The 1,038,974-nt window shown below is 42.0% G+C and overlaps 11 protein-coding genes, 1 long non-coding RNA gene, 2 other non-coding genes and 7 pseudogenes across 36 annotated transcripts in view, besides 1 other annotated feature; 12 read left to right on the top strand and 9 right to left on the bottom strand.

The window, feature by feature from the left end:
• Positions 1-64,109: 64,109 nt before the first annotated feature.
• Gm42223 lies at positions 64,110-85,362 on the bottom strand. Its single transcript, XR_880867.2, has 3 exons — positions 84,986-85,362; positions 81,352-81,677; positions 64,110-64,829 (listed from the first exon to the last, which is right to left on the bottom strand). It is a non-coding gene; the product is annotated as a predicted gene, 42223 (long non-coding RNA).
• On the top strand, positions 83,390-83,503 carry Gm25459 (annotated as a pseudogene).
• Positions 85,363-97,961: 12,599 nt separating the features above from the next.
• Reln (reelin) lies at positions 97,962-558,213 on the top strand. 2 transcript variants are annotated; one of them, NM_011261.2, is made up of 65 exons: positions 97,962-98,487; positions 155,664-155,774; positions 215,007-215,142; positions 271,387-271,457; positions 287,690-287,722; positions 290,181-290,259; positions 307,974-308,070; positions 314,001-314,052; positions 336,562-336,658; positions 339,203-339,443; positions 361,844-361,989; positions 382,267-382,418; positions 391,267-391,379; positions 392,855-393,063; positions 393,821-393,949; positions 394,615-394,724; positions 397,637-397,703; positions 402,131-402,364; positions 402,995-403,156; positions 407,868-408,104; positions 423,623-423,815; positions 424,532-424,644; positions 431,493-431,630; positions 432,365-432,551; positions 438,425-438,630; positions 443,955-444,126; positions 444,581-444,781; positions 447,082-447,314; positions 453,857-454,014; positions 455,533-455,740; positions 456,794-456,870; positions 462,541-462,699; positions 462,902-463,090; positions 463,607-463,880; positions 465,997-466,137; positions 466,241-466,418; positions 469,728-469,812; positions 470,618-470,800; positions 473,264-473,435; positions 473,536-473,638; positions 482,184-482,413; positions 487,403-487,623; positions 491,701-491,848; positions 494,037-494,295; positions 495,134-495,383; positions 499,900-500,068; positions 509,827-509,967; positions 511,132-511,309; positions 513,410-513,603; positions 517,221-517,477; positions 522,106-522,260; positions 523,438-523,652; positions 527,507-527,684; positions 529,293-529,468; positions 529,585-529,691; positions 531,612-531,854; positions 532,551-532,726; positions 537,929-538,002; positions 539,728-539,889; positions 540,905-541,062; positions 543,462-543,681; positions 545,723-545,920; positions 546,580-546,678; positions 551,100-551,105; positions 557,098-558,213. In NM_011261.2, the coding sequence occupies exons 1-65, from the start codon at positions 98,259-98,261 to the stop codon at positions 557,192-557,194; spliced, it is 10,386 nt and encodes a 3,461-aa protein (NP_035391.2). In that variant the 5' UTR covers positions 97,962-98,258; the 3' UTR covers positions 557,195-558,213. The 2 variants fall into 2 exon arrangements, with proteins under 2 accessions (NP_035391.2, NP_001297393.1); NM_001310464.1 differs by lacking the exon at positions 551,100-551,105.
• Positions 305,185-305,244, top strand: LOC115490264. The gene has a single exon (XR_003956065.1). It is a non-coding gene; the product is annotated as a U7 small nuclear RNA (small nuclear RNA).
• Positions 489,548-491,617, top strand: Dnaja1-ps (DnaJ heat shock protein family (Hsp40) member A1, pseudogene; annotated as a pseudogene).
• Gm16111 (predicted gene 16111) lies at positions 552,480-553,181 on the bottom strand (annotated as a pseudogene).
• An 18,849-nt stretch (positions 558,214-577,062) lies between the features above and the next one.
• Slc26a5 (solute carrier family 26, member 5) lies at positions 577,063-633,666 on the top strand. 4 transcript variants are annotated; one of them, NM_030727.5, is made up of 20 exons: positions 577,063-577,137; positions 580,661-580,769; positions 595,288-595,489; positions 596,305-596,444; positions 601,991-602,101; positions 604,620-604,786; positions 605,281-605,445; positions 608,298-608,450; positions 611,138-611,220; positions 619,070-619,217; positions 620,559-620,672; positions 621,561-621,638; positions 622,259-622,354; positions 622,879-622,985; positions 625,659-625,728; positions 626,907-626,999; positions 627,663-627,770; positions 628,613-628,813; positions 629,288-629,342; positions 631,326-633,666. In NM_030727.5, exons 3-20 carry the CDS (start codon positions 595,338-595,340, stop codon positions 631,517-631,519), a joined length of 2,235 nt encoding a protein of 744 aa, NP_109652.3. In that variant the 5' UTR covers positions 577,063-577,137; positions 580,661-580,769; positions 595,288-595,337; the 3' UTR covers positions 631,520-633,666. The 4 variants fall into 4 exon arrangements, with proteins under 4 accessions (NP_109652.3, NP_001276717.1, NP_001276716.1 ...); NM_001289788.1 differs by lacking the exons at positions 577,063-577,137; positions 601,991-602,101 and having other exon boundaries at positions 608,350-608,450; NM_001289787.1 differs by lacking the exons at positions 577,063-577,137; positions 601,991-602,101.
• Positions 633,667-638,879: 5,213 nt separating this feature from the next.
• Psmc2 (proteasome (prosome, macropain) 26S subunit, ATPase 2) lies at positions 638,880-657,392 on the bottom strand. Of its 2 annotated transcripts, NM_011188.4 has the most exons (13): positions 657,150-657,392; positions 655,783-656,017; positions 647,522-647,559; positions 646,823-646,904; positions 646,035-646,134; positions 643,113-643,244; positions 642,659-642,731; positions 642,028-642,123; positions 641,295-641,459; positions 640,054-640,141; positions 639,395-639,597; positions 639,205-639,301; positions 638,880-639,120 (listed from the first exon to the last, which is right to left on the bottom strand). In NM_011188.4, exons 2-13 carry the CDS (start codon positions 655,850-655,852, stop codon positions 638,963-638,965), a joined length of 1,302 nt encoding a protein of 433 aa, NP_035318.2. In that variant the 5' UTR covers positions 655,853-656,017; positions 657,150-657,392; the 3' UTR covers positions 638,880-638,962. The 2 variants fall into 2 exon arrangements, with proteins under 2 accessions (NP_035318.2, NP_001355590.1); NM_001368661.1 differs by lacking the exon at positions 657,150-657,392 and having other exon boundaries at positions 655,783-655,920.
• A 10-nt stretch (positions 657,393-657,402) lies between these two features.
• Positions 657,403-685,401, top strand: Dnajc2 (DnaJ heat shock protein family (Hsp40) member C2). Of its 2 annotated transcripts, none has more exons than XM_006535679.4 (17): positions 657,403-657,678; positions 659,519-659,620; positions 661,271-661,346; positions 665,852-665,950; positions 667,592-667,733; positions 668,809-668,889; positions 672,117-672,182; positions 673,930-674,021; positions 674,109-674,230; positions 675,962-676,111; positions 678,838-678,926; positions 679,152-679,221; positions 680,942-681,126; positions 681,941-682,041; positions 682,194-682,301; positions 684,748-684,902; positions 685,258-685,401. In XM_006535679.4, exons 2-17 carry the CDS (start codon positions 659,588-659,590, stop codon positions 685,330-685,332), a joined length of 1,644 nt encoding a protein of 547 aa, XP_006535742.1. In that variant the 5' UTR covers positions 657,403-657,678; positions 659,519-659,587; the 3' UTR covers positions 685,333-685,401. The 2 variants fall into 2 exon arrangements, with proteins under 2 accessions (XP_006535742.1, NP_033610.1); NM_009584.4 differs by having other exon boundaries at positions 657,502-657,678; positions 659,430-659,620; positions 685,258-685,390.
• Positions 685,402-685,514: 113 nt separating this feature from the next.
• Positions 685,515-705,507, bottom strand: Pmpcb (peptidase (mitochondrial processing) beta). The gene is made up of 13 exons (NM_028431.2): positions 705,391-705,507; positions 703,658-703,798; positions 702,541-702,627; positions 702,053-702,182; positions 699,711-699,909; positions 699,209-699,288; positions 696,577-696,689; positions 695,546-695,689; positions 693,758-693,918; positions 686,180-686,265; positions 685,992-686,080; positions 685,777-685,852; positions 685,515-685,687 (listed from the first exon to the last, which is right to left on the bottom strand). Exons 1-13 carry the CDS (start codon positions 705,487-705,489, stop codon positions 685,623-685,625), a joined length of 1,470 nt encoding a protein of 489 aa, NP_082707.1. The 5' UTR covers positions 705,490-705,507; the 3' UTR covers positions 685,515-685,622.
• Gm15715 lies at positions 694,002-694,629 on the top strand (annotated as a pseudogene).
• Positions 708,235-711,088: an enhancer, noted in NCBI's record as "VISTA enhancer mm1463". NCBI's record gives its function as "enhancer in: forebrain[4/4]" and the evidence as "EXISTENCE:transgenic organism evidence [ECO:0001131][PMID:17130149]".
• Napepld (N-acyl phosphatidylethanolamine phospholipase D) lies at positions 741,045-779,766 on the top strand. Of its 5 annotated transcripts, none has more exons than NM_001359965.1 (5): positions 741,045-741,126; positions 759,202-759,511; positions 766,566-767,212; positions 772,064-772,178; positions 777,305-779,766. In NM_001359965.1, exons 2-5 carry the CDS (start codon positions 759,218-759,220, stop codon positions 777,437-777,439), a joined length of 1,191 nt encoding a protein of 396 aa, NP_001346894.1. In that variant the 5' UTR covers positions 741,045-741,126; positions 759,202-759,217; the 3' UTR covers positions 777,440-779,766. The 5 variants fall into 5 exon arrangements, with proteins under 5 accessions (NP_001346894.1, XP_006535775.1, NP_848843.1 ...); XM_006535712.3 differs by lacking the exon at positions 741,045-741,126 and adding an exon at positions 741,158-741,310; NM_178728.6 differs by lacking the exon at positions 741,045-741,126 and adding an exon at positions 741,271-741,462.
• Gm15719 (predicted gene 15719) lies at positions 752,493-753,310 on the bottom strand (annotated as a pseudogene).
• On the top strand, positions 768,738-768,794 carry Gm51277 (predicted gene, 51277). The gene has a single exon (NR_162803.1). It is a non-coding gene; the product is annotated as a predicted gene, 51277 (primary transcript).
• Positions 779,767-779,967: 201 nt separating the features above from the next.
• On the bottom strand, positions 779,968-796,661 carry Armc10 (armadillo repeat containing 10). Of its 2 annotated transcripts, none has more exons than NM_026034.5 (6): positions 796,432-796,661; positions 793,899-794,047; positions 790,788-790,922; positions 789,115-789,291; positions 782,043-782,114; positions 779,968-781,303 (listed from the first exon to the last, which is right to left on the bottom strand). In NM_026034.5, exons 1-6 carry the CDS (start codon positions 796,562-796,564, stop codon positions 781,049-781,051), a joined length of 921 nt encoding a protein of 306 aa, NP_080310.1. In that variant the 5' UTR covers positions 796,565-796,661; the 3' UTR covers positions 779,968-781,048. The 2 variants fall into 2 exon arrangements, with proteins under 2 accessions (NP_080310.1, NP_001350351.1); NM_001363422.1 differs by having other exon boundaries at positions 793,899-794,005.
• Positions 796,662-796,968: 307 nt separating this feature from the next.
• On the top strand, positions 796,969-958,820 carry Fbxl13 (F-box and leucine-rich repeat protein 13). 7 transcript variants are annotated; one of them, XM_006535728.3, is made up of 22 exons: positions 796,972-797,205; positions 809,805-809,908; positions 810,374-810,464; positions 821,151-821,218; positions 821,903-822,057; positions 825,370-825,479; positions 827,871-828,017; positions 857,374-857,469; positions 860,576-860,705; positions 885,808-885,860; positions 890,474-890,574; positions 898,878-899,007; positions 918,115-918,213; positions 918,750-918,867; positions 918,956-919,118; positions 919,501-919,620; positions 920,431-920,557; positions 942,104-942,187; positions 952,147-952,281; positions 956,291-956,454; positions 956,984-957,076; positions 958,530-958,818. In XM_006535728.3, the coding sequence occupies exons 1-22, from the start codon at positions 797,131-797,133 to the stop codon at positions 958,729-958,731; spliced, it is 2,565 nt and encodes an 854-aa protein (XP_006535791.1). In that variant the 5' UTR covers positions 796,972-797,130; the 3' UTR covers positions 958,732-958,818. The 7 variants fall into 7 exon arrangements, with proteins under 7 accessions (XP_011248071.1, XP_011248072.1, XP_006535791.1 ...); NM_001199632.1 differs by lacking the exon at positions 956,984-957,076 and having other exon boundaries at positions 797,062-797,205; positions 958,530-958,820; NM_177076.4 differs by lacking the exons at positions 918,115-918,213; positions 956,984-957,076 and having other exon boundaries at positions 797,062-797,205; positions 958,530-958,820.
• On the top strand, positions 828,108-830,898 carry Gm8539 (predicted gene 8539; annotated as a pseudogene).
• Positions 843,045-843,928, bottom strand: Gm6543 (annotated as a pseudogene).
• Positions 866,756-899,140, bottom strand: Lrrc17 (leucine rich repeat containing 17). The gene is made up of 4 exons (NM_028977.1): positions 898,948-899,140; positions 881,368-882,267; positions 872,292-872,447; positions 866,756-867,703 (listed from the first exon to the last, which is right to left on the bottom strand). Exons 2-4 carry the CDS (start codon positions 882,143-882,145, stop codon positions 867,306-867,308), a joined length of 1,332 nt encoding a protein of 443 aa, NP_083253.1. The 5' UTR covers positions 882,146-882,267; positions 898,948-899,140; the 3' UTR covers positions 866,756-867,305.
• On the bottom strand, positions 954,396-1,017,806 carry Fam185a (family with sequence similarity 185, member A). 6 transcript variants are annotated; one of them, XM_006535731.2, is made up of 8 exons: positions 1,017,091-1,017,805; positions 1,012,834-1,012,943; positions 1,008,884-1,008,976; positions 1,003,829-1,003,967; positions 995,310-995,351; positions 986,790-986,885; positions 983,374-983,508; positions 954,396-954,827 (listed from the first exon to the last, which is right to left on the bottom strand). In XM_006535731.2, the coding sequence occupies exons 1-8, from the start codon at positions 1,017,497-1,017,499 to the stop codon at positions 954,769-954,771; spliced, it is 1,083 nt and encodes a 360-aa protein (XP_006535794.1). In that variant the 5' UTR covers positions 1,017,500-1,017,805; the 3' UTR covers positions 954,396-954,768. The 6 variants fall into 6 exon arrangements, 3 of the variants coding, with proteins under 3 accessions (XP_006535794.1, NP_808537.2, XP_011248075.1); NM_177869.4 differs by lacking the exon at positions 954,396-954,827 and adding an exon at positions 960,543-962,335 and having other exon boundaries at positions 1,017,091-1,017,764; XR_003955661.1 differs by lacking the exon at positions 1,003,829-1,003,967 and having other exon boundaries at positions 1,017,091-1,017,804.
• A 183-nt stretch (positions 1,017,807-1,017,989) lies between these two features.
• The window catches only part of Ccdc146 (coiled-coil domain containing 146), a 132,256-nt gene continuing 111,271 nt past the window's right edge, over positions 1,017,990-1,038,974 (top strand). Inside the window, exon 1 of the mRNA NM_029195.1 lies at positions 1,017,990-1,018,102. The gene's annotated coding sequence lies outside the window, so the exon portion shown is untranslated. The remainder of the gene's footprint in view (positions 1,018,103-1,038,974) is intronic.

Here is a 1,038,974-nt window from a genome sequence, read left to right as displayed (position 1 = left end):
TTTGTACTTTCCTGAGTGTTGGCCAGTACAGATATACAGCATATCAACCATTATGCTTGGTTTCTATTTTTACTTTATTCAAGTTACCCTTTGAAACACAAAGTTTTAATTTTGATATTATTCAATCAATCAGTTTTTAACTTTTGTGATTTATTCTTTTAGTGACCTCTCTAAGATTCAATTACTTTATTAAATGTCACAATGAGCCTCTATTTTCTTCTAAGAATTTTATAGTTTTAGTTAAAATATTTAGGTTCTATTTTGAGTGAATTTTTCTGTATGGTATATCATTAGGGCCCAGCTTTATTTTTTGCATGTAAATATCCAGTTGTCCTGACACTTTTTTTAATAAACAGTAAAATTTTATTTATAAATTAATGCTTAAAAAATAATATCTAAAGAACATTGAAAAACAGTGAACCAGCAGAAGGGAACGTCTTTCCAGCAGACAGGAAGCAGAGACGACCTGCTGGCACTGGGGCTGAGTGAAGGAGCTCAGGAGGTGATTCTGGGAGCGAGACTAACCTGCTGCCTGTAACTTGCACAGCAGCAAGGAGGAGGACTGGGTTGGAGTGAATCTTTTCTCCACTGACTGTCTGTCATCCTGTGAGAAATCAGTACAGTACGTCCTGTTGACTCCTGGGCTTCCAATCCCACACTGTTTGTCTTTGTGCCTAAGCTGACTCTCATGACTGTGGTTCCAATAAAGCTTGAAATATGAAGTGGATCTTCTCCAATTTTGTCCTGAAAACTCTCTTTAGAGCCAGTTAACATTTTGGTAAACATTGCATTGAATCCATATTAACTGAACCTTCAATTTGCCCTCTTAGTTATATCAAGTGTTAAGATCCATGAATACTGGGTATTTTTCCCTTTAAGTTTCATTAACAGAATTTTGTAGTTTATGATAGTTCAAGTATCTTATGTTATCTCATGCTAATGTAAATGGGATTATTTCACTGACTAATTTCCAAAGTACTCATTGGTGAATAGAAATACAGGAGATTTCTAGAAGTTGACATTGGGTCCTAAATCGTATTAATCTTATTATCTATAATCAGTTTGTTTTTATTTATGTGTATAGACTCCCTATGAATTTGTGTGTATATAATATGCTGTGTGTGCAGTATAAAACAGAGGTAGTTTCACAGTCTGGACTCTCTTTCTGGCATCTCCTGCTCAGGCTGGATTTTGTCTTCTGGCCTAGTTTCTAAGTCAGAAAAGACCATTGGCCACATTTTATGCAAGGATAATGTTGAGGTTTTGTTTTTTGCTGTCCATTGTAATGATAAATGCAGCCTCCCAAACCTGGAGTCCCTGAAACCCTGCCCCCAAGTTAATTCTGATGGTAGAATAAAGATGCCAACAGTCAATAGCCAGGGAAAAGAGGCATTGGTAGGGTTTAGGTTTCCTGGGCTTGAGACCATGAAAAGAGGGAAGAGAGAAACTGCCATGGGATAGAAGAATTAGAGAGAGAGAGAGAGAGAGAGAGAGAGAGAGAGAGAGAGAGAGAGAGAGAGAGAGAGAGAAATGCTATGGTCTGGTGGTCTGGGGCTGTCTGGTTGGAGTTGAGAGCAGCCCAGATGGAACATAGAAATAGTGAGTGATGGTGGCTGGGAAGGTAGATTCCAACAGCATTGAAGCCAAGCAGCTGCCCAGCTACTATGCTGCCTAAGGCATATTTAAAAATATAAATGCTGTGTGTGTGTGTGTGTGTGTGTGTGTGTGTGTGTGTGTGTGTGTGTTTCATCTAGGAACATAAATGGTTTAAGATAGGAAGAAAACCTGAGCATGTATTTTTAATTTTCTTTTTTTACTACAGGTAAACTGACCCAAGGACAGTATCTGAAGAGAACTTGTTTATTTCTACCACTAGACTGAATATCAGGGCTGAGGCCAAGCTCTATGAATGATTCATCGATGAATCCCCAGAGTAGAGCACCAGGCCTGGTTCATTACAGGTCCTCATCTATAGCGGCTTAATGAATGGGTTTATGGTCAGGTAGTATGTGAAACTCCAACAACCTATCTTTTTCAGCTGCCCCGGTTTCTGGCTGCAAATCTGTGAACATAGTAGGTGCATTACAGTCCATTTTATTTCACAACTCAGAACAAGGCTGAGGATCTCAGTTTAACCTGTGACTCACCTTGAGTTCCTTTGTTCCCAGGCCTCAGTGTCAGGACTTTCTCTTTGGTGGTGCTGGGAAACAGTGAGCATTGTGGAGGACTAAGAGATTAGGTGGGGAGGACTGTTGGGATAGAGAGCAAAGCGAAGCACAGAGATGTGTATGAGTTTGGAATCCAGAGGGACTTGAATTGGTTATGATGTTTTTCCTATAAGCTGGGTACTCTCATCAACTAGAGCTAAGCCCTGGCCTTGGAAGCCAGTTTCTCCGTCCTCTATATAGCAGGCTAGCCCCTGGCTTCCTGGGAAATGATCACTATGCAGACTTTGTGGATGTACACATGAGTGTTCCCAAAGGCTTCATCTCTAACCAAGAATATCTCTTTGCTGAGGCCTCAGGAGGGCTGTTTTAACTGCCTCCTCCCCTTTATTGCCAAGTGTAGCAAATTTCTTCATGATTACTTCAGACTAGATATTGATACTTTATTTATTAGATTAAGATCCTGGGAATAATTTTGTCTAGTGTGGTCCATCTTCTTTCTGTGACTTTCTTTCTGGTCTGCGCCTCACACACCACAAACATTTGTCCATAGTTCCTCTCTTAGTTGCAGAGCACTCTATTAATCTCATATACACATCTCTCACTTGTACATCTTTACCAGTCGGAGCTTGTTTCTACGGTAGTCAGTACTAGTGAGTTATCTCTAAGTATTCATTCTCTTGGTTTATTTTACCTCTGACTTTAGACGAGCATGTTACCACTTGTAAAAAAGGACCGCATTCCCATACAGTTAGGTGAAATTATCAAGTTAACATTAGAAAAGAAAGAATACATGAAAGACCTGGACAGAGCTTTTATAATGTAAAGCGTACCCTCTTTCTTCTTCTCTGGATGTTTTCAGACCTACAAATGATGCACAGAGTAATGAGTAGCCTTCTCTCGCAATTCTGAAGATGGCAGAGCAGAAAAGTAGATTTCCGAGACCTGTGGAGCTGCTTCTCAGCCTTGCAGCCCACCTCTGGATTTCTCTCACACAGCAGAGAATGAACACGGTGTTTAAGTCACTCTTTTGTTGGTTGTTGTTTGTTTTGTTGGTGGAGGTTGGTTGGGGTTTTTTGTTTCTGCTTTTTTGTTTTGTTTTGTTTTGGGCTCTGTTGTTGTTTCTGTTGTTGCTGTTGTTTGTGGCTGATCTGTATATCTTGACCTAATACTGATTAATATAGTTCAATCTATAAGGCCCTCTTATTTTGTTCTATGTGACAAAAGGCAGACCTAACAAATGATCCCTTAGTCATCCTGCTAACTGATTCTACCCTTTCCAATCAACTGTGTTGTCAACTCCAGCGTGTATCAAATTCTTTTTTTTACTCCTACCGCTTTTTCTCACCATCCTCCCCCGACCCCGTTTCTTTCCTTTCTACATTCTGAGTAGCCCCTCCATTTTCTTTCGTCCTTTTTCTTCACTAAATTCCATGTATGAGAGACAGCGTGTGATTTTTGTCTCTCTGGTCTAGCTTATTTCACAAAACATGACATCTTTACTTCTATCAATTTTCCTGCAGAGAGATTCCGTTCTTCCTCACAGTGGAGCAGGATGCCATTGCGTATACCCTCCATGGTTCTTCAGCCTTTCCTCTCTTGGTGGACATGAGGCTGATTCTAACATTTGATGATCAGTCGTATAATATCCTTGGGTATGCGAGCCAGAGTGCTGCCACGCAGTTGATTAAGTGCTTGCCTTACAAGCATGGAGACTTGAGTTCCCTCTGCAGAGCCCATATACAATAACTGGGTATGGCCCTGCATACTTGTAACTCAAGTTCTTGTCCTTGGACTTGCTCACAAGCTAGCCTGACCAAATTGGCTAGCCTAGGTCAATAAGAGATCTTGTCTCGATAAACAGCTTCTAAATAATAACACACAAGGTTGGCCTCTGGCCTCTGTACTGTGAACAAGGGCACACACACAAACACAGGGATACAAGTGTTCTTTTAAAAAGCTGACATTGACTCTTGGGGACATAAATATAGAATTGGTATAACTGGATCACATACATCTGACACAATGATTTCTGAAAATTTTAATGTGGCTTTTTTGTGATTGATTTCCTGTCTTCTATGAGATAAATTATAATTTTTTCTTTGTGTGTGACCATGAATGTCTATCTTTGGTCTTACATTAGTTAATACCAACTTAGTAAATACTTGTGCTTATTTTCTTCTATTAATATCAAAAGATGACATTTTTATTAGATATTTTCTTTATTTACATTTCAAGTGCTATCCCAAAAGTCTCCTATACCCTCTCCCCGCCCTCCTCCCCTACCCACTCACTCCCACTTCTTGACCCTGGCATTCCCCTGTACTGGGGCATATAAAGTTTGCTAGACCAAGGGGCCTCTCTTCCCAATGATGGCCGACTAGGCCATCTTCTGCTACATATGCAGCTAGAGACACGAGCTCTGGGGGTACTGGTTAGTTCATATTGTTGTTCCACCTATAGGGCTGCAGACCCCTTCAGCTCCTTGGGTATTTTCTCTAGCTCCTCCATTGGGGGCCCTGTGTTCCATCCAATAGATGACTGTGAGCATCCACTTCTGTATTTGCCAGGTACTGGCAAAGCCTCACAGGAGACAATTATATCAGGGTCCTTTCAGCAAAATCTTGCTGGCACATGCAATAGTGTCTGCATTTCATGGCTGATTATGGGATGGACTCCCGATGGGGCAGTCTCTGGATGGTCCATCCTTTTGTCTTAGTTCCAAACTTTGTCAAAGCTTATTTATTTGTATATTTTGTGCACATGAGTACTTGCATGTATGCCTGTACACCAGAAGAGACCATTGGATTCCATTACAGATGGTTGTGAGCCACCATGTGGGTGCTGGGAATTGAACTCAAGACCTCTGGAAGAACAGCCAGGGCTCTTAACCACTGAGCCATGTCTCCAGCTCAAAAGATAACATATATTTTGTCTCCTCTCAAAGGAGATACACTATCAACACGGTCTCCTTGATAATCATGACATAGTTTTGTCCTTTGCCATGGTCCAGTCTAAGTAAACAAAACCAACTTTTCTCTGCTCTTTCTGTTTCCATTCTGACCCTGCCACATCTCCCTCTGTCTGTCTTTCCTTTTGCTGGAGGACAGACTGCCCATGTCTTTTAGTAGCAAGCTTTCTGAGACAAGCAGGCCTGAAAACATTTCATGCCATTGCTACATTTAAGTGACTGATTATTTGGTTATCAAATTCAAAGCAAAAAAAAAAATGTTTTATTTCCGTTCTTTGAAGAAAGTGTGGTTCTGTCTGCTTTTTATTGTTTCACCATTCACAAAATCTGATTTTCTTTTCTTTTGCTGTTTGAAAGTTTCACTAGACTACATCTAGAGTATTTTCCTTCCCTGTCACGTAAGCATAATGGATCTTGTCCAGGGGATTTGAATGTCTTCAATTCTGAGAGGTCTTAAATCTTTTCTCTTGCTTTATGTAATCTTTACCTGAACCTATGGCTCCCAGCAGATGGGCTCTCATCTTTCTCTGATCGCAAGCTGCTTTTCACTCTCAGCCTGTCTTTGCCCCTTCTTGGAATCTTCGGGAAGGGCCTCTCATGTGATCTTCCTGCTTACCAGTGTGTTCTCGGGCATGCTCCACACTGCTGTGTAGCCCATTACTTTTCTATTATTCTCTCCTGCAAAGGTCCTATTGGCTTGGTTTTCAGAATTGCCCTTTTCTGCCTTACATTTCAAATATTCCTTCTTGTAACTTTGAGATTCATTTACTTATCTCCTTTTTTAAACATTTTTACCTGTTTCTTTAACCCTGTTTTTTTTTTTTTAAATACCCTCCCTGGTTGTCTTTATTTTGTAGTATCTCAGCTCACAACTATATCATTATTCATTGTCGTGGTTATCACCTGACTTGGTTTTCTGGAAGCTTTCTGGATGACCCTCAGAAGCTCTTGTGATCTCTCCTACCTGCTGTCAGCTGTGCTCTTGGCTCTAGATGAGCATCCATATTCAGACAGCCTTCTGCAGGGCTTTCTCCTTGTGATGCTGATATTACCTCCACCCACTTTAGATTCTGGAGCATGCTATCCACAGAACTTAAAGCACACTGCAATTCATTTCCCTAAATCGTCAGTCTCAATATTGCACTGTTTCCTACTGAGACCCTGGCTAGCACACTAGTTAATACCGACTTCTTGCAGAGAAGAGTAACTGTTGTCATGCTCAGCCTGGTGCTTCTCCAGTGAGGTAGAATATGAGGAAAGCCAAACTGTAGTATTTGGGAAAGTGTCTCATAGAAAAGAGTCTCTTGGATCAAAGTATAAGCCTCTGAAGACTCCCATAGCCCATTCTACACCCTGAGGTTCAGTCCCTATTTCCAGGAGCATCTGCAATGAGATGTATTCAAGGATGTTGCTAGTGTTTAGTTCTGGAGGAGTCTGAAGAGGAGCAAGATGCACAAGTGCATGCTGGTCCACCTGCACTTCCAGGTGCACATTACCTCTGTGACTGCCAGAGCTTCCAGGATATAGCATACTAGTCCCATGGCAATAATTGAGAAGGCAGTGCTATGCTGAAGGCAACACTGGGAAGACAACAGAACTGGAAATTGTCTGACTAGCCTATCCTCATTTATAACTGTAAAGCACAATTCCTCACCTGCCCCATTCCAGATATAGCCACCTCTTCTTCTCTAAGAGTTTATTACAAAATATTATTAAAGTACAAAGTCAGTTCTGAGCTCTTCTTCAGCTCTTCTGGGGTCTGGTTAGGTAAAAGGCAGTATCAGCAGGATTCTTTGGGTCTGTAATTAAACATGGTTGCTCAAACAAATACTTATCTTTTGTTAGCACTGACAACAATTCTTTGCCCAGGACAGCCTCTGAGCTGCCATTGCTTCATGGTTGATAATGAACAAGGTCAACTCTCAGAAGACATTGAGTCTGTCTTCCCTAAAACAAATGCACACAACGCTATCACAAAGGGACAGATAGGAAATCTCTACCTGCATTTAGAAAGGTTTGGGCCTTCCTTCTCAGGTTAGTATACCTCCTTCTTACTTCAGCATTCCTGTGAACATTGTGACGTAGCAACCTGGAGATTGTTGCTCTTTGACTACAAGTCCATGTGTGGGTGTGCATGTGTGTGTGTCTTTGTGTGTGTGTGTGTGTGTGTGTGTGTGTGTGTGTCTTTGTGTGTGTGTGTGTGTGTCTTTGTGTGTGTGTGTGTCTGTCTGTGTGTGTCTTTGTGTGTGTGTGTGTCTTTGTGTGTGTGTGTGTCTTTGTGTGCATGTGTGTGTGTGCGTGTGTGTGTGTGTGTCTGTCTGTGTGTGTCTTTGTGTGTGTGTGTGTCTTTGTGTGTGTGTGTGTCTGTGTGTGTGTCTTTGTGTGCATGTGTGTGTGTGCGTGTGTGTGTGTGTGTCTTTGTGTGTGTGTGTCTGTGTGTCTGTGTGTGTGTGTGTGCGTGTGTGTGTGTGCGTGTGCGTGTGTGTGTGTGTGTGTGCCTGTGTGTGTGTGCCTGTGTGTGTGTGAGTGTGTGTGTGTGTGCATGTGTGTGTGCCTGTGTGCGTGTGCGTGTGTGTGCGTGTGTGTGTGTAGGGGTGGTGATGCTTTAGCTGAAGAGATAAAATAAAACGTCATTATAAGGAAGAACTATTGTATGAGTTTTCTATACCTAAACAGCTTGTAATCTCGCTTGAACTTCAAGTGATAAATAAAACAAACAAAAAGATTGAGAATGTAAACCCAAGGTAAAACCAGACAACAATTACAATATGTTAGAAAATTTGGGGAAATATATTAGACATACACTTGATCAACTCTGACCATTGCAGATCCTATATGTAGGATGTACTTATAAAGGGTCTTGAGGTTGGATGGAATCAGCTAAGATAGATTGTAAATGTTACTCTTGGGATTTGTTATCTCAAGACACTGTTTATTCTGTTTCAATTAACAGTGGCATACACCTGGAAGAATCCACCTATCCAATCACCGTGCGAACAATCTAATAATAGCTGGATTTTATTTAAAAAGTGCAGCCCATCCTCTCACAGTCCTGGGAAGAGTTGTTGTCGTTGTTGTTACCCATGCATTCCAGAGAGCAAAGAGAAACTCTGGGTGTTCCAAGATCACACAGCTCATAAATGCTGATGTTGGGACCCACAGCCAGGTGTGTGGGTCTAACCTAGGAGTTCTGTTTCTAGGGCAGATGCCACTTTCTCTGAGACACTAAAAGATTAGGTCACATTGTTTCTACACAAGCAGTTCTTGCAGTAGCTCATGATATATCATCAATAAGTGAAACCAGTGCTAGTTAGACTTTCAGACTGGCTTAGCACACACGTGGCAATTGCAATTAGGGGCAGAGAAGATAACAATCCTAGATGTTCATTATCCATAAACTCTCTTGCCATTTTTAGGGGAAGTTAATACATAATACATATTTTGGAGGTGAAACAATATTCTGGTTGAACTACATGAAGCTTAGCTTTTGTAAGCTTAGTGAGCAAAAGATGTGGAGAACCATAAGACATCTGAGCAGAAAACATGCAGTCCACAGAAACAAATCCTTTTACACAGGGGGAATTATATAGACGGATGCACAGGGCTCCTAAAGTCTTGGGTCCTTTTGGTGATGTTTCCTTGGTTGTCTGCTGCTTATTTGCCAGAGAGTAAACATGGGACCAAAGTTCTGTTTCTGCCAGGATTAATCATTTTCTTCTTTATCTGCATCAAAGTTCTTTGATATAGGAGAACTTCCTTTCTCGGTTGGACTTGCTGTATGCTCTTATTTCAATCAATCATAGTAAATATTGACTTGTACCAGTTGGAAGAGGGTTAGAAAAAAAATCCCACTTGCAAAATCTTTACTCCTTTCCAGGGAGAGAGAGAGAGAGGAAGAGGGAGAGGGAGAGGGAGAGGGAGGGGCAGGGGGAGGGGGAGGGGGAGGGGGAGGGGGAGAGAGAGAGAGAGAGAGTACTGAGAAAACAAAGGTTTTTATTTTTTATTTTAAACTATTTAAAATCAATTTTTGTTTCTAATTTGGTTTTACTGTGCAATTAATGTGAGCATAGAGTTTGGAATCAAAATCCCGAGCTGATCTGTGGCTACAACATTGTCTGGTTGCCTAATATTGGATAAGCTATCAAACTGTATAAAAGGAGATAATAATAAGATCTATGTTTTATAAAGAATTTATTTCAGTGCCTGGAACAAAAATCTTCATAAATATTAACATTGCTATTATAATATTTTTAATGTATACATATGTAAATTTAGATATGGCTTTGTATAATCTAAAAATCTTTGCTACCAAATACAGAATCTAGATGTAAATTGGTCCAACAATTTTCCTGAAGAAAAACAAGTCTTTAAAATCCTTAAATAGAAATGTTATTTCACAAGGAAATCCAACTTAAAAAAAAAAAGGTTTATATGCCAAGTTAGTTTGAATTGATAGTCTAAAATAGCAAATGTACATTCACTTCAGGGACCCATATTGTCCAATACATTTAATAATGTGTGTCTAATATCTAATAATTGCAATGATTCAATAAGCATACTCTTAACATATGTCCACGCACGCAATGTGACCATCCATTTTAAAAACAAGGAGTCCAGGCTGTCAGTTGGTGGTGCTGGCCCTTTTCAGTTACAAGCAACAGTAGAGGACCTTGAGAATCATCTCAACATGCTTTCAAAAATGTGGATACCCAGGACTAAATGAGGCAGAACTTTCAGAAATGAAAAATCTAAACTTTTAGTATTGCTATATTCTGCTGGAAAGCTCCATCCAACTATGGATAACAGCTAAAGCCATGCTGCCTAACATTGAGGTCCACGATAGAAGGCGAGTAGGTAAGGTCGTTAATTCCATTCAGTCTCTCCGGCTTGCTGTCTTGCCATCAGTCCCAGCTTTGGCTTGGGAAGAGGACATCACTGTCACTGCAGCAATACCTTAGACTGGGTCTAGAGAATTAGTAAACAGATGAACATTATTTCTCGCCATTCTGGAAGGTAAGAAGTCCAAGGCACTGATCCAGTGCCCAAGCTGCTCCTGTTGCTCACAGGACAGATTCCTTAGGGTATCCTCCTGTGGCAGGGAGGACTACAGAATCTCTTCAAGCCGATTTGTATAAGCACCAACCTCATTGGTGATACCAAATTAGGGACATATGAGCTAATAGTCACTCAAAGATCCTACCTTTAATGCTCCCTGCCACATTGGAGATTAGACATTAACAGGAAATTCAAAGGAGTGCAAATAGATCGTGACAGCCTCCCTGTGTCATTAATACAGGTGAGAGCAGCTATGGTCAGTGAGCCGAATATCAGAGAGGAGCAAGTTATGCAGAGAGGAGCTCTGGAGATTGGCAGAAGGCTCTCTAAGTCTTTGGACACTACTCATTTATTCACATGTGTTGAAACCGTGCACATGTGTGCGTGCGTGCGTGCGTGCGTGCGTGTGTTATCCATGATGTGTAGCAAAGCATAGTCATTGTCATTACTAACACATTCTTCTGTTAGATGACTTGGTCACACAGTGATTTATTATTTGCAGTGGATGGAACTTTGGTTTTTGTCACTGTTTATTTTTGGCTACTGTCTTAGTTACCTTTCTATTGCTGCCAGAAAACTTTGACTATCTGTCATGAAGGGCAGACAGAAACCTGGAACAGGAACCACCGCAGAGGCTGGCCGTGGAGCAGCACGTCTCACTGGCTGGCTCAGCCCATTTTTTTATGTCACTAAGAGCAGCCTTGCCACCACTATCCCCAGCAAGCTGGGCCCCTCACATTAATCTGCCATCAAGAAATTGCAAACACAGAAGTGGATGATCACAGTCAGCTATTGGATGGGTCACACGGCCCCTAATGGAGGAGCTAGAGAAATTACCCAAGGAGCTATAGGGAACTGCAACCCTATAGGTGGAACAACAATATGAACTAACCAGTACCCGGGAGCTCTTGTCTTTAGCTGCATATGTATCAAAAGATGGCCTAGTCGGCCATCACTGCAAAGAGAGGCCCATTGGACTTGCAAACTTTATATGCCCCAGTACAGGGGAACGCCAGGGCCAAAAAGGGGGAGTGGGTGGGTAGGGGATTGGGGGGGTGGGTATGGGGGACCTTTGGGATAGCATTGAAAATGTAAATGAGGAAAATACCTAATTAAAAAGAAAGAAAGAAAGAAAGAAAGAAAGAAAGAAAGAAAGAAAGAAAGAAAGAAAGAAATTGCAAGCCCTATAGACTTGCAATCTGATGGGGATATTTTATAAATTAAGGTTCCTCTTCTCAAACAACTCTAGCTTGTGCTAACAACATCTAAAACAACAAATCCAAACCAGGACCACTGTTATAAATAATTGTTCTAAGAATTTTTTTTCAGGTTTATCTTTTTGTTTGTTTGTTTGTTTGTTGGTTGGTTGGTTGGTTGGTTTTTTGGTTTTTTGTAGCCTTGGCTATCCTGGAATTCACTTTGTAGACCAGGCTGGCCTCCAACTCAGAAATCCGCCTGCCTCTGCCTTCCAAGTGTTGGGGTTAAAGGCATGCGCCACCACGTCCAGCCTGGTTTATCATTTTGTATTACTGGATATTTTATTTATTTACATTTCAAATGTTATCCCCCTTCCTGGTTTCTTGCCTCCACAAAACCTCTATCCCTGACCCTCTTCCTGCTTCTATGTGGGTGGTCCCCCACCCACCCCACTGCCCTAGCATTCCCCTACAATGGGGCTTTGAGCCTTCTCAGGACCAAGCCCCCTCCCCCCCATTGATGCCAGATAAGGCCATCCTCTGCTTTAAGTGCAGTTGGAGCCATGGGTCCCTCCGTGCATACTTTTTGGTTGGTGGTTTAGTCCCTGGAAGCTCTGAGAGGGTCTGGTTGGTTGATATTGTTGTTCTTCCTATAGGATTACAATCCCCTTCAGCTCCTTCAGTCCTCCCCCAACTCCTCCATTGGGGTCTCTGTGCTCAGTCCAATGGTTGGCTACAAGCATCTGCATCTGTATTGGTCAGGCTCTGGCAGAGCCTCTCAGGAGACAGCTATATCAGGGTTCTGTCAGCAAGCACTTCTTGACATCAGCAATAGTGTTTATGGCCATACCACCCTGAATGTACCCGATCTTGTCTGATCTCGGAAGCTAAGCAGGCCTGCTTAGTACTTGGATGGGAGACCACTTGGGAATACCGGGTTTTATGAATACTTATATACACCTGTGGTTCATATAAATACGTTCTTCACTGTAAATGTAGAAAAGAAATAAGTGGGTTATAAGAGATAATGTACATAAAATATATCTAATATTGAATACTTCTAAACATGTTGACTTCATTTGATCCAGCAGTGCATGGGGGTTCTGCTTTTCTACATGTTTTTTCTAACACTTTCTTTCTCACTTTATTTTAGTCACCTCGGTGGCTCTGTAGTGGCATCATGGGTGTTTTCCCATCCCTGGTTATAATAATATCAAGTATCTTTTCATATGCTCATTAACTATAAACATACGGTTCTCTTTTATTTTTCTCATAGATTTTAAGAATTATTTTATTAATGATTTTTTTAAAAAAATCATTATTTTTGGTTATGTGTATGTGTGTGCATTTGTGGTACCTCAGGGGCTAGACCAGGGTATCAAGCCCTCTGGATGTGGAGTTAGAGGCAGTTGTGAACTATGCAGTGTGGGTGCAGGGAGCTGCCAAATAGTGCATGATTTTTTGATTTGATTTGCAAAATCAGTGAATGTTCTTAATCAACAAGCACCTCCGTAGCTCCTATCCTATTTTATCTTTTTGTTGGTAGTGGTTGTTTGGTATTTTGTTTCTTGTTTGTTTTTGAGACAGGTGTGTGTGTGTGTGTGTGTGTGTGTGTGTGTGTGTGTGTAGCACTGGCTGTCTTAGAACTTGATCTGTATACCAGGACAGCTTGAATTCTGAGGTCTGCCTGCCTCTGCCTCCTGGGTGTTGGGATTAAAGGTTTCACCAGCACGGCCTGGCTTATCATATCTATCCTGAGTAAAAAGCCTTCCTTGTGCTTCTTGGCTTCTGCTACCCTCTCGAATTCTGCACTTACCCTTTACTCCAATTCCTGTGCTTTCATTTAAAAACAGTTCCTAAAAGTTAATTTCCTGTGTCTTGTTCATCTTTTCTTTGCCCCATTTAACAAGTCTTCATTACTTCATGTTATAGGGAAACTTTTCTTTCCTTTAGAATTCTTTCCTATCTTGGAATAGTCCAACACTAGTCAAATTCTTCAGGTTTTCTTCCCTATATGTTTAGCCACTGGCCCAGTACTATCTGCTGCCTACTCCTCTCGCTGTCTTCTGCACTGTTCCTCCCTTCACCCAGTCAGATGTCTTCTGTGAGTAAGTCCTTTGCTGCATCCTATTCTCTTCTATCACCTTGGTGATTTTCATGGTTTTAGAGCAAGTTTCAACAGTCAGCCATGATTCTCCCAAGCCTATTCCTTTCTCCAAGGTTGCCTAGACTCTCACAATCCCTTTTTATTTTCATAAATTTTAGCACCAGTTGGTTAATTTCTGTCCTTTGATATCAATTGGATAAAATGAAGTTTTCCATTTCACCTGAAATCTCAAACCTATTTTCACAGTTCTGAAACCCTCATCTTTTTTCTTTTTTTCTTTTACTCTTGATGGGATCTGTAGTAATAGGTTTTGTTTTTCTCCAGGCAACATGTTCCTTGCATTTCTCTATAAGCACTATTTAAGTTTTATGACACAATGTGTATTATGTACTATATTTTCATTATTATTCAATTCAGTAACTTCTAATTTCTTCTGAGCCACAAGTATTTTTAATAAATGTGCAAACAAGAGAATTTTCTAGTTATGTGGGAGGGGAGTGCTATCATTGGCATCTAGCTTAAATCCTCTTTGGTCAAGGAATATGCTCTATAAATTTGATCATATAAAATTTGTTAATGCAACATGTGAACTAGCACATGTTCGGCTTTGATAAATGGTGGTTCTGTTATGTAGGGGTGAGATGTTGTGCACATGACAACAAGGGCACGTGTCTTCTTCATCAAATATTTAATATCACCTTCAATTGTTAGAATTTACCAGCATGTATCTGTTTGATTCTTCTACATTTTTTCCTCTGTTCAGATTTCCTGTTTGTTCCTTTAATCCATTTAACTAATTTCAAGTTTACAGCTGTCGACCATGGCTCAGGTCTGCAGTGCCCCACACAGGCTGATGGCACTGTTCTAGGAGGGTGAGGGGCCTGCTGGAGGAGGTGAATTACTGGGGGTGGATTTGTAAGGCCTACTGCTAGGCCCAGCTTTGGTTCTGATTTTCTACTCCCTAATGGCCATGATGTAAGGAAAGGCAGCTGCACAACTGACCTAATACAGCTATATGCAGCCACTTCTCTCCCTCTGTGGTGAACAAAAATCTCCTAGAACTATGATCCAAAATCCCCCTTCTTCCCATGACTTCCTTCTGTCAGCTGTCTTGTCACAGTGACAAGGAGGGTTGACTGAGGTTTATATGAGGGCACACACATCAAATCCCAGCCCTTGGGAGGAAGAAGCAAGCAGTTCTAAGTTTGAGGCTAGCCTGGTCGATATAGCAAGTTCTAGGTCAGCTAGGACTATATAGAGATGGACTTTGTATCAAAGCTTAAGAAGGGAGGGAAGGAAGAAAGGAAGAAATGAAGGAAGGAAGGAAGGAAGGAAGGAAGGAAGGAAGGAAGGAAGGAAGGAAGGGAGGGAGGCTGACTGCTACAATGAGACAATGAACAAACACCTAGCATAAGTTTTCTTCTCCTGGATTCCAACTAAGTCTTATTTTCTCATTATACAAACAAATTTATTGTTAGACACTACGTGTGAAAAAAATGGAGAGGAAGGTGAAGCCATGGGGAGTGTGTGCTCTAGAGAAGCTGGGTGCCTTCTGGGCAGGAACTGGGCTGCTTTAGGACTGGGTTTCATCAGGTGACAGGGTGAATCTGTGTTCAGTCTCCTTGCTGCTTCTGTATGTGTCTCTGGAGCATCAACTCACTTCCAGACCTTATTATTTCTCCTTGACAAGTTTCTGCACTTCAGAGTTATCTGAAAAATGTTCTGCTTGGCAGCAGGAGAGATGGTTCAGTTAGTAAAACACTCTCCCTGCAAACATGAGGACCTGAATTAACATCCCCAGAACCCATGTAAAAAGCAGGCCATGGTGGTGCGTGTGTGAAATACTGGTCGTGATGAGATGGACAGATTCCTGGAGCTTGCCGGCCAGCTAGCCTGACCTAGTAGGCAAAGTTATAGGGCAATGAGTGACCCTGTTTCAAATGAAATGTAGATGGTACCCAAGAAACAACACTCCAGTTTGACTTCCTACAACCACATGAATAAGCATGCATATATGCACCTGTACACACATGTGTAACCCAACCACATACATACACACATGGAAATAAGTCAGTAATCAGCTTCCCATATACTATGTAAAAAAGCACTATCTCACTTCAAATAATGAAAGCCAGACTTGCCCCTGAGGGTTTGTTCCTCTCTCTAAGGTATTTGCTCCATATGTTATAACTCTTTAATGCATGTATTGTAATGCATTGGTATGTATTGCAGGATTTTTAGGTTGCAAGAGGTAGCTTAATCAAATTAGACAACCAATTTTCCATGACTTTTTTTTTTTTTTTTGAACTCTTAGTTCATGAATTTTAAGCCAAGAGGATGTCTTAGTTAGGGTTTTACTGCTGTGAACAGACACCATTACCAAGGCAACTCTAATAAGGACATTTAATTGAGGCTGGCTTACAGGTTCAGAGGTTAAGCCCAGTATCATCAGGGCAGGAGCATGGCAGCACCTAGGCAGACATAGTAAAGGAGGAGCTGAGAGTTCAACATCTTGTTCTGAAGGCAAACAAGAGAATACTGGCATTCCCAGGCAGCTAGGAGGTAGATCTCAAAGCCCACCCCCACAGTTCATACTTCCTCCATTGCTGCAGACAGACCTCTGTTGGGTCCTTGATCTGCAGGAAAACTCAGGGTTCCAGTTACAGGTGAGCAAGGAGTTGGCATGGATGACAAACAGACATGGACACAGAGAGAGTATGTATCTGAATGTAATTTTTCCAAGCAAGCACCAGACTTTTAATACAGAAGAAAAACAAGAAAGCTAGGCGAATACATCCACCAAGATACATTGACACAAAGCAAAGAAAATGCATACATAAAAAGCCAGGGTGAGCCAGTCAGTGTTTACAACTGAGAATAGGAACAACCCTTAATTAAGATCAGCTAAACACGGGAGCCAGGTGAATGGTATGATACAATGCTAGTCTTTTGTTAAACCCACCACCAGGGGTTCATTAGTAAATACCTGACAATGCTATTCCTCTGGGCCTAGTGAAAAAACATGCACCAGGGGAATTCCATTCTACTAACCCTTTCATGAATAATACAATACTCCAGTTCCTCCTAAAACTACAACCTTCCTTCTTCCTAGGCCATTGTAAATTCCTGTGTATGGGTGTGACTCGGCTATTGTTCTAAGTAATTACTATGTAGACTAGCCCTGAGATTCCTAGCTCCATTCAGGTAAATTATAATGCCTGATTACTTTCACTGTCTCTACTAGAGGTAAATTTAAATGTTAATGAATTGGCAACATTCTTACTGAATTCCAAGCTCAGAATCGGCTCAAGGGCTTCCTAGGACATTGGAACACTGATGGAGGCTAATCTAACTTAGCTATATGTCAAAATCAATCCTTAAAGGCACTTATAATAAAACAATATTGAGGGAAAGCACAAAGATCCATACATCTGACTAAAGCATGGACATTATTGGAGCATATGTGCTATGGGAATGCCAAGGTTCCAGGAGGCTACGTTTCCATGAAACTCTTTGCCTTGGGACTGCTTCTAGGCTTGTCATGCGAGTCATTACTGGAGTGGATGTAGCACTCCAACCAGGCAACTCCTATTTCCATAGAAGGAGAAAACAAGATATTTCATGATAAAGCCAAATTTAAACAATACCTATCCACAAACCCAGCCCCTACAGAACATACTAGAAGGAAAATTCCAGTCCAGGGAGGTCAACTGCACCTTAAATAACATAGAAAATAATCTCACACCAGAAAAAAACAAAAGAAGATAAGCACACTCAGATACACACACACACACACAATCACCACCACCACCAGCAACAACAACAAAATACAGAAATTAATGATCTCTGGTCATTAATATCTCACAATATCAATGGGCTCACTTCCCCAATAAAAAGACACAGGCTAACAGAATGGATATGAAAACAGGATTCTGTTCCCGGATCCCATGGAGACTAGTCTGCACAGGTCAGAGTGTGGACTACAGAAGCTAACAGCTTCTGGTACAGGCAGGAGCCACAGAGCTTCTGAGGCAGACCCCATTTCAGGCTCCAGACATCCTGGCACTTTCCCTGCCAGAGGAGAGGTGTCTGCCCGGCCTGGGAGGGCTTTGCTGGAGCATCTTTGGGAGCTATCTTGGTTCCCAGATCCCGCAGAGACTAGTCTGCACAGGTCAGAGTGTGGACTACAGAAGCTAAAAGCTTCTGGGACAGGCCCTGTTTCGGGCCTTCATCTTCTGCCAGGAGGCAAGTCCGAACGCCAAATATCTGTGCACCTTCCCTGCAAGAGGAGAGCTTGCCTGCAGAGAGTGCTCTAACCACTGAAACTCAGGAGAGAGCTAGTCTCCCAGGTCTACTAGTAGAGGCTAACAGAATCACTAAAGGAACAAGCTCTAACCAGAGACAACTATAACAACTGACTCCAGAGATTACCAGATGGCAAAAGGCAGACGTAAGAATTTTACTAACAGAAACCAAGACCACTCACCATCATCAGAACCCAGCACTCCCACCTCAGCCAGTCCTGGGCACCCCAACACATCCGAAAAGCAAGACCCGGTTTTAAAGGCATATCTCATGATGATGGTAGAGGACATCAAGAAGGACTTTAATAACTCACTTAAAGAAATACAGGAGAACACTGCTAAAGAGTGACAACTCCTTAAAGAAAAACAGGAAAACAGAAACAAACAGGTAGAAGTTCTTAAAGAAAAACAGGAAAACACATCCAAAAAGGTGATGGAAATGAACAAAACCATACTAGACCTAAAAAGGGAAGTAGATACAATAAATAAAACCCAAAGTTAGGCAACACTGGAGATAGAAACCCTAGGAAAGAAATCTGGAATCATAGATGTGAGCATCAGCAACAGAATACAAGAGATGAAAGAGAGAATCTCAGGTGCAGAAGATTCCATAGAGAACATGGGCACAACAATCAAAGAAAATGCAAAATGTAGAAAGCTCTTAACTCAAAACATCCAGAAAGTCCAGGACACAATGAGAAGACCAAACCTACAGATAATAGGAGTAGATGAGAATGAAGATTTTCAATTTAAAGGGCCAGCAAATATCTTCAACAAAATTATAGAAAAACCTTTTCAAACCTAAAGAAAGAGATGCCCATGAACATACAAGAAGCACACAGAACTCCAAATAGACTGGACCAGAAAAGAAATTGCTCCTGACACATAATAATCAGAACAACAAATGCACTAAATAAAGATAGAATATTAAATATTAATATTATTAATATTAAATAGTACGAGGAAAAGGTCAAGTAACATATAAAGGCAGGCCTATAAGCATTACACCAGATTTTTCACCAGAGACTATGAAAGCCAGAAGATGTTGGACAGATGTTGTATAGACACTAAGAGAATACAAATGCCAGCCCAGGCTACTATACCCAGCCAAATTTTCAATTACTGTAGATGGATAAACCAAAGTATTCCACAACAAGACCAAATTCACACATTATCTTTCCACCAATCCAGCCCTTCAAAGGATAATAACTGAAAAAAAAATACAAGGATGGAAACCACATCCTAGAAAAAGCAAGAAAGTAATCCTTCAACAAACCTAAAAGAAGACAGCCACAAAAATAGAATGCCAACTTTAACAACAAAAATAACAGGAAGCAACAATTACTTTACCTTAATATCTCTTAATATCAATGGACTCAACTCCCCAATAAAAAGACAAAGACTAACAGACTGGCTACACAAATAGGACCCAACATTCTGCTGCTTACAGGAAACCCATCTCAGGGAAAAAGACAGGCACTACCTCAGAATAAAAGGCTGGAAATCAATTTTGCAAGCAAATGGTCTGAAGAAACAAGCTGGAATAGCCATTCTAATATCTAATAAAATCGACTTCCAACCCAAAGTCATCAAAAAAGACAAGGAGGGGCACTTCATACTCATCAAATGTAAAATCTTCCAAGAGGAACTCTCAATTCTGAATCTCTATGCTCCAAATACAAGGACAACCACATTCATTAAAGAAACTTTATTAAAGCTCAAAGTACACATTGCACCTCACACAAAATAGTGGGAGACTCCAACACACTACTTTCATCAATGGACAGATCATGGAAACAGAGACTAAACAGGGACACACTGAAACTAACAGAAGTCATGAAACAAATGGATCTAACAGATATCTACAGAACATGTTATCCTAAAACAAAAGGATATACCTTCTTCTCAGCACCTCATGGTACCTTCTCCAAAACTGACCATATAATTGGTCACAAAACAAGCTTCAACAGATATAAAAATATTGAAATTGTTCTATATAGCCTATCAGATCACCATGGACTAAGGCTGATCTTCAATAACAACATAAATAATAGAAAGCTAACATTCACATGGAAACTGGACAACACTCTTCTCAATGATACCTTGGTCAAGGAAGGAATAAAGAAAGAAATTAAGGACTTTTTAGAGTTTAATGAAAATTAAGCCACAACATACCCAAACTTATGGGACACAATGAAAGCATTTCTAAGAGTAAAACTCATAACTCTGAGTGCCTCCAAAAAGAAACTAGAGAGAGCACACACTAGCAGCTTGACAACACACCTAAACACTCTAGAACAAAAGGAAGTAAATTCACCCAAGAGGAGTAGACAGCAGGAAATAATCAAACTCAGGGGCGAAATCAACCAAGTGGAAACAAGAACTATTCAAAGAATCAACCAAAGGAGAAGCTGGTTCTTTGAGAAAATCAACAAGATAGATAAACCCTTAGCCAGACTCACTGAGGGGCACAGGGTCAGCATCCTAATTAACAAAATCAGAAATGAAAAGGGAGACATAACAACAGATCCTGAAGAAATCCAAAACATCATCAGATCCTTCTACAAAAGGCTATACTCAACAAAACTGGAAAACCTGGATGAAATGGACAAATTTCTAGACAGATACCAGGTTCCAAAGTTAAATCAGGATCAGGTTAATGATCTAAACAGTCCTATATACCCTAAAGAAATAGAAGCAGTCATTAATAGTCTCCCAACCAAAAAAAGCCCAGGACCAGATGGGTTTAGTGCAGAGTTCTATCAGACCTTCAAAGAAGATCTAATCCCAGTTCTTCACAAACTATTCCACAAAATAGAAGTAGAAGGTACTTTACCCAACTCATTCTATGAAGCCACAATTACTCTGATACCTAAACCACATAAAGACCCAACAAAGATAGAGAACTTCAGACCAATTTCCCTTATGAATATCGATGCAAAAATATTCAATAAAATTCTTGCTAAATAAATCCAAGAGCACATCAAAACAATCATCCATCCTGACCAAGTAGGTTTCATCCCAGGGATGCAGGGATGGTTTAATATATGGAAATCCATCAACGTAAGCCACTATATAAACAAACTCAAAGACAAAAACCACATGATCATCTCCTTAGATGAGGAGAAAACATTTGATAAAATCCAACACCCATTCATGATACAAGTCTTGGAAAGGTCAGGAATTCAAGGCCCATACCTAAACATGATAAAAGCAATCTACAGCAAACCAATAGCCAACATCAAAGTAAATGGTGAGAAGCTGGAAGCAATCCCACTAAAATCAGGGACTAGACAAGGCTGCCCACTTTCTCCCTACCTATTCAACAATGTACTTGAAGTCCTAGCCAGAGCAATTCGACGACAAAAGGAGATCAAGGGGATACAAATTGGAAAGGAAGAGGTCAAAATATCACTTTTTGCAGATGATATGATAGTATATATAAGTGACCCTAAAAATCCCACCAGAGAATTCTTAAGCCTGATAAACAGCTTCAGTGAAGTAGCTGGATATAAAATTAACTCATACAAGTCAATGGCCTTTCTCTACACAAAGGATAAACAGGCTGAGAAAGAAATTAGGGAAACAAAACCCTTCTCAATAGTCACAAATAATATAAAATACCTTGGCAAGACTCTAACCAAGGAAGTGAAAGATCTGTATGATAACAACTTCAAGTCTCTGAAGTAAGAAATTAAAGAAGATCTCAGAAGATGGAAAGTTCTCCCATGCTCATGGATTGGCAGGATCAATATAGTGAAAATGGCTATCTTGCCAAAAGCAATCTACAGATTCAATGCAATCCCCATCAAAATTCCAACTCAATTCTTCAACGAATTAGAAAGGGCAATCTGCAAATTCATCTGGACTAACAAAAAACCTAGGATAGCAAAAACTCTTCTCAAGGATAAAAGTACCTCTGGTGGAATCACCATGCCTGACCTAAAACTGTACTACAGAGCAATTGTGATAAAAACTGCATGGTACTGGTATAATGACAGACAAGTAGACCAATGGAATAGAACTGAAGACCCAGAAATGAACCCACAGACCTATAGTTACTTGATCTTTGACAAGGGAGCTAAAACCATCCAGTGGAAAAAAGACAGCATTTTCAACAAATGGTGCTGGAACAACTGGCAGTTATCATGTAGAAGAATGCTAATTGATCCATTCCTATCTCCTTATACTAAGGTCAAATCTAAGTGGATTAAGGATCTCCACATAAAACTAGAGACAGTGAAACTTATAGAGGAGAAAGTGGGGAAAAGCCTGGAAGATATGGGCACAGGGGGAAAATTCCTGAATAGAACAGCAATGGCTTGTGCTGTAAAATCAAGAATGGGACCTCATAAAATTGCAAAGCTTCTTTTATAAGGCAAAAGACACCGTCAATAAGACAAAAAGGCCACCAACAGATTGGGAAAGGGTCTTTACCTATTCTAAATCAGATAGGGGACTAATATCCAATATATATAAAGAACTCAAGAAGGTGGACTCCAGAAAATCAAATAACCCCATTAAAAAATGGGGCTCAGAGCTAAACAAAGAATTCTCACCTGAGGAATACCGAATTGTTGAGAAGCACCTGAAAAAAATGTTCAGCATACTTAATCATCAGGGAAATGCAAATCAAAGCAACCCTGAGATTCCACCTCATATGAGTCAGAATGGCTAAGATCAAAATTCAGGTGTCAGCAGATGCTGGCGAGGATGTGGAGAAAGAGGAACACTCCTCCATTGTTGGTGGGATTGCAAGCTTGTACAACCACTCTGGAAATCAGTCTGGCGGTTCCTCAAAAATCGGACATAGTACTCTCAGAGGATCCCACAATACCTCTCCTGGGCATATATCAAAAGATGTTCCAACCAGTAATAAGGGCACATGCTCCACTATGTTCATAGCAGCCTTATTTATAATAGCCAGAAGCTGTAATGAAGACCAAAGTGTGGATTCTTTGCCCCTTCTTAGAATTGGGAACAAAAAACCCATGGAAGGAGTTACAGAGACAAAGTTTGGAGCTGAGACGAAAGGATGGACCATCTAGAGACTGCCATACCCAGGGATCCATCCCATAATCAGCCTCCAAACGCTGACACCATTGCATACACTAGCAAGATTTTGCTGAAAGGACCCTGATATAGCCGTCTCTTGTGAGACTATGCCGGGCCTAGCAAACACAGAAGTAGATGCTCACAGTCAGCTATTGGATGGATCACAGGGCCCCCAATGGAGGAGCTAGAAGAAAGTACCCAAGGAGCTAAAGGGATCTGCAACCCTATAGGTGGAACAACAATATGAACTAACCAGTACCCCCGGAGCTCGTGTCTCAAGCTCTATATGTATCAGAAGATGGCCTAGTTGGCCATCAGTGAAAGAGAGGCCCATTGGTCATTCAAACTTTATATGCCTCAGTACGGGGGAAATGCCAGGGCCAAGAAGTGGGAGTGGGTGGGTGGGGGAGTGTGTGGGGGAGAGTGTGGGGGACTTTGGGGATAGCACTATAAGTGTAAATGAAATAAATACCTAAAAAAAAAGAAAGAAAACAAGATTCATCATTCTGCTGAATACAAGAAACACAACTCAGCAATAAAGATAGATATTATCTCAGAATAAAGGGTAGGTAAAAAGTTTTCCAAGCAAACAGACTTAAGAAGCAAACTGAAGTAGCCATTCTAATATTTAATAAAGTAGACTTCCAACAAAAGAGATGGGGAAAGACATTTCACATATATCAAAGGAAAGAGCCACTAAGATGATGTCTCAATTCTGAATAGCCATGCCCCAAAACCCAAGGACACCCGCACTCATAAAAGAAACTTTACTAAAGTTTAAGCCACACATTGAACCCTATACATTTCCAAATTAACAAAATCAGAAACGAAAAGAGAGACATAACAACAGACACAAAGGAAATTTTTTAAAAAATCATATGTTTTTTGAAGCCTTACTTCAAAAACCTGTATTTCAAAAAATTAGAAAACCTAAAAGACATCGCCCATTTTCTCAATAGATATCAATTACCAAGATCAAGATCAGATAAACAATTTAAACAGATGTGTAGCCCCCAAAGAAATAGAAGCAGTCATTAAAAGTCTCTTCTCCCCCCCCCCCCCGCCCCAATAAAAAAATCCCAGGGCTAGATTGTTTTAAAGCAAAACTCTCCAAACTTTCATAGAAGAGCTTATACCAATACTCATTAAATTAGTCCACAAAATAAAAATAGAAGGATCATTGCCAAACCATTCCATGATGCCATAATCATTCTGATACATAAACTACACAAAATAATCAACAAAGAAAGAAAATTATAGACCAATTTACCTCATTACCATTAATGTAAAGATACTCAATAAAATACAGAAAATGTGGTAGGCAGAATTCTGGGAAGATGCCATGATTTCAATCTACCCCCAGCACTGTGCCAAACAATAGGATGCATTGCAGTGAAGAAGGAATTTTACAGGTATAATTAAAGTCCCTAATTAGTTATTTTAATTTGATCAAAAAAGACTTTCCTAGGTGGGCTTGACCTTGTCACGTGAATCTTTGACAGCAACTGTTCCCATTTTATGGGAGGGAAGCTGGAGAGTTGGCTTAAAACCAATAAGGAGCTTGTTGCATGGGCCTGAGGACCTGAATTCAATCCCTATCACCCAAGAAAAAGTCCAGACAATATGGTATATTATGTAACCCATTGCTGACGAGCTGTGTGAGGCAAATCTTGTGGTTCTTTGCCAGTCAGTCTATCTGGATCAGCTAATCCCAGGTCCAAATGAGAGACCCTGTCTCAATGCAAAGAGCAATGGCTACACCCAAAATTGACCTCTAGCCTGCATGCACACACACACACACACACACACACACACACACACACAAATATTTGCACATGTAACAAATCTGCACCCATGCACACACTGGGGGTGGGGAGAGAGATTGGTCCCATTTTAGGAGAAACAGAACAAGGCTACATGGTAATATGTAAGACCTCAGAGCAAAAGAAAGGGGACAGCAGTTATACAGCCCAAGGTCATAATTTCTGCAATCAACATCAAGGAACTTGGGAGCAGGTCTTCCTTTAGTTGAGTATCTAGATGATGCTGCAACTTACTACCATGCTGCTGGAAAAACCCACGCAAGGCACAACAGGCTCCTAATTCACTGGAATTGCCGGAATAATAAATTTGTGTTTTAAGCTGCTATGTTTGTGACATTTTGTTAAGTCCCCATTGCTTAATGGCAAGTGTGTTCATTCTGAGAACTGCGCGTGGTTATGTGATTTTTGCCATTATGCAAAACCGTAGCCTATTTGCATAAACTAAGATGGGTCCTAATGTCACCAGGTGATATAATGTTATGGGATCCTGGTTTTATGTGCAGTCCATTGCTAAGCAAAATATTGTTATATGATGTAGGACTGTGCATACGTGCACATATGCAATATACAGAGAGAGAGAGAGAGAGAGAGAGAGAGAGAGAGAGAAGAGGAGAGGAGAGGAGAGGAAGAGGGAGAGGGAGAGAGGGAAGGAGAGAGAGTGCAATTGGTCAATTTTTAAATGAAACAGGAAATATAAGAATTCACCCATTTTTTATGCTTGAAAACATAAAACATCATATCTATTTTAAGCTCTTAAACTTGGTTAAATATTCTCCAAAACATAAGCAGTTTCTGGGGATAGTGAGCTGCTGCTCCGTAGGCCCAGCATCCACTGCCAGGCCTGACCTCAGTTTGAGCCTTCCATGGAAGGAGAGAACCCACTGAGCGTCCTCTGGTCTCATGTGCCTGCACACACATGTACACAAAATCAATAAAGTGGAAATGGAGGTGATAGATTTCATCGATAAATGCATGAAATTCTCAAAAATAAAGAAGACTTAATGAAAAAGAGGGATTAAAGAGACGTCTGTCTAAACACTTAGGAGCACTTGCCACTCTTGCAAAGGGCTCAGGGCCCAACACCCACAAGGCAGTTCACAACCACCTGTAACTCCATTTCCAGGAAGTCTGACACCCTCTTCTGGCATCCATGTGCAACATACATACGTACACACACACACACACACACACACACACACACACACATACACATACACACACACACACACACACACACACACATACACATACACACACACACACACACACACACACACAGATATGCATACATCCATAAAACATTCACATATACACATAAAATAAATGAATCATTTTTAAAGATCTGCTTTTAAAGAAAAGAAACAGCTGCTAAGCAACTGTTTAGCCTGGGACTGAAGACTGATATAATATGGATATTCACCAACTTTCCCAAACAGATGTAAATCCTACTGAATTGTCACCGGCTCCCTGCTGAGCACTGGGCTCTTTAGAGCTAGGAAGCTGTCACACAGCAGCTGCATAAGGACAGCTGGAAAGGGAGCTTATCCAGATGACTTGAGGCTGTGACTTTCTTTAAAATCTGTAGAAGTCTCTGGTGATGTCAGGTGATACAGACTCGTGCCTTGTTTTGGACACGTGATGTTTGGAGAAAGTATAAATAGGACTCAATGAACAGTGACAGGTGTTTGCATTGCTAGCCTTGCAACGCTTTGCTTCATTGGTCTCAAGTCTTCACTTCCAATGATCTTTACTTCATTGAGAGAGGCACAGCAGAGAACTTCTTCAGGTATTCAGGCTGGTTCTAGTCATTCTTGCTGACTCATGCCACTTTGGCGGAGGCCTGGCTGTTTCTGCTGGATCATGCCACTGCTGCTGACTAATGCTGGTATCCTGACAAATGGAGATTGGAATTGCCCCCAAAGAACTACTTCTAAACAGGTCCCCATCCCCTTTACCATCTTTTCTTCCTTATCTTTGGATGGTAGGCTAGAACCCTTATTAAAAATCCCCTTAAGTGTTTTTTTAAAACCCTTATTAAAAGTAGGTTTTAAAAAAATCTAATCATACAAAAATCTTTTGTAAATGGAGCAAACTTTAATAAGACTAATCCCAAATCCACAAAAAGTTTAAGACTTTTTTCTGTTGAAAGCATTGCCCACTGGAACTAACAACCAAGAGCAATTAGTTGATCACTGCTAAGGGGGAAGTATTGGATTTCTGTTAAGCCATCTTAGGATGTATACCAGATATTTCCCCATAACTGCCCTGCACCAGTGAACGCTGTCCACTTTCAATCTTTCAGATATCTTTCTGACTTCTAATTCTCTCTCTCCTCTCTGAGGGCTGGTTAACCCCCACCCCCTACCAAAACCAAAAAAGCCAAATACTTTGTGTTTTGCTTCAAAGCTCTGGTTCCTGAAGAATTGCTGCTGCTGCTGCTGCTGCTGTTGCTGCTGCTGTGGAGTACTAAGCATTTGCACTCAGATCAGTTTTCTGACTCAGGTGCTCCTGGAGGCTCTTCAGGCTTCTCTGGATGTGGGTGGGGTGAGGAGGGAAGGATTGGGGTGAGGAGAGCTGACCAGCTGCCTTCTGTAGTCCCAATCCCAGACTGAAGCATATCTGCGTGAGGCAAGCAGGGAGCAAGCATGGCTGTCATTTTGATTTATGTAAGCACTGGCATATGCTTCTCACAAGTCTTAGGGTGGGATTAGCTATCACCCAAACTGTTAGCCACTTAAGCAAACATCTGTTTCCAAGGCTTTGTTGGAATGCTATACCAATCAGACATTCAAGCAGTCTTCTTCCTTAATATCTCTTCTCTGAACTTGCACAGAATTCTCTCTACTGGGAGAACTTTGTCTTTTTGTAACCAACCCACTTCCCTGGTTTAAAGGGAAAATAGAGAGAACTCTGTTAGCAAATATAGAGGTAGGATGAAAGGAAAGCACACCTCAGACATTTCCTGAAAACAGTTCACAAGCTGTGCCCTCATCGTGGCATCAGTCCCATGCTTCGGTCACTTAGCAGTCCTAGATAGCCAGCCCACAGGCAGCACACTTTCCCATGTCCTTGTTAGCATTGGCTCAGACCCTGTGCAGATGTAGACAAAAGGCAAGAAAAGCAATTCATTGCACAGGTACATTCTCTCAGAGAAGTGTCATAAAGGAGAATGTGGGATGACCAAGCTGCATAATTCCTCCTCCTCCTTCCCCTCCTCCTCCTCCTCTTCCTCTTCCTCCTCCTCCTCCTCCTCCTCCTTCCTTTCCCCTTCTCCTTCTTCTCTTCCTCTTCCCACTCCACCAGAAAGTGTGCACTTTCTTAAAAGGAAAGTGTCAAGGAGAGTTGTCTAAAGTGTGTCTGTGTGTTCTTCCTTCCCTGGGGGAAACCTGCTCATCTTTGGGTTTTCGCCACTCATAAATTATCAAGTTATTTCTCACTTATGGCGTAAATATCAGTCTGCTTGGTATATGTACCCACACATCAGCTGAGACTGAGGAGAGCTAAATTTACAAACATTAAATCAATAAGCATGTGTGAATGGGCGACCAGCGTGATATCCCATAAAGGAATAAGGCCACAGCATTGCTGTTAATCACCTGTTTTGCAACTTCTGAAGTTTTCTTTCCTTCTAATTTTATAATGTTGCTAGAAGCCAGATGACTAACTTCCTTCTGTCAGGAGAAGGGAATATGTACCTCAAAATAGGAAATGAGAAATTATCCCTGGAGATTAAGCAGCCGTAATTCCAAGTGCTGCAACCATTGGAAGACACCATATTTGTAAAGAGGATATTTGCAGTTGTTGCTATTAATGAGAAGCCCTGGAACAGACAGGACCACAGGACCATCTTGCAGATGGAGAGTGGGGAGCTATGCAGAAACAAATGTGTAGAGATAGCATTTCCTCCTTGCACTCTGTCCCAGGGCTCCCCTAAAACATGCCTCTGTAGCAATGAGGACAGATTGACAATCCCCTTGCACTAAGAAGTGTCTTTCGGTAGAAGGACCTACTCCCAGCTTGGGAACAATTAACACGGCAGATAGACTGGGGGGGGGGTGCCTCAGATGAAACATTAATGTCCATTACTTTTCCTAAGGTCCATGTACTGTGGGGATCACTAGGAGAGGAGAAACGTTCATGACTGCTTTGACACTGTAGAACCTGTGACCCGAATGCTCCGGTGCAAAGGCAAACAAGAGGAAGCCAAGCTTCCAGGAAACACCCAGAAGGTCTCAGTAGGTGGAGCTGGCAGTGAGAAGGAGAAAGAGGCCATGCCATTAAATGGAAGACAGAGCAAACAGCCTGAAGGGGAGTGAGGACCCTGGGTGGATTCATCCATTTCCCCAGCATGCAGACCAACCCTCCACCCGTTCTGAAATAAATCCTATGCTGATCCCACCACACTACCTTTCTGCCACCAGCACTATGTGACAGGATATGGGCTTCCTACTTGGGGGTGAGAATAGGCAAGAGCTCACACTTACACATGCCACACTAGGAAATCTGTATTGAAAACCTAGAAAAAAAAATATTTCATATAAGATTGGACAACATAGTATATGAATAAGACCAGATCTTGAAATAAGAAGTCCACAATAAGGGCGATATGTGCTCCTAAATAAAAATAAAGTGATTTAGGAAAGACAAGGAAATAAAAAAAGAAACACAAATATCAAAAGAGATTATGTGAGTATATGAAAATATCAAAAATATTAAAAACAAAACTCAGATTACATTTTCAAAGAGATTCAGAAATATTTTAAAGGCTATACATGTTTTTTTAAATCGTGGTATGTCTATGGAAGACTACATAAAGGATTAACAATTGGTGTGTCTCTAGGACTGGGAACCTGATGATACACATCTTTACATCATCTTTGTCCTAGAAGCATGTATCACACCTAAGGTAGTATTAAGCTCTGCCTGTAAATTAAGAACTTCTCTTATGTAAAATAAACAAAAGGATAGAAAAGAGATATTATAAAATAAAAATATTATTCATCAATAATAATTTTGTTAACAAAACATATGCAATGAAGCAAACAAACAAACAAAAAAACCCCACTAGTATGGAATTTATTTGTACAAAAGACCCATGGTCCTGAAGAAATAATTCAATATTTAAGAGCACTTGCTGTTTTTGCAGAGGACCAGGACTTGGTTCCCACCATTAAATGGTAGTTCACAACCATCTATAACTCTGGCTTCAGGGGATCTGATGCCTTCTCCTGGGATCAAACACACACATGCATGTATGCACAAACACACTCACACAGCGAACATAAATCCATCAGGCAAACACTCATATACATAAAATAAAAATAAATCAACCAGGAGGAAAGTGGGACAGGAGAGGAAGATGGCAGCTGAGTAAAACCATTCTAAGTTGTACAGCTATTCACAAATCTGCTAAAGAAATCACCAAGGTGGAGCATCTCTTGGGTATATGCCCAGGAGCAGTATAGCTGGGATTTCAGGGAGACCTATTTCCCATTTTCTAAGAAACTGCCATACTGACTTCCAGAGTTATTGTACAAGTTTGCAATTCCACCAGCAATGGAGGAGTGTGCTCCCTTTTCTCTAGATCCTCACCAGTACATGCAGTCCCTTGAGTTTTTTATCTTAGCCATTCTGGTTGAAGTAAGGTCAAAGAGTCTCAGAGTCAAAGACTTTGAATGTTTCTTTAAGTTCTTCTCAGTCATTCAAGATTCCTCGGTTGAGAATTCTTCTTTTAGCTCTGGTTGGATTATTTGGTTTTTTGGAGTCTAACTTCTTGAGTTCTTTGTGTGTATGTGTGTGTATGTGTGAGATGTATGGTTAGTGAAGATCTTTTCCCAATCTGTAGGTTGCCATTTTGTCCCATTGACTATGTCCTTTGCCTTTCAAAAGTTTTCCAGTTTCATGAGGTCCCATTTACCAATTGTTGATCTTAGAGCTTGACCCATTGATGTTCTTTTCAGGAAATTTTCTCCTGTGCCAATGAGTTCAAGGCTATTTACCACGTTCTCTTCTGTTAGATTCAGTGTATCTGGTTTTATGTTGAGGTCCTTGATCCACTTGGACTTGAGCTTTTGTGCAAGGTGGTAAATATGGATATATTTGTGTTCTATGTGCAGACCACCAGTTAGACCAGCACCATTTGTTAAATATGCTTTCTTTTTCAATTTTGTGGTTTTGGCTTCTTTATCAAAAATCTAGTGTCCATAGGTATGTGGGTTTATTTCTGGGTCTTCAATTTTATTCCATTGATCTATCTGTCTGTTTCTGTACTGTATCATGTGGTTTATATCACTATTGTCCTGTAGCACAGCTTCAGTTCAAGGATGGTGATTCCTCCAGAATTTCTTTTATTGTTCAGGATTGTTTTAGCTATGCTGGCTTCTTTGTTTTTCCATAAGAAGTTGAGAATTGCTCTTTCAAGGTCTGTAAAAACTTGTTTTGGAATTTTGATGGGGGTTGCATTGAGTCTATAGATTCCTTTTGGCAAAGGCCACTTTCACAATGTAAATCCTACCTATCCATGAGCATGGGAGATCTTTCCATCTTCTGAAGTCTTCTTCAATTTCTTTCTTTAGAAAAGTTTTGTCATACAGATCTTTCACTTTCTTGGTTAGAGTTACATCAAGACGTTTTACATTATTTGTGGCTATTGTGGAGGGTGTTGTTTCCCTAATTTCTTTTTCAGCTCGTTTATCATTTGTATAAAGGAGGGCTATACACACCACAAGGACACATGCTCCATTATGTTCATAGCAGCTTTATTCATAATAGCCAGAAAACTGGAAGCAACCCAGATGTTCCTCAGCCAAAGAATGTATACAGAAACTGTGTTTCATTTACACAATGGAATAATATTCATCTATTACAAACAAAGACACCATGAATTTTGCAGGCAAATAGATGGGACTAGAACATATCATCTTGAGTGAGGTAACCCTGACTCAAATGGACATGCATAGTATGTACTCACTGATATTAGCCAAAAACAGAAAACCTATAATACACCCCACAGAAGTTAAACAAGAAGGAAGACCACATGAGGATGCTTGAATCCCACTTTAAAGGGGGAACAACATACACTTGGGAGGCAGAGGAAAGGAAGGACCTGAGTGGGAGAGAAGGAGGAGGTAAGTAGGGAGTAGGGCCAGGTATGGGGAGAGACAGGAATGAGACCCAGAGGTCCAGGAGAATGAATGGAAATATGTAGCTGCTAGGGATGAGGGTAGGTAGGGGATCTCTAGGATGTTCCAGAGACCTGATGGACAGAGTTATCATCACCATCCACCACCTCAACTGAGGGTAGCAAGGCTGGCGCCAAGCCAGTTCTTACACACAGGACACTAGTGTTGTGGGAAACATTAAAACAATTAAACCATCTCATTCTAGTGCTTGTGCTGGCAACTCTCTGTCCTGGAAGCCTAGCCAGCCATGCACTGGTGGGCAATGGCTGACCATTATTATCTTGTGGAAACACTCTGGCCCAGAACTCCCAAAACATTTCCACCCAGCTCACTAAGTTCCCACTGGCAGATCACTACCACACCAGCCCTATGCTTCAAATCCTCCACAGCCTTTGTGGTGCACATCAGACAAACTCACTTTCCCACCATACCTTTCTCTCTTGAACCTAGGTAAGCCGTTGTGTGAAGGAAAACACAACGCAAACTTAGTTCAAATACAATAGTAACTCAATCTCTGGGTGCAACAACTAAAACCTAATCTTGTAAGCCTTATTAAAATCTGATTCCTATGGTGGTGAATCCTTGTGAATCTGCCATGATACCAGGAAACTCTGGCAGCTTCATCTTACCCTTATGCTGTCCCTGTTCCAAAAGGAACTAACTCTCTCCTGCTTCCTCTCTTCCTCCATCCAACCCGGAAGTCCCTCCTACTTGCCCAGTGATGGGCTCCTTTATTCATTAGGAGATTGGTTCATAAGAACAGCACCAGACAGATCTACAACACACTAGTGCCATGCCCAGGACACTAGACAGAGGTCTAAGCTTTTGTGGAATGGATGCCAACTTTGGCCTGCATTATTACCCCCAGCTGTGACATGGACCTGGGTGCCACTGAAATTTTACAGGTCCTCAGAGCTGTGAGACTCAGGCACAGCCCACTTTAGCATTTTCCCAGGTTGGGCAAGAGGCTGCCTTTAGTAACATTTCCCTATCCTTGGCATCAAGTAGGAAAGGGAAATTAAGTTCTGGAGTTTGCCAAGAACTTAGTGCTGGGCTTATGAGACTTAACATCCATTAGTCTACATCAGCCCTCTATCCATGTCCACCTATAAAGACAGATTCCAAAACAGCTCCACTGTCAGGAAAGACAAGTGGCTTCAGTCTGCTAGACTTCTCTTTCCACTAGCATAACATGATGTATGCTTACAGAACACAAGTAATCTAGGTCTCTTTGTACAGCATTTTGGACACATTAGTGTACCTTAGCAGTATACCATCCAGAACACACTGGCCTCATCTCTACCCAAATGCCGTGCTGGGTTTGGTGAATTGTTGGCTCAGGATTACATCTCAGTGGCATTGGTAACCAAAGATATAATTGAAGTCTGAGGCTGACCCATAGATGAGCAGGAAACTTCACTGACCAATTTTAGATCAGTAACCATAGGTAAGGAATCTGGACCTGTCTTGATCTCAGGGAAGGTAGCTTGTAGGTAGATATAATATTTCCGGAGATTCTTTTGAACCATATACAAGCAATGTATATGAGTAAAACCTTGGCTTGGATTGCACTGTAATATTAAAACAGTTGTAACGGACAAACAGCTGACTATCAACAAATCTATCTTGGATGCTATCCAGTGCTGAGATATTGGTAGTACCTGCAAGGCCTCAAAAGTAAGCAGCCTTCTTAAGAATTTCTGGTAAGATAGGCACAAAAAAGTCAGATTAGGGAGATTTATAAATACCTAAGGCTTTAACCACCAGACTTATTGCATACCAACAAGTAGAAAGTCCTTTTATGAAGCTATTACCCTCTCTAATTCTCAAAACAGGGTGCCTCAAACTGACCAAGTAGTAGTCAGTAGGATAGAACCCTCAGATAGAGAATTTGCAAAAGCTGCCTGAGAGAAATTCAGCACACTGCAGGGAAAACACAGAAGCAACATGGCGTTCTATAAGCATTCCTGGTATCCAGGTAAATCTAAAACATGATAGGAGGTGGCAGCCAAAGTCTGTATCAAACAGGAGGAGGGATGAGCTCAAAGCTGCCTATTTGAACATACATAGTTGGAAGTCAGAAGAATAGGCAGGGACAAAACAAGCTTTCAGGAGCTTTGGGACAGAGTTAGAAGCAAATTTTCAGGTCACTTGGCTTCAAGAAGGACTTGAGAATACCAAGTGAATCAGAAGCCTCCTGCATGAGATAACCACAGAGACCCAGACCGCTTTCATTGTGACTCATAAGTTTGGGTAGGTCATGCATTCATTTTCATTGAATTCTAGGAAGTCTTTAATTTCTTTCTGTATGTCTGCTTGATCTAGCAGTCACTCAGTAGAGAGCTGTTCAGTTTCCATGAGTTTTTAGGTTTCTGTTGTTGATATTGTGGTTGAAATCCAGCTTTAATCCATGGTGATCTGATAGGCTGCAATGATTATTAAAATTTTATTGTATCTGCTGAGACTTGCTTTGTGTCCAAGTACGTAGTCAGTTTTAGAGAACGTTCCATGAGGTGTTGAGAAGAATGTGTATTCCTTTGTGTTTAAGTGAAATGTTCTGTAGATATCAGGTGACAGCAGATGCTGGTAAGGATGTGGAGCATGGGGAACACTCCTCCATTGCTGTTGGCAGTGCACACTTGCATGACCACTATGGAAATTAATATATTGGTTCTGCAGAAAATTGTAAACACATCTATTTTAAAACCCAGCTTTACCACTTCTGAGAATATCCAAATGATGCTCTATTTTACCACAAAGGACACTTGTTCATCTATGTTCATAGCAGCTTTATTTATAATAGACAGAGAGAGGAAACAACTTAGACGTTCCTCAAGTGAAATAATGGGAAAAGATAATATGTTACATATACACAATGGAGTATTACTTGGCTATTAAAATCAACATCATGAAATTTGCAGGCAAAAGGATGGAACTAGAAAACTGAATCACCTGATACAGAAAGATAAAGATAATATGTACTCACGTGCTAACGTCCACAGACCCAGAGAAGCCAAGTAACAAGCATGTCTCAAGAAGAGAGGCCCATTGGACAGGCAAACTTTATATGCCCCAGTACAGGGGAACGCCAGGGCCAAAAAGTGGGAAAGGGTGGGTAGGGGAGTGGGGGGGGAGGGTATGGGGGACTTTTGGGATAGCATTGGAAATGTAATTGAGGAAAATACGTAATAAAAGATATTTAAATAAAAAAAGAAGTGATGCATGGGTCTTCCTGGAGAGGGGAAATAGAATAAATTTTGTGGGTGAACTGGGGGTGGTTGGGAATAAGAACGGGGGGATTGGGTGAAGGCTGGGGGGGTGGAGGGAGAGAGTGATATGAGAGATGACTGGAATTGAAGGCCTTTGGGAAGCAACTTAGAAACCTATAGAGTGGACTCTGAAATTTACAAGAGTGGCCTTATTGAAACCAGGCAAGACTCTCAGCAGTAGGACTGGGACATCAACCCAGCCACAAAACCTTTGACCTACAATCTGTCCTGCCTATGAGATGTGTTGGGGTAATAATGGCACAGAGCTTGTAGGAGTATCCAATCAATGACTGGTCCAACTTGAGGCACAGACATGAGAGGGAGCCCACGCCTGACACTGCCTGTATGGCCAGGAATCAGAGGCTGGAGAGCCCAGAGACCCAGGATAGAACCAACCACAACTGGGAAAAAAAGTCAATTACACGATTTCTAGTGATATTCTCCTATACTATATATAGTTTGTCTTAGTCAGGGTTTCTATTCCTGCACAAACATCATGACCAAGAAGCAAGTTGGGGAGGAAAGGGTTTATTCAGCTTATACTTCCATACTGCTGTTCATCACCAAGGAAGTCAAGACTGGAACTCAAACAGGTCAGGAAGCAGGAGCTGATGCAGAGGCCATGGAGGAATGTTCTTTACTGGCTTGCTTCCCCTGGCTTGCTCAGCCTGCTCTCTTATAGAACCCAAGACTACCAGCCCAGAGATGGTCCCACCCACAAGGGGCCTTTCCCCCTTGATCACTAATTGAGAAAATGCCTTACAGTTGTATCTCATGGAGGCATTTCCTCAACTGAAGCTCCTTTCTCTGTAATAAATCCAGCTGTGTCAAGTTGACACAAAACTAGTACAATTGACCCCTTGTCAACTTGACACACAAACATATCACTAGTAAGCCTCAACCCTTACATTCTTATTCATCCCTAAGGTCTAAATAACTTTAAACGTCCCACAGTCTTTACATATTCTTAAAATTTCGATCTCTTTAAAATATCCATCTCTTTTAAAATCCAAAATCTTTTTACAATTAAAAGTCTCTTAACTGTGGGCTCCACTAAAATAGTTTCTTCCTTCAAGAGGGAAAATATCAGGGCACAGTCACAATCAAAAGCAAAAATCAATCTCCAACCATCCAATGTCTGGGATCCAACTCACGATCTTCTGGGCTCCTCCAAGGGCTTGGGTCACTTCTCCGGCCATGCCCTTTGTAGCACATGCGTCATACTTTAGGCTCCAGATGCCTGTACTCCACTGCTGCTGCTGCTCTTGGTGGTCATCTCATGGTACTGGCATCTCCAAAACACTGCATGACCCCTTCAGTCCTGGGCTGTGAATTGCAACTGAGGCTGCACCTTCACTAATGGCCTTCCATGGCCTCTCACACTGCTGAGCCTCAGCTGCGCTGCATGACCCCTTCATGCCTTCAAAACCAGTACCACCTGGGTGATCCTTACACATTACCAAGTCCTGCTGCAGCAGGAGTAAAACCTTGGCTATCTCTGGAACACAGACTCTTTGTGCTTTCAGAAAACACTTCCCAGAAGATGTCACCTCAACAATGCTGGTCTCTTCTTAATCACCGCTAATTTCTTAGCTCCAGCTAACCAGCATCAATAGTCCCAGTAATGCAAAGGTTTTGCTTTAGTAGTTCTGGTATCTTGTTAATCACAGCTGATTCTTCAGTCCCAGCTAACCAGAACTACAGAATCTTCACAATCAAAACAGCAATGGCCCTGAAAAGAGTCTTTAATTTTCCCTCTGGAATTTCACAAGCCAGACCTCCATCTTCTGCACTGTTCTCAGCATTATCTTCCAAGCTCCTACACAACATCTGACAGAGCTCTTAACAACGAATGGATCTTCAAGCCCAAAGTTCCAAAGTCCTTCCACAGTCCTCCCCAAAACATGGCCAGGTTGTCACAGGAATACCCCACTCTGCTGGTACCAATTTGTCTTAATCAGGGTTTCTATTCCTGCACAAACATCATGACCAAAAAGCAAGTTGTAAGCAAGAAGCTTACAATTCCATACTGCTGTTTATCACCAAGGAAGTCAGGACTGGAACTCAAAACCGGTCAGGAAGCAGGAGCTGATGCAGAGGCCATGGAGGAATGTTCTTTACTGGCTTGCTTCCCCTGGCTTGCTCAGCCTGCTCTCTTATAGAACCCAAGACTACCAGCCCAGAGATGGTCTCACCCACAAGGGGCCTTTCCCCCTTGATCACTAATTGAGAAAATGCCTTACAGTTGGATCTCATGGAGGCATTTCCTCAACTGAAGCTCCTTTCTCTGTGATAACTCAAGCTGTGTCAAGTTGACACAAAACTAGCCAGGACATAGTTCTATACTATATATATAGTTCAGTGCCTAGCCTAATTGTCATTAGAGAGGCTTCATCCAGCAACCAATGGGAACAGATGCAGAGACCCACAGCCAAACATCAGGTGGAGCCAAGGGAACCCCCCTGAATAGGAGGAGGAAGGATTGTAGGACACAACAAGAAGACAGCCCCCAGAATCAACTAAGCAGGGCTCATGAGGTGTCACAGAGACTGAAGTGACGATCAGGAATCCTGTGTGGTCAGAGCTAGGTCCTCTGCATCTATTTACCTTGTGGCTATGTAACTTGGTGTTCTCATGAGATTCTCAACAGTGGGATAGAGTGTGTTTCTGGCTCTTTGGTTACACTTGGAACCCTTTTCCTCCTACTGGGTTGCCTTGTCCAGCATGGATATCAAAGTGTATGCTTAGTCTTATTGTAACTTGTTACGATATCAGTTAGCTTACCTGGGAGGCCTGTTCTTGTTTTTTGGTTTTTTTTTGTTGTTGTTGTTAGTTTGTTCATTTGTTTGTTTTTTAAGAGAAATGGAGGAGGAGTGGATCTGGGGAAGAAAGGATGTGTGTGTGCTTGTGGAGGGACTGGGAGGAGAGGGGGAAGGGAAATGCAGTCAGGATGTGATGTATGACAAAAGAATAAAAGAAAAAATTAAAATCTTCCAATGCCTGGAAAGAAATCAGATGTCCAGCTACATGAAAATCAAAGATACTAGTCACATTTAGTTTAATCAAGTCTACCCTAAGACAGCTTATAATAAGCTCTTGAGGTAAAGATGAAGACGGGATTTTCTAGGCCTCATTAAAACAATAATATAGGGATGTTCCAATTAATCTGACAGCAAAGTTGTCAGCAGAAACTTCACAGGTCAGTAGAGAAAGGGGTGAGATTTTTCACAGCTTAGGAAGAAAAAAAAAAAAACAGCAACAACTGAGAATATCTTACCCAAGAAGGTTATAATTTCAGAAATGGAGGAGAAATGAAGGCATCCCCAACAAAAACCAAGAGAGTGGTCGCCACCAGACTTGTGTGTTCTACAAGAAAATTTAAAGTATGCCAAACATAAAGGTACTTTTAAAACTGAAAGAAATAGGTAGATAAATGGGATTAGAATTGAGAGAGAGAGAGAGAGAGAGAGAGAGAGAGAGAGAGAGAGAAACTACATAGCAAAAGAAACAAATGCCAGAATGAATAAACAGCCCACAGGAGGAAAAGGATCTGTTCAAATCATATTTTGACCAAGAGTTAAAATCCAGGGTATGTAGGAAATCCCACAAAACTCAAAAGCAAAACACCAAAAGCAAAACAAGAAAGAACAAAAGTATATGTGCAATAGATTGAAATAGGAATTTCTCAAAAAATGATCTACAAATTGACAGCAGGGACTCAGAAAAAAAATCTCAGCATCACTAGCTGTCAAGGAACTGAAAATCAAGACCAAGAGAAGATGTCACTTTGCCACAGTGAAATGGCTGCTGTCAAAAGGTTAAGCCAGGTATGGTGTTCTTGGATGACTGAGTTCTATAAGTTTAAGGTCAGTCTGGACTGCAGAGTAAAGATCCTTTCTCAGAATAAAAAAGAAAGCAAGTTCATAAACAAACAAAAATTAACAAATGCTGGTTAAGGATGTGGAGAAAATGCAGCCTTTGTATATTAATGGTCTAAATGTATGTTAGTTAATAAAGAAATGGTGAAAACCCTATTTAATTTCCTTAAAAATCTAAAAGTAATACCACTGCATGACTAAGGAATTCTATTGATTAACGTATTTCACAAGGAAAAAAAAAAATCACTGTACTCAAGGGTCATTTCCACTCCCTGTCATTCAGCATGATACGAGAAATGGACAAGAAATATAACCTGCAGTCGTCCGCTGGTGAACACACGAAGGAAATGCAGCACATACAGATGATATTATTCCTTCAGAAAGTGAATGAGACCTTGCTGTTCGAGACATGGTCAAACTGGATGATCTCGTCCTTATGAGAAACTGACTCCTTATTTTTTAAACAAATTCTTACCATGTATCCTCCAACCCCCACTGGCATAGACTAGACTGGCCTCAAGCACACATCTAACTCTGCCTCTGTGATTAAAGTCATGTGCCTGGCCACATGTGGAATTTTAAAAAGCATATACCATAGAAACTGAACTGGTGGTTGACAGAGAGTGGGAGGAAGAGTGTAGAATACATGGGGACAGGAAAACCAATGGGTACTAAGCCACAGTCGGATGGAACAGGAGGTTCTGATGTGCTATTGTACAGCAAGGTGACTGCAGATAATAGTGTCTGATGTCAAAGAACAAGAGGAAATTTTTTTGAATATTTCGGTGGCCTTCTCATCACTCGCCTCAAGGGACAGATTGAGGGTTGACCCTGATGCGCCACCAGAACTCACTCGGGGCGTCTCGAAGTAAGAACCACTGACTGAGGGGTGAGATCTTACATTTGGGGGCTCATCCTGGGATTTGAGGAGACCCCCCGACTAGGCTGATCTGAGGGAAAAAGACCAAGCTCCGCCACAGCAACAGGCGCCTAAGTGTTTGTCTATCTTCTGCTTTCGCTTTTGGCTCTTGAGCGTGGTGTGGCTGAAAATCCTCTGGTCTGGTGCAATTGCTGCAGGCAGATAGATGTGCCTTAACGTCGTCGCCGTGGCTGTGGGGAGTCAGGAGGACGCTTCACCGCCCTCCCCCACCAGAGATTCGGGAGGACTCTGCTCCTTTTAGGAATGGCAAGAGGCAGTATTGTTGGGAGTGGACCCAGTCTTGCTATAACCTAGTTTCTGCGCCCGTGGCAGAGGCAAACTGTCTGCCTAACCTGGTTTCTGCACCTGTGGCAGGGGTGAGCTGTCTGTGTGTTGCTTGTCTTTCTGTATTTGTTGGTGTTGGTTATCTCATTCTATGTTCTTGGACTTAGACTGACGACATTTTTGGACATGGGACAGACTGAATCTACCCTGTTAAACATCCTAGTTAACCACCGGAGGGAAGTTAGGGAAAGAGGAGAAAACTTGTCAGCAGTAGTAAAGAAGGGCAAGTTAGTTACTCTCTACTTCTCCAAATGGCCCACCTTCAGAATAGGTTGGCCACCCGTAGGGACCTTTAACTTGCAGGTGATCAAAGCAGTAGAGGAAAGAGTCCTTAGGCCAGGATCCCTCAGGCACTCAGACCAAGTGCCCTACATAGTTACCTGGAAGGATATAGTGGAGCCGCGCCCCACCTCCTTGGATAAAAGTTTGTTTGTTTGTTTGTTTGTTTGTTTGTCTCTGAGACTCTTGCAGGTTCTGTCCATGAAGGAGAAGAACCTGTAGAGAACTACGAGTCTATAAAGAACACTCTCCAGGACTGTAACACAGGGGTCCTCTACTGATGGGTCCATGATGCTTGCACAGAGTGAAATTACCTAAGAATGTCCCTTTTGGGGATTCATTTCTGTTGTGATCAAAGCATTATTGCTTTGACTTTGAAGCTCTTATAGGAGAGATGGCTTTGACACAGTCTGGAGGTTATTGGGAGAGGCATAAGAGGTAAAAAAAAAAAATACACATATACTAGAATTAGATATTGTTCTTCCAGCCAAGATAGAAGACCAGGATAAGGATAATGTGGCATAAATGTATGTTTTGCAAATCAGCCAACTTAATCGGCGTGTAGGCTTGCCCTTACATGAAGCACCCAGCAGCCTTGTGATCAGCATCATTTCTAAAAGCAGTGTCATAGAGTGAACACCGATCCCCCATCCCTTAACAAGGCAAAAAACTTTCCTGGCATGCCCAATTTAGTAGTGAAAATGAGATTTGTCTTTAGTGGTGAGAAATCTCCATGCCATCTGATAACTGAGGTTTGCATTGTTCAGAGTAATTAATTGTGATAGACAACTCCTAAATCTCAGGGGTTTAACACAGTATGAGTGTCTTTCTCATTCTCACCGCAGCCCCACACTGGCCAGGAACAACTCTCCCTGCTGGAACATCTGGAACACACACTCTCCAAGGTTGCTTCTACTGGGAGGCAGAATGATAGGAAGCACACACCAGCTTCAACTTGCCTCAACTGGAAAGAGAGACAGAGACCATCGGTAAACTTAGTAATCTGGCCCTAAGCCAAGGGAGGGAGCAAATGAGAAGAGGAGAGGGAAGATATAAGCTTATTCTATGGGAAAAGGAAGTGCCCACATAAGCCTTGTCTTCATTGTACTTGGTAGAGGCACCACCACAGAGACATTGCGTGGGAGTTTTCATGAGTATTTTATGTTGTTGCCACTGTAACTAAGGATGATTCTTAAGCCAGACTCCAAATGAATAATAGCACTTTTTTTTTTTTGGCAAGGCACTCCTACTGCATTCAGATTCTACACTGTTAATAACTATGACCAAGTAGGCATTGGTGTGCCTAAGTTTATGTTCTGAGATTCTGGAGCACACTGTCTTGTTCTCTTTGCTAAACCTGTTAGGGAAAGCTAAGTTTTGAAGGTAGGAGACACTTACAATAAGTCATTTAATTTCAGAGATTCACCAGCCAAAGCTCTCATTTTGATCCTATATCCATCAGCAGGCATTAGAAATAATGACTCCTAAAAGATCATCCCCCACCATTGTTTAAGAAATCTTTGAAGATTTCCAAGTCGAGAGAGATGTTGTCACTCAGCAGTAACACAATCAGCACACATCAGTCTACTGATCTTCTCTGAATCATAAATCCCCAGACACTGACTGATAAAGCCAGTGAAAACTTCCCCGAGGCCAGCAGATGTGCCAAGTTGCAGCTAGAGAAGCAAGTTACCTTACTATAGGAACCATGTGTTACGTGGGCAGTGGAGGCACAGTGCAAACTCTGCCTTGTACTTTAAGGTAGGGTTCTGAGAACAAGTGTGCTGAGAAGTTGGCTAATACTCGGGTTTTGTGCTTGAGGTTGTAATCCTTTACCCATAACACCTGAAGATGGGCTTCTCCTTTAACGTTCTGTTTTCTTTTTAGACAAGCACTGCCTCTGTGTTATCCTAAAAGAATTTATTTAAAAACATCAATATCTCTAGGCTTCTGTTTTAGAAATACTCTGCTACTCTTATATCTGTTTTCAAGAAAGTCATTGGCACGGAGACCACTAATGTGTGTGTGTGTGTGTGTGTGTGTGTGTGTGTGTGGTATATGGATGTGTGTGAGAGAGTATGTGTACAGTACATGTATGTATGTCTGTGTATATGTGTGTGATGTATGTGTAGTGTATGGTGTGTGTGAGTGTGCTGTAATGTGTTGTGTCTGTGTGTGTTGTGTGGCATGTGTCTGTGTGCATCTCTGTGTGTGTTCACATATGGAAATCAAAGGTAGTCATCTGGTGTCTTCTTCAATTGCTCTCTACTTTATTTACTGAGTCAGAGTCTCCTAGGAAAACCAGGGCTTGCCAATTCAGTTGGCCTCTCTAGGCAGCTTGAGAGGCAGCTCTGTCACTGTCTCCTGAGCATTTTGGTTTGAGGAGGGCCCCCCACCTGCCAGGCATTTATACGGGTGCTCTCATGTTAAGTGCTTTATGCACTGAACAATCTCCCCTGGCCCAATTTTAAAGTGATTGCGCTACCGGACAGCCAACAGTTTCGTGCTCTGTCAGTTGATGGGGTGAGAAATACCCCCTAGTTCCTATAGCTCACTTGCATTGTAGGGAACTGTTTGAAACTCACTTCAGCCTCTACCTGCATGTAATGCTCTGCCACTGGGCTTTTATTTCTTCAGCTAGGAAGGAAGGGAAATGAGATTATGTACCTCACTCATGCCACTCTGTTGAGTAATTAGATTGTCTTCATAAAGAACTTAATGCCATTTTGCTATTAAAGTTAATATTTAGTTTGCACTAAAACCAGAGTGTTGGCCCGGGCACTGTCCATGGTTCTGAGACACGTGACATGACACAGTGCAAACAACTTAAGAGGTTTGCTTGGGTCTACTAGGGAGATGGTCTTCTGTTAAGCCAGGCTCTGTGCAAGAGAGTTATCACTGAGACAAACCTGATGTGTCACTGCTCACAGTTTGCTTCACATTAGTAGGACAATGGGATTAAGTGCTCAGTATAACTAAAGCAGCTCAAAAGAAAGCATTTAATTGGGGGGCTTGCTGACAGTTTCAGAGGGTTAGTCTAGGATTATCATGGCAGGAAGTATGGCAGTGTACAGGCAAGCATGGTCCTGGAGCAGGAGCTGAGTGCTTCTACCTTACATCTGTAAGATCGGGACAGAGAAAGAGCGAGACTGGGACTCGTGTGAGCTCTTGAAACTTCATAGTCCACCCCCAGTGACACATCTCCTCCAACAAGGCCACACTTCATAGTCCTTTTGAAATACTCCACCACTAGAGACCAAGCATTCAGATGTATGAGCCCAGAAAGGCCATTCTCATTCTCACCACCACAGTCATTAGGTACACAGTTGCTTTGACTTGTTCCTCCCCAGTCCCATGAGTGATCATCATTGACTAAATAACTTGTTTTTGCATATGACTTAACCTTTAAAAAGAAACATTAATTTTTTATTAATTTTTAGATGATATAGTCATTTTAAAAGCCAAAGAGACCAACTGGAATGTTACCTTGACTCCTCCCCTACTACCTACTAAGTGTGGACTACCAGCTTGGCTGTTAGAAAGATACAAATAAGAAGCAGACGTTTTCTTACTGAAACAGGTATAAATGTCACAGAGGATTTTTTATTTGGAGTGCTTCTCAATGATATCATGGAACAGGTGTAATTCCATTTGCTAGTGTGGGAATCATGGTTCATGCCAGCATGTACACCCAGGATTTATCGGCTGCATTAATTGTAAGGGGATTGAAAGTTCAAGAGTTGAATAGCTCATGATGAGGTTGGCCAACCAAAAACAAGGACTCAGTTAAGGCCTCCCAATGTGTAATGACTACAGAATATTAAGTCAACATGATGAGTTGAAGGGTCGTCCTTTGGGATGGAACTCCCATCATCTGTCTGGGAATGTGGCTTGGTGGCATTGCACGTATTCAGCATACACAGGACTCTTGTTTGACTCCACAGCACCACAAAATAATGAATCCAGATAATTTTGTCTTGATAAAGACATGGGTAGAAGAATGAGAATGGGAAGTAATAAAGATTAGTAAGTGGCAAAGGAGGGGTGGTCTGAAAAACATGAGAGATGGAGGCTTGCTTATGTTTCTTTAAACTCTTGGATTAAGCACACAGGTAAGCTGGCCCCACTTAGTGATAACGATGGAAACACCACTATTTTACTCACGCAGTAATGATCCAACCACTTGCTTTCTCTCAATCAAAGTCTTTCTCATGTCTGTGAGCAGAGTAAATTCATGGCAACACAAGAAGAGCAAATATCACAATGTATAAAGCATTTGAGACATACTTATGTGTGGCGGTTTGAATAGGAATGGCCCTATAGATTCATCTGGAAATGCTTGGTCACTAGGGAGCAGCACTGTTAGGACTGACTGTAGCCTTATTTATGGGAAGAAGTGTGTCACTGGGGGTGGGCTTTGAGGTTTCAAATACTCAAACAAGGCCCAGTGTCACTCTTTCTTCCTGCTGCCTCCCAATCCAGATGCAGAACTCTCAGCTCCTCTAGCACTGTGTCTGCCTGGAGACTTCCCACAATGACAATAATGGGCTAAACCTCTGTAACTGTAAGCCAGGTCCTGTTACTTTTTTCCTTTATAAGAGCTGCCATGGTCATGATGTCTCTTTACATCTATAAAGCCCTAAGACAGTATGTAGTGGTTGCTTCATGGCTGAGTCACAAGTGGAGCTGTCAGTTCTTTTACTGGATTTATCATAGGCCTTGCATCAAAGTTCTAGGAGGAAGTCAGACATTGGGGATTATAAAACTTCTGATATTTCAATGTCAAGATCCACTAAGATTAACATCTATTGCCTCTTCTCCCTTTTCACATGTCTAAACACAAAAATGTAATTGTCCAAGAAAGGAGACTAACTACTGGAATCTATTTAATCTGATAAGTGCTCTATATTAAATCCACTTTTTGTTTTTTTCAGAGATTATACCTGTATTCTATAAGTTTATTTCATGTTTTACTTAACTTTTATGAGAATTAAAAATTGATGAGGTAGTACCACTGGCTTACCTCTTCTTCCTAGAGCCCAGAGCGGTGAGTGACGTATGCAAGGGTTAGCTAAACGACAAACAGAAATCTAACAGTTTTCTAACCCAAAAGTTAACTTCTTGTACTCTTACATGTTCACTTTGCCTAAAATAATATTGTCCCAATTGATTTCTACCTTATGAACTGAGATACAAATGCAAATAATAACTGTATACCAACAAATTGATTGTTTAAGTGATGCAGATAAATTTGTATAAAGACACAAACTCTCAAAGATGACTCAAGAAAAAATGGAAAACATAAATTAGCATCAAATGAGACACTGAGTTAGTAACATTAATACATTAAACTAAAACATGAAAACTTCCCACAAGGAAGACCCAAACTTAGGTTTGGTTCCGTTTGGTTTGGCTTGGTTGGTCAGTTCTATAATCATTCACACCTTTTACAGAATTTCAAGAATACATGTGCAGAGCGCAGCTCTTGACTTACAAGACCAATGCTATCCTGAAGCAGAACCGGAAGAAATCAAAAGAAACTGCACAAATAATTCCCAACAAAATAATGGTAAATTAAGTCCATATGAAAGGATTATACAATTTGACCAAGTCAACATCACTCCAGAAAAATCAAGCTGGTGCAATATACAAAATCATTTAACATAGAAATATATCATATAGTAATATGATACAAAGAATATAAACATAATTGCACATTACTGTATATAACATTTAAAAAATCAGTTAATATCTGTTATGTTGGTCTCAATATCAACATGCCTCAAATTAAAATCACTTGACGAGGAAAGCTTACCGAAGAAGTGTTCTGAATTTCTTGATTGCTTGGGAAGATCCACCCTAATTATGACCAGCATCTTTTGGTAGCAATCCAGATAAAAAGGACATGACAGAAGAAAGGTTATCAGTCTTGGCTCACTGGCCTTCCCTCTTGTCACTGGGTTAATCTGGCCTGTTGTTGCTGCTACTGCTGATTCTTTTGCGACCCTCAGAGCCAAGCTTTCATCAGGGACCTCTAGGCTTCTGGTACCATTTACAACCACTGAGGCGCTCACCTTGTGGACTGAGCTATCAGTTCTGAGTACCCATTGTTGGACTGCCTCCCATAAGAGGGAACCAACTATGGAAGCACTAAGTCTCAAGGACCAAGTAGTCAGTGGGTTTTCAGCTCTGATGTGACTCTGATCATGTTACCATTTTAAAGCTAACTTAATATAAATTCTTTAATGTACATCTTCATGCCACTGGTTCTGTTCCTCTAGGGGAACCTAAGCCTAAAATTATTCCCCGAGATCCAATGAGATCAGATGTTCATCACACAACAAATGCAGACATAACAGATAATGTCCGGATCTTCCGATGATAAGCACACCCTTCCCACACACTGGGGACCAGCTTTGTGGGGGTGATCTTTGCTTGCATTAGTAAACAGACTTAGGATAAAGATGGCATAGTGCCATTTGGAAGACAATTTAATTCCGGCCTAGTATTTTATAATACCATCTAAATGCCATATCTACCTTATAAATATCCCATGGAAATATAGAAAGCCAAGGATTTCTGAACCTTGCATGATCCAGTCTTCTACATAGAGTCCATTTCCAGGGATTTGAAGTAGCCACCTAGTGGGAATTGATAGTGCAGTGCTAAGCTCCACTTTATAAAGGTCTAAATTTCTTGACAAATAAGGGCATGAAAGCTGGAAAGAAGGAAGTGGGGATGGACGCTCTCATATTTTATATCAATTAACTAAGTATGGTACATTGTGTGTGTTGTATGACATAGCATGTGACATATGCATGTGAGTATGTGGGTGTGCCTACTCATGTGTGCACATGTGAAGGTTAGACAGTCTCTTACCACTCTCTGCCTTATTACATTGAAACAGTGTTTCTCACTGATCAAAAGACTCACAACTTAGGTCAGGCTAGCCAGTCAGTAAGATGCTGGAAACTGTCTCTGCTCAACCAACACTTCTGTTGCAGGTAGTCATACCCCCTGTTTGTTTGTTTGCTCTCAGGGTCTCATTATGTAACCCTGGCCAGCTTGGAATTCATTTTACAAATGAAGCTGGCCTTGAACTCGCAGAGATCTGTTTGCTTCTACTTCCTGGGATCTGAGAGCATCAAAGCATGCCACCACACCCAGCTCATGCCAGGCTTCTTTTGTGGGTACTTGGAATCCTAATTCAGATCTTCGTGCTGTGCACAGGCAACATTCTTGCCCATAGAGCTCTCTCTTCAATTCCTTACACTTTAGAATTTGCAATTTTTTTATTGCCAAACTATTCAGACATTATGAGGATTCAAATGTGCATCTAAAAGCAAAACATACTTTGTGTGTGTGTGTGTGTGAAATTAGTATTTATGGACAAAATAACACGTGTGCCAATATAATTTAGTATTTGAAAGGACCAGGATTCTTTGTTATTACTTAATGCCTAGAGAAGTGCTTTCTCCAGAAAGCACCGAAGGACGTATACATCTTTTGTGTGTCAAGTATCATAGGCCTGCCTCTTTTCCCAGTCCCTTACCAGTCATTATATGAAACTTGTATGATCATTTGCAGACAAAGGCCAACAGTACAGAGAGGAACAAAGGTGAGTTCAGTAAAGAGCAATCAGCAGTTTAAAGTCAGATGAGAAACTCAACTCTCAGGCCCAAGGCTGCTGTAGAGTGTGGATTGAGGTGTCATTTCAGCAGAGTTATAAAAACGAACTTCAAGAGCCTTGGTTCCTGCTCTCCCTGGTGCTGACTCTGCGCCGGCCAGCAAGCACGACTCAAAATCTCAGGGCCATCACTTCATCTATGTCTGTTTCTTGCCAACAGAACCAATCGTCTACATTGTGCGCTTCATTTACATATACTATTGCTATCAGATATCACTAATAAAAATAATTAGAAAAGCAAGGAATAATTATAAATTGCCAGTCTATAATAAAGATAACATAATAAAATATAAAAGGATCTTTGATTTCTTCATAACAATAACAGCCTACATCCATGGAGGATTCTACTCTGCAAAGAATCATTTTATATTCTCCACTTATTTAATTACTTCTTTAATCCTTTAATAAACCCCCGGAGTTCCATACTGCACCTATAAAATTCGGAAAATAGTAATTTTACACCACAGAATTGTTGGAACAAGTCCCAGCATAGGGAAGTATTCAATAAATATGGGCTTTATTATCCAGAAAAGAATCTGGGTTTCCCCCAACATGTGAACTTATTTTTAAATCCTTTTCTGTCTCTGTCACTTTTTTTAAGACATCACAAAAATCAGCATGCTGCACTTAGAACGTGAAGATGTGGATACATTTCAGCCCGCAAAGCATGTCCTTCCTATAGCCTTTTCCATCTATCCACTCCTTCCTGATGATGCTCATGGTATGCTTGCCTTAATCCCATTCCTAGCTCACGTGCCCTGTGGGCACAGAGTGTCTTCCTCAGCACCGTGTTACAGCCGTGAGCTGTGGCACAGCCTGCCTTCATGCTTGGGTCTGAGGTCAGCAATTACTGACGCTGAATTTCGAGTCATTCGCCAACCACAGCCTCAGCTTTTTCACTTGTGATATGAAACTAATTGAATTTTATGTCTCGTGGATTTATTTCATTTTATACCTGTTACATTTTTAATAATATTTTAATTAGTTCTTTGAGAATTTCATGCAAAGTATTTTGATCATATCTGCTTAACTGCTCTCCCTAACTTGTTTTTTTTAATTTTAGTGATTTTTATTATTTGTCTAGAATTCACATTTATTTATTTATTCATTCATTCATTCATTCATTCTCTCATACAATACATCCCAACCACAGCCTCCCTTCCCTCCTCTCCTCCCAACCTCCCCCCTCTTTCTACCAGATCCTCCATTTCCCTTCAGAAAAGAACAGGCCTCCCAGTGACATCAATCAAACTAGGCATAGGAAGATGCAATAAGGTTAGGCACAAACCCTCATATCAAAGCTAGATGAGACAATCCAGTAGAATGTCTGTCCCACCATCAGGCAAGAAGGGTCAGACACCCCAGCCCCACTGTTCAGAGTCCCACAAAAACCCCAAGCTAAAGAATCACAGCTCATATGCAGAGCACAGCACATGTAGAGACCCAGGTGCAAGCCATGCCGGCTCCGTGCATCTTCAATCTCTCTGAGTTACTATGAGCCCTGCTTAGTGAAGCCTGTGGGCTGTGTTCATGGTGCCCTTGACCCCTCTGGCTCCTACACTCTTCCTCTCCCTCGTCTGTTGAGTTCACGAGCCTCCACCTAATGTTTGCCTGTGGGTCTCTGTATCTGCTCCTATCAGTTTTCAGAGGAAGACTCTCTAAGGACTTGAGGTGGGCACCTAGCCTACCAGTATAGCAGGATATCATTAGGAACCATTTTGTTGATATTTTTAAAATCAGTGTTTGGTTCTACCCCAGGCCTCGGAGCCATCCACATCTACTTCTGTATTGACCCAACCTCATGTTAAAATTATAATAACCCATCAGTGAAGCAGAGTGTGATTGACCTACCAAGAGCTGCACACTTAAAGAAAACTGATTCTCTATTCCCCCAAAGCTATGGAGTGTTCGTAGCGCCTCAGTTGGGGGTGAGGGGTTGGGAACCCCTACCCTCTCCATACTGGAATGCTGACTGACTTGGTCTGGGAGGGGCACTTCACTGATGCTATTCTCAGCACTTAAACCAGTTGTGATTTTCTGCGTTAACTACCATCCACTGCACAATTCTGCTAGGTGGAAAAATTCACTTGAACTTTTTTTTAAATGATACAATGCATGGAAAGGGTTTAGCCCAGTCCTAACACTGCAGAGCTAATGCTAGTGGAGATTGCTGGTTTTAGTAATAACGGCATTTGCCTTCCTAATGTCTATCCCACCCTCTGAAATTAGTCTGAACTTGTCATGTTTCCACACTTCCCCTGACAGTGACTTGTTTAGAATTAGCAATTAGCAGTCTCCCCAAGTTCTGCAAGACAGAGAGGAAAGTTGGCTGGGGAGCTGCAGTAGACTTTCTTATTCCCAGGAAAGAGCTGTAAAAAGGACTACAGTCCTTAGAAGATGTGGATTGTTTTATTGTTTTCTGCTGATGTCATATAACAGACGTTTAACGCATGTTTGAGAAGATTTTAATCTAGATGTCTTCTTTCAGCTTGATGATATCAGATTCCAAACTGGAAAGACATAAGATTGTATTGAGAGGCTGCAGTAGGCAGGGCCAAACCTTCAGTATGTATCGCAAGGGTTGCCAGTGATGTTGAATTCTGCCTTTCCTTTGTCCTGTTGTCTAGAGGACTTGCTCACATCTTGTTGCTAATTTGTGATTAACAAAATCACCTAACTACGCAACAAATGAAATTAATACAAATGAATGCCAATTTGCCAACAGCACTTGAAAGGTGGTCCCAGGATCCAGTGTGTAGCTTTAAAAGGAAACTGATGCTTTCATGAACTTGGTCTGAAAACACCAGATCTGCTCTATTGGCAAATTTTAATGATTTAAGTTTACTGCTTCCAGTTCTAGATCACGGAACTCCCAGGTAAGGCCTCCATGATTGGTGAAGGCCTGATGCTGGGGAGGCTGACAACATGTTACTGTATCCTCAGATGCTGGAGAGGACGTTAGAAGCTCCTGGGTATCTCTCATACAAGCACCACCCTCAGTGATACTGTCTCATTTCAGGTAAGAGTTTGGTACATGCACTGTGGAGAGACTCAGTCCATCCCAGTGTGATGACCAGGAGATGGAGGGAACAAGAAATGGGATTTCTATCTTCATAGTTTTAAGAAGCATACACGTAAATGCTGAGGGAGATAAATACCATTTTTATTCATCTCCCATCTACTCTCTTGTCTCCCCAAGCCAAAAGTCTCCCTTTTATTTGTATGGCTTTACTGTTCATTTAGATTCTACATAGAAGAGAAAACATGTAATATTTGTCTAAGTCTGGCTTCTTTTGCTTAACATTATAATCTCCAGTATCTTCCATTTTCCTACAAACAATGCACTCCCCCCCCCTTTTTTTTTAGTGTTGTATGTGTATATATCTTCTTCCTCCACTCGTGCCTGCTAACGGGCACTAGGCTGACTCTAACCTTGGCTATTGGAAATGGTACCACAATGACATGGATATGCAGATATTCCATTGTTTGCTGACTTAGATTCCTTCAGGTAAATATCAAGGAATAATATAGCTAGATCATGGAGTATAGTTCTATTTTAGAGTTCTACTTTTAGTGAGTTTTTTTTTGGGGGGGGGACCTCCGTATTTACTTCCATGCTTCCTAGGCTAATTCATATTTCCAGCAATAGTGTATAAACCTGACCCCCCCACTGCCTTCTACCCTTGAATCTTCACCAGAATTTATTATCATTTATTTTCTTGATGATGACCATTCTGAATGAGATGAGATACAATGTCAGTGTTGTTTAAATCTGTGTTTTGGAGAGGACATTCTGGCATAGACATTTCTCTGTGAGTTAACTCCAATGCCGCAACTCCTGGAACTGTTCCAGTCTGTCAACTTCCTTATATTTGCCTCAGATATCAGTTCTCTTAGAGCGATATCTCAGACTGAATTGAGTACCTTCCACGATTCCATGGCACCTGGGAAAGCTTCAACCTAATGCATATTGCACTGAGATTTTTTGTTCAGTCCCCCCCTTCTGAACTTCTCATTGCAAAATTGTGGGGATTGTCTTGGTGTCCTTGACATGAAACATGAGAGCCAGGACACTGCACACAAACACCTGTTCAATGTATATTTAACTGAATTGTCAAAAATGGCAAATGCAAGGATGTATAACAGACAAATAGTCAAGAAGAACCAAACGTGCTAGAGGAATGGTGGCTTTGAGTTGTCTTCGTTTTCAGGGGTAGATGGAGCATCCCCCAGTCCCCAGAGTAAGGGGCCAGCCTGGCACAAGTAGGAGCAATCTTCCTTCCCTTCCATTATTATTATTATTATTATTATTATTATTATTATATTATTATTTCTCAGCCATCCTGTATAGCTTTCCTTTGCTATTTGTGAGTCTTCTTTCTTCCACTCTTCTCCACCCCTTTTCTTCCATCTGTTCAACCCCCTAACTAGATAGGAGAGGAAAAAGGATGGAGGATAAGTGTTATCATTAGACTACTCCTTATTGGTTAGGAGTGTTGAGTTCCTTGGGACGAGGTTGATCTTTGGCATCACGGTATCTAACTCCTTTTGTTTGTTTTATTTTTTGCACATGACTATTTTACAAACTGACCCACAGCAATAAACAGCAACCAACCAAAAAAACCAACAGCTTATCCTTTGGGATCGTAGCATGTATATAGCCTCTGAAAAGTCTCCAGAATTCCAAATATCACACGCCATCTACAGATGTCACAGTAACTGTCTACAACTGGCAAAGTCATGCCCCTGCTAGAGCAGGAGGCAAACCATAGCCAGCTGCTATGGGACAACCTGAAGCATCCCTACATCTCACATCTGGGATTCAAATGAAAGCAGATTCTTATACATATTTCCGTATTTTTTAAAAAGAAACCAAAGTTCTCACTACAATCCTATCACTGCAATGGGGAAGTAACACGCATCCCAAGTGAGCAGTTTCAGAGCCTCTCAGAACTACCCACCACACCTCCTTAGAAACACACCATCTAGGGCTTTGCTCTGACCTTCTGAGCCAGAAGCCTGAGGAGGGCTCACTGAGCTGGAGTCTCTTGACATTCTTCAGGTGATTTAAACACAGCAGCATTTGAGAACCACAGCTCGACTGTTAGGGGGAGAGAATACAATGATGTGTGAGCCAGTGACACTGGGTGCTCCCGGGAAATCAAGTCCCTTCCCTGGGCCTCCATGTACTTATAAATCAGCTCTGGCAGTCATCCTTTCCCGTGGCTTACCTGTCATTGAAGCTGTTGCCTGATTGCTGCAGAGTCGGGCTTTGCTCCCAGCTCCCTCTAATGCTAGAAGCCAGGGAGCTGCTGGGCTGTGTACATGCCACCTCTTAGCAGCCGTAAGAGCATGGGATTGCTAAATGTCAGACATGCAGAACTTTTACAAACTGGCTGTAAAACTTGTTTGCTTGAAATGGGCCCTGGGTAAAAAAATATTTATTATTATGAAATTGGCAAATGCCACAAATTGAGACTTCACCCTCTGCAGTCTCCAGAGAGCTGCTGTCCAGTACGGGGCTGCCCCAGGGCATTCAGGCCCCCAGCTCAGAACATATTAATAAAGAAAAAAATGCCTGTCTTTCTTGTGTTCTTCATTTTAAAGAATGCAGCACAGCTTTTCAGGTGGTGACTGACAAAGATTAAGGTTGTCTTGAAAACCACATTTGGGAGCATGATAAGTGGAGTAGAATCTTGAGCAGACTCCTACATCACCACAGAGTTGTCTGCAGGGTTTCTCTTCATCCTTCTGCTGCGTTTGTAAGATAACGTTGATCAGCATATATGCATGTACACATACTCTTATATTCCTTTTATATGACTACTTAGATACTGGACTTTGTGATCTGTATGAATTGAGGTCTTTGTAAATAAAATTAAATTGTATATTTAATTTTACTATTTGCATTGACTTTTCATTAATACTATTAAAGACTACTTAAAATTGAATTGTGTTTTTAACAGCTTTATTTAAGTAGTCAAAATACAAAATAAAATTTAACCTCCACTCCTCTTTGTGTGTGTGTGTCTGTGTGTGCATGTGTGTGCATGTGTGTGCACAGCATGAATGAAAATGCATGTATGTGTTCCTCTTCCTTTCCTATCTTTTCTCCATTCCCTCTCTCCTTGCTGGTGTTAGGGATTCAATCCAGAGCCTCTTGCATATTCAGCAAATTCCTTATTGCTGAGCTATGCCCACACACCCAAACCCCTTTAAAGACCCAATTTTAAATTTGGCCAAGAGTAAAATTAATAGATATGAAGCATTCCCAGATACTGTAGCAATGATTCTACACATGCCTTTTTATTTGTTATGGAAACAACATTGAGTTTTTATTTCATTTCACATGTTACTAGCTTATAAGCTCTACAAAACAAAGTGAATTTAAAAGATGATTTTAAAATGGATGGTGAGTTAGTTATTTCATTCACTCTGACACTTTATTTGGGAACAAAAGACAATCTGATACATTTTTTCTTTTTCTTTTCTTTTCTTTTTTTTTTTTTTTTTTTTTTTTTTGCTAATTACATGGGATAGCAACATGACTTTTCAGAGCACTGGTTTTCAAAGTGTGATCCACAATCCCTAGGAGTCTGAAGACCTTCTCAGAAAGTCTGCCAAAACAAAACTCATTTCAAAAAGCACTCTGCAGTGTTTGACATTTTACCAATGCTTACATTTGCCTTATCAGTGCAACAACTGACAACTCAGTGCAAGCCCAGTTGTACTAGTCACCAGAGCACTCCCCAGCACGCACTTGGAGTTAACCAGAACCGAGATTCATTTCAGAACGCACCTGGTGAGGCAACTTTGTGGAGAGTAAGAAGCTTCAGTCTGTGAGAATCACAATGTGTTCACGAGGCACTGGAAGCCAATGGGTGTCTCAGGTAGAGAAACACACTTGCTCCACTCCAAGCTAAGCTGTTCGCCATTATTTTAATCTGATAGAACAAGAAGCATCCTTTGCTGTCATTTCCTAAACTGTGTGCATTAAATCAACAGCTGCCAGGTGTGGTGTAATGATCATAGCACTTGGGAGGCAGAGGCAGGAGGGTCTCTATGAATTCAAGACCTGTTTGTTTAGGCTACTAGTAAGTTCCAGGCCATCAAGGCTACATAGTGAGACCCTGCAAAACAAAATGACTAATGTATATGCTGTGTGGCAGTATCCTTAACCTTTAAAAATAGTTTTAAGAGCAGTCTTTTAAAAATACATTTAGGTTGATCTATTATCTATCAGTTTTAAAAAAAACTCACTGAAGATATTTTTGTCCTTAATGAATATTAACTGAGTTCTGAACCTAACGTGCATTTTCTCAAAAGAGCAATACCGGAAAAAAAGAAACCAAAGGAAAAACATTAAAAAGATAAATGTAATCCGACCTCCAAAACAAATAACAATATACAACTCACACAAAATGAAGCTGTGTGGTCAAGGGACCTTGAGACGTGAAAGCTTTTTAGAATGAGAGATGATCTTTCTGCTTGGGCACTGTGGCAGGAAAGAGATGTACAGCCCTTTAATGTTCTGCTAAGCTCCAAAGTACCACGCTCCGCTCCCTCAAGCTCCCTGAAGGCAAGGGCCAACGCAACATTTGTAATGCTTGCTTAGAAGCAGTTCTTTTGGAGTTTTTAAACTTAAAAGCAAAAACTTTAATCTGTTGCTCACACAGATACTCTTCAACTCTTGCAGAGCCTCTGCCCTTCTTGGGAAGCAGCAGTGTGGTAGTTTCCTAAGTCCTGAGATCTCGGTGACAGATTTAGGCCACACAGTAACTGCTGCTAAGGGAGCCACTGTGTGGTTTTCCTTCCCGGTGTTCACTTGATGCATCGTTTAAGAAGAGGCAGTCACCCAGTTAAAAGGCACTCTGGAAGAGCTGGGGAGATAGCTCAGTGGGTAAATTACTTGTCTAGGATCTGTGTTTGATTCCCCCAGAACTCATATTTTAATAAGCCAGGGATGGTGATAATTGTAATCCCAGGGATGGTGATAATTGTAATCCCAGGGCTGGGGAGGCAGAGATGGGTGGATCCCTGGTCTCAGTTCTCATCCAGCCTAGCCTACTTGGTGAGTTTCAGGCCAAAGAAGAGGCCTTGTCACACATTTACAAAGAGGATGGCACCTGAGGAATAACACCCAAGGTATTCTCTGATCTCCATATACATAGCACACATGTGTATGTACCAACTTCCCACATACACACCCACATGCATATCCCCACAAGTGTACCTACAAAGAAACACACACAAGAAAAAAGGGAATATGGTCAATATTAGGTCATATTTATCGGCTCTGTAAAACATCATGTGCTCAGTATACATCTGTATTCATCAAGAAGCTCAGCAGTGCTTCCTACAGATCTAGGGCCACAGGCACTAGCATACGTATTTACCGTGAAGACAACATCACAGGAAAGGGAATCTTTGTGTTTGAATCCAATCTCATGATCAAGTCATCCAGGACATGGGATCTCAAATAACTATTCCATTCCATTTTCTTACTCACAGAACCAAAAGAAAGAGTGAAGATCCTGGGGAAGGGAAAGAGAGGAGGAGGAAACCCTTAAGGAAAATACTTAAAGAACAGTGACTCTATTCAGACAATTATCTTAATATTTGATAACACTTTTAGTTTTCTGAAAGAACCTATTTGCAATTTACACTTGATTGGCTTCACCTTTAGTTTAATTTGTTGTCCCTTCCTTTTCCAGGATGCCTTTCCCCTTTCTCTTTGTGGCTATGTCCATTGATCAGAGCTCTTGGGATTTTGTAGTGTGATTGAGATGTATGAGAATGACATCGAGGGCTGGGAGATAGCTCAGTCAGCAAAGCACTTGCCAGGAAGGTAAGGGGACCTGATGAGACCACCAGAGCCTGCTGTTAAGACAGTGCCAGCTGTGGTGGAGTGTACTTGCAGTCTTATTCCTGAATGGGCAGGGACGAGTGGACTCCTGGGACTTTCAGGCCAGCCGGCTTAGCCCATTGGTAAGGTTCAAGCCAGTGAGAGACCCTAGAGAGATGGCACTTGAAGAACAATATCTAGCTTTCACATACATATTCACACAACTGGACCTCCTGCACACACATACATATGTGCACATATCCACCACACACACATACAAACAATGAATTGAGCTCATTCTATATTTAGTCTCTATTCTTGAGCATCACCATAGCTCTTGTGGACAATATCTAAACAATATTTTTTTTTTTAGTCTTGCACCTGAGAGGAAGAGAGGTTAGAAGAAACTAAGAGAATTGTGTTTTAGGGCTCATTACAAGTGAACCATTGCTGGATGCTCAGATGACAGCTCTTCTGGGTGTTTCTATCTCTTCTTACCCTTGCACTTCAGTGCAGCAATGAAGCCACCGATGAGCATTTCTCTTTCTGTGTGCATCCCCAGCTCCTCCCCAGCGAGTTCCTTCTCTTACCTCTTATTCCTCACACTGACATTTGTTTTCAGACTAAAAATTCCCTAAGTCATTGGGGAGTTGAGCGATCATGGACTTGAGCTGAACAGAATGAATGTGCTGCAAAAACCTGACAGAAGAGTCTCAGCAAAGTAGCTCAAGGGAGTGTCAACAGCTAAGGGAAGGGGAGGGGAGCACTCGGTCTTCTGGAAAGAATGCATTAGCTTTGTAGGGCCTTTGGGGGACATTTTTCATTATTATTAAACTTCATCTCAGGGAATAGAAGGGCTCTATTGGGGATTGCCAGTCAAAATCTACAAGATAGTGGAGCTATAGAATACCTTAGGACAGAGGATCTTTTGCTTAAAAGTGGGCTCAGAGCAAACAATCAATGCGGATTTGGCAACTTGGCTATCAAGCTCAAAAGCATTCAGCCAAAACATCTACGTGGTTGTAACTTTATTTATAAAGTAAGTGGTATTGTTATGGTGGTTTTTGCATAAAATTTCCGCCTGCTTTTCACAGTTATACTGCTCAGTTGCATCACCAAACTGTTAAAGGGGACACACACATACACACACACACACACACACACACACACACACACACACACACACTCACACACACTCACACACACACACACACACACTCACACACACACACACACACACACACACACACTCACACACACACACACACACACTCACACACACACTCACACACACGCACATACACACATACACACACACACACACACACACACACACACACACACACACACACGCAGGAGTGTTGAGCATGTAGCTCAGAGGTAGAGCACGTGCTTTATGTGTGTACCAGACTTTGAGCCCAAACCACAACACCTGCTCTTCCAAAGCAGAAAGCTCAGGCTCTGTGTCCTGTTCAGTGGGAGCCATACAAAGTGTTAAGCAAAGTGCTTCCATTAAAGAGTTTTTTTTTCTTTTATTGGAAATAGATTTCTTTTCATATAATATATCCTGAGTGCAGTTTCCTCTTCCTCTGCTCCTCCAAGTTCCTCCACACCTTCCCTCCATCCAGAGCAACCCTTTTCTGCCTCTCACTAGAAAACAAATAGGCTTTTTAAGGATAACGATAAAGTGAAATAATATAAAACAATGAACAGACAGGAAGAGGACAAAACAAGCAGAAGGAAAAGACACAAGAAACAGACAAGGATGCACAGACCTGTTCCTTCACAGACCCGGATACTGACACACAGATGGCAGGATGACGCCCAGACCCGGCATCTGTGTTTAGAAGACCTTGTTTGCTTGGTGCCCTCCATCCCCTCTGGCTCACTCTTTCTGCCTGCTCTCTCAATGGCCTTCCCTGAGCTCTGGAGGAATTTGCTGTAGATACCCCAGTTATGGCTAGGCACTCCAAGGCCTTTGGCTTTCTGCATCTTGTTTGGCTTTGGGACTATGCATTTGTCCCTTGCTGTGATAGAAAGCGTCACTGATGGTGACTGAGCTGGGCATTTGTCTATGTGTATAGCAACAGGTCACCAGATGTCATTTTATAGCTATGTTCCTTTAGTAGAGCAGTAGTCTTTAGTTTTAGCCTCAGTCATTAAGCTATCTAGTGTCAAGGTCTTGGTCACTCAAAAAGTGTCAGGTATGGGTTCCATCTCGTGGAATGGGTCTTAAATCAAATCAGCCATTGACTGGTTACCCCTGATACCTCTGTTTCTCCACTGCACAATCATATCTTGCAGGCAGGAAAATCTTACAGATCCAAGGGTTTGTGTCTGTGTTGGTGTTTATGTTTCTCCTTTGGCCATGTGCATAATACCTTCTGGTATCAATAGCACTAGTTGTAGGGGTGAAGGCTCTATGTAGGTACCAGCTCAACTCTGTGTCTACTGAGGGGTGTGGGTATTGTCTTCAACAATAGGACCTTGCAACAGCTTAGGTTGTTTATGGGTTCCTGTGGGACCCATTTGACCAACAACTTATTTAGATACAACTCATTCCCAGTACTTGGAGCTTCATTTGGTGACAAGAGATGTCCAGTTGCAGCTCTGTTATCTGGTAATTTTATTTAGACCACCTTAATACATGTATATATTTTAGGAAGCCTCTACTGAATTAGGTTTCCATATTACCCATCCAATGGCCATAAATTTTAGCTGTCTCTCCCATGTTCCCTCCCTAATTTCCCTCTTTCCTCCAACTCTCCACTTGATCCTCTGAGCGCAGTCCCACCCCATCCACCTAGAACTCTCTATTCTGTTTCCCTGTCCTAGGGAGATCTATCTGCTTCCTCCAAGTTCCTTATTCTATCTACACTTAACTACTGTGCATTATAGTTATCATTGACTTAATAATTAATATCAACATATGAGCAAATACATACTATGTTTGTCTTTCTGGGTCTGGGTTACCTTACTCCAAATCATTTTTCCTCGTTCCATCTATTTACCTGTGAATTTCATGATTTTATTTTTTAAACAGCTGGATAACATTCCATGGTGTACATGCACGTTTTCTTGTTTTTCATTTTTTATTGGTTAGTTTACTTACTTTTCAAATGTTATCCCCCTTCCCATTTTCTCCTCCACAAACCCTCTATCCTTTCCCTCTCCCCTTTCCTCTATAAGTGTACTTCCCCACCTGCCCACCTACTTCCTCCTCAACACCCTAGAATTCCCTAACCCTAGGTCATCGAGCCTTCACAGGACCAAGGGCCTCCCCTCTCAGTAGTGCCAGATAAGAAAATCCTCTGTTACATATTCGACTGGAGCTATGAGTCCCTCCATGCGTACTCTTTGGTTGGTGGTTTAGTCCCTGGGAGCTCTGGAGAGTCTGGTTGGTTGATATTGTTGTTCTTCCTATGGGGTCACAAACCCCTTTGGCTCCTTTAGTCCTTGCCATAACTTCTCCATTGGGGTCCCCACACTCAGTCCAATGTTTGGCTGTGTGCATCCACATCTGTATTGGTCAGGCTCTGGTAGAGTCTCTCAGGGAACAACTATACCAGGTTCCTGTCAGCAAGTGCTTCTTGGCATCAGCCATAGTGTCTGGGTTTGGTGTCAGCAGATTGGATGGATCCCTAGGTGGGTCAGTCTCTGGATGGCCTTCCCTTCAGTTTCTGCTCCACTCTTTGTCCCTGCATTTCCTTTTGACAGGAGGAATTCTGGATTAATATTTTTGAGGTGGGTGGGTGTCCCCATCCCTTAACTGAGGCCTGTGCCTATCTACTGGATATGGTCTCTACAGGTTCTATCTTCACTGTGTTGGGTATTTTGGCTAATGTCCTCCCTGTTGGGTCCTGGGAACCTCGTGTCCCTGACATCTGGGACTTTCTAGTGGCTACACCTAATTCCCCCTTCTCCACTGCTATACACTTTTTTACAAATTCCTGACCCTCTGTACTTCTCCCCCATCTCCTCCCATATCTGAACCAAATTACAACCTCCTTTATGAATGCATGAGTTTTTCCATCCTCCTAACCACTTGCCTCCCCATGTCTTCCCAGATAGCCATAACCCTGCTTAACTCCCTTTGTCCACAGGACTCTCTCTATTTGCGCTATCTTATTCCATCTCACTTGTCTCCAGCTTGGAGTCTAACTAATCAAATCTGATAAAAATCAGTAATTGCCTTTATTGTCTTGCCCTCCAAGGCAGTTTAATGTTAGCCATGATTCTTTTTTTTTTATTAGATATTTTCTCTATTTACATTTAAAATATTATTCCCTTTCCTGGTTTCCCCACCAAAACCTCCTACCCCTGCTCACCAACCCACCCATCCCTGCTTCCTGGTCCTGGCATTCCCCTACACAGAGGCATAGAGCCTTCACAGGACCAAGGGCCTCTCCTCCCATTGGTGACCGACTAGGCCATCCTCTGCTACATATGCAGCTGGAGCCATGAGTCCTACCATGTATTTTCTTTGATTGGTGGTTTAGTCCCAGGGAGCTCTGGAGATACTGGTTAGTTCATATTGTTGTTCCTCCTATTGGGCTGCAAACCCCTTCAGCTCCTTGGGTCCTTTCTCTGGTTCTTTCATTGGGGACCCTGTGCTTCGTCCAATGGATGGCTGTGAGCATCCACTTTTATATTTGTCAGGCACTGGCAGAGCCTCTCAGGAGACAGCTATATCAGGCTTCTGTCAGTAAGCACTTGTTGGCATTCACAATAGTGTCTGGGTTTGGTGATTGTATATGGGATGGATCCCCAGATGGGGCAGTCTCTGGGTGGTCCTTCCTTCTGTCTCAGCTCCAAACTTTGTCTCTATAACTACTTCTATGGGTGTTTTGTTCCCCCTTCTAAGAAGGATCAAAGTATCCACACTTTAGTCTTCCTTCTTCTTGAGTTTCATGTGTTTTGTGAATTGTATCTTGGGTATTCTGAGTTTCTGGGCTAATATCCACTCATCGGTGAGTGCATATCATGTGTGTTCTTTTGTGATTGGGTTACCTCACTCAGGATGATATTCTCCAGATCCATCCATTTGTCTAAGAATTTCATAAATTCATTGTTTTTAATAGCTGAGTAGTACTCCATTGTGTAAATATACCACATTTTCTTATCCATTCTTCTGTTGAGGGACATCTGGGTTTTTTACAACTTCTGGCTATTATAAATAAGGCTACTGTGAACATAGTGGAACATGTGTCTTTATTATATGTTGGAGCATCTTCTGGGTATGTGCCCAGGAGTGGTATTGCTGGAACACTCCTCAATTGCTGGTGGGATTGCAAGCTGGTACAACCACTCTGGAAATCAGTTTGACAGTTCCTCAGAAAATTGGCCAGGATTCTTTGTATGCGTTAGGAATAGCTTGAATGCAGTTTCACATAGAATCCCAAGCTTACTTAAGACATTATGAGGTTGTATATGTATGTATGTATGTATGTATGTATGTATGTATGTATGTTTGTTTGTTTGTTTGTAGTGGGTTATGTGGTTCTTGAGCCTGAGTTTTGTAGATGACCAGGTCCATGTTGCAATGTCAGAAGGTTGGACTCACCCAGCCTTGCAGAACAGGCAGCTGGTTGGTGAGAAAACTTTGCTAGTTAAATTATAAACCGTTTCTGCTAATTCAATCATTCTAAGAGTGAAGTCAAAGGAACAGAAAGACTGTATGGTGAGACACTGGGAAGAGCAACAAGTTATATTGCATTCTGAGTAGCTCTAGTTTTAAATGATGGAAATATATTACACTTCATAGGATTTGAAAGCAGATAATGTTTAACCATTAAAGACAGTAACTCTATCCAAGAAAATTGTTTCTCAGTACAACTGCATAAGATCATTTTACTGAGTACTAAGCTACTATTACCCCTATAGCCCATTTAGTACATATTAGGTCACTCTACATAGCTGGTTTTTTCTTAATATTCTCAGAAAGGAATTTGACCTTTCTTTCTTCTTTTTCTTTCTTGTTCTCTCCCTCTCCCTCTCCCCCTTCTCTCTGTGGTGTGTGTGTGTGTGTGTGTGTGTGTGTGTGTGTGTGTGCTGGGACAAGACCTTATAGCCTTGAATATGTTCAGCATACACTGTGCCATTGAGCTCTGTCATCCCCAAAAGTCTTGTTGCTAGATTATCTGTTGATTACAAATCCTCCTGGCTACTTCACAGGTTTCAGAGCACCTTACTATGTAAGCTCAGGTGACTGATGGATAGTGTCTTCATCGTCAATTTTATTGAGCTCCCATCAGACTAATGGAACAGTGGGAGTTTTCAGGGTCTTGCTTGGATTGGTGGCATAGCCTGTCAAAAGCAGGCTATGTCAAAAGTTCTTGGCCTAACTTTAGCAGTGTACCTATGTTTTGCCATGACAACAATGGACTAAACCTCTGAAACCATAAGCCAGCCCCAATTAAATGTTGACCTTTATAAGAGTTTCCTTGGCTATGTTGTCTCTTCACAGCAATGGAAACCCTAACTAAGATACATACTTACTAAAAAGAATAGCTTCAGTCCATCTATAAAGGGGCGTGCAATGTGCCTATTTTGGTTTCAAGTTTGTACTGGTTCGGGTTTTGTTTTGAATTTTACCATGATCTCTGATTCAATTCCTGCCTCCAGTTTTCTGAGGTAGTGACCCAATCTCCCTTCATGATAACTATATAAATCAAATAAGCCCTTTCTTCTCCAAGTTGACTTGGGTCAGCATTACCATGGCAACAGAAAACTAACTACGTCTGATTCCTTAGGCAAGATTGAGATTGAAGGGCCTTGTGGTCAATATATAATTTCTGAATTGGGTAATTGATATCTCTTAATTCATCTGCACAAACTCCTTTCCTCAACATTCTACTTTGCCTTGTTTAGAAGGGGAAGTGCGTTCTCAGCTAGGGGTTCAGTGGAGCTCAGTGGTATAGTACTTTCCTAACATACCCAAGCAATGCTCTGGATTTGATCCCCAAGCACAAAAACAAGCAAGCAACAGAGAAGTAAAACAGCAACAGAAACCTGTAAATAAAACCAGCCCTTTAAAATTACTTTTATTTAACTGTCCACTGGTGTGCCATCATTACTCTGTTTGCAAGGATCCCTGTTTATTTCCACAGAAGAGTTGTAAGCCTAATATTTTAATTCCACACTATGATGTTTATGTTGCCCTCCACCCAAGAGAAATTAGCAATGGTTGAGGAGTTTACATTTCAAATGAATAATATTGTAAAGTTTTCAGAGGAAGGTAAGGGTATCACCAAAAGGGGAATTTGAGAGTTATTCATAAAACTAAACTTTGTGTTTGTTTATAAATGATGTTCTAGAAGCAAATTAGTAGAAACACATTTTGGATCATTTGCATCCTGTAATTAAAACTGGTCCACACTTCACTGTCTGAGTTAAGCTCCTGCTTCCAAAAGAGTCAATGCCAAGCAAAGTGCTACTTCTTGAGTTACAGCCAGGCAATGAGAACACTGGTGGGCTTCATACGCCAAGGACATCTTCTCGCCAAAGAAGGCAAATGTCCTCTCACTCAGCTGTGCGAACTGGGTGTCCCAGGAGTCTAATTAGAGGGAGAAGGTGGGAGAATTGAGTCATCAAGTTGTATCACTCCAAGCTTGCAGGGACTTTCATCTTAGTGGTCAGTTCCATAGAAATATCGTGAGGGCAACTTAGTTTCAAACAACACAGTTTGTTGTAGAAAATGTGAGTGTCAGCTTGGCTTGTTTTTTCGGCTTTGTTGATGCTTAATAAAAACCTGAAATAGGCGAATATATAAAATTTTTACACGTCCTCCTTTGTCCCTTATTTATTTATTGTCAATAAACAACAATAAATAACATCTCAGCTTTATTCCTTACCAGGAACAAATTACATATCACTTTGTTCCTTGACTTTTTTTATAAAATGAGGCAAACATGTTGTGAATTTAAGTAGATTTTGTGAGGATTAAATAATTTAATATATGGAGCACACCCAGAAAAGCGCTCAGCATTACAGTAAGTATGCAGGATTGTGTCTACTCCTATATTTTTACTAGTATTACAAATAAAATTTAGGTTCATGGCAATGTTTTCCATTCCAAGGGTACAATAGTTCTTGATGCATCTTGTCTCTTTCTTGATCACTGTTAGATGCTAATGGCCAATCTCTGGTTTCCTTTGGGTTTAGTAAGTATCATAATGAGTCTTTTGCATCTTATTTTTAGTGCTTACTACTCCCCTAATCCATATTTTCTCCCTTCTTAGTTTAAACTCCTAGCTTAAATGTTCTTTTTCAAATTTAAGTTCTTTTAAAATCTATCTTTTGTCCATTTAGGAACAAAAGCTGTTATACATAAAAATCAATCAATGCTCATGCTCCCCGTTGCTCTCTATGAAAGACAACATTTAAATGTCAACAAGGCTGGCTGAGACATGTTACCACACACAGCAGGAATATCAGAAACTCATTTCCTGGATCATGAGGAATTCTTTCAGAAATAGGAGTGTAATCTCATTTACTATAGCTAGCTCTGCTCACTCTATGACTATTGTAGTGCTTGCTTAAATTCTGTTACACACACATCACCCAGTATAGCATTTTCTTCATGTTTCTAATAATCTAGAGACTCAATATTTGTCTCTTTTAAATTTTGATCTCTAAGTTTTTGATGGTTTGCTTTTCTACAGAAGGAAAGGCAAGCACTTGAGGTCAGTAGCCCTCTTATCCTCGTCCAGAGAACAGTGCTATTTGTGATGACAGCTTTATAATTTCTCTTTCCTGATCTTTCTGCTCCATTTTCTGGCCCACGTCTCCATCTCAAGCATTTTTCACTGAGGGAAACGAATCCTCCACAGAAAGTTTTTGCTGCCTCTTAGGGTTTGTTAAGTGAGATGAGAAGTAACATGATTCATCAGGTGTTGAAATTTGCTACTTATAGTCCCTGAGAAAACATACCTACCTGCTGTTCAGAATTCTTACTTCTAAAGCAATTAACACTTCACATTAGAAGCTGAGATGAGAGCGATGAGTGACACCTCCACCTACAGCCTCATCCATATCCATAGGAATGACTACTCTACAATTGTAATTTCCTACCAACCCGACCCTCTACTTTTGTCTGTTTTCCCTCCCAACTACTGTTTAAATTTATACTTATTAAGAGAGAAATAGGGCTTCTAGACAACTTTTATTTTTATTGGTTCATAGCTCTAAGTTTTAATTTTTACATCTTTATTTGAAATTATAATTAATTAATTCTTTTTCCATTTTTCCCTCTAATCCCTCCCATGTACCCTCTTACTCTTTCAAAGAAATTGTGTGTGTGTGTGCACATGCACATTTGCATGTGTATTTGTGTGTGTGTGTGTGTGTGTCCTGAAAAAGGCTGAGAGTGGGAGATGTCTTCCTTATGAAAGAGCACTCCTCCCCTGCTGTTGGTTATCCAATGCCAGATAGTCAGCCTTGACATCTGTACTGGCTAGTTTTGTGTCAACTTGACACACCTGGGGTTATCACAGAGAAAGGAGTTTCAGTTGAGGAAATGCCTCCATGAGATCCAACTCTAAGGCATTTTCTCAATTAGTGATCAAGGGGGAATGGCCCCTTGTGGGTGGGACCATCTCTGGGCTGGTAGTCTTGGGTTCTATAAGAGAGCAGGCTGAGCAAGCCAGGGGAGGCAAGCCAGTAAAGAACATCCCTCCATGGCCTCTGCATCGGCTCCCGCTTTCTGACCTGCTTGAGTTCCAGTCCTGACTTCCTTGGTGATGAACAGCAGTATGGAAGTGTAAGCCGAATAAACCCTTTCCTCCCCAACTTGCTTCTTGGTCATGATTTTTGTGCAGGAATAGAAACCCTGACTAAGACAACATCATACATATACAAATAGCGTTATGTAGACCAAGCAGATTGTATCTACTTAATGACTTATGTTGTTATTGCTTTGCCAGAGTCTCTAGTCACAGTCCTTACTCCACCACCACCCCCTAATGGAATAATGCACTTGCCTCTAATAACAACTCCCAGGTATTTCTTGCTCCTACATATCCAGCCAGCTCAGATATTATAACATTGTCTATAGGTGAATGATCAGATATCATAACACTGTCTTCCATAGGTGAATGATTCTCCTTTTATTAATTACCGTGATGTCCACCTGCTTGTTTGGCTGCAGTGTAACAGTGCGACATTTATTCTTAGCATCTCAGCATCTGTTGCTTTATGTGCTCAAGGTCTATTCTCTGACAGCAACATAAAGATAGGTGGTTACAACTGGCTTTTCACAGTTTCACTTTTATAACACAATCACTAACACTCAATATTCTTGAGGCTGACATACAAAGGAAGATGACTTGGTGATCAGTGGAGCCCTTGCTGTTCTGGGAGAGCACCTAGGTTTGCTCTCCAGCATGGTGGCTTAGTAGTCCTAGAGGAGCAAGTGTCCCCTTATGGCTTCTGCAGGCACCAGGTGTGCATGCAGTGCACATATATATATATACAGGCAAAACACACATAAAATTAAAAATAATAAATCTTTAAAAGTAAATTTTGGTCAGCCAGACAAGATGATAAAGGCACTTACCACCAAGCCTATGGCCTATTTTGGATTCCCCACACCCACTCAGTAGACAAAGAACACCTATTACCCTCACTTGTCACATTTGCGTGTGCCACGCGCGCCTGCGCACGTGTGCACAGACACACAGACACACACACACACACACCATCTGAGAGTCAGCCTAATGTAAAATGGCAGGTGATGAGTTATTCTGAGTAATATTAATAGAGGTATCTGATGTGTTTTCTAACCTCATCCCTCCATATTTGCTAGAATAACATTAATCCCAGGACTGCTGATGCCCCTAGAAGCAAAACTTAATTTAGAACTAAAATCATAGAAAACATTTGAAGAGCAATAGGCAGACTAAACTAATAGGGCTTTGTGGCTTGTTTTTAAAAGAACCCCTTACTACCCTGATGAGTTCTTTCAAATAAGCTCTGTTCAGAAGAAAAATTCTGAATCATTCAGGAGAATTTTTATTTCCTTAAAATGTGGCATTAAGCTTTAAATCATTAGATTGAGTTTAACAGATCCTGTTAAACAGTAATCCTGTTCATAAAACAGTCCAAAGCAGAACAAAACAAAGGTTTTTTCTTCTACCCTTGCTTAATACCCTTCATGTTTTTGTGTATCTTTCACAATGCTCTTTGCATAGATGAGCATTTATTTGCAGCTCCGTGTTTCCAAGTGGGATGCTCGGTATCTGTCTGATGCCTACAGAGGTAAGAGGCAGGACAGCAGCCCTTCCCTCTTTCCAATACTGCTTTATTTCACTGTCAGGATAAACCAATATCAATATTAATACCCTTCCTTTTTTCTGAGGTTTTCAAATGGGAGGCGATCCTATACTTTACTTGGCAGTTATCATTCACTACATAATACATGAACCCTCCAAATAATAACCATGAATCTACTCTTTTTTTCTGAACAACTAATATTCCATAGACTGGATAGAACACTGATAATTTCTAGTAAAATAATATTTCATGTTTTGCAATATTGTGACAAATACCTTTGCAGTTAAAATTTAAGTTTCCGCAGTTTTACTCTGGAGCTTATCAAAGATGCCAGTCTTTGCTTCCTGAATTCCCAACATGAGACTCTTAGGCAAAAGGACGTGCGTCTGTTACATCTTCAGCAAGATGGCTAACTCATCTGCATATTTCCACCGGTGGCTTGGAAATACGGTTACAATCAGTCTTGGCATGTCTTGTTATTTGCCTTTGCCTAGCAGGGTAAACCTTTTTCTTATGAGTGCTGGCCATAAAAATCATCACTGGATTTCTTCTTCAAGGGATCAGCTGTCCATAGAAATCATCTCTCAATGTCTAATTGGAGGCTTGTCTTTTATTGTCATCAGTATTACCTATATAGAGTAGCTGTATCCCCGTGGTCATAACTGTTATCCATACATTTTCCTCCTCAGTGGGGACGTGACTTAGTTTAATGCCCAGTTTTTGGATGAGACTGTCCAGGTTCAAATTCCAACTTCTTTCTATTTATGTATAATCTGGGGCTAAACACTCAACATGAGAAATAGGTTGAAAAATAATATCTATTTCAAATGACAGAATGGAAAATAAATATAAAAACATAAGTCATGCAGAAATAGCATTATCATAGAATGAACCAATATTTTTATTTGCTATCATTATGCTTCTAACATATTTTGCTCAAAAAGTCTTTTAAACTATTATATAGAATCTGTTTATTAGAGAACTGGACAGCTTCTGGGACAGGCAGAAGCACAGAGCCGCTGAGGCAGCACCCTTGGCGGGCCACAGACAGCCGGCCACTGTCCGGACCAGAGGACAGGTGTCCACCTGGCTTGGGAGGCAGCCTCAGCCTCAGGAGCAGCAGTCGCCATCTTGGTTCTGGGACTCCCTGGAACTTAGGAATTTAGTCTGCACAGGTGAGAGTCTGCACCACAGAAGCTGACAGCTTCTGGGAACTGCCAAAGCAACACAGCTTCTGAGAAAGGCCCTGTTTTGGGCCTTCTTCTTCGACCAGGAGGAGGTCCAAAAACAAGATATCTGTGCACCTTCCCTGTAAGAGAGCTTGCCAGCAGAGAGTGCTCTGAGCACTGAAAATCAGAGGAGAGAATCTGTCTCCCAGGTCTGCTGAGAGACGGTAACAGAATCACCAGAAGAACAATCTCTAAACAGAGTCAACTATAACTACTAACTCCAGAGATTACCAGATGGCGAAAGGTAAACATAGGAATCTTACTAACAGGAACCAAGACCACTCACCATCATCAGAACCCAGCACTCCCACTTTGTCCAGTCCAGGACACCCCAACACACCCGAAAACCTAGACCTAGATTTAAAAGCATATCTCATGATGATGTAGAGGACATCAAGAAGGACTTTAATAAATCACTTAAAGAAATACAGGAGAACACTGCTAAAGAGTTACAAGTCCTTAAAGAAAAACAGGAAAACACAATCAAACAGGTAGAAGTCCTTACAGAAAAAGAGGAAAAAACATACAAACAGGTGATGGAAATGAACAAAACCATACTAGACCTAAAAAGGGAAGTAGACACAATAAAGAAAACTCAAAGTGAGGCAACACTGGAGATAGAAACCCTAGGAAAGAAATCTGGAACCATAGATTTGAGCATCAGCAACAGAATACAAGAGATGGAAGAGAGAATCTCAGGTGCAGAAGATTCCATAGAGAACATCGGCACAAAAATCAAAGAAAATGGAAAATGCAAAAAGATCCTAACTCAAAATATCCAGGACACAATGAGAAGACCAAACCTACGGATAATAGGAGTGGATGAGAATGAAGATTTTCAACTCAAAGGACCAGCAAACATCTTCAACAAAATTATTGAAGAAAACTTCCCAAATTTAAGAAGGAGATGCCTATGAACATACAAGAAGCCTACAGAACTCCAAATAGACTGGACCAGAAAAGAAATTCCTCCCGACACATAATAATCAGAACAACAAATGCACTAAATAAAGATAGAATACTAAAAGCAGTAAGGGAAAAAGGTCAAGTAACATATAAAGGCAAGCCTATCAGAATTACACCAGATTTTTCACCAGAGACTATGAAAGCCAGAAGAGCCTGGACAGATGTTATACAGACACTAAGAGAACACAAATTCCAGCCCAGGCTACTATACCCAGCCAAACTCTCAATTACCATAGATGGAGAAACCAAAGTATTCCACGACAAAACCAAATTCACACATTATCTCTCCACGAATCCAGCCCTTCAAAGGATAATAACAGAAAAAAACCAATACAAGAACGGGAACAAAGCCCTAGAAAAAACAGGAAGGTAATCCCTCAACAAACCTAAAAGAAGACAGCCACAAGAACAGAATGCCAACTTTAACAACAAAAATAACAGGAAGCAACAATTACTTTTCCTTAATATCTCTTAACATCAATGGTCTCAACTCTCCAATAAAAAGACATAGACTAACAAACTGGCTACACAAACAAGACCCAACATTTTGCTGCTTACAGGAAAAACATCTCAGAGAAAAAGATAGACACTACCTCAGAATGAAAGGCTGGAAAACAATTTTCCAAGCAAATGGTATGAAGAAACAAGCTGGAGTAGCCATCCTAATATCTGATAAGGTTGACTTCCAACCCAAAGTCATCAAAAAAGACAAGGAGGGGCACTTCGTTCTCATCAAAGGCAAAATCCTCCAAGAGGAACTCTCAATTCTGAATATCTATGCGCCAAATACAAGGGCAGCCACATTCATTAAAGAAACTTTAGTAAAGCTCAAAGCACACATTGCACCTCACACAATAATAGTGGGAGACTTCAACACACCACTTTCACCAATGGACAGATCATGGAAACAGAAACTAAACAGGGACACAGTGAAACTAACAGAAGTGATGAAACAAATGGACTTAACAGATATCTACAGAACATTTTATCCTAAAACAAAAGGATATACCTTCTTCTCAGCACCTCATGGTACCTTCTCCAAAATTGACCACATAATAGGTCACAAAACAGGCCTCAACAGATTCAAAAATATTGAAATTGTCCCATGTATCCTATCAGATCACCATGCACTAAGGCTGATCTTCAATAACAAAAAAAAAATAATAGAAAGCCAACACTCACGTGGAAACTGAACAACACTCTTCTCAATGATACCTTGGTCAAGGAAGGAATAAAGAAAGAAATTAAAGACTTTTTAGAGTTTAATGAAAATGAAGCCACAACGTACCCAAACCTTTGGGACACAATGAAAGCATTTCTAAGAGGGAAACTCATAGCTCTGAGTGCCTCCAAGAAGAAACGGGAGAGAGCACATACTAGCAGCTTGACAACACATCTAAAAGCTCTAGAAAAAAAGGAAGCAAATTCACCCAAGAGGAGTAGACGGCAGGAAATAATCAAACTCAGGGGTGAAATCAACCAAGTGGAAACAAGAAGAACTATTCAAAGAATTAACCAAACGAGGAGTTGGTTCTTTGAGAAAATCAACAAGACAGATAAACCCTTAGGTAGACTCACTAGAGGGCACAGGGACAAAATCCTAATTAACAAAATCAGAAATGAAAAGGGAGACATAACAACAGATCCTGAAGAAATCCAAAACACCATCAGATCCTTCTACAAAAGGCTATACTCAACAAAACTGGAAAACCTGGACGAAATGGACAAATTTCTGGACAGATACCAGGTACCAAAGTTGAATCAGGATCAAGTTGACCTTCTAAACAGTCCCATATCCCCTAAAGAAATAGAAGCAGTTATAAATAGTCTCCCAGCCAAAAAAAGCCCAGGACCAGATGGGTTTAGTGCAGAGTTATATCAGACCTTCAAAGAAGATCTAATTCCAGTTCTGCACAAACTTTTTCACAAGATAGAAGTAGAAGGTACTCTACCCAACTCATTTTATGAAGTCACTATTACTCTGATACCTAAACCACAGAAAGATCCAACAAAGATAGAGAACTTCAGACCAATTTCTCTTATGAATATCGATGCAAAAATCCTCAATAAAATTCTCGCTAACCGAATCCAAGAAAACATTAAAGCAATCATCCATCCTGACCAAGTAGGTTTTATTCCAGGGATGCAGGGATGGTTTAATATACAAAAATCCATCAATGTAATCCATTATATAAACAAACTCAAAGACAAAAACCACATGATCATCTCATTAGATGCAGAAAAAGCATTTGACAAGATCCAACACCCATTCATGATAAAAGTTCTGGAAAGATCAGGAATTCAAGGCCCATACCTAAACATGATAAAAGCAATCTACAGCAAACCAGTAGCCAACATCAAAGTAAATGGAGAGAAGCTGGAAGCAATCCCACTAAAATCAGGGACTAGACAAGGCTGCCCACTTTCTCCCTACCTTTTCAACATAGTACTTGAAGTATTAGCCAGAGCAATTCGACAACAAAAGGAGATCAAGGGGATACAAATTGGAAAAGAGGAAGTCAAAATATCACTTTTTGCAGATGATATGATAGTATATATAAGTGACCCCAAAAATTCCACCAGAGAACTCCTAAACCTGATAAACAGCTTCGGTGAAGTAGCTGGATATAAAATTAACTCAAACAAGTCAATGGCCTTTCTCTACACAAAGAATAAACAGGCTGAGAAAGAAATTAGGGAAACAACACCCTTCTCTTTTTTTTTTTCTTTCCATTTTTTATTAGGTATTTAGCTCATTTACATTTCCAATGCTATACCAAAATTCCCCCATACCCACCCACCCCCACTCCCCTACCCGCCCACTCCCCCTTTTTGGCCCTGGCGTTCCCCTGTACTGGGGCATATAAAGTTTGCATGTCCAATGGGCCTCTCTTTCCAGTGATGGCCGACTAGGCCATCTTTTGATACGTATGCAGCTAGAGTCAAGAGCTCCGGGGTACTGGTTAGTTCATAATGTTGTTCCACCCATAGGGTTGCAGATCCCTTTAGCTCCTTGGGTACTTTCTCTAGCTCCTCCATTGGGAGCCCTGTGATCCATCCATTAGCTGACTGTGGGCATCCACTTCTGTGTTTGCTAGGCCCCGGCATAGTCTCACAAGAGACAGCTACATCTGGGTCCTTTCGATAAAATCTTGCTAGTGTATGCAATGGTGTCAGCGTTTGGATGCTGATTATGGGGTGGATCCCTGGATAAGGCAGACTCTACATGGTCCATCCTTTCATCTCAGCTCCAAACTTTGTCTCTGTAACTCCTTCCAAGGGTGTTTTGTTAGCACTTCTAAGGAGGGGCATAGTGTCCACACTTCAGTCTTCATTTTTCTTGAGTTTCATGTGTTTAGGAAATTGTATCTTATATCTTGGGTATCCTAGGTTTTGGGCTAATATCCACTTATCAGTGAGTACATATTGTGTGAGTTCCTTTGTGAATGTGTTACCTCACTCAGGATGATGCCCTCCAGGTCCATCCATTTGGCTAGGAATTTCATAAATTCATTCTTTTTAATAGCTGAGTAGTACTCCATTGTGTAGATGTACCACATTTTCTGTATCCATTCCTCTGTTGAGGGGCATCTGGGTTCTTTCCAGCTTCTGGCTATTATAAATAAGGCTGCTATGAACATAGTGGAGCATGTGTCCTTCTTACCAGTTGGGGCATCTTCTGGATATATGCCCAGGAGAGGTATTGCTGGATCCTCTGGTAGTACTATGTCCAATTTTCTGAGGAACCGCCAGACGGATTTCCAGAGTGGTTGTACAAGCCTGCAATCCCACCAACAATGGAGGAGTGTTCCTCTTTCTCCACATCCTCGCCAGCATCTGCTGTCACCTGAATTTTTGATCTTAGCCATTCTGACTGGTGTGAGGTGGAATCTCAGGGTTGTTTTGATTTGCATTTCCCTGATGATTAAGGATGTTGAACATTTTTTCAGGTGCTTCTCTGCCATTCGGTATTCCTCAGGTGAGAATTCTTTGTTCAGTTCTGAGCCCCATTTTTTAATGGGGTTGTTTGATTTTCTGAAGTCCACCTTCTTGAGTTCTTTATATATGTTGGATATTAGTCCCCTATCTGATTTAGGATAGGTAAAGATCCTTTCCCAATCTGTTGGTCGTCTCTTTGTCTTATTGACGGTGTCTTTTGCCTTGCAGAAACTTTGGAGTTTCATTAGGTCCCATTTGTCAATTCTCGATCTTACAGCACAAGCCATTCTTTGAAGGTCTGATAGAACTCTGCACTAAACCCATCTGGTCCTGGGCTTTTTTTGGTTGGGAGACTATTAATAACTGCTTCTATTTCTTTAGGTGATATGGGACTGTTTAGATGGTCAACTTGATCCTGATTCAACTTTGGTACCTGGTATCTGTCCAGAAATTTGTTCATTTCGTCCAGGTTTTCCAGTTTTGTTGAGTATAGCCTTTTGTAGAAGGATCTGATGGTGTTTTGGATTTCTTCAGGATCTGTTGTTATGTCTCCCTTTTCATTTCTGATTTTGTTAATTAGGATTTTGTCTCTGTGCCCTCTAGTGAGTCTAGCTAAGGGTTTATCTATCTTGTTGATTTTCTCAAAGAACCAACTCCTCGTTTGGTTAATTCTTTGAATAGTTCTTCTTGTTTCCACTTGGTTGATTTCACCCCTGAGTTTGATTATTTCCTGCCGTCTACTCCTCTTGGGTGAATTTGCTTCCTTTTTTTCTAGAGCTTTTAGATGTGTTGTCAAGCTGCTAGTATGTGCTCTCTCCCGTTTCTTCTTGGAGGCACTCAGAGCTATGAGTTTCCCTCTTAGAAATGCTTTCATTGTGTCCCAAAGGTTTGGGTACGTTGTGGCTTCATTTTCATTAAACTCTAAAAAGTCTTTAATTTCTTTCTTTATTCCTTCCTTGACCAAGGTATCATTGAGAAGAGTGTTGTTCAGTTTCCACGTGAGTGTTGGCTTTCTGTTATTTTTTTTTGTTATTGAAGATCAGCCTTAGTGCATGGTGATCTGATAGGATACATGGGACAATTTCAATATTTTTGAATCTGTTGAGGCCTGTTTTGTGACCTATTATGTGGTCAATTTTGGAGAAGGTACCATGAGGTGCTGAGAAGAAGGTATATCCTTTTGTTTTAGGATAAAATGTTCTGTAGATATCTGTCAGATCCATTTGTTTCATCACTTCTGTTAGTTTCACTGTGTCCCTGTTTAGTTTCTGTTTCCATGATCTGTCCATTGGTGAAAGTGGTGTGTTGAAGTCTCCCACTATTATTGTGTGAGGTGCGATGTGTGCTTTGAGCTTTACTAAAGTTTCTTTAATGAATGTGGCTGCCCTTGTATTTGGCGCATAGATATTCAGAATTGAGAGTTCCTCTTGGAGGATTTTACCTTTGATGAGAACAAAGTGCCCCTCCTTGTCTTTTTTGATGACTTTGGACTGGAAGTCAATCTTATCAGATATTAGGATGGCTACTCCAGCTTCTTTCTTCATACCATTTGCTTGGAAAATTGTTTTCCAGCCTTTTATTCTGAGGTAGTGTCTATCTTTTTCTCTGAGATGTGTCTCCTGTAAACAGCAAAATGTTGGGTCTTGTTTGTGTAGCCAGTTTGTTAGTCTATGTCTTTTTATTGGGGAGTTGAGACCATTGATGTTAAGAGATATTAAGGAAAAGTAATTGTTGCTTCCTGTTATTTTTGTTGTTAAAGTTGGCATTCTGTTCTTGTGGCTGTCTTCTTTTAGGTTTGTTGAGGGATTAACTTCTTGTTTTTTCTGGGGCATTGTTCCCGTTCTTGTATTGTTTTTTTTCTGTTATTAACCTTTGAAGGGCTGGATTCGTGGAGAGATAATGTGAGAATTTGGTTTTGTCGTGGAATACTTTGGTTTCTCCATCTATGGTAATTGAGAGTTTGGCTGGGTATAGTAGCCTGGGCTGGAATTTGTGTTCTCTTAGTGTCTGTATAACATCTGTCCAGGCTCTTCTGGCTTTCATAGTCTCTGGTGAAAAATCTGGTGTAATTCTGATAGGCTTGCCTTTGTATGTTAATTGACCTTTTTCCCTTACTGCTTTTAGTATTCTATCTTTATTTAGTGCATTTGTTGTTCTAATTATTATGTGTCGGGAGGAATTCCTTTTCTGGTCCAGTCTATTTGGAGTTCTGTAGGCTTCTTGTATGTTCATAGGTATCTCTTTCTTTATATTTGGGAAGTTTTCTTCAATAATTTTGTTGAAGATGTTTGCTGGTCCTTTGAGTTGAAAATCTTCATTCTCATCCACTCCTATTATCCGTAGGTTTGGTCTTCTCATTGTGTCCTGGATTTCCTGGATATTTTGAGTTAGGATCTTTTTGCATTTTCCATTTTCTTTGATTGTTGTGCCGATGTTCTCTATGGAATCTTCTGCACCTGAGATTCTTTCTTCCATCTCTTGTATTCTGTTGCTGATGCTCAAATCTATGGTTCCAGATTTCTTTCCTAGGGTTTCTATCTCCAGTGTTGCCTCACTTTGAGTTTTCTTTATTGTTTCTACTTCCCTTTTTAGGTCTAGTATGGTTTTGTTCATTTCCATCACCTGTTTGTATGTTTTTTCCTCTTTTTCTGTAAGGACTTCTACCTGTTTGATTGTGTTTTCCTGTTTTTCTTTAAGGACTTGTAACTCTTTAGCAGTGTTCTCCTGTATTTCTTTAAGTGATTTATTAAAGCCCTTCTTGATGTCCTCTACCATCATCATGAGATATGCTTTTAAATCTAGGTCTAGGTTTTCGGGTATGTTGGGGTGCCCTGGACTGGGCGAAGTGGGAGTGCTGGGTTCTGATGATGGTGAGTGGTCTTGGTTCCTGTTAGTAGGATTCCTACGTTTACCTTTCGCCATCTGGTAATCTCTGGAGTTAGTAGTTATAGTTGACTCTGTTTAGAGATTGTTCTTCTGGTGATTCTGTTACTGTCTCTCAGCAGACCTGGGAGACAGATTCTCTCCTCTGATTTTCAGTGCTCAGAGCACTCTCTGCTGGCAAGCTCTCTTACAGCGAAGGTGCGCAGATATCTTGTTTTTGGACCTCCTCTTGGTCGAAGAAGAAGGCCCAAAACAGGGCCTCTCTCAGAATCTGTGTTGCTTTGGTAGTTCCCAGAAGCTGTCAGCTTCTGTGGTGCAGACTCTCACCTGTGCAGACTAAAATCCTAAGTTCCAGGGAGTCCTGGAACCAAGATGGTTACCGCTGCTCCTGAGGCTGAGGCCGTCTCCTGAGCCAGGCGGACACCTGTCCTCTGGTCCGGACGGTGGCCGGCTGTCTGCGGCCCGCCAAGAGTGCTGCCTCAGCGGCTCTGTGCTTCTGCCTGTCCCAGAAGCTGTCCGGTTCTCTGGTGCACCCTCTAACCTGTTCAGACTAATTTCCTAGGTCCCGCGGAGTCCCGGAACCCAGATGGTGACCGCTGCTGCTGAGGCTGAGGCCGCCTCCCAAGCCAGGCGGACACCTGTCCTCTGGTCCGGATGGTGGCCGGTTGTCTGCGGCCCGCCCAGGCTGCTGCCTCAGCGGCTCTGTGCTTCTGCCCGTCCCAGAAGCTGTCCGGTTCTCTGGCGCACCCTCTAACCTGTTCAGACTAATTTCCTAAGTTCTGCTGAGTCCCGGAACCAAGATGGCGACCGCTGCTGCTGAGGCTGAGCAACACCCTTCTCAATAGTCACAAATAATATAAAATATCTCGGTGTGACTCTAACTAAGGAAGTGAAAGATCTGTATGATAAAAACTTCAAGTCTCTGAAGAAAGAAATTAAAGAAGATCTCAGAAGATGGAAAGATCTCCCATGCTCATGGATTGGCAGGATCAACATTGTAAAAATGGCTATCTTGCCAAAAGCAATCTACAGATTCAATGCAATCCCCATCAAAATTCCAACTCAATTCTTCAACGAATTAGAAGGAGCAATTTGCAAATTCATCTGGAATAACAAAAAACCTAGGATAGCAAAAACTCTTCTCAAGGATAAAAGAACCTCTGGTGGAATCACCATGCCTGACCTAAAACTGTACTACAGAGCAATTGTGATAAAAACTGCATGGTACTGGTATAGAGACAGACAAGTAGACCAATGGAATAGAATTGAAGACCCAGAAATGAACCCACACACCTATGGTCACTTGATCTTCGACAAGGGAGCTAAAACCATCCAGTGGAAGAAAGACAGCATTTTCAACAATTGGTGCTGGCACAACTGGTTGTTATCATGTAGAAGAATGCGAATCGATCCATACTTATCTCCTTGTACTAAGGTCAAATCTAAGTGATCAAGGAACTTCACTTAAAACCAGAGACACTGAAACTTATAGAGGAGAAAGTGGGGAAAAGCCTTGAAGATATGGGCACAGGGGAAAAATTCCTGAACAGAACAGCAATGGCTTGTGCTGTAAGATCGAGAATTGACAAATGGGACCTAATGAAACTCCAAAGTTTCTGCAAGGCAAAAGACACCGTCAATAAGACAAAAAGACCACCAACAGATTGGGAAAGGATCTTTACCTATCCTAAATCAGATAGGGGACTAATATCCAATATAGATAAAGAACTCAAGAAGCTGAACTCCAGAAAATCAAATAACCCCATTAAAAAATGGAGCTCAGAGCTGAACGAAGAATTCTCACCTGAGGAATTCCGAATGGCAGAGAAGCACCTGAAAAAATGTTCAACATCCTTAATCATCAGGGAAATGCAAATCAAAACAACCCTGAGATTCCACCTCACACCAGTCAGAATGGCTAAGATCAAAAATTCAGGTGACAGCAGATGCTGGCGAGGATGTGGAGAAAGAGGAACACTCCTCCATTGTTGGTGGGATTGCAGGCTTGTACAACCACTCTGGAAATCCGTCTGGCGGTTCCTCAGAAAATTGGACATAGTACTACCAGAGGATCCAGCAATACCTCTCCTGGGCATATATCCAGAAGATGCCCCAACTGGTAAGAAGGACACATGCTCCACTATGTTCATAGCAGCCTTATTTATAATAGCCAGAAGCTGGAAAGAACCCAGATGCCCCTCAACAGAGGAATGGATACAGAAAATGTGGTACATCTACACAATGGAGTACTACTCAGCTATTAAAAAGAATGAATTTATGAAATTCCTAGCCAAATGGATGGACCTGGAGGGCATCATCCTGAGTGAGGTAACACATTCACAAAGGAACTCACACAATATGTACTCACTGATAAGTGGATATTAGCCCAAAATCTAGGATACCCAAGATATAAGATACAATTTCCTAAACACATGAAACTCAAGAAAAATGAAGACTGAAGTGTGGACACTATGCCCCTCCTTAGAAGTGGGAACAAAACACCCTTGTTACAGATACAAAGTTTGGAGCTGAGATGAAAGGATGGACCATGTAGAGACTGCCATATCCAGGGATCCAACCCATAATCAGCATCCAAACGCTGACACCATTGCATACACTAGCAAGATTTTATCGAAAGGACCCAGATGTAGCTGTCTCTTGTGAGACTATGCCGGGGCCTAGCAAACACACAAGTGGATGCTCACAGTCAGCTAATGGATGGATCACAGGGCTCCCAATGGAGGAGCTAGAGAAAGTACCCAAGGAGCTAAAGGGATCTGCAACCCTATGGGTGGAACAACATTATGAACTAACCAGTACCCCGGAGCTCTTGACTCTAGCTGCATACGTATCAAAAGATGGCCTAGTCGGCCATCACTGGAAAGAGAGGCCCATTGGACATGCAAACTTTATATGCCCCAGTACAGGGGAACGCCAGGGCCAAAAAGGGGGAGTGGGTGGGTAGGGGAGTGGGGGTGGGTGGGTATGGGGGACCGTTTGGTTATAGCATTGGAAATGTAAATGAGCTAAATACCTAATAAAAAATTTAAAAAAAAAAAGAATCTGTTTATTAGTTTATTTAGTGGATTGTAAAGATTGTTCCATTCATGATTATACAAACCAATGGCTTTTAAAATCTAAATCTCTGTTTATTTCAGTATATCTGTGGACATGAGAACTGAAGTTTGTAGTTTTCTCTGCATGGCAAGCCTACTGTACTTGCTCTGTATATAATATACAGTAAAATATATAATATAATAAATATAATATATACAGTAAAATATAATAATCTCTGCCATCCTCTGGCGGCTACCAGACCGCCTTTATACTTGGTCTTTCCTTCACTCTCCATGGGAATCCAGTACTTTCTTGCCTATTCCTATTGGTTTTGTGATGATAGCATCATAGTAGGTTTAATATTTGATAGGCTAGACCTGTATCAAGATTCCTATTCAATACGGTCTTCTTAGTAATTCTTAAATACTTCAGATTGTCCTTTCAAATGTTATTCAGTACACACACATCATTAAATTATGTTTATCATTAATTTATGTATAAATATTTTGTGCACAGGTATGTGTGTTCATTTGCATGTATGTGTACACATGTGCATAAGCACGTGTGTGTGCATGTGAGGCTACAGGTCACTAATATCTATTAATAACTCAATAATAATAATAAGGATATTAATATTGATCCTGGGTGACAGCCTCAGGAATGTCATCCACCTTCTAAATTGGGTGGTTGGAAGGCTCTTCGTGTCACCACCTCTGTATTTATGGTATTGATTACAAATGCGGTCCAGCACAGTTGTCGTTTCCTTTTTTCCCATTGGTTCTGAGAAGGACTCGGGCCTTCATGTGTATGTAACATGCTCCTTTCAAGCAGAGCTATTCCCCAACTCATTCTCAATAACTGCTGCATTCTCTTTCACATGTGGCCATATGTGCTTTTTCAGAACATGCATCTTCTGTTTTCTCTTACCTTAGTCAGGCGTCTTCCTCGTCCCCTCCCCCTCTTCCTCTCCTCTTCTCCACGTCATCCTTGTCATTGGAGCAGCTTTCTTTCTCACAGCTCAAATAGAAACATGCAGAGGTGAGGCCGAGGTGCGGAGAGGCTGGGACGGGTTGGCTTGCTTTCAGCTCTGCTCTCGGATCTGTCCATCCTTAGTGCTTCAGGATAGTCAGTTGTTTCCCAGCTAACAGCGCCAAGGGCAGGCTGGCATGGTGCTGGAATGGCAAGATGCTTCAGCTCCGTGCCATCCCTAATAGATGGAAGCTGTTGCCTGGTTCTCTCTGTGAAGAAAGATTCTGAAAACAACATTTTTGACAGTGGGTTTAATTATCAGATTTGAGTTGAGTTTGGCTGTTACTTACTAGCTGTCTCTGGCGCATCCTAGGCATTCGGCTGGTAATTACTCAAATGAACCTCTATTGAGTCCTGTTAAGTTCAGTGAGCCTAACCATCTGTATCTACAGAACAAAACCACAATAACAGCTCTACGCATTTACTGTGAGGATGAAACGAAACGAGTGCCTTTGCATATAAATGCCGCCTCGGCAACAGAAAGCTACAGTAGAAACGTGCAACAGGAAACCGCAAGTTTGAGCATTGACCTGAGAAGTAACCCAGTGCCCAGTCACTGCGCTGTTGTTGCTCTGCTCTTCTGTTTCCTTCTTCACAGTTTAACATTCAACAGTAAGGGAGTAAGAGGAGGAGCCACTGAGCTTTGGGGCAGCACATGAAGTTTGTCTGACACATGGTAAAATATGGTCTTGTGGCTCCCTCAGTCCCTCAACCTCAACTTTGTGTGTGTGTGTGTGTATGTGTGTGTATATGTGTGTATACATGTATATATGTGTGTGTAAAATAAATTCAATGTAAGTTAGAAACTATAGAAAATAAGTTAGAATAAAAATAATAAATGAGATATATATTAGGTCCAGTAGCATATCTGACCATAAAATTATATTGACCTGGCTTAATGTATTTCAGTCTTTGAGATCTCAAGATTTCATCTGCAAGCCCAGGTATCGTGGTGCATACTTTATGTCTTAGTCAGGGTTTCTATTCCTGCACAAACATCATGACCAAGAAGCAAGTTGGGGAGGAAAGGATTTATTCAGTTTACACTTTCCACATTGCTGTTCATCACCAAAGGAAGTCAGGACTGGAACTCAAGCAAGTCAGGAAGCAGGAGCTGATGCAGAGGCCATGGAGGGATGTTACTTACTGGCTTGCTTCCCCTGGCTTGCTCAGCCTGCTCTCTTATAGAACCCAAGACTACCAGCCCAGAGATGGTCCCACCCACAAGAGGCCATTCCCCCTTGATCACTAATTGAGAAAATGCCTTACAGCTGGATCTCATGGAGGCATTTCCTTAACTGAAGCTCCTTTCTCTGTGATAACTCCAGCCTGTGACAAGTTGACACAAAACTAGCCAGTACACTTTAATTCTAGCATTTTGGAAGCAGAGGCAGGTGGATTTCTATGAATTTAAGACCAGGTTGGTCTAGACAGTGCTAGGCTAATAATGATTACTCTGATTATTTGATCTTTGAAACATGATTTTCTTCTCCTCTAAGTTTAAGTTTTCTTGTTTATATCTAAGCTGGCCAAAACTAGACTCTATGATTTTTACTTCAAGCTCTTCAAACTGCCAGCAACTGATGCCTACAATATCTGCAACTCAATAAGCTTTTGCAGGTCAATCAGTCATGTCGTTTATATTTAATAGTAAATATTAGATGATGCAATCACTAAGCCACAAATCTTCAGTATATTTGAGGATGTATATTTGAGTTTCTATCTTAAAGAATATTCCATGTGTGTGCTCTTTAACTATCTATGAACCAATTATGAGATGTCTGTCTATCAATTATCTATCTACATTAAAATATATTTTTAAAAATAAATATTAGCAAAGCTTCAGATATTGTGGAAAGGGTAGCAAATCTGTAAGATGAAAGCCTAGCGGTCTAATATAAGATATAAGGACTACAGGCAATAGGAATGTCGCAAGCCTGCCCCAGAGGCATCAGGTATGACTGCTGGGTCATGAGTGCATCAGTAGGTGGCAGAGAGGAGAGAGAACCTATGGTCACCTGAATGATTGGTAGCCTAGTGGTCTCTGAAAAACTGAGAGAGAGAGACTGAGGTGGCTACCAGTCCAGCACCAGAGGGCCTGGACTGGGAGCTAGCCTGAGACAACCACTAGTCTGGCACCATGCAGTCCTGGGGGATGGGGTGGGGGAGGCCATGCCTAAGATGACTTCTACCCAGCATCATAATACACAAGTTGGGCATAGCATTCATGAGATAATCCCAGACACTTAGAGACCCCAAATGCCACTAGAAGGAGCAAGTTAGTGGTGGAGAAATAGAAGAGAGAGAGAGAGAAACAGACAGATGTGGGCACAATGAGGAGAAGCTGAACTGGAGACTGGAGAGTAGTGAGGAACAGCCTGATGTGAATAGCTGGTGATGCCATCTGGGGTCCTGGCCTGTGCTGCCATGGGGGGTGGGGGGGCAAGTCTGGGCCCCATGGCCCCATAGCAGCAGAGGTTTGCTATCACCGAAGGCCAGGTGGACAGCCCTGGTCCGGACTGCTGCCTAGGGACATGTTGATGTCATAGGGCTATGCAGAAATGGGCCCATTCCTAATCTAGACACAATGGGAGAGCTGGGCCTAGGGACATGGGAGCAGGAGAGCTGACTCCACCCCTAGCCAGCTCCAGTTTCAGTTAAGGCATACAAACATGGGAGACCTGGCTCTACCAGTTGTCTTTGTGAGGTGGTGTAGACAAGGGAGAGATACCCTCCTCCCACCTTGTGCCTCACTACCTGTGGCAAGTGAAACCTGGCCCTGGTGTCATGAGAGCAGGTGAGCTGTCCCTACCCCTCACCTGCTGCAGCACTCAGGAGAGCATTCGCTGCACCTCAGCTGCACCTCATCTGGGTAGCACAGTAAAGCTGGCTCTGGATGGGGGTGTTGTGGATGGGCTGGTCCCAAGGATGTAAATAGAGCCAGCAGGCTGACCCGCTCAGATACTTCTCAGGCCCAGGTCCCAGGCTTTGAGTAGGCCCACTCCAACATTTACCCCATTAATGATCTACTAGATTGCATTAAGGGGCCAGCCCTGCACATCCAAAACTATGGGATTTCCATGACTCAGGGCAACAACAGGATATCTGAGAGGAATTCCAGTGAGATTCCTGTAGTAATAGTATAGCAGAAGCCAGAAGTCTCACACCAGAGACTGGTGGGACACTCTGTGACACACTACAGCTTCCACAAGGCATTTTTTTCTTTGTTGTGGGAAAAGTTGCAAGGGGGAAGGATGGCTATGAGGGAAGGGAGAGATGAGTGGGATTGGGATGCCTGATATGAAATTCAGAAAAAAAAAAACAATAAAAAGTAAAAACACAAACAAACAAACAAACAAAAACCAAACCACATTTTGTAAAGTAAAACATAGAGAATGTTGCATGTGCTGTATAGGATTCATACTAGTATATATAGTTTATATATAGTATCTATATCCTCTACTCCCATGATCCCCCAAACAGACATAGAAATGAGTAGCTGTATCAACTGCTATACTTTAACCGGCCTCACCTTTATTATCTGTTTGCATCCCATGGTGGCAGATTGTATACCGAAATAACTTATGTTTAGTAACAAGACAACCTACTTTGTAAAAGACAAAGCTCCACATTAGTTTCCAAATGTTTGATTTTAGGGGCTGGGAATGTAGCTCAGTGGGTGGAGTGCTTGACTATCACACATGAAGCCCTGGGTTTGATCTCTAGCACTGCATCAGCCGGGCCAGTGGTACATGTTTGTAATCCAAACACCCAGGGGAATCCAAGGTCAGTCTTGGCTGCACAAAGAGTTGGAGGCCAATCTGGAATGGAATACATGAGATCCTAATAAGAAAGAGACAGGGAGAAGAACAGGAGGAAAGAGGGAGAGAGGGGGGAGGGGAAGGAGAGAGGAAGTAAGGAGGGAGAGAGGAGAGAAAGAGGAAAGGGAGAGAGAGGAAAGAAGAGAGAAGGAATTTTTATCACAATTGCTCTGTAGTAAAGCTGAGCTGAGATGAAAGGATGGACCATGTAGAGACTGCCATATCCAGGGATCCACCCCATAATCAGCATCCAAACGCTGACATCACTGCATACACTAGCAAGATTTTATTGAAAGGACCCAGATGTAGCTGTCTCTTGTGAGACTATGCCGGGGCCTAGCAAACACACAAGTGGATGCTCACAGTCAGCTAATGGATGGATCACAGGGCTCCCAATGGAGGAGCTAGAGAAAGTAGCCAAGGAGCTAAAGGGATCTGCAACCCTATAGGTGGAACAACATTATGAACTAACCAGTACCCCGGAGCTCTTGACTCTAGCTGCATATGTATCAAAAGATGGCCTAGTCGGCCATCACTGGAAAGAGAGGCCCATTGGACTTGCAAACTTTATATGCCCCAGAACAGGGGAACGCCAGGGCCAAAAAGGGGGAGTGGGTGAATAGGGGAGTGGGGGTGGGTGGGTATGGGGGACTTTTGGTATAGCATTGGAAATGTAAATGAGCTAAATACCTAATAAAAAATGAAAAAAAATAAATAAAAAAAAAGAAGAGAGAAGGAGGGGAAGGAAGAGGAGGAGGAGAGGAGGAGAGGAGGAGAGGAGAGGGGAGGGGAGGGGAGGGGAGGGGAGGGGAGGGGAGGGGAGGGGAGAGGAGAGGGGAGAGAGTTTAGTCTAGGCTTAGTCATCATTCACATGGAGCACTGTGCTACTAAAGGTCATTTTGAGGTCAATGATATTTTTCAACGGTGACCCCCTTCACAGGCCTCTCTTCTGTTGCCAACTGTCGTTTCCTCCTCCTTCTTTCCTTTCCCTTTGACTGGGAAATCCCAGGGCTGGACATGGTGGCCACACCTTCACCAGTCTCACTATGAAATTCAGTGAGAAAGGTTGTCTGCCACACAAGCCTGGTATTGAGTTCCCAGAAATTGCCACTTAGAGACATAGGTTCCTAGCTCTGGGAAATCTTTGAACCTTCTAGCTGAGAAGCAGTTCTCACTTCCCATCACAAGGACTTAAAACTGTCCTATTTTGTGAGAAAATGCTCACCATGGTACTTGTATGGCTTTTATAGAGCCTGCAGCTCACCTACCAAGGAGTTCTGCAAAGGATGCAGGCTGGCTACCCTGGGGTCTTATGAAGAGAAAAGGAGGAGCAATGGCTTGAATGACATGGATTGCATTTGACAGTCAACCTCGACTGTGTGGCTATTTAACTGTCACAGTGCTTCTGAGCACTATTTGAGAACTACGCATGAGAAGACCATGGAATGTATATTTATTCCTTTGCCAGGGTTCTTAGCTGATGACAAAGGTCTATGATTACTCACACTCAACAGAAAACTATTATAAATACCTTTGGCTTGAATTCTCCTGAAAAGGCAGTTAACAATTTACATCATTGTGAATGTGTTAAATTAGAAATTATTTTTTAAATGAAAGATTTTTGTGTGTGATTGTCAATATTCCAAATACATTGTAGAGTAAGGCTGTGTAAACTATATATTCACAAGTAGAATTAGTAAATAGAATTAGTAAGTTGTGAATAGACCATTCAAACCAGACTTTTGTGAATTAAACTAAGGAATTTCCCAGAAAGAAGGAAAATAAAAAGCGATTGTTAAAAATCTAGATTGTGCTTGAGAGATATGATGCTTTAACGGTTATAGAACTGGTCACTGCTAGGACAAAGTTTGATGCATTTGTTGCGTCTGCTGCATATTCTTCTGAAAATAATGAGAGTGACAAGTTTAAAGGCTTCAATTTATCCAAACTATCATTTGTATAATTCATAAAACAGCCCATTGTATCTTAAAATAAATTATAACTGTAATCTCCAATAATTAACTTACAGTTATTAGATTCATGAATTGTGTTAAGAGCATATTATTGAATTTTTGCCTTTATGAGTTCTCATGAAATGAAATTCCAAAGTGCTTTAAGTCTTCTGAACTGCCGAGGGCTCACTATGCATGCAGAGGGCCGGGCTTTTGATAGAGGGTTGAATGCAGTCCAGAACCTGGATGCTGTACTCAAACCATTTGTACTGTTCAATTATTTATAAAACCACCTGGCTTTCAACACATTCAACCACAGACCAAAATTCATTTACATATTCCATAGTGAAGCTCTACTACTAGTCTTGCTATAAAAAATCTCTCTAGCAATTTAATGCCAAGCACGTGATGTTTAGCATATTCTTATGAGTTATATAAACAGTAATAAATTGGCCAACTTAAAGCTTTCACAATAACTTCTTGTGGGCTATGAGGATGGCTCAGCAGTTAAGAGCACTGACTGCTCTTCCAAAGGACCTGGGTTCATTTCCCAGTATCCACAGGGCAGCTCACAGCTGTCTGCAATTCCAGTTCCCTAGGATCCAACAACATCACACAAACATACATGCAGGGCAAATTCCAATGCACATAAAAATAACAAAAATAAAATCATTTAAAAATTGCTTCTTGCAATAGTTTCTGTGGCATCAGCAAGCAATGTATGACACTGTTTTATCAGTGACCAGTTTTGTAAATTCAATAATTATATTTCTTTGAATTTTAAGATAAATTTTGTAAATTGACTTTTAGTCATTAAATTTTTAAATATTAATGAATTTCTCATTAATCTATTTGGAAAAAGAGATATGATACCAGCTCAAGTAATGCTGGAAAACTGTTTTTGACAGAACTGTTAGATTGTCCATGATTTGAGCCATGTCCATATTATAGCCATTAACTAAAGCATAAAGACAAAAACATGCCATTGTATCTACTGTGTGAAAAATTGAGTCTCGTAACATCATAGGCATGGAAGCTGCTTATCACTTCACATTTAGTACTCTGTTTGAAAGGGACCCATGACCCATTTAAGGTCAAAGTTCATGCAACTGGCAAGTAATGGCGGCTTTATTGTGTGTCTGAGACGGGAAGTACACAAAAAGGAATTCATAGCGATAAATGTTTGGAATGAACACATCCCATCGAAGCCTTAAAGACTTTCTCAAATGCAAATGAAGAAAAAAAATAAATTATTAGAAGTAACCAGTTTTATCCTGCACCACCATCAAAACAAACAAACAAAAACCCCTAACAATTACAACAAGGCACAAATTCCTAGTTCTGGAACATTTTTTTGTGCTGTTCAGAGAGAGTCTCATGGTCTAAGACCCACACATTCACTAAGCATGACAGACATTTACCAGTGTGCTAAATAGGCCTTTACGGCCAGGCTTAAACCTTAACTATGTTTTATTGTATTTGGAAAAAGGGTAATAATTCTCAGCCAAAATACCAATGTTCCCTGTAACCCGCACACAGCCAAATCATGCATACCTGCATACCGCACATAGCGGAAGCCCGTGATGAGGGCAGATATTTACCACACCAGAAGCCCGTGATGAGGGCAGATATTTACCACACCAGAGTCACATATCTGTATGTTCCTCCACTCAGTCATAACTCCATCATTTATCATCATGGCTTGGCTTGGTGCTTAGCATTCCATAGCTGAACTACGTGCAATGAACGAATTACATTCAGTGTAACTTCTCATAAGCAGAGCTCCGAGCAGCTATTTCAATGTGGGGAGTTTTTTGTTGTTTTTGTTTTTACATGTTAGATTTCTTTAGAGAAAGTTGGTATATCTTTCCAATTTTATCTCTTTTTCTTGTTGCTGTTAGAGAAAACTCACTTTCTAAGCACTATCAATCAGTGATTGGATTCCCAAATAATTCTCTTTAGAGTGAAAAATCAGCAGCAAGGTCACATGCTCTGATGCATGTAGGTAGCTTTCTAGAATCTCAGGTGTAGTAAGTCACTGATAATGTGAGGAGTATTTTCTCAGAGTGAAGTGCTACTGAATAATTTTCCCATTACATCAGTATACGTGGCATCGAGCCCAACAATATTAAACAAATCCTTCTTTTTTATTTAACTATACTAGAAAGCTTTCAGGAACATATATTATTCATAGACGGTTTCATCATGGAAGTTGCATGCTGAGAATCAGAACAGAAAAAAATTATTATTGCTGTTGTTTTAGAGAGCATGGGAATCCTAGCCTCTATTTTACAGTGGTCTGGACCTTTTATTAAATAAAATTAAAATTCATTAGGCTTAGTGTATTGCTCAGTGGCAGAGAGCCTGTTTATAATGTTCACAATTCTGTTTATAATGTTCACAATTTACCCTGGATTTGGTCACCACCCAAAGTAAATAACAATAACCAAAATCAAATTAAAATTTACCTTGCCTTGAATGTCACTTGTGAAAATGAGTCTGTCTCAGCACTCAGTGATGCTGTCAGGCATGGTGACATACTATGCAGTGTTGAGGGAACGTAACATAGGATGGACTTTTAGTGGGGTCGACAGCACGGGCGCTTTGCTGCTTCTCTTAGCACCCCACTTCTTGGTATATCTCCCTCAGGAGGCCTGCTCTTCTCCCTCTAGGGCACTCTGCAGTTCTTGCACTAGGTCTAGGATGACACCCCAGACTGGGACAATGGGCACTTCTATCATACCAACTGGTTTGAGGGTTGGCATGTGACTGACTCTTGGATGGCTCCATCAGATTCAATCCGCTAACGATAAAACAAGTCTGGATTTGCCAGGGGCTACCACATGCCAGGGTCTGCCTGAGACCTGTGTCATTCTAGGAAAGAGAAATAAGAAGAGATCCTGAACCTGGCAACATGATGTCAGCTGTGTGTACAGGTTAATCTTCCTCAGCTGTGATTATGGTAAATTGTTCTCTGGGCTTTTCAGTATTCATAATCAATAAATCACTTTTTGATCAAACTAAACTGAGTTAAGGTCTGCTTAGTTATAGCCAAAAAAGTTTGTTAGTTCTGATGTGCAAATGAGACTGTACAGAATTTTAAAAGCTACCTAGCAATGATGTCTGTGAAAATGGCAAAGCAGCTCAAGTCAATTGAACAGTAGGAGAAAACAATTTATAGATATCATGTATCTCTAAAAGAATTTGAAGGCAGTTTTAAAATTTCACCAAACTGCCTTGAGAATATTCAACATATTTGAAGATAAGATGTAAGAGACAATGTCACATCCTTTCCTTTCTAGCTTTCATTCCATACCTTAACTATAGCTTAGAATTTCAGAAATGTTCATTAACAGTTTTAATATACTATATACATTTAAGTAAGAATAGAATTCTTTATACAACTTAAGAGTTAATTAATTATAATAGTTTACTATTATAAAATAGTGTATACATATGAAAATGTACTAGAAGCATTACATGTATAATATACAATACACAAAACAACATGGAATAACAAACACCAGCAGACCTACCCATCTAACCTACTTAAAACATATATTGCTACAGTATATATTTAAATAAAATACTAAATAAAATATTTCTCTTTCTCCTTCCTTCAAGTAACTGACATCCTCATACATTTTTCTTATTCCATTGTATACCTGTGAATGCTTAAATAGCAAGTAGTTATTGTCTAGGTTTGATGTAAGTGTATATTTTCTTATACTGAGCTTGCTTTTTAAGCAAGTGTTACTTCTGTGGGAGGAGTGCATCTGGCCAGCACTTCATTTTCATTCACTGTAGAATCATGTTCTATACAAGTTCTTCCCAGGTTGAGAATCAGGCTTGGCCTGAGGGGTTTCCTGCAGTTATAAGGCTGCCTACTAACTACATTACCATGCCACCATCATGAGGAGAGATCACAGGCATTTCTGTATTGTGTACTACAAGGATGCAGGGAATATAAAATACAGGCTAAGCTCATCATAGTTTTGAAGTTATTAATTACTAACTTTGTCTATCTTGTTTAAAGGCTCATGAAAACATCACTCGTAGATTAAAGCATTTTAATATTCTGACTATAGCCACATTTTAATATGATTTCTTTCTTTAACACTTTAAATATTTTATCAAAAAGGTATTAAGATATCTCAGCATTAACCTAAGAAGAGCCCCCCATGGACCCCATCAGTTTATCAAAGAGGCTGATCACATAGGCCAGGTTGAGAACCTCTGTTCCACATTATGTACATCTAAGTATCTACATGAGAGAACCGAGTATGCACACCTTATAGGGTGCCATCCATCAGGATACTACTTCAGCAATGAAATAAACTTGACCTTGGAATGTGGCTCAGTACTCAGACACTTGCACACCCGTGCACAGGAGGTGTGGTGAGGCCCCGTGTTTTACCTCTAGCACCAGAAAACAAACTAAAACTCCCAAAGTGATTACTAGCATTCTCAACGACATGAATGAACGTCAAAATACTGTGCTAAGCAAAAGAAGCTAAACACAAACCTAAAAAGTTTATGATTCTGTTTATATGAAGTGTTTAGAAAAGTCACTGCTTCCCAGTCAAATAGAATATCATGAAACGACACAAGCTAATATTGCACACGGTGTCTTACCCAGCAATGTGTCAGAAAACTTGTCATCTGAATACTTCTTCTTTAATTTTTCTTACATTGTTATCAGTTTTGTGACCCATTTTCTGGAACTATCAGAACAATGTGTGTCACAGGCACTGCTCATGTGACTCAGTAGATTTGAGGTCATGAAACAGGAGACTTCACTTATAGAGTTTGACCTATGCCAGATGAATGATAGTAGGGACTGTGGACTTGTGACTTTATTTCAATATAGTCATTCTATTTGAGTTAAATTACATGTTTCAGATACACACACACACAATGTATCTGCAGCTTAATTAAAAACAGATGATTTCATGTATTCCTGACAGAAAACACCTTGACACACCTTTGTTGTTGTTGTCTTGAGACAGCTGCCATATCCCAGGCTGGCCTGGAGCTCCCTCTGTGCCTAGGCTCTCCTGGATGCTATTGTGTCATTCTCCAAAATGCAGGATGACAGGAATTTGTCACAATGCTGCACTACACTTGGAAGTGTCAGAAGGAAAGGGGAACTACTTCCCACTGATCAGCTTTGGCTCAGAACTTCCCACCTAGCCAACTCCTCCATAGTCCACATACTTCTGGAGCTAGTGTCACAAGATTCTTTCCAACACGTAACCCTCATCTGACCCTACATGTCGTGACTCCAGTTAGATCAACAGTGGACAACAAGAGCCTTCCTTAAAGTCATTTGTTAACAGCGTAAGCAACCACAAATTTAATGCAAACCGCCTAAATATCCACTAAACTATGATTATTTTCCAAGTCAACTTCTATTTAGCTACACCCAAAAAGCTGTCTGTCACTCTTGTGGCAGTCAGCTTAATAAATAAAGATAAATGTGTTGGAGAAGTTAGCAAAAGATAGAGACGGGTAGTTGCTATCATTTTTCCAATTTACTAAAGTGTATTGCTACATGAACCTGTTTCTAGGTTCTCTGAGACTTGTAAGAAGTTTATGAACATAGACTTGTGGGAAAACACGGGTCTGATTTTACTGTATTTTCTGTAGATAACCAATAGCCTTAGCACATGTATTGAAAAGCCCAGTGTCCTCTTTTGATGCGCAGGGCCGGCTGCCTTGTACTGACTTTCCACTGTACTGATTTGGAAAGTCCTTGTGTATTCTCTTTGGGCATTCTCTCACATGGTTCCAGCAAATACAGCAAGGATGTAAAAGGAACTGGTTTTCCACACTCAGAACACAGACCAGCACATTTTGCTTAGGGTCCTGCAAGGTACGCAGCGAGGAGTTTTCTTTCTGTTTAAAACTCAGGTCTTCTTTACTTTCCTTAAACCTAGTAATCCTTTAAAATCACATTTTATGCTGGATTGAGTTGCTTTCTGTGAAGAGCCAGTTAGTAGCCCATCCTGTTAGAGGCAGATGCCCTTGTCCTTAAGAGTTAAATTTTTATTTACCATATTTTTTTTTCACTTTGAGACTACCTGGTTATTCTGGATGATCCCTCTGTTCTTAGTTCTGCTTTTGAAATGTTACTTAAGTTTACATCGATAGCTGATAATGCTAATAACAGAGGCCTTTGTTGACCTGGTTCTGGTTGTCTGCTGCTTGGAATCATTCATTGGTTTTTTTATTGTGAGTGACTCCTTTAGCTTTTGGAATTTTTGAAGCTTGACTTGGAGGTTTTGCTCTTTTCCTCCCTGGAGATGCCTTGGACTCGTTTCTGCAAGTTGGGTAGGGACACTTTAAGGTGTGTAGAGACCCTTTAAACACAGGAGACAAATTCTTGGCTTGAGACCTTTCCAGTGAAATGAAAGTGTGATTGGAGCCAGAACTTCTTAAACTATTGTTTTAAATTTGAGAGAGATGGTTCCCTGGAGTCTCTCCCCTCTGTGGAGATTAAGATCAATGCAGAAAACATGCTTTTTCTAGTTCATTCTTCTCCCGAGGGTCTAGAGATGTGGGGATGGGTCACAGCTTTATGTACGTATATCCTCATGCCTTGTGAACTTTTTGTAATCTCTCACAGACAGACACTTTCATAGAGTATAATTAAGATGAATTACTATAAACACAGAACACCATTTGGGAGTTACTGTGAAAGTTTCTAAACACCCCATTCTGTAGATATCTCCAGGCCAGCACTAGTGTGTGTGAACTGATCTTCAAAGCCACTCTGAGTAGCACGGCCTTATCTTCTTTCCCACCTGGGACCTAAGCTTTATCTCCTGTCCCATGCCCCACATGAGGAAATCCAAGGACTCCCAAAGTGAGCAGATGTATCAAAGAGCTGGGTGGGCTGGATGCTCTGTTATCTGGGGACTCCTGGGTTTAACGTCGCCTTCCACATGCAGGGACTCCATTTTTGCTGAAGCAGTGTATTGAAATAGGTCCCTTCCCCAACAGTCTACTTTCCCTCTCTTATCTGGAACAAAGAGATTTGTCTCACCAAAAGAAGTATGCAAGAGTGTTTTAAGCCACAGTGCTTAGAGCTGAACAATATTCAAAACTTAAACATATTTCTAAAATGAAAACAACTCAAAACTATATTAATAACGGATGGTGATTTTGTCTATGATGTATAGTCACAGGAATGAGTAATACTTTGCCATATGCAATAGCATATTCTCACAGCCATGATCTTTGAGCCAGATATGAAATAAAATGTAATGTATAATTCCATTTGTATAAAATTTAATAACAGGCAAAAGAAAAAAATCAACCCAAACACCCTGCTGAAAGTCCACTCCATGCCCTGGGGAAGAGTGATTGTTCAAATGGCTTTGGAAACTGCTGTCTAATGCTTTGTGGATGCAGCTTACCCAGGGTACTCCATGACACTGTGTAAAAATAACTTACTGTTTTATCTGTGCCCATAGTGTGTCTGTGAACCACTTGTATGCCTGGCACATGCAGAGGTAAGAAGAGGGCGGCAAATCTCCTGGAACAGACACGAGCATCATGTAGGTTCTGGGAGCTGAACTCTGGTTCACCTGGAAGAACAGTCAGTGTTCTTAACCAATGAACCATCTCTCCAGCTCAAATGACTAGGTCACACTTTATACTTAATGTTTCTTTTACACTTCATTGATATGTTTATTTTACTTTATTTCACTTAAAAAAAAACCAAAAGACTTAAAAAAAATTAGCTTCCCTGGTGGCCACAACTTACCAAAAGAGCAAAGCTTGAGCATAGTCAGTGGTCCTAAACACATCTGTCCCCTTTATTTCCATCTCCAACCCCATCACCCAAGCTGTTACCCAGGCCCATAGGTGTGGACCCCGGTGCTTCTCAGTTTCTTTCCCCTCATCTTTGTGAATCATTAACTCCTGCATTAACTGGTTGCAGTCTCACCTATCCCTGGCATCTACTTTCACTGCTGTATAATGGGATTGCTCTTTTAGGTGCATGCAATGACCACAATGGGCACTGGCTTACCATGTCTTCCCTGCCCCACCCTTATCTTCAGGATAAAGACCACACTCTTCACTGAGAGACAAATCCCACAGCAATTGGCACTGCTTGCACTGGTAGCTCCTCCATCTGCACCAGTGTCAAGAGCTCTCATCTCCTTTCTGCCAAGTTCTTTCTTGCACAGAGATGCTTTGCCCTCCCTCCTCACCCCCACCAGAGATACCTTCTTCTTTATTAAGTCAGCTTCTTGTAGATTGTTAGAGTCAGCGCCTTCCTCACTTAAGCCAATGCTGCCCTCTTTTTTCCAAGACTATGTATCAATTTTGTAACTATAATTGATCATAGTAATAGATATCTGTCTCTCCCACTGAAAGGGAACATCCACAGGGCAGGAACTGCTTTTTCCCTGAGCTTAACAAAGGGTTTTGCATACCATAGTTGTTCAATTAGCATGTGGTGAACTAAAGAATGAGCTAGAAACTGTGCTATAAATTAAATACTTTATTGTATATGTATGTATTTAAAAGCTGGCGAGAAGCCACAAACCTAACTTTTGGCATTTTCCTCACATCATCTCTGGCCCGAGTTTCCCCATCACCAGGTGTTCCGAATCTGTTGCTTCAGCCCCCAGCATCCTTCCTGTTTTTCCGCTGCCTTTCCTGAGCCTTGCATGTTCAAGCACAGTGCTGCTTCAGGGCCTTTGGACTCTGGTTTCCTGGCCGCAGTGTTCTTCCCACATGCCCACATGTTCACAGGGTCTTCTACACTGAAAAGTCCCAGCTCTCCCTGCACTCTGTCAGGGAAGCTTTTCCTGACGTCTCGGTGGAGGGCACGCTCTTTGCCCTGTAAATCATATATTTCTGTTTTGCTTTTGCCTAACATTTACCTCCATTGGAAGTAATTTTCTCCTACTGTTTGAATTTACCCTCTCCCAGCACTAGATTCTGAGTTCCATGTGGTCCAGCACATGTCGGCTACAGCTCAGAGCATGGCATCCAGCCATTTGGTGTATAGGAGGTAGTTGGCAAATGTAACTGAATGGCTAGACCTCACATTGGCCTTTTCTCTTCTGTATATGACAGTGCTGTAAGTCTGCATTGATTCAATACCTGCTAGCCATATGTAGCTGTGGGTTATTTTAAAATGTGGTTAATGTGACTGAAGAATTTGAATTTGAATGTAAACAGCTGCTCTGGCCAAGCTTTATCATAATGGCTGCTGCAGCTAAACCGAAGCTAATCTAGGCTGGAGGAGGAGGCAGGTGTCTCCTGGGCCTGCCCAAAGTAGGTGGTCCGGTCGTGCTGGTTTCCTCCCGAGCTCGAGCTCGGGCTGTAGACAGTGGCAGGCCAGGCATCTTTAGAGTCAGCCTTCGTCTTACTTGGGGCAAGCTATTCTGATTTCTCCCCTGTGAAATGGGGGAAGTTTTGCTTCTTCCGGTGGTGGTGTTAGGATTACATTAGGCTAATGATCTACAAGCCTGTGCAGCCTGCATGGCACTTTGCTCTAGTGTAATATTAGTCGCGTGTATGAATATGTGTGCTGTTGAACTTTGGGAGGATTGGAAGTAATGGAGACCAACAGGCAGTTAGGTCCTTCCTATCTGCTGAAACTGTGAATGTGGCAGAAAAAAAAAAATCTTTTGCAATGAAATTACCACAGAGGTCTCCCTTTGGATCTTGCCTTCTGACGCCCTTCTCCCAAACTCAGGCAAAGACTACCATTTCTGACATTACAGTTTCCTGGTTTCTTTACAAGCAAGGCTTATTTTGGCTTGGTGCTGAGCCTGGAGAAATGCATTAAAACCTGGCAGCTCTGTTCTCCCGTCTCTGGGTGCCTCGGGGCTCCTGCCAGCGGTGCTCGGTTAAAAAACGTGCTTCTGGATGGTTTCACTTGCCCGCAGTCCTGCGTGAGATAGCTCATTAACGCCGGTTTCATTGCTGCTGCCAGCCACTCCTCTGCATGCCTTCCCCTCCCCCACCCCAGTGACAGTGGTCATGCATGACATGTAGAAGTAATAAACTCGGACCTAAAATTTACTACCCCCATCTCCGTCCGAGGAATCCCCTAGCAACGCGTAAATACAGAGTCCGGCGAAGCTCGCCTGTCGGGTCCCCTCACCACAATCCCCACGGCCGAGAAGCCCGACGATCTGGCCCCGCACCACTCCAGGTGGCAATCGCACCGTCACCCAATCTCCCTTTCAGCCTGGCTGCCACTGAAGACCCGGGCCGGGGCAGCGACGGGGCCGCGAGGCCTGACTGGAAAGGGCTCGCGCGCGCGGGGCACCGTCGCGGTTGGGGCCACTGACGGGAGGGTCCCCAGGACAAGCGCTGGCCGTGGGGACTGGGGGGCGGCGGGCCCCGAGGGGCGAGGGTTGCAGCCGGCGTAGACAAAGAACAGCGCGGTCCCCGCCGCCCTCGGCTTCCCCGCGCGTCCTCGCAGAACGGGCAGCCGTGAGCCCGGGGCTCCGGTTCCCCGGGGCAGCCCGTCGGTCTCTGGCCGCTCTCGTTCGCGCAGCGGCCGAGCAGCCCTGCCCTTCCGGGCGGAGCGGGCCGTGGGCGGGAGGCGCGCGTGTGCTCCGGGCACAGCCCGAGGTGCGGGCAAGCCCGAGGGGGCGGGGACGGGCGCGGGGGCGGGGGCGCGGCTGGGACACGTGTGGCGGCGGCGGGGGAGGGGGCGGCGCCCGGGGCTTTAAGAAGGTGCGGAGGGGGCGGGCACTTTCCCAAGCCCGGCCGAGGGGCGTCGCGTGCACACCGGCGGCGGCGGCGCTCGGAGGCGGACGACGCGCTCTCGGCGCCCGCGGCCCCGGTTCCCCCCGCGCTCTCGCTCCGGCGGCCCAAAGTAACTTCGGGAGCCTCGGTCTCCCGCTAACTTCCCCCCGCGGGCTCGGTTGCCCGGACCCGCTCGGCTCGAGCCCGCCGCCGGCTCGCCTTCCCCGCACGCGGCTCCTCCGTGCCGGTGCCTCCGAAAGTGGATGAGAGAGCGCGCGGGGCGCGCGGCGGCACGGAGCGCGGCGGCATGGAGCGCGGCTGCTGGGCGCCGCGGGCTCTCGTCCTGGCCGTGCTGCTGCTGCTGGCGACGCTGAGGGCGCGCGCGGCCACCGGCTACTACCCGCGCTTCTCGCCTTTCTTTTTCCTGTGCACCCACCACGGGGAGCTGGAAGGGGATGGGGAGCAGGGCGAGGTGCTCATTTCCCTGCACATTGCGGGCAACCCCACCTACTACGTACCGGGACAGGAATACCATGGTAGGTACCACCACGGCATCCCTACGGCGCCACGGTGGCCCGCGAGCGCATCTTTCCATCCTTTTCCTTCTTCCCAGGGGCCAGCCGGCCGGAGACCGGGACAACCTCCTACCTCAGCGGGGTGCGCTGCCTGGGGAGAGAGAACAAAGTTAGTGGAGAATGGAGTCCTGAGTTGGGATTTCAACTGTCCCCTAACACATAAACTGGTGCTTATGTGACAGGCCACACAAGCTTTTGGTACTGCTGTCCCCCACCCCTTCACTCCCTGCAGCTGCCGAACCTGCGCATCGTGTTTTCCTAACCCCAGTACTTAGATACCAGACTTTTGTCCTGTTCTGGGTCCTCCTTGGTGGGTCCCCAGGTGGCGCTGGGGTTGTCACTGGGTTTTGCCGGCCAGCTGCCGACAGATTGGAGCACTTTGGTCGGTGGCTGCCCATGCCGGCGGCCAGTTAAAAGTTCCCGCTGCTCTGCAGCCAGGAGTCCCTAGTGATCTGTCCTCAAGAAACAGAGCGGCTGTTTCCAACCCTTTATTCTTTTAAAGAGTCGTTTAAAATATCAGTGATTGATGATTTCTGTCATCCCCTTCATACTTTTAGCTTGGTGCTTGCTGTTGTTAGCATTGTCTGGGCGATGCTTACTAATCACTTGTATCTGCACAGCTTTAAGTCCCTGGCAGGACCTACAAGCTTCTCCCCACAAAGGCGATCCCTCTCCTAAGGGATCAGTATGCAATCCTTCATCGAGGTGAAACATTACTGCAAAGTTGAATTTTAGCAACAAGAAGAGTAATTTAATGTAGTATGCAGTCCTTCATCGAGGTTAAAACATTACTCAAAAATAAAAATTAGCTACAAGAAGAGCAATTTAGTGTAGTCCATATACTTTTAATCAAGTGAAATATGTGGGAGATAAACCATGTGTACTTTCTGTCTTCATTCTGGGACTTCTTAATGATAGGAAATGTTAAATTGGAAAATTTCCATAAAATATTTATACCCAATGACATAAACTATCATTGAGTGAACTCATGCCATCCCAAGGGTGCTGTCTGTAATAGGCTACAGGTGTTGACAGAGCAGAAGGTGGCTGGCATTTCACATAGATTTGGGAGTGAAAATTTTGTAAAAATGCTAAAGAGTTTTCTGTTTCAGTAAAACCTTCCTACCCACCTCCAAATGGCTTTGGCTGAGTCTGTTCATCCTAGATATTTACACCAGTGGCTTTAACAACTTCCTCAGAGGGGTGGCAGCCTTGTTCCTGCAATTTCATAATTTAATTTTAGGAAATCAATTTCTGTAACTAGTCCTTTAAATAAAAGGGTTTGCTTGTACGTGTTCCCTTCCCAACAGTTATCTGGTGCTTTTTCTGAGATCATGGAAATCTTTGCAGTGAAAGGAACGCCAGTGTGGTGACCACCCAGACCTAACCTACAGACTGACTGAGACAGTGGTCACTTGGCGTGCCCCTTAGCAGACGTGTAGCTGGTTATCTGTGAGAGCCGCTAGTCGGTGAGTGAGTGAATGCTGGTCTAAAAGGTGCTCCTGTCAAGCTGTGAGGGGTGTCTCTGATGACAGAGCCGCATCAGCCCCCACCACACAGACCCTTTGTACATCACTGCTGAAGGGAGTATCAGTGAGACTGAGAATAACCATCTACAGCTTTTGGGTTTGCTGTAAAGTTGGCAGATGAACCACAGCCTGACTGCAGTCATGTCACTAAGCCTGAAAAGAGGGGAATGAATGCATTCTTTCAGACTGGACATTGTAGGGAACAGGTCCCCAGAACCTCTCTTATGCCACCAGAAAAGATGGAGGGATTTTATCATGTAACTTGAAAGGTCAAATTATTAGAGTAATGCCATTTTAAATTCCTATTAAATATTGTATCAAAGTTTAAGCTTTGGGAACCAGCTGTATAACTCTAGGCCTTCAGTGTTTTTCCTATAAAATGCTCTACAGGTAGGAGAAATGCTTAAAACTGAAATTATACATATATGTGGCTTTTTAATTATTAAACCTTTGGAAATGAAAAAAATAGCATCTGTAAGAATTGACTCACTATAGGAAAACATAATAAATACATTTGTGGTTGACTCATTTTGATGAATGTTGAAAGCAGGAGGAGGTCATTTGATCAAAAGCCTACTTACGTAAGGAAATCTGTAAAATATGGGCTTGGGAATCTCTTTCTAGCCTTCTAAACCTTTTAAATGCAGCACTCATGTCAGGAAAAACGAGTTTGTCTTAGATTTCCATCAAGCTCGGGGATTTGGATGAATGGCATTTGGGTGGAGAGCTGGTAGTTTTGAGGTTTTTTTTTCCTTTTTCTTTCCCCCTTACGACTGTGTTGAGATAGAGCTGGTGAGTAGAACGGCACCCACCATAGACGGTTAATGGCGATGTCAGCTCCTCTCTGAGGCTTGGGCTGTGTGGCAGTGTATAATACAAGTGGTCCAAAGTCACACATTCTTGTATGAATTATATTTATTTAAAGATCTCTGTGGAAAGTCTTTGAGTAATACAGTGCTAAAGAGTCTAAGCCTGTGATAGAAATGTCAAGATTTCTAACAGTAAGTAGTAAATCTGCTCATTTAATGAGCTTCTATCGCATACATAACAAACGGTGAGAGTCAGGATCTCCTTCCTATTTGTTTTAAATTCTGTTATACAGGAAGGCTTTTTATGGCATTGTTAGTCATAGACAAACTATGATCTCTTCTCATGGATACACCACAGGACATCGTTGAGCAAAAAGGTAACCCGTTAGTGTTGAGTTAGAAAGGCCTCAGAATTTGAATGCTTTAGTTTTCTGCTATCCAAAGATGCACTCAACTTCCCAATGGGATTTCTAGACTTCAAATCTGAGACTTTTTTGTAGAAATTCCCAAACAATTGGAAGAGGAAAGTGGTTCCGTCTAAGTGGTTCAGTCACAGAGCCATCTCTGTCCCCTGCCACACCCAGGGATGCTCTGTTTCTTCTCGGGACCAGCTCAGTTCTGTGAGACGTGTTGGGGCTGAGCTGGCGTCTGCAGCCGGCTCCCTGTGATCATACCTCTTCTTCACAAACAACCGGAGGTGGCTAATACCATGTCTTCGCAACCCCCTTTCCTGTTGTCCGGTTAATTTACAGAGAATTTTGAATGTTACTTTCTTCCAGTTTTACTTAAAACTTCAGAAAGATGTTTATTCTTCTTTGCTTAGGACAGCTAATATCTTTGGGAAAGCAGATAATTTGCTTTGGGACAGAAAACCTTTTCCACATCTTGGAATTCATGTCAGATAAGAACCTGCCCACCATGTAACAGACTACACGGTCACCATTGTGAAGCTAGGCATCCTCTAAGAGCATTGTAGAGCAAAGCACATGAGCCTGCCCTAATGCCTCAGCCTTCAGAAGGCAATTTACCATGATATGGAGATGGAATCCCTGTTCTTTTGGTAGCATAAAGCAGAGGAAGTGTTTCATTAGCCATGAGAAATAGGCTCAGCAATACCCGACTGAAGGGAGGAACCAGCAGTAAGAACATGTCTGCAGTAAAATCGAATTGGCGATGGTGGACAAGGAGCATTGCTCTGCACTTTGTTGACTCAACATTACTATCGGTGATTTTTTTAATTCCATTTTTCTACTCCATCATTTTTTCACAAGTGACATTGTTGGGAAAGCAGGAGAATCAATTTCCTAAGGCCCAAACTGAACATTCCCCTTTAAAAGGCATAATCAGGGCGATGTGCTAGGGCTGCTTTGTTGTAATAATTAAAGTTACTACTTTGTAGGGAAATGTGCTCAGCAGCCAACTGGTTGCTGTTCATTTTTTTTTTTCAAAGAAAGCATGATGTAGTGGCCTTTAAAGTACAGAATACAGTCTGTCTTAGACTTAGTTTGAAAATACACCCCAGGCTTAGCTCCCTTTAAGGGAATGATGTTACTATTCGAATGAAAGTGATTTCCGATTGCTAATGTAACTATTGTTGATTGGTGTGTGGCCACTTTTCCTGGTTATGTTAGAGTCTGGAATCAGCACATGTATCCATCACATGCAGTTCCTAAGTGAAGCACACCTGTGCCCTGTGCACATATGTCTGTGCAAATTGGATGTTTAGAGAATTCTGTCTCACTTGTTACATATTTTATCTTACTCTCCTCGGTTTATTCCACTCATAGTTTACTGGTGTGGTTCATATTTTTTTGAAATCATATAAATCCTACTTTGTCCAATTTATATTCTGTGTGTTCCAGTCTCAAGCTGGAAAAAAAAAAAAAGCCCAGGTGTTTGGAATGCTAATCTAAAGCCTCTAGCCTGGGCAGAACTCGAGTCCATGCATAGCACCACAGAACTTAGAATAATACCTTCATTTTTGTGAATGTTTATTTTGAATGACTGTTTTATTTAGATGTTAAAAATAAAAGATGCTTGTACCTCTATAGTCACAAACCGCCTTACTCCAATAAACATTTCTTTTTATCTCTAAGAGGATGTTGGATATTTTAACAGGTTTCTCAAATAAGTACAAGTGGATTCCAGACTTTCCACTGATTGATACAGTTAAAAGGAAACATTTAAGAGTGATTTTTTTTGTTGTTGTTGTTTCTTTTCCTATTCTTGAGAGTTGGCCGACTTCATAGGATCATCTGTAAGCCTAACTTTGGAACGATTACACATTAGGCTACAATTTCATTCTGATAATCTATAATGCTACTTTGGATAATTGTTAACTTTAATTAATTGGACTCATTACATCTTTAATCTTCCCAACTATTTGCTGAGGTAGAACCTTTCACTTCAGCGAAGCTTCACATCTGAAAACCATGAACTGAGGGACCAGGATTTTGTGAAGATTTGGAATTGAGAGGATTTGTAAAGACTCGTATGTTTTGCAGAAACAGAATAATTGGGCTTCTGTTCACTCAGTCCAGAAAAGAAAGAGGGTGTGGTGCGTTGAGACTAAGTGTGTGAGGTCCTGTGAGCCAGGGAGAGAGGCCCATGCTCGTGTCACATGACTGACAAAGCAGGTAGGAAGGAAGCCAATTGATCAAAGTTTTCATTTACATGAAGACATTAATCTATATCACCTGATCTTAGACTCATTAATAAAGTAATCAAATTTAAATATAATTTCAACCCAAAATATAATTTCAATCTCATCCATTGTGAGCAAAAGTAAAAAAGTTTATAGAGTATATTGCATATTTTAGAAATTTAGATTAATTTTTAAATACCAAGCACTGCTTAGAAGTTAAGGGTCCAGACTGCTCTTGCAGAGAACCTGAGGTCAGTTCCCAGCACCCACATCAAGGGCTCGCAGCCCCCAGGAACCCTAGCTCTGTCTACCAGAGGAAGCTGACAAGCACATCTGGAAGCACCTGCAGTCACATGCATGCCCCCCACCCCAACCCTCGATGACACATAATTTAAAATAAAATAAAATGTTAAAAAATAAAGATGGTGCATGACTTAAAAAGTCTGCTCATAGGCCATTCCCCATGAAGCTCCCGTCTTTGGGAAGCAGTTTGGAGAGTAGAAGACCACACCTTGGCCAGATCCTCCAGGCGGGGGGGGGGGGGGGGGAGCTTCTTGAAAGCATTTTCTACACGATGCTTGATTAAGTTTTTTTAAAATATGAGATTCTTGAAGACCGTACATCTAATTTTTCCTTTAAGATCTATGCCTGGTAGGATTCAAATGTAGGAAACAGTCTGAGGGTACAAGGTTCTGCCCAGGAGAACATTTAAAACTCCAGTATACCTTTAATGCTAAATCAGCTTCCTTTAGGCAAACAAAGCTTTTTTTTTTTTAATTAAGTTCTATTGATTAAAGGACTTCTTTTAGTCTGCTAAGCTGGCAGAGGTTTGAAATAGCACCACTTATTGGTGGGGATCACTGCCCACAGGCTGAGGGGCCCAAGAAGTCAGGCAGCTTATAACACAGTGCTCCCCTTCTGGCTCTTGCTACCTTTGCTCCCTGGTTTCTCTTACCAGTTCCCACTTGCCTTTCTTCTTCCCATTACAGCTTCCTGTTTCCTCTTTATTTTTTTCTCCCCCATAACTGCTTTTTTGTATTCTCTTTCTCCACTTCAAATTTCCACCCATGAGTCCTCCTTTTGTGTGCTCTAAGTACCATGTATAATGTGAAAGATGTCACATACATTATACATGATCCTTGATATTTACATCCCAAGTTATAGTCACTGATCATTTGCAGTGACTGAAGTGGGCGCATGGTGCCTTAGAATATCAAATATTTTCATGACATTCACAGGCCTTATGGCATAATTTTTTAAACTGTTGATTGTTCATTCCCAGTAGAAAAGTAGCTCCCTTTTTACTGTATAAATCTCTCAGAGTTTGCAAGCCATAATTACTTAATTCTGAGTGAGCTACTCTCCTCACCCTAGTCAGTATGCAGAATCAGAAGCAAAGGCAGGTAGACCCTCTAGTGCCAAGTTACACCCGAACCCTAGTCCCCATTTCTAAGTCTAATCTTATTTCAGAATCGCAGCTATTTTGAAAATACACGATAGGTATTACCGATAGCAGTTTTTGCACCTGGCATGCTTACCCTATATTCGAGGGGACAGCAACAGATAAGAGTTGTCATCCAATAGATGACTGTGAGCATCCACTTCTGTATTTGCCAGGCACTGACATAGCCTCACAAGAGATAGCTATATCAGGGTCCTGTCAGCAAAATCTTGCTGGCATATGCAATAGTGTCCGGGTTTGGTGGCTGTTTATGAGATGGATCCCCGGGTGGGGCAGTCTCTGGATGGTCCTTCTTTCCATTTCAGCTCCAAACTTTTCTCACAATGGAGGAGCTAGAGAAGGTACCCAAGGAGCTGAAGGGGTATGCAACCCTATAGGAGGAACAACAATATGAACTAACCAGTAGCCCCAGAGCTTGTGTCTCTAGCTGCATATGTAGCAGAGGATGGGCTAGTCAGGTATCATTGGGAGGAGAGGCCCTTGGTCTTGTGAAGATCATATGCCCCAGTATAGGGGAATGCCAGGGCCAGGAAGTGGGAGTGGGTGGGTTGGGGAGCAGGGGGAGGGGAAAGGAGAGGGTATAGGGGACTTTCAGGCTAGCATTTGAAATGTAAATGAAGAAAATATCTAATAAAAATTTGTTTTTGAAAAAAAAAAGTTGTTCATCCATGCATATCCAATTTTGATTTGCTATTGTGTGTCACTCTTTAAGGAAAATCCTGAATTAGGCATATTGAGGGTAGTCACAAAATTCAAAGGAAATTCCAAGTACTCATTACCAAGTACGTATGATGAGAATCCTCTTCTCACCCCAAATTAATACATGACTTCCCTATATTTATAAAAAAGCTGATAGTATAGCTTTGGTCCAATGAAAATTTTGTTTGTCTAGCCAATTCCAACTAAAACCTTACTATTCCTAAATTAATTATGTTTGTTCATAGTTATGATAACACTCAAAAAATGGGCATGTGTCTTGGTGGTGGTCTAAGAAGGATGATAGAATAAAGACACCAGTATTTATCAAATTCTATGTAGACTTTGATAGTACCTTATGTAGAATAGTCTTCAAATGGAAATCTCTCTCTGATGGATTAGAATGGAACAATACTGATTTTGGTACTAGAGTTGCTAGATCAAAGGTTGAGTGGAGAAGCTTAAGTTCACAGCAGTCCAGTGGTAAATTGGAAGGGGAGAACATTTACAATAAAACCCACACTAGCCAGGAAGGACTTCTCCAGTGTGTTCTTACATCACTGTAGCAATGCTGATATGAATGACAGCTGGCCATTAGGTTGGAGGGAAGTATGGGGCAGATTCCACAATGTATCAGTTTCTTAACCTGCTCCTGTCAGCAGGTGGAGTTGGCATCTTCTTCACTAGACTGTCCTGGAGGACGAGAGTCCTGGTTTTCGACTCTTGTCATGCCACGATGGTGGGGTCTGTTTATTATTTTCACTAGAATGCCCTTTCATTTTGTTCTGGTGAACTCTGTGGCCGGTTAAAAATGTCTTTCAAGTCTCTCTGTGACATAGTCTAGTTCACTGATAGGAATGGGTGGCATCTCTAGGAAGCTGGATAAAATCGGGGAAGGGGGGCTTGAAAATGACTCGGCAGGTGCGTAACCATCTCTGCTGGTGGGGTGGGGTATGGATGCAGTAGTATTATCACAAGGCCATGTGCTAAGAATGCTCACAGTCCTTGTTTATACCAGCCCTGAAATAATGTTTAGGTTGCTTCTATCACAAGAAATTACTCTTCTGTCATCTCTTGGTTGTGCTTCTTGTATTAAAGTCTGAACAGCCTAATCCTCTCATATAATTACTTTTGGTAACTTCATGGAGCAGTATGCTTTCAGAATATCTCCGAAAATAGGCTATTTCTGCAGGTTTCAAAGAATGTGCATGTTATGTCAACTTCACTTATACTTTGGGAAAGTAACCTCTGCCTGACCCCAATTTCTGGAATTTCTTATTTGCCATCAATTTATGTTGTAAGTTTCTTTCACTGAGCTCTGTTTCCTGGCTTTCTGATCTCTCTAAAGTACAGTGTCACCATATGTAAATCCTGTTGACATTTAAAACACAGTAGACATATGACACGGTTGTAAATGTGAGTTCTGCCTCAACTTTAACCTTGTTTGTTATGGCTGGCTCAGCCTCCAGGACCAAATCCAAGCCTGCCTTTCTCCAGTGAATTCAATACTGACAGAGGAAACAGACGTTCCTGCCCTACCTTCAGGAACACGCAGTCTCCCATTTGGTTCAGGCACCTTTGTGAATGCTGAGAAATCCTATGATCAGATCCAGTTCTTTTTACACTTCCTTTTCCCGTATAAACACTTCCTGTCTTTTCATCCAGCAAAACATGATCTATGTTGCGTCCACTGATTGTGGTAGGAACTAGAAGGAAATTAGTTGGTCCTCAGTTCCTAGGAAAAATGAAATGTAAAAAGATTTGGGGAAATGAAGAGACAGCGCAGTAGTTTAGAGCACACACTGTGCTTACAGAGGATGGGTGTTCAGTTTTTATCACTCAAGTGCTCAAACCTGAACATAAACCTAGCTCCAGGGACAGCACACTCAGGTCTCTGTAGGCTCTGTAGCCTCAGCTCCAGGGGACAGAACACTCTCTCTGTAGACACCTACTTGAGACTCATGTGCACATACCCACACAAAGATACACATACACAATTAAAAATAAAATAAATACTAAAAAAATAAAAAATAAAAAGAAAGAAAAGAAAGAAAGGAAAAAAGACAAATGGCTCTCTACTCTCATTCCAGGCACTGATACTATCTGGAAAACAAAAAACTCAAGAAACTTCTAAATAATCAATAATACTACTAATCACAGCCGAACTTAAAGTAGAGGTTAGTATGTGCCAGACACCCACACCTTTTGTGCACTAATTCATGTGATTTTACCAGGACATCTTGCTCTTCCCTTTTATGGAAGCAGAGCTGAGTCACTGAGGAGTAAATAATTTGTGTGTGAGTTAGATGCTGTTATTGATAGTTCTTAGTCCATCCTGCCCTAGAACTCATACCTTTATGCAATTAGTTTTGGGAATGATGTTTATCTTATGAAAGGGAAAATAACAGAAGGAATTAAAGTCATTTTAAAAAAGAGAAAACTAAGAATTGGAAGCCAATTTTATTATTTTTAAAATAAAGCCAGTAAATAAAGATTGCAAAATCAAACCAGAAAGCTAACCTTTGTTAAACATGGCTGGAATTTCCCCCAAGTCCACCATTCCTTGTTTGACCAAACTTGTCTTTCTGCTAAAGCACGATGAAAGGTGTCATCTGGCATATGTGGTTCCAAAGAATTAACATGCCTCAAAATGTGCTGACAAAAAGTATTTAAAAATTAAATTTTTGTTTAAATATAGTTTTTAACACTTTTGAAAATTTGACTTTTTGGTAAAACGTTTGCTTCACCAATAGGATCTGAATATCTGAAGAATATTAAAAATTTAGGCGGAGACAGACTTTTAAGGATATTTTGGTTGAATGTGAAGGAATTTTAATCTAGCAACATTATTGTTCTGACAAGGGATCATTATCCAAAGGCCTTCTAGGTCTGTATGATCTGGCTGGAATGCCGACACATCCTTAGCACTTACCTTTAATCCCTAACCATTGAGGGCAGCTCAGTTAAATTTAGACAGTGCAGTAGAGTTCAGTTCAGTTCATTTTGGTACAGTTCCGTTTAGTTCAATGAGTAAAATGAAGTTGAGTTCATCTGTGAGTTCATGCAGAGGCAGTTGAAGCCAGAGAATACAAAGGAGCCAGAAGATCAGAACAAATTGCCAGAGTTGGTTTGAGGCCAAGCAGAGCAATTCAGTGAGAAGCTGCGAGAAGCCAGATTGAATCAGTCGGCCAGAAGAGGAGTTTGAGCCAGAGCAGCTGAGTTGAGCCAGCCAGCCAGAGTTCAGAAAGAGCCAGAAAGGGTGAGCTGATTCAGTAGTAAGCCTATGAGACAAGTTACATCTGGCAATACAAGTTACATTTACAGTTGAAACCTATCTGTGACACAGTCCTTTCTTTAGGAAGTTCTGTCTGTGTTACTTACCCTGTGAGGCTGAGTGGCATGACACACACTGGGGACCTTGTTGGCCACACAGTCAACGCTGGTTCTACAATGTCAGTCAGCGGTTCGTTCCAAGTCCAGATCCTAGAGCGACAGAAGAACCAGTGCATTTGCTTTGTACTTAACTTGGTTGATATATTTTTATACACGAATCTTTTTATCCTTGCCTCCAAAAATTTCACCTTCTGATATAAAGTCAGAGCTCAGCTCCAGGTTCCAGTGGGGTGGCGAGAGGTGAGCCAGACAGGACCACAAAGCTCTGTGTCTGCTGAGCAGAAGCTGTCCCTGCCTCAGACTCCTTTAGTACATACATGTCATGATCATCACTGTCAACCCTTTATCCTGGAGGTTGACATCAGACTAAGACCGACATTTAGTTATAAGTGAAGTCAAAATGTAGAGGGCAGATTCTGTCTTGTGGAATATACAGGGGGTAGAGGGCCTGGAGTCCATTTTTAAGTTCCCTAAGAAGAAAAAATTGACCTCATTAAACTTCAATAACTCAAGATTCAGTAACCACCTTTATTAAAATGTCATAAAGAGTGGAAATGTCCCATGTGTAGGTGTCTTTTCTCAAGCCTGACACACGAGGCCATGCGTGCGGCTGGCATTTTCTGATGGGTTAGTCTGTGAGCCTCCGAGTAGGTAGGGAAGGAAGGCACAGTGCAGCTTATCAGGATTTCTGACCTAAAAATGCAAGGGTTAATATCTTTAGATATTTCCTTTAAATAAAAATGGCTTATTCTAGACTGTTGACACACCCTCAGACAGACACTTCGTTGTGAACTATTTTAAACATGTAGAAACTACAGTAAATGAACATTTAAAATTGATATCACTAATGAGTACCCAGAAGGTAGCCATCTGTATTTGTCGAAACAGAATGCAAACACGGTTGACAGCAAAGTCTCCATTTGTTGAAATGTTTAGTGGCCCTAGCATTGATGTCATAGCTGAGTGAGCTCCTGTCCCCAGAATGGTCACCCACAAGCATTTCTACAGCACCGTGGGCAGCGTGGAATCCTTGTCCACAGATAAGACAGCAAATCTTCAACAAGATGCAGGATCAGTTGGCAACTAATGGAAAACTCTTGAGCCTTTTGAAAGAATATCTAATTGTTTATAATATGCAAGGACTTGGAGCACATTGTGCTAATTGGAATAAGCTGGGAGACAAATGTGGAATTCAAAATGTTAAACTCAGAAGTAGGGTGAGATGGGCTGGAGAGGGGTTCAGCTGCCAGCCAGGTAGGAATAAGTTCAAGAGAGTTGGCTGTATTGGCAGACATGATGACAAATTCCCATAATCTGGTGGCACAGATCTGAGGGAAGATATGTGAATATTCAAAGTCAGCATGGGCTGTAGAGTAAGACCTTACTCAAAAGAAGTAAACAAGACTTGCTGCATACATAACTATCATAGTTGGGAATATAGTGTATAAATGCTACGAAATTTAAAACCTGTCAAGGGCTCAGACTGTAGCCCAGTGGTAGAACACTTGCCTCAGATGCATAGGACTTGACCTTGGTCGACAGCCTGCCAAACAGACATCTACCACAGAAAACCAAACCAAAACAAACCCTCAGAAAGGGTCTCCATTATCTTGGCTAGTTTAAGATGAACGAATCTTTTTATTAAGTAAGAAGAATGTAAAGGAAAGAGTTACCCCCAGAATACACAGGTGTTAGTATTAAGTGACCTTTGACTTTTATCAGCTGCCCTAGGGCTGTGTAGTTCAGAGAGGAAAGGATGCCTACCTGTTGAAAGCAGAGACCAACTATGGCTAACATGACTAAAACTCACAAACTGAAGGTAGATCATGTCTGGAAGGAAAGCAGGAACCCCACCCTTGGAAATCATGACACTGTCTCAGGTGTTGGTGGATGCTGCTGATAGCACCCCAGATGGCAGGAAACAGTACAGGCTCTCACCCGGGGTTAGGGTGAGCCCTCTCTTCCCTTCCCTTTCATGTGCCATTGCATTTTACATTCAGATTCCTAGAACAACACATCAGAGTAGGCTTCCTGGGGCATCGTGGATGGAGATGCTCTTCTGTCATACACATGATCCAGCCTAAAGGTAATTTATGTGGCTTTGCAGTTTTGTGCCAGTGTCTGGGTCTCTTGCATGTTAACGGTGCAGTCTGATTGTCTGTCTTGCAGGAACTCACCTTCTAGTCTGCTGACTGCTCTTCACTAGACCACCAGGGATCTTGTTCTTAGCCTCCTTCAGGGACTTATGAGAGTACACATGGCTCTGCCTTCAGTTGTACTATCAGAAACCCATCTCAGCGTTCACTAGGAAATGTCACAAGGCTTCTTTCAGGACCAAGGCAGAGCTTGTCACGGTGGACCGTCCTTTTTTCTCTGACACATCCTCAGTGGACTTCTGAGGCTCTGATTTGGTCCTTGCCTGCCTGACTACAGAGTCAGAGGACTCAGGGTTGTCTTTGCTGCTTTCTCTCTTCATCTGCCCTTTTCTCCCCAGCGATGTCATCTGTCCTAACACTTTAAGTGCCATCTACACACCGTTAACTCCCAAACAACTGTTCTCTGCTTAAGCTTGTTACCGCTGACTTAATGCCTGCACTTGGCTGTCTGCCCAGAGCTTCCTGAACCTCTTCATCATGACATCCCTTCACAAGCTCCTTCTGGAGTCTCCCCAACTCTCCACATGACAACTTGCTGTCTGGAGATAGCCAGCCCTCTTCATCGTTGTCTAATGGCCCCTTCCGGTCCCCACTCTAAGGCTTTGCAGCTGTATTTTCTAGCCCTCTGGGTCTGCCCCTGCCTAGCACAGCCAGCTTCTCCTCACCCTCCTTGACTCTGCCTTGTGCTCAGTGGTTTGGGCATCCAGCTAGGACCAGGCTGGTGCTGTTCTCTGCTGCATACTGTCTACCTCAGGCCGCCCCAGGCTTCCTACCCAGCATTCCATTCAGTTTGCCATTTCCACAAACAAGGTGGCCAGAGTTTGAATGATAAATCATAAGGTAATTTTACCTGTATCTTTTGTTCCTCAGTCTCCTAGAGAAAAAGATGGAAATCCCATTCTGTGGCCTACGGGACTTGGCGGTGACAATCTCCAGTTTCTTTTCTGATGTCCTATTTGTCTTTTTTCTCATCTGTCTTCCACAGAAATCACGAGGGCTTCATCTCTCTCCTAAAGTGTGGTAGGATTCTACTACCTCAGCGATTTTACATTTGCAGTCCTCCTGGTTAGCATGCATATCCCAGGATTGCCTCGTGCTTGGTCTCAGAGATTCCAGCCATAGTCAGCTCTAACCTCAGTGAGCTCTCCCTGGCCACATGACCTAAGGCAGGCCCCCTTCTTTCCCAGTGCTCATATTTCCATGGGCTACCTTATTTCTCTTTGTATAGTGTCAGACATGTCACTGAACAAAAATCATGTGTGGGATTTCCTTAAGAGTTATAATTGTCTGAATGTGATAATTCCAAAAGAGTAATTAAAAAGATGATTTATAAAGATGTATGTAAGTGTACAGTTCCTGACTTTGACTGTTGGGTGGATACTAACAATGCCTAACAAATCTGAAAGTCACATTTTCATTTTCCCACCCTCCATAGTACAAAATTCTCATGACTTCTGTGAGACCATGCAAGGCTATTTATAGCAGCTTTTGGGCTGGCCTTACTTTAACTATATGTTAGCATATCCCAAAAGTTCTCATAGCAATTAGTAACTATAATTATTAATAGAAACTATAATGGATTTTACGTTCTTGTTCCCAGAAGCTTGTCTGTGCTGTACCATAAATAAAACCGAAGCAATCTTGATGAATGGGAGATAGTTTTTATTTAAATTTTCATCTGGATGGGAATAAATAATTGGAGGACAGACTAAAATAGTTCCAGCAGATATGCAGCAACCATATATAAAACACGTAAAAATAACAACTTAAAAGTTGTACCAAAAATTCATCTTCTAAGAAAAAGTGTTCCTGACTAGGGATAGTTGATTAGAGAATAGCATTTGAGACAGGTGCTTTGTGCTTTGTGTCAAGGAATTAACACCTCTGGATCCTGCGTTATGTGGCTGTGGGCCAGCAACCTTTGCCTTATCTGTTAAATCCTTTGCTTATTTTAAAACATGTTTGATAGCTTCATCATTTCTAGGATAGATTTTAGCTGAGTTCATCACCATTTTCCTCTCTGTAACCTACTCCACTGCTGAAATCTGTATTTCTAATATGTTTCTCTCCAACTTTAATCACACCTACAGGTGTGTGGTGTATGTGATGTGTGTGTGCACATGAGAGAGAGAGAGAGAGAGAGAGAGAGAGAGAGAGAGAGAGAGAGACAGACAGACAGACAGACAGACAGACAGACAGTTAGTTTAGTTAACTTCTTGCTCAAGGTTACTTTCTGGATTAGGGCTACACTACTTAAAAAAATGTCACTCCTCCCCCAATAGTCTTATTTACCATAGTCCCGCAGGGAGGGGGGTGGGGCCTTATAAGCTCCTCCACCATCCTTTTCAGTATTGATTTTAACAACTTGTTAGTAATGCTAGTAATCCTATGTAATATATTCAGTATTTCCCCAGTTTTCCATTATGAATTTTCTTTATATGAAAATTCCATGTTCCTATATGTCAAAGGAACATGGAATTGTCTTATGTGTGTTTCGGCTTTGAGCTGTAGTAGATGTCTATTGCTGATTCATTATTGTTGAACTCATAGCATGGTGAGTCAGCCTGAGCGTGCTGTGTCTGTAATGCATCACAGCCTTGCTGTTCTAGGAGCACTGGCAAAGCTACAGCAGTGTCTTTGGAGGTCTTTACACATTGGAATCATCAAGGAAACCCCCAGGAGAAAAGTGTAGCAAGAAAGCTTGTGAAAAGGATACTTGTTTACCGTTTCATAATCTTTGTAACATTGGGGGCCGAAACTTTCCGTGTTTCCTGTGTTGGCAAAGAATGGGCTGTGTATTGTACAAAGAAGTACCTCAACCAGAAGGCAACACAGTTTCGTTCTGGAAAAAAGGGTGTGCCACCACCCACACTGAGCAAGCAGCATACTCGGACAGGAAGGTCACTTAGCTTTGCTTCTGACACAGGTGGTGGGTGACTGTGTTTCCCACTGATGGGAGCTGGGATCTCAATCTGTCATGTGGCTTCATGGTAATTGGTTTGAAGGAAGTGAAGGAAAGGCAGAGAGGCTAGCCACCTTTGATAGAAAAAAAGTTTCATTCAATTGTATATGAACTAAGTAAAGGGACAGCTTTGTTTGACCTCAGTTGGGAACTTTATTTTGCTCAGAGATGACTAAAAATGAACCATGAGATTTGATCTTGGAACTGTCAGTAAACTTACAAACCAGGAACTTGTTCATAAGAATGGGGTGCATTGTATACCACTGTAAGAGTTACATAGCCCAAGTCACCTTCCTTTCAAAGGACCACCTCTCCTAGTCCTCTCTCCCTCCATATATGTGGATGTCGAGGCAGGATGCTGATAAGGGAAGTCAGGGGGGTTGTGGTGAGCTCATTTTTGTGGTGTCTTATGACCTCAGTTTTATGAAGACTACCAAAAAGTTCTCATATGCTTTCTACTATTTTCCAGAGGACTTAACTTATTAATTGCATATAAGTATAAAACATTTAAATATATAAGCATAAATATATTTCCATATATTTATATATATCACACACAGTAAAGGGGCTCATTATTGTTTCATACATACACATGATGTCTAATGTGTTTGGATCTTAGCTACCTTTCTGTCCCCTTCTCTCACATTGATTCTCTTTATCTTCCCAGTCAGGCTTCCTTTTAGTTAACGTGTGTTCGTTTTTATGCATGATGACTTAATGAGCTTGCTTAGGGTTGATCACCTGAACATGCGCGGGGTTTATTTCCTGGTGCATGGCATGACCTGTACCACTGAAGTAAATGTCTTACTCTTTCCCAGGTACCACCAACTGCCAGTAAATCCTCATGGAGGGCTGGGATCTCTTGAGTCCCTCCCTACACCATACGAGATTATCTTATGCAACTACGTGTTGTATATAGTTGCCATTGTGTGAGTTTATGAGTACAAGTCCTGTGCCCAGGAGACAAAATTGCACAGCAACTCACCCATTGCTCTGGCTCTTATATTCTTTTTAAAATTTCACGTGTTTTGATACAAATGAGTGTTTTGTGGATGTATGAACAACACTTGCCTGCAGTACCCAACCAGGCCAGAAGAGGGCATCAGATCTCCTGAGCCAGGAGTTATAGATGGTTGTGAGCTGCCATGTGAGCCTGGGTATGGAATTTGGGGCCTTGAAAGAGCCATCTCTCCAGCCCCTGACTCTGATATTCTCTTTGCCCCTGTCTGTGATACACCCTGAGCCATGAGGGCTTGGTATAGCTATCACCTTAGGGGTGAATCTCCAGCTGCCCCTTAGTCTCAGCAAGCTCACCGGTCGGTTATGGCTCTATGTTTGTGCACTGCCCACTGCAGAGAGAAGCTTCTCTGACCAGAGCAGACAACAGCACTAACCTATGAAGAGAAAATAACATTCAGAGGGCAGGCTGGTGGCCTGAGTTAGCTCCCCACTAGGCAGAGCAGCAGAAGCCACTGGCAGTCTGTCCATTGGATTCTTGAAACCCTGCTCTTGGTTTAGTTAGGCTGAGCGATCATCTGGACCCTCACTGAAGAAGTCCTGGTCCATCTCGGGAGGCTGAGGAGGGAGAGCTTGGGCATTGCCTTAGACAGTGCAGGTGGTGAATTGATGAGCAGTGAGGTGGGAGATTTCAGGGTCTCCGCATAACCCTCGCTGTGTGTACTGGCTGGTTTTGTGTCAACTCGACACAGCTGGAGTTATCACAGAGAAAGGAGCTTCAGTTGGGGAAATGCCTCCATGAGATCCAGCTGTGGGGTATTTTCTCAATTAGTGACCAAGGGAAAAGGCCCCTTGTGGGTAGGACCATCTCTGGGCTGGTAGTCTTGGGTTCTATAAGAGAGCAGGCTAAGCAAGCCAGGGGAAGCAAGCCAGTAAAGAGCATCTCTCCATGGCCTCTGCATCAGCTCCTGCTTCCTGACCTGCTTGAGTTCCTGTCCTGACTTCCTTTGGTGATGAATAGCAGTGTGGAAGTGTAAGCTGAATAAACCCTTTCCTCCCCAACTTGCATCTTGGTCATGATGTTTTGTCCAGGAATAGAAACCCTAACTAAGACACTGCTTCTGTGGAGACGGAGCAATGTGTATGGGTGCACTGGGCTGATGAGACTTAAGGAAGACCAGAGTAGTTACTGGTGACAGCAGGCGAGGAAGCCTGGTTCAGACACAGCGTTGTGTCTGGAACAGATGCGTTAGAATTCTGCATCTGCCGCACTTGGCCCGTTCATCTGTATAATAGCACCCATCTCTCAGTGGTAGTGAGGGCCATTTGTTGCCACGGTAGAAGCTCAGTGGGTCTTAATTGCTACCAGAAAACTGCCAGCAAGAGTGGTTCTGAGACTTTACAGGAATGCACTGGGCTTGGTTGATGGGGTATGCGGTGAGGTGTGAGTAGTGGCAGTTCTGAGGAACATCAGTTTTGGAAAGGCTTGCAGGTTCCCGTGGGAAGATTTTGGATTCTTTCACTGTATTATTTCCTTGGGGCAAAGATGTGGTAAGTCACTATAGGACAACCAGTTAAAGATTGGTGGCTTCTTTTGTTCATTTAATGCCTGCATTTGCGAACTAAAGGATGCCAAGGAGCCTGGTGTCTGGTAGTTTTACAGTTGCCAGTGTTTTCCAGTACACTTGCTTCTAATCCTGGCTATTCAGGCTGGTAGTATACAGCACAACCGCTACATTGTAGCCATTTAACTCGGTACAAAACACCACAATGCTTTTTAAAAAGTGAATATTTTATGTTACTTAATGTTACACTTATTAGTTAACGTTTCTTCACAAGTTCTAAATGCAAAGGTGATAGGACTAATTCAAGTTCCAGGGATAGGGACAGACTGAAGGGGAAGGCTTGGATGAGTTCTCACTGTGCCCTTATTTAAACAGTTTAGTATTTTAATTTAAGGGTATATAGTAAAATCTTTTCCAAATGTTGAACTCTGTTAACACAAATGCTGTAAATTTTCTGATTTAATTGAAACAAAGGACCTTGCTGTGTCAGCAGAAAGAGAAGAAGATCTTAGGGTTGCTCTGATCCAAGCATCGAATCATGGAAATACACAGAAAAATTGGTTATCACTACTGATACTGACGTTAATTTTCTATGCCCAATGGTCTATTTAGAATAGGCTCCTAGCTTCTAAGATAAAGAGATTCCAAGGACCAAAATATATCACATAGTCTTTTCAAAACTACAGAAATGGTGGTTTTATTTTATTGTTTCCATCGGAAAACCATGGTTTTATGAGTATGATGCTATAACATTCTGGCTTATTTATTCAAGTTGTCATTTTAAAAGGCCACACAATAATGTATTTTCTACCATTTATGTTGATGGAATTGCTCAGGGCAACCATTTCCTTCCTGAGGACAAAGACACCTCATTTGCTCTGAGTTCTGGATCCTTTTCAGCATACAGTAAGATGTAGTAATGCATTCCTTTTCTTAGATGTGCTTGTGCTATGGAGGGTCATGAGCACCACTTTTAAACGTCTGTATTATTTTGATTTTTAAAATACATGCCATAATGTTTGAGACATCTTGGCCCCAAGGTATACACAAGAAACAAAAGTTCTCTGGCCCCGATTTAGCATGGTGAATTTCCATGACAACCGGTACTTAATGTAATATAGTGGTGCGGCTGCCTGTGCATCCATATGTGTGAGAGGTGTGTGTCTCTCACGCACACACATGTATAGGGAATGGAGAAGGAGAAAAGTAAACACATTCAGCCTGTGGCCAGTTAGGATGGGGAGGGGCAGGTAAGGGACCTCATCGATGAAGGCCATGGCCATGATCAGGGAATGAGGAGGAAGAGCGGTCAGTGGTCAGTGTGGGGCCAGGAACACAGATGTTGTTACAGGTGCTGGATACTGCTCTCAGGAGCAGCCGGGAGTGATGGGGAGTTGGCACTATTAGGGGACCATCTAATATCATCCAAAATAAAGAAAGAAACCCAGTCTCAGACAAGAAAAAGAACATTCTTCTCTAGCATTTTCAAAGCTTTCAGACTCCCTTATTTTTAAGGGGTTGAATAGGTAGAAAGCCTTGTCCGTCTGCACATGAACACTCAGAAATTAAATATTTTTATTCCTAAAAGGTAACTAAGGTTTCACTTCATGTTTCCTACTTCTGGAAATGCTGCTAAGTATTTATGTGTGTGTGTGTGTGTGTGTGTGTGTGTGTGTGTTGTATTTTAATTTTCATGTCTTTGAGATGATGGTAGTGGTGGTGGTGGTAGTGGTGTGTGTGTGTGGGGGGGGCTATGTGTATGTTCTTGTGTGTGGGTATGCAGGTGGAGGCCAGAGAACATTTGGGTATCTTCCCTTAGTGCCTTCCACCTTATATCTTGAGATATGTTTTGTACTAAACTGAGAAATGAACCTAAGGCTTGCAGATTTTACTAGATCACCTGGCTCTGAGGATCCTTCCTCTACTCTTCTGGCACTGAGATCATGGATGCTTGCCACTGCATCCAGCATGGATTCTGGGGATGCAAATTTGGCTTCTCAGCTTGAGCAGCAAGCATTTTACCCACCGAGCCATCTCTGTCATCTCAGGATGATGCTCTAATTTAGATGAGCACAGAATGCAGTATGAAGAAGTGACTCTCCAAAGGCCATGGTGCTAAGTAGGTAAGCAAAACCCAAAACAGTGGGGCCTGGGTTTACAATCCTAAGTTGCTCTTGGTATATTTACCTCAAACAAACAAACAAACAAACAAACAAACAAACAATGTGCCAGCAGGCAGCATATCTGTTTATATTTCTTTGCCTTTGAGTTTCAAAGACTGCCATTTCTCTTATGCATGGGTCATCTGGTAACTGCTCATTTACTTTTTTTTTAACATTTTTGTGCCAATTTTTTGTTTATATATATATGTATATATACACACACATATATATACATGAAAAATATATATACATACATGTAAAAAAATGGAGTCAGAGGACCCAAGTTGTTGCTTTCGTCATTGTCGCCTCCTCCTCCTCCTTTTCCTCTTCCTCTTCTTCTTCACCTTTGTCTGCATCTTCGTCTTCATCATCACCATCTCTAAGTCAGTTGTTCCACAGCCACATTTAAGACAGTTCAGCATCTTCCTGGGGTGGTCAGTGGCCAACCAAAGCTTTTCAAAATTGATTTGGGGTTTCTTAGAATTTAAAACATGCAAAAAAGATAGCTTGAGGGGAAAAGTTGTGTGTTTTCATTAGGACCTTGAAGAACAATTGTACTGTCTTCTCTCATAGTTGCCTTTGCTTACCTTACCTAAGAACGCTGAAGCCCAAGGGGGGCCTGTTTTCTGCCCTGTGTTTTAAACCCTTATCCCTTAGCACTTTCTGAACAAACACATAACCCATAGTCTCATCTGAAGCCCATCATCTGCACTGGCAGTTTCCACATTCCTCTCTGGACACATCTCCAGAACCTGCCAACTGCACATGAAAGGCTCTTGTCAGTTTCTGAAGAGTAAAACCAACTTGTATGTGAAGAGAACACCTTGCTTAGTGCAGCCTTCTATATTGTTTCTATTGGCCTTGCCATTTCTAGCTTTTGGAAAACACTTTTGCAAAACATTGTTTCCTGTATCTAAAGAAAGATTTGGGATCCTGACAAGAGATTTAAATGCACAGCTGCCTTCATGCCAGATATGCACACACACAGACATGCATTAGTGAATGAAGGTACCAGATATACACACACACAGACATGCATTAGTAAATGAAGGTACCAAACATAAGCTCCAGTTTCATTTCCTTAGCAGTCACACTAACCTGGCTTTTAGAAACAGACTTGTATTAAGAAGATTCTGTCTTTACATCATAACTAAAATGGAGATGGGGACCAGGAAGTAATAAGACGAATAAAACATACACCATGGTAGATTAGAAAAACAAAGATATGAAAATCAAACTCATAGTGGGCAGGATATAAGTAGTGGTAGAAGTGGGGGTCTGCAGAACAGCACCCCCAAACTGACATTTGAGTGGACTTGTAGGAGATGAAGGGCTTTGTACTTGGTCCTTACAGGGGAGGGCAATATCTTCAGAGATTCAGGGAAGAAAGAAAATAGGATAGTGGAAGGACAGAGCTAGCAGGAGAGTAAACTTATCCAAGGACTGATAGAGAACCTTCAGAAAGATTTTGAGCCAAGGGGGAGACACTGACTTTTCTCTGTGTTGCTAAATTGGAAATGAATGGCTGTTGCTAGGATGAGCATCACAAACAAAAGCTGCAGTTCAGTTGGGCGTCTGAATACTGCTGGCGAACGGTGTTGAGTTGGACTAGAGTGGTCTCAGCGGTGTGTGTTGAAGATAAGATGTAGGTAAGGGCTGTGTGCGCCATGTACTCCTCATGCACGGGCATACCTGTAGGGAGAACCTGCCTGCAAGAGTACTGACTCCTGTAACGGAGCAGAACTATCATTAACCACAGTGAAAAACTGCTGGGAAAGAGGTGAAAAGGATTATCAGGAGCTAAACTTGAGGGAACCCTTGAGCACTTATGCTAAACACCTTGCCAGTAGCTCTTACAGCCTTTCTTCGACATAACTCAGCCCTATGCCAAGCCTACATAAGATTTATAAAGTCTTAGCAAGGTGGTTTGTGCTGCATTCTGTTGGTGACCAGAGAGCACGTGTTATAAACTTGCAGTTTAGTGTTAGCGAGTTTCGGGTGAGAGAATGTTTGTTGAGTATTAGTGGCACTGTTGGGCACTTAATAGGCGTTAAGATGCTTTAGTGGATGCTTGTGTGAGCACCATGAGAAGGGGAGTTGTGTACCCATTGACACTGTCAATGGGTACACAATTGACGCTGTGCCATGTGTTCCATCCTCCAGGCCATCCCTAATGCTTTTGAAATCCTCTATTAAGGTATTTCATGTGCTTTCATGAGGATTTTCTGGAGATTTAATGTGTTTCCTGTGTCACACAGGCATGTGACCATCATTTAGTCAGCAATCCAGGAGGAGATGAAATATAAAAATCCCCATCTGAAAGCATCTGAATGCATGGAATTTTTAAATTTTTTTTTTTTTTTGCATGTAATCTTTAAGCAGGTGTGCATGAATGTGAGCAGGTGTGTTTGGAGGGCTGGACCCCCAAATGGGCATAAGTAGACATCACAAGAAGATCCTGTTGTTTAGTGTGTGTGTGTGTGTGTGTGTGTGTATGTGTGTGTGTGTGTGTGTGAGAGAGAGAGAGAGAGGTGGGGGGGAGAGAGAGAGAGAGAGAGAGAGAGGGAAGGAGGGAGGGAGGGAGGGAGGGAGAAGGTGGGGGCTTACAAATACAGAGACAGACAGAGAGATAGACACAGGCAGAGTTGGGGGAAGAAACAGATTTAGTTCAGACAGACTGACTAGATCAAGTAATTTAAGCTCCCTGGGAGTCTCTTCTTTTTTATATTACAATCATGCAGTGCAGCTTAATTAGACATATACTGATGTTTTCTGAATGTTATGCATAAGTTAATAAAGCGGAGCCCATCTGCTGCTGTGACTGAGGTGCTCATCCTTAGAATTACATAACACTTTAGCAGAGTTAAAGTCCAGAGAACACACTTCGCTCGCTCCAATCCCACAGGTAAGTGTTAGAACACCATCATTCTTTTTTTTTGTTTGTTAGCAAACTATAGATCAAAAGAATAACTTATCTTCTTTCATGAGTTCATCCTCTTCTGGAGTTCAGAAACAAGTGGAGTATCAGCTGATACTAGTTGTTGCTGTAGTTTTGTGCATTCTGTTTTCCAATGAGAATGGCACAGCAGGCATGTGTGAGTATTCACATCCCGTGACCTTCGCAGCCTCTGACCTTTATCCTTCCTTGGCTCATTGGTGCTCTGCTTTGGGGTGGGAGCCTTAGTCTGCTCCTACCCAGGCTCCTACTTCTGATTCCAAAATAAAAGTATAATTTTTTTCTTTGACTTGGAGAATCCTAAGACACCAAAGCACCCTTTTGGACCCCACCCCACCTTCCTCTTGGCTTTTCTTGGGCTGTCATTTTTAAGCACACATTGTGGAGTTGCAGCGTGTCCTCTTCCAGCACTCTGGTAGCTCCATTCTTTGTTATCTGTCTGGAATAACAGATCCATCTCTAACCTGCCACCTCCTATTCCAGGCTACATTGAAATCTTAGCACTTCTAAGTCCCATTAAATCATTGGTAACAGCCTCTTGGCTGAGAAGAGGTAAACATGGGATACTTTTAGTTACAATGTACTTTCATAGCTTCCTAGCTATATTCCTCTCCATACGGTTCCTGGTTGAAAAGTTGAGCTGTCAGGTCAGGTTGATGGGAACAGGCATTTTTATGGTCAGGTTCTTAGGTTGGTTTTGATCCTGGCCTTTCTTTCTTCTATGGGAGGGCAACACTGTTGCTCTCCTTTCCTTGAACGCCTGTGTGTTTAAGTCAGCTTTACTTTGGGAAGCTGTGTTTGATAGTGTCTGATGATTGATACTCACTGAATAGAGCTGACATTACAAGTCTGTCTTTGAAGGTGCCTGAGTGGTTACAGGCAATGTGTTACTTTCTGGTTCTTGAGGAATGTGGATCTAGGTAGTAGTGAATGAACTAACCCAAACATATCCTGAAACAGTCCCAAACATGTTACAGGATTAAGTATGTAACTAATATTCTAACTGTGTTACTGGGTTTCTTGATATCTAATTTCTAGAGTTCTTTATATATTTTGGATAGTAGTCCTCTGTTGGATATAGAGTTGGTGAAGATCTTTTCCTGTTCTGTAGGCTGTCAGTTTGTCATATTTTTGGTGTCCTTAGCCTTGCAAAAGCTTTTCAGTTTTTTGAGGTTGTTTAGTGCTTGAGCCATTGGTGTTCTTCCTGTGGGAGGAGGAGGAGGACATCAACCCACCCAAAACACGCCAACCTAAAATTTATCCTGCCTACAAGATCACAAAGATAAAAATGGAGTAGAGACTGGAGGAACAGCCAATCCATAACTGGCCCAACTTGAGACCCATCCCATTGGAGAGGGCCAACCCCTGGCAGTGTTAATAAGGCTTCAGCAGCAGCAGGTGGAAAAAGATGCAGAGACCCACAGCCAAACACCACGCGGAGCTCGAGGAGTCTCGTGGAAGGCTGGGGAATGAAAATGAGCAAGACAGAGGGGCCAAGACTCTACAAGTGTAGAGTGCAAACTAACCTGTGCCTGTGGGAGGGAGCTCACAGAGCCTGAATCACCAACCAAAATGCATATGTGAGCTGAACATAGGTCCTCCATACATACGTAGTACAATTGTGCAGCTTGGTCTTCATGTAGGTTCCCCTAACAATTGGAGAGGGGGCTGTCTCTGACTCTGTTGCCTGCTATTGGATCCCCTTCCCCTACCTACACTGCCTAGTTTGGCCTCAGTGGGAGAGAGTGTGCTTAGTCCTGCTGGGCTTAGATGTGCCAGTGTGAAGTGATACCCATAGAGAGTTCCCCTTAAGGGGAGGGAGGAATGGGGGAGGTATTTGTAAGGGGTGACTGGGAGGGGTTGCAATTGGGATATAATATGAATAAAAATAAATCATAAATAAAGACATTCTAAAAGGTACATAGTTGAACTCAAAATAAAACCTTTAGGAGAGAGAGAGAGAGAGAGAGGGAGAGAGAGAGAGAAAGAGAGAGAGAGAAAGAGGAGAGAAATGCTGAAAGTTTAAGAGCAAAGAATAGTAGCTAGACTGGTCCACCACTGTTTGTGGAACCTGAGAATAATCATTTCTGGGCTGAGGTTTCAGGTCCCTATGTTCAAAACACAGATTTTAACTCTTAGTTTGAGGCTTGGAGCAGAGAGTAGGTTTTCTTGTCTCTGCATGCAAATCAGGAAATCTCTACCTTTCAAATTTTCTTGCTGTATGGATATAGGAAGCTTCCTCTCTTTGTTCTTAGGGGTAAAATCACCCAAGAAAAAGGGAGACTACATTGTTACATGCAGAGATCTGACTAAGCCTCACTCATTACAGGAAACCTGAGCTAAGAAAGCAGGGACAGTAACAACAACCACTGCCCTGCGTCTACCCAGAGCCCCAGAAGAAAGAGCATAGTGAAGAAGGTACTCGCCACAGTCAGAGGGAAAACAGCAGTTTTCTAGATCTGAGAACTTTTGGAGTCCTCGAGAATTAAAGCACAAATTGAACGCCACTGAATTTATTCAGATAGTTTGTGTAAAGTTAATATTGATGTTAGCTTGGCAGCTTCCTGAATCATTCAGAGGACAACTCATTGGGGATGTCTGTGATGTTGCTTCCAGACTGGGTAAACTGAGGCAGGAGAACTCATACTCAAATGTATGCAGTCCTGGACCACAGGGTGGAGTTCACACTGCACATAAAAGGGAGAAAGCTAGCTGAGCATCAGTAGCCACCACTCCCACTTTCCTGCCTGTACACACAGGCAACAAGTCATGTTATGAGCTTGCCTCCTCCAACATGATGAACTGCACCAAAACTCCAGGACAAAGTAAACCTTCCTTCCTTAAGTTTACTTTGTCTGGCAGTGAGGATAAGATTTTGTACTATACAGACTCACCGTGAATCAGCAAGTCAGATGTGGTCTTCTGTGGTTGGAGAAGATAATTTTGAGTTAGGAAGTGATGTGATGACTTTGTTCATTTTAGCTTTCTAGAGGATGAAATCTAACAGATTCTCATGGTAGCATATGGAAATGTCTCATGGTTGTACCATAGGGTCATACCAGATTTTGAGGTAGTAAACATTTCATATGCCATTGAATCTTCTGTGTTACAGTTGATTAAAATGAGGCTTAGAAACGGTGGTTGGGTTACTCAGGGCCCCATCTAGGAATATATAAGACTTGTAGCCAGGCTTCATGCCAAATCGTTATTTGTTTAACATTGAATTAATTAATAAGCTCTTCAGAAAGTATAAGTAGCTGACTCCATTTGAATCTGCTTTTGTGGTCTAACAAACTTAGCTTCTGGTTGGTATCCTTTTCTTTTTTCCTCCCTCTCTCTCCCTCCCTCCCTTTCTCCCTCCCTCCCTCCCTTCCTCTCCTTCCTCCTCCTCCTCCTCCTTCTTCTTCATCACAATCACCAGAAAATGATCTGACATAGCTAAGCTTTTAACATCTTCAGTTGAAGAAACTTTAAATATTTTGTGTTAATCTTATTGGCTGTGTTTCTGTTGTTCTCTACTTTTCTTTTAAGAGTGAGTATGAGTTGTACAAGCCTATAATCCCAGATACTCGGGAAGATGGCAAGCTTCAGCCTCAGAGGAGCTCAGGGGATATACAGCCTGCCTACCATGTGCAGGACCCCATGTTGAACCCCTAACAACACACACACACTTACACACACACACACACACACACACTCACACACACACACACACACACACACACACGAAGGGGGTAATTTACTTCTGTCCATGTGCTTTAGAAATATTGACATTATCCTGTATCTAGATTATTAATACCTTATCATTTCTGTGTCAGTGTCCACAACAAAAAGATTCTTGTTCAGACTTAAGCACCTTGGTAATACAATTATAAAAATTTGCGTGCAATGTATTAATTTATGTCTTAAATCCATCTTGCAGAAGAACATAGTCTCATGAGTATTTGGAATTTTTAATCTCTCGTGAGTGTTTTTTTCTGCCCCAGGGTCACTAAGGGTTTTCATTCGGAGGGTCAGCAATGGGGAATGGCCAGGATGGATATATGAGGAAAAGCAGTTGAAGTTATTTTGCAAGAACAAAAGATGGAAGTAAATTCTCCCCCCATCCTCCCCCCTTTCCCTCTCTCACACATGCATACTCTCTTCTCTTCCAAAGTGTTTGGGTCAATGCCTGGCACCTTGGCATAGTTGGCAGCTGAATAAGTCTCTCTCTCTCTCTCTCTCTCTCTCTCTCTCTCTCTCTCTCTCTCTGTGTGTGCGTGTGTGTGTGTGTGTGCGTGCGCACGCACGTCTATGTCTGTGTGTGTTACCGCTATAATTGTCTCAAAAATATCAGAAGTGCCAAAATGGTTTTTGAAGAGTATGTCTGATAGGTTTTAGTGAATCTGTGGAGAGAACTTGAGTTTGCAAGTGCTTTAGTTATATTTTCTAAAGTTATTCTGAGTCCTCTTGTACTAGGGCATAGAATGCATTATATTGAGAGTATGGATCCCCACCTCAAACAACTCTCACTTGTCATGAGGAGTTGTAGATGGGACAATATGTCATTCTTTTTCAATAAACTGTTTAGGATCCAGTCAGTAATTTGTCTGCAGAATCATGTTTTTGGCGACATGTTCATCCCTGTTGGTGCCCATATTGGAGCAAACCTGCTTCTAGTCAGCAGGAGTCTCGGAGCTTGGAGCAACCCCACATGGTAAGGAGAGGGAAGAGTCTGGAGTAGATAGTTAGTCCTTACCATATGACAGTGGAAGTGTTGGCAGTGTGGTTGCTACATCAACCTCATCATAGGAGGAGGGCTGTGGCCATGTAATAGAATTCTGCAGCAGAACAAAAAACAAAAACAAACCTTGTAATAATCTCAGAAATCATTAACATGTCCAATACTATTATTCTAGTCGATGTAATTAAGAACAAAACAAAAAAAGGCATGTTATTAGAATATCCCACTTCTTCTTCTACATTGGAGATACAGAGAGTGACTGTTTGGGTCTTCCTGTCTATAAACACTTTAATGATGTGTTTATAGACACATCAACAAACAAGGTTCACAACTACCACAGATGGTTCAGTATCTGTCTGTCTCCCTATAGCTTGAGGCTGGGTGGCTAGCTAGTCACACCTCCTCTTATTTCTAATGCATTTGGAAACATTGTGTATTCCAATTTCCCTATAGTGTCAAGTTTCTAAGGAGAGAGACAGAGACAGAGACAGAGAGGAGATCTATATGAATACATCAAGTGTAATACACATTTTAGTAGAAAACTGAAAATCAAATCATGGTTCATGGTTAAGCACTAGAGATGGTAAAATTTAAAAATTAATTTAGGTACATTTATTTGACATTATTATGCAGTATACCTGCAAAATCAACAATTGAAGGGAGGACTAGGGACAACATCACATGTGCATACCCTGTGGTCTACAATCCCAGAGCACCAGAGGCTGAGGCAAGAGTTCAAGCCAGCTGGGACCTGATATTAAGACCTGGTCAATGAATAACAAACCCCACCAAACACAAACAGACAGAATCAGAGTTGCTAATAGACTTGTACTTCCTGTCCTTAAAGGCAGCACAAAGGATAAAACTTAGAGTGCTCACTGATTCTTTCTCTTTTAGTTTTTCTGAAACAGAATCTCTGCAGCCCAGGATAGCTCAGAATGCATCATGTTCCTCTCAGTTCCCTGCCTTAGTTTTATTTCATTTGTTGTGATAAAGCAGTATGGCAAAAGGAAGTTAGAGAAGAAAGGGTTGGTTGTACCTCAGAGTCCCAGGTTATAGTCCATGATTACTAGCGAAGCCAAGTCTTCAGGGACCTGAAGCAGCTAGTCACATCCACACCCAAGAACAAAGGGAATGAGTGGGTTTATGCTGATGCCCAGATCACCTTTTCTATTCTGATATAGTTCAGGATCTTCTTGCCTAGGGAATGATGCCGTCCACAGTGGGCAGGTCTTTTCACAGTCGTTAATTGAATCAGACATTCCATGTGCCATCTTGGCCTAGACAGCCCTTCATTCAGACTGTCTTCCCAGGTGATTCTAGACTGTCAGGGTGGCCATTGAAACTAATGTTCACATCCCATTGCCATGCTCTTGGGTGTATGCCTCTACACGTTCTTCTCATTGATCTTTGCATTTCTTTTCTTCCTCAAATTTCATCAGATAACATAAAAACAAAAAGTATCAAAACAATACCACTGTAATTGAACAAACCCTAAAAAACACTAAATATCCACAGCATTGAAGGAAATTATGTCCTGAGGATTAACTTAACAAATGACTACCCAAATCAAAGCTATCTTCTTATGCAAATATAAGTCCATTAGACTTTTAAAATAAATATGCTATATTAATTCTTACATGTACATATACAATTCATTGTGCTCACATTCACCCTTATCCTTTAATCATTCTAGATCCATTCTCTACCTTCCTACTCCCAAGTTTATATTATCTTTCAAAAAAAGAAAAATTGTAGGCGTCTTATACTCATGGGTGTGGGGCCATTGACTGGAGCAAGTTTGAACTACCAGAGGGCATACATCTAGATAAAATAGACTCTCTCTCTCAGAAGCCATCAACAATTAATAGATCATTAGTTAGGGATGGAGACTCGTGAGCCCCTCCATGCTAGAATGTTGATGTTTGATGTATAAGTCTTATGCAGACAGCCACAGCTGCTCTAAGTTCACGAGTAAAGCATTTCTGTTGAGTCCTTCTGCTCAGTAGGTTACATGTATGTATGTGTGTGTGTGTGTGTGTGTGTGTGTGTGTGCATTCTTACATATGAATACTTATGAAATACACACACACATCTTAGGGGCTTTAAAATCAAGAAGACCTAAAAATACAAACTTCTGAGTTCTGAATCACATATACAGAAAATTAGTATGGACTATGTTTCCATAGGAAATGGTTTGATTTAATAAGAAAAAATATAAAATTTGAGGGACTTGGTATGAATACCAGTGTGAGGGAGAACCTCACCCAGCAGGCTCCTGTGGGAGAAATGGTGGTGACTTGATTTCATTTAGCCAAGTGTTTCTTATTAAGGCTGTGATTTATAGATGCTTGTAAGATCTGATACCACTGTTTGATAAAGACAAGGAAACTACAAGATTTAAAATGAACACAGCATTTGTTTTCCTTTAAGAAACCCATCTGCTCTCTAAAATGTTCTTCCCAATGTCTAATTTTACTTAGAATTTAATGACAATAGACTGCTGTTTATGTTATTTGCCTATGGTTAAAGATGGTTGATAGTTTCTGCTAACTCACTAAAATGACCAAATACCCATTCACACGTGAAGGAGAAGAAGAGCCTGGAATCTAACTCTATCATTCTGAGTGTGGAGAATGAGTGCAGTGACAGTTTAACATAGACACTCCGAGGTGTTTCTGGTGTTTCTCTTTCCTGCTGTCTACTCTTCACATATTCTGTATTTACAGTAGCTCTGCCATGCATGGCTGATTCCCAGAAGTTTGTTTTTGTGCTCTGGTGCCATCATGCCAACAATAGCAACTTCCTATGGCTGTGTGAGCTCGCATATACAAAGCCACGTCCTCTCTGGCAGCTGTATAATGCCATAAGCAGAAACAACAGAAAATCACTTTCCACAATTGTGACGATTGTCAAGTACGAGCCAGGCGCCAGCAGATTCATAGTCATGGCGGTTCCCCAGATGGTGTGTCCTCATCTCGTCTGCACATGGTGGCGGCTAGCTGACCAAGATTTCTTTTATATGGCCAGTAATTTTATTCATGAGAACTATGAGAGAAACGACCCATAGAAATCATAACTCTGTGAATGTTTTATAAAGTTGCCTCAGAGAATTCGACCATATTTATGCAGATGCTTAAGCTTTTAAAATAAATGCTAAGCACTTCCAGGCACCAGGCAAATATGTGACTTTGCCAGCCTCCTGCTCAAATTATCTAAAGGTATTTCCCAGTGCTTCCAACTCCCAGAAGAAAATTAGGGAACTTCTGAAATGTGGTACTATCAAGATTCTTGTGGAGTTCTAGCATTAAATATTAAACATTTAAGCGAGGAACACTGATTAATTCATAGTATTCTGAGAAGCTTATAAATGTTTAATACTCATATTTTGCCTTGATTGGATATTATTTAGCTGAAACTGTGGTCACTGTAGAACTATTCTGTTATTTTTAATTACAAGCCCACTTTATAAAATGATTTTAGGGTAGATATTATTCTGAAATTCACACTACTTTTGGTTAATTGTTTCATTTGCTAGAACAGAATGAAAAATTGTCAACAATACCCATGAAGCATTTTGAACCCCAATTCTCATCATAGTTTGAGGGTTAAGTTTGCATCATATTAATGAAGTGAAAGCACCTTAGTTTTAAGTTGGCTCTGGCTCTAGTTTGGGGTGGTCTATTATTTATTAAGTGGTTATTATTTAACCTCAATTATATACATGGCCCTTAAGAAACAGTAACAGCCAGTAAGATAGGAAGAATCACTGTTGCATGCTGTGTTGAAGGTCTGTTAGATTTTGAGATTGAAGAAATTATTTCCCCATTATTTTCTCATATATGGTCGGTGCTAAGCAGAGTTGCAAAGATTCAGATCTTTAGTGGCTTAAAACAAACAAACAAACAAACAAACAAACAAAACCATGGTTGAGGGGTAGGGAAGAAAGACATCCCTGAGAGAGAAATATTATGGTGTCTCTTTCAGGGAGAGTGACTACTGCCGGAAGCAGGAATCACATTCTAGACCACACTAGGCTTTAAGGCTTATTGGTCTGAAGGGGCATGTTAAACTAAATTAAATTTGTAGTCAAAATGACATTTTAGATGAGAAGTGGTGTCCTCTGGGTAATAGGAATAGCCCTGATGGTGTCTAAGAAGCCCAGAGAATTGGTGGTGTAGCTGTGCTGTAAAACCAGACACAGGGCTCATCATCAGGATTCATCCTGGACAAAGCACTACACTTACGTGATTGCTTCGTCAAGGTTGGGAGTCATGACGGACGGACTTTGCTGTGTCTATCTGGTTTTGCCATCTAGTGCTTTCCTCTGGTTTTTGAGAGGTCCACCACCACCCTGGGTCCCAGTATTTGACAATATAACTCAAGGGTTCTTTCTCTCTATGGCTTGTCTTTTTTCTCTCTGAGTATGCAGAGCTGACGTGCTCTGCTGCCGTTGGGGTCTTTGTTGAGTCACATCAGAGTCTGAAAAACTTTAAGATGGTATTGCTCTTCAGCCCATGTTTCTTGCCACCATGGATGCTGTCATACCCCATGATCTAGGAGCCTTCTATTCTCTGATAGGGTTTCATCAGTCATGAATCCTTCATCAAGAGATGGTGGTATAGCTGCAGCACATCTGACTTCCTAAGTCCTCATGTCCCCCATGAATGTTCCCCATACCCTTTCCTTCTTAGTGTGGACGGGATCACCAAGAGTGAGAGAAGGCCAGAGCTCCCTGATAGCTGTGCTGTGATCTGGTGCCATGAGTTATATACACAACTGAATTTATCCTTGATTGGAACTAGTCTTGGCTGATTCTGGGCTTCTAGGTCTTACTCTTCAAGCCCCTGGCAGATGATCAGATGCAGTATTTCCCCAGGAAGAACGCTGTGAGAGCAGATGGCTTTTCTGTCGCCCAGGCTAACAGGCTCCTACAGTTCAGTAGCAGGATCAGATATTGTGGGTTACTAGTTTATTTCCTAGTGGAAAGTGCCATTGCTGCCATTTCTATACGGCCACCAGTGGACAGGTTCCTCTGGTGTCTTTCTGGAGGCAGTTGGTCTATCCTGGGAGTTCCTATGCAACCATAAGCACCATTGTAGCTACCAAATCTACACTGGTGTGTTCTTGGCCCGTATGTGGAGCTCAAGCCTTGAGACAGTCTAAATAGCTCCAATGTTATCTTAAAACCTAAAATGACTCTAAATTTAAGATAACTATTTATGAGGGTTAAGGGAAACTAGCAATGTCTAAATCTGCTGGGTGGTTCCTGTGAATTAGACTTCGGAGATTTGGGATCAAGAGATGTGTCTTAATATATTATACTAAGTGAAACATTCCAGGCACAGAAGATTGTTATTAAATAAACTTATATAACTGAGGGCTTTCCCACCTGCACATAAGTTCCCCAAAATAGTGACTCTGAGACTTCTTATACATGAATAAGTACCCAGGCCAATAGCTCTGGCTCATTTCCGCTAGCTCATAGCCCAGTTATCCCATTTAAACTGGTCTAAGTCATGCCACATGGCTGGTTACCTGGTCCTCAGTTTCATGCAACTGCCTTCTTCTGTGTCTGGATGAATCCCCTACCCAACTCAATCCCAGAATTCCCCTCTCTGCCACATGTCCCACCTTCTAATTCTGCTTTGGCTCATTGGCCAAAAACTTTTTATTGTCAGGTGAATGCTTTTACATAGTGCACAAGAGATTGCAGTCTTACTTATGGGTGACATATCCCAGGGCCAGTGAGAAGATACTGGATAAAGAGCAGAGTCACTTAGAGATGTTTCTTCCTGGCCCTGTTTTGACCTCTGAAACAGTCAGATGTTATCAAGACTTTCCTTTGATTCTAACATTTTAATTTTAAGAGATTATGTACTCCCCTGTTTTAAAGTCAATGTAGGTTTTTAGCAATTTTTCATAAATGTTTTGGTTGTATTCTTTGCCCTCCCCAACTCCTCCCAGATCCTTCCTACCTCCCTATATACACATTTCCTCTGACTCTCTTGATAAAAGAAGAAAAATAAAAATAAAAAGTTGTAAAAGAAAAAAACAACAAAACAAGAAAGATGTCTATTTTGTGTTAACAATCCTTGACATGGAGCGTGCAGTGTCATGGATGGAGTTGCTCTACCCTATTGCCTGTGATCAGAGAAAGCCAATTTCCCTTTCCCAGTGGGCACTGATTACAACTAGGTTTTTGTCTTATCAGCTGAGTTGTAGATGAACCCCTTACATATACATACACCTTGAGCATGATATTGACTGTGGAGATTTTTGGATGATGGTATTTCAGATGATTTCATCTTTTTGTTAAAAAAAAAAAAAAAGAAAGAAACCCAAAACTTTTAACTTAATGAGCAGGGATCACATTTATAATTGAAAATTTTAATTTAGTTTCAGTAGGTGAGAACTAATTTTCATGTGGCTGGGTAAGATCAGAGATAGAAACTGTATGAAATCAATGACATGAAATCTAAATATGTAGATAAACTATAGAGAAAGAAAAAGCTTCTTTCTTTCAAAAAAGAAATTTGACATACATTTGAAAGAAGAGGAAAAGTTCCCAGTTTCATTTTAAAGGAAAGAAAGCTCTGATTTCTCCTTACTCTTTGGTTAGTGGTGATGGCTGTCTGTCTTAGACACTGGTCATGTTGAAGAGATGTAGCCATCCAGCAGCCATGGATGAACTGGGTTACCTGAAAGGGGGGCTGGAAATGCAAAGGGACCGAGGGAGAGAAGGATGAAGCCAAGACAAAGTTTCTGATCTAGGCTCAAAGTTTAATATTCAGCACTGCATTTGTAGGGAGAGCCCACAGACCTCTCTTTTGTTTCAGCTGGATTATGTTGCAAAGCAAGCTCAGCAGGAGTCTACTCCTGTGGGAAATTGCAGTTGCAGCGAGGAAGAAGACTCCACCTGGGTGTTATGGTCCAAATGTGGCAAGCACTTAAGGTCTATTTAGCCTACTCAAGGCTGGTGGAAGGGCACAAAGAGACCCTTGACCAAGACAACTCATAAAACAAAGCATTTAATTGGCCTGTTTACAGTTTCAGAGGCTTAGTGCTTTATCATCATGGGAGGAGGGAGGGCAAGAAGACACCATGCAGGCAGGCACTGGAATGGCAGCTGGGAGCTACATCCTGATGTATAGGCAGCAGGAGGAGAGACTCTGGCTTGGTTGGCATGGGATTTTGAAACCTCAAAGCTATTGGGTTTTCTCTCATTATTAGTGAGGTTTCTTCATGTTTATTAGGCATGCTTATATATTTTTCGATTTTGTGGAGAAATTAATGTAGAGCCATAAAATTATTCACTATTTTGTTTGGAAGATCGAACTTAATGAAGATGTCATTTTGGCTCATAAAAAATTGTGGGTATTTAAAGCATTCCACTGCTTTCTAAATCCAAAGTCCCAAAATCCACATTCTTTCAAATAAAAGCATGGTCAGGCCTATCACAACAATACCCCATTCCCAGTACCAACTTCTGTCTTAGTTAGGGTTTTACTGCTGTGAACAGACACCATGACCAAGGCAAGTCTTATAAAAAAACAACATTAAATTGGGGCTGGCTTACAGGTTCAGAGGTTCAGTCCATTATCATCAAGGTGGGAGTAAAAGATCCTGGCAGAATGTAAAAGGACACAAGCCCTGAAATTGACAAGATAGACGTCAGTGTTAGCAGAACTAGCTTCACTGATTTAGAAAAATAGAGGTGCACAATGCTCTGGCCACTCCTTGAACCTGTGTGTCTGCCAATGTTCTGACCAGGTGTGTGCCCATTGCTGCACCTTCATTAGAATCTTTCCTTGTACCCCTCCCATACCCATTTCTTGAGAATAGACATTGTTTAGATCTGGAAATCCCCTAATCTCCCCCTTCTCCTTTCCCCCCTGAGGGCCTATAAAAACTGGGACCTCTTTCCCCTCTCGACTCCTCTACCCCTGCGTGGATATGAGTTGTCCCCAGAGCTCTGGCTTTCCCCGAATAAAGCCTCATGTGGTTTGCAAAAAAAAAAAAAAAAAAAATGTGGGTAGTTGTAAGATAAACTTTCTCTCCACAGTCACCTTTTCAAAGTGTTTGTGGTTGATGAGGATGTATTCCGTTTCCCCAGGCCTGCTCTAGAAAGAGTCCAGTCATGTCTGAGCCTTGACAAGCTTCTCTATAAACAGGTTCCAAGTGGCTGTCTCACATATAGATTACTGTGGGTTTATGAAGACACTTATTATTGAAGAGTCTTGAACTACTTTTATTGCATCTAAATATATTCTATTGGAAGGCAGTATTTAAACAGGTGAAATAACACATCCATATTTTTCAATTATGACTAGGAATTTCTACTCATATTTTCTTTATATAGGATAAAATTAGACTATATTTGTTTTTTTTCACTTTTTGAGAAATCAAAAAATTTTAAGATTTAAGGATAAATTTAAAATTTAAACGGTATATGCAAAACATTTACAACTGGCTTTCAGTTCATGGAAAAAAATTTGATATTATGGTTAACTTTTAGACTTTAAAGATATGTTAATTTTTTCAAAGTATGATCGATATAAACTATGATAGGTTTTAAGAACTTTGGATACTACCTTTTCTTCCTAAAGCAACTTTTGTTGTTTAGCTGCATTTTTTTAAAAAAAGATCAGAATTAAGTGTTTAATAAAGGTTATTCATCAATGAATAAAACTCAGCTAACTAGAAATACCACATTACTTTAGAAGGTGGTGGATTTTAATATAATAACAAAGAATTCATTCACAGAAGGGAGGCCTGTAGGATGGAGTGGGAGATCTATAGTTCCCTGCCAACTGTCTCTCCGTGTGCCTCCATCCTGAGCCTGGTTGCTGAGCAGCCGCTGGAGAACTGGCAGATTGTACTGTGTCTTATGTAATGTGGACAAATAACCGACAGTTCTGAGCCTGTTAGAACCAGAGCATTTTAACATATTTGTTTTAATCCCCATGTTAGGAGTCTGATCTCCAGCTGTTATAAGTATTAAGTGATTCTTTCCTCTTTGAGAAATAGTTTTGCCAGAGTATTCTCTGTAGCTTAGATCTTAACTTGGAGCTTTAGCTGTTCTTATTCTTTGCTCTAAATTTTGATGTCTACTGAATCCAGTTCTTATCTTTTATAAATAACTGATTCCAATGAAGTAGAGCAATGAATGAGTCTTCTAGTTGAAAAGGACCTTGGAGATATATGGCCTTTAAGTCCTCAAGACCAACGTGACAACACCAATATAGAGTGCCTGGTACAGATGATAGGAGCAGTGGAAGGGTCACCCAGACTAGAGGGTGTGAACCTCTAAAGTCCTGCCTAGGAATTCACCCAAACACTGGGCTGGGCTAATGAAACCCATCCAGAGGCCACATATGACTAGAAGGACTATTTATGATCTCTCAAAAATAAATTGACCTTCTGGGTAAAGTTAGTATGAACAGAGACAGCACATCAAGTTTCCTGGCTTCTAATTAATTGACTAATTATTCTCTGCTTCTTTCCGTCCCCATTTGATCCTCCCATTCTAGTTCCTCCTGTCCATCTATAACTATCTATTCTGTTTTGCTTTCCTAGTGAGATCTTTCTCTCCTGCCTTTCCAAGTCCCTTACTCTATTCCCAACCTCTATGATTGTACATATTGTAGCTTGGTTATCATTGATAGCTAATATCCACATTTGAGTGAGTGCATATCATACTTATCTTTCTGGGTTTTGGGTTACCTCACTCAGGATGATTTTCTTTTCTAGTTCCATCCATTTACCTGCAAGTTTCATGATTTCATTTTTTAATGGCCAAGTAATATTCCATTGTATAAGTATACCACTTTTTGTTTGTTTTTGTTTGTTTGTTTTTCAAGACAGAGTTTCTCTATATAACAAACAAACAAAAATCGGGAAGAGGTAAGGTAGGTGTGTGTGTGTGTTGTGAGAAAAATGGAGAGAGACAAAGGGGCAGTGGAGACAGGCAGGGAGAGATTGCAAGAATTTTTTTTTTTTTTTGTAAAAGAAATAGCAGGTCTCAATTCTTTGATGGAAGAAAAGAATGTTTGGTTAGATCAGACATTGAGAGGATGTATTCTTCAAAGAAAGGGTGAACAATAGCCTAGCACTTGGGGCCATTGTTTGTGACCTTTTCTGCATAAAAATATTAAAGAGAAGTAATAAGAAATTTTCAACTGAGGAATGAGTGGTGTACTGCCTGGTTCTGTGTGTCAACTTGACACAAGCTGGAGTTATCACAGAGGAAGGAGCCTCCCTTGAGGAAATGCCTCCATGAGATCCAGCTGTGGAGCATTTTCTCAATTAGTGATCAAGGGTGGGAGGGCCCATTGTGGGTGGTGCCATCCCTGGGCTGGTAGTTCTGGGTTCTATAAGAGAGCAGGCTGAGCAAGCCAGGGGAGGCAAGCCAGTAAGTAACATCCCTCCATGGACTCTGAATCAGCTCCTGCTTCCTGGCCTGCTTGAGTTCCAGTCCTGACTTCCTTTGTTGATGAACAGCAGTGTGGAAGTGTAAGCTGAATAAGCCCTTTCCTCCCCAACTTGCTTCTTGGTCATGATGTTTGCACAGGAATAGAAACCCTGACTCAGTTAAGTTGGGAAAGTACTCTGGTCAATGTGTGGGGAGACTGAGTGGAGTGAATGTTGAAAGATCAGTTGCCAAGATGTGGGAGCAGTTCATGTGAGGGAGATAGTGTGAGAGAAGCAGAGGTGAGCTGGGAAGGATTTATAGATACTTCAGGGAAGGGTGGCAAGGTTGGGAATGGATGCAGCAGACACTAAGGGCACTGAGAGAAGAGAGACTGAAAGATAGCTCTAGTCCTTAGACTTTGTACCTTACCTGTGGTTGTCTTCACCATTTGTGGACAGGGGGAAAGACCCTGAGAAAGAATCACTTCAGAATTGGAAGAATGGAGCTTTTTATGCCTCCCAAGGACATAGGAAGTCTCACAAGTTGCTTTTGTTCTCATCTGGTACATTGTAGAAACTCAGAGATAATGGTTCTAGAAATAAATTATGATTTACATTTGGAAAGTTTGGATGTCTTTGGGAAATTCACCTGGTTAAATACAACTTTAGAAGAGAAACATTAGACATAAATTTATGTGTAGGTAGCACAAGCCATTGGAATTGCCAGGTAGTAATAGTATAAGATGACATGTATTTATTTTTTACAAGTAAGCAAATGTCACAATAAAACACATTATTTTGTATAATTAATATACACCAGTTAAAAATTATCAAGCACTGAGGGCCTAGGACAGAGCCTTAAATGAATACAGGATTCTTGAGGGGTTCTCCAAACAGGATGAGTAGACATTTCTTGTTATGTAGGAGAAAAACAAAAGTGGAGACTCACAGATAGAGGCCAAAGAAGGAAGATTAGAGTGATTCGTATGACAGGAAGATAAAGATAAGGATTTGAAAACTAAACTTAGTTATGAATTTGTTGTGCCTTGCACTTGTCTGAGCTAGAAACTATGTCAGAGTGACTTGGAGAGTGGGTAGGAGGTGGAGAAAGAGAGGGATTGATCTGAAGCAAATAGTGTGATCAGTTAGACTAACTGAAATGCAAGGAATTCAGGAAGCCAGAACATACTGTGACGTGACTTAGATGCAGAGAAAATTCATTGGCTTATTTCAGATGTTTACTGAGCACTTGTTTATGCCAGACAAGTAGCATATAGATGGCCTTTTTTAAAACAAATTTTTATTAGATATTTTCTTCATTGACATTTCAAATGCTACCCCAAAAGTCCCCTATACCCCCCTCACTCTGCTTCCCAACCCAACCACTCCTGCTTCCTGGCCCTGGCATTCCCCTGTACTGGGGCATATGATCTTCATAGGACCAAGGGCCTCTCCTCCCATTGATGACCAACTAGGCCAGTAGATGGCCTTTTATGTATGTAATTTCTGTGATCAACGGTAGCTACAGTTCAGCATTTTACTATGTCTGTGTAAGTTGAAAACTAAAGTAAATATATAGATGGAAATTCTGTCCCATGGGCTCCTTCCCAGTGTAGTTGCTTCTTCAGAGATTCTGCCCTGTCCAGGGGCAGGGAAGGTAAATGCTTTTTTCACAGCCATCCTGGATTAATGGGATCCCAGAGTCATTGGAGTGTCCTTTTGCTGCTTCTGTTGGCTATCCTGAATTCAGAGCCACAGAACATGTGCAGCCTCCACCACTGAGGAGAATAATAGGAGTGTGGGCTACCCATCAGTGCAGGTTGCCTAGCAACAGGAGGGAATGCCGATTATCTGTCAAGTTTTGGCCACAATATAGTCTAGCTTCAGGGGGCTTGATGAACAATGGTCCCATGGACATTTTCATCATCAGTGGATGCTTCAGTTGTGAGGTTGTGGGTCTAGATGATTGTTGGAAGATGAATTTGGAAGGGAAGTGGTGAGATATAGGATACAATCATCTGTCTTCATAGATAAGTATTGAAAAATGCTTAGGGTTTTGGCTACATCTTAAGCTTCAGGAATAATAGGCTTCTGGCAAAGGATAAAGGACAAAGTAGATCCCATAAAGACAAGAAATAATGTGACTGGAAGAAATGTGCTTCTCACTGAATATGAAGAAGTGGGGGACAGATGCCAGGTAGTGTGCAGGAATAAAGATTAGGCAGAGAACACTCTATGTGTACAGTATATAAAGAACCACAGAGGAAAGGATACAAAGGCAAAACATGGAGTTTTAATATGAGGCAATAATTTGCTGATGCTTGAGGTATTGTGCAAGGTAGATCAGGTTGTGGTTGTCAACTGTCCTGAGAGCATTTAAGACAAATTCCACAATGGCATGGGATGGACAAACAGGCAACATTAGAGACTTAGAGAAGAAGAAACAACATACATTTTTAGCATCCTTCATCATCCCCATGGAGAAGTGGGAAAGGGCCAGGCTATAAAATCTTAGATGTGAGTCTTAGTTCCTATTGAGGGGCCATCTTCTCTCCTGCTGTTCTCTTTCTCCACCAGTCAATAGGTAAACAATAAAGAGTAGGGACTGGGTACTCATGAGTAGCTCCACTGGGAAAGGAGCCTTGCTTTGGGGAAGCAGAATTTAGGTGCACCTCCTGCTGCAAGGAGGAGGACTTACCTGCATCCAGTTCCAGGCAGACTCAACATCTGAGGAGTCTGCTTGCCTCAGGGGTGGGCTAGACTGTGATTGGCAGATGGCATGGGAGGAGTGTGTTGTAGGGACTGTAGAGCCTTCCCATATTTAGTCAGCTTTTGAAAGCCTCATTAAAGTTTCAGGAATTTTGCAAGCCAGTTGTTTAAAAGTGAGTATTAAATTTTAAAGTATGAAAAATTCATATTAAATTATGCTGAAAACAAAGGTAATACATGCAAATGGCTCATCAGTTGCTAGCCATTTTCTCACAGTTCATAGTGACCATGCTCTCTGTGTGGTAAGGAGAAATACTCCAGGGTAGGATAAATGGTGCCGTTGTGTTTTTCCTAGGTTAGTGTCCACTGAGGTGACAGTTGGAAGCTTGAAATGAGCCACAGTAGGAGTTGATCATATTTATACAATACCACAAACCAGGAGTCTTGTGCCCAGAAAGGCAGCTGTTACACATTACCAGCATGCCCCTGCCCGGGCCCCGTCAGCTTTGCCATTTTATTAAGCTCCAACCTGCTTTTACTGCCAGTGTCTGTGTCTCTGTGCCAGAGGACGTTTTCTGGAAGGCCACTCTACTGCCTGTGCATGCTGTAAGCTTGAAATAGCTTCTTCTAGGAGCAGCCTTGAGCGGGGGGGGGGATGGGTATGTATGCCCTAGATTTCTTGACCCTTAAGTGGGATAATTGTGTTCTACACCTTCTCCCGAAGTTTGTTCACATGATGGGATTCTTTCTGCTTGCTTTGATGCTCGATGGCCATCTTCCCTTCCTTGTATCACTTCTTTTGCTTCTGAGGCGATTTCCCCTCCCTTGCTTCAGAGTGCACCTATAGAAGGTTGTGTAAATGGAAGGAGGGGAGTGAGAGCAAACACTGGCTTTGTGTCAGCCCTCTGGGGAATGGCTGTCCTTCTCTAAGCCACACTGATGTGTTTTCACGTTTTGTGCTTTTTTTCTCTTTTTTTTTGTACGTGATTTCTTGTATACAAATGACCCTTGGATATAGTGTCAAAGGCTGTGGTGGGGTGTGGTACTGTTGTCCTGTGTTCAGGGTTACTGAGCTACCATATGCTACACCATGTGTATTTAAAGTGAAATTGGTATAAGCCAAAGTTATGGTAGACAAATGGAAGAAAATGCCACTTGAAACTAACCCTAGGTGTCAATCAGACTCTTAGAATGCTATAATTGAATTCTCCATGAAAGTAAGGCACAAACATTTATTGTGGTTCAGTATTGACGGTTCAATCCATCGTGATATGATGTGGAAGCTACGGCAGAGCAGAACAGTTCATGTCATGATGTCCAGGAAGTGAAGAAGAAGGGAATATAGGAAGAGGTGAGGGGGGAGGAAGCTCCCCCTGTCAGTGATCTATACCCTCCTGCCTTTACCACCCTCCAATGGCATCACATTATGAATCTATCAAGGGGTTAATTCATTGGTTAGGTCAGATTTCTTATGGTATAATAAAGTTATGGTTAGATAGTTTACCGTGGAAATGTCCTCATAGACAGAGATACACTTTGCAAATCTATATACTTTCTCAATCAAGTAGAAAGGAAGATTAATCATCACACAATGGCACTTATCACAACTCTGCAGTACCACTGTTATAAATAATGAGAGTCTCTTGTATGAAGTAGGAGGTTAACATAAAACCCATGGCCATTCAACTCCTGTCTTTACCTCTATCATGAAAATTACTTAACTTTATTATAAAATATGTAAATAAAATACGTAATATACTGAAGTTTACCAGACCTAAAGTCTATACATCTAATAAAGTTTATTTAAAAAAAAGGAAATAACAACAAAAGGAGAGTGTTGTTTGAGGCGAGGCGCATATACACTGTGGAGAAGAGTCAGCACTGGGTATAAGCTCCATTCTCCAGCCGTGGTGCTGAAATGCTCACACAAGGTCCTGGAGCACTGTGACCCCAGTTCTGGGTAGCACACATAGAGTGAGAGAGTTTCCAGCAATTACAGGCTTTTTTTTTTTTTTTTTTTTTGAGACAAGGTATTGTATAAGCCCAGGATACTTCAAACTTACTATAAACAAAGAAAGACCTTGAACTCCTGATCTTTGTGCCTCGGCTTCCCACAGGCGTGTCCCCCCCACATTCCACACCTGATAGCATAGACTGTTTGATTTGATGCTGCTCTATCAGTAGATTCTAGACATTCTAATGCCCTGCTAGTCAGCAGAGAAGAGATACAACTGACATCCAGCAAGAGCTCGCTGCATGATAGGCTAGTTTCATTTCTTCATCTCCAGCAGTTTTTGATACATGGCACAGGCTAATTTTCTTTATGACATATCCGATTCAGGGACTATATTTAACTTCTTTTTTCACATCAATAATTTACAGTCAAGACATACAATTATTCTGTTGGTCAAGGATGTAACCACAGGGCTGTGACATTGACCTGAAATATTTACCCCAAATTGTTGGCAACCTTGGCTTCTCTCCCTCATCTGAGTTTGTTCGGTCTTCATCAATCAGAGAGTATCACTGGTATGTGTGAGGTCTCTTAAGAACAGGTATCCCGTTATCTACTCATTTGTTAAGCGGTGTTCTGTTGTTTACTTAGAAGACAACTGCTGTATAATAAAGGGCCACGTAGTGCTTTGCTGAAGTGAGTTTCTTAATGTAGCCCCAGTTCAAGTCAGTGATAACTTCCAGTCCTGTGAATAGTTGGCACTAGACGTGCCATTTCCCCAGAGCTGTCAATCAGCGCCTCTTCAGATCACTCCAACTGATGTGTGCTGGGACCACCTGCCTGACACTTGTCTGGATGGGCATCATTGAACATGCACATTCCTTGGTCTTATTCCAATTAGACAGGATGCTGGAGGAGTGCGATCTAAGAATTGTAGTTTAACAGGCTACTCAAGTAATGGGAAGTTTTGAGTAATGAACATAAATTTACCTTCAGGAGTTGGCCAATGTTTCTGCCAAATTCTCATCGTATGGCTACATATTTTCATTATAGTTTAACTGATATTTAAAAATCCATTTAAAATTATATTTTAATTTTATTATTGAAATAGTTACAATCAATATATCTATTTCTAAAAGTGTATTTCTTCATTAGCTTGCCTTTCATCCAACTCTGCTTTTCTATGCAAAGTCTTTAAGTTAAAATTTAGGTCAGTTTTCTGAAGAAAACTTAAAGGTTAAAACCAAATATGTGCCAAGGATAGATCAAGATTTACTTTGAGATCCAGGACCAGAATGTGGGGCTAACCATATTCTGAGGGGCAGTCTGTCAGGCTTAGGCAGAAATCGTTGATAACTGATCACTTAGTACCTTCGCAGACTCCTGAGCCTAAGACATTTCCTGATTACTCACGCGTGGAATTTTTCTTTACCCTCATCCTAGGGAAAAATAGACCATAACTATATTGAAGAATGCAAATTTGTACTTAGCTTAAATTTTTTTTGTTATTTTTAACAGGAGATTCTTAAGACTCATCAGACTAAGTGCTGTGTTGTACACTACAAAGTATGCCATTTACCATTTCACTCATATTGTACATAATTATGGTTTGATGCTACATGAGTTATCTGTGCATCCATTCCTTCTGAAAATTACTAAATAACTCTTAGAGGCTGTCTATCAATATGTCATGTAAATGATGTTTAATTTAAATCTTCTGAAAAGCATTCACTTGCAGCATATTATAAGTGCAACTAGCCATGCACTGATCATACTGAAGCATTCATTTCATATAATTGGTTTAACATTGTTCTGTTAATTTAAATGTTAGCAAATATCAGTTTTCGATTTTATTAAGTGAGTTTTGAAACATGAAATTAGGGATTCTATAAAAATGGATGGGAACATCATTCACAATGTGGCTTTTGTAACCACACAGATGGCTCTCCATAATGCCCCCACTGTCAAGAGTAGCACATTACAAATATTTGTTTAAAAAATGATTGAGAATCTGGTGGTGCTTAGAGTAAGTGGGATGCTTTTAAAACTTGCCTTATACAACAAGTCAGTTACGGTTCTGAGTCTTAGAATCAACTTAATTATCTGTATGTCATATGTATAATCATTACTCAGTAAATATTTAGTGCCTTCTTTGGTCTCTAGCTTATAATTAGCTGCCGTATATTAAAATAAGCCAAGAGAGAATTGTAGAAAAACCTTTAATAAAAATATGTAGTATTTTATAACCACATTCATTTGAACTGTGTGTATTACGAATTACATCAGTTGCTAGTTAGTAGTGCTGCTTGGTCATTCCAGTGCTGCTGGACCCGGTATGTGGCGTATGCTGCAGTACCAGATACACCACTGCACATATTCTTGACTGTGTGTACAGTTGTTGCAAATATGAAAAGACTTTAATATTATACAGACGTGAAGCTGTATGTTGACCTAGAATCAGAAGCCAATGTGTGTTTGAGTATGTTACACTAACAGCGAATGTTTCTGTGAGTTGCAGCATGAGTTTAAATCCTCTTTAGTTATCTTTCAAAACCACATTTGGAGGGATAGAAGAGACACTCATGTTAATAGAACATTGTCCAAGGAAATAGAGTAAAAAACAATAATTATCTTTTTCTGACTGTTCTTAAATCTTTAAACATTTGATCATAGAAAACACATGCTTTTGAAGCAATATACTATATATTTGTTCTCTGTTGATACAACCTATTGTAATACACTTACCTGCATATTGCTTATGGGGTTGCTAGATTTATTTTTACTTATTTTTCTCAGCCTAGAAGAACTTGATTGACATCAGTTACTCAAAAGAGATTCCTAGAGCTTTTCTTGGAAGACTGAAGACAATAAATCTCCCCAAATGTTTTCTTTTAACATGAATCTTTGCTTACATTTTACTGTTATGATATATTATAGACATGAAGTTCTCTGCTTTACAAAAGCAAGAACAAAAGGATAAAAATGCTGAAAACCTGAGCACCACATTCCTATCCACACGACTTTAATAATTTATCGAGTGCAGGGCCAACAATATGAAATTTTCATGTATGAGCACCAACCAACCTCATATAAAAGCAACATGGAAAATAAGGTCAGAGATGAATCACAAATGCCAGTAATTTCTGACTAGTGTTTTAAATTGTAGTTAAAACTGTCATTTATAAAGCAAAAGTATTTTTGGTTCTGGAAACTAAACAATGCTTTCATTGTATTGAGAAAACAATCATAATTTTAAAAGCTAAATATAAGTGTCAATCCTAAAATCATCTCTGCTCTGCCTTGGGTGCAAGAAAAGGATTATATATTTTTATATTTGCGATCACTAGTTAAGGAATTTGTGTTTATGACGGACTTCACAGCCTTCACATTTCAGAAACTCTGTTTGGGTCCCTCAATGCAGGCTCTTCGTTCTGATGTGGGTCTCACTGCAGATGGAATTTCACTTGAATAATAATTTCGCTTACCCCAAGGTTAAGTTAATAAATCTCCTTTCTTACTGGTGGGGCTGGAAGATGAGATACACAGAGTACCCACAGTTCATCTGAATCCTAGAATCTGTAATAAATGCATTACAATAGGCCTCCCCGAGACGCTGGCTCCCCTTCCAGCCTGTAAAGACTACTTCCCACGCCCTAGCAAGCATTTTAATACATCACGAGGTGTTGCAGATGACAGGTCCTGTCACCTGCCACGGTTCCTGGCTCATGCTCGGGTTTGCCTCCTTTGGGTGGGAGCTTCCTGACCCAGAGCTCTTGGGCGCCATTATTTTGGTCCTCGGTGTAGTCCTCCATCACGCTGCACTTACTGCTCCTCAGAGGCCACTCCTGCTCCTTCCTTTGTTCCCCAAGGAACAGATCTACTTAAAATGAAAACCAGGAGTAATAATGATAATAAATGGCCATAACAGTGATTGATGTAGCAGGCATGGGGTGAGGTGCATTCCGAAGAGCAGTCTGCTAGGCATACTTGCAGGACACACCCACTCCTGTCCTAGGGCTTGGGAGCCCTGGGCTCCCTTCCTGTCCACTGCCTTCCAAGGAAGATCAAGCCCTGCCTCCCTCTTAGTCACAGAGGAAGCAGGGGCTGCTGTGTTTAATTCATTGAAGATGGGAGGCATGGCTTCTATTTCTGAAAAATACCATTTACCTGCCAGTTAAGGCGTTTTACTCAACTCATCCACCCACTTACTCCATGTCGTATTTCTCGTTGGTAAAATGGTACCTATCCCTAAGGGACATGGAACAGATCAGAAGCTTAGAATAGTATTTGGAATGCAGTTTTACAAATATCATTTAGCTATTGTTATTAAGGAGTTAACTATTAAATGTCAGTGCTAGCCTGCCTTTAAGATAGTCTAGGTTAGCAGTGTGTTAGACTGCGGAAGGAGGAAATGGTGGTTATGGTATGCCTCTCCAAAGACGGATAGATAGGAGGTTGTTCTAGGTGGGCAGACAGATCTTCACTGTGCCCCATTTATTTGGTGTTGGAATTAGTGGGCTAGACAGGAGTCACCTCACTCTGTTTTATACCCGCTGACCAGAGATCACTTCCTCTTGCCTTAGCATTTAATTGTTAAATTAAAAATTTAATGTGTATAGGTTTTTGCCTACGTGTAGATCTCAGTACTACATGCATGCCTGGTTCTTGAGGAGTTACGTCGAGGGTGTCAGATGCCCTGGAACTGGAGTTTCAGATGGTTTCGATCCACCACATGTATACTGAGGAGCAAATCCAAGTTATCTAGAATAATAGACAGTGCTCGGTTCCTGGAAGTTCCTGTGTTCAGCATTTTTAATTATTATTACCTTTTGCTGTTAGTTTGGAGATATGATTGAAATGGCTAGCTGTTAGAAAACAACTTAAGCCATATGGAAAATGGAATTATGAGAAATAGGTCGAGGGTCAAGTTCTTACAGAGCTTTCAAATGGCAGTTACACTGTGATCTTAGATGCCCTGATACCCATGTCTGGTGGTGTTTTAAAGAAGAATCAGTAATTGAACACATTATGTTGATGATATTTTACAGCAAATAAACTCAGTGTGTTTCATTTGCAGAGAAATATGTTCCTCAGGCTGTTTAATGTGCTCAGCATTCAAAAGGCAAACAGGGTTCTGTTCATAAGGCAAAATTCAGCAGTGAGAGTTTTTAATATCAACAATATTGTACTCTCTGCTGGTGTTTTTCTGGTTTTGAAATATATAAAGTCAAGAGATGAGAGCTCTTAGTGATTGGTGCATCATCACTAATACTTAAATATTAATTAAATTTTTTTTTTGCAATTTGCCAGCCTCTGATGTTTGTCATCTTAGAAAAGCCAAAAATATCACTCCAAATATTGTATGCTTCTTTATAGCCCACATTAAAGGTCTTTTTATGGTGTGGTGATGGGATGTGCTTGAAGTGATCAGAGTTTAATGGGCTGTAGAGCATTTGTGGCCCACAAGCTATGGGATGGCATGCAAATAGCACACAATGTCTAAATTTATGTTCTCAAAGATTCCATCTCACAGTGATTTTCTGCAAGAATGCCATTAGGTTCTTATTGGGAATATTTAATAGAAGCTATAATAGATAATAGCTGGCTCTATAATTAGTCATTTTGAGACAGAGGTGCTCTCTATAAGGACTGAATTGTGACGCTCCATCGTGCTCCCTACTGCTGCCACAGCCCGGCATCCATATTCATGTCCCCTGGTGCTAAGCTCACTGCCAGTGTGACACAGATGTGGGCGAGAGGCACAGAACCTCCTCGGGCTTTTGATCCAGTCTTATTTTTCATCTGAGGAAATGGCATGAAAACTTTAGATTGAAGAAAATGTATAAAACATCTTAGAGATAAAAATGATCACACGATAAGTGTGGCATGTGCATAAAGTATGTACCTACCTATATTCACATACCAGGCACTTGTATGTAATCATAAACTTGTATGTGACCAAGTACTTGTACTTGATCATAAACGCTACCATGTTTAATGTTAAGTTCTACTGAAAGTTTCTCAGATACTTTTGAGTGCTGTAATGAACTTGCTGAGTTTTGTTTTCACAGGAAACCCTCGAAACCTTCATGTTTCATGTATGTGTATGAATGATACTACCTTTTTAAAAGAAGTTAGATTTCAGTTTCAATGACTCTGGCTACGTAATTCTGCTTGTTCTGCTGAGATGGTTTATGTTGTGGCACGCATCTCTTTATGGGGCCAACAAAACCCTGTTGGAGCCCCGACCTCTGGGAGGCGTGGAACACAGAGCACCTGGTTTACAGTTTCTGGACTCTCTTGGATCCCTGAGGAGGGAGGGTAAGCTCCCCCCCCCCCCCGCCCCGGAAATTAGACAGACTAGCTGAGGTAGGTGGCCCCAGCGCACACCTGGAGAATGAGTGCAGTTTGAACAAGAGGTTACAGAAAAGTTGGGCTTGGGGAGAGTGCCCTTTGATAATATTAAAGGCAGGAAGTGTGGAGCCCATGCTGGTGAGATTGGATCCAAGACTGGATCCACAGAGATAGAGACATTGCCACCTGGAGGTCTCTGAAAGCACTGTTCAAATGTAGGGTTCTAAGTCTGGGTAGGAGGAAGCTCGGGCAGTTGAACTCATCTCCAGCACATTTGTTTGCTTTCTGATTGTGGGTAATAATGCAGTCATTATTTCAACTCTAAAACGTACTAGCAAGTTCAAACTCCTGCCAAAAACCTATAGTACAGTGTGTCTAGTTAAGTTTCCTATCCTAATGTGCCCTAAAGTTGTATCTTTTAATTGTAACTTCTGTTTATATAAGATGTTTCATCTGTAAATAGTTTTAAAGAAAACATTTAACATTTGAAAGTTATAATAGTTGTGGAACATTTTAAACTATGTAGTTTAGGATGATAACATTCCGAGTCAATATCTGAAAATTAGCAAAATTTCTCTAGTGACTTTTGGTATCTGTGTCAAGATAGATTGTCTGCGTACATAGCACACATGCACACACACTCCAACTTGTGCATGCATAGTTTGTTATGTCAAAACAGTAAATAGTTCTGGCTTTTATTAATCATCTTCATCAATGAGATCAAATATTATGGGACCTATGACTGTTGTAAATTTGTTTGTTAACATAGAGATTGAAATAAATTCACAGATATTATCTGCAGTTGCTTTTATCATGAACCATAATGATACTCAGTCTAATATGTTTCCTGTCATTCATCAGGAGTCACTTAGGATTCCAAGATTATTTCACCTATAGTTGGTGGCTGGATGTGGCTGTCAAGGATGAGCTAACGAAATGAAAATAGATGCTGAGCGACACATCTCAGAGAATTCCAAGAGGGAGAGGTTAAGTCAGGATCCACAAGAAAGCAATAAGTGCCAGCGGATGTTCCTGGTGCAAAGGGACGGGGAGATGAGAGGGCAAGGAGGGTGCAAGGTCTCTGTAGAAAGGCCCTCAACGAGATGGAGTGTAGACTGAGGGAACTACAGCTAGAGAGACCACAGCCAGAGCAGCCTCCAAGCACACACACAGCTTTGTTTCTGTGTTTTCTTTTCAGAACACCCTGGCACGTTAACCAGGGATTTCTAACACTGAGACAAGTGGAAGCATTCTTGTGAAAACCAAAGAGGGGTGTGGCAAAGGCTGCTCTTGACAGTTTCCGTGCCCAAGGCCTCCCTTCAGAGCCCCAGATGCTGTGTGGTCTCTGGAGTGCTCCAGTCCTCGAGGACATGTGGGCTGCAGGACTCCTGAAATTTCCTGCATGATAATCCAAGCTGGATGCAGTGGAGGGTTGTTACTACTGTCTTTTGTTTCTAAGAATGGTAGCATTTCATTAACCTACCTGGGAGGCTTTAAACTACTAAGACACAGGGCACCACCAAATCTTTTCAGCTCTTCTGCTGAAGAATTGGCCTTTATGACACAGGCTTCATAGAAGCTCTTTAGAGTGTGTCTATAGTTTTGGGCTTTTTAAATTTAAATTTAAATTTTAGTTTTTATTTTTTTTTTAGTGCTGACCCTGTCTGTTCTCTGAACAGTGTCCACAGTTTATTTGGGTTGACAGTTGGCCAGGAGCCCTGGTTTCTTTGTAAGTGGTAATGCCTCACTCAGCCCAGCTGTCCCAGACTCACCTGGGCTGTATTTGTGGAAGTTGATCTGTGGTAATGCATGTCTCCAGCCTTCCTGTGGCCTGCTGGGGGCTTTCAGTGCTCACCAAGGAGTTCATGGTTGGGAATGAGATGGTCCCAGAGTTTCTGGGTCTTCCTCACTCATTATTTTCTTTAGTTATGGATACTAGCATGGAGGTCTAAAATTCCACAAGGGTTGGGGCTACATTTCCCCTTTCTTAAAAATAAATAAATATAGATAGATCGATTGATCGATTGATCGATCGATAGAAGGAAGAAACAAGTGAGTCTGTTTCTCACCTGCTTAAAGAGAAGGAAAACAATGCTTGTTCCACAGGGTCAAGAGAGTGGCTTTTTGCTGGGGGGAGTAAAGTTCATTTTCCCCTCTAAACATACTTCAAATTTTCAGGTCTACCAGAGATGATAGTAATCAATTTGTTTCAAACATGGACTTTTTTTTTTATTTAATGTGGCTATGTCAACATTCTGGAATTGAGAACTTACATATACATAAGTCAACTTGTCCTTTTTTTTTCTCCCTCTCTCTAATTTTGCTAATGGTTTTGGCTGGTCTTTCGGTAAGCTTCTCTCTGCATTGCTCTGTATTCTGGAAAACAGTCTACATATTTAAAGAGCCAGGCTCTCTCGCTCTCTCTCTCTCTCTCTCTCTCTCTCTCTCTCTCTCTTTCTCTCTCTTTATGTGTATTTTCCAAATGGGATTCAGCTGACCTAAATCCATAAGTGTAGAATTTATAGCACAGTTCTTGGGAAACAAGCTGAAGAGGAGACAGCCCCACATTATTGTTTTGTGAATGAGTTGTTCACTATTCATTCACTAAGTATTTATCGAGAACTTAAAAGTTTCATGACTTTATCTAGACACTCAGGAGATTTTACTAAACAAATACACTAGAAGGACTGGCTTTGGTGGTTACATTGTTCTACAGAACAAGACTTAAAATAGCCGTAATTGAAGTACTATGAGTAGATACACTAGTGCACTTTGTTATGTAGGTGGTGGTTAGATACATTAGTGCACTGTTCTGGGCAGTTAGATGCATTCATACACTTTGTTACATGGTGGTTAGATGATACATTATTAGTACACGTTGTTATGTGCTGGTAATTAGAGAAAACTGAGGAGAAAGATAGATTCAACTAAGGGAGTTTAGTGGGGGGAAGATGGACGGGTGTCTGCAGTTTCAGATAGAACAGGGTGGCATTTGAGTTGAAGCTTGAAGGTGGTGAGGGAATCGGCCCTTCAGTGTCTGGGAAGAGCACAGGATGATGGAAATGGCTGGTGACATGAGTTCTGAGCCAGAAGGCTACGGTGCCAGGAGGGAGAGAGAGCAGACATGAGAATGCAGTGGAGGAGACTGAGGAGGATTGTTCAAAGGCTGACTTCAACCAAACTGAGGGCAAAGCTGTCAGGGAAATCTCAGCATGGCCCAGCAGGATTGCTGTAAAGGAATCCCACGGGTTTATGCTGGAAATGAAGTTAGGAATAAGAAGGCCAGACTAGTGTAATAATGAAACAATGGTTACTCAAAGCAGCAAGCTGTGATGCCAGATTTGGAATCTGATTGGTTGGTGGACTGTGTGAATGGTGTATGGGAGGACCATGGTTGCAAAGGTATTTCAGGTCTGAATAGCCAGCCAGAAGGCTGGTGTTGCCAACAACTGAGTTGTCAGAGGAAGTAGGTATTGAGTGTTGGTTACAGGGACAGCAAGGTCTTGAGATGCCTCTTCGATATCCAAGTGGGGATGACAAGCGGCGACTTGTTGAGTATCTAGAGTTAGAAAAGATGCCTAAACTCGAGATAGCACTTTGGCAGTTATCAGCCTCTGGATGGTATTTAAAGCTAAGGGACAGGGCCTTGTGTTTCTCAGTAACTCCATTTCATCCACTCAGTGTTTAGAAATGGTCTCTCACATTTAAACACACCCAGGGGGTGCCAAGTAATGGGACTTGGACCTGACTGTGTTGGCAAGGGAAAGAAGGAAAAGGTAGTTGGGTGGACTGGGGTCTCGGATGTAGAACCCACAGCACTCTGGAGACTCTCTGTATTATATACAGCTCAACAGGAAGGCTGGATTAGCTCATACAGATGGTCATGGAGGTGGGTTATTGCATAGGGAGAAACAAGGAGGGCAAGGCGAGAGGGATACAGCCGGATCAAGAGGGCAGGTTTAGCTAACCTAAGGAGGAGCAGTTTGGGGGCTAGAAATGTCCTGGAGGAGAGAGCAATGGTGGACCTTTTCTGCTCACACTGTCGATGTATGCACTTGACGCCTGCAGGGATACTGCATGCTTCTCAGCCTCACCCGAGGAATATGAGACCTTACCTATGTGAACAACACATCCACTCAGGAGGTCTCCACTCGCCACAGGTGTGCTCATCTCTATCGGGAAATAGGACCAAAGAGAAGAACACATCCAATCTGATGTAGGAAATTAGTGTTCATACCTGAGAAAAAAACGCTTACTTCAGAGTAAGCCCCTTCCTTCAGAACCGACTTCAATAAACCTTACTGCATTAGCACCCAAGAATGTGAGCAACACACAGAACTGAGTTCAAAGGAGCCTTTGAATGTATGGTAGATTTAAAAATCAGAATGTGCAAGAGAGATACTGTGTGGCCTGGTGAGAGGGGCATCTGGCACAGGGGTTAGTGGCTTTGGTGACAATCTGAAAGGGTTGGCAGACCTTGGCCTCAGTGCCCAATTGAATCACAAACTTTCCAGGCAGTTCAAAGATGCAGGCCTCTCAGGCTGTGAAGAACTGTGCAACACCTGTGGCTATCAATGACTTGGATTTATCATTTGGCATCATGAGGAGGGTCTTTTGTTTTATTGGGTGGGCACACCCATTTGGGATAAGTGCTGCATTTCTGAGGACAATAGAGTAAAGGACGGGTGACCTATGGTTCTGGTACTCAGCCTTTCTCCAAGAGCATCTTTGCATTCCCTCACACAAGCATTGAGTGATCACTGAAAGCCTAAAGGAGGGAGGGAGGGAGGGGAGGAAGGAAGGAGGGCAGGTAGACACATACTGCTGGAGACATGTGCCTGTCTTGAGTTCACTTGCTCACAGCTCTGACTCAGTGGGAGTGTTCAGAGATGGGATAGCTGCAGTGCAGGGGAGGGAGGTATGTAGAAGGTCCAGGCACTTTGACGTAGAGGTGCTCTGTGTAGGATTCTATTCTCAGGGAGCAAGAGCAAGGCTGTGTTCAGGGACTGCAGGACGGGAAGGTGGGGCCTGATTATTTACTGCTGCATAGTACTGTGTTTAGAAGATAGAGCGCCACAGTAGATACAGTGGCTTTTAATTTTTCCAATATATTTCACAGTGTCTTCCCTTTCATAAAAGAGGCATATAAGATACATTTTCTTACTGATCAGTGTAGAGAGAGCTGAAGTTCAAATTCAGGTTGCCTCTGATAGCAGACACCCTCACAGGTTCAGTGTCCTGGCTACTGGAACCAGAGACAAGGTAATAAAGGAGTAAGAAGAGCCCACATCATCGGGGCCGTGTGCATTCGAACATAATTATTGCCTCTTTACGGACTACAGTGATGTGGAGACCCCGGAGTCACTGCAGGCTAGGGGTCACTTGCTTTGAAGAATGGCCTACAACACAATGTTAAAATCTGATGGTGAATAAGGGCTTCCTAACAGGAACGGAACTTTCCCCCCCCCCCAAACCTCAGAAAGCCAGGGGACACAGAAGCAATTGAGCAAAAAATTAATGTAAGTTGAAACAGTCAGGCCTATAATCTCAGCTCTGTGGGAAGATGAAGTAGGCACATCACAAATTCAAGGGCAGTCTGGGAAACTTAATGAAATCCTGTCTCGGAATATAAACAGAGGCTGGGGGGGTAAAACACCCAACATGCTTGGGGTGGGGCTAAGCTAAGTCCCGTCTGTCTGTCTGTCTGTCTGTCTGTCTGTATGTCTGTCTGTCTGTCTGCCTGTTTGTCTCTCTCTCTGTGTATGTCTCTCTCTGTGTTTTTCTGTCTCCATCTCTCTTGTTTTTGTCTCTCTCTCTGAGCTCACTGATGCAGGGGAAATCAGCTTCAGCAGGATTAAGCATGGGACTTTGTGCTGAGCAAAACAGACTCAGCCCCTGGGTTACAATTACTCCACAGACAAGGGATTCCGACTCAGAGAGAAGTGGGTCTCCTAAGCCCATCTCCAGGCCGAGCTTCCCCTCTCGCACTAATAGCAGTGTTACTGGCTGCTGCGGTTGTTGGCTTGGTTTTTCCTTAATCGTCTTCAAGTGACAACCTGGTAAAAGAGCTATATGCTATTGACCAGTATGCTACTTTGGGATCTGAGGTGAACAGAGGAAAAAAAACAAAAAAACAAAAACCAGGAGAGAAACCAAATGAACAGTGTTGTGTTAATTTCAACTCTCAATACGATCTAGAATCACATGGGGAGAAAATTTCAGTTGAAGAATTATTGTGTAAAGTTGGCCTGTGGGCATGTCTCTGGGGGTTGTCTTGGTAGTTAATCGATGTAATCCGATGTGTGTGGTGTCTTGAATTGTACAAGATTGAAGAACTGAGCAGAGGTGTAGACTAGCAAGCACCATGGGTGCATTCGGTACCCTTTTGCTCCTGTCTGTGGATGTGATGTGACTGAGTTTGATGGGCTGTAACTTGGAGTTGAAAGCCATATGTACTCTTGCTTTTCTGTGTTCCTGCTCATCAGGGTATCCTGTCAATATGATAGAAGTAAAAATGGAGTAAGAACCAGAAACCTTTAGGTGATAGCACTTGGTTCTGTTCCCTATATTGCTCATTCTTATGCTGTGATAATAATAGCACTCCCCTCACACGAATGCTTTGACAGTTAAATGAGATACATGTAGATTGCTGAGCCTGGAGCCCAGATGAGTGATTTGGATTTTAGCACTGAAATGTACTATTATTTTTATTAGGAAATGGAAAAGCGATGCATATGAGCACCCAGTACCATTCGGGAGACGGCGTGATGTGAAGCTATTTTATCATACACATGTCTTCTTTGATGCTGTATGGTGATAATGTTTCAGACCATTTATTGCTACTCACTGAATGTCCTGGAGTGTTTCATTTAAACCATCTCATCAGAGTTAATGTGTAGGATGGCAGCCTTGATCTGTGCACTACCAATATAATAGCATTGCCTCCCTCAGCTCCTTCCTCCAAATGGCGTCATCGCTGTCTTATCAAAGCTAGGCAGAGCAGCGCCATCCCAGCCAGGAGGAAGTCACGATCTGGCTTTAGGGTGGGGACTGAGTGACACACACATTGATTTAATCCAGCCTTCTTCTTCTTCAGAGGAACCACATAGACCCCCTCTTGCAGACTTGGTTCTGAAACATAAACGCACAGTGGTCCCCTTTGTTGTTCTCAAGAGGAGCAGACTGACCATTCATGCGGTGTGACGTGCAGGCCCCCGACAAGCATCACGGGCATTTCTCTGCTCTTCATCCAGACAACACGAAATTGTTTCCCACAGTATGGAATAATGATTTTTTAAAGTGTTTTATCACGATGCCAGAAAGTCTAGGCATGCTTTGATGGCCTCCAGAGGTAGGAGTGGAGATGAGGGAAGAACGCTATCCAGTGGTGCATCATTTTCTGATTTTCAGTGTAGCTTGGAAATGTGCAAATAGATGCAAAAATGTAGGACTACGTACTAAATTCAGTACCAGCAATTATACAATTATAAGTATTGAAGTCTTGAAATTTTTGTCTCCTCTGCAATTTGTGTATGTGTGTGAGTGTGTATATGTGTGTATGTGCATACTTGTACACTACAGACAGGGCAGAAATAACTGGTTCATTGGCTAATGCCTACACCTAAGACTCCAGAGTGTACCTGCTCACTCACACTGTAGTAGCTGAAGGTTCTCTTCCCTTCCTGTATTTCAGTTACAATTTCAACAAGCACCTTCTTTGATGGCTTGCTGGTGACGGGACTCTATACCTCGACAAGCATCCAGTCTTCTCAGAGCATTGGAGGCTCCAGCGCCTTTGGATTCGGTAAGCCGTCCTGTTAGAAGGTGCCAGGGATTGTTAGGATTCTATACAGTTATGTCATCTGTTTTGTTTAGGAAACAATCAGTTTTGAAAGTATTCCGCTTTTGTTATTGTTATTAGAAGGGCAAATAATGTAAAGTCATTTGTGTATGTTTGTTCTGGAAATCAGGTGGATTGAGCTGCTGTGTAAATGCTCAGCTAACCATGGTCTTGGGAGACAATCCCCCTCTCTCTCCCTCCCTCCCTCCCTCCCTCCCTCCCTCCCTCCCTCCCTCCCTCCCTCCCTCCTTCTTTCCTTCCCTTCCTCCCCCAACCTGTTTAGCATACATGGCTTCTTGGCCTGTATTATATTCTACTCTTTCCCCCCTCACTGTCTTCTCTTACACCCTCCGGTGTTCCTGAGAGCCCCCCCCCCTCATTTATTCTCACTTTGCCTTCTTACATGTGCATTCCATGACTGTCTAGTCTCCTGCCTCCGTCAAGGTGTTTTCCTCCCACCTCATGGTTTGCTTTCTAGTTTCATGGCCTATAAATAAACCCACAGTTTTAAGTCTAGGAGCCTAGGTTCTGCATATCTGAGGAAATATAATTATTATTTTGAACTCAGCTTGTTTCACTAAACATAATGCCTTTTTAGTTGTATCCATTTTCCCAGATAGGTCATGATTTCACTTTACAGCCTGCATAAAACCCCATTATGTATATGTACCATTTTTTCTTATTCCACTGTTGATGGGCATCTATCTAGGCTGACTCTGTTTCCTGTGTTGTGACTAGTGCAGACATCACCACGAGTGCGCACGTATTTCTGCAGTATGCTGGCCCAGAGCCATTCTGGTATATACTTAGGAGTGAATATATGACAGTTCTGTTTCAGGGTTTCCAGGAACTGCCATACTGAAGTCTGTAGTGGCTTCATGTGTTGGCGTTCCCACCAACATCAAATGATAGTCACTTTTCCCAACATCCTTTCTGTCTCTCTTCTGTCCCTCTGTCTGTCTACTGTCATAGCGGGGATTGTGTAAACTTCTGAGCTTTTCACTCAGTTTGATAGAATTGACTTTGACATCTATGCATCATTCAGTTTTCACAAATAGCTATTCCAGTCTGGAGGTGAGTGAAAAATTCCACAGTATTTAACAAAGAAGCATTACAGAATGACTCCGCAGTAGTTGTTAAAATAATTTAATTCTACAGGTAGTTATAAAAGCATGTCACTTAATACTTAAATTACTCAAGTACAGTGTTTTCTCTTAGACCAGAGACCTGGCAGGTTGCCTCTGGAGAGGCAGAAGGCTACACAAGCGTCACTAATCCCCGAGGATTCCCAATTTGGAAATCTCTGTGTTACCCATATGCTCCAGTCACATCAACGTGGGATTAAATAAAGTATTCAGAATCAAAATGCAAATTTAATATGTTTATGTAAGACCTAAAATCATTGGTCTTATGCTAAAATGATAAAACTACAAAGTGCTTTCCTTGCTGGGGGGGGGGGGGGAGGGCACAGATGGAATTACACTATCCATAGCCACATGAGCTCATGTTACTTAGTAAGTATTTTCCTCTGCAGAAGCCTGTGTCCAGAGCACCAGGGCTGAAGCTCCATCACTACTCTGCTTATCCAAGACAAGGTCCTTGGCCTTGGGGTTGAAAGGAACCCAGAAGGCACTTCACTGTCATACTGGGTTTGATATTGGCCATGTGTTCAATAGAAAAGATCCCAGGCAAAAATTTAATCTGCTGACACCTACTGTTTTAAAAATTGATTATTTGGGAATCTCACACCATGCATCCAGATCAAACTCCTCTCCTAGTCACCCCATGGACCAAAGATAGGCATGGCCTCTGGTGGCATCAGAGACTACAGTGGTCCTTCAAGATGGTTTAATCCAGAAAGTGAACCTCCCCTGCCATGTATCTCCCCTCCCCCAAATCCAAACCCAAACAAAACACAAGTTCATTTTGTGTTGATTGTGTACTCACTGGGGCATGGTCAAACTCCTCGTGGCTAGCCCCAAGAGAAGGTGAGTCTTTCTCCATCTCCACCCCTACCAGAAGCCATCAACAGTGGAGAACAGGCTGGCTTGCCCATGTCCATGCTATCACAAGTGCCACAGTACAGCTGCTGGCGAGGGTCAGAGCCAGCTCTCCTGTGTCTCCAGACATCAGCATGCCTTCAATGGACAGCACAGACCACGTGGCAACATGGGCCACAGAAATCAACATGGCCCTTTAGCTATCTCAGGACCATCCACCCACTCATGGCCCCAAAGGCTACATGGGCCGTGGGCTGCAATATGGCTTCAGTTGTGTAGACATGCCACTCCTATCCAAATGGCTCCCCGAGGAAGCAAAGCCCGAGGACATCACCCAAGCGTCTGGCAGTGGCACAGAATGTATACATCCACCTGGATCTCAGCATTTCCTCATGGCCTGGGGCAGCAGCGTGGACCAAAGACAGGCATGGCCTCTGGTGGCATCACAGACCACAGTGGTCCTTCAAGGTGCTTTAATCTAGAAAGTGAACCTTTCCTCATCTAGGTCCTCACTGCTGCACAGTGTGGGGGCAGTACCACGGTGTGGTTGGCGTGTTCAGAGTCTTCGTCTGCAGAAGCTCCAGGCTGCTGCCACCACTTCACCAATACAGTGCTTCATTTTCCTGCTTTCCCCGTCTCTCCATCCTGAATTCGTCCATCGTCATTGTGCCCGCAGCCTGCACCGTGAAGGCAGGCGGCCTGGTTAGCCTCTGCTGCCAATGCTGTGAAGACGGCAACCTCTGGTGTCTACTTCTAAGGCTACTTCTAAGGCTCTACTTGGGCAGAAATAATCTTCTTAAGTATAAATAGTTCACTTGTTTCCTCCCACCCTTTTTGTGCTTCCCAGAGATGAAGGGTCTGCTTATAATTGTGTCTATAATTTGTACATAAACGTTACCATTTTATTATAGCAGAACTCATAAGCCTGGCTGCCAAATTTAGCTGATAAAAATTTAAGACATCGAGGTCAATGTGAATTTTAGAATAATATTTATTTCAAGTATGCAATGTTTACACTCCAGGTTCTACCCTAGTACAGTCAGTTTCAAAAGCTCTGGAGTTGTGGTTTCTAACTTTTAAAGCTCCTTAGATGATTCTTCTTAGTTTTTAAGTTAATCAATTAAAAATGTTTTTGTAGCCCCAGGTAGCCTTCTAAGTTACTTTCCCGTCACTGTGATAACAAATCAACCAACCCATTACTAAAGCAGCTCACGAGAGGAAGCGTTTCTTTGGGCTGTGATTGGAGGGTTCCATCCACCATGGAGGAAGTCCTGGTGCGGAGCCTAAGGTATCCAGACATTGTGTCAGCATCAGGAAGCAGGAAGGGCAGGTGCTGTGCTCCACATGCATTCTGTGTGGGGTCCTCTGCATGCTCTGTCAGAGACACAATCCCATGGATGAGGTGGTCCACTTTTAGGATGACCCCTCTGCCTCAGTTTACCTAATCGAGAGAGTACCTTACAGGTATGCCCAGAAGCTTGCCTTGCATGTGATGCCACCCAGGCTGTTCTGGAGTCCTGGCAATGCTCTTATCTTAGCATCCCAACACACACACACATATACATAAAACACATACACACATACATAAAACAACACACACACACATATACATAAAACACAGAACACATCTGCGTAGTTCTAGGATTACTCCATATGGGGTGAAACAGAATCTGGGGTAGGGTGGGGCAGGGGAACCTAGTAGTCATTTCTCAAAAACAACTGAACTGCCCTGGGTGATTTTAATGACTGTTTCCACTAATCTAGTGGATAGACAGTAGTCAAATGACCATATACAAACATAAGAGCAAGTAGAGGGAATTTATGGAATATGAAATTTAAAAGAATTTCTGTTTTAGAGTAGCTGAAGGATGATGGCAGGATGAGGCTAAAGTAACATGGTATTTATTCTTTGATGCAGAACAAAAGAGCAAGAAATTACACTGAATGCATAATTTGTCATTAGTCTCTGACTGTTTTGATGGAATGATGAGTGTGGTTTGCTTTGCATTTCCAACGTATCCTGGGATCAGCCTGGGATATGTTTAACTAGCTGTGACAAATAAGGCAAAGCATATAGCTGGGTTTAAATAGATATTCAGGCAGTCTTTTTCCTACTTAGAGTTAATTTTAATTGTATTAATTACACTAAAGTTCCAGCTACTCCCTTGAATATCAAATGCACATCAGAACAGCCCAAATTAGGCCATAATTATTCTTCAGATACTGTTGTAGAAACATAATTCTACTAACGTAACTATAGCCTTTTATGCAAAACCAGAATTCTTTAAATAAAATGCATGCCTCACTGACCAAAAATAGACAAATGCCTAATAGCCAGAAATACATTAAAACACTAGCCACGCGGAGACGGCAGTAGAACAGCGGTGCCTGGTTTGAAATGCCTCCTCCTGCTTGTCAGCCAAAGAAAACATGCTGCCCTGGGGAAGCTGATGCTTAATTATGGATTTCTCTTTGTGTATCCCAGGAAAAAAAATAAGAAAAGCATTTCCCTTTTGTCATTGGCTTTGAATTCCAGCACAATCGTGTAAATCTTCAAGGCCTATTGTAGTTGCTCAATGAAGGGATATTTGAATATCCTTTCATATAAAATTGTTCCTTTGCCAGAGCCAAAATTCATTTCACTCAATATTTAATATTCTGGCTCTAAACGCTAGAGATGTACTCAATTTTTGATATTCTGGCTCTAGGAACTGAGAAGCAGGCTGGCACATCTGACACATAGCAACTACACTTGTAGCTAAGCCTCTATAAACTTATCCTCCTCAGCCAACACATCTGACATGTTAGCAGTTGTTCCATTAAATGTTTAGAGTTCCTAGTATCTTTCATTACTCTCTGGTTTTGGGAGGTACTAATTAGGCATCTAATCATCTAAGTTATAAAACTTAAAATGGTAAGATTTGATGAAATCCAAGTTTGGGGGTTGGGGACTCTAGTAAATAGATCCTGAAGTATGTTCTTAGGTTTTTTTCTCTTAAGAATTCTTAGAATCGCTTTAATTGATATTAATTGGTGACTATAAATTAGCTCCAATACTATCTTTAAAGTATTAGCATTGGCAAGGCTCAGGCATGTCAGAAAGCACTGAAACATCACTGGGGGCACCAGCCCAAGAGCTTCAGGAAGCAAGCAAGTAGGTGGTGGATAAGGGAGTAAGAAATGAGCAGATAGGTGGCGGAGAGATGGAAGAAGGAGAGAAGCCAAGTAGTTTGTGTGCTATGAAGAGAGGCGGAACAGGAGACACTAAGGCTGTTGTTGTTCTTGCTCCTTGGGAAATGGTGAATTACACTGTCCATCAATAGAGCCAGTAACAAACACAAGTGTCAGTGGTCCCATGCCTTCTTCCTATGAGAAAGCCGACCACTGTGTGAGTTACTGTGCCTCCCGGAGCTGCCTCCTCGCCCAGGAAGAAGAGCAGGACTGCACAGTGGATACCCCAGCTGACCGATGCCCGGCTGTGTTGGCTTCTCATCACTGGCCAAGCTGCTCATCTCTAGTTGGCTGTAGTTCAACCATGAGGCTAGATGACTCCATGTTGAATTACAGTTTTTTCTGCACCATGTTTAACTTTGGCCAGGGATTGATTTCCTTTGGAATCTTTGGGTTGGACAAGCCTTTAACCATCCAACTTCAAAAGATGTCATTGCTGACACAACATATATAGGCACCACTGTGATGAGCAAGTGTGAGACAGAGAGATAGACGAGAGAGACAGAGAAGTGTAATGATCTGTGCACTGTGAAGAGAGGCAGAACTGGAGATGTGAGGATGGTGAGGAGGGGCCTGGTATGAGTAGCCTGGGCTACCTGAGGCCCTGGAGAAGTCCTAGCCCATGCTGCTGCCCAGGGCACTGTCTGGCCCATGGGCCCTGCAGCAACAGGGTTCTGTGTTGCTGTCTGTTGCATGTTGCCCACCACCAGAGGCCATGTAGATGTCTGAGGGCTGAGCAGAGATGGCTCCACCCCTCACCAGCAGTAGCACTCAGGTGGGCTGGCCCCACCCTTCACCAGGGATGTGCAGGTTAGTTAGCCCCTACAGCTGCCATAGACAGGAGTGCTGGCCCTGCCCCTTGCCTGGGCAAAGTGGGAGTGTGGCCCTGGTTGCACAGTATAGGAGAGCTGGCAGGCAGACCAACTAAGCTTCCATCCAGGCCCAGATCCAGGGCTTAGAGTTGGCCCACTCCAATATCTATCTCATCTGTGAACGTCTGGAGCCTGTGAAGGGGCAGTTCCTGAAGAATTAAAGCTGCAGGACCTCCATGACACAAGGCAACAACAGGATATCTGAGAGGACTCCCAGTGAGGGTCCAACACTGATAGTGTAGCAGAAGCCAGAGGCCTGGAACCAGACCAATAACTCATTCCAACAAACATTTCCTTGTACTCTGTGACACACTGTGACATACTACAGCTTCCATGATGAGATGATTTTTTTGGTTTTGTTTTCTTTAGGAGGAAGGTCATAAGGATGCAGGATAAATATGGAGGAACAAGGAAATGATTGAGATTAGGGTACATGATGTGAAATTCACAAAGAATCCATTAAAAATATTAAAATATTAGATTAAAAGTTCTTAGCTTCAGCCTGGCAGTGGTGGTGCACGCCTTTAATCCCAGCCCTCAGGAGGCAAAGGCAGGCAGACCACTGAGTTTAAGGACAGCCTGAGATAGTCTATAGTATGAGTTACAGGATGGCTAGGACTGTAAAGAGACCCTTTCTAAAAAAATCAAAGTTTTTAACTTCATTATTTGACTTTTAAAAACTATGATTTGATGCTAAGTTATATTTACAAAACAAAATGTTTGTTTTACGACAGGTTTTGGATCTATTACATTGGTCTCTGGTTCATAGAAATATCTGCTTCCTCAGTAGATTTAGAGGTAATGCCAAGGTTCATTGCTTCAGTGCAAATTTTTGTTACTATTAAAGACAGAAGGGTCTGTTAAGTTCACTTCTGGTTTTGCTTCATAAGAGGGCTAAGTAGAACTCTGTTACAACTTTACAAGTGGTCACTTGCAAGCCCTTCTTCCACCAACCATTAGATAAAATCAGTCAGTTCTAGCTGTTTTTGTCTGGGTCTGTGAACCACACACATTCTGGATATGGACAGACAGATATTTAAGGTCTACTATTTATATATAATAATAAAATAGCCACTAGCAATTTTATTAGGTCAGGTCCTGTGTGTTGGGCATATTCATTTGCTAGCCAAAACTAAGTTAATACTTTCCTCAGAAAGATTTGGTTACATTTATTTTGTCTGTGTTATTATAAAGTGATACAAAATAGATGTAACATAAATATCACTGTGTAATTCAAAGGCATGACCTTTTATTTGGTACAGTAAATCATCTGTAATTAACAAGAAAACTCTAGGTTAATTAAACAAATTAGTCAGTGGGACAAGAAGCAGTGCTGACAAGAGTCGGCACCACGATTAATTTTCCCTGCTTGCTGGGTATTAATCCAAGCATGGCTTTATTCATTACAGTTGAGTATCGCAGGGGCTATTACCATCATCAAGGGAAGAAAAGAAAAAAACCTTATCTGGTTAGTATTTGACATATCGAAAGGAATTTGGAAACTTCCCCAACTTCTACATAACTGGAAAAGCATTTACTAGAGGGTGGGTATGATAAATTTAAAGTGGAACAATTAATCAACACATTGCCAATATAAATGAGTAAGGGCATGAGAACTGAACTGAGGTAGATGAGTTGAGAAGACTGGTCTCCTGTGGTAGTTTGTTATATGATCGCTGGTGTAGGCAACTTAGCTGAACAACTGTGTTGTTTGTTTGCTTGCTGACTTGGGTGGTGCGTTCACCTTCCACAGATCCTGGTATTTTCATTTGAAAAAAAAAATTAAGAATAGCAGAGTGTCCCATGTAGGCTTATATTTTTAAAACCTACTTTAATATGGGTTCTTAAATGCTTTAACCTCCCTTATCACCCACTGACCAAAGAGAGGGGAGGAAGATGGTTAATAGAACAAGGGAGACATACATGGACTTATTTAGAAATAGTTCTTTGGGGCTATTCCAATCTTCATTGTTAACAGTCCAGTCTACTAGCAAAACACCAAACGAGAATCAGCAGCAGCTGCTCACTCGATCCAGAGGAGGCCACAAGCCTCTACCAACCAACCTATCTGCATGAGTCCACTGAAGCGGGGGGGGGGGGCAGCTGGAACACCACCAGAAGTTCTTTGGAGTGTTTATCTCTATGAAGTCATGACAAACAATGACCAGTGAAGAAAGCAAGACAAACCAGTGCCAAATTGTCATCAGCGAAGGTCAGCAAGAGCAAGGTGAACCCATGCCAGAGCATTGTCAGTGAAGAACAGCAAGGCGAACCAACACCAGAGTCATCCACTGTCTTTGGGGTTATGCTCTTTCCAAACATCACGTGTTCTCTCCAAGCATCTGCTCCAGCAAAACATCACACGCTTTTAATCGGACAGCTTCCAGAAAACACCACGTGACACCACTGAGTCTCCAACGAAACCCAAATTCCCACTTTAGGCTCATAATTCATGCAAGTATTGTGTAGATTAAATGAGATCATCCATTCAAGAACCCATTATATATTCTATGCTCAAAGTCGGCATTATCTAAAGACTACTAAAAGTGAGAGTTATTTCTTTGAGAAAGGCAGCAGATGTTGACTGTTTCTGATTGTTTTTCTTACCTGAAGAATTTGGGGCAGAAGCGGCCATCAGAGAAATAGGCTCATCCAGCTGACATGGACAGGTGAGAAAAGAAGGTGGTGGAGCTCAAGTGGCATCTGAGGCAGAGCAAGTGTGAGGGCTAAGGCCAGGTCTTCTGGTATCAGATGCTCTGAAAGAATTCAGGATCTGACAAGCTGGCTCAGTGACTGAAGTCTCCTGTCATTAACTCTGACAGCCTGAGTTCTGTCTCCAGGACTCACGTGGGAGAGAGAGAGCTGAACTTTATAAACTGTCCTCTGAGTACCATTTGCACAGTAGTACATGCCTGCCCAAATCAGTAAATAAATGAATAAATAAATAAAGTCTATAAATAAATAAAAACATGTATGTATGTATTGTGTATGTATGTGTAATAATGAAAACCAGAATCCATATACATAAATCCACATAAAATGATACAGGTATCATTTTAAAATATGTGTTTTTATTGCTTTCCATTGTCTCTACAAGATTTTTCAGTTGATATCACTGTCTAGAGTCCTCCATAATAGTTCAAAAGAAAAAAAAATATCCATAGGCAGTCACTCTGCAGTTCGTTTAATAGGAATGCAGATGTTATGGTGTCCTAGGCAAATAGGAAGTGATTCAAAGCCCAAGGAAAAATTAAACACAGTCGATGCTCCATATGAATGAATGAATGAATGAATGAATTAATTAATTAATTAATTAATGAGTCTATTACAGTCCCAAGGTCCAGTCAGAAATCCAGAGTCATTAGTACAGATAACAGGAGCTGGATCCCTCCAGTTTACAAGTTCAAACAAAGGAGGTTGAGGAAGCAGTCAGACCTGACTTCTTTTGCTCTTCAGCTGGAGGTTTGCTATCTTTCTGGTAACTTCCAGTGCCTCCTTGCCCTCTGCCATTGTCCTTGATGGCCTGGGGCTCAAGGAACCAAGGAGGAATCCATAATGTTTCAGTGGATCCATTTGCAATGACAGATGCAGACCCCTTCCTGACCTTCCTCTGGGGAAGTGACCTTGGTCAGCTAGTGGATCAGCTTGCTTGTTTCCCTCTGCAGTAAAACCAGGGAGGGGGAAGAGCGAGAGCATGGGCCTGTGGCTGGAAACACTCCTACAACATAAATGAAATCTGAAATGATATTTAAGGATTTATGAATTAACTATAATAGATGAATCAAAACAGTCACTTCCAGTAGTTGGACTGAGGAAAAAGAAGTATTAATAAATTGATGAATAAATTGATGAATCCCTCCTATACCATTAGATGAGCCATCAATAAAATAAGTGTCTCTCTGTGGGATGGGAGAAGGTTGAGTAATTTTTATAATAAATTTAGTTCATATGAAAAAAAATCCCATAGCTTACCAGCTGGATAATGATTTTCTATCCTTACATGGTAGTCTGCAGATGAAATTTGAAAATCTGTAGAGTTCTATCATGTCCTTAAAAACTGATTGTTGGTCAAAGGCAAGATAACACAGCAAGGGTCAAACTCATATATTGTTGACATTGGGTCATCCCTGATTTACTAATTGAGGAAGAAGAGAGAGGTAAGCAGTTAGCATTTCCTGCCTGTACCATGTAAATAACTTCACTCCAGAGGTTTGTCCCCTCGAGTGCTGCAGTGCTTGTAGGAGACAGTTTGGTGAGGAAAATCAGTAAGGTTAAAGACAGTCAAGGACCCACTTGGTATACAAATGCCTCTGATAGTCTGGATTCAAGTAATTGTAGGGTTTGGGAGAGTGGCGGGGCTGTTGTTTTGGTTTGCAGTTTCAAGCAGGACTTCTCTATGTATCCCTGGTTATTCTGGGACCCACTCTGTAGATCAAACTGGTCCCGAGCTCAGCGATCCTCCTGCCTCTGCTTCTCAAGTGCTGAGATTAAAGGCGTGCAACACCATCACTTGGCAATAATTCTTTAATTGCCTTCCAAGATAATAATATGCCGTGACTGCCCAATGCTGCCTTTCCTTCCAGAGTTTTGAGTAAATTGGTTAGTGCACAAACACAGATCTCTCACCCTATGTTTCAGGACCATATTCAGGCAATGGAGGATATGTATCTAAAGCAGACTCCAGTGAGGGAGCTAAGGGAGCTGTCACCAACATAGTTGTTAGTGTGTTTTCTTGATTTTGCCTGAATTGGGGAAATCAATCAATCAATCTCTCTTTTCCTTCTTTCACCAATTTTAAGGTTTGATTATCCAGTTTATATTCATTCAAGAAATTAATCACCTCTTTCTCGTGACTGTTATCCTCCTTGTCTTAATTATTTTGATAACAGTCCAAATTAATGCGCAGAGTTGAACAGGGATCTTTGCCCTCCTCTATATGCTTTTCAGGATTCCTTTGGACCCTGTCTCATGCTTCACATAAAGTTCCTTCTTCTGGAGCCCAGGGGTTTTAATTATAAACAACTCGCAAGCAGTCTAGTTTTGATTTTAACACTGTGCTCCTGACACCATTGCATACACTAGGAAGATTTTGTTGAAAGGACCCAGATGTAGCTGTCTCTTGTGAGACTATGCCGGGGCCTAGCAAACACAGAAGTGGATGCTCACAGTCAGCTATTGGATGGATCACAGGGCTCCCAATGGAGGAGCTAGAGAAAGTACCCAAGGAGCTAAAGGGATCTGCAACCCTATAGGTGGAACAACATTATGAACTAACCAGTACCCCGGAGCTCTTGACTCTAGCTGCATATGTATCAAAAGATGGCCTAGTCGGCCATCACTGGAAAGAGACGCCCATTGGACATGCAAACTGTATATGCCCCAGTACAGGGGAACGCCAGGGCCAAAAAAAATGGGAATGGGTGGGTAGGGAAGTGGGGGGGAGGGTATGGGGGACTTTTGGGATAGCATTGGAAATGTAATTGAGGAAAATATGTAATAAAAATATTAAAAAAACAAACAAACAAGAAAACCAAACCAAACCAAAACAACAAAAAAGGATGCACAAGCTAGACTTACGGCAAAGCCTTCCTTGGTGTCTGCCCATCATCCCCACAAACTCCTCTGAGGGCCCCATGCTCTTCGCTCATAGCTAACCTCCCTTCCCTGTCCAGGTGCTGGTGATTGACTGCTCCAGTTGGCAGGGGAACCTGGAAGAATGGAGCCTAAGACTGAGGCAGACTAAAGGCCATGTAACAGCCAACTTTATTCAGAGCACCAATCTATACTCCAAGGGTTAAGAGCAGTCCCATGAGTAATGTGTGCGGTCACAAGCATAAGACCCATTTAGCAAAAACATGTTTCTCCATAGGGGCATTTAATTGAGTCTGTTACATTTGGGAGGAACATGAAAACACATTCCATGTTTCATGGTTCTGTGAATTGAAGAAACTGAGGTCACAAGACTCTTGTCCTGCTTTCTTGGTGTTTTCTCGAAAGCAGTCAGTGTTCTCTCACAGTACTCCATTCTTGGACTGTGTTCTGACAGTAAATAACTTACAATACTCGGGGATGAATTTGGCTACTTCTTTCCTAGCAGTTGAGTCTAAGAAAAGTAGAATATTTTATAATGCTATTAATTCTTACAAGTAATTCTAGAATTATCTTTGAAATAAATATGGGCATGTGTGAAAGGAAAACCTTGGCACCAAGTAGGGAATATTTCTGGATGCAATGTTAGAATTTGAAAGTAGGGGTGAGCAATAAAGTTACCTCAGCAAATGAGTGTCTGCCTCCTATCCTGTCACCAGTTTTGCAGTTCCTATCCATTCTTGTGGTACTTGTTTTTGCACTTAGCCTAACAGAATAGACACGTAGGCGAATACACAGCTAAATTACTGTTTTCAGGACTCGGAGTGTCTGAGTGCAAAGATACTTGTTAGTGTGGGAGTTGCCATTTTGGAAAACAGAATAGCAAGAATTGTTAGTGTCTTAGTTGAAGTTCAGATGGTGCTGCCCCGCCTACTCCTCTTCCTACATGTTTTCATACATCAGAAACATGTTGTTGCTATTATCTAATTAATTGTGTTATTTCTGGTCCTTTTGCAGCAATGTCTCTCTCCATACAAACTTTGGTAAATAGCAAATTAAAGGTGAGATAAATGTGGCATCCAGAAGGCGCTTTGCTGGTCCTCCATCTTCATTATAAAATAGTTATTTGCATCATGGGAAAAATCTTTTAAATCCTGAGTGACCCAATGGCATTTATAACAGTAACAACAAAAGTAGAAAAATCTGTTCCTAATAGAAGAGGAATTCAGCTGGGCTTTTGGTTTTCTGTCTCTAGAGAAAAGGCCTGATGACCAGGTCTAGAAAAATTGTGAGGCTGATGAAATTGACCCCCACCCTGCTAGCCTGGCCTTGTTTCTGTCTTCCTTCTTGTCTCCTTTTCAAGGACACACTGATGTCTTGTCATATCTTATAATGGACTTTAAAGTGATGTGTAAACAGTAGCTTTCCCTATACAGTGCTTCTTGCAACCGTCAATGTCTTGTGATATATTCATAGATCCATTGTGGGAAGAAGGTGAGTACTGCTTTTAAAAGCTTGGGGTGTTGTAGATTAATAACTTAAGCAGGAGTCCTTTAGCATGTTTTTGTTTCGACAAAAACATCTCATAAGGTAAAATGTACTGTTCTGTACCCAATTCAGTGATCCTTGACAAAGTCCTTGTGTAAGCGTCATCCCTAGTTTGAAAACATTACAGCCAGTCTCAGAAGAAATCGTGTACCCCCTAACAGACAGTTCTTCAATAGCTTAGCTCCCAGTCATTGGCAGCCACTAATCTCCTTTTGGTTTATGAATTTGCTTCATGTGCAATTGCCACACAGTCCTGTAAATTAATGCAGATGAGGTGTTTCAGGACTGGTTAATTCACTCACATGTTTTCAAGGTTCATCTACATTGACACTTATTTAAGTACTTCATTTTTACTTATGACTGAATAATATTTCATTCCTGGATATTCCATATTTATTTATTTAACTAGTCTGTTAATGGATGTTTTGACTATTGTGAATAATAATATTCTTGTGAACCTCCATGTACAAGTATTTGTGGTTTGAACATATGTTTTGAATCATTTTGGGTGTATGACTGGGATTGAACTTCTGGGTCATACAGTAATTCTGCATTATTTTAAAGAGCTTTCCAGCTGTTTTCCATATCAACTATGTCTTGCTTCTTTACTTTTTTTTTTAATTTTAAAAACTGCATCTTTTCATTTCCACCAGCAGTGTGTGCATGCAAGCTGCATCTTGCCTCTATCCTTGCCAGCACTTGCTATTTTCTGTGCTTCGGTTTGATTTGGTTTTTAGCCACTGCTGTTCTCATAGTTGTGGAATGGAATCGCGCTGTGGTTGGTTTCATTTTGTTAATGGTCTGAGGCTCAGCATCTCATGTGCTTGAAGTTATTTGCATGTCTTTGGAGAAAAGTCTGTTTAGGTACACAAACCACTGTCTGATTGGACCTTTTACTAATTTGTGCTGGCATGAACTTCTTTTATGTCCTCAAAGACATCTGTTTATAGCACACAGAGCCACTTCTCATGCATCATGTGAAGCACCCTCTTAAGGGGACATACATTGTGCTGAATTGGTTGGTTAGTAAGGATGGGCTGATACTAGAAGGTTAACACTTTTCTTCTGTTTTCTGGGCTCTGAACAGTCAAGAACTGTGGATATAATTTAAAAAAAAATTCACTACAGAGGTGAAGAAAAAGTTCCAGATTGGGCTAAGGCTTTTCCTCTCTTCTACCTTTTACTTACACAGCCAAATGAGCAACCAGTGCGCAGAGCATCAGTAGAGTCCCAAAGGCACAGAATAGAAGACAAGCACTCAACACAGAAGAACAAATATCCAAGTTTCTAACAAGAATGCACACTTAGAATAGTATTAGATACCATTTTAAAACTACCATGGATGACTACAATCGCATGCATCTCATATGAAAGTCAATGCTAGAAAACAGGTGTTTTTGCTTTTTTGCTGATCTGTATATCTTGGTTTCATATCTAAAAAAGAAATATAAAGATTTTAGTTCTTCATTTGTGTGTGTCCGTGTCCGTGTCCGTGTCCGTGTGTCCGTGTGTGTGTGTGTGTTTATTAGTGCACACATGAGTATAGGCAACCATGGAGGCCAGAAAAGGGCCTTGGATCCCCTAGAGCTATCTGATGTGCCTGTTGGGAATTGAACTTTGGACATTTTCAAGTGTAGTATATAGTCTTACCTACTGGACTGTCTTCAAAGCCCACAGAAAAGAAATCTAGGTCATGTAATATGATGGTAGGATGTTCAGGTGCCATGACAGAGTTCTCTTACTGTGCAGTATCATTTATTATATAAAGTTAAAGCTGAACAAACAGCATTGATGCTTTTATTGTTTGTCAGGGCATTGTTATGATAGGACACGTGTAAAAGCACAATGGCGAGGGATGACTAAGTCACGGCGAGAAGTACACTGTCAGGAATGTTTTGTCTTTTATTAACAGCTAATGGAATGAGGGGTGGTTTTAAATATACCTGAAATCAAATGCAGACACACAAGATTCCCACTCATTGAATTAATGACTTTTGTAAAGGCTGGAAATAATAGTGCTATGGATGATACCATTGGACAGTGTATACCTGTGTCCAGTTACACTGTACCCCATGAAGATACACACGTCTGAGTCAGGAGAACACCGAGAGAGAGCATGGCATTCACTCTGCTTAACACGTACTTGCCAACTCTCTCTGCACTCATCCACACCAAAGAGCTGAAGAAAGCTTGTTGTCTGACATGGCCACAACTGGTGTGTCAGCCAAAACGAACTGGCTAAACATGCTTAGTGTCAGTGTTTTTATGAGTAATTAAACATTGGTTTAATTCACTTGTTTAAAGCAATCAGTCCAATAGGGATGAGTGGGCTGATGGGAGTCCTCTGTCAGGTTTTTATAGTAAATAGGGCTAGGTAATAAATTTCAAATGTCAGTTTTCAAATGTCAGCTGAGCGTTCTTCAAACATGAGTCTTCTCAGTGGACCCCATGGTTGTCTTGCCTGTTTTATTTAAGCAACACTTCAAGTTCTGATTTTAAACTAGAACAAGAAGAATGCAATCAGACTTGTGAGGTCTGAAGTAGTGGACCTCAACCTTCCTAGTGCTCTGACCCTTTAATACAGTTCCTCATGGTCTGGTGACCCCCAGCCATAAAATAATTTTCATTGCTACCTCATAACTGTAGTTTTCTGCTGTATGAATTGTAATATAAATATCTAGCCTGTAGGATAGCCTGTATCCACCCCTGTCGGGATCACAATTCACAGGTTGAGAACTGCTCGAATAAGGGATCTCAGACTTAAGATTTTTTTAATTGGTTATTTATATATTTATATTTCAAATGTTATCCCCCTTCCTGGTTCTCCTCTGCAAACCCCCATCCCCCTCCACTTCCCCCTGCTTCTATGAGGGTACTTCCAACTTACGATTTTTATTTTTCAATATTTAACAGTTTCCTTTTCCATTGTACTTTAAAATCAGCATTTCTTTCGTGTGTGTGTGTTGCATGAATACCCTTGTTCATATGCAGTATATGTACATATGTGTGCAGTTGTGCTATATATTTCTTAAGCTTCCTTTCATCAAGTGAGTCTGGAACATTCTATTAGACAGTATGCAAATTTATGTATTTCCACCAGTTTATTCTCTGAAGTTATGTTAGGAGAGAGTAAAACTTTTAAATTCAATAAGCGGATTTTGAGTATGCAAGCATACTGGCTCAGACAACTCGGGCACAAATTGAACACAAAGGCCCCGGGACTCATCCCTGTATGCAAGGCTGATGAGACCAACTTAATGGGTAAAGTAAGTGCTGGGGTTGGGGTGGTCTAATGCATGTGTGAGTACTCAGCTAAGAAGGTGATATTTTCAATTTTTTATTCATCTTAACACATGTGAGTGTTTTGCCTGCTTGTGTGTCTGTGTACCACATGGATACCTGGTGATTATGGAGCACAGAAGAGAGCATTCGATTCCCTGGGACTGGAGCTACAGAAGGTTGTGAGCTATCGTGTGGACATTGGGAATTAAACCTGGGTCCTTAGGAAGAGAGCTTGCTAGTACTCTCAACTCATGAGCTATTACTCTTTGTTTTTTAAAAATAATTTAAGATACTGGGGTTTGATTGAATCCGTGTCAATTTACAATTTTGAATTTTTTTATGAAAAGAATCACACATCATAGTTAAATTTGCAGCAGACAAACATGACATGGAGTTTATGTGCAGTGGTATGCACACATCTGATAGACATGAGGTGTTACTATGTAGACAAAAAGGTGTGAATTCCTATCAACCAACATATGCATTAGCATGAGCCCTAGAAAGCTCTCTTATGCCCCTCGCCCATTGGACTCCCACACCTCTTCCTAGAGTCAGTTGCTGCTTTGATTTTATTCTATTGTAGATTAGTGTTTCTTTTGGAACTTTAAGTAAGTGCATTCATTCAATATATACCTTGTTACATATTTTGCAAATAGCCATTTGCTTCTGTGATCTACCCATGTTGCATGTAGCAATAGTTTGTACCATTTGTTGATGGGTAGTCTTTTTGTTTTATTTTTTTTTATTGGATACTAGATTGCTCTATTTTTTTTATTTACTATGCATACAGCTACTATGAGCCTTCTTATACATTTTTTGGTGGTTATTGGTTTAATTTAATTGACTGGTAGGCATTTCTAGACTGTTTTATAAGAAGCCATCAGACTTTTCCTCTAAAAACAGCTGTGTCTGTCCACATTCACTGCCATCTTGTCAGAACTGTGCTTGTTCTGCATTTGATATTGTCACTGTTGGTTACTTGGTGGGCAGGTTTTGGTATCTCATTGTTGGGAGAATTCCTTTCCTGTCAGACTGACAGTCTACCTTCTACACCCAAGACCACAATGATAATCCCGTAAAGCCTAACTGGGAACCAGCGAGCATTTTGGACTTACATGCAGGATGCAGGTGAGGGGCTACTTACATGGGCAAGGGGGACCCTAAAGCAGCGTTGGCAGAAAGTCATCTGGCAGTGGGACTGATGGAAGCCCTCTCCATTGCCACAGAGACACTTTCCTCAGTTTGCCTCTCCCCTAAGCCTGTGTACTCTCGACACATGAGCTGCATGCAGCTAGGCTTGAGGAGCAGCAGGAATCTCAGGTGGCATCTGATGACCCTCCCTTCTCACTCCCCCTCGAAGGACAACCAGCAGCCAGCGGCTGGGCTCTTGCTGGGCTCTTGCAGGGCTCTTGCAGGGCTCTTGCTGTGCTCTTGCAGGCAGGTGTCACTGACCTGATGAAGGTGACCACCCTTTGCTCTACAGCACTCACTGAGTTTTAATTTACGTTTTCCAACTGACTAAAGATGTTGAGCACCTTTCCAGGCGCTTCTTGGCAATTTCTGTCAAACGCTCACTTCTTGTGTTTTTGGGTGGGTAGGGAATTAAAAGAAAGTGCATTTATTTTCTGCAGCTACTGACTGGCCCACATAGGCATTGGCATGGTCCCACTCAGTAAGAAAGGCTTGAGTAGCCTTTCCCAGCTCCCCTCCTGGTCAATATTCTCAGCTGGCACTCCAGGCTGTGCACCCTAAGACTATGCTTTTCACAGGGTGTCTGTTTCTCTTCTCCTTTTCTTTAAAAATGACTCATAGAACATAATGAACTTCATTGGGAGATTTTCATGTATGATTATGGCATATTCTGTTCATATTTGCCCTTCTTACTGTCTTGTGCTGGTCCCCTTCTTCCCAAATAATTTACTTTCTACTTCCATACCCTTTAAAAGAAATAAACAAAGCTTTAGATTCCATGTAGGAGAAAAATTGTGATGTTTCATAAGGCTATAGTAGTTAAAATGATCCAAATTCATCTATTTGTCTGCAAATGATATAGTTTAATTTTGCTTTGTGGTTGCATAATACTCTATTTTTCACTCATTCATCCATGATCAACACTTAGTTCTACTTTTACAAATAAGTAGTGTTTCTGACTATTGAGTTATGGTATTTTCAAATATACCCTCATATCCTACTTGGATTTAGCTGTCAAACGTGATACAAACGCAGAGTTACCTGGTAACAGGGAACATCAAATAAAGAATAGTCTCAGCCAGCTTGGCCTCTGGTCATGTCTGTGAGGTGTTTTGTTAATTTCTAAGTGATGTAGGAGGGCCTAGGCCATCATGGGTGCTGTCAGCTCTGTCATATGTGCCTGGGCTACGCGAGGAAGGTAGCTGAGCATTAGTCTGGAAGGAGTGAGTAGGCATGTTTCTCCATGGTTTCTTCTCTGGCTTCCCTGGATTATGGGTTATAGTCTTTTTTCTCCATGAATTGCCTTTTGTTTTGTTTTGTTTTGTTTTGTTTTGTTTTGTTTTGTTTTGTTTTGCTTTGTTTCAGTGTTTTTCACCATGACAAAATCAAACTAGGACCCTGGGTACTGGTCCAGCAGGTGTTTAGGTTGGCAGTGTACTTTTCCATTTATGCTTGCCTATCCTTGGTCTCAACAGTATCTTAAGATTTGTAGGAGTTTTAATATTTTATAAATTCTAACCTACCAATTTCTTTCAGAGTTATGTCTGTGTGTTGTGTCCATGAAGCCATTGCAGTATAAATAATCGTTATTGGTAGCACATGACCTGGATGGTGTATTCTAGCTGTTAAAATGCAGTTAACTTTAATTATGCCACCCTGTGGGTGAGTAAAAAACCAGGTCCTGGGCTTTACATGACGTGTTGCCATAGGTTTCCTTTTAAGCATTGTCTTACATTGTCTTTGTAAGCACACACAACCAGTGCCCTTTTCATTCTATGGCACTAGCTGTTTACATGTGAAAGTTTTTCATCCCACGTGTGTAAGCTTCTAACTCTAGTGCCATTTTATGAACTGAAATTGCTTCAGACCCCAGGACTACTCTGGTGAGCCAAATGGGCTTCAGGACATTTGCTTCACACCAGAGATACATGCCAGAAGCCAAACAGATGGTAAACTAGGCAGAGATGACCCTTGGTGTTCTCATTAGAGCAGTTGGGGAGATTTTAACAGGCCCCCATTTGCCTTATGCTGTATTTAATAGCATTGAGCCGCCACCTCCCCTACCCTCCCAGTTACAAGTCAACAACCACCATGTATATTTGAATAAGGATTATCAAACACAATTTGCCCAGAAGATGTACAAGCATCTAAAGCTAATTAGCCAAGTTTAAATAATCACAGAGTCCTGCTATAATTGGAAAGAAACACTGTTTTGCTTGCCAGTGCATAATCGCTAATTAACAAGACGATAAAACAACCATGCAGTAGTCATATCTAGAAGACTCTGTTAGTTAATTAACAGATGAATTGGTGCCAAGTTGACATTGGTCTCAGAGTTCACAGATGAAGTTCTTCTGTCACATAAATACATAAATATGCACAGTTTGTAAGGATGATGCTGTTGAGCCGGAGGAGAGCATGGGTGGGGTGAGCCTTCGTGGTTTGGCTTAGTCTTCCTATGGTTAAGGTCATGGTCATTATCTTAAAGAAACAGTGCTTCTTTGGGTCTGTGTACTTGAGACACCAACTGCTGGTTGCTCAGTGTTGTTTGCACACAGCATTTAAGGCTTCCTGAATTTGCTTTTATCTTGATCCTAATAATTGTCTGGGCCATCTTAGCCTTGAATTTTCCTGATAGAATTGGGCCGTGACCTCTGCATTTCTCCATTTATTAGAGTCAGGCTTGACTGCATAAAATGGGTAGCAAAAGGAAGATCGCCAAGGAGACTAGAAAAGGTTGGCAGCCAGCTTTCTTTGCTTCTGTTAATTCAGGAGGACAAGTTCTTCACAAGTGTTTGAAAACATACATTAAGCCTTTGTGCATGAGACCGAGATAGTCTCATGTAGCCCAGGTTGGCCTCAAGCTTGCTGTGAAGTTGAGGACTCCCTTAAGCTTCTGTTCCTCTTACCTCTACCTTCCAAGAGCTAGGAGAACAAGTCTGTCCCACTATGCCCTGTACAAGACACTTAAAAGTTAATATTGTACCTAGAGTAGCAGACCTTTAAGTTTTTAATAAGATCCCTTTAACTTTTCATTTATGCTAATGGATCAATTCTATTCATTATTCACTGTATGAACATTTGAGAGTATTAAAAGTTACATTTGTTTAGGAAGCCTTTTACTTGCTAGGCAAAGACTTAAACTTCAATTGTTTTTATCCAATTTGTGCAAAATATTCACTGTAGTGAATAGAATGTTACAAGTCAAAACCTGCTGCAGACGTAGAAGCTTTTGGAATAGAAGATGCTAAGTTGCTCAGGAGAGACGAGGTAGAGGACTCAGAACAGTGGCTGGAAATCAAACATGCTCATCCATTTCTCTGTGAAATAAGGGTAATGCATAAAGACGAGTTTGCAGCTGGAGCACTTTGTCAGTTGTACACACAGTTAACACATGGAGTGTTCTGGAAGAATTATTGAAGTGGTGGTACTTAGTAAACAATAATGTGTTGTTTTATAGTCAGTCCTCAGCTGTATTTGAGGATATTTGTTTTTAAATTATAGTATGCAAAACTGTGGAGTTTCAGGAAGTTGGTTCTCTGCTATCAGGCTGTCATGCTTAGCAGCAAGTATCTTTTGGCCATTGAGCCACCTCACCAGCACCTGCATACTGTCCTTCAAAGGATCAAGGAAGGAGAAACCTGCAATGTGAGGGTTTCACTTTGTGTTATTAGTTTACTCCTTGGATTGAAGTTAGGAAACAATCAAACACACTGACACATCACTCCTCTTTGTTTTAGGGACAGTGTACTGTTCTGTCATTTCCACTTAAACATGTTAACATGTCGGGCATTATTTCGTGAACTTTGGCTCATGTGAGTATGTATTTCTGGCTTTTGGCTGCAAAATAGTAGGGATATGCTGTGCTCTGCACAGTGCCATCAAACATCCCCCCTTCATCAAGCCCATCCAACACTGGGTATCTGCACACATTGGTGTGCATGTTTAGATATCTGCATGTATTAGATCTTAGTCATGTAAGGTTTCACCTTCCTGGAGAACAAAGCTATGTATTAATTTGTTGGGCTACAACACAGATAGGACGGAAGCACAGTCCATTCTGTGGCAGTACAGCTTTGTGTTCATTAGCCAACGATCCTGTGCATTGAGAGCGTGTGAGTACTCCCTATGGAGGTGGCCAACTGTTGATCAGGAGATAGACACAAAAGGGTCTTCAGCCTTCGGCCTTCAGCCTGGTGCTCAGGTTCCTGGAATTCTAACCCTGTGGGTTAACCTCAAGCAGTCTGTATGTTCTTGGAATCTCACAGCAGACTCTTGACAACTGCATGTTGCATCCCTGTAGTCGACCCTCCTGTGGGGGAGGGCCATCCGTGACTCAGCTTAAGGGAGTAGAAAGTAGACCTTTATTTACTAAGGCACCATCTCTTTCCTTTCTCTGCCCATGAAAAAGTTGTATCCCAAGTCCCTTCCTATCTGTCCCCTTCTACAAAAACGAGTCACAGAAACCTGTCTCCAACTGTCTCTTCCAAAATTCTTTTAGTTAGCTCAGAACTAAAGACATCTTTGGGTAAGCTCCCCTTTCTTGTTACCGGTCTAAATATAGGTTAATGACTGGTCACAAGGCTATTCTGAAATGCATTGTTTCCCTCGAACCTGCCTTTCTAGAAATGCCATGGAAAATGCAGTAATTTTAATTTTAAACTCGATACCACGTAATTACCATGCCTGGGCATGCCAAAGAACAAATTATGGCACTTTGAGAGATTTGCTGTTTTATTTTGTTTGAAGCAGAGTCTTGCTGCATACCTATACTGGCCTTGAACTCAGATATCATAGAGATCCTTCCACCATAGCTTCCCAAATGCTGGGTCTGGATTACTCCTAAATAGCTATGAAGTGAAACTATTTAAACAGTTGTATTGCATTTGTTACTCGGTATTCTCTCTCTCTCTCTCTCTCTCTCTCTCTCTCTCTCTCTCTCTCTCTCTCTCTCTCTGTGTGTGTGTGTGTGTGTGTCCATGTGCACATGTACCATGAACTTCACTGTGTGAGACAGTCAGTAAAAGTTGTGGATGTTCCTTCTGTCATTATACAAGGTTTCAGGACTAAGTTAGGTCCTCAGGCTTGACTGGCAACAAGCACCTTTACCTGTTGAGCCATCTTGCTAGCTCCTTGAAATGATTTTTTAAAAAAATATGTATTCTAACCAATACCCCCAGAGCTCATATCTCTAGCTGCATATGTAGCAGAAGATGGCCTAGTCGGCCATCACCGGGATGAGAGGCCCCTTGGTATTGCAAACTTTATATTCCCCAGTACAGTGGAATGCCAGGGCCAAGAAGCAGGAGTGGGTGGGTAGGGGAGTAGGGTGGAGGAAGGGTATAGGGAACTTTCGGGATAGCATTTGAAATGTATATATAAAGAAAATATCTAATTAAAAAAAAGAAAAAATATGTATTCTAACATAAACTTTAAAAAGTTGTTTGGTTCCAGGAATCTAAAAAATTCTAATATTAAATTCTTTCATGAATAACAGAAATATGTTAATATAATTTTAATATAAAAAAGTAGATTACTTCTGAGGTGGTTATATAGGCCTTTATCCAGTGTCTGAGCATATGCATAGAGGAGACAGGTCAGCAAGGAGTGGCAGGTGGAAGTGGCACTTAGTTCACAAGGGAGGTAAAGAGCATACTTTGTAGAGTCCTTATGTGTCCATTGGAGAGTAATCTCCTGCATCATCATGGACATTTACAATAGATGCAATCAAAGAAAAGGAGAATATTAAGGACAGTGGGGGATGGGAAAGGGTCTGGGGAAGGGTAACTTGGAGAGGCTGGAGGAAGGAAAGGAGGGAGAGTGATATAATTATGCCTCAACTAAAACCATTAAAAATTAAAATTTAAAAAGCATATTAAAGTATTTAGAAGACAATTTTAAATTATGGAATAGGACTTTATTCTCCATAGTTATAATTTTTTCTTTTTAAATACTTTAAGATTGTGATTTCCATTTTTTAGAATTCAGAATATATATGTATAATTCTTAATTTAAAAATAAAAATAATAACTCTAGCAGAAATTGGTTGTGATCTCATATGTGTTATTCTGTTACCCTCATATATATCTGGAAATTGAATCTATTGTATTGCCCCAGATATACAAATGGGGAAATACCATTTGTTACGGGCGCACAGGCTGAGGGAAAGCGTTTATGGACAGCATGCACTGCATACAAGGTAGTTTCTCCTCCGTGATCTACCCAGTTATCAACATAAACCTCCCAGAGTAAAGGACTCCAAGGGTTCAGTGCAACCATGTGGGAAGCCAGACATTTGGTGAATATATGTATATGTGTATATATGTATATATGTATATATGTATATGTATGCATGCATGCATACATGATAGGTTCAATACACACTGTAGTGCAACAGACAGTAAGATGTGATACACACTGTAGTGTGACAGACTGTAAGGTGTGATACACACTGTAGTGTGACAGGCAGCAAGGTGTGATACACACTGTAGTGTGACAGACAGTAAGGTGTGATACACACTACAGTGCGGCAGACAGTAAAGTCCATATCTTGAGGACCTGACAGATGGAGCGTTTGTTCAGAGCTGGATGCAGGAGCTTCCCAGCCTTTCTTCTGAAGTGTTGATCAGCAGTTGGGGAAAAGGCAGCTGGAGGAGCTCTCATTTAAGTGTGAAGCACACAAGGTGTGGGAGTAGTTGGCTGAGCCAATGTGATCTTTTTCTGTGCCCGCTGTGGATTAGTCTTGTGCCTCATAAGGAACAGGACATACACAGTCAGGCTAGTAAGACAGGAGGCCTGCATCCTAACCGCCACAGCTGTGGGATGCCCTGGGATTTACACTAGGGTCATGCACATAATCCCTCCTAACTCAGGCTGGACGGGATATAACTGGAATAATGGCTGAACAAGACTCCAGGAGATAAATAAAGGGTGTTTTGGTTAGATATCAGCTCTTAGTTTCTTCTCCAGAAAATTGACTTTGAGGGAATTCTCCATGCAATCACTACTCTCCACTTTTTGACTCAGAAACAACGGGACACAAGAGTCACATTGTGTTCTTTATTGTTCCTTTCTCTAAATAGAGACCTTGATTGCTTCTATGCTACAAGAGCCTTGGCGGCTTCCCGTGTCAGCATAGCATGATATAGGACAGACCAAGGACAAATGTTTTCTGTCTGGTAGATGCAGTGTACTTGACACACAGAGAAAATGGCAGTCTTGCTTAACTATATAGGGCACTCAACATCATTATCAGAGCTTGAGAGATGGATCTGTGGTTGCGAACACTAGTTGCCTTTACAGATGACCCCGGTTCAATTCCCAGCACTCACATGGTAGCTTACAATCATCTGTAATTCCATTTTCAGGGGATCCTAAGTCCATTCCTGAGTTCTGCAGACACCAGGCATGCATGTGGTACATATACATGCATGCATACATACATACATACATACATGCAGGCAAAACATTAATACACATAAAGTAAAAATAAATCTAAAGTAGTTCTCAGTATTTGAGCACAGCCAGGACACAGTTATACTGTAACACCCAAGGGGACCTGAGGCTTACAAGCAGCAGTGGATCACTTCAACAACGTGTCACAGAACTGAAGACAGAATTGCAGTAGTAGCCACCACTCAGATCTATATACAGGATCCAGCTAACTTAATATTGGACTGCTCTGTTTTTAGACAGCACAGACTATATTGTGCTACCAGCTGTAAGGAGACTGGGGAATGTTTACAGTGCCGGCCCTTTAACAGAAGCTTTGCTGGTCTCATTTGTAGTTCATTGCCCCTCCCTCCTTCCCTGCTTCATGAAGAGAGTAATGCATAAATCCTGAGAGGATTTTCTGCCTCTACCCATGCCTGATTCTATTAGCAGTGATAGATATGAGAAGGGTCTCGTTTCCAGTCCTGCACCAGCCCTTCCTCACTAAACCCTCTCGACTCTTACAGACCTTTGTGCACTTTCCAGGAGTCTTGTACTTTAGCTCTCCCATTCCAAGTTACGTTTATGGTAGCATACTCAAACAAGGATGGTGGAACTCTGCTGGTGCTCTTGTGAGTGGAGCTGACAGCACTCTTTCTGTGAGCATTCCCACGTAGCTTAAGAGTAGCTGGCCAAGCTGATCTCTTCCTAAGATGTTAGATCAGACAGGGTTTTACTTGTCTGACCTCAGATAAAGATTGTCTTCACCTTTTAGTGCGCTCTGAGATCCAAGTCTTAGAGAAGTTTAAAGATAGTGTGAACTGCTTAAGGATAAGTAGGAATTTGTATAATTGGCTGGTTCAACTTCTGTCTTGTCTCTCATGTTGGAAACAGAGCCGGATGATAAGATGTCAGAACAAGGGTCTGTAACTCCCTTCATACTTGGTATGCAAGTGTTTTGGGTTAAAGGTCTACAGCCAGCAGGCCAAATGGGGATGTCAGGATTCTCCCAAGATCTGAGAGAGCCAGGATGAAGATGGTGGGTCAGTAGGACAAGTCACAGAGGCTGCAGAGCAGCACCTTGCTGCACAGAGCCTCGTGGGGGCACTACTGGAATCAGGTTCTGTGCTTTTGTTCAGGACTGTGTTTGTTAGGAAAGTTCATGGACTTCCTAACTATGGAGTCACAGAGCTTCACCACCCTTCCTGAGTATAAGGGCCCAACAGAAGCCAAGAATAGGCTGGTAGGGAATTTTCAAAAAATTAACTGTACATGTTTTGAATTTAAACAAAATGTTAAATAAATGGTCTTTAGAAAAACATGTTAAATACCAAGAATTAAGTAAGGCTAAGTGTTTATAAGTATATGACCATCAAGGAAATGTAAAATATAAGACAGTTTGTTTCAGCCTTTGGGATTTTCTGTGGTTTTAGTAGCCAGTCTCAGGTTCTTGATCTAAGCCCCATCAACAGATAGAGGCTAATGAAAATGTCTAGGGGGGCAAGAATCCTTATGGTGCCCTCTGCAACTTTCTACCTTTATAATTCATGTGTGTGTGTGTCTGTGTGTCTGTTTGTGTGTCTGTGTGTGTGTTTGTGTATCTGTGTGTGTGTCTGTGTGTCTATATGTTTGTGTGTGTGTGTGTCTGTGTATATGTGTGTGTGTGTCTGTGTATATGTGTGTGTGTGTGTGTGTGTGTGTGTGTGTGTATGTGTGTTTGGGTGGTGTGTATGTAAGTGCATGCAGTGTATATTTCTTTGTATGTTACATGTCTGTTTACATATTGTATGTGTGTGCATATGCATGTGAGTCTGGAGGGTGACATTGAGAGTCTTCCTCAACTGCTCTCCATTGTATTTTAAAACATATTTCACATATATTTGTAAAATACATTTGTGTGTATATTCCTGTCATGGTACACACATGGCAGTCAGAGGACATCTTGCAGTCAGTTCTTTCTTTCCTTCAGGTGACTCCCATGGATTGAACACTGGTCATCAGGCTTGGCAACAGGCATCCTACTGCTCAATCACATCAGACCCTGTTATAGTTTGTTTTATTTTTTTGAGACAGGATCTCTCACTCCCCTTGGAGCATGAAGATTTGACAGTGTTAGCTAGACAACGAGCCCCTGGCATGTTCCTGTTTCTACTTCCCTAGCATTGGATTATAACATAAAGCCACACAAGGGCTTTTACTTTTTATGTGGAGTCTGGGGAATCCAGACTCAGGTCTCCATGTTTGTATTCCAAGCAAGCACTTTACCGAGAGTTCTGATCAACATTCCAGTTTTGTGTAGTTTGAGGAAAGAACAGAGGTGATGGGACTGTCCTGATGCCCCTGATATCTGGATGCAGTAGGGAAACCCTGGGACAGGAGGATTGAGAATCCGGGCAGTTCATTGCTAGCGACTATCTCTCAGTGACCTTGCTACATAAAAGCATAATGATTCATGCCTTGCTGAGTCCTCCCAGAAGCCACTGGGCTAGTGACTTGTGTGTAATGAAAGGTAAACACGGTTTTCTTAGGACACTGCTGAAGATGTCAAGGTAGGGACCTGGGAGAGCCTTCATAGCTCCAGTGCTTGCTGGTAAATCCAGCCACCCATCATCTTCCTTTTCACCAAAGATATGACAACATATTCTAATGAGAGCAAACAGACTGCTCCTTCCCGAGCGACACTCCTCGAATGTCCTTGTCTAGACTGTGTTAGTCTCATGTCTGACCACAGAAGCCTCTTTATTCAGCCAACATCCAGCTCTTACTTTCCCATCCCTCTGCCCATCCCATATGTCCAGCCAGAGGAGACCACAAAGCCAGAGGTGCTACACCCACCATTCATTTTCATTTTCATTTTTTTCCATGGGAGTCCTGGTCTTCTCATAGCATTTGGATGTTCATTGTGTATAATTTCTCTTCTCTGTATCTCCTTTCAGTTTGGTATCATACATTGTACCAGGAACAGGCTGCTTTCTGCGTCTTTTAGGCTTCCTCACTCTGCTTCGACTGCCCAACACATTACCTGGTACAGGGGTTGAAAGGGAAAGACCTTTGTTTAGCTCATAGTTTTAGAGGCTGGGATGCCCAGAGGCAGGCACTGGGTCTCAGGTTTCACAGCAGAAAGCTGAAGACCTGGGGGCAGATAATAAGAGGGGACTGTGCGTAGGGAGAGTCCTCAGAGATGGCCGATTGCAAAGGGAATGATTTTCACTTGGCCATGTCTTTCATCTTGCTCATTTATTTCATGTTGGTTTGGAGACAGCATGTTAGTAGGCCAGGACCCTGTGTAACAGTCTTCTCACAGTAACCAATCAAGATGGCAGGAAAGGGAGCTCACTTCTTCTCTAGGACCTCATCACATCTCAGTTCTGACACTGGAAACCAAATCCTGACATGACTTTCGGTAGTAACAGGCTACATTCAAACCGTAGCACAGCTGTAATGTCCAGGCAGGCTGCCTCTGTTAGGGCTCATCACAGGGTAGTCATCAGTTCCCTACTTCTTGGGATGGTGTAGATGGTTAGTTAGCTGGGGTGTAAATGCTCTAGATAACATGGAAGTGGATTCTGAGTCCCATCCCAGCTCCTCAGCAGCTGCCTTGTGAGGTTGGCCTGCTGTCTCTTTGACAACCAAGTTGCTGAATTTGACCCAGGAATGTGAATAGCACCACAGAATTCGGAGCAGCTATTCTGTTGATTACTAAAGACTCCTAAGCAGTCCTCTGGGCACAGACATCTGAATATAGTGGAAAGTCACTTCAGTTTGGTCTTCATATTTCCTTTTGAATGTTTTGCCTTTTATTTGAATATTTTATTTGTATTCAACTTCATGAATTTATTGGTTCCTATACTTACTTTTCCCTGTCCATTTTATATCTCCAGTGGATTGTTAGAAAGCAAGGTCAAAGGTGGCAGCTGCCTAAAATTATATTCTCCATAGCATCTAGTATGAAGGCAGGTACATCATGAGTATAGAATTATCAGCAGTATACATACATCCTTACAGAGACTAGGAAATTATGATGTTTCACTGTGGACTAATAACTCTCTGGTGACCTTAATTGTTACCACAGTTGTTGGTTCACAAACAGCTATAGCTGTTTCCTAGATAAGATTGTAACATTATGGGATTTGCTTAATTAGAATTACTTTTTCTGGTCTGAATATCAAAATGACTTTCATGTTTCCACAAAACAAATAAGTCACCGTAGCTTAAAATCAAGATGTGCATTAATTTGTACATGAAAGATAATCCCCCCGATTGAAAGAGGCTAATTGGGGTTAGCTTCTGTTAGTGCAGAATCATGAATGGCTTTGATAGATTTTTTTAGCATATGGATAAATCCCTTTTTCAAACTTCCCATGACGAAGACTGTCTGTAGTTGATATCCTTTCAAGAATTTGACGAATAGCAGAGAAATCTTATCATGCCTAAATGTTTGTTCATTCCCTTTTGATAGGGATAATGAATTCCCTCCACCATTAAAGAAGGGTGAGCAGAATACTACAGAACGGCTTGGAGCTGCTGTTTCTCCCCTTCCTTCTCCTCTTCCCTCTTACTTCCTTTTGTCTTGAAGAGTGACACGAGCAAAGGACATTGCTTTCTAATTGTAGTCACCATCCCCTACTTATTCTTTTGGCGCTGCTCATGAATAAAACTCATCAAGTCACATGCTCAATATTGCTGTTGCAAAGAAGAGTCACTCTTCTCCTTGTCTTTAAAGGCCTGCTTAGTGTGCCATTGCATCTTCTATTAAAAGAATTTACTGCAAATGCCTTAGGTTGGTCACATTGTAATGTGGATATGGAACCATATTTTCTTTCTTTCTTTTTTCTTTGTTAATTTGTAAAGTTCTTTATTTTCGTCCTTTCCAAATGAATTGGCACTTAAGAATGTTTTCCCACTCGTTAATCAATTTTTGTGTAGTGTGGAGTCAGATGTGGACCAATGATGAGAGTACACATTGTCAACCTTACAATGGACTAAGCGATAGTGTGGCACCTTGCACTCCAGCAGAGAACACATCATTTATTCTGTCCTTCATCTTGTAACCCTATTTCTTAAAGCTGCATTTTCATCTGGCATTTAGAAAGCTGCTATGATAACACAGAAATGGGAATAACAAAAGAGGAATGAAGATGAGGACAGGAGAAGCTTAAAGAGGTGAGCGAGGAAAAGATCATTAAACCAGTTATAGGAGAGGGGAAGGTGGGAAGATGAAGGTGTAGTCAGGATAACGGAGATTTTCAGAATGACTACTGATGTCACAGTGACCGTGTCACAGTCACAGTGACCATTTCAGGGCTTGACTCACAGCTTTGTAAATGTTTGTAATTAGTGGCAGTAGAAGTGGATACATTTAAAAGAAAACAATTTGTAGGAAGGAGAGGCAAGACCCTGGGCACACATAGACACAGATCAGAAGTAAAGCTATAGGTTGGGAGATCCCTGTGGCATGGATCAGAGATAGGCCCTTCCATGTAGGCTTCCCTTGCTTCTGTTTTTGGGGTTCTTTATCTTTTGGTTCATATAAAATATTTAAATAAAATAAAATAGAATAAAATAAAAGGTTTATTTAGAGAGCCATGATTGATGGCCTGGATGATTGTTTGGTTCATTTGTGAGATTTTCACAAACAAGGGAATGTGTTGCTTTAAATACAGTATTCTATGAAACATGGTTCCGACTTTCCGATGCAAAGTCCAGCATCTAGTGTATCTGACTGTGCTTTGCATGTCTGATGCTATCTGCAAACCACTGAAAAGTTGCTCAAAAAATATTGGCTGCTTCTATATGACCATGGGTCTGTAATTTGCCATGGCTTCATGAGAAATCTTATCTCTGGCCTATGAGAAAACTGCTAAGGATGAACTATCCACGAGGAGTTAATCACTCATAAATCTGATGCCTCTGCTGGGATAGCTGGAGCATAGCTGATGCTCCAGTTGACTTCTGAAGGACAAATATGAATGGCAAGTAGGTGGGGGAGGAAAAGGAACATAGACAAGAAGGGCACTCTGGAAAGCTGAGACACAGGATACAGTAGGATATATTCCAGGGACTTGGAGTAGGTCAGCAACATTCCGGACAAGGCATCGAGGAACAGAAATAGACATATGTGAATAGAAGCATGCTGTTAATTGCAGGAAGGATGTTTATAGAAATAAGCGCAGGCCAGATTGTGAAGGGTCATGTTTACTGGTCTAGAAAATACCCAAAGCCTTTTCTCTGTTGAATAAGATACTGACAGCTAATGATGCAGAGAAGGAACATTGACAGGAAGCAAGAAGGATGAGATAGAACAGTGTGACTCAGAAGAGGGGGTTCCCCCAGCCATCACTGTTGTGGAGCTGCTTCTGAGCAGCACAAGACCATCAGGGTCTAACAGTTGGTTGAGGTGAAGAAAGGTAAGGAAAGAAAGGGGTCCCTTAGCTTCCGCCATGAGGAAAGATGGCCAATGACCTTGGTAAGACCTGTGTGAGTAGAAGCAGGGACCAGGTGATGGTGGGCTGCTCACAACAGGAAGTGATGCACTAGAAGAGAAAGGAAAGGGAACAGTCAGGAGAATACTGACACAAATTGGTCAGTCTGTTCATGGTGGAGAAACCTTGGCATAGCTAAAATGGCCAGTAGACAGGAGTCCATATGGTCTGGATACTAAGGACTAATAAACATCTGGAATGGTAGACATACCAGTTACTCTGATATGGTCATTACACATCCTACATGTATTGGAGCAACACATTGTGCCCCATAAATATATAAAACTACTGTGTATCGCAAATAAAAACATAAGTGCAGACTGGTAACCTTTGTCTCAGCATTTTGGAGGTGGACGCTGGGGGAACTGGAAGTTCAGAGTGAACAGGGAGTGTCAGGCCAGCCAGAGACACATGGAACACTATATCAAAATAAGTAAAGAAATGAACAATGAGCAAGACGTAGTCATCGTGTATTACATTCCAAGGTGAATAGATGGTAGCCTAAGGAGTCAGTACCTGATCTCTCGGGTCAGGAGGCTTGAACGGGAAGGAACAAAGCCTTCATTAATTCCTCGTCAGCAGGACTCGTGCTTTCTCTTGACCACTGTGTATGTGATGCTGATGTTGGCTATGGTGATCGAGGGGATTTTCCCTACAGAAATGAACAGTGTGTATGTATAACCTATAATTACATCATCTTAATTTTACTACATCTTTACATATCAATTACATTGTGACAGTGAGTCGTAATTTGTATTACAGATGGCCTATAATTAAAAAGATAGGTAAAAATAGCTTTGCTAATATGAGGTTTAGGGGAATGACACCCAAGGAGGCTCCCCCTTCTCAGAGGAAAAAGAAAAGGGAGAGAATGGGGGGGGGGATCTGTGTGAGGGGGAACTGAGAGGAGATGGGTGGCTGATATTGTGATGTAAACTGAATAAATTAATTAACAAATATGTGAGTTCCTTTTCATGTTTAAAGGTCTAGTCTGTGTTTTAAACCTGCAGTTACTCACAAATTACACCTAAACGTGTAAGTTTTCCTACCAGAATGTGTTGTGTCCCCTTTCTGATGTGAGGGCAGATGGTAGAGTCACCTGCTTCCTAAGCTAACTGTCTGTCATCTAGCACAAATACAGATGAAGACAAATGGTCTCAGCATTGGTTACCATTAGGGAAAAGTATCGTTATATGTCTGTAGCTTTTTATTTCGGTTGGGGTGGGTGTTGGGAGGTCTCTCTCATTTGAACACACTGTAGTGTTACATTCAGCTTGTAGAAAGTGCACACAAAGCAACTTTATATTCTTTCTTTTTTTTTTAAACATTGCAATGATACATAGGTGAGAAAAGTGGCTCAAGGGAAAGGGAATTAATATCTGGGCTGGAGCCATTGTATGTGGAGAAGATCAGCTTTTTGAAAGATGTTTCATTTTTCCTACCGATGTCCTTGGTTGTCAAATGCTGAACATTAGAAACACATCCAAACTAAAATTGGCCTGTGGGAAAGACAGCAGTCAAGGTTACAGACACATCAGAAAACAGTGAGTTATCCCACCCAGCCGCATCACCTATGATGCTACCAAGTGAGGCAAGCGCCCGTGTTGCCAGCTGGGCCATCTGTTCCCGCTGCAGCTCTCCTGGTCAGTGTGGGGCAGGAGACACCTGTCACATGCATTCGCATGTTGCAGAAAGCATAGTTGTTGGTGTTTGGCAGGTCAGACCCTTCTCCAAATCAGAATGAGACAAGTGCTTTGGCACTGGATGGCTGCATATGGTACAGCATCCTTCCAGGGTGCAGTAGCAGTGTGGTTGGGCTCCTTTACTGTGGTGGACAATCTCAGTGACCCTTGATGAAACATCAGACCATAAAGAACTAAGCGGTGCTCTCCCCACCTATACTAACAGTTGGCGCTGCCTGATGTGTTAAACATGAGCAAAAGGGATAGTAACAATATCACTGGAGGTAGCTAATAGTGACATGTCTATTTACCTGTTTTTAGGTACTCGTGTGTGTTGTCTCTATCCTATAAATCATACTTCAAAAGAGAAACAATCTATGGAAATTAAAACTAGAATTATTTGAGTGACTTACTCCATATCTCACAGGCAGTAAACTAACATCAGATTTATAGCTCTTAATCTCATGATCCCAAGAGCACCATCTTGTCTTTGAAAAGGATGTGGCTGATGGCATTTTGTACATTCTTTAAATTCAAGGTTATTAAGACAGTATTAGATGCAGTACTAGTGAACGTTAAGATCTCAGCCTCAGGTGTATTTTGTTATTAAAAGCCTGCATTTCATCTGGATTTCAAATCTAGTGTCTGGAAATAGAAACAGACCCTGGATCATTTGCCTGTTTGCTGGGAAAGACAAGCAATGGAAGATCAACTTCAAATTGATCCATAGTCAGAAGCATCGATTATGTTTAAGAGACAAAACTGACAGGTTTTTAAAAGGGGCTTTGGGAATTTACCTTGCTTGAAGACAGGAAAGCAGATTTGATACCATTTATTTGTTGAAAGCTTGTATTTAAACACCTCATCCCCATCCTGGGTAGAAATGTTTGTATTCTTTTGATATGTGTGTTAGAACAGACTCTTTTCTTCTTTTGGGGATAATGGTGGGGTTGCGACTGGTTTGCTGTATAGCCTCAGTTCTCCTCAAACTGGATGGACAGGCATCATAAGACAGCATTTTAAAGTAAGGCATGGCATTTAGTCTACAGAGTGTGCCAAAGCCTACAGTGGGAGGTGCTCCTCGCACCCGTGTCTAGTCAAAGCCACTTAAACAGTGATGCTGTTGTATAGCAGGGTGACATTTCTCAGGAGCAAGCATGAGATATGCATACCTGGAAGTCAGAAGAAGGGGTCAACCCCCCCCCCCCCGCAATTGATATGTACCTACAAGTTTTAAAATTTATCCAAGTAGATAGCAAAGATACAATGTTGAAGAAATCTTATTTACAAAGATCAGGGTAACTATAAATGTCAGGAGCACATAGGAGAGGGCTAGGGTCTGTAAGTTAAGGCAGGAAGAATGATGATTTTATAGTGATGAAATCTGGGGTTCAGGAAATAAAAGAACCAGCAGGGCTGGGGGTGCTGAGGAGAGTGTGACATTTTACAGTAAGTAAAAAACATTAAGAAGAAGGCTAGGATCAACTCTGAGCTCACAGGCTGTGATGGGAGTTGAGGTTTGAAATGGTTTTAACTGGTAAGTCATACAATCAAACTATATAATGGTTCTTCTGGGCCCAGAGTGTAGGGAGAGGAGGAGGCTTGGATAGAGATTAGGAATAGAGCAAGAAGACTAGGACATAATCCAGAGAGAAATGAACCAAGGTGGTGATCAGTGGGCTAGGGGGGCATCATATTTGCAAGTGATCTATTGTGGTTCAGGCAAGATGATCCTGAAAGACAATGCCTGAGTACACAACCTTCACTCTGAGAGTGAAGGCATTGGGAATAACAACAAGACAGACAAGACAGCTTGGATCCTCATGTGGAAGTGGAAGAAGCTCCATATACAATGGAAGAAGCTCCAAAAACTTGTGGCTTAAGACACATCTAGGAATGAGCTGGTAAAACTGCAATTTAAATGAGATCACTTTTCAGGAAAAAGGGAGAAGAGAATTTCAGTAAACTGAGGCTTTCTGATACAGCAGATGGATTATCAAATGCCTCTGAGAAAGGTGATGGAAAAGGGGGGACACTGGGTGAGAGGACTTCCAAGAGCAAGAGGGAACAGCTCTATAAAGGGTAGAGTTAGCAAGTTGAACTGTCCAGAAATCAAAACAAAGTCTAAGAAGGGCTTGTAGGACTTAGCAACCTGAAGGTTGCTGGTATCCTAGTTAGATCATCCACCTCAAAAACAATAAGTGGAAATGACTAATTTTAAAATTAAAATTTAAAGCTTGAAATAATTGGTTTTAACTAAAATTATTGCATGAGTTCCAGGATGTAATTTGATTATTTTTCATATTTTGAGTCAATTTTCAAAAGGCATTAGCATCGTATGGTATGTATTTGAGAAGCTTTTCTAGTTGAACATTTTAGATGAAGATTAGTAGGTCACATATTCACACAGTGGAAATAAAACCAGCCATGCATCAGGCTTTATCCTATTAACACTCCATGTAATTATAATATGAAAGATTACTAGTGTCAATAGAAGGAACAAAAGTAGTAAGACCTTAATGATAGTAATCACTTATATTTAATAGCATTTTATACTTCCATGTACAGTCAAGGATGAACAAAACCATACACTTTGATAAGTACTTTAGGAGAGAGAGGTAGTAGCTGATTAAGGAAATCAACACTGTATTTGCTTGGTGTTCAGTGCTTACAACAATAGTAAATCCCCCAATTAGCACTCTATGACTTTATCCTTTCTGACTTCCCTCTGTGTAGAGCTTTTCACAGCTTCCTATAGTGGACTCTCACCCCCCAACACACACAACTTTGGTTTTTGGTTTTGTTTTTTTTCTTAATGGTAAAGCAAACATGTCTTTGGAAGCTTAAAATGGCATAACAATCTATCTTAAATTGACTTGCTCGGTGGACTGCGGTTCTTCCCATCTCTCTGAACAAGTTAGTCGTATGGAGATGTCTGTAATGGTCAGTTGCTAGGCAAAGTGAAGAGCTAAAGCCAGGGCCATCAGTCCCTTAGGATGCATAATCAAGCGGCAGACATGCCCCTGCCCCTGCAGCAGCAGGACCACGGTGTGAATTCATTTGCTGTTTTCTTTTGAATGCTGCCTCAAGAATATGTGCTGGAAAGTAGCTTTTATGTGATTCTGTGTTGACTCTTGGGGCTTGTCTCTCACATGTACTTAAAATATGAATTATGCCCCAAGTCTCTTGAATCTCTTTGGAATCGTTCTACTCCAAGGAAATTTCATTTAGCAAGTCCCAGAGTGATTTCTGTTCATCAATTATGGAAGAGAGATTCAGGGTTTTGAGTTCTAACTGGTTGCAATTTTTGACATTTCCAGACTGTGCTGGGGAAAAAAAATCCCCAGATCTTTGTATGTTCTTTTTAAGATGGTCAGCTAAAAAGTCTGGGCTTTATAGCTGTTTTGTAGCTTTAACAAGGCATTTAAACTATGCTTGAGAAGTGATTAATATCTAGCATCTTTTTGGAGTAACAACATTAAATCTTTGTTTTATGTAGTACTAGCCTATAGTCAATTATGCAACAATGTTACAAAATGTAGTCTGTGTCCTCTTAGAATTGATTGTTAAAATACGCTCCCGGGGGGCTCACCTGTGTCATGGTCAGAGGTGTAAGTGATGGTATGAACAATGACTGTTACATGTTGCAAGTCTAATTTCCAGTAATAGGAAAGTGATTGCAACATTTCTCATACATGTGGCAGCATCTAAAGCCTTGGTGGAAATGGCTGTATACACCAGCAAGTAAAGCTAAACTCCACCCGGAAATCCATTTCCTTCTCAAAAGGAGCCGCTGTTGTGTTCTCTGTGATGGGGGTTGCTAATGTGTTTACCCTTCTCATCGGCTTCTCAGTCATACTAGTTCTCGGATTGATTGGCTTATTAGTATGATATTGTTCCAGTGTCTGAAATCTACTTGTATACCCAGCTTAGATACAAAGACATCCAGAAAGGCTTTCCCTTGGAAATAAAGACCCAACTTTGAAGTTCTTTAATAGAGAGAATAGGATGGTCATTTGGATGTTGAAGCTGGCTGTATTCCACAGACCCATATATAACTTTACTGGCCATGCACAGATCTGTCCTTAAAAAGTTTTATTTTTAAAGACAAATGCTACAGTTCAAGGTGATTAGCCACTAATTGAATTGTCTAGCAGGCTGAAAATAACCAAAACTCTCAGAGGAAAGTAACACAGAGCATATTTCTGCATTTTAAAATCAAGAACCATGATGAAAATACAGTGTGTTATAGGAAATATATATAGATATAATTTTTAAATAAATAGATGTTAGTACCCTATTCAAAGTTTACTATATAACACAAATATGTATGGCTATGTATATCATATATGGTATATATCAGTGTATATATAACATATACCAATGTATATATAAAGAGAAAACAATAAAAATAAAATAAAAGCTTAAATATTTATTGTATCACATTGTACCTAGCAGTTTACACTTCTTGCTTCAAAACATTAAGGTCTATACACTATACATCTCAAAATGTATACTGTTGTTAGTGCTTCCAAACCTCTATATATTGAGAGGGAAAGTAAAACGTGGTTAATTTAAACCAAATGTATAAAAATTACATTAAATACAAATATATTACTCTTAAAAGGCAGAAATTTAGTAATCTAAAAAATTATCTAAAAACCAGGACCCAACAATATCCTGTCACACAGAATAAATGCAGGTTGTGAGTGAAGGGAAAAGATTTACCATGTAAATAACATGTACAAGGACCTAGTGAGCTTGCAGTAATATGTCAGATGTCAAAGCAAAGATAATGATACAAGTTCAAAGGGGAAGTGGGCTGAGCAGGACAGGGCACATCAGAGAGAGTAACATCCATCCTAAGGCACACGAAGTAACTGCTCAGCGAAACCTGGGAATTCTTAAAGAAAAATGCTGAATAAATGAAAAACTCAAAAACCCAAACCAGAGATGTACAAATGAACAGAGTTTTATCATGCATCAGGCACACATGGAGACATTGCTGATGACCTCTGTGGGCAGGGACGGCTGCCGGCTTGTGTTTTTCTGAAGAGTCTTCTGGGGTGACCTAAGTATAGATCCTGTTAGCTACTCACAGTGACTTAGACGCAGTCTTTAGTCTGTTTTCTGTACATTTTTAAATAACAAGATGTAGTACAGTCTGCTTGGTTTATTTTGATGTGAAGTTAGGCTTAGGTAACATTATTTCGTCTTTTAAATATTTTTGTTTATTCTCAAGTACTTTGTGAGTTGTAAAAATACTGACATTGGCCTCAAATCTTTCTTTGGATAGCCAATGAGTCTACCAGTCCTTTATTTTGAGCAGTGTGAGGGTGAGTTCTCAGTTGGTTACTGGCTTCTACTTGACTGATTAGAAAGAGCTCTGTGTGCTTAGACTATGGGCACAGGTGGCATCTCCTGGTGAAAAGTGGGGCCTGCTCCCTATTCGTGTCCCTGTGGGGCACATTCCCACTTATGCGTGAAGGTGGCCTTGGGGTGCCTTTAGGGAGGTCCTTTTTTCCCCCTTGAAACAGAGCTTTGAATTTTTTCAGGAGCTTGGACAGAGCAGGAGGGCACTTGGCGCCAGGAGGAGAAAAGGCTTTGAAAGGGGAGGAGGGAGGACATAGCTGATGGATTTGGCTGACTTCACGGCTTTGCCGAGGGTTGATTCGGGTTCAGAATATGAATTAGGCAGCTGCTGATTGGTGCACATTGTTTTGTCACAGAAAAAAAAAAAAAGAAGGGAATTTGGTAGATAGTTGTTCTCTTGTCTTGCTACTCTGTGGAATGAAATCGAGAGTAGATCTACTTGCTTGTTATGACATATATATTGTAGCTGTTCCGTGTCAAGGCACAGACTGAATTAATTGATGGCCCAGAGGAAAATGTTACAACCCCGGAGCACCACCAGGGCTGTTTGGTTTGTTGTTGCTGTTTGTTTGTTTGTTTGTTTATAACATTAAGAGGTAAGAATTGTAAGTCAGAAATGAACTTGGACATTGAAGTTGAAGAAGCACAGATATTCTTTATAGGGTTTTTGGGTATTCCTAGTTGAATTTTTATTCTTTCCTGGCTGAATTATAGTAGTTGCATAGTCAGCTCATATATAGATCTAGCACATTTTAAATGGCTTATAATATATATTCAAAAACAAAATAGTAGCATGGAGTCTTCATATTGTCTGCCCAGAGGACACATAGCAAAGCTATGTGTGACTTTGTTCTTTTCCACCCAGCCAATGTAATGAACTAATCTTTCTCTTAAGGGCTGACATTTTGGAGGACTATTACCAAACTGGGAAATAGAAATGATCTGGCTTATCGAGTTTCTCTGTTTAAATGAAGGCAATGCCTCATCGTTTAAAACCACGGTGTGCTACAGTGAGTGCCAATAAATAACATTTATTTTCTAACAAGATCCACACAGCAATGTTCAGTTAAGCTGCTCCAGGTGAACATGGCACTGCTGCTGCCACCTGCCGTGGAGCACCCACTGACTCAGTTGAGTCCTGAGCACTCTCATGTCGCCTTCTGAGCCCATTGTCTCTAATACTGTGGTTTACGCTAGTATATCTTATGTATCTCCTGGTGTTATTTGACATTGATACACTAGGGGAAATTAGGCCTAGGCTAGTAATTCCTTCTCTAAATAATTAAAAGCATCCTCTGGTTCTAAGGCCTGAAAGGATGTATGTTAGTGATGGGATAAGGCTATGATGATAGATAGGAAAATGTGCAGGAAATTTCCTTATACATGTTTGTTTTATCATGATCATATCTTCTGTGGTTTCTACTGGGAGATATATTTTACATTTTGTGTAATGAGTGCACTCTCTTATAGAATAGTGAATGATATGTGTACTGGGATGTTTGCTTTGCTAGTAGTTATGCTTAGTGTATTTCCCAGTGCCCGTGGAGCCTATAATGGCAATTATTTTTATTCAAAATATGAAAAATAAAATGAAACAAACTACTTAATACAATATTTGCTTTAGTTATATAAAGGATTTTGCTGGGTCTGAATAATTTTAGGAATAGAATTGCAAGTTTTAAGAAAATATAATTTATAAGTGAATAAGTTGGGTTGTTACCAAAGCTGTGCCTGCTCTGACAAGAGAACCAAGACTGTATTTGCTGCAGAATCTGCTGGAAAGCAGCTCTGTAACTGCACCACAGCCGGGCTTAGCGAGGACACACAGAAAAAGCAGACCTTTTTCTCAACTTTACCAGCCTGTTACTGTTTTACACATCCAGTGCTCTTTGTGTGTACTGAAAGAGAACTCAACACTGTAGGCAGAATAGGCGGACCGTATCCCATTCCCAGGACCAACTTCAAGAGAGAGACATTTTTAAACACAACAGCCATGTTTTGCATTGCTGTGGATTTCCATGTATGAAGTATTTGAGTCCATGATTCATATAACATACTACCAGTACAAGTTGGTGATATTAACTGGCTTGCTCTACATAGCTTGCTCTTACAGAACCCAGGACCACCAGCCTAGGGATGATATCAACCACAATGGGCTTGTCTCTCTCCCATAAATCACTACTTAAGAAAATGCCCTACAGGCTTGCCTACAACCCGATTTTATGGAGACATCTTCTTAACTGAGATGCCTTCCTTTCAGATGACTTTCGAGTGTATCAAGCGGACATAGAACTGCCCAGCAGAGTGCTTTGATGGACTGGGGGAATTCACCTGTGACACATCTGGATCTGAACTTTGCTTTTAGATTGTCGATGAGTGCTTCCTGCTTCCGTTTTACAACTGTTCTGTTCAAGTCACATATTTCTTCATGGTGTGTGTGTGTGTGTTTATACATACATATTCATAGCAGCTTTATTTATAATAGCCAAAAACTGGAAACAACCCAGATGCCCCTCACCAAAGAATGGACACCAAAAATGTGCTTCATTTACACAGTTGACTACTACTCAGCCAGCAAAACAAGGATATCATGAATTTTGCAGGCAAATGGATTGGAACTTCAAAATATTTTAAAATTTCAACTCAGTTTTTTGTTGACTTTTTTCCTATTTTCTATTTTTGCTTTTATTTCTCTCTTTCTGCTGGCCTTAGCTTGGTTTGTACTTTTGCTTTTATTTACTAAAAATAAGTAATTTACCTAAGGAAATCTATCTCCCTCAACTGTACACGTGAACCTGGAGGGCATTATGCTAAGTAAAACAAGCCATTCTCAGAAGGAAGGGCAGTGCCTACATAATTCCTAGTATATGCAGAATCTAAAATAGCCAAGCTCAGTGAAACAGAGATTCAAATAGTGGTTGTGCCAGGATGGGGCAGATGGAACTGCTGTCTGTGGGTGTGAAGTTTTCAGAATGCAAGAAGACTTCTAGTAGGTTCTAGAGATCTGCTGTCCATTAGTGTGCAACCTGTAGGAAACAGTGCCATATGACATAGTTAATAGTACTGCTCCAGTCTTAATGGGTTTTCAAAACAGTCAATGCCATTCTGGGTGTCCTTATTGTAGGGTAAAGTAAGGTTTTTTTCTGACGCCACAGGAGTGTGGGCTTGAGATGTCAACAGAGTAAGACTGGAACAGTTTCTTTAAATTGGACCATATATGTTTTTAAATTATGAGAATTCAACTATGCTTGAGAGAGACAGGAGAATAAAATGAAGTAGTGTGAGTACACACAAACCCCACACGCACACACCGTACATACCACACCACACACATACATACAAACCCCACCCAACTGTCTGGAGGAGTAAACTCTGTAGCAAACACATTACATTTCAATAAAGTTATTTAAGAACAAAAAGAGATCCAGTCAGATGGCCAGTGAGCAAAGTACCTGGTACCAAGGCTGATGACCAGAGTTCAATCCCAGGAACCCCTCAGCTAGAGGAGAGACTGAGTCTTGCTTACCGTGGTATACAGGACACACACGTGCATGAATAAATAAAGGTCAAGATATTTTAAAGACAGGCAGTAGAAACACGGAGGAAAGACATTTTGAATTTTAGGGATGTCTATGGTATGTTAGCACCTCAGCTTTCATTTTAGTTGACATGTTTGGTTGAATTCAGTTCACTGCATGTTCTGTAATATTCGTAGGAAGTTGGCCAGTAATATAGATCAGAAGTAGAGTACAGGCCCTGTCCTTGTAACATGACATGAGATATTTATTCACAGCACTACATCATATGGCCCATGTTTGCTTGGCATTATCTATTGTTGGATCTTTGAGCAGTTCTAGTTTGTTGTCTTTTTTTCTGTAAGTAAATGGTATTTATAAAGCAGCTAGTAAATTTATCAAAACAGGCTGTTGAACTGCAGCCTCCACTTCTGGTCCAGTGAATATTAGGTGTAACCATCTCTGTCTCTAGTGGCAGACACTGAGAGCAGAGCTTGAAGATCCAGATTTCTAATGGGGAAAAAAGCCCTGCTCTGCAGTGTGTGCCAGTTTCTGTGGTGTGAGTCTTCCTATTACGGTCAAATTGCTGCTGCCAATGCGATGCCACTAATTCAGACTTGGAGAGAGATGTGTGCTTGGCCCTCAGGACTGGCCTGCCCTACAGCCCGGGGGGGGGGGGCTGATTCATAAAGTTGTTACGAAGATTTATTTGGGGGTGGGGGGCAAAGTATAGGTCACGGAATAAACTGCAAAACTGGTTGTCTTTACTGATTTTATTTCTCTGTGTCTCCCCCCTCACCTAAGAGTTCCTTATGTTCTCCATTATGCCTTTGCCAGCATCTAAGCACTTAGAACTCAGTGCTATCAGAGGACCCATAAAACAGTGTGACTCTCTTCACTGCCTTACTCCACATAATAACTGGCTGGCTACACCGTGTAATTAAATAAAACTTAAATACCTTGAGTCCCTAGGGAGCACAGTGTAGAAGTATTGATGCCTCTGCTTTTCACAGAATACATGGTAGGGTGAATATTAACTGTTTTGCAAACTGAGTATAAAGTTGTTTGGAGGATTTCTCTAGTCTTGTCATCATTAATTGCCTACTGCTATTGCTAGAAACATCTGGGGAAAATTAAAAATTTCAATTTATAGTTATGATATAATGAATGACATATGCCCAGTTCAGATTATTATAGCTAGGCTTGCATATTTAAAGCCAGTAAGACAAGTGATTGCAGGCCTGGCTTTGGAGGATGGGGCTTAACTATTGATTTACATAGATTTGATATTTTATTCTTGGGGATTTGAAGAATGTTTACTGCTGTCACTGTACACATTGAAAAACTTCAAGTACTCTTAGCTTCTTATGGGCCCTTAGTGTGATGTCTGTGTAATTCTTTCTTCTCTAGATCTTACAATCGCCAAAACTTCTTCCACTCTGTTCTGGGTTCTGTCTGTCCAGATTTGGAGACATTCCATAAACATTTTTATAATTGCACAGTTAGGAATATAACTTAGGTTTTGTTAACAGTTAAGCTGCTTCATGATGAGGGATGTAAAGAAATTAAATGTATTGTGTGCCAGTTGTTTAAAAAACTATGCAGTCAGCTTGCATTGTTTCTAATCACGAGATCAAATGTGACACTTACATAGGATGCCACATGAGCAGAGCATTCTCATAAAGAAATGGGCAGCCTCACCAACCACACCAACACCAACCCTGCAGTCAGCGTGTACAGTATGCATCATTGACTCACAAGAACAAAGCATTTCATTTCACTTATTTTTCTATACTTTCTCAAAAGAAAAAACAAACAAACAAACAAACAAACAAACAAACCCACCATTTTACAGGAACAAGATTTCCCCATAGTTCTCAGTGGCTATCATACAGTCGAGACTACCAAATGGAGGCATTTCCTTCCAGTTACTTTCCTGTATCCTCTGTGTAAGGCTGTGCTCAGCCCTCCATTGTGGACAGTGAAGTATCTAAAGCTCCTTCCCCTTGAGGGCTAGCATTCATTGCTAAGGCTGGTTAGCGACCACATCATTATTCATCAGTAAAGAAGATGTTCAGCCCACTGCCGGTGTCTGCTCTAAGAAAGCACACTAGCTGCTGGTGTAGTGCTTCTGTAGTGTCTCATTTATTACAGTGGCAAATAAGTGTGGTGATTCCGCAAGGTGTACCACCACAGCTCTTATACAGGCGAGGAAGGAAATGGCCGTATGACGAGCCAGAGAGCATATACCCGTATCACAGTTACATATGCTGGTGCTTAGGATCCACAAGTAGACAGTTTGAACCCCCCCCCCCACACCAAAGCGAACTTTTGCAATACCCCTGTGAAATTGTTATAGGAAATTCAGGCCTATATAATCTAAACAACCATGCCAAGGTCACTCAGCCATGCAAGAAGCAGAGATAGAGGCTACCAAGGTCCTATTCCAGTGGCACACTCTGTCGCCATATTGAACACCAACCAGGCATACACACACACACACACACACACACACACACACACACACACACCAGGTTAATGACAGGTGACATAGAAGGATGTTTAAGGAATTCCCAAAGAAAGAGAGTAGTTAGGACAAATGTCACTATGCTGTCAGTATGTTAGAAAAATGGCCGAAGTTGTAAAACATTGAACCAGAAGCTCACTGGAGCCCTGAAGAAGTAGCTTTTCTTTCCGCCCCTGGTGACTGGCTTTCCTGGAGCAGAGCAAGTGGCTGCTGTATTTCTCCCTCTTGGTACTTCAAAGCCTGTTTACCACCCCTGAATCTGCCTGATGGGAGTGGTGTTTAGTGCTCTGCCTGTGGGTTCTCTAAGGAGTTCTTGACATCAGCCACAAATCCCCACTCAGTGCCCCGGCAATGCGGCCACACTTCCCACCTGTGCTCAGATACAGACCAGCCATGTGGCTGGCAGATGCTCAGCCTTGGAGAACAGCTCCACAAACTAGGAGCTGAATTCCCAGCTCTCTTCAGGTCCCATTCTCCGCTATTGGAATTGAGTTTGTTTGCAAATCCTTACACATTCGGTGAGGCTGTTTTTACATGCTTGACCACTGGATGGAGAAAAAAATACAATTTATTTAAAAGGCAATTTAACTTTTTTTTTTTTTTTAAAGCTGGATGACAAGAGTAAGCTACTTATACAGACTCAGTATGGGATGTTTCTCTTTCCCTTTAAGTAAAAACAAAAAACAAAAAGCAAAACAACTACATTTAAATATAATTTAAATAGTGGTTTCTCCTAGCTATGCATTCAAATTTTAAAAAGTCAACCTCTTGTACATAGTTATAACACACACACATATAAAGTATAAATATACACATATATCATATATATGGTATATATAACATACACATATATACTATAAGTCTAAGCATTTTTCTTATCAACAATTTGTTGTATAGAAGGGGTAACACAGCTAAGTGGGCTTCCAAATCACCAGTGAAAGTGACTCTCACTATTGATGTTTCTAGGCACAAGAACTTCTTCCTGTATGACAATCTTGTGTGCCTATGGATACGCATACATGCGGGAATGTGTGCCGGTGTGTGCAGGTCAACCTGGAGCACCATTTCTCAGGCACCATCTGCCTTATCTGTTAAGAGAATCCTGCTCTTTTTTTTTTCAAAGCATCTCAAATTTCACCTAATAGTTGATTGAACTCACAAAATAGTTTATAATTCTTTCATGATGTTTTTGCCTTTTCAGTAACTAGCCTCCCATTGTCTCACATCCCGTAAGACATCACTAATACTGGCAGAAACCCAGCACTCTGTCCAGGCAGACCAACCTAAAAGTCACTCTGCCAGACAGACACCTGACACATTCTCTGACACTCCCCGGATAGGTACAGTGGAGAGATGAAGCCATCAAAGCCTTTCATTCTCAGATTATCACAGTTATTCTTGCTGTCTCCTTAGTGACCCTGGGGGATAAATTAAGGACCGGGCAGTTGTATCATGGAATCTCTTGATCCTTTAGCCCACCCCTGGCCTGCTGAAGACCCTTAGGTGGCTTTAACCACATTTTTTCTTTAATTGTGTTCCTCTATCAGTAACATTTTCTTTCAAAGAGCTTAGCAGGTTCTGATTGTTTTTATTATTATTTCCTTGTGATGCTTGTAAAATTATGTTTTATTTTGATTTTCTAAACTGACAAAGTTATTAGATTTTTAGAGCATGTACATGTTTATTTTTACTCTGCAAATTATATATACTAATATTCTAACATAGCACTTAGGTATAATACTTTATTTCCAACCATAAAATTATGAATAACTCTTTTAAAACAGGGGTGATCGTCTTCTCAATTGCATACTGTAAAATAATTCCAAGCCTATGCCTAAATTTACTTTTCTCAAAGTATATGTAAAAATTATATTAACTTTATGCCTTAGTTACATCTCAATTGCTGTGACAAACACAATGAGACCAGCGACTCCTAGGGGTGTTTATTGGGGTTAGAAAGGGTGAGGTCATGGCCGCCATCATAGGGATCATAGCAGCATACAGGCAGGCATGGTGCTTGGGCAATAGCTGTAACCTTATGTCCTGATGCACAGGTACAAGTTAGGGAGTGCTAACTGGGAGTGACAAGTACTTTTGGCACCTCAAAGCCCACCCCCAACGACATGCCTCCTTTAACAAGGCCATGCTTCCAAATCATTCGCAAACAGTTATGCCAGCTAGGGACCAACTCCTCAAACATCCGAGTCTATGGGGGCCCTTCTCATTAAAGTTTTACCAATAACAAAAGAGGTGTGGTATATGGTTATACAATTACATTAAAGATAAAATGTTGATAAGGCTTAAAAGAAGCCATGTTATTAAAAAAATGATCATTTGGATTAATGCAAAGAACTGAATGAGAAACAAGGTTAAAAATCCAGTCATTATTAAAAGAAACTGAGGTTTTCATAACATGACCTGGCTGTTGCAATTCTGAACTAATAGTGTCTGTGGTTACCTGCACAAGACCTACACAAGATCATGCCAGCCAAAAGTCTGACAGAGAGTGAGTGGTCTCTAGGCCCTGCCCATTCCAGAGGAGTTGTTGTCAGTGAATAGTTGTAGGTGGGAAGAACAATTATGCTTTTTAAATAGCATTTAATGACTGATAGTTTTTCCATGCTCCTGTACACATTTGGGTAGGCAGCACTGGCTGGGCTTAGTGGGTTATAGGATAACATGAAGTCAGGAGGGAGCTGTTGGATGCAACACGGGAGGAGTTAGAATGAGAAAATAGGAATAGATGTGATCATTTCTAATTATATAGAGTATGGAATTTTAAAAAAACTTAAAATGAAAGGTTGAGGGGAGAAAAATTTAATCTAACAAATAGTTTGCCTATAAAAACAATGGAGGCAGAGTGGATCTGAGTTCCCGGGGGGCGGGGGGAGACTGGGAGTAGCTAAGGGAGGGGAATCTGCAGTTGAGATGTGTGAAAAAATAGTTAGCACTGCAGGTTTCCAGTAACTCCATATTCAAATAATACCCAAAGCAGTGTAATTCAAGTCATTATTCTCTTCAGTTTATATTATCTCTCTCCATTCTCTTCAGTGTAACTTCAGTTTATAGAGTTCATTTGCTCCATTCCTCATTCTCTAATCTATCTTAAATCTGAAAACTAAAAATATATTTGTAATCATTTAGATTCAAAGGGGAAAACATACATTTTTGAGATTCAATATTCTAATTGTTTACATAGTGAAGCATGAATTTTAATAAATCTTAAATGGAAATGGTGAAAAGTGTTTTTTATGCGAAAAGCGTTTTTTTCCTTAAGGTAGTATTGTCTCACTCAGGAAATACCTAGGTACTGAGGGTCTGGAAAACATGAAAATACTGAGAAATGAATGGAATACATTTTTTTCGTAAATCTTCATTCATTGTTACTGCTTTCTTGCTCAGTTCTGGGATTGAACCCAGGGCTACCTGTCCATGATGGCCAAGTGCTCAACCACTGACCTACATTGCCACCCCTGCTAATTCTTCCTTCTGGCACATAATCTGCTACTGTGTTATATAGTAGTAAGTTCTTACAGTAAATTGTATTACAATACAGATTTTAAGCTATACTTCTTAGTATTGTGTGTGATTTAATTTGCTACTCTTAACATTCTTTAATGCACCCATAATTCTATATGAATACAAATATGAGTACTGAGCAAATGCCTTCACCAAAAAAAAAAAAAAGATAGAAATGGGTCTTATCAATTAGTTCTATGCAGTCTATCCCTGTTAGTTTTGCCTTGACTGTTCTAAAGTAGATGGGTCTTTCTGAAAAAGCATAGCATTATGAAGAAAACAAAAGCAGACTACAAAGTTTGGTTATTCACTTACCATGTAATGATTTGAGGGATGGTTCAAAATCAGTAAGACCAAATCATTTGTCTTCAGAACTAACATAGCAAGGGAATGAACTATGGTAGGATTTGCATTTAAATGATGCTGTAGCAAGGTGAGTCTGACATTGCTGTTGGAGCAGATTAGTCTGAATCGTACCTTGACTTGAAGGCCACGTGGACCAGATAGCACTGGTGGGTTAGTCTCCATGCTGATCTTCAGCAATGGAGGCTGTTCTCAAGCTTGGTTCAGCATTGCCTTGAAAGCAAGAGAACAAAAGAACATATAAGTTGCCTATCTTTTCTTATTGCTTCATCTACGAAATAGTGCATTGCAGTTCTGCTCAGATTCTTTTTTCTTTAATTGAATATTTTCTCTATTTACATTTCAAATGTTATCCCTTCTCCTGGTCCCCCACACACACCCTGGAAACCCCCATCCCACCCCCTCCTCCTACTTCTATGAGGTTGTTTCACCCACCCATCCATGCACTCCTGCCTCCCTGCCCTGGCATTCCCCTACTCTGGGGCATCAAGCCTTCACAGGACCAAGGACCTTTCCTCCCATTGATGCTCAACAAGGCCATCCTCTGCTACATATGCTGCTGGAGCCATGGGTCCCTCCTTGTGTACTCTCTGGTTGGTAGTTTAGTCCCTGGGAGCTCTGGAGGGTCTGGTTGGTTGATGTTCTTCCTATTTTCTGAGAAACTACCAGACTGATCTCCAATGGGACCTCATAAAATTGCAAAGGCAAAGGACACTGTCAATAGGACAAAACAGCAACCAACAGATTGGGAAAAGATCTTTACCAATCCTACATCTGGTAGAGGGTTAATATACAATATATACAAAGAACTCAAGAAGTTAGATGCCAGAGAATCAAATAACCCTACTAAAAATGGGTACAGAGCTAAACAAAGAATATCAAAAGGCCAAGAAGTACCTAAAGAAATGTTCAACATCCTTAGTCGTCAGGGAAATGCAAATCAAAACAACCCTGAGATTCCACCTCATACCAGTCAGAATGGCTAAGATAAAAAAAAATCAGGTGACAGCAGATGCTGACAAGAATGTGAAGAAAGAGGAACACTCCTCCATTGTTGGTAAGATTGCAAGCTGGTACAACCATTCTGGAAATCAGTCTGGTGGTTCCTCTGCTCAGATTCTATTGATGAGTAGTTGCAACAGCAAAGGGACAGAAAATATAGGGAACATATTAATTGAGCTATAATGCCTTGAGTAAAAGCAGGTACATTCTGGGTACCCAGCAGGCGTGAGCTTCAGTACCACGGACAGCTCCTATCGTTCCATTACCTTGATAGCGTGTAATATATGTTCTAATATTTTCTCAGAAGTGACTCATCTCACAAATATATTCTTAGAATAGAATTTGTGAGCAGGAGAATTCAGAACACATCCTCAATGAGGGCAAACAATGATCTGTGATGTGAAGAGTAGATTCAGAAGCGTTTCTGAAGGAAAGCTCTCGGAGATGAGATAGTGTATGTGTCCTCTTGCATTCAGGTTTATTTGGCCCTTCCAGAGAGGCTGTATTTTGTCTATATGATTCTTTCAATTAGATCGAATTCTGTGAACCATAAATGAGGACAGCAGCACAGTGTCCCCGGAACTTTGTTTAGGTAACATATTTTATATGAACTTTCAAAGAAACTCAGAAAAGACTGTTTTAGAAAGCTTCTTGAGAGATGGTACTACTGCAGAGAAGACAGTGTTAATGACACAACCTTTCACAGGCATTGGAGGAGTCTCTGTGCCTTGGAGACTTTGGGTGGTTACAAATAGAACTCCATGGGATTATTTGTTCTAACAAAGGCCAAATATTTGATAAAGAAGTTTGTTGTAGAGCTATTCCAATGTGGCAGCAGTAATAGGTTATTTAGAATTAGGGACACTTTTAGGGTTGCCTGTATGAAGGCATAGTTAAGACAAATAAATCCTGCTTCTACATGCAGAGCATTTGGGGTACGTCAAGAGTTGCACTGCCTCTAACTTACCATGTTAGATCGGAATTCATACTTAATGGAATTTTATGTGAGTCTAATAGAGACAGAGAAAGACTAAAATACAGTTTTCACTTCTGTAGTTAAAGTTTCTGCCTAATAATTACTGCTATATGCTTCCAAAGGGGGTCAAATGGACATTCCGTTCATAGTGAGGAGGGCAGACTTGCAAGGATGAAGGAGGCTCCCTGGAGTTAGTGTTGCTCCACCATAGCCACAGCCTCGAGTCTGATGCTCTCTTAAAGAAAGCCTTATAGAAGTTCTTTTCAGCCCCCAGATTGCCATGGGTTTATATTTCAAAACACCTCTTCTTTAATTATTTCTTTGGCCTATAGTGTAAAGTGCAACTCCAATCAGATATCAACCAGATATCAATAAACAAAATGAGGTCAGAGGAATAAGTTGGCCCCAGGTAGTAAGATGAAATGTTACTGTGGACATTTCATTACTGTGGACATACTGTGGTAGCTAGTGTGATGTGGTGTGTGCTGTGGGTAGTGCCTGCTAGCCAGGCAGCATATCCTAGCTGTCCACCAGTACACAGCTATTCAGGAAAGAGCCTGTGTGATGTTATGAAGAAGGCAACAGGGATGGCCTTTGGTGAAGCAGCTCGGTGTCAGGAAAAGACAGTACACGCTCCACTTGCTCTTTGGAAAGGATGCTGATCTGTAAACTCAGCAGCTGTAAACATTCAAGTGTAACTGGTTGGTTTTGCTGCACAGGGGAGCCACTGTGACTTAAAACTGTCAGAATGGGGATCTGTCTCAGAATGAGGCATTACCATAGAAGCATGCAGGAAGCTTTCTAGAAAACATTCTACCAACTGTTCTTCAAATCTTCCAAAGAGCAAATAACACTCTCTGCATTTTATCAGTTTGATTGGCAGCAACAGTTTTCGTTGACTGTTTAAGACTCGGAGGCATTAATATAATTAATAATTATAATTTTGGGGTTCATCATGTGCATGCATAGAAGTTTTCATCTGGAATGTGTGAAAAACCAAACCAGGTCATGTTCCTGGCTCCTGATACTAACTGTGGAAAATCACAAACTCAACAGACTTGAGTAACCCTTATTTTTGATCCATGAAGCCTAACATGAATATAACTTCCTCCGAAGATTGTTATTTGGGGTACTGAAATCTTCAGAGTGGTGTTTAGAAGTGAAGTGTATAAGCTAAGACTTACGAGACTATGGACATTTTATTTTAGGGAGGGGGAGTCTTAGAACTCCTGGTTACAGTTTCGAGGACCCCACAGTGTGCACACTAAAAGATAGAGCAGCATTCCTCAGGGAAATGGGTTCATACAAGGTTTAGTCACAAACTTAAAATAACTGAAGACTTGTCAGAGAAAATGACATCCCGGAAGGCACAGAAATGTGTGTCACTGCCTTAAAAAGGGATCATGGAGGCAAGTTTAGAATAATTAAAGCCATCATTAGATGAGCCTTGCAGAGGTGTGATATGGATAAAGGAAACTGCTCTGGGTTCCTCTCCTACCACAGCTTTCAGAAGACAAATACTGGATAGTAATAAACTAATAGTCTAATAGTTTGTATGACAATGATCTTGAAACCCCCGGATTTCATAAAAGGGATGGGCATATTAAAGTTCTATTGTTTGCTTATATGAAGATTATATGTTGTCTGTGAGTACTGCACCTTTCAGATATGTATAAAAAACATCCAAAAGGAAAGGGCTTTAATGACATGGAAAAATCGTAACAGCTATGTCACTTTGTAGAACTTCAGACTTTGTATGGTAAAGTAGTGTCCTTGTCCTATGTCAGACCAGGAGACCACACATGTTTACTTTTGCTGAGAGCCATGTTCTCTTCAAAGTATTTACTGAAGGGAAGAAGTTCTATGAGAAGTGTTTTGTGTGATAGTTTCCATATAGCCACAATAGTGAACATAAAAGCCCTTACTGTAACTGCATGACACACATGTAAAGGCACAGCATACATGTACACTTTATTTTCATCTGTATCTTGAGAAACAGATTAATTAAACCCTTCTATTTTAGTTCTTTTCTTTTTACAAGTATGATTAAAACTCATCATGTTTTGTTTCCCTCCATGTAGCATGGAAAAACTGTAAAGATAAATTTATTACCGTAGTTAGATTTCAGATATCTTAAGAATACGATCCTAAGTCACATACAGGAATCGCTCGTCTGTCATGACCCCGGCCTTGAGGAGATAGATGACCTGTGTCTGTGGGACAGTGGAAGCCGTTCTGGCTGCTGTCGTTCTCTTTCTGTCATCTTCTGGGTGCACCCTGATCATGATGTCTGTGTTTGTGCAGAATCCTCTTTTCTTTGGTTTATTCACACCATGCTCAGAACACTCTGGAGCTGGCGGAGGTCTCAGTGCTCAGGACCAGCATTCCCCAGATGTCAGAATGGGGCTGAATAGGGACAAAGCTGACAATGGCTACAGATCTGTGTGTTCAAAGCTCAGGGGACTGTCTCATGTCCTTGATGCTTCATGTGAAAAGGGGAAACTGTAACTTTCCTGTTAAGACTCAGTATATCGTCCTGGCTACTCACCAAATGCCCTGGTTAGAATCCAGGCTCTGTTCCTTACTTCTGTGAGCAATTTTTTTTTGTTGTTCATTTTCTTGGTATCCCAACTGGTAAGAATAACACATCAGTATTATGGTCCCAATCATAGGAAGTGTTTCTGTTGACATTCACTTTCACTATTGTATTTGTACATATGAATTGCTTTCATAGTTTTAATGTGCATTTTTATCAGTAGCATCCAGTTAGCACATATGTAAGGTTAGTTTATTCTGCTTTCTTTGCTCAAGTCATTTTGGGTAGAATCTGTCATTTATTTTATATGCAAAATAGGTTTCTGTGAAAACCAGATTATCCCCCTCTGGTTTCTATTAAAGAAAATACATTTCTAATGGTTGCAGCTCTGTAGAGTGCTGGAGAAGTAGATACAGGAAGGATCTGCTGTTTGCTATCTAGCTAATCTAGCTCAATTCAGAGGTGGGCAGCCTTTGGAAGAATGGTACCCAATGCTGTCCTCTTGCCTTCATATACGTCACACAGACCCCGTAGCATACATCCACAGACAAAACGCTCTGGAAGACAGATTTGGAGTAATGGACAAAAATATAGGATATTTTACATTATTACTACAAAGGCCATTCAGTAAGACTCTGTTGGATACTTTTAAATTGTTTTGAAATTTTTATCACTTGAATAGTTTTAACCCTAACCTCAGAATTCTAGATAATGTTAACAATAATGATAATACTAAAGTTATAATCATTGTATAGTTATTTAACACGCACTAATTTAATTTATAACTATATAGTTACAGCATTTATAATTTTATTTAATAATACCTAATAGTAATAATAATCTTCAAGTACTGGCTACAAATAATAATTGGTGGGTAAGCTTTTTAAAATTCCTGTACTCAGGTTAGAAGTACCACTGGACAGTCAGGTTGGAGAACTGCTGTCCTAGACAGCTGACTAGCAAGAATATCATTCTATAACATATTTAACATACTCAGGACAGGGTGGATGCATGCACACACACACACACATACATGTCAGCCATATATATGGCATATATGTGTATGTCAGCAGCTTATAAGTTTCAGTAAGGTAGTATATGACCTAGACATCGACTCAGTCCCTAAGAGAAATTTTGAGGAAAGAGAAGCTACTTGACATGAATCACCTTACAAAAGTTTGAAACCTTAGTCTGTTCCATTAATTTCCCTTCCCACATGATTATAGCTGGAGTGTTCATTTTCCTTTGTGGCTAGACTGACTTCCAGATGTGTCATTTCCACACATTGGGTCCCTGCGTCGTGCTTGACCAGGAGAGGAGTGGCAGTTCCTGAGTCATGGCTCTTGAGTCTGCTCTGGGAATGTCATCTCCCTGTGAGTCTCATTATCTCTGTAACCTCATGGTTTCTCTGGCTTGATGAATTTTGTCTAAGATGCAGCTTGAAAATAGAAGTGAGACAATAACATTTTTACCTTGCAAAACTAGCCCGTTTCTTCCATTTTCTAGATCAGTTGTGACTTATTCTGATCAAAAGACATGCATATGTTGTACTTTCTACATCTTTATCATTTTTAAAGTTGTTTATATATTTAAACAGAAAATACTTCTTAAATATCTATGAAGGGGCATATATTGTGCTGTCTGCCTGAATACAATGATTAAGATGTCGGCCATCACTGGAAAGAGAGGCCCTTTGGACACGCAAACTGTATATGCCCCAGTACAGGGGAACGCCAGGACCAAAAAAATGGGAATGGGTGGGTAGGGAAGTGGGGGGGGGGGGAGGGTATGGGGGACTTTTGGGATAGCATTGGAAATGTAATTGAGGAAAATATGTAATAAAAAATATTTAAAAAAAAAAGAAGAATCAGTTAAGCAAAATAGGCAAGACCTAGCCAAGGACTGGAATACTGGAAAATTGTTGGCATACAGAAGCCCTCTGAAAATTTACAAGGAAATGAATAGTACATCTCAGAAACATATTAAAAATAGGTATTTTACCATTCTAGAAAACACAGAATGATTTCATTTGTAAACTTCTATGGGGAAATCACATTATTATTGTATTATCTTCAGACTAAGCAGTTACTATGATAAGGCCACATGCAAACAAATACAGAATTTCTTCATGTTGTTTTTTTCTTTTCATGGTTGAAGACTTTTAAAGTAAGGACAATAGAGCACTTTGCTGTTAAAGTGCTCTCTATCTAGTTACATGTTTAAAAGAGAGTGGACCAGGAGGTGGGTGATGATTGACTGTAAAAAAAAAAATAAAAGTAATAAAAACTTTTCTTTAAAAAAAAAAAAGATGGACTCTCATATACTGTGTGGGGAGAAAGTCATGTGTAAGATGGAAGAACGGGTGCATTGCTGTGACGTGCAGAAAGGGCACCTACCCACACATGGAATCAGGCCGTAAGCAGGATGGAAGTCTTTGAGGATGAGGCCATGGTTGATATATCCCTACCTCAGTGTCTTTCCTCCTAGTATTAAAGAAGCTAGATTGATCCTGCCCTTGAAGAGGACATGGGACTTAGTCTATTAAAGATGAGAGGGCATATACTTCTAAGCCTGGTGGCTGGCACTTAGAGCTCAGACCCAATGGACAATCTAGGGAGAATGGGAAGCCATAGTGTGTTAAACTTAAGGAGAGAAGGTGAGGATTGCATTCTGCTGGAGGCTGATGGGAAGCCTGAACAGGAAGGCAAGCAGGACATGACCTTTCTAAGAACTCATTTTGGTAGAATAGGGAGAGTCATGGGGCACAGAAAAACGGGTAAGGTGCTGCTGTGGAATCCCGGGGTGGGGGGGAATGAAACCCAGGACAGTTTAGCAATGAGAATATCACACAACAAAATAAAGCATAGAAATGCTAATGCTCTAAGTTGGAAAATAAATTAATAAAAATATGTATTAGTTTTTAATCTCAAGAAATGAGAAACCGTTGAAAGCATGACTAGGTAAGTTACATATTGACTATGCATACCGTGGCAGGTGCCAGAAGGATATCTGATTTCCTACGAGATGGAGGATACAGTGGAGGATAAGAGGCAGAACTTTCCAGATGACTTCTAGTATTCTGGGATTAAGTAAATCCAGCAGAAACCAGGAGGGGAACATCGGGTTGTCTTGGAGGTGAAAAGATGATAGTGAATCCCAATGTAGGATTTGTGAGGTGACAGAGGACAGTTGAAGACTGTATTTTAGTTAGAGGGCATCATTTGTGTTAACACAGCAGAGGGGCCCACTTGATATTTCAGGTGTAAAGTGTGGAAGGGTATGGGAAGGACTTACAGGCTGACAGTGCTGAAGCTGAGGTTAAAAAACGGTGACAGGTCAATCCAGAGAAGCTGAGTTTTGCTCTGTGCATCGGCCACCTAATAGGGATTTCTACATTGGAAGGATGTGGTCTGCTCTCCGCTGCCAAACCCACTCCTACCTGCAGCTACCTCTTCTGCACTCGGAATATGATTAGAGCAACTGAAGAACTGAATTCTTTATTTTTCTGTGAATTTAAACTTGTCTTAAATAAAAACACACAGTAAATAAAAAGCTAAAACATTGCCAGGAATAGGAAACCAAGCTTCAAAATTCTCTCACTTATTAAAGTTGTAGTTCTGAGCAAATAAAAGTAAATGTTTCTACTTTAAATCAAGTTATATTTGAGTAGCCACTGAGGATGGCTCGGGCATACATGGCGTGAATGGGTCTGAGAAGCTTTGTGGGGAAATACTGAGAATTTTATTGTATAAAATTACTCTGATAGACAGGAAGAACCGCAGTATTTATCATGAACAGTTCGCTAAATGCATCATGGAGTGTTGCCTTATGTCTTGTTTGTTATGAGAATTAAACACCCCATGTCTTCCATGTGAAATCTAAATTTTTATGTCCATGGACCAACAGAGCAGGAGTAGTGGATTCACCCCTGTAGACTGTGAGCTCCCAAAACATGGATTCTTGGCTGCATTTGTAGTACCAGATATGTTTCCTTCTGTCTTATAACAAATTTATTATACTTCAGATATAGGGGGCACAGAAATTTCTTTTTTTTTATTTGAGAGAGTATAAAGCATTTGCTCAAAACTACAACTTCAATAAATGAGAGAATTTTGAAACTTAGTTTCCTATTCCTGGCAATGTTTTATTTTTTTTAGTTAATATGTGAGTTTTTTTTTAACAAGTTTAAATTCACAGCAAAATTGAGTTTAAAAGTTACCCATATAGCCCTTGCCTCTACATACTGGGGAAAAAAGGCAAAAACCCTACCTCTGTAGCTGATATCCTGCCCTCAGTAGCACATTTGTCAAGATCAATGACCCTGCACTTGGCACATCATTATCACCCAGGGCACATAGCATCTATTAGGTGCTACTCTGAGTATTTTATGTCCTGTGAGGTTTGAGCATTTACATAATGGCTGCGGTCCATTATTGAAGCACTGTATAGAATAGCCCCTCTGCCCTCAGACCCCTGTTCTGCTCTTCCCTTCTGCCTTGCCAGGCCCAGTGAGTACTCAGCTTTGAACTGCTTCTCTAGTTTTCCCTTTTTAAAGTGTGATATCTAGCTGGAATCAGGCATCCTGTAGTCATTTCAGATTGGCTACTCTTGCATGGTACTATATGTATTTCAGTTTTCTTTGCATTCTTTCAGAGTTTGTTCATTATTTTTTCCATTTTAACTAAATCAGGCTCCATTGCCTGGATAGATCATAGGTAATTTATTCACTCTTCTCCTGAAAGACCTTCTAGTTACTTCCGAGTGTTAGAAATTATTAGCAAATCTGCTTTAAACATTTGTGTGTGTGTGTGTGTGTGTGTGTGTGTGTGTGTGCGTGCATGCACGCACGCAAGTTTTCATTTCACATGGGAGTGTGGCAAGGATGACCATTGCTATATGTTATAATAAGAATAGTTTTAGTTTTATAAGAAAATTGTCTTCCAAAGGAGCTGAAGGGTTTTGTGAACTCAGTGTGTATGTGCATCAGCAGGTGATATTATCTGTGTTCGGGATTTGGGTGGTTCTGATAGGTAGTTGCTGTGTTGTTTAATGTGTACTTTGGAGTAGTGTATATTTTGAATACTTTTGTACCGTATTTACCATATATACTTTCTTTGGTACAAAATCTCTTCAACCTATTTTCTAAATAGGTTATCTCCTTATTGTTTAGTTTTTAATTCATATTTCTTATCTGTGTAAAATTTAAAAGAAAAGCTCTGTTAAAAGGGATCAGAGGCATCCCCGATACCTCAGTAGGTGCTGACTTACCTGCAGCTATGCCATAGTGTTTTCATATTGAACATAAGCAAGGTCACAGAACACAGCCCTAGGCAAGTCCATCTAAGAGCAGTGTCACTCTGGATATTCCCACACATAGATAGACAAAAGCTGGAACATGGTACAAACTACAAAATGATCAACACCCTTCTTTCTGTTAACACAGCTGCTTTTATCCAACCAAGTCACTAACTTAGACCCACTCTGTCCTCACACCACCAACATGAAAATTAAGATAGTAATACCATTATCTCCAATTTTTGAAAGCTGTATTCTAAGAGTCAAACCATGTTCCCCTGAGAGTGAACTAGGTCTGGAGTACTGTTCCCTGAGCTGTAAGATTTCCAGTATGAAAATGGTGGCATTGCCAGGTAAACCTGATCCCCTCTGACATAGCCCAACAGAAGTCCACATCCTGTAAGTATCTCCCAGAGCATCTCTGTGCTAACATACCTCCCAGTCTACTGTGTTGTGTGGTCTCCCACGTCTCTGAAAGCTCCGAGAAATCCAGACTTGATAGTGCATGCTGATCTGAGGGGATTTGGTGATCAGTAGAGACCTACAAAGGCAAACACATTCTCTAGCGATGGCTTTCATAGGTCTTTAATGATAATGATGTTTTAAATGATCAATTTACCTCTATCAAGGAAAAGAGAAAATTACATAACTTATGGGAAGTCACTTAGTTTAATGAGACTTAGTATAAAATAAAAATGTCTATAAAATGTCATCATGCGCTGGTGGGTAGGAAGGAGTTCATTTTGTTTTCTTTGTAAAACCCCTCCTTTTCTGTCTCACAGGGATCATGTCCGACCACCAGTTTGGTAACCAGTTTATGTGCAGTGTGGTGGCCTCTCATGTGAGTCACCTGCCTACAACCAACCTCAGCTTTGTCTGGATTGCCCCACCAGCTGGCACAGGCTGTGTGAATTTCATGTAAGTACCTTCTGTGTATGTGATGAACATGGGAGAAAAATGCTACCTTTCATGGGGTTACCCAGAATAACTACTTAAGTGTATTATGTCAGTATGTTTGACTTCAATTGAAGCCATTCATTGCGGTGTGAAAAGAAGTCAAAGCTTGTTTTTAAAGGAGTCAATTTTCAGTAAAGATTTTATTTTGCATATTTATGTGTAAGTACCATATTTATAAATTAAATTCCAGCTGGCAACAATGCTGATGTGAGGAGGAGAGGGGTGAGATGTCTCATTGAAGGTTTCATTGAAGATGGGTGTTCTATAATGCAATGTTGCAACAGTGTAAAAACTGCAGGGAATGTGGCTTCTGTGGCTTCAAAGAGTTGAATCTGAAGCTGGTTGCTCTGTGTTTGGGTAGAACATCGTGGTTGCAGAAACAGGTAGCACAAAAAATTGTATAACTCCTTGAGATGTGGAGTAAGGGAGAGAGAGAGTGGGGGTTATGAGAATATGAGAATGAATGGCCCTAGTAACCCACTGTCTTCAGCTAGCTACTATGCCCTCGAGTCCTACAACCTCCCTCAATAATGCTACCTTCTGGGGACCATGCAGTTCACACTTGAGCCTACAGGAGACATTTTAAATGAGAACCACAATTTTAAGATTTTCATACTTAAGTATCTCTAATACTGCCATTGTTAAAAAGTAAATTTATTGGCTGGTTGTGGTGACACATGCCTTATCACTCTGAATTCCAAGATAGTCAGGGCTATGTAGAGAGACCCTGTTTCACAAAACAAAAATGTGTGATTTTATATATAATTAATACCATTTAGTCATCTGTAATATAATCATATGGCAAAACCAAATTACACTCCAACATATATACAATACCTATTTAGTAAACTTAGAAACAAAGATAAAAGAATGATGCCTTAGGTGCAGGAATTGTGCTGCAGAAGCATCTACTGGGGCTTGGTACCCCTTGGTCAACTGATTTCTATGTTTTGAAGAGTTGTAGTTTTATGTATGTTCCATCTGCTGCTAAGGGAGGCATCTTTGATGAGAGGTGAGAACTACACTATCTGTGGGTCCAAATAGCATGCAGTTTGGAATTATGATATCTTATTAAAGTGGCAGTAGTATGGCCCCCTGTAAGGTCCATGGACTCATTAGCCCTGGGCATTGGCTGGGTTTACAGTCTCAGGTGTGATTTCATTCTGTTGAGTGGGCTTTAAGTCTAATGTGACATCTGTTGGTTGCAGCCGAGATAGGAGTGCCACTACTGCACCTTTAGGCATATCTTGGCACACTGATCATTGTTGTGGTACGTAGACATTACAGCTAGATGATACCATCAGTTGCTTTCTTCCCTTCACTGATGGATCATAGATGGGGTGGAAAGACTGTGTGAGCCAGAGGAACAGGAAGTCTGCTGTGAGACTGTCTCCTAGAAGTGACAGGGAAGCTTTACCCAAGATACCTCAACAATATGGCTATCGGAATAAGATCTGAACAATGACCACATGGATAGATATGCTAAAACGGAAAGCAGGAATCTCATGGAACCCTGCCCATAATGAATGATCAACAGACATCCAATAACTGCTGAGAGGAAGAACTTGTCATTCCCAGGGATGAGCCAAGTTGTTGATTATCCAAGTAGTCATACCAAGGTATACCAAGTAATCAGCTCTAAATCCAATACACACAAGCAACACTGAGTGCATTCAGCTGGTTGTACGTATGAGTAGGGCTCTCTCTCTCTCTCTCTCTCTCTCTCTCTGTGTGTGTGTGTGTGTGTGTGTGTGTGTGAGAGAGAGAGAGAGAGAGAGAGAGAGAGAGAGAGAGAGAGAAAAGTGGCCATGACTTTGAGAGGGAGGGGGAGGGATGGGAAGGAAGGGTAAATAGTGCAACTATATTTAAATTAAAAATAAAAAGTACTAACCAAACAGTCCTGTCCAAGCAACAAGAAATGGAATGTTAGAAACTAAAACAAAAGCAAGTGCAGTCCTTCAGCCCTTCACACTCCTCTTGGAAGATGATCGCCAATTTAGCTTTGAGCTCTCTGACCAAATATGTGTGTTTAAAACCTGCTATGGCCAGAATATCTGAGAGAATGACTAACACAAGGAAGTGTGTAGCTCACCAGGAGGGAAAGAAGAAGAAAATGTGATCAGCAGGTGATTTGTGGTGGTACAAGGTCTGGGACAGTTCACAGTTCAGAACCTAAGATTCTCTCTTGAGCTCACTAAGAGGAGATCAAGTGAATTTTCTTCACACCAGGACAGACACTGGTTCAAATACTTTGCCATCTCCCAGCACTGACTGCGCCTCCTCCCTACGCTGTGGCCACCAACCCTCCTCCTTCTTACCTGGCTTTTACTCTTGGCCCTTACTGCATTTGTCTTTATCTCTAACATATGTTCTTGTTCATTTACTTGCCTTTTTATCACTAAAATTCAAATTCCTTGAAGGCAAGAATCTTGTCTTTAGTGATCTGCCCCAAGAGTCTAGGAGAGAGCTTGACACACAGTAGTTGCTCACTGATTACTGTCAAGTGTAGTAACTCACAGTTAGAAACAGCTGTTCAGCAGACAGTTAAGCAAAACAGGGTAGAGGAGATCGTTGATTTCTCTGTTCTAATCTCATACTAAGGCAAAAAAAACAAAAAACAAAAAACAAAAACAAAACAAAAAACAAAAAATCCCTGCATAGAACTGGTATCTACCAAAGTTCATCACTAACTCTCTAGCCCTGACAGGATCCAGTTCTGTGTCTGACAGGGTTTCCTTTGCCCAACCCCAGGGCACTGACTGCACACTTCCTGTCTGCCTCTGCTCTGTGTGACTCAGCTGACAGGACCGCACTCATCCCACAGAGCCGGCCAACATTTAATCTCCTTGCCTTCTTCCTGGGGAAGCTTTTGTGTCTGAGTCTTTCTCTGCAGGACTACTACGGGCACTGCAAAAGTTCCACAACTTCCACTTCTCCTTGCTCTGTCCTATCCCTGGTGCCGTGCTAACCTTCTTAGGCTCAATGATCATTCACTCAGAATTTGGAGAAGCCTGAAATGCTCTCCTGAAGCCAGGCATTTGGCAAGGATCTGTAGTCTAGGCTAGCTAGTGGATAAACCCCAGGCAGCCATCTTGTTGAGTATGTATTTTCCCTCCTAGCCCCAGGCTTCTGGAATAGCGACTCTGAGAATCAAATTTAAATATAATTGATTTTAGCGATCTAAGGCATAAGTGTTTGCTGTTCCCTGGTAAGATCATAGCTTACTATCCCATCTATTCTAAGTTCTGCCACATGGCTGGTTACCCTTACTCAACTGCCATGCTATGGGCCTCCTCTGTGTTCCTGCATGAAAATCTCCTGAGCTTGGCTCTATCCCAGAATCCCTGCTTCCTACTGGGACTCCCAACGTTTATTTCCTGCCTCAGCTACAGGCCAGTTAGACATAAGAGGTTCCTTCTACACCACCTGTCCTTGCCTTCCCAGTTATGGAATAACAAACCAGCATGAGCATGCTTTTGTTTTTACAACTTTCCATGGATGGTGGGAAACCAAACATAGGTCCCAGTGCTTGTGTGGTGAGCACTTTCCCAACTGAGCCTTCTCCCCAGGCCCCATTTCTGATTTCTTTTAGATGTGGTTTTATTAGTCTACTGTATAACCTTGATATAGAGGTTTGAGGGTTTTTTACACTTTTTTATTTTAGAATTGCATTTACTTGTTGGAGTGGTGGGGGCATGCACATGCCATGCTCTATGTGTAGAAGTCAGAGATCAGTTTGTAGGAGGCGTGTGTAATTTTGAAGGTTGAAATCAGATCGTCATGCTTGGTGGCTAGCACCTTTACTCACTGAGCCATCTTGGCAGCCCTAAAGAGAACTATTAGATAAAGTCATAGGTTCCCATTCCACGTTCTCCCTTTTATTTATTTTAATATATTACTTAACATCTTATAAAATATGTTGTGCTAGCTTTGAAGAAATAATGTGACTAATATCGAACATTAGTATATTAATGGCAATTAATTGATACACTCAGGTGTTTTTTTTTTTTAAAATCTCAGTATAGCCAATTCATGGTGAGTTGTTTATAGTTCTAAACTAAGTTACTCACTTTAAAACCTTTAAAAATTCTGCACTAAGAATTATATACATCTGAAATTCAAGACAATTCTGTAATTCATTGTGTGTACCTTCTTAGTAAGGAATAAATGGCCTGTCTGAAGGTCTGAATACTTAACAAATCACGTGGGCTGCATTTATTGGCTTCCTTGTTAAAAAAAAAAATAACCAAGTAGAAGACAGAGACAAGGGCACTATGAGGATGAAAGGCCTGCTGTGCTGATGGATAGGCAAGAAGGCTACAGTTACTTTAGTCGGCTGTTTGTCCCGTGTTGAAACATTGTATAGTGACTGTTTGTCACACGTTGAAACATTGTATAAGTGGTGGTGCCTCCAATCTTCTTCACATTCATGTCTTATGGCTGTAGTGTCTGTCTCTAGTTTTATGTTGTATTATAATCTTCAGTGACTAGCAAGCTTCAAGAAAAAAGGGAGAACAAGAGAGGGAGGAGAAGAGAGGAGAGTGGGGCAAAGACAGGTATGGATTGAAGGAACGATGTAAAAGTGAAGGAGAAATCAAAGGATGGAGGAAAGCGGGCATAAGACCTTCAAGCCATTTAACCTCAGACATTATTAGAAAAGGGGGAAATAATAGTGCTTTTTAAGCATTTACCATGTGCCTGCTATTCTTCTAAGTGGTTATTGTATTTTAATCCAACAATTCTCATAAAAATGAGACCCACTTTAGAGAATGGGTGTCTGCATTCACAGGTGAGCATGCTGAAGAACAGAGCTGTTAACAACCTGAAGTTATTCTGTGAGCAAAGCATCGTAGGCTAAAAAGTCCTGTTTTCCCCACTTCTTCTGCATTAGGGATCACTTCTATTTTATTATGAAAAATAACAGTACTTACACCATTTAAGTCAGATGGAGTTTGCAATATAGCATCAGAATCTTTTCCATGTGGCCAGCAGGTGTTTCCTACTGTGTTTGACATGAATGAAAATATTAAGAGCAGCAAAACTACCCACTTCATACAAATACCAAGAGGCACAAAAGCTGAGAATAAAATAAACAATGAACTGAGATATTTTCTATTTAAGGTTGTGAGAACCGGGAAAAGAATCATTGCCAGTAAAGAGGAACCTGGGAGGGACCATATTTGCACATTTGATACTCCAAAGGAAATAACTTCTAGAGGGGTTGGTTTTTTAAGTGCTCTAAACAAGAAGCAAAAAGATCATTTGGAAAATTGAAGACACTAGCAGTTTCTGCACACCTGACAGGCTTGAAACAGAACGGATGCAGAGTTCTGAATTGCTGTCTGAATGTATCCCTAGTGCTTTTAATTTTTGATGGGAGCCATTCCAGCTGCCTAGAATAATCCCTTAAGAAAGACCGTAGTTGGTTGTCCATTTATTTCCACTCATCTAAAGGAAACCCCACAATTATATTTGCTTTGTGGAAACATCTGGAATACGACAGGACTCTGCATGTGCAGGTCTGCTGGGAGTTCACTGTGCCTCAGACCAGGGCGTCAGCAGTTGACATATATGGATTCTTCTTGGATCTCAAGATTGCATGCAGTTTGCTGGAAAAAAAAAAACCCACAAATTACTTCTCCTGTAAGTTGGAAATGATTGTATCCCTACTGTGAGATAAAACTAGATATGCTGTTTTCTGAATGAGGAATTTCATCTGTAAATCACAATTCTCTTTTCCCCCCGATGGTCTGATTTTCTTTTTTTTAAAAACACATCCTACAATTTAAGTCAATTATTTTAGTGCTGCTCAAAAAAATGTACCTGTGAATGACAAGATAAAAAGTATATTATTCATCCGTAGAGGGAAATGTCGGAGCCCTGGCTGCTAGTTCTCACCTCCCGCAGGCCCTGCTTTTTATCAGAGTTACACAGCCAATTAGGCAGGACCGGGTGACAGTCTAAGTTCAGGGTCTAACTTGTACTCTCACAGATCGGCGCCTTGGTAAATGAGGTCAGGATGCTTCTTGGGGACTTAATTTTTAATCGAGAGGAGTAAGGTTGGGATAAAATATCAAACTCCAAGAAGGGTTGAAGGAGCCATAATTCTTTTATTAATGATGTGATGTATTTTATAAGTTTAACAAATACTCGAAAGACAAGACAGCTGTCTCTTCTCCATTCCTGTGTTTCTTCCTCAAAAAAAAAAAAAAAAAAAAAAAAAAAAAAACCAAAATCACAAATTAAGGCTTGTTGAGTCCACTGGGATTATCTGCACAGGACCTTCTTTGCACGGGCCACGAGACAGCAAGAGACGTATCCCTGTCCCTCAGTGCGGCTGCAGAATTCTACCCCAGGGGGAATAGCTGCCCTAGGGCATTTGTTTCTTCTTGAAAAGACCTGGTTTCCCGATGGTTCTTAGTTTATCCTGATAAACCTAAAAGGAAAAGCAGTCTGTGGGAAAGCACTGTCATCCCTCTCCCTTCGTTTCCCTTGATGGCATGAGCAAGGCCGGAACACTCAGAAGGGCCTGGCGTTTGGAGCCAGATCTGCTCTGCTCTGCTCTGCATGCCCTGTGGCTGGGGCAGACTGACACCTGCACTTGACCTATCCTACTTGGAACCTTTCTGGAATGTTTGTGAAAGCAGAAAACCAAAGTCAGTGCACTGCAGGCTGTGCTCCAGTGAGATGCCTTGGACTCTAACAGAGACATGATGTTTGTGGTTTCTTTTAGAATTCACTTGTCCAGTTTTAGAAGCCCCTCGGGAACTTTCAGCCCATAATTGTAACATGTTTAAAATTAGCAGTGACAGTGATGTTGGAGAAGCAGGTAAATTCATTTTCCTGGGGCAGTGGCCACTCAGTGGTTTGCCAGTGTCTGGTCCCTTCTCAAAGAACTATGGGAGTGTGACAAAGCCCAACCCTAGAGAACTAGACAACCCAATGAACTAGATCAAGTTACCTCTTCTGAAATTGACTCACCATAGTTTGAACTTCACCAATCAGGGCAGTGTGGCCTGAAAAACTTGTTACCTAACTGCTCACTGTAAATTCATTTCTTTTTTTTTTTTTCCATTTTTATTAGGTATTTAACTCATTTACATTTCCAATGCTATACCAAAAGTCCCCCATATCCACCCACCCCCACTCCCCTGCCCACCCACTCCCCCTTTTTGGCCCTGGTGTTCCCCTGTACTGGGGCATATAAAGTTTGCAAGTCCAATGAGCCTCTCTTTCCAGTGATGGCCGACTAGGCCATCTTTTGATATATATGCAGCTAGAGTCAAGAGCTCCGGGGTACTGGTTAGTTCATAATGTTGTTCCACCTATAGGGTTGCAGATCCCTTTAGCTCCTTGGCTACTTTCTCTAGCTCCTCCATTGGGAGCCCTATGATCCATCCATTAGCTGACTGTGAGCATCCACTTCTGTGTTTGCTAGGCCCCGGCATAGTCTCACAAGAGACAGCTACATCTGGGTCCTTTCAATAAAATCTTGCTAGTGTATGCAATGGTGTCAGCGTTTGGATGCTGATTATGGGGTGGATCCCTGGATATGGCAGTCTCTACATGGTCCATCCTTTTATCTCAGCTCCAAACTTTGTCTCTGTAACTCCTTCCATGGGTGTTTTGTTCCCAAATCTAAGGAGGGGCATAGTGTCCACACTTCAGTCTTCATTCTTCTTGAGTTTCATGTGTTTAGCAAATTATATCTTATATCTTGGTTATCCTAGGTTTGGGGCTAATATCCACTTATCAGTGAATACATATTGTGTGAGTTTCTTTGTGAATGTGTTACCTCACTCAGGATGATGCCCTCCAGGTCCATCCATTTGGCTAGGAATTTCATAAATTCATTCTTTTTAATAGCTGAGTAGTACTCCATTGTGTAGATGTACCACATTTTCTGTATCCATTCCTCTGTTGAGGGGCATCTAGGTTCTTTCCAGCTTCTGGCTATTATAAATAAGGCTGCTATGAACATAGTGGAGCATGTGTCCTTCTTACCAGTTGGGGCATCTTCTGGATATATGCCCAGGAGAGGTATTGCTGGATCCTCCGGTAGTACTATGTCCAGTTTTCTGAGGAACCGCCAGACTGATTTCCAGAGTGGTTGTACAAGCCTGCACTCCCACCAACAATGGAGGAGTGTTCCTCTTTCTCCACATCCTCGCCAGCATCTGCTGTCACCCGAATTTTTGATCTTAGCCATTCTGACTGGTGTGAGGTGGAATCTCAGGGTTGTTTTGATTTGCATTTCCCTGATGATTAAGGATGTTGAACATTTTTTCAAGTGCTTCTCTGCCATTCGGTATTCCTCAGGTGAGAATTCTTTGTTCAGTTCTGAGCCCCATTTTTTAATGGGGTTATTAGATTTTCTGAAGTCCACCTTCTTGAGTTCTTTATATATGTTGGATATTAGTCCCCTATCTGATTTAGGATAGGTAAAGATCCTTTCCCAATCCATTGGTGGTCTTTTTGTCTTATTGACAGTGTCTTTTGCCTTGCAGAAACTTTGGAGTTTCATTAGGTCCCATTTGTCAATTCTCGATCTTACAGCACAAGCCATTGCTGTTCTGTTCAGGAATTTTTCCCCTGTGCCCATATCTTCAAGGCTTTTCCCCACTTTCTCCTCTATAAGTTTCAGTGTCTCTGGTTTTATGTGAAGTTCCTTGATCCACTTAGATTTGACCTTAGTACAAGGAGATAAGTATGGATCGATTTGCATTCTTCTACACGATAACAACCAGTTGTGCCAGCACCAATTGTTGAAAATGCTGTCTTTCTTCCACTGGATGGTTTTAGCTCCCTTGTCGAAGATCAAGTGACCATAGGTGTGTGGGTTCATTTCTGGGTCTTCAATTCTATTCCATTGGTCTACTTGTCTGTCTCTATACCAGTACCATGCAGTTTTTATCACAATTGCTCTGTAGTAAAGCTTTAGGTCTGGCATGGTGATTCCGCCAGAAGTTCTTTTATCCTTGAGAAGACTTTTTGCTATCCTAGGTTTTTTGTTATTCCAGACAAATTTGCAAATTGCTCCTTCCAATTCGTTGAAGAATTGAGTTGGAATTTTGATGGGGATTGCATTGAATCTGTAGATTGCTTTTGGCAAGATAGCCATTTTTACAATGTTGATCCTGCCAATCCATGAGCATGGGAGATCTTTCCATCTTCTGAGATCTTCCTTAATTTCTTTCTTCAGAGATTTGAAGTTTTTATCATACAGATCTTTCACTTCCTTAGTTAGAGTCACGCCAAGATATTTTATATTATTTGTGACTATTGAGAAGGGTGTTGTTTCCCTAATTTCTTTCTCAGCCTGTTTATTCTTTGTATAGAGAAAGGCCATTGACTTGTTTGAGTTTATTTTATATCCAGCTACTTCACCGAAGCTGTTTATCAGGTTTAGGAGCTCTCTGGTAGAATTTTTAGGGTCACTTATATATACTATCATATCATCTGCAAAAAGTGATATTTTGACTTCCTCTTTTCCAATTTGTATCCCCTTGATCTCCTTTTGTTGTCGAATTGCTCTGGCTAATACTTCAAGTACTATGTTGAAAAGGTAGGGAGAAAGTGGGCAGCCTTGTCTAGTCCCTGATTTTAGTGGGATTGCTTCCAGCTTCTCTCCATTTACTTTGATGTTGGCTACTGGTTTGCTGTAGATTGCTTTTATCATGTTTAGGTATGGGCCTTGAATTCCTGATCTTTCCAACACTTTTATCATGAATGGGTGTTGGATCTTGTCAAATGCTTTTTCTGCATCTAACGAGATGATCATGTGGTTTTTGTCTTTGAGTTTGTTTATATAATGGATTACATTGATGGATTTTCGTATATTAAACCATCCCTGCATCCCTGGAATAAAACCTACTTGGTCAGGATGGATGATTGCTTTAATGTGTTCTTGGATTCGGTTAGCGAGAATTTTATTGAGGATTTTTGCATCGATATTCATAAGAGAAATTGGTCTGAAGTTCTCTATCTTTGTTGGATCTTTCTGTGGTTTAGGTATCAGAGTAATAGTGGCTTCATAAAATGAGTTGGGTAGAGTACCTTCTACTTCTATTTTGTGAAATAGTTTGTGAAGAATTGGAATTAGATCTTCTTTGAAGGTCTGATAGAACTCTGCACTAAACCCATCTGGTCCTGGGCTTTTTTTGGTTGGGAGACTATTAATAACTGTTTCTATTTCTTTAGGTGATATGGGACTGTTTAGATGGTCAACTTGATCCTGATTCAACTTTGGTACCTGGTATCTGTTCAGAAATTGGTCCATTTCGTCCAGGTTTTCCAGTTTTTTGAGTATAGCCTTTTGTAGAAGGATCTGATGGTGTTTTGGATTTCTTCAGGATCTGTTGTTATGTCTCCCTTTTCATTTCTGATTTTGTTAATTAGGATTTTGTCCCTGTGCCCTTTAGTGAGTCTAGCTAAGGGTTTATCTATCTTGTTGATTTTCTCAAAGAACCAACTCCTCGTTTGGTTAATTCTTTGAATAGTTCTTCTCGTTTCCACTTGGTTGATTTCACCCCTGAGTTTGATTATTTCCTGCCGTCTACTCCTCTTGGGTGAATTTGCTTCCTTTTTTTCTAGAGCTTTTAGATGTGTTGTCAAGCTGCTAGTATGTGCTGTCTCCCGTTTCTTCTTGGAGGCACTCAGAGCTATGAGTTTCCCTCTTAGAAATGCTTTCATTGTGTCCCATAGGTTTGGGTACGTTGTGGCTTCATTTTCATTAAACTCTAAAAAGTCTTTAATTTCTTTCTTTATTCCTTCCTTGACCAAGGTATCATTGAGAAGAGTGTTATTCAGTTTCCACGTGAATGTTGGCTTTCCATTATTTATGTTGTTATTGAAGATCAGTCTTAGGCCATGGTGGTCTGATAGGATACATGGGACAATTTCAATATTTTTGTATCTATTGAGGCCTGTTTTGTGACCAATTATATGGTCAATTTTGGAGAAGGTCCCGTGAGGTGCTGAGAAGAAGGTATATCCTTTTGTTTTAGGATAAAATGTTCTGTAGATATCTGTTAAGTCCATTTGTTTCATAACTTCTGTTAGTTTCACTGTGTCCCTGTTTAGTTTCTGTTTCCACGATCTGTCCTTTGAAGAAAGTGGTGTGTTGAAGTCTCCCACTATTATTGTGTGAGGTGCAATGTATGCTTTGAGCTTTACTAAAGTGTCTCTAATGAATGTGGCTGCCCTTGCATTTGGTGCGTAGATATTCAGAATTGAGAGTTCCTCTTGGAGGATTTTACCTTTGATGAGTATGAAGTGTCCCTCCTTGTCTTTTTTGATAACTTTGGGTTGGAAGTCGATTTTATCCGATATTAAAATGGCTACTCCAGCTTGTTTCTTCAGTCCATTTGCTTGGAAAATTGTTTTCCAGCCTTTCATTCTGAGGTAGTGTCTGTCTTTTTCCCTGAGATGGGTTTCCTGTAAGCAGCAGAATGTTGGGTCCTGTTTGTGTAGCCAGTCTGTTAGTCTATGTCTTTTTAATGGGGAATTGAGTCCATTGATATTAAGAGATATTAAGGAAAAGTAATTGTTGCTCCCTTTTATTTTTGTTGTTAGAGTTGGCATTCTGGTCTTGTGGCTGTCTTCTTTTTGGTTTGTTGAATGATTACTTTCTTGGTTGTTCTAGGGCATGATTTCCGTCCTTGTATTGCTTCTTTTCTGTTATTATCCTTTGAAGGGCTGGATTCGTGGAAAGATATTGTGTGAATTTGGTTGTGTCGTGGAATACTTTGGTTTCTCCATCTATGGTAATTGAGAGTTTGGCCGGGTATAGTAGCCTGGGCTGGCATTTGTGTTCTCTTAGTGTCTGTATAACATCTGTCCAGGCTCTTCTGGCTTTCATAGTCTCTGGTGAAAAGTCTGGTGTAATTCTGATAGGCCTTCCTTTATATGTTACTTGACCTTTCTCCCTTACTGCTTTTAATATTCTATCTTTATTTAGTGCATTTGTTGTTCTGATTATTATGTGTCGGGAGGAATTTCTTTTCTGGTCCAGTCTATTTGGAGTTCTGTAGGCTTCTTGTATGATCATGTGCATCTCTTTTTTTATGTTTGGGAAGTTTTCTTCTATTATTTTGTTGAAGATATTAGCTGGCCCTTTAAGTTGAAAATCTTCATTCTCATCAATTCCTATTATCCGTAGGTTTGGTCTTCTCATTGTGTCCTGGATTACCTGGATGTTTTGAGTTAGGATCCTTTTGCATTTTGTATTTTCTTTGACTGTTGTGTCGATGTTCTCTATGGAATCTTCTGCACCTGAGATTCTCTCTTCCATTTCTTGTATTCTGTTGCTGATGCTCGCATCTATGGTTCCAGATCTCTTACCTTGGGTTTCTATCTCCAGCGTTGCCTCGCTTTGGGTTTTCTTTATTGTGTCTACTTCCCCTTTTAGTTCTAGTATGGTTTTGTTCATTTCCATCACCTGTTTGGATGTGTTTTCCTGTTTTTCGTTAATGATTTCTACCTGTTTGGCTGTGTTTTCCTGCTTTTCTTTAAGGGCCTGTAACTCTTTAGCAGTGCTCTCCTGTAATTCTTTAAGTGACTTATGAAAGTCCTTCTTGATGTCCTCTATCATCATCATGAGAAATGTTTTTAAATCTGGGTCTAGATTTTCGGTTGTGTTGGGGTGCCCAGGACTAGGTGGGGTGGGAGTGCTGCGTTCTGATGATGGTGAGTGGTCTTGATTTCTGTTAGTAGGATTCTTACGTTTGCCTTTCGCCATCTGGTAATCTCTGAAGCTAGCTGTTTTAGTTGTCACTGTTAAGAGCTTGTTCTTCAGGTGACTCTGTTAGCCTCTATAAGCAGACCTGGAGGGTAGCACTCTCCTTAGTTTCAGTGGGCAGAGTATTCTCTGCAGGCAAGCTCTCTTCTTGCAAGGCAGGTGCCCAGATATCTGGTGTTCGAACCAGACTCCTGGCAGAAGTTGTGTTCCACTCACTAGAGGTCTTAGGATCACGTGTGGAATCCTGTGTGGGCCCTTGCGGGTGTCAGGCGACTCAGCTGGCAAGGTAGCCCAGGGGTCGAGTCTCGAGTCGAGCGGAAGGGACTTGTGCCCCAGATCAGGCCCGGGTAGCCTGCTTCCCTATGTACCGCAGTCTCAGGTTCCGCGCGATTGGATTGGGGCAGGCGCTGTGTTCCACTCACCAGAGTTCTTAGGGTCCCGTGGGGAGTCCCGTGTGGACCCTTGCGGGTGTTGGGCAAGACTCTGCTGGCAAGGTAGCCCGGGGCTCGAGTCTCGAGTCGAGCGGAAGGGACTTGTGCCCCAGATCAGGCCCGGGTAGCCTGCTTCCCTATGTACCGCAGTCTCAGGTTCCGCACGATTGGATTGGGGCAGGCGCTGTGTTCCACTCACCAGAGGTCTTAGGGTCCCGTGGGGAGTCCCGTGTGGGCCCTTGCGGGTGTTGGGCAAGACTCTGCTGGCAAGGTAGCCCGGGGCTCCTGTAAATTCATTTCTTGTGCAGTACTTTCTGTGATCTTAAACATGGCTCCGTAATGCGGTCAGGTATGAAGGGTAGCATTGCCTTGGGTTGCCTTCTCTTATTGTTTCCTGTTCCTGTTCCCACTCTGCCAATCTTGACACATGGCTTAGGTCCTACACCTTGTAAAATGTGCTCTTACCCATGAAAATGTACTCTCTCGTGCCTGTTATTTAAAATTAGCTCATCTGGAGGACTAATCATTATGAATACAAGAGCAATCATGGGGTTTAGAATGCCATTTGAAGGTAGTGGTGAGCAGTAGTATTGTATTACACTCTCTTCCCTTTACTGAGTATGCACATGCCAGGAGGCACCCTAACCTCCCATGTGTTCCCCAAGCTAATGGGTCCTTGAATAGAATTGACTCAAATTAGGTCCTTTTAGCCACAGTCCTATACTACCATCCTATGTCACAGTGAGAACAGGATCTGTGAGGACAACATAGAAACAGGGAGACGCTTGGAACGCAGACTGAAAAGGGCCTAGAAAAATAGTCACTGTGGTTAGTTTCAAATACATACAGTTGTGTTTGTAGAGGACTCTGGTATCGTGGCAGATCAAGCTAACATAGCAGGAATTTTCCTGCTAAAATCAGGTAGACATTGTAGCTAAGGGAGGAAACTTTGAGACCTGTGAGAAGAGCAGCAGCAGGTTTCAGAAGAAAAGAGGAAGACTAAAGTTGACTTAGAGGCAGGATCCCGGGCTGTCATGTCTGACAGTTATTCAACCCACACGTGGGCCCCAGGCTTGGCTTTCTAACTCCTGTAGACTGGAAATGTGAGAGCTGCTGCTTCTTCTTTTTTTCTCTTTTATTTATTTATTTATTTATTTATTTTAATTTTAATTAGGTATTTTCTTCACTTACATTTCCAATGCTATCCCAAAAGTCCCCCATACCCTCCCCCCCCACCCACTCCCACTTCTTGGCCCTAGCGTTCCCCTGTACTGAGGCATATAAAGTTTGCACAACCAATGGGCCTCTCTTTCCACTGATGGTCGACTAGTCCATCTTTTGATACATATGCAGCTAGAGTCAAGAGCTCCGGGGTACTGGTTAGTTCATATTGTTGTTCCACCTATAGGGTTGCAGATCCCTTTAGATCCTTGGGTACTTTCTCTAGCTCCTCCATTGGGGGCCCTCCCTGTGATCCATCCAATAGCTGACTGTGCATCCACTTCTGTGTTTGCTAGGCCCCACGTAGTCTCACATGAGACAGCTATATCGGGGTCCTTTCAGCAAAATCTTGCTAGTGTATGCAATGGTGTCAGCGTTTGGAGGCTGATTATGGGATGGATCCCTGGGTATGGCAGTCCATCCCTTCGTCTCAGCTCCAAACTTTGTCCCTGTAACTCCTTCCATGGGTGTTTTGTTCCCAATTCTAAGAAGGGGCAAAGTGTCCACACTTTGGTCTTCGTTCTTCTTGAGTTTCATGAGTTTTACAAATTGTATCTTATATCTTGGGTATTCTAAGTTTCTGGGCTAATATCCACTTATCAGTGAGTACACATCACATGAGAGCTTCTTTAAAGATAGTAGGAGGTTTAAAAAAAAAAAAAAAAAAAAAAAGGAGAGCTGGGAATAAGTCCACCCTATGAAGCATCCATTTTCTGCAAACACAGAGGGGGAAAAATGAAATTTGTTATTGTCTTGGAGTCATCCATAAGGATAAGTTATGTATGAGATGCTAAACCATCAACATGTGAAGAGCCGCTGTGATGGCTAATATTAACTATCAACCCGGCAGGGTCTGCTGTCACCTAGGAGACAAGCCTCTAGCCACGAAAGGAAGATTATTCTGAGGAGGTTAATTGAGGTGGGAAGGCCCACCCTCAGAATAGATGGTACCGTTCTGAGGGCTGGGGTTCTGGATTGCATAAAAAGGAAGAAATTAGTTGAACACTCGTATCCATTGCTCTTTTCTTCCTGATATGAATCAATGACCTACCCACAATGATAAGTTAAGTGATTTAACTATGACCTCAAAATTCTCATTTGAGTTGCTTTTTTCAATACACACACACACACACACACACACACACACACACACTCTTATATATATATGTAGGTATATATATGTGTGTGTGTATATATGTGTGTGTGTATATATGTCTATATATATATTTATATATGTGTGTGTGTGTATGTGTGTGTATACGTGGGTGTTTATATGTGTGTGTGTATATATATGTGTGTGTGTGTATGTGTGTGTGTGTATCTTGACACCTAAGAGCAAAGTAACTAATATGACAGACTGGTTTTGCATCAGTTGCATGCTATGAAAGACAGTGTTAAGAAATTAGCCTCTAGTGTAAATTTTAGAAGGAGATAATACAAAGACTGGGAAGGAGTAAGCTTAAGGAGATAGTAGGAAGAAGGGTTAGGAATAAGGGAAAGGTGAATGTCTTTTCAATCTAAGCAAGATAAAATAAATTATCAGTGATATAGCCAATAATAAGCCTTTAGAATATTACCACAGAAAATACCAAAGGCAGCTAGAGAAAAGGTACATTACCTGTAATTTCAGCTAAACAGTTGTCTTCTTATCTGAAGACAAAGGAAAAATATCTTCAATGAAGCGAAGGAAAATAACCTGGGATTCTGTACCTGGAATATGACAAATGTGAAAGCAAGATAAAATTTCAAACTGTAGCTGAAGACCTTTACTATGTAGACCATGTTGAAGCAAGATTTTTAGACAATGTGCAATGTGTGTTAGTTAAACAGATAAATTGAGAAGAAAGGTGGAAATATAAAACCTTCCAGGGTATGATGCACTCGTGAGGAGCAACTCCATGTGGCGAGTGTCTAGAATTGTATGCATAGGATGTGGATGTAATTGATCAAGTGTACACCGACACCTGTTTTACGATGGATTTTAAAGCAACAAATAACCAAGCTACAGGGCAACATAGTGTTTGAATTTGAAGGAAGAAGTGTTAAATGCCTTCAAAGCAACTTGAAAGACCATAGCCTCAGTTAAGGATAATTGTTAAACCTATATATGTTTAAAATGGACATGAAATTAGAACTTTCAAAGCAGGAAGGGGGTCAGGAAAGGATTAAACATAATGTAATTAATCCGTTACAATGAATGAAAAAGGCAAGTTTACAACTTATGGAAGCATAAAAGGTCACAGGTCCCTGAACAAGCCTGAGTCCATCAATAATGACAACAACCGTAAACAGGTGATAATTTCCATTTGAAAATACTTGGAGAATGTCACTTCAAAATTGAAGCAATCTATTGCTTCAAAAAGTCAAACCTAAGCACAATGCCACAAAAGCAAGGACAAAAGAAGGCCGGCCAGGCAGGCACTACCCAACAGTACCCAGGCATTGCTGCAGAACCCAGAAGAGAGGTAAAGTGTGTAATTAGTGCTTAGAGATAAGTGCTTAAGAACAAGATGGTTTCGTGTAAACAGAGCTGAGGAGAACATTGAAAAGTGAAAACGTGGCAGAGCACAGAGTACATATTTCCAATATTGCAAATACCATTATAAAACTCTTTAAAACGTATGTGTTAAAAAGATGAAAGATAAAGTGTGCTGGAGAAGACAAGGCCTTATGAAAATTTAATTAGTAACTATGGTGGAAAATACCTGGAGATCCCGAAAAGAGAAATCTTAAGTATAGAACTACCATTTGCACGGCCACAGGTAATAAATTCAGTATGGTGAAGGAATGTCTCCACCCTCGTATTTATTGCAACATTAGTCACAATAGCCAAAATGTGGAAAGAACTTACATCCACCAAGAGATAGCGATTGTGTGAAATGCATGCACATTAGAATGCTATCCACTTTTAAAGAGTTGGTGAGTTATGTGTAATGGGAGTAAATGGCAGTAAGTTGGGCTTAGACCCTAACACTACATGATGACCCTTGTCTGTAGAATTGCTGAGTATGCACGGGATCCTGAAAAGAAAAGGGAAGTGGGCTTAGCTGTGGAGGGGAGAGAGGCTTCTTGATCAAATGACCCAACATTTCAGACAAAAGAAATAGGTTTTGTGATCTATTGTACAGCAAGATGGGTAAACACAGATAATAATAATAATAATATTACATATTTCAAAATAACTGAATTTCCAGTGCTTCACCATAGAACATAAGTAAGTAATTATTGATTTATTTGATTTAATTACATAGCATCATGTATACACCAAGATAGTGCCACACAAATGAATACAATATAATTTATCATTCTAATATAATATTAATCAGAGATTAATAAATATTTATTGAGTTGATTGTGAATACATGATATATCAGAAGATTATGCCAAAGATTTAGAGCCCATACTCCTAGATTTCTTTCCAGGCATGTGCTGATAACAGCAGGCTATGTAATATGTTAGTTGTCTTGGGAAATATCAAATTGGTCATTTAATAAAAATCTCTCAGCAGTTCAAATTTCATGATTTATAGTTTTTCTTTAACAATTCCAGGATATTGCATAAATTCCTCTAAGTATTAATTCTGATATTAAAACATCCTAGAACACAAATATGTCTATGGTTTACTAAACTGAACTGAAGTCCTAGTTTTGATTGCTATGTAGGGTAATGGAAATTTAAAGGTTAATACTATTGACTGTTTTTAAATTAAATGACTCAAGTCCATAGGAAGGATTGTTAAGGAATTTTATTGCTAATGGTTTTATTGAGGATTTTTTGCTTTTACAGTTTTGAAGAACTATAACATGTGAAAGACAATGTCTAGACATGTAAGATATTCAGACAATTAAATCAGTATATGCTTAAGGTCCTTTTGTTTATGAAATAAACATTAAACAAAAGTGCCAGCTTATAACACTAATGCTGGTCAGACCATTTGCCCTGTCAGTGTTCATGGATGGAATTATGATGACAGGGGCATTAGTAAACACTCTGGGCTGCATATTTCAAAGAGCAACATTCTGAGTTTTGTAGGAAAGCTAAACAGTGGGAAGGCTTCTAATTAAAAACATGCACTGTAGTTGCAAGAAAAGTATGGTAGCCAATCCCTTAATCAGATCCCTGTTTCAACTTAAGCAAATATGCTGCAACTGTGTCTCTCAAGCTAAGCCATACAGCCTGTCTTCTAAATCCCCTGCAGGCATTAATGCTCAGCCTGGAGATGGCACCCTTATTTGCTAAGTGCAGAGATGGTTACAAAAGAGCTTTGCTCACTCTGAGGATAAAAGCTAGAGTATACTTTAATTTTGGTGACTGCCTGGCTCATCTCAGCACCGTAATAGTGATTTGGCTCAACCCCAAAAAAGTAGCAAGTCAGTACTTACATGTCTATGGATCAAAATTAGATGAAAAATTGCTGTTTCTCATCTCCAAAGCTATTTGCCGCACATTTTATAACCCTCAAGATGCCTTTTGTAATATGTGATAACAGAGCCAACTGCAGCATCTGCCTGGAACGAGATTACTTTAATTATGGACTCAATGTCCTATTTTCTGCAAGTGATCCCCAGAGACGGACTTCCTGCCGAAGGAGAGGTACAAGGATGCACATTAAAACCCAGCGTCAGCCACAAGACATGGGTAACCTGCGACAAGGGCACCCATAGACTGCCTGCATTGTCCTAGACTGCGCTGGCATAGAGGAGTCCAGAGTGATAGGTTTTTAATTACTCCAGCATCTGCTGTTATGACTCCACATGGTAAAAGCAAGATGAGCTTATCAGGGAACAAAACCTCCAGACTGTACAGGAAAAAGACTGTATTAAAACAGCATTGGCATTGTTCAAACTATTATTTATGTCATTTTTCTTAACAAACAAAAAATGGTTTTCTGATCATTCTTAAACTAAAATTATTGGATAAAACAGACTTTTCTCCCCAAGCTGAAAAATAAATGTGTTTTGTTAGTTTACTTGAGTGTTGTTAGAACACAAAGCTAAGTGGTAATTTGTTGGGCAGTTTCTGGGTACTATTGAATACCTTCAATATTAAGCAGCCTGGGCCACTCAGAATCAGTTTCATTGAGAATCAATGTGGATAGCTTGGGTGGGTCCCCAGAAGTCTTCGTAATGTTCCACCAACTTAACATTATATTGGCTGAGAGAAAAGTGTTAACTTGCTTTTATTCATCCCAGGAGAAGCGGGCTCCTTGGGGAGTAGCTTTGTAAGAGTCTTTTCAAAAGCAGAGACTGTACCCACATTTAGGTTACTTGGGAACCCATCTGATTTCTCAAAAAAGCATAACTTGAAAAAAATATAAGTGTATTTAATATTTTTTTAAGGTTGAAGATTATAGGAGACTAAGTACAGGAATTAAGTTTAAACTTTACAGTAAGCCTTTAAGCCAGGATTTGGCATGGGATAATTTTCTGTGGGGGAAGAAAAGTCCAAACCACCACCAACAAACAAATATACCTACTCACACTCACATTGGGTAAAGATGAAATACTATTAATATTTATGCTTTAATAAGGAAAATGAAATCAATAAAAGGAAAAATTTAAGTGTAAGTCTAAAGCACTGAAATCAATCTTGCGTACTTTCTTATCTGTAATGTACACTCCATACACTGGACAAAAATTTAAATATGTTGAAATAGTTAGACAGAAAGTTTGTACTACATAATTTTTTGTCTATGGGCAATTGAATCTGCATCATCTATGTATCAGTGGAACTTCTAAGGAGAAAGGACCAGCACTTGTTTATCCGTAAACTCCTGTGTTAAGAAGGAAAACACTTTACATCTACTGGAAACAACCACACAAAGTCATCAGCCAAAGGAAATAATCCATAATTCTTTCACTTTATTGCTGACTATGGAAATACATATTTCTTTATGCAGCAGCCCCCAGATTTGCTATGCAGTTAAGTACAGGGGGTGGTTTGCAGCATCTTGCTGTCATTCTTTAATGATCAAAGAAAATCCATTTTCTCTGAATATTTGTTCTGTAATTTCAATTCTGTATTACATGTGGTAGCTTCAAATTAAACTTAAGTTTTTAATCAAGAGTTACATTTGGAATATAAGCTTTTTTTTAAAAATGCTGTTTTTCAGACATTGTGTTTGGGTTTTTTTTTTAACTATTAAGTTATTATTACTGTCTTTCTTGTCTTTCCTATTTAAGTTTAATATAAAATATCTTGACTTTTTAATTAAAAAAGAATAGAAACAAGCAATTTTTAAAAAAAAACTGATTTTGCTTTGAACATTTATACATGACACTAAATATCATTTTCTTACAAACATTCTAAGATGTTTTTTCTGATTATGAAGATAGTACTTGTATATTTTAAAATATTACATAATCAGTACTTTCATGTATATAGACACACATGTCTACTTTCTCAGAAACCAGAATAGTACCTCAGGATGTACATATGTGCCAGGTGTGTGTGTGTGTGTGTGTGTGTGTGTGTGTGTGTGTGTGTGTGGTGTGCTTGTGCTCAATTGTGATTGTAGTGAATTTGGGGTTCTACCATCCATTTCATTTTCAATATAGCTTTTTAAAAAAAAAAAAAGAGAGAAAGTAAAATTTACATTGTGCATGTTTACCCGGAAACCATGCATCTACTTCAGCCTCCACGTAGCATCTGTTAACACACTATGTTATTAGACGCGTTCTCACGACCGGCCAGGAAGAACACCACAGACCAGAATCTTCTGCGGCAAAGCTTTATTCTTACATCTTCAGGAGCAGAGTGCAAGAAGCAAGAGAGCAAGAAGCAAGAGAGAGCGAGAAGCAAGAGAGCGAAAAAGCAAGAGAGAGAGAGAACGAAACCCCGTCCCTCTTAAGGAGCATTCTCCTTCGCCTCGGACGTGTCACTCCTTGATTGGCTGCAGCCCATCGGCCGAGTTGACGTCACGGGGAAGGCAGAGCACAAGTAGTCATAAGATACCCTTGGCACATGCGCAGATTATTTGTTTACCACTTAGAACACAGCTGTCAGCGCCATCTTGTAACGGCGAATGTGGGCGCGGCTCCCAACATCTCCCCCTATCCTTTTAATAAGAGCAAATAGGCCACCCATATTAATGAGAGTGGAGATAGAGGTCAAATCCCCAGTGTGTAGGTAAAGGAGCCATGTACAGGATTAGCTCTTAGGCTCACAGGCTTTTACCCAGAGCAACCCTGACCTGCTCCCGTGTCGTTTTGCCTGGGGGAAGGGAACTAGGACACTGAACCTTCATGAAAGATGACATGTCTCCCTAGAATAGGCTCATATATGCCGCAGAGCCTTTCCATTGCAGTGCTTAGCCTTGCAACTCTCTCGGGCTGCTGAAGCACACTCACTCTATCCCGTGCAATGAGACTAGCCTCGTGGGATATAAGAGCTGAGTGGCCAGCGACCTATTGCCTAAGCATAGATAACCATATATCAGGGGGAGCTCCATGTTCTAGTCCTGCAAGCGCCTGGGCAATAACCACCTTGTCTCTCCTAGTTTAGGCCTTAAGCTTACAGACCAATCAAAGAAGCAACACTAATCCACAGCAAAGTGTATCTCCAAATAATATTAATCCCACCCATTTTTTAAAGAAAGAAAATGCTGAGGAGATCCAATTGGGTAATCCTTTGGTCAGCGACAGGTCCAAGCGCGTGGAGTTGACCTGAAGTCTCAATTCCCGAAGGATCTGTTCAAATTCAGCCATCCAATTCTGTAACATATACTGAAAAAGACTTTTTGACAAATTAGCTGTCCTAGTAAATTTAACATACTGAATGGAAGTAACACACAATCCCGGAAACTTTTGTTCACATCCCTGCTGAGTTATTTGTCATAATACATCTAGTTGTATCTGGACAAGATCTATGAGTTGATTAACCAGCATGAGACCTCTCTGTATCTTGACATTAGCTGAGGCCTGTTCATCTATGACTGTAGTCACTGAGGCTGACAAAGTGTTAATGGTGTCAGTCGTCTGGACCTGTCCAGACAGAGCCAAGGCTGTCTGAATTAAGGCCAAACCCAGTTCCTAGTTAGTGGTAAAAAAGCAGGAGAATACTTGAGCATTATACATCACCGTCATTGGGAGTGGAAATGTCGACATTATCCCCCAACGCTGCTCTCTTTTTATTATTGACGCCCTGGACATCACCAAGACGAGGGACATTAGTATTTCCTTGGTCAGTCTGGATTTTTCGGGTGAGTCTTTCTGGTACCCAAAATGGGTTGTCTTCATTCTGTGGGAAAACACAGATAGCTCCCCTGGATCTTATCAAAATAGGATCCGGGCCATACCATTTATTATCAAGGACATTTTTCCATTTAACCATCTCATTGGGCCTATCTGGCTCTGTACAATGACGTTCAGCCGCAGTATGGCCATGAGCATCAATATTTAAAAAATTGAGTGTAAAGAGTGCCATAGACACCGACACTCTTGGTGCTCGGGGTACAGTCTCCTCAAAAGTTCCCCTCTTCTGTTTTATAAGATAGGCTTTGAGGGTGCGATGCGCACGCTCAACAATACCCTGTCCTTGAGGGTTGTATGGAAGTCCAGTCAGGTGGGTTACGTCCATCTGACGGCAGAACTGTTGGAATTTTTGAGACGTATAAGCTGGTCCATTATCAGTCTTAAGGAGTCTGGGTTTCCCCCAAGCACTCCATGCCTCAAGACAATGTTGAATCACATGTGAGGCTTTTTCTCCGGTTAACGGAGAAGCAAACATGATGCCAGAACATGTGTCAATGGACACATGGAGATATTGAAGTTTTCCAAAGGAAGAAACATGTGTAACATCCATTTGCCAGACCTGTAGAGGTCGAATACCGCGTGGGTTAATTCCCACATGAGGAACTGGCAAGAACTCACAGCAGCTTTGACATTGAGTAACAATGTCACGGGCTTCTTTTCTTGTCAAGGAGAAACGACTGCGTAATGTTTCAGCCGTCACATGAAAATTGTTATGAAAATTTTTTGCAGCCTCTACCGGGGATGATAGGGCAGCAGCCACCACTTTAGTGGCCTTATCTGCCAAATCATTTCCCAGAGCCATGGGGCCAGGTAGGCCTGAATGGGCTCTAACATGAGTAATATAAACAGGAGATCTTCTAGATAACAAAACTAATTGTATCTGCTGAAAAATATTGGCAACTCTACTGGAAGGCTTAATCACTCCAGCCACTTCTAAAAGATTTACTGCATTAACCACATAATAGGAATCTGACACAATATTAAGGGGTTTTAAAAAGGTTTTTAAAACTTCTAAGACCACTAAACATTCTACCACTTGAGGTGAATTTTCATTATACTGTTTGGATACCACTTTACCATTAGCCACATAGGCACCTATGCCAGTTTTTGATCCATCAGTATATACCACAATCCCATTTTTAAGTGGGTTTCTTACTGTTATTTGTGGAAACACAACAGATTGATTTTGGGCAAACTGTAAGATTGGATGTTTTGGATAATGGTTATCTATTTTTCCTGAAAAGGAGGTAACTAAAACTGCCCAATCATTAGATGTGGCTGCCAAGGTTTGAACCTGTGCAGCGGTATAAGGTACAATTAAAAGATATGGACTTTGCCCAAAGTGGGTGATTGCTGCTTTTAGACCTTTAAGGGCAAGCTGTGCAATTGCATCAGGATACCAATCTATTATTTTAGCTGGGGATACGTTTGGATGGATCCACAACAATGGCCCATTCTGCCACAAAACTGCAGTTGGCAATTGTGCTGTCTTAAAGACACACAAACTGAAAGGCTGCGAATCCTCAATACGTTGTAATTGTGCATTCTGTAAGGCATTTTCCTCTTTTTGTAAGGCCTGGTTAGCAGCTAGAGTAAGAGTCCTAGGGGAGGAGATATGAGGATCTCCTTCTAAAATACTAAACAAAGGCCTTAACTCAGCGGAAGGAATCTTTAAAAAAGGTCTGAGCCAATTAATATCTCCCAACAGCTTTTGAAAATCATTTAAGGTATGGAGGTGATCTCTTCTTATCTCTACCTTTTGGGGCACAATCTTATCTGGGGACACCACAGAGCCCAAGAATTGTCCTGTATCAGAAATTTGGACCTTTTCTGTGGCTATCTGTAAACCCCACTGACTTAAAGTTTTAAGTAGAAAAGGATATGCCTTTTGTAGCATGGTAAGGTCTTTATGGCACAGGAGGATGTCATCCATGTAAAGGAGCAAAATTAAAGAGGGGAATTGTTCCCTCACTGGCAAAAGAGCTTCTTGCATATAAAGCTGGCACATTGTAGGACTATTGGACATTCCCTGTGGTAAGACCTTCCATTGATACCTCTTATCAGGTTTAGCAGAATAAGCTCTCTGACCCGTTAACAAGTCAAAAGTCCAATCTCTCTGCTCTGGAGTTAAAGCAGCAGCGTTTGCTCGGTCCTGCGCCTGTGCAGCCTCTCGCCACAGAGATCTCCATTTCACATATTTGCCCATACTAGGGAGAGCGGCTTTTGCAATCATTTGCCAGTCGGCAGGAGTTAGTGCCATGCCGGCAAGCCTGTCTAACTGCACCAAGGTAAAATTAGCATTGATTCCATATTTACGGACCGACTCGGCAAGTTCTTTAATCTGCACATATTCTACCGGAGCGTGGACACGCCCACCCTCGGCTCCTTCAAAGACTGGAAATGCCTGTTGTATTTTCCTTTGTTCCTCTCGGGGAATGAATGAGTCTGCGCACTGCCTCTCTGCGCACTGCCTCTCTGCGCATTGCTGACGCACTACGGGCTGACGCACTACGCAGGGCGGGGACTCCGCATAGGGCGGGAGTGCACCTGGTAGCCGATTGCCCTGAGGCCAATTAGCAAACTGGCCTTCGCCAGCCGCTTTTGGCTTTTTCCTTAAATGACTAGTTAGCACTTTACTTGGCGGCTGGTATCCTTTTCTTTCATAATGAGCCGCTTTTTTCTCCCAGTCTGTTTCTTCAGAGCACAGGCTCCTTCTCCTAGAGACCTCCGCTAATTGATCTTTCTTCTTTTCTTTTTTCTTTTCCTTCCTTCTAATCTCTCCCCAGGTATTCCTACCTGACCTAAACTTTTCCTCGGGTTCAAGACCCTTGGAAAGGCCTGTATACTTATTTTGTGTACCATATTTTCTCTTTGTTCCTACTCTCTCTCCCCGCTTTACTTCTGATAGATTACCCTGAATTTCATCTAGAATCCGCCCTATCTTAATCACTTGATAACATGTGAAAAGGAACAAAAGGGCTCCTAACACCAGAAAAAATTCAAGGCCAAACATATTCCACTTTACTTCTGATAGACTGTCTTGAATTTCGTTAGAAAGTTCAAGGCCAGGCTTACCTCGTAAAGCTGTACTCACTGGTACTCTCGTTCCCCAGCTGAAAAGTTCTGAATTCATACAGTTGAATCCTTCTTAACAGTCTGCTTTACGGGAACCTTTATCACCGTCGTTCCCCAGCTGATGAGTTCTGAATTCGGCAGTTGAATCCTTCTCAACAGTCTGCTTTACGGGAACCTTTATCACCGTCGTTCCCCAGCTGATGAGTTCTGAATTCGGCAGTTGAATCCTTCTCAACAGTCTGTGTTACGGGAACCTTTATAAACGTGATCCGCAGTTCTGGTTCCGGAATGAGGGATCCTCCTTGCGCCAGTCCCGAGTTTTTTTCTCGTCCCGGAATTCGGCACCAATTGTTATTAGACGCATTCTCACGACCGGCCAGGAAGAACACCACAGACCAGAATCTTCTGCGGCAAAGCTTTATTCTTACATCTTCAGGAGCAGAGTGCAAGAAGCAAGAGAGCAAGAAGCAAGAGAGAGCGAGAAGCAAGAGAGCGAAAAAGCAAGAGAGAGAGAGAACGAAACCCCGTCCCTCTTAAGGAGCATTCTCCTTCGCCTCGGACGTGTCACTCCTTGATTGGCTGCAGCCCATCGGCCGAGTTGACGTCACGGGGAAGGCAGAGCACAAGTAGTCATAAGATACCCTTGGCACATGCGCAGATTATTTGTTTACCACTTAGAACACAGCTGTCAGCGCCATCTTGTAACGGCGAATGTGGGCGCGGCTCCCAACAACACTACACTGTATATATCAATCTTCCATATGTGGACATTGTGTTTGCTTCTGATGATTCATTGCTTATGGTGGACAACCTTGTAATTAATATTTTTTTGCATACTTCTTTCTACTTGTGAAGATATATTATTCTTATATTAAACAACTCTGAATTCATTCTGATAAAAAGCTAAGATATTCATAAACCTGTATTTTTATTGTTTGCTGAGGTACACAAAGAATAATAGTATTGATAATTTTTCCAAGATAAATGTCAGCATCCTAGTTATCATTATAATGATCTAGTTATCACTTTAACAACATTTTATCATTTTGTAGTATTTTCTGTTCCTTTATTAAATTCCAATAAATACTTTAAGAAGTTTCCTTTCAGCTGAAGGCAAACATTCTGTTTCCAGAGCCCCATGGAATGAACAGTGTTTCAGCTGACAAGTCAGTAGAATGAGTTGCTTGATCTGATTCACATACATATACACATGCATGCACACACATGTATATACACACCACATGTACACATGCATGCACACACATGTATATACACACATACACACACCACATGTACACATGCATGCACACACACACAAACACCACACACATGCATGCACACACATACATATGCATATACACATGCATATACACACATACACATACATACACACACACCATGCAAGCAAACACACATATACACAAATACATATACATACACACATGCATACGCACATATACACATATGCAGACACAAATACACACACACATCACACACACTTATACATACACACATGTACATGCATGCACACACCCACACATGCACAAGCATACACACATGCACACACATATGTTTAAATATGTTTGTCACTTTATTGTTTAATATAATATCCTTTTATATAATAAAATACAAATCCACAAGTAAATGGGATTTGGCTTTATTACATTGTACAAAGTTTGACTTTGTAAATACTTACTTCTGAGTAAATGTACTCCCTTACTGGAGCCTTTAAAATTGTCACCAATTTATTAATATTCTTATATGACATTATTTTCATCTTTCTTTCCTTCCACATTGTATTTTGTCTTCTCTGTCAAAGTAAGATTTTAATAGCAATATTGTTAAGCTTTTTCCAAAAGTAATCTCACAGCTCTGTTCTATTATATATGTTCTATCATTCTATTATAGTTACTATACAAACATGAAATGACCGTAGTGAATACCAACCATTTTTTTCTACTTACAAGAATATTCACACTGAACTTTCTCATCAGTGCAGTAGTCATGTCTGGTTTTGCTGAAGTCAAAGTATATTATTCCTCTAGGAAAAGAAGGCTGCCTGTGTGTTTACATCCTTGGTTGTCTGGCTTCCCTTGCTCTCAAGTCACTGGTCCATAAATCTCCCAGAAGCCTGAATCCACAGAGAAATATGGAAGTACATTAGTGCCTCTAGACTTCCCTGGGCATAAAATGCTAACTTGCTGTGAATACACATAAGAGCAACTGTAGACATGGCTGAACAGAGTAGCAAAACCAGGGTCAGTATGGAGAGAGTGTAGAGCAGTGTGAGCCAGGGAAGCAATCCGAGCTGTATCACACAGCAAATGTCTCAGCTACTGCACCAGCAGAATCAAATACGATGGAGGGTTGAGTCTCTGAGAAGACAGTGCCATGTGGCTTGCTTGGTGCCCGTTCTCACTGGCAGACAATGGTGACTGCATAGGTTGCTGTCGTGTAATTAGGGATAGTATTAGATAAAAATAATTTCCATACAAAGTTTATATCCTATCATTGCTAATGAAAACCTTTGAAAATATACATCTGTGTGCGTGTGCATATGTGTGTAGAGAAAGATAGCTATTGATACCCACTGTAAATCATGCCATCTTCTTTGGGGAAGATGAACTTTCTGCATATTGAATTTTTCACATTTTTATGCAAACTAAAAGATTATTTACATTTACTTGATTCTATTTTGATGTAAGAAACCTTAAAGCTGTGCCACCTTTCTTCTGAGTCTACATAGAAAAAAAAATGAAATTTCTGAAGTAGACTAAAATGTTTTTCCTAGTTTCAAAAGCTTATCATGTAACAGCTCAACTTAATACTTTTCAAACTAAAAATATATGTGCTTTATGAAAGAATTAACCAGAGGGTGTAACTATCAGCTACATTTGAAATTCATTCTTATTGTTTTATGCCCATTTATTCAGAACTTCCTGCATAGCAGTCTGAGGACAAGCTTGTCTTTGGACAATTCGTGTGTGTAAGACATCACTGAGCATGCTAGATCACACCTAAGTCTAGAAGCATGAAAACCTCTGCAGGTTCAAGGCCAGCCACAGATGCATAGCGAGACTTTGTCTCAAAGATCAAAAACAACAGACCAAAGTGTATTTTAAAGTGTTTCTCCTGGAGATTTTCAAAGTAACAAACTTACAATATGTGCCATTTTAAAGGTCTGGGTATAAACTTAGACTTTTGGGGACACTTCTGCCAGGTTACAACCCGTTTCCTCACACATGTGTTTTATTTTTCAATATAAAATTGTCACAATATCTAGTAATAGTGTTTATCAAAGAAGTCCTATCTGTGTAAAGCTTTGGCTTGTCTAGACACTTCTAGAAATTTGCTCATATAAAAAATCCTATTAGTGAAGCACTATTGTACATATCCATACTGACTTTAAAAATATTAAGTACCTCACAGTAAGAAATAGTCTCCTAGCTTCTGGACTCTATCTCTGTGAATCTCTACCCCTCTAAAGATATGGTTGCTTTTATTTAGCCAATTACTTACTTACTTACGAGAAAATAAAGATGAATTGCTTAAGTATACTCCTGGATGTATTTTTCTCATCCAGTGTATTGTGAGGCTTCAGATAGGAAAGATTGTGGCTATTAATAGCAAATAGGAAAGATTGCCAAGGACAACAAGAGAAAACATGCCGCATATGGAGGAGGAAGCATTCCAGTGGCCTCAAGAAAATATTCACATCTTCATCTCTGACTTGAAGCAGAGGAAAGACCATGATAATTAAATTCTCAGGTAATAGTAGACAAAGAGACATTTGTTCCACAGTATTAATAAGGAATCACACAAAATTCAAAGGGTCCCTAGAGATTGTTAGAAGAAATAGGAAATAAAAATGTAAGCAACTGTGAGAGGAAGCAATTTGAAATACTGATATTAGATCAGCTGGAAGGAGGTGGCAATAAGAATAAAGGAGGCCTAAGGTGATGGTAAGCCGGAAATTAGATGTCAGGCTAAAATATAGTAGACTTCAAATGCTGTATGTAGGACCTTTGTATGCAGATGCCAGAGAAGGAGTCAGATAAACAGCTTGCTGATGAGAGCTCATATCTAGTTCCTTGATTACATATTAATTCAGACAAGGCAAATCCTAATAAAGAAAGTAGGGAGAAAAAGGGAAAAAATTAGCCTTTGTCACATGTATGCAAATGCCATATACCCCAGGGACTCAGACACTAGCTATTCCCAAACTACAGTAAAGGCCTGTTCCCCGATCCCTTGTCTGTCGCTTACCTGTGCGAGGCAGAGGTTTTTGGGTTCTGCTTTTGAACAGTAATCATGATAGGTTAGGTCACTTCTGCTGTGATTGGCCCTGTGGGAAGAAGGAAACAAGACTGTGAGGCAAGAGAGAAGTGGCCGTGGGACCCAAGCCGTGTCAGAAGAGCACAAAGGGGGCAGATGGTAACGTTCTGGGGTAGCATCAAGGACTCCGATTTCCAAAGGCCCCTGCCGAAAAATGGTTTTGGTTTGCTGTCTGGAAGATGACTGACTGGGAAGGGGAGGCTAAAGGAAACCATTCTCTTATCATGGAAGAAAGCAACTTAAATTCAGAGCCATTGCTGACCTGCCATAGATCCCACCACTACAGCAAGGCAGAACCATATGGGCAGCAGCCTCATTCTTAGCATCTCATTCTTTACAGGAGTGCTGCTAGCCTGTTCAGGGGCTTTATGGGAGGACTATTATCTCACTCTTTGGTTGGATCCATAAGCTGAACGCTATAAAAAATTCCTTAGCATTTTATACCTGATATGTGTTTTACTCTAAAGAGGAGTTTTATGGGTCCATTAATCAAAATCTGTGTTAGTTTATCCTTGCTGAGAGAAATCCATAATGAATTAATTCAGCTCCATAAAAATATGTCCTTATAAAGTATTTTAAAGCCAAATGTTGCCTGTTTCAAATACTGTAGCAGGGATGTTTATTTACAATCTGGTACATATGTAGTTTGAGCTTCTTAGCATAACTTACAGGGAATTAATGACTTGTTATTTATTGCCTAACCACTCAGCAGAAGTGATTTATAGGGCCATGCTACGCACTGGTGGTTACTCTGCAGTCTCAACGCAGGCTGTCTCATCAATATCATTAAATGAATTCACAGTGACACAGCTCTGCTACTGTAGTTTTTGATATGAGGGATAACCGAACATAAATCAGCACTCATGTTTAATTCATAAGATGTACCAATCTCTCATGGAGGCGTGAGTTAGGTTGGAGATGTCACAAATGTGTTTTACAGTAGCTCTGTGATTACACCCAGGCCCTCCTGCCTGACTTTATACAGCAGGTAAAAAAATAATAGGTCACTTTTCACTTGGCCACTTTTCAGATAAATGCATTTTATTTTTATTTACGGATGATTGGATCCCATTGTTGTCCCACAAGGAGGACATATTTTGGAAAGCAACGAAAGTACAATGAAAACCAGCTACCTCAAGTGCACAATTCTCATGTCTTCTTTAAGGAAATGTGGTTAATAATGTCTACTTTTGAAAAATCCAATTCGCATTTGATTTTTAAAGCTAGAACAATTGGACACTAACACTGAGTCAAAAGGGTTGTTATTTTTGAGCCTTAACATTTCAGTGATAGCATTTTTTAAAATACCCTGATTAACTATTGGAGAATGGACTTGGTTATCTCTCCCTGCCAGTCCAACTTATGGAAAGGAAACTATTACAGCTAAAATATGCTGACGAAAGTGAGTTTCCTGCTTGCTAGGAAGCAAAGACTCTAAAGAGAAAGGGATTAAGGTGCACGCTTACACTAGCCTTTCCAGAAAGAAGGGAGGAACATAACTCTCCTGCTGCCATTGTAAGCAGTGTGGCCATAGCCCACAGTTATTCTTTGAATCAAACCCTGTCTGAATACACTGTAATCCATGCAGAAGAGGTGGTTTTTCCTGGAGGGATGGATAATCTGCCTCCAGCAGTGTTGCAACAAGGGCTGTTGGGATAATAGTGAGATTGCTGGGTTGTCCAGCCTTGTCACTGGCCCACTGTGTAGTCCCGTGATCGGCTCTGCTGACTGTCACAGAAAAGAATGTGACATGTTACTGCCAAAGAGAATAATTCCAGCATATGCAAGAAGCTGACAGAAATGTCTTTTCCTCCTTCCCCTGGTTCCGGTTGATTAGACTAAGCTTTGGGTGCTGATGACTGTAAGACCGACTTACTTAGGCCTTTCGAGAAGGGAGATGGATGAGCTGTTGCTTTCAAGGCTGGAGTGACAAAGAGATGAGAGGAAATGACATTACTTAGTAGCTTAATAAGTAATTGATTTCATAACGCTTGGGGCAAAGGGCACAGCGAATGTGTGTGTGTGAGTGCAGAGCCCCCCACCACCAGGCTGCCAGCAGACGGAGGGAGAGGGAGAGATGATGGTTGCTAGAATAGGGTGTCTTGAAAAATAAATTACTAAGAAGGGTGGTGGTCACAGCATGACTGAACTATCTGTTTGATAATTGTGAACTTAACTGGAAGTAGATAATTCATTAAAAACCTAGGCATTCCATAAATTCATCCTTCAGAAAATGTGCTTCCTGGATGTGCACCTAGCAGATTCTACAGCATGAAAGAGGAAGACCTGACTTTTGGTGTCCCAGAACAATAAAATCCTGTTTCTCTTCACCCAGGACTTAGCAGCATCCATGGGCCTCATTGTGCCTCTGATTGGCTGAGGCACAGCAAAGCTCTCTCTGAGCTCACTGTTGCAGAGTTTGCTCCCATACTCAAGAGAAAACCATGGTCCTGAGTTTCCTTGGGTTTCCAAGTTTAGGTAGTGCTTATTGACGTTAGGCATGGAAAGCAAGGACAGTGGAGCTGTCTGTCTGTAGTTTTGGTTGGCTCTAGGTTAGTGGTCTGCAGTGCTGCCTGATGGAAATACCATTCACTACAAAGTCACATGCTTGTACTACCATTTCTTTTTCTGCCCAGCTCAAGACATTTTGTTTGTCCTGGAGCTCACAGTTGCTTTGCCTTTCATTTGTGAAGGAATTCACTCATTGTGTGAACTTCCTCTGGATCCATTCATACCATTAGATTCTCAACAGTCTGAGTGAGCCTCAGGCTGAGCCTATCAGAGGGCTTGCTTAGACTGCCGCCTTGGTGGCTCTCCAGGCTACATGGCTGCTGGAAGGTCTCCTGCTAGAGTGATCCCATTTCTTCAGTCTGGCGTTCTTCTCTTTCTTAATGTGCTTCCTACTCATTCCATTCTGTCATCATTGTTTGGAAGAGAACATCCCCTAGGACCTCTGAGTCCTAAAGAGGGGAAAAAAAAAAGCTTTTTCCTTGATATGAAAATACAGTTCTAGGTTTTGAGTAAAAATCAGATGTGTATAGAATTCAGAATTGTGGCTAGCTCTGAATTTATATACATATGTTAGCATTATATGCCTAAGCAAATTGTCTTATCTATGTATTGAGGACATGTAACAGCTGAAGAAGAAAGGGCCATATCCATGAATTTGTGAAAGAAAGGGGGAAAGGTATAGGGGAAGAGATGTAGGAGGGAGGGAAGGCCCCAGGAAGGCGTCTGTGGCCCCCTCTTATCTAGCATTCCACTTTCTTGCTGCTTCTCTAGAATTTGCCAAGACATCACTGGGGCCAAATTCCAAATGAATCGAAAGGAAAAGCCAGCCATTGTGCCTTACATTTCATTTTTAGGTTAACTCTGTGAACAATTAAAGCACATTTTGTCTTTTGTTACGTTTTTCTTCATAAATAGTATCTCACTGTGTAGCCTAGGCGAATCTGTATTTTTTATATGTAATTTGACTTTTTATTGAAAATAGTTTTTTTCATATAATATATTCTGAGCAAGGTTTCCCCTCCCTCAAGTCCTCCCAGACCTTCATCTCCCCACTTACCCAAATCCACACTCCTTCTTTCTTCTCTCATTAGAAAAAAAAAAATCAGGCAGTTAAAGCAAACAGAGAAATTAGAATAGGACAAAACAAAGAAACTGAAAAAGGAGCCAAAGAAAAGGATAGATGTGGGGACAAGTATTTACATAGAGGGAAATCCTATTTTAAAGAAACACAGCAGAAATATATATATGTATATATACAAATATACATATATATGCATGCATATATACTCATGTACATATATGCATATATACTTATGTACATATATTTGCATAAAGGGTCTGCAAGATTAAAAAACAAATGAAAAGCTCTTACAAAGAACTAATAAGACAAAGAACCTCCAAAATTTCCACTGAGCTCATTTTGGTTTGACCATCTAAGGCGGGGCCTGGGACATGGTCTTAGGAGTGCTTTGTATGACCGATGAGACTCTGTTGGAGAAAATTAATATTGCTTTTAAGCAGTTACCAGTTGGAGATAGTTCTGGGTTAGGGATGAGGGCTGTGTCCACTTGCCCTCAGTGCTGAGACCCCATCTGCCTTACAAGTGTGCATGTCCTGTGTGTACTGCCACAGTCTCTATGAGGTTAGATGTTTGTTAGCTCTGATGTATCTGAGAGCCTTGTTTCCTGTACTTCATCCCCTCTGGTTCTTAGAGTTTTTCCACATCCTCTTCTACAAAGTTCCCTAACCCTAAGAGAAGGATGTCATAGAGACATCCCATTTGGTACTGAGAGTTCCAAGGTCTCTCTTTCTGGTTATTGTCCAGTGGTGGGTCTCTAATCAGTTTCCATCTACTGCTTATCTTAGCCTCTGGAGCATTGGGTGTAGGTGTGCGGTAAAGACCATCCTCCATACCTCCAAGGGACGAGGGAGCCAATGGCTAATATAGCAGGACCCTTTGATTAAGTGGCTGCCATTTGGCTGGAATAGTCAGAGGTGTTTTTGAGGAATTCATCCTTTTTAAAATACACAGTAGAGCACACTGTTTAAAATAGATAGGAGGATTGTAACATGGGAAAATGGGATGGAACTCAATTGCTCAATGCTGATAATTGCTCACCTCTAGAAGTTTGCAACACAAATAGTTGTCATTTGGGTGTTTATTATGCATGTACACCCATGGGTAAAGAGTCCCAGAGACATTATGTATTAATTCTTTACACACCCTTTTTCCTGTTAATAAAGCACTTTCATATCTGCTATCATATATGCTACTCCTTATAGAGTCCTGTGGAGTAGGAAAGCCAGCTGCTCTCTAGCTCCATTCATTCAGTTGTTGATTGAAAGAAAGAAGAGCTGGCTTTAATTTTGCCATCATGTTTGATCTTGCCTTTCCACACTACCTGCAGGAAAAGAAATATTATCTGCTCATATAATATATCAAATTCTAGTTAGACATTTAAGTAATTTCTGCAAAGCAGTTACTAGTAGACTTCCTGATCAAAATTAAACATCATACATTCATGGTAATTTATCCATTTCTCCAAATTAGAAGTAGTTGGCTTAGTGTGATGCTGAGCAAGAGAATATAGAGAAAAATGCATCCCAGAGGCTAACTCACACTTGATAGCATGGACAAGGTGTCTTCAAACTCACATGTGCAGCTTGTACTTAAGATTTAGGGGTTTAATTTGTTAGCAGGAAATAACCTATTACTGTTTTCTGCCCTGTTTCTTAGTGAAGACATATATTACTACATTAGGTCTGTCTGGAGAACCTGGCTTCCTACTCCTTAGAAGTAATTTGTGGGAGCCTGTATGCTGCAGAAACAGGTTCAGTGTTACTACACATTATTTATACCTGGATTGCTAAGAACATGTTCCAACCTGTAAACTCTGTGCAGGTTTCACATTTACATAGCTAATATATGCGTTGCCGCTGGCGCACAGGATGAATAGCTTACCTGACAGCCTGTGACCCGCACAGTGTAACAGGCATTCTTCCTAATTTGTCGTGCGTTGGGAGCATAAATGATAGGCTTCCTTTCAGCCCGCCATTTCAGTGTCATTCCATTTGAAAAAGAAATGCTTGCCAGCAACTTCAGACAAAATTTGAGATTTCTTCTCATTAATATTTTGGCTTTGTTATCAATCACCCAGGCAAGTTAAACATAATTCAAAGTCAGATATGTGTACACACACACACACACACACACACACACACACACACACACACACCTTAACTTCAAACTGAGTCACTTTTTAAATTTCAGTCAATAAATACAAGTCCCAAAGATGAAGATGAGAATCCTTTAAAAATCCCAATGATAAGATGTTTTCCCTCTATCAGATGAGGAAATAAAAGGGTCTGATCAGGACCCCATCTCTGCTCGTTCATGAAGGAAGGAGGTTAAGCTAATTATGGGAAAGAGCTCTTCCAATTATACGGCGTCTGCGGGTCTTAAGCATGGAACTTGAAGATTTCTTGGTGGTTTTCATAACCTTGAGATATTTTTGGGTGTAATTTTCACCCTTTAAAAAATGTCCTGCCTTTTAAAATAGTGGTGAACCCCACTTTCCGAAGCGCTCCGTGTAATTGCGTCTGTTGCTAGGAGAGGAGGGGAGGGAAAATGACAGAGTCCTAAGATCTGGAACCCTGCTGACTCCCCTTGTTCTGGAGGCTTGTCATCCAGTCTCACGATGATCTTCACCCATTATAATTTACGGGAGTGCCTGGAATTCTATAAGCCTTTAACTTGCTTCTTGCCTTGGAAGCTGGGCATCTCCTGCAATCTCGATGCAATTTGATAACAGGGTTCAGGTGCCTGTCCCCCACCGAGCTCAGCATAAAGCCTTATACTTAGAAGGTGTCAAAGAGCATGTGTTGAATCAATCACTGGAGCACTAGGCAAAGTCCTGGAGTCAGTGTCACAATTTTCAATTATTATCTCTCCCGTCAGATGTCTTTTAACCAATATTATGTTAATCTCCCGATTGCTGACTGCTATGAGTTTATTATATATGCAAAGTACACTAAATGTATTGAAGACATCAAATGTATGTAGAATGAAAGTGGTAAGGAGTTAAAATGCATTAAAAGCCCTGGATATGTTAAGATATTTTCATCATTTGCACCGTGATTGCGTTAATGTGGGGGAAATGCATGTCTGAAAGTGCTTTGCAGGTAAAAAGCAATTGTAAACAACAAAAAAAAATATGTTCACGTATTCCAGCTTGGGTAGCAATAAAATTGGAATAATTTGGCATTGTGGCCACAAAGCTGATAAGGCTTTTAAAAGCCAGTGAGATTGTTCTTGGCCACAAAGCAGATTCTGCAGTGGCTTTCACGTGTGTGTGTGTGATTTCATGGGACCTAAATAAATAAGCTATAAATACATTTTCTATGGCAGGCACACTCTCCCACCCTGCTTGAGTGTTTCAGAGGCTATTAGGAGGCTATTCCAGAAGCCATTTTGAGCCTTGCAGTGAAACTGGTGTTCTGATTTTGTAAGGAGGCTTGGGAGGGTCATCTGCTTTAGTTCGTTTTCTCAGGAATTAAATGTACAGTGCTGACATTATTCTTTGTTATTGAACAAAATGCTAACCAAATTCGTACATATAGGTGTCTTGAATGTATATGATTCCCACAGTACTTTTAAAATCAATCTAAAATGTAAGCCTTAATCTTTGAGTGAATTTGGTATATGAAAATACAGGTTTATAGGAAAAGACTAATTACAGATTTTTTTTTAATAGTCAGCCTTCTACCTCCCAGTCACCCTTTGTTCTACTACTAGCACTCTTACTGACTATTTTACTTCCAAAATATAGTTTTATTTTTATTAAATATGTGCACTACACTGAATGAAGCAAATGTCTGTTTTAATTCAGGAGTTTGGGTGTCAGATTCTAGTTATATTTTGTTACTAAAAATATTTTTTAACACTTGATAATATTTGATTCATTTTAAAGAGTTTTTAAAGAACCTGTAATTTTGTTCTTGAAAATTTTTGAAGTTAATTTGTAAAGGTGCCTTATTTTCCTCCCCTATGAGTGATGAAAATTTCCGTGTTTCATGTTCCTCTGCATGATTTCTGCACACCATGGGTGAGCGCCTCTCTCCTATCTGAACAGAAAACTTTGACTGAAAGGAGCCCTGGTTTGTATTTGTTTCCTTCTTCAGTAATTTACCATGTGGCAGGCATGATGCCGACCCTAGAAATACAAGTAGAATTGGTCCTTCCCACATTGAATCCTTTATCCTTATTGTGGCCGACAGTTACTGAACATCTCTGTATGCCAGGATAAGTGCCCTCTGTGGGGTTATTTTAAGCCTTGACCATAACCGTGTGCAGTGGTGTGGTAGTTGGGGTGGGCAGAGAAGGGCATCATTTGTTCATTGCTGTATCCCAGTGAGCACCTACATCAGATGCAGGCTCAGGCTCCAAGGCCACAGAGCCTGTGCTCTTGAGAGCTTGACTCTTCTTTACACGAGTAAAATGTTCATCACGATAGTGATAGACTTCCTGAAGGAAAAGAAAATAATTAACAATGACAATAAGGAATTGGATTTAGTGTGAGAGAGAAAAAAGACTCTATGGAAGAGACATAGAAGATGAACTCTAAGAGTAACTGAGAGTTGGCCCAGGAAGAGGGTTGGAGCTGCCCAAAGGCAGGCATGGTGCATGCCTGTGTCCTGCGGTACGGAGTGTTAGGGGTCAGGAGCTCAGTAACTACACTGTGACTGTAAGGAGATGAGGCGTGGGAAGAGGAGGCAGGAATACAGAATGGCTGACCCCTCTCTACAGAGGCACAGTTCATCGGACAAAGTAACTTTGCCATGATTTTAACAACATAGAATTTAATTAATAGACTTAAGTAAAATCCACCTAAAAACTCAGTTTGCTTACTGGTAGCTAACTGATGGCTTCAAACTAGCCATATCATTTTTACACAGTGGAAGGTGCTAACACGGACTCTCAGAACTGATCCAAGTGCAGAGAGAACATGTCTGTGGAATGCTCAGCCATCAATGGGACATCTGAGTCATATCCCCGTCCTCCACAGGCTCAGCAGCCATTATGGAAGAAGAGGTGTAAAGGTTGAAAGCTTTGGGAAGCCTTGGGAAGCCTTGGGAAGGACCTGAGCCCCACAGACTCTTCTAGCCATGCAGGACTGCTACACCACACACAAGATCAACTTTTTTCTTGTCAACATTCCCACTGAGGGGAGGATTGTAGCCCCATCCCTAGCTAAAGAGCTGTTCTCAGTTGATGGCTTCCAGGGTTTGAGACTCAGTCTTCTTTAAGTTTGTGGCCCCTGGTAGATTGACCACACTCCAGTGGATGGTCCCATACCTATGAACAGCCCAAACTGGACTCAGTGTCTACATGTAAACTAACAGGATATGAAATTAGGAGGGTTGGGAGGTGGTAGAGGAGTTGTCAGGGAGGACACGGCTATGAACAGAGTACATTGTATACATATATAAAATTCTCAAAGTATTAATAAATGTGTATTTTAAAACTAGCTGTATCTGAAAGCCAAAGATATACAGACATAAAGTATTTGCTTCCACAAGCCTATTCTTTTCTTCTGATGTTTTTTTTTTTAAACAAAAATGTCTCAGTGCAATCCAGGACATTGGATCTGTGACTCTAGTTCTAGGGTAGCCAATGTCCTCTCCTGACCTTAGAGGGCACCAGGTCCACATGTGATACACATACATACATGTAGACAAAACACTCAAGTCACCTAAATAAATATTTTTTTTTAAAGTGAATGCCTTCAAAGTTACTGTCTGAGCCAGAACAGCTAAGGCAGAAGAGCAGGAGGCAGAGCTGTTTCAGATTTGCTGTGCAGTGGCTAACACTGCTATTCAGAGGCCTTCACAGAGAATTACACTCTCAAGTGAGCTGCCGGGGTGAGGAAGCAAATCAGTGGCCGACCAAGGGCAAGAATCCCAGCCCTGCCTGTAGGACACACATGCAAAGATTTCAGTCTGTGACTCATTAGCATAATTAATGATTTGTTGTTGTTTTCTCTCAAATGAAATGAGTTTGTCTGATGGAGTAATTGAGAGAGCTAATTACACGGAGCTGCATAGGCCTGCCCCAGGCGGAACTGGATATCTTTTGGCTTTGACTGGTTGCCTCCTTTCTTGGCAGCCTGTCCTGCCCTTTATAACCCAAGTCTGGACCCCTGCATGTCTGCATTTTCATGCTGCCCTTATCATTCTCTCAAAGAGGAAAAAAAATAAATGTAGTGATGAGTTCACAGTAGGGTTGGTTGGAAGTTTAGTAAACTTCCTGGCCTGGAAATTTTTGTATTTACAAAAGGAATTTCTCTAAGTATGATGTGGTATCCTAGATTAGAAATGGGGGTGGAGGGCATCAGCTGGACAGCTAGAAAACTGGAAGGGTAGTTCATGGTGTTAAGTGAACCGTGGTTACGTTCGTGTTGATATCAGAATCTGAATGAAGGGCATATGAGACTCTCTTAGATGGCTTGGTAACATTTCTATGTCTAAAACCATTTAATGTGTAGAATAGATCTTTAAAAGGTGCCAAGTAATGTTCAGAGACAAATTATAGCATTTGAAATGAAGGTAAGGCCTTCCTACAGCTTTTCTCATTTCCTTGCTACAATCTCTTGGTTTGGTAAAATATTAGCTATTATTCCCTTGAGTCGTGTCACCTTTGCATGTTAGGAAATGCATCAGGGTCACAGGTATTAAATCTGTTTTTCCTATTGCAGTAAAATAACTGCGAGAAACGGGATGGGGGATGGTTCCTCTAAGTTAAAGTTGCAGTAGAGGAAGCACGACCATTTTCCCCTCTTGGAGAGGGGTCATTGATGCTAATAATCTGGACTGAGCAAACATTCATTGGTGAGCTGGGATGTAGGAAGGAACACCATCACTAAATTGCCTCTGCGTGAAGAATAAAACTCACCTGGGTTTTAAATACACATGTAGGGTTTGTTCCTTATGGAATGGCAATGTGGTGGGCAATCAGTATTCTTTCTGTGGCCTCTTTAAAGGGGACAAGTGCTTAGGTACATATATCCAGCCCAGTAACCTCAAGAATTTACTGTGTGTAGCTCTAAGGATGCTGAAATTAAGTAAGTATTGAAAAGTCTTGCTTTTTTCTCTGGGGATAGATAGACTGGTTGGCATCTTGTCAGATGAACAGGTTTTCTTCTGACTTCCACACTTGTGTATGATACCCACTTACCTCTCTGCCCCTCCCCCACATATCCAAGTAAATAAATGTAAAAAATGTATTGAATTAGATGAACATAGAATTTGAATCTACCCAAGAAAGTGAAAATTTGAAATAAATGGGATCACAAAGATCAGTTTTTATCTTTGGTTACAGAAAGGAATAAAATGACCAGCTGGTTGGTAGTAATGGTTGCTACACACTGGAAAATGTTACTGAAGGGCCAGGACAATATACTTCTGGCTCAGAATAAATATACAGCAGTTTACTTTAGGGTATAGATGTTGAAATGTATAACACCTAATTTAGAAAACAGTATGTTCAGTGTAAACACTATAATTTTGTTACGGGTTGAGTTCTTTCAAAACTGCATTAATGTATAGGCTTCTCTTCAGACCAGTAGTTTTCTAGCCATCCATTCACCAGATCTCACTGAGGATAGAGACTGATGGTCTCTGCATTTAAATACACTTACATTTCTAGAATCACTGGTCTAGCTTGCTCACTCTGAAGATGTATTATCAAAACATGAAAACTACTTCTGCCTAGCAACTGTTGCCCTACCTTACGCTCGATGACCATTCTCACCCTTGCCGCCCCACCCCATCTCCTTGGCCCAAAGCTTGCCCTGTGGCCTGCCACTGCCCTTAAGGAATTTCATGTTGTCCCCCTGGAGCCACTGTATGCTTTGAATTACGCTACCCCGGCTATCCCCAGTTCACCAGACCTGTGGTGACACTTGGATTGTTCTAAAAGCCAGGCTGGCCAGGAGCAGAGCCAGCAAGGTCCTCTCAACAGTACCAGCATGGCAGCCCTGAAGCTCGCCTGAATAGTGAGGCACTTGAGTTTATTCTGTTTCTGGGTAAACCCAAGTAAATGTATTTGTGGGGGGGGAAAGCAGACAAGACATTGGTCTTCATCCAGAAAAGCATGCTAAGTGTTCCTCTTGGTTAATTCCATGTGATAATTTATCAAAAACCAGTGCATTCAGCTGCTCTTAGATGGATTTGGAGGAAATGTAGTTTTGCCTGAGCAGGGCCAAAGTTCTTCTCTTCTTATGCTGCCTAGTTTAAGGGGACTTTCAATTCATCATTACATCAATAATTTAACTTGTTTTCTTTCATCTAAATGTGTCCTGGGGCAGGTAAAAGACTTCTCATATATTGCAAGAAGACAAGGTCTTTCTCCCAGCACTCAAAGTTGCAAATGATCTGTAGAAATTAAACTTCAGTTTAATTGAAATTTGGTTGTAATTTGAAGCTTTATGGCTTCCTTGGGCCGCCTGCTGCAAGTTTTAATGAAGCATTGAAGGATTACAGCATTTACAAATACCAATTTAGCTTCGTTCTCTGATGTTGCAAACATTAAAACACTTCTTTCTGTTTAACGTTGACCTCACAGAGTTGCAGATATCCCCAGCACACCCATCCATCTTGCAGTGTTTGATGTTTTTATTTATTAACATGTGTGTTATGTGCACACACTGAAGAGCCATGTTGCATTTGATGTTGTGTGGGCACAGAGACCAGAGGAGCACTGAACATGGAGTCCCATGATCCTCCTGTCTCCACCCTCTCCTCCCCAGAGTGCTGGGTTTTAGGCACGTGTGCGGCCATACCTGACTTCTTCCATGGCTGTTGGCTATGTGTGCTCACACTTGCACAGCAGGTGGTCTTGTCTCTTGAGCCATCTCCCTAGCTCTGGGTTTTGCTTTTAATAACAACGCCATTTAGATATAATTAACATAGCACAAATGCTAACCTTTTAGGAAATGGTGAAGTCATTTACAGTATAACCAAAGGTTACGGAGTCTTTATTAAAAACTTGGATTTTTTTTTTCTGTCCAGCAAGATGCCTTGTGTATATTAGCAGTCACTTTCCACTTGGACGTGCATTTGCCTACTCCGGAGATTTCACATAAACAGAATCCCACAATGTGACTGACTTTTCTCATTCAGCATACGTCCGTGCTTCCTCGGCATTTTATCATGAACATTGAGTACTTCATCCCTCCCTGCGGTTGAGTGAGACTCCACTTCATGGATAAGGCCGCATTCTATCCAGCCATTCCTCTGTTGCTAGACATTTAAGTTGTTTCTGCTTTTTGCCAATTATTTGTGATGCTCCTCAAAATACTTGTGTATACATTTTTTTTGTCTGAACATATGTTTTCAGTTGTCATGTGCATGTGTTTGTATGCCCCTGAGCATATGTGTATATGTACATGAGGAGTTTATGGTGGGTGCCTGTCTACTTTATATTTTAAGACAGAATCCATCCCTTAAGTTGAAGTTCAATCCGTAGGGAAATCTTGCTGGCCAGCAAGCCCCAGGATTCTCCCCTCTCTCTGCCTCCCCAGCCTTCAGACTGTGTGTGTGTGTGTGTGTGTACTGCCCGAGTCGGCCTTTTATGTGGGTACTGGGGACTTGGCTCACCCTGGTTCCCATGTTTATACCTTCACCCCAGCCTCAGTTGATCTGTTTTTCTTTACGTCAGTAACACACTGATTTATTAATTGCAACTTCATGGTCAGTTTTGAAATCAGGAAGTACAAGTTCACAAATTCTCTGCTTCACCCAGGTCATTCTGATTCTCCCAGTCCTTTGCATTTATACGAGAATTTCAAGTTTGTCAGCTTGGCGGCTTTTTGAGATACACTGTGCTTAGTATGTAGGTCTATTTGGGTATTATTACCTACCATTGTACCTACTTTTTATTACCAGTGTACGTCTCACGTCGTATGACAAAATGGCTGCCAAACGCAGCTTTAAGAAACCAGGCTTTGTCTTGGCTCACCGTTCGAGGGGTCAGTCTTTTGTGGCAGGAACAGGGGTCAGCTGCTCGCGCTGCACCCACAATCAGGAGACACAGAAGGATAAATTATGGCCCCAGTTGGCTTTCTGCCATCTTCCTTGTAGAGTCAGGCTCCAGTGCATGAGACTGGCTTCACAGAAAGTGCTGGAACACGGTGCTCCCTCTCTTATCTTAGAAGACGTTATTGATTGTACAAGATTAGTTACTCATTCAGAGTTGTGTAGAATTCACCAGTGAAATGATCTTGGCTTAAGACTTTCTTTGTGAAAGTTCTGAGATTTTGGTGTGTGTATGCTCCTGTGGATAACTGCACACGTGCACTGGTAGTATATAGAAAATTCATATACAGAAGTGCGTTTCTGTGCCAGTCGGTGGCTTCTTTATTCATTGAGAATGTCATACAATTATATAATGTATTTGATCTTGTTTATCCCTCATCCCTCTCCCTAACAACTCTTATCAGAAATGCCCTCTATCCCCTCCCCCACAACTTTTATAATCACTATCTCCCTAAAAGAGGAATACACTTATAAAAAAGTGACTTTTCTTTCCCTGAGTCCATCGATTGTCAATGGTTCCTCAACTAGGGGTGGGGTTTCATCAGCCGCCACCCCTACCCTCCATGATGCCTGTTGTGTGGATTGATCTCCTGCTGTCTTGAGAAGACAGCCATGACTGAGTTTACACATGCAGCATACATCTGTGCTGCTGTGTGCAGACACTGACTTTAAGAGTGTGTGTAGGGAGAGGCCAGAGATGGATGCTAGGTTTCTTCCTCTGTCATTTTCTGTCTTAGCTTTTGAGACAGGATCTGTTGGGGCTCAGTGATTGGCTACCTCGGCTGATTAGCAGTGCATGGGATGCCCCTATCTTTTCCCCCTCCTTGGTGGGTTTACAGGCGCATGCCCGCATGGCCAGGGTCTATGCAGGCGCTGAGGGTGCAGACCTAGTTCTTAGGTTTGTAGGCATTTGCCACGGAAACACTTTCTAAGCCCTGATAAAAAAAAGTTTAAATTACAAAGTTAATCTCTCTTTAACTTCTTGAATAAATCTAAGTACCATATATCTGTCTAGTTGTCTGATTTTCTGCAGTGTGGATTGACACTCCCCTGTATGCTTTATTTCCTTAGAGTTAGTAACGATGCACCGATTCCCCTTTTCCTTGAAAGTCTCAGGCCATTCCAAGGTACCTAATGGGTTCTAGCTCACTGCAGAATCCGGGGCCTGTTACTTACATTTTTCCTTTTGTTGTTGAACAAGTAATTGCTTCTCTGTCTCCACTCTGGAGTCGTTTGTCTTGGTGTACTTTCTCTGTTACTTCCGGAGAAAACGTGCGTGTCCTTACATATTATATTTCTCACTCCGAGCGGCAGAGGTACTGGGAGCTGTTGAATTAAAGTGATATTTCCCAAAGCATGCAGGGCCTCTGGGCCATAGGTGTGACACCTGGGCATGGCTCAGCTGACTTTGGTAGGTGCTGGGTGACACCTGGGCAGGGCTCAGCTGACTTTGGTAGGTGCTGGGTGACACCTGGGCAGGGCTCAGCTGACTTTGGTAGGTGCTGGGTGACACCTGGGCATGGCTCAGCTGACTTTGGTAGGTGCTGGGTGACACCTGGGCAGGGCTCAGCTGACTTTGGTAGGTGCTGGGTGACACCTGGGCAGGGCTCAGCTGACTTTGGTAGGTGCTCTGCTCGTTTTTTCCTGGGAGTTTTTGGGTCCTCTATTTACTCTTCTTGGCTTTCAACTTTTTGATAATTTTGTAATTTCAGGAGGAATCTGTCCCATGCCCCATGCCAGATTCTTTCCCCTCCTTTCAGCCCCAGGGCTCTGGTCCAGACCCATTTTTATTCAGTATTTCCTCCCGTTTTGCCCACTCAAACACTGAAATCTGTTCTCAGATTGTTGTAATTGCTCCTGACACTCTGAGTCGACTTGGATTTAACAAGGAGAGATTAAGCATACTACTCACATTTGAAAGTCTCACTGAGCATTTTCATACTGTTTTATATGATCAAGTCAGAAAACATTAGAAAACAGTCTCCAGTCTGTTATTAGCTTTCTTATTATTTGAGTTATATAGATGCTTTAGAAAAGCAACTTTATGAATACCAAACAATATCATAAAGTCACATAGATCAAATATTAAAAACAAATTCAAATTTCCACAAAGTGTTCAAACAACAAAATAAGTTCTATGTGGACAGAAGCAGCTTTCCCCAGTAAGGTATATATAAATATTCACTCAATTAATTTGAGAATGAGAAAGTCTTCTATCGCTTCTCGGCCTTTTGGCTAAGATCAAGTGGAGAAAGTCTTCTAAGCAACGACATCTTGCAGTCATATTAAGAGGGAATGGAAAGATTTTAGTACATGAAAACTAAACATTTTTCTTTTTTAGATTTTAATCTGATATTTATTGTATTTGTTTTGTGTGTGTTTCTGTTTGATGTCTTGGTCTGAGTATGCATACGCCAAACAGTACCTGTGTAAGTCAGAGGGCAACACATGGGAGTCAGGAATCTACCATGTGGGATCCAGGATTACAGTTGTTGGGTCACCACACACTGGGGCTTTGGGCCTTTATTCCCCCTAAAGCTTTTTTCCTAAAAAATAAAAGTATGAGGACAACAAAAGTATAAACTTCATTAGAACTATTAGCGACAAATATAGCATTGGGGTAATAGCCTGAGTGCCTAAGGAATTCCTGGAAATGTGTTAGGAAACCATGAGGATCTGTAGAATAAGAACGGACATAGAGAGTTTGCAAAGCTGAAAAATGTAACCAGAAACTTGTAAAATGCCCCCACTAATAACCAGGAGGTTGGAAACTAAGTAACACACCACCGCTTGACTGAACAATGGGTGGACTGTAAATACTCACTCCCCACAGAAGTGGTGGGAGGTGAGTGCTCTCTCACATACTGATAAGAGAAGGCTCTGGCAGAGCTGAGCAATGAGAGTGCTTGCTGCTCTTCCAGAGGACCAAACTTGGGATCCCAGCAGCCATGCCACTCAACTGCTTATAATCCAGCCCCTGGGAATCCACTGCCCTCTTTTGGTTTTCATGGGGACACACACACCTGCGCATAAACACACACACACAACACACACACACACATGCTGTCATGAACTATGAATCACAGTTTGGGCTATTGTGACAAAATCCATAGGTTGGTGTCTTAGTTAAGGTTTTATGGTTGTGAAGAGACACTGTGACCAACGGATCTCTTAGAAAGGGCAACATTTCATCAGGGCTGGCATACAGTTGTAGAGGTTCAGCATATTATCATCCTGGCAGGAAGCATGGCAGCTTATAGGCAGAGGCAGGTGTAATGCTGAAGGAGCCAAGAGTTCCACATCTCAATCTGAAGACAGCCGACAGCCAGGAGCAGACTCTATGATGCACTGGGCAGATCCTGACTACAGGACCTTAAAGCCCACCCCCACACAGACACACTTCCTCCAACAAGGCCACGCCTACTCAAACATCCTAATAGTGCCACTTCCCATGAGCCAAAGATATTCAAACCACCACAGCTGGGTAGCATGTGCAGAGGTTTGGGTCCTAGAAGGGCTTCTATCTTGTGCAACCTAGAGCTTTGATGTCTTTCTCTCTTCATTTTAACTGTTTTAATAATAATGACATTTTATAATTGCATGTATTTGATTACATAGCCTATACATGCCACATGGAATAATTAACGCAAGTTAAGATATTTATCATCTATACACTTACTACTCTGTGGTCAGCACATTTGAAGCCTCTTGGCAGTTCTGTGATGACAATTTGCTCGCTCACTGTGCTATGCAGTAGATTTTCATTTTTAATCTTCACTCCATTTCCTGAGCTTCTGGTATGTGTCGCTGGCCATCGCCCTTCACATTCAGTCCGCACTCTGAAGCAACCATTCTGGTTTGCACTCTGTGCTGATGCATCATTGGTCTTAGAAATGCGATTGCAGAAGCTGTTTGTCTCTCTGTGCTTGGTTTACTTCACTTCACATAAAGTTCTCCAGCTCCACTCCTCTTATCACAAATGACAAGGAGTCTTCCTATAAGGTTGAGATGCAGCCCAGTTTGTGTATATGTGTGTCACATTTTCTTTATTCAGTCGCCAATTTAAGAACACTTAATTTCTTTTTGATTTTTCTACTAGGGCCCAATATAAAATCTGTGAACATTAGAGGAAGGCATCTTTTTTTACAAACTGATTTCAGATTTTCTGAATTCAAACACCCAGAAGAGTGGTATATCTGCATGCACACGCGCGCACACACACACACACACACACACACACACACACACACACCATGCAACTACTTTGGACTCCAAATGAATCCCTCACAAGTCCCAGTTGCAGACCTGTTGCTATAGGACTTTGTGTTTTCCCTGCTAGCTGCAGGCTTCCTTTGCTTTTATTTTTATGCTCCGATTTCTTCATTTTGGAAAGGGAATATTTATTCTATGATTTTCTAGAGGCTCACAGTTAAAGAGATTGATTGTCTTGAGTCTCAGGATTGCTTTAGACCTTTTAATATTGTCTGGGCTGCTAAAGGTCACGGGGACTTTCAAGACAGACTAATGCACTTTGATTATGAGTTGAAAATGAGGCCTGGGGGAAAGGAGAGTGATGCTGTGATTTAAAGGGATGTGGCTGGGTGTCAGGTTGGGCTGTAATGTTTCATCCTCATGGTTAACCTGACTGGATTTAGAATCACCATGGAGAAACATTTCTGCACATGTGTGGGGGAACATATCCAAAATATTTAACTGTCGAGGGAAAACCCATATACTACGGCAGGATTTCTGTCCAAGATTCACTGTTCTAATTTCTGATGACTACCAAGACTAGAATTTGCATCCAAGATGCCATTGGCTTTGCCTTTGACATAAAACATTTCACAATATTTCCACTTTGACTCTTGGTTCACAGAGTAGATTTTCCATGTTTAAGGAGGTTTTGTTTTTATTTTTCATTCTCCTTCAATATAGTACCAATAATTTAAAAAATTATCAGTAAGAATGTCATTACCATAATGCCTTATATTTTTACTGAAATTTTCACAGGGTCAGTTCACTCTGAAGAATAAGAATTATCTGTTTTTCAGTCCTTTATCACAAAGCAAATGCTTGGGTGAGGTTAGTATAAACCTTGGTCCATGTGCAAGCCCCTGTCCTCTCAGTACAAACCTGCTGTTTAAACTTTAGAGCATCCAGCTTGGCTGGAGATGGAGCTCAGCTGGTAATGTGCTTGCTTAGCATTAACATAGCTCTGAGTTTTGCTCCCAACATTGCATTAAGCTAAGTGTGGTGACAGTGCCTGTGATCTCAGCATTTGCCGGGTACAGGCAAGAGGACCAGAAGGTCAAGGCCATGCTCAGCTATATAGTGAGCTTGAGCCCAGGCTGGAATCCACCACATCCTGTCAGTTTACCTTATAGGTTAAGAAAAGAAGACTGACTAAAGCTAAGTGACAGGGCCTGAATAACAGCAGACCTAGAATAAAGTCCTATGCTTCCTGTGTGAAACTGGTACCTTTTCTCTTTATTATGCGTGGACATGAAAATCCAATACTTTGCATGGATGTTTCAACACAAAATTTTATTTTTGTTTTGTGTTACTTAAATTATTATTAATTTAATTATTAAAATATCTATATTTAGCATATACTTAAATGGTTGCTTAAATTATTTCCTGTGTCTTGCTAAATACATAAGTTATGCTTTGACTTGAAGGCAGGATGTGTAGTGGTCATTAAGGGCAGACAGACGGGATCACTAGGTAATAGTCACCATGCTGAAATTTGTTGTTTTCCAGGATAGAAAATATTGAACTGTTTGACAGATGGAAACAATTCTATGGATTGGCAATAACAGAACAATGAAAATTTTTTAAAAAAATTACAGAATGTCCACAATGTATGCCCTCTAACCCCAGCACTGAAGAGACTGCAGGGGAAGGAGAATCTTATAGAATCTTATAGGTTAAGAAAAGGAGACTCACAAAAGCTAAGTAACAGGCCTTGTGTTTGAGGCTAGCCTAGGCTACATAGCATGACAGTGATTTTTAAAAGAACAAGACAAGACCATGGAGACAAATAATCCCTCCTTTAAAACTCACAAATAAAATAAAAATATTTTCTCTCTGAAGTGTACACTAGTCGTGTTAATGTGTTATAAAGCATTTTTATTGTTTAATAGCATAAAGAAGAAGGTAGAGAGGTGGCTTCGTGATTAAGCAGCAGTGCTCGCTGCTCTGGCAGAGGACCTGAGTCCTTTGCAGGAGTTTCCTCACGCACATCAGGTGCCACGTGACCACCCATAACTCCAGTTTCAGGAAATCTGGCACTGTTGGCCTGGGTGGACACCTGTGCCTCTATGGTGTACAAAACCACATGCAGGCGCACATGAGTACACATTAATAGAAAAACTACATCAGTCTTTTGAAGAGCCAGCATAAATCGGTATCCTCACATTAGAAAGTGCTGTAATTTGAAGATGACATGGATGCCATTTTGTTTTGGCTTTGATTCCTTCGAAGTGTTTTATCAAATTCCGATGACTTCCACCTGATGTATGTTGTGAACTGCAGCTTGGCAGTGGCTTAGCATGCTGATATTATGTGAGGTTGACTTCATAAGGCTGATTAATGAATATTCTTTCCAGCTGTGAAGTAAGACAAGTCATACCTCCTGGGGGACGCAGAAGTACCCACCATCATCCTCCGTTCTCACATAAGGCAGCTGCTATTATTCTTCGTGTTGTTGTGACCAAGTCGATTCATTTCACATATAAATAACTCTTGCGAATTAGGAGTTTATGATAATCCTGTTAAATGTCTTTCGCATTCCTTCTTTGGTAATGATTGGATGGCAATAATGCACATTGAAAGCTTTGACTCCCTTCTATGTTCAAGTCACTGTAGCTGGCTTCTTGAGGGGTGTGGGGAGGGAAATTCGTGATTCTCCTGTTCCAGAAGCTTAAGGAATGAATATTAATATCTTTAAGTGACAGCAGTTATTTCAAGTTATTTCTTTCTTCACACAGGGAGTATAAAAGCTAGAATGTTTAAAGAACTTATATATAGTCTGGCACCACATGCTTGGTAGCTTGTGGTGTTTAAAACTGGCCCTACTCAGTGCAGAGAGAGACCAGAACAAAGTGTCCACTTCATACTCAGGTGCTTGGACAGCAGCTGGCCCCGTTGAGTTAAGATGAGGGTGACTCATGCTCTTTCCCAGATAACCGCACGAGCTATTTTAAAACCCGAGTGTGCTGCTTATAGTGAACGGCTTCATTTGCAGGATCTGTAGAGTTTGTCAGATGATAAAACTGAACAGCCAAACATAATTTCAAAATGACTTATTTAATAGAGACTCTTGTTGGCAGGCTTGCTTTAGAATCTATGTGTCTTCTGAGAATGTAAGTACTCATTAGAAACATTTTAAGAAAATTGGTCTATACTCCAGAACCCTGAACAATAAGGATATTTTCTGATCTCCTCTGAAAAAATTACTGCTAATTATACAAAATTGAGTGCAAATAGTACCAACGTAGTTATTAGCACCACAGATTTGATGAACTTTCCTCCAAAAAGAACTATAAATTATATAAAATAACGATTATGATAGTGAATAAGGCTTGTTATTGTATGTCATGCTGTCTAGTCTTAAAATATATTGTGCATTAAAAATTGGAGGACCTGCCTCTCAAGGTCTTTTAAGTCTTTTAACATTTCTCGAGTCTGTGTATGTGTGCATATCTATATTATAATATAGGCATTTCTGTGGATTACTCAAAAATAGATACCTCAAACCATTTTATAGACCTAGACATATTCTAAGTAGGCCTGACACCACTGTTCCTAGTGTCAGGGCGGAATGGGCATCTTGTGGGAGCTTTTGCCTCCTGGGTTTCTGCTTACATCATTCTGCGAGATAAGATGCTAACAATGCAGACCTGGACGCTCCCACAATAGGGTGAGATATTTCCATGTGACCATGCCATTGGGGTGTCCTGAAGGTTTATAAAGAGAATGGCACCGTGGTGATCATGTATCTGCCTGCATGGGTACTGTGGCTGAGAATGGAGAACTGAAGAGGGTTAATATTAATATTGGCTTGCTTGTTGTTTATGAGGTAAATTCTTATTGTGTAGCACAGGTTAGCCTACAACTCGCTGTGTAGCTTAGGATTGCCTCAATCTTGTAGCATTCACATGCTTTGGCCTGCTGAATGCTAGGATTATATGCATAAGATACCATACAGAACTGGTATTTTAAAAGATAAATTTCTTCTAATTGCTGGCTTTGCTGCCAAGATTCTAACTAGAACCAGAAAATAAGATATCTTATTTAGAAGACTAAATTAAAAGTCCTGAGAGATTGAGGTAGAGTCCAAACCGCAGCTACCGGACGCTCCGTCATCTGAGTCAGGCTAGAGAAATGTAACATGGCGCTGGGAAAAAGGATCCAAGCATTCAATCCTGGGCTGGAATTCTCACATCACCTCCAATTTCCTGGCATTTGTAAATCGTGCAAAGCTCCATGTTTCAGGGAAATGAAAAGAATTTTACGTTCCTTTACGGAGTGCTGTTAGGATTGAGTTGATTCCTGAAGACCCCAACAACAGTGCTTAGCAGGCGGCAAATTTTAATTCTAAACAGATGCTTCAATAATAACCATGGTATATACTGGCTACACTATTGTTTCTGTGGCTATTGTCTTTTATTGGCTATTGGAAAGCCAGAGTTAAGAACAGGGGGTAACTGTGTGGAGCATGTGGCATGCAGTGCTCCTCAAGGCAGTCTTTTTTTTTTTTTTCTTTTTTTTTTTAATTAGATATTTTCTTCATTTACATTTCAAATGCTATCCCGAAAGTTCCCTGTACCCTCCCCCGCCCTGCTCCCCTACCCACCCACTCGCACTTCTTGGCCCTGGCATTCCCCTGTACTGGGGCATATAAAGTTTGCAAGACCAAGGGGCCTCTCTTCCCAATGATGGCCGACTAGGCCATCTTCTGCTACATATGCAGCTAGAGACACGAGCTCTGGGGGTACTGGTTAGTTCATATTGTTGTTCCACCTACAGGGTTGCAGACCAAGTACTCAAGGCAGTCTTTAATTACTGAGCCACTTCCTTGAAAGACATTAGCTGATGAGAGCATGCTCAGCCCAGGATGGACCAGTGAGTGCCCCAAGCACTTCCTGCTGCTTCTCTTGTGGCTCCTGGAAGACTCCTACAGGGGTTCTGAGAGGTCCTGAAAACCACAGGCCTGAAGTCAGGCCCTGTATTAGGCCCTAGGATTCCTTATTTATAGGCTGTTGAGCACTAGTAGCTCTGTGGCCTTCAAATACCTCAGGAAGATGGAAGGAACAGACTCTGCAGGCCATGTTGAGTGAAGGCTGATCGTCAAAGCCAGAGCTCAAGTGTTCTGCTTGGACTTCCATCTGCATTTGATGAATGAGAACCACTGCTAATTAAATTTTGGCTTCTTTGGGGGTAAATACCCAGAAGAGGGTATCATATGACCCAGCTGGGTCACGTGACAGATCTGTTTTTAGTTTTCTGAGAAACATCCATACTGATGACCACAGAAGCTGACCTAGTTAACATTCATTCCTACAAGTAGTATAACACACCAATAGTGTCTACAACTTCCCCAACATTTACCATTGTTTTCTTGGCGGTCGACATCCTGGACTGGGGTAAGGTGGAATCACAAAGTAGTTTTCGCTAGCATTTCTCTGGCTGGTGGTACTGAATGGGATTTTTGTATTTCTTGGATATTTGTACTTTAAAAAACTGTCTGTCCATTTTATTAGCTCATTTGTTACCTGAGTTATGTAGATTTCTTTTGGTGCATGTGCACTTGTGTGTGTGTGTGTATGTGTGTGTGTGTTGATGTGGTATGGTGTGTGTCTGTGTATGTGTACATCTGAGTTGTATGTGGAATATTTCTGTGGTGTGGTTGTGTGTGCGTGTGTGTGTGTGTGTGTTCTCTTTATCACAGAGATACTTGCATATTACTAGAAGTTAAACTATCAAACCAGCCTAGGTGTCCATCAATAGAAGAATGGGGAAAGAAAATACCATTTATAAATAGGATGGAATTCTTCCCACAAATCAAGAAGAGGGAAGTTATGTTTTCAGAGAAACGGATGTGACAGAACATAGTCACACTAAATAAATTAAGTCAGTCTCTGACGATAACAAACAGTTCAGCTTTTCTCTTAATTTTGGATGCTAGAAGGTGGAAAATAAAGCCGTGTATGTACAGAAGACATGAAAACTGAAGACTGTCAGGTGGAGCACAGGATAGCTGCAGAAGTGGGAGGGATGAGGAAGAGAGCCTAAGACTATACTTAAAGCACCTTATGTGTTTGCATGGAAATTGCCTTTGTAACTACACTTAATAAGCTTTTAAAAGACAGATTATAGGTTCCTAAAATATAGAAACTTTGCTTAGATGATGAACTCAAAGTTTCCTTCAGCTGCAGTGCGTTACTCTGTATGTGCTGAGATGTCTATCAAATTGTTCACTGAACCGAACATGCAGAAGTAAATCTATGGATAAGGCATTAAATCCCAGACCTGAGGACACCAAACAGCAGGAAGAACAGTATGAAGTCACACAGCACTGTGCATCGTGAGGCTTTTTCACACTTGAGACAGCGCTAAGGGGGGCTTCTGCTGCAAGCCCCTCACCTCTGTGCTGAGAGGCAGCCTGTTTATGGAGAGCACAGTGGCCTTGGGCACTCTGTGGACAAGAAGCACAACTCTAATAGGAATATTACCTGCCTGCTCGCAACAGTTAAGTGCCATGTGCCGGAGCAGTCCTCTTGCTAGTTAGTGATTTCAGAAAATATCATTTCAAATTACATGTTTACAATTAGGATGCTGTGTTACTGTTAGAAGTAGATGGGAAATCTATCTCAGAAGCACTTAGTTCAATTGATTTGAAGAATACGTGAGGGAAATAAAGTCATCACTTTCTCTCTGAACAGAAAACCTGTACTGATCAAGGATTCGATAGGATATGTTGATAACTTGGATTAACCAAATGTTAAGGCCTCATTTTCAACTTTATGAAAGTAAAGAAAACATGCATGTTTATAAACACATACACACAAATACCCACAGAAAGATTATAATATATGACATTTTGATGATTAATATATAACAAGAAGTTGACACCCCTTATTAGCTTTACGTATGCTGTGGGCCGAAGACTACCCGTGAGTTTCCTTATCTATTCTGCCTCCCCTGTACGTTCAGTGTGTGTGTGTGTGTGTGTGTGTGTGTGTGTGCGCGTGTGTGCATGCGTGTGCGTGTGTGTGTGTGTGTGTGTGTGTGTGTGTGCGTGCGCGCGCGCGCGCGTGCGTTAATTAAGGTATACTTTTCATAGTGGTGCTGCTGTAGAATGTTAGTGTGGAGCATATCGCCTATTAACACTTCAGCATGGAAGGCTCCGTCATTATTTCCAGAGAGTTGAAACTTGATTAGTGACCTGGGGGCACAGGAACAATTCCATGGAGAACAGAAATCAGAAAGGCCCACAGCATGAAGGAAGAAGGTTCATCCATATGGAGGCCAAATGGGGGATGTCAGGAGCCAGGAGGTCCTATTGAATCCAGCAAGGATGGAGATATTGACCAAAGGTTGTCCTGTGGAGGGGTAATGAGGACAGCAAGGTCTGTCCTCTCAGGAGTTAGCCCAGTGTGTTGTCTATAATCCACCTCCAGCAGATGTCGGCAGAATCAAATTATTTTTATCCTAGCGTGAGTTGGGCAAGAGTAAAGATTTAATGTTAATATGTTTTTAGACAGTAAATGTATTTTTGTACGACTTATTTTCTAAAAACAAAGTTTCTCAAGGAAACATGATTTTCTGCTCTAATTTCACTTAGAAAATACATTTCACCTCAAAATAATTCTTTTGAAGGGAAATCAGTTCACATATAGAGAACAAATCACTCCTCCTTTAATAAGACATTTCCAATTATAGCTGTTGAATAACAAATCTGCTGTGAGAAGCTGGGTTCTTCAGTGTCCCATATGCACAGCTCTGATTAGGAGAAGGGAGAGATTCGTATCTTCTGCAAATGGCGAATTACACCCAGTAGGTGGGGGGAGGTGTATTTTGTTCTAACAGATGTTTTTTTAATTATAAAAGCTCTGACTAGCCCATCTTTGGGGAAAATATTCCTTTAAAAATATTTTTTAGCCTTAACTCTCCATCCTATAGTGACCATTACTTCAAAGATCCCAAAAGCCTTTAGGAGGATGTCTCCTACACTGCTGAGGTCCTTTCCAGAACATTCCGCGTCAGCGTCTAGAGAGCTTGCTAAGCACCCTGGCCACTTTCCCATCCAGGCTTTGGTCCCGCCTGCTGGTCCAAAATAAGCCATCAAATATTACAATGTCGTTTATAAAACAAGACCTGAGGTAACAACTGGCCAGGGGAATTGATTTAAACATTCATTCTGTTGTTAACTTACATTATTATTTCAAGCCTTGTATCTGTAGATTTTAAGTTATTTTTAAAAATACTTTAATATTAGCTCTATTACAGCATTTAAATGAACTGTTTCCTGTTCACTTTCCAGGGCTACTGCAACACATAGGGGCCAGGTGATTTTCAAAGACGCACTGGCCCAGCAGCTGTGTGAACAAGGAGGTAAGGTCACCCCTGACTTGCTTACTTGTGTTAGTCGTCTCCACATTACTCACAGCAGGTCCTCTGGCTTATATACTGAGCTATCATTTCATTAATGTTACTTTATCATGATGTTTTAAACTTGAGTTATTGACAAGTTCATATCCCTATTCATTATCTATCCATTAGTTATTGATAAAGGTAGCAGACAACTGAACATATTCACTGTGAGCAAATGAACCAAAAGTAATTTTATAATTTCATAATTTTTTTCTGAGTCACTTTTAGTTGTCCTAGACATGAAAATTTTAATAGTAATTGTAAAATTGTACAAAAATTCATTACCTTTAATTTGCCACTAAAGCTTCTGGCCAAACGTGTTTCTGATTATTACTTTACACTCCAATATCTCTGACTTTGCTTTAGTTGGTCAGATCATGAGCTGCTTATATACCTATATCTAGGTATAATATCTATCTAGCTGTTAGATAGACATAATCAGTATGGTTGGACCTAAGAAATGTGGTATTTGATAAGTTGTTACTATCAGAATTCTAATTTATTAGCTTACAGATTCTTCAATCATAAAACTTCTCTCATAATTTCAAAACCTATGATCTATATTCTTTGGTTAAATTAACTTTTTTCTATGACTTTCAAGAATGCAGACATTAAAATATGTCTTAAGAGGCAAACTTGAGAATTCTATTACAGTGTAAATTTCTTCTGTGTTAATGAAAATATTCACTGAAAATATAGAATACCATAAAGCAAGGAAAATCAATCTAAAAAATACATAATGTCAGAAAAGATATGTCCAATTCAAATTTACTAGTTCCTAAAACTAAATTCTCGTCAGCCTTACAAGTTCAAATCTGTTGTACTATAATTGGATTGGACTATTTAAAATAAAATTTAAAAAGCTAAGAAAATTAATACATACATGAAGACCAAGCTGCACATCTGCTACATATGTGTAGAGGGCTTAGGTCCAGTCCATGTATGCTCTTTGGTGGTTCAGTCTCTGTGAGCCCCTATGGGCCCAGGTTAGTTGGCTCTGTATGTCTTCTTGTGGAGCCCTCGACCCCTCCAGGTCCCTCAGTCTTTCTCCTGACTCTTACAAGACTCCCTAAGCTCCTCCTGATGTTTGGCTGTGTGTCTCTGCATCTGCTTCCATCAGCTGCTGGATGAAGCCTCTCAGATAACAGTTATGCTAGGTTCCTGTCTGCAAATATAGCAGGATATCATTAATAGTGTCAGGGATTGGTTCTCCCCCATGGTGTGGGTCTCAAGTTGGCCCAGCCATTTGTTGGCCATTCTCTCAATCTCTGCTCCATCTTTATCCCTGCATATCTTTGTAGGCAGGGCAAATTTGAGGTCAAAAGTTTTGTGAGTGGGATAGTGTCCCCCGCCCCTCCACTGGAAGTCTTGCCTGGCCTCAGAAGGTGGCCACTTCAAGCACAATAGTCCCTGCTGCTAGACATCTCAGGTGAGTCACCCTCATATTCTTCCAGGTCTCAGACTTGTCCCAGAGATGCCCTCTAGCTGATTTCCCTTCTCTCTCCTACCCCTCCCACCCATCACCTCCACTCTCCTCACCTAAACCCCAGCCTTACTCCCTTCCCCACCCCCTCTCCATTCCAATTCCCTGTCTCCATCCAGTTCCAGTGTCTATTTTATTTCTACTTCTGAGTGAGATTCAGGCATTCTTCCTTGGGCCTTCATTGCTTCTTTGGTTCTATGGATCGTAGCATGGTTATCCTGTACTTTATGGCTAATATCTGCTTATAAGTGAGTATATACCATGTATATCTTTCTGGGTCTGGATTACTCAGGATATTTTCTAGTTCCATCTATTTGCCCTTGTTTATTTGCATTTCAAATGTTATCCTCTTTCCTGGTTTCCCCTCAGAAACCCCCATCCCATCCACCCTCCTCCTGCTCACCAACCCACCCCCACTTCCTGGTCCTGGCATTCCCCTATACTGGGGCTTAGAACCTTCACAGGACCAAGGGCCTCTCCTCCAATTGATGACCGACTGGGTCATCCTCTGCTACATGTGCAGCTAGAGCCATGAGTCCCACCATGTGTTTTCTTTGGTTGGTGGTTTAGTTCCAGGGAGCTCTGGGGGGGTACTGGTTAGTTCATATTGTTGTTCCTCCTATGGGGGCTGCAAACCCCTTCAGCTCCTTGGGTCCTTTCTCTAGCTCCTCCATTGGGGACCCTGTGCTCAGTCCAATGGATGGCTGTGAGCATCCACTTCTGTAATTTGTCAGGTTCTGGCAGAGCCTCTCAGGAGACAGCTATATTAGGCTCCTGTCAAAAAGCTCTTGTTGGCATCCACAATAGTGTCTGGCTTTGGTGGTTGTTTATGGGATGGATCCTCAGGTGGGGCAGTCTCTGGATGATCATTCCTTTAGTCTCTGCTTCACACTTTGTCTCTGTAACTCTTTCCATGGGTATTTTGTTCCCACTTCTAAGAAGGTTCGAAGTATCCACACTGTGATCTTCCTTCTTTTTGAGCTTCGTGTGGTCTGTGAATTGTACCTTGGGTATTCCAAGCTTCTGGGCTAATATCCACTTATCAGTTAGTGCATATCATGTGAGTTCTTTTGTGATTGGGTTACCTCACTCAGGATGATATCCTCCAGATCCATCCGTTTGCCTAAGAATTTCATAAATTCGTTGATTTTAATAGCTGAATAGTACTCCATTGTGTAAATGTACCACATTTTCTGTTTTCTGTATCCATTCCTCTGTTGAGGGACATCTGGGTTCTTTCCAGCTTCTGGCAATTGTAACAAAGGCTGCTATGAACATAGTGGACCATGTGTCCATATTATATGTTGGAACATCTTCTGAGTATATATGCCCAGAAGTGGTATTGCTAGAATACTACTCAATTGCTGGTGGGATTGCAAGCTGGTACAACCACTCTGGAAATCAGTTTGGCAGTTCCTCAGAAAATTGGCCATGATTCTTTGGATACTGTAGGCTGTTGGAGCATCTTTGTGGTGTATGCCCAGGAGTAGTATAGCTAGATCTTGAGGTAGAACTATTCCCAATTTTTCTGAGAAACTGCCAGATTTCCAGTGAGGTTGTACAAGTTTGTATTCCCACCAGGAATGCTTGCTCCACATCTTTGCCAACATGTGCTGTCTTTTGAGTTTTTGATCTTAGCCATTCTGATGTGTAAGATGAAGTCTCAGAGTTATTTTGATTTGCATTTCTCAAATGACTAAGAACTTTGCATATTTCTCTCTTTTGTTTCTCAGCCATTAGAGATCCCTCTGTTGAGAATTTCCTGTTTAGCCCTGAACCCTATTTTTTTAATAGGGTATTTGGGTTATTGGTGTCTATTAGCCCTCTGCCAGATGTAGGGTTGGTAAAAGATTTTTTTCTCATTCTGTAGTTTTGTCCTATTGACAGTGTTTTTTGCCTTACAGGAGCTTTTTAATTTCATGGGGTCCCAGTTATTAATTGTTGATCCTAGTACTTGAGTTGTTGGTGTTCTGTTCAGGAAGTTGTGTCCTGTTCCAATTCATTTAAAGCTATCCCCCACTTTCTCTTCTATTAGATTCAGTGTATCGGGTTTAATGTTGAGGCCTTTGATCCACTTGGACTTGAGTTTTGTGCAGGGTGATAGATATGGATCTATTTGCATTCTTCTGCCTGCAGGCATCCAAGTTAGACCAGCACCATTTGTTGAAGAGACTTTCTTTTTCCATTGTATGGTTTTGGCTTCTTTGTCAAAAATGATGTCTGTGGGTGTTTGTATTTATTTCTGGGTCTTTAATTCTATTCCGTTGATCAGTCTGTTCTTATGGGAATACCATGTGATTTTTATTACTATTGCTATGTAGTATAGCTTGATATCAGGGATGGTGATACCTCCAGAAGTTCTTTTTTTTGTACAGGATTGTTCTAGCTATCCTAGTTTGTTTGTTTGTTTTTTATATCAAATTGAGAATTGCTCTTCCAAGGTCTGTAAAGAATTGTGTTGAAATTTTTTATGGGAATTACATTAAATCTTTAGATTGCTTTTGGTAAAATGGCCATTTTTACTATGATAAACCTACTATTCATGAGCATGGGAGATCTTTCCATCTCCTGAGGTCTTCAATTGTTTTCTTCAGAGACTTGAAGTTCTTGTTGTACAGATTTTTCAGTTGCTTGGTTAGAGTTACGCCAAGATATTTTATATCATGAAGGGTATTGTTTTCTAATTTCTTTCATATCCTGTTTATCATTTGTATAAAGGAAGACCACTGATTTTTTTAAGTTACTTTTGTATCCAGCCACTTTGCAGAAGGAGTTATCAACTGAAGGAGTTCTCCGGTAGAACTTTGGGAGTCACTTATGTATACTATCATATACTTTAAATAGTGATACCTTGACTTCTTCCTTTCCAATCTTAATCACTTGATCTCCTTTGTTTGTCTTATTGCTTCATGTACTACATTGAAGAGACAGGGAGAGGGTGGACAGCCTCATCTCATCCCCAATTTAGTGGAAATGCTTCGAGTTTCTCAATTTAATTTGATGTTGGTTATCAGCTTGCTGTATATTGCCTTTACTATGTTTATGTATAGACCTTGTATCCTCCATCTCTCCAAGACTTTATCATGAAGGGATGTTGAATTTTGTCAAAGGTTTTCTTACAGCATCTAAGGAGACAGTCCTATGGGTTTTCCCTCTGTTTGTTTTTATATGGATTACATTGATGGATTTCCTAACCATTCCTACATCCCTGGGATGAACTCTACTCGATTGTGGTGGAGGAGGTTTTTAATGTGTTTCTAAATTCAGTTTGAGTACTTTATTGAGTATTTTGTATCAATGTTCATAAGAGATATCGGTCTAAAGTTCTCTTTATTTGCTCAGTCTTCGTGTTGTTTAGGTATCAGGGTGGCCATGGCCTTTTAGGATGAGTTTGGCAATGCTCCTTCTGTTTCTATTTTGTGGGATAGTTTGAGGACTAATATAACATTAGCTCTTCTTTGAAGATAAGGGAGAATTATGTGCTAAAACCATATCGCCGTGGCCTGTTTTGTTTGTTTGGGAGACTTAATGATTATTTCTATTTCCTTAGGGGTTATAGGATTATTTAAAGAGTTTGCCAGGTCTTTACCTAACTTTAGTAAGTGGAATTTATCAAGAAAATCATCCATTTCATTTAGATCCATTTCATTTTGTGGAGTAAAGGCTTTTGAAGTAAAACCTAGTGATTCTTTGGGTTTCCTTGGTGTCTGTTTTATGTCCCCCTTTTCATTTCTGATTTTGTTAATTTAGATCTCTGCCTTTTAGTTGGTTTGGCTAAGGGTTTGTTTATCTGGTTGATTTTCTCAAAGAACTAGCTATTGGTTTCGTTGATTCTTTATATTGTTCTCATTGTTTCTAATTATTGATTTCAGCTTTTAGTTTGATTATTTTCTGTCCTCTACTTCTCTTGTGTGTGCTGGCTTCTTTTTGTTTTAGAGATTTCAGGTGTGCTTTTAAATTGCTAGTATGAGATTGTTCCAATTTCTTTATGGAGGCCCCTAGTGCTATGAACTTTTCCTCTTAGCACTGCTTTCATTGTGACCCATAAGTTGGATTTGTTGTGCCTTCATTTTCAATGAATTCTAGAAACTCTTTAGTTCCTTTATTTTTTCCCTGAAGCAGTGGCCATTGAGTGAAGAGTTGTTCAGTTTCTATGAGTTTGCAGATGTTCTGTTGTTTTTGTTGTTGTTGAAGTCCATCTTTCATCCATGGTAGTCTGATAACATACAAGGGGTTATTTCAATTTCCTTCTATCTGTTGAGGCTTGTAGCTCACCTCTCCCTGACAGTACCCCAGGTGGACCTGGTAGTGAGGGGATCACATGCACACAATTTACATTTGGCAGGTACCATGTTGTTAGGATGAAAAGAACAACAAGCTTTTCGTTGGCACAAGAAGATCCACAAAAGTCCCATTGGTGCAAACAAGATAAGGCAGGCGGCCCAAGGAGATGTCAGCTTCCTGCAGTCAGGGAACTAACTGGTGCTACAAACCAAGGGTTTACTTTGAATCTTTCTACTTTTAATTAAAACATTATTTCCTCAAATAAAATAACATAATTTTTCTTGTAATGATTTTCTGTGTATTACATGAAAAGTACCTAATATATTTTATGAAAGAAAAAAGTAGCCTTCCCTGTGTATCATAGCACTGGGCCTTTTATTTATCGTGTATTTTAGTATGTTGGTCTTAAATTAAATTAAGCAACTCAAAACAAGGTTTGTTTTGTGGAGCATAGGAACAAGATCATTTTAAGATTATATTTCGGCTAAACATGTTGAAAAATAACTGTCAGAACACATGAGCGATGAGAGAAGACAGTGGGTCAGCAGCCTTGGTCCCCTTCCTCAGAAGACTGGCCTGCAAATCAGTCCCAGCAGTTTCCGGGCTTCTGCCCAGGCTCACAGCCATTCACTATGTGTTCCCACCTCATGCTGCCTCCTTTCAGCCACACCATGAAACCCCTGAGTGTGCCTCATTCCATAAGCCCAGTGCTACTTGCACCTAAAATATCCCCTCTTCCTTGCTCAGATCAACCTTTTGTGTCTCTTGTTCTGGCTGACTCGGGCTTTCTGATTCACATGCAAGAAAGCAAGACATTTTGGCTTGGCAGTAATAAAGTTGTGGTGTTTCTAGCTCCATCCATTGTCTGCACCGAGTGGCCTTGTCTGAAGCTGATTGTTTATGTTCCACAAGAGAACCCAGGGGCCAGCTGCCGGGCTCCACCAGCTGCTTATGTCAGGGACTGCCCCTGCCTCTCCTGAGAAGGAGGAGAGAAAGCTTGGGAGCAGTCATTCACTTTCAGGTTTCAGGCTTCACAAGTCCTTTGAAATCAGGGGTTCTGGTTGGAACTGTGCTGGTGTGACCTCCTCTTACGGAAGCTGGCAGAAGCTGTACTCAGCAGTCAGAGTGGGAAGACTCCAGCAAGCAAGGTCCACTGATGTGAGACAGTGGGTGCGAGCTGTGCAGGGTGCGAGCTGTGCAGGGTGGCGAGGGTGTGAATAATTCTTTTCTTCTTAAGCTTGCCTGGTTTGTTGTTGTTGTTGTTGTTGTTGTTTTGTTGTTGTTGTTGTTGTTGTTGTTGTTGTTGTTTTGTTTTGTTTTGTTTTGTTTTTTTAATTTTACAATGAAATTAAGTTGAGTGGCACAAATAACACAAATTCTTCCTATCCCCAAATTACAACTGTGCATTTTACCTTTTGAAGAGGGAGGGGACCTTTGCTGAGGTGGTGAACTAAATTATTTCTCAAGAGTGGAAGATAAACGCAGAGTGCCCACGTCTCCCTCATATGAGGACTCTCCTGACTCCTGATAGGATCTGTCTCTGTCCTATCCTAATTATCTGTCGAATGCTCATTCCCCCACCTGGGAGCTTTTGGAAAGAGGAATCAAGCCTTAATTTGTTTTTCTTTAACACATAATAAGCTTGAGTTAAAGCATGCACTTAATAAATGATGAAGAATCAACTTGAAGGATTTACTGTTGACAACTCACTGCCTCTCCTTTTCCCTTCCAATATTTCCCATGGGGCACAGTGGGGCAGCCTGGCTGGCACAAAACCGTGAACCCCATACTGATGTTGATTGTAAAATGTATTAAAACTCTGTGAGTTAGGACTGGGAGATGGCTTAGTCAGAAGTGTGCCTGCCATGCAAGCGAGCAGACCTAAGTTCAGATCTCCAGGACTCAGGTAACAGATGTGGCATGCATTTCACCTACAGCGCCAGGGTGGCCCAGGACAGAGAATGGGAATCCCGAGAGCTACTTGGCCCTCCAGCCTATTTGAATCACTGAGCTTCAAGTTCAGTGAGAGATCTTATCTTCAAAGACTGCTGACATTGACTTCTGGCCAGTATACCCATGTATACACATGTGCATGCACACTCACATGTTCACATGTTCAAATGCATGTGTACACACACACACACAGAGCCTCACCATACTCACAAATAGATAAATATGTACTATTTAAATACATAAATAAAACTGAAATTCTGAAAATCGTTCACAGATTTTCATTTTGATTAGTGAATAGCATTAGGTCACACATCGGTATTTTTAAATTCATCTTAAATTCTGAGGTTCTAGAAGTAGCAATAAACAATCTACAGATGGGTTCTTCTGACAGTCATGGTACAAACAGGGGGCAAAGGTGTCCTCTTCATGCTGGAGCTACTGCTGTGTGGGGTGTGGGGTGGGTGTGGGTGGAGGACGGGGGCTGTATACTCACAGTTGCTTTAAAGTGGAAGGTGCTCGTGCTCATTCAGAAGTCACCTAACAGTCCTCTCCAAGGATTACAGAGTGCTGCCTCACTGTGGGTGACAGCTTCTTTGCTAGCATAGGTCACGTGGTACGTCAATAAACAGAGCTCAGCAGTGTGGGAGGCAGGGGAAAGGCATGGCACCAGATCAGGCAGGTCTCACAGAGGAGGTGATACTGGAGTCAAAAACAAGGAAGAGCAAAGGGATTGGCATGTGCCTCTCCGAGAGACCGCCTAACATGTCACTAAGATTTTAAAGACAGAAATGGTGGTGAAGTGCTGCTTATGGTGATCAAATTCAATAAGCAAATTTAGAGTGGGCCAAAAACTTGGAAGGAAGTGGAGGAGACTCGTCCTCCACAAGAGTTACTATTAGACAATCTAGAGACTGATGGAGTCATAATATATTCTGCCTCACATAAAGTTAGTACTCGCTACATAGCCTGGGCTATCCTCAAAATTGCCTGATCCTCCTGCATCCATCACACAACTATTGTGATTACAGTCTTATGCCTCCATATCTAGCCCCACAAATATTTATGATTAAAAAAATTAAACCTTGAAAATTCACATGAATTATATATACTTCAACAAAAATGATCACCATTGTCAACATCCACTGGAAACATGGAAAATTCTTACTCTTTAGAGGCTTACCCAAGTGCCCAATGTGATACTGATGTAGTAGGACTTACACAGGACTAGTGGTGCTCACAAGGCACGGCCAAGGATGGATCTGGTAGAGTAAGTGTACATGTGTGCTCACTGCCTCATATCTTCTCAGCATGCCCTCTTCAAAACACACATTGGCTTTTTGGCAAGGCAAGATGGCAGGCTTAGTAGCCTGACAGCAGCCATGTCCCATACTGCCCCCAAAGGTGCACAGCATTTACAAACCATGCTGGCATCCTCTGCTGTGGGGTTGATGGTGGTGGCTGAAGCTGAATATGCTTTGTACCAGTAGGAACGGCTCAGGCTTACAGCTGATGCAGAGAAACTCGAGCGGTTTGCTTTCCAGCACCCTCACAGCTGGGTGGTAGACTGGATGGAGATGCTGTCTATGGGCACTGGGTTGTGGTCATAGGCTCTATTGTTTTATCAGACCAGACCCCAAATTCTTTCATTTTTAAATCATTTGTCTTAAGGATTGTGGAAATATAAACTGTGAGGTAAAAGTTGGATAATCAAACGCATAAAGTAAACTGGGTATTTAAATTAGATGTTTCCTTTCAGTGTGCCTGTCAAGGTGGGGTGCATCTCAGTGGTAGAGCTAACAATAACGGTGCTAATCATGCATGAGGCCCTGGGTCAGTTCCTGCAGTGCAGTCAGCCAGCCAGTCAGTGATATTTTAAATAACACTCTAGGTCATATCTACCACTTTCTTCTCTTGGCTGTTCCCTTGTTACTCAATAGCTTAAATTAACAAATATTATTAAAATAACCTAAGTTGCAAAGTCTTTATTAAACCAGTCTCCTTTCACAGCGTTAGTCAGAGTTATGTTTTACCTCACCAACTTTGACTGTTGGAAGGGGAACTAATTCACGTGAATGTTCGCAGTGTTAAAGATTCGCTTGTCAAAGGCATCCGTTTCCCCATGGCTGTTTTGTGGCTTGAATTTCACCTTAGCAGCTACAACTCCTGTTCCTGACATCCCAAGGCTTGTGATTTACAACAGAGAAAGCTAGGGAGGAGGCTGGGGAAGCTCTTTAGGAGCCCCAGGCCCCCTTCAGGATCTGAAAAAGTACCCAGTAGAGGAGAGAACTAAGGCTGTCCTGGGGCGCTGACAGAAACAGTGTCCCTGAGTGATCCAAGATTAAGAGGAGTGACAGAGCTGCGTCATATGGCCACAGTAAAACTTCCTGCTAGTGCCCCTGGGTGGGTTGGGCTGCTTTTTAAGACTTCCAAAAAAGGGTGTTTTAGACTGATGCTGTTTTTTTCCAAGGTGATTGAACAAGGATGTAAACAGCCTTCTTTTCAGTTCTGGGGGCTGTATACATTCCCACTTGACAGCTTTATCTGGTCTAAAGTCAAAACACCAAGATTTATGCTTGAAATGAACTTGACACTGGCTGCCTCTGAATGCCCATAGAGCCTGCCTTCTACTCAAACTGCTATATAATCTGCTGGATCCCCTCATATTTTAAAGGACAGAACCTAGATTTGAGTGTATGTAATTACTTGGGAGAGAAATTGCTGTCAACATACATCAATCATATTTTCATTTTTCCTTGTGAAATATTATTTCACACAACTTGTTAATTCATTTTTATTTTGATGTATGTATGAAAATACACTTGTGTCATGTTACAAATTAGCATAGGTTTTCATAAGTTTTTAAGCATTGGAATGTATTCTTATTAATTAGAATTTATTGTGCTCTGTTGTCAGTAGGCGTATGCGCTACTGTACCAGACCCATGGGAGTTGTGTGGCAAGACGAGGCTGGTTCCCTGTTCTCGGTTTGCAGTATATAGATGCTAGTCCAAACCCGTAACTAAAAAACAAGTGTGTGTGTGTGTGTGTGTGTGTGTGTGTGTGTGTGTGTGTGTACATACATATAAAGAAACAGTCAGTGAAGAGGTATCATGCTGTGTCCTCTGAGGCCTTGCTCAACTGTTTCTTCTCTGTCTCATAGTTTCAGCATCTTCCTTTTTAGGGCCCCCACCCCGGCACTGTTTACATTGCTGAGACCATCGCTCTGTGGGGCAGGAATTTTGACTTTGCATGCATCCCTCTGACTGGTTTTTCCCTCACACTCCAGCTCCTTGAAAGAACAGCATGTGTCCTCTAGGTGCACTCCCAACTCTTGCCTGGCTTCCCCTGCCAGTGACACAGGAACTGATATCTGCAAGGGGACCAGCAGCCTACGAGGAACCCAGGCAGGCCAGTGTCCTGCTAGACCTACCTCCTCTCAGTTTCCTTATGATTGACTCCTCTGCCTCAGTGTTCATGCTGGGGCTTCAGGGATTTCATTCTTGAGTTGCTTACCACACTCATGTGACCTGACACCTTTGTCAGCCGCACCAGGTATGACATCACACGTATAGTTTTCATCTCTGGAACTCTGCCCGTTTGTTCTGTGAGGACTCAGTGCCAATACGACACTGTGGTCGGGATTGTAGAATGTGGATCTCTGTACTGAGAACATGGAATATGAATTTCACTCTGTGTAAATTTCTGTTCTGGAACCCTGTGGCTGTGAAGCTCTTCTGAGTCTCAATGCCCTTGTCAGTTAAATGGGAAGAATTACAGTACTGCCCTTCCAAGTCATCCCATCTCGTTCCTAAGACCCTGTTCTTCTAGTCTGCACCCCTAAGGAATATAGTGAAGGGAGTAACTGCCATCGAGGCCTGCATGGCATAATGGCTGGCACCTAAGTGAGTGTTAGTTATCAGCATATTTTAGTCGCTTTTCCTGTTACTGCGAAGTAAGAGCTGTTAGAACAACCTGAGGAAGGATGTGCTTAGTGTTGTTCACAGTTTGAGGTTGCAGGCCATCATGGTAGGGAAAGGGTGGCAGCATGGATGTGAAGCAGCTGCTCATGCTGCGTACAGTCAGGAAGCAGAGAGAGATGAATGCCTAGTGTCTGGCTCACTTTTTCATTTCTATATTGTCTAGGGACCCCAGCCCAAAGCATGGTGCTTGCTACCCTGAGGTTAGGTCTTCCCATTTAAATCAGCCCAGTTTAGAAGCTTCGTCACAGAAATGCCCAAAAGTAAGACTCCATGGACCCTGAGTCTCATCAAGTTGATAGTTACAAGTAGCCATCATGGACGAGTTTCGCTGAGGAGCTGTTTTAGGATCTTCATCTCAGTTCTAACCTGGGTGTTCTCTTCCCTTGGTTCCACCTCTCTTTATTGCAGCTCTGTGCTTTAGTATCGGCCCAAGCAGGAGGCAGATTCTCCGGAGCATCATTTGCTCATTCCTGCACGTCTTCCGTGCTTACGCCAGTGTGTTACAGAAGATCAACTTGTTTAATCTTCTTACTGTTCCTTAAAGCAGCTGTCGCGTTTCATAACCACTGCCACTTTTTGGAACAACCATCCATCCATTCATTTATCCCTTGACACGAACTGCATTTGAAATCATGTGACCACAGCTCCCCAGCCTTTCAAGGTCCTCTCCAGACTGTCCCCGTCCCCTCTCCCTCTACATTCCCTTCTGCCACTCTCTTCCTGCATGGCCCCTTCCTCTTCCACTTCCTCTCATTCTTCTTGTCTTTCTCCTGGTTGCTCCAATCTCAAAATGTTATTTAAATCTTAATCTCAGATCTTGGGCTTCTGGTTAACTTACTAACTTTTTGAGTTCACAGAGGTCTAGAATTTTTTTTTTAATTACAAAACAACATTTTAAGATAATCTACCAACAACTCTATTATTTTATATTCTTTTTCACTCAAAATTGCTATTCATAGCATGGCTAATTTTTTGAAAAATAAGTGACTGTTTCTCCAAAAATATGTGTTCATGAGCAGTAGGACGATGAGTCATGAGGTTTAGTCACTAAGGTCCTGTTATTGAGAGCTCATGGAAGAATCAGTCTTACCTGAAAGCGTTCTCTAAGTCATAAAGATATATTTTTTGTTCTGATCCTAGTCAGTTTATCTTAGGATAGGAGAGAGGCTAAGCTGCTGTAAAACACAAATCAAATTGAAATGGGGATGAGAAGGAGGGAGGAGAAAAAGAATTGCTAATACTGCTGGCTTCTGTGGATAATTTAGCTGCTTTAAATATTAAGTAATCTTTTATATTGATCATAACGATTTCCTGAATATAGGGAGAACTATTTTCATTCCAAATTTATAACATTTTTGGAAGTTTAATTATCATACTTGAAGGTCAAGCGGTGCTTTATTGCAGTAAAATACAAAAAGTAATAAAGAAATTATTCCTGGGGAGATGAAAGTCTCGGTTCATAGCTCATTAAATACTAACTTCACAGACCATGTCTAATTTGTCATATTTAGCTTTAGAAATTTAATACATTAGAATTTCAAATTAGGTGAAAACATACATGAGACAAAACTACCTAGGGCCTTTGAATTCCAAAATGATTTAGGAGGTAGAGTTCTGATAGCCTAATGCCTGTATGCCTGTGAATTGCCGTGTGTGTGTGTGTGTGTGTGTGTGTGTGTGTGTTATTGCTTACACGATTCAAAGATGATGTTAGGCACCCAGCGATATCAACAGTCAGCTCAACTTCAGACATCTCCATTTTCTTCTCAGTGTATTGAAGTCTTCATTGTACTGACTACTCCATTCAATAACTGGGCTGAAATTTATTAGTGCTTTGGAGACACATGCTGACTTAAAAGCATGCCTAGGCTCCTGGGGTTGCGTCAGATTCTGGTAGACCCAAGCTTTCAAAGAGTGTGAACAGATTTCACGTTTTGATTTTCGCTGCATTGGGTGGCTTGGTTTTTGTTCTCACTTTTTGAGTAGTAGGGATTTCCCAATAGATATCCAGTACAGAGCTCTCTCCTAACTCTAACTCAGCCTTGTCCAATGGAAATATAATCTGAGCCTTATATGTGAAGTGCATTTAAGTATTAGAATATCTTGCTTATTTAAGATTTTATAAATGTTCAGCTAAAAGTAGCATCACAGGCCTGCCTGTCCTGAACTTCTTAAAACTCTTCAAAACCAGATTGAGTGTCACAAAAGTTCATTTTTCTTTATATTCACATATTGACAAAAATTGTTCATGTTTTCTTTTTTTTAAGAAAGTTGATCTCATGCTGAAGCAAAGCATGTGTGTATTTCAGGGCTATGTACAAATGGACTTTTTTTTTAACCAACCTAGTATTGATAATATGTAACTTATAGAGGGGTAAGGCATGAGCTTAAAAACAATGTAACAGGACAAAGCTAGGATTGTTTTCTAAGGTTTTGTGACAGTTTAGCTAACACTAGAATATACAAGTTAAAATCTAACATTGATTCAGGTAAGGAAATGTGTATAGTCATTATGCATTTCTAGTTCATTTTATTTCTGTGTGTGTGTGTCTGTGTCTGTGTGTGCGCGCGCGTGCATGCGTGTGTGGTATATGCGTGTATGTGGAAGCCAGAGGCCAGCAGCAGCTGTCTAGCTTCATTACTCCTCTCCTTATTTTTAAGATACAGTCTCTCACTGAAGCTGGGACTCACTGGTTCAGCTGCCCTGGCTGTGCAGTACCCAGGACCTGCCTGTCTCTCTCCTCCATTGCTGGAGTTTCAGATATGCACCACCACATTGGGCTTTTTATATGGCTGCTGGGAAGCCTAACTCAGATCCTCTTGCTCGTTGAACAAGCACTTTGCTCACTAAACCATCTCCTAGCCCTATATATTTCTGGGTTTGGATTTTCTAAGTCAAACCTGGTATCATAGCAGATAACTGTAATCCCAACATTTGCAACTTGAGACAGGAAGATTGAGAAAAGTTTGAGGGCAGAGTGGGCTAGGTAGTGACTATACTCCGGGCACTCTGGACTATAGAACGAGACTCTGCCTCATTCCGTTTCAACCCCATTCTTTGGCTATTCCTTTCCCTCTGGAGACTTCCTGCTCAGCCTGTACAGACACGGGGTGACACAGGAGGACAGGAATCAGCGTGCCACAGTCTGTCTTTGACTCTTGGATATTTGACAAATATTCCTTTTGTTTGAAGAAAACCTTCATTCAGAGTTAAAAATTCACTGAGCCATTGTAGAGCCCTTGCAACTTAACCAATGAGCATCAACACACAACACAAAACCTTGGAATATATTATCTTCTATTTTGTAAGAGTTCCACAATTGGCTTTAATAAGCTTAATCATGGCACTTGTCATAGATCCTGCCCTTTAAAAACCCACAGAAGTATCTTCAGCATGCATTATATGTTAGTCTGGAGCAATAAGACACGCCAATCTTATTTTAAAATGCTGTTAATTTGAATTCTTAGTCTGGCATTACTGACCTATTGCCCATTGTGGGGGAAATTGATCTTTATATCTAGTTGAAATTCTTCTTTGATAGTTAGAAGAGACTTTTGAGTGTGTGTCGTGAAGTCTTACGTCTAGGTAGTGAATTGACATTTCCTCAAACTTGGAAATCATTATGGGAGAGGGAAGAAGTAACATCGGCAGTGTGGACTGGGCAGGATCCTGTCTGTCCGGACTTGGTGCTTTGCCTTCCTTACACGCACATTTGAGCACACCACCCTGCACCTTTGGCTCATAGATGTTCAGAAGATCATTGTATACTTATGACTAATCCCACAGATGTCCTTAGCTTCCAATCCTACAATCTTGTGCGCCCAGTGTTTCATCTTCTACCCTTTACTCTGAACATTTTTATCAAGTCATGCTGCACCTGAGGTCTCCCACAGGCCATCTTCTTCCCTCCTCTATCTCTCTCTTCCTCCGCTGATATTTAAAAACTCAGCAGGGAAAGTATCTTCTCCGTAAGCCTCTCCAGATAGTCCTCAGGTCCTAGCCAGCTAGTCTTAGAATCCCTCTCTTCTCCCCCAGCCTCACCCCAGCGCCCTCTGAACACAGTACACTCCGTCACAGCCATGCCCCCTGACAGTGACCTCTTTTAGGGGGTAGAAGCATGAGATAGGCTTTTTTTTTCCATTATCCAAATGGGCAAAACAGCTCATGTCATGAAATGGGTGCTCAGAAAGAGCTGTCATATTGCATTTATGTTGCGAGCTTGCGGGATACTGTACCTGTAAAATGGGGGGGGGGGGCTTTATTCATTGTAGAAGGAACCATAACTTTTAAATATAATGAGTAGTAAACTGACCATTTTATTTTAGGATGTTTGTTAGCATTTTCCCCCTTAATCTTGCAGAGTAAAAAGCCCCTATCTGTGTGAGTTATCTCCTGTAATCTGAATTCCTCAGCTGTGTTTGGGATTACTGGTCACTGGATTTTGTTTTGTCACCAATTAGTCATCATTCTTCTCTATTCTTCTTTTGTTCCAGCTCCCACAGAGGCCACTGCTTACTCGCACCTTGGTAAGTGTTAAGGCTCTGATGCCATTAGCTTAATACTTGGCCACCCGCCCCGCCCCGCCCACCCCTTCTCTGGCCATGTGAGCACATGCTGTGGAGAGGACACTCTGCATCTCTGACCTTTCCTGAGCTGGGGTCCAGACTGCTGGGGCAGAGAGCCCCAGAGGAAGCCCCTGCACTGCCCTTCGGGAGTTCCATATGTCAGTGCCCTTACTTTAGAAGCCTGTTCAGTGTCACCTCATGACTGAGCATCCAAAGGCAGAGATTCCCCTGCCTATCCAACCAGAGCACAGAGGCAGGAGCCATGGGTGTGGATAAGCTCGAGTCATTTTAAATTTAAGACTTCTGCTCAGATTCTTAAATTGGAAAAGAGAAATCATTCGATTTTCTTATTCTAATATTAAAGGGAAGCTGTTAAGTGATTACTTGAATTAAAAAAAACTGCATGATTTGCTAACAGTACTGTGTACTCGGTGGCCCCACCAATTCAAGGCGAGGTTATGGGATGGTTTAAAGCACAAATTCTGGAACTGGGCTGCCTATGCTTATCGCACCTCCACCACTTGCTGTAAGTTATGGCATTGCTCGAGTAACCTGTCTGTGCTCACGTGTAAAATAGAATCAGTAACAGTACCTACCTCCCTGGGTTAAGTGCATGCAGGTTAAGTGAAATTTCAAACTATATAGTTAAAGGCATGGCATTGTCTGGCAATAAGTACAGAATGTGTTTATCCACTAAAGGGGGGTTGTCTCTACAGAACAAGAACCATTAAGAGTTAAGTTTACCATGTTGTGTCAGCAAAGACTTATTTTAAAAACCAATTTCCTACCTTCTGCGACTTAATAAAAGTGAAACGAACCATCTTAGCCTGCCCCAGTCCTTCCTGGAGTCACTTACTGTGGGCCTCAGACAGGTCCATTGTTTGTCTCTCGAGCTTTTCCTTTCAACCTACAAACCCAATTAATTTATTTTTCTCTTTGGAAAAATCTGCCTTGAGAAGCTTTGCTTTTATGTAATGCTACAGCTCGGGGCTTCTCTTGGCAGATGAACATAACTGCTTAGAAGCATGCCTGCTGGCAGCCACGACAGGCTGGTGACCCGCGGTGGTGCAGCAGAGTCTTGGCCAGGCTGTGACCTGAGAGAGCTCTACCCTGTAGGCTTGTCAGACACTGTATCCAAGTGCCTGGAGGAATCATTAAATCCCACCCATGCTCGGAGTCTAGCACTGGGTTCTCCAGTGAGTAGCCAGCCTCTCCCCATTGTCCTGCCTCAGGCTCTGGGGAGGAACAGCCAGTCGTCCTAAGTACATGCTGATTTGCTGGTTTCTGGGGTTCATTATTTGCTTGCCTGCTGGCATACCTGGTATTCAGGGCTTGCAGACTGCCATAGGTGGGATGTCACCAAAGAGAATTTGAAATCATCTTCCCTGATATTTGGAAGAGATTTTAATTACCCAGCGAGTTCAGAGAGTTGTGTGACTGAGCCCCTACGAGCAGAAAATATCAACTCTGAAAACTACAAAAATTGTAAGGGTCTCTGTTAGTCAAGTGACATGATTTTATTTTTATCTGAAAACTGGCTAGATCGAACAAAATCATAAGTAAAAGAGCTAGAGGATTCATGTTACCTAAAACATCCTGGGCAAGCCTCAAAAGAAAAAAAAATTCAGTGAGAATGCTTAAAATAGTAATTAATTTCTCCTTCCACACGTTGAGCATACTTATATTGAAGCTGTCCGTGAAATCATTTTTGTCTCTTTCTGCCAGCCCTTTCAGAGTAAGTAGGCATGTTATGCGTATGAAGGTGTTCTTTGCCATGCCCAAAAGACTAATACTTAAAAACCGGTGGGATACAGCTGCACAGCAGTGGTACTATATACCACCCTGGCCACCATTCTAGCAACCCCATTACACAGTCAATTTTAAGTTGATTCTATAGTCATACACATAGAGAATATTTTTCCTTGCAATCCTGATGGGAAACAAAGTTAGCAACGAGGGCACACTAGATGAATAGTGAGCAGAAGTGGGGAGTTCTAAAGATCAAGCCAGGGCAGCAGGGACAGGAGAGTGCATGGTCACTCTTGGTTGTAGTAAGAGCCAGAATGCTCGCTCCATTGTTCCAGCCTTGTCTGGGCTGTGTCTCTGTAGACATGGATAAATATGGATCAGGGATGAGTAACAAGGTCTGTGTGACCTCTCTTCTTTGCCCATTTGTCCTTTCTACTTGTGACCATTCATCGGTTTCTCTTCTGGGGGCTCTGGATTTCAGACTTCAAGAAGTCTAAACAGCATCACCTTTGCCCTCAGCATTAACAGAGCAATTACAATCAACCACTAATTTAAAATTCAGTTCTCGCTTAAAATATGGGTATTCTTCATAGATGCAGCATGTTGACACCCATAACCAAATCCCCCTCTGTAGTGTGATTCTTCGCTAAATACTTTCTTTCTCTCCTAGCTGAAATACACAGTGACAGTGTGATCCTACGAGATGACTTTGACTCCTACCAGCAACTGGAATTGAACCCCAACATATGGTAAGTTACAAGAACGTGTTGAATTTCGAGTTGTGAAATGATGGTGACCTTGTTTGATGAAAAGTTTTTCTCCCTGAAGGGTCAATTTTTGAATATTCAACAGCTCTTAAGTACTAATGTATTGGTGGGAATGGTTAACTGCGGACTACACTTGTATACTTAACTGCTCTTGTGTAGGGCAGCAGGCTTGGGAGAATAAAGGGAGTGGGAGAAAAATCCTCCTCCCTCCAGAGTTCCAGTGCTCTGGGTGGGCAGATGTGGGAGGACTGTGCACACTTTCCATGCGGCCCAAGGTGGGTGTCTGGCTGTTGGAAGCCATGGACCCAAGCCCGCAGGGGTTTTGACAAGGGGCAGTCCGAGGTCTCTGGGCCTCATGGAGGCCAGAGATAACAGGTTCTTAGTCTTGGGCAACCTAGACTGGACACTGCAGAAGAGCTGAGAACAAAGTAGAGGCCCTGGGGGCTGCTCGGTCATCCCTGGGGCCGAAAGGAGGAGAGAGCAGGGAGAGAGGGGGTGCTGGGTGGTTCCCACAAGAGTGAAAGTCCTTGGTCTGGTCTGTGGCTGGAGCGTAGGAAGGCCATCTGGCAGGAAGTTAGATGCGGCTCTTTAGGGGAAAGCCTATTCCATCATTCAAGCATGGTGGGCCTTGATAAACAGAGACAGTCTATGGTTTTAGAGCTTTATTGTAGAAAGGCAGAGAGAAAGAGAGAAGGTAAAAGAAAGAGAGAGGCCAGCCATGACCACCTGGAAAGAAGGGGGAAGGGAAGGAGAAAAGGAGGGCTAGAGATGAGAGTAAGAAAGGTGAGAGCTTAAAGGGTGAGGGGGGGCTAGCAGGTCCTTTTATAGTGGGCTGGGCTACCTTGCTGTTGCCAGGTAACTGTGGGGAGGAGCATACCAGGCTATAGTCAGGTAACTGTAGGGGTAGAGTCTAGCCAGAATGCCAGGAGCTTGGGACATTGTCTGCGTGACTGATAGTCACAGAATTATGGAGTTGGGGGCTCTGTGGTGTCAGGCACCTATCTCTGGGAATGTGGCTCACTGTTCCATCCCTTGTAGAGTTTTCTACTGGGTCTCTGGAGCAAGCCTTTCTCAACCAAAACAGGTGGCCTTTCACGGTCCCACACTCTTGAGTACAAATGCAATGGTAAGAATGGCTAACTTCGAATGGACTGCACTTGTATACTAGAAATAGCGCCTATTTTGTTTCTTCCTTAAAATCAAATGTAGGCATTCTTCAAATTCTTGAAAGTCTTTGGACATATTTAGTTTTATAATATTTCCATGTGTTATTGTAATTTACTTTGCTATTGCTATGATAAATACCATGATCAAAATAAACTGAAGGAAGAAAGAGTTTATTTTAAGTTTGCACTTCCAGGTTCATCTCAGGGCAGGAATCTGGAGGCAAGACCTGAAACAGAGACCATGGAAGAACACTGCCTCTAGGCTTGTTTCCAGGTTCATGTTCAGATGCCCTATAGAGATGCTACTGCCAACAGTGGGCTGCCCTGAGATGCAGTTGCCAACAGTGGGCTGTCTAGGGATGCTATTGCCAACAGTGGGCTGTCTAAGTATGTTACTGCCGACAGTGGGCTACCTAGGGATGTTACTGCCAGCAGTGGGCTGTCTAAGTATGTTATTGCCAACAGTGGGCTGCCTAGGGATGATACTGTCAACAGTGGGCTGTCTAGGGATGTTACTGCCAGCAGTGGGCTGTCTAGGGATGCTATTGCCAACAGTGGGCTGCCTAGGGATGTTACTGTCAACAGTGGGCTGTCTAGGGATGCTATTGCCAGCAGTGGGCTGGGCTCTTGTACATCAATTAGAAATCAAAAATGCCCCACAAGTCAATCTAATAGAGGCAGTTCTTCAGCTAAGCTTCTCTCTTTCCATCTGTGTCAAGCTAACAAGGTTAGACATCCCATATCTAAAATCATCATGCTACAATGTATATAATAGTTAGTGGTGAGTAGGAAGGGGAATGTCTTATCTGAAGTGGCAGATGGTGTCATTGTAACTTGAAATAGTTTCTCATATTAGCTGGACATCATTATTTGCACTCTAGGCTTTCTTTACAATGTTTTAAAGTATAAATTCTATGGGATTTTGAGGACAAAGAAATAAACTCAGGTTAGAAACTTTTGTATATAGTTTGATATCTAAATTTGTTGGCAGTGTGTTATATTTTTGCTGACCTTAGAATAGATCTGTCACTCTGCAGTTATTTGGAAGAGGATATGAATTTTGGGCTTTATTTAATACAGAATATGATTTGTGGATAAAGAAGAGTTTTTAAAAATGCTAAATGTTGAGCCTGAAATGAAAACCCAAGTAATACTCAAGAAAAGTTAATGACTGCTACCTTGATTGCCAACATATGAAAACACTCAGCCTTGTGTTAATTTTTCCTGTTTTAACAAATATTTTACATTCTAGTGACACAAACAGTTAGAGTGATGTACTCACACAGATAGTTAGCAATAATTATTTAAGTGGAATTTCTTAAAGTTGTGTGATGGTTTGTATATGCTTGGCCCAGGGAGTGGCACTATTAGAAGGTATGGCCTTGTTGGAGTTGGTGTGTCACTGTGGGTGTGGGCTTAAGACCCTCACCCTAGCAGCCTGGAAGTCAGTCTTCCACTAGCAGCGTTCAGATAAAGATGTGGAAATCTTAGCTCCTCCTGCACCATGCCTGCCTAAATGCTGCCATGTCCCCACCTTGATGATAATGGACTGAACCTCTGAACCTGTAAAGCCAGTCCCAATGAAATTTTTTTTTTTTTTATAAGACTTGCCTTGGTCATGGTGTCTGTTCACAGCAGTAAAACTAAGACAGAAGTTGGTACCAGAAGTAGGGTATTGCTGTAATAGTTCTGACCATGTTTTTGTTTTGAAGAATATGGATTTTGGGACTTTGGATTTGGAAAGCAGTGGAATACTTTAAATGGTACTTAATGGGCTATGCTAGTAGGAATATAGAAGACTTTGTCACTTTGAGAAATTGGAACTATGCAGACCTGGCTCAACAGGTTTCAGTGAAGAATTTCAATATGTGGCCTAGAGACTGTTTTTGTGGTAAAATTTGGTGAAGAATGTGGCTATTTTTGCCCTTGTCTGAAGAGTCTGCCTGAGGCTAAGGTGAAGAAACTCAGATTAATTGCATTGACAAAGGAAGTCTCAGAGATGCCCATCATAGACTTTGTTCTCTGGTTAAGTCTCATGAAGAACATTTTAACCAAGCATAGCAAGCTGAGAAAGGGAAAATATAAAATATATGGTTCAAGTGTTAAAGGGGCACTAGGAAGTAAAATGGAGCTGAATCCTATGTTCTAAGAGATAACAGATTAAAAGACTTGGGGGCAAGATACCATCCAGCTAAGTTTAGATCCAGGCATCATGGTACACACCTTTAATCCCAGGAGACATGCATGCAGATCTCTGAGTTCAAAGTCAGTCCACAGAGCAAGAGCCAGGACAGCCAAGCTTAGGCAGTGGAGAAGTTGGAAAAGAGGAAGCTAGTGATAATATAATAGAGCAAGGGGCCATGTTCAAGCTCCAACAAGCAGGGGAACTCAGCAGCTTCAGCCATGTGTCTGTTCACAGCAGTTAAACTCTTACTAAGACAAGTTGCCTTTCTCTCATGTAGTTAATAGTTAAGAAGTGGCTTAAAGACACATCATACAAAAGTTTTAAATCTTGGACAGAAATCCTTAAATGTAATAAGAGTGGAACTCAGAAGAGGAACAATGCCCCCAGCAGGATTTTCTTAGAGAAAGAGACCCTCAGTTTGAAAGTTGAAGATGACACATGGATTGCTGGAGCTTTGGTAGTGGGGAGGGCACTTTTATGTCTTTTCTAGAAAGAGATATGAGCCCGAATAGTGTAAAACAGAATAAAATACTACTAACCCAGACAGACTCATAGTGTCTCCTAACTTACATATTATTTAAGAAGACAATGAATCAATAAGACTGTTATACTCTGGGGGAAAATCCAAATTTAAGTGTCTCAAAATAAATAGAAAGTTTTATTAAGACATTTTGTTAAGACCATGTTTGACCAAGAAAAGTTCTTGCTTTCCTTTTGATATTTATGTTTCTGTATTCCATTAATACAGACATTAGCAGGTAATTGTTTATTTCAAGGAAAACTTATTTCTGTCAAGTTAACTCAATTTCTTCAGTTTTCTTGACAAATATAAAATGTGACTTTTATATGATTCAAATCTGTTGTTTTTTTTTTTTAAATCAATAAAATGTGATTGATTTTACTTCAACCATTTTCATGATTGATCGAGTATGATCTTTCCTGGCCAAGATTATGGATTTTATGTCTCTTTTATTTAAGCTATGATTTTTCTACTGCTCTTGACACCTCTCCCTTTTAGCCTTTTAGAACCATGTACTGCTCCATATGTGCTTCTGGGTGAGATTGCTTCTCCTTGATGGCCAGAACCCTCTCACCTCATTCATTCATTCATTCATTCATTTCTCCCTTTCCTTTCCTCTTCCTCTTCCTCTTCCTCTTCCTCTTCCTCTTCCTCTTCCTCTTTCTCTTTCTCTTTTTCTCTTTCTCTCTCTCTTTATTTCTTTCTTCAAAAAAAAAAAAAAAACTAAGCACAAACATAGATGATGGCAGTCCTATTTAAGAAGACATTTTATCAAGCTAGAACCAGTGCAATCTCTGTGATCAGGCTGGTCTTGTTTAACTTCTGAGCATACAGCTTGCTTCCTGGGCACCCTAGGAAGTCTGAAGAGCTCCCTTCTTTCCATCACCTCCATTTCTTGCAGCAAAAACCTGAAGCATTGAGAAACAAGGGAACATGACAGGCTGCTACGAAGGACAGGTGTTCACCAGAGTTCATTCCTCCCCCGGTCCATCTCTCCCTCCCTTCTTTCTCCCTCTCTCCCTCCCTCCTTTCTTCTTGCCTCTCTCCCATCTCCACTTCTTTTTTCCTCGCTATCCTTCCTCTAGGCCATCTGCTGTATTCTTCCCCCTCCCACATTCCTTCCCTCCTTTCTGTGATGATATTTATACAAAGGACTGTTTCTTCTAAACTCAGACAAGAGTCCTAAAAATGATCTTAATCCATTTACTGAAGCCCTTCAGTCTTATTTATCCCAGTTGCATGAAAAACAAACATCAAATTAAATATACCTGCATTGCCTTCTCTGTGAGTGAATGGAAACAGAATAGCAACAGAACCACGGAGAGGTCAAAGCATCATCGGAGCTGGGAGCCCTTAAACATAAGCACCATGAACTCAGCACTCACACCCAGCAAAGTCAGATTTTCTAGTTTAGTAGCATGTGTATATGGGTATATGCATATGTGTTTGTGCACATGTGTATACACGTAATGAGAGTGTACATGCGTATAGAGGTCAGGACAACCATGGCTGTTGGTCCTAGCTTCCCACCTTATTTGAGACAGGGTTTCTTTGTTGTTCTCTGAGGAGTATACCAGAGTATCTAGCCTGTGAGCTTCAGCAGGTTCTCCTGGTTCCTCATATCTGATGCAGGAGCATTAGGATTGCAGCCATACACCACTGAGGATTTGAACTCAGGTCCTCATGCTTGCTTGGCAAGCACTTGACCCATTGAGCCATCTCTGCAGTGCCCACAGTCTAATATTTTTAAGAAAGTGGCGAAGCGTCACTTGCTTTGAAGCCTTCTGGGTAGTCTTCACTCTTGTGAATCTGTTTTCTTAGTACATATATGCCTCAAATGAGACCCTTGTCCTTTGTACTATTGTCTTTGAGTCTCTTCATGCTACAAAAATAAAAGCCTACTGGAAGCCTGGTGATAGCATGGAAGCATCCTCTTCCCTGCCACCTCTGTCTCTGTGCCCATGCTGCAGGACACCAGAGGGGAGCCCAGGGCAGGGTGTGACACTTCACCAACATTCCCACTGCTAACTACCTCACCATATAACCTGCCTGGAAAGGGACATGTGATACTTACGCGTATCTACTTGGCTCTAGCTCCATGAGGATTGTTCAGTGTATAATTCCTATGGATAACCAAAGCAAACCAGAAATAACCTACAGCTGTAGCTTTATCATTCGTGTGGACAATCAGCGGAGGAGAAATGAGGAACCTGCAGTGAGGATGGCTTAATTTTAGATCCATTTTAAAGCTCTGCCATTCACTTATTTTCTATTAATTGCTCCTAGTATCCATTTTCAGTTCACTTCATGCAGATTTTTACTGTCTTCTTTGTTGTCTTATTACAGGTAACTACACATGAACTAGAATAGTAAGTGATATTCCTATTATGAACAAAGAGACAGGGCTGTGGCTCTGCCAGCTGTTTGATGGCCATGGTATAGAATCAAGAGTCTTATTGTGCATAAACATATTAGTGAGTGGACTACATACTAAATGACAAAGATTTGAACTGATTTAAAAAGTGATCATTTTATTTTGTGAGAGGATCAATGAATAAAAGAATATAAACAATAATAAGTCCTTTCCCTCTGGTCTGAGAGTTGCTGACTATGGTAGTAGTTTCTCTATCCTAGAAATTATTTAGACAAACACAGTGTAGTTATGAATCTCAGTCGCAAACTTAAGATATCAGACAGGTAAGATTTCTTTATTCTTCTGTAGTCCCATTTAACTATTTTTCTCTTTGCCCATTAAGTCCTAATTTCATACACTTCTGGTTTGCCCTCTCCCATTGCAGGAGTCATTTTAGTACAATGGCAGGTGATAAATAGGGATGCCCCTTTGATGCCCTGCCATGTTTCTGTGTATGCCCACCAAGTCCTACACTGTCAGCTCCAGTCTTTGGTGAGTCCTGGGCAGTCTCTGCTTCTATTCCTACATAAGGGCTTGGAAACTCCCCTCACCAGGGAAAAGGAGGGAGGGGGTTTATCCCCAAGATACCTCCTATACTCCTGGCAGCAGTTGTCCTGCCCCCTAGGGTGCACTGCTCTTTGTTCCTGGACCCTCTCAAAGCCCTCTATCTCTCCTCTCTCCCATCCACTTGTTTTGTTTAAGAGTTAAGAGTGAAGAGAGCAAGCAGACTGATTGAGTAGTGGGTCAGACTTGAGAAAGACTTAGTTTCCCTTTGCCTAGATGGTGGTCACATGCAGGCCTTCCTCTGAATATCCTCAGCAATTTGTAAGTCTCACACTGAACCCAAGGGGGGGGGGAGGGAGGGAAGGAGGGAAGTCAGGCGGGCTCTGGGAGCAGAGCCCATTAATGCCCCTGACAGTTTCCCATCAGCACATGTTCAGGACAGCTGTGTGGCCAGTGATAGCAGGATCCACAATGCCTTCACCATGCAGAAACAGCCCTCCGAACCCCTGCCCCCACAAAAGGGTGGAAATTTCCTACAACTAAATTTAAACTTAAAGGAAGATTAGAAATGGCGAATCTGAAGGGCTGTAGATTAGCTCAGAGGTAAAGCATTTATTTAGCACACACATGGCTTTACATTTGAATCTCTGTAACTCCAAACATCACAAGTACTTCACATTGATACTTGTGGAGTTCTTTTATGAAACAAACCAATGTGGCATCATTGTTATGAAATAATAGATGTGCATATTTGTTAAAATAGAGCTTTATGCATTTCAGTTGTATAGATATATCCCAGTTTAAAAAAATCATAAAGGGTTGGCAGGACAGCTAGGCAGGTAACACTGACTGCCACACCACCCTAGTGACATACATTTTATTCCCGGAACCCATGGTAGAAGAAGAGATAACTGTACAAACTTGACTTCTGACCCCCATACGTGCACTGTGGCATGCACACCTATATATACACAATGATCATGAATAAAACAATAGAAGAAAGCAAAACGAAGAGTAATATATAAAGTATATTTCTAGTTTACAGTGAAAGAGAAAGGGGGAGGGAGAAAGGGAGAAACAAAAATAGATGAATTCTTAAAAATGATTAAGTTGAGTTAGAAGTGCCTTTTTCCTCCAGGCGGTTGTCAAAACGAGGAGGGATCTTTGTTTTGCTGACATTGTCCCTGTGAAGCTTGTTTTCTGAGAAGTGCATCGGGGTTATAATATCCTGGATGCTCTTGTGGGAAGTCCAGGGCTGCTACAGAACACAATGATAGATGGCAAGGAAGGGCTGCAGATGTTTCCCCTCCAGCATAGTGTGTCCTGCAGCCCAGGAGGGACCAGGAGCCACTCCTCCAAAGATGCCTCTCCTCCAAAGATGTCCCTTCGCTGAGCTTGTTGTGATGCCCTCAGGGATGCCTCGGACCCTGTCTTGTAGGAAGGCCTCTGCGAACTAGGTACGACCCATAGCATCTCAATATTAACAGCTAAAAGATCACAGACTCTACTGCATCTGCTTAATTTGTTGAAGCAATTAATATCAGATAGAACAAAAATGGTGATTTGGTATTTTACAGTACTTTTCCTCTGAGAAGATCATTGTCTGAATACAGAATATAAAACGACCAAGGTGTTGGGGTAAGGTGAGTCACCACAGTGGAAGCTACATCTCTGGGCCTTAGCCAACACAGGGCAAGGACAAGCATATGGTCTCACCACACTGCAGTTCACCAGTGTATAGACCCTATCAATCCATAAAGGCAAAACAAGGGGTCTCTGCCATTCCGTGACCAGGTGTGAGCAGTACAATCCAGTGGAGTTTCAAGATAATCAGAAAAAGACAAGGAGAGAAACCAGGCAAAATGATCTTACTCAGCTTTGCCTGACAGGATTCGCTCAGTGTCCAGCAGTCCCAGGGGCAGTGAGGTCAGAGGGCAGTGGTAATGGCAGGAGAGAATAAACACCACACAGCTTTCACAGACTAGGTGACTCGAAGGCATCGTATATTCTATGTTGGCATGCCCTTGGCAGAGCCTCTGCTGTATTTTATCTTTGGACGCCGTAGAACAGTCTTCTGATCTGATCGGAGTCTTTTGCTTGTTTTCCTGTTATTTCCTTCCTCCTGATTTCTTCCTATTGTCATTTCATTCCCAATTTCTTTCATTGATAACCTTTTCCTTTATGGTTCTTCTTCTGCGTTTAATCCCTTCCTCTAATTATTATTATTTTTTTTACCATGATGTAATTGCTCTAGGGACAGTCTCTCTCTACAATAGAAAGGTTAACCAGGAGGTGTCCCACTAATACAATAAGGTATAAGTCTGGAGACTTACTACTTCCCTTTTTAATCTGTGTTTGAGATGACAGAAACAAAGGCTCACTCAGTGGAATTAAATGTCAAGTGCATCTGAAGCAAGTGAGAAAATATTTCTTCAAGCAGTACATCGTAGACTTTGCCATAGTAGGAGATGAGAATACAGCTGCAGTAGTAGGGTTTTTAGAGGGGTTATTTTTAACCTTCTTGTCACTGTACCTGTTAATGAAGAAGAGACTGGGTTTTTCAACTCCCTAGTGAAATCAGAAGACTTCTCTTGCCTTCCACGGTGAGAAGTAATGAGAAAGGATGAGCTATAAATGGAGTTTGTCATTTTCACCTGTAAGGCATGTTACCTCCTTAGAAAAGAAGGCATGTGATAATTGAAGGTGAGATTATTCTCAAGAGTAACTGTTCTTCCTCACTGTTTTTCCAACTAGTCTACATTTTACAAAGAGAACCGAATGCGCTTTGAAATTTACTTTTAGAAGCTTGATTTTTTAATTTCTTTAAAATACTTACGTAAATAACTCCCAAATAATTGGCCATGCTCTCTTTATTATAAAACATTTGTTAGAAAATAAAGTTGTATGTGGTATACATGTATTCCTGTAATTCCAGCATTGGGAGGCTGAGGCAAGAGGATTGCCATGAGTTCAAGGCCAAGCCCCCATGAGCCACACAGTAAGTACTTAGGTCCATTCAAGGTATATAGCAAGACCTTATATCAAAACAAATGACAAAATAAAATAAGGGCAATGGTTGCAGTAGCTTGATGGGAAGACCCAGGTAGCATTGGGATCTCCGACTAGCTCAGAGATTGATCAGCAACAGATGCCCTTTGGAATCTCATTTCATCTGTGAAATCACAGTCAGCTTCTGTCGGCACACAGTGTGGACTATATTGAGGCAAACACACATTATCTTTGCACCAAACAATTATAATAACTTCCTTTTCTTTTGCCAGTTTTAAAGAACTTTATATGAATAAAACAAATATTAAGATTATTTTAACATCTCTGTACAAAAATGCTGGTGAATAGACAATTCTGGTTCACCAAATGGCAGACTGCTTCTATGTGGGGCTAAGTGTAGGATTCACCTTTTCAGAAGTGATAAATTATGAATAGATAATGCCCTGCCCTTGGGGACAAAGGCCATGAGAATGATAGGTTATTGTCAGTGAATTTCCAGGTGACTAACTCATTCCAGTGGAGTGCCTGACCAAAGGCTAGGCGGCTTCGCTCTGACCTGATAGAGGAATGAGTCACATCATTTGGCGGCCTGAGGAAATGATACTCCAGTTATTTATTTTTTGCTGTCAGGATGATGTCAGCACCAACCATTCATAATTCTGCAGTTGTGCAAAAGAGCTCAGTTCTCTCATTAGTACCCCTCTCTTTCTTGTTCCCAAAGGCCTCTCAGTCACTACAGTGCATGGGTCTCTGTCTCCTGATGCACGTGGTAGTCCTGACTCTCCTGCATGCTGACCTAGGCTGAATATATCGTGCCTAAAAATTTTTAAGTCAGAATAAATGATATAATTATACCTTTAGAAGTTTGCACTACACCCAAATGTACACTATATAAATTTTTTGTTTCAAGATGAAAACATCAACAGCTAAATATTACTTTTGTTTTTTGCTTTATTTTAAAGAAAGGCAGGCAGGCAGACAGGCAGGCAGGCAGTCTCCAGTTTAGAATGTGCCTCAGAATTGATTACAGTGAAAGCAAAACCCAATCAAAGAGTGTCTTCATCTCTCATAATCACAGCTCAAGCCTGCATGGTTTTGTTGGATAGCCTTCATATTTACTGATTGTTTTTATTTTTGATAGCAAAAGATAGAAGGGGGAGTGGAGAGGAGGGAGTGAAAGTGTAAGCCTAAAACAGGTTTTGATTAGTTATCCAAGGATATTTAGCAGCCAAAGGCGCCACATAGAACTTCATTCTTACACCCACCAGTTCTTGTAATTAACTCGGTGTTTTTCCATGAAATCCATTTCATTGCCTTATTTTTATAGGATTTTATTAGTGAAACCAAATCTCTTTACCTTACAAATGAAAAAATAACTTTAAGAAAAATCACTACAGAATTTCAAAATAAACCCTGCCAGTAAAAATGGCAAGCATTCTTTGCAACATACATTCCTTTTACAGAACTGGAAGTCTTGTCTCTTGCTCACCAGGTTCAGGGCCCACTGTGGCAACCCAAATTCTAGTCCTGTTTTGTTGTTTATCAAATGCAGGGTGATGAGATTCAATGATGATGCAGGCCCTCTTTAAGGGTATCATCTGTGCACTCCAGTAATAAAAGAGACTCCTGTGGAACCTAAGCATGCAATAAATAGTCTGAGAAAAGGTTTAATGAATTCCAGTCTCACCATATCTTTGAAAATTATATGCATTTCCATTAAAATGTGTTTTAATCCTGTTGTTCGTGGTAGAATATATTTTGATGTGAACAGTTCGTTCACATAGTGCATGATGGTGTCTGTTAAATTCTTATGTTCAACTTTTCCAAGCTGGGGAAATAGGAGAAAGGAGAAAGGGTTTCTTAGATTAGAGAAACATTCCATAGTTTTGCCATTAGGTAGAGAGAGAATTCATTTCTAATCCTTAGCCTGGGAGGTCACATTCCTTTGTAAATTGAGAAACAAAAGCCTGTTTAACTGGGATTATGTAAAACTTCCTCCTTCCCACACATCTGGAAGACTACTCTGCCTAACTCTACAAAGCCCATCATTTTCCTCAGAGGGAGATCAGAGGAAGAAACCCAGCTATGAGGCCATGATTCAAATGTCACAGCAAACAGCACCTTTTATTTTCCCTCTCTGAGCCCCCATGATATCACCAAGTTTAACCCCTTCTTGAAAACTTGAACAGAAGAATTAAAATTTCAGACACCCAGGGGTTCCTCTCTTGAGAAAGGAGGGTAGGAGGAACGAACATGTAACACATAGGAGCTGTTTTGAAAGCCTTTTGAGTTTATATGACTATTTGCATCCATAGAGTTTTAAAATCCACCTTTGTCCTTCAGACATGGATCACAGTTCTCTTCTGAGAAACTCCCAAGTTTCCACTCTTCCGTCTGGTTTCTCTCAGCGTGAGCTGATGCCTTGTCTTGCCCTTGGTGGTACCGGACTTCACATGTGGAGTTGTACAACCTTGAGCAGTAATACTTCTAAATTTCAATTTTAGCGTCTCCAAATAAGAATTCAAATATTAGAGGACAATAGTTTTATGTGATTGAGGGTTTGTTTATAGATTTCCCTAGCACAGTCCCTGTTAGTCACCCAGCAGTGGTATATGCAACCTTCTACTCTCTAAGGCTGCAATTTGCTATCCTTCTCTATATGGACCTGTATGAGTCCAGCCATACTGACCCTCTGAACTGAAAGTTCAACTTATGGGACATAATTTCTGTGTATTTTATTCCCTACACACATTGATCTCACCTTTTTGCTTACTTAATTTCTAGTTCTCATTTAGAGCCAGGTCAGCAGCTACCTTGCTTAGAAACTTCCTCTTCCTTCCTACTTTTGAAGTGGTCTCACCACTCAGTGTATCTTGCTATTTTAAGAACATAGTAACTGTGGAATACATTCCAATACTTTGGTTCAGATAGTAACGCTTCAACTTGATAGCTGCATGACTTTGAATGTCCTTTCCTCTTTGAAGGTCATGATTCTTATTAGTAAAAATAAAGGTAATAACCTTTATCCCCTGTGAGAGAGCTTGAAATCTTTAAATGCACTTTAGGGAACTCTACATAAAGCACTGCAGTATCTACCATTGCATGGGTGTCTTATATTGAATCTGTTTACTCTTCTGCTTTTCCATATGGAATTTAAACTGCTGAAAGAAAAAGCATTGTGTCAGTTAGCCATTGCACTGTTTGCATTTGCAAGCAAGGTGCCTGCAAATCCTTAATGTGGTGGTAACAGAAGACTGCATTAATAAATGATGAGAAAGTAAACCACACCACTCAGGGCGGCTGAGAAAAGGGCTAGACCCGACCACCCTGAGGGATAGTCACTCAGAGTAAATTAAAATAAATTATGTTGACAAACACAGTCAGATTGTGAGAAAAATCAAGCAAAGGACATTTAAAAAGCATTGGCAGGGAGCCCACTGATTTATCCCATCAATCCTTGGGGAAGCCTTTGTTCCTCCTGGCAGCAACCCTGTGAGTGATAGCTGGCACATAGAAGTATCTAAACAGGGTAGGATGCTTTTTATATTTAATTCTGAATATATGAACAGGAAGATCTAGAAGAATTGTCAAGCTGCTTAGGAAAGGAGCTATGCTCTTGGTGCATCCTCTTCCCCTGTGCTTATTTTATTATCACCCATTATTCCACAAAGTAGAAGTGAGCCTCCAAACACACTTCATGCCTTTTGTTAGTCACTGATTCTCTAACTCCAGGCTGTTAGGCTCTCTACGTCAACATTGCCTTTAAACAATATACTGATAGGCAGATTCTGCCCCATACCTACTCAACCAAAATCATAGAGGAGGAGACGTGAAATGGATGCTTTATTCTGCTTTATTCAAATACTGTTTTCCTTATATATGATTGAGTGAGAACTCCTGCTGATCATATATAGAGCTGAAATGGTTACTATAGAAATTCAAATAGCCAACCGCAGATTCATATGAATAATGATATTTTTAGTGAAGTGTTTCTAGAGCAGTGGTTCTCAACCTGTGGGTCCCAATCCCCTTTGAGGGTTAAATAACCCCTTCACAGTGGTTGCCTAAGACCATTGGAAATATAAGATATTTGTAATTCATAACAGCAAAATAATGTTATAAAGTAGCAATAAAAATAATTTTATGGATAACTACAACATGAAGAACTGTATTAAAGGGTCACAGAATTAGGAAGGTTGAGAACCACTGTCCTAGAGACGTAAAAGATGCCTCAGAGTCCTTCATGGTTGTGTGGAAAGGAGAGTATTGACATGGTTTCTTAACCCTGGAACATGGTCAGCCGGGCATGGGCCTCTACAAGTATTAGCAGTTGCTAGGCTTAAGGCTTGTTTGTATATTTTACTTCATGTTCCTCCTTTGGGGGAATGTCTTCTCTACCAAGGTTGACTCCATGATAATCAGAGACAGTTCAAGTCTAGGAGGCATGGGTGTGTCTAATGTCCTTAGAAAAATGGTAAATGCTATGACCTCCAGGACAGCCCTTAAGGCTGTGGGAAAGAACCCTGAAAACATGAGTTCAAGAATGTATAATTTTTCAACTATACAAAATATAAGGATGCAATATTAATTATATGAGGGGCTTCACAGACCTATGAGCCAGCTTGTCAGAAACATATTAAGGAAGGAGATAAAGAGACTCGAGGAGTGGCAATCACAGGGCAAGTTCCCACCTAGTCAGGTTTATTGTTAGTGCTTACAAAGGCAAGCAGATTCCTGAATTCAAAGTCAGCCTGGGAGAGAGTGAGTTTAGGTCCAGGCATGGTGAAAATGATAATCTCAGGACATGATCCCACCCAGCTAAGCTTATTATTTGTGCTTACAAAAGAAGGCAGATCTTTTAAATCATTGGCCTTGTCTTTAAAAAAAAAAAAAAAAGTGTACTTGATGTCTTTTATAAAGAATCCAGGGGCTAAGGTCATAAAATACTAATTCATGGGCTAATCAGAAGAGAACCTGGGTAAACGATTGAATTGATATGTAAATAAAAGACTGAGCTTTTGGTCTGCATGAGATGAGCTAGCAGAGAGCAATAACAATTCTTTTTTAGAATTTTTTCTAGCAAGAGTTCAGCTATCTGAAGAAATTTGGAGAGTGAACACAGCTCTTTTAGAAGTCTAGCAGTTTTTCTGACTATGATTGGAAAGCCCATGAGCTATCCAGAAAACTTTTAGAATTTTTTTTTCTAGCATGAAAGAATTCAGTCTCTAGCTGTCTTGAGCAGGAACTGTCTCAAGCAGAGAGCTGTCTCAAGCAAACTACAGAGCCAAGAGCTATCTACAGATAGCTATCTATCTACAGATAGCTACAGATAGCTATCTACAGACAGTCTAGGGAGCCATCTCAAGCAGACTATAAAGCTATAAACTTGTATCCCATCATTTGTCTTTGAGTCTTCTTTTTGCTGCTCCCAAACACCCCTTCCTCAGAAATCCTCTCCAAGCTAAGGCTGGTCCTTGGCAGATAGCTATTATGAGTTTTGAATTTTTTTTATTAGATTTTTTTTTAATTTACATTTCAAATGTTATCCCCTTTCCTGGTTTCCCCTCTGAAAACCCCCCTATCCCCACCCCCCCACCCCCCACTCACCAACCCACCCACTCCTGCTTCCCTGTCCTAGCATTCCCCTACATTGGGGCATCAAGCCTTCTCAGGACCAAGGGCCTCTCTTCCCATTGATGTCCAACAAGGCCAACAAGGCCTTCCTCTGCTACATATGTAGTTGGAACCATGGGTCCCTCCATGTGTACTCTTCGGATGGTGGTTTAGTCCCTGGGAGCTCCTCTGTCAAGTTTGATGTTTGATGTTTCTCTCAAGCTATTTCATAATGATAATTTTTAAATAAGCCTCGCCTATCACAAATATAAAAGGCCTATTAATTCCTTAGCAATGAAAAAATCCCAATATAGTTTTTAAAAAATTATATATATGGATATTTTGTCTGGATGTATGTCTGTACACCATGTGTGTTCCAGAAGAGAGCATCAGATCCCCTAGGACTGGAGTTACAGATGATTGTGAGATACTGTGTGGGTATTCTTAACTGCTGAGTCATCTCTTCAGCCCTCCCCCAATAAAATTTTTATGTTACTTTTTTATGCTTCTTTTATACTCAGTTTTTAAAATTAAAAAAACAATAGGGGTTAATTCATATTGCATATTCTATCTCATGGAGCAGGGAATCAGATATACCCTGTTTTGTAGCAGCCAAAAAGGGTAGAAATTCATGAGAAATTAATAGTTGTAATAATGTTAGTAATAATAATAATAAGGTAATAACTCATGTATAGTATATGCCAGACAGTATTGTGAGAGGTTTTCTTAGGACTTCAAACCTTGAGAATAATTCTGCTTATAAAGTTGAAGTATATTTAATTATTTATTCAACCACTATTTATGAATGCTACACATAGTAAATAAAAATGCAAAAATGAATACAAATTTGGTTCTTTGTACTTCCAAAGCTACTGTGTTTCTTCTAATGTCAAGGACATTTTATTATACTCTTGGGTCATTGTAATCAAGAAATGATTCCATCTTCCCGGTAAGATTTATGACACAATGAACTACACCATAAATCCTTATTGGAAATCCTTATTCTTTTCTGCTACTCTCTGATTTTGTAGTGTGGGCACGGCTGAAAAGACTAGGATAGCTGACATTTGCCCTAGATGGTAAAGTGAGGAAGAGGGTACTTAATCGGCTACCAAGTTTATACTCACTGTGCTTCTGCCTCTCGCCCTCAGGGGCCGTGTGATCTCCCTCCACACTCTGTCTTCCTGTCTGGAAGGGAGTCTCTGTCCCTCCCTGAAAGCATAAACAATAGAGAGTGATAACCTAGCGATCTGCCAAGCAAAGGGCACAGCGCCCTTTCCACAGCGTTTGGCACCTGGAATGTGAAGGTCTTTGAAAATATTCTTTCTGCATCAAATAAAGCTCTCATGTGGTTTGAGGACCAGAAAGGGAAAATATAGATCTTTCTTCCCACACTTTAGATGTGTTATGATTGTAGGAGGAAATGTTACAGTGAAGAGCATTATAAGTGTTACTGAACATGCTCAAAATCAAGTCCAGAGTAGGTATACCTCCAGTTTGTACTCGACAGGCATGAAAAAGCAACCTTTGATCCTGTCTTATGTTTGTATTACCCACCTCAGTTTACAATAGTAAAATAAACAGAGGATTCAGTTCTGTTCATGGTTACGTGGGTCAGTATCCAAAATTTGCTAGTATTAGAATCGATGCTTATTCTTTAGTTATATGTCAGCTACATCTGGTTCCATTATTTTAGCATAGTGGAATGTGAACATGTAAGTTTGCTTGAGAATAGTTACTTTTACACTTTTTACTTTTACACTGATCATAACGCAAACTATTTGTGAGACACATTTCCATTATAGAGATGTAGAATTTTAGTTCATTATGTAGGAGAATATTACTTTATTTTTACCCCTTGAGAATAAGCCCTTGAAACTGTCCTTGTCCACTGGGCTTCTGTTTCTTCTGTATAACTATTGGTAATACCATATTTTATTATTAAGGCCTGTTGCAGGGCTGCTTCTGTACTGTCAGTTTCTAGATAGTGTCTCATTTGATTGTCACTGTGGCTGTTCGAGACTTGGGCCTGTGTGCTACCCTCATTTTATTCATGAGGAAATTGAAACTTTGGGAGATTTAAGGAGTTTCCCACCACTACACATGACTGAAAGAACGAAAGTTTCCGCTGAAGCCTTTCTGGTTTCCTGCTTTCTGAATCTTGTCAGAATCCAGCGTACCATGACTGTCCTGTGCAGTGGCCGTTAGTGCCATGACTGACTATGGGAACAAGAAGCCATCATGCACTGCTTAGTCCGAGACTGAGTGCATTCTGTGTCCCTGCAGGGTTGAATGCAGCAACTGTGAGATGGGAGAGCAGTGTGGCACCATCATGCATGGCAATGCTGTCACCTTCTGTGAGCCGTACGGCCCTCGAGAGCTGGTAAGTGTGTGCTGCTGCAGTGTGTCGTTTGGCAATGGCCCTTACTGCCCTTTTTGCCAACAAGCATTTCTTTTATTCTCTCGTATTCAGATGAAGGTTTGAAATACCATCTGCACTATTTTCATTTGTCTCAAACTTGGACGAGGTCATAAGCTCAGTGATAAAGCTGGCAGCACTGGAGTGTCAGAGAAAACGAGATTCATCACTGTGATTAGATGGATTAAAGTACACATATGACCATGTGTATCATATTACATAATGCATGTCACATTTGAACAAATTGTAACCTTCTGTGTTTTTATATAAAGCCTCAATCTTGCCATCATTATTTTCTCTCCAACTCAAGAGTTTCTTACTACACTACTTTAAAACTTTACTTCCTAACAGTAGCTGAACCTTGATGGATTTTTTTTTCTATAGAATGTACTTATAATTGAGCTTGTTTTAAATGTAATTTATGCCAAATGACTCCAGAGTACTAGCTTCCATTTAATTTAGGACATTAGCCATTGTTTGAGAAGGTAAGATCTGGAATTAATACATGCAGTGAGCATTCTTTAAAACCAGTCCGCCGCCACTACTGTGTGCTGATGGCTTTTGCTCCTTTGACTTGAGCCTCCTTTTTTAAATTATTGGATATTTTATTTATTTACATTTCAGATGTTATCCCTTTTCCAGGTTTCCCCTCTGCAAACCCCCTATGCCACCCCACCCCCGCCTGCTTCTGTGAGGGTGCTCCCCCACTCAACCACCACTCCCACCTCTCTGCCCTGGGATCCCCTACAGTGGGGCATTGAGCCTTCACAAGACCAAGGGCCTCTTCTCCCATTGATGTCCCACAACATCATCCTCTGCTGCATATGCAGCTGGAGTCATGGGTCCCTGTACTCTTTGGTTGGTGGTTTAGTCCCTGGGGTCTGGTTGAAGACTCCATTCATTTCATGCCCTGAAAAGTATAAGAAGTGTTATTCTGTGAGGTCCTGACTCAGTTGCTCTGCCTCTCGCATCTCCATACTCCCTAGTGCCAGGCCCTTTGCTGCCCAAGCCTCTGCAGGGCTTGTGTTTTCACCTCTGTGTCACACATTGTCTTTCAAAGACACTAACTTTAAAAAATATCAAAAGATTAGCTTCCATCATGAAGAGGTAACCCTTCTATGAGCAATTCAAAGAATTTATCAAAATGTGGAAACCAATTAACTTTGCAACATGTTCTTACTTTATTATGCTTGAATACTCCTTTTGTGGCAATAGGTATATTTAGCCTATTAGGGATATATAGTTCAGAACATTGGTGAATTAAGTTTTCAATTGAAACTAGATCACAAACAGAATTAATTAGATGTAAATTAAAATAATAGGTGCTTATAATTCAAGTCTCACAAGGTGTTATAATACCTGCAGACAAATACGACTCTGGTAGTGAAATTTGTTCTGAAAAAAAGTTAATTTGCTAGTATGCTTTAAATAATATACCTTGATTGAATTAATTATCTGTAATCCTTAAAATAAAATTAACTTTACCATAATTAATTGAGCTGAGAATTACTGCCTATTTTAGGAGGTGTTCCATTCAGTAATATTTCTGAAAATATCGGCAATGGGAAATAAAGGTATATCATGATATAATGAGAGGATTTGTATTTCTGTAAATTCTTATGTTAAGTAAAAACTGAAATATCTATTTTTTATCAACATGAATTGTTTCTGTGTCCCAGTGTGTTTCTTCTTATATTTGATACCCCAGTTGGTTGGTTTTGAGTTGTTATGTGAGATTAATCTTTACTTGCATAGTAGGCTATAATCTCAGCATGAGGCAGAGGGGACAGAGGGCAGGATACATGCATAGCAAGTTCCTGTCTCAAAATGTCTAAATAAATTAATCTCCTACAATATAATAATGGTATGCAGTTATATATTCCCATCATAAGTATTTCCTGAAAAATGAATGTGTTTTATAGAGCCAAAGAGATAGGGGCTTTTGTTTGTTTGTTTGTTTGTTTGTTTGTTTTTTGCTTGTTTTGGATTTTTAAGACAATGTTTTTCTATGTATCCCTGGCTGTCCTGGACTCATTTTGTTAACTAGGTTGGCCTCAAACTCAGAGAACTGCTTGTCTCTGCATCCTGAGTGCTGGGATGAAAAGCATGAGCCATCACAACTGGCTGTGACAGATTTTAGCAATAACAACTATTTAATTTTCTGTAAGTTTTATATTGCATTACTCTCCTAGAGGCCAATGTATATATAGTATCCAAGTTGTGTCCATATATAACAGTCTAGTCAGATGAAAAGTGAGGGATTCAATTGTCAGTTAATATATTTACTAAAATTCAAAGATTGCGATAGAATTTCAAAACTGAATCCAGGCTGTGCTATTGTATACAAACAAGAACTGCTTAAAGATGCCAGCCCTGAATCATTGCTTGTTAAGCAACAGACCGGCTTGTTTTCCATGATCTAGTTTCTATGGATTACTGAAAGGAAGAACCACAAGCCAAGAGTCTTAGATGTTTAGGGCTTTCTCTTTCGATCTGTAAGTCTGATCTGAGAGTTTCCAGGCCTGGGTCAGACTTCTCTCCCCAAGGACCAACCCCAACAATAAAAACAGGCATGATGGGGAATCAGGGAAAGCATTTGATCCAATGCCAAGGACACAGGCAAGATGTCTAGTGCTCTGAGGACTGCTGGCAATGGCTCCAGGACCCTGCAGGAGAAGATTATGGCAGGGAGTGTAGCTGATAGTCTTAGTCGGGGTGTCCTCTGGTCATCATGAGCTCAAGTCTGGTGGTGTGGGTCCCACTGGCACCAAGGGAGCTATAATTTCTTCCCGGAGCCATCTTGATCCTGTGATAAGATGTTTGCCTGCAAAACTCTTTGCTCCTGGTATGGAGAAAAGAAATTTTAAAATAAACAAAAAAAAACAAGCCAAAGGAGTAAAATTGAGTTAGTTGGGACAGCGTAGGACCTCCTTCGTGGGGCTGAAAGGAGAGAACAAAAGACAACATAAATGACCTGCTGTTAAGCCTGCATTCTTCAGACTTAGGCTGATGTATCCTGCCATTACAAAACTGCATTATGGGAGCATCTGTCTCCACCCATCACAAAGTTCTGTTAGTCACGTCTGCAGACTTTAGGTCGTGACACTCAGCTTCATTTATTTTGCTAATGTAAAATGAAGATAAAGAGAAATATATTCTTAGGATTTGGAGTGAGTTGTGCTCCTGTCTTTGAAAAGTATTTGCAGTGCTGTAGAATCAGACACAGGGCCTCACATGCTTGGCCAGCACTCGGACATCAAGCTGTGTCCCTTTCCTGCTGTTCCTTTGCAAAAAGAATTTTTCTCATAGAGTTGAAGATATGTTTTAGTTCCAGTGGTAAGCTGGACCAAAAGTCTGTTAAATTCAGTGACAATTGGCAAGGATGGAGGACACAGTAAAGGGTCTCCGTCTATAGTGACCTATCCAGATTTACGTTAGCTGTCATGGTGTTTGCTACAGTTTGAAACTTAATTGGTTGTTAAAGAACACTGAGATATGGTGAGAAAAATGACTTCATAATTACTATCTATCAAAAGCCTGCTTGAACTCAGGAGTAATAATTTATAAAACCCAATTCCACCCACACAAGTTGATTTTATATTTTCTTTTTGTGTGTTCATCAGTCCTATTCTTGTTTTGTGCACTCTAGTGCTTTTATGTGCACACATACATGTGAGTGCATATCCACATGTGTGTACATGTGTGTGGTGGCCAGAGGTCAATTCTGGCTATCTTCCTCCATTGTTCTCCATGTTATGCTTTGAATGATGGCTTCTCACTGGTCTGGAGTTCACCAGTTCTGTTTAATGAGCTGGCTGGTAAGCTCTAGGGATCTGCTTGTCTCTGCCTGACCCTATCCTGCTTCGGGTTGCAGATTAACCCCTTCATGCCCACACTTTTAGATGAGTCTGAACTTGGGTCCTCATGTTTGTATAGCAAACACTTCATTACCCTCGCTCATCTCCAAGGCCCTGATGGTTTCATCTCCAAGGCCCTGATGGTTTTACGAACATGAGTGGGCATAGTAATGAGATGAGCATCAGATGCCACAGGAGTCCTCCGTGTCCCATCGGAAGGAACAAATGTAGAATCAATGACTAACCAGAGCTACATTTCAGTCACCTCGATTACCCTCGAAACTTAGCAGTGTTTCGTGCAGTAACTTGCTACTCAGTAGCAGAGGTCACAGCAGTGTGACTTGTTTAGACAGGTGACACAGCATCAGTTATTACATCAGCAAGGGACAATGTATAGGACTCTCTAGGATGCTCTGTATACTAGCAGTAGCAATAACTATAGTGCTTTTAATTTATGTAATATCACTATTTCAAAGAATGCACTTTCAGAACTGTTTCATGATTCATCTGGAAATCTACTCAGTTACATAAAGTCATTCAACTTGTGTGGATTTAAAAGAAATCTCTCTGTTGGTTGTGCACACCTTTAGATTTTAATATGAAATTATCCAAGGAGAAATTCATGAGGGAAGAAAGTTAAGCTTACTTTAAAAGCTATGGAGGGAAAGCAGATTTCTTTTCAAAGTATTTTAGTGTTCATTTTTCTCTGATGTCTCCGGGGGAAGGAAGAACACAGGAAACAGAGGTCTGGGCATGGTGGGTAGGTTCAGACTAAAGACTGCTAGAATTCCCTTTGTCAGTCTACTCCAGTAATTTTTATCTGGCATAAAGTAGGAGCTCATTCTGACGCTATGGTGAAGGGCTTATGAAATGTCTCAGGCCATCTCTGCCTACCCTGGCTGCCTCTCCACTGGATTTTACACTCACGTGTTTAAAGGTGTCGGATCAGAAAAAGGCAGATACACAACTGCATGCTCTGCTGCCAGGCTGAGCAAGCACTCACTGAGTACCTGTTTCCAAAAGTGGGATCGTGTGAGGCTTCCAGACCTCAGTAATGGAGCTCAGGAGTCCAGCTAAGTGAGAACTTAACTTTTGACTCACTAGGGAGGTATGCCTACTCCAAAGCATAAAAAACTTTACACACAATTTATGTCATTTCTCCTTCCAAAGTGAAGAATTTATAACGACACTTCATGGCATGGAGATTTAACAGAAGTGCGGAGGAGGCTCTTTCTAGACCCTTATTCATGTCTCTCCCTAGCTGCCCTCATTCTCCATTCTACCTTTCTTCACGTGCTTCCTCCCCCTTCTTCCTCTTCTCCTCTCCCACTCTCATTTTAAGAAATGTTCATAGGTTCTGTATTCAATTATGAAATTGTATGGTTATTATCATGATCGGTTTTAGAATATTTTTATTTCCCTCCAAAGATTATGGCATTTAAATTAGCTGTTTTGATTCTGTTTTCTTAAAACTAAACCAACTTTCTGGTTACATGCATTCGTTTTGTGAGTAGGGGGTAGGGTATGGAGATGCCACAGCACAGATGTAAAGTCGAAGGACTTGTTAGAGTAAATTCTCTCCTTCCTCAACTTAGACCTGAGTTTGGACTCAGGTTCGGGTCACCAAGTGTCCTTATCCTGTGTCTTATCAGATCAGTGCCTCTCTATTTGCTTTTACAAATAATCTTTTTCCAGTCATTTACTCTTATCTCGCAATTTTTGTTTGGTTGCCTTTTTATGAGATTCTCTTTGCCTTAGACTGGTAATAAGGCAGAGGGAGGAGATGGCTGTGTAGTTCTGTTAAAAGCCGGCAAGACGACCTGGAGAATTGTCTCTGTGGCACTCTGTGAAGTTCCCTGTATAAGCTTAAGCCGGGGTCTCACAGTTTGCTTCCCAAAGGGGAGTAAGGAGTGTGTCTATGGCTTAGGGCAGAGAATGGATGAACAGCTGAGAAAGTTCAGCTGCTCTGGGCACTCTGCCTCTAAGCTTGTCATTCTCTTTCCTTCCTGGTCTGATTGTGACATGTTTTCTCTCTAGACCACCACATGCCTGAACACAACAACAGCATCTGTCCTCCAGTTTTCCATTGGTAAGTGTCTGGTAGCAACTGTAGCAGTTTAACTTAGAAGTGTCGCTTTAATCAGAGTGTACAACTGTGAAAGGTGCTTTAGAAATGGGAAAGGTTAAGTCTTTGTACCAAATAATCTAAAAAGTGAAATTAAACATTTTAAAATACTATTCTTTGTTCCTACTCCTTACCAGTAGTGATTGGTATTAAAGTTCTGTGGATAATCTGTAACATTTTAAAGACATTTTATTATATCCCATTTATTCATGGTGGATATGTATGTGCATAAACAAACATGCATGTGGAGGCCAGAGGGTAGCTGATGGATTTGACTTTCTTTTTACCAAACTTCCCTTTCAGAACTGGCAGTGTCACCTTTACCCCTGAGCCGACTTGCCAGTCCTGAAACTTTTTTTATAACTGATTTACATATGGATTTTGAATACATTGAGTTACTCTGTTGTAGCAGAAATGCCCTATAGCTATATTTGCTCAGTTTACGATAGAAATGTGTTCAATTTCCTAAGCTCTTCTAAGGCTTTGAAAAGCAAAAGTTCTTATCCAAAATATCCAGTAACTATACCTTTTATTAAAATATTCAATAATAATATGCCTTTTAATAAAGAGGTAGCAGATTTGCTATCCTATTCTTTTTAAATTTTTCATAAATAAACACACACACACACACAAACATATATGTGAATCAATAAACAACTTGCACACATTTCTAAAGAGAATATTCTACAGAAAGAGCCTGTCCTCTAAATGGGACCTAGGTTTGTCTAACTCCTGAGTTTGCTGGCATATGGTAGTCACACCCTGGTCCTCCACCATCTGCACTCTCTCTCTTTGGAGATCAGCCATTGGTAGAAAGGTCATCTTCCTCAGCAGCTCCTGTTGTACAGCACATGTCAGTGTCTACAGCAGAGCCCTATATCCCTATATGCAGTTGACTATATCACAGAGGGGTTTCTGGTCATGTGCTTGTTAATCTTGCATCAGCAAGCTTCATTAAAGCTTATATATGTGTGTAACTTTGTGTAGGTGTGTAACCTTGTGTAGGTATGTAACCTTGTGTAGGTGTGTAACCTTGTATAGGTGAGCAACCTTGTGTAGGGATGGGAGACTGCCCAATTATAGTTTGGATTGTTTCTCCTATTAACAGTATGACCTGCAAAATTTTATGCACAAACAAAAAGTACATATTTACTGAAAGAACTTGCTAGTGAAAATGAGAAAAGAGATTTAAATGGCTTTCTCAGTCCGTCAGCATGGCCTTACTAATCATGTTTTATAATCAGGATGAAACAGAGTTCTTTTTATAATTTTAATTTGACAAGAACAAATTTTTTTAAACTATAGCTTAACAGGAACCTTCATGGATCTTAACCAGAATTAATGTGTTCTATTTATTAAACCACTGAAAAGTCAAAATAAAGAGGAATAATGGTTTCTAGTTTATCTGTATTAGGAGTATCCTTTTTGTTAGAAATAAATATTAATTTCAAATATTATATTTAGGCAATGAAGGACCCCAGAAGCATTCATAATTCCAGTGGGTTTTCACTCTGCTCAAGGGAGACGTGATCTGGCATCAATGAAATTATTTTTTATTATAGGAAAGAGAAAAGGATTTTGATGAATAACAAATCTGATGAGCGGTCTCTATTCCCTTACCTTTTCAGTCAGACCAGTTGCAGTGCCAGTTCAGTAGAACTGCTGAAAAGGGACGAAGCAGGGAGCACTAGCGGGTGGCTAGAGAACGCAAGGGTTAGTATACGCCACTCAGAACACAGAGTAGCTCAGGCTGAACTCCGTGGCTTAGACCCAGATTCTAACGCAGCACAAACTTTGATTTTCCTACATGTCTACAGACCAGCTTGTACAACTTAGAGCATGGGTTTGAATCCCGGATTTTACATTAAATAATGGTAAGCATAACAGAATCGAGGAGAAATGGGTCAGGGAGGAAAGAGAGATGAAGACCTGAGTTTATAACCTACAAAGTTCCTCTTTAAAATCTTTCTGGGTGATGGTTTTAACATAAAACATGTAACGTAACTGACAATGAATCAGGGTAGTTAGAGAAATTAGAGTTTATTGCTTAGAAACTTAATTGGGAAATTTGTTTACTACATTTTGAGGCTAGAAGCTTTCTGGTGTGGAAAGGGTTAAACAACATAGGAATCAACCAATACCTACCTGTGTGCACTGTGTGGTAACTATGAAGTTATAGTTGAAGAATTTCCAGAAATGGATTTATGTATCTCATGATTGTTTGAATGTTGTGAATGTTTGTGAAGTAGAGGGCACTGGTACCCCTCTGTTAACAGGGATGGTATGAGGGGCTCATCTAAGCATGCCCACAAATCCTATGTGTGGATTCCTTTCAGACTTTACACATCTGTAGTAATAAAATATTAAAATAGTAATTTCTGTGTAATATGCATTTCTTCTATACTCAGCAGTTATGTGATGTGAGCCTAACATTTATATTTCTTTATATATCTTGAAATTCTCCAAATCTATACTATTCATGTGCTGATAGTCAGTTTCAGTGCCATGTTTGGGAAGCTGTGTAGTACATTCAATGTCCATTTTATATAATCATTCAGATGATATGTAGGTAATTTCTAAGGAAATTCATCATTATTTATGAGCTCAATGATGAAATATATTCCTAATTAGGAATTTTCATTTTGCCTTTATAAACATTTCCAGGTATGTTACAATAAAATTGAAAGGAGCCCAAAGCACCTAAAGGGTCTGTACACAGAAATTACTGACATTACTAAGGTGTGTCTTAAAGTTCCTTCAAATATGTGTAATGTGGATAAATGTTACATGCATACTTAAAATGGTATATGTATATTATTCCCGTGTCTACATGCATATAAATATACTCAAACATTCTTAAATAGACAGCTTTTAACATCAACAGTGTTCTGAAAGCCCAGTTTTACAGGCTAAAATTTTATCATTTTATCCAGAGCTAGGCCATTTTAAAAACTGTCCTGAGATATTCTAAGAATTTCTCATTTTTCTACTATGTAAAAGGAATTTCCATTTCGATGCTGAGGCATGAGTGTGCTGCAGTTCTCACCTAAGTCCTCAGATTCAGCTTGTGGAATTGATGGTTACAGCCTTGGGGCCTTCTTATGCATTCCCTGTAGATTTCCTCTGGGATGGAAGAGACATTTGAGCTGGGGTAACCCATTATCTTACAGATTTCTCCAAGCTGTTTTCCTAAACAGAATTTTCCTTCCGAGGGAAATACTGGTGGGTCTTTGTATCTGTCATTCATTTAACAGACTTACTGGACATTTGCTCTTCATTGTCTTGAGCTAAATTTAGCTATCATACAAGAAAACGTGAGAGGGTTTTGTAGCAGTCAACTAGGGCAGTAGGAGGCACTTGATACATTTGCAGTAAGGACTCTCCCTTGTCAGCTTGTTACAATAGTGGGTGGCATTCTATGTTGTTATGGTGGTGGGTGTGTGCAGGTCTCAGGGTACCAGGGTCCAGTGTGTATTATTATTATTATTATTATTATTATTATTATTATTATTATTACTTGTGTAATGGCATGGTTTTAACAGAGGGCTACAAGGGGGCTTCTTAAATAATAAGAAAATATAATTGTCCTGGTTAGCGTCAACTGTCAACTTGCACAGCCCAGAGATGTCTGAAGGAGTCTCAATTTAGGGATTGCTCAAATAAGATTTGCCTCTATGGCATGTCTGTGGGGCATTTTCTCCATTGTTGATTCATGTGGGAAAGCTTATGGTACTGCAAGCCATACCATCCTTGATGGACGGACCTGTGCTATGTAAGAAAGAGAGCTGAGCAAATGTCTCACTGGGTAGCTTCCTCATCAGTTATGGATTATGACTCAGAAATGGAAGTCATATGAACCCTTTCCTTACCACATTACTTCTGGCCATGCTGTTTATCATAACAGAATTCAAACTAAGACCATCTTGAGTTCTTCAAAAACTTTGTTTTTCTAGTTGGGTTAAGACTGGACTTACAGTTTTCTTGAAATACACCTTGCATTGAGCTACTCTATAAGAACATACTGTTTACTTTTACCCAGCTCTTTCTTTTTTTTTTATTTTAACAGATTTTTTATTTTAATTAGGTATTTTCTTCATTTACATTTCCAATGCTACCCCAAAAGTCCCCCATACCCTCCCGCCCCCCACTCTCCTACCCCCCCAATCATATTTCTTGGCCCTGGCATTCCCCTGTACTGAGACATATAAAGTTTGCAAGACCAATGGCCTCTCTTTCCACTGATGGCCAACTAGGCCATCTTCTGATACATATGCAGCTAGAGATACGACCTCTGGCGGGTACTGGTTAGTTCATATTGGTGTTCCACCTATAGGGTTGCAGACCCCTTTAGCTCCTTGGGTACTTTCTCTAGCTCCTCCATTGGGGGCCCTGTAATCCATCCAATAGCTGACTGTAAGCATCCACTTCTGTGTTTGCTAGGCCCCAGCATAGCCTCACAAGAGACAGCTATATCTGGTTCCTTTCAGCAAAATCTGAAATTGTGTATGCAATGGTGTCAGCGTTTGGAGGCTGATTATGGGATGGATCCCTGGGTATGGCAGTCTCTAGATGTCCATCCTTTCGTCTCAGCTCCAAACTTTGTCTCTGTAACTCCTTCCATGGGTGTTTTGTTCCCAATTCTAAGAAGGGGCAAAGTGTCCACACTTTGGTCTTCGTTCTTCTTGAGTTTCATGTGTTTTTCAAATTGTATCTTGTACCTTGAGTATTCTAAGGTCAAATCTAAGTGGATCAAGGAACTCCACATAAAACCAGAGACAGTGAAACTTATAGAGGAGAAAGTGGGGAAAAGCCTCAAAGATATGGGCACAGGGGAAAAATTCCTGAATAGAACAGCAATGGCTTGTGCTGTAAGATCAAGAATTGACAAATGGGACCTCATAAAATTGCAAAGCTTTGGCAAGGCAAAAGACACCGCCAATAAGACGAAAAGGCCACCAACAGATTGGGAAAGGATCTTTACCTATCCTAAATCAGATAGGGGACTAATATCCAACATATATATAAAGAACTCAAGAAGGTGGACTCCAGAAAATCAAATAACCCCATTTAAAAAATGGGGCTCAGAGCTAAACAAAGAATTCTCACCTGAGGAATACCAAATGGCTGAGAAGCAGCTGAAAAAATGTTCAGCATCCTTAATTATCAGGGAAATGCAAATCAAAACAACCCTGAAATTCCACCTCCTACCAGCCAGAATGGCTAAGATCAAAAATTCAGGTGACAGCAGATGCTGGCAAGGATGTGGAGAAAGAGGAACACTCCTCCATTGCTAGTGGGATTGCAAGCTTGTACAACCACTCTGGAAATCAGTCTGGCGGTTCCTCAGAAAATTGGACGTAGTACTACCGGAGGATCCCGCAATACCTCTCCTGGGCATATATCCAGAAGATGTTCCAACTGGTAAGAAGGACACATGCTCCACTATGTTCATAGCAGCCTTACCTATAATAGCCAGAAGCTGGAAAGAACCCAGATGCCCCTCAACAGAGGAATAGATACAGAAAATGTGGTACATTTACCCAATGGAGTACTACTCAGCTATTAAAAAGAATGAATTTATGAAATTCCTAAGCAAATGGATGGACCTGGAGGACAACATCCTGAGTGAGGTAACCCAATCACAAAGGAACTCACATGATATGTGCTCACTGATAAGTGGATATTAGCCCAGAAACATAGAATACCCAAGATACAAGATACAATTTGCAAAACACATGAAACCCAGCTCTTTCTTTAGATGAATGGAAATCACTCACCAAATGAAGATTGAAGGTAACATAGTGTGGGCTGTGGAGGTGGTGGCTCAGTGGGTAAACCCTTTGTGATTTGGTCCTTACATCAGAACTCTCATTTAAAACGCAGAACAGGCAGCCACTTACAATCCCAGCACTCAGAAGGCAGAGATAAGAGATCATTCCCCATGGTTAGCTGGCTAGGCCACCTAGACCAGCAGGAACTGGCATACTCTGCATTCAGGAAGAGATCATGCCTCCCATGCCTCCATAAATACAGTGGAAAGCAAGCAAAGAGGACACCAGCATGAACTTCAGTCCTCCATGTGCACATTCATCTACATGTGCATAAACACACACACACACACACACACACACACACACACACACACAAAAGCAGACAAACAGAAACAGATGGTATAGCTTGAGTAGATCTGACTTAGTATTGTGTCGTTCTTAGCTCCAAAGCCAGGGATACACAAATAGAGATTTCCTGCCAGAGTGACAGGTAATGAGTCCAGTGGCATCAAGATATGTGTTAAGCTGGTGTGATGCAGACTTTCACGACACAAGTGGTTTTCAGAGAGACGATCTGAGGATGTCAATGAATGGAGATGATCTAGAAGAAAACTAGGAATTACCAATAAAAATGGCATCTACTGGGTCAGGGTTAGGGTTAGGAGTAGGCAGAAATATACTCATGTGCTCAACAGGATGGAGTTATTGAACTCATTTAGAATCTGTGGTTTGTTGGAAATTCATTAAATTACTTACCTTTTTAAATTTGACTTTATTGATGATAAATGTCTGGGGATCTTGTTTTTGTTTTTTGTATTGGATGGTTGTGTGTCTGGAGGCCATTGTGTTTTATATTGGGGAGTTGTATATATGTGCTGTTATATTGGGAGGTTGTGAGTGTGTGAGTGTGTTTTATGTTAGAGGAATGTGAGTCTGTGTTTGTATTGCTTTTGGTTTGATTTAATAGTGTCAAAACATGGGGAATATCATCAGATCATAAATGCTTTATATTTAGATACTAGTATGTGGAAGAACTCAGGCCTGAGTTGCTTTCTGTACAACACATAGCAAAGTACCTTTGACATAAACAAGAGCTGCCTACTTTCTATGGCCATACTTTGAAAACTAGCAACCAGAACAATCCAACCTTTGAGGTGCTCCTAGCTCAACAGAAAGCTATGAAAAAAAGAAGAGAAATGTGGCTTCATATTTTTATTAAATAAAGAAATAAAATGCCACGTGTGTGAGAGATTACAGTTTGTATGGCGCAGGGAAGCTGTTCATTTCCCCCCTGAGCCCAATTCATAAACATCTTAATTACGCAGGACCTGATTCAGTAGGTAGATTTCCTCGGTTCTTTTAGAGCAGGGAATTGAGAGGGAGGAGCTGAGTCTTGGGTGCCTCTGTGTGAATTACTGCTCCTTTCCCGCACGAACTTACTGAAGTTATGTACTGTAGCTTAAATTAGAGTCTGTGCTTTGCCGGCTCTGCTCTCCGTGTGAAGTAAGACCTTGGAGAGGTGATTACCAAATAGGAAAACCTTGTCTGGAGCACGGTGATCTGTGTCCCAATAAAATCTCTCGGAAGCTGAGCTCAAAACAAATGTAAATAAAAGTTGGAATTTGGGGAATGTGTAATAGCAGAATTAATTTACTGCTTATGCTTTCTGAAGTTGAAGTTCAATACATGTTTTTATTATAAAATTCTCAGGTATAATATACATTAAAAATAATTTTATGACTTGATTTTTATACCTCTAAGGATATATGTTAACACATACAAATCTAAATATGTACATATAGAATACTTCTGTAGTACCTTAATTTAATGAATAACTGTGTGGAGCTGATTTTGGCCCTGGAAAGCCTGCTCTTTCATCACAGGAGTGGCCTGTGCTTTCGTATGGCAGATATAGCATAAAAGATGAGTTTAAATTAAATAAGTACAGAAAGATGAACGTCATCTAAATTCAAGTAAAGATTATGTCTTTTCTCCTGAAGAATTCACTTTGTCATTGATCTGATGGTCCTTACATAATAGACCTCAGCAGTTCATTCCTAGCCACGCCCTGCTATTGTTTACCACGCCCTGCTATTGTTTACCACGCCCTGCTAGTGTTTACCATGCCCTGCTAGTGTTTACCAGGGGGTTTCCTCATAGAGTGGGAGGTTGGTCATCAGTACTGACAGTGTCTCGCCAGCACTCTTTGTTGCTTAGATGATCACCAGGGACTGGCAGTGTCCATCTCTCTGTGTAAATGGGAACTAGATGCCCGGGAACTAGATTGAGCTTAACTCATAGCTGAGGAATGTGACTGAGTGGTGCGTCCATCATACATAGGATCCCACCCATTCTGCTGGCTGTGCCAGTGGAATAGGCTGAGGGAAATGAAGGGACAGTTCAGATCTTAATGGGAACCAGCGATCTCCCGTCCCCTGTTGATTAACCAAGGGACTTGATAGACAACCCTTCTATCACAGAGAAGCTCTTTGGGAAGTTTTCTATAACGGTGTACTGTACCCGTAATCACTTGAGAAAAACAAAATTTATGATGTGCCCCAGATTTTTTTTTAAATTATCAAATCAAATATATGTATCAGAAGATTAAATGCTACCCCTTAAATGATTACCAAATACTTTGGGCAAGAGGAGTTTCTTTGTGAAAACAAAGCAAGTTGGATGGTGCACAGCAACGATGTTTACATGACTCAGAGCAGAAGAAACTAAAAATGCATCCTAGCAGAGCATCCAGGAGAGAGGGAGGTCCAGGGAGGGAGACTGACAGAAGCAAGAGTGGCACCAGAGCTTAGTGCCAGCACCACCCTTAAAAGGCTTTTACCTTGCAGGCCATTCAGAGAGCTGAGACCAAGATCAAAGCCAAAAAAAAAAAAAAAAAAAGGCTGATGATATTCAAGGCAAGGCACATATCTGATCCCCCCAGAGTAAAGATTGGTACTTTGGGGGCAGGCACTTGAGCACTGAGGCATTGATTATACTGGTCCAGGGAAAAGAAGAAATTTGCAAACCTGATGTATTTTGCATTTCTTGTCCATGAGTTTCCTTATCACAGTCTCTGGCAAAAATCTCTTTTCCCCCATGGAGGGGAATTGGGAAAAAGTTGCTACTTGGAAAGGCTTGGGGGAGGTCACAGCATTTGTGACATATACAAATTGCAAATGAATCAATGTGCCTCTTCCTATGAGAGGTGGGGTGGTTACAATGAAGAAAATAGGGATAGGGCTGAAAGAGAGACAGGCACCAAAGGGGAGAACAGCTGTTCATTTCCTACCCTGTGGTCACTGTCCATCTGCTGTAAGCTGGAAGAGGTCCCCTAGCGAGGTTCTAACCAGGAAGGGGAATGAGATATGAATAGGTCAGACACCATCACATTTCTGTGCAATGAGCACAGATCCTGCTCCCTGACAGACTCAACCCCAAGCAGAAGTCATTGCTCCATGGTGTCTTCATTTTAAGAATAAACAGATACCAAACAGAAAATGAACCACTTGCTCTTAAAATATGGTTAAAAAAAATTTAAAAACAAAAACAAAAAAACATGGTTTTAATACCTACAGAATACTTCTGAGGGGTCATTAATTTGAATATTCTATTTTGTCTACTCTAACCCTTAATATCAGTTTGAGTAAATTCTTAAAATTAATCTTCCCATGTATAATAGTTCTTTTTATAATATTATGTCTCCTCAATTATAAATTATACTGTAAACTATAAACATATCAAGCTTTCACCCAGGAGTATGTTTAGTGAGCACAATAGCAATGCAGACATTAAATCCTATGTTTTCATGCTTAAATAATTATTCATTGATAATTCAGTGCTGACCAAATAATGTAGACACATTCATTTCTCTAACAATTTCTATTAATAAAATAATTATCAAAGCTGTTAACTTTGGTTGTCCTATTTTATCAAAATTGAATTCATTTGTTCTTAACAGGTCCAAGAATAAATCCAGGACTTTCCTTTGTACAGAACGGAACAGTTCTTAATTAAAGTGATTATCTGTGGCATCCTTTCAGCTATGATTCCCATTTATGGCATTTGGAACCTAGAAGCCCCAGGACATTTCCTGCCTGGGCTGCCACAAAACATTATCTGATGGAGTAAGCATTCTTCCCTGCCCAGCTTTTTACCCGAGAATCAAAGCCCTGCCTCTTTGGCCTCAGCCCCTGAACTTAAGCAGGGCATAAGATGTGAGTTTTTCATGCAGGCACGGCACGGAGAGACCAAGCCTGCCTTTCATGAAATACAGGAGCAGCCCTGCGTTCAAGTGTGTGTAACGCCATTAAACATGCAGCTAAGAGCATGCCTACTGGGGGACAGACAGACAGAGCACGGACTCAGCCAAGAATCATCTTCTCTGCATCCATTCCTTACCACTTATTTTAACTCATGATCTGAGATCTGGTAAAATAACATACTTAAGACAAACCATCTTCCCTGGTAGATTGCCTCTTGTCTTGAACACTACATTTGCTCCATGGCATTCTGTGATTAGCTGATAGGCAGTAAGACAGCAAGAATAATAAAAACAACCTGCTTTGAGCTGTATTAGAAAATAAGCTAAAGTTCTATTGGAGAAAAGCTATTTACAATCTATCCAATTTATAAATTATGTAAATTTGTATCAGTATGTAGCAAAATAAAAACAGAAAACTGCTACAATAGTGTAGGTTCCTTAGAGTAGGAAAGGAACAAACAAACAAAAAACATAGAAACTAAGTAGTACTAATCTGACCTGAAGACAACAATATTTAATGTTTAAACTTTGGGTCACAGTTTAGTTACAGCTTGTAGGTCAATACTTCTGGAGCTGACATAGTACAATATTGCTCTCATGGTAAGAGTAGGTCAGTTTGTTAACAAGTAAACAAGGGATCTTAGACTGTTTCTTGCAGTTTCCATAAAGATAGAAATAAAACTTTCAAGTGTAAGATAATCGTTTTCTATGCTATTATTGTTAAAAGATGTGATGGGCAATGATGAATAAATCTGCGCAGCTGCCTCCAGTGAAATAGTTAAGCAGACGTTCACTATTAAAAAAAAAATTGGTTGTGTAGATAATGGTAGTCTTGACTGAGGAGGGGTTATTTTAAAGAAAAAAAAACCACAAAATAGCAAATAAGCTCTTGCTATTTTCTTTGTTGCCTTGGGACCACTGTGCTGGTATTTCCCCTCCCCCCAGTTAATCATAAAAAATTACTCATAGCTAAAAAATTATTAAAGCACTAAATATAATTACCAGTGTAGCTATTATTGCAGTAGGTTCATGTTGCCCATCACGTTTCCCATTGTGAGTTTAGAGTGAGGCACATCTATTTCTTGATTGCTGCAGCTTTCAGTAGCAGGTGAGCTCCCGGGAGGGGCACAGGCTAGCCTTTTAAAAGCTTTCCTCAAAGTCACCTGTTCCTCTCTTTCCTTCCAATCTCGAGTTAATGGTCCTGTCCTCCATTTACCCATCTTGAAAGATGAAGGGGCATGTTGATCCTGCTACGATTTGCTTCAATCATAGCAGGGGACCCTAAGCAGCCAGATTGCATGCACTCCATAACTTTTTGATGTTTTTATATCAAATGCTGTCATTTACATGCAGCGTGTACAGCCTGCTCATCCCAGAGGCTGAGGTTTGAGTGATGGCAGCTGTGGCACTTGTGCCGTCGGAGTCCTCCATGGCCCCTGTGCAGACAGTCCTAGAGCCCGCAGTATTTATGGCCCCACTATGTTATCTAGAGGCATGATTTCTGCCACTGTTCTTCCCCATCTATCAATTCTGCGAGATCGGTCCTCTCCTCCTTCTGTGGCTCAGTGCTGCATTTTAAAAGGCAAATTGTTTTTAAGGCAGAACTTTGGCGGTCGGAGGCTGCTCTCTGCAGCCACTACCAATCCCCAAGAGAGCAATACCTCCTTCTACTGTGTTGTGCTCTGATTTACTTTAGAAAGTTCTGAGATTAGTGGGAAAGGGCATAAACATGTAAAAAAAAAAGAAAGAAAGAAAGAAAAAAGAAAAAGAAAAGAAAAGAAAAGAAACTACCCAGGCCTTGAGACATGAAATGCCAATTGATTTATCCTGTTACTATAAAGGGGAAAAGAAATAAAGGGAGCTGCCAGAGATACAAACACACAGTCCCCAATCTACAGTTTCATATTATTTTATATATATATATATATAAACTAAGAAGAAAAGCATAAGCCAGGTTTGTTTTTTAATATCTGTGGTTTCAAAGCTGGCATGACCTGAATTCATTTGCTAGCAAGACTTGACTGGAATGTTTTAAAGCTATTTATAGCCTTTATATCTCTACTATTTAAGTGAATATGCACACAGTTCACTGCAGCAATGTTAATGTATTTGATTAGAAGGCATTGCAACAACTTTGGGGTGTGGCATATTATATAGTATATATGCCAATATTTTCTTTCTGAAATCTGTAAATTTAATAAACAAACCATATGAAGTATATTATCCTCTAAGCCTCTTGGAATTAAGAGCCTACATAGCTTTCTTCCCAAGGAAGGAGCAACTTGTCAGTGTTCATTAGACATTAATAATATCTCTGGTTTTGAATGGCCTTGATGTAATGTCAGAAGCTATAAAGTTGCTTAGTTTATGTCACCTAGCAAAACTGATAGGAAGAAATGAACATTTCTTATGAATTTTGAAAAGTTCCTGGCTCCAGGAGATACTTAGAGTTTCCTCCAGGTGTGTATAGGATGCTTACGGAGTGGCTGCAGAGTAAGCTGCTCGCTCTCCGGCGTGCTTCAGATGGGCTGGATTTGACTCCCACTTACAATTGCTATTTTTTCATGTGATAGTATGTAACAGCTCTGTAGAGACCCCAGTCGGTCAGTGTGACACAGAAGCACTCCAGGGAGCAGGTCCTGGGACCTGCTGGTCCTCTTTTGCTTCTATTGAATATCTGAAGCTCACAAGATCTTATTCAGATTCAACTCCCACGCTGAGTTGTTTGTTGTTGTTTTTGTTTGTTGTTGTTGTTGTTGTTGTTGTTGTTGTTTTTCGAGACAGGGTTTCTCTGTATAGCCCTGGCTGTCCTGGAACTTATGTAGGTAAACTGCTATTTAAAAGTAATTCTTTTAATCCCAACCTAATGGTAATGTGATCCATTTCTTTATTGGTGTATTTTGATTCAGTAATAGAAGAATTTTAGAAATTCTAAGTACTTTCTCATTCATCAAAACACTTTTATATACCTATTTATTTTAAATTGGCAGATGAAATTACATGTGTTTACCATGGACAGCATACTGCTTTGAAGTATCTATACAGCCAGGAATAGTGGTGCGCACCTTTAATCCCAGCACTCAGGAGGCAGTGGCAGGCAGATCTCAGTGAGTTTGAGGCCAGCATGGTCTACAGAGTTAATTCCAGGACAATCAGAGCTACATAGTGAGACCTTGTCTCAAAAACAAACAAACTAACTAAAACAAGCATCTACAGTGTAGATTTATACATCCCAGAATAGCTGGACCTAGTCATATGCATCCCCACTCTCTTTCTATTGATAAAATAATTTCTCACTGGGTTGCACCATGCTCAGGAAAGGAAGAACAAAGCTGGTGGTGTGAGTTTCTGTCCTCTAGTACTAGGGCTTTGAACATGCATGAAACTCAGAAATAAACCTGCTGTGTTTGTTCTCAGTAAGAGGATGGCCAGGGTTTGTGGGTACATTTTATTCATAATTTGGAGGGGCATGGAAAGAGTTTCTCTAAGGGAAAAAAAAAAGTAAAACCACAGAATTAAAATAAGGTACAATTCTCTTTATTCATTTAGAATGAAAAATTACAAGCAGTGTCAGATTTTTAGAAACTTAGCATTCTGCAAACGTTACAGAATCAAGACATAAACCTCTTTGTTAATTAGTTTGGGCCCTAGAATGTTGATCCTTGTGCACTGGCTACATGCTTTTAACATACTTCATTTTGTAATGTTTTCAATAAAGAGCACAGAGGTTTTGCCCCTTCTTAGAATTGGAAACAATCACCCATGGAAGGAGTTACAGAGACAAAGTTTGGAGCTGAGACAAAAGGATGGGCCATCTAGAGACTGCCATATCCAGGGATCCATCCCATAATTAGCCTCCAAACGATGACACCATTGCTTACACTAGCAAGATTTTGCTGAAAGGACCCAGATATAGCTCTCTCTCGTGAGACTAGGCCAGGGCCTAACAAACACAGAAGTGGATGCTCACAGTCAGCTATTGGATAGATCACAGGGCCCCCAATGGAGGAGCTGGAGGAAGTACCCAAGGAGCTAAAGGGATCTGCAACCCTATAGGTGGAACAACAATATGAACCAGTACCCCTGAGCTCTTGTCTCTTGCTGCATATGTATCAAAAGATGGCCTAGTCGGCCATCACTGGAAAGAGAGGCCCATTGGACACGCAAACTTTATATGCCCCAGTACAGGGGAACGCCAGGGCCAAAAAGTGGGAATGGGTGGGTAGGGGAGTGGGGGGGGAGGGTATGGGGGACTTTTGGGATAGCATTGGAAATGTAATTGAGGAAAATACGTAATAAAAATAATATTAAAAAAAGAGCACAGAGGTAATTCTGCCTCTAGATTTTGATGCTTAATATTTTACCATCCATACTCCTTATTAATAATGTCATTTTAGATTTTGGGGATTGATTATTAAACAGAAAAAATGTCTCATTTAGACTTCAAGGTACTTTTAACTTTCTCCGTGCAGTGACTAATATTAAACTAGTATTTGAATTGACGCCATTCATTAACCAATGTGTCATCGTTGCCTTTGAGTCATGGTGCTGTGTGCGTCAGCACAGTGGGCTGTAGGAACTTCTAGAAGCCCTTTTCATACTGGGAATAACTCTACTTTAAAATAGAGAAAACTGCAGAGACATGTCGGAGCAACCCACAATAAATGAATCTTCAAATCAGCTTTTTCTTATCAAAATTCCCAGTGCTGCCGTCACCCCTGGCTGGCGTGAGAGGCATCTTGAGAGGGTCGTAAGAATGGAGACAGCAGAAATTTTAAAATACTATCATGTAACACATTGCTAGAGCTCCCAAGCGGGCCTTGGAAGGTGCCAATACATGTACGTTAGCTCAGTGTTAAATGTATTCGGTCCATAGTAAATAACATTAGTCTTAAACACTGTGTTTATATACGTTGCAGTAAGTCATCCTGACAAACTGATGGCCTTTGTAACTGTCTCCTGCCAGTGGCCTCTGCTTTTCCTTTCAAGTTCCCATGGCATCTTTAACATGTACTATTTCCATTGTTTTTGCCTGTATCATAATCATTGATAAGGACCATGGAGATGGCTATACACTGTTGTATTTTGTGTTCTGATTCCTAATCAAGAACACAAATCAATGTATAAATTAATGTAGGTTTGGAGGCCAAGGATCTTCTTTTATATTCAGAATGTCCTATAGCATGAGACTTTACAGCGCATATATGTTGACACACAAATTTTGATATTCATGTAAATAGGAGAGAATTATGGGGAGAGGGGATGTTCACACCAAATGAACTCTCTACCCACCATTGAGTAAGTGAAGGAAAATATGCCCCTGGAAACTCCTTGTAAAGCAAGCTTTACCAAAGAAAAAGGTGCCTGTTTTTATTATTGCCTAAATGTTTTGCCATTGTACTGTAATATCTTAGAACTGGGCATAATAAATGAGCCTCAAGTTATCCAGGAAAGCATTTTATCAGATGTCTTAGTGAGGATCTCCACTACTGTGAAGAGACACTATGAACATGGCAACTTTTACAAAGAAAATCATTTAATTGGCACTGGCTTACAGTTCAGAGGTTTACTCCATTATTGTCATGGTGGGAAGCATGGTGGCCTGCAGGGAGACCTAGTGCCAGAGGAGTTGAGAGTTCTATATCTTGATCTGCAGACAGCAGAACAAAATTGCATGTCTCACTGGTTTTAGCTTGAACATGGAAGGCCTCAAATCCTGCCCCTGTAGTGACACACTTCCTCCAACAAGGCCACACCCCCAATAGTGCCACTCCCTATAGGCCAAGCATTCAAACGCATGAATCTGTGCAGGCCAGACCTGTTCAGAGCACCAGATGAGGAAGGATGGTTGTCATGCCGACCGTCTTAGTGATGAAGGTTACCCACACCAGAAATGCAGGAGTACTTGCTGTGTCTTTACTTTCCCGGTTCTTGATTTGTGTCACCAAAGAGTGGTGTTAAAGCAAGAACAAAGGTGTAGCATTGTCATTGTCTCAGTGCAAGCTTGAAGACAGCGCAAGTTTCAGTCTCCATGCTGGTGGACAGAGGCTGTCCTACAGAAAGAGGAGCTATAATGGTGACAACACCATGATGCTGCTAGTACATTCCCAAGAGTTAAGTCTGGAGAACATTTATTTCATTTGATAAATGTTCAGTCAGCTCTTCAGTGAGAGCTGGGGGACAGGATCTAAGAAATGAAATCTCTGCTGTAGTAGAGCGAAAGCTCTGGCGGGAGGAGGACGTGGCTAAATGAGTGACTGTGGACCTAACAGTGCAGTAGGAAGTTAAATCCAGAGCCCGAGAGTGGTGGAGGAGAACCTCACTGACAGTAGCCAGGTAAAGGCAGAGGTCTGAGAGTGTGACCATTCATAGGGGTTCGAAGTGTGTGAGTGAGAATGAGTGGACAGTGTCAGAAACGTACAGACGGATCTCTGGCTGTCACAGAACCTGTGGAAACGGGATAATAAGCAATGCTTTTCCTCATAGGGGAGAAGGGCTGGCCTGAGGTCTGCTTTTTCAGAATGACAGCTAAAGTCAGGAGAAATGAGACTGAATAAGAGTGTAGAATTCTGGGTTCCCACAGGGCCCTGACATAAGTGCTCACTTTTATAGTGTGTTGACTCATTGATTAAGTGATTACTTATCCTGGTGGCCTGGCTGCTGTTAACAAAGGCAAAAGGCAGAATATTACCTGTCTATTTCTTCTAAATTATAATAGGAACACTACTATTTACATAGGACCAGGGATCAATTTTATAATTAATTAAACCCATAATTAACTTTAGTTACAACTTTTAACTGAGATTCAGACCATGTTTGCTGTAAATTTTGGGGGGATTGCAATGATAAGGGCTGGGGCATGGCTGAGTAGTAGATTTATAGTCACCATTAGAATTCATTCATTAGGATACAAGTGCAGTTAACCTGAAATCTGACGTTTAATTTTAATGCCAATACCATACCAGGGTAACTAACATCTTTTTAAAGTTTATTATTTTCAATTTTGATGATATAATTAAATCATTTTCCCCTTCTCTTTCCTACTTCTGAACACACATACACACACATGCTTGAGCATTTGTGGTTTTTCTGTTTATCAATAACAAAGCAGTAACAGTCTTATTCACTGATGATCCTAAATAGAAATAAAGCCACAGAAACCTGTCCCAACATGCTCTGAACATGTGAGGCATTTCAGACAATGTGTATGGTTTAAAAGCAAAACAGAAGAAGCAGGAGTGTGTGTTCTGTGTACCAAGCATATTGTGAATCGGGTTCTGCTCGGGCTGGTTCTGATTCCCGTCTATCAGCTGTCCTGGGCACACATGAAGTGGGGTGCAGAGAGCAGAACCCGGCTGTTCACAGAAGCTCTTTTTAGGTTGATGGATTTTTATTTCTTGATGGGTACTGTCAAGTGTAAATAGAGCAGATTTTCTGCTCTCCTAACCCTACGCATAGCAACTTGTAGACAATTTATCAGAGACAATTTCACTCTAAAAAGTGGGAAAACAGTGCTTCTAATTTTGTCTGACTAAATATTAGATGTCTACTGGAGATAGCCAGTAGCCCTTGGATCTCTAACTAGGAACCTCTTGGGAGAGGTAAATCTGGAGATAACATTTACTTCTCTCATTGTTATGAGAATGATACTTGACAAAAGCAGGTTAAGGAGGAGTTTATTTTATCCTGTAATCTGAAGTGCAGTCCATTGTATTAGGGACAGCGTGGCAGCAGCAGGAGCGTGAGGCAGCTGGTCACAGGGCATCCACAATCAGAAAGCAGAGACAAAGGCTGGTGCTCAGCTCACTTATTTTCTCCGTTCTATTCAGTCAGCATCCTCAGCTCATGGAATGATGTAATTGACACATACTGTCTATTCTTCTACTTCAGTTAGCCCAATCTAACATTCCCTCACAGACATGCCCAGGAGTTTGTCTTGTAGGTAATTCCAGATCCTACCTGTCCACTTGGTAAAGAATATTAACCATCATTCTGGGTCCTTATAGGGTAGGTTTTAATAAATGCCTGAGAAGTAAGTAATAGAACCAAAGTGGGTAAATGTAGAGAAAAGAGAAGATTAAAACAGCTTGGGTCTACTGGGGACTAAAATGGTACTCACCAGAACCCAAAGGTGAGGATGACGGGCAAGGTAAAGAGAAACATTAGGAGAATGGTACAGTTTCAATTAGAAAAAAAAACCCAAAAACTCATTATAGCAAGAAATAGGTAGAAAACAAGAATATAAAGGAAATGTGACGTCTGTAGACTTGTGTGTGACGAAAAGGACACTGTCATACACATGTTCTCTTTGTCTTAATGTACACCCTACTCTGTCAGCAACTGTGATCTGAGGACAGAATGTTAAATGTGAATGTTGAGAAGTCATAAGACAATTTAGTGTTCTTGTATGTAACTTGATCATGCTACATAGGGTTTTTAAATAGCACAGATTCAAAGATATAGTTCAGGGGCATTGTTCAGGACTTCTCACTGAAGAGTAAGGGGCTGCTTCCTGCTGGACAGTTTCAAGGTGGTACCCAGCACCTTTATCACAGAAAACGGATGACTTTCATTATACTGCAGCACAAATGTATCCTAAGCCAGAGATGAAATATTGGTTAAAAAAAAAAGATCTGTTGCTGTACAGACAGTTATGAGTGATCAATAGCCTGATATAGCTGTGTCCTGGGAGGCTCACAGTCATCCATTGAACAAGGTCCCCAATGAAGGAGCTAGAGAAAGTGCCCAGGGAGCTGAAGGGGTCTGAAGCCCCATAGGAGGAAAATCAATATGAACTAACCAGTACCTTCAGAGCTCCTTGGAACTAAACCACCAATCAGAGAAAACACATGATGGAATTTGTGGTGTTAGCAGAGGATGGCCTAGTCGGTCATCAATAGGAGGAGAGGCCCGTGGTCCTGTGAAGGTTCTATGCCCCAGTGTAAGGGATGCCAGGACCAGGAATGGGAGTGGGTGGGTTGGGGGGCAGGGGGAGGGGAGAGAGGATAGGGGATTTTTGGAGGGGAAACTAGGAAATGGGATAACATTTGAAATGTAAATAAAGAAAATGTCTAATAAAAAAAAGAAAAGTAATAACAATTAGTGTAAGCTAATAGCAAGTCAGAGTAAATGGTATTGTATGAGCTATTCTTAATATGTTTCCCAGCACTTGGGAGGCAGAGGCAGGCGGGTTTCTGAGTTCGAGGCCAGCCTGGTCTACAAAGTGAGTTCCAGGACAGCCAGGGCTACACAGAGAAACCCTGTCTCGAAAAAACAAAAAACAAAAAACAAAAAAATTAAGTTTGAAACAATAAAATCAATATTGGGAGTAAAAAAACAATGCTGTAAGTGACAGTTGGTATCTGTGCATCTTTATCAGTCAGCATCTTATCCACTTAAAATTAAGAACTGACAAGTGAGATAACTAGACAGAACTAATAAAGTCCCTTTAACATAAACTTCATGGCCCTCCCTCAAAGAGTGGGCATGGTGGTCATCGGTCTGCGGCACTACATGGGAATCAGATTTCTTGGGTATGTGACATCTTCAGTAAATTTGAGAAGGTCACTGATTTTGTTTAGTAACAGTAGACTTTATTACTTCGTTTTTTGTGACTTAAAATAAAAGTAACAGATTTTTTTCATAGGTTGGCAAAAAACAAAGTGCTTGAATTTTTTGTATCATTGTTGTTGTTGTTGTTGTTGTTGTTGTTGTTGTTGTTGTTGTTGTTGTTGTGTTGAGACAAGGTCTCACTATGTGGCCCTGGCCCTGGCTCTCCTGGAACTCTTGAACAGACCCAGATGGCCTCAAGCAACCTACCTGCCTCTGCTTTCTGGGTACCTGTTTTAAGCCCATCATTGTCGCTTAGACCATAGTTGTTGCTATGGTTTCAGTGAGCTTCCTTCTATCACTCATTCTTACAGTGCTGATATTTTTACAGTGAGTGATTGCACTAAAAGTGGTCTGGCGTCTGAGAGACGGATCTGCAAGCAAGATATTTTGCATTTGACACTTAGCATTGTCTTTATTATCAGGTCTTATATGTGTCAGACACCTTTGATGTGAGAGGAAATAAAGAGGTACCTGTTTCAGGTACCCCACTCCATATGAAAGAGTCTAGTAGAAGCAGTAATTCTGCATATCACATCTGGTTACAGGAAGTTGGCAGTAGTGTTAGGCACTAGAGTATGAGAGAATGCAATGAAGAGTTACTAACTCCTCCCCTCTCCTACACAAGGGTCAAACAGCCATGTTGAGTTTGGCAAAGAACAGGTCTCACAATAGTACTGACTGGTACCAGGTACCAGTTTTACTCTAACTGAGTATGGGGTGTGATTCGTCCACTGAACTGCAAGAGTGACTCAGGAATAGACTCTGAGTAAGGCAGATCTCCAAAGATGAACACTTCTCCAGAGGGTATGTCCCCCAGCTGCCAGTTCTCATCTGGGTTCCCTTGTCAGACCAATTGTACCCTGAATCCAAGCCATGGTCTCCCAGGTGAACACCCCTCCATTGGAGCCCTTTATGATCACCCTGGTACACTTGTTTCTTGAAAGTACCTATTTGATCTCTTTATGCTGGTGGCAATATGCTGAGAGACTGGGGAATTAATAAACATTATAAACAGTTTATAAACATTATAAACAGGGTACAGGAGAATCATTCATTTATAGAAGGAACATAAGTGACGTCAGAGGGGGCTAGAGGTAGGATAATGAGCTAATCATGGTCACAGACACCCAGCAAGAGCTAATGAGGACCCCTTAGACTGTGGCGAAGAGGAGATGGATTAAAGAACTCACTTTACATATGAGAGAGTTGTATGATCCAGAGGCTGTGTCTGTTTCATAGGCTGGAAGTTTACTCTCATAACACTGAAAAGACAACATGAGAAAACCAATAGAAAACATAAGTGTTATCAGGGTGTTTTCAGTATCTACTTGATGTGTGTCAACATTCTCTCTATGCTTGCTTTATAAACAATTTGCAAGAGTTTGCGTTCTGCGTGTAACGTTCTGGTTGTCATTCTTTCCTTTACAAGGATTCACCTCATTCATTTGACTTTTAAGCCCTTGGAACATGCGAAACATAAAAGAAGCATGCAAATAGAATATAAAGCCTCAAACTAGCCTGGACTTCCCCTGAAATGCCTTCCCCTACCAGACCTCATTCTTGTTTGGTTTGTCCCACGGATCCTGCCAGCTTCCATTTCCAGCCACACAGTTTGATGTTTATTTTAACCAACTGCTCATGAAAGGTGGAATTTCACAACAGTTGCAGTGGCATAAGGCGGGTTTCCCTATAAGCAGGATAGCCGGGTGCGTCCTGTTGGGTACCCCTTTCTTCCACCCCTTTTCACCTGCATTTCAGCTGTGAGAGTAAATCTAGGAAAACTACTTTTTGGCCTTTTAGCACATTGCCAACTTTGGCAATTTTAAACTAACGGGTTTTTTACTAAACACCACTGAAATGAAATGAAATAAATGAGTCTGATGAATGCCTGCGCCCTGACTACTACAAACGGAAAACCATCAACAGATGCTATTTGCTGAAACGGAGGCCCTTGTAGCAGATGGGTGGAAGTTAAACACAAATTGTACTGTTTCTTTTCCTTTTGGTTCATTTGTTTTTATTGCTATATAAAAACCTCTGATATATTAGTTACAGTAAACTTGAAGCAAATGCTTCATGACTGTTTGGGTTTTTCTGAGATCCCTGAAATTATACTCAGACCATTCTTCATTATATGAACTCATTGAAAATAGAGACTCAAAACTCTTCATCAGTTGTAGAAATTCTTTTGGAATTCATACTCCAATATTGTAAATAATGATGAGAAGCAGCTGCCAAATACTCATGGTGAGATATTATGTCTCTGTCTTAAATATCAAGTGTTGAGCTGCAATAAAGTATCTGTCATACCTCCAATGGTCAGTATGTGTTTAGAACTAGGGTATTTTCACAGTGTTTTCTTTCCTCAGATGCCACTGCCTCCTTTAGCAAGCGCACATACAGACAACGGGGACTGTGCCCCAAATCAACAAGTCATATACCATTTAAAGTAATGACTATCGATTGATACTAACCTTCAAGAACAATCATGGCATTGTTAATCGTTCTGTAAATTTAGATACTCCTTTCCACAGAACTGTTTATTTTAATCTTAAGTAAGATAGTTCATATGTCTCCAAAGAAACCAGAAATGTATCCTTTTTTACCTCCCTTCCAGTTCCTAAGGTTGTTTATTAGATTATATTCATTATCACAGAACACAGGAAAATTCAACATAGCAGGAGTAATGGAGGAAACATTTAGATATTTTTAAAATATTGAAAATATTTACAGGGGAATATTTATAGGGAAATTGAAATGTTTACAGGGATACTGCCTGTAATCGCATTGTTTTTTAACTGTGAAATTTGTTGTTACTCTTATTTATAGGGTCAGGATCATGTCGATTTAGTTACTCTGACCCCAGCATCACTGTGTCATACGCCAAGAACAATACCGCTGATTGGATTCAGCTGGAGAAAATTAGGTTTGTTACCATTTCAAGTATTTGCTCCAGGTCTGTTGTGAGAAGACTTCTGCACCTCTAGTTGCCTTCCTTCTATCCAGAAGTCTTTCTTTATGGTTAAAATACTTTGGTTGTTCATTCCTCAAGTCATGAGCATACATAATTACTGCTTGAGGAGGATGCTGCTAGAATTGTAATCTTCCCATTCATAAGCTCCTACCATCAATACTCCTTGTAGTGACCTGTTTTGGCCTGCAGCACATTTGGCATCATAACTTGTGAGAGAGTATCCTTTGCCACATAACATCACCAGCTGTGGCAGGCAGGAGGCGACCTGTCTGTGCCTGGCATCCAGAGCTGAGAGCATGACCAGTAACAACTGCCTGCATCCATCTCTGTCCATGGTGATAGGGGTTCATAGCTTTTTCCATCATCTGTCATTTCACTTCTCAAGTCATGCAGGCCTATCCTGTATCTTCTCTACGTCAAGAGTTCTCCAATGAGAAAATGAAGTAGGATGCTCCAGGTAAAAGGAACTCTAACGTTGGAAAGATCTGATGAGCTTAGAAAATACCAAATCCTGTTTACCACTACTGCAGAGTTGTAACCAAGAACTAAAATTCAGAGTGGATGATTGGTTACAGACGTAAAATGAAAAGGAAACCAATACCCCACACTTTGAGACAGACACAGTGCCTGCTGTGCTGAGGGCCATAGCCCCACATTAAATTAATCCGTATTAAAGGGATTGTGGCAACTGGGCTAGTTCTTAAGCTTGCAACATTTAAGTAGAATATTTCCCATCAATTTTGTAACAATTGTTTTCCATTAGCCCTTTTCTTTATATTAAGAGGACAGTGATCTGTTTAGGGAAGCAGAAGAAAAATTACGTTGATAATCTTTAATACTAGCCAATTTGTACAAGGTTTCTAGAAGTATATTAAAAAAAACCCACATAAGCTCTAGTCTAACAAAACTGAGGAAGGTAATTCTAAGGCAGGATTTTAATAACTGATCCCCCAGGCCTGGATGCTTTAATAACTGGTTCCCCCATGCCTGCATGCTGTATAATTTACTGGTAGTTACTGCACACTAAGCTCTAACATGCTGTGTCAAATTTATGACAATATTTGCTATTCTTTTTATTTTCTATGTTTTGAAAATGCATTTACATCAGATACTTAACATCTGAATGGATGTAATCAAACCAACATACATATAGAAATTTTACCTTTATCTCCACAGCTTTCTTTTACCATAACTGAAGTAAATTATGATATGTATTTCTTGCTAGAAAAGAGCTATACGCTTTTGAAGTGATAAGAATGAAAGTGCACATTTGATTACACAAAGGAACATCACATTCAGCTGAGTGCATTAAATTTTTTCATGAAAATGACACTTTGAATTTTAGGCTGCATACCAAGCCGCCATACTTCTGCATGCAAAGTGCCTTTACCATTGGTGATCAGCACGAGAGATTTTTCTAACCACCATCTGAATCCAAAGTATATTCTCTTCTTCAGTTTAAATTCTTTTTGGAGCTAAAAAAATACTCACCATAAAATATTGTAAATGAGAAAGGAATTGATTGCCCCCAAAGGTGAGATACACCATCTATAACCCCACTGACAATTCTGAAGATATATGTGTGCTTCACTGGTGAGTGAAAAATATGGCTTTTCCCCAGCCCTTCCAAACCTGATTTATAGCAGCCCAGCCTACCACTAGTTTGCATTTTAGCACCATTTTTAATCTCAGCTAAACGATCATTTTTACAACAGCAGATTTCTACTTTGCTAGAATAAAATGATTAATAAAACTTGTATTATATAACAGGAAGAGCTAGATTCTAATAGATATTATATTAAAAGCTTGCTAAATCATACCAATTTTAAAAATATTGGCCTGTATACAATTGTAAATAATTATAAGTGAATACATTTAATTCTATGACAAATCCCTAATTTCACTCAGTCATCAGATATAAAAATGTATTTGATGACTAAAAATAAAATGACTATTATATAATGACTATATAATATATATATATGTATATATACTTAAACATATCATATATCTATTATATACTTAAACATATCACATATATATAAAACACCTACAAATATGAATACATAAACATATCACATATATATACATATCTACTTATGTTAAACATATCACTTTTCTTAAACATATCACATACAATGACCTCCAATTGATGTATAATTTCAAAATAAGAATCAATATTACTTAATTTCAATTTTTTTTCTTATCAAATGAATGATTTTTAAAGGGATATCTACCATGTGCCAAAACTCTTCTAGATAGAGTTTGACTCCTTTTGTATTATTATAGCAACTTGTGCCATCTTCTCTGCCTCTGTTCTTTTCCTGACGGATTTGAACACACTTTAGTACTTGCTTTAATAGGGAAACTGTAACAAGTGGCAGAGACTGACAGTGGGAACATGGGCTTGCATTTTGTCTGTAATGAGCATCACGTGTTCACACACGGCTGTGGTCTGAACTGTGAGCTTGACCTGCCTTCTCCCACTTGTTCCAGAGCCCCTTCCAATGTGAGCACAGTCATCCACATCCTGTACCTCCCCGAGGAAGCCAAAGGGGAGAGCGTGCAGTTCCAGTGGAAACAGGACAGCCTGCGAGTGGGTGAGGTGTATGAGGCCTGCTGGGCCCTGGATAACATCCTGGTCATCAATTCAGCCCACAGAGAAGTCGTTCTGGAGGACAACCTCGACCCGGTCGACACGGGCAACTGGCTCTTCTTCCCTGGAGCAACGGTCAAGGTTGGAACATTTCATCCTCTCTTCCTTTAGAAACCCAGGCTCACTGAACCAGTTACTTCAAGATAACTTTTCCAAGACAGGTCTAACATTCTTATATCTCATACCGTGCCATTTAAGGTTGTAATACCACTTTTTAAAACAACATTTGTTTATTTATTCATGTAACAGTGGGTTGAGAACTCAGACTGTGGGCATGATGGTGCACGTCTGAATCTCAGCACTCGGGAGGCAGAGGCAAGTGGATTTCTGAGTTCGAGGCCAGCCTGGTCTACAGAGTGAGTTCCAGGACAGCTAGGACTACACAGAGAACTCAGACTGGGCTGAACCCTGTAACATGAAAAGTGAATACATTTCTTCCCTTGCTTGTGGCTATCACTGGAAGCCGATAGGCACCTAGCTGTGCAAATACAGAACAGCCCAGTTGTCATTTTCTAGGAAAGCTTAGAGTTTCGAGACAGCACCAAATCAAGGCTTGGGACATTAAAAAGATTATCTAGAAAATTGAGAATATATGCAAATACCAACAGGTGGTCAGAAAGTGGCCAAGTAGAAGGAGGAATAGCACTCTGAGAACTGGGAGATCTCATGTATAGAGGCTTGAACTGAACGTTCATGCTTTCTACCCATTTGTGTGTTATAATACTCTCATATGGAGCTAGAAAATAGAGTCCCTATGAGGTCATTCAGTCATAAGTATGAGTCCTCTATGAATGGAGGATTAGTGTTCTTATGAAGGAGAACTTTCTGGCTCTTGGCATGTGAAAACATAGCAAGACTAAGGATATGTAGGCCCTTGCTAAGTCTTCTAGAGTTTGATTTTGGAACTCTAACTTCCAAAACTATTAGAAACTATTAGAAATCCCAGGCTGTGATGTTCTCTAACAATAGTCCCAAACTAAGATAGACATTCTAGATTCTTGGTTCTCAACCTTTGATTTGTAACCTCTTGGGGGAGGGGGGAATTGATTATCAAATATCCTGCATATCAGAGATTTACATTACAACTCATAATAGTAGCAAAATTACAGTTATGAAGTAGCAATAAGATAATTTCATGGTTGGGGGTCACCACAACATGAGGAATTGTATTAAAGGGTCAGAGCATTAGGAAGGCTGAGAACCACTGGTCTAGATGGTGAATACAAAAAACAGAACCCCTTCAATGGAGTTCTAAACAGTTCTCTCATATATTTTGAGACTCACGGTAAGTAATTCTGGTGTTGTGGCAAGTGAGAAGACCTTGAAGATTTGCTAGCTGCTGTAGTATTAGAATTGTATCTTGAGATCATATCCTCTGAGGTACTTTAAATCAAAGGCAATTACATTGGCATTTGAAATTGTTGTTCTAATAGAGAGCTCTGAGTTACAGGAGTCTTTGGAAAGACCAAGAAGCTGGAGGTACAAATGGTTCAATGAGAGATCTTATTAGGCAAGATTAAGGGAGAGAGGATGAAGACATGTAAACATATTTCAGATTTTGTCACCAGGGAATGGAGGAGATTGGGGACTGATAAAAGAAGAGGAAGAAATGGCCGATGACAAGGTTTGGGCAGCTAGACTGGCAAGGGTGTTATTTACTGACACAAGAAATATAAGAGGAGGAACAAATTTACAAGGCTGGTTAAGGTTGGCTTCAGTTTGGACACCTAGCTCTTGGTGTTGTTAGGGCCAAATGATAAGTAGTCAGCAGAAGTTAGGCCAGTTGTCACCTGGTGGATGGGGATAGCAGTCACAAGCTTGCCTGACAAGAGACTCTGCAATAAAGAACCAATACAAAAGAGCCATTAAGCCTTCAACTGGATCCCTGTATGTCTCTAATATGTAGAAATAAATTGAAATTTAGCTTACAGATATTTTTTTTATTTTTTAGCTATGACTTACTGATGCAATACAGTCCTGTGTTAGATAGAGAATATAAAGGCTCTGAAAGAGCTCCTTCTTTGTGTGTGCATGTTATAGGGAAATAAACCAGGACCTTTTCCACACTCAGCAAGTGTTCCAGCACTAACTTACATCCCCAACTCTCTTTTTACTCTTTGGGGCAGGGGTACAAGTTCTCATCAAGTTGCCAGTATCTGATTTAGGATTTACTCATGATGATGAGAAGAGATACCATGACCAAGGCAACTCTTATAAGGACAACATTTAATTGGGGCTGGCTTACAGGTTCAGAGGTTCAGTCCATTACCATCAGGGCAGGAGCATGGCAGCATTCAGGCAGACATGGCACTAGAGGAGCTGAGAGTTCAACATCTTGTTGGGAAGGCTGCTCCCAGGCAACTAGGATCTTAAGAGTGTTCTAAAACCCACACCCACACTCACACTTACAGTAACACACCTACTCTAACAAGATGACAACTGCTCCAAATAGTGTCACTCCCTGGGACAAGCAAGCTTATTTAAACCACAGCACCCAGTTTGATCTTGAACTCAACATTGAGTCCATATAGGTCTCAAACTTACAGTGCTTCTGCTTCTGCCCTCTGCTTTCTGCCCTCTGCCTCTTTGGTATTTAGGATAAGAGAGGCCCATGCCACAGGGTACAACTTGCTTACCTCCTTTTGAGAATTTAATTCAGTACTATACAAGAAAAAATATTGCAAATTGGTCTCAACCCAGAAACTCTCCTTCCTCAAGCAGTCAAAACTTGTAGTCATTTCAACACAAGGTGATAAGATTACAGCCATAGACTGGTCTTGAAAATAGGCATCCTTTCTGCACCATTCAGGAAAACATCCCATGAGACCTCTTGCTGAAAAACTTCTGACACAGCCCAAAGCTGCAGCTGCCTTAGAAAGAGTCCACGAATTCCTTTTGCACAGAGAACTTTTGTCAGGGTTCTTCGAGTGATGTCTGCTTGCCACTGCAGTGAAAGAGGGCTTTCTGCTGCCCCTACTCTACACTGACAAGCAGCTCTGAGCCCTTCCGTAGCAGGATTCTTGATCGTCTGACTCTCGTGCCCTCTACTAAATGCATGTGCATTTCTGCCTCCTATTACAAGCCATTATACTAATCTAATTAGCTACTTGGTTTCTTAAGGCATGTACTTTGGTTCCACCCATGGTAAAAATGCATGAAGTCTGTGTTTATGTCAGTAAGACATTTGATTAAATTAAAACTTTGGGTAGAGAATGCTTTTTTTCTTTTTAGTCTTTTGTCTCGCTCATAAGCTTACTAACCACGCAGCAGAGAATTGCCTAGGGAGCTTGGTCTACTAAGGAAAAAAAAATGTCACTGTGGTAATGATTTATTTTATTGACTTTAAGTCACCTGCCAGATAGACCTTCTACTCCAATATTTCTTTTGAAAACTTGAAACACATGCCCTAGTCAAATCTTAGAATTTGTTCTTTTAACTCATTTGTATAACCACTCCTTTGAAATACAATGAAAACCTTTTCTTTGATTAGATAATTCAGAATTATAAAATAAAAATTGTTTTGTAATTACATGAAATGCCTTTGTCAGATATTAATTGTTTTCTTAATGTCTTTTGAGATGAAAACGGAATACAACTACTTAGAAAATATCTCATGTCCCTGTGGGTTATGGGAGTGTTTTAAATGTTGCTTTCTTTTGGACTTTAATTATAAGTATTACATGTGTTTGCTCAACATTCTTTAACTTTTTATGTTTATTAAATGTTTCCAAGGTACTTACATTGTAATTAAGTCAAAGAAAAAACTCACCCATGATTAAGAGAAGAAAAGTGTATATTGTGTGTGTGTATGTGTCTGCAAAAGTCTCTTAAATACTAATGTTGATAAAGTGAATATACACAGTTCTGACTAAATTGTCCAGCTTCTGGTCTCAAAGACCATGTTTAATTGCTCAAAAAGGAAAGAGAAAAATGAGTCCATGTCACCAAAGACTGGATTTCTCTCATCTTGTCCAAATGTTCCAATTTCTCTGAAAAATATTTACAGTTTCATCTGAACTATCACTGTTTATCCCGAGTAGGGCAAAAGTGGCAAAAGGCTAGACAGAGTGATTAGCTTAAGGTGTCACATGACCCAGACAGAGTGATTAGCTTACGGTGTCAGATGACCCAGGGACCTGTAGAAATATGTCATCTGCTTAAATCCTCGAGCTGTAGAGGGTCATGGCTATTCTTGGGTCTTTATTAATTACTGCCAACTGCACCTGCAAGAATCCAGCTTTTACCATAGAACCTGCTCTCATATTTGTGTTTGATTGACACATGGTGCTGGGATTGAATCCAGGACCTCCTTGCATGCACATGTGAGGAGACACTCTGAGTGATATCCCCACTGAGGGATATCCCCAGCTCTTTGCTGTAGTTTTTGATTCAGTAAACTGATTCAATAGCTGGTTAAAGGTTTCCAAGGTAGTTTCTCTTCCATCCTTTTGTGCCCACAGCCCTGCCTCATCTTCCAAGGCTTGTCCCAGAGAACTTTCCCACATGGAAGGAAAGGTGTACCACATTCTATTGTGCTTCCAATCAGCAGCGTTATTTTTATTTCCCATCAATCCTAAGGCAACCCTTCGTTCACCCCTAAGTACCTGTGACTTTAAATGCCAGTAAATAAACTGAGAGAAGTGAAATAACCTCCTCAGAGTGCTGCCTCTGTAGCAACACCCACACAACCCCCCTTCCACAAGCACCCAGCACGAACAGATCACGTTAGCCCAGGGAGAGCCTGAAACCCACTCTCTCTTTTGTGTGTGTGTGTATGTGTGTGTGTGTGTGTGTGTGTGTGTGTGTGTTCTTACTAGCTTAAGAAAAATTCTCTTCGTATTTTTTGAGAGTATCATGAGCAAATAATAAATTCCAGCTACAACTTTTGCATCAGTCATGTTTTTTGTAGATTTTCATCCTTTAGGTGTTAATTCAGTGTACTCCCATCATTAATTTTTAGAAATTAAGCCATTCTTACATTCCCACAATGAAACCTATATATGATGATATTGTTTTATACATTTTGGAGACTATGCATTCCTCGTCCAAGTATTTTTTTAATATTTTTTATTGCATATTTTCCTCAATTACATTTCCAATGCTATCCCAAAAGTCCCCCATACCCTCCCCCCCACTTCCCTACCCACCCATTCCCATTTTTTTGGCCCTGGTGTTCCCCTGCACTGGGGCATATACAGTTTGCGTGTCCAATGGGCCTCTCTTTCCAGTGATGGCCAACTAGGCCATCTTTTGATACATATGCAGCTAGAGTCAAGAGCTCCGGGGTACTGGTTAGTTCATAATGTTGTTCCACCTATAGGGTTGCAGATCCCTTTAGCTCCTTGGGTACTTTCTCTAGCTCCTCCATTGGGAGCCCTGTGATCCATCCAATAGCTGACTGTGAGCATCCACTTCTGTGTTTGCTAGGCCCCAGCATAGTCTCACAAGAGACAGCTACATCTGGGTCCTTTCGATAAAATCTTGCTAGTGTATGCAATGGTGTCAGCGTTTGGAGGCTGATTATGGGATGGATCCCCGGATATGGCAGTCTCTAGATGGTCCATCCTTTCGTCTCAGCTCCAAACTTTGTCTCTGTAACTCCTTCCATGGGTGTTTTGTTCCCAATTCTAAGGAGGGGCATAGTGTCCACACTTCTTCATTCTTCTTGAGCTGAAACCCACTCTCTATTAAATCACCCGTTTCATTTGCTAGCGATGGTGATTTTTGACTACTTTCACAGAATGAGACTTTTTACTTCTGTGTATTTTTCTAGAAGTGTAAAGAATTAGTGTCCGCTTATATTATACTAAAGTAGGTTATAGTATCAGTTCATCACTGAAGTTGTTAGAATAGCTGCTGTTACCACATCAGGGAAGCTGTGGGTGTGCAGAACATGTTTAAGAGTCAGAGATCCCACCTTCCCACCTGATGAGGGAGAATGAATAATCTCAAGGCAACTTCTGTGCACCAGCTGTGAGTGATTTTGGTTTAATCAAGGATTAAAGGATCTGAGCTGAATATTTTGGCTCTTTCCATTTAAGACTATCAAGGTTTAGCATCTCCTGCTGGGTAAGGTTCTCACACTCAGGAATGATGCTTGCAGTATCATGAAAACCACGTGGATCCTTCACATAATGGGTGAAAATAATAATAGTAGCATAGCCGTGGTTGTGACGAACGATGATTATAACAGCAGTTCTATTGGGAGCATTTCATGAAGCCTTGTAGGTCCAGGCAGGGAAGACCTTCTCGGCAGCCTTGCGTCATGTTGATCAGCATTCAGCAACTGAAAACACAGCTTACAAGTTCACCGGGGCCATCTGTCTCACCTTTTCAGATTTGCATCTTGCAATTTTCGAATATAATTTCAGGCTCAAAGGAAAGTATTTTCTGTAAATTTGCAGGGTCAGCCCAGAGTGGCTACAGCTGCCTGCTTTCCATTGCTTTGCCATCAAAGAGGAGGGTTGTAAATGGTAGTGAATCACTCCCAGGACAACCGGGGATAACAGAGCTAGAAAGAGCTTTGAGTAGAATTTTTCTCTCTCTTCTCCTCATCTTTTAATAGTACCCCATGAAGTAGAATTTCTGAATGAGTCAATATGGCATGGCCGTGTATTGCTCAAGCCACTGTCTCATTTTGTTTGTCTTTTTGCATACGTCTTTCATGGCAGGTGCAAAATTTATCTTGAAAATATAAATCATCCATGCATGACTCTTTGCTGTCTCCTGTGTGCATGCCTCTGTGTGTGCATGTGTGTGCACAAGTGTGTGTGTGTGTGTGTGTGTGTGTGTGTGTGTATAACACAAGCAAAAAGAGGGAGAGTGCTTTGCTCAGTGTCCATTATAAGTGTTTCTATCTACTCAGTGAGCTTGGTTCCGCTGAGTTTGCAAAGGCATAAATCACTGGTTTGTGTCAAAGCTGGAACTGGCCTACATATTAAAAGCAGGTCACTGGGACAGAAGTGCTATGCCACGTGCCTCTCATTTTTAAGAAACCTTCGCATTCCAATCGCCTTACCTGCACCTGATGGTGTTTTGCTATTTATTACCCAATTGCCTAAAACTCTAGATCCCTCCTTGTACGTGTTTATGTCGAGTTGTTCTGAGAAGCAAATCAGCACTAACAGCCACCAAGACTGTTGGAATGATTGCCCTTGCGAATAGGCTGTGATTTGAACGCATGTCTTTAGAAACTCTTTTAAGAAGCAGTTTGTTGGAGTCTGCAGTGCATACTAAGGGTTTGCAGTCACTAAGTTACAAGCTTTAGAAGAGTCCTATTTCTGTCTCTTCTCTCATCTACTACATTCACCTTTGATTATAAGGCAATGACCACAGTTCTCGTAGTTAACAAACAACAAAAGGCCCCAGTGAAGGCAGTAGCCCTCAGTTAGGTAAGTCAACAGGCCATTAAGAGGAATCATTACATCAGAACAAGAGAGTCTGTTAGTTTTCTTATTGTAGTGAATTTAGCAAATCTATTATTCTACTGGACAGAAGGCAAGTCTCCACCCACATCAGAACTGTAGCTTCTTTCTCAGTGTCTGACATCACCCCTAAATGTTGCTAATTCTCACAAATAGCTGAATCGTGAGTGGAGAAGAAAAGTCGTGTCCAAATTAAAAAACATATAAATGAATTTGGATGAAAATTTTTAAATCTTAATGGAAGTTGAGGCTAATGAGGAGAAAATGACTTTTTGACAATGGTGAAAGGAGAAATCAAGGAGGCGCCAGATCATTTTCAAACCTGTCTTTTGGAAATAAAACCCCCTGGAAGCAAGACTTTCCTGATACCATGCCTGGCTTGTCTTCTGTGTAGCATTCCATTCAGTACCCTGGGAAAATGGCTCAATGGCTCCCTTCACAATTTTGCTTACAAGCACAATTAGAAAGCAATCAGGTTTGCTTGGCAAAGAAAATATATATATGCTTTGCAGGTTGCTGTAATACAAACTGTTTAGCGCGGGACTTGTGGGACTTGTGTTCTGGGTTCCTAATGAGGATAAACCTGAGCGCAGTAAGACCTGTGGCCAGCCATGTTCCCATGCCTCCTTCCATTAGGAGTCTGAATGATAACTATGATTTCCTGGCTGGATTCCAGCTTGCTTAATTGCATGCTGTCTACCCAGATTCCCTCTGCTTTGGGGTACGCTTCACTCCGGACTGTGCTGCTCTTATTATTGTGTTCCCCCAAGAGGTGGGTATACATTACAAAATGGGCCAGACTATAATTTGCTAAGCTAACAAGAGTGCTTTGGGGATGAGGGGTTAAATGTGGTAGTGTGTGTTTCACAATCTCCCCCCAGTGAGGTTTATTTGTATAGTAATTAATATGGAATAGCATCAGTGAAATGTGGACATGAGCCAGGTCACTGGAACAACAGTGGCAATAACATAGAAACACCTAATTTTGATAAATTCGACAGAAGATAAGCATTCAGACAAATCCCCAGAGCCTCGTGTTCCTTTTGTGTTTGTCTTGTTTTGTTTGGGATTGAAACTGACAATTCTAATTGCTGATTAGGCTAACACAGTATTCAATAAGGAAATTTTATCTTTCCCCTGTATGGTAACTTCTCCATCATCTTTGTATGAGTCACAACTCCTAACAAAATAACTTGTGTGGTAGCAGGATTAAATAATTAAAGAAATGGAACAAAAATGAAGGAAAGAGTCGTATGTGTGGATTCCTAATATTGCTATCTTTAAATATATTCCCTATGGTCTCTCATCTATTCCTTATAATTACCCCCATTTCGAAGATGAGGAAGCAGGAGCTCCAACATCTCAAAAGGCTTGAAGTTGTGAAGCCAATCCTGTTTTATTATGATCTTGGCTTTTCCATGCCATGCTATGCTGTAGCCTCCTGCGTTGTGCCTGGCATCCTGTCCTTAATTTGAGAAGACAAGTACGAAAACCTAACACTGTGAAAATCAAGATCACCAAAGAGGAGGCTAACAACTGTCGGTGGAATTTCACATGGTTATCCCTCCTCTGGTTACTCCAGTTCCAATCTGTCACTATTTCCATTTCAGAGCTGATAGTATTGCGAAGTAATTATACACTTGTCACAAAGTATACCAAAAGTTGAACCTTTGTAAATCCTAGTGCAGTGTGGTTCAACTGTGAATGTTTAATGATCCCAGAAAATAATGAGAAAAAAACCCCACTCTTTAAGCTCCCTAAAATCCACACGCCAGGGTTGACTCTATTGTGTTGAGTAAAGGAAATGCTCTCCTGCACCTGGACTCTATTCACAGCCAAATTTGCAGGTTTGTAACTGGCATTCAATTACCTAGAAATCAAATGTGTGGAAAAATAATAGAAATTTATTTTGTCTCATGAGAAAAAATAATTGTTTTCTTCTTATTAGGAATTCTTTCTATTTGGGGGGATGAAGTCTGAATCTTTAAAAAAACACTGAACCCAAAGGAAGAAAATATGTGATAAAGTTATAGCATCTATGTAACAAAAGGCTTTGGAAACACAATGTGCAGGCCAGCCCGTCAGCTCCCACCACACAGCACCTCTTACTTTCATACGCAAGTTCATATGCCAGTATATTTTATTCCCAGCCAGACAGTGGCTAATTTACGGCTCTGCCAACAATGCCATTTTAATTAATTTTATTCATCTTATTTCTCTTTCCTCTGTTCCTCATATCTCATCTGTTTGCATTGCCTAGATTTTAATTAAAAATCTTCTCCTCTCTAAGGAGCAATCTGAAGTGGCAAAAATAATCACTTAAAATATTACAGTCATTAAAAAATTGGCTGTGGTGGAAGCCATGCATTTTCAATTTTCCTACAAATGATGTTTTAGCTTCCTTTTAAAGCACACTTTGTATCTGAATTGTCTGCCACCAGCCAGCTTGGCTATCAAAAATGGTCTTCCAGCTGGGTGGGCTGAGTGACAACTTCTTAATGGAGGAAATGGATGGCTCTCTGCTCATGTGGAGGGAACAACGCACCAGGCAGATTTCTTTCCATCTGCCACTGGCCCTCTACAAGCTGGCGTTGCCCCGACGCCCAGCGGACCCCTCTCAGCAAAGAGGGCATTGTCAAGAAGTGAGTTGTAAGGCTGTAGCCCCTAAAAGAATCATCAGGGTAGTCCGGCCCTAGAGAGATAATATTAAGAGTTGCTCTGGTGTTCTTTCTGAAGGCCTAATTAAACAACAGTGGAGGTGATTTAAGTACTTTTTACAAGTACAGAGGTGAAGTCATTAACCTTTCCCGCACAGTAGAGGGAGCAAGCTTAGAAAATGCTAACCTGAATTGTGGCCAAGGACATGTTATATTGAGGAATTTGCACTGATGTTTCCTGTTGATGTTTTTCTGAACGGCAATTTTTTGTCCTTTAGTTACACTGTGTTCTGCTTGTCAAATAAAGGAAATCCATTTAACAGCAAATGGAGAAATACTGTTTTATTGACTGGAAAAAAAACACATTAAAGACATGGGGATATCAAAGTTAGAGATCTGTTGTACTTAAGTATTTGTGGCTTACCAATGCCAAACTAATGAAACAAGTAATTAAAGCAATAATTGATGGCACATTGGAAGGTCTAAATCAGAAAAATAGAACTAGCCATAGACTTTATGCCTTGTGTAGCCCAAATACATGTTCAGCTACCTTATGTTTGTTTATTGAAATTGTTTAGGTTTTTAATTGTTAATTCCTACAAGTGAAGTGAGTTTGAATTGCTGTTGAACAAAAACAGCTGGGTATTAAAATTGAGAACAATTTTCTGAAACTCTTCATAGTTTCAGTAAATGCTGCACTTGAGTTTTTAGCATACTGGATTTTGGTGTCATTTAATGCAAGTTCTTCTGTTAAGAAAAATGACATTTGTCATCCCCTATCCTTGAGTTTATATCTGTTAGGAGAATATTTGGTAATTGTCCAAAATGTGGAGGGCTTTTAAACTAATTGATGATTTTATCTGCTATAATAATGTGTGAAGGTTTGCAGTATTTTTTTTATTATATTTTATTGTAAGGCCTATTCTTGTACAATTTTCTAAAGGTTTTAATTCAATCTGAGGAATTTTAATAACCATTATAGTGAGAAACAAAAACTGTATTTATTCTATTTCCCTACCAGTTACTGCTAAGACTGAAATACATTAGTGCATGTCTTTTAAGAGCACATGTTCAGAGATATTATTGATATTTGGAAATTTTAAAAGAACTGCTTTGAATCACTGAACTTCTCACAAACTATCAAGAGAGCAGGTATTATTGACTCCATTCTTTATTCATTGTGCAAAGCTGAGGTCTTCAGAGACACAGTGGCTTGTGTCAGCCCTTGGCCGTCAGGTAGAGGAAGTGTGCCTTCCAACCCCAACCTCCAGAACCCATGAGGATGCGTACAGACTGGAGCTTTCTTTCTTTATCACCTTGGTTGTTTATGGTTCCCACTAGTATGTTCTTCCAGCCTTGACTTCCTTGATCCTTCATTAATTGAGTCAGGTTGGAGGGAGAAGTTCACACAGCCCTTAAGCAAGCAGACCCAGGATTCTCTGCAGAGATGTAGAAAGAAACACATAATAAGCTCAGGAATTGTCTCCCATGGAGTCATCTAGGCTTCAGTTCTTAGTTTGGAGAGTTTCTAGGAACCCAGGTTGACTTCAAAACATTGCTTTTCAGTGGCTCAAACTCCCCTTGTAATCAATTTCAAGATCGTCAAATAAGGACACAACACTAGCCTGGTTCCCTACCCAGGACTCATATACACAAGCCTGTATATGACCAACTTCTTAGAAGGAAGGGTGCTCAGTATGTTATTGTCTCAGGTAACTTAGGAATTCACCACTTGGCATAACCATAAGGACATTGGCTCGTTTGAGAGAGTAGAGATGAGTTTACTATTTAAAGCTGGCAGGATTATTCCAAGGCCAAGACTAGAAGCTGACATACAGAGCTTTCTCCTCTGTTTGAACTGAGTTCTGGTGTTGAGTATTGTTACCTACTGAGAACTGATTGGTTACCTACTCTGTGAATTGGTTAGAAGAAAACAAAAGAGATTTGAAAACTTCATCAAAATGATACCATTCTGTCTCTCACAAAAACTTTTTGAAGACACATTAAGATCTTGGTCCGAGACCCGCTGAACTTAGGAAATTAGTCTGAACAGGTGAGAGGGTGCGCCAGAGAACCTGACAGCTTCTGGAACAGGCAGAAGCACAGAGGGGCTGAGGCAGCACCCTGTGTGGGCCGGGGACAGCCGGCCACCTTCCGGACCGGAGGACAGGTGCCCGCCCGGCTGGGGAGGCGGCCTAAGCCACAGCAGCAGCGGTCGCCATCTTGGTCCGAGACCCGCCGAACTTAGGAAATTAGTCTGAACAGGTGAGAGGGTGCGCCAGAGAACCTGACAGCTTCTGGAACAGGCAGAAGCACAGAGGCGCTGAGGCAGCACCCTGTGTGGGCCGGGGACAGCCGGCCACCTTCCGGACCGGAGGACAGGTGCCCGCCCGGCTGGGGAGGCGGCCTAAGCCACAGCAGCAGCGGTCGCCATCTTGGTCCCGGGACTCCAAGGAACTTAGGAATTTAGTCTGCTTAGGTGAGAGTCTGTACCACCTGGGAACTGCCAAAGCAACACAGTGTCTGAGAAAGGTCCTGTTTTGGGCCTTCTTCTTCGGCCAGGAGGAGGTCCAAATACAAGATATCTGCGCACCTTCCCTGTAAGAGAGCTTGCCAGCAGAGAGTGCTCTGAGCACTGAAACTCAGAGGAGAGAATCTGTCTCCCAGGTCTGCTGATAGACGGTAACAGAATCACCAGAAGAACAATCTCTAAACAGAGTCAACTGTAACTACTAACTCCAGAGATTACCAGATGGCGAAAGGTAAACGGAGGAATCTTACTAACAGGAACCAAGACCACTCACCATCACCAGAACCCAGCACACCCACTTCGCCCAGTCCAGGGAACCCCAACACACCTGAGAACCTAGACCTAGATTTAAAAGCATATCTCATGATGATGGTAGAGGACATCAAGAAGGACTTTAATAAATCACTTAAAGAAATACAGGAGAACACTGCTAAAGAGTTACAAGTCCTTAAAGAAAAACAGGAAAACACAATCAAACAGGTAGAAGTCCTTACAGAAAAAGAGGAAAAAACATACAAACAGGTGATGGAAATGAACAAAACCATACTAGACCTAAAAAGGGAAGTAGACACAATAAAGAAAACTCAAAGCGAGGCAACACTAGAGATAGAAACCCTAGGAAAGAAATCTGGAACCATAGATTTGAGCATCAGCAACAGAATACAAGAGATGGAAGAGAGAATCTCAGGTGCAGAAGATTCCATAGAGAACATCGGCACAACAATCAAAGAAAATGGAAAATGCAAAAAGATCCTAACTCAAAATATCCAGGAAATCCAGGACACAATAAGAAGACCAAACGTACGGATAATAGGAGTGGATGAGAATGAAGATTTTCAACTCAAAGGTCCAGCAAACATCTTCAACAAAATTATTGAAGAAAACTTCCCAAATCTAAAGAATGAGATGCATATGAACATACAAGAAGCCTACAGAACTCCAAATAGACTGGACCAGAAAAGAAATTCCTCCCGACACATAATAATCAGAACATCAAATGCACTAAATAAAGATAGAATACTAAAAGCAGTAAGGGAAAAAGGTCAAGTAACATATAAAGGCAAGCCTATCAGAATTACACCAGATTTTTCACCAGAGACTATGAAAGCCAGAAGAGCCTGGACAGATGTTATACAGACACTAAGAGAACACAAACTGCAGCCCAGGCTACTATACCCAGCCAAACTCTCAATTATCATAGAGGGAGAAACCAAAGTATTCCACGACAAAACCAAATTCACGCATTATCTCTCCACGAATCCAGCCCTTCAAAGGATAATAACAGAAAAAAACCAATACAAGAACGGGAACAACGCCCTAGAAAAAACAAGAAGGTAATCCCTCAACAAACCTAAAAGAAGACAGCCACAAGAACAGAATGCCACCTTTAACAACTAAAATAACAGGAAGCAACAATTACTTTTCCTTAATATCTCTTAACATCAATGGTCTCAACTCGCCAATAAAAAGACATAGACTAACAAACTGGCTACACAAACAAGACCCAACATTTTGCTGCTTACAGGAAACTCATCTCAGAGAAAAAGATAGATACTACCTCAGAATGAAAGGCTGGAAAACAATTTTCCAAGCAAATGGTATGAAGAAACAAGCAGGAGTAGCCATCCTAATATCTGATAAGATTGACTTCCAACCCAAAGTCATCAAAAAAGACAAGGAGGGACACTTCATTCTCATCAAAGGTAAAATCCTCCAAGAGGAACTCTCAATTCTGAATATCTATGCTCCAAATACAAGAGCAGCCACATTCACTAAAGAAACTTTAGTAAAGCTCAAAGCACACATTGCACCTCACACAATAATAGTGGGAGACTTCAACACACCACTTTCACCAATGGACAGATCATGGAAACAGAAACTAAACAGGGTCACACTGAAACTAACAGAAGTGATGAAACAAATGGATCTGACAGATATCTACAGAACATTTTATCCTAAAACAAAAGGATATACCTTCTTCTCAGCACCTCATGGTACCTTCTCCAAAATTGACCACATAATAGGTCACAAATCAGGCCTCAACAGATTCAAAAATATTGAAATTGTCCCATGTATCCTATCAGATCACCATGCACTAAGGCTGATCTTCAATAACAAAATAAATAACAGAAAGCCAACATTCACATGGAAACTGAACAACACTCTTCTCAATGATACCTTGGTCAAGGAAGGAATAAAGAAAGAAATTAAAGACTTTTTAGAGTTTAATGAAAATGAAGCCACAACGTACCCAAACCTTTGGGACACAATGAAAGCATTTCTAAGAGGGAAACTCATAGCTATGAGTGCCTTCAAGAAAAAACGGGAGAGAGCACATACTAGCAGCTTGACAACACATCTAAAAGCTCTAGAAAAAAAGGAAGCAAATTCACCCAAGAGGAGTAGACGGCAGGAAATAATCAAACTCAGGGGTGAAATCAACCAAGTGGAAACAAGAAGAACTATTCAAAGAATTAACCAAACGAGGAGTTGGTTCTTTGAGAAAATCAACAAGATAGATAAACCCTTAGCTACACTCACTAAAGGGCACAGGGACAAAATCCTAATTAACAAAATCAGAAATGAAAAGGGAGACATAACAACAGATCCTGAAGAAATCCAAAACACCATCAGATCCTTCTACAAAAGGCTATACTCAACAAAACTGGAAAACCTGGACGAAATGGACAAATTTCTGGACAGATACCAGGTACCAAAGTTGAATCAGGATCAAGTTGACCTTCTAAACAGTCCCATATCCCCTAAAGAAATAGAAGCAGTTATTAATAGTCTCCCAGCCAAAAAAAGCCCAGGACCAGACGGGTTTAGTGCAGAGTTCTATCAGACCTTCAAAGAAGATCTAACTCCAGTTCTGCACAAACTTTTTCACAAGATAGAAGTAGAAGGTATTCTACCCAACTCATTTTATGAAGCCACTATTACTCTGATACCTAAACCACAGAAAGATCCAACAAAGATAGAGAACTTCAGACCAATTTCTCTTATGAACATCGATGCAAAAATTCTTAATAAAATTCTCGCTAACCGAATCCAAGAACACATTAAAGCAATCATCCATCCTGACCAAGTAGGTTTTATTCCAGGGATGCAGGGATGGTTTAATATACGAAAATCCATCAATGTAATCCATTATATAAACAAACTCAAAGACAAAAACCACATGATCATCTCGTTAGATGCAGAAAAAGCATTTGACAAGATCCAACACCCATTCATGATAAAAGTTCTGGAAAGATCAGGAATTCAAGGCCAATACCTAAACATGATAAAAGCAATCTACAGCAAACCAGTAGCCAACATCAAAGTAAATGGAGAGAAGCTGGAAGCAATCCCACTAAAATCAGGGACTAGACAAGGCTGCCCACTTTCTCCCTACCTTTTCAACATAGTACTTGAAGTATTAGCCAGAGCAATTCGACAACAAAAGGAGATCAAGGGGATACAAATTGGAAAAGAGGAAGTCAAAATATCACTTTTTGCAGATGATATGATAGTATATATAAGTGACCCTAAAAATTCCAACAGAGAACTCCTAAACCTGATAAACAGCTTCAGTGAAGTAGCTGGATATAAAATTAACTCAAACAAGTCAATGGCCTTTCTCTACACAAAGAATAAACAGGCTGAGAAAGAAATTAGGGAAACAACACCCTTCTCAATAGCCACAAATAATATAAAATATCTCGGTGTGACTCTAACGAAGGAAGTGAAAGATCTGTATGATAAAAACTTCAAGTCCCTGAAGAAAGAAATTAAAGAAGATCTCAGAAGATGGAAAGATCTCCCATGCTCATGGATTGGCAGGACCAACATTGTAAAAATGGCTATCTTGCCAAAAGCAATCTACAGATTCAATGCAATCCCCATTAAAATTCCAACTCAATTCTTCAACGAATTAGAAGGAGCAATTTGCAAATTCATCTGGAATAACAAAAAACCGAGGATAGCAAAAACTCTTCTCAAGGATAAAAGAACCTCTGGTGGAATCACCATGCCTGACCTAAAGCTTTACTACAGAGCAATTGTGATAAAAACTGCATGGTACTGGTATAGAGACAGACAAGTGGACCAATGGAATAGAATTGAAGACCCAGAAATGAACCCACACACCTATGGTCACTTGATCTTCGACAAGGGAGCCAAAACCATCCAGTGGAAGAAAGACAGCATTTTCAACAATTGGTGCTGGCACAACTGGTTGTTATCATGTAGAAGAATGCGAATCGATCCATACTTATCTCCTTGTACTAAGGTCAAATCTAAGTGGATCAAGGAACTTCACATAAAACCAGAGACACTGAAACTTATAGAGGAGAAAGTGGGGAAAAGCCTTGAAGATATGGGCACAGGGGAAAAATTCCTGAACAGAACAGCAATGGCTTGTGCTGTAAGATCGAGAATTGACAAATGGGACCTAATGAAACTCCAAAGTTTCTGCAAGGCAAAAGACACTGTCTATAAGACAAAAAGACCACCAACAGACTGGGAAAGGATCTTTACCTATCCTAAATCAGATAGGGGACTAATATCCAACATATATAAAGAACTCAAGAAGGTGGACCTCAGAAAATCAAATAACCCCCTTAAAAAATGGGGCTCAGAACTGAACAAAGAATTCTCACCTGAGGAATACCGAATGGCAGAGAAGCACCTGAAAAAATGTTCAACATCCTTAATCATCAGGGAAATGCAAATCAAAACAACCCTGAGATTCCACCTCACACCAGTGAGAATGGCTAAGATCAAAAATTCAGGTGACAGCAGATGCTGGCGAGGATGTGGAGAAAGAGGAACACTCCTCCATTGTTGGTGGGATTGCAGGCTTGTACAACCACTCTGGAAATCAGTCTGGCGGTTCCTCAGAAAATTGGACATAGTACTACCGGAGGATCCAGCAATACCCCTCCTGGGCATATATCCAGAAGAAGCCCCAACTGGTAAGAAGGACACATGCTCCACTATGTTCATAGCAGCCTTATTTATAATAGCCAGAAACTGGAAAGAACCCAGATGCCCCTCAACAGAGGAATGGATACAGAAAATGTGGTACATCTACACAATGGAGTACTACTCAGCTATTAAAAAGAATGAATTTATGAAATTCCTAGCCAAATGGATGGACCTGGAGAGCATCATCCTGAGTGAGGTAACACAATCACAAAGGAACTCACACAATATGTACTCACTGATAAGTGGATACTAGCCCAAAACCTAGGATACCCACGATATAAGATACAATTTCCTAAACACATGAAACTCAAGAAAAATGAAGACTGAAGTGTGGACACTAGGCCCCTCCTTAGAAGTGGGAACAAAACACCCATGGAAGGAGTTACAGAAACAAAGTATGGAGCTGAGATGAAAGGATGGACCAGGTAGAGACTGCCATATCCAGGGATCCACCCCATAATCAGCTTCCAAATGCTGACACCATTGCATACACTAGCAAGATTTTACTGAAAGGACCCAGACGTAGCTGTCTCTTGTGAGACTATGCCGGGGCCTAGCAAACACAGAAGTGGATGCTCACAGTCAGCTAATGGATGGATCACAGGGCTCCCAATGGAGGAGCTAGAGAAAGTACCCAAGGAGCTAAAGGGATCTTCAACCCTATAGGTGGAACAACATTATGAACTAACCAGTACCCCTGAGCTCTTGACTCTAGCTGCATATGTATCAAAAGATGGCCTAGTCGGCCATCACTGGAAAGAGAGGCCCATTGGACACGCAGACTTTGTGTGCCCCGGTACAGGGGAACGCCAGGGCCAAAGGGGGGGAGTGGGTGGGTAGGGGAGTGGGGGTGGGTGGGTAAGGGGGACTTTTGGTATAGCATTGGAAATGTAAATGAGCTAAATACCTAATAAAAAATGGAAAAAAAAAAAAAAAAAAAAGACACATTAAACTGGTTTTGTAGCCTACTAGTGTGAAAATTGGCTGATAGTCATGTAAGTGAATATTAATTCACTCAGGCAGCTATTTTCACATTTGTTATGGTGAATATTATTTGTGTTTCACATGCTGGCAAATGTGTGGTTACCGTGATAGAATGTATCCTTGATACTAACTTTCAATAGTTACACAGCTGCTAATGATATGTTCAGCTACTGGAAGAGCCTTTGGAATATGCTTTCAGCTTTCTGTTAAACCAGTTTACTTTGTGAAAGTGTTAGCAATAAGCTACCAGATCTTATTTATTTGATTTTTTTTTTTTTTTTTTTTTTGGTTTTTTGGTTTTTCGAGACAGGGTTTCTCTGTGTAGCCCTGGCTGTCCTGGAACTCACTTTGTAGACCAGGCTGGCCTCGAACTCAGAAATCCGCCTGCCTCTGCCTCCCGAGTGCTAGGATTAAAGGCATGTGCCACCATGCCTGGCTACCAGATTTTATAATGACTTTATGTTTTATAAAAAAATCTGTCTCGGGTAAGCTTCAAATGTGCATCAAGTATATTAATAATAAGGTTTGGAAGGGCAGAAAAAAATTACCTAGAGTTTAAATTATTAACAAAAATTCATGAAGCAAATGAAACCAACATTTAAATTCGTAAATGGATGTCTGGCCAGAAATGACAAAGGCTATCAGGTGATCCATTCTTTAACTGTACAAACATCTCATTCAAATTCTAATGTAAATGACATATAGAGGTATTTTGTGTGCTGCTTCCAGGGATTATTGCCATTCCTGTTGATGTCTGAGTCTGCACTAGGTTCAGATATCCACAGGCCACAGTTGGTCAGGCTTCTGACTTCGAGGAAAATCGTGAAGGCCCATAACTAAGACTCAGTGGGTTGTTTTAGAAAAATGACCCTTGCTGTTCTTGTTAGCACTGGTTCTGTCTCAGGTGGGCATGGTGAAGACGTCTTTAAAATTTATCATCTATTGACAGTTTCTGTTTACTGTGAAAGGAGCTAAGTTCTACCTTTCAATCAATATGCCCGTGCACATCACATAAAATGAGTTAAGTTTAATATCCATGAATAATCTGTATTCATTGCATGTGAAGAGACATCTCAAGCAGTCAGCGCATGCCACTTGTTAAGTATTATCTAAAATGACGACGACCCAGAAGACTTCCATGTCTTAGCACTGTAAAAGGACCTCCTTAAGATCCTGTGCTGCTGTTCTCTTGAACTTCTGAAAACTACTTACTAGTCCAGTTCAGTAGCAAATCTATTACAACCCTCTTGGTTTTACCAGCTATAGCCAGTTTTTATTCTGGAAGACCATTGCTAAAACAACTGAGTCAGGGTTCCTGATGCACTCGTTATGACCTGGGCAGCCAGTCTCCAACCTAATTCTCAAATTAGGCCAATGAAACATCTTTGTATTTTTTTTTTGTTAGTTGATTAGTTGGCTTTCATTTTTAAATGCTTATTTCTATTTTTTTTAATTAAAATGTAATTACATCATTTTCCCCTATTCTACCTCCAAGCCTTTGCATGTAATACCCTCCACCATGCCCAAAAATTCATGGCCTCTGGCCTGTTTTCTCTAGACTCTTCTTCTCTAATTGTTTTACACACATATACACACCTAGATATATAAGTATAGTTGGCCTAGTTTATATATTATTTGTATGCAGAGAATTTCAAGACTGACTACTTGGTGTTGAATGGACAGCTGGGGCCTCTTCCTTAGGGCAGACTAATTTCCTCCACTCTCAGCATCCCTCGGTTTCTGTAGTTCTTTGTCTGTGCTTGGCGCCCTGTGTCATTTCCCTTTCTAATAACATGACTGTTGCTATTGTCCTTGTTCTGCTCTTGGTTATGCAGTTGTGGTTTGAGGACTTCATGAGTGTAGTTCCCCTGTCTTTTGTGGGAGTCTCACAGTAGACATCCTGTTTGCCTGGCTGTTACAGTCCTTCCGACCCTTCTTCCAAGGTCCTCCCAAGGCTAAGTTGCAGGAGTTGTGCTGTAGATGGCTCATCTGGGGTTGTGTGTAGACAGAGCTGCTGGGGTTGTGTGTAGATGCATCAGCTGGGGCTGGGTACCATGTGATTGCTTGTTCTTGGCATTTTGGTTGTGATTTTTTCCCAATGTCTCTGTCTATAGCAGAGCAAAGCGCTTGCTCGGGAGTGAGAGCTACACTTATCTGTGAATATAAGGATATATGTTTACAATGCAGTTCATAATTAGGCTGCTATAGCAAAGTGATTACATCTTTGTGTACATATATATTTGTCATCCAACATAGATCTCTATCTATCCTTTTAAAACCATATTAAAACCCACTCACTGTAAAGTCTGCTTGACTAGGCTCTCCTAGAGGCAATTCTGAACATCTCTTACACACTTTCATACACTAATGTGCTGCCTACCATTGGGTCCTACATCTGATATTTGACATTTCTCAACTAAACTAGAGTTACGGTTTTTGTTGTTTGGTTATAATGAGAATTGAATCTAATGCCTCATGTGTGGCCTATTCAATCACAGCTCACAACTCTAGCTCTTAGCAAGAATTTTGAGAACTAAGAATGCTTGGGTGCTTGTGGGCCATCTAGCATGAAAAACAGATCATGTGGAAGGCAAGGAATGATACTTGAGTTTGCCCTCTGACCTCTACATACATGCCCTGGTACACACATACCCACATTCACACATATAATTCATATGGGTTTTTTTTAGGTTTATGTATTAATTTTATTTTTATGAGTACTCTGTAACTGTCATCAGACACACTAGAAGAGGGCATTAGATCCCATTACAGATGGTTGTGGACCACTTTGTGGTTGCTGGGAATTGAACTCAGGACCTCTGGAAAAGCAGTCAATGCTCTTAACCACTGAGCCATCTCTCCAGTCCCACACATGTGGTTTTCTTTAACTTTAAAAAGGGAAAAAAAAAGCCATTGCATTAATTCTTTCCTACACTGAGCTGTTTAAAATGTCTTTGACTACCTACTGTGTTAGGCACTGTGGTGAGACCTGGTGAAACGGTCATGCCTCGGACATAATGTTTTTTTTGTTTGTTTTATTTTGTTTTTGTCCAGTTGGGGGTTTGTCCACTTCTACCTCATTTTAAGAGTATTAAGGCTTAAATTGATGTTTGATCTTAAGTAGGTTAGCATTTCCCTTTATGATTTATTGCTGAAAACAGCCAAAATGAAAACTTCTAATTTTGAGGAGACATTCATTTTACTCGGCTCTAGATGGCCTGTCTTGTCTTTGACCATTCACATCAAGCTGAGAAACACATGCTGAAAGATAATCGCAGAAACGCTTTCTTTCTCTTGCAAGTGCTCTGTCAGAGAGTAGCAGAGTTTGCGGTTCTCAGGCCTCTCACTGAAGTGGTCATGCACCTCTCAGTTCTGGTCAGAAACTTTTGCTGAAATCTGGCTGTGAGAATGCGGCCTGGAAGAGATGACTGTGACCTTTTCAGCATCCCGTATTTTGATTAGCTGGCTGTTCTACTCATACTCCATTTACAGACAAATTGTGAAAGACTTGAATGGCAAGTCAGAACTGTATGGAATATTGAAAAGGTCACCATGATTTAGCCTACAACCAGAGAATTAAATACACGACAAGTCATGATCAGACTTAGGTCTCACAACAAGGGCTGTGGTATCGATGGGATATTATTCCAATTAAAACATTCTTGTCTCATACTAAAGGCTGAAATGGCAAAGCTCAAATGCCCTCTTGACTCCTTTTGTGTGATGACTTAATAAGTTAGAAAGAAATTATAATTGAATTAAGCAAGGCAAAAAGGAGGTAACAAGCCCTTTTGATTTGCGAGTCCATGGAGAAGGAAGGATGTAATGACTTCCCTGAAAACTCTAATTATACATGAGTAAAACAGACACAAAACCAATTCAACAGCCACCCCATGCTCTCTATTTTATCTACAGCATAGCTGTCAGTCAGATGGGAACTCCATTTATTTCCATGGAAATGAAGGCAGCGAGTTCAATTTTGCCACCACCCGGGATGTAGATCTTTCTACAGAGGATATTCAAGAGCAGTGGTCAGAAGAATTTGAGAGCCAGCCCACAGGGTAAGTAATTGTTATCTCCCATGCTGTGTATACCGCCTACCCTTGTTCCAGTAGGCACGGTTTATGCATATCGTGAAATGGCAAAAGGATGCTTAAATCACCACTGATGGTTTCTGCCACAGACAAGCCAGGAGGGGACACTTACCCTAAAGGTTTTCATCAGGTGCTTTTATGGATATTTTTTAAATTGTGATTATAAATACTTCATAACTTTATATATATATATATATATATATATATCCTATATTATTTAGCTTTTACTAGGAAACAAATTTTTTAGGTATTTAGAATTCAAAATCTTTCTACCCCTATTATACTGAGATTTTGTTTCTCCTCCTGGGGACTGAGATTTATTTTCACTGAAATGTGGGTTTGATCCATAAACGGCTATTTAGGGAATACAATTTGTCTTTGAGAGATATGTAAAGGAGCTATTTGGGACTGAGGTTGGAGGGTGGGAGACCTGAAGCACTGGGGTGGTCTGTGTTTTCTGTAAGTTTTCTTCTGTATGCCTTGTCCTGGGACCTGAAGGCCTGCGATCACGTCCTAGGTGAGTAGTACTTTCACAAGCTCCAGTTTGTCACCGTGAAAGTGTGGGGGCCAGAGTTTGGATCCTCTGAACCACATCAAAGCCACCCATACAGAGCTCGAATCTCAAGTCACAGGACTTCTGAGGTGGGGGTTGGGAATGGGAAACAAAGACTGAAAAAGCCCTGGATGCTTGCCTAGCATGTAAAGTGAGAAAACAGCAGAGCCCCTGTCTCCAACAAGATAGAACATGGGGCCTGACACCCTAGATTGACCACTAACTTCTGTATGTGACCATGGTACATTCATACCTCCACATACACGTATGCACGTGTGCATGGACACACACACACACACAAACACACACATGTGCACGCACAGGTACCATACACACACACACACCAGATACATGTGCACGCAGACAGAGAGAAGGGGAGAGACTTGGAGTTTAAAGGGATTAGGAGGGTGAGGAAGAAGACTCCTGAGCTCCAAGCCAGCCTGGGCTATGTAGGAAAGTCCTATATTAAGAGAAAAAGCTCAAAACAAAAAAAGTTCCAAACAGTGAAGCAAACAATATTTATAGAAAGAAATTGCAGAAAGTTTCTAGCTCTCACCAGGACTTTCCTTTTAAGTTCAATATGTAAGGAGCTGGATGCTTGTAGCAGCTTGGCCGATGGGCATGTCCGCCGGGGAGTGGTCTTGATTGTTGATGGATATAGAAAATTGTAACCTGTGGTAGGTAGCTTATTCCCTGGCAGAGGTCTGGAACATTGTAAGAGCAGAGCAAGCTAGCTGTGGGTAAACAAGGAGGCATGCGTGCGTTTGCCTCTGTTCCTGGCTGAGATGCAGTATGGCTAGCTGCTTTAACTTCCCTGAATGATGGCGGCCTGCAACCTGCAGTTACAACCAGGTAACCTTCTCTTTCCTGAGTTGCTTTTTGTCAATCATGGTAACAGAATAAAAGGAAAAAATAGAAAAGGAATTGATTTGATATTTAAAGAAACCAACCTACCTTAGAAAATATAATAGATATTTATATATTACATATATTTATATTTTTTCATATAATATTTTATATATGATATATAAATATGTAGTTATATATAACATTTTCATATATTTATATGGTAGATTTATATATAAACCTATATGTATAAACAATATAAATATAGATTTATATGTATGTAAATATATACAAACATGTATATGTATTATTATATATGTGTGTGTGTGTGTGTGTATATATATATATATATATATATATATATATATATATATTCTGATTACAGATCAGGCATTTCACTCTAATGAAATACTAATATTGTCAGAGAGTTTTTGGCTAAAACAAAAAGCATCCTCACAAGAAAAGAAGCCACTTCCGGTTGGGTTGGGCTATATAGCATGAAAGGACCATGAGAAGAAGACTCAGCTTTTCTGCGTCTAGGCTGAAATGATGGTTTAATGCAGTGCCAGATGCTGCTTTTTTTGGTCTAGTAGAGAACACTGATAAAGTTATTTTTATTAGAGCTTCAGGAAGAAAATCTTTTCACAAAGTCAAACTGAATGGAGCATCTTATACATAGCATGAGAGGCAACAAAGAAAAGCATTGGTTATGAACACTTGGGACGTCCCTTCTCTGCCAAGTGCAGAGCATGTTTGTCTCAGTCTTCTCTTCAAGCACAACTATCCAGGAACAATTTACCAACAGAGGGCTCCCTACCAGAGGTAGCAGGTAGCTAGTAAACCTTCTGCATATTACAGTGACTGCATTGGTTGCATTCTAAAACTTTTAGAAAAAAATCCTAATTAAATATTTAGCGTAGGTGCATATGCATCCTTTTCACCTGTTTTCCTTCCATGGGAATTAAAGAGAGTTAAAGAACATGCTGCCCTAATAACATGTTCAAACTATTTTGTGTGAATAACCAGGGTGGAAAGAAAATCCAAGACAATGTTTTCAGAAACCACTTCCCCAGCTGCCTGTGTTTTCATACTAGAATCGAAACATTTGATCTCACATCAGAAGGATGTGGGCATGTGAGCCTTGCCCATCACTGGGATGTCCCAGGGCGCGTGAGACTTGCACATCATGAGTGGGTGAGCCTTGCGTATCATGAACATGTGAGCCTTGCACATAACTGGGCTATCTAGTGCTGATGGGTTTGTTTGTTTGTTTGTTAGGTAGAAAGTTAAAGGGTTTTTTCTTGGAGGGGGGATGTTGGGTTTTTTTTTCTAAAGAAGATACATCTGTTACTTCAGGGAGGGGAATGCTTTAATAGATACATTGATAATTTATGTGAGCCTTTCTGAACTTCGGCTTAACCTTACACACACATCATTTAATTAGCAGCTATAATATCTCTCCCAGCTAAGGCTCGGTGAGAAAGAGCTAGGCAGGTTGCCGCGAAATGGAATTTGTATATATGCCTCGTGCCCTTATATGTTTGTACTATTTAAATACCTTTTGAAGATATTTTATTGTTATCAATAACAGTATGTCCATGACAAAGTAGAAATCTGCAAATTAATGACTATTAAAATTTTTAATCAATATAACATGGTCCTGTCTTCACCACCTGCCCCAAATCCTTGTTCCAAGTCCTTGAAAATTACAGAAAATGAGCAAGTAAATCTCTGTTGAGTGAGAAAATAGTGAGGTATCTCTCTAAGTAGGCCAGAAATTATGAAAGACTTGGGGGGACAGAGGCTGTAGGGATGAGCAGGAGCCTGGGATCTGAGAAGCAGGGGGAGGGGGACAACTACAGGTCAAATTCATCCTATGTGGCACCCGGCTTTGCTCCAGGTGTGGGTTAGGGTTAGGGTGTAGCTCCGAGTCACAGCTGTAGGGACTGGTGAGTGACTTCAAAGCCAGGCTTCTGCCTCCAGAAAGCAACAGCAAATGTGGACATCTGGGACTGAGCTTCTGAGCAGTGCATGTCCATGACAGTCCTCACCCACGGTGCCTAACCTACCAGGCAGCTGGCATTTTTACACTGACAACTCAAGTATAGCTAGTAGTTTCAACAAATGATATAGAATATCCAAACATGATTTAAAAAAAAAAAACCAACAACTTTAAATAAAAACATTCATCTAAAGAACTAAAAGTTTAGATGAAATATCAGAATGAATGAATATAGACAATCTCAGAAGCATATCTGTTATCCTCAGATGGATGAGGGAACAGACGGCATTTGTGAAACCAGAAGAGATTTATAAGGAAAAAATTAGAGATGAGAAATATATATATATGGTGGCTGAAACAAATTTACTGTATTTCCCTCAATTATAAATATATGTCTAGTTCAAAAACAAATTAGTAAACTAGATATTTTAATCTCAAGTCCTGTATCACATATAACACAAAAGAATTTAGAAGGCTGGGGTGATGGCTCAGCTGATAAAGTGCTTGCCAGATATGCATGAAGGCCTGAGATTTCTCCCCAACGCCCATGTTTAAAAGTCAGGCATGGTGGCACACACTTGTGATCCCAGTGTTGGAAGAGAAAGGTTGAAAACAGGAGGATCCCTGGAGTTTGCTAATGAGTTGCCCTAGACCATCAGCAAGCTCCAGGTCTCAGTGAAAGACCCAGTGTCGCTCCTGAGGAGCAACACTCAAGTTTGACCCAGCCTACATATATGCACATGCATGCACAGGTACATGTGTACATGTGTGAACTCACAGCATGCATACACATGGGGGATGCAAATATGTTTTTTATATATTGGAAATGTGCTATTTTTAACCTTAAAACAGTATACAGAACATAGTTTAACCACATGACTATCAAAACAACAACAGTCTTCTCTTCCCACCACGGACCTATGGGTTCCAGAATCATGGATTTCACACCATGTTTACAGTACCGAGTTTAAATTCCTTTATATGCAGCAGATCTTAAATCTCATCAAGAGAGGTGTTGGCTACACTCATCCTCAATGTTGCCACTCTTACATCAGTGTGGCAGTATGGTATTATAGCATTCAGGGTCTAGACTGGATTAGATCTTGGGATCCCAACACTATAAAAGCAAGCCAACAAGAAAAGAGTTTCTCTGTCACTTTGAAACTGATCCCTCTATGCCATTCAACCAAAGTATGTGGCGTCATCAGTAGTAATTGTACCATTCAGTAACCAAACAAGAGAAATTGCAATACATGATGCATAAACAATTGAACATATTAAAGTATGTTTTAAAGACACACAAGATGCTCAGAAAGATCCAGATGACCAGCTGTTAGAGAGCACTGCTCCCTCCATCCTACCCTTAATTTGGTCTGCATCTGAATATTACTTTCATGACAATAGAATTGCTTTAGATTAAAAAAAAACTAACACTAATTTTAAAATGTCTTTTAAAAATGTGCTAAAATTGAATAGAAACTCTAGCAGTGTCAGAGACACAGAGAGATAAAACACAGATTTTCTTTCTGCTGAGTGTCTCCACACACTTGATTGTTTCAGTAATAACATGTTACATACCATATCAGCCATAATTGTTAGTCTCATAATTCTACTAAAAAATAAAATAATAATAAAACACTCTTATAGTTTTTAAAAAATCTTTTGAACCACATTTTATCTTATTTTAAGACCAACAGAATGGTGTTGTGCTTTAAATTGAAGATAATTTACTAAGACTCTGGAGTGTCCCAGTTAGTATGTGCTGGCTGCTAAGCAGCCTCTAGGCTAGGCTGTTATTGTGGTGCAGTGAGAAAACTGAGTGTCTTCCACCCATAGTGAAACCAGCATCCCATATCAGGGTTATTCCAGACGGGTATGCTTAAAACATGGGGCATATAATAAAAACCTGGAATAAAATTAAATGTGAGAAAACATGGGAAAGCGGTGAAGAGGAGTCTCTGGATGCAGGGCATGCTGGGAAGCCTCCAGCCAGGGCTCCTCACTTCCTCCTATGACTGAAGGACAGGGGGAGAAATCCATAAGGCTTAAAGGCAAGAAAGCACACACCTTGCTAGACTTCAGAGGACCCCCTGCTGGAGATAAAGCTCATGAATATAAATGAAGGTGGAAGGGTCTCCACCAGTGCCACATCCCTCATTAAATATCAGAGGCTGGATCCCAAACGGGCCTTACCAATGAAATGAACGTTTTCCAATCTCTGAAAACGCATATGAGGTTTACGAAGCATATAGATTTGGTAAACACAGACTCTTTGAACCAGCTTTTGTTCTGTGTCCTAGAGCACACCTAACATTTCTATCTGTGGGTGATTTAATTTAGCCTGAAGAGTAAAGCAAATTTTCATACACAATATGAAATGTTCCATTCCTTTAGAGTTCTGTTTGCAATATTGGTAGGGAAACATCTGACTGACATATTAAACCGCTATTTACCAGCCTATAATGAAACCATTTGAATTTTTATTCTGAGTTTAAAACCAGCACTGTTTCTTCTTTTCCTTTGCTTTTCTCTGAAGTTTTTGTTTGCCAAAACAGACGTGTGAGGTCAAATTCACAGTTCCCTGTGGATCCCCATTTCTTGCTGTTAAAACCTTGGCAAATGTTCTTCAGAGACTTTCCTATTCACTTACCAAAGGCATCAACGGGAGCCACAGTCTGTTACATCTCCGCTCAACTTTGACAATACATAGCAACACATTATAAAAGTCTCTTAACTGGTAACTATATTAATCATTTCAAAAAGATCAGAGGCCAGCTTTTAACTAACCCTTGCTGTAGATGAGGAACACTGTAACAAGCATTCTTGTGGACTTATTTAAGTATTTATGGATGACAAATTCCTAAACTATAAAAGGATATATATGAGTACTTACACACATATATGCATTGTGTAATTTCAGTTGACAAACTTCCCTCCAGAAACTCTATCGTTCTAGAAATTACCTGGGCGTAAACGGATTAAAAGACAGTTAATCCTAAGAAAGCCTCCTAGGACAGCTGATTCAGCCATTAGCCATCCAGCTAAGACACCACACCGCTTCAGACTGCTTTTGCTACCTAGACCATGTTTCTTTGTGACACACAAAGACACTCTTATTTTAAAGCTATAAATTAAATATTATTGCGACCTTAGTATTTCAGAAGAACAAGGTTGTCTTGGGGCATTTTATTGATTGCCAACTTGTTTTCTTTCCTTCATATTCTCTCTCTATTTGTAATAAATAATAGATATGAATATATTTATAATAAATAAGATAGGGCCTTTTATTTTATAATTAGTCATAAAGGAGTAAATATAAATTGGAATGTGGTAGAGAGCGCGCCCCTAGGCAGATGTTCCTTCAGAAGCGGTTCACATGGAACAGAACTGCATTTCCTCAGGGAAAGCCATTTAAAGCACAGAGAATCAATAGTCCTGTTGAGGGAACTTGCTGTGCCATCCAAGAAACTGCTAAAATGGTACAACTCTTCAGGTGGCTCTGCCGGACACTCTCTTCGGTTTCGTTATAATTTCATTTCATGTAATTATTTCAATGGGAGAAAGTCAGGGCTATGTCATTTCTTAACTAGAAATGACCACAGTTTGGAGACCACACAGGTCGAGACAAGTGCAGGGAGCTGAGGCTCTCTCCCTGAAGGCGTAGGTAGCTGACAGGCCTCCACATCCCTCCATAGCCTTTGCCCTCCAGCACTCTTGACTGGTTTGTACAAACTCGTGAAAGAATGAGCCTGTGCTCCACAGGCTCCTGATAAATTTTAAACAAACGTAGATAATCTATTCAGAGCAATAAACTTTTATAAAAGGTTTTATTCATAAAACCTGAGAAAAGCACATGGCTTCCTTCATAATTCTGTTCAAAGTAGACAGAACTGCCCATGCCATTTGATTATAAATATTTGGGTATCAAAGAGATTAATTTCACTTTTGCTTTTGGTAAGAGGAATAAAAACTAATTTAAAGTAAATTAAAGAAGTTAGGCTTAAAATAAAAATTGAAAGTCTATATACAATCTGAATTATAGCATTGTTTGTGGTCAAAATTGTAAAACTAACTCATGTAGATTACCCTAGAAAAGTAATTCATTTACAACTGATAGCTAAGAGAAAGTACCTATTGAATACTTTTCTCATACTAATGGAGAGTTAGTTCTCTCAGTCTGTGACAGTGCCATCCTTTTCAATTCAACTTTTCATTTAAAAATACTCTAAAGCACACCATATATCTAAACAGAGTTATCATCTGCATCATTTATAACTTAAACTTGCTGTGTGGATTGGCAGGCTGAGTGGTTTAATTGGGATAAATGGAGCATGTAAAAGACCAATGAAGCAGTGTGGAGTCTTCGCGTATACATCACATGAAGCTCCTGCTTAATTTACAAGTGAACCATTATCATCAAGAGCTATTTCGAAAAGTTACTTGTGTGCTGTGAATGATTGACATAATCTGTTAACACACGCAGAGAAGGAGGAAGGCAGGGAGCAAGGTGGGGGAGGTTTCCTAAGATTTAAGTCTGTTATAACGTTGAATGGGGCCAGCAAGATGGCTCAGCATCACGTGATGCCTTGACTGACCACCTGAGTTTAATCCCCAGAGAGCTCACATGATCTATTCTTGGACTTAGACACATGTGTGTCATGGCATGCATGCACACATGGTCAGTAAATAAGCCTGAAGAGTTGCATGAATCACCCTGGCATGGTTAGAAGTATAACTATGATAACCACAAACTAAGAAACAGACTCCATTGTAGAAAAAAATCGACAGTTAGCCTCAAGCAAACTGCTTAACACATGAACCCTACTTCTCCATTTTGACATGTTTTTATGTGTCTAATAAAGGACCAAAAATAAGTACTAGAGAAATGAGGATCTAAATACCCAATGAATATTTAAAACCATCCACAAAGGTACGAGATTAAGCTTCTCATAAAATAAACCATAAAGTCCCTAAAGTTGCATGTATAATTATACATAATTTTCTGTTGTTGCTTGATTTTTGATACAAGTCTCACTATGTAGCCAGACGTCCTCCTCAGGCCTTTGACTCCCAAGCTCTGGGATTACAAGCCTGTGCTACTTTGCCAAGTGATGCAATGCACTTTTAAATAATTCAGCTGTTCCTTTCAGAGTCTGTTGCCAGTGTGTGGTACTGCAGTTGTACCGTGTGTATGTTTAATGTCAGTGAAATCACTTCCCTTAGTGGTCTTTGGGAGCAGAAGGCGTCAGTCAACCACACTGGAGGAATGCTGTGAATGGGGTAAAGGTAGCACTTTCTTTTTCACTAGGATGCTTCCACATTGTATCTGAGATGGCTGTCATTTGATTGACATCTACAGAGTTTCAGCAATTTGTTTCCCTTGTAGAATTCAATGAAACTGGTGTTCCTCTGTGGAGAGATGAGGGTGCAACTTAAATACATTACTTAGATATGGTTTTCAGATCCCTTCCGGTCAGTGCTAGCACCAGGTCACCTTGGGTGCAGAGTCGGTGGACACCTCCAAGGTCCCTAGAGGACTCTCCACGTGATCTTAGGACCACTGGTGAGTGACACACAACTTCTGTTCCATTCCAATTGCATGGGACCTGAGACAGCTATAGGAAAGCAGAAAACCCGGCCTGACCAGGGTCACAAATCCCTTGCGCCAGCACCTGGTCACCTTGGGCGCGGAGTCGGGGGACACCCCCAAGGACCCTAGAGGACAGCTTCTGAGGCAGACCCCGTTTTGGGCTCCAGACATCCGGGCACCTTCCCTGCCAGACAAGAGTGTCCGCCCCACCCAGGAGGGCTTCTTCGGAGCACCTGGGGGAGCCATCTTGGTTCCCGGATCCCTCTGAGACTAGTCTGCACAGGTGAGAGTGAGGACTACAGAAACTAACAGCTTCTGAGACAGGCCCTGTTTCGGGCCTTCATCTTCTGCCAGGAGGCAGGTCCAAACTCCAGATATCTGTGCACCTTCCCTGCAAGAGGAGAGCTTGCCTGCAGAGAGTGCTCTGACCAATGAAACTAAGGAGAGAGCTAGTCTCCCAGGTCTGCTGATAAAGGCTAACAGAATCACGAGAAGAACAACCTCTAACCAGAGACAACTATAACGACTAACTCCAGAGGTTTCCAGATGGTGAAAGGCAAACATAAGAATCTTACCAACAGAAACCAAGACCACTCACCATCATCAGAACGCAGCACTCCCACCTCACCCAATCTTGGGCACCCCAACACACCCGTAAACCTAGACCTGAATTTAAAAGCATATCCTATGATGATGGTAGAGGACATCAAGAAGGACTTTAGTAACTCACTTAAAGAAATACAGGAGAACACTGCTAAAGAGTTACAAGTCCTTAAAGAAAAACAGGAAAACACAACCAAACAGATAGAAGTCTTTAAAGAAAAACAGGAAAACACATCCAAACAGGTGATGGAAATTAACAAAACCATACTAGACCTAAAAAGGGAAGTAGATTCAATAAAGAAAACCCAATGGGAGGCAACGCTGGAGATAGAAACCCTAGGAAAGAAATCTGGAACCATAGATGTGAGCATCAGCAATTGAATACAAGAGATGGAAGAGAGAATATCAGGTGCAGAAGATTCCATAGAGAACATCGGCACAACAATCAAAGAAAATGCAAAACACAAAAAGATCCTAATTCAAAACATCCAGGAAATCCAGAACACAATGAGAAGACCAAACCTACGGATAGGAGGTAGATGAGAATGAAGATTTTCAACTTAAAGGGCCAGCAAATATCTTCAACAAAATTATAGCAGAAAACTTCCCAAACCTAAAGAAAGAGATGCCCATGAACATGCAAGAAGTCTACAGAACTCCAAATAGACTGGACCAGAAAAGAAATTCCTCCCGACACATAATAATCAGAACAACAAATGCACTAAATAAAGATAGAAAATTAAAAGCAGTAAGGGAAAAAGGTCAAGTAATGTATAAAGGCAGGCCTATCAGAATTACACCAGACTTTTCACCAGAGACTATGAAAGCCAGAAGATCCTGTACAGATGTTATAAAGACACTAAGAGAACACAAATGCCAACCCAGGCTACTATACCCAGCCAAACTCTCTATTACCATAGATGGAGAAACCAAAATTCCACGACTAAACCAAATTCACACATTATCTTTCCACCAATCCAGCCCGTCTAAGGATAATAACAGGAAAAAAAAAAAAAAAAAAAAAAAAACAATACAAGGACGGGAACCACGCCCTAGAAAAAGCAAGAAAGTAATCCTTCAATAAACCTAAAAGAAGACAGCCATAAGAACAGAATGCCAACTATAACAACAAAAATAATAGGAAGCAACAATTACTTTTCCTTAATATCTCTTAATGGACTCAATTCCCCAGTAAAAAGACATAGACTAACAGACTGGTTACACAAATAGAACCCAACATTTTGCTGCTTACAGGAAACCCATCTCAGGAAAAAAGACAGACACTACCTCAGAATGAAAGGCTGGAAAACAATTTTCCAAGCAAATGGTCTGAAGAAACAAGCTGGAGTAGCCATTCTAATATCTAATAAAATCGACTTTCAACCAAAAGTTATCAAAAAAGACAAGGAGGGACACTTCATACTCATCAAAGGTAAAATCTTCCAAAAGGAACTCTCAATTCTGAATATCTATGCTCCAAATGCAAGGGCAGCCACATTCATTAAAGAGAATTTAGTAAAGCTCAAAGCACACATTGCACCTCACACAATAATAGTGGAAGACTTCAACACACCACTTTCATCAATGGCCAGATCATGGAAACAGAAACTAAACAGGGACATAGTGAAACTAACAGAAGTTATGAAACAAATGGATTTAACAGATATCTACAGAACATTTTATCCTAAAACAGAAGGATATTCCTTCTCAGCACCTCATGGTACCTTCTCTAAAATTGACCATATAATTGGTCACAAAACAGGCCTCAACAGATACAAAAATATTAAAATTGTCCCATGCATCCTATCAGATCACCATGGACTAAGGCTGATCTTCAATAACAACATAAATAATAGAAATCCAACATTCATGTAGAAACTGAACAACACTCTTTTCAATGATACCTTGGTCAAGGAAGGAATAAAGAAAGAAATCAAAGACTTTTTAGAGTTTAATGAAAATGAAGCCACAACATACCCAAACCTATGGGACACAATGAAAGCATTTCTAAGAGGGAAACTCATAGCTCTGAGTGCCTCCAAGAAGAAACGGGAGAGAGCACATACTAGCAGCTTGACAACACATCTAAAAGCTCTAGAAAAAAAGGAAGCAAATTCACCCAAGAGGAGTAGACGGCAGGAAATAATCAAACTCAGGGGTGAAATCAACCAAGTGGAAACAAGAAGAACTATTCAAAGAATCAACCAAACGAGGAGTCGGTTCTTTGAGAAAATCAACAAGATAGATAAACCCTTAGCTAGACTCACTAGAGGGCACAGGGACAAAATCCTAATTAACAAAATCAGAAATGAAAAGGGAGACATAACAACAGATCCTGAAGAATTCAAAACACCATCAGATCCTTCTACAAAAGGCTATACTCAACAAAACTGGAAAACCTGGACGAAATGGACAAATTTCTGGACAGATACCAGGTACCAAAGTTGAATCAGGATCAAGTTGACCATCTAAACAGTCCCATATCACCTAAAGAAATAGAAGCAGTTATCAATAGTCTCCCAGCCAAAAAAAAGCCCAGGACCAAACGGGTTTAGTGCAGAGTTCTATCAGACCTTCAAAGAAGATCTAATTGCAGTTCTTTGCAAACTATTCCACAAAATAGAAGCAGAAGGTACCCTACCCAATTTATTCTATGAAGCCACAATTACTCTGATACTCTGATACCTAAACCACAGAAAGACCCAACAAAGATAGAGAACTTCAGACCAATTTCTCTTATGAATATCGATGCAAAAATCCTCAATAAAATTCTCGCTAACCGAATCCAAGAACACATCAAAACAATCATCTATCCTGACCAAGTAGGTTTCATTCCAGGGGTGCAGGGATGGTTTAATATAAGGAAATCCATCTCCATAATCCACTATATTAAAAAAAAATCAAAGACAAAAATCACATGATCATCTTATTAGATGCTGAGAAAGCATTTGACAAGATCCAACACCCATTCAAGATAAAAGCCTTGGAAAGATCAGGAATTCAAGGCCCATACCTAAACATGATAAAAGCAATCTACAGCAAACCAGTAGCCAACATCAAACTAAATGGTGAGAAGCTGGAAGCAATCCCACTAAATTCAGGGACTAGACAAGGCTGCCCACTTCCTCCCTACCTTTTCCACATAGTATTGGAAGTCCTAGGCAGAGCAATTCGACAACAAATTGAGATCAAGGGGATATAAATTGGAAAGGAAGAAGTCAAAATATCACTTTTTGCAGATGATATGATAATATGTAAGTGACCCTAAAAATTCCACCAGAGAACTCCTAAGCCTGATAAACAGCTTCAGTGAAGTAGCTGGATATAAAATTAACTAAAACAAGTCAATGGCTTTCTCTACACAAAGGATAAACAGGCTGAGAAAGAAATTAGGAAAACAACACCCTTCACTATCGTCACAAATAATATAAAATATCTTGGCGTGACTCTAACTAAGGAAGTGAAAGATCTGTAGGATAAGAACTTCAAGTCTCTAAAGAAAGAAATTAAAGAACATCTCAGAAGATGGAAAGATCTCCCATGCTCATGGATTGGCAGGATCAATATAGTAAAAATGGCTATCTTGCCAAAAGCAATCTACAGATTCAATGCAATCCCCATCAAAATTCCAACTCAAGTTTTCAACGAATTGGAAATGGCAATCTGCAAATTAATCTGGAATAAATAAAAACCTAGGATAGCAAAAACTCTTCTCAAGGATAAAAGAACCTCTGGTGGAATCACCATGCCTGACCTAAAGCTGTATTACAGAGCAATTGTGATAAAAACTGCATCGTACTGGTATAGTGACAGACAAGTAGACCAATGGAATAGAATTGAAGACCCAGAAATGAACCCACACACCTATGGTCACTTGATCTTTGACAAGGGAGCTAAAACTATCCAGTGGAAAAGAGACTTTTTTTTTAATGTTTTTTTATTATGTATTTTCCTCAATTACATTTCCAATGCTATCCCAAAAGTCCCCCATACCTTCCCCCCCACTCCCCTACCCACCCATTCCCACTTTTTGACCCTGACGTTCCCCTGTACTGGGGCATATAAAGTTTGCATATCCAATGGGCCTCTCTTTCCAGTGATGGCCGACTAGGTCATCTTTTGATGCATATGTAGCTAGAGTCAAGAGCTCCTGGATACTGGTTAATTCATAATGTTGTTGCACCTACAGGGTTGCAGATCTCTTTAGCTTCTTGGATACTTTCTCTAGCTCCTTCCTCCTTTGGGGGCCCTGTGATCCATCCAATAGCTGACTGTGAGGATCCACTTATGTGTTTGCTAGGCCCCAGCCTAGTCTCACAAGAGACAGCATTTTCAACAAATTTTGCTGGCACAACTGGCAGTTACCATGTAGAAGAATACTAATTGATCCATTCCTATCTCCTCCTACTAAGGTCAAATCTAAGTGGATCAAGGAACTCCACATAAAGCCAGAGACAGTGAAACTTATAGAGGAGAAATTGGGGAAAAGCCTCGAAGATAAGGGCACAGGGGGAAAATTCCTGAATAAAACAGCAATGGCTTGTGCTGTAAGATCGAGAATCAACAAATGGGACCTCATAAAATTGCAAAACTTCTGCAAGGCAAAAGACACAGTCAGTAAGACAAAAAGCCACCAACAGATTGGGAAAGGATCTTTACCTATCCTAAATCAGATAGGACTAATATTCAATATATATAAAGAACTCAAAAAGGTCGACTCCAGAAAATCAAATAACCTCATTAAAAAATGGGGCTCAGAGCTAAACAAAGAATTCTCATCTGAGGAATACCAAATGGCTGAGAAGCAGCTGAAAAAATGTTCAGCATCCTTAATCATCAGGGAAATGCAAATCAAAGCAATCCTGACATTCCACCTCTCACCAATCAGAATGGCTAAGATAAAACAACCAGGTGATAGCAGATGTTGGCGAGGATGTGGAGAAAGAGGAATACTCCTCCATTGTTGGTGGGATTGCAAGCTTGTACAACCACTCTGGAAATCAGTCTGGCGGTTCCTCAGAAAATTGGACATAGTACTACCAGAGGATCCTGCAATACCTTTCCTGGGCATATATCCAGAAGATGTCCCAACTGGTAAGAAGGACACATGCTCCACTATGTTCATAGCAGCCTTATTTATAATAGCCAGAAGCTGGAAAGAACCCAGATGTCCCTCAACAGAGGAATGGATACAAAAAATGTGGTACATTTACACAATGGAGTACTACTCAGCTATTAAAAAGAATGAATTTATGAAATTCCTAGGCAAATGGATGGACCTGGAGGGTATCATCCTGAGTGAGGTAACCCAATCACAAAAGAACTCACATGATATGTACTCACTGATAAGTGGATATTAGCCTAGAAACATAGAATAGCCAAGATACAAAATACAATTTGCAAAACACATGAAACTCAAGAAGAATGAAGACCAAAGTGTGGACACTTTGCCCCTTCTTAGAATTGGGAACAAAATATGCATGGAAGGAATTACAGAGACAAAGTTTGGAGCTGAGACAAAAGGATGGACTATCTAGTGACTGCCATACCCGAGGATCCATCCCATAATCAGCCTCCAAACGCTGACACCATTGCATACACTAGCAAGATTTTGCTGAAAGGAACCAGATATAGCTGTCTCTTGTGAGGCTATGCCAGGACCTAGCAAACACAGAAGTGGATGCTCACAGTCAGCTATTGGATGGATCATAGGTCTCCCAATGGAAGAGCTAGAGAAAGTATCCAAGGAGGTAAAGAGGTCTGCAACCCTCTAGGTGGAACAACAATATGAACTAACCAGTACCCCCCAGAGCTCGTGTCTCTAGCTGCATATGTAGCAGAAGATGGCCTAGTCAGCCATCATTGGAAACAATGGCCCATTGGTCTTGCAAACTCTATATGCCTCAGTACAGGAGAATGCCAGGGCCAAGAAGTGGGAGTGGGTGGGTCAGAGAGTGGTGGTGTGGGTATGGGGGACTTTTGGCATCACATTGGAAATGTAAATGAAGAAAATACCTAATAAAAATTAATTAATTTTAAAAAACATATCGTTTTCAACATCTCAAAAACGTTGATGGGAGGAATTATGATTGATAACCATTATAATTTTCTAGAAGGCAACATGCTATACCTTAAGAGAGCCATTAATATTCAATAACTAGTAAGTTTTTGCCTTCTCATTTACAAAATTGCCTAATTTTAATATGTATTTTAATATATTATATATTAATATATTATTTATGTTGACTAATTATTACATTGTTATATATAATTTTTATGTTTTATTGTATAATATATATCTAAATAATTAATGTTTTATACAATCTGGAATTATATACAATTAATGTATAGTATATAATAACATAGTTATAGTATACTTTAGTTTGAGCGAGAGAGAGAGACATAGAGGGGAGCATTATATGACTAAGTGGCATTTTAGTCATTTTGGAACAGAATTGTTAATGGTGCTGGAACGCTTGTTATCTATCTATGAAAAGAAAGTTGGATCTCAGCTTTATCCCTCACCTTCAAATGAATTTCAAATAAATTACATTTATGTAAATGTGAAAATTAAAATTTAAACTTTAAACAGAAAGTGCAAGGGAATATCTCCGTAACCTTGGGGCAAGGTTTCATGCCTGGCAAACACAGAAGTGGATGCTCACAGTCAGCTATTGGATGGAACACAGGGCCCCCAATGGAGGAGCTAGAGAAAGTACCCAAGGAGCTAAAGGGATCTGCAACCCTATAGGTGGAACAACAATATGAACTAACCAGTACCCCGGAGCTCTTGTCTCTAGCTGCATATGTAGCAGAGGATGGCCTAGTCAGCCATCATTGGGAAGAGAGGCCCCTTGGTATTGTAAACTTTATATGCCCCAATACAGGGGAACGCCAGGACCAAGAAGCGGGATGGATGGGTAGGGGAGCAGGGCAGGGGGATGGTATAGGGAACTTTCGGGATAGCGTTTGAAATTTGAAATGTATATAAAGAAAATACCTAATAAAAAATGTGAAAAAAAATAATGAACCTGGGCTGAAGACACAGCTCAGTTAGTTGGTGGAGCGCTTGCCCAGCAAACCTAGAAGCCTGGGTTCAGTCCCAGCACCTCAGGAACCTGGTATGGCGCTTCTCACCTGTGACCCCAGCACCCAGGTAGTTCAAGGCCATTCCCATATATATCGTCAGCTTGAGGGGCCATGTGGGTCTAAATGAAATACTCAGAATAAACAAATGAATACATAAATAAACAAACTCATGAAAATATTAAAAATTAGAATGAATGATGCAAACTGAAGTAAAAGATTACTTCTACTGTTAAAACTTTTTCACATGAGCATATATGCGTGATGTACGTGCATGCTCATGTGTGGGGTCATGTATATGAAACATGTGCACATGTGTATACATGGGGTGTGGAATCCAGGTTGCTTTCTACTATTTTATTGGATCAGAGTTTCTTAGTGAACCCAGAGACCTCAAGGTAGCAAGTCCCTCTGGCCAGCTTGTCCCGGGAGCTCCTCCCTCCCCTCCCAAGTGCTAGAATTATAGGTTGGCTTCCACTCCTGCCCAGTTTTTATGTGGGCACTGGGACCGCGTGCATCTGCACTCTGCTTCACCTGCGTATATGGCAATTACGTTCTTCCCAGACCCGTTCATTAAAAACTTTAATACACTTAAGACATAAATAAAATATATATACCCAAGAAAAATTAGTGTCCAGGAAAAATATAGATTTCTCCTCACAAGGAAGTGAGGCAAGACTGAGATGCTAATGGGCAGTAGACAAGCGTGAGAAGCAACCCTGAGAACAGTAAGGGAGCTGGCCTGACTAAGCATGAATGATGTCTCTGTCATTAGTAGTCATGGGGATGCAAAAGTGAGAAAACATCTTCTTCCCAGCTGCCAAGCTCAAGTTTAAAAGCTGACAAAAATCAGATGATGGGACAAGCTTATGTAGAAGCAGGAATTTTACATCCTCCTAATGGCACATAGCTTTTTAAGTGTGAAGATTAGTGAAGTATTACCCAATAATTCTACTTACACATAAACAGGCATACACATACAAGAATACACACACACACACACACACACACACACACACATATGTATGTATATATACGTATGTATGTATATATGTGTATGTATATATATGCATGTGTGTATATAAGTATGTATATGTGTATATATATATACATATACACACACACATATATATACACATATACATATATACATATATATCCTCACACATTTTCTCGGCTGAAAGCTTGTGAGAGCTCAGAACACAGAGTATTGTGCTGCTTTTTCAATTATTGTAAGGAACACAAAGGTTATAGCATTGTAGATGAAAAAGAGGAAAAGCCAATGTACTAATACAATATAGTCTGTATAGGACTGGATCCCCCATCTCTCATAGGCATCAGTAAAGAGGAGCTGCTAGTGGAGTTAAACATTTAACACTGGCCCTTCCATGCAGCATCTCTAGTAATAGCCAGAAAGTTGGCCTAGAAGCCTATTACAGGTTTTTGGTCATTCTCCTCAAGGGTCTCTTGGCTTCTATTAGATCCAAAAGTATATTTTAAATTTTCTGCTTAAGGAATTCCTCAGACAAACTTGAAAGGAAAAGGAGAAGGTCAAGGGAGAGTCATTTGGGAGCAGAAAAGCACAAATGCTGTATCAGCCCACTCGTTTAAACCTGTGAAACTTGATGACATGAACATAAAGCTCTCACCCAGAGCCAAGGTTGATGGAGAAGCTGATGGCCGGGGGGACTGTACACAGCTGGGTATATGTGGGCAGATGGTTTAGTGATGATCTTTTGGCAAAAACCTGGACCATCAGTCTCCAAATTTAGAAGAGCTTGAAGTGGCCCCAAAATCAAAGTCATTGTGGCACCAGGCATTAAGATTAGACATGGGGAATTTCTGAATGAACAGATCACTAATCTGAAGGATGAGAGAGGCCAGGGCTAGAAGAAGGAAGAGAGAAAAATTCTCACATGATGAGGCAAAGACAAGACTATCAAAGGCAGAGGAAACTAATGATGGTCCAGGCAACGCATCGAGTTATGCTTCAAACATTCTTTTGGTATTGAATTCTTTAGTATCTCCATCATTATCAGTCTCCTGCTAGGTATTAGACCCTGATCAAGATATAAAAACATAAAAATAAGGCAACTTCCTTAGGAGTTGGTATGCCAGGTATGAAGAAAAGCATATAAAGAAATAATCAAAATATATGTTTAGGAAATGGTATCACAAAAGATAATATGAGATGTGGTGATACTGTCTCAGGGAAAATGATACTATCCAGGCAGAATGAGGGAGTCTAGGGAATGCTCTGTAGAGGGCATGTTAGAGAATGACTTTGGGTTTGTTTAGGAGACAGTGGTAAAGGCATGGAGGCCTTATAGAGGTTATTATAGACTTTAAATTCCTATTATATAGCCAGGGTGTTTGGTAGAAGAGAGACACATGGAACACGCACAGAGGTGCGACCTGCAATGGGTTCTTGGGTCAGACCAATTAGGGTAGGAGTTTACAATTTGTCCAGACAGCAGTGGGGAGCCCCTGAATGTGCCTAAGCAAAACCGAGACAGAATCACATTCTCATATTTGAAAAAAATTACCCTTTGTGTCTATGGACTAGGATCTAAACTCCTTTTTCTGAACCTTGTCTTCCAATGTATCATTCAAATGTATTTTCTACCCTTCTCCAGCACACACTTTTATGAAGATCTAGTGACATCTGTGCTGTAACTGTGCTATAGCTAGGGCTATACCCAGTTCTCAGCCTATTCTTATATGATTTACCAACCCCAAGTCCAGTATATTACTAAAGGAAGAGACAAGCTTTAGAGTCCAGCTACATGGTTTTGAATACAGTGTGTGTCCTTTGTTGGCCATCCTTAACATCTGTGTATCTCAGTTTCCAGTTATAATCAAGATGTGCTTACTGTCTTACAGAGTTTCTGCGGGGTTGAAACTAGGTTAGTGTGCAAAGTCCCTAGAAAAGGATCTAGCATGTGAGCTGGCACTACATAGAAGTGAGATGTTTTAATTCTCTCTATATATCCAGGTACCTGCCTGGCAAGATCCAGCTTAAATATCAGCTTCTTTATGAAAATTTGTTCTACTCTTCCTGGCTCTTACAGCTTTTCATTATAATACACATATATAATAATTACACGTATACTATATCCTTAATATAAAGCCACCATAAAAGCATTTATAATGCTGACCTCCCTGGTTCACTAGTGTTAATTTGACTCTTCAACTCCACTATAAGTACTTTTAAGAATAAACATTTTATATGTGGGGTAGGGGGAATCAATTGGAGCAGAAAGAAGAGAGTGAATTTGCTCAGTATGCACTATACCCTTGAATGACATTTCCAGACCATTAAAAAAGAATAAATACTGTCTTGCTCCTAAATGTGGCTCTCGACACAGAAGAGACAAAAACAAATATTCATTTCCTAAAGCAGATAGCAGAAGTGTGACTGAGCAGCGTGTTTAAGGTTTATTCATTGCCCGAAGTCTGTGGTATCACATCTTCACTTCAGAATTATCCATCACTAAATAAAATACTACTCTACACAAGGTTGGATTTGGTATTCTAACTCTTAGATCCTTCCTTTTTTTGTAGATGGGATATCTTGGGAGCAGTAGTTGGTGCAGACTGTGGAACCGTAGAATCAGGACTATCACTGGTGTTCCTCAAAGATGGAGAGAGGAAGCTTTGCACCCCCTACATGGATACAACTGGTTATGGCAACCTGAGGTTCTACTTCGTTATGGGTAGGTACAAGCCACTGCCTTTCCCTATGTAAATATTATTGCTTATTATTTACCACATAAAATCAAAATTACTGAAGTCAGAGGCAAAGACCTGTGGGACTCATCCTGCCTCAGGCAAGCCTTGTTGATGCCATCTTGTATAGAAAGGCCATTCTTGACATGCCATGCTAAGAGCAAAGACAAACTGCCACAATGTCTTCCTCTTACTTCTCTTCCTTGGTCATTGTGGCAATGTTGCATGTAATAACAATTAGGGGGAAAGGTGATGAGTTTGAAGGAATGTGGGGAGGGTTGAGTGGGAAGATTTGGAGGAAGGAAATGGAAGGAAGAATTTTTGTAATTTTAAAAATAAGACAATAAGAAAGAAGCACAAAGCAAGGTGACCCCTTTGTCCATAGTCTGTCACCTGACCTCTCATCCAGGTAAGTCGTTCATTTCCATGGATATCTTGTTATTACACAACTGCTGTTAGGGGAAGCAGGGGGGGGAAATGGTTTATAGTAGCCTATCATGTTTTATAATCATCTCTATTTCCTAATAAGTTTTAAAAGCACATAAAGTGGTCATAAAACATATATAAATGATACAAACTTAAATACATAAAGATGGAAAATATCCATAGATAAACTAGGGGCTTGACATTTGTGGCCTATCAGATTTGTCTCAGTAGTCAACACGAGCACAGTGACATATTCTGTCACTGATATTCCTGTCACACGCTTTCCTTATGGAGTGGAAAATCACAGGCAGGATCTGGAAATGGGACAGGAACTTAGCCACCAAGAAGTCAGGTCATGAGGACAGCTTCCCCTGCCTATGACTCAGAGGTGTTGTTCACATGCCTGGCTCGGCCTCTTGACAGTTGTACAGCTCAGGGTTGCATGCGATGGCTCTCAAGACTATCATGGCTGCGAGCATATAACACAGGGAGTTATAGGTCTAAAGGGACGGAATCCTTAAGTTCAGGGCATCTGTACTTACTCTAAAATGATTTGTGCATTTAAGTATCCAGACTTTGTTAAGTGATAGTCAAACCATCTCTCACTTCATTAAAAGTGACCCCTAGAGAGCATGAGCAAAACATAAGGTTGTAATAACCTCTCTGGCTTGTTTTTCCAGCTTTACCTTCTTGATAAAATTTATGTGAAATTAGAATTTCAATGTTAAATCTTCCCATCTCCATGCATCTATTAAGGATTAAATCATCATTGTGTTAATTCCTTCATATAGAGCTTGTATAGGACATTAAGTCATCTTTAATTCTTCCTGTAACAAAAATGATTATTAACTAATGAATTAAAATAGTATTGACTATGTGGGAAGATGTATTTTACTAAGTCCAAAGAAATACACTCTCCTAGATAAAAGGAACTCCATTCAGTAAAAAGTAAGCCATACATATTGAATATAGAGCCTGGGGTAGGACACAGAGACAGTGCAGAGCAATGCTGCTCCAACCATACAGTTGCTGGATGAGTGAGTTAACCCAGAAAAGCTGTTAAATGACCTTCCCCAGCTCGTCTGTCTGTCTGTGCCACTACCACACATCTGTCTGTGCCGTTACTGCTTTGGAGGTGACTCAGATGACGCCCATGACCACAAGTGACATTTGACTGTGTGTGCAGAGGATGCACACACAGGGAGAGAGGGCTGAGGGTGGCAGCAGGGAAGGATAAGGGTGAGGTTTCATGAGCACTGTGGGACTGGACCATTTCTTGAAGGCCAGAATTTCAGAGTAACCATTCTGAATAAAGGACTTTAAAAAATCAAAGTGTGTAATATATTTGCAGTTAGCTCATTTTTCAAAAGGATTAGAGGAAACATGTAAGATGGCTAAAGAGGTTAGCTCTTCCTCTTGCTGTCATGTGAAAGGATTCTTGGTAGTGGTTTTTAGTGAGATAATTCTATCATGAGTGTGAAGAAGAAACTGAAATAATCAGAAACCAGAAGACAAGACACTACTTAGGACAGTGGAGTCAGACTTCACCCAACAAATTAGAACAGAATGATATATGGCTTAGTTAAATTTGTATTAATGTTATAAAGTTTATAATGAATAATATTTTAAACAATGATTTTTAGCAAATTTTGATAAATGCTTCCCTTACCATGCAATGTATTTTGTCTGACAATTCTGTTAAGTGTTTAATGTGCTACTCAGGGTGACAGGAAAGTGAGCCAGTGCTAAGTGGAGGTAGGAAGGAGAGGACCAGACAGGACAGGAATCAGCTGAAGTTGGGGCACAGCTGTCGGTGGTTATGAAAACAATATGTTTCTCTTCTCAGTGCCTGGGGGACTGGTACATTCCCTACAATGGCACGTTTTTTTAAGAGGCAGGTATGCAGAAGATTTGGCCTTAGACATGTTAAGACCAGGATTTCTAGAATACCACATAAAAACAGAGGTTCTGCTCACAGTTTAGAGCACTTTTGAAAACCATTCACATACTGTTCCTTGATGAATGAGTGTAATAAAGATGAACTGGTGAATAAAGAGAAGAGGCTTTTGGCTGGATTTTGAAAGTTGAAATAATTTCCCCAGAGCTGCTGATAGCCAGCAACTTAGGGAAAATCTTTCCCCTGTGGAGATAGAAAGAAAAAGGAATAAAGAGTGCAGAAGAGCATAAAGAGAAGGGGAAGGGAGGCAGATGGAGGAGGAAGGGGCTTCCATGGGATAACAGAGGGGTCTGCTGTGTAGGAAACACCATGGAAGGTAAAGTCAGCCAGGATGAAGCTGAGAAACCAGGGATGGCCTTGAGAAGCGGGGGGATGGCTGGCATACCAGTGTGCATACAGAATTAACTAGAGAGGCGCATGCCTGGGAATCAGGACCACTGCTTCCAGAATGTCACCAGAGATACACAGAAATGGAGTCAAGATCTTGAGGAAGCAGCACGGAGAGAAGCTGATTTTCAGGATGAGATAAAACAGGACAGGATAGAGAACATCGAGATGGGTAAGGAGAGTCGGGCCTGGAGAGGAGAAAGCTGCACCCAAAGAAAAGATCCCAAAATGTGGGGGCTTTGAAGAGAATGTAAGCAGTGTGAGAAGGAGGCGGTCATAAGTCACCGCCCACTCACTCAGTGTGGTGCTCCGGGAATGAGAGGCCCTAGATCATACTTCCTTTCAGGCTGGTGTACAGTGTGTTCAATCCTTGGTTCAGATCAGTTCTCGTGACTAGCATTTGTGTTAACTTCAAGTTTCAGAATTCAGTTAAAACTTCATTTCCCTTACCTATCTGCTCACATTCAACAAACATTTGTGAGGACCAGTATCTAGTAGAGTGGTTTAGAGCTGAACTTCAGTGACCAAGACAAAAATATCCTAGTGAAGACCATTCATTTGACTGTCAGTTCACTGCTCCTCTGAAGATGTCTACTGAGCAGTTAGTTTGTTCTCAGCTACTTTAATCACACCATCTCTTTACTCTGGACTCCTACTCTGATATATCATCACAATGCAATTAATGCTAATTATCATTCTTTCTTATGAGGAATCTCTCCTTATGCTTTAATCTCTGTGGATGCCGGAAACTGTGAGTCCTAATGTGACTTTTCTATATGCTGTGTTTTCTTCTATCCATATGTGTATACCTATGATGAAGTTTGATAAGTAAACTATAAGTCAGGCATAGTAAAGACCTAAGGATAAATGAAATATGGGTTGGGGAGATGTTATAGTGGATAAACAACTTGCCTTGAAAGTTTAGGGTTTGAGTTTGGACCCCTAGCATGCATGTAAAAAGCCAAGTGCATCAGTGAGCTCCTGTAACCCAGACTAGACACAGAGATGAAGGATCCCTGGGGCTTTCTGACCAGCCAGACTAGCTAAATGGCAAACTCCAGTGTAGTCAGGGACACTATTTCAAAAGCTAAGGTCAAGAGCAACAGATAGAGATGCCCAGCATTGACTTCTGGGCTCATGGCATGGAAACATGAGTGTGTATATGCATGCACACACACAAAAACACACACACACATTCATGCACATATGCATGCATGCATGTACACATGTGTACACACACACACTCATGCACATATGCATGCATACATGTACACATATACACACACACACTCAAGCACAAACACACACATGCACACATGCAAGCAGTTTAGTACCCAACTCTTCTAAAAGTGAAGTGTCAGATGAATATTAGTAATTCTATGTCATGCTTAACTTCAAGTAACATACAATGTAAAGAAAACCCTAGGGGTAGTGGACACTACTGTATGTGTCTTGGGGTTTTGGTTTTTGTTTTGTTGTTGTTTGGTTTGGTTTTTGTTTTCTCACTAAATGACCAGCTGAGGTCAAGGTATCCTTCCCTGCCTAGCCTAGTGCTAGGAAAATAGTAAAATTCGGCAAAACCACTTTCTTCACACAAATAAGTGCCTATAAAGCTATTTAAAACAGTAGCTAAGTACTCTAAAACCAGCCAGCCAGCCAGCCATCCAGCTTTCATTGAAATCCTTCTGAACTTTACTTGCTGTACAAGCTGCCTCCTGTGTCCTCCTTTCCACCACGCATCAAAGCTTTGAAAGCTAAGCAAGATTCCATGTCTTTCTATAGGAGTTGCTGTCACTGAATTTCACAGGACTGACAGATTGTCCTCAGAGGGACATTTCAGATAAACTCTGTCATCATCTTCATGTCTTGGCTCCTCTTGAACCTTCTTTGCCACTCTCTCCTGTGTGAGCATCCCCCATGTGTCTTCTCTGAGCAGCTGCTGTTCACTCACTGTTCTAAGAGAGCCAAGAAGATCCCTGGAACCAGTTAATGAAGGTTCAGAGAGTGAACCGTTCAGGCCTGTGTCCTTAAATATGCTATGTTAACATTACCCAATGGGACTTTTCATGTTTTAGCTCCTTCTTGATAATTTCTAACTATTACTTAATGTCTGATGGGAAGAAGGAAAATGTTGGAAAATGTTGTTTTCATCTGTATCTTTCTTCCTCTGGGCACTGCCATTTTCAGTAAACTTAGTAACTGTTTTATTACACTGTATGAAATGCTATAATAAATGATACCAGTGTCAAAATCAGAATTTTCTCTACAGGTTGTTGGCCCTGAGTGATAAACATCTGTTGGAAAGAAGTCTACATTATCACTCTATCTACCTTCCCTAGTTCAGCTCTAATCACATAATCAGTAAATAGTAACTATATGTTCATTTTAAAATGCACTACATGTGCAGCATGCCAATTTTCAAGCCTTAGAAATACAACCATCCCACAGTTTCCCTGGGTGATGTCATTACAGGGTTGAGGTAATCAATACAGGGTTGAGGTCAAACAGAAAGCCATCAGACACAGACTTGATTCTGAGCCTTATATATAGCCTCTCCTAGTCTCAGTCCCATCAGCAGAGTGATAAATGCATCTATACTTATTGAAACTATTGTTATGAAATGGAAACATATAATACTTTAATATTTTGTTGCACAACATGGTATATACTGAATTATAAGTAGGTATGATTAATCTTATTCATACTCTACTAAAGACAAAACCCGTTCAGGAAGTATCTGGCACCATTTGCAACCTCAATACTTACATTACAATGTTGCTGAAAAACAATATTTCCTTGGGAAGATAATTAGTTACTAGATGGATTTCTTTCTTTACAAGTAGCAGAAGTATAACTTCAGTGTCTAAAGCTACAATATATGGTGTACTCCCTTAAACTGTTCAACCACTGTGGACACAGATTTCCTACAACACCATTATATAGTTCACTGGAATCCCAATTGCGCAGAGCTGCTCTAGGGACAAAGCAGAAGGACAAGGACATGTGCTGGCCCTCTTCTTCCCTGGATTAGCTAGGTGCTCAAGCAGCCAGAAGCTCCCAGTCCTCTGCCGCTTGTCTCATAGATGCTGGCTTCTCAAGTTAGCAAACCAACGTCCAGTGCTGCTCAAACATGTCAAATAGCTTATAAGACGAACTTAGGCAGCTTGAGAGGATTTGCACAGTATGAATCTAATAAATCACTTCCAGAGCCAAGCGTGAGTGCCTAGTAAGGCATTTGTCAGGGTTATGAAAATAATTGCTCTTAGGAACATGAAAGAACAGTGTTTCATAAATAAGAGTGCTTGTTTATCAGAATGGGCTTTGCATATTGCCTTAACGAGGTGACCATCGTCAACTGTTGGTATTTTTGGATTCAACTAATTTATTTAAGGGCCCTAAAAGTGCTATCTTGGAGACACTGCAAAGATCTATAGGCCAATCACAATTCCCATTAAGGCCATGAAAATGCAGTGGCTGAGCCTGAAGGAACCAGCATTACAACACTGGATCAGACATTTCATGTTGTCATACCTTGGGAGCAGTTCTAGACCTGTGGGCAATGAGATGCCCTCCTCCACTCCTCCTACCAAGACAGTACCCAAGACATGCACTGGTCTTCAATCACCCTTCTATTCCTGTCTACTGTTAATGTTTTTCTCTATAGCTTTCCTTTTGGCTAACAGTTCTTCAGTTATAAAATTTGTTATACTAATTAGGTTCCATCTAGCTTTCTTAGCTTCACTTGTTAGACAGTTTCTTCCAAACTGCAGACCTCCATTATCCTAACTGAATCAAACCAAATTATCTATAAACAATGGACACCTTCTTGGCTTAATTAATTTTTAGTAGTGTATCAACCATTATTCGTTGATTTCAATAAATTCCCAAAGTATGATCTTATTCTAAACTTTGAAGAGTACCTTACTGGTACCACAGAATATCAGCAATAGCAGTTACATGTAAATAAAGCTAACATCAGTGATATTGATTTTAGAACCAAGGGATTTCTTAGAAATGTAAGGATGACAGAAAAGTTTGGTGTGCTGCACTTGATAAATGCTTCTGCATGCCTGTACCCTGTGTGGCTAGTGCTGTTGTGTACCCTGTGTGGCGAGTGCTGTTGTGTACCCCTGTGTGGCTAGTGCTGTTATAGATGGCAATCTGGTGGGGGTTCTTCTACTTAGCCATAGTTATTGATAACATGTAACAGGGAAAGAATAGATCAGTGGTGACCAGACAGAACACCTACTGAGGGTATTCTATGACCAGGGACTCTCACTTCCCTTTCAGTTCTAATATTATATCACATTTTGTGACCACAAAGTAGTGATAGAGGGCAAACTCTACTATATACCTGCCACTAATCAAGTAAAGCACCAGATATTAATGTAAAAAGTAAAAAGTACATGCTTAAAATGCAAGCATGTCTTCTAAACTATTGTCAGTGCTACTTGAAGCATCTTCATAGCACCATTCCAGAAGTCTTTGATGCAGGGAATCACCAGGCATTTTGATATAAATAGGCTTAAAGACAAAAGTTACTTGATCATCTCAATGGATACAGAAAAGGCCCTTGACAAAACCCAACAAGACTTAATGATAAAAGTCCTAGAGTATGGGACTAGAGAAAACATGCCTCGACATAATAAAGGCTATGTATGACAAGCCCACATCCAACATCATCTTAAATGGAGGGAAATCTTGAAGTGACACCATTAAAATTGGGTGTAGGGCAGGGCTGTCCAGTGTCCCCACTCCATCTCAGTGTAGGGCTCAGGGCACTAACAGGAACTGGAGGGCAAGAGAAGGAAACTAAAAGAATACAAAGGGAAAAACAAGAAGTCAAAATATCTCAGTTTACAGATGATATGATACATACAGGCGCCCAGATTTCTACCCGAAAACTGTAGAACTAATAATTTCAGCAAAGAGACAAGGTACAAAGTCAACGTAAAAATCAGTCACCTTTCTATACACCAACAGCAAATACAGAGAGAAAAAGACCGTGGACGCACTCACACTTATCAGTAGCCTCAAAGACTATGAGAATTTTATAATAAACTTTACTAAGGAGGTGAAAGACATCTACAATGAAAATTTCAATCTGTGAAGTAGTTGAGGAAGACACTAGAAAATGGAGAGACCTTCATACTCATGGATTGGTAAAATTAATACTACCAAAACAACCATTCTACCAAAAGCCACTTACAGATTCAATGCTATCCCTATCAAAAAGCCCAGAGCATTTTTTACAAAAGTAGTGGAAAAATCCTAAAATTGTTGTAACCTTAAAACAAACAAACAAATAAAAAAAAAAAACCAACCCACACACATAGTCAATATAACCAATATAATCCCAAGCAAGAAGAACAATGTTGGAGGGATTACCATTCCAGATTTCAAGATATATTATAGAGCCATAATAAACAGTATGGTACTGGCACAAAACAAACTTGTAGACAGGTGGAATGAAATAGAAGACCCAAGCATGAGTGGCAAAAACTACAGCTACTTAAAGGCCATGATAAACAGGGGCCTGGGGAAATTATTAGTCCCAGGCATGGCGGCTCAAGTTGTAATCCCAGCACTGTGGAGGGAGAGACTAACAGATTCCTGAGACTTACAAATCAGCCAGCTTTGTCTGCTTCATGAATTCCAAGACAATGAAAGAACCTGTGTTAGCAAAAGTAACACATAAGGTTGTCTTCTGGCCTGCATATACAAGTACAACGTCTACACGAATACCCACACAATGAAAAGGCACATATGTCCATGTGCAACACACACATATACACACAGTGCACTTCTTTTTAACTGGGTTGAGTCATGGCCATCTAGCCACTGCTCAGCACACTGTTATTTGTGTAATTCCATCAAACAAAGAGGAATGTTGTCCTTACATCTCAAGTCTTTGATCTGGAACATGGCTCTTCATTAATTAGTTTCTTGAGTCCCATTGTTAAGTGACATGTAGTACTGCCATTTGTCTCTCTGATTTCCAATGCTATGTTTAATGTTTTGGATACAAGTTGTTTCTAACACCGTGAATCATTTGTTTGGTACAGGAGGAATCTGTGACCCTGGAGTCTCTCATGAAAACGATATCATCTTATATGCAAAGATTGAAGGAAGAAAAGAACACATTGCACTGGACACTCTTACCTATTCTTCCTATAAGGTACAAACGCCCATCCTTATGCCTGATGATGTACCTCGGAACTCTAAGGCCAAAGCCAGATCCACGAAGACCATGCCAGGCACAGAGGATGCACCTCTTTTCTTGCCGCCCCAGGAAGTTGCTAGATTTTTTTTTTAAGGGACTTGGGTATTTTAAGATTCAGTTTTATTTTTATTTCTGATATAAATGAGAACTCTGGTTTTGTCAAGAAGAAAGAATTACAGCAACAATAAAACAAAACCCAGCCCTCTGACTACAGTTATTCTTGTCCCTGAGAAAGCTGTAAACATGACTCTAATCATGCAGTTTCATAGCCTTGCTTTTAGTCACAATGAGTGGAGCCCCCGCACTGGCGATTTGCTAGTCAGAAGGCATTGCAAGAGTTCACATCATTGTTACCCTTACATTTTTCTTTGCTAATCAGAGCTGTAGGATTGGTCATTTCCCTCTGCTCTCTTTCTGAGAGGACAGGTGTTATTTCTGGCTATTTACAAACATCTAGAAAACCATGCAAGATGCTTGTCATGGGTGTAAAATTTTTTTTATTCTATCAGTATGTGCTGATCTTACACTGTAGCACTTGAACCACTTTACAGAACTTAGGAGCTGGAGAGAAGTCTCTGTCACTAACAAGCTTGCTCTATAAGCCGCAGTAACTAAGTTTGGACTCCAGAACACAAGTAAGAAGTTGGTCATTGTGGTGCACATCTGCAGTCTCAACACTGGGGAGGTGGGAGCAGGAGGACCCCTCGAGCCTGACCAGCCAGTTTAGCTGAATTGATAAGCTCCAAGTTCAGTGAGAGATGCATGCCTTCAACCATTGGCCTCATGTACACAGGTACACACCAGTTCATGCACACATACACACAAAATAAAGAATTTTAAAATGGTTAACAAAGGGAGCAGTCAGAGAAAAATGTCCAGCAAGTTCAGCATATAGTTGATTGTATAACCCAGATGATGGCACTTGAAATGTTATTGTGGACTACTTTTTTGCAATTACATGGTAGGATTCTACCTGGTCCTGTGACTGCTTCACACCAAATCATAGAATTTAAAGATTGTGTATCAATTTACTTGCCTATGGCTACTTCTGTTCTGAGTCTCATTTTTAAATTTCCTAGTTGGTAAAAACACTAATATTACACAAAACCACTTTTGAAAGCATTAATGATAAAGTCAAATAATTATTCAACTGCCTTAATCCTGTGCTTAGTCCTGTCCTGGGAAACACAAACGCGATCAGTCAGTCACACACCAGGAGCCTCACTGTCCACACAGAAATTCTGAGTCCTTGAAGTGAGTTGTCCTTGAAGACAAAACCTTCCACATGAACCAATAAATATAGCAGAAAGTCACAGCCTGGTGTGCAGTAAATGGCAGTTCTGTATTTAGTGATTTGTTAGGTAGAGTCTAAGATTCATATTGGCTAGATGGAAAGGGTTGTAAATAATGTGAGTGTCCTTTCTTGGAAGGTTCCGTCTTTGGTTTCTGTGGTCATCAACCCTGAACTTCAGACACCTGCCACCAAATTTTGTCTCAGGCAAAAGAGCCACCAAGGGTATAATCGGAATGTCTGGGCTGTGGACTTCTTCCATGTGCTGCCCGTTCTCCCTTCAACAATGTCTCACATGATCCAGTTTTCTATTAATTTGGGATGCGGCACACACCAGCCTGGGAACAGGTGAGAAGCATGCCGAGTGTCCTAACATGGTAGGAAATAAACACATGCACTGGACCATTGAAGTAAGTTTGTCAGTAGATTTTTGGATGGGATTTTAACAAAATATCCATTAAGAAAATACAGATTCCTACTCCCTCCCTAAAAGAGTTCTTTGGTTAATAAATAGAAGGGATGTGACTGGGTAGATTTTTAGGTTAGAATAGTTTCATTCTGGGAGCTTGATACAAGTTATCAGAGGTGTTCACCATGCTGTGTGGCAGCATCCGTTCTAACAGATTGCTGGGTGAAGATGACTGAAGACAAGATTGGCCTCTGTTGGCTGGTGACCCCTTATAATAGGTATGGAAGTCAATTAGCACTTCAAGGGCTATGACTTCTCTGCTCCTCTTGCATAAGTGTTGCTCCCATCCTCTGTAAAGAACTTTGCTGACCTCACATTCACAGGATGAAGTGACAGTGTGAGACATGGTAATTGCCTTGCTATCTATCAAATTCAAGAGCACAAACCCAGTTTACTGTGTATTGTCCTTCAGACATAGCTTTTATGGCAGTAATCCAATGGCTTGCCCTCTGAAGGCTGGTCAGGCTTCAGTGAGAGATGACACATTTAGTAAAGGTCTTAGAGGAATCCCACATTCATCGACTCATTCAAGGTATTTAGCTAGAAATAAAAAGAATCAAAAAAAATAAATTAAAAAAAAAAGAAACATTTGTTAACTTTGCTCCCTTTGTGTTGGACTTGTTCTGTTGTTATTAGCGTCAGCTTGGAGTTTTCTACTAACCATGGACGGTCCTGGTCCCTACTCCACACTGAGTGCTTGCCGGAGATCTGTGCAGGCCCCCACCTCCCCCACAGCACTGTCTACTCCTCAGAAAACTACAGCGGGTGAGTGAGCTTGCTCCAAGGCTCAGGGAAAGGACGGGGCCATGTTGTGGGATGAAAAACAGTGAGCGATTCTGAGACTAGAATTTTAAATAATAATTAGGTAACCTGACTTTTCCTTAAGAGTGATATTGTGAAAATAAATATACCCATATTTTTAGCTAAATCCTATGTATGACCACACTGTATGAGTCAGTAATTCTTTATGTATAATGCTTGTGTTTTAGATCCTATGTCCCATGGTTATTGTTTGTTTAAATAAGAATATGTATTGACAAAATACATACTTAAGCAAGAGTAGAAGAAAGATAACTTTTGAAATTAGACCTGGTTCAGACCTTACTCTGATGTGCACTGTGTGTAATGGTGGTCTGTCTAAATTTCCACATCAATTAAGGTACACTACACATGCTTTTGTGGACTAGTATAAAATTCAAGATGACTCTGTAAAATTTTTTCCAGCTTACAAAATCAGCACTAGCTACATAGTAAAATATTTACAAGGCCAACAAAATGTAAGCTACAGGCCCCACAGGTAAATGTAAATACTTCACTAATTTCAGTGTTAATTGCAAACACACAGAAGAGGGAACCTAGCACACATGTAAAGCTAATCCAGAAGACAGGAACGTAGTTGTGAAGCTGATTCCATGCTAAATTTCTTGCAGGTGGAACCGAATCACGATTCCTCTCCCTAATGCAGCACTCACCCGAGACACCAGGATTCGCTGGAGACAAACAGGCCCAATCCTGGGAAATATGTGGGCAATTGATAATGGTTAGTGTCTGCGCCCAGCACAATCACGGGCCATTGATGTAGGCTTTTCCGGTGTTTTGTCAGTCCACACAGACTTAATCACATTTCTAAGTCATGGTCTTGAGATTCATTAAACACCCTTTCTTCCTTTTCTCCTTTGCATTCCGTCAGAAGCCCAGGGATGCACAATCAGAAAAAAAAATAGGCTGTGTAGTCAGCAATATTAGATGCTGAGATGTCTCAACATACATAATTTTAAAATGCTTAAATCCCTAAAATTCAAATTCGCAGTTGATGACAAGGGGTAGCCTGACGTTTTCTTGAATTTTTATGCAGAATTACCATAAGTACCATACTGCATGTATTAAAATGAGACTCAGACTTCTGAGTAATTTCCACAACATCTGGGATGCTTATGTTCCAGTTGCAGACATTACACAGAGCGGGGAAACATCATCTCTAAGATGCTAGTGAAACCTCCTCCCTGTTCACAGAAAATGGCGTGGAAGGAATATGTGGCTATCCATAGAAACTGTTGACTGCATTGTTGATCATTTCTGCATAATTTAAAGACCAGCTTCTGTGTCGGACAGTGTACACTTTAATGTACAATAATAAGATATCTTTCGATGTTAAGTTACATGGTTTTTACATTGTTATTAAACACCAATTGTGTTTGTTTGTTTGTTCTATATTAATTTCTGGATAGATTTATAGGACATGTGCAAATTTGACCGAAAGTTTATACAAGAAGTGGGAGGGTTCTGTAGAGGAGACAATAAGAATAGATGGAAGGACAAAATGTCAGTACTTAAGCAACTTTAACCTACCCTCTGTCTTGGTTTGTCCTATTTAATAAAACCATACTATAATGCCGATTTTCCACGTATTAATCTTCTCTTTCTGTCTTTGAATAATTTAAATCCTGAGAACCTAATTGCATAAAGTTCTTAAATTTTGAAGACCTCTTCAGGCAAGATAATTTACCCATATGCCAATATGAAGTCTATGTTGAATATTTAAAAAAAAAAAAAAGAAGAAGAAGAAGGCCCATGATACTAAACCTAGTGTATAAACTAAACTAACTAAGGTTTAATTTGTTAAAATAAAATTTCTCCACTGGTAGAAAATTTGCATAGCATTTTAATTACCACAGCTGCTAATGGGCTCCAGGGCGTGTGCCCACCACGCAGTAGGATATGAATGGATTTTGCCAGTGTCCTTCTTTTTAAAAGTTCATAGTGAATCTTTTTTACTTTTAATAATCACAAAAGAAGTTTAAAAATTAGCAATAAAATGAAGTACAAGTATGAGGAAATTAAAAGAATAATGAAATACACACACACACACACACACACACACACACATATATATATGCCTATGAAAAGGTCTTCTCAGTTTCCTAAAGGAAGCACTTAGAGCACTGTTTGGGATCAAGGAGTCTATGACACACTATTGACCACGGGTCATGTTTTCAGTCTTGAGGGAAGAGCTGAAGACCCAGAGAGTGCACGTACTCAGTGCTGGCTACACAACTCGAGGCACAATCTCTTCAGCTCTGTTACCGTCCTCTGTGAGGCTGTCCAGGAACAGGCATGCTTACAGATCAGGAAGAAGACCCGTATTTCTTCCAGAAAGAAAGCCTCTGCCATCTCTCCCACTTAACTCTCAAACCCTAGAACTGCACTGCAGAAATCTTGAGACAATGTGGATAAATGTGACGAGGGCCTCCTACAGCTTACAACCAAGTGTGTCTGATGTGTTCCTCAGCATTTCTTGGACAGTGGAGCCTGTTAGATGACAGGGTTGGAGGGTGGTGGTAGTTGTGCCAATTACAGGCATGTGATACAGGGAGGGCATGATAGATTTATTCTTTTCTCTAAGAAAAATCACCATCCCACATTATAGACTGGAAACAGCAAGATTTAGTCAGGGTAAATCACTCACCCAGAGTTTTCCAAAAGCCAAAATGTAAATCCAGGATTTTTGGATGCCTAAGGCCAGCACTTTTAACCTGGCATTGTGCTATCTAATCTCTTCTAAATCGACAGTTTGCTTCACCAAGTGGTTTTTCCCTGCAACTCTATAGATTTTTCTGCCCCTGCTAATTGAGTACATGGGTTATGTGCCCCTGAGAGTTCAGACTATGGCAAAGCTTATTTTAAAGTAAATTCTTTATTTTGTTGTGGTTACAGGACTTAAAGGAAAGTGGTAATAGGTGGGCAGGTTTTTATGCCAGAAACTGAGTGTTACAGAATCCTGACATCCACTGCATGCCTGCTCTTCATTACTTTTGTTCCCTGTTATCCTAATGATTATTACTCATTATTACTCATTATAAAATACTTGTATCTTTACACGTATTAGAGTCTGAGTACTTCAGTCCTTTCCAGAATGCTGACAACTAGAATTTATGTCTACACCTCATGTTGTCAGTAAAGTCAGCATGTAGTGGGAAGCTGCACACACCATGGAGAAGGCTTTATGCTCAACGGCATTCTTAATGTTGCTCTATGTTTCCAGGGAGGAGAAATTAATATTTAGAAATATATGTAATGCTCATCTATAATTTTGTAGCTTTCCTCCCTGGTAAGACTAGAAATTATAGTTGTGGCCTCTCTACTTGCGATGCATCAAATAGATCCTTTATTTCTCCCCAAAGGGTATGTGCATTGTAGACCATGCAGAACACAGGCAGTACTGGTCTGTCTGTAGTCACTGGGGCAGAATACAATTGCAGTAAGGAATATAAATTACATGGCCCTGTTCCTGTGAGTACAAATATTAAAATCTTGAAAGAATTATTTATGGAAATTAAAAGAGATCCAAGTGCCCCATGCTTCATGGATATTGCTTTCTAAAATTATGTTGGTAATGTTCTTAGGCTTTCCAATTACGTTGCCATCTTTTACATGACTTCTTTCTCCCTATAGTTTATATAGGTCCTTCGTGTCTCAAATTCTGTTCTGGCAGAGGACAATGCACTCGGCATGGCTGCAAGTAAGCATTTGAAAATAATATATATGGTTGTCCATTTTTATATATACATTGAATGTCAAGGCCACAAGCCATGTGCATATGTTTAATATTCTTTTCTAGAATTTGCATTATTTTTAAAACCAAATCAGGGTACTCTAAATGGAATCATTGTATGTGTATGTGTATGTGTATGTGTGTGTGACATGTGTGTATGTTTAAGTATGATGTGTGGGAGGTGTATTATGTAATGTGTATGCATAATGTGTTGATCAAGGGAATATATGCAAAGGCCATCAGAGGACATAGCGTGTCCTAATTCTATTACTCTGTGCCTTATTCCTTTGAGACAGGGTCTGTCACTGAACATAAGACTACACTAGCAGCCAGAAAGTCCCGAGGACCCTCCTGTCCCTGCCTTCCACATCTCCTGGGCTGTAGTCATGGACGCAGCCACACCCGGCTCTCCGTGTCTAGCCCAGCATTTTGGGTCAGGCCCTCAGGCTTGTACAACAAGCACCCTCCCACGAGTGCAGCTCCCTAGTCCTCAAGATAGGATTTAAGTGTAACTTAACTACAATCTGGAAGTAAAATTAATTAATAAACTTATGTTAGGCTAATTATAAAAACTGTAATCTCCTTCATGTAAATTTGTAATAAATTCAAATCCCTCATAGCTGGATAGTTAGTTTTTCTGTAAATTTTATAGAACAGTGATGCTGACTCTGAAGTCTGAAATAATACACTAATAGGGTAATATTCAGTTGTGTCATATTAATACCAAAAATGGACCATCACATTTATTATGTCATTCCTATATTAAAGTTTAATTCTAAATCTCCTTGTGAATTCCTGAAACCAGAGGCCATCTTTTCCATACAGATAAGTTTTCAACACCTCCAAACAAAAAAAAAGTAATTAATTGGATAACTAATTAATGAGTAGATACTTTACAAAAGAACTTTGAACTTGCTTTTATAGAAGTTATAAGACAAACAATTGCAAACACTGGGAATGGAATGTCAGATTAATTTTTAAAACAGTATTTTATCAAAATTAATTAACCAAGAGATCACTCTGTACAATTAAATATTTTATGAAACATGTAAAGAATTGAAAAGTTTCTGTTTATACTTAAGAACTGAATAGGAATGGCCAGGATTTTTTTGGAGGGGAAGGGGCAGGGGCCGTGTGAACAAGCTGGAGTATGTGTGGTTTTCAACTGTGTAGCCATCTGCATGTTTGTGTGTGTGCGTGTGTGTGTCTGTGCATGTGTGTATACATGTCTACATATGTGTATAGCTATTTGTATCCATGTGCATGCATGGGTATAGAAGTCATAAGACACAATGGGGTACCATTCCTTAGGACCCATTTACTTTGGTTTTTGGAAACCAGACCTTTTCCTCTCCACCTCTCTTTCTCATATGAATGTGCATGTTTTTGTTGGGGGGGGGGGATGATCATCCTGAAATGTGTGTGTTTTCAACTATGTAAGCACATGTGTGTGGTGTGTGTACATGCGTACACATGTATAGAAATCATATTGGGTGTCATTCATTAGGAGCCACTCCCCTTGGTTTTTAAAACCAGATCTCCCCCTGTCTGTGTCTCTGTCTGTCTCTGGCTCCTCCTCCCCACCCCTTCAGTTTGAGATTTGCCGCTAGGCTGCCCATGCTCACCAGTAAGCCCTGGAATCCTCCTGATGCTACCTCCCAAAGACTAGGATTTAAAATGAGCACCGCAATGCCCTACTTTTATGTAGGTGCTCAGGACTAAGCTCGCGCTCATGCTTGTACAGCCAGCTCCCTACCAAGTGAGACATCTCTCTGAACTCAATTTCTGTTAAACGCCTACCCCAAGTAGCTCATTAACTCTCTGAAATGCTGGCCATGATTTTCTCAAATTGTTGTCTCTCTATTATCTATAACAAGGCCATCTACTTTTTAATGCATTTTAAATAAAATTAACACAAGGTAAATTTGAATTGTAAGTCTATGCTTTTAGAAGCTATCTTAAAATCAAATATTTTCAGGAATAAACATTGCTATCCCTTTCTGCAGTATTACTGACTAGTTTGACGATTGGAAGTTTTATTTTCTCCCTATTCTGGCAATATTTTATATACCACTGATTGCCTTTGCTCTTTTGTGGAAAGACCAGACGTTTACCTTTTGTCCCGTTTGTCTGGGAATATGCAGCTTATTGAGTTAGCACACAATTACACAGGAAAGAAATGTCTGTGCAGTACTACTTACTCTTCGTCAGCACATCTTAAACCTGGTACCACTCCTCCTTCATCATCATCATTATTATTATTCTCCGCCAGGACCCCACTCCTTCCTGCCCCATAACACTTCCTGGCCTGTGTGCATCTTGGGGCTGAGTTTATAAACTGACAGTTTGCTTAGCTGGTGACCCTAACCCTGTTACAGATCTTAATGAGAAGAGAATGTGGAGACATGTCTGGAGTGTTACCCATGTATCTGAACAATGGAAGGCTTTTCCTGACAGCAGACTAGTCAGTGTATGGCTACATTTGGAGAGTTGTAAATGAACCAGCAGTGGGCATATTAGAAGCCAGATAGTTTTCTGTTGTTCTTAAAGTCACCAGTGCAATTACTGAAAAGCAAGCTTTATAAATAATATGTTGTTTTTGTCTTTAAATGCAAGTGGTGGCCTTACTGGGGTTCTGTCCGCATTAGAGAATCTTTATTAAAAGTAGATTTCAGAACCCTTTAATGGGAAGAGACTCCAGTGTGGTCCGTACCTAAATGAACCCCTCTTGCTCCCACTCTGGTTCTAAGAGGACAATATATATTCAATATGTAAGCATAGTGCACTTACCCCGAGATGCACCATGCTACTCTTACTGGAGAACACATTCCAGTTGCTTGCCATGTAAATCACACTTGGGCTCCCAGTGTGTCCAATTTAGCTGATGTTTTCTTGCCTGTTTGGAAACTTCTTGATGACTCAGAGGATGACTGTATCTATGAAATAGCCTGTAAAGGAGCTGGGTCTCGTTAACGCAGTCAGTAGATAGTCATTTTCTCTCCTTCATTTTCCTGGGAAGCTGTTTACATTGCCAAGACAGCCCTTGAACGTGACGATATATTAGTTCTTGGCATTTTAGGGCCCAGCTTCCTTGTTAACCTGACAAAAATGTTATACTTGCCGTGCTGGAAAATATAATGTACACCAAATTTAGCATTTTATTTCCACTTGATATCACATTCCGTAGACCCTGGAAAAGACCACTGGGGGCCTTGGTTTCAGAAACACTGCTAGAGAGCATGCTCTGAACTGGGCCAAAACACCCACCCATTGGAAGCCTGCTGTGTGGAGGGGTTATTTTCAGACTTCAGGGAGTTTAAAAGCTTCAGCAAAAAAAAAAAAAAAAAAATGATCCTGCATCAAAAACACTGGCTTCACTTTTATCATTCAAAACTAGACTATAGAAACTAAAACTAACTAAAGCATGTGTTTCTGATATTCCAACATTAACTCAGCCGTGATGATGCTGATGCATTGCTAAAAGATGGAGGGGTTCAGCAGACGATGTAACATAACATACTCTCACTGAGCAGTCAGCTGCTGGGGAGACAAGATTCTTTTTCTTGAGCCATTGAGAAATAAGCAACACAGTTCTACTAAGGACTTATATCTAGGTCAGAGTTGTGCACTTTCCTTTGAAATCCTTGCTTTCATGGCCTCAAAATATGTAAAATATTCCTTTCATAATCTCACACCTTTGTTCTCAGAAGAAACTTACTCTAGATCTTTTATTAGAAGCATTTCATGAGGCAGAGGCAGGCTGATCTTTGTGAGTTCAAGGCCATCCTGGTCTACAGAGCAAATTCCAGGAGAGCCAGGTGTGTACAGAGAAGCTCTGCCTCTAGGGGGGGAAAGTTTAATGTTGTTTCATAAAGTTTATGAGCATCATGAATAAAATGCCATGTGATTTCAAGGATTTTAAGTTGTTAGTGTGTGCAGATTTTAGATAAACCCTAATACTGGTCAAAGGTAAATGCTGAGCTATTTTAATCTTAGCTTTTTATAGTAGGGCTCTGCAGAGATTGATTTCTTCTGGAATATTTATGGTCAATTGGCCCTTATCAAATTTTCAGATCAGTATTCTCCAAAGACAAATGAGGCTTGTTTACCACTCACTTAATCCCTGGTTTGTGGACACCCACTCCACCCCTACCCACACCACCCATTTCACCCCATTTCACCCACCCCCTTTACTCCCCCCACTTTCCACTCCTCCACCCCTCCACCCATCCCCTGCCCACCAACCTCACACCACACACTACACACACACACACACACACACACACACACACGTAAGCCCAGGAATATTCAAAGGATGGACTATCAAGATCAGCAGGCTCTGAAGGACCTACAGCTCAAGACTCATTTCCAGTACCTTTCTGTCTTTCTTTCAGGTGTGACCCAGGATTTTCTGGCCCAGCTTGTGAGATGGCATCTCAGACATTCCCAATGTTTATTTCGGAAAGCTTTGGCAGTGCCAGACTTTCCTCTTACCATAACTTTTACTCTATCCGTGGTGCTGAAGTCAGCTTTGGTTGTGGTGTCTTAGCCAGTGGTAAGGCTCTGGTTTTCAACAAAGATGGGAGGCGGCAGCTAATCACGTCCTTTCTGGACAGCTCGCAGTCCAGGTGAGTGCCGGTGGGCTAGAGCATACACAGCAAGCATGTGATTGGGTTTGGATCCACTTTCAGTTTGTAGTCTTTTTTCTTTTACTAGATGGATATATCTTCTAGTGTCTAAGTAGGCTGGAAGAATGCTGAGTTTGTTTATAATGAATTTTCTCTAGTTTTTAATAAACTAGAAGACTCACCAATGACTTTGAGCTACTAACAACTGACATTTTTAAAATATGAGATGCGCGCATCAAAACTGTGTTCTTAAGCCAAAACCTGGTTAATTATTCATGTAGTTTATTTATTTGACAGCTTGCAGGGGCTGATTAGATTTACTCTGTGTCAGCCCTTCCCCCAGTGCCTGATAAATAATGCAGTAAAAGAATGATTGGCGTTTTAAGTATGTATATACAAGTACACAGTATACAAGGAGTTATAAGTATACAGATGTATCTATAAAATATATACACACCTTCTACACTTATACATCTCACGGTACAATGACTTCTATTTCATAAGACAGTGATGTTAGTCTAGAGCTTCTGAGATGTTCATTTCAATGATTGTGAAATTCTTTGGAAACAAAACTTAGTCTATCAAAAAGAATATTAATGTGCTCACTAATCATGAGTTACTCGTGTCTAGGTTTCTTCAGTTTACACTGAGGCTGGGGAGCAAGTCTGTGCTGAGCACGTGCAGAGCCCCTGACCAGCCGGGGGAGGGAGTCCTGCTGCACTATTCATATGACAACGGGATAACATGGAAACTCCTGGAGCACTATTCCTACGTCAACTACCACGAGCCCAGGTACGTCAGAGCACAGCAGCAGCAGTGATTCCGTAAGACTTCCTTCCTGGAGAGAACCATAATTCCATTTTACAGTAGCATGGAGGGCCAAAGTATATAGGATTCTGTATATTCTTCTACTGTAATGAAATATTGGTAAGTCATATTATTTAATCTATTAGTCCTGCTGATTTCAATACTTCAAAAAAATATGTTCTTGTATTTTGAAATATGTATCTAAGGGAAATACTTTGATAGTTAGGAAAGAACTACAGCCTATACTGTTATTCTTAACAATAGAACATTTTGTAATAATAAGTTACATGTAAATATTATAATAATTCATTAAATAATTCATAACCAGCATGTTTTGAGTTTTCATGCAGTAAAATTAAATAGTAAATACAACTAAATTTTTCTCACATGTATTGAGTCCCTGGCAATGGCATATGTGAAGATATAAATAAAATCCTTTCCTCTGGCCACTTCTGTTTCTCTCTGCCTGTGTATTTCATGGCTATAGACACGACTGCCAGAGTAAGATTTACCTAATGGGACTATCCTTCAGTGACGACAGAATGTTACCCACCAATGTTTCAATGTTTCAAAGATACTCTTGCCTGTTATAATATACATGGGCCTTCTCAGGAAAGTCCTCTAGAAAGAACCAAGGGAGAGAAGGAAGGGCAAACTCACACTTAAGGTATCAAGTGAAGCACCATTAGAGACGAGCACTGTACCACACTTACAGTCATGTGCAAACTCCTGCTACTTCCTTCTGGGAAGTACCCTTTTCTCCTGGGATGTAGAGAGGGTTGGCCCTCAAGATTTGCCCTGGCACCATGGGAGCAGACAAGGCTTAAAAGTAAGAGAAAAGAGGACTCATGCTACATATTTTACAGTCTTGTAATGGACACTCCTACTTTAATCATTTGCAAGTAAGATAATAACTTTGTGCATAAAATGAAGTAGAGTGTATCAGAGCCAATCACTCACTATTGTGACCTAAACTTTACCCACTAAAACATGCCCCAGCTTTGGTGGATACTTCTGTTGTACATGTAAACATGTAAGACTAAATTCTCTTTATCACTCAGAGATACACAAGGCCACAGAAATGCTCCAGGGACTCTCCATAGTTAGTATGAATCAATAAATTAAACAAAAAGCAACAGGATGAAACCATGAAGAAAATATTATTATCCTAAGTGAACTTTGCCTAATGCCCAATGTCCTGACAAAGATAGACAGCTGCAAAATTCTGCAATCAATCTATATAATTAAATATAATTCATCTTTGTTATTGTGAAAGATAATGACATATATAATGTGCTACTGCAAAGGTGTGTTTAGCTGTGCCCACCATTTGATAGTAACATTCTTCTTCTAGGCAGAATTAAGGCAACTTTTCAGTTTTAGGAATGTGTTGGCTTTAAAAGATTAAGGTCAGAGTGGAGGATTTTTTTTTTTAAGAAGAATGTTAATGGCCCCCAAACCCTCATTTTCTGCACTTACACATCTGACTGTAAGACTCTTCCTCCCTCCTTCTCTCCCTCACAAATATTAATAAAAGCTGACATGGCAGAAGTAGAATTTGATATATTCCAGGTGCTAAATTATATTCTTCATAATAAATAATACAAACCATGGAAATTTTTCATAGAGTTAAATATATCTTGATGCCTTTAGCCATGTCATCTGTTTTCTTCAGTATAAGTTGCTTCCTGTAATTGCTTTCAATCCTATATTATCTCTTGATGTCCTAGTTGTTCAGAAATGAAGTATGGGCCATATGTTGGTCTTCTAGCTCGCCACCACTATCGCGAAAGGACAGTTTCAGATAGGTTGTGATTCATTCAAAAATAAAAGAACTGTCTGCTTACTTATCAAATCTGAAATCTTATAATATGCCTAATCTGAATGAATACCTTGTGAACTAGTTGGTACTTTTATTAGTGTAAAATATCATAATTCTGTTAGAGCTTAAATTTATTTCAGCCTTTTTCTTATGTTTTTATAGTTTAAAATTATTTAAAAATCAAATCTCAATCAATTTTTATGCCTTGGTTATTTATTGGGTTTGATTCCTTTGTTTCAAGTTTCCCAATTCATTCATATATATATAATTATCAAATACAAATAAAATTCCCTGAAGCCTGGGGAAGTGGCTCAGTGGATCCAAGTTCAGGATCCCAAAACCCACATAAAAGTTGGTCAATGTGGGCAGCTGCTTGCAAGGCAAAGCTTAGATCACCTGGGTCAATCCGCCTACATGAACAGAGCTCAACTCAAGGCTCAGCTAGAGACTCCGCCCCCACAAATAAAATGACAGCCAGTCAATCAAGGACACTGGACAGGAACTTCAGGCCCCCATACATGTGTGCATTTGTCTGTACACATGTGTGTAAACACACACACACAGGCCAAAAGGAAAAGCAGATGTAACGCCTACCCACAGAGGAAGGACTGAAGCAGAGGATAACCTGAATCTCTGTATTCTCACAGCGCGACATTCTAATCCAGGGCTCCCTAGCTATCCCAGCCAGCCACTCTGACATGTAAAGAGCCAGGATGTCATTAAGAACCCCCGCCCCCTAGACAGAAGGATGGAAGAGAAGACCAAGAACAAGGAGCAGCGTGTTTAGATCTAAATCCCACCGCAGTCACTCAGCTCCTGCTTCACCCCACAAGGGACACTTGGCCTCTGTATCCACACCTCTTTTGGCCTCCGATGCTGACGCTTAAAATCAGGGGTTCGTGTCTCCACCATGCGTTAACCACAGCTTTACATTCTAACATGAAGATGAAAGACGGAGGGAAAGGTTCTGGCCCTTGCCATGGGATGTTTTTATCCTCGTTTCTAGGGTGAAGATACTGAGGTACAAAAGGCACATAAAGCAGCCTCCCTTTGGGCTGCAAAGTCATCAGTCTCAGGGGATCCTGACCCAAGGCTCTAACTACAGACCAAGAATAGGAACTCCTCTGTTATGAAAACACTGATCTTTCTAATCACTGTTAGTTACATGCATGTACATAAAATACTCTACTTTTAGCTAGTTTAAGCACATTTCTATTCATCAGAGAGATTATTAACTGCATTTAAAATTATTAAAATAGAAATTATAGTTTTCTGCTATGCTAATCAAATTAAATTATCAAGTGATAAATTAATAGTTGTATTACTGAACCAGTTAGAAAATAGTTCAATTATCTTTACTGTGAATGCTATGAATAAATACATGGCCATACAATAGCTGTGAAGAAAAATTGAAGTGAAAACTATCGGGCTGGAGAGATGGCTCAGTGGTTAAGAGCGCCGACTGCTCTTCCGAAGGTCATGAGTTCAAATCCCAGCAACCACATGATGGCTCACAACCATCCGTAATGAAGTCTGATGTCTGAGGACAACTACAGTGTACTTACATGTAATAAATAAATAAATAAATAAATAAATCTTAAAACTATCAAAAATGTTTAATTTAACTATGCCATCATATTAACTATCATCCAATTAATTCTATCAGTAAGAGGTTTGTCAGATTATGGAAACTGCTTTAAAACCACAAATGTATTTAGGCCTTTGCTTTTCTAGTCTAATTAAATGTCTTTCTATCTTAAGTTTTTAAATTTATATTTATTTTATTTAACTTGCTGTGTTTCTATATCGATGTTCCACTATTCTTTAAGATGTGTTTTCTCTTGGTTTGGAAAGTTCCAACTAGTTGTGACTGTCACCAATGCAGGCACTACAACACTCTTCTGCTCATATATTCCTAAGCTAGCTACTAAGGGAAAATATATATTAATTTTTATTAGATTAATCATATTTCTAAGCTATAGTTTTAACATTTTACACACACACACACACACACACACACACACACACACACGTAAAGCAATCTCTCAGGAAAGCCAGCCTTGGGCATTGGCATTTTAGACACTTTGTTACCCATACAGCCACTTAACCTACAAATGAGTAAAGTTTTTCTTTCTCTTCACTGGCTGAGGGAAACCTCCACAGACGCTCCAGCATGCATCTGTGGCAGGCACTTCTCCCGGAGCTTAGCTGAGCCCTGATGGAGACAGGTGTCCCGCTTGCTGCCCGCTTCACATCCCAAGGCGAGCGTGGATGTAAGTAGCGTGGGACTGTGATTGATGGAGCTTTCAGCCTGGTGTTGTTGCAGAGGCCATTAAAGTGCTATTCCTGCTGTTGTGGGCAATAATTGCTCCTTGAAATTAGGTATTATTCTTAATTTTCTTCACCATTTGTCAGAGACAGGTTTTTTGTCATGCCGTTGGGACACAGCTACTGACCTATGCCCACCATGCTAAACTCAGACCACAGGGGCACCGTGCTTCCTCTGCACCACAGCTGTAACTGTGACAAGCCACTCAGGCTCACCCTTTGCCACTTTGATGAGAATTCTACATTTGATTGAATTAGCATCTTTGAGTGCCTATGAGTGAAAACACAGACACATTTTTTGACATGTGTAGAGGACATTGTTGGAGACATACAGCAAGCCAGACATCTTAGGAGAATGTATATAATAGAGTCTTGTTAAGCACCATACTTCTGGGGGAACTAATTGTTTAGTATATCTGATCTTGGAGATGAGAGTTTTAAATAGTTCAATTTATTCAACTACTTCCTTGAAAGTAATGTTTGTAGTATAAATATTTATAATTTAAGACAGCAAGGTGTCTGAATTTTAACTTGTTTCCCCATTAGAATAATCTCTGTAGAGCTACCGGATGATGCAAGACAGTTTGGAATCCAGTTCAGATGGTGGCAGCCTTACCATTCTTCCCAAGGAGAAGACGTGTGGGCCATTGATGAGATTGTCATGACCTCAGTCCTGTTCAACAGCATCAGTCTCGACTTTACCAATCTTGTGGAAGTCACTCAATCCCTGGGATTCTACCTTGGCAATGTTCAACCATACTGTGGCCATGACTGGACGCTTTGGTAAGGATTTTGTTACAATTTACAGAGCAGGAGGGCGATAGTCAGTCCATTCTGCACTAGGTCTGTGGTTGAAACAGATTGACTGAACATGGTACATTAAAAACTTGGTATTATATTTATGTCATCAGAATGAGGACAAAAGAAACCAAGATACATAGATATAAAATTTCAGAGTAATTAATTTAAATTTTTGTCTGCAAAAATTATATGTAGAGACCTTCTTCAAACATTACTAGTAATTAAAGTTAGCACTGTATTATCCTTTCATGGAGGACTGTGATGATCATATTGTGGTGTGAAATTACATTAGTGGTTGGCTTATTAAAATTTCTTACAAGGAGTTCTATCTTTATGCTGTCATATGTAAAGTTCAAGAAGTTTGTCATCCCTTATTTATTAACTTAGTTGTTACTTTTAATCCATTTTCTCAAACAATATCAGCCCATCTAGTTAGTGATGCTGGTAGAATTTCAAGACTGGAAAATATCCTAATTAAGATAGTCTTTGCTTTTAGACTCTCCTTCCATTGGTAACTTACAAATGTAATTCTATAACAAGCAATAAGTAAATCATTTGAAGTATAATTAGTACTTCATTAACAGCAATAAAGAAGATACAGTGGTGACTGACAGGCTGGTCACCTGACAGGAAATCCCTCTGGCCCTCAGAGGAGCCTACCTTAGAGCACCTCAGAATAGCATATGGCTGAAATCCCAGCACGTGAGAGGTGAGAGCATGAAGATCAAGTTCAAGATCACTGTTGGCTCTACAGGTAGTTTCTGTCCAGCCTTGGCTACTTGGGAACCTGAGAAGGTAGATATGATGTATCTCACTGACTGGAAAGTAGAAAAATAATGACATCCCAGCCATGTGGAAATTCCCAGAAAGAGAACCCCAGCTATGAGGGATTCTGTGGTGAAGGATGCGAAGACAAGAATGGCCTTGCCATGATCAAGCATCGGAAGGGAGGGTCGTGGTGGGAGATCCCAGGCATTGAGAAAACAAGTACACGTCAGAAATGGCAGCCAAGAGACATTCAGAGACATTATAATGTCTCCTAGGCCCAAGAAAGCCCCAGATTCAAATGTAGGTCTAAAGGATTCAGCAGCCTCCACTGCTGCGTCCGCTGTCCCTGCAGGTTCCTTTTCACTATAAGCCTGACTGAGGAATCATTTCCTAAGAGACTTTTACTTTCTATCAAGTCATGATCAGACCAATTTAATTTCCTCCAGATGAGTCATGCCGAAAGCTAATCGCTGCCATTGCCTCCAGAGAGTGTATCATAAATGACCCGTCAGTGGCCTTATCATAATTAGAGGTAAATTTTACACACCATTGCACAGCAAATTACCTTGGATGGGAACTGTGCATGTATAGTCACATCCCACACACAGCAGGATAAAAATTGTAGCACGGAAATGGCGGGTAATGGGATGGAAGGACGGCTGGTCACTTTTGCTGCGAGCATGACAGTCTAGACACAGTTAAATTTCTACTGGACTGACTAGAGAAAATTCTACTACATGAGAGCCTCGGATGCTTTTTCCCCTAAGCTCAATAAATAAATAAATAAACTAAAATAAAAGAGGGAAAGTGAACAAAAAAATAGGAAGATACAGACGAAAATGAGATTGGAATTTTGTGTTTCTGAAGTTTTCAAGTGGCCTGAATTAACAGTTACTCAGATTGGCCATGCACCATAAGCCGTGTCTCACAAGACTGTATAGTAAATCTTTTTCAGCACTTTACTGTAACAAAGAGTCTGATCATGAATGCAAGTCCTATACCACGTGTTTATTTTCATAAGTAGTTAACATCTGCTCCAATAAACCCCCAAAGTTGCTGAGCATTTTAATACTCAAGTTGAATGCAAGATAACAGTGCGTTAATTTTTCTGCTTTGATCAAATCCTGTAAAGAGGGTCCTTTCACACAAGTCTGATGAATATCCTTAACCCACTGCTGCTTTAATTTGTGGACAGTCACTTGCTTTATGAATTTACAATTACAATTGTAATTCTAGAAAACCATTAGAAAATACAAATTGTAAGATCCCTGTGGGCACCTTAAGCAGCCCTGTAGGAGTTTCATTAAGAGCCACATGCATGTGAGCAGTCAGATTGGACTTTCTGATCTTCTCTCAAACAAACAGGAGCTGTCTTAGTCGCAAAACATCCAAGGAGCTGCTCTGGTAGTGCTAATGAGACTAGAGAAACATACTAACCATTTTTAAAAGGACATGAAAAATGCTTAGTGCTCATTAAACTGAAGCAACATGGAAAGTCACACAGCATCAGACTCTTCAAGGACACTGTTTCTCTGCTGCTGCTGCTGCTGCTGCTGCTGCTGCTGCTGCTGCTGCTGAGGAATACATTGTCTAAAATTGGATGCAAACTTGTTTGGCAGTGTTGTTCAGAAACACTTGTTACAATATGGAAACTGAAGAGAAGATACTGGCAAATTGTATTATTATCTCCTCCCAGTCTTCAACAGGAGCCATTGGTTTTTGCTTTTGTTTTTTCCACGTAGCATCCTTTGAGCATATTGTCTTATTAAGTAAAAAGTCTTTAAATGTATTTGAAAGCATGGCCTCTACCCTGTGCTGACCTTATTTCTCTCCAGGGAAATGTAGACATGCTCTGCCCTGAAAGACGGGTGTTAAATTAATGACGCTTGCCTCTTCCCAGCTGGGTGTTCATTTGGTTCTCATTTGAGACTCGTGACTTTCCATGAGCCTGGACTGTTGTGACCCAGGCTATTCTCTGGGGAAAACTCGGACAATTGCTTTTTCATTAGAACTGGAGCTAATATGCTGTGAGTCACTTAGAGTATGCCATTCGAAAGCACTTTTCAGTGGGCAAAGAAATCGCTTCTAATTCTTAGCAGTGCCTTCTTTCTAGTCACTAAATAAGAATCTATATCTGCTTTTGTTTTTTAAAATAATTTTTGAAACCTCTTAGGCATATTTTTTTAAAAATGTTTTTAATTGAAATAGAATCCTTTCACCCTCCCTTCTCTTCTCTCCAGCCCCTCCCAGCTTCCTTACCTCAGTCCTTCTTACGACCCCCTTCAAGTTGATATTTGATTATTATTGTTACAGATGTGCATGTATAAACATATCAGTACAAACTGCTGAGTCCATTTTGTTGTTTGTGGATATATGGTTCAAGGCTCATCACTCTGCACTGGACAGCCAATAAAGGGTCTCATCTCTAGGAAAGGCTAATTCTCCTCCCAGGAGGCACTGGGGGCCTGCAGGGGGTTTTGTTTTGTTTTTTATTTATTCAGTTTGCATCCCACTTGCTGCCCTCCTCCCGGTTACCCCCTCCCATAGTCCTTTCCCCATCCCCCCTTCTCCTCTGAATGGGTGGCCCCCTGTGTATCTCTTCCCTACTCTAGTGCTTCAAGTCTCTGAGAGGCCAGGCACTTCCTCTCCCACGGAGGCCAGACAAGGCAGCCCAGCTAGTAGAACATATCCCACATACAGGCGACAGCTTTTGGATAGCCTATGTTCTAGTTGTTTTGGGACCCACATGAAGGCTAAGCTGCATACCTGCTACATACGAGTGGGGAGGCCTAGGACTAGCCTGTGAATGTTCTTTGGTTTGGTGGTTCAGACTCTGAGAGCCCCAAGGGTCCAGGTTAGTTGACTCTGTTGGTCTTCCTGTGGAGTTCCCATCCCCTTTGGAACCCACAATCCCTCCTCCTATACTACCATAAGAGTCCCCAAGCTCCATCCACTCTTTGGCTGTGGGTGTCTATATCTGTCTGAGTCAACTGCTGGGTGGAGCCTCTCAGAGGACAATATGCTCCTGTCTGCCTGCAATGTTTTTGTATAGCGAGACCCAGTGAAAACTTCTCTCTTCCACATTCCCATCCCCATTATTAGTGCCATTCTCTGGCCCTGTTTATGTAGACACTGCTGGAAGAGGCTGTTTCACAGCAGACTCCCTGGTATTTTAGCCCTTAAAATCATTTTGTCCCCTCTCCCATGATGTTCCCTGAGCCATAAATGCAGGACCCTACAGTCTATTGATCTTGGCACTGTGTATAGTTGTGGTTTTCTTTTTTTTTTTAAGATTTATTTATTATTATATCTAAGTACACTGTAGCTGTCTTCAGATGCACCAGAAGAGGGCGTCAGATCTCATTACAGATGGTTGTGAGCCACCATGTGGTTGCTGGGATTTGAACTCAGGACCTTCGGAAGAGCAGTCGGTGCTCTTAACCACTGAGCCATCTCTCCAGCCCCCTAGTTGTGGTTTTCTGTGATGGTCCCCATTTGCTATAGAGGACTCTTTGGTAAAGGGTGTTTGTGAAACTTGGCTATGGGTATAAGGATAATACTTGGAATTAGAGTATAGTAAGGAATTTCACTGGTCTAGCAAAGTGGCAGAACGCAATTCCTTTGTAAGGTTCATGACTGGCCCCAAAAAAAGCTGGTTTCTAGTAACAGGCATGGCATCCCTCCTTTTGAGCAGGTCATAAGTCCACTTATGCAGCTGTGACACGTGAGTGCCACTTACTGCACTTGCACACATATCTTGCTATGCTGGTAATACCTGTGGTTCCTAGGTGTCGCAGCTGGGCAGAACTGTTTGATTGCCTCTGTCCTTTTGCAGCTTCCATAGTATTTTCTGGAACACCCTGGAAGTTAGACCACAAGAAAGAAGCCTTCAGGTCAGGTCCAGCTCAAATCATCTGAGCCCCGTGTCATAAGTGCATGCCGTCTTTAGCAATATGGGGACACCTTTAACTGCTGAGAAACATCAAGACCTACATACATAATCTGTATTGTCTGGGGAGTGTCACAAACTACCCTTACCAACCATTTGAAAGGAGGTGGTTGTATAAAACTGTAGTTTTTGTTAGACTGCGGTTCTTACGGGGAACATTGAATGAACACACACACACACACACACACACACACACACACACACACACAGAGCTTGGTGACATTTGTCCCCTGTCACTCCCTCTCCATCTGTACTGACCTCCCTCCCCGAGTCCTGTTGGAGCCCCTCCTGTTATCCCTTTTCCCACTGCATATCACCTATACCTCAATCCCTGCCTAAGGCACACACACCTGTGGTCCTTCATACTTGGCTGTTTTCTGTGCTTACTCTGTCCTATATATTCCTATCTGAGGATTGAGAACTAGGAGCCACAGATGAGAGAGACCATGTAGCATTTGCCTTTCTGGGTTTGGGTTACCTCGTTCAGTACATGCATCTTAGGGTCACAATGGAATTAGCTGGGTTTTATTAAAGATTAGACCTGGTTAACCCAATTAGTAATAATATTAAAGGATATTAGCATCCCTTTGTCCTGTCTGAAGAACTGGCTAGGTACCACAGGTGCAAAGCCATGGCTCCCATGTAGCTTTAGGTCTCGCACAGTACAGTGGCCACTGAGTGCCTGTTGCAGCATCAAGGCTTGGAGGATATACATGAGTTCAGATGCCGGCACTGCCTCTTGGAAACTCAAAGCAGGGAGATTTTTAACTAATGAGGAATTTTGAAAAATCTGTTTTGAATGAACATTTTTAAGAAGGTTGCTGTAAAGCAACTCGTGAAAATTAGGAGTAACTCGGTTTTCTCATGGAATGATGCAGAAGCAGACATTTCTGACTTCTGTCTCCGCATCTCACCTTCGCCCTTCAGCAGAGCCATAACCTGATGACCTCTCTAATTCCCATTCTGACCCAGTCACTGTCCCCTCAGCTGACCTCGTTGCAGGAGTCAAGCAGAGTGAAATTGCCAGTGTGCACATTCTACTAAACCTTCTAGAAGATGGCATGTTAATAGTTTCATTTTTTTTATATCACCAAACATAATTCCCACCTCAAAGCAGCAACACCAGAAATTCAGAAAACATATTCAGCTCCTCCGAATCTCAGCTTTTCAACTCTGAAATGGGAGCAATAATCCCTGCGTGCATGATGGCGTGACGACTGGGTGTGACCACAGATGGGAACTTCCCGCCACAGAGTTGTCATCACTGACTGGCTGACTGAACAGAGGAAATCTGTACCGCTGTGCTCACGTCCGTAGTGTGAGACGCATTCCTGAGAAAGATCAATCGATGTAATTTCACTTAGGTAATATGAACAAGAATGTCTCTAAAGAGATTAAAGCAAATTTATTAATTAAGGTTTTGTTGTATAAACCGGATTTGGTCCAGAAAGGGAGAGGTACGTAGCAGAGAGGTTGCTGGCCACACTTACCGTTCTCGGTATTTTTCTGTCAATTTTCTCTATTACTGGTGGCTTATTCCTAACAGTTCCAAGTTTGTCATCATAAGATTTGAGGCAAGACTGGTAAGGGGTTAGGCAATACCAGACTTGTCTCGCTGTAACTTAAAATAGTGTATTTACAATACAAAGAAAGAGAAATTTCTGCGACTGCTAATAATTAAAGTAATAATTAACATGAGGTTAAAAAAAGCTGTCATTTATGGCACTTGAAGAAAAGTAGATTTAATTGAATGAAAAATTAATAGACTGTGTGATGTAGAGAAATGTTGAAAGAAACACCTACATACTTTGTAGGCTTAAAGATCCAAGTACACTCCTGCTTCATTGAAACTTCTGTTATTTTAATATTTTTAATTGAAACGTTCTTATCTAAGTGAATCAGGGGCTCTTGTCATGTTAGACTTATATTTAGAAAGAGAAATTTTTTAACATTTGACTAGAAAGTGAAAGAACAACAGAAAGGATCAACTTAAACTAGGAATAATGAGAGATACCAGGGGGGAGAGGGTAGCACTGGATTTATGCTGGTAGGAGAGGGCACCTCGTGAAACTCAGCCTTCCTGTGATTGAGCATCAGGTAGCATAGTCAGTCCTGAGAAATGGAGATATGAGACAAAGAGGCCAGGTGCATGATGGGTAGCCCCACTTAAAAGGAACTAACGGGGCATTCGAAACTTTGTGTTCATGTCTCAAGGGAGATCAGAAAATACTATTTGCTTGTATGTTTTATTAAAAGCAGGAACTACATGGGCAAAACTACAGGGCTAGAGAATGCTAAATATATGTTTATGTCATATAAATTAAATGAAGTTTGTATAGTCAGACAGAGTAGTGCACATTTGTAAACCGACATATTTAGAAGGCTGAGGTTGGAAAATTGCTGGGCAGCCTAGTGAACCTGATCTTAGTGGTTGGGCGGTGGGGGAGACTAGAAAGAAAGATGGGTTAAGAGTCATTGCAGACCTTGAGAGGACCCAGATTCAGTTCTCAACAACGACTTTAGTGGCTCACTTCCTAGGGAATCTGGCATCCTCTTCTGGCCCCCATGGGAGCCTGTATGCACATGCACACACACAGAGGCACATATATATCAGTACAAATAAAAATAAATATGCTAATAAAAAACTGAGTAGGGCTGGGATGTATAGCTCAGTGGTAGAGCAGATGCCTGGCATGTGCAGGAGCCTGAGTTTATCCTCCTAAGCAGTTTTACAGCATCTAGAGTAGATGAGTAAATAAATAAATAAATAAATAACAGTTCTTTGCCATGACTATTAGCAGAAAGAAACCTGTAATTTATTGTTGTATCATAATTGTGATAATATAGCAGAATTGAATGATAATTGAAATGTTTATGTATACATATATTTACATATATGTATATTTACATATATGTATGAATGAATAACTTACTGATAAGGCATATCTAGGCTATAAGAACTTTCTAGAAACAACAATAACTTGTATCACTAGTTAACCAACAAGATTTTCCAGCTAACTTAGAAAGCCACCATCAGAGTTAGTGTTTGTGCAAATTCCTCATGGATTTGTAGGAAAACTCAGCCACACGAGAGAGAGAAAGAGAGAGAGAGAGAGAGAGAGAGAGAGAGAGAGATTGATTGATTGATTATTGGACAGATACCTTAGAAGCATGGGATCATATATTTTAAAATAACATTTAAACTTCATTAATTTTGTTATATTTTTATATATATTTTTAGTGAATGCTGAGTCTTTCCCACAGATTTATTTTCATTTCTTTATTTCACTGTATTGTGAGGGAGCTTGGTACTAATGTGGGGGTTGTATTCTTGGTAAACACAGACAAAGGGGAGGTCACACTTGTACTTAGCTGAAACTTTAGGCATCTCTAATTCCTTATAAGGAAATATTAGTAGAGTCCTGGCCTATCGAACAGAAATAATAACCAAGTGAATCTTTCTAGGATTTTTCTTTAATTAAACATCAACCTATAACTTACATAGAAATTTCATTAGTTGGTATTTTTTAAAGCAAGTTTGGGGTCTTTCTGCAAAGTCTATTAAAAGGGCATCAAATCAGCTAAAACTACTGATGAAGGAAAACAGGATGAGGCAGCTCCCAAGAGCTACATGAACCACTGAATCATGGTACATGATTAGCCAAGGGATCATAACTGATAGACAAGTAAATACACTGGAAGTCATTTCCTGTTACTCTTAATAGCAAAGAAGAATTTCTCAGTACCTAAGACATTCAGGAAGTTGATACCATTTCTCTCTATGCACAGTGGTTCGCAATCGCCTCGGCAGGCCTTTGGTCATCTGGCTGGCCTGGTTCTACAGCCTCCAGCTCTTCTGGCTGCCTGTCACTCAGTCCATTGCTTCTGCAGCAGGCCAAGTTCTTTCCTCCCTCAGCACCTTGCCATAGCCCAGGTTTGGCCCAATGCCAGTCCACCAAGCTTTGTCCAAGTCTGGAGAAAGTCCAAGAGCTGGCAAATGTGTATCATCTCTAAAACAGGGCAAGAAAACTGCAAAAATGAAATATCTATAAACACAACACGATGCCAACTTCATTAATTGCTAAACCTAATATTCATAAAATTTTGTGATATTGGAAATAACATTGGAGGACAGTCTCCTGAATATGATGAGAAATTACAGCCAAATGTCCACTAAAGAAAATTTAAAGGGCAAATTGCAAAAGTACATCTGAAGATGTTCTGCAAATAGAAGTATTTTATCTAGTGTGAGATGTTCAGGCACATTGATACATTTGCTATGATATAGGCTGGAGTTGCCATGATTAAAGATATCAAAATCTCTCATAAAAGACTCTGAACAATGCATGTGGCCATACACAACTAGAGAGAAGAGTATTGTTTCCACACTCTTTCCTTCATGCTGCACCCTCGCCCAGGGTCGTCAGGCCTGTCCACAGCACAATGATGGTGACGGATTAAATGAGGATCCAGCACGTTCCTGTCTGTGCAAATTGGCTCTGAGATGCTGTGCATATAATAGTAGGCTTCTGGGCAGCCCTCGGCTGGAGATAAGCTTGAGTCATGGACAGACTCAGAGGAGCTGGAAAAAAAACAAAGCTTGATCACCTTCATTCATCTGAAGAGGCATGGAAAATGTAGCAGTTGACAATGGCCTCTAGTGACAGTGACTGTTCTACACACACACACACACATGCACACACACACACACATGCACACACACACACACACACACACATGCACATGCACGCACACACACATGCACACACACACACACAGAAACAAGCAGGTTCAGTGATGGTTATGAGAAGCTACATACCCTCCACCCACCAGACATCTCTCCATGGGGACCACGCCCAAAAGCTGGTTGCTGTCTTCTGCCGCAGCTTATCCAACTGCTGAGTGTTGCCTTCAGAGTGTGCTCTGCGGGTACAGGAAAGCCTCACAGAGTTGACCAAAGACTTCCAAACCATCAGACCAACAAGTGTTGGCAACTTTTAAAAAGGATTGCTTTTTTTTTTTAAGTGACTGAGATTATCTCCTGGTATCTAGAAGTTGGGTGAATTGTCCACAGGCCCCAGAAGAAATGGGAGAGGTGAATTAGCTGCAAATGGAACTCTGAACAAGCACTCCCTGTGGCTCCATCCAGTCTCCCACTTATCGGTACATCCTGCAATATCTGCCTGTGTGTCCACAGCACGTGGTTAGACAAAGTGTCCATTGAGCATAACTGTTTACGCTGACTGGCAGCCCCTTTCTCTGGAGTCCCATCTCCCATCCTCTGTCTCCTGTAATCTGAATTTATCTAATCCTTTTGGAGGAGGGGTGATTGCTACAATTTATGCTCGGTTTGTTTACAAAGAGAGGTCCTCCTCTATAAAAAGCTCAGAGACTAGCAGCCAAGTAGCTTGAGCAACACTTTTAACTGACTAAAGAGTGCATCGAACTTGGAGTGAGAGTCTATCCCTGACTTCAGGAACTATGCCGAGAAAATGAAAAAAAAAAGAAGAACAGAGACTTCCTTTACTGCATTTTGAGATTGTAAAGATAAACAGAGAAAAGCAGGTGGCAGAGACAAAACAACTAAAAACAGCCTGAAACAGGTGCTAAGAACACATGCATTCCAAAATAGCTTTAATTGCCAACATAACCCTGAAATCTCAACTAGACAAACAAGGTGGGGGAGTTAGCCACATAGAAACCCACAAAGATTTCTCAAAAGCCCCTCTGGATAAATACGTTCTGCAGTGCATTATGTGAAGAAACATCAGGTTTGTTCTAATGAAATCAGCTTTTCTATAAAAATAAATAACGATATTTGGAATATCCTGCTCATGATAACAAGCCCAGGTGAGAAAGTGGCTGAGAGGCTGTAGAGAATAACCTGGAACTATTAACAAACCAGATAACCATATGAGAGGCTATAGAGAATAACCCAGAACTATTAACAAACTGGATAACCATATGAGAGGCTGTAGAGAATAACCCGGAACTATTAACAAACTGGGTAACCATATGAGCATGGCGTCTTAAGCCAACATGTTGCCACTTGCTGATGGAAGCAGCGTAGCAGAAAATGCTTGGCTGTGCCCGGAGCCTTAAACATGAATGAGCGGGGAATTTCTCAAGGAAATGCTGTTAGGAAAGGAGGTTGATTAGAGCAGAGAGCAGAACCTTCGCATCCCTTACCCTCTGGCCTTCCTAGAAGCCTAGAGCCCAGTAACAGAGGTAGCTTGGTGGGCGAGGGGGAACCCGCAGAAAGATGAAGACAGAAAGGGCTGCCACACACCGTGGACCACAGAGAGGTGGCCATAATGCAGAACATGTCAGAATTACCAAAGGAAAATAACAGTCTTCACAATTGAGGGTGGTTTAAATACCAATGCTTTGCTTTCGTTCTCAGTTAATCAAAGTCACAAAACATATGAGCACCTAGATAAGAGGTAACAAGCAGGCAACATTTTTGAAAATTACCCTTTACAAATAAAAAGCACATGTCTTTCAGGTGGTCACTGGACATCTGTAAAACCTGATTATGAACTGGGATCAGAGGCAGTCTCCACAATAACAATAGTCAACACTGGAAGCGGGAACACCTGAGGAACCAATCCCCAGAGCTAGAAAAGACAGTAAAAACAAACAGCAACTTTGCTCAAAAGTCACCAAAACCTGGTCGGAGTTGGTTAAACCTTTAAACAAAGATGGTTTTTTAAGGCCCTCCTGTTCCCTTGTCCAAAGACCCCCTCCACACACAGCATGACGGTGGACAGGGTTTCACGGCAGAAGTGCTTTCTAAAACACTTCTGTGGGCTTCTTATCAACTGTGTAACTCTGGGAACAGCAGATCTGCCTCTCACTTTTTCCCACTTAAGGTTCCCAGATGGCCTTGACTCAAAGGTCAAATGAGGTCCTCTCGATGTTAGAAAGTGCCCCACACACGGTGCTTTTGTGAGATTCCGGCATAGTTCTGTATCTTAAGGGTTTGCTTATATGAGTGACATATGAGCCCTTTCCTCCCCTGGGGAAAAAGCTTCCGATCTGATCCCGAGAGCAGGTTCGCTGTCCGTAAGGGGTAAGGTGGGGAGAGACCTTTGTCTCCTTTGTGCTCCACAGAGAGTAAGTGTTGACCTGTGGCTATTCATGTGACATTAAGGTGTTATCTGCTTGACAAATTTTCCTGCCAGGTGGAAAGAGATATCCCCAGCCTCTCATTACATCTTGTAAGTAGATGCAGTCACTTTTAAAAAAGCATTTCTTCATTTTGAAACACCCTTGAAAGACATCATAAATAAAGCTAACATCCCGATTCCTGGTGTATTTTGTCCCCAGAAGTCCCTGAGATGCTGATGTGGGCAGTTCTCTACATTCAGAGCTTCCATAAGAAGCTGTTCGGTTCACTTTTCCCTTTATAGACAAGTCTTGACTTCAGTGTGCAGCAAAGAGGAGCCATTCCATAAATGATGGGACTCAGCTCACCAAGTTCTCTTCTCCCCACCCCACCACCCCCCCCCAATAAGAGCAGACCTGGCGCCTCTGGCTTTCAGCTAATCTCACATAAGTCAGAGACAATCCCGTGAGCCTATGCTGTGACTGGGCTGCTACTAACTCGGATATCCGTACTTTTCCCGTTGCTTCAGCTGAAGGCATCAGAATAGATACCATGCAGTACTGGGAAGTTAGAAACACATTCGGTTCCAGGTTAGAACAAAAACAAGAGTGACTATAGCATAAACAAATGTAGCCGCTGATTTGTCATTTAACAAGGCTGGGGTAGTCCGAGGGGCCCTGCCTCCCTGCTTCAAAGTCTCAGCAGAAAGGACACCATCCACAGGAGGGCTGCAGGGTTCCCACTAATGGGCAAAGGATATGAAAGGATATGGCAGACCAATCCTAACCATGTCTGGGAGAAGTTTGGCAGAGGGGAAACTGTGACCAGAATATAGTGTACGGAAAAAAAAAAAAACTTGAAAGCCAAATAAGCAAATGCATCCTCCATCTCCCTGGGAAGGCAGAGTGATGCACACACTGTGCCCATCACTGAAAGATGCTCTTCCTCTTGCATCTAATTGTTGAGGATGCAGCAGTTCACATAGCATGGCTGTGGTTGAAAAGTGGGGAGAGAGAGGAGACTGGCTGACCTCTGCATGAGTGTGCTACCTGCACCTGCCACAAACAGTCCAGACACCTACTTAACTGCGGCTATGTGTGTGTGTGTGTGTGTGTGTGTGTGTGTGTGTGTGTGTGGTGGGGGTAGCAAGACTGTTGTTGTCAGTGCTGAACTATACACTTTGTAACTTGTTCTTTCTTGGTATCTTAGCAACTTGGAACGTCTCTCGGGTTTGAGTGGTTCAACTCTTTAGCCAAGTTCATGGCAACCTCTTTAACCATGCAAAGGGGAGGTGTGTAAAGCAGGCAATATGTAAATCACAGCATTTCCTGCTGTTTCTGCCTAAAGTGAGGAACTTTCCGAACCTCCTTGGAAGTGATCTTAAGTGTTTTCACAAGTTAGGGAATTTGGGACTGGACATGGCAGGTGGAAGGTTTCTGTGGCTATCACTTGTAGACCCTTAAACTTAAAGTCCTGTGAGCTGTTGCCCATGAGGTTTTCTCTAAAGATGTCCAGGAGACAGAGGTATCTTTTTAATACAAAACAAGTTCAGTGAAGCCTTGTTGTCTGCCTACTAACATCCATTCTAAGTGACAATACAAAACAGCCCTCAGAGGTAAAAACATCACTTAATATTCATATTCATATTCTCTCTCTCTCTCTCTCTCTCTCTCTCTCTCTCTCATTCACACACACACACACACACACACACACACACAGATCTCAAAATTGGAAAACCCTTATGCCTACTTAAGAAACCAAAGGAGTGACACAGACAGGTTTGTACCTTTATGGCTTGTTGCTGCACTTGTTCTGTGTGACTTTCATTGTTCCAGTGTTGCTAAAAACTTAAATCTAACACTTTACACTTTCAGGGTTGCATGTTGTATGTTCTGACATGTAAAGAAGTCACAGTTTTATATTTTTCACATCACAATATCACTACATAGTAATTGAGAGCTCATAGTTTATTGAATGGCTGTAAGAAATTTTATTTCAAGTTACAATGGTTCCTTCTTAGAGTAATTGAAAGCAGGGCTTTGTAGTCTACCAGTGGTGGTTTCTCATTGAGATCTCACCATTTACCATTTACCCGTTTTCTTGTCCATTAAACTTTATATGCCCCTGTACAGGGGAACGTCAGGGCCAAGAAGTGAGAGTGGGTGGATAGGGGAGCTGGGGGGGGGGAGTTATAAGGAACTTTTGGGATAGCATTTGAGATGTAAATGAAGAAAATATCTAATAAAGAAAAATATTTAAAAAAAAAGAAAGAAAGAAGGAATTCTCTCCACTACCCAGCATCACAGTAAGCTTGACTCTAAGGAAGACAGTGTGGGCACTGCACATAGCCCAGTCTTAGGACTAATGATGTGGGCACTGCACATAGCCCAGTCTTAGGACTAATGTGGGCACTGCACATAGCCCAGTCTTAGGACTTGGTTGAGACTCAACAAATGATCAGCTCCATTCTTAGTCATGAACAAGCTGCAGTACTTTCCATTTATTAGGTATATTTGCAAGGCCAGCAGGAGTGAATGTGACGATTACTGAACATTCCACTAACCTAGACATTGAGGCTTTTCTGTTTTCTTTCCATATTCATCGTTCAAGTGAAAAGTCTTAGTTTAAAAACTGTTAAGCAATACTTATTACTCATTGTTGGAGAAAGTCTATATTTTAGACCCTTGATTCTCAGTCCATAATGAACTTATAGATGGGCAATAGTCTACTTACTATATAATGCCTTCTGAGGACGCATATACATTCTCTGTGTGCATGTATGCACTAGAGAAGGTTGTTGCCTGATGCTGGGCCCGCTTCAGAGTGGAAGACACATTTGCTGGCAGGCAATCTGAGTGCAGTTAGTACTCGAGTGGCTTACAGTGACCCATGTCACTGAAGTGCAAAGGTGTCCATAGTTTGATCCTGGATACATTACAAATCCCTGAGTTCTTTCTCTCTCTCTTTTTTTCTTCTAAATGTGACACTGCCTTTGTCTTCCTTCACACAGCTTGCCACTATAGTCACAGGGTACTGATGTGAAAACCAAAACTTAAATTTGACTGATTTGGGGCACAAAGATTAAAAATATACTACAACATTTTTAATATTGAATTCATGAGTATTAAAATATTTTATCAAATCTCTACCACTACAAACATTCTAGTCAATTGACTTTATATAGCATTTGTGGATAGTATTAAAACTTAATCATAATGTATTTTAATATACTTGTATCGCCTTCATCAATATTTGAAATACAGATGGTATACTGCCAGGTGCCTACTCCAATTTACTTTTGCTTTTCCAGTTCTCTCTAGGTAGGCTCTGAGATTACCGCCAACTCGTAATATATCAGTAATCATTTAATATTGACTATGTTTTTATAAAATTGTCTTTGAAGTTAGAATTGTTTCATTGAGATAGATTCCAGCTGCCAAGATTAATGAGAGTAATATATCAGTTCTCAGTTTCAGATACATCTGACAAACCGTATGTGTTAACGTTTTTTAAAGGTCTTCTTTGGTTCAAATTGAATTTGTGAGACTTACTGAAATCTATTCTGCAACTCAGCTAGGTTTAAGTGAAGTGAAACCGTGTGAGCTGAGAATAAGAACTCAGTCTTCCCTGACACAATGCTTGTAGAAGTTCAATTTCTACCTTAATGCCTTTCAGTTTTACGGGAGATTCTAAACTTGCCTCAAGCATGCGCTATGTGGAAACACAGTCCATGCAGATCGGAGCATCCTATATGATTCAGTTCAGCCTAGTGATGGGATGTGGCCAGAAATACACTCCTCACATGGACAACCAGGTGAAGCTGGAGTACTCAGCCAACCACGGCCTTACATGGCACCTTGTACAAGAAGTACGTAAGTTTTCTCTAAAGCTCATAATTAGTACCATTTCCTTTAGTTGAAAAGAAACAAAATTATGTAACCTTGACATCAAGTTATAAATCTCACAAAGAGACTACTCCCGACTAGTACCAGATACCAAAGAGCAATTGGAAATTTAAAAAAAGAAGAACCCAAGACTGGATCCTCTTGGTAGTGTGTTTTGAATATTATTTCTTTAGCTCTCTTCCTCTGAAAACCTGTCTCCTCTTTCTTTATGGTATTTCTATCTGTTCTTTTCCCTTCCATGGGAACACTACATAAGGAACGTGGTACCTTAGAAACACAAATAAAAACTATAATCTAATTTTTGGAATAAGTTTACTTTATATAACACACACACATAAACACACTCACACCAACATTCTGACAGTGTAATAAATAAAAAAATATAATGCATAAAATAAATTTTATAAATGCTTGTGCTAATAGATCAACATTAATCCTCATCCATTTCTATTTGTGGTGAAAACTGAAAGATGTTTAATTCTATGATGACATCTCAGTTGTAATTACTTCCCAAATGTTTTTGGCTTAACAAAGGGAAATATCATGAATTTAGTCTCAAGTTGTAGTAGATAAAATTACAGCATTAGCTTTCTCAGAGGTTTTTTTTCTCTTGCCGTGGGAAATGAAACATGTCCATTGGACAAATGGAAGCTGAGTTTGGCTTCTTCCTCTCTTTCAGGAATGCCTTCCCAGTATGCCAAGCTGCCAGGAATTTACATCTGCCAGCATTTACCATGCCAGCGAGTTCACACAGTGGAGAAGAGTCACTGTTGTTCTTCCCCAGAAAACATGGTGAGAACCCTTGCCTTAAATGTGGCTGTCGCTTCCATTCTTTTTTTTATTATTAGATATTTTCTTTTTTTTTTCCTTTTTTTTTTTGTTTTTTTTTTTTGTTTTGTTTTGTTTTTTGGGTTTTGTTTTGTTTTTTGTAGTAGGGGTTTTTGTATTAGATATTTTCTTTATATACATTTCAAATGTTATCCCAAAAGTTCCCTATACCCTCCCCCTGCCCTGCTCCCCTACTCACCCACTCCCACTTCTTGGCCCTGGCATTCCCCTGTACTAGGGCATATAAAGTTTGCAAGACCAAGGGGCCTCTCTTCCCAATGATGGCCGACTAGACCATCCTCTACTACATATGCAGCTAGAGACACAAGCTCTGGAGGTACTGATTAGTTCATAATGTTGTTACACCTACAGGGTTGCAGACCCCTTCAGCTCCTTGGGTACTTTCTCTAGCTCCTCCACTGGGGGCCCTGTGTTCCATCCAATAGATGACTGTGAGCACCCACTTCTATATTTGCCAGGCACTAGCATAGCCTCGTACGAGACAGCTATATCAGGGTCCCTTCAGCAAAATCTTGCTGGCATATGCAATAGTGTCTGGATTTGGTGGCTGGTTATGGGATGGATAAAATTGACTTCCAACCCAAAGTCACTTCCATTCTTGCTCTGGGCTCTGGATTAGCAGGACATGAGTGTGAAGATAAGGTCTGCACACTTCTAAGATTGTTTTCTCCCTACCCAGAAGCCCTGTGTGTCTTATAGACTCGGGGTTGCAGACAATGGAGATAATGAGAAATATGAAAATTTGGTTTTCCCAGTGTCTGCTGCTTCTGACCTCTCTTCTTGCCCTGAAATTTTATTTTTGTGGCAGAGCACAGTGAGCCCACTTCTTTACATTTGACATTCAAAACAAAATGATGCAAGGTATCCAGAAACCCAAGTTGTTTGGATTGCAAATTTTTCTCTCATCAAAGAGCCCAACTTTTTATATCAAAAGCTTAACACACATTTCTTCCCTAGTCACTTTTTTTTTTTAGTAACAATAGAAATCGTGCCTTGGAGGATGAGGCCACAGTAAACAAGGAAAAAGGACAGTTGAGAAGAGGAAAGAAAAAAAATGTAGTTTTTTTTTGCAGACATTATGTTTTTCATTTTAGTCTTTTCAGTCAAAACACTGAAATATATATGCCTTTTTTTATTCAGTGCTGTGCATAACATTAAGCCCTTTTTTAGTATAATCTTGTCCAAAGAAAAGGCCTTGGACTAGAAAGTGGGTCTGAATTCTCCATAATGCTTCTCCAGTGGTGAACCAGCTGCCTGCTCCTCACCAACACCGCCTCCTCAAGGCAGCATCCTGTCAGGATGGGCTGTCTTAACTAGTTTATGTTAAAGGTTCCTTACAACCCTGGAATTCTCAGATTCTAGGATATGTGTAGAAGAGAAAGCATAAACAAGATGAGCATTGTATTTTTCTGTGATCTCTACTTTCAAGGCCCCTTTTATGAAGAGAAAATGACTAAACAAATCTTTCTCCGATTGTTTTATATATAAAAGCTAGACAGCTCACAGAGTCAAATGGACGGCCCAGGATTGCTCTACAGCTCCTGTTGGCTGAATGTCTGTGCTGTGTGACAATGGCTCCTTGATTGTTTTTCCAGTGCATCATTATGTCAGTTGGAAGAAATGCTTGAAATTTGAGTTCCACAAGTTTTTTGGGTTTTTTTGTGTCCCACTGTGAGCCATTTCCAAGATGCTTGTTGCAGCTTGGTATAATAAGTTCTTGCTTTCTTTAATATTCTACTCTTTGTGTCTACTGCTGAGAATGTAATCAAGGTTTTTATTTAATTTCAATGACATTCCAAGCATGTATTTCAATGAAAGCATCTGTAAAACAACACCTCGAACAATCAAAACACTGATCGCTCTGAACACAAGCTCCTGGGGGCTTTCTGGTGCGAATTGCTGCATAATTAAATCTATTTCTCTCATTATTAAGAAAAACACCAAGTGGTTTTATTCATTGGCATGTTTGATTCAATTTCAAAATGGCAATCCTAAGACAATATTGATAGGGTTGAGAGATGTCTTTATGCCTAGAAACGTTCTACCCCAACATTGTCTTTTATTTGTGCCACATGTATGCCTGATGCCTTCAGAAGCCAAACATGGCATTAGGTCCCCTGGATCTGGATTTACTGACAGTGGGTGCTGGGAATCACACCCAGGACCTCTGGAAGAGCAACCAGTGTTCTTAACCACGGAGCCATCTCTCCATCCCTGGACCAGCATTCTCATTTATTATAGATTAGGTAGTATCCAAAAAGTATTTTCCTATCAGAAAACCAACCACCCTTTGTACCTTGTTCTGCACTCAGATGGTATGCCACACTTGCTTCTTAGTCTAAAACATAACATCCCTGAACTGGATGTTATTACGGTTAATCCTCATCGGTATTAATTGTCACATGAAGGGCAATGCGGTGTCCAATCCTGTACGTTCAGTAGAGTGCCTGTCCTATACTAACAGTCTTCATGGGATGTTAGAAATTAAATTGAACCTTGACTTAAAGTGCATCAGTGAACTAAAGAGGTAATGCACTGTAACATATATGTACATATATGACATGAAAACAGAGGAACCTATTTGGGGCAGGAAGGGGCCAAGGAGGAGGAGAAATAGGAAAGGGGAGAGTAGGGGAGGGCAATGTGTGCAAAATGCAATAATATATGTATATGAAAATACCATTACAGAAACATTATTTTGTACACCAAGTAAAAAATTTGAATATATTACTTTCAAATAAAAAAATTATTCTAGTGACCATGTGCCTCTAGGCACATGCACTCTGTAATCTAATTCTGCTTTTCCAATTTTCCTTCAGACTTCTTAGAGGGGTGAAAGTATTACTTTAGAAAACAAACAGCCCAGTATAGTATTTATTTCAGTGTTCCTACTGACTCATAGTTAATGTAAATATTACTGCTACATGAAAAGAGTTCTAAGCTGGTTAGTGCTCTGTTTCTGAGTCTATAATGCTTAAAGTCTATGGAAGCATAAAGGTTGAACCTATTTAGTGTCCTCAATATCCTTCGTAATTTTTATTATGTTTATTTCAAGTGATTGCAAATAGCATTCCAATGGGGAAACACGCAGATTGTTTTGAAGGAGTGTTATTTCTCTGACCAAATCATTGTTCTGTTTTGATTCCAACATGTATGCAAATACACACTGAGTGCATTAAAGCAAGCATGGTCCTTGCATTCTCCCAGATATGTTAGCTTTGGAAAATGTGCTCGATCGGATAACTGTCAAGTGGAAATAGCTGCTGGATACACCTGCTCAGTGAAATTACACTGTATAGGAGCTGAGTGTTTGTTACCCAATGAAAATTAATTTCATTTTTATGAGGGACATTTACATAAGAACAGGGCCTAATGAGACCCAAACAGCTGTCAGTTGCTGACTTCATAAACAAGTCAACACCTAAATCACGGGCTGAGTCTCAGAATAATTGAGCAAATGTAATTACTGGAACTCTAAGGGTGGAAAATACAATTTAGTCAGCCTTCATTTACCTTGACTCTTCAGGCTATATAAGCCTGGAAAGATGAGCGGATGCCAGGATGCTCTGGTCTTGAAGTTTATGAGAGGAAGGCTTGTATTAAGATTCAAGTTTTGTTGCTTTTAGAAATGCGTAGTTTGACTTTTGTGTTTTAAATGCAAGTCAGTGTTATGTCATGACCTCTTTAGAGAGGAAGGATGGATGGATGAATGGACAGATGGACAGACAGACAGATGGATAGGTGAACAGGTGGGCAGGTGGATGGGTTGACAGGTAGATGGATGGATGGATGGATGGATGGGTGGATGGATGGGTGGATGGATGGATGGATGGATGGATAGATGGACAGATGGTAGAATGAATTGGCAGATGAAATATCTGTGTTGAGGACAGCATCATACAGTTCTGTGTGTGCAAATCAGTGTGATCACACCTCACCTTCCCTCATGAAATCCACTGGAGACGGCTCACACGGTTAATTTTTTTTCTCACTAAAAATGAATCCAATCAATATTCAACCCCCTTTTCCTGGCTCTTCTCCTAGTTGACATGAATATGTAGAGTATATTAAAGTGAGTAACCTTAAACTCTCCGTCATAAGGAAATCCGTCCTCAAGAGTTTATGAGAGCAAGGATCTCTTCCTTAGGATGCACACATGGCTATAAGAACATAAACTGGAAACCTAAGCAGGGCTCCTCGACACCTCCACCCCGTTTCAGTACTGAAGGGAGAAGGCCTTCAAAACAGCATTCCCACCAGTACGCTAAAGGCGTCTAACTATGGAGAAATAAGCCACTAGAGGGGTCAGACTTGAAGGGATTGTAAGCATCAGTTTGTCCACACCCTTTATTTGAAAAATGAGGAGCTGGAAGCCTCTGCCAGCTTGGAGTCATTAGTAAAGATCACACAGCTGCTACACTGCAAAGCTGGGGTCCTGGAATCTTTTCCCTGCTTCCTGGTGCATTCTTCAGTCTATTACCTTTGGAAGTCAGAAACAGACTCCTCTTGTAACCTGTTTGACTCATCTTTAGCACACTATTTTTGAGCACCTAATTTATCCTCTTCCTGTACAAGCTTTTGAGATGAGTGCTGTCCTTATAGCCAGAAGACCAGGGCCTGGTCAGCTGGGACTTGATATGACTCAGATTATATTCAATTTTAGAAGAATAGAGCAGTCTCTTCTTTTCATGGCCCCATGAGTCATCGTGTCCATGGGGTTTGTTTGCCCAATTCTATAGAGCACTATACTTCTATTAGTCACTGTTCTATTGCTGTGAAGAGACACCATGACCAAGGCAACTCTTATAAAAGAAAGCATTGAATTGGGGCTGGCTTACAGTTTTAGAAGTTTAGCCCATTATCATCATAATCATCATAGTGGAGAACATGGCAGCACACAGTCAGCCAGGGTGCTGGAGAAGTAGCTGAGAGGTCTACATCCTGATCTACGAGCAACACGAAGAGAGGCTCTAGGCCAGGTGTGAGTTTCTGAAACCTTAAAGTGCAGACTTCCTCCAACAAAGCCACACCTCCTGTTCCTTATCAAGTAGTGCCTCTCCCTGATGATCAAACATTGAAGTATATGAGTGGGCCTTTGGGGACATTCTTATTTAAACCACCACAGTACTCTAATGAACCCTACTTTTGCTGTAGGCTTTCTAAAAGCCAGCTGGTAATAGTACCATGAAAAGCAAGATAGCTGTTAAATTACAAGCGTAAGATACTACTACAGAGATGTCTCTGCCTTATTTTCATGACAGGTTCTGATATGCAAATAAACCCATCTACTGGGACCATCCATGAACCCTGGAAATCTCCTGCTACAAATAAAAGCACAAACTATTAGCAACAGATCATTAACAGAATAAACAAATAGACGCTTGGTCTGATTTTTAACAGTCTGTTGTGCGTGTATGGTGTGCTCAATATGTGTAATTGGTGCAGGTTATTATGGATCATGCAAAGACAGACCAAGTGTATCTATAGAGTGTGCTAGGGAGTGCTATGATTAACAAAGATAAGCACACACAAGAATTCTGAAAATTCTATGTTGTTGCTTCTGCTGCTATGGTTGCTGTTGCTGTTGTTATATTATTGTGTTGTTGTTATATTGTTGTGTTGTTATATTGTTGTGTTGTTATATTGTTGTTGTTATATTGTCATGTTGTATTGTGTTGTTGTGTCATATTGCTGCTGTGTTCTTGTTATGTTCTTGGGTTGTATTGTGTTGTGTTGCTATAGTGTTATTGTTATATTGCTATTATGTTGTATTATGTTGTGTTGTTGTATTGTTATATTCTTGTGTTGTTATATTGCCATTGTGCTGTTGCTATGTTGATGCATTGTATTATGTTATATTGTGTTGCTATATTGTTGTATTGTGTTATGTTGTGTTGTTATTTATGCTGTTATATTGTTTTGGTGTTATGTTGTTTTGTTGTGTTTTTGTTCTTCTTGTTGTTGTTGTTGCTATGTTGCTGTATTGTTGGTAATAGTGGTGATGGTGTTCTAGCACTTTGACAAAAAGAATTTACCACAGATCTCTGGAAAATCCTACATGTGAAGATTTCTCTGTAATTTTTTTTTAATTTAAGTAGTCACAGACTTTAAGCCTGCTTTTATATGACCCTCAAAGTACCTTCTTAAGTCTCCAACTTCAATGGCCTGAGACCCCAAGTGTTTTGGTTCACCTTTCTGCCTCTAAGGTCAGCTGGCCCATGAAACTCAAACAAGTCTGTGTTTCAGAATAAGCGTGTCCTCAGCCCCCAATGCTCTTCTTCTCAGCAGCACTTTCCAGGGCATCTTCTCTACACCACTGCATGCCAAAAAGGTTGTCTTATGTTATAAACCAAATTAAAGTCTTCTAATAATGGCTGACGCGATTGTTTCGAGAAATTCTGTTACTCTAGGTAAAATACTTTGTATTCTCATCTGTGAAAGGCATGCTTCGTTTCACAGGTAGCTTTTACTTTTGAATGTTCTTTATTTCTAGAATCAAATTTTTGAGTAACAGTAGAAAGACTGGCCTTCTACTTTTCTTTAAAATGCTGCAACTAAATTAAGATTAAAACATAATATGGGCAGGTCCTTTCTCAACTTTTTTTCATGATAGAATTGCTGAATTATGAAATAATTGAGCCAAAATGAAGCCAAAGACAAATGCTGGGAACCCTAACAGACGTTCAGGGGACGGACAGACAAGGAGGGGGTTGTTATCAGAAAGGTGCAGAATTCTGGTATTCTTAGTGAGAAACACCATAGCTAACTGATATTGCCTGCTTTGGTCCTAGGTCCGGTGCCACCCGCTTCCGTTGGAGTCAGAGCTATTACACAGCCCAGGATGAGTGGGCTTTAGACAACATTTACATTGGGCAGCAGTGCCCCAACATGTGCAGTGGGCATGGCTCATGTGACCATGGCGTGTGCAGGTGTGTGCTTCTGAGAGTATGACCCACTCCTGTGTCTCAGGGTCTGTGGTTCATCCCTGCAGATATTTTCCCAGCGCAAAGACTCATACATAACAAAATCGCCAAAAGCAAGCCAGTCTCCTTCCTGTTCTCATTTCTTGTGTAAAACCCGCTGTTACGCTAATGTAAAGCCACGTATTATAAGCCTTTACATCTAACTCAAGACAAGCCCTGCTGGGTTTATTGTGAAAGTGCTGCAAGAATTTCCCATCTCACCCTGATCCTCTTCAATTAGACAAATATTGTAGCACTCTCTCCCACACCACTCAAAGTTGTGCCCACGGGAAGAAAGTGATTACACTTGAGTCCTTAAAGACCCCAAATATATGTCATTTAATCAGAAAGAACTATAAAATATCACCAGTGTGACATGTTAGTTGAATAAATGAACCTACATATAAGGTATTTTTAGACCAATGAGAAATCCCCATCTGTTGTACAAACATAAGCCCATGTGTCTTTCTGCATTACTTCTTAATCTTGAACTCCACAATTTTAACATAGTACTTCTAACTAAAGCCTCTACCCATTCTGAGGAATGTTAAAGAACCGGAGATAGTGCCATATCATAAACACAGTAAGGCTGTAGAAAAATCTAGTGTAAGGATAAGACCTGGGGGAACATGGGGTGGGGACATCCTAAGTAGGGAAGCCTTTGTGTTGCAGATGGCTTGCTTATTATGCATCCCTCACAGGTGTGACCAGGGATACCAGGGCACTGAATGCCACCCAGAAGCTGCACTTCCTTCCACGATTATGTCAGATTTTGAGAACCCGAGCAGTTGGGAATCAGACTGGCAGGAAGTTATTGGGGGAGAAGTTGTAAAGCCTGAGCAAGGCTGTGGAGTCGTGTCTTCTGGATCTTCTCTGTACTTCAGCAAGGTATGGCCGGGACTTGGATTGTGCCATTGGGGTAGTGACTGGTTTAACATGAGACTTGTTCACAAGCATCCCCAAACTCCACAGGTAGAGATATAAAGTGATTTTACTATTCCTCGCACCCCTTGCTTTTGACTGGCCATAGCCATGTGCCTGTCCCGTTGTGAGAGTTGGGGAACTCGTTTTATTATTGGTTTCAGTTACTTTGAATCTAGGTTAAGCCAGTTTAGAGTCCCCACTACTCATATTCTGTGCAGTGCTAGAGACTGACATGGGAGGTCAGCGTCTACCCTGGAGTGACATCCCAGATGCCCTCACTCACCAAGGCTATTGCACTTGATTTAAATCCCAGTGCTTTGCAAGCTTATGTCTTGAGCACCCTTGACTGAAACAGGTTCTTAATCTGTCCTCACTCTGCCCTTTGTAGAATACATGAGAGAGCAAGCCTGGGGTGGTAGATGAGCAGGGATAGGGACCAAAGAGCCTAGAGGTTAGGGACACAACTCTTCATGCAAGATCCGGTCTGATGCTTCCATTTCCTAGCCCTGTGACTTTAGGAACATAAGTTAATCATCTTTTTACTTAGTCTCCTTGTCCATAAAGTAGAGACAATAAGAGAGTCTGCTTCATTCCTGTTTTTATGTAGATTAAGGTATGTCAACTGTGTAGCAGATTCTGTGAATTTGTATTTATTGAATTCGTCATTCTGGAAATCCCCAGAATCTGGTTGGAGGGAGTAAGGACGATAGGACGGCGTTGTATACCGAGCTAGTCCCAGGGGACTGAGCAGCTGTCTATGTTGTGCAAACGTCTCAGAAACTGTTCTGCCTTAGTTTGGCAACTGCGGGTAGACTCTAGTGAACACTACATACAACTTGTTCTTGAAATGCTTCGCTTTCCTAACTGGAGCACCCAACTAGGCAAACAAATTGGTAACTATCAACAAGGGACCCAGATGCCAGGCAGAATAGCAAAGACTAATTCTCTTCACATGCCCGCAGTCCAATCCACATTGATTTGTTCAGGGTGAGTGGCACCTCTCTCCTCTCCTCCCATGCTACAGGATAGACAGACCACTGTACTCTGCCCTGCTCTGCTCTGGTTCGTCTCCTGTACAAGCATAAAAGGCATGGGACAGGCTCCAACCTGAGTGACATGTCTAGCCCTAATTACTGGCAGCTGTCTTTAGGATGTGAAGTGCCTAGTGCCATTTCTTCATAGAAGGGATTGCAGTCACCATTTCTGAGACAATTAGGAATGTCTCACTTTATTTACAGCCTATAGCAAGTAAACAGGTGTGAATGATATACCATAGGGCTGATACATTGCAGGAGTCATTTTGGCAGAAATCCAAGACAAGTTAATTCATGCAAGTGCAAAAATAGGTTCAGGTTTTGTTTTGATGCAGGTGTGAAACAAAGAATCTGCAAGAAATCAAGACAAGGAAGGATAGAAATCAGGATGGATCCATTTCCTGGCCATTGACATTAAAAATCCTCTCATCCCTGTCTTTAGAGATAATGGTCAATAAGTGACCACTATCCAGTGGAAACGTGGCTCTGCAGAATGGGAGGCTATGCTTGTGGGCAGTGTCTGTTTAAAAATCAGATTTAAAATGTAAATCTTTCACTGGTAAACATATGTGCATATGTTTTTAAGCATAAAACTGTCCTGGGTTACATATCAGTATTCCTTCAACTTGATTCAAAGTTGTCTTTCTTGAAGTCAGACTGCCTGAGTATACCGCATCCCAGGGCTCAGCTCAGGTGCTGGGTCCCTTGGAGAGTGATTTCTGTGTATTTCAGTATTCTTGTCTGTAAAGTGGAAAGTTGAGTCAGTGCAGATGAGGAACAAAGCGTCGTGCTGGGCATGATACGCATTAGTCGGCACTGCTGCAGTTTTATGACAGTAAATTGTGAATTAGTGCCTCTAAATCCCACATACACGCCTTTCTACTTAAAAATCATCATTTCAAAAGTGAAAATTTTCCCTTCATCTCTCAATTCAGCCTTCCCCTCTGGACTTCTGTAAAAATATCTCGTCCCCTCCCTTTTTTCCTCCCCTCTTTGCCTTAGCAGCCTCTGTTTAGAATTCTAAGTGGGAAAAATACCTTAAACCAAAAGAGTTGAAAATTGGGCCCAGGCAATCAAACTAAGGCAAGCTTCAGTGGCCTCTGGGAGAGTTGTTATGTACTCAGAGATCACTTCCCTTTTCCTGTGTCACAGCGACTGTCACTGCGAGAGTGGGACTGTCACCACATTTCCACAGGGAGGGTCTGCAGGTGGCACCTCAGAGTCTCTGAGGGTTGGTCCAGGAGCCAGGCTTGTGTGCTCAGTAAGTAGTTGGGCATTCTCCACTACAGAGCATTTGAAATGATGGACAGGCAGCAGAGGAAGAGGTGGAAGTCAGGTGCCACCACCCTAAGTCAATGCGCCCAAACCGTTGGTCCCCTCCCTCCCTCGTTGGCCACAAGTGTCCAGAGTATGCTGTGGCCCTCCTTCCCCACCTGCATCACTTGTATTGGTTTTCCAAGCATGCGTTTCCTGCTCCAGCCAGGACTGTCCCCTGGTTAAAGGTTGTAACTGTTTCTCTTCCTTTGAGCTGGCTCAGCTGTTCTGTCTCCTACAGTCTCTGAATTGACATAACCTTTGCCACATCCCACTAAACGGCTGCCCTGCCGTTTCCAGGCAGCTCACAGGAGCTGGGCCCAACTACCCGAGTCACTGTATTCTCGAGATTGCTCTCTGATTGGCTGCGTAACTGATTGTTTCCCTTTATTGCTTTTCTACAGTACCAGACTGGATGCAGTCTCCATAGCCGAGCTGATCTCTAGATAAAATGATCAGCTCCAAAAAGCCTGTCATGATCTCGACATTTACATCTCAATAAAGACTCAAAAGACTAAGTAGGTCTAGAGTTATTAAATGTCCACAGGACCAAGGGGACCTCTGCAAGTTAGGACAGTCGGCCTGCAGCAACTGTCAGTGTTGTCTCTGACAATCAGGCTGTGGCTTCTCTACCCGGTGGTTTGTGTGGTACAGTTATTAAAGAGTTAATTAATTTAACTAACAAGGAGAAACTCTAAGGAAATGGTGACTTCCAGGTAAATATTATACAAGCGTTTCTTGCGCGTGACATTTTGAATAAAGAAAGCTAAGGAGGCGCCGCAGGTGCAGCTCCACAGATTCCTAGAGGTTTTGTTATCAGTCTGTTACCTGCTGCTGATAAGCTTTGATTTACTTTAGCTGAACCCTTAAATTAGGAAGCCATGTAACCTCGAATTGGTTTTTCTTCTACATACCAGTCCTCCTGTATAGACCCCGAGGTCTGACAATACTAGGACGCCTAAGGTGATTCCCACAGTACTTCAAAACAACTGTAAGATAGTTTCCCCACTATGGGAATTAGTGTGTTCATGCTCATTTAGCCATATCCAACACATGTATACAAACATACATGATGTGCATGCGTGTACACATATGTGCATAAATCCACACATCACAGCAAAGTAAGAAAACGTCAAGCAGTTATTACATTATATTCTAAATTGTGACAAAATTTTATCATGAGCCTTTTTTCTTTCAAATCTGTATTCAACGTTCTGGGCCACTGAAGAAAAGAAATGCTGCGTGCTGTTTCTCCATGAGAAACAACCACTCTCGGTGCCAAACCAAGCATTTGTGTAATACTTCCCACCATTTCCCAAAGTCCTAAAAAAGCAGGTTTCCAAATCCCTATAGACTTTCCCTGTCACCTGGAGGAACAAGCCAGCGCTGTGGGCTCACAACAGACCCTCACTCCAATAGCTAATTGTGATAATTGGATTTGTGTAATTCTCACCTCAGAGCCTCATCCTCTGGCTCATTCCCACATGCTGTGATTTTCCTAGACGCTTGCTAGATTGCAATGAACCTGCTAAAACTCTTGGAGGTGTTTTCTTTTAGCAAACACCACTCTGCCTATGGTGGTCCTGGGGTATGAAAGAACTAGGTGTTTTTCATTTACCATATTTCAAATGAGCAGTTTAAAACAATACAAAGCACAGACAAGAGTTCCTCACACTTACACTAGAAATTACAGCTTTACAGAATGAGCCTCTGCATCCGAATCACCTTCAGGGGTCATTTGCAGATACCCTGGTTTCTTTTGGACTCTTAATTGGCTTTAGAGCTCTTGCTAGCTTAATTGCTCCACAGATATCCACCACCATGACTTCTAGTGACAGAAAAACTCTCCCTCAGTGAACCTGGGAGATGAAACTAGGACTCAGTGTGACTGTGAAGGGGGTTCACTCTAATCTATATGTATCACCTCTGTTTTCCTTCTTGACTTCTGGTTGAACTCCCAGGTGGCCTCTAAGACCAGAGCAGTCCACTGATTAACTTTGGTAGAACCCAGCGACATGGGAGAATCCCACAATGCATCGTGGGAGAATCCCACAATGCACCTCTTTGCTCCACCGCAACTTGAAGCCATTACAGAAAACTGGAGTGACAACCTCTTGTCAGCCAGTGTCCAACCCCTCACAGCAGCACACTGACATACGGGGACACAGCAAGAGAAGGAAGTGGGCTTCTGGACTTCAGGAAATGTCTAACACATTAGAACAGAAGAGACTGTTGCATGGTTTCAAAGCTTCCTTCCTTAAATGGCACCTCACACCATCTTCTTTGAGAGTGAGCAAGGCAGGTGGAGAAACTGCAAGACTTCCTTTTTGCCAAGAGGCTTCTGTCTTGCCCACTTCACTTTAACTTGCTTTGGAGATAAGAGCTGTGAAGAGGTCTCTGGGGAAAATATACCTTCAAGAATGCAAGCAGCATTCCAGACGCCTTACATACATGCCGCCTGTTATTTAATCCAGTTGTCACATCACTGTGAGGAAGGTATAATTACCCACATTGCACCTTTGAAGAAAATAAAAGCTCAGAAAGGCCTCACAGCTCATGGACAGGATGAATAGACTGGGAGTCAAGCCCGGCCCATCCGATGCCAACTCAGTCAGAGAGGCTGCCTTTGAAGCACGGGGACCTGGGTTCAATTCCCAGAAGCCACATGAAGAGTTAAACTAAACTAAACTAAACTAAACAACAAAACCCACTACCCAGGCTTATCAGCACGCCTTTCATCCCAGCACTCAGGAGGCAGAGGCAGGTAGATTTCTGTGAGTCTGAGGCTAGCCTGGTCTACATAGTGATCTCCAGGCAAGCCAAGTCTACACAATGAGACTCTGTCTCAAAATGTATAGCAATAAAATAAATGATAAAATAAATTAATTAAAATAAGAGCAGGTGCAGTAATATATACTTTTCTCTGCACTGGGAGAGGGGGAGAGAGTCAGGCATATTCCTAGAGCTTGCTGGCCAACCATATAGCCTAGTTGGCAAGTTCCAAACCAAAGAGATACTATGTCTAAACTAAACAGACAAATGCTGCCTACGTGATGGCACCCAGGGTTGTCTCAGGTCTTCCCATACATAAGCACACATGTGCACATGAACAAACACACATGCACCAAGTCTTTCTTCTCCATTACTCTGACATTAGATGACTTATAAAGCCAGGATTGGAAGTATTTTGTGTAAACCTAATTTTGCCCTATTTGTTTTAGAATCCAGAGTGTTCTTTGGTATAGTAGGAAATTCTCAAGTCTCTCAGCTGGATCTGGGGGTCAGTGATGGGAAACGAAGGGAGAGCGTCCAGGAGCAGGAGCTACAGCCACAGCAGACACGACAAAAGAGCAGAAGTTGCTCTTCTCGGTATTAACAGGCACTAGACTTGTCCTCTATAGTGCAGGGCCCTCATGTGGACTTGGAGCCAGGCTATAAAATACCAGAGCTTCCAGGTATCTAACTGTGATTCTTCTGCCCTTGGGAAAGGCTGGGAAGAGGCAGCTGGTGAGCTGGGACCTGGACACATCCTGGGTGGACTTTGTCCAGTTCTACATCCAGATAGGAGGAGAGAGTGCTGCATGCAACAAGCCTGACAGCAGAGAGGAGGGCATTCTGCTCCAGTATAGCAACAACGGGGGCATCCAGTGGCACCTGCTGGCAGAGATGTACTTCTCAGACTTCAGCAAACCCAGGTAAGCTCCACCTGGTGGGCCTTCCAGTGCATTCCAGTGAAGGTAGACGTTGAATTGGTATTGAAATGTTATCTAAAACGTTGACAGTTCCAGAAGCTCACACAGACTTGGCAGGAAAGCCAAGTCTAGAAAATGTTCTTCAACATGATTAAACGAAACCCACTTTGGACACATATTTAATTCTTTAGAGCTGTTAGTTGGGTGTGTTAGCACAAGCTATCAAAGCCCTTCCGAAGCTAAGGCAGGAGGGTCTCCTGAGGTCCAAACAGTCAAGGCTACGGTGAGATCTTGTCTCAGAGATTTGGGGAAATTGTTGACTCTAAGACGATCACTAACATTGATGCCCAGAGACGCCTGAGGCTACAGCACAGCTTTGCTTTGCCTGCTTCGCCTTTGAAGATTTTGTTTCCATTTCGTGGCACACACAGTACAGTTATGCAAGATGGATTTTTTTTTCTTTGGCCTGCATTTTCATGCACAATACCAAGGGATGGCCCTAGATGGCGGGTCTATAGAGTTTGGATTTTCTAAAGCTGTTCACATAACCTACCCAGGCTTTTATCTTGATAACTGGAGATTATATAGAATTCTGAAATGGCATAGACAACGACCGTTCAGGGCAATAATCACATTTAATGGTAATGCCTATACCAGGCAGTTGGCATATTACATATATTTAACCTTGGTTCTTTTGTGATTATGTAGTATTTAAAATTCTCTTTAATCTTAATATATTATATGAACATAACTTAAAACTATTCAAGACCATTTTTAAAGTATGTCTTTTATCTCTTATTTTTAGTTTAATGTGGAGATAAAATTCTTTTTTATATATTAACCACCAATCAATATTAACTTATGTTTAAGTCCTGTTTTACACATTATAACTAAGCCTTGTATTGAAAAATATTGAAGAAAATGCATATTTAATTTTTACAAATCAAATGAATTTTGCTACCTAAATTTTACATATTTTGTAGATTGGGAGTTTATAAGTTTGCTGTTTAAAAAAAAAAAAATGATCGCCATGCATGGTGGCGCACACCTTTAATCCCAGCACTCGGGAGGCAGAGGCAGGCAGATGTCTGAGTTCGAGGCCAGCCTGGTCTACAAAGTGAGTTCCAGGACAGCCAGGGCTATACAGAGAAACCCTGTCTAGGAAAAACAAAAAACAACAACAAAAAAAAATGGTCCTCTTAAAGGTGACACACTTTCTATAGAATTCTACTCCAAATAATGTTTTAGCCAATGTTCTATAGCTGTGAGGAGACAGCATTAATTGGGGCTTGCTCACAGTTTTAGTGGTTTAGTCTATTATCTTCATGGCAGGCAGCAAGCAGACAAGGAGCTGAGAGTTCTGCATTCCAATACCCAGGCAGCAGGAGAAGAGAGAGACTCTGAGCTGGGCAGGGCTTCTGAAACTTCAAAGCCCACCTAGTGACACACTTCCTCCTTCTAACAGTTCCACTCCCTGGGGACCAAGCATTCCAATCTATTCAAACTACCACAAATACTATGCAAAATCCTTAATTGAGTTAAGCACAGTGGCATATACCTACAAAAACTAGAATTGGAAAGGCTAAAACAAGAGGATCATGGTTGGGTCACAGCCTGAGCTATAGAGCAAGTTTCAGAAGAACCTGTAAAAAATAATAAATAAAAATAATAAAACAAATAGAAAGGAATGAATTGCTGAGGACTAAGTGGTTGGTGAGAACTTGAGTTTGGGTCCCCAGGACCCACAGGAAAAGGCAGACATTGTAATGATGCTTGTGATCCCAGTGATGGTGAGATAGAAGACAGGACAGGAGGGCCTTAGAGTTCACTGACCAGGTATCCCGTGCCACTTAGCAACGTTCCAGGCCAATGAAAGACTCTGTCTCAAAGAAATACGGAAAAAAACCCAGAACCAACACCTAAAGTTGTTCTCTGTCCTCTACATGCACACATATATATGCATACATGCTCAGTGTACACACACACCAATGCATACACACACCAGTGCACAGAGACACACATACACATGCACACATGATGTTGCAGGAATTTCCCTGTCCAATTACATTAGTGCAGCAGGAGGCCTGTGATTGGACAGGGAAAGGGAGGCAGAGCTAAGAGATGCAGAGACAGGGAACATCTCAGGGGAAAGGGAGAGAGGCCAAGAAGGAGGCAGATATGAACCAGCATGGCTTTAACTAGCCACAGGCAATTATGACATCATAAGGTTAGAATTATTGGGATAAAGCTTTTATCACTATCAATTGGTTCTGAAGTTGTTATATTGAAATCTTATAAATTGGGAATATATTGATACATACATCTGATTGGTTAATTATAAGCTTCTAGAGTTTTGATTCTACCAGGTTGAGGGATGGTGTGGTGGCTGACCACTTGGTAGACAGTCGTTGTATGGGTCTAGTGTGGTAGAGAAGGGAATTCGGGAGCTTCGGCCCTGCCAGAGGAACCACCCAGTTCAGATCACCCGGCTGGAACCATGTGGCCCGCCAGTGCACAGCAGTAGCGCAGGAACATGGTGGTTTCTATTTAATATTTCCTGCAACATGACATATACACACCAGTGCACAGAGACACACACACACAAAATATCCACACAAGTGCGGAGAGACACATATATGCACACACTCATGGCATGCACACACCAGTGCACAGAGGCACACACATGACATATACACACCAGTGCACAGTAACACACATGTACACACACATGATATACACATGCCAGTACACAGTGACACACATGTACACACACATACCAGTGCAGAGAGACACACATACACACACATGACATACACCACTGCACAGAGATACACATATGACATACACACAGCAGTGCACAGAGATACATATGCATGCACAAGCAATAAATAAATAAAAATATTTCATTGTGGAAATTTTTATGGAAGGCTAGATTCAGACTTCAGATGACACTAAGCTGATGAAGACACTTTGAGCTGGAAGATGTGAGAAAAGACTATGATGGCAGCAAACAATTCACATACTGAAAAATGACTTGAATGACAATACTCACTAAGGATAGCTGTGAAGAGCGCTGCACTGTGTCCTCCAGATATTAAAAGACAACAAATAAGTGAGACATAGTATAGACGCCACAGAGAGGAACCCTGAAAACTTGGGAATAAAGTTACCTCTTTGTTTTGTTTGATTCCTGTACATGGTTTACTTTGTGTCTAGAAATAGAAGCTAACAACACAGCCTAAATTTGGAGAAAATAAATAAAAAGTAACATATATTATATTTTTTTTAAATCCTAAAATGAAAAGACACTGGACAAGCAATGAAACCAAATAGTTGACCCTGAAACTGACTCAAGTAAATGGGCAGTGGAAAGATAGCTCAGTCAGTAAGGTGCCTGCTGTGCAAGAGGGGATGGCCAGGTTGCAGCCCCAGAACCTAAGTAGAAAGCCAGGGGTGCTGGGGAGGAGGCAGAAATAAGGAGGGGGCTCACCGCAAGGGCAGCCTAGTCAAAACAGTGAGTTCTGACCTGTGATAGACACTGACTCAAAAGCAAGGAGGATGGCGTCTGAGGCAGACAGATATCTGAGGATGTGCCCTGACTGCCACAGCACATACACATATGTGCATGAGCAACTACACAGCCACGTGTTCCTGCACACACATGAACATGTGCAGGCACATACAAGAATGTATATGTGAAAAAGAACATGCCAGCTATTAGTGAAATAAATGGTTAATCAGGCCATGTTAGCTCTAGTGAACACTTGGAGGGAGGAATGTCTAAACTGTCACTTTGTATCGTCAAAAGCTGTGAAAACTGGTTTGGGGCTTCTTGGTCTCAGCAACAGATCACTGTCTGATCCTGGAAAAGCACCTCAGCTGAGTACAAACTCAATGGGAGAATAATGACGCGAAGAACTACTCACATAGAAACGTGTGACCTGCAAAAATGTAAAACCACTTTTGTATGTGTGTAATTACGATGTCAAGGAAAACAAATTTAGAAGGACAGTTCCAACAAATATGAGAAATGATTGTTGTCCCACAAAGAGTTTATTCAAACTATTTTTTAAGCACTAAGACCCCATTTTTGAAAGTGAACGCAAAAAAAAAAAAATGAGCAGAGAAGACCAAAAACAAATATTCATTAAGACATGGGTAATATTGAGATTCCAGTGCATAATTTCTGTTTTTAAACAGGCTACATACCATCTTTAATTATATTTCCAAGTGTTCTCTCAACATGAAACTGAAAGACTCTCTCATGACATCTGAAAACTATTACCTCCCTTCGAGGAAGGACTTTAGAAATCTTAAATGTCAGTAATTAATATGACCTGGTAATTGCCTGTCTAAGAATCTTACCTAAAATCTTATCTAAACCAAGCAGCAAAGGCAAAAGGCTTTGTGCATAGGATTTATGGCAGGGGTTACACATAGTAAGAAAAATATGAAAAATATGCACAGTGTGCCTATAAAATGGAAATTACATAAATATTAAAATGATCTTAAATTATTTTACAGACTAGGGACTTGCTTATGGTAAACATTAAGTTTTAAAATGTAAGGTACTATATTAGATAATGCCTGTGTCTATAACAAATTGTCGAATGATGATACACATTAAAATTTTAATAGAGCCCAGCCTTATATAGTTTATTGATGGTTATGTTTCCTCTTCTATTTTTCACCATGAATAAGGATTACATTGAATTTTAATGTAATAACACAATCGAAGACCAGGTTCTTCTAGATTGTTCTTTTCTATTGTTACAATGTTAATAACAATACTGTATTATGTGTGAGCAGGTGGAGGTCATAGAACAGGTTCTCCTCTGTGGGCTCAGGAGATCAAATAGGTCATCAGACTTGGCGACAGACACCTGCACTCTCTGAGGCATCTCAATAACTGTAAATAATTCTTCTAAAAGTTATGACCATTGTATGACCAACATGACATATTATGTAATGTTGCTTACTTACACATAAATACATACACACATGGTGTATATATACATGCAGGCAAAACACTCATATATGTAAAATAAAAACAAACAAACCTTTTAATACATTATAGCCTTTACACTAAGGAGCCAGAGAGTCAGTGTCCATTGAAACATAATGACAAATGAAATGGACAAAATACAGACTCAGGCTTTCCTACTGCATAAGCATCCTGTGTGATCCATCCATCCTAGAGACATCTGTAGAACCAGGGGTGTCAAATGAACCTAAGCCTTCTCATTTCTTCCTGTGATCCTTTGCCAGCTCCTAAAGACAGCAGAGCTTTTCCTTTCCCAGCCGTGAAGGGTTTGTTTTTAATGCAGATTTGTCTACCTGGAGCTCCCAGCTGCTGCGAAGACCCCTTGTACCAGGTTCCGCTGGTGGCAGCCTGTGTTCTCGGGGGAGGACTATGACCAGTGGGCCGTTGATGATATCATCATTCTGTCAGAGAAGCAGAAGCAGGTTATTCCAGTTGTCAACCCAACTTTGCCCCAGGTATGTCTCATGTGGAACAGTGGACCAGAGGAAGAATGAAGAATGACTGGCTTCCTGAAGAACCTAGTGTCAGACAGGGAACTGGGTAGAGTGAGTTTAGTTAATATAATACCTACATTCATATTGTGGCTGTTCCCCTCTGCAGTAAGAAAGTCCAGTCCTGGGCTGCTAGCTCATTTGTGGTTCAGACATGAGAAAGACTGTGAAGTCTAGCTATCAGTAAAGATGTTAGTGTGTTTAAACAATAATTAGATACAAGGTGGCAAGATTTTTTGGTTGCGTTTTAGTATTATGTATGTTAGTTTAGCAGTTCTGTATTTTCGTAAAAACATGAATGGTGTATGGCCCACGTGTGACAAACTGAGCGTGTCGCACTGGTGACTTGGGGCTTATGTTTTTGTGTTTTCAGTGTTATCCAACCGTCTTCCTGTTTCGTTTGTGTTGTCCCTAATAGAACTTCTATGAGAAGCCAGCTTTCGATTACCCTATGAACCAAATGAGTGTGTGGCTAATGTTGGCCAATGAAGGCATGGCTAAAAACGACAGCTTCTGTGCGACCACGCCGTCAGCCATGGTGTTTGGAAAGTCAGATGGAGACCGGTTTGCAGTAACTCGAGATCTGACCCTGAAACCTGGATATGTGCTGCAGTTCAAGGTATTTACGCAGCAGGGGTCTTTCCAGAGCAGGCTGAAGGATGCACAGGTTTTTGATATTCTGTTAAAGAAGAGGCACACTTGAATAAAGGCTCCACAGGCTTAGGATGGCGAAGCCTTTCAGCTCTATTGGTAAGGGAGACAGTTAGCTAGTTTTGGAGGAGTCTCAGAAATTGTTCCTATGGCATTATGGTGTTCATGAAGCTCTCCCATAGTTAAATTAAAATTGGCTGAGTATTTTGATCTGAGAGTGATGTTTTGAACCGCTGCTTTCAAGTCATCCTAGATAAGGCTCGTCTGTCTCACTGGTGGTTTGGGGCTTGTTTTTGTGGCGTGTTGGAGGCCTAGCCCAGACCTTGCACACACTAAGTGTGCCCCAAGCCCAGCCTGTGTTTTATGCATTTTCTATAGTGTTTTAGAATTCCCTCCCTGTAACTTGGCTTTACTCTGCTCTCCCTCACTCTCCTTAAAGCATGTTGTTTTTCATCCTGTGAGGACATGCCAACAGAAGTAGTGAGTATTTACCTTGACAAGTCCCTGTCTCAGAACCTAATCAAAGTTTCATTGTGTTTGTTTATAATAAAATCCCACCGGTGAATTCTGCAGTCGAAAGCAATGCAGTTTTAATGAGCCACTACAACTACATGGTCCTTATATAACAATAGAATGCAGACATTAAATAATTTACCAGTGGAAGTATTAAAGAGGTAGTTAGCTCTTCAATATAGTTTCTACAGACCTATACAAGATAGTCATAAATAAAATAATTAGGAAATGCTAGCCTTGCCTTTTTGTATATTGATATTAAACTCCGGTGGAAGTATCGATAACAGTGCATGAATCTACATGCATGTGTGGGTGATATTTAATAACAATATCCAATACATTGATTGAATACTATTCTGCTTCTCATCTGATAAGTCTGCTGTTTTACTAATCCCCAACACCATGGCAGGGTAAACATTAAATCCTGAATGGTGATATTTTAAAGTTGAAAAAGCAAAGTGAGAGAAACATAGTGAATTTTTCAGGTATTTTAAAATGGCAGCAGCATATAATACTTAAGAGAATCCTAATTCTCACCTCACGACTAAACACCTAGTAATTTGTGCTCGCTGGTTGATGATAGGTACTGATTATGGATTGGTGGTCAGTATATGCTAGAAACCCTTAAATGTCTTTTGTTTTCATTTCTATAAGAATATAGTTCTGGCGCAGTCTTGGTAACTGCTTGCCATATGACCGCTATAAGGTCTTGGGAATGTAGACCCCAAACCCTGGCCCCAGTCCTCAGGGAGCTCAGGAGCTAGAGAAGAAGCCAGAAAGGTAAACAGTCGCTGCACAGTCAGGGGTTCCAGTAGCATAGGCATCGACCAGATGATAGAGGGGCTGTGGAACAGTAACAATCGTCAACAGGGTGTGCTAAACAACATTCAAACTCATTCATACATTTATTTAGAGGGAAAGAAAATCTTAAACTATAATGCCAAAACCTAGTGCTGAGCTAAAAGGATTCCTTTAATAAAAGGAATCCATGGAACTTTTAAAATCTGAAGTGTATGCAGACTCAGAGTGATGTCACTCCTGAAGCCGCCCTGGAAATCACCCACAGGGAGCACCGAGCACCCTGTGCAGTGTTGCGCGTGGTGATAAAGCGCTCTGAAACAGGAAGCAGGAGGAAAGTTCCTAACACATGAGAATGTCAACTATATATCCAGAATATATACCTCTAAATAAAGGGCAGAAAAACAGCTGTGCCAGGGAGGTGGCGGTTGCATATTTTACAGTTTTTAAACAATGCCCACTTTGTGTTGACAGTCATGTGACTTGCACATAACATCTCGGTGTCATTACTTAATTGAGTCTGTGACAGAAACTTGGCTTTTCCTTGACAGTGATCTTTATTTTCCCTTTCTTTTTTTAAAAAACTTATCTTGAACCAGACAGACAGATGTATAGATAGTGCCCAGTGCTTATTCCACAGAAAGCAGAGGCAGCCACCCTTTGAGCAACCAAATTCCTTAGGACAGCTGCTTCTCTGCCTTCTTACCTGTTTGTCTACTCTGGAAATGAGAATAAAAAATACTTCCTTCTCAAGAAACCTAGAAGATGAGTTTGGTCCAGCTCTCTATTGAAACCTTCCAGAATTTACAGAGGTCCTGCGTTGAGTCTGAGTTGTATCTTTTTTATTACTTAAATGTCATGCCAACATGTAACAGGGACCCTGGATGCCATTGCACCTAATTCATTAAAGGTCATCTTTGAACAAAGCCTGATCTAATTCTGCCTTTGTCCTCACAGCTAAACATAGGCTGCACCAGCCAGTTCAGCAGCACTGCCCCGGTTCTCCTGCAGTATTCACATGATGCCGGCATGTCGTGGTTTCTGGTGAAGGAAGGATGCTTCCCAGCGTCAGCAGGCAAAGGATGTGAAGGGAACTCCAGGGAATTGAGTGAGCCTACTGTCTATTATACTGGGGACTTCGAAGAATGGACTAGAATCACCATTGCCATTCCAAGGTCCCTTGCATCCAGGTAAAGCAATCTCTCTCGTTGTAAGCCATCGCACCATGAGGTTGGCTGCTCCTGCCCAAGCAGTGGCTTGAGGCAGAAAAACAAATAACGGAGGTAGAACTACCAAAATACCAGCCTAAGTGGGTGGTGAAGTCTGTTAGTCAGTCAACCACTAATTCATTCAACAAGCATCTGGCCCTCACCTACCTGTCCCACATACAGCCTGGGCACTGGCATACAGCACTGAACAGAAGTTATGGGTTAAAAGAATGTATAGACTTTTATTTACTTAATGCCTCCTTACATAGAAGACTTGAAGTATCTTTCAACATAAACAGCCACTTTAAATAGACTACTAAAACAATATGAGAGTTTTTTTTTAAAGCCATTGATGGGAGGATGACATAACTGGACAGAGAACTTGAAGTGAGTCAGGGGCAATAGAGGAGGAACTAATTTAGCTCTCAGCTTCTTTTTTTTTTTCTTTTTTTTTTTATTACGTATTTTCTTCAATTACATTTCCAATGCTATCCCGAAAGTTCCCCCCCCCCTACCCACCCATTCCCATTTTTTGGCCCTGGCATTCCCCTGTACTGGGGCATATAACATTTGCCTGACCAATGGGCCTCTCTTTCCAGTGATGGCTGACTAGGTCATCTTTTGATACATATGCAGCTAGAGTCAAGAGCTCTGGGGTACTGCTTAGTTCATAATGTTGTTCCTCCGATAGGGTTGCAGATCTCTTTAGCTCCTTGGATACTTTCTCTAGCTCCTCCATTGGGGACCCTGTGATCCATCCAATAGCTGACTGTGAGCATCCACTTCTGTGTTTGCTAGGCCCCGGCCTAGTCTCACAAGGGACAGCTATAACACCGTCCTTGCAACAAAGGCTTGCTAGTGTATGCAATGGTGTCATCGCTTGGAGGCTAATTATGGGATGGATCCCTGGATATGGCAGTCTCTAGATGGACCATCCTTTTGTCTCAGCTCCAAACTTTGTCTCTGTAACTCCTTCCATGTGTGATTGTTTCCAATTCTAAGAATGAGCAAAGTGTCCACACTTTGGTATTCGTTCTTCTTCAGTTTCATATGTTTTACATATTGTACCTTATATCTCGCTATACTAAGTTTCTGGGTTAATATCCACTTATCAGTGAGTACATTTCATTTGATTCCTTTTGTGATTGGGTTACCTCACTCAGGATGATGCCCTCCAGGTCCAACCATTTGCCTAGGAATTTCGTGAATTCATTCTTTTTAATAGCTGAGTAGTACTCCATTGTGTAAATGTACCACATTTTTTGTATCCATTCCTCTGTTGAGGGGCATCTGGGTTCTTTCCAGCTTCTGGCTATTATAAATAAGGCTGCTATGAACATAGTGGAACATGTGTCCTTCTTACCGGTTGGGACATCTTCTGGATATATGCCCAGGAGAGGTATTGCAGGATCCTCCGGTAGTACTATGTCCAATTTTCTGAGGAACCACCAGACTGATTTCCAGAGTGGTTGTACAAGCTTGCAATCCCACCAACAATGGAGGAGTGTTCCTCTTTCTCCACATCCACGCCAGCATCTGCTGTCACCTGAATTTTTGATCTTAGCCATTCTGACTGGTGTGAGATGGAATCTCAGGGTTGTTTTGATTTGCATTTCTCTGATGATTAAGGATGTTGAACATTTTTTCAGGTGTTTCTCAGCCTTTCGGTATTCCTCGGGTGAGAATTCTTTGTTCAGCTCTGAGCCCCATCTTTTAAGGGAGCTATTTGATTTTCTGGAGTCCACCCTCTTGAGTTCTTTATATATATTGGATATTAGTCCCCTATCTGATTTAAGATAGGTAAAGATCCTTTCCCAATCTGTTGGTGGTCTTTTTGTCTTATTGACGGTGTCTTTTGCCTTGCAGAAGCTTTGCAGTTTCATGAGGTCCCATTTGTCAATCCTCGATCTTAAAGCACAAGCCATTGCTGTTCTATTCAGGAATTTTTTCCCTGTGCCCATATCTTCGAGACTTTTCCCCACTTTCTCCTCTATAAGTTTCAGTGTCTCTGGTTTTATGTGGAGTTCCTTGATCCACTTAGATTTTACCTTAGTACAAGGAGAGAGAAATGGGTCGATTTGCATTCTTCTACATGATAACAACCAGTTGTGCCAGCACCATTTGTTGAAAATGCTGTCTTTTTTCCACTGGATGGTTTTAGCTCCCTTGTCGAAGATCATGTGACCATAGGTGTGTGGGTTCATTTCTGGGTCTTCAATTCTATTCCATTGGTCTACTTGTCTGTCACTATACCAGTACCATGCAGTTTTTATCACAATTGCTCTGTAGTAAAGCTTTAGGTCAGGCATGGTGATTCCACCAGAGGTACTTTTTAAACAAAAGAATAAAGTTTCTTTGTAAAAACATGTTTATCCAAGTTCAATATTCTAGAATAAATTTATATCATCTTGTCAGTAAAAGAGAGGGATCACTAGTTTTCACTGTCATTTTAGAAAAGATAAACATTCTTCAAGTATTCTTCTAAATTATATTCTGGAGCCTTTGACTTCAGAGCTGAAGTCGTACAAGATGCTGTTTCTATTGCTTCTTGATGGTGTAACACAGAGTTGGGATGCTTACTGGTGTCACTCAGCAATACTCCACGAGTCTTTATTTCCTGGAATAAGGTAGGCTCATGCCCACATTCTTCCGGATTTGACCTAGCCTAATAAAGTGTGAGTGCATGAAGCAGTTGGCTTTTCAGAACCCAGGCACATGCTCTGAACTCCATGCAGGAACTGAAGCATGCGTCAGTCTCGGGCTCCAAGGGCAAGGAGCGGATTCCTTGCCAACCTATGCTAGATACAAAAGCTACTCAAGAAACAAACTTCTGTTGGGCTGGCAGGTTGGAAGTTGTTTGTTTCCACAAGAAACCTATCCTGTGCTCTGATATAGTGGTAACGAAAATAGCTGCTAAGCACTTGTCTGTCTGTAGCATTTTCCCACCTAATTGATCACAGATTTACTGAGCATGATCTAGCTACTCAAGCTAATTGTATTCTCCGCCTCCACCATTAGTCAAGTGCAGTCCTGTAGAATGTGGACTTTAGCTGTCAGTGAGCAAACCATCTTTGTTAGATCAAAGATGTAAAATTCTGTATGACCCTGATAAACTTTAAAGCAGAATTTTAAAATGTCAGCTATTTAAAAAAAAAAAAAACTATCCATGAAACTATTTCAATCATCAGAACCATGTCAAGTTATATACAATGTCTTCGTTTTGCGTGTCAGTGTTGTGTTGTAGTTTAGCAGAAAAAATAAGAGAGAGGGGCAAGAAGAAATGGGAAGGTCCTAGCAGTCAGGCACCTGGTCCATAGGAAGTCTGAATGTCACCCAGAAGCTTGCTAACCAGCAGTGTCTAGGACGAACAGTCTCCATGACTAAAATAGTCCTCTCTGAGAGGAATTCTCCAGTCCATTGTTCTCAGCCCCTTGCTCCACCTTGCCTACCTCCCTGCCCTGAAGAACCTTCATAAGAACCTTTCTAATGTTTGCCATCTGGGAGAGCCATGTCCTCTTGCTGCCATTCATCTGAAGCTGTCAGTGCAGCCTGCTTAATTGTTTGATTGCTTGTTTGTTTGTTTGTTTGTTTGTTTGTTTTTCTCACCTCAAACACTCTTCATGGTTACTGAAAGAATGGCCTCACAGGGCAATGGTGGTGCAAGTCTTTAATCCCAGCACTTGGGAAGCAGAGGCAGGCAGATTTCTGAGTTTGAGGCCAGCCTGGTCTACAGAGTGAGTTCCAGGACATCAAGGGCTATACAGAAAAACCGTGTCTCAAAACCATCAGAGAGAGAGAGAGAAGGAGAGAGAGAGAGAGAGAGAGAGAGAGAGAGAGAGAGAGAGAGAGGAAGAGGAAGAGGAAGAGGAAGAGGAAGAGGAGGAGAAAGAAAGAGAAAGAAGAAGAAAGCAAGCCTCAAAGCATCTCCTCCAAATTCATGGCCTTAGCTGGAGACCATCAAGTGGCCCCCTTCGTTACAATGACGAGAATATTGGATGATTTAAAACATCACTATGAAAACAGAGTTTCTCGGAGGAGTCAATCCTTTTTGGTTTCTCCCAAGCTCTGAAAAACTGTGGTTAAATCTGTTAAGTACAGTTTTTTCCTCATTGGTGGGTAGAGTAACGCAATTGGTAAGGCCACTATGAGCAGTAAGGAAAGCCCAGGCTCACGTCAGTAAGTAGGCCAAATATTCTGAAGCTCTTGATATTTGGATGTTTTCTTGAATTTCAGCTTTTGGAAAAAAAATAAATCTTCTCCACTAGAATCCAGCTTCCTGGTTACTTGGACTCCACCCAGCTTGCTGATTGACAGTATTTGTGATAGAGCCCACTGCTTAAGAGTAGTAAATATGTTCCTATTTGCCCCAAGTAAATGAGCTATCTGCGTTCTCCTTTCTGCAATATGTCGTGCTCAGGAAGCTCCAAATGCACTGTTGAAGAGCTGAGAGCCTAAGCAGTAAAACCAGGAGGCAACATGCTTACAATATTGATTAGAGCCTCACTCTTCCAGAAATAATTCTAAGAAGATTTCTTAACGGAAGAGTTCATGCTCCCATGACTTTACCTGGTTCTTGCCTGCAGAAGACAGACAGTGGCAGTGGTAAATAGATATTTGGTAAATATACATATGCCACTCCCACTTCTCATAGGCGACCCCATTGATGCACAAGAAATGTACAAATAACTTATTACAAAGGCTTTATCTCCAAATATAAATATGAGATCTTGAAAGACCCTAGTGGGAAGACCCCCACTAAAGTCCCAAGATGGCGTGTACACCCAAGGAATCACAAGAGACCATCTTGATGCAAACACACGAGGTGGTTTAATGACATAGCTCCGGGCCGACATGTGCCTCACGCAGGAGACAGAGGAGTCGACCACGAGGCTCAGAAGCTAGGGGTTTATATACAAAAAAGTTGGGTTACTTGTATGCATGTGTTGGATAACCAGTTGGTGAGTATTTTCCCTACTCCTGGCATCCTTAGTTGCCTGCAGTTCTCTGTGTGGGGTGGAGGCCTCCTGACCCTTTCCCCATCCAAGTTAGCCTGTCTATTGTTGTTGTTCTTGTTCTGGTCCTGTTTCTGGCAGCCGTGTTGGTGAGCTGTGTGTGTGTGTATTCTCACATTCCTAAGAGACTCTCTCTCACAGCAAACCCTGTCCCTCCTCGCTGACGGTCTTTCTGCCGTGTTCCCTGAGCCTCAGGTGCAGGAGCTGTCTCAGTTGGGACTGGGCTCCACAACTTGGCATTTTGATTGGTTGTGGTTTTCTGTAATTGTCTGTCTGTTCCAAAGGGAAGTTTCCTCAATAAGAAGTAAGAATATACTTACCTGTGGGTATGAAAAGTAGTATTTAGAGTGTAGTTAGGAACCCACAACACCACTTTAATAGACATTTACTTAAACTAGTATGTCTGTATATCAAATAATTATTGTGTTTCCGGGCTACAACCTCATGAGGATAGCTCACCTTTGAGGACAGCTGCATCAACAGATTTCAACTATTTCATGTTTCTTTCCTTCCCAAACAATTTATGATTCAGGACAGAACTTACCTTCCTCATATTTTGTCTACTGCTCTTCAGGCAAGACCTGGTACCTAGGGGCCACACCCAGTGCTCTCTCGATCCTTCTCAAGCTCTTCTTATGCCAGCAACTTTGATGACACTAATTTACTTGTGTTCAAACCCAATGTTGAATCACCAGTGTTGAGACCAGAAGCAGGTATCAGTTGCTAGGTACAATGTGAAGATATACAAGCAATTGCCCAGGCGTGAAGCCTCACTCCATTTGATACTCCCAACTCAGATGGTCCCAGTGATTTTTCTTTGTTTTCTCACAAGTAGCAGTGCTGATAGGCATCCCATCTGGTTACTGAGAAGTCTCAGAATGAGAATCGAAGAGCTTTAAAGCGAGATTGGAAGGAATGAGGCAGCCATGAGCAGCAGTGGAGCTGTCTGTACAGGCTCTCCCCTTCCGTTGTCAATGCCAAATAGCCAGAGTCCCTTTATGTGTCCCAACAAAAATCATTGTATTTGATGGCCTCAAAAGACTGACAAATAATTTTTTGGAACAAAGGAGTCCAGAGGGAGCAGTGGGGAACTAAGAGAGCATTATGGCCAGTAAACACGATCAAAATAGAAAATGTCATATTCATACATGAAATTGTCAAATCATAAATGATTTTTTTCAAATGGCCTCTCTAAAGATAAGCATAAAATTAACATAATGGAAGGGTGAAAATTAACTAAAGAATAATCTTGGGTTATTACTAAAAGAGCATGGGATAGGAAAATACACAAAAATCTATGATATATCTAACATCAAAGGAATTCTTAGAAAAATTTGTAAGGCCATTGTAACTATTTCCTCCTGGATGTTAAACTATTCATGCTGAAGAAGAAATCAGGCAGGTTTGAGAAGCAGGCATGACACTCAGAGGCATAATAGTTTGTCTGAGCCCTTCTGCATTCCTTTGTTTGGTGAGATGTGGCTGTAAGAACAGACCTGTTTCTCCCAACAGCAAGACCAGATTCCGATGGATCCAAGAGAGCAGCTCTCAGAAGAATGTGCCCCCGTTTGGCTTAGATGGGGTGTACATATCTGAGCCTTGTCCCAGTTACTGCAGTGGCCATGGAGACTGCATCTCGGGGGTGTGTTTTTGTGACCTGGGGTACACAGGTAAGATCCCTGGTTTATCATTCTCAGTGTTGAAGAATTGTAGAACTTGGGCATTCAGGCACTTGAGCTGCTAGATGCCCTGTGGTCTCGAGCTACCTAAAAAGAAAACCTGCTAAGTCTCACGCCCTAGAGCGAATGTGTTTGTTATTTGAAAGCAATCATACTGACCATTGCGTCAGTCCTAGATCAGGTCAAACATTACAGTAAACACTTTTGTTTTTAATCTCATTTGATTCTAAGAATGAATAACTGTACCACAGCACTGTTGACCCTGTTTACATTTGAGGAAACTGAGGCAGAGAATGGATTTTTGTTTTTAAACAATTCTTGGGTCACGTAGCTCAGCATTGCTAGAAATGGACCCTGCCTCTGCTCATACAATCATGCAGTCTCAGAAACCCAAACCAAGGTCTTAACGGCATGTGTGCAGGGTCTCCCTGAGCTCTTGAGAATGAATATATACTTGAAATATGCTTTTCTCCATTTAAAATTAAACTGCAACATAAAATTCTAAGCCTAAAACTATCAAAAATAAAGAGCTTTATATAAGAGAAGTTGTTTTTGCAACATTCACCTTTGGGTGTTACCATAGCAAAAGTTTCAAGAGAGCCGAGATTAAAGCATAAAATTGGAGAAAATATCTTAAGCTACAAAATCTTTTTCTAAAGTTTTTCTGGCAGCAGCATCAAAAGGCTCCTTCTCAGCTTGTCAGTACTTGGGCCTTCATCTGGCAAGCAACCAAAGACAGACTGGCTCGCTCTTGCAAGCCTCTGTGTGTAACAGAGTTTCAAGGACAGCATTTTAAAATTCTGTATTGCCCTTCCTTACAAGACTCTTATAGAAAGACAGTGAATGGGCGGCTTCAATGTGGGCAAGATCTCTGCTCCCACAAACCCTCTAGGTAGGAACAACCGTGGACGTCCATCATTACCAGCATCAGGCTTCATTTGATGGTAAATAAGTTACAAAGGCTGGAAGATGGCTCAGAGCTCATGCTGCCCTTGCAGGGAGCTGAGTATAGTTCCTAGCGCCCACGTCAGTGGCTTACAACCCTATGTGTGTCCAGCTCGTGGGGGTTCTGATACCTCCAGCTTCCACAGGCTCCTATATTCATTTGTACAGATGTACATACATGCAGAGAAACACACATACATATGGTTTGTAAAAATTAAAAGTCCTTTTTAAAAGTTAGAAATTGAAAGAAAAAAAATGGCGAATCTCGTTGATTTGTTTGTTTTGTTGCTTTGTGACGGCGTCTCATGCAGCCCAAGCCGACTTTGACCTTAGAAGGTGTCCAAGGATAGCCTTGAACTTCAGATCTCCTTTTGTCTGTCTCTCAAGTGCTGGGATTTCTGGTATACACCACACTCCTGACACCAATGTTTATGTTAGTAATAGTGGCTGTCTTTAGGCAGACGGTTGCATAATAAAGGCTCTTCCTTGCCCACACGTCAAGTATATCTTGAATACTTAGTGATTCCAAGGAAACTTGTACATGTATGCTTCTCTCCCCTGCAGCTGCACAAGGAACCTGTGTGTCAAACACCCCTAACCACAGTGAGATGTTCGACAGGTTTGAGGGGAAGCTAAGCCCACTGTGGTACAAAATCACCGGGGGTCAGGTTGGCACGGGCTGTGGCACCCTCAATGACGGCAGGTCCCTCTACTTTAATGGCCTTGGGAAAAGGGAAGCCAGGACAGTCCCACTGGACACCAGGAATATCAGGCAAGTTGTCGTCGATTCGAGCATTTCTTTTGAATATAGTGGACTATTGTTATGGGATATCTTGTGTAGTATTTCTACCTGTGGATTACAGTATGTAAAATATGAAGCTTAACGTAAGCTGCATGATAAAATAGATGGGCAATGTGAACAGATGACACTAGAGTTTGATATTAGCATACACTTGTTGCCCAGGCCTCTATGTCTAATATATATAATTTTTCACCTTAGTTTTCAAAAGCTCTGCATTATCTTATGAGTTCTGTAAACTCATATATTCTTAATGTAAACTGATGGGGCAAATGTATTTCCAACTTGGGATTTGATGTCTGAAACGATTCCTCCATGAACTTGGGCAAGCCATTTGTGGTCATTTACTGAAAAGTGGCCTCCATAAACATGAGATGCTTACCCTGCCACCTACTGGTAGAACCGAGAACTGTTTGGCTCTAAGGTCAAGTGACATAGTAGTAGCACACCTAAAAGGAAACTGCTTTTTTACATCAATTAAATTACGTGGAAATTAGAAGGAAAGAAACGAGGAAAAATGAATAAATTTTAGGCAAAGTCTTTACTAAACCTGCAGTGTTGCCTTTCATATTTTCCTGTCTTGTCTGTCCACGTCCCCTCAGCATCCTGTCTTCAAAGCTCTGCCTGCCCAGCAGGATCACGGCTGAGGCACAGTTTACACTGGGTGCCAGCTCCCTGGAAGTCAGTGTCAGATGGGCTGGCTGCCCTTCAAGGGGCTTCAGCTTCTCAGCTTCATTGTTCCCCTCACCTTGAGTTTCCAAGGTTACATTATCTGGACATTTTGTAATTGATCATGAAATTACATCAGCTATCACGATAAAATAGGGTTCACCTGTTTTCTTTAGATCTTTATACAGAATGAGGTTGTTGTTCACATCACTTAACATGTTAAATGTTTGCCAGCATGACTTACTATTATCTTTATTATATCTGGCGTTAAAAGTGGTACTTGAGAATGACAGGAATTTTTATTTTTATTTTGTTTGTAACTAAACTGAAGTTTGTGTGTTTGTTTGGTTCTCGCAGACTTGTTCAGTTTTATATACAAATTGGAAGTAAAACATCAGGGATTACGTGCATCAAACCACGGGCTAGAAATGAGGGTAAGCTGAAGTGTGTCTTAAATTTTTGTAACTTAGTTTTTGCGGTTTATATGTTGACGAGGTGCCTATGCATGTGTGTCTGTGTGCCATGTGTGTACTGGTGCTTGTGGAAGCCAGCTCCCTTAGAACTGAAGTTACAGATGGTTGTGATCCACCATGTGGTTGCTGGGTATTGAACCCAGATCCTCTGGAAGAGCAGCCAGTGCTCTTAACTGCTGGGCCATCTCTCCAGCCCCAGGCTACTGTCTTTCTATAGAAGTTATAGCAACTTTAGCTAATTAGCCTTTGTTTTCCTCCCAAAGTCTGATGTGGATTTTACAAACTGCTACTTCCATTTCCTTAGATCATACCTGCCCTCCGTTCTGTGTTCTGCTTCAATAGAAAAAGTGGCTGTGCAGACCCCCACTCCAATAGCTTCTCGAGTTTCCTAAGCCTGAAATCCATGACTGCCCTGGGTCCAGACAGAAACAAATGACAATTGTTTTAGTGAGTTCTACTTCTCTATAGCTCCCAAAGAGAGGGGGAAACAGTAGGAGAGATTTTTGTATTCAGTGTGAAGACTGAACTTGTTTGTACAGAAAATTTTTGAATTTTATATTAAACTATGCTTCTGCTCTTGGACATTCTGGAGGGGACAGAATCCTTGTTCTTTTCTGAGTACCTATTTGCCATAGATACTACTGTCCTGGAACTGTTTATGAGGAGTGGAGAGGGAGGCAGAGTGGCCCAGGAACTTACACATGCATAGAGATAGAAAGTAGACAAACCAGGATTTGAACCACCAACTCCAGGATGTATGCCCTTGGCATCATATGACTGATCCTCCCTTTTCCTGACCTAAACTCTACTCTTACTCAGTCCTTTTGGTTCCCACTTTTCTCTTAAAGAAATCCAACAGCAGCCTTGAAATATAAGTGGCTCCAGCATTCATGTGGGTATGCTAGGAGTCCTTCAGGAGCCCTGTATATGGCTGGTTCTAAGCACAGAATCTAGACTTCTCCGATGGTTCTGGCACCGAGCTATATCATCTTAAAACAGCATTGGCTTTTAAATCATCAGTAACAAACTTAGATGTAAACAAACATCTAAGTTTGTTACTGTGTCAGGCTGTGGCTATATATGATGCCCTGGACCAAACAGAACCCGCTAGTCAGCAGACTGTGGAGAGCCCTGCTTAACACTAATCTTCTCTGTGCCATCCCTGTCTGAAGGTTTCAATGATTTCCTGTGACTGTCTTAATGTTTTTACTCTAATTATGCAAATCATGCTTTTGCTGAGGAAGCAGTCTAGAAACTTTAATAGGCCATGTTGTATTCCTTCATGTCCTTTACAGATGTGTATGCAGTCTGGTTTTTTTTATTAGATATTTTCTTTATATACATTTCAAATGCTATCCCGAAAGTTCCCTATATCCTCCCTCCACCCTGTTCCCCTACCCACCCACTCCTGCTTCTTGGCCCTGGCGTTCCCCTGTACTGGGGCATATAAAGTTTGCAATACCAAGGGGCCTCTCTTCCCAGTGATGGCCGACTAGGCCATCTTTTTATGCAGTCTGTTTTAAGTCTGATATGTTGTGGGTACTGCAGATAAAATATCACCACAATGTTACCACCTATGCAACAGTCACAATGAGCTAGGTTATGCTGCAGTAACAAATAACCCTTTAAAACAAAATAAAAATACAATGTTTTCTTTATTGTGCTACATTTTCTTCATGGATTATCTGATGTGCTCATTCCAAAATGCTGAGTATCTGCTGAGTGCTGTCAGCCATGTAACAGAGAGAAAGAACCCCAGGTGTAGGCTGAGAAACAGACCACAAAAATGGCCACCCAACAGCCAGGTCTAGTTAAAACAAAAAATCCCTCGGGGAGTAAACTATGACAAAAAGTAATGAAGAAGATGCGAGATTTGGAGAGAACTACAGAAGCGAACTGTTGAAATGGAAAGCAAGGCACATAGGGACCGTGACTTTGATAGTGCAGTCTGGCTGCCATCGAAGCAAGCAAATGACAGCTGATAAGTTTAATCCAACGGAAGTTGAGTGTTGCAAAAATTCCATATTTGTACCCCTGTTTGTATATAAGATTTAAAAAGGCTTTGTGAGTAACATATACTTATCATTGGCATAAAACATAGTCTGTACTTGCTACAGATGCCCTTTGCACTGTGGGGCTAGTTCTCCTTAGGCTCCCTTTAGGAACAAGCAGTTTGTTCTCAGCTAGCCCTGAGCCATTTCCTTAGACTTGGTGTTATCCATAATTCACATCCCATAGGCATTTCTCACCCTCTCCCTGAAGCCTGGCTGTTAGCATGTAAATCTGGCTAAATCCTTGAGCAAATCTCTCCCAGGGATGAAAGTGAAGACTCTTTACTTACTCAAGCTGAAGCATCAATTTACATATTTGGAATTAAAGTCAAAATTAGGCTGTCTTCAATAAGAGTAGGCAGAATGCAGATGGAGTCATAGTTTAAAAAGAGAAATAAATGCCTTACATGCTTTAAACATTCAGTAGAAGTGCTAAAATGACTTGGCTTATTCAAATGTACAATGTGTTAGATGACACAGTTAATGAGGCTTAGCAACTGGCATAGACTGTGGATATTGCTGCTCTCCTCCTGACGTTCCTCCACTCACGTGCTGGTCTGGGAGGCCCTCCCTCATCCCAGTTCAGGATTAAAGTTTCATCTCTGTAGACCTCATTGCTGCATGCATTTCTCCTGAGAAAGCTATTGAGGGGGTAAGGCAAAAGCAAGCTGCAAATGGAAGACACGCCTCCTGAGCATGCCTCTCATGTTCTGATGACCGCCTCAGATCTTTCAGAATCTGCATTTGCTAACATGCAAATTCTGATTTAGGGGGATTGGGATGGTATACTGCATAACAAGTTTTCATAAATCAAGTGCCTGAAAGTAACAAATGTGTGTTGCCTTCTCCAGCAAGGCAGGAGAAGACACTGCTCAGCTGATGGGCTCTAGGTCAGGGTCTCTCATGAGGGCTTCAGTCAAGGCAATGGACACATGGGACAGATGTTGGGGAACTCTGCTGAGGGATGGGTGATCTGTTTGAAGAGCAGGCCAGAGGCTTTGTCCAGATCTCTCCATCCTTCCAGACCTGCCCACAGACTGTTAGAACATCTTACACATGTGTCTACTTCCTCATAGCCACAGAGCCAGAAGGAGGAAGACCCAAAGCCTTTCCTTTTTCCTTTTTGTACTGCTAAAAGGGCTCACACATTGTTTAGTGAGCCCTGAACTACTGAGCTCCACTCCAGGCTAAATGCGATGCCTTTTTGTTGTTCTTGTGGGTTGTTTGTTTTTCGAGACAACATTTCTCTGTGTAGCCCCAGCTGTCCTGGAACTCACTCTGTAGACCAGGCTGGCCTCGAACTCAGAAATCCGCCTGCCTCTGCCCCCCGAGTGCTGAGATTAAAGGCATGTGCCACCACTGCCCGGCTCAGTGTGATGCTTTTAATGGCCAAATTTCAAAAGCCACATGGCTCCTACCATATTCTGTTCATTAGAAGTAAGTTACTTAAACCCCTCTGAACTCAGAGGAGAAAGATTTAGTCTCCACTTTTTTTTTTAAAGATGTATTTATTTATGTACAAGAAGGCTCTATGTGTATGTATGCCTGTATGACAGAAGAGGGCATCAGAGCCCCCTTATAAATGGTTGTGGTCCACCATGTGGGTGCTGGGAATTGAACTCAGGACCTCTAGAAGAGTGGCCATTGCTCTTAACTGCTGAGCCATCTCTCCAGCCCTGAGTTCCTAAGGAGAGAAGCATCAATGAAGTTGTGAACATACTAAAACTACTGCAGATAGAGCACCTTTTCAGATGGTGCAGATGATCTGTATTTCCATGATGTTTCATTTGGAAAACTTCAGTCCCCCTTCTACAGTGGCCGCTCCTACTCATCTACCCTACCCCACCTCTTCTCTCCTTTCCCCTACCTCTCCCGTCTCCTTTCCATTTCTTCTCTGATGGAATATAAACTACATAAATTCAAATCAATAGCCACAGAAAATGAAATTTTTGAAGTGTCTACACTCTTCGACATCCAACATATTAGGACATATTTTGAATAAACACTGAGAACTACTGTGTAGTGCTTTTGCCAGACAGCACCCTGGGCAGACTCAGATGAAGGCTGGAACCCAGATTCGTTTCCTTCCTAAGGCTTCATGTGACTCTCGGCTCTCCTGCCGTGTGGCTGCCCCTCAGTCAGCAGCACCTCTAACTCTCCATCACTGTGGCTGGGTGCGGTCCAGCACACACCTGTTCTCTTCCTTCTCATTCTTTCTCTTCCTCTCAGAACTTGACAGATTCTGTTGTAAACATACAGGCTCTCTGAGAGTTCTAGCTTTTCATAGATTTGTCACTGTTCCTGGCACTGTTGCCTGTCAGGAGGAGCACCTGTAATGTCATGTACTGCCAATTGGCACTGAGCTACTTGCTCTTCAGCATAATATTTCTCAAAACTTTGTGCTAATTAAGTCTTTGTTATTTAATATTACAATGGATGGAGGCACTCTGGTTAGTCTATATATTTTTAAAGTCAAATATACCATATATGATTCATAATTTTTCAAGAGTTAAAATGTAATAAAAGATATAACAGATAAAACTTTATTGGGAATAATTTCTATAAATGCTTAAAAACTAGTGAATATTCAATACCAATTTACAAATAAGTATAGAATATGCCATTAGACAGATGCACTCTGCTTTCTCCCACAGATATATATTCATATATATACTCATATGTATATATACATATATAGATGGATATATCCATCTATATATAGGATATCTACATATATAGGACATCCATACACAGACACACACATATCCATATGTATATTTATGTATAATCCCATAACCTTACCCATAGCAGTTTTCTCCTTTGTTGATCATTAGCCTTCCCATTTGTCCCCTTTTAAATGACAACATTTCTAGAAGTAGCAGCAAGGGCGTGACATCCCTTGCACACAAATGTGCAGCTCCACAGATCTTGTCACCTTGTCACAGGGGTGGAGTTGAGGGAACAGATGGCTCAGGCACAAGGAGGGGTGGCACAGAGAATAGGAAAGAGAAGCGACATTGGAGAGACCTGAGTCTTGCTTTTTGGCTCTTGACTAATCTGGTCTTGTTCAGGTTTCACTAACCAAGGTCTGTCAGAGTATGAAGTATTGGTTAAAGGGTGCTCTGCCCAACAGACTTCCCGGCTAAGCACAACTCACTGCCTACTGCCTCAGCAGCAAGCAGCACACGCAGCTCCTCCCGTGCCAGAGAAATTAAGATATTTCTTAGGAGAATATAGTGATGACCTGAGACTTTGTGATGCTCAGGCTGGAGTCCACATTTCAAGTGCACGCACAGGAGCAGCTCCCTAACCAGCTCACTCATCACTCCTACAGAGCTGAGTGGTCTCTGAAGGAGCTTATGTAGTTCTTGTCTCCATTTACTGGGAGTGAGTGCATTAGAAACTGTCAGGAAATTGATGGGCCTTTGAGTCTACTAATTCATGCCTTGTAAGTTAGATGGATGAGTGTTCCCTCTCTGAGACACAGTCTGAAGTTGCTGCAGTTTTGCTGTTTAAAACAGACTGTTCCTTGCCTCTAAGAACGCTGTCTTAGTCATTGAATTTATGTCTTGTAACTCAGGGCTTGTTGTTCAGTATTCCAATGATAATGGGATACTTTGGCATTTGCTGAGAGAGTTGGATTTCATGTCATTCCTGGAGCCACAGATCATTTCCATTGACCTGCCCCGGGAAGCAAAGACACCTGCCACAGCTTTCCGGTGGTGGCAGCCGCAGCATGGTGAGTCACTGCTCTTTCCAACATTCCTGATGACTTTATTAAAAAAAAAAGATCACATAGCATCCATATCCAATGTGTAATATATAAGTGTGTTAATTTACTGTCAATTTCCAGACAATTTGATTTAAAATCATGGTCACGGAGATATTCCTATTGCTGTGTAATGAGCCTGCTCCAACTGCTGCTGTTCATTTGATTGCAGGGAAGCATTCGGCCCAGTGGGCTTTGGATGATGTCCTTATAGGAGTGAATGACAGCTCTCAAACTGGATTTCAAGATAAATTTGATGGCTCCATAGACTTGCAAGCCAACTGGTATCGAATCCAGGGAGGCCAAGTTGATATCGACTGCCTCTCTATGGACACTGCCCTTATATTCACTGAAAACATAGGTATATATTGCTGCCGTATAACAGAAAGATATTTGATTAACTGCAGGACTAAATTAACTAAAACTCAAAAGAAATTTTCTACTATAAAATTATGTGTTTAACTTCCTTTGCTGATGGAGGGTGCGGTGTGCATCGTCCTCCAAATGACCTGGGCACCTGGGCCTGACAGAACTTTGTTTCTTGGAACATGAGGAGGAGGAAGATGACTTACAGGCAGAGAAATGTGTCAGAGGACATTCCTGTATTTTGCATTTGCAGAGTTGAAAGTTTATGACTCTGTGAGTCCTTCTTAAGGTAGCAAAGGTCTTCAGCTTCATAGTCTACCATGTTTCTGATTCCATGGTGACAATATAAAAACAGTAGATATGAGAAGAAAAATCAATGCAAATTTGAGGCCCTAAACACAAACCATTATTGGGTTTTTTGTAGGCAATGTGCTCGCAATCATAAGCATCATAGAAGAGAATACTGCTGTTAATCCTTTGTTCTTGGTGTTGTTGTCTGCATCCTTGGTAGGAAAACCTCGCTATGCTGAGACCTGGGACTTCCATGTGTCAGCGTCAAGCTTCTTACAGTTTGAAATGAACATGGGCTGCAGCAAGCCTTTCAGTGGTGCCCACGGCATACAGCTCCAGTACTCTCTGAACAACGGCAAGGACTGGCAGCTTGTCACCGAAGAGTGTGTCCCTCCAACCATTGGCTGCGTGCACTACACAGAGAGTTCAACTTACACATCAGAAAGATTCCAGAACTGGAGGCGGGTCACGGTCTACCTGCCACTCGCCACCAAGTAAGACTTGGCACTTGACTTCACGTTCGGTTTCTGTCACCTAATTTGAAAATAATGGTGATTTCAATGGGGAATAGTGCTCGCTGGGGTGATTATGCAAGGAGTGGCCTGGGAAGGAGCATGGTACACGGGGCCTCAGACTGCTGTTTAAATGTAACTAGAGAGTTCTAAAAGCTGTTCTGTGGTAACTTCCTCACTCGATCATTCCCTAGTTGGATTCTCAGCTCTGCTATGCACCAAGCCTATTACCCTGCAATAAGTCTTTTTATGTGTTAAATACATATAGAAATATCTTTTCCTGGTATAGTTCAGATAGGACATGCAACCAAAAAATAGGAAGAAATACTTTATTAATTTTTGTTAATATTTGTCTGAAATAGTTTTCCATGGACCCCAATGCCTAAAACAATGCCCATTTATGCCTCATTTATTGATTTTTGATACATTTATTGAATACCTATTTATTTTTAGTATTCTGATACCTAATGAATAAACTGATGCTAGACCGAACACTATTACTTAGGATGGCACACATCTAAGCACCTGCATCCACCATCATGAGTACCTTGGACTTGACAGTGCATGGGTGAGTGACCATCATAGTGTTGGGCAGAGTAATGATGACATTGCATTTCCACCTCAAAACCACCATGCCTGTCAGTGCCTCAGATTGAGGAAGATCCTGTCCTGAGAAACAGCACTACCGAGAGTCAGTCTTTGATAGACCATGTTCTAGAGTCCAAATAACTAAGTCTTTTCTGTGCAGCCTGTTACTCGGTAGTAGCTGCTGTTGTTCTAGAGAAAGTTCTCTTATGACCTAGTGTATTGTTTGCTCTCTCGCTGCTCTTACAAAATACCTGACGAAAGGTATTTAAGGGAGGATTTATTTTATGTCACAGTTCCAAGGTAAAGTCCAACCTGGCAGGGACCTTATAGCAGCTGGCCACACTGCATCTACAGGTGAGACCCTATAGAAGTCAATGTCTCTGCTCTGCTTTCTCCTTAGTCAGGGCCCTGACTCGCCCATGGCACTGCCCAATGTCCAGGGTGGAGCTTCCCTCTTGTCTTAGTCAGGGTTTCTATTCCTACACAAACATCATGACCAAGAAGCAAGTTGGGGAGGAAAGGGTTTATTCCACTTACAGTTCCACATTGCTGTTCATCACCAAGGAAAGTCAGGACTGGAAGTCAAGCAGGTCAGGAAGCAGGAGCTGATGCAGAGGCCATGGAGGGATGTTACTTACTGGCTTGCCTCCCCTGGCTTGCTCAGCCAGCTCTCTTATAGAACCCAAGACTACCAGCCCAGGGATGGCACTACCCACAAGGGGACCTCCTCCCTTGATCACTAATTGAGAAAATGCTCCACAGCTGGATCTCATGGAGGCATTTCCTCAACTGAAACTCCTTTCTCTGTGATAACTCCAGCATGTGTCAAGTTGACACACAAAACCAGCCAGTACACCTCTCCATTTAAATCTCTCTGGACACACTCTCATAGATATTCCCAGAGATGTGTTCCAGGGGGATTCTAGATCCTGGGAAGTTGATAATGAAGACTAGTCATTGTGCTTACTATATTCCAAATAGCATACTCTACACACTATAGAAAATAGGGAGCTGTATCCAGTTCTTAGCTTTAGAGACAGTGTGTTCAGAATCAACATAGAAAATGCAAGTACAATAGGACCCCACTTAGGGTTTCTATGTAAGGCTCCAATTTTTCCTTTGTTAAGCCTTTGGTCCTTTTCCTAGTGCCTAACACTAGTAGAAGGCTGAAAGCAAGTGCTAAAATTCCTCATGAACTTCAAAAACAGAAATCATGATTTATTTCCAGAAAACATTTCTGTGTCACACAAGTTGACTTTCCTATGGGAGAAGTGGCAGAATGTTTGGATAGCATTCATTCTGTTCTCTCGAGGATACCAGAGGAGAGAACATTTGCTGCTTAATTACTACTTAGTATGCAGATAAAAGCATCTCAAAGGAGAGGAAGCTGGGCTGTGGAAGAGGGTGCTTCATGGAGAAATAAAACAGATACCCATGCTTTCAAGACTGCCTAGCAAACCAACATTGTGGGTTTTGTTTTTTGTTTGTTTGTCTGTTTGTTTTTGGTTAGTTCTCCCAGGACTCGGTTCAGATGGATTCAGACCAACTATACTGTTGGAGCAGATTCCTGGGCTATTGATAATGTCATCCTGGCCTCGGGCTGTCCTTGGATGTGCTCAGGACGAGGGATCTGTGATTCGGGGCGCTGTGTGTAAGTTCATAAATGGCCGCTTTCCTTGTTTGCAGTACCACAGTGAAAGTGGCTTGTTGACGTCATAATAAATGATGCTGTTTCTCCTCCTGCTTGTTGGTAGGTGTGACCGGGGCTTCGGTGGACCCTTCTGTGTTCCTGTTGTTCCTCTTCCCTCCATTCTAAAAGATGATTTCAATGGGAACTTACATCCTGACCTTTGGCCTGAAGTGTACGGGGCAGAGAGGGGCAATCTGAATGGCGAAACCATCAAATCCGGAACATGTCTGATCTTTAAAGGGGTAAGCGGGGAGTCCTGCTCCTCTCGTCCCGAGACCCACTGCTGAACACAGATGCATTTCTGGGGCTCTTCCCTGTTATTTCATGCACAGCCGCTGCCTTCTGCACACCCTGTCTTATAAAGCACATTCATTTCTTTCTTTCTTTCTTTCTTTCTTCCTCCCTCACCTCCCCACTTCCATCTTATCTCTGAAATAAAGTCTTGCTATGTCTAGTATGCTCATTTTTAATAGTCATTTGCACATAACATTTTCCCTCTTTGGAGATCAGACTTTTCTTACTTTCTGCTGGAGTTAATACATAAGAGTACATATGTACATAATCTTTAGAATTTGGTTACTAGAAGGGAGAACTTCATATCACTGAATTTTTATCTTATAGTATTTGTAAACGATTTTATGAAATCTTTTCTTTTGTTCTTTTTCATTGTTGTGGTTGTTGTTATTCTTTTTTTGTAAACTTCTTCCTGCCAGGAATGGAGTAGAATCTTTACTTAAAGGTGACTTACAGAAAACAAGGCAGTTAAGTCATGTTAACTTGCACTCTCAGACATTGTTAATACACCCTTATAGTCTACTCTAGATGTCTAGTTAGAGAAGTGTTAAACAGCCGAATGATGCTCTGTGCTTAGCTGACACCTCTCCATGTGTGAATGCATGCCACATCCCGTCCCTCTCAGCAAGGAGAAATTGACTAATCTAGGTGTGTAAATGAAGTCCTTGACAAAAGTCTGCATGGGTGTCTGTATAACCTTAATGAGTCAGACTGAGCACTAAGAAAATTAGACACCCTGGAACTTTTTCAATTATAGCTAATAGTTGCCAGTTAGCATACTTACTTGAATCCAAATTTTCCTCAAGTTTTGCATGAGTATAGAAATTCTTTCTGACCTGAGAGATCTATAAGCCCCCAAGAGTGCTAGTGGACCAGAGACATGAAACCCCTGGTTTACAGGGATTAGTCTTGTCTAAGAACATGGAGGGCCCATGACTGCCAACTTGACTCACCCCATTCCAAGCAGCTGACAAAACCAAAAGACAGAAGCCTTGCAACTTTGCTTGCTTCAAAGGTCTTCACCTGGTAAATTTTCAAGCAATAGAATTACCCTAGTCCTTAAGACTTACAAGTAGGAAAGGCACATAGGCTCTGTTTTCCCTTCAACCATGCAAATGCAAGGGCAGTCGAGCATTATGTCTTACACGTATTATCCATCAGCTCTGCAAGATGTAGACAGCTCAGAGTGCACCATGCAGGAGGCTGCAGTTTGACCTACAAAGGCATTCTTTCATGAAGAGGGGAAATGATAGTCCCTTTTGATGTTACAGATTCAGGAGTATTCTCTGCTATTAAAACAACTTATTAGATACAAAAGAAATTTTCGTACTGGGCAAAGGTGGATCCCTGAACCTGGTGAAAGAAGGGGACGGAAACCAGTGTCTGGGCAGAAACTGTGGTTGATGGCTCCACCACATAAGAGCCGGTGTCAAGTGCTAAGCCAGTACTGCCAGCAAGAAAGAGGGAGCCTTGAGATTACATAGCATACCCAGTCTCCTAGGGAAAGCAGTGTAAAGTGGTCCTTGCACAGTGGCCGGGCTCGTCCTTCAGACGGACCAGCTTCGTACTTAGATTCCATTGCCAGCAGGTAATAATCTTACTCTTAGTGCAAGCAAAGAATATCTGTTAGTGGGAGCTCTGAGCTGCCTGCGGGGGCCACCTTTGCTCACAACCCTAGTTCCCACAGGATCCTGGGCTAGAAAGGTACTTGAGGTATTATGCTTGCATATGCTGAAGGAGGAGGGGAAACACACCAAGCAAAACATGGAAGACAGGCATCGATTAGGCACTGAACTAAGGTCATGAATTGTTATGAAGGTCGTGAAGGAAAAAGGAAATATATTGGTACACAGCCTTTCATAGTTACCTTCAGTTCCAGAAGTTTATGATTATAATGTGTAAAGAGATGGGAATAAATGAGTAGTGTTTTTTATTAGACTTCCTAAATATCTCTTGGATTCTAAATGCAAAATGAAATTATTTCTTCCTTTTAACCAAATTAAAGATGAGTTAATAGATAAAACACTTCTCTCCTCTCTCTCTTTTTCCCTCTATCTTCCTCTCTCTTTCTACCTCCCTCTCTCTTCTTCTCCTCCTTCTCCTCCTTCTCCTTCTTCTCCTTCTTCTCCTTCTTCTCCTTCTCCTTCTTCTCTCTCTCTCTCTCTCTCTCTCTCACACACACACACACACACACATTTGCAACATGAGAATAATATCTTCCTCTTTGGAATACTTACTAAAATGTCTGTTAAAACCCAGCATGTGGTAAGCATTCAAACATGTTTGCTATTGCAGCTATTAGGGACAGTGGTCTGTAATAAACGTGAAGTGGGGGGAGCTCTTTACTTTGCCTAGCTAGTACAATGGTGGGCCTTTGTTTGTTGATAATTAGGAAATGAGTTGGTAGCATTACAGCCTCAGACTAAAGTCACTTGGCTCAGCAGGCTTAGCTGAGAAATTGAAAGCCTGTTTGGACCTTGGAATCTTTGCATAGTGAAATGCAACTCAGTGGCTGTCACCACAGTCCTCTCTATCCTTGAACACACACAAAAAAAAAACAAAAACAAAAAAAAAACAAAAACAAAATGAAACAACAACAACAACAAAAAAAAACCTTCTGAGATGGCCAGTCCAGGCAACCAGAAGTAGTTAATTAGCAGAAAAAATTACTAAAGCTAATGTGATCATTTTCCTCATTGTGTGGCATCTCTGCATGAGTGGTTACAGTCTAGGCAGGGCGACCTGCTTTCCTTCTGCCTTATTTAACTTAGCCAACTGGGGCGTCCTGTCAGCCTGAAGGAGAGCCTCCTGGGGCTGGCAGGGCAGGCAACGCAAGCAATGAGTTCCCAAGACTCCTCAGAGCCCTGGAAAAGTTAGCTATTAGTTCTTGGCCTCCAGCAGGAAAGCGCTGCACATTTTTTTTTATCTTTTCCCTCCTCCCTTCTACAATGTGCTGTGATCAAAGGAGTCTATTTTAAAAACTCCAGTAGTGGACAACGTCATCACTTTTGTACCACTTTTAATAAGAGCCACAGAAAAGTCTGAGTTAGCAGTGGACAGTGACATTGTGTTGCTTAAACACAGAAAATGAAGACCTCTCCCTTTTCCTTTTAAGCTGGACAAAACATTACTGCTCGTCATATGTAACCGTCATTATGTCTAACTATGTAACTATCACTCCGCTAATTAATGCAAGGTAAGTAATATAATGAAGGAGTTCTGCCAGTGAAGTCAGGTTCCTTTCTCTTTGTTTCCAGGAGGGACTAAGAATGCTTATTTCCAGAGATCTAGATTGCACCAATACTATGTATGTCCAGTTCTCTCTCCGATTTATAGCGAAAGGTAAGCTGTTCCCGGGGCACAAATCATTTCCCTCCAAAAACCATTGTCCCATGCACTATCTCTCCTCCCTAAAGAGGTTGCCCCCATAACGGCCCTCAAGTTTCACTGTTCACAAGTAGTCTTTAATACAAGTTTGTCTTACCATAGTGGTGAGATAACTACTGTTGTAAACTGTTAATATAGATGGGGTTACCGTGCTGGTAGGTAAACTCACCACCGTGTTCTCGAACCTCGCCACCGCTGCATTCCAACTATCAGAAACTTTAAGTTAAAAATTATTCATTTATCAACACATGGGGTTAATTTTATAGATGTAAATCCTCCCAAAACACAACTCAGTCTCCCTGACTTTTCATACCTAACTAAATAATTTTCTTTCTAAATAATGTCACTGTGGATATAAGACATTTTCAAATGATTTTTATTTATATTCCCTTGATTCAAATGTTTTGACTTTAGCAAAATGGATGTCAGCAGAATGAATAAGTTTTAATTTTAATTTGATATCTCCTAGGTATAGAGGAGAGAGAGAATGAATGAATGAATGAATGAATGAATGAATGAATGATCAGGCACATGTGTGCATCTGTGTCCTACACACATCTTGAAGAGAAAGGATGCCTACATTTGGATATTTTAAAATATATTCGTACTAAGCTCAACCTAGAGTTACTCTCAGTTGTCACTGAAGCATTTGGAGCAGAAAGTCTCCATGTTGATATAAACCGGCTCACGCTCTGATGATGCCCCCAGGATTCACTCAGAGCCGGCTATGTCCTCATCACAGCTTGCTTTATGCCCCTAGGTACCCCAGAGAGGTCTCACTCCATCCTTCTACAGTTCTCTGTCAGTGGAGGAGTCACCTGGCACCTGATGGATGAATTCTACTTCCCTCAAACGACCAGCATACTTTTCATCAATGTTCCCTTACCATACGGTGCCCAAACCAACGCTACAAGATTCAGACTCTGGCAACCGTACAATAATGGTAAAAATGCTTGTGTTCTGTTTGACCAGTACTGACGACCGAGTGTTAATGTTCCTGTCATGGAGAAAGGCTTGCCCAAGAGGCATACCAGCTGTGCATGCCACTCCCATTTTACGTTCTGTGTCTTTGTCACCTTTGTCGTGGTTGACTGATAAATTCTTGGTTTAGTTTGCCATCATTTGGCTGAGACATCTTGCCCTCTACTCCCAGGCTACCCCAGAACTCACTATGTAGCTCAGAACAGTTGTGAATCCAAGATGATCTTGCCTCGCTCTCCCAGTTGCTGGGATTACAGATGGGAGCCACAGAACTTGGGCATTTTGTTTTACTCTGTTTTTTGGTTTGTTTGTTTTGCTTTGCTTTTAATAATCCATTATTACATTACTCACCAATAATGACTCTGTGTTGTAGAATTTATTTAGGATACAGCATTCTTCTGAATGCTATTTCATTGGTGAAACAGATTATTGCGAAAAAGTAAAAGGAAGTTAGACCTGACAGTGTCTTACATCCTTGTCACATTCACAGGCCATACTACACCAAAAGCAAATAGCACTTACAGTAACTTCACACTTACAGAAGATTTTTCAAATTTCTAACTTTGATTACTTCTTATAGTTCTACTAATGTTGAATCTAAAGGGCCAGGCTTTTCCAGAACATGTATCTAACTGTCTAAATAAGTACAGTTATACCATATTAAGCAGGAGTAACAGAAAGAGGTATAAAAATGGTATTTTTAGCTCTAAAATTTAACCCATATATTTCTTTTATAATAAGTAAAGAATACAATTTTAACATGTTATAAAATAGATAAGATCATTGTAGGGTTTTTGCTTAAATGTTTTCATGTGTATGAGATGGTATAAAATACCATGAAATTATATAAAATATATAATATAAAAATATTTATTGTTACCTGCTATTTTATATGTGTGGATCTTATATAAGGATCAGACAAAACTCTGGAGAAGAAATACACCCAGTGTTAAAATCCAGACAATGATGGACTCATGATACATCTGAAATGCTTACTTTTCTTCCTTTTGTGTTCATCAAACACTCCTAAGCCAAGACAGTGCGGGAAAGCTACCAGAATTCGGGCCATGAAGAGTGAAAAGAGACAGTGGTGGGTGGTCCATTCACAAAGCAGGCTATTGCCACAGACTCCTGTTTATAAATATGCTTTTATGCATTGCAAGACCTGCACTGAAAGTAACATCTGTGGTAGGTGCAGGGGACTGAGACAGACGGATGGTCCCAGTGCATCCACAGTCGAGCAGAGTTATCGTCTCCTCTTAAACAGTCCAGAGTTGCTACGTGGGGAATGGCAGCCACCCGTAGTGAGTGGGTCTTCCCACATCAACCTAATTGAGATAGTTCCCTGTAAGCATTCCCAGAAGACAGCCACCCAGGTGATTCCAGATCTTTCAAGTTGACAGCTGACATGAACCATCACAGCAGGGTTTTGAGTGCTTCCTTCAAGTTCAGACCCAACAGTGCTTTGCAAAAGCAGTCTAGCTCCTGCCCTTCTCATCTACAATATAACAGTCCTTAAACACTTGGAAGTTTATGAGAGCATTAAGAAAAGAAGTATAGGGCTGGTGAGATGGCTCAACAGGTAAGAGCACCCAACTGCTCTTCTGAAGGTCCTGAGTTCAAATCCTGGCAACCACATGGTGGCTCACAACCATCTGTAACGAGATCTGACTCCCTCTTCTGGTGTGTCTGAAGACAGCTACAGTGTACTTACATATAATAAAATAAATAAATAAATAATAAAAAATTTTAAAAATTTAAAAAAAGAAAAGAAGTATAGCATTGTATCTCACAGCACTGATACCATGGTTGACTTTTAAAAGCAATCAGTCACCCCTTGACTATGGAGTGTACCCAGTTCTAAGCCACAAGCTGCCAGCCTCACAGACAGATGTCTCAGATTCCCCAACACCACACTGCTGGAGAACAGTCCACAGCACTACGCTATCTGGCAGAACAGCACACACTCACTGACTGACTGGCAGGACAGCACACACTCACTGACTGACTGACAGGACAGCACACACTCACTGACTGACTGACAGGACAGCACACACTCACTGACTGACTGACAGGACAGCACACACTCACTGACTGACTGACAGGACAGCACACACTCACTGACTGACTGGCAGGACAGCACACACTCACTGACTGACTGGCAGGACAGCACATACTCACAAGCTGCTTGTCTTAGCTTCCTGAGATCAGAGTGGCTGTTCTGTGCTGTGTCATTTCATATGCTTACGAGCTTATTTTCTTCACACTCTGATCACTGTGAATGTGCGGCCATGAGGCATGTGGGTTTTGACTGAAAAGCATATGTTGAAACTGTTGTCATTGGGTTTTTCCTGTCCTTTGCTTTCTTTCAATGAACAAATCTGATCTTCTTTGGAAAAACTTGATTTATCCGGAACTGTCTCAGGTAAGAAAGAAGAAATCTGGATCATTGATGACTTTATTATTGATGGAAACAATTTGAACAACCCCGTGCTGCTGCTGGACACGTTCGACTTTGGGCCCAGGGAAGACAATTGGTTTTTCTATCCGGGTGGTAATATCGGACTTTACTGCCCGTATTCTTCAAAGGGAGCTCCGTAAGTATTTAACTGAACGCTAAAAGTACAACCATTGCTTCATACAAACCAGGAGGAAACCTTGCCTAAACCATTTCCTCGTTGCTCTCTTGATAACCAGTGAGGAGGATTCGGCCATGGTGTTTGTTTCAAACGAAGTTGGAGAACACTCCATTACCACACGAGACCTAAGTGTGAACGAGAACACCATCATTCAATTTGAGGTATTGACTCTGTTCTCCTAGAAATTCTTTAAGTTTTATATTAACCAAAACCTCAGCAAGAAGAAGGAAGTCTTTACTGCGACTTCCTCTTAAGGTCATGAAGGCTTGTGTCATAGCTCATTATTACTGTCAGACCAATGTTCATTTCAGAAATAGAGTTGCTTGTTCTGTCCTACCTAGTGCAATAAGTGTTAAAATAATTACTTTAAAATTAGAAACATGCGAAAGAATGCTATTGTGGTCTTGTTATTCTCACAGTTTTTATATAAAATGAGAATGTGTTAGGACCTAGGTCAATCTAACTATAGTCTGTACTGTGCCAGCATACTAATAGGATCGTTATCATGCTACTCTGATAAAACAGTGTCACACTATCTTTACAATCACATATATTATGTGTAGTTAACATTTCTTTTTTTATTGAATATTTTCTGTATTTACATTTCAAATATTATCCCCTTGCCCAGTTCCCTCCACCCAGAAACCCCCTATCCCATCCTCCCTCCCCCTGCTTCTATGAGGGTGTTCCTCCACCCACCCACCCACTCCCACCTACCTGCACTCAGTTCCCCTACACTGGGGCATCTATACAGCCTTCATAGGACCAAAGACCTCTCCTCCCATTGATGCATGACAAGGCCATCCTCTGCAATGTATACAGCTGGAACCACATGTACTCCTTTGTTGATGGCCTAGTCCCTGGGATTTCTTAGGGGACTGGTCAGTTGATATTGTTGTTCTTCCTGTGGGGTTGCAATCCAGTTCAACTCCTTCAGTCCTTTCTCTAACTCCTCTATTGGAGACCCGACACTCAGTCCAGTGATGTAAGGCTCTGTCAGGGCCTCTCAGGAGACAGCCATATCAGGCTCCTTTCAGCATACACTGTTTGGCACAATAGTGCCTTAGATTGGTAACTAAATATAGGATGAATCCCCACGTGGGACAGTCTCTGGGTGGCCTTTCCTTCAGTCTCTGCACTACTCTTTATCTCCATATTTGTTCCTGTGAGTATTTTGTTCTCCTTCTAAGAAGGACCAAAGCACCCATACTTCCCATATTTTGGTCTTCTTTTCTCTTAAGCTTCCTGTGGTCTGTGAATTGTGTCTCCATTATTTGGAGTTTATCAGTGAGCGCATACCATATGTGTTCTTTAGCTATTGGGTTACCTCACTCAGGATGATATTTTCTAGTTCTATCCATTTGCCTAAGAATTTCATGAATTCATCATTTTTAATAGCTGAGTAGTACTCCATTGTATAAATGTATCACATTTTCTGTATCTGTTCCTCTGTTGAAGGACATCTGGGTTCTTTTCAGCTTCTGGCTATTATAAACAAGGCTGCTATGAACATAGTGGAGCATGTGTCCTTATTACATGTTGGAGCATTTTCTGGGTATATGCCCAGGAGTAGTACAGCTGGGTCCTCAGGTAGTACTATGTCCAATTTTCTGAAGAACTGCCAGACTGATTTCCAGAGTGGTTGTACCAGCTTGCAATCCCACCAGCAATGGAGGAGTATTCCTCTCTCTCCACATCCTCACCAGCATCTGCTGTCACCTGAATTTTTTATTTTAGCCATTCTGACTGGTGTGAGGTAGAATCTCAGGGTTGTTTTGATTTGCATTTTCCTGATGACTAAGGATGTTGAACATTTCTTTAAGTGCTTCTCAGCCATTTGATATTCTTCAGTTGAAAATTCTTTGTTTAGCTCTGTACCCCATTTTTAATAGGGTTATTTGATTTTCCTGGAGTCTAACTTCTTGAGTTATTTGTATATATCAGATATTAGCCTTCTATCAGATGTAGGATTAGTAAAGATCTTTTCCCAATCTGTTGGTTGCCTTTTTGTCGTATTGACAGTGTACTTTGCCTTACAGAAGCTTTGCAATTTTATGAGGTCCCATTTGTCTATCATTGATCTTAAAGCATAAGCCATTGGTGTTCTGTTCAGGAATTTTTCCGCTGTGCCCAGGTGTTTAAGACTCTTCCTCACTTTCTCCTCTATAAGTTTCAGTGTCTCTGGTTTTATGTGGAGGTCCTTGGATTTGAGCTTTGTACAAGGAAATAAGAATGAATCAATTTGCATTCTTCTACATGATAACCTCCAGTTGTGCCAGCACCATTTGTTGAAAATGCTGTCTTTTTTCCACTGGATGGTTTTAGCTCCTTTGTCAAAGATCAAGTGACCATAGGTGTGTGGGTTCATTTCTGGGTCTTTAATTCTATTCCATTGATCTTCCTGCCTGTCTCTATACCAATATAATACAGTTTTTATAACTATTGCTCTGTAGTATAGTGTGAGTTCAGGGATAGTGATTTCCCACAGAAATTCTTTTATTGTTGAGAATAGTGTCCCCTATTTTTGGTTTTTTTTTTTTTTTTTTTAGATTTATTTATTTATTTATTTATTTATTTATTACATGTAAGTACACTGTAGCTGTCTTCAGACTCACCAGAAGAGGGCATCAGATCTCATTACGGGTGGTTGTGAGCCACCATGTGGTTGCTGGGATTTGAACTCAGGACCTTCGGAAGAGCAGTCGGGTGCTCTTACTCACTGAGCCATCTCACCAGCCCTATTTTTGGTTTTTTGTTATTCCCAATAAATTTGCAAATTGCTTTTTCTAGCTCTATGAAGAATTGATTTGGAATTTTGATGGGGATTGTATTGAATCTATAGATTGCTTTTAGCAGGATGGCCATTTTTACTATATTAATCCTGCCAATTCATGAGCATGGGAGATCTTTCCATTTTCTAAGATCTTCTTTGATTTCTTTCTTCAGGGACATGAAGTTCTTGTCATACAGATCTTTCACTTCCTTAGTTAGAGTCACACCAAGACACATAATATTATTTGGGACTATTGTGAAGGGTGTTGTTTCCCTAATTCTTTCTCAGCCTGTTTATCCTTTGAGTAAAAGAAGGCTACTGATATGTTTGAGTTAATTTTATATCCAGTCACTTTGCTGAAGTTGTTTATCAGCTTTAGGAGTTCTCTGGTGGAATTTTTGGGGTCACTTAAGTATACGATCATATCATCTGCAATTTGTGATATTTTGACTTCTTCCTTTCCAATTTATATCCCTTTGACCACCTTTTGTTGTCTAATTGCTCTACCTAGAACTTTGAGTACTATATTGAACAGACAGGGAGAGAGTGGGCAGCCTTGTCTAGTCCCTGATTTTATTGGTATTGCTTCAAGTTTCTCTCCATTTAGTTTGATGTTGGCTACTGCTGTGCTGTATACTGCTTTTACTATGTTTAGGTATGGACCTTGAATTCCTGATCTTTCCAAGACTTTTAACATGAAGGGATGCTGAATTTTGTCAAACGCTTTTTCAGCATCTAATGAAATGAGCATGTGGTTTTTTCCTTTGAGTTTGTTTATGTAGTGGGTTACACTGATGGATTTCCATATATTGAACCATCCCTACATCCCTGGGATGAAGCCTTTTTGATCGTGGTGAATGATCATTTTGATGTGTTCTTGGATTCGGTTGGCAAGAATTTTATTGAGTATTTTTGTGTCAGTGTTCATAAGGGAGATTGGTCTGAAGTTCTCTTTCTTTGTTGGGTCTTTGTGTAGTTTAGGTATAAGTGCAATTGTGGCTTCATGGAATGAATTGGGTGGTCTTCCTTCTGTTTCTATTTTGTGGAATCGTTTGAAGAGTATTGGTATTAGGTTTTCTTTAAAGGTCTGATAGAATTCTGCACCTAACCCATCTGGTCCTGGGCTTTTTTTTTTTTTTTTTTTTTTTTTGGTTGGGAGACTATTAATGACTTATTCTATTTCTTTAGGGGTCATGGGACTGTTTAGACGGTTTATCTGATCCTGATTTAACTTTGGAACCTGGTATGTGTCTAAAAAATTGTCCATTTCATCCAGATCTTCCAATTTAGTTGAGTATAAACTTTTGTAGTAGGATCTGATGATTTTTTTGGATTTCCACATTTTCTGTTGTTATGTCTCCCTTTTTATTTCTGATTTTATTAATTTGGATACTGTCTCCATGCCCTCTGGTTAGTCTGGTTAAGAGTTTCTCTATCTTGTTGATTTTCTCAAAGAACCAGCTCCTGGCTTTGTTGATTCTTTGTATACTTCTTTCTGTTTCTATTTGGTTGATTCAGCCCTGAGTTTGATTATTCCCTGCCATCGAATCCTCTTGGGTATATTTGCTTCTTTTTGTTCTAGAGCTATCAGGTGTGCTGTCAAGCTATTAGTGTAAGCTCTCTAGTTCTTTTTGGAGGCATTTAGAGCTATGAGTTTTCCTCTTACCACTGCTTTCATTGTGTCCCATAGGTTTTAGTATGATGTGTCTTCATTTTCATTACATTCTAAAAAGTCTTTAATTTCTTTCTTTATTTCTTCCTTGACCAAATTATTATTGAGTAGGGTGTTGTTCAGCTTTCATGTGTATGTTGGCTTTCTATTATATATGTTGTCATTGAAGACCAGCCTTGGAACATGGTGATCCTATAGGACATACGGGATTATTTCAATCTTCTTGTATCAGTTAAGGTCTGTTTTGTTACCGATTTTATGGTCGGTTTTGGAGAAGGTACCATGAGGTGCTTGCTGCAAAGAAGGTATATTCTTTTGTTTTAGGGTGAAATGTTCTATAGATATCTCTTAAATCCATTTGATCCATAACTTCTGTTAGTTTCACTGTGCCTCTGTTTAGTTTCTGTTTCCATGATCTTTCCATTGATGAGAGTGGGGTGTTGAAGTCTCCCACTATTATTGTGTGGGGTGTGATGTGTGCTTTGAGCTTTAGTAAAGTTTCTTTTATGAATGTGGGTGCCATGGCATTTGGAGCATAGGTGTTCAGAATTGAGAGTTCACCTTGGTAGATTTTTCATTTGATGAGTATGAAGTGTCCCTCCTTATCTTTTTTGATAACTTTAGGTAGAATGTCAATTTTATTAGATATTAGAATGGCTACTCCAGCTTGTTTCTTGGAACCATTTGCTTGGAAAATTGTTTTCCAGCCTTTTACTCTGAGGTAGTGTCTGTCTTTATCACTGTGGTGTGTTTTGTGGTGCAGCAAAATGTTCCATCCTATTTATGTATCCGGTCTGTAAGTCTATGTCTTTTTATTGGGGAATTGAGTCCATTGATGTTAAGAGATATTAAAGAAAGTGATTGTTACTTCTTGTTATTTTTGTTGTTAGAGGTGGAATTATGTTTATGTGGCTATCTTCTTTTAGGTTTGTTGAAAGATTACTTTCTTGCTTTTTCTAGGATGTAGTTTCCATCCTTGTGTTGGTATTTTCCATCTATTATCCTTTGTATGGCTGGATTTGTGGAAAGATATTGTGTAAATTTGTTTTTGTCATGGAATGTCTTGGTTTCTCCATCTATGGTAATTGAGAGTTTTGCTAGGTGTGGCCTTATGATCTCTTAGGGTCTGTATGGCATCTGCCCAGGATCTTCCAGCCTTCATAATCTCTGGTGAGAAGTCTGGTGTAATTCTGATAGGTCTGCCTTTATATTTTACTTGACATTTTTCCCTTACTACTTTTTTATTATTAGATGTTTTCTTCATTTACATTTCAAATGCTATCCCCTTTCCTAGTTTCCTCTCAGAAAATCTCCTATACCCTTCCCTTTCCCCTCCCTCTGCTCCCCAACCACCCATTCCCACTTCCTGGCCCTGGCATTCCCCTATACTGGAGCATAGAATCTTTGAAAGACCAAGGACCTCTCCTCCCATTGATGGCTGACTACGCCATCCTCTGCTACATATGCAGGTAGAGACATGAGCTCTGGGGGTACTAATTAGTTCATATTGTTGTTCCTCCTATAGGGCTGCAGACCCCTTAGTTACAGAGACAAAGTTCGGAGCTGAGACTGGAGGAAGGACCATCCAGAGACTGCCCCACCTGGGGATCCATCCCATACCAAACCCAGACACTATTGCATACACTAACAAGATTTTGCTGACAGAACCCTTACTGCTTTTAATGTTCTTTCTTTGTTTAATGCATTTGGTGTTTTGATTATTATGTGACAAGAGGTATTTCTTTTCTGGTCCAATCTGTTTGGAGTTCTGTGGGCCTCTTATATATTTATGGGCATCTCTTTCTTTAGGTTAGGAAATTTTTCTTCTATAACTTTGCCGAAGATATTTACTGGCCCTTTAAGTTGGGAATCGTCACTCTCTTCTATACCTATTATCCTTAGGTTTGGTCTTCTCATTGTGTCCTGAATTTCCTGGATATTTTGGGTTAGGAGCTTTTTATATTTTGCATTTTCTCTGACTGTTGTGTCAATGTTTTCTATGGTATCTTCTGCACCTGAGAGTCTCTCTTCCATCTCTTGTATTCTTTTGGTGAAGCTAGATTTTCTAACTCCATGGTTGTCTCCTTTTGTGTTTTCTTTATTGTTTCTATTTCTATTTTTAGATCCTGGATGGTTTTTGTTCATTCCCTTCAACTGTTTGATTGTGTTTTCCTATAATATTTTAAGGGGTTTTTGTGTTTCCTCTTCAAGGATGTCTACCTGTTTACCTGTGTTCTCCTGTGTTTCTTTAAGGAGGTTGTTTATGTCCTTCTTAAAGTCCTCTGTCATCGTCATGAGAAGTGATTTTAGATCTGAGTCTTGCTTTTCCGTTGTGATGATGTATCCAGGACTTGTTATGGTGGGATAAGTGGATCCTGGTGATGCCAAATAATCTTGGTTTCTGTTGCTTATCTTCTTACACTTCCCTCTTGCCATCTAAATATCTCTAGTGCTACCTGCCCTCGATATCTGACTGGAGCCTGTTCTTTGTGTAATCCTGGTTGTGTCATAACTCATCATAGTCCAGCTGTCTCTGTGACCCTGTGACTCCAGGATCCTGTGATCCTGAGATCCTGGGTGTGTCAGAGTTCCTGGGAGTCAAGCTGCCTCTAGGACCCTGAGATCCTTGTGTGAACAAGCTCCTGGGATCCTGGGATCCTGGCTGTGTTAGAGAGCCTGGGATTCCTCTGAGTGCTGTGGGACTGGCTGCAGAGTTTGTGCCCAAGGTAAACTGGCCCAGACTGGAAGGAACCAGAGCCACTGGTCAGGCAGGGTTCCTGCATCCCTAAATCCTGCTGGTTCCAGCTAGTCCTGGTGGTGTTGGAACAGATGTTGTGTCCTATTCACCTCTGATCTTAAGATCCTGGGCATGCTAGAGTGCCTGGGAGTGGAGCCTCTTCTGGGTGCTGTTGGAGTGGCTGCAGAGTGTGTGCCCAAGGTAAACCGCTGCAGACCAGAAGGACTGTCTTTGACATTTCATGCATTCCTTATATTTGTCAAGAAAGTAAATTCATAATTAGAACATTTGCATATTGAAAACACTTGCCTAAAATCCACAGAATCAAAGGCTTCTTGTGCCAGTGTTCTAAGTAGTGAGTAACATTTTTCTGATCTCTAACTTTGTGATATTTCCTGATTTTATGGTTTAAATGCTAAGACAAAAAAGTACTTTTGTCTCTTTTAGAAATTGAGGTAGAAATTAGTGCCTAGAGTTTAAAAGTTGATCAAGTTCCAGTTGTTTACTCACTGGAAGGTAAAGGGGTAAACATGTCCTTCCACCACTCTTCGTGTTCTTCTGCTCAACACACTGCGTGTTAAATAATCAGCTACTAGACTAGCGTGCTAGTAAGAGAGTGTTCATCTGCATTGGAAGGATGCGCTCTGTACAGAAAGAGCCACCTGCATGTAGCAAGAAGGAGCTTATCTGGAAAGGAAGGAGAGGAAGAGAAGGAGGGAGGGAGGGACGGAAGGAAGGAATGAGGGACGGGCAGAGGAAGGGAGCAGAAAAGGAAAGGTCAAAGGTTACAAATTTGCCATTGAATTGCACAAGGAACCTACATATTCAGTGTCCAACATGTGGACTAGAGTTTTAGTATGTGGCTGTGTTACATACTGGAAATTACAAAGTAGATCATAGGTTCCTTACCATTTACCACATGCCACATGTATACAAGATTACATACATGTACAAAGGGAAGGTTGATTTTCTTACCTGTAACTGCCACTTCATCATATGTGCTATCTCAAAATTCTTTCCACCTTAAAGAGAACTTTTGAAAATCTACCCTGGTGTGAGGGAAAAATAGCAATGAGTGTATTTTATTTTATTTTTATATTGGATGTGTGTTGGAGATTCTCCAAGTTAAAAACTTGTGGAATTGTTTATAAAGTGTCCTAAAGAGAGCAGGTGTTACTGCACAGATTGATGAGGGGGCTAAGGGTTGGGATTAAGCAGACATTCTTTATTCTAATTTTATTGGCTTGACAATTAAAAAAAAATGAGCCAAAGTTAAATTTGGAATTATTTCAACCTTTCCCGTGTTCATTTTTCTGTTTCTCATAACACTAGAGAAAATAGCTTCTATACGGCCTTTTTGGGGCTCTTTATGAAGAATATATAACTTAATGTCCCTTAGGGACCAGCTCTTCCAGAGTGACATATTTCAGTAAGACCCTTCTCGGGGATTAAATGGCCTCTGAGAAGCACGGCCAGTGTGCGTTGCTCTGAGATAATCTGCATCACGTTTTCTTTCATTCCAAGATCAATGTTGGCTGCTCCACTGATAGTTCTTCTGCTGATCCGGTCAGACTGGAATTCTCAAGGGACTTTGGAGCCACCTGGCACCTGCTGCTGCCTCTCTGCTACCACAGCAGCAGCCTCGTCAGCTCCTTATGCTCCACTGAGCATCACCCGAGCAGCACCTACTACGCGGGGACCACCCAGGGCTGGCGGCGGGAGGTCGTGCACTTCGGAAAGCTGCACCTTTGTGGGTGAGGACCTGCCACTTGGCACCATGCTTGTCTCTCGTTTGGTGACCTGCCCTTCTGAAGTCATTCAGGGAGAAAATACCACGTGGTGTTTGTTTTCAGTTCTAACTTGAAACAGATCAGTAGATGGTCAAAGAAGGAAAAAAGAGAGAATATAGCTACTTGAACAGAGTTTGAGGCTAGAGTCAAGAGCGTGTTGTGGATTGCATAGCTTGAAATCTGTTTCCCCATGCATCTTTAACAAATCAAAAGGAAGCAAGAGAATGCATTTCTCTCATAATGTTGCCCCTCTTGCCGTGGGCTCTCACCTCACACTGTAAATACAGTAAAAACACAACGCATTCACACACACCCCTATGGGCATGTCTGGAGGAAGCTGGACGCGTACAGCCAGTTGCTGGCATCTCATAAAGCGACATGAACACTTCCCTCTTGAGCATTCTCACTTCTCAACCCCTCTCAGCATGCTTGTCTCTTCTGTGGGAAAGCCATTTGGAGATGAAGGACTTCAACTGCCACAGAGATAATGACAGTTTGGAAAATAAAACTTATAACACAGGAAACAGCAAGGACATCAGCAAAGCAGCCAGCCTGAGTCTTAACCTTCCTGCTGCTGTGCCCCTTTAATACAGGTCCTAGTGCTGTGCTAACTCCCAATCAGAAAGTTAATTTCATTGCCACTTCATTACTGTAATGTTGGTACTGTTATGAGTCATAATGTAAGTATCTATTTTCTAGTGGTCTTAGGGGACTCCTGTGAAAGGGTCACTTTACCCTCAAAGGGGTCATGGCCCACAGGTTGAAAGCACTGCTTTAGACTATCATTTGTTCTTTCAGTGTATATCAAAAAGAAGTACTACTGTCTCACCTTCAAGATGAAAATCGATGTTCAGTCCTCACGTGCAGCTAGGCATAACTAGACCTCTCCTGCCTATAAACCAAACAAGTACTTGGCACTTTTCCAAAAGAATGGAAGTACATTAGCAAAAGTTAGCGTTGTCTTGGAGCATAATGCATTCTACCCCCAGCATCTCACTAGAGCTGTTTCCATAATTCAATTGTGAAGAGTGTAAATACTTCCTGTTGCTGACTGTGTCACTTGTTATGGTGTGAAGGCCGTATACTTATAGACACACAATGTTTTCTTTGCATACAAGTATCACTCAACAGAATAACCTCTGCACTCTGTTGGGGTGGGGTGGGGGTTGCAAGGAGAGTCCCCAGTCATCACAGAATTGGTGCCACCTAACTTTATGCTGAGCTGCTATTGGCTAGCAGAGCTGTTCATAGAAGAAGTAGGCAGGAGGCAATATCTCAGCAATAGGAAAAACACTTTCTGAAATCAGTTAATTTTCATGTAGAAAATGGAAGAGTTTATTAAAAGATGCTGGAAAGTTATGGTTCCTTCTTTGTGAACCTGCCATCAATGTCAAATAGATCATGGTTCCAAATCTTGATTCCAAATCCCCTAAAAAGAAAATCTGAATATATGTTCATGGCCAAAAGTCCAGAGGCCACTCCTGGACACACATGGTCTGACTGTGTCACCCCAAAATTCATATGGTGAAATTCTTACCTTTAAGGTCATAGCCTGAGAGAGTAGTCTTCAGCGAGGTCATTAGATCATAAGGGAGGCCCCAGAAAACTGCTTTGCCTCTCGCACCATGAGAACACACAGCTAGAGGACACCTAGTATGAGCTGAAGAGCAAGCTCTTAGCAGATGCTGTGCTAGCTCCCTGGTCTTGGGCCTTCAGTTCCTACAGTGCTTAAAAATAATAAATGTCATTTTTTATAAGCTACCCAGTTCATGTGATATTTCTATAGCCCCTGAAAGCAGAGTGAGACGGATACTCTTGACCAAAGTGGTCCCTTAGTTCCGTCGTGATGACACTGAGAAGGGCCACGTCTCCTCTTCAGTGAGCCTCTGCTTTTCTCTTACTTCCTAGTCAAAAAAGGGCCCTACAGTAGGTTGTAGCCATGATTATGGTGGACCACCTAAGACTTGCTTCAGAGTTCTCACATGCAAGTAACCTTACCTGAAGCACATGAAGTAAGTCAAGAGTTCTGTGAGGGAAAGGCCACCCACACCCATAGGACCAAGCCGCAGGGCCACAACTGACTAGGTGGCATCCTCTGTGGCACACCCACGTGTAAAGCATAGCAGCATATCTTGGGAGTGTAAGCAAGGGAAATACAGATGTCTCTATTTTACCTGCTAGAGGAAATTCATTATTGAAAAACTAGCCCTAAGGTACAGAATTGAGGCTGGCGTGTAGCTTGTATTCCAAGTCGTTTTATTTCTATGGGATGTAGGAGTCGTGCCTACATTCAGAGCTGTTTAACCCCAACTGTTTTCAGCCATTTCTGTAGAGGGAAGTTTTGGTCCACATCTTTGTCTCAAGAGAAGAATTAGTCCTGTTTTTAAAACCCACACAGGCGTGAATTGCTGGAATTGCTGGAGGGCAGAAGTGAAATTTTCTCAACTCAGTGAACCATTCCTGGGTTTGCACTCAACATGGCATATAATAGCACAAATGCTAGCTGCTAAAGTGTGTGTGTGTGTGCGTGTGTGTGTGTGTGTGTGTGTGTGTGTGTGTGTGTGTGCTTAAAGTACCCTTTTCTGTGATTTAATGAACATTGGATTCAAACATAGGCACAAATATAAACAATTAGATATATAATGCTTTCAATGTCAAGTTTTTACATTTTTTACATTTTAATTAAAATACAAGTATATCACTTGCCCCTTCCTTTTCCTCCCTCAAGCCCCTCCCATGCCCCCACTCTCAAACTGACAGCCTCTACATACCGTTTACATTCAAATTATGTGTTGTATTTCCACCTAATTTTAAACACATCACCTTTCAGTCATGCATCTCATTGTCTTGAAAATGTCTTAAGTGTTGTTTTATGCAGTTTCATAACAAGTCAACCAGAGGCCCCTACTGAGTGGAGACTCTGTGGTGTGTTCAAAATTCTAAGTGTCTATTTTTAAGAGGCAGATTCTTTGAGCAGCGCTGCATAGAGAACAGATGCTGACATTCAAAGGGTGGATGGCAGTGAGAATTTTTCAAACTAAGATCTCAGCCGAAGGGAACCACAGTGAAGCCAGGCCCATTTGTCCTGGCATTTGCAGTTTCTGTGCTAAGGTGGCGAACACTAATAAATACCCAACCAAGGTGCTTCATTTGTATTCAGAACATTTGAATAAATAAGTTCAAACAAAATCCATGTAGGCTTTCCTTCAAAGGAAAACTCCAGCCATTTCCCTCAGCTCAGCAGTCTGAAAGTTCAAAAGGTAAGAAGTGTCTTTGCCGAGACTAAACTCTGACAAGTGTAGGAGAGCCTGCTTTAATTATCAGCTGGCATTTTGGGGACAGCCTAGTCTACCTAGGGTCTTACTGTAAACAATGAGACAGTACATGAGAACGTGGCTCTGTCTGCCTTAGTCCCTGGGACCCTGCAGAGGTGGAAGCAGCTTCTGTCTCTTCACCCATGCCCAACCCTACTGTTTCACTTCAATTTCTGTTTCTCAAATTAAAAGCTATTCAGAATTTAGCTTATACGGTAACAAGAAGATGGATAAATTCATGGACACAAAAGTAAGTGTCCATGACCTGTCAAATGCCCAACTTCTCTGAGCTGACTTTATGTTTTTAAAAATGTATTATTTCTGGACTTCTGGGTAAATATATAGATTATTTCCAGTAACATAACTGCACACCAGTAAAATGATGAAATAATGCGCTTGCTAATTTTGGAGGTGATGATGATTCGGGGGATATGTGGAAGGGGAACAGTGATTGGTTGGTCAGTTAGTTAAGTTTATATTTTTAAAAAATAAACAGGGTTCATGCTGGCCTAGAACTCTCTGTAGAAGCTGGCTTCAAACTCTTGAAAGTACTTCTATTTCTATGTCAGGTTCTGAGATTACAGGTGCGAGCCGCCAACCCTGACATATTTACTTATTTTTTACTAAAATAAGTAAATAAAACAAGACATAAGAAAAAGCAGCCAAAAAATAAATCTGATTATCTTACTTTTTTTCTCTTAAATTTACTGAGCAGCTACTGTGTTAAAAAAATCATGATACCGGAACCACGAAAGGGTGTAATAAAGGAGGCATAGACATTAGCTTCTAAACCTTTCTGCTAGTAGAGGAAGTAGGCATGCTTTAAGTAATTCCAGTAGTCACACTGCACTCGTGGAAATGCCGTCACAGTCGTGGAAAAGCATAACTGGAAGACCCAGCAATTCTGCTACCATGCTCTGCGGAACAAATACTGATGCTGCCCTCGTGTTCACAGCAGCACCTTTCTCAATAGCCAAACGGTGGGAATGGTCAAATCCACGAATGACCAGAGCTGATAAATCCCCATTATGGAGCATTATGAGGAAGGAAAGTCTGGCACTTGCTACAAGTGAATGGGGATTGTAAACGTGAACAGTGAGTGAACATAGCTGAATGCAGACCGTATGTTACAGGGCTTCATTGCTGTAGCGTGCTCTGAATGGGCAAATCCACAGAGGCAGGCAGGAGGTTGGTGGTTGCCAAGAAAAAGTAAATGTGGTGGGGCTACTGAGACCTGGGGTTTCCTGTCAGGGTGATGAAACACATTGGGACTCGATAAAAGATGGCATAGAATTGTGCACTTTATGTGGTTTGCATGGTTGACTATATGTTTCGTGAGTTTTACATCCATTTTTAAGTGATTAGCTATGCAGAATGTTGAGAGTTAAACTGTCTTTACCAAGAGAACCATCCTTGGAAGCATAGGAAGACCAGGTGCACGTTTTTAATAACTGGTCAAAAAAATTAGAATTTTCCTGAAATGACAAGTCTCATTTTCTTCTGTTTTCTAAATCCTGTTTTCTTCTTCTTAAGTTGATATGTAAGTAGTAATTTCCCTTTGTTTATGGACCAAATGTGCTACATAAAGATGTAATGTTCTATTGGGTAACTTTGAGACCTCCTGTGCCTTGTTTTCCAGATCTGTGCGTTTCCGTTGGTACCAGGGATTTTATCCTGCTGGCTCTCAGCCGGTCACATGGGCCATTGACAATGTCTACATTGGTCCCCAGTGTGAAGAGATGTGCTATGGGCACGGGAGCTGCATCAATGGAACCAAGTGTATATGTGACCCGGGCTACTCTGGGCCAACCTGTAAAATAAGCACCAAAAATCCTGATTTTCTCAAAGACGACTTTGAAGGTAATCTTTTCTGTGTAGTTCTTAGAAGAATTTACATATAAACACAATCTGTGCTGGATAATTAACCACTCACGTATATTCTAATAGTTATCCTTACAACTTCCAATACACTAAAAGGCCATTTCTTTCTGAATTTTATAGGTTACACTTTTGACATGGCAGTTAGTGAGGGAGAATGAGTGGACTTTAATTGAGAAATTAAAAGGTTATTTTCACCACTTTTTATAAAATTTAATTTTCAGTAGACAGGTTAGATCATTAATGTCTTGATACTACTATTGATGGAGTAAGTTGTACACATAGGAACCTATAGGAAAAATGAAACAAATTCCTTTAATTAGTTAATTATACATGCCGTTTGCTGTTTATTAGCTAGTTGAGAATGGTTTGATCATATTTTGATCATATTCCCCTCTCTCCTCCAACTCTTCCTAGATCCACTGATCCTCTCATCTTCTGTGCCACCCAACAGTGTGTCTTTTTCATTTCCCCTTCAAGTTTGAACTCCCCAAATATTCATGGATGTGGGGCCTTCCTTGGGGAATGGTCTTGTCAGGGCTGCACTCTTAGACAACCCTGTCTCTCCCTCTCTCAACAGCAGACCATAGCCAGTAGCTCCTTGCCTAGGGAGAGGCCTTCATGCTGGGACTTGGTCTGGCTACGCATGTTCAGGTCTTGTGCATGCTATTACAACTGCTTTATTTTCACAACTTTTTACACCACATGAAATTGCTGATAAGTGGCAAAAGAATATGCCTAAGGGATGAACTTAGATTATAAGAAATAATTTTTCAGAAATCTTGGTTCCACCAACTGTTCAGGCAGCCTCTCCCTTTCCACACATTTATTTTACATCAATACATATGATGGTAGTGTTACAAAAAAGAAAAAAAGTACATTATATACTAGTTATTTTGGGAACATCTAAATTGTAGATGTACTGTTTTCCCATAGGTTGGATTAAACATTTTTATATGGTGGCCAATATAGCAGCTATGCTACTGAATCAGACCAGAAGATTGTTTTTCTCCATTTTCTTTAAGACTTTTAATAATTATAAAATACTACTAATAATTTTATTATCTATAATTGTATATTACATTTTAAAACTGCATTTAGTTACAAGCATACAGTGAAACATTACACTGCCATAAAACATTTGAACTATTGATGTATGCTACAATGTATATGAACCTTGGAAATAATACAGTAAATAAAAGAAACCAGACCCAAAGAAAAAAATCCATTGCCTATTCTGTTTGTGCGAAACATCCCAAATAAGCCAGCCTTGGGGGTGAAAAGCAGCCTGGTTGGTTGCCAGGGATGCAGAAGAAAGGGAAGCTAGTGCTTTATTGACATGGGCGTCTTCTCCTCGAGGGGACAAAAGAAGGTTTTACATCAGAAATATACTAAATACTGTATTAAATTGTTAATACAGTAAACATGTTTTGTGGGTTTTTTACCTCATTTTAAAAAACTAAATCTAAGATTCATATCTGAATAGATTTGAAAACCGGCTTTGAAAGGTATTTAACAGCAACTATTAAATTATATTTAAATTTCTGTGATTAAAAAAAATTCATTTTCAAAAGATACCGTGTTATTCCTCCATAAAGCTGCCTCACATTAGAAAGGACACAGTAAAGACACTGTGTTCCAGGCTCCCTTCCTTCTGGCCTCTCATTCGCTTCCTCACTAACCAGCACTTTTCTTTGATGTAGAGCTTGCCTGGCTGAACCATAGATATTGGAAAAAGCCCCTCTCTGACATGTGAACCTTTATATCAGTTAAGGCTAAAAACACTGTAGATGTTCATATGATAAAGAGTCCTTTTATCTCAAAATGCACTTTTAATGTTTATGGCTTTACATTTTAAAACTACATGACACATCCCGTCATACTTCTTTGAAAATATAATGCAGAAAACTTTCCAGAAGGCTCAGTGGTTGGTGGAGGAGCAGCGTCTGGCAGAGCTGCACTGTGCGACACTCCTCTTTCTGCTCTCCGGCTATAAAAATTAGTGAAAGAAACCGCTTATTATGATGTTTTGGGAGTTAAACCCAATACCACCCAGGAAGAACTGGAAAAGGCATATAGAAAACTGGCCTTGAAGTAGCACCCTGATAAGAATTCAAATGAAGAAGAAAAGTATAAACAGATTTCTCAAGCTTATGAAGTTCTTGCTGATTCCAAAAAAGGGTGGGACGGGATTATATGATAACGAGGGCATGCAGGTGATTAAAGAGGGCGGAGCAGGTGGTGGTTTTGGCTCACCTGTGGATATCTCTGATATGTCCTTTGGAGGAAGAAGAAGAATGCAAAGAGAAAGGAGAGGTAAAATGTTGTACATCAGCTCTCAGTGACCTTAGAAGACTTATATGATGGTGCAACAAGAAAACTGGTTCTACACAATGATATGATTTGTGACAAATATGAAGGCCAAGGTGACAAAGGAGCAGTAGAGTGCTGTTCCAACTGCTGGGGGACAGGTATGCAGATAAGGATTCATCAGATTGGACCAGGAATGGTTTAGCAAATTCAGTCATATGCATGGAGTGCCAGGGTCATGAAGAACGCATCAGTCCAAAAGACAGACGTAAAAGCTGCAATGGAAGAAAGATAGTTCATATTGATAAAGGCATGAAAGATGGTCAGAAAATAACAACATTCCACGGTGAAGGAGACCAAGAGCCAGGACTGGAGCCAGGAGAGCTTATCATTGTGTTAGATCCGAAGGACCATGCTGTTTTTGTAAGGCGAGGAGAAGATCTTTCCATGCTTATGGACATACAGCTGGTTGAAGCATTATGCAGCTTCCAAAAGCCAGTATCTACTCTTGACAACCGAGCCATAGTCATCACCTCTCATCCAGTCAGATTGTCAAGTATGGGCATGTAAAATGTGTACTAAATGAAGGTATGCCAATATACTGTCGGCCATATGAAAAGGATGTCTAATCATTGAGTTTAAGGTAAACTTTCCTGAAAATGGCTTTCTCTTTCTTGATAAACAAACTTTGTTGGAAAAACTCCTTCCTGAAAGGAAGTAGAAGAGACTGATGAAATGGATCGGGTTGAACTGGTGGACTTAGATCCAAATCAGGAAAGACGGTGTCATTATAATGGAGAAGCATATGAGGATGATGAACAGCACCCCAGAGGTGGCGTTCAGTGTCAGACCTCTTAATGGGCCAGTCACTCTCTGACATTCCGTATGCAGCAGTGAATGTGGGAAGGACTATAATCATAGCATGCTCACTACTTGGCTATTTGTTTTATTCCACTATAGTACTGTTTTAAAAGTTAAATGAAGAATAAATGCAAATATAAAAGCTCCAACTTTGCCCTGTGTGTATGATGACTTCAGTGTTCAGGATGAAAATGAATACTTGTAAACATTGGTTTAAAAAGTTCCCTAGCATCTGTTAGGCCATATCTTGTTTAACTGATAATAGCTGTGTACATTAGACTGACATGCTAGGTGTGTGTTGTATGACCCTTCATTGTTAAGCTATGAGATTAAAATCCTGTATTTAGCTGATAATCAAAAGAAAACAATTAGATACATGTTGGTCTGTCTGGTTGTATGGAGTGATCAATTGTGATGCTTTTGCATTGTATTGCCTCAGCCACTTCATCCATGTCATTAGTGATAGGAATGATACATTCCTAAAGAAGTTTATCATAAGTGACTGCATTCCCTTCTGCTGTGCCATTTTAAATATATATTACATATGTGAGTATATATATGCATATATACAGACACACATACACACAGGAAACATGATCACCTTTTCCCCCTTCTCAAACCATGATAAGCCCTTGCTATTCGACTTAGGCTCCAACGTAACTGCAATTTAATGTTGGTAGTATAGCAAATTATGAATAAATTAGTTGTATGTTTTGAAGTCACATGCTTATGTGCTTAAATCTGGATATCAGAATTTAAGCAGTTACTTAAATGTATGACTGTCTAATATACTGATTACAAAGTGCTAAATTAAAAAAGAAAAGAAAAAGAAAATATAATACAACTGTATTCATGGTCACAGGTAAACCACATTTTCCACTTTCTCAGGTCAACTGGAATCCGATCGATTCTTACTGATGAGCGGTGGGAAGCCGTCTCGTAAGTGTGGCATCCTTTCCAGTGGGAACAACCTCTTCTTCAATGAGGACGGCTTGCGCATGCTAGTAACACGGGACCTGGATTTATCACATGCAAGGTAATTGTGGCACACAGTTGTGGACATGAAGCAGAAGAAACCAGGAACTCTCAAGGGTGACACCTTCCATGCTGATACTTGGCATCGCTCTGCTCAAAGTTCCCAACAAGACACAGGTCACATAATTTCTAGTTCAAGACCTATGTTCGTTCAGTACCAACATCAGCTGTGAAACACCTAAACAAACAAGATTATTTTATAATCTTGAGAAAATAACAGTGTTTAATTCACTCTAACTTCAAAAAAGTAATATTGCATCTATTTTATCCTCCTTCTTCTGACTATATTCATTAACACTTGAACTATAAAGAGAACATGTACATTTATTATACTGTCTTAGTAAGAAGCTCAGTAGAAATACATCCTCAACTTATTCATGATTAAGTTTATCTTCATTAGCAAATATTTAGTTGAGAATATTTGAAGTATGGTCCATGGTGCTCATAAGCAATTTCCCAGTGCCTCACTAGCCATAAGAAGTCATCTTCTAAATTGAGCACAGTCACTCAGAAAAGAACACATTTTAAGCTGGCTCAGAGAGTCATGCCCTGTCAGAATATATATCCCTTGGTCATTTGACGAGCCAGAACCCTAACAGCAAAATATAATGTACAGTTTAACATGTGTAAAATGTAGCCCTGACCTATTTTTAAATGAACAAGGAAGTCATGTTTATGGTCTTAAAATATTTTATAGTACATTTAAATATATCTGAACCTTCCCTCTTTTTCCTGAACCCAATTTTTCATTATAAATAATATAATTCACAGAAAATACAAGTCTATAAAAAATTTCATAGTTACTGAAAGCAAAACTTTATTATATCCCATTCTAATATACATAGTTTCATTTATATTATTTATGCTAGGTTCTTCAATACCATCCATGTTCTCTAATTTAGAAATTATTAAGTTTTCCAAATAAGTAACTCAGATATATTTTTCTAAGTAATAATTTGGTGTTTATATTATCACTAAATTAATACGAACATCTTCCCGATACAAACATAGTACACCTAGTTTTTCCTAGATGAATACTGTTCTCGTTTGTGCGAACACCACTAGGCACTAACAATGCACGTGTCCATTAATCAGATGTTAAAAGCTGCATTATATAGCTCATGCAGTCACATGCTGTGTGGGATTTGCATATATTGACCTTAAAATGTTCAGTGTAAGATCGGAGTGTTTTCAAGGCCATGATATAAATAAACAGAGGTTGGGAGGATCCTGAGCAATGAGTGGCTTTGTGTATGATACTGATAGCATTTATTATCAGCCCTGTTACATTATTGAAAACGTGTGTTAGATTTGACATGAAATTTATTCTGCCTTACCGGTTAGAATAGTGGCCAGACTGGGCACCAGCAGCTTGCTTGCCAAAGATAACATGCGAGCCAGTTTCCATTGGCACCCCAGCTGCTCGCTGCCCCTCTGCCCACCTCCCCGCCAGCTAGGAAAGCTGCTGCTGGATGGCCGCCACAGTTCTCAGAGGCCATATCATCCGTACCCAGACCCAGCAACAGTCAGAGTCTGGCAAGCCTACCACCACCAACCCACACTCACGCTTACCCTCCCCTGGCACAAGAGACAGAAGAGGCCTAAGCTTAACACACCTCTTCCAAGTGGCCTGGTCTTTTTGAAAGGAGGAGCTACAACTCCTGCATGTAAATGTGTCTCCTAAACCAAGAGATACAATATCTATAAAGCTATTGGTAAGATGGGAGTGGGTAATTTTGCCAGTAATGTGGCACCTGTATTATTTACATATAAATATAGAAATACGTATTTCTAGTTCCAAGCCCTGAGGCCTGGGATTCAGTTGTCTTCACCAGACAGGCAGTGCACTTGCTGGTTTGAACAGCCTTTGGATCTCCCCCAACATCTTATAAAGTAGCCAAGAGAAGCAGTGGCTCTGGCTTCCCTCTGGCTCTGGCTCCTTGGAGGAGAGATTCAAGATACAAGCATGAGCCAGAATTTCCATTTTCTTCACACTTCACATTTAATTAGCTCTCATTCACATTAAGACAGAAAAATATCAAGCTTTGAAGTGATTGTTTGGACACTCGTTAAATCGTCGTGTTTATTAACATCATCCGTTGCCCCGTACTGCCTGGGTGCTTGACTTTTGTTAACGATGCAGGTCTCTCTTTAAAATAAAAGACTACAGTAAGATCTTCTGGTGTCAGGTTTGTGCAGTTCTTCATGAGACTGGGATGTGGTAAAGGTGTTCCAGACCCCAGGAGCCAGCCCGTGCTTCTGCAGTACTCCCTCAATGGCGGCCTCTCCTGGAGTCTTCTTCAAGAGTTCCTCTTCAGCAACTCCAGCAATGTGGGCAGGTACATTGCCCTGGAAATGCCCCTGAAAGCCCGTTCTGGTTCGACACGCCTCCGCTGGTGGCAGCCATCTGAAAATGGGCACTTCTATAGCCCCTGGGTGATCGACCAGGTCAGTCTCTTCAGAATTATCTACTGTAACTTTTATGACCTTAGAAAGCATGTTAGCCCAACTCCCAGGCTGGTGGAAGCCCAGACAGTCGAATGACTTGCCCAAGGGCACACAGCTAGATTAGATGTGGCGTTTAACTTCCTTTCATTCTCTAGCCCCTCAATTGCCTAAGCCTATAAAAGTAAATGGCACAACAGAAGGCCTAGGTTGTGTTCAGAGAGGATGCTGCCATATGGACAGAGGGACTTTATCAAGCGTGATACAAGGTTATAATTCTCCAGAAAGGGAAGCATGCAAATTAGCATTGATGCCGCATGCAATTGTTCTCAAATCCTCTTTTCCAGCCTTTGATGCAAAATAAATAAATAAATCTCCCCTAGCATCTTTCTGGACTGCTCTAAGGATCTTCATACATAATATAGTGTATCAAACAGGACTCGGAGAACCTGTTCACAAATAGTAGGGTTCATGCAAAGAATTGAAACTGAAATGCCTCAGGGCGTGTTTGTCCTTAAATAGAAATTTCACATGGAAAACAATCACAGGCGAGCCAAATTTTGCTCTCCCAGCTTGGGGACATGTGCTTTCCAATGGCACAGTTTGGCCCACGAATGGCTGTGAATAGTTTTGTCAGTCCTTTGATTTGTTTTCTGTAGCTCCTTGCCAGATGGGCAAGCAGACCACAGAAACAAGAGCATTCTGAAAACCCCCTACCATTATGCTAGTTGTACAGTACCAGATCTGAGATGGCTGACAGAGCAGAATAAATAAACAAAAACAACTGAACTCTTCTGTATGTTAAAACCCAAATCTGGGGTGTTCTAAAAATGCATTTCAGATTCTTATTGGAGGAAATATCTCTGGTAATACAGTCTTAGAAGATGATTTCTCAACTCTGGACAGCAGAAAGTGGCTGCTTCACCCAGGAGGCACCAAGATGCCTGTGTGTGGCTCCACAGGCGATGCCCTGGTCTTTATTGAAAAGGCCAGCACCCGTTACGTGGTCACGACAGACATCGCTGTGAATGAGGACTCATTCCTACAGATAGACTTTGCTGCCTCCTGCTCAGTCACAGACTCCTGCTATGGTAAGTGTCCCATGCCCAGACCGAGGTACAGAAGCCTGGGTGTCCATGGCTGCCTCTGCAGTGGGACTGTTTGGAACCTGTGTCACAGGGCTTGGGAGGATGGCTTAGTAAAGTTCTTACTGGGCAAGCTTGGCAACCTGAGTTCAGCTTCCTATCACCCACACAGAGGGCCAAGCATGGCTGTATATTCCTATAGTTCTACTCTGTGAAGGCAGAGATCGCTGGATCTCACTAGCCAGCCAGTTAGATTAATCGGGGGGCCTCAAGCTCAGTGACAGTCCCCAAGAAGCAATAAAGGAAAATATTCAGTCTCCACCATTGGCTTATATGCACAGATACAAACACATACACATACATACACACATACATACATACATACGTACATACATACATACATGAGCATGCACACACTTAAGTGATAGTATTATGTACACAAATGATTACAGTACATTTTAAGTTCTTGGGGTCTTCTTGAAACTGTCTAATTTTTCTCAACAACATTGTGTTGTTAAGTATATTTTTAAAACATTGTAGATGATTGAATTTGAGAAACTCAGTCAATCAAATTTCCACCTGGGATGTAGTTTACTGCACACACCAGCACCATGTAAATTGCATGGTAGCACACGCCTGCTATCCAAGCTCTCAGGCAGTGGAATCAGAAAGAGAATGCCATGGTTGTACAGTCTTGACCCTTTCCCTGAATTGCAGACCCCTGGGGGTTCCTGAGGAATCCCAGTCCTGTGGCACCTTACAGGACACTTCGAGGACAATCAGAGGGGACGACTGGGGGGTGGGGGGAGCTCTGTTTCTCTGGGGCCACATTTTCGTGTTTCTGTGAGTTTGTACTTTATTAGGAAGAATTCCAGAAGTACTCTTTGTACCTCAGTCACAGTTAACACTAGTCAGTGGGGGTGGAATTTGTGGGGAAAAGATGGGCAAGCAGAAGGTAAGCATTCTATAAAGTAAGTACATTCTGTTTGAACAGGTGCCACAAGAGTGTAGTATTATTATAGATGGCAGGAGGAGTGTGCTATGTGATGGAACTGATGTGAGATGTCATGCAAACTCAGAGGAGGGAGCATTGATGAATGGTGGTCCCACCTGAGAGTTAGAGGACATTTCACAATGAGCTCAGACTCCACTGGACCTTTATGACTGGAGTGGATTTTTAAATGGTAGACAAATCAGAGAAGCCATCCCAAACTGAGCCGGTAGCTTAAGTAAAGAAGACTCCTCTAGCCACAGAAAAACTGCAGTAAGACTGCAGGAGAATGAAGTGTATTGGCCCTAAAAACAGAAGTAGACTTGGTATTCTGCTGCCCTAATCCTTCAGTGACTTAAGGAGTCAACAAAAATAACAAAGTAAGCTATCCCAAGCCAGGTTGACCTGGCAACACCAGAGCTAGATTTGGCCCTCATAAGCTAGATGTGTGTGCTTGCTTCCACCACAGGCAATCACAGCCTCCTGAGAAAGGCACAATGAATAAAGTACTGAAAGAAGAAAGGGACTCAGCAGAGGTAGCCACAAATTTCAAAGAACCTTAAAGGGCAAGTACAGAAACTTGTACTTGACAAGGTCATAAATTGGAGACTATAAGTCCAGAGGAGTATTGTCCTAGTTTCGTTTCTATTGCTGTAATAAAGGACCTGGACAAACGTCAAGTTAGGGGAGAAAGAGGTTTATTCCAGCTTATCATTCTGGATTACACCCCATCTTTGCGGGGAAGTCCAAGCAGGAAGATCACTAATCACATCACAGCTATAGTCTAGAGCACAGAGAAACGACGCATACGTGCTCACCTGATCATTTGCTTGATCAGCTCTTTCTCCACTCTTGTATCGTTCAAGCCCCTGCCTAGAGAATGACACTGCCCACAATTCTCTGCTTCTTACTTTATCAATCGATTTAATTAAGACAATCCCCCAAAGCCAACTCTCATTGAAACTCTTTTACCAGGTGGTTCTAGATTGTGTCTAGATGGCCAGTGAATGCCAACTGTCATAGAACTCATGTTTTAGGGGAGGTTAGCTCTGAGATGGTAAGGAGAAAGGAATCCTAGTAAATAAGGTATAGTAGTGATTTTCAGTAGAAGTGGGGAAGAGACAGTGATGGGGTGCTGAAGCCGTGAAAGGAAGTAGACAGGGCAGAGGAGATGTGAGACACTGAGAACAATCAGACAATGGCAGACAGTGAGAACAATTAAACCAGGACTGCAAGACAGAGGAGGCAAGCCAGAGGACTCAACTCTGAGAAATGAAGTCTGACCGTGTTAAAAAAAAAAAAAAATCACCATTGATGAAGTTTGGTGGTTAATAAAATGTGTTTATTTATGGAAGAAAAGGGTGTGTTCCTCTTAGTTCTTGTGACAGTATTTCTTGGTCCCGTAAAGAGGAGGACCTAGGGCTGGAGAGATGGCTCAACAGTTAAGAGCACTGTCTGCTCTTCCAGAGAACTGTGTTCAAGTCCCAGCAACCACATGGTGGCTCACAGCCATCTAGCCTGTGATCTGATGCCCTCTTCTGGCATGCAGGTGTACATACAGATAGAGCACTAATAAATAAAATAAATAAATAATTCTTTAAAAAGAAGAAAAGAGGAGGATCTCTCTGAATTGTTCTTCACAGTGTATTCAGCATCCTGTGAAGTGTTGAGCTCAGCAAGCACTAGCCAAATGAATAAAATCAATTTTGAGACATAAAGCTGGTAGATACAGTTGCAGTCTTGTATGTATGTGTAGACTAGGAGGCCAGGAAGAAAGCACAGAACTCCGCTGGTGAACCAAGGAGTTCAAGTGAGAACAAAATAGAAGGCTTGGAAAAGCATCCTCAAATGAAAGAATCAGAGAGCAATCAACAGTCTATGGCCATGGGCGGACACATACAATGAAGGCTGAGTCATTGTCCATATCTAGAAAGCTTAAGGCCACATAGGACCTCATGCTGGCCACACAGCATCACCAAAGGATGCTTTCAGAGCTGCTGGCCCTGTAGCCAGGGTCCAGAAGATTTGGAGAAGAGACTCTGGTCATGAAACCCAAGCACCAAGAGTTTCCCGAGGTTCCCAGGGGGTTTCAGTGTGTAGCCAAGATTGAAAGCCATGACTTTGAGAAACATTTCAGAGGGAGGTGAGAATTGGGACATTTACAAAGCATTCAGTAGCCAGAGAAAGCAATGGAGGAAGATCTCCATGAAGTGGATCTGGGAGGGGGAGAGGGTGTGGAAAGGAGAGGAGAAGAGAAGCTGTGGTCAGAAGGTAATATATGAGAGAAGAATAAACTTTAAAACTAGGGAAGAGCAGTGGAGATGGGGGGAGGCTGGATGTTTTGAGGAAGAAGAGGAAAAGAAAGGCTTAGCTTTCTGCAGACCCGCAGTCCGAATGCTTTCCCACAAACCCCATGACTTCCAGCCATCTCTCCACACATCTCTGATTTCTCAGTGTACCCCTATACATATAGTAGGGTGATATAAGAGAAAGAGATTGCATGGTTTCTAAGAAGTGTCTTTTATAACTAGAGCAAAGTTGGCACAATTGGCCAGAAGTTTTGTAGGGTGGTCAAAACTTAGGACTGGCTAGAGAAATGTCTTAATGGTTAAGAACATTTGCTGTTCTTATAGAGGAGTGGGGTTTGATTCCCAACACCCACACTGGGTGTTTCACAACTGCCTGTATGTCTATCTAGATACCCTCTCTGGACACCCATCCAAATATACAGACACACAGAGACTCACATGAATAAAAGTCATTCTGTCTTAAGTTTTTGAAAGTATTGCTCCAAACTTTTAACTATTTAAAGAAATAATTAAATTTATTATGTGCAAAAAAAGACATGATACTAACAGGAGTTGAAGAGAGGGCTTCAGTGGGAGGAGGAGGCTGAGACAGTGGAGAGGGAGCAGGCCTGGAGCTCAGTGTGCCTGTTATAAATGCTTGCTGCTCTTATCACTGGCGGCAGGATCTGAGGCCAGAGTAACTTTATTGCAATTGGTCTAAGAGGTTCTCATCATAATGAGTGATTCAGGAAAACTTTATCTCACTTGATCAGATCTTCTTAAAAGGAGTTGTAGTTCAATGTTATTTATAAAATTAGCAAAAATGCCCAGGCATTGTGGTGCATGCCTTTAATTCCAGCACTTGGATCACTGTGAGTTCAAGGTCAGGCTGGTCTACATAGTGAGTTCCAGAACAGTTAGAACTGTGTGAAAAATCCTATTTCCAGATGGATGGATGGATGGACGGACGGACAGACAATGGACAGATACATGGATGGATGGATGCAGGGATGGATAGATGGATGGACAGACAATGGACAGGATGGATGCAGGGATGGATAGGGGAATGGATGGAGAGTAATGATGCACAGAGAGAAAAAGAAAACTGGTAAATAGTTCAAAGTCAGAAACCTAAACCTAGGGGAAAAGTCAAACTATTTAATTACATTTTAAACCCAAGCACACACAGTAAGTGCCTCCTGGGTCTGCAGGCATGTACTTATACTGAGAATTCCTATTTCAGCTATTGAACTGGAGTACTCGGTGGATCTCGGTCTGTCGTGGCACCCGCTGGTGAGGGACTGCCTGCCTACCAATGTTGAGTGTAGTCGTTACCACCTGCAGCGGATCCTGGTGTCAGATACTTTCAACAAGTGGACCAGAATCACTCTGCCCCTGCCTTCCTACACCAGGTATTGCTGCTTCTGCACGCATCACCCCAACACGATCAGCTTTGCTTGTCAGCTCTAACAGGACAAAGTTGGAATGAGATGCATGATAATTTGTTACTTATTTTTGTATAAGCTAAGTGCAAGTCAGTACTTATGGTAAATTCTGTTCTTCTCTAAACCTAGGATTTCCCTGACTTTTAATGCTAATAGTTTTGGGTTGTTTGTTTTTTTGTTTTTTTGAATAATGGCTTATAGAAGAAAACACTGACCGTAATGTAACAGCTTCTCCAACTTAATTTAGAGATGCCAAGAGCCAGTCATTTAAAACAAGACCATTGAATACAAAAATAGACTAAATGGAATCTATTTTTCTGCCATGTAAATCACTGTCAATATAGCAGTTAGTGGTTTCTTATAAATGGACATAGGAGATAATTGTTTTCTAACATTAGCCTCTACTTTTTAAACTTTATTTGGAATATTACATTGGAAGTTGTCACCTGGAGAATGTCCTCTGTGAGAAGCACATGTAAGTGTTTTGCCCACTGCACCAATAGGAAATGACTTGGCTTGAGAGAAGTGCCCAGGGAATGGTAATGAAGAAGCTGCGTCTGAATTATGTGTGTGTTTACTCTCCTGTGTGAGGAGCATTCTCCTTTTCCCGAGGGAATAATGTTCTGTGACTCCTTCACCATCTAAAGTGGGTGCTAAGCATAGGAATGCTTCAAAATTGTGATTGGCATTCCTGTTTCCCCTGAGGAAACCTGATTGGCTGCTGACATTGACAGACCAAAGTGACCAGCACAGAGTAAGGGACAACTTATAGTTTGGGCTTATTATTGTCCTGTTGCCTCCCGACAAATGATGACTGAATAAATCCTCCTAGCAGACGATTATAAAACTCAAGCATTCATCTAGGACATAACTTTTCTTGGGATTATCATAAATGGAGCGGTTTCTGCCTCTAACAGCCTACGGCTGCTTTACAGTTGCTGGCTCAGAGGCAGGAGACTATATTAACTGAGAGCAGAGCTGCCAAGCTTAAACGAGATACGTGAGATTTTGTTGCTCGTTAAAGGTATTGTCGTACATGAATTATTAAGGTGATCTTAATAAGTAACAGGGAAAAACTCCATTAAGGCAGCCATCTTTTAAGTCTTTATGAGTTCTATGAATTATTACCTGACTACTTGGCAGCATTTTGCAAATAAGTGGCATTCTAAGATTTACTTCAGCTAGTCATTGTACCCTTGAGACATCTACTGAAGAAAAGTAATTATTCCTCATATTTTAATCTATGTTTTAATTGTCTCTTGCACATACTCACAAGAAATTTGACCCTTTCAAATGATACATGAAATCCTGTGATAAGCATCCATTTTCCCCATGTTACCATATTGAAAATACAGTTTGTTTACTATATTATCCTCAGGGCTCATGTTGTGCAGTGGTCTTAAAGGTGACTCTACCTTACAACACACCCCTCTGAGTAATTCAGGAAGAAATGTATGTAGATGAGGCTCAATCTCTCCTCCCTCTGTTCTCAGTCCAGTGATCTTGTGTTCTTCCTTGTTTTAAGTTAAACTTTCAGTGATAGAACACCTGTGCTTACCATGCTCGAGGCCCTTTGATCCTCACATAGACAGGTTGGTTGGCAGATAGGCAGGCAGGCACACAGACAAGATGTTAGACTAACTGACTTCCTTAAAAGTTTGAAACTGCTGATGTGTCTATGCGGTCTCCCAAGCCTCAGTGTGTAGGTCTTTGCTGGAATTGCTATTTCAGTTTTTAGGTGCTTTTCTATAAACAAACATGGTATTGACAGCCTACAAGTGCATGCTAAGTAGGTGTTAGGAGTGGCTGTGAGCACAAGACAATTGGAGCTTTTCCACTAGCTTATGCTAGGCTGTGGAGCATCTACTGTTGGTAATGGGAGTAAATGGAAGATGATTGCCCACACAGCGGCATGAAGCATTTCATCAAGCTGAAGTGGCCAGTCATCACCAGGAGCAGTTGCTTACCCATTCAGTCATATAGTTAAATAAAAATACTTTTAGTTATTTGATTGTTTCCTAGGCTTTCGTGTGTGCTGGGGCTATCCCTGTCTCAAAGTTCTTTCAGTTCAGTAGAAGGCAGAAGTATCCCCCAGAGGTCACCGGCACTCAGAACTAACAATATTATTTAGCTGTGATGTGATGGAATATTGGAATATGATATACTAAGGTTGATTATCACAAGGAAATATGACTTGGTTAGGAAGGCCAGAGAATGCTTTTGTGAGAAAGGAATAACTTGGGTCTGATCTGAAGGGGAACTGGGTAAAGAGTAAGGGCAAAGGTGTTCCAGGCAACTGTTGGTGTGTCTGAGCTCAGAAACAGAAGGGAGGAAAGAGAGAGAGATGGAAGAAGGGGTCAAACCACGAAGAGAAGGGTGAGTTAAGTTATAGGAATGCTTACAAGTCCATGGAAGTATGCAGGAATAAAGAGGTATGGTTAGCAAGCATCAAATTCAGAACAACTTATTCTAACTGGACAGCCAATGAGAAAGGGTAAGAGAAAAGCCTCTCAGAGAGACACAGACAGACCAACAGGCAGACAGACAGGCAGACAGACAGGCAGACAGAGGCTGGTAGTATGTTCTCAATGGACATAAAGAGAAATGAAGACTATAGAGCTTGAGAGCCTGACACTGAAGAGGACCTTGTACGTGGAGGGAAAGGGCAGCAGTGAAGACGACCCCTGCTCTCAGACAGGCAACAACAAATGGATTCATGTGCTTCTTCCTGAAAAGCAAACCTGAGACTAAACACAAGATATCACATACTCTGCTCCAGGCACTGCTGTGGAGAAAAAAAAAAAAAAAGACCTTGGCATAGTTTCTTATCTTCATTCCTGGCCATATGCAGTGGTTAAGTAAGTCAGTTCTCCCTGGAAACCCGTCCATAAAACCAAAATGAACAAGAAGCGTGGGTGCAGCCTCACAAGAGCGAGCCCACCGTAACGGTGTAGCACTCTCTTAGCTTCCTTCTCCGCAAAGTTAGAACCTACTGGGGGAACTGGAAATGACTCCTGCTATTTATAACTTAGCGCTTTGCTGGGGAACGGACTAGAAGTGCCACCAATGTTGAGAACTGGGAGTTTGTATTGAAAGTCAGAGCCAGAGGGAGTTTTGTGTAGAGATGTGTCCTGGCTTTGAAGAATTCCGTGGATAAAGAGAAGAACATTCCAAATCAAGGGATCCAAGTGAAGTCGACAAGGACACGTGGCGGCGCCTCAGAGTTACTGTTTGACGCAGTAGAAAGTGGAAGGAGGTCATTAGTGGGTTGGGTTTACTTACAAAAAGCATTGAAGCGAGGCAGGAGAATAGGGTTCACGAACATGGAGTTGGGGAGATAACTTAGCTGGCAAAGGTTCCTGCTGTGCGGTCGTGAGGACCTGAGTTTGAGTCTCAGAACCAAGGGAAAAAAGCCAGGCATTATGACAGAGTTGTAATCTTGGCACTGAGGCCAAGATTTGAATTTGTGAGTTCACTGGACAATCACTTAGTCAGTTCCAGGCCAATGAGAGACCCTGACTCAAACAAACAGACTTGAGGATTCCTGAGAAATGACACTGAAATTTGTTCTCTGGCCTTCACACGCACTCATGCACGTACGTGTATACACTAACTTCTCCATTGCGTGTGAAAGGGAGACTCCCATGTTTGAGGTTGGAATTCTATTCATAATGCTATAGCTGCATCTGCTCACCGGAAGAGAACAGCGGAGTGGGAACGGCTCACAGAGGAGGCAGGAAGACAGAGAGTCAGAAGAGCATGCTGTCACGAGTTATGTGATTGCTATGTGAGATGTGACTGCCGTGCAGGAAAGATCAGTGACATCAGTCACAGACAAGAAGAAAAAGATTCAAATTTTCTTTTTTTTTTTTTCAATTTTTTTAGTGTCTCAATAAGAATAGTTTTCAGAGCTACCAGATAAGAGTCAGATAACTCGTTCAGACGTAACCATGTATTAGTGATGTGCCTTTACCGTTTGCCTATGAGATATGGTCCTAGCAAAACGGAATAGAATTATATGACTTATTATTGAAAAAGACTAAAAGATAGACAGGATGATTTCAAAATCATTTTCATACCCCCAACCCAAATCTGCCTTCCTCCTCATTACCAACCAACTTAAAAATAGCAAGTTAGTTCAAGTGGCATAGTTCTAGAAGTGCAGCTGAGAGCCAGGGAGTCACTGGAAGGGCAGGTAACTCAAATCCACCGAGAAAGGGCAGAAGGGAGTGGCCAGAGTACAGCTCAGGTGAGACTTGGCTATTTTAAGTCATGGTGAAAATGATCCACTCCTGCTGGCCCAGTAACCCAGCCGCCTTCCTTAAAGATTAACTACAACACACATGCTGGAAGCTGGCCGTAGTCACACAAGGGAAATGACTAAAAATCTGTGGGAAGTTAACGGAGAAACGAAAAGCACATGAAAGGACCAGTGTGTGAGGGGCAGGAGTGGTGGTAAAGGGGCTTTGCTTCTGCAAAGCAAAGTTAAAGGGAAGGCAACTTTCCAGGGAGATCCCCACGTACGCCCAGAGTAAAGACGCAGAACCAGACCAGCAAGTGTAACACTGACTGTGGTCTTCAAATATCCCAGAGAGCTTGGAGTTCACTTTGTTACAAAGAGATTCCTGGACTCTGCCCATTTTTATTCCAACACAACAGGATGTTTTAGAGACTTCATTGTTCAAGCATTCTTGACTGAACAGCGTGTGCCACGTTAAAACCAGCTGGAGAGACGCTGGGCTGGTGGCACAGGCCGCCTTCTCCTGTGTTGTTTGACACTTTGAGCATCACTACTATAGTCTCTTGGTATTTTGAGTCCACAAAACATAGTAATTTTGTATAAGCCATAGTACCACTGAATCCCCCATACTGACTATGTTGCTCCGTTGGCACTCGTGTTAAACAGGTTAAAACTATGCCATGTTCTACAGCAGAGATTCAGCTGCCTCGGAGCCGTGTGGACTACCGACTTAGCACCAAGTTTGTTTTTTTTTTTTCCAGAGAATGTGATGTTTGACTGGTCTTGTACATATGTGTCAGTTATTTAATTTCTTTAACAGCTAAATATAAGTCATCCTCCACTGAAAAGATAAGTTGAAAGCTAGATAGAGGAAATCTCTTATATTCAGTCCAGCCTATTGAGGCCCTCAGGGGGTTTATCCGGTGGAATATTATAGTTTGTATTATTGCTTTCTGTGATTTTTAGCACAATTAATTTTTTAAGTGAGTTTACTTAGAGATGAAAGCTCCTCCTTTTTACTTTGAATTCTGAAATTAAAACTTCTCTGTGCTTTTAAAGGGATTTTTGTTGCCTTACATTTTTGCTTATTTAAAAAGCAAATATACAGAGTTAGAGACTCCCATGTACTCAGTAGCTAGTCGGTGCACTACCAACACTGACTCCAGAGTAGCCCACTTACTCCAACTTCATGCTGTTTTGATGCAAATTCGAAACATCATAGCATTTTAACTGAAAATATTTCAGCGCACATTACTAGACAGGAAGAGGATTTTGGACAGCTGTGATGTAATTATCACAGCTAAAGATGGCAATTTCTTGTTCATAACTTCTTCAATATTCATCACTCAGAGTTCCTGGTCTCACAAAGTGTCATAAAGTTTTTGCAACTCAGGATATAAATCAGAATAGTTTAAGCCTCAAGCTCCCTTTAAGCTCTCTTATCTCCAGTCTCACTGAGTGTTGTGGCATAGGATTGTCCTTTGTCGGGCAGGCCATGGGGCCCTTTCTCAGCTGATGACAGAGAGAGTTGGTGGCTTCTGGGGTATACCACTCCCTGACTGGTCACACATACACTCTTCAGCACCAACAGAAGTACTCCAAAATCTTGAGTCAGGTCAAGGACCTGAGGTTGGCAGGGAGCTGCCGGGAATGCCAGCACTTGCAGTGTTTCAGCTGTTTGCCTTGGTTTCTGTCTTCCTGCAGACCACATCACTGAGCTCCTGTCTTTGCTGATGGAGTGTCAGCGGCATCTGTATACATAGCATCAGACCAACCCCCAACAAAGATCCAGCTCTCTTCCTCCCCTCAGTAGCCAGGCTGTCCCCATGTCACCCACTCAAGGGCTGTACCGACATACAGTGAAGGTCGCTATAGGCTCTTCTCCACAGAAAAGACAAGCCTAGTGGAGTAGCTCATATATGCTCATTTTGCTAACGTTGGTTTTTGTTTTTTATGAGTGGTAATAAAGTAATCCTGGAGGCTAGATAAACACTATATATCCAGTGTGTGTGTGTATGTGTGGGTGTGTGGGTGTGTGTGTGTGTAATAAGTCAAGTGATCCTTGCCTTGTGAACTGGTTTATTAGTGAATCAGTGCGTGACTAAGGCACGGGGCCTCACCATCTTCATCAGCAGATTAAGAGTTAGCTTGAGAACTGTATGTATCTCTTTGAGGGTAAATGTAATATCAGGTAAGATTGGAAAGACTGGGATTGTTAGCTGTGGTTTCTTTCAAAGGAGTTCTTCCCGTTAGGACGATGGCAGCAAAGTCTTTGTGGGTAAATGGAGTCACCCTGCAGAATCTAAGAGTATGAAATGTGTACCAAAACCTGTTAAAAGGCATGGCCACATCCTGGGGGAGGTGCATGGCGTGGTGTCTGCAGTGACAGATTAATACTTAGCAATTGGTATTTACTACCCTGTACTTAGGAATCACCTCCAGTGTCTTGATGGGAAGGAAATGGTATAAACTTAGAAAATAATCAAAAGGAGAGATTTCAAGGGTATGTGAAAATAAGAAATTTGCTCTGGGGCCCTTTTTCCTCCAAGTTGGAGAAGCAGCAGCTGGTAGCGGCCATCATTAGACGGGACCTTCAGGATAAGCAATGACACCTGCCGAGGGAGACGACAGAGCACTCGTAGGTCTTGGTAAACATGAACAACTAATTAATTTTCACAACACCCTTGTGAGTCAGGAAGCAGCATTTTCTGAGCTTTGCAGATGGGAAAGTGTCAGCTTGTAGATCTAAGTGATTTGGCCCCTCTCGCAGTGAGGCCAGGCAGGGCTGGGAATAAGTTGCTTCATTGGAAAGGCTTAGAGGTTGAATTCAACTTCCATATTCTCTCTCTGAATCAATATTGCACTGCTTCCCTTTAATGAAAGTGCTTCTTCCTCCTATAAAATAATAATGGATGGTGCCTTTGCCTGTGAGTATGTGACCACCAGATATCGCTGTTCCTAAGAATATATAACCACTGCACTTCAAAGGGGGCTCGGAAATTGTCATATCTGACCTCCTCATTGTGGCGGAATAATTCACTTGCTCACCATGAACACAGGCTCACTGATGCCAGAGTACAAATTTGAGCACTCGCTCACTTATCTTTAGACCCGTTGCCCAACTGAGTTTCAGCACAATCTTCACATGGTCTCCTACTGACTCCTTTTCTATGGAACTCGAGAGAGAGGCATAGACTGAAAGGGGGCCGTGCTGGAACTCTCCACAAAAGCCGTCACCTCCAGCAATTCATCTGGCTCTTGAATCTCCTGTGCAGCCTTTCTGTTCAGAGACTGCCCAGACTGTGACTGAACAAAACCAGTCATCAAAAAGCCACCACGGCTAGGCAGCCCGTGCCGCCTCTCTAGCCTTCTCCTACAACATCCATCAAACTGCTGTCCCTGCGCCACTCACCCCAGTTCCCCCCTCAGCACCTGCAAGATGCCTTCTATTTGCTCTTTCTGAGAATCTTTATTGCCGTCAACTTAATATTCTTTCAGTAGATGGTTATGAAATTCCATTTATAAGAGCCTCAGACAGTGAAATGATGAACAGAGAGAATAATTAACAAAAGAAACTGCTTTATAAAAAGGTGACAAGGGCTTTAGTAAACATGTGTGATATTGGGGAAGAGGGGAAGTTTACTACTTATTATTGATAAGCCCTGAGGACACAAAACAATATTCCTTGCACTTCAGAAAATTTGTAATAAAATCAAAAGACAGAATAAATGATGTGCAGGCTGGCTCCATCTCAGAATGGATGGTTAGGAGCTGTGAGAATGTGGTGCTCCACTGTGTTACAAGATGCTGCTATACAGAAACAGAATAGTAATAAATTCAGTCATTTATAAGAGCAGAGCCGCTGATGTTACAGCAGCGGTAGGGGCGGGCATCAATACAACATGGCTCCCTGTGCACACAGTGGCTCCTGAATATCAGCTCCCTGTCCCTGTAGAGCACCACTCAGAGTAGAGCCAAAAGGATCTGCCTGCCCCACATGCTGCCTTATGACTTAATGTGCCAGGAAGGAACTGTGTGGCCCTGAAACATATGCACACACATGCTAAACTGTATTAAACACCACAGAAGAGCAGATTGCCATGGGTCTGAATATTATGAGACAAATGCGATTTTTAAAAGGGTCAGAAAAAAAGTCTCTTTGAGGACTGACGTTTCCTGTGAGACCCTAAAGGACATGCAGCAAGGAGAGAGAGAGAGAGAGAGAGAGAGAGAGAGAGAGAGAGAACGCGAGCGTGCTCGTCTCCAGGGGAAAACACAAATGCAGAAAGGTGGGAATGAGTTTCATGTACTCTGGAAGCCTCAAGGAGCGAGTAGCAATCCTTAAGATGGCCAGAAGAAGGGAGCAGAGGAGAGGCCCCGCTCACCCACAGACCAAGGACAGCTTGGTGCTTAAACTCAATGCAATATGAAGTGAAAGATGTGAGCCGAGGAGACGCCTCTGCTGGGTGTGTGGGAGCTGGAGAGCAAGGGCTGTGAGAAGTCAGCTCCTGCCAAGATGCTCAGGACATGCACTGGACCGGGCTGTGTTCCAGAATGAAAATCTTAGTTCTAGGCTGTTCCTTTTTTGATTATTGGACAAATTTTATGTATGTATCTTCAATTAGAAAATGTAAGGCTGTTGCTGTTATTTCATCTCTTTCCCCTTCCTGAAACACATATCTCCCACTCAAAATATTAAGTCTTTTAGTATAAAATGTCCATGGCTCAGTAACCACAGTTGACTCTTCTACAAGTCTTGAATGTTTGCATGTGGGCTGGGTTTTGTTTGGGTCTTACTGCCATCTGGTGGCTGTGAAGATGTTTGTTTGTTTGTTTGTTTGTTTGCTGAACAGGATGCTTTCCAAACGGTGAAGGAGAGATGTTGCTGATTCTGGAATGGAGAACTTCTGGGTTACATGTATTTGTTTCCTACAATAAGCCAGGCTTTGTTACCCCCTCTCTTCTCCATATATAATTATCTAGGGTTTCAGTGATCTCTCTGTTTTACGTTTCTCCTGTCCCTGAGGCTTCCATTAGGAGATCTGCTCCTGGATGCAGAATGAGGCAGATGCAAGTGCCTGGGAGAGCAGGGAAGAACATGAAACCCAGCCACACTCTGTTCTAAGTTACAGGCAGAAGGGTTACAGCCGCTCAAGGACAGGCATCTTTCTCCCAGTTTACAGCCCTGATGTCTCCGTACAATGACTTCCTTGCAAAACCCAGACCTTTATTGTCCCCCTAAGGCTTCTGGTTTTAGGATTAGCCTATGATATAGTCTTCTTTTACAAGACCCAGCAAGATCCCGGGAGCAAAATCCATGCTGATTTATGTGTTTGGCTTAGTACTGTTAACCAGGGGTTTGCATGGACTGTTGCAATAATGAATGTTCTTTAGGAAATAGAACTGGGAATGTGTGCCTCTGTGTTGCCCTCTTCCAGCTTACTAGAATACATTTTCTTCATTGTAAATCTCTTCTTCTTCCAAGGTCTCAAGCCACTCGTTTCCGCTGGCATCAGCCAGCGCCTTTTGACAAGCAGCAGACCTGGGCAATAGATAATGTCTATATTGGGGATGGTTGCCTAGACATGTGCAGTGGCCACGGGAGATGCGTCCAGGGAAGCTGTGTGTAAGTCGGAATATTTCTACTGTCTAAATATCTTGGCTTATTCCATCCAGGGCCTTTCTAGAACTGGTTTTGTCGTCATTCCCCAAGTGATTAGCTTTTTCATTTTCCTGACACACAGTACTGAGCTAAGAGTTGAACTGACAGTCAGTGTAACTACTTTCCTTTAGTGATCAGCACCTGAGCAACAGCCACATTGTCAAGAGAAAGCTGAACTGTAATTGACAATATTCATTTTTCTTCTGTTTCTGTGATGCATTTGAACCTTGAAAAATATAATAGAAAAGTTTCAGGAGTTCAATAAATTCTCATCAAAAATAATATATTAAGTCTGGATAGAAGTAAGAACATGCATTTGTTGGGATGTAGTTGATAACTCTAATGTTGTTTTTATATAATAAACATATATCAGATACAAACATATCTGATCAATTTATGAAGCATATTTCACGGAGAACCCTCCATAGCATTCTCATAGATCTTTAGCAACTTTGGGGAAATCTACATTTTAAGCATTTGGATAGACACGTATACAAACACATACACACACACACATACACACGTACTACAGCCTTTTATGTTTCATTTTCTAAAATTGTGCTGTTTGGTTGAGTGTACGGATGCTAATAGAGAATGCATATGATCTTTTCGACTAATCTTCTATAGACATGGAAAAATCCGGCCCTTGATCACTGATTGTATTCCATATCCAGGATGACTCTGAAGAGCCCTGGGCAGCATCCCTGAACAGAGAGCTGAGAACTCTGTCCAGGGATGGCAATGATTATCCAAAGCATGGCTGCTGTTTAGCACACAGCCACTTGGTTCTTAAATCACTGCAAACTCCTATGAAAGAGACCAATTCCATACATTATTATCCCCGGAAATGTGGTTGGGCGACTGCTGTCCTGTTCACATTTAGTACGTTGTTTAAACTTGTTTCTTTCCCTCCACCAAGCCTGGAGGAGGTTAATTCAACCTACAGTGTTGTTAAAGAAAGCAGGTGATCTTTAGCAAAGAGCTGCAACTCTAAAGAGTAGTAACCTTTCCGGTCTTACAATCCTAAAAAGTCCGGGTCTTTTCCTAAAAATGTTGGCTTCCATAACATGGGAATACTCATGGGCTTTCTCTGATGTTGACTCTGCCTTTCTCTTTCTCCACATCCAGCTGTGATGAACAGTGGGGAGGCCTGTACTGTGATGAGCCTGAGACCTCCCTTCCCACCCAGCTCAAAGACAACTTCAACCGAGCCCCCTCCAACCAGAACTGGCTGACTGTGAGCGGTGGGAAGCTGAGTACAGTGTGTGGGGCTGTGGCTTCCGGCCTGGCTCTCCATTTCAGTGGGGTAAGGGCTGGGCTAATGGTTTCCCTTCTGTCAACCCTCTAAGCTCCTCACAAGTCCCATGAGTTCCTTTTAAAGTGTAATCAGCCAATCAAGATGCAGTTACCCTCAATGCTTAGTCATGATCCAAACTTTGAACTTTACACAAATCAGACAGCATTGAACATTTCCGGTATTTTCCTACCAAATATTTGAGACTATTTAAAGACTCAGCTGGGGTCAGCATGGGGACTATTTAAGAACACATCTTTAAAGGACTTACATAGATTTCCATCCTGAGAAAGGGGCACCTGTGCAGTATGTGTGTTGGGGTTAAGGGGGGTTCTAACTGGATCAAGCTATAATTGAAAACACTTGTGCTCACCACACATTTGGGATTAAAGAGTAAAAATGTAGGAAATGAACTTCAGTGTTTCTTGAATGTATTAACAACTTTTATATAAATCATTCCAGGAAGAGTAATTAGTAATTATCAATTATTACTGAACATTTGTATTTGGAGCATATTATTTTGTATGTGGCAGAAGCAATATTTAAAAACTTTCTTTTGGAAAAATTATATTCATTCTATCTTGCTGCTAAATTTTACCTTTTTAACAGCAAAATATCTCTAGTACATTGATTAGATAGGCAAATTCATTTTTTAAAAAAATAACCAATTCACACTCAACTCTTTATTTTAACTATACTCTATCACAGAGTTTATATTGGTGCCAAAGAAGTAGTCCTACATTATTTATATCTAATACTCTACCCAGGAGTAACAAAGCATATACATATATATATATATATATATATATATATATATATATATATGTATATACATATATATATATATACTTTGATATATATGATATATGATGATATATATCATAATGATTTTTTTATAATTGACAACACTAGAATTCAAGATACTCTTCTACCTCAGGTAGAAGTGGGAGTGGCCCAGATGTCCACATATGTTCAACTGACAAATACCTACTTATCAAGATTAGTTTATAATTAATATAAATGACATTAGCTCTGATTATTTAAATGAATGGCATTTGGGGCTGGGGAGCGATGCCTCAGTCAGTAAGTGCCTGTATGCATAAAGACTTGGATCCCAATATCCATGTAAAAACAAGGCCTGGTAGCCTGTGTAACCCTAGTGCAGGTGCAGGGGTGGGTTGGGTTGGGGCTAGAAATTAGTCACAGCAAGATCTCCAGAGCTCATTGGCCAGCAAGTCTAGCCAATCAGTGAACTCTAGGCTCAAGGAGAGACTCTGCTCAAAAAAAAAAGGTGGGGCGTGATAGAGAAAGACACCAGCAATTACCTCTGACCTCTGCATGCATGTGAACACATGTGAACATACACCCATGTGTACCCATACAAAACAACCACACTCCTTTAAATAAATAATTAAATTTTAAAGCATTTTAAAGGGCATTGCAACTCTCTTGTAATTAAATCATATAAGTATTTCAGTTGTAGCTAATTTTAATATTTTATTAAAAATAGTTATGTCTGGGGGCTAGAGGATGGCTCAGGAGCTAAGAGCATTTGCTGTGCTTCCAGAGGACCTGAGTTTGATTCCCAACACCCACATGGTGGGTCACAACTGTCAGTAACTCCAATTTCAGGGGATCCAACATTATACACACAGATGCAAATAAAGTAAAATAAATAATTAGGTCAAAATGTTACTTCATTAATAACTGGTATTTTAGAAAATGCTAATAGTTGAAAATACATTAATAAAAACTTTGCATACTTACTCTAATTCCAGCTTTTACTTTGCTTATATAATATGTAATATACATAATATTTATATGGAACCTCCTTAGGATATATGATATAATGTAAGTATATGAGTCTTATATTAATGTCTCAGGTACTGAAATTTGAAAGTTCAGCAAACATGAGCAGAGCATCATGCTAGAAGCTAGTGTAACACATGATAGTACAGTCAGATAAGTGTAAGAGAGATAATAACAATAATCATGAGCCTTGAATTACAGAAACGATATTTAAATGAGAGAAAGAGAAAAGCTGTGATCTGCAGGACCTGAAATCAGGATTGCTTACTGTTGTTCCTTTCCTGTTCTGCTTCTTTTCCTTAGGGCTGCAGCCGATTGTTAGTCACTGTGGATCTGAACCTCACCAATGCTGAGTTTATCCAGTTTTACTTTATGTATGGATGCCTCATTACGCCGAGCAACCGTAACCAGGGAGTCCTGCTGGAGTACTCTGTCAATGGAGGCATCACCTGGAACTTGCTGATGGAGATTTTCTATGACCAGTACAGCAAACCTGGGTTTGTATCTGCTCTACCTTCAGTAACTAGGATAGTGAGGAAAATGCTTAGTCAGGCTTCCAGTAACCAGTCAAAGTGCTTAGTAAGGCTTCCAGTAACCAGTCAAAATGCTTAGTAAGGCTTCCAGTAACCAGTCAAAATGTTTAGTAAGGCTTCCAGTAACCAGTCAAAATGCTTAGTAAGGCTTCCAGTAACCAGTCAAAGTGCTTAGTAAGGCTTCCAGTAACCAGTCAAAGTGCTTAGTAAGGCTTCCAGTAACCAGTCAAAATGCTTAGTAAGGCTTCCAGTAACCAGTCAAAATGCTTAGTAAGGCTTCCAGTAACCAGTCAAAGTGCTTAGTAAGGCTTCCAGTAACCAGTCAAAGTGCTTAGTAAGGCTTCCAGTAACCAGTCAAAATGCTTAGTAAGGCTTCCAGTAACCAGTCAAAATGCTTAGTAAGGCTTCCAGTAACCAGTCAAAATGCTTAGTAAGGCTTCCAGTAACCAGTCAAAATGCTTAGTAAGGCTTCCAGTAACCAGTCAAAATGCTTAGTAAGGCTTCCAGTAACCAGTCAAAATGCTTAGTAAGGCTTCCAGTAACCAGTCAAAATGCTTAGTAAGGCTTCCAGTAACCAGTCAAAATGCTTAGTAAGGCATTCAGGGACTGGGCGGGGGGACTACAGCTTACTCATTAGTAAAGGACACCTCTGAAACAGGAAAAAACAAAAAAACAAAAACAGGGAGAGCTACACAATCACTAATCAGAGTTTTGTTTTGTGTTTTAAGAACAACTTTCACACCCGAGAGTAAAATTAATTGCTAGATCATAATGCCAACAGTAGATAAACTTAGTGTAAAAAAAAAAAAAAAAAAGGCTGTGGAGGCTGAGTATATGATATTTTCAAAAATATTTGGAGAAGCACAACATTTGTTTACAAAATACCTACCCAGTATATACAAGAAAACAGTAATATGGAATATCCTTAAGATGCCTAGGACATATTAAATCCTTTTAAAACCCTAAACAGCCATCATGTATGAATTTCTAAACGTATTAGGAAAACCAAAAAGCAGTCATTGTAGCCATTTAGAAGTCTGAGGGGCGGATGAGGTGGTGCCGCCTGAGGTCTCGGTAACTGTCGCCTGAGGCAGGAAGATCCTTGGAGAGTGTGTAATGGACACCACAGTGAGACCCCATCTCAACAACAGCAGGAATAAAGCAAGGGAAGTGGAATAAAAGAATGCTGAGTCATCCCCTCAGGGCTCAGCAACCTGTGGAGAAGATGGAGCAGAGGAGTGTAAGACCCAGAGGTAGGGTGAGTGCCCTTGAACTGTTTTCCAGATATAGCAGGACAATGGCACACATGACAAAGACAGCATGCAAGACCTGCACAAGCATAAGCCAGACCAAATCCCAGCATAGAGCAGGGGGCTGGGCACGAAATCCCACCTCATACACAAGGAGCTAGTGGCACTTGATTGCTTCAGGAGAGGGAACAACAGTTTTCTTCAGTGGAGTGGCACTGGGTGCATCAGGCATATTCCACAGCAGACCCCGTGCCCAGTATTCAACCAACACAAGCAGTTGCATAGGGAAAGAGAACAGAATGTGAAGCTGTGTCACAAGGAGGTAGGGAAGGATCTGGGAAGGGTTGGGGGAAGGAGAAGGAATATGACCAAAACATACCATGTGACATGATCAAAGAAGAAACTTGAAAAAGACAAGAAAAGGGAAAGAGGTAAACTATGTGAAGTATTTCAGTCGCAAGGGAATGAGGCAAAGAGGGATCTAGCAAGCCACCCAACATCTTCCTCCGGCCTCCACATGTCCATACAAGGACAGGAGCATCTGCACACCCACACATGCACATGCACCACACAGAACACACACAACAGTAAGAATTTTAAAAAGGAGATGAGCAGATGAGCTCTAACATCAAGAGACATGAAGAAATAAGCCTTGGAGAGCCCTGCCTCAAAGCTGCTGGTCTCTAACCACCCGGGAACAACATATTTGAAGGTGTGGGATTCACAGATTACATTTTCCTTCCTTAATGTCAACACTAATGTCCTTCATGTCCGAGGAATGCACAAAGTGCCTGACATGTCCAAAGCCCGTTTACATAAATCCTAGTTGGTTGCTACCTAGAATGCAACCTCCCATGCTGGGCAGATGGAACCTTAAAAATATACAAAACAACAACAGGAAAAGCAAGCAGATGGCTCCGTGGCAGAGTACTGTCTAGCATGTGCAAGACCCTCAACACCAAAAAGGAAAAATTAACAAGGAAATGCATGTTAAGAAAGGGAAAAATCACTACATCTCTTTAATGTGAAAGGCAAAGGTTTAATGCGACTGTTATTACAGCCCTTAGCTTTAAGATCCATCCCGAGATTAACATGGATGGGAATTTTAGCACTAAGACGCTGCTCTTGAAAGATGGCTGGAGCGAGAGAGAAAAGGATGATGCTCTCTGCACAGGGAGAGAACTAAGGAAATGTTTCCCTGAGTTCCATGAGCTCTGCATACAGTGAAATGCGTGGTTATATTGCTGGCTCTCGATGAGTATTTTTTAGTTGCAGTTGTAAACGTAAGCATCATATCTACATGATGAGTTTGTATTGGAGCATTAAGCTATCTGCCCTTGGTGAGTAAGTCAGAAGACATGCTGAGGTTGTTAGCAGTTCTCCATCAGGCTTCTTCCAATGAAGCCCATTAGCAAAGTGTTGTCTGTGCCACAGGCAACTGAGACCTGCTTACTTTGAAGCTGAGGTTTAAACATCCTACCACAAGCTGGTGTCCATATCCCCAGCCTGTTGCTTGCACTTAGCAGATTAAAGTAAAAAGCAAACCCTTACGGAGCAGGAAAAATAAGGTCAGGATTGGCTTGTATCTCTCAGAGTATGCATAGTGTAAACGCACAGTTACCTACCCAGGGTCGCAGATGTCCACAGGCAACTCAAATGGATAGATATCTATGGAATGTTTACATTGCTTACATTCAGTTTCACTAATGGCATGTAAAACAAAGCCAGTGAACCAGGGTCCACACCCAGGAGTTGATGTGTTATTTTAAGGGGAAGAGTAGGGAAATGGAGTGGAGCTGGGAGGAGCTGGGGGGAGGAGCTGAGGATGAGTAGGATCGAAATACATTGTATGAAATTCAATGGAATAATTCAAATGTAATAAAACCATTTTTAGTTTGTTTGGGGCCTGGGGACATGGCTTAGTTGGTAAAGTGCTTGCCTTGCAAGCATATTAGGAACCTCATTGGATCCCTGGTATTCATTTAAACGCCACGTCTAGTGGTGTCTCCTGTAAGCTCAATGCTGGGAAGGTAGACAGGATCCCTGGAGCTCTTTAGCCAGCCAATCAGTGAGCTCCAGGCAGTGAGAGACCCTGTCTCAAAAAATAAAGTGGAGAGCAATTGAAGAAGACAGTCTGGCCTCCACTTAACAGCATACATATTTGCATGTACAACTGGAGACAGAGAGAGACAGAGAGAGAGAGAGAGAGAGAGAGAGATTAAATAATGTCCTCACCACCCTGGGATACAGTGTTGCTTACTGCTGTTTCAGATCTCTCCTAATATGAAATATGTAACAAATATTTTCCTGACTCTCACCATTTTCCATTAGATTTGTGAATATCCTTCTCCCTCCTGATGCTAAAGAGATTGCCACTCGCTTCCGATGGTGGCAGCCACGACATGATGGCCTTGACCAGAATGACTGGGCCATTGACAATGTCCTCATCTCGGGCTCTGCGGACCAGAGGACAGTCATGCTGGACACCTTTAGCAGCGCCCCAGTACCACAGCATGAGCGCTCCCCCGCAGACGCTGGCCCTGTTGGAAGAATTGCTTTTGAAATGTTCTTAGAAGACAAAACTTCAGGTGATTTGCTCAAGAACCCTAGACAAAGTACATTTAAATGCAGTTGAGGCTTATCACAAGTGAAACTGGGTCCTTTCTGGGTGTTTGGATGCTGTAAAGTCAGTGAAGAACACCATTCTTTTCTACTGTCAGCATTCCCATCAGACATCGATCTCTTTACTGTCATTGTAGAACAATGGGAGCGACAGTTTTGTTTCTGTTTCCTAGTTTCTACTTTGGAGGGAAAGAGCCAACCTTTCCTGGCCTGTTGTTGCTGCTGATAGTGTTTGAGTCAGGGTCAGGGTCTTTCTCTGTTATTCAGGCTGCCCTAGAACTCACCATGAAGCTCAGGCTGCCTTCCAACTCACAGTGATCCTCCTGCCTCATCCTCCTGGTTCCTTTCTTAGCATCTAAAGGCAGAATGTTGAATTTTCTGCAGGTCAGGCACATTCACAATGGCATTTCATGTTTCAGATCATGTCTCAGGGTCCACTTGCTGTAGGTCTCCCTCCTTCTCCTTTGTCCTCAGCAGGGATAGGTCAGTGATGCCAGCAGCTGTGGGAGCTGCACCCCATTCTCACCTGAATGCTTTTCATTTTATAGCAGTAAGTTTAAGGTGGTATCTTATATTAAGTCTGTGGCTTTGCCATCCCACATGTATTGATTGATTGTATTAGGTAAAACACAGTATGGTCAGATACATGCCAGTAATGTTTAAATATCTGTCTCCTCCTCACACTGTAAATCTACCCTGCAGTGACAACAGACATCCAGACAGTAAGACCCTATGTCTCATCCCGCTTAGCTCTGAAGTCTAGCCCCAGCCTCCAAAAAATGGCATGTGGCCAATTTTACAATAATAAAAAGTTTCCAGAGAAATGGTATACCTAGGGAAATTTTTAATTTGAGGAATTTTAATAACTTTAAAATATTTTATTATAAAAGCAATAAATTATTTTCAGGTTATGAAATTAAGGAGAAATACAGAAAATCGCCAAAATTAGAATCCCCCAGGGATAACCAGCATCAGTATTTGTAAAATAATTTCAGTGTTTTATATGCCTTAAAGAAATATTTTAACAAAGTTGGGATCTCAAATTAGATGTATTTTGTAGACTGCTTTTTTTTTTCGTTAGGATTGAGTCTTCGGTTGTTGTTGTTGTTGTTTCAAGTCCTTAAGTGTCTTAGAAGATAAATTTTTGCTGATTTTAAACTCCAGTATACTTTATAATTTGCTATTGATGAATCTTTATACTAATTAATTTTATTTCATTCATTAGGATATCGTGTGGCACAAGGTGTAACTGCAGATAATAACCAAACCCACCCTGGCACCCTCAGGATATTGGGCAGGAGGGTTGTGGTTTGAGAAAGGCTTGATACAGAGAGAAAGAGAAGAAATGGGGGGTGGAGAAGGAAAGGAAGAGGAAGCTGCCACAGAGAGCCCCTCGCAGAGATCTGATTCAGAACTTTGCTAAGTTAGTCATCTGGTTTTTCCCTGTGTAATAGTTTACATAAGTACATTTACAATCAGAATAATTTAAATATTGCTTCTGTAGTGATAAAAGCCAATATAAATCAGATTTAAGCACCTACCTAGTATACATGCTGGTTTAATTTGACCCTGCCTGTGATGCACGGAAGTGTTTTAGAACTGTGAGCATCTGCTCACAGAAGCAGTTCTGTGAGTGTGCAGGAGACTGGCGTCCCACCGAGGAACCTTTCATCCCGCCTGCAGCATCCAAGGAAAGGCGCCCTTAGGGAAACTGCCTCTGAAATTTACTGGAGTTTGAATGTTCATTCACATTGATTCTGTGTCCTCAATCTCTGACCCCAAATCCCTCAGAATGAAGACACGGATAATGGCGTGATCCCATCAAGCCATGCGAATCTCAGCAATATGTTTTTCTGCAGGCACATGTGCTCAGACCAAAATTAGAGTCACTATACATGTAGCCTGAGTAACAGGAAAATCCCTTGGTCTCTCTGGATCTCTGAGGCCAGCTGCCTTTGCTGTGCACATGCCTGCCCCAAGCCTCCAGTTGTGCCTGTTGTCTCTCCATTGTAGACATGGGCCTAGCTAGGAAGCTTTGAAAGTTGAGGTCAAAGTATATCATCACCTAGATACAATTTACATTATTTGTTTTTTTCATTTCTAACTTTACTAGCTAATAAATATAATATAAAATTACCTCTTCCTATTGGACATAATGATACAGGCCTGCAATCACAATACCCAGGAGGCTGAGGCAGGAATATCTCAAGCTCAAGGTTAGCCTGAGCTACATTGATAATTCCAAACCAGCAACATCAAATAGACTGTCTAAAATATAAACAGATAGATAAATAGATAGAATGATAGATAAGATGATGGATGGATGGATAGATGATGGATGAATGGATGGGTGGATGGAACTGTGAAGGAGGTGAATATCTATGTATATGTATTTATATGTGCATTTGCACATTTGTATGGAAAGATGGGGCTCAATACAGAAGATGTATTCTGCACTAATAATTCATGATCCTGCCTCTTTAAGTACTTAAGGAATCTTCCAAATTTGTTCCACCTTTAGACTTTTTGCTCAGTACAATTCCTCAAAGAGTTACTGTTGATCTGGTTTAGAAAGTTTGAAATTATTTTAGAAAATACTTTCATGATCCAGTGACAGGCCCAAAGTGGGATCCAGGTCAAGGGGAGGTTGCAAGGCCTGGCACTATGGAGTGCTCACAAAAAGGGTCCTATCATGACTGCCTTCCGAAAGACCCAACAAGCAGCTGAAAGAGTCAGATGCAGATATTTGTACCCAACCAATGGACAGAAGCAGCTGACCCCTGTTGTTGAATCAGGGAAGGCTGAAAGAATTTGAGGAGAAGGGCTATCATGTAGGAGGGCCAATTAATCTGGACCCCTGAGATCTTTCAAACACTGGACCACCAAACAGACAGCATACACCACCTGATAAGAGTTCCCCAACACACATACAATACAGGACTCCTGGGTCTGTGTTCATTCAGAGATGATGCACCTAACCCTCAAGAGACTGGAGGCCCCAGGGAGTTTAGAGGTCAGGTGGGGTTGGGGATGGGAGCATCCATGTGGATACAGGGTGTGGTGGGGAGGAGGTGTGGGATGTGGGGCAGTTGGAGGGTGGGAGGGGAGGGGCGGGGAATGGAATATGGGGTGTAAAAAATGAATTACAAATAAAATTAAATTTAAAAAAAGAAGAAAACAGCCTCAGTGCTGCTGATATAACCAAAAAAAAAAATACTTTTCTTGAATATTTAACTATACATACCTAAATATTCAAGTATAAAGAACACTAATGAGATAAACTTAGCATTTTACAGATAATCAGTTTCTTTTTTGCTGATGTTTTGTATTGTTGACACAGTCTTATGTAGCCCAGGCTACTCAAGCTTGCTATGTAGCCAAGGTCACCTTAACTCCAGAGTACTGGGATTATAGTATATGCCACCATGCCCACCTTAATCTGAGCTTTTTAAATAATCTCTTTATAGTATACCTTAACTTTTGCCAGGTTAAGTTCAACTGAACACATTAGAATTCTAATGTAGTCTCTGTGACTAACTACATAATACAAAGCTTAGTTTTTCTCAAATACTGTCTAGGCCTCCAAAAGTATTCATCCAGTCAGAGTGGTTTCCTTCCTGGTGAAGAAGAAAACAGGGAATTCCTTGAAATAGTTCTGCTATGTGTATTGAAAAAAACTCTAATGATCTTTTGATAACACAGTACCTATGGTTAATGATATACTATTGAGCTGGACATGGTGGCTTCTACCTATAATCACAATCCTCAGGAGGCAGAGACAGGAGGATAACCATGTGTTTAAGACCACCCTGGGCTACACCATTCGTTCCAAGACAAACGGCTATAGAATAAAACCTTGTCTCCAAAAAACAAAAACAAAAATAAACAAACAAAGAAAAACAGAAGATGATGGATGGATGGATGGATGGATGGATGGATGGATGGATGGATGGATAGGTGATGGATGGATAGGTGGAAGGATAGGTGGATGGGTGATGGATGGATAGGTGGAAGGATAGATGGATGGATGGATGGATGGATGGATGGATGGATGGGTGGATGGATGGATGGATGGATGGATGGATGGATGGATGGATGGATGGGTGGAAGGATAGGTGGATGGATAGATGGATGGATGGATGGATGGATGGATGGATGGATGGATGGATGGATGGATAGGTAGAATGATGGATGCATGGATGATGAATAGATGAATGATGGATGGGTAGATGGATAAATGGATGGATGTGTGGATGACACACATTTTATTTTACAATACATTGAGGAGCTGGACATAGTAGTACATGTTTGTAGTCTAACAACCAAGAGACTAAAGTAGGAGGATCAGTCCTGAGTTTGAAGCCAACCTGAACTACAAAGTGAGACCTTGTCTTAAACACCCTACCCCTCAAAAATGTACTGTATACCTGTCAGTTAATATCCATGTTATAAAATGTTTATATTGGTTTTTATTTTATGTGACATATTGTATATAAAAGAGATTTGTACTTAATTCTAGGTCTTGGTTAACATGAATTTTTACTTTAAGTCCTTGCTAAATCTATCATCCGATTTTTTTGCCTTTTTTGTTCAGTGAATGAGAATTGGCTCTTCCATGATGACTGTACAGTGGAAAGATTCTGTGACTCGCCAGATGGTGTCATGCTCTGTGGCAGCCATGATGGACGAGAGGTGTATGCAGTGACTCATGACCTGACGCCCACTGAGAACTGGATCATGCAGTTCAAGGTGAAATTACCATGGTCTCAGTCACATAAGTAACCACACACTAGCGACCTGGTCAGAGCCACCAGAAGGATACAGGTCGTCTAAGATCTCACTGTCTTAATTAATATATGCTTTGAAAGATAAAACTTATTGTTAAGGTAATATACAGCTCACCTAAATATTACTTAATGATTAAAATATATTGTATTTCTATACTATCTCAAGGTAAAATTTCAGAGCTTAAATAAAAGCAAATAGTTACAATCAGGATTATACACTTACAGAACAAAATACTGGTTTAAAAATGTAAGATACTGATTGTAACTTACTAGGTCACTATATAAAAATTAAGTTGGCTGGGTGTGGTGGTACCGACCTTCAATCCAGGCACTCAGGAGGCAGAGGAGGAAGCAGCTCTTTGGAAGTTCAAGGATAGCTGGTCTATATAGTGAGTTTCAGGCCAGCTAAGGCTACAAGGTGAAACTCTGTCAAAAAAAAAAAGGGGGGACGTGTAAATTGTCTCCTTATGAGACTAAAGCTATAATAGTTATTTCTACTTCTTCTAGAAGCTCATTCAGATGTTCCCATAGAACAAAAATGATAGACTACAGCATCATGATTAGAATTCATGCCAGGAAGAGCTTTGGATAACATTTTGGCCTGGATTTATTCTGCTGTGTTCTGTCTCCCTGAATCCCTTTGTGTTTGCAGGGTTGCCACACTATGGCTGTCACCACGTTGAAGGCCCTGTGCTTCTGTTATCTTGTTCCACTGTATCTTGCTTGTCAGTGAAAGTGATTTATTGAGAGTTATAAATTATATGACAAAATAGTAACATTAGCAAGGCTGGTAGCGATCCTTCTTGGTCAGTTATTCTGCCAAACACAAGTGCCGGGCCATTAGCAAAACAATTTGTAAGCATGGGCCCAGGCCTTGCAATGAAAGCAGCCAGTGTGGGGGAGGCACTGCTTCTAGCTTCTCTCCCAAATCCTTACACAATGTACTTGGCACTTTTTACAGTTTGTCACCTTGGGCAACCATGCCAATGTCCTGTGTTCACCAGCAAAACAAATAATGAACTGAAAAATCCAGGTGGTAGACATCAAGGGACCTGGGCCTTTCTTACCGCCAGTTCTTTGGGGCTGAAATCTGTAATGTGGTTTTAATGCCTTGACAATCTTCATTTTCTGTTTATTAGATCTCTGTTGGATGCAAAGTGCCTGAAAAAATTGCCCAGAATCAAATTCACGTGCAGTTTTCTACTGACTTTGGCGTGAGCTGGAGTTATTTAGTCCCTCAGTGCTTACCCGCCGACCCAAAGTGTTCTGGAAGCGTTTCTCAACCGTCTGTGTTCTTCCCAACTGAAGGGTGGAAAAGGATCACCTACCCGCTTCCTGAAAGCTTAACGGGGAAGTAAGTAGAACGCTAACTCGCAGCTGCGCACCCAGGAGGCAACCACGGCGACTGCCGGCAAATCTGAAATTAGGTGCAATTGTGGACAAAATGCTCTCTTCCTTCCTGACTTCCATGAGGAGCACACTTCATGTTGTAATCCTCAGACTTGGAGGATGTGGTCCTCAATAAATGCCCCTGTTAGGTCCTTCTCTTTTCTAAACCCCAGTGCCATCAAATAGGATTAGAACAGTAATGACCTTGGAGCCAGATGCAAAGACATGTCACATACCATACTAGCCTTGTAGGCTGTGCTCCCATATAAACATGTCTCCCAGATCCTTAGTAGAGAGAGGACCAAATCCCGACCCTCGCTAGTGGCACAGCGCCTAAGTTCAGGCCATTGTATAAGATGGTGTGCAGGTTTTATTCTTCTCTCATCACATTTTGCACTTGCAATGAAGTATAATTAGCCTGGAGCAGTAGATGGAACCGTGCTCTGGAAAGTCTGTGGATAATTTAAGGTGGGTTCCAAAGATTCCCTATCTACTGTGAAATTAGAAAAGAGATGCACTGAGCACAATGACAGGTGTGCTTCTACTAAATTAGTCATAGAGTCTAGCTAGGTAAAGAGGCTTCAGAGGAAACAGACCATGATGTATAAGCAGGACGGAGGCTCTGAATAGGGCAAGCACACACTCAGCCTGTGCAGTCCCATAGCATTATCAGAGTGGATCAGAAGAGCTTATGCCATCAAGATGCTAGGAGGTTCCAAAACAACAACAACAACAAACAAACAAACAAAAGCCCAGTCTACAGTGGTTCAATTAAAAATGAAATATCCTGGAGCGTGAGAGACAGCGCAGCAGTTAATAACATGGACTGCTCTGGGAGCAAACCTGAGTGTGGTTCCTAGTCTCCACATTGGGTGGCTCACAACCCCCTGAGGCTCCAGCTACAGAGGATCTCACACCCCTCTCCAGCCTCTCACAGGCACAGGCTCCACCCATAGAGATGTACATTTGCACATAGTGAAAATTAAAACGTTTTAAAATACTTTATAGCAAAAACTGTAAAGATACGTAGGCTCTGGGACTGGTTGGTTTGCAAATTTAAGACTCTAGGAAATGGCCCAGTAGGTAAGGACCCTCTCTGCCAAACCTGAGGACCAGAGTTAGATCTCTGGGACTACAATGAACACCCTGGCATGCATGCTTGTACACACATGCACACACATGTGCACTCCCACACAAATAAATATAATAACAATAAACTATACTTTTATATTATTTCAAGGGCCCCATTGTCTTGTTCTCTTATCCATTATCTCTCTCAGTGGCACTGGTAATATTGTCAGCTCAGAGATGGTCCCCTGTTGAATATATGATGGCTCCCAGAAACCTAGACCAGAATGCCTCTTTATTATGTCTGCTAGGAGAGGAGATTGTTTTCTTTCTTAGAAAGCCAGAACGAGAACCCTGTTGAATCCTGTTGGTACAAATTAGCCAATTCCTAGGCCACTTAGGAATTTCTCTTTCTGTCTTCATCAATCTCTCTTTCTGTGTGTGTATGTGTGTGTTGTGTGTGCATGTGTGTTGTATCTCTTTTTCATATGTGTGTGTATGTTGTGTATTATCACACACACAACTATATATATATGTATATATGTATATATATATATATTCTATATACAATTTACATAGTATGCAAATATAGCATTTGTTCAGATAAAAGACTTTTACTGTTGTATAACCGATGTACTCACCACATAAAATGAGATATAGATCATTTACATTGCCCTAGAAAGTTCCTTGCTTTGCATTTTTAAACCAGAATCATATGACTTATTTTAATATAAGGTTAATTAGAGCCTGTTGGGTTTTTTTTTTTTACCCAGAAGACAGAGAAAAGCAATGATGAAATTAAAAATCTCTGGGAAATTGTCCTTTAATATAACCCTTTCAAAATTGTTTTCTAATTACCATAGTTACTTTGAGAATATTGATAATCTTCAAGGAATTGAGAAGTTGCTGTTTGCTGAATGCCTGAAGGCTGTGTGCATGCTAACAAGACTCTGTCATGGACTTCACTAACCTCCTATACAATTTCAGAGGTGTAATTAGCCAATCTAAATGCTTCCACAGCCACTGAAGTTCAGTTCATCTTGTTCATCCAATCAATAAATGGGCCAATTAATTGAAAAGACAGTTCTCAAAGGAAGAAACACAAATGGTCAATAAATTCTTGAAAAAAGTCTTAAATATCCTTAGCCATCAGAAAAATGTAAACCAAGATTGCTTTGAGATTCCATGTCACCCCATCAAAAATGGCATCAAGATGGTAAATGGGGATAGGTAGGGTGGCTCAGGGGGTAGATGTACTTGCCACCAAGCCTGGGGCTCAGAATTCCATCATTGGAATTCATGTGGTGAATAGAAAGAACCAACTCCAAGTTTTGTTCTGACCTCCACATGTACACTGTGACTATCACACACACACACACCAGATAGATAGATAGATAGATAGATAGATAGATAGATAGATAGATAGATAGATAGATAGATAGATAGATGACAGACAGATATAAAATGATTTTTAAGCAAAAACATCAAATGCTGGTGAAATTACAAGGAAAAGAAGAACTAATATTCATTGCTGTTGGGGTGTAAACTTGACAAACACAATGGAACTCCATATGCTGAGTCCTCAAAACATTGAAAAGTACCATATGACCCAATTATACAACTCTAGGATGTACAGTAAGAGGATGCTGCAGCAACAGACCATAGTATCCTTGTAGATCCTTTTCTATGATGCTTTGTGCACAATAACCAAGAAGCAGAGCCAAGAATCTCCACTGCCATCTTCTGGCCTCTGCAGGTAGTACACACACATGGTGCACAGACATTCATGCACATAAAACACCTATACAGATAAATACCTTAATGTGGTATATACCCACCATGAAATTTAATGCAGCTACCAAGAAAAATAAAAACATGACATCTGCAAGAAAATGGATGCAGCTGGAAATCATGATAAGCAAACTAAGCCAAACACTGCAAGTTTTGTTTTATCTACAGAATCTAGATTTAAAACCTGCCGTGCATGCCCATGTGTGTAGAAAAGAGATCACAAAACCAGAAAGGAGATCATGAGAGGAGAAGAAGGGATTTCAAGAAAAGTGTGAGATACTGAAGGCAATGGAATTCAGTAACAATGAAGCAAGAATTGGAAGCAACCAGAAGAAAAGGAACTGGCCAGAGGAGGAATAGCAGGGGGAGGAGAACCAGCCAGAGGAGAAAGATGGCATGTGGGAGGGGAACCAGAGTGGGGGGGGAGAGAGCAAGGGGGAGGGGAACCAGCCAGAGGGGACAGAGAGCATGAGGGAGGGGAACTAGCCAGAGGGGGCAGAGAGCATGGGGGAGGGGAACTAGCCAGAGGGGGCAGAGAGCATGGGGGAGGAGGGCTGGGGAGGAAAATAAATTGGAATGAATTCAAAGTGTAAGGGCGCATGGGTCAGACACTTTGTATACAACCCTAAACTTTAATTTTAGAAACAAGAAAAGGGAGTCTGACTTCTGGTTCTAGAGTACACTGTTAAGATAATCCTTTCTTTGAGAAAGTCCCCACTGATTCTTATTTTGCAAATTCCTACAGAATTATGTAGAAAGCAGCTACACAGTTCCATTACTAGAAACTGGAAGTTGCAAGTGGTCAGATACGTTTTTATTAACTCAGTTCATCCACAGAGATAACTGCAGTGGGTGTGTGTGTGTGTGTGTGTGTGTGTGTGTATGCATGTGTATGTGTGTGAGAGACAGACTCTGAATAAAGTTAACTTTTGTTTTTCATTCCTTTGCTTTTGCCAACAGTCCTGTAAGATTTAGGTTCTACCAAAAGTACTCAGATGTGCAGTGGGCAATTGACAATTTCTACCTTGGCCCTGGATGTTTGGACAACTGTGGAGGCCACGGAGACTGCCTAAAGGAACAGTGTATCTGTGACCCAGGCTACTCAGGGCCAAACTGCTACTTAACTCACAGCCTGAAGGTACTGTGAGCTCTTTCCTTGCTGACTAGCCCATGACCATGAGCGTCTGTAGCAAGGTTATGTGTCTCCGCCTTTCCCTCCTACAGAGCCTCCCTTGTCTGTCTCACTATGTAGCTCTGTGTACACCATGGTGACCTCAGACTCATAGATATGTCTGACTCTGTTTCTCAAATGCTGGAAGGTATGTGCCACTATGTCCAGCTTTTTTCTTTAAAAAAAAAAAAAAACACTCAGCTTAAAGTCAATATTTGCCTTGTTTAAAAGATCTTATTTTTACAATAGGTACAAAGGAGAATGAAGCAAATATTATGGATAGCCCTCCAAAAACAAATATTCAAACATGTTGAAACACTGCTCAAACTTTCTTTCCAGAAAATTCTATGGTCTAACTTATTAAAAAATGAAATGTGGCTGAGTCGTTTTTGACATAATATCTGTTCAAAATGTAAAGTCAGTGTAGCGTCTGAACACAGATGCCACACGTGCATTTTGTTTCTGTAGATAAGCAGAGACATACATCATTTCAATAATTGAAAAATGTCGCAGCTAACACAGTCAGCTGCCAGAGATCATGGCTCCTGCCTGCAGTCCTGGACTGTGCAGTGAGTTTCAGGGCAGCCTGAATAGGAAATCCTAAATCAAAAAAAAAAAAAAAAAAAAAGTACACATAATTGAAGCCTAGCAAATATTGAAAATAAAATTTAAAGATATTGCTCATTTGTGTCTAAAGAAAAGGCCTGAGACCTCCTATGGACATTCAGATGTCATTAGTATTTCTCAGATAAGAAATTCTGTGAGCCTGCATTGTGAACTCTAATTCAGTCTTGTAATGAGAGAGTGAGTCAACCACGTGTTTCTTCGGCTCGTGTTCTTACATATGAACATTCATTTATAAAAAGTTGTGTTCATTTTCTCACCATTAGTGAGGTACAGCCAGACGGGCTTGTGTTCACATGCCTTTAATTACAGGGTCAATTGTGCTCCCTGTTTGAGGAAATGAGATTTAAATCATTTAACCACACAAGATGGGACTCTCTTATAGAACTGGGGAAATGTATAGAAGTATATAGAGATACATAAATACTGTTTTTTACTGCAAGTCTATGTCCCCTTAAAAAAAGATAAAATTATATCACTTCCCTTCTCTGGGTAATGTAAATTTTCTGGGATTTAAGGTCTATAAAAAATAGTATTTATGTGTTTGGTTTTAGTGGTTATGTTTCTCGGATAGCTGAATTATTTTATTTCTTTGGACAGAAAAAGATTGTCTCCTGATTCTTTCTAGCCATTAAGTTTCTCTGATTTTGCATTTATTAAGATTATATTAAAAAGATACTGACACTTTAACCTTGAATCTGCACTTTGGTGTGTGTTAGAAGTTTACATTTTTATATCTTAAAAATAAAATTAATTATTACATTTCATTTAATCAGTTTAAATTATCTTCAGTGTATGGTAGAAAGTAAAGTAATGAGCATAATCTATAGCCTTTCAAGCATATCTTTGCAGACGCTGAAATCAGTTCTGTTGTTGTTAAGTCCATCGTTTCTACCTGAAATCATTAACTTTAACTGCGTCCCCTGACCCTTCCACCGCCCCGCCCCACAGACTTTCCTGAAGGAGCGCTTTGACAGTGAGGAGATCAAGCCTGACTTATGGATGTCCTTGGAAGGCGGAAGCACTTGTACAGAGTGCGGGGTCCTCGCCGAGAACACTGCACTCTATTTTGGGGGATCCACTGTGAGACAAGCTATTACTCAAGACTTAGATCTCAGAGGTGCAAAGTAAGTCACGCTTTTCTCAGTCAGTCCAACAGTTGACACCAGTTGTTATCAGGACTCAGGATCTGAGTGGCATCTTTGGTCCATCCTTCTGAGAGAGACTGTGCGCTTGCGTTTAGATTCCTGCAGTACTGGGGACGTATCGGCAGTGAGAACAACATGACATCTTGCCATCGGCCTGTCTGCCGGAAGGAAGGCGTGCTGCTGGACTTCTCTACGGATGGAGGTATGTCCTATGGGGGACAGCTATGCCTAGGAGCGCATCCCACATCCATCCAACACCCTCAGAAGCAGAGCTTTTTGACAGTGACGACCACGAAGAAAGCGACAGCTCTGGCTTGTGCTACATGTCACACAGGCAAAAGCTACCCCACAGAGAGAGAGAGAGAGAGAGAGAGAGAGAGAGAGAGAGAGAGAGAGAGCCCATTAAAAAGAAAAAGATTTTAATAGAATGTATTTTTATGTACTCTGTGCAATTCATGTATATAGGGTATCTTTATCATATCCACAACCCACTCTTCCCCCCCCACCCCCCCAGAGTCTCTCTCCCACATATCTCTCTCTGCATCATGTCCTCTTTTTAAATAGACTTTTTTGTTAAGAGCATGGAAAAAAAATTTTTGAATGATTTTCTGAGTAAAATATGCTTTCAAAAGAATCTTAGGTCCAACAGCTTGGTACATACCTTGAATTCCAGCCCTTGGGAGGCAGAGGCAGGTAGAGGTCTGTGAGTTCAAGGTCAGCCTGGTCTACATAGTGAGTTCTAGAACAGCCAGAAGAACATAGTAAGACCCTGTCTCAAACAAAACAAAACAAAAATCCTAAAACACTGTTGTGTCAATAACATAAATACCAAAGGGACGCTATAAGAAAACCCTCGCCAATTGTAAAAGTATCCTGAATTCATGAAACCATGTTAATAAAATTGTTGTATTATTTTATATTATTAATATAATTAATTTATATAACTATCAGGCCATTAATACAATGGGATATTCAGGAAAAAAAAATGTTTTAAGGGCTGGAGAGATGACTTGGGATTAAGAGCACTGGTTGCCAGAGGAGCAAGGTTTGGTCCTCAGCACCCACATGGTGGCTCACAGTCACCTATAGCTCCAGTTCCAGGGAGTCTCTTGTAGCCTCAGTAGGTAAAAGGCACCCAAGTGGTGAACATTCATACATGCAAGCAAAACACTCATACACACAAAATAAAAATAAGTAAATCTTTAAAAATAAAGTAATTTAATAAGATCATTGATATAAAAAACAATTCCAATGGAAAACAGTTAAAAGTTTTTTTTTTCAAAAGGAAGTATGTTTTAGCTGGCAGATAACATTCTGAATAACTAGCTAATAGATTAGCCAAAACTGTCTCAGCCTAGTCATGTGTTGTAAACATTTTTCCCACAGTCGTATCGAGCAATAAGATCAACTTCTTATCATTCCGAATAATTACAAATTATATAGAGTTTTTTCTCTTTTAATTAGATATTTTTTATTTACATTTCTGTTATCCCCTTTCCTAGTTTCCCCTCTGAAAATCCCCTACCCCCCCCCCCCCGCAACCCACCCATTCCAGTACAAAAATCTAGAACCTACCGGTCTAGAAATGAGCATATGGCTCTTCTTGAAAAATAAGGCCTCTTAAGAATCTAGAGATTAATTTAAATTGAATTAATTAAAATTAAAATTAATTTTTAAATTATTAAAATTAAGAATATATAATTTTTTACTTCAGTATATTTACTTTAAGCAAGTACGTCTAAATAGCCTTACATTGTGATCAGCTTTTTTTTTTTGTTATTTTTTGTTTGTTTGTTTGTTTGTTTTTGAATTTTTGAGACAGGGTTTCTCTGTATAACCCTGGCTGTCCTGGAACTCAGTTTGTAGACCAGGCTGGCCTCGAACTCAGAAATCCGCCTGCTCTGCCTCCCAAGTGCTGGGATTAAAGGCATGCGCCACCACACCCGGCTGTGATCAGCTTTTTATTGAAGCCATGATTACAGTGTCAACACTTAAAGTCCCTAGATTCGGTTTTCACTGCAGGGTAAACATCTTCTTAGGGAGCATACAGAACTTACAATTGCTGCTGGTTTGTGAGTTGCCGTCCTGGTGCTAGGGAGCTGATAAATTTGGGTTTTTATAGGAATCACTTGGACCTTGCTTCACGAGATGGATTTCCAGAAATACATTTCTGTGAGGCACGACTACATCCTCCTGCCTGAGGGGGCCCTCACCAACACAACTCGACTTCGCTGGTGGCAGCCTTTTGTCATCAGCAATGGGCTCGTGGTTTCCGGGGTGGAGCGTGCGCAGTGGGCACTGGACAACATTCTGATTGGTGGAGCAGAAATCAATCCAAGCCAACTGGTGGACACTTTCGATGACGGTAAGAAGAAGGCCCCAAACTGCATTCTCTCTGTCCGCTGTGGGTGGAGGCATCAGGAGAGTATTCCATAGCCAACCCCTTGCAAGGTCTCCTTCTTGATGCTCAACCGCTGAGCTGTTCTCGGCCACAGTTGATAACTCTTCAAAATTCCTCACTTGCTGAACTGTCGATTGAGAACTTAAAGAACATCGCTAAATAAAGAGTGCTTTTTTTTTTTTTTTTTTTTGGTTTTTCGAGACAGGGTTTCTCTGTGTAGCTCTGGCTGTCCTGGAGCTCACTTTGTAGACCAGGCTGGCATCGAACTTAGAAATCCACCTGCCTCTGCCTCCCCAGTGCTGGGATTAAAGGCGTGCGCCACCACGCCCAGCAAGAGTGCTTTTATTATAATTCATAATCACAATACCCAGAACATTTTAGTCCTTTTAGTAATTTCTGTTCTATACAACACATGCTGCAGAGGCCTAGGAAAAAGCAGAATTTCTACCCAGAAAAACAGTTCCCCTTTTATAGCAAAGTGATCATTCTAGCAGCCTTCAGTAGTGCTGTCCTAAGCTTGGGCTCTCCCCCGTGATTTATATATTAAAATAGTCATGTAAAATAAAAACAAGCCTTCGTAGTAAACACGAAAATAATTTAATATTGAACATCTTAGTTGGAGAAAATAACATACGGCATTGTTTCCTGCTTTCTTAACAGAAGGCTCCTCCCATGAAGAAAACTGGAGTTTTTACCCTAATGCAGTAAGGACAGCAGGATTCTGTGGCAACCCATCCTTCCACCTCTACTGGCCAAATAAAAAGAAGGACAAGACCCACAATGCACTCTCCTCCCGAGAGCTCATTATACAGCCAGGATACATGATGCAATTTAAAGTAAGGGAAAGTGATGACGGAACTTCCATGTGGGTTGTGGGAAGAGGGACTTGTTCTGACACCCAATGATTGATGGCGCCCATTAAAAGACACTGTAACTTGTGGTAACATTTTACAAGGGCTTTCTTCAGGTTATTTGAGCATAGATAAAATAATCTGTGAAAATGTGAAAACACAGTAAGAAATATAGCCTGTTATAGCTCATAATATTCATCTGCCAAAATGAAAGGCTTCTGTCGGTTCCTGGAACCCATACCCCTCCATTCCTCTGCCTAACCTCCATCACCACACCCCTTCCCTCTGCCCTAACCTCCATCACCACACCCCTTCCCTCTGCCTACCCTCCATCACCACACCCCTTCCCTCAGCCTAACCTCCATCACCACACCCCTTCCCTCAACCCTAACCTCCATCACCACACCCCTTCCCTCTGCCTAACCTCCATCACCACACCCCTTCCCTCAACCCTAACCTCCATCACCACACCCCTTCCCTGAGCCTAACCTCCATCACCACACCCCTTTCCTCTGCCTAACCTCCATCACCACACCCCTCCATCCCTCTGCCTAACCTCCATCACCACACCCCTTCCCTCTGCCTAACCTCCATCACCACACCCCTTCCCTGAGCCTAACCTCCATCACCACACCCCTTCCCTCTGCCTAACCTCCATCACCACACCCCTTCCCTGAGCCTAACCTCCATCACCACACCCCTTCCCTCAGCCCTAACCTCCATCACCACACCCCTTCCCTGAGCCTAACCTCCATCACCACACCCCTTCCCTCAGCCCTAACCTCCATCACCACACCCCTTTCCTCAGCCCTAACCTCCATCACCACACCCCTTCCCTCAGCCCTAACCTCCATCACCACACCCCTTCCCTGAGCCTAACCTCCATCACCACACCCCTTCCCTCTGCCTAACCTCCATCACCACACCCCTTTCCTCAGCCCTAACCTCCATCACCACACCCCTTCCCTCAGCCCTAACCTCCATCACCACACCCTTTCTCTCAGCCCTAACCTCCATCACCACACCCCTTCCCTCTGCCTAACCTCCATCACCACACCCCTTCCCTCAACCCTACCCTCCATCACCACACCCCTTCCCTCTGCCTAACCTCCATCACCACACCCCTAACCTCAGCCTAACCTCCTCTGTCACTCCATTTGCTTCCTCTCCTATTTGTCAGTTTATTTTTCAATGTTCCTTGTCTCCAACTCCACTAACCTGCACATTGGCACAGTTGTAGCTCCCAATGTCTCACAAAACTAGAGGATTTTTTAAAATCTCTTTTACTACTTAGAAGACTAGAAAGGAGGACATAGCGAGCAAGTAGACACTCACACTCACAGAGATTGATAAAGCCATGGCAGCTGCTCTCTTTCTGATGTCTGGCAAACGCTTTTAGAGGGATTACAGAAATGTGTTTCACTGTTAGATCATTTTTAAAAACGTCAATTATTCTAAATACTGGACTGGAGACTTTACTACAGACCTTGAAGTTGCATCTACCGTTTCTTTGGCTCTGTGTTAGACTCACTTCAGAGATGAACCCACATTCTCGGTGCTTACACTCCCTTAAGACAATGTTCAGCTTTTGTGATTCGAAAGCTGCTCACGGTCGTTTTTAGTGTCATTCCACCCCAACTTCCCAGCCATTCCTTGAAAGTCAAAGTCTCCCCTCCTGTCCCACTGTGGTCTGTATTGTCTCCTCCTTGGATGGCTCTGTGAACTCAGAAATGAGGGACACTAATGTTTTCCTCCAACCAAATTAATTTATTTAAAATAACAGGAAGGGTGATGGAGAGGTGGCCTGGCAGTTGGAGTGCTTGCTGCTCATCTAGGAGACCTGAGCTTAGTTCCCAACCCCGTGTGAGGCAGCTCACAGTCACTGTAGCTCAGGCTCCAGGAAATCTGATACCTCTGCACTCCATGGAAATACATGCACTCCCCCATCCCATTCATACACATACAAATTACAATAATTTTTTAGAGATTTATTTATTTGTTGTATGCATGAGTACAGCACCATTGCTCTCTTCAGAGACACCAGAAGAGGGCATCAGACTCCATTACAGATGGTTGTGAGCCACCATGTGGTTGCTGGGAATTGAACTCAGGATCTTCGGAAGAGCAGTCAGTGCTCTTAACCACTGAGCCATCTCTCCAGCCCACAATAATTTTTAATAAAGGTAAATTTGTCCCCCTGAAATTTAGGTTACCCCAGAAATTTACTCGATCCCAGAACATACATCCGGATCCCTTCTTCTCTCCTGTACTCTCTAAATATTCTACTCTGTTGTTCTCCTCTGTAACTGAGGAGAATCAAAATCAGTCTTCCCCTTCCCCTCACCCTTCCCCTCCCCCTTTGCCTTCCCCTCCCCCTTACCCTTTGCCTTCCCCTCCCCCTTACCCTTTGCCTTCCCCTCCCCCTTACCCTTTGCCTTCCCCTCCCCCTTACCCTTTGCCTTCCCCTCCCCCTTACCCTTTGCCTTCCCCTCCCCCTCCTCCTCCTCCTCCTCGGCTCCCTCCCTCTCTCCATCTCTGTTTCCCCCTCTTCCTCCTTTCCCCTCCCCCCCCATCTCTCTCTCCTTGTTCTTTTATCTCCTTGGTATCTACTTCTGTGCCCTTTTATAATCTTTTTCCCTCCACCTCCAAACATACGAATTTCTCCATGCATTCCAGAGTCTCTCCCTCCACTGCATCTGATCACTCAAGATTCCATAGTCTTCCCGCTTATATCATACCTTGAAAAGCAGGTCTCAAATGTGGGTGTCTAACCTTGACCGGCTCACTAACAACTCAATTTTTATGTTAGTATTTTAAGTTACATTATTCGTTTACTGATTTGAGGGGGGGGTTGTCTGTATGTGTGTGTCTGTGTGTGTGTCTGTGTGTGTGTGTCTGTGTGTGTGTCTGTGTGTGTGTCTGTGTGTGTGTGTCTGTGTGTGTCTGTGTGTGTGTGTCTGTGTGTGTGTGTGTCTGTATGTGTGTCTGTGTGTGTGTGTCTGTGTGTGTGTGTGTCTGTGTGTGTGTGTGTCTGTATGTGTGTCTGTGTGTGTGTGTCTGTGTGTGTGTGTGTGTCTGTGTGTGTGTGTCTGTGTGTGTGTGTCTGTGTGTGTGTGTCTGTGTGTGTGTCTGTGTGTGTGTGTGTGTCTGTGTGTGTGTCTGTGTGTGTGTCTGTGTGTGTGTGCGTGTGTCTGTGTGTGTGTGTGTGTGTGTGTGTGTGTGTGTGTGTCTGTATGTGTGTCTGTGTGTGTGTGTGTCTGTGTGTGTCTGTATGTGTGTCTGTGTGTGTGTGTGTCTGTGTGTGTGTCTGTGTCTGTGTGTGTGATGCATGCCACGGTTGCTCATGTGGAGATCAAAGGACAACTTGAAAGAGTCAGTTCTCTCCCCACACCATGTGGCCCTGGAACGGAACTCAGGTCATCAGGCTTGGCCACAGCTCCTTTTACTGCCTTTATCACCAGCCCACTCACTCACTCACCCACTCACTCACTCACCCACTCACTCACCCACTCACTCACTCACCCACCCACTCACTCACCCACTCACTCACTCACCCACTCACTCACCCACTCACTCACTCACCCACTCACTCACCCACTCACTCACCCACTCACTCACCCACCCACTCACTCACTCACTCACTTACTCACTCACTCACTCACCCACTCACTCACTCACTCACCCACCCACTCACTCACTCACCCACCCACCCACTCACTCACTCACCCACCCACTCACTCGCTCACTCCATTTTAGTAGTTCCTACACATTTCTGACTTGCTCTTAGTATGTCTCATGGTAAACTCAACAGCTTCCCTCCTACACCAACTCCTCCTTACGACGCCTGTTGATCAGACCACCTTTCACCTGTAATCAGTGCCTGTGCCCTCTAATTCTACTTCCACATATCCTTCCCCTCCTCAGATCTTCTCTGCACCATTACGTCCATTTGTGCCCTATTTAAGTCAACAAGTATCCATCAAGTTCCCTGTTGACACCCAGTCACTCTCCACTCTTACCTAACTGATGTCAGAGTCAGATGAGTTTTATGTAGCTTAGCTCTTGGTCCACTGTTTCACCCCTCAAACCTTCAATGGTTTTCTGTTCTTAGCAAGTTAAGATCAGCGGCTTGTTTGTCCATATCACTGAAGCTCAGCTCTCTAGCTTCATCCCCCAGGGTTCCATTCTCTCCCCACTTGCATCCAGCCTCAGCTTTCTGCCTCCTCTGCCTCTCAGATGCTCCCATTCTTCAGGGTCAGCTCACATGCACATAATGGATGAATTAATTTCCAGTCCATCTAATCAGCTGCAGTCTCACCGTTCCTGTGTTATTTATGTGTCCTTTGTTTGTTTGTTTGTTTGTTTGTTTGTTTGTTTTTTGAGACAGGGTTTCTCTGTGTAGCCTTGGCTGTCCTGGAATTCACTCTGTAGACCAGGCTGGCCTCGAACTCAGAAAATCCACCTGCCTCTGCCTCCCAAGTGCTGGGATCAAAGGCGTGCGCTACCACTGCCCAACTTTATGTGTCTTTTAAATCCCCACTAATATTATTAGACTAAACTTCTTCTTCTAACATTGAATTATAATTGTCTCATTTATGAGTGTCACACCTGAAAGTTTTAGTATTAACTTGCCCTGATACCAGCAGTGAAATAGCACTTGTTGATTAAATCAACAATTAAAACTTATATTTGAGTCCCCAAATTTTATAGCATTTATGCTTTATTAAGGTTTAAACATTTAATTGCAGATAATACTGAAAAGGAGAAACAGCCATAAGAATGGCTATTAAAGTAATTATTTTTTTTTTCATTTTTCAGTTCCAAATAAAAACTTAATGGCAGATAAGTGCTGTTAAAACAGTGGCCATGCTTTACACTAGATACTTTCAATTTCCTTCCATAGATTTTTCTCATAATAATTTTAGCCAATTTAGCTTATCCAAATTCATGTAATGTTGTGTATTAGTTAAATTAGTAGAGCTGATACCTTAAAGTCTTTAATTCTCAGCTTCTCTGAGAATTGCATGTCCTAACGGCTCTAAGGAATGAATCCTCCATGCTTGTGAAACTCGCTCTGAATGCTTGATTGCCCATTAGAGGCTTGATGTTGAGATGCAGGACTTCTGATGAGTTAGATTGGATATCACTTAGTCGAGCCCATGCACTGATTGCTCACGTTTGTTTTAGATTGTGGTGGGTTGTGAAGCCACTTCATGTGGTGACCTTCATTCCGTGATGCTGGAGTACACCAAGGATGCAAGGTTAGTGAAATCACTTTACGTTTCTTCCAAACCTGAAAACATAGTTCTTCCAGATGTGGGCCTAATGCTAAGGTAGCTACTTGCAAAGAAGCAATTCTGTGTATTGAAAGCAGACGTTTTCAGGAAGTTGTGGCACACCTATGGCACACCAGTAGCCCCAGGACTGGGGAGATGGCTGCCTGCAGTGCCTAGGGAGGCTTGGTCAGCTTGTGTGAATATTCATATAATTCATTAGCATAAAATTTACAGATATGTCTTCACATTTTACCTTCAAACCAAAGGGAAAAACTGTTTTCACACTGGGCAGCTGCTTTACATTTTAAAATAAGATATTGAGTTTGTTCTACTATAAGTATTTGCTTCATGCTGCTCATTTTTATCCAACCTTCAGAAGACTTTTAATAGGCAGATGATCTGAATACGCTCCGACTGGTGTCCTGCCTCCTAAACCACATTAGCAGCCTGACATGGGGATTGTAGATAGCTGTCTAACACCATCACTGTGTTAGGTCAATTGGTTCTATGTATGTTTCTAATGAGAAGTTACTTAAACCCATTTTATACATGCTGTCATTTTATTCTGTTGTCTGTGAATACATGTACATATGTTAATGTAGCTTTAAAGAGTTAGCATGCATCTACTGAGAAGTTATTTTCTTTTTGGTTTTAAGTTATTTATGCTATGAGAACTTCATGCATATATATATATACGAGGTATTTTACCACATCCATCCTCTTTCCTCCTTGCAGGACACACCCCTAACCCCCATAGCCCTGACTAATTCCTTTTCTCTTCTTTTTTTCTTTTATAACCCACTCATTCCTCTAAGAGGAGTTCCTATGTACATGGGTATAGAGCCATCCACTAGAGTATGGCTGTCCCACAAGAGGTTTTGGGTTTTTGTTTTATTTTGACCTTTTCTTAATATTTTAAATGTTTTTCAGTGGAATGGAGTTATAGCACCTTCCTCCTCCCTTCCCTCTCCCCACCTCCCAACTGTTTACTCTCCCTCAAACCCCTCCAATGAGATATTTTATGAGGGATAACTTCTTATTTTGTATAGAATATATATTTCAATTGAAATATAATTACATCATTTCTCCCTAAAATTTCCTCTATTCCACTCCCTCTCAAACTCATGGCCTCTTTCTCTTTCATTGTTATTATTACATGAATATATAAATGTGTAGATATATTTCTTTGTTATTACATACATGCACAAATATAATACTTTATTACATTCATTTATGTCTTCATGTGTAGGCATAAATATGATGAGTTCATTTAATGTTACTTGTAGGTATATAACTTCAGGGTTACATTTTAACTTATTTTCAGTGATTCAATGATCTATGGTTATATGTAATTTTTGAAAGGTGAAATTCTAAGTGGATAAATCTTTAAAGAGAGGTACCTAGAACGATGGTTCGATGGTGAAGAACACTGGCCGCTCTTCCAAAGGACCCAGTTCCCAACACTCAGTGGCTCACACCTGTCTCTAATTCCAGTCCCAGTATAATTGCCTCTTCATCCTATGCAGGAAATGCACACTTGTAGTGCCCATGCATATATGCAAGCAAACATTCATACACATGAAATCGAAATAAATATTTTTTAAAAAGGAAATTCACATGAAATGATTTGATCCTATCCCAAAGCATTGCCTGACATATTAATCACATTTCCTTCTGACTTGTCTAATGCAGCCCTTTTTATTGCCACAGGTCCGATTCCTGGCAGCTCGTGCAGACCCAGTGCCTACCTTCCTCTTCCAATAGCATTGGCTGCTCCCCGTTCCAGTTCCATGAAGCCACCATTTATAATGCTGTCAACAGCTCAAGCTGGAAGAGGATCACCATCCAGCTCCCAGACCACGTCTCGTCAAGGTGGGTTGTCTACAGAGGTAAGCCTAGTGGGATGCCAGACAGCCTCTACAGCACTGTCTCAGCCTTCCTAAGGCTTTAATGCAGTTCCTCATGATGTGGAAACCCCCAACCATAAAATTATTTTTGTTACTGCTTTATAACTATAATTTTGCTACTTTTACAAATTATAATGCAAATACCTGTGTTTTCTGACAGTCTTAAGCGACCCCTGTGAAAATGTCGTTTGACCCCACAGGGGACCGCAACCCACATGTTGAAAGAAAACCTCTGCTCTACTCAGTCATGCAGAAAGATGAGAACAAAATTTTAGCTGCAACCTGAAGACCCTTTCTTCTTCTTGCCATCCCATGTCCCAAGAAAAAGATGGGAACATATTTATAAATCACTCACAGAGCCCAGATTTTCTTTTAACTACATATCGTACTTGTGCAACATTTACTCAAACATCCTGAATGTTAGCTTCTACACAGAGACTAAAGTTGGGGCCAATTCTGCCCGAGCACTCCATCCTGCCAAAGGCTATGTTGCTCATGTAGACATGCAGACCTGGGTTGCCAGGTTACAGGAAGCTGAGGACATAGTGACTTTCCCGAGAGCAGCATTCATTTCACTGAAAGATTTAGAAAAATATGTGCTTCTTTAATTTTATACATATATGTATATGTGTGCGTGTGCGCGCGCGCGCACACACACACACACACACACACACACAAACATAGAATCACTGTAGAATGAAATTGGAAATTCTCATAGAAGTTGAATAGAAGCAGTATCACACATCACATGCAAACACACACGTGCGTGGGTACACAGGCAATGAAGAGAAAACCTTAGAGAAGATACAGCTTTCAGAAAGGCACATAAGGACTCACACCCAGAGCCTGGAAGATGAGTCAACCCCCTGCTTCTGGGGTGCTTTGAATAGAAATTTGAGACCTTTCCTCAGATCCCCATTCCCACAGGCAGAGGCTAGACACAGGAAAGCCTGTTAACTGTGTCTCCTTGGGTCTCTCAGTGCCACACAGTTCCGCTGGATCCAGAAGGGAGAAGAAACCGAGAAGCAAAGCTGGGCCATCGACCACGTGTACATCGGAGAGGCTTGTCCCAAGCTCTGCAGCGGGCATGGCTACTGCACCACAGGGGCCGTCTGCATCTGCGATGAAAGCTTCCAAGGTCTGAACCCAGGCTGCTCGCGAAGCAGGACCCTGTGGGCTCCTTATGTTACGTGCAGGACACTAGGAAGTGGATAGGAAGGCCAGGCTGAAGGGCAGAGGTGGCTGACGTAATCTTTGACCTCTATGTTATTATCTTTGGAATGAATTCTCAGCCTTGAGCTATATTACTGAAAGCATTTTAAATTATTTTTTTAGCTGGCCTACAAAACGCTGGCTTTCATTGTGATATTTACATATATGCTCCACTTCCTCCCCCACCCACCCCCCCCCACCCCAGAATATTTCTCCTCCTGCTTCCTGAAACTCATTTTTAAAAGAAGACTGAGGAGTTGGGAGGACAACTTCGACAGTAAAGCACTAGGCTTGCAAGCTCAAGGACCTGAGTGCAACCCCAGAACTCACGTGAAAATGCCAGGCATGATGTTATACACGTAAACTGTCAGCACTGGGGACACAGAAAGCAGGGTCCTTAGGGCTCACTCAGCTGCTAGTCTCGACTAGTGGATGAGTCAGTTAGAAAATAACTCAAAGGAGGTGGATGACATTCATGACAATGACGTCTGAGGCTGCCCCCTGCCCACTGTGCACACACATAAAGTATGTGCCCACGTATACTCAAAGATACCTCACATCTATGCATTAAAAAAAAAAGGCTAAAATCAACTTGACAGATTCTGAGCACAATGATTTACATTTGAAAGTAGACAAGTCAGGATAAGTCCACACTGGAGACCTCATAGTGCCCTGTGTTCCCTGTTTTTTACATGAGCTTCCTGTCCCAGCCACACCCAACTCTGTTTCCTCCTCTGGGCCTTGTCTTCATCAGCATCTATCTGACCCCACCTTCCTGCACCCAGCTTTCATCCCCCACGGTTGTAGCTGGTGGTCTGAGTCCTGAATTCTGGGGTCACTGTGCCACTCTGGGAAAGCGAGCTCCATCATACAACCAAGTTCATTTCTACTGCTTGGGCTTCTAGAGGCCAATGTTTGGGACAATATCTGGTCAGACTCTCGGGGGGGGGGGGGGGGGGTAAGACAGCCTGCCAGAGCTGTTCTCCTTCTGCCAGACTCCTCTGCAGGCTCCAGACTCCCTCCACCATCACACACTCCCCATTACCTCCTCCACCATCACACAAATCTTTGAGTTTTACAGTGCCCTGATTTTACTGTTTGCATAGACTATACCCATTCTTCCGAACCAGCCATCTAAGTGACCTGTGATTAAGGTGACCATTCCTACTTGATAATCAGAGAAGTGAGGCTCAGAGTTTAAGTATTTGTTAAGAGCACGGAGCTGGTAAAAATGACCAGGTCCTGGGTTTTTCTTCCCAATCAGCATTGCCAGTTCTCACAGCTGAGAGATTTATCTAAAGAAGATAAAAATTCCCCCACTTCCCCCCAAGAACACAATGCTTAGAATACATATGTTGGAATTCTACAAGGAGGTCCATTTAGATTTCTTGCTTGGTGCTATGTCCCTGCCTCCAGATGAAATGGATATGATTAATGTAAACACCTACACATCGCTGATGGTGAAATTACTTAACCACCTCCTGCTCCCCCGTTATTACTGCTGCCAACACCAGCTGAGCCTGCCTGGCTATTAGCTGAAGAAGTTTAACTTTAGACAAATTAATGAACCACATGTCTCACGAGAAAACCTAGCTGTCTGGAATTTTCCCTCTTCCCTAATCCAACAGAAGTAGGGCCTTTTTATTTTGAATTATTGAGGGCATTTAGTAAACATGTATAGTTCAAATCAAGAAAAAAGTGTAAGGATGCATACATTCACTACCTTAATATCTGACACGCCAGTTTCACCTTAGTGGCTCCTGAGAGACATTTCCAGTGTTTTTATCATTCATTTATTTATCCCAGCATTCTTGCTGATTATTGAAAAAATACCAAGAGTTGTGTTAGGTTCTGGAATCCAACAAGGAGTTAAGACATATAGACTCTGCTCTCGGGACTCATTAAGTAGACAGCGGGATGTAGAACAAGAACAGAGCATATCTAGTTTCTGCAAAATCATACTGGGAAAAAAGGAAATTAGATTGGCCTCCTATACCAGTAAGAAAGCTCCCTGCTGAGACCCATCACTGATAAACACACAAGCCTAGCCAGATGCGGTAAGGTTTAAACAATAGATTGGCACAAGCAGTGAATTTGTTCAAATGCACATTAAGCATTGACTCAAAAGTAATAGGATTTTTCTCAAGTAAGCCAATAGTTACCTAAATACAAGAGAAATGATTGCTTCTGGGAGCGAGCCTGCCTGGTACTTCACTGTTCTTGCCTAAGAGTAGCTCAAACCAGAAATTGAATATTGTTTTTATTTTTGGAGGATTGTGTTTACTCTACCTGGTTCCAATCTCTGTGAGTATTGCTTTCCCCCAGGTGACGACTGCTCTGTCTTCAGTCACGAGCTTCCTAGTTACATTAAAGATAATTTTGAATCAGCAAGAGTCACTGAAGCCAACTGGGAAACCATCCAGGGTGGAGTGATCGGAAGTGGCTGTGGGCAGCTGGCGCCCTATGCCCATGGAGATTCGCTCTACTTTAATGGTTGTCAGATAAGGCAAGCTGCCACCAAGCCACTGGACCTCACTCGAGCAAGGTGAGCAAGCCCTGTGCCATATTCAAGACACAGAACTGATCACAAGCCCAGATCTGATCATGAACTTCATGCAACAATGTCCACTAAGCAAGGGAACCTGAATATCAAGAAGCCATTGGGTATTTTAACAACTCAGAACTATCATTGTGTAAAATTACCATAGGATATTTTTTTATATTTCTTCCCCCACAGACTAGCTACATAGGTAATGTAATGTCAACCACAGATTACAAGCAGATGTGTAAATAAAACATGAAAAAGTTTATGAATGCAAAATCTACATATAGCCCCTGTAAGCTTAACAAATAGAAATAAAGGATGGTGAGATCTTTATTGTTAATGCAGAAGAGAGTGGGCAGAAACTGTAGACTATATATTATGTATATTATATAAGTGATGCGGGACAGGACCATGGCAGGGTTGACTTTCTTCCCCATTTCCCATCCTTGGCCATTCTGCCAGAGCCAGAGTATGGTAAAGATGCAAAGGCTTAAAGGGGCCACAAAGCTCTGGACTAGAGGGGCCACTGAACTAGAGTACCCCCGAATGGTGGCAAGAACTCAGGAACCACATGGGTATCTGAGGGCTAAGTGTGTAGTAACTGAATGTGATGGTTAACCTGAAGCCTTTCCTTTGGAAAATATTAATATTTTTGAGGCAGAAAAATAGATTTTGTGGTTTTCAGTATGATGAATGGTAAAAAAATATAGTAAAAGCATTCCTGTGTGGGAACCATGGAAATGCTAAAATTGTACCCATTACATTCTCATTTTTTCCTGCCAAAAAAGATATAATTATTCTAGAGTCAGGCCTCCTGGACCCCCATGTACTGATGCAAATAGTCAGTGAACAGTTGTACACCATGTTATATAAATAATATGTATTCCTTATCTACTCTGTTAGGCACTAGTAACCTTATGGGGATGTTTCTGTGTTTAGAATCCATGTCTGCAGGGCTGAGGAGTTGGGTCAGTGGGTAGAGTCTGCTGTGCAAGCATGACAACCTGAGTCTAGATACCCAGAATGCACATAAAAAGACAAATGTAGAGGTGCAGCTATAGCCCTCACACTAGAGGGTCGAGACAGAAGGACACCAGCCCTTGCTAGATAGCCAGTCTAACTGAATCAATCAGTCCCAGGCTCAGTGGAGACCCTGACTCAAAACAGTGTGATGGAAAAGCTCTTGAAGACAGCCGACTGACCTCTGGCCTCCACTCGCACATGTGCACGCCCATATAGGTGCATACAAACACACACCACACAGGCATATGCACACATGTACACACAAAGAGCTGCATCCTCTCAGCATGAGGATGTCTGTGGAGCGTGAGACAGCATCCATCCAAAGGGCGGGTGTGAGCCTGGACCAGCGTGCTCCAGCTTTCCCTCATCTGACCTCCAGAAAACCTTTCCTAGAATACACGTGATGGTTTACCCTTGTTCGGAGGCCATTCATCTTGGAGCCATTTGTAAAGAAGCGTACAGTACACATGTTGTGCGTGTGTTCTATGTCCTCGGCTGCTTGGCCTGGATTGCTGTTTAGAGAGCAAAGGGTATTTGGGGGAAGGAAATATTCTAAACAAATTTCCAGCATCATAAAAAAAGGGACACAGCTTTGAAAGTTAGAGCTGTTTCTTCTTACTGTTTGTACTCTACAGCCATCCCTTGTAAACCTGGGGGATTCGTTCCAGGGTCACCATGGGTTTTCTGCTCTCTCTGCTGTAGTACTTGCGTCTAGCCCATGCTAATGCTCCTGTGTGGTTTAGATCAAGGTTTACAGCGTCCAGAACAGTGTATAGACCATGCAGATGGGTGAAATACTGTGTTGCTTGAGGAACAACAAAGTAGGTAAAGGCTGTACTCATTCAGTAACAGTTTTTTCTAGAATATCTTCTTCAGACATGAAACCTATGGAAGACCCAACTGTATTTTGACCCCAGGAATTATGGACTGTAGGAAAAACAGAGATTGTAAACTTCCTTCTCCTTAAATGTTTCCCAACTCTCGTCTAAAGTTGATTTCCCTTTATTTTTTTTTTCAGCAAAATTATGTTTGTCTTGCAAATTGGGAGCCCAGCCCAGACAGACAGTTGCAACAGCGACCTCAGCGGCCCCCACACCGTGGACAAAGCAGTACTGCTGCAGTACAGTGTCAACAATGGCATCACCTGGCACGTCATCGCTCAGCACCAGCCGAAGGACTTCACACAAGCTCAGCGGGTGTCTTACAACGTCCCCCTGTAAGCGGGCCTCCTCCTGCCTGCAGTAACTCACTGAGCAGGACACGGAAGCTGGGTGGTTATTGGGTCAATGCCGTGAACCTAGGCAGTGGCAGCGCCAAGACATCCCAGACTGCCGACATTATGTTGCTGTTTGCAGTAGGTCCAGAGGCAGATAACTAAGCAAGGCAGGAGGGCAAGGGGAATGGATGGAGAACTAAATGCAAAGACATTCAGTTTGTGTCTCTTCCTTTAAACAGAGTTTCAGGCCTTCAGAGAACAACAGTCGTGAGTTTCTATTTGGAGCGACTGTTTGGGGCATCTGGAGGGCATACATTCATACCACTGTTGCTTAGCCTCAGTCACCCAGCTTCTAGCACAGGGTCTGTCACGGGAAGCATTTCTTGCTTGTGGTAAACATTGCTTTTCCAGAAACTGTTAGAACAAAGGGAAGAAAGGAAGGTAGACCACCATTACCTGCCTTTAAGTCACCAATTCCATACTGCTTAAAGAGTACCAGGCACTAGGCAGATCTGGATCCTCTGTGCAACGTTTCCTTGTCCTGGGTTAGCCTATTAAACCATCTGAAATCTCAAGATCACCTACCGGAAGAAAGGTTCTCCTTACCATAAAAGGTTTCTGAAACATTCTGCCTCTGTGTCCTTCTGTTTGCAACCCAGGGAAGCTCGGATGAAAGGAGTTCTACTGCGCTGGTGGCAGCCACGCCACAATGGAACAGGTCATGATCAATGGGCTTTGGACCATGTGGAGGTCGTCCTGTGAGTATCTGCTACTTAGCGTCCTGCGTCCCTTTTAGCAAGGTTTGAAGTTCCTTTTACCTGGCATGCTCCTTAATTCAGTAAGAAATAGACATGATGAGAAGGTCCCCACAGGGCCACTGTGGCTAACAGTCTTTCAGCAACTGTAGGCTACAGTTCCAGTCGACAGTCAAGAATAACAGAGCCCTGAATGTAGTTTAGTGGGCTGTAGAAAGCTTTGATAAGTAAAATGTTTATTTAAGGGTTGGCAGGATTGATCAAATTTAATAAAAACAGAAGTCTTTGGGGGAAATGGGAAGTGACGTCTTATGCTTGATCTGGGTTGCCTTACAAAATAAAATGGCCTCCTAAAAGAATCACCTGTGCTGGTCTCTGGTGCCCGTGGTAGATGAACCCATGGTGAAGACCTGCATCAGCCTAGAGGCATTCTACAGTGAAGGATTTGGTTCTAACTAGAACAGAGACTCTGGGGTTCCACACTGCTCCTGACCAGTCCCATCACCCAACAAGTGCAGGGTGTCCTCCCCCTTGTTCGCTTGTCCCCCGTGGAAGTGAGGTCACCGCTCTCTCTCCTCTGGCTGGGTTGACTGTTCCCTCCCTACCCCCCCCCCCATGGAAGTGAGGACACTGCTCTCTCTCCTCTGGCTAGGTTGACTGTTCCCTTGCCCCTCGTGGAAGTGAGGTCACCGCTCTCCTCTGGCTAGGTTGACTGTTCCCTTGCAAAGAGATGACTTGCTTTTTCTCTAACAATCTAGTTCCTGTAAAACTGGAATGCTTATGTCTCGGCGGGTTCGAACTGGTGGCTCCAAGTGGTTGTCAAGGAGAGGCGAATCTTCTCGGTAGATAGGTTCAAATGTTCATTCTGTTTCCCAGATCTGAAATGAAATCAGTCTCGTGGCTGATTTCAGTCATTTTGAAAGCAAATTTCAATCATTGATTGGTAGGAGAGCTACCAAATTTGTTTTCTTTCTCTCATGGCCATGAGCTGAACTCTGCAGTCTTGAGCTAGCCTTTGTCCCAGCTGTCACCGAGGCACCTGCTTGCATGGCATCCATATCAACCCCAACTCCAAGAGCAACCCAGTCCCCACACGCGCCCCCACTGTGCGCTCTGCTGCTTCTGGACCACTTGCCGGGCTCTGCCTCCACAGGACAAAAACCTAAGTTTAAAGGAACAGTCAGACCCTTGAATCCAAACATGAGGCTGGTGTTTTACTTAGATATTAGTGTCTTCTAACAACACTATTCTAGGAGAGTAGAGTAACTTGGGCTCCTAAAGACTGCAAACATACACATTTATGTGTGTGAACAGTGAGGACATAGAGAATGTCCAAGCAGACCAGAATCCAATCCTAGAGCCACTGTGCCCTGACCTCTCTCCTTAGAGCAGAGAGACCCCTTCTGACGGAAGCTCAGAATCCCTGGGGAAGCTGGCCCTCCTCTGAAGGATTAGCCTTGTCTGCACTAGGAGCTGTGCAGACTTCATAGGCACCTCGGGTGCTTCTTCTGAACTAACCCAGAATCAGCAATCCCATCTTCTTTCAAGCCTTCTGCCAAGACAACTTGCATAAACAGCATTACCAACTCCCCTGGAAACTTCAAAAGTTGCCCACTCTCAACAGAAAGCAGGATGCTAATTCTGTCCTTGGTGCATGCAAGACTCCTCAGCATAGCATACATCTGAATAAGATACTTTCCACTCCCACCCAGACAAGCCACCGCCATTGTCTAGAATAGACTATGTTGGTATGACGTAACCCCTTCACAACTGGGAAACAAAACTCAGTTCCCTGTTGACCTGCTGCCTTGGGGGCTCTCAGGGTTCTATCAGGAAGCCTTCCTACCTGCCCCCAAGAGAACCTTCTGGAATACCTGGTGTTGGTATTAATTTTTGTAAGCAACTACCAGCATCATGATACTGTCATAAGACTCAAAACTTAATTCACTCTGGAACTGTAACCTGTATTATAAGACTTCATTTTTATTCAATCCCCAGAATTTGAAGACTTTAGAGAATTTATCACTTGCCAGGCATGTCCTGCTCTGACCCTGAATCATAGTCTCAAAGCTTCAGGACACTAAGCCTCTTGAACAAGGGACAGTACCAGCACTCATGCATGCTACTGTGTAGCTTTGCAATACAGTTCCCCGTTATCTTTCAGTGAACCTTTCAGATCTTAAGTACACATAATTTTAGAAACAAATGATATCCCTTTAGTGACATTTCAAAATATGTTAAAATTATAGAAGTACTTTATTTCCCTTGTTTTAAATATATATATATATATATACATATATATAAATATATATATATGTACTTCACAGAGCTCAATTCAATAAATGAATTTTAATATATATACTTAAAGTATTCTATTTTAGAATTGCATATTTGGTATTTTTGCTCTGTTATTAAGATGTAATGTTTTGTGCCACTGTAACATTTCAAAGTGTTTCCTTTTTGTAAGACTCTCAAACGTTTTAAGATCCTCATTATTATGTACTTGGTAGCTCTGCAATACAGTTTCATTTGATGAATATATAATAGAAAATTCCAGATAATTCAGGAAAATAAACTATAACAACCCAGTTGCCCTTCAACTGTGTGAGATGCACAGAATCTAGCTAAGGTTCACATTATTTCATAAACACTACATATTTTGCTATGGGAAATACATATATTTAAGAAGTAGACTAGAATGTGTCCATAAAGCCCTACTACTGGAATGTATTTTCTTACTTAGCTACACTTCCCTGTCAGAGCCTTGGGCTCTATGAGCTTGTGATGGTCACCCCTCCACCATGGAGGAGTAGCCTGAGACACATGGGGTACACTTCCAACCTGCTTTAATATGCAGACAGCACTATTAGCAGGTTTTTGCTACATTTCAGTGGAAGAACTTTTACGATGTATTTTCCTTTTCAAGTGACAGTTGCTTTAATCTCGCCTTGATATTTTACTTTTGTTTATATGTACCAAGGACACATGCTAAAACCTCTAGGAAGAAAATCTGTGATTGTGCATGGTATCTTACATTGAGTAATGTCCACACTGCCCATATTAAACAAGGATATGAGAGTTTGGTAAGAACATATTCAACACCTTTGGAAAATAAATAAACATAACATATAATATATTCTTAATGTTTTAATTCTAAAAGACTATCTTTGGAAAGATTTGAGCATCATAAACATAAAAAATGCCCAGCCTCGAACTATAAAGATAGAAACGTCCCTTTTAGCATTTAACAAGTGAAGTCCTTGTGCTTATTTGAGACTATAACACTCACCCTCTCTCATTTGCCATGGCTACCCCCTGCTAATCTGTCTGCATTGAACTGGCAGGTTAGGTTTTTTTTTTCCAGCCTCACTAGTTCACAAAAAGACTTCATTCCATAAAGTCCAAATGGTAGAGCACAACACAGTCCTTGCCAACCAGAAGAGTCCTACGTTCTCTGAGCTCGCTCGCTAGCACAGGCTCCTTAGTTTTCAGTAAATGTTTGTGAAGATCCCTGGGCAGATCCCTCACAAGATCCATGCTCTTAGGGGGCTTCTTAGAGTGCAAGAGGATCCGGTGTTTCCGCCCCTTTTGCTGGGCGCTCACGCTCCTCACCTAAGAATCCCCTCACTCAACCGTGCGTCATTCACACATCACATCTGTGTGCGTGTCCCAGTCACAGCCTGTCATACGGATAATGAATTGGGCCGATTTCTGCATGTGTACCTTGAAAGCAAATCACTGAGTAAAAAGTTAGCCTTTGTGAACTGATTTAATAACAAGCGAATTGTTGCCATGTTTATTGAAAACTGAAAACTAATATGTTGCTAACTTTGCCTTTAAACACATTTATCAGATTTTAATATAGCTCCATCATGACCATCCCCTCTTGCTATTCATCATCAAGATACCGTCACAGTTTTGGCACAAATGATTTATGAAGATGAACATACTACATTTCTCACAAAGCTTATTTTCCTTTATTAAATTTGACTGTCTTATCTAATGTAAAAGTCTTCTCCATTTTTAAAGTCCATTCCTTAATCTCATCTGGTGTGATTAGTACCTAAAATGTGAATAATTGAAAACTCAGATAAAATTTGCAATAGAAATTAAACAATTAATATTTATACTTTATATGTAACATTTATGCCAAATGTAGTGTTATAGCTACATGTACCTTGACATATGGTTATGAGCAAATATTGCATGTTTCATTACATTAAAAAGTTAAGAATATCTCTATATTGAGGCTAGAAGGATAAGAAATAACATGTTGAATTTTTATTTTCAAAAGAGATGAAAAATCCTATATTGCGCCTAAGCCCGGTCAGACTTTTATGAGTAATCACAGTGCTGCATGCGTTGAGAAGCATTTTTTAACTTGTATTATATTTCATTATTTGCTGTCATTGGTTTTCTACTAGAGTAAGGTAAGTCATCCTACTACGTCGGGAAACCTGTTTTCTCTTCATCTTTGCAGTTTTACCAAAGCTAGCTGAGCATTTCTGTAGAGGACCCTTCGCAAGTGAAAATGTTCTAGAAAAGCAGTTATGGATGATGCCGAGATACACAGACGGAATGTTCAACATCCAGTAAAGCTAGCCAAATTAGCCAAAGTCTGCAGTATTGGATAGAGTAGCATAGGCTGGAGGGTGTGGTAATCAGCGTGCCCTCACTTCATATTAGCGTGCCTGGCTTCATATTAGACACTGCTGAAGCTCTCACGGTTAATAAACTCCTTATGAGGAAGTGGAATTCAAATGTATGCAAAAGATCTCAAGTCTGTAGCTAACGTCTTTCAGAATGTTTGTTGGTCAGAGGAAATGTGTGAAGGTGCCATCACTTACCAATCTTAATTTAATAATTGACAGAGACGGGCTTTGCTCGTAACACTTATAAATCCTGCCTATTGATAAGATTGTGCTCTGATTTGACAGCTTCAAGACTTAAGAGTAAAACGGTCCAAAGTAAACATGTGCATTTGGTGTTAAGGTTTTTTATTTAATCCTGACAGTTTCCTGGGGTGTGTGGTCAAATAGCATCATTTCCAGTTAGCAGGAGAGAAATCTGAAACTTGCAGTGTCTGAGGCATTTGTGACTCCGCTTACTGGTGTGGTCCATCCCCAAAAGCACATGACCTTGAAATCAGGTGCACAACTTCGTCTGTGCTCAGGGGTCAGTGTGAATGGTGGTACCTATCCTATAGTCACTGAATTTCTCTGAAAGTTACAGCTATAGTCACTAGATTCCTATTTCTGCCTTCAGATAGATTATTGTTTGTTGTTTCACATGTTGAAAAATAGTGAATTACTGACCAATAAGATGCCTGAATTTCCATGAGCTCAGATTCTTCTAATCTTGGCCTTTTCTATATCCTTTAGACTCCATCTTTCAAAATCAGATTAAATTTATTTCCATAATAAGAAATGAGCTAGCAGCGTAACTCCAGTAAAAAAAAAAGTACTGGTTCAAAAGAACACAGAATCACAAATCCCTTAAAGGTCTCACAATTCCCATATTTTCTGTGCCAAATCAGGGATGCATTTTCTAATTCCATGTGTCATCTAAGTCTTCAGAAATCCCTACAACAGTGGGAATTTCAGTTAGCATTCACTGGAAACCACTGCTTGCTCTCCCATCTTTCGTGGATTGCACTTGAAGACTTGCATTGTGATCTACAACCAGAGCATATTGGCGCACCCAGGGCTAACTGTGCCTCCAGATGGGCATCGCTGCTTACATTGAACATATTCTAAACATTACTTCCCAGTAGTTGCAATGAAAAATGAACCTCGAGAACTCAGTTGCACCTACTATGACACTGTCTATAGCATACATCTGCATGCATCGAAAGCAAAAATACACTCCCCACAAAATAGACCAATACATTATTTATTAACTTTACCTGCATTTATTTTATGCTGAATTTATTCCTGGGCCATGAGTTTTTGTTTCTTTAGTTTCTTCTGGGATATCTTTTTCTTTTGTGCAGCCTCCTCTTCTAGCTTTGGAACGATTTGTTCCTTCTCAGTGAGGATCATCTCCCTGTGGCAGGGGGAGCTCATGAATGGGTTAATCCGACCATGAGCTCTGTAGGTTCGTCAGCGAATCTTAGGGGCCTTGTTCACCTGGATGTGTTCAATGACTAGAGAATCTACGTCTAAACCCTTAAGTTCAGCATTACTCTCTGCATTTTTAAGCATGTGCAGCAAATTTTTTTGGCCACGGACCCTGTGTCCAGCCCCACTGTTTGGCCTGGATGCACCTACCGACTCCACCATTATACCACCAGAATGGCACACATTGCTTCTTTAAAGTGACATCCTTCAGATACTTGGTGGCTTTGTGGATATGCATACCCTTGATGGCCTGGGCAGTTTCCCAGGTGATCTTAAAGTGAACACGAAGGTTTGAACCTCTTGATTTGCATGATTTTGTGGGGTTTTCTGGGTCAAGAGAGTAGCAAACCAGCTTCGCAGGTCACCTCTGGCTGCTTACAGGAAGAGCCAATACAAGATTTTTAAATGGGTTTAAAACACCTAAGATTAAAACTCCTTATGTATACACTTATAAACTGGGCATTTTAGAAGACAGAGTAGCTGCTTAATGCTCCCACAGGGTTATTAAATGGGCCTAGAGTCAAACATCATTCTGTTGTGACTGTCCCCGTGGTTCTTGGACAGGCTTAGGAGCTGTAAAAATCCACTTCATCAGACTCTAACGCAAAGGACTCATAACCAGATTCCTAGCTAGCTATGAGCATGCTTTGAAAGTGTGGCTGCTTAAACACAATTACATAAACATTAGATAGCTGAAGCAGACATATTTCCATGTACATATGAAGTGTCATGGGAATCCAAAGATACGTAATACAAACTGAATCAAATTCAGTGGGCCCAGTGAATTAGAACATCCTCTAAATTGTGTAAGTCTCTTTAAAAATCTATAGCATAAACTGGGCGTGGTGGCGCACGCCTTTAATCCCAGCACTCGGGAGGCAGAGGCAGGCAGATTTCTGAGTTGGAGGCCAGCCTGGTCTACAAAGTGAGTTCCAGGACAGCCAGGACTACACAGAGAAACCCTGTCTCCAAAAAACAAACAAACAAACAAACAAACAAAAATATCTACAGCATAAAGATGGAAATTTTAAGGCAGTGGCATAATAAAATAACTTCAGTGGAATCTGCTTTGACAACTTCAGATAAAGTTAAGCATGCGTATTCTCATATACACACTGTCACACCGTTCTAAGTTGCAATGAGATAACTGAGTATCTTGCTTGTTTGGATTTTTTATATAAAATATTTAACCATTTTACATTTGACTAGTTTGTCTTTGAACATGTCTTGACAGAATAATTTCGTTGCTTTAACTCTGCAATTATTCCTTATAGTTAAAGAGTAATGATTTACAGCAGGAGTCCAATCAGTAAGTCTACAAAGGTTCAATATAATAGCATGCCTTGACCACCCACGGTCAAGCAGGAGGCCCAGTGCTGTGGCTGGGGGTGGAGAGAGCTGGACCACAGGCCCCCATATTATCCGAAGCTTAATGTGGGGGGGCATGAGAAGCAAAGGTTTCACTCAGCAGGAAATGAGTGCTATGGGGGTTCAAACCACAAAAAGAAAGAAAAGAAATCCCTGCTGAGGGGTCTGTGAGCACAGCAGCTATGATCCTGAACCCACAAATAGAAACCTAGGACATGGTGCCAGGGACGCCAGTGACACTGGTATAGATTAGAGGCCGCTTTGCGGAGAGCAGGCTGCATAGTAGTGGATCAGAAGAAAGGATCTGAAAAGCAACAGGATTAATCAGAGGACGAGAGATGCGTGGGGTCACTAGTTATATGCTGTTATGACATGTAAGAGTTATGGATAGGTTTTTAATAAACAAAGCCAACCTCTGAAGCAAAGCTTCCTGAGAGTGGGGTGTAAATCTATTGTGTGTGTGTGAATGAGGCCCAGTCAGTGTACATACATACAATCTTAGCATGAGTCCTGGCACACATGCATACAGTCTTAGCATAAAGCCCAGTATACATGCATATAATCTTAGCATGAGGCCCAGTGTACATGCATACAATCTTAGCATGAGGCCTGGCACACATGCATACAGTCTTAGCATAAAGCCCAGTGTACATGCATATAATCTTAGCATGAGGCCCAGTGTACATGCATACAATCTTAGCATGAGGCCTGGCACACATGCATACAGTCTTAGCATAAAGCCCAGTGTACATGCATATAATCTTAGCATGAGGCCCAGTGTACATGCATACAATCTTAGCATGAGGCCTGGCACACATGCATACAGTCTTAGCATAAAGCCCAGTATACATGCATATAATCTTAGCATGAGGCCCAGTGTACATACATACAATCTTAGCATGAAGCCTGGCACACATGCATACAGACTTAGCATGAGGCCCAGTATACATGCATATAATCTTAGCATGAGGCCCAGTGTACATACATACAATCTTAGCATGAGGCCCAGTATACATGCATATAATCTTAGCATGTGGCCTGGCACACATGAGTATAATTTTATGAGTTCTCTTAGGTGTAAATTTCATGGTTTCTTTTCATTGAAGAATAGAGACACAGAAGTTGGTTTAGGGACCATTGTGATAGTGCAGAGGACTCAGGGTGACCTCATATGCTGGCAAGAAGACACCAAGGACCAATCCCAAGATGTAGCAAATAAATACATAACAGTTTCTCTAATACTTGACTAGCTCAGGGCAAGATCACTGTCCACATTCAAGGCTGCTCACAGCAGCTGATAAACATGGCTGTGGTTGCTTCACCCTTTTACTCTGACACTGAAGCTGATAAAGTGATAATAAATTCATCACCATCACATTCAAGTAGAAAGTGGTTGTGAAGGCTACCAGAAATCAAAATCTAAGGTTTTTTTTTCCTTTCTCCCTACACACACACACACACACACACACACACACACACACTCCATTTCTCCAAAATATCCTTAGTGGATATTCATCCAGGCTTTGTAGTTTCTGATATTTCTATAATATGGCAATCCTAAGTGGAAGGCATTAGCGCTTTGCTCTTAGAAAATGTGCCTCCATTTTGTGCCTGCCTTTTTATCAGGGTCTTGAGACAGATGTTGCTGCTTCAGAGCTGTGCCTGTGTTTTTCTTGAGATTCTTACTATAAATCTATGCAAATGATTAACTGTCTCTATATAAAATTCTCAAATTTTAAAGTTTTCCACATTTTTATAGCTAAGTAGAGTGCCTAGACTACATTGTTAAAAACTACATTGTTTACCCCTTGTAAGGATCGGATTATCAATAAGATTATCCTTTCCCTATATCGTAACTCATTGATCTTATGCTGCCTTGATAAAGAATCCTACCACTGGCATCAGCTCGCTCTGCATGGACTTGAGACCACATACTAAAGAGACTTGATACATTTGAAGGATATCCCTAGCTTCCTACTCAAAGCACACATTGATGCCACATATAAATATATCACCCTCGAGATCAGTATGTGAAAGTACAATTCTTAACTCAGTGATGCTATAGGTCATGAACCCTAAAAAAGGGAGCGAGACCTGGGATGCTTTCCCTCTAATCCCAACATTCTTGAGGCAGAGGCAGGAGATAAGTCTAAGGCCAACCTCGGCACAAACCCTATCTGAATTATTTTTAGAAAAATCTGTTTTTCATGCCAGAATGTCAGCAGCTGTCACTGAAACTATTATTTAATTTCCTAAGGATCCTGCTATCCATTTTCAATATATTTATCAGCTTCACATATAGTACATGTAGGTATATGTTTGTGTGTATATAGGGAAGAATATATATATATATATATATATATATATATATATATATATATATATATATATATATACACACACACACACATATATAGTTATACCTTCTCCTGCATTTCCTTAGTATTTTTATGACCTCTTTTTTAGCATAGAGCCTCTTTCAGTAGGACATGATTGTCAAATCCAATCCCAGTTGCCGGTTGACACAGACAGTGGAATCTAGGAAAGTCCAGCTCATTCCGCTAATGGAGCTTTTGTTTTCATTTTAGCCCTTTAAGGTTGAAATGAAAATGTTAACTAGCATAACCGAATCGCTTTTGCTGTGTATGTGTGTAAATAAGGTAATGAGTACAGTGTGCATGTCCTCTGGATGGTGAGATGTGTTCAGGTTCTGAAAAGAAAAGGACTCCGGGGCAGAAGGTAGTGAGGCAGGTGCCCGTCTAATTATTCTGTCCCTAGGCGGTGAAGTCTGCATGACTTCTGAATTCTGAAGTTTTTCAGATATATAGCAGGCTACCTTGGGGCCTTAGAATAAATCATACGTTCATTGGTGGGACTCACATGCTCTCTCTCCTTTCCCTCCCCACCTGTACCCTTCTTGTGGTTTTTCTAACAGCACTCGCAAACAAAATTACATGATGAATTTTTCACGGCAACATGGGCTCAGGCACTTCTACAACAGAAGACGAAGGTCGCTTAGGCGATACCCATGAAGAATCCAAGTTTATTTCCCTTTCCAGCGTACAATGTGTCCCTTCCTGGTTTTTTGAAACACCTCTCACTGCATCTGATATCAGGAAACAAAGATGAAGGACTTGGCGAACAGAAAGCCCTTCGAGATCTTGTGTACCCCACCTTCCCACACTGTGAGCTAATGATGTGTGGTTTCTCTGCACATAAGTAAATGTCTTCACGTCAGTGCGTCCGTGGAAATTGTGATCTGTTGTAATATCAGTTACAGTGGCAGTATTGAGAATAAGAAATAGTTTAACAGGAAAAAACGTTTAAGCACAAACATTTTTAAGATCTTATGTTTTAAGTGGCATTTTAGCACAGTATTTAACATTGTTGGTCACCGAGCTATTTAAGTAGACTGTATTTCAGCTCTGTCTCTTGTTTATATGAATAAGTTCTCGTCGTTTGTCCTTTATGTATTCTTCTCTACCGTATAACACACTGAAACTGTATCTACTTGCTGTGTTGCAATATTTTGCTGCTGGACTTTGACCTACTTGTATTATGCAGAAAGTTAATGCAGATACCTATTCAAGATGATAACTGTAAAGACACTGCTGTCTCCTTAATATGCTCCTTAACACGTATGTTGATGTAGCATCATTTTGTGGATAGGAAAAAAAATGTTTGACCTTCAGATATTTTCTACTTAAAAAATTGTGGATGAACGCCCTATCTCCCTCCCACAGTGGAGTCCCCATTACCTTGTCTAAAACAATTTTTTAATGTGTTCTGTGGCCGTTTTACTGACAGTAACTGCCATTTCGTGTCTGTGGTAACAAAGTGACTTGTAAAATGGTGGATGTTTCCCTCACTGTGTTCTCTTCGTGGGTTGTTTCCTTGTGGGTCATAGTCATACCTTCTGATGAGGTGGAGCCAACACCAGCAAAGTATGATGGCCCTGTAGCCTCTGACTAGTCCTGAAACAGAAGGCTGCACTCTAGGCTGAACCATGCTAAAAGCCCATGCTTAAATAAAAAATTATGTCCAAAATCTATCTGCAGCTTGCTTATATTCGCTCAGTTTTTACTGTGTGTGTGAGTGAGAGTGTGCATGTGTAGGTGAGGGGACAGCTTGGGGTGTTGGTCCTTGGCTTCCACATTGAGACAGCCTCTTATTTCTCACTGCTACATAAGTCCATCTAGTTGGCCCATGAGCTTCTGGGGGTTCTCCGGTCTCCACCTTCCACTTTACCATCGACACAAGGGGATGACAGGTCCCTGATGCCTCATCCGCCTTCTGTGTGGGTACTCAGGGTCCAAACACAGCTCCTCATGCTTGCACAGCAAGCTCTTAATCCATGAGCCATCCCCACCACCCTTCATTTGTTTCTAATTAAGTCTCACACAGAATTACGGGCCAATTCACATTTAGGAAAGGTGCCAGATGTGAAACTCCTCTCACCTGTAGGAATTCTCATTAAGATTTCAACTCTTCCTAAATTTATCTCAATATTCAATGCAATCTTAGCCAAAATGCCCACAGGTGTTTCTATCGACTTTAACAAACTGATACTAAGATCTGTAGAGGACAAAAAAGAAGAGGAGGAGGAGGAGCAGAACCTCTCTGAGAGAAGAGAAGAGTGAAATCCTACTTTTTCTAACTTACTGGAAAGCTAGAACTGGAGACAACATATGACACTGGCATTAGACAAGTAGGACAGTGAGACAGAGTGGGGGCTGGGGAGATGGCTTAGCGGGTATCAGAGCGCTTGCTCTGAAAGCATGAGGACGTAAGCTCTCATCTCCAACAGCCATGGTTATGTTTTCAGAGCGCTGGAAAATGGCTGTGTGTACCCATAACCCCAGCAGAATTGGAAAATATGCAACATGCATAGGCTAACAGGGATTCTGGGGACAGTTGCAGACTTTGGTGTGTGTGTGTGTGTGTGTGTGTGCGCACATGCGTGTTTGTATGTGCATATAAATGTAGAAAGGATGGGGCTCAGAAATACAAAGGCAATTGAATGACAGTCCCAATAAGTGGAGTTGGCACAAATGGATAGCCAGGTAGAACACGACATTCCATCACTAACTTATGCCATATACAATAGAGAAGACTCCAAATAGATCATATCCCCAAATGTACAACGTAACACTGTAGACTGTCTAGAAGAAAGCCAAACAGGAAGACTCTGACTTGGTCAATGATGTCTTAACCAGGACATCAAAACACATCAAATTTGTTGCATCAAAGGATAAAACTACACTTTTCTGCTTTTTAACGTATTGTTAATATAAGTAAAATATAAGCTACAGGAGGAGATGGAACATCTACAAAACATATGCAGTAACGGATTTCTTTATCCAGAAGGTATCAAGTATTCACAACATTCATGAATTTTAAGAACACGACCAATAAGCAAAATTAGGTGAAAGATTTTGCCACTTTAACAAAACAGGATGCAAGAGAGGAAATTTAACATGAGAATACATTCAATACCATCAATAAAATTAAAATGACAACACTGCACATTAATGCAAGTTGATAAAATTAGAAAATACTTCTAGTCCAAATATTACTAAAGACAGAAAGAGACCAGGACTCCCTTATGCCAGCATGAGGAGAATGTAAATGCACACATGTCATCTGGGAGAGCAGTTTGTCCGTGACATCATACACCTTGCATATGACTCATCCACTCATAATACTTACTTAAAAGAAATGGAAATCCCAAGTTGTTTATGTAGAATTAATAAAGAAAGATACTGAGATAACTCATCATTCAAATGAAAAATATAAGCTGGGTCCCTGGCTTAAATTTAGACCATTACAACAAAACCCAAGATGTTACACAAAATACACATATCATGAGGAAAAGTCCAAGGTACTAATGACTTAGATCTGAAACTTCCTCCAAAAGCTCGTGTTTTGATCGCTTGTCCCCCAGCTAGTGGCACTGTTTGTGGATGTTCTGTTAACTTTGGGGGTGGAGCCTAGCTGAAAGAAGAAGGCCCTGGCAGGGAAAGACCTGGAGGGTCTATTAATCCCGGGCCATTTTCTGTCACTCTCTGCTCCCTGGCCCACCATAAGACACTCTGTTCTGCTTCTCTGCGTCACCATGAGAGACTGTGCCCTCTGAAACCATCCTTCCTCCTTGTTCCTGTGAGTTCGTTTGGCCACACTAATGCACAGGTAACTAGTACAGAAAATCAGTATCAGTAATAGAATCATTGCTTTGAGTAAACATGGCAAAGCTGGAGGCATCACAATACCAGATCTCAAATTGTACTACTGAAGCATGTTATCAAAACTGCCATATTACTGCCCAGAAACAGACATGTAGACGAATGACACAGAGGAGCCAGAAATAAATGCACAGTGTGACCCCCATGTATCTGCTCTGGTTTGCTTCCTCCTGTGGAGGAAAGGGTTTGCCTTGCATCTTACAATCTGTCACGGAGGGAAGCCAAGGCAAGGAGTCTAAAGCAGGAACCTGGAGGCAGGAACTGCAGCAGTGTCACCTGGCCTTACTTGATTACTTTTCTTACTCAGCCCAGGCCCACCCTGACCAGGGATGGCACCACCACAATGATCTGGACATAAGAAAATACCCCTCAGACATCCCCACGTGCCAATCTGATAGATACAGTTCCTCAACTGAATTTTCCTCTTCTTAGATGATGCTAGTCTCTGTCACATTGACAAAAATTAACCATTACAACAGGCCTCTTGTCTACTTGACACACAAACATCACTATTAAACCACAACTACATACAACATTTATATCACAATATATAATGTAGTTTAACTTCAAAAACCCATGTCTTTGTAAAAACTTCAATGCTTTAAAAACCAAGTTTCCTTTAAAAATCCAACATCTCTTGACTGTGGGCTTTTGTATAATCTGAAATAAAGTACACACTGTAATTCAAAAGGGAAGGAACAAAAACAGGCTGCAATTAAAATCGGATCAAAGCAACATTCAAAATCTAACAGAGTAAACTTTACAGCTCAATGTTCAACATGGGCTTCTCGCCATTTTCTAGGTTCCAAAAAGCTGAGGTAGCTCCACTTCTCCAGACCTGCCATCCACAACACACATAGTTTATCCCAAAGGCTCAGGCTAGCTCCACTCAACACCTGCTGCGGTCCTTAGTGGTCATCCAAGCATCATCAATATACCAGGGTCTCTACTGAAACTGAGATTGCATCTTCACCATTGACCCCTCCTGGTCTCTTCAGGGACCCCAATCCCACATGGTGCCAAGCCTCAGTTGCTCTCCATGAACACATTCATTCCTAAAAAGCAATACTGTGTTGGGGAGTCTTAGGTGTTTCCAAGTTCACCTTTCAACTTGAGATACCTTGCTATCTCCACTGGACCAAAGCGTCTGTGTGCTAACCCTGAGAATGGTCCCAGAATATTTCACCTCAGTGATGCTGGTCTGATATTAATGACAGCTGAGCTTTTAGTCCTAGCTAACCAGAATCAATTATTCCAGTAAAGCGTAGATTTTACTTCCATAGAATCTTAATTCGATATATCACACAAATGGTCCCAACAGTCTTCCCTCTGAAATGTCACTCTGAAGACAGACCTCTGTTGTCTCCATCACTGCTAGCCTTCTTATTCCCTGAGCCCCCAAAGAATAGCTCATTGAGTTCTGGGCACTCATAATGATGCCTTTTCCACCCCAAAGCTCCAAATCATTCAACAAGCATCCAAAAAGAGCACAGTTGGGTCCATCACAGCAGTTCTCTTTGGTTTCAGTTTCTGTCCAAGTTTACTTCTTTTTCTGTGATAAAACACAGGTCAAAACAAACTTGGAAAGGAAAAGGTTAATTTGACTTAGAGGTTCATCATCAAGGGAGGCCAAGGCAGCAACCTCAGGCAGGAACTGGAGCAGAGTCCACAAAGGAATGCTATTCAGCTGCTTGCTACTGAGGCTGGCTCAGCTTCTTTTCTTACACAGCCCAGGCCCACTTGCTGAGGGATGGCGCCACCCACAGTGGCCCTGCCCTCTTACATCACTTAGTAATTTTAAAAATCCTCACTTATATGCCTCAGGCCAATCTGATGAAAGCAGTCTCTCAGCTGAGTTTCCCTCTTCCCAAGTGTCTTTAATTTGAGTCAAACTGACCAAAACTAACCAGCATGGCATGGAAATGTAGAATGTTGAATGAAGCCTTCTTCAACAAATGGAGCTTCGAAAACTAAAAACATGTAAAAGAATGAAACCAGACCCCTAGCCTTCACCCGGAAGAAACGCAGTTCAAAAGAGATCAAAAGTCCTACTGAAAGACCTGACACTCTAAAACAGTTAGAGGAAAACATACAATACCTAGGCATAGGCAAGACATTTCTAAAACAGACTCACAGAACTAACAAATGGGGCTGGAGAAGTCAGAAGGCTTGTGCACAGCAGAGAAAGCAGTCTCCAGCGTGAAGAGACAGCCTACACAATAGGATAAAACTTACACACTTTACATCTGACAGGAGATTAGTGTTCTAAAGCGTGTTTTTTTAAGCTACAACAATAAAACACCAAAAATATAAACTGATCAAAAAATGGACTACTTGAACTAAATACTTCTTAAAGAAAGAAATGGAATGGCCAATAAATGTTTGGGAAAGTATTCAACATCATTAACTATCAAAGAGATTCAAATTAGAACTACATTTTCAGTCAGGTGTGGTAACACAGACCTTTAATCCCAGCACTCAGGAGGCAGAAGCAGGTAGGTCTCTGTGAGACTGAGGCCAGCCTGGTCTACAGAAGGAGTTTCAGGACAGCCAGGGCTACACAGAGAAACCCTGTCTGATTAAAAAAAAAAAAAAGAAAAAAAAGAAAAAAGATAGAGAAAGAGGAGCCCTTTATAACATCCCTGTAGGGGTGTAATCCAACACAGTCGCAATAGGAGTTTATGTGCAGGATCCTCAAAAAAAAAAGGAAAAATATGGGCTAGAGAAATGGCTCAATTTTTATTAATTTCCAATAATGACAAACAATTTGAGTATGCATCAACAAAAGATGTCAGTATTTATATAATAAAGTATAATATAGCAGAGTATGCCTATCAACAAAATAAGTGGCACAATTTCAAATATAGTACAAAGGCATTCATCAGACTTTAAAAATTGTAAATAAATACAATATATTGCTTAGGATTACTTGCATGGCAAAAGTATAAAACCGTATGAATAAGTGCAGACACAACAAGCATATTAGATAAAGGGATAATGTTTGAGAGAGAGAGAAAGAGAGAGAGAGAGAGAGAGAGCTAGCAGATAGCTCAGTGTTTAAGAGTGTTTGCTGATCTTTCGGAGGACCCAGCACCTGCATTGCACATCTCGTAACTGGCTGTGACTCTAACTCCAGGGTAGCCCAGGCCCTCTGCTGGCCTCTGTGGGCACCTGCACACATATGTGAATACACCCACAAATGCACACAAGTAACAATTTTTTATCAAACACTAGAAAGAACTTGTCAAAGGCATTGGCTCTACCTAAAATACTTTGTCTTTAAGTTTTCAGAAAGTTAATACTTAGTGAGTTATGTGCATTCAAAATCTTTGTCTTGTTATCTTTTGTTATGTGAAGATAAAATATTATAGCCAAAATCAAAAGGGGATTTGTTGGGCAGTTTCAAGTGAAGAATAGAGCCGTGGTATTCAAAACACTAAGTCTCCAGCTAGCATGGCTCCATAGCGGAGCTGTAGATCATTGGAGCTGAGGAACTTATGTGCCTGGACTTCCTGTCAAGAACTGCGGGGCCAGCTCTAGTGTTGCCGAGAGAATGCAGAATGAGAGACGGGGAGAGGTTTAATCAAGAGGCAGCCACTGAGAAGCTGTGGGAAGCTGTTAAGTGAATGCTCTGCTCTAACCAAGAGAACCAGAGACAGAGAGACAGAGCTACAGAGAGGTGGATGACTAATGACCTCATCGAATGCACCTGTGCACAATGGTAACATGCACATAGATGTCTAACTCCTCACAATCTCTAACAGACACTAGTTGGAGTTAGAAAGGAAACTGGGAAGTCAGAATTAGTTAGCAGCATCTCTGGGGTGATGCCAGGGAGTCACCCTAAATTGTTAAGAATTTTATTAGGGTTTTATATTTTCTCAGATAATTTCAAATTCCTCTCATATTAAAGATAATAGCAAAAATAAAAGGCATACATTACTTGCTCAGAAGAAAAACAACTCTCTATTACTGAGATAATTCCAGTGATTACTAAAATGAAAAAAAAAGACTTATTATAGCTTCCATTTAATCCTGTGGGTATTTATTATAAATGAAATTTTTACGGTTATTTTTATTCCATCATGAATGGAAATCAATGCTGTTTTATGGATGTGGCAGGCCATTCAGTGACAATGGGAAACTCTGACACTCCCCTGAGGCCTTATTACCTGCTCTTGTGTCTGGACCCAACTCTCCCACATTACTGTCAAAGCAGCCGAAGACACGCTCAACCTGGAAAATACAGCTCTTTACAGAGAGTCCTGGTAGAATATCATACGGGGATGTGTAAATGAATAATGAAAAGCACAGACTATTGTACAGGAAATATTGCCTTAGTAAACCAAGAGACAGGAACCTAACATACACGAAGATTATTACCGTAGCCCCTTCCTGTCGGTGCTCATGGGGAGCACACACATTGTGATGAGTTAGACTTCTGTGTGTGTGTCCATTGTGCACAAGTGCCTCTGTGCATGTGTGCATTCGACGAAGTCATTAGTCATCACCTCTCTCTCTCTCTCTCTCTCTCTCTCTGTGTGTGTGTGTGTGTGTGTGTGTGTGTGTGTGTGTCTGTCTGTCTGTCTGTCTGTCTCTGTCTCTGTCTCTCTCTCTCTCTCCAACATCTCTCACTGGCCTAGACTTTTCCAACTAGTCTAAGTTGGCTAAGCAGTGAGCCCCAGTGATCCACAGGTCTCCAGCTCTCCAGCCCTGGTATTAGAAGCACACACTGCCATGCCTAACTTCTTTACTTCTTTTTTTTTTTTTTTTTTAATGTGGATACTTGATCTCAAGTCCAAGTCGTCATGCTCGCAATACAAGCACTTTTACAAATTGCCATCCAGCCCCAAGACAGACCTTTTGAGCAGAGACTAAATGCACCCCCTTAAAGGCTGGGGAAGAGCCCAGGCATTGTGACTTCTAACACAATCTCTTCTGCATTCATACTTTTGTTGATTTGAATTCCTCTCCATGTCCTAACTATAACAGAATACTTAAATGCTAGCATCCTCTGTGTTCTGAGATGGGTACTGCAGCAGAGGCTGATTGCCATCTTTGGGCTTCTTTACCTAAAACGCATCTCCCAGACTTATACAGCCCTCCACCACAGAAGCCAGCTTGTCACAATCCTACAAGTTAGCCACCTCTCAGATTTAAAAAGATGGGGGAACTCTGGACTTTTCAATGATCAGCACTGTGGTAGGCATTTAGATATTTACCTCTCACACACAAAAAAGTAATGTTCCCGAAGTGATTCTCATTTTAGGAAGTTAATACATTTCTAATGTAGAGGTTAGGATATTTTCCTGGGTGACTAAAGAATGTATTCTGTTAGAATGACTTCGCCAGTCACTTTGGTAACTAAAGTTTTCAATCTGACTCCATCAGCCATGGAGTCAGTAATATGGTGGCACAGGTTCCAAGGCTCAGGTTCCTGTGAGACATTTAATCCACAAACTAGTCCATAGACTTGCCCTAAATTCTGATTTACACAAACGCTAATATTTGATACCTTTAAGTACCTCAAATAGTACCTTGTGCCTATCGTGCCCTCTGCTGTCATGATAGGTAAGTCTTCACCAGGAGAGTGGACCTGATTCTTCATGAAAAAAAGACACTCAAAAACTAAGTGAGAGACAATTAAATGTATTATGATTTTCCATTGCACAGGGATTTTGTCTCAAGTTTTTATAACCTCCTGGGCTGCTTAGGATTAGGGTAGATCAAGTTTTGTGACTCTATAATCATACAATTTGATATGCCCTTTTAGAAAAAGAAAATTAGGACAAAAGTATTTGCTTTAAATGAGACACAAAACCATAACCTATTATAAATTTGTCGATTTTTGAAGACCAATACGAGTCAAATTATCTGGAGCTGCCAGATTTCTTAAAGGAAAGATGGACCAGAAACATAAAGATGTCACGTGGTAGATTAGGAAGCATAAAGTAGGAAACTTTACCTACAGAAGAAACTGTATTTATTTGAGAAGCCTAATAACTTTTAAATTTAATTAATTAACTAATAGATCAAAAGCAGGGAATATCAAGCAATACAAACACAGAAAGACACCCTCAGACACATAATTAAAATCTCAGAAAACTTGTCACTGAGAGCAGAGGTCTTACGCTGTCCTGCAAACTAACAAGAGAGTCTGCCCCCTACCCGACCCTATCTATATATCCTGGGTCAGAGACAAGTAACTAAATTGCTAGCACAGAAGACAGCATAAGCTTTGTGTCTTAGTTGGTCACGCTGCTCCTCTTGTGGATGCAAAAGGCTGCCACAAAGGGAGGGGGTACAGCAGAGAGACCATTGCGTTTGCATCGGGGCTGAGGATCCCTGAGCTTAAGAAACATGTCATTCAAAGGGACTGTCAGCACATCTGTCCAGTCTCTGCTCTAGAGTACTACACTCTCTCTCTCATTTGCAGTGAAAAACACTCAGTTCTGGAGAGAGGCACCATCTCTTTTTTTCCTAAGGTTCTTATTATCTCAAGAACCCCTGACAAGATAATCCAGACAAAGCTGTCACACATGTACAGAGACATGTGGGCCCATGGAGAATATCCTCCCAAAACTTCAGTGTAATCACCTATAAACTGGTCCCTAGCCCATCTGCAAGCCTGTTCCACTAACTGAAGAACTGTTCATCAGCACCACACATCTTCTCCTGCATCAAAACCAGGGCTGTGGTGAGATTTCAACACGGAGTTAGTGCTTTCCCCTACACCCATGCCATTCTCAGCCCACCCTTTTCTGTCTCACCCTCTGCCTATCAAAACACCGTTCCTATATCAACCATTGTCCTGTGGCTTGGCTTTGACACTGTGGGCCAGAGTTCCCCTGGGATAACTTCTCCCACCCGTTGTTTGTGGGGTGATGTTTCGGCTCTTTGTCCCTCCAGCCTGCATGCTTATGCTGACTCCTCTCGTAGCATCCTTATGAACTCTGCTTTCCCCATCACCCCACGTCCCTGATGATTGACACCTCTTCCAGGTCTGGAATAGAGTTTTATTTGCATATGTTCATATAGATTACTTCCTTTTAGAGCACTTACCCAAGTTTACAGTTATATTTTTACAAATGTGTTTATCTAACCAAGTTCTGTTCTTTATTGGGCTACAAAGGCAATTTGCCATTGTAGCCTCCGTGACCTCCACACTGTATTTGAAACATTGACAGTTAGAGCAACACGTGAATACATAAGTGCATCCAATTAAATTAACTATTTATAAGCCTTATGTCGGGGCTGGCAAGATGGCTCAGTGGATAAGAGCACTGACTGCTCTTCCAAAGGTTCAAATCCCAGCAACCACAAGGTGGCCCACAACCACCCATAATGAGAACTGATGCCCTCTTCTGGCGCGTCTAAAGACAGCTACAGTGTACCTGAGCGAGCAGAGTTGACTGGAGCAAGTGGGGCTGATCAGAGTGAGCAGAGGTCCTAAAAATTCAATTCCCAACAACCACATGAAGGCTCACAACCATCTGTACAGCTACAGTGCACCCATATACATAAAATAATTAAATAAATATTTTTGAAAAGCGCATGTCCTTGGAGTAATCATTTAATATTAGTCTATTTATAATATTGGAGAAATAGCATCTACTTACAAAACTGAGGATCAAATCCCCCACCTCCAGGCTATATTACCTCAAGGCCATGCCTGGCTTTTTTCATGGATGCTGATAATTTAGATTAGGTCTTCATATTTGTGCAGTACTCTTTCTTACTGAGCCATCTCTCCAGCTCCAAAGTAAGTATTCCTATTTAAAACAAAACTCCTTAAATTCAAAACACAAATGATTACTGGGAAACTATTTTTGGTACACTTACCACAGAGAAAACATTAATAATCCTCACATGTTAAAATATTTTGAAGCTGATATTAGCAGGAATGTTAGAGGAGTGACACTCTTGGATTTAAGGCTGACTCAGTGAAGTAGAGTCCATGCCTGACACTGTGCCTGAGAGGAACGCCTCAGAGTACTGAGGCCATGGGCCTTAGGGGAAACAGTACTTGTATTCTGCTAAGTGAATATAGCAATAAAATGACTGCTAATGACACATTGCTATATCCATAGATCAATGCCTCACTCAACCTTTACAGAGAAGATTCTCACAGTATTTAACAGAGACCCACAACTGAGCATCCTACAGGATGAGACTTTGAAGTGCTTAGCCCTGAGTAGCATGTCTTTATCACACTCATTCCCTCCAGGTTCTTTCTACCCTTTGTTCCCTATAGATCCCTGGGGGTTCTATATGGATAACATGAACTTGATGGGGGAAAGAGACAGGAGGAGTCAGGAGACAGGAAAGAGTATGATCAAAATGCATTTGTTAACTTTTCAAAAATAAATAAAAACAAAAATTGAAGGCAAAACAATAAATGAAAAAATTGAGGAATAAGCAAAAGCTGTGAATGGATAATTAATGGAAACCTTTAAGGTGGCTCTTAAATATATGGAAATATATCCACCTTCTCTCATAATAGGAATGCAAATTAAACCTCACAGAGCTACTACTCTTTATACCTGTCAGGATACAAATTCAAAAACAGAGCAATGTAAATTTGGAGGGGCTCTTATACATAGACCCCCTTTATTCTTGGCTGTTGAAAAAGCAAAGTGACAGGAATCTAACTTGCAGGCATGTCCAACTTTCTGACATTGCCACAGGGCATCCACAAAGTCACTGCTCTCTAGAGTGGTTCAACCAAGCTACAAAAATAATCTCACACACACACTTGTGCATGCACATACACCACACACACACACACACACACACACACACACACACACCCCTTACCATGGTTTAAGTTTATAATTTTTGTTGAACTACTCATAGCCACCTGCAGCATGCTGCCCACAGACCAGGCCACAGTGGACATACTAAATGGAGAAGACTATGGCAGTAGTTTTTAAAAACTGCATATGGGTTTGATCTGGCAACCCAGTAAATAGAAACACTTCCAAAAGCATGAAATTCTACACGGGCAGATTGCAGCATCATTTGTAACTACAAAATACTAGCAACTATTTAAATGCCCAAACATGGGTGATTATTTGAACACTTCATGGCACATACACATGATGAGTCATTTAGCTATAAAGGAGAATGAAGATCTCTGTGAGGTAATATGAGATGACTTCCCTAAGATAGGGGCATGTGAAAGATGCTAACTGCATAAGAGCATAGAGAACATCTCACCTCCGTGTTTTTTAGCTGTGCAAGAAGAAACATAGGGAGAGCAAAGCAGAAAGTCCAGAGGTGGTTTACTGGAGCATAGGTAGAATAAATAGGTGGAGGGAAAGGGGGAACACTCCTGAGGCTGTGTGCCATTTCCACCATTTGATCATCTTAATGTTCTACAAATTCAAAGAGTAAAACTGAACGACCGGAGGATGGCTCAGAGTCCTGAGTTCAGTTTCTAGCAACCAAGTCAGAATGCTCCCAACTGCCTGTGACTTCAGCTCCAGAGCATCAGCACCCTCTTCTGACCTCTGTAGGCATATGCACACACATGGCATATGTAGGCATATGCACACACATGGCATACAGATATTCAGACACACATGAAAATTCTTAAATAAAAATAAAAAATAAATCTCCTATTTAAAAAAGCAAGCCCTGAGAATCCTTTTGGTTTCCATCTGCACCCCAGAGCTGACCCTGGGCCACAGCTCTCCATACCCAAATCCTCCCGGAGAGAACTGGTCTCCCAGGAGTTCTGACACATAGGCTTGCAAGAGGAACAAGCCACAGTCAGAGACAGCAAGGCCAGCTAACACCAGAGATAACCAGATGGCAAGAGGCAAGGGCAAGAACATCAGCAACAGAAACCAAGGCTACTTGGCATCATCAGAACCCAGTTCTCTCACCACAGTGAGCCCTGGATACCCAACACACCAGAAAAGCAAGGTTCTGATTTAAAATCACATCTCATGATGATGATAGAGGACATTAAATGGACATAAATAACTCCCTTAAAGAAATACAGGAGAACACAGGTAAACAGCTTGAAGCCCTTAAACAGGAAACACAAAAATCCCTTAAAAAAATGCAGGAAAACACAACCAAACAGGTGAAGGAATTGAACAAAAACATCCAGGATCTAAAAATGGAAATAGAAAAAGTAAATAAATCACACCCTGGGGATAGAAAACCTAGGAAAGAGATCAGGAGTCATAGATGCAAGCATCACCAACAGAATACAAGCGATCGAAGAGAGAATCTCAGATGCAGAAGATACCAGAAAACACATTGACCCAAAAGTCAAAGAAAATGAAAAATGCAAAAAGCTCCCAACCCAAAACATCCAGGAAATTCAGGACACAATGAGAACACCAAACCTAAGGATGACAGGTATAGAAGAGAGGGAAGATTCCCACTTAAAGGGCCAGTAAATGTCTTCAACAAAATTATAAAAGAAAACTTCCCTCTCCTAAAGAAAGAGATGCCCATAAACATACAAGAGACCCACATAACTCCAAATAGATTGGACCAGAAAAGAAATTCCTTCTGTCACTTAATAGTCAAAACACCAAATGCACAAAACAAAGAAAGAATATTAAAAGCAGTAAGGGAAAAATGTCAAGTAAAATATAAAGGCAGACCTATCAGAATTATACCAAACTTCTCACCAGAGATTATGAAAGCTAGAAGATCCTGGGCAGATCTCATAAAGACCCTAAGAGAATACAAAAGCCAGCCTAGGCTATTATACCCAACAAAACTCTCAATTACCATAGATGGAGAAACCAAGGTATTCCATGACAAAACCGAATTTACACAGTATCTTTCCATAAATCCAACCCTACAAAGGATAATAGATGGAAAAACACCAACACAAGAAGGGAAACTAGACCAATATAGTAAAAATGGCTATCTTGCCAAAAGCAATCTACAGATTCAATGCAATCCCCATCAAAATTCCAACTCAATTCTTCAACGAATTAGAAAGGGAATAACATCTGGAATAACAAAAAACCTAGGATAGCAAAAACTCTTCTCAAGGATAAAAGAACCTCTGGTGGAATCACCATGCCTGACCTAAAGCTGTACTACAGAGCAATTGTGATAAAAACTGCATGGTACTGGTATAGCAACAGACAAGTAGACCAATGGAACAGAATTGAAGACCCAGAGATGAACCCACACACCTATGGTCACTTGATCTTTGACAAGGGAGCTAAAACCATCCAGTGGAAAAAAAGACAGCATTTTCAACAAATGGTGCTGGCACAACTGGCGGTTATGTAGAAGAATGCGAATTGATCCATTTCTATCTCCTTGTACTAAGGTCAAATCTAAGTGGATTAAGGAACTCCACATAAAACCAGAGACACTGAAACTTATAGAGGAGAAAGTAGGGAAAAGCCTCGAAGATATGGGTACAGGGGAAAAATTCCTGAATAGAACAGCAATGGCGTGTGCTGTAAGATCGAGAATCAATAAATGGGACCTCATAAAGTTGCAAAGCTTCTGCAAGGCAAAAGACACCGTCAATAAGACAAAAAGACCACCAACAGATTGGGAAAGGATCTTTACCTATCCTAAATCAGATAGGGGACTAATATCCAATATAGATAAAGAACTCAAGAAGCTGAACTCCAGAAAATCAAATAACCCCATTAAAAAATGGAGCTCAGAGCTGAACAAAGAATTCTCACCTGAGGAATACCGAATGGCAGAGAAGCACTTGAAAAAATGTTCAACATCCTTAATCATCAGGGAAATGCAAATCAAAACAACCCTGAGATTCTACCTTACACCAGTCAGAATGGCTAAGATCAAAAATTCAGGTGACAGCAGATGCTGGCGAGGATGTGGAGAAAGAGGAACACTCCTCCATTGTTGGTGGGATTGCAAGCTTGTACAACCACTCTGGAAATCAGTCTGGCCGTTCCTCAGAAAATTGGACATAGTACTACGGGAGAATCCCGCAATACCTCTCCTGGGCATATATCCAGAAGATATCCCAACCGGTAAGAAGGACACATGCTCCACTATGTTCATAGCAGCCTTGTTTATAATAGCCAGAAGCTGGAAAGAACCCAGATGCCCCTCAACAGAGGAATGGATACAGAAAATGTGGTACATTTACACAATGGAGTACTACTCAGCTATTAAAAACAATAAATTTATGAAATTCCTAGGCAAATGGATGGACCTGGAGGGTATCGTCCTGAGTGAGGTAACCCAATCACAAAGGAACTCACACAATATGTACTCACTGATAAGTAGATATTAGCCCAGAAACTTAGGATACCCAAAATATAAGATACAACTTGCTAAACGCATGAAATTCAAGAAGAAGGAAGACCAAAGTGTGGACACTTTACCCCTTCCTAGAAATGGGAACAAAACACCCATGGAAGGAGTTACAAAGACAAAATTTGGAGCTGTGACAAAAAGATGGACCATCTAGTGATTGCCATATGCAGGGATCCATCCCATAATCAGCTTCCAAACGCTGACACCATTGCATACACTAACAAGATTTTGCTGAAAGGACCCAGATATAGCTGTCTCTTGTGAGACTATGCCGGGGCCTAGCAATCACAGAAGTGGATGCTCACAGTCAGCTATTGGATAGATCACAGGGGCCCCAATGGAGGAGCTAGAGAAAGTACCCAAAGAGCTAAAGGGATCTGCAACCCTATAGGTGGAACGACATTATGAACTAACCAGTACCCCGGAGCTCGTGTCTCTAGCTGCATATGTATCAAAAGATGGCCTATTCGGCCATCAATGGAAAGAGAGGCCCATTGGACTTGCAAACGTTATATGCCCCAGTACAGGGGAACGCCAGGGCCAAAAAGTGGGAGTGGGTGGGTAGGGGAGTGGGGGGGAGGGTATGGGAGACTTTTGGGATAGCATTGGAAATGTAAATGAGGAAAATACCTAATAAAAAAATATTTTAAAAAGAAAAAGAAAAAGCAAGAAAGTAATCTTCTTTCAACAAACCCAAAAGAAGATAGCTACACAAACATAAAAATAACATCAAACACAATAGGAAGCAGCAATCACTATTCCTTAATATCTCTTAACATCAATGGACTCAATTCCCCAATAAAAAATGCAAAGACTAGCAGACTGGATACGTAAATAGGACCCAACATTTTACTGCATACAGAAAATGTGCATCAGTGTCAAAGAAATACAGTACCTCAGAGTAAAAGGCTGGAAAACAATTTTCCAAGCAAATGGTCCCAAGAAACAAGCTGGAGTAGCCATTCTAATATTGAATACAATCACTATCAACCAGAAGTTATCAAAAAGGATAAGGAAGGACACTTCATACTCATCAAAGAAAAAATATCTACCAAAAAGAACTCTCAATTTTGAACATCTGTGCTCCAAATGCAAAGGCATCCACATTCATAAACGAAACTTTACTAAAGCTCAAAGCACACATTGCACCCCACACAATAATAGTGGGAGACTTCAATACCTCACTCTCAGCAGCGGGCACATCATGGAAACAAAAACTAAACAGAGACACAGTGAAACTAACAGAAGTTATCGACCAAATAGATTTAACAGATATCTATAAAACATTTCATCCTAAAACAAAAGAAGGTACCTTCTTTGCAGCACCTCATGGTACCTTCTCCAAAATTGACCATATAATCAATCACAAAACAGGCCTCAACTGACAAGAAGATTGAAATAATGCTGTGTGTCCTATCAGATCACCATGGTCTAAGGCTGGTCTTCAATAGCAACAACAACAACAACAGAAAGCCCACATACACGTGAAAGCTGAACAACACTCTACTACTCAATGATAACTTGGTCAAGGAAGAAAGAAAGAAAGAAATTAAAGACTTTTTAGAGTTTAATGAAAAGGAAGATACAACATACCCGAACTTATGGGAAAAAAATCAACAAGGTAAATAAACCCTTAGCCAGACTAACCAGAGGGCACAGAGACAGTATCCAAATTAACAAAATCAGAAATGAAAAGGAAGATATAACAACAGAAACTGAGGAAATTCAAAAAATGATCAGATCCTACTTCAAAAGCCTATATTCAACAAAACTGGAAAATCTGAATGAAATGGACAATTTCCTAGACAGATGTCAAATACCAAAGTTAAATCAGGATCAGATAAATAATCTAAACAGTCCTATAACCCCTAAAGAAATAGAAGCAGTCATTAAAAGTCCCCCCCCCCAAAAAAAAAAAACAAAACAAAACAAACAAAAAAAAAAAAAAAAAAAACCCAGGGCCAGATAGATTTAGTGCAGAATTCTATCAGACCTTCAAAGAAGACCTAATACCAATATTCTTCAAACTGTTCCACAAAATAGAAACAGAAGGAACACTACCCAGTTTATTCTATGAAGCCAGTTTTGCTGTGTATTCTCCCTTGGAGACAGAACAGTGTCTGTCTAATCAGGAACTTGTCACAATTTCCTTTCATAGAGGGCTTCATAAGAGATTTTTTTCTATTTCTACTAATATCATGCTTAATGTTCCAAAGAGATTTTAAAAACTGGTTGAGTGCATATTACTTTTAGCTTCAGAAGATATCATCTATATTTAAGAGGCATTTAACTATTATAAATTATTTTGATGACTTTAAAAATGTCAATACTGGCTGGGCGGTGGTGGTGCACACCTTTAATCCCAGCACTTGGGAGGCAGAGGCAGGTGGATTTCTAAATTCAAGGCCAGCCTGGTCTACAAAGTCAGTTTCAGGACAGCCAGGGCTATACAGAGAAACCCTGCCTCGAAAAACCAAAAAGAAAAAAGAAATGAAAAAAAAATGTCAATACTGAGTTGTATATTTTAAAATAAATTTCATTAGTTTAATAAAAAATGAAAATAAGAAATAAATAATGATGCAAGCCCTGCCATGCAGTGGTGGTGCATGCCTTTCATCCCCGGACTCAGGAGGCAGAGGCAGACAGATCTTTGTGAGTACAAGGCCAGCCTGGTCTACAGAGCAAGTTCCAGGACATCCAAGGCTACACAGAGAAACCCTGTCTCAAAACCAAACACAAAAGAATTAAAATATAAATACATGCATAAATAAATAAAGATGGGTGGGCACAGCACCTGAAACTCAAACTATAAACATCTCTGAGCCAAGTAAACACCCGTATTAGGGTGAAAGGTGTCACTTGATAATTATTTTAGGGTTCTGGGTGCTGCCCTAGCAGTAGTGTTTAATCTGTCCATTCACAACGGTTCTACACAAGTATGGCTCTCGAGCAGCCTGGGTACTTGTGGGGTGAGGGTAGAAACGCTTAGCTTAGGGCTCCACTCCAGACCTACAGAATCCAACTCAGCATCGTTAACTGGGTCCATGGGTGCTGCGGGTATACTTATAGCCTCAGAAGAATTAAGCTACAAGGCCAGTATGTGACAAGGCAATCTTAAAATGACAACGGCCAAGTTCCAAATAACTGACAGCAAGACAGCCAGTTTCTCCTTGGAAAACTTCCCCACAAGGACTTGTGGAACTGTCCACAACGTTCTAGGGGGAAAAAACCTGTTTTACAACATGCCCAGATTCCAGTACTCCCAGTAGCAGGCGGCCTGTCTCCCTGATGCACTTAAACAGAGCTCCCTCCTGTGAAACAGGAATCTGTAGCCCTTCCCTGCATACAGGAACCCAGGCAATGTCACCCCAGGCCTTGACCAGTCAGGCTGGTTTCCCTGTGAGTAGCAACAGCAACTGATGCTCTTTCAGCTTTAAGAGGGCGCCACAGTCGGTCATATGACACTACATCTTGCAACCCCAGAAAGAACAAATCAAAAAAGAAGCATTTCTGATGAACCAATCATAAGCTTTGCTAAGCCATACAAGCAGAGCTGGCTGTGCATTGAAATCGTTTCCGCCCCTCACCTTGTGGATGCTGGCATTAGCCAGGGCTTGCAAATCCTAGCTGTTGGGAGTTAACAGCATTTCTTTCTCGCTCCTTTCTCTTTCATTCCTCTTTTCTCTTCGCCCTCTTTCTTTGTACCAAATAACATGGTAATCTGCACCAGCGCTTTGTGAATTCTAACTCCAATGCCCGTAAAAGAACCACCTGCTGCTCAAAGCTTAAAGAAAAACACCTTCAATTGTCATCCGTTCCCTAAAATGTATAATTGGCTGATGCCCGAGTCAACTAATGATTATACTTATTTCATTTACATAATACCAAACCACACTTTCTTTTTATTTATTTATTTATTTTAATTAGGTATTTTTTTTATTTACATTTCAAACGCTATCCCAAAAGTCCCCCAGACCCTCCCCCACACACACACTCCCCTACCCACCCACTCCCACTTCTTGGCCCTGGCATTCCCCCACCCCACCCCCACCCCCGTACTGAGGCATATAAACAAACCACACTTTCTATTGAATGCTCCTGCAGCCTCCCCAAAGAAAGCTATTCAAATTCTACACTGACAAACTCGCCAGCCACGACGGCATGAGAGCTGACTGTCAGCCCAGTCACCCGTGTCCTTGTAGATAATTGTACCCAAATCTAGTTTTCCCAGTGCATCTTAGAAAGTTCTAGATGTTTGAGAGGAGATCTGTGGAGACCAGGGAAGCCGGAATCCCGGGCTGCGAGGCGAGGCGGGGCGGTCTCGAGTTACAGCTCCACCACCCACTGGGCCACCCGCACCTCCTCGAGAGCTCGCACCTGGACAGTGAAGTGGAGTTCACTGCAGCGGCGGCTCCGCCCAGCGCAGCCCCGGGCAGCGCTGGTGGCCGGTGAGTACGCGGGTGGGCGGGCGGCCAGGGTCCCGGGCTGTCTGGAGGGGACCTCTGGCCCACCAGACCCTGGGCTCTGACTGTCACCTCCTCTCCTATGGGCCTGATTCTTGTTCTCGTCTCCTACTAATGACCTGACTGCCTGTATCCAGCATCCTGTTCCCACACCCTGTAGGGTAAGATTATCAAGAAGCTCTCTCATCCAACAAACTTCCCCAAACCCTTTTGCCCTCTCAGCTCGTTGGGGATGCTTTGATTGGCGGGACCTCTTGAGGTCTCTTTGATGTTCGCCTTGACTTCATCATTTCCAGTGTGCCCTGGGCTGGCCTTGTCCAGGGACCCTCTTAGCTCTAGCTTGTTTGCATCCACTCCTCTGCAGAGCATCTACTTCCAGTTTAGTCGGGTGGACTCTGCTAGCACCTGCGTATTCTGGGTTCCAGGAATGGGCCCCCTGCTAAACACTCAATAAAGCGTGAACTCTGTCTTCTACTTCACAATTAGTAAAGTGGATTGCTGTGCGCTTTCCTGCCCTGAAATTGGTGTTGGTCTCTGGCCCAAAAATCCTATGCATCACCAAATCCCTTAGGTGGCAGGTGCTCTTGTGTAGTGTTTCTGCAGTGTTTGTAGTCGGTAGAAGCCCTTAGTGTTCAACCAACTTTACTGGTGATAACTCTGCCTCCTTTAGCTTGCCCATGGGCCAATCTCTGCCCAGGACACAAGCTTGACTTTCTTGGTGAACTATCTTGCATGCTAAGATAGAAAAACTGCCAGGATCTGCTGGCCCTGGTCTGACATGAAGAAGGAAGGGGGAGATGCAGACCTGTGAGGGGCTTGTGATACCGCTAGAACTAGAACTAACAATAACAATACTAATAATAGTAGTGATAATGTAACGTCAACAACAACCAAAAATGGAAGTTTGGGGGAAGATTCAGCTGTTTCCTATCTGAAAAGGAGAATTGTATGCATTAGATATCAATGTATTATCTACCAGGAGTGTCCAACGTTTGACATTATGACTTGACATCAACACTAATGTGTTGGGCTTTGCTCGTTGCTATCATGGGATGCATGAGCCCCATGGCCCAAGGTACTGTAAGTTAAATGCACAGCAAGGCATAAAAATGGAGGCAAATCTGAGATATGCAATAGGAAGTCTAAGCATTTTTAAAAAAAATAAAATAAAATAAAATTTGAATTTCTGGACTATGGAGAGTGCCGGGGACCAAAACTCAAGATCTAGCCCAAGCAAGCCCCCACAATGAATTGCAGCCCTGGCTAAAATACACTTCCGCCAGCCCATACTTCTACGTATGGGAGTAGAGAATTGCCTTGTATCAGAATCCCATAGCAAGGAGAGGAAATGAAAGTCAAACCAGTTTGCAACAGAAAGAAACTTAAGGGTAAAGAATTCCTAGGTAAGGCTGATACCGTAAGTGTACTGCTGGACAGCGCTCTGGTCTGTTACGTAACACCGGGAGCCCCATTCTGTCGCACAGAACTGCCTTTTTCTCTCCTTAACTACTCTGAAACTAGACAGAATTACATGGTCCTCATTAATTTATGAGTGATACCAAAAGGATCGGCTCAATCCAAGTACTTCAGTGTCTTCTGTGCATAGACACTTTGCTAAGAGCTGAAGGATGAAGACGCGTACAACCTCCCCTTAGCTGAATGGAAAGGTGTAGGTGCAAGTTTGCCCAGCGAATTTGATTGACAGTCCAAGTCAATTTTCAGCTCATTTGCAATGCCTTCTGGATATTCTAATGTATCTTGTAATAACTCTTCTGCCCTTGCACATGTCAATGGTCCCAAAGAAAACAGTTTTCTAGGACATACTCTGGTGTTTGCATTGCCATCAAGACAGTTGACATCAATAGGTCACATGAGGAAATTATGTTCTTCCTTTGCTTGGCTTTGCTTTCTTTCTGACTAGTGAACTCTTGAAACAAAGTCAAGATGGATACAATTAATCTTTCAGGGTCTCTACACTATATTTTTGTCTAAGTTCTGATTTCATGAAATGTTTTCTTTTATTTTTTTGAGTCACGGTTTCACGTAGCCCAGACTGGTTTCTGACTACATAGCCAAGGATCACCTGCTCATACGTCCCAAATACTAGGATGACAGGGGTATGCCACCATCAGCAGCAGCTTTGGGGATCAAATCGGGAGATTCCTGTATGCTAAGCAAGCACTCTATTGAGCTATGTTCTCTGTAAACACCAGAGTCACCCTTGAAAGCTAGTGGTGACAAACCTTTCTCAAGGTCTAACAATGCTCAGGATTTCATCTCTAAGAAACTGTGTGCATTCAAAGTGTGGCATACCTTCCAGAAAACTCCCAGTGTCCAAGTTATGGAACATCAAACAGAGAGCAAATAGATAGAGGGGAACAGACATGAAGCCAGGATGTAGATAAGCAATCTGAATGGATGCACTATCAAATAGAACAACCTAGCCTCTTGAGGATGTCTTTTATGAATGAGGTGTACCAGCTGTGCCATTTGTGAGATTTAAAAGACTCATACATTTTGTAATTAAGCAAGATCACTTTTTAGGTTAAAAGCATCCCACCCTCACCAAATCTCATGTACCCCAGGCTAGCCTTGAATTCACTATGTAACTGAGGCAGGCCTTAGATTCATTGTCCTGCCACCCCCAATCCCTGTGCACTGCGAGTGTGCACCACCACAACCAACTCTCTCATTTTTCTATTTTTCTTGCTCTCCTTGAGGATAAAAAAGTACTCCCTAAAAGGTTTGTTCCCAGCACTGATGCTCCATTTGAGAGAACCGTTTCTCACACACAGTTCTGTCCTGATGAATATCAGAATGACTGAGTGGCCTGCTAGTTCAAGCTTATAATCCTAGCTACTCTGGAAGATGAGACACAACTATCACAAGTTTGAGGCTAACCTGGACAATTTAGGAGACCCTGGCTTAAAATAACTAAAGGGAACTAGAGATGTTCTCCTTTAACCAGTATAAAGCTCTGAGTTTGATACACAATAACACACACACACACACACACACACACACACACACACACACACACACTGAACCTTGTCTCTCAAACACCCTCACAGTTTGTCTTTAAGAAAAATATTCATTTTGGGTTTTTTTTATATATATCATGTAAGTATCATATGCCATATAAACCACTGTGATAACGGTAACTATGTCTTGGAAGGGAGTGGGTTAATTATGAGTGTCGAGAGCTGATGAGATTGTGCAGTGGGTAAAGGTGCTTGCCCCAGGCCTGCAAGCCAGATTTGATCCCTGGGACTCATGTGGTAAACAAAGAGAATCAACTTCCTGGGGTTCCATCTGACTTCCAGGTATATACTATGGTATAAATCACACACACACACACACACACACACACACACACACACACACAAATAATAATGTTTTAAGAAAAGCATGGGGGGGGGGGGGAAGAGTACAAAATATTCTCGATATGATTTCCTTCATAGAACAAACCAGAAAATACGGGTTGATTTTTCTGTCCTTCTTTGTGTAGGGAAGGGCTCATCGTCCCTTTTCCAGCCCTCGGCAGTTTACTGCGGCCCTGTACCTGGAGCTCTGGCTGGGTGGTCATCTCCTGCCCTTGTGCTGTACGTTGGATCTAGGTGAGTAAAAGCCCTCTTGGGAATACATACCTATGAGCAGGTCAGATAGGTAGCAAAGGGTCGTGCCTGAACCAAAGAAATCCTTACATTTTCTGTAGGCCAGGACCACACACTGCAATTTGGAAGGATTAAAACCTAGATCTGGATCAGGCTAATTAGATTTAGGTCCCTCAGCTTTGACTTAAGCCTATTCTTAATGGCAAGTATGTGGCCATGGGTCAATGCTGGCATTGACTGGGTAGAAGTCACTGAATGAGTGAATCCATGAAGGCCATGGCTTTAATCCACTAAGTAGGTGTGTGCACTTAGTAAGTCACAATTCTGTGTGTAACAGTAGGACAGTACAGGACCAGTGGCTCTCAACCACGTATGGAGATTTCTATTGTGCTTGTATTACCTAGGATTCTACCTTAAAATAAAAGCATTAGTTTTAAAGCAAATATTTTTAGCTCATTGGCTTGGTAACCCAGATATCTCTAGTTTTGAAAAGTTCCTTGAAGAAAGACTAGTGTTCGGTCAAAATAGATTACCAAGAACTGACCTGAGACCCTGTCCTTGTGAACAGAAACAAAGTCCTCAAAACTTCCCTCATACACAGCCAGCAGCAGCCCCACGCTCACCAAAGGCTCACATGATGCACACGCATCTCTCAGCAGTGGTCCAGGCCGGGCTTCAGTGTATCCAGGCACAGGACTGTGCTGTGCCTCCTCTCTACTCCCACAATGCTTTGCTGCGTTCTCAGCTTCCCATCTCCTTTGATGGGTGAAACTCTCGCCTATCTGTGTTGATCAGCTGTTCTGAAAGGCCCCAGGAGATGATAGCATCTCTTCTCTGGGTATCCATGCCAGTGTTTAATAGCCTCTTGAAACTGCCGAGAAGTGCTCAGCAATTGTGTGGTGGGGAAGGACGGTGTCAGCAAGGAATAAAGATGATCTCTCGCCTCGACGGTAGCTGAAATGTGAGTTTCTGTGTCCAGGCTCAGATAAAAAGTGATCCTCACACCTTTCTCAAGTAGCCAGAGACGATTGAATTTCTGGACCAGGGCAGGAAAACAAGAGCATGTTGCTAACCTTGCTTAGTGCTGGGGACCTGATCTTCTTGCCATTACATTGTCATTTCTATCATTCTCATTCTTGAAAAATTATCCTTTGATTTAGAGATAACTTATGACAATGTGACTCTTTATCTTCATTTTCTTTACTCCTGTCTTCATATCCTAAATTACCTATAATATTTAAAAAAAAAGTGTAGATAGTAGACTGTCAGGTTAGTACAAGAATGAAAGACTTGAGCTGAGAAAGAAAGAGGTGGTGAGCGAGTGGCAAGGAGCCATATTTAATTTCTTCCCCCCACCCCCCTTTGGTTCATCCTCCAGCTTCCCATCCCACCTGTATTGGTAAAAATGTACCTGTGACTCAGGATCCTTGTGTTTTTTGTGGACTTCCATACAGTGTGTAGAGCAGCAGCTCCATGGGTGACCTGGTGACCTAGATTCACCTGATCTGACCCAGATGGCCAACCCCAGGGTCTTAGTTAATTCTCGAGAATGTCTTGAGCTAGGGGATTCTGAGACCAGAAACCTAAGACCCACAGGACCTGTTCTCCTCCACCCTTCCAGCCACCATTAAAGACAACTCTAATACTGGACTCATTTGACAAGCTTATTGCTAATCATAAGATGTCACGCTTTTGAGCATAAGTATACGAAAGTAAATGATTCTTTACCAACTGCTTACAGTGAATCAAGAGTTGAACAAAGGCACTAGAAAGATGGCTTTATCATCATAACTTTATTGGAAACCCCATGATTGTTAACCTCAAGGGCACGTTCATAAGGTTCTGTAAAGCATTAGTCCTCCCGTATACTGAATGAGTATAGATTGTACAAAGTTTGTCTTGCTCCTTAAGATTATCTTTACTTTACATTTTAATTTTTTATTCAAAATAATTGAAATGCTGTAAAACATTAGAAATGACAAAATTTTTCTCTACTACTCCCTGTTTAATTGTCACTAATGATAAGATCTCCTTCCCTTTGAAGAGTAATATTCCATTGTGTGGCACACAGTATTTCCTTTGTCCATTCATCTGTTCATGGACGCCAGGCAATCCATGTCTTGCCTCTTATGATTAGTACTAAAATGACATGATCCATGTGGCTTTGGGAAACCTTGTCAGTAGAATTATTAGAGTATATGATGATTCTTATCTATAGTTTTTTGGGGGGCCTATTCTGCTCCCTAAAATGGCCCAACTTACTTTCCCACCAACAATATACAAGATTTCCCTGGTCTTTGTACCCTCACCAATACCTGTTCCCTTCGTCCCTGCTTTCCTCTGAAAATCATCTAACAGGTGGAAGGTGACTGACTCAGTCGGGTGGCTCACCTACATCCCGACTGTCAACCCGCTTTATCATGAAATCTTGGCATCCTTGGTCGTCTCTGTATGTTACTCCTGAATTTAATGTCAAATGCTTGAAGACTCCTGCATTTGCAGAATTCTGTAAAAGGAAAACAGAAACATCTGTTGTTCCTGTCCTGACCCTTAACACCTGTCATCGTGTAACTAGTCAACAGTTTCTCCTATGGAAAAGCTAGAAGACTAAGGTAAAGAAAAAGAGCACAGCACCTCACCCCCTGCCATTTAACGCAAACACTTAGCCATCTTCCCTATATGTGTACATATTCCATGATAAAGAGTACATTTGATACATTTTAGCATACACCTGCTCAGATTGCAAAATAGGCAGTAATAAATCAAAAGCTAAGGTAAGAGAGCAAGCAAGAGCATTTGCTTTTCTCTCTCCCAGAACTCCATTTAAATGGCTGCAAAATTATGCACAAAGGGAAATCTTTGAAGAGAATGACGTAGGAAAGTGTTTGAAAGGAGGTTAGTGACCAAACAGAACCAAGAACTAGTGTCAGCGGTTGGGGCAGTACAGTGTCCTCTGGACATGACTGTACCAATTCTCTCAGGAACTCACAGCAGCTGTTCTTGGCTGGACAAGATCAGCCAGTCAGCGTTCCAGCATGAGTCAGGAGAGGTGATGACCCTAGTGCTAGCTAAAGGAGAAAGCACGGGCTTCGGGAAGGCCAAGCACGTGCCATTGGGTGGTCCCACACATCACGTGAATAATAAGCATACATTGGACACAGTGGAGTATAAAAGAGATAGATAGATGACAGATAGACAGATAGATAGACAGACACACAGACAAACAGATTCACTAGAGCACACAAGGGAACAGAATACAACATCAGAAGGAGGGTTGGGTGTAGGGTGGATCCAACAGAAATAAGAGGGAAGAGTATGGGATGAATATGGTCAAAATATATCGTATGCATGTACAAAAATCTCAAAGACTAAAGATATTATATTTTTAAAAAGAATTAAAGGACAACCACAAGATTCTCAAAGAAAACACACACAAAGAAAATGTCAAGCATGGACCCTTCAGAGATGAAAACATGCATGAATGGGGATGTCTGAAAGCAAAACAATGTATCAAAGTTCTTGTGTGTTAGTTGTAGTGAACTCCAGTTTCTCATAAGGGTGTGAACCCTACAGGGTACAATTGGCCCTCAGTATTCATGGAGATTGTATCTAGTACCCTCCTTAGTTGCCAAAATCCACAGGTACCCAAGTTGCTTATGTAAGTATTTGTATACAATCAACACACATCCTCCCGTGCACCTTAAGTAGTTATCTGGAAATTATTTATAATATATAATACAATGTTATTTAGAAAGTTGTTTGGGGAAGATGATAAGGAAGAGGTCAGCCTACTCAGGGCACAGTTGTCATCTACATCTTCTCTATCTGTTGTTGGTTAGATCTGTTGAACATAGGATGCACAAATACAGGGAGTCGAACACATTAAACTTCTGCGTCTGACACTCAAAAGAAGGGAAAGCCTGCCCTGCAGACTGGCTCTTGCCTCCTTACTCTAACATGAAACTAGCTGCCCACAAGGTCCACTCTGTGCACAAAGCCTTCTCTTCTCTATTTTTGGGAGTGAAAAGCCTAATTCTAGAGTATGTATAGACCAGACAGTGGAGGAGAGCACCCCGAGTTAGATTAAAAAAAAAAAGTTTATGAAATCCTTAACTTGTAAAGAAAATGTAGAATCAAGAAGAATCTGATGGGGCTGGAGAGATGGCTCAGTGGTTAAGAGCACTGACTGTTCTTTCAAAGGTCCTGAGTTCAAATCCCAGCAACCACATGGTGGCTCACAACCATTCGCAATGAGAGCTGAAGCCTTCTTCTAGGATGTCTGAAGACAGCTACAGTGTACTTACATATAATAAACAAATAAATCTTGAAAGAAAGAAAGAAAGAAGGAGAAGAGGAGGAAGAGGAAGAGGAAGATCCTGACATATAATGAAGCAAGAAAAAGAAACAACAAAAGATATCATGCTATTGCCAGAGGGAAGAGAATTCAAGGGAAAGAAAATAATTTTTTAAAAAATCTGGGTACCATTAGAACAATTAAAAATATATTTCTTACAAACAACAAAAACAGAATACTATTAAGAAGAAACTAAAAAATAAAGCAAAAATATTACAACAAATTTGTACATATTAATAAAATTACACTTTATTACCCCTGTTCAACATAGCAAGACCCCATCTAGTAATATAGGAGTAGTAGCAATACTGATAATAATAATAAATATTTCTTAGCCTAAAAAGTAGTTTTTAAAAGTTCTTACATTGCTATTTGTTTTGTATGTGTATGTGTGTGCACATACATGCGGGTCATGGCTCCTGCGGTTTAATCTGCAGTAGCTGATGCCCTCTTTTTACCATGTGGGTTCCAGCCCTGGACCTTGGGCTTAGCAGCAGATGCCTTTACCGTCTCTACCATCTCTCCATCCAAATAAAAAAATCAAATCTCTCAAATTGTGTAGCAAAGAGATGAAGAATACACCAAGAATATGCAAGAATGAGGCTAAAAAGAAAACAACTCAGTCAATCTACTAGAATTTCAGGAGAAAACAAAAAACAAGGGGAAGAAATTGACTAAGAGATTACAGGGGAAAAAATCCTATAGTAAAATGGACTCAACAGGTTATATGTAGATAGATAGATGGATAGATATATAGATAGATAGACAGACAGACAGATAAATAGACAAGCTGATTGCCTCTTTTCCTTTATTGTAATTATCAGTTTCAGAGGGCATGGGACACATCCAAGGGGATGAATGAAGGAAATGGAAGAGGAGGTGATGGTATAACTATTTTTTTCCTAGCGTTTTAATGTAAACAGGGGTCTATCAAATGACTGGTTACCCAGAAATAAAAAGTTTCAACGTCAGGGGCATAGACTCTTGGAGCTTTCTCACAGGAAAGCCAAACTTGTCTACTGAAGACTGGCAGAGAGCCTCTCAGGAATGGATTGAGTCCTGTGCGATTGATTCTTTCAGTTTTGTTGGGGAGCAAGATTTCGTACTTAGAAATCTATTGCCAGGAAAATCATCACTGGTATCTAAAGTTGAAGTGAAGCTATCTTCAGGCATTCAAAGGCACAGACCATCCACTTCCAGCAGCACTTCCTGAAACAGTTGCCTGAGGATGTGTTCCACCAAAATCAGAGCTAAAGTACAGAGGAAGATGTGGAGTTAAAAATGGTGGAACTAACCCCCAAATACAATGACTGTGTCCTGTTATGACATTGTTTCTCAAGCTCAGGTGTTGAGCACCATGGCACATACCAGGAATCCCACTACTCAAGAGACTGGAACAAGAGGATTTAATTCAAACTCAGCTTGGGCAGAATAACCAGACCCTACCTCAAAATCAAAACAATAAACACCAGGCTTAGAAAAATTACAGCAGGTAGCTTATAACATATCCACTAACACCGTCAAGTTATGAATCTATCAACTTATTTATTAATGCATTGATTAATTCAGTACTGGTAAATCCCAGTGCTTGGATCTGCCATCTGAGAACCAACGCTTCAACACAAGAGTCTTTGCTAGAGGAAATAAATGCTTGACAGCTAAATCACAACAATGAGTGAGTCCTCCAGAACCCTGCCAGGGAAGACACAGTTCAGGGATGCTTCCAAAACGTAAGCACAGAGAAGCACCCAGAGAGCCACTCTCCCCCTCATTTCAGATGTGTTCACAATGTGAAAAACCAGTCAACTCTAAGGGAATAGCAGCTAAGAAAGTAGTCATAAGAAAAGTTAAAATGTGGTGGCGTATGCCTTTAATCTCTCTGGATGCAGAGGCAGGAGGATCTCTGTGAGTTTGAAACCAGCCTGGTCTACATAGTGATTTCTAGGATAGCCAAAGCTAGAGAGAGAGAGAGAGAGAGAGAGAGAGAGAGAGCCTGTCTCAAAAAACTGGGGGAGGAGGGAAGAAGGAAGGAAGGAAGGAAGGAAGGAAGGAAGGAAGGAAGGAAGGGAAAGAGAAGCTAAAACATTGGAAAGGCAACAAGTAGAGTGGGGCCTGTCTCCGTCTTTGTTCCCTGCCATTGGATCCCCATCCTGCTACCTGACCTGCCTGGCTGGGCCTAAGTGAGGATGTGCCTTGGAGGACTAAATGTCCCAGGGAGGAGTGGTACCCAAGGGGATGGTTCCCTTCTCTGAGGAGAAGGGGAGGGGGCAATGGAGGGAGGGACTTGGGGCAAGACTGGGAATGGGGAAGGGGGGCTGTGATCGGGATGTAAAATGAATTTAAAAAAACAAGTTGTTGGGGAGAAAATTGGAAAGGCTGGTGGCATAGTAGTATATAACTTTAATTCCACCCCTCAAAAGACTATAGGAGGATGATTAAGAGTTCAAGGCCAGCCTCAGATACACAACAATACAAAGGGTTAAGGATATAGGTGTTTTGTCATAGCGCTTGTCTAAGATGTGTGAAGCCCTGGGTTTCATACCCAGCACAACATAAAACTGATATAGTGGAGCACACCTGTGTTCCCAGCACTTGACAGGTAGAGGCAAGATCATAAGTTGTAGGCCCTTCTCAGATGCACAGTGAGTTCAAGGCTAGACTGGGCTACAGAGACCTTGCCTCACAAGGGGAAAAAAAAATACAAGAACAAGATGATAAACATGTTACAAATAAATATTGAATAAATAAAAAAGCAAGAGAGGGCCAGACATGAGGCACACCCCTTTAATCCCAGCACTTTGGAAGAAGCAGGAGGATCTGTAAATTCAAGGGCAGCCTGATCTATATTATGGGTTCTAGGATAACCACGGCTACATAGAGAAACCTTGTCATTTAAAAGATAGATAGATAGATAGATAGATAGATAGATAGATAGATAGATAGATAAAATAACAAGATAACAAGGAGGGAAATCAGATAATATGAAAATTAAATAAGCCTATTTCAAAAAGTTATAATAATAAAATATGAACATTAATTTAAAATATTTAAACTTCATTATTACATTGGGGTCCTAGGGGCATGTATGCCACAGCACATCTACAGATCAGAGAACAACTTAGTGAAATCGGTTCTTCCCTTCTGCTGTGAGTCTAGAGTCAAACTCAGGCAAATACCCTCATCCACTAAGCCATCATACGTGCTGGCCCTAAGCTGTTTTAATTCCTCTACTATTTAAATAACATAGCCACAAATAGTGGAACAAGTGCTGAATCTGAGAAAACTAGAATCAAATCAATGACATTCAAAGCTGGAAAGCTGAAAGGTACAAAGGTACATGGTGGCAGACTGGAGAGATGGTTCATTGGGATAGAACACGCTCTTTGCAAGAATGAAGACCTGACTTTCAATCTCCAGCACCCACATCAAAAAGCTGGGCGTGCCTGCAGCCTCAGCATTAGGAGTCAGAGTCAGGTGGAACCAGAGAGCTCACTGGTCAGCCAGCCCAGTGAAAATGGAGGGGCTTGTGGTTCAGTGAGAGACTCTGCCTCAAGGCAATAAGGTGGGAAGCAATAGAAGACATCCAGTGTCCTGCTTTGGCCCCCTACATGTATGCACATGTGCTTGTTCACACACACACACACAGAGAGATAGATATCACATATACACACAAAAGAACTAGACACACTGATGCAAGATGCTTCAACAAATGTCTAATAGAAATTCCAGAAGAGAAACTAGGAAGAAAGAACTGACCTAGTTGGTTATATAGGTAAATAGACCAAACATAGAGATATAAATTAATGAAAATATGGGTTCATAAACACATTTGAAAATTCATTTTTCATGATGAGCAAGTCTAAATTTGATAAACTTTAAATATATACAATTTTACTGCTTAGAGCAATGGTTCTTGATTCTAGAGTTTTTTTTCTGAAGTCTCACTGTATTGTCTGAGCTAGCCTCCAATTCTAGGCTCAAGGGATCTTCTGCTGACCCTCCCAACTAATTGGAACTATAGATACACACCACCATATCCAGCTATCCAGCTATTTAGAAATCAGTCATAGTGGTTGGGTGAGTGCTAAGATGTAATATCAAGAATAGAGAGCTTGGGAAGTGTTATATCTCAGCTGGAAGAGTGCTTGCCTAGCAGGAATGAAGCCCTGAATTTGGTTCTCTAGCACCACATAAGCTAGGTATCATCTCCTGGGGGTGGGATGAGGCAGAGGCATAAGGATACAAAATTCTAGGTCATCCTTGTTATAGAGTGAGGTTGGAGCTAACCTGGGCTACAATCTATCATCCAGAAGAAAAGGGAAAGAGGAAAAACCTAAACACACAGCACAACCTTACCAAATTCCACCCTACATTACCAAAATCAAATGTGCCAGAGACTGGTCTGGAATGAGGGCTAGTGAAGCCAGTTACTTGGGAAGCTGAGGTAGGAAGATCACCAGTTCAAGGCCAGCCTAGGCAATATAGTTAGACCTGGCCTCAAAACAAACGGCAAAATAAAAGTCATGTACAAAGCCCAAGATTCAAGCCCCAATACAACAAATAACAATAAAGAGAAGCTAACTAATAATCACAATCATAGTCACTTAAGGGACTAGAACCACAGCTGAGGGTGTAGTCGCTTGCCTTTTTATCCTGTGCTCCTTCACGGGGCATCCAGCTTTATCCAGTCTATGCTATGGTGACCAAATGTTATTATTTCAGTGGGGAAACACCTGGGCTAGCCAGTAGTCTCCCTCCTTCCATTGTCACTTGGAGAATTTTTTTTTATATAGAATAGAGTTTATTTAGGGCATGGGGAGTGGAGTTAAGAGAGTAGTAGAAGCAGAGAAAGGCAGAGAGAAGGAGAGAATAGAGAAGTAGGAGCCGCCATGGCCATGTAGTGAGAGGGGGGAAGGGAATGGGGAGAGGGGCAAGAGGTAAGAGGCAAGAGCATAAGAGCGAGATTTTTTTAAAGCGTCTGCCATTTAAATTCAGCCCCAGTTTGAATCACCACCTTCCTGCAGAGGTCCTAGAGGTTGTCTTGTTAAGATTAATGATATTTCAAGCATTCTTGGTTGGAGGATAAGTCTTGAAATATATCAGCTTTCTGTGGTCATCACTGATCTATGCTTAAAAGAATTCAATTTCTTCAACAAAGCTGAGAGAGAGGGGTTGTGATCAGGAGTCACCACTGGCAGTGAGAGGACAAAGAAACATGGCGTGTGGGGAAGCAGCAAGACCTGTGGCTTCAGAGCAGAACCTGCATTCTCCCTCTCAGGCCCTCTAAGATCTGATTCTTCTCCCTCCCCCCCACCCCCCCATCACCCCACCCCCACCCCCCCCCACCCCTGTCTCCTCTTCTGTAACCACAGGAGCAGGCTTCCCACCAATGTCTTCAGTGTTTCAACCTCCAGTGCTTACCGTCTCAGCGTCCTGGGTAGCTAATTAATCCTTTATGAGATTTTCCTTGAGCCCAGCTTCTCTTTTGGCTTTAACCACATTTCTTTATAAACATTAAATAATGACAACTGGGAACATATACCCATAATTAACGGGATGTAAACAAAGGCAGATAAACATTGTCGTTATCAGTCTAATGCACACTCGAGGCAGCTGGATAAGAGCATCGTCTGTGAGCTGGGACAAACCTTACTCAAGCCCAGCTGTCGCGATGGCATCAGAGCCTGAGGCACTTTATCTGAATGTGTGGGCAATTCTGCTGATGTGGGCGCTGTGATTCTTTGCCTGCAGTTTCCTGACAGCTAGTGGTTGTAACTGGTTTTGATTATTGTGTTTCATAAGGCCCCTATCAACACAAACTGTCCATATTTTTTAATTCTGTTTTATGTGCTCATATAAAGTATGACTTATAATTAGTGTCAACATTGTTTAAATATTATATATACATATATGTATACACACACATATATTTGTAATAGCAAAATAGTGAAAGAAGCCCAAAATTAACTTTTTTTTAAGTTTATTTATTTTATGTATATGAGTACACTGTAGCTGTCTTCAGACACACCAGAAGAGGGCATTGGATCTCATTAAAGATGGTTGTGAGCCACCATGTGGTTGCTGGGAATTGAACTCAGGACCCTTGGAAGAACAGTCAGTGTTCTTCCCCACTGAGCCATCTCTCTGGCCCCCCTTTTGGGGGGGGGAATAATTAACTTAAATCATTGTAAATATATTAGAAGATATCATATACCCATTAGAATCTATGTTTATAAAAACTTTAGTGACATAGCAAAATGACTTTAATACAATGCTAAGATAGAAATCAAAGCTGCTAAAATGGTTTCTCAGCCATTTAAATAGGCCATATATAGGTATTGTGCATATATGTACATTTATAATATATACTTAATACATATAATTTATGGATGAAGTATAAGTTTCCAACTGTTTACAGTGGGCATAATAAAAAAAGGGAACACGTTTTATATATCCAAAAAAATTCAGTCTCATTTCTTGAACCTTGATTTTTTGCTTGTTTCTTTACCAACAATCTCTTGGTCTCATCCCCAAAACTTCCACTCTCCCCTGTGCTTCATCACTTCCCACGGGCTTGCCTACCTGTAAGAAGTATTTAAAGGAAGCCTATTGCAGCAGATATCCTAAGGCAATGAATGATAATTTACTGGTCTCTAAGTATAACTAAGTTCTATGTTACAACCTAACATGTAAACAGAAACTCAGTATATATCATTTAAATGAATACTTAAATCGGTATCTCAGCCCTTGTGAAATAGAGCAGGTCAAAAAAACAAAATGTAACTAGGTAATTAAATGTTAATATAAAGAGCCATACCGTGGCACAAGCCTATAGTAGCATCTGTGTGGCAGACCAAGGCAGGAGGATTTCTTGAGTCCAAGAGTTCAAGACCACCCAAGGCAACATAGTAAGCCTCCACCTAAAATACAGATTTCTTAGCTACTGAGATAACAATTGCTGAATTATGAATACTATATTCTAAGCCCTTTAATTTTATATTTACCCTTGATGCAGCATTGTAAGGGTAAATTAAACACGCCATGGAATATGTTGCACACTGAATGCTCTGCAGCTGTTTATAGCAGAGTTCTCCTAGAAAGAGCACCAGGATCTACTATTACTTAGCAAGGCCCCACAGACTTGCCCACCAGCCAATCTGTTGGAAACAGTTCTTCAGTGGAGGCTCCCTTTCCTCAGGTGACGTGTTTGTGTCAAGAAACTAACCGGCACAGATGCCCTAAGACAACTCTCTCTGATACCTACTCAGCCTCAAAACCCCAAGATGGTGTTCCCTGCTTGTGCGGGCTCCTAGCTTCACACACAGAATCTATTCACACCTTAAAAGATTAAGTGACACTTTGAGCAATGGTCAAATTCTCTTCTTAGAATGTTCTCTCTGGAAACATTGATTTACGATAAGGGAGCAGAAGAGGCTCAATGGTGATTGCCGGGGACCAATGAGGGCATTAAAGAGGAGGCTTTAGTCAAAGGAAACGCAGTGTCACCTTGCTGGAGTAATAAGTCCCGCAGAGCTGCAGCACACACAGTACCCACAGCTAGCAATGAGGTGTTACACATTCACAGTGTTATCAAGGAGGTAGATCTAATTAAATGTTCTTATCACAAAAATAACAAAGATGGGGAGAGAAAGCTCCCAGAAGTCATGGGTGTGTGTTTGGTGCTGATTGTGGGGACAGTTTCATGGGTATATACTAAACCCTAAATTCAAGCTTTTTAACTATGCACAGTCTTTGCACTCCAATCACACCTTAAAATGTGATTTAAAAATAAACATAAAGACAGAGACCAAGACCCACAGAAGCGAGTAATTCCCACGTGGATTCCACAAGCATTTTTGAGCCTGTGTACCAGTCATCAAATATAAACCACCAGAGTGGGTTCTGTTTTATTTGTTGTCTGTTGCTGTGATAAACATCAGACCCAAAAGCAACTTGAGGGGAGAGGGTTAACTTCAGCTTAAAGTTTCTATAGTCCATCATCAAGAGAAGTCAGGCAAGAGCTGGAAGCAGGAACCAGGAGATGGGAACTGAAGCAGGAACTGAACCAGACACCCTGCAGGACTGCTGCTTCCAGGCCTACATTCAGCAACCATGTTTTTATAGCCCAGGCCAATCTACATCAATTTGTAATGAAGAAAATGCTCGGCAGACATGTCCCTGGGTCACTTCGATGGAGGCAGTTCTTCAATTGAGGCTGCCTCTCGCCAGGTTGTCAAGTGGACAAGCAAAATCATCAGGACATTATAACGTCACAGGTTGTCCTACAACAGCTTGTGCATGGTGCTCACTCCGTGAACTTTAAAAAGTAACAAATTCCAAGGCTTGGGGAGGTATCTCTGTTGTCCAAGTGCTTGCCATTATAAGCATGAGGGCCTGAGTTCAATCTCCAGTACCCATATAGGATGCCAGGCAAGGTACCTTGTTTCTATAATCCCAGTGCTGGAAAGTTAGCCACAGTAGATGCCCAGGGCTCATTAGCTGGTGAAGTCCAGGTCCCAGTCACACACACACACACACACACACACACACACACACACACACGCGTGCGTGCGTGCACACATGCATGCATACATGTGAAGAGAAAGAGAAAAACATTCCAATATTGGAAAACTAAAACCAGACAGTGTTAGGAGGTGATCTTGACACGACCCCAGCTTGGAAAGCTAAGGTCCAGAGAGCACACATTGTTTACAGAACATGGTTGGAATAGGAGATATCTCCCTCAGTGTAGACGCTTGATCCCCAGCTGGAGACTTTAGGAAGTGATGGCTGGCTGGAGGGAGCAGGTCAGCAGACAAGATTCCAAAGGACTCAGTGTCCCTCCCCACTCCCTTCCCCTCTCCACCTCCCCCACTCCCCACCCCATTGTTTTTCTCCCTTCTTCCTGCCTACCATAAGGTAACCCACTCTGTTCTACCATACCCTTCTGCTACAATGGAATGGAAGTATAAACTTTAAAATATAATTCCTCCCTTAAGCTGTTTTGCTCAGGGGTTTGATGGCAGTGCTATAAAGCCTGGCTGACACAACCTTCCTACCACAGCTCATTGGTCAGACCTAAACCTTGCAGATGCAGTTTGTTTAAAAACTGACTAGCCCTTTCCAGTCTTACCCTCTTCTTCTTCACTCTTATTATCTTTGTGTTTATTATTTTATCATTGTTATGCATGATTTTTATGGTTTTTTTTAAAGGCTGGATCATTCCATGCAGCTCATGCTAGACTAATACTATGTAGCCCAGGCTAGACTTGAATATCTGATTTTTCTGCATCGGCTACCCAGGTCCTGAAACCTTTTCACTTTTATTATGTATAAATGCCTGTTATGTCTCATTTTTTATTTAAAAAGTAAGTCCTTGAGATTTATTGATAGCGATGTGTAAATAGCTACTTTATTTCTTTTAGTATGCACTGTTCCATTTGTGTGTACAATGTGTGTTTTTATCACATGCAAGTAGGTATTTGCATTGCTCTAATTACTACTGTATTTCTCCGATGAGTATTCTTATATATCCATGAGTACAACCTGTTGGGTTTTTGTTCTGAAAATATTTTACTTACACAAGTAATTCTCAGTATGTATCAAAGGAAAGGTAACAATCTGCTACACTGTTCCAGATATAGCCAACTTTAAAACATGTCATAGTGCAGTGATGGTTTTAACTTGGGACTACTGTTAAAGTCACCAAGGACTTCCTCCATGGGGCTACAAGCCTCAGCTCTGATCAGAATAGCAAGTGAAACTTTAAGAAAAAGGGTAAAATACCTCACAAGACGTGAGGTCAATTTAAGGACCAATCTTACCATCTTTCCTTTTGTTTGCCGAATAGCTGGCCAGAGTTCACCTGACTCACACTTCCCCCTAATGCCGAGCTATTGACAGGGACTGCAGGACTGTCGTTAAACTTACCATGAACTCTTGCTGAACACTTACACGTTACCTATTTATTGCTCTGAGGGGGAATAAATAAGGTTTATGGCTTTTTTTTTCATTTATTTTTGCTCACTATATTTGTAAGTAAGCACAACTCTACACAACAATATGGGATGTGTTCTGCAGTTCCCGAGAAATCCTCAGAGCCTAGAACATCTTGAGGAAGAGACAGCTTTTACCATCTAAAGTGGGATTTTTTATTTTCTCCCTTAGTGGCCATCCAGAAATGCTTGTCTCCTGCTGTTGGTGAATAACTGCAGACCATGGATCATGCTGAAGAAAATGAAATCCCTGCAGAGACCCAGAGGTACTACGTGGAAAGGCCCATCTTCAGTCATCCTGTCCTCCAAGAGAGGCTGCACGTCAAGGACAAAGTCACAGAGTCCATTGGAGATAAGCTGAAGCAGGCATTCACGTACGTTTAACCATTTCCTCCTCTGCGGGCGTTTTGTGTGAGGGTTGCAAGGTCACGTGTATAAAGGAGGGGTTTCTGGCAAGCAGGAGGAAGAACGAATGGCGAATGGCAAGTACTGCCAGTTTGCAGATCCACCCACGGTGGTTCTGGTGGTATGGGGGTCTTGGTTGGTCACGTGAGCACCGTGTATTTCACCGTGGGTCCTAGTTTCAGTTCTGTTGCCGTAATAAAACAGCCTGACAAAAAACAACGTAAGTGAGAAAAGGGTTTCTTTAGCTTACAGTTCCTTTATTGCAGCCGGTCAAGGTAGGAACCGCAAGCATGAGATCCACAGCCAGGAGTGGAGGGTGGATCCTTGATAGCTCTCTCCTCCTCTCCCGCGTGGGCAATGGTGCCACAATAGACTGGGTCATACTACAGTTATCAGTCAAGCCACTTCCCACAGATATGCTCATAGACCAATCTAGACAATTCCTCATTAAGACTCTCTTCCCAGATGATTCTCAGTTATGTTAATTTAATTAAACTAACCAGCATCCACCATGTTTACTGGTTTTCGACTGTGCCTTACATCTATGTAAAGGTTTACGTATCTGTTCTCAAATTCTCCACACAGCTCTAGAACACCTACCCCAGCCCCCCAATTGTCACCCAGGCCTCTCTGTCGTTGCTCCCACCACGTTTAGTAGCATCTTAATTGCTAATTGTGGATTGCTCCTCATCACTCCTGGAGCTGAATGTTAGAAAACCCCTTAGTGTGAGGTCCACAGAGACGTTCCTCACTGACAACTGGATCTGGATCTGTGTTTTCCTAGGTGTACTCCTAAAAAAATAAGAAACATCATTTACATGTTCCTGCCTATCACTAAGTGGCTGCCAGCATATAAATTCAAGGAGTATGTGTTAGGTGACTTGGTCTCGGGCATAAGCACTGGGGTACTCCAGCTTCCCCAAGGTTAGTATAACTCACTGCTCTCTTGTTATGGTGTGTGTGTGTGTGTGTGTGTGTTTCATTGTTTGTTAGTCTTACTCTCATCTCCTCAAATAACCACATTTGGCTCATGTTCATCACAGTTTCAAATACATGGCTTGTTCTGTTTGGTTTGGGGTTTTCTCATATTGTTCTAGTAGCTTTTGCCTTTCTAAACTATTTTTTTTTTTTGAAATTTAACCTTTAAGAAGCCTTGGATCATTCACAGTAGAAAGTGATGGTACTGATTTGAAGATCAGTCAATTTTGCTATAGTTGCAGTAGAGTTCTTGCTTCTAGGCCTATGACATAACTGAAAGCAATTATGGTATACTGAATTTCCTTTACAACCCTGTGAGTTTATCTGTAATATAAGAATGTTAGAAAATATCAATTTGTGAGCCAGGCATGGTGGCAGGCACATGCCCTTAATCCTAACACAGATGGATCACTGTGATTTCCAAGCCAACTTGGTCTAAATATCAAGTTCTGGGTCAGGCAATGCTACACAGTGAAACCCTGTCTCAAAAATAAAAAAAGAGTACGTACACATTTTTAAATTGTAAACATCATAAAGGAAAGGACAGGACACTGGAACACTATAGGGGAGCTAGCTTACGTAAAGAGGTATTGAAAAGTTGTTTGGGGGGGCTGGTGAGGTGGCTCAGCAGGTAAGAGGACTGACTGCGCTTTCAAAGGTCCTGAGTTCAAATCCCAGCAACCACATGGTGGCTCACAAACCACCCGCACGACCTGAGGGAGCAGAGGTACTAAATTCAATTCCGTATAGCTACAGTGTGTACTCATATACATAAATAAATACATCTTTAAAAAAACAAAAACAAATAAACAAAAAAAGTTGTTTGGGAAAGTGGATTCAACATGCACTAATACAGCAACTGTAATTAAAGGACTTGGTGGATCACACAAGAAAAGGAAGATATCAAAATAGGAAAGGGTTGGAGTAAAGAAGAATTGAAAAGAGAGAGGGAGGGGATGAGCATGTAAGAGAGAGAAGGGACAGCCAGAGTCAGGGTGTGGTCCAGAAAAGAGCTGGCTGTGGTCAAGGGGCTGGAAGAAGGCAGGATACTAGGATTGCAGGAGCATATGGTGACTATCAGAAGTGACAGTCAGGATGCTGGCTAGACACTGTTGCCCCCGAAGAAAACTCATCAACAAATGAAAGGATTTTTTTTATGACGATTTAAGAAAGACAGAGGGGGCTGGAGAGATGGCGCAGTGGTTAAGAGCACTGGATGCTCTTTCAGAGGTCCTGAGTTCAATTCCCACCAACCACACGGTGGCTCACAACCATATGTAATGGAATCTCTGGTGCCCTCTTCTGGCCTTCAGGCATGCATGCAGGCAGAACACTATATACATAATAAATTTTAAAAAATTTTTTTTTACTTCTTATGAGAGAGAAGAGAGAGAGAGAGGGAGAGAGAGAGAGAGAGATGTTAGCCTGGCCTGGTGGTACAGGCATGTAACCCCTGCTGTTCAGAGGCTGAGGAAGGGAGATTATATGTTAATGGCCTCCCTAGACTACAAAGAGGAGTTTTGCTAGGAATCAGACTAAAGGAAAAGCAGTTTAAAGTCAGACACACATAGTAAGCTACCGGAACACCAGGGATGGCTGGAAGAAAACAAACCTTAGTGACAAAGAAAAAGAGGCTTGTTATTGTATAATGAGAAGCTGAAATACTAGAACGTCAATGGTTTCTATTCAAAATTGTTAAACTAGGAAACGAATACCACAACAGACAACTGGAATTTGTGAACCCACATTGCAGAACACTGTGCACTGACACATTATCTACTGAGTCTCTCAATCCCGTGTCATTTCCATCTTTGCTGCAGGGACTGCTGTGTGCTGTAGGATGATAGCAGCTTACTGGCCTCTGACCCCCATGCCAGCACGATAGCAGTGTCTCTAGGGTGTACCAGAGAAAATGGCACAGAAAAGCAGACAGACGGATCTCTAGATGATGCTCATGCTTTTCTTTGCTAGAAATAAGGTTTTGAAGGGCCAGGACTAGAGTGACTGCATCACTGCATATGAAGCAGGGATGCTTTCTGACTCTTCGTTTGCTCTTTGTTTCCCCACAGAGCATTAAAATGCAGTACACAATATGTACTCACTGATAAGTGGATATTAGCCCAAAACCTAGGATACCCAAGATATAAGATACAATTTCCTAAACACATGAAACTCAAGAAGAATGAAGACTGAAGTGTGGACACTATGCCCCTCCTTAGAATTGGGAACAAAACACCCATGGAAGGAGTTACAGAGACACAGTTTGGAGCTGAGATGAAAGGATGGACCATGTAGAGACTGCCATATCCAGGGGTCCACCCCATAATCAGCATCCAAACGCTGACACCATTGCATACACTAGCAAGATTTTATCGAAAGGACCCAGATGTAGCTGTCACTTGTGAGACTATGCCGGGGCCTAGCAAACACAGAAGTGGATGCTCACAGTCAGCTAATGGATGGATCACAGGGCTCCCAATGGAGGAGCTAGAGAAAGTAGCCAAGGAGCTAAAGGGATCTGCAACCCTATAGGTGGAACAACATTATGAACTAACCAGTACCCCGGAGCTCTTGTCTCTAGCTGCATATGTATCAAAAGATGGCCTAGTCGGCCATCACTGGAAAGAGAGGCCCATTGGACACGCAAACTTTATATGCCCCAGTACAGGGGAACGCCAGGGCCAAAAAGGGGGAGTGGGTGGGCAGGGGAGTGGGGGGGGTGGGTATGGGGGACTTTTGGTATAGCATTGGAAATGTAAATGAGCTAAATACCTAATAAAAAATGGGAAAAAAATGCAGTAGATGCATTTAGAAGTGTCCTAGGAATCCCTCTGAGATCTCAAAGCTGAGGATAAAGAGTAGAGGGATACCAGGAGGCTGAGAATGATGGCACCCAGAGCTCCTGCCATGCGTCACTCCAGCAGAGTGTAGGAGGGAGAGAACACAGATGCACAGTGTAGAATGCAAATTTCCTAGAAGGAACTGACACCTTATGCATTTCCTTTCCACCTAAAACAATTGAGCAGGTGCAAGAGCCACTGTTCAGAGCACAGGCCACCTATCTCCCGTGGGTTCTAGAGAAACTACCCCCTAATCCTTGAGTGAAAAATAGCCTAACAGCTTTAAAAAATAGACTCAAAAACGAAGGAAGGAAGGAAGGAAGGAAGGAAGGAAGGAAGGAAGGAAGGAAGGAGACAAACCTCAAGTAAGTCCATACATCCACATAGCCTTTTTCATAATGGCCAAACCTTGAAAGCAAGATGTCTCTGAATAGGTTAATAGTTAAAACAAAACAAAACAAAACAACCAACTACGGTACATCCAGAAGATGGAATACTTAAAAACAAAGAGCTCGCTGTGCATGGAGAGACATAGAAGAAACATGAATGTGTATCTTTAAGTGAGAAATGTAGATCTGAAAGGCATGTAGTATATAGTCCCAATCATGTAATGCTCTGAAACATGCCCTGGAGACAGTAAAAGGATCAGCAGAGTAGGGATTTGTGAGGTGGAAGGGACAGGAAGGTAGAATGCAGAGGACTGAGGGCCATAGGGGACCATTCAGTATCGTCCTGTAATGGTAGGTGCATACAGGACACACATCAGAGGGAGCCCAAGCCATGGGAGATAATGATGTCTCATTGCAGGTTCGTCCTTTGTGGCAAATGTGCCACTGTGATGTGTGAGCACTGACAGTGGGGACAGCATGTGAGGGGACAGGAAGAATACAGAATACAGGACCTCTCTATACGGTCCAGTTAGTGTATTGTGAACCTAAAAATGCTCTGAGAAAGTCCATTTTTAAAAAGTAGGAGAAGTTGGCAGGTAAAGGCTGGCAGGAACTGGCAGGAACTGGTGGGGGGTGGGGGGGGCTGTGGAATAAAGAGAGGGCCCCTGCTGTGCAAGACTATCCTCTGGCCAAACTGCAGCCACCTTTAGGAGTCTAGCTGGGCCTGCACAAAGACCACCACAGCCTGGCTTACTCACTGTCACCCACAGTTGGAATGAGGGATCAAGGAGTGTCATGGGACCTTCGCCTGCATATCTGGCTACCTCTCCTACTGAGCTTATGCAAGTCTGCCCCACTTGCACATGGCTCCAGAGTCCCTGGGAGAAGCTAGAGTATTGGTTCTCAAGCTGTGGGCCTTGACCCCTTGGGGATTGTGTATCAGGTATCCTGCATGTCAGATATTTATATTACGATTCATAGCAGTGGCAAAATGACAGTTATAAAGTAGCAACAAGGTAACTTTATAGGTGGGGCTCACCACAACATTAGGAAGGCTGATAGAGATGGGGAAGCCATTAGCCATGCTGGTCTGCACAGCTTACAGCGTGGCTGCTTCAAGGTCGCCCATGTTCCAACTGTAACCCTCAGCCATTGCTCTGTAAGTAACCCTGATAGGCTCACTGCTTCCTCCGAATGTGCTTTGGTTAAATCATGTTGTTGGGATCTTAGAAGGAAGTAGATATTACTCATGTCTCTCCCCAAGGGGAGGAATTTTAGCCACAGCACCCTAAAGGGGGTGACCTGCATTTCTAAAGACTCTAGGAATAAAGTATCAATTATTCTGTTTGGAAAACTGCAAACCTGGAAGTGAACCAGGCTTGGCTCACTTGGAAGATACCTGTCCAAGACTACATACAGAATGAGCAGATGGCAGCAGAGGGGTCGGGGAGACCATAACTTCTGATGTGAGACAAGTGAAGAAGTCTAGGCGTCAGGTGGAGGGGAATGCACAGGCCAGGAGATGTTACCGTGACGGATGCTGATACCAGAGGGGTCTTCCGGGAATCCTCAAACATGCCATTAGAGACAGCACCATCAGGACCAGACTGTACCTGTCAAGGGACATCTTTCTACTCTTACCTGTGACAGAAGGCAAAAAAAAAAAAAAAAAACTCCACCCATGCAAACGGGAGATGACAAGGCAAACCGCCTGGTTTAGTTACTTGCCTCACTGTTGTGACAAAACATTGGACAAAAGTAGCTCACGGAGGCTTCATGTTGGCCCAGTTCCAGCGCAAAGTCTGTCATGGCGGGGAAGGCATAGCAGCAGCGGGAGGCAGCCGGTCACATTCCATCTACAGTCAGGAAGCAGAGAGAGCTGAGCGCTGCTGCTCAGCTGACTTCCTTTTAAATCAGTCCAGGGCTTAACCCCGGGGAATGGTACAACCCACCTTTAGAATGGTTTTTCCACCTCAACTAATCTCATCCACATTACCAAAACCTCACAGGCTAGCCCAGAGGTTCCTCTGCAGTGAGTCTAGATCCTGCCAAGTTTACAATCAGTGTTAGCCAACATTACTGCTGCAACCTGGACTATATAGACACCAGATTGTTTGTGGGGTTGAGGCAGAAGGGACGGCAGGCCAGACACATATAGTTACAATAAGTAGGGTACCACCTGTTTATCAGAAACCAAGGGGTAAAAAGGAATGCACCGGTTTGTTTGCTCACCGTGACCCGTCTCTGCTCTCTGGTCCTGCAGGCTTAGCCTTCGCCATGCTGGCAGCCGTGCCTCCGGTGTTTGGCCTGTACTCATCGTTTTACCCCGTTATCATGTACTGTTTCTTTGGAACCTCAAGACACATATCTATAGGTAAAAACTTATACTGGAAAACCTAGCCTAAAACTCTTCTTCCAAACTTTGCAATATGCTTGCTGTTATTGCTTAATAAGCCTTTTCTGACTGAGTACCTATTGTTTCAAAAAATGCTACTGCACTCTGCTGAGGATGTACGTTGGTAATTGAACACTTGTTCCGACTGGGTTCATTCTCCATCAATGAAAATGTTCATTCTCCATCAATGTTCCCTCTTCCTCCTCCTCTTCTTATTCCCCCTCCCACTTCTCCAAGATTTCTAAAACAAATAGCTTTCTTATAATCTTGATTAATTAAGTGGGCAATTTTCTTGCATAAAAGAGTGATTGTTGAAAGCTATAAAATGAGGTTAATGCTTTATTTTATAATACACTTGGCTTGTGTCTGGTGTTCCTTCTTATTTAATAGTGATATTCAGGGTTTCTGATCACATTGTGTGTACATGCATCTTCATCATACTTTAAGTCCCAAGCTCTACATGTTCTCTCTGCACTGCATCTAGGAACAGAAGCATGTGAATTTAACTATATCAAAGCTTTGTGAGGCTATCGGCAGCAAACTGCTGCAGTGTTTCAGATACCTATTGCTTGGTAACAAATGCCACCCAACTTTAGAAGCTTATATTGCATATCACTTTTTAAAATATAAATTTAAAATTTTTAAATAAATAGGATTCATGAAAAACAGTCATTTTCCTATCTCTTCTAGACCCAAGAGGTCAGCATTTCAGAAGGCCTTACCCCGGCAACTCCTCCTCTCTCCTAACTGCTTCCTTTCTTCTTCCTCTCCTCCCCGTCATCTCTTGCCCAGGTGGTCCCAGGCTGTCCACATGGCCTTGCTAGAGCTTTCTCACACATGGTGACCCAGGTTCTGTAGAAGCTTTGATGCTTTTGAGCTGGTAAGATGGCCCAGCTGGTAAAGGAGCCAGTCTGTAGCCATGGGTCTTTCCACCCTCACCCGAGCTCCTGGATAATGATTCCGAGGCTTATTTATGTTCAATACTTAGGCCATAAGCTTGGACTTGTTCCCCAAATAGCTCGTAACTTATATAACCTGTTTAAACTATTCTATGTCTGCCACAGGGCTGGTTACCTCTCCTCAGTTTCATGCATCCAACTTCCTCCAAGAGGGTGGGGGGAGGAATCTCTCTCCTCTTACTGTCTCCCAGAGTTCCAGTCTCTCCACCAGAACTCCCACCTTCTACTTCCTGCCTTTTGCTAATAGGCCATCAGCCTTTTATTGACAGGTGATGCTTCCATACAGTGCATAAGAGATCATCCCTACATGTGACTGATATACATACATATCCCTACATATGACTGATGGCCTGAGTTCAATCCCTGTGACCCATTAGAAGGAAGACCTGACTCCCATGAGTGGTCCTGTGATTGATATGCACGAGCTATGAGTCAAAATGCCCACTTCTTTCTCTCATATAGACGTAGTATGTATGTGTGTGTGTGTGTGTGTGTGTGTGTGTGTGTGTGCGCGCACACACACATGCTCATGAAAGTCTGCTGTTACTCTTCACCTCATATCTTGAGGCAAAGTCCCTCACTGAACCCAGAGCATCCTGACTGCTGGACTAGTTGATGAATGAGTGTGCAGATCCACTTATCTTTACCATCCCCTCCCCCAGCACTGGGGTTCCAGACAAGCAAGGTCCTGTGTGGCTACTATAGATCCTAACTCGGGGCCTCAGGCTGGCAGTGCAGACACATTACCAGCTGAGCCATTCCCAAACCTACAGCATCACTGTGGAGGTCCCTGCAAACGCTACAGCCAGCATGCAGAAAAATGATGCACATGGGACCAGGAGGAAATCCAGTTCAACGTGGCTAAAGCCAGGTCAAATTTCTAGAGACTAACACTAGGAAGTTTACTTTAGACATTAATAAGTACAGTGCAATTTGTTAACAAATATTAATTAACAAACCCATGTGTACAATAAAGATTAAGGTATGGCTACATCAAAACTCTTTTGCAAAGTACATGTGACCTCTACCATGAAGACGGGTTGGTTCTATAGCTTAGGTGCCTAGGATCTGGTAAGTTCTCAGTCATATAGATAGCATAGAGGTCACCAGGCTACACAGTATATGTGACATCTCTCCTAACTATTGACTAAAAAGCAAAGTGCAAGATAAAAGTCTAGGAGGGAAGACTTTCGGGTAAGTGTGATATTTCAGGGGATTTGGGTGTGGCCCAGCCCTACATAGCACACATTACCAGGATGTTAACAACATCCACACCTGGCCTTCTGGGTAGGAAACAGGTATACACATCCCTTCTGTTGAAGAGACAAGCCTGCACGCCTCACGCTCCTGTTATCTCCGGTGCTTATCTGTGAGCATGCAGATCTCAGAAGTCACTCAGGGTCTCTGCCGCTCCATTCTTTTGGCTAAAATTAAGTTATAGGCCCCTGAGCACAGATCATTCCTGTTGACCACATGGGAGCTAGTGGCTTCATTCCTTGAGCTTCTGAGTAGAGTTCATGCCTACATCTCTGTTTCAGGTCCTTTTGCTGTTATTAGCTTGATGATTGGAGGTGTGGCCGTCCGGTTAGTACCAGATGATATTGTCATCCCAGGAGGAGTAAATGCAACCAACGGGACAGAAGCCAGAGATGCACTAAGAGTGAAAGTCGCCATGTCTGTTACCTTACTTTCAGGAATCATTCAGGTGAGACTCCGGTGTCAGGAGACGAACTCTATCTGTTCGTCTATGAAATGCCTATTGAATTCTCTTGGCTGGTCTCGCTATGTGTGGGCAGAGTCAGCAAAACTCCAGAGCTGGGGGCTCAAGATGCTTGAAATATCTGTTCACTGGGTACCTTAGCTACCACTAAGAATGCCTAGCAAGCTTCTCTTGAGTGTTCTGAAAGCAAAACAAGTTTGAAGGAGTGGGTGGTAGTTTTGGGTACTTAGGGGCTTGGAGGCAATGGCATGTGTATGAGGCATGATGTGCAGGAATGAGCCCCTCCCAGCAGGGTGTAAGCATGGCCAAGGTTCTGAGGGACTGGTGTTCTTTATAACCAGTGATCTGTTAGCTGCCACCGCCACAAGTCTACGGGATTAGGAAATGGCTGAGAGAAATGCTCACATTTTCTGTTGGTTGTTATTTCCTTACTCATTGTGCCATTTGTTTGTTTCTCTGCCATTTTTTTTTAAACCTAGTTTTGCCTAGGTGTCTGTAGGTTTGGATTTGTGGCCATATACCTCACGGAGCCATTGGTGCGAGGCTTTACCACTGCGGCTGCTGTCCACGTGTTCACGTCCATGTTAAAATACCTGTTTGGGGTCAAAACAAAGCGGTACAGTGGAATCTTTTCAGTGGTGTATGTAAGTAAGAGACTCCTCGCTGGCTGGGACTGACTCCCCACCCCGCAACCCTGTCTGCTTCTATGTGTCTTTCTTTCAAGGCTTCAAAGGAGAAGACTTAGTTATTCTAAGGCTTTCTGGGAAGGCAACCATGGCTAAACCCTGATGTCTATGTTGTGGATACAAGATTCTAACTGATTCAGAAGGAATTTGTCCCTATCAGTGGCTGCAACAGTCAACCTAATTAGGTGTAGAGACAGATAGCTTTTAAGAGCAAATTATGTTGTTGGGGGGTGTGTGTGTGCAGTGAATATTAATAAATAACTTCCAGATATAATAAGAAGCTGGGTGTGGTGCTGTGTGCTCTTAATCTCAGCACTTGGAAAGCAGAAACAAGCAGATTTCTGGGAGTTTGAGGCAAGCCTACTCTACATAATGACTTCCTGGCTAGCCAGGGCTACAGAGTGAGACTGTCTCAAAAAACAAGCAAATGAAAGACATAATAGGAATGACATCTCTTCTAAAGGCTGCTTATTCAAGCAGGCGAAACTAAGTAAGGCTGTAAAGGGTTTAACTAATGTTAAGTAGTTGGTTTAACAAAACATGTATAGATTATGCACTACAGAGAAAACAAAATGGTTTGCAAGTGCATAGTAAAAATAACTGATCAAATTAAAGCTGAGTATATGAAGCTGATAACAAATTCTTAAAATTCAACATTCTTTTCACACAATGCAGTATAGCTAAAAATCATTAATAATATGCTTCCCCAAATCCTGAATGGGGACTGGAAAGATGTCTCAGCTTTTAAGAGCACTTGCTACTGTTGCAGAGTACCAGAGTTCAACACCTAGCACCGGCATCAGCCAGCGTAACCGCCTCTATCTCCAGCTCCAGGAGATCCAACGCCCTCTTGTGGCTTCAATGGGCACACACAAACACGAACACACACACAGATAGGTGGGGGAGTACTTAAAAACAAAACAGCTACTACTAAAAGAAACTGTATGTTTAGAATCCAAGAAAAAGTGCATTTCTAGATGGCCCCTACAGTAATTCTAGCCAGTTGAATACTACAAGGGACATTTTCAGATGCTCAACTCTGACCTCTGGAGGCCTTTATGTGCCGAGCCCTTCTCTAGGCACGATGCAGAGCTGAGCAGACATGGCCTTGACCTTGGAGTTGACTGTCCAGTGGGAAAATAGTTGTGATACTCATGAGCTGTACAAGTGTTCAGTTTATTACGAGTATGGTAAATGCTATAAGAAGGGGAACAGACCGACACCTTTAGATTAGGTTTCTGGGACAGTCATTTTGAGGCGGTGACATTTAAATTTGAATGTTCAATTAATAATACTGGGATCAAACTGTAAAGATATCCATTCCATAAGTTATTGCTTCCTTGTGATAGGTGGAAATACACCTCATTCTCTGAGATTTCAAAATGACTTGTCTCAGAGAATGTGTAGCCTGTGCCTGCGTGCGCCCTGGGCTGTGCAGCCCAGGTGTGCTGGCCTCTCTGCTCTGTTGGGTGTCTGATGAAATGATTATATTTGGGGTATCCAGACCATAGCCCTAAGACATAACTAAGTGGTTTTCTTCCCTTCCTCTCCTGGGCTTCTTTCTAAACATCATTCCCTGGCTCCAAAGCCTTCGTGGCTTCACCATCAACTTCTCATGACAATTTCTAAGTCAGATTTCTAAAGCTTTGCTGTGTTTCTACCTCTGAAGTATTCTGCGGTGTTGACCCTGATTCTTTCATGATGCTTACAAGTCAGACCCAGGGTCTTTTTTTTTTTCTTTTTTCTGGATTTTATATGAGCTACATTCAGATATCAACATATCAAAAACACCATATTCCTTGCATGGTAGAGCATTCCTGTACTGACGCTCTAGAGGACCATGAGTTCAAGGTCAACGTGGACTCCATCGTGAGTGCCTGTCTCAAACAAGACAATAATAAACCTATAATGTTGTTGGATAAGAATTATGAGTATAGGGCTGGAGAAATGGCTCAGCAGTTAAGAGCACTGACTGCTCTTCCAAAGGTCCTGAGTTCAAATATCAGCAACCACACGGTGGCTCAAAACCATCCGTAATGAGATGTGTACTTACATAAACTAAATAAATCTTTTTTTTTAAATTTATGAATATAAAATTGCATGGTTAGGTAAAATGAAAGCCTCCTAGTCTGTAGAAGATATACAGAAAAATGCTTCCTCCTAAAATCTTTCAATTAGTGTGCTAAGGATGGAACCCAGGGCCTGGAGCATGCCAAATTTATACTCTACCACTGAATTTTATACTGAGCACCCCAACTCACATCACTTTTAAGTTGAGGCTCATCGGAATCCTTTTTACTCTACATAGCAAGAAGCTAGACTGAAGAGGTACCTCTGTGTTTTCTACCCTTCCATAAGACCTGAGTTTGATTTCTAGCACCCAAATGGTGCCTCACAAATGTCTGTCACTCCAGTGCCAGGAAATCCGATGACTACTTCTGACCTTCGTGGGCTCCCATATGCATGTTGTTCAAATACACACACCCAGGCATACACACAGATTCAATAAATATTTTAAAAGTCCATAACAAAGCATATCTCCTTGTTCACATTATTTCTAAATACACAGCGCAGTGGGATAAGTACGTTCTTTTGGCCGTGCAGCTGTGGTCACCCTCCATTCTGGAATCTATTTCAGCAACGGAGACAGGAGCTTCCCACTCACAAAGTTCCCACTTCATTCCCTCCACCCAGCCCTGCTAGCCTCTGTCACCCTTGTCTCTGTGGGCTGCCTGTCTGGGGACCTCACGTGTGTTGATTCATGCAGTCCAGGAGTTTCATATAAACCTCCAGTGTTCACTGTGTTACAGAGTACAGTTGCTGTGTTGCAGAATGTTAAAAACCTCAACGTGTGTTCCCTAGGCGTCGGCCTGATGGTTTTTGGTTTGCTGTTGGGTGGCAAGGAATTTAATGAGAGATTTAAAGAGAAATTGCCAGCACCCATTCCTCTAGAGTTCTTTGCTGTAAGTATGTACAAGGTGGTGGCCTGTTCAGCCCTGGGACTGCATACACCTGATCCTGCAGGGAATTCTGAAGTGGATAATGGAGGGACAAGGACCTGGAGGGTCCTAGTCCCTGATCTGTAAAACAACTAAAAAGAAATTGTAAAAAGAAAAATGCCATAAAAATTTAAAACCTGAGTGTAGATTATAAATAAATGCACATTTTAACATTGGTTACCTATGAAAGGTGGGATTTGGGAGAATTTGGGGTTTTTTCATTATCTGTTTATTTTTTTAAACATCACAGATTATTTTAATTAACCATGATAATTTTAATACTTTTACTTACTGTAATAAGGTAACTTCCACTTTGAAAAGTCAAAATCTCCCCAATTTTCTTTGTTTTCTGGTACTTCAAGCTGAGAGAAAATTCCTCATGGCCTCATATAAGTCAAGTCCAAACATCTCACAACATATTCATAACTAAAAATTTACCAAAGTTTTATTTTAAAAAGAGCATATAAATTGAAATAAACCAAGTAGGTCCTTAAAGAAGTGCAATGATTTATTCGTGGATGTGTGTATGGGTCTTGCATAGCTGCAGCCCTGGAGCCAGAGTGAGCACTATTCCTATACTCCTCTTTACAGAGAGCAGCCACCGAGCACCCAGGCTTTGTGACAACATAACATTATCAAAAGGATCTGGCCAGAGCTGATGTTTGAACTGTTAGCTGCTTATTCTAGGAGTCTGCACAGTTGTTTCCCTTTAAAATCCACAGTGGCTCGCTCAGTGGATTCCTGAGTTGAAAGTTCAGAACCCACAAAGATCCTTTTCAAAACAGTAACAGATGCCAGCCTGTACATGCCTATAATCCCAGCATTTGGGAAGCTGACTCGAGAGGATCGTGCTTTCAAGGCTAGCCTGGGCTACATAGGGAAAACTTGTTTGTTTTTTTTTAAAGAAAGAAAAGAACAACAAAAGTAAAGTATATTTGATAACAAATTTAGAAGCAGAAAAGCTTCAGCTGTGAAAACATCCGTCCACTATAGCTCACAAAGAACTCCTTGCCTTGGTCTTAGCAAAGTCCCACCAGTATCTTTTTTTTTTTTCTTTTATTCTGTGAGTGGAAATTTATTGGGGCTTTCTGTGCTAGGAATGTATTTGCCCTGAACCACAACGTTCTGGCCCTTTCTCAGGAAGTGAAAAGGCAAAAGAGACCTAACAATTCCAGAACCTGTTGGGATCGGGTACAGAGTTCCACCTTCTCCTTAGAACAGCAAGAGGCATGGAGCAGCTTTGCCAGGCAAAGGGCAGCAAAGCCCACTGAGGACATAAACAATACACATGGTCTTTCCTATGTTGGGGGCCAGTTCTGCCCACTGCCCATATCCCTTTTAAAGATTCCTTCTTGTTTCCCCAGAGAGTGATTCTCCACAACTCTCATTGAAATTACAGTCTTTTAATAATACCTTCATGGGGCATCTGAAACCTCTTTCTAAGTGGATGAGATGGCCTGGTAATCTGAGTTCTATCCCTAGGACCCACATGATAGTAGGAGAAAAGTGGCTCCCCAAAATTGTCCTCTGACTTCTACATATACAGAGTGGCATGTACTTGAGTGCATACACACACACACACACACACACACACACACACACACACACTGAAGCAAATAAACTTCTTACCTATGTGTTCCACAGGAAAATAGAAAATAAAACATTCTGAAAAGTGGTTCTTTTCAAGCCTACAGTTTATTTTTTATTTTAAATTTGTTTTGAGTTTTACATTCTGTGACACATCTTTTCATGTCAATAGGAGAACGGTGGTTTGGTAATTAGTTACCACCACCATAAAAGTGAGCCTCGAACTGTATTTGTTCTGTGAGTTTAAATAATTGTAGGCATTCTTCCAGTTTAAGATGTACAAAAGATTCCATTCACGTTGACAGGCATAACTGCCCCCACCATTAGAGAGGCATTTCACTGGAGGGAGCCAAAGATACTGGTACCTCTGATAGACAACAAGCTGACCTTACCAGCAGTTATACAGAGGCCACCCCTGGAGGCGCTGCCCGTCCCTGGAGTCCTCCCTCCTCCTCTCCTGGATAGCCCATCTCGAAAGTTACAGAAGCTGTAGTTACTGAGGATAAAGCAAGTAGCTATCACATCTTCTGCCATGTTCACCTGCTTGAAGGTTGTGCTTTGTAACTCACATAAATCTAAGTTCTGATAGTGCAGTCCGGCCTCGGGAACACCACTCTAAGTGACATGCTGTGTGTGCCACTCTGGGAGGCTTCTGACCATGCTCACACTGCTATCCTGGAGGCAGGGACAGCAGCAGAAGGATTGATTCTAAAGCAAATGTGGGTTTCATGGTGACAGGTGACCTTACCAACCTCACCTCACATATAGTATGGGTGACATTCCTGCCCCAAACTCAAGGTCAACCCTAGTGTTGGCCTCCTCTGGCTGCAGTTAGCTAACTTAATGCCTCACCTGGGAACAGAGTACAAATGAAAGAAACTGATTCTGGCCTTGAGCTGTAGGGCCCTTTGTGGGGTAAAGTCACTGAGAGAAGGTAGCTGGCAGCTAAGACCCCCTCTTAACACTGAGAAGTGAGAATAGATTTCCAGTTTGACAGGTGCTTTGAGCTCTTGTCATGAGTGAGCGTTGGCTCTAAGGTGTGTTTGGTTTTGTGTCTGTTGTAGGTGGTGATGGGGACTGGCATTTCTGCAGGATTTAACCTACATGAGTCCTACAGTGTGGATGTCGTTGGAACACTTCCTCTGGGGTAAGAAAACGGCTGAAGAAGAGTGAGCGAATATCTCTAACGTTGCATGAAAAATCATCTTTTCTACATATATCAGACAGCTGGAGATTTTATAGGCTGCAGTGCGTGTGTGTGTGTGTGTGTGTGTGTGTGTGTGTGTGTGTGTTAGTTAAAACTTCTAGTATCTGGAAGACGTAGCACAGACCTTTAATCCCAGCAGGAAGCAGAAGCAGGTAGATCTTTGTGAGGTCAGGGCCATCCCGGTCTACATAGAAGGTTCCAGGACAGCCAGAACTACATAGTAAGACCCTGTCTAGTGGGAGTGGGATAGCATAGCAGAAAAAAATTGAAGATTTTATTTCTAACCATTTTTAAAAGATTTTATTTTTATGTGTGTGTGCGTGTGTTCATGTATGCATGTTCAGGTATCTATGGAGGCTAGGAGAGGGCTTTGGATTCCCCGGAGCTAGTGTTGCAGGAGATTGTGAGACACTTGACGTAGGTGCTGGGAACCAAACTCCTAAGTTCTGCAGGAGCATCAACCACTCTCAACCCCTGAGCCATCGCTCCAGCCCCACTAACCTCCTGCTAATACACAGTCCAGTACTGTTGACCATATTCACACTGTAAAACAGATCTCTGTGCATGTTCACCTTGCAGGTCTGAGCTCTATACTTATTAGACACCCAGGCCTTTGTTCTCTGTCTCTCACCCCTGGCAACGGCAGATCAGTTCTTCATTCCATAAATTTGACTGTTCTCAATATTTTTTTTGTCAGTATTCACCTTTGGGGCCTATGCCCTCAAGGCTTATCCATAACAGGACATAGGACAATATGTTCTTCCTTTTTCTCTTCTTTTTCATTAATGTATTTTATTCACTTTATACCCTGATCACACACCTCTCATCTCTGCCCAGTCCCATCCTTACAAGCCCTTCCTCCAACTATCCCCTCCCCTTCTCCTCTGAGAAGGGAAGGCCTGCCATTGGTACCAACCTGCCCTGACACATCGGGTTGCAGCAGGACTAGGCACATCCTCTCCTTTCCCAGCCAGGCAGTCCAGTTATGGGAAAGGGATCCAGTGGCAGGCAACAGAGTCAGAGACAGCTCCTGATCCAGTTGATAGGGCACCCACATGAAGAGTAAGCTGCACACCTGTTACAAATGCGTAGAGAGCCTAGGTCCAGCCCTGCATGCTGGTAGTTGGTGGTTCAGTCTCTGTGAGCCCCCATGGGCCTACGTTAGTTGACGCTTTAGGTTTTCTTGACTCCTCTGGCTCCCTCAATCCTTCCCCTGATTCTTCCACAAGACTCCCTGAGCTCTGGCTACTGTTTGGCTGTGGGACTCTGCATCTGTTTCCACTCACTGCTGGATGAAGCCTCTCAGATGACAGTTATGCTAGGCTCCTGTCTGTAAACACAGCAAAGCACCATTAATAGTGTCAAGGGTTGGCTCTCTCCCTTGGGGTGGATCTCAACTTGGGCCAGTCATTGGTTGGCCATTCCCTCAATCACTGCTCCATCTTTATCTCTGCACATCTTATAGGCAGAACAAATTTTGTTGGTAGGCTGGTATCCCCCTCCACTACTGGAAGTCCTGCCTGGTGACAGGTAGTGGCTGGCCACTTCTGTTCTTCCCTTTTCAAAGGTTTGAATGATATTCCACTGTGTGTATCTCCTATACCGTGTTTCTGCATTCACCCGTCAATGGATAATCATTTGTATCCACTGCTTAGCTGTGTGAATAGCTCTACCCTGGGCACAGATATGCAGATCAATCTTTCACTAGTTCTCTTGGGATTACCCAATGTGATGACTAATCTCAATAATCAACAGGATGGAATCTAGAATCACCTGAAAGATGGGTCTTTGGGCATCGGGATTTTCTTGATTAGATTGAGGTGGGAAAACCTGACCACTATGGGAGGCACCATTCCCTTTGCTTCAATCCTGGACTGTAAACAGGTGGGCTGCACACATGACTCATTATCTTTGCCTCCTGCCTGTATCTTCAATGGGAATAGTTACCTCAATTTCCCGCTGTTTTTAATTCTCCATCGAAGTGGACTATACCTGAGCTACAAGCAAAATAAATCTTTGCTTAAGTTGTTTTTTATTAGAATATCTTATCACAGCCTCAGAAAAAGTATCTGACACTGGATGGTAAAGTTGTTTTTAAGGTCCTCCATATTGCTATCTAGAGCAGCTGCCCAATCTTTCAATCCTACCAACAGCAGGGAGTAAGATTTTTCTTGTCTTTAAACCATTTTTAAAAATCTCTCCTTGACTGACACAGGGATTTGGAGCAAAAAGACCTGAGTTCTAGCCTGAGCCTTTTAGCTGTGTATCCTTGGGCAGATGGCTTCTCCTCTCAAAATCGTATGCTCCCCATCTGCCGTGTGAGTGTGGTAGCCCACACTTGTCCCTGTGGTAGCTGTGAGACTGCAGAGTGTGACACGGAGGGCTGGGGTAACATGCACAGCAGGCATCTAAGGCAGGCTAGCTAGACGTTCCAGGGCTCACCCCAGTGGGTTTTCCAATTGTAGTTTATATGCTGGCTTCTTCTTTGCTTCCTCTACACTGTCTAATTCCACATTTTTAAAATGAATTATTCCTTTTACATTTAAAAGAAAAGAGGGACTCTCTACCTCCACCTGTCTCTCCCTGAGCCTGGCCAATCCTTTCTGGCCATCTCTCTCTACACCTCTAGCTGTTTCTCTGTCTTTCTGTCTTTCTATATATGTGTACTAATCTTCTCTTCTTCTTCTTCTTCTTCTTCTTCTTCTTCTTCTTCTTCTTCTTCTTCTTCTTCTTCTTCTTCTTCTTCTTCTTCTTCTTCTTCTTCCCCTTCCCCTCCCCCTCCCCCTCCTCCTCCTCCTCCTCCTCCCCTTCCTTCTCCTCTCCTCTTCCCTTCCCTTCCCTTCCCTTCCCTTCCCTTCCCTTCCCTTCCCTTCCCTTCCCTTCCCTTCCCTTCTCTTCTCCAAAGCAGACAAAGCCAGACATGTGCCCTGATGTTGGGCACTGAAGGAAGCTGTCATGTTCCATCAGGCTGTGTCTGACTAGAAGTCTCCAGGGAGGCAGAAAGGCAAAGCATCCATCGCACACAGACTGACCTCCACTGAGCCAGGACTTCAGGCAAAGCTTCCAATTGAAAACATCAAAACAGAGTCAGTTTCATGAGTGTTTTTTTTTAAATATATAATGATGCAGGGTAAAAGCATAAGGTAATAACTTCATTTTCGATTTAGACTGCGAACTTGTAAAAATACTCTTATGTCCACCATCCCATTTGAGGCTCATAGTAAGCCTATTGACAATATATGTCACTACCCCTGGTTTTTTGTGACAGTTCATTTATCCTCATTTATTTGGCAACTGTTTACTTAATACCTATCATGGTGCCAGGGACATGGCAGTTACAAACACACAAACAAAAAGTTGTCCTTGCTTGCTGAGAGCTCTGTGGACAGAACAGTCAACCAGCAAAGGCAAGCAGTGAGAAGATGAGAAGCCGGTTGCAGGGGGGGGGAGGGAGGCGGGGAGGCGGGCTCTGCTTTCGGGAGGGCTTCCAGGGAAGCTGATATTTGAGAGTCCTAGGTGAGATGCCTCAGTGGCTCACTGCTGAGTCTCAGCCTGGCCCCAGAGCCGGCTCCTCTGGTGCCCGGGTTCTTTCCATTACCTCATATGGACTCTCTAACAGTGAGTTCTGTGATAAACAGTTGTCTTTGATTGGATCCAGCAGATAATCCTATTCAGTTACTAGTTGCAAATAATTTAATTAAATGAGAAAGCCTTACAGTTAAATTTCTCCTTTAAAGAAACAAACAAACAGACACTGATAGGTTGACATCTGGTCGGTGGCTCCTCCTGACGCCTGTCCTCCCCATGGCCCAGGAAGCACTGCAGCTCCTTCCATGGGGGGAGCTAAGCTTTAAAAAGAAGAGCAATTTTACCTTCTGAAGCTTGGGTGCCCAGAAAACATATCCTCTTGAAACTTATGAAGACCCAGGCAGGTGTCCAAATGTGGTAGAGTTCACCTGTACACCAACACTGGAGAGGCTGTGGTGAAAGGAGAGCAAGTGTGGGACTAGCCTAGGCTACACAGTGAGTCAGGAGCCGGTTCAAACAGCTAGCTGGCTGCCATCTTTCCTCATGGCATCTCCAGCTGAACAGCCAAACCTCATTATATCATTCCTCAGAGAGGAAACCAGAGCCTCCCTCCCCCTCCCCCAGGCCTTATAAGGCCTCAAGGGGCGCCACTTCCTCTATTCTGTAGGTAAAGTGTGTTATAGCTACATTTGGGTCACTATGACCAAAACACCGAACAGAAAAAATAGAAAAAGAAAGAAACAGAGAGAAATCAGCACAGGATCACATTGATTCTCAGAGTTTCAGAGACGGTAAGGTGGGGTGGAGGAGCAGCGGGAGCACCCATTGACTCCACAGCCGGCAACAAGCTAAGCCACATACATACAACACAGGAAAGAACCAGGGGTGCAGACGACCTTCAAGGTCCTTCCCTTGTTGACCTGCTTCCGCTTTCCAGGCCCTATGTCCTAAAGGCACATGACCTTCAAAGAAACGCCAAAAGCTGTGGGCTGAGGGTTCAAAACACGAGCTATGGGGGGTTTTGCAAACTCAAACCATCACAGTTTCTTGCACGATCAGCTTAGAGGCCTCCCGCAAGGAAACTGACCTGGCTACATATTACTTGACGTCTCAAGTTTTCCGTCTAGAACTCTGGTAGAAGCGGCAATGACCTGGAACGACTGCATTCTGCTTGTCTGCAAACCCATCACCATGTACTTAACACCAAGTCGTGCAGCCGGCTGGCCTTAAGAAATAGCTGGGGCTGCCTGGAGCACAGCCAGCGCCTGCCTGATTTGGGAAAGCATTGTCCTAGGCAGCCCCCTTTTCAGCAAGGTACCCTTTCATCTTTCTCTCTTTGGAAATGGAAGTTTCAAATAAATTTGCATTTTAATGCCCTGGGGTCTTCAGGGAGAGGAGTCTGGTTTCCCTTTTGTCCCATTGAATGGTTCCTGGCTTCTCTTTAATGGTAAAATTCTCTTTACCACCTGTAACCACATCATTTGTACCTGCTTTAACTGTAGGGGCTCTAAATGTACTCTCTGTGGTTCCCTGGCCAATCTGCTTGTGTGTTTAAAGTCTCATTAACTGGTTAAAAGCAGAAAGGAGTAACTATGCCTCAGCTGAAGTGTTCCACTGTCTTGAGGCTTCCTCCATCGTATCAATTAGTCCATCGCCTTCGCTTTCAGCCTCACTCATAGTTGCAGGTCGTGGATCCAAATATCCAGATTCTTGGCCAAACGTAACACAAACCACCTGTAGCCCAATTCTCTTTAGAGACCTTCTTCCCATCGGAAACTTCACAAGCTCGCATTTATATCCAGATCTTGGACTTGCAAACTCCCAGCAGAACCAACCAGGAAGCTCTCGTCAGCCTTGTAGGACTTATCAAGCCCAAGCTTCAAACTCCTGTATTCTTCCCCAAAGTCAGTTCTAAGGACCCATGTAGCACAGGGTCAGGTCTGTCATGGTGACAGCTGATTCTTCCATACTTTGTTGTTTGGTTGTTTTGTTGGTTAGTTAGTGGGTTAGTTGGTGGGTTGGTTTGGCTTTTGGTTTTTGGTTTTCCAAGACAGGGTCTCTCTGTGTAACAAACCCTGGCTGTCCTGGATTCACTTTGTAGACCAGGCTGGCCTTGATCTCAAAGAGATCTGCCTGCCTTTGCTTGGCCAGTGCTGGGATCAAACACTTGAGCCATCATGCCTTGCATAGTTTGTAACTGTGATCAGATTACCTGGCAGAAACAACATAAGGAAGGAGAGAACTGTTGTGTCCCCCTCACTTCCATTACATAGGGACAGGCATGGCAGAGCAGCCCCATCTACAGCAGCAAGAGCATGAGACAATGAATTCTCACAATGGACCAAGAAGCAGAGAAGCTGAGGCCAGAACCAGGGGTAGCTTTCAAAGGCCTAGCCCTACTGACCTGCCTCTGCTGGCCAGGCATGGTGGTTTGAATAGAAATGGTCCCTATATACTCATGTGTATGAATGCTTGGCCCATAAGGAGTGGCACTATTAGGAGGTATGGCCTTGTTGGGGTGGGTGTGGTCTTGTTGGAGGAAGTGTGTCACTGTGGGGACAGGCTTTGAGGTCTCATATGCTCAAGCTACGTCCAATGTGAATCCCAGTCTTTGGCTGCCTATGGTTGCAGATATAGAACACTCAAGTTCTAAATCTCTGAACCTATAAGCCAGCCCCAATTAAATGTTGTCCTGTGTAAGGGTTGCCTTGGTCATGCTGTCTCTTCACACCAATGGAACCCTACGCCACCAGGCCTCACTCCTAGAGGCACCCAGCTTCCAAACTAGTGCACAGGTGGCACATGAGTATTCAGAACATGGGTCTGTGGGAGACATTGTGTATACAAACCAGAACAACACATCTGGAGGCCAGTGAAGACTCAGTAGCAAGCCACATCTAAATGGAGAAGTAGTCGCGCCTACAACCGTGAGAGGAATGGCTGGTGGCTGGGCCTGAAGCTATCTTACTTATGAGTGCTTAGCATCTGCACTCATAAATAAACAGTCCCCGTAGACCCCAGAGAGTGGCAAATGACTGGTGATGACACCAGGGTCACTTTCTTGAACTCATTCCTGTTCTGATGTCCTATATTTCAGGCCTAAACCAGCTGCCAGGATGTCCCTCTTTGTAGTCAGATCCCCAACCTCAGCTTCCTGTTCTGTCTTGGGAAAATTGCTTCACAGCTGAAACTATGCCTTAAAACAAACAAACACCCTGTAATTTGATATATTGGTGGCACCTATGAATTAGGCCCATTGAGAGGAAGAAGAGAGAGGGTTTATGTGAAACAACCCAGGCTTAAAGGGGCTATTTCTCTTCCCTTTTCTCCTTTCCTTACGTCAAGGTTTGAACTTGTACTATGATACTGTGAAAACATTGGTGTACAAAGGCAAGTTATTTGTGTCTTTGTATTCTTAATGAAAGAACTGATTGGGCTTCCACAGTTGTTTAACCTTGTGCATCATGTCCTCATCGGTGAAGTCTGGGTCTGGCGATGCCTCATTCACAGATTATGAGAAATAGTTAAATAAGCTAAATAATCCAGCTCAGAGGACCTCCCACACAGGGATGTGATAATTGGCTTATATAGCAGTTAGGTGAGTGCTACAGTTATTTAACCCAACACCTTGAACTAAGCAAGATGCATCTGAGAATCCCCCCTGTGACTTATAACACTGTAAGGACTACCTTCCATAGCACTTTAGGATAGGTGTTCCAGACTACAATATTGAAAAATGCCGGGCTCTGCTTTGCACCGTTTCAGACGCCACACTTTGGGGTCATCCTCCAGTTTCCATGCAAGACCTCAGGGGGAGAAAGGATATCTTTTCTGGGTTAGAGCTCAGCTGAAGGGACAATGAATGACAGAGAGAGCAAAGGAAGACTGAGTGTCACCAGGGCAGAAATTCTCCCTTGGGGCAGTGCTTGTCCAAAACACTCCCCACCCCCAGCCTGCTTCAGGTGGTCCTGCATCTGCTCGCTTCCTAGTTGAGAGTCTTAATTTCACTTGTCATCAGACATGAGGTTATTCAGCTATATATAACTGGGCACCCAGTCTATAGAGATAACTCATCCCACAGAAAGCCGCTCTGCAGCCTGGACCAGGAAGAACTTGGGCAGCAGGAGGGCCCTTCTTGTTGCCACCTAAGAAGCAACAGGGTCATCTCATGTGCAAATAGGGCACTCTCCCTGTGCTCCACTCTGTGTGCTTATCCCCTAGTGGTCACAGCACTTGAGCTAAAGTCACCTTGGCTTTTCAGGCTACTTCCTCCGGCCAACCCAGACACCAGCCTGTTCCACCTGGTGTATGTGGACGCCATTGCCATCGCCATCGTTGGATTTTCAGTGACGATCTCCATGGCCAAAACCTTGGCAAATAAGCATGGCTACCAGGTTGATGGCAATCAGGTAAGAACCATCCCCTTTCCCATGGACGCTCTAGTGGAGTGCGCACCAAGCTCCGCTTCTCACAGTGAAGGGCTAGCTTCGTAGGAAAGCCTTTGCTCTGATGGCGGATATAGTTGAAGCATTTATTTATTTGGCACTGCAATGTACTCCTCTCTTTTCTCTCTCTCTCTCTCTCTCTCTCTCTCTCTCTCTCTCTCTCTCTCTCTCCCCTCCCTCCCTCCCTTCTCCCCTCCCTCCTTCCCTCCCTCTTTCCCTCTCTCCCTTGCCCACAAGGTCACACATTATAGCGAATGACCTGGTGGAATTTATTATGAGGCCAGGGTGGACTTACACTCACACGGATCCTCCTGCTTCAGTGTTCTGAGAGTTTGTATTCTCTTTGCTGCCTTCTTTTATAACATAGCTGTAAGTGGGTATTTAATCCAGACTCCATGATCTCTAATCTTATATTGTCTATTTTAGCTCATACTTTTTTTTTCCTTTTTGTGGCAGATTCTTTTCATAGTTACTAAATAGCAAAGGCTTAGCATAGGATGAGAATCCTTTCTTTCTAAGAAAGGTCAAGCAAACACTTCTATATGTTTGTTTGAGACAGGGTTTTACTATGTGTCTCTGACTGTCCTGAAACTCACAGAGATCTGCCTGTCCCTGCCTCCCAAGTGCTGGAATTAAAGGCCTGCACCATCACACCTGGCTAGAAGATAATTTTTGACAGCATGGAATACTGATTTTTTTTTTTAAAAGTCAGTGTCTCACCCACCATGTAACTATGTAACTCAGGTTGGCCTCAAACTTGTGGCAATCCTGCCTCAGCCTCCAGAGTGCTGGGATTAGAGGGCATGGACCCTGTGCCCGTATATGTCTAAAGGAACCAGATGGTCCACATTTATATAAAATCAAGCTAGAAATCCCAAAGTACCACTAAAGCAGGACTCACAGATCCTAAGAAGGCACTGACATTCACTTCTTCATGAGCAACAGACCCGACATCTAAATGATGCCAGTCACCGCGCATCCAGAACTTTCTCTTGAAAAGTATTTTTCAGTTATATGCAATTTTTTTTAGTGGTGTTTATACAGAAAGTGGGTTTGGGAAATTGGGAACAGGTAGGAATCACAGCATTTGTCTCCGACACAATGAAAATTCAAACAGCTTTTCTCCCGTTATACAATATGCTTGAATTCCAAACATTAACTCATAATAAAGAAATGTAGCATTGTAAAGTGGGGGGAAGGGACAGCCTCTGTTGCTGAAGACGTATATCCAGAGCACACCTGCGCTCTTCCCTAAGAGGGACTGAACTATTGTCTGTCGTCTCTGCTTTGTTCCGACATGGAAAGGAGCTCATTGCCTTGGGGATATGCAACTCCATTGGATCTCTCTTCCAAACCTTCTCGATTTCCTGCTCCTTGTCTCGAAGCCTTGTTCAGGAAGGAACTGGAGGGAAAACACAGGTGCGTACACAACAGTCCTCCAACAACCGTGGATCTGACAGTGGTGGGGATTGACAGTCTCTTGATTCTATGCTGAATCCCAAGGTACTCTGCCTGACATCCACACTCCCATCCATGAGCTGGGTAGCGAATCAGAGAAAGGCATGATGGGTTGAAGCAAATCACAAAAAACCCTGAATCTATAGAAAAGAGGACATTCTCCAGTTAAATTGGAAGATATATGAGACTCGACTGGCTACAGTTAACCTTACATGTTCAGAAATGGGCCTTTTCTTCAAGCCTAAAACTGACTGTGTCCCTGAGGGTAGCTCCATCCAATGGAACAGTGGTTGTCCTTTGCACCATCCAACAAGGCAGCCATTAGCAACGTGCAGCTCATGAGTGCCTGAAATGTGGCTATGCAACCAAGACCTTTAATATTAATTTTTAAAAGCTGAAATCATGACCTGCATGTGATGGATGGCCACAATATTGGGCAGCGCATGCTGGTCTGAGCCTTCCGATCCTGGGCTTAGATTGGCACCCAGTGTCTTTGTTCCACCTCTGACAAGAACATTTAACCAGGATGTTTAAGCAGTTCAGATCAATGTTTGGAAAGGAATGGCTTTTTTTGTTTGTTTGTCTTTTTGTTTTGGTTTTTCGAGACAGAGTTTCTCTGTATGGCCCTGGCTGTTCTGGAACTCACTTTGTAGACCAGGCTGGCCACGAACTCAGAAATCTGCCTGCCTCTGCCTGGGATTAAAGGCGTGCACCACCACGCCTGGCTAGGAATGTTCTTTAAACTGATATGTTCTTGATTTTCCCACAAAGAATGTGGAAAAAATAAGGTCAGCCTGTGTATGCTGTGTTCTAGTTTAAAAGCCCCTCCCCTGTGTCTTCTCTCGCCAGCTTGCAGGTTGTTTGGCCTCGTTGATGATTCTGTTGGTCATATTAGCCACCGGATTCCTCTTTGAGTCGTTACCCCAGGTGTGTACTGTGGGCTTGATGGGAGGAGGATCATGCTACTCTGCTTGTTTATGTTCTGTGGCCATCTTGAAGAGTGATTTCTTCTATCTAATGTATCGTTAGCAGGGTTACCATGGGAAACAGCCATGGCTAGGACTAAATCCTGCTCCATAGCCTATTGACAGCTGTGTGTCCTGAGCTCCTACACAGTTTCCTTATCAGGGAAGTGATGTTTGCACTGGCTGGTCCCAAGATCTTTGACCTCTGTGACCTTCCATTTTTGTTAAATGTTACAAGACATTTGTTTGCTGGTTGTATTTAATCTAAAAGAAATCAGAAAAAGAAATAAAGGCCTAAGGAGAAGAACCATAGATGGAAAAATAATGCCTGTAGTCACGAAGTCGATTCTGGGGCTCTTGCCATGCAGATTTCCTGTTAGGACTTGTACCTGCTGGTTCAAGGCCAATTTTAAATAACCAAATGCTGGGAGTCCCATCCAGGCCTTCAAAGGTCCCCTGAGAGCCCCTTGAGGAGTAAGTGGGGCAAAGGTGTGGGAAAGGCAGAAGGAAGACGGTGAGAAGCCAGCAAAAGGGGCCCTGTGAGCATGACTTCAAGGCACGGGTGGATGGGCTGTGTTGCAGGCTGTCCTTTCCGCCATTGTGATCGTCAACCTGAAAGGAATGTTCATGCAGTTCTCAGACCTGCCTTTTTTCTGGAGAACCAGCAAAATAGAGCTGGTAAGTAAAAGTGGCTGTTGGTTACAGGTCACTGTGGCAGGTGCCGGTGGTGGGAATGAAACTGTGAGATGGAGATTAATGTGGTCAATTGTTGTGTTACTCAGGCAAGGATTGGGGAGGGGGGAGAGGTGTGCATGTATGTGCGCATGGGTGTGTTACTTAGGAGAAGTGTGTATGTGCATCTGTGTACGTGTGTGTGTGTGCATATGTGTGTGTATGTGTGCATGCATGAGTGTGTATGTGCATCTGTGTGTGTGTGTGCATGTATGTGCATGTATGTGCACGTGGATGAGTGTGTATGTGCATCTGTGTACCTGTGTGTGTGTGTGCATGTGTGTGTGTGTGCATGTATGAGTGTGTATGCGCATCTGTGTACCTGTGTATGTGTGTATGTGTGCGTGTATGAGTGTGTATGTGCATCTGTGTACCTGTGTGTGTGTGTGTGTGTGTGTGTGTGTGTGCGCGTGCATACTTCGTAGGGAATTATTAAAACGTTCTCCAGAGGCCTCTTCACTTTCCTTTAGACCATCTGGCTGACCACCTTTGTGTCCTCCCTGTTCCTCGGCTTGGACTACGGACTGATTACCGCCGTGATCATTGCTCTGCTCACAGTGATTTATAGAACACAGAGGTGAGTGCCCGCCCTGCTGAAATGGTTGCAGCTGAAGTTACAGTGTGGCCTTAAGCATAGACTCAGTGGGAAAGGAGCCAAATAGTGCTCGATCAGGGCTATAAGAAGAGCCTCGTGATAGGACTCATGCTTACCATGTTCAAAGCCCTGAACTCAAGTCCCAACACCTAAAAATGAGGATTGAACGCAACGTTCTTCTTCCTCCAAAGCACGGTAGAAAAACTCCTCCTCTGCAGCTGCCTTTTTCCTCCTGGGATCAGGACGTGCCACCTGTACCTTCTACCCAGCGATTGCCCCCCACCTCCCATTTACTGACAAATCAAGAACTAATTGGGGAACAGGCCATTAGCATCAGAATCTCCCCCTATACCTCACGCTTGGAACTGAATGCTTGGAATTGAGCCTGGGTCCTCTGGAAGAGAAGCAAGCGTTCTGAACCACTGAGCCATCTCTCTGCAGCTCCCTACCATCCATTTTCCCTCTAAGAAAGCCTATGATGCAGGGTCTTATTAGAACGCAGAGGGATTCTCTGTCTTGGAGCTCTGATAAACAATATGCTTTAAAGATACCTAGGGAGCTGAGGTGTAGCTCAGTGAGACAGCATAAGATTACTGGATGCAAGGTCCCAACTCAACCCTGCACTCTAAAACAAACCAGCAAAGATCCATGTCCTTTGACAAACTACAGGACAGAATTTCAGATGCAAGCTGCTTACTTTCTTTACTTAGTAAGGGTTTCGATTTCTTATCATTGGGTGGGCAAGGGTTGTTCTTTGGGTTTTATTTTGTTTTTAATGATATACTTCTCTATCTTCCTCCTATAAATAATTAAACTTGAGTTTTAAGTCCTGTTCTTTGATTTCCCTGGGATTTTGCAGGTTGGCATTTGGGAAGCCATCGCTCAGAATGCCTGTCTATTCTCAGTTGCTTCTTATTCAATAACTAGGGCAAACTTCCAGGAGTCCATTACTAGCACATTGGCTTCCACGTTGGCTTAGTTAGGGTTTCTATTGCTGCAATTAAACGCCATGATCAAAAAAGCAAGTTAGGCTGGGCGGTGGTGGCGCACGCCTTTAATCCCAGCACTCGGGAGGCAGAGGCAGGCAGACTTCTCAGTTCGAGGCCAGCCTGGTCTACAAAGTGAGTTCCAGGACAGCCAGGGCTACACAGAGAAACCCTGTCTCGAAAAACCAAAAAAAAAAAAAAAAAAAAGCAAGTTGGGAAGGAAAGGGCTTATTTGACTCACTTCTGCATTGTAGTCCATCTCTACAATGAAGGAAGCCTGGACAGGAACTCAAACAGTGCAAGAACCTGGAGTCAGGACCTGACTCAGAGGCCACGGAGGGGTGCAGCTCACGGGTTTGCTCAGCTTGCTTTCCTACAGAACCCAGGACCACCAGCTCAGGGACTGCACCATCCAAAATGGGCTGGGCCTTCCTCCATCAATCAGTAATTCAGAAAATGCCTTACAGCTGAATCTTCTGGTCCCTCCTTCCAGATGACTCTACTTTGTGTCAAGTCGACATAAAGCTGTCCAGCACAGGTGTGGTCCAAGCACTCAGGCTCCCTCAGAACACACAGTTCTGAAGAGAAATCACTGCATTCAGCAACCATTCCTAAGCCTGTTCTCCAGGAACTGTGGGCGCTATTGATGCCATGGAGGTTTTGCTTCACCCACACGCTCATGGTTTAGTCAGCTTTATAAAGCACAATAAAGTGATGTTAAATCTTCCTTGAGTTGATATTTGTGGTGGTTCTGCTGTGCTCCCACAGAAAGACCAGATTCTTGTAGTCAGAGACATTTTCCTTCCCTTTGATGAGTTGGTCTTCCTCTGAGGATGACAGGCAGATAATAATGATACCACTGATGTGGACAAGATTATGAAGTAAGATTGGGAGTGAGTGGCCATAACCATTTATGTGCCTACCTCTTTGTAAGGACCACTGCTTTATTATGAATATAACTGTTTATGTGCCTGGCTATTTGTAAAGGCCAATGCTTACGTCATTCCGTTCCCATAACCCAGTGGTTAGCATCTCCATTTCCGCACCTGTGGAAATGCAGCCCGAGCGTGACTGAGGAGCTTACCTCAGACATAGCGTGTGCTGAGAGAATGACTTAGATGTAGCTTTCCATGGACCTAGACTTTCTCATAGAAAGAGAGTTTTTCATAGACCAGTGATCAGTCACCAGTGATTTTTGTTTGTTTTGGGTTTTGTTTATTTCTTCGGTTTTCTTTGAGACAAGATTGCTCTGTATATCCTTGGCTTTCCTGGGACTCACTCTGTAGACCAGGCTGGCCTTGAACTCAGAGATCTGCCTGCCTCTGCCTCCCGAGTGCTGGGATTGAAGGCGTGTACTGCTACCACTTGGCTTTAGAGACTGATTTTTAAACCAATTTTTATCGTCTTCATAAAATAAGAACATATAGCTGGCTACATATGCCACATTAGGGGTAGGTATGACAGACTGTGGTAAGAAGCAATAAACCCCATGGATATTTTTGGAAAGAGGCCTCTTTGCTCTAGGCATCCACTGGACAGTAAACAGGGATGGCCTCTCTGAGATCAGTAGGACCTAGACCTGCACAGAAATGGTGCCTGGGCACTCCAGGGGGTCAGGATAGCCCTTTCCTCATTTGCCTATTGAGCTGATCCTTTCTTCTCTCTACAGTCCAAGCTACAAAGTCCTGGGGCAGCTCCCTGACACGGATGTGTACATTGACATAGATGCATATGAGGAGGTAGGACCTTTGTCTAATGTCTTAATGATTGTAAGCATGTGAGGACTGTGTCTACCCATAGCAAAGGAGGCAAGAAGAGAGAACTAGGGGTTGATATGAAAAGATGCAATCTCAGTCACTGTCTAGACTCAGTTCTGTGCTCTATACTGTATGGTAACTACCTCACTTTCTAATACTCATTCTTAATGAGAATGGGTACATAAGCACACATTTAAAAACACTGAAGCTGAGAACATGGCTTGCATGGATATGGGTTTCTTTTGATGAGTTTAAGCCAATGAAGAAATACCAGTTTCAATCATGTTAAAATCGAGGTGGTGGGGCCACGGCATTGTCTAGCTTCCTCTTTAAGATTTAAAATTATACCTTCAAAGTTCCTTAATTCTGAATGCTCTTGTCTTATATAGATTTGCAAAGACGTTATAAAATCTCTGAAAACTAATTAATCTCTTTTCTGCTTGGGGGAAAAAAGTCTCTGATTCACTATCAAGTATTGGGAAATGAGCCTGATGTTGGAATAGGTAAATTTTTAAAAAATAAATTACTAAACTCCAAATGGCAGCTTTGGGTCCATGAAGATTCTTGAGAAAATGTTCACTTTGCTTTATTGGAGTTGAATTGTGGATCAAACCAAGTAAATCTGTGCCTGTGTTCACCTCACTGGTGTGCGGGCCAGACTGGCAGCAGCCTCACTTCCGGTCCTGTTCACCTCACTGGAGTGCGTGGGCCGACTGGCAGCAGCCTCACTTCTCGTCCACATTCTTTTCTCCTTTGGATGTTTAACCCTCGCTTTCCCTTGCATTTGCTGTTTAAAAAAAAGAAGAAGCAAAGCCTATCTTGTAAAATAAATAGGAAGATGTATGTTTTCTAAGCTTTCGAGTGAGGTGTGCGTGGCGATCTGTTCTCAGGTCTGGGTTCCTCGAGAGGTGGAGGTGGGGGCATTGCTCAGCCCAGGAGCTGAGGATCAGCCTGGGCAACCATCTCACAGGAACAAAACCTTTTCTTTGTACTATTCCTCCTCTCAGAGTTTGAATAGAGTAATGTAACTTTGTCTAAAAATGGGACGAGGGCTCTTCACACTGTCTCTCTGTGTTCATCTTCATGTTAGAGGAGGAAGCAGATTGCAACTTTGATTAGAAATATACCCAGGTGCTAAAATCATCATGTTTTCTTCTCAGGTGAAAGAAATTCCTGGAATAAAAATATTCCAAATAAATGCCCCAATTTACTATGCAAATAGCGACTTGTATAGCAGCGCTTTAAAAAGAAAGGTGAGCCACCTTTTGTTTATTTGTTAAGAGTAATAATTTAAAAATAAAGACAAAAGTTTAATTTTTTATTAGAAATCAAAAGTTGATTCTTTCAAAGGAGAGCGGTGTAGGTTAGAAAGGCTAGAAGGATCACTTTTCCACCTCAGTATTCCTACGAGAGTAAAATAGATGCAAACCTTACTATTTTAAACATTTTTAAATGCACCACGCAGTGTCTGGCGTTGAGTACGTTCCCATGTCTACACAGTCATCAGCACGGCTTATTCTTTTGTCATATGTACACGTTACCTTTAAAAAGAAGTGAGAAAGCAGTCTTTCTCTGGGGACTGTAGGTCGTGATTAAAACTCGACATCCTCTAACCCATGAACACAAGGTTAAGAATCTAAGCCTTCTAAGTTTAGTAAGTACCACTGTACAGTTGTCGTTGTTGCTGCTGCTTTTTCCAGTTCTTTATTGCCTGCTAGTCTTGAATAAAGACTCAGATCAAGAAAAACTAGCCGAACAATCTCTCAAGGAGTAACTCAGCTCAGGGCATCTGAGGGCAGGGCAGAGCAAGGCTGGGGCACAGAGAGCATTGGCCAGGAGAGAGTTGAAGATTTTGTGTTGTCCTGGTGGGTCCCGGGAAGCTGTGCAATGACCTTACGTGTCTTATCTTTGTAAAGACTGGAGTAAACCCAGCACTCATTATGGGAGCGAGAAGAAAGGCCATGAGGAAGTACGCCAAGGAAGTTGGAAATGCCAACGTGGCCAATGCTACTGTTGTCAAAGTGGTAAGCGGTCTGCATGGCATCCATCTTTAACCAGGCTAAAATCTAAACACAGCCTGAAGAGGCGAACATGGAGAAGGATCTAGGTTTCCTCTGTGTGGTGTAGATGTGTGACAAAGCTGGGTGTGGTAGGACGTCAGAAGGCAGAGGCAAGAGATCAAGGCCAGCCAAGGACACATGAGATCTTGTCTCAAAAAAACAAAATAAACAAGATAGTGATAAAGTCAGTTATGAGGATGTTTATGAAGTAAGTAGTAAAAGAATTGTTTTTAAAACTTAAAATCACATAGCACCTTAAAAATTTGGCCACTATACTTTGTAAATCAGCTGATAATTAAAAACTCATAGGCTAGTTTTTGCTGTTTAGACTTCTGGTAACTTGTGGCCTGTCATGCTGAGGTTAATAGGACTTTTCTAAATTAGGGGAAAAGTGGGGACAAGAGTAGGATGTATAAAGTATCCTGGACTATGTGGAGTATGTGTGCCTGAAGAAATTTAGCAAAATCTGTTTTTTGAGAACACATGGGTTTATTTTTCATTATAAATCTTTCTCACAGGAAAAAAAATGAGTTGTTTAGAAAATTCATGTCTTATGGGGCTGGAGAGAGGGCTCAGCAGTTATAAGCATTGGTTGCTCTTCCAGAGAATGCAGAACCTACATGGTGGCTCACAGCTGTCTGTAACTGCAGTCCTGGGGATCTGATGCCCTCTTCTGCCCTCTTCTGGTTGCCATGGGTACTGCATACACATGATGTACACATGCAGACAAATCACTCCTATGTATAAAATAAAAGTTAATTTAAAAAACAGAAAGAAGAAAATTCATGGTCTCATTTTGGTCATAGGATGCAGAAGTAGACGGAGAAAATGCTACAAAACCTGAAGAAGAGGATGATGAAGTCAAATTTCCCCCAATAGTCATCAAAACAACATTTCCTGAAGAGCTGCAGAGATTTTTGCCCCAGGGGGAAAATGTCCACACTGTCATTCTAGACTTTACGCAGGTCAATTTTGTGGATTCTGTTGGAGTGAAAACTCTGGCCGGGGTAAGTGCCACCTGGAACAAGTCCTTCAGTGTCTGCAATACCCTGCACCCCATTGGCCACCTCAGGGACAGGGACCACAGGCCCTTGCCGATTCTTTCTAGAGAGGGCAATATAATGATCCCCGTGTAACAACCCTCCCTCAGCTTCAACAATTAACACTTTATGGCCAGCCTGACTTCCTGAATTCCCAACACTACTTCTTCTTATTGTGACGCATGTCCTAGATGTCACATTATCTGAACATATCCTAGTACCTACCTCTATAACATGTCTTTTAAAACCATTATCATAATATCTTTATTACAAATTTAATAATGTGCTGATACTCTGAGTTCTCATTGTCAGCACGGAAACCAGGTAAGTACAAAATCACTCTTAGCTTATTAGCTCAGTGGTGCATAATTGTTAAAGCTGAGAAACCGGAGTAATGAATTTGAGTGCCTCGTATTAAGCTTTGTTTCACTATTATTACAGATTGTGAAAGAATATGGAGATGTTGGAATTTATGTATATTTAGCAGGATGCAGCCGTGAGTATACCTTAGAATGGGAAAGGCTATTTTCATTTTTATTTTAGATTTATTTATTGGTAGTAGTGTTTGCCTGCAAGTATGTACATGAACCATATGCATGCCTGGTGCCTGAAGAGATAAGCTTTAATAATATAGCTTTTTTTCCATATAGAATAAACTGCACTTACAATTTTTCCTATAATTTAAGTTTTTTATAAAATTTTTTAAAAATTCTTCTAAAAACAAAATCACTGTGCAGCCCGTTTTGAAATCTGCTAGCTGTGGGCACTAAGATGGTCTTCTGAGATGGCGTTGGAGGGCAGGAGCTTCTCAGCATTTATTTTAGTAGCTACGACACACCTGTTGTATTTCTGTAAACCACTCTGTTAGAATTCCCATCCAGTGTGAATATCAGGAATAACTTTCCTGACATTTTTGGGTTTTTGTTATATTTTGGTTAAAACCGTGCTTAAAAACAAAATCCACATAAAGACATCATTATTCATCTGTTTAGTTGGTGAGAATAAAACCGCCCATAGTGCATTTCAAAGGCACATGGTGGGAATGGGTTCTCACAGGTGAAGTAGTGACTGTGGAAAAAGTAGCAGCCCCTGTGGAGGGCAAACCAACAGTAGCTTTCAAGGTTACAACCTTTTCATTCAGCAAATCCACAGCCAACTGCAGATACACATAGCCATCTGTCCATTACATCAATGGCTATAAAAACAAAAGGCTAGAAAAGTCTTAAGTGTCAAAAGAAAAGGGCCCCAATGGAGGTGGGCAAGGTGGTGCACACCTTTAATCCCAGCGCTAAGCAAGCAGAGGCAGATGGATCTCTGTGAGCTAGAGGCTGGTCTAGTCTACAGAGTGAGTTCCAAACCAGCCAGGGGTATATAAAGAGCCCATCTCAAAAAGAGGGGAGGAGTAAACCCCAATAAATGAATATACAGTATAGATGTACAAAAGACTCATATCATGCAATGTAAATAAATACATAAACAAATAGGTCTGGGGCTATAGCTCAGATGGTAGAGTGTTTGCTGGGCATGCATAGAACCGGGATTCAAACACAGCCGAAATGAAAATTAAAGTAAACACAGTTCAGAATTATAGAGAAACAGTGTGTGTAATATTTTGGGTAAGAAAGGAAGGAAAATAAGAAGTTGTTGTCTTTTTTAAGCAGGCTTGTTCCTCAAATTTGTAATCCTGTTTGCCTCTCAAGAGGCAAGATTATAGACGTGTACCACTGTGCCTGGCCAGAATAGATATTTGTGTCTGTTTATTATACATATACATACATACATATATATATATATATATATATATATATATATATATATATATATATATATATATATTTTTTTTTTTTTTTAAGAAGGTGTGCAGTCCTGGCCATCCTGGAACTCTCTCTGTAGACCAGGCTGGCCTTGAACTCACAGAGATCCACCTGCCTCTGCCTTCCTAGGGCAGGGATTCAAGGTGTCCCCATGAGTCACCACAAGGGCTTATGTTTATATTTTCATTGGGAAATCATGGAGGAATACATAGAAAGAAATAAAAAGTCATTTCCTGAGATTAGAACTGTGACAGGATCGAGACAGAAACTAGAGTAAGACTTACATAGCATTCAATATTTAAAACTTTGTTATGTACAGAGTGCAGTGGCCCACACCTTTGATCCCAGCACTCTGGAGACAGAGGCAGGCAGCTTTCTGCATATGTTCTCTCTCTCTCTCTCTCTCTCTCTCTCTCTCTCTCTCTCTCTGTGTGTGTGTGTGTGTGTGTGTGTGTGTGTGTGTGTGTGTGTGTAAAATGTGAGATACCAGGCATAAGCCCCAGCATGTGGGAAAGGTGGTGGCAGAATTCAAGGCCAGCCTAGGTTACATAAGAACCTGTCTCTAAATTAACAAATTAAATTTTCAAGCCATAAGTGAACCGGCTTTTTTCCACTGTTTAAGACCAAAACTTGGAATGTGATTTGATTTTCTTTTCTTTGTATAGCACAAGTTGTGAATGACCTCACCCGCAACAACTTTTTTGAAAATCCTGCCTTGAAAGAGCTTCTGTTCCACAGTATCCACGATGCAGTCCTGGGCAGCCAAGTTCGGGAGGCAATGGCTGAACAAGAAGCCACAGCGTCACTTCCCCAGGAGGATATGGAGCCCAATGCCACACCCACCACCCCCGAGGCATAAAGGCCCTGTATGGGGTTGTGCACCGCTCCTGAATTCTGGACTTAAACACTTTAAATCCAAGGTCATAGGTTTTTTTTTCAAGCCCTAAGGGAAATGCTAGCAGTTACGGCTCGATTTGGAGGGTGAACGAGGCATAGCACGATGCACTGCATTGTTTAGATTGAAATATTTCAAAGATTAACAGGCCTCTTGCACTTATACAGTTACATTTCCATCATACCTTAATGTTATCTCTGTTTTGTGGGGTTTTTTTTACTCCTGATTTCTTTATTATCTGAAATCTTTGGAAACTAATCACATAAAACTACAAAATTAGCAAATGTCTTAAAATCGGCATGTAAAACATAAATTACCTCTAATTTTAAACCTTCGTTTATTAATGTACTACTCAAACCTAAAAAAGAGAGACAGAGGAAAAGAAAAGCAGTCGCTCTAAAGCTAATCTCACATCATTTTTTTACAAAAAGAAACTGTTCCTTCTAACTGCACCCGCACACACCCTGATCACAAAACAGTTCGTCTAATTGTCTTGGCTGAGCGCATTTCCAAGATGGAATTTTCTATGTCACTCCCATTGTCCCTGGTTATGGAGAAAGCCATGTTTTCCTTTATTAATGGCTTTTGGTCCGGCCAATGTTAGCTTCCCTCCCGATAGTCTCCATTCTCGTCTTTACTTCTGGAGACACTTCTGGCTCACTCTGTCTTCATTGAAAGCTGCTGCTGCCGGAAGAGTTTTGAAGCAGAGCTGGAGCAGTGCCCCTGTGGTTACTTGTGTGGGGTCTGGTGGAGATGGCAGATGTGTTCCTTGCCGTTTGACTACCTATGGCAAACGCAGGCTTGGCCATCTTTGTTGGGAGGCCTGCGATTCTTCAGCGGATCGTTTTGCAGTGCTGCAACCAGAACTTCCCCTCCATTTCTGGAAGAAACAGTCTTAGTTTTCCCAGTTTTTTCTGCTACTTCTTCATGTTGTTCGGAGGCTCCAGCTTGCTGCGTCTTCCCAGGCTGCTCTCCCACCCTCCCGTCTCCCACCTTCCCGGCTCCCACCTTCCCGGCTCCCACCTCCCGTCTCCCACCTTCCCGGCTCCCACCTTCCCGGCTCCCACCTACCCGGCTCCCACCTACCCGGCTCCCACTTCCTGGCTCCCACCTTCCTGTCTCCACTTAGTGTTATCTTTGTAGGATGAGTTAAACTCTTACAACTTAAGTAGGTAACTTAGAGCATGCTGTTGCCAGGTGGCTAGTGGCTCCTGAATTTTGCACTTGTTTGAGAACAGACTGTAATCAATTTCCTAACAGAAGAGGAGATCTACAATGCGCTAGACATGCTGGCTTTAAAATAATTTTTTACTATTACAGAATGATGTAAATGCATTATGGATGTTGAGAACTAAATGGACAAAGGAGAATAAGAACGCACTCAGAGGTGACTATCACAGGCACCTTAATGAGGCTCCCTCCAGGTCTTTTCCTGTATATACATATTCCCTAACAAAAATAAGCACAGGTCTGCATAGTGTTCTATAGTCGATCTTTTTAGTTGACAACCTCCGCTTTGTTATTCCAAAGTATTCCCCCATACAGTATTCAGGTTTCCTATTGTCCTCAAATTTGCTGTTGATTTGTCTAGACTTGTATTAATTCTATGATTTTACATTGTAATTGGTCATGTGCCTTAAGTCTATTTCAATCTATACAGTTCTTTTTGTCTCTTAAAAATACGTAGATGACTAAGATAGTTGTATTGAAGAATCCCATCTTGTGACTGTGTCTAGTTCCTTCTCCAGTGTTACTGGACTTGCTCAGCTAGTCCTCATGTTACCTGTCATCCAGACGTCATTATTCAAGACACATGGACATGAGTTAAGTAATTTATGCTAGTCTGGACCCTAGATAAAACATGCTTCATATTGTACCACTCAGAAAAACACAGGCCATCTAGCTTGCCTACCTTTTAGAGTGTGCAGATAAACTACTGGATCAACATGGCAGTCTAACCCTTCAGCTGGTTTTTATAGTATATATTATTATCCATATGATGTTCCTTTGGCATTAAATAAATGTCATTTCTCATTAAGCCAGAAATTATAACACTGGGTGACAGTCCTTGCCGAAGTGAACTATTTTATTAAAGTTTGTCCATTTCTTTCTAGCTCTCTTGTTTTTCCTGTACTTATTAGAAGGTCAGTCTATGTAAACTATAGCTTTCCCTCCTCAACTTCAACTATTTGGTCATTCCTTGTCTTAGTCAGGGTTTCTATTCCTGCACAAACATCATGACCAAGAAGCACGTTGGGGAGGAAAGGGTTTATTCAGCTAACATTTCGACATTGCTGTTCATCACCAAAGGAAGGCAGGACTGGAACTCAAGCAGGGCAGGAAGCAGGAGCTGATGCAGAGGTCATGGAGGAATATTTCTTACTGTCTTGCTTCCCTTGGCTTGCTCAGCCTGCTCTCTTATAGAACCAAGACGACCAGCCCAGGGATGGCACCACCCACAAGGGGACCTCCCCATTTGATCACTAATTGAGAAAATACCTTACAGCTGGATCTCATGGAGGCATTTCCTCAACTGAAGCTCCTTTCTCTGTGATAATTCCAGCTTGTGTCAAGTTGACACACGACCAGCCAGTACAGTTCTAAACACAGATCTGACAGGCAAGGCAGGCTGAAGGTTCCGTGTCCACTTAATCATCATGTTAGACTTGGGGGTTTTATAGTATTAATGTGCTTTATAACATTGGGCTCTTTTTGGTGCTCAAAGTGTCACAACTCTGGCCACTGAGCTTCACTGCCTGTTCTGCTTTTGTTGTTGATGGTGAAGTAGCCTTAAAAAAATCAGTCTTTAAGAAAGCTAGCCTCAGCCGGGCATGGTGGTGCACGCCTTTAATCCCAGCACTCGGGAGACAGAGGCAGGCGGATTTCTGAGTTCGAGGCCAGCCTGGTCTACAAAGTGAGTTCCAGGACAGCCAGGACTACACAGAGAAACCCTGTCTCAAAAACACCAAAAAAAAAAAAAAAAAGAAAGAAAGCTAGCCTTCTAGGTATAGTTGGCTATTTTCCTGTGGTTCATCAAACAGCCTGTCAGTACAAAGCTGCTCTCACATTCTTTATAGTTAATATGTTTAAAGGTTGGGGGGGGGGGTTAAGCCAATTTCATTTTGGCCTTTCGGTGAGACAGGGTTTCTCTGTTGTAGCCCTGGCTGGCCTGGAACTCACAGAGATCTGTCTGCTGGTGCTTCCCAAGTTCTGGGACTAAAGGCATGCACCACCACTGCCTAGCTCTTATTCTTTCTAACATCAGTTTATTTACGTTAAATCAAAGCACAAGCCAGCCTGTCTGAAGCTGTTTCTGCTTAGGTGTTATTGGGGTTTTGTTTGTTGTGTGTGTGTGTGTGTGTTGTTTTTGAAGGGTCTCTAGAACTCACTCGGCTACACAGTGAGTTCTAGAGTTAGAGGCCTGGGCTGCCTGGTGCCCAGCTAAGAGCTGCCTTTAAGAATTTGTCATTGTGACTTTGTTGCTGTTTGCCATGCCTGTTGTCATTTTATGTCAGTTTCCATGAAGATGTTGCCGGATACCAGTAGAATTATATTAGTTCCTTAATAACTTCACTAATGATTCAAAGTAGACCATGTCCTTCCTAGCCTGGCCTGCATGAAACAGCTTCCCATCCAGGCACTTCTTTGCAGGCATCACGCACAAGACCAGATACATCTGCATTCCGACAGACTGCCTTGTGAAAGAGCACACAGATACAGCTTAAACTCACAGAAGCCTTGATAAAAGGGCCTACATCATTTTGGGCATTTAAGTAGAGTTTAAAGCTTTAAACAATATTTCAAAAACACTGAACTGCGTATTCCTTAGCAACAGTTTCAAGTCCTATTGGCCAATAAACATGTCACCAAAGGGCATTTATTCTACATCTTACCTGCTTATATTTTGTTCAAATTCTTCCATTTAATTTTTTTTTAGTAGAATCCTATCATGTATATAAAAGAATACTTGTTTCACAGGGTTGAAAAATATAGCTTTGGTTTATTATGCATCTGAAAATGTTAAATGTTTAATACTCCACCTATATGTAAATATATCCAAATACTCAGAATTATTTCACATGGAAATTTTCTTGACTATTTTTAAAATCTTAACTCTTCCTTCTCTTGCAAAAAGTCAGTGTATAAGCCTGCCTCTCTGTGGACCTTAAAAACCACCATGGCATATCTTACTACGCTTTTGCACCCTATCCAAGCCGTATTATAAGGCTGGCAAGTCGGCTCAATGGGTAGGTCTAAGCCAAACCCGATGACTGAAGTCCAATCCCCAGGACCAACGTGATGAAAGTACCAACTTCCCCCAGGGGTCCTCAAGCCTTCATGTGTTCTCAAACACACACAGAGTGAAAAGTAAAATTGAAAAGTGGGTATTATGGATGACAGATACAGGACTTAAGACTTAAGCCAGCCTTGTTTCATGGCAGTACAGGAAGAAAGTTGTTCTCAGGAAGGTCTCATAAAGAAATCCTTGCTCTCAAATCCTACATAGTACACTTCATGAATCTATGTAATCTGGCTAGCAGTTCAGGTGATGGTGGGATTGCAATGGCCAACGGCCTCTGGAGTGGAATCCAGAAAATAGTTAACAATACGGGCCCGATTCAAGGCCTGGGAGCTGCTCATTTTGTAGTTTTCAGTGTCTGAACTCTATTCCATGCACTCTCATCCTGTGTAGTGGAGAGAAACCTGCCAGCAAGTGAGAATTTTGCGGAAATGAGCCTGGCGTCTTGTGTGCATGAAGGGTAGCAACCAGAGACCCTTTCTTGGAATGATAGCAATTGTGCTTTCTATTCGATGGTGGTAGTGGTAAGGTGCCCTTATGTGGGGACCAAAGAAGGTCTGTGATAGATGGGAAAGGCCTATCTTGTTAAAGAGAGTAAATCAATTTTTTTTTTTAAACTTTCTTGAGCCTGTATGCTTCTGAGTGCAAAATGCTGTTTTGTTTTTTGTTTTGTTTTTTTTTTAAGTGTTTCAGGAATACTTTTCTAGGATTCAGTATACTGAGATTCTTGACAATGTTTTGAGATAAAGGTTTGGGAACTGATAATGTATTATCTAATTCTCCTCAAACCCACCAGCAAAACTGTGGGCAGTTAGCCCTGGACCACCCCACGGCTGTATACTGACTGAGACAGAATCAAGTTTGGACACTTTAATGACACTCTTCTCCAGCCACCGACCTGAATTTACTCTCCTGTGAGGGTAACTTCATAATGGTTTGTTCTACGTCATACCTCAAGCAAGACTAGAGCAGGGTTAGAAAAAACATTTTCTAGTAAAAAAAAAAAATCACTGTATTTTACAAACAAAAGGCTTTCTACTTGAAAACTCTAAGCTTAATTTTTCAGTGTAACACAGCAACTTTTCTCTGATCTCCTTTTTCTTCTAACTTAAAAATGTACAGTCCCTTGGTATTTAGCAATTTATTTGTGAAAATTATACTTCAATAAAAATACTGTTTATTGTGCTTTTGTGTCAATATTGAGGAGGGTAAGATTTAAGGGCTGTGGAGACAGCTCATCTCATAAAGAATTTGCTGTGTAAAAATGATGACCCCAGCTGGGCGGTGGTGGCACACGCCTTTAATCCCAGCACTTGGGAGGCAGAGACTGGCGGATTTCTGAGTTTGAGGCCAGCCTGGTCTACAAAGTGAGTTCCAGGACAGCCAGGGCTATACGGAGAAACCCTGTCTCAAAAATCAAAAACAAAAACAAACAAACAAAAAATGATGACCCCTGTCTGGCCCATAAGAATCCATGTTTTTAAAAGTCAGGTATGGAGGTATTGGGAAGATTTGGGGAATCCATGGGCCTCCACTAGCAAGAACTCTTTATCTTATTAAAGTCAAAACAGGGTGGCTGATATAGGCTGGCTGATAACATTAGGGCAAGAGATTTTGTGCTCAGCAGTCGTATTATCTGGCAAGTTCTAAGATAATAAAGCTATCAGTGTTTTTCCTCTGTGGAGCATAGGTGGGCAGAGAGAGAACCGGGGTGGTAGCTGGCAGCTTGGAAATGTTAGCCAGAAGGAACAAGGGAAAGGCTGGTGGGAGTACAGACAGCAGCTCCTGGCTTTCCCAGGGTTGGGGTTGGTTGATATTGCAGGAGGGGCTGGGAGCCTGATTGCAGCCATCCCAGGAAAGGTGGTAGCTGGCCGCTGGCAGAGCTAGCTCAGAGGAATAAAAAAGGAAGCCAGATTGGCCAAAGCACGGGAAGCAGCTCTAGGGCTGCAGCTCCCTGGGAGCTGGGAGAGGGGTTGGCAGTAGCCATTCTCAGAGCTAAGCTGGGAGGACAAAGGCGTTTTGTGCGGTCCTGCCTGGACAAAGGTGAAAGTGAGTTTGGTTTTTTGTTTTTTGAATTTTTATTTTTATGTATGTGAGTACACTGTCACTATCTTTAGACACACCAAAGAGGACTTTGGATCCCATTACAGATGGCTGTGGGCCACCATGTGGGTGCCTGGAATTGAACTCAGGACCTCTGGAAGAGCAGTCAGTGCTCGTAACAGCTGAACCATCTCTCCAGCCCAAAAATGAGTTTTTAAAAATTACACTCAACCACAAGGAGGCACAAGCCTTTAATCCAAGCACTTGGGAGGCAGAAACAAAGGCAGGCAGGTCTGAGTTCAAGACCAGCCTAATCTACATGGTGAGTTCCAAGTCAGCCAGGGCTCCTAGAAGGACCCTGCCTCAAAATACATCTAACCAATTAAAAGTAATTAAAGTAGAGGTGAGTTTAATCAGAATTTTACCATTAAGGAAGCAATTTTTCTCTAAATTTACACAATTCTGAATTTCCTAAATCCTCACATTTAACCCTCTTTACCTGCTGACATTTCACTGTTCATTAAAATCACCAATTCTAGACTGATTTGGAACTGGTCAAAAGGGAACGGACAATGAATGCTTCAACTTTAAAAACCATTCGGTCCACGCAGGGGGTATATTGTTCAGTGGTAGGGTGTTTGCCTAGCATTCAAAAACTCAGTGCGTGTACCACAAACAAAACAATCCAGTCTGGCCAAAACCTTACTTCAAAAACCCCTTACTATGGGAAAACCCCATCGTGATGCACATGCCACACACCATATGATATGAAACCCCGTTGAGATGCACGTGCCACACACCATATGAAGTGCTTTGATGGTAGCAGAGGTCAGAACGGGTAATGGAGCCTGACACGTGGACTTTCTGCACCTCCTAAGGATCTACGGTAGGCTAAGAGTACTTACATCAGTCCTCCAGAATAAGTGCGCTGGGACGCTGACTAACACTGCACAGCAGGGAACAGAGATCTGGAAGCACTGACACAGTTTTTAAATCTTTTATTTTTGTGCGGTGGCAACAAGTTACAAAAGCACAGGAAGTTCTTTCACTCAGAGCCCTGGGGCTCAATTGTATGTCATGTAGCGGGGAGTAGCGCTGAATTTGGCGTAAGACTTGATGACCTTATTTACAGCTTCTAAGAAGTCCTTCTCTGTAGCAATTTTTCTCCGTGCTCGGATTGCAAACATACCAGCTTCTGTGCAAACACTTCTAATCTCCGCTCCTGTCCGACAGAGAGAAAACACGACTGTTAATTACGGCAGCCCTGAAGACCGACGGGAAACCAGGGAGTCCGCCTGCCACTCACCAGTACTGTTTGGACACAGGCGGGCCAACAGCTCAAATCGAATGTCTCTTTCCACACTCATTGAGCGAGCGTGAATCTTAAAGATGTGCGTTCGACCCTAAAAATTAAGGAATTCACATATATTAAAATGAAAATGTATAAAAAGACAAAAGTTGAAGAATTTTTTTCTAAAATCAAATTCTGTTTTGACCTCTAAGTCAGGTAAGCTGAACTCAATCTTCCTGTCCAGCCTCCCCGGTCTCATGAGCGCTGGGTCCAGAGTGTCAGGGCGGTTAGTGGCCATGAGCACCTTGATGTTGCCGCGAGGATCAAAGCCATCCAGCTGATTGATGAGCTCCAGCATGGTTCTCTGCACTTCATTGTCACCCCCAGCGCCATCGTCAAACCGAGCCCCTGAGAAGAAGGCAGAGAAGCAGCTCATGTCCACTGCGAGCATCACCACTCAGGACCTGAAAATGCCACCCCTTGGCTCACAGCCTTCCCTTACAGCTAAGTGCACAACCTACTTTGAAGTTATAAAACTAATTGCAAAGCAAAATATTTCAAAGCAAAACAAAATGAAATGAAAAGCAGACAAAACCCAGTTTGTTTTGTGTTGGCCTAGGCCTGCCCTGGGTGAGGGTGATAGAAACTGTGACGCTCCACTGGAGAATAACGAGGGCTCCTTTCCCAGCAGGCACCAACTGCAAACTGCTTCATGGGAAGGGATGAGACCTTGTGTCCACTTTCCTTGCTCAGGGCTGGAATTTTGCCCAGTTTGAACATGGTAGAAAAGAATTGACTCCCATAGATTTGTCCTTTAACCACACACACTAAAAAGTAACTAAATCAATAAAATATCATTCATACCTCCAATGGCATCAATTTCATCAAAGAAAATAAGGCAGGCTTTTTTTGTCCTGGCCATTTCAAAAAGCTCACGAACCATTCGAGCTCCCTAATAAGAAAATTTGGTTATTACAGAGTTGGTTTCAAAATCTTTTAAATTATAATAAATATACTGCACACCTTTCCTAACAGCATTCTCAATCAGTATCACCTAAAGCTTTTTAAAAATACCTGAAGTTTGAGCCGGGCAGCGCGGCTCATGTCTTTAATTCCAGCACTCAAGAGGCAGAGGCAGGTGGATCTCTGAGTTCATGGCTGGCTTGGTAGAGAGAATTCCAGGACAGGCAGGGATAAACACAGAAACTCTGTCTCAAAACAAAACAACCCCGTGGTTTGCTACCTGTATTACCAAATTAATACTGCTAGCTTCAACACAGTATTCCATAACTTTCCTGACTACTAAACAGCACTAAGGTTCAGACAAGAAGGTGTGAAATTAACATTCTTTGTTTGTTTGTTTGTTTTTGTTTTTGGAGACAGGGTTTCTCTGTGTAGCCCTGGCTGACCTGGAACTCACTTTGTAGACCAGGCTGGCCTTGAACTCAGAAATCCACCTGCCTCTGCCTCCCGAGTGCTGGGATTGAAGGCGTGCGCCACCACGCCTGGCTTGAAATGAACATTCTTAAGTGAAGTAAGCCCAGCAAAACTTGAGTTAACAGAAGTATTTGATCTGTCACTTGGAACTACTCAACACTGAATTTGATTAAGCTTTGAACAAAATATTAAATTAAAATACATACTAGTCAGGTAGCCCTTCTGGTGATCCATAAGCATATTAGACAGTATGTTTTAGATATAATATATACAGCCCTAGTCTTTAACCTAAATATTTAGCTAGACAATGTGTATAGATACCCATGCTCAACATATAGACAACCCATGTTTTCTTTCTCTTTAAACCACAGAATACTGTCCCTAAGATAAAATTTTGTTTACCCAGCATTTCTGAGGTTTTTGTTTGTTTGTTTGTTTGTTTTACTTCACATACCAAAACTACACTAAACTCCATTCTTCTGGGGAGGAAACATTGCTCAAAAAATTTTAAAGTAGCCTACTTAAGAATTATTATTTTCAATTTAATTTTAATCTTATTACTTATTCACTTTACATCCAGCTCATTGGAATTAATGTCTAATTTTATGCAAATATCACATATCTCTCACAGAACAATAAATGCCGTTATTTTGACAAATTCACTTTACCTCGCCGACGTATTTCTGTACGAGCTCAGACCCAATAACTCGAATGAAGCAAGCATCAGTCCGATTGGCAACTGCCCTAGCACAGAGTGTCTTGCCTGTGCCTGGTGGCCCAAACAGCAGTACACCCTTTGGAGGCTCGATTCCAAGGTTAACAAACCTCTCTGGCTGTAACAGACACAAATTTTATACAATAAAGATAAAAAATAATATACAGAAACAATAATTTAGATCTATAATTTGTATGCTTGATCTAAAGTACTTTTACTTATTCTAAGGTATAATATCTAAACCAAAATCATATCAATATATCTAAATGACTTTTAAAAATGCTTTAATTATCCAGCCTTAACAACTTATTTTCACTTTAAAAATTATAGTGCCTAAGAAATCAATTTTCAGGTATGGCATGTTCCTATCCTCTAAGGCTTAACTTTTTTCTCTTCATGTCACTGAAACAACCATTTTCTTCTATATATAGCAACAGTAACATACTTAGATAGTACTATCGACCACTGCTAATTTCCTTTATCAATCTAAGTAACAGATCTGTCTGATAATACACCTGGCTACTCAATTCTTTTGCTTGCTCCCATCTGAAACTCACCATCTTTTCCCACCACCGCCGTGTCATAAGCTTTCATTAGCTGTGGGAACACAGGCAGTGCTAGCACTCACTGCATAGAAGGCTGTCAGGTCTTTACACAAAGTTGCTGCAAGACACTCAGCTACTTACATGGAGCAGAGGGGTTTCAACTACTTCTCGCAATTTCTCAATCTGTTCCTTACAGCCACCAACATCACTGTATGTGACGTCGGGTTTTTCCTCCACCTAGGAAAGAAAGATTATACAACATAGTCTTAGGCTTTTGAGTAGCAGACCAGATCCTCCACAGGAAACCTAATACCATAACAACCAGTCTGTAACAAGAATGTTCATAAAAAAGGAGTTAGAACTATTTAGTATAAGTTAGGAGATTAATTGCGGTGTCCTAGAACTATTTGTTGTGCTACATATTATGACATAAGTGACAATTACTGATAAAGACGTCTCAAAAATCCTTTTCATTTTTTGGTAACTTTTTAGGGCATAAGCTCCATTAACTGCTTAAAAGCTTCAAACTCTTTTGGAATAGATACAATTGCTTTTTTGTGGGGGGGGGGGGGCTTTGTTTGTTTTTATGAAATAGGCTTTTGCTTTGTAGCCCAGGCTAGCCTCAAGCTCACTATGTTGCCCAGGCTGCCTTTAGTTTGTGGCAATCCTTCTGCCTAAGCCTTCCAAATGCTGGTGTTATAGATGGGAGCACTATATGCCTGGCTTGCAATTATATTAAAGTCATGCCAGTCCCCTCCCCCAGGTTTCTTACCTGCATCATGGTAACTGTTGGGTCGATCTTAGGAGGTAGTGGAATGTGAATTTGGTATTTATTTCTGTCCACACTACAGAAGTAAAAATAAAAACAAAATAGATGCTCTTTAAGTTTTCAGAGGACTTTTTCTAGCTAGTGTTTAAGACCAAATTATAGGTAAGCAAAAGAGAAATTACGAAGAGGAAAGTTATAGAGTGACTTTTTAGGAAGTCTACAGGCATCCAGTCAGTCCTCATTAACTGTTCTCAGGCAGTGCTGCCTCCACCTTAGCTGAGCGTCCTTAACTGGGACACATCAAGCCATGTACAAGACAAAACGGTGGGAACAGGAAGGCTACGCTGCTGTGAGGCCAAGGAGCTCACAGAGGAGGAAAGCCTGGGGTTGCACCAGCCCTTAGTACTCTACGGCACTCTGTTTTCTCATTCAACATGAAGGCATGGTGCCAGCTTACCCGACTCTCATCCCTTCTTCAATGTCAGTGGGTGCCACCTGATCACTGAGATCCACCACGAACTTGGCAAACTGCTTCACATTGATGATGTATTTTGGGTCCTCCGAATCAGCGTTGATTATCTTCGTACATCTACCACAGCAAAAGGCTTCATGAGAGTAAGGAACCCAAACCACCAACGGTGAGGTCGTGTTAGCGGATCGCTCCCAGGGCAGGCAGGGCAATAAGGAACAAGTGCAGACCAAAACTGCAGACACAGGGCCACTGCTCAAGATCCTTCTGCCCAGCCCCCAGGGCCTCTCAGACTTAGGCCATAAAAATTTCAGATAATACCCTTCCCCAGAAAAACTAAACCCACAAGTGTCATTAGTGGTTCTCAAGCGGGACTTTCTTCTTCATGTCCCTTCATTATCAGACACCTTTTTGTCTTAAGTGGCTTCCCTTTTCATTTTCCCTGTAAGAGCATAGCCATGTGTCTTATATAAAATTTAGTAATTATGTGTTTTCATTTTTCCCCTGGGTTCACATTTAAAATCCATTTTTGTTGTGATTTTTAATCTGAAAATATTCACTCTGAGAGATCTGGTAAAGGTTAAAATATAATGCCATGTGTATCCAACTATCTATTAAAGAAAATAGAAAATTGAATATATAATTCATATAGGGCAGCTATTGCATAAACCATAGCAACAAAAACAGAGAAATACACAGCAGCTTCCAGCGTGGCATGCTGACATAACTGACAGAGAAGTATTTTGTTTCTAGCACATGTGATAAGGAAAATTCCGTGTATTATTACTTTAGCTGACTGGCTGGCTGCTGCTTCATAGGCACAGAGGGAGGTTTTTGGTATTTTTAATCATGGGGAAGGTAGTGGGGGTGGGGTGGGAGTAGGAGTGGGGAGAGCTCATTTGTCTTTTGGTTTAAGACATGGTCTAATTGTAGCTGAGGTTGACAGCACGCACACGGCAAGCCTCCTGAGCTACAATGACAGGTAAGGGCGGCCACCAGGTACTACTGCATCTGGGATCTGGCTAATCTACAGTTCAAAAAGTAGGCAGGGTACGTTTTCCCATGCCTATAATCCCAACACTTGGAGTCAGAGGCAGGAGAATCACTACAAATTTGAGACCAGCCTAGGCTACAGAGTGAGATTCTATCTTTAAAAAAAGAAAGAAGTATATATTCAGAAACTTTGATTTACAATATGGCTGAATAAAGACCTTCAACAGCCTATCTTTACTGAAAAAAGCAGTAAGAATGCTAGCAGAACTATTCAGAAAAAAAAAAAAAGAAAAAAAGTCAATATTTTGGAACCCTGAAAATCACTAACGGACTATAACAATATAAATATTTTTTTCCTTTTTTTGGTAAAAAGCGGCGTATGCGGCTCAGCGGGAAAAGGTGCCAAGGTGCCAAGGTGTTGCCAAGCCTAATGATCTGACTTTGATTTATTTCTAAGATCCATCTGGTGAAAAGAATCAATTTCCACAAAATTTTGTCTGACCTCTAAACACATGGTGTGGTATCCCATTAGAGTTAATATTTAACTTTTAAAAACATTAAAAATAGGGCTGGAGAGATGGCTCAGTGGGTAAGAGCACTAACTGCTCTTCCGAAGGTCCTGAGTTCAAATCCCAGCAACCACATGGTGGTTCATAATCACCTGTAATGAGATCTGACAACATCTTCTGGTGTGTCTGAAGTCAGCTACAGTGTACTTATTTATAATAATGAATAAATTGTTAAAAAAAAACAATGCCAGTTACTGTTTTCTCATCCAGGGCGAACAGCCATTACTGAACCACATCCCAGAAAACGTACAGCACATCAGAAGAAGCAAGAAATCATGGCCCTGAGATAGAAAAAGTAAATCATCTATAGAAACTGTCCCTCAGGTAGCTAAGGTGCTGGTTTCGTTAAACAGCAACTGTAAGTATCACAAGTTATCTTCAAAGCCCTAAGGAAGCCATGTGTCAAGATCAGTGACAGTAAGCGTGAGAAAGCACAGCCTCACACTCAGTGTCAGTAAGAAAGCACTCCAGAACACGACGGATCCACCAAAAGGGGTGGAGCTGGGTCTGGGCGAGGCATGGCATCGCAGGTTTGTAATCCCAGCATTCAGGACACAAACTAAAGGACCATCCAACTTCAAGTCAGTCACGTCCACATACAAAGCTCTAGGCCACCAGAGCTATATTTGCAAGGCAGACTCAAAAACGAAACACATCAGCCATTTGTGGTGGTGCACACCTCTAATCCCAGCACTCGGGAGGCAGAGGCAGGCAGATCTCTGAGTTCAAGGCCAGCCTGGTCTACAGAATGAATTCCAGGACAGCCAGGGCTACACAGAGAAATCCTGTCTCAAACAAAATAAAAATCGAACTAAGAAACAAATAAAAAACCCTCAAGGAGCTGGTGAGATGGCTCAGCAGGTCGTAGGGGCTGCCACCAAACTCGGGCATTCTGCATTTACTCCCTGAACCTACATGGCAATGGGGAGGACTCCTAACAGTTACCTCTCACTCCAACCCACACTGTGCACATGACAGTGCTCACACACAATAAATAAATGCAATAAACCCACAAGGACTGCAGACTCCTTCTGTGCATGCTGTCACGTGGGAAGATGCAGGAGAGGACAGAGATGCAGGAGATGCAGGAGAGGACGGAAGGATGGCTGCACTGCGAGCACTGAGGCTCCCACTGGCCTCTGCACCGTCTGAGCATCTCCACTTTGATATGATCACAACTTCACATATGTTAGTAACTACTTAAGATAGAGAATTCTAACTCAAGATGCTTCTAGAAAGCTTTATTTATGAAATGTGAAACAAAAAAATCTTTTAAGTACTGTATTAATCCCAATCTCTAAAATCTGCTTAGAAATAAAAATAAATCCCTAAAGAGCATTGTGCATACCTTGCCACCTGTAATGGCTGTTCACTCTGAAGTGTTTGTTTGTCTGCAGCCAAATCCCAGAGGGCCGGAGGTGCCAACCCAGTGTCAGACTCTTTAATACCTACAAAGAGAACGATGACACAAGTCGGCAAACGTAGCACACGACCCTAAGACTAGCTTCTTCAACCCCAGCACTGCTGGCATTGGGAGTGAGTAACTCCTTCCCCAGGGACTGCTCTGTACAATTTGTAGGATGCTTAGCAGCACCCTGGTTCTAGCCACTATACATATATTACAAGTGCTACCTTTCTGCACATCACAGGGATCAAGCTGCCTCCTGGCACTGCCTAATGGCTTCAAACAGAATCATTACCCCATAGCCCCACCCAAAACCACTGCCCAAAAGCAATCAGACCAAAAAATGTAATGCCTACTTGACTTTTGCTTTGTTTTGTTTTCTTGTACTGTAAGATTTCACTATTTAAGTTCTAAGAAAATGTCAAGAACCAGACAATATCCATACTGGATTTAAAAAAATCACATTTTAAAATCAATATACATTTTTGATGTATTAGAGTTTGCTGAGCTAGGCTTTGACCAGCAGAAATATTATTTGTGTAAAGGATGATGTTACTTAATTACATAAGGATTAAACACAGTTGTGCAAGAGTATGTAGCAAGAGAGTGTTAAATGTGGCCAAATTTCCTTTAAAATCTCTAAGTCATAATTTAACTTCAAATTTATATTTAAATTTTTTTTAGCACAACGAACAATTCATGTAAGGAAAGAAGTTGGGATAAATACGTACCAGTGAGCTCATTAATTTTTTTGAGAAGTTGTTGAATGTCATCTTCAACCTGCTTGATCTGCCTTGAATAAGTACTTTGGCCCTAGGTGACAAAGATCAGCTTAATTAGAACATATGAATATCAGCAGCTTGCTAATGTCACATACAACTTTTAGCGTCAACACTCTGATGAGCCTTACTGTACCAGAACCTGGGGCGTGAGACCAGAGGAGGGAGAGCATTCAGACATTCAGGTCCTAAAGCAGCGACTTCTGCATGCTCTGACAGGCTCACCCTGTAGCTAGCTGATCTGCACCTTACTAAGTAGTCCTGGCTGGCCTCACCTTCATGCTGGGTGAGAGGCAAGAGCTACCACACCTAGCTGGAAAGTAGCCTATTTCTAGGCACTTACATTTTCCATTTCAAATCTAATTTTGTCACAATCATTTTAATTACAGTGAACATTTACACAAGTCATTTAAATATCTTTCGATATTTTAGCCCTCATTATTAGAGGTTGTATAAAGACCGGGAGTAGGGTCAGGCATGCTGCATACCCACTCTGTTGTCATCTAGATGGAAACTTTGGGCAGAGAACTCCTCTTAATTAGTGTGAGCTCTTTGACAGTCCTTTCTAATCAGTTTAGAAAGACAAAATAAAAACAAGATTTTTTTTTAAACACAAAACATCTTCACGTTGTAGCCATTTGAAAGACTTACGTAAGTTTTCAGCAAGGCAATATCCCCTTCATCCAGAGCTAAAACAAAACAGAAACAAAAATTAACATGAAGTTCAACAAGAGAGGGAAGCTGGTCACCGTTTCTGTTCAAATCAAAATATTGTAACGGAGTTCCAAAACCTGAGAAAGACGAGGGAAGAATGAATTACACACAAGATTACCATTTTATATTGACAGGATTAATATAGTAAAAATGGCTATCTTGCTGAAAGCAATCTACAGATTCAATGCAATCCCCATCAAAATTCCAACTCAATTCTTCACTGAGTTAGAAAGGGCAATTTGCAAATTCATCTGGAATAATAAAAAACCTAGGATAGCAAAAGCTATTCTCAACAATAAAAGAACCTCTGGTGGAATCACCATGCCTGACCTCAAGCTGTACTACAGAGCAATTGTGATAAAAACTGCATGGTACTGGTACAGTGACAGACAGGTAGATCAATGGAATATAATTGAAGACCCAGAAATGAACCCACACACCTGTGGTCACTTGATCTTTGACAAGGGAGCTAAAATCATCCAGTGGAAAAAAAGACAGCATTTTCAACAAATGGTGCTGGCACAACTTGCGGTTATCATGTAGAAGAATGTGAATCGATCCATTCTTATCTCCTTGTACAAACCTCAAGTCTAAGTGGATCAAAGACCTCCACATAAAACCAGAGACATTGAAATTTATAGAGGAGAAAGTGGGAAAAAGCCTCGAAGATATGGGCACAGGGGAAAAATTCCTAAACAGAACAGCAATGGCTTGTGCTGTAAGATCAAGGATCAACATATGGGACTTCATGAAACTTCAAAGCTTCTGTAGGGCAAAAGATACTGTCAATAAGACAAAAAGGCCAGGCTGGCGAGATGGCTCAGTGGTTAAGAGCACCGACTGCTCTCCCGAAGGTCCTGAGTTCAAATCTTGGCAACCACATGGTGGTTGATGAGATCTGATGCCCTCTTCTGGTGCATCTGAAGACAGCTACAGTGTACTAAGATATACTAATAAATACATCTTAAAAAAAAAAAAAAACTGACTCGACTCGCTGCACATGACCAGTACTAATTAAAAAAAAAAAAAAAAAAAAAAAGGCCACCAAGAGATTGGGAAAGAATTTTTACCTATCCTAAATCTGATAGGGGACTAATATCCAATATATACAAAGAGCTCAAGAAGCTGAACTCCAGAAATTCAAATAACCCCATTAAAAATGGGGTACAGAGCTAAACAAAGAATTCTCAACTGAGAAATACTGAAAGTCTGAGAAACACTTAAAAAAATGTTCAACATCCTTAATCATCAGGGAAATACAAATCAAAACAACCCTGAGATTCCACCTCAACCAGTCACAATGGCTAGGATCAAAAATTCAGGTGACAGCAGATGCTGGCGAGGATGTGGAGAAAGAGGAACACTCCTCCATTGTTGGTGGGATTGCAAGCTTGTACAACCACTCTGGAAATCAGTCTGGTGGTTCCTCAGAAAACTGGATATAGTACTACCAGAAGATCCAGCAATACCTCTCCTGGACATATACTGAGAAGATGTTCCAACTGGTAATAAGGACACATTTTTTACTATGTTCATAGTAGCCTTATTTATAATAGCCAGAAGCTGGAAAGAACCTAGATGCCCCTCAACAGAGGAATGGATACAGAAAATGTGGTACATTTACACAATGGAGTACTACTCAGCTATTAAAAACAATGAATTTATGAAATTCTTAGGCAAATGAGTGAGGTAACCCAATCACAAAAGAAGTCACTTGATATGCACTCACTGATAAGTGGATATTAGCCCAGAAACCTAGAAAACCCAAGATACAATTTGCAAAACACAAGAAAATCAAGAAGAAGGAAGACCAACGCGTGGATACTTCATTCCTCCCTAGAATAGGGAACAAAATACCCATGGAAGGAGTTACAGAGACAAAATTAGGAGCTAAGACGAAAGGATGGACCATCCAGAAACTGCCCCACCCGAGAATCCATCCCATAATCAGCCACCAAACGCAGACAATATTGCATATGCCAGCAAGATTTTGCTGAAAGATCCCTGATATAGCTGTCTCTTGTGAGGCCATGCCTGGCAAATACAGAAGTGGATGCCCACAGTCATCTATTGGATGGAACACAGGGCCCCCAATGGAGGAGCTAGAGAAAGCACCCAAGGAGCTGAAGGGGTCTGCAACCCTATAGGTGGAACAACAATATGAACTAACCAGTACCCCCAGAGCTCATGTCTCTAGCTGCATATGTAGCAGAAGATGGCCTAGTCAGCCATCATTGGGAAGAGACGTCCCTTGGTCTTGCAAACTTTATATGCCCCAGTACAGGAGAATGCTAGGGCCAAGAAGTGGGAGTGAGTGGGTAGGGGAGCAGGGCAGGGGGAGGGTATAGGGGACTTTTGGGATAGCATTTGAAATGTAAATGAATAAAATATCTAATAAAAAATTTTTTTTTAAATTTAAAAAAAGATTACCATTTTATATACTTATATACTGCACAAATAAAACATACCCACTATGGATCTTGGGTTTTTTTGTTTTGTTTTGTTCTTTTTAAATCATGCTGTATTCATACAATGAAATACAAAGCAGCAGCTGGGTAGTAATGACTAACACCTTCAATCCCAGCACTTGGGAGGCAGAGTCAGGAGAATCTGAGCTCAAGGCCAGCCTGGTCTACAGTCCAAGTTCAAAGACAGCCAGGGCTACCCAGGGAAACTCAAATAAAAAACACAAAAGAAAACACAAGACAGAAATACAAAGCAGCTATTAAAATGACAACAGTTTGTAGGGAGTGGTTCTGTTGCTTTGACTGAGAATCTGCTTGTAAACACTGAAGGTCCTGTTCCCCCATTGGTTCTTGATTGATTAATAAAGATGCTAGGGCCAATGGCTGGGCAGAAGAGGTGAGACTTCCAGGTTCCTACAGGCAGGCTAAGAATGCAGTAGGAGGAAAAAGGATTCGCCATGCTTTGGAAGGAGAGCCACCAGCCATGTGAGATCTGTGGTGGAGTGGCCAGTGGCCACTTCCCTGACTGGGCTTGGGATAGCAGTTGGGAAATTAGAAAAGCTGAGGGCAGATTTAGAGGTGGTGAGCTGGGAGTGAAGGTAAGGGAGGCGTAGAAGTGCCCAGCATTGAGCTAAAAGCATATCAAAAGTAAGCTAGTGTGTGTGTGTGTGTGTGTGTGTGTGTGTGTGTGTGTGTGTGTCATCCACAGATACAAGGAACCTGGGAGAGGCTGGAACTGTTGCCGGGTGGGGGGGATGCACACCCACAAGAGTGCTGGTAGCATAGTCCGCCTGGAGCTTGAAGCAGAGTAGTAGAAACTACATGTTACAACAGTTCTTACAGATAGCTACTCAAGTATTAAGTCAATTAAGGTTAAAAATATTGACCATGCATATAATTTGTCTTTACAAATGTCTTTTGTTTTAAAAATATGAAGAAGTCCTAGACGATAATTACCTAAATGTTATCAGGTATTATAAATTATTAAGTCTATCTCTGAATGAGACATAGTTTATACCTCTTTAGTGGTACACTATGCATTGTGAATCTGCCTTGTCACTAAGACTTAACTGTGATCCCTAAGTCAATAGTCATGTGCTTCTGTGGGCATTCAAGAGCATGAACAGAAAGTGATCCTGTCTCAAGGGTCTCACACAGAGGTGATAGGACAGGTAGGAGCTCAGCCAAGACTGATAGAAACTAATCCCAACTCTGGACTCTGTTAGTGGGATAGCCTCAGCGAGTAACATCACTGCTGTAAAATAAAGAATAAATACCTACCAGGATCACAGGTATCATACATACATATGTGTGAGCAAAGCACCAATAAACAAATATTTTTAAAATCCACTGTACATATTTTAAAGAAACATTTTTCAATCCAGGAAGATGGTTTCCATAGAGAAGGATGGGCTCTTTTGAAGTGTCCCGAGTAGAGAGTGCACTTAGTTAACGGCAACCAAAGCAAGCAACACCAGAGTCTGGGTGAAGCAGCACTCTTGTCAGAGTAAAGGGACATAGTAGTGGACAGTGCCAGGACCACAGCACATCTTAACATTAAAACTCTATCTCAGCTGGGCATGGTGGCCTTTAATTCCAGCACTCGGGAGACAGAGGTAAGCAGTTTGAGTTAATACTGGTCTACTAAGCAAGTTCCAGGACAGCCAAGGCTACATGCAAAGACTCTGTCTAAAAAAAAAAAACCCACAAAACTACATCTTAAGAAGGACTAGCTATGCAGCAAAATGGAGTATACGAGGCCAATCCGGAGTCACAAGACTCTCACAGTGGTGTAAATTATAAGACAAAGTTGGCCTTAGCATGTAAGAAGCTGGAAGTGCCAGGCAGTAAAGGTTCACGACTTTATTCTCAGGAGTAAGGAGGCAGAGGCAGGTGAATCTCTGAGTCTGAGGCTAACCTGGTCTACAGATGAGGACTGCTAAGACTACACAGAAAAAAACCTGTCTGGAAAAAAAAAGAAAAGAAGCTGCAAGTTTAATCCCTAGTACTGCAAAAAAAAAAAAAAAAAAAAAAAAAAAAAAAAGGGGGTGGGGGGAGCCAGAACTAGATAAGCCCCAAGAGTAAGAATCTGCAGCGCACACGTTAGCACACGTTAGCACACGTTAGCAGAGTAAATTGGGAGCCAAGGAAGAGAAGAATCAAACATTTCTCAGGCTCTGTGCCTGGGAACCTCAATGTACAGAAATAATAACTAGAGAACCTGGTTAGCAGAGAGACACCTTAATCCACGTCAATTTTCCTAAGCTTTGGTATCTCTTACCTACAAAGAAGAGTCAGCTGGCCTGCTACCCTTTGGAAGCCTGTTTGCTGAATGAAAACTTGGATTTGGGGAGTTCTGATCATTTCAAAACTAAGAGTCGATCACTGTGCCAAACTATTTATTTGCACAAATAACAGCTTATGTATAACACCAACTTTCCTTCTGAGAGTCTGGAATTTCGGTATGGGTGAAGCAAAACCTGCCTAACTATCCAACCCCCAGTAAAAACAAAAACCCAAAACCACTGGGTTCTGGCACTGAGTCTCTAACACTCTTCCCACACTTATAATTAATTATCACACCATCCCATCTTGTTGAGACAATCAGGAGCATCCATGCAATTCTTATTTCTGGTTTCCTCCACTGTCCCTTTTGTCTTTGCATCTAACCACAATAAAGCCACAGTCACAACTATAACTGTCTAAGTTCTATGACTTGTCCTATAAATTTCAGAATCTAATGGTAATCTCAAAAATCCCTAACACCAGCTAGCCTAACACACCCCACTTGTCAACACAGGCAGAGAAATCAGAAAGTAAAGTTTCAGTACCAACATGAAGTAAAAAAGATTAACTGGGCTCCAAGTGACCCTGTCCTTCTGGTCCTGGCTGCCACTGTAGAATAGTAGCCATGGGCCTCAACAAAGATCACAAGGTGTCGATGCCTCACTCTAACCACACCAAATTCCTTGAAGAGATGCTCCAGGAAGTGTGTGGCTTTATGAAATGTATCCAAGGTCTCCAAGAACAAATGGAACTCAAATTCATCAAGAAGGTGGGGAATGAACCAAGAGGAAGCCATGAGGAGCTGAGCAGCCTACTAGTGACCTCAAGGAAAGCAGCTGCCAAGGGCTGACCCTACCTGCCTGCCACCTCCCACAATAAACCTTTCTAGACTAGAGAGAACGGGGAAAAAAACGTTAACTGAGCCATATGAGAAGAGACAGTTCCAGACGTGAATGGAGGAAATTCTGGAGAAACGATTATAGAAGACAATGAAGGACAGAGAAGCAGCAAAGAAGACAAGCAGTAAAGCTCAGCTAGAGAAGCTTAGTAAGGTTGCCTAGCAAAGCAGCTGCAGTCAGGGCAACAGAAGTCACCATCTGTTCAAGTCACTGTGTGAATTACAGTGATTAGAGACAACGGATGTATACTACATCCCACATACATAATTGCTTCCAAACTACACTGGAGAGAACACTTAGGTGACTTCTTTGTTATCACATGGCCAGTTAGTAAGAATCAGCACCAAGACATACATCTAGGTCCTCCTAATACCGACTTCATTCTTTCAGCTGTCTAGGCAAGAGAAAGAAGGAAAGGAAGGGAGAGAGGGAAAGGAAGAAAGGAAGGGAGTGGAAGAGGGAGAGAGAAGGAAAGAAAGAAAGGACAGAGGGGAGGGAGGGGGAGAAAAAGAGAGGAAAGACGGCAGGGAGGGAGAGGAGACAATGAGGAAAATGGGTTGTAGATAGAAAAGAGATAATAGGTTTTCTCAAATGTATGCTTTTAAGACAAAGTAGATATTAGTATATTTAGAGAAACAAAAGGAGAAAATTCTATAGGAACACACACTGGAGTAGTGACTGAGTCCCAGGGGAGAAGGAGAGGTAAGACCAGGAACAGACATGAGGTTAGACTTGACAGAGACTGGCACTGAGTCCTCTGAGGCAGAACTGAGTGAGAGGTAACGCAGAAGAGAACTCTTGAGGAAAAGGAGAAAGGTCATCCATCCATCAGCCAGGAGCACAGGAGCTAAACTGAGGGCTTGAGGAAGAGGATGAGACTCTGGCCAAGTGCAGTCAACAGCACGAACAATCAGCAGGAGGGGCCGGGTGAACCCAAAGCCTGAGTTGAAGTAAATTGATAGATAAGGTTGAAATGGTTTGAATAATGTGGATAGCCTATACGCAGAAAGAGATATGAAACAATGAAGTTCCCAGAGTTAAAAAGGAAGAGCATAAAGTATGATGGGAAGTTTGCCACTTTAGAAGTGAAAATGGAGTGAATCTAAGCGTCATTAGACTGGGATGACAGTCACCAGGAGTCAGGTGATCCCAGGGTATCAAACTCCCATTTAAAAGGATGCCACAGAACCAAGACAGGGGACAAAAGATCATGAGGCTTGAAACTGCAGCAACCTCATGGCTAGGTAAGAATAAGTCATAGCTACAAGGTTACCTTAGGCAATCCATTTCATTTCTCCAGCATTCATTTCATCATCTAACACAAAGAGAACTTTACCTTCACAATGTTTCTGTAAAGATCATATAAGATGCACTTAAAATCCAACACACTTTAGTCATACTTGAACTGCAAAATTATTACATCCAGAGAAAGACATAGGTTAGTATAAACAGATGACATACAAACTTTCTGACTAAGTTTTCCAATAGGGCCGGAGTTCCTGAAACTCTCAACGGTGTAAAACACGTTTAAGTCATGTGGCAGAGTCAGTGAAGATAAAAATGCTTTCTCTGAGAGAAGCAGCATAAATGGTGAAGGATAGGTGCTAGGAGAGTTGAAGTTGTTAAGAAAGGGAAGAGCGAGACACAGCAACATTGAAAAATAGTTCTTAAGGTAAAAGAAATTTAAAACTAAGTATGAAGATAAAGCTAAAAATGGTAAAAAACAAAACAAAACAAACAAAACAAAACAAGAGCAAAAAAGAGGGGAGTGGGGGAAAAAACTAAAAAAGGTGTGGGGATGAAGATTACATCCAAATTTTGACTACATATCATACATGAGTGAAAAAAAATGTCAACAAGCCTAGTCTCTGTGGGAGTCATTTGGCAATAATGATACCCCTGCTTCTAGAATTTAGCCTGTAACTTCCATGTGATAGGTTCTATAACACGGTCATTTGTGAACTGTTAACAATCGAAATCTCCACCAATAATTAAATGTTATTGTACTACCACAACATAGGACAATAAGCACATGGAGGGAACAGCACTTGCTATCACGAAATCTCTAAATTCAAGATGCTGATATACAGCAAGACACATTATGACAGACACACTCGAGTCTTGTTAAAAATATCTAGAAAAAAAAGAGTAAAATGGCAATTCACTTCGTGGCTGGAATCATGGGGTCAAGATGAGAGTTTATCTCTTCTATCTCTCTTGTACCATCGTGTTTCAGGATTGTCGCTACACAGTGACAATCTGTAGCCAAGCTGCTACAACTGGGAAGGAGGGAACAGGGCCGGGAGGTAGAATTCACAGCCCACCTGGCTGGCCACTTTTTGAAGACCTGCAAGACTTCAGGAGATACAGAACCTCAGCGCCTGGTAAAATATTCGAGGGGGCGGACGTGAGGCAGACAGACAGACAGACGGGGCTGCGGCCCAGAGCGGTCACCGCTCGGATCTAAGGCCGGCAGGGCACCGAGGCGGCGGGAATCCTGCGCCTCTGCGGTGCCAGCGCCGGCCGCTCCCGGCCCGTGTCCTCTCACCTCGGATGGGCTTGTCGTCCTTCTCCTCCTCTTTGGTTTTCCGCTGGTCCGCACCTAGGTAATCCGGCATTTTAGAAGCCGCAAGTGCCTCCGCGTCTCGGTGATTACACAGCACCTTTCCCGCTTCCGCTGGTGTCTTCCCTTTCTCTTCCCCACCGGAAGTAGCTCCGCGCCCGGGCGCCGGTTCCCTGGACATCTGGGGACTGCACGCACGGCTGACGGGAGGAAGGGTTGTCTGGTGGAAGGAAACGCGTGTTCACCCCGCTCCCTCACAACTCCAGTCTTTTTTAGATACCCGAATAGGAACGTCCAAGATTAGCCCTAGCTCAGTTGATGACCTAAAATCGTGATTTAGTCACTAGTAAATAATACACATAGGCGGGTAGTTTATTTCATCTCTAAATAGTTTGCCTCGCAAGACTGGAAAGGCGCTACAGAGCAGGCCTTGTAGAATGCCTGGCAGTTTGGACGCAGTTAATTGGTGGCTAGATCTACAAATTGAATAAAGATAATGCATTTCTGTTAGGGAGTGTGTATCCAGGTTATACAAAGATCCACAACAAGAAAGGAATCTGGTTGTTATGACAGGAAAGGAGGAGGGAAGATTAAAAGATAGAGGGAAGGAAAGTAGGTAAAGAATTTGGACATATTTCTCTAGAGGAGATACACAAATGCCAATAAACGGACGCATGAAAGGATGTTAAAATCAAAAGCACGTCATTCTCTTTAGGATGGTTCCTCCTCCTCCTCCTCCTCCTCCTCCTCCTCCTCCTTCTCCTCCTCCTTCCCCTCTCTCTTTCTCTCTCTCCTTCTTAAGACTGGCTCTGCGTGGTCCTGGCTATCTAGCAACAGATCAGGCTGTCTGAGAACTTAGAGGTATCTGCTGCGACAAAGGCTGTGCGCCACCATGACCGACCCATGGATCACTATTATGTTTAAAAAGAAAGTTTGACCGGATGTTGAAAAAAAAAATAGATGCTGTTTACACTGTTGGTGTAAAATACTGCAGTGCTTGCGAAAAACTGAAAATAACTAAAATAAAATCTATATAAACTAGTTATCCTACTGCTAAATATCAAATGCCAAAAAGTTGGAAATAGGATTTCAAAGAGATCCGTGTACAGCCCTATTTATAGCTGCATTAGCAAAGGCCAAATGAAGAATAACCCAAGTACCCAAATACATAAGATGGGTAAACAAAAATGTGGTTATGGGAATATAGTATTATTTGGCCTTAAAAAAATAAATTCTGTGACCATTATACTAGTGAATACACCGCTCACATAGAGACAATGTTATAATATATAACATTATTAATATAACAATACAATGATATATAGTTATATGATTCCACTTTTATGAGGTACCTAGAGATTGGTGGTAGCTCAGCACTTGGGAGATTTAAACAGGATATTCACAAGTTAGAGGCCGGCCTGGGTGACAAAAGTGAGTGAAGTTCTTTTTCAAAATTATTTCCTCCGTCTTGCTCTCACGTGAAAAAACAAACAAAAAAACAAAACAAAAACCAAAACAATCCTTTTCACGTAGGAACTGATGCGTCTAGGAACTGTTCCTTCGAGCTCCTTGGTCTCCGGTCGGTTTAGAGTCACAGAGGAAGTAGGCGGCCGCGCGCATTGGCGCGAGGCCGTGGGGGTGGGGTTGGCGGCCGCGCCGTGCGAGCCCCATCCCGGAAGTGCTCACTGGTCGTCTCCATGCGCCGGCTCCGGGGCGTAAAGCCTAGGCGCGAGGCTCAGACCACAGGTAGTGCGGACGCGGAGGGCCCTGCCTGCCGGCCGTGAGCCGCGGCGTCCGCGGGACCAGCCCCAACCAGCATGCTGCTCCTGCCGAGCGCCGCGGAGGGCCAGGGCACCGCCATCACCCACGCTCTGACCTCCGGTACGTGCCCACCAACCCAGTTTCCGCCCTGCCTCGGGCGCCCCTGCCCCAGCCCTGTCCCTAGCAACCCCTGGCTCGGTAGCCTTGACCCCGGCAATCTGCTCCGGGACTCGGGGGACTGTGACGAGCCCCTGCTGCTCAGTGCTGTAATTTGAAGTGTCCCCGGTTTCTCGGAAAGGAGGGTGGGGGCGTCTTCCTTGTGCACCTGTGGTTCCTTCATCCTGGTGAGGCTGCTGACTCACGGAGCGGGCTGAACAGCTGAGGACCGAGCCCTCCTGTACCCCGAAAGGCCCCCTAAGGCACCCCCCCTGCCCACGGCGGAGCGACCCCGCTGCACGCACCCGCGTGCCGGGAGAGATACAAAGCCTTGTAAACGCTGTTCAGCCCTTCGCCTCCACCTTTGCTCCCGGCTGTGTATTTTGCTTGTCGGAACTCAGAACTTCCTCATTCCGTTGGAAGCCCCCTGTGAATGCTCCTGGACAGCTTGGCGTACACCAAGGATGGTTAAAAGCACAACTTAGCCTCCTGCTGTAGGGGTTTTGGTTTATAGCCCTGCACGCCAGAAAGTATTTCAAGTGTCGGGTCTCTCATTTTAATGATCTACATTAATTCCCATAGCCGCTTACCGTGGGCACTTGTTGAATATAATTTTTAAATGTTTCCCATGGCACGTGTTGCGTTTGTGTGTCGCGGTAATCCTGTAGTGAGGGAAAGGCTTCCAAGACACGGTTTTGAAAGCCACGCCCCCGCTACTCAGCCGGTTCATTTTCGCGTTTGACTCCTCTCCTGTGTTAGGTGGAGGAAATCTTAATATCATAAGCCAGTTAAAACGTGAAAAAGAAAGGGTCTTAGAAAATGATGCCCACAAATTGTGCACCAGAAAATTGCCCTTTGATTTCTTAAGAAATTAAAATTATGATCTTTTTTCCTGACACAGATTACCATTTTTTAATTTCTGTTATACATATCTACAGTTATTTATTCCATGTTACTTTCTCTACAACAGTTTAAAGCTTTAAAACTGCATTCGAATATTCTAGGAACTGGGTGAGATAGGTATTGTTTCCATCCTGAAATGATTCAATCTGTTTCAAGAAATTTACAGTTCTAGATTAAAGCCCTGAAATTCTGGGTTTACATCCAGCCTGTGTTATTAAGACATAGAAACGGTAATGAGTTCTCAGCATTGGCTTGGAAAATTGTCTATTTCAACAGATTATTGTTAGAGAATCCTTAGAATTATTAACCATTTTAATAGCTAATCTGTTAATAATTAAGATCGCATGAGTGTGCAGTCTTTGTTTTTTGGTAGCTTTTTATCATTTTTTTTATTACTATTACTCGTTTCTTGCCTTCCCTTCTCACATCATCAGGAAAATATTGATTAGCTGCTGAAATTATTTTCTTATGCTTAAAAAAAATAACTGATCAAGTGTTTTTGAGTGCCACACAGCATGTGTGCAGAGATCAGAAGAAAAGTCCATGGAGTCAGGTCTCTCCTACCTTCATATGGGTTCTGGGCATTGAGCTCACCTCATCAACCTTAGTGGCACATCAACTGGAAGAGACTGCTGGAATAAAAAGATGTTACCAATGATAATTTGTTACCCAGGGTGCAACTGGGATTTTTATAGTTGGTGGTTTTAAAATTATATTCTGACATCATTGTTCTGCTCTCCCTAAGAAACTGTGTGGCCTTGAAATAGATGTGTTCCATGCAATAAATTAAGTCTTACTGTTCTCCCTCACAGCCTCTTCAGTCTGTCAAGTTGAACCTGTGGGAAGATGGTTTGAAGCTTTTGTTAAGAGGAGAAACAGAAATGCTTCTACATCTTTTCAGGAACTGGAAGATAAGAAAGAGTTGTCAGAGGAATCAGAAGATGAAGAGTTACAGTTAGAAGAATTCCCCATGCTGAAAACACTTGATCCCAAAGATTGGAAGGTATTTGCTATGCAGAGCTTTCGCTCATTCAGAGCATCAAACTTAGGCTGCATTCCTAGTTTCCCATTAGTACCCTGTATTTTAAGGCAGTTCAACATGATAGTCATAAGTAAGCTCTTAATTGCTAAGCCCATAGTATGCTGTTTCAGCCATAGCTGTCAAGCAAGCCTTCACAGCGAAAAGTAATGTCTCTGGGAATGGTGATGTGCACCTATAAACGGAGGACTTGAGAAATGGAGATGGGAAAGTTAGAAGTTCAAAGGCCTTGACTACACAGCAGTTAGAGACTAGCCTGGGCTACATAAAGCCCTATCTTTTAAAAAGCAGACAACAAACTCCAGCAGATCTTTAAAACAGGAGTGGCAGTTAATGAAGTAGAGAAGGGAAAAAAGGCATTCTGGGTAGAAGACAGAATACCAGAGACACAGGAGTGAAGAATGTCTGACCACACATGGGGGATCAAGGCTGTGGAAAAGTAGGCCCAGAAAAACCTAGTCTAGATGTTTATGCTATATTTTTAAAGCTATATTTAGGAATGAATTAATATCCTTGAAGACATTAAGTCATCAGCGTTTCCCAGGCTAGCCTCAGGGAGATAAGTCACTGGAGTACGTGTAAGACTGTGTAAGTTCAGCCCCAGAACCCAGTTTAGAAAGTCTGGGGATTTGGTAGGGGAGCAAAGGGGACAGGAAGAATCAGAAGACTTGAGGTTCTGAGCAAAGCACGTTATGTAATCCCAGCACTGCGGTGGAAGAGACGGCTGTGTGTGCTTACTGATGAGCTAGTCCAGATGCAAGGTGGACCCCAGGCAAGTGAGAGACTGACTGGAGGAGGGAAACGCTTGACTGCATGAGGAATAACACTTGAGCGTGTGGTCTGGCCTCCACGTGCACACACACACAAGCTCACATGTCTCTAAGGTTGAAAAGAACCATTCTGTTGGCAATGTGGAAACTGAGTAATGTTCTGCACAGGCAGAGCCTGTTGATGGAGATGTGTAGCCAGGGTTGGAGGAGTAGACTAATGGTAGCCAGGGCTAGGATGCAGACTAAGGAACGTTGCAGGGAGTTTTGGGTCGAAATATTAGTAAAGTTGTCTTATAGTTGGTTGGACATTGGTCTGTGGCTCATTAAGAGTCTTTTGGACTCATGTGCATAAAATATCAAGAAGGCTGTATTGTCATCCACGACTGGCGCCTAACTTACATGACTGCACAATGACTTACATTCTTTTTCTTGTTGGTTGGTTGGTTGGTTTTGGTTTTGTTTTGTTCTTTTGATATGGGGTTTCTTGGTGTAGCCCTAGCTGTCCTGGAACTTGGATCTGTAGACAAGACTAGCCTTGAACTCATAGAAATATTTGGGCCTCTGCCTCCCAAGTGCTGGGACTTAAGGCATGCTGCATCACCACTCGCCTACTCATTTACACAGAGCCATTCTGTACAGAAGCTCTGGATTCTGCTACGGATGCTGCACTTCCGTTTGCTTGCTTGCTTGTGCTGCTAGAGATGGAACTCGGGCTCATTTCATGCTAAGCAGGTGCTCTGTGGCTCCAGCCTGAAGCCTCGCTTTGGAAAAATTTTAATGATATTAAAACATGAGGGTTGGATGTACTCTGTTCAGATTTAACTCCCTTTTGTGTGTTTATCAGAATCAAGATCATTATGCGGTTCTTGGACTTGGCCACGTCAGATACACAGCTACACAGAGACAGATCAAAGCAGCTCGTAAGTACTTACTTAGTATGGGAGGTATAACTCCAAACTCGGGGGTGCAGCACCCTGAAGTTCATGAGACCCCATCTTAGAAAGGGAAGGGATTAGGGGGACCTTGAGTGTTCTCAGAGTTCAAGTCCTGCAGGAAGAGATCAGAAACCCTGTAAGAATCATTGCCCATCAAGGAAACGGGTTTCGTTTGTTTTGGGTTTGGATGGTGCTGGGAATCAAACCTGAGGCCTTGAGTCCTGGCCAGCTCTGCCTGCCACTGAGCTTCATGCCTAGTCCTCTGCTCTGAGGATTTCTTCCAGGTAAGAGAGAAACAGGGTCTTGCTGTTCAGACCTTAGATCCATGTCCGCCTTCCAAGTGCTGGGATTGTAGACGGTTAGGTATGATCACCATGTTCTCGTCTAATTAAAAAATTAGGTCTCTTTTAGTTTTGCTTCCTAAAAAAGATTTTAATTTTGAAAAATTAGATGTGTGTATCTGTGTGGGTATGTGCACGTGAGTGTAGGTGTGTATCTGTGTGGGTATGTGCACGTGAGTGTAGGTGCGTATCTGAGGGTATGTGCACCTGAGTGTAGGTGTGTATCTGAGGGTATGTGCACCTGAGTGTAGGTGCGTATCTGAGGGTATGTGCACCTGAGTGTAGGTGCGTATCTGAGGGTATGTGCACCTGAGTGTAGGCGTCCTCAGAGGGCAGAAGTGGGTTATCAGATCCCCGACGGGGAGTTACAGGAAGTTCTAAGCTGTCCAGTGAGAGTGCTAAAATTCCTTTGTAAGAGTAGTTGTGCTTTCACCTGTGGAACTGTCTTACAACCCTGTTTTTGCTTCTTAATACAGTATTTCACTGTGTAGGCCTTAAATTTGTGTCCTGCTGTACTTAGCTTTCCAGATGCTGTGATTATGGGTGCATGCCCTCACATACCTGGTAGTATTTATGTCTCAAGATTGGTCATTGTAGCATGTGACTTAGATTTTATTAATGAGCACATATTTCAGAGAACAACATGCATTAAGCTATGCTACATAGACTCTCCCTGCTGGCCAGAATAGAGCAGAATAGAAGAGGGAAAGCCATAGCTTCACTGGCTGAATGGCAATGGTGGTATCTGGTGCTCTGCAGTGTGAGACCAAGTGATCCATCGTTTGAAACAGTACTCAGCCAGGCACTGCTGAATTGTTCTTCACATTCCAAGATAGTTCGGTGCATAGATTTTTAGAGCATTTCTGTGACAAGTCTAATGTTTTGTAGGGTTGTGGGTCCTGCGCCTGCTCAGCCACAGGACTCGGCTGCTTGGGGAGGCAGGACAAGGGGAGTTTGACTGTCCTTACCCCATGTTGCAGGGCTGGTGTGGGCTGTAGGGATGCACTAAGGCACTACTCGGGGTGGGGGAACTCAGTCTTAGGTGTGGGGATGCTGGAGCTGGCTCTGGGACCCCAGGCTTGTGATGATGAGCCAGGGGCCATCTGGTTCTCAGGCTCTTGGACATCTGGGCGCTGCTGCTGGGAGCTGAGCCCTCAGGCTAGCCTGGGGTAGGAGGGAGGGGAGGAAGGTGGCTCCATCTAGTCCCATGGTGATGAGCCTTGGCTTGACGGGGCAGAACTGGTGGTGATCATGGCTGGGAGCAGAGAAGCCTTCTACGGGAGATTAGACAGAGGCTGTGTAGGTAAAGGCCTTCTCCATTGCTCCCCACAGCAGATCCTAATGACTGTGGTTTTAAGGCATTTATTGTCATGGTGGAAAGTGGATGGTATTTAATCTTAGGCCCACTTCTCTTGGTGGGCCTTTTGCAGCGAGGAGTGTCTGGGAAGGGAAGCTTATTGGCTAAGTGCTCTAGGCCTCTAGGTACCTCATTTGCATGGAGATCTCTGTCTTGAGCCTACATGAACACAGATCATGTCTCTTTTCCTATTGTCTTGGTCTGAGATGTTAGGAATGCCTCATCTACATGTGGAAGGGCTTGTGGCATTCTGTGACTGATGGACACAAATCTATGGGGATGGGGAGCTGTGGCTATTGATAGGGGCCTGGTACCTGGTAGCAGGTGAAGCTCCTACCGTCCCTTCAGGGTCTGGGGGCTTCAAAGCCTTTAGCTCAACCGAGGACCAGGCTACCTCTCATGGTTCACTGCCCCACAATGTTTAATACTTTTCTACTTGATCTAGCTGAACTACTTGAACTAGTGAAATGCCTCTGCATAAGTGGAGAAATGGCTACTATATCCAAGCTGAAAGAAAGTCTTGGCCATCAGAAAATGAATGTATCTGACAGTGCTGAGCCCCTGTAGAATATATATATAAGTAGCCAGATTTGATTTCTAGAGAAATATTCATAATAGTGTTACAAAATTGTCCATGGGAAACCACTCAAATGTTCACTAACAGGAAAATAATACACAAGCTAGTGTCATTTGGTACAGCTGAGTATTGCTCAGCAGTGCAAGACAAGAACAGGTTCTCAAGGACCTGCCTGAGGATGGAAGTGAGTCTCACACCACAGTATTAAGAAAAGAAGCGGGCTGGTGAGATGGCTTAGTGGATAAGAGCACCCGACTGCTCTTCCAAAGGTCCGGAGTTCAAATCCCAGCAACCACATGGTGGCTCACAACCATCCGTAACGAGATCTGACTCCCTCTTCTGGAGTGTCTGAAGACAGCTACAGTGTACTTACATATAATAAATAAATAAATCTAAAAAGAAATAAAAAAAAAAGAAAAGAAGCCAAGCATGGAGACCTGCTAACATGTATGTATGTATGTATGTGTATATGTTTATGTATGTGTGTGTGTATATATATGTATGTATATGTATGTGTGTGTATGTGTGTGTATATGTATATGTGTGTGTGTATACATATATATAAATATATGTTTCCAGAATGCACAAAAACAGCCTGTGGGACACAATTAGGAAGATGTTGCCCAGTTTAGTGGGGGACAGGAGTTGCCCAAGAAAGGCATCCCAGGAAGGAAGTAACCAACGAGCCTTTCTATCTTCTGTGTGTTGCTATGGTTACTTATATATACCTGTCTAGACATTGAACTGTACACCTAAAATCTGAGGGTTAGAATTTACTGCTGAAAATTTTACCTCAGTTGAATGAAATAGATAAGATTTAAGAAACCTAAAGAAAACAGTTACATTGGAAATTACATATATTCTTTTAGGCCTGGACAGAGATGAAAGCTGTAGTAATGGATTCATTGTTTTGAAGGTAGAATCATCACTATAAAGCTTAAAAGGTTGAAAACTAGAGTTGCATCCTAACCAAGCTCATTACCTTATGTAGGATATAGTTTTAAACAATACTGGGTAAATATAGACGCTCAGTTTTGTTGTTTTAGGGAGGTGTCACTAAGTAAAGTGCAGGAGTGCAATGGAACAGCGAGTTTAGGAGGAGGGACACAGTGAAGGATAAACTGTAGGCTGCTCTGTTAGTTGATTATGATGTGTGGTGAATTTGAATATGTCAACAAAAGTGACTTAAAATTGGATAAGAAACTCCTTCCATGGGTATTTTGTTCCCTATTCTAAGGAGGAATGAAGTATCCAACCATTGGTCTTTCCTCTTCTTGATTTTCTTGTGTTTTGCAAATTGTATCTTGGGTATTCTAAGTTTCTGGGCTAATATCCACTTATCAGTGAGTGCATATCATGTGTGTTCTTTTGTGATTGGGTTACCTCACTCAGGATGATGTCCTCCAGATACATCCATTTGCCTAGGAATTTCATAAAATCATTGTTTTTAATAGCTGAGTAGTACTCCATTGTGTAAATGTACCACATTTTCTGTATCCATTCCTCTGTTGAGGGACATCTGGGTTCTTTCCAGCTTCTGGTTATTATAAATAAGGCTTCTATGAACATAGTAGAGCATGTGTCCTTATTACCAGTTGGAACACCTTCTGGGTATATGCCCAGGAGAGGTATTGCTGGATCCTCTGGTAGTACTAAGTCCAGTTTTCTGAGGAACCACCAGACTGATTTCCAGAATGGTTGTACAAGCTTGCAATCCCACCAGCAGTGGAGGGTGTTCCTCTTTCTCCACATCCTCACCTGCATCTGCTGTCACCTGAGTTTTTGATCTTAGCCATTCTGACTGTTGGATGGAACACAGGGCCCCCAATGGAGGAGCTAGAGAAAGTACCCAAGGAGCTGAAGGGGTCTGCAATACTATAGGTGGAACAACAATATGAACTAGCCAGTACCCCCAGAGCTCATAACTCTAGCTGCATATGTATCAGAAGATGGCCTAGTCGGCCATCAGTGGAAAGAGAGGCCCCTTGGTCTTTCAAATTTTATATGCCCCAGTACAGGGGAATGCCAGGGCCAAGAAGTGGGAGTGGGTGGTTAGGGGAGCAGGGTGGGGGAGGGTATAGGGGACTTTCAGGATAGCATTTGAAATGTAAATGAAGAAAATATCTAATAAAAAATTGAAAAAAATTGGATAAGAAAAATTTCAAGTTACTAAAACATTATCACTCAAACCAATGATATCTGATTGATCCTGCAGATAAAGCAATGGTCTTGAAACATCATCCAGACAAACGGAAAGCGGCTGGGGAACCCATCAAAGAAGGAGACAATGACTACTTCACTTGCATAACTAAAGGTAAGAAAATACCTCACATTTGTGCTTTCTGAGAGCGGTTTCTATTGTGTGGAGGTTTTGAGTCCTGCGCATGCTGTACTTCGCTTAACTGCCATTTTAAAACCTTTCAGTTACATCATGTTATTTCTAGTAGTTTCTGCAGAGCTTCACTACAGCAAGGTTGCCTTGACTTTTAACATCCACACATAACAGTCTGTAGGAATGCAGAGCCTCAGGCCTCTCCCGGATTTACTGATTGCAGTCTGCATTTTATTAGCATCCCCAGGAGACAGGTTTGGTTTAGTTTTAAGATAAGACCAACTTCCGGGTGATTCTTACCCGAGATTAACCTGTAGCTGCTCATATAAAAACGTTTATATATACATACATAGCTATGCACGTATAAACAAACCTTGGTGTGTTTGTAGTGCTACGAATCAATCCTCCCTACCACTGAACTACACCCCAGCTCTCTCCAAATTGCCCAGCTCTGCTTAAAGTTACTGCAGTCCAGGCAGGCCCTGTGTTTCCAATCTTACCTCTCCCTTCCTGGCAGCTGGGACTTAAGGCCTGATCTGCCAGGCCTGGTGTGAGTGTTCTGTATGGTGGTACAGATTCTGAGCTCTTTTGCCTGTGGATCTACTTACTTAGGGGTTTTAAATGGATTGGGATGGAGGTGACGCTCAGTGATAGGACAGGTGTCTGGCATGTGTAAGTGTACAACCCCTAGCATTGCAAAAAGTATCTAAGTTTGTTTTATAATAGTAGATCACACAGTTATTTATAACTGTTTACATAGCCATGGCCCCATTTGCAAATCAGTACAAGTAATGACTGGTTCTACCTATGTGTTTCCATACATGTAATGTTATATTTTGGTAGTACTGTTGTTTTTGAGATAGTCTGTAGCCCAGACTGACCTCAAACTTGAGCTTGTCCTGTCTCTGCCTGCTTGGTGCTGGGACTGTATGGGTGTAATTGTAGGACATGGAACTGTCTACTTCTTAAACAGCGGCACACATGTGCACCCTTCAGATTTGTCTCCATGGCCCACCCTTTACACCGTGATCAAGAAGACTTTAGAACCTTAAAGCTTAACAGTTACGTTTGTAGTTCCCCACTCCCTCCATCCAGGTGCCTTCTATGGTGGTATTGGTTTGAAAGCAGGGTCTTACTCACTCTAGCTAGACTTGGTTGGAACACAATTATGTCCTGGCCCTAACTGCAAAGCCATTTCTACCACAGGGCCCCAAGTGGTAGGATTCTAGATGACCCATCCTGTTAATAGCTGAGAGTTAATGTTTTCAATTGTTCTATAATGGCCTGAAGGAGTGATTTGGGCATTTGTTCAAGCCCCTAAGGGGGGCTGGGGGGTGGGGGGGGGGGGGAAGAACAGGGTTTTGACACTTGTATTCTTATAAGAATTACATCTTTTTATGTCACATAATGGTAGACCACCTAAATTAAGTCCTTTCCCATCCAAAATTTAAAAATCTGAAATATGAAAGGAACTTTTTTAGCATAAAGAGATTTTTATTTCCTTTCTCCCATCTTGTTTTGCTGTGACCACCTCTCCACAGAGCCATATCCCTAGGCCAGTATTTGTTTTCTCATAAAAAATCTGGTAACCTCATGGTGGTGTCATGTTTCTTTTTTTCTCAGCTTATGAAATGTTGTCTGATCCAGTGAAAAGGCGGGCATTTAACAGTGTAGATCCTACTTTTGACAACTCAGTTCCTTCTAAAAGTGAAGCTAAGGACAATTTTTTTCAAGTGTTTTCTCCAGTGTTTGAAAGGAATTCAAGGTGAGTTACAACAACCCCACCCATCCCTTTGGTCATAGTGTTCAGTGGCTTGTCTGCTGTCTTCCCCATTAGCAGCTTGCTTATAAATACGTCTGGTTCTGTTCCTTTCTTCTGCTGTATTGAGCCCTAATAAGAAGCACTGTCTGCCTTGGTAATTAGCATGTGGTGCTGCTGTTGGGTAGCAGCGCATCCCTCTCCTTTGTGTCCCGTTCTGTAACTGCACTAGTGTCAGTATTCACGCTTGCAGAAAGCTTTTGATGTTGTGGGTGAGCCTGGGCAGTGTTACCTGCTGCACACGAGCTCCACACTAGGCTGCATCTGCAGCCCCAGGGTTCTTTTATTGGGCATCTTGTTGTTATAAGGCTTCTTGTTATATCTTGAGGATTAATACATACTTTATTGCATTAAAGTGAGTTTGAAAATAGTATGCAGTAGTCGTGGTTTTCTGTGTTCTTGGTTCCTCTGCACTGGCACATTTTCTGGCCTATCTTAACCACAATGGAGTCACCTGGGGAACATGAACAATGCCTGAGGTGGGGGATCCTGGAGTTGCCTGCTTTATTGTAGCATCTTGATGCTCCCAGAGACTGCTCTGATTAGTGACTCGGTGGGATCTGCCACTGTCACTGAAGGTGATGTAGGCAATGTGGGAGTCTCGGTGCTATTTGCTAGACTAGAACAGCGAAGCCATCTCATCTCCTAAGCCTTTTCAGAAGTAAAGAGTGACAGGTGCAAACCCCTCTGTGTGCTGGACTGGACTGGCCCACAGGTTACTTTTGTGCTGTTTTTCAGGGACAGCAGTGAGTGAGTTTGGGGAGACTCGTTACCCTTTTTCCTAGTTAGCATGCCTGGCAAGCAGCCGCTGGTCCCCTGCGCTACATGGGGTGGAGATGGTCGGGCTGTGTTTCACTGTCTCCCAGCCTGTGGTGCTTACCACACCACTTGTGAGAGCTGCACAGGGCAGAGGGTTGGAAGGGATTGTTAGTAAAAGCTGATGGTTTTAAAGAACTAGTCAGAAGTTGAACTCCTGTTCGAAATCTTTCATTTGAGTCACATTTTTACTTTAATATTTCAGATGGTCAAATAAAAAAAATGTTCCCAAGCTTGGTGATATGAACTCCTCGTTTGAAGATGTAGATGCGTTTTACTCTTTCTGGTGAGTGAGTGACTGTGCTGCTCGCATGCCGATGTCAGTTCTAAGGATTCTCATTAAACACCCGATTGCTCATCAGTTCACCTTTGAGTAGCAGAACTCTTACTAGGCATAGGAAATGAATAAGATTTGCATGGAAGGCTCTGTATCTTCTATATTTGCCGTTTATGACTTTTCAGTCTGCTTTCTATTAATGTATCAGTGAGATCTAGATAACAAGTACTTGATTGCAGTAAAAAATAAAAACGGAGAATTAACTTATTCATTGAGCCATCTTTTTTTTTTTTTTTTTTAAAGACAGGGTTTCTCTGTATATTATTATAATTAGCTTTGGCTGTCCTGGACTCACTTTGTGGACCAGGCTGGCCTTGGGATCAGAGGTGTGCGCCACACCCAGCTTTTTGTTGCTGTTGTTGTTGTTGTTTTAAGTCAGGGTAACGTAATCTTGGCTGGCCTCAAACTCACAGAGATCCACCTGCCTCTGTACTTTGACTAAAGGCATGTGCTGACACCCCTACCTTATTTGAGTTCTTGGATCAGGCCTGATGATTTATGGCTTTAGCCTCTGAAAAGCAGGCAGGCCGATCTCCATGAATTTGAGGCCAGGCAGGACTACGTAGTGAGACCCTGTCTCGGTAGAGGGAAAAGTTGAGTTCCTGAAGTAGATAGTATTGTTTACCTCTGATTCACTAATTTTCAGTAAACATTAAAAATATGTGTATGGCTGTTTTACCTGCATGTATGTCTGCACACATGGTACCCGTAGAAGCCAGAAGACATTGGTTGTGAGCCACCATGCAGGTGCTAGGAATTGAACCGGTGTCTTTTGGGAGAGCAGCCACTGCTCTTAACCACTTAGCCACCTCATTGAATGTCTTTTCATTAACTGCTAATAAATACAGAAACAAAGTCATTCTAGATAAAACTAATTAGTTTTGTCTGTTGGAATAGCTTTTACATTCAAATGACAAAGCAGAAATAAAATAAGCATTAACTAAGACTTAACAGTAGTTAACATAAAGACAGGAAAAAAATCTCAGAACACATTGTAGGGAAGTGAGAACTTGAAACAAGAGGCAGTGGGAGCTGCAGTTTTTGACCTAGGAGTAATGAGGAGTTTGTTACGCGTTGTCTTAGTCAGGGTTTCTGTTCCTGCACAAACATCATGACCAAGAAGCAAGTTGGGGAGGAAAGGGTTTATTTGGCTTACACTTCCAGGCTGCTGTTTATCACCAAGGAAGTCAGGACTGGAACTCAAGCAGGTCAGGAAGCAGGAGCTGATGCAGAGGCCATGGAGGGATGTTCCTTACTGGCTTGCTTCCCCTGGCTTGCTCAGCCTGCTCTCTTATAGAACCCAAGACTACCAGCCCAGAGATGGTCCCACCCACAATGGGCCTTTCCCCCTTGATCACTAATTGAGAAAATGCCTTACAGTTGGATCTCATGGAGGCATTTCCTCAACTGAAGCTCCTTTCTCTGTGATAACTCCAGCTGTGTCAAGTTGACACAAAACTAGCCAGTACAATTGACCCCTTGTCAACTTGACACACAAACACATCACTAGTAAGCCTCAACCCTTACATTCTTATTCATCCCCAAGGTCTAAATAACTTTAAACGTCCCACAGTCTTTACATATTCTTAAAATTTCGATCTCTTTAAAATATCCATCTCTTTTAAAATCCAAAGTCCTTTTACAATTAAAAGTCTCTTAACTGTGGGCTTCACTAAAATAGTTTCTTCCTTCAAGAGGGAAAATATCAGGGCACAGTCACAATCAAAAGCAAAAATCAATCTCCAACCATCCAGTGTCTGGGATCCAACTCACGATCTTCTGGGCTCCTCCAAGGGCTTGGGTCGCTTCTCCAGCCATGCCCTTTGTAGCACATGCGTCGTCCTCTAGGCTCCAGATGCCTGTACTCCACTGCTACTGCTGCTCTTGGTGGTCATCTCATGGTACTGGCATATCCAAAACACTGCATGACCCCTTCAGTCCTGGGCCTTCAATTGCAACTGAGGCTGCACCTTCACCAATGGCCTTCCATGGCCTCTCACAGTGCCGAGCCTCAGCTGCTTTGTGTGACCCCTTCATGCCTTCAAAACCAGTACCACCTGGGTGACCCTTACATATTACCAAGTCCCGCTGCAGCAGGAGTACAACCTTGGCCATCTCTGGAACACAGCCTCTTTGTGCTTTCAGAAAACACTTCCCAGAAGATGTCACCTCAGCGATGCTGGTCTCTTCTTAATCACCGCTAATTTCTTAGCTCCAGCTAACCAGCATCAATAGTCCCAGTAATGCAAAGTTTTTGCTTTAGTAGTTCTGGCATCTTGTTAATCATAGCTGATTCTTCAGCCCCAGCTAACCAGAACCACAGAATCTTCACAATCAAAACAGCAATGGCCCTGAAAAGAGTCTTTAATTTTCCCTCTGAAATTTCACAAGCCAGGCCCCCATCTTCTGCACTGTTCTCAACATTATCTTCCAAGCTCCTACACAACATTCGACAGAGCTCTTAACAGCGAATGGATCTTCTGGCCCAAAGTTCCAAAGTCCTTCCACAGTCCTCCCCAAAACATGGTCAGGTTGTCACAGGAATACCCCACTCTGCTGGTACCAATTTGTCTTAGTCAGGGTTTCTATTCCTGCACAAACATCATGACCAAGAAGCAAGTAGGGGAGGAAAGGGTTTATTCAGCTTACACTTCCATACTGCTGTTTATCACCAAGGAAGTCAGGACTGGAACTCAAGCAGGTCAGGAAGCAGGAGCTGATGCAGAGGCCATGAAGGGATGTTCTTTACTGGCTTGCTTCCCCTGGCTTGCTCAGCCTGCTCTCTTATAGAACCAAGACTACCAGCCCAGAGATGGTCCCACCCACAAGGGGCCCTCCCACCTTGATCACTAATTGAGAAAATGCCTTACAGTTGGATCTCATGGAGGCATTTCCTCAACTGAAGCTCCTTTCTCTGTGATAACTCCAGCTGTGTCAAGTTGACACACAAAACCAGCCAGTACATGCATCAAGGCAGGGAAGTGCAGTGCTGGCTTTACAGTTGTGTTGACATTGAGCACTTGAGCATAATGATAGTCTAATAGCAAAAGGGAGAGGAGGGTCCATTTGGACATTTGGTCTGCTTGCCAGTACTTTTAAAAGTAATGTACATCTAATGTAATTTTATAAGATTTATTTTTCCAATTTTGTCTTGATTTCTTTTCTGTCTGTATTAGGTATAATTTTGATTCTTGGAGAGAATTTTCTTATTTAGATGAAGAAGAAAAAGAAAAAGCAGAATGGTATGTATGTCAGTTGTTAATAAAGGAACACACACACACACACACACACACAGTGGAGCAGAGGACCAAAGCCTCATTTATGTTAGGCAAATGCTACCACTGAGAAATACATCCAGCTTTTCTTTATAAAAAAAAAAGTTGTGTATGTGTATGCTAGAGATTAGTTTAAGACTCTGTTTAAGGTAGGCAAGTAAGCTGCATCCAAGCCACTTTCTATTTTGTTATTTATTTATTATGGGGGACACAGATTAGTCCTAGCCTGGGTGTGGAGACCAGAGGACAACTTTATGGACTGGGTTCCCTTCTAACCTTGTTCCCAGGGGTCAAATTCATACCCTCAGGCTTAAAGGCAATCACTGGCACCATCTTGTCACTCTCCAGCTTTTAAAAAGTGTCTGTTCTCTGGTAATTCATATACGCGTGGGATGTGTTTTGATCATGTTCACCGTCTCGCCTCCTCCCACTCCTCTGGAAACCTTCCTGCCACACATGCTCCTGTCTTTCTGCCCTTCCTTCTTTCACCAGCATGTGCTTGCTTACGTGTAGTTATTTGCTGGATTGTGAGCACCTTACTCATGGCTACACTACTGAGAAAAATTACTCCCCTCCCCCCAGCAACTTTTACCTGCCAGTAGCGTCTCAGTTAGAATGAGTGGCCCTCACACTCTCCTCCTCCACCCATGAGGGCTCTGGACAGGCTTAATCTTGCCACAGCTCTGTGCATTCACGACTGCAGGGGCCCCAGCGTGTTCAGAAGACATTTCACAGCACCCCTGCACATCCTGCAGCTGCCATAGTCTGTCTTCTTCCATTCTGTGATGTTCCTGAACCCTTGGGTGTCAGGGAGTGAGGGCCATACTCTAATGCTCCAGTCAGCTACCCTCAGCACATCGACAAGTTAGGAGTCTGCATTAACCACCTCCTGACTTAGAGAGAGCTGCACAGCCTACGGATATAAATACAATACTTGGACGGCAACTTGACAACATTTTCGTTTAGCAAAACAGTAATAGTTGATTCCCCACTATGGCCTATAACCTTTCTATCCATGAGGTTTTGACCAAGTTTAGATTATCAGTCATGAACTCCATGCTCCAGAGTAGACCTCAAATCCAAATCATAAAGTGGGTGGTTACCCCACAACTGAATCATGGCCACTGTCATCCCAGTAAGCACATTTTGGTAATAGGGGTTTGTTTGTTTGTTGGTTGGTTGGTTGGATGTATGTTTATGAGAACCTTCATGTATGGATATACACAACATGCATGCCTGGTGCCTCAAAAGCCCAGCACAGAACTAGAACTAGAACTTGGAACTAGAGTTGCATGCAGTTCTAAGCTGCCAGTGTGAGCGTTGGGCACCTAAGTTGGGTCCTCTGGAAGAACAGCAATGCTTCAGTTTCTGAGCCTTCTCTCTGAGCCCCAGTATATAAGCCTAGGTGGGGCCAAGTAGGTTAGTATACACCTAAGAAATTGTCAAGGAAAATAGTGTCAAAATAGTTCGGCTCCATAAGGTCTTCTCTTGGTTGCCAAAGCTAGTTTTAGTTTCTTTATTAATGTGTAGGGAAATTCTTTTTACATAAATATCAAGAAAAGCAATGAAAATTAATACTAAATGAAACCACCCTTTAAATAACAGGAATGAGGGATAGCGGCTTCATTGTTAGGACACTTGCACTGAATTTATAAAGTGTTGTTTTCCAGTCATCTGTAGTGCTTGCTTGGTATTGACTTTTTCTGTCTTACAGCCGTGATGAGAGGAAGTGGATTGAAAAGCAGAACAGAGCCACGAGGGCACAAAGGAAAAAGGAAGAGATGAACAGAATAAGAACATTAGTTGGTAAGTAGAGTTAATGGGGTTTTCACAAAAATTTTTTACGTTCTTTGAATGTTAGACATTGACAAGATTACCATATTTTTTGGGTAGATAATGCTTACAGTTGTGACCCAAGGATAAAAAAATTTAAGGAAGAAGAAAAGGCCAAGAAAGAAGCAGAAAAGAAAGCAAAAGCAGAGGCCAGGCGGAAGGAGCAGGAAGCCAAAGAAAAGGTAAGGCTACATGGAGGGCTGCAAAAGGCTTCAGTCCTGAAGGTGGAGTAATTAGAAACGGAATTGAGTACCACTCTGAGCGATGGCTTTTAAGGTTTGATATGGTTGTTACTTGTTTGTTTTGAGATGGGCTCTCACTATGTAGCCCTGGCCTGGAACTCACTAGGCTGGCCTTGATCCCACTGAAATCTGCCTGCCTCTGCTACCACACCAAACCTATTTCTGACATTTTGAAACAGGGTCTCACTTTGAATTCCAGGCATGAGCCACTTATGCCTGGCTTGTGAGTGAATCTTAACAAATTGACTAGGTGTCTTACAACAGTTCCTTACTAAACAAACAAAATACATCATTCAAAAATCCTTCAACTTTCTTTTATTTCTTAAGTTGTTTTGCTTTATCTGAGGCAGGGTCTCAACTATATAGCCTTGGCTGCTCTGGAACTCACTGTATAGACCAGGCTGGCCTTGGAAGATCTGCCTGCCTCTGCCTCTCTGCACCTCTCTGTGCCTCTGTATCTCTGCGCCTCTGCCTCTGCCTCTGCAGTGTTTGGACTAAAGTTGTGCCCACTACACCCAGACTTACTTATTTTTAGTCAGATTTATTTTTATTTTAACTTGTGTTTCTGCGTGAATGTCTGTGCTATATGCTACATGTGTACCCATGCCTGATGAAGGAGGAGAGGACATTAGATGCCCTGAAGATGGAATTAAGGCTTGGGTACTGGGAACCAATCTTGGGTTCTCGAGTGTGCTCTTAACTGCTGAGCCATCTCTCTGGCCCTTGCTTTATTTTTTAACTGCCTGTTTTATATTTCCTTCCTTCCTTCCTTCCTTTCTTTCTTCCTTTCCTTTCCTTTCCCTTCCTTTCCTTTCCTTTCCTTTCCTTTCCTTTCCTTTCCCTTTCCTTTCCCTTTCCTTTCCCTTTCCTTTCCCTTTCCTTTCCCTTTCCTTTCCCTTTCCTTTCCCTTTCCTTTTCTTTCTTTTCTTTCTTTCTTTTCTTTCTTCTTTCTTTTTCCAAGACAGGGTTTCTCTGTATAGCCCTGGCTGTCCTGGAACTCACTTTGTAGACCAGGCTGGCCTCGAACTCAGAAATCCACCTGCCTCTGCCTCCCAAGTGCTGGGATTAAAGGCATGTGCCACTACCGCCTGGCTTTTATATTTTATAATAAGTAAAATTTTATAATTTGTAGAATTTTGTCGGCTCTCCTTACCTTTATTTACCACTGTCTTAGTCAGGGTTTCTATTCCTGTACAAACATCATGACCAAGAAGCAAATTGGGGAGGAAAGGGTTTATTCAGCTTACATTTCCACATTGCTGTTCATCACTGAAAGAAGTCAGGACTGGAACTCAAGCAGGTCAGGAAGCAGAGGCCATGGAGGGATGTTACTCACTGGCTTGCTTCCCCTGGCTTGCTCAGCTGCTTTCTTATAGAACCAAGACTACCAGCCCAGAGATGGTCCCACCCACAAGGAGCCTTTCCCCCTTGATCACTAATTGAGAAAATGCCTTACAGTTGGATCTCATGGAGGCATTTCCTCAACTGAAGCTCCTTTCTCTGTGGTAACTCCAGCCTGTGTCAAATTGACACAAAGCTAGCCAGTACAATCACTAAGTTGATATCATCTTGATCTAATTCATCAAAAGACTGGACATTTAAATAAGATCATAATGCATTTACAAGCACTAGCTTCTTTATTAAATAATGATTTTGCTCATCTTTTTAAAGCAAAGACAAGCTGAATTAGAAGCTGTTCGGTTGGCTAAGGAGAAAGAAGAGGAAGAAGTTAGACAGCAAGCATTGTTGGCCAAGAAGGAAAAAGATATCCAGAAGAAAGCCATTAAAAAGGAAAGGCAGAAACTTCGGAACTCGTGCAAGGTATGCCAGACTGCTGGGGTAGCTGCTCGCATGAGCGCTCGCCTTGAAGCGTGAAAGTGCTTCACCACGCATAAACACATGCATGTGTTATCTTGAAATGCATATTTGGAGGTTTGCTCTGTTTTTATTTGATTTTTCTTTTCTTTTGAGGCCGAGTGTCTTTTTTATTACATTCTTTCTCTATGTGTGTATGTGGACACACACAAGCAATAGTCTATGTGTGGGGATCAGCTGACAACTTGTGGGAGTCAGTTCTCTCCTTACAGTGCTGGGAATTGAACTTAGTCAGGCTCACGGCAAGTGTTTAACTACTGAGCTTTTCCAGCAGCCTAACTGAGCATCTCATGTAGCCTAGCCTGGCCTTGAAGTGTGCAGCCATGGGGCCCTACGGAGGTAACTGCAAAACCTTGGTGCTCACTTACCTCCTTTGTGCCTGTAGCTGAGACAGTCAATGAGACAGTTTGCAAACAGTACTTGGCACACTCAGCAAGTGTTTGCTCCAATTCCTTGGGGGTGGTGGTGGTATTGAGCCCTTCTCCCTCTCCTCCTAAGGCCCCAACAACAAACTGAGGTAAGATTCCACCAAGGTTTACTCTGGGGAGTCAATGAGTTTATCATAGGCGAGGGGCTCCTTAAAGGAGTGTGGGCACTTCTCTCCTAACAGGCTGCACCTGGAAAGCCTTTACCCAACAGGGATGAGGCCTTTGCTACAACCACATAGATGGACCATTTCCCTCAAAGTCTTCCCTGACCTATATACTCTAGCCCCTCCCTGAGGCTCCAGGGAATTAGATATGGCAAGTGTTAGGGAGTGGGTGGATACTCAGGTGAGACTCCTGTGACCCTCCATGAAAAAGAACAAACCCAGCAGGGGTAATCCTTTTAAAATAGGGCACAGCTGAACTCCCTAAGATGGCAGCCTATGGCTTGGACTACAGTCAGTGCACATCAACATGTGATGAGAATTTGATCTAAGAAAAAAAAAGGCTATTCAGGAACTAAGAAGGTTGAGTAGTACTTAGAGAGTATCATAAATTAGAGTAGACATTCTCATCTTGGTACCTGTTGAATCCTGTTTCCTAGCACAGGTTGATTTGTTCATTCATCAGATGACCAGACAAGTATGTATTGTAGCCCAGACAGTTTTAATTAACAGTCTTTGCCCTCGAGGGACACTGATCACTAATGGCAAGTGAGCAGGCAGGCACCCACACTTCAAGATGAGAATCAAGACTATGAAGAGACCAGAAAGGTGGTAGGCAAGGAAGGCTTTCTGTCTCTAGTAGGATTTACTCCTGTGACTAGAGATGACAGAGACAGAGACAGCTCTGTTCAGAGAATGCAGACAAGTGAGGCTTGGAGAACAGGAGCTGAAGAGGAGGAGGAGCCAGGTTTGAGGGGTATCATGTGTCTCAGCAAAGTTAGAAGTCTGATCCTGATTCAGTTTTGCTCAGGGACTCAGAATACAAGAGCCAGAAAGAGTAATTAGGACCCCTTTGTCACAGTCCAGGTTAGAGTATTATGGCCTGGACTAGGGTACAGACATGATGGGGATGGAAAATGGATGAAATAGAGAGGTATTTCTAAAGCAGGATAGGCTGCTGCCTGTTGACTCAGGTTGTGTGATCGTTTAGAGAAGTGAACTTTTCATGAGCCTTAGTTTTTTGCATGGACTACTAGGAGAAATGACTTGGTGTTATGAAGACGCAGGAGAACAAGGGCTGAGGGGAAGGGATGGTTCTGGTGTGTGTCATGTGGAGCCTATTGGAACACTGCAGTGGACTCTTGCATGTGCTACTGTCGAATTCTTACAAGTAGGATCACTACAGACTCATCAACATCTTGATAGCACTAGAAACCATGCAAGTATATGAAATTAGCCTGGAAAGGCCTGAATGTGGAGATTGGGGTGGGGGGACACCCTAGAAAACTGCAGTGAGTGAGGTACTAGACTGCTCAAAGAGAAGCTGAGGAGTGACCTGACAGATAGGAGAAGCATTAGTGGTACTGTGGAGGCCTGGAAGCAAGAAAGAAATGGAAGACATGACCATTGGAAGCAATTTACTGTCTGGGAGAAGGTGTTTGTTTGTTTTTTAAAAAGACATATATTTATTTTATATGAGTACACTATAGCTGTCTTTCAGACACACCAGAAGAGGGCATCAGATCCCATTTCAGATGGTTATGAACCACCATGTGGTTGCTGGGAATTGAATTGAACCTCTGGAAGAGCAGTCAGTGCTCTTAAGTGCTGAGCCATCTCTCCAGTGCCTGGGAAGGGTTTTCTAGCAAATTCTTTGTACATTCACTTACACTAATCTGTATAAGTATAATCTTCAATTAATCAGATTTTTCCTAGTAGCTTCTGTTATTTAGCAATTTCTCATATTTAAGTTTTCCAGTAGATTTTCCCATTTAGATAGCCAAGCAGTAGATAGCTGGGGGCGGGAAGGGCTGTCAAGTTTCCTGATCCTACAGTATCTTGAGTAATTGCTGTGAGTTTACAGCGTCTGTGGATATTCTGCACGGTCTGTTCCGATTTGCTCCCACACTGACACTTGGTATAACGCCTTTCATTGCTTGCTGATCAGAGAAACCCCTGAGAATGAGCTGGTGTGTGCAAAGATAATGTGTGCATTGCCATCCACAAGCGCTGGGGAAGGATGTGCTCCGTGCTTGCATGTCTGTAGTGATGGAGGATGGAATCACTTGCACTTGTATTCTAGAGCTGGAATCACTTCTCGGACAATGAGGCAGACCGTGTTAAAATGATGGAAGAGGTGGAAAAACTCTGTGATCGGCTTGAACTAGCAAGGTATTCTGAGGGACTGCTCCTGACAGACATTTCATCCATGCCTTACCCCCATCTCCACATTTGTGTGTGTGTGTGTGTGTGTGCGCGTGCGTGCGTGCGTGCGTGTGTGTGTGTGTGTGTGTGTGTGTGTGTGTGTGTGTGTGTAGTGGAGCCCAGCGTTGTTTTGTGCGTGCTAGGTAAAAGCTGTGCCGTGGGGCTACACTCTGAGCTGTCTCTCTTCTGTAGCTTGCAGGGCTTGAATGAAATCCTGGCTTCATCTACGAGAGAAGTAGGAAAAGCTGCACTTGAAAAACAGGTAACAGGATAAACCACTTCTATTTATATTTGCCACTTAACTATTTTACCTATTTCTTTACTTGATACATAAGTTACAAAGGGCAGAGTATCAGATTTTGTGTGTGTGTGTATTTCCCACTATATTTTGTTTTCATTAAGTATTTTGCTGATTTAAAATGCTAAGGGTCTTTTTGTTTGTTTTTTTAAGACAGGGATTCTCTGTGTAGTCCTGGCTATTCTAGAACTCAATCTGTAGACCAGGGTGGCCTTGAACTCAGCGATCTGCCTGCCTCCCAAGTGCTGGGATTGAAGGCGTTTGTCATTACCACCCAGCTGCTGCTTTGTATTTCATTGTATGAATACAGCCTGATTATTTAGCCAAGATCCATAATGTGCATGTTTTATTTACACAAGTATATAAACCATATAAAACAATAATCTTGTGTGTAATTCATTCAAACTTGGAGATCCGCCTGCCTTTGCCTCCCGAGTTCTGGGATTAATGATGTACATCACCACTGCCTAGCTAATATACATTTTTCAATCATGTAGTGTTTAATTTGGAGTCTTTTGCACAATAATCATGGGCTTTTTTTTTTTAAGTATTGGGTAAAATTTGTTTTGATTATCCCCAGAGCATTTCATAGGATAACATTTATAAGTAAAAAAAAAGTCTTTGTTATCTCTACCTTTTATTTTAAGCAATTAGGCAGGCCTAGAAACTGAATTTAGTTCAACAAGTATCGGTACTTATTATACTAAATAAAACTGATAGTCTTATTATATAGCACTGTGCGTAGTAGTCTGTCTAGGTGCTTTTTATGGAATGTCTAATGCTATCATTGTCAAAAAGGAATTCATAGAATAATTATGTCAAAAGAAAGACCCTGAGGCTCGAAGGATGCAGGGCATGCAATAAATGCTAAAAACTGAAGTAAGTGTACATGTGAATGGTAAGGGAAGGCTCAGTGGAGGGTTTGAACAAGCTTTGGAGAGGGTTGAAAAAGGACAGGAACTATGAACAGAGGTAGGAGAAAATTATGGAAAGAAAGACAGGAAAATAAGTTGATTCAGACGAGTAGAGCAAAACTGAGTTTTAAATGCTTACGTGACCAGTTTCCAGGCCTACAAGATCTCTCCTTCACAAGAGGTTCAGTGCTGCCTTAATTATCTGGTATTGATAAACAATGCATAAGATAGATTAAAAAGTGACTAATTTTTCTGTTAGAAAGACAAGAATCAGGAAAATGCTTCAGATTTAGAATTATAGGGACTGGATGGTTCTGAGGGACTGAAGGAGGAATAAGTCACAGGTGACTCCGAGGCAACAGCCTAGAGGAACTGCAAGTCACATAAAGGTTTTGTTTGTACAGATTTGAAGGTAAGTAGGAGAGCATGGTAAAGGGTAGAACTCTAAGATAAGACAGGCCACTGTCCTGGATGCTTACATTTCCACAGAGAGAGAGCTTGAGACCTTTGAGGTAGCTGGTATGTGACTAATGCAAACCCAGTTCCCTTGCCAGTGAATCCAAGGGCAATTCAGGCTGCGTTGGCTTTTCATCCTTTAACCTATGCAGTGGGGAAAAGCTGGGTGAGAGCTGATGCTTGGCTTGAGTTTTGCCTATGGAGTGTAGGGTTGGAATGACGTTGGCAGTAAGTTGAGGACCACAGCACCGCAGTCAGAAAGGCAATGAGATGACTACATGCTTCCTAAGACTGACCTACCTGTATCTGTGTAGATAGAAGAAGTGAATGAGCAGATGAGGAGAGAGAAGGAGGAAGCTGATGCTCGGATGCGGCAAGCATCCAAGAATGCAGAGAAGTCAACTGGTGGAAGTGGGAGTGGCAGTAAAAATTGGTCAGAAGATGATCTGCAATTATTAATTAAAGCTGTCAATCTCTTCCCTGCTGGAACAAACTCAAGGTACTTGCTTTTGTGAAAATATCCAGTGTGCAGTGAGGTCTGGAGATAACTAAGTAGCAGCTTAACAGAAACAGGCAGAGAGGTGCTTGAGAATAGAAAGACTGCCTTTCACTAAGTTCTGTCACAGTGGGGAATGTGAGAACTAGGTGCAGTCTGAACTTCCACCCATGTAGCACCTCGACATACACACAGCAAGGTGCGTCACACTTTGTCAGGAAAGGGAACCTTATGCAGTTTGGGAGTGAGCTGCTACTGCTGGCCTCTTCCGCTGCGCCTTGCAGTATGGGCTACAGTGTATGGTGCACTTGACCCTTTGCAGTCTTCCTCTTTCTTGCTTTTTACCTCACACCAGAGCTTATCTCAAAGGCTAGGATTCATATTCCAGCCAGAGAGATCCAGACCCCCTCATTCTGTATGAGCCAGTTGAGGCTCTTGTTTCTAGGGTGATCTCTCCTTTTCGAGGGTATGCTAAACCAGCAGTGCAAATATAGTTTTTAAAATCTTATGTGAGTACACTGTCGTTCTCTTCAGACACATCAGAAGAGGGAATTGGATCCCATTATGGATAATTGTGAGGCACCATGTGGTTGCTGGGAATTGAACTCAGGGCCTCTGGAAAAGCAGTCAGTGCCAGCCCACAAATAAGTTATTTCTTCTGAGCTGAATTTACCTAAGATTACAGATGGTTGACTTGAGCCTATGTAAATAGTGGCAACTATCAGCATTGCTAACAGGTCTTAATAGCCTCTACAGTAAACATGTAATAGTTTTATTTTGTTTTTTCCTTATTAAACTTATATACTGGTTTCTCTAGATGGGAAGTCATTGCTAATTATATGAACATACATTCTTCTTCTGGCGTCAAAAGAACTGCCAAAGATGTTATTAGCAAGGCTAAAAGCCTCCAAAAACTTGGTAAGTTAGTTTTGAGAAATCAGTTTGGTACTTTGAATACATTTTTAAAAGTAATTTTTAAAAAGTAATTTAAAGTAATAATCAAAGACTAGGTTGATCTTTTAATGTTTTGGGTTTTTTTTTTTTTTGTTTGTTTGTTTTTCATTTCTTAGACCCTCATCAAAAAGATGACATTAACAAAAAGGCTTTTGATAAGTTTAAAAAAGAACATGGAGTGGCCTCTCAGGCTGACAGTGCAGCACCATCAGAACGGTTTGAAGGTAAGTGTGTTACTGTACATAGATCAGGATTCCAGGCTACCTAAAGATATATAAAGCCTGGGGTCTGTCTAGAATGACTGCAGAGTGACATTTAGCAGTCTGAAAGGGACAAAGCAAATACTTCTAACCTGATAACAGGTTTACTTAACTGCCCATTAGTTGGGAATAGCAGCTCTTCAGAGATTCCATTAGAGGAAGAACTGACTTTTCAATGGATTCTGCCATTGGGGTAATAGTGGGACATATGAGGAAATAACATTTTAATACAGCAAGGCTCATTTCCTGTTTTAGAAGATATACAGTAGGGCTAGCGAGATGGCTCAGTAAGTAAAGGTATGTGAAGGTACAGGCCTGATGACCTGGGTTCATCCCTAAGGACCACCCACAACTAGTTCTCTGACCTCTGTATGTATGTTTTTAAAGAAAAACATACTGAATTATTTGAATATAGGTATTATCTTGTATATAAAATTTAATTTCATATGGTTGAAAACAATAGATGTCTCTATGTATAGAAAAAGAATAAGCAAATACTATAAAATGTTCATATTTGGGAAATCTGGAGTGTATTAAGGGTTCTTTCCTGAAAATATTTTAAGGTAAAAAGTTTAAAGCTGTTACATAGCTATCATCCGTTCTAGTTCATTGGATCACCCTGGACTGTTACTTTTCACCAGCCTGCTAGGCAGTTTTTTGTTTTTTAATTGTCAGTGTTTGGAAAAGTTGTTTCACTTAATGTATTTGTGAGCTTCCAATCCTTCAGCTAGTTTTTCCAGAACATAGTCCCCAAATGGTCTTGGATTAACTGTGTTCTAGTCTGGTTTATTGTCTACATATTTCCGTGGGGATGCTTTTTGCAATGCTGGCGATCAGCTGCAATCATTGCCTATGCTAGGCAGGCATTCTATCTCTGGCTTCCAGCCCCGGCCCCCGGCCCAATTTTTTGGATTGTGATTTGAACAGTCATTCTCATAGGAATCTTTTTTTTTTTTTTTTTTTTTTTTTTTTGAGACAGGGTTTCTCTGTGTAGCCCTGGCTGTCCTGGAACTCACTCTGTAGACCAGGCTGGCCTCAAACTCAGAAATCCGCCTGCCTCTGCCTCCCGAGTGCTGGGATTAAAGGTGTGTGCCACCACTGCCCGGCGGGAATCTTACAACATTGTTTTGCTTTATTTTTGTCTTGTGACAAAAGAATTAGAAAACAGAAAATAATGCATGTCACTTCCATCTTTGTCCCAAAGAAATGAATTAAACCTGTGTTGCTAAATAGATGAGTAAGAGAACACTGAACTTTAAGCACTTCCCAGAACTTAAAAACTACCTTCAGAATGGCTTAGTTTATTGTGCTTAAAATAAAGATACTGGTTTTCTGCCTTGTTTGAGCAAGTACCCTTTTTCTTTCTTAGTTGAGAACAAGTAATTACAAGCAGTGGTCAGACTCCTAGCAGTGTCTAGATGCTCTTTTTCCCTCTGTGACCATAGAGTAACCAGCTGGACTGTCAATATTCAACTTTTTCATCTTGCCTACAGAAGTGCACTGATGCTTAGCCTTTTTTTTTTTAAACCTCTGATAGCTATTTAGTCAAATCTACAGGGCTTATCTGAAAAACTAAAGTAGTGATTATTAAAGATAATGAACACTAGCTCTATTTAAGAGGTTAGCAGTGTCATGAAAGCTTGAGTGGTTGGCTTAGTTTCCCTAAGCATTTCCTTCTAGTGTAATAGATTGTTTTCCAGGGTCTTCAGCAAAAAGGGTTTGTACTTGTGACGTAGCTCTTTTTCCTGATCCTAAATAAGGACAATCAAAAATCCAAAGTGACTTTTCTTCCTAAAGACAAAGACAGTGTGTTGCTGAGGTGCGCCATGGAACTTGTAGCTCGAGTGCTCCTCCCTCAGTGTCCAGTTTAGCTGGGATGATATGTATGTGCCACCACCTTCTAAATGACTTGTTTTTGAGTGTCTGACTTTGTAAATTTACATCTAATTTAAAAGTAAATCTGGGGCTGGCGAGGTGGCTCAGTGGTTAAGAACACTGACTGCTCTTCCGAAGGTCCAGAGTTCAAATCCCAGCAACCACATGGTGGCTCACAACCATCCGTAACGAAATCTGATGCCCTCTTCTGGAGTATCTGAAGACAGCTACAGTGTACTTCCATATAATAAATAAATACATCTAAAAAAAAAAGGTAACTCTGGAGAGACCAGCACTGACTGTGAGGCCGACCTCTCAAACTGTGCTTTATTGCACACTAATGCTTATTTTCTTTCTCTTTCAAAAATAGAAATTCATATATAAAAATGTTCCTCACCTTTAGAAATGAGTTCACGTTAACACTTCCTGTATCAGAAGGGGCCCCCACTTGATAGGGAAATGGGAGTCAAAAGATTCATTGAAAAACATGCTTCACTATCACTTCCTACCATTCACACAAATTTGTCTCAAACAGGTCCCTGCATAGATTCCACCCCTTGGACAACAGAAGAACAGAAACTTTTAGAACAGGCTTTGAAAACATACCCAGTAAATACTCCTGAACGATGGGAAAAGATAGCCGAAGCTGTTCCTGGCAGGACGAAGAAGGACTGCATGAGGCGATACAAGGTTATGGCGTTAACAGACTCTCACTCCTTAGACTATGGTGTGGCTAGCGCACTCTTGTGTGCCAACTAACTAACTGGGTGATAACAGTGCTGACTTTAGTATCAAAATAGCTGTAGGCCAGAATTATTACAGGAAAGTAAGACCAGCCTTATCCCTGGCAGTTGGTGAGCTCAGCAGCTACAGCATTGGCTTTTTGTTGATCTGTGGAATAAGAGCTCACTGTGTAGCCTAGGATGGCCTCAGGCTCACTCTCCTGAGCACTGACAGGCATGCAGCCCCACCTCACTCAGCTACAGTAGTATTATCTATGTTCTGCTGACAGAATTCTGATTTTAACAACCTTGTTTCCTCTTAGGAACTTGTGGAGATGGTGAAAGCCAAGAAAGCTGCTCAGGAGCAAGTGCTGAATGCAAGCAGAGCCAGGAAATAATGCAGGCAATCCTGGTTGTGTGTGCACTTTTATAATAAAACTGAAAATACTGTACACATTTTCACTTGGAATTATAGTCATCATTTAAAAGTGTGTTACTCCCAACATAAAGTTCAACCATTACATCAAACATTCAGGGTTGTAGACTTAGCCTCTAGAGGTACATATAACAGACTAACGCAAAAATTCCAAATATATTTTTATTTTTTCATTTGAACACTGGCAGTTTTGAAAACTTCCAGTCTCTTAGTTTTATAAATATATATGTGCAGAGTATTTGATCACAAAAATTAGTCACGAATCCAACGCATGTTACTACAAATCTGGTTAAAATCTGGTAGTCGCTCAATAGGACCTATGGATTTAAAAGAAAACAGTGAAAACAGGGCAAAATTCCAAGTCCTTAGCCAACTCTATGTGCAGAAGGAGAAGAGGCAGGCTTACCCAGAGCAGCAATAGCTGGGCTTTTGTCATGAATGTACTTGGTGCACACTCGTCGAACCGTCTCCGCATCCACAGCCTTCAATAGGGATGATACTATAATTACAACTTTTTGTAGTGAACTTAGATTCCACATATGTGACTTTTCTAAACTAAGTCAAGACTTGGGGAACCTCAGCCTTTATAAATGACCTATTTGCCCCACATTTATTACTTACATCAATTCTTGCTTCAAGCTCGGGGATAGGAATTCTCCTATTATAGCATAGCATCTGCCTACCAATGTCTTCACAAATTGGAGTTGACCCTGTTCAGAGAAGGACAGCTAGTATCCCGACAGACAAGGCAAACTTCCTCCCCAGCAGGCCCGCCCTCCGTGCACCTGCAGCCCTTCCTTAACTCTCACCATCAAGCTGCAGCAGCATGTTTGTTTTCAGAAGATTTTTTGCACGTGCAACCTCACTCTCAGTCACATCTGTACACAGACGCTTCCTAAAACACATTGGGAAATGCTCGTTAAATCTAATTTACTGACCTAAAGAGCAAGGTGGCATATATTATACTACAACATACAATTATATTTCAATTCAGTAAAAGCCTGAAATTACTAATCTTAAAACTAATTATTTTTCCAAGTACCATTAACATCTCAAAAAATCTAGTTGTGAATTAGCAGACACAGTAATTCAATGTAAAAACAGAATGATCACATTGTGAAAGTAGTCTTGAGGCTTCAAATACGTCTTTATGCCATTGGTAATATATGCTAAAAGAGAGGTAGGTCAGTGGGTCGGTCATCTCTTTGTTTCTCAAGACTAGTCAGCTGAGTACTGGGAGACACAAAGGCTTGCAGGAGGGACAAACCACAGTCAGAGACAGCAAGACCAACTAACACCAGAGATAGCTAGAGGCAAGGGCAAGAACATAAGCAACAAAAACCAAGGCTACTTGGTATCATCATATCATAAACCAGTTCTCCCACCACAGTGAACCCTGGATACCCCAACACACCAGAAAAACAAGACTCTGATTTAAAATTACATCTCATGATGATGATAGAGGACATTAAGAAGGACATAAATAACTCCCTTAAAGAAATACAGGAGAGGGGGCTGGAGAAATAGTTAAGCGATTAAGAGCACTAGCTGACAAGGTCCTGAGTTCAATTCTCAGCAACCACATGGTGGCTTACAACAATCTGTAACAGAATCTGATGCCCTCTTCTGGGTGTGTCTGAAGACAGCTACAGTGTACTCATATATATATATAAAATAAATCTTAAACTCGTGTTTTCTTTATAAAAAGGAAAGAAAAGAAAGATAGATACAGGAGAGTACAGGTAAACAGCTAGAAGCCCTTAAAGAGGAAACACAACCAAACAGGTGAAGGAATTGAACAAAAAGATGCAGAATGTAAAAATGGAAATAGAAACAATAAAGAAATCACAAAGAGAGACAACCCTGGAGATAGAAAATCTAGGAAAGAGATCAGGAGTCATAGATGACCAGCAGAATACAAGATAGAAGAGAGAATCTCAGGTACAGAAGATACCATAGAAAACATTGACATAACACACAGAAAATGAAAAATTCAAAAAGCTTCTTACACAAAACCCTCAGGAAATCTAGGACATAATGAGAAGACCAAATAGGTATAGAAGAGAACAAACAACTTAAAGAACCAGTAAATATCTTCAACAAAATTAAAGAAAACCTCCCTAACGTAAAGAAAGAGATGCCCATGAAGATACAAGAAACCTACAGAACTCCAAATAGATTGGACCATAAAAGAAATACCTCCTTGTCACATAATAGTCAAAACACCAAATGCAAAAAACAAAGAATATTAAAAGCAGTAAGGGAAAAAGGTCAAGTAACATATAAAGGCAGAACTATCAGAATCACACCAGACTTCTCACAAGAGACTATGAAAGCTAGAAGATCCTGGCCAGATCTCATATAGACCCTAAGAGAACACAAATGCCAGCTCAGGCTACTATATCCAGCAAAACTCTTAATTACCATAGACAGAAAAACCAAGATATTCCATGACAAAGACAAATTTACACAATGTTTACACAAATCTAGCCCTACAAAGGATAATAGATGGAAAACACCAACACAAGGAGGGAAACTACACCCTAGAAAAAGCAAGAAAGAAATCTTTCAACAAACCCAAAAGAAGATAGCCACACAAACAATTCCACCTCTAACAACACAAATAACAGGAAGCAACAATCATTTCTTAATATCTCTTAGCACCAAATGGACTCAATTCCCCAATAAAAAGACTGTGACTGGATACATAAACAGGACCCAACATTTTGCTACATACAGGAAACATACCTCAGTTTCAAAGACAGACACTACCTCAGAGTAAAGGGCTGGAAAACAATTTTCCAAGTAAATGGTCCCAAGAAACAAGCTGGAGTAGCCATTCTAATATCGGATAAAATCAACTTTCAAGCAGAAGTTATCATAAAAGGAAAAGAAGGACACTTCATAATAATCGAAGGGAAAATCTACCACAAAGAACTCAATTCTGAACATCTATGCTCCAAATGCAAGGACATCCACATTCATAAAAGAAACTTTACTAAAGTTCAAAGTACACATTGCACTGCACACAATAATGGTGGGAGACTTCAATACCCCACTCTCAGCATTGGAAAGATCATGGAAACAGAAACTAAACAGAGATACAGTGAAACTAACAGAAGTTATAGACTAAATGGATTTATCATATCTATGGAATATTTCATCCTAAAACAAAAGGATATACCTTCTCGGCACACAATAATAGTGGGAGACTTCAATACCCCACTCTCAGCATTGGAAAGATCATGGAAACAGAAACTAAACAGAGATACAGTGAAACTAACAGAAATTATAGACTAAATGGATTTAACATATCTATGGAATATTTCATCCTAAAACAAAAGGCACCTCATGGTACCTTCTCCAAAACTGACCATATAATCAATCACAAAACAGGCCTCAACTGATACAAGAAGACTGCAATAATCTTATATGAAATAATCCTATATCAGATCACCACAGACTAAGACTGGTCTTCAATAACAAAAACAACAAAAAGCCCACATACACATGGAAGCTGAACAATGCTCTACTCAATGATAACTTGGTCAAGAAAGAAATAAAGAAATTAAAGGCTTTTTAGAATTTAATGAAAATGAAGGCACAACATACCCAAACTTATGGGACACAATGAAAGCAGTCCTAAGAGGAAAACTCACAGCTCTGAGTGTCTCCAAAAAGAAACTGGGGAGAACACACACTAGCAGCTTGACAGCACAATGAAAGCTCTAGAACAAAAAGAAGCAAATACACCCAAGAGGAGCAGACAGCAGGAAATAACCAAACTCAGGGATGAAATCAACCAAGTAGAAACAAAAAGAACTATACAAAGAATCAACAAAGCTAGGAGCTGGTTCTTTGAGAAAAATCAACAAGATAGATAAACCCTTAGCCAGAATAACTAGAGGGTACAGAGACAGTATACAAACTAACAAAATCAGAAATGAAAAGGGAGAAAAAAACTGAGGAAATTAAAAAAATCATTAGATCCTACTACAAAAGCCTATACTCAACACAACTAGAAAATCTGGATGAACTAGACAATCATCTAGACAGATACCAAATACCAAAGTTAAATCAGGACCAGATAAATCTAAACATTTCCATAGCCCCTTAAGAAATAGAAGTAGGGGGCTGGTGAGATGGCTCAGGGGTTAAGAGCACTGGCTGCTCTTCCAAAGGTCCTGAGTTCAAATCCCAGCAACCACATGGTGTCTCACAACCATCCGTAATAAGATTGGATGCCTCTTCTGGAGTGTTTAAGACAGCTACAGTGTACTGACATATAATAAATAAATAAATATTTAAAAAAAAAGAAAGAAAGAAAGAAAGAAAAGAAATAGAAGTAGGCCGGGCAGTGGTGGCGCACTCCCAACTCTTGGGAGGCAGAGGCAGGCGGATTTGTGAGTTCGAGGCCAGCCTGGTCTACAAAGTGAGTTCCAGGACAGCCAGGGCTATACACAGAAACCCTGTCTCGAAAAAAACACCCCCCCCCCCACACACACACACCAAACAAAGATAGAAGCAGTCATTAAAAGTCTCCCCCCCCAAAAAAAAAACAGGACCAGATGAGTTTAGTGTAGAATTCTATCAGACCTTCAAAGAAGACCTAATACCAATATTCTTCAAACTATTCCACAAAATAGAAACAGAAGGAATATTACCCACAGTTACGCTGATACCAAAACCAAAGACCCAACTAAGAAAACTTCAGACTAATTTCTGTTATGAACATGGATGCAAAAATACCCAATAAAATTCTCACAAACCAAATCCAAGAACACATAAAAATGATCATTCACAGCTGGGCAGTGGTGACGCATGCCTTTAATCCCAGCACTTGGGAGGCAGAGGCAGGCGGATTTCTGAGTTTGAGGCCAGCCTGGTCTACAGAGTGAGTTCCAGGACAGCCAGGGCTACACAGAGAGAAACCCTGTCTCTAAAAACGAACGAAAGAAAGAGAAGAGAAGAGAAGAGAAGAGAAGAGAAGAGAAGAGAAGAGAAGAGAAGAGAAGAGAAGAGAAGAGAAAAAAGAAGCGAAGAGAAGCGAAGAGAAGCGAAGCGAAGCGAAGCGAAGCGAAGCGAAGCGAAGAGAAGAGAAGAGAAGAGAAGAGAAGAGAAGAGAAGAGAAAAGAAAAGAAAAGAAAAGAAAAAAGGATCATTCACCAGGATCAAGTAGGCTTCATCCCAGGGATGCAGGGATGGTTTAATATACTGAAATCCATCAACGTAATCTATTATATAAGCAAATTCAAAGAAAAAAACTACATGACCATTTCATTAGACGTTACAAAAGCATTTAACAAAATTCAACATTCTTTCATGTTTAAAGTCTTGGAAAGATCAGGAATTCAAGGCCCATACCTAAACATAGTAAAAGCAATATACAGCAAACCAGTAGCAAACATCAAACTAAATGGAGAGAAACTTGAAGCAATCTCACTAAAATCAGGGACTAGAAAAGGCTGCCCACTCTCCTCTCCCTATATATTCAATATAGTACTTGAAGTTCTAGCTAGAGCGATTAGCCAACAAAAGGAGGTCAAGAAAGTGATACAAATTAGAAAGGAAGAAGTCAAAATATGACTATTTGAAGATGATATGAAGGTATACTTTAAGAGACCCCAAAACCTCCACCAGAGAACTCCTAAACCTGATAAATAACTTCGGCAGAGTGACTAAATATAAAATTAACTCGAACAAATCAGTAGCGTTCCTATACTCAAAGGGTAAAAGGGCTGAGAAAGAACTTAGGCAAACAATACCCTTTATAATAGTCACAAACAATATAAAATATCTTGGTGTGACTCTAACCAAACAAATGAAAGGTCTGCATGATAAGAACTTCAAGTCTCTGAAGAAAGAAATCTAAGACCTCAGAAGATGGAAAGATCTCCCATGCTTGTGGATTGGCAGGATTAATATAGTAAAAATGGCCATCTTGCTGAAAGCAATCTGCAGATTCAATGCAATCCCCATCAAAATTCCAACTCTTCATAAGAGTTAGAAAGAACAATTCTCAAATTCATTTGGAATAATAAAACACCTGGGATAGCGAAAACTATTCTCAACAATAAAAGAACTTCTGGGGGAATCACCATCCCTGACCTCAAGCTGAATTACAGAGAAATAGTGACAAAAACTGCATGGTATTGGTACAGTGACAGGCAGGTAGATCAATGGAATAGAACTGAAGACCCAGAAATGAACCCATACACCTTGATCTTTGATAAAGGAGATAAAACCATCCAGTGGAAAAAAGACTGCATTTTCAACAAATGGTGACAGTTCAACTGGTGGTCAACGTGTAGAAGAATGTAAATTGATCCATTCTTATCTCCTTATACAAAGCTCAAGTCCAAGTGGATCAAGGACCTCCACATAAAACCAGATACATTGAATCTAATAGAAGAGAAAGTCAGGAAAAGCCTTAAACACATGGGCACAGTGGAAAATTTCCTCAATAGAACACCAATAGCTTATGAGCTAAGATCAAGAGTTGACAAATGGGACCTCATAAAATTGCAAAGCTTCTGTAAGGCAAAGGACACTGTCAATAGAACAAAATGGCAACCAACAGACTGGGAAAAGATCTTTACCAATTCTACATCCAATAGAGGGCTATTATCCAAAATATACAGAGAACTCAAGAAGTTAAGACTCCAGATAACCAAATAACCCAATTATAAAATGGGGGTCAGAGCTAAATAGAGAATTCTCAACTGAGGCATCTTGAATGGCTGAAAAGCAAAGAAATATTCAGCATCTTTAGTCATCAGGGAAATGCAAATCAAAATGACTCTGAGATTCCATCTGGCACCAATCAGAATAGCTAAGATCAAAAACTCACGTGACAGCAGATGCTGGCAAGGAAGATCAAAAACTCACGTGACAGCAGATGCTGGCAAGGAAGATCAAAAACTCACGTGACAGCAGATGCTGGCGAGGATGTGGAGAAAGAGGAACACTCCTCCATTGTTGGTGGGATTGCAAGCTTATACAGCCACTCTGGAAATCAGTCTGGCGGTTCCTCAGAAAATTGGAAATAGTACTACCTGAGGACCCAGCTATACCTCTCTTTGGCATATACCCAAAAGATGCTCCAACATGTAATAAGGACACATGCTCCACTATGTTCATAGCAGCCTTATTTATAATAACCAGAAGCTGGAAAGAACCCAGATGTCCCTCAATAGAGGAATGGATACAGAAAATGTGGTACATTTACACAGTGGAATATTACTCAGCTATTAAAAACAATGACTTAGGTCTGGAGAGACGGCTCAGCAGTTAAGAGCACTGGCTGCTCTTCCAGAGGTCCTGAGTTCAATTCCCAGCAACCACATGGTGGCTCACAACCATCTATAACAAGATCTGATGCTCTCTTCTGGTATGTCTGAAGACAGCTACAGTGTACTCATATAAATGAGGTAAATCTTTAAAAAAAATGACTTCATGATATTCACAGGCAAATGTATGCAACTTGAAAATATCATCCTGAATGAGGTAACCCAGTTACAAAAGAACACACATGGCATGCACTCACTGATAACTGGATATTAGCCTAACAGTTTGGAATACCCAAGATACAAGTCACAGACCATATGAAGCTCAAAAAGAAAGAAGAGCAAAGTGTGGATGCTTTAGTGCATCTTAGACGGGGGAACTAAATACTCAACAGCAGGAAATATGGAGTGTGGAGCAGAAACTGAAGGGAAGGCCATCCAGAGACTGCCCCACCTGGGGATCCATCCCATATACAGCCATCAAATCCGAATGCTATTTCAGATGCCAGGAAGTGCTTCCTGACAGAGCCTGATATGGCTTCCTCCTGAAAGGCTCTGCCAGAGTCTGACAAATACAGAGGCATTTGCTCGAAGCCAACCATTGGACTGAGCGAGGAGTCCCCAGTGGAAGAGTTGGAGAAGGGACTGAAGGAGCTAAGGGGTTTTCAGCCCTATGTGGGGAACAACAATCAACTGGTCAGACTCCTTGGAACTCTGGGGGACTGGACCACCAACCAAAGAGTATACATGGAGGGACCCATGGATCCAGCCACAGTTGGACATCAGTGGGAAGAGTGGCCCTTGGGCCTGAGGGTGATGCCCCAGTGTAGCACATGCCAGAGCAGGGAGGCAGGAGTGGGTGGGTGGGCAGGCGGGGGAGCACCTTCATAAAGACAGGGGGAGGAGGGATGGGATAGGGGTTTCTGGAGGGGAGACCTGTAAAGGGGATAACATTTGAAATGTAAATAAATTAAAATATCCAATAAAAGAAAAAAAAAACTGTACATCCACTTTAAAAGCTAAAGTTACCACCATTAGGAAAATGGTCTAAAACAACATATTCTTGGTAAGACTTTTTAACTATTTAGAGCTTTTTCTCACCATTCGTTTTGTACAACGTGCAGCATGTCAGCAACCGTGGCTTGTTCACAGACCATATAGAGTCCCCATAATCCTGTGTCTGTATATGAAGTATTGAAGGACTGGAAGCTGTGGCAGAGATTGCCATGGCAAGTGAGTTGGGCCAGCTTGCTAGATAAATTCTGAAAAGGAGAACAATTTAACTGGATTTGTGAACTGGGCACATGGACCCAAATCCCCACAAAAAAAGTGAGCTCTGTAACTCTTAGTGAGTGCTAACCCTGATGGGTTAACAGTTTTGGGGGTTGTTTTTAGAGACAGAGTCCCATTACTAGCCCTGGCTGGCTTAGAACACATTATGTGACTCCTGTCACAGCCACTGTCAGCCAGAGTCACAGTCTGGCCTCGATCCTCAACTTAGCAAAAATGCCTACAGAGGCTGGAAGATGCAACTCGTCCCTGATTGCTGTTAAGTACAGTGGGAAGGATGGTATAGCTGTCAACTCTCCAAAACTGACTTCCTCTCCTTCGTGAACACGGGGCTGGCTGCCTTCACAAGGAACCAGACCCCAGTGTCCTTGACGGCATGGAGAAGCTGGGGCTCAACAGTGATGGACAGCTAGACTTCCAAGACTTTCTCAACCTGACTGGCGGCGTAGCTATCACGTGTCACGAGTCCTTCCTCTGGACTTCCCAGAAGCATATGGACCCCTCTCCATTCCCTTCCAGCCACCGAGTCATCACCTCCTCCACCCCATTCATACCTGCACTGAGCCCACCACACCTACCACAATATGCAGCCCACATCTGCTAGCGGAAATAAAGCAATGCCATTTTTTTTAATGTAAAAAAAATAAAAATAAAAAGAACACACTATGTAAATCAAGCTAGTCTCAAACTCAGAGGTCCACCTGCCTCTGCCTCCTGCATGCTGGGATTAAAGGCCTACACCAGCATGCTCTTCTCAAGTTCCCAGTTTTACCCAGCAACACCTCAGCTATAACTTTAGAATTCAAAGAAAGAATTACACTCATCTGGCTCAATATATAATACTGAGCAGTGAGTTCTTGCAATTGGCTTATTAGCTGTACCTATTCATAAAGACAATGCAGTGCTGATGTGGGGCCATGTAAGGCTTTGACTATGCACAGGAAACCCAAGATATTGGGTTTGGAATGGATTTTGGATCTTTCACTACTTCAAAATTTAAACTTTAGAAGAGTTGTAAAAATAGTACAAAGAGGTCTGCCCCTTCTGCCTCTGTACAGCTATCATGTCTACCATGTCTGCCTTCTTTCTTCTTTGTCTCTGACAGGCTGCTCCTTGTTTTGCTGGTTGACCCTCAGGCTCACACTACCACTGAACTACAACCCACTCCCTCACATGCACTTATAGTTATAGAGAACCTATAATACAAAGATATTTACTCAGTACTTATTAGTACACTCAGTGTGTGCTAATGAAAAGACAGAGTTCTCTGAACATGCTAAGGTGCTCAGAAAGCCAGGACACTGACACTGACACAGACATGTGAGCAGCTATGATTACCACAGCACCTACTATGACTATTATAACATTAAAAGCCAATTCTTCTGCCCTTATTTTATGACCTATCCTGCTACCAAACAGTCTGACAAAGATCTTTTTATTTTTGGCCTGGCTTAGGTACAATCCAAGATGAGTTACTATTAAGTCAAAAGTCATGATAATCTATTTTTGTCACTTTGAACACTGAAGAGTCTTACAAGGAATTTACATATAGACAATTTCCATTATTTACCATGAAAAGTTTCTTCAAAAACCACTTACCATTCCTCCTCCAAAAGAGCGATCCCAGTTGCCTATCAATGTGTTTGCGACCATGAGACAGATCGTGTCTGGATGGGCCCAACCAACTGCTTCAACAGCTATTGCAAGGTGCGCCAATGGCATCTTGTCATCCCTCACCCGAATCTAGGTAAGAATAAGCAAAACAGCTAGTTACGGAAGAACGGCCTACAGAATACTTGGACTACCGAGAAAGGAAAATATGTTAGTCTGACTAACTGCGATGTTAAAATGCTCACTGTGACTCTTGACTTAACTATCAGGCAGTATTACACTGTGTGCTTCAGACGATTTTTCTGAGTTGCAAAGTAAGTTTCTTTCATTGGACCATCTTGTTTCAAATTCCCTTATCTTACCAATATCTTATATGGTTTTATTAATCCAAATTTAAATCTGTACTGGCGGTATAGATCTGTATGGCTGCCAACATCAGACCTCTCCCCACAAATTACTGTAAGCACCCGAATGTGGCAAACTAGGCCTGATGCATAACACTGTGGTTAAGAAGCAGATCCGCTGCAAGTTTTGGCTCTAACAGCAATCTCCACAACTGTGCCGTGGGGCAGCAATGAAGCTGAGAACATACCCAATTCAAAAGCAAAAACCCAGCCGTTTTAGCTATAAGGTAGCCTTCATACCCACCACATTATAACTTTGCACTGTGTAAAAGAGGATGTAAGGAGCCGGGCGTGGTGGCGCACGTCTTTAATCCCATCACTCGGGAGGCAGAGGCAGGCAGATTTCTGAGTTCGAGGCCAGCCTGGTCTACAGAGCGAGTTCCAGGACAGCCAGGGCTACACAGAGAAACCCTGTCTCGAAAAACCAAAAAAAAAAAAAAAAAAAAAAGAGGATGTAAGATTCCTTGGCGCTGAGCTGAGCTGCCCGGTAAGGGCGGTAGGAACCCCATCTGGTCCTCTGAGCGCAGCAAGCACTCTCCCACCACTGAGCCATGTCTTCAGCTCCTTTATCCTCAGACTTCCAAAGGCCAATTTCTAAGGAAGAGCTGATCCTACCTCACTTCCAGTGAACTTGCAGGGAGGCAGAGCTGGTATAGCTCCTTTGTGTGAGCACAAAGAGTCACCAAAATGGAACTTTGCTAACTCCAGCAGTTCGTTATGGCAAACACCTAAAGCAAGGGAAAACATTTCCTTATAAATCTAACAGCAATACAATCAACTCAAGTCAACCAGCTTCAGTAGTATGCACCCCACTATGTCTGACAATACCGGGATGCTCTTCACTCACACATGAAGACCTTCCCTTCACTAAGCCATTTAAAGCAACTGGGCTGCACAGCATCTCTGTCTGAGCAGTCAATGCTCACCCACACACAACAGTATTTGGAGATAAAGACAGAGAGCTTGATACCCCCACTTTCTTTTTTTGTAATCTGCTGGAAATATTTTTATTGTCTTAGTGACTTTTCTAGGCTTGTCTCAGGAAGGACAAATGTCAGGGCAAAGAGCTCCAGACCAGTTCAAGAATGAGAAATCATGCATTTGATCACATTTTTTAAAATTCTGAGTCTCACGCAGAAAACCCTGCTTCTATAAAAAAATCATTTTAAGTTATAAAAGTTCAGTGCGCACCCTAGAAAAAGTCATCTCATAAGTTACCTGTTAAGTGGAAAGAATGAAAACATGGCTCTGTCTTTAAGAGTCTTACACAAATGTGCTTCATTCTTTGAGTTCTGCCATCAGAACTCTGGAACCAAAACCAATTCTCTACACTGTGAAAACATGTGTATTTTCCCAAGCGCTCGTGACTTGACATCCAAACCTCACAAGAATGATTAAGATCCTGCATTCCTTATCATTCAAAACACAGGACCTAAACACATCCCATCAGTGAAAGTTCTAATTCTAGATACAAGCTTAAAATTCATCATTTATCTAGAACATCAGCTTAAAATTCTAGTCATTTGTATTTATGTATTTGTGGCAGGTCTAGCTCCATAGCCCAGGCTAGTCTTGATCTTGTAATCCTTTTGCCTTAACTTCCAGAGTTCTGGAATTGTAAGTATGTGCCACACACCTAGGCTTATGCAAATGCCTTAAAAATATTACCATTAAGATTTATTAAGTGGGGGCAGGAGAGCTGACTCAGAGGTTAAGGGCACTGGCTGTTCTTCCTGAGGACCCAAGTTCTGTTCCCAACACCCACATGGCATCTCACAACTATCTATAACTCCAGACCCAGGTGATCCAATGGCCTTCTGACCTCTGCAAGCACTAGGTACTATATGTGGTATACATGCACACATGCAAGCAAAACACATAATAAATCTTAACAGTATTTCTCTAAATGAAACTATCAAAAGCACAGCTTACATACACAGTTTCCAAATAAATCTATGACACAGCCAAACACTGATGGTGTGTATACCTTTAATCCCAGCACTCATGTGGCAGAGGCAGGTAGATCTCCAAGTTCAAGGCCAGCCTGGTCTACAGAGTGAGCTAAGTTGTGGAACAGCCAGGGGTCCACAGAAACTGTTTTGAAAACAAACAAACAAATCTGTGATGTAAACCCAACAGTCTTAGATAGTACTGTTTTTGAATTGCCATGTAGGAAAGTCCCTGATATTGATACAGAGGTAAGAATGCAGAATCATGGCAGGACATCGATGCCAAAGGATCAGTGAGAAACTGGAAGTCGTCCTTATGTCTGACCATCTCTTCCCTCACTGTTTAGCTGTCAGAACTAGTAACCACTGTGGTTAAACAAGCCAGATGCGCAGCTCCTACTCTAACTGTACAATCTAAAATGCAGGGGACTTATAATTTTTTAAAAGAAGTGAGATGAAAATATGTATTTGGCATATTACAGCTATACTTCCTGATTGTTAAGGACTAAACAGGAGCTGAGACAAGAAATCAGAAAGGGTCAGGAGAGACTTAAACTACTGATTTAAACACCAACCTTTGTAAGCTACAACATTTATAAAATCACCCATCAGGCCCCAGCTGCACCAGCACGCAGAAGACTGAGGTAGGAAGATGGCTACAAGTTCAAGGCCAGCCTGGGCTATATAACAAAACTGTTTTAAAACAAAACAACAAAAAGGTATAAGCCAATAAGACAAATGCTGATAATATAGAACACACCATTAACTTCAGCAATGTCCAAATGAACCTATGGACCAAATAAAATTTGCTGTTAATAATGGCAGTGAGGCCTCAACCAACCAGGGCAGTTTCCAGTGTCTAAACCCTGTACCAAGTCTCGAGTTAATTTTCTTACATTCACAGACTTCACGCCCCTATGAAAATCTACGCCACCTACATGGCTTGATGGCGTCCCACATTCGCACGGCTCTGCAGTCTTCCCTGGGCAGTACCAGTCGTTCCTGAGTGCGTGGCTGAGCACATGAATGGACACACCCGTTCCAGACCTGACATGGATGAGGCTACTTCTCAACTAAAGAGCTCAAGACTCTACAACACTGTCCTCCAAGGTAACTGTCCCCCAGCTTGGTCGTTAGCCTTGGTCTTCTAAGTAACTCCCGTGTGGACATTTACACTCTGAGTGAATTGTTACGTTTTCCTGAAAATGATGCCTACTAGGGAGTCTGGTCCCAGGGTTCCACATTTTCCTGACAAGCAACTTTACTATTTTCAGGATGTGCCCTGAAATATAACTAACCTCCGGCGGCAGCCAGTACAATTCTTGGTCCCTTGTAGTGTGTGGTTATGTAATCCACTAGGTCCTTACGATTTATAGATCTGTAAACAGAATAAGCAATGAGATTTGTTTATTTTCTTTCTTTTACAGATAAGGGTCAGTCTGTAGCCCAGGCTGACCTAGAACTCACAGCACAATTCCTGTCTCATAGGCCACCACACCTAAGTAAAGTGTCTTTAACAGAAATAAGCAGCACAGATCTTCACACACTGTATGTGGAACATACAGAGCTTAACTTAAAGGTATCTAAGTGCTTAAAGCAGTCACAAATAGAGGCTACAAGTAGCAAAAGTTCTGCCTTTATATCAAGAAAGACATATGCACCAACATTCCTTGTTTCATCCCCAAGTTTCTAAAATCAATTTTAAACTATCAGGCTGAGAATTATCAGTGAAAATGTGTGTTCTTGGTTGGTATATGTCCTAAGTTTTGTGCAAAATCTTCCTGTGTGAAATACACCTACTTGATATTTTCAGTTGGTCCCAGAATTGTCCGTCCAAGTGCAGTATTTTGATAGGCTGTCGCATGAAGATAATCAAAAACAACTTCTTGCAAGTTGGTTTCAACTTCCTGCATCTCTCTCAGGATTACTCCCCGCTCACGCTCAATCTCTGCTTCTCCCAGTGTGCTGTTCTGAATTATGTCAGCAAGAATTTCTACAGCTAATTGAAAAAAACAAACAAACAAACAAAACCCCAGAAGAAACACAAGCATTAAACTCTCTTAAACCCACATGAGAAACCACGGCACTAACCATCATTCATTACTGAGCATGTTAGCTGGGCGTGGCGGCGCACGCCTTTAATCCCAGCACTCGGGAGGCAGAGGCAGGCGGATTTCTGAGTTCGAGGCCAGCCTGGTCTACAGAGTGAATTCCAGGACAGCCAGGGCTACATAGAGAAACCCTGTCTCAAAAACTAAAAAAAAAAAAGAAAATACTGAACATGTTTATTTAACTTAGTTAGCACACTAAAATAAACAGAAACTAGAGACCCTGTGGTACAAAAGAACTTGGAGAAAATCCTAAACACGATCACTTTATAACCTGACTGTTACTACAGATGGTTCTAAATGAAAAGTATGAAGTAGCCAGGTGGCCGTAGCCCAGCACTCAGGAAACAGAGCAGGCAAATCTCTGAGGTTAAGGCTAGCCTGGTCTACAGAGGGCGTTCCGGGACAGCCAGGTACATGGGTAGAAACACTTCTACCCATTTTCACATAGCAACAAAGCTGCAGTGTAACAAAGGAAAGAATCGCTATACCCAAAATATGCCTTCAGGAGCTGCTTACAGAATTGTGTCTGCTCAAGCCTTAACAAGGTAAAAAGCCAAAGGGGAAGTAAATTTTATGGGAAAAAAATCTCCAGAAAGGATAAGGCTGATTTACTTCACTGTGATAGCAACGTAAATTGTATTAAAGGTAAAATGAACATATGCCCCTTGGTTTCCTCGCTCTGTGCTAGTGTGAATTTCTCTCCCTTGCTTCAGTTCACTTCACAGGACCTTGTCTGAGCCAACTAACTTGAAATACTATGGGCAGGATAAATCATTGTGAAGATGATTGTGAAAAGGGGAAATTACCAATTTCATTTTTTTTTAATCATCATCAATAAAACCCAGATGGGAAAATCATAACCCAAGAGAGGAAGTGGGGGAGCTGCAGACAGCTGGGGTCAGGACCCCTTTACAATACCCTGGTTTATGTGGGACTGGGAGTCTAGACTGAAGTTTCTAAAGTGGTATTTGTTTGAAACAAATGTTTCCTCTGAATGTCTATCTCATTCTCTATGTTGGTAGAGCAGTACATATTCTTCACTGAGGCTGTCCAAGTTTCTTAATTCAAGAATGGACGAGCATAAAGATCTGGCCATAATCTAGAGTCAGGAGCACTTATAATCTAATGCTAGCCAGAGACATGAGGATTCATAAAACGCGCTGGCCAGCAATCTAGAGAAATCTGGGTGAGCCAGGTTCTGGGAGAGATATGGCTCAAAAACTAATGTGGAGAGCATTGATGTCAATCACTGGCGACACGTCACAGAGTCCTTGTGTGGGTCACCAATCACATGACAGAACTGACAAACTCTGCAGTATCTAAAATTTTAGAGTAATACAACTGATTATAACACTGCAGCTATAAAAGTTAATAACTGGGCTGGAGAGATGGCTCTAGCGGTAAAGAGTACCGACTGCTCTCCCAAAGATGCTGAGTTCAAATCCCAGCAACCACATGGTGGCTCACAACCATCTGTAATGAGATCTGATGCCCTCTTCTGGAGTGTCTGAAGACAGCCACAGTGTACTTACATATAATAAATAAATAAATCTTTAAAAAAAAGTTAATAATTTTGCTAATTAACTTTACAATGCTATTTTGTTTTCCACTGGAAAAAATGTTTTCTGTAATTAATATACTCAAGACCTATACAAATTGCTGTGCTATCCTGTCAAAACAATTATTTATTTTTACAAAACAAAATTTTCAATTTTGCTAATATAATCATAAATAATATAATAAATAGTATAAGTAAGCATTTCTTAATTTTGCTCAGGACTAACAGTTTTGCAATGAGGGAATAAAAGTGATTAAGACTGAGGCAGAACTCTATTTAAATCAGGTGTACGAATCCCTTTAGTACAAGTCTCCAACCTGCACTTGGAGGGAGATGAAAACAGGCGCCCCTCTGGGGCTTCTGCTGTTTTGCTTTTACATCTCCATCAGTTTCACAATAGCTACACAAACCCACAGCGCTGCATTAGACGTGAAGCCCTAGGAGAATCACACTTCCGGCAGCACAGATAGTACCTCTGGGCAAATCTCTCGAGAATGCTTTGGCGTAGTAGACAGTCTGCTCTCTGGAGGTATAGGCGTTAAGATGAGCGCCCATATTCTCAATCTCAAGTTCAAGGTCTAACTGGGACCTCTTTTTAGTGCCCTTGAAATAAAGGAGAAAGCACAGTTAGGATACTCTCCCTTTACCCTTCATATAGTCTAAACGTATCAGATAAGAAGTATTCTGAACAGAACCCAGTGTCAGTCATGCAAAGAGAAGTTTGTAAAGTATACTTGGTTTCAAAAAATACCCATTAAAAATGGCTTGTGTATATCCCAAAAGAGAACCCATCCTTCAATGTCAAAAAGTAATTATCATTAATTATTTGAAATACAACACCGAGGAAATAAAACCGGCATGGGGCATGTTATGAAGCAGCTCTTGTCCCTCTGGTACAGTGTCTGTGATGACACCCGCCCGCCCTCTCCTAGAGACCAGTGGGGAGCAGCCAGCGACTTGCCTTGAAGGCCATGTGCTCCAGGAAGTGGGCGGTGCCGTTGTTCTTCTCATTCTCATAGCGACTTCCCGCATCGATCCACAGCCCAACCTGAAGGAAAACCAAGCAAATCAGACAAACCCCCACATTTGGAGACATGGCGGCCGGCTCAACAGTTAAGAGCCCTCGCTGTTCTTACAAAGGAACTGAGCTAGTTCCCAGCACCATGTTAGGCAGCTCACAGCCATGTGAGCTCTCTCCTCAGTGTCTGCGACTGCCTTCGCCCTTCCTGGGTACCTGTACTCACATGCACAGTCCCATAAAAAAAACAAAATTCAGTTTCTGGACACACAAGGTCATCTCATTCCTTTTTCTGGAAAATGTTTTCCAATCTGACCATGTCTCTTTGACTACAATGAAATGACAGTTCATTCCTATAACCTGAAACTTAATTTCCAGCAGGCTGTTACAAATATCAGACTCAGCCAGGTGGTGGTGTTATATGCCTTTAATCCAAGAACCTCAGAGTTCGAGGCCAGTCTAGTCCAGGGCTATACAAATAAACCCTGTCTTGAAAAAACAAAACAAAACAACAACAAAAACAAGTATCAGAGTCAAATTCTTAACATAGCTCATTTAGCACATCTAATTAATAACTGTGGAATAGACATCAGGGACTGTCAGAAAGTCAGGCTCAGATACAAGCATAAGCTTTATAACCTCAGATAGCCACGTGACTCTCCCTGAGCTTGTGTTGCTGACGGCCGTGGGAAAGTGGCCAGGCTCATGACCGTCAGAGGCAGATGTCAGCAGTGAGAGAAGGACATAAGCACTCGGTACCAAAGTGCACCTGGAAGGGAAGGTTCAAGCTCGGAGAACCCAGCCAACCAGAGAGCTGCAGCTGTGGCTGCTCCCTCCCAGACAAGGTGCCGACTAAAGACTGTAGCAGCCAGCCGGGCAGTGGTGGCGCACGCCTCTAGTCCCAGCACTCAGGAGGCAGAGGCAGGCGGATTTCTGAGTTTGAGGCCAGCCTGGTCTACAGAGTGAGTTCCAGGACAGCCAGGGCTACACAGAGAAACCCTGTCTTGAAAAAACAAAACAAACAAACAAACAAACAAAAAAGACTGTAGCAGTGACTTACTGTGCACGTTGAGAGCCCAGAGTTTTCAGAAGCTACTCTGAGTCCATTTTCCAAACATGTCACTTGTGTCTCGGGGACATTCAGCACAACCTGTGGGGCAGCCTGTGTGCTTCTTAGTCGGTCCCCTCCAAAGTACAACGGCTGACGGGAGGAGGAGGGAAAGAGAGAAAACATTACTGTCCTGGTGTTCAGTGTCAAACAAAACAACCTCAAACAGACTCATTCCAAAACCACTTTCCTAGCCCGGGGTGGATGTAATCTGCTATGTGTGTCTGTGTGTGTGTGTCATTGGCAGAAAGCGCGGAGAATGAGGTCCCAGTTCTGGTTCCACTGGGCTCTAGCAGTAGCCTAGGAAATGTTCCTTAACCAACCGCTCTGTCAAACAGGCAACACTTGAGAGAACATGCCTTTCTCTCCAAGAACGGGAGCAGTTAGCACATTACCCTTCAACAAGCACCCTGATTCAGCTACCTCTCCTACAGATGCTTCATATTCACTAAGGACAAAAAGTCAAGAAACTGAAATAACAATACAAAACTGACTGTGTAGAAGTGAGACAGACGGGATGCTCCTGTTCACAAAGGACAGACAGAAACAGGACAGATGCTTCAGAGGCTCTCGGGCCAACTGGTTTGACTACAGACGCTTCAGCAGCTTTTTCATGTTTTCATATTGAAATGAGAAAAACGTATTTCCTAAACCCTGACCCAAAAACCTGAGACTGACCTAACCGCCAGACACAGTGGTGGTTTGAATAGGAATGGACCACAGAGGCTCACAGATTTGAACACTTAGTCATCAGAGAGAGAGACTACTAGAAGGTTGGAGGAAGTGTGCCACTGGGGTGGGTTATAGGGTTTAAAATGCTCAAGCCAGGTCCATTATCTGTCTGTCTGTCTGTCTGTGTCTATCTCTTGCCAACCCAGATGTAGAACTCTTGGCTCCTTCTCCACCACGTCTGCCAGCACTCTGCCATGCTTCCTGCTCTGATGATGATGGACGAAACCTCTGAACTGTAAGCAGCCCCAGCTAATGTGTCTTCCTTTATAAGAGTTGCCATGGTCGTGGTTTCTTCACAGCCACAGCCACAGGTACTTAAGAAATGTGTACGAGCCCGCACTGTCCTGCTTCTGTGACCCAAAGGCTTTCTGCTCCCTGATCAAATAATACACCATGACCTGACTGTGCCCTACTGTGTAGGGGCAGGCGGATCTGAGGCCAGCCCGATCTACAGGGCAAGATCCAGGACAGCCAGAGATGTTACACAGAGAAACCCTGTGTAACAACGATGTCTCAAAATATCAAAACCAAAAGCAAACCCAACTTCAAATTCATAAAGCGCTTGTCCTAGTTTCCTTTTCTCGAGAGAGAACAGCCCGACATACAATAACATTGGTAATAGCAAACTAACAGACAGACAGACAGACACACACACACACAGAGAGAGAGAGAGATCCCTTTGGAGCAAGACAACTCTCAAATAAGGAAAACGCTGGGATAAAACTCGGATGAACTGAGGTTGACGCTGTCTGGTTTGGGTGTCCATGGGCTGAGGATGGCGCTGTCTGGTTTGGGGGTCCACGGCTCCTTTTCTTACCTCCCGCGGGTGGCGTGGAGGGGGAGCAGCCGCCCCGCCCCCTCTGCGCCCGGCCGCAGCGCCCCGGGATAGCGGATCCGGAGGCCCGGCCCAAAGCACACCGGGAGCCGCCGGGGCACGGCGGAGCGAGACTCACCTGAGCAGCGGCGCGGCGAAGCGGAAGCCTTCGTGTAAATCCCCACAGGCGCCGCCGGGCCTCTGGCAACAGCGTCCGGGATAGAGCGGCCGCCGCCATCTCTGCGGTGGAGAAAGTGGAGATGTACTTCCGGGTCATGACTCCAGGCCCCAGAACTAGAGGCTGGCTCCACCCTGTGGCGGCAGCAGGAATTGCAGTCTCTGAAATTCCTTTGATTCTGTGTCTGGGCTTAGAACCCTCAATCCCTTCACCCTTTGACTCCCTCCCCAGTTCGCTCCAAATAATCAGGTCTGTAGAAATGATGTGCAAGACACACAAGGGACAAAGTGAACGGAACATGTATCCCCAGGCGGTTGGAGTTAATCAGAGAGATCCAGTGCGGGAGGGACAGACACATTGAAGGATCTATCATGTTGGTCTTCGTTGTTCTAATGTTTATAGCGTTGCTTATTCTATTCCATAGGAATACCTTTGCCGAGATTGCTACTAAAAGACAGACGCTTTACAAACATAATCTTACATTCTGTTACCATGATTTAATGTTATTTACTTCCACGTCTTAGGGCTCTGCCAAAACAAACTGCTCTTACCCGTTCCTGGGTGCCTCTTTATCCACATACACTCTAATGAAACTAAAATTTGTCAAATAGCCACTTTAGCCAATTGTCCCAGGGTTTGAGGCTTAACGAAAATAGCAAGCACTTTTTAAAATTAAAGCTTTTTATTTAACTTATTATGGGGAGGGGGTGGGTGCATGCCACTCCAAGCTTGTGGAGGTCAGAAGACAACTTTATGCAATCAGTTGCCCCTTCTACCTTTGCATGAATTCTGGGGGTGGAACTCAGGTGGACAGGCTTGCACTGCAAGTGACTTTACCCGCTGAGCTGCCTGCAAGCCCCTAGCAAGCTCTTTTCTGTGAGGAAGCGACTATTACTTTGCTAATTTTACAGTGGGAACTGAGGTATTGGCTGCCTAACAGGCTGTTTAACACTAAAGAGTGTGCGCTGTAACTTTAGAAGTTGGAGTTCTGTCTAACTTGACCCCTTGTTGCCTAATACCTAATTTACATTATCGTTCAGGTATCCTTTTCCCACCCAGCCTCCTCTTTTAACTATTCACCATTTAACAACAAGACAGGAAAATCCGGGCCGGGCGTGGTGGCGCACGCCTTTAATCCCAGCACTCGGGAGGCAGAGGCAGGCGGATTTCAGAGTTCAAGGCCAGCCTGGTCTACAAAGTGAGTTCCAGGACAGCCAGGGCTACACAGAGAAACCCTGTCTCGAAAAGCCAAAAAGACAGGAAAATCCCTTGGGCGCCTCATTGTCAGTTTGTAGCTGTAATGGTGACAACCAGTCAAACGTCCAAACCAGGAACTCCATGTCACCTTTGGTTCCTGCCTCTGACTTTCCACTCTGACTTCTTGCTATTTTATCGATAGCCATTCTAAGTGTAGAAGTTTAGACAACTGCCCTCCAGCTGGCGGCGCTGTTTGCGAAGGTTGTGGAACCTTTAGGCAGTAGAGCCTTACAGTAGAAGGCATTGGGCACAGACTCTGGAGGTTTCATAGCCTGGTCCCACTTCCCGATCTCCCTGTTTCTGAGCTGTGATGCAGCTTGATAGCGCCTGTTCCTGTCGCCCTGCCTTCCCCATCACGGATGGATGGAAGCCCTCTGGAACTGCAGGTTATTTTATCACAGTGACAGTAAAAACAAAACAAAACAAAAACTAGAAAAAATGGAATCTCAACATAGTTTGAATTTGCATTTCTCTGAAAGCCGTGGGTCGTGAGCATTTTTTTGTTCAAATATTTGTTGGTCATTTGTACTTTTAAAATCTTTTTCCATTTTTGAATGTATGTGTCGTGCATATTTTTGGTGGGAAGGACCACCCGTGAATGCGTGTGTTTGGTGTGTGTGTGTGGTGTGTGTGTGCACGCGCGCGCGCGCGCGCGCACGTTACATGAGAAGGTCCCAAGCTAACGCTGGGAGTTATCCTTGACCACTCTCCTACCTTGTTCATGGAGTCAGAATCTCTCACTCAACCTGAGCTCACTGATACGGCTCGTCTCTCCAGCCGGTTTGCTCTGAGGATTCCCTGCCCACCCTCCATTTGTACAGTAAATATGTTCACTACGGAGCCATGGCCCTGCCCCCCGTTTCTGATTTTAAGGGAAATGCTTTCAGTTTTTCTCTGTTTAGTATAATGTTAGCTCTAGGCTTACTGACTGTATTATAGTCTTTATTATGTTGGAGTATGCGCCTTCTGTTCCTAGGAGGATCGTGAAGGAATTTCTGCATCTACTGACAAGGTTGTGTGGTTTCCATCATATTGCCTTTACAAGGTATATGTTTACTGATTTAAGCCATCCTTGTATCCATGGGATGACACCAGTTTAGTCATGGTACCCCATGGTTTAGCCTGTTGGTGAATTTGCCATGATCCTCTTGGAAACTTTATATCTATGTATCTGAGGATTTTTTTCTCTCATTTTTGTTGTTGTTTTGTCCTTAGCCAGTTTGGCCTCAGGAGAATGCTCCTGTAGGGCGTCTAACAGTGTTCCTTCTCGTTCTCTGTTTTATTGACTAGTGTAAGGCACAAGGACTTTCCCTCTCTTGTAAGAAGCTGGTAGAATGCAGCAGAAAATCTATGTAGGATGAGCTTGCCTTTGCTAAAGGCTATGACTGCCATGACCTTGCTCATTGTGGATGTGCTTAAATTGTTTAGAAACGCCCTCCCCCACCACCTCCCCCCTCCCCTGCCACCTCCCCCCCAAACCCCAGCTTCTAATTTTGGCAGGTCACAAACATCAAGGAATTTGTTCATTTTTAGTTTTTCAAGCTGTGGGTTTCCTTGGGCTTTGCTGTAACCCCCCCCCCATCACCTCGCGTTTGTAACCCCCCCACACACATCCCCATCACCTCGAGCTGTATGCTTTATGCTAAGTCTCTGTGTGCTTCTCCAGTTTCTGTGGTTTCTCTTGCTGTGCCTGTCTGCTGCCATTGCCCTGTAGTCCGCTGAGTTTCAGTGAGCTCTTTTGATTTTTTTTAATAGTTTGGATATCCTTTGGGACCTAGACTGTGCCCTATTTTTTAATTACATTTGTTTACTGGTTTGGGGAGGTGGTGGTGAATGTGTCTCATTAATTGCTTCTCTCCTTCCTGTAAATTGTGACTTATTTGTCTGAGATAATTGTTATCTGTGAGGCCTACGGCTTCAGTCTGCCAACCTAGGGCTAGTCCTGGAAGCTTCTAGCCTCCATACAATCTAAGGTAGACCTAGAATATTTTCAGCCTCTGAGACTTACTGTGGAATAAGCGCATCCTTTCTAGTTCATTCTGAGCTCTGGCTGGTTCAGCTCAGCTGTTCTGGCTCAAACGCCATGATACTGTATTATAGTTAGATGTGACGTTACCATTGGGGCAGCCTAGATTCTTAAAATGCAAAAAATTAGTTACAACTGCCGGTGAGCCTGTAATTATAGCCATACAAAAACTTTAACTAATAAAAAAAAAAAAATAGGGGCTGGAGAGATGGCTCAGTGGTTAAGAGCACCGGCTGCTCTTCCAGAGGTCCTGAGTTCAATTCCCAGCAACCACATGGTGGCTCACGGCCATTTGTAGTGTGATCTTATGCACTCTTCTGGTGTGTCTGAAAACAGCAACAGTGTACTCTTAGACATAAAATAATAAATGAATCTAAAAAATAAAAAATAAAAAAAGAGGTTACATTTCTCCCAAATCTCTTTTTCTGGGAAGGAAAAAGGGAGAGAATATTGCTTTCTCCCTACTGGTCATTATGCATTACAGTCACCGTTTCAAATGCACAAGTGTGTGTGGGAAGGGTGGGGAGGGGAGACATTGGTCACAGAGCTTCTTGGGCAAATTGAAATAGGAAGAGAAATTGAGAGTTGCTCATCTGGCCATAACTAAAAAGGTAATAAAGGGAATGGCAAATGAATTGGAGCAAAAAAATCTCTGCCTGGCTCATAAAGCCTTCCTGATCCAGCCATTTCTTGGTGGCCCCCTGGTGACAGGAATGGTTAGTGTGCTATGGGATGTGTCCTTGTGTCAGGCTGCGAGGCTGGCAGCCTTTGTGCAGTCTGGACACACTGACGTGTTCCAGCTCTATTCCCTTTGTCTCTTGCCTCTTCATGAAGGTTGTACTGAGTGGGCAGCTGGCCGTGAGCCGAATGTATAATCACCATGGGAACCGGGGCTATAATTAATCCCTGGGAATGTGTCCCAAGGCCCCCACACGCCTATTGTCTAAATACCTCTTGAATACTTCCCTGTGTTCTGAGCAGTTACATGTGAGTGACTGTCCATGCGTTCCCTAGTCTGTATGCGCTGATTTGTCCTTGAGAGCAGAAAAAAAAGAACAAAAAACAAAACAAAACAAAACAACCCTACCATGTAACAGTTTACACAGACAACATCACAAGCAAACCACTGAATGTCCTCCCCAGGAACCTTAGGTCAGTATTCACAATGTTAGTAAAATCTGATTCTCTATCTTTATCCTCACTCCCTCTGGTTTAAATGACCCCACACTATACGGCACTGTGTGTCCAGTGGTCCTTCTAGGGTGCATGAATTAATTGTCTCCCATTTTGTTATCTAGCTGGTGTTTCATGATTTTCACTGAACTGTCATGTGACTTCTGCCTCCAGCTTCAAGTCACTCCATGCACCTTCCAGGAGACTCCGAAGGAGAGATAACCGGCCTTCTGGGCAAATGTGCAGCTCTAGGTATCTCCTGGGAAAGCATCAGCAGGGAACTTGAAAAAAGGCAGGCCAGAGGGTGGTGCTGAGGTCTGAATGTGGGTAGTGTACCATGAAGTATGTTAAATACTTGGTCCCCAGACTGGAACTATTGTTTTTGTTATGGACATTTAGGAATTTTGTTATGGTAATTTTACATGGGGTTTCTGCTCCACTTGATCCTGTACAACTCCCACATAAAAGACACAAAACCCTGGTATTTAATTAGCACTGTTCTGAGTGGTTTCTGAGGGAGTCTAACCTACATCCCAGCAATAGGTCATGTGCTAATTGCAGTCTGTGTCACAGGACTTCCCTGTTCCATGTGTGTCCTCAGGGTGAGCTTCTCTTGGCCATGTGCTCATGGCCCATTCTGCCTCATGGCCACCTCCTTCTTCCCTCTCTGTCCTCCCCCCACCCCCAACACCCCCAGACCCCTACTCCATTTCAAGACCCCTACTCCTTCCTCTCTCTCTTGTCCAGTCACAGGCTTCAGCCTTTTATTGTCCAATCAGAGATGACTGGGGAGCATTCTCTACAGCACATTGGTCAATACAATGCCCATGTCTAGACTGCAACCTGATCTTGGGGTACAGAACTCAGCATCTGAATACATAGCATACAGGACCCCTCATAAAGACTGCGGGACCCATCTTTTCTTTGCTTCCTGGCTCTATGACATGCTACTGCTATAATAACACCGCCATTAGCACACACGCAAAACATAGGGACAACCAATTTTGGACTTCACTCTATAAAACTGCGAGTCAAATTATAACCTTCTCTTTGTTTCATAGTTTTGTTAAGTTTTTTGTTGTTGTTGTTGTTTTGTTATAGTGATGCAAAGCTGACTTTGTACACATTAGGATTTTTAACTTACTATGGAAATGCTGAAATACCACAGTATAAAGTTTTCAAGGATACTGTCACTTGGTTCCAAAGAAGCTACTCTTAGGTTGTGATTATAAGATTCTTTCCAATGGAAAGATGGCTCAGCCGTTAAAAGCATATACTACTCTTGTAGTCCAGTTTCTAGCACCCATGTTGGGAAGCTCACAACTGCTTAAACTCCAGCTCCAGGGGATCCAACTGTGCTCCACAGACACTGCACTCACAGGCACACACCACACACAGACAGACACTGCACTCATAGGCACACACACACACAGACACTGCACTCACAGGCACACACCATACACACACAGACACTGCATTCAGAGGCACACACCACACACACACAGACACTGCATTCACAGGCACACACCACACACACACACACACACACACACACACACACACACTGCACTCACAGGCACACACCACACACACTGCTCTCACAGGCACACACCACACACACACAGACACTGCACTCATAGGCACACACCACACATAGACACTGCACACACAAGCACACACCACACACACACAGACACTGCATTCACAGGCACACACCATACACAAAGGCACTGCACTCACAGGCACACACCACACACACAGACAGATACTGCACTCATAGGCACACACACACACACAAACACAGACACTGCATTCATAGGTACACACCACACACACACACACACACACACACACACACACAGACACTGTACCCTTAGGCACACACCACACACACAGACACTGCACTCACAGGCACACACCACACATAGAGACTGCATACACAAGCACACACCACACACACACAAACACTGCATTCACAGGCACACAGCACACACACAGGCACTGCACTCACAGGCACACACCACACACACACAGACACTGCACTCACAGGCACACACCACACACACACACACACACACACACACATACACACAGACTGCACTCACAGGCACACACCACACATAGAGACTGCATACACAAGCACACACCACACATACACAGACACTGCACTCACAGGCACACACCACACACACATGCACTGCACTCACAGGCACACACCACACACACACACACAGACACTGCACTCACACACACACACACACCATACACACAGACACTGCACTCACAGGCACACACTACACATAGACACTGCACTCATAGGCACACACCACACACAGACAGATACTGCACTCACAGGCACACACCACACACAGACACACACTTTTTTTTTTTAAGATTCTTATAGGAAAGTGAAACATGGCAGCACAGACTTTTTAATCCCAGTACTTGGAAGATGGAGTCAGGTGGACTTGTATTCCTTTCAGGTCAGCCAGAGCTATAAAGTGAAGGAGGAGAAGGAAGAGGAGGAGGAGAGAGGCGGGGAAGGGAAGGAAAAGGATTTCTAGAATCATCTTCTAGAAAGGGCTGTCACTCGATTGTCAATGCTTACCCTGCTTGCCCAGCATGATGGAAGCCCTGGTTGGATGCGCTGGGTGTTGTAGAACACTCTGGGGATGGAGGTAGGAAGAGCAGAAGGTCAAGACCATTGTCTGCTATGTAACTCTTTCCAGCCCGAGATACACGAGGCCTTGTCTAAGATACAATTAAATAAATAAATAAATAAATAAATAAATAAATAGAAATGGAAGATTCTTACAGAAGAACGTATTGAGTTCTGTCTAGCTTAGTGTACATAAGACCTTGTCTCAAAAAGAGAACAGGGGTTGAGGAGATAGTTAACTGGGTAAGTTAGTGCCATGCAGGCATGAGTTCAGTTCCCTTGTACCTATGGAAAAACTGGATATGGTGACACACAGGTACAACTGGCTTTGGCTTGCTCTGCTGGTCTTTTTATTTTTTTTATTTTTATTTTATTTTTTTTTTTACAGCCAAGCACTGCAGACATGGCTACCTGCTAATATATGAACCTTTCTCTAAAGCACTGACATTGGCTGGTGGGAACTGCCTTGCTGAAAGATTCCTGAAACCTACTCTCAAAGGATGACTGGAGCCAACTGATGGGAAATGGTTGTCACCCCCCTTTCCTAAGAGTGGGACCAGTGAGCAATCCAAGCTTCAGAGGTTGTAGTGGGTTCAGGCAATGCCCAGGGTGCTTCTGAAGCCACACGTTTCCCAGGACTACCTCTGCTTGATCTTGCCACTGTCCCTTACTCTCCTACGAACGTAGATGCCTCCCTGATACTAAGACATCCCAATATACATGATAGCTCCCAGCATGGACTCTCATTTACCTTCTTTTTCTTCATTCCACTTTTCAAAAGCACACGTTTCAGTTCTGTTTATGGATTTGTGCATTTTCTGTGTGTTCCCTTCAGCCACAAACTGGTGGGCCTGAGCTCTGTGAAGGCAGAGGCATCCCTGTTTCATCCACTCATGTTCCTAGAACAAGTGCTAGCCCTGGCTCCTCCAGGAGCTCACAGACTGCTGTGTGGATGAGCAAATGTGTCAACTTGATGTCATTCGTCAGGATGAATTTGTCTGATAGTGATCTTTCCTGTCTGATTTATTTCAGCTAGCATATAGCATATTAAGTTTTACTAGTGTTGTTACAAAAGGGCTTCCTTTTTATTTTATTTTTTAACTTTTCATTGATTCTTTGTGATTTCCTTTTTTCTTTTTGTAGAACATAATATTAATATTTTCAACTGTTAATATAAAACAAACAGAATAATTATTTTAAGATATATTTCATTGCTATGTCTCCCTTTTTCATTTCTGATTTTGTTAATTTGGATACTGTCTGTGTCCTCTGGTTAGTCTGGCTAAGGGTTTATCTTGTTGATTTTCTCAAAGAACCAGCTCCTGGTTTGGTTGATTCTTTGTATAGTTCTTTTTATTTCTATTTGGTTGATTTCAGCCCTGAGATTGATTATTTCCTGCCATCTACTCCTCTTGCATGTATTTGCTTCTTTTTGTTCTAGAACTTTCAGGTGTGCTGTCAAGCTGCTAGTGTAAGCTCTCTCCAGTTTCTTTTTGGAGGCACTTAGAGCTATGAGTTTTCCTCTTACCACTGCTTTCATTGTGTTCCATAAGTTTTGGTATGATGTGTCTTCATTTTCATTAAATCCTAAAAAGTCTTTAATTTCTTTCTTTATTTCTTCCTTGACCAAGTTATCATTGAGTAGAGCATTGTTCAGCTTCCATGTGTATGTGTGCTTTCCGTTGTTTTTGTTGTTGTTGAAGATCAGCCTTAGTCCATGGTGATCTGATGGGATGCATGGGATTATTTCAGTCTACTTGTATCTGTTGAGGCCTGTTTTGTGATTGATTGACTCATGGTCAGTTTTGGAGAAGGTACCATGAGATGCTAAGAAGAAGGTACATTCTTTTGCTTTCGGATGAAATGTTCTATAAGTATCTCTTGGATCCATTTGGTTCATGTGTTAGTTAGGGTTTTACTGCTGTGAACAGACACCATGACCAAGGCAAGTCTTATAAAAAACAACATTTAATTGGGGCTGGCTTACAGGTTCAGAGGTTCAGTCCATTATCATCAAGGTGGGAGCATGGCAGTATCCAGGCAGGCATGGCGCAGCAGGAGCTGAGAGTTCTATGTCTTCATCAAAAGGCTGCTAGTGGAAGACTGACTTCCAGGTAACTAGGGTGAGGATCTTATGCCCACACCCACAGTGACACACCCATTCCAACCAGGTCACACCTATTCCAACAAGGTCATACCTTCAGATGGTGCCACTCCCTGGTCCAAGGATATACAAACCATCACAGTTCATAACTTCTGTTAGTTTCACTGTGTCTCTGTTTAGTTTCTGTTTCCATGATCTATCCATTGCTGAGAGTAGGGTGTTAAAGTCTCCCACTATTATTGTGTGAGATGTGATGTGTGCTTTGAGCTTTAGTAAAGTTTCTTTCATGAATGTGGGTGCCCTTGCATTTGGAGCACAGATGTTCAGAATTGAGAGTTCTTCTTGGTAGATTTTTCCTTTGACCAGTATGAAGTGTCCTTCCTTATCTTTTTTGGTAACTTTTGGTTGAAAGTTGATTTATTTCAATATTAGAATGGCTACTCCAGCTTGTTTCTTGGGACCATTTGCTTGAAAATTTGTTTTCCAACCTTTCACTCTGAGGTAGTGTCTGTCTTTGTCACCGGGGTACGTTTCCTGTATGCAGCAAAATGCTGGGTCCTGTTTACAGTCTGTTAGTCTATGTCTTTTTATTGGGGAATTGAGTCCATTGATGTTAAGAGATATTAAGGAAAAGTGATTGTTACTTCTTGTTATTTTTGTTGTTAGAGATGGAATTATGTTTGTGTGGCTATCTTCTTTTGGGTTAGTTGAAAGATTACTTTTTTGCTTTTTTTCTAGGGTGTAATTTCCCTCCTTGTGTTAGAATTTTCCATCTATTATCCTTTGTAGGGTGGGATTTATGGAAAGATATTGTGTAAATTGGTTTTTGTCATGGAATATCTTGGTTTCTCCATCTATGGTAATTGAGGTATAGTTGTGTGGGCTGGCATTTGTGTTCTCTTAGGGTCTGTATAACATCTGTCCAGGATCTTCTGGCTTTCATAGTCTATGGTGAGAAGTCTGGTGTAATTCTGATAGGTCTGCCTCATATGTTACTTGACATTTTCCCCTTACTGCTTTTAATATTCTTTCTTTGTTCTATGCATTTGGTGTTTTATTATGTGACAGGAGGAATTTCTTTTCTGGTCCAATCTATTTGGAGTTCTGTAGGCTTGTATGTTCTTTGTGATTTTCGTATCATGGATCCCAGTCCCACTCATCTCCCATCCCTTCATCCCCACCCTCCACCCTTACAACCTCTCCCCAAAGACAATTTGTTTTTTTGTTTTAAATCTCATTGTAGAAGCTGCGGTGTGTGGCAGTATACCCTTTTGTCCACACATCTTTATCGCTTGCCAATATTCATTACAATGAGTCATAGGTCTGGTTTGAGGCCTCTGGCTTCAGCTACACTATCAACACTGGATCCTCACTGAGACTCCTTGTGGATATCCTGTTGTCGCCCTGTGTCATGGAGGTGTAGTACCAGCCCCTTCACATGCTTGAACAGCTCACAGATGAGGTAGATGTTGGGGAGGGCCTATGGTAACTGAGCTGGTCAGTCTACCAGCTCTCCTTCACCCATACCACAAGGGCAAACTCTCTAACACTAACCCAGCTGGCTCACCCAACACTGCCCCGGCTAGCTCGCCCAATGCCAAATGCCCTCCTCCTGCTCTCATACCCTGGAAGACCAGCTCACCTGTGCCCACACCAGCAGGGCTCTGCTGTGCTGCCCAGGCAAGGTGCAGGGCCAGCTCTCCTGAGTGCTAACATCTGAGAGGGGGGTTGGGAGGTTGGGGAGAGACAGCTCTCCTGCTGTCATGACCCCTGGGTCGGCAATCCCACCTGCAGCAGGTGACTCAAGGCAATCCAGGAGGGTTGCTTTTGGTTTTGAGGTATTTGGGGGGTGGTTTTTCTAAAGACAGGGTTTCACTGTGTAGCCCTGACTGTCCTGGAACTCACTCTGTAGACCAGGCTGGCCTCGAGTTTATAGAGCTCCACCTGCCTCTGCCTTCCCAGTACGTGTGCCCACACTGACAAACTCTTTCTTGTTCTTAGGACACAGTGTATATATACATCGTTTCCATTTCTTCCTGAAGTACTTCTGTATATAAGTGAGATAGTAAGTGCCTGCTCACAATTATATAATTGGTATAAGACAAGAATATGAAGCAATGATCTAAATGCATCGATGTTTAAACTTTCACAGAGGAGGAACAGCAACATGGTGGATGGGTGTTGTCCTGAGGTCCGTCCCTTCTCTTTAGCAGTCACAGATGGTTGTGCAGATGTGGTTTGGACAGGTCTGTGGACCTTACCCTGTACTGCTCAACGAGAGCCGCTGGGGTAACCAAGGACTTCTCCTGAAATTAACAGGAGCATCTTTAACCCAGTAACTATGCTAACTGAGGACATCTTCCTGTTTTTGATTGTGAGACAGGGTCTTGCTATGTGATCAGGCTGGCTCAAACTTGACAGATGTGGCAGTCCTCCTTCGTCTTCCTTCTGTCCTCTAGGGTTACAGGTATATGGCACCATGCCCTGAGAGAACATGTTTCTTGAGAAACTCTTCTAAGAAGAGTCAAAGTGAATGACTCAATAGTAAGTGAATCCTAGTGATTTAAAAAATTAAAAGTATCAAAATTAATTTAAATTAATTTTAAAAATTAAAAGTATCAAAATTAATTTAAATTAATCTGAAAAATTAAAAGTATCAAGAAGTGTCTCTATCTAACAACTAGATTCCTTGCTGGCTGTTCTTCCAGGTTGAGCACAGCGCCCTCTTATATAGTGTCCTTTCTTAATCCTTCTAAATCTTGGCACAGACTTTCCCAAACCCATTTTAGAATACAACAAAAGCTGGCTGCACAGGTGGTCAAGCCTTAACTGATCCCCAAAGCCTTTAACTTGGTAAAGACGAACTGTGCAAACATCACTCTTGTTCTTCTCTGATTATTGTACCCGCAGCAGCGTCTGGGATTTGGCCTGGAATGTTTAATAAGAAATGCACTGTGGGGCTTAAGAGTGCTTTCAGCGGCTCTGCCTAGAGGTTCTTTCAGCTAGTGAAGCTGCTGATAGGAGCTGAAAAGACAGAGCACACAAGTAAGCCAGGAAAGAAAGGGTCTGTGTGAATCGAGCAGTACTGCGCTTTCCACATTCTTTACAATGTATATAAAGTGTTTCCAGTGTGCGGGTCTCTGTCTGGCAGAGCTGTTCATTAGTGGGCTGTGAATCGCATTTTCCTTTTTTTTTTTTTTTTATATCCATAGCATGCCTTCTAGCCAGTTATATTAAAAATAGTTGTGTGTGGGTTTCCTCCTGTCCTTAGTCAGGGCATTGAGATTGATTTGTTTTTTGTTTTGTAATTTTGAATTGTAAGAAGATCTGGTTTCAAGTGAGGCCTGGCGGCTGCAGACTAATACATTGCTCCTTGGCAGAGCCTGTGCTTTTGAAACTGGTTCTTAGGGTTTTCCTTCAGGGAGGCACACACAGCAAGGTCCACACAGTTTCTGCTTTCAGACATCCCCTACCAAGAGTATTAGAAGACACAAAAAAATAGGCCTGTCACTTTGTTTCAAATCATTCAGCTTCTAAGATAAGCAGACCTTTCTCAGGCATAAAAAGAGGGCCTGAATGATGCATGAAATCCTTCTCACACACTAAAAACGAAAGGATGGAGGAAATGTTGAACAAAATGACTCATTTATTTGTAGCACATAAATAGAATTTCCTTTGAGGAAACACTCACAACACACACACACACACACAATACACACACACACAATACACACACACACACACACACACACAGAATGCAAGTGCTTTCTTTAAAAATCATTATTCATGGAAGGTGTGGTGGTGCAAGTTTGTAACCCCAGCACTTGAGGAAAAGGCTGAAGGATTGATAGATTGATCACCAGCCTGAGTTCAAGGCCAGCTGGAGACATAGCAAGACCCTGTCTCAAAACTTACAAACCAACCAGCCAATGAGCGAAAAATATTTGTTTGGGGGACGGAGATATGCCTCAGTGGTTAAGAGTGCTGGTTTTTTTCCAGGTGTGGAAAGCTTTTGGGGCTACTTCTAGAAATTTGGCAGGAATTTAACCCTGGGCTAGGACTCAGAAGTAGGCTCAAGGTGAATACAGCTAAGGAAAGTGTTCTTTGTATCCTGATGAATTTTTAAGACCCTGAATACAGTAATCATGGGACCTTTGTTTATGCTTTGTTTGTTCCTTAATTACTCTGTTTATACCTTAGGACTGACTATTCTTTGCCTGTACTTAGAATGGTATAAAAGCACACTAGAAAACAATTATGGGCTTCAACCTCAGCACTGGCTGGAGTCCTGTTATAGTGTTGTCTAGCTGTCTTTTTATTTTCAGTCCTCACTCCCTCCCTTGAGACCCGGTTGACTGACTGAGCTGGCTTGGTTATCCAAGGGAGCCAGATTTGATTCCTAGCACCCATACATTGATTTGCAAACATCTGTAACTCCAGTTCCAGGAGATTTAACACCCTCTTCTGGCTACCAAGGGCAACAGGCATATACATGGTGAACACTTACTGTGCACAGACATGTATGCAGACAAAACATCAATACACATAAGATAAAAAGTAAAATATTTCATTTGTTGTTGTATTGACATAATACCCATTTTATTATTCTATATTTAACAGAAAATGTGTCTTAGTCCCCCCTGCTATGCAATATTACCATAGACTAGGTAGTTTAAACAATGAACATTTCTCTTTTACTTTAACTTTTATTGATTCTTTGTGAGCTTCGTGTCATGTATCCCAGTCCCACTCTTCTCTTTCCCTTTTATCTGCCCTCCACTCTTGTAACCCCCCCAAAATAAAAAAATAAAATATAAAACATCAACTAGCAAAATAAACAGAACAGAGCACAGTGTGCCCCACAGATATTCCCCTGTCCACACATCTTGATCACAGGCAAATGTTCATTGCAATGAGAGTCAGTGGTCTGGGTCAAGATCTCTGATTGCTGTGACACCATCAATATTGGAACTTTACCGTGTCTCCTCCTGGTTATCCTGTTGTTGCCCTGTGTCATGGAGATCCTACAATTGGATCAGCAGGATTGGCCCTTTCATATGCCCCAACAGTTCACAGATGTTGAAGATTTTGGGATGGGCCAACTCAGCCCCATGGATCTGGGTTTGGGTGGCATGTGAGCTGGCCAGCCCACCTACCTACAGCTCTCCTGACTCATGCTTTGATTCAATCAGGTATCTGCTTGCCCAGATGCTGAAGGTCCTTGCCCCCATTTGGTTTTTGATCAGTCAATCAATATGCCCATGGCCAATGGCTGGGTATGGGGCAGATCACTCAAGAGTTGTGGGCAAGGACTCAGAGAGGAAAGACAGAGAATCACCATGTTGGGGTAGAAGGATGGGCCAGCTCTGCAGCTCTCACATTTACAATCTCCTGGCTGGGGCCCACTCCATCAGGGCCAGATCTACTGTGCTGCCCAGGTGTGGTGCAGGGCCTGCTGTCCTCCTCTCAGGACTCTGGGGCCAGATGGCAGGGCCAAGGGAGGGTGAGGGTATCAGCTCAGTGGCCAGGCCTCCACAGCAGACAAGGCTGGGTCAGCTTTCCCACATTCACAACCCCCACCTCGGGAAGGCTTGCCCACACCCTGCCCCCAGGGCCAGCTCCACTGTGCTCCCTGGGCGAGCAGCAGAGACACTCTCCCGATCACCCAGAGCTGCCTCTGGGGAGTGGTGGGGCCAGCTTTCCAGAGTACCGCAGCCAGTGAGGGCCAGGGCCAGTTCTGTACTGCCCCTGGAACTCCAAGTGGTCCCTGGTGGCTGCCCAGACCAGGGACATCCCCATGATCTCTAGTGGTAACATGAGCGATGGACATAAACACAGACTCCTACCCACAGACCCAGACATGGTCCCCTATGGCAGCATGGGCTGGGATTTTACCGTGGCCTCAGATGGCAGGGCTGGCTACTCACAACAGACTGCTCCTCTCCATTCTTGTATCTTCAGTTCTATCTCTTCTTAATGCTCCAACTGCTCCACCTCTTTCTCTCCCATCTGTCTACTACATATTTGCAGATTGTAGCAGGCCACGTGGCCAACGGGGCTCTGGGTGACCTCCTCTGCCTTTGCTGGGAGGTGGCCTCTAGGTGTTTACAGCCTGCCTGTGTGAGCGGGGAACAGGCAGGTCTATGAATTTCACCCCCTCCCAGATGGCTTTTGTGTGGTTGTAGGTGGGGCTCTGTGTGTCTATGGCCTGCAGGCAGTGGAGGGCAAGTGTGTGGGCAACTTTCTCTGCCCATACCGTGTGGCATGGTGCTCAGCAGGTCTCTGTCTTCTTCCTCCTGTATTCTGCTAAATGCAAGCCTTTCTTTCTCCTTCCTTCCTCTCTTCCTCTCTTCCTTCCTTCCTTCCTTCCTTCCTTCCTTCCTTCCTTCCTTCCTTCCTTCCTTCCTTCCTTCCTTCCTTCCTCTCTCTCTCTCTCTCTGTGCCTTAGTTAGAGTTTTACTGCTGTGCACAGACACCATGACCAAGGCAACTCTTGTAAGGACAACATTTACTTGGGGCTGGCTTACAGGTTCAGAGATTCAGTCCATCATCATCAAGGCAGGAGCGTGGCAGTGTCCAGGCAGGCATGGCGCAGGAGGAGCTTCCACGTCTTCACCTGAAGGCTGCTAGGAGAAGACTGGCTTCCAGGCAGCTAGGGTGAGGGTCTTAAAGCCCACACCCACGGTGACACGCCTACTCCAACAAGGCCACACCTACTTCAACGGGGCCACACTTTCTAATAGTGTTATTCCCTGGGCCTAGCATATACAACTCCCCCTCCTTTCTCTCAGTTTTTGAGATAGGTTCTCTCTACTACATTTCCCTGGCTGTCCTGAAACTCTTTATATAAACCAGGCTGGCTCCCAAACTCACAGAGATCCACCTGCCTCTGCCCCTCAAGTGCAGGGCTTTCAGACACGTGTCATCACACCTGGCTCCATTTTCTTTTTAAAAATATGTTCTAAGTTAAAATAAAATTACATCACTTTCCTATCTCCCTTTTCTCCCCTCCAGCACCCCCTAGTTACCCTCCTCATGACCCCTCAGTCTTAGGTTCATAGCCTCTTAATCTTTATTATTATATACATACTTGTTAAATATCTACACATGTGTGTATGTGGGTACGCACAAATAAACATACAAATACAACCTGCTGAGTCTGGTTTTCTTGTTTATGTGTATACAAGATTGAGGTTGACCAACCACTTTTCATAGAACATAGATCATAGGACCAATAAAGTGGCTCACCGTTGGGAAAGGCTAATTTTTCTTCTCCTAGTAGTCACTAGGGAAAGGTCTAAAAACCTTAAAAGTGGAAAATTTTCAATTTCCCAGGAAGCAAACTGCACTCCTCAGAGAAAGCCTGTTATGACCCTGAACTAGGGAGTTGAAGCCCAGAGCTGACTCAGTTCCTGAAACTCAAGGCCTCACCAAAAAGAATAGAATTAACATAGCAACCAATTAAAATTGGTCTAATGTCACTGCTTTGCCCCTACCAATCATATTAGAGGATACCTAATCCTTCTAGAAAAATCCCCTTAACCTTGCATAAAAGGGGGCCTGCGAGCCCCTCTGATGGTCTCCATTTTGATGAATGGTTGACCCCTGCATACTGGTAATTTCTGCAGAATAAACACTCTTTGCCTTTGCATGCTATTTGAGTCTGGGGTCTTCCTTCAGTGATTCTCAGACCGTAACAACTAGCTGTCTGTAGCTCTTTGTCTAGGGCTGGGACCCGACAAATTTTCCCTCTCTCCATGTTAACATGTCCATTGCCACTGCCATTAGACTGTAAGAGCCAGAATCCCAGGAAGTCAGCTGTAAAACAATCTCTCCTAGAAATAAGCTGCATAAGCCCCTATAAGGGGCTAGAGGTTGAGAGTCCAAGTCAGCCTGTTAAGTCCAAAAGCACCACACAGAGACCATCACTCACATATGCAGTTGGCAAGAGTGTTTTTATTTCACAAAAGCAGGAAGCCGTGCCGGGTGTGGTGGCACACGCCTTTGATCCCAGCACTCGGGAGGCAGAGGCAGGCAGATTTCTGAGTTTGAGGCCAGCCTGGTCTACAAAGTGAGTTCCAGGACAGCCAGGGCTACACAGAGAAACCCTGTCTCGAAAAACAAACAAACAAACAAACAAAAAGATTGCATTTTTATGACCTCATCTAAATATAACTACTCCCAAAGATCTCATCTCTGATTACCATTGAAGGGGGACCATATACTTTGGGGTTCTCCCCTCTGGACCCGGAATCAAGCACAGACCACACCCAAACACCAATTTCCAAGCACAAACCAAATGCAAAGAGATCCTTTATTAAGCAAAGAAAGGAGGCGACTGAATTTGAATCTGGCAGGAACAGCATTAAATAGCTTTGCAAGTATTAATTTTAAGAGGGAAAAAGGTGAGGTTTGTGTTAGAAGGAGCTAGGATGTATTAGTAAGTTCTGATTGGGTATTTGAATTAGGGTAGCCAAAATAATGAATTTTGATGGCTGGACCTTGATGTTTTGATATTTGGACCTTGGTGGGCAATCTCAGGAATGAGTCAGTGATCAGATAAGGGACTGGACCTTGGTGTTGCGCTTTAGGAACATAATCTAATGGCTTAGCCAGGGGGGAAGGGTAAAAGGCAAGCCTGTTGGCGCATACCATGCTTGCCTTCCTTGGACCTGCTTACCATGGTCTGCTAGGGCCCATTAGTCATCTCAGTGGGAACAAGAACTTGGACTCATGGATTTTAGTGGGAACACAGACATCCAGTCCATAGAGTAACCACAACTGATACATTTACAGTTCCCCATTATACTTTTTTCTTTCCATTCTTACAATATAGTCATCTAATAATGAAGTTAATAAAGACTGAACATTGTTAATCTCCAAGCACTAAGTCTCGAATGCCCTAAAATCTGAAAGTTTTTAAGTATCAGCGTGTCACCACAAGTGAAAAGTTCACATCTGACACCAGGTGACAAGTCATAGTCAAAACACAGGACAACTAAAAAGTCACTGGGATGGTTAGTTAACTGTACCAACTCGACTAGGTGGAGAATTAGTTAGGGGATTCGTGAAGCATCCATCCATCCAGAAGGGTTGTTTCTACAGCTCATTAGGTCCTAATGGCTCCAATCTAATCAATGCATCAAATCTCTTGATTGATTCAGAGTGGGGCGGGATTATTGGAGGTGGTGGAAGGAGGGGGCGGGGCCTTGTTGGAGGAAGTAGGTCACAAGGGACATGACCTTGAGAGTGTGATTAGTCTCTTTCTGTCTTCTCCCTCTGCTTCCGGTCTGTCAGGATGTTCCTTTCAAAGCCTTTGTCCTTGTTTGAGTTATTACCACCGAGCAAGAATGAGAATTTCAAAAACAATAGCTACCTATTGATAACATTGGTCTCAGCATGGCCAACATTCTTGAAAGGAACTGCTCAGTGAATAGTTTCAGGGATTTCACTCTTGACAGCGGTGGGGTGGGCAGGCAGGGTGGATGGGGCAGAACAGACCAGTCCATCCCACGGCCAGGAAGCACCGAGGAAGAGGAGCTCAGGGCGAGGTGCTGCTGCTAGGTACGTGTTCTAGGGGTCTGTCTGTTCAGTTAAACTGCTAAAGTTCTCACAGCTTCTCAAAAGAGCCCTCGCAGACTGTTCCTGCCAGGTCGTGGCGCCACTGCTGTTAACCCAACACTACCGAACTGGACTGCTGATATAGCCATTAAATGTTTGTGAGTGGGTGGAGTTGCCACTGCTGACCTGAGGAATTTGCTCCAAAGAAGCATTTCTAAATTCTGAACGTGAGATAATCGGAGTTACCTACAGGAGCATGTGTGAAGGTCATTCATGTGTAGCTCAAGGGCAGCGGAATCACTGAGCGCCCACCTCAGCACGGGTACTGAGACGTGGAAGCTTGAGCCCGGAGGTTCTCTGAACACATTGCAGGCAGATCTGAGGCAGGAGAGTTTCCCTCCTCACAAGTTTGTACTGCTTATGTAACTGTGAGGAGAGAGTGGCCTTGTGACTCAGGGCCTGTGAGTTATTTACTTCTTGAGCCTTTTCTTCTTTTTTTTTTTCCTTTTCTTTTTCTTTTTTTTTTAAAGACAGGGTCTTACTGTGTAGCCCTGGCTACCCTGAAACTCACTATGTTAACCCCTTGAACTGGAAGTGATCCACCTGCCTCTGGGTGCTGGAATTAAAGACATGCCACAACAATAGCCACATGTCCTCAGAAGCTCCAGTGGTGGTTAGGAGTCCCTGAAATTCACCATCATTTCCAAGAGGAAGTTTCTTTGTAGCTGATGGCAGTTGTGTTCTGTGGCCTTTTGCACAGATGCTCAGAAGACAATCTGACAAACACATCTATTTAACAAAGTAACTGTAGCTGTTTTCTCCATGGGCGCCCACACAGGCCTTTGTCCTGGCCTACAGTACCAGACATGAATTCCCTCTTGTGCAGCAGGACTTAAATCCAATCAAAATGCTGTTGGCTGCGCCCCAGTCTGTGCCACCTCTGTACGCTTGGTTGCAAGTTACTGGCATTTTGATAGGATAGCATTCGGGGTCCAGAGTTGAGTAAGAGTTTTAGGGACAATTCTTCCGCAGCAGCAGGGACAGTGTCTTCCAGAATTTCAAAAGCCAGCCAGCAGGGAGGGAACTTGCCGTTCAGTCGCAGCCTGATTTCTACACCCAGTTCCCTATTTGTACACTGGCGCCTTTCTCCTAGGGGTTCTGCTTACTAGTGGATTACTGGAAGAGAACGGGTCTCCAGTCTTTCTTGGTGGCATAGTTTCCAGTCCCTACTGCCAGTCTGTGTACCAGGCGCTGTCTGCAGAGATCCATGGAGCTCTGGTCCAGCCAGAGCTGCCAAAGAGTTGTGCTTTCCGAAGGGGAGGGAGAGCCAGATATGAGTGAGCTGCCAGGTCTCTTCCTAAGAGACTGCTGCTCCTGGTGAGGACCAGTCGGATACTACGTGGAGCCAGGCGGTGCCACTGAGCCAGAAGTGACCGGAGTGACCACGGTAGACTGGAGCAGCTTTCAGCTGCGAGAGCTTCTGGAGAGAACTCTCCTCCCCAAAAGTGTTTAGCTCTTATATGACAGCCGCTTTCAGGTGTTCTTTGATGAAAGAACTCATGCACTTTATTCCTTGTGGATAGGGTCTTATATACATTTTGGGGTGAGTCGGGGGTCTAAAAGCAGATTCTTTCTTTTGGCTTGGTCTGAGATGTTAGGGATGCTCATCTGCATGTGGACGGGTTTCAGGAGCTGCCCCTACAGGACAGATTGTCAGGGTCCCCTCCATGGGGTGCCATAGTCACATGACAGGAACCTGGTTGGGAGGAGGTGGAACAGCTACCATCCTCAGGAATGAGGGTGCTGGATCTTAACGAGGTATCTATCCTGGCACAGTCCACAGCCAGAAACCCTACTCTCCAGGCATAAGTTGATATCAAGACTGAGGGGGGAGCGCTTAAACGCTTATCCAAAGCTGAACCATTTGGTAAGGACTGGAATGACTGAGAGGTAGCGTCAGACTTGTGTATAAAAAAGGAATTAAGTAGTTGAAGACGAGATACAACATAGTAGTAATAAAATTGTTGCTCCAGGTCTGCATCACCATGATATTCTGTGCTACAGATCCAGCAATGGGGATAAGTGACCATGAACTGACCCTCAGGCTGTCAACCCGTAATCTCTCCTCCTTTATATTCTCAGGTATTTTGAAAAGCTGACTAACCACCTTGACCCATGCAATGTAAATATAATTATTCTATATTATTCTATTTCATAAATGAGAAAATGGGGAAAAGGAAGAGGGACTCAGAGGACGATAGCCCACAGCCATAGAATAAGTATGATGGCTGACCTAAGCTCAAGGTTATTTTGTTGTTCTATAAGCACATTTTCTTCTTACTAAAGTGAGCATAACAGATCGCCATCTGCTTTTCCCTTCGTGGGGAACACCATGCAAACCACTTCTAACTAGTGTTTAGAAGACAATGTTCTGGTTTGTTTTTTATTGTTGCGATAAACACCATGACTGAAAACAACTTAGGGAGGAAAGGTTTATTTTCAGCTTACATGTTCAGGCCACAATCCATTATTGAGGGAATTCAGGGCAGAAACTCAAGCAAGAACTAAGGCAGAAACTATGGAGGCATTCTGCTACCTGGCTCACTCTCTGGCTCTTGCTCAGCCAGCCGTATCATATAGCCAAGGCCTACCTGCCTAGGGAATGGTGCCTCCCACAGTGGGCTGGATACTCTCACACCGATAAGCCATCAAGACAACCTCTCACAGATATTGAGACAGACCAATCTGATAGAGGCAATTCTGCTTTTGTTTGTTTGTTTGGGTCTTTAGAGAAAGGGCCTCTCTGTGCACCCATGTCTGTTCTGGGGCACAGAGAAGCACCTTCAACACTACCACCAGGTTTGATTGGGGCAATTCTTAATTGAGGTTCCTTCATCCCAAGGGAGTTTAGTCAACAATAAAAACTAAGCAGAACATCAGGCAGTGATGCACTTAACTTTAATTCCATCCCTTGGGAGTCAGAGGCAGGTGGATCTCTGTGAGTTCAAGGCCAGCCTCAAGATCTACAAAACAAGTTCCAGGACAGCCAGTACACAGAGAGACCCTGTTTTGGAAAACAAAACAAAACAACAACAATAAAACCTAATCAGGACAAACATTAACATTTTTATTCATAGAAAAGGAAGCTTAATCTTCAGACTGTTAGCATAACAGTAGATTTGCAATTTTGTATTGTTGGTAGCAGTAAAACCATCATTACCTTTGGAAGGTATATCTCTGGAGAGAAAGACATTTCATATTTTTGCTGACCATTTTGCTAACTCTGTGGCTGCCCTATAAATTACAAGTATAAATGTCAGCCAGTAGTAATTGCACCTGATCATGTGAAATTAGAATACTTTAAAAAAAAAAAGGAAAAGGAAAGACTAGGGCTGGCAGTGTAGCTCTGCTGTAAAACGCTTGCTTAGCATGCATGATACCTTGGGTTTGATCCTCATGACTTCAAAAAACAAAGCCCAGTAAAAACTACATGTTTTGGGCTGGCGAGATGGCTCAGCGGGTAAGAGCACTGACTGCTCTACAGAAGGTCCTGAGTTCAAATCCCAGCAACCACATGGTGGCTCACAACACCCCCGTAATGAGATCTGACACCCTCTTCTGGTGCGTCTGAAGTCAGCTACAGTGTACTTACGTATAATAATGAATAAAAAAAACCCTACATGTTTGAGGTAAATTATCAATACAAACTGGCATGTTGGTGGTGAAGCTTGAGGCCTTGGACTTCTGAGAAGTGAGAGACCTAGCCCTGTTCTCTCTCAACAGATAGCATCACTGCTTGCTTCACTAGTCCAATAGCATAAAAGAGGAAGAAAAGAAGGGAACGCGTCTTCACTGTTTGCAGTTTCAACTTTAAGTAGATTAGATTCAGCATGGCCTAACTACCTGACCATGACCATATTACCACAGTGTTCACACTTCAGGAGTGTTCCCCTCTCCTTGTCCTTGACAAGGATTATGGTTCTCTTTTTGTCTAATATTCTGGAACTAAAGAGACGCCCCACCTAAATAGGATGTTAACTGCTAGATTCTCTTTCTTTAGGTAATAAAACCCAACACATCTGGTGACTTTCGGATAACCTTAGAATCTGCAATATCTTCCTTAACCTTTGGTCCTATGTTCACACTCACAGAAAGTTTGTAAAGCACATGTAAGCTGCTGTGAGGTTCGAGTCTCAGGAAAGCGGTATGATTGTGTAAAATGAAGCACAGGCACTAGCTACAGGAGCGTGAGGCCCATCGGGATGGCCACAGAAGGAAAAGGATGTGGTCGGCACCATGCCAAGGACTGGAGTCCTGTACTGAAAAGAAAGGAGTTAAATACTCACTATACTTCTGACTGCAGATACAGCAGGGCCAGCTGCCTCACTCTTGCCCTGAGAGCCAGCATTGTGTTAAGTTTTATTTATTTATTTTGCTTTATGGGGCAGTTTCTCTGTGTACCCCTAGCTGTCTGGAACTTTGTCTGTAGATCAGGCTGGCCTCAGACTCAGAGCTCCACCCTCCTCTGCCTCCTGGGTTCTGGATTACAGACATGCACCATCACTGCCAGCCTTTAAGTTTTTAATCACTGTGCCTAAGAGATCCATGAAACAAAAATGCCTTTAACCCATAAGCCCTTTGCACAAGGACAGATACTTCCTGAGACGCTGGAGGCTATTTTATTTAGTAAGACAACAAGCCACATGTTTTCACTCCCTAAACAATGTTTGACCCAAACTATACGAGATGTGCTTGAACACAAATAGGCAGGAGATACACAGGCAGGAAATGTGACAGGATATAAGCTTGCTCCTGATTGGATCAGGTAGGAATTGTATGGCCCTACAGGTTTGCCTTTATAAGTCTTGGTAATTACAAGCCTACAGTGTGACAGCACATTACTTTTTAAAAGAAATGTTTTGCTGGATTAACTTTTTGCTTACCTGTGTATATCTTTCTCTCCCATGAGAATAATTGCTCCCCGAGGGCAGGGTCTTGGTATATCCTCAAAGCAATAGGTGGTCAATTAACATCTGTTCAGTTCATTGAGTGAGTGAATGATTGCATGTATGGGTAGCTAGCTGAAGACATTTTTGTCAGGGCACCTAAAGAGTTTTACACACCTAAGGGAGCTAAGATTTGCTATTTCAGTCTAAGTGTTTCTTAGCATAGTCATGACAGATCAGTGCACTACAAGAGGTGTGCAGGAGAAAAATCTTCCTAACAAGGAAAAACTTCCTCTGTGAGTTTGAGGCCAGCCTGGTCTATATAGCTAGTCCTGTCTCAAAAATAAAATTAAGACACACCTATAGAACTGTGTGTCACTATGAAATCCCATCAAATTAATATAAACGGCATCTGAATCTAAAACATGGAAAGAGACAAAGACAAAGCAGCAAAGGTGGAAACAGAAGCAAAGATAAGAGAAAAGCAGGCAGAGAGGGGGAAAGATTTATTGGGAGAGCAGAGCTTCGGATGTCACTATCAGCTGGGCTAGCTTTGGATGACTAAAACTGTCTAGAACTACAGTTGTGTCCTAAAACATAAACATCTGTCTAGTTTTCTGAGGCCTTTCCCCCCAAATCTTTGTTTTCATTAAAAACTGTTGTGGGTTTTTTTTATTGTTGTTTAGTTGTTTTTGTTTGTTTGTTTGTTTGTTTTGTTTGCACATGAAAAATTGATTACATCTTAAAGTGCTAACTTTCAAAAGGCAAAAGAGATGGATCTCGTGCAATGCATCAGGACCTCACAGGTGCAAGCCCGGAAGCTCTCCATTATGTCTAAAGAACCAGCTGTAGAAGCCGTGGAGGACAGGCTTGGAAAGCAGCCCGAGGGCAACTGCAAGTTCAGTGCATATCAATAAATCAGCAAGGAGACCACAGCCATCCTGAGCATCTTCAAGCTGCAGTCGTCCCTGCCGGCCGCGGGGCTCTCTACCCTGCACACCGAGGCAGGCCAGACACAGTGCTCAGCCTGAGCACTGACTTTAAATGTCCTTTGCTTCACCCTTGAGGCCCGTGGTTGGCAGATCTATGGGCAAACAAGCTTCTCAGGAGGCAGCCCAACCAGAACCAAGTCAAGTAGCTTCCCTTGGCCCTGATTGCTGAGCGAGGGAAGGAGTTGGCATCCATTGTGCTTGGCACATTATCTCCTGCTTCACAGCTCCCTTGTCTCTTCCCACGAGGTGTGGCTCTGTGTTGGAGCTTTGTTTCTTCGCTGCTGGGAACTGAATCATGACCTTGTGCAGTAATCTCAAAAGTCTTAACTCATTTCGGTGTCAATTCACAAATCTGAAGTTTAGAACCTCATCAAACTTAGTCATGGGTGAGACTCAAAACATGCCTCCTGAGGCAAATCTCCACAGCTGTTAGCCTGTGGAATTAAAGTAAATTATAACTGCTTACAAAATGATGTAGTGGGAAGACATGGGATACATATTTCCATCCCAAAGGTAGGCATAGACAAAAAGAAAGGGGTAGCTGGGTCAAATAGGAAAACTCTCCCTAAAATCACAGGTGAAAAATTCTGCTCTTCATAGCCCAGAGGCTGAGGCAGATGGATCTCTAGCCTGGTCTACAAAGTGCAGCCAGGGCTTTATTACACAGAGAAACCCTGTCTCGAAAACCCCAAAAGAAAACAAGCGTGGGAGGGAAGAGAGATGAAAAGAAAGCTCTTTCCTAAGTGCCTTCCGCATCACTATGACAGACGGCTCCCTATTTGTTACCTAATTGACGCCCTATTGTTCTGTTTTTGGGTTTGGTTTGGTTTTTAAATACTTTCTTCTTCCCCTTCCCCCTTTTCCCCTTCCCCTTCTTCTTCCCCTTCCTCTTCTTCCCCTTCTTCCCCTTCTTCCTCTTCTTCCCCTTCCCCTTCTCCCCCTTCTTCCTCTTCTTTCCCTTCTCCCCCTTCTTCCCCTTTTTTCTTCCCCTTCTTCCCCCTTTTTTCCCCTTCTTCCCCTTCTTCCCCTTTTTTCTTCCCCTTCCCCTTCTTCCCCTTCCCCTTCTTCCCCTTCCCCTTCTTCCCCTTCTCCTTCTTCTCCTCCTTCTCCTATAGGATTATGTCTCTATGGTTACCTTCTCTCACTTTAGTTATCTCCTGAAGAACTTATATCCAAATAATGTCACATTGGGAGTCAGGGCTTATCTGGGAGCTCCTTTTCAATTGCCAGGAAACTGAAATTGAACAACAACCAAGGCAACTTATAGAAGAAAGACTTTTGGGGGAACTTATGGTTCCAGAGGCTTAAAGCCCTTTACCATCATAGTGAGGGGCACAGCAGCATGGGAATGGAACCGACTTTTGAAACTGAAATACTTACTCCCAGAGTGATATACGTCTTCTAATAAGGCCACATCTTCTAATCCTTCCTAAACATTTTACTAACTTGAGACCAATTATTCAAACATACGAGCCCGTGGAGGCCATTCTCATTCAAACTACCAGAAGGCCTTAATACATGAATTTGGGAATGGGGGACATAATTGGGTCCATATCACTTTTTCAATAAAAATTGTAATTGGTTTGGCTTTGGAAATATGGTTTATTTCATTTTCCCCTTAGAAGCTATTGTTACTTTTTGTAATGGTATTTTTCAAATGATATGGTATTGTGAAATGATTATGGATTGTGAAAACCAAAGTAGTCTAGTTATAGACTCCACTTCACATCTGTGATGTCTATTATTGGTTGCCAACTTGACTATATTTGGAATGAACTACAATCCAAAAATGGAGGGCACACCTGATTAGCTCTTGAGGCTGGAAGACACAGGCTTCTGGTCATGATTTTTATTAAAGATGTATTTATTTATTTATTTATTTATTTAATGTATGTGAGTACACTGTTGCTGTTTTCAGATACCCAGAAGGTATACATTAATACATGAATTTGGTTATGGGGGACATAATTTGCTCCATATCACTTTTCCTGGTGTATCTGATCCCATTATAGATGGTTTCGAGTCACCTTGTGGTTGCTGGGATTTGAACTCAGGATCTCTGGAAGAGCAGTCAGTGCTCTTACCCACTGAGCCATCTCTCCAGCCCCTGGTCTTGATGTTGAGGTAGGATGACACATGCCTTTGACCCAGATCTTGAGGCATAATAGCCATGCTTATAAAGATCTTTAATGAAAAGGAATTAAAGAAAAGCTTTAGAGTGTTTTGGTCTGATGCTGCTTGTATTCTAATGCTAAATACTGGCTCTCAAGATGTGGTTGCCCCTGACAAGCAGATCCTCACATATATAAACCTTGCTCCCCATTTTACTGGTCAATAAAAGGCTGCAGCCTGTGATTGTGCAGTAGAGGGAGAAAAGTGGGACTTGAGGATCGAGTGAGGGGTTTGCAAGTAAAGAGAGAAGAAAAAGAACATGGAGGTAGAGGAGGCCACCACGAGAGAAGATGGACCTTGAGCATGTAGCCAGGAAAAACAGCAGGTAACATGGGATGTTATGGCTGGGAAATGCAGTAGAATGGCTCCAAACCTGCCCAGTGGAGCTTATGGCATGCAAATAAAATACCTGGATTGTGTGTCTTTTATACGGGCTAGCTGGAATCCATAGTTCATTTTACACAGCTTATGTTCAGGCTTGGTGGTCCAAGCCTTTAATCCCAGCGTTTAGGAGACAGAGACATGCTGATCTCTGGTTGAGAGCCACTTAGTCTACAAAGCCAGCCTAGTCTACAAAGCAAGTTTCAAAAAAGCCAAGCTTAGGCGGTAAAGGAAATCACTGAAAAGGGAAAGCTGTTAAAGATGTAATTGAATAAGGGGATCATGTTCCAGTCCCAGCAAGCAGCAGAGTTTGGCAGTTTTGGCCGTGCGGTTCTGGATTTAGAATCAAGATTAGAATTTTCCCCTCTGACTAAAGAAAGCTCCTGAGGCCACCCCTGAATGTGTCAGGGGTGTTCCTGCATAGAGGTTCAGAAAGGCCATTGTGTGAGGCAGCCAAAGTTGTACCTTCTGCTGCAGCTGGACTTGGTAATGTGTAAGAGTCACCCAGGGGTAATGGTTTTGAAGGCATGAAGGGATCATGGAGAGCAGCTGAGACTTGGCACTGTGAGAGACTAGGAGATTGTCAGTAGAATGTCTAGGACTGAAGGGGTCATGCTGAGAAGTTGAGGCTTGGCACCATGAAAAGAACCTATGAGAGGCTATTGGTAAAAGTGCAGCCCAGTGGCAGCAGAAGACTCCATTGTTTTGGAGATTCCAATACCATCAAGATGATCACCAAGAATAGCAACAGCAGAAACTGTGTTCCAGCTGGGCAGTGGTGGCATAGAACTTTAATCCCAGCACCTGGGAGGCCCCACCACCCCACTCCCCCCGAGACAAGGTTTCTCTGTGTAGCCCTGGCTGTCCTGGAACTCACTCTGTAGACCAGGCTGGCCTTGAACTCAGAAACCTGCCTGCCTCTGCTTCCCAAGTGCTGGGATTAAAGGCATGTGCCACCACTGCTCGGCCCAAGGCAACTCCTATAAAAGAAAACATTTATTTGGGGCTGGCTTACAGTTTCAAAGGTTCAGTCCATTGTCATCCTGGCGGGAAGCATGGCAGCATCCAGGCAGACTTGGTGCTGGAGGAGGAGCTGGGAGTTGTTACACCTTGATCTGAAGGCTGCTAGGAGGAGACGAGATGCATTTCACACAGGGCATAGCTTGAGCATTTAAGGCTTCAAAGCCCTGCCTGCACAATGATCAACTTCATCTAACAAGGCCGCACCTCTCCTAATAGTGCCACTCCTTTATGGGCCAAGCATTCAAACCCATGAGTCTATAGAGGCCAAACCTATTCAAACCACCATATTCTACTCCCTGGCCCCATGGGCTTGTAGCCAGAACATAATGCAAAATACAGTTAGTCCAACTTCAGAAGTCCTCCTAGACTATCACATCCTTGACAATGTCCAAAAGTTCAAAGTCTCTTCTGAGATTCATGCAATCTCTTAACTATAATCCCCTATAAAATCAAAGTAAAAAAGTAGATCACATACCTCCAACATACCAAAGCACAAGATATATATTACCATTCAAAAATATAGGGAAGGAAATACTGAACCAAAGACAGGACTGAAAACCAGCTCGGCGAACTCTGACCTCTGCATCTCCATATTTGATGTCAAAACGCTCTTCAGATCTCTAACTCCTTTTATCTTTGCTGGCTGCAGCACACTTCTTTCTCTTGGGCTGGTTCCACTCTCTGTTAGCAGCTTTCCTTGGCAGGTATCCCATGGCTCTGGCATCTCTAATCTCATTAGGTCTCGAAGACGATCCAGGCTTACCTTCACAGATTCTGGAACACAGCTTCTTGGGGGGGGGGGTGGCGTTAGAGACAGGGTTTCTCTGTGTAGCCCTGGCTGTCCTGAAACTCACTTTGTAGACCAGGCTGGCCTCGAACTCAGAAATCCACCTGCCTCTGCCTCCCAAGTGCTGGGATTAAAGGCGTGTGCCACCACTGCCCCGCTTTTTTTTTTTTTTGGTTTGATGAAATATTTTTAAATAAGTACTAATGTATTCAGAGGAGCAACACCAAATACTCAGGGCTGTAGTAGAAATTAATTGAAAAATGATGTCAATCATTTCATTTGGATTCAAAATTTGGATATGACAAAAATCTCTCATTCAGGAAAAAGAGGCTGGCAATTTTAGGTTAATCCAGCCAATCACTGGGGTGTGTTTTACTTCATTCAAAACTATAATGTCACCAACTCTGTTATTCATGATTGTCTGTTAGTGCAGGTGCTGCTGTGCGGCAAAATGTTGAGGGAAAGGCAGGTGTGTACAGTGTAAAAAAAGAGTATAATTTATAGAACTTGGAGTTCTGAATTTAGCTGCGTATCTGGAAAATAGCGAATGAGTGATGATACAAAATAATCTTACTTATAAAGAAATAAATTGTTTTTATTAAAAAGAGAGTTAGGCCAGGTGGTGGTGGCACATGCCTTTAATCCCAGCACTTAGGAGGCAGAGGCAGGCGGATTTCTGAGTTCTAGGCCAGCCTGGTCTACAGAGTGAGTTCCAGGACAGCCAGGGCTATACAGAGAAACCCCGTCTCGAAAAACCAAAAAAAAAAAAAAAAAGAAAAGAAAAGAAAAGAAAAAAGAGTTAGATCTAAATGTAAAATTCTAAACCAAGACAGGGAGATGGTACAAAGTACTACTGATAGTATGAAGCTAATTACACCACCAGAAGTAATGTATAATCAAGGGCATTGTAATTAATATCAGCTTATATGTTGTGAAAAGTGTGATTTCAAAGTGGTCATGGTGGTCCATGACTTTAATTCCAGCCCTTGGGAGGCAGAGGCAGAGGCAGGTGGATCTCTATGAGTTAGAGGTCAGCCTGGCCTATGTGGCACATTTTAGACGAGGCAAGGCCCTGTCTCAAACAAAACAGCAAATATAAAAGTGTGATTTCAAAGTTTTTCTAGGTGTTTACAACCATGCTTCTACTAGATAAGAGAGTTTCAGCATAGTGCTCTCCTATGTCCCTTGTCTCAAGAAAAAGCAAAATGTGTCTGAGTTTAAGGGGTTTGGAGGATATTTTTAATGCCTAAGTGGAAAACTGGGTGCATACAGTTTTATGAATTGTACCCAGAAAGCTCTACAAGGACAGAATTGCTAACTAGTTACTATAAAATTCTAACATTGTAAGGCTCTGCCTAGAGCTGTGCAGAGTGCAGAGTTGGCAAATCACTTATGGCTGCTTGCCATCCATCCTAGTTAAGAGCTTCTAATCAGCAGATTGCTCTGAGGTACCTCAGACTGTTAACTCCACTTACAAACTGACTTTGAAGCAAGGTCAAGAGAGATGCTAAATTACATATACAATGAGTATCGAGGATAGCTTTGAATTAAGTCATCACGCAAATCGGCTTCCTCTTCTCGGGGCTCTGGATGTCATGCTAAGTTATATACTTGCTGTTCCTCCGACCTTCACTTCCATTTCTCTATGCTTTCTCCTCTTCCCACCTGCAAGGAGGCTCTTCTGAGTTCAGATTATAATCATTCATCTACTTACTCAATCCACAGTCATAACTGTCTGTGCCAAGTAGGTGCTAGAGAAATAAATATGGATCCAGAATATTTGCATGTGAGCATCTGACATTGTAGTTATAGAAATAGAAGTGGAAATAGTCTCACTATCATTTTATAGTGTAAGACCCCCGAAGCTGGGCCTCTGCTCAAGTCCCGGGATGAGCTGGCCAGCACCCCAATGACCCAAGAGAAAACCACACCTGATGCAAACTGCAAGAGGTTTTATTATCAGCTAGCTGAGGATGAACTCTGCTGTGCAGGGCAGGGGAGGTCAACCCTGAGTGGTGACAGTAGGGGGCTTTTAACAGCTAGCTGAGGAATTGGGAGGAGTCGGGAGGAGGGTTGGGAGGAGTTGGGAGGAGTTCTTCTCTTCCAGGTGTCCTTGGTGAAATTTACAAGGCAGTACGATTGGGGAGTGAGTTCTTTCTGAATTTTTATCTCCGTGTCCAGGAATCCAGGCAAGCGCTTGGCTGGGTCTTTTACAATTATCGCATCTCTGGTTGTAAAGTATAGAAACAAAAAGGCTTTTTGCTGGCTATAGAGAACAAAGAGCTTCTTTCTGGTTGTATATTTTTTTAAAGATTTATTTATTCATTATATGTAAGTACACTGTAGCTGTCTTCAGACACTCCAGAAGAGGGCATCAGATTTCATTAGGGATGGTTGTGAGCCACCATGTGGTTGCTGGGATTTGAACTCAGGACCTTCGGAAGAGTAGTCAGGTGCTCTTACCCACTGAGCCATCTCACCAGCCCCTGGCTGTATTTTTAGAGATCAGGGAAAACAAGCTTGGGGAACATCCAGGGGTTTTACCTTCCAGGGAGAAACGCTCTAAGTCGGGGTCTCACAATAGCACTCTTGAAAGATCTGTGAACAAGCCAAGATACTTTGGGAAAGTGGAAGTCTCTTGAAGGCAACAGTTCGGTGTTGAGAGGGGTAAAGCCTGGGAAGAACGTTTCAAATAGAAGTGACATTTGCCCAAGGAGAGTTGTGTATGCACTCAGCAATCTGTTTAGACTTTGTGGTGGGTAGGGAAGCTGGAGAGGGGCTGTTAGAGCAATGAAGTGTGAACATAAAATCCCAGGTAAAACATTTTTATAACAGACTTGTATTTTAGAACTCTGGAATTTTAGGAGTTATGTAAATTAATCTCATTCTTTTATAAGAGAAAGAAACTGAGACTTAGGGCAGCTAACTTGTTTGGGACAGGAACAAAGGTAATGGCCCATTCTGCCCTAGCATCCACTCATAAAACTGCCCCCACTGAGCTCAATACACAGGTCACTGCATAAGGTTTAGAGCTCTGTGTCTACTCTCTATGGAAACGATGTATGTATTATAGATTTATGTATATGCTGTACTAGAGTGTGCTGTAGTGGTATGGGCCTCACACATGCTAGGCAAGTACTGTACCACTAAGCTACACCTCCATCCTCACATTTGACAGTGTTTTTTTATAATTCATGTTAGACTTAAAAACTGTTTAAGGGAGAATATACTGGGGTTTGAATGCTGCTCAAACAAATTACCATGAACTTGGTGAAATATAACAACGCAACTGTTCTGGAAGCCAAACCCCGAAGACTGGTTTCTCAGAGCTCTCGACACATTTTCAGGAGGACTGGTTCTTTCTAGAAGCTGCTGGAAGTTTCTGTGGCTGTGGCTGTATCCCTGCAATCTCTGTGCTGCCACTTTCCCCTTGGCCTACTTATCTTCTTCCCTCTCTCTTAGAATGATCCTTGTGATTACCTTTACAGCCCACCTGGGCATTTCAGGCTAATTTACCTGACATAAGATCTTTAATCACTGCATTACAACTTTCTTTCTATAGAAGGCAACACTCACAGATTCCAGGAGTCAGGAATTAAGTGTCTTGGGTTACTGGTGGTGATGGGGGTTATTCAGTTTACTACACAGAATCATATCCTAGTCTCTGAATTGGAAACATGAGAAGATATGTACCAATGCTTTTCTAGAGACATGGAAACCCAAGGTAGATGAGAAAAGTCAAGACAAGAAATGTTCCTTAATGGCTGTTTATGGAGAAACAGATAGACCCACACAGTTTGGTCTAGTCTGATCTTGGCAGGGAAGAAAGCTATATTCTAGTCTGTATGTGCTCACAGTAAATGCCATTCAACAATGCTTTAAAAATAATTATTACTGGATGTGTGCATGATATGTGTATGGGCATGTGTGCCATAGTGTATTTGTGGAGAACTGTGTCATTGGTTCTTGCCTTTCAGGGGCTGAATTATGTTGGCAGGCTTGCATGGCAAGCACCTTTGCCTGGTGAGTCCCCTTGCTATCCCCAACACTTTTGAACTGTGCATTTCAGGTGATTAGGATAGTGAATTTTCATGTGCTTTTTTTTTTTTTTTTCCTTTTTCACCATAAAAAGCAGCAGCATTTCTATGAGAGTTGAAACTGTTCTTTAAAAAACCTTGAAACAAATGGAAACTATGGGCTTTTGCCAATAGTTGCTGACTAATGGTCCAAAACAGAACAACTAGCCACTGTTATCAGCACCCTCCCCTCCTTTATCAATTACCCCCGTTGTTTTAGATGAACAGAACAGTACAACTACAGTGGCGGATTGGGACTAAGTACTTGGGAGGTAGAAGGGAGATTTTCTCACGTCAAAGATAGTTAATTTTAAAAAGTGATTAGAATTTAGTTGTCTAAGTATCTTCCTGTCATCTCTTGGCAGTATACATGTGTTTTACATATTTTAAACAATTTTCTATTAATTCTTTGAGAATTTCATACAACATATTTTTAATAAATTCACTTCCCCCATTCTGCAACTCTTTCCCACTCAACTTTGAGATTTCTTTTTTCCCTTGCCTATATTTTTTAATAGTTAGGAAATCTTTGAGTTGGTAGCTCCATAAATACAGATCTGATATTAAAGTCTTCTAGAAATAATTCTCTAGTGTTGGCCTTCAGGAAAAAAAATTACATTGGTCATTAGCTACTTTTAGGGACTTGTGTAAATTTACTCATCTTTATTAAAAATGAGCAATTCAGAAAACGAAGAGTTAGCCTTACGTTCTGAGTGTTCCACTTCCTAAGAGAGACATAAATAGGAAAGGCAAATAAAACTCACTCAGTTCAGCAGGTCAGAGTCTAAAATTAAACCATGAGTAAAACGCTTAGGGTGCAATGTTCATTCTGTCCTAAGTGAAGGAGAACAAACTGGAGAGGGTTTGCTCTGCAGGATAGAATTTGTTGTACTGATTTGCTTCCTTTGGTTTCTCTAGGGAAAACAACGAATTCTTCCATAGTTCTGAAACTTCTGTAGTGTTTGCTGGGTTGGGAAAACAAACCTTACTGCATACTGTGATCCTTCCCGACACACACTGGCCTTGCTTATCTAAAACACTAGCTCCCTGAGGACTCCTCTCTCCACCATGCTAAGAGGCACTCCATTTTCATTTTCTGACTCATAGACTCATATCTTGTGCTGAGGTAACTACTCTGTGAACATGGCGGCATGTCAAACTAAACCTTTTACTTTTGTATGAAAATGCTATTGTGGTTGTGAAACCCAGAATATTTCTTCTTAGAAGAGTCAAATGATTTAAGCATTATTGTATCAGAAATTTATCCAAACAGCATGACAATGCAGACCCATTTTTTGTGTATATAAAATGTGTTCACAGTGACTGATGGAATAAGGGCAAGAAATGACATGTTTAAAGTTCCCTAGCAAGGATGCTAGGAATCGAAGCAGTAATAGCAGTCTGTCCTTTGGGGTTGAATTTGAAGTGTGTCTTCCCTTCTTTTTTAAAATTTGCTAATGCATGTCGAGAATTATTCAGCCCCACCCAGGCGCAAAAGAGCTATCAGGAATAAACTTTAAACTTTTGCTAGTTTTACACTTAAAACTAGCAAAAGGAAAACAATCAGTTACAACTGCAAACTACCCTGAGGAAATCAAGTATACATCGATAGTGTCCTGCAGTATTAGATAGCTATAGTCACTTTCTAAATGCATTATAGTTTGGTTTGCATATTCCTAGCGTATCTGTACTAATGCCTGGTCTTTCTTTTCTTTTTGCTAACACAATCTCAGACACAATCTATTTAGTTCTGGTCTATGAATATATCTCACAAAGACCTTCAAGAGTATTTAAACTGTCAGCCTATCTATTTACCATTGAATTCTGTATGACTTTGCAAGTTATCTCTTGAAATAATTTCAACCAGTTAAGAATTTCAGAATTGTAATTTTATGTTTTGATCTTATCCTGAGATTTCAAAAAGCCAGACATTTAGAACATTATATGCCGAAGGCTGACATAATTTAAAATGTAACTGAGTACACAAGGTAGTGGAGCCATTTATACTCAGTACTCACTATATATAATCAGTGTCTGTAACCGAGCTCTTTAGTCAAGACTGTCAGTGCTGTTGTACATAGTGGGCCACGACAGGCACATTGGGCAACCAGATTCTTCTGGGTTTAGCAACTGTCAAGGAATGAGCTCACGTGACCTGGAAGGCTGGGAGCCAAACTGGTCAGAGAGCTTTGCGGTATCAGTTCTGCTCGCTGCGCGGACTTTACCAAGATGGCCTCGAGGCCTCTGCGCCTCTGTCCTCCGGGGCAGCCATCTTGGTAAAGGCCAGGCAGGGGGTGGCTCCCGGTATGACCCGGCTGCAGCCTGGGACCGCATGGTCAGAGACGACCGCCACCAAAGATGGGGAGGCGGCGCGTGCTGAGGCGCTGCGTGCAGCTGTTGGTGTCCTCAGCGGAGCTGGGGTGGCCGGGCCGAGGGAGGAGAGACGCGGGAGGAGGGCGTAGAGCGGCTGGGCCCGCAGAGCCGAGGCCCTCAGGCGAGGAGACGCGACGCAGCGCGCGCCTGCCTGCGCTCCGCGCAAGGTGAGCCCGCCCCTTCGCTCCACCCTCGCAAGATGGCTCCGCCCCTCGAGCTTCCGCTCCGTCCAGCAGCCTCGCTTCATCCCGCCCTCTAACCAACTCCGCCCCCCGCCTTCCAGCGCCGCCCACCGGCATGGCCCCGCCCACATACAGCGCGCCGCCTTCCCGGGAACCTGAGCGCCTGCGGGTGAGCCTCCCTGCTGTTAGCCTGGATCTTCGCGGGAGGCGGTTCGGCGACCGCGGTTCCTTTTCGTTGGTTTGCTCCTTAGTCTCGATATCTGCGTGGAACAGCCTTTCTGGGGCTGTTCGGATACCTCGGTGAAGTGCAGCGGGTTTCGAGTAGGTTTCTAGCACCCAAGCCCTGCCTCCTCCTGGAGATGCACTTGTGAGTGGCAGGCTTCTTTTGAATTACCGCACCTCTGGAGTTGCGGAGCTTGCATCTCTGGATCCGCTTACGTGAAGAGCCACCGCGTTTTTAGGCGCCCAGAGGGAAGTAGCTGTATTTGGGATTTAAGATCTACCCTTCCTGCTGCAGACTCCCTGGTTACAGCTCCACGATAGGAATACAAGTGGGTGTATCTTCATTTGGTTGTATGTAAATGAATGGGGTCCACAACTTGCTCAGAGCAACTTATTTCAGCTTCGGTGTAGTATTTATGTCCTAAAAAAATCCATCCCCAAAGCATTATTGCCGTTTTTCTTAAAGTAAGAGTAACTTATTTAACCACAGAATGAATAAAAGTACGAGGCGGGATTAGAGAAGGATGGCAATAGACCTTTTTCTTTCTTTTCTTTTTCCTTTTCTTTCTTTTGTACTGTGTTTGCTCATTAGATCGGCTATTCTTGATGGCGGTTCATATGGACTCCTCTTCCCAAGGAGCGCGGTATGAACCCGGTTGTTGTGAATATGCGTTCAAGGTCTCCAGTGGAACCTGGATAATGTGTACTAACAGTCAGACCCAGAAAACATTAAGGGATTGAGAAAAGTCAACAACATAAAAAAAAAAAAGTCTGGGATTCTTGCTTTGCCCTTACTGTAGGCTGTTTATACGTTGTTATGCTGTGACTTGCATGGGTGGTTTTGGCTTAGCATGAAGTCAGAAAGCCACTTTTGCAACACACTTCTCTTAAATTAAGAAATAATTTTCATCTTTATTAACAGATGGACGTATAACAGTTCTGTTTTGTCACATTGGGTAGAAGTTAGTGGTAACAACATGATTTAGAAAGAAGTTACATAATCTTTAAAAGGGTGATTACTTGTATCTTACAACAGTCTAATTAAAAAAAATAGTTTGATTTTTGTTGTAAGGAAATGTTAGCTCTGTTAAAGATTTAGGGCAAAAATGTGCATTTAAAATCAGAATCTAAGAGGAATCGAGGGTTTGAAATGGGTGTAAGTCAATTGGAAATACAGTCATAATTTTCAAAGATTTTATTTTGTTAATATTTTTACAGGCTTCATCCCTTCACGAATTATATAGCAAGTGTCCAAGAGACAAACATCTCTAGTGTATTTATCATGTTTCCTTTTCCACCCACAATTCCAAACTCGATCAGACAGATTCTGATTCCAAAACTGATGATTTTTTATTTTTTATTTTTATTAGATATTTATTTACATTTCAAATGTTATCCCCTTTCCAGGTTTCCCCTCCAAAAACCCCCTATCTCCTCCCTCCTCCCCGTGCTCCCCAACCCACCCACTCCCGCTTCCTGGCCCTGACATTCCCCTACACTGGAGCATAGAACCTTCACAGGACCAAGAGTCTCTCTTCCCATTGATGACCAACTAGGCCATCCTCTGCTGCATATGTGGCTGGAGTCATGGGTCCCTCCATTTGATCTCTTTGGTTGGTGGTTTAGTCCCTGGGAGGTCTAGGGGTACTGGCTGGTTCATTTTGTTGCCTCCTATGCAAAACTGTTTTCTAATGTTTGTTCAGTGGGACTGTTTAAAGACATTTTAACGTAAGGGTTCTGTCATAAGGTCAGGGATGTTTTATTGGAAAAGGTTTTGGTTATACTTTAGTTCTTTGAGTCACTCCTACCTATTTGTTTGAAAGAAGTCTTATATTCTTTTAGGTATTTAGAAAGCCAAAGGGATTTTTGTGGAAATTTAGTTTATATTTTCACTTTAGTTTGTTTTCTGTGTGCACGAGTGCGTATGTGTATTTGTGTGTGCATGTATGCGTGTGTTTCTCTTAGTGGTGCATAGCTGTAGCTAGAGTGGGGTCTCCCATTCCTTTTCATTCTATATGAGTAAGAATGTGGCTGCATGGAGCGCCCTGTCTATGTAGGTACTATAGATTAAAATAAATACAAGTAAAAGTGGTTTAATTGAAGTACTATTAGGCATGTATAACATTGGCATGAAAATCAGTTCCAGTGATTTCCACTGCAAGGTTGAAGCAATCGTCTTTTTTTTTTTAAAGATTTATTATTTATTTATTTTATGTATATGCATACATTGTATGCTGTACAGATGGCTGTGAGCCATCATGTGGTTGTTGGGAATTGAACTCAGGACCTCCGCCTACTTCAGCCCAAAGATTTTATTTATTATTGTATGTAAGTACACTGTAGCTGTCTTCAGACACACCAGAAGAAGGCGTCAGATCTCATTACGGATGGTTGTGAGCCACAATGTGGTTGCTGGGATTTGAACTCAGGACCTTCGGAAGAGCAGTCAGTGCTCTTACCCGCCGAGCTATCTCACCAGCCCGCAATCGTCGTTCTAACGACTACATTCCTGAAGAATTCTACATGTCTATAACTTACTGCTTTACTTGACCCATCTTTTGAACCTAGTAACCATTTATTCTGTTTTTATTTAACTAATTGACTTTTACACCATGCTATGTATGTTCTTGGCTAGCTCCAGGAGCAGTCCATACATAGTTATACTCATTCTACTGCCAACTAACCTTAAATGATGTATTATAACTTACACTTTTTTTGTTTTGTTTTGTTTTTCGGTTTTTCAAGACAGGGTTTCTCTGTATAGCCCTGGCTGTCCTGGAACTCACTTTGTAGACCAGGCTGGCCTTGAACTCAGAAATCTGCCTGCCTCTGCCTCCTGAGTGCTGGGATTAAAGGCGTGCGCCACCACGCCTGGCTACACTTTTTTTTTTCAAGATATTTTTGGATGTTTATTTTTAGTTGATCTTGCTGATCTAAAGTACCTGACTTTATTAATACTACTCCATGGATTAAAGACAAGAATTCATGAACCTGGGAGATTTTAGCCATTGGGTACTTTAAGGCAATAACTCTGATTCATGTTATACAGATGAAGCAGGCAAGCCAAGATCACACAGTATAGGTTGCCAATGCAGTATATACTGTACCTTTAAACTGGATAAAAAGTTGGGGATAGCCATTATCATTGGCTGTGGAGTCATGGGACTAGATTTAGATGGATCAGCATAAATCAAAAGCCTGACTGAAAAACAATTCATAGTACTGAGTGTGGGAACGCATGCTCATAATTCCAGCATGTCGGTGAAAGAGACAGGTGAGGGATTGTGAGTAGGAGGCTGGTCTGGGCTGCATAGAGGGTTCCAGGCCAGTTTGGGATATGTAGCAAAACTGTCTGAGAAAAAGCAAAGGGCAGAAGCTAGCATGGCTTCTGCCTGGCACGCTGAACAACCAACCCCGTTACTCTTAAAGAGAGAGCTCTGTGTGTATATATAGTTGGAACTTTCCATACCAAGGGACACTAACTAATGACCAAATAGGAAATGTCTGATATACTCATGTGATTTTCTAATCCTCCTCAGTTAGAAGAATGAAGTTAGGACATCAGCGATCCTTTAAACCGCTCACTTGTTTGTCTTGCTTTATCAGACCCTTGGCCTACAGCTATTAGATGACCACAGTCATTTGTTTTGGAAGTTATTTTCTGTGTTTGAAACCCCTTGCTCAGTCTACAGAGATAATTGTTCCCGTTTTAAATGTGTGGGGTTTTTGTGTGTGTGTGTGTGTGTGTGTGTGTGTGTTTTTTAGCTTGCTTAGAGAACTCATTGAAGGGCCGAGCTCACCCTTCCTTCTACTGTAGTTAAAGAGCCAAGCTCACCCTCTCTTCTCCTGGAGTTAAAGTCACTAATAGACAATTCAGCAGTTTCTGGACTTCATATTTTTTTTTTTTTAATTTAAACTAAACAAAGTCCTGAACTTGAGATAGAGCATGCCATTTCTCTTCCCGGTGCGGACCATGTCTCTGTGTGCTCTGCTAAGGATTTTTAGGTGAGATGCGATCTTAATTATCCAACGATAATTAAGGGGAGTGCATGGCTAATAGACAGTCTAGACTCCTCTGGCCAGATCCAGATCCTGGGAACATCCTATGACTCTGTGGCCTGGCTTGCTTGGTCTGTAAGGAGGTCACACATGTGTTGACTTTTGTCATGGGATAGATATTCAAATGGCAAGAGACCCTGGAGGGTATGGACTTGGTTCAACTGGTTAGCTTCCTCCTCTGCTTCTCTGAGGAAAGCTTAGCTTATCATGATCTCTAAAACTGCTTTTACCCTGCAGAGGTGACACCCTTTTGATACTGTTGAGGGGCTGTTGATGCCTTAACGCTGGCTTGGCATCCATGTAAACTTTTGTTTACATGGGATTAATGCCAGTGCACATATGTTGTGTGTCCTTCCAGTGAAGAATTTTGACCTAATAAACTTTTGATGTTCTCAGCAACATCTTCTTGGCTAAGCATAAGCCTGGTTATGCACAGCTTTGTAATTTCTTTTTGCAGGGCCATTCAGATACTTTCAAGTCATATTTTAAGTCAGTGTGCTACCTTTAGTATTACTGCCAAGCTTGTATAAATTTTGTTGGCTGTATGAATGCATTTTGTGTTACTGACCAGTAGGCCTTGGCAGTTGAAGGGGCGGGGCTTACCAGGATGCAGGACTGGAAATGTGAATATTGGGAAGTTCCCCAAAACTATACATATTGGTCCCCTACCTGGAGATGTCTCTTTCTAGAAAGATAAAATGCAGGCTGAATTTATGACATCTTTTCAAAGCAAGGAAAGTATGTTCAAGTCCCCATGTTTATATTTTCATTTTATATAACTGAAACATAGAATCTTATTAATTTGTTAGTTAATCTTACTATTTGTTGATGGGTCTTTTGTATAATTTCAAGTTACAACACATAATTAAAGCAGTGCAATTTGAAAACCATGCAGGATTAAAGGAGTAATTTTTTTTTCAAGGAAATAGGGCTTATTGAATTCCTACTAATAGCTTTTTACTTAGAAAAGAAAAAAAAACACACACACACACATTGTTGAAAGCAAAGATGGGCAGTGGTGCCGCATGCCTTAGTCCCAGACTTGGGAGGAAGAGGCAGGTGGATCTCTGTGAATTTGAGGCCAGCCTGGTCTATAGGCAAGTTCCAGGACAGCCAGGGCTACGCAAAGAAACCCTGTCTCAAAAATACATACATACATACATACATACATACATAAATACATAATTAAAAAAGCAAACTAAGGCTAACCTGTCTCTATGTCAATGCTAGTAGTTTTAGTTTTTAAATTGTGGATTGTACTTCGCTGTTAAAGATAACTCATTGGATCTTTCCTTGTAGGTTGGACTTGATTAGTGGAAAGCACGGGCTTTGTGGTTTGATCAGCATGGGTTGGACCCTGAGACTTAACTGTTACTAACTTTTTGACTTTATGCAAGCCTTACCTTTAGTTGTTGTTGTTGTTGGTTTTTTTTTTTTTTTGATACTCTATTAAACTTTCCAGTTATGGCAGCTATATTGGACAGGACTGGTATTGGGACAGTTTGGAACATTGCTTAAACATGTTTCTCTTAAATGTGGAAAAAGGGGGCTGGTGAGATGGCTCAGCAGGTAAGAGCACTGACTGCTCTTCCAAAGGTCCTGAGTTCAAATCCTACCAACCACATGGTGGCTCACAAACACCCACAGTGAGATCTGACGCCCTCTTCTGGTGCATCTGAAGTCAGCTACAGCATACTTATGTATAATTATAAATAAATCTTTAAAAAAAAAGAATTCAAGGTCATCCTTGGCTCCAAAACAAGTCCAAAGATAGTTTGTGTTATAGGAGACACTGGCTCAAAAGTAAAATAAAATTAATTTTAAAAAATGTGGAAAAAGTACAGAACTGGCATGTTTTGACTTAGTGTGGTGTGTGCCATTCCTGGAGTGTGGGCTCCAGATGGCTTCCTGTAGCAAGATGCAGGAGCAATCTGGACAGTGATCTCCTTTCTCTTAGGGAGACTACGAGTAGCAGTGTATGTGGCTTGTGGTTATATCAGACTGATCAGAGTCTGACCAACGTGGCCATCCCTTGCTGGAAGGCTGGAGATGTAGCTGCTCAGCTGGTGTTATACCCTGAGCTGGACAAGGGAGGCTGGAGTTTATGGTGGATCTCTTTTGTCTTTACCTGGTCCAGCAGTAGACTCCACCCTCCCAGCCATTCCTCATACCTTCTCCAGTTAGTGGGAGCGCCCTTTGTTGACTTAAGTCTCTTTGCCCTTTACTCTTGCTTCTCTTTTTATTTGATTTCCAGCAGGTGTTCTAATTGAGCCCTGTTCTTCATTTGTTCATTCCACAAGTATTTGTTGAACAGTTAGCACTTGGGTATTGACTGCTAGGTATTGTTATATTACTGATTGTATTTTTTTCCCCTTGGCTTGGCTCTCTGGAAGCAGAGCCAAAATAGAGACTCAAGTGAATAGACGATAAGTCTGTTACTTATCAACGTTATAAGTGGCAAGGTAGTCTTCCCCATCCAGTACTGCAAATAGCCAATGTCAGGATTCTGGCACCAAGTGGTAAAAGAGAAGATTAATGCCAACCTAGCCTAAATTCTAGAATACCAGAGAGACTCTTGGGACCTTCCTAAATGCCTGAACCTCTTTGTGCTGATGATTAGTGACTTAAAGCACAGAAATGGTTCTCAGCCTTGATCCCTGACCAACCAACCATGGGTACCTCCTTCAGAGGTTTGGCTCAGCAGCCTCAGGCACAGTATAAAATCTCCACAGTTAATCCTGATGTGCCCTCAGCACTGGGAATCAGGCATGAGGCTTTGTTCTCCGGCTGGACAAGAACTGTTCTAAGAAGGTTTATCAGTCACATGCTAGAGATCAGATCCTTTCTTGGCAGCCTGGTTTGACCATTGAGAGGAGGTGAGAGATACTTAGATAAGTGATCTTTGACTGAAGAGGCCAGACACTGAGATGCTGTAGGGATGCAATTTATCTGGAGCTGGCCTTGCTTGCCTTTTGTGTTGTCCCATTGTGGACATTTTAGCTAGGGCTCTGAACCCTGCCAGAAGTGCTGGATCCATGGTATTGGAAGTTTGTAGTCTTTGCTCTTGGGGGGACAGTGAAGGGACAAAAAGGAATGTGGTAGAGAAGATTGTTATTATTTTCAAAGCCAAGAGACTCTCAAGGCTTCTGAGAGCTTCCAGGTGGATCCAGAAGGAGGTCTGGAGTTGGTAAAATCTTGGGTATGGTGGTCTTATTTTTGAGACTTGTGTGAATTCTAAGAGCACCAAGGCTTCTGTCATTCAGAAATAAAAGTGAAGACTCATTCCTGAGTTGATTCCATTTCATTTTATTTATTCCATTATCTTTAGTTCACATATATTAGTGTTTTAGAGTGCAATAAAATGGCAATTTATAGTTACTGAAGGTTTACTGTGTGCCAGATACTGGACTAAGAGTTGTAAAACTACAGCATAGACAGGAGTATCAGTGGCAAAGTTTGGACAGATTTATTTTTAAATATTTGTGAAATATTTATGATTTTACCCTGACAGTCAAGTTTAGTACATTTTAATTATGCTCTGCTTTTAAAAATGCTTTTATAATTTACTACATGCTTCCTGTTCATTAAGAGAGTATACTGAGTTGAACTTCAGCGTCTGAAACCTCCTTTGAACCTCGTGGCTTTATTAGTTGACCTGAAACTGACTTCATATCTCCCTCCGATTCTTGGTCTGTGGTGAAGAAGCCAGGGTCTGACCTCAGTAGTGCCTGGGCTGGTTTCCTTGTAAAAATCTTTACTGTTGATTGTAGTTTCTTCTTGTAACCCTTTCCTTTCCTTTCCTTTCCTTTCCTTTCCTTTCCTTTCCTTTCCTTTCCTTTCCTTTCCTTTCCTTTCCTTTCCTTTCCTTTTTCCTTTCCTTTCCTTTTTCCTTTTTCCTTTCCTTTTTCCTTTCCTTTTCCTTTCCTTTTTCCTTTCCTTTTTCCTTTCCTTTTTCCTTTCCTTTTTCCTTTCCTTTTTCCTTTCCTTTTTCCTTTCCTTTTTCCTTTCCTTTCCTTTCCTTTCCTTTCCTTTCCTTTCCTTTCCTTCCTTCCTTCTTTTTTTTTTTTTTTTTTTTTTTTTTTTTTTGAGACAGGGTTTCTGGAACCCTGGCTGTCCTGGAACTCACTCTGTAGACCAGGCTGGCCTGGAACTCAGAAATCCACCTGACTCTGCCTCCCAAGTGCTGGGATTAAAGGCGTGCGTCACCACGCCTAAGTAACTGTAGGAAATTTCCATTTGTCAGATGAACTCACCAACTTTCTTCTAATATGCAATGTAGTCTGCAATACCTGACAGTAATGAAGATTCTAAGTATACTTTGCTAAGCTTGCCCTGAGATTTCTAAGTGGTAGACAGTAATGCCTGATTTCTTTCACTATCTCTCTTACAATACTAGAGGCAATTCTGAATGTCACTGAATAGGCAACATTCTTACTGAATTCCAAGCCCAAGGTCAGCTCAAGACTACCTAGGGCATTGGTGAAGGCCAGGAAGCAAAGTTCAATTTTGCTTAGGTATTTGGCAAGTCATTGCTTGGAGACACCTATAATAAAACAATACTGAGGGAAAGCACACAGATCCGTTCACCGGCTAAAGCAAGCATTCGTTATACGGGATGCCACGGCTCCAGGAGACTAAGTTTCTGTGAACTTTTTGCCTCAGGACTGCGTCCAGGTTTCTAGGCCTGTCATGCTAGTCACTAGCAACCTCCCACATCCAACACAAGTCAAGTTCCTTGTTGGCCATATATTCAGGAAGTTATGAGTCTTCCCAGCGGCAGTGACCCTGTGTGTCACATGACCACCGGTGTGAACTACTTGCCATGTGAGGCTTCCTCATGAACTTGGGCCACTAGTTTCAGAAATGCTTTATTCTAAAGACTATCATTTTCATCCTTCAAAGCTGAGCTTCTATCGACATGATCTGGAGCAAGCTAACATCAGTATGGCTGCTTAGGGTTGGAGCCTGCACTTCCACCCCACTCTCCCTTCCCCCTGTACCTGGAAAATTAGCTTGGAACAGTGTTCCTTCAAACAGTGTTTACTAAACATGACTTGACAGGTACAGTAGCAGTCACCCTCTACTTAGATCTCAGTGTCTGTGCCCCATTTGTCCTACAGTCTCTACAGTCTCTTCAGAGATACTGTGTCATGTCTTGAAACACATGACATCACACTTCCAATAACTGTTCTCAGATAAAAATACTCCATGAGACTTTCCGGTCAGCTTGGGGAAAGTGGCTAGACAGAGAGTTTCCTTCCAGGCATTGGAATGGGAGGGTCTGGCTATGGCCAGCCCTAGTTAGAGAAGCCAAGTGCTGGGAGCCTGAGCTGAGTCTTGGCAGGGCTAAAGATTGTTACAGTTCTAGAGGCAGAAGTGACTTTAGCACTATGGCCCAGTCCTCTCATTTTATAGCTGAATGAAAGCGAATCTCAGCAAAGTTAGGTGACTTTCTAAAGGCTGCAGAATTCAGTGCAACCAAAGTGGGAGCACTCACCAAAGTGGGAGCACTCACCAGATTTGGAGCACTCACTAGAGTTGGAACACTGACCAAAGTGGGAACTGAGCTGTTCACTGCTCTCTTTTTCCCACCAGAGGTTACAAAGATCCCAGGTCTCCATTTCTTTTTGTCATGGGTTGCTTATGCACAGAAAGTTTTCTTTTAGTGTAGTTATGATGGAGTAGGAACAGGAAAAAGGATACCCACATTTTGGAATCACAGTTTTGTTAAAGTTGGCTTAAGGAAAGTGAAAGGACCTTTAAGGTCATTTGCATATTTTAAGCTTAGTGTCTTTCCTGCCTTTATCCACCAACCTCTTTAACCATCTAATTCTGTATAGCATTTAGATATTATTACCACCAGGAACAAATCTACTTTTGTGGCTAGTTTTATTTAAAGTATTAAAGAAGGGATAATTAAATAAAAGAGACATTTTTTGCCTATTTTCTAAATTTGTCATAACATGATTATCCTGAGTTATCCAGTTGTGTTCAGTTAAATGGTGTTTTATATGCTATTTTGCCTGCATGTACACAGGTGTACTGTGTACATGCCTCATGTTCAATAAGGCTGGAAGAGGGTTTGGAAGCCCCTGAACTGGCGTTGAGGATAGTTGTGAGCCACTATCTGGGCACCACACCTGGGTCCTCTGTAAGGGCAGTAAGTGTTCTTACCTCTCCAGAGGCTTCCTTCTAATTGCCATTAAATCTTTACTTTATTACTTACATGAAAGGAAAAACTTGTAGAGGCGATGTTTAGAGTGTTCATATGGTTTAGTGACTTAAAATCTCTTACTAGCCCATAGGTGACTTTTAGTTCAGTATACTGCATTAGTCTGATAGTTAATATTTAAAGCCTTGGCAGTGTGCAGCCAGGACAAGCATTGTCAGGGCACCTGCTGTCCCTGACTCCTCTTGCAAAGAAAATGTGCTTTCAAGTTTAAAGAGTTGACTTATGTTTTGTGTTTATTCCTCTTACAATTTACTGTTAAATCTAACTATACTTTTGTTTAACATTTCTTTTATCAAACAATTTGTGTTCAAGCAATTTTTTTCAATAATTAGAACTTTATGAGACAAGTTTGAGGTTTTTAGATGCAAGCAAATACTATGATATTAATAAGGTGTAAGGAAACAAATATTGTCATAGTTTCTTTTCTTTTTTTCTTCTTTTTTTAATTAGGTATTTTCTTCATTTACATTTCAAATGCTATCCCAAAAGTCCCCTATACCTCCCCCCAACTCCCCTACCCACCCACTCCCACTTCTTGGCCCTGGCGTTCCCCTATACTGGGACATATAAAGTTTGCAAGACCAAGGGGCCTCTCTTCCCAATGATGGCCGACTAGGCCATCTTCTGATACATATGCAGCTAGAGACTGGAGTTCTGGGGGTACTGGTTAGTTCATATTGTTGTTCCACCTATAGAGTTGCAGACCCCTTCAGCTCCTTGGGTGCTTTCTCTAGCGCATAGTTTTTTTCTTACATAAAATTATCAAAGAAGAAATAGAGTTTCAGCAATGTAGGTTTTTCAATTTTACATTTTGAGATTGTCTTTCTTTTTTTTTTTTTCACCAGAAGTAGCAGATTTATTAAACTCATCAATAGATTCAGATGGATCATGTTCAAAAGTATCCTTTGGTTCCTCCTGTGATTTGCTTTTCAAAGGACTCTCTTCTTGGGGTTCCCCCTCAGCTTTTTTGGTTTGTTTTTCCTGAGACCCTCGTCTTTTAGAGACAGGAGATTTGCTGTATGGGGATGAAGAGTGAGATGATGATGATCTTGGAGACCTAGAAGATCTATATGACCGGCGAGATCTGCTTCGGGATCTTTGAGAAGACATGGGTCTTCTTTTTGGACTCCTGGACCGTGACTGACCTCGTCAAGGACTCCTAGAGTGCCTTCTATTCTAGACAGGTCTATAGCCACCTCGATGGTATCTCCCTCTTCCTCCTTGATAATACCCTTACCCCTTCCTCTGTACCCATAAGGTCGTCTCATTCCTCTATTATTTTTGTAATCTTAATTCTGTAATCTTAACGATAATCTCTAGAATAAATATGATCTCTACTATGAGACCTTGAATATGTTCTGGATTGAGACCTAGAACTGTATCTCTTCTTTCTGGAATGTGATCTTGATCTAGAACTAGACTCTGATCTAGACTTGGATCTTAAAGAATGTGATCTAATTGGAGCGGCCCATTTCTTTTCTCCTTGGGCTTTATGCAGGATCCAGAAGTCAGTGATGTCTTTGAGATACTGCCAAGATTCTTCTTGTAGAGAATGTTATGGGAAACTAAACTCTGAATTCAAATACCTGACACGCCGAAACACGATGTGCGTGCGGGGGTGGGTTGGGGTGTGTACCTCCGTGGTAACTACACAGCGGCCATTTCCCGACTCCAGAAGGAGAGGAAGCAAGATTGTCTTTCATATAAGAAGCATCTTGACTGGATAAAATGTCTTACATTTTTTCACTCTTTTACTAAATATAAATCATAGTACAGATAATTGTGGGTCCGTATTCCTCCCCACCGTTCGCCGTAGCCGCTGGGGAGGTGAAACACGGGGAGCTTGACGCTGCTGCTGTCGGGTGCTGGGCTTCCGGGGAGGGAAAACGCAGTCTGGGATGTAGGAAGCCGAAGCTGATATTCCCTGACTTCTGGGCATCTGGTCGCCATTAGAAAACCACACAGAGATGTCTGGAATGAAGTGTTGGGGCTCCACAGGCCCACCATGAGTCCGGGACCACTGGGGGCCCGCAGGCTGAGGACAGCGTGCAGCCCTGCCAAGGCGGGAGCTCCTCTTAGCTCTTCTCTGATTGTCCTTAGCTTAGCAGGAAGCTCTGCGGGAGGCTTACCTTATGGCTCCATAGTCAAAGGCTTTCTCCATGCTCCCCAGAGTGGTTCTTGATGAAAGATAGTCCTCAGCTCCAAACTGTTTATTGTTTGTTCATCGTGGAAACAGATGAGTACCAACTTCTCAGGGTGGACCAGAGATTAAATAACCTTTTTAGAAGGGAATGTCCAGGAAGAGGAGCTTATTGGCTAAACCCTCAGGCAGGGCCGTTAGGAACCTCAATAGCATGGAGAACCCTGTTCTGGGCCAACGTGACCACAGGTCATGTTTCCTCATGTGGCTCGTGTTCCAGGCCAGGAGTCTGGCAGGGAGCAGGGAGCTGCTTTACTATCTCAGGTGTGTGTGTACCCCGAGTTTCTGGGGACATAGACCCATAGACCTACTAAGTTTCCTGGCAAGGTCCACTGTCCCCCAGATAACAATTTGTGTTTGGTACTTCAGAGTACTAACCTATGGTGTTATTATTTATTCATTTTAGTACTGCAAAGAGGACTTGATGTTTAAAGCAAGGAGCCTGAGTTCTTATTAAGATACTACTTGGCAAATGTCTATAGATGCATGACATACATGATATGTGTGTGTGTATGTGTGTGTGTGTGTGTGTGTGTGTATATATATATACATATATATATATATTCAAATATCTATTTCATATCTATTATATATTTTATATTAATCTTGTTGCTTCTAATATATTAAATAATATTAAAGAAAACTATGTATTATATGCAATAAAATATCTATTGCTATATAATTATTTAATTAATGAATGATCTTCACACAGAACATTCTCCTTTTGTTATATAGTGTCATTCCCAGGCTTGGACATATTTGCCCTCACAGCACCTTGTTTCATGTCTGTAGGTGTCTCTCATGATGTCTTAGAGAATTTCAGGGGTGGGTAGAATTCATTTGACTCTCCTGAAGTCCTTTAGAGACATTTTAGAGAACTGGGATGTTGTTATTTTTTAACCTATGCTATCTAGCCTTGTAGTAAAAGGATCCTTTTCTTCCAGTAAACGTAAGGGGAACTAGAAAGTGTGTGTAAGTGTGTGGCTTTATTCAGTCTGATATCTGACAATGTAGCATCAGCACTCCTGTTGTACCAGTCTCCTGGTATTTATAAAAATCTGTTGTAGGAATTCTAATCTGCTGCTTCCTAATTTATGCAAATGTTGAAGCCCCAAACATACGTTGTACTGTTGTGATATTTTTCCCTCTCACTTTTCAAATGATAAAGCAGTACATTGAATTCTAGGGAGCTGGCATGTCTTAAATGTCAAAAGTATGAAACAATTCTGAAATAGAGGGTTCTTGTTTTCAGAAAGCATTTTACCCATGTGTGCAATTTCTGAAGTAAAATATTTCTACACTGTCATGGTTCAGAACTCCCTTTGGTTAGAGGGGCTGAGTCCTTCAGCTATTAAAGAAGCAGTTAATATCCACTGTACTTGGTGGTTACAGTATGGAGCTGTCATCTTTTTTTTTTTTTTTGCAACAGATTTGTGTTTGAAAAGCTCAGAGGCAGAGCTTTTCAGTACATAGAACTCGCTTCTGGTTTTCGTGCCTTTTCCTCTAGTGAGTTTCCCTTTGTGAGATTGTTGCTATAGACACTAACAGCGACCAGAAGGCAGCAGTTGCAGTGAGAGTCCCTCTCGTGTGACTCAGCTCTCAGGCAGGCTCTGTGTGTCTCCATGGCATTAGGCTCAGGTGGTCATTTTTCCACATCCACTGAATGGCCTTTCAGGGCTTTGCCTCCAAAACCTTCTTTCCAGGTTGCCTGGGTTCAGTTCTCCTTGTGAGTCTCCTCCTCTCAGTCTCTCAAAGAGATTGCATGCATGTGGTGTCATCATCAGCGTCACATGACGTCATGGAAGTATTAGAAAACGCCGTGACTACTAGTTTTCATACACCCCTCCCCCTGCCCCCCAATCCCTCAGACACTGGAAAATCATAGGTAGAATTCCTGTGGAGGCATTTGGTGGCCTCAAGGTAGGAACAGTAACATCTGAGAATCAAGGTAAGGGCTGCTGTTTGGAGGCAGGCGAGTGTGAGCAGAGCCAGAAGCCTCAGCCTTTCTGAGCCACCTTGCTGACTTTTGCAGGAGAAACCCTTGGGGCCTCTCTCTCTCTTTTGTTTCATTTGCGTGAGATTTGCTTAGAGTAGACCAGCTCCGAAGACTGTGTCATTGTAGAAGGGTCATGGGAGGTATAAAGCGCGGATGGTCATTTGATGTGCAGACCTATTTTATAGATGACTCAGGAGGGAGCGAGGCAGGGCTGGGAAAAGGAGCAGGCACCCTGACAGACGTCACTGTCCCCTTGCTGCCACTCTGAGCATCCTTGTAGCAGCTTGGATCCTGTGATTATCCATTACTTCCCGGTGATGTCGGACTCGATTTCAGATCCAGCAGGTCAGGCGTCTGCTTTGCCTGGGGTGCCGCCAGGTCTGACCGATTCCACCTGACTATCTCATCCCTAAAGTTTCCAGCCATCCAAATACTTTCTCATCTCCGAGATTCCAGTGTCTTTTTTGACTCTTGGATTTACTGTAATGATTGCTTTTCTCATTGCTGTTGTCTCAGTCTCCATTGATTGGACTGTCTGCTTGTGAGATTAGGATACCTAACTTCTGGGCTTCCTGAGAGCCTTAATTGAAATGAACTGGAGGACTGTGTAGCAGGTGCTTTGCTGTCATTGGGTGTTCCAGGCTTCTCTTTTCTATTCACTCATCCATCTCCTTAGCTCTAGGGTTGGTTTTTGTCCGTTTTCATTTGAGACAGAGTCTCTTCCTTATGTAACTCTGGCTGTCCAGGAATTCGTTATGTAGGCTAGGCTGGCTTTGGACTCGGCTTTGGACTCGGCTTCCTGAGTGCTGGGATCAAAGTTGGCCCCCTGGTTCAGGTTTCTAGACCTTTCTTTTACTTTTTTTTTTTTTACCCTGTTTCCAGAATTTGCTTTCCAGCAGCACCCCGTTTAAGCATCTTCATTGTTCTATGGTTGCCCACAGTGTAGCAAACCTTCCTGACATGGCTTTTCTAGTCTTGCATGGCCTCACTTCACGAGACTGCCAAGTATTGTTTCCCAAACCTAACTGTGATGTAGCTCTTCCTATGTGATCTGTTTATATAGGAATGCCAGCTATCTAAACTCCCAAATCTGATCTCATAAACGAACTGAATTTTAATGGCTAGTCACTGTCTTTGCCTTTGTAGAGGCCTCAGTCTAGACTTAACTTTTTTTTTTTTTTTTTTGGTTTTTTGAGACAGGGTTTCTCTGTGTAGCCCTGGCTGTCCTGGAACTCACTCTGTAGACCAGGCTGGCCTCGAACTCAGAAATCCGCCTGCCTCTGCCTCCCGAGTGCTGGGATTAAAAGCGTGCGCCACCACGCCCAGCTCTTAGACTTAACTTTTAAGACATAAAAAGTGAGTCTGTGAGAACTCACAGTGAGGCACCTTAGCCAGAACACTTTAAGCTTTAGAATATACGGAATTTAGCTGTTTGGTCAGCTAACAAGGTTAGAGAGAAAAGGGTTAGCATTCGGGTGTGAACACAATGTCCGTAATATCATCTAATCCTTTGAAACCTCCGCTGGGTAGGTGGGCATTTTACAGGTGAGAAAAAGGAGGATTAGAGAGGCTGTTTGCCTAAGCTGTGAAGCCTGGGAGCCCCTCTCTCAGCTCCCCCGGAGGGTGTTTGGCTTTTGTTAGCTCTGGTTTCCTTTCTCCAGTGGCTATTCTCCAGATGGCCGAGTATTTACCCTCATGTTAGAGAAAGAAACCGGGCATGTTCATGTGCCGCCTGGGGCTTGTGTTCTTTCCCTTTCTCTCTCGGGCATCTTTGTATCTCATCACCCCGTAGCCAGGAAAAGAACATTTGGTTTTCTGTTATTTTTAAAAATAGGGTTATATGTTGTGTAATTATGTATGTTTTGATTCTAAACCAATTAGAAAGCACGTGTTTGTTTGCTTAATATAATCGGTAGGAAGGAAATGAAGTTCTACATAGCAGGTAACTTCATACTTTTAATGCATTATTTCCCAGTTCTGAGTATTTTTGGTCCTGCATGATTGACAGTCAAGGATTGCAGTGTGGGTGACGGTAGGTGCAGTAACGGTCAGTGGTAGCAGCTGAGGCGAGCTGGTGTGCGCCTGAGTCTCCAGTGGTTTCATTGGCTTAGGCTGTTCAGTCTTTTTCGTAACTTCGGGAGCCAGTGATGTCTTTATCTTTATTTTATAGATGGGAAAATCAAGATGAAGAAAAGGTGGGACATTTCTTCACAGCCAGGAGGCTTTAGTGTCTTGGCAGTTTTAAGTCTGCGTTACTTAGAATTTATGTTGTTGCTAGGTCAGTTGATGTGCTGTCTCCTTCCTTGGCGGGTGACCGCATCTGTACTCTCTAGGGGAATAGGTTACAGATTGTTGTTAGTATAAAATGGCCAAGCTTAGCAGGGGTGTATAGAAGGCACTTGAATCACTGAGGCATCTTAGGAAACTAAGCCGGTCTTACTTTATTGCTCAGAACATTGGTAGTTATGCTGATACGGATACGGAAAGGGCCCGTGTGGCTTCTTGGTTTTGTTTTGTGCCATCGGCCTGAGGGAAGCAATTTAAAAAGAGCAAGTATTTGTTGTGGTTCACAGAGGTTTTGGTCGAAGCTAGAGGGGTGCATGTTTCTGGGCCTCTGAGGAGGCTGACACCATGGCCAAGGGCATGTTGAAGTGTAGGAGGAGGAGGCTAGAGAGAGGTTGTGCGTGTTCTCTTTTCCTGTGCACACCCTCCCCCCTCGCCTTGTCCCAGTGGGCTCCAGCTTTCATAGTGCCCAGTGGTTGGCTCCCAGTGTCCACGCCCAGTGGTCGGCTCCCAGTCAGTGGTTGGCTCCCAGTGTCCGTGCCCAGTGGTCGGCTCCCAGTGGTTGGTTGAGATTTTGGACCCATCACTGATGAAGGCAGAGCCCCCATGATCCAGTCACGTCACAGAAGTTCCACCCCTGAAAACAGCTCTGTTGGGAACCAAGCCTGTAACACGCGAGCCATTTGGGGAGGCTGGGGAGGCTTTCTATCCAGATCATAATAGTACTTCTGCTTACTCTGTAGAATGGCACTCACACAGACACGCTTATGTCTAAACGCTGGCTAGGGAAATAATGTTTTAGGTTGCAACAGTGAAGGGACTTTTGAAAGGCTTGGCTGGCAGGTCGATACGATAGGGAAGGCGAACACTTTTCTTTCTAGCAAGCAGAAATACTGGATCTTAAAATCCTGTTTTGCAGCCAGAAGTTTTGAATCAATACAGACATAATAAATGCTCTCATATGGTTGGGGAAATACCATTGGCTGAGAATGGTGCTTTCTAATATGTTTTGTTGATTTTGTTAAACTTGGTAATGTCCCCTTTCCTTCTTCCTTTTGCTTTTCAAAGCTTCTCGCCGAGGGACATGGATGAGTATGAGGACAGCCAGTCTCCAGCGCCAAGCTATCAGTATCCAAAAGAAACACTGAGAAAGCGCCAGAATTCAGTGCAGAATTCAGGAGGAAGTGTGTCTTCTAGGTTCTCCAGGAAAAGCTTCAAGCTGGATTACAGACTAGAGGAGGACGTAACTAAATCAAAGAAAGGAAAAGACGGGAGATTTGTTAACCCATGGCCAACATGGAAAAACATCTCCATCCCGAATGTGCTCAGATGGCTGATAATGGAGAAGAATCACAGCGGCGTTCCAGGTTCCAAAGAGGTGGGCAGCACGTGGCTGGTGTGGAATGGCTGTGTGCTTTGTGTACATATACATGACTTAGTTTGTCTGGGAGGTATGGGCCTCTACTTAGTGATTTGTGGTGTTTCTGTGTGATGAGACATAGTTGTAAGTTTTGAAGAAACAAATGGGTCCTATGACCACACCCTGCGGGTCCTGGGCAGTAGCACAGAATGTGTAAACAATCTTTCCAGTCTGTAGCCAGAGGCTGGGGTAAAGTGTTTTAGAAACAGAGGGGTGGAGTGGTCAGATCTGACTGGTAGGGTTGGAGTATGTGTGGTGGTCCTAGAAAACTGTTTTGCAGAGGTTTTCCAGATGAAGATGAGAAAATGCATGATGCATTTTAGAAAGTAGAAGTTTGGATGGATCTTGCAAAGTAAGCCATGACCTAGAGTGTGCCTTTAATACTTGTACTTGGCCGATGCTGCTATAAAAAAAATCTTTTGATGTCCTTTGCAGAGCTGTGAAGGCTGACTGTCTGTTAGCCTTTAAGGACAGTAGCTTTGCTATGGTGTCATTTGTCCCCTTTTAGCATAAGGTAGGCTTTGGCAGGGGTGCATGAGAGGGTGACCGTTCCCATTACAGGGGCATCTTCTTTCCTTCAAATCTTCCTTAGTTTCCCCCTGTACTTCCTGACATCTTTCTTTAACTCTGATCCTGCCTACCCTTTGGGGAGTTAGGGGCACTCCTGAAGGCTTTGATCTACAGTGGGAAGAGGTAAGGGGACTGTGCCAGCGGAGGTGGATTCTGGCATTAGATCTGTTTGATAAATGTTGCTTGTCTTTTTTTAAAGGATATAGGATTGGAAATCTTATATGGTGCCAGGAATAGTGGTGCACACCATTAATCCCAGCATTTAGGAGGCAGAGGCAGGTGGATCTATGAATTCAAGGCCAGCCTGATCTACATAGTAAGTACCAGGACAGCCAGGGCTATACAGAAAGGCTCAAGAAAAGGGGACTAGAAGCGGGGAGAGATGGGAAAAAAAGAAATCTTCTATCACTTCCATGCTAGAAATATTCATAGTCATCTTTATATGGTATATCTATATCTCTCTCTATATATAGATATGCATGTATACAAACACATATATGCATATATTTGCTGTGCTGCAGATTAAACCTGGGGCCCGATAAATTGCTTTTGTTGATTGAGACGGGGTTTTGATCTGTAGCCCAGGCTGGCTTCAAACTTGTAAAATTATCAAGTGCCATGAGGAGTGTACCACCATGCCTGGCCTCGATATTTTTTTAAGATCCTTCTGAATTAGGCTAGAGATTAATAGATAAACATTTATATTCAGAGCTTTTTAGGATGAGGCAAAGGGACAAGGAAACTGTCATGTTTGTTTTTGTTTTTGAGACTCAGCTTCCTATGTAATTTACCGGAGCGTACTGGAGCGTACTGGTGCTTACTGGAACTTACTGGTACTTACTGGAACTTACTGATAGCCCACACTAGCCTTGATCTTGTGATCTGCCAGCCTCAGCCCCTGACTGCTGGGTTTACAGGTGTGTACCCTCTCACCTGGCCTCCCCCCTCGCCATCCCCCTTGATGAACTCCATCTGAGAAGAAACATTCAACCTGGGAGGAGAGGGCTTAGGGTGTAAGGTCAGGATGGTGAGTTGTGTGGTTTTTGTTGGTGTGAATCTCTTCCTTGTTCTGAACCACAGCTTCTAAAAATAGAGGTTGTCAGTGAGAGGTTCAGTGCTGGCTGTTTCATTTGGAAGAGTCAGTGGCTGCATGAACGTACAGTTGTAGTTCTTCAGGTTTGAGAGATTCTAGAAATTGGATTGACTCTGAGGACCTACCAGGCCAGTGGGTCTTAAGGAAATATTTGTCCCTCCTGGAAACCCAAGAAAAGCCATAGAGGAGCACTGCCCCTGGCTGCACTGGTGTGGATCTTAGGGCCGCAAGTCTCTCCGTTCACTCGGTTAGTTAGCTGGTATTTACTGAGCATGTGTTGTGTGCCGGGCACACTCTGTTATGTGCTAAAACATGAATAGACTAAGTCAGCCAGCTGTGTGTGTATTAAAACACCAGAGGAGTGGTGAGTCAGCAGAGATGTGAGAGGGAGGGCTATGTATGGCTGCATTCTTCAGTGTATTAAAAAGATACCAAAGGGACTCATATCTTTGAATATGCCACTTAAGAATGAATTCGGTATAATCTGAAAGAAAACACCTTTGCACTACTCCAGTGTGTGCCTCACCGATGGCATCTTGTCTGTCCTCTTCCTTGTCTTCTGTGAAAGCCTAGAGTTAGATGAGATGCATGCTGGCTTCCCTTACTTCTGGGAAAACTGTAACTTTGTGTTTAAACACATTAAAAAAAACCATGCTGAGAGGAAGAGCATTTCCCCAGGGCAGTGACAGATCCCAAATCCCCAGACAGAAACAATAGCAGGACAAGTAGGTGAGGGCCCGAGACCTGAGGTCAGCTCAGATTTAATCAGATTTCTGGAGGTCATTTTATGAGTAGATCATGGCCTTAAGTCACTACTCGGAAAAGAAATTAATATTTACATAGGATAATTATATATTATGTTATTTATAGCATGTTACAGTATATTGCATTTGTTTACCTACATATCTGAAAGTGCTGTAAAGGAAACGTATGATTAATGTGCACACTAATTGATAATTCTAAAGAAAGTGGGTCAGAAACAGGATACACAGTTTAGTTGTCAGGCGAGAAAGAGTTTCTTCCCTGGGCCATTCCGGGTGTCTGTCTGTCTGTCTGTTTGTCTCTTCTGGAACATTAGGGCAGTGTGTCGGTCAGCTCACAGGCCACACATTGTTCAGAGACTGTTGTTGCTTTGTGTTGTTGTTGGCTCCGTGACATTGTCTGATTGTTATTATGATTCATAGTCACCTACAGAGGGGAAATGAAAAATAACCCTGGGCAGGCAGCATGTTAGGGGGAGGGAAACAGATGACTTGTGAGTTTCATGACTTGGAGGATGCTGTCAAATTGGCAAACAGGCTGCCCCAGCGTGGCTGGGTAAAAAAGAGTGGGGCTCTGGGAGATGGGAACCAATTTTATGCTCCTCCCTGACTGTGTGGCCTTCTTTCTCTCCCAGTCCTGGGAGACATTCCTCTGTGGTTTAAATCTTACTTGACCTGCACAGCTCATGTGTTAAAGGTTTATTCTTCGGCCTCATGCTATTGAGAATCGGTAGAAGCACTCAGAGGTAGGGGCGGTAGGAAGTCTCCTGGCCATTGGTGGCATGCCCTTGAAGGAAAAAGTGGGACTCTCATTCCTTTCTCCTTTCTTTCATTTTTGGGCAGGAATGTAAGGGACTTGCTGTAGATCCCCCACCATGCTGTGCTGCCCCTCATGGGCACAGAGCAACAGAGCCACTTGATGGTGGCTTGGAATCTCCAACACTGAGCAAACCCAGACATCTTGCTGGTACCTACTTTCTAAAATTTCACCTGGACATCTTGCTTTTGTACTCATCCCTGTAGTCAGTCCCTAGCAGGTGTTTTCAGTCTGAAAATACACTTTCTATACTTTCTTCAGCTGCAGGCAATTCCTTTATCTACTCATTGGAAAATTCCATCCTTTGTTTTGTTCCAAAATGTCTAGGTAGTCTTTGTGTACATTGGACACAGGAAAAAAAATTCCAGTACAGCCAAAGACTACAGATCCCAAGAGTTGCTTATAATAGGGTTTGTCCTGGATGTTTAAAATGGCAAATTGTCTAAAAAATTGTTTGTTTGAACCATAAAAGGTTCTCCGTGAAAGTCTTCCCCTCCGAGGGTGGATTCCGATGAGCAGAGCAGTACTTTTTTTGTTTGTTTGTTTGTTTGGTTTTTCGAGACAGGGTTTCTCTGTATAACCTTGGCTGTCCTGGAACTCACTCTGTAGACCAGGCTGGCCTCGAACTCAGAAATCCACCTGTCTCTCCTCCGAGTGCTGGGATTAAAGACGTGCGTGCGCCACCACACCCGGCCAATATTTTCTTTCACCAACAAATCACCACTCACTGGGTGATTTGTATTCCCTGCAAAACAACCCACAGTTTACTGCTACTCCCTGGGATCAAAGCAGTCTTTACGTCAAAACAGGCGTGTGGGTGGTTTTCCTTGGGAAGCTCGAGGGAGCAGATAATGGGAACTAGAAGCGCCCTCTCTGTGGAGCACCACCTGACCTGGCCTTTTTCCCTTTCCTCAAGGAAACCAAAACATTAGGATTCTTTTCCCTTTTGCAGTTTCCATGAAGGAAAGTTAACCAAGACAATATTGGTCTAGACAAGCAACTTTGTTTGCTTCGAGAAATCAAGAATCCCTTCCCTCCCTCCCTCCCTCCCTCCCTCCCTCCCTCCCTCCTGTTCTACATTCGCTTTCAAACTCTGTTGTGATGAAATGTTTATAAATCCTTCTTTCCTTTTCTGGTGTGTGTGTGTGTGTGTGTGTGAGTGTGTGTGTGTGTGTGTGCCATTGGGCATCTTCCTTAATCCCCCTCTATCTTAGTTTTTGAGACAGTCTATCCTTGAACCCGGAGCTCACAGACGTAGCTAGGCTGGCGGGCCTGTGAGCTTCAGGAATCCTTGTTTGCGCCCATTTAGTGCTGAGGTCAGCGTTTGTGGGGATGTGGGGCGGGGGGCCAGAACTCAGGTCTTCATGCTTGTGCAGCGGGCACTTTCCCCACTCAGCCATCTTGACTTCCTGAAGAAGTAGTCTTTGCTTTGCTTTCTTTTTGGCTGCTCAGTTGTAGGTTGTGTTTGAGTTTCCCGAGGAAGCTGCCAGGCAGTTCGTTTGTAAATATAAGCTGTTGCTTTGTAGTGAGGGAAGATGGGCACACAGATGTGTGTGTTAGTGTTCTGTTGCTGTGACAAAACACCAGCCAGGCGTCTTAAAAAAGGAAAGGTTTATCTGGGCCCAGGGTGCCATCCCTGTGGAGATGTGGGAACACCAGAGAGCTCAGACCTGGAACTGCAAGCAGGAAGCACAGAGAGCTGGGAGTGGTGCCAGGCATGGAAGCCCCAAGCCCCACCCCCAGTGATACATCTGCTCCAGCAAGGCCGCACCTCCCCAACCTCGCAAACAGCGCCACCAGCTGGGAACCAAGTATTTAAAAGTCTGAGCCTCTGGGGGACTTTTTCATCCAAACACCACAGCGAAGAAAAGTGCTCAGCTCTCATCACTACTTTATCTTTGTATAAGATGCTTTCTTGAGTGACGAGTATGATTTCTTGAGTATGGAAATAATTTCCATACTATACAACTGATCCATTAAACAGACAATTTAGTAGTTTCTAGTATATTCATGGATATCTGTAACCACACAAAATCATTTCTGTTTTTTCCAAATGTAATACTCTTGTTATTTAGTCATCACCTTCCAACCCTCATTCTTTTGCTCTCCTCCGTCCCCTGAAAACCATCTACAGTGATGTCTTAGCTTAGTGAATAAATCGAGGCTGCAAGTGGTGGTCAGTGGTGGGCTTTATGGCCCAGCAGCCATTCGCATGATGCTAAATGCCAAGCTTCAGGCGGCCTTTAAATAGAGCAAACCCAAAGTGCATTAGTTTTCAGGGATCGTTATTTTCCAGACATTTCAACACACTGTTTAATGTGGTTCTGCTTAAACCTTTAAAATAGTTTTGTTAACATAATACAAGTTCCACATATTTAAAGTGTATAATTGGATGAGTTTTAACATTGACTAATGCAGAACAGATTGCCACAGTAAAGATGATGAATGTACCCACTATCCCCAATGTTTCCTTGTGGTTTTGTGATCTTATTGCCCTTTATTCTGCACACTTGTTCCCCGAGCTCTAACTTTCAATAAGGTAAGGTACTTAGTCGACCACATGCTTAGCATAGGTGGGGTCCTGAGTTCAATCTTCAGCAACACACACACACACACACACACACACACACACACACGGAGGTGGGGGAGTTAGAGTACGTTCTGGTTGAAGAAGGAAAGCATATAAGCACAGAGACCAGCTGGCTGACGTGTGTAAGGGTAGCTCTGTGTAATTCTTTACTTTCTCATGTATAAGATGAAAGTAGCTTTTATCTTTGGTGTTTTGATCTATATTAAGTCTAAAATTTTTTATAAACCAATGCAGCCTCCAACAGTAAAATCTATATAAAGGGTGGCTATTGCTGATGTTATTTTATGCTGTGCTTCAGTACTTGATATGAGAGCATTTTGTCATCATCTCTGTCGTGTGGCTAGTATCACGCCTAACACATTCATTTCTTTCCTTTCTCTAAAAACATTCCTTGTTTAGTTTATGTGACGTGTGCCTGAGTGTGGACCGCATGCTTGCACGTGCCTGAAGAGGCTAGGAGAGGGCTTCAGATGCCTGGGACTGGAGATGTGGGTAGCTGCGAACAGCCTATTGTGGGTGCTGGGAACAGAACCCAGGCCCTCTAAAGACCAGCAGGTGCCCTCAACTGCTGAGCCATCTCTCCAGCACCCTTTTTCTTCCTTTTGCCCCCATTTTATTTTTAAACATTTTTCCTTCTTAATTCTCTGCAAATAGACCATGTGATACTTTTTCACTAACCCTAATTGTAAAATTTGAGAATTAATTGAATTTGTTCATCTCAGACCATCTGGGTGGCATCTTGGTTCCTTTTGTCCCTTGTCTCTTTTCCCTTTCTGTGTCAGCCGGCCTTGTAAGGGCAAGGAGTGAGAAGACCCATTTATGAATGTGATCCTCCCCACCCACACCCCAGGAGGCATCACACTGTTTTGCTTTGAATTTTATGCTCTCAAAAAGTAAGGGTTTAACCATCAACTGCCATGGCTTGCTTTGTAAGTTCCAGGGACGGGGCTGCTTCTCAGGCTGGTTTGCTCAGCTCAGTGAGGCAACGGTGGTAGCGAGCGACTTAGAAAGAAGCAAGGTACACGCTGTGTAAGAGCAGAGCAGAAGCGCCAGGTCCATTGGATGACTTCCGTTATCCCCAAATAGCACTTCCTGAAATTTAGGTCAGAATACTTTCTGCGATGATGTAATCTCTTTCTACCTTTAAATGCTGCTGTTTGCCTTTCTTTTTCTATATACAGGAACTTGACAAAGAGCTCCCGGTGCTTAAGCCATATTTTGTCAGTGACCCTGAAGACGCTGGAGTGAGAGAGGCTGGCTTACGAGTCACGTGGCTGGGACATGCGACGCTGATGGTGGAAATGGACGAGCTCATCTTCCTCACGGACCCCATGTTCAGCTCCCGTGCCTCTCCCTCGCAGTACATGGGTCCGAAGCGGTTTCGCCGCCCGCCGTGTACAATAAGCGAACTCCCCACGATAGATGCTGTCCTCATCAGTCACAACCACTACGACCACCTAGACTACGGCTCGGTCCTGGCGTTGAACGAGCGGTTCGGCAGCGAGCTGCGGTGGTTTGTGCCCTTGGGCCTTCTTGACTGGATGCAGAAATGTGGCTGCGAGAACGTGATTGAGCTGGACTGGTGGGAGGAGAACTGCGTCCCTGGCCACGACAAGGTCACCTTCGTCTTCACGCCTTCCCAGCACTGGTGCAAAAGGACCCTCCTGGACGACAACAAGGTTCTCTGGGGCAGCTGGTCCGTGCTAGGGCCTTGGAGTCGATTCTTCTTTGCTGGGGATACTGGCTACTGCCCCGCTTTTGAAGAGATTGGAAAAAGGTTTGGTCCTTTTGACCTTGCGGCCATTCCCATCGGAGCTTATGAACCAAGGTGCGTACGTGTGCGCTTTATAGGCTGTAACTTGTTGAGACGATGTAGTCTGTGTGTGGTTTCAGTGGTGGGCTTGGTTATCACTGATGGAGGTTGAAGTCGGATTCACGTTCAGTTTCCTGTGCACCGTGCCAGAGCCTACATACCCTGCAGCTTAGAGCCAGTAGCCAGAGTGAACTCTTGCTATTCCTTTTCACGTGGATGACTCTAGAGATAACTGTCTTTTCCTCTGTGAATGGAATTTTCCAATCCCTGCCCTGCAGCTGTTCTATGTTTAACAGAGCGAGAAAGCAAGGAGTTGGCCTGTATCGCTAGTCCTTGCGATGGTCTTAATTTCAGTGAGCAGGCAGAGAGTCTGGTCCTGACATGCCATTGCTCACTGTCCCCCCTCCAGCCACGCTGGACTCCGCAGATACGGGCCACACTGCCACTAACGACAGATAGACCCTGTAACCCGCCTGTTTTTCTTAAGCCTATCTGTCTTAATCTCCTTAAGGAAGAGCGATAATGGTTTCTGTGATTGGTCAAGCAGATGTACAGGTGAAGTGCAGCAGAGCAGATTCTAACAAAGTGCCCTAGGAGGTCGGCTTACTGGGTAATAAAATGGATGCTGACCCCAGCAGGGAGACATACGCTTGGATCCTCAGAACCCTGCCTGACAGAGCGGGAGATGCAGGCGGGAGGGTCCTGGCCAGCCAGTCTAACCAGTCACTGAGGTCCAGGCTGGGGAAATGGATTCATGGTAAAGAGGAGCACCTTGGCAAAGCCACGAGGCCCAGATTGATTCCCACAGGGTCTGTGAGCTCTCTTCTAGCTCTTACTTACATTCACCCACATGCTGTGTGTGTCACAGGGAAAGGATGAATACATGGGGAGAGTGATAGAGGAAAGCATGCACACGTCTGGCCTGCACACGCCCGCACACACATGTGCACACACACATACACATGTGCACACACCGTTTTTGCTTTACTTTTCTGTGCATGTTAGGCAAGCACTCTGATCGCTGAGCTATATCCCCTGCCAAATTTGTTAACCTTTAAGCTCACCAAGCCATTTTTCTTATTAACATCTATTGTTTTATTCTATTAGCATCTTATTTATGTCCTCATTGTGGGTAGGTTTAGACACTTCCACCTGTTCTGGATTCTTGGTAATTATTAAAGCCATTGCAACTTGCCAGATGAGGTGGCACAGGCCACTGATCCCAAACCTTAGAGGCTGAGCAGGAAGACCTGTTCCAGAAAACCACCACCACTACATACCACAGCAGAAACGGTGTAAGTCAGTATGAGGATTTGAATTTTGCTTTTTCCATCCAAATTATTTTAGTTCTCACGAAACTTCTGAAAATATCAACATGGCTTTAAAAAAACTTACAGATAATTTTCCAACGGTGTTAGTTTTTCCTCACTACGTTAGAGTAGCTCTTTATAATTATGAAAACAGGTCTGCACAGGCTGCAGCATATGCGCGTGATGCACGTGTCTGGCGATGCAGCAAGCTGCAGGCTTACAGTTGGCCCCTTCTCTGCAGTGCTGCCTTCTCTCTAGACTGTGAGTGGCGGGGCTGGGGACATCGCCTGCTTTAAGAACATTAAATGTGGGAGCTCACATGTATTGTGGAATCTCTGTGTGTGTGTTTTGTTTTTGTCAATACTGTTTTAAAATAAAGAAAACTCAGGAATTCTGTGCACATGTAAGCTGGTTATAGAAAAAAAAAACTACCCACCCCCCCAAAAAAAAAACCAAACAAAAACAACCAAACAAACCAAAAACCATTGGCTTTTAGTTTTGTGCTGGGCATATTTCATCCCTTCCTCTGGGTTCTCTCATGCCCAGACATTGTAGCTAAGTCAGCTGGAATTTAGCGTTTCCTGCTTTTCTCAGGTGCAGCGCTGGGGATTGAATCCAGAGCCGGGAACAAGCGAGGCCGAGTGATTGATAACTAGCCTGGCCTGACTCCTTAGCTAGAGAACACAGAGGCTTTGTTTGTGGGTTCCTGGAGCATTCGACCGCTGTACAGTAAACATCACCCTTGTGCTGATGCACACGGCTGGGCTCTTCCGGGAGGAGTTCTGGGAAGGGTGGGGCGCCGTGAGAGCGCGCCCCTTTGATCTCTCTAGCGTTTGTTTCGAGTGGCAGATTAGGATGAAAAGATATGAAGAAAAAGTTTTTTCCTCAGCTAAACCAACGGCTTAAAAAGTTAAACAGGTGTGTCCTTTGTATACAGAATAATTTATTTTTCCCCTGAAGATGATGTTTTTGTTAGTTATTCTCTGGGCAGGTGCTGCATTCAATGCTCTCACGAGCTGTCTAGGTAACCCAACCGTCGCGAGTCCTTTAGAGGCAGGATCAGAGTTTATACTTCATAGACAAGGAAGTGAGAGCTCAGGGTATTTGAGAGAACTTTCCACAGGCATTGTAGCCATGGCAGGAACTGGGACCAGAAGGCTCTGTGCTTCAGGAGCCTGGGCTGCTTCTAAGGCTCCAGTCGGCCTCTCAGGGCTCTGTCACGTGGAGTCACTTGCCTGTTTTTTTTTGTTTTTTTTTTTTTAAACCGCACCACACCCTTCAGTTTTGTGTTTTTTTTTTTTTTTTTTTTTGGTTTTTTAAAGATTTATATTTTTATTTGCATTGATGGTTTGCTTTCGAGTATGTGTGTGTGGGGGGGGGGGAGGGGTGCCAGCTCCTCTGGAACTGAAGTTGACAGACAATTGTGAGCTGCCATATGGGTGCTGGGAATTGAAACCAGGTCCTTTGGAAGAGCAGCCATTGTTTTTAACTGCTGAGCCATCTCTCCAGCCCAGTTGTATGAAGTTTTAAGTAAAATTCCTTGACTAGCAGTAGGATTTTCTGTCCCTTATCTTTAAAGTTTGTACACGTTACCATGTACACTAGTTATTTTTGGGAAAAAATCTTGGTAATGCAGTCCAGCCTTGAACTTAGGATCCTTATCTGGACTGGCAGGGTTACAGGTCTGTGTGCACAGTACCTGGATTGATACACCAACTCTCGGCTTGTTTTTCATTTGGTCAGTTTGTATCTGCTCTATATTTTTATTCTGTAGTAACTGGAGTTTGGCTTCCAGTTCTTTACCCATTATTACATTTCTTTGATTCATTCCTAGCATTGCAGAGTATTTGCTTTTTAAAGTATAAAGTCATGCTTTTAAAATATAGCACCAGTAAAAATCAAAATAAATATGAAACAGAGCTTGAGAGTCACTTGTTTAGCAGTTTATACACACAAGACTTTTGCTTTTTTTTGCCCCCAGAGAAAAGTGAACTGAGAGGAAATGGTTTACTGACTGTGAATGGGCTGGGCTTCAGTTTAGAATATATATGATTTTAAATTGAATATATACATATACATACACACACACACACACACACACACACACACACATACGTGTATGAGTGTATAATTTCTTTATTGAGGTAGGGTTTCTCTGGGTATCCCTGGCTGTCCTGAGACTATCTCTATAGATTAGGCTGGTCCTGAACTCAGAAATCTGCCTGCTTGTGCGTCTTGAATGCTGGGATTAAAGGTGTGTGCCACCGTAAGATTTTATTTAGAATATTTGTGCATAATTTTGTGTCTGTGTGAGTGAATGCCTGTGTGTGGGTGCCCACAGAGGTCAGAAGAGGGTCTGCTTCCTTAGAGCTGGAGTTCTAGGCCATTGTGAGCCACCTGATGTGGGTGCTGGGAGCCGAACTCAGGTCCTCTGCAGGAGCAGCAGTCTTGACTGCAGAGCTGTCTCTCCAGCCCTGCTTGCTGTCTTACAGTTAAGTCTTGACGCCTCCAGACTTGCTCTGGGGCTCCCTCTCATCACTGTGTGTGCCCCCCTGGAATTCTCAATTCTGGCTGCAGAAGCCCAGTGCTAGTGTCCCAGCCCAAGGTAGTTACATCAGAATCACGGAGTAGCTTTTTATTGTAGGTTTTCCAAATGAGTGTGGTGTGAATTTAATGGCTAAGAAGTGGTTGGTGTCAGGTACCTTGTTCTTGTTGCTGTGTCTGCCGGTGATTCGGTCTTAGGCGCACTGACATAGAGTCAACCTAAGGAATAGTGGAGGCTGTACAAATAACCATTGTATACATGGATAAAATCCTCAGATAATAAAAATTGTGAAAACTGTGAACACAAAAAGCTGCTACATTCTCAAACGTTCACAGTCCTGTGAAGAATCTTTTTTAAAAAATATTTATTCATTTATTATATGTAAGTACACTGTAGCTGTCTTCAGACACTCCAGAAGAGAGCATCAGATTTTGTTATGGATGGTTGTGAGCCACCATGTGGTTGCTGGGATTTGAACTCAGGACCTTTGGAAGAGCAGTCAGAGCTCTTAACCGCTGAGCCATCACACCAGCCCATGAGGAATCTTTTTGATTTAAGTTTTATTTTATTTTATTTTTTGGTTTTTCGAGACAGGGCTTCTCTGTGCAGCCCTGGCTGTCCTGGAACTCACTGTAGACCAGGCTGGCCTCAAACTCAGAAATCTGCCTGTCTCTGCCTCCCAAGTGCTGGGATTAAAGGCATGTGCCACCACTGCCCGGCTTATTTAATTTTAACTGAGTGTATGTGTGTGTATGTCTGTGTGTATGTCTGAGTGTGCAAGTGTCCAAGGAGGTCAGACAGAGGCACTGGATCTCCTGGAGCTGAGGTTATAGGCACTTGTGAGATGCCTGATGTGGAAACAACTCAGGTCTTCTGCAAAAGTAGTTTATGCTCTTAACTGCACAACTCTCTCTCCAGATATGCAGACTATCCAGTGTTGATTAGATGAAGCAATCATTTGGATTTGGCTGTTCGCAAACACTGCATTAATTAATGGCTGTATTTCATCAGGTGGTTTATGAAATACCAGCATGCAGACCCAGAAGATGCTGTAAGGATTCACATTGACCTTCAAACAAAGAGATCTGTGGCGATTCACTGGGGGACGTTTGCCTTAGCTAATGAGGTAAGTTTGATTTAAACAAACAAACAAGCTAGCTTTGATTGTGTGTTTGGCTGTTGGTGGGATTTAGGTATTGCTGTGTTCTGGCTTTGAGAGACAACACTGTGGTATCAAACTCCATACAATTATAACAGTCACCGCATAAACTGGCGTGTCATTATTAGTAAAATAATACTTGAACACAGTTTGAATAAAACCTGCATGGTGTGCTGTTGCTTAGTCTGATTCTTCAGTTATCTCTGTGTGATGTAGAACATGAATCGTCATGGCTCACTCTCCAGATGACTTGTGCTCTAGCAGAAGCTAGAACCCATGAACATGGCTTGTTTACTGGAAGGTAGAAATGCTATACTGTAGGACAGATAAATTGGTCTCAGACACAGGGAGGGATCTGGAATTGCTTCATGGAAGATGCAAATTTTAATGTGGCAAGAAGGAAGGTATCTTTCCAGAAGAGGAAGGGGCAGAACATAACGGGGGCAGCACACACTGGAGAAGTGAGGAGTTGTTCAGCAGGAGAGTGGGTGGTGGAGGGCAGCCGGAATAGAAGCATCTAACCTATCCAGTTAACTTGATTCAGTGCTTGTTATCTCTGACATTGGGGTAAACATGGCTTAGTCCTGAACTACATCAGAAGAACGGACTCTTTCTTAGGGGATTCATCCCCAGAGCTCTGCTGCCAGCCTGGGTTCTGGGGTCAGGCAAGTCTGGATCTAGAAGGGGTTAGAAGTCAACTTCTCTTTGGCACACTGAGGCTCCTTCTATCTCCTAGCACCTCTCTGCAGAGACCCAATGTTTTCTTGCTTGCCTTCTTGTTCTGCTTGCTCTTGGCCTGATCCTTCCTAAGATATGGTTTGTTCCAGAATTACCTAATACACTCCCTGTTCATTTCCCTAACCCCTAGTTAAAGTGCCTGTTTTATGATAAAATAACCCTGTGTAATGCCGCAGGTCATTGACCATGCTGCTGGAGGTGGAATGGAGCAATAAGTGACAACCTACAGAGCCAGGAGGAAGGCTTCCCCACCCCCACCAGAGGGACATGTGTGCATTTGGCAAGAGGCAACCTGTTGCATGCGTATACTGCCATTTGATGGCAGTTTCTTCTGCCATCTCTGTGTGGTTGTGTGTGTGGACATCCCATGGGTATCCTGTCAGTGACCTAGATGGAATAGTAGTATTTATTAAGCCTTTGTAAAGGAAAGCCTGACGACTCAGCCTCAGTGATGGGCAGTCACGAGGGAGGGCTCTTTGCTGAGATGGAGAGACAGGGAGAAGATCTAAACCTCAGATGTCAAGACCCATTTCACTATTAAGCCTTCAAACATCGTGCTGAATTGTCTCGAAGAATACAGTATAAATAAAGCTTAGTAAAAGCCTGAATTGTAAAATTATCTTTTGTTTGCCTGATGTAATTGCTGTCTCCGAGGTTTACTACCTCTGTCTTCTAACCTATGCCTGGTCTTGGAAGCTTCCAGCCTCCATGCAATCTTATCTAGGCCTAGAATGTTTTCAGCCTCTGAGACTTGGCTACTGAATAAGTTCACCCTTATGTAGTTCTTTTTCATCTCTACCTGGCTGGTTCAACTCAGCTGTCTTAGCTCAAAATTCCTCTCCAATCTGACTTGATTCAATCTGGCTTCTTGCTCTTTTCTCCTGAATTGCTCTACTTGGTTTCACACTAACCCTAGCAACCTGTTCCAATCTTCTGGCTCCTTCTCATTCGCTGGCTCATTCTGTCTTCACCTGTATCTAACTTGTTCTTCCCATAACCTGTCTCTGTGTGAGTGTCCTCTTTTTTGTTCGTTTGTTTGTTTGTTTGTTTTTTGAGACAGGGTTTCTCTGTGTAGCCCTGGCTGTCCTGGAACTCACTTTGTAGACCAGGCTGGATTCGAACTCAGAAATCCTCCTGCCTCTACCTCCCGAGTGCTGGGATTGATTGTCCTCTTTTAAAACTGCCCCCCCCCTCTCTCTCTCCCCTCCCTCCCTCCCTCCCCCCCCCCCTCTCTCTCCTGCTCTCTTAAGTAGCTTCCCTTTCCTCTCTCTTCTGAGAGCTGGGCATATCCTATTCTGTCAAAACTTTCTCTGATTCATCACTTTTTCTGCCATTCAATTAGACATCACTTTCAAACATGGGTGCTTCCTTCTACAAACTAATGTTACCTTCATTGTTTGGGACTAAAGGTGTGTAGTAAGGATGTGTCTGTATTCCAGCCAGAGGGATGAAAGGTGTGTGCTAAGGTTGAGCCACACCACAACTAGAAACAGGGTTTTTTCAGTAAATAACACAATCTTGGGATTCACAGTGTGATCAAATAGGCTGCAACACCTAATTATTTAGTAGTTGGTTGAACGCTGTCAGCGACCCTCTAAACATAGCTGCAGGCAGGAAATAAACAGAGAGGAAAATACCCACATTATATGTTAAGCCCCAAGAAAAGCTTCCTGGCTTTTATATTTTGTTGATTTTCTCATCACTCCTGGAAAGGATTGAGTGCTGCAGGCAGCAGGCCTGGCCCCATCCTGCAATGAGGAGACGCAGCCCAGCACTCCTGCTGGGCAGTCTGAGGAGTTGCTTCTAGAGACGTTGTTGACTCCTGTGTAGCTGGGATCGTAAGTCACAGAAGAGAATTGCAGGTTAGATCAGAATCAGGGTGACTCAATATTAAGAAGCAGTAAACACCGTGGGCAGATTTCAAGTGTAGGCATTCAGAAAGATAAGCTTGGGGCTGGACAGATGGCTCAGTAGATGGAGTATTAGAAAGTTATAGAAGTTTATAGCATTCTTCTGGCTTAACTGCTGCCTTAACTGCTGCTGGCTGACTGTTCATTAGCTGCCTTATTCCTGTTGTGATGCTGCTCAGGAAAGAGTAGAATTGCTGTGCAGGCAGTCTTTACTGTGGATTTATTAGTTGTGTCTAAAGTCAGTGGGGAATGTAAACTGGGGCTTGGTGAAGGAGCTCTTCCTGTCCCTTAATCTTCCTACTGTCTGGATTCTTTCACCTTTCTAGATCAGCTCCTTCCCCAGTCATATTTACATATAAGCTGTCTCCTCCTCTAGCCAGAACCGCCTCCCTCTTCACCCTCACAGACAGCTCAGCCTTCATCCCACACATTGTCCGGTGCACTCTGCTCATTTCTATAGAAGACCTTTACAATTTGAATCAAATCACAGCACAGCGTGACCTGGGAGCCTCATGTTTGGGGTGAAAACCTGCTTGCCTACAGTGCCCTGAGCAGCCCAAGCTATTGGGTGTATGCTTAGAGGGGGCTTTCTTGGGAGGGCCCCTGAGATTATTGTCTTTAAGACAGACCCCATTTCCAGCACTTTGTTCCCTTTTTATTTCCCTTTGTGTTGGTCTCTGTATTAGAAGGGTAAGACTTTTGTCTGGTTCATGAGCTGGCATGCTCTGTAGATACCTAGAAGACAGTCTTCACAGAAGGGGACAGACAGACTCCCCACTGGCGACTAGTTCAGAAAAGTTGACTTGTTTTTTAACTTCTAAATGTTACCTTTCTAAGTAGGTAGGGAAAAAGAAACTTCGAATCCATTAAGAAAAAAAAAAGCTATTATACAGCATAGAGATTTAGGTCAGAAGGGAAATAACTTTTAAAAAGGGGGATGAAGTTGGAATGGGGCGGGACTGGGAGGAGATGAGGGAGGGGATAAGGAGTGGATGTTATTGAAATAGATTGTACACGTGTATGAAATTCTCTAATAATTAGTAGAAATAATATTTATTAGTGTGCTTATACCTCTGGTGGTGTAGCTATATATTTCTCTTAAATTGTTCTTTTTACTACATCACAACGATTCTCTAGTTTTCTATGTGTTTTTAAAAATGTTTTTATGTGCATGAGTGTTTTGCCTGCATATATGTCTGTGTACCACACCTGTGCCTGGTGCCCAAGAGGGCCAGAAGAGGGCATCTGATTGATGGGACTGGAGTTACAAACAGTTTTCAGCCACCTCGGGATGCTAGTAATGGAGCCTGGTCCTGTAGAAGAGCAACCAGTGCTTTAACCACGGAGCCATTTCTCACAGCCCTTCCAAAAATTGTATTTTAAAAACAAATTAAGTTGTTTACTTTCATACTTTAAATTTCTTTGTAAAAACAATTTCATTCTATGTTCAAGTGGTCTGCACTTTCAAAATAATTTACATTGGGTGTTTGTACGGAGCATGGGCACCACAGGATGGATGTAGAGGTCGAGAGGGTCAATTTTATTCGTATACCATGTGGGTCTGGGGATCTAACTCAGGGCTCCGGGTTTGAAATCTAGTATCTTTGCCTGCCAGGCATTTTGCCAAGACACTTCAAACTTTTTAAGAAAGTATTCAAGTGTGCAAAAAACATTCTGGAGCGTGTTTTGTACCATTTTGTTTAAGCTTTATTTATTATTATATGTAAGTACACTGTAGCTGTCTTCAGACACACCAGAAGAGTGAGTCAGATCTCAATTATGGGTGGTTGTGAGCCACCATGTGGTTGCTGGGATTTGAACTCAGGACCTTCAAAAGAGCAGTCAGTGCTCTTAACCGCTGAGCCATCTTGCCAGCCTCTATTGTGCCATTTTTTATGGTGCTAAGATCACTGAGGAAACGTGGGGAGTCAGGGGACTGGGCTGCAGTATCTGTTTTCAGGGGCCACCTTCATCCTCTGACATGGTTTGTTCATGGGGGCTTTGTGGATACCACCCTTCTCCATCCAAAAATATTTGCTTGTTCACACAAACACAGATTGCAGAGCCCCAGATGCTTAAATGTTAACATCCAGTCCTCTAGTATCATTTCTTGGTATTGATTCCAGTTACACTGAAATGTATCCTGAGATGATCAGCTTTTGTGTAATCTAATGCCACCGATGCAAGGCGGCCCATGTGCACACAGACTTTGGATGGACTCATTTCTATCCAGCAGTCAACAGTTCTAGTGACTTAGTAATTAACGGCTTCCGTTGGGTAAGAAGACGTGTTTGTCTGATTTGCAAATGGTTCATTCAAAGAAAAGGGGATTGTTTTATGTGGGCAACTTTTGGTGTTTTGATTTTATTTTCCGTTTGAGTGCTTGTTTGGAATAGCCATCAAGTGTCTGGATTCTAAGTGTCCCTTTTTTGCCATCACTTCCAGCATTACCTAGAGCCGCCAGTGAAACTGAATGAAGCTCTAGAGAGATACGGACTTTCTTGTGAGGATTTCTTCATACTGAAGCATGGAGAGTCGAGATACTTGAATACCGATGATAGAGCTTTTGAAGAAACATGAAACTAGGAATTTTCAGTGACAACAAAAGACTAAGAAATTCACAAATATTATGACACTTTTCACATGGAAACAATTTCTGCAAGTGTGTGTTTTGTTTTATATTATAACTTGCCAATTGATAAGACTAGCTTACATAAATTGTGGGAGTCTAGGGATGGGTTATTTAAGAAACTGTCCAAAATAGACTTTAAAAAACCATACCAATGATACAAACATTGCAAAATATTGTTTTTTATCAAAACATTATATTTTAGTGGCAGTAAAATTTCTGAGGTTGTGAAAAACTGACATTAAAGTTCCATTTCTTTTTCTATTCAGGGCTTTCTACAGAGAGTCATGCTTACCTTTCTAGATTACACACACACACACACACACACACACACACCACACACACACCACACACACACCCCTTTCTTATATTTATGTAATGATAAACTTGACCTCCACATGGTCATTAACTGCTGGTCGTGGTGATGCACACCTGCAGTCCAGCACTCCAAAGAATAAGCAGACAGGTGACAAGTTCAAGGCCAGCTAGAGCTACAAGTGAGAGAAGAAAACATTAGCTTACGTGCCAAATGTTAAGTGATTTTGTTAACCATAAGAACATAGTTGTTTGGGCTAAATTTATTTTTTTAAAATAGGTTTTTTTTATTGTGGTCAAATATACATCTCATAAAATGATCATTTTAACTATGGTGAAAAGAAGCTCTTTGGCATCAACTGTTTGCATAGGTGTGCGGCCATGAGCATCATGCACTTACATCTCTGAGAGGGCATCATCCACACAGCTGCATTTCCCAGGTTCAAGGCTGATGGGCAGAGAAGGCAAGAGTGGGTTTGGGACTTAGGGCAGACCCTGTCCAAACCCAGCTATAACTGAAGCCTCTCCCACAGGAGAGGATGTATTCCTGAGTGGGAGGACTTCACGCACTGGGGCGGCTCTCACTTTCTACTTCCTCTGTACTCTCTCCTGCTCCCTGCCCCAAGATGTCAGGTAGACAGATGTACTAGTGAGTTTTACATGACTTGGATGTGGTATATATTTTTATATTAAATGACCTATAAGCACAAGTGTACCTTTTAGTAAGCCATTGTGAAATGCCAGTAGTTACTCTGTGGCTATCTGCTGCCCAGGCTTTGTCCCAGTACGCCTCTGCATTCACAGGTTTGTTCTGTACCTTAAGGAAGTGAGCTGCGGGGTCTTAGTGAACGTACACTCTGCTTCTGCTTTCTAGACCAATGGGACAAAGCAGTGAGTTTTCTATATATATCAAATATTATATAGGGAGTACTCAATAATTTGATTCATTTGCATGGGTGATGCATGTCACCTTGGCCTCTCATTGGAATTTTGCCCATCCCATCATGGACTTGATTACCCCAAAACAAGTAACTTTTATGTTCAGACCCAATATCACCATGTACAAGAGGACAATGTTAACCTACCTCCCGAGGCAGAGAATAATATTTTTAAAGCACTTTAGAAATCTAAGGGAGAAAACTTATGGTATCACTCTGATGCAGACAGGCACAGTAGACAGCTGAAGAGCAATGCTCCCGTTGATGCATTGTTCCTGCCCAGATGCTGAACTGGGGGCTGACCACCTCACCCACTCACCTTGTGACTTTAGAGGGGAATAGCCAATATGAGCGACCATCAGAATGTAGTATTTTTATATAAAAGGTTTCCACCACTCACAAGGAGAGATGTGTACTGTAACCCTGCGTGTACAGTGAATGTGGCTCAGAGGCACTAATGCACAAGATTCCATTTAAAGTCAGCTTGAGGAAAACCGGGCAAGCGTCGGCTCTCCACTGCAAGCGGACATGAATCTGGACCGTAGGGCCACGGGTGCCAGCCTTGGGGCACACCGCTCCACCGGGTACCGCTGCAGCCACTGTGTTACTGTAAGCCACACTGAAACTTCTCTTAAGCAGCTGATATAGCTTTAATATTTCTGCATGAACGGCCTTGGCATAGCTTTTGTGCCCACATGGACATGGTCCAGGCTTCCCATGTGATTTGTGGTCTGGTCCTGGGATGAATTGGGATTGCCTCATGTTTTTTTCTTTTTCTCTTTCTTTCAGGCTTCCTCATGGTTTTTCTTTGTTTCTGTTTACATGTAAGTTCCACTCGTGAAGTACACCAAATCTCTCTCACACAACCACCCTATTGAATGGTTTTCACTTTATTTTTCTAATCTACATTTCAAAGGATGTATGCATAAAGTGAAAATAAATTTTGAAAAAAAGTCTACTCTTGTTAGTCTAATATACATTGTAAAAATGTCTATCTTCTAAATAAAGTAAATATTATAAAAGTACTTGAAAAGATACCTGAAAATGTTTACAGGGGCCTAGAGAACTGGCTCGGTGCCAAGAGGCACTGGTATTGGGTTCAGTTCCCAGCACCCACATGGTGGCTCGCAACCACCTCCTACTCTAGTTGCCATGCCTTCTTTTGACCTGGTGCTCATACATACATGCGTGCAGGCAAAACACTCACACAAATAAAACAAATTGGAAAAAATTTTAAAAAATGTATGTATTGTAATTTTACTTAAGAAAAATGTGATGAAATTTAGTAAAATAATGTCAGTGGGGGAAGAAATTATGTACACCTTGCATTTTTCCTTTTTATTAAAAAATTATACAATTTATGCTCAGTACAAATCCAAACGGTAGAAACAGGAACACAAAGAAATCTATGTACCCTAGTCCCAGTCCCAGAAGTTTTCTGAATCGTTCTAGAAATGTTCTGTCCATGTATAAGTGTATTTATCATTACTGAGAGAAAAAAAAGACACGGGACCCTAATACATTGCTTCCCAGCATGCTTTCAAAGCAGCCATCTCATGGGTATGTTTCTCCATGTATCCATCTGGACTTATCAGGACACTCTTTTTTAAAGGGCTGTCTGCCTGTGGGTGGAAGCTTGGAGTGCTCTGCAGTATCTTACACAAGGGGGTAAGCAGTAAGAAAACGCTTTCCATGTAAATGGGAGTACAGTCCTACTGATCAGAAATGCTGCAGGCAGTGTCTCACGATGAGCTCAGACTTGCAAGCAGCATGGCAGGGTTGGTGGTGGACTCGAGCTTGCAGTATTCACTGGTTTGAGGCACAAGGTCCTTGCTGTGGCAGTAACAGACTTCAACTCAGCACTTAACGCTGTCTCATGAGCAACTGCAAATGCTCCCAGGAGTTAGGATTGTACAGAGACAGGCCACTCAGTTCGTGTCAGGAAACCATTAAATACCTCAGCAAGTATCTTCAGTACAGCCCCTCATATTCATTCACTAGCACTAGAATCCTTCAAATAGTCCTGAAGAGCATGGCCAGTCTGTCCACGATCATAACCAAACGTTTGCCCCGTAAATGATCCACATCCTCGGAAGGTTCCAGACTCTACTCAATCCCCAAACCCCAAATCTGAACTACTCCAAAATCTAAAATTTTGAACATCGTGTTGGATTAGAGCTGCTCACTCACTTTTATTGTTTAACTCCATCGGCTGAAAGACCCCTTTTAAAGGCAGGCAAACGCTCCCGTGTGCTGACTTAAGACTGCCTTACTGTTTGAGTCTTTGATAAAAATAGGAGCAACCGATCAGAATTTCGGCTTTATTGCTAAAGCTTTCTCTTTCACATCCACATCATGATGACAGGCTAAAGCTCTCATTTTCTGGGCACATTCTTCTCCGTATAACAGAAAAAACAATGACCCTTTAGCAAAAGGAATCTGATTAGCTAACCGGCCTTCCACTTTGAGGCAGTTGTTTATATTCTGAAACAGTGTAAGAGCCCGAAGAAGAATCTCATTTGCTACTTGGCCGTCATAAAGGGAAAGGAATGAAGAATCCACCTGAAAGAGGAAACAGCGTCACTGTCCTATTTTAAAACAGCATCCATTAGTTAACACTGTAAAAGTCTGACTCCAGGCAAGCGTAAGGGACATGTTTCATTTTTATTCCATGTTACAAGTGAAAATGACGTTTTGTTAGGGGAAAAACTAAGATTTCTTTGGAACTCCAGAGTGTAGCCATTTGGGAAACCAACCCCTTTAGGATCTATCCAGTTTTTGTAAGAACACATTAGTTCAATCAGCATTAGCTCTTACACACAGTTCTGGTAACAGGACGGAGCAGATGGCTCGATTTCTGCAGACGGCTCACACCGCCTGGCCTTCTTCAGAGCACAGGGACTGTTTCAATGGTTTGTTACATGTTTTCAACAGTCTTGCTAATTTGTTACATGGTTGCTTCTCCTAAGTTCCATGGGAACACTAAGAACTTGCTGGTGCTGGCTGAATGCTCAGGACCGAGCCCACACAGGGGACTCACTCAGTACAGTTGTTTCAGCAAATGCTGAGGTACACATGCACAAAAAAAACAAACTTTAAAATGCAGTGACAGAAAAATACTGCAAAGTGGCCAGAGATGGAAAGTCTGCTGGTGCCACAGAGAAGTTTTAAAAAACAAAATATGCTTAATACTCATCTTCAGAAATAATTCCTGTGAATGTTTTTGGGCATACCTTTGCAGATCTATTTGTCAAAATCTCTGTATGTGTGCACTAATGAACCGGGTAGGTAATCTACTTACTTGGACACTCAGTAGTCCTTCTGTCATGGCTGGATTCTCAGACAAATTCAAAAGCAGCTTCAAAACCTGGACCTGCCAACAGAACACTGGGTTTACTGGGTCAGTAAGCGTGACCTCCTCCCTAGGGTGCCATCCTCTTACCCCACTTCCCCGTGACTCCTGTCTGCACCTCGGGACCTAGCTCCGTCTCCTCCATGAAGTCTCTGCTCGGCACCACTGTCAGAGAGGCCGTCATTACCAGTGCCCATCTAAAACCTCACTTGTCTGGTTCAACCGTTGGGGAGACAACAAGAACTAAGCAAATGTCTTCTCTGTACTGTCAGCATGGTATATGTTAAGTCATCCTTTTCCCTGTTTGTATATGTGTGTATACATGCTTACATGTATGTGCATGGGGAGGCCAAAGTCTCCTTGCCTACTCGTCACTGAAGCACGGTCCTCAGTTGAACCCAGAATTCACCAATTCAGTCTGGCCACCTTGTTTTAGGGACCCCCATCTCACAACCCCTGTGCTGGGGTTACAGGCAGGCCACCTGCACCCCATTTCCAGGGTATTTGAACTCTTGATCTCATGTCTGCGTGACAAACGCTTCACACATAGAATCACCTTTCCCGCTATAAATCTGTTCATTATGAGTGTAGGAGAGGAGAATCTGGTCTCGGAAACAATAGAAACCGCTCATTGAATCTTTTTGAGTGTATATATGTATGTGCACCATGTGTGTGAGTGCCTGCAGACGTGAGAAGCGGACACTGGAACCCCTGGAACTGGAGTTACCAATGGTTATGTGGTTGCTTGGAACTAGGCCTGAGTCCTTTGCAACACATGCTCTTAAGTGCTGAGCCACCTCTCCAGCCCCAAGATGTCGCTTTGTAAAACATTAACCTACATATTAAATTACAAGACATGCAATTAAAGGGAGAAGAAAGAGGGGACAAAAGCCAAGAAGAAACACCACCACCACTTCTCACTAGACCCAGGAAGGACCCAGAATGTACATTTTTATAACAAATTAAACAGGCAATAGATACCGACCATAGAACTTTGGAGGAGAGGGTGATGGGGATCAAACCTAGGGTCCCCTACCACCCTACCAGGGCACCACCCTACCAGGGTCTACCTTGGATCTAGACTATTACATCATACTGTATGCCTCCAACTCCTTTGGTCACACGAAAACTTAATTATTAAAGTGAAGATGTAAAGCTTTGGTTAGTCTCATTTTTTACCATCTTCTAAGTTTAGTAAAATGGACACATGGTCATGGTAAAACGTCAAGCAGTGCAGAAGAGAACAAGGTAAAAACAAAAGCCTGATGCTAGAGGCCCAGCCTGTCCCAGAGTGGGGGTCCTGCTGATGCTAGAGGCCCACCCTGCCCGAGAGTGGGGGTCCTGCTGATCCTGCCCCAGAGTGGGGGTCCTGCCAACCTGTTTATGCAGGATTGGGTTGTTCAGGCAGATGCTTCTAGGGAAATTATGAACTCTTAGGACAGCCAGAGTGACTTCTGACCCTTTGGTGCCCTCCCAAGAGCGACTGGGACATCTCAGCTGGCATGATGCTGTCAGCAACACTAGTGCCAGTCTAAGAAACAAAGTGCCTGCCTGTAAAGTCGATGAAGCCTGGAGCAGAAGAACAGGAGCAAGAGCTGTGTAAGAAACAGACAGCTTTGAACCTAGGAGATGGCCTGCTCACAATCAACCAGAGACAGGAAGGGCGACAGCTGGCTAGTGTCTGAGATTGCTATCCTCTACAGGCTAAACACATTTATGGGCTACAGTTCCCTTTGAAACACTAAGTTCTGGTTTTCCCCTTTCTTGCCACAGGCGCCACCTTGTGGTGACCCAGGCCATTTATGCGGTTGGCTCTCACTGCAGAGAGCAAACACTTCCCAGGATTTTGTATTTGTTGAGTCAGTGGTGCAAGCACAGATGGTTAGAGCGCGGCGAGTTCACCACCACAAGTGAAACAAGACCTTTAAAAGTCACTCTGGGGCATCCCGAGGAACATGCACGATGGGCACAGACAAATGGACGACTATGGAAAAGTTCATTTGCAAGTCAGAACTTTACTCTCAGATTCTACGGGGAAACAATGCCATAGCAGGTGGCCAGGTTCCCATCAAAAGTTGAAAAATGCTAGGCAATGCTGTATAGAAGAATACAACAAAATGACACGAGCCATCTATTAAAATGTTGTAGACTTCATCAGCCAGACGAGACACATATCTACAGATCCAAATACCCCTGCTTGCCTCTGAACTGACTAGAGTTCTTCCTGGGCTCCGGGAAAGCAGCTGCAGAGACAGTAAAGGGAGAGGCTTTGCATACAGCACATTACATTACAGCGCAGAGTAACATTACAGCGCAGAGGCAAAGCATCTTCTTGGGTCCTAAAACGCTAAGTCATCTTCCACTGGGATGAGCGATGAGGAAGGCTGGAAATAGCCTGGAGCTGGAGCTGGCCTAATGCTTATGTTTCATTTTGAATGCCTGGGTATGCCTTAGACCAGATCCAAACAAGCTGGGCTACAGGAAATGTAGAAAACCCATGTGCCAACACCTCAGAAGCACTGGACCACAGTGAGGCACTTCCTTATACAGTTACGTCCTGATAACCCCAGAAGTACTCAGATGATGGCAGACACTTGGGGCACATCATCATAATAGTCCTTCCTAAATACTAATGCAGCCAACAGTGGTACCTACCTACACATCTCAGCACCTGGGAGGCTGAAACAGGAGAGTCGAGAGTTCAAGACCAGCCCAGGACACACAGTGCGGTCTCAAAAATAATAATAAAAAAAGAAAGAGAGGAAGGAAGGAAGGAAGGAAGGAAGGCAGGCAGGCAGGCAGGCAGGCAGGCAGGAAGGAAGGAAGGAAGGAAGAAAGGAAAGAAAAAAGACAATTCGACTTGGGGCTAGCTAGAGGACTCAGAAGGAAAAGCCCTTGTAGTAAAACCCAGCAACCAGACACAGTTCAAGTCCCCAGCTGGAGAGATGGCTCACAAACATCTCTAATGGGAACTGATGCCCTCTTCTACCATGCAATATATGTATCAACAAAACACACCCATATAAACAAATAAATCTTAAACAAACAAAGTTGTCCTCTGATTTCCATGAACACACTGTGGCACACACCCTTTCCCATCATATATGCAAATAATGAATAAAATTTAAAAATAAAACCACATCCCGTGCATTCAAACACCCATGCATTTTGCTTTCAACTGTCTGCTAGAACACAAGTCTACCATTACAACTGGCCAATCTACATACTACCGTGTGCTTTAAAAACATAGCAATGAGAATGGACTTTAACACGAGAGATTTATTCAGACTTTCTGATGTCTCCTGAGGTCTTAGCGGCCAGCATCATGTCTGCTGCCTCCTCCATTTGTACAACTGGACAAATGAAGCCTTCCTGCATCTGATTCCCTTCACTTCACACCACACGGCTGCGGTGCAGGAAGATTTCAACAGATAATGGCTGAGTCAAACCATTTTGTGAAGAGGGTAATGGAGGGCTGGGGACATAGCACAGCTGTGGAATTGTTCCTTCTTCAGGACAATATAAAACCAGGCAAGGCAGTGCACGCCCATGACCCCAGCACTCTGAAGTATCGGGAGGATAAGAAGCCCACGGTCAGCCTCTGCTACGCGGTAAGACTGAGGCCAGCCCAAGAGTTTCATCCTCCAAATCCATGCACAGGCTGTAAGAGAAAACTGATACCACAAAGTTGTCCTCTAACTTACACATATGCTTTATACCACACATCTACCATAAACACACACACAGAATAAACATACATACACACACACACACACACACACACACACACACACATACACACACCATATAAACATATACACACACATCCACCATAACACACACATACACCATAAACATACACACACACACACACCCCTACCATACACACACACACATTCACCATAAACAAACACACACACACACACACACACACACACACACATCTACCATAAACACTTACACACCAATAAAAAATAAAAGAATAAAACCTTTAAAAAAAATAAGTAAAACAGGGCTGGTAAGAGGCTCAGTGGGTGTACTGGCTAGTTTTGTGTCAACTTGACACAGCTGGAGTTATCACAAAGAAAGGAGCTTCAGTTGAGGAAATGCCTCCATGAGATCCAACTGTAAGGCATTTTCTCAATTAGTGATCAAGGGGAAAAGGCCCCTTGTGGGTGGGACCATCTCTGGGCTGGTAATCTTGGTTCTATAAGAGAGCAGGCTGAGCAAGTCAGGGGAAGCAAGCCATAAAGAACATCCCTCCATGGCCTCTGCATCAGCTCCTGCTTCCTGACCTGCTTGAGTTCCAGTCCTGACTTCCTTGGTGATAAACAGCAGTATGGAAGTGTAAGCTGAATAAACCCTTTCCTCCCCAACTTGCTTTTTGGTCATGATGTTTGTGCAGCAATAGAAACCCTGACTAAGACAAATTGGTACCAGCAGAGTGGGGTATTCCTGTGACAACCTGACCATGTTTTGGGGAGGACTGTGGAAGGACTTTGGAACTTTGGGCCAGAAGATCCATTCGCTGTTAAGAGCTCTGTCGAATGTTGTGTAGGAGCTTGGAAGATAATGTTGAGAACACTGCAGAAGATGAAGGTCTGGTTTGTGAAATGTCAGAGGGAAAATGAAAGACTCTTTTCAGGGCCATTGCTGTTTTGATTGTGAAGAGTCTGTGGTTCTGCTTAGCTGGGGCTGAAGAATCAGCTATGATTAACAAGATACCAGAACTACCAAAGCAAAAACTTTGCATTACTGGGACTATTGATGCTGGTTAGCTGGAGCTAAGAAATTAGTGGTGATTAAGAAGAGACCAGCATCATTGAGGTGACATCTTCTGGGAAGTGTTTTCTGAAAGCACAAAGAAGCTGTGTTCCAGAGATGGCCAAGGTTGTACTCCTGCTGCACTGGGACTTGTTAATGTGTGAGGGTCACCCAGGTGGTACTGGTTTTGAAGGCATGAAGGGGTCACGCAGAGCAGCTGAGGCTCGGCACTGTGAGAGGCCATGGAAGGCCATTGGTGAAGGTGCAGCTTCAGTTGCAATTGAAGGCCCAGGACTGAATGGGTCATGCAGTGTTTTGGAGATGCCAGTACCATGAGATGACCACCAAGAGCAGAAGTAGCAGTGGAGTACAGGCATCTGGAGCCTAGAGGATGACGCGTGTGCTACAAAGGGCATGGCTGGAGAAGTGACCCTTGGAGGAGCCCAGAAGATTGTGAGTTGGATCCCAGACATTGGACGGTTGGAGATTGACTTTTGCTTTTGATGTGACTGTGCCCTGATATTTTCCCTCTTGAAGGAAGAAACTATTTTAGTGAAGCCCACAGTTAAGAGACTTTTAATTGTAAAAGGACTTTGGATTTTAAAAGAGATGGATATTTTAAAGAGATTGAAACTTTTAAGAATATGTAAAGACTGTGGGACTTTTAAAGTTATTTAGATCTTGGGGATGAATAAGATTGCAAGGGTTGAGGCTTAGTAGTGATGTTTTTATGTGTCAAGTTGACAAGGGGTCAATTATACTGGCTAGTTTCGTGTCAACTTGACACAGCTGGGGTCATCACAAAGAAAGGAGCTTCAGTTGAGGAAATGCCTCCATGAGATCCAACTGTAAGGCATTTTCTCAATTAGTGATCAAGTGGGAAAGGCCCCTTGTGGGTGGGACCATCTCTGGGCTGGTAGTCTTGGTTCTATAAGAGAGCAGGCTGAGCAAGCCAGGGGAAGCAAGCCAGTAAAGAACATCCCTCCATGGCCTCTGCATCAGCTCCTGCTTCCTGACCTGCTTGAGTTTCAGTCGTGACTTCCTTGGTGATGAACAGCAGTATGGAAGTGTAAGCCGAATAAACCCTTTCCTCCCCCAACTTGCTTCTTGGTCATGATGTTTGTGCAGCAATACAAACCCTGACTAAGACAGTGGGCAAAGGACCTGCCACCAGGCCTGAGAACCTGAGAGTTCCATCACTGGGACCACATGCTGGAAGGAGAGAGCTGACTCCTGCGAGGTGTCATCTGACCTCGACACGTGCCTCCCTTTCTAAGCCTAAGTGTAATAATAATGACGACAATGGCAGTGGACTGCACGTGACAGGAAAAGGGAGAGGGACAGTGTGGAGGAGAAGGCTAAGTGGGGCAGGCAGGGTTAAGGGGGAAGGAAGCTGGGGAGGAGGGGCAAGAAACAAACTACACTTAAAACAAGTAGAGACCTCACAGGAGAAAGAAGCCAGCAGACCCTTCACGTCATATGCTAACCCTAGCAACTGGTCAGTCCTGAGGTAAACAGGCTGCAACCTCCTGTCCCGGTCTCTCAGAATCCTTTACTTCCTACTTCCGGGTAATGATGCCAGGGATCCCGGAAGAACATGATTTTACTGAGTTTCAGAAAAAGGCTACCTACCCGAGGCAAAGAACATCCCGTGAGCGCCACAAACGGACTCTGCAATTCAGTATTAGGGATAAACGGAAGACACTTTCTTGGGCTTCTATAAGGTTTTTTTTTTTTTTTTTTTTTTTTTAGACAGGGTTTCTCTGTGTAGCCTTGGCTGTCCTGGAACTCACTCTGTAGACCAGGCTAGCCTCAAACTCAGAAATCCACCTGCCTTTGTCTCCCAAGTGCTGGGATTAAAGGTGTGCGCCACCACACCCGGCAGTATTTTTATAAACTTTAAGTGGACTATTTTTTCTTTTGGATACAGAGTTTCTCTATGTAGTCCTGCCTGTCGGGATTTGCTATATAGATCGGGTTAACTGTGAACTGACACGGAGATACCTACCTCTGCCGGGATCAAAGGCGCCACTATCTTGTCAGGACATCACAGGGCTGAAATATGGTCTGGCATGTCACATCTTTTTTTTTTTTTTTTTTCCCTCATTACTTAGACTAGGCAGACCTCCAACTCACAGAAATCTGCCTGCCTCTAGAGTGCTGGGATTAAAGGTGTGTGGCAGCGCACGGGGACGGGGAATTCAATCTCAGGAAGTGTGCTGCCCAGCTCTTCAGGACGGCCTGCCGCACAGCCTACCTTGGTGCTTCCGTTTCCCAGCAGCAGCAGGTGGAACAGGCCAGCGACGGAGCCGCTGAGCAGGTGCTGATAGTCGTTGGTGACCGTCATGTTTGTCAGCAGCCTCAGTCCGGCCAGCTGCACCGCAGAGTTCAGGGGGTCAGCAAAGACGTCCTCACAGACTTGAGGGACGTATATCTGAAGGTGAGAGAGAACCACTGAGCAACTCTGGCTCTCCAGAAAAGTCTACCGAGTGGCTACTTTTCTGCATGTAGAGGAGGGTTGACGGCTCAGGATGAATGAGTTCTTCAGAAAAGATGGCACTTGTGTCTGGCCCTCCAACTTTGGTGACCATTTTATTGCCTTTGCTAATAACCTGGCATTGTGCTGAGAACCAAAGGCCTAAATTTAGCTGAAGACTGCTCTTATGTAGCGAGGTGCGTGCGTGTGCTTTTGTGTGTATGTGAGTGACTCCACACTACTATTAACCTCCACTGGTGAAGGGCAATGAGGCATGAGTCTCCAGATTGGAAAAATTATTACTAAATCTGAATGCCATCAAAAACTATAAAATACAAGAAAACGGTCCTAATTTCAGGCACCAAGAAACGATCAACTAACTGCCCAATACATAATATTAATGTTTGTGAGACATTCCAAATGCACCCATGCCACCATTGGTGTAGCAATAAGGACACAGAGATCAAGTGTTTAAGCTCTAAATTACACTCAGAGGCCAACTGTTTCTCTTTAGTTACAGTTTTACTGTATCTCCATCCTTTAAAAAGCAGCACTGACTCGGTAGATGGTGAGGGTGGAGCCTACGACAGGTGGACGGGGCGGCTGAGTGTAACAATTGGAACCTACAATGGACTGGGCGTTTGAATGTAATAATCGACTCCCATCAGTTGCTTATCTTCCTCTTTTCCCCACTCTCCTGCAGATTTGTTCTTTTCTTCATGGCCTTAGAAGGGCTTACTCCTCCTCAGTTTACTTAGATCAAAAGCCCTGTCTCTGTCTCTATTTTGTACCATAAAACAGAGTTTAAAAACACTGAGTCTTTCTGCTGGTGTGTGCTTGCACATCTGGCTTCACTCTTTCAGCACCTCTGAATTAAACGGAAATCCAGCCACAGTGGCTAGGGGATAGCACGCCTTTAGTTCATGGACTGTCTAGACCTGCCAGCTCCTAGTAATGACAAAGAGACTTATTATAATTTATGAAAGCTTAGGCCGTAGCAAGGCTACCTCCCAGCTAGCTTGTCTTACTTAATTAACCCATTTATTCTAGGCCACCTGGCCTGTTACCTCTCACTCAGTCTGACCTCCTCTGGCTGGCTGGTGAATGCCTGAGCCTGAATCTTTCCCAGAGTTCCGATCTCCACCTGAGTGTTCTTCCTATACTCTCCTGCCCTGCTACAGGCCCTCAGCTCTTTATGGATCCAAAAGGTGATGGAGAAGTGGTCCAGCTGTTTCACTAAAATAACAATACCACAGATCTCCAGGGCCCAGCTTTCTGCACTGAAATCAACATCTGAATAGTGCAGAGACAACCTTTACACAGTACAAAAGAAGACTTTAAAGGTAGTTATTGCCCACGAGGTTACAGAGCACGGTTGTTAGCTTTACTGCCTACCCCCAATTTGCGTTCTCTTTGTACAGACACCTGAGGTATTTCTACCCCAGACAACTTACCTTTATCTTAGTTTGATTTTCAACATTCACACTCAGGTTATTCAGTGCATTTAAAGCTTTCTCTTTAATACTTTGGTTCAGGGAGTTGATTTTGTTTCCAACAATTGGGATACCACCCAACTCACGAATAATGGCCTAAGAGAGAGGAAAAAAATGGACCACTGTTTCAATATGCAACCCTTCATGCTGATTTCATGCATCTAGAAATGCAACTAAAATTAACACTAGAGAAATGATCTTCACATATACAAGTCTTCCTTTTAGAGACTTTTCTTACTTATATTGTGTGTGTGTGTGTGTGTGTGTATGAGTGTGCATCATTCCTTATTTATTTATTTATTTATTTATTTTTCTGAGACAGCTCTTTCTTTGGCTGGGACTTACTAAGGATAGACATGCAATATTCTGAAATACCTTATATTCTACGACTGGATATTTTTGCGGGATCTAACAGCTGAGGTTGATAATACACCTGGCAGTCGCTTCAGATCGCTCGCTTACTGTGAACTCAAACTGCTTTTACCTGCTCTAAGAGAAAACTGTCACAACCAACCTTGCCTTGAGTTCCTGCGCAATCAGCAATCAATGTTTATAACCTAAACTAATGTGCAGCTGCAATCTTGAGTTATGTAATTTCTTGCCCCTGACCCAGAATAATGCATGTTATTATCATTAATCATTTGCTGAAAGCAGCAAACACAGAATCTGAAAATAACTATTTATGGATATTGGCTGAGAAAACCATGTTTATTATCAGGGTCACTTGGGATCAGTTGGGGCCAGTAACTTAATGCCTTGTAAAACTGTTATAGATTTCTGTAAAGTGTCCCATCCTTCCCCACATGATGCTTTCTATGCTGTTTGTGGTGGTTTGAATGAAAATGGCCCCCATAGGCCCATAGGAAGAAGCCTTATTAGGAGGTGTGGCCTCGTTGGAGTGGGTGTGGCCTTACTGGAGAAGGTCTGTTACTGGAGGCTGGCTTTGAGGTTTCAGATGCTCAAGACAGGCCTAGTGGCTGTTTCCCTACCTGCCTGCTGCCTGCTGATCCTGATGAAGACCTCTCAGCTCCTTCTCCAGCCCCATGTCTGCCTGCAGGCTGCCATGCTTCCCTCTGAGACAATAATGGACGAAACCTCTGAACTGTAAGCTAGCCCCAATGAAATGTTTTCCGTTATAAGAGTTGCCATGGTCATGGTATCTCTTCACAGCAGTAGAAGCCCCAACTAAGAGACTGTTCAATAAATAATGAGTGAGGATCTTTGTAGGCACAGACATCACTCATGGGCACACATCGGGCAGACACACATAGGGACTCATGGAACACACAGACAGGAAAACAGACACACGAAGCATGAAGCAGAGTAGACCACTCTTGGTTAAATGCGACACAATGCCCTGTGATGACTGGAAGCTAATCACTCGTGTGCATAACCTGTGCAACCATGCTGAGCAGCCTCGACACTGTCGGTCTCCACCCTGCCAGCCCTGAGTGACAAGTGTATGCCAAGCCGGCCTTTTAGCTTTAGTTTGAACTCAGAAACTCATGTTTGTAAGGTGAGCACTTTACCTACAGAGCTGTCTCCTCAGGCCTAATTTTACATTTACTTTATTTACATTTTATTTACATTTATTTATTTTCATTATCTATTACTTTTCTTTTGATGTGTGGGGGTGGGTGGGGACATTTGTGTATGTGGGATTACGTTCACATATATGAGCCAGAGGTACTGGTTCTCAGAAAATGCCTTTTTTTTCTGAGACAGGGTCTCTCATTAGGATCTGGGGCTTGTTCATCAGGCTACACTGAGCCAGTGAGCCCTGCAGACTACCTGTTACTGCTTCCTGTCACTGCTTCCCTAGTGCTGGGATTACTGTGTGTTGTGGATTTGGTCTAACGCTGCTTGTATTATGTTAATCTGGTCCCCAAAATTGCATGAGAATCCACACATCCACACATAAAACACTGAGGCAGTTGGTTTTAATTCATAAATAAAGTTGCCAGCAGCCAAAGGCTGGGCAGGGAGACAAAGGAGGAGGGAGAGATTGGCTGCCATGTAGGGGAAGGAAGAGAGACACCAGGTCTGAGAGCTGTAGAACACCAAGGGATAGTTGTCATGTAGGTGCCAGGGAATGCAGCTGAGGGGGCAGAAAAAATGGAATGTAGATTTTAGTAAGTAATAACTCAGGAATATTGCAGGAGGGTACATCAGCCACATGCAGGTAAGAAATGGCCGAGCCAGTGAGCTGTTTAAGACATATCCAAATATAAAGCTGTGTGTGTGCGTGCGCCTTTCACTTGAGAACCCAAAACATTGGGGCGGGTAGCAAAAACCGAGCGCCGGCCGCTGGGATTAATTTGAATAGCGTTAATCGGGTTCAACTACACAGTGCATGATGGGATTACAGTACATGGCACCAAGCCTGGCTTTTACATGAGACAGTGCACTTTACCCACTGACCTAGCTCCCTTTGTTTTACCTGATACATAAACACTCACACGCACTATAAATTAATGGAGTCGTTTGTATGTTTTGATATATGTATACATCATGCAATCACCTTAAATGCATGTCTTTCCCCAAACACTTATCAGTTTTAGCGGCAAAACCTTCAAAATCTTTTAGCTCAAAATAAATCTCCGTTGGTGTGAATGTTAACAAGAAAAAAAAACTGCTGAAAAAAAAAAACCCACAAACTGTTTTTCCTCGTGCTCTGTGGGGGAAGAACATTCAAATTATGCTCTCGGGTCTCAGTCACTTACACTGATTTGTGGTTACCACTGGCTGAAGGACCACCTACATCGGGTCCTCTCCACCAAGATTGTCTGTCTCACTAAAGCACAGACTTAAATGCTAGGCGCATTCACTGTTTTATGAAGGCACTGCTCAACTTTAAGGAAAAGACCACTTTCTGCTTAGTGTTGAACGGGAGCTATTATGAACGTGACGTCAGCGTCCAGCTTCTCAGAAATTACTTTGTGCCATCATCCGTGTGATTTTCTGAAGCAGGAAAAGCAAACACTGCTGTGAGCACAAGTGGCTATGCCATATGAGGATAGCTAAGAGTTCAGAATGGGGCCACAGCTACTTGTGTGGAAAGAGGAGGCTTACCTGGTTAGTGGAGAAGGCTGCATTATTTCCCAAGGTGACCAAGGCCTTTTCAGTAATGACAGGATCGTCGGTTGACTCCAGCAGATACAGAAGTTTCTTAAGCTGCTCTGCATTTAAGATATCGTCATAGGAGCCATCGGTTAGGTCTTCTGCATAAGAAGGAAGCCATTTAGAATTCATTGAAACTCACCAGTAATGTGTTTTATTGTTAATGTGTGAAATGTTCAAACATATACTCTGATACTGGGCACAGTTGTTTGGCTTTTTAAAGGTCATGGACAATTTTCATGTGTTAAGAGAAAAACCACAGGACAGGCAAGCTACAAATCTTGGCATCTGCTAGGAAGAGGGAGATGGGAGAAGAGGAAGAAGGAAGGTCATGGCTTTAAAAATGCAAGTGGTGTCAGCCATGGAGGCTGGCCCGTGGGAGGGGAGGCGCTACTGAGGACCAGGGAGGTGCAGTGTGTGGGAACGCCTGCTTACACTTTTCTTTTGGCCAGAGTCTGAAAGAATAAAGAAAAGAAATATTAAGTCAAATGTCAGAGGCTCTGTAGATGGCTGCCTGGCATTGTTCATTGTTTTAAGCACTTTAGATGTCCCCCTCCCAGTGGGGACACACACACACACACACACACACACACACACACGAGTACACTGCCTTCAGACACACCACAAGAGGGCAACGGATCCCATTACAGATGGTTATGAGCCACCATGTGGTGGCTGGGATTTGAACTCAGGACCTCTGGAAGAGCAGTCAGTGCTCTTAACCTCTGAGTCATCTCTCCAGCCCCATTCCTTCTATTCTTACTGTTACAAGTTGTCAGAAATACTATTTTAATAACTTTTATACAATAGCATGTAGTTTTAAAAAATATATTAATACAATAAACAACATATAATTCTATCAATTCTCCATATGTGTCCATCTGGGCTCTGTATCTTATTTCCCTGATAGATTTTCATTAGTAATGATTGAATGAGTTTATATTATATAAGTCAGGGTCTTACATCAAGTTGAGTTATTTGATACTGTTTCCATCTTTTTCAATGGCCTCAGAGAGTCTTTGTTTGGGGAATACACTTGTTTTTGGAGGCAGGTTAGCCTAGACTGGCACTATTTCGTGATCATCCTACCTCAGTGGACTCGGGCTGGGATTAGAGCTAGGCAACACCTTCCTCTCCTGGACCAACAAACTTCACAGGAGGAATTACACACTTCTCAACAGTTTAAGGAGAAGAAGAAATAGATTTCTCTCAAATGCAAGGGTAGAACGTTGGGAAGGGGCTGTGGGCAATCGATTTTTAAAGCTGTCTGACCCTGGTTTTCTTTTCAGTACCAAAGTGTAGTGGTGGATGCTGTCAGACCCAGCAACCCCGGAGATGGAGACAGGAGAATCAGAAGTTCAAATTTTCTGCTATGCAGTGAGTTCCAGGCCAGGGACACATCAGATCTTCTGCCTTAAAAAAGCAAAACAAAAGACCACCACCACCACCAACAACAACAACAACAAAAACCCACCAAAGTATTCTTGTATAGAAATATTTGACAGAGAGAAAAAACAAACAAAACCACAAAAAACCCACACACAAACAAGCACCCTACAAATCAGGCTTTGTAAGGGCAAATGCTCATTTTCAAAAACTGCTTTCCTCTGTGACCAAAGGGGAAGGTTCTGTGCACTCCCCTTTCTTACAGCATTTCCTGGAGGAAATGGAAGGCTGGAATATAAATCCATGGTTGTTCCTGGTCCCTTCTAGTAAGTGCAAATTTTGAAAAGTAAATGCTAGTTGTACAACCCAAAGATGTGTTTTCTACCTGCCTTTAAAGGTGCCTTATTTTTGTTCTAGGGAAGGGCAATTAGCTCCCACCAACCTCAGTTTAAAAACAAATATATTTCTCTACCTTTGAGGCAAGCAGGTATTGGTTGGCAGGTTTTATTTCAAATAGTTTTTCCAACAGTTTTCACGACTTAAGCCATCCTTTTAGAAGGGTGTGTCTCCTGTTGGTTGTGGTTCTTATTCCCAACACACACACCCCGGTTGCAGGGACGCTACGGATGACTTAAAGGTACTTCCCAGGACAGGTGCCACAAAGTGCTGGCAGAATTGCATCTCAGGGATCCATTCTTCACATAGCACGAGCAAAGTTTCAACCCAGGCTTGAGGCCCCTGAGAACCTTCTCACAGTAAGGGGCATCTCTTTGATAACAACACAAAAGCTCAGGTAAAACTTTAAAATGAGAGGCAATCTACTTGGCTCGGAGAAACCTCAGCTCTTGGCTGTGAAGCCGAAGGGAAGTAACAGGACACTTCGGGCAATGTTTTCAGCTCTTATTTTAAACAAAGAAGTGGGAGCAGGGAAGCGGCTCAGGACCCACCCAAGGCAACCTGGGCTTCCAGAGTCGTCTGTCTACCTCCAGCCTTTCTCCCCATGCAGTCGCGGGTGTCTAGGGCACCTCCAACCCAGCCTGGCCTGAGGTGGGTCCGGAGCCCCGAACCAGTCCACCTGCCGGGCAGCCCATCGCCTCACCTGCGGATCGCGAAGGGCGCAGTCGGCGACCGCCTCGCCGCGGTCCCCGAGTCAGCCGGTAGATACAGTAGCAGGCGCCGGCGCCCAGGACCAGCCCTGCTGCCACCCAGCCCACGTCCCGCGCGCCACCCATGCTGCTGCCTCGGAGCTGCAGGGAGCCGAGGAGCCAGGGCCACACGCAGGTGCAGCTGGGCCAGAACCAGCCCAGAGAAAGGAAATGGGGTTGGAGCTCCGCCTTCCGGAAGCCGCCCTGCTAAAATCGGAAGCCCTCCCACCCTGTGTGCTGCGGTTCCTTTCACCAGGCAGGCGGGATGCCCCTAGTGCAAGCAGCTTTTTCCTGGACCAAGACCGGGACTGCGGCGCGTTGAACACAGACCCTAGCTCCGCCCCAACACTCACTCTCCCGTCCAGCCCTCTCATTTTACCCGGCCCCGGCCTGTACTGTCCTGCCCCGCCCCTCCCCGCTCTGCCCCGCCTCTCTGCACTCGCCCCGCCCCTCTCTGCCCCGCCCCTCTGCAATCGCCCCGCCCCGCCCCAGTTGCCCCGCCCCCTCCCTGCTAGGTTCTTTCTTCATCTCGCGAAAGGCTTGGACTATTTGGCACCTCCTTTGTGGTTGCTAGGCAACGCTCCGGCGCGTCTCTCCTCCTCAACGTGAACAGCAGTAACCTATGAAACGCATTCTGAGTCCTGCTTCTGACCATGGCTTCACTACGCAGTGCCACCCCCAGGCTAAGGAGCTACTTCAGGGACAAGTACATTCCTCAAATCTGTGAGGTACTGCAGCCACATAGCCTCTCACACAGTGGGCGCGGGGAAAAACTGGGAGAGGCAAGGAGATTCCCGGAACTGGAGCTAAGAAGGAGCAGGATGGGGAAGCTTGAAGTCAATTTAGGGTAACTAGAGAGAGAAGGGTAGGTTAGAGAAGACCGAAGGGTGCCGGTGGCTAAAACCAAGCCCAGGTGGGGATGACAAAGGAAGGGGACGGGGGAAAGTGACAATCTGCAGGGGGCGCAAAGAGCACAGGGCCTGGGTTGGAATCTCCAAGTGTCAACTACTAAATTCTATTATGGAAGAGCGTCTTGAGCAAGAAGTGAGTGGTGAGCCACTTGAAGACAAAAGACTTGAGGGGTTCTGGGTGTAGGCTTCGCCCCGCCTCGTTGTTAGCAGGAGGGAAGAAGAGTCACCTGCCTCTACACACAGCTTCACAACACACCTTTTTAGAGATCGCCACCAAGCAAAACCTGAGGTCTTGGTTTCAACAAAGAAATGAATTTCGGGGCCAACTTGTATGAAGCAAAGCTGGCTTCATTAAACGCAGGAACAAAGGTGCTCCAGTAGAGAGAGTAGAACACACCTGGTCAGACAATTGCGGGCTTCTGAAGGGAGAGTCGACCTTAAGTGTTGTCTTCACAATGCTGACATCAGTATTTTTTCTTGTGACTTTCAAGGTTACATTTCTAAATGTTGCCAAGAAACTACTACCCCTTTTCTTTTTCTTTCTTAATTTCTTTATTCACTTACTTCCCGATTGCAGCCCACCCCTCTCCTCCCCTCCCAGTCCCTTACAAGCCCCTCCCCCACTACCCCCTTCCCCCTATCAGAGGAGAAGGGAAAACCCTCCTTGGGTACCACCCCAGAGTCCCAGAAGGATAAACATTCCCCTTTTATTAACATCACCCAAAGAGTATAGTCTGTAACAAAGTTAGATTAAAAACCGAAGTTTCTTTTTCTCTCAGTAACTAACATATAGTGCATTTATGAACAGCTTCATTTAGTTCTGGGAGTGGGGAGGCCAGGAATTCAAGATAATGTGTCATTTTGACCTTATGTAAGCAGAGCCTAATTACTGGCCTCGACATCCTTGGTTGAAGTGTCTGGAGATACAGCACCCAGCCTCAAGTGAGCACAGTTGAAGTCCATTAGGTTCTTACCCGCAGACTTAAAGTCCTTTCTGAGCAGTGAAAGTAGATCAGTTCTGAAGGAGCAGGGTTTCCTCCTCTACCTCCGCCTCCAGTCCCCTCCAGTCCCCTCCAGTCCCCTCATTCTGCCCTGCCTCGGGAGGACAGTATGGTATTGAAAACCAGGTTTTGTACTCCTGGGGGCAGGGAGCTGAGAAATCACTGGTGACTCCCATTTATCTGTATGTTATGTTACGCGGTGTATGTTATGTGGTGATACAGCGGGAGTTCTGAAATGGGGCGAATGAGGGAGTTCTAAGGGAGAGAGAAGAGTGCCATTCAACCTCCAGGGCAATTGGGCACAACACTTCCTTTTAGGATGGCTTTTCCCCGTGATTTTATCCAGATGATCCCTTCAGTCACCTCTGCTCACACATTAACAGCAGGGGCAAGACAGGTTTTGGGCACACTCATTCACTTTCCCTCAGACCATTAAGGTGACTTCTATTCTGCCAGGTCTCTCTGTACTTTGTACTTGTTGCAGTTATCTATGCATGTTTGACCTCTTCTGAACATTGCCTGTGTGTTCTAAGTAAACCTAGTTGTCCATCCACAACACTGTTTCCCTACAAACCTGTGTACACTCTGATAAAGGAAAAACCCAAACCAAAGCCTACCCATGCCAGTGGTTTGTAATGGTTTGTAAACTCTTACTTGCCAGGGAGACTGAGGCTGAAGCTTGCTTGAGCCCAGGCATAGGGATGGTAAGACTCAAAAATAAAAAACACAACCAAAAAATAAGCAAAATAAAACCTCAACACCAAACCAAACCAAACCAAAACCACAACACTTGCCTGATCTACTAAGCTTATTGAATCTGCTGATTGATATTTAATTTTCATTGGTTTTGGAACCAATTACTTAAATCTATTGTTATTTTTACCCAATTCTTTTCTATTATAGGAATCCAATCATGAATATAATAAAATTCTACCCTTGTCCTCTGTTTTAGCTTTTGTCCAGCTACCTCTTTTTTGTCTTCTGGATGATATTTTGGATATTTTTCATTGACTTATTTAGTGGATTGCTAACTTTACTAATTCTGCTTTTTGTTACATCTCATCCCATCTGTTGAATACAATAAGTGAAATCTTAATTGTAGATAATGTATTTTTCAGTCTTGGAATGCCCATTGATTCCTTTTAATGCATTCCACTTATTAAAATTATAAAGATACTTTTTCATCTATTTTGCTATAATCTCCTGTTTTCAAACATGTTAATGATTGTTTTGTAAAAATCACTCTCTGGAAAGCTGGTCACACATGTCTATAATCCCAGTTCTTGGGGAGCTAGGACAAGAGGCTTGCTTTGAGGCCAGGCTGGGCCACATGTTGAGTTCAAGACACTTGGTAAGCCTGAATAAAACAAAAACAAGAAGAAACACAGGTTCCTTCAACATCTGGATAATTTTTGGGTCTGTTGTCTGTTGTTTCTTTTCTTCCAGTAATTACCTCTACACACTGAGTGATTTTTTTTTGTTGGCTATCAAGTAAAAGAGAACAGTAGACATTCTCCACAATGCATTCTTCAGCAGAGAAAGTCCTCCCTTTCCTCACTCTAGAGGGAAGAGCTGAGCTCGATCCAGGCGGATGAAGCTGGCTGCTGCTCTGCTGTGCTGCAGGAGTCCTCCCCTTTTCCTGTGAATCTCTCTTAGAGTTGTGCCAGCTGGCTCCCAGCTTCCTTCATGAACACCCTAGACCCAAACATATTTGTTACTGAGCAAGTGATCACAAAAGCTGGCTGGTTTTCTTTCTACTAGTGGCAGACTATCCTCTGCCTGGACCCAGTCTTCATTTTAGACCCAGAGCTGGGAATGAGAGCTGAGCTTTGTCAGTTCGCTGAGGAAGAGTCTTCCTCCCATGGAATTTTGACCACTCTCCAGTGTCTTACTCTATGTAGGATGCGTCCACCCACGTAGAGGCCGGTGATCAAGACTGGCTCCTTAGTAAGTCACTCTCCTGAAAGTTGTTCTCTGACTTCCACACATGCACACACAGTAAATAAATGAGTTTGTCAATCTACAAATAAATAAATGTTAAAAGCATAAAAATAAAAAAGTAATATTATTCTGTCAGGAAATACTCTTTCTCTGTCTCTTTCTCAGATCATGTGATTGCACTTACATCGAGCTAGCCTTCCCCATCACTAGAATCTAATAAGATGTTCTTGCCGTCTAAGAATATTGCCTACATAAAAGATATGAACATAAAAAGTTGTAGCATCTTTTCAAAAGATCTTGGAACTAAGTATTTTAAAATATTTTTGGAGGTATGTGTTTCATGTGTATGAGGGTCTCTTTGTTCTTTGATGCCAGACTGGTTAGTCCTTGAGTTTCAGGGAGCCTCCTGTCTCTAATCCCCCAACCCAGGGCTGCTGGGATTATAGGTGTGTGCTCTTGAACCTGGCATTATGTGGGTCCTGGGGATTCAAACTCAGGTCTTCAAGTTTGTGAGGTAAGTGCTTTACCCAGTGAGCTATCTCCTCAATTCAGAGTTAGATATTTTTACATGTTTGTTTTATATTTTAAATATATGAAGTAAATGGTTGGATACTTAGAAAACTGGGCAAGAAATGTTTACTCTATGTAAATCATTTTATGGTTCAAGAACTATGTGTTTTAGAAACTCCAGACTAAAGAAATATGTAATGGCAACACCAAAAGGCTGTACCCACAAGGAATTATGGGAAACATAAGTACTGATGCTTACTTCTGATTCAGTATAGTCATCTCTCAGAATGCAGGCACTGTGCATCCTGTGTGAATATCTCACTCTCTGTCCTTTGGAGGTATTTCTGAAAGGCACTTATATTTTTAAACAAATTATTAAAGTAGGAGCCCATGCAATGATGCTCAGTTGGTAGGATTTGGGGACATCAAAAAAATAGATGTGTATATGTATTTCTCTAGCTTTCTACTTGGTAGAACTGGGTACATTACCTACTAACACACATGCCTGCTCCAGAGAGATCAAAGATGAGCTATGTATTCATGGATTCAGTGACCACAAAATTGTTAAACAAAGAAACCTAGCAATTGTATCAGTAAGAAACTACACTTCCAACTGTGAGGTTGATTTCAGTTTAATGTCTAGGAAAATGATAGCAGTGTGCAAAGCTGGGTCTTCCCAGCAGAGGGCGAGCTTCAGTCACAAATCATGACTTGAATTATACATATATATGCATATATATGTATATGAAGTCTATATTGCTTATATTTTAAGATTCAGTTGTCAATTTGTACTTGAAAATGCATTTATTTATAAGTCACACAGATTCTGTTATTGGTTATTTGCTTTAAGGGCAGGTATCTGTCAGAGGTGCAAAAAAGAGGCACAGTGATTTGCACTTTCTTTCAAGCTATATAAGAGGTTCAGAAAGGAAATTGCAATACGGCTAGGCACCTTCACTCATATTAAGGCAGGATGAGGCAACCCAGTAGGAGGGAAAGGGTCCCCAAGGCAGGCAAAAGCATCAGAAACAGCCCTTGGTCCTTCTATAAGGAGTCCCACAAAACCACCAAGCTACACAAATATAACATACATGCAGAAGGCCTAGATTAGACCTATGCAGGCTCCCTGATTGTTGGTTCAGTCTCAATGAACCCCCATGAGTCCAGTTTTGTTGATTCTGTGGGTTTTCTTGTGGTGTCCTACACAACTTGGTATGCCTTGTTTGGTTGATATCAAACCTTGGGAAGCTGACATTTTCTGAAGGGAAACAGAAGAGGATGGGGGGTGGGGGTGGGGATGGGGATGGAGGAGATTGGGGCAGAGGGAGGGAGGGGCAACTTTGATTGGGATGTATGAGAGAATAAATTAATTTAAAAAGAAAAAGAAAAGGAAACTGCTTGAGCCTGAAGACCAGCCTGGGGAGCATGGTAACGGCTGCCTCAGTATAAACATTTTCCATAGTTACGAGAACCAGGAATTTGTATGTAGCAAGGGACAGTTTGCAGAGTTGGGAGAGGAGGGCTGCTTTGCTAACTTATTTTGCTGGACCTTTGGGTAAAGCTTATGGTTTCTTGGGTGTGGGGGACAACACTTTGCAGCCCAGCCAGTCAGTTCCCAGATGTAGTTCTAAGAGAAACCAACACAGAAGATAGAAAGCTGCCAACTCATTATTTCACCAAGAGTTACTTTATCTAGGGATTAGCCACATAGGATGATCTGTTTCTCCATTGGTGATGCAGTCTGTCAGGTATTCTGGTCTCTCACATCCATCCCAGTGGCTGCTGCTTCTCACTTGTGATGTAAATCATCCAGTCTGAGCTAAGCAAGGCACTGTTCCCGTAGTCCCAGCAACTTGGGAGAGGCAGGAGGGTTGCTCTGTCTGGTTATTCAGACCAGCCTGGATAACACAGCCAGACTCTGGCTCAAATAGACACTCCCCTCTCCAGTGCTGGTCCCAAGGGGTGTTTTCTACTCCCCAAGGTAGCTGCTACATGGCCAAGCCAGTTGGATGCCTTTAATAAGCTCAAGAATGTTCCATATATAAAGCCATTAAAGTTAAAAAGTGGTACCATCTGTTTAAATTTTGACAAGACATAGCTGATTTACTTTCAAATGTTCATTATTGAAATATCAAGTAAAGCACACCAGAAAGCAGTGCTGCGCTAGCTCCGTCTCCACCTCACTTGGGCTTGTTTCATGGGGTTTGGGGAAGGAACAGGAAAAGCTTTGAACAGTGTTTAGATTTCTAGAACTGTGATTCTCACAGGACACTTTTTCTTATTAAAGAAACCTCTTCTTTCCTTTCCTTTCCTTTCCTTTCCTTTCCTTTCCTTTCCTTTCCTTTCCTTTCCTTTCCTTTCCTTTCCTTTCCTTTCCTTTCCTTTCTCCTTCTCCTTCTCCTCCCTCTTCTCCTCCCTCTTCTCCTCCCTCTTCTCCTCCCTCTTCTCCTCCCTCTTCTCCTCCCTCTTCTCCTCCCTCTTCTCCTCCCTCTTCTTCTCCCTCTTCTTCTCCCTCTTCTTCTCCCTCTTCTTCTCCCTCTTCTTCTCCCTCTTCTTCTCCCTCTTCTCCTCCCTCTTCTCCTCCCTCTTCTCCTCCCTCTTCTCCTCCCTCTTCTCCTCCCTCTTCTCCTCCCTCTTCTCCTCCCTCTTCTCCTCCCTCTTCTCCTCCCTCTTCTTCTCCCCTCCCCTCCCCTCCCCTCCCCTCCCCTCCCCTCCCCTCCCCTCCCCTCCCCTCCCCTCCCCTCCCCTCCCCTCCTCTCCTCTCCTCTTCTCTTCTCTTCTCTTCTCTTCTCTTCTCTTCTTTCCAAAAGGTGTAGACATCTAAGACATCTATACTGTTTGTTCTATTGTCTGCTTAAAAGATATATTCTATTGTCTGTTTAAAAGAACAAAACATTTCCAAATAGATATGTGCTTTCTACATATCCAATTCTGTAGAAACCCACCCAAGGCATCAAGAACCAAGGCAACTCCCTTTTATACACAACAGGCGCTTTTGTCTGCTGAGTGGTCTCCCCTGCTCTTCTCTTTGCTCAGAAAGAAACTATTGAGGAGTTAGCTCTGTGGTCCTTGCTTAGCATCTCCAAGGCCCTGGGTTCCATCCTTAGCACTTCAAAGCAAGCCAACAGAAAATGCTTGTTTATTCCCTATTCACCCTGTCTCATTGGCTGTGTGCAGTTCACTCAATGTGTATAGCAAGCAGCAAGCTGTGTCATTTTGTCCATTAGGATCAAATGAACAGTGATATTTCCTTGAAAAATAAACTTTACAATATTGCTAGCTCCATCTTGTCATTTTGGAGACTCATCTCAATTTAACTAGGCTTTTGCAGGTAAGGTTTTGGCAAAGAAGCTTTTTGATCCGGAGAGCTTGGAAATACAAGGCAACATGCACTTTCTAGTACTCCAACCCCTCCCTCCCTCCCTCCCTCCCTCCCTCCCTCCCTCCCTCCCTCCCTCCTTTCTTTCTTTCTTTCTTTCTTTCTTTCTTTCTTTCTTTCTTTCTTTCTTTCTTTCTTTCGACAGGTTGCTCTGCGTAACAGCCCTGTAGATCAGGTTGGTCTTGAACTCACAGAGATACCTGCCTCTGCCAGTCCAGTGCATGGAACAGGTATATGCCACCACACCTGTACCCCCATCCCCCAAATTTCTTAATTCCCATAAAACTTAGCTCCAGTAACTCACTAACTCCCAGACTGCTGTGTACATGCGAATTTCTCAAGGAGCTTGCTAAAAATACAAAGCCCTAGGTAGTAGCATCCCGAGAAAGCAGGTTGCCATCCAAATACTTCTAGAGTAAATGCCTTCTAAACACCAGATTTTGAAGGAGGGCATGGGCTGAGGAGTAGGGAAAGTAGAAGCCTCTGGGCTCTGTAGACCCACACAACAAAGTGCCAGAGACAACAGGGCCTTTTTCAGCAGAGCCATTCAGGGAGCGGATGTATGGAAGGATCTAGCGCTATTATTAAGTCCATTGATGCGTTTTTGGTAATAGCCACCTTTTAAAATCTAGCTTGCAGCTGTGGTAGGAACCAAGGGTGTCTTTCTTTTTTTTTAAATTAATCATCCCATTTGTTTACTTCTCAAATGATATCACTCTTCCCTGATACCCCTCCACAAACCCCCTTCACATCTGCCCTCTTCCCCTCCCCTTTGCCTCTATGAGGGTGCTCCCTCATCCACCCACCCACTCCAGCCCCACCACTACAGCATCTCCCTACACTGTGGCATCAAACCTCCACAGGACAAAGGGCCTTCCCTCCTATTGCTCTCAGGCAAGGCCATCCTCTGCTACATATGTGTCTGGAACCATGGGTCCCTCCCCTCCTTGGTTGATCTAGTCCTTGGGATCACTGGGTGGTCTGGCCAGCCGACATTGTTCTTCCTTTGGGGTTGCAATCCCTCTCCACTCCTCCAGTCCTTCCCCAGGTCCCTCACTGGGTCCCCAAGTTCAGTCTGACGGTTGGCTCCATTGGTTGGTTGCTGGCCCAACCTTCTAAGGAACAGTCACACCAGGTTCCTGTCAGCAAGTGCCTCTTGGCAACAGCAACAGTGTGTGTGTGTGTGTGTGTGTGTGTGTGTTGGGGGTAGAAGTTGGTGTCTCCAAACAGGATGGATTCCCAGGTAGGGCAGTTTCTGGATGGCCCTTCCTTCAGTTTCTGCTCTGTTTTTTTGTCCCTGTTATTCCTTTGGACAGGAACCTTTCTGGGTTAAAAACTTTGAGATGGGTGGGTAGCATCATTCCTCAAATGGGGGACATGCCTATCTCCTGAAGGTGGTCTCTACAGGTTCTCTTTCCTTTTCCTTGTACACATTTCTACTAAAGTGATTCCCGTTGGGTCCAGGGAGCCTCTTGCTTCTGTGGCATCTGGAACCCTCCAGTGGCTATCCTCAGTTCCTCATCTCTCACTACTACATATTTTTATTCAATTTCCTGACCTTCTGTAGCTCTCTCCCTTCCCCTCTAGCACCTGATCCTGCCCCTTTATTTCCTCCCTCTCCTCTCTCCTTCCCAGATCTCCCTTCCCTCCTCCTCCCACAATGATCCAGTTCTTTCCTCAATGCAGGACTGAAGCATCCACACCCTGGTCTTCCTTCCTCCATATGGTCTGTGGGTTGAATCATGGGCATTGTTGAGCTTTTGGGCTAATATCCACTTATCAGTGAGTACATACCAATGCGTGTTCTTTTGTGTCTGGGTTACCTCACTCAGGATGATTTTCTAGTTCCATCCATTTGCCTGTGAATTTCATAAATTCATTGTTTTTAATAGCTGAGTAGTACTCCATTGTGTAAAAGTATCACATTATCTGTATCCATTCTTCTGTTGAGGGACATCTGGGTTGTTTCCAGCTTCTGGCTATTATAAATATGGCTGCTAGAACATAGTGGAGCATGTGTCCACTATGTTGAAGCATCTTTTGGGTATATGCCCAGTAGTGATATAGCTGGGTCTTCAGGTAGAACTATTTCCAGTTTTCTCATGAACTGCCAGATTGATTTCCAAAGTAGTTTTACCAGCTTGCAATCCCACCAGCAATGGAGGAGTGTTCCTCTTCCTCCACATCCTTGCCAGTATCTGCTGTTACCTGCCTTTTTTATCTTGAAAGACCCCCGAAGAGGGGAGACCCTCACTCAAGTCTCAGGATGACGTGACCTGACCGCCCCCCCCCCCCAAGAACTCACGAGAGACTATCCTTGCTGTAATCGCATGAGGTTTATTGACAGGAACTAGCGCACTGGGGTTGACTCGTTTCCCACATGGGTAGAGGAGTTCGACCCTGAGTAGCTGGAAAAGGGAAAACTTAAAGGAAAAACCATAACCCAAGGGGGTAGGGATGGCGTCATTGGAAAATACCAGTGAAAAATCACAAGGGGAAACTCCCTGCTTCTCAAGATTGTTCTCAAGATTTTAATCTAACTTTTGTGGTCGGCCAGTTCTTGAACAGGGTCACTGAACCAGCTAACCTACATTCTTGGTGCTAGGGGGTCTGAATTTTTCTTGGTCTTTCAATCTTAGCCATTCTGATTGGTATGAGGTGGAATCTCAGGGTTGTTTTGATTTGCATTTCCATGATAACTAAGAATGTTTAACATTTCTTTAAGTGCTTCTCAGCCATTCGAGATTCCTCAGTTGAGAATTCTCTGTTTAGCTCTGTACCCCATTTTTAATAGGGTTTTATTTGGTTCTCTGGAGTCCAGCTTCTTGAGTTCTTCGTATATTTTGGATATTAGCTCTGTATTAGATGTAGGGTTGGTAAAGATCTTTTCCCAATCAGTGTGTTGCTGTTTTGTCCTATTGACAGTGTCCTTTGCTTTACAGAAGCTTTGCAATTTTATAAAGTCGCATTTGTCGATTGTTGATCTTAGAGCCTAAGCCACTGATTTTCTGTTCAGGAAAATTTCCCCTGTGCCCATGTGTTCGAGACTCTTCCCCACTTTCTTTCTATTAGTTTCAGTTTGTCTCATTTTATGTGGAGATCCTTGATCCACTTGGATTTGAGCTTTTGACAAGGAGATAAGAATGGATTGATTTGTATTCTTTTGCATGCTGACCAACAGTTGAACCAGCACCATTTGTTGAAAATGCCATCTTTTTTCCACTGGATGGTTTTAGCTTTTTTGTCAAAGATCAAGTGACTATAGGTGTGTGGGTTCATTTGTGGGTCTTCAATTCTATTCCATTGGTCAACCTGCCTGTCTCTGTACCAATAACACAAGGTTTTTTGTTTTTTTTTTTTCTTGTTTTTTTCATTATTGCTCTGTAGTATATCTTGAGGTCAGGAATGGTGATTCTCCCAGAAGTTCTTTTATTGTTGAGAATAGTTTTGGCTATCCTGGGTTTTTTGTTATTCCAAATGAATTTGAGAATCGCTCTTTTTAACTCTATAAAGAATTGAGTTGGAATTTTGGTGGGGATTGTATTGAATCTGTAGATTGCTTTTGGTAAGATGGCCATTTTGACTATATTAATCCTGCCAATCCATGAGCATGGGAGATCTTTCTATCTTCTGAGGTCTTCTTCAATTTCTTTCTTCAGGGACTTGAAGTTCTTGTCATAAAGATCTTTCACTTGCTTGGTTAGAGTTACACCAAGATATTTTATATTATTTGTGACTATTGTAAAGAGTGTCGTTTCCTTAATTTCTTTCTTAGCCCATTTATCCTTTGAGTATAGTAAGGCTACTGATAGAGTTAATTTTATATCCAGCCACTTTGCTGAAGTTGTTTATCAGCTGTAGGAGTTGTCTGGTAGAATTTTTGGGGTCACTTATGTATACTATCTTATCATCTGCAAATAGTGATATATTGACTTCTTCCTTTCCAATTTGTTTCCCTTTGATCCTTTTGTTGTTGTTGTTGTTGTTGTTGTTGTTGTTGTTGTTGTCTAATTGCTCTGGCTAGAACCTCGAGTGAACCAAGGGTGTCTTATGCAACCATATTTAGCCTTTAAGTAGCTGAGCTTCTCCTGAGAGAGACTGGAGAGGGACTGGACCAGGAATCTAAGAGGTTGTTACAGCCTATTTTCTTTAAAATAAATAAAAAAAAAGTTTGTGTGTGTGTGTGTATGGGTGTTTTCCCTGAATGTATGGATGTGCACATCATACATGCCTTGGAGCCCACCAAGGCCATAAAAGTGGGCTATATCCTCTGAAACTAGAGATGCCAATACCCCTAAGCTGCCACGAGGGCTAGGAACCAAACCTGGATTCTCTACAGAGCAGTGGGGGTGCCCTTAACTGTTAAGCCATCTCTCTAGTCCAGTGTTCTTTTTTTCTTTTAGAACTCTGTTCAGCTCCATACCCTTCCTCTGTCTCTGGAGTTTGGGGAGGGTGCATGTTTCTGCCACAGGAAAAGATGATAATAAGAGGCTATTAAGAGGGGCTACTGGGTGGTTCTTTTGCCCCCCCCCCTTGCTGAATTGTGCATTAAAAACTGTTTTCAGTAGTCTCTGGAATATAGTATCATCTTATTTCCAGCAGGCAGTAGGGAGCGATTGGGCTCAGTGTCTAAGTCTGAGGCATTTGCCTTTCTCCTACTGGTCGTTTCTAACTGGCTGTACACTAAGTGTGTGTGTGTGTGGTGGGGGGTGCTGCAAAGGGAGGCATGATGTGTGTCCATTGGTACAGCCCCTGTTCAGCTCATGATTGGACAGTCACATTGGTGAGATTGATGGGCGTAGCTTCTGATGTTACTAGGAGACACACTCTCACAGAAAGCTTCCTGACCCTCTGGCTTTTCTGTCTTCTTGCTTCTCTTCTGCAATGTCCTCTTAGTAGCTGTATCCATTGGGACTGGGCTCTACAGCTCTGTAGATTCATTGTGGCTTTCTGTAGTGGTCTACATCTGTTGCAAAGAGAAGTTTCCTTGATGAGGGGTGAGGGCCACTTCTTTCCAACAGTAAATTTTGACTATGGATTTTATCAGTCTTTTTATGCTTTGGCTTGAGGAGTTTTTTTCACTTAAAAAAATGGTTCCTTTTTCTTTTGTTTTGTATTGTTTTGGATTTTTGTTTTGTTTTATTTTGTTTTGCTTTTAGACAGGGTTTCTCTGTGTAGCCCTGGCTGTCCTAGACTCCTTTAGACTAGGTTGGCCTCAAACTCTCGGAGCTCTCCCTGCTTCTGACTCTCAAGTATTGGGATTAAAAATGTGCACCCACCACTGCCCAGCTCTTCATTCTTAACAAGGGCAGAAGCACTGAATCTAAGCATTGTAACTATCTTCAGATTCGTATAAAACATTTCTTACATAATACAAAAACTATGTAGTGACTTCTATTGTGTCATCTGTAGGAGTTTTTAGACAGAGGCAAAATGTCCTGAGTTTTGATTTGACTATAGCAGACAGTAAACAGGAAGAGATACATGAGTAAAACATACATATATACATACATACATACATACATACACACACATGTGTGGATGCAAAGGCAGTGACTCCATCTTCTTATTGTTCCCTTTACCAGGCGCTGTTATGTGGTTTACTTGTGACATGTCCTGAGGACCCACTGAAATATTTAGAGCACATGATCCTAGCTATCATTAAAAGAGGTCTGGAAAACCTTCTTTGGTAAGTATTATTTTGAGGAATGATAGGGAAATATTTGGAGGCGAAGACCTTTGTATAGTATCATGATAAGGTCTTGCCAATGAATGTTTCAAATCTGGAGCTTGTTAAGGAATCCCTCCATAAGCTGTTAGGTCCCCAAGATTTAATGGGAACAATATGCTCACTGATTGGCAGTGGGAGAAACACAGTTAGCTCCCATTTGTTGGTTCTAGGACAGAGTGTTTCAAGGCGAGCATGAGAAAAGGGTAGCACACCATTGTGGGGCATTCAGAAAATTTTTGGTAAGGTGATTCTGACCAGCCTCCTCAGGGGAAATTCACCACCCTTCCCCCCAACTCTCCAGAGAATCAGTGACTCCGTATAGAATTACTTCGAAATGGAATTAGTCTTGACCTTCCTTTGTGATTTCATTAAAGGGACATATGCATTGATCCATCTTCATCTTGCTTTGTGATTTTATTAAAGGGACACGTGCATCCATCCATCACTGAAGTCAAGAGTTCGAAGACTGTCTGAAACTTACTTGGATGAACTTTTTGGACTGGATGACCAGCTGGTAATCATGCATTCTCAAACTCACCTTAAGTTCTGATGGAAATGCCCAGATAGAGTTTAGGTTTTATTTGGGGGTGGGGGGGGTGAAGTCAAACTCTTTTTTGAATTAAGGCCACGGAGGAAAGTGAGAGAACAAACACCCCATATTTCTAAGGAGTAGTCAGATACACCCCCCCCACCCCCGCTGCCGTTTCTATTTCTGCCCCCTTTTCTTTTTCTTTTCCTCTCACGTGCAGAAATAGCATCATAAAAGCTGGGTTTAATAGCACATCCTGTAGTCCCAGCTCCTAGGGGGCTGATGCAGGAGGTTGGAGAGACTGAAGTCAACTGGGGCTATATGGCAAGATCCTCTCTCAAAAACAACACAAAAGCTTGAGACCCTTTAAAGCAGGGCACTTTTCTTCCTAGTTACTTCCTTTTGTTTCCACCCTCCACTGTCTGCCTGTCCTTTTGACTAAGGACAAAAGAAGGCATGCTTGTACAGATAAACTCAAAGGTTAATGAGACTGAACTTAAGGCCAGATCTGCTTGTTCCTGAAAGGAGGAGCCTCTGGCAGCAGGTTTGGATCCTTTAAAGAGAACAAGGGGTAAATATACAGGAGATGGAGAATTTTAAAACAGTGTGTGTGTGTTTGTGTGTGTGTGTGTTGGCAAAAGCACATGGAGAGAGAAATATCAACAAAAATTAGATATGATTAGAACAGTGTATGACGTGGTGATCCAGGAATGTGGTCTGTGTAAGTCCAAGCAAAACTTGGGGGACCCTCAGTAAAGTTGGACATTATGGTGCTTTGAGTAGGTATGGCTCCTATAGACTCATGTGTAGAACTCTAGCTCCTTCTCCAGCACCATGTCTGCCTGGATGCTGCGATGCTTTCCATCATGATGATAATGGATGAAACCTCTGAAACTATAAGCCAGCCCCAATTAAATGTTTTATGCATAAGAGTTGTCTTGGTCATGGCATCTCTTCACAATGATAAAACCCTAACTAAAAGAGAAGTTGGTACCAGGGACATTGCTGTGACAGACCTGGCCATGCTTTTATTTGGAGGAATGTGAATTTTGGAGCTTTGTGTTAAGAAAACAGTAGAATGCTTTAAGCAATGCCTAATGGGCCATTCTAGTAGAAACAGGGAAGACAGTAGTGCTGAGGGTGATTTGAATTGTGGAGGCCTGGCTCAAGAGGTATCAGAGGAAAAGGATGTTAATATGTAGCCTAAAGACTGTTCTTGTAGCCCAGCAGTGGTGGCGCATGCCTTTAATCCCAGCACTTGGGAGGCAGAGGCAGGTGGATTTCTGAGTTTGAGGCCAGCCTGGTCTACAGAGTGAGTTTCAGGACAGTCAGGGCAACACAGAGAAACCCTGTCTCAAAAAACAAAAAACAAAAACAAAAACAAAAAAAAACCAAAAAAACCAAACCAAACCAAAAAAGACTGTTCTTGTGATATTTTGGCAAAGAATTTGGGTGCTTTTTGTCCTTGTCCAAAAGTTTGCCTGAGGCTAAAGTAAAGAGTTTGCATTAATTGCATTGACAAAGGACTTCTCAAAATAACCTTGTGTAGACTCTGTCATGTGGTAACTAATGTTAACTCTTATATAGAGTGTTTTGTTGAAAAGGAGCAAGCTAAGGAAAGAATACAAGATACAAAATGTATGGTTCAAGGATCAAAGGGGCACCAGGAAGTAGATTGTAGTTAAATCCTGTGTTCAAAGACATGAAAAGATTAAAGAAATTTAATGGAATTAAGGGAGTAGTGACCTCAGGGCAAGATCCCACCCAGCTAAGCGGTCATCTTGTGAAAAGGAATTGAAGAATGATTTAGGTCCAGGCTTGACAATACATACCGTTTACCCCAGCATGCAGGAGACAGAGGTAGGCAGATATCTGAGTTCAAGGTCAACCTGGTCTACAGAGCAACTTCTAGGACAGCCAAGCTTAGGCAATGAAGGAAACCATTGAAAACAGAAAGCTGATGAAAATGTAATTGAATGAGGGGTCATGTTCATTCCAGACCCAGCAAGCAGCAGAGCTCGGCAGCTTCAGCCACATGGTTCTGGCTTTAGAGTCAAGGATAGAAGAAAGGGCTTATGGAATCTCCCTTTGTGACTAAGGAAAGCCCCTGAGGCAGGCATATGTCGAGGGTGTCCCTGCATGGAGACCCAGAGAGGCATTGTGTGAAATTGTGAAAGTGAAGCCTAGATTGCCTTGGAGATCCCAAGGTGATGGAGACACTAGATACCCACAGAGGAAAACTGCTAACAGGGAGTAGAACCATCCCATGAAAAAGAAGTTTGTTGTAGTCAACAAAAAATGAAAGAAGTTGAGACTTGAAGAGCGTTTTGGCATCAGACATGGAGATGCAGAGTTTGGCGTTTGCCCAGCTGGTTTTCTGTCTTGCTTTGGTCCTGAATTTCCTCACTGGGCTCCCTTCCCACATTTTGGGATAGTAATGTATATGTTGGAAGTATGTGATCTGTTTTTTTTTTTTTTAATTTGACTTTCATAGGATTACAGTTAAGAGATTGCATGAATCTCAAAAGAGACTTTGAATGTTGGACTTTTAAACAAGTTTGCAACCTTTAAAGACTATGAGGACTTTTGAAGTTGTATTAAATGCATTTTGTATAATGCTATGGCTACAAGCCTATGGGAGCCAGGGAGTGGAATGTGGTGATTTGAATAGGTATGGCCCCCAGAGAGACTCTTGTGTTTGAATGCTTGGCCCATAGGAAGTGGCACTACTAGGAGATGTGGCCTTATTGGAATAGGTGTGGCTTTGTTGGAGGAAGTGTGTCACTGTTGGGACTGGTTTTGAGGTCTGCTATACTCAAGCTACACTCAGTGTGACACACAGTCCTCTTCTGCTGCCTTTGATCAAGATGTCAAACTCTCAGCTCCTTCTCCAGCACCGTGCCTGCCTGGATGCTGCCATATTTCTTACCATGATGATAATGGACTAAACCTCTGAAACTATAAGCCTGCCCTAATTAAATGTTTTCTTTTAACAAGACTTGCCTTGGTCCTGGTGTCTCTTCACAATGATAAAACCCTAACTAAGACAGACATTGAAAATTGTAACTGAATATTCAAAGTGGGTTCTGAACCTCAGGAACACAGGATAGGTTATGGGTTAGCCTTGGGTCCTCAGTGTTCTGCAACAGAGAAACCCATGTAGCGGGCTGCGTAGAGGGTTCTGCCAAGTCTGGGCTTACTTGGAGGCCCTGGCACATGGGCCCCATGCATCTGATAGGGATTGATATGCATTATGGTGTCTAAGTAAGAACACTCTATCAGCCACAGAGCTTCGATCTACTAAGGAGTGCAGGTATCTGTAAGCTATGCTCTTGGAGATGTTTGGAGACAATCTCAGGGATTAGGAATGAGGTGTAGGAGATAGGATTCTGGGTCCTCCATTTCCATCTTTTCTCTCTAGAGCAAGTTTGCTTTCAATGTCATTTTGATCGAAAGAAACCTTGCTGTACATATGCTAACATGTTTGAGAAACACTGATGAGGAGAGAGTAAATTTCATGGCCAGTATCAGGATCAAAGAAGACAAAAGATCAGGTTGTGCCAATGTTTATAGAAGTCCCTAGGGAATCTTTAAGCTACTGGGGAGAATTCTAAGAGGCATCAACAATTCAAATCTAAAGCTTTACTGGAAAATGGGCTTGCTGTTTGATATTAAAGTGCAAAGGATAAAATGATGGATGTGGATTCAGACCTTAAAAGGAGCATGGTGATTTGCGAGGTATAGAACACATACTGTGTAAGTTGAGAAAAAAGTAGCTATGAGATTCGACCCTGCAGCAACACTGAGGAAAATACCTGTGCTTAGACAGGAAGCTGTGACTCCAGATGCTCCTGGCTCCTTGATTAGAGAGCTGAGGCTAGGCTGGATACAGACTAATTCATGCCTTCACACTCAGAGAAAAACAGTAAAAATAACAACGTTGAAGAATGAAACACTTGTCCTCTGTGTATTTGACATTTCAAATCAGTATACTAATACTATATTTATTTAAAAGTAATTTCTATTTCTATAATTTTCTGTCTAGCTATAATGGCCAGAAAAGAGGCGTTTAATGATTTCACAAAAATTTGAAGACTATAAACCATTAAAGTTTCTCACATTAATGTTGCTTTGCAGGATTTTACAGTCTTACTACTCAGTTCTGCACAGCAGGGCTGACTATATCTACCTATTTATAAACTATAAATATGTCTTGTCACTTAGAAGAGTTGACATAGGGAACTGAGGAGGGCAAAGGGGTGCTCTTAAAAAGCTCAAATTGGTTTCATAAGACAGTTTAACTGTACAGCCCCAAATGAGAGACTCAACCTCTGTGAGGAGGACTCTAGCCCTACAGACCCAGTGACCATTCCTCAGGAAAGAACAGATCTGTATGGGCCTACTAACTACAAGAGAAGCATACTTTAAAACGGTCTCCTGATGGCAGATGGGAGAGTTGAAACATGACAGGAAAGTCAGAGAATGTCCCACTCAATGTCCCAGTACCTGTCCTGTTAGTTTACCTCCCTTCTGTCCTCCATGTCACATTATTAGAAGCCCATTCATAGGCATTATTTTTAAAATCCTTAAGTGTGTGTCTCTGACATGAAAAGATGTCTTTAGAGAACATAAATGCAATGTCAGGGTAGAGAGAGCATGATGGCAGCTGAGTAAGATCTCTAGGTCTGGTTTTCCCACAGACAAACCAAGTCAGACATCCTTCAAACTACAAAATACCGTCACAAGTGCTGGGGAAGCCATGTCAGAGAGCATGGTGCCAGCTTTCAGTATAACAAATCAGAAGGGGCATTGAAAGCAGGAGGACCACAGTTGCCCATGTAGCCTCCCCTTAGCATCCCCTCCCCAGCCCCAACCTCAAGCAGCTCAGCATATAGGGAGATACCGCCCTCTTTGGCAGAAGACAGAGGCTAACTAACGTACATGCCTTACTTAGACTTAAAAGTCAGCACTAGGAGGCAGAGGCAGGCGAATTTCTGAGTTCAAGGCCAGCCTTGTCTACAAAGTGAGTTCCAGGACAGCCAGGGCTATAATACAGAGAAACCCTGTCTCAAAAAACCAAAACCAACAAAACAACCAAAAAAAAAAAAAAAAAAAAAAAAAACCAAACCCAAAAACAACCAAAAAAAGTCAGCACAAGGTCTGCCTCTGTGCAAGCCAAGGGTTAGGCAACACCCCATAGCTCCTAATGCCCAGATAGTTCCTGTAGACAGGCTGGAGGGTGAGTGCAACCACTCCCCCATCAGGGCTGTGCAAGCAGGGCTTCTCAGAGGACAGTGCGAGGTCTATCATAGTGAGACCCAGCACTCTAAGAGGCTGTAGACCTTATACCCAGGACAAGACTCACCTACAGAGTTTCTCAACTGCCCTAGCATTTGATAGACACTTGTGTGCTGGTGGGTGTTATAAGTGACTGTCCTCTGGGTCAAGTAATTGCTCTCTTGGTACACAGCTGTACCACCCTGGCTGTGCTTGTTGATTGTATGCACTTCCTTCATGGGTGAGTGGGGAGAGTCATGAAACCCTTATCTGACTGTTCATCTGTTCCCTAATTCCTGTTAGAAACAACTCATCCTTAAGTAGCTGGAGTATATAGGCTGGGGAAGACCTATTGATAGATAGTCTATCTATGCAGCTATGAGGATGCCCGTATCCCTACTGGGTAAAAGCTTTTCGGGTGTAACCTGTTGCAGGGGTAAAGGAGGAGTACCCACATTCCTGTAAGTAGTCCTGTCACCTCTGTAAGGAAGCCCAATAAACTCACTGGTTCCTCAGAGTGGGGTTTGGCAGAATTGTGCCTCAGTTTGTTGTTGGGTCCTGAGGAGAAGGAGTAGACATTATTTATTTCCCCCCACCCCAGGAGATTTTAGTGACAGCAGGGCCAACTGGAGTTTTCCCCTTCTCCATTTCCAGCCTTGAAATGAACCTGGGCACAAGCATCCTCCAGAGACCAAGAAGTTCTCTGAAGCTGTGAGTATAGAGAGGGACTATTTCTATCCTCTATTTCTGACACCTGGTAGGATAGCCATTGCCAAGCCAAGGCTCTGGACTTCCCTAGGTAGCAGACAGGGTCCTGCACCTGCTGGCTCACATATGTGCTTGTATCAGCTACATCATAAGCTTTATCATATCCCTGATACTGTACATCCTTGGGCTGAGACTCAGGTGTGACCCAGCTCAGCATCCTAAAATTGCTAAGTTGAAACTGTCTTTACCAACATCAAGCAAAGCACATAGACTCTATTTTCTGGATGTGAGACATAGTAGTAAGCAAAGCTCTTTTCCCTGCAACAGTCTGGATATACCTAATACTGGACAGATCCTTGTGGCTCTCATCTTCAGGCCTTCCTGTAGATAGGGCATCTCTAACAGCTTTAGTGCCAGGGGAAGAAAAACCATCCAGCCTGTTGACTTCTGTACTGGTTCAAAGCCACTGTAGTCCTTGCTATATAGTTCAAGTTTTGGATCACAAGTCTACCCAGAACAGTATAGTACTGGTTTCTCCCCAGCATTGTGCAGTATTGGCAGGCAGTGGGCTTAGGTGGTATGCTAGCTTGTTTTATGTCAGTTTGACTCAATTTGTCTTCTAGAAGAGTGAATCTTAGCCAAGAAAAATCTTTCCATAAGATCTGGCTATAGGCAAGCCTATAGGGCATTTTCTTAATTAGAGATGGATGTGGGAGGGCCCAGCTCATTGTATGCTGCCAGCCCTGGGATGTTGGTCCTGGATTTATAAGAAAGCTGGCTGAGGAAGCCATGGAGAGTGTCTTAGTCGCTGTTCTATTGCTGTGAAGAGACACCATGATCAAGGCAGCTGTGAAGAGACACCATGATCAAGGCAACTCTTGTGAAAGAAAGCATTTAGTTAGGGCTTGCTTTACAGTTTCAGAGGGTTAGTCTGTTGTCATCATGATGGGAGCATGGTGTCACTCATGGCATGGAGCTATAGCTGAGAGCTTCATCCTAATATACAGGCAACAGACAGAGAGAAACACTGTGTGTGTTTTTTGAAACCTCCAGTCCTACCCTTAGTGACACACTTCCTCCAACAAGGTCACACGTTCTAATCTTTCTAATTCTTTTCAAATAGTTACACTTCCTGGTGACTCATCATTTAAATATATGAGACTTTGGGGGCCATTCTTGACAGAAGCCACATAAGAAAAGCTATGGCAAGCAAATATGGCTGCGAGGGGTGCACTCTGGAGAGGCATAGTCCCAAAGACTTTGTCCTAGAATTGCTTTTCAATGTTGATATGCCTTTGCTGCCACTATTACGTAAGTGGCACATTACAATGATTCCTGGGCATCAGCCCACCCTATTGGGCAAATTTCCTGCAGATCCACATGAAGATGAACTTGCATGAAATAATGCTGTCTAGATGAATTAATGACTTTATAGCATTCCTGATTTGATTCAAATAATTTTATGAAGAAAGTTTAAGGAGATGGTTTTAATTGTTTTGCCAGAAAGATGTGATAATGTTAGAATCAAGAATAGAATGTGCCTCCTCTTCATAAAATAATAAGTAAAGGCTGCATAATAAGGAAAACAATGAACTTTCATAAACTGCATTAGGAAGAGGATAGGCTTGGGACAGATTTGTGATATAGGAAAAACACTCATTCTAGGTCAGGTCCAAGGATGAAGTCACAGATATGCACAATGATAAAGCAAGGCCATGTGAAACTGTCGCTTTGAACTTATAATGAGCTTATAGAATAAACCACCGCTTTAAACTTACTATTAACATCCTTCTGTATGTGACTCCTTTTTGTGTAACATTTTATCTGTGAGGGAATTTTATAAAGAATTGTTGTCTAAGATGGTATAAAAAGGCAGGGAGAAAAAAATAGTGTAGTTGTTGGGGCTCTGCTCCATCCATCAAGTGTATATATGTTTGTCTATATGTATATATATATATACACACATACATATATGTATGTAGGCATATGTATATTATGTGAGTATGTATATACACATGTGAAATTGATGAAACAGTTGGCAGGTAGGCAGGCCTGGTCACTGTGTGTGTGCGTGCATGTGTGTATGTGCATGTGTGTGTGTGTGTGTGTGTGTGTGTGTGTGTGTGTGTCTGGAGGCAAAGGCCAACATGTGCCTGCCAAGGAGTAGTAACATTCTATCTGGTGATGAAGAAATAATAAAATAGGAAAAAGTGGATACACACAGCAGAATACTCTTCAATCATGAAAAAAAAAGGAAATTCTTCATTTCCAGAAATATGAATGAAAACAGCATTAAGGGAAACCAGCCAGGCTCAGAAAGATCAGCATCTCATGAGCTCAATAGTAGAACCTAAAAAAATATTGATCTCATAATTTGAGAGTAGAATGGTCATTATCAGAGGCCTGGGAGATTGGGGCTGGAAGATGAAGGAAACAATAGAAAAAGAATGATTAGTGGCCCAGTGACAGTTAGACAGGGTGAGATATGCCAGCAGTAGAAGTGATTATAGGTAACAATGTACCAAGTGTTTTACAAAGCTAGAAGTGCTGGCTTTGCTGGCGTGATGCTCAGCACTAAGACCAACCCCTGGGATCTATGTGGTCGAAGAAGCAGCGTTTTGACTCATGTAAGCTGCACTTTGACTCCCACATAAGAGCTGTGGCATGAACACACACATCATAAATAAGTAAAAATGTAGCGCAATAATTTTAGAAACCTAGAAGGTTTTTAGAAGTTATTACCATGAAGAAGTGGTAAATGTTTGAGGAGATATGTTTAATTGGACGGAAAGATTATCCAGTGTATATTGAGCAAGATATTATACAGTATATCATTAATAATATACTTTTTGTTTATGTGTATCCTTAAAGTAATTGTAAAACAGGAAAACAAGACAGAAGCAATGCCATTGTTTTACATAATTGCAACAATTGTTGAATATCTCCTAGTACTAATTATATCCAGGCATAATTAATTATTCCATTTCTGAGTTTTGCAAATTGTCTAAAAATTGTCTTCTTTTTTTTTTTTTTTTGTTTTGGTTTTTTGAGACATGGTTTCTCTGTGTAGCTCTGGCTGTCCTGGAGCTCACTTTGTAGACCAGGCTGGCCTCAAACTCAGAAATCCGCCTGTCTCTGCCTCCCGAGTGCTGGGATTAAAGGCGTGCGCCACCACCACCCGGCTGTTTGTTTTTAAAGGAGTTTGTTTTTTGTTTTTTGTTTTTTTAGAGTTGAGAATATTGTTTTACAGTACTGACAGGCAAAAATCAGTCCTGACTGTGAGCAACAGACTACAAATGCCTTTTCTTTTCTTTTTGATCCAAGGTCTCATGAGCTTAGACTGGGTTTTTTTTTTTTTTTTTTTTGTCTGTTTTTTGGTTTTTTTTTTTAAAGATTTTTATTTTTTTATTATATGTAGGCACACTGTAGCTGCCTTCAGACACTCCAAAAGAGGGAGTCAGATCTCATTACGGATGGTTGTGAGTCACCATGTGGTTGCTGGGATTTGAACTTGGGACCTTCAGAAGAGCAGTCAGTGCTCTTAACCGCTGAGCCATCTCTCCAGCCCTCAGACTGTTTTTAAACCTGTGTTATAGCTGGGAGTGATCTTGAACCTCTGATCCTCCTGCGTAGGGATTACAGGCATGCGATACTATGGGAATTGGGGGTTTCAGGCACAGATCACAGGGGTTAGAACCTAGGACTTTGTATATGTTGGGCCAATAGTCTACCAACAGAATCGTATCTTCAATTCTGCAATTAAATGCTCATAAATATAGCTGATAATAACAATACCGTAATTGTTTACCTTGAAATGTTTTAAAGTAAGTGGAATGTAACAAGATCTTTCAAAGGTGTGACTCTACTTAGGGCACATTGCAGAAAAACAGGGAGCAGGGTGTGGGATACTGTAGGAGCCAGAGGTGGATAAAGACCAGAATGAAACTGTCTCCTGGACGAGACAGATCTGATGTGCTCATGAAGTCATAGCAGCTGTGGTTGCCTGTATCAGACCTGAGCAGGATCCAGCCAGTCATCTTTACATCAGTGAGGAGGAGTTAGTTTTTTTTAGAGGTATAGCCCCTGGTTCGCTGGCCATGTGCCAGTGGTGGGTTCCACATCCATGCATGTATGAGCAGCGTAAACTGAAATCAATTCAATGGCGTATAAAAGGGGGTACACATGAAGTTGGGAGGGAGGTATGGGGGTGAGTCTGGGAGAAGCAAAGGGTGAATGTGGTCAAAAGGCATTGTACACATGTATGGAGCTTTCAAAGAATTTATGAAAATAAATGAAAAAGACATGATTTCAATAAAAATAGGTGATAGATGTATATAGTGTAATTTCTAAATATGTAAATGGTGTTCATTCCTCCCCTCCTATTCCCAGAGGCAGCTCTGGCCCCAGCTCCTTGCCAGTCTTTTTTCCTCGAACTCAGAAATTCACCTGCCTCTGCCTCCCAAGTGCTGGGATTCAAGGCGTGAGCCACCACGCCTGGTTCTCTTTTCTTTCTTGGCAGGGTCTCCCAGTGTAGTCCTGGCTGGCCTGGAACTCACCACATAGACAGGCTGGCCTTGAACTCACAGAGATTCTCCACCTCCGCAGTGCTGGGGTTTTAGGTGTGTGCTATTGACACTCAGCTTTGCCCTATTTATTTCTAATAGTTTAATTGCTTCTTTACTTTAGGTGACTCCAGAGTTGATGATAAAAGCATGCACATTTTACACTGGACATTTAGTAAAGACACATTTCAGGTAAGAATGTGATTTTACATAGTATTTCTTTTTCTTTGCTTCTTTAGCCCTGCTGTTCTCCATGCATAGGAAAGCCCACTCCAGGCCACCCATGCTTCCAGTACATTTATTGATTTGTTTATATTTGATGAGTTTATACTTAGTAACAACACCTCTTCTCTAAAAATGAACGTGTCAAAAATCCTTGGAGTTGGATATGCTTGGGAACCGAAATTCCTTTTTAAATTTTTTATTTTTTTCAAAACAGAGTTTCACTATGTAGCCCTAGCTAGCCTAAAACTCACTATGTAGACCAGGCTAGCCTCTGACTCATAGAGATCCACCTGCCTCTGGCTCCAGAATACTCGGTTAAAGGCAACACTGCCCGGCCTTTTTAAATTTTTGAAATCATCATTAAAGATGATTCTCTGCATATATTTAAGTTATGATAATAATATTATCCCAAGATGTGGTTATTTTATTAAAAAGGAAATATGACTACCATGTAGCATTTTACCCTCCCTGGCAACTATCAGAAATTCTTCAAGACATATCCCCAATTTACAGGTTTTTTTTCTTGCTGTGATTTTGAGGGGATAAAAGTAATCTCACTTCTTATTCCTCTTAATTTATTTACTATTATATTACCTTAGTTTCAAAGTAATATTTTGAAAGTAGTATCTTTCTTGTATCTTTTGCCTGCAGTGGTTGGAAAAAAGTTGCAATACCTCGTGCAAATCAAGAGGAGATCATGGCTGAAAAAATGGACAAGGCAATAGCACATGACAATTTTAGATGCCAAAAATACATTTTTAATCGCTGGTTCGCCTACACGGTTATGAGTAGAGAAAGACTTATAAGTAAATGTTTCGGCCATAGCAAATAGTGTTGGGGTTTAATTATGAAGTGGGTCAATGACCGAATGGTTAAAAATATGCCTCAAGAATAGGTTTAGTGTTTAGAGAACTGTTATTAAATGGACCAATTCAAAGTACATGTGACAGCGCATGCCCACCAGAACTCAGAACACTGTGACAGAGCAGTGAGTTCAAGGCCAGCCTGGGCTGTAGAGTAAGACCTTGTCATAACAGAGCAAAGCAAAGCAAAACAAAACAAAACACAATAACACAACCTAATGATTTTGTTAGATTCATTTTAAAATATTTTATTGCAATCGAAAGTGCTCACAGTTAAAATCAAATCATATGTGAACTTGCACACACACACATGCATGCATGCATATATAAATAAGTATCTACTGCTGCCTTTTTGGCCTGGTACTGAACCTAGAGCTCTGTACAAACTAAGGGAGCACTCCTCCACAGAGCTTTATCCACACACTCCCTCTTGTTCTTAAGTTTGAGACAAAGTCTTTCTAAGTTGTTCATGTGAGCCTCTCAGTAGCTGAGATCACAAACCTGTACCACCAGGCCCAACTACTTCCAGCTCTTACACACAATACAGAGCCAATAGTGTATACTCATTAGAAACCAACATTGACACAGAAAGCCTGCATTCCTTAGACACATTTCCTTTGATGTGATGTTCCAGGTGAAGAAGCTTCAAGAAAACGATTTTCTCTGTGATGCATGGACAACACACATGGGGTCTTAGCAGGGCCAGAGGACGCCTGCCTTTTAGTCACAGCTTTTTGGATTCTAAATTGTACCTATGGCTGTGCCAAATCAGAAAAGTCTGGTTGATCTTACTCTTGCCCTTGGTACAAGGTCTTAGTGTGTAGCCTAGGATGGCCAAGGACAATCCTCCTGCTTCAGCCCTGGCATTCTGAGATGACAGGTGTGAGTCACCTGAGCCAGCTGAAATCATTTCCTTTTGAGCTGTGCAGTCTGTCTCTGCCTCAAAGTGAACTCTGAAAGTTTTATCATAAACCCAACAAAGGGTTATGGCTAGCCTGCCACAAGGTAGTTGTAGTCTGAAAGGACACTCTTCAAAATCCTGAGTGAACTGCAAGCTCTTTAGAGAGTCTGGATGTGCTGGACCAACCTCCTGTCTTCTCTGCCCTTCTGGGTTCTTGTCTCAGCACCGCTCACCCGCCCATGGCCCATCGTGTGGCTTCCTGCTTCCTTGTTCCACGCTCTTCTTTCCCCAGGCCTTTCCCTTCTCTTTGGCTCCATCTCTTCTCTGCTTTGCCAGTGCCTCCTGAAACTCCCACCCCCACTGAGGTGAGACCACATGGGGCCTTGCTCCCTTTTCCTTTGTCCCCTTTCTCTGCTCTCTTTGTCCTTAACCCCACCTGTTTCCTTTCTGTAGTTTACACCCTTGGGGGAACCCTTGTCTACCCTGTGTCATCTTATGTTTCCCTAATTCACAACAACCAGTCACACATTTGTAAATTATATATTAGATTTATGACCTGGGCTCAATTCTCAGCACCCATATGGAAGTTCACAACCGTCTAACTTCAGGGCCAGGGGATCTATCTGATCCTCTCCTCTGACTGCCACGGGTACCAGGCATACACAAGCTCCACAGTCATACATCAGGCAAAGCATCCATACATTTCTTATACATTAAAAGTAAAACCCCAAGGTCATGTGATCTCTTAGTTACATAATCCTAAGACACGACCCGAGTTACATTTACATGGTGATGCTTCTTTGACACTGTTCCCCCTTCTCTACCCTCACGTCATAGCACATTTGTTTCATTTAACTCTCAATCATTAAAAACTTAAAGTTTTGTTTGATTATTGTCAGAATTTCCAAGTATTAAGTCTAAAATATGATTCTCAAAGTAGTACCCTTAAAATGAACAAATAATAGCATAGATTTATAGCATTTGAATATTTTATAATATACTTGTATCATGTGATGTCTTAAATGTCTAAGAAATATTCTAATTTGGTTTAGAAGATATATAATCTAGTAATAGTAAGTGATATAAAAATGAGGAATTAAAAAAGAAACCACGCTCATTCCTTCCAGAATGTTCTAACTTCATACTCATTACAACTTAAGTGATACAAGCTAAGATTGTATACATTTACATGTATAGAAACATAATTTTTATAGGTAACAACTCAAGAAAAAGCATTTAAATGAAAATGAGTGGAAGAAATGAGAGTGTAGCAGATGTGGGATTGTGAACGCACATACACATCTCAGCTGGTAACAGCAGCCTAACTCAACTAGTAGAGTTCTGGCTTCTCAAAGAGCTTAGATTCTAGAACAAAATTATGATGTTCAGTGAGGTTCCAACCCATTGGCAGGTATAGCAACAAACAAACAAACAAACAAGGCTTTAAATTTTCACCTGTGATGCTGAACACTGTTAGCTGCTGTGTTTTGTTCTGTTTGCATAACATTCAAATGAAAAACAGCATTGTCAAACTTTAAATGTCAGAAGTATTCATGCACCATTCAGATACCCATTTTTAGTTGAAAAGTGAAGTAAAATAAAAAGCTAACACAAACTCTGAACCTCAACTTCAGAGAGAAAAAAAGAGTGCCTGCAGCCAGGTACAGTCAGGTGCAGTCAGATGCAGCCAGTGCTGCCAGGGGTAACCAGTACAGCTAGGTGTAACAGATGCAGCCAGTGCTGCCAGGTGTAACCAGGTGCAGTCAGATGCACGAGGTGTAACCAGTGCAGCCAGGTGTAACAGGTGCAATCAGATGCACCAGGTGTAACCAGTGCAGCCAGGTGTAACCAGGTGCAGTCAGATGCACGAGGTGTAACCAGTGCAGCCAGGTGCAGATGAGGAGCTTGCCTGCTCTCCAGCCTGTTTGTGTTTCCTGGCTCCCTGTGTTTGGGTTCCGGACCTCTGATTCACATGCATCAGGAAATCTATTTGATCTAGAACTTATAATTCAAAGTCATTGGCTCTGATTACTACCTGGTGATTGTGTTTCTATGAAATGCTTAGAACTCTGAGTTTTGTAAAAGGTTAATTTGTTTAGTTTAAAAAAATATATGCATGTTTGTTTATATGTTTATATATATTTATTATATCTAAATTTCAAAGGGCAAAGAGGATATTTACATATTTAAAAATATTGCATATTTACATATTTAAAAATCCTTGGAGAACTATCTAATGCTATCAAAAGTAATTAATTTTAGTGTGATTAAAATGAAACACAAACTGTCAGATACATCAGTTCATAGTGTTTTTGGAAATAGCTTTAACCACATGTGATGCACATTTCCTGCAGCTACACTGCTTCGGTTGCGACATTTGTTCTATATGCAAAGACAAAGAATTATACTAGCAAAATGGAAGGAGAGAGCCAGACACAAGAGTAAAACAAGAGAAGACGACTTGGTATGATATTAGATGCTATTTGTTTTAAAGAAGGAAAAAAATCATTTCAATATTTGTTCATGTATATTGATAAAGACACTGTAAGTGTCACAGTTCTTGGGGGAAAGGTATCTTGGCATTTGGGAGCCAAGGAATACCACAGAGTCACACACCGCACCCCAAACCCTCACACAGGAGATTTACTGGCAGGGAAGAACCTAGGTGGTGGTTGCCTCTGCTCAGGTGAGAAGTAGCAGAAGTCAGGGTTTATATAGGATTTCTTGGGTTGAGTGGGTGTTGCTTTCCAGGGCGAGGATTGGTGGGATTTCAGGTCTTTTTACTCTGTAGGGAGGGCCTGGGTCCGATCATTAGTGCAGTTAGTGTGTTCTGTGGGTGGAACCTGGCCTTGGAGGTCCTCAGAGGAGGGGCCTGCCTCATGTGTCTCCAGGGGATTACATTCATCCCCATTTGTGTTTATTATTGATAAACAGTTGGGGTTGCGAAAGGGGCAATGTTATCATTGCCCTATTTCCTGCTGAGTGTGAGTGTAGAAGGCCTTTGGGCAAAGTTGATGTTGTAGGCTGGGTATTATCAGGAGTCAACCACCCCAATAACTAGGGGTGGGTAATCCTGTAAAAGCAACTGATTAAAAAGTCTGGTTAAAAAGCATTTGGACCTGTCTGTTGCTGAAGAAATCTATACAAAAAGGAAGTTTATAAAGTGGGGCACAAGTAGGAGTAAGAAAAGGAGGAGGGGCTGCATTAAGAAAGGTGACACCGAATTCTATATTGGATTGTCAAAGAGCCACTGGCCAGGAGAACAGAGCTGATTCTTATGATTTTGGAGTTCTGTCTGGCGTTGTCTGCTCATGTCTTTTACTATACCCGACTGGTTGACATAGAAGAAACGTTCCTCCCAGAGGAAAAGCCAAAGATCACCTCTCTCTCAGCTGTTAGTAAATCTAATCCTTACTGATTTTGTAGTAATATGGTGGCCAGTGAGTCTATTTGGCTCTAGAAGGTAAGGATGGTTTGAGCCACCCGTTGGAGCCAAAGATGTAATCAGCCCTACCACAGCTGTGGTGGTGCTATCAGTTAGACCCTGGAACAGAAGAGAGATAGGATCTCAACCTCTTGTTCATCATACCATGCCACCCTGAACCCCGTGAAAAAGGAACATCAGGGTGCAAGTCCCAGACTACCTATCAGGTAGGCAGTGGAAAGTCTGAGTGACACAGAGGATTGAAGAATTGTAAATGTTTGGACAGAAGGGCAGGGTGGCAGTGCTCAGGGTCAAAGTATTATTACAGTCTAAAGGATCCAGTGTGCCCACAAAAGTATGTCCCCGAGGAGTTAAAACAGTTTGCAATACCAAAGACAGAGGTGTGAGAGAGATGAGGAGTAGAAATAGGAAGAGGATGGGTGTTGTGGACAACCATTTCAACATTGCCAGCTAGATATGCCTGTTTTGGGTACCACTGCCACTGTTACTGCCATACTTGTAATCACTTTGTGTACTAAGCTAGTGTTGTGATCATTGCCCTTTGCTTGATGATTGATGTTCTAACAGTGGAATGGTTGATTGCACACAACCAGCATTCTTTCTTTACTTATTCTGATTGTCTCTGAGAAAAAAACAGGGTTCTTTTAATCCTGATGTTTGACATGCTCTGGTTGCTACATAGTATGTATTAGCAATATATTATTATCGTTTATATATTATAGTTAACTGAATGTTTAGGAATTAATTCCCCCCTAGCTATACAATTTATTGGCGGACAGTCATTCTGCAGTCGGTGAGTGAGAGTAACAGGTATGTGCTGGGAACAGAGGCAAATGTTAGCTATGTGTGCTGGCTTCCCAGTATGCGCCCATCCTATAAATACCTCTACTAAAATTGTGTATGTGGGTTTGTGAGAAGTGTGTGTAAAATACTCACTAACCCATAGAAGCGTTTTCTTGTTACATAGTCTTCAGGAACTGTGTCAGTTAAAATGGGACTTGCCATAATGGTTAGTCAGTCAGGACTCTGGCGTGTGTTCTTTGACTTCTCCTCTCTCAGTTGTCTCCCCACTAGCACATTCATTCAGTGACTCCAAATACTAGTGATTCCACTGCTGGGATCTCTTCTTTGTGGCCCACGGCTCTCCTCTCTAGAAGAGGAGATGACACCAGGTCTTTCAGGGGCGGCCTGTGCCAATACTTATGACAATTAGTAGAAGTGGTCTATAAAAGTTAAGATGGTCCAGGGAGTTTTATGTGTTCATATGGAAAATTATCATTTAGATAATAATGGCAGTCAACAGTGTATAGCAGGTACTAATATCAAGTATTGTGCTAAGTACCATTACCTTTGACCCTTAGGACAATTCCATAAATTATTTATATTTATTATAAATTATTTTCATTGCAGATTTCAAAACATGAACTTCAGTTGAAAAAATGGAAGTTCAAGTTAGGGAAGCCGATTAGCCTTGAGGGGAGCCTCTCTGACATCGCTGTTGAGAACAGGCGCATAGCATTTGACATTTCAGTGCTACCGGAGCAAGCAATACTCCAGGTTTGTAGGAGTTTGTTGAATAGTTTTCTTACAATTTGAGTATAGTTTGGAGTTAGGGTAAGTATGTTTGCTTATAATTCCTTATTTTAAAAATTATCGGCTGGGCCGAAGTCTGGCTGATGAAGGGCGGAAGTAAGAGTACCAACTCCGCAATCATGGCTCAAGAGGAGGATGATGTTAGAGATTACAATTTGACGGAGGAACAGAAGGCGACCAAGGACAAGTATCCTCCAGTCAATCGAAAGTATGGATATTTGGATCATACGGCTGATGTCCAGTTACACGCATGGGGAGACACTCTGGAGGAAGCATTTGAACAGTGTGCCATGGCCATGTTTGGTTACATGACAGATACTGGGACTGTGGAGCCCCTCCGCACCGTGGAAGTAGAAACCCAAGGGGATGACCTGCAGTTTCTGCTGTTTCACTTTTTGGACGAGTGGCTTTACAAGTTCAGCGCTGATGAGTACTTCATACCCCGGGAAGTGAAAGTACTTAATATTGATCAGAAAAATTTCAAGTTACGATTCATTGGGTGGGGAGAAGAGTTCTCACTGTCCAAGCACCCTCAGGGAACAGAAGTCAAGGCAATAACGTACTCAGCAATGCAAGTCTATAATGAAGAGAAGCCAGAAGTGTTTGTGATCATCGACATTTAAAATACCAAAGAGGGAAAAGACTCGTGAAGAACTGATTTGTTTTTTTCCTTTTGAGAGGATGTGATGACTCATTTTCTATAGTATCTGTGCTAAATGGAAATACGGAACTGTACATTTAAAGTGTGACTTTCAGAAATGGAAAACCAGTGAGTAGCAGTGGTCTCTAGATAATGAATTCCTCAGTTTTTGAGGAGCAGTCTTGTACTTGGTCATTTGAGCAGGAGCAGCAGGTGCCTTACATTGTTTGTTTGTTTGTTTGTTTGTTTTTTGAGTTATGCCATTTTTCTTTCTTTTTTTTTTCAATTTTTTATTTGGTATTTTCTTCATTTACATTTCAAATGCTATCCCGAAAGTTCCCTCTACCCTCCCCACTGCCCTGCTCCCCTACCTACCCACTCCTACTTCTTGGCCCTGGAGTTCCCCTGTACTGGGGCATATAAAGTTTGCAATACCAAGGGGCCTCTCTTTCCAATGATGGCCGACTAGGCCATCTTCTTATACATATGCAGCTAGAGACACGAGCTCTGTGGGTACTGGTTAGTTCATATTGTTGTTCCACCTATAGGGTTGCAGATCCCTTTAGCTCCTTGGGTAATTTCTCTAGCTCCTCCATTGGGGGCCCTGTGATCCATCCAATAGCTGACTGTGAGCATCCACTTCTGTGCTTGCCAGGCACTGGCATAGCCTCACAGGAGACAGCTATATCAGGGTCCTTTCAGCAAAACCTTGCTGGCATATGCAATAGTGTCTGTGTTTGGTGGCTGATTATGGGATGGATCCCTGGGTTGGGCAGCCTCTGGATGGTCCATCCTTTCATCTCAGCTCCAAACTTTGTCTCTGTAACTCCTTCCATGGGTGTTTTGTTCCCTGTTCTAAGGAGGAATGAGGTATCCACGCATTGGTCTTCCTTCTAGGTGCCTTACTTTGTTCTTCCCTGGAATGCAGGTGCTCCAGCGTATCTAGGAAGGGACTGTCTGCTGGTGTAAGCAGCCTCCAGGGCCGAATCCAACTTAAATCAATGTCATTTGAGCTGGGTATGATAGACATATTCTATGCCTGTGATCTCAACATTCAAGATCCTGAATTCAAGGCCAGCTTTGGCTATAGAATGAGTTAAGAGCTAGCCTGGGCAACTGAACATGTCCCTGTCTTAGAAAAGACCGGTGTAGAGACAAGTGTGGAGCAGAGAACATGCTCACCATGTAGGCTGAGGTCATGGTTTTACATTGCTAAGGGGCAGAGCCATCCTCTGTTCCAGTTGGTTTTGAGTAGAGCCCTCTAGAAGACTTCTTAGAAGACTCCTGATTTTCTCTCTTCTTTTTAAGCAGCAATACTTAATATTTTCTTAGGATGAATATTTGACATTATATCTTACATATAGACCTTTCTGACATGTAATTTTATTTTGTTTATCTTTTGGTTTTTTAAGATAAAGTTTCTCTGTATAACAGAGCCCCGACTCTCCTGGACTCAATTTGTAGACCAGGCTGGCCTTGAGCTCAAAGATCTACCTGCCTCTGCCTCCTGGGTGCTGGGATTAAAAACGTGTGCCACCACACCCTCCTGAAATTTCATTTCTTTACTTTTTTGAGACAAGGTTCCACTGTGTAGACCAGGTTGGCCTTGAACTCAAAGTGCCTGCCCCCTCCTTCCGAGTACTGGGATTAAAGGTCTGCCCCAACATGCTGCGGTTTTATTAATGCCAGTCTATGCATCCAGTTAGAGAACAACAACAACAACACCCCCCCCCCAAAAAAAACCTGTTTTTAACCTATTTAGGGCTGAAGAGATGGCTTAGTGATTAGCAGCTCTTGCTGAGCAACCAGGGTGAGGGTTTGTATCCCAGCACCTATATAAGAAGCTGAGTGTCTGCATACCGCTACCTCCAGCTCTGAGACAAGTGGAGATCTTGTCCTGGCTTACTCTGGTCCATGGGTGTCTTCCTGGCTGCTCTCTCATGGAAACCTCATGGTGAATCCTCCTGGTTCTTCCAGGTCTCTCTACACCTTTCTCTTGTCTCTCCCTCCCCTGCTTCCTCCCTCTGTCCCTCCTTTTCCCACACCCTCTCTTGACTCCCTCTCTCCTTGGTCTCCTTCTCCTCTTTTAGTACCCCCAACTATGATCCAAAACCCTGCCCTATTCTCTTCTCCTGCCCAGCTCTGTATTAGCCAATCAGAGGTGTTGGCAAACAGTTTTTACATAACATTAAGATAACTGTGCCAGGGGCTGGTGAAATGGCTCAGTGGGTGCTCTTCCGAAGGTTCGAAGTTCAAATCCCAGCAACCACATGGTGGCTCACAACCATCTGTAACATGATCTGACGCCCTCTTCTGGAGTGTCTGAAGACAGCTACAGTGTACTTACATATAATAAATAAATAAATCTTAAAAAAAAATTATCTGCTCATGTCCTGTCTTTCCATTATAATTTATACTTGTGATATATATGTATATATATGCAATATTAACCTTTTATCTAGAATATATTTGAATATTTCCTCCCATCACATTTAACATTATTTCTTTTGCCTCTAGAGTATTTCGATGTCAGAGAATTTAAAGTGTTAGGTAATGAAGTCTATCACTCTGGCCCTAATAGTTTCTCTGTGTCAGGTCATTCTTATGGTTTTCTGAGTGATAGTATACTGTTGACACATACATCACCGTGTTGGTTGTGAAAATCAAACCTTGATTCTCTGTGTTCCTAATCACTGAGTGATCTCTGCAGCCCTGGTAAATGTTTTTATGAGGAACTGCCATACTGCCCTCACTGTGACTGGACTGACTCACACCTTCCAGCAGTGTTCAAGAGTTCCCTTTTCTCCACGTTCCCAGCAGGAAATGGTGTATGTGTGCATATTGTTGACAGAAGGGTAAGACAGCAGCATCTCATTGTGGTTCTTATTTGTATTTTCCCGATGACTGCTGGCAACTGAGAACTTTTCATATAGTTTTATCCATCTGTATTCCTTCTCTTGAGATGTACTTATTCAGATCGTTTGTCCATTTAAAATCAGATTACTTGTTGTGTAGGGAGTATCCTTTTATAAATTACATTCCAGCCTTCTGTTAGGTGAGGCAAATATTTCTCTCATTCTGGAGATTGGTGCTTTACTGTTGATTGTTTTCTTTGCAATGCATTGCCCCCCTTTTTAAAATTATCTATGCGTGTGTATTTCTGTGTGAGTATATTCCACGAGTGATGGGTACACATGGAGGCCAGAGAGGGTGTCAGGTGTCATGCGTATGTGTGTGTCAGTATGTAAGTGCACACATCAGGCTGGAATTACAGTCCTCCTCGGGCACCTGCATGTTGACATACACACACACACACACCACACACACTGTCTTAGTCAGTGTTCTGTTGCTGTAAAGAGACACTATGACCGTGGTGACTCTTAATTTGAACTTGTTTATAGATTTTAGAGGTTTTATTCCATTATTGTTATGGCGGGAAGCATGCTCACATGCAGGGAGACATGTGCTAGCAAGGTAGCTGAGAGTTCTGCATCTGGGTCAACAGGCAGCAGGACAAAAGAGACACGGAGCCCAGCTTGAGCATTTGAAATCCCAAAGCCCACCTCAAGTGACACTCTTCCTCCAACCAGGTTACACCTACTCCAACAAGGACACGCCTATTAACAATGCTACTCTCTAATGACCAAGCATTCAAATAATGTGCCTCGAGGGGTCATTCCTATTCAAACCACCACATATGCATAAAAATAAAAGTTAAATTGTTAAGAAAAATACAAAGAAAAAAATGTCTAATGATGTATATGTATGAAAATATTATAATGAAAATCCTCAGTTTTAGGCTAACTTAAAAAGTCACTAAATCCCCACAGGATAATGTAAGGCTTCTAAATCTTAAAACAACACTAAGCATGATGTATTTTTAGAGATAGTCTCAGAATTTTCCCAATGAAGTAAATTATGAATTGGATGTTTGTTAAAATGGCAGGTAATAAGAGGGTAGATTTACATAATAGTGGAAAGTTGGGAATGAATTTTTGACACTAACATGTTAAACATCTGGGTTTGCTAATGTTATTCAATGAAATGAATGCGTTGCAAAGTTACTTTTTAAATCATTTATTAGCTGGGCACGGTGCCACATACTTTTGATCCTAGGAGTTGGAGATAGACAGATCTCTGAGTTTGAGGCCAGCCTCTTCTACATAGTGAGTTTGAGGCCAGCCTCTTCTACATGGTGAGTTTGAGGCCAGCCTATTTTACATGGTGAGTTTGAGGCCAGCCTCTTTTACATAGTGAGTTTGAGGCCAGCCTCTTCTACATAGTGAGTTTGAGGTCAGCCTCTTCTACATAGTGAGTATCCAGGTTAGCCTATCTCAAAAACAAAAATTAAACAAAACAAAAAGAGCCTTAAAGTCGTTAAAAATAGCATTTAACTTGATGACATCTCTGGCTAACTAGTTCTTGGGAACTTGAACAAAAAAAATATTGAGTTAAGTCTTAATTTTGGAATGTGTTAGTTTTAAAATGAATTCAAACTTATGCATGCAGACTGCCTAATATTTTGGAGGGAAAGCTGAGACTAATGATTTGAGAAATACAATTTGAACTTATCTGGGAAATATGCAGTTTTAGGTCTAGTTCCATCAACTCGTGAAAGCAAGTCAGGTTCTGTTTTGCATCATTTCCTCGGTATCATTTTTGGTCTTAAGGAGCGCTCCTTCCTTGACAGATGGTAGGGCTTATATACTATCAGTTAAACTGCTAGCCAAGCTCAGAGTTAGTGAGAGGGTTGTCAAGGCCCAGTTTCCATGAAATGCAAGCATTTTGGCACACAACACAGTGAAAAGCCTTATGTCGATGAATTTAGAGTTTGATTTAACTAGCTAAGCTAGTTGCTCGGTTAGTGAACAATGTAAACCTTGCCTTGTGGCTACCCTTCACCTTAGCTGTGACTTTTTGTGTGCACAAGAATAAAGCATGTGGACTTGCAAAAACAGTTACAGAATCACCTTCAGATGTCACAGCACTGCTGATTCATCTTCTCACTTGGGATAAAAAAATCCTCTCAATCCCGAAAAGCCAATAAAGCCTGGCCAGACTGTGGGGGAACCAGATGGTTCTGGCTTGCTAGGTTAAATTACTTGGAATTGTAAAATCAAACGAGTGTGTTCAAATTCGTGTTTTGATAACCCCATGGGTCAGTCTGACCTTAACCAACTAAGCAGAAAGTCATTGCAGGTTCTGTGGCTCTGTACTGAATGGGCTCCAAATTAGTTTCCAAACTGAGTCGCTCTGTCAAGGAACTCCATGTTTGTTGGCTCGCCTTGCGGTGTGGATGAGAAAAGCAGATGCTACAGAACACTTCTGGATTTTGCTTTTAGGAAGAGCTTGTTTTGGTCGCAGCCGCCCTACTCCCTGACCCCACTGCCATTGCTTCAGATCCCTGTCAGTGATGCACGTGAAAACTACAGAAGGGGAGACAGCAGGGCAGGAATTGTTCTGCCTTTGTGTGGCTGTGTCCTTGGCTGTGTGGCCCTGGGCCAAAAGACTGGCCAAAGAGATAGAGACAAAAGGGCCAAAAGGGCCAAAAGGACCTGCATTGCCAAAATGGCTGGAATATTTAGGGAAAAGACCTGGGTTGGAGAGGTTTAGGGTAGGGGTCAGTGTACAGCTCCCCAGAAGACCTTGTTACAGGTAGGGCCTGAAGGACACCTGGAGAACCTGGCAGCCTGAATCAGCCTTGATATGTTAAATGGGCACCTTAGCTAGCAGTTTGTCCCAGGTGTGAGACCTAACCATTATCATGAGCAGTTTCTAATTCTTTTAAATATTCTGACTTCTTGTTTATTTCTCCTGCCAGAGCATATGTTCTTTGGGATCTGGTGTCACTGTTTTATATATATATATTGTTTCTTTATTCCTAGTACCCAAGAGACTGTGTCACAAACAATGAAGATTTAATCATTTACTCAGTATCTATCTAAGCCTGCATACAGTACACAGGGCTCTCTTTTGGAAACTGAGAAAAAAAACCCAGCAGGTTAAACAAATAATAGCTTTGTTGTTATACATTTATATTTTAAGATGAATCAAATAGCAAATAAATCAACATGCACACAAAAGCATGCCATAGAGAAATTTTTATGTATGTCATGTGTGCATGTCTGTATGCTTGTTCACCCATGTGTGAATGCATACGTATTGTGTTTTCTGTGTGCATTTCGATGTATGCCTATGTGTGTGCTGGTGTGTGTGTGTGTGTGTGTCTGTGTGCGTAGGCTTGAGGTTGATATTGGGTGTCTTCTTTGATCACTGTTAATTGAGGCAGGGTCTCTGCTAAACCTGTAACTCACAGATTTTTGGCTAGTTTACTGTGGTGGTTTGAATATGCTTGGCCCACGGGAAGTGGCGCTATTAGGAGATGTGGCCTTGTTGGAGGAAGTGTGTCACTGTGTCGGTGGACTTTGAGGTTTCCTAGAGCTCATGCTCCATGCAGTGTGGAAGAGAGTCCCCTTCTACTACCTTCAGATCAAGGTGTAGAACTCTCAGTCCTCTAGCACCATGTCTACCTGACTTCGGCCATGCTTCCCACCATGGTGATAATGGACGGAGTCTCTGAAACTGTAAGCCAGCCCCAGTTAAATGTTTTCTTTTATGAGTGTTGCTTTGGTCATGGTGTCTGTTCACAGCAATGGAAACCCTGACTAAGGCATCTATCTAGACAGTTTCGCCTCTCTTGTAGAGGGGAGGTGGATGAAGTCTGGAGGCAGGGGCTTTTTCTAAGAAACAGCATGAGGGCAGGGGCAGTGGGAACGAAAAGGACCTGGGTAAGAAACAAACTGTAGTGAGACTCCCAGGCCAGATGACGTGTGGAACGGAGGGCTGAGTGAGGCTGGCTGGGACTTGACAGCGCAGCCCAAGGGCAAGCAGAGGCCTGGCCTGCTCAGGAAGAAAGATGTCAGGAATGAAGTCAGCATCTTTATTGATCCTACAGTCTGACTCCCCTAGCTCCTGACTTAATTCCCGAAGCCTTTCTAAATGATTTTCTTTCCATACCTGACCTGGCTGCTTTGGTGTGTCAACACAAGCTAGAGTCATCAGAGAGAAAGGGGCCTCAGTGGAGGAACTGTCTCCATGAGATCCAGCTGCAAGGCATTTTCTCAATTAGTGATCAATGTGGGAGGGCCCAGGCCTCCTGGGTTCTATAAGAAAGCAAGCCTGTAAGCAGCACCCTCCATGGCCTCTGCATCAGCTCCTGCCTCCGGGTTTCAGCCCTGCTGGAGTCTTAGTCCTGCCTTCCTCCAATGAGGGTGAGCCACATAAACTGCTTCCTCCCCAGCTAGACTTGTGGTCGTGGTGTTCTCATGGCTGCAAGACAGTGGCACATGAAGTGGTTGTTGGAGACTCATTCACTTTAGCAGTTTAGTTTTCCGTCTGTCTTAGCTGCCTAGTGACCTGCAGCACAGCAGTTAACTCCCACGTCCATGCTCTATGTTCAGGAGATGATTCTTTTGACTGCAGTGCAGAACTTGAGAGGATTGCCAACACTACTTCCCAGAGTTCCCTGGACCCACCCACTGGAACTTCTCTCTGTGAATGTATTCCTTTCAGTTCTATGTGTTCAATTGACTCCTTTCTTAATGACTCTGTTCCGAAAAAAACAAACAAACAAACAAGTTTCTCGAGCTTGTATGTGTTACCAAACTTCTTGACACCACCTACCACAGACTTGCTCACTTTGAACAGCCTCTGGCTGGCACAAGCCAACTCATGACTTCCAAAACCATTACCTTTCTCCTGTATCCTGTCCAGTGCTCTCTTGCTGGTGCATCCTGTTTGCAGTGCGTGGTACCATTGCCCTCTCAAGTGACTCAGCGAATATTTGGAAATGACCTTTGGCTTCTCTCCCATGTTGCTCACGACAATCCTCTTGTCTCTTTTAGCTGGTAATCTCACTTTCTGTTTGTCTCTGAATTCTCTCTTACTCGCTGGTATTATTGAGAGTCTTTAATTGTTCTCTTAGCATCTACCTTGTTCATCAGACTTCTTCATATGCCACGTTTGTTCCTGTCATTCCCTGGTGAAGAGTTTCCTCAGGGGCCAGCAAGATGCCTCAGTGGATAAAGGCACTTCCCTCCCAGCCACACTGCCCAAGTTAGATCTCTGAGGACCCACATGGTGGAATGAGAACGGATTCCTGCAAGTTGTCCCTTGGTCTCCACACATACACTCCTTTAAATGAAATAAATAAAACATTGTAACTTTACTTTTGTCAAAACCTATTTTTAATGATGGTTCTTAAATGCTTTAACCTCCCTGCTAGCCCACCACAGGTATTGGAAAAGAAAGGATGGGGGCAGGGGAAGTGGACCTGTTTAGAAAGGGTTTTTAGAGCAACCCCCATCTATGTTACTAGGAAATCAGGAGTTCAGTTCACAGGTCAGCAGTGACAGCTCCATCTTCTTGCAAACATGGATACACCAACAGTCAGTTCGGTACATTTGAGATAGCAAACAGGAATCAGCAGCGGTGGCACTACCTAGCAGAGACAGCCTGGCCTCAGCCTCAGCAGGAGTCAGTAGGGGGAGCAGGAGGGAATGCCAGGAGTTCTCTGCTGAGACTAACAAGTGTTACATAGCTATGTCAACAAGCCAAGCTCCCATCACTGTCTGTTGAGTCCTTTTTATACTCCCTCCAAACATCGAGCATCCTCTACCGTCTTGCCTGAGCACATGTCTTGTCTCACCTGACATCACTCTGCCAGTCAGCCTGCATCTGAGGAAGCGGTAAGGAGTTGCCAGCATACCAACAGAAGTTCTTAGGTGTGTTTCTCTCTATGGAGTCCTGACAAATGGAGCTCAACTACACAATGTAGGGAGAACCCATACATGTGTGTCACTCATCACGTGCCCTTTCACTTACTTGCTGCAGCTGAACATCCTTTCACCCATGTCTGCTTCAACGAAAGTGTTTACGTGTTTGCCCCAGCAGAGCACCATCTAACACAACTAACTGACTTTCCAACAAGCCCTTAAGTTTCCACTTCAGGACACAACAAGAAGGCATCCCCTGCTCTCCTGATTGGCTTTCTCATGCTCGTGAGCTTTGTCCTGTTTTAGCACCTTCTTGCCTCTGGGCTCCATTCTTCTAATTCCCACTAGAACCTTTGGCTCTGGTCGTGCTGCACTGCTCTGCTATCCAAGTACAAGGCACATTTTCTGACTGCATGGCTTTGCCACCACGACCTCTCTGTGTAGGACTCTCTTGTGTGGCTTCCTTGTCAGGCTTAGTCCTCCTCAGCCCCAGCTTGGATGTGATTTCTTCCAATGGGCCTGCTGTGATCTGTTCTGTCCCTCAGTCTGCGTGCTCTCCATCCTCACACAGACGGCTGGGCTTTAAGACAGAGCTTTGATTGCTACCAGTGAATCATGGGTGGATGCTCACTGCCTATTGGATTATGCTCCGTTCTTGGAATGTTCTTTTTTATTTATTTTAAAATCCTTTATGCCCTGAAAATTTCTAATTCTATTCTCTGGAAGTTGATTCTCTATCTTCATGCTATTTTGTTTCTTGCTCCTGACCCCCTATGTCACTTGGGCTGACTGTGCCCCCAGATGTTGACCTTGGCCCCTTTCTCTGTGTTCTCCCTTAGTCACAGTAGCCACAGTGAGGCCTTTGCATTACTTATAGCGATGAGAATTTTAAGTATTTCAATCTCCTAGAATGTGAGGCTTGACGTACATCTAATGTACAGCAATATTTGATAAGTAAGCTGATCTGCCCAGTAGTGGAATATAACTTTGGAATCATTGAATTTTAAATGGCAATGAAGAATTAAGTCAGAAAGTCCCAGAAATAGCTGAAAATGTATAAGGTCACAGGAGTCTACATAAAGAATGACTTTAGACTTATATGTCTAACCTCCCTGCCAGGACAGTATCTTTACAGAACCCTCTTCCTCATCTTTGTTTGGAACCACGTATGAAGTAGAAAGCTCAAGAATGCTCACATCCAGTTAATAAGAGATGGTGTCTTAGGACCAGAGACCAAGATAGGAGTTGATTCTTACTAAGTTCACAAATCAGACTTCTTTCCCCTTAGTCCCTGTGATGGTTTGTATATTCTTGGACCAGGGAGTGGCACCATCTGAAGGTGTGGCCTTGTTGGAATAGGTGTGACCTGGTTGGAATGGGTGTGTCACTGTGGGTGTGGGCATAAGATCCTCACCCTAGTTGCCTGGAAGTCAGTCTTCCACTAGCCGCCTTTGGATGAAGACGTAGAACTCTCAGCTCTGCCTGCGCCATGACAGCCTGGATGCTGCCATGCTCCCACCTTGATGATAATGGACTGAACCTCTGAACCTGTAAGCCAGCCCCAGTTAAATGATGTTTTTTATAAGACTTGCCTTGGTCATGGTGTCTATTCACAGCAGTAAAACCCTAACTAAGACAGTCCCTGAACAGAGGAGCACCTGCAGACCCCCCAGAGCAGACACATTCATCCTGCACTCAGACCCAGAGCAGCGTGGAGCAGGACCTGGGTTGGCCTCCTGCTTTCTCGTCCTGTGTCCCAAACTGTCTAATCAGGTGTGCTCCTTCTGTTGGGAAGAGAGAGAGAGATGCACAGGGTTAATGAACCCTTTCCAGATGGAGACAGGAGGCCAAGGAATGAAGTGTTTCCATTAAAAGTAATGTTTATGCAGCTCGGGTCTGGCGTTTTCCAGGCTGGAGAGTCTGTTGACTGAAAGACATTCTGTTCCATTTTGGGGAGGATTAGATAATTAGAAAGTTGTTTTTATAAAGTGCCTCCTCTGTGTGTTTGTCCCTGGTTCCTCTGCTGCATCCACGGATTTGAGCGTGACTACTAACTTCTTTTCCTCTCTAGTTCCCAGTTCACTCAGTTGTTGTATGATAGTTTCTAGTCTCATCCCCACTCTCCACTCTGATGCTTTCTCAGCTGCTGCCTTTTAGGGATTTAAGAATTAAGAATAAGAGTGTGTTCATTCCTCATAATGTTGCTTGGGCTGCATTTACCCCTCCCCATTTTGAGCTGGTCAAACCTTCTGAAGGTCAGGGGAGGTGATCTCTAGGCAATAGCTTACCTGGATCTCTTATGCACATACAGTGACACCCCCACCCCTGTACCGTAATGTGTTACACAGCAGAAACAGAATCAGAGGAGGAAGCAGCATCCTTGGGTGTCTCTTGGGTACCAAGGCTGAAGTTAGTCATCTTACATGGGAAGCACTCTCTCTTGGTTGGAGATGCTAGACTACTCAAGTTATAGCATCAGTTCTGGCTTGCTTTATTGTGGAGGGTTGCCTCATAATGCTGTTTCCAAGATGAAGTTCTTTGGCATGGCTGTACTGAGTGAAGGGCACACTGTGCTGAGACTCTCGAGCCCTGGATCGGATTCCCACCGAGGGCCCACTGTGTTCTCGTGTTCCTTGTTACTCTGGCTAAATGAATGCACACCATTTTACCCTGCAGCCTCCTTCCTAGTTGCTTTAGTGGTCTTCTTTCTCTACAATGTTTCTGTCCTGTCCCGTTTTTGTAAATGGAACATTTGAAAGAGTTTTCTAATTTACTTTCCAATTCCACCACTAAACTTCATCCCTCATCCAAGCAATGCTTCACACTCAATATTGCCCAGAGCTAGAAAATAAACATTCCAAGTATGACATGATTCATGTAGGATCTAGTACCAATCTCATCCTCAGAACAGACACTCATACAGCCCAGCTGTAGCTCAGCTGAGGCTTTGTGAATGGGTGACCATTCTGTAGCTCTACTGACATTTTTGTGGTTTGATTTGACATGATGACTCTTTCTTCACCGCCAACACTCTCTCACAACTCACTGTCAGTGACAATACTTCCTCTGTCTCTCAGCCACTTCAGGGCTGACACGTTGTCGTCATTCCTCTTCTGCAGGTGCTTGTAAGTGCTCCCCAGTGCGCCTCCGCTCTCACTCTGTCCTCCGTCCCTGAGCGACTTCAATACCTGCTGCTTTGTTGTTGAGTCTCATATCGGAGTATCTCTAGACACCTTTCAGTTTTGGTACCTAGGCCATTTATGGTCAATCAGTAGCTGCTGGGTTAGTCCCCTTGGTGTTCCGTAGCATCTGCCACCCACCATGTCCAATTTGAAAACATCACTTGCTCATCTCTCTAATAGTGTTACTATTCCTCCATGCTCCCAGTCTTCCCTTGGCAAATGGTGCTGTCATTCAAATTGGAACAGTGAGGGCCACCCCAGATGTCTTATTTACATATAGATTTGTATACAAAGTAGTTTTAAAAATTATTTTATAGTGTGTGTGTGTATCTTTGTGTATGTGGTATGGTGTGTGGTGAGGCTAGAAAATTCACATGCCATAGCATGAATGTGGAGGTCAGAGGGCAATTTTATTGTAGATTCTTCCTTTCTACCTTTCCTACGCACAAGTAGAGGGTCAGGAGAGCAAATATTCATACAGAAAGGAAGGAAGGACAGTAGAATGGATGACATGTGTGGGGTGTCAGTGGGAAATCATAATTTGTTTTGTTTTTTTAATACATACAGTTAATTGTATAGGTGGGGTAAGAAGTGAGAAAGCCATTGAAGTTCATTTGGAATGGATTCCTAAACCATATTGAGGAAGAGTGGAAAGACTGACTGTTAAGCAGAATTTCCAGTCTGCTGCCTAATAGAGTCTCGGATTCGTTAATGCCCTTTGCCCAGTGCCTTATCCATGCTTTGCTTTTATCCGCTCTTTGAGTTCCTGGGTCTCACCTAGAGTATTTCCAGGTTCTAGATTCTCTTGATCAGATTGGTATTGATAACTTTTTTTCCATAAAGAGCCAGAACAGATAGTAAATACTTTCAACTTCACATAACAAAAGACAATACCTCCTGAGCAAAATTTAGTCTCCAAAAAGTGACCATTTTCTTTTAAACATTAATAAATATATTCTCTTCCTGATCACTGGCAAGTGTAAAGTCTTTTGAGCCAGGTGTGGTGGTGCACACCTCTAATCCCAGCGTTCAGGAGGAGGCAGGAAGGTCAGGAGTTCAAGGTCATTTTTAACTCCTTAGCATATTGGTTCTCAACCTGGAGGTTGAATGACTGTTTCACAGGGGTCTCCTAAGACCATTGGAAAACACACATGTTTACATTACATATGTGTAATGTCCAGCCTCAACACAGGATCGGGGTTCTCAACTGGAAGCAGGAATATCTGGAGGGTAAGAAAAGGGACAGGCAACTTTTGGGAGTACAAGCTGATAGACAAGTTTCAAGGCTTGAGGTTGCACTTTCTCCCTCTTGGCTCCCTCCTTGGGCTGGAAATTGTACTTTCTCGTGCTCCATTTCTCACATTCACACACTACCACACACACCCAACACATATACCCCGCACACCTCACACACACCTCCCCCCACACCTCACACACACATCCCACACTCCCCCCACCTCCCCCCACACCTACACATACCCCACACACCTCTCTCACACATACCTCCCACCCCCCCATTTCACACACCTTACACACACCTCTCACACACACTTCCCTCACTTACTTCCCCCATACACACCTCTCACACACATACCTCCCACACACACCCTACATGTACACCACACACACCTCCCACACACATACCTTCCAGTCCCATACACACCTTCTACACTCCCACACACACCCCTCACACACCTCCCACACTCCCACATACACCTCTCTCACACACACACCTCCCACATACTTCACACAGTCCCCCCCATACACACCTCACACATACCTCCGTCCACTCTCCTTTCTCTCACACATACTCCCTCACCTTTAACTTGCCCCCGCCTTTTGTTGTTACTTCCAGAAGCAGGTAGAGAGACCTTGTACAATCATTACCAAATGAGCCAAGTTCAGAAGAATGATCACAGTTTACAAAGAATTAAGAATTACGCCTTTAATCCTAGCACTCAGGAGGCAGAGGCAGGCGGATTTCTGAGTTCAAGGCCAGCCTGGTCTACAAAGTGTGTTCCAGGACAGCCAGGGCTATACAGAGAAACCCTGTCTTGAAAAACCAAAAAAAAAAAAAAAAAAAAAAAAAAAAAAGAATTACAATTGTCCCCAAAGTTTCAAGCCTCCCCTATTCTCAGGCCTGTGGCCAAAATAATAATTGCAAAGTTATCATTATTTAAACTTTAACTTATTCTACTTCAGAGCTCAGAGCTCCGAGGCCAGCTACTTGGATTTTCTTGTGAAGCTCTAATGATAAACAACATGGGCAAAGCTGCCAGGCAGTGGCCAGAAAGAGTCAAGTTAACCCTTAACTCAGCAGCTCTGCCAGCCTCTGCTTCTGCACACTGCACACCATGACTCTCCTAAGAGACCCAGTGTTTGTTTTTTTTTTTTGTTTTTTTTTTAATTTTCCAAGCTGTGACTGTTTATTAACTGACCAGATTACAAAAATTCCATGGGTGACACCTTAGTTCATCCGTCTAATCAGCCTGGTTATCTGGTCTTCCCTGTTGCCAGCATCTCCACCTTCTACAAAGTGAGTTGTCTTTTTCTTCATCCCACCTCGTGGGGAAGATAATTTGAAGGGCCACAGGAAGTTATTTGCTTCCTTGAAGCGTTTCCCAACTGTATAGATCGCATGAATTAGATCCTCCTTGCAGATGATGCCAAACTTACCAAGAGACCGAGCAGTCAAGGAATTATCTGTCAAGGCGATCCACTTCTTGTTGGTTTTGCCGTAGCCTCGCTTGTAGATGAGCTCGTTTACTGACTTCAGGTTGGGGTACCCCCATGCAATGTATGGTTCCACAATCCACAGCATGTTAATTGAAGCCTTGTTGAGCTTAGCAAAGGCGCCATTGAAGATCTGTCGAAGACGAAGGAGCTGCAGAACCTTACGAACCTTTGGGCTTACTCCATTGATGCCTCGGATTCTGATGACAAAGGCCAGTTTTGGTTCTGCGGGCACATAGAAGTTGCCAGCTTTCCTTGCCATCCTGGCCATCCGAATCTCAGTGCGGTACATCTGCCTGTACTCCTTATGATAGCGCTTTGCCTTCTCATAGATGAGCTTCCTCCTTGCCTTTTGAAGTGTCTTCAGGGCAAACTTCTTCCTCAGGCGCTTCACCTTCACTCTGCGAAATTCCTTTGCTTTTTCTTAAGGGTTTCTGGCACAGCGGGAACCTTTTTCTTGAGAGTTTTTGGCACAGCAGGAACCTTTTTCTTAAGGGTTTCTGGCCCAGTGGCAACCTTCTTTTTCTTCTCTGGAACAGCCTCCATGGTTCCAGCCAAAAAAGAAGAGAGAAGAGTCCCAGCGTTTTAACATAGTCTTACTAGTATAAAGTTTTATGTATTCTATACTTGCTCACTCATACATTCCCAAAGGAGACCAGGAACCACTCTCAAATATTGTGCAAAACTCAATTAATAACTTCAATAGCTTTTTCTTTTCTCGGGGTCCCTATATTGGCTCTGTCCCATTTTCTTACTTCTAAACATAATTTCTTCAAATTTTCTTCGCGGGTCAAGCATTAATCTGGTACTACCATCGTGTACTTATTACATTATTTCCAAGATGAGAACACACAGCATGCACCTGGGCCATTAGGACTGTGTTGTGCTGTGTCCCTATGCCTCAATTTTTGATTAAGAATCATTCCATCAAAGAAAATCTAGTTTCACAGAACTCACCAAAGCAAGAGAAAAATAGTAAAGTTAGATATAATAGAATAATTATGTACACCAAGGCTGACTGAAAAGCAGCCTGGCACACACAAATGAAATTTTACACAGCCATTGTCCAGGAACAACTTTTTTTTTTTTTTTTTTAAAACAAAAAACCCCTTAAGATGTATGTTTAAGATGTATGTATGTATCCGAGCCTGCTGTGGGCAGTTCCTTATTTCTGATGGCGGGTACCCTGGAAGGATGTGTCTCCTACTTCTCCGGGTCCCAGGCACTATCTATGTCATGGTATGCTCTCCCCAGCACATTACAACAGTAGCAACATTCCAGTTACAAAGTAGCAATGAAAATAATTTTATGCTGGGGGTGGTCACCACAATCACTGCTTAAGGAAGATTGAGACCTGTAGCACGTATTATTAAAAACAATCTACGCCACTGTCGGCTAGGCACTGGCACGGTCTTGGTCTGTTCTCAGCCCAGTACGGAGCCTGAGACGGAGCCCGAGCGAGCCTTCCCCCAAAACACCGACTTTGCCCCTCCAGAGATCTGAGATCACTCTCTCGTCCCCACAGCAGGCTGATGCAGAACCACTCTGCATTCCCAAGTTCCCGAGGTTAGCTGCAGCGCTGCTCTCCCCAGCTAGCACTTCACTTCATAGGGGTTACCTCTCCCTTGGAGTTTGGTCCTTGCCCAATCTTCTCATTCTAAAGCCTGGCTGAACTCCGCCCCAGCTAAATTCTCTCTCTCCAGCCCACCTGAGTCGCCTGGGATGGAAAACACCAATCTTAGTTTAGAATCAACAGACGACACAACTGCTGGGCGTGGAATCTACTGTCCTGAATCATCAACTATTCTATGTGAGAAATCTTCCGGTGGTGGAATCTAACAGTCTCTGGTCTAGTCCCTGGTCTACATCTTGTTTCCTTTTGCTCCTGCCTCGCTGTACCAAAAGACTATCCCTCCCTCCTGCATCCCCACGTCCTCTCTCAAACCCAGAATGCCCCCCCCCCCCCGCTTTTCGCCCAGCGATTGGCTTCTTGTCATCTTTATTATCCAATCAATAAATCAGGTGAAAATTCCACTACAGAGACCCACTGACTTAGCAAGTTCAAGGCTCTCCTGGGATGTATGACACACTGTCTCAAAAGAAGAAAGGCAAAAATATTCTTGTTTTAAGGTCCATACAAGAACAGCTGGAGGGTCTGTGGTGAGACCGCTTCAGAGGCTATAGTGGGCCAACCCTGCTGTCAGTTACCCCACCCCTAGAGGCCCATGCTGAGCACAGCTGGGCAGCTCTTGGGAACCTAACCTGCTAGCTCTGACATCTGTGAGAGCCCTCAGAACCATCCAAGCTATGGGTCCCATCCTTTGCTTTCCCAGAGGGCTGCCATGTCATTACAACAAACTCCATGAGCCATATCTAGAAAACTCCAGAAAGATCTTCTTGGGGAAACTCTGTATTTATCTCAAAGGAGTGTTTTCATAATTCCCAGAGAGTTAAAAATAGATAGCTGTTAAATGTTGAATGGATTTAAACATCTCTTGTTCTGTGAGGCAGCTTATATGTGTGTTTAAATGTCACAGAAGTCCCTGTTCTACCCTGGACTGTCTCACCACTGTGTTCAGGGATAGTTTGAATACATTAATTTGTATTGCTAGGTTATTTGAAGACAGTATCATTGACATCAACTTTATCAACATTTTAAGATGAGAAAACTGGATAGCAGAGAGATTAAAGTACACACTGCTGATCAGACAGTACCATAGCCACCACGGGCAGCTCTAACAAACACTGTGGCCCAGACTAACCTCCCAGGCCCAGACAACTAACATGGATATCACCCATGGCGCTGGACACTAGGGAATCCAGATCAGGGAGCTGTTCCCTGGCTGGGGCGGTATCCAGGAACCCTCACAGGGATAGGGGAAGCTTGGGTGGTTCCCCCTTTTGTTTTTTTTCTTAACAATTTAATTCCATGTATTTCATGTGGTGGAGAGGCGCGTGTGCCTTACGTAGTGTGTGGAGGCTGAAGGACAACTTGTAGGAGTTGGTTCTCTTCTCCTATTGGGTCCTGAGATGGAACTCACGTGGTCGGGCTTGGCAGCAGGAGCCGTTACCTCTGAGCCATCTCACTGGCCCTAGAGGTGTAACCCAGGATGGACTAGAACAGTCATTTATTTGAAATACAATTTTCCTCAAAAAAGTAACCCTTGGTGTTAATGAAACACTTCATTTTATTCAAAATTAGATTGAGCAATAGGAGGTCAAAAGTTTTTGTTTGATGCTTAAACTAACAATTTCTTCTTATACAATAACTAATGCCAAAAATAAAATAACACCTTGACTTCCAGACACTTAAGAGGGGGATTTAACAAAGAAATAAAACTTCTAAGAATAAAATGCTTAACAGTTAAACAACCTGTCCCATGGGTTAATTGTGCCTTCTATTTAAACTTAATCTTTTGCGGTGTTGAATATTGTTATAGCAGCTACACTATTCTTAGTCATTCTCTTGTTCTGTGTGCCCAAACTAGGGTATTCTATAGAGGTTATTTTTTTAGTGCCGTTTCTGCTGCCGAATACTATTCTAAGAATGTAAGTAACTTTCCGTGCCAGTTAGGGCTACATGGTGAGACCCTGTTCAGAAATAAAATAAAATAAATGTAACTGTGAAGGCTAGCAACTTGTCACAAGCTAGAGTCGCTGGAAAGGAGGAAACTTCATTTGAGGAAATGTCTCCATGAGATCCAACTGTACGGCATTTTCTTCATTAGTGATCAATGGAAGGGCCCAGCCCATAGTGGGTGGGGCCATCCCTGGGTTGGTGGTCCTAGGTTCTATAAGAAAGCAATACCTTTCTCTACTACTACTACTACTACTATTAGTCTGTGTTCACTTTGTCTTCAATGAGAATCTTGGGTGGTTTTGGTTCCTACCCTGGTGCCTTAACCTTTGTCATTCCTGAAGGGCCTGGGTCATCTGGAGTTCTTCTTAGATTGGGTCTTTGTGGTTGCAGGGCATGATAATGCTGGAGATGGTCACAGAGTGTCTTGTGTTCCTGATACACTCCTGTGTGCATTCATCATGGAATTTCAGATCACTTTCTCCTTGATAGCCACCACAGTACAGTAACCCCCTCCTTGCGCATGGATGCAGAGATGCAGCAGTGTAGAAGTCAGTGTTGTCTCTGCATGGGCACATTCCTTGCTTTGGGATGAAGATCCATAGGCAGTAAGTCCATGGCATCAGATCACAAGAACAGGAAAACACTTGGTAGTTTTTTTACAGTGGGGAAGTAGTGAGTGTGTCGCTAACATTTCCACTCCTGACTGCTGCGCCAGCGAATCCTGGCTGTGGCAGAAATATATCATACACAGTCTATGCACTGACCCACAGCACGTGTGGCCTTTTAGAGAACCTAAGTATTGCCACCTGTCTTCACAGTGACACCCAGTCTCCACTCCCATTGCATCAAATGAGCTGCTTCAGGGAGGTGGAGAATATGGAAAGACCATGACTTTTGTGAACAGGGGGCCACTGAAGCATTTCTTTTTGCTGTGAAGTAAATTCCTTGACCAGAAGGATACTGTATATACTGAGGTTCTAGGAATACCCAACTCCAGTATAATACATCAAGGCCTTTCCAGTGTTCTTTTTCATAGTTTAAATGCTTCCCAGGGAAAGAAACCTGCTCCCAAATTCCCAATGCTTTTACTTAGGTGATCTATCCTTCAGAGATAGCAACCATCCACTTCCTGGCTACATTTGCTAGGCATATGTTGCCCTTATCATGATCTCTTTCTGGCATAAGCCAGCCAGTCCCTTTTATACAAGGAACTTCATCCTTCACCCTTTCAACCTTTCTGGGGTTCCTGGGTTCTCTTCTCCTTGACCACTTTTCTGTTTATTTAATCTCTAACCTTACCCAGCCCCCCTCTCCTCCCCCCACTTCAGCTCACTCCCACACTGTGCCCTTACATCTCCTTCACCTGGATGCAGACATTAACCCTTTAGTCTCCACAGGATGATCACATCTCCTCGATTTGCTTGGTCCATCACACCCTTCTTGGTCCATCACACACACCCATTGCCAGTGCTTTCTCCACCCAGCCCCACTTCATAGCTCCAGGAAGGGTCAGGGACACAGGTCTTCCTACCATTGTTGCCCTCATCCTAGAATATCCAGAGATTGTGGTTCAGGCTGTGTCACCTGACATGCTGTGGGCTCGAACTGACATTTTAATATTTTGTTACATCTTGCTTCCTATCCATCAATATAAAGAGGCCTTCCCATGTCTTCCTTGAGTGTCTTGGTGGCAGAAGTCACTCAGACCTACCTACTGGATCCAACTGTCAGAGAGAACTTCTGCTTGGATAAAGGAGAATATGCCATCCACCCACGGGATCTGCCTCCCCACCCCCACCCCACCCCACCCCCTGCCTTTCATCTCTTCCTCTTCATATTTTAAGAACTTGATGGGACCCCATTCATCAGTTTTACTGAGTGGCTGGTTCTTGCAGAAGGACTTGGCTGGTGCACATTTGTGTACTTTGTTGGTTAGACTGTCATCTTGGCACAAGCTACATTCATCTGGGATGAAGGAATCTTTATGGAGGGCACAGTGTTCCTCCATGGTCTCTGCTTCAGTTCCTGCCTTGGCTTCCCTTAGTGATGTTCTGCGATGGGACGTGGAAGTCAAAGTCCCGCTACAGGCTCTCCTCTTTGGCCAGTGTATGGCAGCAGTGGAAAGCAAGCTATGGCAAATACTCATCACTATCTACTTGCTGAGGCAGCAGTGGTTCTCTGTTGATGCTCACAGTCCCATGATTCTGAGACACATAAATTATGTCTAATTTTGAAGATTTGTACTGTGCCGGTCCCTCATCTTCAGTGCCAGTTGCATCTGGCTTGGTTTCATAAGCAGGGATTTCTCACACGCTACACATTAGTATCCAGGCAGAGTAACAGACGGGGTGGTAGGAATGGTGGGGGTGGGTGGTGGAGGTGGGGTGGGGTGGGGCGGTGTCTGGTACTGCCAGAGAGTGGATCTGTCATGAAGTCCTCTTGTGAACCGGCTTCTCCAGTGTCAGTGTACGGGAGCTCTCTCTGCTCAGCATCTCCCAGATCTTGCTGCTCTCATGTGGAACACAAGTGCTGATACCCTGATGCCTAACTGATTCCAGATTACGGGAGAAGAGAGTTCGTTCTTATGAACACCGCACATGGAAAGCACGTCATCTTTTGTAGAGTATCATAGAATCTTAACCTTGGAGCTTCTGCTCTAGAAGGCACCTGGGTCTTTCTTTACAGAGAGTCAAAGTCCAAGGATTCTGCTTTTGTCATTTAAGGTCAAATATCTGGTGTGCTTCTGGGGCTTCCGTGTATCGCCAACATTCTATAAACTGCCCACGAGGAGAGCATCCTCCTTATCTTCTGGGAGCTCACTCTCACCACACAAGTCAGGAGGGAGGAGAGGGCTGCAGGTTTGAAGAGGCTCAGGCTCTTGGTTGACTCTTATAGCTGCTTCTGTAACCTTAACTTGGATCAATGGCACCCTGATCCCCTCAGTTTCCAGGTGCTGGCATCCTTGTACCTATAGCCTCCTTTTTGCTGTGGTTCTTCTCTTACTCTGGAGTTTCCCCTCTCATCTTCTGTTTTCTCTATACTTCCCACCATTTCTCCTGAGATGTGCCCTTCTGTGCCCTTTCTCACTCCATTCTTAATGGATGTCTAGATGCTCTACTGTGGTCTGAGACCCACAGTCCCCAGGCAAAGAGCAGGCGCTGAGTCGTTAACAGAATTGATAGCCTCCTATCTCATAGACTTTAAGTGGTGTACAGTTTTCTTAAAACCCCTCTTTTGCTCTGTGCCACATCTTGTCACTTTTCTGGCTTATATGAAATAACCCAACTGCTGATTATCTATGGAACTAAGTTGGAAAGTCTAGTTCTTCCCCCTGACATTCTTCCCAGGAGCTATATTGGCAGCAGCCGGGGTTGCATGTGGAATTAATTTCTAGTATTTCCAAGGGTTATTGCATATGAACATTTGAAAATTCTTTATACATTATGTAATGATGGCCCCATTCCTTAGGAAAAAGTAGAGGTTTGTGGTAATGAGTAGTAAAGTCTGAAATAGCTTATTCCATATTCCAATGTGGACCCTCCCCCACTTCTTTTCAGGTATCTCTGGGCAACTCTGTACGGAATTCATGAGGTGTGACATTGTAAAATAGTCACCTAAGAGGTAAATGTTACATGAGCTAATGAGTGAGTAATGCACTGGACACTGGGACAAGTGTCAATGCACACGCACTGGGAAAGGCGTTATACAGTTTTCGTTACTAGGTAAGCAACCATGCAAAGCACAGCAGTTATGTGAAAATCCAAATCCATTCATGCACGAATTTCACATCCAAATGATGCATAGGATCCAGTTAGATTTGTGTTTTGCTGTTATTGTTGCTATAATTAATATCCTATTAGAACTTATAGTTGGGGATGATTTAATCCTAAAATGTGGGTAAAATAAACTTTTCAAGTTTGCTAATAAAAATCAGATAGTAATGAGACTAGAGAAGGAATCCCAGTGGGTAAAGAGCTTGGTGTGCATGTGTGAAGACTGGAATTTAGATCCTCAGCACCAACCCAGCAAGCTGTGTGTAGTGTGCATTTGCAACCCCAGTGCTGGGGGCAAAGATGGGCAGACCCTGGGGACAAGTTGGCTGGGCAGTCTAGACAAAAAGGAGTCTTTGAAGTTCATTGAAAAACTCTGTCGTAAGCAAGCAAGCAAGTAAGTAAGCAAGCAAGCAAATAAGTAAATAAATGTGGGGAAGCAGTCAAGGAAGACATCCTAATATCAATCTATTGCCTCTAAATGTGCCTACCTGGGCAAGACCACACACACACACACACACACACACACACACACACACACACACACACAAAGGTATACATGGCCTTCCCAATGACACAATGGCAATACATAAGCAAAATGTGAAGGTTTTACCTTTATTTCCATATTTAGATGTATGAAAGTTTTACATCTTGATGAAATCTGATTTATCTTTTCCTGTGTTGCTTTTGCTTTGGATATTATAGGACTTACTTTATATTTTCTCCTAAGAATTTTATAGCTTTAGTTCTTCTGTTTAGGTCTTTGATCCATTTGGGGTAAGTTTTTTAAAAAAAATTTTTTATTTTTATTTTTTTATGGAAGTAGGTATAGAAGAGTGTCCCATATCCATTTTTTTCTATTTCAGTGTCCAGCATAGTGAGAAACTGTTTTTCCTCAGTAGGATAGTTTGGTCTAGCCATAGAAGGATGTATCTGTTTCTGGATTCTCCATCCCATGTGCTGTATGCCTGTTCTGGGACTTAGTGTTTTGATTTTTGCAGCTTTGTAGTTAAGTATGAAGTCAGGAAATGTGACCTCTCCAGCTGTTGTTTTTAAAAGTTGTTTTGAGATCTCTTGCATTTACATGTGAACTTGAAGACTGGCTTCCATTTTTACACAAGAAGCCTTTGGAAATTTGACAGATTCGATTGAGTCTGTAGACTTTAGGTAGAATTGACACCTTGGCATTTTTACTGTTCATAGTGTCTTTGGTAGGATTGTCTTATAAGGTCTCAATTGTGTGCATTTAGTGTTTACATCACCAGCAGTTGTAAAAACCTGGTTTAGTTCCTCTTACTGTTACTGCACCTTCCAGTTCACAGACACGGACTGTTGCTCTGATTCTTCAATCACCTCCAGTTCCTGTCAAGGTGTTTCCTCACATGGGGTCTGAGGACTAACCTTTCACCTCCTTAGTTGAAAGTATTCCTAAGACTTTTATTCAAAAGTGAGACTGTAAGCTCCTTCAGACATGCAAGGAAATCTAATGAACAGCAGTGTGCTGACCCCTGGCATAGTCCAGCAAGCATAGCACGTGGAATTAAAGTCTCCTGATGGCCTTTTCTTCCCTGCTTTCTTGAATTAGTGTTTGCTATTCCACAGGACAATACAGAACCTCCCAAGTGTGTCTCTGTCCTAATCTTGAGAACCTTTGAATGTGCCACCTTACATGGCACAATCCTTTTTTCAGATGTGATTAAGGGTCTTGAGATGGGACAGTTAGCCTGGATTATCAGGACACCTCTCCTGAAATGTCAGGATCCCTGAAAAGAAAAGAGAGAATCAGGGCCTCTTGCAATATTCCTTTCCAAGGGCTGGGTGAGCTCTAGGGACTCTAACTTTGATGACCCAGAGATATAAGTTACCCAGGATCTTCCTACGGGGTAGCTATGTGAATTTTGTGGAAGAAAACAGGTTTGCTTGTTTATTTATTTATTTATCCACTTATTATTGAAAGAAAGTCTCAATAAACACTAGAGGTCCTGAAACTCACAATCTCCCTGCCTCTTCAAGTGATATGATGGCAGATAATGTACAAGCTAATCCAGTTTGTTGTCCTTTTGGACCAGATCAGTTACCCAGGTACAGATCTGATCCTGGGGGTTTGTCGACAGTAAAATACTCTTCAAGGGTGAACTGTCTCACCTCTTTTTTTTTTTTTTTTTTAAGAATTATTTATTTGGGGCTGGAGAGATGGCTCAGCGGTTAAGAGCATTGACTGCTGTTCCAGAGGTCCTGAGTTCATATCCCAGAAACTTATATATAATAAATAAATAAATCCTTTAAAAAAGGAATTATTTACTTAATATACATTAGTACACTGTAGCTGTCCTCAGACACACCAGAAGAGGGCATCAGATCCTATTACAGATGGTTGTGAGCTACCATGTGGGTGATGGGAATTGAACTCAGGACCTCTGGAAGAGCAGTCCATGCTCTTAACCATTGAGCCATCTCTCCAGCCCCTGTCTCACCTCTTACTGTGAGCTTCCCATATCATGCCAGCCAGGGCCTTTTCCAGAAGAGCTGAGAGATGCAGAGAGGTTGATTTCCCCACCCCCATCTACCAGATACCGAGGTGTCATCACTATGGGTCAGTCAGGCTCTCCTGGTGGCTCTGCAGCCATGTTGTGGGGACTCATGCACTGTTGGACATCTCTAGTGAAGTGTCTGGATAATTGCTTTTATTAGTTAAAGTATGTCTTTTCATAAGATTTTAAAATTTACCTAAATTATAATAGTAAGCCAAATGAATAAAAATGAGATGTTAGTACTCAAGGAAAATATCAGAGCAAAAAGCATTATTAAGCTGTGATTTTTGTCTTCTAACTGGTGAATTTTCAATAACTGATTGTGACTTTTCCTGAGTGTAGTGATATCAGCACGCCTATAATCCCTGCATTGGAGAGACTGAGATAGGAAGATCAGGAATGGCTAGCCTGGGCTACATAAGACTCTGTTTAGAAAAAAGAAAAAACCACATGTGACTATTGATATTCGTGGGTTCTTATTTCATTTTATAGGTAGTCATAAAATATTGTATTTTATAGACTTTTTTCTTCATGCCTTTTTAAAAAGTGAGTTTTAACACTTTTCCTACGTTTATGTTTAGAAAATATACAATATTTTCCTGCCGTTTTTTTCAATGATTACTCGTTTTTAAAATATGTGCTTCTTTAAAAAAATAATTGTGTTCTTTGAAATTTCTTACATATATGTAATGTGTTCTAGTACTCTCTTTCACATTCTCCTGCCTCCCGTCCCTACTAACCCTGCCCTCGAAATCTCTACCACATGCTTTCCCCAGATTCATGACTTTTGCCTTTGTTTTATGACCCGCTCAGTTTACCCAGAGACATCTGCGTGAACACTAGGTTGGAACCATCCACAGGTGAGGCCACTAGTGGACACACAACTGAAGAGCATGGCTGTCCCTCTCCCTGAGTGTATCAGTAGCAAATACTTCAGCGGTGACTGGAGGCGCCTGAGCTGTTCCGCCCATGCCTAGGTGTTGACAGGCCCGTTTTTTTGTGCAGACCCCGCACAGACATCTGCAGCTGCTGAGAGTCCGTGTCCTGCCCAGATGGAGTTAGTTATCCATCGCCCTTCCGTATCTTGCCGCTCTTGCATTCTTCCTGCCTCTCTTCTGCTGCATCCTCTGAGAGCGTGGTATAAATACACTGATTAGGGATAGGCCCTCCGCCATCACATATTCTCATCGTTTTGAAATCTCTGTGCTCACCAGTGTCCACTAGAAAGTATTCTCTCATTAAGGCCAAGAGTAGCTGTAAAAGTTCCGGCTTTTCTATACCTGCCCTTGTTCCTGAATAATGACATGGACACCTTGATAGTTATTAAAGGCTTCAAGCACTACAGCTGGGCAGATTCTGATCTATTCTAACCCGACTATGTTGCCCAGGCCTACTTCCTGAGCCACGAGGGGTTACATGCAGTCTTCCTCTCACTTTGGCTTCGCTGTCTTCTGGTAGACTCCCTGGTCTCCAAGAACCTCAGCCTGTTTCAAGGCACGGAAGTCCCGCCTTCTCTCCTGTCAGCTATAGGCTGATCAGCTCTTTATTGACCAATCAGAAGACGATGAAGAACAATGTTTTACAAAAAAAACAAAACAAAAACCGAGTCAGGAAATACTTCTTAATAAGGACAATAGCCAATGAAGGAGCTAGAGAAAGTAGCCAAAGAGCTGAAGGGGTCTGCAGCCCCATAGGAGAAACAACCATATGAACTAACCAGTACCCCCAGAGCTCCTTGGGACTAAAGCACCAATCAAAGAAAACACATGGTGGAACTTGTGGCTCTAGCTGTATATGTAGCAGAGGATGGCCTAGTCGGCCATCAATGAGAGGACAAGTCCTGTAAAGGTTCTATGCCTCAGTATAGGGGAATGCCAGGACCAGGAATGGGAGTGGGTGGGTTGGGGAGCACGGGGAGGGGGGAGGGGGTTTTCGGAGGGGAAACTAGGAAAGGGGATAACATTTGAAATGTAAATAAAGAAAATATCTAATTATACATATATGTAAATTAATATTATAGCAAGTCCTGGCTGCATCCAGGTCTCTGGGTGCAGATATTAGCATTTGAATACACAGTGCACAAAAACACCCCCTGCAAGTAGCATTTGTCGATGAGTGTAAATATAAATATTCAGAAGGCAGTTTGAGAAGTGTGGAGTGCTTCCTGAGTTTTTAGATCCTCCTCACTCAAGAACTATACTTCTTTGTATTGCTTAACCCGAAGCCAGCACAACATGCACACTTTTTAGGCAATAACAATGTGAACGAATAGGTATAGTTTTCTTCCTGAGCGAAAACCGAATTTAGAATAGTTTAGTCGTGATTGCTCTCTCCATTCTTAGGTTATTATCATCTAGTGTTTAGTCTCTTTAAAATTTGAGAGTGCAGGTGCTGAAGAGGCCAGCAGAGGGCAGTGGGTCCCCTGGAGTGGATGTTACCCGCAGTTGTAAGCCACCCAAATTGGGTCCTCAGGCTCAGCAAAGCATTCTTAACTGTTGAGCAGTCTCTCCTCTAATGCTTTAGTCACACTACTGTTTTACAAGGTTAGTGTGGGTAGCTATGTACTGGTTAGATTCTTTGCTCATCATGAACTATTTGTATCCTCCACCCCTTTGGGGATTTCAATATTCTTCGGAAAGTGTGTGTGTGTGTGTGCACTTTCTCTCTTACTCCTATTTAATTTTAGATTTTAGTCTTTTTTGACAGTATCTTTCTCAAGAATGCTGTCTTCCTTGTATTGATTACCTTAAACTTAAAACTTAGGAGTTTTATGATCACAGTCTGACCAGTGATGTTTTCATTTCTGTTTACGCTTACTGGATTTTCTCCTCGTGTTGGTTAGCCTTTAGTTTTATTTGGGCTTAATTTGTGGCAGTTCTGTAATGCTTGGCTCCAGTTTGTGTCTCTTTAGAGAAAATGATTTATTTCTGACCAATGTCCCAGGGGTTATTTTCAATTTGGAACCATGTTTCATGCTAATATATCAAATCCAGCTGCAAAGATCATAGATTTCAGGTGGATTCCATAAACAGTTAAAGCAGGCATGGCAGCTGGTCTTTGCTTACCAGTTCTTTGGGGGAGGGTTTATTTTTATTCCAACGGCATTATAATGTGTAGTATGTGCCTCTGTTGGATAAGTGTGGTGACTGTCTCCTGTGTCTGCATAGGCTTACAGAGCTCATTTGTCATGAAACCATCCCTATTGCCTTCCAGACACTTGTACCAGGAGTGCTTGTCAGTCTGGATTTATAAACTTTCTTTACTTAAAAAAAAATTCAAGTTATGTTTAAAATTTGTTTTAGTATTTATTGATGTTTTGTATCAAGAATATTTTTTCCCAATCTGCTACTTATCCAGAGATGGAAACCAGATGGGTTTATTGAGCTTTCCTAAGAATATCATAACTTTAGGAAAATGCAGTTCATCTTAGCAATTATTAAATGAGTTCTGTGTTTTAGCTACTATTTAGAGAAAGATCACTAGCTTTCTTCCAGAATACTTCCTTCATGCAGAAAACAAGCATGCTCATCTTTTTGCTATCTTTCTGTAGCTATCAGTTTGAACTATCACATGATCATATTTTCAAGTGGTTTATATAAAACTTTCTACAGAGTTTGCAGCTCAATAGTAATAAAATATTGTAAAGAACTATGAACAGAGACTACATTATAGAGTTCCACCTAGTACTTTGTTTAATTCACTGTAAGAATATAGTTTATGATGCAGCTTTAAAAAAATTCCCAGATTTATGTTTATAAGAGTCTGAGGAAGCCGGGCAGTGGTGACGCACGCCTTTAATCCCAGCATTTGGGAGGCAGAGGCAGGCAGATTTCTGAGTTCGAGGCCAGCCTGGTCTACAGAGTGAGTTCCAGGACAGCCAGGGCTATACAGAGAAACCCTGTCTCGAAAAAACAAAAAAACAAAAAACAAAAACAAACAAACCAAACCAAAACAAAGAAAACATTCCTCCCTTGAAATGTAACTCTAGCCTTATCTAATATACAGAAGATATTGCTGTTAACACACACACACACACACACACACACAATGGAAGAACTACACCAAAATTCAGGTATCAGTCAAAATGATGTTTTTCTTCTCTGTGTTTAGATTTTCTTGTACCTCACCTTTAAAGACATGATGGCGTGCAGTCGAGTCAACCGCTCCTGGATGGCGATGATTCAGAGAGGCTCCTTGTGGAACTCTGTGAGTAGCCGTGCAGGGCACTGTGGTCTTCTCACGGGCACATGGGGATTGTCTTCCGGAAGGCCCTGTAGTAAGGGGGCCTCCTTCCTGCTCCCCCACCCTTCTCTGTGGCCATCATCAGAAAGGGCTTTTTGTTTGTGTTTTTGGTTTGTTGGCTGTTTGGTTTTGCTGGAGGAAGAGGTAGAAATTTAGAGTAACAGTATCTTAAGAGATGTATCTGAATTTTAAATTTTAAATGGTGGAATATGTGAGTTGGATATTCTTTTTAGACTGAAGCAAAGACCCATTTTGCTGGGTAAGCTACACCTTACCCTTGCCTCGTTATTTGTCAACTTCTTCCTGCTGATGAAGGCAGGTTCTACGTTGAGCTCTTACTATGAGAAAGAAAACTTTTAAAAAGGAAGCATTTGAGCAATAATCCCAGCACTCAAGAGTGAGGCAGGCAAAGCTCTGAGTTCAAGGTCAACCTGGTCTACTTAGTGAGTTCTAGGACAGCCAGGGCTATATAGTGAGACACTGCCTTAACCCTTCCTACTCCTCAAAAAGAAAAAGAAAAAAAACTTTATTATTAGTTTTTTATAATTATTTTATGTGTATGGGTATTTTACCTCCATCTGTGTGCCACCTGCACGCCTGGTACCTGCCATGCTGAAGAGGCATTATATTCTTCGGGAAGGGAGTTTCAGAAGACTGTAAGCCATCTCATGACTGCTAGGAACTGAACCTGGCTCCTCTAGAAGAGCAGCCAGTGCTCTTACCACTGAGCCATCTCTTTAGCCCTGGGGGCGGGGGGAACAGTTAGAGTGTATGATTTGTAATTACCATCTCATAGCTCATAACAGTAAGGTTGGTTCTAAAACAGAGAAGGAGTTTCCTTACGGAACATGGCTGGTGGCATATAGAACCCATGAGAGAGGGTGTTTATATGGATTTTGAGTAGTCAGGGCTGATAGATAAACAGGAAAACTAATAAACAGATACTGACTATTTTTAGCTGTAAGTTTAAGCTTTTGTTTGAAACACCCAAGGTTTGAACGCTTGATTTCTTATTTCACTTTCTCACTGCCTCCTTATAATTGTGCCACACTAGAAAACTCACAGGGAAATTAAGAGACTTGTTACTTTAAACCATCTTATTCGCTGAGTGTGGTCCTGAGATCAATAGCATCAGCATCACCTGAGAGCCTGTGGGAGATACAAACTTGCAGGCTACCCCCCACCTCTCCTCCCCGCACATGCTCTGTTTACTGAACTCAGGAGTAGCGATCAACAGCCTGTCTTCACAATCCTTCCAGATGATCAGCTGTAGGCTCAGGTTTTAGAATCTCTTTCTTAAACTCAAAGCCAAGACAGGTGTGTCTAGTTTGTTAGCACCTCAGCAGTATGGCTCGCCATGAGAACAGTACAATAGGACAGTCAGGAGTGGATGGTGTCCTGACGGGATGGATGGATGTGCACCGAGCTGACTTTCATTTGGAATTGCTGGCACCTTGTCCTCTCCTCTTATTTTCTATGAAAAAGCATAACAGATTTCATACCTAGTGCCTGATCACCTGGCCACAGGTCAGTTCCAGTCCGTGGTATCATCAGTCTTCTAGTCATTATCACTGAGGGAAAGTGATGAAGTCAGCTATGAACTAACTTTAGAAAACGGGGAAAATGATACTAAGAACAGTCCCTGAACCTTGGCTGACAGTTGTTGAGATTACAGCATCATTCACAGACATAAGACATAAGAAGTCTCCAAGGGACAATGTAGGCTTCATTTTTACTGTTGGCCACAAGACTTCTCAGTCTCTTTGGAATGAGAAGTACAATGGTTTCCATCTTATAAAAAGAATATAGAAACAGTCTTAGGAAAATAATAGTATAAAAATAAAAGCCTAGAAGTTCATGTCAGAAAATGCCAGGCTGTGTGTACGCGTGTCTTGTGTCTTGTGTGCATGCTGGTGCCCTGACAGATTCAGATTCAAGCAAGCTTATTTATACACCTTACACAGCTTGAAAAGGTTTGTTGTTGTTGTTTTAATTTTACATCTTGTGAGGTCTGGTCACGGTTTCTGAACTAGGAACAAACAGCTGGATTTAAGCTCAGCCTGCGACCCTGCGCTGTCCCAGGCTTTTCCTTCCTAGATAGACATTGCTGGCTTTCCCATTTACAAGTGAGAGAAACAAATTAGCTAAGAAATAGCCCACTTTAGTAAGAGCCTGGATTAGAATTCAAGCTATAATCTGCCCGTCCACGGTGTGTGCTCTTAATTCCTAGCTGTTTATAAGGAGATCCATCACCTGCCGCTTGCCCTCCTAACCAGTGGTGCAGGTCCTCTGCTTGCCAGGTTCTCTGAGAATAGAATCTTGAGTTCTGAGAAGCCATTCTCATCAAAAGAATGGCATCAAGTGATGTCAGCAAGTCAGTTTGTCATGAAATTCCTAGATAAGGGATTTGTCTCTGGACTGAGCGAGAGCACGGTGTAGCTGGGGGATGTTGGTTTGGGTGTCTTCTGCTGTATTGTGTTCTTTTGCCTTGAGGTCAGCTCCTGTCCAGTGTTATGGTGTGTGTCTCTCCATTTATTTCATCAGTCTTATTGGAAGACGTTAGGTTGTCTCCTCTTGCTGCTAAAATCCTGCTCCTTGTTTTTGATACATGCCCATGACTGTAAATTCTTGCCTGAGAACCACACAAAATATGTGAGATTAAAGAGTACTACTTGCTTTTAGAAACTTTGTGAGCTCACCCAGGTTTCTGATATGTGAGATTTCATTGTTTTTCTGCTCTGTATGTCTTAGCTCAGCAAGGCTTGGGAGCTGTGTGCACGCCGAGTATGGAGTTCAGTGGTGGGGTGCTTGTCTGGCATGCATAGGGTGTTTGATCCCTAACTAGAAAAAAGCGTTTACAGTTTAGCCCTAGAGTACTGGCCTTATCTAATAGTTCTGGAAGCGTGTGGGATTTGCATATCAGTGCACTCTGCCATTATTAGCTTCTTTTCTCGTTTGGAAATGATGAATCTAAGAATAGATTCTAGTATTTGATGCGTTAAAATGTTTAAAATTTTTATACAAAATAGCTTTTTCTTACTTCTTAATGCTTTTTATTTATCCCCTTTAGATTGATTTTTCCACAGTTAAAAACATTGCAGATAAATGTGTGGTGACCACTTTACAAAAGTGGCGGCTAAACGTGCTGCGTTTAAACTTCCGAGGCTGCGACTTCCGAACAAAAACCTTGAAAGCTGTCAGTAAGTATGCTTGCCCCAGGGGCCTGCCTTGTTCTCTTGTATCCAAAGTGAGAAAAGGGTTAAGGGGAAATATTGTGTATAATAATTAAAAAAAAAAATCAATCCACACTATTGCCAGCTATGCTCTAGTAGCCCAGTTTCCCCTCCCCCATTGGGAGCTGCAAGCTGCCGTCTCCCCTGTTTCCACGTGGTTTACCTGCCTCCATCTGAACTGCTCATATCTTCCCATCCATCACCCGCACCCCCTGTGGCTAGTGGTCACAAATCCCTGTAACAGAGTAAAATCAAAACTCTAGAGGCTTGTAAGTTATCAGTCAGATTTATAACAGTGAATTTTCAACCCACAGAATCCCACACAATGAACGTAGAGCCAACTGATATTGATACAAGCTGCTCGCCTAGATTGGACAAATTTCTCTACAATACTCTATTATTATTCTATGATATTCATAACTACCTGTGGCTATTTCAAGCCACTTGGATCTGATTCGTCTTCTTCCTCCATCTTCTCTGTCTCTCTCTGTCTGTCCTCTCTCTCTGAAACTCTCAGCCCTGTCTTCCTTCTTCATTGCCCAATCACAAACTCTATTCTTATATTTCACCTGACCTCACCTGTGTATTGACCGCAGTCCACAGGGAAACACCAGCATTGCCACGTTGCGTGCTTCAGGAATTGGTCCTTTGTGCATTCTTCTTGATCAATTTTTCCCTTTTGTCTAGAATTCATGTATATATAATCAATTTGTCTGTTAAAGATATAAGAACATCTTCTCATTTTAACAAAATCTGACAGTTGGCACTAATAGTAGTTTTTTTCATCTCCTCAAACCATCCACCCACTTAGGAAGGGTTCCTGCCTCTATCAGCTTTTCTAAAATCACATTGACATACATATGAGTTTAGAGTGAATATCGCTAGCTGTCTCATGTGAGACTATGCCGGGGCCTGGCAAACACAGAAGTGGATGCTCACAGTCAGCTATCAGATGGAACACAGGGCCCCCAATGGAGGAGCTAGAGAAAGCACCCAAGGAGCCGAAGGGGTCTGCAACCCTATAGGTGGAACAACAATATGAACTAACCAGTACCCCCAGAGCTGTGTCTCTAGCTGCATATGTAGCAGAAGATGGCCTAGTCGGCCATCAATGGGAAGAGAGGCCCCTTGGTCTTTCAAACTTTATATGCCCCAGTACAGGGGAACACCAGGGCCAGGAAGTGGGAGTGGGTGGGTTTGGGAGCAGGGCGGGGGTGGGGGGGAGGGTATAGGGGACTTTGGGGTATAGCATTTGAAATGTAAATGAAGGAAATATCTAATAAAAATTTTTTTTGAAAAAAAAAATAAAGTGAATATCACTGACACCATGATGAATATCACTGACTAATGTCATTATGCTCTTCTGGTTCCTGTTTTCTCCTCAATGTTAGCCTGGAAGATTGTTTTTTTTCCCAACACATGGTTTCTCTGTGTATTCCTGGCTGTCCTGGAACTCACTCTGTAGATCAGGCTGGCCTCGAACTCAGAAATCTGCCTGCCTCTGCCTCCCGAGTGCTGGGATTAAAGGTGTGGCCACCACCGCCGGCAGCCCTGAAGATTTTAAGTACAGTTTTATCTTGCAGCATAAAGGTGATGGCATTGTCTCATTTCCCTTTATCTTGGGAATCTTTCCATGCCACGGCATCTTGGTTGACTAAATTCTTTTCGACGACTGTAAAATAATTTCTGTATATTAGATGGACCATAATTTATTTACCTGATTTCTTGCTGAGGGTCACTGACATTATTTCCCATTTTCCCAGGTGCCTTAGGCTTGCACCACGTTGTTTGTCCCTACTCAGAGTATTTAGTCAACTGAGTGCAGATAATGAGAAAGAACTCCGCCTTAGGCTTGCACCACGTTGTTTGTCCCTACTCAGAGTATTTAGTCAACCGAGTGCAGATAATGAGAAAGAACTCTGTCTATGTATTTAACATCTCATTTTCTTTTTCTTTTGTTTTTTTTCAACAAAGGGTTTCTCTGTATAGCCCTGGCTGTCCTGGAACTCACTCTGTAGACCAGGCTGGCCTCGAACTCAGAAATCTGCCTGCCTCTGCTTCCTGAGTGCTGGGATCAAAGGCGTGCGCCACCACGCCCTGCTTGAGCATGAAGAATCTTAAGGATTCCATAACGAACAATATTTATTGTCTCATTTTAGCTAAAGTTTTGGCTAGAGATATTTTTATGTCTAAGCCGGTTGCTGGACTATTCTCATGTCAAGGAATCGGCAGATCAAGTTACCTGTCCTGTTTGATTTCCTCAAATTTTTCGAGATTTTCAGGGGATCTTCCCCTGTCATATCTGATCCATATCCCTCTGGAAGGGGGTCCAAAACCCTTTCTCCTTTCCTGTTAACACAAATACAGAGTCCTTCCCCAAAATATGTCATTTGTCCAGTAACTGGAAATCATTAAAGGTATAGCTTGACCTCTTTCCCAGAGGAATTTTAATATAACTACTAAACTCAAAACCACACACGTTGTGATAATTAAAGCAATCTAAACACATATTAACTGCTGAGACAGTGCTTCTTCACCATCTCCTGCTTTTTGACCTATACTTTAAGATCAAAAGTCTCAGTATTTTATACATCTATGTGTACTTCAATCCTCCTGGCTATGGAGAGTAATATCTCCATGGGGACACATGTCCCTTTCTCTTTATGTAGTTCTCCAGGCCTAAGTCTCTACTGTCTGAGAAAGGTCAGGCTTCCTACCACCTGCTCTCAACCTAAGTTTTTCAGATTGAATGCCTCAATATTTATTATCTATGTCTACTTACTGTATGAGCCAATTTACGAGCTCTATTTAATGTTGTAGCAGGCAAAGGCAATTCCAGAAATCCCATGTGGTGCACGTTCAAAGATTTTAAGAATTTGCCTTGACAAGACTTTTAAATTTCTTTAAAGCATTTTTCATTCAATCTTATTTCTGTCCTTAAAAACAATTAAATCAAATTTATTTGTCCCTATCCTTTGATTATGTTTGTAGGAAGCAGGTTGCATCTACCATCTGCCTCTCTGCCTCTCATTGTCTTCCTCCTAGCAGCCAGCCTGACTCTTTGCATAGCAGGGCTCCCAGCTTCTCAGCTTAAGCTCTTTGTATCAGTTTCAAACCATGGAAGAAATCCCCACGTGGCTCAGGCAAAATCTGTATATTCCTTTCTATTTTTAAAAACAATTAAATCAGATTTATAACTCTCTATTCTTTATTTAACTGGTGGCTGGAGGCAGGCAGCTTTTATTGTCTGCTTCTCACTGTTTCCCTCCTAGCAGGCAGCCCAGGGTAAGTCCCTGCCTGCAGCTTTGTTCCTTTGGTCTAGTTTCATGGCTTGCACAGGAACCATGTGACCCTGCTCTCTAAGAAACTCATTCTTCCCATTCCTAAATCATATCACTGTATGTGTGTATTATCTCTTTCATTTGGGAATCTCTAAATTATTTTAATAGTGCGTTCTTGCCCCACATTAGGCACTATCTGTAGCTGTGAGTTTGGGCTCCCGATCACACATATGTACACATCAAGGAGCTTTCTGGATTCACAAATGGAACACACACACACACACACACACACACACACACACACACACACATTTTAAATGCTTGGGCTATCTCAAAGGCTAGGCACTCCTAAACCTCCTCCTGCTACCCCAGGCCCAATTGGGAAAGTTGCCAGTGGCCACCTACCTGAATTCTCACATGGCTTATTGTCTCTCTTTCCTGTCAACTGATCTATCTCCCATCGGCATCATGGTGATTCTCTGTTTGTTCCTCTCTCCTACATCCTAGCCTGTACAAATCTAAGGGTCCTGTCCCATATCCCTTTGCCCAGCCATTGGCCACAGGAATCTTTATTGATCGATCAAAAACCAATTGGGGACAAGGACCTTCAGTGTTTGGACAGACAGATTCCTGATGAAATTAAAGTTAGAACCAGTACCCAACAGCCCACTGAACATGAAGGAATGTCTAAAGTCAAACTATGAAGTAGCTGTTATGTAAGAACTTGGTAGCAGAATCATCGGCTGTGTGGCCTTGTGGCACCTCTCACTTGGAGATGAGCAGACTTTTAATAGCATGACTTCAGGAATGGCTCTGAACAGTATCAGTGTTCCAGCTCACGTAGCTTTTGAATACTTGAGAATAATTTCTATTATAATATGTTTCAGAGCCTGTTTCCAAATACATCCCAGGGGATGATGATGGATATAAAGGAACCAACTAAGTTCCCAAACTAACCTCTAAAAAGTTGAAGCCAGGAAAAATTTGGACCTTTTCTCTGAACCGTACTCAATCTGCTTACCCCCTTTCAATTCTTCACAGCTAGGGCTCGTCCCCTGCTTGACATTTAGGTAACATGGGGCACTTCAGGTCTTCACCTTTACTCTACCTACCCTAGAGGCTCATGGGCAATGATAAATGAATCTATTATATCTCTTGAGCAACACTGTAAATCTAACAGCTGTCCATGATGACTGCTGGTGTGGAAACTGAGATGTGTATTTCCTATACCCAAACCACTGGTAAATTCAGTGAGGGCTCAGATGCTCACACAGATGCCCTAAACCAAACCAACATTGCTGGCAATTCCTCTGTCTTCCATTATCTTGATTTTCCATAGATAATAATGCAGATTCAGATGTATCCCTTGCCAGCCACTCTTGTTGATGTTCCTGGAGGCAGAGCTTAATGTCTCTTAAATCTGCTAGGTTTTTTGGGGGGATCTAGTTTTAGAAATTCTGGTCTAGGTAGTCAAGTACAAGGACTATGTTTTTGTGTACAATAGAAGAATTTATATGACTCTGGATCTTGGCTGTTCACCTGGCTCTGGACTCTAGCTCTGATAGTTGCCATCTATGTGGCTTTGTCCAAGTTGCTTGATCCCTGAGCTGTGGATTTCTCATCTTTGAAAGGTAGATAGCATTACGGTCCTCAGAGGGTCCTTGTGAATTATAAGCATAATACAGGAAACTTTTAACACAGAGTTCAGCAACTAGAGACACTTTATAAAGTACTCAGTACTATTTATCATATATCATTTTTCAAGCTTGGGTTGTTTTTGCAAGAATTAAGGAAGACCAGTTGCTAAACTTTGTATCAAATGTCTTGATAGAGAAAGGGCAATGTGTTTTGTGTGGGAGGAAACCATGGGAAGTAACCTTTCTTTCCATGTGGCTTGCCCAGTGCATGTCGTCTCACTGGTTACTGTATGTAAGGTGACGAAGTCAGATTTATATTCTGTATGCATAGCCTCTTTTACTGGCTCTGTATTTTCTAGGTGGCATAATTTGAAGTAAAACCCAATTAGCAGCAATCATCTTGAATGACCATCCTCCCTTAAATATTCTCTGATGTTATTTTTTGTTTTCTGTTTTTTTTTTTTTTCACCCCAGATTCTGGCCCGGAATCCTAATTTTATGACTTGTTTTATGAACTTTGCTCTATTACTTTTGGAGGAAGTATTTGGGCCTGCTTAACCATGACAAGTGGCTTCTAGACACAGACAGGAAGAAATGAATAGTGTTTTTTCCATATTCATTGGCAGTTTCAGGTCTTCAGGACTCATGATTCAGATCACCTACCCAGGCCTCTCAGAGCTGCCTGTCTGTCAGAGCTGCCTGTCTGTCAGAGCTGCCTGTCTGTCAGTCAGAGCTGCCTGTCTGTCAGAGCTGTCTGTCTGTCAGAGCTGCCTGTTAGAGCTGTCAGCCTCTCAGAGCTGTCTGTCTCTCAGAGCTGTCTGACTGGTTTTTCATACTAACCATCTCATATTCTCTATTTGCTTATTATGACAGTGTGTTGTTGTTGTTGTTGTTTGACCGTGAGAATTTGGTTTTTCAGGACATTCCTCTGGAATGTATATGAACCCAAAACTGCAAATCTACTTAATGCTTAAATTGAGTTAAACAATTAATAATAGCGGAGGGTTGACAGGAGAAAGGGGTGACAATCCATTGTAACTTTTCATTTTTATCATTTTTGAAAGACTATACAAGGAGTTATATGTAAAAATGAACCTTGTTTTTTTTTTTAAACTTTTATTTCAAAAAGCCACTAAAAACATATGCACTATGAAATTCTAATACCATCATTAATATCCAACTCCCTCATGTCACCAGTGTGGAATAGTTGGGTTCTTTTGAGACTGTTTCTGGCTTTGTAGCCCAGGTTGGCACCACGGTCCTCCTGCCTCAGCTTTAGTGTTGGAGCTGTGGACATGTACCAGCAGTTCTGGCCCACTGTGTACTCTTGTCATGGGAGTCTGATCCGCAGGCGGGCAGGTTTCCCTAGATTATCAAACTTGCCACAGCCGAATAATTGTTGCTAACAAATCAGAGGAACCTCCTTGTAGCTTGATTACCCTGCATAATAGGTATCACAATTCATCCAAATGTTTTGTTTTTTTTTTCCAGAGCTGAGGACCGAACCCAGGGCCTTGCGCTTGCTAGGCAAGCGCTCTACCACTGAGCTAAATCCCCAAACCCACAATTCATCCGAATGTAAACATGCGGTTCCCCACGCCCACACAGCGCTGTGCAGCCGGGTCTAGCTGGGACGGTTCGGTAGTTAACTACCCCACAATGGTGATTCTCACTCTGTGCTTCTTTGCTGGGTGATCTCTGTGTATTTTCTGCCATTCATCATCTTCTGTGTCCTGGTCAAACGTCTCAGGGTAGGCTGGCAGCTTGTCCTTGGGGCATTCTTCATAGTAACTCCGTACGTATTTCCCCACAGACCACCCTTTGTATTCTTCCGGCGTTTTGCATTCCAGACCGTTATAGTGGACGTTGTAGTGGTGCTTTAACCAGTAGTAGAGGTAGTGGATGCTGTAGTCACACCTCCAAGGGTTATCTCTGAGCCACAGGAGTTTCAGAAAGTACAAATCCTCTAACACGCCATAGTCAAAGTTCTGCAGGCTGTTGTTTGATAAGTCGAGCTCTTCTAGGTGTATGAGCCCTAAAAAGGCAGCTAGAAACAGAGACCGCTTATTAATCAGTGGGTAGGGGAGCTGTACGGCTGCACACCAAGTGTCTGTCACACGGCCAAACACGGGTTTCAATAAGAGGCCCCGTTCTCTCCGTCACAACATTCTCTCCAGTACACGTGTGACTCTCAGCATTTTCTGAGACTGAACAGAGCCCATCAAGGGACTAGCTGGCCCTCTGCTTTTCAGTTCTGGTGAGAGAAAAGGTAGCTAACTTCACTAGGGCCTTGCTTCTAGTTGCAAACTACTTCCTGTCGTGAAGAAAGAAGTGTGGCAGTGTTTGCAATAAAGACTCCGAGCCAAACCAGACAGTTGTCCTATTAACAGGTGTACTGTGTGATTAAAACCTTACTGCGAGGCCCTGCTACTTAAGGCCGAGCCGTTGCTTTATCATGAAAATGTGTGCATGATGGGTCGGATCTATCTGAGTCCTTAAAAGAGGACATAGAAATGGCTTTCTGACTTTGCAAGCTGTTAGCTTAGCGTTTGCCTGAGTTGTGCCGTATTTTGGTACAATGTTTATTTAATAAGGAAAGTGCTTTCTTCCTCTCTAGCTCTGTGGGGAGGATTTCTGGGTCAGGGTCTCAGTGGGTCCTCCTTACTGAACATATGAGGAAATACAAAATATGAGAAATATATTTTTATCAAACGAAGCTTTCCCTTGATCAGACAGACTAGCCTGTTTTATTTGAAAAAAGTTGGTTCTAAGTTAGTTTTTAAAAATCACCTTTCTGGAACATGGGGAAAGCCTGTGTGGTGTTAACACACTGTAATTTCTGCCCAGGACTCTGAATGTGTCAGAAAAGTACATCTTTCTGGTGTATTTCTTCTTTAATTGGGAAGATGTTGCAAAAAGGTAATAAGGTAAGTGTGTCAATTGTAAGACTTTAGCACAGGAAAACATAAAAACCCGTGGCAGCTTCCTAGGTTATTTTATTGGTGATTTCTAAAAAATGCCTAAAAAAAAAATAACCTTTTCCAGCTTAGTGGCTCTGGTGGTGAGAGTCTATTTTTGTACAGTTCCAAACCAAATAATTTCTTTTTTTGAAACATCTGGTTGAATTTGGTAAGCGATGGTGTCTATCAGTGTTACAGGCATATGCATTTGATTTAGCGGGATGCTGAGAAATTGGAACAAAATAACTCCTAACAGATAAAGCCAAGGACAAAGGCTGCACACTTAAAGGTCCACCACACATTCCAAAATTCACAGGTCATTCCCAGCTTCAAAGGGCTTCTCTCTGTTTTGAACATTTTCACCTTACTCTTTCAGAATGCCTTTGTTAGAGCACAGCATCCTTATTTTGAATCCGAAAATATGCTTGACATCAATATGAGTCACTATTTTCATATTGTCTTTTCTTGACGGAGCCCCAAACAGACTCCTTTCTATTTTGGGCCAGAGAGAAGGCTGAGGAGTTGGGCATGAGAGATGATCAATCCTTGTGATGATGATAGTTCTGAAATTTTGGCATTTTGTGGCTCTGGCTAAAATTCTAAAATCAGGCCATCACAAAATCACTTTTCTTGAAACAACCCTCCAGATTGAAAGTGTGTGTAAATAAACAGTCCTACATTTAAAAGAACTGCAGTTATTAACGTGAGTGTATCTAGGCCCCCTGGGAGAGCTAGCTTTATTCCTTGAAGGAAGTAAAACTCCTAATAGGGTGGCTTTCTCCCCTTCTCCACTGACGCCCTATATTTTACCAGACTGTCACCCAAGTCTTCTACCATCTGGTGCCCCACATTTGCTCACAAGGCAGCCCAAATTCTCAAGGAAGTCACTGGGAAGTGCTTCATTTTAAAATTCTGAAATACAGTAGGCCTTTTACTTTCAAACTGGTTTAGTTAATTTTGTCTTATTTAAACTCTAAGATCCATTTTCTTTTCTTCTAAAGGACTTACCAAAAAAAGTACTTGGTGCTTGGTTCAACACATACTTGTGAGTGAAAATCCTTCCCTTGTGTTGAATTTAACAAAGGGATGTTGGGAGGAAGGGAGGGAGAGAGGGAGTGGTTTTTATATTCCATAGTCTGTTGTGACGAGTCATTTTTATAGCATGGCTGTTCACTGCTGTAACACATTTAGTTGAGGCTGTATAATAATAATTGGCATTTTAGTTTATTTAACAAAAGCTCTAAAAGTCATCTGCATTCATTTTGTGTGTGTGTGTGTGTGTGTGTGTTGCTGGGAATTAAACCCTGGGACTTGCATTTATTACACAAATGCCCAGGCATCCATGCTACTGACAGTTATCAACTACAGCTTCGATGAGAGCATTAGAAATAAATGTTATGCCTGCTCAGGCACACCACACTTACTCCATGGATCTATGGTTTTCATGGGGCACGAGGTCTGGGTTCTTCAACCTGTGGCCTGACTTTGTAGAGTCTACACACCATTGACTGATATGAGCATTAGTAAGTACAACGACTGTATGAAAGAAATGCCTTTGTATTTACTGTGAGGAGAAAGTTGCTTTTAATCTTGCCAGTCAAAGTGCAATATGTATATAGGCTGAGGTAAGCATAGCAAACTGTCCCTTTAAAGTGTTGCTATAATTGTATAATATTTAAATGCTATGTTAATTCTAAAACATGCCTTTGTAGCACCGGAGTGCTCGTCTTTGCTTTTCGTGTCTGTTGTGTTGGAATAGTGAGGTTCTGCTGATGCTTGCGATACTATTACTAGAAGTAGAGAGGCTGGAAGGAAGGTGCAGAGGGTACAGTGCTCACTGGACACTCACAGGGACCAGAGTTTGCTCCTCAGAGCCCATGTAAGAGGCCTGACAGGGTAATGTGGGCCTACAACCCCCCTGCTGGGGAGGTGGAAGGAGGCTCCCGGGGCTCCAGACTAGCCACGTTAGCTAATTGGCGAGCTAAAGATTCAGTGAGAAGCTCTGTCTCACCTGATAAAGGGGAGAGTGAGTGCAAAAGACACACTGTCAGCCTCTGCCTCTACACGTGCACACCCACACATCAACAAGTACACAGGGGCACAAAAGTAATTGCTCTAATTTTTTAACATAGGAAATATGATTGTATTCAAAAATATTTCTAGCTCTATGCTATATTATAATATAATAAATACTATATTTATAAGTGATCATTTTATAGCTGGGCCTTTTAGATTGCAAGCACACTGCAAAGAAACGTGTGATAGATAAACTAGGCAGTGGTTCAGTAGCCTAGTTCCTTCCAGAGCTACTGTTTCCTTAATTCACAGCATTCATTTTGTTTCCCACCAGAGGCTTTGCTTAGCAAGCAGTGGAGAGCCTCGAAGGGCAGAAGAGAGAACCAATTTTGATGTAGGAGCATGGCTAACATATCTTAGCTCGACTTGAGCATGCTTCCTCTGAACCTATGAACTGGTATTTAGCAGTTAGTTTTGAATTTATATTAAATAAGTTGGGGCTTAATGAATACCCCCCTCAAAAGTCAAATCTGAATTTCCATTTTAAAAGCATTACATGTTCATATTCCTATCTTTTACTACATTTTCATTAGTTTATTGTATGAATTATTATGTGTGTATGATATATGTACATGTTTATGTGTGTATGTGTGTGTGTACATGTGTGTGTGTGTCTGGAGGTAAAGGCCTACATCAGATCTCTATTTCATTTTTGAAAGAGGATTTCTCTCTGAAACTGAGACATATTTATTTGGCTAGGGTTGTTGGCCAATGAGCTCTGTCCTCCTGTCCTCAGTGCTGGGGCCATACATGCGTGTCCTTGCACCCAGATTTTATATAGATGCTGGGGATCTGAACTTAGTACTTGTGCTTCTGTGGCAGCCACTTTACCAAAGGAGCCATCACCATACAGGCGTGATGGTGGGCCCTGTGATATGAGTACTTGAGAAGCCAGGGCAGGAGAGTAAGAAGCCCAGGACCACTCTGGTGTACACTGTGTGAGGCCCTCCACTCCCACCATGTACACATCACTACTTTACAAATGCCTCTGTTAGCTAGGCTGACTGAGTGAATATTGCTTAGTGCCTTGTATTCCTAGGCTGACTGAGTGAATATTGCTTAGTGCCTTGTATTCCGTGTCTTGCACCTGTCGGATTCTGTATTTGCAGATTCAATCAACAGATTAGAAGTAGCTGGAAAACATGGCGTCTATTCTGAATTTGTAGTGCATTCGCTAGACTTTTCTTGTTGTTACTGTTTCTTATGCAATATAGTATAGTGACAGTTTTGATAGCATTTTCATTATATTATTACCAGTAAGAGCAATTAAAGTATAAGGGGCAACACATGTCGTTTTACAAAAGGGATTTTGGTGTCTGAGAGAGTTCCTGAATCAAAGACACTGGACCCTAAGGGATGACTGGACAGTACTACACCCTTTGTAGAGCAATGTTTTGGCACACACATCTGAGTGTCTAACAATCCCTATTTTAAGTATCATGCTTAATTAAAGTTCAGACTCTTTGAACTTACTTTTTGTACCTAAATGGAGTTTACTATAGGTGTTGCCACAGAAGAAAAGTCACAGCCCAGCTGCCCCCCACCTGAAGGAGCATGCATAGTGACTTACCAGGATCTAGAGCATGCATCGTGACTTACCAGGATCTATAAACTCAATGCCATTGCTGCTTAGGTTTAACTTCTTTAGTTCGTGAACATCTTCAAACTCCTTGGGTCGGAGCTGTCTGATTTTGTTGGATGACAGGTCAAGCTTCACTATGTCTGGAGGGATGTTGCTTGGGACTTTCTTCAACTCTGGAAAAATGAACAGTGTTTAGGTTACATTTTTCTGGCTTCTAGTTTCTATTAATCCTGAGAGGCTGCAGGTCAGCTTAGTGTGTGTATGTGTGTGTGGGGGGGGGGGCTGGCTGGGGGGAGATATATAGCTGGAGCCAAAGAAAACACGAATGAGCCTTGGCAGGTGCTGGATCCGAATTGCAAGCACCATGCTTAGCCTGCACCATGCTTAGCATGCACCGTGCTTATCGGGAGGGTCCAAGGGAGGGGCCAGAGAAACTCCTTAGCTGCAGAGGCAGGAGCTAAAGAAGAGGAAGACTCTGCAAGGCTGTAGAGTCATTTGGGAAGCAGGGACTCCATCTTGGTGACCCAAAAGGCCCACCTTTGAAAGGTGCAGGCATGAGGCCTGCATAAGACATAGGAAGCTTCAGTCCAGCAAAGACCTACAGAATAAGACAAGCTTATTCTGTATACAATAGGTAAAGAGAGTGTACAGGTAAGTCTTTGTCACCACTGTACAAATGAGAGTCACCTGAGAAGAGGGGACCTTAAAAGAGGAATTCTTCCATCAGATGGCTCCCTATGCATGGCTGTGGTGCATCCTCTTGATTAATAACTGACAATGGAAGGGTCCAACAAACTGTGAGTGGTGCCATTCCTGGCCAGGCGCTCGTGGTTGTTTGAAAAAGCAAACTAAGCAAGCCATGAAGAGCAGGCCAATGAGCAGCGTTCCTCCGGTCTCTGCTTCCATTGCTACCTGTAGGCTGGCTTTCCTTGATAATGTGGGGACTGCCATCTGGAAGTGTAAGTTAACTCTCTCCCTGCTCTTGGTCAGGGGTGGGGCACGGGTGACTAACAGTAAAGCTGGTGTCTCCCTCTTGTTCCTCATCTCCCGAGGAGTTGCTGCTGCCCTCTGTCAGGGTGGGCATTCTGTTATGATGTCAGGTTATCCATCATTTTACACTTCCTCTGCCAACAAATGATTCCAGGCACTCGGTTCCCATAAACACCACATTCTTGACCTCCCTGATCTCCCAAGCCTTGGCAACAGCCCCCTCATCCTCCCAAGCCACGGCAACAGCCTCCTCATCCTCCCAAGCCATGGCAACAGCCCCCTTATCCTCCCAAGCCATGGCAACAGCCTCCTCATCCTCAGGAGACCATGGCAACAGCCTCCTCATCCTCCCAAGCCATGGCAACAGCCTCCTCATCCTCCCAAGCCATGGCAACAGCCTCCTCATCCTCCCAAGCCATGGCAACAGCCTCCTCATCCTCCCAAGTCATGGCAACAGCCTCCTCATCCTCAGGAGACCATGGCAACAGCCCCCTTATCCTCCCAAGCCATGGCAACAGCCCCTTCATCCTCAGGAGAAACACTCCAAGTGGATGCCTGCAACCACAGACAGCACCAAGCCCTGTGCCTGTGGCAATGTTTTCTTTGTGAAGTAGATGCAGTAAGGGATCAACAACAAAATCATACAGGAAAACAGCAGTTACAAGCTTGCTTTAATAAGTTGCTTACCAGTGGCTTATTTCTAGAATGTTCTACTTTAATATTTTCAGTTCTTGGCTGACAAGATATGAACTGAAACCAAAGTGCGTGTATGGGGGACTAATGTAGGTAAAGGAGGACGCCATATCTTTTTGTTTTGTTTTGTTTTTTCAAGACAGGGTTTCTCTGTGTAGCCCTGGCTGTCCTGGAACTCACTCTGTAGACCAGGCTGGCCTCGAACTCAGAAATCCGCCTGCCTCTGCCTCCCACGTGCTAGGACTAAAGACGTGCACCACCACCGCTTGGCGGGGATGCCATATCTTACTTTTTCTTTCTTAGATGTTAAAATTCATGCATGACTTGATAACTTTTCACCCACTTAACTCCTGAGGTAGAGTTTACCATTCCCAAAATTCCTGCTTCCGCACGAACCAGATTTTCAAAAAGAACAAGCTAGGAACAGCAACATGAAGAGGAGAGCCGGGGTTATGTCCTCAGAGGTAACAGGAAACCAAGGCTCACCTTGATTTTGCTTCTATTATTTATTTTCTATCTTTAAATCATGCTTTTCAAAAAAGTAATCAGTTCTACATTATATTTTACTGTGAGACTTGCCCTTTAGTCTTTAGCAAGAAGTTTTGGTTTTAATGACAGCAGTTTTAGCCTAGAGTGGGAAACAGACTTGTTTTCATGTAGCAACAATAAATGGCCTGACTGACATCTGCAGAGCTGGGTGGCCCCAAGGGCTTTCTGAGGAAGCAGAGATTCTTAGAACCAGGAACTGTAAAACACATTTATGAAAGGTGGCATTCATTATCCACACTGCTGCTTTTGGTATAAAATGGTTGAATTGTGAATATATCTTAATAAAATTGTAATGAAATATTAAGAATAACGACTTGGTATTTATGGTTTCTTAGTCCCAGGAATATTTACAATGTAGTGACTTGCACTTAGCTTTTTGTTCTTCCTCTTAATAGCCCAGATTGCATGGCCTTTGTACATACGTGTGTATGTGTGTTCATGTGTGTGTGCATCTTCTGAATGTTTCTATACATGATTGTGAAGGCTGGAAGTCAACCTCAGCTGTTCTTCCTCAGGAAATGCCACATTTTTTTGTTTTGAGACAGGGTCTTTTACTAGGACCTGGGCTTGCTGATTAGGCTAGGCTGGCTGGACAGTGAGCCCCTGGGCTCTTCCTGTTTCTGCTTCCCCAGAGCTGGGATTATAGGCATGTGCGATCATACCCAGCTTTCTACATGGCTACCAAGGATTGAACTCGGCACCTTATGCCTCCATGGCACTTTCGTGACTGAACTATGTTCCAACCCCTGTGTCTAATGGGATGGTATTGGAGTTCATTTCTAGATTCCCTAGTACAACCTCTTGAGTCAAACTTCCTTAAATTTCCTTCCCCTTCTTGATGGGCCCTTCCTATCTATGTGCTCCTGATCTAGGCATTCTTAACAAAATTAAATGAAGAGAACTGTATATGTTCCATTATTAACCTCATTTTACAGATGTGGAAATGGGGGCACAAAGAAGTTAGGTCATTTGCCAGAAGTAACATCATCACAATTTAAACATGCTAACCCAGCCCTTAATCTGTCTATGTTGGCCTTCTGTTTGATCTGCTATCTACCTGCCTAGAACCCCCATGTATAACATACACATATATAGGGCAGGAAGAGGCCACAGGTGCAGTCAGTCAGTCAAGGCCAGGGTCCTGTAGGGTGTCCCAGTCAGCAGAGCTGGCACCCCTTCAGTTCTAGAAAGCCTAGATCAGAACCTGCCTACTGGACCAGACTTGAGGATAGATGACAGAAAAACCATGTAAAACAAGTTGAAAGTGGGTTAGCCGCAAATCGACGGGTAGAAAAGATGTTTGTAAAAATACTCTGAAGCCCACTTTAAGCAATGGGTTTGTGGGCGCTAGAAAAAGACAACTTTGAAGTTGTCAGCAAACTCCTGAGTGGAAATAGCATCCACAAGTAGCAGGAAATGCAAACCTAAGAGTTTTCCTAGCATGACCTAGAAACAAACAGGAAACTTCATTGGTTGTAGTGGAGAGAAAAAAATTTTTTTCTTGCTTAAATTTGAATGAGTTATAAAGTTGATGCAAGCTATGTGCCCCCGATAGAGAATAGACAGACAAGTACATATCTCCTCACATCAAAATGACACTTTGTCAATGTCTTCATTTCTAGACCACATGCCATGTGGCATCCAGAGCTCACATTTACCATGAATCGAAATGTTTGGAGGTAGGGGAGGGAGAAGGCTTGAGATAGGATCTGGCTTTCAACTTGCTGTGACTTGAACAAGGAAGGCCTTGAACAACTAACTGATCCCCTGTGTCCACCTCTGAGTTGGCAATTGTGGACCTCATTCTTGACCACAGCTCTTATGAGCTCTGCTTCTCCGACAACCGAACCTTACTATGAGGAGGAAGTTGAGACATTTTCCTCACATCATTTTCCCATTTAGTAGGATTTTGGTTGTCAACAGCCTCAGAAATAATTTGAAGACTAGGTAGTAGTTAAAGAGACACACATAAGCTTGTTTATCAGAAAGTAAAATTTCTTAATTATTATTGAAATCAGCGGCAAGTTGACTTCAGAAGCAGCTGGAGCCAATTTTCCTATATAATTTTTCCTAGCTTTCAAAGTCAAATTAGTAAATTATCGTGGTAAATGTGAAGTTAAAATTGGTTTTAGAACTCATACTTCCATGTGTTCCTGGCAAATCCTGTCACCTCAATATGGCATAAATGTGCCTTTCAACCAATCCCACACTTACTCCCTTTGAAAGGCTGAGTTGTGTTGGCAAAGGGCCCATTGTTCCATGAATAAAGCTATTATTTTTTTTTTCTTGCTGTCAGATGTTTAAGGCAAAAATAGTGATCTTTGAGGTCTGTGTGGTTGAGTTGGCACCAGTGAGTCCCCTGCACACATCTGAGTCACTGCTAGTCCGTTGGGAAAGGCTGAGTTCCCTCATTGGAAGGGTCCATACTGCAAGTCCCCTGCTTGCATTCCCTGTGTGGTACCCTTGCATAGCGCTCAAGGGGAGGACCTGATATTGGGAGGACGCACACAGAAGGCACGAGTGAATGCTTGGTATAGTGGACATACCCAGTCTTGAAGGAAAAGATAGCATTACATGGTGGCCTGTGGCTTGAACTGTGAATTACTACTGCCCATGTGACCTCCTAGGGACAGCGTCTCTACAGTGAGCTTTATCATTTATGAAAGCACTGTTTAGGAATGGGAGCAGTTAACAGTGGCTTTTCTTCACTAATGTCACTGCTAGTCGCCGCGCCCCACCCCCACCCCATCCCCTTGATGGCACACTTTAGGTTTCCTGAAACTCTGTTTTCTGATACACACACACACACACACACACACACACACACATATAACATATATATATATACATATATGTATATATGTATATATATATATATATATATGTATATATATATATATATGTATGTATATATTCCATCAAAAACATTGGTACTCCATCAACAGGGGCCTACAGATGAACATTACTGACCACTTGTTTTTGTTTGTTTGTTTTTGTTTTTTTGAGGCAGGGTTTCTCTGTGTAGCTCTGGCTGTCCTGAAGCTCACTCTGTAGACCAGGCTGGCCTCGAACTCAGAAATCCGCCTACCTCTGCCTCCCAAGTGCTGGGATTAAATGCATGCACCACCACTGTTCGGCGACCATTTGTTATTTGAGTATTTGAGATTGGTTGCCATTTATGGAACAAAATAAAGAAATTAGAATAGATTAAGGTTGTCATATTTGAATTCTAGCCATGATTTTCAACTTCTGTGTATTTATTTGTTTTAAAGTTGCTCAAGTTACTGCTTTGAAGGTACAAAGGAAGGCAGCTCAATGCTGACACTAAAAACGAGTTTAGGCAGACTTTTCCTTATAGGAATTAACTTAAAATAGGAATTTATAATAAAACAAAATGAAAATAAATGATGAATAGTATTAGTGGACTTATCTAAACCACAGTGAGGCAGTTTTAGTTAATTGTGAAAAGTCTTAATAAGCCTTCATTATATAGTCCAGAACTAGAGGGTGTTAGAGGTTGTGCCGGAATTGGGGTTGGAGAGAGGGTAGTCACCAGATACAAGGATGAAGATGGACAGGAAAGCAAGGAAGCATAAGTATGGTTGACAACAACTGTACATCTCAAGTAGCTAGGAGAGAGAACGCTGACTTTTCCAACACAAACAATATCTGCCTAAGGTGAGGGATTGATCCATTCCTTTGATCTGGTCACTAAACATCATATTCATTGATTAGAATTAATCACACTGTATCTCATAAACACATAAACTACTGCTGTGTATCAACTAAACATTTTTTAAAAAATGAAAATACAGACCCTGAATTTTACATAGTCACTAGCAATCAGAGGGACTCAAGTTGTCCTTTAACATATGACTCGGTGTTACATACTGCTAGTCCTTTGGGAAAGGCTGAGTTCCCTCATTGGAAGGAGCTCTCTTCCTCATCCGGGTCCCCTGCAGTTTTGCAACAGAGAGGATTAATTTGAGGGGTATTTTTAGAAGATTATATTTAGGCAACAACAAGTTGCAAAAGGGGAAGCAATAAAATATGTTTTATAGCCAATGTTAGCCAAGAGCAGAGGAGAAATGTTTTATAGGACAAGAGACAAAATAGGAACTGTGCTCATTGGAGGCTGTAGAGGAGCTGGTGGCCCAAGACTAAGGAGCAAGCAGAAAGGGAATGCTCTGTATTTAACTCTCATACCACCTCTTTCTTTATAGGGTCTTTCTATATAGCCCTGGCTGTCCTGAGCTCACGATGTAGTCCAGGATAGCCCTCAAACTCACAGATATCTACCTGCCTCTGCCCATAGAATGTTCTTACCTCTCAGAGCAGTGTTTGTCGTCTTGCTATGAAGTCTTACCCATCTTTTATGGAGATAGTATCCTTCTCAGATAACTTGTGAGTCCAGTCCTCTGTACTTTACTCTCTGACACCCAGTGCAGCAAGTGCATATTCCACTAAGCTTGAAGACAGAACCTCAGTAACAGGAAGTATTCTAGCCCAGGGTTTAGTTTGTAGTCTAAGCAATCCAAACAAAAGCTTAGAAAACATCCCGGAGGATGTCTGCGCTTTAGCATAAATCCTAAATTCTCATTATAATGCTATCAAGGACATTCCTCCCTACCTTGCTGTGGTAAAACTACACCTGCTGAGTCTTCTAGAATTCTCCAGTGCTTTCTAGAATTTTCCAATGCCTTCTCATGTGGTAGTAGCTTGCCTGCATATGGTCAGATTAATTCTGGAAGATTGCAAGTGCTGGCTTGGTTAATGAAGGTTCCTGTCCTTGTTTGACTGATGGGATTTCCTGAGCTGCTGCTGCTTCAGTCCTCCCCACCCCCCACCCCCACCCCCACCGTGTTTAAATGGGGACAAGACTGCCTGAACGCTGACAGCATGTGTATATGGGAGGGTACCTGGCACTTGGTAGATTTTCAGTTAGTGAGGACTTTCTCCAAAAGCAGAGGAACCCAGCCTGGCCAGTCCTGGTTGTTTATCACTGCTCCCCCGTGACTCCTGTGAGCACACCTCTCCCTGCTCCTTGTCCCAGACTGATCTGACCACACTCCACTTCAGAGTCAAGGAGAAAGTGGCAAGCTTTGGCCAAAAGCTAACAAATTTACCCCTGGCCCCAGCTGTCTAATCTCTCACATTAACAAGGTCCTGCTCTTAACCATTTTGAGAGGATCTGCTAGGATCCCTTCAGCAATCCTGATCTTTGGCCCTCGGATAAACAAACACAAACAAAAGATGCAAACAAACATCACCACCTAAGATAGATGGAAATCTGTTATAGCATGCTCAAACTGACTCTACTCCAGTGACATCTTGCTGTAAGTTAATATTACAAATAAACTTTTAAAGCATGCCCTAAATGAAACACATCGACATTGTCATAGGGCTTGTTATTATAAAGACATTATCAGTTCTTGGACTACTCTTCGACAGTGTCAGACTTTGCTAACACATCGTTAGCATTTTTTTTTTTTGTGTGTGTGTGTGTGGTTTTTTTCAAGACAGGGTTTCTCTGTATAACCCTGGCTGTCCTGGAACTCACTTGGTAGACCAGGCTGGCCTCGAACTCAGAAATCCGCCTGCCTCTGCCTCCCGAGTGCTGGGATTAAAGGCGTGCGCCACCACGCCCGACTATCCTTAGCATTTCTAAACTCTCCCATTTGTTCTTGGTTCATCACTTAATGTGCAGTTCTTGCACAGCTGTGCAAGTCTGTGTGGGGTGGAAAGTCTACCATTGATTTACAGACACGAGGGGATAGCCTAGAAAGAGTTCCCCAGTCTCATAAATGTTAGGGAAAGTGCTTTTAAATGACTTGATTTTTGTTCACCCTGGATACTTGGGAAGATCTAAGATGTGGGGTTCCAGCAGCTCATGAAAACCATAGGACTGGGCAAGTGGAATATATATCATCGTTAGCACCCTGCTGGGCCTGAGCTGGGCATATCTGGCCGGGAGGATGTCCACCCATAGATGTCAGTGCTTTACATAATTGGTGTAAGTCAGCTTGTATAGAGGGTATCTGTCCTGTATCCAAGGTAAATTAGATTCAAGACTAAATGAATTCCTTACTGCCACAGCTTTCCCTGAACAAACGAACTAGCTCTCGTGGTTGCCCAGCCCCTGCTGTTTTCTCTTCATGTAAATATTTATTGACTTCGGAATCAAGTGTGCAGATGACACTTGTGGGTGGGCACCCATGGAAGCCAGGGGTGCCGGATTCCTCTGGAGTCAGGGTTGTAGGTGGCTGTGAACCACCCGATTGTCCTGGCAATGGAATGCTGGCCCTCTGGGAAGCAGTGCATGCTCTTAACCCATCTCTCCCACACAGACTCTCCCTGGTTTTGAAACAGGGTGTCACGAAGCCCAGGCTGGCTTCCAGCCTCCCAGGTAACTGAGGATGATGGCCTCGAACTTGTCTTCATTTGCTTATGCTTTGTTTCGGGGTGTGTGTGTGTGTGTATGTGTGTGTGTGAATTATTTTTAGGAGACTGTGTTCATGTAGTACATATAGCCCAGGCTACCCTTCAACTCACTGTGTAGTTAAGGATGTTCCTGAACTTCAGACTCTCTTGTCTCTGTTTCTCAAGTGCTGGGATTACACATGGGGGCCACCCTGCCCAGTTAGGTGGGTCTGGGGATTGGTCCTTGCTAGCCAGGCACTTTACCAATGTATGTCTTCTTCTGCTGCTCCCTGGTTACACCAACTGCCCTGAACTGAACTCTGTACACTCCATTGCTGTCGGAGACAGCTTCCTGCCAGGCATCTTCAGGCACCTTGGGCTGTAGGGAGGGAGAGACCTTTCCTAACAGCCTGCAGAAACAGAAAAGGCAGAAGGGCTCACCTTTCCTCTTGCAGTCTAGGGTTTGTATGGGAAACACGTAATTGTGGCACAGAGTGGAGTCTGCTTCTGGCCTGATGACTGCGGGTATCCCCGACACTTGGGGTTTGGGGTCCAGTTGCTCCTTCTCCTCTTCATCACACAGCTCTTGAGGTTTTAGCTGCAGCAACTTTTTATTTCTCAGTGCTGGTGGGCTTCCGCACTTGGCGTAGTTCCCCAGATTCCGGTTCCGTGGAATCTGCAGCATGGAAATGAGCGTCTCTAGCTCACAAGTGCAGTGCCAGGGGTTGTCATAGAGCCGCAGGTAGCTCAGGAGCGGCGTGTAAATGAACGCCTCCTCTGTCAGCACCTTGATCTGGTTGTGCTGCAACAAGAGGGTGGTAAGTTTATTTAAACCAAAGAACGCCTCGCTCTCAATTTTGGAGATCTCGTTCTGCTGCAGGTCCAGGCTCTTCAGCCTTTTAAACTTAGCAAACATGTTGTTCTTTAACACGCGGATTTTGTTTCTTGCTAGCAGCATGTGCAGCAAATCTTGAGGCCAGTCAGGCAACACATAGACTAGTTTCCTTTCTTGGCAGTCTAGGTATTTTTCATGGAGATAAGTGTACACATCACAAGGCAGGCCTGGTGCATAGCGTTTGACTGGGCTGGAGCCCCTCCTGCCACCACGGCCGTGGCTGCGGCTGGGATTGCCTTGGCTTCTCAAAACACCAGGGCTGGACTTGCGAGGCTCAGCAGCTCTGCAAAGGCAGAACAGAAGCAAGATGGCCACTATGCGCATTCTGACGTTCAGCTGGCCCCAGGCAGAAGGAACAAGAAAGTCTTCCTCTGGAATCCAAGTTTGGGTAGCCTTAGCAAACACAGGTCGGGGAGAGTAAGGCCCAACTGGGGTGTGCAGAGCTCCTAGGTGGGACACAAGAAAGAAAGCGAAGAGTGAAGAGCCATCTTGAGCAGCGTAAGACAGAAACAGCAGATTTATTTTATTTTTTTTTCTGAGCCTGCTAGTTTAAGTGGGCAAAAACGTGCTGTGGATGGTTCTTTACTTTTTACTTGCCTGGTTTAGTTAGTATACACGTTTGGGCCTTAAATTTGAGTCACAACTCTCTGTCCTGCTAGCTTGTACCTAACCTCATCTTCAGTATCTGTAAAATGGAGTTATGATGTCTCCTGGTCCCTGGGCAGATGAAAGGTGCTCAATGCCCGGCCATTGGGAAGTTCTCAACTGTTAGGACTCAGCCTGGTGAATACTCCAACGTGTTCCTCATCCCGTAGATTTAAGAATTGAAAGACATTCTCCTGCCAGCCCTGACATGCACAGCCATGTAGGCGTGCCCTTTCCTGGGCGTATGCTTTTCTTTCAGTCTCTCCTAGTCACCACTGTCAGGTCCCAAAGAAACCTTGGGCAAAAGACTGAGATTATTAACATATTAATAAATAAGTTATTAATTACCATATTATTAACATATCAGAGCAGATGCTGGCCACTGGCTGCTAGGCTCTCTCAGCATTGCAAGTACCTGCTACAGAGTCCTCTGGCCACTGACTGCTGGCTCCTCTCAGCCTGTCTCATCCCAGGCTCCCACCCAAGATCTCTCCAGCCCTAGCTTCGCCTCTCTTCCCCCAGCTTCTCTTTTATATAAAACTCCAGCCATTTGGTCCATGCGCTGTCTTGGTTCTCTCTGTCCTCTCAGCTTCTCTCTTGGTCCTCAGCTCCTGGCCCTTTCTTGCTCCTGTGTCACTTCTGCCCCCCACCCCAGTCCCCATCCTTTCATGGCCTGGTCTATTCTGCTGGGCTCTAGATGCCTCTGGCTGTTCTCCCTCTCTCTCTTTCTGCCTCTCTCTCTGCCTCTCTCTCTGCCTCTCTCTCTCTGTCTCTCTCTCTCTGTCTCCCCCCCCCCCCACTTCTCCTCAACCCTACCTAGGAGTGGCCACGTCCTCGTTTTTATTCAGCCACTCATGTTGAATGTGGACCTAGAAATGCTTAGAATAAATGGCACTGTCCCAGCTACCCCCTTATATGTCACCACGACACCAATGTCACCCTGACAGTGAGGGCTTCTCTGTGGCCCCCATGCCAAGGACTTCAATCTGCCTTTCTTCTTTTATGGTTCTCCACAGTGTTCATCAACCTCTGTCTAAACAAGGGGTTCCCTTCTTTTGTGACCTGTTCTTTCCAGTTTCCTTAACTAGAAATCAAATTCCCTAGAATTTGGGCAAGAATTTTTGCCCATTTTATTGCTATGGTGTTTCCATATATCTATTACTCTCATGTAGGTATTCTATCCTCACACATATTATTTGGGGAGGCTATTGGTGAATCTGGAGATCTGCATTTTTTTTCCTTTTGAGGCAGAGTCACTATGTAGCCAAGGATGGCCTTAAACTTCTGCCCCTCCTTCTACCTCCAGAGTGCTGGGCTGCAGTGAGGTGCCACCCAACTCGCTCACTGTGATCCTGGGACTCAAACACATTGAGTATGCTAGGCAAGCACTCGGGTGGGGGTTACTGTAAAAAATAGTCCTGAAGCACTTCTTATTTGCATATATCACTTAGGACAGAAATGACTTTTCTTCTTGGCAAAGGAAGACATATCCAAAGTAGTTTATTACAGATAATGTGTCTGGTATTAGTGTTGGGCTGTCTGGTTATTAGTGGCAGGCATGCTTCATTGAGATGTGATTTATTCTGAGGACTAGGGACACCCCTGCAGCTTTTCCTGTCTAGTGAGACCCTGCCCACCTAAAGCACCTTCCCACTGCTTGGTTTCAAGCGGTCCTCACAGTCACCATTCGTGTGTCCCCCAGCCCTGCTCCAAAGCCTAAGCATCTCTCAAGGTGCTGAGTGCGTTGTCTAGCTGTCTGTCTGCGTGTCTTATCTTCCTTGAGGCATGAAATGGTCAGTATTCCAAGAGTTATTAAGGCATATGGCCCTTCTCAATCTCCACTTTTCTATAACTTATTGCAATTTGTATGTAAATCTAACTTAAAAAGTCATAACAGCTGGGTGGTAGTGGCACAGGCTTTTAAAATGGATGGATCACATGGCCCCCAATGAAGGAGCTAGAGAAAGTACCCAAGAAGCTAAAGGGATCTGCAACCCTATAGGTGGAACAACATTATGAACTAACCAGTACCCTGGAGCTCTTGACTCTAGCTGCATATGTATCAAAAGATGGCCTAGGCGGCCATCACTGGAAAGAGAGGCCCATTGGACACACAAACTTTATATGCCCCAGTACAGGGGAACGCCAGGGCCAAAAAAGGGGAGTGGGTGGGTAGGGGAGTGGGGGTGGGTGGCTATGGGGGACTTTTGGTATAGCATTGGAAATGTAAATGAGCTAAATACCTAATAATAAATGGAAAAAAATCCCAGCACATGAGAGGCAGAGACAGGTGGATTTCTGAGTTCAAGGGTATCCTGGTCTACAGATTGGGTTCCAGGACAGCCAGGGCTACACAAAGAGATCTTGTCTCAAAAAGCCCAAAATAAATAAATAAATAAATAAATAATAAAAGTCCTAACAAATAGTTTATTTCACTTATTATGCATGTGAACTATTAGAGGGTTAGTGCTTCTGCAACATGCTTTGAAATGCATAAAAATAATGCACAATGTGCAACCAATTTAGAGACGAGTGAATTGGCATGTAATAAAGCCAGTATAAATACAGATTATAATCTAGACAGCGAAGATAGGGGTGCTCACAGTATAGTCCTTTCAATCCTCGTGTATGTGTAAAAATGGGTATAATAAAATATTTTAAAACTAAAACTAAATAAGTCCTGGAAGATGGCTCAGCCAGAAAGTCAGTAGGGTGCTTACCATACAGGCATAAGGAACCAAGCTTGGTCCCCAGCACTCTCATGAAAGCTGGGTATGGTAGTAGGTGTCTGCAATTCCAGTTCAGGGGAGACAGAGGCAGGAGGATTCCTGGGGCTCCCTGGATACCTAGGCTTGCTGAATCAGCAATCTCCAAGTTCAGTGAGAAGCCTGAACAATAACATGAAGAAACACTGCCTACCAACCTTTGTCATTCACATGCATGCATACATACATTCATATACACATATATAAACACATGCACAATAATTAAAATGCTATGTACCAAAAAAGGCCAAAATCCAAAACTAACCAACCAACCAAAACAAATTATTTTTCTTAAACCTTCAAATTAAAATCCCCAAGGATATAGTATTTTTTAAATTGAAAAGTTTTTTCTTCCCATCTTCTTCCTGTACTCTGCAAACAATAACAAACATGTGTATGTATGAGGTTTTAAGCCAAAGACATCATTTGCCTGAGCAGAGAAACCCACATACTTAGGACACGTTTCTTGCTAAAGTTTCTCTTTACTTTTTAATGAAAACGTTGCATTGAATGTAGGATGGAAAAACTAAATGTTTGCAGTGTGTTGTTTAGTGATGCCTTCCTTGTTTGATTTAGGCCACTGTAAAAACTTGCAAGAGTTGAACGTCTCTGACTGCCAGTCTTTCACAGTGAGTATGAGAGTTTATTCTATCGTTGTTTATGTAGGTCCAGACCCCTCACCCTGGAGAGCCAGTGGGTAGACTACATACTTTGTATGCATTTGGGGTTGAATATGGAAAAAGCAAACTGTATTAAACATTGGCAAAGACATGTGCCCACCCCCACCCCCTGCACAATGCTATCGTTCATCTTGTGGCTATGTGCTTAGTGGTAGAGCCTCTGGCAAGTAGAAGTCTTTAATGGTTACATAAAAAGGAACTGTGTTTATGTTTCATGCATATTTATATGAGACAGAAAATACTGGGTCCCTGCAAGGATGGTGAGTTTCATGGCTGTTAGTAACCATGCCAAAGAGATGGAAATGAACATATATCCCTAGATTCCCTCCTTTCTGGCCCTTTGGCTTTCTCTCTCCTCTTAACCGGTCTTCCGTATTGTGAACATGCAATACCCTTTGTACAGGCAGGTCTGACCGATTCACCTCTACCATCCACCATCCACACACTACTGGGGAAAAAAAAATCACACTACCTTAATATTGGTACACCCTGGAGACTCTGTAGTCTGCCTCCCTTTGTAACCTCATCCTGTCCCACTCTACACGGTAAGTTCTGGTGACCATGGACCAGGGTGCTCAGAGCAGTTTCTTGTTGTTGCTCATACAGTTCGTTCTCTCTCTCTCTCTCCCTCTCTCTCTCTCTCTCTCTCTCTCTCTCTCTCTCTCTCTCTCTCTCTCTCTCTTTGAGATAGGCCAGGCTGGCCTTGAGCTCAGCAGTTCACTGCCTCTGCCTCCCAGGTTTAAGGTGTGCACCACCATGCCCACCTTTGTTCCTTGCTCTTGCCTTCACCATCACCCCCAAATAAGGCTTAAATAAGGGAATGGTTCAAATAATTAATGTAAGTACATGGGACGGGGAGACATTTGGAAAGTGGCCCAAATGGGCAGTAAGAAAAGCTCTGAACACGGGCAGCCCGGACTTGAGAATTAGGGTCACTAATTTCTGCTGAAACCATTCCAGTGGGTGCTGCCGGGTCTGAGATACAGCTGCAGTGAGTTGTGAAATGGACAAGATACAGGAAAACGGGCATGAGCTATAAACTCATGTTCCCAGAAAAATGGATGAGGGGGTTAGAAGGAATGAGGACCTGGAAATGCAAACACATTTATAGAAGCCAGTGGAGACTACCCAGCTAGTGGGACGAGTTTCTGAGGAGACAGAGAAAGCAGAAGGAAAGTCTGACGTGTAATGATGCTGAGCACATGTCAACACCGGGCCACAGCCCTTGACAGGTGATAAGACACCTACACTGGTTCCTCAGAGACCCCACGCCCCCAGCGTTTTACACAGCAGTATGCCGCGTGTTCGAGGGAGTCCCTTCTTAGATGTCTTTCCTGTTTTAACATGAAATCTCCTCAGGTCCCCACAGTGCCATTTCAGTGTGTCCTTGAGCCCATTTTTCTGTCTGTCTGAATGATGCTCATCCCTCCCATCCCCCATCCCCAGCCTAGCAACCTTTGTTTTTCTTTTTAAAACACTCTTCATCCCCACTGGGGTTTTCCATACATTTTTGAAGAACTTTTAAAAAAAATAACACCATAGAAATAAAAATGAATTGATATTACCATTTACTCAGAGAGAACACTTCAATAATTTGTGGTATATGCATAGAATTATACCACTGTAGCCACAAGTAATTTTACAACATTTTCTATATCCTTAAGAGAAATCATATCCATTAAATCACCTCTCATTTTCTCTCAACTCTCAGCACCTTGTAATTCCATTTTTTTTTCTGACAGGCTTAATTTTCTTCTCTTCCAAGTTGGCACTGTGGGCTCAGCCCCTCAGCAGTTATATTTTCTACTCTTACAGTTATGCTCACACTGGGGCTCCAATTTTAGAAGCAGGGATACTTTGAAAAAAATCCTCTCTTTACAGTTTTCCCATGAAGCTTATCCTTCCATTTTCAGAGCAGAACAGTTATTTTTCCCGAAAGATGGAAGACATTTTATGAGTAAATAGAATATAAACATAAAAGTCCAAAGACCCTTATACCACATTAACTCCTAATTTTCTCCTAATACAAAATGGAAGTGTTCAGATTAGTTATCTGGCCCTCACCCACCTGGCCACTGCTCTACTCTCAAAGGCTCAGGCCTCAACATGAATCCACTTCACAGTGAACAAGCTGCTTCTTTAGGAGTGTTCCCAGGAAATCAAGGGATAAACAGACAGCCCAAAGAGCACATAAGAGAACAAAATTCTGCTTTCCCTCTGGTTGGGTTCTTTGTCCACTAGCAAGGTACATAAGGCTTCTTCATCAAGAGAGATGACCATTTTGCTAGCATATCCTTCAGATATCCGATGAGGATTCAAATGGGACCATTGTGAAGTGGATTCATTCTTCTATGGGTATTTTTAGCACCTGCTGTGTTAGCGCTACCCGATTAGGTGTTAGAAAGAATTTTAATGTACGTTGACTTTCAGTTCTTGCCTCTGGAACATGAGTTCTGCATATGAATACAAAAATTGCATTCTTTGAATCTGGCCTTCTAGCAGGAAAGTCAACACCAAGCCATCTGCACCAAGTTTGTGAACATCAGAGCCTGGCCCAAGTTTGGGATCTATAAAGGGCTAGTAATTTCATCCAGTTCCACTTTGTTGTTGTTTTCTCCCTTTGAGACACAGGCTGGGAGACAGGCTCACATTTAAAGAAGTGGGTGACCATCCACTCAAAGAGCTTGGATGTATGTGAACTTGCTGTGTGAAATAAATCACACTGAGGAAATTTGAGTCCTATGGGTTAAGGACAGATTCACGAGCCATTCAGCAGTGTGCACGCTCTAACAGTTTTGGGTTATGTGCTCAAGCATTCCAAGGATGAGGCTTGCACAATCCTTGTAAGTACTGAGAACAGGAGTGGTCTGGACTTGTTTGGGTGACCAAGCGACTCCATAAAGCCAAAGACTGAGTAGAGATGGCTGACTCAGCACAACCATCCTCCTCTTGGCCCTACCTCTTCTGAGGCCTCTCTAAAGGTGGCTAAGCCAGCTCTCTTACCTGCTTTGTCCCACCCCACTTGTATCCTTGACAGTCTATTTTAACAGGTGCACAGACTGCGAGCCCTGACTGATTGGCACACCTAACATTTTCACCTGGCCATGTATGGCACTACATAAGGTGATGGTTACTTGGATTTTTGAAGGAATCTTGTGCTATATTTGCAGTATTTGCAGATACACATTATCTGAATCCTATACTTGGTGATTGAATGCACAGAGGTTTTCAGTGGCCCCACTTGCCTACACAAGGCATGGGCAGGGAAAAACTTGCCTGTGCAGAGCCCCTGTGTCTTATTTAAGACAGGATTTGCTACCCAGTAAGTCACCCATTGAGTGGCCTACCACTGACCACCATACCCCAGGATTTTGTTATAGTAAAAACTCACATATCCTAGGAAATCATGAGGAATGGGCTATCAAACTGACCTTGTTGCCCCTGAAAATCAAGTTTACCATCCCTAGTGGTATCTCAGCTCTGCACATCTGAATTCTCCGAGCTAGTGAGGACTCACCTCCTCCAGATACATGCCTGTGGTGGGCTATCCTCTTCAGGACAGACTGTGTTGAAATGCTCTAAAGCTCACTTATTCAGACCTCGCTGATACCTGGTGTTATCTCAGGGATACTATCAACCATCATTGGATAAATAAAAACCTGTTAATTCTGCTTCTCCTCCCCTCTTTTCCCCTCTTTGGTTTTGACAGGGTCTCCCCCTGTAGCCCTAGCTGGACCAAAACTCATTATGTAGCCTAGGTTGGCAGTTAACTTAAGATGATCCTTCTGCCTCAGCCTTCCCAGAGCTGGAATTATAGGCATACACCATTATGGTAACTATACATTTTGCATGCAAAGTAGCTCATTGCAGTCAGAGTTTGAGCCTCATCTGGTCTTTTTAACCTTTAGTTCAAGACCATTGCTTGACATCATTGGCTCTCAAGTCTCATGCCAGCCGAAGCCTTCGTTTACATGCTGAGATCTTCTCACTCCCTAACTCCAATCCCAACACTGGCTCTTGTGCACTCTGTACACTTTATATATTGTCTATATTTTACTTTTCAAATATAGATATTGAGACCATCTCTGAGCTATCATAAATTCAGTGAAAATTTGTCCAGCTTTTTAAATGTATCAGTATCAGAACCACAGAAATTTAGTCACACAGACAGATGACATGTCTGGGCTAAACATGGCCTTGCTTTCAATGAAGTCCAGCTGTTGAGAGCATTTACAATTTCAATCTTTAGAATAACTTTAAAACTGGCCAATATGTGAGCACATTTCTATATCTGGACAGTCAAAAGTCACACTGTCACATACCAGGACTTTAATGAAATGTCATTGTGAGGTATTGAAATTTTATTTCTAAAGAAATTAGGGAGCAGTGAAGCGTCAAACAGAAGGACTAGTTTCTACTTTTTATTTGATGTAGTAATAAGGCATATGAAGGGGCAGGTTGAGTATGAATGTTTTTCAGGGACAGGAAGAGAGATGAGAGATAATAGAGCCATTATGAGGCCTGTGCGGGTTTGATCTGCCTCTCCTTCTTCTGTTATGTAGGATGAATCCATGAGGCACATTTCTGAGGGCTGTCCTGGGGTCCTGTATCTCAATCTATCCAACACAACCATCACCAACAGGACCATGCGACTCCTACCCAGGTAATGCCTGTGACTGTTTGAAATCTGGTCTCATAGGTACTCCAGGCTGGCCTCGAACTCGTGCTCCTCTGCCCTCTGATGGTCACTGCTTGTGTTATTTGTATCCCATTGACAATATTGTGTTCCTCTAGGCTTTGGCTTGTTCTAGTTGACCTCAAAGATAACTCCCCATCAGCACCCAACCATGGCAGCATGACCAGGGAACAGATTACAGCTTTCCAGCCCTGGAGCTGGCATCTGCACTCTCCTTCCCTGGCAGGTACAGCTGGACACTGGTCTCTCTCAGCCAGTGGTTTTGTCACTCTTGTAGGAGTATACCCAGTAGCTTGAGGTAGATCTTCCTGGACATTTGAGCCTGGTTCCCGGCTTCCTTTCTGGTGTCTGGGACCTTTCTCTAACAGAGCTCCAACATGCCCCCTCCTTGACCTGAGAACACTGCTGTCCACCCACGCTCCAGGTGTCCGTGTGTCCCACTGAGATGGCTCTACCTCCAGGGAGCTTACGTTGCTGAGTTTTGACTGTTGATTTTGATGTGCCCAGGATGTTGTAGCTGCTATTTCTTCTTCTTTGGAGAAGGGCACAAAATTGGGCAGAATCTTCAACGTCACACAAATATATCTGATTCAGTATTTACTGTGGAGAGACTCATCAGGCACTGTATCTGATCCCAGGGAGATGTTCAAATTTGACTTTGGGAAAACATTTCTCAAGCCATTGTAAAAGACAAAACTTTTTTGAGACCATGACTGTTTGAGATCCTTTGAAAACTAACAATAAGACATGTGGAAAAGCTTAAATAGAAAAATTCTGGGTGGCAATTTCTTTATGTCTGACTCTAATAATCTTCCACAAACAGGCAAACTTCAGAAAAGTGGCCTGGTGCTCCCTGTTTTAGTCAATTCTTCAAGACGCTCCTTTTGAAATTCCTCCCGATGCTTTAGATCTTCACCCAGCCAGGAACTTAATAACCCTTACTTCTTATCCCTGTACCCTTTAAACTTAGCATATAATCCATGTAGAATTTATTTTAGTGATAAAAAGCAGCAATGATCCAAAGTGGAGATCTATAAACCATGACCCATGTGGCCCAAAGCTTGCTTTTGTGTGGTCCACCAGCCAAGGTTTTATATTCTCCATCTGTAATAGTTGGTCATCCAACATTATTTATTGACTGTAGTTCTGTGTGCTTCTTCCTTATATATTTAAAAATTTTAGACAGGCAATAAGTACTTCAAACCCATTCATTCCTAGTATCTCTTTACATATAATTTTGTCCACATCTCTGGGGTTTTCATGCCTATTGTACCCTGCCCAGCTTCTCTTTCAGCCACCCACCCCCAATAGCTTGGAAGGGGCTGATAGGAAGTGTCCCACACCATGAAAATTGGCTAATGTGACAAGACAAGATTTGAATTATTGTTTTGAAAATTGTTTTGATTTAAACTGATGGAAAGGGCAATTTAGAAAGCAGAATTTGAAAGTTTACCATGCTTATAGCCAGCACATTGGAAATAGGACAAAAATTGAGGCAATATTTTTTCTTTCAATTCCTTAAAACGATCTGATTCAACAATGCAAGCACTTGTGTTATTGTCAGCAGAGTGCAGCCTGGCCACACAGCTCAGTTTGCCTAACTCTGTAGTGCAGTGTTTGAAAACAATGTGTGTAGTGTGTAATGTAACCTGGGGAAGTACACGCACACTTTAACTGCAGTGGTCACTGGTGGGCTACCTCTGTCAGAATCTGCCAAAGCCAATGAAGGTGTTTTGTGAGAACCACTTAGCTAACTAGAATCAACTATAACCAATTTTGTATTAGCACTTGTCAATCATATGTTACCTAATCTTTGTGTCAGTAAGATAGTAAGATATAAAAATTGACAGTAAAGATATTTATGCACAGTTTTGGAGAACTAGTTAGATATTAATCACTATATTAATAAGGATAAAATAATCATCTATGTATAATCATCCTTTTAGGAACAGAGTACTTTTGCTTTTTTTCAAAGTTCATAAATCTCTTAGTAAAAATTTATTTTGGTCAGAAAAAAGTTTTAAGTTATTCATAGATGAGTTTTTAAGTTGTCGTCATAACTAGCAACCTGTCTGCGTTTTCTAACTTTATTAACTACATGGTTCTTTTTGGGTTGGAATATGAGACGCAAATATCTTTTTAAACTTTTCTCTTAAAAATGGCACAAAGCCAGATACTTATTTCTAAATAGGAATTTGGGAAAAGCATATCAGACTCGTTCCGTGCTTTTTCCATTTTCCAAACAAGCAGTCCATATTTTATTTCCTTTTTGAGAATTCTTTGTTTAAAGTGGTTGGTGCTTCGATGAGTAAACTTCTGTCTTTAATTGTAGAAGAAATATGGACTGAATTATTTCTGCTTTTTGGAATTCAGATTCCTTCAAAGACCAGCTTGGCATTAGTTTCTGCACTCTCATGCATGTTTGGAGAGGAAAGCTCGTTTAAGAGAGCAAACCTCCTCGTGTAAATGTGCATGTATACACAGACTTGACATGTCATCATATGACAGTGACGTGTTACTCACTGCAATCAAGCTTACATGTAGTTTAACTTATGCATAAAGTATCATGCTTTCTCATAGATCTCAGCATTTTTTCCACATAAAATAATATTCATTTTCCTGGTTAATATCTCTTTGCGATTTGTGTTGTTGTTTTGAGATGGGCCTTCAATGGCTGGCCTAGGCTGCCCTCAAACTTGCAATCCTCCTGCCTCAGCCTGCTGAGTGCATCGATTACAGGCACATACTACCATCTTAACTTGAATCTTTAAAGCTCTGCTGCTAACTCCCCTGCCTTTGTTCTCCTTTGTTTATGCATTTTTGTGGAATCACTTTATCGATCCCTGCATCTTAAACCTTAGTTGTGTTTTATGTGTAGTATGTAGCTAGCTTCTAGTTTATTTTTGTTTTTTCAAGTTAGCCTGTTTCTCCAGGTAGCCCTGTGTGGACGTTTGAATAAAAATGGCCCCTATAGGGCCCATTGGGAGTGGCGCCTTGTGGGAGGAAGTGTGTCTCAGTCTCTTCCTCCTGCCTGCCAGTGCAGATGTAGAACTCTCAGCTCCTTCTCCAGCACCATGTCTGCCTGCACACTGCCATGCTTCCCACCATGATGATAATGAACTAAGCCCAAGCCAGCCCCAATTAAATGGTTTCCTTTATAAAAGTTGCCATGATCATTGTGTCTCTCTGTAGCAATAGAACACTGATTAAGATACCCAGGCTGTCCTGCAGCTCACACTGTTGTTCAGGCTGGCCTTGAACTCAGATTCACCTGCCTCTGTTCCCAAGTGTTGGGATGAAAGCATGTGATACTGCCCATGTATTAGCTAATATTTCTAAAATGTTTATTTTTGTGCCTAAGACTAATATTTACTTTTTAAAGATTATAAAATAAAATTTGTATGTTAAAATCTGAATTTATAAGTAGATGATTTGGAAGTAATTCATATCACTTTACAAGTTGTCCTTCTCTCTCTCTCTCTCTCTCTCTCTCTCTTTCTTCCTTTCTTTTCTTCTATCTTTCTTTTTCTATCTTAAGTGGGTCTAACTGTATAACCTAGAGTGCTTAGAACTCACTATATATCTCAGGCTTGCTTGAAGCTCTGGTTGTCTTCCTGTCTTAGCCATCTATATACAGGAATTACAAATATGAGCCACTATGGTTGAACCTCTCCTCTGCTTTTTAAACTTAAAACATTCTTGCTGACCCCATATTAAAATGATCCTTTCCCCTTAGTTAACGTAGCATATTAGTATGGCTATGAATCAAATAATGTTTTAGGAATATTTATTTTATAAATGTACACATAATTTAGTGGGAAATATAGAAACGTTGAATTCCAAATAAGAATTTTGGTTGTAATTTCTAGTTCTTCCCATTTGGTGAACATTTAGAATAAATTCTGCTGGGTGCTGATGATTTTTGTCGCATGAAAAAATACACGGTGTCTTAGGGTTTTACTGCTGTGAGCAGGCGCCATGACCAAGGCAACTCTTGTAAGGACAATTTAATTGGGGTTGGCTTACAGGTTCAGATGAGGCTCATCAAGGTGGGGACATGGCAGCATCCAGGCAGACTTGGTACAGGAGGAACTGAGAGATCTACGTATTCATCTGGAGGCTGTTAGCAGAATACTGACTTCCTAGCAGCTAGGATGAGGGTCTTAAAGCCCACACCTACTCCCAACAGGGCCATACCTTCTAGTAGTGCCACTTCCTGGGTTGAACATAAACAAACCATTATACGCGGTAACCTATCCATCACAGTAACCTATCTATGATAAAAATACATTTCATAGTGATTGTCTATTTGTGATATGTTTCCTAGTGTTTCAAATATGTGAGGGTATGCAAAATTCTTCTTGAAGCTATAAATAGGAGAAGAGCTGGCTGTTGCTGTTCCTCACCCCTCTTCGTTGCCTTGAGTACTTCCTTCCAAAGGGGGAAAAAATGATGTTTGCCCTTTTTTGTCAACATTGATGCTGGTTTTTATTTGAGTATTTTTTTCTAACTTCTTTGGGTGAGAGCATGTACCACGTGTGCCGCTGCGTTGCCAACGTAGTGCACTGCCACATGTGCGAATGTGCCTGTGGATATTAGCACAACTTGAGGGGCTCAGATCTCTCCTCCCACCAAGTGACTCATCAGGCTAGAAGTCGGGTTGTCAGGCTTTGCAGGCAAGAACGCCTTTACCTGCCGAGCCTTTTCCCAGGTGGGGACAGCTCTGCCTCATACTGTATTCTGGATATAACCCTTCACTTCTGTTACACAGCCTTGGCAGTGCTCTCGGCCCTTCTGTGCCCAACTTCCTGTCTGTTCTGCCTCTGATCTCTCTTCCTCCATTAACCTAGTTAAACACGGGTTGCCCAAGAGAAGCCCTGACCTCTGGTGGTTTCATTCTGCATGCTTGTAGTGGGGAAGCCCTTCTTTTCCTGCCTAATTCTTGACCTGGTTAAGTCATGGCATCCCAGACGACCAGTGATTTCTCCTTTTCCTGTATCCCAGGGAAAGTACGCACGTATTCATCCCATAGTGATCCACTACACTGCACCAAACCTTCTGACCATACTGTTGGGAGCTGTTCAGTCTAACTACCTCCTTCTTGGCAGCCATGTCCCTGCCCGCAAAGAGAAAGAATTCAGGTGTCTATGAGGTGTGTGTGTGTGTGTGTGTGTGTGTGTGTGTGTCTGTCTGTCTGTCTGTCTGTCTGTCTGTCTGAGTGTCTGCATATGGATGTAAGCATGCAAGTGCAGGTGCCCTCAGAGGCCAGAGGAATCGGATTTCCCCACCACCCCCAAGAGCCCAAGTTAGAGACGGCTGTGTGCTACTTGACACAGCTGCTGGGAACTGAGCTGCAGTCCTCTGGAAGAACAGCAACTGCTCTTCACCATCTCCCCAGCTCCTGTTTATGGGTTTTGATGGTGGAAAAACCCTCTCTGTTTTCAGCTAAGCTTTAACTGAAGTACAGGGGGACACAAGGGATGGCTCAGTAAGCAAAGATACCTGTGCCACCTGAGCTCAGTCCTGGGGACCCTCATTGGTAGGAAGAAAGAGCCAGCTCCTGAAAGTTGTCCTCTGACCTCCACTTGAGTGCTGAGGCAATTACAGACAGACAGACACACAAACACACAGGTAAAATATTTTTAAAATATCATGCTAAAAGGATCTATAGACCTTATAGAGTAGCAAAAATATCTGCATTAAAAAAAATAGTTAAGTAAGTCCCTTACTTAATTCTCATTTTTGAGACTTACTAGCTGATCATATGATTTACGCAGGTAGAATGATAAGTTCAGGCAAGCTATAGACCTCATGTGATGATCTTCAAACTCTAGCCAGACAAGGACTACTTCATTAAATGAAAACAGACAGTGCAAACTCCATAAAAACAATGGCGATGTTGGCCTGGGATAATAGCTCACTTGATAAAGTGCTTATTTTGCAAGCCTAAGACCTGAGTTTAAGCTGTCAGAAACTATGTAAAAAAGAAAAAAGCCAGTTGTGGTCCTTGACTTTGTAATCCTAGGGAGGCAGAGAGGCAATCCCTGGGCTTGCTGCCCAGTTGGCTAGCATGCGTGCCAATGTCATGTCTCAGAAAACAAGGTGGACATCATCTTAGGAGTCGCAGTTGAGGCGTCTTCTGGCATGTGTGGGCTGCAGGCATGTGTGCAAGTGAGTACACACACAGACATGTGTGCACACATACAAATAAACACACACTGACATACAAACAGACATGCATGTTTGCACACACAGACAGGCAGGGGTGCACACACACACACTTAAATTAAAAGGGCAGTATATTGTTAATTTGGTGGTAGCAGTAGCAATAATAATAAGGCATTAAACTCTCTAAGTCTGCTGTGCCTCTGCTGTTTTCAATGATCGAAAATCACCTTCCTGATAGTTCTATTAGATCTGAATACTCATTTAATTTTTCACATTTCTCAAAGGCAAGAGCAGATGGGATCAAATCCATGACAGATAAGAAAACTGAAGGTCAGAAAAGCCTTAAGCTCCAGAGTTTGCTAAGGGCTTGTCAAAAGGGGAACTCCTAAACAAAAGACTATTGTCTTCACTTGGCAGCCAGGAAAGCAATCCTCACTGGGATAGGGAAGTTATAGTAAAAGCATTAAGACTCTGATTATAACTCAGTTTGGTCAGAGTCCAAATTCTTGTGTATTTTTCATGGTGTGTACTGTCTGTCTCACCACCCTCTATCTCTACATTAAAGCAATGTTATGAGAAATGGCACCCCAAGCTCAGAGAGAGAGAGAGAGAGAGGAGAGAGAAAAGAGAGAGAGAGAAGAAGAAGGAGAAGGAGAAAGAGGAGAAAGAGAAGGAGAAGGAGAAGGAGAAGGAGAAGGAGAAGAAGAAGAAGAAGAAGAAGAAGAAGAAGAAGAGAGAGAGAGAGAGAGAGAGAGAGAAAGAGAGAGAAAGCATTCTCAGTCCACTGGGGGGCTGAGGAGAGGGGTGTGTCTTTGGATGTTAGCGAGTTCTCTCTTTCCAGGTCCAGCCCACTGCCACTGTGGTCCAAAAGCTGCTTTGGCTCTTCTGTGGAATCTCATGCACACAGCTATTCCCAGAGGGGAACGTGTGTTCTCAATCAGTAACTCACCTCGGAATAGAGCCATTAAATCATATAGACTTGAGTTTTGATTTTAGGGCTAAATCTAACCTATGGGCAAGGGTTGCATATCTTATTTCACATTTATGTTAAGATAAACTTGCTTTGCAAGCATCAGGAGAGGTGGAGGGGCATTCTCTGCCTCCTTCTAGAGTACTCGATGGCCGCTAAGCTGTTGCAGACTCCAGACTAAGAGCGTATTGGTAGTTATTGCACAAGGAGGCAGCAAGAATCCTTACATTTTTAAAGAATGCCATGCTGAGGAGGGCTTAGAAGCTTGTCCACAGAGTGTCCTGAAAATGCCAGCCCTTACGTGGTGGAACAGACACATCCTAAACCAACCCATGCCCGCCCGGTCCCCTTTCTTCTGGAAGCTCTCATTTTGGTCATTGTGGTAATGGCATCTTTCCTGTTCCAACTCCAGTGAGATTGACAGCCTCCTGTGTAATTTTTATTTGTCTCAAGTGTTGCCCACTTAGCTACTCGATGTTCTTAGCCTATGTTTAACTCCTGAGTACATATCAGTCTGAACCGTTATTTTTAATTATCCTAAGGACATCATTACTCACAAAGCCATGCACGTTGAAATCTCTGGCTTTTAAATCATTTTTTTAATCAGACCCATTTTTTATTTGTCTCAAGTGTTGCCCACTTAGCTTGCTGCGTAAGGTTTTGTCTTCTTTCTGCCCTGATTCCTCACCATGATGGAACAGCTACTTTCCATAAAATGCTTATGAAATGTTTATCTTTCTCAACAGTTCATGTAGTAGTTTGGCAAAGGTAAGAGCTAAAAACTAGAGAGTAAACTCTAACTTGGGTTTCAGCAACAGACTTTCAAATAATATGCATGCAAGACTCCACCCACCCTCCAGCCAAGAAAAGTGTTACCCCATCAAGTTTCATGGAATCCTCCCAGATAGCCTTTCTTTCCCTTTGACATGCAGCCATGCATTATCTTCTCTATCACTGACACCCCCTTCACGTAACAGCAAGAGAGACTGCAGCTGTAAAACTGCCGAACATCTGCAAGCAGAGTGCACGATGAATACAGCTTTCGGTCTCTTTGTCATAGTGGCTCAAGAAAGACTTGAGAAAAGCTAAGTATTTGACTCTCCTTCCTCCCCTCTCTGCCCCATCGCCCCAGGTACTTCCACAACTTACAGAACCTCAGTCTGGCTTACTGCCGAAAGTTCACCGACAAAGGCTTACAGTACCTGAACTTGGGGAACGGATGCCACAAGCTCATCTATCTGGACCTTTCCGGCTGCACCCAGGTTTGCCTCCCAGTCTCAGTCTTCTCTGTCCTGCAGCAGGCGAGGACGTCCTCCCGAGAGCCAGCTGCATCCAGCCCTCATGTTGCACTAATGCTGTGCGTGGAGCACAGAACACTCTGCTGAGGTTTTAAATTACATGGCCACAGCTGCTTCAATTTTCTCCAGGATTGCTACTATAGGCGCCTGGCTTCTGTCCACAGGCGCGTCACATCAACAAACAGGCAGAGCTCATTGGATGATGAAACGGACCACTTCTGAGAACAGTTTGAGGGCAGAGTCCAAATCTCCAAAACTTTATAGAGCCACTAAGATACAAACAAATGGGGTGGGATACACAGGATTCCTGACAAGGCAGTTAGGTCCCCCGTGGGCTTTTCTCTGGGTAAAATGCTACAAGCAATAAATGTGAGAAATAGAAGTCCCACATAAAGGACCGTAAATGTTTAAAACTGCATTACATACATATCCTAAATATTACAAAGATGTGAGATTCGGGTGGGAAACTGTTTGAAGATGAAGGGACAGGGATTGGGGAAGTTGGGCAGGCAGTCATGTGAAATATATGGCATTCAGATGCACTCGCTACTTCTTCCACAGTTCCTTCTGCTATCTATAGTTTCCATAGACTTAAGCTATCCTTCCTGTGACCAATTTTCTCCCATTTCTTCGTGTCTCAATATTGATGTCTTCAGTAGTATACTATGTTCTTCATAATGCCACACAGGTGAGAGCTGGTTAAAATAAATGTCTAACCACAACCAGCTAGCTGTAGTTGCCAATGATTGAGCTGTTTTTGTGTTAGGTGAGACATCACTCTTTATACAGTGGATTCCTTGTGAGGGTTTTGTGCCCATTTACCAAAGTTCCAAGTGGTAGAATAAACCGGCCAGTTTTGCCTAGAAGCCTATGGTGTAGGTCACATGATAAGCACCTGGAGGCGGACACCACGGGGCAAGGAATTCTTATGCAGCTGCACTGTTCCCTGAACATGACTTCCTAGTGTTCTAGGTATGAGAGGTGAGAAGAGAAGACTTGTCTAAGGTTGAAATAAATGTACAGAATGGATACTTCCGTGAACTAGCGTGCAGACGTGCATTAGTACCAACCAGGACTTAAGTTGGAAGTACCCTTGTTTTCCTCATTGTGGCTGGATTTCTGATAGCTTTTTGACCTTGGCCATCTGATGTCTCTAAAGTACTTATTAAGAAAACCTGGGACTGTAGGAATTGTACATTCTTTCTCTGCTTTCCGTTGAGAGCAGCTGCTTTAAAAAGCTTTGTTATGGTTTTACAGCCTAGGAATGTCTTTCTCCCAGATCTGGGAGCTGTCCCTTTGACACAATCTCATCAAAGAGGATAGTGTCTCATCTGTGGGAGGGTAGAACACTACCTCAGATGAGACCCTAGGAAACACAGACCCCCCCTACCACAGAGAAAAGTGTTTCTAAGTACAGAGAGAAATTTGTGTGCTCAAAAAATTCCTCCAGCCAAACTTGCTAACTGTAAGTGTTTTAGCACTTTCCCTGCATCTCACCTTAAACAGTCTCCCACAGTAGGCCTTATGTTGTGTACATGCATATTGTGGCCACAACACACATAAACTTGTCTATGCACACACACAAACACATTCATGCCGCCCCACGTACACACATGAACAAACATGTACAAGCACACTCATTCCCATATATACTCATACATACACATGCACACATCTACACACATCTACACACACACACACACACACACACACACACACACACTCTCTCTCTTTCTCTCTCTCTCTCTCTCTAGGCAGTTATTAGCAGATACAGTAGAGTCCAAGTAAGATTCTGTGCTCTACTGCCAAACATACCTGATCTGTCATTGAAAACTGAGCTAATGTTTAAAATTGTAGGGTTTTCACACACACACACACACACACACACACACACACACACACACACACACACACACATACCTAGATTTAAAAAATAAGCGCAACCAAAGGCTAGAGATATTCATATTGTAGGGGGTGCACTCCACTATGGTAGCAGTGAACTGGAGCTGAGTCAGCCGTTTCCCTTTGAGCCGGGGCATGCTTGCATCTTCATTTGCAACCTGGCCTCTGTTTGATAATGTTCTTATGTATGTGTGATTATACAGACAGTGATCTCATCTAATGCATTGCCTGTGTGGCCTCAGTTGCTATTTAAATTTGGTCTGAATGTGTAAGAATAAGACTCTTGGGTTGGGAAGAAAGCTCACTCAGAAAGCCTTGCAAGTGTGACCTGACTTCAATCCTCAGAACCAAGATTAAAAACCAAACCAAATGCAGAGGTGCTAAAACGCTTCACTTGTAATCCCCTACCAGTGGGAGTCAGGGAGAGAGGATCCCTGGGACTTGCTGGGCAGCCAGCCTAGCTAACCTAGTCACAAGTAACCAACCTACAAGATGAGCGCCAGACCAGTAAGGCTCAAAAAACCAAAGCAGACAGCTGATGAAGAATGATACTCAAGACTGATCTCTGGACTCCACGATCACACACATGTGCACATGCACACACACACACACACACACACACACACACTTGAACATGTCCACAGGTGCATACACAAACACAAATGTACACATTCATAGATGCACACATATGCACACACATGTGCACAGCATGAACACAAATGCACACACATATGCATGCTTAACATGTACATGCACACATGTTCACATTATGAGCACATGTATGCATGCATACATGATGTACACACTCATACACATACACACAAGAATGAAACTCTAACTTTTCTTGTTTTGTAAACTTCAAATCACAAGTATTTGTTTCTTTTATTTGTCCTTTATCTACTTCTATTTGGTTGGGAATCCAAAAAAAGATTTAATTCTTGATGTCAGGGACTAGGAACTGGGCAATTGAACCCAAGCCCCATTCTGCCTTCGGGGAGTGAGAAGGGAACACTCACCAAGTACAGACTTCCAGGGGGAGTAGCAATGTAGCTTTGTAAAGAACACTGCAGGCTTCATGCCTGCGTTTCTGAGCAGCTGCTCTAACCCTCAGGGGTAGGCCTGCATATCTGCCACCTCAGCTTAATTTCAAATAAGGAATCTGGCAACCCACTGTTTTCCTGTTAGGAGGAGGTTCTGTCTTTGTCTTAGGGTTTCTATTGCTATGATAAAACACCATAACCAAAAGCAACTTTGGGAAAGAAGGGTTTATCTTAGCCTATAGAGTCACAGCACAGTTCATCACTGAGGGAAGCCAGGGCAGGAACTTAAGGCAAAAGCTGATGCAGAGGCCATGGAGGGATGCTGCTTACTGGCTTGCTCTTCATGGCTTGCTCAGCCTGCTGTCTTATAGAATCCAGACTACTAGTCCAGGAATGGCACTACCCACGATGAGCTGGGCCCTCCCCCTATCAATCACTGAATTAAGAAAATGCCCCACAAGCTGGCCTACTGCCCAATCTTTTAGAGGCACTTTCTTTTTTACAGGGTTTCTCTGTGTAGCCCTGGCTGTCCTGGAACTCACTCTATAGACCAGGCTGGACTCGAACTCAGAAATCTGCCCGCCTCTGCCTCCTAAGTGCTGGGATTAAAGGCGTGCATCACCACGCTTGGTGAGGCATTTTCTTAACTGTGAGTCTCTTTTCTCAGATTACTCTAGCTTGTGCCAAGTTAACAATAATAGAAGAATCAACCAGGACTGTTGTGGGAACTGGAATATGTTTCCTATGTTTGGAATTTTGCTCTAGGAAGTTATATGTGAATATATAACTAAAATATATCCCAATAAAACAAAAAGATTAAAAGATCTTCAACAGGGACTTACACCTGAGTGGTTTCCACTGGTGTTTGCCAAGTGTCTGCTGAGTAAATGTGGCCACTACAGCCAAAAAGGGTATTGAGAAAGGATTGTTGCCGTACATGTTAGAAAAAATATATATTGGAGAACTTCAGTGGAAAGTAAATTCCATTCCATATGTTTAGAAATATTCTTCATTCATTGGGGATTGGGTGAGCAGTCTAGGTACATCAAATGAGACAGCTCTTGTAAGGAAGACCAGGATTTGTCTATGCACCTGCCTGCTGTGTCCACTTAGCTTCTTCACTAAAAAGTTTCCCCTCACAGCCAGTGCCCGATCATGCAGAGACTGCTGCTCCTGTGACTAGCCTGGGCAAGTTTCTAGCCTTGCCTTGCCTTGCCTTGCCATTTAAATTATCATTTTAAAGTTATAAACATTTTGACTTCTAATCATATTTAAAAGTGTGTGTGTGTGTGTGTGTGTGTGTGTGTGTGTGTGTGTCCGAGGACGACTTGGTGAGATCAGTCCTCTCTTTCCACCGTATGGGTCCCAGAGGTTGAACCTAGGTTTGCTAGGCTTGCATAGCAGCTTTATTCAAGTGAGTCTTTTCTTAACAGATGCATAAAAATTTGAAAATATATAAAGAAAAATATTTTTAGACTACTTGAAATGTTACCACTCAGATTGTACCAGCATCTCTTGGCATAGCTTTCTGGTATTCTTTCCACATGCATGTACACTCCTTTAAACTGCAATGTATGGAGCAGCATGCACACCATTCGTTCAATATCCTGTAAAGCACACAAATATTCAGAGGTAACATTAGTAGTGTTCTACCTTGTGTTCTCTAACTTTTTTTTTGTTTGTTTGTTCACTTAACCATTCATTAGCCTGTGGTGAAAGTCCTTAAGTTTCTGTAAGGCAAAGGATACTGTCAATAGGACAAAATGGCAACCAACAGATTGGGAAAAGATCTTTACCAACCCTACATCCGATAGCGGGCTAATATCCAATATATACAAAGAACTCAAGAAGTTAGACTCCAGAGAACCAAGTAACCCTATTAAAAATGGGGTATAGAGCTAAACAAAGAATTCTCAACTGAGGAATACCAAATGGCTGAGAAGCACCTAAAGAAATGTTTAACATCCTTAGTCATCAGAGAAATGCAAATCAAAACAATCCCGAGATTCCACCTCACACCAGTCAGAATGGCTAAAATAAAAAACTCAGGTGACAGCAGATGCTGGCAAGGATGTGGAGAAAGAGGAACACTCTTCCATTGTTGGTGGGATTGCAAGCTGGTACAACCACTCTGGAAATCAGTCTGATGTTTCCTCAGAAAATTGAACATAGTACTACCTGAGGACCCACCTATACCACTCCTGGGCATATACCCAAAAGATGTTCCAACATATAACAAGGACACATGCTCCACTATGTTCATAGCAGCCTTATTTATAATAGCCAGAAGCTGGAAAGAACCCAGATGTCCCTCAACAGAGGAATGGATACAGAAAATGTGGTGCATTTACACAATGGAATACTATTCAGCTATTAAAAACAATGAATTCATGAAATTCTTTGGCAAATGGATGGAACTAGAAAATATCATTTTGAGTGAGGTAACCCAGTCACAAAAGAACACACATGCTATGCACTCACTGATAAGTAGATATTAGCCCAAAAGCTAGGAATACTCAAGATACAATTTACAGAGCACATGAAGCTCAAGAAGAGGGAAGACCAAAGTGTGGATGCTTTGGTCCTTCTTGTAAGGGGGAACAGAATATTCACAGGAGTGTGGAGTAGAAACTGAAGAAAAGACCCATCCAGAGACTGCTCCATCTGGGAATCTGTCCCATATACAGTCACCAAACCCAGAAATGTTGTGGATGTCAACAAATACCTGCTGACAGGAGCCTGATTAGCTGTCTCCTAAGAGGCTCTGCCAGAGCCTGACCAATACAGATGTGGATGTACTCAGCCAAACATGGAACTGATTATGGGGTCCCCAATGGAGGAGTTGGAGAAGGGATTGAAGGAGCTGAAGGGGTTTGCAACCCCATAGGAAGAACAACAATATCAACCAACCAGACTCCCTAGAGCTTCCAGGGACTAAACCACCCCAACCAAAGAATACACATGGAGGGACCCATGGCTCCAGCCACATATGTAGCAGAAGCCCTTAGTCCTGGGAAGTCCCGATGCCCCAGTGTAGAGGAATGTCAGGGTGGCGAGGCAGGAGTGGGTGGGTGGGGGAACACCCTCACAGAAGCAGGGGGAAGGGGAAAAGGATATTTTGGGGGGAGGGAAGGACCAGGAAAGGGGATAACATTTGAAATGTAAATAAAGAAAATATCCAATTAAAAAAATCCTTATGGCCATATCTGTGCATGTGTCATAAGGAATGTAGGTAATTTTAAGACCATCCACATTTGTGGTGGTTTGTATAGGTATGGCCCCCATAGACTCATGTGTTTGAATGCTTGGCCTTAGGGAATGGCACCATTAGAAGGTGTGGCCTTGTTGGAGTAGGAATGGCCTTGCTGGAGGAAGTGTGTCACTGTGGAGCTGGGCTTTGAGGTCTCTTATGCTCAAGCTATGCCCCGTGTGGAACATAGTCTCCTGCTGCCTGAGGATCAGGACACAGAACCCTCAGCTCCTTCTCCAGCACCAGGTCTGCCTGCACACTGTCATGCTTCCTGCCATGATGACATGGACTGAACCTCTGAACCTGTATGCTAGCCCCAATTAAATGTTGTCCTTTGTAAGAGTTGCCTTGGTCATGGTGACTCTTCACAGCAATGAAACTCTAAGTAAGACAATGTTCCACAAAGCATATTCTTAACTATCAACATGTACTTACTATTGTCATAAATATACCCCAATTTTTTGTCAGTTTGGCATTAAACAAGGCACTTTGTATTTTTAATTTGCATTTTCTTTATCACTTGTAAGGTTAAATGTGTTTACCCCCAAAACACAGCTCTTACCTCAAAGGGAGAAAGAGATCATTTGTTCTGAAGCCAAATACTAGTGATTTTGGCCCAGAAGCACAGATTTGGGTTCCCTTCAAATCAGTGTTCTAATGTGAAAGCAATTTACTAATGTCTATACAGTAACAGAAGCAGGGTCACCTCAAGCCGCTATTCAAGTGCACTGGTGGGAACCATCAGAATTCTCAGCCTTAGGCTTCAGACGCTATCTGATGGCCTGTTGATTGGTGGAGACTAGGATTTTGTTAAGTTAGTACAGTGATAATGTTTTTATTTGTTTATCAGGATGTTAGGTCTGACACAGAGGTGGGCAAGGGCTCTTTATGGGGCTAAGACAGCCCAAGAGAGACTGTAATTCAGCTCCGGACTTGCAACACCCCAACCTTTCCACATTACTGAAGCTCCAGTCAGTCAGCCTCAGCAGACACAGCTTCTTTCCAGGAATCTTCATTCACAAATGCTACACAGTGTCACCACAGGCCAATGCTACACAGTGTCACCACAGGCCAATGCTACACAGTGTCACCACAGGCCAATGCTACACAGTGTCACCACAGGCCAATGCTACACAGTGTCACCACAGGCCAATGCTACACAGTGTCACCACAGGCCAATGCTACACAATGTCTCCACAGGCCAATGCTACACAGTGTCACCACAGGCCAATGCTACACAGTGCCACCATAGGCCAATGCTATTCAGTGTCGCCATAGGTTGAATGACACTGTTTTAAGGTGGCATTATCAAAGCAGTTACCAAATTAGTTGTATTTTGAGCTTGAATACAGGGTTTTCTTTTGATAAAAGAAAAAAGATCTATTTAACAAAGATATTTTCAAAGCTAAAGAGATAAAATTATGAGGTTTTACATGGCTCTGCACATACTTACCTTCTTAAATTTGCTTTGAGCATATTTACGACTGCTACTGTTTGGGTGATTAATGTCCACCACAGGCTCATGTGTTTGAATGCCTAGTTTCTGGCTGGTAGCCACTGTTTTGGAAGGTTGTGGAATCTTTGGGAGATAGGACCTTGCTGGAGGAAGTGGGTGTCTGAAGATGAAGTGTGGTAGACATTGAGGTATCTATAGCCCTGTCTGCTTTATGCCCCAGGGTTGCCTCCACTGAAATGTGAGCCAACAGCTGTCACAAACTCTGGTTTCACTGAGTGGCCCGCCACCCACCTTCCTCACCAGGATGGACTAGATGTCCTCAGATTATAAGCCCAAAGGAAGCTTTCCTCTGCTAAGTTGTTTCTTGTTAGGTGTTTGGACATAGATAGGAAGGGGAGGAACTTCGGAAGTGACACACCACAAAGTGATCCTTAATACTTGAGAAGGTGAACTGAATCCACCTCTGCTTTGCTGGTGCTGAGACCTGGACTGGATAAATAGAGGAACTTCTCTAATAGCTGGCTTGTGCACATGCCTGTGCATATGTGTGCTCGAGCATATGTATGTGCATGTGCCTATGAACATATGTGTACATGTATGCATGTGTGCCTGTGAGTGTGCCTTTGCATGTGTGCATGTGTGTGTGCCTATGTGTGTATGTGTGCTAAGCTTCTCCAAAACACAACAAGCTAGCAGCAAAGTATACAAGTTACCATGAACAGCCATGTATATGCTTCTAAGCACATTACAACACATTTCTGTTGAGCAGACCAATAGGAGTCAAAGACTGGCTCACCAGGTATACATGTGTTGTCTTTAGTTGCTACTGCTAATGTTCTGGGTGGATTGGGCCAATCCCAGTGACCTTTTTCCCCTAGAAGAGCCAGAGATGTGGTTTCTGCAGTGAAGCTGAAGCAAAGGGTCCTCCTAGTTACTCCCTGTGCTCACTCGTGTCCTCTCTTTTCATAGTGACACTATCATTAAAGCATCTATGAGAGGCTGGGAGAAGAGTGGGTTTTCTTGTTAAGTAGAATTTGTCAGTAAATATTTCAGACATTTGCTTCTTCCTATGGCAAGAAGGTTTCATGAAGCTCATGTCACCTCAGGGACTCTTATCAAACTATCAGAAATCACTACGGGATTTCTATATGTAGCTACCGTCATTAAAAGGAACCAGGAAGCAGAATTTTAAATTGCTGCTTCCCCTGTAGCTTTGTGCAGTGAAGAGAAACAAAATACCCAAGGGAAGAAACATAACCAAGGATTTCTATTTTTATTTCACATTAGATTTATTTTCCTTTATTTTGCTTATTTTGGAACTCGGATATCAAGAGCTGATTTAATCCCATTCCTCAGTCCTGGCAACTTTCTTCCTCCATCTGTGCAAGCTCTGTCTTCTGACTTATACCCTTTACCCTGCTGCCAGCCTCCCTCCAAGCAAGCTCCTGATGTTATATGGTTCCTACATCTCTATGTATCCATGCATTCTTAGGGTCTGGTTCCAGGCATGTTCATCTTAATGCTCAGAAGCAACACCATGCTGTTGAGCTTGCTCCTGACAATAGTTCCCAACTAAGCCACTTTCTCTTCTCTGACACCATAGTCACTGAGGGTCTCAGCATCCAGCTCTGGCTCTCCATTCCTTCTCAGGCCTTGCCTGTGGTCTTTCTGACATCATCCATAATCATATTACACATCATCCATAAACATTATACAAGGATATGTAGATATATTTCATATATACAGATACATATATTTCACATATAAATATTCTATGCACACATACTATTTATAGTTTTGTATCTATAAAGCTATAAAGCTATATATATATTGTATATGAAATAATGTCTCAGAGTAAGTTTTCTGCCAAATTTTATAGTCATAATCTGTTTACTTATTTTGTTTAGGAGGCTTACTCTGTAGCTCAAGCTATCCTTGGACCCTTCTGCCTTACTCTCTTAAATGTCAAGATTATAGGCAAGAGCTAAGGCTTGGCTTCTTCTATCCTAAGGGAAATATTTCTGCTCTAAAAGTACTACCTCACTGTACTTTAGCCTCCCCTATCCGAGTCAGTGCCAGCCCTCTCTAGCTATTTAGGCTAGAATGTTGGTGTCATTCGTTACAGACTGAGTTAGGTGATCAGCAAATGCATATATTGAAGCCCCAACCACAAGCACCCCAGAAAACGCTTTCTCTGGGAGTAATCTCATTGCAAACATAATCAGAATGAAGTTGTTAGGGGTGGGCCCTAATCTAGTACGACAAGCATCCTTATAAGAAATGAGTAGGTTGGTATGGACATACAGACAGGAAGAACACCAGGAAGATGAAGACAGCCACCAGTAGGCTAAGAGAAAGAACTGGAGTGGATCCTTCTTGTGTGGCCTCAGATGGGACTGAACCTGCCGATACTTTGGTTCCCACTTCAGCCTCTAGAACTGTGAAAGGATGTGTTCTGCTGCTTAACCTATGCTGTTTGTGCTATTTTGTTACCACAGACCCGCCAAACTAAGATGGCATCCTCACCCTTCTCCCTGTGACTGCCATGAAGTCCAGTTGACTAAGCGTAGAATCTACCCAGCCTCTGACTGACTCTGACATGTTGGCAAGGGCCTGTCGAATCTCTTCCCTGTGCCACAGTGTGGCTTCCTCCAAGCTGGTCTCCCTATTTTAACCCCTGCCACCTACATGGCTGTTCTCAGCACAGTGTCCTTTAAAAGCCCAAGCCAGTGTTCTTCCTCTACTTGAATAGCTGGCAAGGCTGCTTACCAACGTGATGAAGCAAAGCCTTGGAAGGCCCTGAAGGCCCTGTGAAATCGCTTTGTCCTCCAGTTGCCTCTCTGACATCATCTCTCGGACTCTCCATCTTGCCAATTCTGCCCCAACCACACTGCGCTGGCCACATGTGCTCTGGGCCTCCGGGTTTTTCACTGGCTGTTCTTCCTGCCTAGAAGGCTGTTTCTGCAGATATCTGTAAGGTTAATTTCCTCCAAGTCTTTCTCAAATATCCCATAATGACTAACAAGTAAGTGACTAAGATGGGTTTTTAAAGCAGCAGGTAACAGGCTTCAGTTAGTTTCAGGTTCATTCGGAGCCCTGGCAGATATGTCCTCCGTTCTGTCAAAATTTCAAAATGGAAAATATGTGTAGATTAGGAGCCCTAAAGGATAAATCTGTCCATCTATGCATGGAAAAGTGCCAGTTGGGAGGCCAGTGACTCTCTGCTTTTCCTTCCCTTTATCCTTTATCTGAACAGTATGTCTGCAAGGATTCCCCTGACATCAGTATCCCAAGATGGCCAGTTGCCCTACAGACTAAACACCTCCATACAACCCTGTTTCCAACCACAGTGAGCCTGAACTCAAGGTGTTGTCTAATCAGAACCTTCTCTAGAAAGCCAGGCTGACCTTCCTTTGTCCCATCCCCTCCTGGTCTACGGCCTCTCCATGTGTATGTCAGTCCATGCGTCCTCACTATGCTTTCTCTTTGTACTCAGTAGCAGCATTCATTCAATGTGATGCTTACTCTCCTGCGTCCCTCACTGCTGGGATCTCCCTGGTGGCAGGGGTTTTACTGTATTTGACTGTACCCACATATTCTTAGCACAGTATTTGTGACCCAAAGTAAGTTTTTAATCAATATCTGATGAATCAGTGATGAAAACTACAGCTTCCAGCTGTGACCAGCTGTGGCCAGCTGTGGCCAGCCAGATACTTCAGGTGGAGGCTAAGGGGGCCTGGCAGTTAGCTGAGCATTCAGTCTGCTGATAAAAGAAATCTTTCTTCTTGGTGAAGGTTAGTCTGACCTGTCTACAAATCTACAGTCAGAGAAGATCATAGAGATGATGAAATACTAAAATGAAAGCATCTTTTAAAATCTTATTTCAATTATATCACACAAATCAACAAATACCCCAGAAGTGTTCAAAAAGGCTCAGAAATAATTTATCCAGAGTTCTCATATGTTAAATCTTTGTGGGGCCCATGAAAGCTAAAGGAACACACTACAGACTGGAAGGTTGCATGGTCACTTCGGTTCTCAGCAACTCCAGCATTTCAGAGAGACAGAAGTCATGGAAGGTTTTCCTTACTCCTGAGGCTTGTGGTAGAAGTGAGAGGAGGCCTTGTGGGCATGTCCAGGGATAGATATACTAACCGAGTGTAATGGGTGTTGCCTCAGCAAAGCAAGACCATGAATGAATTTACTTTTGACTTCTCTGTCTCTTTTCTCCTCTCCTCTCCTCTCCTCTCCTCTGTCTCTGTCTCTGTCTCTGTCTCTGTCTCTGTCTCTCTGTGTCTCTCCCCCCCTGCCCATCCTCGAAAGCAGTGAGGTGCCTTCCTTTTATTCCAGTTTGGATCAGGGCTTTCCTTGATCTCATCATCTCTTTAAGCATAAGCCTTGGCTCCAACATAACATTTCCTGGGGTTATTTTTCTTTTCAAATTGTGTATTTGTATTTGTTGTTGTTGTTGTTCTACTTGCTCTTATGCATTGTAGACTTATAGACCCGCATAGGAATGATTGTTTATAATGACACTACAGAGTTAATATTAAGCTTGAAATCTCTTACACCACGTAAATTAGTCCATTTCTTTTCTATTTAGCCTCAGACAAATTCTTAGGACAAGGGCAGAAAGTAGCCACATTTTTTGCAAAATACCAAGCCTGGTTGCTGGTATTGTTCCCCTCTGTAACCTCACAGACTGGGTCTAGTCCATAAGGGACTAGTGTGGGATAGTCTGCACTGTTCTCAGTACAAACTGCCTTCCAGGAGCCTACTCAATTAAGTTCTTCTTAAAGCATCCAATTTTTGTATTAGTTACTTTTGTATTGCTGTGATAAAACACCATGACCAAGGCAATTCATAAAAGAAAATGTTTAATTGGGTTTATGGTTTCAGAGAATTAGAATCCATGATGGTTCAGCAAAGGTGCCCTTATAGGAACAGGTGAGAGCTTATATCTTGATTCACAAGCAGGAGGCAAGGAGGGGAGACACTGGGAATTGTTCAAATGTTTTAAAACCTCAAAGCCCTTCCCGAACTATGACCCATATTGTGGAACAAGACCACACCTCCCAATCCTTCCCAAATAGTTCCAGCAATTGAAACCATTCTCATTCAAATAATCACAGGTGGGGAACACTATGCTTGTTCATGTTTGCTGAATTCTGTGGTGTAAATATTCTCACAGTAGCCTATTTTCATTTGCCAATGGGAGTGTATTGGGAAGGAAACTGGAAAGAGAGATGCCACAGCTCACCATTATTTGATATTAACATTGTGAAAGATGCAAATATTCTTATAAGCATAAATAATGGCAATATTTAGCAAGAACAAGGAGTAATGAGTTTGAGTATATACTACCTTTGTATTTAATATACTTTAAAATTGTAAATTTAATATATTTTAAATACCTGTGTTTAATAGTTTGTAGAATTACTGAAAATGTAAGTCTTACCATCCATTTTTCATCCATGCATGGTGGCACACACCTTTAGTTCCAACACTCAGGAGGCAGAGGCAGTGGGAGTTCTGTAAGTTCAAGGCCACCCTTGTCTACAAAGCTAGTCCAGGACAGCCAGGGCTCTGCTACACAAAGAAACCCTGTCTCAAAAATAAACAAAACAAAACAAAAACAATCAACAAAAACCACCACCCCCACCAAACAAACAAAATACTATTTTTATAAAACAATCAAACTTACCTTGTTTTCATAAGCGGTATGAGCCATCTTTACACAGCACTGAAACTGATGCTAAGATCAGACAGAAAATGTCTAGCTGAGGCCCTTGGTTCATATGATCCTGGAGATCAGGCGCTTAACTACTAATCTATCATGATTAAAACTCAAAGTTATACTTGGGTTATAATTTTTTTAAGTTGCATTTTGGCTTTGTAAAAGAATACCCATGTGGTCTTAAGTGTCATTTGGTAGGGAGAACTGGCTTCTAGGAGAACTGTAAGACAGAAAAACCACAGTGCCATGGCTTGTCATGGCCCAGCTCTTAGGAGAAGTAGTCTGACCTAGTGCTTCCAGAACTACAACTCTGTTGTATTGAAAAAAAATACAAGATTATAAAAACCTTTTCATTTATCCTCTAAATCAGACATGTAACATTTGAATGGTGGTCATAGAAGTCCTTGTTTCATATAACTGTCTTGGCCATAGTGAAAAGGAAAGAAAAGAGAAGAAAGACAGACTTAACATCTACTGTTTAAGGTTCTTTCAGGAAATGTATAAAGGATGGTGAATTAGAATAGTAAAAATGAGTCTGGCAGCAATTCTTTGATCAGATGATAAATAACAAGTCTCTGGGGACTCAGCTCTTATTTCCCATTCATGAAAAGGAAGTTTGAAGCAATTGCACACATTTGGACAACCTACTTAACTGTTGTTTCTCGTCCATTCCTTACCATGGGAAGTGACTCCCACACAGAGTTCCAAAACTCTGTGTTCCATACAGAGTTCAGAAACTCTGTTTTGATCTTTGGACGAGAATAAATCAGGAGGCTTAAGCTCTAGCTAGAGGCTACTATGTAGCTTGATAAGTGTTGATGAGCCAAGAATCTCTGAGCATCACTCTGCTGTAAGAAGGAAGTCCTGTGCTTTGACTCTGTCGATCATTAAGGGGAGGGTTCTCCACATAACACAGCAAGAGCTGTGGTTAACTTGACCACTGGATGAGGGGAAGAACAAGAAACTGTGTGCTCAACAACAATGACACAAGTTCAAGATGATCCAGCCTCTCTCTGGCTGATGACAGCCCTGAGTCACTGTAGAGCAAATGTAGAATTGGCGATCGTGCTTGCCCTCCTGGCATCGGCAGGCCTCCCTCCGCTGTGTTCTAGTTCCTCACTCAAATCGGAAAAGTAAAGGTATTTTTTAAGAAATAGCTTGTCATCCAAATGTTTTGATAAATATGGCAATCTTGTAAGTAGTCAGGTTGACACTCTCCTTGTTACCGTCGACATTGGATAAACAACTTATCCAGCGCCCACGTGCTCCATTAAGACCCCTTTGCTGGGCCAGACTTTGCATCATGCTTATGTTTCCTTGTGTAGGACACGTTTGTTGTCAATGTTCCTCAGAGGGGATTATAAATGTGTTGGGCAAGTACCACAGAGGGTAGATTGGGAGCTGTGGCTTCAACGCAACACAGTGAAGTAAAACGTTCCACAACTTTTGGGGGGAATCTCTGCTTTGTTCTTCAATAATTTATTCTAGCTAAGCAGTGCTCCTTTGAGGTCACCAAGAGGCTGTGCAGGATATATGGGTCTGACCAAAGTCATTACATTACTTATGAGTCATTGACCACAGTGCTGTTAGACTGAGAGAAACAGCTGGAAGTGGTCCAGGAACACGACTTGGACCACAGCTGCGCAAGCTGGATACGTCTGTCACAGAGGGTCTGTCTCTGCATATTTACCATCTTTTTGTTACTGAGCAGACTGACCCAGAGATGCAGTTATAGAAATGGAGTGGACAATGGGCCTGGCTCAGAGGCCATCGTCAGTGTGCTCAGTGCTGACTTTACCCAACCGCGCACTGTCTTCTCCAGCTTGGAGTGGGGAAAAGATGGGATCTTCTCATGGCACCCTGCATTTCAACCTCGTTCACATGGGTCTCAGGCTACTCTTTCTCCATGAACAGCGTTGTCTTATCGTGTATAAGGACTGCTCCATTAGCAGCTGGGAAGGATCTCCTCACTGTCGACAGCCATGACTGTTAGGACACAAGCTTGGAGCACAATGGTGAGGCCATTTCCCCCAACTTCCTAAGCAGCAAAGGAGGGCCACGCCACCTCACAAGCAAGCGGAGATCAGATCTTCAGTTGCTACACAGAAAACGCAGTCACCAATCTAGAGGATTCCTCAGATCTGAATGTGGTAAAATAGTGTCTCTTTTCTCCTTATTTTAAGGAAAAGTATTCCAGTTTCAGATTTATACCCCATTATTTTAGCGAGGAGAAAGCAAGCAACAATTGCTTGTCCTAAAAGATTCTGGCAGAACTATTTGAGCCATTAAACATTAGCCAAACATCTTTTTGGATATCATAATATAAACTTGGTGGAGAACCGAGTGCCTGGTGCCAGGACAAAGCTGAGAGCTTCTCTCCAGACCCAGAGGTTCCTCCCCACTCTCCAGGGGCTAATCCTTGGGGCAGAAGCTCCAAGCTTTTGGCTGTAGTGCAAGGAGTCCCCCAGCTGGGCTGCTGGATAAATCGCCTTTCCTCCCTTTTCAGGAACTCTTGTCATGAATGTGTTTTCAAGACAAGAGGAAGGAGGGTTGTTTATTTGCTCTAAGGAAGCCATTTCTTGAGATAACAGTGCCAGGCTCTGAGATAGAGAGAGTAAAGTCAGAACTGTTAAAAACAGCAGTTGTCGCCTGTGGGGTTAACGCAAGAGATGGGCTCTGGACCAGACATTGACAACTGTCTGAAGAACTTCCATTCACTTGCTCCTCTGGCTCATTCAGTCAGGACCAGACACTCTCAGAGCAAGGGACAGCTGAAGGACTGGGTAAGGAATCCATTTCTCAACACCACCACCATGCCTTTTTTGTATTTGCCTGTGAGGAATGCACTGCGGGGAATCTCAAGGTCTATCCACGTCTAGTTCAGAAGAACAATAAGGGGCCAAACCGTGACTGATGGTGCATGGCTGGGTCCTGTGTGTGCTACGTACTTGTATAGCCACTGCTGTGTGAGGGAGGGGTAGGGCCAGGGAGCTCTGAACCATTCTTCCTCTCGTGTTCATTCATCTCCCTGGGCTTTTTCCCCCCTGGAAGAAGTCATGAAAAATTCCCTCAGGAATCCACGGCAACAATACAAAATGTCTCCTCCTTTCTTATGGCTTTCTCTCCCTTTTTATCTACTAAGCTGATTCTTGCTACCGGAGCCAAGGCCAGCACGCCTCCTCCCAATGCTTCTTACCATGTGTAAGGCAGCAGAAGGACAGAACTCCTCCCTAGCATTTAGATTGCTTTGCTTTACACATGGGCTACCTTTCTTGACGTGGGTGAGCCTCAGACGGTAAAGTCAGCCTCAAGAGGAAGACGGAGCTTTGCCCCAGCAAATGGAATTCTGCCTGAAGACTACAACCTTTCTTGATTTTTGATTCAAAATTACAATTCCTGAAATTTCAGCTTCCTGTCTCTGGTTTATAGATTTCAGACTGCCAGCCCTTAGTATCCAGCAATCCGATTTTTTTTCTTTAAAACAAACAAACAAACAAACAACAACAACAACAACAAAAATCAACAACAAAACTAGATTTCCTAGAACTATGTAGACCAGGCTGGCCTTGAACTCACAGAGAGCTGCTTGCCTCTGCCTCCTGAGTGCTGGGATGAAAGGCCTGTGCCACCACACCAGGCATGATCTGATTTCTTAAAGTGAATCTTTCTCTTCAGAGATTTAGACAGGCATCTGAGTTTCTCTGAAGAACACTAATACATTTTCACACTACATATCTTTCTAACAATGATGCACTTGCAAGTGACCTACAGATTTTAGAATTTGTTCAGCTTTAGTTCTAAGTGGATCTATATTTCTGACAAGCTCCCTGGCAGCAGAAACTGCTTCCCTGTTGTCTTAGTTAGGGTTTCCAATGCTGTGAAGAGACACCATGATCAAGACAACTCTTATAAAGGAAAACATTTAGTTGGGGCTGGCTTACAGTTTCAGAGGGCCATTTCAGCAGGCAACTCTCTTTTCTTAGGATAATTTTGTTCAAGAAGAACTCTTGACCCAAGATACATATATTTTCTAGACCTTAGAATATTCTATTGCTAGATTCTACTTCTGAGGATGGCGAGTGCTTGCCTTAGTGCTTAACCTAGCTCAACAAAGTTCCAAAGCAGTGTATAAACTGGGCGTAGTGGACATACATGTAATTCTAGCACCCAAGATGGTACAGGATCAAAATAATCAGCTATAAAGTAAGTCCAAGGCTACCCTGGGCTCTGCGAGAACAGTTACTTAGATTATCCCAATATACTCACATCCAAAGTCAACAGCTTTAGCAGCAACTCTGTGTATTCAGCCCCTGGACTCAAGGTTGTCAAAATTTGCTGATTAGGAGCATGTATCAAAGAGGATTCTCTGAATCTTTCAAATATTTGTATGTCTGATCATATATATAATCATACTTGTTGATTGTCTATTTACCTGGTGTCATGGGTGGTGGCCTGCTAGAAACTGAGTAGCATTGGTTCAATAGCTAATCATAAACCAGTTTAGGATGTTCCATGGTGTTGTATGTGTATAAGAGAAACCTGGTCCAGGCTCTTCCTGAAGAAGTGACATTTGAAATGAGCTCTGGTTGTTTTGAGAATGTGGCTTTCAGTTCTGTAGTTGTTCGCTAGTCCTTTGCCAGTAGGCGAGGCTCTGGTGACAGAACCCTGGGAGTCCCCTGGGTGAGGTCTCTCTGAAGGTCTTGGAAGAAGTCTGTTGTAGATGCGACTCCCATTTTCTGTGCCACGCTACTGTGGAAATGACATGTCACAGGCATCCATCTGTTCCCTGAAGTCCTCAGTTTCTCCCAGATACAGCTGAGTACCAAGTGTTCCCCATCTTAAAGAACTAATTATTTTAAGGTAATTTATCATATAGTTATTTGTCCCAAAGAGGCAGAAAACAGATTAGTGACCAAGGGGAGGGGTTTGTGACAATCAGGTGCCTGGTTGCTCATGTTTTCCATTTGGCTTATGAAGGTGTTTTTGTGATGATACAGGTGGTGACTATAAAACATTGTCTAGGACTGGAGAGATGGCTCAGCAGTGAAGAGCACTGACTCTTCTTCTGAAGGTCCTGAGTTCAAATCCCAGAAACCACATGGCGGCTCACAACCGTTTGTAATGAGATCCGATGCCCTCTTCTGGTGTGTCTGAAAACAGCTACAGTGTCTTTACATATAATAAATAAATACATATTAAAAAAAGACCCAACAAACAAAACCAAAAAAAAAAATTGTCTATATTATGTGAGCTTTACTTCATTAGGACATGAATTAAATGACAAAAACAATCAGGACTGGATCCTTCCTGTCATGTCAGTCCTATTTTATGGTTTTAATTCAGGTTTATTTATTTAAAAATTACATTTATTTATTTAATGTGTGTGCGTGCGTGCTTGTGCACATGTGCAGTGAATGAGCCACATGGATCTTGCTGAGTTCAGAGTACAATAGCTATGTACAAAAGGCTGAACACTGTGTAGCTGCATTCATACTAAATGCTAGAGTCAGTTCTAGCTTCTGTCCTGTGAGCTCCGGGTCTTGAACCTGAGCTGTTCGGCTTGACAGCAAGCACTTTCAGCCCATGGTTTTAATTTTAAAACGTGGAAACTTCATGCATCTGTGATCTGGTGATCATGAACGGCCTGCTAATTACCTTTCCCACGCTTTTCTCCCGTGTGATTCAGATCTCAGTCCAAGGCTTCAGGAACATCGCCAGCAGCTGCACGGGGATTGTGCACCTTACTATCAACGACATGCCCACTCTGACGGACAACTGCGTAAAAGTGGGCCATGAGGAAGAGCCTCTCCCTTCTCTTATCTGAGCACACATTCCAATAGCCTTAGCTATTGAAAACTATGAATTGACTTCTTCTTTGTATTGATTAATAGCTAGGAAATCATTTAAATATGTACACATACACACATGCATGTATCTCAAAAAACATTTGAATGCTTCAATCTTCATGAAGATAAAACCAAAGCACACTGGAAATCCTCCCAACTAACTACGACCTAGCCTCAGCTCTGCTTGGCTTAAGTCTGATGCCCCATGTCAAACTGCCGACTGACTGACTCTGCACTCCATTTCCTCATGTTTGCCCATGCTCTCCAAACATGATTTCATTTTCATTTCTCCTCAGTATTGAAACATGAGCATATTGGTTTCATCAAATATGAAAACAGTCCTATTTGCTTTAAAATTGGGAAAATGCAATAGTCAGCATGTTTGTCTTTCTAAAAAAAATGCAGGGAGACGACACTATCCCCTCGCTGTCTCCTTCTTCCAGTAATCCTGTCTCCTTTCTTTCCTCTTCTGAAGGTTTTGGTTGAGAAGTGTCCCCGTATTTCGTCGGTGGTTTTAATTGGTTCACCACACATCTCTGACTCTGCTTTCAAAGCTCTTTCCTCCTGCGACCTCAAAAAGATTCGATTTGAAGGTCTGTGACGCTAGAAACTCAATTTATCCTTATTTTTAATTTTTCTTTCCTGTACATTGAAATATAGTACTTGTATTTCCTCCAACAGGAAACAAAAGGATTTCTGATGCGTGCTTTAAGTCGATAGACAGGAATTATCCAGGCATCAATCACATTTACATGGTGGACTGCAAAGGGCTAACAGACAGCAGCCTCAAGTCACTTTCACTTTTGAAGCAATTGACAGTGTTGAACTTGACAAATTGCATAAGGTAAGAAGACATTCATGGTATTCAAAAAATATTGATTATCTAGGATGCACCACTAGGTGCCTGGGAGGAGCCTAGACGAATCGCAGGTAAGCTAAGAGTCCATTTTAAACTGGGGAAAAGAGTCATTTCCCTGTTGTTAATAATCATGACATCTAATTAAACAAATGGACACTAATAACATCTTGTGAATATCCCTTCCATTACTATCATCTATCCTTTTTCTATTATAGTAAGAGCTATGCAATCAAATTTGTTTCTAAAATTTGACAAAATGGTATTATTGTGTGTATTGCCTACTTTGGACTATAATTGGTGTAGAAGCAGATGCCACCACCAGTTTGTGTATGAGGTCATATGTGACAATCCTCTCTCATTTCTACAGGATTGGTGATATCGGCCTGAAGCATTTTTTTGATGGTCCTGCGAGTATCAGGCTAAGAGAGCTCAATTTGACTAACTGCTCACTGCTGGGCGATTCCTCTGTCATCAGACTGTCAGAGCGGTAGGAAAATCGATATCTACACTAGCATTTTAGCTGTTATGTTGCTAATAGGAGCATGATCAGTGATAGGTCTCAAAGCCAAGAGTCCATGCCCTCTCTAGCACATTAGGCATGTCCAGAAGCTGGAGGAGCCCTGAGCTTGAAATCCTTAGATGGAACTAACCTCCTCTCACATCTGAGATATCACCTTACTGTGGTGGAGCTCAAATTCTGAACTGTAGATAAGGATATGTAGATATGTGTGACTTCTTTGATCTCTTCAAGGATTCTGTCCCTTTATAAACCCTACTCCAGGCTTTCCTGAGGGCTAATCTGGGTGATTGGTTTAATCTTGAGCTGAACTCAGCTCCTGCTGCAAACCATTGAATCTCAGTGTGGGGTTCAGCCTTGGGACTCTTCAGGTGTTTCCATGGTGACTGTGATAAATGCTTTGCATTGTTAGAAATCACCGTGAAGCCCCAAATCACAGAAAGTCTTACACTTCCATCTCCCTTCCTTCTCTCCAACTTTATAACACCAAAAGTACTAGCCAGCTGTGGTGGCTCACACCTGTAATCCCAGCACTTCAAAGGCAAGAGGATGGCCACAAGTTCAAGACCACCCTAGCACTACATAGTGAGTTCTGGGCCAGCCTAAGGTGTAGACTAAGACCCCGTATCAACAAAGCAAACAGCTCAGTCAGTTTACATTCGGTTGAGGAAAGGAGAATTCCTTCTTCCACACCATCTGCTCTCCTCAGCTTTTCATGAAGTCGTCAGTGGTGTCATCGTGTAAGGGCACGGAGGTTAATCCTTTCGTCTTTTCTTTCAGTTGCCCTAATTTACACTACTTGAATTTACGAAATTGTGAACATCTGACTGACTTGGCAATTGAATATATTGCAAGCATGTTATCCTTGATATCAGTAGATCTTTCTGGAACACTCATCTCAAATGAGGTAAGCAAACAAACAAACAAACAGAAAACAGTATGATGATTTATTTTTTGTAACATCATTTTCTGGTTTGCAAGAAAATGGAGAGAATGATATTTTTCTTTCTTAAGTTATTATGTTACAAATGGAAAATGTAAGAATATGTCCCCAGAATAGTGATAAACGCTGTTATTTGTAAATTGTCATGTTTCTTTGTCTTACAAAAAAATTAGCACGCTCCAGTACTTTGGAGAAAGGCATGACAGACACAAGTATTACATGATAGTCTAAAATTTGTTTTACTATGGACAAGTTGTCTATGTAGCAACGATGTGCTTTAAATAGCAGAGTGTATTTTTCCTGTGAATTTCACAATCTATAAACTATGTGAGTGCTTTGAGATCGAAGCTCAAGTTTTCTCAAAAGCAGTTGATGCTACTCTTCAAAGATCAAGCCAGTTCTGCTACCTTTGCATCTCCTCATCCAGTGAGAGGCGGGCATGTTTCTGAAGGACTGTGATGGGCGTGGAAGGACTGTGCAGCTTCCTTGAAGGCTCCTCCCCCAGCTGCATGCTAAATCCCAATCCAAAGACCAAATCCCAAGGTTGCCTGTCTGAGAGCTTCCCTGAAAAGCCCTGTGTTTGAAAGCAAGCCCTGGAACCTACACACACCTCTAGCTCCAGAGCTTCCATGAACAGGGTCTGCTCCCAGCTGTGCAGCTGTTTCAGACATAGGGCACACTGGTTCACTGCCCTGGTTCTTTTCTTTCTTTGCTTCTGAGTGCACCTAGATCCAGCTTCATTTGGTCAGATGTCTCCTCTGCCCTTCTTTGGAGTGTCATACGCAAGTAGAGGAGTTGAGCAGTTATATGTAGTCAGTTTCCTGAGGCACAGTTAGTGTTTGGGCTTCTCAGTGGTGTCTTCTGAACATGCAGGACTTGATGTCTTCAGGTCATCTGATGCTACATTTCAAGGCTAAGTAGATCTCTACTGTGTCTCTCCTTCATTCCAGCTTCAAGGTCTCTTCTCCGGGTTCGTCTGGATCCTGCAAGTGTATGGTGACCCTGTGAGACTGTCTCAGTGCCACTGTCTCAGATAACCCCTGCAGACATTCTGCCCCCCTCCCCCATCATGCATGTATGTGTTTGCCCCTAGACACATGCTCAGTCTCTTCTTGCTGCTGCAGAGTGGCTGGCCTCAAGTGAGCTAGAGTCCAAATTGATCTTGGTGTTCTTGGTGACGCACTTGGGAGTGAGTGGTTACTGGGTCCCTGGAGGGAGGGCGGGGTTTCCTTCTTTGAATTGTTATCACCTGCACTTCCTATATGTTCTAATTCCTTCCGAACAGCCCTGCTATGCTATGCTTGGATATCTTGACCCCTGAGTTCCAGTAACTTCCTTTCTTCCTCTTGTCCCAACTCGGGGACAGTGTTGGACAATTTCTACTGCTGCATCTACCCACGTAGCTTCTCAGTTTCTCTGCCATCCACACGTCCAATTCTGAATGTTTCTTCTGCATGTATGCCTGTGCACCATATGGATGCCTGGTGCACTCAAAAAGCTAGAAGAGAGGATGTCGATGCCCTAGGACAGGTGGTGAGCTGCTGTGTAGGAATCGAACCTAGATCCCCTGAAAGATCTGTGGTAACCACTTCACCTTTTCTCCAGCCCCACTTTCCTTAGTTTTGAACACTTAATAGTTGTTTGGTTTTCCCCTTGGATCTTAACAGATAAAACAGCGAACAGAGAAAAACTCTGATGACTTTAACTTTTATCAACTCTATAAGGAAACGTGGATGGCTATGCTTCCTACACCTGTCTGGGCTCTGTCTTCCTCTCCAGCTGAGAAGGTCTGGACAGGCCCCATGTGATGCAGAATCCCTTAGACCATTCTTCTGCTCCTTTCTGGCTCTTGCTTCCTGTCTTGTCCTGCCCTGCCCTCTGCTCCTCTCCCCTGCCCTCCCCTGTCCTCCCCTGCCCTCCCCTGCCCTCCCTTCCCCTTCCCCTCCCCTTCCTTGCACTCCCCTCCCCTCCTTTGCCCTTCCTCCTCTCTCCTCTCCTGTCCTCCCATCCCCTTCCTTCTTCTCTCCATTGACTTTTCTTTCCTCTCTCCTTTTCCTTCCCCCCTCTCCTTTTTTCTCATCTTAGTTCTAGTAAGTTTTCTTCTTGGCATGGACTAGTTCCCTAATCTAGGGATGGAAAAAAATTCCATGATTTAAACAAATGTCCTGCCTTAAGTCTTTTAGAACCAGTATTTAAATCTTAAAACCCTACATTCCACATCTCTCCACGTTGCTTTGTATTAAACCTCTCCTTGGCTTATGAGTGCCCAGCTGTTGTCTGCAGGGCCACAGGGTAGCAAGGGGAAGATGATCAGATGCATAATAAAAGATGGAACAAACATCTCATTCTGCCATGACATTTATCATAAGCCTAACGTGCCAGGGACGATCTGCTGAGTGAAGACAAAATTCTGTGACTTGGTGGGACATTTTAGCCTTTAAGGGGAACTCAGTTTTCATTTCCATGTGTTAAGATTTTACCCCCTGAGAGCAAGTGAAGGACTTAGGAATGTAGCCTCAAGCTCTGTTCTCCTTAGTTTTATTTTCTCCTGAAGAAAAGGCCTGTTATTTGAGGACGGTAGAGATATCCATGTAGCAATCTAAAAATAACACTAAATGGATGAAAATCTTGTAAAGTTTTTTCTCTCCCTCATCTAAAAGGCAAGTGATTGACAAAGACATTGGTACAACAGCTGTCAATTTAACCTCAGTCGATCTAAAGTGAGTCAACTCTGTCCGCAGCCAGGGCAGCCAAACAACAGCCTGGACTGCAGGTCTGATGAAGTGTAAATTTGATGGCAGACTTAACACTCAGAATTTAAATTTTGGAATGTTACAGATACTTGCTAGAGATGAAATGTGGCCAGTTGTACCTTTGGGTAAAGTTTGCTCTCTAGAATATGTCCATTTTAAATTCTTCTAAGTTTCAGTTAGAACTTCACGATTACTCAGTTAACAAACATTTGTTATGACTTTGGTGTCTGGTGCTAGGGACGCCAGTAACAGCCTCAGTGCGTCTTCCTAACACTCTGTTTCCTGTGATGTCGTGGTGTGAGGCTCAAAGGGTGAAGGAGACCAGGGAAGAGAAGCCGCTTGCGTTTCAGAGGGTTTGGGAATGCCTTAATTTCTAAGCAGAGGAGAGGACATGTGACCACTAAAGCCATTGAGGCTTAGTATGTGGTGCCGTCAGGGGACCAGCACGCGGGGCTATTGCTTGATCATCAGGAGAATATAGAGGGATGTTGTGTATGGGGCCAGGTGTTTTTAGGCATCTTTAGCCTTCTATAACTTTGTAAACATCTAACTAAATGACATTGTTAATTTCACTTGGGTTACTTGGATGTGACTTTATCTCCATGAATATAAAAAGGTTTTCTATTAGTTAAAAGAGCTGTGATTTCCTAAAGACCACAGGATCCATAATTGGGGCCGTTCAAGCCATGAGTCTGGCTGCCTTAGTTACTGCCATATGTGTTGTTTAAAGGAAAAAATTAGTCAGAACAGCGTTCAGACGGATGCTGAGACAGTGGTTTATGAAGAGTCTTTTATTTGCACAAATTGTAAAGACTTCCATGAGGAGTCCTAGATTGTGAGTGTTTCTATATAGGCAATCTGCCGGAGTCCCCTCACTAAACAGAAGGATCTCTGAGGATTGGGAATTGGCTCCATCTGTTGCTGTTCCCTGGACCCCTAGGAAACAGTAGGCACATATACATACACATTGAAGGAATGAGTATTTGGCAGTGTGGTTTCTAACAAGAGTGAGACCTGTTCTCTGCAGCTTTGGTTGAAAGAAAGGTATGGGTTATTTTCACGTGGTGTGGCAGATGGCTACAATGGCTTCCTAATTTGCCCTATTCAGCACACATACAAAGAAGTGCGTGCTTGTTCAAGGGACTCCATGCAGCATGGTCTTGCTGGAACGTACTGTGAGAGGGATGTTGAAGGAGAAACGTAGTATTGTGACGAATTGTATAGACTTGAACCAATGACAGAGGAACAGCCAGAGCAGTCACAGACCCCCATGTTAAGTGGGTCCTTGGGAGGCTGGAAGCATGGTGTCTTAGTCACTGTTGCTGTGAAGAGATGCCATGACCACAGCAACACTTACAAAGGATAACATTTAATTGGCCTTGGATTACAGTTTCAGAGATTTAGTCCATTATTATCATCATCGTGGTGGGGAGCACCATAGTGCACCGGCAGGTACAGGAGCAGCAACTGAGAAAGTGTGTAGGGGATGGGGGTGGGGAGGGTGGAGGCCTGGCATAGATTTTAAAACCCAGCCCCAATGACACACTTCCTCCAACAAGGCCACACCTCCTAATCCTTTCAGTTTCACTTCCTTGTGACCAAGAATTCAAATATATGAGCCTGTGGGAGCCAGTCTCAGCCAAACCAACACAGTGGGTGACTAGGAGAGCAGGAACCAATAAGTGTTCTGGGAGTTAAAGGGAAAGGAGGCTGTGAACCAGGCTGGAGTGTATGGAAAGGACTCTGAACAGGATTTAGCAGATAAAACTGAAAGACGTGGGTGACTGGCCAGCTATAGAAAATGAAGATCTCCGGGTGGGGTAGGGAAATAATGATATTTAAAATCTGGCTATTGGGGCTGCAAACATTAGTCAGTGCTTAAGAACATTTCCACTTCTCCAGAGGCCCCAGTTTCAACTCCTAGCACTGATGCAGGCAAAAGAACCGTACACATAAAATCATCTTTAGAATTTCAAATTTAAAAAAAATGGATGAATACAAGTCCTACTGTGGTGGTTTGAATAAGAACGGCCCCCATGCTGGGCCTGCAGACCCAAAGCTGCAGGAGCTCCATGACACAGGACAATAACCAGGAGTCCCGGTGAGGATCCGACATGGGTGAAGTCACAGAAGCCAGAGATCTTGAACCAGACAATTGACTCATTGCAGTGAATATTCGCAAGTGAAGATGTGTGGGCCACTGAGGGGATGAGCTTTGAGGTTTCAAATGCTCAAGCCAGACCCAGTGCCTCTCTCTTCCCACTACCCGCCAACCTGAATGCAGAATTCTCAGCTATCTCTCCAGCACCACTTGTGCCTTTGTGGCGCCAGGCTCCTTGTTGTGATGATAATGGACTAAACCTCTGAACATTAAGCCAGCTTCAATCAAATGTTTTTCTTTAAAAAGAGTTACTGTGGTCGTGGTGTCTGTCTTAGTCAGGGTTTTTATTCCTGCACAAACTTCATGACCAAGAAGCAAGTTGGGGAGGAAAGGGTTTATTCAGCTTACATTTCCACATTGCTGTTCATCACTGAAAAAAGTCAGGACTGGAACTCAAGTAGGTTAGGAAGCAGGAGCTGATGCAGAGGCCATGGAGGGATGTTACTTACTGGCTTGCTTCCCCTGGCTTGCTCAGCCTGCTCTCTTATAGAACCCAAGACTACCAGCCCAGAGATGGTCCCACCCACAAGGGGCCTTTCCCCCTTGATCACTAATTGAGAAAATGCCTTACAGTTGTATCTCATGGAGGCATTTCCTCAACTGAAGCTCCTTTCTCTGTGATAACTCCAGCTGTATCAAGTTGACACAAAACTAGCCAATACAGTGTCTCTTCACAGCAATAAAACATTGACTAAGACACCTACTTTTATATTTTTATTTATGTTTATTTACTTAAGAATATTTTATTTTATTTTATTTTATTTTTGACACAGGGTTTTTGTGTGTAGCCCTGGCTATGCTGGAGACCAGCCTTGAACTCAGAGCTCCACCTGCCTCTGTCTCCCAAGTGCTGGAATTAAAGATGTGTGGCCACCGCACCCAGCTGGAGGTCTGATTTTTAAAACAGTTTGGTAAGATAAGAAATGTAACAGATTTTGAGGGAAAGATTGCAGGTTCCCAGGAGAGTGTGGGATATTCATGTAAACGGCTTAAGAGAGAGGCAGAGGGTTGTCACTCCCATGAGCCGTGGCTGTGGCTGTGGGAAAGCTCCCTGGGAGACCTGAGAGGGAGAAGTCAGGCCAGGAGAAATAGAACAGAGCCACGTGGTTATGGTGGAAGAAGACCTGTGAAGGGATTAAAGAAAGAAGGGAATAGATGGCCGGAGACTCCAGGGAGCACACTATGGCTGGAATGGAGTTGCACTGACCATCAGTGTCTGCTAAGAGCAGAGGCTTTCCCAGGGAAAGGCGAGGCTATAAAAGGACTTTTTTTTTTTTTTTTTTGCTAGACTTCTGCCTACCCTTCTGTCATCCTCATGGCCTCGCTCTGCCCTTCCGCTTTACTCCAGCACCACAGCCTCCATCTAGATTCTCAAGCAAAGAATTTCCTGTCTCAGGATCTTTACACACGTGCCTGGGATGTATATCTGTATACATGTGCCTGGGACATGGGGTCTGTATACATGTGCCTGGGATGCAGGGTCTGTATTCATGTGCCTGGGATGTATATCTGTATACATGTGCCTGGGATGTGGGAGCTGTATACATGTGCCTGGGATGCAGGGTCTGTATACATGTGCCTGGGATGTAGATCTGTATACATGTGCCTGGGACGTGGGGTCTGTATACATGTGCCTGGGATGCAGGGTCTGTATTCATGTGCCTGGGATGCAGGGTCTGTATACATGTGCCTGGAATGTAGATCTGTATACATGTGCCTGGGATGTGGGAGCTGTATACATGTGCCTGGGATGCAGGGTCTGTATACATGTGCCTGGGATGGGGGTCTATATACATGTGCTTGGGATGTGGGGTCCAGTAGAAAATCACTTCTCTATCTAGATCATTTCTATACTATACAATACAAATGGGTGATTATGGTTCCTTCCTTTCTTCCTCCTCCTCTTCCTCCCGTCTTTCCTCCTCCCTTTCTTTCTTTTCCTTCCCTAGCCTTCCTTCCTCCTTTCAGATTCTCAGTGTCAGGGAGTAAAGTCTGGGTCTGGTACAAGCCAAGCAAGCTGTCTACCGCCCATCAAGCTACAGCCCATCCCTCCTTTTACTTTCTGTTCTGAGGCAAGGTCTCGCTGAATTCTCCAGGCTGTCTTGGGCTCACCTTGTAGCCCACATAGGCCTTGACTTCTGATTCTCATACCCCAGCCTCCTGAAGACCTGGGGTTATGGGCCCACAGCCCCAGGTCTGATTGACACATTGTTTCTTTAAGGAAGCAGATCCTGCGGTGATTTAGTTCCCTAGCTGCTTTTTTATATGAGTGTTAGATAAGTGTTGTTCAGTTCCTAATGTCCTGCACATTATCCTTGGCCCTTTACAGCATAGCTATTCAGTTCCTAATGTCCCATACATTATTGCGGCCCCTTTACAGTATAGCTTTCTTATACTTGTTACCTCCTTGGATAATTTCTTAAAAGTTTGAGAACATATAAATCATTTTCAAAAAGAATTGCAAAAACTCCAAATCTAATTAAATTTCAGTTTCCCTGTTAATCTGAATTGTAAGTCACAAGGCTATTTAGTTTATGCTGGTTTTCAGTCAAAGCAAAGACAGACAAGCAACGAAGAAAGAGATGATGAAGTCATTTGCTACTGTTTTCCCCTTGCTCAGAGTTGGACACCACTCTCAAGCCTAAGCTGTCTAATGGGGTGTCCTGTACTCTCAGGGGCCATGGTGTCTGATGGGGAGCCCTGTATTTTTGGGGGCCACTCTCACCATTCACCTCTTTTCCAGGGGCACTGATCTTCCTGTTTTCCCAAACACACCTTGCCCTTCACCTGCATAAATTACTTCACCTGTCAGAGATGCCTCCCTGCTCCTTGTCCACCCAATACATTCTTATTGTCTTTTCAGTTTCAGCTGTGAATGCCTCTTTTGACATTTTTGATCAGGCTTGTTACCAGAGTTGTTAGGGTCAGAGCCTGGACTCTGGCAGCCCCTAAGAAGCCATGTTTGGTGTCAGAGGTGCGCATAGCTAAGAAATCTGGTCAGGGTGTGCTCCTGCCCACCATGGTCAGAGATGCCATAATTGGAAGTCTGGGGTGCCTCTACCCACCACTGTTGTTTCTGCCGTAGTCTCTTCTGTAGAACTTTCCACCAAGATGTCTGGACTGTGTGAGCTCTTGTTTAGGAGACAAGCTTCCACTCCAGCAGACAGCAAGGGTTCCAGCCTTCTCCTGGGGAAATTCCAACTCCATAGGATGCATTGTGCCAGTAGTCTGATGGCTGGGGTGGGGGTGAGGGTGCACATCTGTCTCTTTAGAACATCTTCCTACTGACCAGGATGGCTGGCAGCTCAGGACCTTCTCCACATTTCCACTGCACAGTACCTATACCTCCATCAAAAACAGCTGGTCCATTATTTTCAACATTCCTTCTACCCCTGCCTTCCTACGCAGTCTAGGCTCTGTGAGGGTAGAGGCAGGGCCTGGTATCGATGCCCAACTCACAGGAATCACAGGATGTTCTGTCATCGAGTGAGAGGCTGAATGGGCCTGGCACGGTTTCCCTTCTCCCAACCAAGCACTTAGGGCTTCTTTAAATTCCAGCGCTTCTCAACTATGCTCTGAGCTAGAGTGGGAGTTCTTACAGCTGCACCTCTTAATCTGATGACACGCCTGCTGGAGACCACCCATCCGCACGGAACACACACAAATAAAGCCTGAAGTCCAGGGACACACAACCTCCAAGACAGGAAACTCGGGAAACTCACTTGGGATCCAGGATATAGGAAAAGATGAGCGTTAAAAGGAAACATGGGAACTAGGAGACAAATGAATTTTCCTTGAATTTTCAAAAGCACAGAACAAGAAGCCAGCTGTGGTTTTCCACAGGGAGATGGGCATCCTGTCCTTTTCTCCAGCCAGCGTTGTAGGTGATTTTGTAGCTTCTGTGACCAGTAACAGTGGCTTCTCTCACAGACGTCAGAGTGCCTCGTCTCCTGTGTCCAGTGAAGTACTGACTAAAACTGTAAAAAGAAGGTCTGAGTGTCTGTCATTCTCTCAGAGAACCCTGGGCAGCACAGCAGCCGCAGGGAGCTGCCCTAAGCCCACTCAGCACATGTTATAGTAGCTCTTAGCCTCCTGATGTAATTCATCTTGAAGGTTTACTGCCTCCATCTGCCAACCTAGGCCTAGTCCTGGAAGTTTCCGCCCTCCATACAATCTTATCTAGGCCTAGAATGTTTTCAACCTCTGAGACTGACTGCTGAATAAACTCACTCCTTCTTAGCTCTTTCTGAGCTCTGGCTGGCTGGTCCACTCTGGTGGTCTGGACAGGTGGTTGTTTTGGACTCACTACTGCGCTGGGCCCATGGTCATCTTGTCTTGGGTTAGCTCCTGCCCCGGCAGGCCATTCAATACATTTCTAAGTGTTGAGTAAAGCCTGCATTCCTGCAGGCCTGTATGGTAGGCTATTAGGTCAGAAAGGCTGATAACATTTTAAAAAATTACCATAGAGCTGACTGTAGGGCTCAAACTTTAGTTCCATACTTTAGGAGGCCGAGGCAGAAGGATTGCTATGAGTTTGAGGACAGCCTGTGTTACATAGTGAGTTCCAGGAAGGCTTGAGTTACAATGTAAGAGAGAGTCTCAGAAAGAAAAAAAAAATTAAAAATTAAAAATAAAACTGTTACCACTGGATGTCCATGGCCTGTGCTGCCACCAGAAGCCATGATGGTGTTTATGGCCCTGCTACAGAAGAGGGCCATGTTGGTGATCACTATTGCTACCAGAGACCATGCTTAGGTCCATGGCATGTGCTGACACAGGAGGCCATGTGGTTGTCCATTATCCATGCTGTCACCAGAAACCATGTGGACATTCGTGACCCATGCTTACCATAAAGGGCAGGGAGCTACTTTTGCCATGGTATTGATGGCTGCAGACTCACCATTGAGAAAGAGTCATAGAAGGCTTCTGTGACAACCCCTACCCCCTTCCTACAAAAAAAGTAACAGCCTAGACAGAAAACCACCAAAGAGAACTCTTAAAAATGGTGATAAAGATGCTGAAGTGTAGCTCTCCACAATTTATGGCTTCTTATGGGGTTAGGAGTGGAAAAAAATCAGTTATCTTTAATGGGCTGGCCACTGAGAGTTTGTCCATGCTCCAGTGAGTCTATGGGCAACACAAATTTGATTCGTTTTGCTTTATTTTGTCCTTCCTCTTCCTCCTCCTCCCCCTCTTCCTCTTCCTTCTCCTCCTCCCTCTCCTCCTCCCTCTCCTCCTCCTCCTCTTCCTCATCCTCCTTCTTCCTCTTCCTCTTCCTCTTCCTCTTCCTCTTTTTCTTCTTCTTTGGGAAAGGTCTCAAGGGTGTGGAGCTGGACCTGGGAGGACTAAGAAAGTGAGTGTGATTGGGATGCATTACGAGAAATTCCCAAATAATCAATATAAATATTACATTGGAAAACTGTGATCACAGTTCTCATACTAACAATAAAGTGAGAAAGTGAATAAAAATAATTGAAAAGGGAAAATATCTTTATAAAACTATAATTGCTAATTAGACTATAAAAGGGGAGGTAAGTTTGGGAGCCTAAGATAAAATTTCAAGGGTATTGTGTGGGGTACTGGTATCAGTGACTTTAGAATGAGTCCTACAGAGATAAGTTTGATTCATTATTCTTATCATATTACAAGTAGCAACAAGCAGAATAAATCCTTCTCAATTCAAACAATTCCAAAAGAAAGTGTCTTCAAGCTAAGAATTTTAGAGTGCCAGGAAGACAAGAGCAAACCAGCAAATCCATAACAGGGGGCTGGGGGGGGGGGTATGCTCCATCGAGAGAGAGAGAGAGAGAGAGAGAGAGCTTTAAAAGCATGAACACCCAAGTTCAGAACCCACGTGAAAGGCAAGGTGGGACATGCCTGTAAGCTCCAGGGAGTGGGAGATCGGCTGATCTGACCTCTGGGCTAGGCAGTTTAGTCAGGTCCCAGAAAAAGACCTTATCTCAGAAAACAAGATGGAGAACAACCAAGAGAACCTTGCATTGACCCCCCCCCCCCACACACACACACATTCGTTCAACGTTATTTAATTATTCATTATCAACTGTGTGTCAGTCTGCAGTACTAAAATGAAAGGCACAGTACAGTGTCAAGGTCCAGTCCAGTGTCAAAACAAGAAAACAGCACCATGTGATTATAAGTTATGAAAAGCAAGGGTTGACCTGTCCTCCCTGGTGCCGCCACACTGTGAGAACTTGGGTGAGTTACTGAGCAGCTCTGAGCCCCCATTTCCTTCTTTGTCAAACAATAATTCTAACGATGCCTGCTTCCCAGTGTTCTGGGATCAACAGAGTGAGGTTGCAGCAGGAGTCACGCATACAGTTCTCTGCTCACAGTGTAGGTCTGGCAGTGGTGTAGACGGTCCCCTAGAAGAGGGGCAGTAGTTACAAAGACAGGTAGGGATGGCGAAGTTCTGACAAGGACTTAGTGGAGCTAGCAAAGCTTGTTGGCCATCTGAGAATGGAGATGGGAAGTGGTTGGGGGAGTGTGGTCAGAGCTGTCCCAAGCAGTAGTCAGGACTTGTATCTGGTCAGGTGTAGGCATGTGTGATAGTTTGTATATTCTTGGCCCAGGGAGTGGCACTATTAGAAGGTATGGTCTTGGTGAAGTAGGTGTGTCACTGTGGACGTGGACTTAAGACTCTCATTCTAGCTACCTGGAAGTCAGTATTCTGCTAGCAGCCTTCAGATGAAGATGTAGAACTCTCAGCTCCTCCTGGACCATGCCTACTTGGATGCTGCCATGTCCCCACCTTGATGATAATGGGCTGAACCTCTGAACCTATAAGCCAGCCCCAATTAAATGTTGTCCTTTGTAAGACTTGCATTGGTCACGTGACCAATTACTTTTGAAAGTAATCTGCTGTGTTTGAGGGACTTATGGCACACTGGGCTGGGGTAGCAGTTAGAGAGCAAGAGAGCAAGAGTGGTGGCTGAGGGGACTGAGGTGGCTGAGGTGGCTGAGGTGGCTGAGGGGGCTGAGGGGGCTGAGGTGGCTGAGAGGGCTGAGGGGGTTGAGGGGGCTGAGGGGGCTGAGGGGGCTGCTGAAGCCTGGTTTAGAGAAGAGAGGAAGGCAACCAGACCTCTTCAGAACAGCAGTGCATGTCAGCTCCATTGGAAAGATGACCCCACAGAGGAGGGTGGAGGAGGAAGTGAGAATGATATTGTGTGCTTTAGACGAGTGAGGGTTGGTCAGCTCAGTTATACTTAACAGTTGGACCAAGTAATAGGAGCGTAGAAAAATACTCATCCACGTTTTTCAATAGAATTGTTTTGTTTTGTTTTGGGGGGGAGTGATACGTTTCCTTTCCTAGCTTGTAACTTCCCTTGAATATTGGTACTTTTATATTGTATAGTTCAGAACAGAACTGTGTGACTCTGTGAAGATATAGAGCCTACAATTAATAGTTCACAGAATTCTTTGTTAATTAAAAAAAAAGACTTACTGATGATATTTGTGTTGGACTTCCTCAACATATTATTCTAAATTATTTTTCACTAACATTCTAACAGCACCAAAAGAAATGCGGGTTACAGGAAAAATGCCTTGAAATGGTTTGTTCCTCCTGAAAGTTATTCTGCTTTCCAGCGTGCTCTCTGATTGTGCTCCACGCATACAAACCGCATGTGTGCATGCACAAACGCAGCCTTATACCCTGCTGTGGAAACCTAAGCGTGTTACACGATATTATTTACATAAATAGCCTCGGCTCTTCTCTTCTTGAGAAGTTTATTCATTAATTTGTTACTTTCTTACTCCTCTCTAGCTCCTGCTACAGCTAAGGTCTTCTGGGCTCCCATATGAAAAGCATCTGCTGTTGGGTTTGGCCCGTTGTTTCCCTGTGAGCTTGCTAGGGTTTGAAGCGGTGGAAGAGACCAGGTGCTGGAGGTGTAGTGTCAATGCTGAGGAGATACCACCGTAGCCATGGTGCCCAGTGGGAAGCAGTTTGGTCATGTGGCAGGGGGCGGAGTGGGGTGAGGGCCCACCATGAGAACTGATTGGTGCTGTGTCAGGGCAGAGCAAGCCCTGTCCAGGCCTTGAGGACTTCCTGCTCATCGTGCTGTAGCTTAGCCATGGAGATTCTTGCACGGTGGACCAGCCAGCCATCAGACTCCTGAGGTCACTAGCCCCTTTTCAAACAAAGTCCTTGATTTTCTCTTGATTTACAGCTATGGATGAGATCTTTGATTTAGCATATTTATCTTAAACTTTGCAGGCTTACTTGTCCTTTATAGAGACCCCTGGAAAATTAGTTAAAAAAAGCTGGGCAAACTATGAGACCTTATATAATTTTATAGTTTTTTTTTTTTAAATGGTGTGCAGGACGGGTTATGACATTCTCCGCACTTGTTAAAAAGTGTTAAAGAGTGTCACTAAGATAGCCATGATTTCAAACATTATAATGCGGTACTCGGAGGCTGGAACAGCGGGAGCAGGAGCTTGAGGCTCCCTGGGCTGTATAGTGACCTTGTCTCAAAGTAATAATAAATTAATAAATACACCTAAAAATTGAAATGTGTTTCCAAGCTGAAACGAGAATGACTTACAGCATTGTGGCTGCCAGATAAGTTATGACATATTTGTTCTAATGTTCACATTCTATAATGCCTGGGCTATTTTTCCAGGCTTTCTATAAAGTTAGGTATCTCAGAAGGCAAGCCAGTGAGTTATGAAAAGACAAACCTCATCTTAATCTAATATCAATCTGTCTCTCTAGCCTTCATCTACCTCACTCTCAAGTGTAAGACGTGGTTTGCTTATGAAATCAGTCAGATGTTCACCGGAGAGATCAGCTGACCATGCGTGTTCCCTTGAATATCCTCTCTTACCACCAAGGAACATGATTCCACCAGCAGAGATGGCGATTTTATTAATAAATGCTTCTAACAAGAATTTGGGCAAGTCAGACACATATTTATAGGTGGCTGAATGCTTAACTCAGTGGTAAAGGTGTATACTCAGAATTCCTGAGGCCCAGTGTTCAATCCCCAGTATATTAAACTCCTAGGAAATACTGAAAATAAAGCAGGAGAGTTAGTACAAGGTCTAAAAGACCCTTAGTCAGCTCAAAACAGGTCTCCAAACTTTTAGCAGATTTAAAGGGAAAGCTTTGTAAGAAGACAAAAGTTTTAAATAAATACCAGCTAAAATGAAGGACAGAATTTAAAAAGCCATGTTTAATAACCTATTTAGACAAGGATCACCAAGAAATACTAAAATCATGGATCAGAAGGTTGTCGTCAAACTGTATCCTAACATCCCGAAAGAATTGCACCACGGATTTAGTAAATACGGAAAGATATGCTTCTAATGGAGCCATGTAGTAGTGAACCCTAAGTCAAGTGCCCCAGCAGCACCCCCAGGTGTAGAACAGCCTGATGTAGGGACCCCTGGGGGATGGGGCAGCACTCAGGCAATATTAAAAAACATGCCGAGGCAGAAGCAGGCAAATACAGGCTACAAGTCATTGTACAATTAACTGGCATTTGCTTTTCAAAAATTGTCCTGGGCTGGGAAGATATGTCAGTCTCAAAAACCATGAAGACCCAAGTTTAATCCTTAGAACCCCATATGGAAAGCTGGGTGTGGTGGCATGAACTTATGAAATCCCAGCACTGGGGAGATAGAGATCGGCAGAGTTTTGAGGCACACAGGCATAGTCTAGCCTAATCAGCCCTCCCCACAAACAAACAATGATTATACGAACAAAGCTGGTAGCACCTAAGGAAGATGACATCTGAGGCTGTTCTGTGGCAGATGCACACATGCACACATGCACACATGCACACATGCACACATGCACATTCATACCTGAAGGATTTAGGTAAGGGATACAAAGATATTCCTTCTAATACTCTTTGAACCTCCCTGTAAATTTGAATGTTTTTAATATAGAGTTGGAAGATGTTTTAGATTTATGTTGGTGGTGTTCCAACCAGGGGTAGGATGACTCAGCCAGAGCAGGCACCCCATCCCAACATGCTCCCCATCCCAACCTTCAGTAACCAGTTCATTGCCAATGTCTATCTATCTACATTAGCTAAACAGATCCAGATGTAAATCTGGGGGAAATGTTCAGCTCTCAAAGGCCTTGTGTGCACGGCTCTGTTCCTGGCAGAGCTCTGTCTTCCTCCCACTGATCCCAGTGATCCCAGGCTCAACTACTTCCAAGCAACTCACATTTTCTAAATGAAGTCTATGCTCATGCCATTTCCTCAGCCTGAAAGGCTGTCCCCATTATGTTTATTGCTTGTCAAAGTCACAATCTTTAGGGTTAATAAAGTTTTCTTCCTCTTTGAAAGTTCAGCTAGACCAATACCTTTGCCTTCCAATTGGAAGCAGTCATACCTACTGAGTGGTCCTTACACTTCTCTTAAAACACAACGCCCCTTTTTCTTGCATTTGGTTACTGTGTCACAGTGCTTCCACACCAGGGAAGCTTTGTTGCTCTCTGTCATACGTGTTGGGTACAGATTTCTGAGGATGGTGTGCAAGGGACTTAGGACTTGATGCCTGCTTTCTTTTGAATCCTATGCCTTGAGACCACATCCCTCAGTGAACCTGATTCTATACTATAAGCTTCCTTCCCTCTGATTCCTGGGTACCTTGGCTCTATGTCCTTCAGTGCTGTGGCTATGGAGAAGCAAAATGCTTGCAGACATGCTGGGAACCCAGAGCCTTTCATTCTCACAAGGCTGCGGTTCTGTTGATAGCTCACCAGACCACCACACTGGCTGTTTTCCTGTGTTCCACCTCACTAGGCAATTTAGCCTCTTTAAAATGTCTTTTCTTTTATTGAAAATAGTTTCTTTTCTCACATAATATATGCTGATATGGTTTCCTCTCTCCCAGTTTCTCCCCACTTTCTCTCTCATCCAGATCCACCCCCTTTCTGTGTCTCAGAAAAACACAGGCTTCTAAGGGACAATAATAAAATATAACGAAATGTAATCAAACCAAAACTATCACATTGGAGTTGGTTAGGACAAGCAAAAGGAAAAGAGCCCAAGAGAAGGCCCAAGAATCAGAGACCCACTTGTTCAAAAACTCAGGAATCTCACGAAAACACAAAAGTGGAAGCCATAACACATACACAGAGGACCTGCGCAGAATCTAGCAGGAGATTCTGTGCTTGTTGCCTCAGTCTCTGTGAGGTCATGTGAGCTTTGATCATGTTGATTTAGAGGGCCTTGTTTCCTTGGTATCCTCCATCTCCTCTGGCTCTTATAGTCTTTCTGCCTTTTCTTGCCCAGGGAGCCCTGAGCCCTGAGGGACAGACCTGATGGAGACATTCCATTTAGAGCTGTATTCTTCAAGGTCTGTGCTTTGCATATTGTCTGGCTGTGGCTATCTGTATTTGTTCTCAGCTGCTGCAGGAGGAAGCTTCTCTGGAGATAAACTTAGCATCTTTTTATACCTCAGGAAGACAAACCCTGGCCTCTGCCCTGTAAAAGGACTCATGCATTTGGCTGACTTTGGGAGAATAAGAAAGACTTCATAGTTAAACCCCAGAACTATGCAGCAAGGAGGTACCAACTGCCCTTTGCGGACTGAGGCCCAGCAACCCCATCTTACTGGACTCTCTTCCCCCTCCCTCCCAACTCCAATCCCCCCTTGGAACTAGTCAACCCCAAAACAAACAGAGAGGTAATACCGACAAGCTTAGTAGTTTCCTCTGGAGCGATTTGCTGTGTGGTTCAGAAAGTCACCCACTGCACTGTGTAGTTCTACACCTGCCATTCTGTTTCACTTCTGCTGTGGGATGCTGGCCTCTGAATACAGCAGCCACTATGATTCAGTCAATGCAGCTGCCCAGAAGACCCACAGGGTCAGGCCACTGACATTCTCTCATAAGGAAGTGGGAGGGTCCTTAGACCTTCGTCTGAGATTCCAACCACTCGTTCCTTCTCATGCCCGTCCATCTTAGCTGTATGGAACCTGTCCGGCTATACACGGTCTTAGGCGAGAAGCTGCAGTAGTTAGAAGGTAAAAGGTTAAGGGGCAAGAACATCAGGGTTGGGCCATGGGGTTCTACTGTGGGGAAGTTGCCATCCGTCATAGCGTGGGGTTTTGGTGATGCAGCTCTTCGAGAGTTACCAGTGTTCTACACTACAGGCAACCCCTCGCTCATGCTCCTGAAAGCCAGCTGAGTAGATCTGTTAGTTCACCAAACAGACTTGCGCGGGATTCTTCTGTCATTGATGTGTTCATTCACATCTTCCCAAGAAAACTTAAGGTGACAAATGCCTTAGACTATTCTGTTCTTTCTGTTAAGTATGAGCATCCTGCTAGCTTTTCAGGTGGCTCTAACTCTTCCTCTAAGACTGCCCAGGTAGAGTTATCACCTGTTACTGATGGTCAGGACATGGGCTGGGCCTTTCCAGGCTCTTGGCTTCTTACTCAAAAACTGAAATGAAGGCTTACACAGACCTGCAAAAGTAACAAGGAAAGTTTATTCAAAGCAAAGAGACAGGTCAGATATACTGCCAAGAGTGTCAGCCGGGCCGGCCTATGAGTGAAGGCACTCAAGGTCCCCACTGTTGTTTTGGGTTTCATTTTATGGTGTTCAAATTAAGTTTTTGGTCACCAGATGTGTAGTTTGGGTGGTCCTTTCTTTAACTGACAAGTTTTTATTACATAAGCCCTCACTGGCTGTACGTGTCATTCCCTACAGTGCAGTCATATGCACACTCAATTAGGAATATGCAGAGATGGAAAATAGGGCATGGAAAAGAAGAGTTCACATAGAAGACAGAGTTTGTCTCATAGCATATGCCCCCAAACCAGTTAAGGCCAGATCAGCCATCTGTTTTTTGTTTATTTTGTTTTTGTTTTTAATTTTTGTTTTATATATATATATATATATATATATATATATATATATATATATATATATATATACCTGGATACACTGGGGACATGTTTGTAGAAAGTATCTATGTTTCATGGTCTTTAGGGAGATCTGTGTGTACTGGAAGCTTGATACAGTGGTGGCCTTAGGTCACTAACAGATTGACCTAAGTGCGTTATTTTGTAAAGGGCTGCTTGTTTACTGTGCATGAAGGTAAGAGGCTCATGCTGCCAAATGCATTGTTAGGAAAGTGGTGTTTGCATAGCCAGAACCTAGTGGAGTCCCAGGTTGCTAAACTGTTCCCTATGCTCGCTTGCCTCAGGCTCACAGGAAGAGGCCTCACCATAGCACTGTGATTGGACCACTGCTCCCATCTTTCCCTTTCATGGTTATCATGGTCTGTGGTACCTGGGTGTCTACCTACCCAGGCCGTGGACATCTTGGCAATAAACAGCACCTACTTGATGTCTAGGCTTCCAGCTTCTATATTAGACTTCCATCAGTATTATGCCTGTTAAGTGACTCCTCAACAAACTGAGCAATTACAATTCCCAGACTTGATGCTACAGGTCTTTAAAAGAAAATTTGCAAAGATAACTGTCAGCTGTCTCAGAGAATCCCTCCCAGTTCGGCACATTTCTGAATCTCATAGAGTGGAACGGAACACTTACATACCAGGTGTTCATTAGGGCAATTATCTGAGAGGCTCAAAGTCAAAACACAAAAAACAATTAAGAAGGTGTCAGGTTGGCTGGAATAGGGCATGTCTCTCATTGGCCTCATTGCCAGGAGTAGGTGGCACTGTCTGGTCTGCTGGCTTCCACATCCTGGTTGACTGTCAGAGTTGTTTACTCAGCCGCTGGGCTATATGGTAATACGTGAGCAGGGGCATAATGACATCACAAATACCATCTTGTCAACAGATGATCACGTAGGTCTGAGTCTACCCAACAGAAATTCGTGACACACAGGCAACATCTGTGCCCATCTTGGGCAGAAGGATGACAGGAATATTTTATGGTTTTATTACACAGATGAAGAGTGTTTATTGAGACGAACGGTTCTAGGCCTGTTTCATTTAATTGGTTTATTTATGGAACCATGCAACCAGCACCAAGGTCTACCCCAGAATACTTCCCTCACTCCCAAATCAGACGCCTCTGCTCAGCCTGTCTCGCCCTCCAGCTGGTTCAGGCAAGCGTGGGTCTACTTTTCCGTATGTTTGCCTGCTCTGAACTTCAATGGAATCGCGTGTGGTGTTTGAGGTCTGGCTTCTTTCACTTAGAATCATATTTCCAAGGGTTATTCAGAGAGTGGAATGCACCAACACTCCTTTTTCTTACCGACTAGCATTCTATTGTAGGGATAAATTGCATCTTTTTTATACTTCCATCTCTTGGTAAATATTCGTGTGTTGCTTCTGAATACCATTACTAAGAACACTTGGGCACAAGTCTTGTGTGAAGATATGTTTTAAAGATTTATTTATTTACTTATTTATTTTATGTGAGTACACTGTTGCAGTCTACAGATACACCAGAAGAGGAAGTCAGATAGCATTACAGATGGTTGTGAGCCACCATGTGGTTGCTGGGAATTGAACTCAGGACCTGTGGAAGAGCAGTCACTGCTCTTAACCACTGAGCCATATCTCCAACCCAGTGGAAATATGGAAATATGTTTTATTCTCAGTTATAAACCCACAGAGCAGTATAACTGCCAGTCCATGTGGTAACCCTGGGCTTCACTTTCTGAGAAACAGTCAGACTGTTTTCCAGAATGGCTAGTCCACTTTTTTTTTTGGCCAGGATTATATGTGTCAGTTTTCCCATACCCCTGCTTACACTCTTTGTGTCTCTTCTTAATTATAAACATCTTAGTAAATTAGTTGTGGTATCTTATTACATACTTAAGCAACAGCTAATATCCTAATTCACAGTTGAGTACTTGTCCTTTAATGAGCAATTAGAGTATTAAACATGGCATTCCATTTTCATATTTTAATTTTAAAGTTATGATGATGATGTTGGGGTGCATGTGCTGAAGCCCATGTGTGGAGGAAAACTTTATGGAGTGTTTTTCTCCTTCTCCCTTCATGTGTGTTCTGTGGGCCGAACTTTGATCTATCCGGCTTATATGACAAGGGTCTAACCTTTTTTTTTTTTTTTTGTAAGTAAAGCGTTAAGGAGCATATAGACTGACAAGTGTCTTATTTAACAAGTGAACTTCTGTAGCTAGGCTTTGAAAATTCCAGCTTGTCTACAAAAGTAAAATCTAACTGCCTCAGAGACCATTCCCTAGAAGATACCTCAAAGGATAAGAAATACTTTTTATTTTTGAGCATAGGACACAGAGATGAACTCTGCATGTCTTGGAATAGCTCAACTCCTCCAGTTCTTCTAGCATAAAAACAAAACAGCCCACATCCACATCTGGAATGCAGGCCGTGTGTGCTGGCTCCACAAGGCAGAGTTTGTCCTCTGACAGGAGGAGTCCTAGCAAAAGGCTCCACAGTCCTAATGAAGTGAAGGGCACAGTCATGCCATGTGGAGCTAGTGCACGGGACTATTAGACAAATGGAGATATCACAGTTAGGACACAGGCTTGGGGCAAGTGCTTTCTCCTTTGATCCGGACTTAAAAATAAAATCTTTTTCTTTAAGTGAAAGTTATCTAAAGGAGTAAAACACGATCTGATATCTGCATAAGCCATTTCCTGTTATGGCTCAAACATTGCACTTAAGCATAAACACAAGAAGCACAGACCCCTGGCTGTTTCTGACTCTGCTCCATCGGTGGGCCTTGGAGTCACCGAATTGGCAATAAATCCTGCTTGTGTCAACCTGACGGAGTCCTGAAATAATCTTTATACAAAACAAGAGCAAAGAGGCTGAGGCTGTGTCTTAGCAGAGAAGCTGCCGATGCCTGAGGTCCCGGGTTCATCCTCAGCACAAGCTAGCATGCAGGTGTGTGCACACAGGTACACACACATGTGCACACACACACACACACACACACACACACACACACACACACACACACAGGTGGGTGGCATCTGTAACCCAGTTTATCAATTCATCAGTGTTTATCAGAAGGTTTTGCCAGTCAGTTCTTGGGGAAACTGCCTAGACTCAGCATAGCACAGTCTGTGCACAGCAACAGAAGGGCTCGGCGATGCAATCTGCTATTTCATCTTTAAACCTGGAAAGAAAGTAGGCTATTGGTGGTTGCTTATGCCTCTAGATCTTTTAATAAAGATCTGTTTCCTTTCTCTTTCAGAAATTAAGCTTATGAAATGAACTAAAGATTTTGAGGGGCTTTGTTGTTGTGATTGTTAGGAATGAATAAGAACCTACTGACAAATTCCCTAGCTGTATAAAGTGCTTTCAAGTGAAGTCAGATCACTTGGTTCGAATAGCATTTATCTGAACACTGATAGAAACAAGTGATGTCTTAGGAGTTTTCTAGCTCTGGAACTCTGTAGCATTTTTTAACCAAAGTATTAGAGACAACTGAAATTTTTATTTAATGGTTTAGTCGTAACTAAGACTAATAATTTTCTTACCAAAGTAAGCCCACAGTTTGTTAGATACAAAGAGGTGGGACCCACAATGTACCTTTATTTAGCCTTTATCAATGATCACTCTTCTATGTTATTAGTTTGTAAAAATGGCTCTTGGCTACATCCCATACTAAATTGTACTTACAAAATGATCTTTATATTTTCAGGGCATGACCATACTTTCCAGACACAGAAAACTGAGGGAAGTTTCTGTGTCTGACTGTGTCAACATCACTGACTTTGGAATTCGGGTAAGATGAATAGGGTTTTCTGCCGAAGGGTTAAGATTAAAAATTAAGCTCCAATTGAATAAACATTATAAGTCCCAATAGAAAAGGGCAACAGGAGCTGACTCACACACGGGACGGGGACTCACGCACAGTCAACTCCGGTCGTCATGGTTTGAAGCTAAAACGTTGCTCACTCAGCCCTTAAAAGGCTATGAAGCCTTTAGGAGGTGCAGCCTGGGTGGCAAAGTAGACAGCTTCACCAGCTCTGGAAGGCTAGAGCTAGCCCTGGGTCTGGCCTGTCTCTGCTCCATGTGAGAAAAGAGCTCTCTGCCATGCCGTGGCCACGAGGACTGCTGCCATACTTTCCCCACCACCATGGACTGATGTTTCTCTGAAACCATGGCCAGCACTGGCCAGCCTCCCTTGGCGGCTTTTGTTGGGTGTTTTTATTCACTGGAACACAAAGGTGGCTAGTGTGTTCCACTGGTTCTCAGCAAGGCCTCTGTAGCCTGAGGTGGCAAGGAAGCTTTGTGGCCTCATTTCTTCCCCATCTACTCTCTCCTGTCTCTGTGTAAAACTCATAGGGTACATAGATGCATTTACTTGGAGAGTGAGGAACGTCTATGTGGCTCAGAGTCCTTGCAAATTGTGAAAATATTCTATAAGAGAGAATATTAAAATATATAATCTAACCATGAAAACTGTGGGAGTTTAGACACTATACAGATATCTAGCAGTTTGGAGGTCGAGTTATGTAAACATAGTTTGTAATGTATGTCGATGGAATGGACAGCATGAAGTAAGTGATGGAGTAAGATGGATTGCTCTGTGCTGGAAGAGTTCATGCGAAGGGGAAGGGTCCCTAGGCGTGGCCCGAGAAACATGCAGCCCTTGCACACTCCACATAAGCCAAGGAAATGTTTTAGCATCTTAAGCATCTAAATGAGTGTGTGTGGGGAGGAGACAGACAAAGACAGGCAGAGAGCAAGAGAGCAAGAACATGCACATGCAAGAGAGAGAGAGAGAGAGAGAGAGAGACAGACAGACAGACAGACAGACAGAACACTACCCAAAAGTGTGTGTTGTGCATTGGACAAGGAAGAAATGAAAATTACGCATGAGAAACTGTTAACCCATTGGAAGCATCGCATAAAAATGTGTTGGGAGCTAAAAGATTCCCAAACTAGGAAAGCATTAGGCTAAGTAGGAAGAAAGGGAACCACTGAAGGGAAGAAAGGCGCGACACTTTCTTACAGGGAATAAAAAGCTAATTGCTCAAGCGATGGGTACCACAAGCGTTAGCTGAGAAGTCTGCGGAGTGTGGGAATGTTTCTGAGCAGGACAAACCGGATGACGCTTTCCATGATGACTCGAGCAGTGCTGGAGTACGGCACAGACTGAAGAGCTGCATCGGTCAGCCCATGCTGAGACCTTAGCATAGCATGTCTGGGGCTGACGGAAGCTCAGGGACAGCTGAAGCACTCTTCTGATTTTACAGCTGAGAGAACTAATGGCTGAGAGGTTACAACTGATAATAAAAGGGATCACAAATGCTTAGGTACATGGAACTTGCTATGAAAAGAAGCCAAAAGATTCCTATAAGTAAAAGTTGTAGTTTAATTGAAAAGTGAAACAAGTATCACACAGGGCCTTATCCAGTAGCCTTATCCAGTCAGGCTTTCAAAAAAAAAAAAATTGAAAAGGTGGCAGATCAAAGATTTAAAATACAAAGCAGTTAAGCATCATTGCAAATAAATGTGTCATTAAGATGACTCAGTATTGGGCTGGAGCGATGGCTCAGTCTTTAAAGGCTAGGCTCACAACCAAAAATATGAGATGATTCAGTATTGATGTGGCATTATACTGTTATTAATGTCTTACATTGTTTTTGACAAGTCTTGATGCCGAGTCAGTCCACACAGACACACAGACACACCTGCCTGTTAATAATTTTTGTATGTATTTATGAGATACAGTACCATATTTTACAATGTTTATATACAGTATGAATCCATCTACTTAACTACCCACTTAAACACTCATTTATCCATTCATCCATGGGCCAGGAGTAAGATTTGTATCATGCAGTGCATTGCAGAACCCAAACAACAATGGAAGACTTGACCCACATGCCAGGAGTGCTCTGTTAGGGAAGCAGACTCAGTGACACGACTCTAGTCTGCTTGAGAGAAAAGACTGTTTATTTGAGCTAGTAGCTAGTAGTCAGTTCAGTTGTGGGCAGTTATAAATGTTAGATAAGTATTTACCGAATGAATGAAGACCAAAGTAAAAGTTAAGAATCTTGCCATTCTAGTCTTGAGTTACATTTCTTAGAGAGGAGGCAGTTGTGTTTGACCGGTGAGTGAATCTTTCAGAAGTTTTCTAGTGAAAACTATGCTATGATATTAGCCTCTAAATATTCATCACGTTAAAAATGCTTCTTGGAATAAGGCTGAGGCTAAGAATCAGAAAACTCACTTTCTGCCATTTGCTTTTGATCTTCTGGGCTCCAGGCACTGCCCCCCCCCCCCACTCTTCTATAGTGCCTAAATTTATACTGTTTTTAGGTGCTGGAGAGTCTAAGCAAAAGTATGCACTTTTGTTAACTCTTATTATCATAAGCAAAATTCTGGCATGTTTTTTAAAAATTTAAACTTTCCAAATTGCTCTCTATTTTCACTGATCTAAAGACATCTTTTTAAAAGAATTATTTCATTATTAGTTGCACAAGACCAGATGTTCTATTCAGAAAAAATTTTCTGTCTCATCATCTCTCCATTTATTCCTCCTCCCTGTTCTTGGTGTGTGAGTGTGAGTATGAGTGTGTGTGTGTGTGTTGGCTTTTGAACAGTCCAAGTATCTACCTTGTTCAACCACTGCCCTCTTCTCGCAGATTGGCCTCTAACTATCCTGTTTCGTACATGCATGTCTGGAGTTTAAGAAGGGTTTATTCATGGACCCTGAACAGCAAACGTGAATCATGTCCATGTGTCTCATTCCTTATCTTCAAAACTATTCACTAACTTTTAAGTAGTCCTAAAATATTGTTTATGCAAGATTCTCATCAATAATATTTTTATCCATTGATATCTCCACCCTCCAGTGCTAAACCAAAGCTGATTTTGGTAGCCTTTGATACATCCTGACTCACAATGCCTAAGATGGGCTCTGCAAGTCAGCTCCCCTTAGCAACAATTTTTGAAAAGATCAACATTGATTTCTATTTAGTTTCCAGCATTAAGTCATGCAGTAATTATCAAAGTATGAGAGTTTGATAACTACACCTATTCTCCAGGGATGAAATTGTGCTTGTGGGTTGAAAGGGGAAGAACAATCAAGATTCCTAGTCAAACCGGCCTTAATCCCTGGCCTCTGATGCAGCAGAGGCTCTGAGCTGTCCTGTACAGGGAAGTAGACCAGGCAAACAGTTTGGCTTTCTTGGCTCTGGCTCCGGTGTCCAGGGAAGCCTTTGCAGTCGTCTCTCTCCAGGGGAGTATTGACTAAAATGTCTATGATGAAGAAGCTCCCAGAGGATCTCAGGCTGTGGGATTTTTTAAAAGGTCCTAGGAGAGGAGCTAAATGATTTCTTAGTAGACTTAAAGGGATGGTCATCTGGTACTTGTTAAAAAAGCAGCAGCCACAAAACCTGGAACAATTAAGAGCTGCATTTTGGAAATCCCTGTCGAGTAGATCATCCACACTAAGGACAGTCTCCCGAGCTTTATGATAACACAGCAAATGCCAGGAGACTCATGGAATGTAGATGCAACTGGGGGGTGGGGGTGGGGGACACAGATACCAGAGCTTTATTATTTCTTCATTGGCTGTGAGCAAAAGCAGGGATCTCAGCTTTGTGTTGCTCTTGACGCCAATGTGTTTCCAATTGTCAGCCGTCCAACAGGATCTGAAACTTGCCAGACTTCAAAGGATGTGAACTTCAACAGCTTCTCAGAGTCCCATAGCATATAGGGTTTCAAGGGAGTCTAGAGCGCTGGGTACCATGTTCTCTTGGCAAAGAACTAGGTGAAGCCTAGTAAGTCCCGCCCCAGGCCCGGCTTCCTGCCCACTCCCACCGAGAGAGCCAGGAGACAGCTGAGGTTTGGCTGAATTTCATAAATGACCCACACATCTGTTATCTTCATGTAAGTGTCCACAGAGAACTACAGGAGGACATGTTAAAAGCAAGACAATTCTTAGGCTGTTTCTGCTCTATGTAAGATGAAACTTGCCTAAGTTAAACGAAACCTGTCAGGTTGCCTGTAGGCAAAAATGAATTCCAGGAGTCCACTTTTCTATGACAGTATGAGTTTATGCCTCTACTTTTGATCCCTCTGCGACACCCTAGGGTTTGCCCATTGTGTCATGCCTGATGTGAGCAGGGTGCCTGCAGAGTGGCTCAGGAGGGCTGTAGTTCACTGGCTGTGGTTTCTGATAACTCTAGCAGGCCCATTTAGAATTTCCTTGCCGTGTTTCCTTTCTAAAGCCTTCAGGACATTACAGGTTAAAGGTGGTATCCCAGGCAGGCAGCTTTGGCCCATAATTCCTGAGTCTACTGCTGAGAGACAGAAGATGGCATTTGTGATGTAGTGATGGTGCTGTCTCTGCCAAGCACTTCTGGAGAACATGTGCTCTGTCTTCCCAAAGCCCATTCATTCTCTCTCTCTCTCTCTCTCTCTTGCCCTATATATGACACACACACACACACACACACACACACACACACACACACACAATATTTTTATTTCCCTCTTGCAGATGAGGAAAGTTAAAGTTAAAAGTGTGTTAGGGTCACACAGACCCAACAAATTCTTGCCCTCAGATTTTTCTGCAAGGCTGCAAGCCCCTCTTGACTTGTGGATTCTACTATATATATAAAACGAAGGGACAAAGCTGTACTGATGGTTCCTGAACTTAGTTTCTTAGGAAGTCTGAGATGCAGGAGGCCATACTTAGTTGGCCATTGGTCTCAGTTGCCATCCTCCTGAGAAACCGCAGGAAAAGGACAAGACTAGAGAGGGTGACCGGAGAGAAGCCCAGAAGCTCTTCCTAAGACTTACAGCCTAGGATTACTAAAGTCCTCTGCCCTTCTTGTCTACAGGGACTCTAGGGAGGCCAGGAAACCAGACCACTTACCTTGAAGAAATGGAAAGTGTGTGTCTTGATTATCCTTTGTCCAGCCTAGCTCATTTTTATTTTGTACATAAAATCTAAAGCAAGAATATTTGATCACACTGTAACTAACTGTGTGTCATTTACTGCAAATAAAAATAAAAACAAACAACAACAAAACACCTAATTTTAGTTGTGGTGTGCCTTGGCCCTAGCACACACCTTTAATCCAATAGCTTTCTGTAAACAGGATTAAATAAAGTCAACAATAGATCAAGAGGTGGAGCAAACAAGCAGTTGCCAGGGAATGAACTTAAGAGAAACCATAGAGAGTAAGAGGGAGTCAGGAGGACAGATAGAGAGACACAGGAAGTGGAGGGAGGGGCATTCAGCTTGAAGCGGGAGGAGAACTTGCCTTTTGGGATGCTGGCTGAGGAGGAAGGTCATCTGGGCGCTTTCTCTGCCTCTCTGAGGCAGCAGGCATGACCTGCTCTCATAATTTGCCACCAATTTAGCATAAGTACTGCACCAACATTTTTGCCTCAGGTTTTCCATGTCTGGAATGCAGTTGTGCATCTGGCTCCTGTGTCTTCATTGGTCAAATCGAATGACTGTGATTTTGTTAAAAAACAACCACAACATTATTTTGGATTTTAAAAAAAAACAAACTTTGCTTACCAAATATAATTTACAAAGAGAACTCCTTTTTTTTTCACATCATTCCCCAGTCTTCCCTTTAATTTTTCAGCATACATTCTGGTGCCACTTAGGGCTTCTTTCTTTCTTTCTTTTTTTTTTTTTTTCTTTCCTTTTTCTGATCTCCAGTTCTCCACCTCCTGGCTTCTTTTTATACACCTGCCACACTGTATATTTTGAAAATAATTTCCCTCTTTTAGTCCAAGTATATTATAGGATCTATGACATCAGTAAGCTATGCAGGTTTACTGACAACCATAGGTGTCCTGTTGAGAAAACATTTACTCAGAAAACAAATAAGACAATTTATCTTGCAGTTAGAAGGAAATATTAGAATTTCTAAGACTTTTATTTAGATTTTTTTTATTGACAGTATTTGTTTGATTATATCTATTTATAACAACACCAGGACAGGACTTCAGACTCTGCAGAGTGGGTAATCTAGCCAGGACCACCCCCACCTGCTCTGATGCCTGGCAGGATGGAGGCTGTCTTTGAGAAGATATACCTCCAAGTCTCATGACTGTCTGAGGTCCAAGCAACTGAAGTTCCACGTTTACCACACATAAGTCCAGAAATTGCATTCTTAGCTTTGAGCAAGCCCAAGGAGTCTTCGTTAAAGAAGTTCTTGAGAGCACAGTGTTTTCCCGGAATTATCAACAGAGGGAAAAACAAAACAAAACAAAACAAAAAACCTTCCAGCCTTGTAAGTGCTCCTAATTGGGCTGTAATGAGGCACACTGTCAGGAGACAGTGGCATGAAGAAAGACAACAGAGGGAGAAGTTTTTGGACAAGGAGCTGCCACCTGTTGAGGTGGATTAATCAGGCTTTGGGCAAAAGAACACTATTGTAGCAATCAAAAAATATGAGTCAAACTTAGTCCCAGCTACGTACCCAATTTAGGAATGTAGTTTTTAACCCCCGACACTGTGACTCAGCCCAGAAGACACAGGGAACACTCCGATATGTCGATGAAGAAATTTTCTGAAAAAGTGTTAACTCATGGCAAGATAGGACGAGAGACTAGAAAGGAGCCCGACTTGACCATGTTTTCATTTCTTTCTGCCTTCACTGTAAGAGATTGACTTGAAAGAGGCTTGGTGTAGCATTTTACAAGATACAGGAGATGGTGGGGTTGCTATGCGAGTGGCTTTAGAGCTTTAGAGCTGGCAGGGCACAGGGCAGCTGTCTCTGGAGGAGAAGAGGGGATTTCACTGTGTGAGCGAGTTGTAACATGTCTGCAGACATAGAACCTCAGGGTGACTTACACAGCTCTAAAGGAAATAATGGACTGTGGGACTTTAGCTCTCATAATTTGCCACTGATTTAGCATAAGTGCTGCACCAACATTTTTGCCTCAGGTTTTCCATGTCTGGAATGCAGTTGTGAATGTATCAGAGACTTTAACATTACTTTTAGAGTTATTGAATTAAAAAACCTCCAAACATTTCAGTTTCAGAGACTAGCAGAGCCATCCAAGATAAAGGCACAACAGGGAATGGATCCAGGTAGTCCAAAGACACTAACAGTGGGAACTGAAGAGAAGCCCTGAGGCTCCCTTTAAAGCTAGGAATTAATCTTATAGTTCTAAATTGCTTATTAATTATTATCACCCCCTGTGTGTGTGTACATGGGTGAGCCATGGTATGTACATGTGGAGGTCAGAGGACAACTTTTGGGGTCTGTCCACTCCTTCCACTGTGGTTCTGGGTGTTGAACGATGGTAGTCAGGCTTCTAGAACAAGCACCTTTACCCACTGCGTCATCTCCTTGGCCTCACAGTTTAAACATGGTTCTTGGTAGGACTTGCCTCTGGGTCTTACTCTGTCCATTCTCTAAGAGGAAATGGTATTACTGCATATCTCGCAACATCAAAATTCTTGTATTATTAAAACAGACTTGATTTCCTGGAAGACACTTCCATAGGACCAACCTGCATCCTAGTATTGAACTGTGCTGTGTTCTGAATGTGATGCTTATAAAGACCTATAAAAACTAGCACCGTTCCATAGAGGACCCCAAGAGACTCACCATATTCTTACTGGCAAGTGAGCTGAGAGACAAAGCTATTGGTTCCAGTCAAAGGTGGATTCCTTCTGTACCACCCTGGATATGTCCCTGTGCTTGATTATCTCCAAAGACAGTGACCCTTCTATCCCCGACAGTGACTTCTTCTAATTTCTGGCAGTACTCAGTTCTAGACAGGTCAGATTTCCATGTAAAGTTAGTCACAGCACAGGGGTGAGTCAGGCATAGTAAATGCTGACCCCTGTGGAAAACCCAAGCTCTGCACGAGCTCAAAAGCAATCGCCCTTGGCAGCTGTGGTCAGAAAAAAGGTAATTACCCAGACTTCTTTCTCTCTGTAAGTATACATATTTTAGCATTGGCATCATACACAAAATCTACTAGCAGCTAATATTTAGTCTTCAAAAGTTTCAACTGTCAAAAGCTGTAGTTCATCACAGTGCTGCACCTGCATATGGATGGATGTATACACTGGAGTGGCTACGTCACCCTCATTGGCACCATCCCCTCTTACACTTAATTATCTTGTGGTGAGAAGATTTCAAATCTAAGTGTAATTTTCAGTGTATGCCTGTGCTGGCTAGTTTTTGTCAGCGTCACCTGATCTTATTTTATTTTTATTCCTCCTCCCATGCTGTGTGTGTGTGTGTGTGTGTGTGTGTGTGTGTGTGTGTGTGTGTGCGCGCGCGCGCGCGCACTACCCATAGAGGCCAAAGAAGGCATCAAATTCCCAGAGTTGGAGTTCATGAGGTTATGAACGGCTTGACCTGATTACTGGGAACCAAACTGGTCATCTGCCGTCTTAACTGCTGAGCCATCTCTCCAGATGCTCATTGGTTTTATATAGTATCCACTAAGCTGTGAAGTCATTGCAAAGCAGTAAACTAGCACATATAGTATTAGGTGTCAGACTGGGACTTTTAAGAAAAATCTGCTGTGTTGCTTCTCTTCCCTTCCCTCCTGTGTCCTTCCACCCTCCTATTCCACCCTGCCTTAGTCAGGGTTTCCATGGCTGTGAATAGACACCATGCATGACTAAGTCAACTCTTACAAAGGACAGCATTTAACTGGGGCTGGCTTATAGGTTCAGAGGTTCAGTCCATTGTCATCATGGCAGAAAGCATGGCAGCGTCCAGGCAGGCCTGGCACTGGAGACAGAGCTGAGAGTCCTGCATCTTTTCCGGAGGTAAACAGAAGAAGGCTGGCTTCCAGGCACTAGGAGGAGGGTCTCCACCCCCACAGTGACAAACTTTTTCTAACAAGGTCACACCTACTCCAATAAGGTCACATCTAATAGTGTCAGTCCCTGGGCTAAGCATAGTCACACCCCAGAGCCTCCTTTCTGTCACCTCATTTATTTAAATATAGATAGACATTATAAGCCGGGGTCCATAGATGAGACGTATGGGTTTTGTCTTTTGAAGTCTTGGTTACCTTGCTCAGTATCATACCTCCCAGCTTCGTCATTTCCCTGAAAATCTCCTGACTCGGGTTCTCTTCCTAGCTCAGCAAAATCCCACTGTGTCTGTACAGGGGGCTCTTGCTCTCTATCTATCTGCTGATGGCTTCTAGGCGGCTATACAAGGATCTCTGTGACAGATGATCACTGTGGGATTTCAAAATGATGCTGCAGTATGGTATTGTTTGCCTGAATTGGAAGAGGAAGCTCCAAAAAGGCTATATTATTTGTCAAAATTTCAGAGGTCATCATGATGGAAAGAGAGTAAAACTCAAAGGTGTGTTCTTCCCACAGTGGCCCTGATATCTTTCATCTACTCTTGCACCCACACCTCCTTCCACACTCATCTGGATATACCAATCACAACCACCAGCCGTGATATCAGACAGACTGGCTTTTGCTAGCAGGAATGTGGTATTAATGAACTGTTAATTTGACATGTATTTTTTGATATGCTGATTTGGGATGTACTGTTTTGTTGTCTGTTTTGTTCATGGGAAAAAAAATCTGTATTTAGGGGACCCAAATATATACTAAATAAACCACTGCAGGTAAAGTGGTTTCAGATGGATAGAGTGTTTGGGAAAAGACGAAGAGAAAGTAAAGGAAAACAAACAAACAAACAGACAACAAACACCTTTAAAGAAACCACCCCCCCCCCAAACCTGTGACCTTGGAATCTCTTCCAGGCATACTGCAAAACCTCGCTGTTGTTGGAACACTTGGACGTCTCCTACTGCTCCCAACTGACAGATGACATCATAAAGACTATAGCCATTTTCTGTACTCGAATTACATCTCTTAACATCGCTGGATGCCCAAAGGTATGCATGGCGGCTGGAGCACTGACAGGATCCAGGCAGGGCTGCACTTGAAGAGAGCTGCCTCTGTGTCTGCCGTGTCTGGTGGAGTCTTTGGATGCACTCTTCCATCTCCAAAGCAGAAGCAGCACTAGGATTTTGTTTGTGCCAAAGCTGCATTTATAAACATTCAATTATTCTCGTACAAATATAAATTTTTTGTTTTGTTGTTTTGTTTGTTTTTGGTTTTTTGAGACAGGGTTTCTCTGTGTAGCTCTGGCTTTCCTGGAACTCACTCTGTAAGCCAAGCTGGCCTCCTGTGCTGGGATTAAAGGTGTGTGCCACCATCACCCAGAATTATGTGCAAATATAAGTTTGTGCTAGAGATTCACTTAATGCATCAATGAGCAGATCAGCAAAGTCATAAAATCATGGCATACAGCATTAGAAAGAACTGGAGAGGAACTAAAGAAAGAATGTTGAATTATGGGTCTCAGGTTAGATCTGAAATTGGTTAATACCCTACAGGGCAACACAGCCAGAACCTTGGTTTAGAGTTTCTTCCAGACAGGAATAATTTGCATGTCTCCTCTATAAAAAAAAAACCACTAAGTATTAACATAAACTTCACTGACATTGTTTGACTCTCTACGCATTTCCTCAGTGGGGCAGATAGACAATGTCCCTGTAGTCTGTCGAAAGGTTATTTGGTCATCTTTGGTCTTAACTTTGAGAATCTATGACTTTCCTGAAAAAAGTAGGATGGAATAGCATGAAAGAAATAGTGTCATTACAAGCATTGACTATATAATCGCTTACAGGGAGAAGTAAGGCACAAACTGCTGACACTTAAATACTTCTTTTTCAGAATTTTCTTCTGTGTACAGAAATGTCAGAAATGGAGGTTTGTGTTTTGTTGTTTTAAAGGATGGAATAATACTTTCAAAGTATAATATAACCCACTTTCTTTTGTCTTTAGAAACCCTGAGTCTAGGTTAATAAGGCAGATCAAATACACACACGTAATTTCCCTTGAAGCTCTGCCACGATGGCCGCTGAGCAGTGAGAGTGCAGTAGGATAAGACAAACAGGAGGGACACAGGAGTAAGGAAACTGGGGACTTGAAAATAGGTGAACAGCTTAGGTGACAGAGCCAGCTGGGAATCCATGGGAACCCATGGGAACGCATGCTACAGGAGAGAAAGCTGAGGATGTCTGAGCCATACAATGGGCTTTAAAGCTTGGCAGCAGCACTGACTTCTGGAATGCTGTTAGGAGGGAGTTAAAGTCTGTGTTAAATACTCTAGAGACGCAGCGAGACCCCAGACTTCCTCTGCTCCACATCTCTGGGCAAGACCCCACCCAAACCAGAAGCAGGGACATCCATTTTCTCAACCCTGACAGTTCTGAAGTTCCAGACAAGGAAGTCTTTATTTCCCATCTTGAAAACCAAGAATATCTCCAGACACTGCCAAATGTCCCCTGGAGAGCAAAATTGCCATTGTCTAGAGATAGTGAGGCAGAAGGTCTCTGCAGGGAAAGGCCATGCTGCACTGGGAGTTTGGGTACAAAAGTGAAATGGGGAACAAGGCTCCAGAATTTGGAGAGCAGACAAGTTAGCGTTAGCACTTTCCCTTCTCACTCAGAATTCAGACTGTGGCTGCCAGAACTTCCCTTCAGGCAGGAGATTAGATGCCTCTTCTCTAGAGACCTTGCCAGCCCACAATGTAAGACAGAAAACTCCTGACAGGAGAGTGTTCTCAACCCCCCTCCTAGGTCACCCTTCACTCAGGTTTGGAGCGAGGCCTACACTGTACACTTAGCTCTCACTCAGAGGCCTGCCTTCCGCCGATAGCCGTAAATGCTTCCAGTTTAGATTTCAACATGGTCATATGTCAGTTAGAGGTTTTATAATGGTTAGAAAGAAATGATCAATGGATTTTTTTATCATGCCTGACATGTTGTTGGCTAATGTATACATATATATGTATATATACATACACACACATATATATATGTATATATACATACATATATATGTATATATAGTGTATATATAGCATATATATATTTATAGTGTATATCATCTGTTACTATGCAACCAATTACCCCAAAAATTGATGGCTTAAACTCACATATTTTTTTGAACTTTAAAACCAGATTTATTTGATTTTTAATTCTGTATTTCTATGTGTGCCTATGGGTGCACCCACAGAGGCCAGAGGTGTTGGACTCCCACTGGAGAGTTACAGGCTAAGAGAGTTAAGTAGCTTGATATGGGTGCTGGGAACCAAACTCAGGTCCATTGCAAGGGCAGTACACATTCTCGACCAGAGACATCTCTCTGGCCCAGACCTCTCTTATTTTGTTTGCTCAAACTCCAATGGCCAGCTGGTATCAGTTGGGTGGCTCTTCAATTACCAGCTGAGCTAGGGTTGTCCATGTGGCTGTGACCATCTGCTAGGTCCACTCAAAGCTGGCTGGTATGGTCCTCAGCTGAGAAGAGTTCTTTCATTGGACGTCGTGTTGCCCTCTCACAGGCTCTCTGAGCACTTGCCAGCCACCAGCACCTTCCAAGAAAACACAAGACCAAGCAGACTACAATTGTATTGCATTTTGAAACCCTTTCCAGAATCTAATTAAGACATGCTGTAGAAAGTTCAGAAGTAGTTAGGTTTTAAGGTGATACATTTCTAATACATTGCTAATTTTTAAAGTAATGTGCTTATAGTTCTTCCAAAATAGGAAGTAACTTCATTTAAACAGTTTCCCAGAAATTCAAAGGAAGTCGTGTTAGGAATAAAAATCTGTCCAGTGGGCCAAAGCTAGGATCTTGCATCTGAATCAGGAATACAGCCAACTCATCTCTGTCTCCAATTTCCAGCTCTTGAGTCATACCCCCCACCCCCCGACACACACACACACACACCACCTCCCTACTGAACACACGGAGCTTCCAAACTAGAGATGAGGGCTCCTTTCAAGTCTCTGTGACAAACCCTTCCACTCTGAGCTCCATCTGCCTGGACTGTCCCCTCACCTCAGTGTCCCTCTATAATGACACCAGATCCTCAGAGACTCAATTATTATGGCAGGGATGTCTAAATGAAGTTTTGTGAGAACCAGTTACAATTCTGAGTCTTCGTTCCAGGCATGTTCTGGAAACAGGGAATGCTTAGACAATGACAACATCTACTTTCTCATACTTGAAAAGTAGACATGTCAAACCACGGGGCTTTTCTGCATAATTCTCTTAACTTTACATTAAAAAACAGTGAGCTAAGCCTCATAGTATATGTTTTTTTTTTTTTTAAGCATTCGTATATATAAAGTAGGAAATTGAATCCAGTTGGAAAAATTCCTTTGGGGAGAGTAATCTAACTTACTCTACAACAAATTTCAGTTCAGCCATAAATCAAAAGCCAGACCCCAAGACAGTGAAATAGATTAGAAATGGAGTTGAATTAACTCTGCAGGACAGCTGACAGACTCGGATAGTAGAAGACTGGCCAAGATTTGTCTGAGACTTGCCCGGTCTGTTGCTTCTGTTTATCACCCTCTTGCCGTACAATGACTGCTCTCTGTCCATAACTGGGGCATTTATCCTTTCCTATGACCTACTAGAGATGCCCCAACCATCCGTTCTCATGGTAATCTGATCCTGTATGGAGATGAACATATATATATATATATAAATTTTCTGTAACATAGTGGTATTAAGCATACTTTTCCAAATTGGCAAAGCTTTACAGAGGATTTCAAGCATGAACAGATCTGTTGCTGTAGCATTTCCTAAGTTCCTCATAATGACACAAGAGGTATTAAATTACTAAAGAAAAATTGAGGGTTTCTCATCCAAACCAGAGGATGCTTAAGAACAACAACAAAACAACAAAATCACAAATCTGCTTGGTATCTCTTGAGGCAGGTATTTCACTCTTGCCATGCTTTTATTACTGCACCCTATATAAGATGCTGCCCTCCTGGAGGACAGAGCCACTCACTGACTGCTCCTTACTTTGGCTGTGTTCAGATTACCGATGCAGGGATGGAGATATTATCTGCAAGGTGCCATTATCTGCACATTTTGGATATCTCTGGCTGTATCCAACTTACAGACCAGATCATTCAGGACCTTCAAATAGGCTGCAAACAACTCCGGATCCTCAAGATGCAATTCTGCAAGTCCATCTCTCCGTAAGTAGGCAGCTGGACAGAAAAGGGCTTAGCAGTTCCCGGAGAGCTTGGCGTGTGGCTGTGCCATTTCTGATACACAACTTATATTTTGACTAATTGAAACCAACATTCTGAGTTGAACCAAGCAATTCCTTCTAAAACTAACTTCATAGTTTTATAGTCCTTCTACAGAAGCCTTTAATCTCAGCCCCTTCCTCTTTATGACCAAGCAGGTGCCTAAGTTAATTCTGCCCCTTATCACTGAGCTCTAGACCTGCTGCTGAAATGTATCGCCCCAAGGCATGAGAAAGCAACGACAAGCAGCTCCCTCACCACACACGGGAAACCCTTGCGTCTCATGGGTGTTGGGCTTCCTTCCAGTCTGGAAGCTTCTCTACTTGATGTTTGGACCGCAGACACAGTAATGAGTATTTGCACTGAAGCCTGTAGGTAAAATAGTGAAAGAGCTGGGACGTGAGGGACCAGAATCCAAAAAATGAGCTAACAGAGAAACACATGTTCTGCTGTTCTTTCCCTATGGCTGTGGAAGATGCTCAGGTCACCATCACTCTCGCCTGTGGCCCTGCAGACCACGAGCAGTGACCACACCCAGACCATTTTCCTTCTCTGTACTGAGTCAGAGGTAACTTCCTCCTTATGGTTGTTCCCAGGGTCCTACTATTTCATAAAATGTTTAATACCACCATTTTTATAGACACCCGTGTGACAAGATGGAGGGCAAATGCGTTGTGTGATGCAGTCATCACTTTTATAGAATCTAAAACTCCAAACTGTTAATGAGCACTGAAGTTCCTCTGGCTTGTAGCTGACTGAGGAGGTGTACTGCACAACCCACTACACATTTCCAAACTTAGCAATGAGTATTCGGCTTCATATCAACTGTCTGTGAGTCTCTAAAACCAGTGCTTTTCAGAAACCACAGGTAACATAGAAATTGGTTAGCTTTCAAGTCCTTTGCTTCCTAAGCAGGCATTTACTTTCCTTGTAAGTCAAGGATACTGCGGTCTCTTACTGTAATGTCCTTGTATCGAAGTCAACGTCAGCAGCCCTGGCGCACACACTGTTCAATGGTTTAGTTTTCATTGGAGACCTCGTCTACCTACTTAGTAGTAGTTTATTCCGAGGTATTCTCCCTCCCCCCTCTGTATGTGTGTATATATATGTATGTGGTTTTTTCAGTTATCATGAATGAGATTATTCCCTATTTTTTCCTTATTATGTTATTGGTATAGTTCCTCTTTTGCTTGCTTTATTGCTTTGGCTAGGAATATAAGCACGATATTGAATAGGAGTGAGATCGCATACTCTTGTCTCATTTCTGATTTTAGAATAAATAGCTCCCCCTAATGTGTTTGCTATAGGTTGTCATGTATAGTTATGTTCAGATATGCTTCTTCTATCCTTAGTTTTGATTAAGTATATGATCTTTTTAATATATCGCTCCATTTGACTATAAGTAATTCTGTTGAGAACTTTTACATCTCTGTTCATCAAGGAAGAACAAATATGTATGTTTCATGCACATGTATGTGTTCTTTGCTTTTTTATTTTTTCCTAAGAAAGACTAACAATATTTTTAATCATTTGGTCATGGACATCTTTGAGTCACAGCCTTCCAAAAAGAATATATACTAGAGACAAAACTAAATGGAGTTTAGAAGGTTCATGTCTCTCTCTGGGAGTCCGTCCCTATATCCAGAGGGGCTGTGAACTCTGGTCAAGAGCTCCTTTCTGAACATCAGCCTTCACAGAGTGGGTGGGTCAGGCTAGTGTTTCATCAAAGCAAGCTGAGTGCTCACTCAAAAGCATTGAACATGACTTCCATGCTCCTCCTGCTCCTGGGCTATGAAAAGTCTTCACCCCCTCAACTACCTGGTAAGGCCTGGATTGGCTAAGCTACAGATACTTGTGCCAGAGGAACCTGACTATTAGCACAATTCCCAAACTTCCCCTCATAGAACTGAAGCTCTGCATTAAATGTGACTGGTGACAGTTCTTAATTCCAAATTCAGTCCAGTTTGTGAACTGTAGAAATCACTTTCGCATCTCACTAATGTTAAGCACTGTCATTGCAGGGCAGCGGCTCAGAAAATGTCCTCTGTGGTCCAGCATCAGGAATACAACTCCGACAACCCTCCACATTGGTTTGGCTACGACTCTGAAGGCAACCCTCTTGACAAGATTCATAGTCGAGTACAACTTAGAACTTACTCAAAACTGATAGTCAAAGAGCCATTCAGCATCGACGAGGAGGATCCAGACTCCAAACACCAATAGGAAAACAAAACATCTACAACAATTTCCCTTCATTTGATGTAAATATTGTGAGTTGCTGGTTCTCAATAACAATGTCAAAAAGCAGTGCACATCTGCCCTTTTTATTTCATTTGCAAATGTCACCTTTATATAAATTAAGACTGCAAAGGTAACCTTATCAAGTTACCTTTTAAGATCTACTTACTTAATGTATGTGCGCGTGCACATATAGTGTGTGTGCAGGAGCCCACAAAAGCCAGACGAGGGTATTGGATGACCTGGAACCGATATTAAAGATGACTGTGAGCAGATGTGTGAACCTGGGTCCTAAAAGCCGGTAAGGACTTTTAACCACTAAGCCACCTCTCCAGCTCTAAACAAACTAATAGTTGAGGTGAACGGATCTGACCCCCGGTTACAATGTAGGAAACAGCTCCACGGCTTTTGATTTTTAAGAAGTAGAAACTGCTCTCCAGACAGGACTAGAAAGCATGGGAATTGGCAACATCTGGAGCCGCGGTGCTAACTGGGAGGGCCTGTGAAGCTTTAGTATAAATGACAGAAACATACGATTTTAAAGGCAAAAAGCAGCTTTCTTGTAATTTCCAGACATCTGACAATAAAGGAGAGCTAAAAGACAGCTCTAGATTCAACACTCAACAGAAGCCAGGAAAGAGAAACAAGAACAATGTGACCAGAAAGGAGGGGCACTCCTGGGACACCTTAGCTTCTTATCACTGGGACAACACAGGGATTTTAACTATGAAATGTCAAAAAGACACAAACCAGACACCTTTCAATCTTCTACGAAGAACTGGCCTTTAATTTCATGATTAAAAACTAATTTAATATGTTTTCTATCAAGGGCTTTCCCATTAGGGTCTGATGCTGACACAGCAGCTTTCCAGCTGCCACCACACACATTGTGACAGGGCAATGGCAGGAAGTCTCTCGCTCAGTTCCTCAGCTACTTACCTCTTAAATGACTCTAACTTCTTTGACTACAAATCGAAAATAAAGTTAAAACGTTTAAAGGATATTAAGAAGTTCTTTAGAAGCCTCTACGCCACACAATTGGGTATTGTTATCAGGTAAATGCTTTTAAACAATTTTCCTCCTCTTTGTAATCAGTGGCAGAAAGGCTTCTGGGAGTGGACAGCTCGTGAGTCTGTTAAACAGCAAGTTTGAAGAGCTGTGCCAAGGACCTAAGCTGACTATGGTCGGAGTGTGACTTCTAACTAAATTTGGAGATTTGTGGCAGCTGCATGAAAGTTGGCTTCAGAAGTCTGACCCCCGAGTGTTTCGTGTGCACAGCTAGGGAGACATAAAAGAGGCAGCTGGCTTTAAAGGAGTCCCATCTGCACAGGAGAAAAGGCCAAGGCCAAACAAACCCTGCTATACCGGGGAGACACTCAGCAGGTGGCTTCATGGTCAAAGCTTGTTTCAAACTTTTAATGTCTTTTGAAAACCAAGAATGAGAGGCCTGTTCATCACCCCGAGGAGATAAACTCTGGACCGAAGCAATGGAAGGGAAGGGAAGGGAAGGGAAGGGAAGGGGTTGCAATCAGGAAAACCAACTATGCAAGGAGGTGTAATCATAAACAATATGAGCTGAATTCTAACTCATGATCTTTTGGGTTATTTTGGCTACTTTTATCAACTTTATTTCTAGTCATGAAAATATTTTTCTAGTTGCCTGAGTGAAAAAATATTATAAAAACTGCCTTAGTGCCTTGCTGCTTCCTTTGCTTAACACACACACCACACAAACTATCCTGGCACGTGAGACATTCAGGCTTATATAAATTCTGATGGGACAGTGACAAACCAAGCAAGGGTGACTTTTTATTTCATAAATAAGAAATTAGAAAGTATATACAGAAATGGAATATTAATAAAAAGGAGACTCATATTTAGAAAAGTTTATTTAATATCACTGATTTATCTAAATCAAAATACACAACCCAACCAACTGATCTACTCAATACAGCATAGTTTTTAATGTTACAGTTGACATTTCTAAAGAAATGGAATCCATGAAGTGACTCTCTAAAGCACACCGCTGTCAAAGTGCCCTGCACTTTCATAGTCAGCCGACAGAACAGCAGCTCTTTCCCACAGGGAGGTCCATCCTAACCCACAGAAGACCAACTAAAACCCGGCAGCATCGCTTTCCCCACATAAGGGTTTATTCACAAGTTGGAGGCAGTGATGACTCAGGAGGGACATAGTAAGAGGGAAGTCTTTCCCATGGGAATTCCGATACCAGGAATCCTGAGCTGACTCCAATGGCTGCCACGTTTTCATAACCATTTCTAGTGGGAGTGGTGTACATACCTAGGATATTCTCATAATCATGTTAAATAACTTGGCCAACCAAGCAGAGATTGTTCCAGCTTATAAGAAAGTCAGACATTCAGGGCATGAGAGAAGGACTCTGTTTTGCCTGAAGAGGGGCTGCACTAGGAAGGTGAGCATGTGGTTGTCTTTAGAAGACGAGGTGACCATTAGCTGAAGCCAGTAAGAAATTACATCATCCAGGTATAAGGAAGCCGATTTTCCCTATAACTCTTGGCAGAGTTCTCCCCGCAGCTCCTAGATAGCATCCTCAGCCTGGACAACACTTTTATCCCGGCCATGTGATACACTAAGCGGAACCCCAGCATAAGCATCTACATAGACTCCGGTGAGGGAACGCTATCTGAAGTTATTAAATCTGGGGTAGCACTGTTCTCTTGCCCCCATCCAAGGTTCTGCATTTTATTTCTTCGGTGAAGAAGCGTGAGGAAATCTGCCATTGCATTTGGGCTGCGAGGCATTCCTTTGCCAGTACGCGCATGCTGGGTGTTCACCGTCCGTTAGTCACTCAGTAGTTACCGAGGCCATCAAACTGTCACAGTAGCACACAGTACCAGGGTTCAAGAAGCCTTAGCTTAGTAATGGCGCTAAAGCACAACCACAGTGTCATGTCTGACATCACTAATTAGGTCTGGCAAAGAGAAGCCACAGAGTGCTTTAGGAAAAAGGTAAACGTTCTCAACTTAGTAAGCAAAAATTAAAAATAAAAATCATCTGCTGAAGCTGCTAGGCCCTACAGTCAGGGTGGACACACTGTTTGTGAACTTGTAAAGAAGAAAAAGAAAGGCATCTAGTTTTGATATTGGGACTAAACTGGTAAGGGCTTTGGCCAGAGTAAATAACTGCTTAGTTGTATAGAAAAAGCATTTGGCTGTCATATGTGTTTATATTAAAAGCAAAAACCCCACAGTGTACAGCGTTGATACTGTTTGTGGTTTCAGGTATCACTGGAGGTCCTAAGACATATCTTGGGGACTTTTATAATCTGGAACAGAACAACAGACAATGAATAGCGGAATTACATACACATTTTGCAGAAGCGCCTGAAACCATTCACCAGAACTCACGGGCAACGCTGTTGTTTTTTATGTTTCTATGAACACTGGCGTCTGCTTGTTAGTCCACGTCCAAAATCCAATGCACTGAAACCGCGCTCAGTCCGGCAGCTTCAGGGACTGAAACCAGCTCTGATGCTGGAAGCTTACAGTGCCTTTGGGGGCAATGGCATTTATCCATCTCTCGTGTTTGCTTGCTTGATTCATGAGTCCTGAAATACAAAATTGCACCAAGTTCAGTTTACCAGCCAAGAACAATATTGAACTCACTGATCTTACTAGTGTATGTCAAAAGCCAGACATACCTAAGAAAGAGTATCTTGGTGAAAAAGGGTTGAGCCGGGAAAGCCGCAAAGATGTTACAGAGCTTTGTTCCTCTTTTGCTTGAGATGAAGCTGTGATATTTGTACTGCTTTTAAAGTAGTTTAAAAAAGAGAATTCTATGGATGCGTAATTAAGCTACTTGTATGTACGGTACACAACAGTCTGTTTGACAAGTGTAGACATCTGGGAAGTCAACTTCCCAGTCAAGACAGTGAGCACATCACCCAACCCCACACTTCCTCCCACACTGTGATCTGCGAGCTTTCATGCGCCTTCCATCCCCCAGAGACCTGTGTGTTAAAGGCTTTATCACCCACTGCACTATGGGAAGGGTGTTAACTTTAGGAAGTGGGTTCAGTGGCAGGCCTTTCGGCCACTGGAAATGTACCCTCCAGGTGGGCAATGAGGTCCCAGCCCCTCTGCATCCTCCTCTCACTTTGCAGCCCTGAGGGGAGCAGCTGCAGTGTCCCTTGTCCCTTGCTATGATGTACTGCAGCTTTAGCACAGGGCCTAAAGGTAAGAGGCCTGCTTATCAGAGACTGGCGCTTCCATAGCTGTGAGCCCCAGTGTTCTTGCTGTGAGTGGATTAGCTCAGACGCCTGCTATGGTAACAGAAAGAAGACTAACACATTTTCCCTGCCTGCCATTCCTCCTCACTCCACAGTCTAGTGACCGGTGATCTGCTTTGTCATGGTGGACTGTTTGAATTTCCTAAAACTTCACATAAATGGAATTGTACTTTTAAACATGTCTTTTTTAACAATCATTTTGAGGCTGTATCACTTTCCAGGTTGTTGCTGGTAGTTTTCCCTAAGCAAGCTCATCAATACTCGTTGAGTGTTCACAGTGGAATCCACAGAACTTCTGGGACAGCTCCTCCCCGTAACCTCCACTGTTTCTGCTATCTTAGCTTAGTCTCTTCACTCCGGGGTTCTGCTGGTTCTGTGTTGCTCTCCTGACCCTGTGTGTGGTGGCCGTAGGGCAGACCCTTTGCTTCTCAGTGAAGTTATTATGCCGTCCCGCTATCAAGGTACCAGAGTAGTCTCTCTCCTGAGAGCCACCACAGTTTGCACTTAAAAGTCACAACTGAGCTTTGAAATAAACATGGAGGAAAGACCGAAAATCCTTAACTTTTTGCTGTTGCACATCATTTAGCACCAGTAAGAAAGCATTAACAACAGGAAGAGCTGGACCCTTGCCTTCGTGTGCAGGTCACATCGCTGCCCCCGCCAGTGGGTTTACCTGCAGTGAGAGGCTGGTCTACTCATGTCCTTCTGAAGCAGGTGAACCAAGAACACAGGGCCGCTGCTGGCAGCAAACACTCCGGGGAGTGATTTCAGCTTAGCCTCCGTGCTCAAAGGCGAGGGAGGCACTTCACAAACTTCTATTACGTTGTAACCGTCCTATCTTGTTGACAGCTTTCACTGAAAGCTCTTGGTACTTTGGCCCGGATCTGTGCGGATGCTATTCTAGGCCTTCAGATGGTTCTTGCAACGCACTGGAACCTGGGGTTTCAAAACCTTAGTTCTTATGTGCCTCTTTGCCTGAAAAAGGAGACAATTTTCCTGTGGCTAAGAAATGGGTCACCCTATTCTTAGGTAGTATGGTTTCCAACAAGTGGGAGGAACAGTTTCTGCAACATGCTTAATCCTGCCATTTACTCTCTAGACTCCGACTCCAGGTTTTCCCAAATACATACCAAGTTCTTTCTAGTTAACTCAGAGCACCCCTGATTCCTGGGAAGCAAGCAGCTCTTAGGTTTGCCCCAGGGCAACTTCTGCTCCTACCCTCTACAGCACACTAAGCTGCAGTGCACCGGGGCCAGAGGACTCTGCTCTCACAGAGCACACCCTGGCAGACACACATCCTTAGTAGTTAGGGCTCTTCAGGCATGTATAATGACCAATCAGCTCCCCCATTTACCAGCTGGCAAGGAAATGAATGTCACACCTATGAAGCAATGAGCTCATCATTAATCTGACCTTTTATCACTTTTGACATATACATTTTATACACGAAACCTAACCACACACAAATTCTCCTCCAAAGTACAAATGTTTAAATTCTGTCAGAAGTATTCTAATCTTCTCAATAAAAGCACAACCAAAAATATTTTAACAAGAAGTCATTACAACAGAAAATATCTTTGAGCTAGTCCAAATGGTCCCCCATCCATTAAATTACCCTTCAGCTCCTTGGAGTAATGAAGGTAGTAATTGTGTAGGCACAGAGCAGGGACGAACCGTAGTGGCTCTTCCTCAGACCTTTCCTCGGCAATGTCTGATTCTCTCTGTTGTATTTCTCAGCTCAGACTCTGTAGTTCAGGTTTTTTTTTTTTTTTTTTTTTTTTAAATTTACAACTCCTAACCTTTTGAGGATAGGGAATACAGCTATAGTTTTATTTTCCTATTCTGCTAATTCTATTGTCCGAGTCGATTCTGCGATGACAGGTCATATTTTCCCTCGTGTCTCTGCCTCCCCAGTGCTGGGATCACAGGGGAGACGGCATGCATCATTCTTTCTTTGCTCTTTGTCTGAGAATCTCTGGCAGAGGCAGACATTGCGACTGTTGCCCTGTTTTGTCTGAGAATCTCTGGCAGAGGCAGACATTGTGACTGTTACCCTGTTGAATGTGGAGTACTCATTTCTGTAACTCTACAGTTTTGTTTAAAGATGTAATTAGATTGCTTGGAACAGCTTCTGTCTCAAATCTCTGCTTTTAGGTGTTCGGCAGTTCTAAAGCAGTGGTCAGTCTAAGACCTGTTTGGTGCCCACTACCAAGTTCTTCACTTACCTAGAGCTCCTTGTTAGGCAATGCTATTAGACCGGTGTGGTGGCACTGCATGTGACATGGACCCAGGCAGGCTACCCGAGCTCTCCCTCTCTCCTACATTCTACTTCATTTCCCTGCCAGTGGCCGTTTGCTAGGGATAGCTCCTCCCCTCTGTCCTCTGAGTCTCATCTGATCCAAGCCCTGCTTGTTACCAGGGATTGTGTACCCAAAACACATGGTGCACCTCTGCTCTTCCTCCAGTCCAGTATCCCTACCCTTCCCTCAGCCTGTCTCCTTCCTTTGATACTCACCTGATCCTATTGCTACCAGGGATCTTGTAGCCAGCACATACTGCTTGTACCTGGGGAGGATGCCTGTACTCCCCATTCCTAGTTTCCATTCTGATAGCCCTAGTCCAGTGGCAGCTTGCCATGGGTAGCCTCCTCTCTGCCTGTCTCCCTTCTTTTAGGGCTCACCTAATCCCATCGGCAACTAGGAACCCAGTAGTTACCATTGTAAACAGACTCAGCTAAGCTACCTCTGGTCTCTACCGTTCCCCCAACTCCAGCCATCTATCATATCTACCCTGCAGTTATTGCCTGGTTTCCTACACCCTGTGCCCAGGTTCAGTCTGGTATGTTCCCTGAACTCTAGCCTCTTTGTACCATCTCCAGAGTGTGCCAGCTCATTCTGATCAGTCCTATCTGTGTGATTCCTAATGCCAGCCTTGGCCCTGGTCACACAGCTTGTGGGTCAATCTAGTGTGGTGAGTCCTCAGGACCCCAGGTCATCTACATTATATCCAGCCTCCAGGCCTAGCCTAGGTGGCATATTTGTACGCAGATTTAGTCTGGTGAGTCCCTGTAACCCCATCTACTCCAGCCTCATCCAGTCCTTAGTCCTTGCCTCAGCTGTACAACCTATAGGCCATCCTAGCCTGAGGAAGCCTAGAATGTCACATCAACACACAACCAAAGAAAGAAATCCACATGCCCTGGGCTCATCAAACAGACACAAATAAAGAGAAACAGGTAGGCTAACTGCAGATCTTCACCTCTCCTTCACAGCCGCCAAACACAATGTCCAGTCTGCTCTGCAGCAGACCACCTGCTATGGTCTCTCCTCACTTTGCCTTTGTTCCGGGGACTAAGCAGGTCCTGGTGAACACCCTGCTTGACTCCCTCCTGTGCACCCCTTAGCTCCCCACCTCCTAGATCACTCCCATTCCTAAGTGTCAGCCCCCAAGACCTAGAAACACATTCTACCTGGACCCTCCAGTGGCTACAACTATTAGAATCCCAGAAGAAACGTCCTACCAGGCAGCACACAACTAGCCACCACACTTGCCTAAGACCTAGATAGGGCAACAGAAAATTAGGGACAAAACACCCACCCAAAAAGATGAAACCCAGGTATTAATTACACTTAGCACTAGGTATTAGGTATTATTATTAGCACTTAGAATTACAATCTTCCTGACCGCAGATGCATAGACTCCAGAATGAAAACACAGTGACATCCAGAACAATGTGCCTCTACTAGAGCTCAACAGCCTTAGCACAGCAGGCCATGAGTACTGCAGTATGGCTGAAGAGGAAGAAAAAGACCCTGACACAGCTTCCATGAACACATAAAGGGCCTTAAGGAGGAAATGAATAAATCCCTTAAAGCCTCTATAAAAACACAAACAGAGGAAGGAAATAAATAAAACCATTCACGACCTGAAAATGAAAACACAATCAGTGAAGAAAACTCAAACTGAAGGAAATCCAGAAATGAGAGCTCTGGAAACTTCAAACAGGAGCCTCAGAGGCAAGTCTCACCGGCAGAAGAATGGATGGAGAGAGAATCTTGGGCACTGAAGACACGATAGAAGAAATGGATAACTCAGTCAAAGAAAATGTTAAAGCTGAAAAACTGGCACAAAACATCCGAGGATCTTGGGACACTCTGAAAAGGTCAATCTAAGAACATCAGGAATAGAAGGAGAAGAAAAAACCCAAGTCAAAGGCACAGAAAATATTTTCAACAAAATCATAGAAGAAAATATCCCTAACCTAAAGGAGATTACTATAAAGGTAGAAGAAGCTTACAGAATATTAAATAGACTGGAAAAAAGAGTCCCCATATATATATATATACCTCCATCCCCAATCAACATTGTCCACGGGTGGCCTCACGATGCAGAGGAACTGGGGAACAGGCTTGTAGCTGGGTATAAACAACCCAGGTGACTGTGTCACAGGACAGCTCTGAAACAGACAGGTTAGATTATATAGCTTGGGAAGTGGGGAGGAGAGGAACAAGGACAAGGGAGGAGTGCTGATGTGGGGGAGGGGCCTTCAAAAGGTTTCAGTTTAGATCAGCTTATAAGATCAGTTGAGATTAGTAGACTGCTGGTTACATGATTCTGAGAAGCCAGTTTTATGGCAGGGAAATAAATTTAACTAACTTTGTTATTATGATGTGGCCTTTGTCACTATGGAATTGAGTAGGCCCAAGCCTGAGGCAGCCATACTCCTGCCATGCTGAGAGTCATCTGGGTTATAGGCAGCACTCTACTGTCCCTCATCATGCTTGGGAACACATGCCCTTGTCACATAATAATCAAACTGCTAAATATATAGAACAAAGTGGGATATTAAAAGCTGCAAGGGAAAAAGTAACATATAAAGCAATATATGAAGACAGACCTATTAGAATAACACCTGACTTCTCAATGGAGACTTCAAAAGCCAGAAGCTAGCCTAGAATAATATAATAAATAATAATATAAAATATCTCTGGGTAATTCTAACCAAGCAAGTGAAAAACTTGCATGATATAGACTTTAACATATTAAGGAAGATATCAGAAAATGAAAAGATCTCCTATACTCATGGATCTATAGGGGATAATAATAATAAAACTAAATATCAAGAAAACAACCCCCCCTTTTTAAAAAAAAATAAGCAAGATAGAATTCTCAAAGGAGGAAACTCAAATGGTCGAGAACAAGGCAATGTTCAAAATCCATAGTCATCATGGAAATGCCAATCAAATAGCCTTGAGATTTCATCTTACAGTTGTTGCTATGGCTAAGTGATCACAAATGAGATCATGCTGGTTAGGATTAGAGTAGGAGGGAGACACTCATCCACTGCTGATGGAGTGTAAACTTGTACAGCCAGGATGGAAATCAGGGGAGTGGTTCCTCAGAAAGACGAGATTAGCCACCTCAAGACCGAGCTACACCACTCTTGAACATATACCCAAAGGGCACTTCATCCTGCCATAGAAACACTTGTTCAACCCTGTTCACAGCTGTTCTATTTATTCATAATAACCAGAAACTGGAAACAACCTAGATATCCTTCAATAGAAGAATGGATAAAGTACATGTGGTGCATTTTCACAATGGAGTATTATTTAGCTGTTTAAAAAGAAACACAAGAAATCCACAGGCAAATGGATGGAACTAGAAAAAAAATTCCTAGTGAGATAAGTCAGACCCAGAAAGACAAATATGGCATGTATATTCTTACATGTGGATATTTGCTGTTATATTAATGACAATGAAGCTATGGCCCATAGAGCCACAGAGATTAGTTACTAGCAGAAAGGCAGGACAGATAGATCTTGTAGGAAGAGGAAACAGAATAGGTAGTTATGCATAGACAGGTAGAGGGCTGGAACCAGGAGGATCAGGTGGGAGGTGGAGACAAGTGAGAGGAGGGAAGGAGAGGATGCAGAGAGCAGCTAAAAGTAGGGACCTTAGGAGGGGTAGAACAGAAACAACACAGGGAAGCTGCCTAGAAGACACACACATTTGAAGGCCATTAAATGAAATTGCCAAAAATGAGGGAGACAGATTCCCCAACTGGATATCTCTTGTGACCAAATGAAGCTTCCAATATCTGAATTGGAGTAAATCTAATTGAATTGTTGGCCAAAGGGGTCCCATGGCAATCCCCAAACAACGCAGGCTGTTGTCAAGACTATCAGTTGTTCTCCACAATTTGACAGTAAGGCTCCAGTGCTGAAGAGCACACCTGCATAGTTCACTGAGCATGGAGAAGTCAAGCTGCGGCCTACATAAAGCCCTCTCCCCTCTTTCAGAGTCTTTGGCACAGGAAGGTAGTACTCTGAATTACCAAAGGAGAAATGTAAACAAGAACCCAGCCACAAACCCTTTGATCTACAATGTTGTCCTGCCTGCAAGATGTACTAGTGCAGTGGTCACAAAGCTTGTGGTAAAAACCAATCTATATCTTACTGACTTAGGCCCACTCCATGAGACAGAACCCATATGGAACACTGCTTGAGTAACCAAAAACCTGAAACTAGATAGCTCAGGGATGTGGGAAAACCAAATACTATGGTTTAAAAATAAACAAACAAACATTGGGACTCATTTTATTGCTTATGCAGATCAGTCCCTTGCTCAGCCACCATTAGAGAAAGCTTCATCCTGAAGCAGATGGGAACAAATAGACACACCGCCAGACATTATGCAGAGAAAGAGAGAACTTGGAACACTCAGCACTAAATGGGATGTTTCCATCAAGTCCCTCGGGATTTGATGTTTCCATCATTTCCCTCTCCTCAGGCCTCAGTGGAAGAGAAAGCAGAGCCAGGGGAATGGAGGACACCAAGGAAACAAGGCTCTAACCAACAAAGCTCATATAAACTCACAGAGATGGAGGCAGCATGAACACAGCAAGGTTCTACACAGAGTCCTCAGTGTATATACTATGGCTTCCAGTTTACTGTTTTTATGGAATTCCTGAATGTGAAAAAGAGTAGATCTCTGATTCTTGTGGCTTCTTGTGGGTCTTTGTGTCATCTGTTTTGTCTAATGCTGATGAGTTACTTTATATGTTATTTTATTATTGTCTCTTAGAAGCCTGTTTGTTTTCTGAGAGACAGGAAGTAGATCTGGGTGGGAGAGGAGTTGGGAAGATACTGGGGGGAGTAGAGGGAAGGGACATTGTAATCAGGATATATTATTGAGGAAATAAGGAAACAAGAACCACAAGTAACATGAAAGGCTAAGACAGTGTATCCCCCAAATCCATCACTTACATAAAGTTGCTCTCCAGTGAAAATTATCTAGATGAACATGATTTAATGAGATTAGCAATAAATGTCTGAGTGATGCCCAAGAAAACACAAATGCACCTAATGAAAAAAGGAAGAAAATGGAGGATTTGAAATCTGAATTCAGGAAAGAAATATTCAAGACAATGCAAGCAGAAATTAAGATGATCTGAAAAACTCATTAGCTGAACTGGAAATTGCAGGGCAAGCCTTACAAATAGAGTGGATAAAGGAGAACAAAGACTAGCAGGACTTGAAGACAAAGTAGAGCAATGAGACCACACAAACAGGCATATGAAAAAAATAAAATAAAAACACACAAAGGGAACATGCAGGGACTACGGGACATCCCATAAAGACCGAAGCGTTGAGTATAGGCAGGGATGAAAGAGAGGACTCCTCAGTGTCACATACAGATACAAGCAGCAGACAGCACTCAGATAGACAGGGCCAGAAAAGAAACTCACAGCACAGCAGAGCATAGTGAAAGCAAAGAGTACTGAAAGCTGCAAAAAGAGCACAAGTCACACACAAAGGAAAACCAACCTACATCACTGTGGCCAGGAAAACTATCTGCCATAGTCAAGAAGGAAGAACTTGCCAGAGTATAAACAGGCCGAAAGAACTAGTGCCCACCAATTCAGCCCTTGTGGAGAGAGTTATTAATCTGTATTAAAGAGAGAAGTGTAGCCAAGAGACTGCAGAAAGAAAGCAAACGAAGCTGTGATTACATAGCTAGGCACACAAACAGAAAGCACAGCAATAAAATGACTACAATCAACACATACCTTTCAATGATAACAGTAAACATCAATGGCTTCAACTCTTCCAAATCAAAAGATACAGGCTGACAGAACTAAAATCCATCTCTCCATTGTCCACAAGAAATTCAGCTTTAAATATAAATACTTAGAATGCAAGGTTGTGAAAAGTAGGTGTCACTATCCTAAGTCTGACAAAAGATTTCAAACCAAAGCTAATCACAAGACATAAAGAGGACATTTCAGTCCAACCAAGAGAACAGTTAACCAAGAAGCCAACACAATGGCTTCACCAAACTATGCCCCAAACTATGGCACACCCAATTACTGGAATTATAGGCACAGACTAAGTAAACTCAGTAGGTGATTTCAGTACCCCACTTTCACCAACACATAGGTCATATGGGAAAAAAACAACAGCAAAAGTAACGTCAGAATTAAATGACATTATACACCAAATAGACATAAGAGATCTGCAGAAAATTCCATTCAAATGCCAAAGTACATGCATTCTACACAGCAGTCCATGGAAGCTTAAGACATTCCGAGACAAAACCCAAACCTTGATAAAATGAGAATAACTGAAATAATTCCATGTATTTTATGTGGCCAGAGTGGAACAAAGTTTAAATTCAACAGCAAGCAATTTTCTAATAATTACATAAACTTGGGGAGATTATACAATACACACTGAATGACAAATGAGTCACAGTAATTAAGAAAGAAAAACATTCCTGGAACTAAATTTAAATGAAAACACAGCACAATAAAACCTCTGGGAAAACATTAAAAGCCACCCTTAAAAGGAGAAATTTATAACTCTCACCTCCTACATTAAAAATCCAGAAAAAACACAAATAAATGACTTAATGATGCAACTCAAGAATTTGGAAAAAGAACAAACCAAACCCAAATCTAATAGATGCCAGGAAAAAATAAAATCCAGGGCAGAAATTAATGAGATAGGATCAAACAACACAAAGAATCAGTGTTCGTTGAAAAAATAAGATTGACAGACTCTTGGCCAAACTAACCAAAAGAAAAAGAGAACCCAAATTAACAGAATCTGAAACAAATAGGCAAACATTACCACAGATACAAGTTCAGACTATTATAAGGGGATGCTTAATAACTTAACTCCAGTAAGTGAGAAAACTTAAATGGACAAATGTCTACATTTATCCAAACCATCAGAGATAGAGCAAGGCGTGCATCAACAGACCCATAAAGTCCTCAGTGTAAGAAACTCCAAGTCCAGATGGAGCCATAGCCGAACCAGAATTTCAAAGAACTACAGTCAACACTTCTTAAATTATTTAAAGAGACAAAACTAGAAGGAACACTTCCGAACTCCTCCTAAGAAGACAGTTAAATTATTCTACTACCTAAACCAGACAAAGCACTACAAAAGAAAACTTCAGGCCAATATCCCCGAGGAATACAGACCAAAAATCCCCAAAAGAACACCTGCAAGTTTAATACAGGCAAAGTGTATCCTAACGATACAGGGATGGCTCAGCACACAGAAGTCAATAAATGTAATGAATCATGTAAGAAGACTGAAAGACAAAAATCATCATGATTATCTCTACAGATGCAGAGAAGGTCTTGACAAAATTCTAGACCCGTGTGAGCACAGGGCTCCACTCCCTCCAGAAGGCGAATCTAACAACTCTTCAGAAGCTTGTCCCAATCCCCTCAGCTCAATTGGCCAGGCTCTGCAGCTCTCCCAACTGTACTGGAGCCTCCTGGCCATCCAGCCTCCATCAAAGCCACCACGAGCACTCTTCTCATTGGTATTTGCTTCTCTGGACCACTTTGTAAAGTGCCTGAGGTCAGTGTCTTGACAACCGTTGTTTTATTATTCCTCTACGACTGTTTCGGTAAGGGATAACTTATTCCCTGCCACTGCATCTTGCCTGGGAGATCTAGCTTCCTCAAAAATGACATATAAATGCTATCCACTCTTTATAGCCAAAGCTTACAATGATCAGAAGCGAAACCTGATTCCTTTTGGTGGACACTAACAAAGGCAATGTCTGATGGTATTCCCCAGATCTCACGTTGTTAAGGAAACAGAAGGAAAAGCAGTGATCTGAAAACAGTTCCTACACTGACTAATTCTCTGTCAACATATGTGAATATAGGCTTCAGGAAGTCTTGCATATAGAAACCTGGTAACACTGTTTCAAGTTACTGAATTTCCCCCCATGTTGTCCTAAACATATATATGACACTGATAAATGGCGTCTGTGTATTCTAAAAACAGTAGTTATTTCTAAACACTGTGTCAAAGACCACAGGTTTTTTTTTCTTATTTTCAGAGTAAGAAAAGCTGTCCTGAAATTTTAAAAATTAAAACTATGAATTAATATCACTGAAATGTTGAAATACTTCTTTTCCAACCTATGGCCTAATTTCTGTGTGTGCGTGCAGGTGTGTGAGGCCGGCGGACAACCTCTGGTATTGTTCCTTGGGTGTTATCCACTCTATTTTCAAACATGTTGATATCCCTATTGAGTTTTTGAATTCAGTTTCATCAATTTAGATGAGAAACCGAGAACGGTCTGGAACTCACTGTATCAATGAGACTGGTTGGCAGCCCAGGAGGCTGCCTGCAACCGACCGTTTGTTTCTGAATATGTGGATATGGGTTCCAGGATCTAACTTAAGACCTCATGCTTACAAGGAAGGATTTTATTGGCAGAGCCTCTTCTCCAGCCCAGTTTTCCATTCTAAATCGTAACAGCACTGCACTTGATGGCATGCTGGGAACAGAAACATGGTGGTTTACTATGACTACGAATGGATGCGTTTATGTATTTTACCCTGCAGTTGAACTGAAATGAAGCTGAACAATAGTGCTGGCTTCTGTATGAGATCACAGGACAAACGTTAGGCTTTCACCGTTCCTCTTAACACTCTTTAGATATGGACTTTGTAGCACCGGTATTTCAGGGTTTAGACTCTAGATATAACCACACTTAAGTCTCATATCTAAATTGATGAAACTGAATTCAAAAACTCAATAGGGATATCAACTTATTTAAAACACATTAGCAAGGCCATTCACAACCTGTTCGATTTGCCACATATGGACAGCGCACAAACAGAATCCCGACTCTCAGGAAGATCAGAAAATGTATTCCGAGAGACTGCGCATGGCACCAAGTCTCAGTACGTAAGCACTTGAACCCCTGGCCTTCCTTTTGGCCTTAGAACAGCACGAGACGCTTATAAATGACTCCAGGAATTACGTAAGCCAGAGTTATTTTTTCAGTAACAGAGCAGAGGGAACAGAGAACAGGACCTGGAATTACAGTAACACGTGAAAACGCTATGCACAATTTGAGCCTAACGGGCTACATCTGAGTGGGATGGCTTCGTTCAGGAGTTACCCAGGACTTGGGCTGCAGATACGACCCAGAGCTCTAAGGTAGTATTTCTGTTTCTCTGCCTCAGAGACTATCCAGAAGTCCCAGGTAAGCTCTCAGCTACTTATAACAATAACCTACACATAAAGCTGCTTATTCTTTCTAAAATTAGGTTCCCAGTGAGACATCTGTGCAGAAAAGAACAACCTGATCTGATTTTCTGAGTCAGTCTCTTTATTTTATGCACTTGATATACAAGGCCTCTGGCTTTAGGAACCTAACACTTTAAGAATCAAAGCATAGTACATAGGTTTTCTTTCCTTTTTAAAATATAACTCTTTATTATTATTATTTTAAAAACATGAATTTACTAATTGATTTTTTTATTGTTTCATTTATTTACATTCCACTCCCACTTCCCAGTCCCCCCTCCAAGAGTTCTGCACCCCATTCCCCTTTGCCTCTGAGAGGGTGCGCCCCACCCCCTTGTCATCCACCCACCCCTAGTTCACCCTTCTACTGGAATCGCCCTTCTCTGGGGTGTCAAGTCTCAGTTTTTCTTAACCCCCAAATCCGTTCTGACAGACCCGAGAGACTGTCCTGGCTTCTTGTGAGGCCCTGTCCTGCAACTCTAATGGCCTCTGTGGAGGCAGCACCAGATTACCCGGGGCTCAGGCGCCTAGGAGTCCCTCTGCATCTCTGTCAGAGGATTCTGCTGACCCTGTCTGTGCAGTGAGCAAGAAAGGCCTCTTTCTTCTGCAATTTGACCTTTTCTGGTTCAGGAAGTAGAGCCAGAGTTTAAAAGCTAAATACACACGAAAAAGAAAAGAGGCCAAGAAGCTTTAAAAACCAGTACATACCATGCATTTACTGGTCTTTTCCTTCCACCCAAACTGTGAAAGATCTACTGATGTTGCTGATGTGAGGCAGCTGCTGTAGAGGGCAGGCCTCTAACCTTTCCCCACAAGAAATTTAAAATGATCTTTGTAATATACAAATCTGAATGTATGTGAATCCTGGGTTAAAGCGTTTCAATGTTCTTAATATAAAATCCAAATCAGCTGACCTCACCCAACTTCTCAGTAACCTTTGAATCCTCTTTCCCCTGTTTTCTTACATTCTAGCCATGTTTGATTCCCAACTCATCTTAATCTAATGTAAATGTGGTACCTCCATACTGCACAGTACCACACATCACACACCCTTATTACACATGGATATCAGGCACTGTCTCAATAGAATACAAACTACTCGGGAGGCAGAACGCCAGGCTCCTGCATTCCTAGTTTCTAGAAATGTTTAAGTGACTGTCCAAAGAAAAACAGGAAAGGACAGAGAGAAAAAGAGCTAGTCTGGAGAAAGATAATTTCTCTCTGTCTCTTTCCCTCTATATACACATGTATATAATCTATAATATATATGCACAGCATATATATACATACACATATATACACACATATACATATATGTATGCATGTATGCATGCATGTATTTATGTGTTAAGGTAGAACTGGTTTATTGGAATGGATATGAACAAGAATAATGAAATCAGGCACCAATTTGAAGTCACAGACACAAAAACAATAGCTAAACTCAAAAGAATAGGAATTTTAAATTACGTTTCAGAAAGGCATATGATCCCATGAGTAGCAAGATGAAAAATATACTGAAGTAGCATTCATTTATAATTCAAAACATACTTACACATGTAAATCATTAGATTCTGTTAAGATTCGGAGCATGGCTACATTTTTATTAAGGAATAGATAACTTGGCTCTATAAACTCAAGAAGTCAGGCTATGCATGGTGACACATGATTAGAATCCCGGGACTTCCAGGCTGGGCAACTCAGGAGACCTTGCCTAACTAATGCAGACAAAATCAACCCACTACACGTCTCATGTTGATCCTTAGCACAACTGACATACTCTTGATATTCATCTGGGTTTTATCTTGTAATTACGATACTGCCCACCAGGCAACGATTAGACCCTGGGAATGTACAGATTTTTTTTCATTTTCATCATACTTTTACCAATGTGCACCTTTGTTTTTAGCAGTCTGTACTCTAAATTCTCACGACCTATAAAAAGAACTTTTAAAACCTACACTTGATTGTATGAAGAACACCCTCTTATGTTCTTCCTGGAGCATAGCTCATGGGTAAGCCTGCAGCAGAAGTACATGTACAGGAACATGTAGATGTTCATTTCAGGTTCCTTCCTGATGACACTGAGTTAGAATTTAAAGGGAAACATCAGCCTTTACTTTAAAAGCCATTAAAGCAAACATCTGAAGATAGTGCATCTAGATGTAATAAAAAATGTACAAGAATTATTTAATTTGTGAAACTAAGAATCTATCATATCAAAAGAGCAAGTTTACAGTATGCATAGCAAACAAGATTTCTGTGTAACCATGTAGTTAATTTAAGGCTCGTGTAATAACAGAGGTTTAAGAATTAGGACTCCACTTAGGAAAAAGATTTACATACAGTTTATCTAAGGACAAATTACTGAATAACTGAAAGAAGCCTTTTCTTTTTCTTTCTCTTTCTCTCTTTCTTTCTCTTTCTTTCTTCCTTTCTTTCTTTCTCTTAAAAAATTAGATATTTTCTTTATTTACATTTCAAATGTTATCCCCTTTCCTGGTTTTACCTCCAAAAACCCCCTATCTCGTCCCCCCTCCCCCTGCTCACCAACCCACCCACTCCTGCTTCCTGGCTCTAGCATTCCCCTACACTGGGACATTGAGCCTTCACAGGACCACGGGCCTCTCCTCCCATTGATGGCCAACAAGGCCATCCTCTGCTGCATATGCAGCTGGAGCCATGGGTCCATCCATGTGTACTCTTTGGTTGGTAGTTTAGTCACTGGGAGCTCTGGGGGTACTGGCTGGTTCATATTGTTGTTCCTCCTATGGGGCTGCAAAACCCCTTCACTTCCTTTGGTCCTTTCTCTAGTTCCTCCACTGGGGACCCTGTGCTCAGTCCAATGGTAGGCTGAGAGCATCGACCTCTATTTGTCAGGCACTGGTAGAGCCCCTCAGGAGACAGCTATGTCAGGCTCTTGTCAGCAAGCACTTGATGGCATCCACAATAGTATCTGGGTTTGGTGACTGTATATGGGATGGATCCCCAGGTGGGGTAGTCTCTGGATGGTCATTCCCTCAGTCTCTGCTCCACACATTGTAACTCCTCCCATGAGTATTTTGATCCCCCTTCTAAGAAGGAACGAAGTATCCACACTTTGATCTTCCTTATTCTTGACCTTCAAGTGGTCTATGAATTGTATGTTGGGTATTCTGAGCTTCTGGGCTAATATCCACTTCAGTGAGTGCATACCATATGGGTTACCTCACTCAGGATGATATCTTCTAGTTCCATCCATTTGCCTAAGAATTTCATAAATTCATTGTTTTTAATAGTTGACTAGTACTCCACTGTGTAAATGTACCACATTTTCTGTAACCATTCCTCTGTTGAGGGACATCTGGGTTGGTTCCAGCTTCTGGCTATTATAAATAAGGCTGCTATGAACATAGTGGAGCATGTATTCTTATTACATGTTGGAGCATCTTCTGGGTATATGTCCATGAATGGTATAGCTGAGTCCTCAGGTAGTATTATGTCCAATTTTCTGAGGAATCACCAGACTGATATCCAGAGTGGTACCAGCTTGTAATCCCACCAGCAGTGGAGGAGTGCTCCTCTTTCTCCACATCCTCACCATCATCTGCTGTCACCTGAGTTTTTGATCTTAGCTATTCTGACTGGTGTGAGGTGGAATCTCAGGGTTGATTTGCATTACACTGATGACTAAGGATGTTAAACATTTCTTTAGGTGCTTTTCAGCCATTTGGTATTCCTCAGTTGAGAATTATTTTTTAGTTCTGTACCCCATTTTTTAAAATAGGGTTATTTGGTTCTCTGGAGTCTAACTTCTTGAGTTCTTTGTATATACTGACTATTAGCCCTCTATCAGATGTAGGGTTGGTAAAGATCTTTTTCTAATCTGTTGGTTGCTGTTTTATTCCATTGACAGTGTCCTTTGCCTTACAAAAGCTTTGCAATTTTGAGGTCCCATTTGTCAATTCTTGATCTTTCAGCAAAAGCCATTGGTGTTCTGTTCAAGAAAATTTCCCCTGTGCCCATATCTTCTAGGGTCTTTCCTACTTTCTCCTCTATAAGTTTCAGTGTCTCTGGTTTTATGTGGAGATCCTTGATCTATTTGGACTTGAGCTTTGTACAGGGAGATAAGAATGGATCAATTTGAATTCTTCTCCATTCTAATCGCCAGTTGAGTCAGCACCATTTGTTGAAAATGCTGTCTTTTTGCCACTGGATGGTTTTAGCTCCTTTGTCAAAGATCAAGTGACTATAGGTGTGTGGGTTCATTCCTGGGTCTTCAATTCTATTCCATTGATCTACCTGTCTGTCACTGTACCAATATGATGCAGATTTTATCACAATTGCTCTGTAGCACAGCTTGAGGTCAGGGATGGTGATTCCACCAGAAATTTTTTATTGTTGAGAATAGTTTTTGTTAACATAGGTTTTTTTGTTATTCCAGATGAATTTACAAATTGCCCTTTCTAACTCAGTGAAGAACTGAATTGGAATTTTGATGGGGATTGCATTGAATCTATAGATTGCCTTCGGGAAGATGGCCATTTTTACTATATTAATCCTGCCAATCCATGACCATGAAAGATCTTTCCATCTTCTGAGATATTCATCAATTTCTTTCTTCAGAGACTTGAATTTCTTGTCATATAGATCTTTCACTTGCTTAGTCAAAGTCACACCAAGGTATTTTATATTATTTGTGACTATTGTGAAGGGTGTTGTTGCCCTAATTTCTTTCTCAGCCTGTTTAACCTTTGAGTAGAGAAAGGCCACTGACTTGTTTGAGTTAATCTTATATGCATCTACTTTGCTGAAGTTGTTTATCAGGTTTAGGAGTTCTCTGGTGGAATTTTTTGGGTCACTTAAGAATACTATCATATCCTCTGCAAATAGTGATAGTTCGACTTCTTCATTTCCAATCCGTGTCCCTTTGACCTCCTTTTGTTGTCTTATTGCTCTTGCTAGTACTATATTGAATGGGTAGGGAGAGAGTGGGCAGCCTTGTCTAGTCCCTAATTTTAGTGGGATTGCTTCAGATTTCTTTCCATTTAGTTTGATGTTGGCTACTGGTTTTCTGTATATTGCTTTTACTATGTTTAGGTATGAGCCTTAAATTTCTGATCGTTCCAAGACTTTTATCATGATGGGGTATTGGATTTTGTCAGATGCTTTCTCAGCATCTAATGAAATATTTTTTCTTTAAATTTGTTTATATATTGGATTATGTTGATGTATTTCTGTATATTGAACCATCCCTGCATACCTGGGATGAAGCCTACTTGATCATGATGGATGATCGTTTTGATGTGTTCTTGGATTTGGTTTGTGAGAATTTTATTGAGCACTTTTGCTTCGATATTCATAAGGGAAATCGGTCTAAAGTTCTCTTTCTTTTTGGGGTCTTTGTGTGGTTTAGATATCAGAGTAATTATGGCTTCATAGAATGAGTTGGGTAGAGTTCCTTCTGTTTCTATTTTGTGGAATAGTTTGAGGAGTATTGTTATTAGATTTTCTTTGAAGGTCTGATAGAACTCTGCACTAAACCCATTTGGTCCTGGGCTTCTTTTGGTTGGAAGACTATTAATGATCGTTTATATTTTCTTAGGGGACATGGGACTGTTTAGATCATTTATTTGATCCTGATTTAACTTTGGTACCTGTTATCTGTCTAAAAAAATTGTCCATTTCATCCAGATTTTCCAGTTTTGTTGAGTATATATAGGCTTTTGTAGTAGGACCAGATGACTTTTTGGATTTCCACAGTTTCTGTTGTTATATCTCCCTTTTCATTTCTGATTTTGTTAATTTTGGTACTGGCTCTGTGCCCTCTGGCTAGTCTGGCTAAGAATTTATCTATCTTGTTGATTTTCTCTAAGAACCAGTTCCTGATTTTGTTGATTCTTTGTATAGTTCTTTGTGTTTCTACTTGGTTGATTTCAGCTCTGAGTTTGATTATTTCCTGCAGTCTACCCCTCTTGGGTGTATTTGCTTCTTTTTGTTCTAGAGCTTTCAGGTGTGCTGTTAAACTGCTAGTATATGCTTTCTTGTTTCTTTTTGGAGGCACTCAGAGCTATGAGTTTTCCTCTTAGCACTGCTTTCATTGTATTCCATAAGTTTGGATATGTTGTGCCTTCATTTTCACTAAGTTCTAAAGTCTTTCTTTCTTTATTTCTTCCTTGACTAAGTTATCACTGAGTAGAGCATTGTTCAGCTTCCATGTGTAAGTGGGCTTTCTGTTGCTTTTGTTGCTATTGAAGACCAGCCTTAATCTGTGGTGATCTGATAGGATTCATAGGATTATTTCAATCTTCTTATATCTGTTGAGATCTGATTTGTGACTGATTAGACGGTCAGTTTTGGAGAAGGTAGCATGAAGTGCTGAGAAGGTATATTCTTTTGTTTTAGGATGAAATGTTCTATAGATATATTTTTAATTCATTTGGTCCAAAACTTCTGTTAGTTTCACAGTGTCTGTGTTTAGTTTGTGTTTTCCTGGTCTGTCCATTGATGAGAGTGGGGTGTTGAAGTCCCCCACAATTATTGTGTGAGGTACAATGTGTGCTTTTAGCTTTAGTAAAGTTTCTCTTATGAATGTGGGTACCCTTGCATTTGGAGCATAGATGTTCAGAATTGACAATTCTTCTTGGTAGATTTTTTTTCCTTTGATGAATATGAAGTGGCTTTCCTTATCTTTTTTGATGACTTTTCGTTGAAAGTCGATTTTATCTGATATTAGAATGGCTACTCCCACTTGTTTCTTGGGACCATTTGTTTGGAAAATTGTTTTCCAGCCCTTTACTCTGAGCTAGTGTTTGTGTTTGACACTAAGGTGCATTTCCTGAAAAAAGCAAAATGCAGGGTCCTGTTTACATATCCAGTCTGTTATTTTATGTCTTTTTACTGGGGAATTGAGTCCACTGCTGTTAAGCTAGTGATTATTGCTCCCTATTATTATTGATATTATTTTTATGTTTGTGTGGCTATGTTCTTTTGGGTTTGTTGAAAGATTACTTTCTTGCTTTTCTAGGGTGTAGTTTCCCTCCTTGTGTTGGCATTTTCCATCTATTATCCTTTGTAGGGCTGGATTTATAGAAAGATAATATGTAAATTTGGTTTTGTCATGGAATATCTTGGTTTCTTCATCTATGGTAATTAAGAGTTTTGCTGGTTATAGCAGTCTAGGTTGGCATTTGTGTTCTCTTAGGGTCTGTATGATATCTGCCCAGGATTTTCTAGCTTTCAGAGTCTCTGGTGAGAAGTCTGGTGTAATTCTGATAGGTCTGCCTTTATATGTTACTTGACCTTTTCCCCTTACTGCTTTTAATATTCTATCTTTGCTTTGTGTATTTGGTGTTTTGATCATTATGTGACAGGAGGAATTTCTTTTCTGGTCCAATCTATTTGGAATTCTATAGGCTTCTTGTATGTTCATGGGCATCTCTTTCTTTAGGTTAGGGAAGTTTTCGTCTATAATTTTGTTGAAGCTATTTACTGACTGGCCCTTTAAGTTGAATATCTTCACTTTCTTCTATACCTACTATCCTTAGGTTTGGTCTTCTCATTGTGTCCTGGATTTCCTGGATGTTTTGGGTTGGGATCTTTTTTGCATTTTGCATTTTCTTTGACTGTTGTGTCAATGTTTTCTATGGTATTTCCTGCACCTGAGATTCTCTCTTCTATCTCTTATATTCTGTTGGTGATGCTTGCATCTATGACTCCTTGTCTCTTTCCTAGGTTTTCTAACTTCAGTGTTGTCTCCCTTTGTGATTTCTTTGTTTCTATTCCCATTTTTAGATCCTGGATCATTTTGTTCAGTTCCTTCACCTATTTGTTGTGTTTCCCTGTAACTCTTTAAGCGATTTTTGTGTTTCCTCTTTAAGGTCTTCTACCTGTTTACCTGTGCTCTCTTGTATTTCTTTAAGGGAGTTATTTATGTCCTTAAAGTCCTCTATCATCATCATTAGACTTTAAATCAGGGTCTTGCCTTTCTGGTGTGTTGGGGTAATCAGGGTTCACTGTGTTGGGAGAGCTGGGTTCTGATGATGCCAAGTAGTCATGGTTTCTGTTGCTTATGTTCTTGTGCTTGCCTTTCACCATCTGTTTATCTCTGGTGTTAGCTGGTCTTGCTGTCTCCAACTTAGGTTTTTCCCTCTTGCAATCCTGTGTGTCAGTACTCCTGGGAAACCTGTTCTTTCCGGGAGGAATTTGGGTATGGAGAGCTGTGATACAGGGTCAGCTCCTGGGTGCAGATAGAGTCCAGAAGGATCCTCTCCTCAGCCGATCCTTGGTTCCTGTGTCCTGATGGCTCTGTGAGGGTCCCTCTTGGGTCAGGAATTTGAAGAGAAGTGGTGGTCTTACCTATGCTCACAAGTGTGTAGGCACTCCTGGAAGACCTGTTCTTTCTGGGAGGAATTTGTGTATGTAGCTCTGTGGCACAGGATCAGCTCTGGGCGCAGACAGAGACTGGAAGACTCCTGTCCCAGGCAGCCCCTTGGTTCCTGTGTCCTCAGGGTTCTGGACGGGTTTCTCTGAGCAGCATGGGTGATCCCACCTACAATCATAGGCCTGTCTGCACTCCTTGGAGGCTCTTTCCCTCCCAGTGCTATTGGGTATGGAGCCCTGTGGCTGAGGATCTGCTATGAAAGGAGGCCTTTTCAACAGTGTCTGATTGGGTTACTGATCATTATCACCAGAGGAACAGTCTCAGACACTGGGAATCGAGGATGGCTAGGAATTAATCTGCAGTTAACACACTGTGCCATGCACACAGGGCCACAACCATTCATCCACAGCAATATGCCGTCTCCTTACCTGTAACCGTCACACCATCACCTTTACAGTCTTTGGCCATTTCCTGAACATGAGCTTCTTCATCCACAACTACCTCTTTGCCTGATAATTTAAAATAAGCTCGTAGAGAAGATGGGGCCTTGACAGCAATAGAACCTGTGGCAAATTTAGAGTGAAACAATACAAATAAATCATATTTAAATTTAATTGAAAATAAAACTCTCCCAGGAATCACAGTATCCTCAAGGCACTCACCCATCCTGACTTCTGATAAGAGTATGGGCATCAGAACATTTTGAACTACTAGCTCTTCTTTTGCTAATATCCTTACACAGCTCATCCATGAAAGAAAAAAAAAAGCAGTAATTTACCATACACATGGCAAAGACAAAATATGCTAATGGTGACCATTTGCAAAGAGGCAGACAATCACCATTTCGGCTTTCTGAAGTCCCTTTATCACACCAATTTTATAGGTGAGGATTTGCTCAAGTTCCCAGACAGATAGTGGTAGGCATAGTGCAGTGTCTCCAAAGCCTGTGACTTCAGTGACTCTGGATTTCACACACTGTGACCTGCTCACCATGCCCCATGAGCCACAGGATCCTGTATATTTAGTTTCACTTGGAGTGTAAGGAAGAAAATAACAAGAATATTTGGATTCCAAATGACTAATGTTCCTTTGGAGTCAGCTACAGGCTCTAAGTTCTGACAGAAAACACTCAGCTTTATGTTCAGTACAGGCCAGTGGTCAGTCTAAAGGAAGATTCTAAAGGAATATATCAGGAAAAGCACCCTATTTGCTGTGAGATCCCTTGTCCTACTATCATGTAGGTCTCTGCAAATCTTCCAGCACACTCCTATTTCACCAGCTTCCTCCTGCTTCTCATCAAATTTAGAGCCTTCTGCCATAAGTATCAGCTCATCTCTGGGACAAAGAGTCAGGACGACATACACTGTAAATGGTCCTTTTAGAAGTCACTTAGATATGGATCACAGTCTCCTTCTAGCCTGTTTACCATCAACTTATTTACTCAGTAATTTCACACCATCTTACCCTAATGGCAGCAGGAAGTTCAGGTTAAGAAGGACTCGCAGGTGTGAAGAGAGCTCAATGGTTAAGCCGCTGAGCCATCTTTCTGCACAAGCATGAGGACTGACAACTTGTTTAAAAAGCAGGGCATGCTCATGTATGAGGTAACTTACTGCTGGGGAAAAGGGCAGGAGGCAGGAGGAGTGCTGAGACTCCTGCTGGCTGTTAGCTTTCTTTAGGGTCAGTAAGAGACTGTGTCTCAAGGGGTTATGGTGGAGCGCACCATCCTCCTCTGGCCTCCATTCACACTCATGTGCACACACACCACGCACGAGAGACTTATGAACGCTCATTCATACAAAGAGAGAAGACCAGAAAGTTGTAACCAGATACTATCTTCCCCCCAAAAAATTCCAAAGTGAATTTATGCCAAAAAGGCCACAGACTGAAGGCACACTGTGTGAGGACTAGTCATCTTCTCAGGCCGTGTTCAGTGGACACATCAGCACAGGTAAAGCTGGCCCCCAAGCTCACTCACAGACTTTCTGAATGAATAAATAGCCATTGTCATGGTCACTTTCACAGGACAGAACAAATAAGCATTCCAACATTTCTCCTCAGCCCACAGGGCTCCATGGTGAAGACCTAGGAGACTCAAGTAGCTGGCTCTGTACTCCACAGCAAGACAGTGACAAAGCTGGAGCAGTCAAGGTGCTAAACTAAGCATGAAGCAAAAGAATCCTGAACAAGAAGGTGGAGATCTTTATTTCTGGTTATCTCTAAGTTGACAGGAACATGGTTTACAGTAGGAAAAAATTATTATACTAATCAAATGATATAATATCATATACCATTTCAATGTTGGTAGAACAATCACAGCTATAACTAATACTCAATATCTTAAGTGGATGAAGAACGACAAACTTCAAAGTTAAAAAATGCAGCTTATCTTGAATTTTTATACACTGCACAATGCAAGAAAAAACTTTCACAGAAGAGCCGTTTATTCAAAACTTCTTTTCCCCCTATTCTGTTACTAGTTACATTCATGGTTAATAGGTTCTCTCTTGAGTTTTCATAGGACAGTAAAATTATATGACTACGATGTTGAATGAGAATGGCCCCCAAAAGCTCCTGTGTTTGAATACTTCTTTGCGCCTACCAGTTGGTTGGGCTGTGGGAAGAATTAGGAGGCGTGACCTGGCTGGAGGAGGAGCATCAATGCAGGCTGCCTTTGAGGTTTCAGAAGCTCACCAGTTCCAGTTAGCTCTCTCTGCTCCAGCACCATGCCTGCCTGCTACCATGCTTCCCACCCTTTGCAACCGTGAGCCCCAAATAAATGGTTTCTTTAATATGTTGCCTTGGTGATGGTATCTTAGCACAGCAATGGAAAAGTAACTAAGACAAAGTTGGCAGTTTCATGAGGACAAGATCATAGCCCATTTTAAAGCAAGCAAGCCAGGGCCATGGGAAATCTTCCTATGTGTCAGCCACAGTTTCAGACTGCCTTCTGTGCTCAGTGGTTCTCCCTTGCCTCTGGCAAAGCAGCCTGACTGGACAGAAGACTGTTACATGAAATTGACAATGGCAGGAAGTAGTGAGAGGAAATACATCCTCGGAATACATGGTCCCATCCTAGACAAAAGGCAAAGGATGCTATGTACTGTTCTCAGTCTTTTGAAGCCTTCCATACAGGGGTACAGCTCGATTTTCTGCACCTCAGTCACTTCTACCCAGACAGCTAAGCTAGGCTGTCACTTATCATTATGCACATGTAAATAGCTGTATATACAATTAGTTTCCAGAGGAATAAAAAGTATATTTAAGATGATTCTTTCGATGTATACAGCTCATATTCAGCTTTCCACTGAATAAAAAGTATACAGTTTTAAATAAAATACATGAACTCAGAATAAGTTACCTGTATAAAGAATTATACAGACAAGTACATCAGAAGCCTGCTTTAGAGAGCCTTTGTGGAGACATTTTGGAATCGTGCTTTGAAGGCTACAGACATTCTACAGTAATGGCAGGGAGGTCCTCTATAGGAAAACGTTAACATAGAGAGTTTTCCCTACCACGAATACTCTCATTTCTTATACAACAAAACTGAAAGATCCACACAGGAACATTAAAGCTTCTATAGTAACAGTCAAACTATAACAACGTTTTTGTTTGTCTTACAAAAAGAAAGTTTGAGTCATGGCCAGCTGTCCTGAACAAGGATTTCTGATTGGCTTAGAGAGCTCAGTAACAGTAAATCACGATCTACTAGAAGAAAATTTCCTGAAGTCGCTGTAGAAAATCTGACCACCTGCCTCCCAAATATTCCACCATTCTCTCACATTCCAGATATTCACCAGTCTCACACTGCAGTCAAGCTGTGACACTCCAGCTGGCTCACCTTCTTCTGTTGTCAGTGCCACTTCCCCCAGCTGACTGACATACACATCTATGGCACCCTGATGACTGGAGGCTTTTAGACATCCACAGGACGAATCTGAGGGAAAAAAAACTGTATCCATGACTGTTTTTCATGGAGTAAATGGAATTAAAAACAAAATAAAAGGCCCTGCTTTGACATTTCTGTAAAACCTACAAACCTTGAAAGGCTTTAGATTTTTCTTATAACAACAACATTATTTTTATCAAAACACATTAGAAATTTAGAAACCTATACCCAGATAACTAATAAAACAGAGTTCTGAGTATGCATTTTAACTTAATTTTTATGTGTATGGTTGTTTTGCCGGCATATATGTCTATCTACCACTTGTAGGGCCAGTTCCCACAGAAGCCAGAAGAGGACGACATCTGGTTCCCTGAATTGGAGCTACAGAGAGTTGTGAGCCATCAATGGGTGCTGGGGATCAAACCTAGGTCCTCAGGAAGAGCAGTAGCCAGTGCTCTTGACCATGGAACCATCTCTTCTGCCCCATAGCTCACCTCTTCCGCCCCCCCCCCCATTTTTTTTTGTTTGTTTTGTTTTTTGAGACAGGGTTTCTCTGTGTAGCCCTGGTTGTCCTGGCACTCACTCTGTAGACCAGGTTGGCCTCAAACTCAGAAATCCACCTGCCTCTGCCTCCCAAGTACTGGGATTAAAGGCATGCACCACTGCTGCCCGGCCACATTTTTTTAAAAAATTATTTTCTTTATTTACATTTCAAATGTTATCCCCTTTCCTAGTTTCCCCTCTGAAAATCCCCTATCCCCTCTCCCTTTCCCCTGCCCCCCAACCCACCCATTCCCATTCCTGGTCCTGGCATTGCCGTACACTGGGGCATAGAGCCTTCACAGGACCTAGAGCCTCTCCTCCCATTGATGACCGACTAGGCCATCTTCTGCTACACATACAGCTAGAGACACAAGTTAGTGTGTTACAACTGGCAGCCAATGCCAAGTCCAGAAAGCACCGTTCAAGTATCTCATCTACCCCCATACTGACAAATGTAGTAACTTCCAGAATGGAGCAAAGTTAGTGAGAAATTGAAGAAGTTCACATTTTTCCCTTTCAGCAAACCTGCTGCCTTAAGAGTAACAGGTCACTCACATAAGGTTTACTGCATTTCTTAAAGGGGCAGCAAGGACGTGAAGCAATCACTGGGACAAAGAAGTCTGCTTTATGTTTTCATTTTCACGCTGGAACACAAAAATCCTAACTTACATGGACTCAAACTTCCCAATGTCATCACCGTCTCTTGTTTCCAGTAGACCAACAGTTTACAGTCAAGAAACAGAGTCAGACACAAGAAAACTGGAGGTTGGCTTAGGTGTCAGTGCTATGGTCTTTTCCCTTCCTCCACGGCACCGAGTGTTTACTGTAACATCTAGCCTGCCTGGCCTGAAGAGGCTGAGCACACTCTTCAGGAGCCTCCCTTAAAAGCATTTTTTTTTGACACTTAACACTTTGCTTTAATTATCAATTCATGAAAATGCAATGATAAATGATTACATAAAAGTACTCTACCTGCGTTTTTTTTTTTTTAAAAACTCTGAACTCAGTTCATGAACACAGACAGTGAGCTCTGCAGATAGACACAGGAAATTGCAGGGCTTTTTGCCAGAGTTGCCTCCTATGTCTAGCTTGGCCTCAGCACCAACTCTTTTTATTAGATGTTTTCTTCATTTACATTTCAAATGCTATCTATCCTTTCCTAGTTTCCTCTCCGAAACTCCCCTATATTCTCCCCTCTCCCCCTGCTCCCCAACCCACCCATTCCTACTTCCTGGCCCTAGCATTCCCCTATACTGGGGCATTAAACTTTCACAGGACCAAGGGCCTCTCCTCCCATTGATGGCCGACTAGGCCATCCTCTGCTACATATGCAGCTAGAGACACGAGCTCTGGGGGTACTAGTTAGTTCATATTGTTGTTCCTCCTATAGGGCTGCAGAGCCCTTCAGAAAACCATTTTTTATCAAGAGCTTTTATTACTTCAACTGAGAAGCAAAATAGGAATTGTAGTGAAAACTATGAGAAAAAAAAAATAATACTTTTGGTAAAATATATAGAGAAAATATATATCCACAAAGGCAACATTTATCTTTAAACTTTTAAATAACTTCAATCAAACTATGAAGTGAATTATTCAAGATCTGGCTCAACCATCATTTAAAATAATTTGTCTACAATCCATACCAAAACCATTGTAGTGGCTATTCCTGGTTGTCACCTTGACTATATTTGAAATGAACTACAATCCAGAATTGGAAGGCTCACCAGTGACCCTTATCTGGAGGCTTGGAGATCCTTATCTGGATCTTGGTATGGAGATCTTGAGCCATAGTGGCTATGGATTCCAGAAGATTGAATCTCAGAGTTTAAGGAACACACCTTTAATCTGGGCTACACCTTCTGCTGGAGACAATATAAGGACATTGGAAGAAGGGAGTCTCGCTCTTGCTCCTTCGCCTGCTTGCTGCGTGAGACTGAGTAACTGCTAGATCCTTGGACTTCCATTCACAGCTGCGACTGAACCATTGTTGGGAATTGGGCTGCCGACTGTAAGTCATCAATAAATTCTTTTACTATATAGAGACTATCCGTAAGTTCTGTGACTCTAGAGAACCCTGACTAATACAACCATCCTTTATGAGACTTCAGATATTAGTTTCTGAGTGTCATCAGTAAATACCAGTGCTAGGGAATAAAGACATTAGATGAATGCTATGAGGCAGAAAGACTGGCTACATCATTGCTAGGTTAATACCAACAGAAACTTCACTTAAAAACCTTGTATTCAACTCTAAAAGAAGCCATGTAAAAAGATATTATGGTAACAACAAACACATACACTACCTATGTAGTGTACCTATGTAGTACTTGAATAAAGTGAAGTGTTTGAAAATTTGTTTGACTTTCTTTCTCTGGGGAAGGGGGACTCCACAAGAACGTTGCGTGATTTACAAACAATACTTTCATTCTCTTCACCATGGGAAAATAATTAATTAATTATAAGGTACAATTATCAGCCTTGAGATTTGTTAATCTTGCAAAGCTGTCAAAAAAACTCAAGATGTATTTAATAAAGAAATAGACATGCAACATTTAAAACCATGTAGCAAACATGAAATGTCAAAAAAAATATGATTGTTTATGTAAGACCTACACAATACCACCATCAGCTGACATTGCAGTGTGGGTGAGGAAATCTCCTAAGGCCCCACCCATGCATGAAGAGCTGCAGGAGATATGGCTGCCGAGAGGAGAGTAAGTCTTCTCTAGGAGTGAGTCTATAACAGGTTACATAATCCCAGTCAGCCATAAACCCAAAAAACGCAAATCACATCAAGTGAATTCAACAAGCTGTATGTATGTATGTATGTGTGTGTGTATGTATATATACATATATATACATATACATATGTGTGTATATGTATATTGTGTATATATTAAAAAAGAAGAGGACATGAATGGGGGAATTGGAGGAGTTGGTAGGGGAAGGCAATGTGGTAGAAATTACATAAATACAGTACTAATGTATGAAACTTGCAAAACATTTTAAATTAAAAAACCAATAGTTTGTATTTTAAACAGTTATGCAGCAAAACAAACTTTCTATAACACAAATTACTGAAATGAAAATCAATCATCAAGAGTAAAATTAAGGCTTTATGTACAAGAATTCCATACTTTAAGGATTAGCACTGTGAAGAAATTCTACAGATCTTGGAGAACAGGAACTAGAGAGCAGACCGGAAGCTATGTAGACTCCCACAGAGAAATAGGTTTCATTAGAATTCTGGACAAAGACCTCGTGGGCTGACAGAGATCACTGAGTTGTTTCATTATTATTTACTCAAAAGAGAACTACTGATGTCAACTACCATCTTCAACACAGAAACATGTATTTGTAACATACAGTTTGTTAACAGGAGAAAAACAACTAAGCGTACGAAGCTACCATTTCAAATGTTGTTTTCCTTTAGATAAATGGAGAACTTCTTCAAAATTGGTTAAGTATGTTCAAAGCAAGTTTTTTAAAAAATAATTATTAGATATTTTCTTCATTTACATTTCTAATGCTATCCCAAAAGTCCTCTATACCCTCCCCCCGCCCTGCTCCCCTACCCACTCACTCCCACTTCTTGGCCCTGGCGTTCCCCTGTACTGGGGCATATAAAGTTTGTAAGACCAAGGGGCCTCTCTTCCCAATGATGGCCAACTAGGCCATCTTCTGCTACATATGCAGCTAGAGACACGAGCTCTGGGGGTACTGGTTAGTTCATATTGTTGTTCCACCTATAGGGATGCAGACTCCTTCAGCTCCTTGGGTACTTTCTCTAGCTCCTCCATTGGGGGCCCTGTGTTCCATCCAATAGATGACTGTGAGCAACCACTTCTGTATTTGCCAGGCACTGGCCTAGCCTCACGAGAGACAGCTATATCAGGGTCCTTTCAGCAAAATCTTGCTGGCATATGCAATAGTGTCTGTATTTGGTGGCTAATTATGGGATGGATCTCCGGGTGGGGTAGTCTCTGGATGGTCCATCCTTTCGAATTAGCTCTAAACTTTGTCTCTGTAACTCCTTCCATGGGTATTTTGTTCCCTACTCTAGGGAGGAATGAAGTATCCACACATTGGTCTTCCTTCTTCTTGATTTTCTTGTGTTTTGCAAATTGTATCTTGGGTATTCTAGGTTTCTGGGCTAATATCCACTTATCGGTGAGTGCATATCAAGTGACTTCTTTTGTGATTGGGTTACCTCACTCAGGATGATATTCTCCAGATACATCCATTTGCCTAAGAATTTCATAAATTCATTGTTTTTAATAGCTGAGTAGTACTCCATTGTGTCAATGTACCACATTTTCTGTATCCATTCCTCTGTTGAGGGACATCTGGGTTCTTTCCAGCTTCTGGCTATTATAATTAAGGCTGCTATGAACATAGTAGAGCATGTGTCCTTATTACCAGTTGGAACATCTTCTGGGTTTATGCCCAGGAGAGGTATTGCGGGATCCTCCGGTAGTACTATGTCCAGTTTTCTGAGGAACCACCAGACTGATTACTAGAGTGGTTCTACAAGCTTGCAATCCCACCAGTTTTTAATGTTGGCCTTTTAGTAGATGAAGCCCAGCTTTGGTGATGCCCTGAAGAGGAAGCACGGGAAGCTAAAGCAGAGTGAGGCAAGCGATTCTGCCAGCACCCCTGCTCACCGCCACGCCATAGGCCCTGCTTTCTCCATTCACTCACTTTAACTTCAGGATGGCCCTTTGTCCTAGAAAGGGCATTACTATAGGTTGAGCATTGTGAATTTGAAGGAATGATACCCACCATCTGAACCTTCTTGTGATAAATCTAAGGTCCACACACAAGGGTCTAAGATCCAGTAGCACTTCATCTCTCACTGTGTCCTCCACAGGCCTTCCTTATACACCTCAAAAATGCTAAACCCATTCCCTTTTATTATTATTATTCCTCATATTACATCTGGACTATAGTTCCCCCCCCCCCAATACCAGATCCCCTCAGAAAAGAACAGGCCTCCCAGGGACATTAACAAAACACAATATAACAAGCTACAATAAGACGAGACATATACCATCACATCAAGCCTGGATGAGACAACCCAGTAGGAGGCAACCCACAAGCAGGCCAAAGAGCCAGGGACAGCCCCTCCTCCCACTGTTAGGAATCTCACAAGAACACCAAGCTACTCAGCCATATATGCAAAGGACATCAAAGGCTCTCTGATCTCCGTGAGGCCCCATGAATCCTGGTCAGTGGATTCTATAGGCTGTCTTCTTGTGGTGTCTTCAAGCCTTCTGGCTCCTCCAATCATTCCTCCCCTGCTCTGCAGAACCCTCTGAGCTCTGCTTAACGTTTGCTATGGGACTCTGTATCTGCATCCATGAGTTGCTGGATGAAATCTCTCTGATGGCTGGTCACAGAACACTCTGCAGGCAGGACAAAATGTAGGTCGAAAGTTTTGTGGCTGGGTTGGTGTCCCAATCCCTCCATTAGAGGCCTTGCCTGGTTACAGAAGATGGCAGCTTCAGGCTTCATGTTCTCTCATAGACTCCATGAGTCCCTATTGCACTAGGCTCTACCTTGCCCCCTAAAGGGTCCCCAATTCCAGTTGTTTCTCCCAGTATTCCCTGATCCTTCCTGTTTCCAACCCTACCTACCCCAGTCCACCTACCTACCCCAATCCACCCATAAATCTATTCTATTTCCCCTTCCCAGGGAGATCTTTGTGTTCCTCCATAAGCCTTCCTTGGTACTTAGCCTTTCTGGGTCTGTGGATTGTAATATGAAAGAACTGTATAATAAAACTTCAAGCCTTTGAAGAAGGAAATTGAAGAAGATATCAGAAGATGGAAAGACCTCCCATACTAAAAAGATTAATATAATGAAAACGGCTTTCCTACCAAAAGCATCTATAGATTCAATGCAATCCCCACCAAAATTCCACCAGAATTCTTTACAGCCCTTGAAAGAACAATACTCAACTTCACATGGAAAAACAAAACACCCAGAATAGCTAAAACGATAATGTACAATAAAATAAAAAAAAAAATCCAGAGGCATCACATCCCTCATTGTAAGCTGTACTACACATAGAAACCACATGGGACTGACATAAGACCTTCATCAATGGAATGGAATCAAAGATCCAGGTATAAATTCACACACCTATAAACAACTGAGTTTTGATAAAGAAAAGAAAGTATCTTCAACAAATTGTGCTGGTCTAACTGGATGTCTGTATGTAGAAGAATACAAATAGTTCAATATTTATCACTCTGCACAAAACTCAAGTCCAAGTGGATCAAAGATCTCAACATAAAAACAGACACACTGAAACTGACAGAAGAGAGAGTGAGGAATAGCCCTGAATGCATTGGCATAGGAAAAGACTTCCCAAATAGAACACCAACAGTGCAGGCAATTAATAAATTGGGATTTCATGAAACTCAAAAGGTTCTTTAAAGCAAAGGACACCTTCAATAGAACAAAACGGCAGCCCACAGAATGGGAAAATATCTTCACCAACCCCACATCTGACAGAGGGTTGATATCGAAATACATAAAGAACTCAAGAAACTAGACATCAACAAAGCAAATAATCCAATTTTAAAACGGGCTATAGATTTAAACAGAAAATTCTCAACAAAGGAATCTCAAGTGACTGAGAAGCACGTAAAGAAATGTTAGACATCCTTAGCCATCAGGGAAAGTAAGTCAAAACAACTTTGAGACTCCATCTCACACCTGTCAGATAGATAAGATAAGAACTCAAGTGGCAGCTTATGTTGGCAAGGATGTGGAGCAAGTGGAACACTCCTTCACTGCTGGTGGGGTGCAAACTTATACAACCACTGTGGAAATCAATATAGTGGTTGCTCAGAAATTTGGGGATTGATCTACCTTAAGACCCAGCTATACTGCTCCTGGGCATATACCCAAAGGATGCTCCATCCTATTACAGGGATGCTTGCCCCACTATGTTCATAGCAGCTTTTTCATAGTAGCCAAAAACTGGAAACAACTTAGAGTCCCTCAACAGAAGAACGGATAAAGAAAGGTACAACACGATGGAGTATTACTCATCTGTTAAAAACAATGGCATCATTAAATCTGTAGGAAAATGGATGGAGCTAGAAAAACATTACTCGGAGTGTGGTAACCCAGACCCAGAAAGACAAACATGGGATGGACTCAGTTATGAGTGAATACTAGCTGTAAAGTAAACAATTATCATGCTACAACACACTGCATTTGTAATGGGATGTTCTTGCTATCTCTCTGCGTGGAAGCTCTGTACACATAATTTTGCAAGCCTTTTAATCATTACTTTGGTAATCTCAGTTAAAATTGTCCCTCTTCCCCAATTATCTAACTGAAGTTACTTTTTTTCATAAGCAATCTCTACCCCATTACTTTGTCTTCACTGCACTTACACTGATCTGAAATCACCTTTTGTTATTCATATTTCTTTTTCTACCTGGCACTAAGAGGTGACAGTTCCTAGACAAAATGAGTAGTCTTATTGACCAATATATTCTCTAGTACTAAAAGAATTCCATACACATAGAAGACATCCATAGATATAGATGAAAAGGTATTGGTGTACTAACAGTTGACTTCAAATGACAACAGTTTTGGAAATTTATATATCCGCACATACACACATATACATACATACATACATACATACATACACACACACACACACGTTACTATACCTTTCTTTGAGAGACTTAATGTAGCTATTTAAAAAACTCAAGAAATTCCTAAGATTTTTGTTCTTAACACTAGGTCCTGGACATTTTCTCTGAGTAGATATATTCAGACTGGTCTGTCCACACATGACCTACAGCATACCATGTAAGACTTGTGAGATAAACTACAGACTTTAATAAAGTGTCACATCTACAACTGATGTAAGCCACTGCCAAGCAGCATCTTGACACATACCCACTGTTATGTTACCCATCTTGCTTTGTAAGATGATATTTCCTGCAAAAGAGAGAAAACAAGAATTCTAAGTTACCATAGATAATAGAGAAGGAACTGTGTTATAGAGAATCCTAATGCATAACTGTACATCCACAAGTCACTTACGACTACTACTTCTCTTGTGGTCATTTTGTCAGTATCAGAAATCCAGTTGAGTTAACTGCAATTCTGAAACAAATGATGTTAGGCATATAACCTTCACCTCCCTCTCCAGACCTCAAGATTTTATAGCATAACTACAAAACAACCATTTTTACACATGGAGGAAAGATAACTACACCCAAAAAAAAAAAAAGCCTGTCAAGAATACTCAAAAGGTCCTCCTTACACATTTTCAACATAAACATCAATTCATTAACTAGACCCAGTTGTACAAATCCACGTTTTAACCAAGGAACACAAATATTTCATAGAAATGTCTTCTTTTTTTTTCAGGCCACTTGCCATGTCTGCTGGATTAAAGTGGTTTCTGAGCTAAGAGTTAAACTGGTTTGGGATAAGGATAATGAATGCACAGATGTATGGCTAGCAGAGGAGAAAACTTCAAAGCTCCTCACTCCGCAATGAAATATATTTCCCAGAATGACGAAGGGTATTATAACCATTCTTCTCAGCTCACTTAGCTCAAAAACAGGACTGTTCTCCACATGTGTGTTTGGGGGTACCAGTACTTCTAGAACCAGAAATTCATAGCTTCTTCCCCCAAAATGTATGCAATAACTTCATATTTTCTAATATAATTCAAAACTACACAAACAAGGAATAGCTTGAAGTCAGAATTAATCCAGAGCAATTTTATTTCATCTATTTTGTAAATAATAGTATGTCAATTTCTGTGGAAAGTAAAAAAGAGGACATATGATTTGCTGCCCAGTAGTCAGGCATGCATGATGGCAAAGCTCCCTGTAAAGGTCCAGCATTCCATCTCATGTGAACAAGGGTACATTTGTGTAGGGATAAGAACTTGGTTTTAATGGAGAAATCCCTAAAATTATTTTGATGTCTTAGGACATTACGAGGCTTTGAATATCCTGTTAATGTGTTAAGTAACTATTACTTCATTGGTGTGCTCTAAATACTCTCTTCCAACTTTCAAATATAGTCTCACCATCACATGCCAACAGTGGCGAAAAGCATGCAGCTTCTAACATGGCTTCCACTATTCCTTCCTCTTAGCACCCATGCCCCGTGCATGGCCTTCCATCACGTGCAGGCCAGGCCTCAGTGACTTGCCTAAAGGTTGTGGGCTGCCATTTCCATGGCTAGGTTATACAAAGATCATGATTCTGTATTTCTAGTCCTCTACTGTTCTCATGGAAGTCAGACAGCACATTGTCAACTGCCCTTTGAAACTGGCCACTGGACCAGGAAATCAACAGGCCTCTGGCTAACAGGGCAACAGCCATAAGTAGGCATGGAGTCATTTTCACCCTCACTGAACACTGATAAGAGCTCACAGCCCAGGATGGCATTGTGAGTATAATCCTATGAGAGATGTTGAGTTAGAGACCCAGCTAGGGTACTCTAGACCTAAGACACAGTTTTATAACCAGTTAGCCAGTGAGTCCAGGCACCCATGCACAAGAAAACTGAGCCCCATACATTTACAATAGTCTTAGTGTAGCAAAATATTATTTTTAGATGAAAATATGATTCTCTCAAAGTAGTCACTAGTGGGTATGGTATGAAGTCTTGACAAAATGATTCTTACAGCTATAAGACAAAAGTTTAAGATCCATAGAGAATGAAGACTACTTCTCATTATAGTGACATGTATCTAATAACATCCCTTTTGACTATTAGAGTTCTATATGCAGTAAAAAAAATGTAACAAAAAGATTATGAATCTAAAGAATGGTTATAAAGAAAATTTCAAAAATGAATATGCACAATAATAATATGCATTAAATATGCACAAAAAGAGGCCATCAACTTGAGGAGAGAGCATGAGAGGGGTTGAAGGAAGGAAAAGTTGGGGAAAAGTATATAACTATATATATTATTTAATATATGTTAATATATATTAAAAACACAAAAATATATTTTCAATAAACACCAAAATATTTCTTAAAAATCTCTACCTTAAACAGAAATAGTCCAAAGTATTCAGAATATACAAATGAATTTCTGCCTTGGCTATTTTGTAGAATAAAACAGAACACATAAAAGTATACAAATGAACAATGGGCATAATTAACATAATTATCTACTCTTTGGTTTTATCTATCTCATACTGATCATTGTAATAATAAATCTATCAACTATTTGAGTCAAGCTTAGGAAAAGGTTTTTACTCCCTATGAAATCAGAACCATATGGCCTCTGTGTTTTCTGATATTCTCTAGTCGTACAACTTTCCCAGGAATTCCAGTATTTAAGAAAACAGTTTTTTCTAATCTCACAACCTTCATTTTCACATGGTTAGAGAAAAACAAATGATTCGATTCAAAGGTAAAAATACTGGTTTTCTCCAGCAAAAGAATATGATTATGGTTAAACAGTACATACACCTTCAGGATCTAGACAGAGCCCTTCAAATGTTCCCAGCAGAGGTAGCCCTTTAGATGGTTTTGAGGTGGTACATGGGAGAGATAGGAAGGAGGGCACTTGCTATCTGTAAGTCACAAGGGTAAATGCTAAGAATTTAGAAACAAAACATGGTCCTTTCTCTTTAGGGGTATATAACTAAGCAATGATTTATAGACAATGGAAAGCCAGAGATAGGGGGAAGAGAGAGAGAGAGGGAGGGGGAGGGAGAGAGGGAGAGAGAGAGAGGCAGACAGAAAGAGAGAGTTTAAAATGCTGGGAAAAGCATTTCACGTGGAATATAAAGATGTAGTCATTATGACCCAGGCTCTGATACAGGTCTCAGGGGTATAGTTTAGAACCATACATAACAAAAGGTGAGGCTTCATACAATTCTGGAAGAAAAGGCAGAGCCCAAGCAGGAAGTTAAAAGGGTTTCAGAAGAATAGTGTGTTCGATGTGTTTCTAATAAACCACTATCACTACATGAGGGAGATGGGCTTGAAGAAGGCAAGGCTAGAGGCAGAACTATTGCTCTACTAAGAGGTAACAGGTGACAGAATCTGCAGAAGGCTAGAAGCCAAAGGAAAAAGATGGGAGAGATGGAATCAACATTTAGGAGATTTATAAAACTTAAATTTAGTGGCTGAGTAAAGGGAGATGAGAGGAGAATTAAAAATATGTTGTGGGTTTTATAGCATGGGGCTATGGCAACAAAAACTTGCAAGTGTAAATAGAGATACTCTGGATGAGGTCAGGAGGCTGCAGAAGGGGTGGGAAATGAGATGAGAATCTGAGACGCCTGGGAAAACCCACTGGCTGTGTGTGTTGGGTAGTGGGATGAAGTCTCATCCAGGAGGTCAGGGTTAAAGATGCAAGCTGAATCATCAAGATGCAGGAGTGGCTAAGACTCTAGAATATACAGCATGCAGTGGGACGGAGACATCCGTGAGCCTGGAGGATACCGACACTAGAGACAGAGGAAAGGGGTACAGATGCTTATGAGAGAGACACTAGGAGACATGACTGCCAGAGTCCAATGATACCTGTGTGCCTCTCTTCCTCCTTCCTTAGAACATGCTGAACCATCTATGCCTCCTCCACAATAGACAACATCTGTAAACATCTGTCTAGGGGCATATGGGAAGAAGCAATATATATACTCAAACTTAGTACAATCCTGAACAGGCAGGTCTTAGATATATTCTCAAAGTTTATATCTACTTTTAAAAGATGCTCAGAAATAGCAACACGTTTTCTCATAAAAATAAGTTTGGGAGGCAGAAGCCGGCCAGGCTGGCCTGCCCTCGCTCCTCTGGGTGCAGTCAGCCGGCCTCCTGGGCCAGTGCCAGTTCGGGAAGGGAAGGGATACAGGGTGAGGGAGAGATGAAGTGATGGGTGGAAGCGAGGGTAGCAGAGGTGTGCACATGCTGTGGAGAGAAGCAGCACTGGTGATGATGGGTGAGAGAGGGCTGAGAGGCGGATGGTGATCATGTCGTTGCCCAGTGGGTCAACAGGCTGGTGTACAGCAGCCTGGAGCTTAAGCAGATGCAGACTCAGCCCTGGAACAAGCTGCCCAGCTGCGGGATCATCCTGGCTCTGGGTAGAGGCCCCAGATGAGAACAGCCCACTTTCTACAGGAGACCTCCTTGAGGTTAACACCATGTCCCATGATACTCTGAGGGCATGTGTGAGTCAGGGGCCCTGATGTAGCTGGGGTCCAGCTGATGTGAAGGACCATGTTGTCACCTGATGACATGTAGATGTTCGTGGCCTGTGCCACGGCCTGAGTCCATGTTGATGTCCCTGGGCCCCCAGGGACCATTATGATGTGAGTGGCCTGAGCTCCCACCTGAGACCTCAGTGGAGACCATGCTGTTGAAGGCCATGTCTGGGTCTGAGGTCCTGCTACAAGATGGGGTCTGAATTGATATCCATGGCCCATGTCACCTCTGAAGACCAGCAGAGGTCCCTGTTCTGCATTGCTGCCTGAAGCCATGTTTATGTTTGTGGGCCATGCTGCTGCTAGAGACCTTAGGGATCTGAGTGGCCTGCACTGCTACCTGAGTGCATGGTGACAGAGGCCATGTCTGGGTCCTTTATGTACCCCGGTCTATGTTGATGTTTGTAGCCTATGCTACCACCAAAGGCCATATGGATGCCCTTGGTATATGCTGCAGCCTGAAATCATGTTGACTTCTATGCAAAATGTTGCCACTGGGGGCCACATTGAATGTGGGTGGCTTGCATGGTCACCTAAGGACATGGTGATGTCTGGGTCAGTGATGTCACCAAGGGCCATGTCTGGGTCCGTGGTCTTACTGCAGCTGGGTCTGTGTTGTGTTACTATGCTGTGTCCAGAAGCCATCTTGATGTCTGTGATTGCAGCTGCATCAGTGGGCCTTATCTGGGTCTGTGGCCCTACAGCAACTGGGAGCCCTGTTAGTGGTCTGTGTTGACATTAGAAACTATGGGACCATGCTCCTATGATCCATAAAGCGTAAATAAGCTACTTTTGCAGTGATATAGATGACTGCAGATACAGTTGAGAAAAAGGGACATGGAAGACTTCTGTGACAACCCCTCCCTTCCTCCCCAAATAGCAACAGCCTAGACAGGAAGCTGTCATAGAGAACTCTTAAGAACTGTGATAGGACGCTGGAGCATTGCCCTCCATGAGAGATGACTTCCAGCAGGGACTGGAAGGACTCAGCTTTATTTAGAGAGTAGGCCCCTGAGAGTTTGACCATGCCCCAGTGAGAATACAGAGAACATAAACTGATCTTTATTTTTTTGCTGTGGGGGAGGTCATTAGAGTGAGGGGCAGGAAAGGACTGGGAAGTCCTTGGTAGGGGTGTATGATGTTAAATCCTCAATCAAAGAATTAATAAAAATATTATGTTGGAAAAAAAAGTTTAGGATATTAAGCTTAAATATAGTCAATATTTTTATGGTGTGTGTTATACAACCATCTGCTGAGAGGGTGAGAACAAGGAATTCACTGAAATATATGTTCAGGGTCTTACTAGGATGACCCTTACTGCCCCTCCATCCATCCCACCTTGATACTTTAAGCTTCAACAGCACGTTCCTAAAAGCTCTTGGAACAAGGATGGAGGCCAGGTAATCACAGGAGAGGGAGCAAGCGATGTTGGTTTACCTAAGTGATTTAAAATAGTCAAAGCACTGGGTGTACACAATGAGTTAGAGTCTCTTTCTAATCTCTTTCCCTGTACTGGAAAACAAACAGAGCTAAGGACCAAGGGATGGAGGGAGAAACTGGCTGAATAACATGGAAGTAACTGAATAAAATTCCCCTCCTATTCCTGCTTACTCATGCACCAACGCTATAAAAGGAGTTGTGAGATAGTTGCTTTGACACAGAGTGACAATGGACAGCACCAGCAGATAGGTGGGAGGGGACTGAGGAAGTGAAACAGAAGTCCTTCCACTCAACTGTGCATTCTTTAAAGACGGCTACCATTTCCTGCACAACTCTGCACTCCTGGCTCCTAGATACCTGGCACACGGTAGCCAGTCAATAAGTGCATTCAATGAATACATTTAACCGTAGCAGAGGCTATGATTCATCATGTAGAGCCTCCTTTATACCTGAAGGGCTTTTGTTCATAGATGCGGAGAGAACTGCTGGCACACAGCCCTTTGAGGACAGCCCTCTTCGGAAACTGCTTCAACTGAACACAGCCGTCTTGGCCCAAGATCACACTCCTTCCTGGAGCAGCTGGGATCTAATGACCTGGGATATAAAACTCCAGTTTCCCTCACTATAACTTGAGGCAACTCTGAGGAACCTCGCCAGCTTCAGAGCTGTACTTGGGACTGCTGAAAGTCTATCATAGTCTGCCTTCTCCATGGAGATGGGGCTTCTTGCCCTGACATGGCATGGGGCCCAAGAAGTCTCTCCAGTAAACACTGCATTCTTATTTCCATCTCAGTGTTCTCTCAGGGAAACCCTACCTACGGCAACAGTGCATAAGAGACTTATTTAAACCGTGTAAGGAAGTATACTTGACTTCATATTAAAGCCAATAAATGTTCAAAGACTGTAGAAAACAAAACTCTTATAACTAGCAATATTTATTTCAGCTACATTAATCATTAGATCTAGAAATGTGTTCAATTAGTGGTAAATTTCCCCAAATTCCATTCTACCTGTCTAAAATGAAAGAAATAAAATATTTAAAAAGCATTAATGTATTGAATATGAACATGGCGTAAAGCAGAATAGAAAACAGTTGTTTTTCCTGCAGTGTTGGTCAATCAATATCTATCTTGGTAGGGAACTGTTTTACACCAAAACTTACTTGTATATTATTTATAATACTAATATGTCTTTTCTACCAAATGCAATATAAGCTATATCAGACCAGAATAAATAAATAAGTAAATAAATGCAGGTTTAATTGGCACAACTCCCCAGTTGATTACAGTCCCCAAGAACAGGGCTGAGGAAAGGCAGGGAAGTTTTCTAGTTCTCAGGTGAGGTGTGATGACGTGTGAGCCAGGAGCATGGTCAGAAGCTAGGCAGCTGGGAGGGCATTTGGGTAGGTGGTCATGTCAGAAGGCACGTTGCACTGGCTGCCAGGAGTGCCTTTTGGACACTTTCTTTAGAGTTATTTCAGTGCGGACTGGGTTGGGAGAAGGAGGGCAGATGGCTTTTCCCAGCTTGTGCTTGAGCAGGGGTGAGCGGTGGGCTCCAACCAAACAAATGCCTTAATTATGATCCCATAGAAGTGTAATGCTTATTAAAAGTCATTTAAAACATGAAATTACAAATTATTACTACTCACTACTGCAGTACTACTCATGTAGAGCTCTGCTCTACTTTAGGTTCAATACATGTTATCAATGTAGGGACTGTTGAGGCTCAGTCATTGAGTTGAGGTGCAAAGGTTATTCTAATTACCTACGTACACTGTTTTTTTTAAACAGAAGACTATTTGCTGATGTGTTACTTGCTAGCATGACTAGCAGTAACCACGTTCTAATACAACTTAATAAGTTGTGCTTACTTCTAAAACGTGGGAGTGCTGCCAAAATGTATAGACACTGATATCCAGCCTTACTAAGAAGTGAAATGAGCAGGCCATGCATGGAAAAATGTTCAAGCCCACACTTCCTGGAGAAGGCCCAGCAGACACTTAGCAGATGTGCACAGACTGTTCTGTTGTCAAGGATTAAGTGGCTCTTAATACTACCCCTATGTACTGCAGCGCATACGCCTGGACCTGAATCCTCAGCTCTGTGGAAATATAAAATAGCAGAATAACACCGACCACCAGATTATCTCAACATTGTGTGTTCTCACTTTCTTTTTCCACAATGCAAACATTAAGTAAGTAATGTTGCTTTCTGTGGATATATGCTGTGGAAATCACAACAGAACACTCAAAGGCAACTGAAATGGCACATTGCTAAGAGGACCTGTGCCAGGAGAAATACACATTAATGCAGTGTACCCAAAATCAGTATCATAGAGTCTCTATAGTCTCATCTACCCAAATGCTTAATGCATTTAACCTCTCATAGCATGGAAAGTAACCGCTAAGAATCCCACCTTTATTAACATTGCTTTTATCTCATCTCTTGGATATTGTTTCTTCTTATAAAATATATTTAAATATCAACTACTGGGGCTGGAGAGATGACATATGTACATGCATGCACAGGCACACTAAAATAATAAAAATCTTTTAAAAAGTCAGAACTACTATTAGCTTTATAAAAAATAGCATAATTTCCAAATTCTCTTCAAAATTAAATTAAATTAGCTTGTAAGATATTTTACCTTCATAGATTTTTTTAAAAAGATGGCTATTCTACAATTAATTATGTAGGCCAGTTCCTGATCTTGCTTTAACTGTACAGTCATCTCTTAACTTTTATGCCATGTGTAAAGTCTGAGATATACTAGGCCTCTGTCAGCTTACCATGAACATTTCCTAGTGCAATATTCCCAGCAGCAGAAGACAGAAAGGAAGATTCTGTATAAAGATACTTGGCTTGAAGCAAACCATCCTCCGTAGATATATTAACACAACTTCCCTGAAGTTTCTCTATGCTCACAGTCTAGTAGGAGAGAGAGCGTTATCAGTTCATCATAAAACAACGTGTAAACAACCCAAACAGCTCATCTAGAACAGCAGCTCTCGATCTGAGTCACAGCCCCCGTCGGGGTCCCACTTCAGACGGATATCCTGCATATCAGATATTTACATTATGATTCATAACAGTAGCAAAATTACCATTAGGAAGTAATACTAAAACGAAATAATATTATGGTTGGGGGTCACCTTAACATGAGGCACTGTATTAAAGGGTCGCAGCATTGGGAAGTTGAGACCCACGGCTCTAGAGCAAAGACCAGCGTCAGGAAAGTACACAGTCACCTTGACAACTGCAAGACTGTGAGCAACATGCATTCTGTGAGATGGGAAACAGAGCCAATATGCAAGCCCTCCATTGATTTATGCCTTCTTTACTTCCTCTGAACAAGGTATGTTATGTTTTCTATGTAGACTTTGTCTTATTCGTTTATTCCCACCAGATATTTGAAAAGTGCTCTTACACAATATCTCTTAAAAGTTTATATTATCTTGACTTTTATATTTGACCTTAATCTAGCAACCACAATAAACTCATTAATTCAAGTAATTTATCTGTATTAGGAAAAATTTCCACACGAATACTTATCTCCATATGACCACTCAATTCCTTTGCTTATCTTATTCATTCTTATATTAATTATGTTCTCTGTGCTGTTTTCATCCTTTTTCTTACATCTGGCTCCACCTTTATCCAACAGTGAATGGTAGGACTAAATGGAGGAGCAGCCTGCCTGTACCTCACGGGTTTTCTCAAAGGGAAATGCACAGCATCTCGGAGGGAGCATGAAGCTTTTTAAAGACGATGCTGGTTATCTTTTACCTGACTAAAGAGCCAAATGCAGTTATTTCTATTCAAATTCATGAACACATTTTGATTTTGCTGAGATGCACAACTTTTCTTACATGTTAACACAGTAATTATAAACTTCTAAAACATTTCCACCTTATAAAGTGGTAGCTTTCCAGTAAATAAAGAGAGGACTTTTATATCTATCCTTAAATTTATCTGACAAAATTCAATGTGTATTTATGTTTCAAATACTGTTTACTACAGAGAACAAAGAGAGGAAGAGTCCCACATCATCCACATGTGATAAACAAGTACGTGTTCATATGAAGGGGTTGGCACTGCACTTTCAATTACTAGGATGGCTTGCCACAATTCTGCCCAAGAACAAAAAGCAGTACACCGGGTCGTTTAAACAGGCAGCACTACCACTGTGGACACTGACGTCAGCACCACCCCCCACACTCCCCAGAAACCGTTAAGAACGTTAACAAATGTTTTTAAACAAGATTTAATTTCAAGAATGAAATATTAAAGACACCAGGACAAAACAAGAGAGACGTGTACTCAGGGGGTCTTATGACCTCTAGATTCACAGTATGTAACTTTATCATTTTCTATATTTTTTTACAAAGTACATAAAAATATTGCTTTATAACCACTTGTTCATATATGGGCTGATAGAAACTTTTACTTTAAATCTAGTTTCAACAAATCTGTCACCAAAAGGGGGGCATTTTACTTATAAATGGATTTATCAGAATATAAATGTTTTATCTTCCATATGCTTAGAGTAAAGGAAAGAACTCAAGGAAAAAACTCTACCTACAAAGTCTACTCATGAAAACTTGCTTAGTATTCATGGTTTCACACTTTCCAAGAATTTCCATAAAACAGTCAACAAAATGCCATGTTCTAGCCTTTCAGTAGAGAATGGGGCTGTTTTAGAGAACACCAAAGATGAACCGTGAAACAGTATTTGAAACATTGAATTAGCTGAAGTGTGCTCATGCTTAGATTCTGCTCCCCACCACATTAAATAAAGCTGGATTTCAAGGCACTCTTTATGAGCACGTGGACAATGCCAAGGATCTGAACTGTTCATTAAAAACTAAATATGTCCTAGGAAGCCAGCAGACACCCGGCACTACAAAGCCAGCAAAAGCCGGTAAATCCCAGCACACCCGACACAACAGAGCTGTCAATCACTCCACACAATTTCCAGGAGCAAAAAGTAGCACACCAGGGCCACAGATCCTGAACTGTACCAGATACGACCTCAAACAACTAAGCTTGGGCTAGCATGGCTGACAGCAACATACTGATAAAATCTTACTTATAGTCATAATATCAGTGGATAAAATGTCACACGTAGACACCCGTGATTAAACTGTATACTCTTTAACAGAAGTTATTTAAAGAAAGAACAAAAGGGAGCTCAGAAAACAAATTCCTTCCCGAGAGGCACTGCTAAAATTAATCTTTACATCAGGAGGTATTTTCCCTATACTTAGTTAATTTATATATATGCACAATGATTATATTATATAAACAGGAAGTGCTGTGACTACGTAGTCCAGACAGAAAAAAAGCGCAGCTGGTCACCATTTTAACCTACAGTCACATGGCATAAATGTCTATACTCTGTTACGTTACATGGTTGACTCAAAATTAATATCATTTAAAACAGCCACACAACCAACAAAGCTATTGTTTATGATGGGCATTTAATGTTCTCTGTCTAGTTTGTTGGATAAGCAAGGCAATACTTCCATTCATTTCTCAAACAGTGAGAAGCAGGTTCAGGGAAGTGAGGCTCTGACTAACTCTCCTGTGCCTCTTTTACCTTTATCCTCACTGTAAGCAAGCTGTATCAGAGTCAGCCACAGGCAAGGCCCTGTGCTAGCACTAAACCTAACCATGTTCTCAGACAGGCCCGTTACTATTACCCCATTTTCCAGAAAACTGAAACACACCAATGTTAAGTGACTTGTCAAAAGTCACAAAACTAAGTAAACAGTTGAATCAGGAAGTTTAATTCTCAATGTGTGCTCTTAACTAGTATTTTATGTTTTTAAATAAAATTTCAAATATGTTTTAAAAGTTAGTACTATGGAAGAAAGGCAGAAAAATGTATGTCTTTTGTGCATTACCAAACAGGCAAGAAACAAAGTAGTTGAACAGGAAATAGGATTAAAGAAATATTCAATTCTCCATAATGGCTGGAACAAATTCAAACAGCATGATTTAAATGTCTGGCACTCGTATCTGATGGGAAGCGTGTAACACTGGGCGGGGCTGAGGCTCTAACAGTTCAGTGTTTGGCATCCGCCATGACACCTGTGTTTGGATTCCCATGCAAAACCCCAGTGCCACAAGTTTATAACTCCTGTGCTGGGAAGGCGGAGACAGGCAGGTCCCCTGGAGCTCACTGGGGGGCCAACCTAGCCAAAATTCACAGAAGCACTGTCTCAAAAACCAAGGTAGCTGGGCAGTGGTGGCTCAGGCCTTGAATCCCAGCACTCAGCACGCAGAGGCAGGTGGATTTCTGAGTTGGAGGCCAGCCTGGTCTACAGAGTGAGTTTCCAAACAGCCAGGGCTACACAGAGAAACCCTGTCTCAAAAAAACAAAAACAAAAAAACAAAAAACCAAACAAACAAAAAAACAAAAACAAAAGAAAGAACAAAACAAGGTGAAGAGTGATTGAGAAAGACATCCCATGTCGTCATTGACCTTTCACCTACACGCACATATATGCACTGCCCTCCACAGAGAGCACGTAACATTACAGTAACATTACATATAATATCATTTCAAAATACACTGGCAATTAACACAAGGGTTGTATTTGGAGGACTTTCAAAGTTATTGGATGTGCCTGTTGTACTTCTAAGGAGACAGTAATCTGATCAGCAAAATTAAAGGCCATCTCCAGGGGCAGAGAACGAGGCTACAGGATTGTGAAACAATTTCCTATTCATTTAAAAGGTTCATTACATATTTAAATATTTGGTTTAAACAGCTTCCCCCAGATTTGTAGAAAGCAGTGATGGGACATTAACACAGTAGAAACAATCAGCCTGGCTTACCTGTACCAGCGAGGCAGCAGCAGATGGCTCAGTGCGGAAAGGCTGCCAGGCCTGGCGCCCTCACTGCATCATTAGGCCCACGTGGTAAAAGGAGACAACTGACTCCTACAAGTTTTCCTCTGACCTCCACCTGTGCATCTTAGTGCTCTCCTCTCTCTCTCTCTCTCTCTCTCTCTCTCCCTCTCTCTCTCTCTCCCACACACACACACATGAATAATAAAATGTAGTATAATTTTAAAAGCTGTACCAACAACACTCTATAAGATATGCTCATAACCTCAATCTGATTTAGATTTTTTTCTTACAAGATTTAAAACACTATTCATTACAGTAGCAACTAAAAACGCATAGTCTCCAGATTTTAACGCTACTATTAACAGTGTGATATAAAATAATACAAACCATCTGTGTGGGCGGGGTGTAGGTAGAGCTTTGGCAAGTAGGAACTTTATCTCCCAGTGCCACCTAGTGGAAATGCTAAAGCGGGCTTCCAGACGCTTTTTAATTTCTATATGAATATAGAAATTATATGTATTTTGAGCATATCAACTGCTCACCCCACCTCCAATGCATCCCAGAGTTCCTCTGCTGCCTTTTCTCCTCTCTCAACATCACGTTCTCCATTCAAAACCCATGAGTTAAATCAGTGCTGTCCATAAGTGACCATCATTTCAGAATTTACCCTTAGGACGGCCATAAGGCAGCAAGTCTGGGAGAATACAATATTCAAGTAAACCCAGCACCTAAGAAAAATCCAATTCCCATACTTGTGGTATTACTTAATGAGGTATTTTAATTCATAACCATGAAAATAAAAGCCTCTTTAGATAAGTCAGACTTATCAAGGGTTTAGTGAATCTAATGAACTAAATATCAGTTCCAAATATGAGCTTGTTAAAGAACTAAATGCACTAAAAAGAAAATATTACACCATAAACTTTGTAGCAGCTGCTGTTCGTGGGGAAGCTAAGCTGAAGTTACTGAGAGCACTTCAATCTTACACTTTTATCCGATGCATGAATATCTATATTTCCGTAAACCGTTCCACAACAGATCACATCGCCTCCTTTGGTTTGAACATGCAACTTTTGACTCTGAAAAACAAAAAACCACAGAGGGTAGAGACAGTAAGCTTGCATGAAACTTTTTCTTCTGTGCATGTCCATAAGATAATCCAGGGATTTAAGCAAAGTATTGAAAAGACAAAAAGAAAAAACCGTTCTCAAAAGAATTTGGTTTATAGTATCTCGAACTTTGTCACAGTCACAGATGTGAATCTAAAAGCCAAGATATCAATGAATTTTTAGAAAGACCTGTTTCCAAAGTAACTCTGCTTTCAGATCTGAGGCTGACCTTAAGTGAATTTCTGGACTGTTTCTGGAACTCATGACATTGTAAGCAAATGTTCACATGCATGCTCATTTGTGTAGAGAGAAATAATCATGAGATTTTCCAAAGAGGCCTATCTATGGCTTAAAGACACTGACATTGTAACGTGAAACTCACCTAATTCCCACACAACATGAAAAAGTTTTAAAAGTGAAAATAAGTCAGAAATTATTGGGGGAAATTTTTATGCTACATTTTTAAAAACTGCAAATGTGTGACATTCACATACTTTATTCCTTAAGGATGCTGAATAAATGCAGCATTGCCATACGTCTTCCTTGGCTAAGAAAGCAAGCTGGGACAAGTTTAAGCCTGGAAAGCACAAATGTAAGGTCAAACCCCAGCTCCACTACTTTAGCTGTGTGTTCGTGAGTGAGTCTGTAGGCCTTTTGCTGCCTCCTAGTTTGACTCTTGACAAATGAAGATGCTCCAAGGATAAACAAGGCTTAGCTGAGATTCTCAGTACCTACTAACTGTTCATTAGCAGTAAGCATTGTTATTAAAATAGCATAACCCTATGTATGATGTTAAATAACCCTATGTATGATGCCAAATAAGTGAAAGACATATTAACAGATGATCACTAATTTAAGATGATATTGTGCCCTATTTTTAAAAACCTAGGCCAGCTATCTTACCAGTGTCTGCATTTATGAGTGTAAGTAAGCTAAGACCACATTGCAAGAATACTTCTCTAAGTACCAGACTGGTGTCTTAGTTTCTTTCTCTGCTGCTGAGATGAAACATGACAAAACCAATGTTGGGTAGGAAAGGGTTTACTTGGGTCCATCGGAGAGGGAGTCTAAGGCAAGAACCTACACTGAGCAGGAATGTCATCAAAGACCATGGGGGAGTTCTCCTTATTAGCTTCCTCAGCCTGCTTTCTTATATAGCCTAGGACCACCTGCCTAGGGATGGCACAACCACAGTGGCCTAGGCCCTCCTCATCAATCATTAATGAAGAAAAGGCCCCCACAGATTTGCCTAGAGGCCAGTTTGATAGATACTCAATTAAGGCTGCTTCTTCCCAGCGACTCTAATTTGAGGCAAGTTGCCGTAAACCAGAAGAACAAGTGTCAGTTTTAGATCTAATTCATTTTTGAGCTAGTATATTTGTAAAGATTGTGGGTTCATAGCTCTATTTTCTCTTAACAAGTCCTTCACAGAACAAATACAAAGTAAAGAAAAGAATTAGACTCTACCTTGAAATTACTGAAATTAATTCACCAAAACTGAAGCATCATTGAGTGAATAAACATTTCTAAGGAAGAAAAGAAATTACAGTATTCTTTTTTTTTTCAGAACAGAAGTATTTTTTTAATTAGGTATTTTCTTCATTTACATTTCAAATGCTATCCCAAAAGCCCCCCATACCCCCCCACTCCCCTACCCACCCACTCCCACTTCTTGGCCCTGGCGTTCCCCTGTACTGAGGCATATAAAGTTTGCAAGACCAAAGGGCCTCTCTTCCCAGTGATGGCCAACTAGGCCATCTCCTGCTACATATGCAGCTAGAGACACGAGCTCTGGGGGTACAGGTTAGTTCATATTGTTGTTCCACTTATAGGGTTGCAGACTCCTTTAGCTCCTTGGGTACCTTCTCTAGCTCCTCCATTGGGGGCCCTGTGTTCCATCCAATAGATGACTGTGAGCATCCACTTCTGTGTTTGCCAGGCACCAGCATAGCCTCATAAGAGACAGCTATATCAGGGTTCTGTCAGCAAAATCTTGCTGGTGTATGCAATGGTGTCAGCATTTGGAGGCTGATTATGGGATGGATTCCCGGGTGTGGCAGTCTCTAGATGGTCCATCCTTTCGTCTCAGCTCCAAACTTTGTCTCTGTAAATCCTTCCATGGATGTTTTGTTCCCAATTCTAAGAAGGGGCAAAGTGTCCACACCTTGGTCTTCATTCTTCTTGAGTTTCATGTGTAAATTGTATCTTGTATCTTGGGTATTCTAAGTTTCTGGGCTAATATCCACTTATCAGTGAATACATATTGTGTGGGTTTTTTTGTGATTGGGTCACCTCATTCAGGATGATGCCCTCCAGGTCCATCCATTTGCCTAGGAATTTCATAAATTCATTGTTTTTAATAGCTGAGTGGTACTCCATTGTGTAAATGTACCACATTTTCTGTATCCATTCCTCTGTTGAGGGACACCTGGGTTCCTTCCAGCTTCTGGCTATTATAAATAAGGGTGCTATGAACATAGTGGAGCATGTGTCCTTGTTACCAGTTGGAACATCTTCTGGATATATGCCCAGGAGAGGTATTGCAGGATCCTCCGGTAGTACTATGTCCAATTTTCTGAGAAACCGCCAGACTGATTTCCAGAGTGGTTGTACAAGCTTGCAATCCCACCAAGAGTGGAAAAGTGTTTCTCTTTCTCCACATCCTCGCCAGCATCTGCTGTCACCTGAATTTTTGATCTTAGCCATTCTGACTGGTATGAGGTAGAATCTCAGGGTTGTTTTGATTTGCATTTCCCTGATGATTAAGGATGCTGAACATTTTTTCAGGTGCTTCTCAGCCATTCGGTATTCCTCTGGTGAGAATTCTTTGTTTAGCTCTGAGCCCCATTTTTGAAATTACAGTATTCTTATTCAGTTAGTCATTCAAATTGAAGATTTTTATTGCATAGTATTTTTGTTTATAAGAACCCAAACCAAACTATATGCAAAAACTGCTATCTGGGGTAGTCCTAATCTTTTATGATGTTTGCACAATTAGTTCTTTTAGCTGCCTCATCTACAGGTAGGCAGGAAAAGCACAAGTGCAGATAAAGATTGACAAATGAACCAATGAGATGAAAACAGGATGTGTCAATCATTCTCATCAATGTCGTAAAAGTTAAAGCTATGAAACTACAACACAAAGATGACCAAGTTCAACGAAGCCTATCAGAGTATTGGGTTTTGACCCTGCAATGCCGTAACAACTAGAAAGACGAGCAACCTTCCCTACAGAGTATATTTTGAAATATTTATAGCTAAGTCTAATCTCATTTTTAAAAAATGGAATGTAAAAATGTTAATTACAAAACAAGAGGAAGTATCTGCTATTCTGCAAAACTGCCCGCCTAAACCTCTGGTAAAAAGCTTCTAGTCTATTAACAGTTTCAGTAAAATAGCCGTATTTTTTAAGTACAGTTATAGGACATAAAGGCTTTCTTTGTTCTTTAATAAGTAGAAGAAAATGAAAATGTTGCAAAATGTACTTTGCATCAATGATGCTTGAGTTTTAAATTAATTTCAATAATTTCAAGATAGAGTTTAATTTTTTTAAGTACTTTTTTTTGTTTTATAGTGTCTCAAAATCCTAAATATATACTTTGGGGTTTAACTATACTTTGAAATGAAATCTATAATAATAATTATGATATTATAAACATAAAACTTTCAAAGTTGCTATGACATTTGTGCTTTTTAAGGCAAAATTTTTGGTAGAGACTCTAAAAGACGAAAGAGAATAATCTAAATAACAAATTAAGCCTTGTAGTTTGATATAGTATTTTATGTTTTGTAGAGGTAAGGTATTTCTGCAACCTGAACAAAGTTACCTTCACAGACTGCAGGATGCTGGTCCCCTGCTCAGTGTCGATTTTACAGCTATCACATTCAATATTCTGCACCTTCACAGAGCCAGATCCTGATGACTCAATACTCAAATCTAGAAGCACAAGCAGAAAGAAGGAAAAAGTCAGTGCCTAGGCCACAGGGCATTTTAGTACTCCCTGGATGCCCAGATCCTCAGGGATTCGCAGCAGTACTTAGCTGGAGATCAGTGTGGTTTCTTCCTGAAAACAAGAGGTCTTTCCTAAGGCAGCAAGACCAAAGGCAGGGCTGTTCTGACAGTTTAGAGATCATATCTCCTGCCTTGTTCATCTAAAGAGAGGCAATACCACAGGAGGGAAGAAAGGAGCTGAGACGGCCATCCTTGTAGGTAGGTATTCATGTCTCCTGAGGAATATCATAGAAGCCCCATGCAGCAGAAAGAACACACACAAATGAATAAGGATATAACAGTGAACCAGCAAGCCATCAAATATCTGCTGAGTCGGCCAGCCTTGTCCTATATTCCCCTAATTTAAAGAATATAACAATAGTGTAGATCAGTGTATGTGGCCATGACCTAGGCTTTCAAATTCTACTCTAGCCTTTCATAACCCCAACATGAAAATACTTCCACATAACCACATCAGAAGGTACTTGATGTAACTTTTAACAACCAGAACCACTTTTAAAAACTGAGTGATATCAGATAGGGGACAATATCCACTATATATATATAAAGAACTCAAGAAAATGGACTCCAGAATATCAAATAACCCTATTAAAAATGGGGTACAGAGCTAAACAAAGAATTTTCACCTGAGGAATACCGAATGGCTGAGAAGCACCTGAAAAAATGTTCAACATCCTTAATCATCAGGGAAATGCAAATCAAAACAACCCTGAGGTTCCACCTCACACCAGTCAGAATGGCTAAGATCAAAAATTCAGGTGACAGCAGATGCTGGCGTGGATGTGGAGAAAGGAACACTCCTCCTTTGCTGGTTGGATTACAAGCTTGTACAACCACTCTGGAAATCAGTCTGTCAGTTCCTCAGAAAATTGGACATAGTACTACCGGAGGATCCCGCAATACCTCTCCTGGGCATATATCCAGAAGATGTTCCAACTGGTAATGAGGACATGCTCCACTATGTTCATAGCAGCCTTATAATCACCAAAAAGCTGGAAAGAACCCAAGTGTCCCTCAACAGAGGAATGGATATAGAAAATGTGGTACATTTACACAACAGAGTACTACTCAGCTATTAAAAACAATGAATTCATGAAATTCTTAGGCAAATGGATGGATCTGGAGGACATCATCCTGAGTGAGGTAACCCAATCACAAAAGAACACACATGACATGCACTCACTGATAAGCGGATATTAGCCCAGAAAGTTAGAATATCCAAGATACAATTTGCAAAACACATGAAACTCAAGAAGAAGGAAGATCAAAGATACTTCGCTCCTTCTTAGAATGGGGAACAAAATACCCATGGGAGGAGTTACAGAGACAAAGTTTGGAGCTGAGACAGAAAGAAGGACCATCCAGAGACCGCCCCACCCTGGGGATCCATCCCATATACAACCACCAAACCCAGACACTATTGCATATGCCAGCAAGATTTTGCTGACAGGAGCCTGATATAGCTCTTTTTTGTGAGGCTATGCCAGTGCCTGGCAAATACAGAAGTGGATGCTCACAGTCATCTATGGGATGGAGCACAGGGCCCCTAATGAAGGAGCTAGAGAAAGTACCCAAGGAGCTAAATGGGGTCTGCAACCCTATAGGAGGAACAACAATATGAACTAACCAGTACCCCCCAGAGCTGTGTCTCTAGTTGCATATGTAGCAGAGGATGGCCTAGTTGGCCATCAATGGGTGGAGAGGCCCTTGGTCTTGCAAAGATCATATGCCCCAGTACAGGGGAATGCCAGGGCCAGGAAGCGGGAGTGGGTGGGTTGAGGAGCAGGGCAGGGGGGGAGGTTATAGGGGGCTTTGGGGATAGCATTTGAAATTTAAATGAAGAAAATATCTAATAAAAAAAAAGAAGAAAAAACAAAACAAAAAAACCCCGAGTGATAAGGAGAATTAAAGCCACAATATTGTGGATAAATAAGAGTGTATTTAAAGAAAATTTGGAAAATAGGGATTGACCAGGTGGCCTTCTCAGCTGTAATTTAAAGTGTCACTTTAGATATCTCCTTATAAAAACAAAATAATTGCTGGGCACTACAGTGCACGCCTTTTATCTCAACATTTAGGAGGCAGAGGCAGATGGATCTCTGAGTATAAAGTCAGCTTAGTCTACACTGAGTTCCAGGATAGCTAGAGCTCTGTAAAGGGATTCTGTCTCCAAAAAAAAAAAAAAAAAAAAAAAAAACCAGCAATAACAAAATATTAAAGAGTGACTACGACTATGCAATTGCATTAATATTAAATTTCCCTTAAGCTGGAGTACAGAAACAAAAACTACTGTCATGTGACCTTGGTTGATCAAACACTGACCAAAGTCATTTGGTGAAGGAAAGGGTTTATCTCCTAACTTACGGTCCATCACGCAGTGAAGTCAGGACAAACTCAGGGCAGAAACTGAAGAGGAGATCACAGAGAAATACCGCCTTGCTCTCCAGGAGTCTCTCAGCTTGCTTTTTTTTTTTTAATATAACCCAGGGTCAACCCGTGTGGTTGGGCCCTCCCATATCAACCATTAGTCAAGAAATGCTTCTTGATTAATGCAGACTTGCCTACAGGCCAATCTGACAAAGGCATTTTCTCAATTGAGGCTCCTCTCCCAGGTGATTCTAGGTGTGTCGCGCTCACTACAAACTAACCAGCACAATTATGTTCCCCAAAGCGCGTTGTTGGGACCCACTGCCACAACTTTAATCATTACAGTATAAGTGCCCTCCACTGCTTGGCACTGGGTTAAATCAGCAACATGCACTGAGAGGAACTGAGAGTGCATGAAAGCCATGCACTGACACAAGCAGAACTGCCTGCCCACCTGAGCCTTGTCATATGGCAGGAAACAAGGCAGAGCTGACAACTATACAGGTAAGCGAAGGGATGCTAAACACACTCTGTTGCTGGGAAGGAGGGCGGGGAATTAAGGTTAACACAGGAGTAGTAATGGGACATCCACTGGGACACTCTATCACAAGCTGGAGGAACAACTATCAATAAAATCAGCGATGTAGATTTGAGGGGCCTATGGAATCGAGGCAGTACCCTGAAAATAAGCCCCTGGCTTTAAAAAGAAGCAGTGAGGTAATTTGGGATCGCTGGGAGAGGTAATACCCATCTCAGAGAGGCTGTTTTAAGTTTTGCCTCTCTCTCCTTTGACTCCCATTTTATTCTGCACTGTGGTAAAGCCCCACCGGCACTTCAGAGTATTAAAATTTGGAGGCACTGTCTCTTATTCATTTAGGCTAGTTAGAAGTTGAGAAGCAACGAAGCCTAACAGCTCACATCCTAGCCCTGCCTACTTGTATTTAAGGTGGAAAGACACCTAAGGAAGCAAATTTCATAATGTCACCACGCACGGGGCCTTTGTTTGTTCAGTCACAGTATGTATCTTATACTTCCTTTACTTCAATGTCCTCATCTGAAACGGTGACAAAAGCATCCACCCTACCGAGCAACTGTGAGGGTTAATATAAAATAATTTTAGAAGAGGTAAACGGTGCTATTGCTATCATCAGCAACACCATCCTTCAGTTCCAGGAAGAATGAGAGCCCCAGAACCCTTTCTAGAAAAGTATGTGTGCTCAGCGGTTTGCATCTGGGAAATAAAATAACGGGACTCAGATGCCTAAGAAATACGTTTTGCAGGTACTATTATGAATTTCCCCAGACAGTCTTAACTATGTGTCTTGCTTCAAAGTTTGTATTCGCAGAGAATTTACTTATGCCTAAATGAATAGACATCTACCAACCTGGGTACCTGTTGGAAAGCAAGGTTTTTTGTTCGTTTGTTTTTGTTTTTGTTTTTCTAGATTAGCTGGAAGCATCTATACATAGAGCTGACGAGGGACCAGAGCCCCGAGATGTGGGCTACCAAACCACTGGATAGTTATCAAGAAACCTCAACCCTGAACGATGCTAATGACTGTGATGCTAATGGCTCCACAATGTAATTAGACTCAGATTATTCCAATACAAGCTTCCACTCGGCTTTAATTTTCCTCCTTAATTGGAAACCCAACGCTTAAACACTATTAGTTTTGTGACCCAAACCCTTTTTCACTTCACTTGCCAAATTTGACGGGCGCGTTCACCTCCACCGACGCCTGGGGGTCGATGTCGTCCGACAGAATGGCCATCTCCTGCCGATCAGCATCATACTTGACCTGCAGGCTGTCCAGGCCGCGCGCCACGTGCTCCACGCCGCACACCGCCACCTGCACGCGGTCGCCATCCGGGTGCGCAAGGGGATCCAGGGGCCTCACGGCCAGGTGGCAAGGGAGCCGCGCCCTCAGTCGCCCAAACGGGCTCACCTGCAGCGTCCACTCCCTCAGAGCCCCACGCGCCAGGCCGGCCCCAGAGTCATCGGGCGCTGATCCCTGCCGCTGCGCCCCACTGGAGCCGCAAGTCCGAGCCCCGAGAGCTCCGACCAAGGCGCCCGCCCGCACTCGGGACGCGCAAGGAGGGAGGCGGCCGAACATGCTCTCCCTTGGAACGCTTCAGCCTTGGCTCGCTGGTCCCGGGACCACAAGAACCACGAGCTGCCTCGGGTCAGTCACGAAGGGGACAGCATGCACGGCTCCGCCAAGGAAGAACGAGCCAGGCCCCCAGCACAGTACTTAACGCCTTAAATCCCGGTAGGAAAGTTAAAACTTCAAAGAGCCTAGTTGAAACCCTGACCTGGACAAGTCACCTATTTCCGCCCCTTTGGCGGAGGCCATCGGGATATGTAGTTTTAAAGGAGCCAAACATCAAGGTGTTCTGGTAACTGTGAAACTACATATCCCAGGAGACAGTGCGCTGAATACACAGACTGACAGCCGATTGGTAGAGGAGCCCCCGCTCCCCCCTCGTTGCTTTCCCGTTGCTTCAAGCCCATTGGCCAAGAGAGCAGAGAAAGAAAAAAAGTTAATGTAACTGACCAATAGGAAGAGTAGAAGGGACGGGATAAACTCAGCTGTGGTTACTTTGGATACCAAGGACGCGACTCTTAGGAGAGGGTGAAGTTTTGAAGTGAGACCCCAGGGACCAAAACACACGGAGAAAAATAAGAGTTTAAACAAGGATCAGGACCAAAAGAAAGGGTAAGAAACAGCATGTTTATAGATGGGAATCAGATTCAAAGTTAGGAATACTTTCTTTAGGTAGTTAGAACCAAAGGTCACCAAACTAATGTGGATTCCCTGGGAATAGAGAATCCCCCTCACAAGAGACCTTAGCATGAGAGGACAGACACGTTCTGTTGCTTTCTCCCTTCTCTGTCCTTTAAGGGAACTCCCACTTAGGTAAAAAATACTAGATAGAAAAAGTGTTAGAAGCCAGGTATGGTGGCGCACGCCTTTAGTCCCAGCACTCAGGAGACAGAGGCAGGTGGATTTCTGAGTTCGAGGCCAGCCTGGTCTACAGAGTGAGTTCCAGGACAGCCTGGGCTATACAGAGAAACCCTGTCTCGAAAAAGAAAAAAGAAAAAAAAGGAAAAGAAAAAGTGTTAGAATTCTGGCTCTTTCTTAACTGTAAGTAGTAATCTTAGGCCAGTCATTGGATGCCTTTGGGTTTTACTATTTGCTTATAAAATGATGACACTATCTTCCTTGTCTTGTGTAGAAGTTTTTTTTTTCGTTTTTACCACATTTATCAAATGAAACAATGGACAACAAAGCAGTGCACAGTATACAAAACAAAGTATTTTAGGAATGGCATATGTCTACGTTGCTAAGAGATTTGGAGACATTTGAACTTGGTTAGAGGACAGTCTTGATCTCTTTCCCTGCAACTGGTCCTTGGCCTTAATGGTAAAATAAAATCTCTCTCTCTCTCTCTCTCTCTCTCTCTCTCTCTCTCTCTCTCTCTGGATCATAAGACTTGTTAGGGGATGTCAGAATTTTTTCCTGGTCCTGTTGTATTATCTATGGCACAAGAAATGTTTCTTCAGTTTTGATATAAGACAGACTGTGCTAAATAACTCTATAAGTTAACTCTTTTTTTTATTATTCAGTAGGCAGTAAAGATAATGGGAAATGGGGGGTGTGGACATTATTTCAGCCATATTTGCCTATTCTTCTCCCCATTCTACAAATAATTCCCTAAATTCCTTACATACAGATTTAACTAATTGCAAGTCCAGTGTGATGGTGTTCACTTGTAAGTTTTCAGAGTTTGGGAAGCTGAAGCAGAAAGATCTCAAATCTGAGGCCCACCTGGACTATATACGGAGAACGTTGTGACAAATAAAATACACAATAAGTAAATAAAATGATACCTTTAAAGATCAAAACTCTCAGCCAAATATGGGACCCCAATTCTTTGAACCTGAAGTGACAGATGGATAGATAGACTAGGCTAAAGTCCTCCCCAGCGTCCATGTTGTTCTCTTAGTGAAGACTATGGTAGTGGTGGTGGCAGTGACAGCCCTGCCCTGCTGTCAGCCATCTGAGAAGAAGGCCCCTATCCTTGAGGACCTCCACCAAGGTGAAACCTGTCCTTGACTTTGCTGGAAAAAAAATGTTGGGAGAAGCTAATGTGAAAGAGGGTTGATTTAAAATAGATTTTAAACAAGGGTTTAAGAGCACAGGGGTTGCTAGAGGTGACTGATCACACAGGGAGAGAAAGAGACACACCCAAGAGCACAGGTGTAAGCTCCCTTGAGCTTGCCCTAAGTGACTTAGCAGAAGTGCTCCAGAGTCACTCTTTTGCTGACTCTCATGTTATGCCTCAAAGGATTTCTCTAAGAAACTTCTTTAAAACCTTTCTCTTCTTCTTCTTTTTCAATAAGTGAGATTATAGGATTACTCTAGAGATGTCTTGGATTGGGTTACAGTCCTAAAATAAAACTGTGTGTCACAAGAATTGTAAAAGGGAATTAAAACATGTCCTTTACTAGAAGTAGGGTTTTGGGTAAGATTTCTAGAAAACTGTTGGTTTATAGCTGAGAAAGAAGAAAGAACACATATATTTAGGCCTTACATGTGATCCATTGCTCCTTCAACAATGTAACTTGAAAGTATCACTATGTAAGAGACTGGTGATCCTCATCGATAATGTTGACAGCTGTGTTAGAACTCTTCATCTTCAGCTGGTGAGACACACTGGTCAGGCTCTGGAATGAGGGCTCCTTTTATTCCCAGTTCTCCATCATGTTCCCGTGTTTCTCTCCTGCCTCAGTAGGCTATAAGATAGACTTTATGATAAGCAAGTGCTCACTCAGTGAGTAGCGCCATTGGCTTTGTGTCCCATGTGGACGTACGTACTCAGACGAGCCTTCAAGTTATCTTTTTTAAATGAAAACCCAAGAGTCATACTTTGACATTTGAAAGAGGCACAAGCAAGTTGAAACTGCGCTCTGATTTGCTGTGGACGTGCTGCATATATTTGGGCCGAATATGCATCCTTAATAAATCATCCTGTTCCTATAGTCACTTTTCCTTTTCTGAGGAAAAATAACTTAATAGAACTGACAACTGAGCCATCATGATATCTGTGACACGGTCATTATTTCATTACTTTCAAGCAAAGGAACTAAAACGTACTGAAAGACTACCTTCCTGCTTTTATGAGGGTGGAACCCGAGAATCTGGTAGAGATTAAGAGTGACGTAAGATATTAGTTACCAATGCCTAACAAGCTAGTCAGTATCAAACTTGTCTACCTGTAAAAGTGAGTGATATAGTTTTCAAAGTATGTTCCCGTGTACCATCTCACGGTTTTCTCACAAAAAGCTATTAAGAAGGATAGTTATTCTTCTCCCTGCATGACAGCTGAAGAAACAAGATTCAGAAAAACAAGATGAAGCCATTATGACCCCCAAAACTGTGGTTCTGGGGGGATGAGAGCATTAAATTACAAATGTACAAGATTTTTTTGTTTTGTAGGACTACTTATTAATAAATTATTTCTCTGCTGGTGAGATGAGCCAATTCAACCCAGATTAGATTATATTAAATTCCGGTTTATTGCTCTTGGGTGGGCAAGTTCATTGACCCCAAGGAAGGGGGAGAGAGGGAAAGAAAGAGCACACACACACACACACACCACACACACACACACACACACACACACACACAAACACACACACACACACACACACACACACACACAGAGAGAGAGAGAGAGAGAGAGAGAGAGAGAGAGAGGAAAATGTCTGGATTATATAGGGAAGAGCCCCTGGGGGAAGGGCAGCCCAGCCCCTGGGCTGCAAACTTCAGGGGTGGAGGCAGGATATGCCAGGAAGGGACTGAGGGATGTTGGGAGAACCTGGAGGCCACATCTGCTTTGATATGTTAAAATATGCACCTCACTCCCTTGTCTTGGAGTCTGAAGCCAAACACTTAAAAGAGTTTGAAATAATTTAAAAATCTAAGTGCCCCTAAATGAGAGAGTAATGCTTAAATAAATTTTATATTTGTAATATTATAAAGAAATCTAAAAATAATATCCTGAAATAATCCATAATATAATATTGGGTAATAGAGTACTTAGTAACCTTTGTGTATTAGTTCAATCTCAATTCTGTAACGGCAATAATATATTTAATATAGAATTACATCACAGAAACAATTCCAGAAGGATGCACACCACCTTATAATGATGGCTATCTATCTCTAAGCCACGAGGTTAGATGATTACATCATTTGCATGTTATCAGTAGTGATCATGTTTGGCATTTTTAATGAAGAGAAACAGTAAGGCCTTCTTAGTGTGTACTGTTGCCTAAGGCTGTCTTAGAAATGTAGGGAATTTCTTAGCATCCAAACATAAATGCAGTTGTGTAGAGAATCTCCTACCAAATCAATGTGAAAGGTGGTGACTTTGTTATTACTTTATGTTCAATTCATGGACAGCAGAGGGCAGAAGAGTTTTCAGAAGAAAAGGTAATCAGACCAAGGATTAAGTAGCTCAGTTAAAGGGATGAAGGCCACCAAACTGTGCTCGATTCTGAATTACAGATAATGTTTAAAACAAACAAAAAAACTTCTGCAGTTTCTGTTATTCTTATAAGACAATAATACACTCAGAAACCTAAGAGCTATCACTTCTGAGAATATATAATGAATACGCAGGTGGACCCACTTGGAATCACCTTGTGAAACTGCCAGGCTAACCATACCTGTGAATTGTGAATCAGCTGAGCTCGCTGGCCAATTTAAAACTTCAGGGGAAGCGTTTGGCATCTCACAGTCAACCGTGATGTTGGCTGCACAATTTTCCAATGCCCCTTTGAAGATATTTAACTCCTGGTTTACTTTTTATTTGAGTGATATTATATTTTAAATGATTTTTTCTGTTTGTATTGAGATGACCAGATGGTCGTTTTGAAATGGACTGTGGTGTGGTGATATCTCAGAATAATTTAAATATTGAACCATTTTTCCTTCCCTGGATGAGCTTTAATCATGTTGTGATCTTTTCTGTATAAGTTGGTAGATTCAACTAATGGATCAATGAGAATTTTTGTATTTTATTTTATATGAGCTATTAGCCTGAAATTTTCTTTGACATTTTTTCTTCTTTTAGGTATCAGGGTAAATTAGGAGGAAAGTGTTCCATCTTTTTTCTTTCTGAGAGAATTAATTGGTATTGTGGTTTGCTTTTATTTGTTTTTCTCAAAAATAAATCCACTTTCTTGGTTTTGTTTTTTGGATTTATTTATTTTATGTATGTATATCAGTGCTCTATCTGCATATACGCTGGCATGCCAGAGGAGGGCATCAGAACTTATTCTAAATGATTGTGAGCCACCATGTGGGTGCTGGGAATTGAACTCAGAACCACTGGAACTCAGTGCCCTTAACTGCTAAGCCATCTCTTTAGCCAAATATCTGGATATGTGTGAAATTTGCACTCTCTCATGTGTGCCCCTTAGCTGTGTTTGCATGCTGTGCATCTCTTCAGTCTTTGTACATCATCCTGGATTGTGTACTCAAATCTGTGTTCACGTCTGCTAATTCTTTCCTAGTTTTAGCTAATCTTGTATGGAATGTCCCTATAGGGTTTTCTTAGTTTTTAAATTAGGTTTATTTTTTCTTATGTGTTTGGATGCTTTGCTTGAATGTGTGGCTATGCTAGGTACCATATGAGTGTCTGGTGCCTACAAAGATCAGAAAAGGGTGTCAGATCCCCTGAGAGCTCTCATGTGGATTCTGGGAATCCAACCCAGGTTCTCTTCAAAAGCAACCACTAGGCCATTTCTCTAACCCCACATTTTCTTCCTAATGGCTGTGTCTTCTTTTGGGGGGTTGATTTGGTTTTTCTACAAATCTGCTTTCTCTTTAAAATTGCCCTGTGTGTTGTAGTTCTTTTTTAGTTTCAATGTTACATCTTTGAACTGTTTTGAAATTCAGTTACACTGTGTACAACTTACATGTTGCTGTTTCTCTTTTGTGGTCTCCCTCTCTTGGGCTTTCTTTCCTACCATGGCCTCTATATCTGTTATTGGTCTCCCATCTCCAATAGGAGTTAACTGTTGAGGAAGTCCTTTCACAACTAAGTTAGGATGATTCCCTCCTGGCTGGTGAGGAGCAGCTTCATTCAAAGCCTTTTAGTTTTCTGGTCATGGGAAAGTTTTTAATTTTTAACCATTTCATTTGTCTTTAGGTTTTAGCTTTTTAAAAATAAACTAGCTCATTCATATAGGAAATGAATGCAAACTATAAGGTAAAAGGAAATGTATAATGAACTGAACATATTTTTGCAAAATCTCAATTTAAGAATTAAGATACTTTCGTTGTGGGTTTTTTTTTTTCCTCTGTTTATTTTGTGTCCTTCCTGTGGGCTGAACTGAAATGAGGACCAAAAGACTACTCAGATGCAGAAATTGGAGGGAAATCCGGTTTGCTTTTGTTCTGTTGGTCCTGCCCCAAGGCCAGTTCCACTCAAATTTGCACTGGCATTGTCAGGTCATACAGACACCCAAAAGTACGACAGACACTGAGCCTTTAATAGAGAAAAAGGGTGGGGACTGGGGTGGGGTGAAGATATAGGGGATACCCGTGCTCTTTTCTTTTTTCTTGCTACTTGGCCTTGTGGGACTGAAATATTGGGCACTAAATGACAACATAAGGTAAGGTTATGTGAGAACCTGGTCTCTCAGGTTCAAAGGAACCACAACAAGCTAGGAAGAGTTACAAGGGAATTTCATATGAGACCTCGGGAAAATGATGCTTGATTTTACATCTGATCTCTACAAACACCCAAAATGGGCTTCACCTCTGCATAAACATGGAAGACAGCCAAAAATTTAATTAAGACTTGAAGAAGTTGACAGCAGTAAAACACCCAGCTCTCAAGACAACTTTGAATTTTGCATTTATATAAAAAGTCATTCCACATAACAAAGGCTTTGGAAAGAAAACATTACAACCACTCTCCACAGAAGGCAGATAATTGTGGTCTGAGTGTAACTAAACTGCATGGCTATAAACAGCAAACAAACTGAGTAAGTCTTAAGGAGACCCAGAGCTTTACAGAATAGTATTTAAAACATTCAACATCCAAGCAAAAATTACCCAACAAATCCAACATATCAGAAACAGTCTGACCAGTTTTCAATAGGAAAAAAAAATCAACAAATCCATCTTCATAATAGGTTTATTTACATTATCTAGAAAAACTTTGAACCAATCCAGATATCTCTCAAATATGAGTGGGAAAACAAGTCTCTTGCATCCATTTGAAGAGGTGATAGCCTATGAAACAGATAAATGGCAAAATTCTTTTTAAATTTTATTTACTCTTTTTTTTTAACACTCCAGATTTTATTTCCTTCCAAGTTTACCTTCTGACTGTTTCACATCCCATACCTCCTCCCTGCCCTGGGTCTTCATGAGGATGTCTCCACCCCCACCCCCACCTCACCAGACTTCTAAACTCCCTGGGGCCTCATGTCTCTTGAGGGTTAGGTGCATCTTCTCTGACTGAACCCAGACCTGGCAGTCCTCTGCTGTATATGTGTTGGGGGCCTCATATCAGCTGGACCACCTAGTTAGTGGTCCAGTGTCTAAGAGATCTTGGGGGTCCAGGGTAATTGAGACTGCTGGTTCTCTTACAGGATTGTTTTCCTACAGGGTCACCCTCCTCCTCAGCTTCTTTCAGCTTTTCCTTAATTAAACCACAGTGTCCAGCAGCTTCTGTCCACTGATTGGGTGCAAATATCTGCATCTGACTCTTTCAGCTGCTTGTTGGGTCTTTTGGAGGGCAGTCATGATAGGTCCCTTTTTGTGAGTGCTCCATAGCCTCAGTAATAGTCTCAGGCCTTGGGACCTCCCCTTGAGCTGGATCCCACTTTGGGCCTGTCGCTGGACCTTCTTTCCCTCAGGCTCCTCTCCATTTCCATCCCTGCAGTTCTTTCAGACAGGAACAATTATAGGTCAGAGTTTTCACTGTGGGATGACAACCCCATCCCTCACTTGATGCTCTGTCTTCCTGCTGGAGGTGGTCTCTATAAGTTTCCTCTCCCCATTGTAGGGCATTTCATCTAAGATCCCTCTCTTTGAATCAAGAGAGTCTCTCACCTCCTAGATCTCTGGTATATTTTGGAGGGTCCCCCCAACCTCCTACCTCCCAAGATTGCCTGTTTCCATTCTTTCTGCTGGCCCTCAGGACTTCAGTCATTTTCCTTCACCCAATACCAGATCATGTCCCCCCCTCCCCAATTCCCTTTCTCTCCTAGGTCCCTCCCCCCCTTGTGATTGATTTTTTTCTCTCCCAAGTGGGACTGAGGTGTCCTCACTTGGGCCCTTAAGCTTGTTGAACTTTTTGAGTTCTGTGGACTGTACCTTGGGTATTCTGTACATTTTTTGGCTAATAGCCACTTATTAGTGAGTGCATACTATGCATGTCCTTTTGGGTCTGATTATCTCAGGATGATATTTTCTAGTTCCATCCATTTGCCTGGAAAACTCAGGATGTCCTCATTCTTAATAGCTGAATAATATTCCATGTGTAAATGAACCACATTTTCTGTATCCATTCTTCTGTCGTGGGACATCTAGGTTGTTTTCAGCTTCTGGCTATCACAAATAAAGCCATTATGACCATAGTCAAACATGTGCCCCTGTGGCATGGTGGGGCATCTTTTGGGTATATTCCCAAGAGTGGTATTACTGGGTCTTCAGGTAGATCTATTTCCAATTTTCTGAAGAGCCTCCAGATTGATTTCCAGAGTGGTTGTACCAGTTTGCAATCTCACCAGCAATAGATGAGTGTTCCTCTTTCTCCACATCCTCTCCAACATGTGTTGTCACCTGTGGTTTTGATCTTATCCATTCTGATTTGTGTAAGGTGGAAGGGAATCTCAGGATCATTTTGATTTGCATTATCTGATCACTAAGGGCTTTGAACATTTCTTTAGGTGTTTCTCAGCCATTCAAGATTCCTCAGTTGTGAATTCTCGGTTTAGTTCTATACCCCATTTTTTGATTGAGTTGTTAGCTTTTTGATTTCTTTATATATTTTACATATTAACCCTCTATTGGATATGGGGTTAGTGAAGATTTTTTTCCCAATCTGTAGGTTGCTGATTTGCCTTATTAACTATGTCCTTTGCCTTATAGAAACTTTACAGTTTCATGAGGACCCATTTATCAATTCTTGTTCTTAGAGTGTGAGCCATTGGAGTTTAGGAAATTTCCCCCTGTGCCATTGAGTTCAAGGCTCTTTCCCACTTTCTCTTCTATTGGATTCAGTGTATCTGGTTTTATATTGAGGTCCTTGATCCACTTGGACTTGAGCTTTGTGCAAGGTGACAAATATGGGTCTATTTTCATTCTTCTACATACAGACAGCCAATTAGACCAGTACTATTTATCAAAGATGCTTTCTTTTTTTCCATTGTATATTTTTAGCTTCTTTGTCAAAGATCAAGTGTGCGTTAGTGTGTGGTTTTATTTCTGGTCTTCAATTCTATTCATTGATCAACATGTCTGTGTCTGTACTACTACCATACAGTTTTTAATCACTATTGCTCTGTAGTACAGCTTTAGGTCAGGAATGGTTATTCCCCCAGAAGTCCTTTTATTGTTAAGAATTGTTTTCGCTATCTGGGGTTTTTTGCCTTTCCAGATGAATTTGAGAATTTTTCTTTCCATGTCTTTGAAGAAGTGTGTTGGGATTTTGATGTGGATTGCATTGAATCTGTAGATTGCCTTTGGTAGGATGGCCATCTTTACTATGTTAATTCTGCCAATCCATGAGCATGGGAGATCTCTCCATTTTCTGAGATCTTCTTAGGTTTCTGACCACACTGGTCTCTCCAGAGACGAACATCTGACTGAGTCTTGGGAGGGCATGGTACCTACTCTCCTTTGGGAGTTCTGCATCCCCAACTGGTCTCAACTGTACAGTTTCCAAAGCTCCTTTAGTAATAGCCTCATATCACACCTTAAAGAATTCTTAGGCTTTTAGTTTCCCTACCAAACTCAATACCTGTCTCTCACCACTCTATGACCTCTCCGGCCTCTGCACCTAGAGAATTCTCTTTGCTTGTCATCTGAAGGGATAAAAGTCGTGATGTCTTATTGCTGTTCCCAAATTCCCTCATCAGTGCATTGATATTCTTAAATGCCTGAGCTCTAAACTGTTTCCTTCTTTAAGGTAAGGTTCTGGGTTCATATGGTACTCTGAGGGGGCTGTGTGAAACTTTTCTCTCATCACCAACTCAGAAATTTATTTTTATATAATATAATTCATCCAAATATTTATTCATTTAAATTTATTTTATTTGCGTATTTATTTTATTTAGATTTGTGTTATTTAAATATTTATTTTGTTTAGGTTTGTGTTAGACTTATTTACTTATTTTATTTAGACTTAATTACTTACTTTATTTTATTTTTCTTGCTTCTTCCAATGCAAAGGTAGGAAAATTGGGTTGGTAAACTATTCTTCTAACTGGGTAATTGATAAGCCTTTGTCCTCTAGAGGAACTAGATTGGGTAAGTGACTCTATGTGGAGGAAGACTAATTTGAAGGTTGACTTTGGGTGGGTGGAGACAGGAAATGCCTACTTAACCAGAAAGGGAGACTGTGAACAACACAGACATGGGAGGGGCACCTGGCCCACTTCACTTGCTGTGCATGGTGGCTCTTCCCTGACTTGGAGTTGACTAAGGACTGTCTTGCTCACTTTCTCTTTCTTCAATACCCAATGTCCTGCACAATTCTAGCCCTTTGTTTTAGATCTTATGGTGTAATTTGAAGAGCAAACCTCCCATTGAAGTTTGCTATGCATTCACACTAATACCAGATTAGAGTTCTGGGATAAACTCCTGGACAGGACCAACTCATAGAGCTTGTGTGTTATTGAAATGTTAACAGAGCATCATATATGCAAGACAAAAGAACTGGCCAGTGGTGTATGCACGTTCATGATGGTGGAGGAGTGTCTGCTGTGCTCTGGGCTGAGGCCACTGCTGTCAACCCCTTTAGCAGCTGATGGGACAGATAGAGGTTTCATTATTGTGCTTAGGTCACTCAGGAAGGGAAGAATTGAGATTGAAGTCTAAACTGAACTTCAAGTAAGTTTCCATCCCTGGGGACCAGTTTAAAGTGGTGAACCCCAGGCTGTGTAAGGAAGAGGAGGAGAATGAAGAAGAGGAGGAGGAAGAAGAGGGAGTAGTCATCTATTACAAAAGCCTAAGAAGAAAGGGCTTTTCCAAGACCATTGGGGGAAATCTTTGAAGATATATGTTTTTAATTTTGTGCCTATGTGAGTTAATGGGCACACATGCTTGCCGGTGTCTGTAGGGTCAGAAGATGGAGATGTATTCCTTGGAACTGGAATTATAGGAACTGGGAGCTACTTGATGTAGGTGTTAGGAACCCGACCTGGGTCTTCTGCAATAGCAGTGAGTGCTCTTAGCTGCTGGGCCATCTCTCCAGATCTATGGAGAAAGTCTTAAATGAGATATAATATGAATGGATAAGGACCGTAAGTCATAGTTTTAATAAATCCTGTTGTTTATTAGTGCTGATCTTGGGTGGATCCTCTACCCTTTCTGAATTTCAAATTCCTTCTCTACAAAATGTAGATATTTGTGTGGCATATGCTTGAAGTATACATGGTATGTGCTAGAAATAGAGGAAGTCATGCAAGGGAAGCTTTATCTAAATGATCTATTTGCCAAGGGCTCTTAAATGCTGTTATTTGATTCATAGTGAATGGCCACTGGGCAAGAGTGCCTTCACGCTGACAGGGTAACCAGGCATCTACATTGGCGACAATGCCTGTTTCTGTGACCATTCTGTCACCAACTCTAAGAAAGAGAAAAATGTCCAAGAAGGGACTTGAAAGGTGGGCAAGGCGCTTGTCTTGGATCTGTGCTTAGAATACCATGGCTGTGGAGAGAGGGAGGCGAGAGGGTAGTTCAGTGGGGGAGAAGACTTAGCACATCCATCCATCCTCCCATTCCACGGAACAGGGCTTATGCTAGAACACAGCCATGGGTTCTCCACAATCCGGGCAAGCAGGAGGGTCATTTGATTATGCGTGTGCATAGTTTAAGATGTAACTGTGTAATGTGTGTGAAATTTTAACAGCTATCTGTGCACTTAGAGCTTCCTCTCAGAAGCAACCATCCTCCTTCTATCCTTCCCTCCCTTCTTCCCTTCCTCCCTTGATTTCTTTGTCTCTGCCTGTCTCTGTATTTCTGTCCCTCTGTCCCTCTGTTTCTTTCTCCCCTCCATCTCTCTGTCTCCATCTCCCTCCCCTTCTCCCTCTACCTCCCCACACCCTCTCTCTCCCTGTATGTGTGTGTGTGTCTGTGTGTGTCTGTGTGTGTGTGTGTGTGTGAGAGAGAGAGAGAGAGAGAGAGAGAGAGAGCTCTTTTCACGCTGTTTTCCCCAAATCTTCTCTGTAGCTTTAGAAAAATACTCCTGGCCTAATTCAGTCATTGTCTAATAAGAGTGAATCTTGGCTAATTGTACATAGAATAAAGAATGAAAGATAACTGTAAGAAAAGCAATTATTTTACTGGTTGCATTTACGATTGTCAAACTGGTAGTGTCTGATACTGCTGTTGACCACTAAATGGATCTGAGTATGCCTTATTTAAGATGGGCTCGTGAGTATTCTATATTACACACCAAAGTCATCTTAGTATGAGCTTTCAGTGAGACATTTAATGTGCTTTTCAAAAGAAATCTGAATAAGATCACAGAGCTGTTATATTAGGATTAAGGGGCACTTTTCTTACAACCATTTACCAGTGTTTTCTTACCAATCACTTGACACTAATATGATTTAAAAAATTTTTTTTTCGAAACTGAAACAAAAATAAATAAATGGAAGTTTCTCAGAGTTCCTCCTTCCTCCAAGATGTTTGACTCTGAGTAACTATGGAAACAGAGACATGGTAACCCACAGCATTGGGCTTCCGGGGAAAGGAACACAGGGTCATGTTTCTCTGCCAGTCACAAGAACTCGGTTACACAAAACAGAATGATCAGAGAGCATGTGGGCCCAGAAAGGAAAAATAACATTTGTGACTTTCATGTTAGAACATGCTGTTTCTAGAGTGACCAAACGTATGCACTCTGTGGCTGGTGATATCGAAAGATACAGTTTCATACCATATCTTTACCTTGGAGCATCATGGTTGCTTGCAGCCTTGCTCCAGTCTCTGGAATGTTGGTTATTTAAGTTTTGCACATGCTCCTTGAAAGTTGAGAAAATTTTCTATAGGAGGACCAGCAGTCTCAATTAATCTGGACCCCCAAGATCTCTCAAACACTGGACCACCAACCAGGCAGTGTACACCAGCTGATACAAGTCCTCCAACACATATACAGCAGAGGACTGCCAGGTCTATGTTCATTCAGAGATGATGCACCTAACCCTCAAGAGACTGGAGGCCCCAGGGAGTTTAGAGGTCAGATGGGGTGGGGGTGGGGACATCCACGTGGAGACAGGGGATTGGGGAGGAGTTGTGGGATGTGGAACAGTCAGAGGGTGGACGGAGTGGGGGAAATAAAATATGGCGTGTAAAAAAATTAATTAATTTAAAAAAAAAAAGAGTTCAGAGGCAAAACCAAGTGCTGATCACCTATGTCAAGCTTTGAAAGAAGAGGAAGTGGTGGTTTGTCTTACAAAATGGTGCAAACCCCAGAGTTCATTGCTTCAGGTTTTTCTCCTTTGTGGAGCTTCCTGTTTTGGGTTTTATCTTAACCGCCTCTGACACGAAGTGAGAAAAACCATCATGAGATGTCCCTCTGAGATAGGACTGAAGCGTTTCTGTTTCACTTCATCTCTTCCTCACCAGCCTTTTGCTGTCTGCATCACAAACTCGGGTGGTGCTCATGTAAGATACGGCAAGACCACATCCTCAGACCCTTACAGCCCAGCATGGCTCAGCTTTCCAGAGAGGACAGCTATCCTGGAGAACCTGATCTACAGTGGTGCTCCTGCAAGCCTGCAGTGCATGCCAGCCTGCTGTTGAAACTCAAGTCTTTGTGGGGTCACAAAGCATTTTAAAATGTATGCCTGTGACTCTTCTGTCTTGCTGCCCTTTTATGAACAACCTGAAGCCACATTGTTGTCTTCCTTATTTGGCCACCACGGTGTCTGGTTTCTGCCCATGACACTGTGCTGTCTCCAAGTCACCAAATTCATGTTCTTTCCAAGCGGTGACTCTAGGATAAGGTAGCTGTGAGTGCAGCAGCTCTCTAGTATCTGTGAACGAGAGTCCAGATTCTGGCAGTTAGTGTTGTCACAGTCTCACCTACCTTTGTAAGAAGAGTGCCCGTTGTAGTTACTTTTCTATGTATTGTCATGACAGAATACCAAGGTAACTTACAGAAGAAAGAGTCCAACTTTCATATGCCCATGAGACTCTCGTCACCATCAAAGTCATCGAAATATATGTTACATCCAAAGATACTTTCTTCCTCTTTTACTATCGTGTTATTGAGTTTAATAATACTTATAATTCCAGCACTTGGGGTCCAGAGGCAGGCAGATCCCTGTGAATTTTGAACCAGCCAGGGATACACAGAGAGACACTGCCTCAAAAATAAACACCAGGATTTATTTAAGTAATTTCAAGTAGACTTAAGTCGAACTAGTACTAGTAGACTCATAGTTAACTAACAGACTAATACAGTTCTGAGCATTGTGTTATATGAATTTCCAGAGCTTTTTTTCCTGGAATAACTTCAACTTTATAACTTTAGTCATCACTCCAAATTCCCCACAATCCCTCAGACCAAATATCTGACTCTGTTTCTGTGAGTATGTTAGACTACAGTAGCTCCATCTCTCTGTCAAGTTTATTTTACTTAGAATAAAGAACTCTTGAGAGACTAGTCTACACAGGTGAGTGTGTGGACTACAGAAGCTAACAGCTTCTGGGACAGGCGAAAGCAACACAGCTTCTGGGACAGACCCAGTTTTGGGCTCCAGACATCTGGGCACCTTCCCTGCCAGAGGAGAGGTGTCTGCCCCACCTGGGAGGGCTTTGCCAGAGTACCTGGGGGAGCCATCTTGATTCCCAGATCCCTCAGAGACTAGTCTGCTCAGGTGAGAGTGTGAACTACAGAAGCTAACAGCTTCTGGGACAGACAGAAGCCACACAGCTTCTGGGGCAGACCCTGTTTCGGGCTCTAGACATCTGGGCACCTTCCCTGCCAGAGAAGAAGTGTCTGCCCTGCCCTGGAGGGCTTTGTCAGAGCATCTGGGGGAGCCATCTCTGGTCTGGGATCTCTCAGAGACTATACTATGTAGGTGAGAGTGCCGACTACAGAAGCTACACAGCTTCTGGGACAGGCCCTGTTTCAGGCCTTCATCTTCTGCCAGGAGGCAGGTCCGAATGCCAGATATCTGTGCACCTTCCCTGCAGGAGGAGAGCTTGCCTGCAGAGAGTACTCTGACCACTGAAACTCACGAGAAATCTAGTCTCCCAGGTCTACTGATAGAGGCTAACAGAATCACTGGAGGAACAAGCTCTAACCAGAGACAGCTATAACAACTAACTCCAGAGATTACCAGATGGCTAAAGGCAAACGCAAGAATCTTACTAACAGAAACCAAGACCACTCACCATCATCAGAACCCAGCACTCCCAACTCAGCCAGTCCTGGATACCCAACACACCCAAAAAGCTAGACCCGGATTTAATGATAATGATAATGATAATGATAATGATAATGATAATGATAATGGTAGAGGATGTCAAGAAGAACTTTAATAACTCACTTAAAGAAATACAGGAGAACACTGCTAAAGAGGTACAAGTCCTTAAAGAAAAACAGGAAAACACAACCAAACAGGTAGAAATCCTTAAAGAAAAACAGGAAAACACAACCAAACAGGTGATGGAATTGAACAAAACCATACAAGACCTAAAAAGGGAAGTAGACACAATAAAAAAAAAAAAATCCAAAGTGAGGTAACGCTGGGGATAGAAACCCTAGGAAAGAGATCTGGAACCATAGATGCGAGCATCAGCAACAGAATACAAGAGATGGAAGAGAGAGTCTCAGGTGCAGAAGATTCCATAGAGAATATGAGCACAACAATCAAAGAAAATGCAAAATGCAAAAAGATCCTAAGTCAAAACATCCAGGAAATCCAGGACACAATGAGGAGACCAAACCTACAAATAATAGGAGTAGATGAGAATGAAGATTTTCAATTTAAAGGGCCAGCAAATATCTTCAACAAAATTATAGAAGAAAACTTCCCAAAGCTAAAGAAAGAGATGCCCATGAACATACAAGAAGCATACAGAACTCCAAATAGACTGGACCAGAAAAGAAATTCCTCCTGACACATAATAATCAGAACAACAAATGCACTAAATAAAGATAGAATATTAAAAGCAGTAAGGGAAAAAGGTCAAGTAACATATAAAGGCAGACCTATTAGAATTACTCCAGACTTTTCACCAGAGACTATGAAAGCCAGAAGATCCTGGACAGAAGTTATACAGACACTAAGAGAACACAAATGCCAGCCCAGGCTAGGCTAATATACCCAGCCAAACTTTCAATTACCATAGATGGAGAAACCAAAGTATTCCATGACAAAACCAAATTCACACAATATCTTTCCACGAATCCAGCCCTTCAAAGGATAATAACAGAAAAAACAAACAAACAAAAAAAAAAAAAAACAAGGACGGAAACTACGCCCTAGAAGAAGCAAGAAAGTAATCCTTCAACAAATCTAAAAGAAGACAGCCACAAGAACAGAATGCCAAAACTAACAACAAAAATAATAGGGAGCAACAATTACTTTTCCTTAATATCTCTTAATATCAATTGACTCAATTCCCCAATAAAAAGACATAGACTAACAGACTGGCTACACAAACAGGATCCAACATTTTGCTGCTTACAGGAATCCCATCTCAGGGAAAAAGACAGACAGTACCTCAGAGTGAAAGGCTGGAAAACAATTTTCCAAGCAAATGGTCTGAAGAAACAAGCTGGAGTAGCCATTCTAATATCGAATAAAATCGACTTCCAACCCAAAGTTATCTAAAAAGACAAGGAGGGACACTTCATACTCATCAAAGGTAAAATTTTCCAAGAGGAACTCTCAATTCTGAATATCTATGCTCCAAATGCAAGGGCAGCCACATTCATTAAAGAAACTTTAGTAAAGCTCAAAGCACACATACACCTCACACAATAATAGTAGGACACTTCAACACATCACTTTCATCAATGGACAGAGCATGGAAACAAAAACTAAACAGGGACACAGTGAAACTAACAGAAGTTATGAAACAAATAGATTTAACAAATATCTACAGAACATTTTATCCTAAAACAAAAGGATATATCTTCTTCTCAGTACCTAATGGTACCTTCTCCAAAATTGACCATATAATTGGTCACAAAACAGGCCTCAACAGATACAAAAATATTGATATTGTCCCATGCATCCTATCAGATCACCATGGACTAAGGCTGACCTTCAATAACAACATAAATAATAGAAAGCCAACATTCACGTGGAAACTGAACAACACTCTTCTCAATGATACCTTGGTCAAGGAAGGAATAAAGAAAGAAATTAAGGACTTTTTGGAGTTTAATGAAAATGAAGCCACAACATACCCAAACTTATGGGACACAATGAAAGCATTCCTAAGAGGAAAACTCATACCTCTGAGTGCCTCCAAAAAGAAACTAGAGAGAGCACACATTAGCAGCTTGACAACACACCTAAAACGTCTAGAAGAAAAGGAAGCAAATTCACCCAAGAGGAGTAGAAGGCAGGAAATAATCAAACTCAGGGGTGAAATCAACCAAGTGGAAACAAGAAGAACTGTTCAAAGAATCAACCAATCAAGGAGCTGGTTCTTTGAGAAAATCAACAAGATAGATAAACCCTTAGCCAGACTCACTAGAGGGCACAGGGAAAGCATCCTAATTAACAAAATCAGAAATGAAAAGGGAGACATAACACATCCTGAAGAAATCCAAAACACCATCAGATCCTTCTACAAAAGGCTATACTCAACAAAACGGGAGAACCTGGATGAAATGAACAAATTTCTAGACAGATACCAGGTACCAAAATTAAATCAGGATCAGATTAATGATCTAAACAGTCCTATATCCCCTAAAGAAATAGAAGCATTATTTAATAGTCTCCCAACCACAAAAAGCCCAGGACCAGATTGGTTTAGTGCAGAGTTCTATCAGACCTTCAAAGAAGATCTAATTCAAGTTCTTCACAAACTATTCCACAAAATAGAAGCAGAAGGTACTCTACCCAATTCATTTTATGAAGCCACAATTACTCTGATACCTAAAGCACAGAAAGACCCAACAAAGATAGAGAACTTCAGACCAATTTCCCTTATGAATATCGATGCAAAAATACTCAATAAAATTCTCGCTAACCGAATCCAAGAACACATCAAAAAAAATCATCCATCCTGACCAAGTAGGTTTCATTCCAGGGATGCAGGGATGGTTTAATATATGGAAATCCATCAATGTAATCCACTATATAAACAAACTCAAAGACAAAAACCCACATGATCATCTCCCTAGATTCGGAGAAATCATTTGACAAAATCGAACACCCATTCATGATAAAAGTTCTGGAAAGATCAGGAATTCGAGGCCCATACCTAAACATGATAAAAGCAATCTACAGCAAACCAGTAGCCAACATCAAAGTAAATGGTGAGAAACTGGAAGCAATCCCACTAAAATCAGGGACTAGACAAGGCTGCCCACTTTTTCACTACCTATTCAACATTGTACTTGAAGTCCTAACTAGAGCAATTTGACATCAAAAGGAGATCAAGGGGATACAAATTGGAAAGGAAGAAGCCAAAATATCACTTTTTGGAGATGATATGATAGTATATATGTGACTATAAAGATTCCACCAGAGAACTCCTAAACCTGATAAACAGCTTCAGTGAAGTAGCTGCATATAAAATTAACTCAAACAAGTCAATGGCCTTCCTCTACACAAAGGATAAACAGGCTGAGAAAGAAATTAGGGAAACCACACCCTTCACAATAGTCACAAATATAAAATACCTTGGCGTGACTCTAACTAAGGAAGTGAAAGATCTGTATGATAAGAACTTCAAGTCTCTGAAGAAAGAAATTAAAGAAGATCTCAGAAGATGGAAAGATCTCCCATGCTCATGGATTGGCAGGATCAATATAGTAAAAATGGCTATCTTGCCAAAAGCAATCTACAGATTCAATGCAATCCCCATCAAAATTCCAACTCAATTCTTCAACGAATTAGAAAGGGCAATTTGCAAATTCATCTGGAATAACAAAAAACCTAGGATAGCAAAAATTCTTCTCAATGATAAAAGAACCTCTGGGGGAATCACCATGTCTGACCTAAAGCTGTATGATAGAGCAATTATGATAAAAACTGCATGGTACTGGTATAGCAACAGAAAATTAGACCAATGGAATAGAATTGAAGACCTAGAAATGAACCCACACACCTATGGTCACTTGATCTTTGACACGGGAGCTAAAACCATCCAGTGGAAAAAAAGACAGCATTTTCAACAAATGGTGCTGGCACAACTGGCGTTTAACATGCAGAATATGAATTGATCCATTCCTATCTCCTTGTACTAAGGTCAAATCTAAGTGGATCAAGGAACTCCACATAAAACTAGAGACAGTGAAACTTCTAGAGGAGAAAGTAGGGAAAACCCTCAAAGATATGGGTACAGGGGAAAGATTCCTGAATAGAACAGCAATGGCTTGTGCTGTAAGATCGAGAATGGGCAAATGGGACCTCATAAAATTGCAAAGCTTCTGCAGGGCAAAAGACACCATCAATAAGACAAAAAGGCCACCAACAGATTGGGAAAGGATCTTTACCAATCCTAAGTCAGATAGGGGACTAATATCCAATATATATAAAGAACTCAAGAAGGTGGACTCCAGAAAATCAAATAACACCATTAAAAAATGGGGGTCAGAGCTAAACAAGAATTCTCACCTGAGGAATACCGAATGGCTGAGAAGCACCTGAAAAAATGTTCAGCATCCTTAATCATCAGGGAAATGCAAATCAAAACAACCCTGAGGTTCCACCTCACACCAGTCAGAATGGCTAAGATCAAAAATTCAGGTGACAGCAGATGCTGGCGAGGATGTGGAGAAAGGGGAACACTCCTCCATTGTTGGTGGGATTGCAAGCTTGTACAACCACTCTGGAAATCAGTCTGGCGGTTTCTCAGAAAATTGGACATAGTACTACCGGAGGATCCCGCAATACCTCTCCTGGGTATATATCCAGAAGATGACCCAACCGGTAAGAAGGACACATGCTCCACCATGTTCATAGCAGCCTTATTTATAATAGCCAGAAGCTGGAAAGAACTCAGATGTCCCTCAACAGAGGAATGGATACAAAAAATGTGGTACATTTACACAATGGAGTACTACTCAGCTATTAAAAAGAATGAATTGATGAAATTCCTAGGCAAATGGATGGACCTGGAGGGTATTATCCTGAGTGAGGTAACCCAATAACAAAAGAACTCAAATGATATGTACTCTCTGATAAGTGGATATTAGCCCAGAAACTTAGAATACCCAAGATACAAGATACAATTTGCAAAGCACATGAAACTCAAGAAGAACGAAGACCAAAGTGTGGACACTTTGCCCCTTCTTAGAATTGGGAACAAAACACCCATGGAAGGAGTTACAGAGACAAAGTTTGGAGCTGAGGCGAAAGGATAGACCATCTAGAGACTGCCATTCCTGGGGATCCTTAATCAGTCTCCAAACGCTGACACCATTGCATACAACAGCAAGATTTTGCTGAAAGGACCCTGATATAGCTGTCTCTTGTGAGGCTATGCCGGGGCCTGGCAAACACAGAAATGGATGCTCACAGTCAGCTATTGGATGGAACATAGGGCCCCCAATGGAGGAGCTAGAGAAAGTACCCAAGGAGCTAAAGGGATCTGCAACCCTATAGGTGGAACAACAATACGAACTGACCAGTACCCCCCAGAGCTCGTGTCTTTAGCTGCATATGTATCAGAAGATGACCTAGTCGGCCATCACTGGGAAGGGAGGCCCCTTGGTTTTGTAAATTTTATATGCCTCAATACAGGGGAATGTCACGTCAAGAAGTGGGAGTGGGTGGGTAGGGGGGTGAGTGTGTGTGTGTGGGGAAGGGTCTGGGGGACTTTTGGGATAGCATTTGAAATGTAAGTGAAAAAATACCTAATTAAAAAAATAAATTTAAAAAATACAAAACAAAAAACATATATATCATCCCCATGAATTTGCAATAAAGCAATTTGATTCCAAAAAATAAATAAATAAATAAAAACCTCTTGGTCTATCTATAACATCACTCTGGTGGTTTGAATGAAAATGACTCCCATAGGCTCAGAGAGAGTGGCACCACAAGGAGGTATATCCTTGTTGAAGTAGGTGTGGCCTTATTGTTGAAGAAGTGTGTCACTGGGGGTGGGCTTCGAGGTTTCAGATGCTCAAGTT

The sequence above is a fragment of the Mus musculus genome, chromosome 5 (assembly GCF_000001635.26).
Source record: "Mus musculus strain C57BL/6J chromosome 5, GRCm38.p6 C57BL/6J".
NCBI classification, from domain to species: Eukaryota; Metazoa; Chordata; class Mammalia; order Rodentia; family Muridae; genus Mus; species Mus musculus.
This window is presented reverse-complemented; position numbering and strand designations above follow the sequence as displayed.

Excerpts from the sequence above, each read along its gene's own strand:
- Lrrc17 (NM_028977.1), bottom strand. The coding sequence starts at position 882,145 with ATGCGCATAGTGGCCATCTTGCTTCTGTTCTGCCTTTGCAGAGCTGCT. Across the intron at positions 872,448-881,367 it reads CCTAGACTGCAAGAGGAAAG|AGTTGAAGAAAGTCCCAAGC; the intron begins GTGAGCCCTTCT and ends TCATTTTTCCAG. Across the intron at positions 867,704-872,291 it reads CATTGAGTTTATAGATCCTG|CTGCCTTTTTAGGGCTCATA; the intron begins GTAAGTCACGAT and ends CTCTGTTTCTAG.
- Psmc2 (NM_011188.4), bottom strand. The coding sequence starts at position 655,852 with ATGCCGGATTACCTAGGTGCGGACCAGCGGAAAACCAAAGAGGAGGAG. Across the intron at positions 639,598-640,053 it reads TGAAATTGATGCCATTGGAG|GGGCTCGGTTTGACGATGGC; the intron begins GTATGAATGATA and ends CCTTCTTCTCAG. Across the intron at positions 639,121-639,204 it reads CCTGTGTCCAAACAGTACTG|GAGCGGAGATTAGAAGTGTT; the intron begins GTGAGTGGCAGG and ends TCTGTCGGACAG.
- Dnajc2 (NM_009584.4), top strand. The coding sequence starts at position 657,615 with ATGCTGCTCCTGCCGAGCGCCGCGGAGGGCCAGGGCACCGCCATCACC. Across the intron at positions 659,621-661,270 it reads TTGATCCCAAAGATTGGAAG|AATCAAGATCATTATGCGGT; the intron begins GTATTTGCTATG and ends TGTGTTTATCAG. Across the intron at positions 672,183-673,929 it reads GAAAAAGAAAAAGCAGAATG|CCGTGATGAGAGGAAGTGGA; the intron begins GTATGTATGTCA and ends TCTGTCTTACAG.
- Fbxl13 (XM_011249769.2), top strand. The coding sequence starts at position 797,131 with ATGGCTTCACTACGCAGTGCCACCCCCAGGCTAAGGAGCTACTTCAGG. Across the intron at positions 822,058-825,369 it reads GAGTAGAGAAAGACTTATAA|CTACACTGCTTCGGTTGCGA; the intron begins GTAAATGTTTCG and ends CATTTCCTGCAG. Across the intron at positions 918,868-918,955 it reads CAAAAAGATTCGATTTGAAG|GAAACAAAAGGATTTCTGAT; the intron begins GTCTGTGACGCT and ends TTCCTCCAACAG.
- Napepld (NM_001359964.1), top strand. Across the intron at positions 759,512-766,565 it reads GCGTTCCAGGTTCCAAAGAG|GAACTTGACAAAGAGCTCCC; the intron begins GTGGGCAGCACG and ends TTCTATATACAG. Across the intron at positions 772,179-777,304 it reads CGTTTGCCTTAGCTAATGAG|CATTACCTAGAGCCGCCAGT; the intron begins GTAAGTTTGATT and ends CATCACTTCCAG.
- Slc26a5 (NM_030727.5), top strand. The coding sequence starts at position 595,338 with ATGGATCATGCTGAAGAAAATGAAATCCCTGCAGAGACCCAGAGGTAC. Across the intron at positions 619,218-620,558 it reads ACCAGGTTGATGGCAATCAG|GAGCTCATTGCCTTGGGGAT; the intron begins GTAAGAACCATC and ends CGACATGGAAAG. Across the intron at positions 622,986-625,658 it reads GTGATTTATAGAACACAGAG|TCCAAGCTACAAAGTCCTGG; the intron begins GTGAGTGCCCGC and ends TTCTCTCTACAG.
- Reln (NM_011261.2), top strand. The coding sequence starts at position 98,259 with ATGGAGCGCGGCTGCTGGGCGCCGCGGGCTCTCGTCCTGGCCGTGCTG. Across the intron at positions 432,552-438,424 it reads CTTCTCTGTACTTCAGCAAG|GCTGGGAAGAGGCAGCTGGT; the intron begins GTATGGCCGGGA and ends CCCTTGGGAAAG. Across the intron at positions 495,384-499,899 it reads AGTCACAGACTCCTGCTATG|CTATTGAACTGGAGTACTCG; the intron begins GTAAGTGTCCCA and ends TTCCTATTTCAG.
- Armc10 (NM_026034.5), bottom strand. The coding sequence starts at position 796,564 with ATGGGTGGCGCGCGGGACGTGGGCTGGGTGGCAGCAGGGCTGGTCCTG. Across the intron at positions 789,292-790,787 it reads AAAATCAAACTAAGATAAAG|ATATACGTCCCTCAAGTCTG; the intron begins GTAAGTTGTCTG and ends TCTCACCTTCAG. Across the intron at positions 782,115-789,114 it reads TGGGAAACGGAAGCACCAAG|GTCCAGGTTTTGAAGCTGCT; the intron begins GTAGGCTGTGCG and ends TTCTGTTGGCAG.
- Pmpcb (NM_028431.2), bottom strand. The coding sequence starts at position 705,489 with ATGGCGGCGGCCGCTCTATCCCGGACGCTGTTGCCAGAGGCCCGGCGG. Across the intron at positions 699,289-699,710 it reads GGACCAACTGAAAATATCAA|ATCTATAAATCGTAAGGACC; the intron begins GTAGGTGTATTT and ends TTCTGTTTACAG. Across the intron at positions 695,690-696,576 it reads GCAAGTTCACTGGAAGTGAG|ATTCGGGTGAGGGATGACAA; the intron begins GTAGGATCAGCT and ends ATTCTTACCTAG.
- Fam185a (NM_177869.4), bottom strand. The coding sequence starts at position 1,017,499 with ATGTTCGGCCGCCTCCCTCCTTGCGCGTCCCGAGTGCGGGCGGGCGCC. Across the intron at positions 995,352-1,003,828 it reads TGCACTAGGAAATGTTCATG|GAAATATCATCTTACAAAGC; the intron begins GTAAGCTGACAG and ends TCTCTTTTGCAG. Across the intron at positions 962,336-983,373 it reads TGATGGTGTGACGGTTACAG|GACTCATGAATCAAGCAAGC; the intron begins GTAAGGAGACGG and ends TTTGTATTTCAG.